This window comes from Myotis yumanensis, unplaced genomic scaffold (genome assembly GCF_028538775.1).
Source record: "Myotis yumanensis isolate MYYU_CA2020_CCGP unplaced genomic scaffold, mMyoYum1.0.hap1 SCAF_1, whole genome shotgun sequence".
Lineage (NCBI taxonomy): Eukaryota > Metazoa > Chordata > Mammalia > Chiroptera > Vespertilionidae > Myotis > Myotis yumanensis.
In genome coordinates, this window is record NW_027223752.1 from 49,947,544 (window position 1) to 51,064,338 (window position 1,116,795).

Sequence of the window (1,116,795 nt, forward strand, 5' to 3'; positions counted from 1 at the left end):
TACTGCTCTGGGGGTATCTGGGACCAGGAACAATCCTAGGTAAGCTGGCCAGGCATCAGAGAGGGGGTCCCAGTGGGAGGGAATTGCCCTGACCCTCAGAACTGGAGGCCCCCAGGGTGGTGACCCTGCTCACCATCCCCGGCTTGAAAATGGGGGGCGGGGGGGCATCCCTCTGCATGCACAGTGTGTAGGTGGAGGTGCTGCAGAGGCTCTCTGGTTGTCCTGCCTGCCCCATCACACATTTCTCTAGGGAGAGGTGGTTTCCCATTAGACCGGGCCTCTCACAGGGTGTGGGCTGGGTCCCCTGTCTCGCAGGGAGTGGGGTTGATGGGGGCCCTTCCCCATCAGACCCAGAGCTCCCCAAACCCAGCATCCATCTCCTCCTTAGTGCTTCACATCTGCAGGAATTACATCTGGTGCCCAGCCTCAGCCTCCGCTGCTGGGCCCCAGCTGAGCCTACGCTGCGCTGGATAAAGCGTGCCTACCTCCCCTCCTCCTCCCCTCCTGGCCTTTGCCCCAAGCTGGGGTCCGGCCCCCCCTCCCTGGCTGTGCGGGCCTACACCTGCCAGGTGTGCTTTTCCAGGAATGGGGGCAGGCCAGGTGCCATGAAGCCAGTGCCATTTGTCACCCTTTGGTGGGTGCTGCTTCTGGTGTCTGGGCTGGGGGCCACCAGGAAGGGATCCCCAGAAGAGGCCTCCTTCTACTACGGAACCTTTCCACCTGGTATGTCTATTCCTCTGTCGGTCTGTCCGTCTGTCTGTCGGCTTGTCCACCTTGGCTGGCTTTACCAAGGGGTTTGGTGTTTTAGCTTCCCGACAGGTAGAATGGAAAATAACTCTGTAGTGTTCTCAATTAACAGAAGTTCCTCACAGATTTGTTTAGAGTTACTCTACAGATAGCATGCTATGAGAGCTAACACTGTCAAGAACGTTTTTAATGCATTCTGTCTCCCCCATCTACCCACCCACTCCCTCTCCTAGAGATGGGGAGGGGCTGCCCTGCGGCCGGGAGCACAACCCTAGTCCCCAACTGGACAGGGGTGGGAGCCCCCTGAGCCCAGCCTGGGGTCTCTACTTGCAGGATTCTCCTGGGGTGTGGGCAGCTCCGCCTTCCAGACAGAGGGTGCCTGGGACCAGGATGGGAAGGGGCCCAGCATCTGGGATGCCTTCACGCACAGCGGGAAGGGGAAAGTGCTCGGGGAGGAGACAGCAGATGTGGCCTGTAATGGCTACTACAGGGTCCAGGTGAGTGAAGGGTGTACGTGTGGGTGGGTGCTGGAGCACGCAGCTAGCTGAGAGGTGGGAAGTGACATCCTGAGGGAGCCCAAGTGACAATATCAACCCAGTGCTCTGCTAAACGCTCCCCACCAAAGGGGATGGGGCGAGTGGGGATGGGGACTGGGTGTGTGGGCAGGATGTAGGAAGGAAAGGAAAGCAGGGTGCCACCTGACTCAGGGCCCTGCTGTGGTACCCGAGTGAGGGGTAGCCGAAGGGCAGATGTTATGGCCCAGGGCCCATAGGCCACAGTGGCCTGAATCCCTGATCCCTGCATGTGAATCAGCCCCTGTGGAGGAAGTGGGACCAGCTCACCCTCAATCCCTCTGCTCAGCATCCACTCTTCTTCTCTGGATTGACTTTTTGGGGGAACTCATCACCCACGTTTATTAGGAATACCCTATGGCCCTCGCAAAGCGCCCCATATCCTGCATTTTATTTGACTCTATCCCCAGGAGGAAGAAGGGGCTGGTGGTATGTATCACACCTATTATATAGATGAGGAAACAGCTGCTTCCTCACCCACTAGGAGCTTAGACATGAGTGAGCCTTGGCCTGGGGCCCCTCAGGGTGCCCCCTACCTGCCCACCTGCCCTGCCTCCCGCCCTGTCTGCACAGGAGGACATCATTCTGCTGAGGGAGCTGCACGTGAACCACTACCGATTCTCCCTGTCTTGGCCCAGGCTCCTACCCACTGGTGTCCGAGGTGAGCTAGGCAGCCCCTTCCCAGCCCCAGCGTGGCCCCTTTAGGCCACAGAGAGGGAGAGTCTTGGGGACGGAGACCACGGACAGTTTCTTCTGGCAGCAGCTTTCACAGGCTCTGCAGGCAGCTGGACTCCCAGGAGTCTATACCACCCCTTTGAGGTTCACGTGCTGGTGGTCTGAGGTACCTTCAGCCCTACGAGTGCTGCATTTCAGAAGGCCAAGGCCACGGTCCTTTCTTGTCAAGCCCCCTTTCATCTCACCTTCAGGTGACCAGGTGAACGAGAAGGGAATCAAATTCTACAGCGACTTCATCGATGCCCTTCTGAAGAGCAACATCACCCCCATCGTGACCTTGCACCACTGGGACCTCCCGCAGGTGAGGGCTGTGCAGGTGCAGAGGCCCATGGGGAGCTCAGCTCAGCAGCAGGGGGCCTGATCTGGGCCCTAGGATGCCAAGGTGGGGCCAAGCCTGGGGTCCAGACACAAAGATGGGAAGGAGTCAAGAAGAAATCTGACTCACTCGTGGCTGGGAGGTCGCTGGTTTAACTGATGTTTGTAGTAAGTGATTAACTGCGGATTTTGAGGTTTTCCAGAACATTTGTCCTAAAAACAGCAAATCAAACTATAAAGAGAAAAACATCTTTTTGAGTAAAATCTGATGACATGCTATAATTAACAAGTTTGTTTAGCCTTTTTCCCGTTTGTTTGAGCCAGCGCCATATGTGCTCACATATGAGCCCCACCCCCTCCCCAAGCAGTTTCCATGAAGTGTGAACACGCTTAAGAACATCACTGTTAGACATCACTGTTCATTCAACAGGACCACACAGAGCTCACAGTCCAGCCAGGGGCGGAGCCATGTATGGGACCCTATGAGACAGGGTGGTGGGAAGGCAGAGGATAGAGACATGGCCTCAGGGAGGTGCTGGGAGGAGAATGAGCCTGGTCACTGCTTTGCAAGCTGGGGCATGAAGTGGGAGGAGCGGTGTTCTAGCTGGAGGGAGCATGGCAAGGAGCAGGGAGCGGCAGGGCAGGTGATTCGGTTAGAGTTTGGGGAGCAGGCTGGAGGGGGCAGGATAGAGAGGGGAGGAGCAACTTGCAAGGCCTCAGGCCCCACCGCAGCCTCCGAGCTGAGGTGACAGGGTTTGTTCTATGGGAAGGGAAGTCTCTAAGCCTGGGCTGGGGGCAGAGAGCAGCCTTTAAGCAGATGAACTGGAAACCATCCCCCAGCTTCATCCTTGGTTGGTGGCCTTCACTTACCTACCCTTTAGCATCCCCTCAAACCCACCAAGGAGAGCTGGTAGGTAATATTGATGGGATGCTGAACCCTGGGAGAGCCGGCCCTCGTGAGCAGATCCTCTGGCTGGGAGAGAGCCCTGTGCTGAAGGAAGCGGAGTCCTCTCTCATAACAGGCTCCTCTGAGGTTCTGACAGCGGCACGGCCCTCAGAATCCCAAACAGCTTTCCTGCCCAGTGCCTTAACTCTTCGGAATTTATATTTAAGATTATTTCCCCATGATCACGCTTCTTGTCCTTGGCAAATTTTCTTAAATATTCACTCTGTCCAGTTCCTTTGAAGCATAAATCTCAAACCTTCCCTGCTCCCAAGGTACCTAACACAGTTCGTCTCCACATTTACGTTTCATGGTCCATCACTGCCATCATCTTCAGTCTTAAATGCTCAACACCCTGCATCTTTGCCGCCCTCTCCTCCGAACATCCTCTGTAGCTGTACTCGCCCGCTTCTCCCACACACTTGGCCAATCAGCTCCGAGTCTTTTCGGAAGACAGACCCTTGGGGCACCAGCTCCTCTCTGCGCCCCTCTGTTCGCAGCTGCTCCAGGTCAAGTATGGCGGGTGGCAGAACGCGAGCATGACCAACTACTTCAGTGATTACGCCAACCTGTGCTTCGAGGCCTTTGGGGACCGGGTGAAGTACTGGGTCACTTTCAGTGATCCGCGGGTAAGCAGGGTCCCTCTCCGGGTGAGAAAACCCACTTCCCAGGCCAGAGCGTTCCCTGCCACTTCTCACAGGCCCCATCGGTCCCCACTTGCCATCCCTGTAGACAATGGCAGAAAAGGGCTATGAGACGGGCCACCACGCACCAGGCCTGAAGCTCCACGGCACAGGCTTGTACAAGGCGGCTCACCACATCATTAAGGTGAGGCGGGTCTTCTGGGAGGGAAGTCTGGGTTCAGGGTGGAGGGACAAGCCCGTGTCCACTCTGCATGCCCAGGGGTCCGAGCCTGAGCTCTGTCCTCTGTGGCCCCACCTCAGAGCCAGCATCTTCCATAGCCCTTTCTCACCGTCCACTTTCCTTCCATGAGGACTGACAGAGTGTCCTGTCATCCGGTGCTCTGCGGGACACTGAGGCTGAGATGGTGTATCCTGGCTGCTCGCGAGGGCTTACAATCCAGCCAAGGGGTGGAGGGCGCGCATGGGAAAACTTGTCCCCTGTAGGTCTAAACTGTCTTGTGTGGAATGGTGACAGGAGCGGGGGAATGACAGTGAACTAGAGGCTGAAAACTTCAATGAATGAGAAGTAACTGGAGGACAGTTGGTGAAGGACAGTAGTAACTTAAGAGTACTCCTCTGATAGCATGGATTTCAAAAGGCCTAGGGGTTTTTTTTTTTCTTAAATATATTTTGATTGATTTCAGAGAGGAAGGGAGAGGGAGAGAGAGATAGAAACATCAATGATGAGAATCATCAATCAGCTGCCTCCTGCATGCCCCACACTGGGAATCCAGCCCACAACCCAGGCATATGCCCCAACCGGGAATCAAACCGTGACCTCCTGGTTCATAGGTCGATGCTCAACCACTGAGCCACGCTGGCCTGACAAGACCTAGGGTTTTTGAAGGAGGAAGGAGAGATGGTTTAGAAGCAGCAATAAAGAGCAACTGTGAATATTAAAAGGGCAGAGCTCTGGAGACACAGTGGGTCACTGGGAGAGAATATACAAAGAAGGTAGGCCGGCACATTTTGAATCCCATTTCTCAAGGATGTGCCAGGTGCTTGGTATTCTAGCTTCCTGAGCTCGGTAGGGGAAAAGTACTGCCTACTACTGCAGTGGACAACCAGGAACATGAGAAGCCTTAGCAAGAACCTTAGAAAAAAAGACACGTAGTGGTGGTTTATGTGTTTATGCCAGATTTAGACCAAGTTTCCTGTATCGTACAAAGAAAGTAAGTGCCTCTGGAGGTCAGAGGATGGGAGACTATGGATTGGGATAATCAAGACTAGACTCATGAAAATGATGGGACTCCATCTGGATCTCTAGAGTTAGGAAGGAAAGGGAGGAGAGAAATGGAGGGGTCAGGCCCCTCTGATGAAGTCCTTCCTCTTCCAGGCCCATGCCCAAGCCTGGCATTCTTACAACAGCACATGGCGCAGCAGGCAGCAAGGTGAGCTGCACCGCCATACGTGCTGAGAATCACGTGCCCGGAGGAGTGATGGTCACTCCTGACTGCCACCCCTTCTTTCTTTTCCTTTAAGGGCTGGTGGGGATTTCATTAAACTGCGACTGGGGGGAACCAGTGGACACTAGTAATCCCAAGGACATAGAAGCTGCCGAGAGATATCTACAGTTCTGCCTGGGCTGGTTTGCCAACCCCATTTATGCTGGTGACTACCCCCAAGTGATGAAGGAGCGTATCGGTGAGCCAAGACCCATTTTAAAACTGCAGATGCCACAGCGACAGTCCTGAACTTAGGTGAAATGAGCAGAAGGCAGGGGGATAGAACACCCTGGGCTTGGGTGAGGCCATCAAGAACTGAGAACTGGTTGTTTGAATTAAGGCAGTGTGTGTGTGTGGACACCCAAACAAATCCCAAGAAGTTCAAAACCCAGGAGAAAAATGTAGCAGTTCTCTGGGCTGCTCTCTTTTGTGTCCTGCTGTCCTGCCTTTTCCTCCCCAATCCACTCCTTTTTAACTGCAGGGAAGTAGAAGAGAGAAATCAAAGACACAGTCATGGGTGGTGTCAGTTCTATTGCCAGTTCTGTCTGTCACTTGAGAAATACTTTCCAAGCTCTGGTTTCCAGTGTCAGAGAAGAGAATAAAGATAGGTACAGCGCACATGGCCTTATCAGTTTGAATGCTTTTAAGTGCCACATAACAGAAAACTCCAACTAAAGTCACTTGGAAAGTAGGTAATTTATCATCCCCTGAGTCCAGAGGAGGATGATCCAGGGCTAGGTTAATCTTTGAGGACTCAGCTCATTCCACCTTTCCCCTCGGCACCATCTACTACTCCCAATGCCACAGACGCTGCAGCAGCTCCAGGCATCACATCTTTACACGTCAACACACAGGGGCAGAAAAAAGGAAATAGCTGTCATATCTATTTTTAAGAACAAGAATCTTCCCAGGAAATGGCTTCCACCCAAAACTGCCTTCTCTTCGTGCCTTAAAAGACAGAACCACATGCCTTGGAGTGCCCTAGGCCACCAGCGGTAGGACCTCAGAGGCTGGGGAGGGACCATAAAGGACATGGCACCTGGGAAGAGGGCAAGGAAGACAGGCCTGGGACTAGAGGGCAGGCAACCCGCAACGCCTGGCCATAGGAATGTAAATGTATTATCTCTGTGTGATTTAGAGGCATCAGCCCACACTCCACTACAAAAAAAGAGACAAGGATGGCATTGAAATAGGTTACAATCTCACGTGTAACAAGGCTATTCTGGATGTTTGAGAACAGCCAACATATCAAAACTTTCCCTTTCTACAGCACCATTCATCAGACTTACCTGATTCCAACTCTGCCACTAACCAGTGAGTGACTGGACGAGGTGCTTCACTTCTTTGAGTATCAGTTTTATCATATGCAATGAAGGATCAGACAAAATAATCTCTAAAAATCTCTTGGCAGTAACAGTTCTGTGACACGCCTGTACACATACACGCAAAATCTTGGGAATGATTTCTTCAAGATGCACAAGGAAAAAGCGCTCATGACCACAGCGCCCATGTTCCTGCAGCACATCCATCATTCACAGGCGCACTCACTCTCTCATGACCCCGAGGGCATCACAGGAGCCACAGAGGACTGCACCGAAAGCCAAACTGATGATTTGTCATAGAGCAGTTTTCTTGGGCTTAAGGCCAATCATCCCAGACCCTACCAACTCCACTCTGTGATAAGTAGAACTGGGCTGAAGTTTTCCTTTACATAATGTGGAAAGAAGGGTCCTCTGAGCAGTTGATATTTTCTTTAGGAGTGAAAGCATCTGCTTGAAATCTTGTTCACAAATTACTTCCAGGCTTCTCCAGCACCTTTTTATTCACAATAAACATATGAACAAAAGTAATTCTATACCAGTGCTGACCAATAGAACTTTTGGTGATGACAGAAATGTTATGAATAATGTATATATATTTACACACAGATACATAATGATATATACAGATATACATTATACACACAATGTATGTCTATGCTATCCAATGACAGCCTATAGCCATTTGTTTACTAAAATTAAAAATTCAGTCCTTCAGTGTGACTGAATTAAAGATGCAGTCACAACCTGGTCAGTGTTGCTCAGTAGAGTGTTGGCCTGTGCATCAAAGGGTTGCAGGTTCAATCCCAGCCCCAGTCAGGGCCCATGGGGGAGGCAACCAATCCATGTATCTCTCTCACATCAATGTTTCGTTCTTTCTTTCCCCCTCTCCCTCCCTTCCACTCTCTCTTAAAAAGAAAAAAAAACCTCAATGTATGTGTCCTGACCAGAGATGGAACCCACAACCTTGGCATATTGGGACAATGTTCTAATAAACTGAGCTACCCGGCCAGGGTGTTTCAAATTTTTCTAAGTACAAGATAGTACAAAGTGAAAAGTCAAGCCTCTGTCCCTACCCCTCCCCACCACTCTCATCCTCCCCAGGAGGAAGCACACTCCCAGGCATGGATTGTACATGTGTGAGCAAAAGCACTGCTGTGAGGTGGTACTTGGTATCACAGGCAACACTCTGCATCTTTGTTTCATTTAAACATGTACCTTGGTATTCTTTCCATGTTGGTATATGCCTCATTCATTCTAATGGCTGCAGCGTGTACTGATAGATACCCCATTTATTTAATCATTCTCTCCTGATAGACATTCAGATTGTTTCTAACCTTTTGCTACTCAATCTACAATGAAGGTCCATGTACATACATCTTTTTACAAGAGTGAATAAAAGGTAGGATAAACAGATTTGTGATTGATCAGTGAAAGGACATATACCTTTATAATTTTGAAAGCTATGACAAAATTTCCAGCCCTGGCCAGGTAGCTCAGTTGATTAGAGTGATGTCCCAACATGCCAAGGTTGTGGGTTTGATACCCAGTCAGGGCACATACAAGAGACCAAAATGCATAAATAAGTGGAACAACAAACCAATGTATCTCTCTCTCAAAAAAAAAATCAATTAAAAAAATTTCTAACACAGAGATGTACCAGCTTACCTAGCATGAACGTGACCATATGCCCCCACCTCCCTCTGGCCTTCCTGTTCCTTTCCCAGGGGCCATTAAGATTACCAATATTTGATGTAAGGAATAATATAGGAACCCAACACTACTATTTTCCAGATGGCTACACACTTGTCAACATACCACTTACTGAATAATCTATGAAAGTATTACTTTTAAACAATACAAACGTTTAAATTTTTGGATCATATTCAAATGTCAAAATTCCAGTTTGAAAGGCTACGGTTACATTTTCCATACAAATGAATCCCAAAGCCCAGGATCTGGATAAAAGGTTTTATGTCAACATGCCAGTATCATCATGGTACATAAAATGATTGTGAGAATCACTGTTAACTTCTATGTTTCTCTCTCAATAGGAAGAAAGAGTGCAGAGCAAGGCCTGGATGTGTCGAGGTTACCTGTGTTCTCACTCCAAGAAAAGAGCTACATTAAAGGCACATCTGATTTCTTAGGATTAGGTCATTTTATGACCCGGTACATCACAGAAAGGAACTACCCCTCCCGCCGGGGGCCCAGCTACCAGAACGATCGTGACTTAGTAGAACTGGTTGACCCAAACTGGCCTGATCTGGGGTCTCAGTGGCTATATTCTGTGCCATGGGGATTTAGGAGGCTCCTCAACTTTGCTCAGGTGACTATTACATTAAGCTATTTAAAAGGCATTTTGACCTGAATTCATGGTCTTAGAGCTTAAGCACAAGTGCTTACATTTAAAATTAACAACACAAAACAAATGCAGTTACTCATACTTCAAAGGCTAATATAGACCTTACAGTCTAATGCCTACTATAAATAAGCATTTCAATGTATATACCCTGTAGCTAAAAGTCTTATCCCACATTTAGTTATTCTGCTGCCCTTCTCACCTGAAATGGAATATGTGGAAAGAATAAGATATGAATATATTCTCTCTACAATGATGCTGATTTATTGAGAAACGTATTCTTTCAAATGAACTTGCCTCTTGCCTGCATTCATCTCTAAATATATTTAAACGTGTGAACTGGCATTTACTAAACCCTAAACACACTCGATTAAAATATGGCAGGCTTGAACATGTGTGTCTATAGGTACCTCAGACTCAGAAACCCACCTGTAAGTTGGATTTTTAAAGATATTTGTTACTATGACTCACTTTCAGACTCAATATGGTGATCCTCCCATATATGTGACGGAAAATGGAGCATCGCAAACATTACACTGTACTCAATTATGTGACAAGTGGAGAATTAAATACCTTAAAGGATATATAAATGAAATGTTAAAAGGTGAGATACAAACCAAGACTGTCTTCACATATTTTTCTATTTAACTTGAACAAAATTTGATAATACACATGGTTGACTAAAACTTGTTTCTAAATCTCATAAATGAAAACATTTAAGATTATCTTCATATTATTTTTCCAAGTAAATGTAATACATTAAAAATGGAATAAAATGTCTTTGCAGCTATAAAAGATGGTGCTAACATAAAAGGGTATACTTCCTGGTCTCTGTTGGATCAGTTTGAATGGGAGAAAGGATATTCAAATAGATATGGATTCTACTATGTTGAATTTAACAACAGAAATAAGCCTCGGTATCCAAAAGCTTCAGTTCAGTATTACAAGAAGATTGTCACTGCCAATGGCTTTCCCAACCCAAGAGAGGTAGGACTAATCCCTGTTACTCATTCTGGACTTTAGAAGACCTGGGCAGCTGGGCACACAGAGTTCGGCAAGCACCTCTCTCCCCTTTCCTCCCTGAAAGAGGACAAGGGTCTGTGGGAGCATGGCCTTTCGTCTCTGACCCTACCTCACACAACCTCTTTGCTAATTTGCTGAGAACAGGTTATGCACACATTAAAATCAATCCTAACATGCAGAACATTAAGGGCAGAATATGATAATGCAGGAGTCCTGTTTGCTTTAGGTTGTATTAGTCAATAAAGACTTTAAGTTAAATGTTCTTCTAAATGTTATATCTTAATGTAAATAAATATTGCAAATTCTTTAAGAGACATGAAAAGTCAAGTAAGTCAAATGTTCATTTCTCTTCCCACCAGATGGCAGAGTCATACAGGTGCACTGGTTCCAAATGAGATTAAAAATAATTAAATGTAATAATCCTTTAAAACATACCAAACATTTTCAAGAACATGTAATTTTTTTCTACCAGCTCTTTATGTTGCTGTACCTAATGATAGGGAATAGAAAATGTAATTTAGAATGTCTTAATGAAAGTAATTTTTACACATGTCACTTAGGTACCAATTCTTTTAGGGTGACCCCAGTGAGACGGGTGACCCCAGTGAGACGTGGAAACAGTGACTGACAGCTATCGGGCATTCTCTAGTCTTGCATTACTAGGAAAGCACTAGATTATAAGCTCCTTAAGGATAAAGACTGCGTTTTGACACCCTCACAATGACACACATAGGTATTTAATAAGTGTTAACTAATTTAATCTACAAGCAGATTAAAAACATTAATTACCAAGCGGCTTTTTATTAGGTGGAAAGTTGGTACTTCAAAGCCTTGGAAACATGCTCTATCAACAATCAGATGCTTGCTGCAGGTGAGTATATTTTAACTCTCCCCTTTGAGAATTAAACTACATAATTACATAGATAATAACATTACCAAAATCTCAAAATGTGGACCTACCCTATGTCAATCTTCCAAACCACACAATTAACAATAATTTATTTTAAGACAATTTACAAATGTCTATTTTATAAGCATTTAAAATCATATTTTAAAAACTTACCAGAAAGAGAAATTTATCCACTTTATTCTTATTCTCCCTGAATCATAATGTAAACTTATACATCTTTAAGTTTTGTTATAGTAGGCTTTGTGGAAAGAGGGGAAAATTCAACCATTATACCAAATGAAATAAAGTCAAAGAACACTATATATTTTATTCACTCATTCAGAAAGTAATTGTTAAGTACTCACTTTTAGGAAGGGGGTGTTTTAACCTCTGGGGATACAGCAATGAACAAAACAAGGCCCCTGACCTCATAAAAGGCTTTTTTCCCCCTTTCTTTTATGTTTTTATTGATTTCAGAGAGAGGAAGGGAGAGGGAGATAGAAACATCAATGAGAAAGAATCATTGATCAGCTGCCTCCTGTATGCCTCCTACTGGGGAACGAGCCTGCAACCCAGGAATGTGCCCTCACAGGGAATTGAACTGTGACCTCTTGCTTCATGGGTTGATGCTCAACCATTGAACCACACTGGCTGGGCAGAAGGCATCATTTCTTATGCAATGGGATTTTAAAAGCTCAGAGATGTAGAATAATAAATGCTAACACATATCATTTGTTTCTTTTGTCAACTCTTTACAAGGGCAGAGAAATACACTTCCTGATTTAAAATATATATATATATATATATATATATAGTATTTTTATTGATTTCAGAGAGGAAGGAAGAAGAGAGAGATAAAAACATTAATGATGAGAGAGAATCATTGATTGGCTGCCTCCTGCACACCCCACCCTGGGGATTGAGCCAACTCGGGCATGTGCCCTCACCAGGAATTGAACCGTGACCTCCTGGTTCAAAGGTCGACGCTCAACCACTGATCCACACTAGCCAGGCTGAAGATGTGTTTTAATGAACACATCTTTAATGTGGTATCAGAGGTGGAAAGTGCCACACCAAACACTACCAATTCAGCTATTTTTATAGGCCAATATACTACTGTGCCTATCCCCCTTCCCACATCTAAATAACCAGGCAATATTAAGGATGCATATGCCATTCAACAAAAATAAACTTTTATCATGTACAGACATGATGGGGAATTTGTTGAGCTTATAAGCTCTTTAAGAGCAGGGCCTGTGCCTTATTCACCTTGGTAACCAGGGTGACTGCACAAAACCTAAAGGCAGGCATTGTATCAATGTCCTCTACTATATTCACATACATGAAATATGCTTAACATTTAACACTTCAGGAGTAACTGTGTTGCAATAAAGAAACTCCTATACCTTTTAAGATACACAATAACATCTTTGAAAGGCTGGAAATGTTTCCTAAGGATTTTTCTTTCACAAATTCCCCCAGTGAAAATTATCACATTGTATGCGGGCCGTTTTTTGCTTAATTTTTTTGCGAAAATGGCAACATTCAGTAAAATTACGATAACTTTAGTTTTACATATTTTTTTTTCAATGAAACTTTTTGTGATTTACTATAAAATGTATACTGAATTATTTTTCTTAAATTTTAAACAGACAATTACTGGAAAACTCACTGGAAAATTGTGTTTACCAGTCAACGTAAAACGTATAAATACGTTTCCCGCATCCAATGTGTTATAAAACCATGGGATATAGCTGCTAATAATCTGAGATTAATTATGGTCAGCACAAGGATTAATACACACTTAAGACTTTATTACAATACCTATTGAAGAATCAAATTTAGGCATTCTTTGTCCTGTTGTCTGAAATATTTCCAAATACCTCACATAATTTTTTATAACATTTAATTCTTTAATAGCAAGTGAGAATAATTAGAAAGTGTGATGCCATTTTCCAAGTTTTTCCAATACAGCTAAAGCTTTCAGGATAAAACTATACTTGCTAAAATGATCACATTCTCATTTGTGGTGGTGTTCCATTTCAGAGCCTTTGCTAAGTCATATGCAGATGGTGACGGAGATCGTGGTACCCACAGTTTGTACCCTCTGTGTACTAATCGCTGCAGTTCTCCTAATATCCCTCCTGCGGAGCCAGAGCTGAGACAGGGTTACCCATTTTGCAGCTTCATCTTTCAGTAATCTTCCGGCTCTTCCTCCATTTTCTGCTTCAAAAATTTACATACGTCTGTTTCAGGCTCCATAGTAATTTTTTTCTTTTTGCTTTTTTGGGCTTATGCTGGGATTTAAGAATTAAAAAAATAAAAAATAAGCATTTAATAAATAAAATAAAAACCACCTGTCATTTTACCGTTCTCAAAGTCAAAGCTAATATTTTGCTATCTAATATGCACCTATTTTCTTTTTTTGGAACCTATTTTCATTTTGCAAAAAGGGATCACAGTGTACAAACTGTTTTATAACTTGATTTTATTTTTAAGTCTGTCCAGAAACATAACTTTAATGTAGAAATAAATGCCATCTAAGCACTGTCTTACACATGATGGATAGTCAATCATCTATAAATAACAATCCTTTCAGTTTATAAATCCCATAAGGCAACCAGGGAAAAGCTTAGGTGGGTACCAAGCAAATGAGCACATACACTTTCCTAATTTCAATATCTCAAAGAAATATAATTAATTTATATATCTTTTCTTTAACTAGTTATTTTGCTTTTTAAAATTAGGATTCATTTTATTCTTAACTATGCTAAAATTAGTCTCCATTTATCTGAGGACAAAACATGGCTTAAGAAGGCATAATATCAGGCATTTTACTCATTATCTGATTACTCATTATTTAATGTTGTTTCTGAAACACAAAAACATTAAGATAGTAGGAATGCTATTCCATTAATTCTTTTGGTTGGTTAATACTCTCAAATTAAACATTTTTTTTTTTTTTTAAATATTTTATTGATTTTTTATAGAGAAGAAGGGAGAGGGATAGAGAGTTAGAAACATCGATGAGAGAGATCGATCAGCTGCCTCCTGCACGCCCCCTACTGGGGATGTGCCCGCAACCAAGGTACATGCCCTTGACCGGAATCGAACCTGGGACCCTTCAGTCTGCAGGCCGACGCTCTATCCACTGAGCCAAACCGGTTCGGCAAATTAAACATTTTTTAAATGGGGTTTATTTAGTCTTACAATTGGGCTGGGGTAAAATTGCTTTTAACAAATCTTTGTTTTCAATGTCAAACTGATGCACCTGTCCAGTGTTTTCCTCTTCCATTAATATTTTTTAAATCAAACTCTTTCTACTCTATATCCAGCTTTAAGGTACAATATTTCCACTCAAAAAAAAAATTGTTTTTGTTTCCCTGGTTTTAGAATTAAACTGACCTAGTAAGTTGACTACAGAAAGTAGACAGGAAATTAAAGACTTACACTGTTCAGTAACATTTGGTAAGTCTTTTATATGATTACTGATACGTAATCTAGATTCCGAATGTATTAAGCCAGCATTTATGTTGTAGGGAAACACATTACAAAGTATTCAGAGAGAACAAACAGTGACCATACCACCTGATAGAGGAGCCCATCAGCACACTTCACTTGAAATGCACCTGGCTGCAGGTAACCAAGATAGTATAGGGTATCCTTTCTTCCAGGCTACTGTTTAATATGGATTCAGAAAAATCTGTAACTAGAAAGACAGTGAGATCAGAATTGTTTGCACCCTGCTGACTTTTCTACCATATACACTGCTGAATTTTACAATAATTGAGGGGTAGCCTGAATGATGTGTCTTCTACTTTAAGAGAATTTGTTAGACTAAAAGCAGCAAGAACAATTCCTTTAAGTAGTAAACACTATTGGTGCATTGAAAACATGACTAAACAAATTAAAATATAAAGCAGATTTTTTAAAAATTACATATTTTTTATGTTTGTGCCTCATCCACTACAGTTAAATAATCTTTTCCAATCTTAAATATGTATCTCAGAAAAAATATTCTACCTAGGATTTATAGTCTTAGGGTTAGACACATACCTGTTTTTTCCTCCTGAAGTCTGTTGTATTTCAAAATAAATGGTACAATTAACATTTAGATGAGATTGTTTGCACTTTCTTGTGGGTCAACATTTTGGTTCCATATTCTCACCATTATCAACAATCATTTCCTGAACACCCTCTGGGTGAGCAACAGTCTACTGGACACTGTCTTTCTCCCCCATTAACTCCAAACCAGTATTCTCTCTTCCCATGGCAGATAAAGGTACATTTTTCTCTCTTAAGTCTTCCTGCTTTTGATATCAACTGTTCTACTCCAGAGTATAATACCACTAGATATCTTGAAAAACTAGTATTCAAGCAAAGTGTTTAGTCCAATGAAATAGAAAGTCTAACTTCTTAATACATATGACCTTTAGAGAAAAAGAAAACATTACTGGGCTTTAATATTTACAATCAGGGCTTTATTTTGAATATAAATGAGGTCCTCCTTCAATAGTGGGTCTTGTTTTGGGCCAAAGGTCACTGAAAAATTTCTAGACAAACACATCAAGAATATATGATGGGTAGAAGAGGTTATATTATCAAAGCCAAAATGAAGTTTGTGTGTGTTTCTAAGCACACAATTTCATTTATTTACATACAATTTCATTTAAAAATTTTATTTTCATAGGTCTCATTACACCAATGCATTAACAAATTGTTTTAACTCTAACATTAAAAATCACTTTCACTTTTTTGAAACGAACTGCATCAAAAAGACTGAAAGATATATTCAGTATCCTTCACTTATTCAGCATCATTGGAAAAAGGTGTTTAATGTTGCATGAATTTCCTCATGACAGAGGTCATTTAATCTTTATGTAGTAAAATTTTAAAACGGCATTTTCAAAAATACATCACATATGTTCATGTGTTTAAAACTTACTTTTTAATCATAAAAGTAATATATATCTTAAAAAAAACAAACACCAGAAACAACATAGTAGATAAAATAAAATGTTTAGATTGGTGGTTCTCAACCTTAAGTTGCACAAGGGAATTACCTGGAGAACTTTAAATATTACTGATTTCCAGGTTCTACTTCCAGAGATTCTAATTTACTTGGTCTGGGTATAAGAACTTTAAACTTTAAAAATTCCCCAGATGATTCTAACATTCAGCCAAAGATGAGAATCATTCCTGCCCTCACCTTGCTACACCTCAGGAATTTGGGTATATCATTCCAGACCTTTGTCTATGCCCGTATTAATGTTTTCTCCAGTATTTTGCTACTGTAAACATTATGTACTGCAATCAATAATCTTAGTCATAGGTCTTTTTGCACATCTGGTTATATGTGTGGAATAAGTTCCTATTAAAGAAACAGCTGGACCAAAAAATGTATTCTTGTAAAATTTTGGTGGATATTGCCCTCCAAAGAAGCTGTACAACTTTATACTCCACACAGCAATGTGTGAAGTTGACTGACTGTTCCCCCATGTCCTTGCCAGCACTGACACCTAACTTTTAGATCTTTGCTAAACTGATAGGTGAAGGTAGATAACATGACATATAACATAAATTTGCATTTCTCTGATTATACAGAGTTGAGCACTTTTTATTTATTTATTTTTAAATATTTTTATTGATTTCAGACAGGAAGGGAGAGGGAGAGAGATAGAAACATCAGTGATGAGAATCATGGATTGGCTGCCTCCTGCACGTCCCACACTGGGGGATCAAGCCTGCAACCTGGGCATGTGCCCTGACCGGGAATCAAACCGTGACCTCCTGGTTCATAGGTCGATGCTCAACCACTGAGCCATGCTGGCTAGGCTGAGCACCTTTTACTTTTACTTTTTGTTGTTGTTAATACTCACCTGAGGATATTTTCCATTAATTTTTTTTAGATAAAGTGAAAGGAGGGGGAGAGACAGAGAGAGAAAGAAACATCTATATGAGAGAGACACATCGATTGGTTGCCTCCCACATGTGCCCCAACCAGGGTGGGAATTGAGCTTAAAATTGAGGTACATGCCTTTGACCACAATCAAACCTGTGTCCCTTCAGTCCAAGGGCCGACACACTATTCACTGAGCCAAACCGGCTAAGGCAGCACCTTTTTATTTTTAAAAAAATATTTTTATTGATTTCATAGCAAAAGGAAGGATAGAAACATCAATGATGAAAGTAAATCATTGGTCAGCTGCCTCCTGCACGCCCCCTACTGGGGATCAAGCCTGAAACCTGAGCATGTGCCCTGACTGGGAATTGAACCTTCTAGTTCATAGGTAGACACACTCAACCACTGAGCAACACCAGCCAGGCATCACCTTTTATTTCTTAAATGACATTTGAATTTCCTTTCTATCAAACTGTCCATATTACTTGATTATTTTACTAGGGAATGTAGCCCCTTTTCTGAACTTGAGCTACAAATTTCTTTTCCTGATTTGTCATTTGTCTGTTGTTTTGCCTCCAGTATTTTTTGCCATGCAGAAATTATTTTATTTTTATATAGTTTATTTTCAATCGTTTATATAGATTCCATGTTTTCTATCACACTTAGAAAAGACAGCATGATTCTAACTAATGATTTGCAAGAAAATTCTTTCTGTTTATTTAGGACTTATACAGTTCAGCCATATGAATAGAGAAGTTTCTATTCTAGTTGAGAGAAGTTGCTTGAATTAAAATATATTTTGGGGAGAAGGATAAACATTTTCTGGAAATAATTTTGCAAGATATTAATCACTTAAATGGGACTATTTGTATTCCCAGCCATAGTTAACTATAGGCTTTTGAAATCTTGGATTTTTTCTTACAACCACTAGATTTGATTTTGGATAATACTTGCAATATTTGAATTCAGTCATTTAAGACAGATACAAGTAGAAGACTACAGCACCACACAATCCACATGTGTGAAGATTACAGTTTTATATGTGCTTAAGAAAGGAGGGAGACTTGATAGGCCAGCTAATTACACCAGAGGCTAAAAAACATTCTTTGATAGAATACTAGAAACCTCAACCCTTATTCCAGACACAGAGAAGACATTTGGGCAGAAATATCACTATTTTAAACAGTGCACAAAAGCGTGAAGTATGGCATTTCAATCTTTTAACTTATTTTTATTCCTACTGCTTGATCTATCCAGGTTAACGAAAAAAAGCACTCTTTCATGATTCCTTTTTTCAGAATAAATATGTTTACATGTAGAGTTTAGGAAAATCACTTAAATGGGCACAAGAGCCCAGCAGGTGTGGCTGAGTGGCTGAGCATCGACTCATGTACCAGGAGGTCATGGTTCGATTCCCAGTCAGGGCGCATGCCGGGGTTGCTGGCTCGATCCCCAGTAGGGGGCATACAGGAGGCAGCGGATCAATGATTCTCTCTCAATGTTTCTCTCTCTCTCCCCCCTCTTCCTTCTCTCTGAAATCAATAAAAACATATTACAAATATTAAAATTGAGCACAAGACCTATAATAATAAACTCTACCAGTAAAATTTTATTTTCATTTTCAATTTCTCTAAATAGATTACAAACCATATTTACCAGATTTGTGGCAATTCAGATGGTCTACAGGTAGACTGTCACTCAGTTGCCAAACTGTTTTCACCTTTTTTTGACCACTATTTATTTCCACTCTCCATTTCTGTGGCTTCTCACTAAGGAAATAAAAAACATCAAAGGGAAAAAGTAGTTATTTCCTTTCTTTCTTCCTTCTACAGTCATTAGTGAAATCCTTATGTGATAGGCACTAAGGAAGAAGAGACAAACAAGTCAGAATTCTAAATTTAAGATTTTAGAGGACGCTGAAGTTGGGGGTTCACTTCTAAAAGGCAGATAGAAACATGGATCTGAAGCTCAGGAGAAGCTGGGTTATGAATTATTAGCCCAGAGGAATTGAAAATTGAGTATGAATGTAATCACCCAGGGAAGATAGAAAGTAACAACAAAAGAAGTCAGAGAATACAGAGTTCTGGTGAAAACTCACATACAAAAAGCAGACAGAGGAAGGAGAAATTGATAGGGAACTATTCTCAGTCTAGGAGGTGGACCAGAGAGTTAGGATTAAAATTAAGACAGAATGTAATGTCACAGAAACAGAGGAAGGGAAAGGTTCGAGAAAGTAATTGTGTTAAATGCCAAACTGCCTTGTAAGTACTTACTGAAGGAGAAAGAATTGATGGTCCAGCTAGTTGCACAAGGAGCTAAAAAACATTGTCATATTGGAAAGTGTCCACTGGATATGGTAATTAGAAAGACACTAATAAGCCCTGGCTGGCTAGCTCAGTTGGTTAGAGCACTGCCCTGATATACCAAGGTTGCAGGTTTGATCCCCGGTCAGGGCACATACAAGAATCAACAAATGAATGCATAAATAGGTAGAACAACAAATTGATGTTTCTCTCTCTCCCTCATTCTCTCTCTCTCTCCCTCTATCTCCTCCTAAAACCTAAATAAAATAAAATAAATCTTAAAAGAAAAAAGAAGGCCACTGATGGCCCCTGCCAGAGCAGTTTCAATGGGAGTGCTGGGGATTCAATAAGAGGGAACTAAATAGAGGGAGGGTATAAATAAGAGTGACTTTAGTATAAGAGAAAGTTCAAGTGTATTATATGCTAAGGGGAGACCATCATTTGAGGCAAACTCAAGTGTTCACATGGATGGCTAATCTGTCTTCTTAGCCTCACAGTTCTCTACCTCCTCAATCCCATACTCTTCTCTCACTCCCACTGCCATACCTTTGACTTTATCATTACCCTAATCACTCTTTTCCCACTGTCATTTCCTTTCTGGTTATACTTTCTACCTGTTCAGCAAAGAAATTACAAATTGAGAGAAAAATGAAAGACTAGAGGCTCAATGGTCGAAAGAGAGTAGACAAAAGGTCTGGGAGAAGGCAGGGCCGAGGGGGAACTATCAGACTATGAGCAGAGAGGGGGTAAGATGATGAAAGTTTCAGAGGAGAAGCAGCTCTGGGTCCTGTGGAACAGACACCAAAACTGCCTGGAATCATGACCGGACTTAAAGCACAATTTAATTATTAAATTGCTTACCTTTGATATAAATTTTTTACAGCAGTTGGTCTGACTGGCAGCTGAAAAATATGTTGTTCATCAAGAGGATTTTGTTTATAATATTTTATGCAGGATCTATAAAAGTAAAAAAAAGACCCTATTTTGGAAAACAATGCCACGTGGAGATAAAGGCTTTCTGGTAGTCTAAAATGCATAAGGGAACCATTTTATTGGATGCTACTAACCATAACATCAACAACAGAATAATTTCAGGGACACAAAAGTAAAAAACAAACATACAATACCCCTACTCCCAACAAAACATTGGTTATTTCTCTTTTTTCTTTTTTGATGGAAATATCATTTGCTTTTAAAAAATTAGTAGTAGACATATTTCTCGTAAATATAAAATACATTTAAATTGAGCCCAAATAAAGGCTTAAGTGTGTGTTTGGGATGGGGGGGAGAAAAAAAAACAAAGAGGCAAAAGAGAAAGATACAACCTCCATGGTTTTCAGAGTCTGAGGAATTAAAGAATTAACTTATTTATATACTTATCTTTAATGGAGAAAAAAACAATAACAATTTCTTAGTACCTTTCCCTTTACAACTGAGGCAAATTCTAATTTTGGAAAAGGCAGAGGTACATTTCCTTTCACAGGGAAAAAAAAACTCAATTCTGCCACTGGATGGTTCACTTATTTCTGGTTTGAGACTCTAATACACACAAGACACCAGCAATCCATGTATGAGAATTATTTCAAACTAATTTTAGTCAAACTGATGGACAGAAATCTCTAAATTACAGTAATACTGTTGACAGAGGTCTGGTAATATTTAATTCCATTTAGTTACCATATAAATGGCTAGCAATTAGTTTGGCCCAAATGTATAAAAATGTAAAAAAAAGACAAGGAACTAATATTTATTAAGCACCTATTAAGTGACAGGTACTGCATATACATTATATCACTTAATCCTGACAACAAACGCATGAGGTTATTAGATCCTTTTATAGATGAGAAAACAAGATGCAGTGAAAGGAAACTTCCTCTGGAAATTAGGAAGTGCTAGAGCCGAGTGTTAAACTTATTCCTTCTGAACTCAAAGACTTTTCTTCCTATGACAGTGACTTAGAACCACTCTGCTACTGTGAAGACAGGATGTGCAGATTCTATCCTAACCAATAATAAAAAGGCACATATTTTGGCTGCAACTATTTTAGAAGAGAATTTTATGTTAGTAAAAACAACAGAGAAATACTTACTGTGTTAAAGAAAAGAGAAGCTCATGTTGAGGTTTAATGAAAAGCTTGCAACTGACTATTATTTCTAGAATATGGTGGAGTTTTTGAACACGACAAACTTGTTCTTGTATATCTACTGATGGAGAAACGAAATATTCCTAGAATGAAAAAAAAAAAGTATAAGCAAAATAGAGAATTAGTTAAGGGAAATCTTTAGAAAGAATATGGGTATGCCTGCTAAACCTAAGTCTAGAGCAGGGGTGGGCAAACTTTTTTACTTGAGGGCCACAATGAGTTCTTAAACTGGACCGGAGGGCCGGAACAAAAGCATGGATGGAGTGTTTGTGTGAACTAATATAAATTCAAAGTAAACATAATTACATAAAAGGGTACGGTCTTTTTTTTTTTAGTTTTATTCATTTCAAACGGGCTGTAGTTTGCCCACGGCTGGTCTAGATACTTAATTCATAGGTGGGAAAAAAAGACAGGAGGCAGCTAGATAGAATATACCACCTTTCAATAGTATTTCTCTAATTAATCTGTAAATAAAGTCTTCACTGAGGATGTTCTCAGCAAAGCATCCTACATATTCTCTGGTGAAGGCAATTCACAGAAATGCTTCACTCAAGGAGGCCCAAGAAGGTGGCTACTCTACGCACTAACCTCTCCAGATGGACTAAATGGCAAATCCAGATAATTCTTAACTTCAATACTCTTGCTTATGTTGATGAAAGTGTCCACCTCTAAAATAGGTAGTAAACCTGAAGTACCAAGAAATTAAGCAAGTGTATGGATAAGCTTCCACTCACACATATCACTGGTAAATTGGTACAACCCTTTAGAAAAGAAATTTGGCAATGTATGCCAAGCATCATAAAATGCTCAGGCTAATACTATTTCTGAGAACCCATCCTAAGGAAATAGCCCTTGGCAAATATGGTAGGTGGAATTCTACAATGGTTCCCAAGATTCCCACCCCTCGGAGTACACATCTTGTATAATCCCTTACCCTTGAGTGAGCCAGGACCTCTGAATATGATGGAATGTCACTCCTGTGAATAGGTTACTAACTGATGGACATTTAATCAATCAAAAGAGAGATCACAGTCATTACTACGGCCTAATCGGGTGAGCCCTTTAAAAGGTGAAGATGCATTAGCGATATCTCCCACAGGCTCTGAAGAAACAAACCGCCTGTAATGTTTGGAGAGGGTCACATGGCAAGGGCCCACAAACAACCTCTGGGACCTAAGACTGATCCTGAGCCAACAGTTAGCAAGAAAATGGGACCTTTGTCATAGGTCACAAGGAAAAGAATTCTATCAACAACAAATGAAGGAACTTGGAAGTAGATCTCGCCCTTAAGCCTCTGAAAATGCAGCTGACACCTTGATTTCAGCCTTGTGAAGACCTGAGCAGAGAAGACCCAGCTAAAATGTGCCCAACTCTCAACCCTTGGAAACTATAAGATAAATTTGTGTTCATTTAAGCATTTAAGTTTGTGGTAATTTGTTATGCAGAATAGAAAACTAACATAGTAAGGGAAAACATCAGTTATTTGGAATAGGAGATGACTTGTTTAAAAAGACAATTACTGAGCCCTGGACTTACCCAGTCACTGGGGCCTAGAAATAAGCATTTTAACAATCTTTCTAGGAGATTTTCAAGTTTAAGGACTATTATGTCAAAAGTTTGGAGTAAAAAAAAAAAAAAAGTTTGGAGTCAAAACCATATTTTTAAAAAACAGGCATATGAAATGACTAGAGGGGAATTCATAAAAATTAGAGTACTAATATTTGGGTGATGAGATTAAGGGTATATTTGTCCTATAAGTATTCTAACTTTTAATAGTGTTATTACTTTTCTAATTTTAAAAAAATTTATCAAACCATTCCCATCCGGGCCCCCCATTAACATACACACATACACACACACACACACACACACACACACACACACACACGTATGTTTCCACTAAAAAGATATATAAATGTTTAAAATTTGAAAAGCAGGCCGAAACCGGTTTGGCTCAGTGGATAGAGCGTCGGCCTGCGGACTGAAAGGTCCCAGGTTCGATTCCGGTCAAGGGCATGTACCTTGGTTGCGGGCACATCCCCAGTAGGAGATGTGCAGGAGGCAGCTGATCGATGTTTCTCTCATCGATGTTTCTGGCTCTCTATCTCTCTCCCTTTCTCTCTGTAAAAAATCAATAAAATATATAAAATAAAATAAAATAAAATAAAAAAATAAAATAAAATTTGAAAAGCAAAAATTAAACCTCTAAAGAATACAGTTGAATCTTACTTTGCACAACAGACCTGCTAGAGTTTTTTATCTTGTATTTTTCTGAGACAAATAACAAATGAGTTGGTACTATAGATTCATTTCTAAGCCCCACTGGTGTGGTTCGATGGTTGACTGTTGACCTAGGAACCAGGAGGTCATAGTTTGATTCCCAGTCAGGGCTCATGCCAGGGGTTGTAGCTCGATCCCCAGTAGGGAGTGTGTGGGAGGCAGTTGATCAATGATTCTCTCCCATCATTGATTTCTCTCTCTCTCTCTCTCTCTGAAGTCAATAAAAACATATGTAAAAGGATCTTCCATCGAATGTCAAGGGTCAGTAGAGATGCTGTTTAATTTCCTAAACTTCCTACATAAAGACACTAGAAAAATACAGAAGTTTGTAAACATGACCCTGAAGCCCAGAAGTCTCTTTTGAATCAATATATTAAAGAACATTGTAAATTTTTTGGAATTTGTGTGTAATAGAAATGAGTCAAGAGAATATAAAGCAAAAATTCCTTTATAGGGCCTATAAAGAAAGGCATTCCCTAACCATTTTTACTTGTATATGTTTTTTAAAATATGTTTTTATTGATTTTAGAGAGAGAAGAAGGGAGAAGGATAGAGAGATAGAAACATCAATGAGAGAGAAACATCGATTGGCTGCCTTCTGCATGTCCCCTTACTGTGGATCAAGCCTGCAACCCAAGCATGTGCCCTGACCAGGAATTAAACTGGTGACCTCTTGGTTTGTGGGTCGATCTTGAACCACTGAGCACACCGGCCAGGCCCTTACCAATTTAGATAAGTGGGAGTTGTGAGAGTACACTGGCTTCAGCAGGATACAACTGTATGTCAGTAAGATAAATTTAAAGAAATGATAAATGATACTAAAAGGGCTACTTTTTTGTCTGTCTAGTTACTAGACAGTAGTCATTAAGGGCACTAACTGTCTCATTTATCTGTTTCCTAGGACCTAGGATAGAGGGACACAGATTAGGCACTTAATAATTATATAGAGAGTGAATGAATAAAAGAAAAAACACATTTTGATTAAAAAAATAGACTCACCAAATGATTCAAAGATGCAAGTTCTTGACCTATTATGAAAAAAACATACATGCAAATAAGATTTAGGTATTATCTGTTGCATGTTAAAGAACCTAAGTAAAAATTTTCATAGTTAATATATAAAAGAGATGCTCAGGCTAAATAGTTTCTGAAAAATAGTCAAATTTTCTGGCACATTACACCATAAAGACATACTATTACTTATTCTAAAAATGATCACAGTTTGCCCTAATAAAAACAATGAAGTGTTGGGTATTAAAACAGCATCTCATAAAATTGTTTTTATTAATTACATTATACTCATAGAATCTCAAAAAGAGTAGAATCTCAACAATCAAGCAAGCATTATAAGTATCTTTAATTTAATACCTTTATCGAGGGAGCAACCAAAGGGCCAGAGAATGAAAGTGTCTGTCTCACAGTGAACCAGGGGCAAAGCCAGAACTACAAATGACTAGGGACAAGTAGAAAGATAAAATCTGAGAATACCTATGGGCTGACAACTGTGGTGCACTTTATAATTTTTGAGCTGGGCAGGTACTTACCTATGAAAAAACTGATATAATCTTTCTTTAGTTTGTCCAAACCAATTTCCAAAAGCATCTGAACTGGAAGAGTCCCACTGAGAGAAACTGTGTCCATGGCTCCATGGTAAGACTGATGAATGAGCTTACTTAGTAAACTGTTACTTCCACTATGGAGCTAGAAATCAAGAAAATTTTATAAAGCCATAAATAAATCCAATAAGCAAAAAAGAAGCAAACTACATTAGCTACAAGCTAAAAATTATAAACTTGCATCTTTAATCTCTTGGTACTATAAACTGTTTGAATAAAAGCCCCCAAGTTACTTTCTAAGGTGCCTTTCCTGCCTCATTTGTTCAAGTCCAAAGCCATTAAGAAGGGCTTAAACTTATTACTCCCAGATGCACTTCCACCAAAGAGAAGGCAGAGCTGGTCCTTTGAAGCTTTATAACTAGGAATTCTCTTCTCCTGGCTAAGTGCTATTGAGCATCTTTGCCCAAATCAAACCTTTTCAACTACACTAAAAACCTGTAGCAGAAAACTCTCTCAATGGTCCATGAACATGCCATAAGGAACTCCTTATTGACTACGATATCCAACATACTAACTTGATCACTTGCAAATTAAAAAGAGCTGCAAACTTACAGATCTGACATATGTTCCAAATGTTAAACAATTAATTTTAAACATGTCTAAAGTATTTTCTCACTACTGTCTTCTTATGATCTCTAATTTTCATCACAATTTTTTGCATTTTCTTTTTTTAAACTATTTTCACTTTGTACTCATTGCACCTGGCAGGGATATACTGGTAAACACTTCACAAAAAAAGTCTCAAGGAAAAAATCCAATGGCCAAGACTACACTGTCTAGAATCACTAATGCCCAATTAATTAGAGTTTGCACGTCTTTGCTCTGGAGTATACATTTGTTCACACTTATGAAAGTTTCAAAGCTTTATAGGTATGAATTAGCTGTGACATTATTTAAAACTAGAGACCCAGTGCATGAAAATTCGTGCACTGGAGGGGGGTCCCTCAGCCCAACCTGCCCCCTCTCACAGTCCGGGAGCCCTCAGGGGATGTCCTACTGACAGCTTAGGCCCGCTCCCCATGGTCTGGCCTCCCGCTGCAGGAGGCAGCCCGGCTGATGACGGAAAGGCATCACCCGCATCACCCCGCTGCTGCTGCTGTCACTGCCGGGCTGCAGCAGCTGCGAGGCCTGAGCCCTGGGCCTCACAGCCGCCAGGGCGCACGGCTGCCTGAGCCCTGGGCCTTGCAGCCGCCTGAGTCCACGGCTGCCGCAAGCCTCAGGCCTCACAGCTGCCTGAGCCCACAGCTGCTGTGAGCCCCAGGCCTCACAGCCGCTGTGGCTTTGTCCGGATGGACGTCTGGAAGACGTCCGCCCTAATTAGCATATTACCCTTTTATTAGTATAGATAATTCCTATTAAATAAGGACTCTTTTTGTTTCTAGCTTTTTACATAATCTCTTCTTGATTGTAAAAGCACAAATTCATTATGGAAAATTCATAAAGTACAGAAATGTATAATGCAGTTAGAAAAACTCACTTGTAACCCTAATACCAAAAGTACTGCTAAAACATTTATTTGCTTCTACGTTTTCCTCTCCAAAATTTACATTCTTTAATACAATAGTGTATATTCTTGTCTTTTTACTGATTATAAGAATTTCTCCATATCTGTCAGCATCATTTTTAGCAACTATTACATGTGCCACATGTGGTTATATTATTATTTACTTAGTCATTTCATTTATAGTGGAAATTTAGGTTACTTACATTTTTTTCTACCATAAATGAAGCTCTAATGACTATTCTAATACATAAAATCTTGATACACATTTCTGTATGAGCTTAGGATGGATCTTAACAAAAGAATTATTGATTCAAAGGGCATGACACATTTGCAGGATCATTATGAACATTGCTTTTAAGAGTGTTCCAAATTGTACCCTCATTAGTATATGAGAATTATCATTCATAGCAATAGTAACAATGACAATATTAGTAGCTTGCAAATACCAAGCACTTACCTATGAGCTAGGTGCTAAGAGCTTTACATGAATTAAATTATTTAATCCTAAAACAACACTATGAGGTAAGTATTATTCCTACTCCTGCTTTACAGATGAGGAAACTGGCACACAGAGAAATAAAGGAATCTGCCCAGCTAGTGAGTCACAGGGCTAGAATTCAAGCTCAGGTAGTATGCTCCAGAGCCTATGTCTTTAACCATCATGTTGAGAAAACATTCAACACACACTACTAAACCTACCCATGGCTGTATGTCACCACGTTGTAGACTCTGAATGATCAATGTGAAACACTTCACCAAGTCTTGATATGAAATCACACCTTGAAAAACAAGTCAGTCTAACATTATGTTCATGGTATTTCTGCAGATGATATACGTCATTAATCTTAAGGACAAAGAGGAAGACAAGAATCTGTATTTTATGGATGGAGGAAGGGGAAAGAAAAAGGCAAAAGACAATGTATTTCTAAAGAAAGAAATTAAACTGCCACAAAATAACACACTTAGTAAAATATTAAGGAATATCTTTTCCTTTCTCTAATAATTATAATTTCACTAAGGTATATGTTTTGATTCATATAAACACAGCTTAAAAACCATCTACCTGATAAATCTTAACAGAAGAAAAGGATATTCTATAAACAGCTTTATATTATTAGTACAATTCTTGAGTAGAATGTGCCAGTGCGTTACTAGAAATGAATTAGTAAAACAGGAACGAAACTTGCACACAAAACTAGTAGAATGTACTGTGTTATTTCCAAAAGACTTAGTTAAAGGTAAGCCTAAGAAGTAACAGGAAAAAAGTTTTATTGTACAATCACGATGAACACCTACTACTACTCATTTTGCACCACAGCTGCTCAGCAAAATCCAGATCGCCCCGTACTGTGAAAAGACACTCGATGGAACGATCAAATGCAGTACTGTCGGGCTTCACTGTCTGAAAAAGAAGTGCCAGAGAATACTGAGTTTAGTTTTTTTTTTATTTTATTTAATTTTTAATATATTTTTATTGATTTCAGAGAGGATGGGAGGGAGGGGGGGAGGGAGGGGAAGAGAGGGGGAGGGAGAGAGAGAGAGAGAGAGAGAGAGAGAGAAACATCAATTATGAGAATCATTGATTGGCCGCCTCCTGCACACCCCACACTGGGAATCGAGCCTGCAACCGGGGTACGTGCCCTGACCAAGAATCAAACCATGACCTGCTGGTTCATAGGTCGAAGCTCAACTACTGAGCCATGCAGCAAAGTTCAGTTTATTTTTTTTTTTCAAAAGTGAAATAGTTTAAGGCCAATAAGCTTTCAAATGCAGCTCTGAGAAAATATAGACCCAAGAACACACACAAAGGAAGATGTGAATGAATTTTCCTACAACTTCATTCACTAATGAAGACACAAACCAATAGTGAAAAACTGAGCCCCTAAAATTGTTTTTATTTTTATTTATTTATTTTTTTTACAGAGAGGAAAGGAGAGGGATAGAGAGTTAGAAGCATCAATGAGAGAGAAACATCGATTAGCTGCCTCCTGCACATTCCCTACTGGGGATGTCTCCAGAACCAAGGTATATGCCCTTGACGGGAATCAAACCTGGGACCCTTCAGTCTGCAGGCCAATGCTCTATCCACTGAGCCAAACCAGTCAGGGTCTAAAATTGTTTTTAAAATGTGATGCCTAAAGACAAGCATTGACTTTCCTTCATGTAAAAATTTTTAATTACATTACTGTTGTCTCCCTTTTCCTATTTGTCAAATGACAACACAATTAGCTTAATTTAATAATATCACATCTGGCATATTAACACGCTGTCTTATATTAATATACTAAAGGTATACCATGTTACAGTATATTAACATATTCATTTCTACTTCTCTACAGTTGAGAATTAATAATACATATGTATTGGTTCTATTTAAAACTATTTATCAGCCCTTAAGGCAGTGGTTCTCAACCTTCTGGCCCTTTAAATACAGTTCCTCATGTTGTGACCCAACCATAAAATTATTTTCACTGCTACTTCATAACTGTAATGTTGCTACTGTTATGAATCGTAATGTAAATATCTGATATTAGGCGACCCCTGTGAAAGGGTCGTTCAACCCCCAAAGGGGTCGCGACCCACAGGTTGAGAACCGCTGCCTTAAGGAAAACAATGCTGACATTAAAGACCAAAACAAGGCTACCTTCAAAACACTGCCCATGCTGTATGTACCAGATCCATTTGACATGGATGGTACAGCATGAAAGATAATACAACCACATTTAAAAGCTATTTCTGTATACATTTCTTTTTTGTTCTTGAATATGTATTTTTTGCTGAAAAATATCCTATCTAATAAAAGAGAAACATGGTAATTAGCTGTACAGCCGCTACCCTTCCCATTGGCTAATCAGGGAGATATGCAAATTAACTGCCAGCCAAGATGGCGGCCGGCAGCCAGGCAGCTTAAAGCTAACAGGAGGTTTGCTTGCTTCAGTGACAGAGGACTCCAACGTTCCCCGCCTGCCGCTGCCAGCCTCTGAGCTTGCAGTATGAAACATTGTAACAAATATAGAAGCTAAACAAAACCGCAGTAACCTGTTTTCAGTCAGCCGGGATCTCAGAGCTGGAGTCGCAACAAAGTTTCAAATACAGAAGGTAAACAAAGGCCAGAAACCTGCTTGCAGCAGCCGAGCCTCAGAGAGAAAGCCGGCTCTCAGCTCCAGTGACAGCCATAGCAGGTAAATAAATGCCAGAATAAAAAAAAAAAAGAAAAAAAGGAGAGATTTGGAGCTTCAGTCGCCCGCCAGCCTGAAAACAGCCTTCAGCCCCTCACCCAGACTGGCCAGGCACCCCAGTGGGGACCCCCACCCTGAAGCAACAAGATGGCGGCTAATTTGCATACTGAAGGCAGGCGGCAGCAGGCAAGGCTGTCTGCGGTCTGGGACCCGGATCTGAGACCCTGCCGGGCAGGGGGCAGTGCTTGAGGCTGTCCGCAGTCTGGGACCTGGATCCATGTCCTCGCGAGTGGGGCGGCAGTGCTTGAGGCTGTCCGTGGTCCCAGGACCCGGATCTGTGACCTGGTGGGCAGGGGGGCAGCACGGGAGGCTGTCTGCAGTCCGGGACCCGAATCTGTGACCCTGCTGGGTGGGGGTCAGTGCTTGGGGCTGTCCACGGGACCAAGACACGGATCTGTGACCCTGCCAGGCGGGGGGCAGCGCTTGAGGCTGTGCATGGTTCCGGGACTGGGATCCGTGACCCTTCACGGAGGGGAGGCAGCCATCAGCGCCCAGGAGTGACTGCGCAAGATCCGCCTCCTGGCCCAGAAGGTGCAGGATCGCAGGGACAGCCACCGTGGCGGGCCACACTGACGTCCGCCTGGCTGCACCACGGGGGTTTGTGGATCTGCAAAGCCAGAGGCCTCGGGTGTGCACATACCCCGCTGGCGTGTGAACATCCCCCAGCACACTGTCACCCTCCCACGCCGGCAACAGTTGCAAACCAAGGCTTGCACAAGTTCCTCCCGCCTCTCCACCGCACTTCCATCAACCCGGCATGCCTAACACCCCCACAGGATGTGCACACATCCCCTCTGATGCGCTCACGTCCTTTGGAGAGTGTCTGGGTGTTCTGGGTGCTGAGAGTGGGCGCCTGTGAGATGACAGTGAGAGGGCGGAGTGGTGATGCCCTGTTCCCACGGAGGCCAGTGCAGCTGCAAGATCACCTCTGGGGGGTTAATGCAGGTGCTGAGGCAGGAGCAAGTGCAGACAGACACACCTGGTGGGCGCGGGCGGCCCTCTCTGAGGTGCCTTCGGTCAGCGTTCAAGATCAAGAGCCCAGAGGCAGAGAGGAATTCCGTCCTCTCAGTGAAACAGTGGGATAGTCGGGGCGACTGTAGAGGAGGAATGTGCACTTTGGGTGCCAGCACCCATGAGCGAAGGCTGCCCTGACTGAGCCTTGCTTGCTTGGGGCCTAGCGCACTCCTGCTGGGCAACGGGTGACAGGACGTGCTTTTCCGAATTAATGAGAGAAAACATTGATTCTCTTGCTGCCCACGAAGGTGGAAAGTGAAGTGGGGAGACATGTGGGGAATGAGCAAGGTTCCCTGTCTGGGGGTTCCAAGTCTGCTGTTGGTTTCTTTCACCACTGACTAGAGATATACAGGGTGTCCCCCCAAAATGTATACACACTTTGAATACCTACTAATTCCAATGGTTTTAAGCATAAGAAAGGAACAACAATGGGGCTCTTATCTGTTAAAAGTGTGGGCACAAACAAGTAGTTGGACATTCCCTGAGGGATCTCAGATTGGAGAGGGTGAAGGCCAGACTGAGGGGCCCCTTCGCCCCCCACCCCCACCCCAGTGCACGAATTTCATGCACCGGGCTATTAGTCATTAATAAATTAACATACAATATGTACAAACACATGAGTAAATAATGTAATGACAAAGGACTATTTTTGTGGAAAGTGTTTTTTAAAAAATATTTAGATTTCAGTGAGTGTACAATGTAAATGCTATCACTTACCTCTGTGTCTTTTTTTGTAGAATCACCAAATCCATCCAGCTTATTTAAGTCTAGAAAGTGGCAAAAGCTTATTAATTCTGGATTTTATTTTTCTGCTTTCAAAATTATTTCCATCCTAATCCTATTTTCAAATGACAAATGAGGACAATAAAAGCATAACTGGGGATTTTAGCAAATTACTTAACTCTCCAATGGAAGTCATAATAGATAACCCCTGGGTAGGGGTGTGAGGATGAACTGAGGTACAGTGAAAGCTCCAACACATAATGCTGGGCATCTGGTAGGTGCTCGAGGTTACTGTTGCACCCCTCTTCTACTACAATCTCAAATATGGTTATGGTATATTAATTTTAAATTAAATCTTATTCTTAAAATTACTTAGGCTGTTACCATTAGCAATTCAGAATGAAAGCCATCCTTTGACCGTGACAGACTTCATAGTTTACTAGTATATATCCCAACCAAAAAGAATACCAAGCCTAAAAAGACAACTTCATTTAAAAATAGCAAATATAAATTCCCAATTAAGAAAAATAAACAATGTAGAAGTGTGAATTAGGAAAACAAACACCATTTAGAAACTCCTGCACAAGTTCAACAGCAGATTTTGCTTCCAGAGGTGCAGGCCATTCGGTTACACCAGTCCTCAAACCAATAGCCAAAACCTATAGGGGATTTAAAAACCCAAAAGCTTATTAGCAGAAAGCACAGTTTAATCAATAAGAATATATTTAATAATATTGTTATTTCTTGAGTATTTACTCACATGCCAGGACTGTCCTAGTGTTTCATATGTAGTATGTTATTTAATCCTCACAAAATCTCTACAAGGCAGATATTACTATCTACCTTCATTTTACTAAGAAGAGGCTAAGATAACCTGCTTACGGTCATACAATTAGTAACTGATAGTACCAGGACATACACCCAAAGATGGTGTTCTGAACTATGATGCCATGTGTATAAATGCTACAGGATTCAAGACTGATGAGCCTGCCCTAAAGATGCTTGTAATTTTGGTTAAGGACTAGTAATACAGATGAAATAATTGGGAACAACAAATGTAAAAATTGGAAATTTACATAAAAATAATATAGGCCCTGGCCGGGTTGCTCAGTTGGTTAGAGCGTCATCCCAATATGTTAAGGTTGAAGGTTCAATCCCCAGTGAGGATACATATAAAAATCAACCAATGAATGCATAAATAAGTGGAACAATAAACTGATGTTTCTTTCTCTCAAATCTATTTTTAAAAATTAATAAAATAATCTCTATATATAAAAGACTAATATGCAAAGTGTCCCCTCGGGAGTTCGACTGAGAGACTGGGAGTTTAATAGCTCGCTATGACATGTGCTGACCACCAGGGGGCGGCGCGGAATGAAGAAAGGCCCCAGCCGGCAGCTGGCGGCCAAGGGAAAGGAGGCCCTGATTGGCCTTGATCGTGGGCCAGGCCTAGGGACCCTACCTGTGCACAAATTTCGTGCACCAGGCCTCTAGTCTATATATATAATAGCCTAAGTGACCATTACAGCAGAATGACCAGAACGATCGTTCGCTATGATGCGCACTGACCACCAGGGGGCAGATACTCAATGCAGAAGCTGTCTCCTGGTGGTCAGTGTGCTCCCACAGGGGGAGCACCGCTCAGCCAGTTGGGTTCACGGCTGGCGAGCACGGCTGTGGCGGCGGGAGCCTCTCCCGTCTCTGTAGCAGCACTACTGAGCAGCGGCAGCAGGCGGGATGAGTGCAAGCAGCATAGCGCCTGGCCCTGGTTTGGGCTCCTCCCCGGCCACTTGCCGCTTGGCCACTGCTGCATCCCCCAAGGGGTCCTGGACTGTGAGAGGGCACAGGCTGGGCTGAGGGAACCTCCCCCTGTGCACAAATTTCATGCACCAGACCTCTAGTAATAATATAAATGCATGTGCCTATACATACAATAATTTAAACTGGAGAAAGGAGGTCAAGATATCCTGGAATAGCCAGGGGAACAATGTGAAACCTCAACTCAACTCCAATCCAAATGTGAGAACTGTCGGCTACAGAGCAGGGAAGGAGATGAAGAGGGTGGGGTGATTCCAACCAGTGGAGTATAACACCTAGAGGACACTAGACGATTACAAGGAATGGGGGCTACACAGGAATAGTGATGTTAAAACTTAAAAAGATTTTTTATTTCACATGGAAGACCACACCCCCTGTTGATTTTTTGGCAAGAAAATGACATGATCAAGTAGTTAGGAATTCCTCCATCAGAAATACCTAGGATTTTAAGGAAAAGAGAAAATACAGTATTTCTCAACAAAAGTGATCTCACCCTCTACCCCCAGGGGATACTTGAAAAAATGTGCAGATAAGTTTTGGTGTCACAATATCTGGGGGTACAGGAGCATTTAATTTGGTAGAGGCCAAGGATGCTAAACATTTTGCAACATGTACAAAGTCCCAAACCACAAAGCATGGTCCTGCCCAAAATGCTGAAATGCTGATAGTGTTCCTGTTGAGAAACAATAAATGATCATTAGAGTGGACCAAGAGGGAGATAAGAGCTTTAACTAAGATGGGCACAGTGAGAGAAACTTCGAAGGAAGAAAAGAACACTATATTTCAGAGAGAGAGGAGATAGGTAGGTAGGTAGGTAGGTAGGTATAGAGGTATATACGTGGAATAAAACAAAAGAAAAAAATCCTACCCGTTTATAAAAATACAGAGGACTAAACTTGGAGAGACTATGTCCCTGTGCATATGTAAGATTCTGTTAATTTAAGGGAGATTACAACAAAGCATGGACTTTCCTTTTTTTTTTAATTTTAGAGAGAGGGAGAGAAACATCAATTTGTTGTTCTACTTATTTATGCATTCATCGGTTGATTTTTTCAAATGTGTTTTTATTGATTTTAAGAGAGAGAGAGAGAGAAAGAGAGAGAAACATCCATCTATTGCCTCTGGTATGCACCATGACTGGGACTGAACCTGCAACCCAGGCATGTGCCCCAATAGGGAATCTAACCGGTGGGTGACCTTCCAGTGCATGGGACAACACTCAACCAATTGAGCCACACTGGCCAGAGTCATTGGTTGATTTTTGTATGTGCCCTCACTGGGGATCAAATAAAACTTGGCATATTGGGATGACGCTCTAACCAACTGAACTGCCTGGTCAGGGCCACAAAGCATGGACTTTCAAGTTAGACAGACATGTATTTGAATGAGTTTTGAACCAGCTCTCCCACTTACCAGTTGCTGATGCCTTAGGCAAAATAACTAAACCATCTAGCACCACATGTTTGGCACACAGTAGAGTGGCAGCTTCCAGCTGTGGTAGTAAGTGGTGGTGGTAGAAACAGTTCTTACTAAAGTAAAACACAGCTGACCAGTGAACAATATGGGTTTGAACTGCACGGATCCACTTATATGCAGATTCCGCCCCCCCCCCCCGCCATAAATACAGTAAAAGTATATTTTCTTCCTTATGATTTTCTAAAAATTTTCTTTTCTCTAGCTTACTTTATTATAAAAATATAGTATAATATATATATAACATAAAAAATATGTGTTAATCAACAGTTTATGTTATCAGTAAGGCTTCCAGGCAACAGAAGGCTATTAGCAGTTAAGTTTTGCGGGAGTAAAAAGTTATACATGAATTGCTAACCATGTAGGGGGTATGTGCCCCTAACCCCCACATTGTTCAAGGGTCAAGAGAAATGAAGGAATGGTGGGATCATATACAGGTTTCTAGTCTGAAGATCTAGTCTGGAGAAGATTTCATGTTTCATTTTGGATATACTGTACTGAGTTTGAGGCCACAGCTCTGTACTCAAGTTAGAAATAATTTGGTGGAAGTAGGAAAGATGGGGATTAGAATCAGCTTAAAGAAGGGATCTGGCCCTGGCTGGGTGGCTCAGTTGATTAGAGCATCATCCTGTACACCAAAAGGTTGTGGGTTCAATTCCTGGTCAGGGCACATACCTTGGTTGTGGGTTTGATCCCTGATCAAGGCATGCATGAGAGGCTACTGATCGATGTTTCTCTCTTTCTTCCTCTCTCTCTAAAAATTAATAAAACATTCTCGGGTGAGGATTAAAAAGAAAAAGGGAAAGAAAGGATCTGGAGTTCCCTCATAAAGGCATTAGTCTAATCACTGAATGTGTAAGCTCTCTGCCAGGTGGACAGAGAAGGGCAGAGAGACGTAAGGGTAGAAGTATGATGGCAGCCCACAGTAATGATCTGTGGAAGAGGAGCTTTTAAGAAGAAAAGTGAGACAGGTAGAAAAAGTACCAAGTTTTACACAAAAATAATATGAAGGAAATGTATTAGAATGTTTGGTACTACACTAGATGTTGAAGGTACAGCAGGGAACCTGGCACTGAAGTCCAGTAAGGAAGAGAGATAAGTAAGCAAATCACTGTGATTGATAATCACTCTAACAAGAGGTGTGTGTTGAGTTCTATAACAGCACAAAGCACAGGTACCATAAGCCATTCTGAGAGGTCAGTGCAATCATCCTAAGCAAAAGATGTCACAGAGAGCTCACCCAGAAAAGAGGAGGAAGGGCATACCAGATCAACACACACACACACCAGAAAGTGACAAAGGGTGATAGGATCAAGCTACTACAAGCAGGGAACTCAATATAGCGAGGGTTGGGGGTTCAGTGGGAGCGAAAGTAGGGTGTTAGAGTAAGCTAAAGAAATAAGTAGGCACCAATAGGATCATGAAAAGATACTAAATTTCATTAGCCATCAGGGCAATGCTACATAACAAGATACTACTTCATCTCCACTAGGATGACTATGAACAAAAACAAAAGCAGAAAATATCAAAGTGTTGGCAAGGATATGGAGAAATTGAGCCCTCATACACTGCTGGTAGGAATGTAAAGTGGTGCAGCCACTTTGGAAAATAGTTTGGCAATTCCTCAAAAGATCAGAGTTACCACATGACATAGCAATTCCACCCAAGAGACGTGAAAAGATATGTCACACAAAAACATGTACGCGACTATTCATGGCAGCATTACTCAGAATAATAAAAAAGTAGAAACAACTAAAATGTTCATCAGCTGATAAATGGATAAACAAAATGTGGTATATTTATACAATGGAATGCTATTCAACAATAAAAAGGAACAAAGTACTACAGAAAGTACATTAGTGGTTGCTAGGGGCTGATGGGGGTGAGAGGTGACTGCTAAATGGGTATAGGGTTTCTTTTGGGAGTGATGAAAATGATCTAAAATTAAAGATGGTCATGGCTGTACAACTCTATAAGTATGTTAAAAACCACTAAACAAGTGAATTTTATGAAATGTAACTTATATCTCAAAAAAGCTGCTAGAAAAAAGAAAAAGGTAGAGCAGTGACTGGATATAACTGACTTTGTATGCCAGGCTAAAACACTTGGAATTTCTACTGCATTAAAATGAGGCACCCCCTTGAGATTCAATTTGTAGAGTGGAGCTAAAATTACTGAAACAAAATTCTTGAAACACATGCTCATTATTCTTTAGCATCAATCAAAACCCAAGTTATTAACAAGCAGATTATATATGCATTTGAAATAAATTGGCATCTAACCCACCTGGAAAGAGAGAAATCCATCATATAAATAAAAACCAAACACTCCAGTAAAAAAGGCAGAAGAATGGTAGCTATTAATTATCTAACTAATGCTCTCTTTAAATGTAAGAACCACTACCACATAGTACTAGTAAAATTAAGCTGCCCAAATTGCCAAGAGTATCTAATGCATATATAACATTTGGAACAATTTTTGAAGAACACAAAACTAAATAACAATGATATTAACAAATATTCTTATGAAAACATGAGATTTAATGCAAGTAACAAATTCCAGAAGGATACTCACAAGGAGAAATTTCAGTTCTCTGTGAAGATGATTCAAAGGACTTCTGGGATCTCCTGATTCCACTTTAATATTCTAAAAAGTTCTCAAAGTCAGTTTTCACTGGTAATCCCATCTTTTTGGCATAAGGGTCAGAGTTACTTGCATTTCAAACTACCCACACATTAAAAAACATATTTTATAAAGCACTAATATATTGAAAAAGTAGCGCAAAACTTCATCTCAGAGATACCACAGATCCTGCCCATCCTGATATAGTAACTTAAATTCAGGCCATCACACTCCATTTCTATACCACAATTGTACCTACATGGAACTAACTGTTCTTACACGCTCTCCTGCTCTCTCCTACTGAATTTCCAAAGGACAAGTAGGAGAAATATAAATACAGCTCAAGACTCAATGATAAACTTAGCATTACTACACACCAAAAATAACCCAGCCTCCCCAATATATATGCTCCTTAGAAACAAACTAACTAAACCAGTAAGTATGCTGTCTTACCTGGAGGGAAGGTTTTACAACTCCACCATATTATTTAAAAAGGGGGGGGATTAAAAAATTCTGTTGTATGTAAATTTCTATTGAAGGAAAAGCATTTAAGAATATGATTATCCATAATCCCACCACCCTGCGGAATCACTATTAACCCTACCCAGGCTTCTGTGTACACATTTTTTAAAAACATAGTTGAGATTCTACTAAATGTTCAATTTTGTACTTTTCTGCTTTTGTCTGCTTAATAAGCATTTCCTGTTATTATTAAAGACACTTTAAAGATTTTTAAAGAATGTGTAATATTTCATCATGGAAATCTATTTTAGTGATTATCCTACTTGTTTTGAATATTTTGGAAACACAGCTATATCACTGCAAATAGTTTTGTACATATATTTTTGTTAGCAATTCTAATTAACTTCCTAAGACAGATTCGTAGAAATGTTAAAAGGTGAAAGGCTTAGTAATATAATAATTCTTGATGTATTGCCAATACATGCACTCTCTATTTTAAGACTAGCAGATGACAGGGATTTAAAGTACAGCATAGGGAACACAGTCAATAATATTGTAATAACTGTGTATGGTGCCAGGTAGGTATTAGACTTACCAGGGGGATCTCTTCGTAAGTTATATAAATGTCTAACCACTATGCTGTACACCTGAAATTAATATAATTTAAATGGCAGCTATAATGAAAAAAAAAAAACTATAAAAAGGATAGCAGAGATGACGTCACTTTGATAATTTCACTTGAGTCCCAACTCAAGAGACTATTAATCACTGGAAAATCTTAAGTTATATACTTCCAGTGCTGTGAGCAATTGATAGATCAGATCACCTGTAAAACCTCCACTGGCTTCTCTAGCTACTTCAGGGGTAAGCTGTCAGAGCTCAGGGAGGGAAGGGGCCAGGGGTGGGACAGGAGGCATGCAACCCCAGCAACAAGCAAGTTAAAAGTAAACCCACACTGAGTAAACGCAACAGAAAACAGGGCTTACTCCTACCAGAGTTGCAGTTGAAGAGAGTGGAGGGATTTGAAGAATCTCATCCACAGGACTCCAGGAAATATCCAAAGTAATCGTAGTTTGTGATGTGGGGACTGTATCATCCAAGGCAGTGGACTTCAAGAGCTCATACTGGGCAAAGCCCCTGGCTGTAACCTGAAAAGAGGGCATCCAGCACACCAGCAGCTATGCTTTCACATGACCAAAGGCCATTTTCAAAACTACCTTGATTCTTTCCTCAAAAGAAGAAAAAGTAGCATACTTTATCCCAAATGGAAAAATAAGACAATTATTCTTAATCACAAAGATTAGCTAAAAGGCAGGAGGGCATATATTTTAATTTCAGTCATTAGCTGATAGGAAAATAAATACAAACATTTTGATACTACAGAAAAATATGTAGTCATATTAGGAGTGAAAGGCAGGTGAATACAGTTAGAAGAAAATAATATGAGAAGAGAAATACTTACAGCAGACAATTGATGTCTTTTCTTATGTGAATTTTTTAAGTCTTCAAGATTTATAGAATAATTTTTATCAGCTATGGGACATGAAAAAAAACATTTAAATATACAATTCAAAATTACATCTTAATGCTAGAAAACTCAAATTCTGAGGGTACCATAGTTTAACACTAATAATAGCTGAAGTTTTAAATCACAGTTGAATGGGATGTTTATAAAAGAATGAAAGTGGAACAAAGCTCAATACTATCATCAAAAATATAACTGTATGCCTACTATGAAACTGGAATTATATTGTCATTATATTCAATTTTTGATCCTCTAATGAAAATTCCAAAAAATATACCCATACAAATAAAATGAAACACAAACAAAACAGCTATAAACTCCTATCCAGACTTTTGGAGATCTGTTTCTGGAATATCACCTACATGCTGCAAGTTATACAGTAGACTAGATTCCTGGCGGCTAACATGAATTCCATTGTGTGCACTTCCCTTGTAACAATATACACTTTCAGTAAAACCACAAAACAGTAACTATCAAATAAACATATATACACACACCCATAAAAGTAGTAAGAGCCAGCTCTTACCTTTACAATTGACCGCATATAAGACAATTCCTGTGATGCTGTTACTTGTTGTGATAAGCTCAGCTCCTAGCCAACAGGTCCCTTCAGGATCTGAACTGTCACACCTTACCCAAAGGGGAGGAAGGGCAGTAACTGGCCGATTAATCTTTATGTGGGTCATATTAGGATTGTGAGCCATGGTGTAAAGTCCAATTAACTGCCTTGAAAATAAGAATAGAAAGAATAAATTATAGTTAGAGATTGCCATTCAGTCAAGAATTTTCTTTTCCAAAGATATCATGAAGTGTCTCCCAGAAACAAAAATCTGAAAAATGCACATAAATATTTCACCCAATGTAGAAGTGAGAGATGAGCACACAAGGCAGATCAAGACTCACGCATCAAAAAATGACAATGACAGGTTGAGAGCTACTACGAGCAGGGAGTTCAATACAGTGACGGTAAAGGTTCAGTGAGTGTAGAAGTAGGGTGTGAGTTCAGGCTAAGGAAATAGGTAGGATATATCAACTATCTATACTAAGGGTAATATGCTAATTAGACTGGGAGACCTTCCAGACATTCTTCTGGACAAAGCAATGGTGGCGGGGCCGAGGTAGAGGTGGTTAGGGGCCAAGAGGGGAGGGCAGTTGTGGGTGATCAGGCTGGAGGGGGGTGGGGGGGGCCGTTGGGGGTGAGCAGGCCATCAGTGGGGGTCAGTTGGGGGTGAGCAGGCTGGCAGGGGGGACAGTTGGGGGTGATCAGGCTGGCGGGGGGCAGGGGGGGCAGTTGGGGGCGAGCAGGCTGGCAGGCAGAGTGGTTAGGGGCAATCAGGCAGGCAGGCAGGTGAGCAGTTAGGAGCCAGCAGTCCCAGATTGCGAGAGGGATGTCCGACTGCTGGTCTAGGCCTGATCCCTGTGGGCAGTCAGATATCCCCCGAGGGGTCCCAGATTGGAGAGGGTGCAGGCCGGGCTGAGGGACACTCCCCACTCCCCCCACCCTCCCCGTGCACAAATTTCATGCACTAGGCCACTAGTATCTCAATAAAGCTGGGGGTGGAAGGAAGAAAGTAGGAGCCAATAAGCACATGAAAAGATGCTTGAAGTTAATAGTCATTGGGACACTTAAAGAAATTAGAATATGAACTGTGAATTAGATAATAGTATTGTAACAATGTTAAATTTCCAGATTCTGATCATTGTTCTGGGTTATACAAGAGAATGTACTTGTTCTCAGGAAATATATAGTAAAGTACTTAGGGGTAAAGGAGTACAATGTCTCCAACATTAAAAAAATTTGTGTGTGTGATATGTGTATATTATATAGACGGTGGCAGTGGGAGAGGAAAAGGAAGAAAAGGAAGAGAAGGATTAAAAGAAAGAATGACAAAGCAGATACAGCAAAATGTAAACAATTGTTGAATCTGAGTTAAGGACATACAGAAGTTCCTCTATTATTCTTGTAACTGTTCTGTAAATTTGAAAGCATATCAAAATTAAGTTACCAAAAATGTGGCTTAAGTTTTTTTTTTTAAAGAGATGAAAACTGAATTTATTACCAACAGATGTTCAGGAAAGGAATTTCTAAGGGACTGTACTTCAAAAAGGAAATACAATAATCCCAGAAGGATGGTCTGAAATGCAAGAAGAAATGGAGAGCAAAGAAATGATAAGCATATGGGTAAATCCCAACAAACACTGGCTGGAGAACACAACATAAACAATAACATTTAATCCTGACAGCTAGGATTTTTTTGTTTGGGAGGTGGGGGAGGCCAGGCAGAGGGAACTGCATGTGGCTATACAGGGAAGAAGCAGGAAGTGAAACTGGCAAGGAAGAGAGAGGCAGCAGGGTTTCTAATAGGGTAAGATCATTCCTCATTGGGCTGCAAAGCCCTATGCACTGCAGGACGTTTACAATCCATGGACCAGGCCAATAGCTCCCCTCAGTCTTCATGATGGCAAAAAGTACCCCTGCAATTTCCAAATGCCTACTGGGCATGGTACCCTTGGTAGAAGAACACTGAACCAGACAAGGAAGGCTCCTATGTATCACTCAAAAGGAATTTGGATGTTATCATGAGGCAATGAGAATCGCTGAGGGACTTTCTTGGCAACAGTGAGGAGGAAAGATTGGAGGGGAACCAGATTAGACACAAGGAAAACATTTAAGAAGCAACAACAAACAGTATAGGAGACTGGAGAAAAGGACAATCACAACAACCTTCTTGGTCATGTCTGAGATATCAATGGGACATTCAGTAGAGAGTTGGGTATACATATGTAGGGGCAGGGGGAAGAAGTGGAGAGATCTGTGCTAAATACATATTTGTTTTCTAATGTTTATAAGAATGCTTCAATTTAAATTCCTACCCTCCACCCCTATTCCTATCCCAATACTAAGAAAAAACTTACCTTGCCCTCTCAACTGGTAAAGCAAGTGGCCCAACATTCTCACCAGTAGAGAAATCAGAAATAGCAGTTTCTTCAGATTGTAGTTCTTCAACATGACTTGTTTCTTCCTTTTCCAAAGGCTTTAAAAATTTTTTTTAAATTTTAAATTATTTAACCAGGTAAAAACACAAGATAACAGTCAACTGTTTACTATGCTAAAACATAATGCACTGATTCCGAAACTTTGAGCATAAATGACTGGGCTATGGCAAGAATCATAGCTACAAACCAGTTTGGTACCAACTCATCTTGCCATCAGAAGCATTTCCACTGTCCTATCAAGTTCCTACTAATAAAGGAAGCATCTGATGTCATTAGAGAAAAAAGTGTCCCAACATGCACAAAATGCTAGAGACAAAATACCAAGGGGAAAAAACATCGGAGACTCCCTGATTTTGTCAGATTCTTCATTTCCCAAATGTGAAGATTCCTTAAAGTTATTCCTCTTAGGGCTATCACAAGTCTCTTTGTGTTACAGGGTTCTGATATCTATGTGTTTAACTACTTAACTAGCTCAGAATTGCCAATAATAACAATAATTATGAGTTAACATTTTCTGAGCATTACTAGGTACCATTTACTGTTCTATGTTTTCTTTTATTCTTCATAAAAGCCCTGAGACTGTAACTATTGTTAACTCTGTTTTAAAGATGGAAGAACTGAGATAGTGAATGGTTAAATAACTTGCCTAGGATAATAACACAGCTGCTGAGTGCAAAGCCAACATTTGAATCTAGGCAGCCTCTTCTAGCAGTAAATCCTCTGCAGAGTTAATAAGTATCAGACCTAGATGTTTCCTCAACTTTGAATTTCTTTTGCAAGATTTCAGATTTCATTCCCTTGCAGGTCTGGCTTTCCAAAAAGTTCCTTAAACTAGAGGTACCCAAGAAATACCATTTTTTCCTCTACTCTACTTTTCAACAATCATGCATTAAGCTCCACTGATCTTTGCAGAAACAAAGGTCATTTTAATTGTTCTTCGTCCAAAAATGCCAGGGCCTCAATGAATTACAGGTAACTCTTTAAAACTCAAAGCTGCATTCTCCCTAGAATCCTAACCCAGATTTCAACAAATGCCCTCTGTTCATCTTTACCATTTCCAAGATAATTTAACTTTCTCAGCTTTTCTCCTACATACATACATTTCCCATTCTCCCCATAACAAAAGTCTAAATTCAACCACATAATTCACCTATAATTATTTTCCAAGCATTTGCCCATCATAGATAAGCACTAATAACACCCATTCATTAACTTAAAAGACAAAGAAGTTCCCCTCCTCAGAAAGGAGTTTTCTTGCCCCGGCTGGTTTGGCTCAGTGGATAGAGCATTGGCCTGCGGACTCAAGGGTCCCAGGATCAATTCCAGTCAGGGCACATGCCTGGGTTGCGGGCTCCATCCCCAGTGGGGGGTGCGCAGAAGGCAGCCAATCAATGATTCCCTCTCATCATTGATGTTTCTATCTCTCTCTTCCTTTCCTTCCTCTCTGAAATCAATAAAAATATATTTTTAAAAAAAGAAAGGAGTTTTCTTGTGTGTGCATTTAAAATAAAGAGCTCCTAGTTCATTCACCACAATGTCTATCTAGACTGCATGAGGGTTGTAAAGCAGACAGAGGTGTTCCTTCTAAAGAAACGTTCACTTTCCCTATTAGAGCCTGTTCCTATCTACTTCAGGAAATGATGTAAGCAAAGGAATGGTTGCTCCAAGCAACCATTAACAGCACTCAATAAAAACCATAACTGCCAAAACAGTTACATAATTAAAACAAAAAGGATTAAGGTTGTAATTATAAAATGATACAAAAAAATAAGAAGTCCCTCTTGTTACAGTTAACAAAATAAAGTAGAATTTCCATGTGTCATAGCTACGTATGCTGTGCTGTTCAACACAGTAGCCACTGGCCACATGTGGCTATCGAGCACTTGAAATGTGGCCAGCCAAATTGAGATGTAAGTGTAAAATACACACCACATTTTAAAGACATAGTATGAAAAAAGAACTTAAAATATCTGATTAATGATTTCTATATTAATTAGGTTTTAAAATTATAATTTCAGATATATTAGATTAAATTTTTAAAAATTACTACACCTAATTTCAGACCCAGCAATCCCACTCCTGGGTACTTACTGTAAAGAAAAGTTATGTGCAGCCCGGCTGGCATGGCTCAGTGGTTGAGCGATGACCTATGAACCAAGAAGTCACAGTTCAATTCCTGGTCAGGGCACAGGCTGGGGTTGCAAGGCTCTGGGGGTGTGAAGGAGGCAGCCAATCAATGATTCTCTCTCATCATTGATGTTTCTCTCTCTCTCCCTTCCTCTCTGAAATCAATAAAAATACATTAATAATTTTAAAAGAAGTTATGTGCACACAAAAATTTGTACAAAAATGATTATAGGAGCTCTTTTCATGATTACTGAAAACAACCCAATGTCCTTCAAAGGGTGAACACGTAAATAAGCTGTGGTATATCCATACCATGAGACACCACTCAACGATTAAGAGAAATGAATCACTGATACACACACAACTTGGAAGAATCTCAAAAGCATTAAACTGAGTGAAAGACATACTGTATAATTCTATTCATAACATTCTTTTTTTTCTATTAATAACATTCTTAAAAGTAAATTTTACTGTATGATAATTTCACTCATTTATATTTTAATGAGGTTACCAGAAAATTTAAATTACATATGTGGTTCACATTATATTTCTATTGGACAACACTGTACTTACTTATTCCTAAAAGAATTAGAAACCATTTTTTAAAATATGTTGCCCTGGCTGGTTTGGCTATAACTGGTTAGAGTGCCGACCCACTGACCAAAGGGTCGTAGGTTTGATTCCCAGTCAAGAGCATGTACCTCGGTTGCAGGTTCCCAATCGCCAGTAGAGGCATATGTGAGAGGCAACCAATCAATGTCTCTCTCTGACGTCAATGTTTCTCTCTCTCCCACCCCTACTCCATTTCTTCCACACTCTCTCTGAAGGTCAATGAAAAAAATATCCTCAGGTGAGGATTAACAAAAAAAATGCTGATAAAAAAATGTATACACTTGAGATTATTCCCATTAAACCAAATTTGGCTATCAAGAATAGAACAACCACAAAGCCCAAGCACTACTTACCACTTTTTCCAAGATGAATACAACATCATTTTCATTTAGAATATTTTTCAAAGGATTTGGTTGGCCTTTGCCAATCAACTGCACTTGGACATCAGCCTATTAAAAACAGATAATGTTTTATATGATTAATATTTGCACAAATATATAAAGACAAGTTCCATGCAAGTAACTGGAAAGGAGAATTTGAACAGACACAATGTTTTAAAAGATTTCATTTACTCTTTGCCCACATTATTTTTCCTGTGTAGAAAATGTAGTTCATATCTATATCTACACACACTTCAAGGCCCAACTAAAATGCACCCTGTCTTTTAATTAGGATCACGCTGACAACCTTTTGCTCTAATCACATGGTATTTATTTTTAAGTACCACAAAATTAACCCCTTACAAAATGTTATGCTTTCTTCTGATAGAACTATAGAATTTAGAACTTTATCAGTTTATAGGAAATGCAGTCTTTCATTCCAGTCACAATACATGTTTATTGTAGAAAAGTCTGAAAATAGATAGCTGAAAGAGATTTTTAAAAACTCACCTATAATTCTACTAGCCAGGGTAATCATTACTGTTATTAGCCTTACTGGTACGTATTTTGCCAGCTCTTTTTCCAGGCATATAAATAAATCTATTTAAATTAAAATGTATCTATTATTTAGATATAGATAAGATTTTGCTTAATAAAAATAGGATATTCTAATAGTTTTTATACCATGAAATTCCATGCCATTAAATGTTCTTTGTCTAGTATCATGGCTCTAACATCATATAAATAATTTCACATTGTTTGACATTTAGGTAGTTTCAAGTTATTCCTTATTAAAAGAACAATTGGATTACTTTTTTAAGATGGATATATAAAATCATATCAATATTGTCAATTTGCCATTCAAATATACCATACCCACACATTTGTGTTCCTGTCACTTACGTCAACAAGGTATTTTCTGAGCATTTTCATTATTTTTACTGTCTCATAGCAACAATATAGTATCCTGCCCAGCTGGCGTGGCTCAGTGGTTGAGCGCTGACCTATGAACCAAGAGGTCACAGTTCGATTCCCGGTCATGCCCGGTTTATAAGCTCCATCCCCAGTGGGAGGCATGCAGGAGGCAGATGATTAATGATTCTCTCTCATCACTGATGTTTTTATCTCTCTCTCCCACTCCTTTCCTCTCTGAAATCAATAAAAATATATTTAAAAAAGAAAACAGTATCTCGTTATTGTTCTAATTTTCATTTATTTGATCACTAAATGAAGATGAACAGTCTCTAATATGCTTATTATTGACAAGTATCTCTCATTATTTAAATGTTTAATTTCTTATTTTAGCTATTGAAGCATTTAGATACCAAGTTCAGAGAGCCACGGATTTGTTAGAAATCAAAAGTTAGGAGGAGGCAAGGAAAGAACCTTTCCCAGAGCCTCAGTGGGAACATGGCCCTATAGGCACTTTGATTTCACACTCCTAGTCTCCAGAACTGTAAGAGAATACATTTCTGATGTTTTAAGCAAACCAATCTGTGGTACTTTGTTACAGTCGCCCTAAGAAACTAATATAGATGTCAAGTGGCAAGAATTCAGGGAGGGATTAATACATTTACCTGGATATACTAAGTTTCTGAGTTTGGTTAGTGAGAATTCAGATAGTGTAAGATACCTATATTTGCTTTTTTTAACTGTGATTACTTATTTGTGTCCTTCTATTATAGTTGTCTTTTTTCTTAATTGATTTTAAAGAGTTTTAATATATTTTTAAAATATGGATATTAACCTTGATCACTTATGACTATTTTTCCCGAACTTATTTGTCTTATAGTAAGTAATTTACCTTAGTTTACTTATTACTTTAAGGATTAAACTCTATGGGGAGTTTACTTATAGAACGGTTGGCATATATTGGATGCTTAATAAATCAATACATATTTATAGCAGCTTTGCTCATAACTATCACAAACTAGACATAATCCAAGTGGTAAATGGATAACCAAACTGTAGTGCATCCACACAATGGAAAGCTGTTCTGCAATATAAAGGAATGGACTAATACACACAACAACAAAGATGAATCCAAAATGCATTATACTCATTAATGAAGTCAAACCCAAAAGACTACATACTGTATGATTTTATTTACATGAAATTACGGAAAAGGCAAAAGAGAAGACAGAAAATGAGATAGAAAACAGATTAGTGGTTGCCAGGCACTGGGAACAGGAGAGAGGGTTGACTATAAAAGGACATGAGGAAATTTTTGGAAGTGACAGAAATGTTCTCTATCTTGATGGGGATGGTTATATGACTAAATGCATTTATAAAAACTCCTAGAACTGCACTCTACAAAGATGAAATTTACTCTATTTAAATTAACTTCAATAAACCCAACTTTTAAAACACAATTTTAGGATTATTGAGTTGTTTTTAAAAACCAAAAAAAATTTTCATACCTCATAGATAAATGGGTCTTTACAGATTCCTTTCTTCTCTTCATCAAATTCCCTGTGATACAGAACCACATGTGAAAAATAGAGTTACAGAATTCTGTCATTTCAACTCAAGAGTTAGTCATCCTGTGTGACAACAGTGAGAAAAGCAAAATGCAAAGTAGACATGGCAGCCTTAAGGCATAATTGGGAAGAGGGGAAAAAAGCAGAAAAGAGTTTTAGGTTAAGAAGAAATAGAAAAAAGAGATATAGTAGAGATTAATAGACTGCTGCCCACAATTGGGCACAAATGCTTCTAAGAGGCAGCTCTACTCTTTTTAAAAATACATGACTAGTTACTATTAAAATGTAATTTACCACATGACTTTTGGGAAGTAAAAATGACTGGGTTTTAGGCCACCACAGAAAAGTTATTTTAAGAGACCCAGGCCTTAGATTTCTACAGCTAAAATGGTAACATCTATCCTCCCTCTAATTTTATGAGTTGTTACAAAAAAATTTACAAAAAATTAGTAAATTTGATCACATTAGCTCTAGCTGGTTGCCCAATGGTTAGAGCATTGGCCTGCAGACTGAAGGGTCTCAGGTTCAATTCCAGTCTAGTGCATATACCTCAGTTGCAGGCTAGATCCACCGCCACATGTGGGAGGCAACCAATCAATGTGTCTCTCACACATCAATGTTTCTCTCTCCCTCTCCCACTCTCTAAAAATCAATGGAAATTTTAACAACAAAAACAATAATAATAATAAAATAACAATGTAAGCACAAAACTATCATTTCAGTCAAGAGAATTCAACTTTTTTTGTTTTGTTATTCCTCACCAGAGGATATTTTGTCCACTGATATTTAGAGAGTGGAAAGGAGGGAGGAAGGTGGGAAAGAGACAGACAGACAGACAGACAGACAGACATTGATGTGAGAGATACATCAATTGGTTGCTTCCCGCATACACCACAACCAGGGCTACGGATCAAAACTGCAACCCAGGTACGTGCCCTCGACCAGGAATCGAACCCATGGCCATTCGTGCTCAGCTGACACTCTAACCACCAAGTCAAGCTGGCCAGGGTTTTTTGTATTTTTGTAATAAAAAAAAAATGTTTTTGTTAAACAGTCAAGAGAATTTTAAAATAGTGATTTCAAAGCATGTAAAACTATAAACCATTAACATACCAAAATGCACATCAGCCCGCTATATGCTCTGAAAGAGGAAAGATTCTTTTGTGTTAAGATTTTTAATTGATTTTTACAGAGAAAAAGGAAGAGGAAGAGAGAGAGAGAAACATCGATTTGAGAGTGAGACATGGATCCTTGGCTGCCTCCTGCACACCCCCCACCAGGGATCAAGCCCTAAACCTGGGCATGTGCCCAGACCAGGAATCAAACAGGCAACCCTTCCATGCACAGGAGGGCACTCAATCAACCGAGTGAGCAAAGAATCGTTAGTGTCCTAAAGGAACCCAATGGAATTGTTTCAGGACACCATTTATTATTTCATCTACTCTATGATTTACTGAAATAAAACGGGAAATATAAGCTTGAGACTGATTCACTTTTGCCACTTGGACAAGACTGTGACTTAAAGATGTCTGTCTTTAATGTACAACTCAGAGATGACAATCAATCATTCAGCCATAATTTCTCAAGCATGTGTATATTTCTCAAACCATAGAATGAAATAGTATATAGCCATTAATAAAAACAAAAAGATCCAGAGGCGCTCCTGCTGGAAGCTATCCAAGACAGTCTTAGTTTTAAAAAGCTAGTGTTCTTTCTATAATGATCAAAAAATTGACAACAATAACCACTTTTGTAAGCAGAAAAAAGCAATAAACAATGAAAATGTATAGAGTTTAGAAAACAAGGGGTGAGATTATACCAGCGGTTCTCAAAGGGTGTGAGGCCAGCAGCATCTGCTTCACCTGTGATGTGCTAGAAAGGCAAATTCTTCGGCCCCACCCAGACCTACGATGTAAATAAGAAACCCTGGAGCTGGGGCCCAGCAAGCTGTTTTGCCAACCCTCCAGGTGATTCTGATTCACGCTCCAATCTGAGGGCGCCTGGATTCCGTTATTGGGTCGGATGCAGGACTAGACGGAGTCCCCTTGGGTACTATCACTTCACTATAAGGATAAAATGCCGCCGGCCGGTGTGGCACAGTGGTTGAGCGCTGACCTATAAACCAGGAGGTCAGGGTTCAATGCCCCGGCAGGGCACATGCCTAGGTTAACGGCTCAATCCCCACTAGGGGGCGTGGAGGAGGCAGCCGATCAATGATTCCCTCTCTGAAATAAATGAAAACATATTTTTTTAAAAAGAATAAAATGCAATCTTACAGCACAGTGACATAAAGGTACGTTAAAAAGCCAACACACCAACACTTTATCATAACCGTGGCTCACATGATAACTATCTCGAAGAGGCTACACAGCAGTTAAGTTTCACACCGGAAGGCTTTGCACAGGTGAAGGGTGCCAACACCTGGTTTTCCATACACAGGAAAAGTGCCTCCACCATCCTGCAAGGCGTGTGCATTACCCGAATGAATAAGGTGCCTCTTGGAAAACTTGTCACCTCCCACCACGATCGATAACGCACAGATATTCTCTCCTAAACGACACCACAGGGCCACACTGGGGCGGGTCACCCCCGGAGCCCAGGAAAGCTCAGTCTAACGTACGCGCCACCGAGAACGGACAAGGCGCTGATGCCCATGGCTGCGGCAAGTGGCTTGGGGGGCATATAGATACCCCGAGGGAGTAACGCTGTCCTCGCAACCTAGCCAACAGCAGGAGCTACGACTCACTGCAGGAGACGCGTGTGAAACTCCTCGGCGGCCCGGTTTATTCGCGACCACATCCCGCCTCCGTCTAACAGCAGATCCCAGGCGTCCAAACCAAACTTCGCGCGGGAGGCGGAAGCCCGGCGCCCGACCCCGCCCCCGCCGGGACTACTTCCACCGCCCGCCGCAGGTCCTGTTAGTTCACAAGTGAAATTCTTGCTTTCAAGCACACAGCGGGTTTCTCCTTCCCAGTAGCTTTTTAAAAAAACTTTCCCAATAACTTTTCACTTCCCTAAGAAAAAATTAAAATACGGTACAGTAGTTGCAAGGAAGACACCTCATCTCGCGAGATTGACCACGCCCACTTCGGAATTATTCCGCCAAAAGGAGTCCCTCGTTTCTAAACGCTATTGTTGACTCTAGAAGCCAATAGATACCGTCATTTGACTCAGATTAACAAATAACGTGCTATTTTTTATTTTTTCAGAGTGGTAGAGAGGCATGTGTGTCTCCGGATTGGCCCTGAGGCGGAGCCGGGTGGGGAACGAGTCGAAGGTGACATATAGAACGCGGGAGTGCTAGGTACTTCCTTTTCCTGTGGGAGCCGCCGGGTAGAGAGGAGTGTGGCCTTCTCCTCTCCCCGCCATGGTGAGTGCAAGTTCTCTCGGCTGGGCTTTCCCCTGCTGTCGGACCTGGCAGGAATGGATCGAGGGTTCCGAGCATAAGTTTTCAGAAGGGAACGCAAGGGAAAGGAGAGGACCGAATGCGCCTGTGTGTTGAGGGGAGCCGGGTAGTGCGGCTCCAGGGCAGCCATCTTGGCAACGTGGGCCTCCGGCGCGGGCGCCCTGGAAGCGGCCCAGGCCGCCAGGCGTTCTCGGACGCAGAGGACTTCGGCATTCTAGCTTTCTGTTCTTAGAAAGCAGAGCTCTGCGGAAGACTTGGAAGTTGTTGGGCCCTAAGACGGACGGTGGGGAGTCCATTTTAGGCCCTAGATCTCCATGTGCTGATTAGTAAGGAATGTTCGGTCTTACGAGATTTTGTTAAGAGAGTTTTTCTGAATTCCCGTATGTTGGCCTTAAGAATCGCCACTATCAGAAGCATTCTGATCCTCTTACCTTAAAAATTAGTTTTTCCTATTCGGTGTCCCCTAAATGTTTTCGCTGACAGCCAGCTCGTTGCACGGCAAATGTTAAGTGTACCGCGTTTCCACAAGGAATGTTTTTATATATACTATGTAGTGTGCTGGGCATGGGGAGTTGAGTGAACAAAATGGGCAAAAAAACTATCGGTCTGATGTTTGGGCCGTGATTGAGTTAGGTGTGAATACAGTACCGATTGGTGGTGGTGAGAGCTGTGGGCATGAGGAACGGGGAAGGGAGGCGGTCGTTGGGCTTTAAACAGGAATCCGAGGAAGGTGGGGAGGGCGCCTGCTAGTGTCTGGGAGATGCAGGTAGGAGAGGGATCTTTACTCTGAAGAGAATGGTGGGGGGTGAGGCTGAGCATATTGTGTAGGGGCCAACCTCAGAACTTACGTTCTATTTTCAGGTGATAAGTCTTTGGAGAAGGTGGAGCAAAAAGGAACAACCAGTGTTTTTACTCCAGTAAATTTTGGGAGAGGTGTTTAGAGCGGGATGAAGCGGGCAAGGATGGAACTGTTGGGAGAGTAGAGTTGTGGTAGACAAGGTTTGTTACCATCTGGGGTGAAAGAGTTTAGATAGTGGTTTTAACGCTGTCAAGCCCTAAAATAGAGTTTTGGTCATTTTGCTTTGTAAACTTTGGTTGGAAAGTTCGATGGTAAGCCACTCTTTTATGTGGCAGGACTTCATTCTAATCGTTAAGAGTTTTCCTTGCAATGATGTCGTAATTTGCGTCCTACTCTGTTCTCAGCGACAGTTGCCTGCTGTCAGTCAGCTGGTTCAGAAGGGTGACGAAAATTCTTACTGAGCAAGACATACTAATCTTTGTTTGAGTTAACAGACTTGGTATATTGGTGACGTAGCCTTTGTTTTAGCTGTAAGGGATGCCTACCCCACCAAACTCGTTTTTTGTAACAGAGCAATTAATGGAATTGTTGGCACATAAGAGGAGTGCTTCTGACATTGCTTGTTGGTATAAATATCTTTTTCTTTTCCCCAGGCGTGTGCTCGTCCACTGATATCTGTGTACTCTGAAAAGGGGGAAACATCTGGCAAAAATGTCACTTTGCCTGCTGTGTTCAAGGCTCCCATTCGACCAGATATTGTGAATTTTGTTCACACCAACTTGCGCAAAAACAATAGACAGCCCTATGCTGTCAGTGAATTGGCAGGTATGGATTTAGGTCTTTTATCATTATCAGTTGATACTTTAAGAGCTGCTTAAACAGTAGTGATGAAATTCCACTCCATTGGTCCGTGTTTCTGAATCAGATGATTTTCCTGGATGTTCTGATGCTGTTTGCTGCTATGCATAATAGTCACAGTGGTATGGTTGGGTAGCTAAAACTTTTATTTTATTTTATTTCTTTCCCAATTTCAGGTCATCAAACCAGTGCCGAGTCCTGGGGTACTGGCAGAGCTGTGGCTCGAATTCCCAGAGTCCGAGGTGGTGGAACTCATCGTTCTGGCCAGGGTGCTTTTGGAAATGTATCCTTTGTGGGCACTACCTAGACTGGTCAGCCATCACCGAATTCAGCAGACTTGACCTGGTTTATTCATGTTAGTTTGAAGATATTTTTGTCCAAAAAACTAATAGCATCCAGATAACTCTAGACAGATCTGGAATCTGGAAGGTTTTTTGTTAAATACTAAAGACAATAAGTGCTAGACATTAGAGAAAGTTTTACTTGCAATGATGTCGTAATTTGCGTCCTACTCTGTTCTCAGCGACAGTTGCCTGCTGTCAGTCAGCTGGTTCAGAAGGGTGACGAAAATTCTTACTGAGCAAGACAATCTCTTCCCCCTAATATTTGAGAAATGTGATTCTTAACTGGGAAAAATAGATGTGTCGTGGGGGCCGCATGTTTGCACCAACCAAAACCTGGCGCCGTTGGCACCGTAGAGTAAACACAACACAGAAACGATATGCCATCTGCTCTGCCCTTGCTGCCTCGGCCTTACCAGCACTGGTCATGTCTAAAGGTTTGTGATATTGTGTATCGTAGGAGTGATAACAAATACCCACTTTTCCCATCCTTCACCTGTACCTCTTCATTATGTTAATAATAACATGTAAACTATTCATCCCAGAGTGCCTGACTAAGTTTATTACATACTAATTCTAACAAATCAGTCATTAGAGTGCTATGTAACTGGCGAAGTGCTTTAAACACAGTGATTTAGCATATTAGAAACTTACCATTTAAACTTCATGTTGCCTATTCTACTTTTACCTGTCAAAATGATGAGATTCCACTTCATTGGTCCGTGTTTCTGAAACACATGATATTTGTGGAAGTGCTGATTTGGCAATTTGTATACTGTTTTGCTTCTGTGGGTTATATAAAGTGCTGCTCAATTTTTCAAAAGGTTCAAGGTAACCAGGTCAGTGTTAATTGGCTTTGTCAGGTCACCGTATTGAGGAAGTTCCTGAACTTCCTTTGGTGGTTGAAGATAAAGTTGAAGGCTACAAGAAAACCAAGGAGGCTGTTTTGCTTCTTAAGAAACTTAAGGCCTGGAATGATATTAAAAAGGTAGGTTTAATGAACACATTTATAGGTTTTGGTAGTCCTCACAAATTTTTCAGAATTTTTTTGAAAAGATTGCTGAAGGGCAGTATTAACTATACATCCTGGATGTGGGAACAAGGATTCTGGAACCATATTATAGTCGGATACTGCTTAACAAGGACACAGTTTGAGAAATGAATTGTTAGGTGATTTGTTATGTGATTATCATAAAGCACTTACACAAACTTAGATGGTGTGTAGCCTGCTTATTACACAGTTAGGCAGTGTAGTGTACCACTGCCTATCTGTGGTCTATCATTGATGGAGATGTCGTTACACAGTGGGTCACAGTACTTGAGCTTGGATTCTGCCATTTGTAGCTGTTTTAGTGTTACAGAAGTCATTTTTATCTCAGTTTTATTTATAAAATGGTGTTTTGTAACAAAATATCTTATTGGGATCATCTTAATCAGAATACTAAAGCTTCTCACTTTGTTAGGTCTATGCCTCTCAGCGAATGAGGGCTGGCAAGGGCAAAATGAGAAACCGTCGTCGTATCCAGCGCAGGGGACCTTGTATCATCTATAATGAGGACAACGGTATCATCAAAGCCTTCAGAAACATCCCTGGTAATTCTTGTATTGCCTACGTGTTTTGATTGCCCATACTATGCATGCTTACTCAGCTTTTATTATGATGAGATTCCGCTTAATGGTCCGTGTTTCTGAAGCACATGATTTTGTGGAATGTCTGATTCTTGGCTGAATGAGTGAGTGTACAGTTAATGATTGAAACTTCATAGTTGATGATGGTTCTAAGGTATCTTATCTAGCACATAAGCCATAAGGATGATTTATGTTTTTAAATATATGCTCCCTAATTCTCCTTTCCCTTTAAAAGGAATTACTCTGCTTAATGTAAGCAAACTGAACATTTTGAAACTTGCACCTGGAGGGCATGTGGGCCGTTTCTGCATTTGGACTGAAAGTGCTTTCCGCAAGTTAGATGAGCTGTATGGCACTTGGCGTAGAGCTGCCTCCCTCAAGAGTAACTACAAGTGAGTGTTCTTATGTTCATAAACTGAACATAAATTTTTATATTATGGATATTTACATTCAGAATTGGTTTTCTTGTTTTCTAAATAATGGATTGCTTTGTTGCTATTTCCCCTTATATACAGATGTAATATACTGAAATGGTAAGATACTCTGAGAAGTGGTGGTGTAGTTGGAAATTTCAATTGAATTCTGGAGAGTTTTTAAATGGTTAAAACTTTATCTTCTGTTGAGGTTCATGTTAATCACATGAGAAATAAGATTGGGCATCTATTTTCAACATCTTGGTTTTTCTTTCAGCCTTCCCATGCACAAGATGCTCAATACAGACCTTAGCAGAATCTTGAAAAGCCCAGAGATCCAAAGAGCCCTCCGAGCACCACGGTAAAGTTGTGATATTTATAGTAATTCTTGCCCCAACCTCAATATACTTGGTTATTTTTAATGTAAATAACATGTTAATATAGTGTCTACCTTTTTATAGCAAGAAGATTCACCGCAGAGTCCTGAAGAAGAATCCACTGAAAAACCTGAGAATCATGTTGAAGCTAAACCCATATGCAAAGACTATGCGCCGGAACACCATTCTTCGTCAGGCCAAGAACGTAAGCGATGATTTGGCTTTTGCATAGAGGATACCTTTTTAGAGAATTTGATTCTTAGCTTTTTCTTCTTAATTTGTTGCAGCACAAGCTTCGGGTGGATAAAGCAGCAGCAGCACTAGAAGCCAAATCAGATGAGAAGGGTGTTCCAGGCAAGAAGCCTGTGGTAGGGAAGAAAGGAAAGAAGGCTGCTGGCCTTAAGAAGCAGAAGAAGCCTTTGGTAGGGAAAAAGGCTGCAGCTACCAAGAAACCAGCAGCTGAGAAGAAGCCGGCAGAAAAGAAACCCACCACAGAAGAAAAGAAGCCTGTGGCATAAACTTACATTTGTTTATTCCATAACAGTCAAATCACTTTGGACAGCTAATTTTGAATAAAAATGATCAAAGGCAATGAGAAACATAACTTGTTGCATTTGTTTTGTGAATCTTGGTTACAATTTTTTTTTAATTGACATTTTGTTCTCCATAATTTCAGCCTTTCATTTGTTAGTCTTGGTCTACAACGGAGCATTGGGTTTATACAAAATCTATGCTGTTGAATGAAAAGAGGGATGTTCCATAAATCCAGATGTAAAATCCATTTTGTAAGTAATGTCTTGAGAAAGCAATAGTTGAAAGACTTGTCTTAAATATATAGAAGCTGTTAAGATTTAGCCATCCCTCCACCACCGGGGAAAAAAACAACTTAGGAAAATTACATAAAGTTAGGACATTTTCAGTAACCACAAGAGGGCAGAATCAGAATATGTTTTGAGGTGCAGCGGTAAGAAGCATGTTCTGAGAAGCGTTCTTGTTGCAACCCACTATGATAGAACACTGTTGGAGGGTGTTTGCCACCCGCTTATATTTTGGCTCTTGGGAAAGTGCCAGAAGTATTTTTCAGAACCACTTGTGTATTCAGTTTTACTAAGGAATGAATACATTGATTTGATAAGCATGGTGCAGAAAAATGTACACACAAGCGTGTTATGTTTCTAAACCTTTTAGTTTGTCACTGAATGTCTTGCCACTCTAGAATTGACTCATGTCTGGATCTTGATTTTTCTCCCATTGGAATCAAGATCCATAGCAAGGTTGATGTATGATACTCCAATTTGCGTATTCAAGAGATAGTTTCCCAGTATTTAAAGACACCACCCCCAATATTGTCAGCTGCTTTATGTTCATAGTCTAATTTGCACCGACATACTGGGAAACATTTAAAATGGAATCTTGGTCTACAAAAGCTGTAGGGCACTTGCACCTGTCTGTGCTAAATGCTGGTAATGTTAGTCCCTGCTTTAAAAGATGCATTGTAGGATTTGTGCATTTTCATTAACCACTTCATTGTAACATCACATTGGAAGTGGGAGTACTGTCCCACCTGAAGCATTTGCAACTGGACACGAGCTTTGTTAATCCTTACCCTACGAAGTTTATCAATTTGAGAAACATGGATGGGTTGCCTCCCATAAGCACACACACACCCCGCCCCCCAACGGGGGGATCAAACTGCAACCTGGGTATGTCCTGACCTGAATGGAACCCACGACCTTTTGGTGTATTGGTAAATGCTTCAACCAACAGAACCAAGTCAAGGGCCCTACTTAAGCTTTTATTTAGTTAATCCTCACGGAGGATGTTTTTGCATTGATTTTTAGGGAGAGTGGAAGAGAAGGAAAGACAACATGTGAGATCAGGGAGGAGCCTGCAACCAAGGTACAAGCCCTTGATCCGAGTCAAACTGGGGACTCTGGTCTGCAGGCCGACACTATCCACTGAGCCAAACCGGCTAGGGCGATACTTCAGCATTTTTACCTTCAGATTCTCTATGGCTCCAACGGCCTGTGCTTTAGGAATTCTGCTCATTACTCCAGTCTAGTTTTTATAACCTTAAAACCCCCACTTTAGGCTGGGTGGAGCGGGCAGGAAGTGCTTCGGCGCACGTGCAGCCGGCCTGCTGTTCCGTTTCCGGTAGCGCGGGCTCGGTGACGTCATCACAGAGCGCCTAGCCATCAGGGCGTGTGGAGACGCGATGCTGAGCCGGCTCCAGGAGCTGCGCAAGGAGGAGGAGACGCTGCTCCGGTTGAAGGCGGCACTGCACGACCAGCTGAACCGGCTCAAGGTGACCCCGCGGCCCCCACCGCCCCCCCACCCCACCCCGGCTCTGCGCGAACCCGGGTGTCTGCAGCGGCCCCCTGCGGCTGGTGATCCCACCCTCACCAGGCGGTTGGGGCGCTGATCTGGTGGCTTAGCAGCCCCTGGCAGGCTTGTTTTTAAAATGAAGGCCCACCTCAGAATTTTGACCCTGTAGGTCTAGGTTGAGGCCCAGCAGTCTGCACATTTGGCGAGTTCATTCCCACACCCGACACTCCAGAAGTGCAGGGAGCTTCGGAAGTGCCACCTCCCGAAGGCTCGCGTTGATGTTCCCCGCCCACCGGCCTCTTCCCCGGAGCTCGCAAGGCATTTACTAGCCGCTATTTCCTCGCTCGTATTGCCGCTTGAAACAGCTCTAGTATTGCAAAGCTAGAAGAGACTCGCACATTCTCCCATTGTGCGAAAAGGACAACGAGGCCCGAGAGAAAAGACTTGTCGCAGAGTTCCCAGTAGCTTTTCTCCCTGGAGTGGTTATTGAATACACGGCTTTCACTGGGAGGAGAGATTTAGGCCCACCAGGGCCTCTTCCCAGATCTTTGCGTAATTCAGCCTCAGTGCAATGATCTTGATAACTCCTACTGCACCCTTCTTCAGGATTTTTAAAATATATTTCATTGATTTTTACAGAGAGGAAGGGAGAGGGATAGAGAGTTAGAAACATCGATGAGAAACATCGATCAGCTGCCTCCTGCACATCCCCTACTGGGGATGTCCCCGCAACCAAGGCACATGCCCTTGACCGGAATCGAACCTGGGACCCTTCAGTTCGCAGGCCCAGGCTCTGTCCCAGCCGTGGGCAAACTACATCCCACGAGCCGGATCCGGCCCGTTTGAAATGAATAAAATTAAAAAAAAAAAAAAAAAAAAGACCGTACCCTTTTATGTAATGATGTTTACTTTGAATTTATATTAGTTCACACAAACACTCCATCCATGCTTTTGTTCCGGCCCTCCGGTCCAGTTTAAGAACCCATTGTGGCCCTCCAGTCAAAAAGTTTGCCCACCCCTGCTCTATCCACTGAGCCAAACCAGTTAGGGTTTCTTCAGGATTTTTAAGTCCAAATGAAAGCCCTTTGTAAACTGAAAAGCTTTGTACACAACTGTGACATGTATCAAAATAATACGCACTTTTCCTCAGGACAGTTGTGATAGCTTACAGTTATTTACGTTCTCAAAGCACCACAGGACCTGCAAAGGCACCTAAAGTGTGTGTGTGTGTGTGTGTGTGTTGATAACGACCTCCAAAGCCTAAATTTCTTTATTCTCCTGGAAACACTTCCATTTTTCCTGCCTTTAGTGTCTCAGCAATAGGTAGAGAAGCTCAAGCCTAAGGAATCTGCCCTCAGTGGCATCAGAAGATGACACTTGGCTTTTTAAAGGGCTCACTTTTGTGTGTCCGTCCCCCCCCCCCCCCCCCCCCCGCCCCCAATCGCTTGATCTGGGCTAGTGGATCATTGCTCAGTCAGAACACCTGTGCACCCCAGAGGACGGGGCTGGAGGCTTGCTTTGGTCATTTTCTTAAAAGGCAGGGAAAGCTTAAGATCCCCCACCCTTCTCCTGGGAGCTGCAGGGAGATTCCACTGTTTCCACTTATGATGCCAACTTTTTACAGCATGGATAGTAAATTTTCCCACACCAGTGAAATAGTAAGGAAAATGTTCTTAATTCTTCTTTTCTAGGTTGAAGAATTGGCCCTCCAATCAATGATTAGTTCTAGAAGAGAGGATGAGATGCCGTCTTCTCCAGCTGCACAGGAACAGTCACATGATGTAAGCTTAATCAAGTTTAGGCCTAGGGAGCAAATGCAAAGTCCATTCTGCTGTCGGTGTAAATTACATTATCAAGACAAAAGAACTCTGGGAAGTACTGATAAGAATATTCTAGTTTGATAAACTGGCTATTCGATATTGCTCATTTAGTCAGGGAACAGCCTTGCTGGTTACACCTTGATTGATTTAATATTGACTTATTAATTAGGTACTTATATTGCCTCCGCATCCTAGTCATCCATCCTCGAGTCTAGTTACTCTAATGAACCCAGGGAGAGTGGAGATCTTTGCAGGATATGTCAAACCTCTTGCTGCTCCACGAATAAGTTTGGGTTCAAAAATAGTGTAGCTTCAACTACAAAGCATCGTGCTAAAAAGTGAGTTCTAGTCCTCATTGTATCCTCCTCTTACCAAATGCCCACTTTAAATCAGTAAAATCATCTTTCTAAATATACCATAGTTTAGCAGCTCTCTCAGTTGTGTGTGAAGCCACTTAAAACCATTTGAAAGCAGCATAATTCTTACGTAAGAAACACTGTTGTAAATCAGGTAACATTCTGTCAAATCTAGGGCATTTATCCTCCCATTTTGGCAATTCGGGTTGGGGTGGAGGGCGGACAGGGTAGAATTTGGAGAAAGAAGAAAGTGGCCATACCTCTTAGTGGTAAATACTGGGAATGAATACACAATTGATATTTGGTTTTAAACCATTTTTAAGAATTTACTGTTTTGAGACTAGTGTTCTACTAATTCATAATGTCCTTGGCTAAAGCAGATGGTGGTGCATGTAGACAATGAAGCATCAATCAACCAAACTGCACTGGAGTTGAGCACAAGGAGCCATGCACCAGAAGAGGAGGAGGAGGAGGAGGAAGAAGAATCAGATTCGTGAAGTGGGGAAAGAGCCAGGGTTAGTTACACAAATTAAATTTGTAAGTCGCAGAAACTTTCTCTAAAGTATTCTTGCCCTGGGCCCTATGGCCTGCTTTAAAAGGAAGCAAGACCTTTAGGAGGATGTGTATAATAATTCAAGTTTCAGAATGCTTTAACAAAAATTAGTGACATATAGAAAAGCAAAGATGCATTGTCTTTGCATTGAGCAATATGGGTGGTGCCGTGTCTGTATTCTGGTCAGATCCAGTAGTTGTGTTCAAAACAGAAGATTTCCTCTGAAATGCTATTGAGCAAGTCTGGCATTTGCCAAAAGGGCAGAGTGTAAGTACAAGGCAGCCTTTTCAATCAACAATGCCTCTTTTAAGCAAACCAATTAAAGGCTGTTTGCATACCATTGAACGCTTGTAAACATAGCCAAAGTCTAGGAGAGAGAGATGACAAGGAGGACAGAACACCAATTGGGAGCACCAGATGTTGCCACCTCTCAGTGACATCGCAACATACTGCCACTGCGGACTGTTTTGTGTGGCTGTAATCACTTCTAGGTTGAGACATCACAATGATAAAATGTGCATAGAAATAAATTGTAGATGAGTAGCCGTCAAGCAGCTAGCTGGTTTCCAGATAGCAACAGAGAAGCGGATCAGTCCCTCCTCTGGGGAAAACAGGACAGCCAGCAGGATGGTTTCAAACCCATTTCTGAACTTCGGAAGAAATGTGCTGTTAAGAAGGAATCACTATGCTTGGGAGATTGGATTATTATAATAAAGAGATTTTATAGAAAAAGTGCTTGTTAAAACTTAGTGTTTGAAGTTGAGATTTATTTCTGCATACTGTCCCTTTCCCATTAAATGTACAGTTAAATAGTTACTTAACTTTATAAAGTTATTTGCCCTGTCCATGCAACAGAAAAGCCAAACAAAACACAAAGAACCTCCTCAAGCAGGACGTCTTATGTAACTGTTCCAGAAGAGAGAACATGGATATGTTTGTTAATCAACATTTCATTAAAGTTATTTTGAGCTCCTCTTATAGGAAGTAGCAGGAAGTTTAAATGAACATGCTTCTCAGAAAACACAATGTGAAGATAGTTTTTCAATAAAAAGCCTCAAGGCATACATTTTGGGGGTCTAATTTAAAATATGAGCATGGGTTTCTAAAAGCTAGAAAATCTGATCGCTTGCCCTCTCACATCTTTGCAACTCTCACTTTCCCATCTGTAAAATGAGGGTATTTGTACCTGCTCTTGCGATTTTCACAGGTTCCTGTGAGATGCTAAAAATATACTGAAAAACCCAACTACTGTTGGTATTTCAGGAAGAAGTTTGAGGAAGGAATTTGACATGCAGAACTCAACATAGCAAGACTGATGCAGGGAGCATCATTCTTGAGATCTTAGTAATTACTGGAAAAGAATCCTTTACCTCTCAAAATGTAGTACCTTTGGATATGAATAGAGAATTTAAAAACACCCCTCAAAAGATACAGGTTACATCACTCCTTCCGTCTCAGATAGAATTTACCTGCTTTAATGAGACATTCTCAGTAGTGGTTACGTTTTACCTGTTAGCAAACGACAGTATGAGGAAGGTGTGGGTCTTAAACCTCAGCCTGAATATTTATATGTCAAAAATGTATACGGTAGACTGTTGACTTAGAACAGATATTAGCCTCATAGCAAGAAAAAAATATTGACTAGCTAAGGCAGCAGTGTAGAACCCTGACCAGTTTTTAAAATCCTGGCTGAGTTCCAAGCTCTGATAGATCTGGAGTGGAACTATCTGCTCAGGAGATTTACCCAAATTCTGTTTTTAATTTGAAAACAAAATAGGCTTTTTGTTTCTAAATATACAGGGTGTGGCAAAAGTAGGTTTACAGTTATTTCTATGGAAGAACAATGAACATCTGAATAAACTTACGTACTCACAACTGTAAACCTACTTTTGCCCACCTGTATATTCACTTTGGTTTTCTATATTTTTTTGGTTTTCTTTTTTTCTGCCCTGTCAAAAAAGAAAATGAGGTCTGAAGAGGTGCTGACCAGGCAGCCTCACATGGACCTCAAGTTCCAAAAGTCACTTTCCAAAGAAGGAATGGGTACCAGTGGCCAGCTCGGATATAGCTTTTTTGTGACCTCACTGCCACCTCACAGACATAACAAAACTAACGCCAGATATTCCTCCTCTTCAGAAAGGTGTAAAGTGTAACTAGTGAAAGAGGGAAACCATTGCTCAGTGGAGCAAAGCAGCATGGACAGACCATCCCAGTGGAGGCTCCAATGCCAGCCAGGCACTGTTCACCACCAGCAAGGCGCTCCTGCAAGCACGCTGGCACCCCTCCCAGCCCACCCACCTACTGCTCTTCCCTTACATAAAGAGACAGAAGGAGCAGATGGGATCTACTCACAGGTCCACGGGAAAGGTGGTTGGAAGATTCACAGATTAGGGTGTTTGCTGAGAAGAGTTGGACAAAGTCCAAAGATGGGAATTTCAGGAAGCCCTATTAGTTTAGTCCAAAGCAGTGATGTCCTCAGGGTGGCATTTTCACCTTTCAGACCCCCTTTCTGTCTTGATCTTTCCCCTCACAAATAATGCTTGGCTAAATCCCCTGATTTCTTATGTATTAGAGACACCACAAAAGTAGAAATATATCTTTCAGCCTTTTAACTTGATAGTATATTTATTAGAGTAAGAGATTAGATTTGTTAAACATTTGCATTAAAATGGTTAAAAGGATTTTCGTACAATTTTTAGGCACTATACACACTTGTTTACAATAGCATCTTTACTTGGATTTGGGGAAAGGTAAATCGCATACATTTTAATGCCTTGATACACTTGTAACGTTCAAAGTAACTCCATTTTAGAAACACTAATCCAAACTTAAAGAGACAGATACCACTAAGTATCCATATAGTATATTTAAAAATAAATATAGAAATATAACCAGAAGTCTATAAATCATCAGAGTAGACAGACTGGTGAAGCCCCAATTATCATGGCAGTGAAGGGCTCTGACTAGATTTTGATGGAAATTGCTGAATTCTATACCAAAAGCAAAAACATAATAAAATACCATGACATACACGTTCTGATGCTTATTTTCATAGCAGCAAAGCATGCTTCACATGCACTGCCTGTGAAGGCTCTCACAAGGCTCCTTCCTCAAGTAGAAAGAAGGTACGCCCAGCAAGAATGAAGTACCACCAAGTATCAAAAGAATCCCCCAAAATACAGGTGGCCAGCCAATCATGGTGAGGGGAGAGCAGTGCAATATTCAGTAAGAAAGACTACTCACAGTCGCCAAGGTTTCACTGTAATTCAACGTTGCACATGTTTTGAACATTGACACACACAAAACAGCCCCAAGCACAAAGCCAATCCACTTAGGGAATAATAACAGAATAAGGATGGTAATATTAAAAATGACACGAAGAGAATTTTGGCACATGCTGAGTTCATCCTTTGTCGTATGTGAAATGCAATCTGAACAGAGGCATGGGAAAAGCCCGAAAGCAACATGACATGCCACTGGGCAGGAACTCGCTCTTTGCTGTTTCCTAAATGCTTAGACACCAGCCGCATGGGTTGGTGTGCTGGGCTGGTTAAGGCCGATGGTGGAGCAGAGCCAACCTGCAAAATCCACTTCCTCAGCATCAGATCTCTTGATAAAAGCATGAACCTGCATGTGAGGAAAGAGAGGAAGTGATGTTAAAAAAAAAACAAGAATTCAAGAGTCCTGGTAGGTCTAGAGCTTATGCCACATCTGGAAGGAGCTCCCGGAGCCTGCCCTTGAGCAATAGTGGGGGCCAGAAAAGCAGGGCCAGCTGAAGAACAAAAGTCCAGCTCTGCCTGGCTCTGCCAATCACACCAGCTGTGAGGCCTGGGGCAATTTGCTCACTTCCCTGAGCCTGCTCTCTGAGCTGTAAAATAGGGATAATAGCTCTGCCTTCAGTGTCTCACTCCATTGTTAGAAGGAACAAAGGAACTGATGGACTTGAAAGTGTATATTACACTGTACAGGCTCTACAAGCCATGTAAGCTCATATTTGTGTTAGAACTTCCCAACTCCTCCGGCTCCCACCACCACCAAACAAGAGGAGGCAAGTGCAGATGGAGAGTAGCGTTGGGGAGGGTGCTGAATATAAGGTGAGACAGTAGAAGAAAAAGACGGTCCCCGTGACTCCTGGACTCCCAGGTCTGCAGGGCCACCCCAGTTTCTCCTTTAAACTGGTGGGAGGGAGGACAGAGGGGACTGATCTGGTATCCTGCAGCAGGGCCAGCTGCACTGCCGTGATCAAGGCAGAGCAGAGAATGGGCTCAGGAAGCACTGGATGGATGACTGACAGAACAGATGAATAAACAGGTAGTATAAGAATCTGAAATAAATGGACTTACCATGAGTTGCTTCAAATCTGCTCTCTCTGCAGGGTTTTTTATTAAGCTTAAAAGGAGAAAGAGAACATGAGAGCTGCTGCCTAGAGCTGCTTCTAACCCAATTACTTATGTTTGCCTGCCTGTGCTCCCCACACCCCATAGGCTCTGAGGAGTGCCTGAGCCTTACTGACCTTCCTGTTTGTAGCACAATATCATGCCCACAGAACATTAATAAATGCTTGCTGAACTAAGGTCAAAAGGCAGTATGCCAATCCATGTAGAGCAAGTGCCAAAAGTAGTGGCTATTTTACCGACTGCAATTGTCAGGTGGGGTGGGGAACCTTACAAAAATGGGTACTCTTCCAGATAACAGGGAGCCAACTTACCATTTATTCACAAAATCTTGAAATTCCAGACTGAATACTCCACTGGGCAGTTTTGGAGGAGGCTGCAAATACATGGCAACACATAAGAAATGTCAGGCCTCCTGCACTGGCCAGTGTGGCTTAGTTGCTTGGAGTGTCATGCCATACACCGAAAGGAGGCGGGTTCAATTCCCAGTCAGGGCATTTACACGGGTTTTGGGTTCAATCCCTGGTAAGAGTGCATATAGGAGACAACCAATCGATGTTTCCCCTTTCCTCTATCTCAAAACGAATAGCATATCCTCAGGTGAGGAATAAATAAAACAAATCTTTAATAAATAAATAAATAAATGTTTGGCTTCCTGCCCCAGGCATCTCTCCTCTCCAACCCTGTCTCTGGGCAGTGCTGCCTTTATCCAGTCAAGGAAAGGTCAAGGGTCAGGGCCAATGGCTGGCTGCTGGGTCACTCTGGTGGAACCACTGGTCTCAAACCAGCTAGAACCACTCACTTGTTTAGTTACTGAACAAATCACTGTTCCTCTTGAGTTTCAGTTTACCCTTCTATAAAATGAGGAGGGCCTCATGACCTTTTCCACCTCACACTCTACGACAGTAAATCTTGGAATGTGGCATGGAAATAGCCAGCAATTAATAGCAGCAGCTAGGGGTATATGCAACCACCAGGCATACTCTAGCTCAGGCAGCACCTGTGAAAGTCATTGAAGGCTAACTAGCTAAACAAAATGTATATCCCCCTTCTAAGCCCTGAAGGAGCAGAGAAAGGTTAATAAAACATTAACTGGCAGAGGCTGGGTCTGGAAGAATGTTAGCTGCATGCTCACTCCGGGAATGAAGCTGTTTGCAGTCACCAGAGCAAGAACACTGGCCACAGCTCATTTTCCAAGGGTGCATGGTGGACATCACTCAGGGCTACCAGGACGAGGCCCTGCAGCACCCTGCACACGGCTCAGAAAACATGACCCACCCATGTGACCTGCATTGGGCTGTGTGCAGCTTCCTTGTGAGATGACACCCAGACCCAACCCAGGATGCCATTGTTCTGTTGGGTTGCCCAAATAAACAGGTGGTTCAAGGCTAAAAGTTAAATAATAACACTACCAAAAAATTCTAGCCTAGCCCTCTTCCCCTGAATGCCTTATAAGAACAGCAGGTGAGCCCTGACCGGTTTGGCTCAGTGGATAGAGCGTTGGCCTGCGGACTGAAGGGTCCCAGGTTCGATTCTGGTCAAGGGCATGTACCTTGGTTGTGGGCACATCCCCAGTAGGGAGTGTGCAGAAAGCACCTGAATTGTTTCTCTCTCATCGATGTTTTCTAACTCTCTATCCCTCTCCTTCTCCCTTCCTCTCTGTAAAAAAAAAAAAAATCAATAAAATATATTTTAAAAAAAGAACAGCAGGTGAATAAGCCTAATCTGAGGTCTAGGACTAAAACCCAGCTCTTAGACCCACCCTGCAGACTGCTGCTGAGGGAAATATGAAGGGAGCATTCACGGGTGAAACCAGAGCTTAGCCTCCAGAGGCCAGGCCAGTGCTGAGTAGGAGGGGGCCAGGCAAGGGCGGGAAAGTGCACCAGGAGAGCGTGAGGTGCATGCACCTGTCGCCACACAGCCCAGCCTCCTGAGAAGTTATGGGGGTCTGAGGGTTGGGAGGAGTAGGTGTTAAGGGAGGAATAGCTCTAGGTGGGAGGAATCTGAGCCACTTTCATCCTGGAGCCTCAGTTTCCTCACCTATATAAAAAGACAACAAAACCCATTGGACCCACCCAAGCAGTGCTTGGAGAATGATTAGGAAAATGTGAAAATATGGAAGAAAGCAGTGCATACTGGCAACTGGCAGCTCATATATAACCTCAGGCCCTCTCTTCCCTTACCATGGCTCCCAAGCACCACTCTCAGCTTAGGTCCCAGCAGAGGATGGCTTTCCTGACTACCACAAATGCAATGCACACGGCCTTTTCTGCGTCCTCAAGCAGCCAAGATCAGATCCTGGACTTCTTTTCTATGTCCCATGGTGCTGAGCTTAAAGCTGGGCAGTCAGGAAAGAGAGGTCAGTTAACCTCACTAGACTGAGCCAGAGTCAGTGATTTATTAACTGCTAGGGTGTGCCAGGATCTTCCCTGTCGGGTTTGTCATAGATAAGGGGACCTTTACGAGCCTTTTGGGATCTGGTTTTAGAGAGCAGTAACAAAGTATGAAAAGTTATTCCACTAGTCTCTTGAGGAAGAAGCAAACAGGATGATGCCCTTTCCTATACACCCAGCTGAATGGGGGCCTTCAACTGCCTTCCAAACACACCAGAGCTTATGCATATTGTCCACTACCCATGCTGCTCCTGAGGCCAGGAGTGCTGGCCCTATCCTCAGAAATCCTGTCCTGAGCCCAGCCCAGCTCCTCCAGCCCTGCCCCACCCCCTCTAAGCAACCATGGTGCTAGTCCATAGCTTCCCGTATCTCCCAAACCCACCCAAATTTGATGAATGCTTATCAATCTCTTCCTTGATCCCTCTTTTTCTTTTTTAACCATTTAAAATTTTTTATTGATTTTTAAAGGGAAAGAGAAACATCGATTTGTTGTTCCAGTTATTTATGCACTCACTGGCTGATTCTCGTATGTGCCCTGACTGGGGATCGAACCCATAACCTGGCGTTTCGGGACAAAACTCTAACAAACTGAGCTACCTAGCCAGAGCTATCACTTTTTTTCATTTAAACATATTGGTATACATATTTACAAATAATATGTATTCCTTGTATTAAAGTCAGCTGACAGTGACAAGCAAAAAGAAACCTTTAATCATCTATAATTCTATCTGTATTGTATTGCTTTTCTAGACTTTATATGCACATATATGCATATATACTATTTTTAAAATTGATTTTTAGAGAGAGGAAAAGAGAGAGAGTGATTATAATATACATACTATTTTATAATCTTTTTTGCATGCAACAATTTATAGTGAATATTCTCCATATTTCTACGCTGTAATTTTTTATGTTCATTTCTTAATTTATTTTATTTTATTTTAATCCTCACTCAGGACATGCTTAGAGAGAGGAAGCAGGGAGAGGAAAAGGGACGGAGAGGGAAAGAAAAGGAGGGAGGGAGGGAAACAGCAATGTTAGAAACACTGAAAGAAAAAATAGAAAGAAACATTGATCAGTTGTCTCCCATATGCTCCTGGACTGGGGATAGACCCAGCAATCCAGGTATGTGCCTGACTGGGAATCGAACAGGCAACCTTTTAGTGATGGGACAGGCTCAACCAACTGAGCCACTCTGCCCGGGCTGTTCATTGCTTTTAAATGGCACAAGACAAACCTTATCTTGCAATTATAAGTGCATTTGTTTGCCTCCCCTACACAATCTAACAGTCTTTAAGACCAGGGATTTTGGATTTTCCCATCTTTGGATCTTCACCACATTCCTGCCATCCCACAGTCTTTAGCACATAGAACGTGCACAAGAAATGAGAATGTAAATGGGTAAGGTGGAGGCTCCTGAATCTGAGAAAAGAGGAGGGACTCAAACTTACCTGAAGATGTTCCCTGGGGAAGGGATTCCTGCAGCCTCTAAACCAGCAACTCGATTCCAAAAGCATGAGGCACAAAGCAGAACCCATGATCCTGGGTCCCGAGCAGCCCATGTTGTGGGAACGACTCACGGGTTTCCCAGTCAATTCAACTGTGAGTTTTTCTTAAGAGGACCAAGTAGATTCCATGGTCAAGGAAACTATGCAGTACTTACCTCGTTGACTATGTAATCCAATAACTCAAAAATTGCCATGGGCGGTCGGCTGTCCATTCCATACGCTACAGATTTTATAAAAAGAAAGAAGAAAACACTTCTCAGAAACAGACGGGAGAAGTCTTTGCCAGTAAGAGGCTAGGTGTTGGTCATGGATCCCGGGGACCAGAATAGGGTAGTGGACAGTAAAGAGACACAACAGCCACAGATCAGGCCTGAACACACAGGGGACCAGCAAAGGTCACAGAGCCAGGCCAGCCATGGTATGAGTCTGGGCTCTGCCACATCAAAGGTTTTTTACTTTGGGCAAATTAATTGTCACTGAGCCTAGTTTTGAGCTTTGGATAATATTTATGTCTGCCTTCCTTATATTGAGAGAGGAGCAAATGAGGTAATACTAAACAACTAAAAAACTTAGTTTTAATTCTCCCTGAACTTGGTGTTTTTTTTTTTCCTTTTATATTCCCGAGTCACAGACCAGCCTGAGGGGCTGCAGCCACCAGCCTCTCCAATGCTTCTCTCTTCATACATGCCCTCTCCCAAGTGGGCCTTATGAGAATAAAGACCAGGTCTTCCTGGTCAGACAGGATGTCCTAGCAGGACCTCTATTAGAAGACGGCTGGGCCAGGATCTTCTGAGTACCAGCTTTACTTCACCTATTCAGGTTAAAGAGGCAGGCAGAGCTGCACAGTGCTCACCACCTCGGAGCCAGAATTGGCCAATCCCAAGTGTATGTGGCCTTTGCAAGTCAAGCACTCTGTGCCTCAGTTTCCTCATATCTAAAATAGAGATTATAATAGTGCTCACACACAACTGTTATTAAAATTAGACAATGGTAGGTAAATCCATGGAGATAGAAAATAGACTGCTGGGGATGAGGTGGGGGGAGTTGGGAGTGAATGCTAATGGAGATGAGGTTTCTTTTTGCAGTGACGGAAATGTTCTGGAATTACACAGTGGAGATAGCTGCACTACGTGGAGGAATATACTAAACACCACTGAATTGAACACTTTAAAATGTGTGTTTTATGTTATATGAATTTTATCTCAGCAAAATAATCTACCTAAAATAAAAAGAAGAAAATGTCATGATTTTTAAAAAATAGATAATGCACATAGATGCAAAGTGCAGTGCTGGGAACATAGCAGCACTCAATAAATGGTAGGAAGTTGTTGGTTATAACAGTAACTTCCTACACTTACCTGGAGACTTCTGCCCTGCTTCCCCCAGCCCCAGCCTGGCATCCTGAGACAGGGAACCAGCCCTCCAGAAATGACCGACAGTAAGCGACCCCCACACTCCAAGCTGGAGCACACCATGACACTCACAGCTAAGGGGCCTCCCAGGGGTCCTTGGCCGGGGTGGTGTCTCAGCCGCATCTCCCTCCACCTGGCACCCAAACATCAGCTCCAGCTCCTTGGCATCTGGAGGAGGGATGGGATACCTCCCAACCGCCATCTCAACCAGAGAGAGCCCCATGCTCCAGATGTCCGACTGCACCGAGTAATGAGTCCCCTGGAGTCTCTCTGGCTGCAGGAGAGACAAACCGTTACAAACACCTGTGAGCCAACCTGGGCCCACGCAGAAGAGGGGTGGAGTCCCTCAACAGGAGCCTCAGGACTTCCTGCCCCCGTGAGACTTGCCTACACTGCAGGAGCGTGGACTTCCCCTGGGTCTGCTGGTACATTTCATTTTCTTTTGCCCTTTCCTCTCCAGAGTTCACATGCCATGTTAATACTTCCACTAACCTACTGAATTTGGCCTTCTGCCTGTCCCCAAATACTGTGCTTACCAAGTCCTAGCCAGCTCTCATGGCTCTGACCCCTCCTCAATTCTCTGTCTCCCCTGTAACCTGCCCAGAACCGCATCCAGCCCAGCTGTGGTTCCAGCGCTGCCCAGCCTGGCCACCGTCCTGCATGGGTGGGCACTCTGTCCAGAGCCCAGCATGAGAGGCTCACCTTGTTACCTGAGTCTGAAACATGAAGCTTCTGGAACATGGGTCATGAAGGAGATGGTGTAGTGAGTGGAAAGAAGTTCGAAGCCCAGCTCTACCAATGACTCACTGCTTTTGGAATGGCAGAAAAGCAAAACGATATGGGTTCAGAAGACATGGGTTCAAATCCCACTCTGGGACTTCTAAGCGACATGATCCTGAGCCTCCATTCCCACATCTCTAAGATGGGTGCTGGCGATGATGGTAACAACAGTAATAACATAACATATGTGCCCCACTTACTAGGGTGATCAGGGAGTTCAAAGCAAACGAAAATACATGTTGTATGTTGCAAAATATTGTATGAGTTGTTACTAGTGGGAAGAGGCAAAGAAAAAGAATATAGTGCTATATAAAAGCATTATTTGAAATAGCACATGTATTTCAAAAACTGTATAAAAATCCTTATTCTGACCATCATACTTTTTTTTAAAGATTTTTTAAATTGCTTTTTAGAAGAGAAAGAGAGAGAGGAAAAAACATTGATGTGAGAGTGGAACATCGATCGGCTTCCTCCTGCATGCCCCCTTTCGGAGATCAAGCCCGAAACCCAAGCATGTGCCCTGACTGGGAATTGAACAGGCAACCTTTCAGTGCACTGGATGACACCCAACCAACTGAGCCACACCAGCCAGAGCCATCATACATTTATTTAGACAACAAATTAACTTCTCCCGTAGGATTTTTCCCTAACTCCAACACTGGACCACTTTGGAATTGACCACATAACCACAAAAACTCAAACCACTAAACAAACCCCTGGATCAATAAGTCCCAGGGCCTGCTAATTAATTTTGAATTTGAGAGTTGGCAGTTGAGTGGCCCTGTTTTTAGACATGTAAGGACTAAGCAATGAGGGGATGGCAGAGAAAGAGTTCTGAAGGGCCATGGGTTTCATGTTTAAGACTGTGGGTCACTGGAGTGGAGGGTGGAGATGTGGGTCAGCACTGGTTGAGCGATGTCAGCAATGACTGGAGTTGTGGTGGGGTAGGGGGCAGGCAAGAAGAAATGAAGATGTGAACATGAACTTCCACCAGGGAGGCCAGGGACAGCTTACAAATCCTACCTAAGAAGCAAGTGAGGGAATGCGTGCAAAGGGAGACTGACTAGCAAGAAAAAGATCTAGCTTTCAATCCTGGCTCGGCAAGGTAAACTCCCTCAATCTGGATTTCCTCATCTCTAAAATGGGAACAATCACATAGATCAAATGAGATCACTCAGCGATGTAAAAGTGCTTGAAAGATAACTCATAAAACACTCCATGTTCAAAGATGCCCGAGCCTCTGTGCCTGGCCCCCTCCAATGCAGCCCTGCACTCGTGTTCACCTCCCGCTCACTCTAATGCTCCTCTACTCTGCTCCACTCAGCACTCATCCAGTCAAGCTTCCCCCTTTCTGAGTCATCCTAAGGAGCGTGCTAGCCACTTCCCACCCATTCAGTCAACCAAACATTCACCCACTCACCACCCCTCCCCTCAGAACCCCCCCTGTGCCAGGCCCCGAGCCAGAGCCTGGGGACAACACAGACACCTACAGTCATATCCCTGCCCCAAGAGCTTGCTGTATGGAGGAGGGAGGAGAACAGCTGGTGCTGCCATGGTCGTGGGCACAGCCTGTCACAGAGCTCTGGTGGCAGTGGGAACCGCGGAGTTGGAAACAGGAGGGAAGACCTTCATGACCAGGCCCAGTACCCCAATTATGCTCAAGGCTTATGAAAGGCTAAGACCATCTATCTCCCTGTTAGACTGAAATCTCCTCAGGAAGGGACCATAATGCTTCACCACTCATTTCTCCCCCAAACCCCCCATCACCAGGTTCTGGCTCCACAGGAAAAGACACCTACTTAGTTCCTATCCCTCACCAGACCAGAAGTTGGAGAAATGGAACCCATTGCTCATACCGACATGTAGGACCTTGTGCCCACGAAGGAGTTGGCCATGGAGTCGATGAGCTGCCCGCTGACTCCAAAGTCACAGAGCTTGATCTCCCCACGGGAGTTCACTAGGATGTTAGAAGGCTTGACATCTGCAGAGAAAAGAAAATTAAAAAGTAGGCAACTGCTCTGACCGTGTGACTCAGTTGGTTGAGTGTAGTCCTGTGTACCATAAGATCACCGGTTCAATTCCCAGTCAGGGCACGTGCTCAGGTTGCAGGTTCAGTCCCCTATCCGGGTGCACATAGGAGGCAACCGATCAATGTTTCTCTCTCACATTAATGTTTCTCTCTCGCTCTCTCTCTCTCTCCCTTCTTCTCTCTCTAAAATCAATAAAAACATATTTTTTTTAAAGTAGAAAAGAAAAAGCAAAGTAGGAAATTGACACAGGTAGGTTGGGGAGAAGAAGAGTCAGCATTCCACAGACAGACCAGCCCTGACCATGAGTCTCAGGACATACCCCTGCCCCCATCAGAGTCAGCCCTCAGACTGCAAACACTTGATACCAAGACCTCCTATTCCCTCCATTCAGGGTTTGAGTAAAGACTGTCAGGAGAGGAAATAGCAAGCTGCTATAGAAGCAGAACAGAAAGCCAGTATATTTCAACCTTTGAGAATCCCAACTTGGCCAGATGACCATTAGAAGGAGTCAGTCACCATGAATAATCAAGATTTCAAAGTCTGTTGCTTCAACCGTCCCTTTTAGCAGAGCATGTGGGTTTTAGGAATATGTGTGGCAGTGGTTAGGAGCTATCATGATTCTTTCACTAAAGTCATTTCCCTAACAGCTTACAAAGCGGTGTCTACCTGTTAGTCAAGGAGAGCTGGAGAACTAGAAAGGCCTGGAAAACTGCTCCTCGCTGTGGTCAAGGCAGTGACCCTGGACCAACCCCATCCCTCTTCCCTGCACACAGACCCCACTTCCCGCCCTCGCTGCCCTGGTCACCACTGCTAGTGCACTGGCCCTTCCCTTTGTTTTCTTCCACCATCTCCTCTAATTCAAGCAGCTGTCCTGTAAAGTGGGCAGACCAGGCCCAAGTATTATTCTCATTTACAGGTGGGAAAACTGAGGCTGGGACTTTGTAAAGGTCCCCAGGCTAGGACTTTGTGGGCAGACATCAGCAAACATGAGACCCACTCAAGAGCAGGCCACACCCAGGGACAAAGTCATAAACCATGACAGGGAATCTTTGTCAGAAGTAATAGAGACACTATATAGAACATCAGAGAATCAGGGTAAAAACCAAATCCCCATAATTCCAACCTACCAGAACTGCTATTAATATTTTATTTTTCCCTTTAATACTCTCATATGAACGTATTTATTTTTAAACAGATTCTAACAGCTCTATTTAAGTATTTTTCCAAGAATAAATTGGGAAAAAAGATCACCCTTTCATATCCCAGTAAGTCCTTCCCCTACCTCACCCCCGCCTAGCCCATCATCTTCAGCTCAGGTGGGGTCATAACCACAGCACCCCTCTCCACCACCATCATCAGCTCCAAGAGAGAGGAATGTTGGCTGTCTGTCTCACCACTGTAACCCCAGAGTCAGGACAAGACCCTGGCACACACCAGGTGCTCCAAAACACAGTGAATGAAATATTTAAATTCACAATGTGCCAATGCACACACTCCAAGCCATCTGAGCAGTCTTTCTAAGACCCAGCCCTCATAATGGCATAGGAAACAAGACCTTTCCAAACTCCTCTGCAACCCTGTGGCTCCTACATATAGACTTTCAGAACGTAGGCATCAGAAGTAGCCTTAGAGATCACCTGGCTCCTCCCCTTCATGGTGGCGATGAAACGTCTAAGGCCCAAAGGAGTCCAGGGACTTGGCTGATGTCACACAGCAAAAAACTGAAGTTGGAATCAGAACTCAGACCTTCTGATACCTAGACCTGTCCTCTTCCCACCTACCTTACTGCCACATTACTCAACTGTTCCACTTATTCACATACGTTCACTGAGCACCTACTACATGCCAGGCACCATGCAGGTATCAGGAAGACAATAGCGAGCAAACTGATCATGTCTAGTGTAAAATGAAGTATACATTTTAGTGTACTTGAGGAAACAAACAAAAACAAACTGACAAACCAATGTGTAACGTCAGGTAGTCTCAAGTACCACGAAGAAAAGAAAAATAACAAAACCATGAAAAAGCACAGACAGTGGAGGTGGGGTGCTGTTGTGACAGGGCAATGAGGGAAAGTCTCGCTGTGGAGATGATCCTTGGAGACAACCTGGATGAAGTGAGGGACTTGTGCGACCTCCTGGGGAATTACTTCAAGCACAAGGGGAGGTTATAAACGTTAGGAGGTCAGGGACTAACCTTTCTTTTTTCCCAGGCCTAACATTAGGACAAGCCCAGACAAACACTGTCAACCAAGGAGGTCCTCCTCTCCACAGTACTGTCGCCTTTCTCAAACAGATGTGGACGAAAGGGGCCACATGCTAACCTGACAAGCTCAGGAGAGGCCTGCATGACGGTCTTGCAAACTCAGAGACCTAAAGTAACCACAAAAGATGGCCTGAAATTAAACTTTAACTAAAAGCAGTTATGGTGGATAGTTACAACCTAGGCCGGTATCTTCACTAACAAGGTCAACCTTTACCTTAACTGAGCCTATCTGTCTTTTTGCATCTATAATAACATACCCTTGAAATGTCTGGGTAACTTGTAACTTCCCTTTTTCTGGACCCCTTGGGGCACCACCTAACGTGCCTGGGTGCCAGGATAGATACCACAATTTCCTTCATTGTTATCATGTTAATTGTTCCTGCACCCACCTAAGTATGTGTCTATCATTTTACCTTTTATCCAATCCTAGGGGTTTCCCCCGCTTTGTTTTCTCCCTCCTCTCTAGTCTATCACCAATGGATTTCATGTAACCCACCTAAGTCCCTTCCTTTGATTGCAATCCTAAATAATAAAAGGCTAATGTGCAAATCAACTGAATGGCGGAACAACCAGTCGCTAAGACACACACTGACCACCGGGGGCAGATGCTCAATGCAGGAGCTGCCCTCTGGTGGTCAGTATGCTCCCACAGGGGGAGCGCCACTCAGCCAGAAGCTGGGCTCATGGCTGGCGAGCGCAGCGGCGGTGGTGGGAGCCTGTCCCACCTCTGGGGCAGCACTAAGGATATCTGACTGCCGGCTTAGGCCCACAGGCCAGGCTGAGGGGACCCTCCTCCGCCACCCACTCCCCCGCCCACCCCACCCCCAGTGCACAAATTTCGTGCACTGGGCCTCTAGTGTATAAATATAGATGTAACCCGCCATTCTCCAGAGCATTATTTCAATTCGTTGAGGTTCTGCTTCCTGGCTTATGTCGACAGTTTGGCTCAAATAAACTCACAAAAATTCTTTACAGGTTTGAATGTTTTTATTTTAACACAGAGGACGACGACTAACCCCTAGAAGTCGGTGTTCAGTGTGTGGAGAGTGACACTGAGTACCTGGACAGAACTGGAAGAGCGAGGCGTGTGAGATATTTGCTGGGGCCCTGCGGGGAGAGCACATGGGAAGCATGGGCCTCTCTCTCCCACTCCCACCGAATGCCACAGCCCTTTATCTGGACCAGCCCTCAGCTCCCTCACCTTCCAAACACTCCATGGCCTATTTAGGAATGGCCTATTAGACCTTGTTTTAAAGCATAAGAGCAGCACTGGCAAAAGAGACAAGATAACTTGTATGCAAAGCCTGACCCTGCCACCTACCATACATGCGGACTTGAGCAAGTCACTTCATTCACTTCTCTAGTCTGTGATTTGCCCATCAGTAAAGTGCAATCACAGCTCTTGCCACCTCACCAGATGGAGACCAGGATCAATCTAATGAGGTGTGGGCATTTAAAATGCTACAGGAACACAAAGAATGATTCTTCCACAGGCTGCCCTCCAAGACAAGACAGCCCCAGCTCCTTCCATCCCCCAAGGCCCAGGACTCCTTCCTCTGCTGGTTAGACACTTCCCTCCAGGCTGTAGCTGCGCTCAGGAGCAACTGCACTGCAGCTGTAGCTGGCCTTGTGTCTGATTTCTATTCACATGGCAAGCAAGCCTCCTTTTTTTCAAACTTATGTAACACATTTTCCTCCATCCCTGGCTGTCAACAACAGCTTTCCCCCACCTGCCCCAGGGAACAGCATTGCTTGGGAGGCTGCAAAGATCCCTGATGGGGGTAGGGTCAGAAAGGAGCAGAGGGAAACCCTGAGGGGCGTTTTCCTGCTTGGGCCACGTCTGTCCTAGGAGCCAGATGCACTACACATGGCCCCTCCTGGTGACCTGGAAGCCTGACAAGAAGGTGCTTGAAGACCTGGGCACACTAAATCCCTCAACTCTAGAGCATGTGGCTGGAGCAGCCAAGCTGGAGCAAGCTCCTCCCTGGCAGCCCCAGCCAAATGGGGCTCTTCTCTGAAGGCACAAAAGAGGTACATATTAGACAAGATCAGAGAGAGAGGTTCCCTCTAACTGTCAGCATCCACATTTGCTTTCTACAATCGCCTCCTTCCTCTGTTCCCGCTCCTAGTATCTTCCCCCTCCAGCAGGACAGCACCTTCAGATGCTCCTGTCTGCCTTAGAGTACAGTCCAAGCCCCTTGGCCTGCCTTTCCAAGTCTTTCATTGTCCCTCCTTACTTCTCCACATGTCATGTCCATCTCCTCTGGGCTCAGGCTTGCCTGCCTCTCTAATGTGCTGTTTTTTTCCTGGCACATGCATCTAAAGCATCCTCTTCTAACACCCACCCTTCTCACTTCTACTTCTAGATGCCTCGTTCTTCCGAGTCCCCTTCCCAATGTGGAATACCTTCCTGCTTCTGGAGCCCAGGGTTTAATTGGCTTCCTCCCATATATCTCCTAGCAGCAACCTTAAATATTGTTCAAATCATAGGCCCAGTCTCTCCCTACTTGGGTTCTCCAGGCCTTGGGTTCTCTTTCTGACCCTTCAATATCAAAAGAGTGAGGCTAGGGCCCTAGTTGGTTTGGCTCAGTGGATAGAGCATTGGCCTGCAGACTGAAGGGTCCCTGGGTTTGGTTCCTGTCAAGGGCACATGCCCAGTGGCGGGCTCAATCCCCAGTAGGGAACGTACAGGAGGCAGCCAATCGATGCTTCTCTCTCATCATTGATGTTTCTATCTCTCCCTCTCCCTTCCACTCTGAAATCAATAAAATAATAATAATAATTTTTAAAAAGAGAGTGAGGCTAGGAGAAGCCTCAGCACCTGGTGGGCTAGGCTGCATTCTGAAGGAAGCATCCACCACCCTGCTAGGCTCCCGGGCTGACAAGCCTCCCTAGGAAACCCACAAGATACTAAAGTTTGATATTCTCATCCTGTTCAGACTCTGCAACAATGAGGATGGGTAATCACCCTTTCTCCAAAAACGAACAAGGAGGTTTTAGGGAAAACTAAGAGGAAGAAAATATGTTTTTCTCTGATATTTTCTGTCCCAGAAATAACCAAAGCCCCTTGCGCCCTCCCCCTCCCCCTTCCCCAAGAACATATGACTTCAACTTAATTTCTAAGCATTTTCTACCTCTCTACAACAAGAGATTTGAATTAAGGAAGTTAGCAGGTCATTTGTTTATTCTATAAACACCTATAGAATGCCTGCACTGAGCTGTGAGTAAAAAGGACACAGTCCCTGTCCCTATCTTAAGGTCACTGCCACTAGAGACATAATCAAGCATATATCCAGAATGCATGCACACGTGTGTGACAGTAAGAGCAATGGCCAGGGCACTATGGACTCAGCTAGTCTAAATCCTTCTAACCAACCAGGACCGATGCCAAGATGGCAAGGCCTCATCAGGCAGATAAAGCAGGTGAGTATCAGCCCCCACAGGGTGCTATGTTTGAGTAACCACATTATGTTTGGTTTAGGCTAAGGCTAATATCACAAGATGCATTACCTATTAGAGGGGGGAGACAAGATGGAAGAAGGTAGAACATGGAGGAACGGAAAGGCAGAGGAGCAGGGCAGGCAATGGGGAGTGGAAGAGAAACAGAAGAGAAGACATGGAGGAAAGAAATGGGGGCCCCAGAGAAGCAATCTGAGGACAGTTGGACACTAGACTCTGGCTCATCTGTGACGATGGCTGAATCCAAAAGTAAGATAATCTTGGATAAGTGAGAGTTAAAGGTTAAAGAAAAAAGGCAAATGAGATTTTAAAATAATGTCTCGTGGCTTAAAATGACCTCTTCTTAGCAACCCTGGCAGACCCTTAATAACCTTTCTCTAAAGATGAAGAAATAGAAGGGAAAGGTAGCTGACCCTTGTAAGTCAAGTAACAGTCTCCACAGAGCCACCTCCAGTTATCTATAGCCTCAGGGAGCTAATTAAGCAGCAAAGTTAATTAAAATTCAGAGAAAATCCCAAACCCTTCAATTAGCCATGACCTATAACCTCTTTTTCCCACTCAACCTTCCCCAAGAGCATTGAAAAGTGGCTCCAGCCTTCTCCCTTCATTGCCTCTCCCCCTCCCGCCTACCCCTCTTCCCCCGAGGCTAAGCAAAATGAACAGAGCTGAAAGACTAGGGTGGGAGGATGGGAGGTCAGCAAGCCCAGCAGACCTGGGAAGATGCCACAATAGTTCTGGGTCAAAGAGCACCTACTATGCCAGGCCTTCCTCTCCCCCGTCCCCCAGGCCTTTTAAACATAGCGTCTCCTTTAATTCTCTCAACAATGAGAAGTAAGCATTAAAAACCCTTGTGTGGAGATGAGAGACAATGAGGTCCAGAGTCCAGGAGTTACCCAACAAAATTACACAGTGAACTAATGGCAGAGGCTGGAGTAGAACCCATAGACTCTCGAGTGATTGTCCAGAGCCTAGGTAATCTGGTTCTAGACAACAGATCAAATGGCAAATCCTAGTGAGTTGTACTCCAAAGTTTCAGAAAAGCCATGACTAAGTTGTGGTTGAAGGTGGTCAAAAGGTAGAAATTTCCAGTTATAAGATAAGTAAGTCCCAGAGATGTAACAGTGCTATAGTTAATAAATACTGTATTGTCTATTTGAGAGTTGCTAAGAGAATAGATCTTAAAAGTTCTCATCACAAGAAAAAAAGCTATGTATGGTGATAGATACTAACTAAACTTATTGTGGTAATCATTCCACAATATGTATCAAATCATTATGTTGTACACCAAAAAAATCTCAATTTCTAAACACTGTGGTTGGGGAAAGGGTCTCTCGCATAGCAAGCTTTAGCTGGGAATAGGATCTGACTTGGGGTAGGGTGACATCTGGTTGTGAGAGAAAATAACTCTCTGCTCTGGCTTAGCGAGTGCACGCTTCCTTCTGAGCTCCAGCTCCTTATCCACCTTGACAAGCCTAACGGCAGGAAGCAGCAGGGACTAGAGGTTGTTTCCCTCCCACCTCCTTCTGATTGACAACCGGGTTCAACAGGGAGCCTGGAAGCGCAGTCCAGGTCCTGACGAGCAGCTGTTCATCTCTCAGCACTTCCAGGAGTTTTGCAGCCAAGCCCAGTAGCTGCGTTGAACTTTCTTCCCTCCCAAGACCCACTGATTCTGAAATGCATTATTCTCGGCCTTTGTGCACCCCCCTCTGTAAATTCACTACAGCATTTCTGACCCAAAAGCACCCAAATGCTGACAATTACACAGCAGAGGGTGCTGCAAGAGTCAGAACTTGGCTTTCACTAGCACACACCATTCTAAGAAATGGTCTAAATTTTTAAAATAAGATGTAACAAAAGCCAGACCAACACAAATAGGGGTTACACTAAAGAGAGAAACAGAGAGAACGAGGAGAAGAAAAGCAAAGGGGGGAAGAAAAGGAACGAGGGACAGTAAAGGAAAATGCTTATGGGTCCTAGATTCCTGACCTCTCATTTCTAATAACCCATAATATTTGGCAGAGCAGCCCCATTTTACAGATATGGAAATTAAGGCTCAAGTGAAGTTCCTTGCCAAAGATCATAAAACAACCTTTCCATTAAAAGAACATGCCTTAAAGTAGTGTATTTCCACCCAGCTGGTGTGGTCCAATGGTTGAGTATCAACCTATGGACCAGGAGGTCACAGTCTGGTTCCTGGTCAGAGCACATGCCTGGGTTGTAGGCTTGATCCCCAGTGTGGGGCATACAGGAGGCAACTGATCAATTATCCTCTCTCATCATTGATGTTTCTATCTCTCACTCTCCCTTCTTCTCTGAAATCAATTTTATAAATATATATATGTACACACACACACACACACACACGCACATATACACAAACATATCACAAATCTCTCAGAAAGCCAATCAATCCCAGTGGGCAGGAATACAATGTTGGCTATCTTGAATATTCATCATCTGCCATTCAAGAAAGAAAAATGAGCTAAAAACCTGTTTGAGCTGCTGAAGACCTACCCACTTTGCTCAGAGGAGGAGAGGGAAAATAAAGACAATGGTATAGAAGAGGTAGAGGCAGGCCGGAGATTTGTTCATTTTTAAATGGAGTAGGAGAAAATTCCTAGTAACATCACTGCATTTATGGAAACCCAAGCTCCACCAAAATAAGGCTTTACCATTTGTGCCTGGATCACAGCTCAGCATGATTCACCAAAAAGTCTGGAAAGGAGGTCAAGAGGCCACTCACCAGTCATTCACAGCTCTGGAGCAGACACGGGAATTTCTACCTTGGGACAAGCCCCTAAAGAAAAGCACTTAGAAGAGTGTGTCTGCCTATTTAAGGACAAATGGAAGCAAAAAATAACAGACATTCCTGGAGTAGTCCGCCAAGAAATCCTCTCCCCACCACACACACTTCTTTGGAAGAAGTGCTCCTTCTCCACGCTAGCCAATGCTCCAGGTGGAAACTGACCACCTCCTCCACCACCTCCCCTAAAGGCCCTGAGGAAGCACTCTCCCTCCTCCGGCTTCCCATTGCGTCGCTTCAGGACAGAGAAAGACAAACTCATCTGGAGCCATAATCATCGCTGTGGATCTAGCAGCTGAGATAATTCTAGAGCGAACATGACTCTATTTCTAACTAAGGGACCAGCATACTGGATGCCAGCTTCTAATTAGCCACTGTTTCTCTCCATCTGTAAGGTGGAGCAGTGTAGACAGAGTCCAGAGAAATTGATATCCCTATAGATTCACTGTCACCTTAAGGCTGTCACCACATGGCTGGGGGATGAGACAGGTGGGGAAAGGAAGAAGAGGAGCAGCCAGGACTGCCTCCTGGACACATGGACCAACTTATGAATCAAGACACAGACAATATCTACACGCGCGTGCGCGGGCACACACACGCACACACGCTCACTCACACACAGGGATTGTACTCAGGACAGAATCCTATGTGCAGCCTCAGGGGCAACTCTGAGTTTCTGCTCAGATAAGCCTGGCAACATCCCAGAAAAAGCCTGGCAGGCAGGGAAATAACTTGCACAGGTTGCAGAAACTCATTTCATGTGAATCTGATAACCAAACAGCCTGTAAAACAATAAGAAAACAACAACAAAATCTCAGGCCACTGCAGATCTTGCCTATCTGCTAATAGCAAGTGTGACTGAAGTGAGAAGAAGATTCAGAAGTTGAAATCCTGGCTGCGGCTGAGGACCCAGGTCCTCTGGAAGCTGCTGCTGGGATACCCACCCAGGAGGTGCTTTGGACGCCCATCTGTCCCCAGGAACAGAGTCCAAAAAACTCTTTTTTTTTTTTAATATTTTATTGATTTTTTACAGAGAGGAAGGGAGAGAGATAGAGAGTTAGAAACATCGATGAGAGAGACATCGATCAGCTGCCTCCTGCACACCTCCTACCGGGGATGTGCCAGCAACCCAGGTACATGCCCTTGACCGGAATCGAACCTGGGACCTTTCAGTCCGCAGGCCGACGCTCTATCCACTGAGCCAAACCGGTTTCGGCCCAAAAAACTCTTATAGTCTCCAAAGAAACTTTAAATTTCATTCTGACTCAAGACATTCCTGTTTTTGTAAAACTTTACCCTGAGCAATAAGGAACTCTTTAGAGCTGACTCAAAGCAGGATGGCCTCAAGGTAAAAACTACTCTCCCTCTAAAGAGTCATCTGGCTTGTTCCGATTGCAGTCTGGCTCAAAGCTCTAGGCTGGCTTTCCAGTACGTGGCAGGCTTGAGCCACTAATTCAATACTGGGCATAAAGATCAGACAGGTTACACACTGTTTCATCTGATAGAAGGGAAAGAAAAACAAGTTGAGGCATAATTCAACACTGTTCTTGGCCATTTATTGATCATCAGCCAGCAACTCCAAGGCAGAAATAATTTATGAGCTAAGTTGTATGAACTCCGTATTGATCTAAATCATATAATGCTTCTTCAGGGTCTTGATCAAAATAAAACCTTGGTAATTAGAGTGGGCTAAGAAGAATGGCAGGCTAACAATGCAAATCACTGCTTTAAATGGTAGGAAACAGAGCTGTATCCTAGTCCCCTCTCCCACACACACAGTTTAACCTAACCACGTGGGGGTCAGCTTTGGATGAAGTGGACCTTTGACCTCCTGCCATAGTAAGAGGAAAGGCTGCACAGAAAACTTTGTAGCTAATTCATTTCAGAGCTCCAGGGTCAGGGAGGAAAAAACCCTTTCCTACTTATGTCAACCATCATGTTTTCATTAAGAACTTTTTTTTTCTAAAAATATTTTTATTGATTTCAGAGAGGAAGGAAGAGGGAGAGAGAGATAGAAACGTCAATGATGAGAGAGAATCATTGATTGGCTGCCTCCTGCACGCTCTCCACTGGGGATGGAGCCCGCAACCTGGGCATGTGCCCTTGACCGGAATCGAACCTGGGATCCTTTAGTCCGAAGGTTGACACTCTATCCACTGAGCAAAACCAGCTAGGGCTCATTAAGAACTTAAAGCTGATAACTTAAATCTAAGTTTGTGATTAAATTCTAGTTTCCTCAGTCAGGGGATTCTTCTTCCCCTTAACTCAGTGGTCAGGAAGCTTTTTCTGTAAACAATCAGAGAGCAAATATTTTAGGCTTTGAGTTTGAGGGTCACATGGTCTCGTTCACAAACTTTCTCATTAGCACAAAAGCAGCCATAGACAACACATACAAATAAACATGCCTGTGTTCCAATAAAACTTAATTTACAAACATCGAAATGTGAATTTCACACAATGATCACATCACAAAATTCTGAAAAGCAATTCTTAGCTTGCAACCATATAAAAATAGGCAGCGGGCCACATTTGGCCTGCAGGCTGCCAGTTTGCTCACTCTTGCCTTAAAGGCTCAATTATTGTTTTGATTTATGTTAAGTAGTTTTTTGTCTTTCTGACCCAATGCTTAATAGTATTTATAGTGGAAAACTTTTTTTCTAATTTGCCTGCTTTCAGCATCCGTTCCTCCTCCCCATCTTCTAGTACAGTGGTTCTCAACCTGTGGGTCGTGAGCCCTTTGGGGATAGAACAACCCTTTCACAGGGGTCACCTAAGACCATCGGAAAACACATATTGAATATATAATTACATATTGTTTTTGTGATTAATCACTATGCTTTAATTATGTTCAATTTGTAACAATGAAAATACATCCTGCATATCAGATATTTACATTACGATTCATAACAGTAGCAAAATTACAGTTATGAAGTAGCAACGAAAATAATTTTATGGTTGGGGGTCACCACCACATGAGAAACTGTATTGAAGGGTAGCGGCATTAGGAAGGTTGAGAACCACTGGTCTAGTAGAAGTCCTCTTTTTCATTTGGGATATGCCCCTCCCCAACAGCAAGTGTTTCAGTTAGGATATCAGCTAAGCCCCTTCTATTCGGCCACTGAGGTGGGTTTATAACCTAGGACAGCCAGCCAAACTACTCTAGTCCCCTGACACAATGACTGGTCCATGAGTGGGCAGGCACTCCAATCAGAGCCAATCAGTAGTCAAGCACTGATCTGGATGATGGGGAGACTTGGGGGGGGGGGGGGGCGGGGGAGGAGCCCTTTCTCTAAGTTCTCATCCAGCATAAAGACATTTGAAAGGTAGGAAAATTAGCATGTGTACACCCAAGGCAATAATCCTCACGAGGCCTAAGACACACTCACCTAGTTGAAAAAATATAGAACACTACATAAATGGTGCCTGAAATAGTTGGTCTTCCCCCCAACTAACATTATTTACTTCTTCTCACTTAAAAAGTAATTTGTGAGTACAGGCATGCCTAGTTTTGTATCACTGACACATTCCTAAAAATAAAAGTTTTAATCAAATTGTGATTTGCTTGCCTTGGTGAAGATTCTATGAAAATTTACAGTTGAAAGATCCTGTACTGAATGTTTTTTAAAAAGTAAAGAATTGCCCCTGGAGCAACTTGTGTTGTAAGTTATTTTTGTACATTAGTTTTACTTAGAGCAGGGCACACTAAAGAAATCACTTTCAACCTAATAATTTAAAATCCTGAGTGTCGTCTCTGCATGCTAGATTAGGTAACAGGGTGCCAACTGCCTCCAACACTCAACAATAGGAGGGGTGGTTCCCTTGATACCTGCATGATTGTTGGGAGTGTATGCTTCACAGGCACTGGCCCCTCTGGGAGGTGACTGAGCCCACAACCCTCCCCCTGTCCCCCCACCCCGGGAGGCCCAGCAGTAGGGATGGACTGGGGGCAGCTGCTGTTCTGCTTAAGCGACCCACCTTCCCAACCATAGTAGCCCTGGTCCCTGTCCTACCAAAGTCTATGGTTCAGCTTTTCAAAGGATTCTCTGAGCTTTCCCAAGATCCTTCTAATGAGTAAGTTCTGAGAAGCTTAAATCAAGTTAGGCTGGTTTCTGTTGCTGGTAATCATAAAAAACTATACCGATTCATCTGCTAAACAGCAGCTAATGTTTATTAAGTGTCTACTACGTATCAAGCACTACTCTAAGTACTTTGTAGGCATTATCTCAAATAACCCTCACAATCCTTTAGATAGGCACTATTTTCCTGAGGTTTGGAAAAATTAAATAATTTGCCCAAGGTTACACAATAAGCAGCACAATGAGGATTCAAACCGTGAGCTTTTATCACTGTGACAGAGTGAAAAAAGATTGGCCATGATATTTTGTAGCTCCTCCCAACAAGACAGAGTCTATCCCACTACGCTGAATCTTGTCTTGACCATGTGACTTGCTTTAGCCTACAGGGCAGTAACAAACCTGACATAATCAGAGGCTTACACGGTGGTTGACTTTTGGGGTGACCCCCTCTTGCTACTAAAACCCTAAGGCCAATATGGGAAGAAGCAAGGGCTTTAACCTCCCAGAGGATGAGTAAAAATATGGGGAGATAGGACCTGCCAGCCCACAGGATTATAGGAAATAATAAATGGTGTTATTTTTTTTTAAACTACTAAATTTGAGGGTGGTTCATTACACAGCAAAAGCTAACTGAAATCATGACTAAGCTATCACCAGCAACTCAGTATCAACAAGTAGGAGTTAGTGAAAATTTGAGGCAGAGAAAAAGCTTCTTTATTCTTCCTTTTCTTCACAGACAGAATGTGAAGATCAGAATTTTAAATTTCATCAAGAAAGAATATAGTATTTAGACCAGAAGAAGAATTCACTGGCAGCAAGGAGACCTACGTAAAGACAGAGGCAGGCAGACTCTCTCATCCTCACCCTAACTTAAGATTTCCAGGAATCATCCACTCATTGCACTTCCTGCTCTGGAATCCTGTGCAAAGAGTGCTATTCTAAAGGCCAGGCCTCCCAGCAGGAATCTGAAGAGCTGAGAAGACCCACAAACAGCAGGAGTCTGTAGAGCTCAACAGTCAGGCCAGGCCAGCCTGCACACACACTGCACATTACGGCAGAAGGCCTTCTAGTGACTTCTCCTTTTTGGCAGATAGTGAACTCTTCACCAAAGACATCTATCCAGAGACCTATCTGGCCCACAAAGCAGCTGTTTATGCCAAAGAGCATTAACTGGTGAAGCCAGAAAAGAAATTCCTAGGAAAGTGGGGGCAGCACCAGGCTGAAGGGGAAAGCAAGCTGGTTATTCCAGGAATGAGCTGAAACCTTCCTCTCTCCAGAATGGAAATAAAGTTAGAGCTTTTTGTCAAAACCACAGAGAAGGCACAGGGGTAGAAAAAAACACAGGACTAGATTAATGACTGTGTTAAAAGGAGAAGACATGGGTTTTTGGCCCAGTTTCACTGTTGATTCTTGTGTGTTCCAACAAAATCCAATCACACAAACACCTATAATAACTCCCTAAGAGAAGCTATTTTCTGCAATTATGTTAGATAAATTAGAGATGTTTCCTAATTTAAAGAAACTCAAAGACTAGTGAGAAAGCCCTGTAAACTCTGTGAGCTTTGATTTCTATAAGTGTAAAATAGGAAAATATACCTATTTCACAAGGTTATTGTGAATAACAAATAAGTAGCATAGAGCACATAATACGGCACTTGGTATACAACATGTCCTCAATAAATAATGATCATTATTTATTACAATAAGAAAGAAATGGACACAGTGCCAAAGGAATATAGAGGCAGAGTATTTAATCCATTCAAGGAAGGAGATGGTTCATGGGAAAGCTTCTCAAAAGAAGAGACGTCTGAACTAAATAATTTTACTATTTGCTAAAATTTATTGACTTATGAGGAAGACTAAATCTCACAACTATATGAAATAAGTATGTAACATGCAATTATTGTTCTTTGGCATGAATTATCCTCATTTTACAGATGAATAAATGACAGAGTTTATACACCCTTTTATATACATTTATGAGTCAGGATTTGAACTTTAACTGGCTGATTCCCCAACCTCAGTGCTGTATTTAAAGGATGAGCAGCCCTGGTTAGTGTGGCTCAGTTAGTTGAGCACCATCCTGTGCACCAAAAGGGTACTGGATCGATTTCTAGTCAGGGCACATGCCCAGGTTGTAGGCTCAATCCCCAGTAGGAGGTGTGCAAGAGGCCGCTGATCAATGTTGTGCTCTCACATCGATGTTCCTCTCTGTCTCACATTCTCCCTTCCTCTCTCTCTCAAAATCAATTTTTAAAAATCTGTTTAAAATCTTCTAAAAATTAATAAATGAAGGATAAGCAGACTCAGTCTAGCAAAGCTATGAATATGAAGGAGTAGGGTGGAGATGTGGAGTGCTCCCTGGAAAGGCAGTAGTAGAGCAAAGGTGAGGGGCAAACAAAGGTACAGCTCATAAAAGGAATTTAATCTCACTGGGTCTCAATTTCCTCACTAATTAAATAAAGGAATAAGGAAGGCAATTAGCATGTGTTAGGCCCTTCTATATGCAAAACACTCTTTCAGTTGCTTCATTTTGTAATATCATTAATTCTCATAGCATCCTAGGAGTGGGCATGAGGATTCCATTTTATAGGCAATGTAATGGCTTTCCTCCACCAGATCCCTCTAACACCAACCTCCTAGGTTCTTCTCAGTGAGATGATGTATGTCAATAGCTGCCCTAGAACACAGCCCCATGCTCAAGAAATGCTCAGTTCTCCTCTTCTCTCAGCTGCTATTTCCTGGAATACACTAAAATATTCTAACATGGAATTCAGATCTTAACCACAAATTAACGGCCATAAACTGCTGGAAAACTGCTTTCCCCTTAAGCCATAACATAACTCCTATCAGTGGAAAGAGGACAAAATGGTAGCCAGTGCAAGTAGAAAGCAGAAGGTTTTCTTATATTTCTGCATTTTAAGTGTATAATTTGATGCATTTTGAAAAAAAAAATGTACATATCTATAAACCCACCACCAAAAGCATTTAATATTTTAATTACTCCAGAAAGTTCCCTCATGCCCCCTCTGAAGTTAATCCCCATGCTACCATCCCTACCCCCCAGACCCTCAGGTAATCACTGATTTCCTTTGTTACTGTGGATTAATTCTCTCTGTTCTAGAATTTCATATAAATGGATTCATACAATATGTACTCTTTTGTGTCAGGTCTCTTTCACATAGAATGTTTTTGAGAGTCATCCAAGTTGTGTTTATCAAAAGTGTTCATTTTTATTGCTGAGTTATTTTCAGTTGTTTGAATATATCAAAATTTGTTTGTTTCTAGTTTGGGTCTATCAGGAATAAAGATGCTATAAACATTTGTATACAGCCTTTGTGTGAACAAATGTTTTCATTGCTCTTAGGTCAATACTGAAAAGTGCGGTTGAATTGTATGGTTTAATTTTTAAAGAAACTACCAAACTGTTTTCCAAAGTGGTTGTCCTTTCCCTGGATGTTTTTAAGACTCTCTATTATTGGTTTTCAGCAACTTGACTTACTTTTTTGCTTTTTTTATAGCTTTACTGTATATAATTTTAATATAATAAGTCCATATACTTAAAGTGTTATCATTTGATGAATATATGTGACCATCACCACAATCTAGATTATAAACATATCTACACCCCAAGAAGTTTCTTTATGTTCCTTTGTAATTCTTCCTGTCCCCCCCCCTCCCTCATTCCCTACACAACAATTGATTTGCATTTTGTCACTACAGATTAGTTTGCAACTTCTGGAATTATATAAATGGAATCACATATGTGAGAATAAACAAATCATCTTTTCTGTCGAAGAACAGTTTAGACAGCCTCATTTTGGGCTGCGTGACTTGGCAGCCGCCATGTTGGCCACATGGCTTGCAGCTTCCTGGGGGCCGCCATCTTGAAACAGCAAAGGCCAACCCCTCCCTTTGAATTAGCCAATCAGGAAAGAATGTGAGCCTGAGCTCCAACCAAAAGCGAGGAACAGGTCACACACGTCATATCCTGAGCAGCCCGCCTACTCGGTGTGCACAGTGCTTCCAGACCATGTGTGCGCACCCTTCTACGTAGAAGTAAAGATGTTTGCCTGCTGCCTGGCTCCTGAGTCTGGTCTGTGTTCTACCAGGACCCCTGACTTGGGGGGCTCGCCTTATTTCTAACACATAGTATATTTTTGTTGTCTCTTTCACTCGGCATCATTCTTTTAAGATTTATCCATATTGTTCCATGTACCAATGGTTTATTCTTTTTATTGCTAACTAGTATCCTCTTTATGGATATAACACAATTTGTTTATCCATTCAACCACTGATGGACATTTGGGTTGTTTCTAGTTTTTGGCTATTACAAATAAAATCAATATGAATATTCATGTAAAAGTCCATGCACATGACTGGACATATGCTTTTGTTTGTTTGTTTTAAAATATATTTTTATTGATTTCAGAGGGAGGAAGGGAAAGGAAGAGAGAGAAATGATGAGAGAGAATCATCGATCAGCTGCCTCCTGCATACCTCCCAGGGCACAAGCCTGAAACTGAGGCATGTGCCCTGACTGGGCATCAAACCATGACCTCTTGGATCATAGGTCAATGTTCAACCACTGAGCCACACCAGCTGGGCTACTTTCATTTCTTTAGGGTAAATCCTAGGAATGAGATAGCTGAATATATATGTATAGTAGGTACATGCTTAACTTTTATGAAACTGATAAGCTGTTTTCCAACATAACTGTACCATTTTACATTCCTACCCAGCAGTATCTGAGAGTTCCAACTGCTCTACATCCTCAATAACATATAGTCATCAGTGTCTTTAGAACGTAGGTGTTTTGTGATGTAATTAAAACCACAATCTCATTGCAGTCAAACTCAGATCTAGTCATGGCTTTGGGCCTATGCACAATCTAGTCCAGCAAGCAGTCAGTGACACTGGGGGCTGGGTAACTAAATTCTAGCAGAGTCTCTGTGATGAGCTTGCTGCCCTTTATGCCTGTTACAGCTTCAGGTAACAGGTGTACAACAGACCAAGAAGAGGGTGGAACTTGCTGTTCCAGCCATCAAGCTAAATAGCCAAAGACTTGTAATAAAAATTAAAAATGTTATTAAATGGCATTTACACCAAAACACAAAAGAGGATGCAACAACTTTTAGATTTCAGCTAAAATTTTAAAAATAACAACTAGCAAGCAAGTTCTTACCTCTATGCATAATCTTGTGTTTCTCCCTCAGATATGTCAGGCCTTTTATTACCTAGAGGAAAGAGAATGTGAAAAGATAGCAAATGGAAATGGTGGTGTTTAGAAAATACTCAATGTCTCTATTTTAAAATGACCTAGAAAATATTTTATCTAACATCACAAATTTTTTTATTCTTTCTTTTGTTTTTTTTTAACCCGCCTTATCAAGAAACCATCTTTTTACATGGCATATAGAGTATTATTTATGAGAGAGTATATAAGTAAAATTGATTATTGCAAGTTTAAACAACATTAAAAACTACTTTACTTGGCCCAGCCAGTGTTGTTCAGTGGTTAAGCATCCACCTATGAACCAGAAGGTCACAGTTCGATTCTGATCAGGGCATACACCCAGGTTGTGGGCTCAATCCCCAGTGGGGGACATGCAGGAGGCAGTCGATCAATGATTCTCTCTCATCAATGATGTTTCTGTCTCCCTCTCCCTTCCTCTCTAAAATCAATAAAAAATATATTTATTTTTAAAAACCACTTTCCTTGAATTCATTTCTTTCTAAACCAGCAACGAAAAAGAGGCTTTCTGATGCCACAAATGAGAATTCTTTTGGATACCTTATCGTATTTTTCAAGACACAGATTTTAACACAGAGTCACTTTTTTAATTTTAATTTGAGAGAGAGAATTGTATAGGGAATATTCTAATGAGTAAACCCCATTTTCTTACAAACTTTACCCTGTTGACTTCCTAGCTTCCTCCCTTGTCTATTTCCTACCACGTCATTAACTTATCAATGAGGGGACTTGGAAGGAAAACTTCACAATATACTCACAGCAATGCTAACTTTTCCTAAAATTTGTTCAGGAATTCTTCCAGCTTTCTTCAGGACTTGATCCAAGGAACCCCCATCCTAAGAATAAGAATACCAGCTCATTTAGTGATAATGTTTCTAACTATTCATTCAAGTGTTAAACTTCATGAGGAAAGTGAGTCACATACTTGGCAAATCCTCCTAGAAGGGTACCCTTTGGTTTGTTCCAGATATCAAATATTGTATGAATGCAAAACATTGGGGGGGGTATCAAATAAATAGTTACTCAAATCCTGTGAATAATCATTAAATTACTAATTCAGTAGTCAAAATAACAACTTGATTTGCACTGTACTGACACTATAGCGTAATGATTAGTAGTGCAGCCTCTAGAGACAAACTGTCTAAATCTGAATCCCAACTCTGCTGCTTACTATCTAGGGGACTTTGACCACCAAGTTAAACAACTTATAAATTGGTGGTGATAATAATTATAAGGCTATTATAATAATCATAGGGCTATTATAAGTATTAAAGAAGCTAATCAGAGAAAGCATGAAGAACAATGTCTAGCACACAGTAAGTGCTCAATCAATGTTAGCCATTTTATCACCATCATAGAAGTTACAACTTACATTTGGTATTATCCTAACAAATCATAATTAATGAAAATGTTTAAAATGTCATAGAAATCAATACATTCGTTCCACAAATCCTACCAAGTGCCATGGGCTATGTCAGGTTCTATGGCAGATAGAGATATGAAAAGGACCTCGTTTCTGCTCTCAATAACTTTACAAACTAACATGGAAAATATACACCTCTTAATAAAATATATAAATATAAAAGTGTTGTAGACGTGCAGAAGGGAAAAGTAATTCTGACTTAAGAATGGCATTTGAGCTGTAATCTTACTCAAAGAATCAATATGATTTCCCCACCTGGAACAGGAGAGGAGCAAGGGGAGAAAAGAGGGTATTTCACTAAGATCAAAAGCACAGAAGCATTAAATTGCATGGAATGACAAGTGGTTCATTTCACTGTGGATACATGAAGAAATGCAGTGATGGATCAGGCTGGAAATGGCCGGCTGTGGCCACATCACAGAGCCCTACCAAGGAACCAAGACTTGACTTTATGGAGGCAGAAGGATGGGAATCCCACCAGGGTATTTTTAAGTTGGAAACAACTGCATCCCTTTCCCCGCTCCCTTCCACTCTCTCTAAAACAATGGAAAAAATATCCTCACTCCTTGGATGAGGATAAAAAAGAAAGAAATAGTACAGGTGTGGATTCTCAAAAGCACACTAACAACCCTGAATATATTTCACTTCTAATCATAATAAACTCCCTAGCACAACTACCTAATGGTGGATCCGGTCAGTCCACCAAAGAGCACAGTAGAAGATTGTAAAATTCAACCTAAAAAATCAAAAGTGCCATAATCTCCACACAGATACAAGGATGGTATTATGAGTCTAGAACCAAACAGAACTCCCCTGTATACAGGCTTATTTTCCAAGAGCCCTACTCAGGGTGAGGTGGGAGTCATCCTGTGAGCCTGGCTGCCTTCATAATGCCACAGGCTCCTGATGTCCAAACCAAGACAACACAAATAGCCCAAGTAACCACTCCCAAGTCAGCTGGCACCTCTCGATTTCCTTTACTGATGGGAAGAGGAATCCCAGTAAAGAAAGTTTCCCAGTCATTTCTATTTTGCTTCCAACTGAATGTGGTTTCAGATCCTCTGTTTGAAGGGCTCTGCCTAATTCTCAGGGAGGACTTAAAACAAGGTAACAAGACAACTCTGTCAAAATCTGGTTTGAATAAAGTAGAAAAGCTAACCCTGTGGTGCTCAGGTTCTACAGCCTAGCATAGAGGGTAGCTAACTGTTTTGGTTTACACTTTCCCTGGGAGTCGTGGTAAATATTTCTAATAAAAAGGAAATATTTCCTTTCACCTCCATCTGAGCTATAATCAGAGTTACAGTGTGAACAATGGAATTAGCAAGATTTAAGAAGCATGAACCACAGTCGGGATTACCCAGAGTTGCCTGCAACTCACCTCACAACCTTTTAATTCTGCTTCACTGTTGCCAAGGACTTGCCTTCACTAACTAAAGCTGCTGAAACTGTGCTTATTTTTAGAAGCTGATTATTAACCAAGTCAATGGTGCTTTTGTGAAGCTTTTCTATAGAAGAGATAAATGATTTATGGAGAGGAAAAAAAAAAAAAGAGCTCAGAAGCTTTGCTACTGCATGAGAACCATCAACCCTGAGTCCCCAGTCCTCTGGTTGCCCAGCTACCAGCAGAGCAGAAATCTACTTCCCCAAAGACAAGAGCATTCCTGTTTTGATCAGGGAGAACTCATTTACCCCTGGGGTATCAGAATTCAGATGGGGCAGTGCACACACAGCTTATCTCTAGGAAATGCAGACCCTGGCCAAGTGTTTTAGAAATGAAGGATTCCAGAATGAGGAAGCCTCAAAGCAGGTCAATTTATGGTAAATTGAACATGTCCTCTACATGGCAAGAAGCCATGTAAGGCTATTATAAGAGGTTCCAGCAAGGTCTGAATAAATGAATAGGCCACTGCCTATCAATATTTGAACCTAATCCTAACCTCTAAAGCAAGCACCCTGAAGTTCAACCATGCTCACTCCACAAATAGCCTCCTGTTTGCCCTATTAAAGGAAGAATTCTGGGTGGAAGATTTGGAGGAAAGAATTTCTGATGGATCAGAAGACAGCAGGCATGAAATGACACATACTTGGTGCTCAAAAGCCCTCATGTCCACACTGATACTCCTCACTTGAGCATCAATGAGGAGTATCAGTGTGGGGCAGCTCTAGGGGCAGAGATGCTACTCGCAATGTCTCTACCTCTCAGCTCATGTGGCACCTTGCACATAACTGGCACTATAAGTAAATGTTTGTGAGGCTGAACCCACGTTGATTAACTAATGTAAATCCTTGACAGGCTGTAAGTGCCAAAAACCACAAAAACACAGAATGTTAGTTTGGGGTACTAATGGCCATTTTCCAGATGAAAAAACTGAGAATCAAAAAGATAAAGAAATTCGCCCAAGGTCATGATGAGAGAGTGACAACCAGTAAACAAATAATTATTGAGCACCTGCTGGTGCCAGGACTACTCTGGGCTCTAGAGACACAGTGGCAAACAAAACAAACTGTCTATTTGGATTATTGTGTTGAAGTCTCCTGTGCCATGCTGCCTAATGGGGACAGAAGAAAATGGCAACCATGAAGCCAGCCTCTCTCTCTTTGAAGTTCTAGGCAGCAAGAAGGAAACAGCTCCAATCACTATCCAGTAGATTCCTCAAGGCACAGGCACTGAGCTCAGACTGCATCAGTTTAAATTCTACCAATAACACTTACTAGCTGCATGACCTTGGGTAAATTATCCCATTTCTCTGAGCTTGTTTCCTCATTTGTAACATGCACACAATAAGATTGTTGTGAAAATGTAATAAAATATTAATGTGCTTAGGATAGTGCTTGATGTAGTATACCCAATAAAAATTAGTTTATCATTATTAGTGTTGCTAACACTATTATTGTTTGTCAGTGGGAAGAGAAAAAAGGTCCAGGCTGTTAGTGGCAAGAAAAAACTGGCAGTTCACAAACATATGATCAGCCCATAAACGCCCTCTCACATGCTCTGTCATTTATCAGGTGGGATTACCTCTCTACATGTTCAAAGACTCCTTCAGGCTCCCCTTAAAGCAGATTATAAACTCTCTGAGAGCAGGGACTGTCTCACTCATCTTCATAACCCCAGAACCTCTCAGACTAAATATTAGACCAAAGCTACCCAACTCCCAGGCTTCAGAGGCCAACAGGTGGTCACATACCATATGCTCCATGCAGATGCTGATCTCTCCATCGCTGTAGAATGCGCCATAGAAGCCCACAATGTATGGGGAGTTACACTCATGGAGAACCTGCAGCTCCCTTATTATCTGGTTCCGGATCGCAGGTTTGATCTCCAGGTGAATTAGCTAGGGAAAGAAAGGTGGGAGGAAGAGAGGTTTTAAAAACATATAAATGGATGGATGGATGCAACTTTCTTAAATGCTTAAGCTCTTAAAGTAGGATAAGAGGAAACAGGCAAGTTTTAACAAACAAGTTTCCTCTCAACCAAAGCACTGAGTGCCAACATACCAAGGCAGATGCCAGCACTTGAGGACCTGTAACCAGGGGAGGGCCAGCTGTGCCTCTGCTCCTAGGAGCCAAAACTGAGAAAGAAGAACTCACCCTCCCAAGAACAAAGCTGAAGGACAGGTTTCTCCCAAAACGACCTGTGAAGCTGAGAGATGAAAGGAAAGTGGCCTTGAGAACTTGGTTGATTCTCAAGGGTTGTAGGAGTAGAAAGAAATAAGGAACTGGGTATGCTGACCTAAGCTGCCCAAGAGATTTCTCTTTGACCTCAGAAGCCTAATGTGGTTGAGATTTAGTCAAGTCCTCAGGTGCCACCTTATATCCCCCTAATTTGTCCCGTTTCAGCCAGGGAGACAGGTGACAGAAACATGAAATGGTTTCCGAATAAGGCTGAACTTCTAAAAAGAGTCACAGACCAGGAGTGCCAGAGGACATGGAGGTAAGCAGTGGTTATCAATGGGCTGCAGCAGCTAGTGCAAGCTAGACAAGAGGTGGGCCTTGAACATGCAGACTCTTTGAAATGATGAATAGCACAAGCAAAAATATATGGACAGGAAGGACCATGTGCTAAAAACATGGAAGAGTCCAACTGCACTGGAGCAAGGGGCTGTGTTCAGAAAGAGGACCACCCAGGGTAGATAGGAAGGGAAGACTACATGCCATATGGTGGGGAGCAGAGATGTTACACTGAAGGGAAATGAGGGGAACCACTGGCAGGGCTGAAGCAAGGGGAAACAACTTAAAGTGAGTGCTTTGTGCATCACTGGGGCTGGGTAAATGAAAGCAGCTTCTCCTGCACTTGATAAATAGCACACACGAAGGATCCCTTGCTATTATTTTCCAGTCTGGGGATGGGATACACTAACACACTATTAATGTGTTCACCTATAACCTGATAGATAACACGAGTTTGAAATTCAAATAGCACAAAAGGTACTGAGTGAAAAGTCAGTCTTTCTTCTACCCTTGCCCCAGGCCCCCAGGTCCCAAGTCCCCAGGTCTTCTAAGAGATAAATCAATTACATGTTTACCCAGCAAACTTGATTCAGTCATTTTATTTTTTAAAGGCAGCCTCACCTTTCTGGCCATAACCAGGCCGGACGGCTGGTGGGAGACCTTGAACACCACACCACCATTGCCAGCACCCAGCTCACTGATCTTCTCAAAGTCATCATCCTTCAGTTCCCCCACCTTCTGCTTCTGGGTAAGAAAGGCCTCAAGGCGCTTCCGCTGCTGCTCATCGAGCTCCAGCTCCTCCAGCTTCTTCTGCAAAGCCTCCAGGTTGGTCCTGTCACAAAGGGGAGAGCACAGGTCAATACTGTCACCAGAGAAGTCCACCCAATGGAAGAGGCTGGGGGGAAGGTTCCATCACTGTGCCTCTGCCCTCTTCACTCTGCCACCCTACACAATTTACCACTGACAAGGCCTCGGTTTCCTCATTTGTAAAACAAGGGAATTAGGTCTCTCTCGATCCGCTGTGAGTCTGCAAGAGGAACCAAGGAAACTACCTAACTGAAGGTGACTCCAGAATGAGCCATCTTAATTTGCTTTATAAACCCAATTTCAAAAGCCCCACTAATGTTGGTTGTATTAAATTGACACCATGTACAAAGTAAAATCTATTTCCTAAAACCACTAAACTGAAATCAAACCAAATCATCAAAAGAGGCTCTAAACTGAACCAGAGCAGTAGACATTCTTTTCCAATGGGATCAAGTCAGAAACCAGGTTAATCAAAATAAAGCAAGAAATCATAAAAAGATATACCTAATTTTTTTATTTTTGCATAATATATATAAATATACATTCATTCACACATCTTTTAACATAGGGCAAGGCCCTCTCTTTGAGTAAGAGTCTGACATCATCTTTCTCACATGAAGCAGAACAATGTCTATCATTTCCAATTCCTGGTTCTTTAAGAAGAAATAAAAATGAAGACATTGCCGAAACCGGTTTGGCTCAGTGGATAGAGCGTCGGCCTGTAGACTGAAAGGTCCCAGGTTCGATTCCGGTCAAGGGCATGTACCTGGGTTGCGGGCACATCCCCAGTAGGAGATGTGCAGGAGGCAGCTGGTCGATGTTTCTCTCTCATCGATGTTTCTGACTCTCTATCTCTCTCCCTTCCTCTCTGTAAAAAATCAATAAAATATATTTTTTAAAAAAAATGAAGACATAGAGTAATATTGGAATAAAATTCTAATAGTTTTATGATTTCCCCAATCTTAATGCTCATCTAATTGGAGAGTAATAATGTTTTTTAGTGACTTGAACTTGAGTCTTTCCATAGCTTTTAACTAGTGTTCACAGGAGGGAGAAAAAGAAAGAAAACCACCTCCTTTGCAGCCACATTTCATCAGTTTTTCCAATATTTAAATATATTACTTAATTACAAATACCAGCTAAAACTGTACAAATGGCTTTGGGAACAAACTGGCTCTTGGTAAGCACATAATTCAACCAGTGGGTGCTAAAGTGAGTGGGCAAGGCAGAGAGCAGCCTGCTAGCTGTGCATTCAGCATGCTGTGGGCATCACTGTTTTACAGAGAGAACTGAAAAATGTTCATTACTCCTGGGAGTTCGATAAGAGGGTGTGGTGAGGAGGGTGGTAAAGAGAGCTTCCACTGTGTTTCATTTTATTTCAGTCCTAGTCTAAACAAACATCACAGGTGACAAGACAGGCCATCATCACATACCAGAATGTTTGTGTGCCCTCCACGCCCACCCCCCCCCACCCCCCTCCCCACACACACACTCTCACACTCAGAGACACACCATTTCTGAGCTTGGAGGGTAGAAGCAAGCATAATTTCCTTTCTTTATTCACACTCTATTCCAATCCTCAAGAAGGCAGGAAGATGGAGACCTAATGCCTCCCAGTGTATGGGAAGATCCAACACTGCTTTACAAATAACACAGCACATGGAGCCAAAGAGGACACAAGGCTGAACTTACCAATTTTCCTCACTGGGAAACTCTGGGGAAAGAAAGCTGATGTTATGGATTGAATTGTGCCCCCCCGCCCCCCAACCGCCCCAATTCATATGTTGAAACTCTAACATTGTTTAGAGATGGGACTTTTAGGAGGTAATTAAGATTAAATAAGGTTATATAAGTGGAGTCATAATCAGACAGAATTGGTGGCCGCCTTACACTCTTGCACACATTGGCACTCTTATCTTAGAATTCAAGCCTCCAGAACTGTAAGGAAACAAATTTCTGTTGTTTAAGCCACCCCGTCGTAGTATTTTATTATGAAGCCCAAGCAGGCAAGGACAGCTGGTCAATATTCTCATCCTACTAAAAGGCTCAACTAAGTCTCAGCTGCCCCCAGACCCTCAGGTAGGACTTGGGACAGTGTGACGGGACTGCACTGTGCACAACCTCTGGTTTCCTTTCTTTCAGGTCTCTCCACAAAGGAGCCCATTGATGACAACATTTAGAAACACGTGTCAAATGCTGACCCCATAGCTAAAACTTAGTTGCTGTTACAGTTGCCTGGAGGGCTCATCAGGCCAGCTAGAAATGCAACTCCAAAAGGTATTGTCAAACACACATCCACTGAGTGGATATGGGGGAGAGAGGGAAGGAGGGCTGTGTATTCTTCTGTTTCATATGCATTCATGCATTTAATCCACAACCCTAAAATTACAACAGATAGCACACTCAAGTACAGGCAGGTGAAAAAACTTGTCCAAAGTCACAAAGAGAGTACATGGCAGAGCCAGGATTCAAACCTGGGCAGAAAGAATCTCTAACCTTAACCATGATGCTGTGTAACCTCTTCAAAATATTCAATATGCTTTCAAGGGAGGCAACTTGCAAACATAGGTAAGTTCCTAGTGTAGGCATTTAACACACCAGGCTCAACTAGACATGAAGATGGTTTCCCTACATGAAGAGCCCGTTGCCCCAGATGCAATCCTGTTTCCCCTGTACATCAATCTGAACACTGCCTTGCAACAATGGCCACAAGAATTTTCACCTGTATAGATGTAGATGTGAACAAAACTAACTCCATCTCTGTGTCCTAGATTCAATTTCATCTTTTTGTTTCATGTGACCTTTGACTAACCTTACTGTCCTTAGTAAAGCATATCAAAGATTGATGATTACCTGTGCTCCTTAAGATGGAGCCATACATATTTTCATTAGTAAGAGCCAGAGTGGCATTGAAATGGGGCAGAAACAGAATGTTGGGGAACCAGCTAGTATTGTAAGAAATATTAACCATGCTCTGTTAAAAAAGATTGTTTTATTCTGATTAAAGAAGGCACATTCCACCCTGGCTGGACCTGACCTGGAGATGCAATCCTTCCTCCCCACTTGGAGCTGCCTATTATCAAAAAAAGATGAGCAAACATTTGTTACAGAAACCAGAATTGCCAGCCCTTTGAAGATCCTCAGCCCTTTGAAGATCCTCAGCCCTCTTTGCATACCTGCAGGCCTTTGCAAATCTCCAGCCTGCTTACCTGTTAATTGTGGCACTCCCTTTGGCTATTTCCCCTTGTAATCCAGCCCTTGCATATCACTAAGCCCTTTGAAGACCTCTAGTCCTTCTGCATATCTGTAAACTACCCTTTTGCCCACTTTCCTTTGTACTTATGCCTATATAAGCAGCTGACTTATGGTGGGCTGCAGAACAGATTTTTGTGGATAACCTGCTGCTCTCCCATGCTGCCGGCAATATAGGAATAAACGCTCAGATAAGATTCAACCCTGTCTCTGCTTAATTGGCTCAAGTAGTGACAGGCAGCACGGACTCATTACTTGTCCACTTACAGCATGACAACTGGGATAAATAACAAAACTGATGATAGTACCTATAATAATAAACGGGCTAATAAATATGCTAATTAGACTGGACCGGAAGTCCTTCCTGACGAAGCCGGGGCGGAGGGAAGCCAGCCCCAGTCTGAGTACCTGCGGGCAGCCAGAGGAAAGCCAGTCTGGGTCCTGAGTGCCTGCCAAGTGGCCGGAGGAGGGAAGCCCGGGTCCCGGGTACCGGAGAGAAGCCGGTGCGACAGCCGGGGGAAGGCCTACTCTTGCAAAAATTTTCGTGCATCAGGCCTCTAATCAATTATAAACAATCATCTATCATAAGACCACCAGGAAGGATGGCCCCTGGTATTACTGCATTCTTTGCCCCTTTGTCTTGTCAATCATTAGAGTTATACTATCAAAAAACTATTGTAGGCTCTTTCTTTCCAACTTGCCGGGCACGATGGCTCATGCAAAGAAGGGTGGCGAGAAGAAGAACCAAAATGGCGGCATAAGTAAACACCTATACTTGTTTACCACCCAGAACTGCGGGAAAGCTGGCTGAGTGGAAGTTCCACAACTAGAGAGGTGAAGAAAGCGCACTGAGACTGGTAAGAGGTGCGGAAGCGCAGAAAGTGCCGGCACCTGGATGTGCTGCTCTTTTCATCGGGAGGGAGATACAAGCTCCCACTTGCTCTGAACTCCAGTTCCAGGTGAGACTCTGGGGGACCCAGACACATACAGGGAGAAACTGGACTGTCTGGCATCGGGACAGGAACGCAAGGGCGGCTTTCTCTCAGAGGTGCTCGAAGCGATCATTGTTCCTGTGCGGGGGCGCAGGACAGGAGACACAGGGACCTCTCTGGTGCAGGGCTATGTTGCTGTTTGCTCCACCCTGGTGATTCCCAGAGACTCCGCCCCTCCCAATTTACAACCCCACCCAAGCTGTGCCCAGCAGCTTTTGCATATGAATGGCCTGTCCTTTCTCCACCTAAAACCTGCCAAATTGCAGCTGGGTCTGAGAGCCCCAGAGCTTCCAAAAGAAGGCCCAAGGCCGGCGGCAGCAGCCTGCCTTACTTCACAGCTCAGCCTCGTCTGGGCACTTCCAAACCCCATACAAAGAGGAGGAATATGCAGATCTCTCTGTAGCTCCTGCTGGGCAGCCCCAGACAGTGGCTGACCTTGCACATCCTTGGAGATCCAAGAGCCAGTGTACCCAGTGGTCAGAGTGAGACCATACCAGATTACACTGGGCCCTATGACACCTACCACACAAGGCCACTCTATCAACTCAAGGAGACTTAGCAGTTACCCAGTACATAGAAGCAAACACAGGGAAGCAGCCAAAATGCGGAGACAAAGAAACAAGTCACAAATGAAAGAAATGGATGAAAGCAAACTACTGGATATAGAGTTCAAAACCACGGTTATAAGGTTACTTCTAGAAACCTCCAAGAAATTTAGTGAGACCCTCAAGGATATGAAAAAGAACCAATCAGAAATTAAGCATACACTGACTGGAATAAAGAATAATATACAGAGATCCAACAGCAGACCAGAGGATCCCAAGAATCAAGTCAAAAATTTGAGATACGAAGAAGCAAAAAGAAAAATGAATCCAAAAATATGAAGATAATGTAAGGAGCCTCTGGGACAACTTCAAGCATAACAACATCCGAATTATGGGGGTGCCAGAAGAAGAGAGAGAGCAAGATATTGAAAACCTATTTGAAAAAATAATGACAGAAAACTTCCCCTACCGATTAAAGAAATAGACTTACAAGTCCAGGAAGCATAGAGAATCCCAAACAAGAGGAATCCAAAGAGGACCACACCAAGACACATCATAATTAAAATGCCAAGGGCAAAAGACAAAGAGAGAATCTTAAAAGCAGCAAGAGAAAAAAAGTCAGTTACCTACAAGGGAGTACCCATACAATTGTCAGCTGATTTCTCAACAGAAACTATGCAGGCCAGAAGGGAATGGCAAGAAATATACAAAATGATGAATAGCAAGAACCTACAACCAAGATTACTCTACCCAGCAAAGCTATCATTTAGAATTGAAGGTCAGATAAAGAGCTTCACAGACAAGAAAAAGCTAAAGGAGTTCATCACCACCAAACCAGTATTATATGAAATGCTGAAGGGTATTCTCTCAGAAGAGGAAGAAGAAGAAGAAAAAGGTAAAGAGAAAAAATTATAAACAAAGTGACAACAAATACATATCTATCAACAAGTGAACCTAAAAATCAAATGAATAAAAAACCTGATGAACAGAACAGACTGGTGAATGTAATAGAATCAGGGGCATGGAAAGGGAGCAGACTGACAATTCTTGGGGGGAAGGAGTTGTGGGGGGTGCGGGAAGAGATTGGATAAAGAGCTTACACCTATGGACAAGGTCAGTGGGGGTGGGGAAGGACTGGAGTAGGGTGGGAACTGGGTGGAGGGGAGCTATGGGGGGAAAAAGGAGGAACATCAGTAATAATCTGAATAAAGGTTTTTTTAAAAAGAAAAGAAAAAACAAAGGGTGGCGAGAAGAAGGGCTGCTCCACCATCAACAAGGTGGTGACCAGGGGCACACCATCAACATCCACAAGCACATCCTCGGCATGGGTTTCAAGAAGCTTGCCCCTCGGGCACTCAAGGAGATCCGGAAATTTGCCATGAAGAGATGGGGACTCCCAACATGCGCATTGACACCGGGCTGAACAAAGCTGTCTGGGCCAAAGGAACAAGGAATGTCCCATATCGTATCCAGGTATGTGTGTCCAGAAAATGTAATGAGGATGAAGATTCACCAAACAAGCTCTATACATTAGTCATCTATGTGCCTGTCACTACTTCTAAAAATCTACAGACAGTTAATGTGGACGAGAACTAACCGCCGATTGTCCAATAAAGTTATAAAACTGCCAAAAAAAAATAAAGTATTATAACTAGGGTCTGTTAGGGGAGAATAATCTGCATTCTGACCCAATCTTCCTGTAAGTAAATTACCCTATCATAAATCCTGTTACATTCTATGGAGTTGCCTGCTTGTTTTGTCAGTCTTAAGATACCTTCTCATTACAGTGTTCATTACACTTTTATCCCACTGTGGGACACCACCCACTTCGTTTTAAAAAAAAAAGGGGGGGGGGGGGGAGGGGAGAATGCTGACTGTTCATTTTCCCAATTCTCTGTAGAAATAAGTAATTCCCCCACCTTCAGGAAAAGAAAACTAAATCTGGGCATTGTGCCACCTTCCTCCCTCTTCTACCTCCTATGCTGTACTGTCTAACCACCTAACCTTCCAATAAGGAACTGACTCCTGCTTTGTGCTTTCAGAAGGTGAAGCACGGGAGAGACACGCAAAGACTGTATTGTAAGCTGTGGTGACAAGACCCTCCTAATGACCAGGGGTGGGATAGTGCTGCCAGATAAACAAGTCATTAGTAATCTGGGGTCCTGGATCCTTATCACACAGGTGGTCATCAACTGGCTGGGTGACCATGCACAAGTCATTTAACCTTGTCGCATCTCCATTTTCTCTTCTGTAAAAGAGAGTAACAACTCTATGCTTACATCAGCAGCAGAGGATCAAAATAGAAAACTAATGGGAAGAAACACTGGAGTTTTGACACATTTCTACACCACTGTTAGGACAGGTGGGGGTAAGTTGGAGGATAAGGAGCAGGAACCAAGGCAGCAATAGCAGGATCCAGAAATACTGCCTTTCCTTTAATAATTCTTAAAATCCTCTAAAAGTCTTTAAAAACTGTTTCATAGAGTGAAAGACAAGATTTTTTCTGAAGACGAAAAGAAAATTCTGAAATCAAAATGGCTTTCAGTACTTATTATAAAGAAATCACTCAATAATTTAACAGTATTCAGTATTGCTTCCTCTGGCACAGGGAGTTGATGATGTTCAACACGGCTTATTTCTACCGTTCCAAGGTGAAATGTCTCAAGCAAAGGAAACAGAAAGAGAGGGGCCCCTCACCCCTCAACTACACCACAAATCTCCAAAACACAGAGGGCAAGAACCTGCCTCCTTCATAATTTTTGGGTTTAAGTGAAAAACAGCAAACAGAACTAGGGACTGAGAAAGGACACTGGAGCCCAGCACAATAAATCTCTGACACACACACATACAGCCCTTTCCAGGGACCAGCTGTGATGAGCTCTGGCCCCATCAAGTTCACCACAGCAGAGAGAAAACCACACACTGTAACGTGAATTCTGCACCATGGCTGTCTTACACAAGTTCATCGAGATACAAGGAGATTATAGGTTTGAAATGGGAACACAGAATAAAAGAAGGAACATGAAAAAAAACAAGGGTTGTCATTTGTGTTCTAAAAACACCAGGGAAGCACAAGGAAGTGGGTGGGGAGAAGAAAATCCTATGGGCTAGAGTATCTCCTCCCCTCTCATCTTGCCCATCTGCTAAGCCTAATTACTCTACCACAACTGGAATCCTTTATTTGTGGCTCAGTAGTTTAAATCAAAAAGCAGTAGCATCGGCAGGGACCTTAAAGACAACATGGCCCTGACATGGCCCCAACATAGAGCGTTGGCCTGCGGACTCAAAGGTCCCAGCTTTGATTCCAGGCAAGGGCATGTACCTTGGTTGCGGGCACGTCCCCAGCTGTGCAGGAGGCAGCTGATCGATGTTTCTCTCTCATCGATGTTTCTAACTCTCGATCCCTCTCCCTTCCTCTCTGTGAAAAATCAATAAAATATATTAGAAAAAAAAGACAACATGATTCAACACATTTTACAGGAAAGAAAACAGGTCCAGAGAGGACAAGGTCATACAGATTAATGGTGATAGATTTTCCAACTCCCAGAACAGACTCCTTTCAAGGCCCCACACTGCCACCTCCAACCCTGACAGTCACTGAAATGGAAAGCTGAACTAAAGAAATGACTGAAGGGGGAGGGTGGTGGTGTCAGACAAAGGAATGGGGTCCTCAAACAGCCAAACTCTAAACAGGAATGGGCCATAATTGCATGCCAAACACAAGCCAGCTGTCACCAACCTGAGCCTTGCTCTAGCCTGGCAAGCACTGTCTCTGCCAGGAGAGAGCATAGCGGGAAGACCAGAAGATGACAACCAATCACTGTGCTGGAAGGAAAGAAAGGGTCCCAGTGCAGGTGGTTATCCTCACCAGAGAGCCCAGGGAGTTGTGAAGTTCTCTCTCCCCTGGGGCATTTGACAAGTAGGAATGCTCTTGGGGCAGAAAGAGGAAAGTAAAGGCAGAAAGACCCAAGCTAAGAGGTAACAGCACCCAAGACTAAGGCTGCAACCCCTTGATCCACATCTTATACCACTCCCCATTTGTGAGATCTTGGGCAAGTTACCTCCCTTTCTGGTCCTATTTCCACACCCATTAAAAATGTACTTGGGGGCCCTAGTTGGACTGACTCAATGGATAGAGTGTCGGCCTGTGGACTGAAGGGTCCCGGATTCTATTCCAGTCAAGGGCTCGATTCCCAGTAGGGGGTGTGCAGGAGGCAGCCAATCAATAATTCTCTCTCATCATTGATGTTTCTATCTCTTTCTCCCTCTCCCATCCTCTCTGAAATCAATAAAAATATTTTTTTTAAATGCATATGGGAAAGAGGAGAGGTAGTGAGGGAAATGATGTGATGATCAATAAAAAGTGAACATAGAGACTGAGGGTATAATGTAAAAAAAAAAGAATCATTTAAAGTGCTAAACGAATATTTAATAGTTATTCTACTGTCAGCTAATTATTAGTTAAGAATAACATTTGACAGTTAAATCAAATGTTAATAAAATACCTGCTCTGTGCCAGGTATTCTGTTAAATGAGGATAAGCTCCTTTAATCTCCTAAAACCACAACCCAGACATGTACCCTGACCAGGAGCCCCAATTTACTGATGAAATTACTACAATTTCATTTTCATGCAATAAAGAAGTATTTGAAAAATGTACAATTTTATTAAATACTGCTTTTATTGCCTTTAATTGGTTTCACCACCGCCCCCCAAAAGACTATGGAACAAAGATTGTCCCAGCGGTCCACTAATTCTTACAAAGTGCCTAGGAGACAGATGACTCTGCTAGAGTAATCAGAGTAAGTTTTGTAGGGAAATTAAACCTGAATTGGTGTAGAACAATACATAAACTTTAGATAGATGTTGAATTATAATCTTGTACAACTGAAAATTATATGTTATTAACCAGTTACCCCAGTAAGTTTAATTTAAAATTTAAAAATTTTTCAAAAGGAAAAAGGTCATTCTAATAAGGTCCACTCTGTAGACAATGGTATACAACTGGAATTAAGAACATTATAAGCAAAGAGTAAGTGTTGGAGAAATAAAACAAAAGTAAAGGAAAAAATGAGAATTTAAGACAGATGGTAATCTTTAATTTCACTTTAGATCCAATGGCTTCCAAACAATAAACAAATTAAAAGTCAAGAAAACCAGTTTAATTAAAAAGGGACAAATAAGAATAAAAATAGCCTTAAAAATAAAAATCAACTTACCCCTTGGAATCAAACAGCCTTCTGAAATCAAATAAATTACCTTCCACAGAATGTTTCCGCAGACAGACTCACTGAAAAACACACCCATACACACACACATACACACGCACAAAGGAACCTCTGGAGTGATAGGACTACCCACTCACATAGACTCCTCTTAAATATTAAACAACAACCTGAGTCAGAGAGGGGGTGTCATATTGTTACTTGAAAGAACCAACCTCCTATGGTTCCTTTTGCCCCAGTGGTCATAATTTGTTTCACATTAGCCACCTATGAATTAATTCCTAAAGGATCAGTCTTCCTAGAAATACAAAAATTAGAAAAGTAATGGAGTTTGAAGGGAGAAGGGGAAAAAGATCAGAAGATAGAGGACAAAATGGAATGTCACATTTACTTGATAGGGGCTATTATGGTCACTGGAGGAACACATGAGGCCAAAAGGGGTAAAGAATCATGAATTTATTAAGTCATCTGGAAAACCAGATAGGGTGAGCCCCAAAATGACACTAGCACCCAGGGACCTTGCTGAAGAGTTCACGTTCTTCAAACAAATCCCCTACCAGCTCATCCCTAAAACCAGGTATTTACCCATTAGTGACTTATGTCTTTGAGGTAAAGGATTGTGTTCTACTACAAGGTCAAAGTTCCTGTAAGGATAGCAAATTAAATCTACTCAAAGAAGAACTCCCTTCAGAGGAACATCCAAGGCTGACATATTTTGATTAGGGTAGAAAGGGAAGAGACAGGACACTGCCCAGGTAAAAGCACTTGTAAAAGCAATAAAAATTCTGGTGGCCATAAAGAAACAGGGCACTACTGAGGGAGAGAAGGATAGAAAGGAAGGGCAGGGAGTGTTGAAAGGAAGAAAGCACCAAGGAAAACCTAGATAGAAAATACAATAAATATGTGGTCACCATCAGAAAAACAAAGGGAGCCTTGGGTCTGGTGATGGCCACAGAATGAGCACGGCTGGCTACTCCTGAAAGAACAAGCTGGTTGACTATGGCCTTGGGCATATGCTGTACTTGACCCCACCCATTCCCTGTTCTTGAGAGCCCGACCTTTTAGAAATACCTTATGTAATTATGGCCCATACTGCTCTGTGAATCAAAGATGCAGATAGAAGAGGTAGAGGACGCAATGTGACCATAATCTTAGACCTCATAATCCAAAACTGTGAGGAAAATCAAGTCCCTAGGACAAAAAGATCAATACCCAGTAAGTGCCCAGAAGCACAGCTAAGGGCAGGAAGATAGAGTCAGAGATTCACAGCACTCACAACCTATCCAATTCTAGTCCGTATTGAGGGATCTTAATTCCCCAGGACTGTTTCCTCCCTTAAATACAAAAACAACACGTTTGGCCCTTCCCCTTGCCCAAAGTACACGGGTGAACAAACCTCATCTCTAGGGAAAATCCCACTCCCTAGATCACTCTCTAGCAATGGGCAGGGAGTCCTGATCTCAGGATCAGGGCTAGAAATCCATACAAGTGCTCACCTAGGCAATTCACCTCCTCACTCTAGTGCGTGGAAAACTGCTAGTCGGGCCCTCAAATTAATAGCAGTTGGCTTGGTAGGGTCAAAACCTACCTAACAGAAATAGTATCATGAACCAGAGAAAACAAAATTTAATTAAAACCAAACTGATAGTGCTTGCTTCTGTCTTCTGAAAGAAGGTGCAGGGTAGAGAATGCTTGTGCTAACCAACCACCTCATAGCAGAGGCTACCAAAGGACCAGAAAGCTTGTCCATAGTTAAGAAGGGCTTGCCCCTGAGTCTTGGCATAAGCAAAAGCAGGCCTGAGCAGCAGCACACAGAGTTAGAGCTGGAGAGCTAAATTATGCTGCAGAATAAAATGGGAGAAGCTTGTTTTAGAAGTGGCTATGAGGTAGCAAAAGAGGAAGAAAGGATGCAGCATGGCAGAATGGCATAGGTCATTTAAGACCGAAAATATCTAATACTAGATTTTAAGTTGTCTTTATTGCTATAATAATTCTCCCCACCCCAGACTTCAAATCCAATCTGCCAGGCACACAAATAGCTTTGTGTATATTTTGTTCTTACTGTTGTCTGGTGGAAACCAGGGAAAGGGGGCCAAACTCCAAGCTGGTTCAACACAGAGCAAAAAAGAAGAGAAAAACCCCAGAAAGGGAAACGTGAGTCCACAGAAGCAGAAGTAACCATGAGAATGTAAACCTCCAAAACTGCTCCAGATGAGAAGAGGACAAGAGATAGGGAACTTGAACAGACCTCTGGCTTACGCCCATTTATGCCGACAGCTGTGGAAATGCAATGCAGGTTTATTATGGAGCATCCACTGTGCGAGAGGCACTATCTATGCTAGAGGCTAGGAAGGTGTAGATGAGAAAGATGCGGTCCCTGCCCTCACCAGGCAATCTCAGTGTATGTGTGTATAATAGACAGGGAGACAGACAGAGATGAAAAAGAGAAAAACAGGGAAGGATACTATCAAGTACAGCAACAACTGCAGAGTACGGTAGATCATAATGCTGAAAGAGAGGTTGGCACAGTGAGCTATGGGAACAGAAAAAAAGACTCCAGTTCCATCTAAGATGAGGAAGGGAAAGTAAAAGTCAGAATATGTAATGCCCAAGTTTAGACCTGAAGGATATCAGTTTTTGCAGCAGAAAAAAAGGCACCCCGGCTTGGGCCTCAGCATGAACAAAAAGGTACTGAAAGTTACAAGCTGTTCCAAGTGGCCAGAGAGTAGACACATCCAGAAGAGAGCCCATTTGAGGCTGTTGGGTAAGCCGGGGTACACTATAAAGGGCACAGTACACCATGCCAAGAAATTAGGTTTTGATGAGATGTTGATCAAAGGGTACAAACTTGCAGTTAGAATATTGATAGGCTCTGGAGATCTAATGCACAGCATAGCGATTATAGTCAACAATACTGAATTATATACTTCAAAGTGCTAAGAGACTGAGCCTTAAATGTTCTCACCACGAAAGAAAAATGATAATTATGCAACATTACAGAGGCGTTAGTTAATGCTATGGCGGTAATCCTACTGCCGTACATAAATGTGTCAAATCAGCCCTGGCCACTGTGCTCAGTGGTCAGAGCATTAGTGAGCACACTGAAGGGTCAAGGATTCGATTCCCAGTCAAGGGCATGTACCTGGATTTTGGGTTTGCTCCCTGCCCCCATGTCAGGGTGCATATGGGAGGCAACCAGTTGATGTGCCTCTCTCACATTGATGTTTCTCTTTCTCTCTGTCTTTCTCTCCTCTCTCTCCTTCCCTCCTTTCCACTCTCTCTGAAAAGCAATGGAAAAAAATATCCTCATGTGAGGATTAACAGAAAAAAGTGTCAAATCAACACATTGTACACCTTGAATTCACACAGTGCTATATGTCAATTATATCTTAATAAAAAATAAATTAAAATCTTAAGTAAAACAAACAAACAAAAGATGGCCATAGCACACCAGCCTAGAATGCCTCAGGAGGGTTAAGGCTCACCAAAGAGCAGCCTGACATCTTAGCTTCTAAAAAATGCCATAAAAATACTTGTTTTAATACACAGGTGGGCAAAAGTAGGTTTACAATTGTTCATATGGAAAACAATACAATAATAATAATACAAGAATAAACTCCATGTTTCACATACTCACAACAACAAAGCTACTTTTTTCCCACCCCTATATTTAGACATCTAAAATACATGCAAGATATCACAATTTGACTGGGATGCAATTTAAGCATGCAGTTTTGGGGTCAAATCACCTAAAATGTGCTTATGCGATGCAGACATTTGATAAGTGAACAAATTCCAATTTGGAACCTTCATAGGGATGGAGTCAAGAGGTGTACAACTCAGGAATTACTGCCTTTTTTGAGACAAAGATATATAGAAATCTGAAGTGTAAAAACTGCTGAGCTCAGCTTTCCAGATCCTTGGAAGCCCAGGTATCTTTTAGATAATTAACCTATCATTACCTGGTCAAAGAAATAACCCTGAACCTGAAGTCAGGAGTTCTGCTGATAACTGATCATCTTACCTTGAACATCCCTCATCTGCATTAAATGGAAGTGCACTTCTTCCCAAATTATCATTTTTATATTCATTATGTTCCCGTTAATTTTTTTAAATGATATTAATTTTTCATATTATGCTATTTTACTAATGGATTTTTGTAAATATATGATAGTTTATGTATTTAAAAAAACAATGGAGTTGAGGTCTGTTACAGTCATTAAGTCTCCCATGTTATACACCTATTAAGCCTCTATCCTATCTGCAAAAATATACCTAGGGCCACTTGCACATAATTGACACCATACCTAATGATAACCTCACAAACAATTTTTCCCACCATTAAAGCCCATGTTTAACTTTGAAAGGCATTGCCAGAAGAATGCCTCTAAAAAAATCCCACTGCGGATGAAGTCTCATCAATTGCTTTTTTTCTACTGTGTACTTCATGAATTACCTCATCACGATTAACTCCAACCACTGGAATTAATTACTCCAGATGATGTAGAAATTGGTCTTCTCGATTCTTCTGAAATTTGTTGAGATCGTCCCACAAAAGCAGGGGAAGAGTATAAATAAAGCAAAAACTGTCTTTGAAATACTGGGAAAATAAATAAATAAATAGGAGTAGACTCTTGTCCTGTATCACAAAGGACCGTTATGAACACCTGGTCAGAGAATGGGTGAGAATATGTTCTAAAACAGGAAAGCAGGTACACACACTGAAGAGACACTTTTCGAAAAAAAAAAAAAAAAAAAGCATTTCTTTTAACTTTTTCTTGGTTATAAAAGAGTGTGATTATGGATGACACCTCACATTAACTGTGAGTCCTCAAAGAGCATTAAAGAATATACTAATGATGAAGATTACAAACAAAATCTACCAAAACAATATTCCACTGCACATTAAATGTGTTTATTATACTTGAGCTGTAGAGAAAAAAACAAGAAAACTTGCAAAACCAGCATTATTAAGCATCCATTGGACCTTGGTCACTTTGGGTCAAAATTCTACATGCTCTGCCTGGCATTCAAAAGGGATGCATGTTCTTACAGCAGCAGATAAAAAGATCTGTCCACCAAGCTCTTCCTCTTCACTTCTCCCCACCCACTTCCTCTTCTTCCAAAGGAGAAAGGCTCTCATTTTCGCACTGGTTTGCCACATCCTGCCACGGAAGCTATTTCCTAGGAGCTGCTTGGGCTATTCTGAGAGAAGCTTTAACACCTTCATGCCCCTAGACCAGCGATTTTCAACTGGTGGGTTGCAAGAATTTTTAAAACATGCAATATCTGACTACTTAGGGCCACTAACCTCTTTTCCCTTAGATTGTCAAAAAACAAACAAACAAACAAAAAACACAGCCAACACTATAGCCATCTGGTGTGAATGCCCTGTTGTGAACCATAAATATATAGGTCATATTTTTAGAGTTGTATCTTATTGATTATGTTGCATAATAAGGTTGCATCTGATTGGTTAATTCTTGGTACCAAAAATCCTTATATACAAGTATAGGCACTGGGTTTTCTTGTTTTGTTTTGTTAATCCTCACCTAAGGATATTTTTTCCACTGATTTTTAGAGAGAGTGGAAGGGAGGGAGGGGGGGAAGAGAGAGAGAAAGAGAAACATCAAAGTGAAAGAGACACATCGATTGGTTGCCTCCCGCACAACCCCCAACTGGGCCTAAGGATAACTCAGGTACATGCCTTTGACTGGGAATCAAACCTGTGACTCTTTGATTTGCAGGTCAACACTCTAACCACTGAGCCATGCCAGGCAGGACAGCACCTGTTTTTTTTAAAAAGTCACTTTGACCCTAACAGGTTTGGCTCAGTGGAGAGAGCGTCGGCCTGCGGACTAAAGGGTCCCAGGTTCGATTCCCGTCAAAGGCATGTACCTTGGTTGCAGGCACATCCCCAGGAGGGGGTGTGCAGGAGGCAGCTGTTCGATGTTTCTCTCTCATCGATGTTTCAAACTCTCTATCCCTCTCCCTTTCTCTCTGTAAATAATCAATAAAACATATATTTTTTAAAAATTTAAAAAAAAAGTCACTTTGGAGCATACCCCTTTTTTTGTGTGTGTCGGATCAGCAAAAAATATATATTTTGGCGTGCCACAGAATTTTAGTAATTCGTTTATGTGTGCCATGAGATTTTTTTTTTAAAAAGTTGAAAATCGCTACCCTGGACCACTAGTATATCTATGACATCCCTAACCACCATACTTATACAGTCTAGTAACTAGACTCTCTCTACTTGACCAAATAATACTCCCAACTCCTTCATGCCAGGCACTGAACTAAGAATTTACTTACAACAGAGTCAGGTAGAAGCCACACCTCTTAGTCCCATCTGGGCTCCCACGAGCCCAGCTTTTGCTTAATCAGTCAAAAAAAAAAAAAAATTAAGAACTACACTCCCAAACAGTGGCAACAAACTTGAAGGAGAAACCCCAAATGAAACATAAATAATTTTATTGAATGCTTACCGGGGTGCCATGAATGATCTCTGGCTCTCTCCTGTTGGGGGTGGGCGTATTCTTTGTTCAGGTGGGAACTTTGGGGAACTTGCGTGAGTGATTTAGGTGTTATTGAAAGACCTTTAATTCTCAAAACAATCCTACAAGTTAGGTATTATCAACCTCTACTTTACTAATGAGGAAGTTATGTGTGAGAGAAGTTAAATAACCAGCCCTATTGACACAACTTGTTTAGGGGTGAAGCCAGGACTCCAACCTCAGCTGTCTGCCTCCGCAGATCATTCCTATATCACTAAGATCCAGAACAGAGTTTATATCTGTGGGGGAATTGGTCATGGTACTAGAAGAGGAGCAGGGCATAATTAGCTCCTTTCCCCCACTTAATTAAAGAGACTTGAAATCTTTGTGGTCAAGAAAGAAAAGGAGTATTTTTTAAAATCAAGAAGTCATGCCGAAACCGGTTTGGCTCAGTGGATAGAGCATCGGCCTGCGGACTGAAGGGTCCCAGGTTTGATTCCGGTCAAGGGCATGTGCCTGGGTTGCGGGCACATCCCCAGAGGGAGATGTGCAGGAGGCAGCTGATCGATGTTTCTAACTCTCTATCTCTCTCCCTTCCTCTCTGTAAAAAATCAATAAAATATATATTTAAAAAAATAAAATTAAATTAAAAAAATAAAATAAAATCAAGAAGTCAGTAAACACTGACCACCTATTATCTGTGAGATCCTGTGCAAAGAATTGTTATCATCTGCTGTGTTACAACTGGACTTGTTACAGATATCACCCTAGTGCAGGTTAATCATGCCCCTTCTGGCTGGCCAGGCATGTGTCCCTCCCAAAAGTTCGCACCGGAACGAAGAGTACGCCCACGCCCAACAGGAGAGAGCCAGAGACCATTCATGGCACCCCAGATGCTTAGCTCCCAAGCCTCCCCAAGCCCATTAGCTAGAGAACATAGGACACTGAAGCTTCTAAGACAAAAGAGAAGTATTATTTTTTCAAGCTTCAAACTTGGACCTATTGTTACATATTAATAATCTATAGCAGTCTGGACACCTGCCTTATTTGAAACATCAAAATCTGATGATTTTTATATCCAAAGGTACACTGTTAAGAAAAAAAATTCACAATACTTGTTCTCTTCCTCTACATATACTTATTATACTTCCATTTCTTTTTTACCTAGAAGTTAAATCTTATCAGTCAAATTCACACAGGGTTACCCCTAGGCTGCAGCTGACTGTATAGAAACATGTCAAGACTTTAATGGCCCTTATTAAAGACTAGAGGCCCAATGCACGAAATTCGTGCAAGGGCCTGACCCTGGCCCCTGCCCACCGCCGCCGTGGCCAGGGGCCTCTGCCGCCTCTGCCTGCTGTGGCTTTGTCCGGAAGGAAGGAAGGAGGTCCGGAAGGACATCCAGTCTAATTAGCATATTATGCTTTTATTATTATAGATATGTCAAAGAGAGGCTTGTAAGGGTTAACAGAAAAGCTGCTGGTGGCCTTTAACAATGAACAACTGAATAAAACAAACAAACAAACAAAGAACTGGTCACCTTTATTCATTTTAAACTGCACACATTAAGTTCTACCTTTTTGGTAAGACAGATAAAAAAGCAGGCAGTAGGGCAGAAAACAGGAGCCTAGCTAGAAAGTCAGGGCCCTGGACCTCAATCCAGGCCTTCAGCAGCATTTTCTGAGTAAAATGCCTAGCCTCTCTGGGTCTTAATCTCTTCATACTTCCAGCAGGTTGAACTATCAAGATCTATCCCTAGCATTTAAGGACAAGCAGGCAGTTATACTCAGGGCAGAAAGAATGAAAGGTGTTGGTGGTGAAAATGATGATTAACATATTGTAATGCTATCCTGGGTCCAGAAATAGCCTGACTTAGTGCTACATTCACCTTATCAGCCTAGATTTATTGGGAAGAGGGAGGGTTATAGGAGGACTGGTGGGTGGGAATCACAGCCACCTACAGTGAAATTAAACTGTTCCCAAATGAGTTCTGCTAAAGTGTGATTTATCCAGAGTGTTAAACAACTACCAGCAGTATGAAACCGTGGTACTGAAATTGTGTTACTGCACAAACTTAACTTTTCCCCAAATGTGATTTGCAGAGAGGATGCAGAGCTGAGAATCCTATGTCTCTGGCCATCTGTCCTATCGAGTCCCTGGAGAGGCGTGGGGGAAGTGTGAAAAGCCACAGGTGCCATGTATATTCAGCCATGATGTCACATATCTATCAAGGAGCCCGGCATTTGTTGAGGATAAGTATTCAGCTCAGCATGCAAAAAGGGCTTGTCAATCCTTCCGGCTCCACACATTCCCTGAGCCTTCTTCTGTGCCAGGCACAGGGCAGAGGGAACACCACAGAATGCCACTGCCAGCCTCTCCTCTGCACTAGCAGGAGCTCTTGGCTGAAAGGGCAGTATAGAGGCAGTATACAGGCATTCTTAGCTGTCTGTATGACTTGCACAAGGCCCTTAACCAGAATCAGTTTCCTACCTACAGAGTAGAGATAACACATATCCCGCATGCCTCATGTCGTTGAATTAGGAAGTAAATGGATGTAAAAACAATGAACAGTATACAGAGCCTTGCAAAACAAATACTATGATTACCACCAACACTGTGACCCTCTTGTGCCAAGATACTATAAATTGAAAATAATCAACCATCAATAAAGTCAAAGCCTTCACAGGGATTAGCAGAGCCTTGATTTTGGGAGCAGAGCATTTTCTGCCCTCTGCTTTTACTGCCATCTCAAGGCTTGGTTAGTCATTCAACAAAATTTTACCAAACTAGATGCCAAGGAACATGCTATATGCACTGGAGATAATGATGAATAAGACCCAGCCCCAGACTTCCCCAAGCCCAACTAGACAGAGTCACACAAACAATTTCAGTGGGATATGTACAGAGAGCTCTTAAAGGCAGAGCAGATGACCACTTCCTGGAATGGGGTGGAGAGGTCTGTGATGATTTACAGAATTGGTGACTTACAAGTTAAGCTCTGATGTAAGATTAGGATTTCAACATGCACTGAGAATGGAGGAGGGAATCCAAGGAGAAAACGCAGTCTTAGCAGAGGCCAGAGCCCACTGGGAAAGAGGGTGGATGAACCATGGAGAAGTTGAATCCAAAATCTACCTAGACCTGACTCCCAACATCTGGTTAGAATCACAGGAAGAGTGTGTTACCTTCCCTTTATGTCAGTGACCACCCCTCCCTATTCCTTCCTACACACACACACACACACACACACACACACACCACCCAGGAAATCCTCTTTAAATTCAGAGGAAGCTGAATTTGCAGCCTCCTGTTCACTGAAAATAATTCTTTTGCTTCCTGCACATCCCCCAAAATTGCAAGTATGGCCGGCATTGTCTCCATTCTAAGTCTGTGTAGATAAAGAACAGGCAAAAAAAAACCCATCATTAGAAGTTCTTTGGGAAGTGAGAATTTTCTCTCCCTCTTACCTGATAGAGAATAAGGCACTCTACGTTGGGAATCTGGTACTGGCCCTTAATATTAGTCCTGTTAATCATAAAAAGTTTACACAGTGTCTATTAATCCTTTCTACTGGGCAGGTGTTATTATGCCCATTTTACAAATGTGGAAATAAACCCAAGGATCTGAAAGAATTTGCATAAGATAACTCAGATGGTGAGAGAAAGGGTCGAAAAACAAACCCAAGTCTGCTGACTCCAAAGCTTTTCCGCTATGCCACACTGTCTCAGGCTATGTTTTCTCAAAAGTCACACTCACGATTCAAAATAGAGCCTGCTGTGTAATGAGGCCAACTTCCCCTAACCCTTCTTTGTAGCCCTGGGTTCTTTTCTCTGCCAAAAGATAGGATAGCAACAAAGATCTCCAAGATCCCTTTCAACAATAAAATTTAATCTACTTAATATCTTGGAGCTTGAATGTGTGCCCAGTGGTGAACTATATGATCATGTGAAGTTCACTGTATAAACCTCGAATGGTAGCAAGGCACTGCCATTACCACACTTGGCAGAGAAGCAGCAGGCACAGAGTGGCCATGTGGTGAGTGAACAGTTGCACCAGGGAAGCAGCTCAGATCGCACACTTTTCCTCTACACAAGGCACTGTTATTCAAAAGCACTGCAGCTTGAAAATTCTGAAGCCTGCAGACTCTCAGATCCCTGTGGAAGAGAGGAGAGTCTCTGGATTCAAATGAAACACTTGGAGAGGCAGAAACATTCATTCAAAATCTGATCAGGAAGCTGGGCTCTTTTCACTGCACTGTTAACACCCAAAACAAGTACCACTCTGAGACGTGAACAGTATGTCCTGCAGTAATCCTGCATTTGGCCTGTCCACTCCAAAACTCTCGAAGCCTATATCCAACTTCCTAGAAATTAGACCCCACTCTACAAAACAACACATGGATTCATCTGGGTGCTCGGCCCCACCCCACCACTACAGAATCTCAGTTAGAAAGACCAGATAGAGGTCAGAGCCCTTCAGATCCCTTCCAGCTGTCTCCACCATCTTTGAAGTCCTCTCCACCCCTGCCTTTGTGCTCGAAGGGAACACAGGCACTTTCCTGGACACCCTGCCATCATTCTAATTTCTCTGTTTTTAATCTCTCTGAGCATATTCATGCATGTGACTTTAACATTTCTTTAGGAAAAAACCCAAAACTTTAATTACTCAGTTTCTGAAAGACAACTTTCTAAACCATGAGTCTATTATAATGAAATCAAACATCACATTTAGTCTTCCTAAAAATATTACCCCAGCACAATGTCTTTTTGTTCCCACATGCCCATCACCCAAATGCACACACATATACTTTAGACTGTCATTTAGACACTGGAGTGTATAATTTAAATGTCTTTAATAGCATCTACTCAAAGGACATTTGCACATGATTCTTCACTTTACTTCAAAGCTATGATGAAAACTGCAGCTTTTACTAAATAGGAAAATATGTGGATGGCAAATGCTGACAAAATTCTGACAAGATTTTAAAATGCATTCAATTCACCCATTAACAATGGCATCTTTTTCAATTTTCAGCAAAAGTCCTTTATACCCATCTCTCAGCCCAGTGTCTGGTATATATAAAGTATATATTAAATATCAGTTAAATCAATGTTAATACATCTTTATCCTCTTAACACACAAGTCAGACATCTATTGTAATTTTAGTCATAATCTAAATCTATCTGACCTTAACACAAATGCCATTCGAGTCAACAGCAAATAACAAGCAGCTGCTTGCATTCAAAGTATACATACCTCTGTCATATGACCTGTTTTGAAGTTGTCTTCTTGTTTGGAAGACAAATGGTTAGCAGCTGCAAGTTCAATTACAAAGTGCTTGGTAGGAAGGCAGAGAAAGAACCGGAGGAATCAATGTGTTGTTTCCCATATTAAGCGTGGAATTTCCTTCCAACAAACATCTTTCATTTCCCCAGGGAAACCCAATCTAAGCATGCCCTTTGAACTTAGAAAAACACAGGGCTGTACTTTGGGAAGAACCTAGTTTGAAGGCCAGGCAAAGCTGTGAGAGCAGGGAGTCACTCCTTTTGCATTATCTCCATTTTGTTAATTTTTCTTTAAAAGAGAGTGTGGAGCAATGGAAAAGCCACCAGTCCAAAGGCCTGGATTAATTAGATATATGACAATGAACAAGTTACTTCCTGCCTTTGTCCATCATTTTCTCCTTCACAAAATAAACAAAAATCAAATAAATTAATAAAAGTGTAGAATTGTATAACCTCTAGGCACTAACAGAATTTTCTGCAATGATGGAAATGTTCTGATCTGTGCTCTCTAATACAGTAGCTACTAGCCACATGGGGCCACCTAGTGCAACTTAGGAACTGATTTTTAAACTTTAATTTTAATTAATTTAAACTTAAATAGCTACATATGGCTAGCTACAGTTTTGGAGAGTGAAGCTCTAAAAAGACCTCTAACATTTTATGCAATCTTTGGAGGGTGGTGGGAAAAGCCTGGGTGTTAAAAGTAGGACAGACCCGGGTTCTAAACTTAGTTCCACCACTTACTACTTGTATAACCTTGTACAAATACTTAACTTCATTTTCTTACTTTGTACAATAGAATAGTATGACCTTTCTTGCAGAATTTTAGAGCGAATTCAAGATAATGATATAAATGGACCAGATAAACCCTACATAAACAGTAGTTATTTTTCCAGTTATGATGTCCTTCAGGGATAAAAGTTTCATGTCTTCTGACTTCATCCTACTGTTCCTTCCTGAGCTAGGACCCATACTTAATTATTACCCTACATATTTTATTGGTTTTGGAGAGGGAGGGAGAGGGAGAGAGGGATGAAAACATCAATGATGAGAATCATTGATTGGCTGCCCCTGCACGCCCCCTCTCCCCCCAATTGGGGATCGAGCCAGCAACCCAGGGAATTGAACCGTGACTTCTGGTTCATGGGTCAATGCTCAACCACTGAGCCACACTAGCCAGGCTTACCCTACAGATGCAGCCCTTGTCTTTCAAGAATGCAATTTGCTCAGGAATTATTCCAGGTCCTCAGCTATGGGAGAGCCCTCTGTAACTCAAATCCTCTGCGCCTCCGGAACTGCTGATTTCCGCTTATCCTGTGTCCCCTCCAGCTCACACCAGCATTCAGGAATTCACAAAACTCCTCCCTGTGATTGCATATCAAGCTGAAACTTTGTTCAATGTAACTAAAGCACCTGTTGCTGGTTTCCGGTACTTTCCTCACCAACTCTCCCCTTGACTTCCCCTAATAAATATTTTATGGCCTTTTTAAAATTTAAAAAAGCTTACGACTATCTTTTTTTTTTTTTTTTGCAATTGTTCAGTATACTCAGAAATAGAAATGCTGCAAACTACATTTATGTCTAATCCAGCATTAGTCTAGTTACCAAAATAAAACAAGGTACAGGAGACTGTTTTAGAAAGAGTGTTCCACTAAAATAGTAAAAATGTTGCAAATCTCTTATCTAAATTAATATAATGTGTTAAGGGCTTGTTCCAAATATCCCACTGGTCCGTCCTTTGGTAAATGGAACCTTTACATGGTTTAAATGACCAAGTTTACACAAATGACCAAGGTAAACAGGATAAATTATCTGCCCAGCCGGGTGTGGCTCAGCGGTTGAGCATTGACCCAGGAACCAAGAGGTCACCGGTTTGATTCCCGGTAAGGGCATATACCCAGGATGCCGGCTCGATCCCCAGTGTGGGGTGTGCAGGAGGCAGCCAATCAATGATTCTCTCTCATCATTGATGTTTCTCTCTCTCTCTCCCTCTCCCTTCCTCTCTGAAATCAATAAAAATATATATTAAAAAATTATCTATTATTAATAACTGTTAGAATGTTAAGCTGCTCTCTTATTCCCTTCCCCTCCCCCCACTCCTCCCACCCTCATTCCTCAGACTGGAGGAGAGGGGATGGAGAAGAGGGGCTAGGGGAGAGGTACGCTGAAATACGGGCTGGAATTTTAGTTGGATTTCAATCTGGATTTGAGTAAGCCATTAGACAAAGGTTTACAGTCAGCTTGGATTCATGCTAACTTCTAAGGCCTCCCCCAATAAAGACATTCTTGAAGGATCAGTTACTGAAGGATGCTATGAAATCAAATAAGATAAATGATTTTGACTCTGGATTCTCAAATATAATGAAGGTCTCATTTAATTATTTAAAACTAACCTGTATATAACTCAATAATGAAGGAAACATAACCTGGATCCAGACAAACCTGTGAATACAGCAATATGATTGGCTAGTCATGCCTTCTTACATCATCCAAATTTTCAAGATTTAACCTGAATCTAGAACCCAAGTGGCTCATTCACTCAATTGTTCCACTTTGTCTAAAAGTTAATGCACTTAAGAGCATTCAAAAGATTCTGAACCTTTCCTGGTAACAGTTAAACTCAAAATAGGTCAATTCCAGAAAGGCATTCATTTTAAGGGATTTTTGTCTGCGGTTATTTTGAAAACCACTGCTTTTAAAACTGACATTATGAAGCTTAAAAATAGGCCTCTTACTAAGGATCTTGGGCTAAAATACCCTTTCCTTCCCCCATTTCCTTATTTCCCTTTTCCCTCAAACACCTAGGAGAGTGGTACTATAGAGAGGTATCTTCTCCAGAGCTTCAGATTATTATTTGAAAAGGAGTTTTTAAAAATTTTTTTAGGATATTGGACAAAGTTACCAAAATTCAGGGTTGAGTAAAAACTTGAAAATTTTTCAAACCAAATGACAACATGTAATATATACACCATAAGAAAATGAGTGGGAATGAAAACTCAGCCACCTCTTTCCACTCCAGCTGTGTGAACTGCCTGGAAGTTCCTTCCCCTCCGTGAGAAGGGTTTCCCTAGTCTCATAAACGAAGGCACTGGGCTAGAGAATCTGTAAGGTCCCATCCAGCCCTAACAGGCTCTACTTCTCTAAAGCTGGGCCACTGCTTCCTATTTTCATGGCTCCTTGGAAAGAGTAGAAAAGTCCCTGGGCCAGAAGGTTCTTGGGAAGCTTCATCATACTTACTTGGGACACAAGAACTGCTAATGAGAGCAATGAAAGATGAGATGGCTATAAAATATAAAAGGTGTTGAGAGGGAAAATTCATGTTTTGCAGATGACACTAGTAGATCTAGAAATGCACATATATCCAAATCAAAATATTACTAGATATAATAAGTATATTTTAAAAAGCCGCAAAACAACTCATACAAATCAAACCATAGTTAAGCTGGAAATACAAATTTTAAAAGGTTCAATCACAACAGCATCAAAATGTTAAGTATCTGAAATATATTAACTCAGGACACAAGAGAATTATTCAGAAGAAACTATAACACCATCACAGGAAACATTAATAAATGAAAAGTATACCATGAAAACTTAAAGTTTTCTTTAACCTTACCAAATTAAAAAAGTACCAAAACTATAAGAGTGAGTTAAAAGGAAATTTTATAAATAGAACAAATTACCACAAAGACCAAATAAAGGTAAACTGAAAATATAACAGATGGATAATTAAATCATATTTAATTAATTCCAGTAAGATACCAGAACTCATTGTGGAGAAAAATTAACTTAGACCCCATACCTCAAGTCAAATACATTAATTCATTAATTCCACATGGGACAAAAAGTTAACCATATAAGGGAGAGAAAAAGCTGGAAGAAAATGAAGCCACATACTCCTGCTAGTTATGAAGAGATAACAGATGCCTAAATAAAGAAAAGGAAGCTATCCCATAAAAAAGGAATGCTTCTGAAGAGAAAAATAAATAATTTTTTTCTGAAGCAATACAACATAAAAGGAAAACATCACAACAGGGCAATGTAGTAACCACATAATTTATAAAACTTTAAAATACAAAGCACACTAACCTATTGCTTCAAAGTCAGAAGACAAGCAATTGTGTATGGGTTAATAAAAGACATGAACTAAGAAAAAATAAAATACAAAGCAAATAAAAACTATTCAGACAACTTTTAAAAAAACAGAGGGGAAGAAAAGTTTGCCCATGACTTTTCAAAATGTCCAGCTAGCACGAAAAATCCGTCCCACCTACCTCTCCAGCTTCATCTCCTGTGACCTGCACTGATGCACCGGTCACACTAAACTACTTGCCGGATCCTCCACCCATCCCAAGCTTTCCCACTTGTGTGAAGTGGCTCATCCTTCTCTCTCTTCATGCTTCCCCCACCCCCATTCCCATGGAAATCCTAGCCATCCTTCAAGACCCAGCTCAAATGTCCTCTCCTCCAAGAAGGCTCTCCTAATCTCCTCCGCTGGACGTGAGTCTTCCTCTTCTCAATGAGCTCCTACAGTACTTTCTTTGTGCCTCTTCTCTTAGGGCACCTTTCTTACTCTGCAGCCATTTGTTTCCTTCTTGTGCCCCTGGCAACCTCTTCCTCCTAGATGAGATTTTAAGATCTTTGGAGGCAAAGACAGCCTTACTCACCTACCTACAGTTTCTAGCATAGTGAATTACATTCAGTAAACAGTCAAAACATATGAAACTGAATTGATGAAATAAAGAAAAATAATCCCATTGCAAAAATACAATCTGGCTAACTATTAACATAAAGCAGACTGACCTTTAAAGGAGCCCTTGTACTGCCTACTAAACTATCAAAAACCACTAAACTTAAAAAAAAACACACAAAACACTTCCTGAATCTTGAGGAAACAGTTGAAATTAATTATAAATTTCAGTTCTATCTTTTTTTGGGACATATTCTATTAATGTGTAACAACAGCGGTAACATGGTTCATTGCCTCTGATTCTGTGTATGAAGCAAACTAAAGCAGAACAACATAAACTGGTTCAGAACATTTAGAAGAATATCAATAAACAATATTGATATTGATAAAATCTGAAAGCCACCTAAATAATTAACAAAGTGTCATTTGTGAAGCCAGACCCTATCAAATACTACTCTTCAGCCAAAAATAAACAAGTATGAGGATTATGTCCGTGTGTAAAAATGGAGTGGCGGCGGGGGGGGACTCATCAACTGATCACAACTATCTAAATATGTATATAATGGAAAAACCAAATTAAACTGGAAAACTTAATGTCTGTAGGTTCTTTCTTTAAAAGGTATTTATATATTCAAGTTTTTTGAAAGTTGTGCTTAAGCAGGTTCAAAGAAGGAGTGAGGGAAAAAGAGGTCACTCTATCCTTGCGCACTTTCTGTTCAACTCCCATGTAACCTCTTCTTAAACTGACGCCCTTGCTGACATCAAAGCACGATGCCCCTGGGATCAAAACCAAAGAAATTGGAGGCAGGATCAGCATTTTTAGCAGTCGGCCTTGCACCAGGATTCAGAGAACACCTGCTACTTTAAAACAAAACTCCATTCATTATGGGAGGTGTTAACTTTGCAAACAGGTTTGTGAGCCTCCAAACAGTCTCCTGGGCTTTCAGGCAACAGAACCAGGACACAGGACATAAAGTAAAACCACAATCAAGTGTCAGTAAGAATCAAGGATGATTTTTCAAAACTGGCAACTTCTGCAAGGAAACAACAGAAACAAAACCCTAAGTTTTCTTCTGAGGCTCACCTCCTCTTCCCAGCCTGTGGGTTCTCTGGATTTGTTTTCTCAACATGTCACAAAGATTCGCTATTGCTTGACCTGTGCTTCCTGTGGATATGCTGGAAATAACTATCAATTCATATAGACTAAAGCTAGAAAGAAGTTTTTGTTTGCTTAAACATTATTTTGGCTTTGTCCACTCAACCAAAATTTTAATTGGTATCAACAGTGTTATAAGATTCAGGGGTCCAAAATGGTATGGTCCCTAATAATCAAGAAAGTGTTATGATTAAAAATGATATTGCATTTAATGTGATATTACACAAATAGTTCAAAAGGAGAGAAATGCAAGTTAACATTAAAAAGGGCATAAGTGGTTGAACATCAACCTATGGACTGGGAGATTGCGGTGCAAACAGGGCAAATGCCCAAATTGTGGGCATGATCACCAGAAGCGGGCATTCTCTCTCATCATTGATGTTTCTATCTCTCCCTCTCTTTTCTTCTCTGAAATCAATTTTTTTTAAAAAATATATTTTATTGATTTTTTACAGAGAGGAAGGGAGAGGGATAGAGAGTCAGAAACATCGATGCGAGAGAAACATCGATCAGCTGCCTCCTGCACGCCCCCCACTGGGGATGTGCCTGCAACCAAGATACATGCCCTTGACCGGAATCGAACCCGGGACCCTTGAGTCCGCAGGCCGACGCTCTATCCACTGAGCCAAACCGATTCTGGCTGAAATCAATTTTTTAAAAAATTTTTTGTTAATAAAAATACAAAGAGCATAAAACTTAGGATGAATTTTGTTCTTTGGGTACTTTAAAAAAATGTATTAAGAATTTTTCCAAACATAGAGAAAAATGGAAAGACAAAAACAGCGAAACCCATAAATTAACTAAATAATTGTGAACATTTGCCCCATTTGCTTTTTCCACTATGTGTCTATGTGTATTTTTTGCTGAAACCATTTCAAAATAAGTTTCATGCATCATCTATTAGTCACAACACTCTCCTACATAATCATACTACTACTATGTCTAAAAAAAAATAACTCTCTATTCAAATTTCCCCAATTGACCCAAGAATGCATTTTATAGCTGTTTCATTTTTAAAAAAATATATTTTATTGATTTTTTACAGAGAGGAAGGGAGAGAGATAGTCAGAAACACTGATGAGAGAGAAACATCGACCAGCTGCCTCCTACACATCTCCTACCGGGGATGTACCCGAAACCCAGGTAGATGCCCTTGACCAGAATCGAACCTGGGGCCTTTCAGTCCGCAGGCTGACCCTCTATCCACTGAGCCAAACCGGTTTCGGCGCTGTTTCATTTTTTGACTCAGTACCCAATTGAGATTCATGCATTCCATTTAGTTGGCATGTTCCTTAGTCTCTATTCCAGAACAGCACCACTACCCATCCCCCAACCACCCCTTTTTTCCTATGACATTGACTTTTTAAATAGACTGGATCAGTTGTCCTGGAGAATGTTCCGCATCCTGGATTTGTCTGATTGTTTCCTCTTGGTGTCATTTAACTTGTTCCTCTGTCCCTGTGTTCGCTGTAAATAGGAAGTCAGGTCCCAAGGCTTGTTTAGATGCAGGACTGGGTTAGGTTTTCAAGGATGGACAGCATGTTTAATGTCAAAATCTGTATGATTTATCAACATTTGCAATTTAGTATTAAGAATAAAGGGTGCTTTGGCTAGAGTGGCTCAGTTGGTTGAGTATCATCCTGTGCATGGAAAGGTTGCTGAATCAATTCCCAGGCAGGGCATATAGCTGGGTTGCAGGTTCAATTCCCGGTAGGCGAACATACGGAAGGCAACCAATCAATGTTTCTTACATCGATGTTTCTCTCTCTCTTCCTCTAAGCATGTTCTCAGGAGAGGATTAAAAATAAAATAAAGAGAACCAAGATGACAGCATAGGTAAACACCTGTACTCGCTGCCTCCCACAACCAAATCAAAATTACAACTACAATACAGAACTATCATCCAGAACCGCGGGAAAGCTGGCTGAGAGGAAGTAGTACAACTAGAGAGGTAAAGAAGAAAACGCATTGAGACTGGTAAGAGGTGCGGAGGCGCGGAACAGGCTGGCACCCGGGTGTGCCGCTTTTTTAATCGGGAGGGAGATACAAGCTCCCACTTGCTCTGAGCTCCAGTGCTGGGAGAGACCCTGGGGAACCCAGACACATACGGGGAGAAACTGGACTGTCTGGCATCGGGACAGGAACATGGAGCAGCTTTCTTCCAGACAGAGGTGCTCACAATGATCATTGTTCCTGTGCTGGGACCTCCCTGGTGCAGGGCTGCCTGGTAGCCACCACTGTTTGCTCCACCCTAGAGATTCCCTGAGACCCTGCCCAACCCAATTTACAACCCCACCCAAGCTATGCACAGCAGCTTTTGCATATGAATGGCCTGTCCTTTCTCAGCCTAAAACCTGTCAAATAAATTGCAGCTGGGTCAGGGAGCCCCAAAGCTAGCAAAAGAAGGCCCAAGGCCACACCAGCAACAGCCTGTCTTGCTTCACCTCTGGGCTTCATCTGGGCACTTCCAAACCCAATACAAAGAGGAGGAATATGCAGATCTCTCTGTAGCTCCTGCTAGGTGGCCCCAAGCAGTGGCTGACTTTGCGCCTCCTTGGAGATCCAAGAGCCAGTGTACCCAGTGGTCAGTGTGAGACCACACCAGATTACAATTCTTCATATCCATAAGAGACACACTCAAGGGGCAGACACAGTGAGCACCAAAGCCACACTGAAGCAAGTCCTGCCCCATAAGGGTGTCTCCTGCACAGCAGCTCTTCCATTGTAGACACAGCTGGTCCTCACAGCCAATTGGCTTGGAGGTCAATTCCTCCCAGTGATACCAACAGCAATCAAGGCTCAACTACAAGACTGTGTGCACAAAGCCCACAAAGGGGTGCACCAAGAGCATCCACCTCAGGTGATTGGGGAGGCTGAGCCACTGGGCCCTATAGGACACCTACTACACAAGGCTACTCTATCAACTCAAGGAGTCTTAGCAGCTACCCAATACATAGAAACAAACACAGGGAAGCAGCCAAAACGTGGAGACAAAGAAACGTGTCACAAATGACAGAAATGGAAGAAAGCAAAATACTGGATACAGAGTTCAAAACCACAGTTATAAGGTTACTCAAGAATCTTCTAGAAACTTCCGAGGAACTTAGTGAGACCTTCAAGGATCTTAGTGAGAATGCCAAAAAAATGGAAAAGGACCAGTCAGAAATTAAATATACATTGACTGAAATAAAGAATAATATACAGAAATTCAACAGTAGACTAAAGGATCCCAAGAATCAAGTCAAAGATTTGAAAAATGAGGAAGCAAAAAAACACACAACTGGAAGAGCAAAAAGAAAAAAGAATCCAAAAATATGAAGATAGTTAAGGAGCCTCTAGGACAACTTCAAGCATACCAACATCTGAGTTATGGGGGTGCCAGAAGAAGAGAGAGAGCAAGATATTGAAAACCTATTTGAAGAAATAATGACAGAAAACTTCCCCTACCGATTAAAGAAATAGACTTATAAGTCCAGGAAGCATAGAGAACCCCAAACAAGAGGAATCCAAAGAGGACCACACCAAGACACATCATAATTAAAATGCCAAGGGCAAAGGACAAAGAGAGAATCTTAAAAGCAGCAAGAGAAAAACAGTTACAGTGGGGCCTTGACTTACGAGTTTAATTCGTTCCGTGAAGGAGCTCATAACTCAAATTACTCGTATGTCAAATCACTGTGACGTTCGCTGTGCCAACTAGCGGTGGGGTATCTGAAGCTGGCTCATAATCCGAATTTTTTTGAGCTTGCAACTCAAAGCAAAATATCGGCCGAGAGACGGCTCATATCTCAAAAAACCTTGTTAGTCGGGACACTCGTAAGTCAAGGCCCCACTGTAGTTACCTACAAGGGAGTACCCATACAACTGTCAGCTGATTTCTCAACAGAAACTTTGCAGGCCAGAAGGGAGTGGCAAGAAATATTCAAAGTGATGAATAGCAAGGACCTACAACCAAGATTACTTTCCCCAGCAAAGCTATCATTTAGAATTGAAGGTCAGATAAAGAGCTTCACTGACAAGGAAAAGCTAAAGGAGTTCATCACCACCAAACCAGTATTATATGAAATGCTGAAGGGTATTCTCTAAGAGGAAGAAGAAGATAAAGATAAAAAATTATGAGCAACAAAGTGACAACAAATATATATCTATCAACAAGTGAATCTGAAAATCAAATGAATAAAAAACCTGATGAACAGAACAGACTGGTGAATGTAATAGAATCAGGGGCATGGAAATGGAGCGGACTGACAATTCTCGGTGGGAAGAAGGTGTGGGGGGTGGTGCAGGAAGAGATTGGACAAAGATCTCATATACATGTATGCAGTACCTATGGAGGCGGACAATGGGGTGGCAAGGGCCTGGGGTGGGGTGGAAACTGGGTGGAGGGGAGCTATGGGGGGAAAAAAGAGGGACATCTGTAATAATCTGAACAATAAAGATTAAAATAGAGAGAAACCAAGATGGCGGCATAGGTTAACGCGGGAGTTTGCTGCTTCGAACAACCACTTCAAAATACAACTAAAAGACAGAACGGACATCATCCAGAACCACAGGAAGGCTGGCTGAGTGGAAGTTCTACAACTAGGAGGAACCGAGAATCAGAGGAGGCGCAGTGCTGAAGTAAAATACTAAGGTGCGGAGTGCGCGCAGCGCGGGCTGGTGGCTAAGGGAGCGGTTGACTGTTTCATTCCAGAGGGAGCCTCAGACTCTGAGCTCCAGATCCGGGCAAGTCTCTAGGGACCCAGACTCAAACGGGAGAAGCGGGACTGTCAGGCTTCGGTCCCTCCGAGGTTTGCAGCAGTTGCTGGGACAGAGAGGCAGAGCCCCTGGGGACGGACTGAGAGCAGCCATAACTGCTCCCTCCTCCGCCCTGTTGATCCTGTGGGACCCGCCCCGCCCAAGCCCTGCACAGAGCCATTTGCCGGATAGCCTCAGGCAAAGGCTAGATTAGCACCTCCCTAGAGGACAGAAGTTCTCCCACTGCAAACACAGCTGATTCTCACAGCCAGTTGGCCTGGAGGTCAAGTAGTAATTACCTTACCTACAACAATCAAGGCTTGACTACAAGACTGCTCACAGAGACCACAAGGGGGTGCACCAAGAGTGTCTACCTCAGGTAATTGGGACACTTAACACGGAAAGCCACTCTATCGACACAGCGAAGCATAAAAAAAATGCCAAGACAAAGAAACAGGCCACAAACGACAGAACCGGAGGAAAGCAAGCTACTGGATATAGAATTCAAAACCACACTTTTGAGGTCTCTCAAGAGGCTTCTAGAGGCTGTCAATAAACTTTATGAGATGTACAGGAAATCTAATGAGACCCTCGATGGTGTGATAAAGGACCAACTAGAAAGTAAGCATACACTGACTGAAATAAAGAATATTATACAGACTCCCAACAGCAGACCAGAGGAGCGCAAGAATCAAGTCAAAGATTTGAAATGCGAGGAAGCAAAAAACACCCAACCGGAAAAGCAAAATGAAAAAAGAATCCGAAAGTGTGAAGATAGTGTAAGGAGCCTCTGGGACAGCTACAAGCGTACCAACATCAGAATTATAGGGGTGCCAGAAGATGAGAGAGATATTGAAAACCTATTTGAAGAAATAATGGCAGAAAACTTCCCCTACTTGGTGAAAGAAATAGATTTACAAGTCCAGGAAGCGCAGAGAACCCCAAACAAAAGAAATCCAAAGAGGACCACACCAAGACACATCATCATTAAAATGCCAAGAGCAAAAGACAAAGAGAGAATCTTAAAAGCAGCAAGAGAAAGAAACTCAGTTACCTACAAGGGAATACCCATACGACTGTCAGCTGATTTCTCAACAGAAACTTTGCAGGCCAGAAGGGAGTGGCAAGAAATATTCAAAGTGATGAATACCAAGAACCTACAACCAAGAGTACTTTATCCAGCAAAGCTATCATTCAGAATTGAAGGTCAGATAAAGAGCTTCACAGATAAGGAAAAGCTAAAGGAGTTCATCACCACCAAACCAGTATTATATGAAATGCTGAAAGGTATCCTTTAAGAAGAGGAAGAAGAAGAAAAAGGTAAAGATACAAATTATGAACAACAAATACGCATCTATCAACAAGTGAATCTAAGAATCAAGTGAATAAATAATCTGATGAACAGAATGAACTGGTGATTATAACAGAATCAGGGACATAGAAAGGGAATGGACTGACTATGCTTGGGAGGGGGAGGAAGGGGTGTGGGAAATGCGGGAAGAGACTGGACAAAAATCATGCACCTATGGATGAGGACAGTGGGTGGGGAGTGAGGGCGGAGGGTGGGGTGGGAACTGGGAGGAGGGGAGTTATGGGGGGAAAAAAGAGGAACAGATGTAATAATCTGAACAATAAAGATTTAATTATAAAAAAAAAAAAGATTAAAATAATAATAATAAATAAAATAAAATAAAGAACAAAGGGTAGGAGTCAGCTTTCTGAGAAGAAAGAAATCAGATTTAGATAGCAGTCCAGTAATCATAAAGTGCTTTCATAAATATTATTTCAGACTAGTGGCCCGGTGCACGAAATTCGTGCACAGAGCGGGGGTGGGGGGTGGGGGGTGGGAAGGGGTTCCCTCAGCCCAGCCTGCACCCTCTCCAATCGGGGACCCCTTGGGGGATGTCCAACTGCTGGTTTCGGGATCCTGTGGGATTGGGCCTAAACCGGCAGTCAGACATCCCTCTCGCAATCTGGGACCACTGGCTCCCAACTGCTCACCTGCCTGCCTGCCTGATCGCCACTACCTGTCTCTGCCTGCTTGATTGCCCCTAACCCCTCTGCCTGCCTGCCTGATCGCCCCTAAGTGCCCTCCCCTGCCAACCTAATCTCGCCCCCAACTGCCCTCCCCTGCAGGCCTGATCTCGCCCCCAACTGCCCTCCCCTGCAGGCCTGATCTCGCCCCCAACTGCCCTCTCCTGCCAGCCTGATCACCCCTAACTGCCTCTGCCTCGGCCCCCACCACCATGGCTTTGTCCGGAAGGAAGTCGGACATTGGGAAGATGGCTGGTTGACCCGGTCTAATTAGCATATTACCCTTTTTGTAGTATAGATAGATAAATAGATTATTTAGGATAGGATTGCTTAAATGGGGGGGGAGGGGAGCCTTTTTCAGCAGGAGGAGCTGCTCTTGGCAGACAAAAATACATAATCCCTATATCTGGACTGATAGCCATATGCACTATACTGCCAAACTGGTCATTAAAAAAATTGAACCGCTTTCTTACACCTTACACCAAACAGCTATTGCCCTTAAAACCCCTCCTCAGCCCCCACCTTAGGTTCTGCCTTCGCAGTTCACCCAGATTAGGTTGTTTTTGTTTGTTTGTTTTGTTTTTTGTTTTTTAATATATTTCTTTATTGATTTCAGAGAGAAAGGGAGGAGAGAGAGATAGAAACATCAATGATGAGAGAATCATTGATCAGCTGCCTCCTGCACACCCCCCACTGGGGATCAAGCCCGCAACCCAGGCATGTGCCCCTGGCCGGAATCGAACCTGGGACCCTTCAGTCCGCAGGCCGACGCTTTATCCACTGAGCCAAGCCAGCTAGGGCCAGATTAGGTTCTGAATGGTCGGTTTCTATGCCAGTAAGCGTCAAAAGCTCCACCTCCTAGGCAGCCATCTTGTGATGGTGTGATGGAGTGTTAATTTGCAAATTACTTCTTTATTATATAGGATTATTATATAGGATGATGTTCACCTGCCCACCTTCCCTCACAGGTTTGTTATATAATCACTAGAGGCCTGATGAACGAAATTCGTGCAAGAGTGGGCCTTCCTTCCCCGGCTGTCGGCACCGGCTTCCCAGGCCTTGGCCTTGGCCTCTGCCTCTGCCTCTGCCTCAGCCACCATGGCGGCCGGGGGCCTCTGCCTCTGCCTCTGCCCCCGCCCGCCATGGCTTGGTCTGGAAGGATGTCCAGAAGGACATCTGGTCTAATTAGCATATTACACTTTTATTATTATAGATTCTTACTTTACTAATGAGGAAATCTGAGATTCAGTGAAGTTAAATGATATGCACAAGGTCAACAATTAAGTGGTATAATTAAATCTAGAACCAACATCCTAGAATAGCATGGAGTTACTCATGGCATAAGATTTATGTTATGTCTTTAAAGATGGGTCACATTCATTTATTCCAGACACTCTGCTAAATGCTGAAGAAATATCAGTAAACAAAACAGTCACGGTCCCTGCCCTCACAGAAGCTAAAGTGTGGTGGCAAGTACAAAAAAAAATAAAGTCACACAGGAAAGCAGAGGAGGGCATTCCAGACAAAGGAAATCATGTGAGCAAAACTAGACAGAGAGGCAAGAAGCAGTATGCTGCGGCCAGGGGTAGGACAGTAAAGGGATGAATCAGTATGGACCAAAGCAGGTGAGTTGGGAAAAGGAGGAAAATCAAACTAGATGGGTAAGGCAGGGCCAACAGCTACTCTACTGAAGTATCCTCTCCCTTTCTCTAAAATATGGGTAAATAGCCCAGCCAGTGTGGCTCAGTGGTTGAGTGTCGACCTATGAATTGGAAGATCACAGTTCGATTCCTGGTCAGGGCACATGCCCAGATTGCAGGCTCTGTCCCCATTAGGGGAGTGCAGGAGGCAGCCGATCAATGATTCTCATCATTGATGTTTCTATCTCTCTCTCAATCCCTTTCTTTCTGAAACAAATAAAAATATATTTTATATATATATATATATATATATATATATGCATAAATAAGTGAAAGTAGAATTTGTGTTTATGTTCAAACAAGAGCCCCACACACAACTCCTTGCCATGGGCTAAATCATCTTTATGAATTAATTGCCATTTCTGTACCTGCTGCATCAAGAGCAGAGATGGTCTTCCCAAGGGCATGGGCTTCAGCTGGTCTTACTTTTCAGAAACTGTTCTCAAAAGACAACACCAGCATTAGTTATTGCAGCAACAAACTAGTAGAAACATCCAAGTTCAAAACTACAAAATCAGTTACAACCACATCAAAGGCTCCTAGTTATCATGGTACACAGCCCTGAACAGATCATAGGAGGCCTCTCTCCCCCCAAAAAGAACATTAGTCTATCTCAACTTTTCTGTCCCTTCCTTAAAGGCCTCACACACTAACAGATGTATGTCCCTTACAAACCTGGCAGAACTGCTGATGCTATAAACTGTGCTCTGAATGCAAAAATTAAGTAAGTCTGAGTGATTCAGGGTTACCTTGAAACAGTTCCAAATCCAAAATCTGTGGATGCCACCACAGCCAAGCAATGCATCCTCCTGTTTATTCAGCACCTTATAGCCTTCAAAGCACTTGGTGTATTTAATCTTCACAATACTCCTTCAAGGTAGGAGTATTTAATCAACAGGTATCTACTGAGTCCTTCTTAGGGGCCAGATACTGTTCTACGCACTGAGCAAAAAACAAAGCCAAGCCCCACTCTCATGAAGCTTATATTTTAGTGGGAGGGTACAAATACTTGTACACAATGCAACATTAGTTAGTGGTAAGCGCTATGAAGAAAAATATAGCAAAACAAAGGAGTAAAAAAATGACAACAAGTGTTATATTAGAGTGATCCGGATGTCCTGTGTGTGGAGACATTTGAGCAGAGGTCTGAAGGAAGTGAGGAAGCAAGTCATGTGGGTATCTGGGAGAGAGCATTCAAGTAGAGGGAAAGGCAAGTACAAAGGCTCTGAGATGGGAATGGACCAACCCTAGTGTGGAACAGCACAGAGAACAGTGTGGCTAGATAGAGTGCATGAGTGAAAAGGGACAGTGGAAGAAAACAAAGGACCTGATTAGGTAGGGCCTTGTAAACCATTAAGGTAAAGATTTGGTAAACAATTATTATCTCCACTTTTCAGACAAGTAACTAAAGGTCAGAAGGTATAAAGGACTTGCCTAAGGTTAAAAAAAAAAAAAAAGTGAGGTTTTAACAAGTATCCTGTGCTATCACTGAGATTTCTCAGATCTCAAGCTTCCCCTGTGGAGACTAAAGGTGTTCTTTAAAAAACAAAGACAGAATAAGTGCCTCCTCATCTTGGAAGGAGAGGCAAGGTACCTTAAGACCCAGCAATCCCATTTCTGAATACTAGTACATTCCACAGGGAACTCTCACAAGGATTCAAAAGAAGCTATGGTACAAAGACAGTCTTGGCCGAACTATTTGAGGCAGCAAGGGAACGGAAACAACAAAGTGGTCTAATTCTAGAGGAGTAAGTAAAATGCATTACATGCACATGATTAACTGCTCTGCAAATGAGAGAGATAATGAACTAGATACACATAAAGCATCATGAATATTGCTCAGAAACATTCTGTCGAGATTTTTAAATAAGAAGATAAGCACCTGCTTGCATGGCTCGGTGCAGGTTCAATTCTGGTCAAGGGTTGCAGGTTTGATTCCCGACCCGGGTGAGGGCACATGCTGGAAGTAACCAATCGATGAGTCTCTCTCACATCAGTTTCTCTGGCTCTCTCTCTCCCTCCCTTCCACTCTCTCTAAAAATCAATGGAAAAAATATCCTCCAGGTAGGACTAAACTAAATAAATAAAAATAAGGCACTCAAAAATCTGGTCTGTTCACATACTCTTGTTCTCTTCCAATAAGGCCCCCACCTGAAGATCAGTGTGGCCATGTGATATGCTTTGACCAATGAAATGGTGGCAAAAGTGATATGTATCACTTGTGGGCAGAAAGTTAAGAGCCAAAATGTGGTTCACAAGATTCCCTTCTCACGTAAGCATATCAGTCTCTAGTCCCATGGTCGGCAAACTGCGGCTCTTTGGCCCCTTGAGTGTGGCTCTTCCTAAGCCTTAGGAGTACACTAATTAAGTTAATAACAATGTACCTACCTATATAGTTTAAGTTTAAAAAATTTGGCTCTCAAAAGAAATGTCAATCATTGTACTGTTGATATTTGGCTCTGTTGACTAATGAGTTTGCCGACCACTGGTCTAATCCCTGAAGGAATCTGACCAACAGAGCTTCCCACTGACCTGCAGTGTGTTAAATTAGTTAAGACTTTTGTGGTGTTACCTCAATATAACCTAGTCTATCCCGACTAATGCAGTTACAGTACAATAAAAATGAATGTTTAAAGTGTACAACATAATGATTTGCTATATGCATATACAGTGAAATGATTACCTCAGTCAAGTTAATTAACATATCCACCTCCTCATATAGTTACCATTTTTTTAAAAACATTTTTTATTTATTTCAGAGAGAGAGGAAGGGAGAGGGAGAAACATCAATGATGAAAGAGAATCATGGATCAGCTGCCTCCTGCACACCCTCTACTGGGGATAGAGTCAGCAACCTGGGCCTGTATCCTGACCCAGAATCAAACCATGACCTCCTGTTTCATGGGTTGACACTCAACCATTGAGCCACACCAATCAGGCAATAGTTACCATTTTTTAAATGTGGTAAGAACACTTAAAGTCCATTCATAGCACATTCCCAGTAGTCAATAGAGTATTAACTATAGTCATCATGCTGTACATTAGATCTCTAGACTTATTCATTCCACATAACTGCAACTGTGTACCCTTTGACCAACATCTATTTCCCCCACCCCTGATAACCACCTCTCTACTCTCTACATCTGTGTATTCCACTTGTTTAGATTCCATATATGTGATAACATGCAATATTTTTCTTTCTATGTCTGGCTTATTTCGCTAGCATAATGTCCTCCAGGTTTTCCATTGTCGCAAATGACAGGACCTCCTTCTTTTTAAGACTGAAGAGTAACACAATAGCATTCAGCTATACTCTAAGCACAGAAACACACAAAACACATATCTAATTCCCAACAGTACATATATACATAATGGGTGAAATTATAAGACCATATATTAAATATCCTAGAATAGGTGAATGATGCCTGTGAAAGAAGTTGGGGATTGGGAAATGAGAGTAAAAGGGAAAATAAATAATGAATAGATATAAAAAGGTTTGTTAAACACATTGTACAAATATTAGAAACTTCATTCACTCACTGATTCACTCAACAAACACTGGTGCAGTTATTATGTGCCAGGTACTGTATTCTAGGTACTATTTACAGAGCAGTAAATAAAAAAATGGCAGCACTATGCTTATAGTTTATGGTGTACAGAAGATATTTTAAATACCCTAGTAAAAAATTATAGAAAGTGAATGAGTGTCATCTAAAAATGAGGTAAGCCCTAGCCAGTTTGCCTCAGTGGATAGAGTGTCGGCCTGCGGACTGAAAGGCCCCGGGTTCGATTCCAATCAAAGGCACGTACCTCAGTTGCAGGCTCCTCTCTGGCCCAGGCCCTGGTCGGGCATGTGCAGAAGGCAACCAATTCATGTGTTTCTCCCACATCAATATTTCTCTCTGTCTTTCCTCTCTTTTCCACTCTCTCTCAAAATCAATGGAAAAATATCCTCAGGTGAGGATTAAAAAAAAAAAAAGAAGTAACATGAGAAAGAGGGATCTACTTTAAATTAGAGCAGTGGTTCTCAACCTGTGGGTCGCGACCCCTTTGGGAGTCGAACGACCCTTTCACAGGGGTCGCCTAAGACCATCGGAAAACACATATATAATTACATGTTGTTTTGTGATTAACCACTATGCTTTAATTATGTTCAATTTGTAACAATGAAATTGGGTGTCACAACATGAGGAACTGTATTAAAGGGTCTCGGCATTAGGAAGGTTGAGAACCACTGAATTAGATGGTCTGCGAACATCTCTGTGGAAATGACATTTAAGAGGTGAAGGTTGCTTCCTTCCTAGCTAGGGAAGAGGGAGGGATGAGTCAGTCCAGGAAAAGGAACAGCATGTGCAAGGGCCTGCAGGGAGTATGGACCATCCTACAGAGGAAGTGAAAGACAACTAGTATGGAGGAAGAAAAAAGCGGCAGGAAATGTGATTAAAGAGATGGGGTGAGGGGCACAGTGGGTAGATCACTCCTATTCTCATAGCCCAATATAAGTTTGGATTTTATTCTAACTGCAATAGGACCATGAAAACCTAATTTTAAGCCAGGGGAATATGATCTTATTTCCAGTGTATTTCATTCTAACACTTAACACCCTTGCAATATGATCATGTTTCTGCAAAACTTGCAAAAAGAAGTATTTTTGCACTTGTTTTCTTAAAGGACCTCCCAGAACTTGCATAACATCAGGTCCCATATAACCCAGCTCCATCTGAATGAGCTTAAGTGCTACATTAGATGTAAATCTCAAGGTGCCAGGGAGCCACAGAGGAGAATCAACTTGCCAATTTAGTACCAAGAGTTCTTTACTGTCAACGTGGCTTTTTCTTTAGTTTACGTTGTATGACAAGCATGTCAAACTCAATGGTTAACAAGGGCCAAATAAACAAGGTTTACGTTTATGTGGGCCACAAAAAAACAAAAGCTTCAATTTTCATAGAAACATAGGTTTATGCCCTGACCGGTTTGGCTCAGTGGATAGAGTGTCGGCCTACGGACTGAAGGGTCCCGGGTTCGATTCCGGTCAGGGGCATGTACCTTGGTTGCGGGCACATCACCAGTGGGGGGTGTGCAGGAGGCAGCTGATCGATGTTTCTCTCTCATCGATGTTTCTAACTCTCTATCCCTCTCCCTTCCTCTCTGTAAAAAAAAATTAATAAAATACATTTAAAAAAAAAAAAAAAGAAACATAGGTTTATTTCAATAGAGGCATGCTAAATACAAAGAGCTGAAATAAATGAATCATCGTTAGCATAAAATAATAGAACATTTTAATAAAAATTAATATTTTTTTCTTTAACATTAACTTACCAGACACTGAATAACTGCACAAATTAGTAAGTGTAACACAAATAAGCCTATTTTTCTTGTTCTCCGAAAGCAAAATATTTCCTGTTGTGCACACCAAACAAGTCAGTACAAGACTAATGACGTGGCCATTGGCTGCTAAAGTATTCGCTACTTGTATTAGTGGAGTGAAATGGTGTGCCTGCGCGTAAGGCACATAAGGGAAATGAATGCAACACGATTGCAGTAATCAGTCATCAGCTAATGTTGTAGTTTGTTATTAATAATTATATATAACAGAATATTGTAAAAATTAAGTTACAAAATTTTTATCAAAATGTTTCTTACATACCGTTATATAGGCTGGGCCGCAAAAATATTCATTGTGGGCCGCATGCGCCCTGCAGGCCAAGAGTTTGACATGCTTGTTGTATGATAATGTTCAGAACTGTAACCTGGTCTAAATCACAGAAATCATGAGAACAGTGGCTTTTTTTTTTTAATATATCTTTATTGATTTCAGAGAAGAAGGGAGAGGGTAGAAACATCAATGATGAGAGAAAATCACTGATCAGCTGCCTCCTGCATGCCCCCGGGGATGGGGCCCACAACCCGAGCATGTGCCCTGACCGGAAATGGAACCATGACCCCCTGGTTCACAGGTCCATGCTCAACCACTGAGCCATGCGGGCCGGGTGAGAACGGCAGCTTTGCTGGAGAAACACTCTGGAAGGTGAAAGATGAAGACATGTACAGCTTTCCTCATGTTCATAGTGGGACAGTCCCTGCTTGTCTCAGGCAGCCTACATAAAGGTGCCTCCTATTGTAACACAGCAATGTGTGATGGAGGTACATGCATATGGCACACAAAAACTAAGCAAGGGAGATTCATTTACCCAGAAGCAAAGGTACCTTAACACACATATCCACCAGGAATGAAAATTACCTTCCAGTTTCCTTCAGCCTTTTCAACATTTACCCAGTAACAAAGGCACCAAGAGCTAACATCTATGGGAGACTTACTATGTATTAGCTTATTTAATCTTCATAACTATCCTAAGTCAGTTCTATCATTAGCCCCATTTTTGCAGATGAAAAAAAAACAACTAAGCCTAAGCCTTAGAGAGATTAAAAGATTTGTCCCAAGTCACAAAAACCACAAGTAACAGAGTCAAGCTTCAAACTTAGCCTGACTTCAGAGTCCAACCCCTTCACCACTATTTAGATCTCCTAGTCCCACCCAAATTTTTCTGCCACCGACTCGAGTACTTTCTTCTTTTCCTTCCGGTACTCTTTTCTGTTAATGAAATTTCCCCCTTGATAATACAGCTGTGGTGTTACAATTAACAACAGAATGACCACAGGTAATTCCACTTAGTACCTTCCTCCAAATCAAACAGGAGCAGGATGACCAGGCCACAACATTCAGCCAGAATCCACTGTGGTCAAAACAAAAGGTCAAAAATTTGACCTGAAAGCAGTGACGTTACTAAGGAATCTCCGCCTCTGGGGGTTTTTCAGTCTATTTTAAGGGGATAAAATTCTGTAAACTAAAACTGAACGAATGTACGAGTCAAAAACATGCAAAACAGACACTACAGTATTGAAGAGGGTACCCTTTGTTGGGAGCGGGTGTGAGGAACTTGTATGAGCTCACACTACAGGTCCAACAATGGCCTGATGACCATTACAGAGGTGAACATTCACCAAGCCAACAGGTCCCTGGAATATTAAAATCCAGAGAGAGGAAGGTTAGAGAAATCACCAAAGGACAGGAGGTCCAGACCTACTCTATTCCTGTCATCTGCTAGTTAGTTTCCTAAAGTCTTCAGTGTTCAGGTAAAAGATTAAGAGCCAAATCTTTTCCGGTGATTTCTTCAGAGCGTCTCTCTCCCTCACAGTCTTTTTTGTCCCTTACCCAAAACCCAAAAGAATTGTGAGAGCTCAGAAACCCCCATGAAACAATTTCATCAGATTGGATGGATGGATGGATGGATGGATGGATGGATGGATGGATGGAGGGGTGGGTGGGTGGATGGATGGATGGAGGGGTGGGTGGATGGGTGGATGGGTGGATGGATGGGTGGGTGGGTGGATGGGTGGATGGAGGGGTGGGTGGATGGAGGGATGGAGGGGTGGGTGGATGGAGGGATGGAGGGGTGGGTGGATGGAGGGATGGAGTCAGATGAAGAGGAAAGCTGCTCCTTATAAGACCCGGTAGTCTCCAGGAAGAAGGGCAAGGACAAGAGTCCCCCAAGTCGGCAATGGAAGAGCCACCTAGAAGTCAGTGCACACACGCCCCGCTGGCCAGGCAGCGGCGGCTGCGAGGCGCTCCCGGCCCACAGGTGTCAGGCACCAGGTGAGAATGCTGCCGGTGGATCCCAACTCCGCTCTGCACTTCGAGCCGCTCTCAAGTAGATGCGATCTTAATTCTCTCCGTGACCTGTGTCCCCTTCGGGCCAGAATCCCAGAGGATCGCACTTGGAAACCCGCTGGGGAGGGGCAGTGGAAGAACCAGTTTTTTGTGGGTTTTTCTTTTTTTCCTTGTGGCCTGGGATGACCGAGAGGGTTGGGAAGGGGGTAAAACTCCAGACTTGCTGGGTCCACTGACGGGCCTGAGTCAGGAGCACAATCAGTGCTTAGTCACTGATATCGCGGCGGCGGGGACTTCTCCGCTCCTGCCCGCCCGCCCGCCCGCCCGAGACGTACGTGACGAACTCGAGCGGAGCCCAGCACGCGGCGCACGCCCGCCTCGGCTCCGGCAGCCCCGCGGGGGCCTCCCCACTCCGGCCCGCGCTCGCCGCCCCCCATACTCACTCCGCCGCGCTGGTCCCGTTAACCGCGGAGCCGTCCGGGGCCGGGTTCAGCTGGATGGGCGTCGGCTTCTTCTTGGGCATTTTGAACCTGGGAAAGGCGCTTCCAACTCCGCGGGGAAAGCGGCCCCTCGGCTTCCTCCCTCTGCTGAGTCCCGAGCCCGCCGCGCGGGGCCAGCTGGGGGCCGGGGGCTGCCTTCGGAGGACGCCGCGCCCCGCGAGGTCCCGTTAGCGCCTCGGGGCGGTGGAGGGCTCGTGGGACCCCCGCCCTACTCGCCCGGGGCTGGGCTCCAGGCGCAGGGAACCCCAGAGTTTCCCAGCAGGCGCAGCTCGGCAGCCCGGGATGCCCTCCCTCTCCCTCCGTCCACCGGTGGCTCGGGCTCGAGGCTCCGGGCTCCGCAGCGCGCGAAACAGAACCCCGCTCCCGCCACCGCCCGGGAAAGTGCCGCTGCCTCCTCGCCGCGCTCCCCGTCGCTCCGCGCAGCGGTCCCCGGGAGGCACTGCAGGGCGGGGGAGGGGCGGGGGTGGGGGATGCCTCGCTCCCTCCCCCGGGCGCGGCCTTTTCCACACGCCCACTCGGCTCCGCCCGCTGGCCTCGCGGACAGCCAATGCGAGCCGGCCTCCGCGGCAGATGACGCGGAAACACGTCACGGGGGCGCGGCGCGCTGCCCTGGGGGCGGGGTCCGGCGAGGGCTCCACAGCGCCCTCTACTGGCCGGAGGCGCCGAGGTGGACCCACTGGGAGAGGCGGTGGTACATCCTGGATGCCACAGGGAGCTGAGGGTTTGTCCGGGTCTGGTACCACGCTGCCTTCCGCTCTGTGGTGACTGGAGTCCTCCGGAGGCGAAATAACAAAATAAATAAGGAAAAGGGCCCCTTCTCTTGTCCAAAGGAAGGACAGAGTGGGGGAATAGAAAACTTGTTTAGAGACTCCTTGCCTATAATGGTAATACTACTGATCTATTGACTGATGAGGGTATAGACTCGAGAACGATAGTGCTGATGAGATTGTAAATTGGGGCAACCTTTTTTGAGAGTAGATTAGTAATATTTTTTAAAGCCTTAATAAAACCCATTTCATCCAATAATTCCAGCTCTTATGAAACTTGAAGTATTAGTAAATAAGGAGTTTAGTAGAATAAAAGAGGCACAATGCCTATTCAAAATGCACATTTAGCCTGGTCCATATATATCTCTCATTGATGTATATGTATATATATACATATATATATAAATGCACACTCAGTTTTCCTCACCCCCTTTGCCCTTCCTCAAGTATTCAGTCCTAAGGGCATTAGGTGTGCAGAGCAAGGTAAGCATCTGCACCTGGCCATGCAGAGGAGGGTGTCAAGGGCAGAGAAAGAGGCTATAGAAACCCCAGAGGGTGAGGAGGGCTTGCCCACCCAGGAGGCAGCCCTATACTGGATCTTGTAGCCCTAGAGCCAAGTGGGTAGGGCAAAGCCTCCCAGAGAGAGAAGCATGGCAGCTTAAATGGGAGCCTAAATGTGATTAAGGATAATACAAGCCGGGTTTCTCACTGTGAGAAAAAGTTTCAAATGCACGAATTTTGTGCACCGGGCCTCCAGTGTATAAATAAGTACAACAAATTGATATCTCTCTCTCTCTCTCTCTCTCTCTCCCTCTCTCCCTCTCTCCCTCTCTCCCCTTCTCTGACCCAGAAATGCAATTGTTAGGAATTTTTCCTACAAATTTACTTAGACATTTATACAAAAAAATCTTGCCCTAACCGGTTTGGCTCAGTGGATAGAGCGTCGGCCTGCAGACTGAAGGGTCCCAGGTTCGATTCTAGTCAAGGGCATGTACCTTGGTTGCGGGCACATCCCCAGTAGGAGGTGTGTAGGAGGCAGCTGATTGATGTTTCTCTCTCATTGATGTTTCTAACTCTCTATCCCTCTCCCTTCCTCTCTGTAAAAAATCAATAAAATATTTTTTTAAAAAATCTTTAAAGGCATGTTCACTCCAGCAATATTTAAAATATTTTTAAAAACTGGTATCAATGCAATGATCTATTGAAAGGAAATTATGACATACAAAAATTATAATACATTTATAGAAAGAAGTACTATACAGTCTTTTAAAAGAATTAGGTAGGCTTTTCTATGCTGTTATAGAAAGAGTTCCAAAATGTATAATGTTAAAAAAAACAGAAGGGGGATGAGAGCATGAGTGGGAGGGAGATTGGGGGTTAATGAGGGGATGAGGACACATTTGTAATACCTTAACCAATAAAGAAATTAAAAAAAAAAAAAAGAGCAGAACAGTGTAAAATGGTCTTATTTGTTATAGGAAAATTGATATAGCTGCATATATGCTTATATGTAATAGAAAATTTCTGGAAAGACACAGAGAAACTATTAAAAGTGCTTGCCTTTTGGGAGGAGCCCTGAGAAGTCTGGAGACAGAGTAAGTTTTCATTTTGTAGCATTTAGTATTTTTTTAAAATATATTTTATTGATTTTTTTTTTACAGAGAGGAAGGGAGAGGGATAGAGAGTCAGAAACATTGATGAGAGAGAAACATCGATCAGCTGCCTCCTGCACACCCCCTCCCAGGGATGTGCCTACAACCAAGGTACATGCCCTTGACTGGAATCGAACCTGGGACCTTTCAGTCCACAGGCCAACACTCTATCCATTGAGCCAAACCAGTTAGGGCTAGCCTTTAATATTGTTGTAATTTTTTATTATACATATAACCTATTTAATTAAAAACATTAAAATTTGCCCTAGCCAGTTTGGCTCAGTGGAAAGAGCATTGGCCTGAGAACTGAAAGGGCACATGCTCGATCCCCAGTGGGGGCCTTGCAGGAGGCAGCCAATCCATGATTCTCTCTCATCATGGATGTTTCTATCTCTCTCTCCCTCTTCCTTCCTCTCTGAAATCAATAAAAATATATTTAAAAAGTAAATAAATAAAAACATTAAAATTTTCACCCAAGCTGATTTGGCTCAGTGGCTAGAGCATCGACCTGCAGACTGAAGGGTCCCGGGTTTGATTGTAGTTAAAGGCACATACCTCATACCTCTGTTGCAGGCTCCTTTCTGGCTTGGGCCCTGGTCAGGATGCATGCAGAAGGCAGCCAATCAATATGTTTCTCTCACATCGATATTTTTCTCTGTCTTTCCCTCTCTCTTCCATTCTCTCTGAAAATCAATGGGAAAATATTCTCAGGTAAGGATTAAAAAAAAAATTAAAAATTTTAAGAAAACATTAAGCCCAGCTGACGTGGCTCAGTGATTGAGCATCAGTCTATGAACCAGGAGGTTACAGTTCAATTCCCAGTCAGGGTACATACCCAGGTTGCATGTTCAATCCCCAGTGCGGGGTATGCATGAGGCAGCCAATCAATGATTCTCATCATTGATGTTTCTATCTCTCTCTCCCTCTCCCTTCCTCTCTGAAACCAGTAAAAATATATTAAAAAAGAAAACAGTAACATGGGAATATAAAATAGTGCAGACACTTGGAAAACACTCTGGCAGTTCTCAAACTGTTAAATATACAGTTAACATATATCCTGGCAATTCCACTCCTAACAATATACTCGAGAAATGAAAATGTACATCCATACAAAAACCCATACACAAATGTTTATAGCCTCATTACTCAGAAGAGCCAAAAAGTGGAAACAACCCAAATGTCCATCAACCGATGAATGAATCAACAAATTTGGCATATCCATACAATGGCATATTACTAGGCCATGAAAAGGAATAAAGTGCTGGCCCATGCTGCAGCATGGATGGACCTTAAAAATGTTATACTGAGTGAAAGAAGCCTGTCACAAAAGACTACATATTATATGATTTTATTTACATGAAATGTTCAAAATGGGCAAATCTATAGAGACCAAAAGCAGATTAGTGGTTGCTTAGGGCTTGTTGGGGCAGGTAAAGGAGGGGTAGAAGGATGATAGCTAAAGGGCATGAAGTTCCTTTATGATGTGATGAAATTGACTGTGGTGATAATTGCACATCTCTGTGAATTCATTCCAACTACTGAATTGTGCCCGGCTGGTGTGGTTCAGTGGTTGAGTGTCAACCCATGCACCAGGCGCTCAGTTTGCTTCCCAGTCAGGGCACAAGCCCAGGTTGTGAGCTTGATCCCGTGCAGGAGGCAATCGATCAATGTTCCACTCTCACATGGATGTTTCTCTTTCCCTCTCCCTCTCCCATCCTCTCTCTCTAAAAAAATCAATTAAAATATTTTTTAAAAAGAAAAAGAAAAAGCCCTAACCGGTTTGGCTCAGTGGGTAGAGCATCAGCCTGCGGACTCAAGGGTCCCAGGTTCGATTCTGGTCAAGGGCATGTACCTTGGTTGCGGGCACATCCCCAGTAGGGGGTGTGCAGAAGGCAGCTGATCGATGTTTCTCTCTCATTGATGTTTCTAGTTCTCTATCCCTCTCCCTTCCTCTCTGTAAAAAAAACAATAAAATATATTTTTAAAAAAAGAAAGCCACTTTCTTTCAACAACAACAACAAAAACTATTGAATTTTACACTTTAAATGGGTGAATTGTATGGTATGTGAATTGTCTGTCAATTAAGCTGTTATTAAAACAACAACAACATGAACAGGGAAATTAAAGGGGAAAATAGAATAGCCATGACAGTGTTGAAGAACAAAGCTGAAGGACTTACACTACCAGATATCAAAATCCATCTAAAGATTGAGTACTGAAGGCAATATGGCACTGGCACAAGCACAAACAGACCAGTGGAATAGAATTGAGAGTCTGGAAACAAACCCATATGTATTTTATCACCCAATTTATGACAAAGACAAAAATATAGTACAGTGGAGGAAAGGTCTTTTATATAAATGGTGCTGGGTCAATTAAATATCCATAAGGAAGAAAATAAGTATTGCACCCTACCTCTTACCGTACAAAACAAATCAACAATAGATGGATTATGGAACTAAGTAAAACTTTTAGAAGAAAATATTGAATATTTTCATGGCATTAGGGTAGGCAAGGATTTCTTAAACAAGACACAAAACAAACAAATAATAAAAGAAAAATGTGATAAATTGGACTACATTAAAGTTAATTACTTCTGACCTCAAAAAAAGGTAAAAAGAGGAAAGACATTTGCAATGTATATATTGGGGGGAAAACTCACAAATAAAATGCATAAAGAACTCCTACATATTAACAAGAAAAACAAAGCAGACAATCCAATAGAAAAAATGGGCAAAAGGCTTGAACAGGCATTTCATAAAAGAAGATATCCAAAGAGTCAATAATCTTGAAAAGATGCTGAACTACTTATCAGGAAAATGCAAATTACAACTACAATGTGAGTACTTATTGCCACTAAATTATACATTGAAAAATGGTCAAAGTGGTATTTTTTTTGTTATGTATATTTTACTATAATAAAAAACGCACATACTATGGTGGAAGTATAAATTTATGCAGCTAGTTAGGAAAACTGGCAATATTTACTAAGGTTTAATTTACATTTACCCAAGACTCAGCAATTCTACTCCTAGAAATCAATATATATGTTCTCCAGAAAACATGTACAAGAATGTTCATAGCAACACTATTTGTAATAGTTATTAGGAAAACAACCCAAATGTCCATCAATAGTAAATAGATATGTAAATTGTTGTGAATTCATCAAATGGAATACATAGCATTGTGCAAAATACTTAGTAACTACTTCCAATAATATGATTGAATCTCACATACATCCTCTTGAGTAGAAGAAACTACATGCAAGAAACTAAAACAACTTTATAATTTTATATACAATAAAATACAGGTGTGTTGCCCTGGCCAGGTGGTTCAATTGGTTAGCGCATTATCCCATACACCAAAATGTTGCCTTGCAGGTTTGATTCCTGGTCAGGGCACATACCAAGGTTGCAGGGTCAATACCCAGTTGGGGCACATAGAAGAAACAACTGATCAATGTTTCTCTCTCTCTCTCTCTTTTTCTCCCTTCCTCTCTCTCTCTCTAAAATCAATGAAAGCATATCCTCAGGTGAGGACTTAATAAAAATATAGGTGTGTTTTCCATTTATGATTTATGTACTTTTCTGGATATGTGTTACCCTTTCAATAAAATAATTATTATAGAAAAGAAGAAGAAATTTATGCTAAGACTTTTTTCCCCTCAGAAAACAGGACAGAATGACCAAAATGTATTTTTATTTGTTCTGCTTTTCTTTTCAAAGTGAAAGAATAATATAGGTATTTCTTACATTAAAACATTTGCATTTTCTGAGCATTATGTTTTTGTTTAGAATTTTATGGGATATATATATATATATATATATATATATATATATATAACTAACTAGAGGCCCAATGCATGGATTCGTGCACTGGTGGGATCCCTCAGCCTGGCCTGCAGGGATGAGGCCAAAACCGGCTCTCCAACATCCCCCGAGGGGTCCAGGATTGCGAGAGGGCGGTTCTCAGGTGACACACCGCAGAATCAGGCTTCCTCCTCTCTGGTTCTGGGTACCTCACCTGAGAACCGCAACTGCCAAGTCACCTGGTGGTCAGTGCGTGTTATAGCTACCAGTCGGATGGTTGAATGGTCAAACAGTCGCTTAGGCTTTTATACATATAGACTAGAGGCCCGGTGCACAAAAATTTGTGCACTCGGGGGGGAGAGGGGGTCCCTCAGCCCATCCTGTGCCCTCTTGCAGTCTGGGACCCCTCAGGAGTTAATGACCTGCTGGCTTAGGCCTGCTCCCGGGTGGCAGAGGGCAGGCCCAATCCCTAGGTGCAACCCCTGGTCGGGCTCAGAGCAGGGCCGATGGGGGAGTTGGGGTGCTGCCCCCTGTCATGCACAGAGCAGGGCTGATTGGGAGGTTGCGATGCCACCCCTAGTCACGCTCAGGGTACGGCCGATTGGAGGGTTGGGGCACCTCCCCCTGTCACACTCAAGGCAGAGTCGATGGGGAGGTTGTGGCGCCACCCCCTGTCATGTACAGAGCAGGGCCAATCAGGGGGTTGGGGCGCTGCCCCCTGTCACTCACAGAGCAGGGCCCATCAGGGGGTTGGGGCTCCATACCCTGTCACACACAGAGCAGGGTTGATCAGGGGGTTGGGGAGCTCCCCCGTCACACACATAGCAGGGCCGATCAGGGGGTTGAGGAGCTCCCCCCTGTCACTCACAGAGTAGGGCCGATAGGGGAGTTGGGGCACCGCCCCCTGTCACACACAGAGCAGGGCCGATCCGGGGGTTGGGGCGCCGCCCTCTATCACCCACAGAGCAGGGCCGATCCGGGGGTTGGGGCGCCGCCACTGTCACACTCAGGGCAGGGCAGATGGGGAGGTTATGGCTCTACCCCGTCACACACAGAGCAGGGCCTGTGGGGGGGGGGGATGGTTGGGGCGCCGCCCTCTATCACCCACAGAGCAGGGCCGATCAGGGGGTTAGGGCGCTGCACCCTGTCACACACAGAGCAGGCCCATGGGGGGGTTGGGGCGCCGCACCCTGTCACACACAGAGCTGCAGGGCGATCAGGGGGTTGGGGAGCTCCCCCCTATCAGGCACAGAGCAGGGCTGATCAGGGGGTTGGGGCACCTTCCCCTGTCACAAACAGAGCAGGGCGGATAGGGAGGTTGTGGCCCCGCCCCCTGTCACACACAGAGCCACAGGGCGATCAGGGGGTTTGGGCGCTGCCCCCTGTCACGCTGATCCCGGTGCCGGGAGGCATATTACCCTTTTACTATATAGAATAGAGGCCTGGTGCACGGGTGGGGGCCGGCTGGTTTGCCCTGAAGGGTGTCCTGGATCAGGGTGGGGGTCCCCACTGGGGTGCCTGGCCAGTCTGGCTGAGGGGCTGAGGGCCGTTTTCAGGCTGGCGGGTGACTGAAGCTCCCAACCGCTCCTTTTTTTCTTTTTTCTTTTTTACTCTGGGCCAGCTTTAGCTCTGAGGCCTCAGCTGCTGAAAGCAGGTTTCTGGCCTTTATTTACCTTCTGTATGTGATACAATGTTGCAGTCCGGCTAGCTGAAGCCCGGATGACTAAAGCAGGTTTCTGGGGTTTTGTTTAGCTTCTATATTTACAACATAGTTGCTTAGAGTTGCAGCTGAGAGGCCGGCAAGTCAGGCGGGGAACGTTGGAGTCCGCAGTCACTGGAGCAAGCAAGCCTCCCTGTTCGCTTCAGTGCATGGCTGCCGGCCGCCATCTTGGCTGGCAGTTAATTTGCATATCGCCCTGATTAGCCAATGGGAAGGGTAGCAGATGTATTGCTAATTACCACGTTTCTCTTTTATTAGATAGGATACCAGCTTATTATGTGGGGAAAAACTAGAAAAGTAGAAAAAAGATCATAAAAACCATTCTTGATACACTACTCAGTGATAACATCTGTTTACTTATGGAGTCCTGAATTTATATTAGGCATACACACTGTTGATATTACAGGATCAGTTAATTTTATGATATTATCAATTTATGAGCTTTATTTTAGAGGAAAATTTATATTTGGCCCTTACAAATTAAGGTATTTTGTTTTATTATGAAAAATTCAGTTGGAATATTGAAAATAAAAAGTGTTTCGTTATTGTAAATAGAAGTTATTTTATATGAAGAAATTCCACTTACATTTTTCTCATTTTAATACCATATTTTCCAAATCTCTAGTAATGAGACTCTTCTGATTTTTTTAAATTAAATGCTTTATACTATCATTAACTCCCTTTGCCTATTACTTCATTCTGTTCAGGGTGGGGCCAATTTTTAAAATGCTTAAATAAATAGCTAGGAAGCCCTTACCTAGGTTTTTAAGCTGCTGTGAGTTTGGCAGCTGTCTCTACTGAGTAACTGTGTGAAGGGTAACACCACCCCTCTCCTCCTTCAGAGGCGGTGCATCCGCTTCCTCGGTTCTGGATGTCAGGCATTCTGAATGCAGTGACACCACTGGGCTATTTTGGGAGCCACTTTTAATGTTCCCTTGCCCTTCATTTAAAGGAAAAGATGCCTCAACAAGGTGAGGAATGATGCCATTTCAGTGGCTCTCTAAGGATGTGGTTTCAACCAACAGGATGTCAAATAGGGCACCGTTTTTGGAGGGGAGTAAGGATAGGGACCTTGCCCCGGCTCAGCATTCTAGAGAGGAGATGTGGTACTTGGATTTGACCCTTGAAAGAAGATATATGTACTTGGCCATACCAGCTTCCTAGACAGCAGCTGTGGAGAAGGAAGTCCTGACTTCCTGTTGAATCACAGTCCAGGATCCCGGATATCCTTATTCTTATAACTAGTGTGAGATTAAACAAATCTCTTTTCCAGAACATTCATTGGAGTGCTTGGCATCACTGGCCTTTTTAACATTTTTTAATGCTTTCTTCTAATCAATGGAAAACCCCTGCATCATCCTTTTCCTGCCAAGTGCTCTGCAAAGATTACTAGCAGGAAATTCAAAATGAGAATGACCATTTGAACTATAGTGGTTTGGGAGCTGTGATAAGAGCATATGGGACATACACATGCAGAGCCATCTTAAATCTGTCAATCTTTTTTTTCTATCATTCTCACTCTTACTCAGAGGTCAGGTCAGCTTATAGAGAGCTGAGAATTTGCCTGAAAGAGTTTCATCTCCAACAATGAACTGCAAATGACACATAGTTTGGGGTATGTATACTTTAAGATATTATAAACTATAATTGTTGATACATTGTTGTGTTTTGTAGTTTTATATACTTCTGGGTAGCAAGGAATCTCTTCTCTGCAGTGTGCAAGATTGTTTTAATTATATAGCCTCATAAATTATTGTTATGATAATGATAGCTTTTATAATAGTCATTATGATTACTACTGAACCATGAGGTTATTTATCCTTGCTCCTGTGTGCTTTCTTAGAATAGATAGACCTTTATAACTTGATTAGGGAATGGCATCTGATGTGAGGCTTCGGCATATAGAGAAAGACACTGTCAGTTCCTTTTAGAATTTTAGAGTTGAATTATAGAGATCATAGCGTCCAATCACCCCATTTTATAAATGGGAAAACTGAGCCTCAGAGAGTTCAGTGGTGTCATTCTATGTCACACAGCTAGTTAGGGGTAGAACAGGGATATATTTCCCAATTCCCAGGCTGATGATCATTTAAAAAGTGTTGATACCATCCTGGCGGGTATAGCTCAGCGGTTAGGGCATTGGCTTACGGGCTGAGGGTCTCAGATTCGATTCGGGTCAAGGGTATTTAACTTGGTTTCAGGCTTGATCCCCGGCCCGGACTGGGGCGCATGTGGTAGGCAACCAATAGATGTGTCTCTCACATTGATGTTTCTTTCTCTCTCTGTCTCTCCCCCTTCCTTCCCTCTCTCTAAAAATCAATGGAAAAATATCCTCAGGTGAGGATTAAAAGCAAAAACAAAAACCATCAACAGATACTTCTTAGGTGGGAAGAATATGAACAATTTTTGGTTTTCTTCTTTGGAGTTAAAAAAATTATATTATCTTAAAAATTAATGTCCAAACATAGAGGATTTTATGATATATCCACATCAATTTTTAAATCTCTCTTTAAAAGAGTAATGAGGGAGAACCAACATGGTGGCATAGGTAAACCCCTGTACTCACCACCTCCCACAACCACATCAAAATTACAACTAAAATACAGAACAACCATCATTCAGAACCAGCAGATAGCTGGCTGAATGGAAGCCCTACAACTAGAGAAGAAGAAAGCATATGAAGACTGATAGGAGGAGGGGTGGAAAGGGCTGGTCCAACACCCATGTGTGGCGTGTTTTTTTTTTAATCGGGAGGGATATCTTGGCTGCAGAGGCTTCCTGTGAGGAGCAAGGGGTCCCAGCCCTATACCAGGCTCCCAGCACAAGGTTCCAGTGCCAGGAAGAGAAGTCCACGTAACTTTGAGCTGTAAAAACCAGTGGGAATTGTGGCTGAGTAACACTGAGGCTGCTGGAGACCCAGGCAGATCCTCGTAAAGGGCTGGTGCACGAACTTACCTAGACTCGCTCTCTCTGAGCTCCAGCGCTGGGACAATGGCTTGGGAGGAATTCAGGGACATAGAGGGAGGAACTGGATTGTCTGGCATCAGAGCAAGAACTCAGAGGTGTCTTTCTGCTAGAAAGGAGTGCTCGCAGGGATCATTGTTCCTATGCTGAGACCTTCCCAGTCACAGAGCTGACTGGTAGCCATATCTTCTTAGTTTCCATCAGCCTGGCTCACATTGTTCGCTCCACCCTGGTAATTCCCTGAAACCCCATCCCATTCAGTTTGCAGCCCCACCCAAGCAGCAGCTTTTCCATATGAATGGCCTGTCCTGGTTCAGGCTTCAGACTCTCCTAAAATCTCTCAAGCAAAGATTACTAGTAGGAAATTCAAAATGAGAATGACCATTTGAACTATAGTGGTTTGGGAGCTGTGATAAGAGCATATGGAACATACACATGCAGAGCCATCTTAAATCTGTCAATCTTTTTCTTTTTATCATTCTCACTCTTACTCAGAGGTCAGGTCAGCTTCCTGCACATTGAAAGGAAATTAATTAGAAGAAATATTTTAATAGCACTATTTGCCCTTTCTCTATAATAGAAGTGTCAACCAAATTCACGATTGACAATGACAAATTGAAACACATGCGTGCAATTGGCACCAGTGAGAACTTTATATGTACCGTGCGTGTGGGAGTCAATGTCTATTTTTAAATTGCCCGTGCACATAATATGTACCAGCTGGGCGTTTTATATATATAGATATGCATTACCTCTGGACACAGACAATAGGGTGGTGAAGGCTTGGAGCAGGGCAGGAACCGGGTAGAGGGGGGCAGTGAGGAGAAGAAACAGGGACATCTGTAATACTCCCAACAATAAAAAATTCAAAAGAGAAAGTAAATAAAAGAGTAATGGTACTGGAATGGGAAAGTGTCCCGAAAATAGTAAGTAAAGAAAGCACTTATAAAAAGTATGTACCATCGCCCTAACCAGTTTGGCTCAGTGGATAGAGTGTCGGCCTGCAGACTGAAGGGTCCCAGATTCAATTCCAGTCAAGGGCATGTACCTTGGTTGCAGGCACATCCCCAGTAGGGGGTGTGCAGGAGGCAGCTGATCGATGTTTCTAACTCTCTATCCCTCTCCCTTCCTCTCTGTAAAAAATCCTATATAATAAAAGCCTAATATGTTGTGTCCAACCATTTGTTCAACCGTTTGACCAGTTGCTATGATGTGCACTGACCACCAGGGGGCAGACGCTCTGAACAGTAGGTTAGCTTGCTGCTGGGGTCTGGCCAATCAGGATTGGGCGAGACAGGCCAGACATGTTCTGGAGCCCTCCTGCAGCCCCTCCCTGATCCCGATCATGCACTGGTGGGGTCCCTTGGCCTGGCCTGCTCCCTCTTGCAATCCGAGACTCCTCAGGGGATGTCAGAGAGCCAGTTTTGTCGCAATCCCCACAGGCCAGGCTGAGGGGCCCCACCAGTGCATGAATCCAGGCACCAGGACTCTAGTCAATAATAATAAAAAAAGTATGTACCATCAACAAATGACAGGTGTTGGCGAGGATGCAGAGTAAAAGGAACCCTCTTGCATTGCTGGTGGGAATGCAGACTGGTGCAGCCACTGTGGAAAATAGTATGGAGTTTCCTCAAAAAAATTAAAAATGGAACTTCCATTTGACCCAGTCATCCCACTTCTAGGAATATATCCCAAGAAAACAGAAACACCAATCAGAAAGGATATATGCACCCCTATGTTCATAGCAGCACAATTTACCATAGCTAAGATTTGGAAACAGCCTAAGTGCCCATCAGCAGATGAGTGGATTAGAAAACTGTGGCATATATACACAATGGAATACTATGTTGCTGTAAAAAAGAAGGAATTCTTACCATTTGCAACAGCATGGATGGAACTGGAAAGCATTATGCTAAGTGAAGTAAGCCAGTCAGAGAAAGATAAATATCACATGATCTCACTCATTTGTGGAATATAATGAACAACATAAACTGATGAACAAAAATAGAACCAGAGACATAGAAGCATCGAACGGACTGTACAACCTATGAGGGAAGGTGGGGGGTGAGGGGGTAAGAGATCAACCAAAGAACTTGTATACATGCATATGAGCATGGCCAGTGGACACAGAAAGTAGCAGGGTGGGGGCATGTGCTGGGGGGTGGGAGTGGCCAGGGAGAGGTCAATGGGGGAAAAACGAGACTCATGTAATACTTTAAACAATAAAGAATTTAAATTAAGAAAAAAGTATGTACCACATGTGAGCACCATTTTATTATTAAAATACAGTATATAGCCTGGCCAGTGTGACTCAGTGGTTGAGCGACAACCCCATGAATCAAGAGGTCACTGGTTGGATTCCCGGTCAGGGCATGTGCCCTGGTTGGGGCTCGATCCCCAGTAGGGGGCATGCAGGAGGCAGGTGCAGGCAATGATGTTTCTCTTTTATTGATGTTTCTATCTCTCTATTCCTCTCCCTTTCTCTCTCTCTAAAATTCAATTAAAACATATTTTAAAAATTGAGAACTTATTTTTAAAAACATAGTTATATGCCCTGACCGGTTTGGCTCAGTGGATAGAGCGTCAGCCTTCGGACTCAAGGGTCCCAGGTTCGATTCCGGTCAAGGGCATGTACCTTGGTTCCTGGCACATCCCCAGTAAAAACATAGTTATATATATATATATATATATAAAGCACAATATGCTAATTACACCGGACATCCTTCTGGACGTCCTTCTGGACAACCTTCCAGACGAAGCTGGAGTTGCGAGGGAAGCCCGAGTCCCGGGTGCCAGAGGGAAGCCAGTGCCGGCAGCCGGGGGAAGGAAGGCCTACTCTTGCACAAATTTCATGCATTGGACCTCTAATATATATATATATATATAATGGAGTGAGAGAGAGAAGACAAAGGGAATATCTCAAAATGTTAACATATATCTAGAAGGTGAAAGTACAGGTGAGACTATTTTATTTTGTGTTTTTAGTATTTTCCAGATATTGTTGGTGAACTTTTATTAGTTGTCAGACTGGGTCCCTTTTTTGTCTACACTCTCTGCTTAGGTTACCTCTACCATCTATATATTGATGAGCTCCCAATTTATTTCTTCTGGCTAGACCTCTACTTCTAAGTTTCAGACACACAAAGCCAACTGCCTCCTTGGAATTGCTACTTGGTTATATCAATGGGCATCTCAAACTCAAAACATCCAAACTGGAGCAACTCCCATACCCACTGTAACCACCTTGATTCCTCTCTAGCCAGCGCCACCCACATCCAACCTGTCACAAAATTCTGAGGCCTGTTCTGGGCTGTGGTTTCTGAGGTTCTATTCTGGCCCTTGTCTGGCCACACCCCTCCCCACATTGTGAAGAGTCCACAGGACCAAGGGATCATGTCTGCACAGAGCCTGTGCTCTTCCTTCTAGCCCATTCTCTGGTCACCCGAGGCTCCAGAACTGGCTCCCAGGGCCTGCGGGGGCCACTTCCCCTGGCCCATCCTCCTGAGGGCAAAGTGACAGACTGCACTCAGGCATGGACTCCTTTAGCCCCGAGAAGTGACCGAGGACCTATTTGAAGAGTGTGTGGACAAAGCTTGGCTGGGAGCTGGATTTCCACACACCTGTGGGTGAAGGTCCTTGCAGGTGGGAAGAGAAGGGGAACAGACAGAGGAAGGAACAGATAGAGCTCTCCCCTAGTTCCATTACAGCATTCCAAGGAAGCTGAGAAATCCACATTTCAACCTGGACTTCCACATTCTTATGAAAGTATATTTTTCAAGGTAGGAGGATAGAACATATTATAGTTAATGGTCTCCAACTTAATTTATAACTTTTATATATATAAGCATTTAAATTTGGGCTTCCATTTGTTCTCTGGCCTTAGACCCTGCAACCATAAGAGTTGGGCTTGGCTTTAAGTTCTATTTCCCAAATATATAACCCTAATCAGCCCTCCACTTTCCTGCTGCCCTCCTGATAATCCATTCTCCACACAGCAGTTAGAGGGTCTTAAAAAAACAAACATTAGGCCTGGCCAGTGTTGCTCCAGTGGTTGAGCATTGACCTTTCAACCATGAGGTCACAGTTTGCTTCCTGATCAGGGCGTGTGCCCAGATTTGAAGCTCCATCCCCAGTGTGGGGTGTGCAGGAGGCAGCTGATCAGTGATTCTCTCTCATCACTGATGTTTCTCTCTCTCCCTCTCCTTTCTTCTCTGAAATCAATAAAAACATATTTTTAAAAAATATTTAAAAATCTGGTTTGTTTTAAAAAACCAAAACTTAAAACGAACATTAATGTACTGTGTTTCCGCAGTGAATCTCCCAGTGAATCCATCTTCAAAACCCTTATCAGACCTTTCCAGCTCTGCCTCCTCCATCCCTCACCTCATCCTACTCCCCCCGCCCCCCCCCCCTCGCCCCCCCCCCCCCCCCCCCCCCCCCGCCAGATGCTGGCCTCTGACCTTCTTTCCTCCTTCTGAACACTCTTGCTGGTTCTCACCTCAGATCCCTTGGGCCTCCTGTTTACTCAACCGTTTGCTTAACCCTTTGCTTGCCTGCCCACTTGTCATTAGGACTCTGCCCCAAAGTCACTTCCTCACCCTTTCTTCATTGTTCCTCTAATCACTCTGTCACGTTGCTATTTTATTTTCTTCTTATCTTATTTATTTATTTACGTATTTATTCTCTGGTCCCCTGTTGGAAGAGAGGGATCTCATCTATCTTGCTCCCCATTTCATCACTGGCTCTGAGAACCACACCTGGCATATAGACAATAAATATTTGTCAAATGAATAAATCTCTTTCTTCTCCTTCTGACCAGGTCCTGTAAACAATATCTTGAGGCACGTTAATTAAGTAATATAATCCAGTGTGATCACTGTTTTATAGAAGATGCTGGTTGCCAGCAAAGGTTGGGTCACACCATAAGTCAGTAGCAAAGATTGGACAGGATCCAGGTCTTGAGCCTCACCAGCCCCAGTCTCTTTCCAGAGCAACCTACCTGAGAGCTCACTAATGCCAAAGAATTCCAGCCTCCTCTTTGTAAAAATATAGAATTGTAGCATTTTAGAGAAGGAAAAATCTTAGCAAGTTTCTGAGAAAACTTTATCTATGATGTGCTATAATGCCGTTATAAAAAAGAACTATTCCAAGGCTTTTACTCAAAACTCTTTGTAATGGTTTTTCACCCTCATTGGTGATTTAAAAATACATATATGGTTTCGTTTTGCATTAAATTATTTTGTTTTGTTTCAAGCCATTTAGCCAGTTTGCAAGTAAATATAAAAAGAAACATGTTCACCTTGAATGGTTAAGACTGCTGGAGAGAACAATTGTAAAATGAAGTAATCAGCTAATTCACATGGCCCTTTTTATTCCTCCCTTTACAATCATAGTACTTTTTCTTGTTTTATTTGCCTTCTAATACAAAAATAATTAATAAGACAGAAAGTGATTACTCCTTAAATTCCTATAAAGCAACAGGTCCTAAATTCTGCGCTATATACCCTCAATAACTGGGAACTCAATAAATACAATCAAATTAACTTAAATACTACTTAGGGAATCTTCTATATTTAAAGAAACATTTCTTATACTTTGAATCTTTTTTTTACAGCTTTCTTGAGGTATAATTATGTAAGATGGATGGCACACATTGAAACTGTAAAATTTGAACAGTTTGGACATAAGTGGACAAATCACCACAGTCAAGATAAGGAACACATCTATCATCCCCCAGCAGTTTCCCAGGATCCCTTTAGAATTCCTCTCTCATCTGCCCATTGCCCCCACTATAGTTTGCATTTTCTAGAATTTTATATAACTGGGTTGCATGGTATGTACTCTTCAATGTGCTCTTTTCTTAGCCAGGTTTCTTTCACTCAGCATCATTGCTGAGGTTCACCCATGTTGTTGGGTATTTCCATAGTCTATTGATTGCTGAGTAGTATGTCATTTCATGGTTATACCACAATTTGTTTATCTATTAGCCTTTTGATGGATATTTGTGTCATTTCCAGTTTTTTTGCTATTTCTAATAAAGCTACTATGAACATCTGTGTGCAAGTCTTTATATGGCTATGTTTTCATTTCTCTTGGGTAGGTACCTAAGAGTAAAATGGCTTAGGCTATTGTTAACTTTTAAGAAACTTCCAGACTGTGGGTGGGGAGAAGCCTGGGGAGGCAGGGCGAGGGCAAGGGCACACACACACACACACACAAAAAAGAAAGAAACTTCCAAACTAAACTATTTTCATTTCCATCAGCAGTGTAGGACAGTTCCAGCTGTTGGACATCTTTGCCAATATCTGGTCTGATCAGTCTTAAATTTTAGACATTGTAGTGACGGTGTAGTGGTATCTCATTGTGGTTTAATTTGTATTTCCCTACTGACTAATGATATTAAGCATCTTTTTATGTCCTTATTTGATATCCATGTATCTTCTGTGGTGAAGTGAATATTGAATCTTTTGCCCATTTCCAATTGGATTGTTTGTCTTATTATTGAGTCGTAAGAGTTCTTTATGTACTATAGATACAAGTCCTTTGTCAAATATATGAGTTACAACTATATTCACCTTACTTGTGATTTGTCTTTCCACTTTCTTTAAAGAGCAAGTTTTTTATTTTGGTGAAGTACAATTTATTGATTTTTTTTGTAAGAACATTTTTTTAGCTGAATAATGAATTTAATTAAATAAATAAATTTAAAGATCAAAAGTAAGCTAAAATTGTTTTTCCCCCCACTTTGTTAAAAGGACAAAGATTTTTCCTCTTGCTTTTTGGATATAAGGAGACATTTTTAAAAGCAATTTGGCAAATTAGATATTTTTCTCCTTATCTGATCCCTCCAAAATTTGGCAATTCTTAATGAGTGAGTCTTGGCAATATATTTCTTTTCTTTTTTAAAAAATATATTTTTTTATTTCAGAGAGGAAGGAAGAGGGAGAGAGAGATAGAAACATCAATAATGAGAGAGAATCACCGATCAGCTGCCTCCTGCATGCCCCCCACTGGGGATGAAGCCTACAACTCAGGCATGTGCCCCCTGATCAGAATCAAATCTGGGACCCTTTAGTCTGCAGGCCGACGCTCTATCCACTGAGCCAAACCAGCCAGGGCGGCAATATATTTCTTTGCATGAATTCAATAAGATCACTTTCCAATTATAGTCTTATTAACCAAGACCTTGACTGGAATGTCATGTCTGAAAGAGACAGGTGTGGAATGTGTGGATTCTGGATATCACCAAAATCCTTAAGGAATGAAGCTTTACATATATATTTTTTTTCTTTTTTTTTCCAGAATGGAAGGGAGAGGGAGAGAGATAGAAACATCAATGATGAGAGAGAATCATTGATGGGCTGCCTCCTGTACACCCCGTATTGGGGATCGAGCCCACAATCTGGGTGTGTGCCCTGACCAGAATCAAACTGTGGCCTCCTTGTTCATAGGTTGATGCTCAACCACTGAGCAACACTGGCTGAGCTGAAGATTGACTTTAAAGCCATTAAGAGCCCCTTAGAGAAATGGCCCAGTACCTTATTTATTCATATGGTTCATGACAGTCTTTCCAGGTAAGGAACGAAGGTTGCTGAGAGATGGCAAGGAAGGAACCACAAGGTATTTTGGGAACCTCAAGAACTTAAGGAACTCACCCACGTCTATGGTAGCAGTGGAAAATTGTACCCCACCCCACCATTCTTTATGACGTTATTTCTGTAAAATGCTGACTCTGACTAATATGTAACTTGTAGATAAACAGCATGTTTGTATAAGAATCCTAAAAAGTAACTTCAGAAGATACAGACTCTGACCTTCAGTCACCACAGCTCTAGGGGAATTGCTTACCTTCAACCATAAAACCAGGATGACAAAGAACCATGATGACACACTAGACCATTACTTGACCAATTTTAAGATCCTTATCGGAATGGGCTGTACTGGACTGCACGTAGAGAACTTTTCAATGACCTCCCCTTGATCTATTTGTTCTGCTTTGCTTCTCCCTCCTTATGAAAACCTCTGCCTGTACTGAGATGCTGATATGGACTTTGTGGTAAGAGTCCCCCATCTCCTCAAGTGATCAGCAGTTGAATAAAACCCCTTTTCTTTTTTAAAAAAATACATTTTTATTTATTTCAGAAAGGAAGGGAGAGGGAGAGAGAGATAGAAAAATCAATGATGAGAGAGCATCATTGATCAGCTGCCTCCAGCACATCCCCTATTGGGGATTGAGCCCACAACCTGGGCATGTGCCCTTGACAGGAATTGAAACTGGGACCCTTCAGTCTGCAGGCCGATGCTCTATCCACTGAGCCAAACCAGCTAGGATCCTCTTTCCTTTTTCAAAGTTAAAATTAAATTAAATTAAGATTAAAACAACAACAACAACAACAAAAAAAACCCAAAAATGCACTAAACTGATGAATATTTTCAGGCAAAAATAGAGTTTATCTCATTTTGATTTTATATATTTTTCTGATGAAATGTTGTAAATGGAGTTGTTATTGCTCCTTATTATTAGCATTGGCATTTGATCATAAAACTGATCTCCCAAAGTAATTTCTTTCCTATCGTAAATGTATGCTATGAGCTTCTTTTTCAATCCAGCCCTCTCCCCCCAAGAAAAAAGTTCAGCTAAAGCTATGGACCTTCTGGATGACTAATTGTTTCCCAATTTAGAACTCCTGGAGACTTTGGTCTAGTAGAGGAAGCAAAGTGGGTTCCATCCATATATATGTGTGTGTGTGTGTGTGTGTGTGTGTGTGTGTGTGTGTGTAATATGTTTTTATTGATTTGAGAGAGGAAAGGAGAGGGAGCAATAGAGACATCAATGCATCAACATCAATCAGCTGCCTCCTGCACACCCTTGTTGGGGATCGAGCCCGCAACCCAGGCATGTGACCTGACTAGGAATCAAACTAGTGACCTATTGGTGCAAGGGTTAATGCTCAATCATTGAGTCACACCAACTGGGCAGGCACCTCTATTTTATAGAAGACTAGAGGCCCAGTGCACGAATTTGTGCATGGGTGGGGTCCTTCATCCTGGCCAGCGATCAGGGATGATTGGGGCCATCTCACCCAGTCCCAATTGGGGCCATCGGGGCCGGCTGGCGGGGGGGAGGGAGGTTGGCTGGCCACAGGAGGTTGGCTGTGGGAGCACACTGACCACCAGGGGGCAGCTCCTGTATTGAGCGTCTGCCCCCTGGTGGTCAGTGCATGTCATAGTGACCAGTCATCCTGTCATTCAGTCGTTCATTTGTTTGGTTGCTTAGGTTTTTATATATATAGATTATCAAGTACAACCAGGGTTGAAAAACAGCAAGGTCACCATGTTTAGAGAATAAGACTAGCAGAGGGTTGAAAAGAGTAATATATTAACTCCAATTTGATTCCAATCAGGGGAGAAAAATGATCTAATTCTAATATATTATCACTTAAAAATGCATAACTAATGCAATATGAAAGAAGTTAATCACTGGGAAAAAATCTTAGACTTCTTAGGCTATGCCTAGTACAAGTAACAAGAAGTGGCTCATGAAAATTGAATAAGTACTTCTTTAGATCTAAAATTAATTTATTAGAGTTCCATAAGGGCAGTGGAATAAGTGGAAGATACACTGACACTCTCCCAGGACCAAACTGGAATTACAACTAAAATACAGAAAAACCATCCTGAATAATCAACTGAATGTTAGGTTTGATCAGATAATTGGATTGATACCCCTCCCCTGGGAACTGACCATTAGGCCACTTCCCAGGGACATTCCTTTTCACTTAGACCACATTCCATTTGCTAAGACCACATTCCACTTGCTAAGACCATTATCTCTCCCCTCGGGACCTTCCCAGGATCCAGACCTACCCAAAGAATTCTCCCACCAGAAAAATCCCGCCTAGAAGCCTTTTAAAATCTCTGACTCCCATCCCTAGAGCTGATGACATTTTGGAGCTCAGCCTATCTCGTATACAGATAACCTAATACATTTATAATCCCTTACCACTTTGGCCTTGTGCATTCCTCCTTGACGACTGTAACAATGAAGACAAGTTGAAGTGAACCCTGATAACCAAGGACGGAAAGTAGAAACCACATAGAGACTGTTAGGAAGCGTGGAGGTGCAAAAGGCCTGCCCGGGCTCCCACAGATAGCAGTTTAAGATCCAGAGGGAGCCCTAGCTGGTTTGGCTCAGTGGATAGAGTGTCAGCCTGCGGACTGAAGGGTACCAGGTTCAATTCCTGTCAGGGGCACATGCCCGACTTGCAGGCTTGATCCCTAGTAGGGGACGTGCAGGAGGCAGCCAATGATTCTCTCTCATCATTGATGTTTCTATATCTCTTTCCCTCTCCCTTCTTCTGTGAAATCAATAAAGATATATTTTTTAAAATCCAGAGGAATATCTCAGCTTTGGGGTGTCCCACTGAGAACTCTGGGCTCTAAACCCCAAGCTGGGCTCCCTAGCTCAGAGCATCAGAACAGAGGAAGGTGCTAACATAACATCTGGCTGTGAAAAGCATCAGGGTGGCTGTCTGCCAGGAAGAGAGAGCTGGAAACATAAGCACCCTCTTAAAGGGTCAACACACAAAATTTCATGTGCAGCCACTCACTTTGGACTGTGGCAGAGGGAGGGCAGAATGCACTAGAGCTGTGTGAGGAGAATCCAGGGTTTGGGGTTCCAGGGTTAGAGCTTAGAAGGCAGCCATCCCAGTTTCCTGTGCTGAGTCATTCCCTCATGCTGCGGAGGACATCTTTCTTCTCAGACCTTTGCTATTTAGGCAGTTGTTGCCCGGGAAGGGGTGAGGGAAGGCAGTTGTCCCACCCTGTTGGAAGACCTATCGCCCCACCTTGTGGTTGATACCCTGAGGCAAATCAAGACTGAGTGTCAATTGGACTTCAGGCAGAGGTGGATCTCTGGAGGCTTTGAGTCTTTGCCTGATCTAGTTCTGGGCCTGGAGCTAGGAAAACCAGACCCTGGTGCGCATCTTGGTCCTTTCCAAAGGCAGAGGGAGCCACAAGCTGTGGATTCCTGTTATCTCCAAACAGCTTACTTAGGGCCAGTCAGAACAGCATCTGACATTGTCCTTCACTACATAGACACAAACCCAAACAGGAGCCAAAATGGGGAGAGGAAAAAAACAAGCAATCCCTATTAAAATACCAACAGCATATTTCACAGATCTAGAACAAATACTTCGAAAATTTATATGGAACCAAAAAAGACCCCAAATAGCTGTAGCAATCTTGAGAAAGAAGAACAAAATTGAAGGAATCACAATACCAGGTATCAAGTTATACTACAAAGCCACCTTAATCAAAACACCCTGATACTGGCCAAAACCGGTTTGGCTCAGTGGATAGAGCGTCGGCCTGCAGACTGAAGGGTCCCAGGTTCGATTCCGGTCAAGGGCATGTACCTGGGTTGCGGGCACATCCCCAGTAGGGGACGTGCAGGAGGCAGCTGATTGATGTTTCTCTCTCACCGATGTTTCTAACTCTCTATCTCTCTCCCTTCCTCTCTGTAAAAAAATCAATAAAATATATTTTTTAAAAAACAGCCTGATACTGGCACAAGAAGAGGCATATAGATCAATGGAACAGAACAGAGACCCCAGAAGTCTACCCAAGCCATTACACTCAATTAATATTTGAAAAGGAGGCAATAACATACAATGAAGTCAAGACAGACTCTTCAATAAATGGTGTTGGGGAAAATTGGACAGATACATGCAAAAAAATGAAACTAGACCACCAACTTACATCGTACACAAGAATAAACTCAAGATGGATAAAAGACTTAAATGTAAGTTGGGAAACCATAAAAATCCTAGAAGGAACCACAGACAGCAAAATCTCAGACATCTCTTGTGGCAATATGTTTACGGATACATCTCCTAGGGCAAAGGAAACTAAGGAGTAAATTAACAAATGGGACTACATCAAAATAAAAAGCTTCTGCACAGCAAAAGAAACCATCAAGAAAATAACAAGAGGGCCCACTGCATGGGAGTTAATATCTGATAAAGGGATAATATCCAAAATAGATAGGGAATTCATAAAACTTAATACAGGAAGACAAACAATCCAATTAAGAAATAGGCAAAGGACCTAAATAGATACTTCTCCAAAGCAGACATACAGATGGCCAAGAGACATGAAAAAATGCTCAAAGTCATTGATCATCAGGGAGACACAAATTAAAATGACAGGTATCACTTCACCTGTCAGAATGGCTATCATCAACAAATCAACAAATGACAAGTGCTGGTGAGGATGTAGAGAAAAGGGAACCCTAGTACACTACTGATGGGAATGCAGACTGGTGCAGCCACTGTGGAAAACAATATGGAGTTGCCTCAAAAAATTAAATATGGAACTGCCATTTGACCTAGTGATCCCACTTCCAGGAATATATCCTAAGACATCTGAAACACCAATCAGAAAGAATGTATGCACCCCTATATTCATAGCAGCACAATTTACAATAGCTAAGATCTGGAAACAGCCCAAGTGTCTATCAGTAGATGAGTGGATAAAAAAGCTGTGGTACATTTATACCATGGAATACTATGCAGCATTGAAAAAAGAAGGATCTCTTACTCTTTGAGACAGCATGGAGAGACTTAGAGAGTGGAACTGAAGAGTATCATGCTAAGTGAAATAAGCCAGTCAGAGAAAGACAAGTATCGCATAATCTCACTTATATGTGGAATCTAATGAGCAAAATGAACTGATGAACAAAATAGATCCAGAGACATAGAAGCATGGAACAGACTGCGGAACCTCAGAGGGGAGGTGAGGGAGGGTGGGTGGGAAGAGATGAACCAAAGAATTTGTATGCTTATATGCATAACCTATGGACATAGACAGTAGGGTGGTGAAGGCCTGGGGTTGGGGGTGGGGGCAGGCTAGAAGGGGCCGAATGAGGGAGGGGGGAAGGGGACATATGTAATACTTTCAACAATAAAGATTTAATTTTAAAAAAGGAATGACAAAAAATTCAGGGTAGTGATGACATCAATAGAATGGGAGGTGCAGGGGAATAGGAGAAGGGATAAATTCATAGCTAGATGTAAAATATCGGCTAATTCTCAGGTTGGATGATATGTTCTCAGGTGTGTATATTTCATTATTGTGATTTATAACATGTAAGTATTATTATTTTTTAGGTGTCAAATATTATGTAAAAATTTTAAAACCTTCTAGGGACTATGGGGGAAAAGATCATCTGATGAGACCTCTCGGTTCAAAATAGCTATCCTAACCTTATTTGTCTTTTTCCCCAGCAACATAATCTGAGTCAATTAGATCAGTCTCCTTATTGAAGTTCAATCATTTTTTATGCTTCTATTATTTCTCTTATCTTAGGGCACCTTCCTATACATCTACCCAAATCCTACCTAATTTCAAGGTTCTGCTCAAGTTCCAGATCTTTCCAGAAGTCTTCCCTGACTACTACAAGAGTTCATCTTTCTTTCCTCTAACACTTATCAACTTTGGGGTTACCAAGCAATTCAGCACTTAATTATATATTGTCTTATATCATTTATAACCAGTCAGTGAATGTTAGTGTTCCTCATTGCAAATAACAAAACCAGTCTCATTACTAGTTTAAACACAAAAGAAGTTTATTAAACGGTATGGATGGCTCATATATTCTCTGAGAAGAACATGAGGCTAGGCAGCTATACAGGACTGATACCAAAATTGTGCTGTTCTGCTGCTCTAGTGGAGACCCTACTGGTAACCCCACTGTGGAAAAGTGAACTTTCACTCTCACCACTGACATTGGACACTGAACAAGAACATGACCACTAGTACCTCTAGTCCCACTGCCCTTGGAAGCTGGTGTTTTGTTGTTGTTGGTGGTGGTTGTTTATTTATTTGTAAAAAATATACTTTTATTGTTTTCAGACAGGAAAGGAGAGAGAGAGAGAGAGAGAGAAACATCAATGATGAGAGAGAATCATTGATCAGCTGCCTCCTCCATGCTCCCCCACTGGGGATCAAGCCCACAACCCAGGCATATGCCCTTGACCAAAATTGAACCTAGGACCCTTCAGTCTTCAGGCCAATGCTCTATCCGCTGCGCAAAACCGGCTAGGGCTTATTTTTTAATTTTTTTTTCTTCCAAAATAGATTGAAATCTCACTCAGTTGTGGAACTGGAGTATCAGTATATACCTAGCCATATGGGACCTAAGAAGCTGAGTTTTTCACTTCTACCTTAGGGATGAACTCATAAGATGGTGAGAATCCTCAAACATAAAAATGGTAGTCAAAGGTTATATTATCTTACCAATTTGGTTTACTACCTAAAACACATAACACTCAATAAATACCTATTAATTTATTACCTTTCAGTATCTTTCATTAAAACAGTACTTTTGGGATAATCTAATCCACACTTATCTATATATTTAAAAGCCTAAACGACCGTCTGATTGGCCAACCATCCGACCAGCCTACTGGTTGACCAGTAGCTATGACACACACTGACCACCAGGGGACAGACACTCAATGCAGGAGCTGCCAAGCTGTGGTGACTTGGCAGCTGCAGTTCTCAGGTGACGCACCCAGAACCAGAAAGGAGGTAGCCTGATTCTGGAGTGTGTCACCTGGGAACTACCCTCTCGCAATCCGGGACCCCTCAGGGGATGTCAGAGAGCTGGTTTTGGCTTGATCCCTGCAGGCCAGGCCGAGGGACCCCACTGGTGCACGAATCCATGTACCAGGCCTCTAGTTGTATTATAAAGAAGAAAACAGAGCAATAAAGTGATATGATTATGGTCAGACTTTTGATCTTAGTAGAGCTAATATTGTAGGATAGTTTGAGCATATATTGTAGGAAAGATTCCAAAAGGCATGATACAATGTACAGTGATGTTATAGTCTTCCTGTGCTGAAAATTGCTCGTGTGCATTAGTGTGAAAGTACTAGCTATTCATATTTTTTATTTTTATTTTTATTTTTAATTTTATTTTTTAAAATATTTTTTTATTGATTTTTTACAGAGAAGAAGGGAGAGAGATAGAAAGTTAGAAACATTGATGAGAGAGAAACATCGATCAGCTGCCTCCTGCACATCTCCTACTGGGGATGTGCCCCGCAACCCAGGTACATGCCCTTTGCCGGAATCGAACCTGGGACCAGCAACCCAGGTACATGCCCTTTGCCGGAATCGAACCTGGGACCTTTCAGTCCGCAGGCCGACGCTCTATCCACTGAGCCAAACCGGTTTCGGCTCATATTTTTTATTTTTAAAATAAAATTTTTAATATAGGTTTTTATTGATTTTTAGAGAGAGAGGAAGGAAGAGGGGTAGAGAGATAGAAACATCGATGAGAGAGAAACGTCATCGATCAGCTTCCTCCTGTACACTCCTTACTGGGGATTGAGTCCGAAACTCAGGCATGGGCCCTGATCAGAAATCGAACTGGAGACCTCTTGGGTCATGGGTTGACACTCAACCATTGAGCCACACCAGCTGGGGGCTATTCATATTCTTAATATTTATTTTTGGAAACACTTCAAAATTGTAGGTTTGCAAAATTAATATTAGTTTTTAATTTTTTCTATCTTGTTATATGTAGTAGTCTGTTAGTTGTCCCTCAACATCTTTTCATCCCTTTAACCCACAGTAATAGAAACCCTGAATTTTTACTGGACCATGACCACTAAGAATAAAGGCTATGCTCCCAGCTTCTTTTGCAGCTATGTGTGGTCATAGAATTATACTCTAGATGTAACCAGAGTTGTTGTATGCAACCTTTGGGAAATGTTCTTAAAATGTGGGGCTGTACCCTTTCCTCTTTCCTCCTTCCTGCTGACTGGAATGTAGTTGGAGCTCTAGGAGCTATCTTGGACAATGAGGTAATCTTGAGAATGGAATGCTCACATGGTAAAGCAAGAAGACAGGAGACTGGATTCCTAACACCATGGAGCACCATACCAACTGTGGACTTATGAAAGACAAACTTTCTATCTTGTTCATTATTTTAGTTTATTTTTTTTCTGTTATTTGTAGCTGATCTAGATCCCAATTCATAATCCCTGTCCTGGCCACCTTGATTGCTAATGTTGATGCAGACCTAACTGGGTTGGGTGATATGAGCCCAACTGCCACATATAAGGCAGGGAGGGGCAAGTGTATGTCACCTTGAGATGAAGTCCTCAAGTACACAGCAGACCACTACTACCAGTCAGTCTAGACCAGGGATGGGTAAACTTTTTGACTCGAGGGCCACAATGGGTTCTTAAACTGGACCGGAGGGCCGGAACAAAAGCATGGATGGAGTGTTTGTGTGAACTAATATAAATTCAAAGTAAACATCATTACATCAAAGGGTACGGTCTTTTTTTTTTTTTTAGTTTTATTCATTTTAAACGGGCCGAATCCGGCCCGCGGGCCGAATCCGGCCCGCGGGCCGTAGTTTGCCCACGGCTGGTCTAGACTCTAGAATTTACCTAAGTGATAACCCCAGCTAATCAACAAGACTCATAGATTTTGATATATATAATTGATTTCAAAGAGGAAGGGAGAGAGAGAGAGAGATAGAAACATCAGTAATGAGAGAGAATCATTGATCTGCTGCCTTCTGCACACCTCCTCACTGGGGATTGAGCCTGCAACTTGGGCATGTGCCCTCACCAGGAATTGAATCATGACATCCAGTTCATAAGTGCAATGCTCAACCACTGAGCCACACCAGCCAGGCTAGACTTTGCTTTTTAAATGTGGGATAGAGATAATGATGGTCTTTTTGTTTAAAAGATTTCACCTATTTCTCCACTTTCAAACCTCATCTCTGGACTGGGTTTTCTGCTTGCCAGAGTAACTTTTACACTCCATACTCAATTTTTGGTCTTTAATGGTTTACTTTTATTAACACTATTCATTTTTTAAAATATTAAATTGTTTTAAAAAAAATATTTTTATTTATTCAGAGAGAAAGGGAGAGAGAGAGATAGAAACAATGATAAGAGAATCATTGATTGACTGCTTCCTGCACACCCCTACTGGGGATCAAGTCCCCAACCCGGGCATGTGTCCTGATTAGGAGTCGAATCGTGACCTCCTGGTTTATAGGTCGATGCTCAACTAGTGAGGCACACCAGCTGGGCAATATTAAATTGTTTTAAAAGCTTTAATGATATGGTCTATGAGAAAGCTATCTTTTATATCTCTGATGAAATTGCTAAGGAAAATATATTTCTAGTATTCCTCACATATGAAAAAAAGAAACAATTATTATCCTTTGAGAATAATATGTCAATGCCTTACAACTGTGGTAGTTATATTCACATGGACCCACAAACAATTACTTACCAAAGTATTTACATTTTCTGAAAGGCTCAGATATTTTAAAAATTATATGGATAATAATAGGTAACATTTATTAAGTACTCTCATTTAATCACCCTTATAACCCTACAAAGTAGGTACTATTATTAATAATGAGGAAACTGAAGCAGAGTCAAAAGTCATTAAGTATTAAATAATGGAACTGAGATTCAAACCCTCAGAGCGTCTGCCCTAGGCTTTCTTTTATTTTTTTTGGTAGGGTGTGGAGGGTGGTATATAACTTTTTAATTTCTCAAAGTGCTTTTGTATTTACTTTATTAGACATAAAGTAGAGAATATAGATTATCTAGATTATTAGAAGAGTGCCTCTTGTCTCAGTTATTCAGACTCTTGAGACATATTTCCTATTAAATTAGTGTTAATTTAGTTAATTGCTGAATATTATCTTGCATGTATAGAAATAAACCATAAAACTAAGGAAAATGTGGTATATATGCATATTTACACACATAGTTTTAGATAGAGCTTACTGTTAGGTCTGAGCAACTAATTAAATCAACACCCCCTCCCCGGGGACTGACCTTTAGACCACACATTCCCTTTGGCTTAGAACATATTCCACTTGCTAAGACCACATTCCATTTGCTAAGACCTTTATCTTTCCCCTCAGGACTCGCCCAGAGAATTCCTCGCCCAGAAAAAGCCTGCCTAGAGTCCTTTAAGACCTCTGACTCCCCATCCCTGGGTGCTGGCGCCACTGGGGGGCTCAGCCCATCTGGTTTTCCAGACGACCTCGTAAATTCATAATTCTTTAGCCCTTTCGGCCTCGAGTTTCTCCTTGTGCGACCTTAACACTTACAATTTATTTTATCTTATTATTTCACACACTTGATTTATTCTTTTATAATTTTAATAAAATATTTCAAGCTGCCAATACCGGTTTGGCTCAGTGGATGGAGCGTCGGCCTGCGGACTGAAAGGTCCCAGGTTCGATTCCGGTCAAGGGCATGTGCCTGGGTTGCGGGCACATCCCCAGTGGGAGATGTGCAGGAGGCAGCTGATCAATGTTTCTCTCTCATCGATGTTTCTAACTCTCTATCTCTCTCCCTTCCTCTCTGTAAAAAATCAATAAAATATATTTAAAAAAAAATATTTCAAGCTACAGAAAAACAGAATAATGTTGTAAGCACTTCTCATGTTCTTGCTTTGTCAAATCTTGATCCTATATTTGCTGCAGTAACTGGCTTTTTTTTTTTTTTTTTTTTTTAGTTTTTTGAATAGTTAATACATTTATATGTTTAAAAAGAGTACAGAGTTAGGTCCCCATCTCACCCTGTCCCATATGCCCAGTTCCCATCCCGACGGGATGGTTATTTGAAGGTTATTTATTTCCCCCCAGTTTTGTGTGCCAGTGCGCATATGTATCTAGAAACAAATAGGAATATATTTGAACTCATTTAAAAAAAAAATTAAGGCTAACAAATCTTTGACATTCTTCTTGATGTCTACACTCCTACCACTAACTCTTCATCGCCTCTTTTATCTCAGCTTATTATTCAATAAGCGATGCATAAAACCACGTTCAAGATATTCTGTTAACTATGGAGAATCGGTAGTTTCTCATCAAACTGTTTTCCTCTACCCTTTCTACTCCATCCACAAGCCAGTTTTCTAAAACACTGAGAACTGTTTCCAAAGTCTAAAATGCCTAGAGCGCAACAAAGGTGAACTTTACGCGAATAAGGAGGTATAACCCCTCCGAGGAATTCAGGAAGAAGGAAGCTGTGGGGAGGGGAGCAGGGTGATGGGCGGGGTGGGACGTGGGTGGGCGGGGCCCGGGTGGGTGGGTGGGACGCAGTGGGCGGGACCCGGGAAGGGCGGGGTGGGGACGTGGGTGGGCGGGGCCTGGGGAAGGGGGCGGGTCCGTTAGCCACGTCCGCGCCGCGCCGCGCCGCGCGCAGATTTGGCGCCAAGCGCCGAGGCCTCTTTTCGGGGCGGTAGCTTAGAGTCTCGCGAGAAGCGCGGTTTGCGAGCCGCGCCACGCCGGGAGCTGAGTCCGCGTGAGGTGAGAACGGGCTGGCGGGAGAGTGAAGTCGCTTAGGGGAGAAGCGGCCGAGGGGTTCGGGCGGAAGAGTCGGGGTGCGGGGAGCAGCAAGGAGGGAGTGAGGGGGTGGACTACAGAGCTGAAGTGGACTGCAGAGCAAGAGAGGCCCGACCGGGCGCGACCTGTGGGGCGAGGAGACCGGTGGGGACAAGGGGTGCACATTTACTTTTTGTTTATGTTTGGGGACCGCCTCTCACCAAACCCAGCCTTTTAGCGGGAGGGGACGTGTGTCAGGAACATCTTTACCTGGCCAGCTCCTGTCCCTGGGCTTCTAACACGGAAGGCATCGGTGACTGGAATGAATGAAGTGCGAGACGAGCCGGGGCGAGAATGGAGGGGAGGGGAAATGCCGTGTTCTCGGCCGGTTAGCAAAGCGGGGCATCGAGTTTCCGGTGCAAACTTCCCGGGGTAAAGGGGCTTCTGCTCGGATAACGGGGAGGAAGTTGGACATGGGACACCCGAAGCGTCTGGGAACCAACTGTAGTTTGAAGGTTACGTTTCTGTGTTAGGTTCACTCCTCTGGGAGTTTGAGGACTAGAGGAAGAAGTTAAGAGAATTTCATGGATGTCTAAAAAGGAGACAGTGAGGAGACAATGCAACAGTTAATAAGTGAAAGACATAAGAATATAAAATTAAATTTTAAAGAAGCGACAGATGGATCCCTTGTTCACTACCAGTTTCCTGACCAGCCCACGCCATGCTCGGCCAGCTCCTTACATATAGGAGCCACACTCCATGTAGCTTGTGTCCTGTCCTCAAACTCCCCAAAGGTGCGAACCCCATTTCTTCCCTGAGGGCGTAACTAGGATGGGGCTAACTATGCTTATTGTAGCTACTGCAGCGGTTACGGGCTCTGACGGCCTTCCAATTTTGAACATCTATGGTTCTTGACTCTTGTAGATACAGGGGTCATCATCAAGAGTTTATACTTTGTTTTTATATATGACTAGAGGCCTGATGCACGGAATTCGTGCAAGAGTAGCGCCCCCCCCCCCCCCCCCATGGGCTTCCCTCTGGCACCCGGAACCCAGGCTTCCTCCGGAAGGTCATCCGGTCTAATTAGCATATTATGCTTTTGTTATTATAGGTGATCATGGAAATTTAGAATTGGAGAGATTAGAGATCATCTAGCTCCAGTAGTTTTGCAATTTGGGGGGAAGCTTTGGAATTCTTCATTCCCTCATTCAACAAATATATATTGAGCATCTGCTGTGTACCAGCTTTGGGGATGCAGTGGTGAAGCACAAAGAGACCTGTCTGGTCTCTGCCCTTTTAGAGCTACAGTCTGGTATGAAAGACAACATTAAGAAAATAATCACACAAGTAGAACCTAGTATTGACACGGGGTTAGTGCTGTGAAACCTGTACCTGATACTTTGAGTGCTTATTATAGGAGGATTTAGTTTGGGGAAATTGGGGCAGACTTTTCTGTGCAGGTGATAGTAGAGATCTGAAAGAGATTAGGAGTCAAGGAAGGGCCTTCAAGAGAGGAAATGTCCTTTGCAAAAGTCTAGAGGCCTGCCCTAGCCGGTTTGGCTCCGTGGATAGAGCGTCAGCCTGTGGACTGAAGGGTCCCGGGTTTGATTCCATCAAGGGCACATGCCCAGGTTGCAAGCTTGTTCCCCAGTAGGGGCTGTGCAGGAGGCAGCCCATCAATGATTCTCTCTCATCATTGATGTTTCTGTCCCTCTCTCCCTCTCCCTTCCTCTTTGAAATCAATAAATATATATATATTTTAAAAAGTCTAGAGGCCTGAGGGATATGGCTCTTTCAAAGAACTGAGAGAAAAGAGCATGAAGAGTAGGGTAAAGCTGGAGAAGTAGGAGGGTGCCAAACCATGCCGAGCCTGAGTTTTATCATTATCCTAAGAACAGAAGGAAGCCATTGAAATATTTAAGCCACGTGGTAAAGCGATCAGCTTTATATTTCCATAGGTTAAACTTAGCTGTAATATGGAGAATGGATTGGAAAAGTCAAAATTGGATAGGAGGAATGCAGTAATCCAAGTAGAAATGTTATGATGTGATTGTGGAGATAGGGAGAAATGGACAGATTCGAGGGATATTTAGGAGGTAAAATGGATAGGATATGTAGGTAGACGGAAGGAAGTGTCAAGGATGACTTGTAGGTTTCTGACTTGCCCAGCTGGATAGATGTTATGCAGTGAACTGGGAAAATTAGAAATTCAGTTTTGTACATGATGAGTTATAGGTACCATTGAAAATTTAAGAGCTGTAAAATGAAAAGTAGGGATCTGGAGCTCAGATTTGATGCCTGGGATGGAGATAAAGAATTATTGAGTTATCTGTAATGCCATGTGTATAAATGAGTGAAGAGGGCCTAGGATGGAGTCTTGGATACTTACTGACCAGGTTAGAGGAAGATGCATCTTCAAAGAAGATCCAGGAGGAGTGTCCAGAAAGGGAAAAAAATCAGGTGAGTACCGTTTCAGAAGTCAACAGAAACACCTGTCCAGAAAAAGGAACTGATCAAAAGTTTCAGATGTTGCTGAGAGGTCAAGTAAGATAGTACTGAAAAGCATTCTTTCAGGTTATCAACCTGAGGATTATTTCCCTTTCTTCAAAGGAACCTTACCTAGAAGATTAATATGTAAACAGATTTTTGTTATAAGCTTTTCTGGTTGAAGTGGCAGGTGAGGTTCCTGTCCTCTGCATATTTCACACCCATTTGGATCATAGTTTGGAACCCTCTGAAAAGTCCAGATCATTTTATGATAGATGAAACTTAACCATTGAGGTAAAATGATTTGTTCAAAAGTATATTATTATTTAGTGTTTAGAACTCGGTTCTTCTGATTTTTAGCTCAGTTCTTTTTTCTATAACTATTATCATTTCTACTTTTCATCATGTCTGAGTTTGAAATAAGGTTTAACTGACTGAAGCACATGTATTTTGCTGCAGGTGGATCCTAACTGTGTAATAGGAAGACTGCTTGGATGAATAAACATGTTTTTACTTTTTTCCCCCCCACAGAGGAAAAGATGCTGGAACCACAGGAGAATGGCTTGATTGACCTACCAGATTATGAGCATGTAGAAGATGAAACATTTCCTCCTTTCCCTCCTCCAGCTTCTCCAGAGAGAGATGATGAAGGAGCTGAACCTGATGACAGTCTGTATAGAGTTCTAAAAAAAGTGTCTATGTTCAGTTATCCATCTATCAGCTTAGAAATGATACACTTTATAAGTGAAGCTTAAATTATTTAAGTAATATTAAATCTTGATATATTTCACTAGAGTCAGGAAGAGGAGCACCTGTTCCTGTACCTCCAAGGAGAACAGTTAAAAGGAATATCCCCAAGCTTGATGCTCAGAGGTATATGTACTATTGCCTTAAACATTTGTATTTTTTTAAATATCTTTTTTTCTTCCTTATGTTACAATCTGTTGGTAAGGATGATTTGAAAATCAGATATTTATAAAGATATTAGAAGCCCCGTGAATGAAATTCGTGCACTGGGGGGCAGGGGAGGTAGGTCCAAGACCCTTGCTCCTTACCGCCCACCTGCTCACTGCTCCTTACCACTTGGCTTGTTGCTCCTTAGCGCTGCTGTGGAGTCAGGAGAGGCTCCCGCCACCACCGCTGTGCTGACCAGCTGTGAGCCTGGCTTCTGGCTGAGTGGCACTTCCCCTGTGGCAGCGCACTGACCACCAGGGGGCAGCTCCTGTGTTGAGTGTCTGCCCCCTGGTGGTCAGTGCACATCATAGCGACTGACCACCAATTAAGTTTTGTTCCGCCATAACAATCACTTAGGCTTTTATTATATAGGTTTTTTTCAGTTCAGATAATATCTTTTCTTCTTATGGTATTGGTTTGGCCTTGATAGTTCTAGAAAACTTGGAATTTAAAAACATATTTCTATTCACAGATTGATTTCAGAGAGAGGGCTTCCAGCATTAAGACATGTGTTTGATAAGACAAAATTTAAAGGTAAAGGTCATGAGGTAAGAAATGTCTGGTTTTTATCGTTGTTTTTGAAAATATAGTTGTCCCTCACTATCTGTGGGGGATTAGTTCCAGGACCCCTGTGGATGCTGGAATCCACAGATGCTCAAGTCCGTTATATAAAATGGCATAGTATTTGCATATAACCTACTTTAAATTATCTCTAGATTACTTGTAATGCCTAACAGAATGTAAATGTTAAGTAAATAGTTGTTATTATATTACATTGTTTAGGGAATAATGACAAGAAAAATGTCTGTACATGTTCAATACAGATGCAGCAACCATCAAAGGCCAAACTACATAGCACATGTCAGCAACAGCATAACATTTGTTTTTTCTGAATATTTTCAATTCACAGTTGGTGGAATTCATGCATGCAGAACCCACTCATAGGTAGGGCTGACTGACTCTATAAAACTGGGTCTGTTATCATATTAGGAATCTTAGAATGTTTTACAGATGTAATCATTCATCATTGTATCTTTTGAGAAACTATGATGTGGAAAGGGCTCTGTTAGAAGAATCAGAAAACATGTCTTGGTTTTGCCACCGTATGACTTTAGTAAAATCATGTATGAGTCAGTAAGCCTGACTTTGTACTTTATAATTCTGAGGAATAAAATTTACTTTGTCTACTTCAGAGAGTGGTTTTAAGCTTTATGAGAGCAAGGACTTTACCTGTATTGATCACGTAGGTGTCCCTAAGATAAGGCACCATGCCTGGTTTATAATAGGCATCAATTAAGTTTTGTTGAAAAATGGAGACATTTAAGAACTGTCACCCTGGCCAGGTGGCTCAGGAATTAGAGCATTGGCCTGCACACTGAAGGGTCATGGGTTCAACTCTTGGACAAGGGCACATACCTGTGTTGCAGGTTCAATCCCCTGGCCCCATGAGGCAACCAATCAATGTTTCTCTCTCCCCCTCTCTCCCTCCTTTCCATTATCTCTAAAAATCAATGGAAAAAATATCCTCAGTGAGGATAACAACAACAAAAAAGCTTTGTATTTCTTTAATATAAAAAACTTTTAATGTTACATTGACATTTCAAACATAGGTATTCTGGTCTGAGAATGTTTAAACTGTTCTTGCTGGTCTTCAGTACTTTGTTCTTGGGATTTCTGAATGTATTTTCACAATGCTGAATTCTCAATGCTTTCTTTTCTATATATGATTTAGGGGACCAACCACTTTGTTTAGTTATTCCTAAAATATATCTTGATATATTTTATTAAAGCTTATTTTTAGGGTTACTTTACTGTCCTGCAAAACCACATGTGATTATCTTTTAATTTCTATTAAACTTTTTTAAAATATATTTTTATTGATTTCAGAGAGGAAGGAAGAGGGAGAGACAGAGAGAGAGAGAGAGAGAGAGAAACATCCATGATGAGAGAGAATCATTGATCGGCTGCCTCCTGCAAGTCCCCCAGTGAGGATGAAGCCCGCAACCTGGGCATGTGCCCTTGACCGGAATCGAACCTGGGACCTTTCAGTTCACAGGCCGACGCTCTAGCCATTGAGCCAAACCAGCTAGGGCCTATTAAACTTTCATCTGTTTTATTTCCTCTGATTAAAAAGATTTTGTATCCAGTGCTCTTTTAGACTGCAATCCTCTAAGCCCTTAATAAATATTTTTCTTTTTAGAATTTCTTCACCTTATAAATGCAAAGTGACACCAATGACTTTGGCATTACTATTCAATTCTAAAATCTGCTGACAAGTCAGTTCTGAGAACGAGTTTTCTATTTAGCATTTTTATTTTTATGTGCCAGGCTGAAGACTTGAAGACGCTAATCAGACACATGGAGCACTGGGCACATAGGCTATTCCCTAAACTGCAATTTGAGGATTTTATTGACAGAGTTGAATACCTGGGAAATAAAAAGGAAGTTCAGGTATGTGTTGAGATTATTATGAGTTTCATTCACAGTGTTGAATAGTACGAGGTAAGATTTAGTTAAGGCTGAGTAGCTGTTTGGGGTCTTAATTTTTGAATCTGTCTTGGTAGAAAGAAGGAAAATGAGTAGTTATTTAAAGAACATCTTTTTTGAAACTCAGAATGGAATAAATGACCATTTTCCTCCAAATGTTATTAACAAAAATGTACAAATGTCTCTTTTCAGACCTGTTTAAAACAAATTCGACTTGATCTCCCTATTTTACATGAAGATTTTATTAGCAATAATGGTAAGAATATAGGCTTGTCTACTTTATAACAATTTTTCTTTTAGAAATGGATTAGTTGGGTGGACAGTATTACAGGACTGGTTTTTAGTCTATGTTGAGTATACTAGTATAATTAAAGTACAGTATTGAATTTAAATGCTTTGGTAGATTTAGAATGTTGTGTATGATATTTGTTTCTTTTTTAAAAATTTTTATTTATTTTTATTTTTTATTTTTTGTTTTTTTTTTGATATTTGTTTCTTTAAAGAAATGGCTGCAATGCTATTAAGAGATGTAAAAATGTATTTAGCCATAGAACATGGTGACCCACTGATCCTTTGTAGTGCTTATTAGTAAAAATATATGACAAAATACATGTACACCATTAAAAAAGTGGCTCTGGGAAAATTAGGCAGAATAATTTGATGATGAAATAGTTTATATTTCACTTAAGAGTGCAGATCCTGGCCTAGCCGGTGTGGTTCAGTGGTTGAGTATTGACCTATGAGCCAGGAGGTCGTAGTTCGATTCCTAGTCAGGAAATATGCCCAGGTTGCGGGCTCGATCCCCAGTAGGGGGTGTGCAAGAGGCAGCAGATCAATGATTCTCTCTCATCATTGATGTTTCTGTCCCTCTCTCCTCCTTTCCTCTCTCTGAAATCAATAAAAACATAAAAAAAGAGTACAGATCTTGGGTATAGGACTTTAGTAAGACCTATGTGACTGGTCCTGGTATTGATTGCATTTGTTGGCTGTACAGTGCAACCATAGACAGTCACACACATCAAAACATATGGTTCCTGCCGACAGGGTCTGTATAGTTATCAGATTTCCTGTGCGATGGCTCCATACATGTTTGTTTGCTTTTTAAACTTTTAATATATGTGGTGGAAAATACAGGCTCCATATAGAATTCCCCAAAGTTATTTATAAATTACTTTTAAAAGTGAAAGATTGTGATTTAAATAATCCAAGATTAATTAATATTTTGGTAATATATGGTATGTACTGATGGCATAGGATTTTTTTTTTTAATTTATTTTTATTTTTATTTTTTTTTAAATCTTTATTGTTCAGATTATTACATTTGTTCCTCTTTTTTCCCCCCATAACTCCCCTCCTTCCAGCTCCCACCCCACCCTCCACCCTCACTCCCCACCCACTGAGTTCATCCATAGGTGCATGATTTTTGTCCAGTCACTTCCCACATCTCCCACACCCCTTTTCCCCCAAGAATAGTCAGTCCATTCCCTTTCTATGTCCCTGATTCATTATAGTCACCAGTTCATTCTGTACATTAGGTTATTTATTCACTTGATTCTTAGATTCATTTGTTGATAGATGCATATTTGTTGTTCATAATTTGTATCTTTACCTTTTTCTTCTTCTTCCTCTTCTTAAAGGATACCTTTCAGCATTTCATATAATACTGGTTTGGCGGTGATGAACTCCTTTAGTTTTTCCTTATCTGTGAAGCTCTTTATCTGACCTTCAATTCTGAATGATAGCTTTGCTGGATAAAGTAATCTTGGTTGTAGGTTCTTGGTATTCATCACTTTGAATATTTCTTGCCATTCCCTTCTGGCCTGCAAAGTTTCTGTTGAGAAATCAGCTGACAGTCGTATGGGTATTCCCTTGTAGGTAATTGAGCCTCTTTCTCTTGCTGCTTTTAAGATTTTCTCTTTGTCTTTTGCTCTTGGCATTTTAATGATGATGTGTCCTCTTTGGATTCCTTTTGTTTGGGGTTCTCTGCGCTTCTTGGACCTGTAAGTCCATTTCTTTCTCCAGGTGGGGGAAGTTTTCTGCCATTATTTCTTGAAATAGGTTTTCAATATCTTGCTGTCTCTCATCTTCTGGCACTCCAATAATTCTAGTATTAGACTGCTTAAAGCTGTCCCAGAGGCTCCTTACACTATCTTCACACTTTCGGATTCTTTTTTCATTTTGCTTTTCCAATTGGGTGTTTTTTGTCGAATCTTTGGTTTGATTCTTGTGCTCCTCTGGTCTGCTATTGGGTATAATATTCTTTATTTCAGTCCGTGTATGCTTACTTTCTAATTTCTTTATCGTAGCATGGAGGGTCTCATTAGTTTTCGTGAGGCTCTGCACAAATTTATGGCAAGCCCTCAAAATTGCGATTCTTAGCTCCATATCCTCCATTTCTGTCATGTTTTTTTGTCTCCGCATCTTTTATGCTTTCTTGGTGCACCCCCTTGTGGTCTCTGTGCACAGTCTTGTTCTAGCCAAGCCTTAATTGTTGTAGTTAACACTAGAGGGATTTGACCACCAGGCCGACTGGCGGTGGAAATCAGCTGTGGGAAAACTTCAGTCCTCAGGGGAGGCGCTAGTCCAGCCCTTGCCTGAGGCGATCGGCAGATGGCTGTGTGCAGGGTTTGGGCGGGGCGGGCTCAACAGGGCGGGGGGGGGGGCGGGCTCAACAGGGCAGGGAGCAGCTGTGGCCGCTCTCAGTCCGTCCCCAGGGGCTCTGCCTCTCTGTCCCAGCAATCGCTGCAAACCTCGGAGGGGCCGTAGCCAGACAGTCCCGCTTCTCCCGTTTGAGTCTGGGTCCCTAGAGACTCGCCCGGATCTGTAGCCCAGAGTCTGAGACTCGCTCCTGATTGAAAACGACAATCGCGCCCTCAGCCGCCAGCCCGCTTTGCGCGCGCACCCTCACCACCGCACCGCCGTACCTTTAAATTTTCCACACTGCGCCTCCGCTGAGCGTCGGAATGCTGTTGTTTTTGCTTCTAGTTGAAGAGACTCTCCTCAGCCAGCCTTCCCGTGGTTCTGGTTGATGTCCGCTCCGACTTTTAGTTGTATTTTTGAAATGGTTGTCCACGGCGGCAGTCTCCGGTGTTTACCTATGCCGCCATCTTTGATTCTCCCGATGGCATAGGATTTGATATATGGAAAGGGATTAGTTATTACAGTACTAAATCCCACACCATCTACCACTGAGTTAGTTTATTCAGTAACAATCCCCCCCCCCATCAAATCTTGGTTTTTACCTTACTAAAATACATAAATCCACATGGAAATAAGTCATTAATTGTACTTAATAAATCTCAATGTTCATTTTTAAATCCATTCACCAATGCAAGGTTTTTTTGTTGAAGTTTACTAGAAAATTTCATTTACCATTTTGTAATCAATTGGTTTTCTTAAAAATTAAGCACGGGTTATACTTTAATATTTTTTACTAATGTGTAGTCTTGTTACTCCTCTGCTCAAATCCCTTTAGTGGCTCCTTATTTTGCTCAATGTAAAAGCCAAAACCCTTATAAATGTCCAACTTGGCCCTACAGAATCTGTTCTGTGTCCTCAATCCATCCCCCTTGCCTCTCTGACTGTATCCCTATCTACACTGCTTCAGCTACACTTGCCTCCTTAGCTGTTCCTTGAACCTTCCAGGCACATTTCTGTCTTAAGGCTTTTGCACTCTCTCACTCTGCCTTGAACATTGTCCTCCAGCCTCCAAATTTTTTACTATCTTTAGGACTGCGCTCAACTGTCAACTCTGTGAAGTCTTCCTAACCACACTGCTAAAATTATACTTAATTGTTAATCCTGATTCCCCTATGCTTTTTAAAATATATATTTTTATTGATCTCAAAGAGGAAGGGAGAGGGATAGAGAGATAGAAATATCAATGATGAGAAAGAATCATTGATTGGCTGCCTCTTGTACACCCCCTATGAGGGTTGGAGCCCGTAACCCGGGCATTTGCCCTTGACCAGAATTGAACCAGGACCCTTCTGTCCGCTGATTCAAACCAGCTAGTGCTCCCTATGCTTTTTTTTTAATCCTCACCTGAGGATGTTTTTCCATTGATTTTTAGGGAAAGTAGAAGAGAGAGGGAAAGACAGAGAGAAATATCAATGTGAGAGAAACACATTGATTGGTTGCCTCTTGAAGGAGCCACGAACAGGGCCGGGGCCAGGGGAGGAGCCTGCAACCAAGGTACGTGCCCTTGACTGGAATTGAACCCCCGGGACCCTTTGGTCTGCAGGCTGACTATCCACTGAGCCAACCCGGCTAGGGCCTCCCTATGTTCTTTTAAATAGCATTTGTTTCCCTTTATTAAGTAATTTGCTTATCTTTTAGATTATGTGTACCAACATGATAGCATCCTGTAACACATTGAATATTTCTGGCTTTAGCTTCTTTGCCACAATAGTCTGCCTATGACTTGCAGTAAATGTATTTCATGTGTAGTTCTCATTTGTTTTTAACCCCATTTTTATCCTAGTCTCAGCTCCAGCAGTGGTTACATTCACATTGTTTTTCCATAAAACATTGTATTAAAGAGGCCATTTCTTGTTGATGATATCTTTCCTTTTACAGCTCACAAAAAGTAGATCTTTATCTATTTCATTATTATTAATTCAGAATCTTGTAAGTCCTATGAGGTGAAGCATGTTAGAAACCCTACATATTGCACAATTGGTTCTAATACATTTCTTAACTTCCCCAGCAAAGTTTTCTACTTGTACGCCATTAATATTTCCCGATAAAGGAATGCATTTTAGTTTCTTGCCACAAATTTTTTCTATGTCAGGAAGGCAGAAACCTCAAAAGGGGTTTGAATTGTAAAAGACTGGATTAAATATATGAATTTTAAACCTCATTAGAATAATTATAACGGTTTGTCTTCATGTTTGAAATGTTTTGATAGTTGTGCTGGTTTTTACTATCACCAGCTAATCTCAGTGCATAGTATCTACATAAGGATGGTGTATGTAAATTAATATTTCATTTTCTTTATTATTATTTTTTAATGATGGTCCTGGTGATAAAAATTTTTTTCTTGCCTAGTTGTCAGATTTGATGAGGGTATGTTTTAACCCTATTATGTGAATGATGTAAAAAGAAGGGAAAGTATCAGCTTTGCCATTTATTTTTTACTAGAGGCCCGGTGCACGAATTAGTGCACGGGTGGGGGGGGGGTCCCTTGGCCTGGCCAGTGATCAAGGCCTATGGGGGGGGCCAGTCGGCGTGGGGGAGGGGCAGTGGGAGGTTGGCTGTGGGAATGCACTGACCACCAGGGGGCAGCTCCTGCGTTGAGCGTCTGCCCCCTGGTGGTCAGTGCGCATCATAGTGACTGGTCTACCAGTCGTTCCAGTCATTTGGTTGTAAAGGTCACTTAGGCTTTTATATATATAGGTTTTTTTTAGTTTGCTTGTACTTGTATTATCTTCTACTTTCAGGTGTTTATTTTGCAAACAAATCTTTTTAAACTACCGCTTGTTTATTATGTTGGGGTTGTTTTGGTTAAAATTAGTCTGTTAGTCTACTTAACTGGGCAATCAGAATCAGCTGTGTGTCACAATATGCTGAAATTAAAAAATGAGTGAGCCCAACTCTCCTCCCTTTCCTCAATGTGGAGCTGCCTTTATTACATTAGCTTACGCCATAGGAAAGCTGTCATATGGATAAGTGATAGTTTATCACTGCCCATTCTTATTTTAAATATGTTAGTAAAATTTAATTTTTCATAATTCTTAAATGAATTATAAACGGAAGATTTAATATTTACTTTCCATAACATTGTGGATTATTTTGGGGGTATCCTACTTTGAAATAACTAGTGTACATGGCTTTAAGAGTTTATTAAAAGTAAAAATGTAGAGAATAATGCACTGAATTAAAAATATTAACTTGGAACTATGTCCACAGATCTCTAAATTTCTTTTCCTAGTTTTGTGTCTGGGTTTTATCCTATTAAAAATAGCCTATATAAAATTACTACTGTGTATTATGGCAAGCTATTAAAATGTTTTTGTTTAACATAAAATAAGAATATTCTTTGGATTCTTTAAGTTCTTTTATTAGTCCAAGCATAAAATATTTCTAATCATAACTAAGAACTTTTGCTTTCCATTCATATATATATTTTAATCCTCATCTGAGGATATTTTTTCCATTGATTTTTATTTATTTTATTTATTTATTTTAAATTGATTTCAGAGAGGAAGGGAGAGGGAGAGAGAGATATAAAAACATCAGTGATGATGCCGAAACCGGTTTGGCTCAGTGGATAGAGCGTCGGCCTGCGAACTGAAAGGTCTCAGGTTCGATTCCGGTCAAGGGCATGTACCTGGGTTGCGGGCACATCCCCAGTAGGAGATGTGCAGGAGGCAGCTGATCGATGTTTCTCTCTCATCGATGTTTCTAACTATCTCTCTCCCTTCCTCTCTGTAAAAAATCAATAAAATATATTAAAAAAAAACAAAAAACATCAGTGATGAAAGAGACACATTGATTGGTTGCCTCCTGCATGCACCCTGACCAGGGTCAAGGATCAAGCCTGCAACCAAGGTACATGCCTTTGACCAGAATCGAACCTGGGACCCTTCAGTCCGCAGGCCAGTGCTCTATCCACTGAGCCAAACTGGCTAGGGCTTCCATTGATTTTAGAAAGAGTGGAAGGGAGGGGGCGAGACAGAGAGAAACATCGATGTGAGAGACACACATCGCCTGGTTGCCCTTTGCACGTACCCCGACTACCGTACCCTGACTACCGCCAGGGATTGAGCTTGCAACTGAGGTACATGCCTTGACCAGAATTGAACCTGGGCTCTTCAGTCAGCAGGTCGATGCTCTAACCATTGAGCAACCGGCCAGGGCCATTCATGTATATTTTTAAATTAGTGTTTTCATTTGACTTAAAATGCCTCTTTAAAGTGACTTATAAATATTCCTCTTACTTGTTTGAATCAAACATGTTTGTAACATCTCATGCCTCACCAATTGTTTCTTCTGGTCTGCACCTTGTTACTTTAAACTGGTTTTAAATTAATAGCTATATAAGCTATTTTTCTAACTAGTTTAATACTAGAGATGTACTCACTTTTTTTTTTTTCCTACTGCAGATGAAGTAGTGGAAAATAATGACCATGATGTAACTGCTACTGAATTAGATCCGTTTTTGACAAACTCATCTGAAAATGCGACGTTTGCTTCTGAGTCAAGTAGAAGCCTAACTGAAGAGCAACAACAAAGAATTCAGAGAAATAAACAGCTGGCCTTGGAAAGAAGACAGGCAAAGCTACTGAGTAATAGTCAGTCCTTAGAAAATGGTAAATGTTACACTGGTTTTTATGTGTACCATTAATATAGCAAGGGCATGTTAGAAATTTTAACTTCTCTACTATCTTCCAAATAAAATACCTCTAGAAATAGAAAAATGATATAGTATATTAAGTTTATGTACAGTTGAGAGAAAAAGACAGTGTGTGTGTGTGTGTGTGTGTGTGTGTGTGTGTGCGTGCCGTGCCGTGCCGTGCGTGTGTGCGTGCGTTACCTATTTGGAATCTCCAAAGAATAAATGATCCAAGATGGTTTTCTGAATAGTTGAATACCTCTTAAAGAGTTATTTTAATAATTTAAAATTGATTCTGAGTCTTTCAAAAACATATTCTTCCCTGACTCCTTAAAGCATGTAATATAATTTTATCTTTAGGATCATAATTATGAACATTAATTATTATGGTACTTTTCCTAAACATATAAAATGCTTTTTGCACCCAGTGAGGATTTTAGAGCCATTTGCTATGATGTGAATAAGTGATCGAAAAAATTTAAAAATATATATATATTTTCATTGAATTCAGAGAGGAAGAGAGAGAGAGAGAGAGAGATAGAAACATCAATGATGAAAGAGAATCATTGATTGGCTGCCTCCTGCACATCCCTCACTGGAAATCGAGCCTGCAATCTGGGCATGTGCCCTGACAGGAATTGAACTGTGACCTCCTGGTTCATAAGTCGATGCTCAACCACTGAGCCACACCAGCTGGGCCCTAAAATGCTTTGTTGTTTTTTTTGCCTTGTGTCACTTGTTGTGAGCTATCAGTTTGATTACCTGTGACATTCCCTTCTCTCTAGAAAAACTTCCATAAAATGAACTGTTTTAATTTTTAAAAATATTTTTATTGATTTTTAGAGAGAGAGGAAGGCAGAAGGAGAGAGAAAGAGAAACATTGATGTGAGAGCAGAACATCGATTGGCTGTCTCCTGCATACTCCCTATCTGGGCACATGCCTGACCTGGAATTGAATCAGCAACCTTTTGGTGCATGGGACGACACCCAACCGAGCCACACCATCCAGGGCAAAATGTGCTGTTTTTAAAACAGACTGTGGGTTTGGAAACTAGACAACCATGTTTGTTAAAGTTGTATTTAAGCCCTGGCCGATATGTATGGCTCCGTGGTTGGATGTTGGCTTGTGCACTGAAGGGTCTTGGGTTTGATTCCAGCTCAAGGGTAAGTACCTGGTTGCAGGTTCGATCCCAGGCCCCTTTTGGGGCACGTGGGAAGACAGCTGGTCGGTTTCTCTCTCTGTTTCTTTCTCTGCCTCCCTCCCTTCCTCTCTTCTGCTTTTTGTAAAAATCAAAACAAAACTGTATTTAGAAATAACTGCAGCCCTGGCCAAGTAGCTCAGTTGGTTTGAGCATCAACTCAATATGCCAAAGTTCTGGGTTTGATCCCCAATCAGGGCACATATAAGAATTAACCAATGAATGCATAAATAAGTGGAACAACAGTTGATGTTTCTCAAATCAATCAATCACAATCAATAGGTAGGTAGATAAATAAAATTGCAAATTGGCTTTGAATGAAGCAGGATGGCATGTCATTCTCTATTTCCAATCCAGTTTTTCCTTTTGAAATAGGAAAGTAAGAATTAGAGTAAGTAGTGAAGATTATCATGTCATAAAACAAGGTTCACCCAAGATAATAAAATTCTCAAGTGAAAAGTATTGTGACTACATTATCATGATTTTTTATAATTAAAGTGAATTTAAGTTTTAAATTTACAAATGGATGTTTTATTTCCATGTGAAAAATTACATAAAGATAAAACTATTGTTGATAGCAGGGTCTTCCTTGTCATTATCAATAAGCATTTTAAGGCTCATTTTCTATTTATAATATATGACTTTAAAAATTTGCCCATGTAGATATAAGTACCTGAAATTTTCTTTACTATAGATCACTTTGACATACAGCTGTTAAGAGCATTTGAACTTTTAAAACATGTCTAGTAGTTGTGATTTTGGATGAGAACAGTTGCATTTGGAAGTGATTCAAGTTTGATTGAGTTCAGTACCTTTCAAGACCTCTTACATTAAATTTTTTAAAAATTTTTATTTATTGATTTTAGAGAAAGGAAGGAAGGGAAAGAGAAACATTGATTTGTCGTTCCGTTTACTTATTCATTCATTGATTGTTCCTTGTATGTGCATGATAGCAGCTTTGGTAATAGAACCACAGCATTGGCGTATTAGGAAGATGTTCTAACCAACTGAACACCCAGCCAGGGCCAAGACCTCTTGCATTTTTGAATGGACTTTATACATGTATAAAAATGGCTGTATTTGGAAGTAATCATAATTAACATGAACTAAAATGGTAATATTTATCATTTCTATTGATCTAAGCATGTGAAAAAATTTGTGTTAGGTAAGATTGGGTGAGGTGCTTAAATAATGTGTAACAATGATTTCTCTTTCAGACTTGTTAATGAACACATCCAGGGCACAGACAGTTGAAGATGTTAATACAGGTGAGGATCAAAACAAGGAGAAGTCAGATGAACTTAAGGAAGACATTCTAGATAATCTGCATAATGATGCTGCTGCCAATACTGTAAATGAAGAGGAGGAATTAAAAATAGAGAAAACTCAACTGGACCAATCCTTCTAAATGTACAGCATTAACTTTATGCTTCATTCCGAAAAGTTACTGAGGTTGAAGAGGCCTCAACTAAGAGGAAATTAATTTGGTATCCTCAAAGTTTGAGATTACTATATATTTTGTCTATTTTGAGTGAAATCCTTATGTAGTAAAACCTTTACAGATTCCTGTTTAAAATCTGGTATTATTTATAATTATACTTGCTTCTTATTAACTTTAGTTAAGTCTATTTATTTTCTTTAGTGTTGTATATAGATATGACTTCATAACAATGACTGGTAGTTAATAAGCACCTTCTGCTGCCAGTGTGCCATTCTATGTCTTGTTTTCACTAAATTAGGTGGAGTTTTAAGATGTAAATATATATGAATATTAATGGCCATTTAAGTAAAAGAAATAAAAATCTTATCAACTATCTATAGATGCTTTATAAAAGTTTCTTTTTTAAAAAAAACCTTTTTGTTGGGAGTATTACAGATATCCCTCTTTTCCACCTCATTGCCTCCCTCCACCCTGTCCAGGCCTTCACCACCCTATTGTCTGTGTCCATAGATATGTATATCTGTATATATAAAATAGAGAAATACGCTAATTAACTGGGACACCATAACGGGTTGACCAGACTGGAGGTTGCAAGCGTAGGGGCGGGGCAGCAGGGGCCTCCACGTACCTGCACTGGGGGAGGGCCTGGTCAACAGCAGCCGCAGCTGCTTCCAAGGCCTGGAGAGGGAGGCAGAGCCGGACCGGAGGGTGGGCAGCACCTCCGCATGATTTTGAATTGCGCACTGGGCTCCTAGTATGCATATAAGATCTTTGGTTAATCTCTTCCTGCCTGCCCCGTCTTCCCACTGAGATTTGTCTATTTTATTCATCAGTTTATTTTGTTCATTAGAATCCTTGTTCGTTTATTTTGATTTTTAGGTATAATTGTTGATAGATATGTATTTATTGCCATTTTATTCTTTTCCTCCTGTTCCTCTCCCTCCTCTTTCTCTTTTCCTCTTCCTCTTCCTCCTCCTCCTCCTCTTCTTCCTCCTCTTCCTCTTCTTCCTCTTTCTTCTCCCCCTCTTCCTCCTCTTCTTCTGTTGAGAAATCAACAGAAAGTCATATGGGAGCTCCCTTGTAGGTAACTAACTGCTTTTCTTTTGCTGCTTTTAAGATTCTTTGTCTTTAACCTTTGCCATTTTAATTACGATGTGTCTTGGTATGGGCCTCTTGTTTGAGACTCGCTGCCCTTCCTGGACTTGTAAGTATATTTCTTTCACCAGGTAGGGAAAGTTTTCTGTCATTATTGCTTCAAATAGGTTTCAATATCTTGTACTCTTCTCCTTCTGGCACTCTCATAATGTGAATGTTGGTATGTTTGAAGTTGTCCCAGAGGCTCCTTACACTGTCTTCACATATTTTGGGATTTTGTTTTTCTTTTTGCTCTTCTGACTGGGTGTTTTTTGGTTCCTCATATTCCAAATCGTTGATACGATTCTTGGTATCTACTCTGCTGTTCATTCCCTGTAAATTATTTTTCATTTCAGTTAGTGTATCCTTCATTTCTGACTGTTCCTTTTTCATATCTTTGAAATTCTCACTAAGATCCTTGAACCTCTCACTAAGTCCTTGAAGCTCTCATTAAGATCCTTGAGCAACCTTATAATCATTGTTTTGAACCTGTATCCTTTAGTTTGCTTGCTGTGATTTCATTTAGTTCTTTTTCTGGAGATTTCTTCTGTTCTTTCATTTGTGACATGTTTATTTGTCTCCACATTTTGGCTGCTTTCCTGTGTTTGCTTCTATGTATTAGGTAGAGCTGCTAATTGGTAAAGTGGCCTTGTGTAGTAGGTGTCCTGTAGGGCCCAAAGACTTAGCCTCCCCAGTCACATAAGGTGGGCACTCTAAGTTCCCCCCTGTGTGGGCTGTGTGCATAGACTTGTTGTAGTTGAGCCTTGATTGCTGTTGACGTCAGTGGGAGGAATTGCCCTCCAGGCCAATTAGCTGTGAGGGCCAGCTGTGGCTACAGTGGAAGAGCTGCTGTGTGGGAGACACCCCTATGGAGCAGGACTTGCTTCAGTGGGGCTTTGGTGCTTACTGAGTCTGCCCCTCGAGTGTGTCGCTTGTGGATGTGTGTAATCTGCTATGGTCGGAAACTGTCCATCTAGGGTACAGTGGCTTTGGGGGCTCCTGGGAGGTGAAAAGTCAGCCACTGCCTGGGGCCACCTAGCAGGAGCTACAGAGCTATCTGCAGATGGCTGCTACTTGTGTTGGGCTTAGAAGTGCCCAGCTGAGGCCAAGCTATGAAGCAAGGCAGGCGGGTGCTAGTGCCAGGTCTTGGGCTTCTAATTCATAGATATGGGGCACCCTGATGCCAGCTGCTGCCTGTTTGAGAGGTTTTAGGAATGTCTGAAGCCTGAGCCAGGACAGGCCATTCATATGGAAAAGCCACTGCAAACAGCTTGGGTGGGGTTGCAAATTGGGTAAGGTGTAGCCTCCGGGAATTTCCAGGTGGAACCAACAGTGTGAGCCAAGCTGATGGAAACTCAGATATGGCTGCAAGTCAGCTCTGTGATAGGGGAGATCTCAGCATAGGAACAATGACCCAGTGAGCACCCCCACCTGAGAGAAAGCCACCCCTGAGTTCTTGCTCCAATTCTAGATAATCCAGATTTCTCCCATATGTCCCTGGATCTACGCCACCCCCACCCCCAAGCTGTTGCCTCAGTGCTACAGCTCAGAGGAAGTGAGTCCGAGCACTGGCTCTTTATGAGAAACTGCCTGGGTCTCCAGCAGCCTTCGTATCACTAGGCCAATCCCTGCTGGTTTTTATAGCCCAAACTAGAGGCCCGGTGCACGAAATTCATGCACAGATAGAGTCCCTAGGCCTGGCCGATTATTAGGGCAGATCTATGGGGCGACCGGCTCGGTGTTTGGGCACCCCCCGCTGGCACCTGCTTTGGCTGGCCTGGCACCACCCACTCACTGGCCCTGCCCCCCAATTGCTCTGCAGCCAGTCACCTCCCTCTGGGGTGACTGGGGGCGGGGGAGGGCTGACTGGCACCCACCTTGCCTGGTCTGGGGCCTGTGGTCTGGGAGCAGCTCCTGTGTTGAGTGTCTCCCTCCTGGTGGACAGTGTGTGTCAGAGACTGGTTGTTCCACCTGTCATTCTGCTGTTTGATCGATTTGCATGTTAGGCTTTTAATATATAGGATTCCCAGCTCTGGAACCCTGGGACCCCTTGCTTCTCTCAGGAGGCCTCTGTAGCTAAGATATCCCTCCTGATGAAAAAAATGCCAGATGTGGGTGTCCAACCAGCCTGTTCAGTGCCTCTGCCCCTCCCACCAGTGTTCATGTATTTTCTTTACTTATTTGTAGAAATTCTATTCAGCCAGATTTCAGGCAGTTCTGAAGGATGGTTGTTCTGTATTTTAGTTGTAATTTAGATGTGGTTGTGGGACGCTGTAATGTCATTTACTTATGCCACCATCTTGGTTCTATAAAAGTTTCTTATTGTGCCAAAACCGGTTTGGCTCAGTGGATAGAGCGTCGGCCTGCGGACTGAGAGGTCCCTGGTTCGATTCCGGTCAAGGGCATGTACCTGAGTTGCGGGCACATTCCCGGTGGGGGATGTGCAGGAGGCGGCTAATCGATGTTTCTCTCTCATCGATGTTTCTAACTCTCTGTCTCTCTCCCTTCCTCTCTGTGGAAAATCAATAAAATATATTTAAAAAAAAAAAGTTTCTTATTGTTACTTAGTTCAGCAATTTTCACTTTTGGTAAAATGTTTAAGGTTTTTATATGTGTTTACATGTATTTTGAGAAATGACTTCAATATTTAAAGGGCCACATGAAAGGTTGATATATTGCCTGGCCTGCCTAGAAGCTAGGGAGGTTCAAATGCTCCTCGGTACCTACTGACCAGTTGGAGAGAAACTTGAAAAGTATTGAGGATAGGGCGGATTCACAGGAGACCTTTGAGTTAGAGATTCCAAGGATTGGGGATTTCAGAGGGGTAATTACAGATAAGGAAGTACTGCATTGACAACTAAGTTTAAAGAAAGTCTCTCTAGTTCTTGGCAGGAGATTCCCATTGGGGAAAGGGAAAGGCAAAGCTAGTTTTTACAAACTAGGAGATGGGAAAGTTGCTTTATATGAGAAAGACTGGCAGAGGGATGGTGCTGAAGTGGCTTCCATCCATGAAGCTGGGCAGCTTGCTCATTTCAGGCTTGCTGATTCAGGTGGGGTGGAGAGTGACAAGGATGGTTTGGTTAAAGGCCAGGAAGTACAAGAATATATGAGATATGGGCGGCTATGGAGGCTGTAGTCTTGCTGGGGGCCGTTATAGTAAGGTGCCAAGAGGATAAGCGTTGAGGATTGTGGCTTGTTCTGTTAATAGGGGGATCAGCTAGAAGATGGAGCCCAGTCTCTTTAGATGCAACCAATGGCTAGAGAAACTGCTTTCTCAGAATGGCATGTTCTGGCTCTTCACCCTCACCAGCTGGACTAGAGGAGATGACAAAGGGAAAGGGCAGTTACTTTTCCAGTGGGATTTGCTGGCAAAGTGACAAGTCTCCAACAAGAGCAAGACCAATGTAACTCATCATCAAAAATGAGGGTGGAAAGGGAGGTTTGAGAGAACAGAGCTTACCTGAGCACCCCACCCTACTCCTATGCCCTATCACCAACTGGTGCTGGGGATAGCAGGGAGGTTAGAGTCAAATATGAAATAGTTTAAAAGGGATAGGTGGACAGGACCAAGTCTCACTATCTGAAAGTGACTGAAAAGTTAATCTGACAGATGTCAGAGGGGCCTATGACTCAAATGGCCCACTGTTGCAATTAGTAGAAAGAACTGATTTGAAAGAACTGTTTTTAGGCAAGTTAACCAAATATTAATTCTGGGTTTATTAAAGAGCAACAGGCAACCTGATTTGCAGAGCCAACATTCACTATTCATTTCTGAAAAATCAGTTTCCATAGTGACCTAATTGTACTTTATTTAATGCAACTTTAATGATGAGAAAACATTTTACACATACAGTAGTCCTCCTTAGCTCCAGGGGATATGTTCCAAGACCTCCAGTAGGTGTCTGAGACTGGATGGTACCAAATCCGATCTATACTGTGTTTTCTCTATATATACATATCTATGATAAAGTTTAATTTACAAGTTAGAAACAGTAAGAAATTAACACCAACAATTAATAAAATATAATTATAACATGCTGGAATAAAAGCTATGTGAAAGTGGTCTCTTAGCAAACTAGCACGAATTTCCTTTTCCTTCACAATTTCACAGACAAAAGATTCATTCTTACTGTAGATCTTAGTAACCTTAGCATATAATTTTTTTTCTTTCCTTACTGAGAACTGTCACCTTTTCACTTAAGGAAGCACTTTATTTCTTCTCTGTGGCACATTCGAATTATCAGCATCACTTTGTGCTTTTGGGCCGTTATGAAGTAAACTAAGGGTTACTTGAAACACAAACACTGCAATCCTGACAGTCAACCTGATAACCAAGATGGCTGAGTGACTAACAGGTTGGTTGCATCATACTGGACATGTATGATGTCCAGTCCAGTGAAGAAGAGGGAGAAGAGGACGAGAAGTTGCAGAGAGTACCATCACCTGATCACCGCCGGAGAAGCTACCAAGACTTGGACAAGCCCCGCTGCTCTCCCACGCGGCGCTACAGGAGAAGTGGGAGCCAGTCTGCCAGAAGGCAGAGTCAGTCTCCAAAAAGGAGGAGCCCTTCCCCTCCCCGAGAGAGGCATCGGAGCAAGAATCCAAGACGTCACCGCAGCAGGTCCTGAGATAGACGGCACAGATCCCGTTCCAAGTCCCCAGGTCAGCACCATAGTCATAGACACAGGAGCCACTCAAAATCTCCTGAAAGATCTAAGAAAAGCCAGGAGAAGAGCCGGAGAGGAAATGAGTAATGGACTCAGTTTAGGTTTAGGCCAAAGAGCCTCCTGAAAATATGAAGTCATCCCTCTATGCGGAAGGACTGAGATCCACTCCCACGGCAGCTACAAGAATATTTTAGGGCGTTTTTGTTTTTTTAACCTTACAGTAGAGTAGTGACCTTGGAATGGAGATAACAAACGCCCTAACCTTTGAAATAGAACGGATAGGATTAAAATGAACTGGTATAAATACAGATGGAACAGGACACTAAAGACAGAACCTGGCTGGAACCTGGCTAGAGAACCTGGCTATCCTTGATTCTACCAGGGCAGGAAGTCCCCTCTGCTGCGGCACGTCTGGTTTCAAGCTGTTCACGTGAGCTATTCAAAGGGGACTGCCGAATTGCTTCCCGGTTAGGGCACAGGCGCAGAGAACGCGCATTGCGCTGAGCCTTGGGCTGAGCTGAGCGAGGCAGAGGCGCGCAGTCTGTGGGTCTCCGGGCACGGGTGCCGAGCGCAGATCCCGGTCGCTGCTGCGCGGGTGTCATGTCAGACAACGAGGACAATTTTGATGGCGACGACTTTGAGGATATGGAGGAGGATGAAGAACTCGATGACTTGGAGAATGCTGAGGAAGAGGGCCAGGAGAACCTTGAGATCCTCCCCTCTGGAGAGCGACCGCAGGCCAACCAGAAGCGGATCACCACACCATATATGACCAAGTATGAGCGAGCCCGCGTGCTGGGCACCCGAGCCCTCCAGATCTCGATGTGTGCCCCCGTGATGGTGGAACTGAAGGGGGAGACAGATCCCCTGGTTATCGCCATGAAAGAGCTCAAGGCCCGAAAGATCCCCATCATCATTCGGCGCTACCTGCCTGACGGGAGCTATGAAGACTGGGGGGTAGATGAGCTCATCATCACGGACTGAGCTGGAGTCATCTTCCCAGCTGCACCTCACCCCAGCTCCTGTTCCCACATCCTTTACACATGTAAATAATAAGCTCTCCAACCTTCCCCCTCCCCCCCCCAAAAAAATAAAAATAAAAAAAATAAAATAAAAAGTAAAGGGGACTTCCTCCATCTTTCTTCGTATCTGTTTTGTGTGTGTTTTTAACTGGGACATGACACACTAAAGGACCCGGGGGAAATAGAACTGGAAGCGTTTTCAAATGGCAAACCGCACGGTGAAGGATGCCCACAGCATTCACGGCACCAACCCACAGTATCTGGTGAAGATCATCCGGACTCGAATCTGTGAGTCCAAGCACTGGAAAGAGGAGTGCTTTGGACTTATGGCTGAACTTGTAGTTGGTAAAGCCATGGAGTTAAGGTTTGTCGGTGGCGTCTATGGTGGCAACATAAAGCCAACTCCCTTTCTGTGTTTGACCTTGAAGATGCTTCAGATCCAACCAGAGAAGGATATCATTGTTGAGTTTATAAAAAATGAAGATTTCAAGTATGGACGCATGTTGGGAGCACTTTATATGAGGCTGACAGGCACTGCAATTGATTGCTGCAAATACTTGGAGCCTCTGTTCAATGATCATAGAAAAATTAAGAGCCAGAACCGAAATGGAGAGTTTGAGCTGATGCACGTAGGTGAGTTCTTTGATGAACTACTACACAGTGAGAGAGTCTGTGATATTCTGCCCTGGCTACAGAAACGTTATGTGCTAGAGGAAGCTGAGCAATTGGAGCCTCGGGTTAGCGCTCTAGAAGAGGACAAAACAAATGCTTTGCTGTGGGTACACTGGAAGATTCGTGTTTTTTGCGTGATGGTGCAGGATAGTGATATTTCATCATGCTACGCAGAATGGCATGCACTTTTCAACTTATTGTTTACTTCTGGAATTTTCCATTTAATATTTTGGACTGTGGTTGACTGTGGGTAACTGAAACCATGGTAAGCAAAACTGCAGGTAAGGGGGGACTGTGGTATGTGAAATATTTACCCAATCTCAATCGATTAGAACATTGGGTGACACAAAAAGTCGACTAACGTTGATGTCGAAAAGAGGGTAAAACATTCACGTAAGATAAAACCCTTTTATTTTATTGAAGATGAGTATTTCCTATTCCATGACTGTCTGAGACATCTAGGAGAGCTAGGTCCCGTATCTCCTCTAGAAGCATGTACAGGCTTCTTCCCTTGGTTTGGCAGTATTTTTGAAAATCTTCCTGAATGATGTTTCCTTTGACTTCTTGGGCAAGCTGAGCTTCCTCCACAGATCGAGTTACTTCCTTCACCAAGTCACTCTTTAGCAAGAGGGAACTCTGATGAAGAAGTTCTGAATCTGGTATCATGTACGGTTTGTTGCTCATTATTTCAAGCCTGATTGTATCAGAATGGCATCGTGAGGCCTGTACGGATATTCTCACCTGTCATAGAGGATAAAATGCTTATTACTAAATCACATTCTTTGTTCTTTACACTGAAAGCAATATGTAATGTAAATACAAGACTTACTGTTACATGGTCAAACAAATGGAACGTAATGGATTCCCCTCCTGTTGTGGTAGAGGTGATTTTGTTCTGAAATCGTTGAAGGGATCCTGGCTTCCATTCAGAATGGCTGTCTGGCCCACATGAGATTACTAAGCCATCTTTATTTTTTAGGTAAGCAGCACCTTTAATCCCAAACCTGAATCATTGACAGAATAAAAATCCAGAGATAATATATTCTTAGTATGCAGATCTAGAATACTTATCTAGAATGCTAGTTTTTCTTCTAAATTAAAAACAATTTTTCTTGTGATTTACCTCTAAATTTTTATTTCATTGATCAGATAGAAACAAATTATCTTGCTACATAAGTAAAATCCTATCCTAAGACTGATACAGATATACTAGATTCTAATCTTTTATACTTTTATAGTGAATTATACAGGATGGGGCAAAAGTAAGTTTACAGTTGTGAGTATGTGAAACACAGAGTTTATTCTTTTATTATTTATTAATTACTAGAGGCCCAGTGCATAAAAATTCATGCACTGGAGGGCTCAGCCCGGCCTGCCCCCTCACAGTCTAGGAGCCCTCAGGGGCGGGAGGCGACCTGGCTATCAGGGGAAGGCGACGCCCCATCACGCCTCTGCTGCTGCCACTGCCGGTAGCTCAAGACTCGGCCAGTCCTGGATACCTGAGCCTCAGGCGGCCCTGGGCAGCTGAGGGAACTGGGGGTCTCTGGAGGCAGGCATCTTGTGGCTGTGGGTGCCGCCATCTTTGAGGGCATGGCAATTAGCATATTCCCTCTTTATTGGCTGTGGGCACTGCCATATTTGAGGGTGGGACAGTCAATTAGCGTATTTCCTCCTTATTGGCTGTGGGCACCGCCATCTTTGCGATGGTGTGAGGGTCAATTAGCATATTCACTCTTTATTAGATAGGACTGTATTATTTTCCATATGAATAACTGTAAACCTACCCTACCGTGTATAAATACATTATGTACATATGGTAACTATAAATAATTGCTAAAAGCCCAGCTGGCATGACTCAGTGGTTGAGCATTGACCTATGAACCAGGAGGTCATAGTTTGATTCCCAGAAAGGGCCTGGGTTGTGGGCTCGATCTCCAGTGTGGGGCAACCCATCAATGATTCTCTATCATCATTGCTGTTTCTATCTCTCTCTCCTTCTCCCTTCCTTTCTGAAATCAATAAAAATGTATTAAAAAAATAATAATTGCTAAAATAAATATCTTAAATTATATCTACATTTGTGTTCTACATTTTTAGTTTAACTATAATTTCTTAACAATTTTATGTTAGACAACATACCTTGGTATAAATACGAGCACTCCATTTGTTCTAATTGAATAAATAACCCCATCGGCTATGCAACGCTCCTCCATTTCTTGGTCTTTGTCTTTAAAATACATGCACTGGAAGAGCTCAGTAGACTGCTTCTGAGAATGCTGTGCTGCCTGTAAGAAGCACAACCCCAAAGCATGATGAAGACTTCTCTGACATCCCAGATGAAACATGAAATTTATAGTTCCACAGAACCAAGGTCTTCAAACAAGTGAGGTCTGCCCCAGGCTGGAGCGTCATCCCACATACCACGAAGGTTGCGGGTTCGATTCCCGGGTGGGGCCCATACCTAGGTTTCAAGTTTGATCCCTGGTCCAGGTGCATGAAGGAGGCAACTGATTGATGTTTCTCTTTCATCAATTAAAAATTGTTAATTTAAATAGCCAACATGGCTGGTGGCTATAATAATACTGAAAAGCACAGAACTATAGAACATTGGATATAGAAAATTATATTAAACATTAAGGTAGTTTCTAATCTTATGTGTCACCAAATGGTCTACTTCTATGCTATGCAATATTGAAGCCACAGCAACAATATGAAATAGAACAAAAAACAGCTTCTAAAACAATGATGTAAGTATACTGACATGGTGTACAAGCAATAACATGTTTTAAGTGGGAAAAAAAAGGGCAGATTTCAAAATAACAGGTATGGTAAAATATTTTTATAAATAAGCATTATCTAAAATTGTTAATAATGGTTATTTCTGGATGGTAAGATGATAGATGATTTTTTACATTTCTACATTTTAGGGAAAAAAATCTATTGTTAAGTCTTCCAAATCCACATTACGTTATCTCAGGACATTTGTAAATGTATTAAGAGCTACTCTGCCGAAACCGGTTTGGTTCAGTGGATAGAGCGTCGGCCTGGGGACTGAAAGGTCCCAGGTTCGATTCCGGTCAAGGGCATGTACCTGGGTTGTGGGCACATCCCGAGTGGGAGATGTGCAGGAGGCAGCTGATCGATGTTTCTCTCTCATCGATGTTTCTAACTCTCTATCTCTCTCCTTTCCTCTCTGTAAAAAATCAATAAAATATATTAAAAAAAAAAAAAAAAAAGAGCTACTCAACAAGCTTTATAATTTTTCATGTGATTTCATTGGTTAGAATGATTCTAACATTTAATTTGCTAGAATATATGGTACTTCATTCTATTACACAATAAAAGGTGATATTCTCTTAGCGAAGAGATACTGGGTGAAAGAAATTAAAACCCCTCTTACTCGGTTTCTATTGTTGATATGTCTGCATAATTCCTCAAGATCTTTGTTGCTGAACAAATTTTCCTTAACTTCCATTTTCTTATCTTTTGAAATGGCTGCCATTAACAATCGGTGTACTATGATATCTGCATATCTTCTTATTGGAGAAGTAAAGTGAGTGTATTTATCTAATGCAAGACCTTCAAAAAGAACCAAAAGATCAAAATAAACAACAAAAAGTACTTTTGAAACAACCTGCTCAAGGTTAGGGCCACACAAGGAAAACTTTATCGTTCACCATAATGATGGAACTCCTCCTCTGCACAGGATCCGGTGGAGAAATAGAGTGCATTAGACATGGCCTGCGTAGCCATAGAGCGGAGCAGTCTGTTTACAATGGGATCGTTGGGGTCATTCGCGTTATCCAGAGAATCAGCCAGTGTTTTATTGGACCTGACAAAAAAATGGAAAAACTTTTATTTAGTCCCCAGCAATGACTTATAAGCCAACACTCTGAGGGGAACACTTCACTCATCAGTCTGTTTCTTAAGTAGTAAAGAGTAATGTGGTGATACCTACAAGTTAAATTAATGCTCGGCACATGGCAGGTGGTCAAATACTTGCTGAATTCCTAACACCCTTAACCTAAACATACTGTAGGTCAAAGAATGGACTTTTTCTTTTCTTTTTTTAATCCACACCTGAGGATATGTTTTCATTGATTCAAGAGAGGGAGGAAGGGAGAGGGAGAGGGGGAGGGAGAGAGAAACATCAGTGTGAGAGAAACATCGATCAGTTGCCTCCTGTATATGCCCCAACTGGGGTTCGAACCTACAACTTGGGTATGTAACGTGACCGGCGGGAACCAAACCACCGGGAATCAAATGATGCTCCAACCACCTGAGCCAAACCAGCGAGGGCTGGACTTTTTCTTTTTTTTAAATCAAGAATTATGGAGCCAGATAGAGTTAAAAAACTAAACTAAACTTGAGATACACAAGTAAAAGAAACCTAAATTATTATTATTTAAAGAGAGATAAATCATTCTACTTACTTATTTATTTTTTAAATACAGTATATTTTATTGATTTTTTTACAGAGAGGAAGGGAGAGGGATAAAGAGTTAGAAACATCGATGAGAGAGAAACATTGATCAGCTGCCTCCTGCACGCCCCCCACCAGGGATGTGCCCACAACCAAGGTACATGCCCTTGACCGGAATCGAACCCGGGACCCTTCAGACAGCAGGCCGACGCTCTATCCACTGAGCCAAACAGGTTAGGGCTCATTCTATTTATTTACTCTCAAATAATTTTTAAAAATCCAGGAAATAGCCTAGCTGGTGTGGCTCAGTGGTTGAGCGTCGACCCATGAACCAGGAAGTTATAGTTTGATTCCTAGTCAGGGCACAGGCCCTAATTGTGGGCTTGATCCCCAGTAGGGGTTGTGCAGGAGGCAGCCAATTGATGTTTCAATCTTTCTATCCTTCTCCCTTCCTCTCTGTAAAATCAGTAAAAAATAATATTTTTTTTAAATTAAAAAACCCCCAGGAAATATAGGATTATACTAAAAATTTAATAATAGAGCATACAATTCAGTTCTATATGTAGCCCACTAACAGAAAAGAGGGAAAGGAATGATGGAGAATGAGGAATAGGAAAGCAAAGCAATACAGTGAACAAAAGATACCATCAACTAAGATAGCGGCAAAAAAAACCATTGTGATTAATGAATTAGCACCTGTTACTTCAAAATAAAATACTGAAAAATCCTCTTATACATCATTTTTAACAGGGAAAGATTTTATCCTGGAGATAGGGAGTAAAAAGTCTCCGTCCATGGAGGCTTGGACTAATTTGCCATCAGTGTGGTGCCTTATGATATGCTGCACTTTTAAAGTAGTGAAATAAATAGAATAATTTTTTGGGATTTGCCTGAGGACTAGAATAAATTGAATCAAGGTTCTTTACTCCTGTATTACAAATTGTAGTGGGTCTAAATTATGCCTCAATAGACTTGTTTTAATTTTGAGGCTTCATACCTACATTTTAGTATATGAAGAAAAAGCCAAGAAGTTTTCTATTTTTGGTCAACGATCTGGCTATCACATTTTAAGATCTACTGTAAGATAAATAAGTGTACAACATTCCCTCCCATTCCTCTGCCCCCTCAAAAGAGGAGTTACCGTGTATCTATGAAGAAGCCTTTTGCTTTAGCACATTCTCTTAACTCCGAGAAAAACTCCTGGTGCGGAGGAGGGTGTTGGCGCAACAAGGCCTGATGCGGAAAGCTCTCCCAGATCTTCTTGGCTGCCCAGTGGTTGGCTAGGATCATGCATTCAGCCACCGTCTCATGGACTTCCAGGGGCTGCTTGGGGATGAGGTCACGAATGTTCTTCTTTTCATCCAGCTGCACTCGAACTTCTACCCCTTCCAGTTCCAGGGCACCACAGAGGTCTCGTTTAGCTCGGACATGGCGTGCGATGTCGGTCAGCTTTCCAATCGCCCACACTAACTCCTCTAGCTTGGCTTGTCTGCTCCTCTCATCCAAGTCCCTGAATTCTGGAATATCATCGATGATTTTAAAGTTTCCGTCCAGTAGTTCCTGGGCTGCTTCATAAAACAGTTTGTATGATGATCGGATAATGGTTCTGCCATACCACACTTTCTTAATTTCATAGGAGGTCTTATCCAACTCCCACATGATGCTTACAGCATACCTACAAACCAGTAACACTGAGATGATTATTTAATTCTTCCATGTTTGAAGCAAGCAGAACTCAACTCTAAGTGTAACTTGAAATCAATGGCATTGCTACAAGTTTTTGGTCTGATGTCGCAACCTAAACACTCCACCACTAAATCAAAGTTAGACTAGATTTTGTTGAGCTCTGAGCAAATCTGAAATGAGTTCACCTGTAATGTTAGAACTCCTCCCTTACAGCTTTCCATTTTAATTAGAATAGCACAGCACTGACAGAGGGAGTCAAGTCTGCTGGCTCTCTAGTAAAGAAGAGCTAAGCCTTTCAAATCCTACAGAATGACACTGAACTATGACATCAGCCTTGATGGTAGGTAAATTAGCAAAAAGTTCATTTACTAAAGAACCACTCAGCTACCAAATCACTCTATTTAAAAATATGCAACATTTGCAACTCATAAGAAACAAAGGGCTAGCCCTAGCCAGTGTTGATAAGTGGTGAGAGTGCCGGATGGCACATCGAAGGATTTGGGGTTCGATTTCTGGTCAAGGGCACATACCTGGGTTGCAGGTTCAATCACCAGTCTTAGTCGAGGGCATGTGCTGGAGACAACCAATAGATGTGTTTCACATCAATGTTTCTCTCCCTCCACACCCCCGTTTTTCTCCCTTCCACTCTCTCTAAAAAGCAAAGGAAAAAAATATCCTCACCAAAAACCACCCCCCAAAAAAACAAAACAAAACAAACTCCACCAAGGGCTATTTTTCCCTCAAGATACAAAAAGCTCTTATAAATCAATTACTAAATAAATCAAAAACTCAAAAAAAGGGCAAAGAAACATGTAATTAATTCACAGAAAGGGATATGTAAATGACTATTAAACATAAAAATGTTTAACTTTACTTGTAGTAGTTGAATTAAAATGCAAACTAAAACCACTCTAAAATACAATTTTCATCTATTAAATTGGCAAAGTTAAAAAAATTACAACATACTGTGTTGGCAAGGCTGTGGGGAAACAAGCATTCTCATCTATTGATGGTGAGAATGTAATTGATTTCAGAGGGGAAGGGAGAGGGAGAGAGAGAAACATCAGTGATGAGAGAGAATGACTGATCGGCTGCCCTCTGCACACCCCACACTGGGGTATCAAGCCCACAACCCAGGAATATGCCCTGACCAGGAATCGAACTGTGACCTCCTGGTTCATAGGTTAACTCTCAACCACTGGGCCACGCTGGCCGGATTACATATACCCTTTGACACAGAAATTCCACTTTAGGAATTTATCCTCCAGATACAGTGTGCTTTTAAAAATATGAAATGACTTATGTTCCAAGTAATTCATTACAGGTTTGCAGTACAGGTTTGCTTATTAATTATGGTATTGTTTTCCACACAAACAACTGTAAACCTACTTTTGCCCCACCCTGTATATAACACGTATCACCATTTATGTAAAAAAGAAAGACCACATGTCGCCCTAGCTGGTTTTTCTCAGTGGATTAAGGGTCCTAGGTTCAATTCCAGTCAAGAGCACATGCCTGGGTTGCAGGCTCAATCCCCAGTTGGGGGTGTGCCCTGGTGGGGTCCCTCGGCCTGGGCTTCGGGGATCGGGCTGAAACTGGCTCTCTGACATTCCTCGAGGGGTCCCAGATTGCGAGAGGGCGGTTCTCAGGTGACGCACCCCGGAGAACACACCAGTAGTGTTGTGTTCTTTGTCTTTAAAATACATGCACTGGATTGGGCTCCCTCCTCTCTGGTTCCAGGTGTGTCACCCGAGAACCATAGCTGCCAAGTCACTGCAGCTCAGCATTGCCTGCGCTGAGTGTCTGCCCCCTGGTGGTCAGTGGTGTCATAGCTACCAGTTGGATGGTCCAACGGTAGCTTAGGCTTTTCTATATATAGATTGGTAACTAAGGGAAAGTGATAGGAGGGATTCTTTCACTAAATATGTTTTAGAAGTATAAATTTTGGACTACATGGTTTTATTATCTAATCAATAATAGATAGAAACTTTAACTACAAAAAAATAACAACACACCTTCCTAAGTTCATGCTCCTCATGCAAAACAGCCTCAACCAGGGACTACAAATGCACAAATGTTCCCAGACTTTAGCCAACATTAAAAAGCCAAAAAACAGAGGGAGAAATGGCCTCATAGGGAGAGAAGGAAGGGAAGAGAAGGCTAGAGAAATAAAGCTTTCTGAAAATAAGTGGTACGGAGTGGTGTAGAGGATACAGGGAGGAAGCAGGGGTGGGGTGTGGGGTGATAGAGCATGTTAGAAATAAGAGGAGAAAGCGGCCAGAAGCAAGAGCACCAGGTGTCACACAGGTAAAAATAATGAATTCACCTATCAACGCCTCCCAGAAGGGAACACAAATCCGAGCTGAGGATGGAGGGCAGCATATCATAGCGTCGGTCTGCTAAATAATAAGTGGTGGCCCTGTGAAAGACACACATACGGTACATGACCTTCAGCAGCAAGAAGTAGAACTGCTGACTGCATGGGTTGCTGTGAGGTAAACGGCCAAAATCTCAGTACAAATTCCCCAAGGCTGTTGTTTTTCCATAAAGTGCAGCCGACTGGGTAATAAAGCTATTCCCATGTTCCCGCTTTTCTAAGCGATGCTGCTTCGGGCTGAGTATGCTTCCACTGATATAAAAAAAGAAAGAGAAAATGATATGACTCTTAGTTGTATAAAAAAAAATTAGAGTGTAATGATCCAGTATTTATATAAAATAGTATATTGCTACATGAAAAATTTAACCCATTTCAATTTAGAAGGAAATAATGTGTGAAAAGGTTCTGTTACAAAAAGCAAGGTACATTGATCAAGGTACTATTTTTCTAAAGGGAAAAGGGGAAGTGTACCTCACTATTTTCTTCTGGAAGCGATCTTCAGAATTGTAATAAACTGTGAAATCTATGTTTTGAAAATCTGAAACTAGCATAGTTATAGTTACAAAATATGTTACAGTTACATACACGTAATCACACTGCTGATTTCAAATAGCATTACCTTGTCTTGGCTTCAATGTCAATATAAGAATTTGGAGCCACAAAGTGTGTGACATCTGCAATGTGGACCCCGAGCTCCAGGTTGCCATTGTTTAAGGTTCTGACTGAGAGTGTGTCATCCACATCTTCACAACCTTTGGGGTCAATGCTGAATACAAGATGGGTTTTCCTCAAGTCTCTACGTTCTCGTTCCTCTTCAGGACTCACCTTCCAGGGATTTTCTGGTGTGTTTACTGGCATCTTACACATCTGTACAATGAAAGGCCAAATATTGATTAACTCCCCAGCACACGTTTCCTTTAAAAATCTACTCTGACAATCTCAATGTGACCTCATAGAAATCCCATTCATTACCTACTACCCTCTGCAATTGACCTGTGCTTGTTTCTTTTGATCAATAGTGATTTATTAGGTGCCTCATATGTGTCAGGAAATGTGCTAGGCTCTGAAAAGTCAGGAGTCAATAGAAAAAACACAGTCCCCTTCCCGTGGGGACCCTCCCAGTCTGACAGGAATGTTCCACAACTTTTACCAGCCTCTTTAGTTATGCGGCTCGAGCAGAAATGAATGGGTGGCTTATATAAAGGGTACAGCCTCTACCCCATTTTCAAATGATCCATTTATTTAAATGTAGTTGAGCTTTGAATTCAAGTCAAACCTGAAAAAAAATCAACATGTCCTAAATATTAAAAGCTTATTTTTTTTAAAAAAGGTATTCCTCTGACTGGCTTATTTCACTTAGCATAATGCTCTCTAGTCCCATCCATGCTGTTGCAAATGGTAAGAAAGATAAATACCACATGATCTCACTCATTTGTGGAATATAGTGAACAACATAGGCTGATGAAAAGGGATAGATCCAGAGACAGAGAAGCAGCGATAAGACTGTCAAACCTCAGAGGGAAAGTAGGGAAGGGTGGGGTAAGGGGGAGAGATCAACCAAAGGACTTATATGCATGCATATAAGCCCAACCAATGGACACAGACAACAGGGGGGCGAGGGCATGAGTGGGGGGGGGGTTATGGGGGGGATGAGGTCACATATGTAATACCTTAATCAATAAAGAAATTAAAGATTGGAAAAAAAAAGGTATTCCTCAAAGATAATTTAAGCTGAACCAATCTAGGATATTCTCTCTCCATTATTACCCACTTAAACCATCAATTTGTAATTAAGTAGGCTAAAAGGGAAGAGAATTCTAGTCCTGTAAGTCTAATCCATGCTTTATTTTATTCTAACATTTTCACTATGAGCTGAAACAAGTCAACAAATAATTTCTAAAAACTAATGTTAAACATAAAAATTTAATAATGTAAAATATTCTAAAATATTTTACTAATATATCTATTGATCTGTCAAAATTCCACTGAAAATGACACTCAATGCTCTTGATGGCAATGCAAACTGGTCCAATTTTTCTGAAGAACAATCTGCCAATACATAACAAAAGCTATTTAAATTTTTAAAATTTTTTATGTCCTTTGATTTGGTAATCTCACTTGAAGGATTACATTCCAAGGAAAATGATTAAAAAGAAAAAAAACACAATGTTTATAAAAGTACATATTTGAAATAGCATTTTTTATAATACTGAAAAATTAAACAGCTCAAATGCCCAATAACTGAGGAACACTTAAGCAAACTAGAGTACATCAACCTATATATATATAAAAGCCTAATATGCAAAGTGTCCCCTCGGGAGTTCAACCGACCTGGAGTTTGATTGCTCGCTATGATGTGCGCTGACCACCAGAGGGCGACGCAGAACGAAGGCAGGCCCCAGCCAGCAGCCACTAGGGACCTACCCACGCACGAATTTCTTGCACTGGGCCTCTAGTATACAATAATTTGCCATAACTATTAAAAATAAGTAGGCTCGGGTGGGTGTGGGCAGGACGGAGTCAATTGGAAAAACAACAAAAAACAAAGGGACATCTGTAATACTTTCAACAATAAGATAAATTAAAAATATAAAAATAAGTAGGCTACATCAATATATAAAAATTAATTTTAACTGAAAGAAGCAGAACAGAAAATAGTATGTGCACACTAGGAATATAGCTATGCAAGAATAATAAACAAGATTTATGAGGATTTTAAAGGATTGCAAAGTGATGAAAATAGCTGATGCTTTATGTTCATGAAAGTTTTGTCTTCTGTAAATGTTACAAAAGCCGTTTCATAATAAGCAGGATATTTTTTACCCAGGATCAGAGATGTACGGAGCCCAACAAGCTGCTTCCCGCAGCCTTCTGCAGGCCTCTGTGAATGATTATGACAGGGAGCAGAACCCAGTGGGTCTGTAACTAGGTACCCGTGTAGTTGCTGGGGATGGATGCATACTGACTATAAGATACTGACATGCCATTTTTAAGCACAGTTGGAAAATGTAAAAATTTGAGAACTGTGAAGCTATAGGAAACTAACTCTGCACTTGAAGCTGATTTCAGTCTGGTTTAAACACAGAATAAAGAAGAGTGAGAATTTTTCATTGTGTGTGGCTTTAGACAGTGGGTTGTGACAGTGCAAAGATTTTTTTCTCTCTTAATGATGAAACAAACAACAAAGGCAAAAAGAAAATGCACAAAATGTCTTTCACCCGACCAAAGTTCTCAGGGAAATCTGACCTGAGCTTCTGAGAAAGGGGCAACCGAAATGTTGTTTTCCACCAGGATGGTTGCAATTTCTCCTTCCAGATCTCCGATTCTTCCTAAAACACGCACAAAATGTCCATTTGGGTACACGGATGTCGACTCCCAGGAATCAATGCGCACAACCACCCTGAAGTCCTGCACAAAAGGAGAGAAAAAGCAACAACCACCCATGAGCCCAGCGCCAGGAGTTGAGTGGATCAATTAGCAGCACCAAGATAAACCGCATTGAGCTCCAAAAGTAGCCAATTTGCAAATAACGGGTGTGTATTTTTTAAAATAGGTCTTCCTGTTTTACCAAATTTCCACATGGCATATAAATGCCTGGCACAGTGCTTGGGAGGAAGGCATCACCTCTCTACATCAAATAAATGGGCTGGAAATGTTTAGTTTATTAAAGAAAGTTTATTTTTTTAAAAAGCCTACTAATACATTTTAGTTAACATTTGCAACACAAGGAAATAATTCATTTATGCATAGTCCAAATTAAATTCCAAAACAAAAATCTTAATTTTTTGTGTGTGGGAGTTACTTTCTTATTTCTTAAGTCATCTTCTGGTGGGGAAGAAGGTATCAGTGTGATTGACGCCAATGCTCCCCAATTCTAGCAAACCACGGATAAGGAAAGCAGTATTTCCAACCGGCCTCAGAACGCTGTATAGGCTTCCAGACGTAAAGGTACACAATGACCAGGTTACTGTCTCATTTAGAAATAGCAAAACATCAGGCTAATCAGATTGGGTGATGCTTACACTCTTCACCACAGTAAAAGTTTAATTTCTAACTTTCTTGTTTATGCCTTCTCTCTGGTGCTATATTCCTTTATGGATAATCGATTCTGTGAAGTATCACTATATCATCTCTACAGGGCAGTGATCGTATTTCTATATCGCTTGCTAGAAGAAAGCTTGTTAGTGTTGGCACAGTGTATCCATTCAAAGTTTCTGTGTTGGACAGCTGGGTAATGTATGTTCTCTCTGGTTGTCTTACACAGCTCTTTCTAGGACGGTTTCTCTCTGGCCTTCATTCATTAACCAAGGACTATTTAATAGATGGTTCTATATATTTAGAATTTTTAAAAAATGGGATCTCAAATGCCAGATGCTATCAATAATTTATACCTCCTTCTTCTTTTTAAAAAAATATATTTTTATTGATTTCAGAGAGGAAGGCAGAGGGAGAGAGAGATAGAAACATTCATGATGAGAAAGAATCATGGATCGGCTACCTCCTACAAGTGCCCCACTGGGGATCGAGTCCACAACCCGGGCATGTGCCCTTGACCGGAATTGAACCTGGGACCTTTCAGTTCACAGGCCGACGCTCTATCCGCTGAGCCAAACCAGCTAGGGCAATTTATGCCTTCTTATGCAAAGGAATTAACAATGTTTTCTGGAACTGCTCAAGAGCTGGCAGAAACAGGAGGAAAACAGTAGAGGTACAATGTCAGCTACCTGGAGGGCTTCTGCCTGCTGAGTGCTAATTCGGATTTTGGGAATTCTGTAATCCCAAGGTGTAACTAGGATTTTCTGAGCATTTTTCCCCTGAGATTGGACCTCTTCTTTGGATGGAAATGTCACCACATAATCCCGCCAGTTCTTCTGAAGGATGCCCACCACTCTGCCTTTGGGGAAACAAAACAAAACAAAACTTTAAGTGGTGAGATGTCACCTATTTGGACTCAGACAAGTTTAGCAGTAAGCGAGGAAGAAAGCAGGAAATACAACATCCCATTTTTTTCAAGCACATCCACACATGTCAAGAGATGCTTAAAATTTGCCTTCCTAGCATTTTGTTGTTAATATAGATTTTTTAAAAAATTAAAAATATATATTTATTGATTTCTGAGAGGGAGAGGGAAAGGGAGAGAGAGATAGAAACATCAGTGATGAGAGAGAATCATTGATCAGCTGCCTCCTGCACACCCCACACTGGGGATGGAGCCCAAAACCCAGGCATGTGCCCTTGATCAGAATCGAACCTGGGACCCTTCAATCTGCAGGCAGATGCTTTATCCACTGAGCCAAACCGGCTAGGGCTAAAAAAAATTTTTTTAATAACATTGGCAGTATGCCCTTTCTTCTGAGGGGCCTGATGTGACATTTAGAATCCATTAGTCCCACTTTCTCTTTTGTTCTTACCTTAGTGACCTCAGGTTTAGGTATGTTGGGAAAAGTCAATGATTTTCATTGATTGGGTTTTTTTTTAAACCCACTCCCTCTACTGGGCATTTTTACTATTTTTCTTGCATTTTCCCACTGGCCAAGATTGTTTGGCTCAACATGATATACAGAAAAGGATACAAATCATTTAAGTCTGATACACAACACTTTTAAACATCACTGACTGAAAAAACAAGTTTTAGTATTTAAAAGTGTTGTCTTTGCCTGGCCAGAGTGACTCAGTGGTTGAGGGTTGACTTAGGAACCAGGAGGTTACAGTTTGATTACCAGTAAGAGCACATACCCGATTACGGGCTCAATCCCCAGTGTGGGGTGTGTAGGAGGCAGCCAATCAATGATTCGCTTTCATCATTGATGTTTCTATCTCTCTCTCCCTCTCCGTTCTCCTCTGAAATCAATAAAAATATATTTTTTAAAAAGTGCTATCTTTTCTTTTCATAAACATTTATTGAGCCTCTACTAGCAATCATCCTGTGTTAGGTACAGGGAATATAGCAGTATCAAAACAAAGTCCTTGATTTCCTGGAGTGTACATTGTAGTCTGGGTGTCTGTAGGGGTGGGAAACAGTGAACACAATAAATATATGTGAGGTAGTAATGATTACTAAGAAAGATATAGGTAGGGTAAGGTGACCCAGAGTAATAAAGGGTCAGAAGTAGCAGTTATTTTAAATAAAGTGACATGTGAGCAGAGACTTGAAGTAAGAAAAGGAGGTGTGAGGATGTTTGGGGACAGCTTGTTTCCGGTGGTGGAAAGGATAAGTTGGTTAATGTGGCAGGAGCAGAATGGTGAAGAAGACAATGACAGCAGGCAGCCCACACTGCAGGACCTTGTAGGCCAGAGTAGGAACTTTGGATTTTATTGAGAGAAATAGGAAGTAGCCATTGGAGAATTCTGAGTGGAGATGTGGCAAGACCTAGATTTTTAAAAGGACCACGGTGACTTCTGTGTGGAGAAAAGACTACCTGGGAGCAAGGGTGGGAGCAGGAGACCAGCGAGGAGGCTGCTGGGGAAATCTCGCCAAGGAGTTCTAGTGGACCCAATTAGGAGAGAAGTGGTGGAATATGGAGTGGCTGAATTCAGTTAGAGATGCTAGGACTTGCTGACGTGTGAAAGAAAATTCAAGGATGACTCCAGGGTCTTTGGGTTGACCAATTTAAAATGAACATGCTATTTATGAAGAGCAGGTTTGGGGGTGGACATAGGGAATTTGTTATTAGGCATGTTAAGTTTGAGATGCCCATTAGACATCCAGGGGAAGATGCCAAATGAACAACCGAGTAGACAAGACTGGAGGCTAAAGGTGTCTGGGCTGGAGACAGAAAGCCAGACTGAACGAGCGCTCCTATGGAGAGTGCGCAGGAAAAAGAGATCCAGAGAGGAGCCAGGTGCATGCAAGAGGACAGACAATAGGATGAGAGGAACCAGCAAAGGACCTGAGGGGGAGCAACCTGTAGGGGAGGGAAGAACCCAGAAGCCAAAGATGAGGATGTGGTCCATAGGCCAAGTGCTACCAACAGGCTACATATGCCAAGGACTGCCGGCAATGAGGTCGCCGGTGACTTTGACAAGAGGTCAAGGTTTTCTTTTTAGGGCGGGGGTGGGGGACCCACCTGAATGTAGTGTCTTTGGGAGAAAATGGGCAGAGAAGAAGCAGAGAGAATGCAAGTGAACTGTTTCACTGAGTCTCGCCACAAACTGAAGCAGAGAAAAGGGTGGTAGCTGCAGGGGATGTGGGGCTCAAGGGGGTTTTGTTTTTGTTTTAAGATGGGAGATAATGCAGCATATTTGGGTGCTGATGAGAATAAAATAAACCTGCAGAGAGGGGAAACTGATAATGTAGGAAAAGAGCCGATATCGTGTATTAATGATTGCAAAATTTCTGGATTGTTGAGGAGAGGCAAAATAAACATTTCACAAGAACAATGGATAACTGTGGGACTTCCCAGCTGGCTCACCTGTGGGCATGGGCTCACTTGGGGACTCCCCTGTGGCCTTGTCATCACCGTCATTCTCACACAAGGCAACGGTTCTTCCTTTCCATTCACTGTTAGGAAGCAGTTCCACAACCACCATGTCTCCATGAATCGAGCGGTTTCGAGCCTTCATCCCGTGGATGAGGATGTCACTAACTAAACCTGTGTTTGGGACAGCACAGAGAAACCCCATAAAGTCAAAGGGGGTGCCACACCAGTGAGGCACTTTGAACATAATATATCTGAGGTCTACTCAGCTTTCCTACAAAGAAAAGCCTCCTTCTTTAAAAACATAGGTCAAGCTTCTTCATTTTGTTCCACAGGCTAGGAATGAGGAAACACAGCCACCAAGTCATACTCTATAATGTGCTTTCATAAAGGATCACCTTTAATCGTCCTTTAAAGTAGGTAACAGTTCCCTACATGAGACCATGTAAGCCTACATTGGGATTCTGTCACACACCTGCAGGGGCCACGCAGCCAGGGCGAGGCCAGCAGGCTCATGAACTATGGATACTGCAGCATTGACGTGGGGGGAGTGGAGGGGCGGATTCTGACGAGCAAAGCCCCGAGAAAGCCATTGCGTCTCACTCTCCTTCAGCCCAGCCATGCTCTGACTGTCGGGGTTTTCTGCAGCTTGTCATTGTAGAAGTAGGAAGTACACGCCATCATTCAACTTATTTACATATTTTCTTCATTTTATACTTTTTTAGTGATTCCAATGAGGTGATATAGCACATTGAGGCAGTTCCGGGCAATGTCTTAAAATCATGGTCCGACTGCCTCAGTGGCAGTCTCAGCCCCCCACTCAGCAAGTGTTGATCTTGGGCAAGTTACTGTGCTTCCCTGGAATTTAGTTTCCTCACGTGTAGCCTTGTGTATCCTCATGTAGAAAAGGTGGAAAACAATAATACCTATGTTAAGTGTTCAGAAAAGTACCTCGTACAGTGATGGCGAACCTTTTGAGCTCGGCGTGTCAGCATTTTGAAAAACCCTAACTTAAACCTGGTGCCGTGTCACATACAGAAATTTTTTGATCTTTGCAACCATAGTAAAACAAAGATTTGTATTTTTGATATTTATTTTATATATTTAAATGCCATTTAACAAAGAAAAATCAACCAAAAAAATGAGTTCGCGTGTCACCTCTGACACGCGTGTTATAGGTTCGCCATCACTGACCTAGTATGTAGTAACCACCCAATAAAATATTAGCTATTATAATTTTTAAAGTTGCTGACAATAAATTCAGAAATCATCAACAAAAAGTTAGAGAAGAAAAAAAATCAACTCATGATCCCACACGCACAGTGTACTTGGGGATATCTGACATGGCATATATGATGTGACAACTTCAACTTTACTTTCTTCATTGGGTAATATCAGAATGAAAAGCTAGTATGGAGATTTATGTAAGGTTTATACTGAACCTGAATCTTTACTGCTGGCTCCTTGAAGTCGCACAAAAGCTTCTATTTGTGCTCTGTGTTTGTTGACGTTCAGAATTCCCTGAAATCATAATAAAAATCAATGTGGAAATTTTTTTCCTGCCTGTTTTACCTCCAAAAGATAAAAATGTAAATTTAAAAAACCTATATAAATATATCCCCATAATACTCTTATAAGGTCTGTGATCCCTTTGTTTAGGACTAATATTCATCACCTCAGGTTTCTTTCTCCAGAAAATACATCATCATTTTGAACTATTCTTAGCTATACCAAGTGTTGAAAGTGCCAGGATCTATCTTACCTAAGCGATGAGTGGTCTTTAAAAACCTTCTTTCTCAAAGTACTCTCCCAAGAATGTTGTGAAATTTACTCCCAAGTTGGAAGAATTAGTCCTTCTAGGTATAGTAATTGAAAATACCCACACTTAAGGGAAGGAATTCAGTGTTGTATTCTCAACTTTCTGCCTGCATAGAAGTAATCTGAGTAGTTTGTAATCCAAGACAGAACAATTCTGTATCTTGATTGTGGAGGTAGATACACAAATCTAACCATGTAATAAAACTGCATAGAAACACACACACACACAACACACACACACACACACACACGAGTACATGCAAAACTTAAAATCTGAATAATTTTATCTGCTTTATTCTCAAGATCCTGACAGCATACGGGTTCTAGGTTCTGGGGGGTCATAAAGGGCCCTTGAAAGGGGTGAAAAAATGACAAAGGAGTGAAGAAACCAAATTTCACAAATTTTACAATTTTGCCAAACCTCCAGACCTTGATTCAAAAATACATTCTCTTTCCCAGTGATAGAAGGCATTTACAAGGTTACTCGTGTGATACTCAATATATAGTCCAATTAAGAACATGATAGAGCAGTTCCAACCAGACAGCCATGTCTACAGGAAGAATGACTCCCAAAGCACCTTAAACATCGCTGGCCTGGGCTTGCTCATACCCACCCATCTTGTTTACAGCCTTTGACATTAGACACCCCTGACAGGAGACAAGAAGAGAACATACTGGCCGGTCCTGATGCGCACTCTTCATTACCACCTCACCTGGATATAGCGTCCGGACTTAATGCCAGCTTCTAACACTTCCAGGGGAAGATGTTCAGGGTACTCCTTCCTGTGGCTCTCCTGACTCTCATTCTCTCTTTCCCGCCGAGACTGAAGGATAGAGTCACAAAGCTCGTGGGCGGCTTTTAAATCAGGCCAAAAATTGTCCAGGTAATTCTGCATTCAATGGAGGCACAAGAGAAACATGGCCAGAAGAGAATAACTCTTCATTATAGTAGTATTATAAAACAATCCCAAACAGGAACGGTCAGCATGCAGTTTTGAAGATGTGTCAAATGAGCAGTACCTTCCTAAACCACATGCTACCAGTTCACTTCCTGCCATCTCATTAACCCCTGAAGCCTTGCCAATGAACCCCAGGGAGGCTGTTCCTCCATGGAACCCTTCCACCTCCCTGATTACTCTGAACTTTCAAATCTCCTTCTCTCTCTCTCCACAGACAGGCATATACACACAAACAGTCTGCCTGGCATGTCATTGCTGCAGATAATGGCCTATAATGAAAGGACAGAAAACCTCCTATCTTTTTTTTTTTAATACCCTGAAATGTTTGAAATTTATAAGAAACTTAAGTACATAAAAATGGCAAGAAGTACAGTGTATAAGAAAATGTCTTCCTTCCCTCAATCCACTGGCAATGTCAAATGAGCAGAGAGTGGGGAAAGTCAAGTGAGCAAAGTACTGGCATTCTTTGGTGTTAGGCTTTCCCCCACTTCATAAGCTCCCAGAAGACTGAGCCTTCTTCTCAGACTGTCCACAGATGTAGTAACACTCCTCATGTAAATGATACTCGAAGTTGCTATTAGTGTGATGACCTGGTATGAACATAACTTTAAAGCAAGTGGCCAGAGTCCCTGCCAATATTACCGAATTCCATTGAACATCTTGGAGTAGTTCTTTCAGAAAGGCCCTGGACAAAACCCCAAGGCGGTCACGCACAAGAGGACGGTGTGGTGGGTGAGGCTGGCTGTGTTACTTCTACTCTGTGTGTCCAGGGAACACTCCCTCAAATGGACGACTCTCACTAAACAAAATCAAATTTAGATAGGATTTTTAATTCAACTTTAAAAAAAATATTTATTGATTTCAGAGAAGAAGGGAGAGGGAGAGAAAGATAGAAACATCAATGCTGAGAGAGAATCATTGATTGGCTGCCTCTTGCAGGCCCCACACTGGGGATCGATCCAGCAATCTGGGCATGTGTCCTGGCTGGGAATCAAATCTCTTGGATTATAGGGTAATGCTCAACCACTGAGTAACACTGGCTGGGCATTAATTCAACTTTAAGTCTAAGGTAGGATCTAGCATTTTCTTTCTGTACTTAAAAAGAAAATAAATGATCCTTGTTAACTCTAGCTTTTCTCCCACTAATTTCAGGGTCCTGTTCAAACTACTTCCTTTTTTACCCTAGTCCTCCAGAAGTTCTGTCTGTGCTAACATTGGTACCCCAATTCTGTGGTCACTTATCATTTATCAGCTCCAAGAATTAGTCTCTGCTCAAAAAAAGCAACGGTTGCACACCATGAGTATAGCCTCAGACACCAAAGGTTTGGTAAAAGCTGGGTTTGATTCTTCCTAAGGAGAATAGGAAATGTTTACTTAGGATTAGTGGCAGTTGCTCTTGTGGTACAGCTGGGTAAGGTGGAAAACATAATTCAGAAAATTGTGTGAGGGGGGGTCAGGAAAGACACCAGAAGTTACAGGAGCCTTGGTAAAAGTTGTCTGCTTAAGTGTGTGTGTTTAAATTTATGCATTTTTATTTAAAAAATAACTTCAGTAAACAGCACTGTAAAGTGAACTGTTAAAATTAAAAGGCATTTAAAACAAGAATGTGAGTAGTATGAAACAAAATGGGCAACTCAGTGAGTAGTGAATATACAGTGGTCTGTTTTAGTGCTAATTGAAAATAAGGCTTGCTTAAGTATAGCTGTTGCATAAGCCACAGTACAACTTAACATGTTCATTGACAAAGCAAATAAATGTTTTATAGCTAAAACATCAAGGAAAAAGTACTGATGAAAAAGTCTGCCTGGTCAATCTGGCTCAGTGGTTGAGTGTCAACCTATGAATCAGGAGGACATGGTTGACTTCTGGTCAGGGCACGTGCCCAGGTGTCCGAGTGCCTGGGTTGCGGGCTCGATCCCCAGTAAGGGGCATTCAGAAGGCAGCCCATTGGTGATTCTCTCTCATCATTGATGCTTCTGTCTTTCTCTCCCTCTCCCTTCCTCTCTGAAATCAATTAAAATATATCTACACTAATAAAAGAGAAATATGTAAATTGGTGATCACTCTGCTACACCCACCAGCCAATCAGATGAGGGTTAATTTGCATACACAGGCACGGAGCGAAGACTGAAGACGACTGAAGACTGAAGACTGAAGAGGCTTGGCTTCTCCGCTGCGGCCAGACCAAAGGCCTGGGTCCCGGGTGCCGGAGGAAAACCGGTGCCGGCAGCCAGGGGAAGGAAGGAAGGCCTATTGCGTGAATCTTCGTGCAATGGGCCGCTAGTTTAAAAATAAAAGTCTTACTCCTAAATTGCAAAAAAAAAAACCCCACACATAAATCTAAACTAAATTGCAACTAACTACATTAAATGATTAGAAGTGATTTTTAAAAAAGCACCAGGCTTTAAAAAAAATAAAATGAATAAAATAAAATAAATTCATCCAAAGGTCTCCAATTCAGCAAATACTATATAAATTAAGGACTTTATGTAAATCAATAAATTTATTTTGCAGAAAAATTCCCAGTACTTTTATCCAAGGTTTGAATTTATAAAGAGAAGGCATAAAAGTTACCAAGATTAACTTTTACTATGATAAACCACCTATTCCAGAGGGTTTATTGCCTTTGCTCTTCCCAATCTAACTTCAAGTCCCCATAGAAAATTCTGGGCTTCCTTCGCACATGATCTTCACAGTATCTCCTTCCTCCTGTTATCATTCACTTCTATGAAGCCCTCGGTCACAGAGGAGTTTGCTTAGGAGATGCTATACAAAATAAAACTGTACTATACCACTGAACTACAAAGAAAAGTAATTTTCACAAAAAGTGGAAAAATGTAATTTTAGTCAACTGTCCTCTGCAGGAACAAGACATGATGTATTGCAACAGAAAAAATAAGTGACACTGCCATTAATATCCAGTGCCCTGGAATTCACTGGCACGCCAGAACACTTTTTATAGTGGGGCCAAGAGAATTCTATTGGAAAATCTTTAGCAATACACACACCTTGAAACACTTATAGAATCTACAATTTGAAATCCAACTAGACTTTCTGTAAACTGACAGGGGTAATGGAGGGCCTCATTCTAGTCTCTCAGTCAAAAAAAGATATCAACCATTGGAACTTGATTGACCAACTGGGCAGACAGAAGAGACATGTAATCGACAGAGAGATTAATACTCATCCTACTGTCCCAAAAGGTACCTACGAAAGAGGAGAAATGTGTTGCTAAGACGGCCCAAGAACCTGTCACCGAGAATGCTGCTCCTTCCTGGGATCTGTACACCAAACTGACCCAACAGCCCTCACATAAACAATATCATGTCTCACCCCTTCCTTTAGTCTCTCAACCCCATGCATATTCATAAGTGGGGAAGAGTGAAGAAACCAGACTGGCCTTTAAAACTGTGTTTTATGTGTATTCAGAGGAATTATTTGGGAGGCAGTAACGCATGATAGTTAAGAGCTTTGGAATAAGGACTGCCTGGGTTCTAATCCCAGTTCTACCACTTTCTACTCATGTGACCTTGGCCAAGTTGCTTAGCCTTTCTGTGCTTTAGTTTTCTTCCTCACCAATAAAATGGGGATGATAACACATACTTCACTGGGTTGTTGCCAGAATTAAATGAAATAATACATTTAGAACAGTGTGTGGCATAGATATGTCGGCTATTGCTAGTTGGTGGAACTATGTAAAATCGCCATTGTGTAGGTCAAAAGAACAGAAGAGTGGCAATTTTATAAGATTCAACCTGTCATCATCATCATCATCATCACTAATATTGTTATTGCTGAAACTACATGAGTTTCTGTCAACAGGGGCTTGTTGGACTGAGGTCTCAGATGCTGTAGGCCTTACAGTCACAGGTAGTTTGCCCAGATTTGCAAAAGTCAAGATTAATTAGCTGGGGAGTAATGAAGATACGGAACTTCTTCAAGTCTTCCTTCATTCGTTATTTTTCCTTTCCTATATTGCCAAAGGGATCTAGAGTGCTCTGGGAACTACTTAGGAAATGAACACACACACACACACACACACACACACACACACACACACACACACACACCCCAGCTGGAAATACCTTGAAAGAAATCACAAACACTCCTTCTGTTTCACTTCCATACTGTGGAACTGCCTCTTCATCTTCTGTCACCATAATGATGGGCATCCTGTCCTGGCAGTGGTGATAGTACCAAACGGCTGCATTGTATATGCTCCTAGAAAAGCAAAGGGCAGGTGAGCCCTCAAACACAAGCTCTTATTCAGAATTTTATATCTTACTTTCGATCTGCTATCCTTTGGTTTATACAGCGAACTATCCACTCAACAATACTTCCTGAACACCATTATAAATACACCCCGGGGTTGGGTACTCTGGGGGACACAAAGATGAATCAAAAAGTGCTTGACATCTCTTCTCCCCTACGACATCCAGCCACCACTCCAATCTCTTTCATTTCTTCATATGGCCTAAAAACTATGAGGTTCTGCCATCTATTAACACTTTTTAATTAGAGGGTTGAGTGACACAGCACCACATGGATGACAAGCTATGTGAGGCTTACACGATAAAGAAACAAGCCCCGGCTGGGTGGCTCAGTTGCTTGGAGCGTCCTCCCATACACCAAAAGGTTGCGGGTTTGATTCCGGATCAGGACACATACCTCGGTTGCAGGTTCGATTCGGGTCAGGGCGCATATGGGCGGCAACGGATGGATGTTTCTCTCTCCCCCGTCCCTTCTCTCTAAAAATAAATGAAAAAGCATATCCTAAAAAGCTAAAGGGGGCACAAACTCAAAGCCCTAGCCTCCGACCTTCGAGGTAACTTCTTAGGCACATGCTACTCAGTTTCTCAGAGGATCCCAGCAGGACTGAGCCTCGGTCTCCCACAGCATTAACACATCCTTTCCTGCGTTCCCTCCTTCTCTGTCTCACTCTCCCCACTTCCTCAGTCCCGCTTATGGGAATTGCCTCAGAAGTAAACAACTCACACCAAGTCCTTGCTTCAGGCTCTGCTTTTAGGTGGACCTAAACTATGACACGGCTCTTCCTAAAACAGATCTACTGGAATTAACCTGCCAGTTTCAGCTTAATTAAGACTAGCTGGGATAATAGAGCTATGCCAGAAAAACTGAGATCTTAGCTTAAGAGTAGGACTCCCCATTTTCCCACACACAAGCATTAAAGTGATGATGTTTGGATCACTGGAATGACCCTGCTAGCTATTAGGGTCTGGGGCAAACTTACTCTGGGTATAACCTTCCTAATTGTAACTTCTAAAATAGATCAATTAGGTATTCAATTGACATATCTAAAATATTGACATGGTAAGCAGTTCAACATTAATCATGGTTCCAGGATAATTGTTGATTTTAGCATACCACTTAGATTAATGCCCAAATAACCAATGATAAATAAATTACAGAAGATCATATGAACACACACAGCAATTCAGTGCCATACCTGGTCTGCCACTTTTCCATGGATTCTCCTCTTTCCCGAGGGAGATAGCAGTATTGCTGGAATTCATTAGCAAAGAGGACGCAATCATGACGCGCATCCTTCAGGAGGTTTCGCAATTTATTATACTGTCTGTGACACAGAGGAGAAAAATAAATCTAACATAGCAGGTACTCATCTACTGCCAGCTCTTGCTAAGGATCAAAAAAGATGAGGCAGTTTAGAGAAAAAGATGGATCATTTAAAACCTGAGAACCATTTATTTAATATTGGCCTTAGTGTGCACAGTATCATTGGGCTGCTCTTTCTCAATTTTTGTCTGCTAGAATGTGCCTGGGCAGGGCCTCATTAATTAGTTTGTGGATCAATTCAGCCCTTCTAGACCTCTTCCTCCTTCTGGGACTTCTGGCCATTTATTATGTAATTATACGACGCTGCCCCACAGAGCCCCCACTTTAAAGGCTCACGGAGGACACAGAGGCCAGCAGACTTTCACACTTTACTTTTGTACCTCACTTTGTTCTCTAAATGGCATTAGGCATTAGTACCTTTTACTTTTTGCTGGCAGCTCTAGAAAACTAAGTATGAGGATTTATCTGTAAATTTTATTTATGCAGCCACATCATTTACATGAGTGGGGCCAGCTTCACCTGTCAGAGAACTAACAGAGAGTTTTAAGGTTTCCCATCAGGAGATCCTTCCAATGTTAGTCCAAGTCACAAATCAAATATGAGGTCTTATATGGGTCAATTTCTGAGAAAGTGCTTTTCAATAGTCTGGGTAACGTGGACTACAGAATATTTAGTTATTTCTCAGGAAGACAATGTTTATTTAAAAAGAGATTGATATTAAACCAGATATTAAATTAACATAAAAATTATCCAAGGTCGCTGACTTATTATTTAGTATAATAAAATTTGTGTCCTTCCATTCCCACCACCAGGTTGCCACCATGGGTTTTTAAGAAATTAGTCTTTTCATGAAAGCACTCCAAATAAATGCTAACCACCATTATCTGCGTGGCCTCAACATTTCATTAGAAAACAAGAAACACTGATTTTCTTTTCTTAGTAATTCTAAAACTGAGCCAACATAAAAAACATTATTTGAATCATCAAATAATACAACTTATAATTCCCTAATAAACAAAGGGATTGATTTTCACTTCTGTGGATGGCAGCTTTCCTTAACAGATCCCACTGTGCAGAAAAAGCTGCCCCACCCCAAAATGCCTAGAACCCACTAAATCGGTAATTTTCCCACGTTCACAGATACACTGAAAATCATTTTTAAAACCTCTTAGATTATGCACAGAAGAGTCTACACCGCCTGTCAACAGTGATCATCCCTGTAGACCGGTGAGGCCGATACTTTTACTTTCTACTTTACACATTTCTGACATGCATGAATTTTTTCAAATCAGCATTTATTTGTTAAGCAATAAGAAATATTTTAGAAGAGGCTTCATAAACATCTACAATTTATTATTTCAGAGGAAACACCAAAAACATACTGCCCATTTTTTCTGATCATATCCTCCATAGTTTGTGTTCCCTTTATCTGCTGTCACATTTTATACACTCCCAATAAAGCACCTGAACTTAGTGTAATTATTTGTTTACAAATCATCCCCCTTATTCAACATCCTTCATCCAGCAAATTTTTGCTGCACTCTTCCATGTGCCAGGTCTTTTGCTCCACTGCATGCCCTCAGGGGCCGCCACCCAGACATCTCACTGCTGTCCTTTGTCTGAAGCAGTCCTGCTCATGGTAAACACAACAGAACCACCCCTTCCTCAAAAAAAAAAAAAAAAAATAAATGAAATGAAATAAAATAAAAATAAAAACGAGAAATACCAAAAGACCCAGCAATCCCACTTCTGGGTCGAGACCCCAAAGAATTGAAAGCAGAGTCTCAAAAGATATTAGTACACCCCTGTTCAGAGCAGCATTACTCACAATAGCCAAAAACTGGAAGCAACCTAAGTGTCCTTTGACAGGTAAATGGAAAAACCAGAAGGTGTACCATGGGATATCATTCAACCTTAAAAAGGAAGTTCTGGTACATGCTATAACATGGATGAAACTTGAAGACATGATGCTGAGTGAAATAAGCCTGGCACAAAAGTGCTGTTCGAGTCCGCTTATATGAATTTCCTTGAGTAGTCAACTTACAGACAGGAAGTAGAATGGTGGTTGCCAGGGGATGGGGAAGGGAAGAGTGGGAAGTTAGTGATTAATGGGGGTAGAGTTTCAGTCTGGGAAGATGAAATAAGTTCTGGAGATTGGTTGATAACAGGAATGCACTCAATGTCACTGAACTGTATACTTTTAAATGGCAAATGTTATGTTATATATATTTTACCACAATTTTTAAAAATAGCTATACTAATTGGTAAAACAAAATAAAACAAAAAACAGAACCGCCCATTTTAGTGGGACAAGTGCCACGAAAGGCAAAGTTCAGGGTGTGACAAGAACATGAGAGGGATGGGGAAGGCATCTGGGAGGAGGCAACACTTGAGTCCTGAAGGATGAATGGAAGTTAGCCAGACAAAGGGCCCAAGGGAGGGGGGTGGGTACAGATGCTCAAGATAGCAGACAGTCTGGTTCATCTTTGCATCTTTAGTGCTTAATCCAAAATAGGTGCTCAATAAACGTTTTTCAAACGAATCAATGAACTCACAACTCTTTGTGACAACAGTGATCCCATACAGGATATTCCTCAGAAGAAACTGACATTCTCAGAACCCAGTTACTCTTTTGCTAGGCTTCCTACACAACACAGCATTTGTTATGCCACTGCATTTTTGACCCAGGTATTCTCAAATCCTGTCTTTCCCAAATACTGATGTTCTTGTTCTACAAGCCAGATCCAGGGGGTTTAGCACCAAATGAGAAGAAAGATGATTCTTCCTAATGTTTAGAAAATTACATAACTTAAAAAAGAATTTTCTCAATTTTAAGTTTCATCCCCTTATATTTTCCTTAGATTTTTAGTGTGCTTCCATTTGTCAACCACCTATCAGCTGGATAAAACAAACCAATGGCACCAGACTATTAACGGGAAAGCAGGAGAGAAACAGGGAATCACTCTGAGTGTGGCATCTGGATGTTCTTGTAGGCATGGGGGCTTATGGTTATAATTTAATAGTGCACACATACAATACAGTCATTTTTTTTGCTAGTCAGGGTTGGCGGTGCATATTATACTAGTAGAATTGAGAAATCTGCATGGAACCAGCAAAGAACATCCATAGTGCCTTGAACAAGTTTGGCTTGAATGATCGGAGAATAATAGTTTTAGACAGTGAAGTACAATTACATTATCTTAAGTTTTAAAAATTCCAGTCTTACAGAAAACCCCTAGTTTCCCTGGACTGGCTTCAGTGTTTTCCAAATCTCTATTATCAAAAACATTTCAAACAATTTCTTAGTGAGGCTGAACTTACCTTCTTTAAATTGATTTTTTTTTTTTTTTTACTATTTTTATTCAAGGTGATCTTACAGATGCAACATCCCTTCATCCCATGCCCCTGCTGACTATACTCTCTGGGGATTAGAAGTGGGTGTCCCACAATCAGTGGGGAAGTGAGTTGTGCATTCAGCATTGTGTTTCTTCAACCAGTTTCCCCAGAACCTTGGTAGGGTCTAGTAGACTTACTTTCAAAGGTCCTTGAGTTTTCTACAAGAATTTTAAGTTTATGTTTCCATTTATGTGGGGAGCCGATATAGGGTTAAGCCTCGGACTGACCTGTTGGCAAAGTCACAAACAGGTCTTCCGAGTCTTAAACAACCCAATCTGAGAGGTGGCTGCTGATTTATTTACACGCGCTGTCATTTAAAAAATAAAAATGGGGGAATTTGCTGGAAGCCGGTCCACCCTTGCTGCTTGACACAGTCGCTGCAGGGAAGAAATATCTGCACAGCTTATGTTTTAAGGGACCTGGCGTATATGGCATATGTTTTGCTCCCCCTCTTAGTGCTATGTGTTTTAAACAGGACCACCTCTCCGAGAAAGGTTGTTTCCCCAGGTTAGGATTTTCCCCTGGAATTAGGGATTAACAGGACTAAGGAAGAGAATAAATCAGTGAAACCCCCTAGTGTTATAGAAATACCATGTACTACTTATGAAGAACTTGGACTAAGACTGTTGGCAATAAATTTGGGACTGGTTGGGCCCACATCCCCAGGGGTCTGCCCACCAGGGAAATCACCAAAGCCTATACCCCTGGAGATCCACCGACACAGGGCAGTCCCAGGGAAGGCAAGCAGCGAGGCGGGAAGGACATAACCTTTACTGGGTAGGATAATCTCCTTCAGTCACTTCCTTGTTGTAGCCTATCAGTAGAGCAGTGACCTTGGAATAGCCCTTGTAATGGAACACAGAGATTAACCTAGACAAGATTAAAATCAACAGAACTAGATAGAGACAGGATTTTTGGCAAAGGTCAGATAAGAAACAAGGAACTGTAGAACGTTACCCAAAACATACCATGATGTGATTATAGAGGCACGCTTATAGGATCAAATGGTATAAATACAGATGTTAACAGGACAAAAAAAAGTAAGAACCTCGCTATGCTGATCAACTGAATGCTGTCTCCATGTCATTCCTTCATCGCCGACTCCGTCCACACCTTTGGGAACACCTGGACCTGCTGGGGCTGGACCCCAACACATTTATATTAGGTGATACTCTTAAAACATTTCTAATAGAGTATCTTTTGGACCAGCTGGATGACTGCCTTCTAACTGCAGTACCCTTTCGGTCAGTGCCTGCCCTCCTGGCAGCCTCAGACACTTCAAACTCAAGACCTTTATCTGCCCCTCCGGCTTAGACCTCGTTGGGTGCATCCTCCCTCCATCCACTTACATAAGCCAGAAAGCTTAGTGTTATCCTTGACACCACCTTCTTCCTCACCTCACTTATCTAAATTCATACTAAGTTCTACAGATTTTTTAAAAAAGTAACAGCTTTATTGAGATATAATTCACATACCATAAAATTCACCCTTTAAAATGTACATTTCAATGGTTTTTAGTATAGTCACTGACTTATGTAATCATGCCCACGATCTAATTCCAGAACATTTCATCACCTTCAAAAGAAAAATACCCATTAAGCAGTCATTCTCCATTTCCCCTGACCCCCAGCCCCTGGCAACCTAACTAATCTACTTTCTGTTTCTGGGATTTACCTATTCTGACATTTTATATAAGTAGAATCATACACTATATAATTTTTCTGTGTGGTTAGTTTCTTTCACTTAGAATAATATTTTCATGGTTCATCTAGTTGTGGCATGTATCAGTTCTTCATCCCTGTTTATGGCTGACTAATATTTCTTTGCACGAATAAACCACATTTTATGAAACCATTCAGCAACTGATAGACATTTGGGTTTTTCCATTTTTTTGGCTAATATAAATAGAGCTGCTATGAACATTCATGTACAAGTTTTTGCGTGGACATGTTTTCAATTCTCTTGGTCACATACTTAGGAAGTTCTATAGATTTTACCTACTAAATAGCTATTTGAAATGTCTATTTCTCTCCATCTCTAAGCTATCAACATCTCTTGTCTGAACTAAAGCAACAGCCTCCTGTCTTCTGCCTGCCTTTTCTCCACTGGCCCAGGCATCTTTTCAAAACAGCAGTCTAATTATGTCATTTCACCCTGCTTAATACCCTTCACTGACATCCCTGAGGCCTAGAGGTCTACCATTCAATCCAGGGCCTTCTTTATGTTCCTTGAGCAGCATTCCCTTCCCTATGACCTTACACAGCAGTTTCCTCACCTGGGAAGCTTTTCTCTGGTTTATACCCACTCATCCCTCAGAGCTCAGTAGAGGCACCGCCCTCAGGAAAGCCTTTCCCGTCTCCCTGATGACTTCCGGCTCTCCTGGAGCCCTGTACCTGGCCTTCAGTGCACCTGTCACAGCTGCAGTTCTCCATCTGTTTACCTGATACTGCCTGCTCCCCTCAAGACCATATCCACTTTTGTTCACTACTGTGTCCTCAGTGCTGGCAGTTTCTGGAACCTATAGTCTTTCAATAAAGATTTGTTGAATAAAAAAACAAACACCTGTGAATGAATGTGGTCAACAAGACAGCCTTACAGAGTTATCAAGAAACCCCTCATTAAATAATCATTTGAGGATTGTTAGATGGCACAATGTGTGATTATCCTGAACAATCAAAACCTTAACTTTTCATACTGTTCTATATAATATACTAACGAGACCAGGCCATTTTTCTGCATCAATATTATTTAAATAAAAAACCCCCAAAGTCATATTAAATACAGGAGTAGATTAGAGCTATGTCTCTCTCCAACTCTGGTAATTTCACTTCAGTAAATTAATGTCATCTGTCACATTAAATTAATGTTCATTTGCAGTTTTCTGATTTTACAGTTTTGTTTATTGAATTTGAAGGTTTGATTTTTTTGTTTTGTTTTGTTAATCCTCGCCCTAGCATATTTTTCCATTGATTTTTAGGGAGAGTGGAAGAGAGAGGGAAAGACAGAGAGAAACACATCAATTGGTTGCCTCCTGCACAAGCCGACCAGGGAGGGCCTGGGCCAGGGAGGCGCCTGCAACCAAGGTATGTGCTCTAGACCAGAATCAAACCCAGGACCCTTTGGTCCACAGGCAGATGCTCTATCCACTGAGCCAAACTGGCTAGGGCTCTATTTGGTCTTAGTGTTGTATTAAGTACTTAAGCATGAGGACTTACACCTAGATTTATGTTTAAAGATATTTAAATAGTAATACAACAAAATAATTTAAATTAACACTGTGTGTCCATGAGAAATGTTTTCTTTTAGAAACAAAGTCAGTGATATTACTCATGTTGAGTAACACTGATGTATTGAATGGGGATAGATCCTGTTGGCCTCTTAGATCCTCTTTGACTATAATAGTCCATGATCCCTATCTTATGATATATATCGAGGAACTAGGCAAGAACTATTGAGACTCTAAAGCTATACAGAAGAAATCAGAAAGGGGGGTCAAAAGGAGAAAGCAAGGCATCCTTAAACTAGACACTAGACCAGAGCAGGACTTTTATTTTATTTTTTGTTAATCCTCACCAGAGGATATTTTCCATTGATTTTTTTTAAATAGAGTAGAAGGGAGGGGGAGAGACAGAGAGAGAACACATTGACTGGTTGCCTCCCGCATGCACCCCCTGGGCTCGGGATCAAGCCTGCAACTGAGGTACCTGCTCTTGACTGGAATCCACCCAGGACTCTTCAGTCTGCAGGCTGACACTCTAGCTGTTAGGTTTGATGGAGCAATTGAGTTGATACCCTTCCCCCAGGAACTGGCTTTTCAGGTCATTTCACCATGGACATTCTCTTTGCTGAGACCACTTTACACTTGCAGTGACCACATGCCATTCTCTCCCCTCCGGGTATGCATAAAGAAGTCTCTGCCCAGAAAAATCCCGCCAAAAGTCCTTTAAAAGCTGCTGACTCCCCTCACTGGGTGCTGGAGCCATCCAGGCTCAGCCACCTGGTGTGGGGATGATCAAATAAATTTGTAATACCTCACCACTCTGTGCATTCCTCCTTCATAATCCCTCACCACTCTGGCCTCAAGCATTTCTCCTTCGGAGACCTAACACTAGCCACTGAACCAAACCGGCTCTAGTCAGAGCAGGTATTTTTAACTGACAAAGCTTTCCTAAGCAATACTGTTCCTAAAAGCATATAAAAAATTATTTACTAGCATCTCAAAAATTTCCAAGGAAGAACTGAAAAATAAAACAAAATGTTTCCCAACATTAAATGAAGCAAACACCACAGAGCTTCTGCTAGGCCACATTTGGTTAAATATAAAAAGTCAAATGACTTACACTTTTGTACAATATACTAATGAACCATTTTGAGGCCATTTTGAACACTTATGAATGCCAGATTAATAAAGCAAACTCCTGGATGTTATCTATTCAACAGCTATCATCAATTCTAAAGTTAGCTTTCAACATATGACACTTTCTAGCTTAGGTCATTTAGCTATGTCAATCTGCATACACCAGCTGGTTGCTTAACAGATAAACAAAGCAGCAAGTCCCAAACTTGCTGATTCCTTTCCTGCCTCTTTTTTCTCAACATCAATCATGTTCATTATCCCTCCTTTAAGACCAGTCTCTAACCCAGTGATGGCGAACCTTTTGAGCTCGGCGTGTCAGCATTTTGAAAAACCCTAACTTAACTCTGGTGCCGTGTCACATATAGAAATTTTTTGATATTTGTAACCATAGTAAAACAAAGACTTATATTTTTGATATTTATGTTATATATTTAAATGCCATTTAACAAAGAAAAATCAACCAAAAAAATGAGTTCGCGTGTCACCTCTGGCACGCGTGTCATAGGTTCGCCATCACTGCTCTAACCCCTTCAGAGGACTTTGTAGCTTAATCCCCACACCCCATATATACTTCTGCACTTTGTATAGTCCACATTAAATTATCCCACCTGTGTCTAAGGTGTGTCATAATTACCTTCTTGCTTCTTACATCCGACCCCAACAAGACAATAGGTCTGTTGAGAAAGGAACTAAGACTGTGTACTACTCCAGGCCTGAAACTAGAGGCCCCAAAAGTGCTTACCAAATGGGAAAACCAGGGTGTTATCTTTTGGCCTACTTCATAACTCATCTTTTGTTTTCACATTTAGTATATTCATAGACATGGTAAAGCGATGGAAAACCAATAGTTTTTCATCAAGTTAACTACTTTTGAAATGTTCAGGAGAAAAGACATTTAAATCCCAATTCTTTGTTTTTTAATGTCCCAGCAATTGGTTTTAAAAACAATCCTTAATATTAAAAATATTTTAGAAAACAGAAGCTGAAAAGGCTCTGCAGTGTGTTAGCAATCTGAATGATAACAACAAATTGATTTTAGTAGCAGAAATTGAAATACGACACCTAGAGCAGCATTTAAATCTGAATGTGTATAAACATCTATATCTTTCTGTCTGAACAAAATCAACTTCAAGCTCATTTAAAAATATTCTGTCTGAAAAACCTGCACACAATCTAGTTAATGCATATTTTTTGGAACTGAGCATATAATAAGGACAACTTATCATTTTCATATACAAATAAACACAGTTCATCTTTTACGACCAAGATCTGAAGAAACTACAACATTTAAAAAAGAATAAATGCATAGTTTCTGCTTTTTAAATGACTTGGGCTGTTAAGAGTCTGGATATATAGTTTGTAATACTGTATGCTGTTTCCATACAGCATGAGGCTTCAAGTTCAAATCATAAATCTTTTCCCAATGTTAACTGAAACAAAACCAATTTTTGAGCATTTGTTTAAAAGGTACAAGGCAAGCATTTTAGACTGATTTCAATAAAAAAAATCCTTTGTTTAGCAAATACAATTACCATGGTTGGTAGTTATACTAGTAATCTAAAAATAAAACAAGTTATTTCTGATTTCATTAAATAAATCACTACAAATACGATTTGTATCTACCATAACGGAGTCTAAAATTTAAAAATAAAGTACTTTTCCCCAAGGGAATAAAAAGTAAGCATCTGAAACAATAGATCTATAAATAAGAAGATTAAATAATATGCGTTATCAACAAGAAATAAGCAATAACCACTATAAAAATGTAAACCAAAAGCCAAGAATCTTAAATATCCAATACTGGGGACACTGCAGCTTATTGATCTACAGTCAGATCTTTTGGACAGATGTTGAAGCAGAAATATAAAATAATGTTATTGCATTCCTACCAGCAAAGAGAATACTAAATTAGTTCAAAAAATATTTTCTGACAAAATAATAAATGCATCCCCTCCCCCTGCAACAAAGGATCTTTTCTAAAAAAAGGTGTGTGTGTGTGTGGGGGTGCATCAACGCCATAAATAAATAATGCAAAACAGATACCTCCGGCCTCTTTGATGCTGCACAGCTTGACAAGCTGTTTGCATGAAAATAATTCCCTTTAATTCAGGAAACTCAAGGATCTCGAGGTAATCTTGAACAACTTTCCAATCGGGGATCATGTAATGAGTCACATCACCAGACAAGAGTTTCCCCTCTGAAACATAATTCAAAAGGTAAGAGATTAGACAACACTTGCAAACCTGGTTTATTACTATTTCAATGTCATGGTGCCCTCCTGTGCAAAATAACTTCCAACCTTAACTACGCTGTGAAGTTTTTAAAGGACAAGACAAATGTGCTTTGGTAGAGGCCCAACATTCAGGTAAATTCAGCACCTTCATTTTTCTGAAGCGGTGATAAATAAAAGTTCAGTGTGGTTTACAGTGTTGCCAGTGGAGGAGGGGATAACTGATTTTTTTTTTTTTTTTTTAAAAAAAGGGCACATCTTCAACACAACCTGAATATTTGTGTTAACTCGGGAGAACCTCACATTTAAACGAGGCACTCTAAACATGTACACGTTAGCCACTTGTTTCTGTCCAGCAATTCCACGTCGGTGCTGTCTCCAGTTTGTGAACATGCGCAGACGTCTCCAAGGTCCAGAAAAGATGCTCCGGGCAAGCGAGGGCGGTGGCAGGGTGCCCGCCCAGGCCGTGTCAGGGAGCTGGGGAGCCAAGCGGTAACCGAAAGGTTCCCCTCAACCATCAATTCCTAATCAAGCTAAGGATTCCAAATAGTCGTTGAAAAGGCCCAGGACGCTCATCTCGCCCAGAGGGAAGAGGACCAGCAAGTAACCTTCTGCGTCCGATGGGCCAGTGCGGGAAGGTCTAGTGCACTGCGGTCCCCAGTCCAACTCCCCCCTGACCTTCCCGCTCACCGGGGTGCACATCGCTCACTAACCCCAGGGGAAGAGGGCGCTCTCTCCCCCGGATAAACGCCCGAGGCATCGGGGCCGGGGCCAGAGAACGTGCAGGGAGCAAAGAGCGGCAGCAGGGCCCGCGCCCAGGCCACCGGTTCGCGTCCCGCCCATCCCTGAGGGGCCCACAGCTCAGGGCTTCCCGGTTCTCCGCCTGCGCCCCTGGGGGCAGGCAGGCCCGGCTCCCGCGCTCAGGTCTCCCGGGGGCCCCGTCCCCAGGCTTCGGGGCCGGGAGGCAGCTGCCCTGGGCCCTCCATTTCCCGGGCGCAGCAGCCGGGAGTCCTACGCGGAGCGCCCCCCAAGCAGCGCGCCCCGCGTCTCCGCGGCTCGGGGCCGCCGCTCCCAGATCCCGACGCGCAGTCCGGACGCAGGGGAGGCCGGGGCGGCGGGAGACCGGGAGGCCGGGGCGGCGGGGGGCTTGGGCTCGGCGCGTCCCGGGCCTCGCGCTCCGCCTCCGGCCGCGTCCTTCCGCCGCCCGGGACGCACGACTCCCGCCTCGCCACCCCCGCGCCCTCCGGGCCTCGGCTCCCCGCGCTCCTGCCCGGCCGCCCTCGGTCCCGTCCGGCCCGGGCCCCTCTCTCCCGGCCTCTCTCTCCGCGTTCGCCCCGCCGCCCTCCTCCGCCGGGCTGACCGTTGCGGCAGGCGGCGGGCTGCGGGCACAGCGGGCTGTTGCAGGGCACGCTGGGCCGCAGGTAGTGCTCCCGCACGATGCGCAGCGTCCGGCCCTGGAAGGTCCTCAGGAGCAGCACCTTCTCCCGCTTCTGCAGCATGGCGGCGGCGCGGCCGCGGCTCCGGGCCCAGCTCCGGGCCCCGGGGCCGCCCCGAGCAGAGCGGCGGGCGCGGCGGGGTCGGAGGCGAGGCCGCGGCTTCGGGCCCGCCCCCTGGGCCGGCGGCCTGGCCCGCGCGGGGCTCCTGCGGGCCCTGCCTCCCCGGCCCGGGGTGGAGGGTTGGGGGGTGCTCCTGTCCGGCCGGGGACGCCAGCCCCCAACCCCGCTCCCCGCCTCCGTTTCTCCCTCCCCTCAATGGCCTGGGAGCAGGAAGGTGGCGGAGGGGCAAGCCAAAGGCGTAAGGGAAGATAAGCTATGGAAGCTACCCTAAGGTCTTGTGAAGAAACACTTGCTACAACTACAGAGGATGATTATACTTTGTGTCCACCCCCCGGTCCAGATGGGAACGAGCAGCCATATTAATAAGGGTAATCATTACTGTGTTCTTGCTGTCCCTGAAAGAGCTGAAAGAATCAGCAAATAAACCAGGAACCCTGCCAGCCCGCCCCCCCCCCTTCAAAAAATTGTATTTATTTTTAATTCCATGTATTTTTAATCCATATGAAAATGGAAACAATGCGGAGGAAATGAAAACCAAGCCCGTCCCTCGAGGTGTAGACGTGTCTCTTTAACCCCCGTGTCGTAGCATTTGCAGCCTCTGGCAAAGGCAGTTTCCTTTAAACTTGGTGGAGTTTCTCCTGAGATCACACGGCCTTAGTTGGATAGAAGCCACCGTTCGTTCAAGCTCTCAACAAAGACGTTTGAGCTGCACCAGAAGCATGACATACAATTGTCACGTTTAATTTCCGCAAGTCAGGGGAGTCCGGCATTATCATCCCCATTTTACAGGCGATGAAGCAGGATTAGGGAGGTTAAGTGGCCGAAGTTACCCAGTTATTAAGCGGAGGAATCAACATTCAAGCCAAAGCAGGCTCTTCACTAATTACTGTGCTGTTCACAGATGAATAAAATGCAGCTCTTGTATCTAAGGAGTTTATAGTCTGCTTGTTGAGCTCTAGTTCAGGCAGTTCTACCAGCTGGCTGGGAACATCGGCGTTTCTTGTTATGCTGAAGGAAGCAGAACTAGGGTGTCCTGTTGGATCGCTTACTTTTATTCTAGGGGGACATAGTAAAAAAGAGTCATAGTCCCTCACTCATTGTGTTTTTATGCCAAGGTATCTGCAATATGGGATAATGTGAGGGAGATCTGAGGTGGAATTTCACAAGTTAGGAAAACATTATAGGGCTGGTCCATAGGCCAGAACACTAGGAGGCCCCATAAAGCAACCCGCAGTACAGGAGACCCTCCTGAATTCAGGAGGCCAGTTCTAGAGATCCCAGATCCCAGAGGATGCTTCCTACTGCTGCCCACAGTTCCCTCCAAAGCTCTCCCATGTTCATTTTTCTCTTACTTCTGATTCTATGTTCTTAACATCTCCCCTTGGCATTTTGTAGCTTTAAGCTTTCTCTAAATTGTAACTAATGATCTTTTGAGAAAGAGTGTATCTGGCAGCTGTACTGAAAACTGATTTTATCAGTATTTAAAATAATCCATAGCTCATCAAGCTTTTTTTTTTTTGCTTGCACTGAGGCAATGATGTATAACTTATGTTCTTTTAAAAAATATATATATTTTTTTAAATTTATTTTTTAGAGAGAGGAAGGTTGAGAGGAACACCAATTGGCTGCCTTCCCGCTCACCCCCTAATGTGTGTGTGTGTGTGTGTGTGTGTGTGAAATCCAACCTGCAACCTGTGTATGTGCCCTGAGCAGGAATCAAACCTGCCACCTTTTGGTGTATGGGACAATGCTCCAACCAACTGAGCCACACCAGCCAGGGCTAACTTATATTCTTAAAAGCATGGCCCCTGAGTTCTTGGAAGTGATGACCTAAAATGGACAAGCATCTGATTCACAGACCATCTGATTCCTCTTGCCTGAAAAAAAAGAGGTTTCTATGTCAGAATAAACTAGGCTATGCTGCAGTAAGATACAACTTCAAAATCCCAGTGACTTAAAAAAACCAAGACATTGCATGGGTGACTGGAAGCTCCACTCTGTTGTCCTTCACAGGAAGCTAGACTGATGGAGGCCGCCCTCTCTGGAATACTGTTTGCTATTCTTTGCCAGAGGGAAAAGAGCCCTTTGGAGAGCCTTCCCCCAGCAATTAAAAGCTCAGACAGGAAGTGATACACGTTCCTTCTGCCTGTTGGCTGGAACTAGTCACATGACCACCCGCCCAAAAGCAGAGCACAGAAACCCTTTGGTGAGCAGCAGTAGTGGCTGAGTGTCCCCAACTCACACCCTTCTGTCAGTCTGTTCTGCCGTCACCTTAACCGTTGTGCCTGTGACCACTCCAGCTCAGCCCCACTATCCAGTGTCTGCTTAAGTATTCTACTGCTCACCTCTTTTTACATCCTCACCCCTCTCCTCAATAGCAAATGGCCCAAGCATAAGTCACCATATCACCTTTAATCCTTATCACAGTCCTTCAAGGTGAATATGTGTTTTGTGTGTGTGTGACAGAGACTGGCTCTCAGGTTCAGCAAATCCATGCCCTCTTCTTCTCTGGGCACACAGATGAACCACATTTCCCATCTTCCTTTGCACATAGATAGGTGTGGCCACAGAATGCTATGGCACCATTTCCAGGACTGGCCCATAAACACCTCTCATGAACGCTCCTCTTTCCTGTTCTACCAGCTAGATGCTGGAAGCTCAGGGGATCTTGGAAGCCAGCATTGAAGACAGCAAACCCACTCCTGCCCCCATCAACATGGACTGTGCAGAGCAGAGCCCTGCTTCTCCCACCCAAGAGCATCCACAGAAGATTAATGTAAGGAGAAATAAACTTTTGTTATAGCAGCTAGCATTACCCTAGCTAATACACACCTGTTTACAAAGGAGAGTAAAGGCTTGAGAATTGACTATTTGTTTAAAAAAAAACCACACCCTTAGTAGATAGTCTCGATGAAGTTGCTCAAGGGTGACAATAGTTCTAAGTTGTGCAATCCTCTAGGACAGTGGTTCTCAACCTTCCTAATGCCGCGACCCTGTAATATAGTCCCTTATGTTGTGGTGACCCCCAACCATAAAATTATTTTCGTTGCTGCTTCATAACTCTAATTTTGCTACTGTTGTGAATCGTAATGTAAATATCTGATATGCAGGATGTATTTTCATTGTTACAAATGGAACATAATTAAAGCATAGTGATTAATCACAAAAACCATATGTAATTATATATGTGTTTTCCGATGGTCTTAGGCGACCCCTGTGAAAGGGTCGTTCGACCCCCAAAGGGGTCTCGACCCACAGGTTGAGAACTGCTGCTCTAGGAGGTGGGAGAGCAGCTGTGGTCTTCCGTGCTCCGGTTTGGTCGGGGCTCTGGTGCCATGGCAGTGACACACGGGAAGGATGCTTGGTGGCTTGCCTCTCTTTTCAGTTTTTTCTTTCCCTGTCAATCTAAGTGCAGAGAGACAGCCTGGTGCCCAGATAGCAGAATGCTGTGACAGCTTTCAGCACTCTGTTGCTGATGGAAATCTCAGTGGTGGCCCGGCTTCCCTGGTGCATGACTGCAGCCCCTTTTCAGGCTGAGCACCAGCATGCTTACACTGCAGGAGTCTGTAACATTTGCATGCCCTGTGCAGATGCACTCTGGGAGTGCAGACATCAGCAACCACTGGATTATAATCAAAAGGTCTCATCAAAAGGTTAGTCTACAGAGGGCAGGACATCTGTACAAAGGGCTAAGAGGACAAGGAGGTTAAATCTATAAAAGGCATTCTGGAAGCTGAGCTCCAAGGGCTAGAATGGATTACTGAAGCAGGCTTTGAAATATTCTGTCTTGACTTATCTATTTAAAAGTACAATGGTACAACATGCTTGTTGCGACACTTTCCAACAATACTGAAGTATGCCAAGTAAAAACATTGATGTTCTGCTTGCATCCAAAGTCTACTTCTCCCAAGTAATTTACCGTTGTTGATAGTTGGTATTCATCCTAGAAGGCTTTAAATATAACCCCCAAATTTGCAACTTTTTGAACAGCTTGTCAATGTATGCAGTATCAGCTAATTACACCAACGTTTCTCAGGTGCCAGGCACTGTTCTAAGCACTTTTCTTATGTTTTCTTCATTTGATCCTCAAAACAATGCCTTGACTGTGATACTGTTACCAACTACATTTTACAGAAGCACAGAAGGGTTGAGACACAAGTCACACATTCAGTGTGTGGCAAAGCTAGAGTTAGGCTCTGAAAAGTTTGGCTACAGAGCTCAGACGGTTGACTCATTACACTTTTCAGCGAGTAAACAGTGAGTTACAGAATGGAGCACATTCTATATGGTGGACCATGGATGAACCCACTTATTTTAGGGTTAGAGAACTGGAAACAGTGCCATTCAAATACTGACCCCACTACTTTCTTTTCTTTTTTTTTGGGTTAATCCTCACCTGAGGATATTTTTTTCCATTGAATTTTTTTAGACAGTGGAAGGGAGGGGAAGAGACAGAGAGAGACATCAATGTGAGAAAGACAGATGTGAAAGAGACACATGTTGATTGGTTGCCTCCCTAACATGCCTGGACCAGGGCTGGGGATGAAGCCTGCAACCGAGGTAGATGCCCTTGACCGGAGTCAAACCTGGGACCTTTAAGTTCGAGGGCCGACGCTCCAATCACTGAGCCAAACCCGCTAGGGCAGCGGTTCTCAACCTGTGGGTTGCAACCCCTTTGGCGGTTGAACGACCCTTTCACAGGGGTCGCCTAAGACCATCCTGCATATCAGATATTTACATTATGATTCATAATAGTAGCAACATTACAGTTATGAAGTAGCAACGAAAATAATTTTATGGTTGGGTCACAACATGAAGAACTGTATTTAAAGGGCCAGAAGGTTGAGAACCACTGCGCTAGGGTGACCCTACTACTTTCCTAACTTCCATGAGCCTTAGTGATTTTGACTATAAAATACAGCTAGCAGGACAGATGTTGTTGGCCGTATTAACAAGTCAATGATTCTAAAGAGTCATGTACGTGTCTAAAATTATCCCATTTATCTGAAGAATCAACTGACTTTCAGTTGTGAACTAGCTCAGTGGGAGAGTCATGGGAGGACAAATGGCTACTGAGTTTACTCTGCTACTTGTCTTTGGGATAATTTAATTTCATATGTGTTAAAGGCTCTTAATCCTAGATTTTCACTTTTCCCAGCAGATACAGTGGCTCCCTTTTGGCTTTCTAAAGATGCTATGGATTCACATAATCCACTTTGCAATGATTACTCTAAAATGTTCTGCTTAACTCTTCCTAATTTTTTAAAAGAGAAAATTATTTTGTACTTACCAATTTTATATCTCAGCAAGTTTGTTACTGTACTGTTAACCTACCAATAATTTTGTTCTTCTACCACTAAGGGGCGCTGTTTATTGATATATATAATTTTTTTTTTTTTTTTTTTTGGTGGAGGGGAAGGGTTTTTCAGCTGAACTCCTTTTTTGTGCTGGTATCTGAGTAGCTGAAACTTGGCCTTTTGCATACTACCATTAAAACACATCCAATTAGTTGAGACAAACAAATCTCAGTAATAAAAAAGGAAAAAAAAAACCTTTAGTATTAAACAATACATTTATCCAGGAGCTTAAAGGTTCAGATGCTCCAAAATTAATTAGAAACTAAGCTTCATTGATTAATACAGAAAATAAAAAGAAAATGCTTTAAGTCTTGAGTAAGACTAGAAGAAAATTCAGTTATATGGATAGCTACTTATAATTCAAAAATAGAAGCATTACTATTTGTCATTTAATTTTTTCACATTGATCTTATTTGATGAAATTAAATTTTCATTTACCTTGTAGGATTATTATTACCAGTGGAATATTAGCCATGATATATTAGTTATTTTATTGGGTGAATGTATTAGAAGGAGGTTTCCTGTTTATTTGCTATATTCTTACTGCATATGTTTGGGAAAGTGAATTCCATTTTATGTCTTATAAAGATAGACTATGAATTATACAACCTTATAATTACAATAGAAAAGTTGTGAAAAGTGGCATAAAGAATAAGGCGTGCTTAACAATGATCCTAACTTCTAGAAAACCTTCCAGGTTTTGGATAAACAAAGTACTAAACTTTTCAATTTAACTTTTTAGTAAGTAAAAGGCATATTAAACGACACTTTTGTATTTGGTTCCAAAGGAAGAAGAATGAGGGATGAGGGCTAAAAGTTAAAGTTACATTTCTACTTAACTTCCTTTATATTTTAGGCCACAGTAAGAACGTTATATCTGCTTGTAATAGATTTCTATTGCTGCATAACAAGTGACTGCAGATGTAGCAGCTTAAAACACACTCATTTATAATCTCAGTTCCCGTAGGCCAGAAGTCTGGGCATGGCCAAATTAGGATTTCTACTCAGGGTTTCTCAAGACTGAAATCGAGGTGTTGGCTGGGCTGATCCCTTTATGGAATGTGGGGTCTTCTTTCAAGCTCACGGGGTTGTTGGCAGAATTCAGTTCCTTGCAGTTGAAGGACTGAGGCCCCTGTTCTCTTGCTGGCTGTCAGGCTGGGCAGCTCTAAGCTCCAGAGGCCCCTGCAGTTCCTTGTCATGTGGCCCCTCCACATGCCTCCTCATGCTCTCCCCAGGAAAACCCAGTCCCTTGAAGGGCTCACCTGATTAGGTCAGGACCATTGAGGATAATCTTCTATTTTAAGGTCAACTGATTTGGCAATTTAATTGCATCTGTAAAATCCTTTCACAGCAGCATCTAGATTAGTGCTTGAATAACCTGGAGATGGTATGTGTATGCCAGGGCACAGGAATCTTGGGAGCCATCTCAGAATCCTGCCTACCTCTCTTAGTCCATTCAGGCTGTTCTAATGAAATACCATAGTCTGGGTGGCTTATAAACAACAGAAATTTATTTCTCACAGTCTGGAGGCTGGAAGTCTGAGATCGGGGTGGCAGCATGGTTGCATGAAGGCCCTTTTCTAGGTTGCAGACTTCTTGTTTATCCTCAAATGGCAGAGGGGCTCTGGATCTTTTTTTTTTATAAGGCACCAATCCTATTCATGAGGGTTCTACCCTCATGACCTAAGCATATCCCAAAGACGCTACTAATACAATCATCTTGGGAGGTTAGGGTTTCAACATGAGTTTGGGGGAACACAAATTTCAGACCATAGCACTACCATAATAATTTATAATAAACAGTTTCTCTCAATAAATTATATTTAAAAATATGATATTTAGTAAGTATCTGAGAACAGCAGAAGTGATGTTCTTAAAAAGAAATAAGAGAACTAGGCCAGTAATCCAGAGGCTATAGCAAAAGTAAATGAGTGATAGATTTATGCTGCCTTAGTTCAAGCTAAGGGGAGAAAACTGCACCAGTACAAACCCACATTCTATCAACCTTGAGAAGCAATGATTTACACTGGGCCCAGATTCACTTAGGAATCACTGCATAGCGTCCAGCCGCTTTTGCTAACACAGGATCAGCTTGGAGAGGGCTGTGTCTCAGGGGGTCTTGTGGGTAAAAACCATCTTTTGTTTTACCCCTCAGTTCCTACCTAAGAGGAGTGATGCTGAGTCCCCCAGATTAGAATCCTTTCTCAAAACCCCACTGTGACAGGTGATAGAAAGCCTGGCATATTTTGAAGATTTGAATTTTAAATATAAAATTTAAAAAGGATGTCATCATCAGAGACATCCTTCATTGGGCGGCTAGCTGCCGTCTTCAAACCTGGGAGACTGGTTAGCTGCTGGTATTTGCTGCCCATCTCCCATACAGAATTATGATGGGGTCAGAGCTGTGATTAAGGAACCTTCTCTGATTGCTGTGTTTGGTTGGGGAAAAGCAGGAGGGCTCTTTTTTTTTTTTTACATTTTTTTCTATTATACCTGACATTTTAACATTTAAAAATATTCTTTTGCCCAGGAGAGAAAAGGCCTGGATTTTTGATATCTTTCATTGAAACAATGAGACTCTTGTTATGTTTGCCACTTTAGCCTTCAAGGTCTTATCTTTTTTGACTTGGAGAACTGAAGGCATTTTGATCCTCTTCCAGTTCTACAAATATTGTTTTTTAATAAGCTTGAGGCATGCCCTAGCCAGTTTTGCTCAGTGGGTAGAGCGTCGGCCTGCGGACCGAAGGGTCCTGGGTTTGATTCTGTCCAAGGGCACGTACCTTGGTTGCAGGCTCCTCCCCAGCCCAGGCCCTGGTCTGGGTGCGTGTAGGAGGCAACCAATCAATGTGTTTCTCTCACATTGATGTTTCTCTCTGTCTTTCCCTCTCTCTTCCACTCTCTCTCTAAAAAAGAAAAAGAAAGGAAAGGAAGGAAGGAAGGAAGGAAGGAAGGAAGGAAGGAAGGAAGGAAGGAAAGAAGGAAGGAAGAAAAGAAGGAGCTCAAGGCATCACTGTTGATCAGAGAAAAGCCCTCCTTAAAGTGAAGAGCACCTGCCAGTCTCCCTATTTAGAAGCAAGAGAGAGAAAGAGCTGTTCGTTGAACCCACAGAGCACCATTATTTCAAAAGTACAGACAATAGAGAATGACATTAAACCCATTGCTTCATTGATCGATACAGAATATAGAGATATTTATAGACTTAAAAGCAAGGCCATGGACCCACTTACCCACCAAACATATTTATCTATTTATAACTAGTATGATATTTGTGACATTGAAAACATGTTGCATTTCCTTTAGCATTAAGTTCATCATCTTAGTGAAAATGTAGAAAGGATCAATGATTAAACAGGAAGTAAAAGTGTATTGCTAATCAGATGGTTGATTAATACTGAGCAGGCTATAATAAACCATACTTTTCTTTTATAAGCCACTTGTTTTAGGCTTTCTTCAATTTTAGAAGAATAGGAGGTATACATATTTATATGTATATGAGATGGATACATCATATATATGATATATACATCACATATATGTAAAATCAGTTATGATTGGCTGGGTTATGCTGCAGTAACAAGTAGCCCTCAAATCTCAGTGGTATAAAAGAATAAAGGCTTACTTCTGGCTCACATCATATGTCCCTCTGCTCTGTGTCATCCTTACCAAGAGACCTAGCCTGATCTCTGCCATGCTTCTGCAATTGCTTGGCAGGGGACAGGAATGAGACAAACTGTATACTTGCTCTTAAAGCTTCCATGACACCAGTGACTTCTGCTCACATATCAGTAGCCAAAGCAGGTCACTTGGTCACATCCAATTCCTAGTGCAGAGAGCCAGAACTATTTGGTGAACAGAACTAATCACACACACACACACACACACACACGCACACACACACACACTTTAATGTGTAGATTGAAACGAGGGAAATAACTTCAGTTGCTGAAGAAAATCAACTTTGACTTATCATTGTAATATTGTTACATCAGAAAGTTTAGAATTAGTAAAAGCAATGGCTTAGGCTGTGTTCATAGAATATACCACAGTCAGTGAGAAGGATAAGGCAGATATTTGTGTACATTCATGCAAATAATCCCTAGAAATATTGAATTTTTTAAAAAGCAAGTAGCAGAATATCATGATCTCATTTATTTTAAAAGATACAAAATACATAAATATGTTTATATGCATATGTGTGTGTGTGTGTCAAGTGCATAGGAAAAAGCCTAGACAGCTTATTACTAAACAGTTACTATTCATGGGGAATACAGAGGGATTTGTATGGCACATAGGAGATTATAATCCTTTTTACTTTACATAATCCTGTATTGTTTGAATTAATTACAACCATTTATTTATGTATTGTATTAGTTTGCTAGGGCTGATGTAATAAATTACCACAAAACTGCTAAGACAGGAATTTACTCTTTCACGGTGCTGGAGGCCAGAAGTCCGAAGTCTGCCCCGTCCCTCCCTCGGAGGCTCTAGTCCAGTGATGGCGAACCTTTTGAGCTCGGCGTGTCAGCATTTTGAAAAACCCTAACTTAACTCTGGTGCTGTGTCACATATAGAAATTTTTTGATATTTGCAACCATAGTAAAACAAAGACTTATATTTTTGATATTTATTTTATATATTTAAATGCCATTTAACAAAGAAAAATCAACCCAAAAAATGAGTTCATGTGTCACCATCACTGGGCTAGGGGAGAATCCTTCCCTTGCCTCTTCTAGCTGCTGGTGGCTGTGGCATTCCTTGACTTGTAGCCATATCACTCTAATCTCTGCCTCCATGGTCACATTGTTTCCTACCTTTCTGTGTGTCCCCTCTGTGTATCTCCTATGAAGACATTTGTCATTGGATTTAGGCCCCACCTGGATGATGCAGGATGGCCTTCACATCTCCAGATCCTTAAGATTCTTTTTCCAAATAAGGTCTCATTCACAGGTTTGAGAGACTAGGACAAGGACAAGGACATACATTTTTGGGGTGGTAGGGTGGGGGGTTGGAGGGCATCATTCAACCTACTACACTTGTGTAACCTGAAAAAATTAAAAAGGAAATGATTGAAAAGAATTAATCATTATTAATAGTGATTGCTTCTGGGAGGGAAACATTTACAAATTTTCTATAGGGAACCTAATGTAACATTAATAACTAGAAAAAACAGACATCCAAAATATAGAGCAATAATAATCACCACAACAAAAGCAAAACATGGGCAGATCCTAACTTACACATACTCTATTAACAAGTGATCTTGACACTCAGAACAGAGTGGAAAGGTCATATCCTCAACTCAGTGATAGGGCCAGGCCGGGGCTTAGATTTAGGACAGGGGCCTTGCATCAGCCTCAGGTTCTTAGACAGAGCACTAAATACTTTAGCCTTCTCTCACATGCAAGGTAGAGCCTTCACCTGGGCCTAGTGCCCAGGAAGAGCCACCCTCGTTGCCAAAAGAGAGGAACTACTTCCCTGGTATTGACTTATAGAAATTAAATTGCTTTTCTTCCAAAGAAGCAACATTATTGAGCAGAGGTTGCAAGCATGGGCCAATTTTAGTCCCCTGATGAGTCTTGTTTCATCTGCACTGTGTGTATAAAATTTTTTTCAAATTAGTTGCCAACTATTTTCACATAAAATTCTGGTTTTTGGCTTCTCCTGATCTGCTGCATTGGGTCTGCATCCTCCCATGGCAGCCACCCCCTGGAGCTGGGGAGCTGTGCTCCCTTTAGATGAACAACACATGCGCAGCACAGCCCCTGTTATTTTCTATTTTCCTGACCTGACTCTCCTCATTTGCATTGCCTACCTGGCCACTATAGGCATTTGAGTTTGCAAACCCCTGATGAATAGAATAAAAAATCACTTTGTGATATTATGGTACAGTCCATTAGGGGTTAAGTAGGCTTGTGCACACCCTTGCTTCCAGGAAAAAAATGCATTCTAAGTTCCAAACAGCCAACAAATGAACCTGAAGCATGCAACCAGTTCATAAATTGGTGGCTCCTCTACAGTGATGTTTTATAGTCTGCCTAAACAAGTAATGGAAAATGCATATCCATATATGCACTCATATCAGAAATTCAATTCCACAGGCTATTTGGGAACGAAGTTTCAAAATTCGGCTGAGGATGATTATGTCGTCTGTCTGAGTTTGTGCAGACGGGCATGTGTGCACCCACAGGAACATGAACATGTTTTCACTCCACTTGGGCCAGAACCTGTCCTCCTGACCCCAACTGAGGGATTACTATGTCATGAGCCAAAACTAGTCTCATCATTATTGGGTTGGAACCAGGACCGCTACAGCATTTTCTCACAGGGGTCTGCATTGCTCTTGTCCGGTGTTTCCAGTGAAATTCTTGAATTTTTAATTTGAGTTGAGCTGTGGAGGTGAGAGGAAGTAGGTTGTAGAGAGTGTCGCCTCAGCTGGGGCTGAAGCCTTTGGGGAAGGCAGTCCTTTTCTGTGATTTCCAGAGCAGATTGCTGCCTTTCAAGATCTCTGTGTAGAAGAATGTTCTTAAGGTTTTCCCCTTCTAAATGAATACGTATTTAATGAGTACCTATTCTGTTCAGAGCACTAGGCTAGGGCACACACACACACAAAATGGACAAGGATGGCGCTTTCAGTCTGATTAGGAAGACACAAAGAGGCAAACATTAAATAACAGCACAGTGTTATGTAAAACATGAAATGCCACAGGTAATGAGCCATGATTTGCCCAGTGGATGTTTATTTGGAAGTGTATTGCCAAATACACTTAGAAACTATAAGTGTACAATTTATACCTTCAGGGAAGAGAACTATCATTTCAGGCCAGCGGATGGCCAAGCATTAAGTCTACACAGAACAGAAGGCGAAACACCAAGAAGACCCGTGGTGGTGGAAAATGGCCCATGACAGAGAACTGGGTCAGAATTGTGGAGGATCTTGAATGACAGGATAACCAATCCTGGGCTTTGTTGCATAGGCAATGGGGAGTCCTGGAAAGTTTGTGATCAGAGGAATGGTATGATCCAAGTAGTGTATTGGAAGATCAATCTGGAGGTGATATCAGGATGATTTGGAACAAGAAGGAAATGAGAGCAGAGGGACACTGGGAGGGAAGTTCCTGTAGAGGAGAAATGGCTTAACCTTGGAAAGGCAGAGGAACTTCAAAAGAAGGGATAGATCGGTGACATAAGGACTTCGGGGTAGACAGGTTGTAATGAACAGGGGAGGAGGAGGAGGAGCAGTAACATCATGGTGGAGGAATGACTCTAGGTTTGGGCTGGAAATTAGGATATCAGTGATACTTTTGGTAAAAGAGCCAAGTGTGGCAGGAGGTCCAGTGGGAGATGGCAGGAAGAGCAGATTGATTTGAGTTCTGCTTTGAGGCCTTGATGGGGCACCCAGAGATAGTGCTCTACATTTTCAGCTGATCTTTGCACATGGTCATCCCTTCACTCACACTCCATGGGCTTAACACCAGTAAGTGGTTGCTGACTTGTTAGACCTGCAAGCCCCCCGTACCTCCTCCAGTTGGTGGTCAGTAGTCTCCGATCTAGTAGACCACCCATCACACATCCTTGCCTGGTTGAGTGTTTTACAGTTGAATGACTTGAAAGATATGTAGTAGTTACTCTAGTCTATATCTCTATCTTCAGGAAGCTCACACCTCTGAAATTCAACAAGCTTTTCTTTTTTAAAATCCTCACCCGAGGATATTTTTTTTTCCATTGATTTTTTTAGAGAGAGTGGAAAGGAGGGAAAGAGGGAGAGAGGGAAACATTGATAACATTGATGTGAGAGAGACACTTCGATTCATTGCCTTTCATATGAGGCCCTTGTCCAACCAGGGCCAGGGGAAAAACCTGCCACCCAGGCACTTGCCCTTGACTGGGAATCAAACCCACCACCTTTCGGTGCGCAGGCCAATGCTCTAACGACTGAGCCACACCAGCCAGAGCTCAGCAAGCTCTTTTGACTATGCTTTCAGGGTTTACCACGCTCCACCATTGAAGTCCTTCCTTATGCTTATTTTACCTTGCTCAAATTGAGCTTGACCTTCACAATGGAGTTACAATGTGCCCCCTTTCAACTAGTTCCCCTTGAAGTTTATGAGCTCATGTATGTATGGAGTAACTCTGTTAAAAGAAATGCCAGCAGCGATATTATTATGCTTCTATTGAATACTCATTAATTACTGCAATGCTTTTGTCAGAATTGGGGGAGGCAAAGAAGTTGGCACCTGACTCTTTGGGATTGTTGTTGAATGCAAAGACAAAAACCCCCAAATGAAGCCTGTACTTAGGTACAACAGAGGGTGCATTGTTTAACAGGATTCTGAGTAAACGCGTCCTTATTCCTTTTTATTTTTCCTATCCCTTTGTTTTCAGTTTTCCCCTGTCGGGCATCAAGTGCTTTTTCTCCGCCCTTTGTGTTCCTTTCACTTTGATCTGCATCTCCCTTCTTTGCCAAACACAACCAGTCTGCATTGATATTCATTCACCCCAAAATTACCCAGTCCATTTTGTGGTCGAAAGCTGAGACTGGTGACGGGTGCACCTTGGAATATATAAACATGACTCTTTTTCAGGGAGCATCTAAGATGCCAGTCTTAGCAGCCTCATTTAAAAAACTATTTATATTCACAAAAGTCTATAATAGCATTTTTATTGTGTATGTCTGTGAGTTGGGTGCTTTTTTCCCCCATGCCTGCTTCTTATTATCGCTCAACGCTGACTACAGCCTTAAATGATAATGAAAACAGAAGCACTCTTTTCAAGAGGCGATGACTGCTTTCCGCGTCCTTCAGTGTGTATGTGCTCCCCTGCCTGAAGGGGCCGGGTTAGTGTTTAAACCATCCGCTCCGACTCAGTCAGAACCCAAGTTTATTTCCTCGCAGCATTGACTCAGTCTTTTATTCTTCTGCGGAGAATAAATTGAATACCAGTGTGTGGGTGTCTTTCAGACGAGACCTTAAAACCCAGAGGCTCTCTGTGACCACTGGGGACATTGGAGTTCTTGTCCTGCTGTCCTTGGTCTGAGTTCCAGAACCTGGCTTGGCCCCAGATGTCACACACTCGCCTTTGAAGAGAGATGTTTATTTGGGCCTTTCTCCCCTCAGGTGCTGCTGTTTCCTTGCTTCCATGATGTGACCTGCTGCTTTCACCCTCTCGTTTTCCGGTGCATTAAAAAGCACACCAAGCAACAAAGGAGTTTGCCTCAGAGTCAAAGGGCTACAAATATAAGCTTGTTATCTGTATTCCATTATTGTGAATAACTCACAACTCTATTGCCATGTGTATGATTGACTTGCAATTATGGGTTGTGTTTTACAGCAGCTCTGAATGGTATTCTCCCCTGGTTGTTCCTTAAGCCAAGCCTGGAACCCCTGGGTCACATGAGAAAGGGGGGATTTTTATAGACTCCACCCTATCGTTGTTGCTTTTCCCCCTCTAAGCCTTGATATTGGGTAATTAGTGATGTAATAATAATACCTTCCATTTGCTATATTACAACTTTTCAAAAATGCTTTAGCATGCTCTCCCTCCTGGGAGCACGCCCACACCTTCCCCTTCCTCCCTTCTTCTCCTGAGGCGCCTTACCTTTACCTTTGCCTTTCTCTCCCCTAAGCTCCAGGGCTCTTCTTTTGCCTCTATAACTTGTTTCCTGAGCCCATTTCTTCTACTGCTCATGTCTTCTTCCTCTGTGACTTTCTAAATAAACTTTATCTGATAAACAACAACAAACACCCCAAAATGCTTTACATGTTCGGTGATTGACTCTCCAAAATGCTTTTGGTACAGGGAATGCAGATCTTATGGCCTTATTTTATAAGGAAACAGACAGAGCAAGGCTAAATGACTTGCCTAAGTTCTTACAGCAAGTCTAAGATGGACCTGCAACTGGGACCAGATTTCCTGATTTCAAGGTGTGTGGTTTTCCTCCGGCCACTGCATTTTATAACAAACACAAGACAATTGCTTTTACATACAGGGTGGGGCAAAGTAGGTTTGCAGTTGTGAGTACATGAAACAGTTTATTCTTGTATTATTATTTATTAATTACTGTATTATTTTTCCATATGAACAACTGTAAACCTACATTTGCCCCACCCTATACAAGATTTCATTTGATTCCATGATGACCTTACAAGCTGGGTGAGCAGGTATTATTATTTATATCTTCCTGATCAGGAAGTCGAAGCCCAGAGAAAATGAGTTACCAAGATAATATGGTGATAAACAAAAGAGGTGGGATTTGACTCCAAGACTCCAAGCCCACGCTCTTGGTGACACTTTGCTAGCTGATTAATGACAACACCACTCATTTAGTTGCCTTGACCAAAATTTTAAACTCATCCTTGACTCCCTTTTTTTTTTCTTACCCCATGTCTAAGCCATCAGCAAATCTTATTCCAAATCAAGCATTTCTCACTACCTCTACTGCTGTTATCCTGGTCTAAGCATTTGTCTTTCTCACCTGGATTTCTGCAGCAATTCTGTAAGGCTAGTCTCCAAAGATGGTCTCCAATGAACCGGGCCTCCTGTAGTCATGTGGTTCTACAGTGTTGAATTTCAGCTGCTCTGTGAGTGGTTTAATTAGTAGAAGGTGGATGATGTGATTCTGTGCATTTCATGAAGGCTTTTGTACTTCTGAGAGCCCTGAGCCACCTCTAAGAAATCCAGTTACTCTTCTGGAGAGACTAAGTGAAGAGACCACTTGGAGAGGCCATGTGAAGAGGGAGAGGCCCAGAGATTGGATGGAGTGAGAGAGGCCCAGCAGTCAGTGCCCCAGCTCAGCGCAGCCTTTTCACTGTCCCACAAAGGTGCTAGGTGTGTGAGTGAGCATCATGGACATCTCAGCCAGTTGTACCCTCCCAGGACTACAGCCCAAACTGGTATCACATGGAGTAAAAGAACCACCTAGCTGAGCCCAGTTGACTCACAGAATCATGAGAGATAATGAAATGGTTGTTGTTTTCAGCCACCAAGTTTGGGGTTGGTTTGCTATGTAGCGATAGATAACTAACATCTAGGGGTCTCCTTTGCTTTCAGTCTTACTTGCCACCAGTCTATTTTCCATACAGAATATATATATTTTAAAATTGTGGTAAAAAAAACCTAACATAAACTCACCATCTTAACCATTTTAAACCATTTTTAAGTGTACAGTCAGTAGTGTTACACCCATATTGTTGTGCAATCTCCAGAACTCTTTTCATCTTGCAAAACAACTCCTCATATCCTCCTCCCTTCAGCTCCTGATAACCACTTTTCTTTCTGTTTCTAAGAATTTGACTCTCTAGGTTCCTTGTATAAATGGAATCGTACAATATTTGTTATGTTTTTTTAAAAATAAAATATATTCTTATTGATTTCAGAGAGGAATGGAAAGGGAGAGAGAGATAGAAACATCAATGATGAGAGAGAATCATTGATTGACTGCCTCCTGCATAACCCCTATTGGGGATTGAGCCCGAAACCCAGACATGTGCCCTGACTGGGAGTCAAATCATGACCTCCTGGTTCATAGGTCAACACTCAACCACTGAGTCACACTGGCCAGGCATGATTTTTAATTTTTTTGAGGGTCCTACATACACAGAAGATTTTCAAACAAATTTTGTCACTCCCTTCTCAAAACCTTCCATTGGCTTCTCATTACTTTTAGAATAATATTCAAGACCCTGACTATGGCCTACAAGGAATCAATCCATGGCCACTTCACCAGTCTCATCTCCTGTCCTTCTCCCCCCTCCTCTGCTTTAGCCATTCTTTGCATCTTGATGCTCCTTGTCACACCAAGCATTGTCCTACTGCAGGGATTTTCTACTTGCCATTTTCTCTGCCTAAAATGCACTTCATTGGTAACTAGCATGGCTTGTACTGTCGCCTCATTCAAGTCTCAGTTCAAATGTCCCCTCCTGAGATGCCTTCCCCCACCACCTAGTTTAAAATAGTACCCTCATCCTCTCAATATCTTTATTTTCTTTTTAAAAAAAATATATTTTGTTGATTTTTTACAGAGAGGAAGGGAGAGAGATAGAGAGTTAGAAACATCGATGAGAGAGAAACATTGATCAGCTGCCTCCTGCACACTCCCTACTGGAGATGTGCCCGCAACCAAGGTACATGCCCTTGACCAGAATCGAACCTGGGACCTTTCAGTCCACAGGCCTACGCTCTGTCCACTGAGCCAAACCGGTTACGGCATCTTTATTTTCAATTTGTTATTTATCTCTACCTGATAAGTAGGGAATTTATATTAATGGCACACACATATAATACAGACTATGTGCCTGACACACTAATACTTTACATAATTGATATAACTGATCTTAATAACAACCTTGTGAATTAGGTATCGTTATTATCTCCATTTTACAGATGAGAAAACTGAGACAGCAGATGGTATATAGCTTCCCTAAGGTTCTGCCGCTAGTAATTGACAGAAGCAGGATTGAACCAAGGCCGTTGGGATCCAGAATCTACTATTATACTCATCTCATTATAGATGTGTATGTGTAAAATATGTATAAATCATGTATGTGCTTGTTTATTGTCTATCTATCCCATTGGGTGTAAGCTCCACAAGGACAGGACATTGTTTTGTTTACTGTTCCCCATGCTTAGGACAATGTCTGATACAATTAGATTTTCAATAAAAATGTACTGAATGAAAATGTAGAATACATAAAAAGTATGAAGCAGCAAACAAAAATCACTTGTAATCCTATTATGTAGTGGTGAGTATGTAACAGCTAACAATTATCATATGTTTACAAATCAAGTATTGTTCCAAGTGTTTTGTTTAGATTGACTCATTTATTCTTAGTAACTGCAAAAGACAACTCCTAGTGCAAGAAACTGAGGCTTAACTTGGCCAATATTCTCAACCACTACATGTGAATATATGTTTTTCAAAATGGAATTATAGACTTATATTTTATATACTAGTCTATAATATACTTTGTCCACTTCAAACACTTAAGTATATTTCTTTCATGATTGCTATTAAAAATTCCATAGTTGTGCCCTAACCGGTTTGGCTCAGTGGATAGAGCGTCATTCTGCGGACTCAAGGGTCCCAGGTTCGATTCTGGTCAAGGGCATGTACCTTGGTTGCGGGCACATCTCCAGTAGGGAGTGTGCAGGAGGCAGCTGATTGATGTTTCTAACTCTCTATCTCTCTCCCTTCCTCTCTATAAAAAAAAAAAAATCAATAAAATATGTTTAAAAAATGTATTGAATGAATGAATGAGTGAATGAATACATTGGTTATTTGCATACATATTTTAAAAAATTTTTATTTCAGAGTGGAAGGGAGAGAGAGATAGAAACATCAATGATGAGAGAGAATCACTGATTGGCTGCCTCCTGCATGACCCCACTGGGGATGGATCTGGCAACCTGGGCATATTCCCTGACCAGGAATTGAACAGTGACCTCCTGGTTCATAGATCGACACTCAACCACTGAGCCACACCATACATATATATCTCAGCTCTCAATTGTTCTCCATATTATTTTTTTCTCTCTACCTTTAAATTATGTAGGAGAGTCCTTCTAGCTACCCTCTTCGACCAGATTGTCATTGAAATGCAGGTCAAAAGAAAGGAAGACTGGTGTCTATTGAAGAGTGGCATCAATGCATTAAAAGGTACCCTGGTGGCCCTAAAGACTTAATGCAGCTTTATAAAATGGCTAATTTATACACGGGGCTCCTCCAGCTTACCCAGGTGCGCCTGGATTACATTATACAAAAAAGTAGATGGCACACAAATATAATAAGCAGTGGCTGGGCTCAGTTATGACCTTATTGTCCCTGATAAAGACAAATCTCATAATTCACTGGTAGCAATGTCAGTCTTTTATCTTTCCCTGGACTCATGAAGATACAAGTCACATCCACGGTGCCTGTTCTGTGTGTGACAAGGAAACTCAGGCAGCCAATCATTACAAAGGTGATTCATTCATTTGCATTCAGAAATCCTGTTGGTTAAAAAGCAATAAAAGTGTTGGGGGCTTTTTTTTTCCCTACTCTATAAAAAGTGGCTCACTGATGAAATATACGCCTTCACTCATCTGGCAGACCTGCTGTAAAAAATAACATTTGGCAGTGGAAAGTGGGACTTTTGCTTGAGGAACTGATGTGTATATATAATATTTGTACATTTCTTAGATGGCCATGGACACTTGGCAATGCTTTCGGGTTCCAAAGTCTTGCAAAGATAAAATTTACTGTAGTGTGGGTCTTGATGTTTAAAGTGTATGCAAGGAATTGTAAAGCAGGAGATTGCAGAATGAAGTGGTAAGACAAATGAAAGGACTGGAGCAGTAGGATGCTGACCTTCAGTGAAGTGTTAATTTGATTCACATGCCAGTCCTAAGAAAACACTGTGCTTTCTTTCCTGCATGCTCCCTGCCTGTTCTAGCTCCATCTCGGCCCTGGTTGTCTATGTCTGCTTCTGCCCTTAGTCTGTTCTTTAAGCCCTGACTTTGGCCACAGAGGCCAGTGTGGGGCCAAGCAACCCAGACAGGGCCCCGGAGCACCAAGCAGATCCAGAGACATGAAGTTGCTCAGGGAAAAGGAAGAGACAGCATCATGGGGCAGAGGGAGGGTGGAGTATTCCTGTGATGCTGAAGGCTGGTTCACCCCGCTGGAGCAAAAACCAGTAGGGAGGCGTAGGTGTTTATTTTCAAAGCAGGAGCTGCACCTTCATTGATGCTCTGCTGTGCAGAGTACGATGCTGGTGCAGATAAATGTTAATAGCAGCAGCCATCATGATGAGGACAATAATGATGATGACAACAATAATGTGGTAACCTCACCTCCGGCATGCCCGTGGTTAAGAGATGTAACCACTTCTTGTATTTGATGTTAATGTACCAAGGCTAGGGTTCCTTGCCACTGATCCTGACACCCTGGTATTTTTCCTGTTCTTCCATCTTGGACTGACTCTGGGACTGTAGAAAAGAGGTCCTGGAGACCAGAGCTTCCTGCGTAGTCATCTTCAGAATAGTCACTCTGAGAATGAGCACATGCCCCTCATGTGTCTTGTCTGCCAATCAGACCTCTCTGTCTACAGAGAGCCTTTTAAGAAACAAGAATGAGGCCTTCATTTTAATTATGGTCTCATGTCAGGATTATGTCTTTTAAATAAGCTATACCAGAATTTCTATTTTCTTATCTTGCACCTAATTAAGAACTGTGAGGGGATATCCTTTGGTCTTATTGTCTTATAATTTTAATTACACTGATCTTGGTTTAAAACAGGACCCATTTAAGCGCTGAAACGATATGTATTTTCAGTGAGGTGTTTTCTTTTCCTTTCACGCCCCTTAGCAGAGGACACAGCTAAGAGATAGCCCTTCTCTGGGCACCAAACCTAACTAAGCTTGCCGTGCCCTGGATGAAGGGCGAGGAGCCTTCAGGGGCTCCAGCTGCTGCAGGAGAGAGCCCTGTAGCCTCAAGAGGACGGAGTCACATCATGGTGGGAAATAAGAGTTGGGATGTCAGGTCCCAGAAATGTCCCAGGGGATGCTGGAGGGGCTGCCTCCACAGGTGAGTGATCTCCTGTGACTGTTCCCTGTCATTCATAGCACCTGGCCTGGTCATGCTGAGAAGGACAGTCATCGAGCCATTTTCCTTTCTGTCCTCTTCCTTCTAGATGCTCATCTAGCATGACCTTCTGGAGTACTGCCACTCTCTAGAGTCCATGTGATTCAGTGGTAAAGGATTATGAGCGCTGGTGCCAAGACCAAGGTTTGAATCCCAGCCTGGCCAACACTGGTGCTGCCATCTTGGGCAAATGATTTTCCCACTGAGCTTGGGGGGTCTTCTCCCATAAAAGGGGATCATGATATCTACTTGGTGGGGTGGTTGAGAAAGATGCATATGATAATGAGTGCAAGAGAAGGATGCCTCCTGGCATGAGGTAGGTGCTCCAGGAACATTTGTTGTCCCTTGTCAGATATGTGTGGGAAAGTACCTGAATGTGTGGGCAGAGATTTGGAGGGCTGAATAATAAAGATAGTAATTCCTGAGCACGCGCGCACCCATCCGCCCACCCACACACACACAGTCTATTTTGTCCTCTCTGCCTGTCCCCATCCCATCCATTTCTCATGCCCATTTCTGCTGCCTCCTTCTCCATGAGGTTTACTTTATTATTTCCTACGTGGATCCTGCCCGGCTCTTTTGTACTCATTGCTCAACCACACAACTTTATATTTTACTACAAACTGTCATGAGTTGTATGTGACGATCTTCTCTCTCTCTAATAAGGTGAGCTCCTTGGGAAGGGACTAAGTATGGTTCTTTTTCCTGTGCCTTTGCAGCAGCCAGCATGCAGTGGATGTTTAATAATTGATTATTAAATGCAGTGCCATTACTAATCCTACCTGAGGGTAGAGACTGCATTTTACACTATTTTTTTTTGTATCTCCATTGCAGTTGGCCTAGTGCTAAGCATCTAGATACTTGTAGGTACTCAATAGACATTTGCCAGGTTAAAATTACCGTAAGCTTTGAGGGATGGGTTTGAGAGGTGGCTAGCCATTTATATGAAAAGGATAGCAAGAGGCCTGGGGAGTAAAAGCTGAGTCCACAAAAGGTTCTGAAATGCTTGTGACTTGGGGGCGATCTATCTTCCTTTGTAACAGTTTGTGAATCATATGCTGGCAGGGCAGAAAAGCACTGCACAGGGAGTTTGGAGACTTGGCTTCTGGTCTCCACTGGGGTAATTTATCTGATCTGGGCAAGTAGGCCAGGTCTGGAACCAGGTGGCCCTCTGGCTTTCGGCAAAAAAGAAGTTTCCTCGGCCCCGGTGTGGTAGGGACAACCCCGGTCAGGTTGAAATGGCCCCGGTGTGGTAGGGACAACCCCGGTGAGGTTGAAACGGCCCCCGTGAGGTAGGGACGACCCCGGTCAGGTCGAAACGGCCCCGGTGTGGTAGGGACGACCCTGGTGAGGTTGAAACAGCCCCCGTGAGGTAGGGACGACCCCAGTCAGGTTGAAACAGCCCCGGTGTGGTAGGGACAACCCCGGTGAGGTTGAAACGGCCCCCGTGAGGTAGGGCCGGCCCCCGTGAGGTAGGGCCGGCCCCGGTGAGGTTGAAACGGCCCTGGTGAGGCTCAGACGGCCCTGGTGAGGTTGAGACTACTCCAGTGAGGTTGGGACAAATAAAGGGGACCAGTATGGACTGATGAACAGGGGTAGATACAGAAGCAGAGCAACATTGAACAGAACGTTAAACTACAGTGGGAAGCCTGGGGAGGGTTGGGGGGGGGGATTAAGAGACCAACTGAAGGACTTATATGCATGCATATAAGATTAACCAATGGACACAAGACACGGGACGGGGGGGGGCGGGGGGTAGGGGCCGGGGGAATGTCAAGGGGGGGAAAAAAGGAGACATATGTAATACTCTTTGTAATACTTTAAGAAATAAAAATTATTAAAATATTAAAAAAAAAAAAGCTTTTAACACAAAAACTGAGCAAAAAAAAAAAAAAAAAAAAAAAAAAGAAGTTTCCTCTTGACTCAGGGGCCCTTTGGAAACTTTTCACCTCTCAGTGACCCTATTGACAGCTCCCAGTTTCTTCTGATAGGTTTGATCTCAGCCCATAATCCTTAAATAGATAAAACTTCCACAGAAGCCGGTTTGCATCGGACTGAAAGTCAATCAGGCTGCCGCCAGAATATGAAATTAGGCCTCGGGAAGAAAAGGCAGTTATTTTTCAATTATCCACAGGTTGGAGGCTGCAGGGGGCTGCTTGTCTGCAGTTGCCTTGAGAAGGTGACCCTCTGAGTCCTTAAGTGTGCTCTCCATCTCTCCCAAGGCCTGTCATGAGGCACAGGGCCTATGTGCACAGCACTGGTTCCAGCCCCTTCTGGGCCCCGGTGAAGGGGCTTCAGCGGTTGGTGGTCAACATGATCCCTGACCTTGAGAGCTCAGTTCTATAGGCCTTTGTGCTTCTCAGTGTCAACTTGGGAAGGGACTAAGCATGATTCGTTTTAGACACAGTGGATTCTATAGGAACCATGAGATGTAGCCTGGTAGGCTCTACAAAACCCAGCAATGACAAACCCAGAAAAGGCACAAATTCTGACCCTGAGCTAGCTTCATGCTGTTCTGGTGGCAACATGCAGGGGTGGCCTTACACACAGGACTAAGGGGCAGGGCAAGTCCTGCTTTGTTGTTGGTGTTTCACACAGCCTTGTTTCTCTTTCAGCATCCTGATTTCTTTCAGCCTTCTTTTGCACTATCCCAACAGGGAAGGGCAGGAATCCTTACCAGCCAAGCTTGAATAGAGTTCCAGGGCAGCAAGGAGCCCTCCGGGAGGGGGCTCTTCCAGTGCAGAGCCTGCACGCTTCCATTAATTCACAGAGCGCTCTCCGTGAGGGAGCCAGACAAGCGGCATTATTATTATCATCAATCACTCCGCACTAAAGAAACTGAGGCAGCTGAGGGAGTGGCGGGCTGCCCAAGCTGGCTCATCCGATGGGAGGAGGCAGCCCCAGCCTGGCTCCCTCAGCCAGGGGCTCAGAGGTGAAAAGGCCAAAGGATGACCATCCTGGGGGAGCTGCCTTTCAATCAGATGCCCTACTGATCGTTTTCTTTTTGGGTCCCTAAAGCAAATACATTTTGATTCAATTTGGATGTTCTGAATTAGTGGAAGGGAACGAGGTTTAAAAGAGGTCAGCTCCATTACTCAGCATTATTAATGATGTTGTCGGCTGTTAAAATCTCAAAAAACTAGGAAACTAATAAATTTTACATATTGAAAAATCACAGATGGATCAGGCAAATGTATACATTCTTAAAAGTATTTAATATCTGTTAAGAGGACAGAATGATAAATTTAATATTGAAAACCAATATCAGATTCACAATTACAGACCATTTATCATAACCAACTGCATGGACAGCATCTTATGGCAGGGAGCACGCTGTGATTCATAAGCAGAGACCCGGAACAAGTCCATATGAAATGAGAAATAAATCTGCTTTACATATTGGAAACTTATTTCCACTTCCTATCTTTATTGCCAACAATAATGTTAGCTTTCAAGAACAAATTGTTTCACATTAAACCCATACATAATGAGCCCAATTGAGTAAAAAACTTCCCTAAAAAGAGCTTTAAATTATTCCAAATTGGGTTATTAGCTTTAACTCTAATTCCTCTGAGAGGGCTCACCAATCTTACAGTAAGTTGTAGCACCTAGCCAGACAATGGGTTTTCCAGGGTGGGCCTCAAAGGTCTAGATCTGTTCTTTCTTCTTCCCCTTTCCTTCCCTGAAGATCAACACCATCAGGCTAAAGAACAAACATGGTCATATTTAACAGAAGTGTTGACTAAACAAATTGCAATGTTCTAGTGATGTGTATTTTTACTTAAGATGAATTTTTCTGCCTTTTTTTTTTTTAATGTTTGAGTACCTATGCATAAATGGGATGATTTGAATTTGGATCCTTACAGGTCATGGTCAGGACACTGGCTCAATCCATGTGTGGATCTCCACACATTCTAGGATCACGTGGCAGGGGGGTGATCTGGCTGTGACATTGCTCATTTTGTGGACTGCCCCGGCAGACCTAGATGACATGATTCAATCAAGACACAGGGTGCATTTCTTTCTCTTTTTATTTTTTTTTATTTATTTTTATTTTTTAATTAAATCTTTATTGTTCAGATTATTACATTGGTTCCTCTTTTTTCCCACCGTAACTCCCCTCCACCCAGTTCCCACCCCACCCTCCGCCCTCAGTCCCCACCCACTGTCCTCATCCATAGGTGCACGATTATTGTCCAATCTCTTCCTGCGCCCCCCACACTCCTCCCCCCCCCCCCCCGCAAGAATAGTCAGTCCATTCCCTTTCTATGTCCCTGATTCTATTACAATCACCAGTTCATACTGTTCATCAGATTATTTATTCACTTGATTTTTAGATTCACTTGTTGATAGATGTGTATTTGTTGTTCATAATTTGTATCTTTACCTTTTTCTTCTTCTTCCTCTTCTTAAAGGATACCTTTCAGCATTTCATATAATATTGGTTTGGTGGTGATGAACTTCTTTAGCTTTTTCTTATCTGTGAAGCTCTTTATCTGACCTTCACTTCTGAATGATAGCTTTGCTGGATAAAGTAATCTTGGTTGTAGGTTCTTGGTATTCATCACTTTGAATATTCCTTGCCACTCCCTTCTGGCCTGCAAAGTTTCTGTTGAGAAATCAGCTGACAGTTGTCTTTCTCTTTTTCTGATTTGAAGAATGAGGTGCTCAAATGTAGAAAATTTGGAATGTGTAGCGGGGAGGGAATCCCAATTCCCTCACAGAGGCCACTGCTATTTATATTTGACATGTCTTTTTTATTTTTGGGCTTTTTATTTTTGCTATGTATTTTTCTTTACACAGTTATATAATCTTCTATCCTATGCAATCATTTGTTTCCTAGTTGCTTTAGATTTTAATGGTTATATAATACTCCATCACTTTATAACGAACCCTTTTCTCTACTATAAATAAATTGTAATCATCTTTGTGCGTGCAAATTTGGGTGAATTTCTGATTATTTCTTTAAAATTTGTTTCCGAAAATCTCATTACTGGATTAAAGAGTGTAAACATTTAAAAAAATCTTTTAAAAATAAGTTTAATATATATATTTATATTTATATTTGTATTTATATTTATATTTGTATTTATATTTATATTTATATTGACTTGAGAGATAAAGGGAGATAGAAATATCAATGATAAGAGAGAATAATTGATTGGCTGCTTCCTGCATGCCCCACACTGGGAATAGAGCCCACAACCCAGGCATGTGTCCTGACCTGGAATCAAACCATGACCTCCTGCTTCGTAGGTTGACACTGAACCACTGAGCCATGCCAGCCACCTTTAGGCTTTAATAATATTCTCCATTATCTCCAGAATAAAATTTGAACTTGTTATCAGTCAATATCAGAGTCCAGCTCACCTTTCCAACCCTTTTCTCCCCTTTTTCCCTGCAGTTACATTTGCTCCAGCTGCCTATGATAGGTATCCTTCATGAGTGTGCCATGTGCTCTCTATCACTACTTCTCTTTCTAGTCTGTTTTTCCCCTTTTTTCATTGTTTGTCAAACTCTACTTATGGATTTAGGCTTGGCTCAGGTATCAGCATTTCTGTCAAGCCTCCGGATACCTCCCCAAGCAAAATGAATATGTTTGTCTTCTGCGATCCCACAGCACTTGTGTATACCTGGGTGGCAGCATCTCTCAGTCTTACCTGTTACAGTAGATAGGTACGCTTCAGTCTCTCTCACTAAACTGGGGCTTTGTAAAGGTCAAGATCATGTCTTATTAATGTTACATAGGTGGTGGGTATGATCAAAGAAATCTATAAATGGCATTTAAAGGCAAATTGAATTTCAACTGAATTGAAACCTGATTGGACTTCAATTTTTTATTTATCATGGGATCTTAAACACAAACACATTTTGTGCAACTGTGGAGTGTTTTCTAAGCCTTGAAATACTTAATGCTATTTGCAAAGCATTTCTAGGCAAATTATGGAGATTTAAAAATGTGCAAGGAATTTCAGAGGACCCTTGTAAACATATACCTCATGGAAGACTATGGTAACTGTCCATTATATAGGTGGAGACACCGAAGTCCAGGAAAGAGAGTCTACTGAGTTATTGGGATCCTGAATTTCCTGCCTGACTTGATATTATGGTTAAAGCTGAAGTTTAAAATAATCTTCATATTGACTCGATACAACACCTAACTAGCCTGGTAAAATATCTGGGTCATGTTTAACTGATAAGCACGATCATTATGATTATTTTTGTCTGTTTGGCTCAGTGCTGGATCTCTGGTACCTAGAACAGTGCTTGGCACATCATAGGCACTCAATCAATATTTGCCAAATGACCAAATGAATCAGCGATCACATTGAGTATGACCCAATCTGCATCCACTTGGGGCTGTTTAGTTCAACTTGATAAATCTTTATAGAGTGCTTTCTATGTTCTAGACATTCTGCCAAAGAGCTCAGGGTATGAAGATGAATAGCGTAGGGCTCCTGTCTTCAAGCTCTCAAAGGCCTGTGTGGGAAGTAGTGACATAACAGATAAATGCCCTATGCTGTGGTTCATAATAGGAGAGGCCTATGCACAGGGTGCCAAGAAGCCCAGAGGAGTGGTGTTCTGTCCACCCCAGGGGCTTCAAGGAAGACTTCCTAGGGGAGACTGTGCCTGAGCTGTCTTGCTGAATGAGGAAGAATTAGGTTGAAGAAAGATGGAAGAGCATTCCAAACACAGGAGATGTCACTAGCAAAGACAAAGTATGACATCACATTCATTAATTCATCTAAGAAACAGTCACTGATGGCCTACTATGTTCCACAGGCGCTGTGTATATGGAGGTAAACAAGACAAACCCTTTCTTGATGGAGCTTGTATCCTAATGGACACATGGCCCACAGGCCTTTCGACATTGCTGGAGAACCCAGCACAGAGCAGGGAGTGGTGGCAGAGGGAGCCGGAGAGGAGGGTGGCAGTTGCTCTATGTGTGAAAGCTGAGTACTCTACCTACTTCTACAGAGGATTGAGGCACTTACAAAAAGCTAAGGATTAACAGATCAAGCTACCACTGGCAGGAGTCCAACCCCCAACTCCAGCCCCTTTCCCCAGTCTCTTGGATGCTGCAGGGAAAATGCTAACAGTGCTGGACAAAAGAGGCTGTTCCTGGACCCTGTGTGCTCCTGGAAATCCTCATGTGTTGATTCAATAATCTGGGCTGTGACTCAAGGCAGAGAGTGGAGAGCCTGGCACATTGTAAGAACTTCATAAATGTTTGCTGAATGAAAACATGAGGGTAACAATTTTATCTGTAAAACAAAGGCATGCCTAGTCCCTTGAACTTTGACTTGAGTCTATGAATGATGACATTATGAGCTTCCTGGAAAGGAAGATGGCTCCTACACCAACACCTCGCTCAACTCAAGTCAAAGGATAAAAGCCAAAAGTAAAATCCATGTGCCTTTATATAAAGTCCAATCATCCATCCACTCAACCAACATTAGGCCAGACACTGTGCAAGACACTGGAGATATTGTAATGGCTTTATGAATTCACCATCCAATAGGAACAGATTGATCTGTAGATGTCAAACAGCAATGCGAAAAGTGCTAGTGGGGGTAGATAAACAGGGATGGTGAGGGGGCCAAGGAAGACCTTGTCAATGAGCAGTTTTAAAGGATAAGACTGGAGTTTGCCAAGCTTTAAAGAGGATGGGAAGGGAAATTAGACTCTGAGAACAGCAGAAATAAAATTAGGGCCCCAGCCCTAGTTGGTTTTGCTAGTGGTTAGAGCATCGGCCCAAGGATTGAAGGGTCTAGGGTTCAATTCCTGTAAAGGGACATACCTCCTGGCCTGGTCAGTTGGGGTGCATGCAGGAGGCAACCAATCGATGTGTCTCTCTCACATCGATGATTCTCTATCTCTCCCCCTCTTACTTTCTGTAACAGTCAGTGGAAAAAATGTCCTCGGGTGAGGATTAACAAAAAGAAAAACAAAAACAAAACCCCAAGTAAACAAACAAACAAACAAACAAACAATTAGGGAACCCAGAACACTATGTCAAATTCAAGGCATGCAGGTGAACTCATGTGGTTATCTGTTAGGATGCGAAAATGGGAAGAGAGGGAAGTTTTAGAGATATACTTTTTCCAATTACTAGTATCTGTTGCAAATAAAATAAAAATAGTATCCAAGAAGTCTGCTTATACCGACTTTGATTCAGAAGGTTCACTCTCCACCTGATAGTGTCATTGTCATTACTATTCTTTTGGCAGCATCATTTACATTTGCTTTAGACCCAAATCAAAGCAAATCAGAATCTGACAAAGGTGTGTCCGTGAGATGAGGTGTTTGATGGAGAATGCATTTGCTCTCCTTTGTGAGTGAGCAGTTTATGTCCTGCTGGGCCGCTGCCTGCTGTGGCATACAGAGGACTGTTTCCAATTATTTAACTTCAGCCCCTAACAAATCACATTTTAAAATTACTTATTACCCAGAGAGTGATAGGTAATTACTTATTAATATAATGGTAATATGTAAAATCTGCATCTGTGGATATGCTAAGTTCATTTATTAATTTTTGGAATCTCAAATCCTCCAAGGACTTTCATGAATCTCCATGATACCTTTGAAAGCTGCGTTTGCATCTGATTCTCTGATTTTTATAAATAAAGATCCAGAAATTCATATTGTTGTCATCAGTCCACAAAGCAGAGTTTCTTCTCTTGGGCAAATTGGTCTTAAACAAAGTATACCACATAAATTGCTTCCAGATCATTTTGTGCCTGTGGGAGGACTACGGGCTTAAGCCAAGATGCATTTTAGTGTCATATTTGGTCCCTTTTCCTGGTAAACATGGAGGAAAGAGAACAAGAAACCCAATCCAAGTTTGCCTGGATGCAAGAAAATTCACTGTCCAAATGCCACATTTCCTGGAACTGTGTAGTAATTTGTTATAATAATGGAGCATCATAATAAATGATAGAGTAATAATGTCATGGTGATAACCTATAATTTAAATAAATCCGTGGAAATGTAGGATGGAAAGATCTCCAGCATTAGCTTTTGAGAGTGAGGCACAAACTCCATTCTCAATTCAAAGCAATTGGCACTCCTGATGTTTATATGTAAATAGATCTCATTAAATATTCAATCCATATTCAAAGTTATTAAATATTGATCACAATTTAATAAGTACAACCAAGTTAATCAAGGCTTCGATTGGTGGTTGTGGGTTCAGAAAAAGCTTTTGAAGATTCGTTTCACTTGGACTTTAGTCTGATCCTCCGCTTCCCTCCCGTGTTTAAGTGAGTGCAGGAATTGTATTGTATCATGTGTAGGCATTGGGTGTCTGTTGGTGTGTCCATAGTCGCACTGGGTTGCTATCTCTTAGTGATTGGTACATTGGGCAGATTGTGGTGAGTGGAGATACTTGAGGCTGTGTTGGGGTGGACTCTGTCAGTGTGTGTTATGTGAGCAGATGTAACCTTAGATCCTGTCTGCTCCATGGTTTCTCCTCTACACCCTGTCAATGGCTATGACACCGTCCCTTCTAATTTTTTGGAGGGGGAGTATCCAAAGGTTGTTTTTTCTCAGGGTTGTGCAAGTGTAGATGGTACTTGAGAGCGAGTGCCTTCTTAAACGTTGCCCTAGGCCAGGGGTAGGCAAACTTTTTGACTCGAGGGCCACAATGGGTTCTTAAACTGGACCGGAGGGCCGGAACAAAAGCATGGATGGAGTGTGTGTGTGAACTAATATAAATTCAAAGTAAACATCATTACATAAAAGGGTATGGTCTTTTTTTTTTTTACTTTTATTCATTTCAAACGGGCCGGATTCGGCTCGCGGACCGTAGTTTGCCCACGGCTGCCCTAGGCCCTTTGCTTACCTTACCCTAGTCCACCTCTGCAACACAAGACACTACATTGAGCAAAGAGCTTTGAAGAGGCCTGAGTTCAAATTTGGGTTCTGTCACTATGTGGCCTTGGGCAATTTATTCTCTAAGACCCTCAGTTTCCCCCTCCATGAAAGGGGGATAATAATGCCTGCTGTGTAGAATTGTTGGGAGGTTTAAATGAAACCATGTATATACTTTATTAATAAGTTGTAGATATTTATTCTTGTAACAAGGCAAGGCCCTATGCTAGGCTTTATAATACACATGAAGGTAAATAAGACCCCAAACACCTTAGAGTCTGGTGGGAAGATAGACATGTTCTCAAGCACTCTCATATGTCAGGTTCCACTTGAGTTTAAAAGATTGAATAGGTTCTGAAATCTCTCCATCACTCAACAGATTCCAGTCATCCCTGGTGTGTGCTGCATGTTTGTCCCTGGGGATTGGAGCCAGAGCTCTGCAGGAAGAGGGAGGGGAAAGGTGTTCCCCATAAAGAAAGGAGGGCGAGGGAAGGAAAACAAAAGGTAATTTCTTGTTCACTTGAGTGAAGCAAGGTGTGGACCATCGTGGTCTGAGCCCTGGACAGTCTATCTAGTGTCCTAGCTATTTGATAATTTATTTCTAAGAAGAAAGAGGTCCCATCTTGGTCACCAGAGTTTTTGCCTCCTCACCTGCCATCCCCATCTAGACTGAATTGTGCAGAGAAGGGTGGAAATGGAACTGGGTTTCAGATGTCATCTCATTGGAGAAGAGACACTTGGGATCCCGGTAGGAAGAAAGATCAGAGAGGCTGAGGGGAGAAGGTAGAGGGTGGGAGCAAAGGTTATAAGTGAATTCTGCTTGGGCTCTGCTTACTGTCTGAGTGAACTTGAGCCAGGCAATTCTTCTCTCTGAGCCTGAGTTTCCTCCTCTATAAGATGGAGATAATAGCAGTGCTTATCTCACTATCATTCCCATTTGGCAGATGAGAACACTGAGGCATAGAGAGATTAACACGTAGCTAAGTGATAGAGCCAGGAAGTGAACTTAGGCATCTGTTTCTAGGGCTCCTGCTCTCAATCACCTCACTCAACTCCTCGGTTTTATGGTCTTCTTGCCCAGTTAGAGTGTACGTTTTTTTGAGAGCAAGGCTTACAGCTCTAAACAGTGGACTCTTGTCTCAGATTATGCCTTTAGATGAGTAGTGGGGTCCAAGACGTCATAACTTCCAGAGTAAACTTGTTGCGGCTGGGTTGAGCATATAGGATGTGCAAAGCAGTACCTTTCAGTGCAGGCTCTCAGGGACTGGCAAATGAATGATGGATCACGGGCTCCAATGTGACCCCAACCTGACCCTCAGAGATATTTGCTAAAAGTGTTCCTGGCTCTGTTGGGACATGAGTCCTTGGAGGCCTGCCAGATGGGTAGAGAAGGTGCAGCTTTTAGATCTAGGTGGCTTTTTAGAGTATGGCAGAAAACCAGGCGGTCCCCAGCCTGGCATGGCGGGGGGCCAGTACACTCAGCCTCACAATTCCTGGGCAGTGTGGGAGTGTGTGTGAGAGACACGGGTGCTGCCCATGCATTTGCTTATTGAGATGGGGTGGCATCGTTTTCCAGCAAGACCTGCCCACCTCCCCAAACCTGTTAGAACTAAGGTTTAAGAGTTATAAATGGACAGCTACCACACAGAAGTGAGGGTGTGTGGGGGGGGTGGGGGGTGGGAAGGAGGGGAACTGTAACTCACAATCCAAAAGGGAATGGGAAGATGAAGAAGATAGCAAAAACCTACCTTATGTAATATTAACTGCCAACAGTTATCAAGTGCCACTGTGTGTATTATTTGGTTTATTCTTCCCAGGGCTTACAGGACTGTTATCATCCCCATTTTACTGATAGAGAAGCTGAGGTCAGAGAGATTAAGTGTCACAGTAAGTGGCAGAGCAGGAACACACACCCAGAAAGTTAGAACTGGTAGCCTGCGGCATCTCTGATCCCCACAAACTGCAGCACCCCTGAGCTGGAGAAACCCTCAGAGAACATCTTTTTCAGCCTCTTCAGCATGAGGTAGGAAAACTGAAGGCCGGAGAATTGCAGTGATGGACAGGGTCATACAGCTGGTTAGTGAGAGCCCTAAGATTTGACTTCAAGGCCAGGATTAGGGTGTGGCAGGTAGGCCCTAGGATGCAGCATTTAAGGAGGTATTCTTTCTCAGATGCCAAACCCATACTTGCACCACCCTGAGAGTGACTGCTTCCTTAAATCTTGTACCCTAGGACCCTCACTTGCCTCAGCCTAGTCCCAGCCCTGATCAGATGCTGCTTCTGATTTTGTGGTGTGACAACCCTGGCCCAGGCATGTGTTTGTTTATTTATTTAATTTTTAAAGACCTGTTTTTATTGATTTTAGAGAGAGGTGAAGGGAGAGATAGAGAGACAGAAACATTGATGCAAGAGAAACATCCATTGGCTGCCTCCTGCACACCACCTACTGGGGATCGAGCAGGTGACCTCTTGGTTCATGGGTTGACGCTCATGAACTGTTGAGCCACCCTCGCTGGGCCAGGCATAGGTCATTTATTTGATTTGATGTCCCAAGACAGAAACCTGATGGGATATTTGTGTGGAGTTTTGGCAACGCCCCAAGCAAGGTGTCTACCCAGGGGCCGAATGGAGGGTCTGCTTCTGGTTGCTACCACAGAAGGGACTGTACTGAAGGGGAACAACATCTGGTCCCAGCAATCAGGCATGAACCTAGGAGAATCATGGTCCTGTCTTGATAAAGCAGGTGGCAGAAGGGGGTCTATGAAAACAGGACCCTTCCTCTCTCTGGATTCACTGGGCTGAGATGGGGAAGTGCCAGGCAAAGCTTCCAGGGGTGGGACTTCCCTGATCAGAACGGAGTCCATTACTAACGGTGGGAGCACGAGGGCTAGGTGCTCAGACACAGGTAGGGACTCACCTTTCCCCAAAGCCTCCGATAATGTGAGCTTTATTCTAAAAAATTCCTCCCTGAGATGTGCACAGCACCTTTCCCCACGTCTGGGCCTTTCTGCTCTTGTAGTTCAAGGAGAGGAGGAGACAACTGCACGGCAAAGCACCCCGAGGCTGCTACTCCACCCCTGACAAGCAGGAGGAAGATGGGAAGTCCCGCCTTTTTTAGAGAGGGGTCCCGGTGGGGAGAAGGGTTCCCAGAGCTACATCCGTTGCCAGGTCCTCCCCCTAACCCGGTTGGCTACCCAGGAGGGACATGGGGAGGTCCCAGGTGCTCTCCTGGGGGGAGAAAGCTTCCTCTCTTGGCACTGGGGTCTCGGGTCTGGGGGCTTGGGGCAGGCAGAGAGGCTGGAAGGATTGGATGGGCCCCTGGCCTCTTACAATCCCCAGGTCAGCGGAGGAGCCCCGTCCTGGCTGTGGGGAGCAGTGATGGACTAGGCCCTGACTCTGGACTTGACCTCGGCAAGGTAAGTCCCACCTCTCTGCTCTCTGGGCCTCAGTTTCCTCATCTTCCCAGGCGAGGCTCAGCCTGGCACGTCTAGGGGGCTGACATTCTGGGTTATTTGCCCTCCAGATGTTTATCAAACACTTGTCTGGGGTCCCAGCCTCCAGCCCTGGCACGTCCTCTCTGTCCTCAGATGGTGACCAGCATGGCTGGGGGCTCCCCTATTCGGAGCAGCTAGAAGGAGGCGGTGGGCAGCCCGTTCTGACCCACCCCGACAGAGAGGGGAAGTAGGGATGAGAAAGGAGAGTAGAGACCTGCAAAGGTTAGAAGGAGGAGAAAATAGCAGAGAGACAGAGGGTAGAGAGAGAAAAGAGGGATAGAAGAGAAGCGAGCAAAAGAACGAAAGTGGGGGAAGGGAGGTGAGAAGAGATGCTGGCAAAGGTTGAATCAGAGAAAAGGGAACCCAAAGGGATCTGGAGAGAGACTAAAAGATAGGAAAAGAGCAAGCGAGAGAGCAGGGTCTGAAAAGACCGAAGAGGAAGAGAGAGGGAAAAAAAGGAGGCGGGGGGGGGGGGGGGTGGGGGGGACGGAGGGCGGGAGACGCGAGCAGGGAGAGGGCGGCTGGTGGGGAAGGAGAGGGAGGGACCGAGGGACGGAGGGGGTGGGGGCTGGCTCCGCAGCAGCAGCGCGGCTCCTGCCGCCCGCCGGCTCGCTCACTCGCTTGCGGCGCCCGCCGCCCGCCGCCCGCCGCCCCGCTCCGGGTAGCTCACAGCTGCGGCTGCTGGCCCGGCGCTCCGGCGCGGCTCGGGCTCCGGAGGACCGGACCCAGCGACTGGCCGGCCGAGCCCAGGGCGGCCGCGGAAGCAGGTAGGTGGCCGGGCGGGGACTGCCAAGACGCGGAGCTCCGAACCGCCGGGGATACGGGGGGACGCGGGTCGGGATAGGGCTGTGCAGCCTCGCGACTAACTTTCCTCGGGCTCCGTGGATCCCCGTGGTCCTGCCCGGGTCCGGGTCGCGGAAGCCGACTTTAGAGCGAGGAGGGGGGTGAATTCCGGGGTTTGGAGAACGCCAGGGGGTCCGGGCAGGATGTGAGGGGGGTGGCCCGGGAGTAGGCACACGCCAGCCCTCCGGCCGCAGTCGGGACGCAGTGCCCACGCTGGGGAAGACTGGAGCTCAGCAGCGCGGCGCGTTTGTCCCCGGGAAGGCGCCCACCCGCCCCTCAGAGTCCGGGGACTCCCGCCCCCGAGCCGCCCTGGGCGCGTCCGCTGCGCGCCTTGCAACCGGCGCCCTCCTTGCCCGGGTCCGGCTCAGAGCCTGCGGGGCGCGGCCAGGCCCCCGCCCCGGCCAGCGGAGCGCCTCGCAGGCACCCAGCCCCAGCCGATGCCATGCGCGCTTTTGCTTTTTGGAGGCGCTAAACGGAACGTATACCCCCTTCATGTCGTTCTCTTCCCGTCGCTCCGACTCTCTCCAGAGAAGTCCTGGACGCCGACGTTTGGGTTCACACCTGGTACGTCCCTCCTGCCCTGGGCGGCGACCCCTGCTCCCGAAGTTAAGAGGAGCGAGGCACTCGCCGTGCGCGCCCGGAGCGCGGCCCGGAAGTTACCAACTTCTCGCCAGCCCGGGTCGGTTGTGTAGGAGGCGGGGAAATGGGTGGTGGTTGTGTAGCCGCAGAGCGCAACCGCCTTCCTCCTGGACTTGCTTTATTTTCTTGATTTGTTAGAAAAAATACGACTTAAAATATGCAAAATCGTTCCTTGCGGGCGTCAAGGTCCGTGGGTGGGACGGAGCCTTCGCCCTTGGGGAACCGGGGAGCGCGCAGCCTCGGCTGGACCATTCCGGAGCCCCGAGCTCTGGCCGCGCTCTCCCGGACCTGACTCCCGGCTCCATCCTACAGCAGTCACTTCTCAGGATCTGTCCCCTGGAGCCCGCGCTGCGAGGCTGGTCTGACTCTCCCGCGTGCTCCTGTGCTCTAGAAAAATATTTCAAAGTGCCTCGGCTTCGGGACCTCCCGTTCTGTTCCCCGGGGAACGCCTAGGGCACGGCCCCGGCCGGCTGGAGGAAGCCCCTCGGTGGCTTGGGCTCCCGGTCATCTCTGCTCGCTCTGGCCGGGGAACTCGTGCCCGGGCATCGGCGCTCCTCCCGCGCTCTGCCTGGAAAATAGGAGTTAATGCCCGGCTCAGGTGGCTGAGAGCGAGGCTGGCCCGGGTTGTCGGAGCCTGCCGTGGACTCGGGTCTTCGCTCCCGGAGTCCAGGAGGCCGGATTCGCCGCCCGGTGCGGCTTTATCGGGACCAGCGGGGCCCTGGCCTCGCAGCCCTCTTTGTTGGAGTGCTGTTGAAGAGGTTCTGTTGAAAGGTTTACAGTAGGTTTAGTGGGACGGAAAACGGGGGGCTTTGCGGGGAGGGTCCCTAGGCTATCGTTCCCTGCAGGTTGGGCGGGGTCCCCCCAGGAGCACTCCATTCTCAGCGGGTGCACACCACGCACAGGTCTCTATGTTGCTCAGATATTGTTTAAGCCCCTGGAAATTCAGAGTCCACCATTGCAGTCCCACCTCTTTCTCCCATCCCACAGATCAGCAAACCAAGGTCCAGAGATGTGCCGGGACTGGCTTAGAGCTAGTTAAGGTTGGGAGGGAACCGTAAACCAGGTAGGTCTCCGGATTCCTGGTTCAGGGCTTTTTCTAGGACTCTATGCTGATGTTACCAGTTCTCAGCACAGCACAGGTGTTCCCAGTCATGCCACAGCAAGTCATTGCGGACTGGGCATGTATGTATGAGGTTAGAGGCAGAGGACTGGTCTCTGGATTCTCTTGTTAGGTCCTGTGTTATCATGTCCCAGAAAAAAATCACTTAGGTGATAGTTTGTTGCTACCTATCCTGTGCCCAAACTTAGGTCTGGGGTAAAGAGTCCATAGACTCCATAAACTGCAGTCCACAGGGAAAGAGCAGCTATTGTTTTGTAGCAAAGGAAGACTGCATAGGCTTCTCAGGTGAGACTAATTTTGGAGGGGGCAGGATTAGGGATAGTCCTTGAGAAGGGAGGATTTGCGATTTAGCCTGGGGTAGATTTTCAGCTGGGGAAGGGGGATTTTGGAGCACAATGTTTGAGTACTAAGAGAGAGGCAGGAAAGCTCATAAATTGTTAAATTGGTGATCAAAGAACAGCAGGGTCTGGGCAAATGAGAATTTGACCTTTGAATCTCGAGAAGCCCTAGGGCACCTAGAAGATCCAGCTGCTCTGCATCCAAGATCAGAACCTGGCCCAGAGGTCTTCTAGTTAGGGTGAGCAATTGGCTGGGAAGTCAGCACTCCAAGGTGCTGGGAAATATTCAAGCTTTTGTTTCTCCTTTTCTTCTTTCTGCTCGTTCCTGGGTTTCAAATACAGTTGACCCTTGAACAACTTGGGATGGTGGGCAGGGGTTAGGAGCACTAACCCCCAGTAAAAAAACAGTGAATAACTTTTGACCTCCCCAAACTTCAGCCATTCCTTACTATATCAGCCAAGGATTGGTTCAAGGACCCCTGTGGAGACCAAAGTCAGTGGAAGCTCAAGTCCTTATATAAAACTAGAGGCCCGGTGCACGAATTCGTGCACAAGTGGGGTCTGGCTGGCCCGTCCTGATTGGGGCGATCGGGCTGGGCTGGCTGGAGGGAGGGGCCATGGGCGGTTGGTGGGCCAGCCCTGCCCCCAATCAGGGTAGGGGGGGCCAATAAGGGGTGGGGCCGGCCAGGGAAAGGGGCTGCAGGCGGTTGGCTGGCTGGCCCCGCACCATGATCGAACTCCCAGTTGAACTCCCGGTCGAGGGGACAATTTGCATATTAGCCTTTTATCATATAGGATGATATAGGACAGTGTATATAGTCATCCCTCTGCATCTGCAGATTCCCAGCCACAGGTGAAAAATACTGTTTTATATCCGTGGTTGGTTGGATCTGTGGATGCCAAATTTGTGACTATGGCAGGCAGAACTCAACATATTGATTGAAAAAAAAAATCTGAGTGTATGTGGACCCACCCAGTTCAAACCCATGTTGTTTAAGGATCAACTATAATTTCTTTGTCCCTTTCCAACCATAATTTTAGAATTTAAATACTTGAGTGTTTTGGACCGACTAAAGGTAGGGCATTTACTGCAATAGGAATAGTCAACAAATAATTCTCGAGCTCCCACTTTGTGGTAGGGTTGATCTTGGGGATACAGCAGTGATCCCAACAGGCAGAGTCCCATACCTCATGATGCTGACATTGTAGGCTTCAGTCCTCCACAGATTTAAAGTCTAGTTGCAGAGTGGAAGCAAATTCACAAAAAAATATCTGAAAAAGTGCTGAAGTGGGACAATATAACACAGAGAATCCTGAGCCTCCCCTCTAGTGGTTCAAGGCTCCAAGGTGAAAAGACTTGAAGCTGTTGGCTATGAGATTCTGAGATTCTGTGGGCTTCCATGACCCCAGCTTCTGGTTGCCAAGGGTAACCCAGAGGCGGCTGCATTGATGACCTCAGATATGGCAGTGGAGAGAGCTGCTCTGCAAAGCTTCTGCAGTCTCCAGTCGGGGATGTCAGAAGGGAGCTGGTGAGTGTTGGCAGTTGTGGTCTTGCTAGGTATCCATAGAGACTGGTGCCAGGTAACCATATGCCTCTTAAATTCCAGCATCCACAGCCATTGGCGAATTCTATAGCCCCATTGTACAGATGAGTAAATGGAGCCTTGACTCTGCAAATTGGGATAGCTATGCAGAAAGGGCAACCCAGCCACTATAGAGTCCAGGTATCCCTGATCTCTTACTTCAAAGTGATGCTCTTTTCTTCCTATTTTGTAGACTAATGGTTCTCAGACTTCAATGTAGAATGCTTGTCAAAAACAGATTGCTGGGATCCACCCTCAGAGTTTCTGATTCAGTGGGTCTGGAGTAGGCCCAGTAATTTGCATTTCTAACAAGTGATGCTGATGCTTTTGGTCCAGGGACCACACTTAGAGAACCAGTGTGGTAGAACAGGGGAAAGAGAATTATTTTCTTGAGATTTATGCAATGGGGGAGCCTAAAACAAAGGCTTTGATTTTGCTCTAGGAACTTTCAGAACTTGCCTATGTATAATCCTCTTCCCCTTACCCCCAAGGAGGCCGTAGAATTAAAAGAATATTTTATCTTCATCAGTGCACGCAGAGAGAATATATTGCAATATAATTAGGGAATACATAGGTGTCGCACGGTGGATGTAGGCTCCATGCCCCATGGCTCTGTGGGGGTTTATTATAGCAGTTATAATTGAAAAGGTGTCATCCACTCTGAGAGCCCCCATGAAACTTTCATGGCCTGGGTGGTCATTGTCCAAAAAGGCATGTCTTCTTCATTTAAAAGAAAGTCAGAGAGATTGCTTCTCCTGCTAATAGGATTATCTGTGTTTCATTTGACAGTAACTGTGCAATGTGTTCTTAAGGGAGAGAGAAGGAAATTGAACAACCATTGTGAACAGACAGAGGTTGGAGGAAGTCCCATCACAAGTTTACGGATCTGTTTGTTGAACATGTCAACATCTTTTGAAACTCTGTCTATCTGTTTCACCTATAAAATTTCTGACTTTAAGGTGTATCTCAGCAGGAGGAGAGTTTGTGTTTCAACTTAGCTGGTTGGGTGAACGTAGCAGCACACTTTATCCCCAATATGTTAATTAGACCCAAAAGAAAGGAACCATAAAAGAGTTGTTCTAAATGCTTGCATTTTTCATCTGGATTTTATTTATTGATTATTTTACAGTTGAGAAGTAGCAAAAAATCTATGTTTTTACAGCAAATAAAGCTGGCTGCAGTAATTATGCAGGCTCAACATGTCTGTTCTGGAGCAGGAAGTTGGAATTCAGCCCGACTCTCAAACATTTGGATGAGATCTAATTGAAAAAGACATTTCAAAGAACAAATATTTAGGAATGCAGAGTTTCAATGATGGTCTCTCTGGGCCAAGTGCAAGCACCTTTCTTTTAACTTGATCTTCAGATGTGGGAGGTGGCCATAGGGAAAGACTTGGTCAGTAATGTTGAGAGCACAGTCAAAACATTAGGCTGAAACTCAGTGAGGCTCAGTAAAGAGAAGAGAGATGTCTTCAGGGAATATATCTCCCGTAACTGGTGAGCAAAGGGAGGGTCATTTAATCAAATATAGATTGAATAGTTATTGAATGTCTAATCTTGGAATAGGCACAGTGTGGATAGGGACCAGGACTTTCCCCTATTACTAGTATATATCTCCCATAATGCTTGGCTCTGGTATCTATAGTGACAAGAGCCCTTGAATGGAGAGTCAGTATCAGTCAGGGCTGCAAATAGCAGAAAGCTTGAACTCAATGTGCTGAAATAGTAAGGAACTTAGTATCTCCCATAACAAGAGGTCTAGGCTATGTCTGCCCCAAGCTTGGTTCTTTCACTGGTTTAACAGCATCATGAAAGGTCCAGATGCTTTTCATCTTTCCTTGTTCTCAAGGTCACAGATGGCTGCAATAGTGCCAGGTGTCACACCCTTACTGTGGTGTGCAGAGGCAGAGAGGCAGGAAGGGAACTTTTCCCAGGAGCTCCTCAGCAGACTGTCCCTTTTCTCATTGGCTGGAATTGTGAATCACACGTCCATGCATTAAACAATCACAGGCAAGGGAAGGAGATCATCATAATCGGCCTAGAATAATCTTGATGTGTGTGTTGAACCCCAGAGAAGAACAACATTAGGGTGCTTTGGAAGGGAGAAAGAAGCAAACAACAATGCCTACCACAGAGTTTAAGGCCTGGGTTTTAATTCTCTCCACTCCTTTTTACTCCTGTGACTCTGGGTAGGTATTTTGCTTCTTTGTGCCTCAGTTTAATGGGAATTTGTTGGGAACATAAATCTGGATTAACCCAATAATTACACTTGATTGACATAGGAGAAGTAGGTGATTATTTAAAGATTTGATCTCTGACATCAAAGAATTATCTAGTGCAGGAGACATGTGAGGACTAGATCAGAGAGCAGAACCAGAGAGTAAATAATTATGACTTGCAGACCAACTATGGCAGGAGGAATTGACATCAGTGAAAAACACAATAGTTAGAGAAGACTTCCTGGAGGGAATGGTTCATGGTGCACCAATATTTAGGCATGGATGACTTATGAGCTCCTTCTGCCTAACTTGCTTTTCTTTTGTCAATGGTAAATGGGACCATTAGGCCAAGATGAGATCTTATTTCTACAATCACAGTGTCTTTGACAGTCAATCCAAATATGGCCGGTTGTGGTTCTGGGAGGCAGGTCACAGTGGCTTCCTTGCCAGTCCTGGATTCCTGGTTTCCACTTCTGAATGACCCATCAAACTCCACCTCTCATACTACATTTCAGTTGCTTATTAGATATTATTATTATTTGGATGTCTGGCTGTCATTGTAAAATCCATATGCCAAAAGGAAGTCTAACGTCTTCCCATCTCTTAAGCCATCTCTCCTTCTGGATTCTTTGTTTTTGTTGTTGGCAGCACTATATTCCCAGATGTTGGTATTAAAATCTTAGCAACACTTTTGATGCCCACCTCCTTCCTCTGTTTCCAACATTCAAACACCAAATTTTTTTGGTTTTCATTATGTTTCTTGAATGTAAGTCCTTTCTGACATGAGATATCTGCTTTGTTCCTGTTCTTTCCATCTCATGTGGGGTGATGGCACTGGCCTCCCGCTCTGATCTCCCATCCACAGGGCAGTGCATGGGGGCCACAGGGATGGATGTATGTCTTTAGGAACAGCCCATGAGCTGTGCAAATAGCACAGTCTGTAATTTCTACTGCGGGGGTGGCAGTGAGTCTAAAATCCATGGTTGCAGACACATTATGTTGCTCAGGATGCCATTTTCCAACCTCCCATCTCTCTCTCTCCTTTAAGTCATCCTAAAACATGGTGTTGTTTTTTTTTTTTTAAATCCACCCATTACCTTACATTCTTTTTCATAGTACTCACTGGATGAATGAAGCTCAGACTCCTCAAATATATATTTGAAAGCCTCCACAAGCAGCTGCATCCTATCTTGTCTTCCCATTCTCACTGCTAGGACTCACCACCACTGCCGACTCCGCTTCAGGTTCTGCTCTTCTCTGTGTTTAACCCATACCACTCTTTCTTTCAAGGCCAGTGTTGAGCTGCATCCTCATTAGACCTTTCCTGACCACTGGAGCCCACAGCGATCCTGAAGCATCGATCTTTCCTTCCTCTGAACTTCTGTAGCAATTATTGCCTGCACCACAAATTCAGTACTTAATCAGGTGCTGCTGGTGTCATTGTTCAGCGTTTTATTGGAATGTCCCTCCGCTTCCCAATTGGATGTAAGACCATGGAAGTCTGAGATGAGGTGGGGTGGATCTTTCTTTGTACCCAGCATTGTGGCCAGCAAGCACGTTGCCCTTTGATGCGTATTTATTGATTAATAAATCACAGGAATAGGGGAAATTAAGATTATTTATCTGACCTGGCCGGTGTGGCTCAGTTGGTTGAGCATCATCCCGGGCACCAAAAGATTGCCGGTTCGATTCCAGGTCAGGGCACATGCTCAGGTTTCAGGCTTGATCCCTGGTGGGGGGCATGCAGAAAGCAGCCAATGTTTGGCTCTCACATCGATGTTTCTCTCTCTCCCTTTCCCTTCCTCTCGCTCTTTAAATCAATAAAAATATGTTTAAAAAATTATTTACCTGAAAATAATGAATCTTCACTTTTTTTTCCCTTTAACCTCAATATGTAGAAAGAAATTGATGAATGGGCTCTGTGTAGGGCACTATTTTAGGTGATTTTTAAGGAACTGTTTTAACTCAGCCTTGTAACAACCCTGTGAGGTCAGGATTATTGTCGCCGTTTTATAGGTGAGGGAGTGGAGTCTGAGAGAGGTTAAGTGGCTTGCCAACCTCACTCAGCCAGCAGGGGGCAGAGTGAGGGGCACAGTCACGTTCTTTCCTCTGTGCTCTGTTTCATATCTCTTGAGGTTCTCCTGACCCTGTGGGTGCCCTGTTCTCTGGTCTCTTGCCCCCGATTTGCTGTGTCTCCTTGCCTCATCCTGTTTCCTCTCTCTGACAATCCTCAGATTCCCTTTTGTCCTGAGAGTGTGTTTGGGGACTTTTTAAATGCTGACATTTATGTAAGTCTTTCCTGAGGACCTTCCCCTCCTGTTAGATTGTGGCTTCTATAGATCACTCACTTTTTTACCTTGACTGTGTTTCCTGTCATCCTCAAGCCTAAGCCAGAGATTCCCTTTAGAGCATAAAACATTGTGCTAGTGGTATCAAGCTGGGTCTGAGAGCCGGGTTTTCTGAATTCCTCTGCCCACATCTGACCTTATTCATCCACCCCCGACCTGCCATTACTCCAGTTCTGTGTCTCAGTTTTCTTACCCGGGAAAGGAAGACACTGTTGACTTATCAACAGGAAGGTGGTCTATTGGAGGTCTCTACCAGCTCCAGAAGCTATGAATGTCATTCTTCCATCCTCTGTGGCATTCTTCATTCATTCATTCATTCATTGAATAAATACTGAATATTGACCACATGCCCAATATAGCAAGGTACAAAACAAAGTCCTTGGCTCATGGAACTTGCATTGAAGTGAGGGAAGACAGATGGTAAAAAAGCAAACACAGTATATAATTTGATGGTTATAATGAAGAAAAACAGCCAGGTAAAGGGGTATGTATGATGATGGAATGCTGCTGTTTTACACTATTTTACAAAGAGAAGGCTTCTCTGATGGTGACATTGGAGCAGAAATTGAGAGGAAGGATGCCATGTGGATATTGGGGGCAGAGAGCACCAAGCAGAGGGAATAGTAAGTGCAAAGGCCCTGAGGTGAGAACTCACCTGGTAGGTCCGAGGATCAACAAGAAGGCAGCAGTGGAGATGAAGAAAGCGTGGTAGGAGGTGAAGGTTCCTTATCTCCAGCCTCTTCACTGTCTCAGAGTCACCCTTCTCACGGCCGTTTCTGCTGGCTGAAATCGCCGCTTCTTTCCGCTCAGCCAAGTGCCATTCGAACTTCACAGCTCAGTCCTGGTCGCCCACCTTCTAGGGCAAGCATGACAAACTTGCGGCCCACAACGAATATTTTTGTGGCCCAGCCAATGTAATGGTATGTAAGAAACATTTTATTTTATTTTATTTATTTTTTTAAAAATATATTTTATTGATTTTTCACAGAGAAGAAGGGAGAGAGATAGAGAGTTAGAAACATCGATGAGAGAGAAACATCGATCAGCTGCCTCCTGCACATCTCCTACTGGGGATGTGCCCGCAACCCAGGTACATGCCCTTGACCGGAATCGAACCCGGGACCCTTCAGTCCGCAGGCCGACGCTCTATCCACTGAGCCAAACCGGTTTTGGCTGTAAGAAACATTTTAATAAAAATGTCATAACTTAATTTTTACAATGTCCTGTTATACATAATTATTAATAATGAACTACAATGTTTGCTAGTGACTGATTACTATAATTGTGTTGCATTCATTTCCCTTACATGCAGGCGCACCATTTCTCTCCACTAATACTAGCAGCGAATATTTTAGCAGCCGATGTCCACGTCGTTAGTCTTGTACTGACTTATTTGGTGTGCGCCACAGGAAATGTTTCGCTTTCGGAGAACAAGAAAAATAGGTTTATTTGCGTTATGCTTATTAATTTGTGCAGTTATTTAGTGTCTGCTAAGTTAATGTTCAAGAAAGAAATATTAATTTTTATTAAAATGTTCTATTGTTTTATGTTAACGATTACTCATTTATTTCAGCCCTTTGTATTCAGCATGTCTCTATTGAAATAAACCTATGTTTCTATGAAAATTGAAGCTTTTGTTTTTTTTGCGGCCCACATACACTTAAACCTTGTTTATTTGGCCCGTGTTAGCCTTTGAGTTTGACATGCTTGCTCTAGGGGGTTTCCATCTTTGCCATCTTTTACTGGTTTACCTCTCCTCCAGTTCCTTCAGCTTGCTCTTCTCCTCTGCACAATTGAGCCCTTGATTACTTGCTGACTAGTTTCCCTTCCTGGGGGCGTGGCCTGGCCTGTGTAAATCTCATCCCTCTAATGAGCCAGCTTCTTGAAAATGGTTTATTGCCCCTCCTCCGGACCCAGCTCAGAGCTGGGCTCAGTGTCTATTCACTGGAGATGCTAGTGTCAGAGTTAGGAAAGAGGTGGGCTCTGCAGAAATCTGTGGGTGGAACCTTCTTTATGCTCTGCTCCTCCCTGGTCCCTTTAGAATGGACAGAAAATCTTTTATTCTGGGCATTCTCCGAACACTGAGCTGGGAGCCTCTGCCTGGATCTGGGAGGAGGACTCCACCTTTCCCCAGGACTGGTATACAACTTTGGCTCTGAGGGGGGAGGGAGAGGGGCTGGGATGCTGAGGAAGCCAGCCCTTCTTTGTTAGCTTTTATTTCTCAGTCCAGGAGGAATAGATGTTTCAGGAGCAAGGAATTCACCCAAGATTCTGGAGACATCTCTGCCATCTAAGGCAGGGATATTGGGAGGGAAAGTTGACCTGTAATTGACCTTGGGCAAGTTACTTAATCTTTGCCTACTCTATTGCAGTTTCTTCTCAGCCAAACCTCCATTCTCCCCATCCATTATAGAAGAGAATAAACAATAGATCTGATTTTTAGGGATTCTAGCTACTCCCCCAGGTTGGTCTCTGCACTAATTTTTAGGCCAATGGTTTTAAAATTTGAGAACTGTACAGATGGTTCTATTTTAAAGGGGGAAAGTTTCCCATAGATCTCCAATATTATCTTAAATTATTAATATAATAATTTAGGGTTTGGGGCAAAAGGTTTAGAGTTGTTCATATAGAAAATAATACAATAATTAATAAAAGATAATACAAGAATAAAATCTGTTTCATGGACTCACAACTGTAAACCTACTTTGCCCCACCCTGTATTTAAATATATATAAACACAAAAATAGGCATAAGCCTTATGCCTTTGCTTATAACTCTTACACAACCTTAAATCCCACACAAGTTCATAAATTAAAGTGCAAACTACAAAGCCAACAACATTCAGATTAACAGCATTAATTTAACGTGATAGATGCTTTGTTCCACTAAGACTAAATCACCCCTTGCGACGGGATTGTGGTTTTGGCTGTGTGAAGCGTTTTAGCTGCTTCCTCCACCATGTGCCCTGTGGTGACTCCACTCTCCCACCACTTTCTCAACTGGAACGACTCTGAAACCTTTGTTCCTACACCTGCGGAGGGGTCATTTGGCTGGCACTTGGCACAGAAGCATTTGTGCATTAGCGGCCGCCTTTTCCTCATTAGCCCACGACAATTAAAGGAGCTCTGTTTAATTCTAGTGCAACAGCAGACCCTGACGCAAACAAAGCTGGGCATTGAGACTGAGTGTCACTGCTTAGTTATTGACATGAAAACACAAGCAAAAAACAAAAACAAAACACAAAACAACAACTCATAGACACAGACAGCAATATGGTGATTCCCAGAGGGAAAAGCCATGGGGCAGGTAGAAGAGGGTAAAGGAGGGATAAAACGGTGAAGGAAGGAGACTAGACTCTGGGCGGTGAATATAGAATACAATATATAGGTGAAGTTTTATAGAATTGTGTACTTGAAACCTATATAATTTTATTAACCAATGTCACCCCAGTAAATTCAATTAAAAAATAACATTCCTTTAAAAACACAGCACCACACCACACAACACGACACTACAGAATTGGTATCGCGCCTATGGAACCACTGCTTGAGAGCAGCTCTTTGAGGGCTCCGAAATAGCGCCCCTAGTGGTCTGAATGAGTTAAAGCCAGAACTGCCAATTGTTCTGTAATCAGAATAACAGAAACCATGCTTTGAACCTTTGTTATGTGCCATTATCTCAGGAGGGAGGTAGAATAGTATTAATCTCATTGCACAGATGAGAAGGTTGAGTTTCTGAGAGAGTGACTGGTCAAGGTCCCTTTGGTAATCAGCAGCATCTGGATTCCACCCAGTTTTGCATGACTCAAAGCCCACGAACTTCCTACCAGACCTCACTGCCTCCTTACCTACAGACCCTCACAAGTCTTCAGGGCGCGTTGAATTTTGAGAGTACAAAGACTTTGGGCTAATTCAGGAACCTCTAGCTTCTCAGAGTGGACGCAGAGCTTTCTGGTGAAGCTGTTAAGACATGCTATTGGGTTCAAAATAGACAAGGGAAGCTGGTAAAGAGCAGGATAGAACTTACTAATGGTCCTCAGACCCCCAGAAGGCTGTAGGTGGCAGTGGCAGGGGATGGAGCCTTCCCTGAAGCCGCCTGGGAGGAGCGGCTGCTGATTCCCGCAGGAGAGAGGTAGGTGTGATGCCTTAACGACACCCACCTTTCTTAGGGTTTTACACGTTAGCAGGCACTTGTTTTTACTGTGCTTATTTTCCAGTGTGTTGTTTTTAAATACTATTTTTGTTGTGGTATAATACACATAACAAAACTGACCACTTTATTTTTAAGTGTACAGTTCAGGGGTATTAAATACATTTATTAATGTTGTGTGGCCATCGCTTCTATCCGTTCCATAACTCTCTAGTGTGTACTTTACAACAGCGTTGAAAAGTGGGGTATCATCCTCAGAAACAGGGACTCAGGTGACTGGTCCAAAGTAACACCTCATACCCGGTGTCTGCCTCTTGACAGTGACCTTGAGTGACAGCGGTGGGCTTGGTTTTCCAGAGGCTTGTTTGGGGTGACGTGAGGGGGCCAGGTTTCCTGAGATAGGGCTTCCATGGGATGACCTCGGGAGGGCTGTCCTGGAATGGATTCTGTGGGTCGGGGTAAGGGGTCACTTACTCTTGTGGATCTAGGCCGCTCCCTTTCCTCACAGGGAAAATTATTTAAAAGCCACTCCTGCCCTTGGAAGCTGCCCTTCCCCTGCCCGACCTGCCTGGGTTATCATCCAAGCTTAAAATAAGTACAATAAATAAAAACATCCTAAACATTTTTTTATCCTGCAGTGGATGAGCAATAATCTACATATGCAAATAAATGGCACACCAATCCCCATGAATATTAATTTGGAAAGACAGCCCGAGTCCCTAAAATACACTCAAAACCAACAATGTGGCACTTTGCAACTCCTCCGGTCTACTTCGAAAATTATTATATTTCCAGGTCCCCCTGCTCTCAGCTCACTTCCTTTCGGAATCTCTCAAGGTTACGAGGGGGTCATAGTGTCTCAGGCTGATGGCTGACCTAGTCCTTCCCAGGCCTTAGATCCTCTTCCGATCCTAGCATTAGCAGTGAGTCCCCAAGGCCAGGGGACAGCTCTGGGAACACTCCAGGCAGCTGTAAGCCTCAGGCTCTTGTGCTGTCCAGGAGATGAGAGGTGGGCGAGGTAAGGGGCCTGGGGAATTAGCTCGTCTTTACCACTCACAGGCAAATGAGGAAACTGAGACCCTGGGACAGTGGGTGACTTGCCTAGGGTGACATAGTGACTTAATGACAGGGAGTGAGAAATCTTATTCATTCTTTTTGTTTAACCCTCACCTGAGGATATTTTTTTCCCATTGATTTTTAGGGTGTGTGTGTAGGAAGGGGTGGGCAGGGTGGCATTTAAAGTTTGTATACTTGGGGGGAAAGAGTCATTCTTCTAGTGTGAACCTTCGCTCAGAGACAGTCCGTGACTGAAAACCTGGTTTTGTATCCCATTTGGGGTTAAAGAAACGGTTTTCTTCCTCCCCCAGTAGATTTCTCAATTAGGTTATATATAGGCCAGAATTAATGTGAGGTTGCATTGTAGTGCACATCCCAGCTGATAGGACGAAGGGCAAGATAGAGAAGAGTGGGAGTGTGTCTGAGGAAGCCAGATGGGGTTAACAACTGGCTGGGGAGGACCATGAGGTGGAAAATTAATTGGCAGTAATTTCTGTGTCCCACTATGTACAGGAAGGCTCTGCTGGGTGAGGGGAATGTTGCAGCATCGCTATCATACGAAGTGGGGGTCTCTTTCCTGCTGATTACTGGGTGAGCGTGGGCAGTTCACCTGTGGGCACCCTTCGTCTTGTCAGTAGATGTTGGGACAATCACCTCACTTTTTAATGTTGCTTTGTGAAGATTACATGAGGATTTAAAGTTTCTGCACCATGTCTGGCACAAAGCAGGTGTTCAATACATCCAGATTCCTCTCTTCCCCAGAGAGATTTATCTGACCGGCTGCAGTGGGTCGGTATGGATGTGTGTGTGTATCGGTGCTTGTGTTCCCATGTGGGTCTCTTTTTGTGTCTGAGTTGGGGTGTTTCTGTGTGCGCCTGTCTGTGTATGTTTATCTGTGTGTGTCTCTGCTTTCATCCATGTGTCTGCTTTTGAGTGGTGGTGTAGGTAGGCATGTGAGTGAGTCTGTGCCTCGTGTCTGTGTTGGAATGATAGTTTTCTGTTTGTGAGTGGCTAGGTGTCTCTGTTTCCATGGTAGCATAACTGTTACTGCATGTTTCTGTGAGTGTGAGCTTTAATGCCTGTGTTCGTGGTGACAGTGTTTGTGTGTGAGTGTGTGCATGCACGTGTATATAGTGCAGGACTGGCGTGACCAGATGCGCCATGGGGTTGGGAAGGTGTGTAGTGCACAGAGAGCCCTGGACCGGGAGTCCTCTCTAAGGTGCTCCCACCCAGAACACCCAGGCCCTGACCCCAGGTCCCTGGAGCACTAATTGGCCTCTGTCCATGCTCCTTTACTAGCCTCTAGAGCAGTGGTTCTCTACCTTCCTAATGCCGCAACCCTTTAATACAGTTCTTCATGTTGTGGTGACCCCCAACCATAAAATTATTTTCGTTGCTACTTCATAACTGTAATTTTCTACTGTTATGAATCGTAATGTAAATATCTGATATGCAGGATGTATTTTCATTGTTACAAATGGAACATAATTAAAGCATAGTGATTAATCACAAAAACAATATGTAATTATATATGTGTTTTCCGATGGTCTTAGGCGACCCCTGTGAAAGGGTCGTTCGACCCCCAAAGGGGTCTCGACCCACAGGTTGAGAACCGCTGCTCTAGAGGCACCATGGGCTGAGGCCCCGGGCCCATTTGCATTTGCGTTTGCACATCAATGCATCTCATTTTCATTGTCTATGTAGACTCTGCTTTCAGTTCTGCAGTTTTCAAGGTAAAATGTAGTTGCTCTTCTCGAAGGTCATTAAAAATTGCTGCTTTTTCTTTTATTTTTTCTGGTCCAGCACTCCCTCCCAGAATTGGGGGGCTAGGGATGGATGGAAGCCTGTTTACCTTCTGTCGAATAGTTCGTGGCCAGAGGCCTTGGACCCTGGGCAGAGCAATTGAGGGGAGAAGATTTTCTTATTCCATGTTTGTTGCAACTCTGTCATGTCATAGCCAGGGCTAAATACAGTCCAACCTGTGGCCTGTTGCTTGCTTCCCTAGTGCCCACTGACGTACCCCACGGGATGAAAAGGAAGGCCCACCTTGGATGTTTCGGCACCTCTGTACCCGTCCCTGGCTGGGTAGAGACCTTGAGGCCAGGGCTGGCCTTATAGGAAACAAAGAAGCAAAGGATGTCTTTTCCTTTCAAATACCTAGTACATAATTAATGAAATTTCGAATGCCACAGAAAATACCAAACAAAACACCTTCCCCAGGAGGGCTGTATGCCCAGAGTATCTTCCTTATGGGCCATCACTGTGCTCAACATCCCCTCTTTAGATATGGGTTTGAGTCCTGCCTGCATGGTTTCTGGCAAGTTACCTACCCTGTCTGAGCACCCATTTTCTCATCTGTAAAAGGAGGAATAGTAATAGTACTTAATACTAATAATAGTACATAGGGTGTTGTGAAGATTAAATGAACAATGCAGGTAAAGGGCTTAGCGTATTGCCTGAGACATAGTAAAGACTCAGTAAATGTTAGCATTGCCAGTCCCCATGGGCTCCCTTACAAAACAGAGGATCTATGGTATGTCTTTATACCCCAGTATAAATTGTTCATCAGACACTCCTCAGACCAGCAACAGGCTGGATCCCTTCAGTGCCTTTCAGGAAGGCAAGTCCCCAGAGAACTGGGTTGCCTTCCCACGGGCACATTTGCTCAGACAGCACAGAAGCGGGAGTGTCCTTGTCTTTGTCTCCAAGGATTCAGGTCCCACTCTCCCCTCATCAGAGGGTCAGCAGCATCTCGTTTCCTTTTCAAAGTCAAGGAATTTATCGTCTCTTGTGTGTCTTTACTCTGAGCAAGGCCCTGCTGGGCACCAGGGGCCATCCACAGGTGAGCACATTTTGTGTTCCCGGAAAACAGAGCTTGAGGCAAAACTGGAACTAATGCTTTACTGGGAGTAGGGCCGCAGTCTCAGGGCAAGGAGAGAGAGAGGAAAGGGAGGTGAGGCAAGGAAGCAGGCAAAGCACATGCCAGCTGCCACAGCTGCCTGAGGGGGGAACCCTGTCTGCTTGGTCAGGAAGGATGCCTGTGGTTAAGCTGAGTGGAACCGCTGTGACTCAGAACAGATATTGAGGGTCAAGGGAGCGAGTGTTTCTGCCAGCATCTTGGTCTCTCCTTGGCCCAAGTTTTCCCCATGGGCGTAAACCCCCTTGTACTTCTGGGTCGTATCATTTGGTCCTTCTGGGCAGCCCCTGGAGAAGCCTAATCCATGCGCTGTGGCATGGCATGGCACCTCAGCTGAGTCCAGAGGAGGTGAGAGCAGCCAGTGCCACTATAGGCCCAGTGGGTTGAACCTGGGTACTGGAGCTGCTCTGGCTCCTGTGGTGGGTGCAATGGAGGTTGTGCCAGTGCCTGGCCATCACCCAGGGCAGGCTGAGACAGTTGGTGGTGGTAGCTGAGACCATGCAGTGGTGGTGGCCTGGTTGTCCATTGAAAAAGTAGCCGACAGTCTGGTGGGACTGAGCAAATCTGGGAAGGCACATACTTAGGGTCCGATTCAGCCACCATTAGTCAATTAGTTAATCTACGTTTGGGATCAGGTGCTGGAGTCTGGACCTTATCCTGTAGGCCAGTGGTCGGCAAACCGTGGCTTGCGAGCCACATGCGGCTCTTTGGCCCCTTAAGTGTGGCTCTTCCACAAAATACCACGTGCGGGTGCGCACGTACAGTGCAAAGTTGACTTAAAACTTTAAGTAAAGTTTATTAAGTTAGTTTTAGGGAATGTTGTGGAGTGAAAGAAGATGTAGTGTCGAGGATTGAGAAAGGTATATTGAGATGGTTTGGACATATAGAGAGGATGAACGAAAGGAGATAGATGAAACAAGTATACCAGATGAGTGTGGATGGGAGAGTTGGAAGGGGTCGACCTCAGCGAACGTACCTCAATCAGATTGAGGACGTTTTTAGCAAAGGCCAGTTTAGGAGTACCCTAATTAAGTTAATAACAATGTACCTACCTATATAGTTTAAGTTTTAAAAATTTGGCTACCAAAAGAAATTTCAATCATTGTACTGTTGATATTTGGCTCTGTTGACTAATGAGTTTGCCGACCACTGCTGTAGGCAGTGGGGAGCCATCAGCATTCTTGAGCAGGTGAGAAACCCACTCAGCACTTAGCAATGACAAGATGTATTAGTCTGCTAGGGTTGCCATAACGCAATGCCATGGACTGGGTGGAAATTTATATTCTCACAGTTCTGGAGGCTGAAAGTCCAAGGTCAAGATTGTTGTTGATTTTGTTTCTGGTGAGGACTCTGCCTCCTCACTGTGTGCTCACATGGCCTTTCCTCCGCTGGTGCTGGAGGGAGTGTGGGGAGGGGGGACTCGCTGGTGTCTTTTCTTACAAAGTTGATAATCGTATCAGATTGCCCGCCCCTCTTAATTACTAACTTCATTTAACCTTAATTACTTTCAAATACAACCACACTTGGGGTTGGGGCTTCAACATATGATTTTGGCGGGACATAAATATTCAGCCCAGGACACAGAGGTTATTTAGAGAGGGCCTGTTTTTGCTTGTCTTTGAGGCACCATGTCTGCTTGTCTTTGCCCACAAAAGGTCAGATGGGAGCTGTTCCGAGAAGCCCCGGCATGCCCAGCTCAGTTCAGGTGAACAGAAAGGGCTCAGAGATCACCATTGCCCATGAAGCTTCCAGCAGTGGCGAGGCTGGGTCCCCCTGTAACAGCTGCATATGTCTTCATCGGAGAGGAGAATGTCCTTCCTGGGCAAAGCGTGCTGATTCAGAGCACTGGGTCAGGGACCAGAGTGCCTGGGTTTGAACCCCAGCTCTGCCATGTAAAAGCTGGGTGATCTTGGGCAGGTGGCTCAACCTCTGCTCGTGTTCATTGAGCACCTGCTGTGTGCCAGACCCATTCTAGCTGTTGGGAAGATGGCGGTGAGTGATATAAAGCAAGCAGACTGAAATGCCTGCCCGTGTGGAGCTTACCTTCTCGTGGCGAGAGCTGGACTGTAAACACAATAAGCTAGTAGATGATACAGCATACCTGAAGGTGACAGTGATTGGTTAAAAAAAAGCAGGAAATGTGACCAGGGAGTGCAGTTTTAAAAAGAGTGATCAGGCAAAATCTTAATAAAAAGGTGACATTTAAGTAAATTCCAAGGGAGGTGAGGGAGTCAGCAATGCTGATATCTAGGGGAGATCTCTTCGTGCCTCAGTTTCCTACCTGACAATGGGATCATGATAGCATCTGCTGCACAGAGCTGCACAGCACAGTGAGTTAATCCATGTGGTAGCCTTAGAGCTGGTGGGCACACAGAAAGCACTCATTAATGTTGCCTGTTATAGTCACTGCTGCTCAGGTAGGAGCCTGTCCCTGTGCCTCCTGATAACATGCTGGGCTCCAGACTAAGGGGGTTTCTGTGGCCTTCCTCTCCCCTGGAGTGGGAGCAGCCTCCTCCAACCTTCCCCATCTCCTCATTAAAAGGGGACACACAACATGCAGTTTGAGAAGCAACACATGCATTTTCTCTCGACTTGGGCATCTAACCCCCAGAGGGAATCACAGAAGAGCTTTTAGCAAAACCCAGGTTTTAGGAAGCATCTTCAAGCCTTTCTCTGGAGCACCTGCAGACTGAGGCGGGCAGGGGTTTCTGGCCCAGCTCAGGCCTGGGCTGGGGGAGGGACCACCCACCCAGAAAACTGGACCCCCCTCGGTGGGGACATGGGGCCTTGCCCTGCTTCCCTCTCCTGGCTGGCTGGCGGCCCAGCTCTCATCAGCAGGCGCTAAGAATCCCCTCAGCAACTGTGACGCCATTATTTACTGTCGCAGAGATTTTTGTGACTGTAATTTACCACCACTGCGAAGCCCAGGGACCTGAGTCCCAGTAGCCCTCAGTGTAGATATTGCATCTAATCAATCCTCTATTACTATGCAAACACATCCTATAGGCAACTGATGTCTTTTCCTTTCAAACACTTAATACATAATTAATGATACTTCTAATGCCACGGACGAAACCAACCCCAAAAGCTTCCTGCTGTAATTTATACCCACCCAGACAAGAAGATGGGTTTATTGGTTCACTTCTCATTCAGGAATATGCATCTCCCATCATCCCTGGAAGGGGCTGTAGAGTCCATGGAAGCGGTGGGCGCTGGCAGCCTGCCCTCTAGGTAGCATTGAGCCGAGCAGGGCGATAGCTGTGCCTGGGCGGGCACCGCGTGCCTGAGTCTTCATGGATTGTCTCATCCAGTTCTCTCAAACCTCCCTGTGAGGGTGGTCCTTCTGTTTTCCCAGTCTCTGGAGGAGGAAATTGAGGCCAGAGACGTGACACAACCCAAGGTCACACTTGGGCCTCTGCATGCTGGTGGACTTCGCAGGAGAGCTTGGTGTCCAGGCTGGGACTGGGAAATGTGTGCCTGGGGCAAGTGGCTTAGCTTCTCTGAACCTCAATTTCTTAACCTGAAAAAATGTAGTAATAGTTGCTGCTCAGGAGGACTATGAGAATTAGAGATAATGGCGCAGGCCGGGCATTGAAAACATGCTTGTTGATTTCCTTACTTGGAGGTGAATGGTGAGAACATCGTTTTTGAGGGTATTGTTTTGGCAGAGAGGTGCAGGGAGGGGTTTGGAAGGAGACAGGTGTTGGCCCCCTGCCGTCAGGAAACAGCTCCTCTGGGCAGACTGGGCACTATGAGAAGGAAACTCACCCCAGTGTTCACATGGGGCGTCTCTTCCATCAGGCTGTGAGTAGCACCAGCCTGAGGAACGAAGGAAATGTGGTCCCTGTCCTGAGGCACCATGTCCAGTGGAAATGAACAGATTCAATAATCAGTGTGACAGCGCGTAATGGAGGTCAGGACACAGGCGCCAGGACCCCAATAGCAGGGGCACCCACATAGTGTCACCAGTGGACAAAGGAAGGGGTTGTTGGGTGTTGGATGGGGCGTGGCCTACGCCAGGTACACAGAGGGCCCTAAGAATGATGAATGAGGTGGAATCTGAGTATGAGATGGTGGGGACAACAGTCCAGTCCTTCCCTGGGGTTGGGGTGGGCTGCCCATCTTGGTTTGGCCCCTCTGCCTCTCTGTTCTCATGGAGGAAATGGGTGGTGTTTAGCAGAACCTCCTCCCCAACCCAGGCAGGAAGAGGATCTGGAGGCTGAGCAGAGGCAGGAGGGGCCAGGGGTCTTGGGGGTGATGAGGAGGCTGACAGCCAACAGCCACTGTGGCCAAGTGAGCGTGGAGGCTCACAGTGACCCCTCATGAACCAAAAGACTGGGGTTCTAGTTATTTTCCTTCCCTCCAGTGCAACCTTTCCCATGCCCCATGGATCCCCCAAGCTGCCCCCTCACTCCTCCTTGTCCCATCCAGACTCCATCCATGGCCTTGAATGGTATTGAGGGCAGACACAGCTCGTGCCCTCAGACCGAAGAACTGCTCCTCGCTCAAGAGCCCTCAGCCTTGCCTTGAACCTTCTCCATCCTTTGCCTGTAATGCCTCCCTCCTCTCTTCTTGTCCCTTCCTAGTCCATACTCCCTGTGGCAGGCAGAGGGATCTTTCTAAAGTGCAAACAGGACCATGTCCTTGTCCTGTCGAAAACCCTGTAAAGGTTCCCCATTGACCTTGGGGTAAAGGCAAAGTTCATTAGCACAGCAGTCAAGGCCCAGCTGCCTCTCCTGTCCTCTCTCCATCATCTACTCTTACTTTATGCTGTGGCAACATCAGCCTGCTTCTGGTGCCCCTGCCCCAGGCCACACAGGCTGCGTCACAGCTCTGTGCCTCTACTCATGCTGTTTTCTGACTGCAGTGCCCTTCCCTGTTTCCTTAGTCTGGTTGACTCTTACTCATCCTTCACAGTCCAGCCCAGATACCACCTCCTCCAGGAAGCTATCCTTGAACTCCCCTCCCTCCGTTGAGGTAAGTGACCCTTGTTTCTGCTCCCCTGGCACTCTGCTTATTACAGTCTTATAACACAGTAAGGACATCAGGAGTAGGGGCCTGGCCAAACAGGCACACAGTATTTGGTGCCACCCCTGGCATATAGTCAGGCTAAAGATATGTTGTACAGAACTTGCCGGAACCGGTTTGGCTCAGTGGATAGAGCGTCAGCCTGCGGACTGAGGGGTCCCGGGTTCGATTCCGGTCAGGAGCATGTACCTGGGTTGCGGACACATCCCCAGTGGGGGATGTGCAGGAGGCGGCTGATCGATGTTTCTCTCTCATCGATGTTTCTAACTCTCTGTCTCTCTCCCTTCCTCTCTGTAAAAAATCAATAAAATATATATTTAAAAAAAAAAAAAAGAACTAGTTGTAGAATAGTCCTTGCCCTTGATATGAGACCCTGATGCCTGTGGGGAAGAGCTGGGATTTGGCAGCCAATTTTGGGGTGAACTGTGAGATGTGGGAACCTCAGCAGCCTTGAGACCCACCTAGGGTTTCATTAGAAGGATCAGGCTTTGCTGGATTTTAAAGACCGACAGTGTTCTTAGTGCCTGGAGGGTGGTGGGGAGTGTTGGGTGAAGTGATGTTGAGGTGCACCCAGAAGCTTGAGAAATGAGGATGATCCTCTGCAATGGAGCCACCCGGTGGGTAAAGTCATTTAAAGTATCCATTTTCCTCCTTGGTCATGTCTATGGGTTTGTTACATATTTTGGTATTTGAATTGCTTTCATCAGCTACCTATTTTTTTGTCCTCAACTTGGTCCACACACTCTCCCAACCCCCATGTGTAGCAAAAGGGATTTAAGAAGAGGAAAGTTTTCAGAAAGTAGGAGACTCTGTAATGGGTTTTCAGGGAGACAGAGGCGCCTCCTTTCCTGCTCTGTGCTGAGTAGGGGTCAGAGGTAAGCCCAGCAAAGAGCCCCATGCTCTGGGCTGTGAGGGAGGACAATGCGATGACATCACCGGATCCTGGGCTTCGTGGGTGGGAGGGGCAGAGAGGGCCTGGTTCAGGGCCAGAAAGTGCTTGGGCTCCTCAGTGGAGGCTCTGTGTCCTTTTGGGTGATTTCCACCTTTAATTTCTCAGCGTTTTATGAACAGGGAGTAAATCAGGATCCCGAACTGACTGCTTCACGTAAAGGATTAATAAACTGGAGATTTATGGGGCAGCGGCAGAGGAAGGCGGTGGACATGGAGACTGAAATGAGACTTGTTTCCCAAGGGACCGGGCTGGCTCCAGGATCTTCCCTCCACCTCTGCTGAGGGCCCCTGTTGGGATCCTTGTACTTGAGAGCTTGGAGTCATGGTTGGCTAGTCAGGCCTGTGTTTTTGAAACAGGCAAGCTCAAGGTTGAGGAGATGGAACCATCCTTGGTTCTGTCTAGGTTGACAGCTTGATAGTCAGTCTTTAGAGTAGCATACAGCTACAAGTTCTGGGCTTGGACTCAAGTGATCTTCGTGTGTGTGTGTGTGTGTGTGTGTGTGTGTGTGTGTATGTGTTTAACCATTTACTCTGGCATTTTAATTTATTTTTTTATTATTTTACTGTAATTTAATTTTACTTTTTAATTGAATTTATTGGGGTGACATCGCTTAATAAAATTATATAGGTTTCAGGTGTCTATTCTGTAATACATCAACTGTGTATTGTATTACATATTCATCCCCAAGTCAAGTCTCCTTCCATTACCATTTATGCCCTCTGTATCCTCTTCTACCTTTCCACACTCCCCTTTCCCTCTGGTAATTACCATACTGTTGTCTGTGTATGAGGTTTTTTTTCTTTGCTTAATCCCTTTACCTTTTTCACCCAACTCACCAAACCCCCTTCCCTCTGACAGCTGTCAGTCAGTCTGTTCTCTGTATCTATGAGTCTGTTTCTATTTTGTTTGTTTATTTATTTTGTTCATTAGATTCACATATAAGTGAAATCACATGGTACTTGTCATTCTCTGACTGGCTTATTTCACTTAGCATAATACTCTCCAGGTCCATTCATGCTGTCACAAAAGGTAACAGTTCCTTTTTTATGGCCAAAGTAGTATTCTATTGCTCTCTCTCTTCTCCTTCTGGTACCCCTGTGATGTGGATGTTGTTATGTCCAGCTACCTACTTTTGAATCTAGAGCCAGAGAGATGGAAGTTCATAGTCTCTTTGGCTACATCAGAGAGGCTGCAAATAATAGGAAAGCATGGCATCAGAAACTTATACAATAAGAACTCCAATGTTTCTGGCTGCTCTCCTCAGCATGTTGGCTTTTTTTGTGTGTGCTAGTGCCTCAGGGTAGTAGGATGGTTGTTGCAGTTCCAGTCATCACATTTCAGAAATGGGAATGTCCAGTGAAAGAAGGGGGTGCCCATCTGTTACTGGGCATCTTCATGTATGAAACGTTACCCAGAAGCCCTCAAGAAGGCTTTCCTCATATCTATTGGCCAGAACTGGGTCCTATGCTTCTTCCTAAACCAATCACTGGCATGATAAAAGGAATTACCATGATTGGCTCAACTGATGTAGACTCACTTTGTTTAAGGTTCCCTGCGTCATGTTGGAGAGGCATGGGCACTGGACACAAGTGGGGGCACGCTGGGAATGAAGCACAGGACATGGCCTCTGGGCAGGTGTTTACTTCGGTGACTTTGAGTAATTGGTTTTAGTTTTCTAAGCCTTATCTTCCCCATCTGTAAAGTGAGGGTAATAATAAGAGTACTTTTCTTATCATGTTGTGAGGATTAAATGTGATAATTCATGATAAGTTAGTACCAAGGTGCCTGGCACATAATTTGTGCTAAGTTAGGTGTTAGTAACAGCATGTGAAGTTGAGCACACTGTTTAGCCTGTATGGGTGTCAGCGCTATGTAAAATGGAGGCATTATCTCCTTTAGGGCTACACCTCCCTTTGTTAACAGCAGCAGAGTGGTTATTATGGTCCTAACACTATGGCACCTTTGTTAGCAGTGTTGGCTTTTGAATCAGGCTAGGGTTCTCCACTAACCTGTAGTTAACCTCTCTGAGTTCCAGTTTCCTCATCTATAAATTGGTGATACTATTACTTACCTCATAAGGTAGTTGAGTGGGTCAAATAAATGAGGCAGATGTACAGGTACCTAGTGGGCATAGGTGCCTGGCACACAAGGAGGCTTCAGTAAAACCCCCATCCCTTTCTTTCCCATCCTGGGTGCTCATTTCATCTAGAGCATCGGTTCTCAACCTGTGGGTCGCGACCCCTTTGGCGGTCGAACGACCCTTTCACAGAGCTCGCCTAAGACCATCCTGCATATCAGATATTTACATTACGATTCATAACAGTAACAACATTACAGTTATGAAGTAGCAACGAAAATAATTTTATGGTTGGGTCACAACATGAGGAACTGTATTTAAAGGGCCAGAAGGTTGAGAACCACTGATCTAGAGCAAGACCCTAACCAGAGAGTGGAGGTGTAGGATCAGGTTCCACTCTCTTGGGGGAGGTAAGGTGAAGCAGGCTATATTAGTCAGAGTTCAGGTCCCCAAAGGACTGCGGTGCCCATTAGGAAACAAAGCAGAAGCCCAATATTTTAGAGGGAGTCAATAGGCCATGGGCAAAGGGCAGGCCAAAGCTCAGGTGGCAGGAGGCTGCCCAGCGCTCCCTGGGACTTGGATGCTGAGTGTCTGACAGCACAGCTAATTCAGACTCCTCCTGTCTGCTTTGACCGGGACTGGTCCAGCTACAGGTAAAGGCCTCCCAATTGCAGGTGACCAGGACTGGGGGTGGGGGTGGAGACAAAAGTTCTGCGGTTGCTGGGGATGGTCTCTACAGCCCGAGTGTCTTGTTAATCCAGGCTGGCTGCCCCTGGGCCATCTTTGACTCTCAAGGTTTTCTATTGGGAACAGTTCAGCTCTGCAGGCTGCTGACCAGGGATTGTCAGCTGGGGGTGGCTCTGAGCAGGTTTCTAGAATCCTCCTGCCTGGGTTCAAGTGCTAACGAGGCTCAATCTTGCTTAGCTTCTGAGATCAAACCAGATCGGGTGCGTTCAGGGTGGTATGGCTATAGACCCCCCTGCCTGGGTTCACAGCTCAGCTCTAACACTCATTATCTGGTTGACATGGGCCAAATGCCTTCACCTTTGTGTGCCTTAGGTTGTGAGTCTGACCTACTTCCTAGAGTTTTTGGGGTTGTAAGTGGGTAAGCACTCAGCACAGGGCCTGGCACATGATAAGTGCTCAATAAGGATTATTTGTTATTTGAGGATAATACACAGATACATTTCCAGCTTTCACAGAACAAATCATATTTCCTCTTTCTTGCTCTCCTACGACCCAGAATCCCACTACTGAGGGGAAGAAGGAGGAGAGGAAGACGGAAAAAGCCGAGCTTCATTAGTGATTAAGCATTAATATAGCTGCCCAAGGGGCCTGTGAAAATGCCAAAGAAGCTGGTGTGGGCACAAAACGGTCCAGGGGTGAGGGATTAGCAAGGAAGGGTGGGGAGGGAGCTTGAATCAGTAGCTCAATTCATGGCTCAGGAGAGGGTTAGAGCATCTGTTCCTGTAGAATGCTCAGGAGCAACCTGTGCAGGAAAAACAGCCCCTTTCCATTCTCCAAAATGAAGCTTCACGGGGCCCTGACTTCATTTGGGAGCCTAGAGGGTCAGGCCCAGGGACAGCCTAATGTGCTATCTTGGAATTGTTGACAATTCCTTTTCTGACTCAGCCCTTAAGTAATTTTCATACTCTATAATAGTCTCCCACTCCCCTGGAAAATTGTGTTTGTCCTACTTCTGTCACCCAACACTTTGTGCACACTCTGCAGGGCACAACTGCAGGACATCCTTCCATAGGGATTTCATTCAGATAGCGTTCTGGTCTCCGGAAAGGTAAAAAGCTCTGAGGGCTGGCGGGGGTCGGGATGCAAGCATGAAAGGGCTCCTCTGTGCCTGTGGGTCTGATGGAGCCAGATGTTTTCCAGTTGTGTTCTAGAGAGCACTGTTCTACAGAATGTCCTGTAAAGGCTCTGACAAGTCTCGCAAAATGGACCTGATTGCTTTGTTTAACCTTTTGTCCAACTTACTTAACCGTGGGATCTCAGTTTCTGAGGAACCCTTTTAACATTCCAAGAAAATGATGTTTGTGGGACCCACTTTGGCAACAGCGATGTAGGAAAGAAAGCACCTGCCAAGGCGTGGGGATGCTGCTTCTCTGTCTCAGTCGAGTGGGTCTGTACAAACTTAGGGACTGGGGCCAGCCAAGCCCCCTCGCTGCGCTTCAGTTTCTTCCCCTTTAAAGTAATACCGGTGATTATAATGCCTCTTACTTTACTTACATACTAGAGTGTTGTTGGTTTTTAAACTCTTTACAATGGAATATTTCAAACAGATCCCCAAGTAGAGAGAAGAGTATAGTGCCCTCCGTGCCCACATCATTCTGCATCGGCAGTAATTTGCATTTTGCCTGTGCTGGTTCGTCTATTCCCCCTTTTCATAAGAATAATTTGAAGATGATATAAAATTAAGGCTAAGCCTATGAAAGTGCTTTGCAAACTTCAAAGTGCTCTACAAATGTAAGGCATCTGTCATTACTGTTATTAGGTTTATTATTTCTTATTCTTAAAGTTCAAAGTTCTGCATAAATGTAAGGCATCTGTCATCATTATTATTTTGCTTATAATCTCCTGTGACTGTCCAGGCACATCACCAAAAATGCCCAATAATGTACATATTTATGCATCTCCATTTGTAAGAAGTTGGTCTGAACCCTGAGCGGTGTGACGCTTCCGCTCCACCCTGCTGCCAGGGGCGCAAGGTCTCACAGGATGGAAGATCTGAAAGGCAGCCTTGCAGTAGCTGGTGGTGCCTGGGCAGTGCCAGAGAGGAAGTGACCATTCTGGAGCATTCCAGGGAAGGAAAGGAGCAGGAGGCCGAGGAATGGCCAGCTAGGGCTTTTCCTCATTGGAGAGATTTTTCCTACCCAGTGAGTTTGGGAGCTTGGCTGGACTTGGAGGCAGCTGGAGGGATAAAATGCTCTTTTTGAGGACATAGCCACCTAAGCCCCAAATGATTTGATGGTCCTGAAGGCAGACAGATGCTGAGCCTTTGTGAAGGACGCTAATTTCCCGCTCTCCTTGTAGCTAACGGTGCTGCCATCACCTTCCCCACCAGGATGGGGAGCACTAACCGCTGCACCTTTCCGATAGAACTTAGTGCAGCCTCAAAACAGAGTTTGGAAACAAACAAACAAAATAACCCAAACTTTTCTGAGGCCAGCTCATTATCTAATGGGTCCTCTACTTTTTTTTAGTATTTATTTATTTATTATTTATATATATTTTTATTAATCTTTATTGTTGAGATTATTACAGATGTCCCTCTCCCCCCGCCCCATAGCAACCTTCCACCCAGTTCCCACCCCACACCAGGCCCTCGCCACCCTATTGTCTGTGTCCATAGGTAATACGTGCATGCATATAGGATCTTTGTCTAATCTCTTCCCGCACCCCCCCAAACACTCCCTTCCCTCTGAGAATCGTCAGTCTATTCCATTTCCATGCCCCTGATTTTATTCCATTCACCAGTTTATTCTGTTCATCAGATTTTTATTCATTTGATTCTTATTCAGTTATTGATAAATATGTATTTGTTGTCATTTGTTGTTCATATTTTTTATCTTTACCTTTTTCTTCTTCCTCTTCTTAAAGAATACCCTTCAGCATCTATATATATATAAAAGAGTAATATGCAAATCGACCGAACAGCAGAATAACCATTCGACCAGTCGCTATGAGGCGCACAGACCACTTCCCGGTCCCTCCCCCTCCCACTGGCAGGCTCTGATCCCCTGATGGCGAATGGGGAACTGGGGGTGGGTGGCGGCGAGGGGTGGGGTTGACTACCGGCAGCCAGGGAAGATGGCCCTGATCACAGGCCAGACCTAGGGACTGTACTCGCACACGAATTTCGTGCGCCAGGCCTCTAGTTTCATATAATACTGGTTTAGTGGTGATGAACTCCTTTAGCTTTTTCTTGTCTGTGAAACTCTTTATCTAACCTTCAATTCTAAATGATAGCTTTGCTGGGTAGGGTAATCTTGGTTGTAGGTTCTTGCTATTCATCACTTTGTATATTTCTTGCCACTCCCTTCTGGTCTGCATCGTTTCTGTTGAGAAATCAGCTGACAGTCGTATGGGCACTCCCTTGTAGTAACTAACTGTTTTTCTCTTGCTGCTTTTAAGATTCTCTCTTTGTCTTTTGCTCTTGACATTTTAATTATGATGTATCTTGGTGTGGTCCTCTTTGGGTTCCTCTTGTTTGGGGTTCTCTGTGCTTCCTGTACTTGTAAGTCTATTTCTTTCACCAGGTAGGGCAAGTTTTCTGTCATTATTTCTTCAAATAGGTTTTCAATATCTTGCTCTCTCTCTTCTTCTGGCACCCCCATAATTCAGATGTTGGTAGCTTGAAGTTGTCCTAGAGGCTCCTTACACTATCTTCATATTTTTGGATTCTTTTATCTTTTTGCTCTTCTAGTTGGGTGTTTTTTGCTTCCTCATATTTCAAATCATTGATTTGATTCTCAGGATCCTCTAGCCTACTGTTGAATCCCTGTATATTATTCTTTATTTCAGTCAGTGTATGCTTAATTTCTGACTGGTCCTTTTCCCTTTTTTTTGGCATTCTCACTAAGATCCTTGAAAGTCTCACTAAGTTCCTCAGAGGTTTCTAGAAGATTCTTGAGTAACCTTATAACTGTGGTTTTGAACTCTATATCCAGTAGTTTGCTTTCTTCCATTTCTTTCATTTGTGACATGTTTCTTTGTCTCCACATTTTAGCTGCTTCCCTGTGTTTGTTTCTATGTATTGAGTAGCTGCTAAGTCTCCTTGAGTTGATAGAATGGCTTTGTGTAGTAGGTGTCCTATAGGGCCCAATGGCTCAGCCTCCCCAGTCACCTGAGTGGACACTATTGGTGCACCCCTTTGTGGGCTGTGTGCATAGTCTTGTTGTAGTTGAGCCTTGATTGCTGTTGGTATCACTGGGAGGGATTGACCTCCAGGCCAATTGGCTGTGAGGACCAGCTATGTCTACAATGGAAGAGCTGCTGTGCAAGAGACACCCTTATGAGGCAGGACTTGCTTCAGTGGGGCTTTGGTGCTCACTGAGTCTGCCCCTTGAGTGTGTCGCTTATGGATGTGAAGAGTTGTAATCTGGTATGGTCTCACACTGACCACTGTGTACACTGGCTTTTAGGGCTCTAGGGAGGTGCAAAGTCAGCCACTGCTTGGGGCCATCCAGCAGGAGCTACAGAGAGATCTGCAGATCCATCCTCTTTGTATCGGGTTTGGAAGTGCCCAGGCAAGGCCCAGCTGTGAAGCAAGGCAGGCTGATGCTGGGGCTGGGTCTTGGGCCTTTTATTGATAGGTTTGGGACTTCCCTGACCCAGCTGCAGCTTGTTTGACAGATTTTTAGCCTGAGAAAGGACAGGCCATTCCTATGCAAAAGCCACTGCCCACAGCCTGGGTGGGGTTGTAAATTGGGTGGGGTGGGGTCTCAGGGAATCACCAGGGCAGAGCAAACAGAAATGGCTGCCAGTCAGCCCTGCACTGAGTAGGTCCCAGCTACCATCTTGGTTCTCTTCAGATCCTCTACTTTTAATCACCTCAATCTAGTTCTCCATCTGGGCCCACTCCGGTCCCTGGCCTGGGACTGTTTGCCTCACTGCTGCCTGCTGCCCGTCTCTCCCCAAGGCCTGGGCTTTGCCAAAGACCCTCTTCCCCAGAGGACCCTTGCCGGTCCTCTTCCTTCTCTATAGCAGAGTCTCGCAGATTTGAAGTGCAGCCTTGTCAGGGCCACCAAGCTGTGATCCCTCTGAATTGTGTGTAGAAGATGGAATTTCAGCATCAGAGTGTAACTCAGGGAAGAACAAACAGCTCTCTTTTGTCAATAGGTGTGTTAGGCTTGCATTTCCCTTTTAAAACACATAAGCGAAGACAAAAATTCACATAAAAATAGGAGTTTTCAATTTTCTTTGAATAATTAGATCTGTACTTCCATGACTGCATTTCTGTCTGACAACAGTGGAGGGGGCTGAGTGGTGGCCTCCGTTCAGTTGGGGACGGTGCTGCCTGAGCCACCATGGCCCCCTAGGAGTTTTACACTCATTGCCATTCCTGGGCATTCGGTGGGAGGACACCACTGAGAAGCCACAGGCCAGATGACTCCAAAGCTATTTCTGCCCAACTCTCTTGTTTCCGGTCCTGATGGTTTTGTCACCATTATTTGACCAGGAACATTCTCCTTGAGTGATACATTGGGGTCCTGACAGGAAACAGGTGGCACAGTGAAGCGGGTAATTGACGAGAGTGTAATAAAGGGACTGCTTATGAAGGTGAGGTCAGTTTAGGAAAACTGACAGAGGACGGTGTAGTACCCCGAGGCCGGCAACCATTGGCCAAACCCAACTGGAAGCCAGAGACCAACGGAGACTTATACAATCTATGCTGGTCAGCTTCCTGGGGCCCAGAGCAAAGGGGAGCAGTGCAGAGAAGGCCTGCAGGAACGAATGGAAAACACCCAGCACAGGCAGTGTTAGTGTAAGTCGACAAATTGCAGGCCCTCAGCTGGCTGTGGTAGGAGATGGTTGAGTCTGCAGGGGGGAGCGGGCCTGATAATGGGGAGCAGCTCCCTCAATGAGGTGGGGGCTGTGCTTTCTGGGGGCTGAGGAGCTCCTTTCTTGCAGGCTCGCCTGGCCTGGCTCCATCCTGTTGGGTCTGGCTCCTCTCCAATGTGTGTCAGTGTGGGTGGGTGGGTACCACCCCAGCTCCCCATTTCTCTGGGGCTCCATAGGCTTCCACAGGTAGCTCTAAAAGGAACCCTAGAGTAGGAGGGGGATCGGGGCTGGCTGGCTGTGAGGGTTCGCGTGGCAGTGGTTGGGACAGCCTCCAGTAAGCCCTTGGGCAGGGCAGCGGCTCTGGCTCTTTGTTGACTTTACTGCTTGATTGCCCTCCCTGTGTGGCCCCTTCTGAAGAGCCTTCCTGACCTGCATGATTTACAAAGCTCCCTCACCCCAAACTGTCTTCCCCACTAGCCTGCCTTGGATTTTGAGATTCCGTGCAGCTTCCTGCCTCAGAGGAAGTTACAGCTTGAAGGATCTTTGCATCCTCTTATTTGGCAGAGATCAGATGGAGGCCCAGAGAGGGGAAGTGACTGGCCCCCGGTCACCCCGGGTCACAGGGTGCTTTAGGGCTAGAGCAGGAGCAGGAACCCAGACTAGTTCCTGGGGTTGGGGTCTTGCGCCTCTACCCCAGTTACCTGGTTGGTGTTTTGGGGGTACAATGTGACAGGAAGGCAGGGGCAGTTCAGAGGCGGGGTGGTCAGCCCAGGTGGTCTCAGGAGAGGGGAATCTGAAGCATAAAGGGGTCTCCTGCTGAATGAGCCCAGCTTAGCCCTTCCCTGGGGGCCCCAGGCAGAATGGGGATGAAGAAATGTAAGAGAGCCAGCCCGTGTCTGTGGGATGAACCGGGGAAGGAGCACACTGTCTGCTCCTGCCCTCCCTCCTCCCCTCTGCACTCTGCAGGGAGATGTGGAGAAGCCAACATGTGGGGCCATGCAGTGCACGCAGAGAAGGGCAAAGAAGAGGGGGGAATTCCCTGGAGGTAGAAGGCCCGAGTCCAACTCTGCCATGTGGCGGTGTGATGTTGGGCACAAATCATCGAAAGTGCTGGGCTTTTGTTTTTATTTTTACAAAATGAGGGAAAGACTACCTCACAGGATTGCTGTGGGATTTATTGTTACTAATATGCATATAGATAATAATACCTAGGATAAAAGCTAGCATTAATTGAGGCTTACCATATGGCAGGCACTGCACTCCACAGTTTCCGTGCATTATCCCATTTAAGCTTTACAACAACTCCACGAGGAAACTGAGGCTCGAGGTGATTCGGCAGGTTAGCAGTATGGCAGGGATTTTATAAGTGTAGGAAGACGTTCTCCATAGACTGCAAAATCTGGATTTCTGTGACCTAAGCAGAAGTAAGGCAGCCCTCACCATCAGCACCACTCCCCACAGTCTGTGGGCATGCTGGGGGGTTCTTCCAGAATGGGGTGTTTGAAGTCCCTATGGGCGTGTGTGTTCTCCACTCCTCATGCCACCCCCCTGGGAATATTTTTCTGAAGGAGGAAAAGAGCCTGCAAATGGGAACACAGTCTTCTGCCTCAACTGCTGGGCCCCGAGCCTGTGCTCCCAGGAGAGCACAGAGCCCTGGAGGCTGAGTGTGTATGTGTGTGTGTGTGTGTGTGTGTGTGTGTGTATGTGTGTGTGCATGTTGATGTGTTAGTGTGTGTGTGTGAACATATGTTTGATTGTGAGCACAGGTGAGTGTGAGTATATGCATGTGTGTTTGTGGGTATGAATGTGTGGAGTGAATGGGTGCAGATGAGCATGTTTGCATATGCATGAGGGTGTGTATGGGTGTGTGCATGGGTTTGACTATAGGTATATAAGCCGTTTATGTGCACATGTGTGTACTTCAGTGTGTGTGACCATATGTGCTTGTAAATGTATGAATGTGTGAGTATATATGTGTGTGTGTATAGTGTGAATGTGTGTGTATGCATATGTGTATGTGCATGAGTGTGTGTATGTGCATGTCTGTACATCAGCTGTTTATGGGAGTATGTGACCTTATGTGAATGTGTGCTTGCTGACATATGCCTGTGGTGTGAGTGTGTGTACACCAGACATGACCAGGAGGTCAAGCCCACTGGGTCCCCTCCAAAGGGCAGTTGTTTGGGAACATTTTAATTATCCAAACGTGATGCAGGAACCTGGTAGGCACAGAGTGGCATCACCCACTGAGCACTGGTCTCCCACCTCCTCAGAGGAGCTCCTAAAAGCCGAGTTGCCTACTAAACAGCTCCCTCCACCATCACCCTCCTTGGGAGAGAGCTGGTTCTTATTGCCATACTTAAGCAAAATGGAGTGTGGACGACGGGTAAGCACATGGTAGAGGCCTCTTTTGGGCAGGGCTGCTCACCTCTCTCCCATGATGGGAAATGGCTGGTTCTTGGCGCTGCTCCCAAATGGGCATTCGGTAGAAGTGCTGGGCTGTGACCAAGTGTGAGTCCATGCCAGGCCACACACCTTGGACAGGAGAGCAGATGGCAGGGCCGGGCCCTTCTGGCTGGCTGCTCCGCTGTCCTGAGCCTCTTCCTGTCACATACCTGCCTCCTTGTCTCTGGGTCCCGAGGATGGCCAGAGTCTGCTGCTGTGTTCTTTCTCACCTCCACATCCTCTAACACTCAAATGAGCCAAGACCCTTTCCCATATGGGAGGAGAGGGATTTGGCAGTGCGGGCTGAAGGGAGAGAGGGCTGGGGAAGAACTGTGTAACTCAAGGAGAAATGGGGGTTTGGAGGAGTTGACTGAGATGGGTATGAATTTTGTAAGATTTGCCCATCACTAAGCCAATTAATGAGATTCTCTCCCTCATTTGGGAACTATTCTAGCTAATCCTTGTATAGCACCTATACTCTGACAGGTACTTGATATGTATTAATTCATTTTCTCCACACAATAGCCTTATGAGGTAGATGAAATGTTATCCCTTCATTTTACAGCAGACAAAACCCAGGGTCAGGGAGGTGAAGTAACTTGTCCAAGATTACACAGCTGGTAACAGGCAGAGCTGGGATTTGATACTAAGTGGTCTCATGTTAGGACTGCTCTTAACTGCTACACTATATTAAATCTTGAAGTAGCAAGTTGTCCTGTTGTTGATTAAATTTCCCCTTTGCAAACTGATTCAAAGAAGGAGATCAGTCACTGTCCTTGTTGGGCCAAGCGGGGAACTGCCACCTTCAGGGAGGTTGTAATAGTGGAGGAAGGATGCCCCCACTCAACCACGCTGAGTAGAGGTGTGGCCAGGGGCTCAGGCTACTGCGGCTCAGCCTTCTAGTACTCCCCTGTCCTCCACATAGTAAGTGCTCAGGAAACAATTTTAAAATAAAAAAAATTGGGTAACAGCTTTATTGAAATACAATCCATATACCATACAATTCACTATTTAAAAGCATATGATTCAATGGTTTTTAGCATATTCAGAGTTGGACAGCCATCACCCACGATCAACTTGTGGTGTGATCACCACAATCACCCCAAAGAGAAACCCCACACCCATTTGCAGTTACTCCCCATCCCTCTTTCCCCAACTCCTGGTAGCCAGATCTATTTTCTGTCTTTATGGATTTGCCTGTTCTGGACATTCCACGTAAATGGCATCATTTGTGATTGGCTTCTTTCACTTAGCATAATGTTTCCAAGGTTCATCTGTATTGGAGTATGAACTAGCACTTCATTCCTTTTCACTGCTGAATAATATTCCACTGTGTGGATATACCACATCGTATTTACCCATTCATCTGTGGACGGATACTTGGGTTGTTTCTACTTTTTCAGCTGCGACGAATAATGCTGCTATTTTTGTGTACAAGCTTTTGCATGGATATACACTGAGTGGCCAGATTATTATGACCGGCCAGATTATTATGACCACCCCGTCAGTACTTCATGGACACTTCCAAAAATACTGAATATTGAAAACTTCCTAAGCAAATACTCTCAAGGTTTTATTATTATTATTATTCGCATAACTGATTCACTTCATTGTACTGATGGGGTGGTCACAATAATCTGGCCACTCAGTGTATGTTTTCACTTATGTTGGGTATATATGTGAGAGTGGAATTGCTGGGTCATATGGTAACTCTGTGTTTAACATTTGAGGAACTGCCAGACTGCTTTTCAAAATGGCTGCACATTTTACCTTTCTGCCAGTAGTGTATGAGGGTTCCAGTTTCTCTACATCTTTGTCAACACCTGTTATTTTCTGTTCTTTTGATAATGGCCATTTGATGGGGAGAGGTGATATTTCACTGTGGCTTAGGTTTGCATTTCCCCAATGATTAGTGATGTTAAGCATCTTTTCATGTGATGATTGGCCACTATCAGATCCCTTGCCCATTTTTAAATTGGGTTCCAATGACTTTATTGAGGGGAGGAATGAAGGAGCGAGCCAGCCTTCCACATGTAGGCATGGGGATGCCACGATGAATAAGACCCAATTCTTGCCCTCAGGGAGCCCAGAACTGGAGACAGATACATAATTCAGGAATCAGTGCTTGTACATCAGTAGATACAAGAGGCTGGGTTAGGAAGGAGGGCTTCTTGGAGGAGGAGCCATGAAAGCTTGGTCTTCAAGGGAGAGGGGGAGAGTAAGAATGAGGAAAGGCTGCTCAGGTGGAAGAACTAGCTGTGGGAGGAGAAAGCAGTTTTAGTTGGGGAGCAACTAGGCAATAAAGGGTAGAAGGAAGGGCGTGGCAGGGTGGGATTAGGCATCGAGAAGGTGGTTTTGGATCCAAGGAGAAGGAACCAAGGGAGGTGTCTACATGTTGAGGGGTATGGAGTGGCGGAAGCTGACCGTGGTTTTAAATTTGCCGTCCACAGCCTGCTCGTCCTCAAGCCTTCCTAACGGAATTGCTGAGGCTGCTGCTGTGGTATCGAGTGGGCCCTTTTATGTCTCAGCGATTATCCTGTCACCCACCAAAAATAATTCCATGCTGGGAAGAAGGAAGGCTTGGTGGTATTGGAAACGGCTGCTGTGTAAGTGTAAGTGGCCTAATTGGGATTCATAAATCCACTTTTTAACAAGCACAATTAGGAATACTTATTGCAGGCCAGCTTGAGGAAGCAGGAAAGTGCTGTTCTCAGGAACAGGTTTTATGTGGCTTTATTTAATGGATGGAAGACTTGGTTTGAACCTGGCATCCCAATTAGTCACGAGGGGGCAAGTCTCAACTTAAAAGTGGAATTTTACCCGAAAGTTTAGTTTTGAGTAGGTCATTAGGCAATACTATAATGGGAAAGGGGTCTTCTGGATTGTTCTTTGGGGGAAAATGGCCAATTCCATAAGTTTGGGAAAAGATAAGACAGATTCCCCATAAGTAAGACTGATGTGGACAGATACTCAAAGAGGGTCTGCCCCTCCCTCTTTTTTGCTTTTGTTCACTCAGCGGTGGAGGGCAGTGGTCTGGCTGGGAAGGTGGAACTGAGGCTCACGGTGGTTGTGATAGCAGGTGAGATCCGGAGGCTTTGGGGTGAGGGGGTAGGAGGCAGGGAGCGTTGGGGAGAGATTAATCTGGAAAGCTTTGGAGGGAGAAGCAGGACTGGGCTGGGGCTGGGAGGATGGGCAGGATTCAGGAGTGAGGAAGGGAGGAGGGACCCCTGGAAGGACTGTGAGCCCCTGACCCAGGCAGCCTTGTCCCAGGAGAGCTGCCCGGGGGAAGGCAGGTGGAACTCTCAGCAGTGACAGCGCTGCTGGGGTGGAACCTGTGCCGAGGGGGCTGGACACAAGCTGGGAGGCTGGGCGGGGGGAGGGGGAGGGCGGGAGGATTGGGGGGGCGGGGGTGTGCGCTAGTCCAGGCCCTGCCACTATCTCCCAGTGGGACTTGAGACAGGTGCCTGGAGAATTCCCATGGTGGAAACATGACGAAATAGGAAAGGGTGGGACTTTGGGGCATGTGGAGTAAAGAGGAAACCTGAAGGTCCTCACATGCCCGGGGCCAGAGCACTCAGCGGCCTGGTCACTCAAGGAAATCTCCACGGGGAGAAAGGATTTCCAATTGCCTCCTGATAAAATGAATGAAAGGAAGAAAGAAAGAATGGGTGGATGAGAGCTTGATAGGCCTTGTGCCTGATGGAAAGGAAAGATCCCTGCTTTGGACAGGCAGGCTTGGGTGTGATCCCTATTCTGCCCTTACTGGCTGTGTGTTTTTGGTTGTTACTTAACTTTCCTGAACTAGGGTTGTTTTTTTTTTATCTGCAAAATGGAGATTTTGGTAGTACTTATGTCAAATCTTGTTGTAATAATCATATGAAAGATAGTCAAGTGCCTGGCACTTGGTAGGTGGTTAGTCATGTGAGTTCCCTTCTCTCCTTCCTATTCCTCACCCACCTCCCCATGGTGCACCTCTTTTCATTTGGAAAATTGGGATTCTTACACCTGCTCTGCCTCTAACCAAGGTTGTTGGGGGTCTAAGGAAGTACAACATGTGTAAAAAGTACTTTGTAAACTGTACTTAGCAACCGTAAAGGAGCAACTCTTGTTTTTGCAAGGCCATTTGGAATAGTAGCTGGAGTAATGATGGAGGGGAGGGGAAAGGGGGAGGTAATGCGGTCTCAGAGCAGAGAGAGTCATTAGCTGTCCGAGTAACACTTCGGGCCCGAGGACAGGGACGCTGGCTGGAGCTACCGGAGGGGGTATTGTTTTCATGGAGGTCGGACCTTCAGGCAGCTCTGCCCAAGGTGGGCCCAGGTGAGGAGATCTGGAAGCCCTGAATTCTAGAAGAACCTGGGTTCCCAGGAGAACCTTCTTTGACCGTGAAGGGTGGAAACATTACAACAGCAGGTCCAGAAAACAAATTGGAGGAGCTGCATCAGTTGAGATGAAGAGGGGAGCTAAGATTTACTCAGCAACCGTCCCTGGTTAGCCATCACTTCAGATGCTTTTCCATACCGTCGCATCTGTAATATGTGCACTGCGTGTCATTTCTGTATGAGAATTTATGTGTGAAGAACCTGAGGCTCAGAGAAGTGAAGTTAACTTTTCCAGAGTGACAGAGTTAGCAGGTGGTGAAGTGGAAATGCTAGCCTGGGTCTGTCTGTCTCCAGAGCTTTCTATAAGTCAACTCTGAAGAGTAAGAATATATATATTTTTTACACTTGTAAAACATTGAGTTGTCCCAACACTCCTTTTTAAACCTTTTATTTTAAAATAATTTGAGGCTCACAAAGAAGTTGAAAAGATAGTGGAGAGTTCTCAGGTACTCTTCCCCCATGATAACATTTTTACATAACCGTAGTTTAATTATGAAAACCAGGAATTGATGTGGCACCATGATATTTACCAAACTACAGATCTTATTTGGATCTTGTGTTGTTGTTAATCCTCACCCAGGGATATTTTTTTCATTGATTTTTAGAGAGAGTGGAAGGGAGGGTGAGAGGGAGGAGAGAGTAACAACGAGAGAGAGAGAGAGAGAGAGAGAGAGAGAGAGAGAGAGAAAGAAAGAGAGACAAAGAAAGAGAGAGAGAAACATTGATGAAAGACACATCGATTGGTTGCCTCCTTCATGTGCCCTGGGGCAGGGATCGAACTGCAACCAGGCATATGCCCTTGACCAAGAATCGAACCTATGACCCTTTGGTGTGCAGGTCGATGCTCCAACTACTGAGCAACACTGGCCAGGGGGATTTTTATCAATTTTTACGTGTGTGTCTCTCTGTGAATTTTGTTACATGTAAACATTCATAGAACCACTACCACGATCAGGACACAAAATTGTTCAGTCACCCCCAAAACTCTTCGTGCTGGTCCTCTATAGGCCTTCCCTTCCTTCCCCACTCCCCTGCTGACCACTGATTTGGTTTCCGTCACTCTCATCTTGTCATTTTGAGACTGCCATATAAATGGAATCGCACAGTATGTAACCTTTTGAGACTGGCTTTTTTCACTCTGCATAATTCTCTGGAGATTCATCCAGGTTGTTGGGTGTATCAGTTTGTTGCTTTAGATTGCTGAGTAGTATCCTGTGTTTCCTAGGGCTGCTGTAACAAAATACCACAAATGGGGTGGCTTAAAACAACAGACACGTATTGTCACAGTTCTGGAGGCCAGAGTGTGAAATCAAGGTGTCGGCAGGGCCACGGTCCTTTGGGAGGCCCTGGGGAAAAGCCTTCCCTTGCCTCTTCCTAGAGCCTGCTGGCTGCCAGCCACCCTGCTGCTCCTGGCTCAGGTGCATCCCTCTGCCTCCCTCAGCACATGGCCTCCTCCTAAGGACACTGGTCTTTGGAGTTAGGGCCCACCTTATCCAGTAAGACCTCATTTTAACGAATTATATCTGCAAAGACCCTATTTCTGAATAAGTTCACATTCTGAGGTTCTGGGTGGACATGGATTTGGGAGGAGACTATTCAACCGGGTATAGTCATGCTATGGGTGAACTACAGTCTGTTTAACCGTTCACCCATTGAAGGACATTTGCGTTGTTTCCAGGTTTTGGCTACTACAAATAAAGCTGCTGTAAACCTTGTTGTATAGGTTTTTGTGTGAATGTAAATTTTATTTCTCTGGGATAAGTGTTCAAAAGTGCGGTTGCTGGGTTGTATGGTAGTTACATGTTTAGTTTTGAAAGAAACTGCCAAACTGTTTTCCAGAAGTGGCTGTACTATTTTAAATCCCCACCAGTAATGCATGAGCAATCCCAGTTCTCTGCATCCTTGCCAATATTTGGTGTTGTCACTAATTTTTGTTTGAGCCACTCTGCTATGAGATCCTCAGCAACATCTCATTGTGGTTTTAATTTTTATTCCCCTAGTAGCTAATGATGTCAAACATCTTTTTATGGGGCTTATTTGCCATTTGTAGATCCTCTTTGGTGAAGTATTTCAAGTTCAAGTACTTACGCATTCTTAAATTGGATTGTTGATTTCTTACCACTGAGTGTAGAGAGTTCTTTTTATATTCTAGACACAAGTCCTTTGTTGGATATGTGATTTGCAAATATTTTCTCCCACTCTGTAACATGTCTTTTCATTCTTTTGACACCATTTTATTTTGCTGAGCAAAGGTTTTAATTTTGATAAGATCTAATGGATCAATTTGTTCTTTTATGGATCATGCTTTTGGAGCCGTGTTTAAGAATTTTTTGCCCTAGGAGATTTTCTCCTACCTATGTTTTCTTCTAAAAGTTTTTAGATTCTACATTTAAGCTATCCATTTTGAGTTAAGAAATATGTATCTTTATATATCTCTATAGAGACATTTCTATACCTATCAGTATATATAAAAGCCTAAGTGACTGAACGACTGAATGACCAGTCGACTGGTTACTATGATGCACACTGACCACCAGGGGGAAGACACTCAATGCAGGAGCTGTCCCCTGGTGGTCAGTGCGCTCCCACAGCCAACTTCCCTCGGTCCCTCCCCCCGGCCAGCCAGCCTCCCCCATGCCCCCCCCCCGCCCCCCATCAGCCCCGATTAGGGGCAGGTGGCCAGCCAACCTCGCATGGTCCTTCCCCCGGGCTGGGCTGCCCCCCCGTCGCTCCCCCCCCCATCGGCCCGATTGTTGGCCAGGCCGAGGGACCCCACCAGTGCACGATTTTGTGCACCGGGCCTCTAGTATCTATATATCTAGAGAAGGCTTATGTCAAGGCCTTATCATGTGGTTCTGATACCATATATTGAAAAGACTGTCCTCTCTGTTCCAATACTTTTAAGCTTCAGTGTGGTGGGGTGAACAGGCACTTTAGTCTGATTTTGCTGCTGAGGAAGCTGGAAGCAGAGAGGATGAAGGACTAGTTTGAAGTTACGCTTCAAGTTATCAACAGAGTGGGAGCTAGCATTCCAGTTTCCCTGATTCAAGGACATCCCCATTTTAAGGATGAGGAGCATGAAGCTAGTTAGTGACAAAACAGGCCCTGACTTCCCACCAGGGGCCACCTTTTATAAAACAAGCAGATAGGCAAGCACACAGAATTCAGCACAAGAAGCTCATCATTTTGGTGATAGAACCTATGACCTGCCCTACATCCCCGTCCCCTACTGAGTCTCATCCCGCAGGAAGGGGTGATTGGCCGTCTGCGGGGATCTGAGATGTTGGTCCTACCTGGGAAAGCCAGGTTCTGGTGCTAATTCCAGGGATTCCCTCCTTCTTGGCGTGGAGAGCATCCCGACTCTTGCTGGAGAGCCCTGACTTGGAGAGCTGGCGTGTGCAGTGTTCGGGAACGATCGCTGTGGTCCTGAGAGCAGGCTTTTAGCTTAATTGAACCGAATGTCTTAAAATGGCAACTCATCAGTCAGCTTTCATTTTGCTCCTTTCGTTTAATTGTATTTTCCTCTAGGGATTAACCAAATCAATGCAAATGTTGGGTAATTTGTAATTCTGTTTTCTTTTTTCCATCTTATTCCATCAAATTTGGGGGACACATAGATAGGTGATTGTGATTGTCAACTGAAATAACCCAGCTGAGAATGATGACAGTATTTTTTTTCCTTAGTTGAAAAAGGCTTCCAATAAATCTCGTAAAATCTTGGAGCGCTTATGCCCCGTTCTGAGAAGGATGCTGATGAGATGCGCCAAAGAATGCTGAGAGACCATGGAGCGTGGTTTTTGCTTAAGAGCCTACAAAATGACAGAGTGAAAGCTGGGGCAAGCAGGGCCAGGAAGCGACCTTTCCCGATTACTCATCTGGGCCGAGCCTCCTTCTGGGAGGGATGCTTGGGGCCTTGCCTCTCTGGAAGGTTCCTAGGGAAGCATGGAGTCAGGAGGCCCCAGTTCTCTGCCAAGGACTGGTCGTGTAGACAGAGACAAGTCTCTTCTCTTCTCTGGTCCCCTGGGCTCTGACATGAAGGACTAGACTAGACAAGGTTTCTCGTGCTACCTCCACTTCTGTGGCACCTGCCACCTCAGGGCTTGTCCCCCTTGTGCCCTCGGCATCAGCCCCTGGGGGAGTGAAGCAGCACAGTGGGGCAGAGGGAGATGCTGGGCCGTGAGGTAGTCACACCTCAGGCTCTGCCACCCCACGGGGAGCTGTGCAGGAGAGATGGCCTGCAGAATTGCCCCACCTTAAGGCAAGAGGGCCAGGCCTTAGGACTCCTCTCCGCTTGGCCAACTAACCAGGCATTAAATGCAGCTGCCCCCAGTTCTGGGACATGACCTTGAGCCAGGCGGCTCTCTCTGGCTGAAGGTCGTTCACACAGAGGGACTTAGGGGTGAATGTTTCAGTCCTCAAGGGTGACTCTGGGAGGCTCTCCATAACCTTCAATACATCCTTCTCCATCCTCCCTCTCTAGAGACCAGGCCTGAGCTATATCAGTCTCTCTGGTGAAAAACCTAGATTTCTATACTTCTGATTGCCAGGTGCCTCTGGCCTAGACCAGGGTCTGAGCAGAACTGAGTTCTGGGATTTACCTGTCTACCACCTCCCTTCTGTGGCTGTCTTAGGACCTGTGCTGTGCCAGAGAAGGATGCGGTTGGAGTGCGTTTGCTCAGCAGGGCCCTGTCCTCTCGGGTCTGGTCTCCCATGAATGTTGCTGAGCACCAGCGAGGTGCTAGGCCCTAGGTGTTAGTGTAGGAGGTGTGGGGGGCTGAGTGTGACCCGGCTGTTCTGTGCCTCAGCGTCTCCTTCTTAGGGTGATGGGGTGTCCTTTAGAACCAAAGCCATCTCCCGGGGATGTGGACCCCTACACTGGAGAGTGGGTGGATTTCAAGGGGGATCTGGAGTCCTTCCCCAAAGACCCCACCAGGCCATCCGCTGCCACTGAGCTGCCACCCATGCCTTAGCATCGAAGGAAATTCTAATTTACGGACCGTGGTTTTGGAGAGACTTTGTGGCAGAAGCCATCAATCTCTGCATTTTAAATTTATTTTATTTTCCCAGCCTGGGTGCCTATTCTGCTGTGAACTCGGTCTGTCTAATCAGCTTGCAGGCAGTTGAAGGAGAGTGGGTGTCCCCTTGATCCAGGCGGGGGGCGGGGGGTGCGGGGGGAGGTTATGTGCATAATTCCCTTTAATTCATCTCAGACAGGGTTTGGAGAGCCAGGATTGAGAGTGATTTTCAAAGTCGGTCTCCGCAGTTCAAAGATGCATCTCTCCAGCCGGACCAGTAAATTACAGGAGCAATTTGCCATGAATTTCCAATGTGGAGTGATTCCAGGTCCTCTGGGGGCGGCAGCCCTGCGCCCCTGCCCCCTGTCCCCTCCCCTGGTGCAGGTGGAGGTGGAGGCTGTGCCCTAGCGTGTCTGGGAGCATCTGCCAATGCTGACTGGACCCCGTGCACTGCACCCCGCTGGCCTGCATTGTCCCACCGACCCTCCTCCACCCAGCCCCCCATTTCAGTCAGCTCAATTGTGGGGGGACCCCAGGTCAATTGTGCACAAAACCTTTATCCCGAGTGTGTGTCTTCCCGCTTTATTTACCTGTATGATAAATGCAATTTCCGCATCAAGACTATCAGTCATTTTCTGATGTGATCTGTGTGGCTCTGCCTGAATTGAATCAGCTCCTGTATTATGGTGACAGTTTATTTGGTAAGAAAATGAAATAAGATGTTAAATTAAAGTGGAGGTCCCGCTGGCTCAGGGGCCCCAGCTGGGGCATTTCCATTCTTCTCCCAGCTCTCCTGCCTTCGAAGCCCAGGAATAAGACCAATGCAAGGATGCACAGCCATGCTCGGGGGAGTAAAGATGCTGGGTTATGTCAAAGGACAAGCAGATAAAAGCCAGGATGCACTGAGACTGGAACTCAGGCTTAGCATTATTGTGTAGAGTTAATGCAACGGGCTGGTGGTGGGAGAGAGAGGGAGGGAGGGGGGAGGTGGGGAGAGAGCCAGAGAGAGAGAGAGCGCCAGAGAGAGAGAGAGAGAGCCAGAGAGAGAGAGAGAGCCAGAGAGAGAGAGAGAGAGAGAGCCAGAGAGAGAGAGAAAGAGAGAGCCAGAGAGAGAGAGAGAGAGCCAGAGAGAGAGAGAGAGAGTGAGAGCCAGAGAGAGAGAGCGCCAGAGAGAGAGAGAAGGAGAGAGTGTGTTTGGGAGGGAGAGGAGGCATTGTAGTTCTAAACTGGATGTTAATGGTAAACAGGACACCAGGACCCTTTTCCTGGATTCCCTAGGGTCTGCCTCCCCCTGCTCTTTGGTCCTTGCCAAGCAGGACCGGTGCTGGCGCAGGTGGCAATTGCTCCCTTTCCCCTTCTCTCCACATCCTTTCACACGCTCGCTCACACCAGCTCTGAGCTGGGCGCTGGCCACGGTGTGATATGGGAGGGAAGGGGCAGCCTCTGTGTGTGCCATCTGTGCAGGAAGGATGTCCGCACACCATGAGCTCCTTTGAGGAGATGTCAGCTAGGGGGTGAGAGTGCAGGTAAGCAGCGCAACACAGTGCGGCCAGGGCGAGGCTGTGTGGGAGCTTGGAGACGAGAGGCGGTCACTCTGCCTGGGGGTCCTTGGCAGCAGGGTTCTGCCTGGCTGGCTTATAGAAGCAATCTCAGTGATCCAGGCTGCCATGGCTCCCCTTCCTGAGGCTGCCCCTTTCCTTGTGCTGGGTCCTTTCCAGCTGCTGTTAAATAGGCCCAGGCCAAGCCAGAAAAACTATGGCCTGCCTCCTGCACAAGACCTTCCAGAAGGTTCCAGAACACAGTAGAAGAATGCTTCCCTCCTGTGGTGTGAGGACCAGAACTGGGAGGGGTCAGGCCAGCCTGACCTGGAGGGAGAGCGTGCCTGAAGCAAGGACAGAGACACAGTTTGCCCTCAGAAGTGGCCGGTCTGCCCCGGGATATTTCCATTTGCTTCCGAGCAGGAGCGGCAGGGCATTCTCTCCATCTTGAACAGCGATGGGATAGGTCCCCTGCCCCGGGCACACCGTGGGGCCCCTGAGTTCCATGGGACTGGCTGGTAGTGTTTCCCCAGGTGGAGGAGCTGGTCTGCTTAGCCGTGGGCAGAGTGGAGACAGTACTTACTGAACTGAGTTCTCTAAGGTGGCATTGTCCAAATATTATAGCTAATAGCTACATGGGCTAATTAAATTAAAATTAATTAAAAGGAAATAAAGTTAAAAATTTAGTTCCTGGATGAAAAATGATATACCATGCAAACATTAACCAGCAGAAAACATGAGTGGCTATATTAGTATCAGACAAAGTCTACTTCAGAGCAAAGAGAATGATCAGGGATGGAGAGGGGTATTGCATAGTGATGGAAGGGTCAGGCCAGCAACAGAGCTGCGAAGTACATGAAGCAAAGAAGTTGTTCTTCGGTCACACCAGCCACATTTCAAGTGCTCAAAGGCCACACGTGGCCAGTGGGCAGCAAAGTGTAGGCATTTCCATCATTGCAGAAAGTTCCCTGGGTGGTGTTGCTCTAGGTGGTTAATTCATGTCTGTTTTGTTTACTGCTGTGTCCCCGCCATCTGAAAGAATCCCCAGCACACAGTGGGTGCTCAGTATTTGGAGACTTGAGGAGTTCCAGCCCTGGTGCTGCCGCTGTCTGGCTGTGTTGCTTCTCCGCCCTGGGTCTCTTCCTTCGTAAGTTAAAGGGCTGGTCTCGTCCCTTGCAGCTTTCATGAGCTATGATCTTAAGTATCTAGTTGGCTGATTCCATTTATTTTACTCACAAGGAGGGTCAGCGAGAGCAGGAGAAGACGAGGGGGCCAGTTTGATTTTTAACTTCAGGTCTGAGTTAGCTGGAGCTCACCAGCACTCCTCCAACGGGATTTGCCAGCTTTGTCTCCTGTGACTTTTCCTTCCTGCCCTTCCCTGTGCTACAATTTCCTGATACCACCAAACAGCGTTTTGGCCCTCCACAGCTCTGCCTGGAAAGCTGGCAAGGACAGGGGGCTGACTTGCTTACAGAACTGGGTCCTGAGCAGCTGCTTGGAGCCTGCAGTTCATTTCCCCTTTGGACACCTGTGTTCTGCGTTTTGAGTAACCTGCCCAGCCCTTGACTTGAATGCCCCCTGCTAGTGTTCCTTGTGTGGGCCCATGGGGGTCCTGGCTGGGAGTCCCTGGCAGTGGGGACTCTGCGGGCTGTTCCCTCAGTGCATCTGCCAGCCTCTGGGACAGGCCCTGCCATGGGGATGCTGAGTGTGCGGGTGGAGACCAGGCAGAGAGCTGGGGGTGGTGTGTGTGGGAGAAGTACATCCCTGTGTTGTTGGGGCCGTGTGACAAGAGCGAAGGGCCAGTCTAGCCTGACTGCAGGCCTTTGAGCACCAAGGGTCTGGCATGTGAGGAGGAGAAGCCCCCTTTACTGTCTCCCTTTCCTGGGGGCCCAGGGCACGGCCAGAAGCCGGGAGGATATCCTGGCTTCCCATGGCAGGCAGCCTTCCCAGGACACACCACGCCTGTGCCGATGGGGCAGGACAGGAGAATCAGCGGATAGCTGTGAGATGGGAGGTGGGTGCTGAGTCCTGCAGCTGGGTGGTCCTGGTCTTTGGTGTGTCACTGACTACGTGTGACAGGTGTCCTCTGTCCCTTTGGGTCTCTGATGGTCCCGCTGTGCCTCTCGAATGGCCACTTGTACTCCTCACACACATCTCTACCCTTCTGTGCCCTGAGAAGCCCATTTTTGTGTGGCCCCCCTTGCTTTCTGCCTTCTGATTGGGTTTGATCAAAGGGAGGCACATTGGGAAATTAGAGGGCGGCAGGAGAGAGAGCTTGGGGGATTTCTGCCCTATTGAGCTTCTTTTGGCAGCGGCTGCGTCAGTCCTCCATCACTATAGCTCCGTGGTCCTCAGCTCTATCCCTCACCTGGATCCTGCCAACCTGATTCTTCACTTTGCCCTCTCAGAACTGCGGGTCTTCCCACCATTGCAAATCTCTAAGTATTTTAACATTCCTTGTGGATTCCGTTAATCCTCCCCATGCCTCTGTAAATGGTCCCCATCAGTAAACTCTGCTCAGTTAAATGTTTTGAGTGGAATTCTGATGGCCCCTTTGAGCCTGTGCATGACTTGGGATGTTTGACGGTGCTTCATTAGGCCTCTGCCATGGGTCTGTATTATTGATTTGGGTCCCAAGGGCAACAAACCAGTGTGTTTTTCTCTGATTTCTCCATCAGGTGGAGTTATGGAGGGGAAGGGACACAGCCTGGCATTTTGAATATACCCAGCGGAAGGCAAGGCGCTGTTTCCACAAGGCTCTCTCACGTACCATGTGGGTCAGGAGAGTGTCCCCCCCAGTGTCATCGTCAAAGTATTGACAGTTGGTACCTGGTAGCACAGAACAGTCAGGTGAGGCATTGGCCCATGGAACAGGCTCCTGGCAGAGTTCAGAACAGACACCGGCCTTAGCCACTGCCGAGCTGGATCAGGGTAAACGGCTGGCGACTAGTTCTGGACCATGTCTCAGCTTTGCATGCTCGCCTGGAACATGGGGCCGAGCCACACACTTGGCAAGACACTGCTTTTATTGTTCTAGTTATAAAGTTCACAGGGAAGGAATTCCCCGGGGAGATACATTGGGACCTAGGGGCCCGGGATAGGGATATGCAGCGAGAAAGCCCAGCTTGCTCAGGACCTCAGAGACCTTTCTTCTGTTTATCCAACTTTTCTAATTCCCCCAAAGAGGGTGTTTTAGTCCTGGTCTCTAGAAAACGAAAGCTGAAGTAGAATCGTATTGCTACTTTGTGGAGGAGTATAGTCCTGGGGAGGTGGGAATGAGGGAAAAAAGAAGACCGGGAAGAAGGGAGAGAAAATACAAGGCAATGCGTTATGGAGCGGGCACTGCCGGTGTAAGCTCCGTGGGCTCCATCTTGTCTGTACCCACTCCGGCATCGGGGGAAGAAGGAAGAGTTTAACTCCAGCTCCTGTGTACAAATGAGTGTTGCCTTCCACACTTCTGGGTGGCCTCGGTGTGGGTGCTGAGTGCCCCCCGGGCATCCTACACCACAGGGACCCCAGGAAGTCCTGCGGCAGGAGGGGGGCTGTGACAGGGGCATGAGGCCAGGTGGGGTCAGCAGAGGCTGGCAGAGCGCACACGGGGCTGGCGGTGGCTGACTAAGGGCAGGGAAGACAGGTGAGGCCAGGAGCAAGAAGAGGTGAGTAGAGGTGTCTGATACTAAGGGAGTCTGATTAGCTTGGTGCCCCACATCCCGCCCGGTGTGTTCCCCCTGAGAAGGGAACGCTGGCTGCTTGGAAGACCCTTGACTCCCTGAAGTGCAGGTCATATGAGATGATTAATTATTATTGCTTTTTGCACTTGTCTTTTAAATCACAGACGAGCAAAAAAAGTTACGAAAAATTAGGTTTAAACTGTCTTGTGAATTTTGAGGTCCCTAGTTGGTCTGCTTCTTCCTTCCACCTTTCACAATCTTCTTGTCTAGGTATATTTAGCAAGGAATAGGGGAAAGTACATTTATTTTATCTTCTGGGAAGTGGAAATCCTTACATTTGCATTTAATTGCCTCATATTAGACTGACCCTCTTACCAAGTAGGGGAGATGCAGAGAAAGGACAAGAATGAATATTTATTGAGGGCCCGCTGGTATTATGTGCTTCCACATGTAAAAGTTCACTGACTTCTCACACGTTGGCGGGATGGTTTTATTATTCCTGCTTTACGGATAAGAAAAACCCAAGGCTCAAAGAAAATACGTTCAGGCAGCGAGGAGGGGCTGGGCTGGCCTTGAACTTGGCTCTCTGTCTTCAGTGCACGTGCCCTTTCTGCTAGAAGTCACTCAGCAGCGAAAATCGAGGTTTGCCGCTGGCACCACAAACCCTGGAAGTGTTCCTGTGGTCCTTTCTTCCTTCTTTTAAGAGTGTTTGTTTTGTTATTTGTTTGTTTTTGTTTTAACCTTTTAATACGAAAATCTTCCAAGGCATAGGAAAGTGGAAAGAATAGTATAATTAAAATCCATATACCACCACCACCATTCAACAGTTGTTAACATTTTTCTATATTTGCTTCATCTATTATCTTTTTTTGCAGAACTATTTTTAAAGTAAATGGCAACGTCATGATATCTACTCCTAACCATGTCAGTATACATCTCCCCCAAATAAACACATTTTTAACATAATCACAAGAACGTTTGCACAACTAACAAAATTAATAATATCCTAATATCTTCTAATACCCAGTTTATAACACAGTTTTCTCTATTGTCCCCCAAATGTCTTTTATAGCTTGTTGGTTTTTTCCCAAACCAAGCTCCAATGAAGAATCACGCATCCTCACATTGCTTGTTTGGTCTCTTTGTCCTGTTTAATCAGAGTGATTATTTCTAACCTTTGAACAGTCTTGTTTTGGTTAATTTTGGTGGAGTGGGGAGGAAAGAACAGAAGTATCTGGGCTCAAAGTTGGCACCACCTGACTCAGTTTCCCTCTGGGATCAGAGTTCTCCTTGCGATCATATCTTTCTTGTCAGCAGGCCACTTGTGGCATAAGAAGGCGTCTGCAAGGTCACCCCTCAGGTACTCATAGTCTGTGTTCAGGACAACTTAGGCTTGTGCCCTAGTTCCTTCCCTGGGACCCGGAGTCTGACTAGAAGGCTCCAGGACCCACCTCCTCCCCAATGCCGGTTCCAAATGAAAGAACAAGTTGACTCACGCTGCCTCTTGGGAAACCAGACAGGGTGGTGGGTGCAATTCAATGACCTTTCCCTTCTGCCCCAGAGGATTGGTCATGCCCCATAAATGCTGCATGGTGGCCTGTGTGTGTGGACACTCCAGATATCTTTGCTGTCCACTAGGGGGGTGGTGGGTGCCCAAGCTCAGGCAGGTGGGATGCAGAAGGCACTTTGGGGTTGCTGGGGCTGGGCAGAGAGGCAGGGTTAAGGTGTGTGGGAACTGGGGCTGATGTCTGGGAGTTAAAGCTCCTGGAGCCGCTCTGTCTGTGGTATGAAGTGAGGATGGGGCTCTCTCCAGCCAGGAGAGGTGAGGGCTGGGGAGGAGCTGGGGGCATAGCGGCTGTCCCATGTGGCCGGACCCCTGTGGTCAGTTCCTTTCGGTTCTGAGGGTGGAAGGACCCAATGATCAAGGCTGAAAGAGAGCGGTGCCTTTCTTTGTCACTGTTCACATGTTCTTCATATGTCTGCCCTGGTACCCGCTGGGCTGGGCCCTCTCCCACTGACAGGACACTCACCTCATCTTGGGGACCCGAGCTCCGGGAGAGGGGAGCACAGCCCTGCCTGGCAGCCAGTCCTGAAGGAAACCCCACCACACGAACAAAGGGAAGCTTCCAGAAAGGGAAGGATTTGCTCAGAATGCTGTGTTGGGTGAACAGTTAGGGACTGGGGTGTTGCTGCTCAGAGATGCTGGGGAAGGAAGAAGATGGGGAGGGCAGGGCCAGGGGCAGGGCCAGGGGCGGCAGGGGCTTTCCCTGAGGGTGGTGGGAGATTGGGTAGCAGCCTGTCACGCAGGCTGCAGCGTGCTCCCTCCCCTCTGAACCGACAGGAGCAACCCCCTTTCACTCTGGCTGAGTGGCTGTTACTGAGAAGAATGGAACTTGACCTTAGCGTGGAGGGCCATCATGTGCACTCACCGCGGGCATGATTGCTCTCCATTGCCATTAAATATTTCATTGGGAAAACACCGGGGTCCATACAGGCTGCCCAGCTGGCACTGGGCTTTGATTGCTCTAATGGCCGTGTTGAGGGCATGTGTATGTGCCTGGCATGTGTGCCACATGTGTGTGGTATGTGCACATGGAGGGTATTTGTGCTGTGTGTGTAAGCTCGTGTGGTGTGTGTCTGTAATGCGTGTTTGTGCTTATGTGTGCACGTGCATGTAAGTACATTAGGTCTTGGCACTGACAATGGCCTTGGCCCCCACCTGCCATTCCTCTTCCTGGACACCGGGAAAGCCACCCACCCATGGCAGTAAATGGCAAGGCCTGGATGCAGGTTTTTAACCATAGGAAACATGTCAGGGTGTTAAAGACATCATTTGGAAAAACTGTGTTTGGGCAGGGAGTGTTCACATACATTGCAGGGTAATGTTACTTCTTCTGTAAGACTTCCCCCACCCCCTGTTCATCCATGTTTTTCACAGCTCATCACCTCACCCTCTCGAGTACACACCCCTGTACAGCTCTGCTCGGCCTCAGCTCCCTGTGCACCTGTGTGCTTTCATTTGCCCTTTTTTTCCCCCAGTGTCTTCTACTTTCTCTGGGTTTGTCCTCCCTGCATCCTTATAGTTCAGGGGTGGGCAAACTTTTTGACTCGAGGGCCACAGTGGGTTCTTAAACTGGACCGGAGGGCCGGAACAAAAGCATGGATGGAGTGTTTGTGTGAACTAATATAAATTCAAAGGAAACATCATTACATAAAAGGGTACGGTCTTTTTTATTTTAGTTTTATTCATTTCAAACGGGCCGGATCTGGCCCGCTGGCCATAATTTGACCACGGCTGTTATAGTTACTCTAAGAGTAGCTATAAGGTAGGGCTTCTCCTCAGCCTTGAAACAGCCTATCTAATCCCACATTCAACCTGGAGGAAGGGGAGGGAGCAAGGGAACCATGAGACTGGAGGAGGGGGCTGTGTTACTGAGGGGGATGGATGAACCGGGGTTGGGGTGGGATGAGGGAGAAGGGTGAACCTCACTGGGGTCCAAGGAGTGTTGAGTGCTGATTATGAAGGTGTGAGGGCTTCTGTTCCGGTCTGTCACTGGGCATCAGAAACCCTTCATGTGGCCCTGGGTGGCCTGGAGGCATCTGGCCCTCTCACAGCTGGTCCTGGATGAGGTGTGTGTGCCCGGCAGCCTCGCCCACTGGCTTCGGGTTTGTTCTAAGCACTCCTGTTGGGCAGTGGGAGGTTGCGGGATGCTTTGGATCTCAGCGGTGGTAATCCCCAGAGCAAGACCCCCTCAGGACTCCATAGAGGCACACAGGGATCTTAGGGGTGGAAGGAGGCTCCAAGGGCCTGCTTTTACCCAGCCCACTCCTGAGGCCCGTGGGGGAGAGAGCCTCCCTATTTCATGGTGTAACCACCACATTGAAAGGAGAGTTCTGCCTTATGTCTGACTCCACTCTTTGTACGTCTGGATTCCAGTGGAGAGGGGGTTGGCTGTGTCACAGCCCCTTTGCTAATTTGGGCCCAGTCACTAGCGCTCGGGGCCTCTGAGGGTAGGGAAGGGTAACTGATGATAAGAGGGAAGATTCTTAAATTTCTAGGGAGCGTAACTACCCAGAACAGGTACCACCCTTCCTCTAGAAGAAATAACACCCTATTGCCCCCAGATTTTTACAAAGGGTAAAAAAATGTTGTAAGCCAGCAGGAATTTCTACCTACAACACAGATTTTCAATTCAGTCTTTGGATTCACAGTATAAGCTCTTCCAAGAAAAATACTTTTAGTTCTCTTTTACTTTTACAAATATAAAAGTAAAACTTGCTTTTTGTAGAAAACTAGAAAAGCCCAGAAATGTATACAGTAGAAAACCCAAATCAGCCTTGATTTCATAACTCGGTCTAGCTCAGTGCTGGACAGCGAGTACTTGTTGAATCACGTGTTGAATGAAGGCAGAGAAAGTCTCCAGTTACACTGGTGAGTTTCCTTCCAGGCTTGTCTTCCTCTGCATATGTACAGTTACATAGTTGAGGTTACACTTGTAGATTTTGAGGCCTGCTTTGGCACTTGATGTTATAGCTTGAGAATGTCCTCATGCCATTAGAAATTTCTGGAGAATATAATTTTTAATGGCTGCATAATATATACCCTAAGTTTTATTTTCCCTCAAAACCCGACTGGTAGGTATTTAGATTCTTTTTAGTTTCGACTAGGTAGAAAACATTTAAGGGACTTTTTTTAAAATATAGATTTTTATTGATTTCAGAGAGGAAGGGAGAGGGAGAGAGGTAGAAACATCGATGATGACAGAGAATCATGGATCGGCTGCCTCCTGCATGCCCCCTACTGGGGATCGAGCCTGCAACCCTGTATGTGCCCTGACCGGGAATTGAACTGTGACCTCCTGGTTCATAGGTCGACACTCAACCACTGAGCCACACCAGCTGGGCAAGGGACATTTTTATATTGTTGATATGTATTGACTACACAATTACCTATGTAAGTAGAGCCCTGGGTTTTGAGCTGGACTGTGGGCTCAGGAAATGGGTCATAGTGTGGGAGTCTCGAGCTGGCATGGGGAGCAGGGTTCCAACCCATTTGATGGCTGGTCAGCACACAAGGGGCCTCTGGAACACCGAGTGCAGGAGGTCAGGTGAAGAGCAGGCCAGAGGGCTGAAGCAGATAGCAGCAGAAAGGAGATTTGAGAAAGGTGCAGCTAGAAAAACACCCAGGCAACAGGGCTGCAGGAAGGAGGGATAGAGAAGAGAGTAGGGGATAAAAGACTCTTCCAACGGTGGCATTTATATTTTTTGGATTGTCCACTGCTGGTTTTTTAAAAAAGTTTTGAGCTCTACTCCAATATATATAAATTTATTAATAAAGTATCTACATGTATTTTTTGTCACTGCACACTAAGTAATAACAATGATTTTCTCCTTTTAGAGCAAGTAATACAAATAGGAGATTTATTTTTTCCCCCTTGCAAGCCACAGATCCCTTTGTACACTCCGCCTTGGAGAACACCTGCTCTAGAGGGTGGGATTGTTGGGGCCCAAGCCATTAGGAGAAGATCTGGGCGGAGAGAGAGAAAAATAGCCCGTGGGTGGGTTCAGAGTCACACCCAGTGGTTTACTCCCAAGATGGTTATTTACCATTTTTGCCTGGGATTTGGGAGCCAATATTCATGGTGAGCTTCAGACCTTCAGCTCAGGTGGGTGGGGAAGGGCTAGCAAATAAACCACAGGGAAAAGGGGAGCGCTTTGAGAACGGTCAGAGAAATGGGAGGCGAGGGGCAAAGTGAATGAGGATAAAGGAATATATATAGCAGTGGTTTCCAACCTTAAAGGGGTCCCTTTAAGAAGTAGATCCAGAATTTCAAAAAGAACCTCCCTCCTTCCCCCCATTGAACATTTATCCGTGTTAAGAGACTTTTTCTCTGCTTTTATCTGAGATGCTGTCAAGTTCACGTGGCAGGTGGTTTCATGCTGGTCAGAAGCTCTTGAATGGTAGTTACGAATGTCTTTGATTAATTTAAAGTTGGAAAAACTGTTAATTTTTTCTTGGTAAATGTAACTTGTTCTGTGGGCAAAATTTCTTGAAACCCAGAGGTGTTATTGAGGGTTGGGGCTCAGGGAGAATTAATAAAAGTGGCCCCACCCAGCCAGTGTGGCTCAATGGTTGAGCATTGACCCATGAACCAGAAGGTCAAGGTTTGATTCCGTTCAGGGCACATGCCCGGGTTGTGGGCTCTATCCCCAGTAGGGGGCATGCAGGAGGCAGCCAATTAATGATTCTCATCGGTGATGTTTCCATCCTTCTCTCCCTCTCCCTCTCTCTGAAATCAATAAAAACATATTACAAAAAAAAGTGGTCCCTACTGGAGTAAATGTTCAACTTCTGCTGGGAGTGAGGCTGTGAGCTACCCATTAGGACAGCGGTTTTCAACCAGTGTGCTGCAAGAATTTTAAAAACGTGTAATACCTGACCATTTAGTTGGAGGCACTGACCTCTTTTCCTTTAGACTGTCAAATAAAAAAACAACAGCCAACACAACTATTGCTATCCAGTGTGAATGAATGTAAATTAGATCGGCAAAAAATATAGTATATATTTTTGATGTGTCGCAGAATTTTGGTAATTAGTTTAGGTATGCTGTGAGATGAAAAAAGTTGAAAATTGCTGCATTAGGACACAGTCAAGGACAAAGGAATTTTGGAGACTTTGTAGATATAGTTGGAACCTAAAGACATCAGCTCTGTGAGAGACAGTGGTCCAAAAGACAGAGAAAATGTGCACTTAATGAACCTGGGATGAGACTGCATATATTGTCCTGCTGAGATGACACAAAACATTGAATTGTCAAACCAGGCTCTCCTGAATCAGAGACCTTATCCAGTATCAAGATTTATGAATAATTTCAATTATACAGGAGGCACAAGTGAAGCAGGGAGAGGTCTGGGACCATGACAGCAGCTCACCAAGTCCTTTTTCAGCACGTCAGGCCTTGCTCTGCCCAGCTTTCCACTTGAGATCTCTAAGAACCGTATGTGATTATGGAACTTCCGTAGAAGGGAGTTAGTTTGGTTTTGAAACATCTCAACTTTATACTCAGGTAGGTACATAGTGACACAAGCAATACATGCTCCATGCATTCATAGATTTCCATATTTATTTACCATAAACAATCCTAAACACCCAGGTAAACCAGGTACATCTGCTAAAAGCACTCCATAGATAAGGACTCCCGGCTAGCAAATTTCATTTATTGCCAGACATCTGTCATTAGCATGTTTACTAGGACATTTGACCAGTCACCTTCTTCCTTTCCCAGGAGGCCTCCTCCTCCTACTTATCCATTTCCTTCCCAGGAAATCATTTCAAGCCATGATATATCTACAGGCACCACAGGTGCCTTTAGTTAGAGGCACTGACCTCTTTGTTTTGGGTTTTGGTCACCTTCATTCCTGGTTGGAAGCAGGTAGGATGAATGCTGCACTTCAGGAAAGTCACAAAAGAGCCATGCTTTTCACCCCAAACCTGTCTCCACTAAGGAGGTAAACTTTCAAAACACACATGTGTTATGAGGCTCTCCCTAGCCCTGCTTAAAACCCCTCAATAGATCCCATCCCTCTTAGGGGAATGTTCCGAGTCTTTGATAGGGGCCTGCATTGTCTGGCGTGTGCCTGCCTTCCCAGCCTCTTCTCTCACCGCTGATTCTCCCCTGAGCCCCAGCTACACGGACTTCTCAGTGTTCTGAATGTCTGTGTTCCCTTCTGCTCCCGGGTCTTTGCACATTCTGTTAGAAAGCTCTTCCTGCACTTACCCTTCTCTGGTTCACCCCTCCTCATCCTGCAGCTCACAGCTGGTACTGACACCTCTTGGACCTCACTTCATATCCTCTCACCTCCACGTCTTACTCCAGCCCCTGCTGTGGTGACCGGTTCCACACAGGCTTTAACCAGCTTTGCACAGTTGTGATCTGACAGGCTCACCTCGGTCCACTCCCCATGCCTCTCGCTTGCTGTCCAGGACTTAGTTCTGACACTGAGGTGAGAGACTCCCCTGGGAACCCACATACAATGTAGATGTACAGTGTGGCCATCCCTAATCAATGGTAATCTCGGGGATGGATAATGCCTCTCCCTTTCATTTCCTGGGTGGATACTTCTGAGATGCTTCCTAGGAGCCCCAGCACTATGAGCCCAGTTGCCTGTCACATTGGCCTGCTCGACAGTACATCCTCGCGCTGCCTGTCTTTCCTCCTGACCCTGTCCCCTGCCCTCTGATCACCTCTCAATTCAACTACCTGCGTGCATGCCCTTGTCTCGGGGTCTACCTTTGGGAGAACCTAGGCCAGCGGTTCTCAACCTGTGGGTCGAGACCCCTTTGGCGGTCGGACGACCCTTTCACAGGGGTCGCCTAAGACCATCCTGCATATCAGATATTTACATTATGATTCATAACAGTAGCAACATTACAGTTATGAAGTAGCAACGAAAATAATTTTATGGTTGGGTCACAACATGAGGAACTGTATTTAAAGGGCCAGAAGGTTGAGAACCACTGACTTAGGCCAAGACACAACTCAAATGTCACTTCCTCAGGAAGGCCTTCAATGACCCTGCCCCCCCCCCCCCCCCCCCCCCCCGCCCCAGACAAGTCAGGTTTGTGTTACCTGTTCCCACTGTTATATGCCCCCAACTTTTATTTCTTAGAATATTATTATGAGCTGAATTATATCCCCCTTAAGTTTATATATTGACATGCTAATCCCCAATACTTCAGAGTGACTGTATTTGGACATAGAACCTTTAAAGTAGTGATTAAAGTAAAATGAGGTCATATAGGTAAGTCCAAATCAAACATGACTAGTGTCCTTATAAGAAGAGGTTAGGACATGGAGGAAAGACCAAGTGAAGACACAGATAGAAGATGGCCATCTACAAGCCAAGGAGAGAGATCTCAGAAGAAACCAGTCCTGCCAAGACCTTGATCTTGGATTTCTGGCCTCTAGAACTGTAAAGAAATACATTTCTGTTGTTTAAGCCACCCAATGTGTGGTATTTGTAACAGCAGCCCTAGCAAATTAATATAACTATATTATAGTTAGTACTTATATACTTAATGATTATTCTATTAATAGCTCTCTCTTGAGGAATGTAAGCTCCATGAATTCAGGGTCTATATCTACTTGGCTTCATATCATACACTTGTGCTTAAGACAGTGCCTGGCACATAGTAGGTGCTTAATCAATTTTTGTTCCAGAAATGAATGAATGAAGTGGGAAATCCTTGAAAGGACTAAGGGAGTCACTGGGTACAGAATAGGGGCCGCCATAGAAACACAAATGAATCTGCTTCATCAGGGACCATGAACGGCTGGGTGAGGATGTGCCATAGATGTGTAGAATCACAATGGCTTGGAGTAAAAAAATGAGTTTTTACCAAAACCAAAAGCACCTGTGGGCCTTTTAGGCAAGGCTGGGTATTCCTGTCTGGCAGAGCGCTTCAGTAGGGCAGGACAGCCCTCCAGCAGACAGGGCGGTCCCTCGGGGCGGGGGCTGTGTCCTCCCATCATGTCTGGAGAGGCAAGGCTGTCTCCTCTGTGAAATAGACCCAGTTGGTGGTGCTGTTACTGATGAGCTCCGCTGTCCTTTCATCAGGATGTGAAAAGCGGGGAAGTTCATTTCCAAAGCCAGCTCCTTCCCAGGTGAGGGAAGCTGAGAACCATGTAATTGTTTCTAGAAACAGCATTTCTTAGCCTTTGGGTTTTTCTTTGGATCAAGAAATGGAGGAGAAAACAAAAAAGTTTACCTCATCCTTTGAAGACAGGGAGCTATGAATGGGCTCCAGCGATAACCCAGCGTGCAGGGCAGGGCCGGGGAGCACGCTCTGCACCAGCAGAGGCAGCGTAGTGCTTTCCTGCTCCAAGGAGAGGAGGTTTGTGGTCACTCAGAGGAATGGAAAGTGGCCTTCCTAAGAGGAGCACTGCTGCCCCGGGGTGGGGGGTCGGGGGCTTAGGGGCTGCCCACTGAGATCACGGGAATATTTCCATGAGCTCAAGATTTCTGGGAATTGACAGTGGTATAGAGGTCATCTGAACTGGGCTGATGGCTCAGTCTGAAGCCATCTTGACATCAGGGACTTACCCTCATCATTCCGAGGATTCATCCCATCTTGCCCTTCTCTCTTCTCAGAGAAAAGCAGACAGTCGCCCGCTCTGTGGCTCCCTCTCCATGGCATCTGCTCTATGGCACCCTCTCTATGGTGCCCCCTCTTTGGTTGCCCTCAGGGTCTAGGTCTCAGAAGCAGCATATAAAGGCTCCCCCGCTCCCAACACCCAGACAGTTCCTTCCCTAAGAGGAATTCTGGTGCCAGCTGTTAATATAATCGATTTTTCTACCAACTATGTGATGCAAAGCATCAATTGAAACCCCAGTGTAAGAGCTTGGAGTCAGGAGGGACCTTAAAGGCTGAATCCTTTGTGCTTTGGCCCTGACAGGGTGTCTATATGAATTAAATGACTGTTCTGAAGAGTGGGCCTTCCTCCAGGCTGGGCTCAGCCAGGGCTGTGGTCCCTGCTGCAGGACAGGACAGCGAAATAGGGTTTGATGTCTGGCAGTGTAACTGAAGCAGTGACACTGCTCTGGCCCTTCTTCTGAGGCAACCCTCCGTCTTACCCCTGGCCTGCTTTGGGGGGAGAAAACGATTTTTCCTCTGTCCCTGCAAGTCCAGCCAGGATGTGTCTTCATTGCTCCCCCCCCCCCCCCCCCCGCCCGCCCCCCTCCTACCCCTGCCAGGTCCTCTCCAGGCTGCAGTGTTAAAATCTCCCCTGTGACACTCCATGATGTTAGGTTGGAATACAATTGCAGCAGGAGGGACAATAAATAAGCCAATTTATTTTATCTCACCTGCTTAGTGTTGGGGTCTTTCTTGAAAGGAAACAAGTAAATTTATGCAAATGGCATGCAAATTAGACCCTTCCTGGATTAATAGATAGGAAATTGAAGCTCTGAGTAGTGCCCAGGGCCTATGAGGGTGTATTGTGAATCTCATTGTGCCTTGTGGGGTGGTGAATGGAGCCACCCCCGGGATGGTGTGCAGGTCCTAAGGTCCAGAGTGGGGTGGGGCTGTCATGTCATCTGGAGTGTTCCTTTGAGGGTCTCACGTGGGCCAGGCTCACTTAGAGGCCTTTGTCTGGCATTTTGAAGGAGCTTCCTCATGATCACCCACCACCCCTCCTACCCCACTCCTTGCCCATTCTACTGCCCGGGGACCTGGCTTGGTTTGGTCCCGTACATGTTGGGGGAGGGCTTCTGGAAAGCCCCCGACTCTTCCTGCTTCTGTTCTCAGTCACAGAGGGCTCATTTCTGCTCTTACCACCCCCAAGAGGGACATGCCACATCGTCCCTTCCAGAGCCCCTGAGAAATGCTCCACTGAGTGTCTGCCCTGAACCCCTCCAGTTGCAGAGTAATCCATGGTATATCCACGTCTTCATGTTATATTCTAAGTGGAGGCAGATTAGCATAAAGGCCATGACTGTGGTTGCAGCTGGACTCACCCAGAGGCCATAGACACACTGAGACTCTGGTTTGATTGCTCTGGGAGCTGCCTGGGCCGCGGGAATTTTAGAGCTTCCTGATGCTTGCAGTGTGCGGCCTGCCTGGGCCTGCCAGCTCAGGGTAGAATGCAGATGTAATGCCCCTCGTCTTCCCCAGGTGCTCCTTGGAGCTATAAGGGCCCCGTTCATTGAAAATTGGCTAGGTACCAGGTGCCTTAGACACACGTCTCCTGAAACCCTCTTAACAGGCCCATGCGGTCAGTATCATCCCCCCTTCCCCTGGAGGAAACAGGCTTTGGGGGTGAGGTTTCTTTCCCAAGATCGCTCAGTAGGGCAGCAGCAAAGGTGGGATCAGGACTGGTTGGTCTGACTGTCCCCTCCCATGTCCTCCTGGAGGCTGGTCCAACAAACAAGGCAAAGAAGGTGGATGAGTGGGGGGGGGGTAAGGAGGGAGGGGGGAAGGGCCTCCCAGGCCTTTGTGTAGGAGCAGCGCTCCAGGCTGGTTTATTGCGTTGTGACCGTACCTTACTTAGCGTCTCTTGTGTACAATGGGAATAGCAATGTGGGCCTTCTGGTGGGTGTGAGGATTAAATAAAAATGAGAAAGTGGGTTGTAAGCCATGAAATGTGATACCCACATTAATTACGCTTCTCACTCCCCCTTCTCACTGTTATTTGTGCCAGAGCCCACCTCTCCCTCCACCCCCAACTCACAGGTATTTTGAAAATTCGATTCTCTTGGCCTCCGCCTCGACTGGCTAGTGCTAGTGCCTGAGGATTCTGCTTAATCCTCTCTGCTCCACAGAACACAAGCGACGGTCTCCCCAGGAGAGCCGGGTGGTAATTAAGTTAAATAATTTAAAAGAGTAACTTTTAATTTTTAAATAATTCTAATTTGCATCTGTGCAATTTACTTTTCTTCTCTCCCCACTCCTTCCCCCCACCGCCTTCCTTGCCTTGTTTGTTTATTTATTAATTGGGAAGTTTGGGGTGTTTCCCCCCTGGATAACCAAGTTGCTCCTCATGGCAGCTAGCCAGTGTGAGTCTGAATAATCGAGATCGCAAGGCGAAGGCAGGAGGCAAAACTGCTGACTTGGAAACATCTGAAAGGCTACTTCCCCCAGCCCAGTACTGCCCCTTGGGAAAGGAGGATAAAGAAAAAACATGCATGTGATTAACATTTGTGGGTTTTTGTTTTTTGTTTTTGCAAAGGAGCCCACAAGGTGCTTGGTGGAGGCTGGGAGGGCCCAGTGCTCACTCTGTGCTTGCTGGGGAGCAAAGGGGTGAGGAGCAGAGCTAAGTCCCGGGGCACCTTGGCACCTCCCTTGCAGCCTTGGGCTCCCCTTCTGTCCAGTGGACGTTCCAGCACCTTCCTCAGGGCTGAGGCTTCAAGGAGCACATGTGTGTGGAAGCTCTGGCAGGCTCTGGCATGCGCCGATGCTGGCAGCTGTGGGAGCATAACCAACCTGTGAGCAAAGGCCCCTGGGTAGAGATAGAGCTGGAACCCTGGCAAGTTCTTTCCTTCCTTCCAACTTCCTCCCTCCCTCCCTCCCTCCCTCCCTCCCTCCCTCCCTCCCTCCCAACTTCCTTCCTTCCAATTTCCTTCCTTCCTTCCTTTGATTCTAAGTACTCATCAATTTTTTAAAAACTTTTTACTTGGAAATTATTTCAGACTTACAGGAAAGTAAGGTTCACATTTGACATTTTCTCTCTCTCTTTCTGGTTCTCAACAGGGAGCGGTTTTGGCCCCACTTGGCAATGTCTGGAGACAATTCTGTGACACTTGAGAGTGGGGGGTGGGTAGAGACCGGGGTGCTGCTGAATACCCTAGGATGCACAGGACAGTCCCCTCTCCCCCAATACCAAATTATCCAGCCCCAATATCCTGGTGCCGAGGCTGAGAAACCCTGCCCTGGGTGTGTGTATCTGAACTGTTTGATAATTGAGACATGACGCTCCTTTACCCCTAAATATTTCAAGGCGAATTTCCTAAAAGCAAGGGCACTCTCTTACATAACTATAGCTCAGTCATAAAAATCTCGTGGAATTGACATTGGTGCAGGGAGGTTTAAGTTTGAGTCTGGCTGGGGGTCCTCAGCGAGTACATGGGACTCTGTAAAGGGCACCAGAATAGGACACGGAGGTGGACAGAAATGGGGGCTCTGGTCTGTTGAGATCAAGCCCCATAGCCCTGGACAATCTTTTGTGATTTTCTTCCCTGTAAAAGGGGGCTGACAGCTGCTTCACTGCCCCCCGGCTAGGGCTCCAGGGGCGGTGAAGTGAGTAATAGATGGGAGAGGAAGTGCTTTGCACGTGAGCTCACAAGGCCGCTGTGATGTCACCAAGCACCTGGGGCCTGCCTGTGGGAATCTGAGATTGGGCTGGGAGGGAAGCCGCCCTCCTGGCTGGTCCCTGGGTATGAAACTCAGCTCTGGCCAGTCTCAGGGTTGTTGATGGACTTCCACCCTTAGAGGCAGGCCTGGCACAGCCACCGGACCACGCACAGCAAGTGGGTGGGCCCCAGTGGACAATGAACGGGCTTCCATGCATTTGGAAGGAGGGGCAGGGGAGGGGGGAGTGGAAGAGGACGCTGCAGCACCCAGGTGGCTGCAGACAGAGACCTGCTTGGCCAGACATGTTCTTAGATCCCACTTTCTTGAGAACGTGTTTCCTTTTTCACTGAAAAGTCCTTTGCAACCTCCATGTTGGAATTGTCCCAAAACAACATGTTTTATGGTTTGGAATTGGAAGAAGGAACAAACACTTATTAACTGCTTCCTATGTCACGGCACTTTCATCTTGTTTTATTCTCCTTGTACTGTGTGAGATAGAGAGTAATTAATGCATTTGTTAGGAGAGGAAATGGGTTCAGAGAGGTTAACGGTCCCAACGTCACACCGCTGGGAGGTGGCAGAGCGAGGATTACACGGTGGATGGGATTTACTTCGAACTTGTTGCTGCCTCTGGTTTAAGCCCTGGCTCATCCATCACCTGCTCTATGTCCTCGGGCAAGTTTCTTAACCTCTCTAAGCCCCAGTTTCCTCTTTCACAGGAGGTGATAATCATGCCTGTCCTAGCTGCCAAGGAGGAGAGAAAGCGATTTATAAACTGTCCACCAGTTAACGTTTTGTTATTAGCATGAGGGGAGTTCACCTTTGGGTTTCATTTCCCATCCACTGGGTGGAGGCTCAGCATGGCCGCTGGCTTAGCAGGTCAGGGCCACTCCGTGACAGCCAGCCGGTCCCCGAGTGAGGGAGACGGAAGAGTACGCCCACAACCAGCCACATGTCACGTGGTCCATGCGTTGTCTTGAGGATGCTCTCCCGCTGTGTGTAGCTTCCTGTTCTCTAGCCTCCTTTCTGGAAGCCACCTTGGGTGACCTGTAAGCCTTCGGAGAATGATGCCGGCTCTATCACCATGGAGGCCGATTCTTAGGGCTTGTGGCAGAGAAGGGGTGCCCACAGCATCACCACCCTCTGGGTCTTCAGGAAGCAGCTCGGGAGAGAGAGGCTCACTGGGCAGTCCAGGGACAGAGTGGACAGAGTCAGTACTGGCTGCCCAGGTGTCAGCTGCTCCTCCTACAAAAACTCTGGGCTCCGGGGCAATGCCTGGACTTCAGGCACAGCTCACCGTGAATCTCTCTGACTTCCAGGAGGTCTGTGCTGTGAAATTCCTCCCTCCTGTGTCATCTCAAGCAGTGGAGAAGCCTGAGAATTATGGGATGTGTCAGGGAAACCCCTCACGCATGTCCATGTCCCCATCGGGCGGGGTGTAGCTGGACTTAGAAGAAAAGTCCAGAGACCTACCCTTCATGTCCTCCCAGGTAGCTGCTGAGGTGGTCCTCACACCTGGATAGGATTTGGGAAGAGACATGACCAGGGCACTAATGGGGAGCGGGGAGAGCTATAGCAGAGGGAAGAGCAGGAGTGATAGCAGCTCTGGGAGAGAGTGGGGGCGGGCGCCGTTTGGGGTTAGTCTAGGCCAGTGGTAGGCAAACTGTGGCTCGGCAAACTGCGGCTCTCGAGCCACATGCAGCTCTTTGGCCCCTTGAGTGTGGCTCTTCCACAAAATACCAACTTCTGTGCATGGGCCAGGAAGTTCCAATCGCACTATAAGTGCGCACCCGCACGTGGTATTTTGTGGAAGAGCCACACTCAAGGGGCCAAAGAGCCGCATGTGGCTCGAGAGCCGCAGTTTGCCAACCACGGGTCTAGGCCCTCTGGGTCTCCAGATGCCTGGCTGTTTGCCCAACCCTTTGAGCCCTGCCTGGCTCTACTTCTGATGAGCTGGTCTATCTGGCGCCTGGCTGCTGACCAGGCATCTGACCCCTGCCCTCTGACCTTTCCTCCCTGTGAAGCACCCATTTCTCTTCCGGTGTCTCTGCTCCTGACCCATCTCCTCCATCTCATCCCCTTTGGAGTGGCCCCTCTGATTCCAGAGCCTTTGATCCGGGCTGGGAGCAAGTCCTGAGGCTTGGCAGCCTTGCCGGAGGGGACTTTTGCTTAGGTGCATATCATCCTCTGAAATGTACCACAGTTTGGGATCCAAGCCAGAAAGGAAATAATTCTATCCAAACATAATGGTGTTGAAACTGTGGAAAGAAAAAGGCTCACAAAAGCAAACATGCTGTTTACATTATGCAAAGTTGCTTATAAAGGAGGGTTAAGGATCAGGCGGAATGTGAGGGAGAACTTTCGGATTACCTGCGCTCTTGGTAGGTTGTGGTTCGGGTCTTCCCCACAGAACTTGAGTCTGGGTTGTCGATGAGCTGTTGTCCCCAAATCCTAGTGATGTCTTTCCCTAGGGATGGCCAGAGGCCCCTTTGGCCAGTTCACTGAACATTCTTTCAACAGCTGAGTATTTATGGAGCACCTCCTGTGGGCCGGGCACTGTGCGAGGGGCTGGCATAGAGGTAAGCAAGAGAATGGCACCCCTTCCCGGAGCTCCTGGTGCAGGGGAAGGAACGGTGACAGCCCGGAGCACGTGCTCGGAGGGAAAGGAGCCTGGCTCTAGGGAGATGTAGAGCAAAGGAGCCTGGGCTGGGCGGCGGTCAGGACAGACGGTGAGGAAGGGACACCTGAGCTGGACTGGAGGCTGTGTAGGAGTTCACCAGGCAGGAGAGGTAGGGCAGCAGGAGAGCATTGTAGACAGAGATCCCGAGTGGGTAGGAAGCGCTTTGGAAGAACTAAAAGGAAGTCAGTGTGGCAGGGGTGGAGAGTGAGAGGGGAGGGGTGCTAAGAGGGTTTTTGGGGAGTAGGTGGGAGGCACCAAAGGCAGGGTGCACCTTTCGGTCTTAACATTTTTTTAAATTTTATTGATTTTTTTAGAGAGAGAGAAGGAGGGAGGGAGGGAGGGAGGGAGAGAGAAATTGATTTGTTGTTCTCCTTATTTATGCATTCATTGGTTGCCTCCTCTATGTGCCCTGACAGGGGATCGAACCTGCAACCTTGGTGTTTTGGGGATGACACTTTGACCAACTGAGCTACTCAGCCAGGGCTGGCTTTTGGTCTTTATACCCTTTGTCTTGAAGGATTTTAAACTGTTGGGGTTAGGAGATGAATGGATGAGAAGGTGGACAAGGGTGGAATTGGGGCACAGACTCCCAAGCAGGCCTGGGTGAGATGGTGGTCCCTGGGCTAAGGCAGGAGCTCTGGAGGAGACAACGGGGTGACTCCAGCCCTGGAGAGCATTTTCTAGCTAAAGCGGTTCTGCTCCGCTTGAAGTGCAGACAGGGCATCTTTAGTGGGAGTTAGGACACAGGCCCTTTTTGTTTGTTTTAGTTTTGTTGAAGTATAACTGATGCACAGTAAACTGCGCACATTTGAAATACAGTTTGACGAGTTGACATATGTATGTACCTAGAAAACCTGTCACCATAATCAAGATAGGGAATATATCCATTATCTCCAAAAGTTTCCTTTGTAACCCATCGGTCCTCCCAGCCTCAAGTCCAGGCAGCCACTGATCTGCCTTTTGTCATTATGGATTAGTATGCATGTACTAGGAGTTTAGATAAATGGAAGCATCCATTATGATAATGTACTCTCTTTTGTCTGTCTTCTTTCATGCAGCATAATTATTTTGAAATTCATCCATATTGGATATGTAGGCTCTTACTTGGACTTTGCTGCTCATTCTTTATCTTGGGTAAATCTCTTAAGCCCTTGCAGCTCAAAGTGAGGTCCATGGCTCAGCAGCATTTGTAACCCCCCCGCCCGCCCCCCGCCAGCGTGTTAGCAATGCAGAACCTCAGGCCCCACCCCAGCCCTTGACTCAGAACCCGCATTTTAACAAGATCCCAGGACATTTGCATACACGTCAAAGTTTGAGAAGCCCTGTCTTCAGCAGTCTGGACTTTTGTTTCTGCCCCCGCCCCCCTGCCTTGTCTGTGGACTGCAGGTGCAGGGAGTGGAGTGAGTTACACTCAGTTAATAGCTTTGTATGGTCTTTCTTTGTGTATTTTCTCCTTCCCCTGTCCTCACTCTTATTACCCTCCTCCCGAACACATCCATCCTAATGTGTTTGGAATATGTTCTAAAATATGCATGCATCACTATAAAATATGTAGTGTCATTCTGTGTATGTGTTTTACATTTACATACATTTTAGTGTGCAGCAAACCTTCCATTCCCAACTTTTCTCCCCCACCCCGTGGTTTGGGATCGACTTTATTGCTTGAGCTGCATCCAAGCCCATGGTTTCTTACTGATGCTGAGTTCTCTGTAGTGTGTTTTCACCACTTGTTACTCATCCATTCCCCTAGTGATGGGCCACCGGCACCTAAGGATGCCACCAGCTCCCCTCTCCGCACTGGCTTCATCCGGGTGGGCTGAACACAGTCTCCGTCTGTGTAAAAGATGTGTCTTTGATTAAATGGCCGAGTTGCCTGCAGCTGTGACTCTGGTTGCTTATTTTGCCTGTGGAAAGACCTCATCAAGTTGCAGGCCTCCAGAGTGTCAGGCAGAAGATCTGAATAGTTATGTTTTCCTTTGAGTTAAGTTTCTGGCTGACACCGTGGATGGTCTGAAATCCTTTGATAGCCAGAGTCCCTGAGACCTCCTCTTTCCCCCTGAATTCATAAAGTGCCTAACTTCTGCCTTTCTTTCCCTGCGAATAATACGCCAGCTGCTCCAGGGAGCTGAGTGTCGCACCGGTTTGCAGGTCTGTTTAAAATCCCAATTCTGCAAACTCCTCAGAAGGTAGTGACAGTTCCCACTTCTCTGTAATCATTTATAGATCAGGTAATGATTTCCCACTTGGCTTAATGACAGTTCTGTTCCCGGGAGAGCTGGCCAGCTTGTCAAATACTGCTGATGTTCCCTCTGGAGAGACCCGGTGGATTGAGCATCGCGGCTCTATCCAGCCCTTCTCACCCCTGGCACCTGCAGTAGGTGAAAAGTCACTTCTTCCAAAGGAATCTCAGGACCAGTGGGAGTCTGGGGAGCAAGCTCATGGAGGGCGTGAGGGGATGAGGCATGGCAGGCTCTTACTGCCTTTGGTTCTGAGTTCATTGAAAGACATGACTCCCTCCCTCCCTATTCTGCATGCTGACTGTCCTTAGATGGGGCCTGCCTTGCAGAGAGGAGGCTGGGGGACCTTGAGGATGGGGGTTCCTCTGTGCTCAGGGGACTGTCCAGTGACTTTTCAATGGAATTCAGCAACTGTGAAGTGAGCTTCCCCATGTGTCAGGCTCTGTGCTGGTGTGTGGGACGTAGGGAAGGAGGCCTGGCTGGTTGCCTAGAGGACATTCCTCCAGGACAACTTCAGTGGAACTCTACCTTGTTTTGGGGCAAAAAGGTCAGAGAAACCCAGAAGGTGCGAGGTTGGTCCCCTTAAAGGGATGAAAGTGGCCCTCTGCTCTTGATTACCTGGGCTGCTGAGCAGCCGCAAGCAGAGACCACACCTCTCCCAGCATCAGCTCTAAATAAACATCTAATGAAGAAAGATCGGTCCATGCCAGTGGTTTCCAAAGGCGATCAGTGGACCTGTGCTAGACTGTGACCAGGTTTCCACAGAGGATATCAGGAAAATGAGAACAAGGTAGCGAGCTCTTCATGGAGCTAAGTGTATGCACTATTAAGGACTTTTTCTTTATTCTAAAACTTTCATCCTACGTCCCTGTAGGTGCTCATGCAATTGGGATGATAATAGAAGATAAAAGAAGATGAGTGCATAGTCCGTAGATGGCTAAGTAAAAATTTGGAAAATCTCTGCCAGGCCCTCTGATGTGCATGTGTGTGCATGTGTGTGCATGCGTGTGCATGTGTGCGTGCGCGTGTGCACCGCTGTGCTAACGTTTACTTGTTTGTGAGCCTCCAAAGCCTGCGAACAACACACAATGCTGGAACCAGATAGACTTTGATGATTATGTTTATGAAATGCTATAGGCACTTCACTCTTGTTTACATCCATTAGCCCATGGTAAAACTGGTTTTGTTTTACTGATAGTTGCAGAACCTAAACACACCCATTTAAGTGAAGACTTACTGTACCTAACACATTGTACCAATTTGTGCCTCAGTCATAGGTTATTTTGTTTCTAATAATAACAGTGTTTAAGTTACCTTTGAACAAGGAGCAAACTCCAAATACTAGATTAACTTAGTAAACATTTACATTTTAGTGAACATATTCTGTTACAGGTCACATATGTTAAAACGTAAATGAGCAGCAGCAGGAGGAGCTGGTGCGTGCTCAGCTGAGGGTAATTGAGATTCACGTGGCTATTCCGCTGTGGGCGTGGGGTGCTGGGCCCAGGGAGCCTCCGCCGTGCCCGCTCCTCTCCTGTATGTAAATGGAGAGTCAGAGTGAGAGTGTAATTAAATTGTGGCCGTAGAGCTAGACAACTTAACTAGAGGCCTCTCGTGCTACATGCTCCAGAATTTAATTTTCCAAATAAACTCAGTGTGGCTTTGATGCCCAGGGAGGATCAATAGAATGGAAATTGCTTGCAGTTTCCCCTAAAGTGTTACAATGGATTACTGCTCTCACATTTCCCCTCCACACTCCTTTTTTTTTCTGCCAGAGAGAGTGTGGTATTCATTCCAGGCACATACTGTTTGAGGAAACAGAAAAAAAAAAAAAGAATATAAAAGGAAACTACAAGCCTTGCTGAGGAGCAAGATGCAATGTGGCCTCGCGGCCTGTGAGGTGCGTGAGGGCTCCCGGGTGAGGGCTCACCTGAGGGAGAAGAGCATCCGCATCCTCGGGGAGGGTGTGTGTGTGGGGTTCAGGTGCTCTGAGAAGGGACATGCAGGGTCTGCCTCCCATCAGGTCGCTTTCCCAAGGAGGCCACTCAAGAAGGTGAGCCAAACCTCAGGTCCCGAGCAGGGATGCTACTGCCTGGGACGTCACCACCGGCTGGTTTGTCCTGGAATCTTGGGGTACGTTCTTGTTCCTTCACATCCTCTCAGAATAATCGGGTCAGGGGAGGGTCCCGGCTGACGCTAGTTTGTTTGTACCCATGGGGCTCAGGTTATAGAAGAAGCCTGCAACCTATAGACTCTCTTGGGTTTTAATCTGAAGTTTTCACCTGTGGAGCTAACTTTATGGGATCAAGTCTCATGTTTGTTTGTTTTTAAATATATTTTTATTGATTTCAGAGAGGAATGGAGAGGGAGAGAGAGATAGAAACATCAGTGATGAGAGAATCATTGATTGGCTGCCTCCTGCATGCCCCCGCACCCCCACCAGGGACCGAGCCCACAACCTGGGCATGTACCCTGACCAGGAATCGAACGGTGACCTCCTGGTTCATAGGTCGATGCTCACCACTGAGCGAGCTACCCTGGCTGGGCAAATCTCATGTTTTTGTTTGCTCCTTTGGGGAGACACGAATGAGCTTGTACAGTTGGCAGGCAGAAGGGACTCTCCAGATCAAGGTTCCTGGGTCCCGAGACCCCAGCAGTAAGGCCTGGGAAGCCCTTCCTTGGTCTGGGGACGGCAGACAGGCTGGGGCTGGGAGGGGAGGAGGCTGCAGTGCGACCTGGGAGACCTTAGCTGGCCATGTTTTGTGTGTAAGACGGTGCTAGGCACTGTGCTTTGGGGAAGGGACGCAGGGGCCAGAATGAATAAGACTCAATCTTGCCCTCACGGAGTCTACAGACTAGACAAGGATCCACATGGCTTTAATGCTCAGCAGGGAAACCTGGGTCCAGGAATCTGAAACTGGATTGCGTACAATCTCCTTATTTTACCCTTTGGAAAACTGAGGCAGGAGGTGTGTGTGCGCGCACGCGTGCGAGTGGGTTCATGTCCATCCCGGGGCACACTGCCCTGTGTTCCGAGGGCTGTTCTCTTGGCCAGAACAGGCTCAGGGGTATGGTAGCAGAGCAGGCCAGGGTCGCGAGCCTGGCACCGAAGCTCCTGGAGCTTGCTGTGTGCTCCTCAGCCCCTCCCTCCCGTGTGGCACAGGTTCCAGAATCACCAGCCCCTACAGCAGATGTTGGCAGTGCCTCCCGGGCTGACAGACACACCATGTTTTGAGATAGCTGGAGAATGAAAGTCCTGGAAAATTAATTAGTGGCAATAGACACCGGCTACCCAAAGGCTGCAAAAAATTAACGGGGGTTTGTTTCTTTTTTGTCAAGGAATAAGTTATCAGCATGTGTGTTGATTGATTTCTTGCTAAATTCCTCTCTGTCTTAAAACAACAGCAACACTCTGGCAGGTCGGAGTCCCTTGAAGCATTTTAATGAACTCCCTTCCTGAGTCACTTGTTCTCCCATCTCTCTCTCAGGGGTTCTGACTCCCAGACCTGCAAGGGGTTGGTCCTTCTGAAGGGCAGGGCCCGGATGAGGCAAACACAGTGCTTGGGGCTGGAAAAACTAAGGAGGTATTGGCCCTTGGGGTTTGCAAGTGCAGGGCTGGCACCTGGGAGCCAGCGCCTCCTTACATTTATCCCTTAGGTGCCTCACTTACCTCACGCAAGTCCCGGCCTTGCTTTCCTGACTGCTGTCCACTCCTTCACATCCCAGGGAGAAGCGGCGGCAACGTCCAGGAGTTCAGACACAGAGGCCCGCGGATATGAACAAACAGAGAACTGGGGGTCCTCTAAACGAGCCTGGGTGGAGCCCGCCCCTCACAGGTGTTGGTAGGAAGAGCTTCATGTCCTCCCCTTGCAGGGATGGGACCGGCCAGTTGCTCAGTGCTCCCTTCTCTGGCCTGCTAGGTGCCCGAGGCGTGTCCCATCCTCAGAGCCAAGCCCTCCCAAAGGCCTCGGAATTGAGGACCAGGACAGGCCGGGAGCCCCACGTTGCTTTTTGGAGCTCACGATACTTACAGGGCATCAGTGGAGGTGAAACAGAAAAACAAAAACACAGCTGTTACTAATTTAAAATGTGACATTTCCCTCATCCTACGCCCCTGGAACCGGAGGAGAGGAATTATTGAATATGTGACATAGGAGGAGAAAGATTACTGTGCATATTAAGCAAGAAGAAGAGTGATTGCTGAATGCATGATGTAAAAGGAGATAGTCACCACAAAATTAAATACAAAAATTCAGTGGAAACTAATTATTGTCTATACATTATGGGCCTGACATATGCTAAGTTTTCTACTTTTAAAAGCCTCCTGTAATTTCTGGATAACCCATTTAGCTGTCTGGTTCTCACTCCTCCACCCCCACCCCTGCCAGGCTTCTGTGCTACCAGAGACGGGGATTTTATTGGTTTTTAACCCCTGGTGGAGCTTTCCCAGCCATTTATATGAATGGTTTCTGGAAAAATGGAGGACTCCAAAAATGATTGCTGGGGTTTTCTGAGCTTCCTCTGGTCACGCCAGCAGAAATATCCCAAATCCTGGGGCCCCGCAGTATTCTCTGGCTCTCCTCTGCCCCCTCCCTACGCTAAACGTCCTTGAAGAATGGGAATTAGCGAGGGACAGAGCAAATGAGGAAGGAGAGGCTGGCTAGGGGATGGTCAGTGAACATTGTCATTTCCTGAAACGTAATGTCTGTTAGTAACTTCTTCCAGGTGCTGGGTGACCATTAGCTTGACTGTGTCCTTCTCAGATTCTGGTGGGTGACCAACAGCTGTCTCTCAGGCAGATAGGACCCCTTACCCCGAGGACTGGAGAGAGTGGGCTTACTCTGCAGCAGGAAGGAATCAGGGAGCCAGGGGAAGCACTTTGCAACAACAAGGCTCGCCTCCAGCCTGGTATGTCCACGAGCACTGTGTGCAGTGACGGAAGTGTCCGGATCTGCTCTGTCCAGTAAGTGGCTGCTCGCCCTGTGTGGCCACTGAGGACATGAAGTGTGACCAGTGTGACTGAGGATTTGAGTTTTAAATTGCATTTGATCTTGATGAACTGAGGTTTAAATAGCCACTCGTGGCTACTAGATTGAACAGCGCGGTTCTAGATCATTCAGGCTCCAAAGTGGATGGCCTGGAGAAGGGAGAGGAGGCTGGGGGAGGAGGTGTCTGCCGGGGATTGGGGATCTTGACTCCTTTTGGGATGAGCTGGGCCAGATCCTCAGAGCAGCTTCTTCCAACAGTGAGACAGGCCCAGGGGTGGGGCGGGGCTGGGCTGGGTGTCCTCCTTGCGGCTCTGTTGAAGGAAGGGCATTATGCGGTTCTGGTTGTCTGGAGTGCAGGGTTTAGGCCACTGCTCTTCCTTGTCCCCAGAAAACTGCAGTCACACCCCTCAGAGCACGGAGACTCATCTGATCCAACCCTCCTTTTACAGAAGAGGCCTGGATGGGGAGTGGCAGCCTTGGGTAGAGATCCAGGCCTTTCAATCCCCTGCCCAGGGGTTTACTCAAATACTGGGGCCAGTTTCCTCCTGGTTTAGCCCTGGGTCCAGGCTTTATTCCCCTCTTGGAAGGAGTGGGGCAGGGCAGTTCCCTGAGGGCTAACAGAGCAACCCTCTCCCTCTCCCTCTCCCTCTCCCTCTCCCTCTCCCCCTGCCCCTTTCCAATTCCTGGCCTCACGCTGACCTTTGGGGAACCTTTTTGGGTGATTGCCTGTTCCATCTCAAGGTGGCTGTGGAAATAGAATTTGCTGATGACTTGGATTCGGGCCAGGTGAATGTGGACTTGGCAGTTTCCTTGGGTTCCCACTCCTGTGGAATAGAATGACGTGCCAAGAACAGACCACAAAGCCCCGAGCAGGTGACGGATCACCACGTGCCTGGAAGCCCAGGGAGAGGATCTAGTCTCAGGGAAAGTGTGTGCGGGCGTGTGCGCCAGTGGCTCAGGCCAAGGGAGAGCGCGTGGTCAGCCCCTTCTAGGGCTGTTCTGGAGGAGGGGCCCTGGCTACAGAGGGGAACACTGACTTAATCTGCTGTGATGGTGGCTGATTCTCGGCACACCTCTTGCAGTGCCGGTGCTCCCGTGAGTCTTGGCAGAAAGGTGGGTTGGACCCTTCCTGTGCCGCTCACAGGGCTTGGAGCTGTCCCTCTGGACCTCACTGGTCCCCTTGCGGGCAGGTAAGAAGGGCGGAGGAAGGAGGAGCCAGTCGTTCATCCTCAGCTTTGTAGATTTTGTTTCAGAACACCCTTAGTTGTAGCTGGCTGTTTACATCCCCTGCTCGACTAATTCTAGTGCCCAGTCTAGTCCCTGGCCCATAGGAGAAGCTGGAATAGAAATTTATTGACTAAATACTTGTCTTCTGTAATGAAAGACTTATTTAAAAAGATGAGCTTTTTGGTGGAAATTTAAACCTCCAATCTGTTGATTTGGTTGAGGTTTGATTATGAGAGAAGGTGGCCTGGGGCTCAGCATGTCCACTAAAAGGTGCCCTGTTGCCTGAGGGGCAGCTGTAAAGACTAGAAGGAAAGTGTCTCAGACCACAGAGCAGCCGGATGGGGTGTCCCAACATCAGGAAGGTGCCGAGGAGGCTAGAGTTACCCTGGAGTTGATGTTACCATCCCTGGCAGGGGCAGGTCTATGAGCCCCACTGGCACCATTGTTCATGGCGTGGCCCGAATAAAGAGATGTGTTCTATGGTTAGGCGGGGGCAGGGGAAGAACACGGAAAGTCAGGTGGCATCATCTTATGAGACAGTCGGAAGACATGACTCTGGAGCCAGCCCTGCCATAGCTCATGGTGTGACCCACAGCAAGCGCTAGTCCTCTTTGAGCCTCCTTTTCCTCGTTGGTAAGATGAGGTGTATTGTTCGGAGTTTCTAATAGGGCTCCAGCAGGAAACGGGGCACACGCAAGCTGGGTAATGTGAGGAGAGGTGAATGGAGGGACTGCTTACAAAGGTGTGAGTGGAGCAGAGGGAAAGGGTGAGTGACAGTGAGGCTGTGTCTAGCCCTCACCCTGAGGGGCGAGGAAGGGAGAGAAGAGGGAAGGAGCTGGGACCTCCAGGACACAGCCAGTCCCAGGTGGCCCTGCAGGGAGGGGGTCCGTCTAATAAACACATGACCTCCCTCTCGTCCCTCCCATTTGCTGCCGGGGCTCCTCATTGGTTGAATGCTACCGGAGGCAGCTACCAGGAGGCCCAGTGATGGGCAGTCCAGCCCCTGAGGGAATGGCCCCAGTGACCTTGCTGCCCGAGGATGGACTCTCAGAGGGAGGTGGGGTGGGGGAGAGACATTTATTGATTCCTGTTTGATGTCTTGGGTCTATGCACTTGCCAAACAGCGCCTCCCCTGCCAGCCTAGACAGAGGCGGCCGTCATTCTCCTGCTGAGCCAACTTCCCACGCAGCCTGGTGCTGGAGGAGGCGCCGGGCCGCCATGGCCATCCACTGCCACCATCCGTCACTCTGCCAGCCTGAGAAATAATGATAGATTAGTGCACATTAGGCCTCCCATCCTGCAGGCCTACACGCCGGGGCTTTACCAATCAGTGCGGGCGAAGCCCTGTGAGGTGAGCGGGGCTCTGCACAGGGCGCTGGAGGCGCAGGGAGTTAATAAGCACTTGGAGACGGCAGGGATATTGAACTCGTCCCTTAAATCAATTCTTAACCAAGAAGGATGAGGGAATGAAATTTTGGACAATTAGTGGGTAATGATGACCTTGTGAAAGGAGCTGTTGACAAAGGGTGTGAAGGTGGGAGGGGAGACGTCCGGTGGGGGCATTGGAAGGAAGAGAGAATGGTGGTGAATCCACAGGGAGTGACCCCGCCCCATATTGGATTTGGGGAGCCCAGTGGAGGCTGTCTCAGTGTGGGTTAAAAGAGACCTGGCAGGGAGAATGCGTGGAGACTTGAACCGGTGACTCAGAACCCAGCGCCGGCCCCCTCCTCCTACCTTGCCATCCCCTTCTCCAGGGACCCCACCCCAGGGGCAGGGCACATGGCAGTGTAGGGTTAGGGCCCCTGCATCCTGGACAGAACCCAGCCTCATTTCAGGTGAGGGACCCCCAGTCCTCTCCATCCTTGGAATCTCGGGGCGCTTTGTGGCCGGGCTTTCCCACCACCCGCATCAGCTCTGTTCTTCCAGGAGCAGGACTAGGGGCCGAGGCCGGGGCCTTGCCCTCACCTTGGTGGGAGCCCTGCCTTCCTCCCTGCTCTGGCTTTTCCACTCTTCTTTTCAGCCAAGTGGGCGTCTGTTTTGGGGTTCTGGCAGAAACACTGGTGGTCCTCCCTCCCTCCCGGCGCTGCCGTGGCATCCTGCCGGGCACTGTGGTCACCGCGACTCCAGCAGCAGCCGCGCAGCACTCGGGGCTCTGGCTATGAGGCTTCTTCAGCGACTTCCTCAAGGCAGAGCCTGAGACAAGGATTCCGAACACGTGGTCTATTCTTGGGGGGCTCTCCAAAAGAACCTGAGAAGGGGGAGGGAGACAGGGCGGGGGAGGGGAAGGAGACAAGCAAGGGCGTGGCTTCAGGGAAAGCCTGGCCCGGGCCTGTCCCACGGAGGCAGGTTCTGGAGCCTGAACCAGAACTCAGTGATTCCCAGGTGGGAGAGAGCCAGCCTTTTGTCTTACTCGGCCATCGACTGAGAGCACTGGACAGGGAATTGATGACCTGGACAGGGGGCTCTGGTCACCGAGGGCCGTTCTTGGCAGGGGGGGGTGGGGAGGGGAGGAGGGAGCCTCTACAGCCCACCCTCACAGCAGGCGGGGCAGGGGCACCAGAGTGTCCACCTCGACGGCTTTCCAGAGCCCCTGTGGCCACCACTTTCATTCTGTGGGATGGTCATCGCTGGAATGTTCACAAGCTGCAGGAGCTTTCAGAAGTTATCCCATCACTCAACCCACTTTGCAAGAAAGGTTTGATCTGCATTTTCTAGGCAGGAAGCCGAAGCCCCAAGATGCCCCTCTGGTAGCGGAGGAGGCTGGGACCTGCACCACCGGGTGCCTGTGCCGATTGTCCACCATCGAGGCTTCCCTGTTAGAGGAGCTGCTCTCTTAACGGGAGGAAGAAATGCCCCCACGTAGAGCATGTGGTTAGTGTCTTGTGCAGACTTCCCCCCTCCCCAGCCCACCCCACCCCACCCCTCCCCACCCACCAGCTTCTTAGCCAGTCTCCCCTGCAAAACGCAAGGAGGCTTTCCTCTCCTGAACAAGACGCCTCTCCCCAAGGCTGAGAGGAAGGAGGCATCGCCCTGCCTTTCTTCCACCTGCCCCCTCTCTCCCCATTGCCCACCCCGGTTCCTCGCTTAAGCCTTAGTTGTTATTATTGTGATTATAGGGGGAAGGCCACCGCATCATTAATGCAACATTCTAGGTAGTAGAAAATGATTAAAAGGAGCCACACTTAATTTAAAATGAGTAGTTGGATTTTTTTTTTTGGCAGATAGTTACTCTTAGTAAATTACATCTGACATCCCCAAATAAATTGTGCCCAAGATTTATGCTTTCTGTGGACTTGTGGAGCTCAGCTACTGAGATGGCAGGGTGAAGGGAACCTTGAGAAGGACCGGCTAATTGTGTGTGTGTGTGTGTGTGTGTGTGACTGACCAGGGTGGTCGGGATGCTGCCCATCTGACCCCGTCTGCCTGTGGGTGGGAGGGTACAGGACAGCCCTGCCAGGGTCTCACCCAGGGATACAGTGTCAGGATGGAGCTGTTCTGGCCTAGGATGCCTTAGCCACAAAAATGAAACAAAACGGGGCAGGGACGCTTAGATAAGGAACCAAGGACATGGCATCTTTGAAAGTTTTCCCAAAGGAGATGTCAGTGTTCATTGAAAGCGCCAGAATTTACTTTAGCTATTACTATGGATGAATAATTATGGGCAAGCCAGCAAGTACTGTGGGTTCACCGCAGGTTAATTGGGAATAATGGGTTTCATTCCAAACCATGAGAAATGATATTCCAGAGAGAGAGAGAGAGAGAGAGAGAGAGAGAGAGAGAGAGACCTTGCTCACCCTCACTGAGTGTGAGGCCTGCTCTCTCCTGGCCTGGCCAAGCCTCTGGAGTCCACTCAAGGTCTGGGTCCTTGTTGCACTGGGTGGGGTGGTAGGTGATGAGAAGGTGGGGAGAAAACCAGAGAGATCCGGTGCCTTATTTGCATCACTTCCCTTTCCTGAAATCGGGATGGGCAGCCTGGTGTGCAGTCACTTAGCAAATGTTTCTTAGGTCCCTGCAGTGGGCACGACACCATGCAAGGTGCTGGGGCTGGGGGACCGCCCTGGGAGTGCACGGTGTGAGCTGGAGGGGCGCTGAGTGATGGAGGCAGGCGCTAAGCAGATCAGTGCAGTCCAGTAGATAGACAATGCCGGCCACATATGTAGTTAAAAATTTCCTAGTAGCCTGATGAAAAAGGCAGGAAGAACAGGTAACATTAATTTTAACAATATATTTTATTTAACCCAGTACACCTAACATATTATCATCTCAACATGCAATATAAAAATTCTTAATGAGATATTTTATACTGACGTCTCACCTCAGTTCGTACTAGTTGAATTTCGAGTACTCAGTAGCACATGTGGCCAGTGGCTAGTGTGGCTAGTGTATTGGATGGTGCAGGATGAGATCATCTTTAATTAGACACACACACACAGTGCGGTGAGTGCTGCAAAGGTTCATGAGTCCAGCAGGCAGGCCTAACAATCGGGCAGGGCCTGGAGGGGTTAGAAATAACCGTTTAAGCTGCAGTCTGAAGGGCAGGCAAGATACCAAGGTGAGGGGGGTGAAGGGAAACACATTCCAGGTAGAGGGAACTGCATGTACAAAGACCATGGGGGGCAGGGGGCGGGGGGGGGGGGAGGGAGAGCAAGGGGAAGAACAGTGGAGGCGGGGCTGCCAGGGCAGGCAAGAGCTTTATAGGCAACCTGAAGGGAGCTGGAGAGGAGTTGTGAGCAGGAGTGACAGAGGATCAGAACTTTATTTTCTGCAGCTCACTGTGGCTGCTGGGAAGAACCTGGCTCAGGGGATGCAGGAGGCCCAGCAGGCAGCCGTTGCAGCATGCTGCTTGCCAAGGGGGACCCCAAAGGGCGAGAGGCTGCATCCCCAGAGACCAGGCCAGCCATGGCCTGTCAGAGCTGTGGCCCACCCCTCTCCCCATCCTGGGAGACAGGCCGAGAAGTACCATGTTTGGAGCAGATCACGGCCTGGAGGTGAAGGCTCCAGATGGGTATTTCAGCTTCACTTCCTGGCTGTGCAGATCAGACAGATCTCTCTCCCTTCAGGGTCTGTCTCTAGCTGTAAAATGAAGTGGGAGAAGAGTGTGTGCATCAAGGGTCTCTGAAACTTCATGACAGTAGGATCAGGTCTGGGTCGTCTGGGGGCACAACCTCCTTTGTTCTGGCTGGCCCTGGACTTGGGCTGTTTCTCTCTCCCTAGCCCGTCATCCTGCAGCTGTTTGCCCCTGTCAAGGTGCCCAGCTCCACTGTGGCTCTGCCCACTGGAGCCACGTGGCTATGAAAGGCAGGGCTGGGGCAGTGAGGCAGCATCCATGTGAGGAGAGAGGATGGCCCTTAGGCCTCTGCATTGGGTGCAGCCACAGGGGCTGTGACCAAGCTCAGTGTGTCCGAGGGAGGGAGGAGAGAAAGGCAGGGCATCGGAAAGCCACTCCTGAGGAGCAATTTGCCTGCCTCTGCTGTGTTCTCTACCTGCTGCTATAAGAGTCTGCAACTTCTTTCATTAACATTCATTCTGCAGATACTCATCCAGGTTTGCTCTGTGCCAGGCGGCATGCCAGACGCTGGAGCTGCTGGGTGAGTGTGGACAGGGTCAGGAAAAGCACCTCAGAGGAGAAGACTTGAGTGATGAGAAGGAGACAGACATGGGGAGTTCTGGGGAAAGCTTTCCAGGCAGAAAGGACCGCATGTGCGAAGGCCCCGAGGTGGGAACGAGCCTGGTTTGCTGGAGGAACAGACAGAAGGTGCATCAGGCTGGAGCAAAGAGACAAGGAGGGGTTGATGTGAGTTGAAGCCAGAGAGATGGTCAGGAGCTGGGTCATGGAGGGTCTTCTAGGCCTAGTAAGGAATTTGTATTTTATTCTGATTGTGAAGGGAAGACACCAGAAGAGCAATAGGATCTGATTTGTGTTTTCAGACACTCTCCCTGTCTGCTGGGTAGAGCGGAGACTGAATGGGGGAGGATAGGAAACTTCTGCAGGTGAGAGATGCTGGTGTGTGGCTTAGCTGGTATCCTCCCCAAGGTGGCAAACCCTGGGGCAAGGGGGGACCAAGTTCCACTGTGTTGATGTGGAGTTTGAGAAACCTGTTAACCAGCCAAAGAAAGATGTCAAGCAGGCAGTTGGTATGGACCTGGAGCTCGGGGGCGAGGGCCTGCTGCTATGAATCTGGGTGCTGCCACCACTGATGGTGTTTAAAGCTGAGCCGGACGAGATCACGCAGGGAGCAGATATATGGAGGGCCTGGGGACCTTATGGCACCAGAGCGGGTTTGCTGAGGGCCCTGTCCTGTCCCCTCTCCCTACCCCCCCTTTTGGTTATTGTTCTCAGCAGCTAAGCCCAAATTCTTCAAAAATTATGTCTTTTTTTTTTGAGAATATTGTTTCTAAAGTGCTGTGAGGGGAGGCCAGGGTGTTGCCCTAGTGTGAGGATGAGCCGGAGCACACTCAGAGGGCGGCCAGCTCTCCCGGAGCCTCCCAGCAGCTGGAGATGGGGGGCTGTCAGGAAAGCTCGCCTGTACTCTGTTGTTGCTCCTCCTGCCCCCAGACCCTCCCCCTGGTGGGCACAGCTGTTGGCAGCTGCAGTCACCTGCCTGGGCCTGGCAAACAGATGGCCCCGGCTTTCTGGGACAGTTCCAATTTCAAGGGTTCTCTCTGGTTGTCAGACAAATGTACTGCGTTTTAGTTCAGAAATCATGGAGCACCTACGCATGAATGTGCATCCTGTCGGCGCTTGTAGGTTCTGTGTCAGAAAGGTGTGGCCCCCGAGAAGGCAGACGGTCACAGGCTGGCCAAAAACTGGGACTGGGGTCTGAATGGACCCTGAAAGGGTCACCTATAGAAGTTGCCCTCTATTCACACTCCGCAAAGCCCACAGGAGACACGCCTGGCCTGTTGAGAAAGGTCCAGCAGGACAGGAATTAATGTCCCCATTTCACAGGCTCAGAGAAGCGGTGCACAGGGCCCTCGGCAAGTCAGAGAAGAAGCTAGATGTTGAACCAGGTCCCGACTCTTGGTTCAGTGTTCCCTCCACCACTCCATCCTCAGGAAGAAAGGCCTCTGATGTATGTCCAGCAGGACTGCCGTGTGCAGCCGTCTGGGCTGTGACTGCACACGTCCTTTGACATTGGCAACGATATGAAAGGCGCCTGCAGAGTTGTGCAGTGCAGCGACCCTGAGTCCAGGGCAGTCTGGCCCTTCTCTGCTTTCCTACCTCAGTCCTTGCTGTAACAGAAGATGCAGGAAGGGTGTCCACTCCCAGCCTCCAGAAGAGGTACGATGGCTCCACCTTGGTGCTTTCAGCCTCGTTCAGACCACACCGGGTCCCTTACCCCAGCCAACAGCCCTGCCCCCAGGTGTATGGTTCTTTGTCATCTGCTCACTCAGCACCATTTGCTCAGGGATAGGACTGGAGGGAGGTGGGTTTAGGGGCTCTGATGGGAGATGAGGACAAATGAAGGCTACATTTAGGGCTGTCTCCTCCTCACTCTCCCCACCCGCCACATACATCCTTGGAATTAAACCATGGTAGACGCATCTCTTAAATATGACACATTTGCTCATCCTGTGCAGGAGGGAGAATTTATCGGTGAGAAGCCAGCAGACTGATCTTCACTCTGCTCCAGTGGTCAGACTGTGGCTGATTGATGCCCCGGGCACCCCACAGCCTGGATGGCGCCTTTTTATAGGCTCTGCCCGCCTCCCCATAACTCAGGAGGGAGGCCGTAAATTCTCAGGGGCAGCAGAGCAATCCTCTATTAGGACAGCCACCTGCAGTCCCTGGCGGGAACCTCTCACCAGTTCCACGTCTCATTGTCAAGGCAGCTGTGGGCTGAAGGGACATGCCCAGGAGAGGGAGCCAGGGGATCTGGCCAGCTCAGAAGCTCCCGGAGAGAAGGGGCGTCTAACGTCACCCGGTCCAAGTGTTCAGCTCATGCATCGCCTCTGCTGACGGGGAACTCACTACCTACCAGCCCATCTTCGGAGCGTTCCTCCACGTTGGTGCACAAGCTCTTTCTTCTCTCGCGCTGGAGTCCTTCCTAGTGTTTCCATCGTATTTCTCTTCCTTGGGGCCAAACGAAAGGACCCTAAGGATAGAGTCATGGCTAGCTTCAGAACCCAGCTCCTTTCATTCTCTCTACAATGAGCAAATCAACTTTATCACTAAACAGGTTATAGTGGCTTAAAGTTAAAGCCGGACAGAACAAGCCTGGATGGGTGGGCAGGCCCTCCCCTGCTACCCAACAGGAGGTGACAGTTACTGTGAAGAAAGGTGACTGCGGCCCTGGCATCCATGCCTCAATGTCCTTTTTTTTCTAGCCTTTGTCAGACTTAGTGTTACTCAAACTTTAGAGTGCATAAGCGTTATGTTACGGGGTTGTATACACCCATTATGTGAATCTTCATGGGTGATTTAAGAGATCGCAAGGGCAATTCTGACTATGCAATGTTTTCTTTACTTGATAACTTTTGAACTTAACCTCCACCCACAAAGTGATTTGATCATGTTTCTTTTCTTTTTTAAATGTTCATTTTCTTTAAAAAATACTTTCTTTCCTTTCCTATTGAGGCATAATCTACAAGCAGCCAAGTGTGTAAATCTTAAACTTACAACTCGATGAATTTTTACAAATGGATAGTCCTGGGTGGCGCCCACCCAGGTCGAGAGAGAGAACATTTTTATCACCCCGGATGGCGACTCATGCTCCTTCCAGACAATACCATCTCCCCTCCCAGAGGTGACTCTCATTTTTGCTTTTATTGCCACCCATTGGCTTTGCCTGTCCTTGAACTCCATGTAAATAGAGTCATACAGTCAGCACTCCAGGTCCGTCTTCTTGAGCTCAGCTTAATGCCATGTTGCTGTGTGTGGCAGCAGTTCCCTTTACAACACTGCATAGTATTCATGAAGCCACACAGCCCTACACTAGGTAAAGGCAGTGATTGTGGGCATTCTCTCTAAGTCTAAAAAATTTTTTGTGATAAAGTAAGTATATGTTACAAAAAATTTACCATTGTAACCATTTTAAAGCGCACATTTCAGTGGTATTAAGTGCATTCACATAGTTGTACGACCATCACCACAATTGGGCCATTCTCTTTGTAAAATGTCTGGTTATCCCCTGGCCCCTCTTCTGGTCTCAAACATTACTTCTCAGAATGGTCAACCCTGACCCTTGGTCTTTGCTGCCCTCGCACCTGCTCGTTCCATGTTATGGCACGTGTCCTGGTATAGTTCAGTGTTTTCCACCTTGCTGATGGCGGTGGCCAGCCACAAGTGGGTCACTGAATCAGTGCAGTGGGCCCCCACTCCCATTTTAAAACTTTTAAAATAGGAATTTTTTGATTGCCTCACGTGTAGCATAGGTAAATATAACTTTGTGTGGCTTTGTTTCTGTTTTACACATATATGCATACATTTGTTTTTTTTTACAAGCTGCAGTGGCAAGATTTATTAAAGTGAAAGCACACTCTTGGAAGTGGGGAGAGGGAGAGCAGCCAGGCCTGAAGAGTGACTGCACATAGGTATACACATTTGTATCTAGCGGGTCATGGTGACAAGTGTACTTCTTATTGTGGGTTGTTTTCAAAAGTGTGGCAGCCACTGGTGGGATTGTTGCTGTTTGGATGCTCTGTGAGGCCACCTCTCTATTCCCAGAACCAACAAAGTGGCTGGCACATAGTAGGTGCTCCCTGGACGTCTGTGAGTAAGAGAACGGAGGCGTGTCCTTCCAAGTGCCCACTCCTCCTGCTCCCTAGCTCCTTCCCCAGAGGGGCCACCCCAGGGCGCCTGAGTGGATTCTAGCTTGTCTGTTTTTTTAGCTTGAACACTGACCTCCAGGGGCATCTGTTCTGACTGTGCAGAGAGAGTGGGGCTGGCACCCTCGTTTAAAACATGTCCACTGAGAAGAAGATGGAGACTGCATTGTTAAATTTTCCAGGGAACATCTTTCCGTTGAATTTCCTGCCGTGGAACAATTCCGGGCTCTCCTCACTCCCGTGACTGCCATGTCTTTCCCCACTTAGGGTTGTGCTGTTGATATTTTGGATGAAAGCATAGTCACTGACCTTTATTCCTGTTACCGTTCATCTTTGTCCATTCAGTCCATTGCTCCAGCCTGTCAAGATCTTTTGACACCCTCATCCCATTCCACTGGACTTCATCTTCTTCAGGGATGAAGAAGAGCTGTACTCTAGATGTTTTTCCAAGCCACTGAGAAGTAAGTTGAAGGGCTGGGGGCAAGCCCTGCAGCCGGATGGCACAGCCTACCTCCAGGAAGGCATGCTCTCCCCGTCAGCACGCACAGGCTGCCCTTCCCTCTGCCTGGCTCTCTCTCACCTCCTTCAAATCTGAGCTCAGACATCACCTGTTCAGTGAGGTCTTTCAGACCATTCTTTTTTAAGCTGCACCCCCTCTCCCAGCCCTGGCATTCCATGCCACCCTTTTTTGCTTTATGTTTCACCATAGCACTTTTCACCACATAACATATACATCTTTTATGTATTTATTTTCTCAATCACCTCTGTCTTTTCCTCCCCTGGAATACAGGTGTCTCAAGGGCAGGAGTGTGTCCTTTTGGTGGCCAGGACAGTGCCTAATATGTAGTAGAAACTCAAATACTTGTGGAATGAATAAATGAATTACATTAGTAATTATATTTCTACCTTACCCACATGGCTATGTTAGTTAGGACAGCATTCAGTTGAAAGTTGAATGCTGAACCCTCACACACCAATTAGAGTGTTTTAAGCAAATAGACAGAGATAATTCCTTCTCACATAGCAAGACACATGGAGGCTGGGTATCTGACACTGGCAGAGTGGTTCCATAGTGTCATCGAAGACCTAGGCTTTTACTTTCTTTGACTCTGCATCTTTGGCATGTTGGCTGTCTCTCAAGGTTACATAGTGGCTGCTACACCCTCAGATATCACATCCATGTTCCAGGCAGGAAGTGGGGAGAGAGGGAGAGCTTTTCTTCAGGAGGCTTTGCCCTTTTACTTAGGAAAGAACATTCTCTAAAGCTGACTTCTTGGTTCAGTTTATTACCAGAACAGTGACATGTGCTCACTCTTACATCAGTCACTACATCAATCACTAGCCAAGGGTGATGAGATCGCCCATCTCACCTCATCCTTTGGGGCTGGTGCTCCTTCTGAGGTGAAGGTCTCCATCTGCCACATAAACAAATTGGACTTCCACTTGCAGAGAAAACGGGGGACAGGGAATGACTGTGTCGTGAGAGCTATCGGAAGTCTTTCAGACGATCCATTGTGCGGTTTTCTGCTTTTTCCTCATCTGGAAGAACTGCAGTTAAGCCTGACGAGCCTTCTTCACAGGGCGCCCGAGGAAGGTCCTGAGACCACTGCGCTGTTGTCCAGGGCCTCCCTGGCCTCCCTCAGCTAACCCCCAGGAGTCCTTCCCTCTTCGCTCTCCCCATCTCCTCAGCACTCCGCTTCACTAAACTGCCCAGAGGGTAGCGTGCCCCCAAACTGTGCTCCAAAGCCTGTCCCCGGGGCTGGTGCAAGTGTCATTGTGGCCCCTCTGGCATCAGTGCTCAGGCCTAATCTTTCCCTCTCACCCTCCCAGGTGCTGTGAGGTCCCTGAGGGCCCCACTGGGGTGGGGGATGTCGGTGGGTTGTGCAGATGGTGTCTGGAGTGACCACAGTTGTGGGCAAGTCAGGATACTGGAAAATCTGGAAAGGTTTCCCCTCCAAGCTCCTAACAATGGATTCAAAGCATCTTCCTTAAATGGCCTCAACCTTAGGCCCAGTCATTTCTGGGGGTTCTTTGTTTTTTTAAAAAATTAAAAAAATATATTTTTATTGTTTTCAGAGGGAATGGAGAGAGAGAGAGAGAGAGAGAGAGAGAGAGAGAGAGAGAAACATCAATGATCAGAGGGAATCATTGATTGGCTGCCTCCTGCACGCCCCACACTGGGGATCCAGCCCTGACCGGGAATCGAACTATGACTTCCTGGTTCCTAGGTCGATGCTCACCACTGAGCCATGCTGGTCGGGCCATTTCTGGGGTTCTTGGTTCTTCCCTGGGCTCTGGGGCTTTTGGACACAGCTCTGGAATGGAGGATGGGGAGAAAAATGTTTCAAGATGGGCACAGTTGGTGTCAGCACAGCTTGGCATTGGCTGTCAGGTGGAAGACTGCCCATTGGGTGGGTCACTTAGTCAGCAGTCTCTGCTGTCCTCATTACTGCTGTCTCAGTGTGGATGCTCCCCTGGCTCCTTGTCTTATACAACAGGCTCCTACCACCTGAGAGAGGAGGGTTGGACCAGCCGCGGGAAGAAGTGCGCTCCCCCTCACTGGAGATGCGCAAGCAGGGACTCCACAGCGGCTGGGGAGGGGTACTGTAGGGCAGGTTCACGCATCTGGTAGAAATGTTTCTTGCTGTGCCAGAACCCGAGTTCTCCGAACTGTAGCATTTGCTGGCCCCAGGTCTGGGAGCAAGTCTTTAAAACTCTCTGACCCTCAGTTTTCTCATCTAGAAGGTGGAGGCAGTAACAACTGTGAGAGGATTGTTGGAAATCAAATGTGAAGATCATGGGCCTGGAAACATTTCATAACCCGACAGAATTAGAATCATTATTGCTCAAGCCAAGTTCAGGCACATGGAAAGTCTGTAAGATCAAGTCTTAAAAAAAAAAATTGAACCTCATTCAGACTTAGGTATAAACAGCTTAAAATGTCCCTTAAGAGTAAGGGCATTAAAATGTTTGTTTTCCAGCTTTATTGAGACATAATTAACATATAACATCATGTAAGTTTAAGGGGTACAATGTGATGGTCTTATGTTACAGAATGATTGCCACAATAAAATTAGTTCACACTTCCATCACCTCACATCATTACCGTGTGTGTGTGTATGTGTGTGTGTGTAGAACATTTAAGATCTAGCAATTTTCAAGTATATACTACACTATTATTAACTATAATCATCATGCTGTTCATTACATCCCCAGAACTTATTCATCTTATAATTGGAAGCTTGTACTTTTTAACTAATATATCCGCCATTTCCCACATCGCCCAGTCCCTGACAACCACTCTTCTACTCTCTGTTTCTATGAGTTTTGCTTTTTTAAGTTTCACATATAAGTGAGATTGTACAATATTTGTCATTCTCAAGGTCCTTCCATGTTGCTGTAAACAGCAAGATTTTCTTTTTATGGCTGAATAATCTTTCATTATATACAGATATGGACCACATTTTCTTTATCCATTCATCCATCGATGGACGCTTAGGTTGCTTCATGTCTTGTCTATTATAAATAATGCTGCAGTAAACATGGGAGTACAGATATCTCCTCAAGATAGTGATTTCGTTTCCTTCGGATCTATACCCAGAAGTGCAATTGCTGGATCATATGGCAGTTTTACTTTTAATTTTTTGAGGAACCGCCATAATCTTTTCCATAGAGGCCGCACCAATTTATATTCCCACCAATAGTGTATAAGTGTTTCCTTACCTCCAACTCTTATTTCTTATCTTTTTGACGATAGCCATTCTAACAGGTGTGAGGTAATAGCTCATTGTGGTTTCAATTGGCATTTCCCTGATGATTACTGATGTTGAGCACCTTCTCATGTACCTATTGGCCATTTGCATGTCTTCTTTGGGAAAATGTTTATTCAGGTCCTTCGCCCATTCTTAAATCAGATTATTATTGTCATTATTTTTTGCTGTTGAGTTGTATGAGCTCCTTACATGGTTTGGATATTAGCCTCTTATCCGATAGATGGTCTGCAAATATTTTCTCCCATTCCATAAGGGCATTTAAAAAGAGAGGCCACTTAGGTTTGTCTCAAAATGTTAGAGTTCAGACTCACAGGGTTGAGTGCTTAGAAATATTTAAGTAGAAGCGGGAGCTGGTTGTCAGGCCTGTTTTAAAATGTGGTTCACGTGTGAGTGTGGAGTGCTATAGAAATGGGCCTCTCTCTGAAGGGGGAGTTCAGGCACCAGAAGCTGGAGGAAATATTTGAGCAGTGATATCTTTTCCTGTCACCTCATCGGGGCTAAGAGGCCCCTGCTTCCAGAGCCCGGCTGCTCATTAGGGTCCCGGAGGAACTTTCAGAACTCTGCTTCCTGGGCTCCATCTGTGGAGAGTCCCAGCAGCGGGGCTGGGAGGGGGCCCAGGAACCTGCATTTTCTAAAATCTCCTTCCCCTCATGCTACCCTAGGTGATTTCTTACTTACCTTTTGTATTATTTTTTAATTACAGTTGACATGCTGTATGTTGATTTCAGGTATACGACATAGTTGATTAGACATTTATAAACTTTATACAGTGACCACCCTGTTAAGTCTAGTAGCCACCTGTCACCATACATTATAGGTGATCCTGATGTACATTTTAGGATCAGGATCCAGAGGTGGGTGTAAAGCGCTGTCTGAGCTCAAGGGCAGCAGCTGTTGCTGGAACCTGGCTCCCCAGTCCTCTCCTGAGCTCAGGCACAGAGCGGGCAGGCTCCGCGAAGCCGCTCTGAGGCTGGGTCCAGATGGTCCCATCCGATGGGAAGAGGGGGCTGTGTTCTTGTGAAGCCTGCCTTTAGAGAAGGAGGACTTTAAATGGTTGGCTGCAGTTAAACCACATTTCCTCAGCTTCCTATACAAAGCTTCTGGCTATTGACTCTGCACGCGGGAAGAGGAATGCCCATGGGTGAGGCTGTCTCGTGGATGTTCCCAGCAGTCCTTTTGGTTACGGGGACAAAATGATTCAGGGCTTAAAAAGTGACATTTTAAATATTTAGGCCCTTTTCTGGCAACGTATGAATGAATCTTTGAAATCTGCAGCCACATGCATTTTCAGCCTATTCGCAAGCGAGCATTTCATCTGACAGATGGGAACCGCTGTGCATCACCCACAGAGGCAAACATCTCCAAGGACCTCAGTAGGGGGCGGGGGGAGGGGGAATCCAGGGATTAATTTAAAATAAAATTCTATTCCCATGTTCCCATTACCACCTCGGGGGCTGGCGTACATATACAACTTCATACCTTTCTTTCATTTAAATTAAAACCCCCCCCACACACCCTACTTTGCAGTAAAACTTTAACCTTCCCTTTAGAAATTGGCCCCAAAGGTCAGAGCTGTGTTCCTGCAGATTTCCTGGGCTCAGCTGGGAACTGATTAAAGCTGCCAGCCCTGGCTTGTCAGCTTTGTCAGAGACAACTATATACATTCTTTGTTATGCACTTTGCTGTATATTACAACTATATTTATCTTCCTCTGTCAGGCATCTGCAGGACAGGTGCTGGGGGGCTGGGAGTGCTGCTTAAGTGCTCCCGACAACGTCCTCTCTCAGTGACATTCGTGCAGGGGACAGGGGCAGAGATGGCAGGAGATTCTGGAGCCAGGGCTGCTACAGGGCTGTGGGTGGTGATGCTGGTGGGGCTACAGAGACTACCTGGCACCAAGCCGTGGTGCAGTCGGGTGGCCCCCTCGAGTTAGTGTCCCCCAAGTTGTTGATTCCCTGTGGCCGACTGGTGTGACCCAGTGAGGGGTCTTGCAGCTGCTGTGACATTGGGTGTGCAAAGTGACGTTGGTGGGACAGGACACTTCTGTTTCTTCAATCACTTTGACTAATTAAAGCCGAGTTGGTTTTTGTTTTCAAAGATTAATACCATTCTGCCAATTGTGATCGGGAAAGTGGAGAGTGGATCCTGGAATTGTCGCTGTATATGATATGGATGCCTTGTCCATGTCTGATGTGTCAATACCAGAGCCTGGGCTTCACCCGAAGCGCAGTGCGAACAGGGAGAGAGCCCCGCGGGCAGGAGCTGGCGTTGGAGCGTCTGACTCCGGGCTCCCGGGGCCTCCTGGAGGGCTGGGCTGGGCTGGGCCGGGCTGGGCTGAGGCGTTCGCCCAGCTCTGTGACCTGTGGCAGCTCGTTTCCTCCTGCTGAGCACTCTTCTCTGGGTACAGAGGGAATCGCACCGAGATGGCGAGGCCCTGTCAGTTTGGACACTGCCCGTGTCTAGACGCCCTGACTTGGACAGAGGTGGGCTCAGGCTCAGGCCACAGGGGCTGTTATGCTGGCTGTGAGCTCCGCAGACAGGGAGGATATGATTTGCCTGTTTTAGTTAACAGGTAAAGAAGGCTGAGGGAACCGGAAGGGGGCAGTCAGAGAAGCAGAAAGCTCAAATAGAGGGGCTGGCAGGAGCCTTGACGTCCGGAGAGGTTTCTCCCTTCCCTCTGGGTCCAGCTCTGCCCCTCTGACTCAGGAGAAGTGGCGGAGACAGGGCCACAGCACAGCCTGAGCCACCAACGGGGCCTGCGTCCAGGAGAGTACAGGGTCGTGTCAGGTGAGGCTCCCTGACGGGGCCAGGTGGACCCAGTGACTCCCAGGGTGTGGGGAGAGGTGGCCAGCAGCCCTGATTCCGCAGTGGGAAGCCCTCCATGGAGGCCGTGCTGGTGAGAAGGGGACTTGTGTTCAGTAGTGAACATTGCGTGGAGCACCGTGGGGCCAGTGTGTGGAAAGGTGTGGGAGCAGTCAGAACCGGCCAGGTATGGGCGATCCTGGCAGGGGCGGTGTCTGAGCAGAGGCTATTGTGAGAAGACCCACATGCTGGCGGGAGGTCAGTTCAGGGCCTCTGCGCTCCCTTCCAGCTGGAGACTTCGGGAGCGAGTCCATATGCTGAGGGGACCAGATGTGTCCCTAAATGCCAGTGTAGGCACCGAGACCACTTGATCCCTGAATACTCCCTTCCCTGACCTCTGACCCAGCAGCTTCCCTACGGGGTCTCCAGTGGGAAGAAACAAGTCCTGGCTCGGTGGGTGGGTGCCACTCTGGGGTACCATCACCCTCTCCCACCACTTGCTTGGAAGAGCTGTGCTCACCATGGAAGCAAGTCACCAAGTCAGGGCAGGGGTGGAAACAGGGAGGCAGCGAGGAGGCTACTGACAGGTGAGAGATGATGTGGCCAGGGTGGGGGCAGTGGAGGCAGGAAGAAGAAATCAGATTCAGGATGCATTTTGCAGGAAGAGCCCACAGAATTTGCTGAGAGGTGAGATGAGGGGTGTGAGAGAAAGAAAAGAATCAAGGATGACTCAAGATTCTCGGCCCGAGTCACTGAAATGGGGAGGGTGTGGGAGGGCAGGTTCGGGACATGGTAAATTTGAGATGTCTACTAGACACCCATGTAGGGAGATTGAGAAGGAAGGTGGAAACACAAGTCTGGAATGCATGGGCAAAAAATGGCTGAAATCCCAAATTTGGGAGTGATTCATGTCTGACAGATGCTATTTAAGGCCACGAGACAGGAGGAAATCAGCAATGGTGTGAACGTCTGACACCCGACCCCTTAACCTCCGCCTCACATCCGGAATTCGGGGTGTGTTTTATCCCAGGCTCCCGGAGCCCTGTGTCTTAGGGTCTGTCCAACCTCCTTCCTGCCCCCACTCTCCCTGCCCTCACCCGGAGGCAGATGTGGGCAAGTTCCTCATCTCCCCCTTTGTCCTGCCCTGGTGGGCATCACTGGTTGCAGCCCAGCGTGGTGACCTGGAGCCTGGGCTTAGCTGTGGTGGCAGAGTCAGCACAGAGAGCCCTGCAAGGGCAAGGGTCCTATTCCGGCCCTGCTCTTAAGTCCCAGGCCGACCAGGAGCAGCTTCAGTTTCCACATCCACCGGCCCGGATTGGACAGCACCCTCTCAGTGATCCCTTCCAGCTCTAACATCCCGACTGTGATTCCGATTCGGCCCTTGGTTGCCCCTGAAGGGAATCTGTTGGCTGTCAGAGAACTTGGTGGCTCCCCAGGAAAGCAGGGAGTTTCTGCTAGAGTAACCAGGGATGAAGGTGTGTGTGTGTGTGTGTGTGTGTGTGTGTGTGTGTTGGTTGGTTAAAATATTGAACATCTTCCACACTGGTTGGTAAATAGCGGAGCTGCTGCCCTTGGTCCCCTGAGGGCTGCTCTCTGCCACCCCAGCTCTCCCCTGGGACCCACCCCACTGAGACCACACCAAGATCCATCAACTTAAAGGGGTACACTGGCTCAACAGGAGGGCAGCTGGTCCGTTCCTCTGCCCCACCAGTTGTTGCAGATTTTGACTATCACCCAAGCATGTGTGTCTTCCTCTGGCCGGTCCCCCACAGACACAGGCGGCATTTTAGAGGTGCCTCTGTCCCCCATGCCCTTCTAGCACTTGGCTCCTCCTTCTAGGAAAAGAAATATGATCCCAGCCAATGGAAAACAGTAGCTGCATCTCTGTGACAGGGAGTCAGAGGCTGTCTAATGTTGAAATCCCTGTTAAGTCCCTGGATTATTTGTAACCCAGATGTTGACAGCTGCAGGGTGGGTATGTGAGCCTGTGGGCTTTTCCTTCCTTCTCCTCTGGGAAGGCCTGTGTGCTGATTAATCCTGCAGCCCTTGGCTCCTGGAGGCAAATACCATTTGCTGCAATTCCACAAGGGATGGCTCCTAGCGGGGCTGACTTGTGCGCAGCGAGATGGAGAGAGAGCCAGCACGAGTGAGTGCGGTGGGGGGAGGAGTGCAGCAACAGTTCAGGTGTTAAACTACTGAGGTAGAAAATTGCTCTGACAGTTATGATGTTGTTGTTTCGGGTAGCAAGGGTTACACTATCATTTACTTCAGCCACGCCTGCTGGCGCTGCCGGCTGCCTGTCTCACGCAGCGCTGCTCCCTGCCCGGTGTCAGAGCAGGGCTTCCCGCCTGTCTTCGGAGAAGCAGGTTACCGGAGCGCTCCAGGAGTGGCTATCCTTGGGGAGCTGGGGTTGGCAGCACCCTGTGCATTGCTCCCCAAGCTGATGATACCCGTCACCCGGGTCTGGATTGGAGCCCAGCGCCAGCCAGTGGGAGGCCGAGGGGATCTGGCACATAGGGAGCTCATGTGCATGAGCTCCTCTGACCCGAACTGTCATGCCGCCAGGTGAGGTGACTGTGGCTTGGAGAGAAGGCACAGATTGCTCAGGGAGCTCAACAGGGGAACGGGGGCAGAGCTTGAGCCCAGTGCCATGATTCCTAAGGCCCAGGCCCATGCCATCTCCATCCTCCAGGTGCTCCTGCAGAGGCAGGTGAGAAGTGGCTCCTCTGGACCTGGGAGAACCCTGGAGTCCGATTCAGTGGCTGAAGGGAGCAGGAAGGGGGGTGTTTTTTGGTTCACACCATGCGTCGGGGCTGGTTTCTTTCCTGGGCATTTCATTAAGCTAAGGGGCACCTGCCTGACTCTTTCCATCGGCTCATCCACTAAAGAGCTCTGTCCATCAGGTAATTGGCTCCAAGGGAGGTGTCCGTGCTGGAGGGCATGTGGGAGTCACATAAACCTGTGTCCTTTCCCATGAAGAGCTGAGAGCCTCGGTGGAAAGCGACAGGATCAGTGTGAAAGGACGGCGGGCATGTTAGAGGACTGAGGACCAGAGGACTGAGGAAGGAGTGAGGGGACCGAGGGCCAGAGAAGGTGCCTGGAGGAGAAGGGAAGGGGGAGAGGAAGGTGAGAGGGCGCTAAGCAGGGTGGTGGTGGTGGAAAGGGGATGGGACCGATTGTTTGACACCCGAGTTTTCATCCAAACTTAACTGACAGGGGGCATGGTTTTCTTCCTTTGAGCCCCAGTTTCCCCATTTGAAAACAGGGGACTAGATTATGATTCAAAGTGTTTCCCCCCCTCAAACCCTAAGATTCGAATGGATTCCCAGGTGAACCTCTTTATTCATTCACACATTCTTTCATTCAGCTAACAAATCTGTGTAGCAGGCCTACTATGTGTTAGTCACTCTTCCCAAGGGATGTAGGCCTGCCCGCTGGATACAAGGAGAGTGGGTTTCCTGAGGTCACTAAGTCACCACCACCGGGGGAGGGCGGAGAGGAAGTCCCTCTCATAGGCCCCGCACCTCCTCAAAGAATCTTAATTACTTTCCAAGGAAGTCTTCATTCTGAGTCGTTCCCTTTCTCTGGTAATTAACGTTACATGTCATTAACAGTCAGGGAACATTGTATGATCAAAGGCAGCATAATTTGTAGCAAGATTCTGAAGAATAGCACAATATTTGTTAATTATGCTATTGATTCTCATGGTCTGGAATGTCCTAATTATTCCTGATCCCAACTGGACCCCACCATGCCTGCCAGGCTGGCTTTGAACTGCTGTCCTCCCCTGGGTGGCCCTGCCCCCTGCTCCGGAGCTGGTGGGACCACAGCTATCCGAGGGATCAGAGCAGCTTCGTCTCCCCAGAGCCACATGAAAGGGGGAGCTGGTCGGGACTGAGCGAAATGGAGCATCTCACGTTCATTAGCCAGATGCCGCTAATTGACGTCTGGGGGGCTCCAGTGGGCCCCACTTCAAGGGAGCAGCGGAAAAGGCATTCTTCTCGGCCCAAGGCCGCTTGCTGCCTCTGAGGACTGGGTGCTGCTCCCGAGGCCTGGTGGGAAGGGGGAGCCCCTAGGGGTGCGGGCTCCCTGCCTGGCTCTAAAACCGCTACATGGGATGGTAGATTTCTGTCAGTGGCATAATTACAGGATGAGGCTTGCTCCTTAATTGGTTATGTTTACGAGTGGGCCATGCTCCCTCCCTCTTGTCGAATTCTGCAGTTAACCTATGAAAGTGTGTGACAGTAGGCTCTGTGCTTGGTAAGTTTTGCCGAACCCCCGTGGCTGCATTCTGAGTGAGGCTGACAGGAGATGTGGTCTGTCCAGCTCAGGGGGTACCTGGGTGTGGGGACAGGGTGGGAAGATAGACTTAGCCTGGGGAGATCGTGGGCATCCCCACTAATAAGAATTAAAAACAGTGCTTCCCAGGCGGCACCGCCTCATTCTCAGTCCTTACAACGACCCCTGCAAGTAGGTCCTATTAATAGCCCCACTTTACAGATGGGGAAACCAAGGATCAGAGAGACCAAGTGACTGAAGGTTACATGGAAACAAGGGGAGTGGGGCTCTGATCCGGGGCTGTTGTCCTTTTTCCCAGCGGGAATCAAGCCCCTCGAGACCCTCTGGCATTATGACCTGCCATATCACTGGGAATTTGGGGGCAATTTTGGGGAGTTTACTGATGCCACTGTCAGGGGAGCTCCACAGGCCCTGCATCTGTGGTTGTGGTTATTGGGAAAGGGAGGTGGAGGGGCCAGAAAGGATCTGTGCGTGAGACCCAGGGCAGAGGGGACGGGAGGAGGCTGCAAGAGCTACTGCCATTGGGCACGGACACTTGACTTCCTCCTACCGGGGGCATCTGCGCTCTTTTTCGCCTGCTCTTTTCAGCATCTCCTTACAGCTCTGGAAGCCCTGAATGGCCTTGTCCAGGAACCAGCAGTTATTCATTGAGCGCCCTGGGGGAGGGAGGCGTGGAGAGATGGTTCCTGCCTCAAGCAGCCTCTAATCCAGTGGTTCTCAACCTTCCTAATGCCACGACCCTTTAATACAGTTCCTCATGTTGTGGGGACCCCCAATTTCATTGTTACAAATTGAACATAATTAAAGCATAGTGATTAACCACAAAACCAATAGGTAATTATATATGTGTTTTCCGATGGTCTTAGGCGACCCTTGTGAAAGGGTCGTTCGACCCCCAAAGGGGTCGCGACCCACAGGTTGAGAACCGCTGCTCGACTCTAACAGGCAGAGGTTGAGGAGGGCAAAGTTGGAACAGATGAGATGCCTGAGGTTCACTCACCTTTGGGTCTCACTGGCAGGTGAAGAGATTCAGGGGACAATCCAGGGACCTAGCAGCTTTGAACTGGCCACCATCCCCCACCTCCCGACCCCAGGTCAGGAAAGGTGTCCACGTTATCCTGCGTGGGAAAGAATGGCCTCTGGAGTTTTCAGGTGGGAGCATCATGGGAACCCGTAGGAAGTAACTAGAGAAAGCAAAGGCAGAGGACATGGGCCGAGAGGGGCAGGCAGGTGAGAAGGAGGCGGGACAGTCCATGAGAAGGTGTCAATTTTGTAAACAACACAGGAGCAGGAGCTGAGAACCTGGCCTGCTCTCTGCTCCCACTGCCTTCTGGCTCCTCAAAGTGTACGCTACGGATTGATGTCAGCCCACAAGCTGTTGGGTCTATAGTGAGAGAAGTTCAGAAATTGAGAAAAAAAACCACACTAGAAACTTGATAGCAATTTGACGCCAATAGGGGATTCCTGTCATTGACGGGGTGGAGATGTGTGGGAGGTGGGAGTGGCGGCCAGACCTGGCATGAACCCCATGAAGTCATGCGTGAGAGGGCTACATAGAAGTTTGTGTGTATTGGAAATAAACTGTTCTAGACGGTGAGGAACTCCCATCCGCAGGGTGACCACTGGCTTGTCTCTATCTTTCCCGAGGACGGAGCACGAAGACACACATCCTGTAGGGGGGGCTTCGGTGACACATCTGTAGGAATGGGCAGTTGTCATTTGCGGTCGATGTTGTCTGGAGGAGGTGTAGGCTCTTCCTCTGAGGTCTTGAGAGAGACTGTCCTTGCTGTCTGGGCAGGGAGGCCAACCATGGGAGCTGGGAAGCCTTCCTGCTGAAATTCCCATACCTGTGTCACTTACTATACATTTCAAAGCACTTGTACTTGCATTACCTTTTTGATTTTTTAAAATATTTTTATTGATTTTTTACAGAGAGGAAGGGAGAGGGATAGAGAGTTAGAAACATCAATGAGAGAGAAACATCGATCAGCTGTCTCCTGCACATCTCCTACTGGGGATGTGCCCGCAACCAAGGTACATGCCCTTGACCGGAATTGAACCTGGGACCTTTCAGTCCGCAGGCCGACGCTCTATCCACTGAGCCAAACCGGTTGCGGCTACCTTTTTGATTTTTATAACCCCGCTCTAGATCAGCGATTTTCAACCTTTTCATCTCATGATGCATATAAACTAATTATGTAAATTCTGCGGCACACCCCCCAAAAATTATATTTTTTGCTGATCTGACAAAAAAGAAAAGGTATAATTTTGATTCATTCATACCAGATGGCTATTGTTGTGTTGGTGGTTGTCATTTTTTTTATTTGACAATCTAAGGGGAAAGAGGTCAGTGCCCCTGACTAAATAGTCAGGTATTGCATATTTTAAAAGGCCTTGCAGCACATGGGTTGAAAATCACTGCACTAGATAGATCAAAGCAGGATCTTTGTAGAATAGACATTTAAAAATCAGAGAGGTTAAGTCAGTTTCCCAAAGTTACCCAGCAAATTGGAATCAAAAAGGGATGAGACAGCACCCAAGGGTTTTCATCAGTGGCAGTGAAAAGGGGGTTTGGGAAACTGAAGGAGATAGCGTATAAACAGCAGCTACTGTTGACTGTGTGCCCAATAGTAAGAGCAGCTATATCTGATGAGTTTTTACAGTTTATCCGATACGGTGTGTAATTACCTCATTTAATTTTCACAATGGATACAATTACCATCTCCATTTGCAGATGAGGAGACAGAGCCTCTGTGAGATTAAGTCATCTATCCAAAGTCACTCAGCTAGTAATGAACAGAGCTGGTTCTTGATCTAGGCCAGCTAATGGGAGAGCACGTGTTCATTCTACACCACTGTGCCATCAGCCAGACAACACCACACGTGGTACTCCGAGGTATACGTGCTCTCGCCAATCGCATAGCCAGACCCCGAAGCTTGGTCACGTTAGGGACTTGTCCCAGAGCCACAGACCTAGGGGGTTCAACCCCATCTCAGCATGGGTTCAAGGTGAGCCTTGCTGATTCCTGATCCTCATGCTTCTGGCATATTCTGCAGCCTCTCAAAGCCACAGGCTCAGCCGCAGGGCCCACAGGGTGCGGGGCTGTGAGGATAGGTCAGCCCACGCCTTGGACCTAGTTTGCCCCTTCCCTCTCCATGTAGTGAGGGCTTGAAAGGCAAATGCATTCAGTTCAGCACCTGCAACTGCTAATTTTTAACACCCGGGCTGCTGGCAGCTCTTTGTTATGTCACGTCACATGGAAGATTTATGGCCACTTTGAAAGTGGCTTTGAAATGAGACAAAACTCAATATTGAATTTTTTGCCTCTTCCCTTCGGGTTTCAGGGCATATGATATCAGCTTCCTCCCATTAGCATATTTCTAACGAGCGTTATTAAGGTGAATTTCATTGCAGCTCTCAGAATTTTCATTAGAGGAGGGAGTGGGAGGGAGGGCAAGACAGGTAGATGGAGGCCTCAGGCTCTCAGATCTCGGGCTCTCGGACCTGAGCCTGCTCTTGGCTCCAGCCCCCTCTATGTGGTGATCCCTGCTTTCTCATCCACACAGAAGGGGTCCTGCTGCTTTTCACAATGGGATTAGACAAAAGGACCAGGCTGGTCATACAGCAGGGCTCGCCATGCAGAAGGACCTGGTGGGCTCAGCCACTGCCTGGTGATGGGCGGGCCATCACTCTTCTTTGAGCCTCAGTCCCCCCATCTGTACAATGGGGAGTACAGTACCTTCCACGTGGCTAAGCTCTGTGGGGAGGAAAGGTCTACTTTGTTCACTGTTGCCCTCCTCCCCCCCAGTGCCTGGCACGTCAGGTAGAGAAGAGAGATGGGCCAGAGAAGAAAGACAGGGTTTCCCAGGAATGGGATTGGCCATGAATGCCTGTTGGGTGCTGGTAAAGGGATGCTCATTCATTGTCTACGGTTGGGTGTTGACTGGTGCCCAGGGCACTTGTGCCAGTCCTGGGGTGGGTAGGGGGTTCTACAAGGCCCTCTGCTCTGTGTGTGTTGCCATATAGATGTGCTGTGGGGAGGGGTCGATGGGCCTTTCTGGGATAGCAGCTTTTCCCTCTCCATTCACCTGGACCTGGCTGGCTTCTTGGAGGCGCAGGCAACTTCCCTAGTGGCTTAGCAGACCCTGCTTCTGCCACATGGTGACTTTGATGGGGCAGGGACCTGTGAGTCCAGGGCAAAGCCAGGATATTGTCAGGAAGGGGTACCTGTCTGCTGGAGTGAGAAGGGAGAAAGAGACAGAGAAAGGATGAGGTCACCCCCTGGGTAGGTTTTTCTCAATGAGGGTCCCCGGGCCTGCTCTCAGGGAGTCCTAGTGCGAGGTTCTCCACCCTGGCTGCTCATTAGAATCAATGTGGAGGTTTAAAAAAACCCATGGCCCAGCTTCACGCATAGAAATTTGGTTCTAATTGGCCTGGAGTGAGATTGCAAGCATAGATATTTAAAATGTCCCTGGGTGATTCTAATGCGCAGTCACGGCGGACACCACTGCTTAGCGTGTGTGTGTGCTGGGACGGGGCAGCTGGATGTCCTGCCCCGAACGGGCGACCTCCCCAACCTGCCACCCACCCGGGGAGTGCAGCCCTGCCCTGAGCCTCTGATTCGGGCGGGTGCTGTGATTTCTGCCTTTGCCGTCTCCTAGGGACAGAGGAGGTGCCAGAGGAAAGGGTGAGGAAACTTTGCGCCCCTCCCCACCCCACCCTGAGTCCCACCTCACCATCCTCAGCTCTAACTGGCTCTTCTAGGATCAAACGAGACAGTGGATAAGGACATGCTTGGTAACAAGCCCATGAGAAGGTGAGGATTGCCAGTCCTGGGAGAGAGGACCGGGGAAAATGGCTTCTGAGGGTCCGAAAAGCAGGGCAGCGAGAAAAGAGTGGGACCAGGCTGTGGCTTCCTGGCCTAGGAAGTTAAATCCCAGAAGCTTTTCTGCAGGTGACAGGGAGAGACCCTGGCCAGCGACCGGCTGCGTCTCTGCCCCCAGGAAAGGAAATCCCCTGAGGATAGGCTGGGTGAGGGGCTGGACAGGCAGCAGACATGGGTTTGACTGAGGGGCTGGTACCTGGAATCCGGTGTGTCCAGGTGGACCTCACCATCCTCCTCTCCCCTCAACTCACCGGCCACCCTACCCTTTCCTGAAAGCATGGTGGAGTGGGAGGGGCACTGGGTTTGGGGGCCCAAAGAACTGGATTTGAGGTCAGTTCTATCAGCTGTGTGACCTTGGGCAGGTCTCTTTCCTTTCAGCCTCGGCCTCATGCAGAAACAGACACCTGCTCATTGCTTCATCGATCCGGTCATTGGCTCTGCGCCAGCTGCCGAGGGCCCTGAGAGGGAGCCCGTCTCCCTTTCATCCGCTGTTGCTGCAGAGACCACTGTAGGACTCGGAAGAGCTGTGGCAGACCTTAGCTAGAACCCAAGTTGGGCTCTAAAATGACGGGACTGGGAGTCACCAGCTTTTTATAAATGGGGAAACCGAGGCTCAGAGAAGCTAGGAATCTTCCATGGTCCTATGGCTGGTGGGTGATGCTAGAAAGCTCCAACTCAGGCCTTTAAGCCCCTGCCCTCTGCTCAGGTGAGCACCCACCTGAGAAGTGATTCTAGCTCCACCTCATGAGGAAGCAGCCCAGAGAGGTGAGGGGCTCATTTAGAGTCACACGGCTGGTTACCGGTAGAACTGGGGTGAGAGACCTGTTTCTGGGTGTCTCTGTCCCTGGCCTGTCTCAGGTGCTCAGCTCAGGCTGTCCTCAGACCTGCAGGCAGACCCGTCAGCAGATTCTGTCCCCTCATGGCAGCGGCGCCAGGCTGGGGGCCGCACTCGCTCACTCGCACTTCCCACATTTATCGTCCCCGGCACAGAGCCGCACGGCTCTACCATTTGGTGTTAGTGATTGCTGCACAGTGGGTGAAATCGGTTTGAAATAAATGTCTCCTCTGCCTTCCTCTCTCGGGGTGATTTTAGCCTCGTCTCCACTTTGTGGAGTGATCCAGAGTCTGGCATGCACCTGTCCTGTCTAGATATGTCCTTTTTGATGCAAAGATGTTGCCACGGCTACTGCTGAGCCTGGTGTTTCTTGAGAACCGCGGGAGGTGGCTGCAGAATCCCACAGTGCACTGCACCTTCCCACTGCCTTGGACCCACCCCCACCTCTGGGGGCTCACGAGCAGAACTGCAGGTGAGGAGGCCCTAGGCGCGCTCTCACTGATTCAACTATTTTCTGGGTGGGGCAGGAATGGGGTGGGCCTTGCTCACGCCTGGGGCACAAATGACTGCTCTGTCTTGCTGGGGAACTGCCCCCTTCTGTAACAAATGCCACTCCTCTGAGGGCAAGAGAGGTGCAGAGGGGTCATGTGCTTCATTATTGATCCCATTCAGATCTCTTGCCAATTATTGCTATTCCTCCCCGCCATCCCCACCCACTATTCAGCTAGCCTTAAGGTTAGAGAGTGAGGGGTAGGGCTTATCCCCTTAAAGATCTGTCCCCAACTTTTCCCTTGATTCCTCAAAGCACAGCTGAGGCAAGATTGGCACATTTAAAGGTGGTAGTTAGGCTAAGGCAGTGGTCAGCAAACTGCAGCTGTCGAGCCACATGCGGCTCTTTGGCCCCTTGAGTGTGGCTCTTCCACAAAATACCACATGCGGGCTCGCACGTACAGTGCGATTGAAACTTCATGGCTCATGCGCAGAAGTCGGTATTTTGTGGAAGAGCCACACTCAAGGGGCCAAAGAGCCGCATGTGGCTCGTGAGCCGCAGTTTGCCAACCACTGGGCTAAGGGATGACACAGGGAAATACATACAGAGGACACTGTCATTTTAGATAATCTGGTCCAGGGAGTCTGGTATCCTCATCTGCAGCCTTGGCTGTGCTCAGGAATGTCGCCCTGCCCAGTTCTTGTAGCGGAGGCTCGCACCCTCCCCACCCACCTCCTGATGACAGAGCCACAGGGGCCTAAAGACCAGCTAGTACCTTCTCAGCCAGGTTCAGGAGAGAATTCAGCCCTTTGGCCCTATGCTGTCCACTGCATGCCACGCCCTGGCTTTTCCTGAACATCTAGATGGTACGAGTCATGGACCCTCCTTGGGAGAGTTGAGAAAATAGTCACTGCATCATTTTCCGGGTTCTGGGGTCCAGATGAGGAACCCTGGCTAAGAAAGGCTTCCTCTCAGCTAATAGAGGACAGTGAAATGCCAAGGAGACAGGGGACTTGCCCAAGGTCACACAGCTCACCGAAGCCAATCCTTTCTCACAATAGCACAGCATCTCCTCTTCCTCTGCTCAGATTCAGTGAGCATGGAGGAAGCTCTGATCCAAAGAGATGACCCTGTCCCTCCCCAGCACTCCATACACAGCACGTGCACAGGCACACACACACACACACACACACACACACACGCACGCACGCACATACACACAAGCTCTTGAGTCTGAAGGGCAAAGACACAGCTGGAAGCATAGTGCTAGGCAAGCAGGTAGTCCTGAGTTCAGATCTAGTTCATCCACTTCCAAACTGTGAGCCTCTGTTTCATCACCTGCAAACGGAGATCATAATACCTACTTCCAAGAGCCACACGAGGACTGAGATGTGCCAGGTGCCTGGCACAGGGCAGGCTCCCGGGCACCACTCATTTCCTGCTCTCCCCCGGCACTCAGCGAGCTGCTCCTCAGTTGGTGAGTGAACTAAATGTTCACTCTTTGACTCAGTCCACATCCAGGTTCTCATCCAACAAGGCCTATTAACAGGGCATTCTTAGTACATGCTCCCAGGTACTGACTATGGCACTAGCGCCCGATGCTCCCTGCAGCTCAAACTTTCAGTGCCAGCTCCCCCAACCCAACTCCTACCCACCTCACTCCCCTTTTCTTTCGTCTCCCCCTCTTGGCACAGCCAAATGTCTGTGTGTCAGAGGCCTGCCGTGGTGTATGTAGCCAGCTTCTGGCCTGCCTCCTGTTCTTCCTACCCCATTGAGTCCCCGTACGTGTTATGGCAAATTTAGAAATTTGTGGGCACACCACAGAATTAGAACGTTGGGGAGGCATGGTTTAGACTTGGCACAAGCTTCCTGTTTTCGGCATATGGGTGATTCAGCATAAGGAAGGTTAGTGCCTCACCAGCCAAGCCCGCCTGGGGACAGGGCAGGAAGCAACCTGGAGAAGCTGGAGCCATAGGAGGCACCTGCCCGCCTCCATTCTGCCTTGAGGAACGGGAGGTTCAGATTTCTGAATTCCCGGTCGAGTTGGCAGTTAAGCAGAGAGGACCTTTCTGTGGTTCCAGCATCTGCTACCAAACCCTTTTGCAGTTGTGCCCTTTTCCGTTCCTGCCTTGGTAAGTGGGCTGTGACGAGTAGGACCCAATCTCCAGGATCACCCAGGAGTCTGCATGATTTCAGGGCCATCGTCGCTAAAGGCCTTGTCCTTGTTCAGCAGTGGGTAGGAAGTGAGGGGAATGAAGCTGAGTAAATGATCAGAAAAGAAGCTCGCCCTGGAAACTGCTTTTTAGGACAGGATAAAAAATCCCACCGGCCCTGGGGCCGAAAACACCAAGTGAGAACCAAGCCTGGCTGGCGCCGGTGGGTGTGGCCAGCTGGTTCTGTGGCGGCCCAGCTCCTTGGGACTTGGTTACATGTTTTTCTTGGGCGCTGGTGCTCAGGATGGCCTTTGCCAGCTGGGCCCAACTCGGTGACTGGACCCAGATCCTCCTCACTTCTTCCTCATAACCTGCCGGGCCTCTCTCGGGCCTCCAGGCCGCAGTCGCATTGCTCCACGCTCCCTCCCGAGGAGCTGCTCTGACGTGTTAAGCTTTTTCATTTAGCACACACCGTGCGTAAAGGCCCCCAGACAAAACAGAATTGATTTATAATTCTCTTAATGCAAGCGCAGGCTTTAGTTGCTCCAGAAATAGATCGTTACCTCTGCCACCTTTGTGTAATTTTTTTCCCTCCCGTGTATTTTTTTTTTGTTAAAACACCACCGTGGTCTTAAAATATGACGTTTTATTTCAGCCCTCTATCATAATCCACTAAATGCCAGACATGTCTTTTTAGACCTATAATTTATAGCGTGTTTGTGCGGTTTCACTTCATTAATTAATGTTCTTCCCGGGCCCCCATGCCAGAGTCTTTGTGTAATGTTCTCTTACAGTAAGCAGGTGCTTTTATCCTTAATGAACAATTTCCTGGAAAATACCGAAATAAACAACGAATAATCAGGCCAGGAACACAATGAATCTGGGCGCTGTGTGCCATTCTGCAAATTAAACCCGGGGAGAAGCAGGACAGGTCTTACCTGCCACAGTGCTGTTTTCGAGGCTCCTTCCTTTGGGGGTGGGGGCAGGGGGTGCTGAAATCCTGGAAGGTGAGTGAGCCTCTTGCTCCTGCAGGAGACAGAGCTCAGAGGAACTGTTTTATTACGAATGCATGCGGCTGTGGAGGTGGTTGTCAGACACAGCCTAGGCCAGAGGCGCAGCCAAATTGGGCTCTGGTTTCAGACTTGGAATCATCGCTAGCTTGGCCTGTGGGTCAGCTAGGCTAAATCACAAACTTATTAAAATTCATCTTCAGTCCTTTTTCCTCTGTCTTGGCAGACTTGTCCCCACCCCAAAGAGGCAGTCTTATTGGAGGACCCTAATAAATGTGTTCTCTCTCTGTGTAGGCTCCCCCACGCCCCAGGAGTATTTGTAACACCCCCCCCTCCCCCCCCCCCCGCCAGCCCCCAGCATGAGGATCAATGACCATATTGATGCAGTGGTTTACTGTTTACAGGCCCTTCTCCTAGTCCTTATCTCTGGATTCTTAGGACCCTGGGAGTCAGGCTTTCCTATTATTCCCGCTTTACAGAGGAGGACACTGGGACTCTCAGAGGTTCAGTGACCCGCCCAAGGCCACACAATTGGTCAGAGACAGGACTGGGTTTAGGACTTGGGAACTGAGTCCCGGCTCCAGGTGCTTGTTACCCCCGGAGGAGCAGAGCCTGTGGGGGTGCAGGTGACTGAACGAGCCCTGGAGTGAGGCGAAGCACCCACACTGCCTTAACTGGGCTGCGAGCCAGAACTCATCAGTGTCATTGACAAAGGGCTGCAATAAATTTCCTTTAAAATTGGAATACCTGGTTCATTTATTTTACTGAATAGACTGACAAAATCGTACGTTATCCATACATTTTTCCATGTCGTGAGATCATTTTAGGTCTTTGAAGTGACATAATGTTTCCCATCACAGCATGGATACAATGGCAGCATGGACACATGCCACACAGTTGTAATGGGAATGTCCCCCCAGCTTGGTGGCTCCAAGAGCCACCTGGGGAGTCCCATAAAGTGGCCCATGTCCCTAGAGGGCTTAATGAATCCCTGTTCTTTGGGAACAGTGAGGGAGAATCTGGGCTGGGAGGAGGGTAAGCTGGGGAAGAGCTGCCCATATTTTGTCTTTTTGTTTTCAAAATGAAGATGTCTTTATTGTGGTTTTTCAGATTTAAAATTGAGACCAGCTCGTCATAGAAAATATAAAATATGGGAGTGTAGAGAGGAAAGTCAGTCACCTGAAACATCATCACCCAGGTACCTGTGTTAACATTTTTAATATCTTTCCGTATATCTTTCTGTTCCTGCTCACTCTCTCTCAACAACCACCCCCCCCCCCCCCACACGCACACAACATCTATAATAATAAAAGCATAATATGCTAATTAGGATGTTCTTCTGGATATCCTTCTGGACAAAGCCAGGGCTGCGAGGGAAGCCCGGGGCCCGGGTGCCAGAGGGAAGCCGGTGCCAGCAGCGGGGGGGCGGGGGGGGGGGGGGGGAGAAGGCCTACTCTTACACGAATTTCGTGCATTGGGCCTCTAGTTTTATATAAATGCGATCATAATGTTTCTGCTGTTTTGTAACATGTACTTTTCACGTAATACATCAGGGTCATCTCTCCATGTCAGTGAACTTACGTATATTAAAATATTTTTGCTTTTCCAATTACCTATACTAATAAAAGGCTAATAAGCAAATGATCGTCATGCCCTCATGCTTTAAGGACCGATCAGCAGGAATTGCTGGAGCCCCCCCCGCAGCCCCCCAGCAGCGGCTCTCATGGTGTGGCAGGAGGAGGGGCACCTCCTTGCGCAGTCAGCGCGGATGGGAGATGGGGACTCCTCGAGTGGCCGGCATGGATGGGAGGTGGGGTGTGTCCGCGCCTCTTTGCACGGCCGGCATGGGTGGGAGGTGGGGCACCTCACACGATTTCTCGCGCTGGGCCTCTAGTAGTGATAATAATGCTCATTGTCAGAAACACTAATACAGCAACATAATAGTTTGACTTAGAAAGCACAAGTCCTATATATTGTCCCCTCTGCCCCCTGCTCCAAAGATGACAGTATTTTCCACACGTCAATATTTTTAATGTTTGCCTACTATTTTGTTATGTAAACACTAGAGGCCTGGTGCATGAAATCTGTGCACAGGTGTGGTCCCTAGACCTGGCTGGCAATTGAAGTGTGAGCATCTGGCATGGAAGGGCAGGTCCCAGCTGACCTCTGGTTCCTGGACAGTACCTGGGCCCTCAGACCCCCCTCCACCTGAGTCACAGTGCCCAAGTCCCCACACAGAGACGTGGTGAGCATGGCTGGATGCCATGGGCTGGGGTGCAGCATGGGCCTCTGGGCCGCCCAGCAGCGCTGCACGGAAGCTGGGCAGGCAGCACGCTCTCTCCCGGCCGGCCTCACAGACCGGCTCCTGCACGAACCCACGGGGAGCCCGACTGGCCCCTGCAGTCCTGGCGGCTGCGGCCTGGCTCACCCGGAAGATGCCATGTGGGTGTGGGGTGGGCTCCTCGCAGGCGCCTGACACCTGAGTGTGGTGGCTTCCCCGGCCCACAAGCCCTGGCATCTTGAGGGAGGATAGCAGGGGGAGTGAGAGCGAGCTTGGCGGACACCCCTCATTCTCATCACACCTCCATCCCCATCACCACTGCCCTCAGGTAGCCAGTGAGAGGTTGCAGCGCGTCGCTGACACCTGCCGTGTCCTGTGCTGCCCCCTGGTGGTCAGCGCATGTTATAGCGAGTGCCTGAGGGGATAATTTGCATATTAGGCTTTTATTATATAGGATGGTGGAATTTAGCAAGGCCCCCACTGATTTAGTCATTTAGGTTGTTTCAATGCTACAACTAATATTTCTTTATTAAGAGACTAGAGGCCCGATGCACGAAATTTGTGCATGGGTAAGGTCCCTAGGCCTGGCCAATGATCAGGGCCGATCTCTGGGGTGACCCATGGGGTGACCAGGGGGACCCCACTGGCACCTGCCTTGGCTGGCTTGGAGCCGCCTGCTTGCTGGCTCCACCCCCTGCTGCCGCCAGTCGCCTCCCTCTGTGGGGAGACTGGCGGGGCAATCGGGGCCCATTCTGGCACCTGCCTTGGCTGGCCTGGGGCCTGCGGGCTGGGGGAAGCTCCTGTGTTGAGCGTCTGCCCCCTGGTGGTCAGTGCACATCATAGCGATCAGTCGTTCCACCGGTCATTCTGCTGTTTGGTCGATTTGCATATTAGGCTTTTATTATATAGAATGATGCAGCAAATATTCTTGAGCCTATCCTTGGCCTTGGTTTATTTTTAAAAATTAAATTGCAGCAGTGAATGCTCTGGGTTAGAGATATACATTAAAACGTGCTGCTATGGACGGCCAGGCTGCTTTCCAGAGCATACCCGTGCACATTTTTACTACCAGTGTGCAGGCGTAGGGCCCTTCAGGCTTTGGGACAGTTGGTGTCTGGCTTCAGAATCTCCTGGCCTACATGCATATGGAAGGTTCCAGAAGGAAACCTGGAGAGGCGGCCCTGATCTGATGCCATGTCTGCGTCTGACAGCCAGGCCCTCATGTTTAGCTCCTGACTGATGGGAGGTGGTTCCTGATGTGTGATGGGGCAGAGGCTGCCCTGGTGTGGACACTGGGCTGGAATAGAGGACAATACTAGAGGCCAGTCTTCAAAAGGATGCTGAGGATTGCACAGAGAGGTGGGCAGGACTAAGGGTCCCAACCGTCACCATGCCGCTGATACCTGCATTTCCGGTACTGGGCTGCAGTGATCCTCACGAGAACCTGTTCTCCCCTCCTTCTCATGTAGTCAAAGAGGAAAAGAAGGCTTAGAGCAGTGAAATGAGCTCTCCAAGATCCAAGACTAGAATCCAGTTCTCCTGCCTCTTCTACTTTATCTCCTTGCTGCTGGGAGATGGGGCAACTCCCGAGGAGGGTGAAGAGAGAAAAGAATGTGAGGAGGGGACGGGCAGGGAAAGGCAACACATTGTAGGTGAGCTTGGAAAGCGGGGAGGGTCCAAGAGACGATGCTGTCTGACCCCAGCCTTGGGGACACGCAGAGAGAGAAGCTCAGAGAGGGAAAGCAACCTTTCCCAGGTCACACAGCAAGTTAGTGACAGAGGGGAAGAATTGGGACCATGGGAAGCTGAACTGCTCTTGAGCTGAGGTGGGAGTCAGGGTGGAAGACCCAGGGGAGAGAGGAAAGTACAGCTGCTCTGAGCCCTGGCAGAATGGAGCGAGTGAATGGGCAGCTCTACCTTCAGAGGCAGCTGCCTGACCAAGAGTAGCTTCAGAGGCAACTGACATAGAGATGGGCCAGACTCACCTGTGAAAGGTCCTGCGGGGATGTTAAGCATCGATTCTGCAAAGGTCTCTGATTTCCCATCACACTTGCCCGGGGCTTTCTGCTGGGAAAGGCCTCCTGCTTTGAAATAAGCCACCTCCTGGGTTTGCTGCCCTCTCCCGGCATTCCCACCCACCCTCCGGCAGGTGCTTGGGGGTCTTGGGGCAGGGGCCCTGCCCGAGTCATCTTTGTGTCCACAGGGACTGGCACGTCTTCAATAAGTGTTTGCTGAGTGGATGGATGAAAGATGAGACGGGTCTTGATAATTGTATTGTTAAGACCAGGAGTCACCATATGGCCAGGCCTAGGTTTTCCGGCAGAGGATTTTTCCATTAGCATCTCCCCCCCACCCTTACTCCCACCCCCTCTTCTTGGAAATACTAGAAGTCAGAATTATAGGGCTTGGAGGATCTTTGAGGTGGGGAATGTGAGTCAGGAGGAAACTAATAATTTACCAAGTACCTTCTAGTGTAGCACTTAGACCCAGAGCAGATAAATGATTTTGTCCAGGTTATGTAGCCAGTAAGACAGAGTCAGGATTCGCGCCCAGTTGAGTCTGAGTCCACCATTCCCTTCACATGAGCCCTGCCACCAACGTGTCCTGTGAGCTGGGGTAGTTTCCCCTCCTGTGGGACAAAGCATTGGACGGTCAATGCTCCAGGTCTGTCCTCGTCCAGCTCTGAGAGCACATGGCTTGCTGTCCAGCCCGTTGTTCTCACAGTCCAGCCTCGGTCAGAGACTTGACCTTGCAGTGATGGGTGATTGGTTCCCCAGGGCCCGTCCCTCAGTGCTCTCTTCCCTGATGGGCACTGTGTTCTGAGAAATGTGTGTTCAGAGTGGGCAGAAATGGGGACTAATCCCAACGGGGCTGCCTGGCCCTGAGTGACTGACTTGTCGTGGGAGGTTGTATGGATGTGGCCATGATTTAGTGCCCGGGCGTGAGGGACTCCCATAGTCTCAGAACCCTGCAGCCCCGGGAGAGGGAAGCTGACAGGGCCTGGAGTGGGCTGGGTTGGGGGGAGGGACAGGCAGCCTTGGGGTTGGCCAGGCCAGCTGAGTGTGCCCTGATTTGCAAAGAAATGGAAAGATGAAGATAATTGCTTTGCAAGAAATGGAATGGCCTAAGAACACAGATAAGTTTTCTCTCCATCTTTGGAGGGGCTGGAGGCTGGGGGTACAGCTGCTTCCGGCTTGGGAAGGGGAGAGTTGATGGCTCAGAACCCAGAAGTTGTGCATAATGGGAGGTGGGGGGTTCTTTATTAGTTTAGTGGTTTCTACACCCCTGCGTCTACCCTGCCCTGGGAATCAGCCCACCGCTTGTTCTCTGCGGGGCTGAGGGTGCAGGGGACAGGGCAGTCTTTCCATCCTGATTAATGGGTGCTGCAGGCCTCCATGGTGCCATTTTCAGGATTTGCAGCCCGAGGCTTTCCTGGCCAAGGAGAAAGCAGAATTTATCAGGGTGGTGGAGCCCAGACTCAGAGGAGGACATTTACCATGTCTTCAGAGGGGACTCCAATCCCCTCTGATTTATCTAGTGGGCAGGCACCTGGCAGGGCCTCCACTTTGGCTCTGGGATGTGTTCCCGCGGTCAGGGAATCACTCTTCGGGAGATTAAGAGCTGTGGATTTATTTTTAAAACTTTTTTCTTAAGTGCAGGAAGATTAGAAAGCGTTCCACATAAACCTGGCCCCTGGTGGGACTGCGGGGAGGCTGGAGGCTTCATCAAGGCAAAGGCTAAAGCCTCTTAATTATGGGCTGATAGCGGCTCCTCTTTCATCTCACGCTAATCAGACCCCAGCAAGGGCAGGGAACAGAGAAGGGCTTGGGGACGGGAGCCAGCTGAGAGCGCAGCAGGCAGATGAAGGGCAAGGGCATTGCCCCATTACCAGCAAACTTGGCTCTTTTGTTTTATTCAGAAAAAAAGAGGTGTGTGTGTGTGTGTGTGTGTGTGTGTGTGTATTCTATAAATAGAAGATAGAAATCTCTATGTACACCCACATGCTTGGAGGAATTTGAGGCACCCCCCACCTTTTTTGGTCCCAGTTTGGGTTTTGCCTCTGTTGCTTTCCGGGCCTGAAAGCGCCTTTTCATGAGGCGCTCGGAACACCAGCCAGCCCCCAGTTGCAGCTTGAGGTATTGAGTGGGCTTCAATGCTCGCCTTGTGCTGGCTCCTGGGCAGTCGCATCCAGTGCTGGTGGGGTGGCCCGGGCGGGCGTCTTTGAATCACTATCAGGATGTCACTGTGCCCTCTGTATCCATCGCCAACACATTGGTATCTCCATGGTGCAGTGTTAACTCAGTGTGGAACGCCCCCTGCAGTATGACCTGTGGCCTCTGTCAGGCCAGACACAAGCAGTGTGGCTGACCCTGAGGCGTGGGATGTCTGAGAGGTTGAGGAGGTGGTTTGCTCTTTCTTCTCAACAAATTTGCATTAGTGCTAGGGTGGCAGTGGTCGGGCGCTATTTTAAGGGGCCTTGGAGGTTTCCGCTCACACACAACACTGGGGATCAATTGGTGATGACTGCTTGGGATAATTCTATGCTGAGAAGCAGGCTGGGTGGGAAAGTGTGCCACAATGGACTAGTAATGCCTGTGGTGGGCACTGGATGGGAGAGAGACACACAGGTGCCCATACACTTGTCAGCCCTGTCTACGTTGCTGAGCAGTTGTCACTAACTTTGGAAATTCTTCCTCTCCTATATGAACCATCTATAGCAGTGGTTCTCAACCTTGGTTGCACATTAGAATCACCTGGGAATCTTTTTAAAATCCTGATTTCTGGGCCTCATCCTCCAGAAATTCTGTTTGTTTGTTACCAATGTTGTGGCCCCACCCCATAACAAAGAAACAGAATTTCTGGAGGATGAGGCCCAGAAATCAGGATTTTAAAAAGATTCCCAGGTGATTCTAATGTGCAGCTCAAGGTTGAGAACCACTGATCTATAGCCAACCAACCTCCTTGACCTCTCAGACACCCCAAGCCTCAGGATCAGTCACATCACTTGTGTCTGGCCTGACACAAGCAGGATGACCTGCTGTTGGGACAGGTCTTTAGTGGCTTCTGTCAGGCCAGGCACACGCAATGTGGCAGACAGCGCTCTGGGTGCTGAGGACAGCAGTGAACATAAAAGACCAAAACCCCTGTCCTTGTGAAGTGTGGTCAGCGGTTCCAAGGGAAGGAAAGTGATGGCGGGTTCTGAGGCCAGCCAGAGAGCTGAGGCCACATCTAGATGATTCACAGAGGAGAGGGACAATTTCCAAAGTTAGTGTCGACTGCTCAGCAACGTAGGACAGGGAGGAAAGTGCATGGCACCTGTGTGTCCCCCTCCCATCCAGTGCCCACCACAGGCATTACTCATCAATCATGGCATGCTTTCCCACTCAGCCCCATTTCTCAGCATAGCAGCCCAACAAGTCATAACCAATTGATCCCCCAGTTTTGTGTGCGTGGAAACCTCCCAAGGCCCATAAAATAGTGCTGACCACTGCCACTAATGCAAATTTGTTGAGAAGGAAGGGCTCCCTGGGGGAGACAGGGATGAACGGAGAGCAGGTTCTAGGTAAGCGGACCAGGCTCCAGTGTCGAAGATTTTGGCACCGTCAGGAGGACTAGGCAGGTGGCAGAAGTGAAGTGGTGGGGGCGGAATTTTGCACAGATGGACTGTGAGGTCATAACAGTGGACCCCAGGGCAGAGGCCATCTGTTTGTCTGTCTGCCCTCTGCCCCAGTTTTATGCATCTTGGCTAATGTGAGCAGCTGGTGTCTGGCCAGGTGTGTGCTGTCATCAGAAAGACAGGCTGGACCCTACAGGTGCTGGTGATGGGGGTCCCAGCAGAAGGCAAGGCCCTCCAGAGGAGGCCATTATCTCTAAGGTCTGCTCAGCCTGCAGAGCTGCCCAGGCCAGAGCCAAGGCCCAGGCAGGGAGGAGGGACTCTTTGCCATGATGTCAGGGTCTCTTAACTACCCATTGGCAGACTCCCTTCAACACCACCTGCCAGGCGCAGAGGCCCTTGGGTGTTGGAATAAGCAAGTGACTACGAACTCTAAGGATGCAGATTGACAGGACCAGGCCTTCCTTCAGACTTGAACTTGATGGAGGACCTCTGCTCCTAACGTGGTCACTACGAAGAGCTCTATGGGAAGCCGGGTGAAACCAAGTAAAAGAGATCCTTGCTTCAAGGCTTCTCGGAGCCTGAGGTGTGCTCAGACATGTGAGGATATTTAAAGTGAAGACAGAGCATGCAGCATCTCCTGAACGTAGTCACTCACGGAAACCTTTGGGAGATTTCTATCACTATCCCACAGGCCTAGTGTCCCACTGAACCCAATTCTGGAAACGCCTCCCACAGTTTTCCGCGTTTCCCACCACAGCTGTGCTGTGCAGCCCTCTGCTGCCTAGGTCCTCCAGCACTGCCTGCACGGTCCTGCCTCCATGCGCTTGCTTGTGCTGTGCCTGCTCTGGAAATCCCCTTTTTTTTGATACTCTACCTTTCCTTATTCTGTCCATCTTTAGTCCCATCCACTCCACAGTGTGACTGAACCACCAGCTGCTTTAGTCTCCTCAGATAGACTGTAGCTGGCTCGTGTTACTCCTGTGTCCTTGCAGCACAGCCCTGGCCGCGCAGGTGGCACTCCCGGAGCCCTCAGCTGGTCAGTTCGGGCCATGGCGAGGGTGCAGACTGACTACACCCGTGGGCAGGTGTAAGAGACTCACCTCCGGGCTGCCTTCTCTCCCTTCAGATCCCCATGCGCAGTTCATAGGGGTAAAGTCTTTCCCTCCGCGGGGTAAGACACTTCTCCACCTCTGGAACTTGGCTCCCTTCCTCTCCTGCTTGATATGCAGGGAGCAGGGCCAAGAGGGAAGGGAACCCCCTGATCTCCTTACATGTTCTCCTCCTCTGCAGGGGAACAGGGGCATTTTCTTATTTAATTATTAATGTCCTAACGGATGGTGCTCGATACGTTAACCTCTGTCACTCTGAATGGAGTCGGCCTAATAACCGCTGTGACAGGATTGATTTTCCCTCAGTCAGGGCATAAGCATACATGTCATTGGGATCCATCCTCCGAGAGCCCAGGGAAGCCCCTTTAAAGTGAATGGCCATGAGTTGCCTCCATGAGGGAGCAGCTCCTTTGTGTCTGCTCTTCACTCTGCCTCAGTGACATGTCTTTTTCTGAAATCAGTTCCCGAAAGGAACTGACTAGTGCAGCTTAGGACCTGACCCCACCTTCAAGATGCTCACAGACACATTGGAGAGATCAAGTAAACATGCGAGGGAGACAGCATGCAAGGTGGGGAGTGGGGACTGCTAGCCAGGCTCTAGGCTGCCGGAGTGAGACTGGCTTTAGGCTGCCAGGAGGTGCCAAGCCCTGCAGGGGGAGGAGGGGCCCCGGGGCCTGAGCTGGACCTCATGTGGATGGTATTTGGATGTGTTGAGTCGAGGAAGAAGGGGATTGAGGCCAGTGAGCAGTGTGAACAGGTTGGGCGTGGGGGACAGTGGTAGAGGAAGAGCAGGAGGGAAGACCAGCCTGACCCAGGAAGGAGGGCTGGTGATAAGATTGTAGATGAGGCCACTTTCAAAGGAAAAGTCTGAGGGCGTATCCAAGAGGAATAATCATTTCTACCCCAGCCTGGGTGTCCTTCTGCCCCACAATCCCTCCCATCCTCGCCACACTACTACAGAGGCAGACTTGGCCTCAGGTGGGGAACTTTGCAAATGCTGGGGATGGGACTGTTCAAGGCGAGGGTGTGAAGCCTGGGGAGCCCCTTCCCTGTAAGCCTTTAACTCGTTTAGACTGTTGGTCTAAATGCCACCTACTGCCTGTGTCCTTGTGTTGCCCTGTCCATCTCCACTTCCTGTGTGCTCGCCCAAACACCCATCACCCTCTCTGTGCCCCAGTGTCCAGGCATCCCACTGCCAGTGGGAGTCAGCTACACTGTCCTGTCCAGACCTGACTCTGAAAGGAAGAGGTTTTTATGAAGATTTAAAAAGATCTTCCCAGTTACAGCAATGCTCCAAGTTACCTCCGTCTCCCACCCCTTTCCTGTCACCACGGACCCACAGGGCCAGAGGAACAATCTCCTCTTGTCAGGTGGCCTCATCCTCTGTTGTTTTAAGTTTCATAAGTTTGAAGATGCAGTTGGGGGCCTCCTTTCAGGAAAATGCTGGCGATTCCAGGAGCAGCCAAGGTAAGGAGACGGGGCCACAGAGAGAACCAAGAAGAGGCGTCCTCTGCAGTTGGCATTCAGGCTCCTTGCCTTTCAGGGTGCGGTGTCCCTGAGTTCATTTTTTAATGTGATTTCTCTGATGTCTGGTCAGCCCAAACCCCGCCTGGAAGAATATGCTCATCACTACGACTCAGTGCGGCATCCTGCGCAGGCTCTCCCTCAGCCGGGGGCATCTCCTCTCTGAGGAGAATGGGTTGAAATGACCTGTAGACTCCAGTTTGTGAAGGGCGAGCTGCGGAGGGGGATTAGGTCTCTGAGGACCAGGATCGGGGTGGGGTGGGGGAGAGAGGTGTGGCTGTGGCTTGCCCACTCCCGGACTCTGCATATTGAGCAGAAACACCAGGATCCCTGTTCTCCTTTCTAACCGATTTTCAGAGTACATTCAGCCAGATTATTTCCAGATCTCAAATAGAGAGAAAAACCTCATTAATCATTAATTTGGACCCCCATGGCGTTACAGAATTGGTGACATTTGTTTATCTTTGAAGGAGCTGGTAAGAAAGAGTTTAACAAGGACACATTGGGGATGGGGAGGAGAGCGGCTAACCTCTCAGGAAGACAGGAGCTCCATTTAGCTTCCCTCTGTGTACAAGAGGGGGCGTGTGCAGCATCCATGCCCCTCTTCTCTGTCCCCATGGAGACAGCGGGTGATGCTTCCTCATCTGTAACCTCAACCTCCTTTCAAGCTGGGGACCCCTTTCCAGTGTCAACATATTTTTAATACCATCCTTGCTCCCCAGTTGATAGGAGTTGAATTTTTTTAGTGTGTCTGGTTGAGAAGAAAAGCTACTCTGAATTCAGTAAAGCTTCTGATCAAATCATGATAGCATCTGTGTACACATGCAAAATGGTGCCATACTTCTGCGTCATGGTGTCCCTTTGGTCTATAGCCGATGTGTGAGCACATAGGGATTCCAGGTCCCCTGAGGTGGCTCTGGAGACCCCTGCACTCCCGCTCGGTGGGAACCCTTGGGAAGTTCTCAGGGGTCATTTCAGCCACTCCCACCTCAATGGTTCTCTGTGAGGAGTCCTTTGTTGGGGACAAGGGGGTTGGTGTTCTTTGTAGGCACACTTAACGCCTGTCACAGGCTGCCCTTTAGGGGCTTAGATCGAGCTCAACAAACTGCCTCCCTGAATCCCCCTACCAAGCTGCCCAAGCCCTTCATCCCATGGTGGGAACCACGTGCTCTAACTAATGTCACTCTGGCTGGCAGCGACTTTATATCCCGTAGGAACAGAGAAGCAAGACGCAGCTCTGGGTGGCTTGCTTGACCAGAGCTGCCTGGAAGCTCCCCCAGGGCCATACCAGCCACCTTCTTCTCTTTCTTCGTGGCAGGAGGGGGTGTAGGGAGAGGAAGTGAGTGGGCAGAGAACATCGAAGATGAGGGAGAAGGGGACAGAGGGAGGGCGTTGCCTGTAAAGTCGTTAAATTGGGGCTCTTGGTCCAGGGATGGGCTCATCGGCCTGAGCACACCCTGAAATCATAGCCAAATGTGTGGGGGTATTTTTCTGGGGAGAAAGTCTCTAACTTTCATTAGAGTCTCAAAGCGGTGCGTAAGCCGAAACACTTTTAGATGCCCTGGTTTGGGATTTTGACTTTTCCCTGAGTCAGGCTTCCTACTCCTTGGTTACTCAGAACCCTCGAAGTGTTACTGCATTAGTCAAAGACTGCACATGTAAAAATATCAAATGTTCATTGCGCAACGATGATGGGAAACTTCGTCTGCCTAGCCGGTCTGCTTAGCCGCTTCATGTGAGAAGCCTCAGCGCCAAACAGATGCCAGGGAACGTGGCTGGTCAGTGACGCTACCTCCTTTGTTCTCCTCACAGGGCCCGGGATGGCACGCTCAGGGGCAGGGCTCATTGTCTTCTCCCTCCTGCAAACCGTCCTCTCTCTGAACCCCGAGGACCCCAACGTGTGCAGCCACTGGGAGAGGTAAGGCATGGGTCTCAGATGGCCAGACACTCACCTGAGCTTTGCACTGTCGGGACAGAAGCAGAGGCAGGAGGTCCAGAAGCTGTCCACCGAGGGCCAACAGTCCAGCTAGAGAGACAGCATGGAGCTGAAAGACAGGACAAAGCAGGGCAGATTCTGTCTGAGCCTGAGGGTGGTGGGAGGTCAGGGTGCAGGGGGTTGAGTGACAGGCCATTTAAGTGATGCAGTCTCACAGTTGACAATGTACTCGTGTTCCTCCCTGCATTCCCACTTCCCAGTCATTTTTCAGACGAGGAAGTAGAGGCCCAGTGCCCATTCACAGCCAGGTGGGTGCAGTGAGTGGTTCTGGTCCAGATGTGTTGTTTTCTGATGCAGTAAAGTCTTCCCTGGTCTCCCAGGACTGGCAGCAGTGCAGCAGCCTGGACATGTGGGCGGCCAGCAGCCTGCCCTGAGGAGAGGGGGGAGGGGTTGGAGGGCTGCTCAGGGAAGGGCAGTTGAGGGCAGAGGCAGAAGAGCCGGCTGCGGCACGAGGTCCTCAGGGAGTAGGCCAGGGCCCTGCAGACAGTCTGACTTTGAAGCACAAGGTTAACGTATTGATTTTGGTGAGCAGAGGACAGTGACCAGAGACCCAATCAGGAAAAACGAAATTAAACCCTGGAATTGATTGTCCATGCTGACCAGGATGACTCTGCCACTTAGATGTTAATAAATCAAATGAATAAAATTAAGACGAGGGCCCGATGGGGGAAGCAGATGGTGGAGGAGGACAGGTGAAGGTGTGGTCCATGCTCCATGCCCAAGAGGGTGAATGTCCCGTCTCACGGCAGGGAAAGCCCCTCACCCAGGGCTCTGGAGGGACAGTGCCTGCACCAGCATGGTTTTTGGTGACTGGCGCTCTACGGGGAGTCCCCACAGAGTCAGGCTGGAGCAGAAGGCAGTGTGCCCCTTTTCAGTGAAGTGGGAAGAGCACGCGATCTGTGACCAGTAGACCCTGGTTCATTCCAGTCTGGAGTTTTCCAACTGTTAGTTCTATGGCCTTGGGCATGTCTCCCAACCACTCTGAGCCCACTTCCATCTCTGTAAGGTGGAAGGGGGGAGAATGAACCTCAGGCTTGTTGGAGGGTCAGGGAACCAGTTTTGCAAAAGTGCTTTGCGGAACAGAAAGCTAATAATTGGTTGCCGTTTCTTGTTGACAACTCTGTCTTTGTAGGAATGGTGATCACAGATTTTATGCACACCAGGCTCACTGGGAATGGAATGAAACACGGAGTCTCTGAGACTCCGATTCCATTGGTCTGGGGTAGAGCCTAGGAATATGTATGCTCATAAGGTTTCCATAAGGAATGTGTGAGGTTTCATAAGGTGATCGTGAGATGATTCGGGCCCCTTGGCCTCCTGGTTATGGTGAATTTAAACCTTTATTTCCCAGTGGGTGAGAAGGCGAGAGGTGGAATTCCATATTAGTCTCTGGTTTATGGACTCTAGTCTCATCAGCCCTGACTTGTCCACCTCTCCGTCCCCATTGAGACAGTTGCTTCCTGCCCACATACCTCCTTCCCTGCTCACCGTGGCCTTTCCTACTGCCTCCAACTAGGTGTCTCTCCTCGAGGAAGCCCACCCTGACTTCCCTCTTGTCTCGGTCCCATTTGCACCAGTGGATCAGTTCAAACTTAAACCAAACTCCCTAAGTTTCTACACCTGCCCAACATGAACAAGTTTGGAATGTGAACATATTCTGAGCCCAGCCGGCACAGAGCTGGCATTTCAGGTTCACAAGGCTGTCAGCTGAATATGTAGCTTTGGTGGGAGAACAAAGAGTAACCCTAACAGCTAAAATGAGGTCTGAGGACGCTCTGGGCATCTCTAACCCTCTCGAAGTGATGCCCTGTGATACCAAGCGCCTCCTTTTTCTTGGCTTTTCCAACTGAGCTCTCTTGCCAGTTACACATGGATGGATCTAGTCTGTGTCATTCCAGAAACACACCCCGGTCCCCAGAGACCACTTGGGGAGAACTTCCCAGTTGGATTAGTGCTTCTGGCGGGCTCCTTGTTAATTATACACCTCCACCATAAAACCCAGCGGAAAGGCCTCCCCAGGCTAGTAAAGCCCAGCTCTACCAGATTAATCTGGCCCCTCATTAGCATGCTGGCAAATGAGCATGTTAAACCATCCAGGCATGAAACCGGGGGCACACACTTCACCCCGAGTCTTGGAGTTGGTTCAAGGTCTCATTGACAGACTTGCTTGGCTCAGGGCACTCTTGCAGAGCCAGGTCTGTCCCTCATGACCCCCTCCCCGCCCCCACCGTTGGGCTGATGCCTTTTCTCTGGAGCACCCACTCTCCCCAGTGCTGGGGGGGGGGGCTTTGTCTGAACCCTGAGTACTTAACAAAGGCAGGGAGGCCATTCTGTGGGTGGGTCTTGCTCTGGCTCCCCTACCATGGTCCGGGAGGAAATATTCCTCAGTGCCTGGCACAGGAGGTGAGCTGTTGCCAGTCTTATAATAATGATGGCTAGCATGTTAGACACTGTGCATTTTGCATTTATTATCTTCCCCCCACCCTGAGATGTAGACACTACTATTGCCCTCTTTAATCCCCACAATAGTTACATGAAGTCCCTGGAAATATTTAGCACGGATTTCCAGGTGAGGGAAGGGAGGCTTATAGGAGTCTTATATGTCTAAGGACATGCTGCTAACAAGAGACAGGTTTCAATCTTGACCCAGAGCCCCCATGCACTCTCATCCATTCATTCATTCTCCCTCCTCTAAGTGAAGTGTCAGAGCACAGGGTCATGGAATTTCAGAGTGGAAGGGGCCTTTGGGAAGCTAGGGGTGGATGTGGAGCTGCCTCCGTTTCTCCAAGCCTGGAGATAAAACAGGGCTTTGGGCCAAGTCTGCATAGATATGTGCCTCTGAGGCATGGCTTGCCGGGTAGAGGCTCAGCAAGGGCCCTCTGACATCCTCAGTGCTTCAGAAGAACAGCATGTCCCACCACCCCTCTCCCTCCTGGACAGGGCTGACTACTCTGGCCTTCCTGAGTTCTAGACCTTTCACACTTCCGGCGTCAGAGAGCCTGCTGTGGACTGAGTCAGGGAGCTGGTCTGCCCAGACCCCTTGCAAGTAAACCAACAGTTTCCTCAGGCAAAGCAGACTGGCTTTTATAGCCTGGACCTGGCCATCTGGCCCAGGTCAATGAGCCTTCTGGGAGGAAAACACTGAATAGTACCAACATACATAAAAATGAATTCTGAAATCCCAGCCTGCACAGGAGGTGTGAGTCTGTGCTTTATGTTCTGGCTTGGCTGCCTTCTCATACAACTCCTGGCAGGGTGGGCAGGAGGGAAGGCTTGTTTTTGTGAAGTTGAGACCTGCTTCCCTGTGGCTTCCACCCATGGGTCCATTTTTACAACCAACAGGCAGGAAGATGAGATGCCACCTTGGTAGCGCAGAAGGTAACTGGTAACTTTGGGGAAGTCACTTAGCCTCTCTGATGCTCAGTTTTGTCAGCTGTGAAATGAGGATATAGCAATGCCACCTACCTTATAAGACTGTGTGAGGATTAAAAGGGTTTAAAACACTTAATGCAGGGCAGTTAATACATATTGACAGTTATCGCTGCCAGCTGTGTGACCTGGGCAAGTCACCTCTCTCTGAGCCTTAGTTTCTTCATCTATAAAATGGGACCACTTACTTCACAAAAGTTAACTACAAAAATTGCTACAAAAATTAACTTCCATGCAGGTGTTTTGAAAACCATAAAGATCTAAACACATGTATTTTTAAAATACATTTTTTTATTGATTTCAGAGAGGAAGGGAGAGAGAGATAGAAACATCAATGATGAGTGAATCATTGATCGGCTGCTTCCTGCACACCCCACACTGGGGATCGAGCCCGCAACCTGGGCATGTGCCCTGAGTGGGAATCAAACCATGACCTCCTGGTTCATAGGGCAACACTCAACCACTGAGCCACACTGGCTGGGCTAAATACATATTTTAAAACTGTTGGCTATGCTTTCTAAAACCACATAGAATAAACCTAAACCCTCCTTTAAATGAACAAATAACTAGAATTTCAGGAAATGAGTGGGGCCAAAGGGAAGTTAGGCATGTGTCCTAGATCCAGCCAGGCATCAGGTAGGTGTGGATGCCAAGGGTATCCAGGGCAGAAGGAGGATAGTGGGGCAGGAGAGAGGGGGTGTTGAGGCCTGCCTTCCCTGGGGAGGGAGGCCCCATCCTGAGTATTAGCTCAGACTCTCAAGTGCTGACTGTGGCTTCCATCTCCCGTCTGGTTCTCAGCTACGCTGTGACTGTCCAAGAATCATACGCACACCCCTTTGACCAGATCTACTACACACGATGCACAGACATCCTCAACTGGTTCAAGTGCACCAGGCACAGGTGAGTACCTCTCTCAGACGGCGGGGCAGAGAAAGGGTACTGGGCCCTCAGCGTTTGCCTTTCTGCCAGTTAGTAAAAGGCCACTGTGACACATGTGGCCAGTGCATCACCTGTATCCCCTTGGTATTCACTTTTCACACTAAACCCCAGAGACGCTCTGCTGAGGGCTTCTGTCAGGCTAGAGGCACCTGAGAATTAATGTCCTTGGGGCATTCCTCAACCAGTAACAGGTAGGGAGTTGGTAGGTAAATACCCCAGCTTCCTGCCCCTGAGTATAGAGGGGACAACTCTGAGTGTATTCCAGAGGCGCTCTGTCACCCATAGCAGTAACCTGCTCAATAGCACACCCTACATTGGCTGCCTTTATTTCCCTGTCTCACTTTCCCGTTCCCCTCCTAGTGCTTTCCAGGATCACCTCCTAAATAAAGGACTTGTCCTTGAATCCTTGTCTCAGGTCTGCTTTTGGGGGGAAATCCAACCTAGAAAGCCATTCCCCCTCCGCACCCCCTCCCCCGAGCAGATGAAGTCCCATGCCTTGGAGAACAGAGTGCAGGCTAGAGGTCAACACCCTCTCAGCATCTCAACCACTGCCTGTGGGAATCCTGCTCCCTTGCCTAAGCCCTCCTGCAAATCATGACATGCTCCCATGTCACAGGCAGAGGTGGCGGGGGGGCAAGGGGCGGGGTGGAGGAGGGAAGGAAGAGAGAACATTTTTTGTTGGATGACCCTGGGCAAGCCATGATGAATGATCCTTGCCTTACCTACCTGCAGGGTCCTGTGAGGCCAGGGATATGAAAGTACTTTGAAAAGTGCAGGGGAGAATGGAGAACAGTGAGGTATTAGACCCAAGGTGGCATTATTACTTCAGGGCTGAAAAAACAGCAGATGAAGAGTAAAAGAGAGAATGAGTGAGAGACCAGACGGTTTACTTCCTAGTTGCTGAGCATCTGTGTTGGTTCCAGATTTCCTTGCTTCCTCCTTGCGGGTCTAGTCCCTCTTTGGGATTTATGCAGGAATCGTGGTGGGTAGCACGTGGAGGGGAAACCCACTCTATGCTGAAAAGCCAAAGTCCTGGCATTTGGGGTTTTCTAGTAACTTCCTGTGAGACACTGAACATAGATATAATAACCACTTTAAAATCCTTGCCTGCTAATCCAACAACTGGGTCATCTCGAGGTTGGTCTCCATTGATTGCCTTTTCTCTTATGTAGGTAATATTTTTCTAGTTTCTTTATATGTCTAGTAATTTTTCATTGTATGCTGACTGTTATGAACAGCAGAGACAGTAGAGACTGAATTCTGTTATGTACCTTTAGAGCAGGGGTGGGGAACCTTTTTTCTGCCAAGGGCCACTTGGATATTTATAACAGTATTCACAGGCTATACAAAATTATCAACTTGAAAATTATGTTGCTAGGAAAACAGCAGGGCCAGACCAAATGAACGCCCTCCTCTAGGGAGTATCAGTTCATGGTTGCTTGCTTGCTTGTTTGTCTTATCAGCCAGTTAACTTGGCTAAACTCAATTTCCAAACTGAGAGTTCACTAGTTTTAGCCTTACCTGGGCTGCTTGTAACCTGCCCTCCACACACATAATTTCAGGGGACAGAAGTTTGGGCAGATTTTTACCAAGAATATGGGCTTCCTCTTTGCGGCTCTTGTCTTTCTGGAGTTTCCCTTCCCACTCTCTAGTTGCAGAGTCCACCCTATATTTGTCCTGTGGTTCTTCAAGTCAGTGAGGCTGAGCATCTTCTGTCTAAGTTCTAGCCATCTGGGGTTTGCATTGCTGACTTTGGTCTGTCCTTGGGCTAACCTTGCCCAGTGTCATTCCCTTCTTCCAAGTGTCCACTCCGCTCTAGTATCCACCTTTGTTCTCTCCCTAGTGCCTTCAGGTAGTTGTTTTCTCCTTTCCCCAGATTGTCTAACTGTTTGCAGGAGGATTGGTCTAACAGGAACTACTCGGCCATTATCCCATCCCTTTCCTAAGTCCTTGGCTGTGAAATGAGGAGGTGGGGCCCAGTGCCTCCTCCCAACTCCCCCAGTTGTGCCAAGTTAGCTGCCTGTGGACCTGGTCAGGCAGAGGCAGAAACAGAAGTCCCGTTCCCTTCCTGAGCCAGCCAGGCTCTGAACCAGCCAGGCTTGCTCTGCGGGTGGCTTTGCTGGGTCCTTGGAGTCCCGGCTGCCGTCCATCACCGCTGGGGAAGGGTGAGTGAGTGGCTGCTTATTAAAATAGGCTGCATTCCTGGAACACGAACTATTTTGCTAAATTATTGAGTCGCCTTGCAGCCTTCCTGATGACCCAGAGTGTGACGCTGACAGTGGCACCATCAGTCTGCTCCGTGTGGAGTGCCTTGTTTGAACGAACGCAGCATCATTCTCCTGACAGCAGCCTGGCCCCGGCTCCTTCCCTCTCCTGCTTCTCACCCCAGCACTGGGAGCAAGCAGGATAGCAGTGGGAGCATCTCTCTCCTGAGAGGCTGTGGTGATGTCGAGACCACCTCTCCGTGAGAGGGTTTGGGGAGAGCCCTGTTTGGAGGGAGGAATGGACTGGTGACCTCCGAGTCAACCCCAGTTGCTCTTTACCTGAGAGGTGCTTACACCACCCCTGAAGTTGCCAGGAGCTGCCTCCCTGTGCCGGGAAAGTAGCCTCACTCTGAGAGCAGCTTGCTTTCCATTATGGGTTTTTGACAAAGTAGAATGACCTTAGTTTACGACATTCCCAAATATCACAGATTTCCCCAGAGTCCCACACTGTCATTTGTCATAAAGCGAGGGCTTTAAGGACTGGGAGCCTGTGTGGTAAGACTCCCTTCCCAAGTTGGCCTGACCCTCCGTGGAAAGCAGACTGTCGGCATCTGCAACGACCAGCCCTGCTCTCTGCCCCCTGAGGAGGGGTCCACAGGCCATGCACCCCCGGTGCTGGCGGGGAAGTGAGAGAGCTCTGGCCTCAAGGCCCGAGGACCTGGGTCGAGTCCTAGTTAAATGACATGACCTTGGGAACTTGCTTTCTCGTTCTGGTCCTTACTGGCCGCTTCAGATCTCCTCCATTATGACCCTATGTGTGAGGAAGGAGCTTTGCCTCTCAGTGTCCCATTGACTCCCTCCGAGGACTCAGTTCTCACACCATCCATTGCCCTTTTCTTACTCTCACGATGGCCATCCCATAAGCCCAGCAAGCCACCCTGTGGGAACTGGCACAGGGCAGCAGGTTAAGCCAGTAGCTTTGAAATTAGACTGACGCGGGTTTGAATCCTGGCTCTGAAACTGTTTAGCTGTGTGACCTCGAGCAAGTCAACTTCTCTGAATCTCGGTCTTCTCATCCATAAAACAAAGTGGGAGGCGGAACATAAAATTAAGTAAGAATAAAAACCCTAAAAAGAAATGAAATAAAGGGCATAAAGGAGCTACCTGCCTCAAGGAGGGAATGGAAGGAGATTTTGCCTATAAACCTCTCTGGCACAGGGCGATGTCTCAATGCTCTTGTCAGCAGAAGGACGGGAACACAGGTCTCTGATTCCCAGTCCAGAATGCCCTTTGCTCTCCGGGCCTTTCGGCTTCCTTTCCATATGTAACTTTGTTCTCTGCAGAGCCAGGCTTGGTTCGGAGCCTTCCCAGGGACGGCAGGCAAAGCCCTTTGCAGGAGGTGTTAATTTTGGTGTGAGGGAGATTAACTCACCTCTGGGTCTGAGTCACACTCAGAGGGTCCTTTTGATGACTGTGCTCCAGTTCTCCAAGTGAGTGGACCAATTTCCAGGGGGCCATGAGCAGCCTGCTTGTTGGGGTGTTGGCAGGAGGCACAGAAGCTCTCAGAATCCCAGTCCCATCCGAGTCACCCCCTGGGCCCCTCTAGCACAGGGCCTTGAAGTTTTAAGGAAAAGTCCCCAGTTACCCTCCACAATGTCACCCAGACAGCATCTCCCGCAACCCTTCTCAGTATCACCCTGAAGGGAGTGGGGAGAAGTCAGTAGGTGTAACAAACACCGTTTCATTCTGTATTACATTGCCCAAACCCCGCCATCGATTGTTCTTTATTGTGTTCCTTCATATTCGAAGCCACCATGCATTTTAAAGTGATTATTGAATGGCATCCTCAATAGAGCTTAACACAAATATCATTCTAACAGGAGTGATTGATTTTCAATACTTTCAAGTGGCTTTCTCCCTGTGCCTTAGGATCAGCTATAAGACGGCGTATCGGCGTGGCCTCCGGACCATGTACCGGCGGAGGTCCCAGTGCTGCCCTGGCTACTACGAGAATGGAGACTTCTGCATACGTATGTAGGGGCTGCCTCTGCTCTGGCTTCAGTGGGGTGGGAGGGAAGTGGGGGGGACTGAGGGGAAAGAGGTAGAGCTGTCTTTTGGGTCCTGGGCCGCAGGTCTCAGCTGACCTCAGAACTCCGAAGTCCCTGCCTGCTGCCAGCTCGGAGGGAACAATGGGTCTAATGCGAGTACATTAGCACAGAATTGTCTGTCAGATCAACCTCCTAAGAGGGTTGATGGAAGCGAGTCAGGCCTAGGCTCTGAAGGGGTGAGGAGAGAAGTGGACATTTCTGGAGTGGGCGCTCTGGGGAGCAGTGGGGAAGAAGTGCTGAGTGCTTGGCACAGAGCTGAGGGCATAGTAGGTGCTCAAGAAGGCTTTGTTGGATGGAAGGGGAGCTGAGTGGATAAATGAATGGAGAGGTAGATGGATGATGGATGGATGATGGTTGGATGGATGGATGGGTGGAAGGAAGGCAGGCTTGATTATTGGATGACAAAATCATGGTACCTCGAAGGAGGATGACAAGAGTAAGACATCACAAGGGACCTATTCTAGGAAGTGGGAAGGTTTCTAAAAAGAACTGGAATACACCAAAGAAAATGTTGGTTCATGAAAGACACTTGTTCCCTCTTTCCCTTTTTGTCTGCAGTGGCTCAGTAAACTGAAGCCTTGGGGACCAGGGCTGAGTTGCTGGCAGCTGCAGGCCCTCTGGGTGGGGGGCAGTGTGGTACAGTGGGAGACACCCAGGAGCAAGAGCCTGCAGGTCAGGGTTTTGGCTTCAGCTTCCTAGGCATGTGGCTTTGGCAAGTCGCTGACCCTCTCTGGGAGAATGGTTGAGGGCCCTGCTGGAGTCTAATGGACTCTCCCCACACACCTCTGACCAGTGGGATGGGACCCGTCTGGGGCTCTCCAGTGGGCATCAGGAGGTTTCCTCAACGGCAGGACACTGTCAGAGAAGCTTGGAGCCCCTGTTTAATTACCGAGGGGAGGCCGCCCACACAGCTTCTGCCTCTGCATTGGGAGGCAGATTTGAAGAGTGATTTTCCTTGTTAGTATTCTCCTTGCCATCTGGGTGGGTAGAGCGAGCTAGCACCAGAGAGAGAATTTGGGCAGAGTGGGCGTGTTGACGTTGGGAATGAAACGACAATTTTCCCCTACTGTTGTTACATCTCCCCTAATGCTGGAGAAACTCGATTCTAATTGCATTACAGGAATGAATGAAAAATGCTCCGGCAAATGGGGTCAATACTGATGGTTTTGCAGGAACAATACAAAGATACTAACCCAACGCAAACTCAGAAAGCAGTGCAGAGGACTGGGCTGGGCCAAGGCCGTGGTCAGTGCTTCAGCTGGGATGGGGTTACTATGGGACCCAGGTGTAGAGGTGAGGTCAGAATCAAGACTTTACAGCTGCCGCTCTGTTTGCCTGTAGTGGAGCGAGGGTCAGGCTGCTGGTGGGACATGGAGCCATGAAGATGGAGCAGGATGGGTGTGCACGGCCCTTCTGAGCAGTGATGGACTCAGGGAAATCATGAAAGGAGTTCGGATGTCAGCACGGGGTCCCAGGAATAGATGAGCACCTTCCCCTTCTAATTTCCATTAGTGGATGCTGGTCAAGCTCTTGGAAAATGAAGAGCAGGGCAGGAGCGCTAAGTGTCCTGGTTGCGCAGGATCTGTCTTGCTGACTGGGAAGGCTGCTCATGACCTGCCGCCTGCTCCTTATGTAACTGCCAGGCACTGCCTGCCGAGCTGGTGGCCACGGCCCATCCTCCCAGGAAGCCACACTCCTCAGGACGGGAGGCTTTTCCTAGGAGGGAGCAGGAGGGTCTCGGCAGGGAGAGGGGGCATTTTGGCGTGCTGAGGCTGGGGGTGGTGACAGAGAGGGGCAAGAGGCACACAGGCCTGGGTTGAATCTCAGCTCTGCCGCTCCCAGCTCCTTCCTCTTTACCCTCATCACCATCCTCTGCAGAGTCCAAGCACCATTCTGATCACTGTACATCCATCAACATCAGCTCCTCTCAACAGCCTATGAGGTAGGGACCCTTCCTGCTTCCAATTTACAGATCGGGAAACTGAGTCACAGAGCAATTCAGTAACTTGGCCAAGATCACCACTTTCTAGCTGTGTGATTTTGGTCCATATACTTAAACGCGCTGTAACTGAGCTGGAAAGCAGTAAAAGTGGAATTTGAACCCAGGCTATCTACTAGTAGCTCCAGAGTCTGCTCTGAACCACTTGGATTAGGCAAGACATCACCTCTCTGAACCTCAGTTTCCATTCATGTAAAATGGGGATAGTAATCCCTAAACCATCAGGCACAGGATAGGGGCTTAATAAATGTCAGCTTCCTCCTCTGCAGCTTTGGGTCTTAACATTTTTTTAGTCTTGGCTCTTATTTTAATTTCTCAGAGATCCATGGACTCTCTCCCTGGGGAAATGCATACTACATATGTAAACATGCACATGCACACGGCCCTTTGCACACAATTTCAGGGGTTCGTGGATCCTTTGAAATGCTTAAAGGGTCTTTGGACCCCATGGTCAGTCGTTTCAGCCATATGCTCATGTTTATCCATTCAACGTACACTTGTTGCAAATGCAGGGGTTGTGCACGCACATGAGAAGTGGATGCTGCCTGGAGGAGCTTGCAGCCTAGTGGAAGGAAAAGATTTGGTACAAAAATATGTGCAACCGAGTGTTGTAGCTGCTTTGACAGGCGTCTTTATAAAGTAGGGCAGGATAAAGAGGAAAGGCTGTCTTTTTGGCCACGCCTACTCACCAAGTGTTATTGAGAAATCAGCTACAGGGAAGAGTGGAGGGGGTGCCTGGGAAGGGTGTTTCAGCCCAGTAGTTTTTTTGTTTTGTTTTGTTTTTTAAATATATTTTATTGATTTTTTACAGAGAGGAAGGGAGAGGAATGGAGAGTTAGAAACATTGATGAGAAAGAAACATCAATCAGCTGCCTCCTGCACACCCCCTACTGGGGATATGCCCACAACCAAGGTACATGCCCTTGACCGGAATCAAACCTGGGACCCTTTAGTTCGCAGGCAGACGAGACGCTCTATCCACTGAGCCAAACTGGTTAGGGCAGCCCAGTGGTTCTTACATGCCTGCTGTGGCCACCCACAGCGCTGTGCTGCTGACAGAATGTCAGAAACAGCTCCTGCCCTCGTGGATCCTACTCTCTTGTTGGGAAGGCAAGTCTAATGTACAGGAAGTCATTAGAGAACAGCTGGAGAGGAATGTGGGAACGGCTAGACAGGCCACACAAACTCAGGCAGGAGAGAATGCTGTGAGCTGTGATCCCTCGCAGGCTTTATGGGGTTTGAGTTGATGGAAGGGCGTTGTTGGAGTGGATGGGAGAGGGAGCCCCATCAGCAAAGACGCGGAGAGGGCCTGAGCAGGGTGGGCAGATCTGGGCTGGGAGAAGGGGAGGGGAGGCTGGCAGGGGGCGGCAGTTAGGAATTCCCTAGGGCCGCTCTTACAAAGCACCACAGCTGGTGGCTTACCCAGAAGGAGGTTATTGTCTCACAGCCCTGGAGGCTGGAAGTCTGAGATCCAGGTGTCAGCAGGTGGCTTCCTTCTGAGGGTGTGACAGATGTTCCAGGCCTCTCTCTGGCTTCTGGTAGTTCTTTAGCCTGTGGCAACATAACCATTCTCCACATGGAGTCCTCCCCCTGTGGGTGTCAGTCCCCCAATTTCTCCCTTTTATAAGGTCACAGTCATATTGGATTAGGGCTCAGCCTAACGACCTCATTTTAACTCGATTATCTATCTCTGAGACCTATCTCCAAATAAGGTCTCATTCTGCGGTTCTGGGGGTTAGCTAGGAATTCCACATATGAATTTGAGGAGGACACAATTCAACCCATAATGGATGGGTGTCAGTCCCCCGCAGGCTTTGTCACCTGTGTGTGAGAGAATGGAGTCCAGGGTTGGGGAACTCGTGAGCGGGAGAAATGGTAGTGAGAGGGTGAAGGATCGTGCCCAGAATGCTGGTGCTGGATGAGAAGCTTGTAGACCTGAGAGCATTCAGGAGCCAAAACCCTGCAGCCCTGCCCCTCCTCCCGCCCCCCCTCCCCACCTTCCAGAGGCCAGAGGACCTCCAAGTCCACTAGAACCTGGTGAGAACTCATCCAGTGTGGAGAGTCCTCAGGACCCTGCACAGGAACATCACCCGAGCTCTGGGAAGGGCCATGGGGATGTTGACCTTCCTCCAAAGCCACCTTCCTGGAGCCTTGTTTCTCGGCACATGGTAGAAGGACACTGGCCCCATCGTGAAAGCCTTGGCTGACTGCCAGTAACTTGCTGTGCAATCTTGGGCAAGTCCCTTTGCCTCTCTGGTCCCACTGGGTATAGGATGGATCATCTCGGTGTATGGAAGGAGAAAGATGAAACAGTGAATGAGTGTCCTGGAAAGCAGATTCAGATGCAGGTGACACTATTTTTCTATTTGTACCATTTCCTCTGGCCCAGAACTGCCATCCTCGGAAGCCTTTCCACAACCATCCACACCAGAGCTGCCCACACCTGACCATTATCCACAGATAAGCATTAGTCTTGTTCCTCCTTGGTTGCCTAGGCATCAGATGTTTCTTGAGGATCGCTGGGCGCAAGCACACTTCCTTCTTTCTTTCTCCTTGTGAAATAGGGCAGTGGGCATCTTTACCTCTGCAGATAGAACTCATTTTAAGTCATGGGGTGGGGGGTTGAGGCATTTTGTGAAGCTCTGTACTTTGAAAATATTAGTCTGTATCAGACTGGATGGGCTGGGCTATGCTGCAGTAACAAACAATACCCCAAACCCAGCGGCTTAAAACAATAACGTTTTTTGTTCATATTACATGTCCATTGTGGGCTAGCCAATGGCCTGCTCCTTATCCACCTTCACCCCAGGACCCAGGCTGATAGAGCAGCAACCCGGCAATGTTGCTTGTTGCCATGGCAGAGAGGAGAGCGCTGTGGCAGGTGTTGAAGGCCGAGGGCCAGCGTAATTAGTGAGCAGTGGTAACGCTTATCACAGGTTCCACACAGTAATCACAAATTACAATCCATTCAAATGTTTTACTGAGCACCTGGTAACCTAATATCAGAATCACCGGGAAGACTTGTTACAACACAGTCTCTTGGGCCCCAGGCTCAGAGTCGCAATTCAGAAGGTTTGGGTGGGGCTGGAGAATTTGCATTTCTAACTAGGTCCCAGGCGATGCTCCTGTGTCTAGGCTGGGAACCGAACTTGGAAAACCACTAGTCTTCCTATTCAAAAGGATGGTTGCTGCACTCACCAAGTAAATTGCAAAGAGCCCAGCAGGTTGCCTAACAGGTGCATCCCCTTTACCAAGGGCTTCTTCTGATGGGCCACGGGAGCAAGCAGGTCTCCGCATAGCCAGCAAGGAGGAGAACTCACCGGCCCAGTCCTCCTGTCTCCTATTCCCCTTGGTCAGAGTCTCCCCCATGGGGAGGTAACTCCCCCGAAGTTCCAGGCGGTGTCCTCTGGCCCTTTCAGTGGCTGCTTGGAATGCCAGCACATGCCTCCTGCAGTGTGGTTTTCATCCAAACCCAGAAGAGGAGGAGTAGCCAGAAGCTCCAGGTACATGGCTGATGGGCCTGGCTGGGCTGGAGGCTGGGGGTTTGGGGGTGCTCAGCAGACTTGGGCACCTCGTCAGGTTGGCTGGGAGGAGGGACTGCTCTGGCCCGGTGGGGTCAGTCTGCACTGGGTGGCCCAGAGGGAGCAGCAGCTGAAGGCCTGGGGGGCTGGCTGCACTGGGGGAACCTGAGGGTGGGTAAGATTTAACCCTTTAAATGCCTCGCACCACTTTGGGGGTTAGATAGCCCTGTTTTATTATTGTGGTTGTTTTATACAGTCGATTATTACTTAAAGCCAACTCCTACGTTTACTGATTTCTTTGCTCCTCATCTATTCTCGCATCTCACTTCTCAGTTTGGCTGCATTCTTGAAAGGTCTCTTTCAAGAAGTTCTTTCCGGGAGAGTCTGCAAGCGACCAACTCTCTTATGCTTTACTTGTCTGGAAATGCCTTTATTTTGCCCTACTCTTGAATGATGGTTGAGCTGCCTATGAAATTCTAGCTTCTCAGTCATTTCCCTTCAGCAGTTTGAGGATGTTTTTCCGTTGTCTGGACTTTGTCATTGAAGTGCTTTTCAGTTTCCCTCGGATATGTCCATGTGTGGAGTTATTTTTATTCATAGTGTTTGCTCCTCAGAGGTATACGTCTTCCTGAAGCTAAGGCTTCATGTCCTTTACACTTCTGGAAATTTCTCAGCCATCTCTCTCCAAGTATCTCCTTTCCTCCACCCTCTCAGTTCTCTCCTATTGGAGCTCTAAAATGGACTCTTACTTCATCCTCTCTCTCCTGGGCTCTCATTTTTCATCTCTTTATCTCTCTGTGTTGCATCTTGGACATCTTCCTCGGATCCATTATTCAAATCCGTTAGCTCTGCTAATTAACCTGTCTGTTGAGGTTTTAATTTCAGTGATATGTTTTGTTTCTAGGAGTTCTATTGGTTCTTTATCAGATCTGCATGCTGTTTCTGTAGTGTCCTATTCTTTCATTATGAAGTCTAATCCTTTTATTGCTTTAATTATTTTAAACATATTTCTTTTATGGTCTCTTTCAGATAGTTCTATCTTGAGCTATATAGTTCTATTAGTTCAAGTTCCTCGAGTATCAATTTTCCTTTTTATGGGGACTGCTGATTCTCCTTTCCTGTGGGTTGTGTCCTCATGTAGATTGTACTTTTTTCTTTTGCTGTGAACTCTAGTCTTTCCCCCCTGCCCCGACACCCTGGGTTGAGCAAGAGCCCTATACACACACGAGTTTTGCATTTTCTTATTAGGCACACTAATGGCTTTCACTGGCTCCTTACCAGTCTTTGCGTTCCTAACTTGGTTTGGGAGCCTATGTTGTGTGTGATGAAGGCTTAGGGTCTTTTTCCTTTAAAATTTTTTTAAAAGGGGAATTCACATAATAGTAACCATTTTGAAGGGTACGATTTTGTGACATTTAGTGCAGTCACAATGTTGTGCAGTTGTGACCTCTATCCAGTTCTAAAACTTTCATCACCCCTAAAGAAGGCCCATACCCATTAAAGCAGTCACTCCCCACCCCCCATTCCTTGTTCTTTGTTTCTTGTGGGAGACTTTTTTTCCTCATCCAGAATCCCTTGCTTTTTCCCTAGGCTGGTGGGCAGCAATTTTAAGTTTCCTCTACATGGCTCTGGCAACTTCCAAGGCCAGATCTGTCCCTCTGTGGGGGCCAGGAGCAGAGGCCAGCCAGGTCTGATGTTGCTCAGGCACTGAGATCAGAGTAGTGTCCCCTCCTGTACTTTCCCCTCGGCAGGAGGGACCTGTGGCCAGAAGAGAGAAGTGGGGTCAGACAAGAGGGCAGATGAGAAGTTTGTAGGGAGAGGAAGGAAGTGAAGACAAACTGGTTTGATTTCAAAATGTTGCAAAGGTGGGTCCCTATAGGTGCCCAGATCAAGGTACCAATTAGGGGATTGCTGTGTGTGTGTGTGTGTGTGTGCATGCACAGAGCTATGGGTTTGGTTTAGGAGGCTCCCCAGGGAATCCTGCCTGCTGCCCTCCCCAGAAACAGTGCTGATGCTGTCCCTTGGGTCACCAGCACCTGGTGCTGAGCTTTGCTGCCTAGGACAACATCCATTCTTCTATCTGACCATCCATTCATCAACATTTACTAGATGACCAGTACTGCTGAGTCCTGGGATGGACATGAATACAAAGCACCTGGGCTAGAGGGGAAAATGTGTGTGTGTTCTTTTTTAACTTTTGAAAAATAGGCAGTCACAGTATGGTAAGCACACTTTACATAAGCAGGCAAAGAAGCAGAGGGTGTCCCCAGGGTGGTGGTGGGGATGGAGCGGCTGCCTAACTTCCCTGGCAGGTCCTCGCTGAGTGACCGAAGTTAGCACAGCCCCCACGGTGTGGTCCCCAGCTTGTGGGCTTAGAGCAGTGCTGTGGGATGTCCAGACTGGCTGGGCTGCGGCTGATTCACACTGACCAAACTCATAAAATCTGGATGCTTAACCCTGATGCCAGTGAATTCATTTACAACGAGAAACACAACTACCAAAGGTTTGTTCTTGTCCACTGGTCAGTGCTTTTCAGGCTTCAAGAAATAATGAGTGAATCACGGTCCAGGTTCCCCAAGGCCCAGTGGGTTCTCTGGACACCCCTCTGTTGGCACCTATTTCAGATTCCTCCTGTTTCCTCTAGAGCAGTGCTTCTCAACCTTGGCTGCACATTAGAATCACCTGGGAATCTTTTTAAAATGCTGATTTCCGGGCTTCATCCTCCGGAAATTCTGTTTCTTTGTTATGTGGGGCCACAACATTAGTAACAAAGAAACAGAATTTCCGGAGGATGAAGCCCGGAAATCAGGATCTTTAAAAGATTCCCAGCTGATTCTAATGTGCAGCCAAGGTTGAGAACCACTGCTCTGGAGCACCACGTGTGTGGGATCCACGTGGCCGTGGTTTGTGTGCTCTGCATCCAGAGCCTCTGGGCCGCTGTCAGCCTGTCCCACTGGCTGTGATGCTCCTCGCCTGTCCAGCTATTCCTCCCGAAAGTGAGTTCCTGGAGCAGGGGAGCCATGTTATTCCCGGGGCCAGGCACAGGGCCTGGCACCTAGTGCTGAGTAATCATTGATCGAGTGAGTGAGAGTATGAATGAAGGAAAGAGACTTTAATCAAATACTGAGAGGTGTCTCTTAGGAGAAGCCACTAACTCTGTCGGGGGAATTGCAGGGCAGGGAGGGCCAAAGAAGTCTCCTTGAAGGAGGTTAGTTTTGAGTGGAGTCTGAATGGCGAGTAGGAACTTGTGAGGAGGACAAGAGAGGAACAGTGGCTAAGACAGCACCAGTGTGAAGGCCCCTCCTTCCCGTGTGGCCCTGGGCACGGTGTTTCACCTCCCACTACCTCGGTTTTCTCCTCCGTAAAATAAAACAGGGCTGTATCGAGCACCTATCCCTTTGGGCTGTCATGAGTTTCCACAGAGAAAGCGTCTGGTACAGGGCCTGGCACGTAGTAAGAGCTCGGTAACTGTTAGCCACAGCTGATGGTATTATTTTTGTGGGGGAACAGCGGGAGCATAGAGAGGTGGGAAAGAGCAGGCAGCATCGGGCCCTGTGGAGCACAGGAAGAACGGGGAGAAAGTGGTGGGGAGACGGGGCTGGGGTTGGCCCTGCAGCACCACACCAAGGAGCCTGGACCACCTCATGAGGTCACTAAAGGTTTCAGCGACCAGTCACATGCTCACGGTGGTGTCTGGGCTCCGTCCGTTGCTTGGGGGGCAGCAGCATGGAGGACGGAGAAGGGCTGAAGGACAAGGAGGTGTGTGCAGGATGGGAGAGCCGTGACGTTGGGGCTCAGGCACCTTGGCCCCGGGGGAGAAGAGGAGACTGAGGTCTAGCTGGCTGTGTTTGCTGGCCCAGCCCTCAATTCCAGGGCAGGCCTTTCCCGCAGCCGCAGAGGTGCCAGCAGGGTCCTGGGTGCTGACGCAGCTGTGGAAGAATCTAGGCGCTGCTCCTTAATTACCAGCTGCCGCTGTAATTAAACCCCTGCTCTCCGGACGGACGGGGGCCTCCGAGGAGAAGCCTTTATGAGTGTCGGAGCAGTCAGGCTTTATGTAAGTCCCCTTGCTGGGTGTCCTGGGCCAGGGAAAGCCTGCGAAGGAGCTGACCCGTCCCAGCCTGACTCCCCATGACTTTATGGAAACTTCCCCAAGGCTTTCTATCTTCAGAATTCCCTCAGCACCTATGTAATGCCTCCTCTAATTTCTGGTCCTTGTTGGGCGTGTGCTGTTCCTTTGATGTTCTCACTGTGCTGCAAGCCCCACATGGCCTGGCCCAGCTAAGTCTGTGACCCAGCTCCCCCCAGCCTTCCTCTCCCATGCTGGCCTCCAGGCTCTTTCTGCATATGGCACACAGGGAGCCCCGTGTGCTGGTCCCTCTGCCTGAATGCTCTTCCCCCAGATACCCATGTGACTCACGCCCTTATTTCACTCCGTCTCCTCGAAATAGTCCCCTCCCTCACATCTTTGTTTACCCCCTTATTCTGTTTTTTTTTTTATTAGTATTATCACTGCCTGATATAGAAATATAGAACATATGTGGGTTTTTTTATTTTCTAAAATTTCTCAACTGAAATATATGTTTGATAGGAACAAGGGACTTTGGTTTATTCTAGCTGACATTCCTACTCCTAGAACAGTGTCTGGCAGATAGTAGGTGTTCAACAAATGACGAACGAACGAATGAGTGAATGAACAAGTTAACTGTAAGCTCCTAAGGCCAGGAGCACCTTTTAAAACGTATCATTTGGTCTCCAGTGGCTTCCAATGTGCCAGGCACAGATAGTGGCTCAAAAATACCGAGGTGCCACCAGTCCCTTCCAGTTCTGCCTTGTCCCCTCCCGTATTTTTTGACACTTCCCTCCACGTGCCCCACTACTGCTCACTCACATGCTGTACCCTGGCTTCTTCATGCTGAGACTCGACCTTCTGCATCTCGCTTCCCCAGGGTCCCTCTACAGTCTGTGAATCCCCTCCCACCCAGGCAACTAAATTCTCCATCCTCTCTCACCCTGCAACTTCCTACAGGCTCTCCCTGCTTCCTAGACCCCTGGTCCTGCTCTTCCCAATTTCTGCCTAATGGCTCTTGGAGACTCCAGGAAAAGCTGCGTTGTCTCTGGGAAGCCCTGCCAACACCTGCCTCTCCCACTCCCAGTCCTGATCTCAGCCCCTTCCCCCCTATCACCCTTCCAGTGGTCAGCTTCTTACTCTCTCTCCCTAGGCCAGTGGTTCTCAACCTTCTGGCCCTTTAAATACAGTTCCTCATGTTGTGACCCAACCGTAAAATAATTTTCGTTGCTACTTCATAACTGTAATGTTGCTACTGTTTTGAATCGTAAATATCTGATATGCAGGATGGTCTTAGGTGACCCCTGTGAAAGGGTCGTTCGACCGCCAAAGGGGTCGTGACTCTCAGGTTGAGAACCGCTGCCCTAGGCAGTGAGCCCCTGAGGGCCCAGGCTACAGGACACTGACTAGCGCCCAACACAGAGCCCAGCAGGACACATGGAAAAGCCAGCCCTAGAAGGAAATGGGCTGGCTTTTCCTGGGTGCCTCAAAGGACACCCAGCAGAGTGGTCTCTGAGCAGGCCCTGAGACCCAGGAGTGGAAGATGGCCTGCCTCTTAGGAGACCCTCATCCCCACTCCCCCCTGTCCCTTGGGTTCCCAGAGTCCCTCCCAGAGTTCTGGTGTCTGCACCCCATGTCACACGGGAGTGAAGAGTCTGGGGACCCTGCGTTGGGGCTCTGCAGGGACTGAGACCACTATTCCAGGTCCCGGGAGGCCAGCCCTCTGGTTCGAGCTGAGCCCCATGCAACGCCTCCTGGTTTGCCGAGCTCCTTATTTCCTTCTGGCTCCTGGCCTTTGTAGCAGAGAGGTTTCAAAAAGTGGCTATTAGTGGGGGTTTTCAGATGATGGACACTCCGGTTGCCAAGTCTGCTCTAATGCTTGCTCTTTGACGAAGGGAAGCTGAGTGGCTTCAGTGAGGGTGAAAATGATGACACAGAGCCTCCCCTGCCTCCCAATGGCCACTTCAGTGTCCTCATCTTTGAAGAGCTCTGATCAGCTGCCCATCAAGGGGCTGGGACTGGTTGGGGGAGCTGGACACCCCCATACTATGCTGGCCAGGCATTGGCTAAGATTCATGGAGGGCCTGAGAGCCAGACCCCCACACCTTGTTGCAGGTACACATCCCACTGTCCCCACCTTGTCTATACCCGGGGTACAAAGGAAAATATTTAACACTAAAAGAAGGGCACTCCTGCCAGTAGGTTAGAACAGAATAGGACCCTGGAGGCCTTTTGTGGAGCTAGGGGTTAACCTTGTAGGTGCTGGGAGAGGGGCAGGGTGGCAACCACTTACCAACCAGAACAGAAGCATTTTACTATTTTAACATTTAATAGTACCCTTCTCTAAGTCTTGGCCTGAACTGGAGCACCTGGGTCTCATTTGACCTGGAGATGTGTCTGGAGCTCTGAGGAAGGGGTGCCTCAGCTTGAGTACCTGGCTGTGTGTGTGCGTGTGTGTGTGTGTGTGTGTGTGTGTGTGTGATTGCGAGTTTTCATGTGTGGATGCTGCTCCCAACTCATGATGGGTGCTCGTGTGGCATGTTGTGCCAGACAATGTAAAGGTCAAAAGCATAAACCCTTGAGCCAGACACTTGTCTATTGCCTGTGTGACTGTGGGCAAATTACTTAGCTTCTCCGTGCCTCAGTTTACCCAACTGGAAAATGGGGTAGCAATCATACTATCCTTGTGGGGTTGTTGGGAGATTTAAATAAGTGAGTGTAAACCAAGCACATAGTAAGTGCTATGGTTATTATTACATACACACAGGTATACTCATGACTGTGAGGTTTTGCTCTGTGTAAAGAGTGGACCTCTTACGTGTGTGTGTGCACATGTGTGTTCTCTGTGTGTATACTTGCTGTATGTGTGTGTTGCATGTCTGCCCACGGAAAGGGCTGCCATAACCCGTGTACCAAGTGTATATCTTCAGGCTGTGGGCTTAGAGTTTGTGTTTATGTCTCCCTCGTTTCTCCTGAGTCACCTTCCCTATCATCCTTTCCCACTTCACTTTCTTCTCCTTTTCAAGTAGCGAGTGGTACCAAATTGTCACCAAAGGAGCCAGAATCACATCTTTGCACAGGATGGGGTGGGAAGGGGGAGCCGATTACATCATCAGTCTCATCCCCCTGATGGAGGCAGACCTGGAACCAAGGGCAAAAGCCAGGAGCCTCCTCCTGCCCCTGGCCAAAGAACTGCCCCTCGGACACTTCTACCCTGGGCTGAGCCTCATAGGAAGGAAAAGGAAAGTCCCACATCTGGGAGCCAGAGGTGCCCCAACTTAAAGGCAGCCCCCATCCCTTCGGTGTGGCCAGGCAGAGGGAGCAAGGCCTTGGCCTCTGTTTATCCACAAGGTTCTCTCCACCGAACAAACTGCAGAGGCCTGATAGTAAATCAGCAGTGAGTGCGATTTAGAGGACTCTGTTTGCTCAGCGAAGCTATTGGCAAGGTAAACGCATAAGCTGCAGAAAATCTCTTTAAACAGCTGGAGGGCTCAAACGTCCTTCAGTCCTCCATAAAGGATTCTCAAAATTATATGGACTAGATTAGTATCTCTATTACACAAAACCGTTTCAGTGCCTGCTCAGGGCTTTGGGAATGAAGTCACCGGGGCAGACCTTTTGTTGCCCAACCTGCCAGCACATGGTAATTGAAGATTTCCCTTTAAAAGTGTGTCAGGTGGAAAGAGCTCCTAATTTACTAAGTGGAGGGGCCTTTGTTAGGGAGGCCGAGGCTTTGTTCCGCCTGTCCCTTCTAATCTTGTTTCCGTACAGTGGACGTACATAAAGCACTTCCAGCCGATTTGATTCTGGGGAGGCAAGCAGGGCAGGGCCTGGCCTTGCAGAGCGACTGAGCAGGACCTGCCCTCCCTCTTCCTCCTCATCTTGCCTTTCCCTTCCCTCTTCTGGGCGCCTACCTGTACCCATGGGGCAGGCGCGGGCCCCAGGACAAACTCTCTGGCTTCGTGACAGCAGCTGCCCTGGTCTTTTTCTAATCAGAGCACACCTCCTCCTTTTTAATTGCCTCTCTGCGTGGAAACACCAGAGGCAAGATCCAGAGTGGGGGCTGCATTGTCTGTGGGTTGCCGGGTTTGGATCTAGCCGAGGTCTTTAGCCCCAAAGCCCAACGCCATCTGGTGCCTGATGGGACGGTTTTGGTTGGAGGGGCTCCACGTTCCGGAGGCATGAGGCAGCATTTGTTGTCTGAGAGTCCTCCCCGACGCTGGCTTCTGGCTCTGAGGGGGAGGCCACTGGAGCCTGGGTGCGAGGACTTGGGTTAATCCTCTAGCAGGGAGTCACCCTCCTGGTGCTGTCAGATGTGAGCCCTGACTTGGCTTTCAGAGAAGGCGTTCTCCTCACTCTCCGCGCCACCTTGCTGTGCGACTGGGTGCACCCGGGCCCGAGCTTCCTCCTCTGCGGCGTCAGAAGCTCTGAACTTTCATGAAAAAGGAGTTCCAATGACTGTGGTGCGGAGGTGTTTCCCATTGTGAAGCCAGTGGACAAAGTTAAGATGAGACCATTGGTGTAGTTTAAAACGAAAACATGCAACTGCAGTTCTTACTGAAATGAATCGGAGGGAGAATCAAGTAGAGGCAATGCGATCGGTAAAGAATCGTGAAGCAGTCACAGAGGTCTCTGGAAGTCCTGTTTGGTTTGCTTTAAGGTGGTGGATGAGAGGTTCCCAAGCTTCCCAAGAGCAGGACCCCTTCTTCCTGGCCTGTGTCCCTAGAGGGGCTGGCACATGTCCCCACAGGTTCTTCTAGGGCAGCGGTTCTCAACCTGTGGGTCGTGACCCCTTTGGCGGTCGAATGACCCTTTCACAGGGGTCGCCTAAGACCATCCTGCATATCAGATATTTACATTACGATTCATAACAGTAGCAACATTACAGTTATGAAGTAGCAACGAAAATGATTTTATGGTTGGGTCACAACATGAGGAACTGTATTTAAAGGGCCAGAAGGTTGAGAACCACTGGTCTAGGGACTTGACTACTTGTCAGAGTGGGGACAAGGAAGAGGAGCTGACAGTGACCACAGACAGGGTAGAGCAGCTTTAGACACGTCCAGCCCATCTGGAACACATCCTAGATAACAGCCTCCTTTGGAAGACTCCACCTCCACAGAGAGGGGCTATGGGCGGGACTCCCATTTTGGGTGCCGGGCCTTCACATATGTTCTCATTTTATCCTCAAGATGACTTTCTGGGAACGATTCCTCTCTTTCCACCCGGAAAACTGAGACTCATGAAGTTAAATGCTTTGCCCAAGGGGCCACAGCTAGTAAGTGGTGGAGCCAGGTTTCCAATGCCCGGATGTGGGGGAACCTTCTGTTTAAAAGAACGGGGTCCCCTCCTGGGCTGTGAACCTCCCTGTCATCAGTGCTAGGGATCTGTGCAGTGGAGCGTCCGGCTCGGCCTGAGGTTAGGAGCCTGGTTGCAGCCCTGCTTTGACTAGCTGAACGACTCACACACCTCCTGGAGTTCCTCTTTCCTGGTCTATAAGGAGTACCAGCCCTGGCCCACAAGACAGCATTAAGGGGCTGTGTAATCACCACCCTTGCCAACCCCCACCTAGCCCATGGGGCAGTAGAAATAACAATATTATTCTCCTCCTAGCCCCGCCCATCTTTAACCTCATCATAGATAACACTCATATAACACAACCTATATGTTAGGCCTCATTTCTGTATTAACTCATTTAATCTTCACAACAACCCAGTGCAGTAGGTACTTCTACATTCTCATTTTATATATGAGGAAATAGAGGCACAGAAAGGTTACCTAACTCGCTCACGGTCACACAGCAACGCAGTGATACAGCTGGAAGTCGAACCCAGGCATGTGGTATCAGTTCCATGCTCATGACCATTCTGTTATAGCTGGTGGCCTGCAGGCTCAGCTGCTACAAGGCCACCTTTGGAAAATTCTGGGCCTGATCTCTCTGGAAGTTGAGGGTAGATAGAATTTAGCTGATAGGGTATTGGCTGTAGTTGCCTATCAGACCATTGCAGTGTGTGGTCATCCCAACCCTCCACTTGGCCATTTATCCTGCTCACTTTCTATTCTAGTTCCCATTTCCTATTGGGATGAAGCCTGGCCTGGGCAACCCTGCTATCTATCCTCTCTGTACCTCACTTTTCTCATCTGTGTAGTGGGGATAATAAGAGTTCCTTCCACTTAGGCTTGCAAGGATTAGGTAAGTAAATTCATGTGACAAGCCTAGAACAGTGCCTGGCACACACTAAGTGCTTAATAGGCTCCGGCTCTCATTATCCATTGTGGCAGGATAATATAGAGAGGGCTTCCCTGCTAGGTCAAGGGCAAAAGGAATGGAAGGAGACAAGGGTTGGGAGGAGGGGCACACAGACCCCCCCCCCCTCCCCTGACTTCCAAAAAAATGTTTGAAAATGTCAGAAAAAAATGGCAAATAAATATTAATGGGCTCATGTTGGGGTCCAGCCCCAGCGGGTCCAGGGGTCCCCAAAGGTGTGGACGGAGTCGGCGAAGAATGAATGACACGAAGGCAGCATTCAGGTGATCATCATAGTTGGGTTCCTCAGCCAGTTTCTATCGCCAGGTTCTATAGCCATGTTCTCTTGCTAGGTTCTGTAGTCAGGTTCTCTTGCAAGGTTCTCTAGCCAGGTTCTCCAGCCAGGTTCAGTCGCCAGGTTCTTTAGCCAGGTTCTATCCAGGTTCTTTTGCCATGTTCTGTCTAGGTTCTCCAGTGAAGTTCTGTAGCCAGGTTCTGTCCAGGATCTTTTGCCATGTTCTCTGGCTAGGTTCTGGTTAGGATCTGATGAGGATCTGATGAGGAGCTGATGAGGAGCTGATGTTTATTGTCTTGTTACATCCGTATTTATACCAGCCGATTTTAATCCTGTCAATTTCTATTACAAAGGTTAGGGCGTTTCTTATCTCCATTCCAGGGAGTAAAGATTATGTAGCTTAACTACCCACCTGGCACTTAATTAAGGGGTTGTATCCCCTCCCTAACCTCAAGGAAAAATTCCTACCTGGGGAAACAACCTTTCTCGGAGAGGTGACTTTGGTTAAAACACATAGCGCCAAGAAGGGGAGCAAACATATTAAGAACAGTATGCCATATATGCCAGGTCCCTTGAAACAGCAAGGATGGACCGGCTCCCGGCAGGCTCAGAGATGTGTCATGGGAATGGGGTGGAGCCATCAAGTATACTGGAGGCCAGCTTTGTCAATGGTAGGCACTAGTCACAGCTCTGCTTGCTCCGGGAGGGTGCACAGACCGCAACATTTCCACTTGGAGAGCTGAGAACGTGTATGCTGCACCATCAAGGCCCTGGGTGTCCCAGAGGGAAACAGTGACTCAGAACTGTAGAGAGGGGTCCTCCAAAGAAGGGTGGGGACCCCGCCTGCCAGTGACAGGAAGTGTCTCTGCCCTCTGGTGCTCATTATTCCCCACTGAGGAGGTCGGCGCATTCCCAAATCACAGCTAGTCTTAAAGGTCTTTGCTCATAACTTTACAACTCAAATGGTGAAAAGTGGAAGATTTATCTGTCTCCATCTGTGCTGACATGAGCCTCCGTCAAAGGTCACTTCCAGCATAGAATTCTGGGGCATGTCTGGGTGGGGTGAGGGCCTGCCCTGCCTTGGGTGGAGAAATGGGGAGCTGACTTGTGGGCAGTCTCGCTGTACCTGTGATGGCAGACACTCCCCTGGAGTAGAAGGCAAAGGCCCCTGTATTTACCTTGAAGGAGCTTTCAAACACGGCCCTGACATGTGTACAAACCACGCAGGGAGCAGCGCGGCCGCCTCCGCTGGAGGTCTTAATTACCTGCTAAGAACAAGAGACGGTTCTAAGATCTGGGAAGCTGCCCGTGAACGTGGTTCATTTCCCAGGGCAGGGTGCAGAGCGAGGGGAGCCATATGGCCCAGCAGTGGAACAGCTGTCTCTGGAGAGGGAACCATTCGGGAGCTTCCACCATCTGGGTGAATTATGAGACTTGCGATTTTCATGCCTGTGTTGCAGGAACCCACCAACTTAGCCGTCAAGGGGTGGGTGACAGAGAGAGATGGACTGTCCCTGTGTTCTGTGCTCTGGCCCACTGCACGGCCATTCATCCCAGGAACCCTGACTCAGCAGCCACCTCCTTGCCGGGCTGCCTGGCCAGGACCTGCCTCTGAGGTCATGTGGGCCGATGCCCCGTCAGCTCCCCTGGAATCCTCCCTCATCCCGGGCAGGTGGGCTTTCCACTTCCTCCTGAAATAGACACATCATTCCTTTAACTGTGGCCGCTGCTTGCCTCTTTGGCAGGGCTGGGCAAATCTAGTTGAAGAGTGCTTAGTGGTTTGGGGCTGTTATATTTTCCCTGCTCTATGATCCGTGTTAGGTTAAAATGTCCAGAGCTGCTTTTCTTTCCCACAGAAGATAACTCAACCTGGGCAGGCTCTCTCTGGGAGAATTAAAGGTGATGAGGGACTTCTGGTTGGCTGGAATCCTTGAATCCTCCCTGCAGGGCGGCCCTCCCCTGCCCCCAGCTCTCCAGCCGGTTGGAATGATGAATAGATTCCAGTGTATTCTTATTCCCAATGAAAGCTCTTTGCCTCTGCATGTGCTCCAGTCTCAGGCAAGCAGAAGGAGAATGACGCAGGGCCCACAGTGTGCCAGCACCATGGTGGGTGCTCCCCTGCCACCTTCTGGCAGCGCTTGGGGGAGGGGGTGTCGTGTTATTCCCAGTTCACAGATGATGATGCAGAAGAAGCACAGAGAGGTCAAGGAAGTGGCCAGAGGTCCTCAAGCTAGGAACCGGAAGAGAGACTTAAACTTCGGTCTCTCTGAACCCAAAGCCAAAGCTCTTGCCTAGGGACTGTGTAGACCTGGACAGAAGTGGGTCGGCCCACATGATGTGAGCTGAGGGTAGCTATACATATAAAACCCTAATATGCAAATAGACCATACAGTGGAGCAATCAAACAACCGGTCGCTGTGATGTGCACTGACCACCAGAGGGCGCGCGCGAAACATGGCGGTGTTGGCAGCAGGTGGTAAAGCACAGAACATGGTGGGCATCGACCGTGGTGGGATGATGGAGCAGGTGAGCGGGGGGCGCCAGACCAAGGTGGGGCCCCGGTCGCTGTCATCGGGGTGAGCCCCTGGTGGTTATTGAAAATTCTTTGGTCCCACCAGATGCTCGCACCACTGCCAGCGCCAGGCCTGATCGCACCTGCTGCTAACACCTGGTGCCAGCCCTGGTCACTTGGCACTGTCAGTGGGTGCGAGTGGCAGCTGCTGGCCCCGATCGCCCCTGAGGGCTTCTTCACCTCCTCCTGCTCCTGAGGGGCAATCGGGGCAGCAGCCACCGCTCGCAACCGCTGCTGGTGCCGGCCCCAATTGTTCCGCACTTTCAGCGGTGGGAGTGGTGGTGGCAGGAGTGGGGCTTCTGGTAGACAGGGGACCAGGGGCCATGGTGGGAGGGGCTGGGTGGGGGTGCAGAGGATGGGCCAAGACCCGCCCCTGTACCCACCACAGCCCCGTGGCCCACAGTTCCTCTCAAGGTGCACAAATTCATGCACTGGCCCCCTAATGCTTTTAGAAAAATGGCATCATGGAAATTGCTATGTTTCAGGGCCTCTCAATAGCCCTCCCACTGACAAGCCAGGAATTTTCCCGTGAGAGAGATTCTCCTGGGTGATTTCCTGGTCTGCAGAAGGTTCCTGCAAAACTGTAACGCTGTTACCTGAGGAGGTAACGTGTTGGTCTCCATGCTCCCAGGATGGAGAAAGTGGTACTGGTGAAGGGAGGGAGATGTGGCCAGAAGATAGCAGTGCCCTCTCGCCTTTAAAACTTGATCTGGAGCCAGCTCTGCCCCCCAGCCTGACCACCCTGTGCCTCTTGTTAGGAAGACATCCCACCCGAGCCTCTACAATGAGACCTCACCTTCGATCTCAGTGAGTTGGCCTTAGGTTGATTGCCCCAGGACAGCCCAGATGGGAGGGAGCATGGCCTGTGGCCCCCTCACTCCCTGGCTTGTGGGGGACCCAGCCTTTCAGCCCCCTCCCTGAAGGCCCATCAGGCAGGGTTTGGGTCTAAATGGTTCCAGGGGGCCAACAGGCAGTTAGAAGGGTTTCTTGACTATTTCGGAGTCTGCCAGGAGGGACTTTGGGGAAGCCAACATTGTCTCCCCCAGAAGGGGCTGGGGCCTTGCCCATTTATCTACAGCAGCTGAGGGGCTGATCCCGGCCTTTAGGTTAACCCTGCCCCAGAGGCAGCGAGGCTTGCCCTGGGCGTGGGCAAGCAGACCCAAGCCCATCGGGCCTTTGGTGCTGGTGCTCATGTGGCAAAGGCCACTGATCAATGAAGCCGAAGCTGGAAATGAGAACTTCATTCCTGCCTGGCTTTGTCCTCTCCCACTCCCCCTTTCTTCTCCTTCATGAATTTCCCTTTTCCTTGGGTAGAGGCTGTTCTCCTCTTGCCCACTGAGAGGGGAGGACTGCGGGTGACAATTACATCACATGACCGTCAGAGGCTGCTGGCACCCAGTTCCTTAAATGGCCACCTCCCTCTTCTCCTGTGTCTCTGGGTCCAGCTGAAGCCTCCTTCCAGTTGCACCCTCGTTCTCCCCACATGAGGGCTCCTACGTGCCGGGGAGGTGGGGACACCTGGGAGATGACCCTCAGGGAGGTAGCCGCTCCAGCACCCCGAGCCAGACCTTAGGATGTATGAGTGAGATTGCTCACTGATGGCACAAGGTGGGGAAGATGCACCAAGGGAAAGTGGGTATCGGGGAACCCACACTTAGGGGTGGAGGTTCAAGTTTATGATCCGAAGCAAAGTCCTATTGGGAGAGCAAGGGTCAAAATGCAATGCAGTAACTGAGGCTCAGGACCAGGTTGTGAGACCCTCTGCTCCAGAACCGCTGGCCTCATGTCCATGGAGGGTTGTCAGGGGGAGGGGACTGTGGATCTGAAGACCTGGGGTGGATCCTGACCCTTCTGTACATCCAGGCCAGGGAATCACACGTTCTCGGGGCAGGTGGGACCCTGCAGGCCCTGACCCTGGGCACACCTCGGAATGCTAACCTGTACCTAGGCCTCTGGCCATCATTTACACACGGCTGATGTTTGTGAATATGTAAATGGAGCTTCAGGGCTCTGTGGAATATGCAGGCCCTACTGCTGTCACCGCCACAGAGATGGTTGGTCACACTCAGTTTGATTACCTTGGTTGACGGGGAACTCATTCTTTCATAAGGGAGCCCGGGTGGGTTTGGACTGCTTTCAGTGGAACAAAGATGCCCCATAACAGGTCTCTCTTTCCCACATAACAATGTTTTAGACATTTAAGAAACTGTCTCCCCTTTCCTTGTTCCCTCCCCCTATTTTCTTTTCCAGGCAAAATGCCATTTGTTGATTTAGCAACTGATTTTTAAGTACCTCTTATGTGCCAAGCTCTGGGCCAGGTGATGGAGAGACAGGAATTAACAAAACAGACATGGCCCTTCACTCAGGGAGCTCACAGCTCTGCAAAGCATCATTCCCAGCCTTCCCTGCTCTCCTCTTGGCTGTAGGAAGGGCTGCAGGTCTGGTTTGATCAGGGTAGAAGTAACAGCCCTGCTTTCTCTCCATACTTCTGTTAACCTCTATGCGAAGCTGAGGAATCACTGAGCTCCCAGGCACAATCTTGAGGATAGCAGCCTACTTACCTTACCAGTTTAATGTGTGGGATCAGACATGAATTGGATTTTTACTCTCTTACACACAAATTCAAGGTGTTATTTACATCCAATTCCACAGAGTATAGGGAGGCAGAAAAAGTTGTTTATTTGGGTCGTGACCTTAATGACAGTGATTACCGCACCTTTTCAGAAGAAAGGCCATTTATTTAACAAACATTTGCTGCATGCCTGCTCAAATGGCTAAACAGTGCGTTCACTTACTGTTCATTCTAGCAACATGTATTGAGTGCCAGGGGGTGGATGTTCCAGGGTGAATGAAAGAGATGGGGTATCTGTCCCATGAAGCTAATAACTTAGTGAGAGATAGGTTTTCAATAATCGTCCCCCAAGTAGATCAAGAATGACATTTTTGATGGGTGCCATGAAGGAGAAGAACATGGGTGACGAGAGGCAATGCTAGGGAGACCTTCCGATGGGAGGAGAGGAAATCAGGGGAAAGGATTGGGAGCTGAAACCTGAACGATGACTAGCGAGTCCTGAGGATGGGGAGGGAGCTCCTGGCAGGGGAATTGCTCCGGCAAAGACTGAGATGGGACCTCACTTTATGCATCTAAGAAACTAAAGATGGTGGAGGGGAGAGGGCAGAGGTCTGGGGAGGACGTGGCAGGGGGTGGAAGAGAAGAGGTGGGGATGGGACTCCCAGGGAATAGAACCCCTGGCCTTGGCATCACAGCTGTGCTGGAGCCAGTGCAGGCAAGAGTCTGGAGCAGAGCCGGGTGGTGATGGGGTGGTGGGGGGAGGCATCATTGTTCCCACAGGTAGGAATGCTCTGTGCACTCTCTGGGGCTCACCTCTTTCCTTTGTGGGAACAGGACTCGTGCTGGGGGGTGATGGCTCATGGGCCTCTGGCTCTCTCTCCGGATGTGACTCTTCCTGGGTAGTCTAGTGCCCCTGTGCCCAGCACGGTGCCCCGCTGCAGCAGGCTTTGCTGCACTGAGTTCTGGCTGTGACTCTGCTGTTAACTTGTTGTACAAAGTTGGCCAAGTTCTCTGCCTCCTCTGAGCTGCTTGGGGTTCTCATCCATCTCCTGACAAGTAATCCTGGCTGTGAACTGCAAGTAAAGGGGGACAGAAAAGCAAGGGAGCTCATGGGAAAAAAGGGTCTTTGCAAGCTGTGAAGTGCGGGAAGATAGAAGGTTGCTCTGGTAACTGAGCTTATCTCCCCTCCATCCCCCACCCCCATCCCTGTCCCTTGGCCAAGGCCCTTTACCTAGAGAGCCCAGAGGCATGTGAGGAACCGAGGCAGCCAGCAGTTAAGGAGCTGCCTTGGTAACCAGTTGCCTAGCTGGTAAGCGGTAGAGTTGAACTTGGAACTCAAGAACCCCAGCTCCAGGGCCCACAATCTAACCACTAGGTGGTCCTATGACCCTTGTATTTTCTGCAAATTACTCGTTCTGTGTACCCCGTGGCAAGGAAGAAGTCACTATCCTCATTTTCCAGGTGAGAAAACTGGGGCACCAAGAAGTGTCTCTCCAGGTCACACAGCCCTATGTCCTGAATCCGGGATGGGGAGCTTGCCTTCCTGGAGGCCTCAGTCTGAGCTATAGGAAGGTGGAGCGGGGCCCTGGGGGCGGTGCTTGCATGCCGGTCTGTAGGGAGCCATGGAAGCATGCAGGCTACAGCCCTGACTGCTGCCTTCCAAGGGTTCCTCGGTTGCCATGGCAGCCCACACGCCACCATTCTGGGCCTGATCTTGTTTCTTGTTTTGGTAAAATATTTTGTTGAGTACATGCCTTTTGTACCCTCTGTAGGTGCTCTGGGTTGGCAGAAGGAGCCATGTTATTTGTATTTACTAGTAAAGGGTTGAATTACTTGTCACTTTCTATACTTTTCTGCCCCAGGGAAAAGTAAGTGTCTTGCGTTTTCAGGCTTTCTGGCTTCTGGAAGAGTGTGTTCTCAGGCACTGGGGGAGCCAGCAGTACTATGGGCTCCCAGCCCCCAATCCCAGCACAGCTCCCTGCCTGGGCCTTGCAGCAAGGCCTTCATATGGTCAAAAAGACCAGCAAGTGTCCCCTGGCCGCTGTGTCTAACACTGGAAGGAGCATCCGTCAAGGGTCTCTGCCCTCCAGCAGCTGAGAGACCAGCCTGCAAGATGAGCCCCCACATATGAGGAGAGAATAATTAATCGTGCCAGCTGCTCTAGGAGGCAGGCCAAGGGAGCGCTACAGGTACTGAGCGAGGCTGTGCCAATCGCCATGGCTGGAGCCGGGAGATCTGAGTTCTCGCCAGCTCAGGTATGGGTGACCTTGGGCAAGTAACTTCACGTCTTTGAACCTCACTGTTCCCATCTGTAAAGTGAGTTAGTGACAGACTTGTCTTGCCTCTATTTTAGGGGATGTTGGGAAAACAAATGAATGACAAACATAAATGTGCTTTAGAAATTATAAAGCGTCAAATGAATAGTAACTATAACATGCATGGAAAATTCAGAGGCAGAGATCGGTTTTGTCTTTCTTCAATTCCACCCGCCCTCCCTCTTTTTCTTCTTTCCTCTCATCCTTTCCCTCCTTCGTTTCCGTAAACACCTGCCAAATTTCTTCCCTTTGTAAGTACTGTGCTAGGTGGCAGTCAGGGTTGGTGGAGAGACCTGGCCACAAATAAAGGTCTACCTTTTAAGGAGTTTGAGATAGCGAGGAGCCAAGTGTCACCAGAACCGTGACAGAGTAAAGAGTGCCACCTCCCTGCCAGCCGGGGTTCCTGGCAGGATGCGTCAAAAGCAGGGGCATGGGCTGAGCCTTGAAGGGAAGGTGGGAAGGTGGATGGGCAGTGAGAGAGGAAGGACATTCCCACATTCCAAGAGGGAGTTTACTGCATGGGGGTGGAGGGCACAGAGAGGAAGGGGTGCAGGGACCCAAAGCAGGCGCTCACATGTGGGCATGCTGCTATGTGGCTGGGATGCAGTGTCCTCTCGAGAGCTGATGCCGACCAACCCCGCATCCCTTCAGGCCCTCCTGGGGGCCCTGACCTAGAACGACAGAGCCAGTCCAGCACATGCTGCCGCCTCTGCCCTCCCTCTCCCCCTCCTCCCTCCTACTGCCCCATCGCCCCCCCCCCACCCTCCACCAAAGAGCCCGAGTGACCAATCTGGATGATGAGCCCAGAACTGAGAAGGGAGGAAGGAAGGTGTGCCTGCCGAGCCTGTGAGATGCTCAGAGCAGGGCTGTGAATGAGTTAATGCAGAAACAAAGTGGAGGGAAGGCAAGTGAGGGAGTAAATGAGAGGAGGGGAGGGGAGAAGAAAACACGAGGAGGCAGGAGAGAGAAAGGACAGAAGGAGGCATCTTCCAAGATTAGGTTGATGAGTCGGAATGAGGGAGAACAAGGGTCTTATTTGGAAAAAAGAAAATCAATACTCCTCTCAGTGTGATGCAGAGAGAACGTCATCTCCGTCATCTCCGGGAATCTGTGTGATTGTGTTATAGGGTCTCCCAGGGCTGGGCTGAGACCTGCAGCTGCTGGGAAGTTGGTGCTCTGCTGGCCTCACCCCTCTCCCAGGCACTGCAGAGGCCCTGGGGAACCTGTTCTCACCACTCCCCCCCCCCCCCCCCCCCCCCGCCCCCATCACTGGGCTGGCCTGGGCTGGGGGTGGCAGACCAGGCTATTGCTGGGGAGGCGACTCCTCAGGCCCTCACTCAGCAGCCTAACATCAGACTTTCAGGCTGTGGCCAAGGTTTGGCCCCTCGAGTCAAATAAACGAATGAATAAACGTTCTTCAAAAAGTACCAGTCCTGAATCCTGTCCCCTCGGGGTCCTGCTGTGCTGATAATTACTCTCACTCGGGACTAATAAATTTGACACTAATGTGTTTCCTCTCCCAGAGGATTCTTCTGAATGTTAACAAGAGGCCCTTTTCAGAGTGTGCCTTAATTTTTGTTTGATGGATTGATTTTAGAGAAAGAGGAAGGGAGAAATTGAGAGAGAGAGAGAGAGAGAGAGAGAGAGAGAGAGACTGACTGACTGACTTATTGTTCTACTTATTTATGCATTCATTGCTGACTCTTGTATGTGCCTGGACCAGGGATCAAACCCATAACCTTGGCATATTAGGACGATGCTCTAACCAACTGAGCGACCCTCCAGGGCGTCCAGTTTTAATGGTATCTATTTTCTGCACAGATAACACGTTCCTCTGGTTTAATATACAGCAGTTACAAAGGGATGCAATAAAAAAGCCTTTTCTCAGTTCCCCCTTCCTGGAGGAAACCAGTATTACCACTTTTTTGTACACCTTTCCAGAGGCGTTTTATGCATATGTAAGGAAATATGTTTATGCATTCTTTCCCTATGCTCCCCCCCCCCCCCCGCCCAGTTTTATTGAGATATAATTGGTATACAGCACTACATAAGTTTAAGGTGTACAGCAGAATGACTTGACTTACATATATTGAAAAACGATTACCACAATAAGTTAACATCCTCTTCTCATACAGAAACAAAAAAAAAGAGGAAAAAATGAATGTTCTTTCCTTGTGATGAGGACACTTAGGATTTCCTCTCTTAGCAACTTTCAAATACACCGTACAGCCACCCTAACTGTGGTCTCCGTGCTGCACATTAAACCCCAGTGCTCACTGATCTCATATAGTAACTGGAAGTCTGCACCTTTGGCTGCCTTCCTCCAGTTCCCCGAATCCCCATCCCCTCACATTGGATCTCTTTTACTGAGAGTTTGATTTTTTTTTTAAGATTCCACATACAAGTGAGATTATACGGTATTTGTCTTTCTCTGTCTGACTTATTTCACTCATCATCATGCTCTCAAATTTCATCAATATTGTGGCTAATGGCAGGATTTTCTTCTTTTTTATGGCTGGATAGTATTCCATGTGTACAGATAGTCCCAGACTTATGGTTTTTTAATGTTATGATGGTGAGAAAGTGTACTTTGAATTTTGGTCTTTTCCCAAGCTAGCGATATGCAATATGATACTCTCATTATGCCGGGCAGTGGCAACGGTCCGTAGCTCCCAGTGAGGCCTGCAGTCACCAGAGCGTACTGTGTTGTCAGCATTTTGCATATTGTGTTCTGAGCACATTTAAGGGAGGCGAGGCTAAGCTATGATGTTCAGTGGGTTAGGTGTACTAAATGCATTTTTATCAGGATGTAACTATCATAAGTCCAGGAGCCATCTATATGTGCCACATTTCTTTATCCATTCATTTGTTGATGGATACTTAGGCTATTTCCATATCTTCCCTACACTTTTAAGTTTTTACTCAAATGGTAGCATACTCTAGACCCTTTCTGCCTTTACTTTTTCACTTTAGCTCTAGCTTTGTGTGTGTTAACATACATGAAGAGTGGTCTGGTTCCTTTTTTATGGCTGCATAGTTTTCCACTGTGTGGCCACGTCAGAATCTATGTACCCTTCCCCTTGCGGTTGGCCATTTGGGTTGTTTTCCAGCTTCTGCTATCATGGACGGTGCTGCGGGACATGGCCGTCCTGCAGAGTGAGCATTTCTCCTTTTCTCAAGTACAAGTGTACTGAGGTGGTGCCGTTTCCTAAACACACAGAGACAGGCCTGTGGGTACAATATTTAGGTGAGAACAGTGCCTGCCCATTCTCATCTTTCTGTGCATAGCTGTAGGGCTGCTCCAGGGCAGGGTGGGATGCATGGAGCAGGGAGGGGTGAGAGGCAGGGCCATCCGGCAGAGTGAGTCAGGGTGGGAGGCACCAGACTGGATGTCACCAGAGCCAGACGATGGCATGTTCTTTGCCTTGGAACAGTAGGAGGTAGGTGACCCTGCTCTGCCCACTGGAGTGAGAGGAGAGAGCTGGTTGGGACTGTGTTTCTCAGACCTCAGTCTGCCCAAGTGAGGTGCTTCCTACCACCCCACTGCAGTTTTCTCCTCCACTAAGAAGCCTTCCTGCCTGGCCCATGGGGCTCAGTGAACTGAGTGTCGTCCCACACACCAAGAGGTCATGGTTCGATTCCCAGTCAAGGCACAGGCCCAAGTTGTGGGCTTGATCCCCAGTAGAGGGCATGCAGGAGGCAGCTGATCAATGTTTTTCTCTCATCAATGTTTCTGTATCTCTCCCCCTCTCCAGTACTCTCTCTCTCTAAAACAATCAATAAAAACATTTTTATTTGTATGTGTTTTTTTTAAAAAAAGAAGCCTTCCCTGCTCACTCAACCCATGTGTCAACATTGCTCCTTTATCTGGCTGCCCTGCAGGCTTAGGCCTGCTAATTGGGAGAGCGGGGAGGAGTGCAGCTCTGGGCCAGCAGAACCCTGGGCTTGGGTCTTGCTGTGCCCCTTAGAAACTTCAGGACAGGTGATGGCGATTTAAAATGGAAAAGGTTACTTAAAAATAAGCTTCCCCTCTCATTACGATGGCATTAAATGTTCAAATAGGCCTATTTGATATATAAAGACATACTTTGGGGTTGTTATTGTTGTTAATCCTCACCCAAGGATATTTTTCCATTGGCTTTTAAAGGGACTGGAAGGGAGGGAAAGAGAGAGAGACAGACAGACAGACAGAGAGACACATGGATTGATTGCCTCCTGCACGCACCCTGACTGTGCTGGGGATTGAGCCTGCAGCCCAGGTACATGCCCTTGACTGGAATTGAACCCAGGACCCTTCAGTCTGAGGGCTGACGCTCTATCCACTTAGCCAAACCGACTGGGGCTGTAAAGAAATACTTTGGGCTTGCACTTGGGTAAGGAATGGTTTGGGTCAGGAGGATGGAAATCTTCTCTAAACTCTAGTCTGGGGAGGCCTGCAAATTCCCTGCTCATACATCAGGCTGTGGAGACTCTGAGAGTCTGTCTGTCCTGCCACCTCCCGCCTTGTTCAGGCAGGAGCTGTGAGTGGTCCACATGGCGAATGAGTCATAGACTCTCAGGGGCCAGGGAGAGAAAGGGTCTTTTCAAAGAGGGCAGGAGATCCTTAAACACAACTCAGCGAGAAACAAATACAGCCCAGGCTGCCAAGGGATGTGGTTGTGATGAGGACTAATTCATAAAAGCACCGGCTCCCATATGGTGGAGCCGAGGAGATTTAGGTGTCTCCAGTCTAGTCAAGATGCTAACAGGAAGGCAGGAGCGGGTGGAGGAGGCTGACGGTGACCTTCACAGCTGCCTTTCCCTTCCACTTTGCATTATTTTTATTAAAGCCCTAAATCAGTGGTGCTAAGTAGCTCCTGATTTAGCTGCTCGATAGCAATGAGATTTAAACCCAGCGGGACACGGGCTGTTCCCGCTGGGACATGAAGCAGCGGCGCTCATAGACCTGGGGTGGGCTTCGCCGTGCTGGCTGGCGGCAGCAGCCCCGCGGGAGTGCCCAAGACAAAAGGCTAACTTTGAAGAAAGGAAGGACACTTCGCTGTGGGACACCACTGGTGCCAGCGACTCCCTCCTCCGAAGCTGTGGGCTCCTGTCACTTGGTTTCTCATCTGCTTCAGTCCCAATAGAGAAGCCCTCCGAAGGCCTGTCATGTGGAATTGGGGGTGGGGAGCAGGAAAGGACGGACTCAGCACCAATATGGGCGAGTTCCGACGAGGCAGATTTCAGCTCAATGAAGCAAAAAGCTTCCTAGCAATCAGATCTGTTCATAAATCAAAGGGGATTCATTGATGCATCCATACGTTCAACAGATGTTCATGAAGCCTCTGTTCTGTGCCAGCACTGTGCCGGACCCGATGGCGAGAGAGAGGCATGGATTGGTTGCCTCCTCTTTCAGAGGCTCCTGGTCCAGTTTTGAAGACAGTCAAACAAGCAAAGCAGTAATACGTAACCTGTGCGTTGACAGGGAAGAGTAGGTGCCACGGGAGCATGTAGCAGGGACACCTAACCTATCGAGCGTGGCTAGAGACGGCTTCCTGAAATCGGCAACATGTAAGAGAGATGAATTAGCCAGGCAAAGAGGAGGCTGAAGAGGGTTTCTGCCATGTGCAAAGGCCCAGAGGTTGGAGAGAGTCTTTCTCACGTGAGGATGTGATGCGATTGAGTGAGGTTGGAGCAGGGTGACTGCTCCTGCTAGGAGAAGCGTCTCCGTAGAAGTTTGGCACAGGAACGCCGCGCCCTCCCCCCTTAGGCGAGGGGCTCCAAGCACTGGCTAAAGCAGTGACAGTGGGGACCCTAAGTACTTGGCCCCTTCTGTGAGGTGCTGTGGTCCTGAGCGCCCGCTGAAGTCCCTGAGTTCTGCATGTTCGCGTGTTGTGTGTGGGCCGCCGCCTCCAAAACCAGCCATGATGGTAAGAGTTGGGATTTGTGGGGCCCCGCACAACAGTCCTTTATTTAGGTAGTGCTATTGGCCCGGTTTTACAGGTGGAGAACCCGCGGCTTTGTGTTGTTGGGTCACTTTCATTGACTGAAGGACACACAGCCAGCTAAGGGGAAGAACCAGGACTTAAACCCAGGCCGGTCCAAACTGAAGCCCATGAGCTTAATCACATGCTCTGCCTGTGGCCTCCTGTTCATACGTGTGCCCATCCTCCCTGCGCCCCCTCCTTTGGGACTCTGACGTGCGTGGCTATGAGCAAAGACCAGCTCCTCCCTCAGGGAAGACAAGTTGCAAGGCAGAACCAGGGGACAGGTTTTTAAATCAGAGCATTACAAAAATGCTCGACAAGCTTCGTGTTTTGCTTTCCTCAGAGGTGGTGAGGATCAATTTCCCAAAGGAAAAATCAGTCAGTTGGAATGTGTCTTTCTGGAGAAAGTCTGGCATCTGTCAAATGGGGAAAAAAAGGGCCCAGGAAAAGATTTTCTTGGGTCATGTGCTGGGGGTTGCTGACTCAGGCCCTATGCGCCAGCATCATTAACAAGTTGAAAAGCGGTTGCTCCTTGCAGGAATGCAGGATTGGTGGTTTGAACAGCTCCGCCTGGAAAACCCTTTACAAAGTGAGGAAAAACCGAGGGGGTACCAAGAGCATCCACAGCAGATCTGCAGCCTGCAGCCTCCATCAAGAGAATTGACTCAGCACCCCGCCTTTTAGCAGGCCCGTGGTTGGGTGTGATTGTTTTACACAGGAGCTCAGTAGGGACAGTCTGACAAGTTGCAATTTTAATTGATAAACAATGATTAACAGTTGAGCCATGTGGAGGTGAGCCATCGAAGGCAGGCTAGTATCTTTGGGTGATTGGTAGAGATACAAGAGCCATTCCCTGGGGAGTCTGTGATCTGACAAGGGCTTTGATGGTTGGGGGCCCCTAGGGCTGGGATGGGGTGGGGGGGCCAAAACCCTAGACTGAAATCCTTCTTGTTGGGTTTTGCTGGAACAATTCTGTTTATTAGGTGGAGAGAAGCTGGAATTTTTCTGAAGAGCATTTCACTGTCCCACCACGGGGGCATTTAGAACTTGAACTCAGGTCTGTGCATTGCCCTGGTGTCTTAGCTGAATTATATATTGAACCCCAACCAAACTGGTCTGGCTCACATTGGAGCCAGGTGGGGCTCTGTGTGAAGGGAAAGGAGATTCTTTGCAGATTCAGATACTTATTCATTCCACATATACTATTGAACACCTGCATTGTGCCAGCTGCTGCGCTGGAACATAAGGATGAACTACACAGGCCTGTTCTTTGCCTTTGAGAGCTGACAGGAGACAGACAAGTGGCACAGAGAAGTTGGGACAAACTGGATGCTGTGGGAGCAGGGAGGAGACCCAACCCAGTCTGGGAGCAGTGCAGTCATGGAAGGCTTCCTGGAAGAAGTAGCATCTAAGTTAATGGGAAGTATAAGCAGAAGTAAGAGGTGAGAGAGTTGGAGAGCTGAGTTTTGGATGGAGTTTCAGGCTGTATGAAGGCCCAGGGTTGGGCCCATTCAGAACTGGAAGGAATACCATGTACCAAAGAAGAGAGGGCAGGAGGGAGGACTGAAGCTGGAGAAGTGAGAGGGCTGGAAGAAAGAAGGTAAAGGAAGTTTTCTTCCTGCAGAAAACCCTGAGGCAGAATTTCCATGATCTGTGAAAGCGGGGAAGGTTGATACAGTATCTGGCACATAGTAGGTACTCAGTAAATGTACTATGAATGGATGTCAAGTTGAGCATCCCCTCTCGGACCCCCTCCCCCTGTCTGCCAACATACAAAAGAATTACCTACCTTCTCTTGGGGCCCATCCTATACCCTGAACTGGCTGTGATTTTAGTTAGCATGAGGAACATTTTAGTGCCCTTGCCCACTGGCTCACTTACCCGCCCTCCCATTCACCTGACGCCCACCCACAGGCCCACTTTCTCACTATTACATTCTGAAAGTTGGTACTTCGGCTTTTTGCTTATGGTATTCCTAGTACAGTGTCTGGCATATAGTAGGTGCTTAATAAATGTTTTTTTGAGTGAGTGACTGCTCCGAGGCAGGGAGATGGAATAGATGGCCTTGAAAAAAAAAAGTTAGGTTCCATGTGCCAGGCTTTTTCTAAGCAGTTTCCATGTACTGATTTAACTTAGCAACCAACTTATGAGGTAGAGGACCACTGTCCCAATTTGAAAGATGAGAAAACTGAGGCCAGAGAAGTAAAGCACCTTCCCTGAGGTCATACAACTAGAAAGTGGCAGAACCAGAACTCGAATCCAGACACCCAGGCTCCCAGGCCCGCCCTCTGCTCTCCCATGATCCTGGCCTGTCACAATCAGCACTAAGCCCTCCGCCCTCTGTGCACCACTCTCTGAGAGGGGCACCCAAGGTTCTAAAGGGCCAGAGGGGCTCCTTGGGGGGAAGGGGTTAAGAGCAGGCAGGAGGAGTATTCACCATCTGGGAGTCCCAAGGGCAGGGTAAGGCCTGGCCACTTCTGCCTTTTGGGCTCCTCTTCGTAACCCCTGCCCAGGGGCCCAGCACGCAGCAGACTTGTGAGTGAATGCATGTGCGAGTGGGAATTTGCATGAATAAGCAGAGGGTATATGGGAGCAGAAAGGACCTGGGATGCAGGGACCCTGCCCCAAGTTCACATTTCCCCGCAGAAGCATAACCGGTGCTTCTCCGTGAGAGAAAGGGCCTGGCAGCCAGTCTGTGGCCTCCTTTTTTTCATGCTCCTTTTAGAAACGGAGGAGGAAAGGGGTATGTGGGTAACCTAGGACTCACCACTGCGCTGAACCTGGGTTGTCTCCTTCCCTGCCCCCAGCCCCACACCTCCAGTGAATAAGGAATTCTTTATGGATCCAACGCAGGCCATCCTCTCATCCTTTGAGCTGGAAATGAGCCGCGTGGGTCGTCTTGGGTGGACTGCATCTGGGGCCATGGCCCTGAGAAGAGGAATATGAATAACAGCATAAAAAACAACCAGCCAGCAACAATTATCACTCACCCCTGGTTCTAGGCGCTTTGCATGAACTCGTTTATTCTTTGCAATAGCTCTCTAAGTCCACAGCCATTTTATAGTGAGGAAGCTGAGGACAGACAGGTTGCTCGAGGATGAGCAGCTAATGAGTGGCAGGACAGGGACCCAGGCTTTTAGATAATGCTGGACTGCCAAGGCATAAAACTCAGGCAGGGTAGCACTGAATTACGAATTATGAGTGGCTGTGAGCCAACTCAGCAGGTAAGGTGGGGGTGGCAGACCCCTGACTACCCAGTCCCAGAGTCCTGTATGAGCCTCCCCAGGGCCCCCCATTGGGGAGAAGAGGAACCTATAGGCCTACAGGCCCGAGACCAAGACAGTGCTTGGCTTTTAATGTCCTTCCATCTTATCAGTCCAGCAGGTGAAATGCTTCTTTAAAAAAAATTGACTATTCATGTCTTGGAGCCAGATATGACCATAGCAATTAAAAGCCAGCTCTAGATGTGCTGAGAGGAAGGGCTAGCCATCTTGGCTTTCCCTGGCTGTAGGGGGGACTCAGGGTTGGCAGTTATAGAGGAATAAATGATACACACCTATGAATTGTTTTAGAATTCCCTTGGTGACTCCCTGACATAGACGCTCACACACCCACGTACCCCCACCCACGTTCCGTGTGACCTTGGGCATGGCAGGATCGCTGGTGCTAAGTGTGTCACTTTGGAATTGGCACGCAGGTCCACTCCGATGTAGGTCATTTTATTTCCAAGCAGAATCAAATGACAGCCTGATCTGAGGGACCTGCCAAGAATGCTAATGGAGGGCTGATCAATGTGCCTTGGAGCTCTGGGGAAAACTCCAGGAGCCATATGCTGCGGAATTCTGGGAGGCCACTGCTCCTCTCCCTGGCTCCCAAGCCTTCTTTTGTCCTAACTGGGTATCAGGCTAGATGGCCAGGAGCATGGAAGTTGTCTTTATTTATCTTGACCTTTTCGTGTAATTTTTATAGTTCCATTAACTAGTAAGACCATTTGCAAACCGCCAAGCAGAATATATTACCACGAGCACCTCAGGGATTTGCGGGTCATCTTGGGCGGAATGCTAATCGGATCGAGGACTGAGAGCTTCCCACGAACAAGGGCCTTAGAGAAGGACTGGTGTTTTCTCAGCAGTTTGCAGAGGAGACCCCATGTCTGACCTGGCCCCTTTGGTCAATGCCAAGGTCCTCAGACTGGGTCCTGGGCTGCTGATGCAGGCCCACCCCTGTCCCAGGGCTGACGCTCTGCCCCTGCGCCTGCACCTCGGGCACATGTGTCCCATGCCAAGCTCTGGGCCTGCATTTGTGGAACGGATTCTTCTCAAACTTGGCTTGAATCAGTGAGGTAGTGATTAGCAACCAGTGAGGTAGAGGACCATTGTCCCCATTTTAAAGATGCGACAGCCGAGCCCTAGGCTCCCAGAGCTGGAAGGGACATTGGACTAGGTCGTGCAATCCCTTCATTTCACACACAGAAACTGAGACCAGAAGAGGTGAAAAGTCGGTGGCAGGTCTGGCGCTGGAACTTACTTATCTCAGCCTGTGGTCGGGGTGGTGGTGGGACATGTGGTTAAGAGCAGGCCTTGCAGCATCACACAGATGTGGGTTCAGTTCTCGTCTTCGCCACTGAATCAGGGTCCCAGCAAGAAACCGATGGCATGTTCACTGAGAGAGTTTAATAAAACATTTATTAGGGCATGGGAGGGGTAAGGGACACCAGTAATGGACGGTGCAGCATTTAGGGCTAGCAACCAAGGAGAGCCACGGCATGCCTGGGCCAGAAGAACCCGTGCCCCCCACTCACACACACCCCAGCCTGGAGCTAATGGGGAGAGGACCACCACCACCAACCCATGGCCCAGCCTCCCACCTCCTGCTGCTGTTTGCCACTGGCTAAACCCATCCAAAAGCCAGAGGGCAAAGAAGCCAGTTAGTGCATCCATGGAGATGCCCCTCTCCGGGCACAGACAAGGGTGGAGAGGGGAGGGGAGTGACCGGGGGAGCAAATGGAGAAAATCTAGCATATGCATTTTTAGGAGGTAAAAATGTGTTCTTTGTTTATACATAAAGCACAGATATACATACAGTACACACACGGATATATAGTGTCTCGATGGTAGTAGCATTTCATGGGAGGGGGTGATTAAGAAAAAATGTTTAAAATGAGTCCTGGTTGGGCTTGGGGGGGAGGACAGTCATGAAAATGAGGTTGAGAAACACGGTTCTAGCGCAGCCCCTTGGCCACTATGAGTATTTGCAGTTGTTCAGTCCTTTCTGTGGTTTGGAGTCCTCTCTCTAAGTGGAGTAGTAAAAATACCTGCCTCAAGAATGAAATGGGGCCATGGCGTCTCAGTGCTGAGCAAAGAGAAAGGACGTATCATTTGGTCTCTTTTTCATACACTTCTTTACTAGTGTCTATCGAACAAGACCATCGATTGTAACACAGTGGTCACGAAATCATCCGTATGTCTAGTCCCCAGCCCCGGGGGAAGGAGAGGTCTGCGATAAAGTGCCAGGTGAGCGTTTGTGGCCGCTGAAGGTTATGCCCCCGGCTTGACGGCCCCGTCCCTTCAGGCGGATACTTTAGAAAGGAGACCGGCGTCATCGGCATTTCCTACGCACATTTTGAGCTTCTGACCATAATGGATGATGAGTAGATGATACATGAACAGAGGGGGTCTGAAATGTCTCATAGTCCGATTTTTTCATCAAACCAGGAAACCTCTAGCACAGGAGGCTCCATAAAGCATCAGATAGTAAATATTTCAGGCTTTGCTGACCAGCAGTCTCCGTGGCAACAACTCAGCTCTATCCTTGCAGTGTAAAAGCAGCCATGCACATTATGTAAATGAACAGGCCTGGCTGTGCTCCAACAAAACATAGCAGTGGGCAGCCAATGGGGTTGGGCCCTCCAGCATTTGCAGGTCCTCTGTGCTCCGCTTGAGTGTTACCAGTGATGGGTTGCTCCCTGCCTGTGGAATCAGCCCTGTGAACTACTGAACCCATTCTGGTGTTAGGAAGTCTTGCTTTTGGGTTAGACTGAAATCTGCCCCCTTGCCATGCACGTCCGTGGGTCTCTGTTCTGTGTGGGACAGAGTGGCTTCCACTTTGCTTTCAGCCTGTCAGCTGGCTGTGACCTGGCCCCCACCCAATGCTTTCTTCTCCCGGCTACACAGTATCCCCCAAGCCCCAACCTGTCGTGTGTCCCCCTCTGCCTCCTGAGCCTTCTCCCCGAGTTTGCCAGAGCACAGGTGCTCAGAGGGATCACCATCAGACCCACACGGAGTATCTGTGAGTCATGGCTCATGAGGAGATCGGGGATGTTGAAGATTCTGGTTTTACCCTCAAGGAGCTCACAGTCTAGTTCAGCGGTTCTCAACCTTTGGGTCGTGGCCATTGGAAAACACATATAGCATATCAGATATTTACATTACAGTTCATAACAGTAGCAAAATGACAGTTATGAAGTAGCAACGAAAACAATTTTATGGTTGGGGTCACCACAACATGAGGAACTGTATTAAAGGGTCGCGGCACTAGGAAGGTTGACTCTAGTTGGAGAGACTAGATGAACCCATGCTAAAGGGGGATGTGGCAGGAGACCAAGTGTGCTGTGTTCCCCCAGAGAGTACCATGGGATTCAGAGGAGAAGGAGGCTTCTGTGGGTTTGGCCAGTCAGAGGGAACCTCATGTGGATTAGGGGATTCTAGTGGGAAAATATTTCACTTTCATTAATGTGCAAACTAGGGTGGCTGCGCCCTCCTACCTTCTTGGTGGTGATGGGTGACAGAGGCTGTATCTGGCCTTGGTGACTCAGGTGGCCCAGGTTGGGGAGCCCAATGGAAGCATTTCAAGCTTCCAGCTGCCTTTAGGTGACATCGTGAGCCAGAGCAGCCCTAGGAGCATCATGGGTGTCAGCAGTCGCAGGAGCCTTAAGGATGATGTGTTCCAATGCCCTTGTTTTACAGTTGAGAGAGAAATACCCAGAGTTGTATGTTGGGTAGTACAGAGCCTGAATCCGCACTCCGTTCTCCTGGCTCCTCTAATCCAGGACAGAAGCCAGGAGTCCCTGTGTCAAGAGGAGAGGTTTACTAGGCCATAGAAAGGGGATGGGACTGGGGGGACAGGAGGTGGGACTAGAGCCATGGTGGCCATCCAGGCATTTCCTGGAGGGGTGGGCGGGTTGGCAGTGCATGGTGATTCTTAGCTCAGTGGGACTTCAGGCCTCATCTGGCTTAGTCTTGATTTAGAGTCGCAGGGCCCAGAGAGGAAGGGGAGTTGCTCGATAGCACTGAGCTCGATGCTGGTAGACGCAAGCCCAGGTCTCTTCACACCACAGCTGAGCTTGTTCTGCTGCACCCGCACCACCATCCCTCAGGTCCCCCAGCCCCCTGGTTCCACAGGCCAGGAACAGCCTGAGCAAAGGGGCAGGTGCAGAGGTTTGGTGGCTTTTCTGTGACTGAGCTCTGAAGTTGAGCTCGGGGAGACAGCCACTCCCTCCTCACCTGTGCCAGGTGGTTCTCTCCCTGTGGCCCACAAGTAATGAGCACCTATGTACCGGGAAGCATGAGGGCTTAAAAAGGCCAAGTAGGAAGTGGCTCTGTCCCTCAGGGGCTGGAGATCTGCAAGGGAGAGACAGGTGCTGACCCAGCAACTCCCTCAAGGTGACCTGGGATGGCCTATGACAGGGGTTGAGGCAGCATGTGTGAAAGCTCCAAGGCCTGGCACTCAGTACATGCTGAGAATGGTAGTGCGGATAAGTGGACGCTGAGGTAAGCGGTAACATCTCTTAGCTGTCTTAGACATCAAGTCAAGACCCCATAGTGAGAGAGGGTGTGTATGCTGGGGAGGAGGGGGGAGAGAAATAATAATAGTACTTATGCTCATTGAGCACTTATGTGTGCCAGGCACTGGTCTAAGCACTTCACATGTATTGTTTCATTAAATCTTTGCAACAACCCATGGAGTAGGTACTGTCATTCGTCACTTGACAATAGGGATACGTTCTGAGAAATGTGTCGTTAGGTGATTTCATCGTTGTGTGAACATCGTTGTGCACTTACACAAACCTAGATGGTACAGCCCACTACACACCTCGGCTGTATGGAATAGCCTCTTGCTCCCAGGCTACCAGCCTGTGCAGCATGTCACTGTACCGAATACTGTAGACAATTGTAGCGCAATGGGATTTAAGTATCTGAAGATACCCAAACACAGAAAAAGTACAGTAAAAAAACAGCACAAAAGATAAGAAATGATACACCTATACAGGGCACTTGTTATGAATGGAGCTTGCAGGACTGACTGGAAGTTGCTCTGAGTGAGGCCGTGAGTGAGCGGTGAGTGACTGTGGAGGCTAGGACATTACTGTACACTACTGTGGACTTCATAAACATTGTACACATAGGTTACACTAAATTTACAAAAAATTTTCTCTTTAGTAATAAATTGCTTTTAGCTTACTGTAATTTTTAAACATTTTTATCTTTATTGTTGAAAACATTGCAGATGTACATTTTTTTCCTTCCCCATTGATCCCTTCTACCCTGCACCTGCCCCTCCCAGACCTTCACCACACTATTGTCTGTGTCCATGGGCTATGCATAGATGCATATAAGTTGCCCAGTTAATCACGCCCATCCACCCACCCTCCCTGGCCTTCCTTCTGAGGTTCAGTCTGTTCCATGCTTCTATGTTTCTGGATCTATTCTGTTCATCAGTTTATTTTGTTCATTAGATTCCACATATGAATGAGATCATGCGATACTTTCTTTCTCTGACTGGCTTATTTTGCTTAGCATAATATTCTCCAGACCCCTCCATGTTGTCTCAAATGGTAAGAGATCCTTCTTTTTTACTGCTGCATAGTATTCCCTGGTGTAAATGTACCACAGTTTTTTTATCCACTCATCTACTGATGGGCACTTGGGCTGTTTCCAGATCTTGGCTATTGTAAATTGTGCTGCTAAAACATAAAGGTGTATATATATTTTTTTCTGATTGGTATTTCAGGCGTATTAGGGTATATTCCTAGAAGTGGGATCACTGGGTCAAATGGCAGTACCATATTTAATTTTTTGAGGAAACTCCATACTATTTTCCATAATGGCTGCACCAGTCTGCATTCCCATCAGCTGTGTACTAGGGTTCCCTTTTCTCCACATCCTCGTCAGCACTTGTCATTTGTTGATTTATTGATGGTAGCTATTCTGGCATGTATGAGGTGATACATCATTGTCATTTTAATTTGCATCTCTCTGATGATTAGTGACTTTGAGCATTTTTTCATACGTCTCTTGGCCTTCTGTATGTCTTCTTTGGAGAAGTGTCTATTTAGGTCCTTTGCCCATTTTTTGACTGTAACTTTTTTACTTTATAAATTTTTAAAATTTTTTAGCTCCTCAATTATTTTGTAATAACAGCTTAAAGCACAAACACATTGTATAGCTGCACAAAATATTTTATTTCTTTATATCTTTATAAGATTTTTTTCTACTTAAATTTTTTGTTTCCACTTTTCAAACTTTTTTTGTTAAAGGCTAAGATGCAAACGCACACATTAGTCTAGGCCAGTGATGGTGAACCTTTTGAGCTCGGCGTGTCAGCATTTTGAAAAACCCTAACTTCACTCTGGTGCCGTGTCACATATAGAAAATTTTTGATATTTGCAACCATAGTAAAACAAAGACTTATATTTTTGATATTTATTTTATATATTTAAATGCCATTTAACAAAGAAAAATCAACCAAAAAAATGAGTTCGCGTGTCACCTCTGACACACGTGTCATAGGTTCGCCATCACTGGTCTAGGCCTACACAGGGTCAGGATCATCAATATCACTGTCTCCCACCTGCACATCTTCCCCACAGAAGGTCTCCAGGGGCAGTGATGTGCATGGAGCTGGCATCCCTGTGATAACAGTGCCTTCTTCGGGAGCACCTCCTGCAGGACCTGCCTCAGGCTCTTCTTGGGGAGGTGTCACTCTTTTCAGAAACATATCCATGGTGATTTGCTCAGTTTGTTTTCTTCCTTCCTTCCTTCCTTCCTTTCTTTCTTTCTTTCTTTCTTTCTTTCTTTCTTTCTTTCTTTCTTTCTTTCTTTCTTTCTTTCTAATAAATTTGCTTGTAAGCAGATAATGTATCATGAACATTTCTCTCTTTAATGAAAACCGTTTAATGCTGGGGACCATGTTTTCAAGCTTTTATTTATTTTTTAAATTATGTTCTTATTGATTTTAGAGAGAGAAACATCGATGTGAGAGAAAAACATTGATGGGTTGCTTCCTGACAGGGGATCAAACCCGAAACCTGGGCATGTGCCCTGACCGGGAATTGAACCGGCCAGCTTTCAGTTGCACGGGGATGGTGCTAAGCCAATTGAGCCACACTGGCTAGGGCTGTTTTCAAACTTTTAAAGAGGCTTGTTAGAGTTGGCAAAAGCTTCTGCTAAACCCTTCACTGTATAATCTTATGGGACCCCTGTCATATATGTAATCTGTTATTGACTGAAACATTGTTGTGTGATATATAACTGTACTATTGTCCCCATTTTACAGATGAAAAAACTTAGGCATGGAAGATTAAATACTTGCTTATTGTCCTATAATTGTAACTGTAGCTTAACTCATCTATTACCCTGGCCTCTCCACCAGGGGTAGAGTTGGAACTGCCCTTCACACCATCCCCAACCAGTGGTCTGTCAGTAGGTCCCTACAGCCTACCCCATGTGTCCAGGACCTGAGTGAAAGGTGAGAGAGAGGGAGATGACCTATGTGTGAAAAATAAAAGAGGCTCAGCTATCGCAAGGAACCTCCCCCAGGTCTGAGGACACCCTACAGATAATAACAGCAAGACTCATACAGCACTTCCTGTATATACCCCAGACACTGCTCTGGGTCCTTTGTCAACTCATTTCATCCTCACACACAGCCTGAGGCCGGTCCTGTCACTGTCCCCCATTGAACAGATGGGGACTGACGCAGAGAGGGTAATAATTGGCCCACAGTTTAGAGCTACTAAGTAGCATCGCTGGGTCCAGACTGGCTTTCTGGGTGCAGTCTGTGCTCTTAACCCTGATACCAAGCTGTTTCTCGCTAAAAATGCCTGTGGCACCTGAGGTGTTGGGAGGAGGACCAAGGCAGGACAGTAGACTGGGGGAAGCTGAGAGAGCAGTAGTTCACATTTCTCAGTGGGGCCAGGAGAGGGCCTGGCCTCAGTCACACAGTCTGTCACGAGCAGCAGAAGGCTGTGGAGTAAAGGAAAGAGGGATCAACCAAATGCACCCATTGTGAGTTACAGGAGCAGAGAAGAGGGAGATCAGGGTGGCAGGCTCAGCCCCACTTAGGGGGTCGGCTGGTGGGGGTGGGCGCTGGAGTCAGAGAGAATGCTCTAGGAGCAGTTGCTATATAAGTCCCTGCCCTCTGTAGAGGGGCTGCCCCTGCTGGGTAACCCCAGAGCTCTGGTGTGGGAGTCAGCCACCCAGCGCCAGGCTCATGGGTCTCACCTCCAGCCACCCCTCCTCAGGAGACTCTCCCTGCAGCACCCCCGTCTCAGTCTGTCCCTGCCAGGTACACAAACACACAGTGGCCCAAATGCCAAATCCGGCCATCTGAGCCTGGGCATTTACTATCAATATTTCATGCCTCAAACAGCACTGTCTAAACAACACCTATGAAATATGAATGGATTGAGGTTTCGACAAACAAATAGCCCAGGCATAATACCGGGGGGCGGGGGGGGGGGGGGGGGGAGGGAGGGGAGAGGGATAATGAGGTCCGGAGGGACCACATGGAGTCAGGCCAAGGTTTGTGGGGCAATAGTCCTCAGTGTGCTGGATACAGGGCTGAGCTGGGGAGGGCCCGAGGGAACAGGCCGTGTGGAGTGGAGCCTGCTCAGTGAGCTGAAGGCCTTCACTTCCAGCGGGGGGGGGGGGGGGGGGGCAGGAGGTGGGTCAGAGGTCAGGTTTTTAGGGTCAGAGAAAGGCGAGGGTTGGTAGGGTGCTGGTGATCCCCCCCCACCCCCAGTCCCTCCATTGAGCAGCTCTGAGCCCCCTTCTCAGCCCCACCCTGTAGATGCTCCTCTGTCCTCTCTCTTCAGCTCTCACCTTCCTGGGGGTCAACCACAGCACCCCTATGTTGTTCCCTCTGGACCGGCTCCCCCAGCCCCTGAGGCTTCTGGGCAGGGGAGGACGTCCCATCTGGGTGACATGTGAAGGCCCCGTGGTCTTGGGCACCTCTCACCTCCCTCTGCCTTCACAGGCCTCTGTCCCCAGGAGCCTCGTCCCCAAGCTCCTTCCTCCCTGGCCAAGAGGCCACATATGTCCACGAGGCCAGGGCACAGAGGCCTCAGTTTCTCCATGTTTACAGTGACGGGGTTGGGCATGATTTTCTCTGACACTTGGTAGGTTCACTGCCCTCTCTACACCTGACAGAACCCCCAGGGATCAAAGAGTTGCTTTCTGGTCAGAAAGCAGGGGGAGGTGTCATGAGCTCATCTGACAGGCTGATGGGAAGGGTCTGCTGGAAGGCAGAGGGGCCCAGCTGTGGAGCATGCTGGGACCTCAGCCGGAGGGAGTGAGAGATGGAGGGAAGGAGGGAGCAGCTGAGGCCAGAGCTGGTAGCTGGCTGGGCCCAGCCAGGGGGTAGGGAAGGACACATGGTGTCCAGCATATATTGGGAACATTGACCCATTCGAGCTTGTTTGGAAAGTCTGGAGGGAGCCCGGGGAGCCAGGGCAGCAGGGATGACCAGCTGGGGTCTTGTTAGCAGCCGGGCGAGCAGCTCATGTAGTTCTAAGACAGTGGTTCTCAACCTTCTGGCCCTTTAAATACATACAGTTCCTCATGTTGTGACCCAACCATAAAATTATTTTCGTTGCTACTTCATAACTGTAATGTTGCTACTGTTATGAATTGTAATGTAAATATCTGATATGCAGGATGGTCTTAGGCGACCCCTGTGAAAGGGTCGTTCGACCGCCAAAGGGGTCGCGACCCACAGGTTGAGAACCGCTATTCTAAGAGGAGCTGGTCACTAGGGTCAGGGTCCAGCCGGTTTCCCCAGCAAGAAGTAGGATAGCTGGTAGGTCCTGGAGCTCCAAGTGAGGGGCTGTGGAAGTCTTCAACACAAACAGGAACTCTGCCCAAAGCCACTTGTACCCATGAGCAGTCGGGTGCCAGGGCTCTCACAGAGGACAAGCTGACTGCAGACCACTCACCAGGGGGCATCTGAAGTGGCTCTTCTGGGTCTGCCTTGCCTGGAGGCCTGGCCAAAGCTAAGGCAACAGCGTCAGGGTCAGCATCTGTGTTTAGGAGGGGCCAGAGGACACCACACCAACATGAAATGGGCTTTGTTGTCTAACTTCTCAGTGGGTTCTCAAGCCAGGCAGTGGATGTGGAAGCAGGCGGTGTTTGTAGCTCAGGGACAGCCTTTATGATCGGGGGCCACCTGCTGCCCCAGGCCAGTGCTAGGCAGAGAGAAGGGCGCCAGCTGCTTGTCCGAAGAATGTGCTTCATCTCGCTCCCTCCTACGAAACGGGCAGGGTTGGTGGTAGCTGCTGACTTCCCAAGCTCACACAATTGGCGGGGGTGGCCGTGGGGTCTTCTGTAATCCTTCACTGATGGCTTAGATGGTGGGGCAGATCTCTCAGGAGCAAATGACCTTGAGGAACTGTGGAGGTCAGAGGAAGAGAGCCGTAATCTCCCCCTGCCTCAAAGTACTGCCAATAAGCCGTCTCCGCGCTGGAGCAGTTGATGGAAACTTCGCCGCTGTTGCTTCCCAGCTCAGGAGGCTATAGCCTTTGACTGCCTGATAAGACATTGCCAGGCACCTCCTAATTACAATTATCATTATCGTGGATGTCTTTCTTAATTACTTTCTTATAATTAGCAGTTGCCTTTTCCTCAGCATTTGTGTACTTTGCAGATTTGCTGACATTTGAGAGCCTCAAAAATAGGGACATTTGGGGAGGAGGAGGATGGGGGAAGCAGGAGAGGAACCCATTCTTTTCAAGTAGCCTGATAGACTTCATGGCAGAAAGCAATTGGGGAAAGCAAATGATGGGTGTGACAGGTCATTTCCCGAGCAGATGGGGAAAGAGCAAGGGTGTGGAAGGAAGGGTTAGGCTCATGGAGAGTCTCCGAGTGTTAAGCCTTGGAGAAGACATTCTTGAAAAGCCACCAAGGCTGCCATTCTTCAGGCTTGGGTTTCATCTCAGGAAACAAGGCCGGGATGAAGCACACTCTTGTGGGATGCATTTCGGAGTTAATTAAATAGCTGAGGTCTGGGGTGGCTTGAGTTTTCTCCAAAGCCAGCGATGCGTTCGGCACATCCATGGGCCTGGGGGAGTCATTGTAAAGTGGTTTATGCTCCTTGACCAGATGGTTGGTTTTCATTGTCTGTTCCTGTTCTTCCTCCCTCTCTCCCGGCCCCTGTAGCCCTGTGTACGGAGGAGTGCGTGCACGGCCGCTGTGTTTCCCCCGACACCTGCCACTGTGAGCCTGGCTGGGGAGGACCCGACTGCTCCAGCGGTGAGTCTGGGGTCTGTGAGGGTTGGATGGCCCCCTGGCTCTGGCTCAGGAGGGTCTGGGCTGAGTACAGGCTGAATTATTCGTGTTGGGCTGCAGCTGCCTGGGCTAGCGCGGGCATCAGGGGAAAGGCCTACCTGCAGTTTGGTGCAAGATGGTACAGTGGGGCCTTGACTTACGAGTTTAATTCGTTCCGTGACGGAGCTCGTAACTCAAATCACTCGTATTTCAAATCATAAAGTGAACGAGTGAGACCTGATGTTGTGGCGTTCACTGTGACGTTCGCTGCACCAACTAGCGGTGGGGTATCTGAAGCTGGCTCGTAACCCGAGTTTTAGCTCACAACTCAAAGCAAAAAAATCGGCCGAGAGATGGCTCGTATCTCGAAAAACTCGTTAGTCGGGACACTCGTAAGTCAAGGCCCCACTGTACGTGGAGGAGAGGTTGTGAGGGGCGTGGAGGTGACGGTTTGTGGAGTTCTGGAGCAGCATTGTGTGTTGTGTGTGTATGTGTGGGGATTGTGGTGTCATCTGTACAACTCTGACTTTTGATAAAACACCTGGAGGTGCAGACCCAGGAAGTCACTGTGGTCAAGGCCTGGTCCTTAGCTTTGCTGGTCCAAAGGCTTAGTTTTGTGGGTGCTCATGGAGGCTCAGGGGACTGACTCATGAGCCCGGTGGGCACTGGGATGCCTCTGCCCAAAGGTAGGAGAACAGGACACTTGTAGGGGGAAGTACCTGTGCTTCCCATCTCTCTGGGGAAGGCTTCCTGGTGAGCAGGGAGTGAGGCGGATGCTCTTGGGACTGATCAAGTGACACACAGGACATTGTCTCCACTGTGGGGCTGGCCAATGAGAGGATGGGTATTCCTAACAGCTGCTCAGGGGAGTCCTTTGTAAATCCTTCCCTTCTGGCTGATTTCCCCTAAATACTTACAACTGACCCCCTTTCCAATGGTGCATCTTGCAACCATGATTGGTTAAGACATGGTCTTACTTGATTTTCAAAGAGGGCTTGATAGTGTTGAAGCCCATTTTCTTCCTGTTTGAGGTGGGGTAGAGTGACTTTCCTGTTTATTGTGACTTGAGTAAATCACCTAGCTAAGCTAATCCATTAGGGATCCAGCCCCATTATTTACCCATCTTTGGAAGCCACTGTCCCATGGTGACTACAGTGGTGATGAAAACATGGAGAAGGAATGTTGGGTGGCCCAGTGTGGTGCCTTTGCCCCTTTTCACTCTCTGCTGGGGTGGAAATATCTAATTATGGTCCTTTTTTTCTAAAGGCCTTTCCTGGAGCCTCCGTGTCTGGCTGGTACATGAGAGCATACTGACCAAAGCAAGGCTGGGTGTGCTTTTGTTTTGAGCCTGGGTGGTTATCTCGGATCAGGGAGTCCAAGGTCCATTTGGGTTCAAAAGACTCTCCAATGTGTGGGTGACTGGGGGGCGGGGGATGGGGGCTCCTTCTCCCGTCAGTTTTACCGCTTTGAGGTGTGCCGCACTGAGACAGGACAGGGCCAGGGACTCCTCCAGACAATGAAGGGTAAACCTGAGGGACACGCGAGTTAACGGAGTGTGCTCAACCAGTCTCTCTGTGAACGACAGGAAACATGCTGGTTGAAATACCTGAGAGCTTTTCCCCGCTTGTCCGTGTTCTGTTTTGTGTAATTTTTCTTACAATGAATCTTTGATGAAGAACTATCTAAGTTGGATTAGGTGAGCTCTGCTGGGACAGATCTGCTTGCTGCTGCTGGATTATAATGTCAAGGGCAGCCTGATGGAGGCTGAAATACATCCTGCGTCCCAGGGGCCCGAGTGCATATAAATCACCATTCGGTACCAGTGTGTTTGTTGCTTATGATGTGCTGGACTGTGCTGGGCAGGGAGCAGGCCCTGGAGGGTTTTTCCGGCATGGGCCTCTCAGGGTTTCCGGGCTGGGGAAGGAACTAGAATGAAGGCAGCACTCGATGAACAGGACCAGGCGGTTTAGAGTAAATTTTGCCTCTGGAGTGAGTTTATCAAGCACGTAGGGAAACAGCCTTGCTACTTTATATTACAAAACAGGGCTCCCCAATTTCCTCACCCTCAAGTCAGTCATCAGACTTGGTGCTGAGCAGCCACAGCTGTTTTCTCAATAAATCCAGCCTCATGGGTCGAAGAGCCACCACCCCTGGGTATACTCAAAGGCATGTACTACTGAGTCCATAGGAAGTCCTAAAGGACGCATTCCAACCCTGTTTTGAGGGATAGCTGCATTGAATGAAGGGAATTCACAGAGTCTCACTCTCAGAATTCTTCAGAGCAGTGACTGTTTAGATGCCCTGCCATGAGCTTTCCAACTTCTTGAATCCCCCCATTAACAAGGAGCTCACTGCCTCCCATGGAAGCACATTCTGACTATTGGGAAGTTTTCATTTCTGAGTGGAAATCTGCCTCTAGCTTCTACCAGTTGGTTCTCACTCATGATAAAGGCCAGGGCAGCCATGACCCTCCTTGCCATGTTGGAATTTCTTCCAAGGAGCTCAGTGGACAAGGCCACTGTGTATGGAAAGGCGGTCATCTCAGAGCACTTGATAATAGCCACTGAGGCCACATAGAAGAAACCAGAGTCCCCTTCCATGGATCAGCCTTTCAAATATTGTAAGATAGTGATCACTTCCCTCCCCCAAGTCTTTATTCTCCAAGCTCCTTTGTTTCTCACATGACATGGCCTGAACTGCCTTACCCATCTGGTTTCTCTCCACTGTCTGTGGCCTTTATTCCTTTTAAACCAGTGGTCCGCAGACCACTGGCAGTCCGTGAGGTCCGAAAGGTTGGCGACCGCTGTTTTAAACTATTATTACTTCTAGGTCTGGCCTTTATTCCTTTTAAACTATTATTCCTAGGTCTGGCCATATAAGTGCAGGCTTGTATGAAAAAATAATAATAAAGATGAGTACTATTTACTGAATTTTACTCTGCACTAGGCACTTTATCTTCTCATTTAGTCTCCACAACAAATCTATGGCGTAGGGTTTATTATTAGCCCTCTTTTACGGATAAGAAAGTTGAAGCACAGAGAGGTTAAGCAACCATCAACCGACACACAGCTAGGAAATAGTAAAACTGGGGCTGTTAGTCAAGCAAAAACGTGGGTCCTAAACCTAAACAAGTATTATGCTCTCCTTCCTTCTAGATGCTCAGCCTCTATTAATACAACCTTAGGTTGAAATGGGTTAGAAGACATAGGTGCTCACAGGGAAGGAAGGATCTGCTTGAAAGTTGTGGCCCTGAGATATTGTTGTGGCGATAGAGGAATCGGCCATGGGGCACACTGTGACTGGGTTTACTCCCAGCAGCTTGAAGCTGTTGGCTATTGTGCCGGTGGACGCCTGTCGGCCTGCATGTGCTCCGCAGTGCCTTCGGGTCTTTGTGAGGCCTGTGTTCGTGGGGGTGGTGTTCCAATCAGTGCAGTGTGTGTCTCTGGAGACTTCTGAGTGGGATCTGTCCATAGACATGTCTATACAGGTGACACCCTTGCAGGGAAGCTTTCATTTTTGTTGAATCAAAAGCATCATTCTTATTGTTTTCTTTTTTAAAATATATTTTTATTGATTTCAGAGAGGAAGGGAGAGGGAAAGAGAGATAGAAACATCAATGATGAGAGAGAATCATTGGTTGGCTGCCTCCTGCACATCCCACACTGGGGATCGAGCCCCCAACCCAGTCATGTGCCCTGACCAGGAATTGAACCGTGACCTCCTGGTTCATAAGTCAATGCTCGACCACCGAGCCACGCCGGCAGGGCATTCTTGTTGTTTTCTGATTCTAAAATTATACCTGTTCGTGTTAAAAAGAAAATTCAAACGGCACCAAAAGTGTAGACAAAAAGGTTAAACCTGCACACCCAGGCACAACCTCTTCTGGCAGTTGGGTGCTTGCCCTCCCTGTTATTTCTGAACACATTTGCACTGAGAGCTAGATCTGATACAACGTGGACTATTTAGATCAAATGTATGTGCTATTCTGTGACTTGCTTTTTTTTTTTTAACTCAACTTCATGTCATGTATTCATTTCCTTGTCAACAAACATGAATTCCCCCTTCAAGTTTTTAATGGCCTTATAGATTTTCATTCTGTGCATTACCAAAGTATTTAACCAGTCTCTTATTGATGGGAATTAAGTTCTTCATGATTTTTCACTATCTGAGGCCCACCATCCTTTAGCCAAGATCCTTGGGACCTGTTGGTTTCACAATTTATATTTTTTCAGAGTTTAGAAAAGTATATGGTGACTATATCATATATGACACATTCCCTCAGTGGGGCAATACCCTGGGATGAAATATAATAATTCTTCTGAAGTGACATGTAACTGATCACATCTAGTGACTACAACCACAAATCAGTTCCATGGAGATTTTGTTTCTAAATGAAATTTGGTGTCGACCTTAAAAAAAATTTCCTATGGACTTTCTAGAGGTTTTTGGACACGTGGATCAGGGGCCGTGGCCCTGTGTAAAAATGCTGCAGTAATTCTCCTTGTGCATAAATCTGTGCCCACTTGTCCAAATTTCTTCTTAGGTTAAATTCCTGGAAGTGGCAGGGAGGGTTATAAAGATCCATCATCTACTGCCTGCCCCTGCCCTGCCCTTTGTGGCAGCCAAGATATTTATGACTCTGATGGTTGCGAAGGGGACGAATCCAGCGCTGGCATGGGGGTGGGGGACTTTTCAGTCTCTTATAGACGTATAACTCCGTAGCTTAATTTCTTTAAGGCCTGAACTAATTTCTTTCTGCTCCATAAAGGAGGTGAGGTGATGCTGATTTGCCTGGTAGGTGGACACACATCAGCTACTGTGGGTAATTCTGAGATGTTAGACGGACCAATATGGGGAAATGGAGCGGCTGCATGCTTGGTCATAAACCTCCATCCTATATAATAATGAAGAGTAAAAGGATGAAATGTCAGTCTACCCTGAATAAAGACGACAGAGTGACTCTTATTAAATTGCACTAATCTCACAAGTGGAGATAAAAAGAAAAAAAAGTTTTCCTATATTGAATATCTAGCTTTTTAAAGTAATTAGGAATATTAAAGCAGTGACAATGATTGAGATAGAAACATTATTCATAACTTTTATTTCCGCGCTGGGCAGTGATCCAGTATATTTCATTTATGAGGTTTCAGCTGTAAGGAGAAGGACGTGAGCCAATTCCTAAATTAAATATGCCCTGTTAACTTTTATAAATGTTACCAAAGAATCAACTTGGAAATTCAAGCCTTCAGTGTATTATTTAATTATTGTATTTCTTGGGTGCTGCTTCTCAGCTTCCCCTCCCTTGGCGCTTTGAAGTGTGGGTTCTGGGCTACGGAATGATGTTTTGGTTTTGGTCTCAGGCCTTCCCTGAAGGGCTGGATTAGACATGACAGAGACCCCTTCCCCCCATTTCTCTGCCATCTCTCACATTCTTAGATTCCACTAAACTGGTTTCATCCACATGCACACACAGGCTGCAGGACAGAAAAGCTCCCTACACAGTGTCTTACTATCTGTGGGAACTGCGCCTCCCTCCCCCTGGGCAGGAGGCAGACCGCAGAGCCGGCTGAGTAATGAAGGCAGCAGGAACCAAGTTGGGACACCACCAAGAGTAGCTTCTGCCAAGTCAAATGTGTTCTTATCTTGAATGGTGTGTGGGACCCCTGGCTGACTTGGCTGTTGGCTATCCTTGCAGATTCAAAAAAAACATTTAACAGCTCAGAAATAGGCCCACGCTCCTAAACTAGCCTGGGATTAATGCCTTTTGACCTAAGATGTTTCGCTAGAAATTTTTTGTGTGTGGTAAAATATACATAACATAAAATTTATCATTTTAACCATTTTTAATTGTGCGGTTCTGTGGTATTCAGTACAATTATGCTGTTGTGCAACCATTATTACCATTTCTCTCTAAAACTGTTTCATCTTCCCCAAATGAAACTTTGTACCCGTTAAATACTAACTTTCCATTTCCTCTCCCCCCAGCCTCAAGCAACTACCATTCTATTTTTTTTATCTATGAATTTGACTACTTTAGGTATCACATATAAGAAGAATCATACAATATGTATCACTTTGTGACTGGCTTATTTCACTTAGTATAGTATCTTCAAGGTTCGTCTATGCTGTAGCAGTGTCAGAACCTCCTTGGTTTATAAGGCTGAATAATATTATCTCCCGTGGTTGGCAAACCACGGCTCTCGAGCCACATGCGGCTCTTTGGCCCCTTGAGTGTGGCTCTTCCACAAAATACCACGTGCGGGTGCGCACGTACAGTGCGATTGAAACTTCGTGGCCCATGCGCAGAAGTCGGTATTTTGTGGAAGAGCCGGTATTTTGTGGAAGAGCCACACTCAAGGGGCCAAAGGGGCCAAAGAGCCGCATGTGGCTCACGAGCCACGGTTTGCCGAGCCGCAGTTTGCCGACCACTGGTAGACCACATATTGTTTATCCAGTCATCTGTCAATGGACACTTTGGTTTCTTCTACCTTTTGATTCTTGTGAATCATGCTGCTATGAACATGGGTGTACAAATATCTCTTTGTGGCCCTGCTTTTTTGGGAGATATACCTAGAGTGGATTGGTGGGTTATATAATAATTCTATGTTTATTTTTCAAGGAATCGTCATACTATTCCCCACAGTGTACACACCAATTTACATTCCCACCAGCAATGCACTGGGTTCTGATTTCTCCACATCTTTGTCAACACTTGCTATTTTTTGTGTTTTTGGTGATTGCCATCCTAACGGGTGTAAAGTGGGATCTCGCCATGGTGTTGATTCGCATTTCCCTGTTGATTAGTGATGTTGAGCATCTCTGATGCTTGCTTGGCCATTTGTGTATCTTTTTTGGAGAAATGTCTATTCAAGTTATCTGCCCATTTTTAAAAATTGGATTGTTTTGTTGTTGTTGCTGCTGCTGAGTTGTATGTGTTCTTTATATGTTCTGGATTTTAATCCTGATCAGATATATGATTGAAAATATTTTGTGGGGTGCCTTTTCACTCTGTTAATAGTTTTTAATTTTGGTAAATTCCAGCTTATCTATTTTTTTTGTTGCCTGTGTTTTTGGTGTCATATCCAAGAAATTATTGCCAAATCCAATGTCATAAAGCTTTCCCCTGTGTTTTTATCTAAGAGTTTTATAGTTTAAGCTCATGCACATGGCATTTGATCCATTTTGAGTTAAAATTTACACATGGTATAAGGTAGGGGTCTAACTTCAGCTTTTTACACATGGATATCAAGTTTTCCCAGCATCATTTGTTGAAAAGACTTCTGCTAATGATTTTTGAAAGTATAGAGTTTTTTTAAAAAAGAAAGTATAGAGTTTACATTTTTCAGCTTGCAATGGCACATTAGTTACCTGATAAGTAATTTAAGTATTATTTCTTATATTAAAACATACAGATTTGTTATAGAACTGAGTGTAGAATTGGCATTTATTTTTATTTTTTAAAATATATTTTATTTATTTATTACAGAGAGGAAGGGAGAGGGATAGAGAATTAGAAACATCAATGAGAGGGAAACATCGATCAGCTGCCTCCTGCACACGCCCTACTGGGGATGTGCCTGCAACCAAGGTACATGCCCTTGACTGGAATCAAACCTGAGACCCTTCAGTCCGCAGGCCGACGCTCTATCCACTGAGCTAAACCAGTTAGGGCAGCATTTATTTTTTAAATGTGATAATGTGAGCCTTTGGTGGACCTCTGTGGCTATGCCATCAGGCATGCCTGGAGGCAGGGTTATTTTAGGGATGAAGCTTGAGAAGCAGTGGGAAAGGCAGGAAGACCATAACCAGAATTAGACCTCCGAAAGCTGGCGACTGTTTGCAAGGATGGTTTAGAGAGGGATCAGGCCTCAAGCCCTTTCCCCACTGCATTTTCTGGGGACTGTCTTCCCTCCAGCATGCTGGGCTGTCTTTTGTACCCCCACTGTCTGTGCCTGGGTTCCCGGGCTCAGGATTGGCATAGGGGCTCATGCTACCTCATCTGGGCTGTTCCACGGCCTCTGCACTTTCCCACAATGCTCAGTGCTGGCCTACGAGAGCTGAGAGCTGAGACACATACGACCCGCATTTCACTGGCTTGGGTGGTCTGTTTTCCTGGAGCCGTCTTCACGTATATGAAAACCTAGCTCCCCGCGTTCCTTGAATGGAGTGCTAGGAAGTATGGTCTAATATCCCAAATCTAATGTCCTGGCCACTGAGGTCTCATGATGTAACTTGAAACCATGAAATCAAGATCTGGGAGGAACTTCAGAAATTGCCTGGTCTAGTCCTTCCATTTTATACGTGGGCAAACGGAGATCCGGAGAAGGGAAACTGCTCGCCCGCAGTCACCCAGGGAGGCGGTGGCAGAGCTGTAGCTTAATCCTGGGTCTCCTGACTCCCATGCCTTTGCCTCTTACCAGCTGCCCTTGGAGTTCAAGGCTAGAGTTGTCTTCGGGGCAGGTGGGTCTCATTATAGCAAAGCAAACAGGCCAAGCTGCTCTACAGACTTTTGTGCAGATGACCTAAAGCCGTGGTCGGCAAACCGCGGCTCGTGAGCCACATGCGGCACTTTGGCCCCTTGAGTGTGGCTCTTCCACACAATACCACGTGCGGGTGCGCACGTACAGTGCGATTGAAACTTCGTGGTCCATGCGCAGAAGTCGGTATTTTGTGGAAGAGCCACACTCAAGGGGTCAAAGAGCTACATGTGGCTGGCGGTCAGTGGTTTGCCGACCACTGACCTAAAGGTTTCAGATGCTCCTGGTTCCTTCTCTGCGCAGGCCTGGAGGTCAGGCTGGGGGCTCTGGGACTGGGGACTTCCAGAGGGACCAGCCTTGCCATCTGCCTGGCTTGGAAAGTACATCAGGGAAGAGCCCCATCTCAGGGGCTCGGACACACTTCTTCCCGATGAACTGGAGACGGCACAGTCTGGCAGCACAGGGCGTGGGGGCAGAGCAAAGGTATAGCACATAGTCCGGGTTCCTGCCTCTGTCCCGGAGCAGCCGAGGGGGTCAGAAAGGAGACAGGCAGGGCCAAGCAGGGACGCGAGTGGGCCCAGCCACGCGGATGTGCTGGGAAGGGCCTCTGCCAAAGCTCTGGGGTCCTTCCTGGTGAGGAGCCCAGCGCGAGCAGTGGGAGAGGAGAAGGGAGGAGATCAGAAAGAAGCATGCGGGGGCCACAGGGTCTGAGAAGGAAGGTGAGTGGGATTCCTGCTCCCACCGTGCGCAGGTGCTTGGAGAGGTCATGTGCGTCACCTCCCTTTTACAAGCAAAGGAACCCAAGCACAGGGAAGTGGAGTAACTTGTGGCATTTGCCCAGCTAACAAGGAGCAGAGCTGGGATTAGAACCCAGGACTGTGTTCTTCCCACAGTTCCATGCTACCTCCAAAGGGCTGCAACTCCTGTGTCATAACATGCAGGGGAGCCGGCTTCGCTTCACACCTCTGTCTGGGTGGCCCTAGCTAAGGCCCCCCTCTCCCTGAGCCTCAATTGTTTCACCTGTAAAATGAGAGGAAGGTTTGTGTGGCTATTCCAGCTCTAAAATCCCATGATGCTCTGTTTCCAGGAAGTCAAAATCCAGTATCATGTCACCTTATCAAGGCCCTGATGACCTTTCTGCTGACCTCTGGGAGGGCATTCTGCCACCCTCCCCACCCACCCACTGTCAGCATGTGCGCCCTTACGGTGATTCTCTCTTTATCCTTGGATTTGGAAGAGGAGTGGGAAAGGGACAGCCATGGGAGGGGGCAGCCTTCTGACTCACACCTCGCCGCCCCCCTGTGGGGGCTCCTGGTGAGCCCTGGGTTGCTTCATCCGGGCGGGGGCGTGCAGAGGGGCGTCTTGCCAACCAGGAGGCGAGGCTGCAGCTCTCTCGGGCTCTTTATTCACTACACTGAGCCGGTTGTCAAGGTTAAAGCGACTTCAGATGAATCACCACAAAGCAATTACACTTGCTGGTCCTCCGCTCCTCTCTGCCCAGCCCGCGGCCCTCGCAGAACCGCCTGGGCCGCCTTCTGCCGGCATCTGCTGTGCCCGTGGGCCTCCCCGGGCTGGTGGGCTCCGTGTCAGCACCGCGCACTGGGCGCAGTCACCGTGACGGGGACAGAAGGGAGCTGTGGATGCGGCACAAATGCTTGTTCAAGGTCTGTGCGTCAGAGGATTGCTCTTCACCTCAGAATTCTAATTTTGAACAAAAAGGAATTCAATAGCCGGGCCACAGGCCCAGTTGGCTCGATGTTCTCTGTCCCTTGAGTTCCATTTAATGCACATTTATCGAGTACTTCTCAGACGCCAACACTGCCGGGGTCCAGGGCTGCAGGGGGAGGTTAGGGTTGAGGAGGGCATAGTCCCCATCCTCAGGAACTCGAACAGAAGCGAGAACCACCAGTTCAGGGCAGAGGGAGGAGGAAGAGCCTAGGGGGAGAGGAGGCCGGGGCTTTTACTGGAGGGGCACCTGGGTGGCTCAGGAAAGCCATCATGCGGGAGGTGGGGGAGGCCATGGAGGAAGGAAGGAACCAGATATGTGCTACGGTCTCATTTGAGATTAAGAAATTGAGGCAAAAGAGAGAGAGAGAGAGAGAGAGAGAGAGAGAGAGAAGAAATTGAGGCACAGAGAGGTTAAGCGAGTGCCTGGGGTCCCACAGCTGGTGAGTGTCAGGCTGGGTCTGTCTGATTTTCCACGGGACACAGAGGAAGGGGGCTAAGAACTGTGAGAACCAAGTCACTTGTGAGGAGCAGGTGATGGAGGCTGAAAGGGACCTCAGCTCAGCCCGTCCCGAGTCCCGCAGGGGAACGATGGCAGGAGGACGGATCTGCTGGCCTCTCTGCCCCATTCCGCCCTCAGCCATCACCTCTCCCGGCCCGTCTCCCTCTTTCTGGGACACCCTGGCCTCGGCTGTGCCCTGGAAGCCACGAAGAGGTTTGTGTCCTCCCTTCTAGAATGTCTTTCTTCCTGGAGAAATGAGAAACGAGAGAGAGCCGACATGGGGTGCCCTGCCCTCACAGGGCCCAGACCGTTGTAGGGGTGAGGCTGAGGCTGAGCTGGGCAGCCCGTGGAGACCCCAGTACCCAGGACTGAAGGCAGCTGGTCCCCCACCCATCTCTACCCCCGGACTGAGTCATACTCCTGTGACGCTGCCCACCAGGAAGGAGGGGAGACCTTCTGAGAGCCCCCTTCCCAGGGCCAAGGAACCAAGGAGGCCGTGGGGAGGAGGGGCCTGGGGCAGCTGCCAGAGGTTTCCTCCTCCCTCCTCTGCCCCCTGCCTCTCAGACAGGAGAGAGATTGGGGCCAGTCCCATCTGAGCAGGGTCAGGCAAGGCCCTAGCTGGTGAGCCGATCCTGACAGTCAGTGTTTTTGTTGTTGTTGTTGTTGTTTTTACCCGAGAAAGACGGACATTGGGTAGCCTGAGTCTGCATGAGCTGTGTGTTCCAGGGGACTGTGGCAGGGAAGCGATGGGAGGTACATTCTGGCCAGCTCCGCTCTGGCCATCTGCTCCCTGAGAGCAAAATTAATAAATAAATGACACACAGGGAGTCCCGAGAACTGGGAAGAGGGAGGAGGGTGAGAGAACCCGCCGGAATCTGACAAAAGCAGAACACAGGGCCAGGATCCAAGCTGGCGTCATCGTGTGGGGCTGGCAGCTGGTGCTGACACCTCTCCCGGCTCCTCTCGGGCATGAAAAGGACACTGGGCCCACCTCCCGCCCGCCCCCCACGCACACGTACGCACATGGCCTCCACTTCCAGAGTGGGCACGTGGGCCGGGTCTCCATGGGAAACACAGCTCCTTAGAGAAGGGAATCACGAACCTCTCCCACCTGCCTCACCAGCTGGAGGGCAGCCTGGAGCCCTGCAGGGAGCGGGGTGGGGGTGGGGGGTGCATCCTCTGGGGCCAGGAGGAACCTGCTCATGGCAGGTCAGGCTCTGCAAGAGCTGCCTCGTCTTAAAGAACTTTCAGTTCAGTCCCAGTCAGCCCAGGCCTGCTGTGGGCCAGGCGCCACATGAAGAGCTTATTTCGTCTTCCTGGCGCCCCACCGCCCGTGAGGTGGGGATTACCACCCACTTCACAGCTGAGGCTGAGGTCCAGGGACAGTGAGTCACTCACTCGGCTGCTCCAGAGGGTGTGCTCTTTCCACGGAGGCACATGTCAACCGGAACACGGGGCTGTGGAGGTGGTGACATTTGAGGCTGAAAGGCAGGAAGTCTGGGCTTTGCTTAGTCTAAGTCAGGTTTAGATTTCTCTCCTAACTCATAGCCAGCGCTTACCATACATGCTATCCCACTCATTATTTGTTATTGTTCGTTATTATTTCCCCATCTTTCAGATGAAAAACCTGAGGCTCAGGAAGGTTAAGTACCTGGCCCAGGGGCACACAGCTAGGGAGAAGCAGAATCAGGATTTGCACGCTCCGGAGACCGCACTTGCAACTCTGGTTAATGCTTCTTTACAGGGCTCTCTGCCTTCCCTCTCCAGCCCCTCCCATCAGTGGGAGGTAGGGAGGTGGTTAAGATGGAAACTAGATCATGTCACTTCCCGGACCCCCTTTACCTGCCAGGAAGTGCCCCAGCTCCTTGGTCAGTCCTTCAAGACCCCTCTGGGCCTGATGCCTGCCTAGTTTTCAGCCTCACTTCCCATCATCCCACCCCACTCCTCTTCCCCTCTCTCAGCCCTTCTCTATCCACTGACCCATTGCCCTTTTGCTTTCAAAGCCCAGCTTAGATGCCACCTCTGCTGTGATGCTTCCTGATTCCCACAGACCTTGACTGTATGTACATGGCCAGCTGGTCCACGCTTCCCTGGGGGATTATCATTTGATTGCATATTTGCTACCTTCTCAGCCCCCAGCCCCTGAGACCATCTCTATGGAAGGAGGTCTTACTTGTCTCTGGCATCTGGTGCCCAGCCTGTGCAGGCATTCAACACAGTGCTAAGTGGGGTCCAGTGGATGTGTTCTCCCCCTTTATCAAGTGTTTGTTCTTTCAGATGATGCTCAAGTGGTGGTGCTGGGACTAGGGCAGAGTGTGGGGCTCTTGGCTGGATGTCTGGGAGAATTTGAAGCCATGTCCCTTGATCTTCCAAAGCTTCTTACCTATCAGTGCTGCCCAGACACGTGCTCGCAAGGATTGCAATGTGGGCCAGGCGTCAGGTTGGTCCTTCAGAGGAAGGCAGAGATTGCATCTAGCTCATAAAGTGGGGACGATGCTAAGAAGGCAGTGGAGCCAGCGCTCAAAGAAGGATGAGGCTTGAAGCTTCGATGGTCAGGTGTGGAAAGAGAGGGCATTCTTGACTCACATGAGCAAAGGTACTAAGTGGGGAGCAGGCTGGTGTGGCTGAAGCAGAGGGTGCTGCTGAGGAGGCGTGGGAGCGGCTGCGCTGATAGGCCAGGCCAGGTGGGATGGTGCTCTTACAGCAATAGCCCGAGGGGCTTGGGCTTTACTCCATGGGCCTTGGGGAGCCCCGAAGGCTCATTTTGCATCATCTATGTCTGCATTGCTTCTCATAGGGCCACCTCCTGTTTCTTCTCCCAAGTAACCTGTGACCAGATCTGGGCCCAGATATAGGAATGGAGGGGAGGTTTCAGGCTCTGATTTACACTTCCAGTCCTGCCTCGTCCCTCCAGGCCAGCTGGCCCATGATCTCTTCCCCTGTCCCTGACCGGAGGTGTTCAGATAACATATGGCAGGTCATCTGGGCACCGTGTGGGAAGCAGATTGGATGGGGGGAGACCACTGTGATTAAGAGTTGATGAAAAATGGATCAGGGAAAAAGGGTGACCCACAGAGGCCGCGTTGGACGTGTCCTGACACCTTTCTGCCTCCCTGGCCAGACCAGATGAGGCAGACCATGCAGAGCACCTGGAGCTGAGTCTATTGGTCCCGGGACCTGTGACTCCCACCCTGCCTCTCGGGGAGCTGTGCTCTCCATCTCCAGTTCTCAGACACTGGTAGGGCCCCAAGGCAGGCAGCAACTGCCCAACAGCGCTGCAGCAGCAGAGGCAGCGCAGAACTGGGGAATCTGTCACCCTCTAATAAGGAAAGCCCATCCTGGAAGGCTGGGTAATAGGCCTCAAATTGAATAATTAATAAAGTTATAAAAATATGTCTACTATATGGCCAGAATAAGTCAGCGCAATTAGAAGCAATTATTTCTTGCAGTTATGCCACTCGGTATTTTTTATGAATAGCTGTAGCAACAAGACAGGATTTCCAGATTTGGCTGCATATGTGAGTGGTTGTGTTGAGACCAACCCTTCCCTACGGCTTCTTCCAGATGTGAAATATCCTGCTCTTCATCCATGCATCCATCCATGCATCCATGCATCCATCTGTCTAACCACGTATAAGTTTATCCATCTGCATTCATCTATTCCTCCATCATCTGTCCATCTATGCACACATCCATTTGTTCATCCATTTATCCATCTATTTTTACATCCATCCATTCAGTAGACATTTCTGGAGCCCCTTCCATGTGCCAGTACACTAAGTTCTGGGCAGGTGGAGGTGGGTAAGACCCTGCTCCTGCCCCCAGGGAGCTCCAAGCCCAGGCAAGCAGGCCTTTGAGTTGTGCAAGCTCTCATTCCTGGTCCTCTTCAGAGGTCCTGCCAGATATGACTTTTGTCCTTCTTCTTTTGCCATGTATTCCAGGGACACACATGTAAATATTTGGACTTATCCCTGGCCTTGAGCCGGTAATAGGTTTCTTCCTAAGCTGGTTCCGCTTATTCACCTACATTTAAGAGTTTAGGGGTCTGTTGCCTTTAAACACCCACTGCTCCAACTTTTTATCAGATGGAGATCAGGGGATGTGGGATCCAGTTCTGCCCTAGCCCCTGCCTTCAGTAGGACCTGGACAAGACATTTACTTTTTCTTGGCCTGTCCGTAAACTATGAAGAATCACTGTGCCACTGTGAGCTCACAGGAATGTCAAGAGGCCTGGGCCACCTGTTAGAGACCCAAGTTTGTTTCCTGGAACACTGGGCATAAGTTGAATTCTGAGTTAAAGCAACTTGTACTTTATAGGCACCCTGCCAGAAAGCCTTCCGTAAAGCCAATGCTCTTTTAGCAATGACGATGTCCTCCTCATGATTTCTCTGCTTGGACGCTGAGACTTTTCTTATGGTGCAGCAAATCCGTGACTCGGTTTATTAAATCTCCAAAGAGCCCTTGCTCTGTGCTGGACAAATCTGATAGAGTTACCTAGTTGGTGATATTATGCTCACCAAACATTTACTAGGGGCCTGCTATATTCAGGGCTCTGGAGATGCAGGTAGACCTACTTCCTGACTCACTCAGCCTCTGACATGATTCCCTTTGCCTCATTGTGAGCCAGGATGTCGGAACTAGCAAAGCAATATGAAAAGGGAAACCACAGACTGGGAGCAGATAATTGCAACACACATAATTCTCAAAGGATTAGTATCCACAATATGTATTTTAAAATCTTACAAATCAATAAGGTCGACCCAAGTCAAACACTGGCAAAGAATATAAACACGCACTTTATAGGAAAAGGATAACTCGGGGCAATAAGCATATGAAAAGATGCTCACCTCACTGGTAATCAAGGAAATGCAAATTAAAACTAAGAGATGCTGCCAAATCACATCCATAAAGTTGGAAAAAAACTGATGTAATACCAAGTGTTAATAAGGATGCAGGCAAATGGACACTCTCCTATGCCACTGGGAAGAGTCTGAATTGGCAGTGCCATTTTAGGGAGCCATTTGGTAATTTTAAATAAACCTGAAGATAATACCAACCCCATAAAATGTGTCTCAAATAGATTTTTTTTCCTACCACACCTGAGATTAAGAAATGTGTTTTATATTGTGTTCTAGCACATACATATTCACACACTGATATTTTAAAGTCTCTTCTATTGGATTTTTAAAAAGTGACTGTTGTGACCCTTTATATTTATTTCATGATTCTCTTCTGGGCTACAATCTAAAATTTGAGACATGCTCCCAAGACCTCAATGTGCGCAAACATGTGTCATTGTTTGTAACGGTGAAAAGCTGCCAGGAGCCTCGAGGTCCTCAGGAGGCAGTGGGTAAACGGTAATGCGCTCACACAATGGGCTCTCCACAGCAGTTTAAAACAATGAACTAGCATCATGCCTGTCTACCTGGGTGAATCTCAAAGATATAATATTGAGTGAAAAAGGCAAGTTGCAGAGGGCGGCATACATACCATACAATATCATATATATACAGTTTAAAAGCATGCAGAATAATGTTATTTATGGGTGCATCTGGATGTAGTAAAAAAAAGTAAAAACAGACATGGAAATGTTAAACACTAAACTCAGGATTAGATACTCCCAGGGAGGAGGAAGTCATCGGGAGGGATACACAAGGAGTTTCAGCAGTGTGATGTTTTATCCTAAAACAAAAACATCTGTATCAAAAGTGGGGAGTACTAAGATTTGTTTGGTGAATATACTATGTTTTAATTTTCTCTAAACTTTGCATTATACTTGAACTATTCCATATGCAAAAGAAAAGGCCTTTGTCAGCTCTTTCTGCACCTGACCAGCGCCTAAGCTCATGTGAAGAAGGAAAAAAGTGTTAAGTTTGTACTAAACTTAGGTGTCCACGCCATTCAGTTTGGCTCAGCAAGTGTTTATTGAGCACCTACTGTGGGTCTGACAATGCCAGGTGTGAGGTGTGGACTAGGCAGGAAGGTGGGGAGGATATTACAGGCGAGCATTTGGATCTCAGCAAGGGCACAGGCTGCACTCTTCTCTGCAGGTACTCATGCACGCCACAGCGAGGGTCCAAAGTTCAGAGCCCGTGTCTCCCACGAGGTGAGGACTGAAACGGTCCTTGAAGGATGGCCAGGGATTGATTAGTTAGAGACTCTGAAAGGAGAGGAAGCTTGAGCTCCAGAAAGATCCAGGTCTGCATGGGAAAGAAGTGACAAGGCAGCTCAGGCCTCTGAACTGTGGCACTGCAGCTAAGATGGCGAAATGTGCCCTTGATGGTGGGGCCCAGCAGGAGATAGACAAATGGAGAGGAGAGTGAGTCTAATTCATCACTAGGGCTTAGAAGGGCTGGGTCCCCAGAGGCGGTAGGAGATTAGAGACAGCCTGCTGGCCGCAGGAAGGCACGGCCTCTCAGGGACAGCCTGCTCCACAGCCCCTCCTTGGGTGAGGGCCCCAACAGGGAAGAGGGGACAAAGTTTTGCTCAAATCCCAAACCTCACATTTATTTGACGAGCTCCCAATAAATCCCTCACGCTGGAGTCCTCGCTATCCATCTCCGGGTGGCGGGGCAGAGGTGTGGGTGGACTGCACAGGAGGTGTCCGTCTTAGATTGCTCCGGGACATGTCCACATGTCTTTCCAGGAGGCAAGCCCCTAAATCCTCCTGACTTGCTCCCCTTCTAGTAAATCTGAATAGTTTAAAATAACTCCCTCTGACCTTGAGGCTGGTGCCAACTTTGTGTCATCCATCAGCCCTAACCGAGTTCTTATTAAGGTTCTGCTGTTCCCTGGGAAAGTTACCACCTTAAATCAAAGGGCTGATAGGGCAAGGGAGAGACGGGAGCCGGAGACAGCCAGTTAGGAAAGTGAGGTTCTAGTCCTACCACTGGAGCGCGCTGAGTGACCTTCCAGGCCTGCAGCTGGCCTGGGGGCCCCAGGACACAGTTGCCTCACTCTGTGTGGCTTGGGAAGGCTGCCAGGGAGAAGCTCAGAGGTAAGCCCCTTCCCGTGGTTTCCGGAAAGCCACCAGGGAGAAGGCTCAGGGAAAGCGGACTCCACTCACCCTTCATTCATCCACTCATCTGTGAGTACATGTCACGTATTTCATCCATTTGTGTGGGATGCCTACTGTATGTGCCTGTTCTAGGTGCTGGGGAGAAGCAGTGAGCAAGAGAGAATGCTGCCTTCATGGAGCTTACCTTCTAGTGAGGGAGACAGCTAACAAGCACAGAAATAAACACGGTAATTCAGATTTTGGTATGAAGACAATAAAACAGAGTGCGGAGTGAGGCAGGGTGGCCAGCACAGGCCTACCTGAGGAGGGAACATTTGAGCCGAGACCCGAATGATAAGAAAAAGGAAAGACCAGAGGGTTGGTGTGTGGGTAAACCTTATTAGTACTTGGTCTGTTTTTGACTTAGTTAACCGTGGTCAGCAAACTGCGGCTCGTGAGCCACATGCGGCTCTTTGGCCCCTTGAGTGTGGCTCTTCCTAAGCCTTAAGAGTATCTTAATTAAGTTAATAACAATGTACCTACCTATATAGTTTAAGTTTAAAATATTTGGTTCTCAAAAGAAATTTCAGTCGTCGTACTGTTGATATTTGGCTCTGTTGACTAATGAGTTTGCTGACCACTGACTTAGTAGAACAGAATTTGCTTTATGCATGGAGGACGATTGCTAAGCCAGGCTCTGTTGAGGATTTATAGGTGGATAGGCAAGTTCATGCCCACACAGTGCCTTCAGTCCTATAGTCTAGTGGCTGTGATCACCCAACTACCAAAGGAGCGATAGGGCAGAGCGCAGGTGAGACCACAGCCTTGTGCTGAAAGCTCTAGGAAGACACAGGTCCCTTCCAGCTGGGATGAGCAGGGAAGGGCTCCTGGAGGGAAGAGTCCACAGGGAGTCACGTGGCAGGACGTGGGCGCTGTGAACAGCGCTGGGCCCGGATAGTGCTCATTTATCCCCTCAGGTCGGGTCCTGAGTGGGCGCGTGTGTCCTATTAATTACCGAGTGAGCCAGAGCAGGGAGGAACTCGGATTTGGAATCAGCTTTCTTTTAATAATTGGGAGCAGGATGAGTGATGTGGATTGATTTTTCCTTCCTGTTGCTGCTGCCAAAGAAAATTACCGGGGTGTCCCTCTCGTTTCTGCATTGCATGTCTCGTGGTCCGGGCTCACAGCCCTGACTGGGAACCAGGAGCCCTGGGTGTCCAGATCACAGGAAATGACAGGTCTGCCCTACAGCCCAGGGTTTCTCTGGGAGAGAGCACAAGCCACACAGGCAGGCCTGCTATTGAAACGAGCAACTCGCTTTCATAAGTCAATCCGATTTGCTTAGCGAATAAAGATAAGCAGGATGGACTTCTCTGCATGTGGTCTCAGCGCTCAACGTCTCTGACGTTGGTAACAGCCAGAGGGTTCAGAGGACAACCAAGAAATGCGGTGACTTTCCATGTAGCTTAAAAGCTGATTGGCTGACGTCTTCCAAGGCCAGCACTGAATCTCGCTGTGAGAACTTCTGCGGAGCCGGTCCGGGCTGGCACTGGGAGGCAAGGCAGTAATGCAGACCCTCTCCTGAGGGAAAGTCGAGTCTAGTAAAGGGAGACAGCGAGTCAGTGGCATGCCAGGCTGTGGTGCTGCCTGATGCCTGTGTGCAGGATGGGAGGGCCTTTGGTGAGGTTTTTATCGCCCCTACTCTATGTCCGTGCAGTACTTGGCACAGAATAGAACGAGCAATGTGAGACACCTGGCCTCTAAGTGACATGGAGAGGCCATAGCTGAAATGAATGACAGCCGTCTTTTCGTAGTTCTTGGGCTGTGGGAGGTCAAGCTAATGCATAGTTTCCTCTCAATTCTATATTTCTTTGTTTTTAAAAATCTTCCTTTGGTTTCTACAGCAGTTTGACTGCACAAAAAGCTAGGGAGAGGGATGGAGCATATTAAGCACCTACAATGTGGTCGGTGCGGGGGTGGGCACGCACAGGCATTCGTCTCATCTAATCCTGCCGACAGCCTTGCCAAGTATTCTCATTCGGATGAGGGCACTGAGAGTGGAGTGGCCAGGCAGAGGCAGATGGATTTGGAAGACTATGTGTGTGAGATAGTACTTGCCTGAGTCCGAGTTACCTAGTTAGCTAGGGACACCCCCCCACTCAGAGCCAGCCTCTGGTCAAATACCAGGTTACAAACCTCTGAACCAAAGGTTGTCGAGCACCACTTTGGCTCCGTGGTAGCCCCATAACGCTGGTGTTCTTCCTTTCCTGTCAAGGTGAATGTCATTGACACATAAGACATCCACGTCCCAGCCAGGGCAGGTCTGGGCAGCTGAGGTTTGGTCACGAGTCACTGCGCAGCAGGTAACACCCCCGGCAGGTGTGCCCTTCTAGTCTCCGAGCCCTGCTCTCCGACAGCTCACTTCCGGCTCTCATGGAAGGGGCTGCCAAGCCAGTCACAGCTCCCACAACTCCCAGGCTCCAAGAACTTGTGCCAGAGCTGGACTTCCCAAGCACTCGCCACCTATGGCTGCCCCTCCCATGAACTGTCCCCTGCCCCAGTGACCTGTATTCTCGTCTTTCCTGAATGTCCTCCCCAGACCACTGGGGCCGTTTCCCCTGGGCTGGGAAAGAGAGACAGGGACTTAGGCTCTCTTCCTGATTCTAGCACTTCTCTTAAAGCAGGAGCCAGCAAATGGCCCCTGGCCATGTCTGTTCCACAGACCACCTTTGTAAATGAAGTCTTATTGCAGCGGTTCTCAACCTGTGGGTCGCGACCCCTTTGGGGGTCAAACGACCCTTTCCCAGGGGTCGCCTAAGACCATCGGAAAACACATATATAATTACATACTGTTTTGTGATTAATCACTATGCTTTAATTATGTTCAATTTGTAACAATGAAATTGGGGGTCACTACAACATGAGGAACTGTATTAAAGGGTCGCGGCATTAGGAAGGTTGAGAACCACTGTTTTATTGGAACAGAGCCATGCTCATTTGCTTCTGGATGCCTGTGATTACGTTCTCACCACAGTGGCAGAGCTGAGTAGTTATGACAGAGACTGTCTTGCTCGCAAAGCAAAAAATATTTACTGTCTGGTCCTTTACAGAAAATCTTTGCCTATTTCTCTATTAGAACCTCAGAATTTTTGTCCCAGTGTCTTAACCCCATGAAAAGTATTACGTGCCTTAGACAGGGTCACCAAACCTCTTCATCGCCAGGGATAATATTGTAACAACAATAATGGCAGCAGTAGCAGGGCTGGGTTCTGTGCTGGCCCTGTGGAGGCTAAGGGCCCAGGCTGCGGACGCACACTGGCTTCACCATTGTCCCAACTGCGGGAACTTGGACAAGTTATATGACCTCTGTGTGCCTCGATTTCCTCTTGTAAAATGGCTGCTACCTTTGGGGGGGGGTTGTTGTGGGGGTTGAATAAGGTATTACATGTAAAGTGCTTAGACATGCCTCGACAGCTGGTTTACTCATGTAATCCTCATGGCAAATCCCTTATCAGCACTGACAGGGCCCTGCCTGCCCCAAGCCTTGCTATCTAGACTCAGAAACAGAAAGTTTTGGATTAACCACTCACTAGACAATTTCCTTTCTGAATTCAACTAGACTTGGATGAGGGACACTGTACACTTGTGATCTTTAAGTTGGTGTGATTATCATTCCCAAATTATAGACGCAGAAGCTGATATTGAGACAGGGTAAGGGCCATGGGAAGGCAGGACTCAGCACTCAATAGCCAAGCACCTGCCACTCCCTGATGACTCTCAGCCAACTGAGTCCCTGGTGGTCCTTCATAGTAGGTGCCCTTGCTTGATGAGTGAATTCATGAGTGAGAGACAGTATAAAGACAGAGATGGTTGTGCCCTGCATTGTCACCAGGGCAGGGGAGCTTTACAACTGGCTACCGGGTCCCCCTCCTGACCATCACCCCCATTACAGGATGACTGAGGCAACAAGCCCACCACTAACGTTCTGTGTGACTTCTGTGAGACCTCTCTGGGTCTCAACTTCCTCGTCCTATATAATAAAAGCCTAATATGCAAATCGCCCAAATGGTGGAACCACCAGTCACTATGATGCACACTGACCACCAGGGAGCAGATGCTCAACGCAGGAGCTGCCCCCAGCCCGCAGGCCCCAACTGGCAGCAGCAGGGGCAGGGCTGGCGAGTGGGCAGCACTAGGCCAGCCAAGGAGGGTGCCAGCAGGGGTCCCCAGATCACCCCACAGATTGGCCCTGATCACTGGTCAGGCCTAGGGACCCTACCCATGCACAAATTTCTTGCACCGTGCCTCTAGTGTTTTAAATAAGGGCATTAGATTTCACTAGATCAGTGGTTCTCAATGGGGGGAGGGATGGGTTGCCCTTCAGGGGACACTTCACAATATCTAGAGACAGTTTTGGTTGTCACAGTTGGGGAGGGCGCTACTGGTATCTGGCAGGTAGAAGCCAGGGATGCTACTAAACATCCTACAACACGCAGGACAGCCCCACCACAACAAAATTATTGAACCACAAATGGTGATAGTGCCACTGTAGAGAAACCCTACGACCTAAAAATCTGCCAGGGCCCTTCCAGGTCTAAAATTCCACCCTTTATTTGTTCATCAAGGATGTATTTATCAGGTGCCTACTGTGTGCCAGGCAGTGAGCAGGACAGAGCCCCTGCCCTCTCTGGGCCCACAGAGAAGGATAATGATAATAAGAGTTCATATTGGCTGAGTGCAAGCTATATAATGAGTTCTTTACATAAACGGTCACTCTTGATCCTCAAAAACACCTACTCCCATTTTACAGATGAAGAAACTGAGGCTCAATGGAGTAAAAGCCTCTTGCCTGAGGCCACACCGCTGATAAATGGTAGCACTGGCATTTTTACTCTAGAGTCCATGCTTCTAACCATACATACCCTTCACTGACCCCGAACAATGGAAGGGGGACAGGTCCCTGCCAGCACAGACCTGGAAGACAGGCAGCCTGGAATGCTTGGGCCCTGTGGTCTCTTTTTCATGCAAACCGTTTAGCGAACTAGGAAAGGGCCTCATGACTATAAACCAGCCGGTAATGACCTGACAGGCAAAGGGGGCCAGAGAAGTGTTAAGGCCACGGAAACATTAATCTGCTTCCAGCCACCGCTGCTGGAAAGACATTTGTTATCCAGCTGTGGGAGCCATAAAAGGCTGTTTGATAGGGCAGCCCTTCCTATGGTGGCAGCAGGAGCCTCCGTAAGTGGGAAAGGGGCCCCTCGGGCTCAGGTGTGACTGGCCATGTTGGCCAGAGGCAAATGCTCCCACTTGCCACTGGTGAGATGCTGTGGAGGTGACAGGAAAGAGTGTGGGGGAGAGCTGGATTCTGGCAGCTGCAAGGCCTCCAGCAAGCCCTGCCATTGCTCTGGGCCTCAGTTTCTCCATCTGTAAAATGGAGATATGAATGTGTGTCTCACAAGGCTGTGCTGAGGCCCCGATGTGGTGACATGTGACAGTGGACATGACGTATTTTACTGAGCTAAGCATCACTATTGCTGGTGGTGGTCATAGGAGTAATAGCAGCTGCAGCAGCAACATACAAGGCTGTCGCTGAGATTTAATCAAACACTAGACCTGGTGTAGCTTTATGGATCCACCTGGCCCGCCTTCCCCACTGTGTAAGTAATAGCTTCCATTCATTACACACGTCCTGTATGCTACCATTATTCTAAGCACTCTGTCTGTACTACTCATTTAGTCCTCACATCAAATCTATGAGTTTGGGATGGATATTATACCCATTTTACCGATGAGGAAAACTGAACCCCGGAGAGGTACCAAGGTTACCTAGCTGGTAGCAGGCGGGCTGGCTCCACCCTCATACATAGATGAGAACTGGAGTCAATGGCAGGGTGGCAAGTGGATGGCACCGTCCTTCCTGGGGGGCCTCCGCTGCCTCCGGATTGCTGGAGCCAGAGGGCATCATCTGACCTCAGGCCTCCCCCACCCTCAGGGAAATGGCCGCACACTGGCTTGTTTTTGTGGGGTTTGACTTTTCCTGGGAAGTGGGATAACTCCGAGCTTCAGCTCAGGGCCGGGTGGGCTGACCCAGGGCAGTGCCTTCAATAGGCAGGGCTCAGCTCTGTGGTGGCATCCAGAGGAGGCATCCCAGTCCCATTGGGGGCCTGGCAAGGAGATGGCAGGGCCTCGCCTCATGGGAGCCTGGAGGTCTGGGCAATTTCTATAAGTGGAGCTTGGTGTGAGGACAGTGCTGGCTTGTCTTGGACAGGGACACACAGGGGCCAAAGGTCTCCACTTGGCAAGCAACCAGGAGAGTAGCAGCGTGGGGCCCCACCCCAGACAGATAGAGGCTGGAGACCACGGAGGGCAGCTCGATGCTCAGTTACCATGTGGTCAGCCGGTTCCCACAACATGCTGATGTGTGTGTGTGTGTGTGTGTGTGTGTGTTTATAATTATCATTAAAATAGTCACATCAAAAATGTAAATTCCTGTCGATTCCTCTGGCCCTCCAACAAAACTGCAGAAACATCACCCGATGAATTCCAGCACCTTGGTGAGTGAGGAGGCCTGGAGGAGGGAGGGAGCGTCAGTGACTAGGGAGATGGGCCGCAGGCTCCGTGTTGATGCTGGGACCCCAAGACCCACTTCTCCGGGCCCACACCCCTGGACTCTCGCTGCGTCCTTTCTCCTCCTCTGCTTCTGTTCTCGGGGACATGTCCTCTAAGCCTCTCGTGATCTTGTTCCTGAGCTGCCAGAAACCCTACTTTGCAGGCTCGCTCTATTGAGCCCTTCCTTTCTAGGGCTTGGGAAGTTCCTAGGCAGAGCCAGACCCCACAGAGCTGTCTAGAGCAGCCACGGGCCGGATCCGGCCCGTTTGAAATGAATAAAACTAAAAAAAAAAAAAGACCGTACCCTTTTATGTAATGATGTTTACTTTGAATTTATATTAGTTCACACAAACACTCCATCCATGCTTTTGTTCCGGCCCTCCGGTCCAGTTTAAGAACCCATTGTGGCCCTCGAGTCAAAAAGTTTGCCCACCCCTAGTGCCTTCCCTTCAAGTTGCTGTCCTTGTGGCTCCCTGTTCAGAACCGTCTAGAATGGGAGATGGACAAAATGGCCTTTTCACCCCCGAGTCCTGTTAACTTGGGGTGTCTCTTTGTAAAATGCAAGGGCAAACTGCTCACCCCCACCCTGAGGTATGCTCCTGACCCCTGGGTCCCAGCCCCTCTGCAGCAGGACATGTGGGTGTTCCTTAGAAGAAGACGAGGGGAACCCCAAATGCTCCCCACCTCCCTGTGCCCTCCTCAGGGACCCTCAGCAGTGAAAAGTCAGGGGAAATCTTGCTGTTGGCCAAATGACAAAGACAGGAAAATCAATAGAAGGAAAAAAATCTCATTTTCAAGCGTCTAAGCAGGTATTACAATCAATAATGCAAAGAGCAGTGGGAGGCCATTAAGCCGCACTTGGCAGTGTCCTCCTGGCCCGGCCCTGGAAATGTTTGCTGAGCAGCGAACTTCAGGGGAGGCTCACCACCCACCCCCGGGGCCTGCCCAGGGCCAGCCTCTCTTAGGGGAGCCAGTCTGAGGCTCTTGAGGCAAACACTTGAGGTGAATTAACCAAACCCCTGGCCCCAGTGTGGACCCCAATGTGGTGGGCCCCATGCTCAGCCAAGGGTGACCCAAACAGGGAGGGCGCTGGCCACTTTCCTCTTCGTTTTCCTTTTCAATCCTGGTGAGAAACTCAACTTTTCCTCCCACCACCACCACCACAGAACAAATAGACTCATCGTTTATATTGATTTCCTAGCTCTTTGGTATCCTGCAATGTTTCATTTTAAATCCTATTTCCAGTAATTGCCAAAAAATGTTGGGTACCATGGTGGGGTGTTGATGTGTGCTCTGATGGGGGGCACATCTGCCCCCTCCTGCCTCACCCATGGCCCAGTTTTTGCTTCTCTTCTTGCCCACGTCAGTTTCTAAAACCTGCGGGCTCTGTATGGACACAAGGGCCCAGTGAGTAGCGGCTTGTGGATGGCCTAGAAGGCAGGGCTGATGAGTGGTCCTTAGAAGGAGACCTGGTACCGCCAGAAGCTCCCAGGTTGTGCGGGAGCTTGGGGCTCTGACTCACAGAGCTCCCGGCGGATGGAGAAATCTACACCCTGTCTATGAGACGATGGAGTAACAGCACTTAGGGAAACATACGTCATTTCACAAACCTGTATCCTCTCAAGACATGGTCCTGCCTGGTTCATTAATTGTCCTGGGATGTGGTTGCTCGCTCAGTGTTGCTTGGCAACAGTGGTTATCGGGTGGGGTTTGGCCTGTTTTATAGTTTTATTCTCTCGCAGCGGCACTTCACCACAGTGCTGGTTGGCTGGCATGGTGGTGGGTTCTGAGCATGGACTTTGTGGAGTTGGACGCATGGGGTTCAAATCTCAACTGCAGGGTTGAGATTCTGTGCAATCTTGGGCCTGTTGCTGGACTTTTCTGAGCTTGTGTCCTCAGGAAAAAAATGAAGACGGTCACACAAATCACATGCTTCCCTTAGGAAATCAGTGCCCCCAGCACAGGACCTGGCAAGTAGTGAGTTCTTACAAAATATTTGTTTTAGTCCTTTTATCCCTCTTTTCTGTGAATTTTTTAAAATTGATTTCAGAGAGTAAGTGAGAGGGAGAGAGAGAAAATTCAATGATGAGAGAGAATCATTGTCGTCTGTCTCCTGAATGCCCTCTACCTGGGCACGTGCCCTGACCGGGAATCGAACTCTGACCTTTGGTTCATAGGTTGACGCTCAGCCACTGAGCAACACCAGCTGGGTTTTTCTGTGAACTCTACTTATTTTTATGTATTTATTGTCTAAAGTTTTACATATGCCTCCTTTTCCCCTGATTCACACCCCCCACCCAGCCATTCCCACCCCGGGCAAGCCCCCACTGCCCCAGTGTCTGTGTCCACTGGTTATGCTAATATGCATGCATACAAGTCCTTTGGTTGCTCTCTAACCCCTCCCCTCCCCTGCCATTTGTCTCTGATCTATTCTTGTTCATCAAATTATGTTGCTCATTATATCCCACATATGAGTGAGATCATGTGATATTTTTCTGTGAACTTTAATCTGACTGATGCAAATTTAATGGAGAACTCTCAAGTGTGGAGAGAGCTTGAGGACTGAGGAATACTCCAAGTTTGGGGGAATTAAGAAGGGTTCCCAAGGAAAGCCCTGTCTCTCCCCCAGGCCCAACCAGGGGTCCTCCTAACCCAGGCAGAAAAGCTAAAATGTGACATTGTGGCCCCTGGTACAGAATTTGCACACAGGAGGTGCTTATGCAACCCTAAGGGCTTACAGCCTGGTTTGGGGCTGAAGCTGTGGCCTAGAGTTTCTGTTGTCTCCGATGAGGCCCAGGCTGTGTCATTTCCCCAGCCTTTGCAGGCCACACCAGAAACCAGCCAGGCTGGAAGGGAACAGCAGCAGCAAAGCCTCTCATTGTTTACCAAGACCAGTGCAGCCACCTCCCACCTGGCCCCTGAGTCCGCCCTCGCCACCCTGCGGCCTGCTCTTCGCCCAGCAGCCAGTGTGGACTCCAGAACACCAGTCAGGTCAGGCCCCTCTTCACTCAGAACCTTCAGAAGCTACTTGGGAATGAGATTTAAAGCTTTGAGAATGTCCCAGAGTGTTTCCAAATGAAAGTATCAGTTTATCTAGGTACAGAGCTATTGGTTTGAAATTATATGACTTGTTAACATTTGAATAAAACTTGGGGACAGTGAGTGTACACCTTTTTACCACCCTAACTATGGTTCAAGGGACATCCTAATTGCTCTGAATACATATATTTATGTATGTATCATAGTGGTTTTGTAGATTGTATTTTTAAAATTCACATCTTCTACAGTTGTTCCCTTGCCATTCTGACCTCTGTGGGATTCCTTTCCTTTCCCCAGGGCCTTTGCACTGGCTGTACCTTTGCCTGGAAATGTCTTCCCATAAATGCCTGAATAGCTTGCTCTCTCACCTTATTTTGTTTCCTATCAATGCATAACAAATTACCACAAATTTAGTGGCTTACATCAACACAAATTTATTATCTCATAGTTTCTGTGGGTCAGGAGTTCAGGTATGATTTAGCTGGGTCCTCTACTTGATGTCTCATAAGGCTGAAACCAAGATGTCAATGGGCTGCAGTCTCATCAGGGGCTCAACTGGGGAAGATGTGCTTCCAAGCTCCCTCCCATTGTTACAGAATTCCTCTCTTTGCAGCCATAAAACTGAGGCCCTATTTTCCTGTTGCCTATCATTTGGGGGCTGCTCTCAACTCCCAGAAGCCACCCACAGTTCCTTGCCATTTGCCTCCTCCGTAGGCAACTTATTCTTCATGCCAGCAAGGGAGAAAAGTCTTGCTAGTGGAGCAAATGGAGCTTTATACATAACATAACATAACATAACATAACATAACATAACATAACATAACATAACATTTCGGGAGTGCTAGCTCTGGTTTCCCTGATCTTCTGAGCACAGTCAGGGCTAAACCCCTTGACCCTGCCCACAGGCCTAACGGGCTAGGGGTGGGAAGGCAGCCTTTAGTCACCACTATTCAGTAATGTGCCTTTAAGTCACATCCTTTTCCCGCCTGAGGTCCAGGTCTCTCTGTATTTAACTCCCCGCCTACATCCTGGGCTCCCCTTCTTTTACTCTGGCCCTGAATGGGGGCTCCCTGCTTCCTTCAGTCTCCTGTCCAGCCCCTTCTTCCTCCAGGAGGACTGGGAGCCAGTGCCATAGGCCGTGGGCACCAACCGGTGGGCTTGTCCAAGCCAGATGCAAGCCAGCTGCCTCCTGCCAAAGGGTCTGGGCCCCAGGGGCTCAGACCCCTGCACTCTTGTCTCTGTGAACCTGTTATCAGTCTCTCTCTCTCTTAACACCTGGGTCTTGGTCCACATTCACTTCCACAAAATACCACTCACTCAATGTGCTAGGCACCAAGGACACGATGGTGAATAGCTATGGTCTTTCCTCAGGAAGCTCACTTTCTAGAGGAGGGACAGGCATGCCAAATAACCAAGGAACCCAATCTGGTGGGCGGGAGAGTGCCTTGGGGGCCAGAGGACAGAGGGTTGTTTGCCTGGAGGACACAGTCCACAGAGGAAGTGGCATTTGAAATGGGTGAAGGAGGAAGCCAGTGTCCACGGTGCTGTAGAAAGGCCGCCTGGATGAAGGGTTCTGCACAAGCAAAGGTGTGGAAGCTGGACTGCTTGGGGTCATTCAGGAGCAGGGGGCAGAGCAGCATGCACATGGGCGTCAAGATGAGTCTGTCAGGGGCGAGGCTGTGGTGGGTGGGGCCTTAACGAGTGCCCAGACCTCCACCTGTCTCTTCCCAGGGTCCCACTGGGCTCCTTGCTGGTCTCCCTGCTGCCCAGTCCTCAAGCACCCAGGCAGGGAGGTGTAGTTGCATTTTGAGCAAGAGCACAGACCGCCTTACTTTCCAGCTTGTTTGTTTTACTATAATTAGGTAAATAAATCAGCACATTAGCTTCCTGCTTAGGAGCCAGCTTCTAGAAAGAGCGGCTCTATACACAACGCAGGCCGGGGAGTCCCTGGGGGTCTGGGATGTGTCCCTAGCATTTCTCAAAGGCTGCTGGCCTGCTGGCCCTCTCCTGACAAATCTCTGCCTCTTCCCGAGCTGCACGGCCTGTGCTTCTCTGACTTTAAGAGCCTGGAGCAAGCGGTGTGCCGGTCTTGTGGGGTCTCCGGGACTGGGCAGGGTGAGAAGGTGAGGGGCTCTGCGGAGACTGAGCAAGTGGGCCATGGGGGCCGCAGGTGTTGCTCATTAAGCCTGGATGAGGCCCAAACATGGAGGCCGAGGAGCCCCTGCCCCCTCTGCCAGGACCATTAAAACCCAATTAGCAGAAAGAGGACCTGCCGAGCAGGGCACCGTCCTCCTCTGCAGGAGAAGAGGCAGTGCGGCCCTAATGAGGCGGTCAGGACTGAGCCAGAGAAAGTGGTGCCTGGGAGCAGTAAAGACCTGGGTTAGAGCTGGGGGAGGACTTCCGCATGGTGAGCATGGGGCAGGAATGCAGCACTGGCCTGGGTTGCCCCTGGCGGTGCCACCAATTGACACCCTCCCACTGGTCCTCCTTGTGAGTTAGGGCTTAGATGAACGGTGTCTAACTGGGGCCAGGTCTGGAGCAGGCTCCTCCAAGGTAACTAGGGGTGATGTTGGGAATAATGTGTGTGTGATGAGGGACACTGACCTACCCACTCCCAGACCCCAAGCTGAGGGTTGGAATGACCCCTTTCATTGCTGGGTGGTTAGGAGTCCTGGAGGGGTGGGGGAGGTCCCAGGAAGAGGTCAGGATGCGTGGGGCAGTGGGAAATGAGTCTTTACCAACACATATGAAAATATTTCAGAATTTAGTCACTGGAACAGACAGACTGACGCATACCAGCTGAACAACAGCACTGCATGTAATCAAAGGCAGCACCGTTTCCCTCTCTTTCCTCAGTGAGGGTGGGACTTGCATTGGAGTGGGCCACTCCGGAGGGAAGGGACAGGACACAGTGACCTTTTGAAGTCTCCCTTCTGCAGAGAGGGGACATGGCCGGGCCACCCAGAGGCACTTTTATCCCTTCCTCTGGGCCTCTGGAACCGCACAAGGTGTGGGGAGGTTCATACGTGGGGTGTCCCAGCTTGCAAACCATGCCCCAAACCTGCCTCGGGCCACAGGGGTCCCCTGAGTCCAGCCCAGAGCTGCCACTCGACCCCAGGGAGAGATCTTTTCAATGGCTCCCAAAACCGCTTCCTCAGCTCCTGCTTGTCTTAGCCTAAGTAGGCCTTCTGAATTTATTAGTTCTGGGGGTGGAAAGAAAACAGCTTCTCCAAGAAGTGTGTTTAGTGCCACATTTCAAACTTCCCGGCTTGATTGAAATGGTAGTTAAAACATTTTAGGGCTCTTAGGTAAAGTTGCATTTACCTTCCGCACGGCCTATATTCTGATATTATCTGTTTATTGCGGCTGCCTTGTTCTATTGCTCAGAGGCGGTGCTTTATCGTGAGCTGCCAGCCCATCCTGCAGGGATGTGGCCCCGGCTTCCATCTGTGAACCCATCTCACCGAAGCCACCAAGAAGAAAAAATGTCGCAGAATAATTGTGCATTTTAATTAAGCCTCAGTGTGCACCCTATTGTGGAGAGGCTCATATTAAAGAATTTTCACTTTGCAGGAAGCTGGAATATTTGTTCCCCATGTCATTTTTATATTCCTTTTGTGTGGCAATTAATATTTAACTCCTGGGAAATAAAGCTGCCACCTGATATCGTCTTTATGGTGTGGTATTAAAATAACTGTTCCTGATAAACTATTGTAATAAAGTATTGGGAAGACCCAGCTGGAAGGGGGTTTAGTTCAGGTATTAATTCTACTCAAGGAGCTGGGCCTAGAACAAGTCTCTTTAGCCTACTTGATTCCATTTTTCATGATGACACGTCGGCGAGCCTAAACATAATCATACTAACCGAGGAGAAGACAAGATGGTGTATTTAAGGGGTGGGGGACTTGGTCTGCCTTTCATGCCTCCCATAAAGGTATTTCCAATTAGCCTGATCGCTCTGTAATTATGGTGCCTATGACTTGGCCTTCATCTGCTTGCATCACCTCTCTCCAGAGCATGTCCTTGACGTAATAGAGAAGGTGAAAGCAGCCCATTTGCAGTCACGGTAGGAGCTCAGCTCTACCTGATATCAACAGTGTTTAACTGGGAGACCTAATTTGAGTGTACAAGTGATTACAAGCTGTCCTGTGGGACTCTGCTTGCCCATGAATTCTCAAATAAGTTGCAAAACAGTGACGAATTAACTTGTTATGCTGTCAAAATCAATTACTGCAGAAGACAGCTTAACTTCCCGGCCTGTTCTCCAGGCCCCCGAGCCCACGCGGCCACCCTCTGCCCTATGAGAGCTGATCAGGAGGCGAAGATGTGCCCGTTCCAGTCTCCTGTCACCACCAACCTCCCCGCCCTCACTTCGCTGCACTCAAAGTCTCCAGTTTGAATCCGGGGAAGTGACTTATCAAGATCAGGGAGTGAGGGAGAGGGAGGGGAGAGTCAGTCTGACATATGGTCCCCACCCCCCCACCCCGAAACGATGTTCTTGCCTGTGAAGGCTGGGGGAGATTGATTCTAGCTGGGGCTTTAAGTGAGATAAACATCTGAAGGCCCCAAGATCTTTACTCTGCAACATTGAATGGAAGATGCAATTTATAAATGTTCCCTTAATATTTCTGAAACAGATTGGCCAGTAATTTATAGACTGCAACATTGAGGACTGAATTAATTTTCCCAGTGAGCACAGTCTGTATGCAGCTTGGCAAGAGCTGTTCCCTGCATCTCTGAGCAGAATCAGGGATTGATAGAGTTAGAAGGGACCTTGGAGGTGATGAATTCCACCCTCTCGATCCATGGCACAAGTGGGGAAACTGAGGCCCAAGGGCACCCAGTCAATTCCTGTCTGAGTCAGGTCTGGAACCCCAGTCTCATAAGTCCTGACTGGTTCTTTAGTTTGCTCCCCTTATTGATAAGTGATATCTTCTTGTGGAACTTACCTTCTGTGTCATTGCTACCTGTAGCCTCATAACATTGGTCCCTTAGATACTCTGGCTTTTGCTTTCTTTCTTCCCAGGAGATGAAGGCTTCTTTGCCTGAATTAAGAGTTGTAGGCCTTGTGCTCAAGATCAGAGCACTAAGGTATGTGGGATTCATGTAGGCAGGGAACCACTATCTACTGAGCACTTACTATGTGTCAGGCACAGGGCTAGACACTGAGTCTACATTGTTTATAACCCTCACAGCAACTGTATTTTGCTGTGAGGGACTGGTATTTTGACCTCCCATTTTACAGATGGGAAAAATGAGACTCAGAAAGTTAGGTCCTGCTGCCTTTCCTGTTGCCCACCCTGCCGGGTCTGCAGCTCCTCTCTCTTCTTCTCAGACCCAGAAGTACAACAAATGAAATGGTCAGAGACTTCCAACAATTAAGAGATGCAGTGGGGCAGCAACTAGACCAGTGCTTCTCGCATGGTAATGTGCACATGAATCCACTGGGGAGCTTGTTAAAGTGCAGGTTCGGATTCAGTAGCTGGGAAGGGGGTGGAATGTGAGGCCTGCATTTCTAACAAGCTCATGTGTGAGGCCCATGCTGCTGGCCCAGGACCACATTTCAAGTACTCAGGGCCTGGGTCACCCTATCAGAGCCACTGCTGCCCTGCTTTCCGGAAGCCTTTGACGCCGTGTCATGCAATCACCCACTCCTGCAACTGGCAATGCCTTCTAGTGGCCATAAAGTCCATCCCCCGCACCACCCCCCGCCCCCCGCCTCTGGAATTTGGGGCTCCTCTAGGAAAGAGGTGGGACCCACCCCCATACCCCACGAGCCTCCTAAGTCCTAGTGAAGCTGCTCTGTACTGAAAACCTAAGCGTATGGCCATGTGAGGCCTCCCACCATGGTGATTTAATAACTAGCAATTGAACAACAAATCGGGCCCTTACATTTAGTTGGCCCTTGAATAACAGAGCTTGCTTCAGGGGCAAGATATTTACTGTGAAAATTGAGTTGAGACCGGAATGTTACCAAACATTGTAAGTAGCACCGGTTTGTTTTCCAAATGTTCCCTATTCTGAAATGAGAAAGGAAATTCACAGAATGTCGGAATCAAAGGGGCTGCCGCTGTTCTCCCTACGCTCCTGCACCAGCGCAAGCACATGCCACCGAATGAGGCCCCCTGGTGCAATTATGTTGTGGATCACGTCTGAACAGCTCCTTGTACATGACATTTACAAAGAAAAACACTTGCAAATTAAATGTTTGATTAACATTACATCATTTACAGTTGAAAATGGGTGAGCATAATTGAAAGATTAGCTAAGGAATATGAACTTTATCTGAGCTTTATCCTTGGCCTGTGGAGCTCGACAGTTTTACTGAATCAATGGGCAGAGAGTGTCACTGCGTTTCATGGAATAATCTATAGGTTCAGGGGTCTGCAGCCCGTCAGAGGAGCAATGTCACAGCGCATGAGTCTTGTCCAGGGCAGTGTGCCACTCATGGTGGAATTGGGGGCGTATTTTACCAAGACTGAGTTGGTGGCACTTACTCTTTCTTGTGTGGTTCAGTACAAGAGGGGTAGTTATCCAGGCTCCATGTCTGCACCCACCACTTATCCTGATTCTATGTCTACACCAGTAATGTCACCCGCTTTTATCACCTGCTTCTAGAGACTAGCCGCTTACATTAATCTCAAGATGTAGACACACTTTTTGGACTATTCTCTTCTTTCCTTTTATATCCCTCCCTCCTTCCCTCCCTCCCTCCCTTCCTTCCTTCCTTCCTTCCTTCCCTCCCTCCCTCCCTCCCTCCCTCCCTCCATCTTCCCCCCTACCCACACCGATAAACCTGGCTGTGCCTCCTAAGGGAGTTCTCCTCCATGACTGCGTGTTTAAAATGAGGACTTTTATAAAGTACAGTGAAACCCTAATTATTTGGATTTCCTTATGCTGCGATTTTTAAAGAACAGCGTAAGAAATGAAGCCCATGGTCCTTTGTTCGCTCACTCGCCATTGCCCAGGCCGGTAGAGAAGTCTTCATGGAGATGGCCCGGAGCTAACTTGTAAGGACTCCTTTGCAGTTTGTCAAGTGAAGAGGCTGGCATGGGGAGGGGCCCTCCAGGCAGTGGGAACAGCACATGCACCCACCCATCCGTTCATTCATCCACCCTCCCTCCTTCCTGCCCTCCATCTACCTACCCATCTACTCACCTACCCGTCCACCGGCCACCCACCCACCTGTCCACCTATGTATCTATCCATCCATTTAGCATTTGATACAATAATTACAAATTGGGTATCCAAATCCCAAGTGGCTCTCCCAGCTTTGGCTGGATATTAGAATCAAGTAGGCATTAAAAACACTGATGCCCAACCCTCCCCAAGATTCTAATTTATTTGGTCAGGGGTGGGGCTTAGCTTCTGGTGTGGGGGGTTTGGTGTGTGTGTGTGTGTGTGTGTGTGTGTGTGTGTGTGTGTGTAAGTTCTCTAGGGATTCCAGTACGTAGCCAGTGATGAGGGCCCCTGAAGTCGGTTAGCAGTGCAAAGGTGGGAGGCCGGTGAGGACCAGGCATGCAGTGACCCTCAGTGCTGGAAAGGTCCTAGAAGCACTCCGGTGCGGCCTTCCATTTTAAAGACGAGGAAACCGCCCTCGCCCGTTTGGCTCAATGAATAGAGCGTCGACCTTTGGACTGAAAGATCCCAGGTTCGATTCGGGTCAAGGGCACATGCCCGGGTTGTGGGCTTGATCCCCAGTAGGGGGCGTACAGGAGGCAGCCGATCAATGATTCTCATCATTGATGTTTCTATCTCTCTCTCCCTCTCCCTTCCTCTCTGAAATCAATAAAAAAATATATTTTTTTAAAAAAAGATAAAGATGAGGAAACCAAGTCCCCGTGAGGAGAGGCTGGTTAATGTGAAGTCGGGACTTAGGACCCGCATCAGCTCAGGGTACCTTGTTCTCCCGCTCTCCGCTAGCAGCCAAGCAAAGTGTCAAGGAGGAGGCATGTTGAGCTGGGCTTTATGGAGTGGGTAGGCTTGGGGTGACAGGAGGGAGAAATGGCATTTTATCGGAGTCACAACACAGCCAATGAGGTGGACCAGGAATGAGGGTGGCGTGTTTGGAGATGGGAACCTCTGTGTTCTTGCAATGCACAAAGCACACCTCTTCCCAAACATTCAAGCACCCCCTCCGTAGGACACCCCACCTCTGGCTCACACCTTCCCTTCAGGGGAATTAACGAGAACACTGGGCTGTGCATCATCTCACTGTCGTAACTGACCATGGATTCTGCTGTCCTCTGAGCAAACACCGTGTCCCCAAGCCTCTCGGCACTGCCCCGCCTGGAAAGCAATGAGGAGAGATGAGCCTGCTGCAGGGAGGACGTTTAAACAATTACTTTGCTCTGATTAAGAAGGATAATGGCCCTCTTTGAGGAGCAGCGTTAATGCGAAAGTGGGGATGATGGATGCCCGCCCCCCACCCCCGCCCCCATAAATCTTACCTGTGCGCCTTTGTTGCCTCCTCATGATGCATGTATAAGATAAATTCTCCAAATCTATTTTTGTGCTGTTGCCAGCAGCCTGCCGATGGAGTAAATAAGAGTTATGGCCACCATAATAGCATCACTTATGAAGGGCTAAAAAAAAGCAAACATGTCCACACAGTTCTTATAAATCTATTATGAATGTGGGCTCAAGCTTCCGAGGAAGTTCCACTAGAGCGCACAGCACCCTCCCTCTCCATGGGTCCAGGTGAGTGACTGAGCAGGCAGGTGCCAGAGAGGGCCACAGGTGGCCCGAGGTCACCAACAATCCCTTCTCTGTCGCTTCCTCCCTCCCCCTGAGTTCTAAGCCCTGGTCAGCCGGGAGAGCCACAGAGCCAGGCCTCAGAGACTCCAGCCCATAAAGGCTGAGTGGCTGCCCTTAGCGCCTTCATTCAACAACTCTGGGATAGGCCACACTCTGCCATGTGCTGGGCCATGGAGAGCTGAGAGAGGGCTGGTTAAGAATGAACAGCCCTTGTCTTCGTCACCTTATTCTCCTGAATGGAGTGGAGCCAGCTTCCTCTGTGGGAAACAGGCTCTTGGACCTAGCAGGTCTTAGATGGGTCAGATCTCAGAGTCACCTCCCGAAAGTCCGGGGGGGTCTATGGCCAGAAGAAAAACTTCCCTTTTTCTTGCTTCCCATCCCAGCCTCTATAGGGCTCGTCTGGCATGGAGGATGGAAGGCAGCAAGGCCCCTCACACCCCAGACTCATCCCCCAGCCTCTCCTCTCTGTCCTCACTCTCTGTCCTCCCACTGAGGCCTCAGTTTCTCCACCTGCAAAGTGGGAACAATCACAACAATGAAATAATTTTGTGAGAAGTGCATGAGATGATGTAGGGATTTTGTGAGTCGTCACACGCTGGGAGGCATAGGGCCTGTAGTTGTTTCCTTCAGGACTCCTGTCTGTCAGGGAGGGACGCCTGAGCCTGCTCCTTGTGCTGAGAGGCCCTCGGCGATTCCCTGGGGGAGAGCTCTCGGCACATGCTGCAGGGTAAGGCAAGTCATCGTTTAACACAGGCATCTCCTCCCCGCAGAACAGGCTCTAAGCCCCCGGAGGTCGGCGCCAGCCTCTGAAGTGGCCTCAAAATCCCAGCTGAACCCCAACACATGTTAGAGAACTTCCTGGTGGTCAGAATGGGCCCCTGACTGGGGAGGTTTATGGACTCACTTTCTGCAGGTAGCCATGGGGACCTCTTACCTGGATTACTGCCTCAGCCTCCTAGTTGCTCTCTGTCCTGTCTCTCTGACCCCTAAAATCTGCTCTCCACACAGCTGCCAGAGTGGACCTTTGTAAACACTGGCCCATTCCTCTCTGGCTCCATATGGCACTCAGAGTAAGCTGAAGGCCCAAAGCCCTGTGGGAGGCAGCTAAGGCCCTGCATAATCCTTGCCTCCCTTTCCCGCCTCTTGCTCACTCATCTGCAGCCACCCCAACGGCCTTGCTGTCCCCTGCATGTGGCAGGACTCTCTGGGGAACCTCAGGGCCTTTGCACTGGCTGCTCCCCCTGCCTCCATGTGGCTCACTCCTCACTGCTTCAGGTCATTGCTTAACCATCTTCCTGACAAGGCTTTTCCTGGCCACATTAGAAGTCTCCCACCCCGACACTCTCTCTTCCTTCCCTGTTCTATTGTTCTCCCACGCACACTGCACATGTGATAGTCCACATATTGTACGTATTTACTTTGCATATCCTGTGTCTGATCTGCTAGAATGTAGGGGCCATAAGGACAGGGGCTGGGGCTGGCCTAGTCTCTGCTGTATACCCAGTCCCCAGCACATAAAGCTCTTGATAAGTGTTAGTTGCTTAAATGAATAAATGGATGGATGGATGGATGGATGGACGAACTAAAGAATCAGAGAGGTCCCTGGCTGGGCTTGAGGAAGCCCACCACACTGTCCAAAGGCAATCAGCTGGATGCAGTAACCACTGGAAGGCACAGTCCATCCTGGGTGGAGGGTGGGTTCATGGCAGAAGGCAGGCAGGAAAAGGACCTTGATCTTTTAGTTCCTTAGATTGTGAGAGAGTGGAGCCTCCGGGCCCAGCCCAGACTGAGCCATCCTCTCCCCCTACCCTTCCTGGGAGGGACCAGAGCAGGGAGAGGGTGTAAGGATGCAAAACCAGCTACATCTGGAAGCCTCATACATAATCATTCCCAGTCACCAAACCTGTTCAATGCAGCTTGACCTACACCCTGTAAGGTATGGAAATGACATGGGGGACTCGGGGGGTCACATCACAGGCTCTGAGTCCCCATTAAAAAAACATTGCCTCCCTCACTGCAGCACTCGGCTTGCAGATTCTAAATGTCAATAGTTCCCCCAGTGAAGGCAGACAGAAGGTTGAAAGGTTAGCCGTCTTAGGAGGCTAATTGCCGTCCGTAAATTAGAACGATGAACACACCATCCCTTTTCCTTTGTCACCTCTCCCCTGCCCTGACCCGTCGTCCCTGGCCCCAGGGCCCCAGGAACAACACAATTTGAAACCCAGAGTTGGGACTTAGAGTACCGTCTTCTGTGATGAGGAAGATAATGGGGAATAAATTTCCACCTTCCTCAAAATAAGTGGATCCTGGTGTGATTTGTGGCCAGCGTAGGAGGTGACCGCTTGTCTAGAGTCAGCTCTGACCATCCCAAAGGCAGGGGTGACTCTGGCTCAGGCCCCTGCTTTTCAGGGGGGGTGGGTGGGCGCGAGCCTGCGGAGGGTGGGACATGCAGGTCAGACACTGGCTGCCTCCCCCTGAAATTACGCCCCCACCTGCCCAACTCTCAGCTCTTTTCTGTAGCCCTTCTTTCCTGTTATAAGAAACACCCCTTATGGTCTCTTCCGCGAGGAGAGAGAGCTGGGCTGAGGGGCATCACAGAGCCTCTGTTTCCCCAACTGTAACCGACGGGGATGATGGGGATAACTATTCATGGGGCTGTTTTGAGGCCCAAAGCGGGTACGGCCTGTAGAGTGCTCAGCCCAGAGCCCCCGCAAGGCTTCCTAAGTGACAGCAATCAGGATGTTGTCTGTTAGTGCCGGTGCCGCATAGAACCTACAATATCACGAGCAGGGCAAGTTAGCCTCCTATGGTCTCACGTGCTCGTCTGGACTCTGGGATGGCCAGGCCTTCCCCTCCCTGCTTGCCTGGGGCAGGGTGGACAGTCACTTGGCCAGAATAGGCCAGGTGCTGGGCGTCAGGGGTCCAGTCCATGAGTGTTTCCATGGAGCATCCCCTGTGATGGTCACAGTGAAGTGGGAGGCAGGTGTGAAGGGCTGGGGAGGGCTCAGAAGTCGACGGCCCCTGTCACACGGCTGCTACGCCCAGCAGAGCCGTGGATTTAGTAAGAAGCCATCTCTGCCTTGTCAGAATCCACACAGATGGCTCTCTCTCTTTTTCTTTGAACTTCCCAGAGAAAGGCACCCCCTGGGGTCGAGGCTGCTCCAGGGACATGCAGGAGAACAAACACTCCTCCTGTGTGATTACTTGATGTTCCCTCAGGCTCTAATCCTTCCTCCCTGGGCCCCGTGGCACCTTCTACTTCAGGCCCCATGGCTGCCCCACTGGAGAGCTTGTCGGCCAAGGAGCCACCTGAGCCTGAGTCCAGGAGGATGCCCTGAACTCGGGCATCTTGCGAGACCTGCTCTGCCCAGACTCTCCCGGACTCTCTGGGTTTCCCATCTGCTGTCAGATCCTTTGTTCTCGTCTTTTCAAACAGCTTTACTGGCCAATGGCAGCTTTCCAGGGCTCAGAGAAGATGAATAACTTGCCTGGCTAGGGAATGGTGGAAGTAACAGAAGTTCAGAGATGTATAGTAACTGACGCAAGGCCATATAGCCAATAAAGTGCAGAGCTGGGATTCAGACCCAGTTCTTCTGTTGAAAAAATAAAAGACTCTTTTCATTAGGCCGTGTTAGGGACAACTGCACAGCAGCTGTTCAAATGCCTGCTCCGAACAGCACCATCAGGAGAGGACCTACCTGAATCCTTCCCGTGCGGACAGGGCTTTGCCTCCCAGTCCCTCTCCCGAAGGGGTCAGGTCAGCACAATACCCTTTGGACCCAGCATTTTGGAATCTGCTGAGTCAAACGAGCTTCATGTGCTGCCCTGAAATCCCATGTATTGATTTAGTCAGTCACTGATGCTATCACATCGCCTGCAGAGGGACCTGGGGAAGACCATCCTCCCTGCCTTGTTTTGTTTTGTTTTTTCCCATTCCTGACGGGTGATGGGCGGTAGGGAATGGAGCATGGAGTTGACTGGCTGAGTGTATATAGGAGAGCTCTGGGCAGAGCTGACCAGGTAGAGGCGAGGGAAAGGTATTTCTGGTACAGGGAACAGCCTAGGCAAAGATATGGAGGCGGGAAAATGCTTAAGGCATGTGTTGGCAAGGCCAGCCTGGGCGGGAGGTGAGGGTGAAGGGCTGCCTGCTCGTGTTTCTCTTCCCTGCTGCTCCCGGCTTTCTCTTTAAAGGTGGGCCTAGTGTGTGTACGGGAACAAATCCCTTAAGAGCCAAGTAAACAAGGAAGCCCATGACCCCAACACTCAAACTGAAGCCCCTGGGATTAGCCTCGGCCCTTGGCGGAGGCCCTCTGCTCACAGCGGCTGCGGATCATCTGCAGGATGCTGAGCAGTGCCCATCTGAAGAGTCCGCTGTCCTCCCAGATCCGCTCAGCGGAGCTCTCGAGAAAGCCTGACCGCCAAGCCCACCGTGAGACCCATGCATGAGGCTGAAGCCCACCTTCTGGAAGTGGGACTTCCTGAGCCTGGGTGGGGCCCCCTCGGTGAGGGTAGGAGCTTCCAAATGCAGTCTGGATATTTGGATATTTGGGATGGTGGGTGTGTGTCTAGGGGTAGCAGGGTGTGGGGGGTAAGAGATGAGCTGGAGGGAAGACAAAAACCAACATAAGACAAAAAAATCGAGCGGAGAGACAGTTCCCTCCTACTTAGTTGCCGTGTGACCTGCAGCAGATCACTTCACCTGTCTGAGCCTCCGTTGCCATAACTGGAAAACAAGGATATGATAATCCTTCTAGCACAGGTTGTGGTAAGGCTCAAATGAGATCATGGTGGGGAAGGTGCTTTGCAAACTGTAAAGCACTGCCCACATGAAGCACTGCTGTTGTTAGAGAACAAGAGAGCCAGAGTATGCGCCGGAATCACATGTACCCTCCCCTCACAGCCCCCTGCTCAAGACTAGTCTCATGGCCCCTCTGGGCTCCTGGAAACTATGGCAGAGCACATGGATATTGGGTGGGCATTAGAATCCCTGCTACAAAGGGTCAAGCGGAGATGCCCAGCCAGGGGGCGCTGAATCAGAGGAAGCTTATGCAGAGGGAGGTTCAGGACATACGATAGGAAGGTGACCCCTGGGAAAGTGCCTTCAGTGGCAAGCAGGCAGCATCAGGCTCCCCATTCCTCCACTCTCTCCTGCCAGGCCTGGAGTCCTTGGCACAAGACCCTAATACAAAAGCCCTGCTGGGTTCTGCAGCCCCAGGACTCTAGGCATGGACAGGAGAGGGAGAAGGTATTGGGGGTGGGGTGCTGCCCCCTGCAGTAGATACAGAGGCCTCATAATGAGATGGTGGAGCCACACAATTGGAGCTTCCTGGATTGCTGACTGCATGAAGGCCAACCACCCTGGAAAGCTGCCTGGACCCAAAGTAGAATTTGAGCAAAATATAAATCTTTGTAGTGTTGATCCTCTTAGATTTGGAAGTTGTTTGTTATGGCATCGTGACTCAGACTATCCTGATGAATATGCTTTCTCATCTTGTACTGTTTTGGCTTCATAACTGCGGTTAAGAATTTACTCCTGTTCCACATTATATGGACACAAGTCTCCCAGTTAATACACCACCACTCCATTCTCTTCATCTTCCAGTTTAATTTCTAAAAACAAGTGCCCCCCAATGCAGACATGACAGAACTTGCAATGGGCACTTGATGAGACACTGGTCCTGTGTGTGGCATCAGTGATATGAAGATGTACACTATCCCTTTCTGCCTCAAAGGAATTCACAGTGTAGAGTGGAGCACAGAGAGAATTCAGTGTTATGGATGGATGGATGGATGGATGAATGATGGGTGGGTGGATGGATGCATGGGTGGATGGGTGATGGACAAACAGATGAGTAGATGGATGGTGGATAGATGGATGGCTAGATGGATGGCTAGATGGATGATGGATGGATGATGAATGAATGGTATTTGGATGGAGATGGATGAATGATGAATGGATGAAGATGGATGGATAATGGATGGATGAGTGGGTGGATGGAAAGTGGATGAAGATAAAAAGTGGATGCATCAATGTGTAGACAGATGGATGAAGTGATGACTGATTTAGTGCAAGGCCCCGTCTTGTCTATTATTTTCTTTTAATGCCAACAATTACTCTGAAGGTAGATATTACTTGGGGGTGGGATTTGAACTCATGTCTGGGTGATGCTGGGAACAACTTTTCTTCTGCATCATCCTGCTATAACAGAGCTGTGTATAAGTTCTCCAAGGGTAGATGGCTCCTGTCCTTGCTCAGATTAGACCCAGATCACTGCCTCTTCTAGGAAATACTCAACACACTCTTTCTCCACCCTACCTCCACGGCACCAAGTGCCCCTTGCATCTTTTCTTCTAAATTTCTATTTCTTAAAACTTTTCTTATGGAGTATTTGAAATATAAACAAAAGTAGAAAAATAGCATAATGAATCTCATGTATCCATCCCCCAGCTTCAACAAGTATCAATGGCTGGCCAGTCATCTTCCATCCCCACCTACTTTCCCCGTGTCTAGTATCATGTTAGTTTATCTGTAGCTGTTTCAGCATACGGTTACCTATTTCTGCATATCTTTTCCTCTCTTGGACTGATATTAGGGTCTTTTTCGTCCTTAAATCCCCAGTGTTTAGAAACTGCTGATTAGAAACTGCTCAGGATGTGTTTGTTGAGTGAGTAAATGCCAGTCCTGTGTGGGACCATGAGTAGGTGCCTGGTGTATCTTACTGCCTCCACGTCAACTCCTGCAGAGCTCTGTTTCTCAGCAGGGCCAGCCCTGCAGCCAGCACTTCTAGATGGAATGCTCCTCAGATTGTGCATGTGTGAGAACCTTCCTGTTGCAATAATCTGAGACTTTGGGGGTGGCTGATAAGACCTTCTCAAATATGGCTCTGTTTGTGTCAACACCCCGTGAGCATAATTCCATTAGCTGTGCAAACATGTGGGCACAGGGCCACTGGGCTGTGTGTCATCTGGATGCCTCTGCCCAGACATCCCTCAGCAGCCCTGCCAGGACAGCAGATGGGGCCAGTGCAGGGCCCTCCTACCCCAGGTGGCCCCAGCCTCCCAGGTGGCCTGGCAGTGCCTAGTTTATTTGCATCTGATTTCAGCCCAACAGGAGCCACAGAGCCGGTCCACCCTGTGGCCCTGTAGCCTAGCCACTTTTCCAACAGTCACCAGGGACAATTTAATCTTTGGGTTGCCAGCTGCTATTGAACACTTACTGGGTGGAGACAGAGGGAATAAGACCCAGCCCCAGCCTCAAGCAGCTCTCAGTCTGTGGGGACAAGCTCTGGAAGAGGACATTTGCATTGGAAATCGCCATGAATTCAGCCCACCCTGGTGGCCTGAAGGCCTCTGTTCACTCTCTGTCTCTGGCTGGCTCCCTGACTCAGAGAAGAGTTGGGACAGCCCCCTCAGTTTTGAGACAGTCCTTATTATGGGCTGAATCGTGTTCCCCTCAAAAAAAAAATATATATATATATATATATATATATATATATATATATATATATATATATTTTGAAGTCCTAACCCCCAGTACTTCAGCATATGACCTTACTTGGAAATAGTCATTGCATGTGTAATTACTTAAATTAGTATTCGGTCCTGATGGAGTAGGTTGGGCCCCTAATCCAGCTTGACTAGTGTCCTTATAAGAAAATGGCCATGTGAAGACAGAGACAGGGAGGATGCCATGTGACGATGAGGGTAGATCTTGAAGCGCTGTAGCTACTAACCAAGAACACCAAAGGCTGCCACAAACCTCCGCAAGCCCGGAAAAGGTAAGGAAGGATCCCTTTCAGGTTTCAGAGGGAGTGTGGCCTTGCCAACACTTTGATTTCAGACTGCTGACCTCCAGAACTGTGAGAGAACATATTTCCGTTGTTTTAAGCCACCCAGTTTGTGGTCATTTGTTCCTGCAGCCCGAGGAAACTGATAAATTCCCTCAGTGCTCTGAGCATTTGTGGGAAAAAGTCTGTTCCCCAAAGTTTATCTGAACTTTTTTGGTCTCATTTTCCACGTCAGCCCCGACCAGCGCTCCCCTGTGCATTCTGTCTTTATTATGAGCAAGAACATTCTTCTATTTGGCTTTAAGCTGTTGCCTTAAGCCCCTTTTATACTTGGGGTCCAGGACTTTATAAATGGACCCCTGCTTTAGGGACAAGAGGGAAGATGATTTTGTATTGTAGAGCTCGTTTGTATTCAGACCAGGCCCCTGCCCACACTGGTTTGAATCCCAGCTCTGCCATTTCCCTGTTGTGTGACCCTGGGCAAGTTAATTAACTGCTCTGTGTTTCAGTTTTCTCATCTGTAAAAAGGTGATAATATTAGTACTAATGACTTAGGGTCGTTAGAAGGCTTAAATGTGTTAATACAGGGGTTGGCAAACTTTTTCTACAAAGGGCCAGATAGTAAATATTTTAGGCTTTGTGAGCCACACAGGTTTTGGCCACAAATACTCAACTCTGCCATTGCAGAGCAAAAGCAGCCACAGACAGTATACAGATGAATGACATGGCTATCTATACTAATAAAAGGGTAATATGCAAAGTAACCATCACTCCGCAACAAAGATGGCGGCGCTGGCCAGAGCCATGGAGCCAGCCGGAGTGGGTGGGATGCTTGGCTTCCTTTGGGCGGGAGGCTTGGCTTCCTTCGTTGCCCCAGCATGTGCTTGTTCACTCACCCAGCTCACGGTGTGTCTTAGCAGACAAGGTTTATCTCTATCCCAGTGGATTGATTTACCAAGGCTCTGCTGTGTGCTTAGAGCTGTTGAGCTTAGAGAGGGGGGAACTGGGAAAGAAGGAAAATACTCAAGATAACTATAAGCCACAGTTCCTGCCCCCATTTTCTGAAAGCTGGCTTCTTACTTGTGAGATGGAGTAACAGACCTGCCCATCTCAGAGTTGTTCTTCCTTCCATGAAGTCATTCTTGGATTTTGCTAATTTTCATGCTGTTATTGATGCAACAAACATACACGGAGGTGCAGATACGTGTCCAGTATTTGCTGTGCGACAGGGATACAGTTAGGAACAAATAAGCACAGGATCAAGCAGGGACACCACCAGCCTACGTGGACCCTTCGTGAAACTGCAAAAAGGCGGCCCTTCCTCTGCGTAGACACAGCCTCAATGACAAGTTGAAGGCAGCCTGGATTTCAGCTCCTTTCCCTCTTGGCCAGGCACCTTGAGCTGTGCACAGCTGGCCCCCTCCCCCCTTGCATGCTGTTCCTGTTGCCTTGTTCTCTGGAGCTTCAGCCTGCAGAGCATTGGGGCATGGAAGTGTTATAGCAGTGTGTGAGTGCTCCAAACGAGAGATGAGTAGGATGCTCCGGGATGCCCTCAACTTCCCTCTCCGTCTACCAGCTTCAAACTCCCGCATAACCAGCCCTCAGCCTAGACCCCCTCCACCACCACCGAAGAGCACCTGCCTCACCTTGCAGTGCTTGGAGGGGCGCTGCTGGAGGACTGAGTGCGTGTTCGCTGTGGAACGTGCTTCCCGATGTACCCAATTTGCATTAATGTGTGCCATTAAAAGATAATTATGGTCTGGGAAAGAGGTCGGGGAGACATCAGTGGAACATCTGGAATTGTGTTAGAGGCCTGATGGAGAGCCAGTCTGATGTGCCAAACTTTCTGCAGCCAACACCCCCCAAACTGCTCCTGGTCCCACTCATCTCTCCCCTCCCTGAATTGCTAAGCCATTCATGTTGGTATTTAACCACTTTCTCTCTGGCACTAGGAACTGTTTCAGTTGGGTTACATTTGTCTCCCCGGTTGGACTCTAAGCCCTCGGATGGCACATTTGGCATTATCCTCTGCTAAGCCTTAGTGAACATTAAAAGACCAGCAGCTCCAACACCTTCACTGAAACTTGGGAGGATCTGCTAAGACGTCGAGATTGGGGAGAGCTGGGTCTCACCTCGTGTCCACCTGACGCAGCTCCGAACCCTCAGCCAGATGGCTCAGCTGTGCCCTCTGTGCAGGTACCAGGCTTTGGGGCAGAGCTGGCATCCTAGACACTGAAGTCCAGCAGAGAGAGCAGGATGAGGCTTTTGAAATCATTGACACCTGGGTGTAAACTTAAACCCTACGCCACCACTTGGGCAGTCTATGCAAGCTCACTGGGCGCTTTTCCCCATCCATAAAATGGGGATGTTGTCACCTGCCTTTCATTTGTGAGAACTAAACGAAATATCTAGTGCTTAGCACATCAGGAAGCCACAACACATGTCCATCCTCGTCCCTCTTTCCCTGGCCAGGAGAGCTGGCTCACGGGTGGAGTTGGGTGGCACAAAACCTACTGAACTCGCTGCACCCCTTTCCCTTCCCTGTGGCCATCCACACCTGCTCTGAGCAAAGCACCTCCACCACCTCTCGGAGCTGGGGTGTCACTGCAGTCTCACTCCCGGGACGTTTCTCCTGCTGGCCTCCTCGCCGTGGAATGAAAGCTCCTCTCCCTCTCCTACCTCTCCTCACATCTGCCCCAGGCAGATATTTTTCAGTGGCGTAATGAATGAGATCCATTCCTAAAATTCATTCCTAACATTGTATCGTAAAGGTAGCCACCTCATTACCTCGTATAAAATAGAGCCATTTATCATTCATTTCTGATTCAGTAGGTCTGGGGCAGGACCTGAGACTTTGCATTTCCAATTAGCTCCAAGGGGAGACCTACGCTGCGCTGCTGCCTGGGGACCACACTCTGAGAACCATGCCCTAGACCAGTGGTTCTCAACCTTCTGACCCTTTAAATACAGTTCCTCATGTTGTGACCCAACCATAAAATTATTTTCGTTGCTACTTCATAACTGTAATGTTGCTACTGTGATGAATCTTAATGTAAATATCTGATATGCAGGATGGTCTTAGGCGACCCCTGTGAAAGGGTCGTTCGACCGCCAAAGGGGTTTCGACCCACAGGTTGAGAACCGCTGCCCTAGACTGATGGCGTATGTGAGCTGTGAAGCCCCCTAGGTGCTGAAGGGTTAAACGAAGCCTTCCTTGCTACTCCCATTTCTATTTTTCCCTCCTGTTTTGGATCCAGGAGCTGCTTTGCACAGGTGCCAGTGAGACCCGGGTGATTGGATTAGTGAACTTGGCTCGATCCCCCATCATCTGCTCTGAGAAATTGCCTCATATGGTGGGAAGAACATAGGTTTGGAGGCAGAACCTCGGAGCAAAGCCTTGGTTCAGCCTGGTATCTACTCCATTGTAGGTATGACCTTGAACTCTTAGGAGTTGTAATTGAAGCAGTGGTGACCTAGCTCATCTGGTCCTCAGTTTCCCTTCTGTAAAATGGTGACAGCAGTGTTCTCCCAGCTCCTCTCCCATGTTCTGATAGGATGTGCGTGAAAGAGCTTGGTTAAATAAAAGTGTCAAACAAACTATAATCTTGTCCCCAGTGTGAAAGAAGAGGAAAGAGTAAAAAATGAATTTTAGCACAAAGATGCCCAGCCCTAGCTACAGAAGGGACTTTGGGTAATCGGTCCCTTTAATAATTTCCCCATTTTCCAGAGGAGAGAACTGAGACTAGAGCCAGGAAGTGACATACCCATGGTCAAATAGCAAAACCAGAAAAAGAATCCAGCCTTCCCCTGGGCCCTGCGCTTTTCTCCATACCAGAGTTTAAACATTCCCCCAAACGTGGGCTCAGAAGTCCCACCTCTCCCCGTCACTCCAATTTTGAGGAGAAACCAGGTGCGTGCCTCAATTTATCATCCCCAACTCTCTTAGGAAGTTTTCATTATTAATCTCGTTAATTACTCCTTTCTTTCTCTCCCTGGTTCTGGGCTTGTCTCTTTTTCTGCCTCTCTTAGCCAAGACTAAGATAATAAAAAAGTTTTATTACATATAAAACTGCTTTGGTAAGTACTGCCATTAGCTGATAATAAAAGAATTTTTTTTAACATTGCAGCCTATTAATCGCTTAAACTTCCAGGTCTGGTGTGGCCAAGGGGTGTCAGGTTGAGGGCTCCTCCTGTCCATGTTCCTGATACCTGCCCCCCACCCCTCCCTGACTTCAGGGGCTCCCAGCCTGACGCGTGCGTAGCCACTGCCCTGAGGGAGGATCTCTTTCCTGAGTGTGAGAGCCTCCTTCTTCCCCGCCCCTCCCCCACCCCGTCCTGGCCATGGGAGAAGTCCAGGCTACAAGGGCCAACCCTCAGGGAGTACTGACTCTATGTCAGGCCCTGATCCAGGTACTCACACAGGAGAACTCATTTTGTCCTCACAACAGCTCTGAGGTAGGGATTGTCCCTGAGGAAACGGAGGCGTGGAGAGGTTATGTCACCTGCCTGAAGCCAGCCACCAAGCTCAGATATGAAAACTGGCAGGCTCCTTTTGTCGGGTACTGAGTTCATTCATTTCCTGGTTATAGTAGGTGCTCCATAAATGCTTGTTGAGTCATTGACCGGTGTGAATATTAGATATAAATGCTAAATGCTACAGGATTTGGTATCTGGGAGAGTCAGGAAAGCCTTCCCAGACAGAACATGTGGGTTTTGATTGGAGAGCTGGATGCTACTGGGACTGAGTCTTGTTCACCCACCCAGCAGAGTCACTCAGGCAGGAACTTGGGATTGCTGCTGGCAGGCCATCTGCACACAGGTTAACAGGCCATGAACATCATTACCAGCGTGTTGTTCTAAGAAATAGCCCAGGTTATTGCTGGTAGTGCTGGCAGGCCCACCTGTGCTGGCCAGGGAGGGGCTCAGGCAGCCTCTGCCTCTATATTACTACAGGATGGTCCCAGGGCCTGGGGGGCGGGGGGGGGACCCCTGGGTAAACCAGAAAGAAAGAAAGAGGGAGAAGAGGAAGTGAGAAGGATGAAATGTAGGGAGAAATTAGAGAAAAGTGGAGGGGAAGTTGATGGAGGCCTCTTATCTCATTTAATGAACCTGGCACAGAAAGACTATCCTATATTATAAAAGTCTAATATGCTAAGTGTCCAGTCGTCCAGTTGTCCATTCAACCAATCAAAGCGTAATATGCTAATGATATGCTAAGGCCTCTCAACTGCTCTCTATGATGTGCCCTGACCACCAGGGGGCAGGTAGTTGACTGGCCAACCAGTCGCTATGATGTGCATTGACCACCAGGGGATAAATGCTCCAACCAGTAGGTTAGCTTGTTGCTGGGGTCCGGCTGATCAGGACTGAGAAAGATGGGCTGGACATGCCCTGGAGCCCTCCTGCGGTCACTCCCCGGCTGTCCAACCTCCCGCTTCCCTCCCCAGCCCCAATCATGCACCAGTGGGGTCCCTTCGCCTGGCCCGCACCCTCTCACAATCTGGGACCCCTCGGGAGATGTCAGAGAGCCAGTTTCAGCCCCATCCCCCAGGCATAAAAGGCTAATATGCAAGTCGACCAAATGGTGGACCGACTGGTTGCTCTGATGAGCACTGACCACCAGGGGGCAGACGCTCAACTCAGGATCTGCCCCCTGGTGGTCAGAGTGCTCCCACAGGGGGAGTGCTCCTCAGTCAGAAGCCAGGTTCACAGCTGGTGAGCACAGCGGCAGTGGCAGGAGCCTCTCCCGTCTCCGTGGCAGTGTTAAGGATGTCCCACTGACGGCTTGGGCCTGCTCCCCGTGCCATCAGACGGACAGCCCTCTAGGGCTTCCAGACTGCGAGAGGCTGCAGGCCAGGCTGAGGGACCCCCCCTCCCCGAGTGCACAAATTTTGTGCACCAGGCCTCTAGTATGAATGAATGAGTGATCATTTTAAGAGTAGATGACAATATCAAACTGGGTACCAAGCTGGATCCAGCTTGTATTGAAGTTCACCAGCTCCTCCCTAAGTTTATTGGGTGAATTCGTTTCCTTTCCTCCCTTCCTTTCTCAGCCTTTTGGGGTTGCCTTTGGGTAGGGAGATGCGGACTCCAAAGAGTTGAATTGATGTGCGAGGCAGAATGTGACTGAGGGTCAGAGAGTGTGGTAGAAACCACGAGGGCTGTCTGGAAACATGGGCAGTGAGGCACAATGCAGCCCTGGTGGTCACAGCGAAACACTGCAGGTCACAGAAGTGTCCATCAACCAGAGAGAGGCTATATATTCAGACCTGTTCATTCTGTGGAATGCTGTGCAGCTGTGAAAATGAATGAAATAGAGCTGTATATAAAAACACAGGCAGTTCTCTAGACGCATGTTGAGAGCAAAAGCAATACAGTCCCTCACTATCCACGGGGGATTGGTTCCAGGACCCTGCGGATATCAAAATCTGTGGCTGCTCAAGTTCCTTATATAAAACCGTGTTGTAGTTGCATATAACTTATATTTGCACTAGGGGCCCGATGCACGAAATTTGTGCAAGGGGCTCAGCCCCCGCGGCTGCCTCTGCCTCGACTGCCTCGGCCCCCGCCACCGCAGCTTCGTCCAGAAGGTTGTCCGAAGGACATCTGGTCTAATAGGCATACTGTGTTTTTATTATTATAGATATCCCTACACATTTCTTTATTTGTGTGGATTCATCATTGTGCTTGGTGCATGACAAATTCAAATTTTGCTCCCCCCTGCCAAATTATTTTTACTCCATTGTTGGTTGAATCTGAAACCTGCAGGTACAGAGAGCTGACTATCCTCTCTTCGCTTGGGTTCCCCAAAAGCAGAGCCCGCATACAGGGAGTTGCTTTGGGAGCTTTGCCAGGAGGGAGTAGGGGGAGGGCTCAGGGAAGGGAAAGCCAGATAAAAGGGGATTAATCTAATGATCTGTGATGTTGAGCATCTTTTTCTATGTCTATGGCCATCTGTATGCCCTCTTTGGAGAAGTGTCTCTTCAGGTCCTCTGCCCATTTTTTAATTGGGTTGTTTGTTTTTTTTTGTTATTGAGTAGTACGAGTTCTTTATATCAGATGTATCATTGGTGAGAATGTTCTCCCATTTAGTAGTTTGTCTTTTCATTTTGTTGATGGTTTCCTTTCAACTTTTTAGTCTGAGGTAGTCCCATTTGTTTATTTTTTCTTTTGTTTCCCTTGCCTAAGGAAATAGAGCAGAAAAATCTTGTTAAGAAAAATGCCAGATATTTTACTGCCTATGTTTTCTTCTAGGATTTTTATGGTTCCAAGTCTAACATTTAAGTCTTTAATCCATTTTGAATTTATTCTTGTAAATGGTGTAAGAAAGTAGTCTAGTCTCACTCTTTTGCACGTATCTGTCCAATTTCCCAGCACCATTCGTTAGAGAGACGATCTTTACCCCCTTGTATGTTTTTGCCTCCTTTGTCAAATATTAATTGACCCATATAGATGTGGGTTTATTTCTGGGCTCTCTATTCTGTTCCATTGATCTACCTGTCTGCTTTTATGCCAGTGCCATGCTGTTTTACATGGCCTCGTAATATAGTTTGGTATCAGGTAGTGTGATACCTCAAACTTTGTTCTTCTTTCTCAATATTGCTAAGGCTGGCGGAGTGCCCCACGTGGGCATGTGGCACAGAGAACAAGGGAGCCTGCTACAGATTCCATGCCTGTGTGTCTAGCTTAAAAACACGCACAACTACAAACCTGTATTGATAGGGATGTAGGTGTAGTAAAACTTGCAGACGCTCCTGACAGAGATAGACATCACATTCGGAAGGCTGGTCACTCTGGGAAGGAAACATCACATTCGCAATCTGGAGGGAACTGGGAGCTTTCAGTTGCATTGTGATTTGTCTTCTCTTTTGCAAGCTAAGCGGGGGGCATATGGGTGTTTGTTTCATTACTTTCTGTTTATTTAAAGTATTTCATAATAACAAACACCATAGAAATGCACATAGAAGGACCTCAATGGGAGTGATAAGAGAGGTGGTTCATGGTGGAAGTTGGGCAAGAGCTTTGGCTTTGATGGAGCAGTAAAATTTGACTGGACAAAGGAGGCAGGGCCTCCCAGCCAGCGGGCCTTGTGAGCAAAGGTTTGGAAGTGGGCGTGAGCATGGGAGACCAGCCTAGTTGGATGGAGGGAAACAGTTGTGTTGGGAGCTAAAGGTGCAGTATGCAGGGGGAGGCTACATCGTGGAGGGTGTTCGGCAGCAGCAGCAGACATAATATTAACAATAATAGTAATAATAGCAATAATAATAATATACTGATTATACAATAACTCCATACTACTGCCTAATAAGCTCTTACTCCGTGTCAGGCACTCCATTACACACTCTATGCACATCAGTTCATTTAAACTGCACAACAACAATCCCATGAGGAATATAATGTTATCCCATTTTACACATCTGGAAACTGAGGCCCAGAGAAGATAAGCAGTTGCCCAAAGTCACATGCTTAATGGGTGGCAGAAGGTGGATTTGAATCCAGGTTGGCTTTGTGCCAAAGCTCAGTTTCTCTGCCCCTCTTTCCTTACAGTCTTTCCGTGATTTGCTTGGGGATGGTCTCTCCACCCCCGCCCCCCCCCCCCCCCCCCCCCCCAGTAAACTGCTGAAGTGGTGACAGCCCTTCTCTTGGCGGGGCACAGTTCTCATCCTTCACACCAGGTCTGACCTGGTGGTGGTGGGGTGCTGGGTTGAGGGGGAGGAGAGTGTGGTGATCAGAAAGCCAGTTTGCCAAGAGAGTCTTGTGATTGCTAACCCTGTGCCCAGGCCTCCCGTCCTCTGCTGTATCTGAGGGAGGGCAGCACGGCCTGTGCACAAATGGGGACATGTCCTGGGGAGCATCAGGTGTGCATCGGTGCCAAGAAGGGGCTCTCTTCTCCATGAAGAAGTGGAGGGACCTTTACTTGGGTAGAGCATGGAACCCACCAAATGATGCTCGCAGGACATTCCAACTTTGAGGGTTTGGTCTTGGTGCTTCGGAAAGGCAGGCAGAAAAGAGACCCAGTTCTCCTCCACTTGGATGAAGTCTGCTGTTCTGTCAGGCTGATCACCCAGAGGTTTGGGTTTGGAGACAGGATGGGCGAATGCAAGTGGGCCCTAAGTCCTACTGACCCGGCACGTCAGCCCGCCAGCTCTCCATTTCTTTCTCTCAGAATGGAAATCAGGACCGGGGTCAGACCCTCAAACCCAGCCTGGGAATTAATTAGGCACGTAATGCTCATTAGCGGTAACAAATGCTCCGCGCTCAGTTCTTGTGCAGGGTCGTGTGGGACGTGGCCTCTGTGGCGAGAATAGAGCATTTTTGCCTGAGCAGGATCTTGGCACTGCAGGAGCCCCAAAGCCTTTGCTGAGGTGTGTGTGTGTGTAATGTGTGAGTGTGTCGTGATTGTGTGGTCTGAGGCATGTACTCAACATGTGTCATATGTTTGATAGCATGAGTCTCTGGAGGTTGGGCATTATATGCTAAATTCTTGATATATATATAACATACGTGTTGTGTGGGAATGTGGTGTCTGCTGGGCATGCAGTGTGAATGCCCGCAAATTCGCATATGGCACGTACATAGTAGGCGTATCGCAGACATGTGGCTTGGGTATGTGAAAAGCAGTGCCCAAATCTGTCGGTGAGTGTGCGCTCAGGTATCTGAGCCTGAAGGACTTTGTCACTGTCAGAAGCAATAGATTGCTGAGACTTCCCATGACATTGGGCAGAATTATGATCCCGTTTAGCGCCGAGATAACATTGGTTGGAGAAAGGACGGATGAAAAATGTCTTCAGGAATAGAGAAAGGAACTCAACTGGCTCAGCAGAGGATGCGCTGGTACTGGTGATACAGGAAAGAATACCTGATTAAAACGGAAAGTCTCTTAGTTGGAGGAAGGGGTTCAGAGGAGGGACAGGGACCTCTCAGCTGAGAGGAAGGCAGGAGAGGAGACGCAGCCATTGGAAGCAGGAGGGTGTTAATGTTGGTGGAGAGATGCAGACAGAGGATGCTCCAGGAGGAAAGAATGAAGGCTCGGGGTCCTCCCCTGAGGTGCCTAGGACAGAGACAACACCCGGAAGTTATGAAACAGGGAACTGGGACCCACCTAAAACCTATCTTGACATCTCTGGGTCTGAGCTTCCCAGGAGAAAGACACACCCAACTTCTCCTATTTTCCTGCCCTGATGCAGTTTGGGTAATGTGACCATGTCTCAACTGGGACACTTTGGAGACTAAAAGGAGCTATTAATAATTATGCCAGGACAGCAGGTGGAACTGGAACTGTCTCAGTCACTTGGGATGTGGTTTCTCAAAGCTCAGAGGTAAGGAGACGTGAGTGTGGAGAGAAAGGCTTCTCCTTCTTCATTAGGCTCAGTCTGCCTCCTGTGGGCGATGCCCTGGCAAGAAGACCACAGGCGCCATCAGCCCCTTGAGCTTGAACATCCTCTGAACCCTTCCCTGGCCCAGCCCCCGGAGGTACATGTAGGGCAGCAAGGGATTCTGGGAGACCCTGAGAAAACCTAACCTTCCCCCAAAGGCACCCCAAATCATTTAGGAGCATCCAAAAAAGCAGGGTAATTCTGTGTTCACATGGCCAGGCTTTTCTAAGGCTCAGCCCCATCCAAAATCCCACTGTTTATTCAGACCACAGGGAATCTAGCCCAAGAAACTCTGGAATAGAGATGAAGCCGGATCCAGAACTGCCCCCCTCACAGCACGGCTCACTCTCATCTCCCTCTTCTTGCATTCTTTGGACAAACATTTATTATTCGGCTACATAACTTTTGCATTGTGAAAATGGCATTATAACAATCTTATAGGAAATGTTTTTAAAAATAAAAATAAATTACCTCCAGTCCTACCACCTTAACACAATAATTAATTTCATTTTGCCTAGTCCCTTCTGATCCTTGTCAGCATGCCTACATTTTTATTACATAGTTATAATGTGTATATAATTTTACATTCTCTGTTTTTTTATTTCACATTTTACCATAAGCATTTTCCATGTTACATAGTTTTCATAAATATTTTAAATGGCTGAGGAATAGTTTGTTGAGTTTATATACCATAATTTACTTAACAGTTCCCCTATTGTTGAACATTTAGGTTGTTTTCCGTTTGGGGCTATTATAGATAATGTTGCAATGAATATCTTCATGTATATGTAACACTTGTTATTCTCTTGAATGATTTCCTTTGGATGCAGCATTAAGAGTGGGATAACTGGGTCAAAGTGAATGAGCATTTTTATAACCCTTGATTATATATTACCATATTGCTTTCCAAAATGATCATTCCAATTTTCAACATTATCAGTGATATGTGTACCAATTTCAACATAACGTTGCCAGTGGTGCATGTTATCATTTTCCCCCCTAAATTGCTAATTTGGGAAGTATGAAATAGGACCTTTATGTTGCATTAATTTGCATTTATTGGCTCTCTAGCCAGGGTACACATTTTCTGTGTTACAAAAGACTCTTATTGGATACTTGCTATGTGCCGGCATCTGTGCTAGGTGCTGCAGGGGCTATATGACAAACTCCCTGTCCTCAGGAAGCTCATAGTCCATACATGCTTATACATAAACTAGAGGCCTGGTGCACGACATTCATGCACTGGAGGGGGGTTCCCTCAGTCCAGCCTGTGCCCTCTTGCAACCCGGGACCTCTCGGGGGATGTCTGCCTGCTGCAGAGGCGGGAGAGGCTCCCGCCACAACCACTGTGCTCGCCAGCTGTGAGCCCGGCTTCTGGCTGAGCGGTGCTCCCCCTGTGGGAGCACACTGACCACCAGGGGCCAGACCCTGTGTTGAGTGTCTGCCCCCTGGTGGCCAGTGTGTGTCATAGTGACCAGTCATTCTGCCATTCAGTCAATTTGCATATTAGCCTTTTATTATATAGGATGGCTGCCAGGAAGAAGAGACTGGGCACAGTAAGAGATGTCTTCCTGGAGAAGATGCCATTGAGAAGGCTCTGGAAGGACTGAGAAGGGAGGAAGAGCCACCCATGCAGAGGTTACAACTTGAGCAAAGACAGGGGGATGGGAAAGCGAGGGTGTGTACTAGGAACTGGGATGGAGGGTAGGAAGAGAGTGAGCTGCAAAGGTGAGGTGCAGCCAGCAGGGGGAGCCTGCACTGTCAGGCCAGGGACCCTTGGAAGGACCTGGTGGCCCTGGATGGCTGGGCCTGGGGCAGTTTTGTGGCAGGGACTCCAGGAGGATGCTGCTGTGTGTCCTAGAGCCACAGCGCTAAGAGCACCTTGCCCTTGTGTGGTACATCCATGTTTCCTCAGTCTTGATCTTTTTTGACCCTGAATATTCCTTTAGGATGATTGGTTTCACCACCCCCAGTGTGCAGATGAGAACATTGAGTCCCAGCTGTTGAGTGAGCTTTACATCACAGCTTAAGGTGCAGAGCCAGAACTTGAAGAACCCGGGGTTTCTGATTCTAAACCCAGTGCTTCCTAATGGGCATCAGCAAGGGGAAAGGACAGTGTGGAGGACAACGGTTCTCAGTCCCACCCAAAACCTGCTCAATCTGAACCATGGCACTGAGGCACTGCTGAAGCGGTGGCCCACTGAGAGCAGATGTGATGGAATGCGGGGTAGAGGCTGGAGCTCTGCCACTGTGAATGGGGGAGAATGAGTGGCACTCATTGTCTCAGCCAATGGTTGTGATTCAGAGTGATGGAGAAGTTGCGGCCTTGCGTTGCCATGCGTTCCACCTGCCCTGTCTTCCTGCCTGTCTGCAGGCAGGTCAGCTTGAAGAGACACTGGTATGCAGGCACCACAGCCCAGGCTGCCTCAGAAGGGGGTGGTTTGGAGGCTGGTGGTTAATAAGGGTTGCTGGGAGCCCAAATATGGGCTCAGCCGTGGCTGGAAGGAGCAGAGTCTGGATTTGAACCCAGGTTCTTGAGTCTTGTGTGTTTATAAATCTGGAAGCATGCTTGTTTCTGAGTGAGCTTTCTGGCCTGACAAGGGCTTTGGAGCTGGATAGGGTGGCTCAGAAGCCTCTGCATAGCTAGCATGTCTAGTGCCGCAGTCACCAACCTTTCGGACCTCACAGACCACCAGTGGTCCATGGACCACCGGTTGGCGACCGCTGGTCTAGTGCACACTCACTTCAGACGTGTAGGGGTGTGCAGGTGCATGAGGTTGCTAGAGATAATCAGCCAGAATAGAGGCACTAAGAAGTCATGAGGGTGGAATGTGTGCCCTTCGGTAGCAGGTGAAAGAAGAAGAAACAAGAATACTGATATCAGTTTATGTTTCATATACATGATGTCATTTTATTTTCCCACTCACCCTATAGGTTTGTGGGGCACGAACAGCACACCTATTTTACAGATGCAAATGCTGAGGGCCATGGTTGATAAGAGTTTTGCCCTTATCCACAGAGCTAGAAGAGTAAAACTAGGATTCAAATACAGGCCACCAGGCTCCAAATCTATTGCTGTCTCAATTATGGGCACATTAAGTTCCACAAGTGGTTACTGAGGGCATACACTGTGCGGAAGCCTGTTAGGACTGGCAAAGAATAGAGATGGAGAAGACCTGTGCCTTTGTCAGGGCGGTGCTACTCTAAATGTGGTCCCTGGACATGCAGTGTCAGCATCACCGGAGCTTTTAGAAATACAGGATCTCAGGCTCCACCCAGACCTCCTGATGAGAATCTGCATTCCAACGAGGTCCCTAGGTGATTGTCACACACATTAAAGCTCAAAAACCTTGTTTCTAGACCAGGGGTGGGCAAACTTTTTGACTCGAGGGCCACAATGGGTTCTTAAACTGGACCGGAGGGCCGGAACAAAAGCATGGATGGAGTGTTTGTGTGAACTAATATAAATTCAAAGTAAACATCATTACATAAAAGGGTACGGTCTTTTTTTTTTTTTTTTTTTTTTTTTTTTTTAGTTTTATTCATTTCAAACGGGCCCAGGCTAGAGATCTGAGTTAAGATCTGGAGGCTGAACCTTGACATTGACTTTTATAAGTTCCCCCAGGTGATTCTAATGTGCAACCAAGGTGAGGAAATTTGTTCTGGACGTCCTAACCAATTCTGGCCATGCCTCTCTCTTCTGCGCCCCTCCTCCACCTCCCCTCTAGTGCTCCCCCCACCCCCACAAGTTTTCTCCTTCTAAGTATTCAGTGTGATGTACTACAGTGTTGGTCAGTGTTAGTGATCTCTGGAAATCCACAGGCCAGGAATTTCCCATCGTCGTGTGGTGTAGAGAGGTTGATCCGGAGCCTGGGAAGAAGGTGCTTCCATCAGAAGTTTGCACAAGCTTAGGTCTGCAAGCTCAGTCTGGGTCAGGGACCCAGGAAAGCTCTGAGAGGCCCCAGGCAAAAGGATGCCCATCACTTCACTATCCACACAGCGCTGCCCAGCATGGATCTGGGTGTCACGTTTCATTATCATTCCACTTTAGAGGTTAAGAATTTGAGACTTGGAGATTTTTAGATTTTACTTCAAGGTCACTTAAGCTTGTAAGACTTGGACCTGAACCCAGGCTGACTACCAAGCTATCCTTGTCCTCAGGTTAAAGACAGGAGACCTAGAGGACTCCGGTTGCACCTAGCCCCTCCCATTTGAGCTGTCTTCATCTCAGCTGCTCCTCTTCCCTCCCCTCCCCGCCTCTAGGCTGAATGAGGGGCCCAGCAGGAGTGTCAATGAGCCTAGTTGGAGTGAGCCAGGAGGAGGCCCCCACCCAGAGTCAGTGTGGGACCAGCCCCTCCCTGAGGTGGCTGCCAGCAGCTGGGGATGGGAGAAAGAATGTGTGTGTGTGTGTGTGTGTGTGTGTGTGTGTGTGTTCGTTCCCCCTTTCTTGGGCACCAGGCCAAGTTTTGCATCTACATGCTGTAAGAGAGAGCTCAATTTGGCCCTGATACAAACTCCACAGTCACTGAACTGCCGTCTTCATTTAGTTAACGTTCTTTCTGGGCAGACCTGGCTGGGATTCATCTTCATTATCAGTGAGGGGGCTCACTCCCAACCAGGCTTTGATCTCGGAGGAGCAGACAATCCCCTCTTGTAGATGATTTCCCCCGAAAGGCCATGAGCAGGAGTGATGGGAGGCTGAATTACAGAGAGACACCTGCCACAACCCCTCCCCCACTGCTCCCCCCGGCCTCAACACACACACACCACCACCACCACCACCACCACCTCCACCGCCACCACCGCCACCACCACCACCACCACCTCCACCGCCACCACCGCCACGACCACCACCACCACCTCCACCACCACCTCCACCGCCACCACCGCCACCACCACCACCACCACCTCCACCACCGCCTCCACCGCCGCCACCGCCACCACCACCTCCACCGCCACCACCGCCGCCACCCGCCACCACCACCACCACCTCCACCGCCACCACCGCCGCCACCACCACCACCACCACCTCCACCGCCACCACCGCCGCCACCACCACCACCAGCACATGTATATCCCATAGCCCCATTCCACCCAGATAGGTACCCGGTTCACCTCCTGCAAGACCTAGTTCCTCTCTGGCCTCACTTAGCTAAGCCGAGAGGGATAGAGATCCTGGCTTCTTCCTCTCTTTACAAAACTCCTTCACATTTGATTTTCACAAGATCCCAAGCCACACCCACCAGGTTCAAATACTGGCTTGGCCACTTGCACACTGTGTGACGTTGGGCAAGTTACTCACCTCTCTGAGCAAGTTTCCATATCTGCCAAATGGGGTGGTACCGCCAGCCTACAGCATTCTTGAAGCAAATCCACGACATAATACACATTAAGTGCTTAGCACAGAGCCGACACATAGTAAGTGCCAGCACTCATGCCCATTTCTGTGAGGCAGCTGTTGTCATACCTGTTTCACAAACAAGGAAACGGGGGCTCATGGAGGCCCCCTGCCCAGCTGTGTGACTCTAGGAAAGCTACTTTTGTCCAAGCCTTGGTGTCCTCCCTTGTGAGGTCCCAGTGGTAACAGTCCCACGTCCGGGCTTGCTGTGAGGGTCAGGTGAGGTCTTGTGTGTGGGCAGGCTGAGGAGCCCCAGAGGTGCGGGTTCAGAATTCTGGAGACCATGCGGCTGCCCTCCTGGGGGATTTGTTCTGGGCAACCTTGCGCTCCTAAGCACCTGGGTTCTAATGGAAATCTGGGGCTTTGGGGGACTTTGTGGATCTTATAAGAATTCTCCCAGCGTTTGACTTGGGTTCCAGGATACAGACAATGCTGGATTAGCAGGATTCCGAGTCTGGCTGCCAGCTCTGCTCATAGCCCCCAGGAATCATCCAGCCCCCACCCTGGGCCTACACAGGATCCTCAGCTGGCCAAGGGCAGCCTGTAATGCTGCCCCCAAGGCCTCCAGGCTGGGCCTTCACCCACCCATCAGCCCATTCCACCATCCCCACATCCCCAGCCCGTTCTTGGCTGATAGCCCAGCCTCAGGCCTTTGGAGGGAGGGGTGGCCCCAGCTGGCTTTAATCCCCTGTGATTGGCACTTTCTTACAGTGCTGGGTAAGGACATTTGGTCTGAGCAACTGGCACTTGGCTATTATCTGCCCACAGCAGCAGGGTCTGTAATCCAGCCCATTGATTCAGCTGCTTTTCCTCTTCTGCACACGCTCCCTGCACTCTGACCCCACTTGGATGTCTGTGCATTCTGCAGGGAGCAAAGACAGAGGGGCCTTTTCGCAACGGGGGCCGCAGTGTGTTTGGGAGGCTTCTCCATTCAGAAAGGCTAGCTAACAGGGAGTCAGAAAGTGCTTTGCAGACCCAAACAAGTGCCTTGTGTTCGCTGCACGGCGCCTTGGCTGACTTCCTCACACCTGACCGCCCATTCATCTGCCTTTTAACTGGGTCTGCGTGTGACCGAGGCCCATGGTTACATTCTCCAGCCCCAGCTGGGCCTCCTGCAAACTCCGTCACCCTGCAGGGCCACGTCTAGTGGCTCTTGTGGATACAACCCTGCTTCTCCCAGGCTCTGAGCTGCTGGGCAGTTTACTGCAACCTGACATTCAGGGCAAGAAGCAGTTGCCCCTGGAGTCTGTCCAGAGGACAAGGAAAGAATAGGATTCCCATCTGGGCTTTTCTGTGAGCCCCGGGGCCCTAGGAATTCAAACAGAGATGAGGTTTTTAAAAACATTTTTTATTGATTTCAGAGAGGAAGAGAGCGAGATAGAAACATCAATGAGAGCATTATCAATTGTCTGGCTTCTGCATGCCCTCTCCTGGGGGCTGAGCTCACAACCTGGCCATGTGCCCTGATCAGGAATCACACCCTGACCTCCTGGTTCATAGGTCGATGGCTCAACCACTGAGCAACACCGGCCGGGCTCAAATAAAGATTCTTAACCTGAAGTCTGTGAGCTTGGGCCCCAGTACGATCGTGAGCTCCTTGAATTTACAGGCATATCTTGGAGATATTGCGGGTTTCGTTCCAGACCGCTGTAATGTAGCGAGTATCACAATAAAGCAAGTCCTAATCCTTTTGCTGGTGTAGGGTCTTGACTTCAATTCGTATAAAACACAACACAAAGCGAGGTCTGCCTGTATGTGCACACGCACATGTATGTGTGTGCATTTTGATAGGGAGAGTCTGTGACTTTCATTAGACTCTTACAAGGGTCTGAGACCTAGCAATGCGGTCAAAGCACAGTTGCCTTACACCAGTGGTCATGACCATCAGCTCTAGGTGGGAGCTTAGAAGTCACCTGGGCCAAGCCTCTCACTTTACAGGTGAACCAAGTGGGCTGGAGGCCAAGTCCAAGGAACCACCGGGAGGGCAGAGGCAATGAGTTCATTATGAAATGACGGGTCCTGGACAAAGGCGAGTGGGCGTGCAAAGGGGGACACCAAGGAGTTTGAGGGAAGTAGTATCAACAGAATTTGGTGACTGGTTAGTTTCAGGGAGTAGGGAAGAGGAGAGTCACTAGAATGGTTTCTAATGGATTTTGGACTCAGGGGCTACCTAGTGGGTTCTGAGATGAGAAGAGGAAGAGATTTTGCAAATTGGGTAGCACTCTGTTCTGGTTGCAGGGGTCTTAATATCTGACCTGTTGCTTGTCCCTGATCTTGAACCTTGAGGGACCCTCCAGACCCACCCACCTCCCTGGCCTCCTCATTTGTCCTTGCCCTCAATCCCCAGCTGATGGAAGAGCCCTCCCACACCTGCCTTCCCCAGTGCCAGCCCTGTCCCAGGCCCCCCTCCCCCACTCCAGCCTGAAGGCACCCTCTGACTCTGGGGAGATATTTTTCTCTCTTGCCAGAAGCCACTTTGAAATGTGCAAACTCTTGCAAATGGAAGCAATAGTGAACAGATTGCAGAAAGGAGTCCCTCGCCAGTCCCCATGCTCTCCCTGTCCTCTTCATCCTGAGTTTTCACACCCGCTCACCTGGGGCTTGGTTCCACACTTGGCTACACCAGCTCGGAATGGCAGGGGCACCTGGGAAACTCCTCTGATGCCCAGAATCTCCTAGAAAAAAAAACATCCAGGCTTGAGACCTTGGGAGCTGGCTGCTGAGTGTCTCCTTGGGACACAGCCTCTCTCCGTCTCAGAGATCACCGGGCAGGAAGGAGCCTGTAGACCACTCTGCCAGTTCTTCTCTACTTCAGATTTCGCCTTGAGGACAGCATTATTGATTTTTTAAATTTAAATTCTCAAAGAAGTTGTGAGGTGAAGGACAGAATCCTTTCTTTATTTCTATTACCCCAAGTGTCTAAACATATTAAAGACATAACTATGAACGATGTTAGAGCTGGGTTTGAGTTCATCGTGTCCAACGCCCTCATCTCACTGACAGGGAAACTGAGGCTCAGGCGGACATCTGACCTGCCCAAGGCTTCATGATTCTGAGCCCATCCTGTTACTACACCTTTGTTGATTGATTGATTGACTGATTGATGACAACATTGAGAAGCAAGAGCTGCAGGGGCGGCAGGGGAGGGTTGACCCCAAGAATTGTCCCTGCAGGACCCTACATCAATTCCCTAAGGGATGCTGGGAATTTCTCAGGGGAGCCAGCACTATAGCCTCTGATTGCATTTGAATTCTTTTTGTTGTTATTAATCCTCACCTGAGGATATATTTCCCATTGATTTTTAGACAGTGTGTGGAGAGAGAGAAAGAGAAAGAGAAACATTGATGTGAGAGAGACACATTGATTGGTTGCCTCCCGCACATGCCCCAACCAGGGTCAGGGATCGATCCTGCAACCCAGGTATGTGCCCTTGACAGGGAATCAAACCTGGGACTCTTTGGTCTGCAGGTCAGTGCTCTAACCACTGACCAACACCAGAAAGGACAGCATTTGAATTCCTTTTTTTTTAAGGTACAAAAGCAAAAACACCTTTACAAAATCATCATAAACCAGAGCAGTGTGCAGCAAGCAGTTTGCAGGATGGTGAATTAGAACCTGAACAAATTCATCACAGCATAATGTGAGGACCACGGTGTCCCTGACAGAGGCAGCTCTTAGCTGAGGATGGTGCTGTGGATGAACCATGGGTCAGCTACATTTCCTAGCCAGAGAGGAAGGAATGAAGATCCTGCCAAGAGCTCAGAGTATTCATAATTTCCTCACGCCGAAGGGAGAACGCAGAATTCATTTTCCCTGAGCACGCAGGGGCTGTGACTGATACACACTGGTCAGCTGAGCACGGGGGTCACTTCAGCCACAAATACAGTGACATCAATCAGGTAGAAGGCCTCCGCACATTGGCAAGTGCAATGCAGCTCCTTAAAGCCTCACTGGTACCTTAAACTTAAGAGGAATCTAGCAGTGTCTGTCCCGATAAAAGGGATTTATATTCAGGTGGATGGGTCTGCGTCTCTTTCGGTGTTGTTGAGTGAGAAAGACAAAACATTCCTTGCCCATGTAAGGCTTTTCTCCAGTATGAACTCTCAGATGTCTACCATGGCTAGGTGTGCAGCTAAAACATTTCCCACCTTTACTACACTCATGAGGCCTTTCTCCAGTGTGACTTCTCTGGTGGTCCGCGAGCTTAGAGCTTTCCTGAAGGACGTCCCACAATCACTGCACTGATACGGCTTTACTCCAGTATGAAGTCTCCTACATTGATTGAAGTTAAAGATACATCTAAAAGCTTTCCCACGTCTGCTACACTCATAATTTACTTCTCCAGAGCAGACACCCTGACGTTGAGCAACTTCCTGGTTGTGGATGGCAGCTTTTTCAGCTTCATGGCCTTGGTGATGACTTTTCCCACTGAGAAATCCCTGTGACATCTCACTGCCACTATGTGGCTCCTCGGTGTTAAGAGGGCCTGGTGCTGGAGAAGCCCTGAGATGTCTGGGGAGAATTTCCCAACCTCCCCACTGGTTGAAGGCACCCAAGATAAGTAGAATCTGCACCTGCTCAAAAACGAGACCAGAGCTTCTCTCCACTGGCCGCCCTCTGCTGCTGCTGAGGGTTTGCAGTGAAACAGAAGTTTCTCACACAGGCGTCACTGAAGAAGTCTTTCTGTTCAAAGCATGCTGCTTGGGACTCAGTCCGGTGTAGAGTATCTTTTAACTGAGAAACACTGCTCACACAGAGGGGTCTTCTGGGTTGCTGGAGCTGCCTTAGAAACCCTGACCTGTGACTTCTTGTACAGATACACTCTGATCGGAACAGGCCTCCTCAGCATCCGTTTTATGCCAACAACCTACAGATAATACAAATGCAAAAACTTGCAGCATCGCCTCGCAGTACAGAAGTCTCTGAGCCTCATCCAGGAGCCCCCCCTCCTTCTCAGAGAAGGCAATGGCCACGTCCTCAAAGTTCATATTTGTTCTGGACGCTGCAATCTGGGCTGCAGGACCTGAGAGGCGCCCACACCCGAGGCTGGAGGGTTAAATGGGGTGATGCTGAGTCGAACTCTGTAAGCAGAGAGGAGTCTGGGAGGCACCGAGGCCTCAGTCCCGGCTTATTGATGTTCAACAAGCCTCAGGCACACCACTGCACAGTGGGGATGCTGCCTCCAACGCCTCCTCCTACTCGAGACCGCCCCGTGTGCTGAAGCCTGTGAGTCCGTGAACAGACCCCAGAGGTCAAAACGCTGAATTCTGAAAGGTGCCTCAGGGGTGAGAGGATGGGACCAGCCAGCTGAAGCCCCACCATTTCTTTCAATCTAATGTCCCACTTTCCCCAGACATTTTCCTGGGGAGAAAGAAGGCTCTAATTAATGCAACGAAAAGACATGCTTCAGATCCCAGGCATTAACCAGTACTTTTTATTGTAAGTGACAGAAACCCAGCCTAAGTTGGCTTAGGCAGAAAGGGGGATATGTTGCTTCTTGTAACTGGAAAGAACAGCAAGTGGTGGTTGCTGTAGGCACAGCTGCATCATGGGGCTCAGATGATGTAGTAATCTGTCTCCGCCTTGGCCGTTTTCCTTTGTGTTGGCTTCATTCCCAAGCCTTCTCTTCTCAAGGAATTCCCAAGTCACTGAGGAGGACAGCAGCAGCTCCAGGTCCGCCGTCGCTCAGCCTAACATCTCCAATGAAGAGAGAGCACCTTTTAACCCAATTGTTCCAACTAAAGTCCCAGAATTGAGTCCCATTGGCGTGGTTGGCCCATCTCAGAACTCTGACCAGGGGGGTGGAATGTTCTGATTGGCCAGAGTTTGGTCATGTGCCCTCCTTCTGAGACCAGGGCTGGAGTCAGCCCCCGGCTTAAAAGCATAGGTCCGGAAGGAGGTTGGCTTTTGCGGGGATAAAATGTTGTGCATAACTCGTACTTTGGCTCTCGAGCTCCAGGAAGTATAATAACTGATGTATATAAAGTTGTTCATTTATATCTATTCTATCTTTATTGGTGGTTATTGATCCTCATAAGAATGTTGTTAAAGTAGGGAGTGGAAACTGAAGCTCAGAGAGTGATACAATGTGACAAAGGTCGCACAGCAAGTCAGTGTGAGTGTGAGTGAGTATTCGAGCCATCCAGAGCTCTCGGCATTGCCCTATTCCTGAATCCAGGCCAGGCCCCCTGAGGAGCTGATCTGGTGGTGGCTGGGAGACAGAGGGGGCCTGCCATTCCTCCTCCACTCTGGGAGCTGTCCCGGGCACTGAGCAGGGGTCTGTGCTGCCTCCGGGGCGGGAGGGTAAAATTGGCCTGAGACCAGTGCAGGCTGCAGGAGGAGGGGGCAGCCTCTTGCAAATGAAATATTCATGGTGGTTATTGAATCAAGCTTTATTGGAATAAAAATACACTTGCTGAATACATTTATTTCCCCTGGTTCCTTTCAACCCCCTTCCTTCCCTGAGTGATTTGATTTGATTTGGGTGCCAGGGAAGGTTTTTTTCCCCAAGTAAATTAGACTTAGGTCAGCAGAATAAGCATGTCATGTCAGGATTGGCGCTTGGCAAGAGAGGAGCATGCTGGGGCTGAAGGTGGCCTCTGGGACTACTGAGGGGGAGGGAATGTGGGTACGGGAGCAGGGTAGGGGGGAGGCAATTGGTCAAGGCCCCTTTGCAGGACATGCTCCTGGTTCATACTCACAGGCCCTGTCTACCAAACTATCCACACATTCCCAAGCACACGTGCTTTCTCCCCTGCCTCAGCCTCCTCTCTTCCCTCGGTCATTATAAGGGAGCAAGGCCAACATTTGGAACCCCAGAGCCCCCCAGGCCTGGGGTTGGGGTGGTGGGTCTCACTGTTAGGCTGACCTTCCAACTCCATCTTAGGGGGGTGCCGTCTAAGGCGACACACAGGCATCACTGACTCTGCCTTCTCGGTGGAATCGCTAGCTTTTTTTTTTTTTTTTTTTTAATATATTTGTATTGATTTCTGAAAGGAAGGGAGGGGGAGAGAGAGAGATAGAAACCGCAATGATGAGAGAGAATCATTGATCTACTGCCTCCTGCACACCCCCCACTGGGGATTGAGCCCGCAACCTGGGCATGTGCCCCTGAAGAATCCAACCTGGGACCCTTCAGTCTGCAGGCCGACACTCTATCCACTGAGCCAAACCAGCCAGGGCAGAACCGCTATCTTTTTAATGCTCTTCCTCCTCAACTTACTTTTCTGTCAGCTCCTCTTCTCTCCACAGATCTTCACTCCTTTTCATTGAAGTTCTTAGCCTCCCCCTGGAGCCTCTCTCCCCCAATATTTCTCTTGATCTCGGCCTCTCTTTGGCTCTGTGTGTCTGCCCAACTCTGTAAAGGTCTTCGTTTCTCTAATCTCACTTTCAGAACTATTTCACAACCACACACAGACTCTCACACTCTGAAACATTCACACCCACAGTATTGCAGACATAATCAGGGTGGGGCAAGAGTAGGTTTACAGTTGTTTGTACGGAAAGTAATACGATAATTAGTAAACAACTGGATGTTTCACGTACTCACCACTGTACATCTACTTTTGCCCCACCCTGTATACACACTCCTGCACACACAAGCACTTACTCTCATACTCTTCGTTTCACATACCCTCTCTCACACTGTCACACCCAGTCCCAGCTGCTGGATGACTTAGCAGATAGAACCAGGGGTCTCTGTCTCTACTCCCTACCTTTGGGTGGGCATCAGGGGTTCACCCATTGCTTTGCACCCACCCTATAGGGTGCCTCTGAGGCCAGCTCAGCCCTGGGCCACTTGTAGGCCACCCTCTGATTCACAGGGTCAGAGGTAAGAGCTAAGAAGATGTTACCTGCCCTGCAGGGGCAAGGTTAGGTGAGGTGGAAGTCACTCCTGACTGGCAGTGCTTCCGGGTGGCCTACGCTCTGCTTGGTCACTGGATTGAGATGGAGGGGCAGACCCTGAGCTGTGCTGGGGGCTTCATGTGACTGAGACTAGACAGTCAATCACCAGGGATGGACAGATGTGAGCAGAGCCTGGCTTTCCTCCCTGTCCATCCCTGACCATCGCCCTCATGATCCGCTTAGCCTTGTCCTGCAGGCAGCCCAGCTCTGAGGCCTGGGACCCTACTCAGGTCTGGAGGCCCTGCTGGGCACTGTGTTTGGGTGCAGCTTGTGGGGCTGCTTCTTCCTTATCCTTGGTCTTGTCCAGCCCGCGCCCCATCCCACACATCCTGCAGTGCCCTTCCTCCCACCTTCGCTGACTCAGCTGTTTCTTGTTTCAGCCCCAATAGGCTCCTTTCCAGGAAAGTTTGAAAGTCAGGCTCCTTTCCTTCCCAGAAACCCTCTCAAGTCTTGTCTCCAAGGGCCTGCCTCATCTCTCTTTCTTCCTGGGCTTTAAGTCTGGTCACCCCTGGGTCAGGTTCCAGGGCTTACTACACTCTGCATACTGGTTGGTAAGTCAGGTCCCCCCTCCTACCCCCTGCACCTCCACCACTCTCTTTGGGACACATCTCTGCATGGGCCTGCCCGGCAGTCCTTGGAAGATAAAGAATCCAGCCCGGAATCATCCTGTGCCTGGGACAAAGACAGCAGCAAAAAGTCCCCTGGGCTGCAGCTCCCCAGACTGCCCCCTAGCAAGGAGCCTGTGGGTCCCGAGGAAAAGGGTGACCCTCAGGAATCAAGGAACAAGCAAACACCTCCTGGGGGAGACACTTTGAGAAAGGGAGAAAGGAGGGTCCAGCCAGCCGGGCCAGGACCCAGAGTGGAGAGGATGAAAAACACACACATCTTTTCCTGAGAGGGAATGTGGGGGCCAGACAGACCTGGCCCTGTTCCAGCTTCTTCCCCTTACTAGCTGTGTGACCTTGAGGAGGTCACCTGGCATTGCTGAGTGTCAGTCTCCCCTTCTGGAAAATGGGTACTGTTACACTCATTCAGGTGCTACAGGAGGAAACCTCGGCGCATAGGAGATCAGTTAATGGTGGTGGCTATTGTCACCATCATTAGCAGCAGCATCCCAAGGACCTGTGGGTGCCAACAATTCCCCGAGGTGGCACGGAGGCCTCCCATCAATCTGACCATCTCTGCCAGGCCTGACGTGTGCTGTCTGTTGGCAGATGACAGCTCCAGTGTGGTAATAACGGGCCTGGCTTGTGGGGCCTCCCCTCCTCCATCCCCCTGCTGCTTATGATAATTTAATTGATCTTGCTCACACCGGCTCTGCTTCTCCAGCAGCTCTTCTTGGCTTAACTCAGATAGGAAAAGAGAAAATAAATAACCCCTGTCCAACATCTCTGTTTTTAGAAGGGATTTGGCTCAGTCCTGAGTCAGGTGACCGTGAGTGAACCAGAGGGAGCCACAGTTTCCCCTGTGGGAGGTGTCAGGGGAGGAGAGAAATCAGCCTGGGCCCCAGCTAGGCCACCTTTGGGACAACTTCCTGTCTCCATAGGCATCCCTTTCCCCATTCACAGGGAGCTGGATAATTAAACCAGAGTAATGAAGACTCATTCATTGCTAACATTGCTAATTCCTGCAGAGCCAAAACAAATTTACATTCCTGTGTAAAGGAAAAAAGAATTAAAAATTTGAAAATAAATAAAACCTCAAATACTTGTATAGCACTTCCTATGTGCTAGACACTCTTCTAAGCCCTTTACAAATAATAATTCATTTAACTTGTCGTTTTGAAGGTGATATTCGGCTGTCAACTTGGATTTGTAGCTGGAAGCTTTGTTTAAAAAAAGACAGTTTGGATCAGAGACAATTTGTCAATGTTGCAGGTTGTCAAGGGCGTTGCTAAGAGGAGTCACTGTGTTTAAACTGTGTTTAACTCCTTGCTTCCATTTTTTTTTTAAATGGATGAATAGGAATGAGATTCTTTTTTTAAAAAAAGAATAGAATGACAAATTGTTTGTTTATATTGGAAAATTCAGAGTTATAATTCTGATCTTAGATAAAATTATTTGAACCATATAACCAGGACAGCCTGCTGCTCTCTGGTGGCAGCATAGGAGTATTGCAAGAAAAGTACTCAGGAGAATATTTTTTAGACCTACAGCAAAACTCAACTGATTTTAATTGAACATTGAAAGAAAAAACTAGGGGGAGGGGCAGAGGTCGGGGAGAGTTGATAAGTTGAAATAAGATAGGCCAAGGGGATTGTCAAGGGCGGGGCGGGAGGGGGGGAAGGAGACTTATGTAATACTCTTTGTAATAATTTAAGCAATAAAAAAAATTATTTAAAAAAAAAGAAAAGAAATAAAATAGGCCATATGCTGATGATCACTGAAGCTGAGAAAAAGTGTTGTTGTTGATTAGTTCAATGGAAGGAAAAGATAATTCTCCAAACAAGGAGCAAATTTTTGCCCCATCTCAATCTATGACTGGAGGCCGAGAGATGTCAAAGGATCTGTCTCCTGTCACAGAGACAGATCTTCTGCCCAGCCTCTGGACCACCCCTCTCACTCCCTCAGCAGCACAGGGAAAGAAGAAGACCACTGGATGAACAGAGATGCAGGTCAGGGTCAGGGGACCCTCTCACCAGCCTCCCAGGCTATAGCCAGCGGTCATCTTCACAATCCCCAGGACTTCCAACATGGCGACTCGATAGGGCCATCGATTTGACTATTTTCTACTGAAGATTTGCTTTCCTAAATTTGACACGCATTTCCTGAGCCCTTACTCTCTTCCAAGTACTATGTTGGGAGCTGTCTATGGGTGTTCCCATCCATTTTCTGGAGTAGACCCCTTGGTTGGGGAAGTCAATTCCTAACCCGTGATATTATTGTTATTGTGGCGCTTCTCCACCAAATTGTGAGCTTTTTCATCTTCATTTTCCCATTGTCCTATCACAGTGAAGATTCAATAATTGTTGGATGAATAAATGAATGAATAAATGAATGGTTCATCATTTAACAAGAGGTCATATGACTTACCCCAGTTACACAGCTAGTAAGTGGCAGAATCGAGATTCAGATATAGCCAAGAGCACCTTTTGCAGCACCACGGCTTCCCAAATGATGCACAACTTCCTCAATAAGTTTTACAACTTCTAAATTCATATCTATTGGCTGATGACCACTGCAGTGGTGACTAATCCAAAAGGGTGCTGGCTGGTGGGGAGGGGAATTGTGAGTGTTAGACCCCTCCTCAAGCTTCCTGGTCCCCAGGTAACTGTGTGCAATGGTGTTCTGGAGCTGACTCACACTAGCTCACAGGAGCTGATTGTGTGCATCTCCTCCCAACTCTATGTTCTGTTATTACATACTAGAGGCCCAGTGCACAAAAATTCATGCACTCAGGGGGTCCCTCAGCCTGGCTTATGCCCTCTCGCAGTCCAGGACCCCTCGGGGGATGTACACCTGTCAGCTTATGCCTGCTCCCCAGGGGATCAGGCCTAAGTTGGCAGTCAGACATCCCTCTGGCAGCCCGGGACCCCTCGGGCAATGTTCGACTGACATCCTTAGCGCTATGGAGGAGGCAGGAGAGGCTCCCGCCACTGCCGCTGCACTCGCAGCTGTCAGCCTGGTTTGTGGCTGAGCAGAGCTCCCCCTGTGGGAGTGCACTGACCACCAGGGGGCAGCTCCTTTGTTGAGCATCTGCCCTCTGGTGGTTAGTGCGCATCATAGCGACTGGTCATTCACGGTTGTTCCTCCATTAGGGTCAATTTGCATATTATCCTTTTATTATATAGGATTGGTAGCTTGTAGTCGGCCATAGTAGGTGTATTTACACCATGGAAATTGTCAAATGCTACAAATCAGGGTTTATCTGTTTTTTCTATGCAGACCTGGTTGTTAAGCATTTATGAGCACCCCACTGACGAGGTTATAGCTGGTATCAGGAAGCTTCTAGAGCAGTGGTTCTCAATCTTCCTAATGCCTCGACCCTTTAATACAGTTCCTCATGTTGTGGTGACCCCAATTTCATTGTTACAAATTGAACATAATTAAAGCTTAGTGATTAATCACAAAAACAATATGTAATTATATATGTGTTTTCCGATGGTCTTAGGTGACCCCTGTGAAAGGGTCGTTCGACCCCCAAAGGGGTCGTGACCCACAGGTTGAGAACCGCTACTCTAGAGTGAATTGTGACTATGAGGTACACATCTCCATGTGGGGATTTTCTCTGGGGAGGGCTATTAGTCCTCATAGTTAATTCCTGCCGCTTGCTACAGTTGCTGCATGTGCTGTAATGCTGACAGGAAGTTCATGAAGATAAAAGAAGAGACATTTCCTTCTCTTGTCTCTTACAGAGCTTGCTATCTCCATGTTGGGGGTGCTCCCCAGATACTTAATGAATAATGGGCAACCCCAGTTCTTGCTCCTGAGGTGCCTGGGGAGTCTCAAGGCAGTTTTTGGTGACTATCACTCTCCCTCCTAAATTTGTTCTTCTAAATAGTCTTTCTAAGGCATCCTAGCTGGGGATTCTGGAGCAAACTCTGTGGCTGGAAGAAAAATAAGGGAAGACGGGTGGTGGTTTCACACAGTGTTGTCTCATATAGGGAGTTGTTTTACATAGCGGTATCTCATCTAGCCCTAGGAAGGAACCACCCAGTGAGGCAGAGGTGTTATTCCTCCTTGTACTGGATTGAACAGTGTCTCCCAAAATTCATGTCCACTTGGAGCCTGTAAATGTGACCTAATTTAGAAATAGGATCCTTGCAGATATAATCAAGGTACAATGAGATTATTTTGACATGCCAGTCACCCAAGTACTGTCCAGGGGTCCCCACAATCAATTGATTGCAGGTGCTGCAACCCTACTTGAGTCTTGGTGTTGCTGTTTTCCCCATCCCTGCCAGCACTGCCTTGGTTCCAGGTCTCCCTGGCTTGTGCCTGGACTGTTGAGATAACTTGCTAACGGTTCCTGCTTCATGTGATCTGTCACCACTCAGACCCATCCTAATCAGATGAGGATTCCTGGACCAGCACCTTGACCATGAACCTCCTCTGTTCAAAGCCTGCAGCTGCTCTCACTGGCCCCAAAGAGGAAGTCCAGAGTCTTCTCTTGGAATTCATAAGTCCCCCATGATCTAGCCCCAACCTATTCCTCTAGCCTCAACCCTTCATCTGCCCTAAGCCTTCATGTATCCAAATCAAACGACTCCTGTTCATTCTCCACACTTTCCTACCTTTGCCAGAGTCAAATGTCACTTTTCTGTTTATCGACTGGGTGTTCTCTCTGGACCCCTTCACTGTGTTGTTCTGAAAACCACATAGTACGTTCTATAGTCTCCACTGTTATTTGCCTTTTGTGATTCCTTTCCTTTTTTTCTCTTCTGCAAAGGCATTGTGGTGGCCTTGGAGTAAGGAAGTCCCAGGTTCAAATCTTTGTCCCTCATTTGCTGAGGGAATATGGTAAATTACCTTCTCTTAGCATCAGTTTCCTCATACATCTGTTCTTCAGCGAGTTGTGGAGATTACATCAGATCACGTGTGTAAGGTGCCCAGCACAGAGCAGGCACTTAGGGCATGGACTTCAGCTGTTTCGCCAAGGACTTGGGATTGCAGAAATGTAACATAAGTCACCATGTTGATATCAAGGGCAGGTGTGGAGGCGGGGGACTTGGGGTGGGGGTGGGAGGCTGAATTCTCAAGGTCCAGGAGGTTAATAATGGGAGCCAAGCCCAGAGCCAGGGTGGGAGGGTGAGGTCAAGATCATCAAGGCCACCCTGAATACCAACCTTTCCCCGTGGTAGAAATCAGAGACACAAGACAAAACCTGTCCCTGCCCACCAGTCTCCCCAGCTCAGCTGGGCACACTTGCTGCTCCATGTGGGTGGGAAAGAACATGGAAGCCAAAGACTTGAGTTCCAGTCCCAGCTGTGCAATAACTCAGTGGGCCCTCTCGGGCAAGACCCTGGTCTTCCATAGACTTTGGTTTCTTCAGCTATAAAATGCTTGGGCAAGAGAGGAGGCTCTCCAAGGCACTTACTACAAAAGGGACAGTGAGATGGAGTTACTCTCTACCCACTGATACAGCAGTAGAATTCTAAACAAATTATAAACAGAGCCCAGACCCGCTGGCCCGCAGACACTGTGTTGATCCTATCTGCAGACTCCCTTGTGCCTCTGCAGGCCTGTTACCAGTCACCTTCCCTGCTTCCTCAGGGAAGCGAACGAGGGCTAAGAAGCCCTCCCCAGGGCTCCTAAGGGAAGCCCTGCTGCCTGGCAGCTGTGGCTCCTGGGGGATGGGGGAGGGCAGGTGTTTCTGGGCCTCGTTTAGAGATGACAGCCACATCTGCTGTACGTGTGCTTTCCTTATTTGTTCCCAACAGGAAATCGATGATATCAGAAACTGTGGGATAACTCTTCAGCCCCAATCAATAGACCCTGATTAATTCAGTCGAGGCCATTGGGTAAATTTGCTGCATCATAATTAGAATTATTAATTAAACATAGGAAATCAATTGATGTAAATTAAGCCAAAGAGGAGTCAGCTGGGCCACTTTGACATTGATTGGGCAGGTGCTTGAGAACATTTCATGCTTGGCTCTAGATCTGGGATCCGGCATCCCAGGTGACCCCCGGATCCTTTGGCTTGTGGGAGTCCAGAGCTCCTAGGCCTCCAGACACCAGAACTGGAGGCCCCGCAGGAGCATCTCACCCGTTACCCTTATTTTTTAACATAAAAAACAGAATTTGGGGAGGAAAAAAACCCTTATTTTTGCTCATTATTTTGTATTCTTTGTTCACATGCATACCTTATTTTATCATGAGATATACACATGGCATGTGATAGTATGTTCGCTCCTCTCAATGGCATGGCATAATCACTCTTTCACTTGCCACATAATTATAATTTTGAATGGCTGCATGATATTCCATAGATATACCATCATTTGCCTAACCAGTTCCCTATTGTGGGTCATTGAGTTGTTTAATAGTAATAGCTAAAACCATTGGGACATCCGTTCTCACAGCTTGCACTAGGGGCTTTACATGCATTGCTTTGTCTAATCCTCACCACAGTCCTATGAAGTAGGTAATGCCATCATCCCCATTTTACAGATGGTGAAACTGAGACTCTGAGGAGTTAAGGGGCTCATCCAAGTGATTTGCTTAAGGTCACATGAGGCTTTTTGGAGGTGGAACTTGTAAGAAACGGAGACTTTTTTAACACAACACTATTCTGTCTCTAGTTTCTCTATATTCACATAAATAGGTTGCCACACACGGCTTCCCACATCTTGCTTTTTTTCCTGCAGTTATCATTTTGACAGACAAGGAACTGAAGTCTGAAGAAATTTGGTCTAAGACCCACAGCTGGGCAATGGCATTTCCAAGAAGGGAGCCAGGCCTTCTGCCTCCCTGGACATGATTCTATTACTCCTTATGCCCCGTGCCACCTCTCTCCTTAGCCCCTTCCCTCACCATTCTTCCCTCAGGGTCCTCTGAAATCTTGTGGTGGCCAAAAGTTGGCAGAGCAGTCCCTGAGACGTCTGTCCTCAACCAACTGCAGAGGCTGGCGCTGCTGGAGGGACAGACAGGGCAAATCCTGCCGCAACTGGGCATTTCTGTTCCAGCTTTGGGACAATTGTCACTTGTGCCTGCTCCTACCAGGCCACTTTCAGCAACCCCCCCCCCCCCCCACACACACACACACACACACACACATCATGCCACATAGAGAACCATGGGGGACTCTAGCTGGGGAATTCCTTCCTTCCACCTTTTGCCCCACCCTCTCTGACACCTAGTGGCTCCCCACCAATGAGAGTGGTCCACTGACCATGTCTTCCTGAGTGGTTTTCTCAGTCTTTATTCCACCCAGATGTGGTGACCTACGCTATTCACATGGACTGGGGCCAAGAGAAGTTGGCTGTGGGTTCTGGGCAGTCTCAGTCGCTTCTGGTGGTGGAACCTGGCCCTTCCTCCCTCATTTGAGAAAACATCTAGAAATGCAAATGATACAGAGGGAAGTTATCATGCACTTAACAATCTTGACACTTCAGTTATTTAGCATGAAAAACAAATTATTCACCAGCTTTGTACTACATTAGTAGCAAATCACTTGTGACAAATGTCACACTCTATTGTGTTGTGTTGGTTTGTCATGCATGACACAGCAGGAAGAGCATCTAGTCTATAATACATAGCTTGCCCTGCTATCAAAAAATATTTTCTAAAATACCTGCAGCTTTAGACAGTTCTTCAAGGCTCCGCTCCTTTCCCTTCCCTTTTATTTAAAAGACCAAATATGAGCCAGCACTTTCACTTGCTAGATTCTGCTCAGCAGCACCAGCCTCTGCTTTTGAAATGCCCACACTCTGCCGCTCTCTTTCACTCTGACACCTTCCTCCCAGGACAGTCACTGGGCCTTGGGGAAGGTAATCCCGAGTCGCAGATGGGAACCTGCCCGATAGCCTCTCAGCCCAGTGCACGTCTTCACTTCCTTCTCTGCCTCTTCCCATCCCTGCAGTCTGCAGTCCCGAAGCCCCTCGGAAGGGGTCCCCAAGGACACTGCCTCTTCTCAGAATGAGGTGCATGGCCTCCTGTGACTCCCACAGGGGACCATTAAGGGACTGGTCTTCTCTCTGCTGGTAATTTACAGCACTTGTGTTCTATAAAAAAGTTAGTTTGAAGTGTTCTCTAACCAACTTAATTACCACGAGCCTCCTTCTGAAGATCGTTCCAGCTAGTTGAATATTAATCTGCAATTCAAAGAGTCCCCAGGCACAGATTGCAAGATCTTGTACATGCAAGTAATTAAGACCATAAGTAGACAGACTCCAAAGAACCAGGAGTTTTCTCCCAGAATGCGAGCGAAGAGCTCTATGAACTTCAGGATGCACTGCTGTCCTTCCCACAGCCGCCCAGCCCACCTGGCAGGCCAGGATGGGACAGGATTTCAGGTTTTGCTGTTGCATGGGCTCTAGAACAGGGGATGCTGTTAGAGACAGGCAGGATGATGTGGCAGAAAGAGCACTGGACTGGGAGTCTAGGGACCTGGTTTATAGCTCCTGTAACTGTTACCCTGGGCAAGTCACGGTCCCTCCCTGGGCAAGAGCATCCTCACCTATAAAAGAAGGGAGTTAGACCCGACTATAAGCCCTGTGTGCACTGATCCCGTGTCAATGTGTGTGACTTTATTTTCCTAAAGTTGTCCCAAGTAAACGCTGCATAAGCCTCGTGCTGATAATGATGTGTGTTAACTCTGCCATCAGTGTGAGGAGGTAGCCAGGGCTGGCAGAAATGCCTGGTGACGCACATGTGCTGCTGACCCATGAGCCTCCTCCATTAACTCACTCAGTGCTGAGTGTGGACCCCTCAGCCTTCGCAGGTCATGGTGTGCAGCCACTGAATCAGAACCTGAATTAGCCTTACGGACAAGCCACTGAGCCAAGAGGGGAAAATGGTAGATACAAGCATACCTCGTTTCATTGCGCTCCACTTTGCTGCACCTCACAGGTGTTTTATGAACTGAAGGCAAGACCCTCCACCAGCAAAAACATAACTTGCTTTATTGCGATACTTGCTGTATTGCAGTGGTCTGGAACCAAACCCTCAATGTGTCTCTGAAGTATGCCTGGAGTAGTAGGTAGCAGGAGGAATGTGGAGAGGGGCACGCCTGGGGTGGGAAGGGTGAGGGGCTTGTGTTTGCTTGTGAGGCTGGATGGCCAGGCTCTACTTCCTCCGCTTCCCGCGGAAGGCATGAAGGTCCCTCTCCTGTTGTGTGTCCACATGCACAGGCCTCCCGTGGGCTCTCTTCCCTGGAGCCCACCTCTCTGCGCTTCCTGCTCTGGCCTTTAGAAAGGGCTTTTATATACAGGTTACTTAATGGCATTCAGATATCTTATTCCTGGGATATAGACTGGAACAAAAAGCAGAATGACAACAGCAATTAATTTTCCTGTCGAGGATGCCAGCAGCAGGGAGAGAGCCAGTCCAGAGGCGGCGAGCTCAGCAGAACACGGAGACTGTCACAGCTCAGAGTCTCTGTCTGGAGCGTCCAGGGCCCATCATGTACAAGCCATTCCCACTTGGGAGCTCAGCCACACATGGAGGAGAGAGGGATAGGGAAGTCTCTTTACTCTGGTCTTTGATGCTTGGTCCCTCCAATCAGTGATGAAATGAAAATGAAAGTAGTTGGGTTGGCCCTTCCTCATCTCCCTCAGAGAGAGCTCCAGGCCAGCATGGCTTTAGCTCTGTGGGCTCAGAGAACCCAGGGAGAAGCCTGGGTATGTAGGACATTTCAGCTGGAAGGGACCAAATCCCATCCATCATTTTAAAGATGTGGAAGCTGAGGTCATGCATTTAAACAGTGGTAGAGCAGAGACTAGAAAACCCCAGTCTCTCTCCTCTGACCCATTGCACCTCTTTTCTTCCCTCGAAATGATAGCAAAATGGATGTGAGGGTGTGTGACTCTTCTCCTGTCCTTACTCCATGTGCAAGGTCGGGCCTATTGTCTCCATTCTGCAGATGAATACTGAGGCTCAGAAAAGTTAAATCCCAACCACCACACAGTGCTACAGGTTAGCGATTTCGTTTTACTCTGATAACCACCCTATCCTGGTGGATAGATTTTAGTACATATACCCATTTTCCATCAGAGAAAACGGAGGGTTAGAGAAGTGAGGTGACTTTCCCAAGGTCACACAGCTAGTCAGTAAGTTGGATTTGAGCCCCGCTGTTCTCCACTATGTGAACAGGTTAGGGGCAGAGCCAACACAAGAAGTCGGGTCCTGACACTCAGCCCTCCAACCTTTATCCTGTCCCAGGAGGGCCTCATTTCCCTACCCAGTAAGACTGCCCCTCAGCTCAGTGGGTGTGAATGATACCACACCATCCTTTTAGATGCTTCACTGCCCACCTTCACTCTGAAACTCTGTGATGTTTGCAAATGTCACCAGGCACCATCTGAAAAGGTTTTAATTTACCCTCAGGGAAGCCAATTGGACAGTTTTTTCTCAAAACTTTCTCAAGAGTTCTCTTAGCTTAACTCAACCTCCCACACTCACTGCCTTCTTTGCTTCCCACCCTGAAAGATAGTTCCACTTCATACCTACTTGAGCAGGAATTCTAATAGTATTACCAATTAAGGATCATATTGCACTTAAGCGGTTTTGCAAGCATGTTTTCAAGCGTTTTATCACCTGGTGCAATTATCTCCACTAGACAGGGGAAGAATCAGAGGCTCACTGTAGTGAAGAGATTTTCTCTGGGTCATGCAGCCTGTCATTGGCTGAGCTGGAACTCAATCCCAAACTTTCTGGGTCCCAGTTCTGTGCTTATTTACAATAGGGTTGGGAAGGAAGTAAATACTAGCAGGGGGTGTGGGTGGAAGAAGAAGTTTTAGGAGAGCAAATACCAGAAATCGCTATAAGAAGGGCTTCTTGCTGTCATTTTGATCACCAGAATCTCCTGGAAGTTGAAACATTAATTTTTATCTAAGAATGACAAAAATGGGAGGAATTCTTATTCTGCTGTTCGCCTTTCCATGGTGTGTTCAGAAGTTCATTCGCGTGGGATTCAGCACCAAAGACAGCGCCACCGGCCCCATAACCCTGGCATTACAAGACCTGCGAATTAGCAGGGTCCTCTGAGGTCACAGAATCAACCTCCACCCTCTCTACAAACCACTTGCAATATTTAGAGCCCATCTGACCTCTGCTTGAATACCTCCTTCAGTAGGGAGTCTTACCACTCCCTGTTCAGTCCTTTCCATTGATGTATGGTTTGCACTTGGAGATGATGCAGTGGACAAGTCAGGGAGATAGATGGTTACTGCAGAGAAGAGGATCGCCAAATTCTTTTTTAAGTTATTAAATATTTGTGACCTATAGAAAATCATATCAAAAATACACACCACCCAGACTGAAAAAAATCTTAATATTCATTGTATCTGCCTTAGATACTTTTTAAAGAAAGAAAATGTTACAAAAATATTTGAAGCCCTCTTTGTGCCTCTCCCTAATTTAACTTCCTCTTTCCCTCTCCCTCCTGCTCCCTCTTCTCCCCACCCCCCACCCCCAGCTCATCTGTATGATTGTTAAGACCTTGCAACCCAGAAAGTTATGTTCGAGCCAAAAAGGGGTTCCTGGAGACCTCCTTTCCCGTTTAGCAGATGAGGAAATCAAGACCTGGAGGGAGGACTTGACTGAAGATCTCAGTGGCTGTCCTAAGCCTCTTCATGGCCATTATCTCCTCTTTAATTTTATCCAAGGTTTTGATGTGGAGTGGGATATGGATTAGTATATCCCTTTTATAGGCCTTTTGGGTTGTTCAACTGCCTTTTTAGCTCTCCATCTCAACTCAGTCAGGTCACCCTCTGGTGCGGGTGGAAATATCAGGTAAATCATATTTGGAAGAACTCCATGGCTTACCCCTTATTTCCCACATGAGAAATTTGAGTCATGGTAAAGATAACTGAATAATAAAGTAAATTAAATTGACTTGCCTTATGGGAGTTGAGAATGGAATTGAGTGGAGCAGCACTCTGGGTGATGGAGCAGAGGCACTCGAAGGCAGGGTCTACTGGGAACCTGGCCATGAAGGGTCCTGGAGGGACTGGGCAGTGGGAAGAGTGGGCCTGCGTGTGGAGGGCTCTGAATGCCAGTCCCCATGCATCTGGACTTGAGCCTTGAATCACTGTGGAGCCATAGAAGGGCTCTACGCAGGGCAGTGATCTCATCAGCTTGGTGATTTAGAAAGATCATTCTGGAAGTTAGGCAGAGGTGAGGTGGGGAAAGACAGGAGAAGTGGGGCACTGGTTTGGACACTCGTTACAACAAACTACAGCCACTCATGGCTTCTCTTTCTCCGGGTACTATTGGGTTGTTTGGCAGATAACAGACAACTCTCAGGCCCTGAAGGCTTATGCTGAGCCACCTTCTCCCCACCCTCCATCAGTCACTCCTATGGATAGAAAATTTGTTTTCATGAGACATGAGGAAAACATGGGAAGTAAGGGAAACCACCATCACCAACTCTCACATGGCAGGGAAAATGCAAGCGAAAGGGAGTGTTTGCACTATTCATTTACTTAAAAAATTTTTTTATTGGTTTTAGAGAAGAAGGGAGAGGGAGAAAGAGATAGAAGCATCAATGATGAAAGAGAATCATTGACTGACTGCCTCCTACACTCCCTACACTGGGGACCGAGCACACAACCTGGGCATATTCCCCAACCGGGAATCAAACCCCCTTGTTCACAGGTCGAAGCTTAACCAGTGAGCCACGTCAGCGGGGCTGCACTAGTCATTTCCGGCTTGCACCTGCAGTTTAGCGCAGGTGCTGTTGTAGAAGTAGCCCTGGGCTCCCAGACACCTGTTCCAGCCTCAGCAGCTCCCCTAGTTCATCATGTGACCTTGAGACCACTTTCCCTCTGATTCTTCACCCACAAAAGGGGAGGACTAGGCCAGCGGAATGCTAAGGTGTCGGCAGCTCTAACACTTTGTAATTATGTCATCCTCTTCGTTCCCTGTGAGTCACCTATGGGATTCTTAACTCTGAGTCCTACAGATAGTTTACTCGGCCCTGGCCCTTCATAATCATAACTGCTACGATTCATTGTCCATCTGGCACGTGCTTGGCGCTGTGCTAAGCACTGTGTAATAGCATTTAATGACGATAACTAACCTGCCAGGAAGGTGCTATCATTTTCATTTTACAGTTGGGGAAACTGAGGCACCAACAGTTTTAGTAACTTGCCCAAGGTCACGTTACAGAATCAGGATTTGAACCCAGGCCTCCGTTGTCATGCTCTGAATTCCTATACCTTACTGTCCGGCTCAGGCTCAAGCCAGGACCCCATAGTAGTGCCTTCTAAGTTCTCCTTGGTCCACATCGAACCATAAGGGAAAAACTTGTCTGGGGTTCTCCTGGGCTTTGTGAGTGACCAGACCTCACCCTCACCCTCACATGCAGATCTCTGCTGAGGCGCCTGCCTCCTGTTTGCTCATATTATTAAGATCATTCTTTCTCCCCTGAGCCTCAGTGATGACAGGTAGCTAGCTAGAACTAACTACAGTGTTAACTTTACTTTGAAATCCTCCGTGAGCTCCCCAGCTGGCGACAGCTTGAGCCATGAGCTCATTAAGCAACAGAAGCCTGTCTCCCCACCGCCTAGATGCAGGCAAGAAAACCCTTAATAGACCTGCTTTTTACATTGAGTTGAAAAGAGCTGTGCTCGCCCAATCCCAAACAACTTGCTTTCAGCCCCCTTTGCACTGCCCCTCCCAGTATTCAATTAGCTGCCAGTTAGGCATCAAGGGTTCCCCAGCCCCCGACCCTGAACAGGAGAGGACCACAGAGCGCTCAGCCCAGGTTCAAAGGGATTTTGATTGTGCTCCTGAGTTTATCCTGCTCCCGTCACTCGGGCCTGGCTTCCTTTGAAAATGAAATGCTTTAAAAGGAAAAGAAAAGAAAACTCTACACATTGGGGAGGTCCACCAGGACCCCTTTTGGCGCACCCATCCAGTTCAGAGGGCCCCCGGACCACCCTCCCACACATCTTCAGCACATCCTGGAAGGCAGCCTCACCAAGACCTCCCACCCAATGCCCTTGGGTCCCAGCCATTAAGGGAGGAAGATGAGAAAGAAAGGTAAGACAGGAAAGGGGGTAGGAGTGGAGAGAGAGGCAGCAAAGATAGAAATGGAGGCAGGTAGAGAAACAGACATCAGGGGAAGCAGCCACCTTGGCAGTACTTCAGATTCCAGGGAAGCTGGTTCTTGGAAGTGACAGTATCCCCTGCTGGGCTCTGGAGTGCTGGGGCGTGAGGTCTGATGTCACTCCAGCCTGCGGGATCGTCCCTTCTTCCTCAGTGTCTAGGCACCTCTTTATACCTCTGTCTTCTCTTAGACCAGCAAACAGGGCTGGTACACGTTGCCGCGAGGCAGGGCTCTATGGGCAGAAGTTCATGTTGTGTGCTGTGCAGATAGACACAGAGGAAGTTTTATGGGGGTTGAGGATGGGTGTGGGGACTCCAGTGGCCCCAGAGGGACCTTTCCACACACAGCCACCTGTACACACTGCCCCAAGCTGTTCCCAATCCTGACTTTCCCTAGAGGTGCCTTGAGTTCCCTTCTCTTGTGAGCATTCTGGGGCTAAATTTCTGTCCCCCACCCCCATCTCTAACCCTGAGCGGTGAGGGAGATTAGAGATACTCTAGCCAGAGACTCTTCTACACACCTGTGATGCCATTCCCGCCTCCAGGCCTGTGCTTGTGCTGCTCTCTCAAGCCTCCCTGACTCTTCTCCTTTATGCCTCCGTCCACTCTTCCTTCAGGCAAGTCCCATCTCCTCCTTAAAACCTTCCCAACCCCAGGGGACACCCCTCTTCTGAGGACTTCAAGTTCACAGGGTCTTCACCCCTCCCTGGGCATCAGTGCCTTCACTGCCAGTGTGACTTTCCCTTTGTCTTTTTCACATGTCACTGTGTCCCCTTCATCCCCACCCCAGGTCTTGAAGACTTGAGGGCAGAAGCCATGGCATCTTTTTATCCCCAGCCTCTCTGTTTATTTCTCATGTAGAGTTCATTGGTGAATTATTCATTGAATCAACGAACATTAATATTGAGCATCCAATACATAGAAGACAGCATGTTCGGCCTTGTGTATACAGCGGGGAACAAAGCAGACTTGGTCCCTATAGCAAACGCTATTGATTCCCCAGACTGCTCAGGCCTCCCCCCTGCACCCCAAAGGCTGCCTGCAACGAACGCCTGCGACTCTGCCAGGGGCACAGTACACAGGGAGAGCGAATGCAGGTGCCCTCAGCCGGGCAGGGAGAGGTGGGTGGGCTGGGAAACCCCGAGGCAGTGCCTTCCGTGTCCCTCAGAGGCCCAGGGGCATGAAGCCCCAGTTGCCCTGTGCCCCCCCTCCCTCACCCGTGGGACCACCTCGGGCTCTGCCCTTGGGAAAGCTCACACCAAGTCCTTCCCTGGAGAAGCTTAGAGCCGGGCGATGAGGATAATGACCTCTTACTGATCCAGCTGATAATTCAGCTACCTGATGAGTTGACCCTTGCACATGGCATGATGCCTAGATCGATGGCTTCGTTTATTCATTGATTTCTCTCTACATTTTCTTCAAGTTTGTTGAATAGTACTGAGTACCTCCGACCTGAGAGTCCCTGAATCAGATACGTTTGTACCGTATCCTGCAGACAACTTTCTAAGGCACCCAGGAGCCCCTTTTGATAGGCGAGATGAGGAAACTAGACCTCAGGGGTGATTTATGTGGCCAAGGTCACACAGGTGGCAAGGGGCAGAGATGGATTCGAAGCAGGTCTGGGTGATTCCAAAGCTTGGGGTCCTGACTGGTGAGCGAGCATCCACCTCAATACAAGGCAAAAAAAAAAAAAAAAAGTAGTGGGCCAATGAATTTATTTATTTAATTTTTTTGGGGGGGGGGCACACTGAATTTAGAATGAAGTGGGAAGCAGGAAGAGTCCTGAAAGCTGCTCTAAGGAGGAGGCATTTAATCTGAGCCTCAGTGGATCAGGGGGGTCTCAGGAGCTAGAGAAGTCCCTCCACGCTGTGGGCTCTGCAGGACCTTACGGAGTGGCTCTGGCGTGGAGGACAAGGATAAGGAGGCCGAGTGTCCCCCAGCTGAGGCCTGAGCCGCTTCTGCTGAGTGAAGCTCGTTAGATTCCCTCTGAAGTCCCAGGCCCCTAAGAGCTCAAGGGGGGCTCCAGAGCAGCAGTCGCCAACCGGTGGTCCGTGAGGTCTGAAAGGTTGGCGACCACTGCTCCAGAGCATAAAATGTGGTGTCCTGCTTCACGAGGCTGCCTGCTCTGCCCACTGCAGGCCACACCTGTGGTCGTCAGAAATCTGAAGAGTCATTAACCTGCCCCGTTTGCTCATGTGCTGGTGGCGGTCTCCACTGTGTAACTGACTGGTGATCCATCCCAGAGGGGCCCTGGCCTTCCCCACACCCCAAGTCCCCTTCACAGGGCTCTCAGCTGCACAGCGAGAGCCACCACTGCTGTGACTGGCCCTCTCACCTCTCCAACGGCTGGCAAATCAGCACCCACATTTAGGGATGGATTGGGTGTGACAAGCTTCAGGAGTTGCTGCTTGGCATCCAGAGATGTAAATCACAACAAGGGAACTATATTTGGCAAGCCCCTGTGGGGGCAGGTAATCTATGAGATCTCAGCTTGTGTACAACTGTCAGCACCTTCCCGTGAATCTCCTGGGTGCTGTGTGCACTCAGCTGCCCTGTCCGAGTCGCCTTCCCCTCATGCCCCCTCCCCCGGTGTTGCCTGCCTGGCACAGGAGGAGGGGAAAGGCATCCCACTGGCACCAGGCAGTGCTACACGCCAACCTGAGCAGTGGAAGGCCTCTGTCTCATGCTCACGCTCTCCCCTCACTCTAGCTCCTTCTAAGCCTGGACGTCCTGGTCCACAGGATGATGGTGGGCTGCAGAGAGGGACTGCGGACCTCCTCGTCCAGGGGTGTCAGTCCTGCTCACAGGGAAGTCCTGCTTCATTACTCTTGAGTCACAGTAAACACTTCAAGAGCTTTCCATTGCTCTTAACAGTAAAGCCCAGCTCCCTGCCATGGCCACATGTGATCTGGCCCCGTCTACCTCCTACAGAGCCCTTTCCCTCTCTCGTTGCTCTCACAGTGTCCCAGCTCTCTGCCCCCTGCGGTGCCTTGACTCTGCCAGCCTGTCCCTACCTCAGGATGTTTGCCCACACCCCTGTTTCTACCTGGAAGGCTCTTACTTCCTGCTCTTCCCATGGCTGCCTCCTTCTCATCCTTCAGCTCTCAGCATAAATGTCACCACCTCAGAGAGGCCTTCCTTGATTTCCCAATTGAAAGGAAGCCCCTCTCATTGTTTTCTATCAAGCACTTATTTGAACCTTCAGACCCTGACATATTTACTGTTAATTTATTCACTTGTTCAGCAAACATTTATTGAGCATCTAATATATGCCAGACACTGTTCTAGGCACTGAGGGTACAGCAGTGAATAAAACAAATCTCCTGCTCTCGTGGAGTTGGCATCCTAGTGGGAGTCCCAGACAACAAAGAAAAGGATGAAAATAATATATATAATACAGTGATTATATGATATCAGAGAGAATGAATTCTAGAAAGAAAAGGTAAAGCCAGTGGGAAGGGAAAAAGAACTTAGAAAGGGTGGCCCAACGCGACTCTGAGGAGGTGTCGTTTGAGCAGAGGCCAGAATAAAGGTCTATATTTGCTTATTGTTTATTTATGCTGTTAGGCTGTTACCTTTTATTTCCCACTTGATCTCCAGTACCTGACACATAGTAGATATTCAATAAAGCTTTATGGAGCCAATGAACAAATGGACAGCTAATCAGAACTCCTACTGCTACAGCACGAGTGTCTTTCCTTGGCTTCAACCTTAGCAGATCCCAGGAGGTCCTTGTCCTTTGATAATAATTCTCAATAGAAGGGAAAGCTATTTGTCACTCACCCTCAGGCCTCCTCTCTGTAGGGCAGTCAGAGGTCCTTGCCCAGCAGTGATGGATAGAGTGTCCTCTGACTGGCAGGTCCAGCTAGGAGTTGCTCTCAGAGTCCCTCCTTGTACAGAGATAAATGGACCATTTCACAAATGACACAACTAGCTAGACAGAGTTGAGCATGGGACCCAAATACCAGAGATACAGTGTCCTACTGAGAGGCGGCCCTATGGTAAGTGACCCCACCGGGGAAACAGTGCCGTGGAGAATGGTGGGTGGGATCAGAGCCTCAGTACTTAGAGTCTCAACTCTCCTACTAACTAGACCGATGGCCTTGGACAAGCCACTTCACTTCTCTGGGCCTCAGTCTATCCGTCTGAGCAATGGGAATGCCAATCTTTGTTTTAATGACCTATAAGCATAGAGATGATTTGGAACAGCGGTTCTCAACCTGTGGGTCGCGACCCCTTTGGGGGTCGAAGGACCCTTTCATAGGGGTTGCCTAAGACCATTGGAAAACACATATATAATTACATATTGTTTTTGTGATTAATCAATTTGTAACAATGAAATTGGGGGTCACCACAACATGAGGAACTGTATTAAAGGGTCGCGGCATTAGGAAGGTTGAGAACCACTGCTTTGGAAGGTCAAAAGTATACAGATAAACAGGGTTATTCCAAATAGCAATTTAATTGCACAAGAACTTGGAAGAATGACTGTATAAAGTGAGGCAAACCTAACTCTGTTGTTTTGTCGTAAAAATTATTTTTATGCCTATAATTCAGTGTCTGGCTGTGAGCAGAAATTCAGAGCACACACATGTGCTCTGAGATTCAACACTTTGCTTCCTCCTTTGGGTTTGCTGTTCTCCACATCCCTGAGTCTGTGCCTCTGAGCTTGGACATTGCTGACAGACAAGCCCATGGTTGGTGGACTCATCTGCTGACCAGGGAACAGCCTCGCGTGGGTGTTGTCAGAGCCCCATGGTGAGTGTCACACAGTGTGACCTGCAGAGGAGTCATGTTGCGTCAAGTCCACGTATCTGTCCATGTTGGACTGGAAAACAAACAAAACGAAAAACCTGGTCCTTCCCCTTGGGCAGTTTGAGAAGCAGTGGCCTCGCCTCCCTTCAGGGAATCAAAGCCCTCAGCCGCTTCCCAGGCACCCCGCCAGGGCTCTGTACACCCTCCTCCCTGGTGGCTTTCCATCCGGAATTCGCCCTCCCTTGCCTTTGCTTCTGGTCCAGTCGGATTGCCTTCCCCTTGCGTTCCCACTTGCTGAATCCTATCCCTCTTTTTAGAGCCTAAATCAAATCCCATTTCTTGCACAAGGCCCTCCTGGGCAGATGAACCCCTTCCCCACTGCACCCCAATTTCCCAGTGCACTTCCACCTCCAGCAAGCACATCTCACAGTGTCTCACGTGACCCCCGGAGGCCACGCACGTGCCTGACTTTAATTACTCTGTGCCCCCGGGACCTACCAGGCCCCTCCACCCTTCTCAGCCCCACTCAGTCTGGACCTTACAACCAAGCAGTTCTCAATAGATTCCACCGCTCTGATCCAAAGCACTAGGAGCACCGTCAGCTCCAGGTAGTGCCTGTGCCGAAAGCACACTTGGCTCAGGTGTGAATCCCTTTCGCTGGGACAGCGGAGGCGCTGGTGCACCCACTGTGAGAACAGCCTTCCACCAGGCCTCTGGGCAGAGAGTCCAGGTCCACCCTGCCCCTGGCTCACCCCCTTCTCCTAGCTGACTCTAAACATGACTTTTCAGGCTGCCCTGGCCCAAATCACAACTTGCTTTACGCCCCCCCTCCCAACACACACACCCAGTGCTGGTGACCTGCTAAATGAGCTACAGGAGCTGCTTCAATACGCCTTCCTCCCTCTCTCCTCCCTCCCACCTAGTGAGGAGGGCCCGGCTGCGTCAGGAGCAGGGCAACAGGTGAGCCAAGCCTGAGCTCTAAAATGCCCTGTGGGTTCTGGCAGGTATGGCTCAGTGGTTCCAGCGTTGGGAAAGGGTTGAGGGTCTAATTCCCAGTCAAGGACATATACCTGAATTGCATCAATTGGGAGGCAACCAATGGATGTGTCTCTCTGCGTTGATGTTTCTCTCTCTCTTTCTCCCTCCCCCACCCCCCCCCCAATCCCTTCCACTTTCTCTAAAACTCAATGGAAAAAATATCCTCCAGTGAGAATTAACAACAATAAAAATGCTCTGTGGGCCCCTCTACATGGCCCCAACCCCCAACCAAGGTATAGGACCTCTTTGGACTCAGTGAGTCACAACTTAACACATCCACTCATCTGAGCTAATCCTCTTTGCCAAGGGGACGCTGAGGCCTGGAAGGGTGCTGCCTTGCCCAAGGCCGGTGACAGAGCCAGAGAGAGGCTCTTTCCACCAGACCAGACCTCACCGTTTGAAGAAAGTCAGAGGGTTGGAATGGTGGGAAACTGGTGGACAAGGCTGTCAAAGGATTTCACCCCTCACAGGAAATGGGCTTGGGCCCCACGACCTTCCCATGTCCTTTTCCACTTGGACTGTGAGTTCACTTCCCTCAGAGCCCACACGTGGGGGTCTCACCCCCACACCCAGCGCTCCCCCTGTTTCCCTTGCATAGGAAAGCGAGGGACGGGCCCTGCTGGGCAGCGTGCGGGCCGATGAGGTGGGCCCCTGGCAGGTCTGTGTTGTCTTTGCCGCCTGCCTTTGAAAGGCTCTCCAAAGAGGTAATTCCTCTGTGCACAGACATGATTTATGAGGCTTTCTAGGCAAATTGTGGAGATAAATGGTCTTTGGGGCTGGGAAGCTTCAAAGGCAGTGAGGCAGACAGATCAGAGGGAGCTGGGCAGCCGGGAGCTGGGCCCTCATTAAAAGCCTGTTGGGGGAGAGGGTTGAGCAGCTGAGGGTAGACTCACACTGGCCGGCTCCTGGGTCCCAAGCTTGTCCCTCACCCTCGGCCTCACTGACCCCAGAGCTGACATGTGCGAGACAAAAGTGCTGGGGTCATTGAGGTACAGAGGGCTGAGGTGTTGAGGCTGGAGGGGTAGCAGTGAGTTCCAGCTTGGGCTCTAGAAGGGGGGTACCTGCGGGGTGCACACCAACGCCTCTGCTCCTCACGGCCAGAGACCTCACTGGGGTCCTGCAGTCACCCTTCCTGCCTCTCACTGACGACTGGGACCACCCGTCCCTCTCTGGGCCCCGCTATCCTCTTGTACAAGGAGAGCCTGGGTGTGAACAAGCCCCAGTGTCCCAGGGCTGCTCCGATGCTGCGAGTTGAGGCTCTGCTGTTAAATATCCCTGGCTGAGAAACAGGCCAGAGCGCACACTGGCTGTGGGATCATGGGTCAGTCACCTGCCTCACCTAACCTCGGTTCCTTCCTCGGTCAAGTGGGGATGTTTGCAGCTACCCGAGGAGTCGTGGCTTGAATTGAACAAGTGAGGCACTGCAAAGGAACTAACCCCCAATTTTCTTTCCCATTCTGTCCACACAATACTGTGGCATTCTACATCCAGAACAGGCCCCCTCTCCTCTCTCCAAAAGCAGCTTAACATGCACGCACCCACTTCCTAATCTGGCTCCCAGGTCTGCTCATTGCTGCTCAGATATTAACAGATAGCTGGGGTGTTAATGGCTGATAATGCTTCATAATGTGACTGATTACCCCCGCCCCCAACACACACACACACACACACACACACACATGTCCACCTACACAAACACGTCCATTCTAATAGGGGATCTCTGCAGACCCTGAGGAATGCAGTGCTGAGGATGGGCTGGCAGGCAGACTCAGATGCATCCAGCCACAGAGAGATGCAGGGCTCTGATGAAATGGAGTTGCTGAGCCTCCTCACTCCCTCCTGATAGTTTGATGGCGTAACGTCTGCTTAAAATGGACTTGGTTGCCTGGAGCTACAGTCAAGGCTGTGAAGATGGGGTTGAGGAAGGTAATGAGCTGAAGCGACTGACTTTGTTCCGGGCATTTTGATGTTCCCTCCTCCAGCCCTGTTACCCTGAGACCTTGCCAGCTCCCGGGGCCTCCTGACCCCTGGCCTGACAGTAGGGCCCTCTTCCTAGTTGTAGCTGCCCCAGCACCCCTCCAGTCACCCCAGGTTCTGATGGGTCAACATTTCCCTTTTTGTTTGTGTTTCTCAAACCGTCTGTGGGCTTCTCAGCATAGAACATAGTAGGTGTTCAGTAATTGTTTGGCAAGCAAGGAAATGAGCCTAACTCATCTCCCAAAAGCTGGTGTGGGGGGATGGAAAGAGCCTTAGGTTGACATGGCCAGCTAGTCTCAAATCTGGCTTTCCAGTGCATTGGCTGTGTGGCCACAGGCCAGTCACTCAGCCTCTCTGAGCCAGTTTCCTGACTTGCAAATGTGTGTATGGGCTGGGTGGGTACATGAGATGACCTGTAAAGCCTAGGACTAAGAAAACCTGTCTCTGGCTCTCAACTCTGCCTTTTGCAATCAGCGGCAATTTTGTCCCAAAGGAGACATTTGTCAATATCTGGAGACATTTGTCAATATCTGGAGACATTTTGGGCTGTAACAATTGTGGAGGGAAAGGCACTGCTGGCATCGAGGAAGCAGAGGCCAGGCATGCTGCTAAAATTATACAATGCACAGGACAGCCCCACAACCAAGAATTTTCTAGCCAAAATGCCTGTCGTGCCAAGGTTGAGAAAGTCTACTTAGCTATCCCATGTCTCTGAAACTCAGTTTTCTCAGTTGAAAAATGGGATAATCATCGCCTCAGATGGTTTGCCTCAAATCCTTTTTTGAACAAAGCAGTGTATGAATAAATGGCACAGGGTCAGTAAGAGAATTAAATAATATAACCCAGGTGAGAATGCAGCTCACGGGGTTGGGGGTGCCTCCTGCATGTGGGTGTGTACCCCTCCACCCCTGTCCTCCTAGGACAGCGTGAACCAAGGAGGGGCCGTCCGAACTCCACGCAGCCCCTGTGAATCCTGCCTCCCCGCAGAGCTCAAAAGGAGATATAGAGAGTGTGATTAAATAACACAGAGGAAGTAACAAGTGTAATAAATGGATCACTAGGAGCTAATGATACATCATTATAATCCTGTGCTGTCAGCATCTTCTAGGCTTAGGGACTGTGTCAGGAGATTTGGGTTTTAATCTACAGCACCTTGGTCTATTAATATTTAATTCCGGCCATCTAAGTGGTGGAAAGATAGGGAGCTGAGCAATGGCTCAATTCAGAGCCTGGGTAACCACCTCAGATTTTTCTTTTCCACAAAAGGACAAGCACACCTCCTACCCCGTCCCCTCTGGCCTGTTTCTCAAGTGGGGACATTTAGCAACAGAGCATAGAATCTCAATCAGAATGGGGAGCGACCCCAGCATTTACCTACTGGTGTTTTTTCTTCTTTTTTTAACCCTCACCCAAGGATATGTTCTTTTTATTTTAGAGCGAGAGGAAGGGGGAGGAGAGAGAAACATTGATGTGGTAGAGAAACATTGATTGGTTGCCTCCAGTATGTGCCCGGACTGGGGACCAAACCCGCAACCTAGGTATGTGCCCGGACTGGGAATCAAACCCTCAACTTTCTGGTGTAAGGGCAACACTCCAACCAACTGAGCCATCCGCCCAGAGCCCTACTGGTGTTTCTTAATGAGGACACCACTGACAGGTGGAGAGCATAGTTCTTTATTGTGAGGTACTGTAGGGATCGCCTATGACAGCGGTTCTCAATCTGTGGGTTCTCAACCTATAGGTTGCGACCCCTTTGGGGGTCGAACAACCCTTTCACAGGGGTCACCTAAGACCACCAGAAAACACATATATAATTACATATTGTTTTTGTGATTAATCACTATGCTTTAATTATGTTCCGTTTGTAACAATGAAAATACATCCCGCATATCAGATATTTACATTACGATTCATAACAGTAGCAAAATTACAGTTATGAAGTAGCAACGAAAATAATTTTATGGTTGGGGGTCACCACAACATGAGGAACTGTATTAATGGGTCTTGGCATTAGGAAGGTTGAGAACCACTGGCCTATGACAACCTAATGACCCCTCCCCCATTTTACAGATGTGAAAGCAGAGGCCCAGCGAGAGGAGGTGGGGGCTGCCAGGATTGCAAAGCATTGGCTGGGACCCACCCTTTGATTCTCCCTCAGAATTGCAAGTTGGGTCTGGAAAGCATGGAGGGGCTCAACCTCTGAGAATTTGCCTGTGCTTTTGTCGGGGCCAGTCAGTTGACAAATGGCTTCGCTCACTGGAAAGTCACTTTATTTATCAGCTGGAATGGCTTCTGGTGGCTGCTGTTCCATCTCTGCCTCCATGACTGCTGCTTTGTAAACTTGGGAGCAATCCCATGACCTGTCAGCCCCCCTACTTCTTCTTGGGATGGATGGGGGCACAGGGACCATGGGGACCATGGGGAACAGACTCAGGGGACCATGACACATTTCTGGGAGGTGCTAGGACCATGTTAAGCCTTTCTGTTGCTAAAGGGGGCAGGGGAGGGGGGTGGTGCGGGCTTGGCTCAGGCTCTAGTACTGGCCGGGGCAGCTCAGCATCAGTGGATTCAGCTTCTTTCCTAACCCTTGACCTTCTCTTCAGCGGCTCCTCCTCTCTCTCTTCCTCATCCCCCACCTCTCCCCCTCCCCCTTCTCCTCACTGAGACTCAGGACTCCCGTTTGTGGAATGGGAGGAACCATCCATCTCTCTCACCCCCCCTCCCCCACGCCCAACGTCTTCCTGCTCATCCCCCTGAGAGGACCCGTGAGAACACAGGTTATCAGAAGGACAGTAGTTCTCACCGACTGAATGTTTTAAGGGCCTGTAATGGGCTCCACCACCCCAGAATAATTAAATCAGAAGTTCCAGGGGTGACGTTCAGGCGGAGTGTAGTTTAGAACCTCCAGGGTGATGCTAATGAGCAGCCAGGGTGAGAACCACTGCCTGAGGGAGCACATCCTCCGTCCTCCGCAGCTGGGAGGGGCTCCTGGGTCACTGGAGAAGGACCACCCTTGTCAGCACTGCTGGCGCTCGGCCTGTGCCCAGCTCTGGGTGGGATGCTGTGTGGGGCTGTGTGTGCGTGTGGGGGCAGGGACAGTACAAACAAGAACACACACCAGCCCCCCCCCCCCCCCCACTGCAACCCACAGAAACCCAGGCTAATTAATGGAGGAGATCTGACACCAGGCACCACCGAATAGAAGTGGTGACAAAAGAAACAATGTTCAGCCAAGTTGTTCCTAATCAAGAACCTCAATAAAGGCATAAAAACATAGTTGTTCCTTTAATAAATAGTTATTTAGTACACTAAGTTCATGGCAGCAGCATTCGCAATAGCCAAAAAGGTAGAAACAACTCACATGTCCATCAAGACACGAACAGAGAAACAAATTGTGGCGTATTTACACGATAGATTACTGTGCAGCAACGAAAAGGAATAAAGTGCTAACATGTGCTACAACATGATGACCCTTAAAAACGTGATGCTAGTGAAAGATTCCAGACACAAAAGACTAATATTGTATGACTCCGCTTACAGCAATCTCCAGAATAGGCAAACTCATAGAGACAGGAAGTAGACAGAGGTCACCAGAAGGGAGGAAGGGATGGGGAGTTATTGCTTATGGCTCCAGGGGTCCTGTCTGGGGTGATGGAAAAGTTTTGGAAATAGTGGTGATCGTTGCACAGCACTGTGAATGTAATGAGTGCCACTGAATTCACCGTACACTTAGAAATGATTAAAATGACAAAATGTATGTTAGATATATTTCATCACGTGGAAAGTATTCTAAATAGATAAATTACTTTGACTGAAGAGAATAAAATTACATGAAATTGGGCCAGTCATGGAACACCCGGGCCTATGACCACCATTCACACATAAACCAACCCCTGGCAGATGGGTCTCTGTGCCTTCTCATCGCTCTGTGAACTATCCAAGGTGGCTGTTTAAGCCCGGCTGGCGGCCAACATCCCAGGTCCCCGCTTCCATCCACACCCAGTAGGAAGCAGGGGTTAGGAGCCCAGACACCCAGTCACTCCCTAACTCTGTAACCTTGGATAAGCTATTTAACCTCACTGGGCCTCTGTTTCCTGATCTGCAAAATGGGGAGAATAATAGCGCCCCCTACAAATGGGTTGTTCTGAGAATTACTAAACCAGAAAACGTATTGTACCCCTTTATCTCACGGCCCGATGTGTTTCCACTGCAGGTACACATGTAAAAGCTTGTCTGTGGAGAGGGAGTGGTGGAGCCGCTCCCCCTCGCGGGGAGCCCAGAGCACACCAGGCCTGGGCCCCCCAGTCTGAAGAGGCCAGCAGGGAGACCCACTGGCTGGGGGGCGGGGGAGTGGCCAGCTCCCAGGAACAGAACAAGCCCGCCTCACCCTTCTGGGTGCCCCTCAAGCCCTCACTAGCTGCCCGAGAAGATACAGCCACTTGAAAACTCAGCCAAAGCCAAGTGTAATTAGGAAGGAGCATCTGTGACAGAAAGAAAAAAAAAAAGTGTGTAAGGACCATTCCAAGGCCAAATTGGGAAGAGTTTGTGATTATCTGTGAAAGAATGCAAAATTCTGTTGTAATTTTAATGATAGTTTGTATTCACCTTCAACAGGGCGCATAATTGACTCACTGCGGCTCTGCCTCATTTCTGTCATTGCTGGGGGTGGGGGGGAGATGAGGTGTTTGTAAGTGGATTTTCTAGATAACTGAAGCTCATCCCTGTGAACTCAAACCTTTTTTCATTTAATCGCTGTGGGGAAGGGGGAGGGAATGTCTGTGAAATGGATTACACACCCCTTAATGGGAATATTTTAAATTGGATACGAGGGGCTATCTGCCCCTATATTCATGGCTGACAAGTTGCTTGCTTTTTAGTCTACACTTTTTAGTTGTTTCCTTGGTTTTCTACTGTGACACATAGTACTCTCCCTGCTTATTTTTCAGGAGCCCCATAAAACACACATACACACACGAGGACACAAACCTGTACGCGTGCATATGCACACACACTCACCCAGTCTGTGGTCTGAGCACCCATGTTGTCAGGCTTACACGAGCTTCTCAAATGCCCTGACTGCCCTTATGATTGCACTTTCGCGGTGCACCATACAGGCTGCTCCGGTGGCTCGGTCCCCTCTAGACTGCACACTCCACAAGGGCACTAGCAGGTCCTTGCTAAATCTTTTTTGGATGGACGAGTAGAAGAATGAAAGCACACAAATGTTAGTGCATCAGTTAGTGGTAGGTGAACGGGTTTTGAGTGCCACCTTAGATGTCCCTTAGACAATGACCAAAATTAACCTTCTGTTCCCCCCAATATTTCCTCTTCCCCTTGTGTTTCCTGTAAAGAATGTGATTCCGATATCCACCCAACAGTCTAAACCAGAGCTGGGGTGACATGCCCTCTCCCTCCTCTTCCTTCCCTAAGCACCCTGTCAATCACAAAGTCCTTGCTGCTTCTACCTCATACCTGCAGCTGGCCTCTTGTCCCCTTCTGTCCACCCCAATGGCTACCACCTTAGTCAAGGCCACCACCATCCGTTTCGTTTTTTAATCACATTGTCTGCTTTTTGCTATTGAGTTGTATGAGTCTATATATTTTGGATATTAATCCTTGTCAGATAAATGGTTTACAAATGTTTTCTCCCATTTGGTAGGTTGTCTCTGTGTTGGTTTCTTTTGCTGTGCAGAAGCATTTTAGTATTATGTAGCCCCATTTACTTATTTTTGCTTTTGTTGCCTTTGCGTTTAGTATCAAATCCAAAAATATCATTGCTAAGACTCATGATAAAGGAGCTTACCTATTGCCCATGTTTTCTTTTAGGAGTTTTATGGTTTTAAGTCTTACATTCAAATATTTAATCTATTTTGAGTTAATTTTTATCTATGTGTAAGATAGTGGCCCAGTTTTTGTTTGTTTTTTGCATGTGCCTGTCCAGTTTTCCCAACTCCATTTATTGAAGAAACTGTTCTTTCCCCATTGTATAGTCTTGGCTCCGTTGTTGTAAATTAGTTGACCATGTATGCATGGGTTTATTTCTGAGCTCTCTATTCTGTCCTACTGACCTATGTGTCTGTTTTTAAGCCAATACCATACTGTTTGGATTACTATAGCTTGTAATATAGTTTGACATCAGGAAGCATGATGCCTCCAGCTTTGCTCTTCTTTCTCAAAATTCCTTTGGCTATTGTACTTGATTTATGCCTCATTCACGGTAGTGGTGCCAGGTGGAAAATAGACGGGGATGTTCACTCATAACTTGGCAGCTCAGTTTGTATGTGTGAATATTTGGGGCACAGATAAAGAAGGGATAAAACAAAATAGGGTGATTAGGATATGGGGCCTGGCATGGTTTTGTGCCACGCCTGCACAGCCAGGCTCGGTGAGCCTGAGAGGGGCGGTGAAGGATTAAGGAAAGACAAACAAGAAAAGAAAGGTGGGCCTGGTGGGACGCTGCCCTCTCTGGTGGAGAGAGACAGTGCCACAGCCTGCAAGCCGAGTCTTTATTTTATAGCCAGATTCCATGATGCAAAGTAAGGGCATTGTCAAGATGGTTACAATGATCTCCTGGGTTTCGAATCTATTCAATTACATGCACCTGATCAAGTTTTGTTTACTTTCTGCACCTCCCACAGCCTGTATCACTCAGCCACGTGGGACCACAGGTTCGGACCATAATCTGTGCAAACACTGTAGCTGCTATTCACAACTCCCTCTTTTTTTAAAAAAAAAAACAAACACTTTCATTTACATCATCAAAAGCTGTAGGCAAATATGCAGCATAACCAAAACATCAAGAACAAAACTGGCTATTAACGAAACAACCAACACAGTAATGTTAATGTAATACAGCAACAAGAGAGAACAGAACTCTGGCTATTAACAAAACAGTAACAAAACAATGCCAATGTAACACAGCAATAGAGAAATCAAACTACAGACATGTTAAAGTTCCTTTTGCTGCTGGTAGATATCGACTCAGAGTCCTCAGATTTGGCTGCGCAGACTTTACAGAACACTGGCAGCTTACCAACGCCAGCATAGCCAGAAACATGGTTGAGGGAGTAGCTTCCACTCCTTGCTTTTCTACCATCTGCTGCTGACTTCTTCAGCTGACCCCATGTTGGTACCTCGGTCCCTTGCGTAGATCTTCTGCATCGCAACTCTCAGTCTTTTGAACGGAGGGACAAGGAGCTTCTCTGGGTCCCCTGCACCTCCTCCAGCTGCCGGTGCCGCTTCTCCGTCTCCTCCATGAGGAGGCCCCACAGCTGCCGCAGGTCGGCGAGCCTCTGCGGGATGGCCTTGGCATTCAGGCTGCTGACCATGCTCTGGCTCCTCTCAGAGATGTCGTCGCCCCTGGATTCTGAGGATCAGGCTGCTTGGACGGTTGGCTTTGGGACTGAGCCGGCACCAGTCCCAGTCAGCCCCGTCGGCGCCGGTGGAAGTCTGGTCCCTTCCTCAGCTTCTTCAGCTGCTGCTGCATGGAGTTGTCTCCTGCAAGCGAGCAGCCCTCGGTCCTGTAGAGCTGGAGACCTCCAACGCTGAGTCTGGCGTCCCACACAGACCCAAAGTTCCAGGGAGCTATCAGGTCATCGAACAGTCAAAACTCATACTGAGGTCGGCAACCACCGACCACAGCAGACAGTCCTTAACAAAATGCCCTGGCCTGGCTATAAGCATCTCGCTGACCAGGACTTCCATCCTTTGCTTTACAGTTCCTAACAAAACTTAAGTTAAAAATGCTTCACTAAGCATTGTTTTAGGGATCCCCTTCCTGAGATCCTGAATTTCCCATGTTTTACACCCAGCGACTACCAAACCCCACTCCCTACCCTACTTTCATTTTACTTTTACTTTCTGCACGTGCCTCAAGGGAGCCTCCTTTCACCTTGCAATTTTAGTTCCCCCGAACTCAGGCCCCACGTTGGGCTCTGTATGTGCCATGCCAGCATAGCCAGGTTCGGTGAGCCTGAGAGGGGTGGTGAAGGATTAAGAAAAGACAGACAAGAGAAGAAAGCTGGGTCTGGGTGGGACGCTGCCCCCTCTGATGGAGAGAGACAGTGCCACGGCCTGTAAGCTGAGTCTTTATTTTATAGCCAGATTCCACGAGGCAAAGTAAGGGCGTGGTCAAGATAGTTACAACATTCGCCTGGGTTTCCAATCTACTCAATTACATGCACCTGATCAAGCTTTGTTTACTTGCTGCACCTCCTGCAGCTTATATCACTTAGCCACGTGGGACCACAGGTTCGGACCATAACCTGTCCAAACACTGTAGTCGCTCTCCACATGGTTCCATCTACTAAAGCAGTGGTTCTCAACCTTGGCTGCACATTAGAATCACCTGGGAATCTTTTTAAAATCCTGATTTCTGGGCCTCATCCTCCGGAAATTCTGTTTCTTTGTTACTAATGATGAGGCCCAGAAATCAGGATTTTGAAAAGATTCCCAGGTGATTCTAATGTGCAGCCAAGGTTGAGAACCACTGTACTAAAGGATGATGGACAGGCTCCATGACATTGATCACTTGACCCTAGTCAGCAAGTGGCAGGTACATGCAGGGGGGTTGGTAGTCCCCAAAGATCCGCTCACCGGCTTGAAGAACCTTGTGCTCTTGTGCATGCCCAATACTGAGCGCCGCTGTCTATTTGCTCATACTGAGCTGCCCCAATCCCACTCCCATGCTCGGTTTCCTCTCTGAATCTGAACCCTAGAATCACTGGAGCACAAAGGTCAATTACCCACCTCATTGTCTTCAGGCAATAGGGTGACCAGCCATTCCAGTTGCCCAGGGCTGAGGGTTTCTTAGGATACGGCACTTTCAGTGCTGAAACTGGGACCGCTGGTCACCACGATAAGGCAGACGAGTGAGTCACCTGTTACAGCTCATTTTTGGTGCCTCCTCTCCCAGGAAGCCTTGCCTGTCCTCCTTCGCTAGGACAGTCTTCCCCTCCATTGACCATCATTTGTGCCTGTCCATGCCTGAACTCCACATTCATCTCTGCTCCAGGATTTGAGTGAATGAGGCAAGAGTTTGAGGACATCTTGTTGTTGTGTGCCCTGTGTGCACCAGCTGAGGAGCAGAGTGGGCAGCGGCAGCAGGCTGGGTGACCTGCTTGGGGCTCTGCTATTCAGCTCCTTTTCACAGCTATCGAGTGAATGTCTGCAAAGCTGGCTCAGATATCACTCTTTGAAACATTTAATTACATATAACGATCTTGAAGGCTGTCTGTCACCTCGCAGGGAAACATTTCTTTTTCCTGTTCCTTCTGAAGTTGGCTGCCTGAAAAGTAATGAAATTGAACTGAAGATGAAGCAACCAGGGGTGTAGGCAGTATTGATCGGGGGAAAAGCAGCAGGAGAGAGAGATGGGAGGGGTGACTGAAAGATGGAGCCAGGGGAGGGGCAGGAAGTTAGAAGACATGCTCATAGAAGGTGAGGTGCAAGAGGTGAGAAAACTAATGAGTCTCAGAACAAGAGGGAAAGGTAGAGAGATGGGAACAGGCCTGGGGAGGTCCCCCAGAGGAGGAGGGCCACAGAGAAGAGGAGTGGCAGACCCTAAAAAAGGGCCTGGCGGAGAGGAACAGAGACCGCCAACGAGAAGAGTTTAGCAAAGGCAGAGGGAGGTCCCCCCGAGGGCAGTTCCAGAAGGTTGATACAGGGGAGGGGCTTCGGGGGGCATTGGTTGGAACGGGCTGGTCGGGACTGGGAGAAGCGTTGAAGAAGTCAACTTCTTAGCCTGTGTGACTGATTATTCTGCTGGCTTGGGGAAGAGCTGATGGAGGCTAGGAGGTGCCAAAGCTTCCACCAGACACCCCCTCACTGCCGCCTACTGGGGAAGAGGGAAGCAGAGATGGAAGGCCGCTTCGGCTTAGTTCCCCCGCCCCCATCCCAAGGAGAGTCCACTGGGCCCTCACCCTGACCCGCTCCTCTCTTGCAGGCTGCGACAGCGACCACTGGGGCCCCCATTGCAGCAACCGGTGCCAGTGCCAGAACGGCGCCCTGTGCAACCCCATCACGGGGGCCTGCGTGTGTGCCCCTGGCTTCCGAGGCTGGCGCTGCGAGGAGCTCTGCGCGCCCGGCACCCACGGCAAGGGCTGCCAGCTGCCCTGCCAGTGCCGCCACGGCGCCAGCTGTGACCCGCGCACCGGCGAGTGCCTCTGCGCTCCCGGCTACACCGGTGTCTAGTGAGTCAAGTGGCAGCAGGGTGGGGAAGGGGGTGGGTCCCGCTGGCCTGTTGGCAGCTGCATGGTCCCCACGTGCTCCTTGCAGGTGGGCAGGGCGGTGGCTAACAGCTGGAAGGCCGGGATAGTCCTGGCTGTAAAATATCCTGGTCTCTCACCCTAAATCTGCAGAGGCTAAATGCCCAGACCTCGCTCACGCCATGGGGTCAATGGTGCGAGCTGGGACTCTGCATGGAAGGGCGGGGCATCCCACGGCCAGAGGAGCTCACTAAACTCCTCCCAGGAGTCCCTTGCTGGTCAGGGCCCAGACCGTACCTTGTGATTCTGTTCTGACCATAACCCACATGCCTCTGCTCACCTGGGTCCTGGCGCTTCCAGGCCACTTAAACCAGAGGGGGTGAGGGCCCTGGCCAGATACCATGCATAGATTTGGGTAGTTTACTCTGCCTGTTTCTCTCCCCTACCTCCTTCCCTCAGACCCCAAATAGAGACTCTGGCTCCCTGGAGAGTCTGTATTGTCAGGGGACCTCTAAGACTGCTTTGTTGAGACCCAATCAGAGGCAAGATTGAAGTCTCTTTCTCTTTCTCTCTCTCTCTCTCTCTCTCTCTCTCACACACACACACACACACACACACTCATTGAAGCCCTAGATCCTGATTGAGGGCGGTCCCTGCCCCTATGTCTGGCCAGCTGCAGGGCTAGCTCCAGTCAGAGGCCAGGGTCACTGGACTAAGACCCAAGGCCACGACCCCATGCCCATTCCTGCACATGAGCCTGTCGTGGTAACTGGGAGCCTTCCAGAGCCTGGCCTGAGGTGTGCCCCAGATTCTCCCTCTCTCTGAATCTAGGCAGACTCTTGAAGGCAGGATCCATGGCCACTTCTGTGTCTGTGCCCATGCTGTTCCTCCGCCTGCCGTGCCCTTCCATTCTCCCAGTGAAACGAGCTTCAACTTCAAGGCCCAAGTGGAAGGTCTCCTTAGGGAAGCCTTCCTCAGCCCTCCTTCCCAGAGGAACACTGTGTTTACACTGAAAGCACCTACGTCCTTCCACAGGTCCTGGCCCAGGCACACAGTCCAGTTCATTATGTCTGAGCCCTGCTTCCCCCTCCTGGCAGGAAGCGGGACTGCATCGCAGCTGACCTGTGCCTAGTACACTAATTCCTAGGGAGCCCTGGAACCTTGGGACTGGCAGCACTGGTGCTGTTGCATCTAACACCTCTTCTTCCCCACGCAGCTGCGAGGAGCTGTGCCCACCTGGGAGCCATGGGGCTCACTGTGAGCTGCGCTGCCCCTGCCAGAATGGGGGCACCTGCCACCACATCACTGGAGAGTGTGCCTGCCCCCCAGGCTGGACGGTAAGTGGTTCTGGGTGGGGTACTGTAAGAGGTCCGAATGTCATTCACTAACACCCTGGAGGGCTAAATTCCTCTCCCACCCTAAATAGCCTCCCTCCTATTTATAGTCATAGGCATCATTAGACACTGCCTTGGACACAGCTTTGAATTCCAGGTCTACGATCTAAGTGCTGTGTGTCCCGGGGCAAGTTACTTGACTTCTCTGAATCTGTGGCCCATCACGTGATAAGTTGTTGAATTCTTCTCATAGATGGGCTCTGTCTTTGGGCATAGGTACTCACTTGAGCTGCCATGGGTTCTGGGCCAGAAGTGGCAGAAAAAGCATGGTGTATGGATGGAAGAGGTAAGGAGACAGACAGCAGGGTATGGATCATCTGCATTTGCAGAACTTCAGGTTCCCAGCCTCCAACCCCTACATTCACACACACACACACACACACATTCTGATTCTGTGGACTCAAGAATCTGCATTTTAACACGTGCTCCAGACAATTCTGATGCAGGCTCAAGCAATCCAGGTCTCGTGTCTGGGAACTACCCTTGTGGGAAAGGCAGTGGGATTTATAATTTCACAGGCCTAAATTTAGGTCTCATGTTAAAAAAAAACCCTCGGGTACTCTGGTGTCTGCCTTCCCATGTGCAAAATGGGCATAACAACAGGCAGCCCTGCCCTCCTTAGCGGCCGGGGCTGGCAGAAGGCTCAGAGGAGGCAGTGCATGTCCAAAGTGCCTTGAAAATTCAAGCGCTCTGCACGTGTTTGTGTTATCTGGATGCCACAGACAATCCACAGCCGCCTTTTAGCCAAATGCCCCGCAAGCCCGGGCCCCTCCTCACCGTCCATAGACCCACGCTCCTCAGAAGCAGCGAGTCCCTGACGTTCCTGTTTGGGGGAAGCTCAGTGACAGCTGGGGGCCTCATCCTGGGGTCTGAAGCTTTGCAAAGCCCCAGAGGACAGGGCTGCTGAGCAGGAGCAGAATATTTCGGGAGGCTGTGCCCGTCTAGGTCACGGGGCAGACAGGAGGGACGCCTGCAGGGCCCATTGACACAGGTACAGGTTGGCCAGAGTTTTTTAGGGCAGGAAAGGACCTGGGGGAGCATCTGGCCCAGCAGCACCCAAACCCGGCTGCACACTAGAGTCGCGGGGCCTGTGTTAAATGCAGATTCCCAGGCTCCACCAGAGACCTTGTGGGGCCCAGTGAACTCAATTTTTAATAAGCTCCCAGCTGATTCCGCGGCAGCCAACTGTGTCTGCAGCTCTGCATTTGGAAATAATTGATCGAGACCATAGGAGTTCCTTCTGTGTTTCACAGAATCCTTGGGTTTCTTGGGGGTGAGAGTGGGGGCGGGAGCCTAATAATTAGGCCTCTGGCTCCCACACACTCCCACTTCTCCATTTTAATCTATGTGTACTTTCTCTGTTGAGGTTCTAGGGGAGACTTCTCATAAAAACAGGGTTTCTCAGCTTTAAAAAGGTTTGAACACCATTGGTCTATCAATACCTTCCTTTCCCAGGTGAGGAAGCCAAGGCCCAGAGAGGGTAAGTGACCTGCCCAAGGTCACACTGCTGGTTGGGAGGGAGGTGGAGCTAGAATCCAGGCCTCCTGACTCCTGAATCCCAACCCTTGGTGTCTGTCTGTCTGTCTGTCTCTCTGTCTCTTCTGAGGAGACAGAGGGGCTGCTGCCACCTCTCCCACACCCGCCCACCTCTCCCACCTCCGGCCAGCTTCCAGAATCCCAGCACCCTCCGCTGGTCCTCAGAGGCCCAGCAGCAGGCAGTGAGGTCAGATCAAGACGATCAGGACGTGGTCCCAGAGAACAGGCCCTGAGCCTGTAGAGGCCTCTAGAGAGACTGACGGAGGCTGGGGATCGAAGCCGGGGAAGGGAGGAAGCCAACACATGGAGAGATGTGTTTTTGTCCCCAGCACAGTGAGACAGGAAACTCTGTCAATAGAAGCTTTGGATTTGGGGACTTTATGTTTTTAATTTTATTGTAGACGATTGCATTTCTATTTTTGACACAGCATTTAACTTGCCGATTTGTATGAATTATTAATACCCCCGGGTATGCAGAGTCCCAGTGCCGGAGGCCCCTCCCAGAGAGGGTTGGGGCCAAGGAGAGGGTGCTGAGCAGAAGGGTCCTCCCTTTTTCCTCCCCCAGGGCCTCACTTTCCTTTGGCTCCTGTTTGTGTTATCTGGATGCCACAATCAGATCTAAAGACTACAGTTACTAACTCACACAGTGCAGCTCCCCAAGGAACCGAGGCATTGTGCAGAGCTGGAGAGGAGCTGCCAGGAGCCTGGCCCTCCAGTGCCGCCGCCCCCCCCTTCCCACCTGGGGATTCCTGCCACCAGGCCCTGAATATGCCCATGGGACACTTCACTTGCCCAGCTGTGCTGAGCCCATTCCAGTGGACGGCTTTGCAAAGAGCCTGGGGAATTACTTCCTCTCTTTTTCTGAGCTCTCAGACCTTTCAGAGGAGAGAAACCAGGTGTGAGTAGCTTGATGAGAGCAGGCACTGCAGATGGACGTGGTGGCAGGAGATGTGATCACTCCCATAGGAGTTCCCAGTCTGATGGAGGAGGCTGGCTATAATGTGTGCATGTACCCATGCACAGACACCCTCACACACATGAGAACAACAGGCCCGAAGAGGGAGGATCAGTTACCATGGAGGGCCAAGGAGCAGTGTTTGGAGCTGAGGTTGTGGAATCATAGAAGCTCAGGTTTGAGGAGGATGATTCTGAAGCCCCATGCCCTGGCCTGTGGCCCCGCATCTCTGCTGCCCAGGACCACAGTGATCATTAGAAACGCCTTCAGATGCGTGGAGAGGCTGAGATGTCTCATTGGCATGGCCTTGAGCCCTTTTACCATCTCAGCCCTCTCCTTTTTCATGCTCCCTTTAGTCACTGTCCTCCAGCTTTTGACAAAACCAGTGAACAGGTCTAACCGGTTCTGAGAGGAGGACTATCGCCTCACGGCATCTCCAACCTCCCAGACGACACGCAGCCCAGGGTCCCTCTACAATTGGAGACACGCACTTAGTTGGCCATAGGGCAGGTGTGTTAGTCTGTGAGCACAGGCTGGGTGGCCTGAACAACAGACATTTACTTTCTCATAGATCTGAAGGCCAGAAGTCTGAGGTCAAGGTGTCGGCGGGTTGGTTCCTTCCGATGCTCCTCTCCTTGGCTGGTAGATGGCTGCCTCACATGATCCCTCTGTCCCTGTTCTGTGTCCCAATCTCCTCTTCTTATGGGGACATCAGTCATATTGGATTAGGACCCACCCTAAGGACCTCACTCTATTACCTCTGTAACGGCCCCATCTCCAAATACAGTCACATTCTGGGGCCCTGGGGTTAGGATATATGAATTTGGGAAAACACAATTCAGCTCATAGGAGCTGGAGGGAAACCATATTGAACACAGCCCTCTCTTAAGATGATACGTTCCTGCCTGCTCTGCCGCCCCCCCCCCCCCACCCCGCCTCTCCCCAAAAAGCTGTTCTTCTAACCAGCAGTGATGGACTAGTTTATGTGGTTCTTTTCCACTCCTCTCAGTCCCAGGTTATACTGGGCTCCTAACACACACCACCTCATCAGATGTCTGCTTGGGTGGAATTAATTAAGGGCCTGCTCTTTAAGACACTGATCCTTCACATCTCTAATCCCACTTAATCTTTACAACCACCTAGGAGACCAGGGTCACCATTCCCATTTTATAGATGAAGAAACTGAGGCTCAGAACAATCACATAACTTGTCCCAGCTCAGCCATCTGGGAAGAGGTAGAACTGGGATTTGACCCCAAGTCCTGACTTTGAATCCAGTGTTCTTCCCACCACACCAGCAGCAGGTCTTCCAAGGTATCAAATTCTTTAAGGCCTCAGGAGCTCAAGCCCAAGGCGGGGTGTAGGAGTTAGAGACCTGGGTTGCCTGCAATTGGGGACTATCAAGCATTCATTCACAAGGATCCCTGGTTCCCCCAGGAAATATTGGAAGGAAGCACGCTGTGCTCCAAACTTTCCCACTGGGCTCCTCAGGGAGCCTTGGTCTTGTCGTGTGTGTGTGTGTGTGTGTGTGTGTGTGTGTGTGTGTGTACATGAGGGCCCCACAGTGCTCAGCAATAGGGAGATGGGGGTATAAGTGCCCCCGCCCCAAGAAGGCTCAGAATGTTTTTTCAGGGTCAGAGTATCCTTGTCCACCCCAGGGCTGCAGAGGACGACTCAGAGGATGGCCAGAAAAACTCCTCTCTCCCTCAAGAATCCCTAAGCTTGCGGGGTGCAGTGAGAAATACAGGCCCCTGCCACACCCGGGCTCCCCCACCTCCTCCAGGAGGAAGAGGGGCCCCTCCTCTGAGTAGCTTTTCCCTGCTGCTCTCCTCACACACCCACGCCTCTCGCTGTCCTTCCTTCCCCCTCTCAGCTCCTCGCTGTCTGACTTATGTGTGCAGGAGACATCTGAGCTAAAAGGCCTCCCACTTAATTCATTACAAGTAAATTGAATGATATTGAAAGATGTCTCTGGTCAGCAGGATTTTCCTGCCTAAACTAGCTGCCTCAGGGTTGGCAATTATCGGTGCTTAATAATTGTGTGTTGAACTAATTGATTAATTAATTGTGGGAGAATCCTCGATCTCCATAAGGGAAATAACTACCTCTGGCCGGGGAGAGGCTGGAAGGGCAGCAAGAGACAAGAGCAGGCTAGGATTTCTGCTTGATAAAGATCTAAGATTCGTGTTATATTTTAAAAGTTACCTAACTATAATACCACACGGCAATACTAAGAGAAAGGAAAGTCATGCCCTGCCCACTCCCAAAGGCGACCACACTCAAATCTGTTAGTTTCTCCTGGCATTTTCCTCCACATTTCTTCATACAACTATAAGGACGTTCAGTTTCATGAGAGCAAAGGTTTTTCTTCTGTTTTCTTTGCTTCCTGCATTGTTCCTTTTGTCTATTTGTCTGCTTTGGTCTTCTTTCATGTTAGAGCCTTCCTGTTAGAAGTCTTCTTCTAACAAGTCTTCTTCATGTTAGAATCTTCTTTCATGTTAGAGCCTCATTTCAAATACCTGGTGCTCCTTGGCCACCTGCTCAGATTTTACCATGAGCCCCAGAAAAGCTGGTTGGAAGCCTGGGTGCAGGGATAGATGCCAGGTGTGTTGACTGATGGGATCCTCAAATATCAGAATCTGTATGTCTTTCCTTCTGAGCTCTCAGTGTCCCCGAAAGGAACCCTCCAGAATCCTGCCGCAGGGAGTATAGTCTGGGAATCTGCATTCTAGGAGCTGAGCAAGGAAGAGAGCAGAGGGTCTGATCCTTCACAGGAAGAGCTTTGCAGGACCCCTGTTTCCCATGGGACCCCACCCTCGGCTTGGAATCCCTGTGTCCACAGCCTGTGTGGGCCAACCTTGCTAATTTGAAAAGAGGGCACAAAAATCTGGGGTCTACGTCCCTCTTTTTTATTTAAATCCTCACCAAGGATATTTTTCCATTGATTTTCAGAGAGAGGGTGGGAAAGGGAAAGATAGAGAGAAATATCAATATGAGAGAAACACATCGATTGGTTGCCTCCTGCATGTGCCCTGACCAGGGCCTAGGCTTGAAAGGAGCCTGCAACCAAGGTACATGCCCTTGTCTGGAATCGAACCCGGGACCCTTTGGTCCGCAGGTCGATGCTCTATCCACTGAGCCAAACCGGCTAGGGCTAATTCCCTCTTTCATACGTTTTCAAATAGTGCTTTCTCTGTTTTATCACACCTGCACCTTGGCCTTCCGAGGTTCCTGCTGTCTCTGATTCCTGAGCTTTTCTGAGGTTACAGAGCAACCTGATGTCTTCCCACACTCCCTTGCAGGCACTGGGCATTGCTGAGTAAGCAGAAATCTCAGCAGTTCTGTTCCTCCATCTGCTTTTCCTTCCAAGAGTGACAGCTCTCATTCTCTATAGTCTCCTCCCCATCCCTTTAGTCCTTATAAGTTTATATCTCCCCCCCTTTACTCTGGTATTAGGTGGGCTTGGGAAAGAAGTAGAGATAAATGTATGTTCCCAGATCACCATGTTTAATCATAGTCTCTTTGTTTTTCCTCAGCACTTTATTGCGTACCAATGTGAGAGCACTTCGCACCTGATACTTTAGTTCCCTGCTTTACCTTGTCTCGCTTCCCAGTGCACTGGGAGGACAGGAATCAAGTCTTAATCATATTTTTATATCTTTAGTGTCTAACAGTGCCTGGTATGTAACAGACAATAAATAAATGTGTGCTAAATAACTAGATAAACAAATTGGCCTCGGTCTGCCCATCTCTGAAATGGGGCTTTGGTATCATGACGTCCAACTTTCTATGCGTCTGTGGTTGGGGAGAAAGTTCCACTAAGGAAACAGGGCGGTCCCTTAGGCCGCAGCCACAGTGCCACTTCCAGGAGAGAGTGGCCTTAGGATTGCATCTCAGAAGCACCACCTATGCTGTCTTTCCTCCTCTGTTTCAGGGAGCAGTGTGTGCCCAGCCTTGCCCACCAGGGACGTTTGGCCAGAACTGCAGCCAGGACTGTCCTTGCCACCATGGAGGGCAGTGTGACCACGTGACTGGGCAGTGCCACTGCACAGCGGGATACATGGGGGACAGGTAAGGATGATGTTAACTCTTGTCCTTGCTGTTCGTGTCACTCATTTGCACAGCAGCCTTGCAGAGAACTGCTGATATTTACCAGCCCACAGCATCCTCCTGCCAGCTTGCCCGTTCCTTTCTCAGAGAGCATTCTGAGTCCTGCCAGGGAGATTTATCAACTCTTCCTTCCTCACCCTTGGGCTGATGAATGTAGCCCCTCCCCCAGCCCAGGGACCTGAGCCCTGAACTTGCATTGACTCACCTGGGGAAGCAGGTGAGCACCTACCATCCACTCTCTACTTTCCGCCCTCCCAGAGGGAGGCAATGGCACCAATAATGCAAAGAAGCCAAGAGTGCCAACTCATTTCACACATTTTGCACCATTTCTTCTAGAAGTGGATTTGTATTCCTGATGTGAGTTCTGCCATCAGTTGGCATCCTCTGAAGGCCTATGGTCTGAAAGCAGACCGAACAAAGACACCAGTGTCCTGGGATCAAACCAGCCTTGCAGAGTGGATAATCCACAAAACACATAACTAAGGAATAACCGCGTGGGCACATTTTCCACAGTAGAAGGATCCCATGATAGGGTAGGGTGCTATGGAAGAATGAGAAACAACCAGTGGGCGGGACCAGGAATGTTCCAGTGTCTGGTGGTGAGTAGACTCAGAGCTGGAAGAGGGCATTTGCCCACAAGACTGGGGTCAAGCCTCCTTCCTTGCACTCTCACCCACATGTTTCTCTTTGGGCAGAGAGAGGAGCAGTAGAGAGGAGGCCCTCAAACCCCTGCCTGGTTCTGGGGGCCCATGTTTCCTCTCTGGCCCTGGATTTGCTTGCTCTGCCCAGACAAGGTGGGATGAGAGGAACATTTGTCTGCCATTCCTCCACCTCCCCTGTCCAGGTAACATCAGGAAGCAGAGACGGGGCAGAATCAACCAATGAGTCCTGCCTCTGACCGACATAACTGGGCTCCTCCGACTCTCACTGGAGTCAGCCCCAAATCCTTGTTGATGGCCATGGGGTTGCTTTCACCTCTTTGTGAGCCAGGGTTTATCTCCATGAGCTCCCCAAGCACAGAGCATGGGGTGTAACAGCTGGGGACCCATCCCGCCATGATCGCTGTCAGAGACTGGGTCCCTAAGGGAAGGAGGGGAGGAAGGACTGAAGCACTGAGCCCACCTTCCCATCTTGACCATCTTCCCCCAGGAAGGAAACTCTCAGGATGAGCCAATAGGGACAGGAGCGGGAAGTCGGGAGCCAGGACAGGACCCCTTTGTTTCAGCCACTTTCACAGGATGGGGAATGTAACCCCCTTGTTGGAGAGGAGCAGGCCCAGGGCTCCAGCTGACTGGACTCAACACCAGTGGACCCTGCTTCATTGGCGCTCTCCATTTTCAATGCCAGGATGTCCCAAATGGAGAAGTCATCCAACCCTCTTCTTGTTGGGGTCCAGCCCTTGACCTTGGACCGGAGAGAAATCTCAGAAGCCTCAGGGTCCTCTAGCCAGCTTCACCAATCGAACAACAGAGAAGAGTTCAGTAGAAGGACCGGGTAACACTGGGTTTCCCACCACAACGGGCTGCCTGGTGTTTAATATTTTGTAAAATTGCCTCCATGAATTTTGTCGGTGACAGCTGCATTAACCCACCCCACATCATCACGAGCATATTAAAACTGAGTGGGTGTAATAACGCAGGCCTCCCCGGATAGGCAGAATCCAGTGCAAATTAAACACGAAAACGTAACGAGGGCTTTGCAGCTCATTTTGTAATTTAATTGAGCAATGTATCTGGTTGTTAATGGCAATATCAGACACATTAGATTGATATGTTGCAAAGGAAGGATGTTTAAGTAGAAAACTAATTCCTGCTGTGATTACCCTTCTGTTCCGCAGGCCCCGTTATTAGCGTGCTTTGTGTAAAATTCATTAGCAGTCGTTGCTTGATCTCTAAATAAATAAGTTATTTAAATTGTGAGTACGGAAAAAAAGAGGCTGATTATGTAAATGGATTAGGTTGTCAATATTTCATTTCCAGATCCTTTTTCTGGGCTGTGGAGTCAGTCACTTCAGAAACATGGCAGGTGGGGAAGTGCCCTGCAGAGGAGGCTCCCTGTCCAGGGATCTGCCCTTCCTGCTGGTGGGCGGGGCCAGGAATGTTCCAGTGAAAGGGAAGAGGGGTCAGGGCGCTTGGGTTTCTTCCCCTGACAGCTGAGACATCCGAGGGGAGCCAAGCTCCGTGACTCCTGGGAAAATCCATTCTGAGGCAGAACAGGGCTGGCGATTCATATAGTGATTTTTTTTTCCAGCTCTTCAATGTTCTGCGTCCTCCCCTTCTGCCTCAGTTTCCCTCCTTGCCTCCTGCCTCCTTCCTGTCTTCCACCTTCCATTCCTTCTCCAGACCTTCCCTTCTTTCCTCCTCTTCCTCCCTCTCTTTTCTGTTCTCTTTCCCTTCATGAGGCCTCACCTGGCTAAAACGCAGCAAGATTTGCAGGAAGATGATCTGGGATCATCTCAGCCACATGCTGGCTTTATGAGGTTGGAGCAGTCACCTCGCCTGTCGGCATCTCCGCCTCCTGAATCCAAAGTGAGGGTGATGGGAATATCTGCTGCTTTGGGGGCCTGGGGACAGGCTTTGGGAACGAGCAGCTGGAAGCCCCTCTCTATCTGGCGCCTGGGGCTGCAGTCATCATGACCCCTGTGGCCCCCTCCTTTCGCCACAGTGGCTATGAGAGGTGAGACTGGGTGGCATCTTCCTATGAAGGAAGTCCGGGGGCTTGACCCCAGCTACCATCTCCTCCCTGTCATTGTGGGCTCGAGGCAACAAGGACAGAGACAGACAGAGACACCCCCTTGTGTAGTTGCCAAGACTCATGCCCAACACCCTCTCTGCTCTGTTCCCCAGGCACTTGCTGGCTGACCCTCCCACGTCACAGGGGTCTGGCCACTGACGCTCACAATAGGCAACCGAGGTCACCCAGACACAGGTCTCCAGCCCTGCTGTGGAGAACACCGGTTCTAACTCAAGGCTCTCCAAGATTAACAAAGAAACTAGGGCTGTATATTTTAAACATCGTTTATTGCTACCCCTCCCAATTATTGTGGAAAACCTGGAAAATGTGACAAAACACTTGTCAGTCCCCGAGTCCACCCCATTATTAACGTTTTGACATTGTTCCCTTTGAGCTTTTTTATGTCAGAATCTGAGGCAGAAAGTCAGATGGGCTCTGATATGAGAACTACAAAAAGCAATATTTACATGAGTAATAATAATAAGTAACATTTCTTACCGAGCCCTTACCATGCACGGGACACCTTTCTAGACGTTTACACACATTATTTCATTTAATCCCCAAACAGCCTGTGAGGTTTCGTTCTCATCCCCTTTTGTGATAAGGAAGCAGACGCCGGAGCTGTAGGTTCTCCGTCCCCGTCCCCCCCATCAAAGCAGCGCCGGGACAAGGATGATCCCAAACCCCAGCGGCTGTTTCTGTTTGTCTCTGGGGCGCAGGAGTTGCCCACCTCTGTACTCCACAGGCCCCCGGGTTCACCCCTTAACTTGTCAGGTCCAGTTGCTGTGACAGTGAAATTGCATCCCCTGGGCATAGCCCTGGGGTGGGGTGAGAGGTGTCTGGCATGTGCAGGGAGTTAGGGAGCGGGGGTCACACCCTCCCACAGAGGGTCCACAACCAATGGCTGTGAGTCTGAGTCAAATAATTACCATTAGGCCGGGAGCTCCAAGTACCAGGCCTGAGCAGAGGCAGGACACAGAGAGGGCCTAGTCCTTTTGAGGCGGGGGGGGGGGGGGGGGGGCTCACCAGAGGATGGGAGAGGCTCAGCCCCTGCCTTGAGGGGACCCTCAGTCCAAGGAAGAGGAAGTCTCCGGTCTGATGGGGAGGGGAATTCTGTAGTCAGATGAAAGAGGCTGCCTCCTGTGCTCCCGGGGAAAGCCCACCTGGCAGAGGAGACACGCCTCCCCGCGTGAGAAAGGGAGACCGCACATCCACCCAAAAGACGCAGAACAGCAGAGACAGAGAATGGACATGAAATTAACCCATTTCATCAAATCCAAGATGCCACCGGTTATAAAATGCATCATTATTTTATATTCTGCTAAGAATGAAAAACACTGGAAATTGCACTATGACATGCCATCAGTTATAAGACTTAACTGATTTCAGAGATGTTCAAATGCAGTTTTAAAAGGTAAGGTTTAGTGTTTAATGGGTAGAGAGGTTTCACTTTGGGAAGAGGAAAACGGTCTGAAGACGGATGGTGGTGATGCTTGCACAACAATATGAATGTACACAATGCCACTGAACTGTATACTTAAAGTGGTAAATTTTATGTAACGTGTTTTATTGCAATCAAAAAATGAAAAAAACATAAGGCCTATGATCAATGAAATGTGATTGTGCAAATTCAGTGCGGGGGACCAGGGGACCTGGCACGAAGGGGGAACGGACAGTCCTGGCGGGCCGGGATGCCAATGAGTACTGTCTGGAAGAGAGGGAAGGGGAGGAGGCTGTGGGGGTGCGTGCTGGGTGGATCTGGGAGGGCAGGCGAGGGGCATGGCCTCAGCCCTGTTCTGCTGTCCCACAGGTGCCAAGAGGAATGCCCCTTCGGGACCTTCGGCTTCCAGTGCTCACAGCACTGCGACTGCCACAACGGGGGCCAGTGCTCACCCAGTACCGGTGCCTGCGAGTGTGAGCCGGGCTACAAAGGCCCACGCTGCCAGGAGCGGCTGTGCCCCGAGGGCCTGCACGGCCCAGGCTGCACCTTGCCCTGCCCCTGTGATGCTGAGAACACCATCAGGTATGAACTGGAGGTAGGGGTGGGTGGGCACTGGTGGGGAGAGGGCTTCTCAGGGCCCAGACCCTCACCTGCAGCCCGGTCATCCAGGCAGGACAGTGGAAGAACTGGGACCTCAGCAACCGTCTTTGCTGACCACTTTGATGACAAGAAGGGAAAGCCCAGGCCTCACAGACAATCAGAACCAGGACCCAGGTCACCTGCCTCTGTCCACCACACGAGGCTGTCAGCATTGAAAATGGGCTAACCTGAGACCCCTACGCCCAGGAGCAAGGAGGAGTCTGATGACCTTCAGAGGAGTGGGGTGGGGTGGGTAAAGTCACACAGTCCTTGGAGGCCGGGATGGCAGGCTCCGGTGCCACAGGCCCTGGGGAATTGTCCTGGAGAACATTTCACCTCCACACGCTCTGCATTTAACCAAATGCTTCCCCAGCCCCAAGGTGCCCAGAGATAGGACTTCCTGGGCAGAAGCAGGAGCCACAGAGGGCCGGTAGTAGGCAGTGTGGCTCTGCCCAAGCCAGTTTGGCTCAGTTGTTAAGAGTGTTGGCCCACAGACTGAAGGGTCTCAGGTTCCATTCCCAGTCAAGGGCATGTACCTTGGTTGCAGGTTAGATCTCCACCTTCTGTCGGGCACTTGCTGGAGGTAGCCAATCAATGTGTCTCTCTCACTTCAATGTTTCTCTCTCCATCCCTCTCTCCCTTCCTCCCTCCTTCCCTTCTCCCTCTCTTCCATTCTCTCTAAAAATCAATGGAAACAATATCCTTGGTTGAGGATTTATATTTTTAAAATATATTTTTAAAATTGATTTCAGAGAGGAAGGGAGAGGGAGAGAGAGATAGAAATATTAATGAAGAGAGATTCATTGATCAGCTGCCTCCTGCATGTCCCCTACTAAGAAATGAGCCTGCAGCTTGGGCATGTGCCCTGACTGGGAATCAGACTGTGACCTCCTGATTCACAGGTCAACACTCAACCACTCAACCACACTGGGCGGGCCTTGGGTAAGGATTTTTTTTTAAATCAGTGAGGGCTGTCCTTAGCTAGGGAGGAGGGACAGGAGGGACAGAGGACAGGCCCTTCATTAGGGCCTTGGCTTGGAGCCAGCTTTTCCCTGCGCTGTGTCCTTTGGGACTTGGGGACACCTGGGCTGAAGCTGGCCCCACCCCTGCTTCCAGAGGAGCCTGAATCTGGAAAGCCGAGCTGCCCTGGGGCACCTCTCTGGCTCCCTTCACTTCCTGCTTCACACCAGCTGGCACCATCTTCTGATATAAATGAGGCTGATGGTCCCCAACAAATGCCTCCACAGCCCTTTATGTGGCTGCCTCTCATCTGGGTGGTAAAGTGTGGGGAGAGCTCCCTCCTCCCCTTGGGCCTGCAGGACAGCTCAGGGGAGAACTGGCCGCTCGGGGCAGTGCATGCTGCTGCTGTTTGTAGCCCTGTCTCTGGGACAGCCAGGACTTAGCCTCAGACCCTCTTCATTTCCAGCTTCTGATTCTCCACAAATCACCCAAGAGCCTCTGGCCAGTGCCAACAGAGGCATCTTAGGGAGTGTTATGGCTTAGATGGAATCTGTCCTCAGTCCCAGTCCCTGGAGCTGAGCGGCTGGGGTAGTGCTGCCTACAAGTGGGGGGGGGGGGGGGGGGGGACTGGGAAGAAGACTGTTGTAGGGGGGCCTGGAGCCAACAGAATTGGCCTGTATATGAGCTGAGCACTCATTTGCTCAATCATTCATTCAACAAACACTGAATGCCTGCAGGGGTGGACTGCAAAGAGGAAATAAAGTGTCCTTCATCACTAGTCCAGCCCGTAGGTACTCAGGTCTGGGGCAGTCATACACACTGAGCACCTTCTATCATATTTTCTCAAAACCAGTTGTGAGGCACAGCTGTATTTTATAGACTATTAAACAAGGAAAATGCTATCAACTGAATCATGATGCACCATTGATTGTATAACACACTCAATATCAGAGATATGAAAATGTGGGAGAAAATGCATCTTAGAATCATTGAAATATATATATGGCTGGTCCACATTGTGCTCAAGTCATTGTGACCCAGGGCTGTGTGCAGAAAGAACTACTGGAGACCGCTATGCTGGGCAGGGAAGGAGGTGGCAACTAGGCTAGAGGCCAGGGCGAGAGCTCCAACGCTCTAAACACAGGAGTTCCACATGACCTGTCCGGGGACTGGGTAACTAGCTCAGGCTGTTTCATAGTTAGGGGACACAGGGACCCCCATGCCTGCTGGGAAGCCAATGGAGGCCCCTCTCTGGGACAGGAAGCAAGGCTGCTACTGAGATCTAACGCAGGGCGAGTCCCTGCCACAGAGATCCAACCAGGGCCCAAATGAAAGAGCTATTGTTTCCTCCCGTGCCTGAGCAGCCAGGCCCTGCATAATTTATCCCTTCTCTGAAGGAGTCCTCGATGCATTATTAATCTGGAAGGACTCCCTCTTCTCTGTCGCTAATCTCAGCCCATCCAATATTGATTATTATTTACTTTACTGTCTTTAATGTGTGTCATGTTCAGAGACTGGGAGGCAGTAGCGCTGCTTAGAAGTGGAGGCTCCGAGAGCACCGGGTAGCCAAACCCCCAGGCTGGTCTCCTCAGAGTCCACATGAGCCTGAGCTCCTTGAGGGCAGGAGCGCCTTGCTCGTCCACCTCTGCAGCCTCAGCGTGGCATAGTGCCCGCACTGAGCAGATGGTTCTGCCCTTGAGCTGCCGTAGCCCTATATTTTAAAAAATATTGCACCCCTTTCTCTTGGCATACTTCCCCAGTGGCTGAGCCCCCACCACTCACAAAGCTCAGTCTAACTCAGGGCTTCACAATCTCACCACTGTTGACATTTGGGGCTGGATAATTCCTTGTTGTACAATTTAGGGTGTTTAGCAGTATCCCTGGCCTCTGCCCACAAGATGCCAGTAGGAACACCCCGCCCCCAAATTCTGAAAACCAGAAACGTTTCCTGGGTGGCACGGGGGAGGCAAAATTGCCAAGGCTCAGAGCCTCCAGTCTGACTGAGCGTCTCATGTTGCACTGGCCTGTCCCCATGGACAGAGAGAGCTGTCTTCCTCTGTGTGGACACAGGTCACTTCCCTCTTCCCATGAACCTTTGTTCCGTTAGAGAGCCTTCTCTTGGAGCCCTAGAAAAACCGAGGGGCACCTCTGTAACTCCTAATCCCAAAACAGAGCAGCTGCAGGTTCTGGTGGGGTCCGGGGCCCCCAAGTCCTGACCTCAGAACTACCTCTGTCTGAACAAATGTCCAGAGCTGGTGCTTCTCCTCTCTCTGTCTCTATTTCCCAATCTGTCCGTCACCTTTCAGCAGCCCAGGGCGGGTAAAGTTCTCCTGTGGTCTTTGAAAGTGAAGCTTCCATCCAACTCCCGAGATGGAGCATGGGGCCCCCGGGAGCCTAGCCTCATTTTCCTCCGGCTTCTGCTTGCTTCTGTTGTAAGAGCTTACGACAGAAGCCCGCCCTCCCAAGTGGGCTTGCAAGGCCTTGAGTATCTTTACGAGGAAGACAAGGACTCCCAGCCCCCACCCCAAGGAAACCCTGCTCATCCAGCCATCCCCAGCCTGTCTGCTCTGTGCCCCTCCGGAAAGGCTGCTTCAAAGAGGTTAAGTCCACGTGCCCGGGAAGGCGCAAGTGGCTGATAAGATCCCTCAGCACTCCATTCCCTTTGTGTAGACACACAAAGAAGCCACCCTCCTTCGTAAAAGAATAACCTTGAAGAAGAGTGCCTGCGTGCCGGGCCTCTCCCAGCTCCCTCCACAATTGGATTGTCAGAGACGAATTCTAGCAGCCAGGATCATGTATTACTTTTGAAAGATTTGATTCAGCCAACAGATGCAGCATTGATAGTAATCTCAGAGCAGCCGGGGGGAAAAAGGCAGAAAAATCCACCCTGAAAAGATTCCTATATTGTTCAACTTTGGGCTCCCATTAACTTGTGATTAATCTGTGTCTGGGGAAATGGGAGAAAGGCGAGGAAGGAGACCCAGAGCACAGCTCAGCACCAGTGATCGTGACTTTTGCCTGAGCCAGACCAGCAGTCATTTGCCCGCCCTGTGACCCACGGGCGTGAGCGGCTCTGCCCCCTCGGGAGGAGGAGAGCAGGAGGCATGGAGAAGGTGCTGAGAACACAGTGAGCACGTGCTCAGTCAGCGCCATTCAGGCAGCAGGCGTTCCCCACCCTCTTTTCAAAGGGATTTTTGGAGTTTTTATAAAACATGATAAGTGACCAAATTAAGAAAATAGAGATCTTGTTTTTTAAAATGAAATTGTAGGATATAGCCCAACCGGTGTGGCTCAGTGGTTGAGCATTAACCTATGAACCAGGAGGTCATGGTTCGATTCCCGGTCAGGGCACATGCCTGGGTTGTGGGCTTGATTTCCAGTGTGGGGTGTGCAGGAGGCAGCCAATCAATGATTCTCTCTCATCATTGATGTTTCTCTCTCTCTCTCCCTCTCCCTTCCTCTCTGAAATCAATAAAAATATATTATTTAAAAAGATAATAAAAGTGTAGGGATATGAAAGGAGAGAGAAAGAAAGAATTTCAAGTTTGGTTTTTAGCTTTCTGGTGCTCAGGGTGAAGAGTAAAACTGGTGCTGAGACATACCTCTGAGCAGCCAAAAGGCTGAGAGCTGTGGTGGAAAATGGGAAATGCAGGCATGCTTAGAAGTCAGCGTTTGCTGTTCACTGTATCTCTAGCATGCTTCTCATAGGGTGGTGTTCCTGCAAGAACAAGGACCTGCAGTAAGAGATTCTATAGATGGGAAGGGCAGAAGGGTGCCTAAGACCCTTTAGAATCTCCCAGGCTGGGCACAGCTGATCGCTGCAGCCAGCACCGCCTGCTTGCCATTTCCTGGGTCCAAGCATTTCATTCTCCACCTCAGTGACTGAGCTGGTCCCTCTAACCCTAAACCCAGACCTCAGAGGAGGCCCCTGGGTAGTCGGAACTGAGAAAGGCCATGCCTGACTGCTTTGCTGAGTGATGGGACAAAAAGGAATAACCCACACTGTCTGGCTGAGGGTCAGGGCCACTAAATGGGGCCGCCTGCCCCTTGGCATCCATGCAGGCCACTCTTTCTCCCCTTACGATGTAGGCCTCACGGAGGAGTTTTTCTGGAAAATTTTGGAAGAATTTCTAGGCCAGTAAGTCTTTTTTAAAAAATATATTTTTATTGATTTTTTACAGAGAGGAAGGGAGAGGGATAGAGAGTTAGAAACATCAATGAGAGAGACACATTGATCCGCTGCCTTCTGCCTTCTGCACGCCCCCAACTGGGGATGTGCCTGCAACCAAGGTACATGCCCTTGACCGGAATCGAACCTGGGACCCTTCAGTCCACAGGCCGATGCTCTATCCACTGAGCCAAACTGGTTAGGTATAGGCCAGGAAGTCTTAAAAAACTCATCCTTTACATGCATTCTTTTTTTTTTTTACATATTTATACTTTAATTGCTTTATATCTGTTTATAAATATAGGATTTCCCCTAAAAAATGTATACCCACACTGAATTATAAAGGCAGTATTTATTAAAATACATTTTATTTTCAAAGTTAAGCTATCAGCTGCTAAAGTGTGTTTGCGTTTTTTGGGGACACACTATATATGCTCAATTTGGGAATGTTAGGGAATACATAGAAATTTAAAGAAAAAAATTCAAAATCACTCATAATTTGTCAACCCAGAAGGGAGCACAAAAACCATTTTGTTGTAATTTGTTCATTCATCATTCATCATCCATGTCTGTATATATCTACATCACTTTTTTTCATACTTTAGATCATGACTTTGCATATAATTTGCTTATTTCACTTAACCTTATATCATGTCATTAAATAGTTTGGAAGATATTTGAATGCTTTTTTAAACATTCCTTCTTATGAATTGTCGTAATTCATTTCACCAGTATCCTTTTGTCAGAGGCAGCATGAGGCAGTGGACAGAACACAGTCACACAGACCTGGGTGTGATCCCGGCTGCCACTGATTTCGCTGTGTGACCTTGGGCACGTCACCTAACCTCCAAGTGCCATCTGTAAAATACAGGACCCAATGCCCAGTTCACAGGCTTATTTGATTATTAGAAATATATGTGTAAAGTACCTGGCGCTTTAGCAGCCTGGTCACATGTTATTTATTATTTAAAGTGCTTCCATTTTCCACTGTTATAAATAATGCTTCGGGAAACATCTGCGGGCATAAATCTTTCCCCACAGCTATGATTATTTCCTTAGGATAGATTCTAAGAAATGGAATTACCAGACCAAAGGATCTGAATGTTTTTTGCAGGACTCCCGATACATACCCTCACATTGTTTCTCAGAAACCTTTACCAGCATTGAATCTTGTTCCTTTAAAACAAAAAATCTTTTTACTGTTATAATAGATAAAAAGTGATATGCAATTGATGATTAATGAGACTAGTTAAGAATCCAACATTTTCCAAAATGATTACTAGCTATTTGCACTTCCTATTCAGGAACTGCCTGCTCCTGTCCATCCCTCATTTTCCAGGGGGTCCCAGAAGAGAAATGGCTTTGTTGGGCTTCACACAATTAGTTTGTTCATTATTTCATCCGCCAAATATGTACTGAGCATCTCCAGTGTGCCAGGGACCCTGCTCCATCCCGGGGTACAATACAGAGGTGAAACAGACAGCAGGCTCTCCCCATGGGCTGTCACCTCGTGGGGGGGGGAGGGGGGCGGGCGGGAGACATATGATACACAAGTCAACAGACACAGAAAATAATTACTTATAGTGAAAGTACTATTCATTCCCAAATATTTAATTGGCCCTGAGTATGAGCCAGGCACTGGAGATCCACCAGCGACCCAGGGAGACAAAGCCCATGCCCTTGGGGAACTTAGCAGAACTGAGACTTGTACCCAAGCTCCTCCTGCCAGCCCGGAGCAGGCTTCTTTCGACCACATCCCTTCGCTGACTCTGGTGCAGGGAGGCAGGTAACAGGGAATCTAAGAGGCTCGTCTCTACCATCCTGCCTCTTCTCTGGAGTGTTGGTCTAGTCCTCCCAGAAGGAGTTGCCAAGTGCAAGAGATTTACTAGGGAGACAGCTGTGAGGGGAAGTGGGGAAGGGGCTGGGTAGGCATCATCAGAAGGGGCTGGGTAGGCAGATCTGACCTTCGGGAAGGAGAGAAGGAAGCAAGGAAGACTGGATGGGAGGTCTTAGACTACACAAAGAAAGTTTGGTAAGGTGGGAAGTCTTTAAACCAACATTGCCCACCAGAGGAGTCCCAGCTCTCCTGGGAATGTGCTCTGACCTTAATATCCCTGCTGCGCTCTAGCTGGGAACAGCCCAGGGAGAGTGTGGCCTCTGGGCAAGTGCAGTGAGGGAGTCCAGACACCGCAGCTGGGGCCATCGGTCAGTTACGCACCCGCAGAAGCCCTGAGAAGCACACAGTCACCACATCTCACATCCCCTCTCATCGTGAAGGGAGGTCATGGCAGGCAGCTCCCGCCTTTAGCCCAGTGGCCCTTTCTCTGGCCTAGACAGGTAGGGGATGGAGACAGTCTCCTCACTCTTAAGGAAGGGGCCCTGGCGAAGCACAGGTAGAGAGCGTCCTCCCCAGTGCAGACGTTGCCACAGACGGGAGGCCCCGGTTGCCCTGAGGTGTCATTTAACTCAACAAACATTCACTGAGTACCTGCAACACGCCGCTGGGTTTCACAGAAACCCTCTTGTGCCTGCCCCACCCCAGACATCAGTCTTGGGTGCAGAGTTGGTGAAGGTCTGGACTCCACAGTCCATGAGGGAAGGGTCTGAGGAGGCTGCCTGCTGCTTTGGTTTCTGTGTATTTGTATTATAAAGAGCATTTGTCTGGGGGTCCAGAGACCTGCATTCGAATCCTGATTTTGTCAGTTCCTTGCTATGTGACTTCAGGCAAATTATATAACCACCATGAGCCTCAGTGTCTTGGGGATAATAAGACCACATGGCCTTGGGGTCTTCTGACAAGTAAATGAGACATTATACACTTTAGCCTCAGAAACCCTTTGATCCTGCTACCCCGGGCAGACCAGGAGGTGGGACATGCCTGCATCCCTGACCAGACCGTCCTCTCATCCTCTCTCATGTGCTCAGCTGCCACCCAGTAACTGGAGCGTGCACCTGCCAGCCCGGCTGGTCTGGCCACCACTGCAACGAGTCCTGCCCCGCTGGCTACTATGGCGACGGCTGCCAGCTGCCTTGCGCCTGTCAGAATGGCGCCGACTGCCACAGCATCACTGGGAGCTGCACCTGTGCCCCAGGCTTCATGGTAAGATGGGAGGGGTCTCCCATGGCTCTGTACCCCCCACCCTCACTCCAGAGAAGAGGGGCCAGCTCCTCCTGCCTTGGGGTAGAATCGGGGAGTGTGGCCCTGTGCCCAGGGATAAGGAATGCGGGTGCCTCCGTGTCCCCCTCAGACACAGAGCCTGTGACTGGAGAGCCCTCAGGGCTGTTTTCAGAGGGCCGGTTCTGCTGGGGTGTGTCGTTGTGAAAGTAATAGGAGGGGTTCTGTCCATTGTCCCCTCACCCTGAAACACCAGTTGTCTTCTTTGTGCCCAGCTCTCCCCTGTCCATGTCCACACAATCAGACCGTCCCCAACTTACAGTGGTTTGACTTACAACTTTTTGACCTTACAGTGGTGTGAAAGCCATACACATTCAGTAGAAACCATACTTTGAATTTTGATCTTGACCTGGGCTAGTGAGATGCTCTACAGTGCTCCCTCTTGAGGCCCGGCAGCAGCAGTGAGGTGATTTTGCCCACGTGTAGGCCAATGTAAGTGTTCAGAGCACGTGCAAGGTGGGTCAGGTTAAGCTATGATGTCCCATAGGTTGTGTGTATTAAATGCACTTTTGGCTTACAATATTCTCAACTTACCATGTGTTTGTCGGGACGTCACCCCATTGTAAGTCAAGGAACATCTGTATTTTCACATCATAATAATCACAGTGCACATGGGCAGTTTGCCATCTGCTTTCTTTCACCAACATTTGCTGCTGGGCTTCTTAATGATCCTTCTACATGGCTACGTAGCACCACAGGAGCTGATGCACCCCAGTTAACTCAGCCCCAATGCATAGAGTTGTTCTCAGCGTTCCCAGCAAGTGTTGCAAGGAGCATCTCCCTACAAACAGCTTTTTCCCTCCTATTGAATGATTTCCTTAGGGTGAATTCCCGGGGTCAGTGGGCATAATTATTTATGGCTCTTGATGGATGTTACCATATTACTTTCCTCAAGGGTTATAGAAATCTATACTGCCACCAGCTGCATATGAATGTACCTATTTCAAAACAACTTTGCTAACATTCTTTTTTTTTCTAATTACATAGTTAGAAAATGGCTCCTCATTTTCAAATGTTGCTCTAATTTGCATTTCTTTGATTACTATGGATCGTGAACCTTTTCCCCACATGTTTGTTTACTATTTGTATTTCCTCATGAATTATGCTGGTGCTTATGAGGTTTGATTCCAGGGAATCAAACCTGTTCAAAGGTGGAAATTGCTTAGCAGGTCTCATGACCCCAAAACTCAGGGCCCCCCGCCATGGCCATATTTTTTAATTGTGCTGTAGGAAGTGGTCTGTGCAGTAGGAAGTATGGCCTTTGGAACCACGGTCACATCCAGGCTGTCCTACTCACCAACTGTGTGACCTTGGGCCAGCAAGTCAACCTCTCTCAGGATCAGTTTCCTCGCCTGTGGAATGGAACACCTGCCTCGCAAAGTTGCTGTCAGGTGTAGAGATGTCAAGTGTCTTGCCTCAGCACTTCTCAGAATTCAGTGACCTTAGAAATCCCCAGTGGGATTTGTTAAAGGGCAGGTTCTGATCCCATAGATCTGGGGAGGGGCCTAGGGTTCTGCATGTCTCATGCTCCCAGGTGATACCAGTGCTGCTGATCAGTGGCCTCGGTTTTGTAGGAAGGGGATGGTGCTCAAGTTGAGTTGTCCACTGGAATCACCTGGGGAGCTTTTCAGCACCACCCCCACCCCGCCTCGCCCCTAGATGTGGATGTATTTGGTCTGGGTATGGTCTGGTTGAAGCCAGTGTGCTGCCAAGGTGGTGATCCTACAAGGAAGCCCTTAGCACTGTAGGAGAGTGGGTTTGCCTGGTGACATGTCTTGTGGGCAGGTTGCCCCTGGTCTGTAGAACAAAACTCAGTTCCTCTCCCTCTTCCTTCTCCCCAGTGCAGATAAGCTGGGTGAGAATTAGCTCCAGTGGCATCTTCAAAAGAAACAAGTCTGATTCTCCTGCAGGTTTTGTCTCTAATTTACCTTGATTGATGTGAGCTTTGTCCATAACTTCCATAGAAAAATGCAGTGCCTAGGTTTGAGGTTTGGGTGAGAAAGTTGTTTGGGATTAAAATCTCACATAGCTCAGGTGACTGAAGCTGAAGTGAACTGACCACACAGTCTGCTAGTGAGGCAGGCATCTTGACTACTGGGGTAGTTCTATGGCTTTGGCCATGTGGCTTCCCCTCTCATGGTCCCAGTTCCGCCATCTGTAAATGAGAGTTTATAGAGGGAGATGAACTATCTGACTTCTAAGAGGGTCTATTATGCAGACTCCATGGACCAAGTCAGGAGACACACCCTTCTGGGGGAAATGAGGTAAAAGTAGGAGCACGGAGGTGTGTGGGGGGGGGAGGGGGGGCATTCACTGAGGTTTTTATGGTCCGATTGTGTACATTATCTATGGGTCTCCTGGGAGTCCCACCTCCCTGTTCCCCGGTCTTTACCTCCAGCTGCCTGCTTAGTCACTGCTCCTCAGAAGGGAAAATAGGACCCTGGGGGAGCCTAGAGAGGCTGGTGTCTGTGTGCCCACTGCCTGCAGGTCAGAGGTCCAACAGTCTAAAGCCAGGCTATTGTCTCTCTTCCTCCTCTCTGGGATGCAAATGACTTCCTGCCCTTGAACTTGGGGGGTAGGGGGGGGCGGGGACTTGGCACTTACAGAAATCAGCTAGCTGTTTAGTGCCCCTGCCTGGGGCTTGGGGCTAAGACAGATTGTGAGTCAAGCTGCCCTGGTGAGACCCCGCAAATCTCCATCCATCTCCTCCCACCCAGCCTCATTATACCTGAGAAGGCTCTTCTGGGCCCTGTTGGGTATCGAACAAGAGCCACTGGAGGTGATTACAGAAGAGTCAGTTGTTCTCATCTAGTGACTCATTCCTGCATGCACCAGGCTCTAAGGGGGGGACTCATTACTGTTGCCCTCACCCCAGCTTCTGAATGAATGGGACTTCCTGCAATGAGCCGGCCTGCAGAGGATGGAGGGTCGTGATAACAGAGCAGACTTGGCTGAAACCCTACCCCAAATGTCCCACAGTCAGTAATAACTATCAAAGCCTTTATTTACTGGTTGGCTTGTGAATGTATGTACCTGCCTTTTTCCTTAAAAGATTTTAAGGCCCTGGCCAGTTTTGCTCAGTGGCTAGAGCATCGGCCCCAGGACTGAGGGGTCCCAGGTTCGATTCCAGTCAAGAGCACATACCTTGGTTGCAGGCTCGATCCCCAGGCCTGGTCAGGGCCCATGCAGGAAGCAACCAATCAATGTATCTCTCTCACACCGAGGTTTCTCTTTCTCTGTCTCTCCCCCTCCCTTCCACTCTCTCTAAAAATCAATGGAAAAATATCTCAGGTGAGGATTAACAAAAAATTAAAAATAAAAAACAACAAAAGATATTTTTAGGATCAGCAATTTATTAGAGACTAATTAAAATAATAGCCCTTTTCTGAGTGTTTGGAGACCCTGATCCTAGGCTCGGTAATCTTGGACATGTCACTTCACCTTGCTGGGCCTCAGTTTCCTCATCTGTAAGATGGGAGGCACATCAGTCCTGCCTGTTTTGGGATGTGAGTAGCCAATGTGGTAATGGATGGGAAGACTCATCCTCAGCAATCCCATCCCACCAGACCTCTCCCTGCCAAGGGCTTGTTAAGGAGGATATTGGGATAGCTCTATGAAAGCACAGTCTCTGAGGGCTGACAATGGTCTCAGGGTCAACATAAATGTGAGGAGTGCCGATGAAATAGTGAAGAACTACCCAGTGACATGCCTGCTCCAGCAAGGTGGTCCCTACCCACTGAGGCCACAGGAATATAGAGCAGAAGCAAGTTCCCACCTGGCATTCTGGATGTGCTGGCCCTCACACTCTTTCTCCTTCCTTCCTACCTTCCTAGCTGGGGATATGGAAAGTCTCATCAGACACCCATCCAGCCATCAAGGAACTTGTGCCCAATAAAAATAATATTCACATTAGCAGCAAACAATGATGGAGTCCTAGCTACATGCTTCGTTTCTATTCCTTTCAGGAGCCCTACAGAGGTGCACTTTCACATTCCTCAATTTGCAAATGAGAGTGAAATTCAAACAGGCTGTCAAGGGCAGGGGGGAAAAAGGGCACATATGTAATACTCTTTGTAATACTTTAAGCAATAAAAAAGGAAAAAAAATAAAATAACAAAAAAAATAATATTGACATATTAAACAAAATAACTTAAAAAAAAAGAAATTCAAACAGGATAAGTCATTTGCCTAGGATCACAAAGCCAGTAGTGGTGAGAGCCACTGAACTATGATATGTTAGGTGATAGGTCACTACGGAACCACACAAATCTGAGTTCATAGTCTGGCCCTCTAATCCACACCCTGCCTACTGGCAAGTCATTTATCCTGCTGAAGCCTGAATTTCCTCCTCTGTAGAGAGGAGTCTTGGCCATAAGAATGAGAAGCTTCATATGGAAAGTTAATGTCTCAGTGCCTGGAACACAGTAGACAACCCGTAAAAATTATAGTAATTATTAGTGAATTGTGAGAGTAGTGGAGGAGCATTGTTTCCTCGGAGCACAGCACCCTTTTCCAGGAGAGTGTGAGGATGAGCTACATCCATGGGTTCCCACTAGAGCAAAGCCATAAGCATACACTCAGGCAGATCTACTCAAGTACCCTACACGGTCAGTCTCAGCAGCACTGTGGGGTGGACATGCCTATCGATGTTTGACGAAGGGGACATAGAGATAGAGGTGGGAGAGACTGGGCATTTTACATATGAGCATGGCAGCACGAATGGAATCACTTGGGGCATGCATTGCTGAATTATATTAGGGCTTTCAAGTGGCGGAAAAGAACCCAGGGCTGGAAGGCAAGAAGCTCAGTTCCTAGCTCTGGTTGTGCTAACTTTGGGGGCCTCTATTTCTCATCTGTAAAATGGGAATGAAACAATGGTAGGGGAGCCAGTCGTTCAACTGGAAGTAATTAAAATTGGGAGTGGCGTTGTTTCAGCACCCTGGACAGCTCCACTGGTCTCTGCTTCAAGGTTGCTCTCCCAGGGTTAGACCCCAGGGTCCACAGCTGGTCAGAACACCATGGCGAACAGGAGTGAGGGGGAAAGAGTGAGGGTGTCAGGGTGCTCGGGTTAGAAGGGTGGTGGGAGTGCCCACGTGAGGAATGATCCAGAAAGAGAGGACCTTTCTTCCTGACCACTGGGGAGTAGCTGAATTGTGGCAAGGGCACTTAGTCAAGCTGTCTTTCCACTTGGAGACTAGAGTCACATCACCTCTCTCCACAGCTTCTCAATATCCACCAAGTAAAGCTCAAACCTCAGTCCTTTGTAACCTTTCCTCAAAACTAGTTTACCCTAACCTCATCTCCTGCTAAGTCCTGCCACAAACCTGTCCTACCCACACCAAACTCACTTTTCCCCAAACGCAGTGTCTGCTTTGGTGCTTCAACCTGTGCCTTTTCTCAAGCATCATGCTCTTCCTAGAATGCTCACCCCCAATTTCCTTATCTCAGTCTATGAAAATCCTCCTCCACCTTTCAGGCTAAGCAAAGGCTACCTCTTCCATGGAGTCTTCCCTGAACGCTCCTCTCTTCAGAATTAACCCTTCCATCTCCTCCTTTCCCACAGGAAATGGTTTATACTCAGAATCTGTCTCCCTCCAACCCTGTGCCCCCTACTGCCCCCTCCATGTACAATGTGAACATTTTGCTCAATATATTATTTTTGAAATGAATGAAATTCTTGGGACGAGCAATGCCCTTAAAGCAGAAGTTTCCAGAACTGACCTTTATAGGAAGGACATTTATTGCATTTCTCAGCAGGCCCTGCCAGCAGGGCTGGGGCTTGAGTCTACCCATTAGCTTCTCTGCAGTTCAGATAAACAGGTAGCTGCAGTGGGATGGGGCAGCTACCCCAACATCATCTCTGGGTTCTCTGGGTAAATGATGTGAGCTTCTACCATATGCAGTACTGTGTGGTGGTTTTGAAGAGACTCTGGAGCAAGATTTCCTACCTTCACATACCAGCTTTGCTGCTTATTAGCTGTGTGGCCTTAGGCAAGATGCTTTACCTCTCTGTGCCTCTGTTTTCTTAGAAAGGGGAATATTAATAAAGTCCATTAGATTATTGAGTTAATTAGTGCCTATAAAATATTTAGAATGCCTGGCATAGTGGTAATATTTCAACAAGTGTTAGCTATTATTATCATTACTAGAGGCCCAATTCGAGAAATTCGTGCAAGGGGCTTGGCCCTTGCAGCCCCAGCTTCCTCCGGAAGGTCATCTGAAGGGTAGTTCTACTGTTTGGTCTAATTAGCATATTTGCTCTTTATTAGATAGATTAGTGTTAACGTTGCCCTGCTAGTGTCGTTGTTATTTACCCCAAGGGTTCCCCCATCTGAAGAGACTGACTGGGCCTGTCCTAAGCACCCTGTTTGAGAGTACAGGTAGAAATGAGGGTGAGCCTGGCCAGCGTGGTTCAGTGGTTGAGCGTTGATCTGTGAACCAGGAGGTCAGGGCACATGCCTGGGTTATGGGCTTGATCCCCAGTGGGGGACGTGCAGGAGGTAGCTGATCAATGATTCTCATCACTGATGTTTCTATCTCTCTCTTCCTCTCTGATATATATATATATAAATTTTATTTTTTAAGAAATGAGGTGAGAATTGAAACTTTCTCCTGGCTGGGAGCTGCAGGGTCACCAAGGGCTCCCAGGTCCCCAAGAGCAGCCACAGAGCTGAGAACAGACTTTCTCACCACAGGGGAGAAGGTCAGTTTCTCAGCCCCACTATGCGCCTCCGCTGACCATCTTTCCTTAATTAGGCCTCACCTAGGCAGCCAGCCTGAGGAAGCCTCCTGTGCTGCCCGAGGACTAATGGCTGCCACCTTGGCACCGGGAGGGAACAGCCTGTGAGGTCGCTGCTGGAGCTGCAAAGACTTGATTTCCCAGACCCCCTCCCAGCCTCCTCTTCCCCACGTGGAGCCTGTGTGGCCGAGAGATAAGGGCCCTCTGGTCATTCCTCAGCACAGATGCTCCCTTTCAGCTCTGGCTATAATGGGGATGAGAGCATGGGAGGCGGGGGAGACAGACCCGCTGTCCCCTCCCATGGGATTCGGGGCCTATATTTCTCCCCTGGATGACAGAATCTCTATTACCTTAAAGGGCTCATCTATTTATGCTGCAATTTTTTGAAGCCCTGTCTGCCGTTATTGAACCCTGCATGCTGGCGAGGGGAGCAGGCACTCCATCACCCAAATGAACAAACTCAGTTCCACATTTTTCTCCCCTTTCTTCGTGCTGTCGGTAGGTCATGCACAGACCTCAGCGGCTCTGGCTGGGGAAGGCGGGAGGGGGTGAGAGTTATGAAAATCCAGATCAGTGGAGCAGTGATTGAATTTTCCTCTAAGGTTTCCGATGCCCTTTAAAGATGTCGCCCTCCCTCAGTCCACCCCCACCCCCTCAAGCTGGGCAAAGTGCGTGTCTGCCTCTTGTATGGCTTCTAAACTGGAACTAGGGATCAAGGACAATTGCGGGGCCAGAAGAGACTGTGGACTGAAAGTTATAGCCAGGTGACATGTATATAATGTGTGCGCATTTCCTGTTCTAATTGTTTTGCTCATCAAACTTCAGTCTGAAGACTGTTAGCCCTACGAGCAGAAAACCGACTTCCTTTTCCCTGCAGCCCCACCACTGAGTTGCTTCCTAATGATCATAGTAAAAGATTTTCCTGGATGCTGTGCTGGGGATGAGGAATTCACCCTCTACTGCCATGCCCATGTGAGCAGAGGAGCCTAGGTAGTGCAGAGCAGTAGAAATGATACACACACACACACATATGCACACGCACACACACGCGTGCACACAGACAGATTCCAGTATTGAAATCCCAGCTCGGCCATTGCCTGCTGGGTGGCCGTGGCCCAGTTACTTAAGCTTCTCAAATCTTAGTTTTTCATTCATAAAACCGACTAAATAATGGTACCATGTGATACTGTTATTCTTAGGATTGAATTAGATAAAATAGATACAATGCTTAGAACAAAGCCTGGTGTAGGAATGCTCAGTAAATGGGTGTTGAGGAGTTCCTTATGTGGTTGTATAAAGAAGTCATACTGGAGGCAAAGGGTATGGACTCTGGGGTCAGACACGCCAGCATTGGAATCCCAAGTCTGTTGTTCAATAGCTGTGTGACCTTAGACAATATGCTTAGCTTCTCTGAGCTCTAGTTTCCCATCTATAAAACAGGTTAGTAATCCCTGCCCTTCAGGGTTGATGTGAGCACAAAACAGGAATATTTCTTCATAATGACAGAGTTGGACGAATACTCAGCCCTTCCCTCAAGCATCTTCTCATTTTACAAAGGAGGAAACTGGGGTCCAGAGAGCGAGTGTGACATATAGCAAATCATTGGAAGAACTGGAACGGAAAGCGGGTGACATAACTCCCAGTCAGATGCTTTTTCCACCTTCGCCTCCACCTCGGAGTTTGCTGTCCGCAGAGCAGAGACACCTAGCAATTTTCCCCAGGGCAGAAAGGGATGGGGTGGAGGGTCCCTGGAGGGTTGAATCATGTTGGCAATTAATCCACAGTGCAAAGTAGGGAAAATTGGCTTTATGTCACAAGGCTGAGTCCAGCCTTCCCCCCTCTGGGACCCCGAAGTTGTGGCTTTATTAGGGGAAACTGCTGACTCTTCTGTTCTAGAAACTAAATGTGCCCCTTGTCACACCTCCCCCTGCAGTGCTCGCGTCGGGATCAGCGCCCTCCTTACCGGGCGGAGCCGGAGCCGAGGCTTCGACCTCAGGCCTGGTGCCTGACCTCTCTCTGTAGCAGCAGAAGCTGCCGGGGCAGGTCTGAAGCGTCCGTGCCTTAAACACTTCCCATTTTCTGTCTGTCCAAGTCTCTGTTCACAGTGTTTCCGCCCCTGCTGGCTCCCAGTCCTGGAGGGTGGGGCTGAGAGTCAGAGGAGCCCCCCTGGAATGTCTGGAGGAAGGGGACACGTTTGGAGCCCTGAGTAACTGCAGCGGGCCCTGGGCTAGGCACCCTGCTCTTCACACATTATTGTACTTAACCCTCACAGCCCCGGTATGCGGGGGCTGTTAGGATGCCCGCTTTGCAGGTGAGGAACTAGGGCTCAGAGAGGTAAAGTAACCTTCCTAGTCGATAAGCGGTGGAGTCCATGGCGGAGTCTGCACCCAGAACCTGCACTCTCGGTCACAAACCGAAATGCCTGCAGAGGAGAGGGCTGTGGATAGCGGGTAAATAGCCAGCTCTGAGGCTCTCGCAGGCCTTTTCCTAGGAAGGGGACAACCCCGCAACCTCATTGCTCATCTGGAGCCTACTGACCTCCTGACCTGTGTCTTTGAGGGGAGGGGAGGCTGAGACCCTCCGTCTCCCTCCTTACTTGGGGCTCAGCCATCTCACACTTGAGCTTGTCCATTCTCAGCTCTCCTCTGAGGAAAGCAGGCTGTATCTCACAGATGCGGTAACATGTTCAGAGCGATTACAAGTCTTGTCTAAGGCGATCGAGCTGGGCCTAGAACCCAGGACTTATGGTTCCTAGGCCACACTCACCTCAGGACAGATGCTCTGAGAGAGGAGGTCAGTGCTAAGGAGAGGACCAGGCAGTAGTCAGCCTGGGATTCAACCCCGGCTCTGCGCCAACTCGCTGTTTTATTTTGCCCAACTCACTTCACCTCTCTGTGCCTTAACTTGATCTTCTGAAAAATGGGGGTGCAAACCCTGCACCCTGTATCCTGGGGCTGATGTAAAGCTGAGCTGAAAGGAGTCGTTGAGAATACTGAAGGAAGTGCCCCGGTATGTGCCCCGAGAGGCATTAGGGGGAGCAGTGGGCCCAGGCCCGGAGACTGACCCGCCCAGGGCTGCATGTCTGGAACAAAGGAAGAACCCACTCCCCTCCTGCTACCCCTGCACTCAAGTTCAAGACCCCACCTAGCGTGGCCCCTCCCAGGCATCTCCCCTTAGTCATTAACACCAATAATCTGCTCAGCGGGAGTAATTATGGACCCCAGGAAGGGAAGGGATTCCTGCCAGAAGATGTGATTGTGTCTGGAAAATGAAAGATGTTGCAGGAAAGGTCATGAATAAATTATTTCAAAGTGGGGCTAATAAGAAAACTAACAATAGGGGTAAATATAAACAAAACAAAAATAAATCCTCAAGTTTTCTCTCCCAAGAACATTACTAAATAATTGTTCTTGCCTGTCCTAAAAGCTCTGCGGAGGGGTTTTAATTTCCTGAGCCAGGCACAGGGAAGCCAGGCCAGGCCGCCCACCCCCACCCCATCCAACCCACCCCACCCCACCCCCACCCCCAGCCTTCAGGCCCAGGTGAGCGGGTTGTGGAGGAACATAGTGGGAGCGAAGCAGCCTGGGTCCTGCAGGCCAGGGTGGGAACTTGTGAGGAATTCAGCAGCCAAGAGGGAGCTCTTGCAATCTTGAGCAGGGGTGTGATGAAATGGTGCTGTGTTTGGCCTCTGAACCCTGTGTGGGGAGATGGTGACATGGCAGCCTAAGAACCCAGCATGCAGTAGGTGCTCAACACATGCTGGTTTTCATTGCCCAGAAATGGTTCTTCAATATAGGCAGGTTGGCAGAGTGGGGGGAGCTCTGGGAGGGCTTTGCGTGGGGGAAATCTGGGCTTGACTCTCAACCCTGCTGCTTGCCCACTGGGTGACGTAGGGAAGGTCACCTCTGAGACCTCACCTCCCGCAGGACACCCTGCAAAATGGTTGTGAGGGTGAAGCAGGGCAAGTACGAGGAAAGTGACACAGAGCAGGTAAATCTTGGTCTCTTTTCTTACATCTTCTGTGGGCCTAGGCTCTTACTGGCCATGTGTAACCATCAGAATGCCTGAAGCATGTATAGCACGCCTCTGGGCTGGGCACTGTTCTGAGAGCACTGTGTAGATCAACGTAATCTTCACTGCTGCCTGCCCGTTTTGCAGATAGGAAAACTGAAAGAGAGGTTAACAACTTGCCAAGGTTTGTCAATTACACCCCAATAAAGCTGAAAAAAAAAACACAAGTTGCCCAAGGTCCCTCAGAGCCAGGACCTGAACCATGTAGCCAGGTTCCAGAGCCCATGGGCTTGAGGGGACCTTCTGCCCCCTCGCTGTGACCTGCCTCTTCTGTGGGCAAACCCAGAGTGATGCTCACTGCCCTCTCCCAGGATGAAACCTTATCCACCGTCACAGGGGTGCTCCAGCCGCCAGAGCTCAATTCAGAGGTGGCGTCAACTATAGGGCAGTCAGGCATCCATCACGTGGCTCAGGTGGTGGTGTGGACGGAGCACCCAGTCGTCACCAGGACCGCCATCTGTACCAGTCCTTCCACTCCAAAACCCTCTCATAGCCATCCTGGGAGTTCTCACAGCCCTCTGAGGTTAGGTGTCACTGTTGCCATTTTATACACAAGGGGACAGGCTCGGCAAGGTCACCCAACTCTGAGCATCTCTACCCTCCCCACTCTCAAGCCCAGGGCTGAGCCCCTCCCCAGGCAGAGGATGCTGGGAAGAACCCCTCCTGCCCCTTCTCCCCCAGCCAGGCTCCACCCCAGGCTGGAAGCCACTGTGTTCCTTCCTGCAGGGGGCTGATCTGAACTGCGCTCCCTTCAAACCCGCCCCCCCGCTCCTGAGGACTCATTCCAGACCCCAGTTATGTGTGGTGAAGCATTCTATGAGAACTTGGCTGAGAAACCTCCAGGGGCCAGAAGAATCCAGAGGAAGCCAGCTTTATGAAGACCTAGATAATTCACAGGACTTGGGGGACAGGAGGGATGGACCCTGTGGACAGTAGAGGCAACCTTCCTCGCCCTCACTCCTTTCTCGTTCCCTGGTGAAAGCTTCTCTGGTTTCAACTTTAGAACTTGCTTTGCATTTGGTCTATGATTTTTTTTTTTAATGATTCCACAATCGATAAGCGGTTGGATTTGCCCGAGTCTGGGCTCTCGGCCTCTCAAATAGAAAGGAGTGGCCCAGATTCCTGCCTTTGGAGGAGGGGTTTCCTACAGTGCTGACTTGCCCGCTCTTCGGGGCTGCCTTGTCTGTAGGGCAAAGTTTGAAGCTTGGCATGGCAGGCTTCCCTGGCTGGGCCTTCTGACCTCCGGGCTCCCGTCCCCCTGCTGCCCCTCAGCCCCGACGCTGGCACGCCCACTCTGCTGGCACAGTGAGGATGTTTCTGTCCTAACAGATGTTTCTGTTTCTCCACTGAACAGAAAGCTGCTGGGGGGAGCAGGTCGATCTGATCACCCCTGTGTTGCTACCCTTTTCCCCATCCTGCCACCTCCTGACCCTAGCCCGCTCCCAGGCCTGGTACAGCCTCCTGCACTCAGCGTGATCAAGAATATTCACTGACAGGAAGCTTAGCGGCACCCCCTACGTTGTGAATGTGCCACGTTCTGCTGGGACCTTAGTAAGCAATTGGCTTCTGCGGGACCCTCTGTTCCCCACCATCTGGTTCCCACTTGGGACATTGTCACTGTCACTATTGTCACACTGTGGCTCTGCAGGCCCTGTCTGGGCCCACACCACCCAGCCACACCAGAGGGTCTGGATTCTGCAGTGTCCATGCGCCACCCCATATACCCAGCCCTCACAGCATGCACACCACACCCATGCCACCGTGACCAGGTCACCCTGGGGGGCTCTCTGGCCAAATGTCCAACATGCAGATGCTAAGCCTACTCCACCCACAGCTGTCACACCACTGATACAAAGCCCACTCACACACAGCAAACTGTGGTAACGTCATGGGAGTGGCACCTCATGCAGCCTGCACAGCTGTACAGAGCAGCCTTGGGTCACTGACAGCCTATTCATTCTGGACAGACCTGGGACTTCCAGGCCTAACCATCAGCCTTCTGCACCCATCCCCCATGGGAGCCAGACAGAATGGCTCAGCCGCAAGGGCCTGGGCATTTCCCTCAGCACAAGGAGGAAAAAGTGGGGATGGCTGTGACAAGTGGCCTCCTGCCCTCTCTCCGGCTCCTCTCTCCAGCTCCCTGCTCCTCATGTCTTATGCAGAGTTTCTTCTCCCCAGCATGCATCGCTGGCAGGGGCTGCCTTACCAGTGGCACACTAATTAGGTCCAGCGAGGTTTGCTCTGCATTGAGAGGCCTGCGTGGCTGGCATTCTGTCCAAGTTGTGCTCTTGTGGATCGTGTGTCGCTCTTTCTCCCTAGAAAATCGCAAATGAGGCTCCCACCTGGGAATCCCACTGCCTCAGACCTGGAGCTGGGAGTGGGGTGACTGAGAAGGGTGGGTAGGGGGAGGCAGCAGCCCAAGGCTGGCACTCTGTGTGGCAGAGCAGACCCTGGCCAGGGGCTTTGCAAACAGTGACGCACACTCCACGTGTGCTCTGCTGGCATTGAGGTGACTGGCATCGGACACCAAAAATCAGCCTGCATTGGTGGCCCTGAAACTCCAGGAATAGCAGTGGGGAGAGGGGAGTAGGAGCAACCAGAGGCCGGGAGGCCACCGAGGCTGCCTGCAGGACATCCGGAAGTCGGGAGGGGACTAGCCTGAGCCCCTCTCTTGCTCCAGCCTCATCTTGTGCCCCACCCGCCTCCAGCCACTACATGGTAAACTCCACTGAGGGTAGGGACAAGCTCTGTTCTGCTCACCATGTGGCACCTGGCCTCACACAGTGTCTGACACATACTAGTGCTTTAAAAAACATTTCCTGGATGACTGGATTAACTCATACATATGCATTGAGCACTGACTGTGGGCGAGACACTGGGCTAGGGCCAGGGCCACGGGGTTGAATAAAACAGGCCCAGTCCTTGCCCTCATGAAATTTTAATTCAGTGCAATTGTGGTAAGTGCCACAGGGGCAGGTAATAGGGAAACGTGCTCTGGAAGTTGAAGAATACGGGACTTAAAGGGACTTGAGGTCTCATGGCATCTAGTGTAATGGGTAGTGAGCCCCAGGCCCCGCCACAGTACTCGGCCTACAGTAGATGCTCCACAATTGTTCATGGATTGAATGGATGAATGAACGAGGCCAGGTCACTGTGAGCCAGGGCTTTTGCCTTACTTAAACCCGTGTACTCTGGCCCCCGGTCCAGGGCCCTTGCTTGCCTAAACCATCCCTACTCCTCCAACAAGAAGACGTGTGGGCCGGGGCGACTTCCCTAGTTCCTGTGGCAGAGTCCTCTCTGCTGAGCTCCCACTGGCTGACAGGAGAACGCCACCACCTTGGCCAGGATCTAGAAAACCCAGTTCTACTCCATTTACTCTGCCTCCCACCCACAGAACATATTTAAGGGGACCCAGAGACGAACTTGCGCAATTGCCTCCCACTTTCGTATGAGGGAGGGTCAACCACTCTCCATCTTCGTCTTCCACTCCAAAAAATTCTCATTAACCTCCTGCCCAATGCAAGGAAAACGGATGATGAACACAAGAAGCCCAGCTGCTGATTAATTTTCCCAAACAGGGCCAAACTACAAAGCATCATATTGCAGGGGAGAAAATTAAATAAACAGCATTTGAAACAAATTTAATAGAACATATAACTCATTACCCACTGGGGTCTGGGCCTGTGCTGCCGCCTCGTGCAAGGAGGCGGGTGGGAGGCGGAGAGGAGATTTGCATCTCTTTAGCAGGACTAGCACCAGGGGTTCCGCTCTGCCAGTAGCTCTTTCAAATCAAGTTCAAGATGTTAATAGCCAATGCTGCATCTATAATTAACAGGCCTTTGGATGGGAGGAAGAGTTCACATCCATCCCCCATTCACAGAATGAAGACACTGAGCAGGACTGGCAGGCTTTCCCCAGTGAAGAGGGAACCTCAGGACCTGCCCCTGTGGGAAGTGAGGTGTGCGCTGTGCAGGTGAACTGGGATGGAGAAAGGGCCCAAGCCTCTGGGCCTTGGCAAGTGGCCCTTCCTCAAGGTCAAAGCCATGTCTTCTGGATGTTTCGTGCGTAGGTGGTAAATGTGCTGCTAATTCGAGCAGGGCAGCATGGGCTATCCCAGAGTTTCACCCCAGCTGGGCTCTTAGCATTCTGTGCTTGAAATGGGAGCCAGGAAATTCGAGTTCCAAACCCATCTCTGCCCAGCATTGGCTGTGTGATCTTGGGCAAGTTGCTTTCCCTCTCTTGGCCTCAGTCTCCTCATCTGTAAAGCAAGGCAGGTGGACCAAGTGATCCCCACCCATCCCTTCTAGGTCTGGCCTGAGGGTCTGTCCCCCCACCATTAGGAATGGGCCTGTGGCCAGTCCCAGATGCTTGTGTACATTAGCACAGTAGGTGGCCACCCAGCTTGTGTGATTCTTACAGGCCCGGGAGGGCTCCCACCCCTGGGCCTGCATTTCCACCGTTCCTCACTCCTTTGGGTTAAGACCTCCTACTGTAGGCAAGAAGGTGCTTAGAGAATCCGAGCTGAAGGGCCCTTAGAGATGACGCAGCCTGTGGTTCCAAGCTAAACACCTGCAAAGCCCGCAGCAGGCTGCCAAGAGTGGTTTTGAACATTTCACAAAGCCTGTGGGCAAACTTCCATTACCTGTGATGAGGCAAACTAAAACACCAAGGCGGCTTTGTTTTGTTGTAATTGGAATTAAATTAATTCTGTGTAAATATCCCAGACTAGCATACACTGATCAGAAGCTCTGATTGTTTGTGGGTGACATCATGGGAATTTCTAGGTCATGGTTGGTGGACAGGACGCTGCCACCAGAGTCACATAGCATGTGGTTACCGGCCAAATTGCACCTGCTCAAAACGTGATGCCGTAGGCCCCACAGAGTGACAGCAGCGTCTTTCAAATTGAGAGGCTTTGTAGAGGGAGGGTGCTGAATGCTGGTCAATGCTGGGGAGAGTGATTGATTTCAACAGCCACATATAATTGATAAGGAAACCCAGGCCTGTCTATTACCTAGCAGGACACGAGTCTCTCAGAGGAGAAGGCTGTTTCCAGCAGTAAGATGTATGTGAATTCTGGGTAGACATCTTGGGGAACAGCTTCAATAAAGGGCCTGAGGATATACTTCTGGCCGAGGGAGCGGGCAGAGGTGCTAGGCTATGTGAAGCATGTGTGGTCTGATCTGAGCTCACTGTTCTGGGCTCTCATCTTGTCCTTTTTCCAGGAGTATGAACAGATCAACAGATGTGCATTCAGGCTGGTGTGGGCCAGGCACTGGGCTGGGGGGAGGGGCTGGATAAGACACAGTCCCTGCTCTGCAGCCAGTCCCGAGGGGCACTGGCCTGCAAGCCCCAGCTCCACCCACTCTGACTTTCGGTCTCCTCATGAAGGTGATGGATTTGATCAGCTCTGAGATACTGTTCTGCTCAGAGGGTCTTGTCTCTCTGAGTGGATTCACTAGAGGCCAACAGGGTAATTTTCTGGCCGTACTTCTGACCCTCAGCCTGGCCAGCAGGGTTGGGGCAAGAGGTGGCAGGGTGTGGCATGGAACACTGACGTAGCCCAGGATCTGGCCTGGCTTTCCCTTTTGGCAAGAGCCCCCAGGGAGGCCTGGAATCAGTGTGGTAGCATGGGACGCGTCCTTAGACCAGATAATATTCTGCTTCCTGTGTGTGAGGGGAGCCACTCGTTTGTTCAGCGCTGCTTATAAAGTGCCTCCATTCTGTGCCAGGTTCTGAGCTAGAGATACTGGGCGACCCAGACCAGTAAGATCCCTGTTCTCATGAAGCTTCTGGTCTAACTGGGGAGACATTAATAAGTGGACAAACACCGTTGGATGCAGGCATGAGTATGGCTGTGGGCCCTGCCTTGGGAGTTGCCAAGGACAGAGACAAATCTCAGGCTGCAGTGTGCCCCTGGAGCCCACAACCAGGGCTGGCTCAGAGTTGGCCCCCACTCGGCAAACATTTGTTGAATTGCTTGGCATGAGAGAGAAAGCATATGGAAAGTGCCCGGTCCTCCTGGTTATGTCCACAGTAAAAGCCAACATGTACACACAAATATCTCATTTCAATTAACCGACATTTATCAAGGGCCCATTATGTACCAGCAGGATCCCAAGCCCTGAGAATCTGGATGTGAATAAAATCAGATCTCCGCCTCCCTGAGCGCACAGCCCAGATGGAGGCAGGCATGTGAACCAACCAGGACCCCCAGTATGCTAGGACTACGGTGTCTGTGTGGACCCAATTCCCAGCAGGGCTGGGAGGCTGGGGAGGGAACACACCAGGAGGGAAGGACGAGGAAGGAATCACAAAATTATACCCTAACGTACACATGTATAAACAGATACCTCCAGAGACAAGCACTCTGAGTCTCACAGGTGTGTGCACTGATTACCTAAGCACGTGCAGACATAAATAATGACCCCTGTAGACTTGGATGCCACACAGGCCATCCTGACCAAGGCCTGCTGGTGGTCCCCCAAACTGGGGAGGTGTGTGGTTTGGACAATGGCCGGTGTGTTGGGGGGTTGGCACAGGCACCCTGAGAATCACCAGGCCTAGGCCGGGGGGTGCTCTGAGGGGGGCAGAGCTATTAGTCTAAACCTGAGAAGTTAGGCTGATTATTGGCTTGTTTGGCATGGCAATCGTGAGAGATGGCTGATGTACTGCACACCATGCCTGACCCTCAGATTGGAGGCCAGAAGGTAGGGAATTTGACAAAAAGTTTAACTGTTAGTCCTTGTGCTTGCTGAGGAGTTTGAACCAAGTCGGAGTCAGGACATCAAGGTGGAGGAAGGGGAGTGCTCAGTTAGCTGTACTGAGCTCACCTTCCTGCTGGGCAGAACTGTGCATTTTAGAAACTGCTGCTTCCCCATTTGGACATTTTGGCTTTTAAGAGCAAACACATAGAAAGTGCTTAGAGCAGCTCCTGGCACATGTTAGCCCTTCATTCTGTCCCCCAAGACCATGCCCTTGGTGTGTGATGGTAAAAGTTCCAGGGCTGTTCACCTATGAGGAGGGAAACCAGGGAGCCAGGCTGGAGGAGGAGGCAGGAAATGGGCCCAGGAATTTGTTCAGTGAGTGAGAGGTAGATCCCTCCTCCAGAGCTGTCTTCTGCTGAAACCTTGGAGGTTTTTGTGTATTTTTTCATAAGAGATACTATTTCTTTGCAGTAATAGCTTTTTTTTTTATGTTATCCTTACATGGAGGACATTTTTTCCATTGCTTTTCAGAGAGAGTGAAAGGGAGGGAGGGAAGAGAAGGGAGAGAGAGAGAGAGACATCTACCTGAGAGAGACACGTTGACTGGTTGCCTCCAGCATGAGGGGTGGGGGAGGGGGAGCTAACCTGCAACCTAGATACGTGCCCTTGATCAGGAATCAAACCCATTGAGACCCTTTGGACACTCTAACTGCTGAGCCCCACCACCCAGGGCACAGTAATACAGTGGGGCCTTGACTTACGAGTTTAATTCGTTCTGAGACCCAGCTCCTTAAGGAGCTCGTTAACTCAAATTACTCTGTCAACTCAATGCAAAAAATCGGCTGAGAGACAGCTGGTATCTCAAAAAACTCCTTAGTCGGGACACTCGTAAGTCAAGGCCCCACTGTAGTAGCTTTTATAGTGCTTTCTGACTGCCAGGCACTGCTCTATCTGGTTCACATATGATAACTAATTTAATCCTCTTAATAATCCTATGAAGTAGGGATATTCTTATCCCCATTTTACAGATGAGGAACCGAGTCCCCGAGTGGTTTAGTAAATTGCACAAGGCTGCATGGTAGGATGACACCAGAGTCCGTTTTCTAACCATTGGGCTCTGCCCCGACTCTGGAAGGAAGGTCTGGGTTTTGCTCCTTTGCCCTCACTAATACACTGTGGGACCCTGGATAACTCGCCCTCTGAGTCTCCGTCTCCTTCTCTGGGAAGCAAAAAGTCCTCTCAACCTGGTGACCTCCCAGGGCTGTTGTAAGAACACACTGACTGTCCATATCCTTTCATGGGCTGTGCTGGGGGAATGGGGCCCAGGTGCAGCATTCTGGGGAGCAGGTATTTCCAGCCGGGTGCTCTGCATCTTGGCCCCTGGAGCAGGGCCAGGGCGGAGAGTTTTCTTTGAGCCCCACCAGCAGACCCTCAGCTGGGCACACAGGCCCCTGGAGGCCTCCCAGGATTGGGGACATGAATGAGGGCACCATGAGAGAAGCCGCTCTCAATGTAAACGCATGCAGAGAAAACCATGAACTGTGCATGCAATTTGCACCCGGACCAAGGCTCTCAGAGCGTAAATATGTTCTATGGGCTATTTATAATCTTGGAGAAATTAGAGTGATCTGGGTAATGGGAGTGCTGGCAGACTCGAGGCTGGTCAGGGCCTGCCAGGGACTGGCAGGGGGAAGAGTGGGAACTGTGGAACCTTCTGGTGCAGGACTCTGCACTCCCCAGTCTCTCCTTCCTGACCCAGCCAGTGCTCAAGAGCCAGGAGGAGGAAAAGGCTGGGGAGTCTCCCTTCAGACGGCTCAGACATAATCTTGGGTCTCTCTGTGGCCTAAATGGGAGTGAGGCCAGCTGCCTGGGACCCTTTGAGTTAACAGTGAGCTCCTCTACTTCAGACCTGTCATTTCACTGATGCTGGAACGAAGGCTCAGAGAGGGGCAGTAACCTATGCCATGTAACACAGCTAGTGGGGCCCAGACAAGCTCTGTCTCCTGGTCCCATCTGCTCAGCATTCCTACAGTACGCCGAGGTGTAAGACCCCAGAAGCTGGCTGGAGACACTCCCTGGGGGATGCAGTGGGAATTCAATATCCAGTGACCACCTCCTCTAGAGCAGACAGCTCCAGGGTAGGTTCTGAGTGAGGGAGGCATGTCCTGGGGGACTCAGGGAGCAAGGCCCAGACTCCCTTACGTGGCATTCAAGGCTCCCAACTCCCCTTTTAAATATCTCCCTCCCCCTTCCGACACCAATCACCGCCCTCCGGCTCCCCGGGAGCATTCTTCACTCTCACATTCCTCTGCACTCTTGTCCACACTCTTCCCGCTCCACTGCCTTGACACACACACACACACACACACACACACACCCGCTTCTCTGATTAACTGAAGGCTCCCTCCACCCCCACCTCCAGGCCTCTGACATCCCTCTCCTGGCCTCCTGCTCTGTGGCTTGCCCTCACTCTGAACTCCCCGCTGGAGCTCATAGCCCACCGAGGAGGCCTGTGGAATGGCTGCGCAGTGGGCTGCCCAAATTCACCATTTAGGATGGAGGCCCTCCTTCCTCCCCACTGCAGGAAGCTGGGGGCTCAGGCTGAGCCCCTCTCCAGAAATGGCCCTCAGCCCAGAGCTTCCCCTGAAATGTCCCCTCCCCCAGGGCAGTGGAGACCCAGTGACTGGTGGGGTGTTTAGGCCCTCCCTCCTTCTCCCCTGGCGGGACAAGTCAAAGGGCCATCCCAGCTCTAGAGCTTCCCCAAAGATCAGTCCTGTTGCAACTGCACCTCAGTGGAGCTTCTCCCTCTGCCCAGTCCTGCTCCCCTTACCCGCCAAGAGCTCGCTAACTCCCATCTCAGAGAATGCGTTCCCGGGAGCCAGTTTATGGCACCTGGGAACAGAATGTGTAAGCAGCCAGCTGGGTTCAGATAGAGAGCAACCATTTTTAGCTCTATGACCTGGGCTAAGTCACTAACTTCTCCATACAACTGTTCTGTCTATTAAGTACGAATACTGCTGAGACGATAGTTCCTATCTCCTGAGGGTCCTGTGAGGATTAAATGCGATGATGGATGCAGGGTGCCCGATATTGAGAAAGCACTTAATAAGCATTAGCTATTATTACTTCCATTTAACTTCTCTGGGGTTCAGGTGAATAGGAATAGGAAATTATTATCTGTGTCTTGGGGTTGCTGGTGACAATCAAATAAGACTGAGAGGCGAAGGGTTCAATTCTGGGCTGCTGCGACCTAGTACAGACTCAGAGGTCGAGGTCCCTGGGGGCTTTGCCCATCCTGGAGCTGTGGCCTGGAAGCCTGACCCTCCCCCAACTGGTGAGGATCGCTGTATCGCCGTAACAGATTAGCACAAATGTGGTGGCTTAAAACAAAACAAATGTATTATCTCACATTTCTGTGGGTCAACAGTCTAGTATGGGTCTGCCAGGACTACAGTCATGGTTATTGGCAGGTGAGTCCCTCCGGTCTGTGGGCAGGTGTTCCTTCTAGAGCAGGGGTGGGCAAACTTTTTGACTCGAGGGCCACAATGGGTTCTTAAACTGGACCGGAGGGCCGGAACAAAAGCATGGATGGAGTGTTTGTGTGAACTAATATAAATTCAAAGTAAACATCATTACATAAAAGGGTACGGTCTTTTTTTTTTTTTTTAGTTTTATTCATTTCAAACGGGCCGGATCCGGCCCGCGGGCCGTAGTTTGCCCACGGCTGTAGAGGCTCCAGGGGAGACTCTGTTTCCTGCTCAGTTGGTTTCGGGCAGAATTCAGTTATGAGGGTTGTAGGATTGAGGGCCCCCCCCCCCCCCCGCTTTTTCCCTGACTTGTGGCTCCCGCCTCCATCTTCAAAGGCAGGTGGAGAATATCTCAAGGCTCCCCTTTTGATGATCTTTTACTTCTAAAGGCTCGTGTGATTAGATTGGGCCCACCTGGGTAATCCAAGATTCTCCAGCTCAAGGTCCTAATCACATCTGCACAGTCCCTCTTGCCCAGTAAGATAACAGACAGACTCCAGAACATGGACATCTTGGGTCAGGGCCAGTATTCGCTGGTCACAGCCACCAGCATGGGGCAACCTCTGATCCAAAACTCACCTCTTTTCCCAGGGAGAGGTCTGTGCAGTTCCCTGTGCAGCAGGGACCTACGGCCCCAACTGTTCATCTGTTTGTAGCTGTAACAACGGTGGCACCTGCTCCCCAGTAGACGGCTCCTGTACCTGCAAGGAAGGTAACGTGCCTTCTTTCCCAATCCCACCCCCTCGAGGTGCGCACTGCCCGGGGGGCCACCAGTGGAGGGGTCTGGGCTGCTCCTGCCCCATCCACCCACACGCAGGGTCAGGGAGCCTGTACATGAGGTTCCAGCCACCGAAACCCAGGCCAAGGGGATTCGCTGCCTGGTGTGAGAAGAGCTGAAGGAGGGACAAGGGCAGGTGAGCAACCAGAGATTAGCAACTGTGGGAGGAGCTGCTGCCACTCCTGGGAGTGAGGGCCACCTGGTGGAGCTGGGACATGGACAGCGGGACAGCACAATAGAGCTGGAGCACAAAGGAGACACAGCCCCACTAGAGGCTCGAGGCAGAGAAATAAGAGACACCTGGTGTCTCTCCTGCTCCCGCCCTCCAGTCTGTGGGCCAGGTCTCCCATCAGCAAGCCCGTCTGAGAGCCAGCGGAGGGGGGCTTGGGCGGTGCAGCTACAGGGGTTGGCCCCCTGGGTCAGAGAACAGAGGTGGGGAGGGAGAAACGGAGCTGAGGGCCAGCAGGCCAGTGACCAGTCTAGAGTGGGAAATCAGGCCGTCCCCAAAACAAAGGGCCCTGAGACAGGCTGGCTGACTCCACCTGGGCTGAGAGCGCGCTCCCCACCTCAGCTGGTTCCCTAGCCCAGGTGGGCTCATGAGCCCACGCAAAAACAGTGAGAATTGGGAGGCAGGAGACCGCATTCTAGCCCCAGCTCTCCTAACAGCCGGCACAGCCACCCAGCACGGGGCAACCGTATTTCGGATCGGACTCTGAAATGTGTGTCCTAACCCAGCGATCTGAGAAGTTTGGGTTTGGGCAGGGTGCCCTGTGCAGAGCTGGGGAGAGTGAGCAGCAGGCTGTGCTGGGCCTGAATGGAGAGCCGACAGCCTTTCCCTCCCTCAGGGTGGCAGGGCCTCGACTGCAGCCTGCCCTGTCCCGGCGGGACATGGGGCCTGAACTGCAACGAGAGCTGCACCTGCGCCAACGGGGCGGCCTGCAGCCCCACAGACGGCGCCTGCGCCTGCACCCCCGGCTGGCTGGGAGACACCTGCGAGCTGCCCTGCCCGGTGAGTGTCCAGGGCTGGAAAGGTCCTTGTGGGCCCAGCATCCCCTCACCCTTCCCCTGGAGTTATTTTGTCCACAGAGAAGAGCACAGATGGAAACCGTAGATCAGGGCTCGGCCCTACTTCTAACCTCTCTGTGGCCACTTCCCAAACACTTCGGGTCTCAGCCCTCTCATCTATAAAATGGCAAATACTTGGCAGATATGGTGATGTGGTGATGTGGCATCCCTTGCCCCTTGCAGCTCTCGGTAAACATTAGTTGACTCGGCATGTTTACCTGAGCCCGAGTGCAGCTTCAAGATCCTTCGCAATACGGTGCTATAGGACGGCCCTCACTAAGCCATCAGAGTTGCCATCCCCTGATAGATCATGTCTTAGCTTCTTTCTGCTTCCAGCATCTATAATTTTATGATTGGGGTGTGGGAGGCCTGAACCAAGCACTATCCAGCAACAACCACCAGACTTAATCACCGGATCTCAGTCTAAAATATGACTAAGTTAAACCAACTGATGTGATGTTGTCACATGAGTCCTACAGTCCTGGGTGCAAATCCTGACTTTGCCACCTCCTGTTACCTTGAGCATGATGCTTCCCTTCTCTAACCATGTTTCCCTCTAAATCAGTGGTTCTCAACCTTCTGGCCCTTTAAATACAGTTCCTCATGTTGTGACCCAACCATAAAATCATTTTCGTTGCTACTTCATAACTGTAATGTTGCTACTGTTATGAATCGTAATGTAAATATCTGATATGCCGGATGGTCTTAGGCGACCCCTGTGAAAGGGTCGTTCAACCGCCAAAGGGGTCGCGACCCACAGGTTGAGAACCGCTGCTCTAAATTGTGGGTAGAATGGAACCATTGCACAGAGTCCTTGTAAAGAGAACATAAGGCTCTTGATACCTAATGAGCACCCAACACGTGTTAGTCACCACCTCTTCCCTAGTAACAAAGAATAAATCAGTCATTCCTCACATGTGATTGATGTGTTGCAATTTGCAAAGTGCATTTCCATTCACAGTTTTAATGGATGGTCATTACCGCCCTCTGAGCTTGACCATTGAGAAGCAGGGCGGGACCATCACCTCCCTCCTTCCAAACCCCATGCTCTTGTTAAAGCAGCCAGAGAATTCCTTGGAGGGGCTTGATGGCTGTGTGGACACCCAGTTATAAAAAGTGTTCCCACTGTGCCCCGGCCCCAGTCTCTGTGCGTCCTTGTGGGGCAGTGGCTCAGTTTTGCCATCAAATTCCAACAGAAGTGTGTGGAGCTCTAGGGAGCTGGGTCTGATCACTTCGCTCTCCCCTCTGTCCACAGGATGGCACATTTGGGCCAAACTGCAGTGAGCGCTGTGACTGCAGCCACGCCGATGGCTGCGATCCTGTGACCGGCCACTGCTGCTGCCTGGCGGGATGGACAGGTAACCCCTGCTGCCTCGCCACCACCCAGGTCCTGGGAAGCTTCTCTTGACTGCTCTCTCTCCTTCATGACTTCCTCTTGCTTCCTAAATATGTAACTTTCCCTTTATTTCCTGGGCTTCAGCTCTCCATTCCATTCAATCTGAGTAAACAAGTATTTACTGAACACCTATGTGCAGGCTCTCTCCTAAGAAGAAGGGGCACAGCAATGAAGAACCAGACAAAGGCTGACCCCTGGTGGACATAGGTGTTTGCAGACGATATGGTGGAGAGGGAGACAAGGAACTTTCTCCTTAGCCCAGGCTAGTTTCTACATGACCGGCCATCCATCACTTTTCTCCCTCCCACGGCCCCCACTCTGGTCCACCAGGCACTCTCTCTCAGCCGGCACTGCCTTGGCCTCCTGCTTGGTCTCTGCGCCTCCCCTCTCGCCCGGCTGCTTCCATTCTGCACATGGTGGCCAACGTGAACTTTTCAAAACCCAGATCCTTTCACATCAGTCCCTGCTCAGAATGCCTCAGTGGCTTCCCATGGCATTCATATAAAACTAGAGTCCTTAAGGTGGCCTGGGGCCCACATGAAACTGGGGCCTGCCCAACTCCTCCACCTCTCCTTTGCCCCCTCCCATCCCTCACTCTTCCAGCCGCCCAGGCCGACCACCCTCCTCTGCCTGGATCACTCTCCCTGTCTCTGCGACTGATAACGCCTTCTCCTCCACCAGATTTCAACTCCAAGGTTATTTCCTCTGGCAAGGCTCTCTTCCCCAGCCACAACCCACCCCCTTAACCTTTATTTATTCTCATAATACCCGACGTTTTTCCTTTCACAGTGCGAACCGCAATTGTCACTGAACTCAGATTAGTAGCTATTTGTTTATTATCTGCCCCCCGCCCCCCTCGTCCCACCATCAGCTCTGTGGAGGAAGGGACCATATCGCCTGGTTCACCACTGTATCCACTGCCTGCCACACACTGAGATATGGATAACACAGTGGTTAAGAGTGCAGCCAGACTGATCGGGTTGGTGACCTTGGGCAGGTCCTTTAACCGCTCAGGGCCTGGAGTCTCCATTCATAAAATGCAGATAATTATAAACCTGGTGACAACAGGGTCCTTTTGAAACTTAAATGAATTAATACCTGTAAGTGCTAACAGTACCTGGCACGTAGTAAGTGCTCAGTAAATGTAAACCTTGGATACAGGAAGTGCTGAATAATGACATACTGCGACAATGAACCCACTAGCCAGGCCTCAGAAGAAGGAAATGCAGGCATTGCTGGCAGTGGACGTCCTCAGATAAATAATTCACACCGGCTGCTGAGCAGCCTCTGTTCTCTGGAAGCAGAAAGTTTCTGAGCAGCCCAGGGCCAGGGACATTGCCTCCTCGGCAGAATCTTCGACCTGGCTCCCCTTGCCCTGCCCTTCAGGACATTGGCACCTTAGACTCTTAGCTGGAGCCAAGTAGAAACCCACTTTAATTTTTCATTGCCTTAATTTCAGGTGCGCTGATAAGATTTTAATGACATCTGGTGCTTAGAAATCCTGTCTTTGATGGACAGCCTTTCAGTAAAGCCTCTGCTGTTCTAAAGCTAATTTCCCCAAACATGGTCCTGAAGACATTTCAAAGGAGCGATTGATGTCCTGGGGCTTATCATGCAGAAGGGGACTGAGGAGAGATAGGGAGGGGGAGGGGGACAGGCCCCAGCTGCCTGCTCAGTGGCCCCTCCCCAGCCCCTGGCATATTGCTTGTGCCTGGCGCAGCACCAGGTTTTCTGGGCCCAAAGTGTATGCATGTCTTCTCCCCTTGCCCCCATAAGCCACAGGCTTCTTGACAACTGGCCTCATGTCTAATTCATCTTGCCCTGCACATAGCAGGTGCTTACTACATGTTTCTTGAGATAAATTGAAAGGAGCTGGCCTATAACCATATATGGTTTTTCCTCTCAAAGTGAAGGAGACCTTGAAGATGAAATAGTCCAACCTGTTCCTGCTACAGACAAGGAAAGGGAGTTGCCCAAGGTCTCGGGACATTAGTGACAAGGGAAGGGAGACACAGGATTCCATTTCAGGGGGAGCCATTTACTCCTTCAGTTAGCATTTCCTCACTCAAGCATTCGCCAAGTCTTTATTTGGCGGCTACCATGTGTCCAGCACTGTGTCAGGCCTGCCCACAGTGAATGGAAAAACTCGAAAAGAGCAGTAGTCCCTAAGCACCCACTGTGTGTCAGACACTGTGCTGGGCACCAGAGATGCAAAAATGACCAAGACGACATCCCCGTCCATTAGAAGGACCAAGGAAGGAGGATCAAAGTGTCAGGAGACCAGAGTCTCTGTCATCAAATTGCTGGCAGGGGAGACAGGACTCCTAAATACGAAACATTCAAATAACAGGTGGGGACAAAGCTGTATGTTGGTGACTATCAATTAGATGCTTGAATCTCTGGGCTGACATCCAGGAAGGAAACCCTACAGGATGAAGGCTGCTGAGTGGCTGCTGGCCTTGGGGCATGAACTAGAGGCCACAGTATGTGGATTCTTACCCCAATATAGAGGCGTGGAGGGTCCTGAAAAGTGAAGCAGGGAGATTCCCTGGGGGTTAGCAGGGCAGGACCTCTCAGGGGAATCATTATCCCCCTTCAACTACAGGGGAAACAGGCCTAGAGAAGGTAGCTGATGAAGCTATGCCTCTTCAGCATTTGGAGAGCCTCCCACCAGGCCAAGGTCAGCCTCTTCGACCACACTAGTAAGTCCCCTTCTAGAACTGGTCACTCCGCACGAGGGAGCCCTGGGCCCTTCTCCCCGCTTAGGTCCCAATGTCTGAAATTCCAGGTAGCTCTTAGGACATAAAAGAAGTTCAAACATGAGCCCCACTCCCACAGAATCAGGCCTAGAATAGAATAACTGCCAAATCCTAGGACCCAGTGGGCCCTTGCAAGCCACCTGCAATCCTAGCATAGTCACCTTATCCCTGTGGTTCTAATCTCCAAGACAAAGGACCCCTTCCTGACCTGAAAACAATTTGAGGATCCCACACACTAGAGTAGCCACACTTTTAATACCCACCAATTGGGGGAGACAATAGCAAATGCTGCCATAAATTCAGGGTGCTTGATGCAGGGTGTTTTGCAAGCAGTGTGCTTTAGTAATCATAGTAACATCTGCATATAGTTCTAGGAAAGAGCCAGGTCTATGACACATGTGCTTGGTCATCCTACAAAGAATATTTGCTGCATAGGCGGGATCATAGGTCCCATCCGATGGGGGAGTCCATCCACCTTAGTCCGTGTGCCCCCAGGAACAGCAGTGTCTCTAGGCCTGCAGCCTGCAGCCTGGGTGTTCCAACACCAAGGGCAAAAGAATTCCTTGGGGCCGATGGCAGCCTCTGGTTTTGCACAGCTTTACGGCTTCCCCTTGGTTTCCCCTTCCCCAGGCTCCCCTGCAGTCAGTCCATGCTGCAGGTCCAGAACTCACCTCTGTGCACCCAGCACTCCCCAGGGAGAGGCCTCCATTCAGGGGTGGAGTGTGGCCCCACATTCTCACTGGGGAAAGAACCCGTTTCCTGGAGAGAAGCTGCCCCTCACCCTCTGCAAAGACACCTGTGTCCTGGAGAGGGCGCAGGCACCAGGCTAGATGGGCACAGCAGGATGAGTGGAGCCTGTTGCTTCCCCTCCTGTCTGTTCCCTCAGCTGTCCTGCCTCCTCCCCCTCTCCCCGCCAGCCCAGGTGGGCTTGTACAATTCCAGCTAAATTGGTCGCACTGCTCTCCCTCTGCTGCTAGGACTAGCTGTGTTCACTGGGCCTGTCTTCCTTTTTCTTTCTCTCAAAATCCCTGTCCTTATAACAAGGCATACATGATTTTTAAACTAATTCTGATATTCTGAGCTCCTGATATTCACCTTCCAAGGCCACACAGGTCTCTAGGGTCCACCCGGTCCATTCAGCTAATTAATACAGGTGAGACGTTCTGCCTGGGAACAAACCCCACTCCAGAGCTGGGGCCTCCAGCCTCGGGCCTTTTCAAATCCCTTCTTTGGAGGTAATCACCCCCAACACATAATTTCCTCTCAGCTCTAAAAGAATGTGTAGGCCTTGCTCCTCTTTCCATCCCCTATAGGCCACCATTGGTCAAACTGAAGGTCATTAAATCCATTTGTTGGTCACAACTAGCTTTCCTTTTTCTTAATGAATAGAATATATCACAGTGCAGAGAGAATATCAGAGTGCATCATACACAGTAAATGTCATTTTCAAAGGCTTGGTTTCTATTATACATATGTGTGCACCTATGATATAAAATACATATTGCACTGAGGACTGTGGTCAAAGAATCTGAAAAGACCCCACCCACTCTCTGGGTCCCAGGCCCGAGCTGGCTGGCTGGGACCCAGGGAGAACCAGTGGCTCCTGGGCTAACATGGGTAGGCAAGTAGCTCACTCCCAGTGTGTGCAACCCCCGTAACAGCACTCACTTGCCCCATAGCTGGTTTTTCCCAGGCCTATCCTTAGATACCAGCTAATATGTCAAAAATGAAGGAGGCCCTTATGATCTGATCCCTTATTCCCACAATCGCATCTCTTTGCCAAATCTCATTTTGAACTTTACCAGAGGCCCGGTGCATGAAATTTGTGCTCAGGTAGGATCCCTAGGCTTGGCAGGCAATCAGGGCCGACCAGGGTCTTCTGGCAGCCGGCCAGGGCTTCCCTTCCCTGGCTGCTGGTTGCTGGCCGCTGGCCGGGGCCTTCCTTCATTCCATGCGACCCCCTGGTGGTCAGCACACATCATAGCGAGCAATTGAACTCCCAGTCTCCTGGTCGAACTCTCGAGGAGACAATTTGCACATTAGGCTTTTATATATACAGATGGTGCAGCCACATGGAACTATTTTTTCTTTCAAGGCATGATTCTCTCTCCTGCCTCCTGTTCTTTGCACATAGGATTCCCTTTACCTGGTTAGTTTCCCTTTACCCCTTAGGACTCAGTTATGGCATCACCTCTTCCTGGAAGCCCTCCCTGATAGGCCAAGCCTTGGCTGGGTTTTTCTTCTACAGTCCTAGATGTACTGTTTGCCTCCACCTCTCCTACTGCATGGTGTCCCCTTCCCACCATTCTTCCTTTAAAATTTTTTTTAAAATTGATATCAGAGAGGAAGGGAGGAGAGAGAAATAGAAACATCAATGATGAGAGAGAATCACTGATCGGCTGCCTCCTGCACGCCCCACCCTGGGTATCGGCCCGCAACACAGGCATGTGCCCCAACCAGGAATCGAACCATGACCTCCGGGCTCATAGGTTGACACTCAACCACTGAGCCATGCTGGCCGGGCCCATTGTTCTTCCTTTTCCCTTCCCCCTCTTACCGCTGACCTGAGTCTGCCTCTGGCCCACAGGCATCCGCTGTGACAGCACGTGTCCGCCTGGTCGCTGGGGCCCCAACTGCTCCGTCTCCTGCAGCTGCGAGAATGGCGGCTCCTGCTCCCCAGAGGATGGGAGCTGCGAGTGTGCCCCTGGCTTCCGAGGACCCTTATGCCAGAGAAGTAAGGCTGAGCCCCCTTTCTCCATCCTCAGACCTCACCTCAGTCACCTCATCCTCCCATCCGTTCCCATTTAGAACTAGCCTGCCCTTCCTCTAGTCCCCTCTCTGCCCCCCTGGCTTTTCTGCCCCCAAGTTCAGGGCCCAGCCCCTCATTAGAAAGAGGACCAGACCACAGCTCTTCTCTGCACAGAGACAGGCCCTCCAAGGTGTGGTGGGTGTGGCTCTCCCTGTATGTTTGAGGAGCCTCCCTTCATCACTAGGTGGAACTGGAAGGGTGACCGGGCTGGCTGAGGCCCTTTGGGCTGCTGACCACATCTCCCCATCACCCCCAGTCTGCCCCCCTGGGTTCTATGGCCACAGCTGCGCCCAGCCGTGCCCCCTCTGCGTGCACAGCAGCGGGCCTTGCCACCACATCAGCGGCATCTGTGAGTGCCTCCCCGGATTCTCTGGAGCCCTCTGCAACCAAGGTACTGTCTCAGGGGGGATGGGAGCCAGGGAGGTGAGGAGTCCTGGGAGGGAGGGAAGGGTTTGGGAGTCTCATCATAATCTGTGGAGGCAGCTCCTTGCCTCTTCAGGGCTTGGGCCTACCTTTCTAAGACCTGGGCATCACAAGGCATAAGACAAAGCCATGATGCAGTTAAAGGCACAGGCTCAGAGAGGTCACATCATTTCTCGAAGGTCTCACAGCTAGCAAGTGGCAGAGCAAGAAACAAATTCTGATGCCAGAGCCCATGCTAAATGGATGAAAAATAAAACAAGCGTAGGTGAGGTCCTCATGGCTTATGTGAGGGCCAAGTGGTAGAGGCAGAGAAAGCTGTGGGAGCTCAGAGGAGTCGGTTCTGGCTTCAGCTGGAGATGGCAACTTTGCAATTCTCCTCCCCTCGCACTCAGGCCAACATCACTAATCACACACCACCTCATTTCCTGTCTCAGCTGCGGAATCCTTCCCAACACCAACTCCAGCCAACCCCTACCACTCAAAGCTTATTTGCTTTGGTGTGCTGCTAACCTGGCTCTCTGTGGGGGAGAGCTCTGATTTATAACGTTTGCACATTTCTATAAAATATTCCCACTATGTCTGATTCCAGTGGTTTAACACCTGTCACAGAAATCCTGAATATTTAACGACAGTGCAAAGGTCGAAGCTGGCTCCAGCACACACCACTGCTTATTGCAGCCCCCGGCTTAGTGTCCCCAGGGCAGTGTGCATTTGGGAGATGGCTCCGTGCTGGGCAGGACCTCGCTGGGCCTCAGCTTGAAAGGCAGAGAAGGAAGGAAGGCATTCGAGTAGAGGAAACAGCCTGGGCAAAGCACAGGGGAGCGGACACGCGACCGTCCAGCAGTAGGGACGAGCTGAAGGATGGAAAGGCTGAGGAGGTGGTCGGGGCCTTCGGAACAGCTTTAAACACAAGGTTAGAGAATTCGCACTCTAACCTGGAAGGAGGGAAGGGATCTTAGACTAAGGTAAACTTAGAGCTAAAAGCAACATCAAGGTCATCTGTGCAGGAATCTCATCTGGCCTTTGCTTAAATACTTCCATTGAGAGCTCACCACCTCCCAGGGAACTGATTCTTTTGATGAATAATCACCACTGAGCTGGGCTATTTTTATAAGTGGATGGGCCGTTAATATGTATGAGTGAAAAGTTGACTCCATGATGCTCTGAGGTCATGAGAAGTTTGGGCCCCAGGGAAACATATGTGACAGTTTCATTTGCTTGCAGCCCTCCTAGGACAGCTTAATCATAACCTGACACATGGAGGTTTACTTATTAAACACCAGAGACCCCGCCATCAATACAGATAGGCTGAGTCTAAATTAGGACCTAAGCAGCCCGAGGAGTAACTCTCAGATCCTGCGATGTCTGATTTATCGCCCACTGGCCTAATGTGTATTTTCCACATATAGATCTAATAGAGTTTGCTATTAATGGCAACTGCCCTGGTTAAGTCTCAAACCTTGTAAAAAATTGAACTGACACTTTCTAATGACCAGCTTTCCAGCGAGTTACAAATTACAGACATTGCTCATGCAGAATCATTAAACATAGATTAAATATAACCAGATGTTTTCTTTTCACCAGCCCCCCTTCTCTCCACCACCCCTCTCTTTGCCTCACTCTTGATTCAGCTAAGAAGTGGCCCAATTAATGTATTATACGAATCACATTAGCAGTTCTGTGGGTGGATTTGTCAAAGACTTGTGTCTGTGACAAAGACTTCAAAGATAAGATGGTCTTGTTAGAGAAGCTCAGAATTTGTTTTAGAGATGGGGGGGAGTGGAAAGCTCTAGCCAGGACAGGGGGGATGAGTTCCCCAAATCAACACCTCCCAGAGGGCCTGGACTACATGTTTTTCAGGAAGCTGAAGCCAGAGCCTGAACTGCAAAGAGGAGAGATGTTTATCATCCTCCAGGCAGTGGACCTGCCCTGGAAGGAAGTAGGGGTTTTACCAGGAGCACAGGGCCCCAATCAGCCACCCTGCCCATAGCTATTAACCACAGCCTGAGGCTAAAATCCCCATTTCACAGATGGGGAAACACTGAGAGGAGTGATGTGGTTTGCTCAAAGCTCCTTAGCCAGTGACAGAACTTCCCAGCTGTGTGACCTGGGCAAGTTACTTAACCTCTCGGTTGCTCAGTTTTCTCATCTGAAATAGAGTTAATAAAAAGGAATAATAATGAAAATATAGAATAATGAGAGTGTTACAAGGTTCACTGAACTCATATTTGTGAAGCACTTTGAATAGTGTCTGGGGCACAGAAGTGCCATAGAAGGGCTTGTTGAACACATAAAACCTAAGCCCAAGGCTTTCTACGGGAGAGGGTGGCATACCACGCTGTTTTTACTATTTGTCCCAACCACTGATCGTGTCCAGGAGGGAGAGAGTGGACAATGATCCGAGGCACAGATCCTAGGTACTGCTATCTGGTTGGAGAAGGGCTGGCAATATGGGTGCCAGGCAGTATTGCATAAAGGGGAGTGCAGCCCAAAGGTTAGAGAGGCCTGGGCCCTGGGGAAGTTGCTTCTCTTCAAGAATCAAGACTTCCCCACGATCCTCCATGTGGAGTTCCTCCCCCATAACAGGAGTGCAAGGAAGCCTGGAGGGTGTAGGGCTGCTGGTACTGGGCTTTGAGGAGAGTATGCTGAACTGAGAGGAGCTCAAAGGAACAGGAGTTTCTAGCAGAAACTATTGGAAGGTCCCTGCTCCTGGGGTCTATTTTGGCCGTTCTGCAACATTTCCTGAGTGACTGTTGCATACCAAGTGCTGTGCTGGGCTCTCAGACCCAACGAAGAGCAAGAGAGCCAAGTTCCTGCCCTCACAAAGCCTGGAGTCTAGAGGGGAACATTTTTTTATTTTTATTTTTTATTGATTGACTGATTTTAATATATATTTTTTATTGGTTTCAGAGAGGAAGAGAGAGGGAGAGAAACATTAATGATGAGAATCATTGGTTGGCCGCCTCCTGCACGCCCTCCACCAGGGATCGAGCCCGCAACCTGGGCATATGCCCTTGACCAGAATCGAACCCGGGACCCTTCAGTCTGCAGGCTGACACTCTATCCACTGAGCCAAATCAGCTAGGGCTAGAGGGGACATTTTTAAGCGCTGCCTTTTGCAGCAGAACCTGGGAGACGAGTGGGGAGAGGGGTGGCCAGTGTATTTCCACACACTCAGCCACTGTGCCTAAGAGACTATTGTTTCTCCAGGCATTGTGGGGGACACAAACATGGGTAGAACCCAGGCCTTGTCTGAAACAGGATCACAAGCCACAGTAACAGAAGACCAGGGAAGAAACTAGCAGAGTGTTCTAGAAGCTCCAACAGAAACAAATAGCCCCCCAGAACAGAGAAGAAGTGAATCAGGTGGGATCAAGTTCAGCTATCTATACTAACAAAAGAGTAATATGCTAATTAGACTGGACGTCTTCCAGACATCCTTCTGGACAAAGCCACGGTGGTGGGGGCTGAGGCAGAGGCAGTTAGGGGCGATCAGGCTGGCAGGGGAGGGCAGTTAGGGGTGATCAGGCCATCAGGGGAGCAGTTAGGGGGCGATCAGGCTGGCAGGCAGAGGTGGTTAGGGGCAATCAGGCAGGCAGGTGAGTAGTTAGGAGCCAGTGGTCCTAGATTGTGAGAGGGATGTTCAACTGCTGGACATCCCCCTAGAGATCCCAGATTGGAGAGGGTGCAGGCTGGGCTGAGGAAAACACCCCACCCCCCCCCACCCCAGTGCATGAATTTCATGCAACGGGCCTCTAGTAGTTGACATAAAAACCCAAAATATCTGGTTTGAAAATGACAAACATTATGTTCCTCACACATTAAAAATAGAACAAGGAGAAGACCCAGAAGTTGGCCACTGGGGAATGGTAGGGTATCCTACAAAGATGTCAGGGACCCAGGCTCCTTCTCTCTTGTTCAGCCATTCCCATCTCAGCACATGGCTTCCATGTCTGATGAAAGATGGCTGCTTGAGCTCCAGCCATCTCACCCAACATTCTTATCCATAATCCACATTATCTTTCAACAAGGAGGACAGGCAAAGAGACACACATTTCCACTTACCATTGGCCAGAGTGTAGTCCCATGGCCACACCATGCTATGTAGGAGCCAGAGAAATAAATTCTTTATTTCAGGGGGCCATGGGCCCAGCTGAAACTCGAGACTCTACTAAGGAAGAAGAAAATGGATAGTGAAGGACTAGCCACTTCTTACAGTGGGATCATGCAGGAGGTGGCACTTAAGATGAGTCCTATAGGCAGGGTAGGATTTCTACAGCTGGAATGAGGGTCAGGGAAGGGAAGAGCTAGAGTGATGATAGGCATGAGGTGCATTTGGAAAGTGGTGTGTGAATTAGTGGCTCATGTGTCTGAATGAGGTAGATTAAGTGCTGATCTCTAGGATCTAGATTTTATTCTGGGGCACCGGGGAGCCACTGAGGGTGCCAGGCAAGGCTCAGGTGTGCCATGAAGACAACTGTGCTTCAGAGAGCTAAAGCTGTAGGAAGAAGGTGGAGGATGGATTGCAGGGGGAAATGAAAGGGGGGTGCTCGATTAACACTCAGACCGAGTCCTAAAGTTGCTTGTGGCCTAGCTGAGGAAAACTAGCCCTTCTTCCAGGGGCCAATGAGTGACTCCTCCGGGAGGGGCTGACACCAAATCCTACAAGCGACTCAGGGTGGAAATACCTTGGAAGCTTGGTTAGGGAAAGCTCCCTGTGGACCCAGGGGGCTCTCCTGAGGACAGGGGTGAACTGAGGCTCGAGGAACAGGTCAGATTTGGAGAAATAGAGGAAATAGGTGGACAGGATAGACATTCAGGGCCAGTCCTCCAATAAACAGCAGAGAGACCTGCCTTCTGCATCTGTCCCTCTCCTTCCAGCTACATTCTCTGCCCTCATGGCTATGGGATTAGTAATGTTGGCAAGAGTGTGGTAATGGAGGGCAGAAGGCTGTGGAGCAGTGTAGGGAGCACTGGATGGGTGCAGCGGTCGGATTCCCAGCTCTCCCAGGTGTCTGTGAGACCTCAGTCAAGTGATCCTACCCCATGGGCTTCAATCGGTTCCTCTGCTGGAGGTGATGCAGCTGTGGGCACGAGGGGGGAACTCATTCCTGTGCAGATGGAGAAGGGCCAAGGTGGGCAGCTCCTAAATAGACCAGGATGGTCATGGCTGTAGTCTGGAAACTTCTGGGAATGCAGCTGTGGGTGGTGGTCTGAGTATTGATGGAAGGGCAGGTACCAAGCTGTCCTGTGCCCACAGTATGTGCTGGAGGGCACTTTGGGCAGGACTGTGCCCAGCTCTGCTCCTGTGCCAACAATGGGACCTGCAGCCCCATCGATGGCTCCTGCCAGTGCTTCCCTGGATGGATTGGCAAGGACTGCTCACAGGGTAAGCTGCTGCCTCCTGGGAATGTCCCCTACCCCAGGTAAGGCCCCCAATCACCCCACTCCTTGCCACTGGTGCTTCTACCTCCCAGAGCTGAAATCTCCTGTGATAGGAATGTCTACCTGAGTCCTGCTTAGCTCTCTAGCTAATATGAATTATTAGGATTGATCACTGGCATTATTAACTGCCAGTATCAAAGGTATTAATATTGTTGATAGTACCATTAATATTGTTAATACTGAAAATTAATACTCCATCAGCACCTGAGCAAGGAGTAGCCCCTATGTTTGGATGGAGAGAAGAGGGGCAAGGACTGACTGGCATGTTGGAGTTAGGGAGTAGGGAAGTGAGGTGAGGCCAGGGCAGTCACCTTATAGGGGCGAGGGCATCCTGTGGGTGTCCCATGTGAATGGTCCTGGGCACCATTTAAGCCTAGACGGGATTCTGGGGGCTGTTCATGTAAGGTGTACCCAATCTAATGCTCTGTGTAGCTCCTTGGCTGATTGGTGAGACCCAGGCCGTACCCCTTAGGGAGGTCCCAGTGAGATGGTCTGGCCTGAGGGAATTTCCGTTCTGATGGAGACACAGGTGCCATCCTCAGGGAGCTCACCAGCCAAAAGAGCAGAGTTCCTACCCTGGGGAAGTTCCCATCCTCATGGGGAAGTTAGCGCACAGTGTTCACATAATAAACTAGGATGTTTACAATTTAACACACACACACATTCCAAATCAGTCAGTCCCAAGAGGGGAGGTTTAAGGAGCCCTCAGAGCTGAGAGTCGGCAGAGAATCTGGACTTAATAAAAATCCTGGGTGACTGAGCCAAGAAGTGAACAGAGGAATTCTGAGAATACGGTAACCCCCTCTCGCCCCACCCCCAAAAGTCAGGAAATGCCACCTGGATGCCTCCTGGCATCTTGACTCTGATGTGCACCCTTCCATCCTCTCCCTCCCTTTCCTCTGCTCCTCTCTGCCTTGCCCTTACCCTACCATCCCACCCGCCCCCAGCTTGCCCACCTGGGTTCTGGGGCCCTGCCTGCTTCCACACATGCAGTTGCCACAACGGGGCGCGCTGCAGCGCGGAGGATGGGGCCTGCCACTGCACCCCCGGCTGGACCGGACTCTTCTGCACGCAGCGTAAGCTCCGCCTCCTGGCCGCCAGCTCATCAGAATCCCGTGGGGGCCTGCTGGTGGCCTTGGGCATTGTTCAGGGCTTCCGTGGAAGGCGGGAAGAGGTGGGGTCCAAGGGCTGGGGGAGAAGAGGCCTCTGGGCTGGGAGCACTCCCACCTCTAGGATTGAGAAGCTTGGTTGGATGCAGGGGTTAGAGCCCAGAGTCCCGGGAGGCCAGGGCTGGCGGATTCCCCAGCAATCACCAAGACCAGACCTCCTTTGGACAGTGGGGCTCAGAGTGAAGAGGAGTGGCCTGTTACTACACAACCAGGAGACCCCAGCCTGGCTTCTAGTTCCAGGACACCTTTGTCCAAATGACTAGTCACCCCCTCAGTGTGAGGGTTCAGAGTGTGGGAATGGCCCAGGTGCATGATCTCACTAGTCCTCACTCCATGTTCAGAGAGAGGTGGCAAGAGACAGGTCTGGTCCCAGCTGCACCTCCCCAGTTGCCCCCATCCTGTTTCTCCAGGCTGCCCAGCAGCATTTTATGGGAAGGACTGTGGGCGCGTGTGCCAGTGTCAGAATGGTGCCAGCTGTGACCACATCAGCGGCAAGTGCACCTGCCGCACAGGCTTCACCGGGAAACACTGCGAGCAGAGTAAGCTGTTCCAACCCATGCCCCTGGGTGTCGGGGCCGGGCCTCAGCCTCCCTCTTCAAGGGCCCCCCATTCCGGGCTCCACACCCTGCTCCCTTGACTTCAGGAGTAACTTCCAAGGAAAGGTGCCGAAGATCATGCCTAAGTTGGTGTTTGGTATCTTCCTCCAGTTGGGTGGGGATGGTGGATTGTTGAGGCACAGCAGAAGCCTGAGGGGTCATGAGGGAGGCAGACTTTGTTCGATCCTTCTTTGCAGCCCCTATGGCACCCAGCTTAGGGCTTGGCATGTGGAGGATACTGTATAAATGTGTTAAATGTGAAGGAAATTGGGATGGGTGTCCCCCAACTCAGGGGGAGAGGTGCTGTCTGCCCCCAAGTATCAAATCAAAGCATAGCGGGAGCTAGAGAAAGAAGTAGGTTCCAGTCTGTGAGGCAGAGCTGTCCACATATGGACAGGAGGGTGGAGTGTGGCTGCATCTCACTGTCTACCCCAACTCTTCATGTTACACAGGATGTGCCCCAGGAACCTTTGGCTATGGCTGTCAGCAGCTATGTGAGTGCATGAACAATGCCACCTGTGACCACGTCACTGGCACCTGTTATTGCAGCTCTGGATTCAAAGGAATCAGGTGTGACCAAGGTAATACACAGATGGCAGAGTCTCAGGCAAGGGGCTGTGGAAAGGGCCCCATGCAGGCAGACTCTAGGGCAGTGATGGCGAACCTTTTGAGCTCGGCGTGTCAGCATTTTGAAAAGCCCTAACTTAACTCTGGTGCCGTGTCACATATAGAAATTTTTTGATATTTGCAACCATAGTAAAACAAAGACTTATATTTTTTATATTTATTTTATATATTTAAATGCCATTTAACAAAGAAAAATCAACCAAAAACATGAGTTTACGTGTCACTTCTGATACGCGTGTCATAGGTTCGCCATCGCTGCTCTAGGGAGATCCCAACAGGAACAACTGGATTGTATAAGGACACTTTGTAACTTTATTCACCTTTGGGCAGAGAGGGGGAGTAAGGTGGGTGCGGAAGGGAGGAGGTTCCAGATGCTGGAGAGCAGATGGAGTAGGCAGCTTCAGCTTCACTGTGCTCATCCTTGGCAAGCTTCCTGTGAGCCAAGCAAGGGTAACCACAAGCTAGTGCTGGGGAAAGTCACCAGGCCATCTGAAGACCTGCCAAATTCTGGTCTGCCAACCTGCTAAGTGTCCTTGGGCAGGTCATTTCCTTTTATTGGACCTGTTACTCCACATGCAAAGTGGAAAGAGTAGATTAGATTAGCCCTTGTCTTCCTTCATGGCACGATGTTCCACTGAGAGCCAAGGAACCCGAAGGGGCTCAGCCTTGGCTCCAGGTCTACAGTCCGAAGACCCCCATAGGGCAGTTGGGATGACCAAGTTGAGATAATGTGAGCCCTTGAGAAATGGTTTTGTATACATAAGACCCCTATGTAAAGTGCTGCAAACAGGTAGTGAGTTCTATTGCTATTGGTTCTAAGGAAATGGGGGAGAAGAATGGGCTCAGTTATCCACATGACAGAAAAGGGACCAAAACCATGCACATTGCATTCTGATGGGGGTTAGCCCATACATATATCAAGAGGGGTTTTGTGGGAAGTAATCATGGGCACACTGGTACAGCACTCACAGCTGTCATTGTCAATCTGTCAGGTGGTGCTCACAGTCCCCTGTAGAGGGTGCAATTACTGAGCCAACTGAGGACTCTCTAAGTCACATCTAAGAAACACAGCTAGTAAGCAGGGAGAGTGGCTGAGTCCAGTTTTTCTGACTCATGAGAAACCTGACACTACCAATTACTGGTTGATCGTGGGCAACTTACCTAACCTTTCAGTGACTCAGTTTCTTCATTTGTGAAAGAGAAAGAATTAAACAGTCCTTATTTCACCAGGCTGCTGGGAAGGTTAAATGAGTTATTATCTAACTTATTTTTTGAAGAAGAGTAAAATATTCAAACATTGTTTTGTTTCCGATCCATGATCACATTTGTCCCTGGGGAGTTCTCTAGGACTCCACTCACTTTAGGCAGTTGAAGAAATAGGCACAGTAAGGGGTTGGGATCAGGGGAATTAAAGACCAGGGCCAGGACCAAAACCAAGCCTCCTAGTGTTAGGAGTCCAGGTCCCACAGAGATCTGAAGAGCCAGCAGGCGCCCCAGCTGAGGCCCTCCCTCCGCCCACAGCCGCCCTCATGATGGAGGAGCTGAATCCCTACACCAAGATCAGCCCAGCGCTGGGTGCAGAGCGGCACTCGGTGGGTGCTGTCACAGGCATTGTCCTCCTGTTGTTCCTCATTGTGATGCTGCTGGGCCTTTTTGCCTGGCGCCGACGTCGGCAGAAAGAGAAGGACCGCGACCTGGCTCCCCGCGTCTCCTACACACCTGCCATGAGGATGACCAGCACTGACTACTCCCTCTCAGGTAAGGGCTATGCCCCAGCATTCCCATCTCCCTCACACACACCACCCAGGAAGAGCCACAACCTATCCTTGGGGGGCACCTGAGTTTACTGCTCAAGGTGGGTGGTCATGCCTGCTGGGTGGGTGGTGGGGGCTGGATGCTCAGACTCCCCTAGAGAGATGATGGGAGTGGAGAGCAGGAGCCTATTTGAGAAAGGTAGATGAGGTCCCGAGGGGTGTCATTTCCTGGGCCCCCAGCTCTGAGTGCCTGTGATTAGGAGCCTCCTTCCATTTCCCCAGACCTTCCCATCCTTCAGCCACAAGAGCACCCACCTAAATAGCAACTTTCCTAAACTCCCCAGAGGAACCTTTCCCCAGCCTGATGGCTCTGACAACTCAGGGCCCTGTCCTAATTTTGCTCCTTTGGGTGAAGGTCTCAGAGTAAACCTCCCTTCCCAGTTCCCAGAGTCAGGAGAGCCCCAAGGGGATTGTGCCTGACTTGGGGGAGATCTGAAAGTGTGGGCAACGTCCCTCTGGCCAGGCCCATTGGAACTCAGTCTGTCCATAAATGTGGTGGTAACTCTCAAACATCAGCCATGGGAGTCTGGGTTGGGGGCGGAGGAACACACTATTGGGTCAGATCCTTCCTCTCTTGCCCTCAGCCCTGAGCACAAGGATGACAGCTCACTCCAGCTGGCCCCATTGCTCATGGCTGATCTGAATGAAGCCTCCTACACCTTGTATTTATAAAACCAACATCATGTCAGCCCTTTCCTGCTACATGTTGCCTACCGTGTGCCCAGCTCCATGCTAGGTGCTACAGGATAGAAGGAGGTGGCCCAGATACAGACCTTACCTTCAGAGTCCCTGGCCTGCAATCCCGCCACCTCCCAACTCCCACCCTGGGGTTTCAACCAAAGCAGGTATCCTCTGATGAAAGCCCAGAGATTTGGGGATTTTCTTCTATGACTATAATAAGCAAGGTTGGCCAGGTTTTCCCATGCCATTCCACTGGAATCCCCCAGCCCTATCAAGAGGTCCTGGAAACCACAGGGCAGGAGGGCAGGACTGGAGCCAAGGGGAGTAGGTTTCTCTTTATGGCCTCACTACTGGGATCTAACCTTTGGGGGGAGGCAGGAGAGGATCAGCACAGCCCTAAGTACTGACTGCGGGATAAGCGAGGCTGTCAAAGCCAACATTTTCTCATCCATGCTCCTGGTGCCACCCTTCAAACTGGCAACATTACCGTGCATCCTGCATGCTTCAGGGAAGGCCACCGCAAGGGAAGGGGAAATCAGGCTCCACAAATTTCAGTAGGGGTAGTGGATGCCAAAAGTTTGGGGGATGGAGGACTTGGCTATCCCTTTGCAGAGCACCCTCAAGGCTGACCAGCCCAAGCATTAGTATTGGGGCATCTCATGCCAGGGGCAAGAGTATGATGGTATGTGGCAACTTGTTCTCTTCCCAGATTTGTCTCAAAGTAGCAGCCATGCCCAGTGCTTTTCCAATTCCAGCTACTACGCACTGGAGTGCGGGGGGCCTGCCACCAGCCAGGCCAGCACTCTGGACAGGAACAGCCCCACCAAGGTACCGGGCCCCTGACTCCCCAGCCCCTATCCACTGTCCACCCATTCAGCCCTCACCTCTACCCAGGAAGGAACTGTAACCACCGCCCCCGCCCCTCCCTCCCACACACACACTGGAAAGTCCCCCTGGAACTAACTGCCAATACATTAAACACAGCCCTGTGGTCCATGGGACATGTAAACACTCTGTAAGCATGAAACAGGGAACCTGCAGGTTACATGGAGCCAACAAGCACCATGTAACCAATAGGAATCACATGTAACTAACCACAGCATCACTCAGTATAACAAACCCCCACACCCTGTGTGCAACCATTTGGTACCAAGCCATGTGATCATATAATCATGTGTAACCTTGTCACATAACTATGTACACCATGTAGCCACTTTTGCCACATGTTAACACATGTAATCAAAATACTACACCACAAACCACCAATCACTGCAGTAGGTTACCAATACCATGTATGCAATCAGCACATTAGAGAGTAACCACTATTACTCAGGTAACCAGCTAATGTCCTTGTACTTGGACATACCACACGTCATCAGTGCACAACCATTTATTATAATCAGAACTAATGCAAGGGATGCGGGACCCAAACATCAGCCATAGTTAGTGTTCTCGTTAACAGCGAGTCCTGTGGGCCTTCCCTCACAGCTCCAAGCATAACCCTGGGCTGGTGGCAAGATGTCATCTTACAGGCCTTTGGGCAAGGATGTCTCAGAACACGTGTAGTGAGCCCTGCTGGTGTACCAGGACCCATACCTGGCAGAGTGGGAGGTTCAGAAATGAGGAAGAACAGCCTCAAGGACCACAATGTTTGACAGGTTCATGCTGCCCATACCTCCTGACACCCACCTATGTATATACACACAATAGCAGGCCCAGACTCCTGGCTTCCTGTAACACCCCTCCTGCCAAGAACATGGACAGGAGCAGTTTTTATATTCCAGGCCTCTGCCCTAGAGCTCGGGGAAACCTTTCTCCCTGTCTGCTCCACAGAACTGACAGCAATGCAGCTTGAACCCCCTAGACCAGATACTGTACAACCAAGGACAACCACTGTCAAGCCAGCACCCCAAGGCCACACACCTCTGATTTTCCAAATGGGAGTGCTGCACACAGGATGCCTTGAGGCCTATATGCAAGACTGTGGCCATCAGCCCCATACACAGCCCTATAGCTCAGATCCCCATTCCCAGCTTCAGCTTTAGGCTTATCCGAGAAACTGAAAGCTAAGGGAAAGGAATCGCATTTCCCAGAAGGAGGCCCTTGATTAACTAGAGCCACATTACCAAGGCTGCAGCAGGTAAGAGACAGAGGATGCCAGGGATGACAAGGTCCTTTGTGGCTATGTCATTCTTGGTCTCATTCTAATAGAAAAGTGTCAACCACTTTCAGTAAAGTGCTGGAGTTCCTGCAGAGGAGCCCACTTATTAACTCTCTGGCTCACCTTACCCCAGGGTCCAAAGTGGCTCTGTGTGGTCCAAGACCCCTCAGCCTGGCAGATAAGACACAGGTAGCAAAAGCAGGCACCTGTGATGAGATAATATGCATATGGGTCCCGGAGCTGAGACCATCTGAATTGTAGACCCAGCTCTGCCGCAGACTCCTGTGTAACCAAGTACAGGACCCACAAGCAGGACCTGTAAAATGAGGATAACCATCCTTGCCTCACACGGCTCTGAAAATGCAGGAAGAGGAAAGATTACCAGGGGTCCTCAAACTATGGCCACATACTAATACAAATATTGTATTTGTTCCCGTTTTGTTTTTTTACTTCAAAATAAGATATGTGCAGTGTGCATAGGAATTTGTTCATAGTTTTTTTTAAACTATAGTCCGGCCCTCCAATGGTCTGAGGGACAGTGAACTGGCCCCCTGTTTAAAAAGTTTGAGGACCCCTGGATTACACCATAAGGACACCGTACCCTGAAGCTTTCCCTTGGTTATATGAAAGGAAGACTCTCACACTCAGTCCCGGTCTAGTGGCCGAGGTGCCAGTGATGTTGCAGGCGGCCTCAGCACCATCCTGTGCTGGAGATGGCCTCCTGTTGCAGGTGAAGAGTGCCAGAGCCCACCTACTTCCCCTGTCAGGATCAGCTTGGTTCAGGCAGGTTCTCTGCCCTTGGGAGGACCTTCCCCTGCCCTCCTTTTCCCCAAAGACCTGGAAACCCTACAGCTTCAGCCAGACAGCTTAAATGGGTGTATCCTCTGCTCTGCTGCCATCAGCCACACCAAGGTGGCCTCTCACAGAACACCTAGCTCTCCCTTTCCCTCAACACTAGGACATAGGTGGGTACACAAGGCTGGGAAGAGTGAAGTCTGGGCAGGGGGCACCTCCAGGCACTAGGTATTAACCGGCTCTCCTACTTTCCAAACAGCTCAGTAACAAGTCCCTTGACAGAGACACAGCAGGCTGGACCCCTTACAGCTATGTGAACGTGTTAGGTCAGTAGTGGTTTGACTATGGTCCCTTGCCATCATGTCCTACCCTGTTCTCCTTCTCTGAACTGATGGGGGCCCTGTCCTCGCTCTAAGAGAGAAGGTTAGTAGATGAATTCTGAGCATGATTTCCCCAAGGGAGAAGGGGTGTGGGGAGGAACCCCAACCGCCTGTTTCAGACTTATAAGCAAATGAAGCCCAGGACCCTCTTCATTCCTATATTAGGGGGTAGGGAGAGGGTGGCTGTGACCCAGGGAAAGAGATGACTAGAGCCCCAGGTTTGGAGATTCCAGATGGAGGCCAAAGATGCACTCACTATCTAGAAAAGGAACCCCTGTCTGACCCAGGCCCTAACAAGGTACCCCTTTCAAGGGTTTCTTCCACTGTTCTAGTGGACACCAATTCCTATAAGGGGTGGGATGGGGGTAGGGGTAGAGGGGGTGGAGAAGCAAGGCCAATGGCCTCAGCTCTAGCAAATCCCCAAGGCCCTGCTGGCCCCAGCCCCTTTGGATGCTACACATAGGGGCCCTAATTTCTTCCAGCCTGCCCTACTATGACCCTCAGACCCCATCCCCTCCCCTGCCAAACCAGGGCCCTGGGAATAATGGCTCCTCCCTGTCATTCCTCTCACTAGACTCCCATTTCCAGATCAGTGCCCTGGAGGCCAGGTACCCGCCAGAGGACTTCTACATTGAACTTAGACACCTCAGCCACCCCGCTGAGCCACACTCACCAGGTTAGACAACCCCAGCCCTACCCTCTATCCCTAAGACTCTCATACCAGTCCAGACTCAGCACTGGCCCTACCTCCCACTCCTGCCCCTCGCTTGACCCATCCCCATTCATCCAAGAACTCTCCCCATTGAAACCCCCCTCCCTCCAAACATGAGTAGTCTACAATCCCAATTCCCTAACAAACGAGACCTGCCTGCTCCCATCATGGTCAGTGGATGTGGACAAACTATGACTGGTATTAGAGGAAGGGGACACAACATAATTGTAATCCCTGCAGTCCACAGACTACAACCCAAAACCACTGAGAAATGACCTGAGGATGGCAACATCTTTGGGGTTATCTGGGTCATCTGAGTGTGGATGGCAAACAGAAGGCTCTCTCACCCAAAGCCCAATGTCCCCCAGACCCACCAGTGGCTTAGGCTAAGCTCTCCCAGATACTAGGGTAGGGCTGTCCCGTAGGGATCGGAGAAGCTGGGGCAGGATGTGTCAACAGACATCCTCTGTGCTTATGTATTAGGTTTAAATTTGGCAGCCTGGCAAATATGCAAAAAAAGGATACTTGGAAAGTCAGTCCTGCAATGAAGATTGTGGGTAGAAGTTACAGGAGGTATCACAGGAGCAAGAGCTATAAATGAACAGAGAATGTGGGTTCCCTACAAGTGCCCCTTTAGGGCAGGACCTCAGCACACTGGACAACCTTGGCCTGAGCTCAAGCTCTAGCTGGTTTCTAGAGCTCAAGGGAAACAGCTCTATCAATCCCTGCATGTCTTTGGACCCGGTAACACTAAATGAAGATTCCCATTCATCTGCTGATTGAGTAGGCATGGGCTGCAGAGACCCTGGACCTGTACCCAGGAGGCTGTATTCTTGGCTATGGGGCTCATGGGCAGTGTCCAGGCATTTAGTAACCCCACCAATTACATCTCCTCCCCCTGCCCCCCACCACCACCACCACACACACACACACACACACACACACACACACACACACACACACTACCACCCCCCTGTATCTTTTTCCACATTGGAGCATCCTCTGGGCTCAGCCCAGATTTTTCCCTGCTCTGAGATCTCACTCTTCAACCAGTGTAGCCAGAGCCACCACTTAGTCATTTGGGGGTTTTTATCCAACCAGGCTGGTGGCCAATGGGAGAGAATACTTGGAGAGGTCTAGTTGCAACTCAACTTCTCACTTGTTGGTGTGGTCGCAGACAAGTCACTGCCCCTCTTTGGGCCTCTATTTCCTGTTATATGAAAAGGGGATAAGTGAATAGCCTAGCCTCCGTCCCTCAGGGAGGGCAAAGGAAACCCTTGTCTGGTGTAAAGTGCTGACCTCAATGCCAGGGATACAGACTATTGCAGTCATGTTTCTGAAGGGCACAAGTACTTACTGGCCAGTAGAAGAATAGCAAACCTGAGAAAACCTTAGACCTGGTTCTGCCCTATCACTCAGTAATGTATGGAAGGCCGGCAGACAAGAGTAGACTCCTATAAATTCAACTTGGGAACTCTATGTGGAGGAGATATGGGGAGTATCTAAACAGCCACAGGCTGGTTTGTCAGTATCAGCAACTAATGAGTCCAGAGGAGCCAAACTGTAAGCACTTGTTGCATGTCTTGCCTAGTATTGTGTCTTCAATCAAAAGCTGGGGGTGGGGGTAGGGTGTGGAAATGGCTCCGACTTTGAGCCAGTGTCATTACTGCTCCAACCTAAAAATGCCAGACAATTTCTTTTCTGGGATCAACAGCTACAAAGAACCTGACCTTGGTCCCTGAAGCTGTATGTCCTGCCTGTGGCTTGAGCTCAGGACCATGCATTGAGGGAGCCTAGGATAAATTGTGACAACTGAAAGGGTGGAAAGAAATCCTTGGGATTGAAAAACACCGGTAATACTTTTAGAGACAGCTCTCAATTAGGTGTAAATGGTCCACCCAAAAAGGAAGGAATAACTAAGAAAGCTGACTGTGGGTGGGGAATGAGTATATATCCCATATAGATGACCTCGGTCACCTGTCCACCTCCCTCTCTGGGTCCCCTCAGTCAAGCTTCTGATCCAGAAGAGGAGAGGCAGGACCAGAGCTGAGAGGTAAGAAACAGTCTTCCACCCTATTCTAAAATCCAAAAGAACTAGGATTTGGAACAACAAGCATCCTTCCCAAGCTAAAAAATGGTTCTGATTCATTCCTTATCATATACTTTTGGAGCCTGGAACTTCACCTATAGTGACTGTAGGTGGCATCAGAACTGTCTTTGATCGCCTCCTGTAAAACATTCCTCTTAGAATGAAGGTTAAAGAGGAGGAATGCTGAATATGCCAGGGGGCGCTGTAGCTCACCATTAATGCTTATGAGCCTTTTAAGAATTACTATATGGCCCAAAAGATTTAGAGTAAAGTAAACCCAGAACAATTTTCTAGCATTAAAGAACTAGTTACTTTCTGGGTAGGGTAGAAAAAGAAAAAGGCAAACAAAATATTGAAACCTACACATGCAGTCCAAGTAAACCTCACACACACCCATATTTTTCTTCCCTTATACTCTTTCTGCAGGTGCTTGTGGAATGGATAGACGTCAAAACACATACATTATGGACAAAGGCTTCAAAGGTAGAGTATCCAATCCTGACGTCCCATTAGAAAGGGCTTAGCAAGATAAAGAGTACAGATCTGAAATGGCCAGAAATTCTACCAGAAAGAACTGCGCACCTGTTCCCCCCAAGCCCCTTAAAAGTTAAAAGACCACAGGACCTGGGGCTGCTGGGTAGCTCCGCCCAGGAGGAGCAACCATAATAATAAATTCATCTTTCGATCTCAGTTGCACCTGCTTAGCAAATGCTGTGGGTTTTTTATAGATGCCTAATAAATGTCTTTGGAAATGTAGAACGTCATTATCCAACCAATTAGTACGAGTTAAACTGATTAAAAATCTGAAATAAAGTCAATCTACCTGCCCTAGAGGCCTCCTGTCATTGTACTGGTAAGGAACGCCACCCTGCCACCTGCTGGCTTTCTGCGGCACAAGGAAATGAAAATGATACCCTAATGATGAATGGCACTCCACCCTCAAGAAATCTCTGCCCCAAGAGCAGGGACACCAGGACTAATCCCAACACATGGGAACTCAAGTCGGGTCGTCCTTCTAGGAAGTCTCTGAGTAAAAGCCACGATGAAAGGTCAGGTCCTGTTCCTGGGCTGAGGCCGGAGGTTTAAATGACAGAAGGTGTGAAATAGGTGGCTTTGGAACCATGTCACTTGCTATTCTGTCACTTATTAACTGAGACCTTAGACTGTGAGCTCCCCAAGGCCCAGTTTCCTCATCTACAGGGTTGGGATAATTATGCCTATAGTTCTGTTGTCTAGCAAGGCTGTCATAGTATTCAATAAAATCACAGATGAGAAGTGTTTTTGCATATTGTAAAGGATTGTACTACTGTAACAAGGCTGTCCTTTTGTCTCTGAGGTCTATTTAAGAGTCTCAGCCAAACCAAGTAAGAGATGACTGACAGCAGAGGTCCCAATGGATATGGTAAATCTAGCTGTGCACTAGAATCACCTGAAAAGCTTGCTAAAACTACAGATGTTCATACCCCATCCCCGCAAGATTCTGATGCTGTAGACCTAAAGTGGGGCCCTGGGATCTGCATTGGCACAGAGCATCTCAGGGTATTCCTCTGCAGCAATGACCCAACTAACACTTAGAAACCACTGATTTAGACTGACCCAGATTTCCTGGATTACTGTTCTGGTCTATCCAACTCAACCTCAGACACACCCAAAGACACAACCATTTCCTAACCAAGGAGAGCTAGTCATCTATAGCCCTTGGTAAGGTAGCTATTAGAAATGGGGTGAGCTAAGGGTGGGTGGTGGTGGTGAGAAGTGCGCTCTGAGCAAGAACCAGGAAGGGCGAGTCTCCATCAGCATGTTAGAGTGCACACTGCTTAAGAGAATCATCTGGAGACAGGAGGTCATCCCTAGGCTCCTGGCCAGCTAGCGAACACTCCCTTGGGAGCATTATTCTGGCAATTTTCTGTGAGTTTTGACTTAAACTATCCCAGTGAAGGCAAGCACCATTACAGCAGGTATAAGGCTTAATACAGAAAAGACAGCTCTACTGCTTTAGCACTGTGAACTGAGACCTGTTTCTTTCTCAAATAGGCATGAGGTTTGGACAGAACTATTATTAAGGGCCTTTCCAGCTCTAAAAATATGCATTACTGAATCATAAATAAGCTCAAGACAAGCCCAGACACCTCAACAAATGAGCACACAACTTTCCTATGCACTGTGTTGTCCTGCCCATTGTGATTAGAGCTACTTTCAGACTTGCAACCATGAATATAAAACAACGCTAAGGAGAGCACTGTCTCTGCTTCAGTGTCATTCATTCCTGTTTTGTGGTCATATATGTGAGCCTCTGAGTGCAGATTTTGTTTCACCACTGTGGCTACAATCGTCCTTTAGAGAGAAAAGAGGGCTGTGTAGGCAAATGTACCAGCATGTGTTGGGGACCAACATATCTGAACAAGAGAATTCAAAGAGGAAAATGGAATGTCCCACTTCAAAACTTTACAGAAGTACTTACCAAAGACATGGAACAAACCCACAATAACTGGCTGACCTCCTAAATAAACACTTACTAAACTAGTTTGTACCAGGAATGAACTTATTTCCTAAACCTACTGGACCAAACAATTACGAGTGAAGAGTCTTTAAGTATTCTCTGAACTCCCCCTTTGCACAATGATTTGGCAACAAACTACCTCATGTTCAATTCCTTGTCTATCAGGCATTTCAAATTGCTGTAGAAGAAATCTTCCCCAATACCCTCCATCACCTTCATGATCCTGAAATCCTGGATTCCACCGTTGCTGCCATTTTTCCCACCTTATGCCCTTTGGTAATCTAACCAAGTCTCTTCTTGGAGTTGCCTTGAGTTCCAAGGTAGTTAGGAGCGCACTGATATCCTGAAAACTTTTTTTCAACTACTGTGGTTCTCCTGACTGATATCTTCCCTTTCCTGTCCCCATATCCTGTCTCTCAATCCAGAGATGCTAACTTCAGGCCCAGAAAAAGGCAGTGTGGCCTTCTAATAATAGTAGTCAGCTAAGATGGGATTCCTAAGGTTTTCCCCAACAGTAAAATATTGGCCTTAGCTAGATGTTATTTGAACCTAAAGCCCTGGTAAATTCAGATCCCACCTACAAAGTGGCCTTTGAAAGTCACTTCCCCTTCTGGTTTGCTGCTCCCTTTTACAAATTAAGATGTCTACATTAGATTTTAGAGTTCCCTCTGCCTCCCATAGTATATGGCTGTGTGTGATTTTTGGGAGGTAGGAACTAGCTGAGAGCAAATGCTAGGGCATTATTGAGCTAACCCTTTAATATTGATACTAATTACAGGCTAGGAGGAGTGACTGACTCCCCAGAGCTTGGGTAGCCTTGGTTGATGCTTCCCCTTTCTTAGTAAAATGCCCTGAAGTGCAGGGACTGGCCTTGGGGAGGGGCGGAAGGGTGGAACTCTAAAAGGATGAGGAAATATCTTAGAGCAGCTGGTTCTTCTTCCCCTTGTCCTGCCCTCTCCCCTTCATCTCCCTCCCTCTGGGCAGGCAGGTAGATGACTCAGCTGGAGAAGAGAGTAGCTTCCCGCTTGCCTAGATGTCCCCCAACTACCAGTTCCAGAATCCAGATTATTCCATAACTCAATACCTTTCCCTACCACCTCACTTCACCTACACACACACATTTCATCCTTTTCTTTACTGCTGACCTCTTTATGGAAAACACAGCTTCCCCCTGACACTAATCACCTCCCCCACAACCCCAACTTCTCTTTTATCCATTTAGGTGTGTCCCCTGCTGCACATCAATTTATTCCCCCAAACTTGAAACAGCCATGACTTTTCTGGTGGAAATGAAAAGAGGGGCACTATTGCCTGGCTGGGGCTCTATTAGGCATTGAGCTAGAGCTCCATGGCTCTCCCAATGCCAAGGCTCTCCTCACTGAGGCACACTGCCTTATCCCTGAATCAGTCAAGGGATATCCATGAAAAGCTTAGAGCTTGGCCTTTCTTCTTCAGCAGGGCTTGGCCCTATAGATAAAAGGTGTTCCCTGAAGGTAAGGTGAAGCTGTTGCAGATATACTTTGCAGTTAGTACAGATATCGGAGAAGAGCACAGGAGCACAAGGAAACTGATAGGAGAGAAAAACACCTTGATTGGGTATCAGAGAAGACAGGGGTTGAGTCTTAACTACTTACCAACATTAAGCAAACTTTATGAGTTTCAGTTTCCACGTTTCTAGAGTAGTAATACTAGTCCTTCCTGCCCAGCCTCCTTCACAGATATAACAAGTTTCAAATGACTAACCCGAAATACTAGTTTTAAGTGCCACACAAAGTGAGCTATCGATATTCCTTAAGTTCTAGAACAGTGGTCGCCAACCTTTCGAACCTCACGGACCACCAGTTGTCCTCGGACCACCGGTTGGCGACCACTGATCCAAAGATTTCCTTAAACCAGTGGTCGCCAACCTTTCGGACCTCACGGACTATCAGTGGTCCACGGACCACACCGGTTGGCGACGCTGTTCTAGAAAATATGCAACTGAGGCAGCTGCCAAACAAAGTAAATGGATGTATTTGGGAGGACAGGAGGGGTGAGTTGTTAGGACTTCTCTCAGGAGACAGCCCTTCTTTAAGCAATTCCAATCCTCAGCTTCCAAACAAGCCACTGAGGCACAGTGCCTTACTCCCTGGCTGGTAAGTTCAGAACACCCAAAGTGGGACCAATGAGCCATACTACCAGGGTTCCTGGATTTAGCCCCACTCCCAGTTGGAAGAAACAAAGTACTCACTAGAAGCAGGTCGTGGTACAGGACCCATAGGTACCCCTTCCCCATTGAGCCTCAACAGCAGCTGGGACAATGCAGCCTCCCTTTAGTCCTTGCTGGGGCCGGCTGGGCCTGCTCATTGTCTAGCAAGAATGTTTTCTCCTTCTGTCTAGGGTTTTATGCTAGAAAGAGGCCATAATCTAAGATGGAGCCAAGACAATATCCCTCTCCACTGTGGGCTAAGTTGTGATGGAAAAGTGCTCTGAGCCTGGTTCTAGAGCTTGCTTTGCTACTGATTAGCAGTATGACCCTAGAGAAGTCACTTCCCCATATGAAGCCTCAATTTCCTCATAAGCAATGGGGGGGAGCAACAAGAATCATATTATTGCTCTACCTACACCACAGGGTGTTATGAACACTTGAAGGAACTAATAGGTCAATGTACTTTTGTACAAGATTGAAGAAATGCTACCTGCTGAAACAGACATCAACTCTACACCAACAGAAAAGTAAATCCCCTCACAATCACCATTAGGGAAGAAAAGACTACTTGTGGTAACATATACCGCAACTACTTCAGCTACATGGCATGTTCTGTTCTGTTCTCACTGTACAAAGGTTCATCTAGTCACCCCTCGAGTTACAAGATCACTTTCCCTTTACATTTCCATCAATTTCACAAGTTGGAAGCAGAAAGCAGAGATAAATAGCAACCCAAATGTAATTTGTGATAGTTCTAGAGAAGGATCGTCCAAGAATATCACCACCTGCTACCACTTGTAGAAATTTAGAATTGAAAGGCGATATAGATCACTCTCGACTTTCAAGCCCCTCCAACTCAGTGCTTGTTTCTAGACGTGCCCTCCCCCCACCCTCCACCCCCACCCCCAAGGCTGGCAGAGCCTCAGACAGATGAGGACCAGAACTGCCAGGTCACAGAGAGTGAGAGTAATAAAGCCCTGATCACTTGGAACAATCTACAAGAGGCAGTGATCATCTCTAAAAGGGGAATGGGATAGAAATTGAAGGAAGGGCTCCCCTTTCCTCGTGTGACTCCATCACAAAATGAACTTTCTCTAGTGGAGCTAGTTACCTGGCTTTATATTGGGAAACTAGTTTGTATCTCTTTACCCTAACATTCCTTGAAGTATGGAGGATGATGCATGCCTGAGGGGTGGCAGGAGAGGAAGCATGAGTTCCCCTAGTATCAGAGAAAATTATTATTAAAATAGGTTTCATTTAGCATTCACAAGAACTGAGGTAAATGACCCCAGAGCAGGGGTCCTCAAACTTTTTAAACAGGGGGCCAGTTCACTGTCCCTCAGACCGTTGGAGGGCCAGACTATAGTTTAATTCCTTTGCACACTGCACATATCTTATTTTGAAGTAAAAAAACAAAATGGGAACAAATACAATATTTGTATTTGCATGTGGCCCGCGGGCCGTAGTTTGAGGACCCCTGCCCCAGAGAATACATTGCAGGCTTGCGAGAAAATAGGAACTTTCCAAAGGCCAGCTGAAGACCCAGGTGTTTCTGAGACCTCTATTACACTTCTCTATCTGCCCCACCTCTGATCACAAGCTTCTCAGAGAACAGGGATGCAGCCAATTTGCTGCTGAAAGGATACCAAATTGCTAGCACCTGTGCCAAAACACACACATACACACACACACACACACACACACACACACACACACACACAAAAAAAAAAACCTCTTCTGAACCTAAGCATCTTAATCATCGGAACAAATTCAGAAAGAATGGTATTACAGAAAACGCACAGCCAAGGAGTCCCAAGGCATAGATTTAAGTCTTAGCACTGCCACTTATGAGCTGTGTGACCTTAGCCAAGACATTTCATCTCTCTCTGGGCCTTCATCCTATAAAATGCAAACTATCAACTATCCTTGCAGGATTTTGTAAACATTAAATAATAGATGTGAAAGTACATTATGAATATCTTAAATTAATCTCTCTGGTGCTATACCTGACTACTAAAAACAAAAATGTTCCTATCCCTCCAAAAACATAAGTTTTTTTAGAAAAAGAACTCTGCCTACTTATTAAGTATGTTGAATGCTTTCCTAAGTAAATCTTGGACTATCACAGGCTTTTACAGCTCCAGGATCCCGAAAGCACATGCACTTGACTACAGTCTGTTTCTGGTATTTAAACCAAGTCTTATGTCCTTGCTTATACTAAGAAATCTCTCTTGCCTTGCAGATTACATGAAAGAATCCGTGTGCAGTTCTAGCACTTGTTCCTTGAACAGCAGTGAAAACCCTTACGCCACAATTAAGGACCCACCCATCCTCACCTGCAAGCTTCCAGAAAGCAGCTATGTAGAAATGAAGTCGCCTGTGCACAGGGGGTCTCCGTACACAGATGTGCCATCCTTGTCGACATCTAATAAAAATATATATGAAGTTGGTAGGTGTCTCAAATAAGTAACTTAGCAAAATCAGGGCAATAGTGCAGCATCTGAAATAAAAACAACCCCTCTCTACTCACCCTGTCTTGAAAACACACTTTTTTTTTTTTATTGCTTTTTAAGGAATCCAAGGCGAACTGCCTTCCCCAGGACTACCCTCCTCTCTCATGCAGAAAATCAAATTCTTGTGCCAACTCTGCTTTAAAAAAAGAAACATACCAGGACTAGTATGACGCAGAAATACTGGGGGTGGGGAGTGGGTACACACACATACACCTCAACTGATTGTTGATACAAATCCCAGTTTAAAAAAGAAAACAATCAGAACAGAATATTTATTAACTTTCTAAATCACCACTTTCTATTTTCTCCCAGTTTAACCCATGTTCCTGGGCTCAGTACTAAGAATAGCAGTGAAAACCTTACGCCACAATTAAGGACCCACCCATTCTAAATATTCTAAATATTTAAGACATTCTAAATCTCTTTGGTTTTGACCAAGCTTTGGATGGGATTCTGACAGCACACTCACTTATGTTTTCCATCTCTTAGCATTAGTCCTAACCCTCATATTTATCACAGATTTATAAATCCTTGGCTTCTCTCACCACCCAGTTAAATAGAACTCTCTTCCCCCCAACATGACAACCAAAGCTAATCTGTTCTCTGAACTCATTTTTCACTATATTCCTTAGAGCCCACAGTCAGTGTGGTCCAAGAAGGCCGTGGTCCCAACTCCAGCTATATCCAGAATCCATACGACCTACCTAGGAACAGCCATATTCCTGGTCATTATGACCTCCTCCCAGAAAGACTGAGTCCTGCCAATGAGCCCTCCCAGGACAAGCAGTCTTAAGAGGGATAAGCTTCTCTTTTGCAATGTGCTCTGCTGAATATTCTCTGACTCTGAAAGAAGACAATCCCCTGACCTGAAATAATGGTACAGACTGACTTCAGCTGCGTGTTAGTTATTACTTTCACCTGGAACTAAAGAAGAGCTTCCAAGTGGGACTGGGGTAATTGCTCAAAAGGTCTGTTTGCAAAGGTAAATCCTATCACCCACCCAACCCCCAACTCCAAAAGACCTGGATTACATGATCTTTTAAAACATTTAAGATACAGCTACTCATCAACATCAGCTAAAAATATAGCTAACTATATTTATTTATATATTTAATTATCTGAAACATGATGCTTAAAGAGCATGTAGAATAGGTTTTATAAACCTTCCTAGGAGGAAAGGGGGACTGGGAAGGGGAGAGGATTAATTTAAAATACCTAAAATGTATTAGTATATGTACTTTTGGTTGCTGTTACCATCAACATCTGTTTGATTACCTAAGATAATTAGTACATAGACAAAAACTGTGCTAATATCAATCTTAAAGTACCTGTACATATATGTCCGGTCTATCAAATTACAATGGCCAAGATTACAGATTATTATGGAGTCTAATGCTAACAACTTCAATTTTTTTAAATAAGATTTAAATAAATACAAATTATGTGTAGCACTGAACCTGGCTTAACATCTCAGATGAGAAATTAGAATCCATACTTCTCTCATTAGCACCAGGTATATCAGGATGCTCAAGAACCTGCATTTTGCTATCTAAAATAGTATTATCTTCCATGGTAATAGATGAAGCCTTTCTCTAAGAGTCAATTTCAGTTTAAAGAACAGTTTAAGAATGAACCAGAGTTTGTGAGTTCAGCTATATGCAACCAATAAAACTGAAAGCTAAAATAATAATACATAAATACAAATTAACTTTCCCTCTTCTGCCCCTGCTGGTAGTAGAAGAAAAATGTTTTCAAAGCTCAATAGTCTCTTTCAGTCTACAACAATATTTCTGGCCGGTTTTGACCAAATCTTGCCAATTCAAAGTTCCAGAACATTGCCAACTCAGCCCTGGCCTTGTCATATCTCCTTGGTCACCCAACACCTGAGTCATTCCATGGGAAATAAAACTGTGATGCTTTAAGCAAGCAGTCACAGGCTGATAAGAATTAAGTATCCCTAAAAATGGCTATTTAGCCTCTCATCAAGTTTATTTGGTTGGCATTCCTTGACTCAGAAGAGTACTTGCTTTCAAGCATTTCTTCATAAATCTAGAGCTGGATATAATATGGAACTAGAAGTGTAGAGCAGGGATGGGGAACCCTTTTTCTGCTAAGGGCCATTTAGATAATTATAACATCATTCGCAGGCCATACAAAATTATCAACTTAAAATTAGCCTGCTATATTTGGTCAAACATTTAATTAACTCACCACTAATGCCTGGGCACGGCCAGAACAAATGATTTCTCAGACCTTATACGGCCCACAAATCAGACATTCCCCACCCCTGGTATAGAGGAAATTAAACAAAAGAGGATATATCAAGTTAAAATTGCTTAAAGTACATTATGCTTTCTGATGGAATTAAATTGAAATGATGAAAGAATGGACTATAATCAGTTGCTGTAACATGATGTAAAAACTTTATAGTAAACAGCACATAAGGACATGAAGAACTTTTACTTTCTACCTTAAACCCACCACCTGCTGAGATGGCCAAAACTGAATTACAATGAGCTAATGCTCCAGATCCCAGTATTCAGACATATCTATACCTTCCATTACTAATGAACATAGGTAAATGGGCTCAGATGAGTCTAAATGGAGTCAGCTCCCAGGCCCTAAAGAGGACCTCCTCACAAGAATTAAAGACTGAAAGGCAAACCATGAAAACTAATGGGCACCCCTATACCACTCCATTCTCTGATAATAGTTCTGCCAGTAAAAATACTTCCAAAAGGTATACAGAAGAGGAAGTACATGACTGCAAAGCTGGAATAGCTGCTACAGGAAGTGTGGGTGTTCTGAAGTCCTTGATACAAATTGGAAGTCTGCCATGGAACCCATTAGTTTGGCCAATAATCAGCAAAAGCAAGGACAAAAATGAATAACCCCCCTCCCCCACTTCATTCAAGGCTTAAGCAAATGTTGTTAGGGGAAAATAATCTAATACTTAACATGAATGCTGCATGTGTGCATGGGAGCAAGCAATCAGCAATAGCAAATTTACTTTCCAAAAAGTCTTATTAAATATAAATACTAGAAAATTACTTTGTAGACCCAAGTAAATATTTCTCATACATATGTAGAAAAAAATATAGATAAGAGGCTTACCTCAGTATTTCAGGGCAGCAAGTGCTCAATTACCTTTGTGAAGCAAGAACTAAGAATCATGGTGAAGTCAGATCAGCAAGGAGAACTTCATCTCAAACCCAGGTTTTATCTTCTTCCCTTACCCTGCATGTACAGTAACTGCTGCCTGGCAAACTGCAAACAAGCACTATCACTCAAGTTCAAGTTTCACCTCTTTTTTGCCAACTGTCTTCTAGGCAAATTTCAGCAAGAGATGGCATGGTGGAATTGCTAAAGCAATGGATCAAGAGATTTGAGTGTTACTTGCCTTCTCTGGGCTCTTTTTCCCCTGTGTGTAAAAAAAGGAAGAAGCAAATAGGGGTAAGGGAACCCTAAAACCCTTCAACTCTAGCATTCTGATTTTTAAGGAAATGTACCACAAATTAAATCAGGCAATACAGGAAAAGGGAAAGACAGAGGGTGTGATTACTTGATGGTGACAACAGTTGTCTTCACATACCTAAGAGTTACTGGTAAGAGACATTTCAATCTTACAGAGCAATTGTTAGGAGCTTCTGTCTAGCACGGTCACAAATAAGTTCATGGTCAACCTAAACATGTGCATTTTATTGACAACTTGGAAAGATATGTTCAAGTATTATACAGAAACTAAGTCTTCACTCAAAGTGATGTGCATATAATTCAAATGAGTAAAGAAAACAATCATTGTACAACAGCATAAGTGAGACTGATATGGCAATACTTTTTTTTTAAGCAACGCAGACTTGTAATATATTTGTTCACTGTGCAGAGGGATCATACCTTGTACAAAATAAAATTAATTTCTCAAACTAATTTACAGGAATGCCTACTGTTGTGCTGCAAACCAAAAATGTGTCTAAAATCTACACCTCAGGTTTACCAGTAAAGGTAAAACTAACCTACATTTTGTGTGGTCACTTTAGACTGCTAGATGAGTGAAAATTACCTCATGGGTGCTTGAACATAAAGTGAAAAGGTTTTATTAAATTTATAACAAGAGAGTCTCTTCCTTTAAAGTAATGAATGGGAACTACATATTCTTAATTCACATCCAAAAATTACTGAAATAGCTCATAAACATTAGTATACTCAAATAGAGAATTTCTCGTTTTCACAAAGATTTGGACTCAAAGGCAACTATTACAGCTTGTGCTCAGCTTCAGAGGCACAAAGGTAGTTCTATGGCAGCGGTCGCCAACCTTTCGGACCCGGCGACTGCTGTTCTATGGAATGGGGATAAAGGCAAATATAAGGGCCACCTAATTTGCATAAGAGCAATGAATAGCTTTCCATTAGAAGTTATTACCCAGTACTATACTCTGGATGCAACTATTTTAGGACCTTTTAAAACATAACCTTGTGGCCTAACTAGTAAAGAAGCAGCAGGATTAATTTTATTATAAAATACAGATGCTAAAAAAACAGCTTATTGAATGTATTTAATGGTATAATTTTAAAATTTCTCCTTCAGACTTTCAAAGGTTTGTACATACTTAAGTCAAATTAAAACATTTCAACTGGTCTGTTTACAAGGCTTATGTGATACTCAAAAAGTACTCCCATTTAATAAAATGTTTAACCAAGAATACATTTTTGCTAGTTTGAGATTAAAACTTGTTCAGAAAAGACCCTCCTCTCCTAACAATGAACAACTCTCAAGGGCTGGACCTTGACATCTTAATAAAAGATACAACATAACCAAAAATTTTAAGGCTAGAGAACCTGGCTAGAGAACCCAACTATGCTGATCAGCTGAAAAAAAAAAAAAAAATTTTAAGGCTAAAAAGGGCATTTAGTGAGAACAATAGTTCAAGATTATGACTTAGGAGGCTCAGAATACCACCCAACACCATAAATACTGCAGGTTTTGTATTCAACAGAGAAGATTCAAGAATGATGCATTCTATTAGCTATTCATCTAGTGTGTGGCAAAAGAGGAGATGGAAAATCCTTCTTAGAAGGGATGGGTGGATACATAGGGACTCATTATACTATTTATAATTTTGTATAATTAAATATTATTTACATAATTATAATTTTTTATAATTTATAATTTAAAATGTTTTAACCTGAATGGTAATTGTCAAACTATAGCTTCCCAAGCTAAACTAAAATGAACCCTAAGGTGAGCCCCTTCACTCTTTAAGATGGTTCTTCCTTATCATCTAACACAAGGTTAAAGGTGGGGGATAAATAGTAGGAATTTAAATATGAACAAAGCACATTCATTCCCTGTCCTTGTGGATCTTACAATGTAGCAATTACAAAAGGGCAGGAGTAAATGGAGGGCCAGGTGGTTAGTGGACTTGAAGAGCTAGAAAGACCCCGAGCAGTGGTCCAATCCAAACCCACATAAGGTAGATGCTCTGGTCTGTAGCTAGAGTTGTCAGAATCCCTCCTCATTCCAGCTTCTGCCTCCCAAGCCATTGTCTGGCCCAGCAGGTAACCCTCCAGAGCCTTGTGTAAGAGAAAACATGGGGACCTAAGATCTTACAAGGTGCTGTTATTTAGGCATCCACTTAAATGTAAACCTAGACCGGTAACAGATTCCTAACATCCTCCTCCAGAACTGCTTTCATATCAAAGATAGCCTACAGAAAAGTGTTGAATCCTGGGGCTTCCAGACTGTCTTGTTTCAGGCATGACTTCCTATAATATTCTTAGGTCTATATGATGAAAAGCTTTGACAGAGAGGCTAGTACAATATAGTCAGAAACCTCTTACAGATAAGGAACCATACCACTTCCCTACAGAGATCTGAGAAGATGGTATGCTGAGAGACTGAAAGTTCTCAGTAGGGGAATGGGTACTAAAAGCAGTAGTACACTTATTCATTGGGATGGGGATAATAAGATCTAAGATCTAATGCCATTAATATCATGTTCTTTAATAATTGGTTCTACTGAATAGCTAGTGCTGTGGATTGACCTACCTTCTTTTAGATTCCTATTAGAAATTTTAAAAAAATTAAACACAGTATGTTTTTAAAAGTTCTCTCCCAGACATGAGTATCTTTTAAAGTGTATATTAAAAACCAGCAATTTTAATAGTAAAAGCCAAAAAACAAGCAGTTCTCAATCTACAGTAGACATAGCAGCCCATCAAGTTCTCCTCCCTGCTTAGCGCATATGGTACTTTGATGCATACCATATTGTGAAATTGACAGTCATTTTGCAAATGTTCTGAAAGCTTTCATCTTATTTAATGGAGTTAAGATGAAAATAAAGATAACATTCTAATCAAGTTATGATGATAAAACCAAAATCATCAAGCAAAGTATATATTTCATTTTTACTTATCTATTAAATTTGAATTAAAATGAATAATTTGGCTCTAGTACATGAAGAGAGAGTTCATTCATAGCATTGCTGAATTGGAGCTGGGGTAAACCCCATAAATAATTTAATCTAGTCCCCTCAATAACTGGAAGGTGAGGCTCAGAAATAAAACGACTAAAGAGCTGTGGCTAGAATCCACGTCTCTGTCACCCAGTCCAGTGCTCTATTATACTTTCTTTTAACTTACAGAATTTGCTTATTTTCTCCTACCTGCCTAGTATCAAGTTCCTTCCAAATAGCCTTTTTTTATCTTCCAATTCAATTTTCAGGGAAATAGATACTTCAATTAAAATTATCTCTCAGACTAATGGTTTTCCCTTACATAAGTTGTAGTGATAATAGCATTTTATATTGTTTCATCGTTTCCATCAGCTTCCTACAGTTTGGGAAAACACACCATTCTTTAAAACTTTAGAATGACAACTCTAGTTTATTTGGCACAGTGCATAGGTGGTAGAAAAGGTGGCAGAAAAGAGGTATGGCACCAGCACAGCCCCAATCAGGAGAAAAACATCAGCCCTGTTCTTTTCAGCTCTACTCTGACTGTTATGCTAATCCAATACATGACGTGGTGGGAGAGGATCCTTTTATGGTCTTTGATCATTTTTTTTCACACAGGGAATGAGTATCATACACAGTCTTTATACAAAATTCATATTTTGTTTTAATTTTTTTTTCAGGCTTATGGTGGTTGTGAAACAGCAAACCAATCTCCATTTTCTCCTTTGTTAAAAGAGCTCCATAAATTGAAACCTAACAGGTTGGAATATGTTCTTAATTATCCACTCAGTCCTTGAATTATCCTGCTTCTGGTACTGGCCAAAATTGTCTAAGTAGTCATTTTGTCTCTTTAAGGTAGATGGAAGAGATAAACACAATAGCTCAAACCACTAAGAGCATTTGTATTTTGTAAATACAAGTCAATAAAAACAAAAATTTAAGATGTTCATTTTCCCAATGATTAAATAAATATGCCTAGATTTAATGGGCAATCCAAACCCTTAAGTTTAACTTTCTTGCAGAACCCTTCAGAACTTAAAAAACTTCTGGCATAACTCACCAGCTAGTATTCCTTAGAATTTAGCATACTCAATGCAATGGCTAAATTTAAAAACTTACTCTTACAGAGTAATAACTCCTATTAAAAAGCAATCATAGATAGCACTTGAGAACATTTACAAAGAAGTTTAACAAGTCAAGATGGCTGACTTTTCAGGAGAATATAATAAATTTTTTAAAAAATCAAAGTTAAAAAAACTAAAAAGTAGGGTCAAGCAGCAAAATATTTCTACTAAACTGCCTTGGGCCCTAACTGTCATATTTTAAAATTTAATGTTTCTTACTTGAAACAGTTTGTCTCATGAGATATTGTTCAGGATGAAGATACTTGAAATGCAATCAAAGCCATTTTCTATTACTTCTGGTTTCTTGGACTGCTCCCAAGATCCAACCATGCCCAAAGCAACATTAAGTCTATACTTGATAAAAATTCAGTTACTTTATCATTTTCAATTCACTACCTATTTTTTCCTTCTCTTAAATAATTTTGTAAAAAACTGACTACTAATTTTCAGTAAAATAAGGAGCAATGAAGCCTCTTCCTGGGTCTAGTGACAGGGTTATGTATGAAAGTACAGAGATTAATTACGTCCCTTGTATTTCTGGTAATACTTTTTCCAAGAAAAGCACAATTGAACTACATGTCTAAAACCAAAGCTGAATTCACACAATGGTGCCTCCAACTCCATGTTTACTCTGTAATGCAAGAACCTATAATATCTCATTCATCAGAATCAAATATTCTATGACTATATACAAAGCAAAGGGAAAATGTAATCTGACAACATAAAGAATAGTCCCCCTATAACTGTTTATTAGAATATGAATATATTCCAAATCAGTAACTAAAAAAAAAAAAAGCCAAGTTACAGAGCATGCATAAAATACAAAGTAGTGATTTACAAACAGATAAGTTATCATACTAATACACTAAAATAAGAAAACCAAAATGACAAACCACAGCAATGCCTTCAGTGTGCCCCACACATCATGAGCATCGCAAAAGACAGGAGATTAACTGTGAAACATAGTAATCTATGCAATCCCACACATATATATATTTTGGGGATATTCCACCATCCTGAATAGAATCACTTCAGTTGACACAACTTTCAGAACACTGCAGAGTAAGTGCTTAATATTATCCACAAGAAAGTAAAACTAAATATTAGTGTGCACATTTTTGAATGAGAAACTAGTTGCTCCATTGATTTCAATAATGTAGTGGAAGAATACTATTTCAGGTCTGTATAATGGCCTAAATGCATTCTATTTAAACTCAAAGTACTATTTCATCTTAAGTACTAAAAGAATACATGCCGTTAAGTGATACTACTTGAGTAGAAATTAACCTCTCACTGTATTCTTTTGACATACTGAAACCAGATATTTAACTGGACTATATTCCATAATATACTGCAAAACTAAACAATCAGCATTATTAAAAGAATTATCCATGCCTGCTGGTGAATATGGTGATAAAACTAGGTTGCATTTCATTTAATGGAAGGTTTTGAGACAAAAATTACCACTTCACAATTTGATACTAAGAGCATTAAACCAGTTATTGCCTGAGCAATAAAATGCCCCCTAATCTACTGCTGGGATATTAGATAAATTAGATGACTTATCATTAAACTTAGGCTGCCTGATCATTCCAACAGAAGCACCTCAGGTAGAACTCCAACAGTCTCTCCAATTCCCAGCCTCCAGAACCCATAACCATAACACAACTGAAAACCACAATACAATCTTCTGTGTTTATTAAGATAATTCTTGCCCAGAAAAAAAGGTGTCCTCTCGAATCAACTTTGATGCTTACAAAAAGTACATAACCCTATTAAGGCATTTTAGAAAGTGACTTCCAGAATAATGGAAAATTTTCAAGCTTTCAAAATCCTGCTATGCTTATAGGGCAATTCTTAGCTTTGTGGTAATATATAATGCACTGAGAGAAGAGTGCATGAATTGTAAGCTGCTCTGTGGCAAAATGATAGCTTATTTCTAAAGTCTTCTTAGCTTGATTTGATCAAGACCAACAGGTCTGAGCTTCAAGTGATCAAGTTCTATTATGTCCTACAGTGACAGGTTTCCATGATGAAAAGGAAACAATCATTGAAGAATCCAAACATTCAGTTTATTAAACTAAGGCTAGTGAAGCCATAGCATGAAAAAAAGCTGCAGTCATTCGGGACAAATGGATGATTTTATAAAGCTAAAATCAGACTTAAAACACAGAAAATTTGTTAAGTATGAGGAAGTAATGAAACACAAAAGTGACCACAAGAATTACAAATATATTTAAATCTCAGACCTGGGAAATGGACTATACACAGCCTTCTATGGGAGAAGAGAAATGCCTTATATGTTCTGACAGCACTGCACCTTTGGCTTATTTTCAGTGGTTGGTGGAACATGAATAGGAACCACATTGTTGCTTGGAGACATGTCATTTTCACGTCTGTCTGACATTTGCTTCTGGGAAACAATGCGGTATATCTCTGAGTGAGGGGGAAAAAAGAAACAGCAATACTCAGTGTTGAACAGACCCATCCAATAGTTGACATAAAAGATACATAAAGGTAGAAGATACATTTGCAGGGAAAACTGCAAATAAACTGAACAGAAAATGCATAAATTTAAAGTTTTATTTTCAAACAGCCACTGATTAGAGTCAACCATTATTTTAACAATTTCCCTTGGATTAAGAGAAACAAAGGTATTCCATTTCAGAGGGACAGATTCACCAGTCAATTAATAAATCTTGCTTTAAAGAAATTTCATAGTTTATGGGCTTAGATCTAACTTAAACCATGAAAGCCCTGGTCAGATGGCTCAGTTGGTTGGAGTGTCATCCGTACAACAAAGGTTTGATTCCTGGTCAGGGCACATACCTATGTTGTGGGTTTGATCCCGGGCAAGTAGTACAAGAGGCAAACAGTTGCTGTTTCTGTTTTTCTTTCCCTCCGTCCCTCCCTCCCTCCCTTCCTTCCTTCCTTCCTCTCTCTCTCACTCTCCCTCCCTCCCTCCCTCTTCCTCCCTCCCTCCTCCCCCCACCCCTGCAGTCCTCTCTCTCTAAAAATCAATAAAAATATATCCTCGGATGAGTATTAAAAAAATAATTAGACCATGAGAGTATTTTAATTGTACCCTTAGCAAAAAACCTATATACACTGACACTGTACCACAGAAAAATAAAAATAAATTTGTACTATCACGAACATTAAGGTATTTTTCTTGGCTGTATAGGGAAAAGCCCAATTTCATAAACATGCCAAAATCCCAAAGAATTCTTGGAACAGGAGAGAAAGATCATGTTTATCACTGCCTCCTACACTAAAGATAAATTGTAATTAAATAATTATTCAAAACAAGCAACTTAAGATTTTACATGACACTTATCAATACTATTTAGTGTCTACTCCTTCCACTAAATGTTAAAGCTCTGTAAGGAACAAAACTGTCTACCTCATTCATTGCTATATCTCTGGCTTATAGCAAATAGTAAAGGTTTGATAAGTAACTAACTGCATGAATGTTATTAAATTCCTACAGCAAGTATTTTTAACACATTTTATTTGGTCTTATATTGCATCACCTAAGAGTATTTCCCTCTGGCTATATTATATATCTTATTTATCTTTGTTCTCCCAGTGCTTCCCCTCACCCCAAATATCCTCAAAAGGTAAGGGAATTCTAAAACTACAACAAATGACATGATATGCCCTACTATTATGATGCACTATGAAAGAATCAATGTATTCCCATCAAGGACATCTATGTATTCCTGCCAAAAATGTTTAAAATGAATTTATCGTGAGGAAACAGCTAGATAAATTCAGATTGAGGGACACTCTACCAAACAACCAGCTAAGACTCTTGAAAAAAGTTGCCATAAAATACATTTTTAAAATGAGATAAATGTTCTATATCTGTGCAGTCCAATACAGTAGCCACCTATTTAAATTAACTAAATAAAATTTAAAACCCGATTCCTCTGTTCACTAGCCATATATTTTTTTAAATATATTTTTATTGATTTCAGAGAGGCAGGGAGAGGGAAAGAGAGAGATAGAAACCTCAATAATGAGAGAGAATCATCAACTGGCTGCCTCCTGCACGCCCCCTCCGGGGGATCCAGCCCACAACACAGGCATGTGCCCTGACCAGGAATCGAACTCTGATCGCCTGGTTCATAGGTGGATGCTCAATCACTGAGCCCACGCCAGTCAGGCCATATATATATATATATATATATATATAATTAGAGGCCCGATGCACAAAATTTGTGCAAGGGGCTCAGTCCTTGCAGCCCTGGTTGCCTCGGTCAGCCCTTACAGCCCCAGCTTCATCAGGAAGGTAATCCAGAAGGTAGTCTGAACGGTTGTTCTGCTGTTTGGTCTAATTAGCATATTAGCTCTTTATTATATAGGATTTTAATATATTTTTATTGATTTCAGAGAGGACAGGAGAGGGAGAGAGACAGAAACATCAATGATGAGAAAGAATAACTGATGGGCTTCTTCCTGCATGCCTCAAACTGGGGATCAAGCCCACAACCCGGTCATGTGCCCTGACTGGGAATAGAACTGTGACCTCCTGGATGCTCAACCATTGAGCCACACAAGCTGGGCAGCACTAGCTATATTTCAAGTACTCAATAACAACCTGTTATCAGTAGCTACTCTATTTGATACCCCACATATAAAACAATTCCATCAATGCAATTGACCAGACCCTAGATTTAAAATGTAATAATCAAATCTATAAAGGACATTAGTACACACAGGAAAAACTACTGCACCTTATATAATACAGTATAAACACAAATTTCTTGGATATGGTATATGGTATTGTTATAATGTAGGCGATTACCTTGTTCTTAGGAGAGAAAATACTCAAATATTTAGTAGTAAAGTGCCAAAATGTGTACAAACTATTTTCCAAAGATTGAGCAAAGGGGGGAGGGAGGAGTATATATATACACATGTAGAAATAAACTAAATGTGACAAGTTGATGATTCTAGATGAAGGGTATAAGGTGTTCACTATATTATTTCTGTAATACTTGAAAATTTAAAAAATATAAAGTTATAAAAGAAAGTGGAATTGTGTTTTCAAAATGCTCCTAGAACATGTCAACCAACTGCAATATGAACATCATTTGGATTATAATTTGAAGTGTAAAAAAAAGCTTAAGATAGGAAATTTTAATATTGTTTGGATAATAAATGATAATAAGAAACTACTGCCAATTCCTAAGTGATTTTGTTTTTATGGGCTTAAGTCCTAATCTTTCAGATATACCTCATAAAATGTTTACAAATGAAATGATGTAATACCTGGGATTTGATTCAAAATAATGGTGGGGGGAGAAGGTGGAGGAAAGATTAGCCATAATGATGGCTGACAACTACATGGGAGTTCATGATACTATTCTACTTTTACTATGTTGGAAACTTTCCATAACAAAAAGTTAAAGAGAAAGAAATGTACAAACTGAATTAATACATTTTCTCCAAATTAAAAACTAATTTTCCTAAAGCTGAACAGCAAGCTGTACTGCTAGTCAACTGAATGCATAAACTAATAGAAACACTGACAACAAGTGTGCCCTTTTTTATGATTTAAGGGGGGAGGGAGTGGTACTAAAATTTATGTTTGAGAAGAAGGTTGACACTGGTTCAAAGCTTAAGAAGCGTCAAGAGAAAAAATAGATTACAATAAAGACTACTGACTAGAATTTTTTAAAAACAAGGCCAACAAAGGATATGGAGTCTTCATTTAGATTATTTTCATTGGAAAGGGATGGGACCAGAGTGTGTCAAAGGTAAAAAGAAAGATAGTCATTCAATCAGACTAGTGGCTAAGGAATAAATGTAATCATCAATTTACTGTAAAACTATATCATTCATTCTTTTTAAAAATATATATATTTTTATTGATTTCAGAGAGGAGGAGAGAGAGAGAGAGAGATAGAAACATCAATGATGAGAAAGAATCATCAATCAGCTGCTTCCTACACACCCCCCTACTGAGGATCGAGCTTGCAACCTGAGCATGTGCCCTGACCAGGAATCAAACCGTGACCTCCTGGTTCATAGGTCGACCCTCAACAACTAAGCTGGGCTATACTATTCATTATTCTTTGCGTTTTCTCTCTAATCCCAAACTGGATGGCTGGTTCTTTTTCAAGTGCAAGTGAATAAATGTGACCCTCTACAAATTTTAACTTCTCAACAAGTTATAGTAAACATTACATTAGGAGAACCAAAACAAAAAATATTTTAGAGGTTCTTACATGAAAAGTAAATACTGGATGGGAGGAAAAGGAAGAATTCCAGAGAACATCGAAAGTTAAATAAGTAAAGAGATCTTATTACAAAGCAAGAATTTTGAGCAGTGCTGTATAACTGCCTACAAGTACTGTATACTGTTTTGTAGAAATGGATTAATTTTTCATTTGCTGCAGTCACCAAAAAAATACCTGCTAATAAAAATAAGGCAATAAATCAAGAGGAAAATATTGGTCAGACAATTAGGAGATAATCTCGTTTAGAAACAAATGTATGTGATATACCAATTCCTGTGCAGCCTCTTTTCAAGATGTCCAAAGAATAGGTAAGGTTAGAAAGAAAAGGAATTCTGCTTTATCTTTCTTATATAAGAATAATATCTTATCAACCTAAATATGAAGTAAAACATTAAGACAGCTTTAAATATAAACAGATAAAGTTAAATAAAAAAGACATATATCTATTTCTACTCTAATGGAAGTATGGATCAAGGTGCAAAGTAAATTCTAAGGAAGTCAAATGCCACTGTTCCAAATTGGGGAACAAAAAGAGCTAAAATTCTTCAATGACAAGAATTGTGAAAATAGCACAGGCCTGAGTTATTCCACTAGAGCCTAGATCAGCATTTTTCAGGTGTTCTTCAAGCCCAATGCTCACCAAGTAAGTTTCTCAAAGGTCAAAAAATGCTCCAATTTAATTACTGACACATATTTAAAAGTTGCCACATTGCAAGAACAAAGCTACTACGCCTAAATAAGAGATTCTCACAACTCTAGTAAAATTACAGAAGCTCCCCCCGCCCCCATCCACCCATCTGCAGGGGATACAGTGCAAAACCCCAAGTGGATGCCTAAAACCACAGATAGTGCCTAATCCTATATATACTATGTTTCTTCCTATACATACAAACCTTTTCACCAAACGGAAGTACTTTTTACAGGTTAAGTTCTCTTTGGTATATCTATTAGAATCATCTACTAGCATTACTACTCTTGTGCTTCGGGGCCATTATTAAGCAAAATAAGGGTTACTTGAACACAAGAACTGCTATATAGTCATCTGATAACCAAGAGGGCTACTAAGTGACTAATGAGTAGGCTAGTGTGTGCAGCAGGAAACACAGGACAAAGGGGTGATTGACGTCCTGGACAGGATGGAGTGGAAGGACACAAGATTTCACCACACTACTCAAAACGGTGTGTAATTTAAAACTTACAAATTGTTTATTTCTGGAACTTAATATTTTTGGACCACACCTGACTGTTGGTAACTAAAACTGAGGAAAGTAAAACTGCAGATAAGGGGAGACTACTGTAATGCCTGAAAACTCTCACTCCACTTTTAAGTCAATATGCTAAGTGAAGTAAAATCCTTTCAACCACAAAAAGATTTAGTCTTCATACTAAAAAGATGACTTGTACTTAGTAATTTAATGTAGAAGCCTGACAGATACCACCTTAACCAAGTGACCAAAGTTAACGTCACTAGTAATGAATAAAACAAACCAGTATCATGAGCCTCCTAATATGATGCACTAAGCACTTTTGTGATGTTCCTGCTAAAAATACATAACCTGAACTTAATCATGAGGAAACAGTAGACAAAAACCCAAATTTAGTAACTGTATCCTTCCAAAAAATTACAATATAGAAAAGACCGACAAACTATTTCAGGTTAGTAGAAACTAAAGAGATACAACAGCGAAATACAATGTGTGATCTAATTCCAGACTTTATTTTGCTAATAATTGGAACAACTGGCAAAATCTGAATAAGGTCTGTAGTTAAACACTGATCTTTAAAGTTATTACTTAACTCTAACTTTGAGAATTATACTACAGTTATAAAAGAGAATGTTCTTATCTTTACAATAAAAAGTACTTAGGCAAAAACTATTTTTTTCTTACAGCAACATCAATATACAATGTAAATATGGGTAATATGGGTGAAGGATATTTGCCAATTCTTTTACTATGATTGTAAATGTTCTTTAAGTTTGAAATTATCAAAATTCAAAGTTAAAAGAAAAAAATAAGACTATGGAAAGTATTATTGATATATAGTAATATTTCAATATATAATTTTAAAATTAAAAAGCTATTTTTTCTTTTGTTTAAATATATATATTTTATTGTTGATAATATTATAGATGTCTCCCATTCCCCCCCCCCTTTTAATCCCCTCCTCTCAGCCCCTACCCATCCCCCCAGGTCTTTACCCCGCCTATTGCCTGTGTCCATGAGCTAAAAAACTATTTTTTTCTTATAGCAACATCAATATACAATGTAAATGCTCCCTTAATACTGTTAACATTTAAGGTGAATTAAGCTTAATGAGTATTTTTCTCTTTCCTGTTTGTTTCAATGCATTAATCCTCCCACTGGTAAAAAAAAAGTTTCGAACAAACATCCTAACACTTGCAAAACAGCACAGATGTCTGCTGCCATATGCAGTGATCTCTGATCCCACAGATAAACACTGAGATTTATAGCAGAGGAGATGCAATTGGACAAAAAAAATATCCCAACAACAAGGACTGACTAAAAAGTTTTTCAAGTGACATTTTTAGAGGCCTTGAGACTCAGACCTTCAAGATGACTTTTTTTTCTCTTTCCTGTTTCTCTTTCCTTATTTTAAGACACTATAAATCTAAGAACCAGGGAGATTCAGTGACCTTAGTTATAGAGGGAATGGGAGCAAATAGTTAAAGAGTAGAAGCCTACCCTGCTAGGTCTAAAATTAGTATTAGTCTACATATTGAGTCAATAGAATCCACTTAAGTGTTTATAAAGGGAAAAGTAGGATTTACAGATATACTGCATATTTAACCAAATCTTGCCTGTTTGAAATGATCTGCAATGAAACCACACAAGATTCTAAATGAAAGCTACTATGTTCCAAAGACTATTTATCCAACCCCAGCACCAGTTCTTTTAGTTACTATTTTTTAAAATATATATATATTTTTCTTGATTTTAGAGAGGAAGGGAGAGGGAAAGAGAGATAGAAACATCAATGATAAGAGGGAATCATTGATCGGCTGCCTCCTCCACTGGAGATTGAACCTGCAACCCAGGCATGTGCCCTGGGCTGGAGTCGAACCTGGGACCTTTCAGTCCATAGGCTGATGCTCTAGCCACTGAGCCAAACCAGCCAGGGCTAGTTACTATTTTTTGATAACAGAAAAGAATTCTAATAAGATAGGTATACAAATCACCACTATTTAGTTTTTTTAGTTAAATTTTTTCATACCTTAATTGCTATTTAGCTACTAATTTATCAAATGTTCACTAGGTACCAGGAATAGCTAAGTATTTTATATGCACGAACTCATGTACGCATTTTGGAGTCTAGAGTAGATGTCTCAGTGAGAGGCAATTCTTTTCTATGGATTACAGAGACAAAAACCTTGAAGTCACAACCTAACAGTCGAGGCAAATCGTATCAAAGGTATTTGTTATAAATTCAGACTCTCACCAAAAAGAAAATAACAGAACTCCCCAAAACATATTTAAATTTTACAGACAAAAAAAAAAAAAAAAAAAAAAAAAAGTAAGGCCTAAAAAGATTAAGTAACTTACCTAAGATTATAGAGCTAATAAGTGGAGGAGCCAGACTAGAACCCAAGTCAGGCTTCCAAGTCCATGCTTTTAAATCCTAGGTCTATTCCCTACTTTTTAGAGTAAAATAAGACATTTAAAAGTTAAAACCTGTTTACATCTAATACAAGTGCTGCATACAAAGAATCTTGTTACATTATAATTGAAAACATTTATTTAACCATTTATCCATATAGACTTTTTTAGAACAAGACTATCCTATGTATTAAAACTAGTGAGCTCTTGACCAGCTCAGTGGTTAACCGTCCACCTATGAACCAGGAGGTCATGGTTTGATTCTGTGGTCAGGGCACATGCCAGGGGTTGCGGGCTGGATTCCCAGTGCAGGGTGTGCAGGAGGCAGACAATCAATGATTCTCTCTCATCATCGATGTTTCTCTCTCTCTCTCTCTCTCTCTCGCCCTTCCTCTATGAAATCAATAAAAAATATATTTAAAAACAAATAACTAGCAAGTTCTTAAAAGTAACATATAATTTTAAAGTATTTAAAACAACCTATCTAAGTATTTATTAAAGGATTAAGATTAATAAAGACAAGGTAAATATGAGTCATCACAAATAAAATGCCTTCTTATACTTGAGGTTGACCTGGTCTGCATATCCACATTCCAAAACAACATGAACTTTGTTCCTTCCCCACTACTTAAACTTTTCTATATGCAATAACTGGCTGATTTTTTCCACAGGTGACACTCTGCTTCTTCTACAATATATCATGAGAGAATTTTACTTTGTGTTTTTCATTTAAATTTTTAAGAACATATTTTTCCCTAGCTGCTTCTATAACACACATCAGAACCTAGAATGCCTTTACTTTACTGAATTTCAATAAGGCATTTATTATATCTTTCCATAGCCAGGATTTCAATATTTATCTTAGAAAGTACATTTAAGCATTACTCTGTGACCATGAATTATAGAATACATGGGTAATAATAGAAGTGAACAAATAATTTTCAAAGTATTTTCCCACTATAAACCAGATAAATTAGAATGATTAAAGTTCAACAAGCAAAAGTTGTAACTAATTTTATAGCTCTTGTTCTAGTAGCTCTCTAAATGATAAGTCATTCTCAGAGAATGTGACAGTTTGTTTTCCCAATTAATTTGTTTAAATTATCTCCCTAAAACTTTTATTTCCCACTGGTATAATCTGAAAATGCAAGTCTTACCTGTCAGAATTGTCTGAAAAGCAGCTTCTACATTTGTAGAGTCTAGAGCTGATGTCTCAATGAATGACAAACCATTCTTTTCTGTGGGGAGACGCAAAAACTTCAGTTTTGTGCAAAGTTAATACAAGAGATGTAATACACTCAAGGCTTTAAATGGAAATATAAAAGATCTTTCCTTTCCTTTTTTAAAAATTAATTTTAGAGAGAGAGGAAGGGGGAGAGGGAGAGAGAAATAATCGATTTGTTGTTCCACTTCCCCAAGTTCTTGGCAATAAGGATACCATTCTTGGCAATAAAGGATAATTTACACTTTAGTAGATTAAAATTAAACATAAGAAATTTTTACTGGGTTCATTAAAATAAATACTTGGTATACCTAAATACTACCACAAGAATGATAACACTACTCAAAATATAGTAAATTATCAAATATCCTGCTACTTCTATCCCTTATGGTCCTTTAACCACACAGCTATGGTATAAACAAGGATGGGTATATAAGATTCACTTAGAATTCTGTAACTATATTATTTGAAATAAAGCTTCTTGCCTGGAAAACCAAAAATGGGGATAATCACTAGTGGAGGCTCACAACCTTCACTAGCCAAGAATGTACAATGTTGCCTTTCAGAACAGTGGCAAGAGATAGGTAGACCCCCTGTAAAGCTTAAAAAGTTATAATTCCTAAGCTGCTGAATGCCTATGATCCTTGACACTCCCTGGTCTACTACTTTTCAAACCCACATAGAGCAGCCTTGGTAAACACAGAAACATAATGGAAAAAGAAACAATACAGAATAGATTTCATCTACCCTTTCCAGGAGAGAAAAGGAGACAGTATTTATATTCAATTTTTGGCAGCAAAAACTCAAAATACTATAGTGTTTTAATGACTCAAAATTAAGCAAAAGAGCCCAACAGTCACCATATACTTTAAAAACAACAATCCTTGCTGAGCATTCATTATTTATTCATGTTTACTTTTCTGAAACTACTGTAACTGATTAACCTCATTGGAAGGATTATCAAAACTGAAAATATGACAGTAAGAAATACAGAATCACTGTAATAACATGAAACTCATATCACTAACCTGCAAAAGCTCTTGCTTCATCTGTAGGAACTGCCCTGAGATGACGCAAATCACTCTTATTGCCCACAAGCATGATAACAATGTTACTATCAGCATGATCTCTCAGTTCTTTCAGCCATCGCTCTACATTTTCATATGTGAGATGTTTAGCAATGTCATAAACCAACAAGGCACCTACAGCTCCACGATAGTATCTGAAAACAGAAACATATGTAACTATTAGAAAACAACCACAAAATGGAAGGAAACACTAGGAAGAATTAAATATATGGATTATATATATTTTAATATGTTTTTACTGATTTTAGAGAGAGAGGAATGGAGATGAAGAGGGAGAGAGAGAGAACATCAATTGGTTGCCGCCTGCACACCACCTACTGGGATCCCACAACCCAGGCATGTGCTCCAACCAGGAATCGAACCAACCTTTTGGTGCATGGCAGGGACAACTCAACCAACTAAGCCACACTGGCTAGGGCGTGGATTATACATTTTTAAAAACACATTTATAAATAAATTTCAAAATCCTAATACTGGCATTCTTAAAAGGGGAAAAAAATCTTTTCTGATAACAAAAGTCAGCTAATTAACTTAATGGCAATCAATTCACTTGATGGCAGCCTATTTCACAGAACTTAAAAAACTATTGAGACTTACGCTGATGTTATAGCTCGATATCGCTCTTGCCCAGCCGTGTCCCATATCTGTGCCTTTATTGTTTTTCCATCAACCTGGATGCTTCTTGTGGCAAACTCTACTCCAATGGTGCTCTTGCTTTCAAGATTAAACTCATTTCGAGTAAATCGAGACAGGAGATTACTCTTTCCAACACCAGAATCTCCGATAAGGACAACTGAAAAGACAAAGAACTTTATCTAAGATGAATGAGACAAGCACACCACCTTACAACAGCAATTTTCAAGCGGTGTGTCACAAAAATTTTTTAAACATGCAATACCTGACTAGCCAGAAGCACTGACTTCTTTTCCTTTAGATTATTAAATAAAAGAATGATACCACAACAATAGCCGTCCAGTGTGAATGAATCAAAATTATACCTATTTTTCTGTCAAATTGACAAAAATATAGGAGTATATATTTTTGGTGTGCCGCAGAATTTTAGTAGTTTGTGTGTGCCATGAGATGAAAAAGGTTGAAATTTGCTGCCTTAGAAGGTAACTTGAAAGATAAATCCTAAACCAAATGAACAATTTGTGACTCTAACTTGTCTCAGACATGAAAAATAACAAAGGATATTAGTTGGTGGTATAGAGAGATAAAATGAATATAATGTTCTTGGTTTCTTCAAAGAGTAGGTGTGACCTCAGGACTCACACCTGGGCAAAATGAAACACATTTAACATATGAGGCATCAGGTTTATAAACTTTGCCACCCAGATCACAGAAACAACATTTGCATTTAACAGATTGGCAGGAAACGAGAGACTCCTCCAAAAACAAACACTCCATCCACTAAGTTTAACAGGGAGCCTAGGAAGCTGACTAACAATTCTGAGGGAGCCTAGGAAGCTGACTAACAATTCTGAGTCAACAGGGAACATACACTTTCACTTACCACTTCATGATTTATTTAAAAAACAGGTTTTGTTTTTTAAAATTGATTGATTGGAAGAGAAAGAGAAACATCAATTTGTTGTTCCACTTCTTTATGCATTCATTGGCTGCTTCCTGTATGTGCCCTGTACTAAGATTGAACCTACATACAACCTTGGAGTATAGGGACAACTTTCTAACCAACTGAGCTATCCAGCCAGGGCTTTAAAACAGGCTTTGATTAGATAAAATCATTTCCTATAATTACTATTTAGGAGACAGTTTATTTATTAACTAATAAACACACGGGGATTCTTTTCACCCAAGGCAATATTCCCCTTAAGAATTTCAAAAACAATGGGGATATAGGCAGTTAAATTATTTTAAAGCATGTCTATCAAAATTTAAAGAACAAAATGAGTTCACTGATTTACAGGATCTGAGCCTGACAAAACTTTTTTCCTTTGTAAAAATGTTATAGGCATTTCAGGAAATATACTTATTCCTATTGTGAACTACTAATGCTTCTTACTAGCTAATCTAGACATCAGGACTAGGAAATCAAATATGCAAAAATAACACCAAATAAAACCATGCCTTACTAAAGAAACTGGGATTTGGTGGAATGGACAGGGAGTGGGGAAGAATGTAAAAGCAGAGGCAAAAAATAAAATAAAATGATATAAATAAAGGAAAATAAAATAAAATAAATAATAAAATAAAATAAACTGAGAGGCAGCCCTAGCCGTTTTTGTTCAGTGGATAGAGCAAAAATATATATACTGGACTAATTTTTTTTTAACTTTTTTATTTATTGAGTTGAAAGAGAAAAAAGAAACACCAAAAAATATATATTTTTTGTAAATAAAAATATATTTAAACAAAAAACTGAGAGGCAGGTGTGGCTTAGTGATTGAGCATCGACACATGAACCAGGAGGTCACAGTTCAATTCCTGGTCAGGGCACATGCCCAGGTTGCAAGCTCAATTCTCAGTAGGGGGTGTGCAGCTGATTAATGATTCTCATCACTGATGTTTTTCTCTCTCTCCCTCTCCCTTCTGCTTTCTGAAATCAATAAAAATTATTATTTTTTTTTAACTGTGAGAGTTCACTGCATTCTGGTCAGAGAGTGAAGAGAATCCATTATGCATTCCTTTCCTGCCATAAGAGTGGATAAAAGCTAGCCTCTGGGCAGTCTTGGAGGGAGTATATTATCAAATGCATATCTTTCTGGTTTCCTTTATCAGCTGATTCAGCAAGAAATCACCCAGGCAGCAGTGATTCCATGCAGCCCAAGGAGTTATTCCTAGCTATATAGTCAAGTAGAGGTGGCAAATACCACAGACATTATAATAAATGCCTTAAAGTGGGTACCAAAGAATATACTAAGGTTATGAAAGTAACATACAATACACTTCCAATTTTATAGGAAGGTTGGTTGATATGTTAGTTTCCAAGGTCCACCATTCTGGACGTGAGATCAAATCCCAATTTCAGTAATAGAGTCTACCCTCTTAATAGGATACTCACTATTGCCTCTCAGTGAAAGAGGCTGAGTGTTCTGCAGAGGAAACCTCCTTTGAATCATTTTTGGTCCCACACTTGCACTGAGGTATAAAAGCCTCACTTTAAGTGGGAATAGGAAATAAAAGAAACCCAAAAGGTTAACCATTTCTATTTCATAGGCACTCAGATATCAATCAGTAATTCAGGAGCCAAAGAGCAAGACATCTAGAATGATAACACCTTTAGAAAATAAAAAAAACACCATCTCCCTCCCACAAAAACTCTAGCCCTTTAAAGTTTTTTATTTCTTCCCTTTTGACCTCCACTTTAACTAATAACTATGTTCATTGTCTCCCCATCCTCAAATCTTTATGCCATCATAAAGTAAGTTAGTGAGGGCATTTTTCCCCTCAATGTAAACAATTAACATTATGAAAAATAGCACCTTTAGCTAAAAATAATTCAAGACTTATAAATGCTTTATACAGTATAAAATAGTTATCTCAACGAGACATAGACAAGATTGCTAGAATTAAGATTAGCAACTTGTTAAAGGATTATATCTTAAGTTACAAGAGAAGATAATGTTTAAGAATAGTGCTGCCAAGATGATGCTGAGAAATGACACAATAAGGAAAGCTGCTTCTATTCAGTTACCAAATGAGAAACCAAACTAAGAAGTAAACATTTAGGCTCACTAAAAAAAAAAAAAAAAAAAAAAAAAAATTTGTAAGAATAGATTAAATTATCTAAGCAACAGGAGAGAACTCATTGGCTATGATTTAAAAATCAAACCAAAGCCCTAGCCAGTTTGGCTCATTGAATAGAGCTTTGGCCTGCGGACTGAAGGGTCCTGGGTTCAATTCTGGTCAAGGGCATATGCCTGGGTTGCGGGCTCCATCCCCAGTAGGGGGGTGTGCAGAAGGCAGCCAATCTATGATTCTCTCTCATCATTGATGTTTCTATCTCTCTCTCCCTCTGCCTTCCTCTTTGAAATCAATAAAAGTATATTTTAAAAAATTTTCATGGACTCAAACTTAATTTTTAATTAGTTTCTTTCATTAAGATGGTAATATTTAATTGCATTTTTTAAATGTAACACACAATATGATCACACTACACAGTTCAAGAAAGGAATTTGCAGTGACTTTCCTATTTTCCATAACTGGTATCTTAGGTTAAAAGTACTTTGAACATTCTATAACTATAGCCATCATCATAGATATAAAAGCCTAATATGCTAAGTGTCTAACCCATCAGTCAACCAGTTGCTATGATGTGTACTGACCATCAGGAGGCAGATGCTCCAACTGGTAGGTTAGCTTGCTGCTGGGGTCTGGCCAATCTGGACTGGGCGAGACAAGCCAGACATGCCCTGGAGCCCTCCCATGGTCCCTCCCTGGCTGGCCAACCTCCCACGATCCCTCCCAGGCCGGATTGAGAGAGGGCACAGGCCAAGCCGAAAGACTCCACTGGTGCACGAATCCATGCACCAGGCCTCTAGTAAAATATATAAACATAAATAACAGCATCTACATATGAAACAACTATAGCATTTCTAAAATAGCCTGACAGTATTTATTACCACTTGGTTAACCTTATCTGCTGAATTTTAAGTATCATCTCTAACCCTAAAACTGAATTTGGTTCAATATATATCAAATATTAGGCAGCTAAAAGCCATAAAACATATTATACATATTAATTATATTAAGTAATTAAAATTTCCACCTATTCAACCACATTCAGTTTTATACACTCCGTTGCAAACTAATATACTGGACTAATTTTTTTTTTTTATTGAGTTGAAAGAGAAAAAAGAAACATCAATTTGTTGCTCCCCTTATTTATGCATTCATTGGTTGATTCTTGTATGTGCCCTGACTGGGGATCAAACCCACAATGTTGGTGTATCAAGACAATGCTCCAACCAACTGAACTATCCAGCCAGGCTGAACTAAAATTTAATTCAACAAATCAATCATAGTATTATCAGATCTGTAAGTTATCACCTGAAGAAAAAAGCGATAGTTTTCATACTGGCTTTTATAAATAAACTTGGAGATCTTTCTACTCTTCGAACTACAGAATGGGGCAAAAGTAGGTTTACACTTGTCAGTATTCAAAACAGTTTATTCTTATAATTTACTAGAGGCCCAGTGCACAACATTCAGGCACTTGAAAGGCGGGGAGTCCCTCAGCCCAGCCTGCGCCCTCTCACAGTCCGGGACCCCACAGGGAGTGGGCCTAAGCCGTCAATCCTTAGCACTGGAGTGGAGGCGGCGAGAGAGGCTCCTGCCACCACCCCAGCGCTCGCCAGCCATGAGCCTGGCTTCTGGAGCGCACTGACCACTAGGGGGCAACTGCTACATTGAGCATTTTCCCCCTGGTGGTCAGTGCACGTCATAGCAACCGGTCATTCTGCTGTTCGGTCGATTTGCATATTAGGGTTTTATTATATAGGAGGATTAGTTATTGTATTATTTCCCATATGAACAAATGTAAACCTACTTTTGCCTCATCCTGTATATTCATAGTACCTCACCAAAAGAATCTTCATAAGGCTGAAATCTAGACATGTTTTCCAGACTCAGCAGAATCTGAGTTGCTCAATCAAAAATTTTGAAAGAAAACTACCAAGATACAAGAAAGCAAAGTTCCTATGATCATTTCTACTGATAATTAGCTGGTAATTAATTATTACTGACCTACAATGAGATTAAAAAGAAAATGGTGTAGACTAAGTAATCCAGGTATTTTCTGTAGACTAAGTAATCCAGGTATTTTCAGAAAATAAGACTGAGTTGATTGGTGTCTACCACAATATTTGTAAATAGGAACTATGGTTGATGCTTATTTCACTTATGTGTTCCACAGGGCCTTAACCACATTGTGGTTTAAAATAAAAAGTAAAGTTTTTAAAAATAAAATCAATCACCTATCAAAAGTCTTAATATTAAGTTTAACTAAAGAGTAATGTTCAGCCCTAACTGGTTTGGCTCAGTGGATAGAGCATTGGCCTGCGGACTGAAGGGTCCCAGGTTCGATTCCGGTCAAGGGCATGTACCTTGGTTGCGATCGATGTTTCTAACTCTCTATCCCTCTCCCTTCCTCTCTGTAAAAAATCAATAAAATATATATTTTTTAAAAAGAGTAATGTTCAAGAACAAATACATAATTCAGATTAACTGTCCTGCTCTCCCCACATTTGGATCACCCTATACTAATCAAAACACAGCTTCTTTTTTTTTTAAATTGATTTTAGAGAGAAAGGAAGGGACTAGGAAAGAGGTAAGGAGGGAGAAACATCGATTGGCTGCCTCCCATACTTGCCCAACCAAGGTATGTGCCCTGACCGGAATCTGGTTTTCAGTGTAGTGGGCCAGGACAATACCTCTTCATTTTTAATTGGTTAGAGTTACAAACTAACTTCCACTTCCTCAACTATTAAGTTTGCTAGGTAAGCCTTCCTCCAAGTAGAGAGCTGCAGCCTATCTCATGTCTAGAATGAACCATTTTAAAATAAAATTATTATTAATTCATTTTGAATAATAATAATTGTATAAATAAGAATTTGGCTAAATAATCAGCACTGAAATAAATAAAAAAGTGACTCATATCCTGTAAGAACGTTAAGTGGAAATCCTTCTCAGCAGAATTTTTTAAACACTCTACCTTAAACAGCAAAATATACAGCAAAATGAAACCATACCCCATGGAAACAAAGTACTTTAGAAGTTCCTAGTTTTAAGTTTCCTTACTAATATTTAAATGCTCTTATATTTATAAAGATTTATGGTTTAAAAAAAAAAAACCTGACAAGATCACAGTAACTTCTTTCACATTATTACCATTTATTGAGTCCTCACAGAAACTAAAATTTTATAACCAGTCCCATTGAATTCTCACAACAGTCCTGAGAGGTACATACTGTTCCTTTTTATAAATGAGGGAACTGACGCTAAAAAAGTTAACTTTCTCAAGGTCACAAAACAGATTTAAGACCTGAGTCAGGATTTGAATGGGCCTCTGTGACTCCAAAGCCCTGTGCTCTCAATCATTGTTAGTAGGATGTTCTAAGCCCAAAATTAAGTTCAAATTCCTTAAGCCAACCCAGGATAATATTCTTAGTGAAAAAGAAATGGCTTCTATAAACCAACATTTATGTTCCAAACCAAACAGAAGAAATACTCTGATAGTCTATCTTGTTCTGAATTAATTACTTCAAAGGTAGCTAGCTGCTCACTGTCACAGTACCTCATTAAAAAAATATATATTTTTTAAATTCTCCCTTTAATAGCTAAACTCATGTCCAGGGTCTCACTTAAGTAATATCACCTGATCTCAGATGACTTCAACAAACAGTATATAAAATGCATTAGGTACCCTCTTCTTGTAAATGACTTTCCACTATGGGGGGTAGGGGAGGGGAGAGGGAGGCAGGGGGTAGATACTGAACATATTCACCCCGTATAATAGAATATTCTGGCCCAGAGGAGCAAGTGGTGATAAGGGCATCATCAGCTAGTATGCCGAGATTTGCAAAGTACTGGTAAAGTAAAGAAATGTTACCTGCTGCATTTGGTCAATCATTCTTCCTTAGCACCCAATTGCAAAGTCAGACACTGTCACCGTGCTTAACACTCTTTCTAAACTCCACCCTCCACTGTAAAGCTTTAACAGCAATGGCTTCTCCCTCCCTGGTAATGATCTTTGTTCAGCATCATAACCACTGATGGCTGCCCTCCTAATTCAGGAGCAAAGAAAGAACGTCAGAGAGAGAGCCCATTCACTGAACAAAACAAAACAAAACAAAAAGCATTTACTGTACTCTTTTCTCACTGAAAACTGTACCCTTTATCTCTGTTGATTAAAAAAAACACACACACAACTATTTGGATTCTTTCCGGACTAACCAATAAGCAATTGTTTCTACCCACTCCTCACCCTCCAATATGTGTTGTCTTATAATAAATATTTAATTCGACCGAAGGGCACACAACTTCTCCCCGCCGCCCACTTTTTGGGAAAGGTCTGTAGCCAACGAGGACTCTTCCCTTCCTGCTCCAAAAACAGGTTGGATCCTCCCAGCGCTGCAGCAGGAAGCGGCCAGTCCATGGCGATAAAGGCAGCTCGCATTAGCGCAGCGCACAGCCTTTCCTGCCCGGGAACCGGGCCTGCAGGTCTGGCAGGGATAACAGCCACCACCCATCCGCAACCCCTTCCCGCGAGCCGAGTCAGAGTCACCCCGGGCCGGGCCGGGCCGGGCGCCGCCGGGGAGGGAGGGAGAGAGAAGGCCGGGTGGGCGGTCACACCCGTCGGCCGGGCCACTGCGACAAGTGCGCGCGCGGGTGACGGACCACCCCCTCCGGCCCGGCGCCCCAGCCTCGGGGTCGCACGGACGCCCCGGGAGCGCTCAGCACCGCCTGGGGAGGGAAGGCAGAGAAAGGGCTGCCAATCCCGGGGGCAGCGCGAGGTGACCGGCGGCCGGAGCTGTGGGCCCGTGCGGGCCGCTGGCCGCGCAGATGTTCACCGGGGCCTGGCCCCGGGATGGACATGGCTGGGGGAGCTGTGTGTCCGAGGGGAAGGCGGGGCGGTGGGGAGGCGCCAGGGGGACAGGGAGGCGGATAAGGGAAGGCCGGCGGAGGCGGTCTGCGCCGAGGCTAGGTGAGGAGCGCAGCGAAGGGCGGGTCGCCGGGGTGCAGGAAGGGGAGCGAGCCCGGCCGAGCGCAGACTGAGGGGGAGGGGGCGCCAAATCCCAGAGAAGATGGTGGGAGGGGCGACCCCCGAGAAGGGGCCTCAAACCCGGGAAAGGAAGATGACCTGGGAGAAGGCAGCCCGCCGCCAGGACACTCGGTGAGGGGCTCCGAGGCTGGCGAAGGCCTACGAGGAGGTCGCTCTGAGCCGGGCCGGTGCCGGCGAGGACCCTCCCCACCCACCCCGTCCGAAGGAAGGAAAAGTGCTGAGCTGGGAGGCCAAGGGGCAAGCCGCACGGAGAGGGAAAGGCGGAGGAAGGCCACTTCCAGTCCTGAGGTGGCCTCGCGCGGGCCCCCCGGGAGTGTCCCGGGCCCCCGGACGGGAGTCGGGGGAGAGCGGGAGAGCCCATGGCCTCACCTTTGAAGAGGTAGTCGTACTCGTCGTCGCGGGTGCCCATGGCGCGGCCGAGGAGTGAAGGGGCGGGAGCAGCAGTGGTATCGGTGGGACCAGGGGGCGTCGCTGCAGGGGTAACCCAAGCGCCGAGCTTCAGCTGCCTGACCGGGTAAAGAACCCCTCCCTGCCGGACGCCACTTCCGGTAGACCTCAGGGGAAGTACTTCCGGGGGGGGCTGCGCCCCGCCCCTGAGCTCAGGAAGGGAGGGCCGTGCGACTACCGTTCGTGTGTTCAAGTTTTCACCTCCTCCTGAAGGCGCAAAGGATGAAACAGCCCTGGACTCCTCGCTGATTACACGGTTTGCAGCCGCTCACCACACTCTTAGTGTCCCCTCCCTCATTTTCCGCACCTCCTTACTTGAACGGGTCGATTTTGCTTCTTCACGGTGGGTTCGTGGATGGGGGAGGGGTAATTAGGGAGCCGAAGGCGCCCTTCCACATGTGGTGGTTCCATGGTGTAATGGTTAGCACTCTGGACTCTGAATCCAGCGATCCGAGTTCAAATCTCGGTGGAACCTGCACCATTTCATTTACATTTTTCTGACCAACACTTTTAATTCTTTTATTTATTCACCAAGTGATAATTGTTATGACAAATATATATATATATATATATATATATATATACACATATATATGTGAAGGGAGTTTCATAAAATTTAACCCTTTGCCTACAAAGATCTCACAAATGTACCCCTTCAATCCTGTACTTTCTGTCACCTGGGTGCCTCCTAAACACCCTATTCACTTCTCCCTTTTTTAAACCTGGGCCCTTTTCCTCAAACCTTAATTGAAAAGCTTGGATTAATTTGATTCCTTTTTCTAGAATTTTCAACCTCCCAACTTTATTCAAGAGCGGGCTCTTTTTACTCACTTTCCTCCAAAGTCTCTCAAACTATTTTCAGATGTCATTCAGAGAATTTCACCCACCCTCCTTATCAAGATTCATCAAGAACTTCTTGATCCACATCCTCTAAGCCAGCAATTTTTGACCTGTGTGCCACAGCAAACTGGTGTGCTGCAAGAATTTTTTAAATGTGCAGTAACTGACTATAGTTGGGGGCACTGACCTCTTTTCCCTTAGATTGTCAAATTTTAAAATGACAACAGCCAACGCAACAATAGCCATCTGATTTGAATGAATCAAAATTATACCTAATATTTTTTGTCAGATTGGCAAAAAATATAATACAGTTTTGGGCATGCTGTAGAATTTTAGTAATTTGTGTATGCCATGAAATGAAAAAAGTTGAAAATCACTGCTCTAAGTTAAACTCATTTACATAATTAAATAATTTGACACAGAGCAAAGATGGCAATTTCCATTTCAGCAGAAATGTGGATACTAAAGCAATTTGCCAAAGATCATGCAGCAGGGCCTCTCTATATTTACAGTTATTATTCCAAAAACTTTTCCCATTTATTGCCAAATCCCCCCCCCCCCCCCCCCCACCGCCCATATCACCTATATGCAAACCCTCAATTTAGACTTTTGAGCAAAGGTGATGGCTAATAAGCAGAATGATGGCTCCCCAAAAATGTTCTCTTCCCAGTTCCTGGGAACTGGGGGCAAATCAAAGGGGAATTAAGGTTGCAAATAAACTGATTGTTTTGTAATCCTCACTGGATGATATGTTTAGAGAGAGGAAGGGAGGGAAAGAGAGGGAAAGAGAAACATGGATTGGTTGCCTCACATACACGCCCTGACCTGGGATTGAACCTGCAACCTAGATACATGCCTTGACCAGAAATTGAACCTGAAAACTTTATGATGCACTTTATGCTCCAACCAGCTGAGCCACCTGGCCAGGGCAAATCAACTGATTTTAAAATAGTGAGATTACCCTGATTCTCCAGTTGGGCCTGATATCGTCACAAGGGTCCTTAAAAGTGGAAAATGAAGTCAGAGGAGGTCGTGATGTGGTGTGAGAAGGCCTTATAAAAAGTAATAAACAGAGCCACTTCAAAATGGAGTTGTAGCTGGCATCCCAGAGGAACTACCTAGCATGCGTTACTCCTCAAACCTTTGGGATGTTGAAACTGGTCAAAATAACCTTTGGATTGGGCCTAAAGCAGCACTGTATTCCAAACAACTGTTTGCAAAGCTAACAGGAAAGCAGAAATGAACACTGGAGTGAAAATTAAAGATATTCTTTAGAATTAGCATCACTATGTTAGTAATCATGCACCTATAGAAAATTCCTTCCTTCTATTCAAATAATCATTCCCCTTCCCTTTCTCATAAATATCTCTTGCCTTCATCTCCTAATCAAAACCCTATTTGGGTTTCTTTCTGAATCGGTCCTTCCCTAATAGCTGTTCTTTTGGATCTCAAATAAAGGCTTATTTCCTCACACTTTGGCCTCTTAAAAAAAAATGCGTATTTTTTTAAGGAAGAAAGAAGAAAAAGAAAGAAAGAAAGAAAGAAAGAAAGAAAGAAAGAAAGAAAGAAAGAAAGAAAGAAAGAAAGAAAGAAAGAAAGAAAGAAAAAAGAAAGGGAAAGGAAAGAAAGGGAAAGGAAAGAAAGGGAAAGGAAGGGAAAGGAAAGGAAGGGAAAGGAAAGGAAGGGAAAGGAAAGAAAGGGAAAGGAAAGAAAGGGAAAGGAAAGAAAGGGAAAGGGGAAGGGGAAGGGGAAGGGGAAGGGGAAGGGGAAGGGGAAGGGGAAGGGAAGGCAAGGCAAGGCAAGGCAAGGCAAGGCAAGGCAAGGCAAGGCAAGGCAAGGCAAGGCAAGGCAAGGCAAGGCAAGGCAGGGCAGGGCAGGGCAGGGCAGGGCAGGGCAGGGCAGGGCAGGGCAGGGCAGGGCAGGGCAGGGCAGGGCAGGGCAGGGCAGGGCAGGGCAGGGCAGGGCAGGGCAGGGCAGGGCAGGGCAGGGCAGGGCAGGGCAGGGCAGGGCAGGGCAGGGCAGGGCAGGGCAGGGCAGGGCAGGGCAGGGCAGGGCAGGGCAGGGCAGGGCAGGGCAGGGCAGGGCAGGGCAGGGCAGGGCAGGGCAGGGCAGGGCAGGGCAGGGCAGGGCAGGGCAGGGCAGGGCAGGGCAGGGCAGGGCAGGGCAGGGCAGGGCAGGGCAGGGCAGGGCAGGGCAGGGCAGGGCAGGGCAGGGCAGGGCAGGGCAGGGCAGGGCAGGGCAGGGCAGGGCAGGGCAGGGCAGGGCAGGGCAGGGCAGGGCAGGGCAGGGCAGGGCAGGGCAGGGCAGGGCAGGGCAGGGCAGGGCAGGGCAGGGCAGGGCAGGGCAGGGCAGGGCAGGGCAGGGCAGGGCAGGGCAGGGCAGGGCAGGGCAGGGCAGGGCAGGGCAGGGCAGGGCAGGGCAGGGCAGGGCAGGGCAGGGCAGGGCAGGGCAGGGCAGGGCAGGGCAGGGCAGGGCAGGGCAGGGCAGGGCAGGGCAGGGCAGGGCAGGGCAGGGCAGGGCAGGGCAGGGCAGGGCAGGGCAGGGCAGGGCAGGGCAGGGCAGGGCAGGGCAGGGCAGGGCAGGGCAGGGCAGGGCAGGGCAGGGCAGGGCAGGGCAGGGCAGGGCAGGGCAAGGCAAGGCAAGGCAAGGCAAGGCAAGGCAAGGCAAGGCAAGAAAAGAAAAGAAAAGAAAAGAAAAGAAAAGAAAAGAAAAGAAAAAGGAAGGAAGAAAAGAAAAGGAAGAAAGACAGACCCCACTGGTGTGGCTCAGTGGTTGAACATGGACCTATGAACCAGGAGATCATGATTTGACTCCCATGCATGGTCAGGGCACATGCCCAGGTTGCTGCTCAATTCCCCTGGGCGTGCAGGAGGCAGCCAGTCAATGATTCTCATCATTGATGTTTCTTTTTTAAAAAAATATATTTTTATTGATTTCAAAGAGGAAGGAGATTTCAGAAAGGAAGGGAGAGGGAGAGAGAGAAACATCAATGATGAGAGAGAATCATTTATCAGCTGCCTCCTGTACTGGGGATCGAGCCCACAACTCAGGCATGTGTCCTTGACAGGAATCAAACCCCGGACCCTCAAGTTTGCAGGCCATTGCTTTATTCACTGAGCCAAACCGGCTAGGGCTCATCATTGATGTTTCTATCTCTCTCTCCCTCTCCCTTCCTTTCTGAAATGAATATATATACATATACATATGTGTGTGTGTGTGTGTGTGTGCGTATATATATATATATATATATATATATATTAGTTAATCCTCACCTGAGGATATTTGTCCATTGATTTTTTTTTTAGAGAGAGTGGAAAGGAGTGGGAGAGACAAAGAAGAAGAAACATCGATGTGAGAGTGCCATACCAATTGGTTGCCTCTAGCATGGGCCCCCACCAGGGCCAGGGATTAAGCTTGCAACCTAGGTGCATGTCCTTGACTAGAATTGAACCCAGGACCCTTCACTCTGCAGGCCGATGCTCTATCCATTAAGCCAACCTGGCTAGGGCAATAAAAATATATTTTAGAAAATAAAAAAATAAAAATGGATCATATATTTATTTAATAAAATAAAGAAACAATGGGCCGAAATGGAGTCAGTTTTGCTAAGCCATGTCACCAAACAAAAACTTACTACCCTAATTGCAGTTTCTGCCTCTCCCAGAAGTAGAATTTTAAATCAGTGAGTCTGGAATCTCCTGATCATCAATGCCAGAGAGGTAGGTGATCTACATGATAGAACCCCTTTCATTTCCTTTGCCCAAAAGAATGTGGCCTGACCTAAAAATAATCATATATATAGGTATGTTTGTATTTATTTCAGAGAGGAAGGGAGAGGCAGAGAGAGGTAGAAACATCAATGATGAGAGAGAATCATTGATCAACTGTCTCCTGCAAGCTCTCTACTGGGAACCAAGCCCAAAAGAAACCCAGGCATGTGCCCTGACCGAGAATCGAAACTTCCTGGTTCATAGGTCAACACTCAAAACACTGAGCCACACGGGCTGGACAAAATAATCCTTTCTTTGCTTTTGCTGATAATATCCCTTCTGCCTATAAAAATCTTTTAGTTTGAACAACCCCTTAAAGCTCCTTTCTAGTTGCTAGATGAGATGCTGCCTGATTCATGAATTGCTTAATATAAAACCAATTAGATCTTGAAATTGAATTTTGTCCTTTAACAGCCTCAACTAGCACTTGTGGCTTTGAAGATGGAGGAAGGGGGCCAGGAGCCTGGGAATGCAAAGGCTTCTAGAAGAAGGGAAAGGCAAGGAAATGGATTTTTCCCTAAGGTCCCCAGAAGGAACACCACCCTTAATTTTAGCTCAGTGAGATCCACATCACCAAGTGTGTGGTCATTTGTTACAGCAGCATTAGACAACTAATACAGCACCATTTTCAATGCTTTCTGCGACAGTGTAAAGCAATAGAAGGTTTGTCTAAGGCCTAGATTCTTCCTTGCTCGAGGGTGAATATTATCCACATTGGAAAAGAAGCACAATATTATTCAAGCAGTTAAATATTTGCACTACACAGTCCTAGCACTACTCAGGTAGGTACACAACATGGGCCCAAGAAAAGAAGAATATCAATAACTAGACAGTTCTGAAGGAGTAAATAATGAAAGTTCTGGTGATAAGTTCCACAGGTCAGAGAGACAAAGAATTAGAAAGAACTCCCTAGAGGAGAAGGAGAAGGAGGAGGAGGAGGAACTAGCATTGACCCCTGAAGGAAGAAGCAAGGAAGGAAACTCATTTTAGGAAATTAGATGATAAGAACATGTTGAGCAAGGCCAATAATGCCGGAAGAATAATTATGAACTTTTCCCCTTAAGTCATTGTTTCTCAATGTATGTTCTTGTTATCGGAGAAATTCGGGTGTTCTCTTCCCTACTGGGTGCTAGGGGTAGGATCCTTACTATATCTCAAGAAAAATAATTTTCTGAGACTTGCATGGGAGGACAAGTGATTTTTATTTGTGTGGAATTACATCCCTGGGTTTCCAATGTCCCGTTCCAGTCATAGAAGAAGTGTAGCTGGGATTTCAGTAAAACTAAAAGCAAGGCCAGTGTCCAGACTTTCCAGTCCATGTTGCAGCTGGGTCCAGTTCAGCATCAGGCTAGTTATAGTCCATTAGTCCATTGTGTCCATTTTAGCTCAGTGAGACCCACATCACCAAGTTTGTGGTCATTTGTTACAGCAGCAATAGACAAGAAATGGACCATGTGGGTATCTGCAGGAGAGCTCACCCTGACCAATAAGAGTCCTAAGTACATAAGGGGAACCAAGAGAAACCAAAAGGCAGAAGAGAGGGAGCTTCTTTGTTCAGGGAATTAAGTACCCCAATTTTACCCACTCTTGCCGTGGCCGTACCCATTCTGGCCAATGATCTGTTCCCTGGTGTAACTGATAAGTAAGTACCTTCCCTGTGTCCCCCCAACTTTACTGGACATGAGTCTACTCCTCCCTGTCTAGTCCCTTCCCCCAGCAATCTGTTGGCTGAGCGTACAGCTTTAGCTTCCTGGTGAAGCTGTCCAAATGACAAGCCTATATTTGACCTTCCCTTTGCTCCTTTCCTGCTATTAATAACTAGTTAATTACAATGGTATCATTCTGAGAATGTCATAGAGTTCCTCAAAAGAAAGATTGCATTGTCAAAATAAATTGAGAACTACACACCTTCTCTCCCCACCCTCTTAGAAATTCCCTTATGCATTACTGTCTACAGCCAGCCAGTAGTATGTGGGTTCTTGCAGGAAAGACGTCACAAAACGAGATCAAGTGATTTTTAGAGGACGTTTATTAAAGCTGGAGACAATGAAACAAGGAAGAGCCTAGAATAGAAGAAGCAACAGGGACTAGGTGAGGGAATGAGCCTAGGCTGGGCTGCTTTGGCTCACTAAGAAGTCAGAAAAGCCCGGCTGGTTTGCTCAGTTGGTTGAGCATTGTTCCATGCACCAAGAGGTCCCTGGTTTGATGTGGTTGGATTCCCAGTCAGGGCACATGCCCAGGTTTTGGGTTTGATCCCTGGTAGAGGGTGTGCAGGAGGCAGCCGATCGATGTTTCTATCTCTCCCTCTCCCTTCCTCTCTCTCTAAAATGAAAATATATTTTTAAAAAATAAAATAAAAACATATTTTTAAGTCAGAAAAAAGGGGGCCTTAGGGACAAGGTCAGGAGGTTAGCCCAAGAGGAGTTGCTGCTGCCCATTGCTCCCTGATTGCTAGCTTTTGGGGGTCCTTTAGTGTTTAAGGGATGCATGCCTGTGGGGGAAGGAAAGGAGGAAGGGAAAAGTGAGGGAGTGCTCCTAGGAGGGAGACTAGGTGCTGGAACTTTTGTTTTTTTCAAGGGTTTTAAAGGCTGGGAGTTTAAGAGAGGTCTTAAGGGAGGATTTCAATAGAATATTCATAAGTTTTATGCAAATGTGCCCAAATGACACTCTTAAGCGTTCTTGGTTCAGGGAAGATAGGATTTTGCAATTTACTAACTAAATGGCTATAAACTGCTTGGACCTTTAACTATCTATCTTAGTTTCCTTATTCCGCTTGTCCTGGCTTACTATCCTGTCTCATGGGACGAAAAAGGGGCCACATACTAAACCTGACAAGCACAGGGGCGGCATGCATGGGAAGCCTTACAAACTCAAGAGACCTAAAGTAACCACATAGGATGGTCTGAAATTAAAACTTCCTAGCTAAAAGTAAGTCATGGCAAGTAGCCATGTCCTAGGCTGGTATCTACTTTGACAAAGGTCAATCTTTACCTTAGCTGAGTATGTCTATTATCTTTTGGTATATCTCTGATAACATACTTTTGGAATGTCAGGGTAATCTTTTTCCAGACCCCTTAGGGCAAAACAGGTGCAGGAGACCAGAGAATCCCTCATTGTTATCTCGTTCTCCCACATACCATCTCTATGTGCTATAAATGTTCATTGTTAACTATCCCATGCCTAACAATGTAAAAGAAGTATCCCTTTTACTTTTTATCCAATCTCAGAGATTTCCACACTATGCTTTCTCCTTCCTCCCTAACCTATCACCAATGGATTTCATGTAGTCCCCTTACAGCTTCTCCTCTGATTCTAATGTATAAAATAAGGTGCAAAACAGCTATTTTCTGTAGCATTTTCTCAATCCATTGAGATTTTGTTTCCTGGCAGTTGTTGTCAGTTTGACTCAAATAAACTCATAAAAATTCTTACAGCCATGGCCAGGAGGCTCAGTTGAAATTCTTACAGCCCTGGCCGGTGGCTCAATTGGTTGTAGCATCATCCAGTACACTAAGAGGTTTCAGGTTCAATTCCTGGTCAGGGTGCATATGGGAGGCAAACAGTTGATGTTTCTCTCTCACATCATTTCTTGCTGTCTTTCCCTTCCTCTCTCTCTCTAAAATGAATAAACATATCCTCAGGTGAGGATAAAAAATATTCTTACAGATTTGTACCTATTTTACCTTGACACTTAGCATATTGCCACTTTAAAGACCAGCTCTTCCACTTTGAAGAAATCTTTTTTTAACTGTGTTGAAACAGCATTTACCAGATTCACCAGACCACAAAACTCTTTTTCCATCGAACACCCAATAGCATGCTTCTAAACACTTTGGGGAGCCATCAAACATTTGTGGAATGAGGGGTGATTGAAGTAAACCTGGTCTTAAGGAAAGTAAGCTGGGATAATAATCGGCTTCAGGACAATGGCTAGTGCCTTCTGCCAGACAACTCTCAGTGTCTTCTGTAGCCCTGATTGGAGTCCTTAATTCCTCATAAAAGACTAAGAGCATCAGAAAACAGGGCTGGAGTATCTGGAAACCTTCACTTTAATGACTGCATGAAAAGCTGTGCCAGCAGCAGCTGCCATGACCATGTCCGTGGGACAGTCTCTGCCCATGACCACCCAAGGAGCATCTACTGTCACCACCATGTGACCCACCACCAAGCCCACTGCTGCAGCCACAGGTCCCACTTGACTCAACACCTAGATCCTTCAGTAAGAGCAAAAATGGGGAGACAGAAGAACAACCCCCAAAGGAAAAAAAGGAAAAATCACCAGAAAAGGAACTAAATGAAACGGAGGTGTGCAATATGTCAGAAAAAGAACTCAAAATAAGGGTCATACAGTTCATAAACAGATGGGTGAGAAAATCAACACCATATGCAAGAATCAAGAGGAAATAAGGAGTGAAATAGCTACAATAAAAAACACTATGTAAGCTTTCTACATATAATGAGCAACATAAAGTGATGAACAAAAGTAGAACCAGAGTCATAGAAGCATTGAATAGACTGTCCAACCTATGCGGGAAGGCAGAGGGTGAGGAGGTAAGAGATCAGCCAAAGGACTTGTATGCATGCATATGAGCATAACCAATGAACACAGATAGTGAGGTGGTGAGGGGGGAAAGGAGACTTATGTAATACCTTAAACAATAAAGAATTTAAATTTTAAAAACAGATTTAAAAAAAAAGGAAAAGTAAGCTGGAAAAGCCAAATAGACTGCTGAGCCACATTGGCCAGGGGAAAATACTTTTTTAAAGACATGAAATAAGTAGCCAAAAGAGGGAAACAATACAAGTTCCATCAACAGATGAATAGAAACAAAATGTGGTATATACATACAATGGAATATCAGTCAGCCTTAAAAAGGAATGAAATTCTGATACATGCTACCAAATGGGTGAACCTGGAAAATGTTCTGTTAAGTGAAATAAGCCTGGCACAAAAGGACAAATACTGTATGATTCCACTTATATGAGGTACCTAGAATGAGTAAATTCTTAGAGACAGAAAGTACAAAGGAATGGAGAGCTATTGTTTAATGGGTACAGACTTTCCATTTGGAATGATTTAAAAATTCTGCAAATGGATAGTAGTGATGGTTGCACATCATGAATATATTTTATGCCACTGAACCACTTAAAATGGTTTACTTTATATTATGTATTCTTTTTATTTAAAAATATTTTTTATTGATTTCAGAAAGAGGAAGAAGAGGGGAAGAGAGATAGAAAATCTATTGGCTGCCTCCTGTACACTCACAACTCGTAACCCAGGCATGTGTCCTAACCAGGAATCAAACCAGTGACCTCCTGGTGCATAGGACGATGCTCAACCAACTAAGCCACACTGGCCAGGCTATTATGTATATCTTAATGCACGCACAAAATTAAAAGAAACTGGATCTCAATTGTTTTTTTAAAGTGGATAAAGACAGGAAACAGCCCTGGACGGTGTTTCTAAATTGTTAGAGCATCAGCCCTCGCACTAAAGGGTCTTGGGTATGATTCCCAGTCAAGGGCACACACCTGGGTTGCAGGTTCCATCCCCACCCTAGTCACCTAATCAGGGCTCCTATGGGAGGCAACCAATCTGTGTCTCTCTTCTCTCTCTCCTCTCTCTCTCTCTCTCTTCCTCCCTTCACCCTCCCTTCTACTCTCCCTAAAAATCAATGGAAAAAATATCCTTGGGTGAGGATTAACAAAAAACAAAACAAAACCAACAAAACAAAACAGGAAACAGAAGGTCAGGAAAAAGGGTAGATAGTGGCACAAGACTGTCTTCCCAGGATTCCTGTCATTCTGGGCGATTTGCCTATTTCCCGACAGCCTCCCAGAATTTCTGCAGGCTGGCTCACTTTCTAGACCAAAGTTAACTTGTTCATTTTTATCCACACCCCAGAAATGACACCCCCTATGGCCTCTGAAATTCCACCATTACGAAGTTATTTCTTTGGATAACGATGATTACCAGCTCCCTTCTTTCCCCACACTCCTACCCTGTACCCCTAGATGTGGTTGTGTGTTTACCACTGCCTCCTATAGGAGTAAATTGGCTTTGGCATTATGGGACCACATCAAGTCTTTGTAATTTCCCATGTGCATGCTTACTTAAAAGAGAAGGAATACCAAGCAGACCGTGATTTTTGTTTCTGAGTTGTTTATTTGGGGAGAAAATAGATGTTTTAATAATTAAAAAATAAAAATACAACAATACTAAATTGGTTAGGTGAGTAAAAAGAAAATAAAGGTGATACTTTTACATAAACTATTTTTAAAACATATTTTTATTGATTTCAGAGAGGAAGGGAGAGAAAGAGAGAGATAGAAACATCAATGATGAAAGCGAATCATTGATTGGCTGCCTCCTGCACACCCCCTACTGGAAATAGACTTGGGCATGTACCCTTGTCCAAAATCGAACCTGGGACCCTTCGGTCCACAGGCTGATGCTCTATCCACTGAGCCAAACCAGCTAGGGCAACGTGATACTTTTAGATGTAGAGCCAAAGCTTAGAATAGACAAATAATTACTGTATGACCCAGTCAATCCATACGTAGGTGTTTGTCTGAAAGACATGAAAGCATATATTCATACAAAAACCTGCATATGAGTGTTTATAGATGAATTATTTGTAATAGCAAAAAAACTGGAAATAGCTCAAATGTCCATCAGCAGGTGTATGGATAAGCAAATTTTTGATATATCCACAAAATGGAATACTACTCAGCAATAAAAAGTGGATGAATCTCAAAATAATCATGCTAAATGAACACTACCAGGGGGAAAAAAAGAATACATATTGTTTGAATTAACTTGTATAAAATTATACAAAATACAAACAGAAATACAGTGACAGGAAGCAGATCAGCTGTCTAGAAACAAAATGGAAAAGGGAGAGAGGAATTAAAAGGTATGAGGCCCTGGCAGGGTGGCTCAGTTGGTTGTCACATCATCCTATACACCAAAAGGTTGTAGGTTCAATTCCTATTCAGGGCACATACCTACATACCTACAGGGCACATTCATATTCAGGGGCTCGTACAGGAGACAACCGATCAATGTTTCTCTCTCTCCCTCTCTCTTTTTCCCTTCCCCCCACTCTCTCTAAAAAAAAAAAAAGTTATACCTTTTATTTATTTTTCTTATCTTATTGCATTAGGCCTTGCAGGAAAACATTTAACAATAGAAGTCATATTTGACATATTTGTCATATTTCCTATTTTAAAAATAAGTGTTATCCTATATAATAAAAGCCTAATATGCCAAGTGTCTGGTTGTCTGGTCATCCATTCAACCAATCAAACCGAATATGCTACTGATATGCTAAAGCTGCTTAATCACTCACTATGATGTGCACTGACCACCAGGGGGCAGATACTCTGGTAGGTTAGCTTGCTGCTGGGGTCTGGCCGATCAGGACTGAACGAGATGGGCCAAACATGCCCTGGAGCCCTCCTGCGGTCCCTCCCCGCTGGACAACATCCCACATCCCTTCCCGGCTCTGATTGTGCACTGGTGGGGTCCCTCAGCCTGGCCTGTACCCTCTTGCAATCCTTTTGGTGTATAGGATGATGTGACAACCAACTGAGCCACCCTGCCAGGGCCTCATACCTTTTAATTCCTCTCTCCCTTTTCCATTTTGTTTCTAGACAGCTGATCTGCTTCCTGTCACTGTAGTTCTCTTTGTATTTTGTATAATTTTATTGCAAGGAGATGTTGGAGAGCCGGTTTCAGCCCAATCACGCAGGCCAGGCTGAGGGACTCCACTGGTGCACAAATTTGTGCACCGGGCCTCTAGTTGAGAAATAAGGTATGTACCATAAAAATCTACGCATTAATGTGTACACTCAGAAAACTAAGGTGGATCCTAAAGGCACTAACAGTTGGAGGCTGTTTGCTAACTACAGTTCTTACAGATGACTGAGCATTGCACTTTTTGCTATATTTTTCTTGTAATCTCTTATGTATATGGTATCTCACAAAGTTTAGAATAGCCTTCTCTTTTTTAAATAATACTGTGAATCCCCAAAGTGCCTATCACAGCGTCTTGCCCAGGACCTCATTAAGTATGTATAGAATAATAATAATTGATAAGTACCTACCCATTAATTTCAGGATCTTTAGATAATTCTAGGCAGGAAAGCATATGATACAGTCCTTACCTGTGGAAAATTCTAACAACTGGTTCTTGGAAGTACTGATTTCTAGTGTTTGCTGATTTAAAAGGTGTAAATATCCCCACCATGGTCAAGTTCAATACACATGTGATGTTAACCAGGATGCAAAATTCCTGAAAATTTAACAATCAGTCCTTTCAATCTGATACAAGCCAGCTTCAGCATATTGCTGTTCCTTATCTTCAAAGAAGTTGTGCCCGTGTGTGTGTGTGTGTGTGTGTGTGTGTTTTCTTTCCTTTGGATTTTCATTTATTGAAAAAAATTAGAATAATATTAAGTGCAATTAAAAAATAATTCATGCCAGAACCGGTTTGGCTCAGTGGATAGAGCATCAGCCTGTGGACTCAAGGGTCCCAGGTTCGATTCCGGTCGAGGGCATGTACCTTGGTTGCGGACACATCCCCAGTGGAGGGCATGCAGGAGGCAGCTGATCAATGTTTCTCTCTCATTGATGTTTCTGGCTCTCTGTCCCTCTCCCTTCCTCTCTGTAAAAAATCAATAAAATGTATTTTAAAAAAAATAAAAATAAAAAAATAATTCACCCATAGTTCAACTACTCTAACAGCTATCAAAACTCTTCATTTTTGTGTTCTCTTCCCCAGTCTTTGCTTTATGCATACACATTTTAACTAGTCATAATCATACAATTTTAAAAAACATATAAATTTTAAAACATATACAAAATATCTATATATACAAAAGCGTAATATGCAAATCAACCAGATGGCAAAACGACCAGTCACTATGATGCGCACTGACCACCAGGGGGCAGACACTCAATGCAGGAGCTGCCCCAGCCCACAGGCATCACCTAATTGGGGCCTGCCAGCCAACCTCCTGGTCCTTCCCCCAGGCAAACTCCGATCACCCAATGGGGAATGAGGAACTGGGGATGGGTGGCAGTGGACACAGGTGGTGCCATGCCAAGGCCCCTGCCCTGCTGGTTGCCCCACCCAGAGGGCAACTGGTAGTGGGGGGCAGGGCCAGCGAGTGGCGGGAACGGCCAACCTCTTGGTCTCTTCCCCCTACCCTGCCGGCAGGCTCCTATCGCCTGATAGGGAACGGGGAACTGGGGATGGGTGGTGGCAGGGGGTGGGGCCAGCTGCCAGCAGCCAGGGAAGATGGCCCTGATTGCAGGCCAGCCCTAGGGACAGTACCCATGCATGAATTTCGTGTGCTGGGCCTCTGGTACAGAATAAAGTAATGAACCTGATATACCATAACCCAGCCCTTCAAAACATTTACCTGTGGCCAACCCTGTCCCATCTACATCACCAGCTTCTTGCCCCTTACCCACATTTTTTGAAACAAATCCCAGACATTATGTCCTCCCATCTGTAAATATTTCAGTAGTAATCATTCAATGTTTCATTCTGCTTTTTTCACTTGTAGCCTAAGGAAGACAAAGACATAAATAATTCAACTAAAAAGATTTAAGTATTATGATATTGGCAGTGAGGACTGATTGGGAGGAACAAGGGAGGAGTGTCTATAAGCTACAGCATCTACCCAGCCAGGGTGGCTCAATGGTTGAGGTTTGACCTATGAACCAGGAGGTCAAGATTTGATTCTTGGTCAGGGCAATTCCCGGACCGGCTGGGAATTGAACCTGCAACCCAGGTGTATGCCTTTGACTGGGAATTGAACCCACGACCCTTCGATGCTCAGGCCAACACTCTAACCAAAGACCAACACTGTAACCCAAGGGTGGGCAAACTTTTTGACTCGAGGGCCACAATGGGTTCTTAAACTGGACCGGAGGGCCGGAACAAAAGCATGGATGGAGTGTTTGTGTGAACTAATATAAATTCAAAGTAAACATCATTACATAAAAGGGTACGGTCTTTTTTTTTTTTTTAGTTTTATTCATTTCAAACGGGCCGGATCCGGCCCGCAGGCCGTAGTTTGCCCACGGCTGCTCTAAGCAAAGACCAACACTCTAACCAAAGACCAACATTAGCTTTTGTTGTTGTTGTTAATCCTCACCCAAGGATATTTTTCTATTGGTTTTTAGAGAGAGTGGAAGGGATGGGGAGAGAGAGAGAGAGAGAGAGAGAGAGAAAAACACATTGATTGGTTGCCTTCCACATGTGCCCTGACCAAAGCCAGGAATGGAGCCTGCAACCGAGGTACATGCCCTTGACCGGAATTGAACCTGGGACCCTTCAGTCCATGGGCTAATGCTCTATCCACTGAGCCAAACTGGCTAGGGCTCCGATATTGGCTTTTTCAAAGGATTTTTCTATAAACTCCCTTGGACAGATTTTATTTATTTATTTTTGAGATAGAGTGGGAAAGAGAGAGAAAGAGAAACTGAGAGAGGTTTCTCCTGCACATGCCCCAACCGGAGATCGAACCCTCAACCTGGGTATGTGCCCTGACTAGGAACTGAATCTGCCACCTTTTAATGTAGGGAATGATGCCCCAACCCACTAAGCCACAGTGGCCAGGGCGGATGTATTTTTTTTAACTTACCATCTAATTATCCATTGGTCCAACATTCCTTGGAAGACAGATTACTTATCCCCTTCCCGCATTACGTTAATTTATGCTTCAGTGTCATGAATGGTATCACCCCCCTCTGCCCTTTAGAGAAGAGCAGTATAGAGGAGGCAACATGAAGCCCAGTCCAAAAAAAAGAAATTTGGCAAACAAGAAATCCTCATTATTCCCATGTTTACCATATATGGCATTTGACATTCTGGTAGAGTAACTCAAATTATGAACTGTAGGGCCAGAGACTGTCCTCATTAGTCTTATTTATTACTTTTAAATCTTTATTGTTGAAAGTTTTACATATGTCCTCCCTTTTCCCTATTGACCCCCTCTCATTCGTTTTATAACCCCTTAGACCCGTGGTCGGCAAGCCGCAGCTCGCGAGCCACATGCGGCTCTTTGGCCCCTTCCGTGTGGCTCTTCCACAAAATACCACATGCGGGCGCACATGTACAGTGCGATTGAAACTTTGTGGTCCATGCGCAGAAGTCGGTATTTTGTGGAAGAGCCGGTATTTTGTGGAAGAGCCACACTGAAGGGGCCAAAGAGCTGCATGTGGCTGGCGAGCCGCGATTTGCCGAGCCACAGTTTGCCGACCACTGCCTTAGACTATTAATTACAATTCTGGTCCAATACACTATCTCTTACCCCGGCTCTACCCTGCAAGGTAGATTTTATTGTACTAAATTGCGGGTGAGAAAACCAAGGCTCAGAGATACTTACTCAAGATCATATACTTCAATGTGGTGGAGCCAGCATCAATTGGGGTTATTTGGTTGCAAACAAAATAAATTGGCTAAGTTCATCAAAATAAAGGTGGGCATTAATTAGAAGTATATTGAACAGCTCACAGAATGAATATGAATCTGGAGAAAACAGGGCTGGAACCAGGACATCAAGGATGACTCCATCCTGCAATGTGAAAATGTGAAGCTTTTTTTCATCCTTCTTTCATTTTGTTCAAAATTCAAAAGTTCATGAAAAGAGACTTCAGTTGATCTTTAACTTCAGAAGGAGGGCAGGGCATATCATTTACTATCCCATAAAGAAGGCCCATGCTGTGAAAGAAATAATTGCTCAGAAGGAATTCAGCGAGCAGTTTTGAAGGGTGAAATGGATGCTGGGAAGTAAAGAAAACAATTTTCTATGGTGACACCTTAAATGCACTGTACGAATCTCCTTTCAAGGAAGGACCCGTTGCCCCAGCTGTGGTAGTGTTGCTTGGAGACAGCTTTCAGCTATCAGCTTTCCAGGAATTGCAGAGCCACCTCATCCATAGTTATATCCTTCCCAGGGCAGCCCATATCATTGAAGTTGGGGCGTTAAGTTTACTGTTGGGACAACTCTCTAGGGACATTTTCGCTCCAGAGCTCCCTCTGGGGCTGATTGAGGCTGTATTTGAGCCTGCAGTACAACCCAACATTTCTCTGTACCCACTCCTTGCTCTCCACCTCTCCCTCCCATAGGTCTTGATGCCAATAACATCTTAAAAAATAAATGTCTTGAATGCTAAACTCAGTCTGTGTCTGCTTTCTGGAACACACCCTGTGACATCTCCACTCACCAATTCATATGTCCCCAAAGTCCCAACACCAAATATAATTATGCTTCATTATGACATATTTTTTCTATTGTGTGGCACCAAAAACAAACCAACTAGGTCAACTTGTCTCATTGAAGAAAGAAGGATCTGCCCTAATACTAGACAAAAAATGGTCTGGGTCGAACTTAATAAAAGACGGTGTGTCAGGGACATCTTGAGGCCTTCCTAAGGGATTTTCAAGGGTAATTTTGACTATATTCAACTTTCACCTTTTATGCTACCCTTAAAACCTCACCCATGTGAGATATACCCTTTACATTTGTGTGCATTGCAGTGGTACAGCATTAACTCATACCAAAAATTATGACATTGTAAAAAAAATGGTGGATGAAAGTACAAGGAAAAATGACAGAAGTTCTTATTAGAGTACTTTTGGGGTTCTCTCTTCATAGGACTCTGTAGCAGTGCTGTCCAATAGGAATATAATAGACATAAGTAATTTCAAAATTTCTAGTCACATTTTTTAAAAAGTAAAAAGAAACAGGCAAAATTAACATAATTCATTTAACACAACATATATACAAAATACTATCATTTCAACACATAATCTATATAATAATTATCATTACGTTTTACATTTTTTTCATACTCTATATCTTACATTTACAATGCATCTCAATTTGAACTGATCACATTTCAAGTGTCACTTATGGGTTAATGACTTCCTTATTGGATAGTGCAGGTCTCAAACATTTCTATCTATAAAAGCCTAAGTGACCATTTATGACCAAACGATCGGAACAACCTGTTGACCAGTCGCTATGATGCACACTGACCACCAGGGGGCAGACGCTCAACTCAGGATCTGCCCCTGGTAGTCAGTGCACTTCCACAGTCAACTCCTCCCCCCAGCTGGCCAACCTCCCTCGACCCCTTCCCCTGGGCCAGCCAACCTCCTGTGCCCCTCCCCCCCCCCCCCCCCCCCCCCCGTCGCCTGCCAACCTCCTGCAGCTCCTCCCCCCAGCTGCCGCCCCCCCCCCCCCCATCAGCCCAATCAGGGGGCTGGCTGGCCAACCTCCCATGGTCCCTCCCCCCGGCCGGCCAGCCCCCCTGATAGGCCTTGATCACCGGCCAGGCCTAGGGACCCCACCCGTGCACGAATTTGTGCACTGGGCCTCTAGTTATAACAGAGAAATCTCTCATTTCTCTGGAAAGTTTGGTCTAATTGGGTAACATTTGAGGGAAAGATGTGGAAATATAAGTAACTCTGTACCAAAACTTTGCCTGCCAGACCTAAGGAAGATTTCCATGCACTCTAGATCAGGGGTGGGCAACCCCTGACACGTGTGCCAAACATGGCACACCAGTAACTTTTGCTGGCATTCGAAACCCTCTCTTATAATCTTCCATTTACAATTTTTTTCTTAATACAGTGGGGCCTTGACTTACGAGTTTAATTTGATTTGAGACCGAGCTCGTTAAGGAGCTCATTAAGGAGCTTGTAACTCAAATTACTCTGTCAACTCAATGCAAAAAATCGGCCGAGAGACAGCTGGTATCTCAAAAAACTCGTTAGTCGGGACACTCGTAAGTCAAGGCCCCACTGTATCGACTTTTTTATTTTTCAGATAAATTCAGTCTAGGTGCATCTTAGATAAATAAATAACTTTACATAACAAGTTATCTTAAAAACCATAGACATGGATTGATGAGAGCGGGGAAGAGCAATTTCTATGCCTCTGCCTTAACTCTCCCTGCCTTCCTAGATCCGACCAGTGTTTTGGTTTCATCCACATATGCTTGTGAATCTTTGTTCTCAGTGATGAATTTTGTTAAGTCTCGTAATAGGAGTAGCCTGACGGATGAAAGTAGTAGCTCATGCATATCTCTGAAGGTCACAAAATATAAACCTGATGTAAAATCTCTGTCATCAGTGATGCAGCAGCAAAAGTCCCACTGATAATGTCAAATGGAGTCATAAAGTTTTCTGTCGGACCATCAGTGTACATGTATACATTAAAAAATAAATGTATTTTTCATCATCATATACTGTGTTTTTGTCGCTCGAATGAATTTTATTATTTCTTCAAGGTTCTTCACATACATACACCTTAAGAGATATCAAGTAGGAGCGAGACCAAGATGGCGGCGTAGGTAAACACCGGAGACCGCTGCCGCAAACAACCATTTCAAAAATACAACTAAAAGACTGAACGGACATCACCCAGAACCACAGGAAGGCTGGCTGAAGAGAGACTCTACAACTAGAAGGAAAGAGAACAGCAAATCGAGGCTCAGAGGCGGCGCAGTGTGGAAAATACAAAGGTACCGAGGTGTGCGCGCAAAGCGGGCTGGTGGCTGAGGGCGCGGTTGTCGTTTTCTGTCGGGAGTGAGTCTCAGACTCTGGGCTCCAGATCCGGGCGAGTCTCTAGGGACCCAGACTCAAACGGGAGAAGCGGGATTATCCGGCATCAGTTGGAACCTGAGGGCAACTTTCTCTCCGAGGTTTGCAGCGGCTGCCGGGGTTCTGAGAAGCAGAGCCTCTGGGAACGGGTCTGAGCGTGGCCATAACTGCTCCCTCCGCCCGCCCTGTTGATCCCGCCCCGTCCAAAGCCTGCGCACAGCCATTTGCCGATCGCCTCAGGCAAAGGCTGGATTAGCGCCTCCCCAGAAGGCAGACGTTTTCCATACAGCTGATTCCTATAGCCAGTCGGCCTGGAGGTCAAATCCCTCTAGTGTTAACTACAACAATTAAGGCTTGTCTAGAACAAGACTGCGCACAGAGACCACAAGGGGGTGCACCAAGAAAGCATAAAAGATGCGGAGACAAAGAAACATGACAGAAATGGAGGATATGGAGCTAAGAATCGCAATTTTGAGGGCTTGCCATAAATTTGTGCAGAGCCTCACGAAAACTAATGAGACCCTCGATGCTACGATAAAGAAATTAGAAAGTAAGCATACACGGACTGAAATAAAGAATATTATACCCAATAGCAGACCAGAGGAGTACAATAATCAAACCAAAGATTCGACAAAAAACACCCAATTGGAAAAGCAAAATGAAAAAAGAATCCGAAAGTGTGAAGATAGTGTAAGGAGCCTCTGGGACAGCTTTAAGCGGTCTAATATCAGAGTCATTGGAGTGCCAGAAGATGAGAGACAGCAAGATATTGAAAACCTATTTCAAGAAATAATGGCAGAAAACTTCCCCCACCTGGAGAAAGAAATGGACTTACAGGTCCAAGAAGCGCAGAGAACCCCAAACAAAAGGAATCCAAAGAGGACCACACCAAGACACATCATCATTAAAATGCCAAGAGCAAAAGACAAAGAGAAAATCTTAAAAGCAGCAAGAGAAAGAGGCTCAGTTACCTACAAGGGAATACCCATACGACTGTCAGCTGATTTCTCAACAGAAACTTTGCAGGCCAGAAGGGAATGGCAAGAAATATTCAAAGTGCTGAATACCAAGAACCTACAACCAAGATTACTTTATCCAGCAAAGCTATCATTCAGAATTGAAGGTCAGATAAAGAGCTTCACAGATAAGGAAAAGCTAAAGGAGTTCATCACCGCCAAACCAGTATTATATGAAATGCTGAAAGGTATCCTTTAAGAAGAGGAAGAAGAAGAAAAAGGTAAAGATACAAATTATGAACAACAAACATGCATCTATCAACAAATGAATCTAAGAATCAAGTGAATAAATAACCTGATGTACAGAATGAACTGGTGATTATAATAGAATCAGGGACATAGAAAGGGAATAGACTGACTATTCTTGGGGGAAAAAGGGGTGTGGGAGATGCGGGAAGTGACTGGACAAAAATCATGCACCTATGGATGAACACAGTGGGTGGGGAGTGAGGGTGGAGGGTGGGGTGGGAGCTGGAAGGAGGGGAGTTATGGGGGGGAAAAAAGAGGAACAAATGTAATAATCTGAACAATAAAGATTTAATAAAAAAAAAAAAAAAAAAGAGATATCAAGTAGGCATAACATGTTCTCAAAAAATTAGGGTTGGCATGCAGAAGAATTTTGAGTCAGAGATTTTGCTGGTTTTGGCACACACTCACAAAAAAGTTGCCCACCCCTGCCCTAGATTAAAAAGTGGGCAATGGTCTGCCGATTGGCAGAGTGGAAACCCAAACCCAGCCCTCAGCAGAGAGAGGCAACATCTCCTGGGGCAGAACATGAATCAATAGTTTCTAATTCCCCAACAAGCAGTGAATCATTAAAGTTTATTCAGGGAAAGGATAATTCACAGTGTTTTCTAATCAAGTCTGTAAATTACAGACAAGAAGTCTATTCTTCAAGTCTCAGTGCCTTTCATCCTGGAGGAGAAAACAGCAACAGCTAATAGAGAAGGCATGAAAAAATTCCCTTAGTATTGAACTGTTGACTTAATTTAAAACAACACACTCTACTTTTTACAACAAGGTAAATGAATGAAAGTAAGAGCTCAATTTTTACTGCTTCGAAACAAAATTGAAATATGGAACTGAAAACAGCTTTAAGGAAAATGAGACATTTTAAAACCTTGAAGACCATAAGTCCATTCTACTGATTCTGTGCCTATATAACGCTAGATGAAAGGCCTAATTTATTCACATACCACACACACACACACACACACACACACAATTTGGCATCAAATACAGAAATCTTGAACTAAAAATACAACATAAAAACTTTCCCATAATTAGTGAAACCTGCATGGTCTTGGCAGCAGCAAACTGTCAAACTGACCTATTTGAAAACACCTTCAAAATCCACAGCACACAACCCCATAGGAAACAACACTACTACAGATAAGCTCAAAGTCAAAAATTACAAATCACATAAGGAAATAAATCACTAAGAGGGAGATTAAAACAGGGAGAGGCAGAAACAACAAACGGGAAAAATGTACCTCCAAAATTCAAGATACTAGAACAATCTAAAGAGATTTAAAAATAACTTTAGAACATCCAAACCTGTAGAGAATTTTTATGAGTTTATTTGAGCCAAACTGATGAGATATGCTGGGAAGCAAGATCTCAAATGATCTCCTGGGAATTTCTTTTTTAAAAATATTTTTTTATTGATTTCAGAAAGGAAGGGAGAGGGAGAGAGAGATAGAAACATCAATGATGAGAGAGAATCATTGATTGGCTGCCTCCTGCTGGGGATCAAGCCAGAAACCTGGGTATGTGCCCTGACCAGGAATCCAACCGTGACCTCTTCATAGGTCGATACTCAACCACTGGGCCACACCGGCTGAGCTCCCCTGGAAATTTCTTGAGTAAGAGAATAGAAGAACTGATATTTTAGGTCACCAATTTTCAACCTTTTTTATCTCATGACCCAAATAAACTAATTACTAAAATTCTGTGACACACAAAAATATAATTTTTGCTGATCTGACTAAAGAAATAGGTATAATTTTGATTCATTCACACCAGACGGCTATTGTTGTGTTAGCTGCTGTCATTTTTTTTTATTTGACAATCTCAGGGAAAAGAAGTTAGTGCTCTTGACGAAACAGATAGTGACACTGCTCAAACTGCCCTGAGCCCAGGGTCCAGGTGGGCCTCTTCTCTTCATCCCTCCATCCAGTAAAAGAAAAAAAGAAATTTCCAGACATGAAAAGACTGAAAGTTTACTTTTTACAGGTTCTTGCTGAACGAGCTATTAAATGATATACTTAGGAAGAAAGAAACTGAACTCTGAAGGAAGGAATGGGTGCCAAAAGCAATTGTGAGCAGGGGAACTGGTAAACATATTGATAAACCTACAAATAGCTTTAAAAAAATAACTAGCGCCCTAGCTGGTTTGACTCAGTGGATAGAGTGTCGGCCTGCGAACTGAAAGGTCCCAGGTTCGATTCCAGTCAAGGGCACATGCCCGGGTTGTGGGCTTGGTCCCCAGTGGGGGGCTTGTAGGAGGTAGCCAGTCAATGATTCTCTCTCATCACTGATGTTTCTATCTCTCTCTCCCTCTTCCTTCCTATCTGAAATCAATAAAAATATATTTTAAAAAAATAACTAGCTAAAAATATATCAGTAATTAAAATAAAAAAGAAAATAGGCAAATATTCTGACTATGTGTGGAGTTGTAAAGTCACTCCATGGTGCCTAAAATGTTACAAATACATGAACATATAGTTTTTATTAATTCTTTATTTTAACAAAGTTATTTTCTACCAAATTGTGTGTTTTTTAACATGTCTTTAGACAAATCACTAGGTATCCACTATTTCCACCCCATCTCCAAAGACTTTTCATTATAAAGGAACAACAACAAAAATCAACAGTCTCATATCAAAAGATTAAATTTTAAATGTCATTCTGTATGCTATAAGGCACATTATCTATGTACAATCCAAATATTTTAGGAAAGGGGAAAAGAATTCCTTTCCACTTCCGGGCTAGACTTGTCTCTTATCTTAATTCCATCTAATACACAACGCAAATATCAGATGAGATATAATCTAAATCATAGCATTTGGCTTTTAAAATCTTTATTAGAGATATTGTAAGAACCCACAAGATAGGAATGATTTTCTGGAACCATTTTCTCCTATGGAATGTGATGTTCTCCATTTTTTTTTTTTAAAGTATATTGACTTTAGAGAGAGAGAGGGAGAGAGAGAGAGAGACATCAATTTGTTACTTCACTTATTTATGCATTCATTGGTTGATTCTTGTATGTGCCCAGACTGGGGATCAAACCCCCAACCTTGGTGTATCAGAACAATTCTCTAACCAATGGAGCTACCTGGACAGGGCTGATATTCTCTATTTCCTAAGAGTAACAGTAGAGATTTTTCTAATCAAAATTCAGAAAGATATGACTTGAAGAACATCTGTTTACTTCGCAACTTGAGATAGCAATACAAATATTTTAACTGATTATTTTAGGTGTTCACTTTTGAGATTACTAATTCAAAGGCCTACATTTTATTTTATTTTATTTTATTTTATTTTAAATATATTTTATTGATTTTTTTACAGAGAGGAAGGGAGAGGGATAGAGAGTTAGAAACATCGATGAGAGAGAAACATTGATCAGCTGCCTCCTGCACACCCCCTATTGGGGATGCGCCCGCAACCAAGGTACATGCCCTTGACCGGAATCGAACCTGGGACCCTTCAGTCAGCAGGCTGACAATCTATCCACTGAGCCAAACCGGCCAGGGCCAAAGGCCTACATTTTAAAATCATTTTTTATTTTTCAATTACGGTTGACACACATATTACATTAGTTTCAGGTGTACACCCCAGTGATTAGATATTATATAACTTACTAAGTGATAATCCCAATAAATCTCATTCCCATCTATCACCATAAATAGTTATTAGAATATTATTGACTATCCCTATGCTGTACTTTACATCCCCATGACTATTCTGTAACAACCAATTTGTACTTCTTAATCCCTTCACCTTTTTTGCCCATTCCCCCCAAGTTCCCTCTTGTCTGGCAACCTTCAAAATGTTCTCTGTATCTACGAGTCCATCTCTGTTCTGCTTGTTCATTTATTTTTTTTAAATTAAAAAATTTTTTTATTGATTTCAGTAAGGAAGGGAGAAGGTGAGAGAGATAGAAACATCAATGATGAGAGCGAATCATTGATTGGCTGCCTCCTGCATGCTCCCCACTCGGGATTAAGCCTGCAACCCAGGCATGTGCCCTTGATCGGAATTGAACCCAGGCCCTTCAGTCCACAGGATGACACTCTATCCACTGAGCCAAACCAGCTAGGGCTATTTTGTTTTTTAGATTCAATTGTTGATAGATATGTATTTATTGTCATTTTATTGTTCATCTTTTATCTTTTTTTTCTTATTTTTCTTAAAGAAGACCCTTTAACGTTTTTTTTAAAAAATGTTTTATTTATTTTAGAAAAGAATAGAGATAGAAACATCAATCGGCTGCTGGAATCAAACCAGTGATCTCTTGGTTCATGGGTTGATGCTCAACCATTGAGCCACACCAACTGGGCTGCTTTAACATTTCATGTAAAGCTGTGTTGGTGGTGATGAACTCTTCTATCCTTTTCTTGTCTGGGAAGCTCTTTATATATCCTTCGATTCTAAATGAGCGCTTGGCTGGGTAATCTTGGTTGTAGGTCCTTGCTTCTCATCACTTTGAAAATTTCTTGCCACTACTCAAAGGCCTCCATTTTTTTTTCCTGAAGGCCTACATTTTTAAAAGAGGGATGGAAATCTTTGTGTAAACATCAGCTTCTGTGTATCTCTCTGTAAAACTCTAGAAATTGTGTTTGAATTATAAAAAATACATATCTATTTCTGTGCCTTTCTTTCTTTGTATATTTCATGTTTCTATCTTAAGACAAATCAACAAGGCTTTCTTTCTTGGTTCCTCTTTCGGCTTTTCCCTTTTTTGCTGTTTTGTGTGTCTTCTCTCATTTTCTTTCTTATCTTCTATTTCTTTCCCTTAACTTTCAATATTGAAAAACATTTTTATTTTTTCTATATTTGTTGATTTTTACTTGCAATCTCTTTTTCAACACAATTTACAGACTCATCCCCATTCTGATTATATAAGTGCTAAGTGGCAGAAAGGTCTAGAATAAATACATCAAAACAAAGAGGCAAAGCTGTGAAAGAAACTAAGTTGCGTGCAACAGTTCTGTCTATGACGATGGGGGATGTGTCAGGAAATAACACAGAGTCAGACAAAGTAATTGGACAGTTTGAGCTAAAGTTCTTTCAATCATCTTTATCTTTAGCTCCATGTTTAAAGATACTTAAGAACTCAATGTAATTGAAACTTCCGTTTTTGTCAGTGGGTGCTTCTCTCTACAGCTCCTCCACTTTCTTGTCTGTAAACCTACCTCCCATCCCTGTGAGCAGCTCTCTCAGATCATCTTCCTGAATGGTGCCAGTTGCTTCGTCATCAAAGCAAACAATAGCATTGCTGATGACATCTCCAGGATTTGTGCCATTTAAGTTCTCACCAAACATCATGAAGAGAGCATGGTGAAATGTACAGGCCCTGGAGTCTGCTGGATTCTTCCCTAGCGGAGCAAGCATATCATGCAAACTTCCTTGTCAATGAAACCTCGGTTCTGATCAATCATGTTGAAGGCCTCCTTACACTCCTGAATCTATGACTGGTCAAACATGACAAGCACATTAGATGTTGCCAGCTGGGGGCGCTTCTTGGTGGTGTGGTCTTTGTTTTTGCTGGACACAGTGGCTGTTTAATTCGCCACAGAACCCAGGCTGCCCCGCACGAGACAACGAGCAACTCCTATGAAGCGGTGCCACGACCTGAAAAACATTTTAAAATAATTTATTTGAAAAATGATATAGAAGAAAGAGTACAGGTTTCAGATCACACAGACAGGGATTCAAGTCCTAGTTCCTCACTTCCAAGTGAGGAACTTGAGCAAATTATCATCCCCTCTAAGATTCAATTTCCTTAACTGTGAAGTAGGGCAATGAAGCCTACCCCAGACTTGTCAGGATTACCTGAGATAAAGTATGTGAAACAGCCAACATGAGTAAGTGGCCAATCAACGTTGGTTCACCTTCTCACTCAAATAGTTTTATGTTCTTTGTTCTTAATTTTGAAAGCAAATAACTGGAATGTTTTCTATTTCTCTCAAAAACTTGCTTTATACTACTTAGCAAACCTGAACTCACTTTTTCTTCCATTAATAATTAGTTGGGGTTTTGATGGAAATGGTTTTTCCACCCATCACTGTCTAGTATCCTATTAGACATTAATAGAAGTCAAATAAGTTTGCATGTGATCTCTTCTGATACATTCATGGTGCATACTGGCCCATTAAAAGCAATTCTTGCCCTAGCTTGTTTGGCTCAGTGGATAGAGCATCGGCTTGTGGACTGAAGGGTCCCGGATTTAATTCTGGGCAAGGCCACATGCCCAGGTTGCGGGCTCAATTCCCAGAGTGGGGCCTGCATAGGTAGCCGATCAGTGATTCTCTCTCATCATTGATGTTTCTATTTCTCTCTCCCCTCTGTCTTCCTCTCTGAAATCAATACAAATTTATTTTTTTAAGCAACTCTTTGAGCACTTTCTGGTAAGAACTTTAACTCAGTATTTTACCTCCTTAGTTGACCATACTTTCATGTAATGGTTATTCACATCCTGCATAAAATTAGAGCAACCCCTTTTACAAATCTAGAGAGATAAGTGGACTTCTATAATCTTCAAGCAATTTTCCATAAATATAACTTCTTTTAACAGAGAGATAAGAGTTAAATAGCATCCAGTTCAAAGTGTATTCTTGGGCAAGGGCCTAAAGAATTTCAATTTGGTATTTTGGGTTGTCTTGATGTTGACTGTTTTATTCTTTTTTTAATGTGGCTATCAGTTAAAGGACACTGGCTGAGTGTTCCCACAGAGTACTAAGAGTACTTTGTCACAAAGGCAAATCACACACATTCATTTTTTAAAAAATATATTTTTATTGATTTCAGAGAGGAAGGGAGAGGGAGAGACAGAAACATTAATGATGAGAGAGAATCTGACCAGCCGCCTCCTGCATGCCCCACATTGGGGATCAAGCCTGCAACCTGACCAGGAATCAAACCTTGACTTCCTGGTTCATAGGTCAATGCTCAACCACTGAGCCACGCAACCAGGCCACACACTCTTTTTTTAAACCTGTTTTCTTGTCCTGAACGTGGGAGATCAGAGGTTTTTTTACAGGCTTGCTCTGAGCACCCAATGAGATTACCTATGTGAAAGTGCAGCCTATACTGGAGCAGCTCAGACTAGTTACAAAATAATGCCTTTGGGATACTGTCAGTCGAGGGAGGGACAGAAATAATCATCATTGCCCAATTGGCCAGGGGGAGATCTTGAGCTCAGACCCAACCAGGGTTGATTTTTCTTTCCAAAGGAATTTTTAGGGTACACATAGCACTCAGATTAGATGACTAAGGCCTGGAGATATGGGCTAGTGGGAGGAAAGAAAGAAAATACACTATCATAGGGTTGTTATGAGGGCAAGGTAAACATACAATAAAGATGAGCTATTATTAGACAGTAGTAAATGCTGTATTGTTTGAGAAAGACATATCTAAGTGTCTAATGAAAGGCACTCATGCCCACTTATAGAACTAAAAGCAGGCAAAATATCCTCAAAATTATCAGAAAGAAAAAAATCCAAAGAAAACACAGAGAATCTACTGAAAGACAGTAAAAATGAAGATATGCCAAGGAAGCATAAAAATAGAAAACAAAATAAGGTTACAGAACTAAAACTATACATAATAATTAAAATGATAAATGTGAATGAGATGAACTTAATGAAAGAAAAATACTCAAATTAATCAAACAAACAGAATCAGTCTACAAAAAGCCACATTTAAAATCAGAAATTGATAAAGCCTAATATTGGTGATAATGGGGCAAAGCTATCCTGGGAAAATAAATTGGTATAACATTTCTGGAAGGAAGTTAGCCTAATTGTATCAAAACGTAAAGCATTCATTTCATTGTATTGAGCTAATCCACTCTAGAGATTAGCCTGAGGGGAAAATTGTTCAAAAGCAAAAAGCTGAGCTCAGGATGTTTATCATTGTGTGTTTATGGTGAAAAAAAAAAAAAGCAAACAAACTAAATGCTCAACAACAGGAGACTGGTTGAGTAAACCATGGTTTATACCAGTAAATATCCTGAATGGTTGGCAAACATTAACAATCATGGTGTTAGTCTATAGCTGTTGGCTTGGATATCCATCCAGTACATATTCTGAGTGAAAAACGTCATTACAGAAGAACATGTAAGTCATGATCTCATGTATGTGAAACTATACATACAATTCTATGTGTATATACTGCATAGAGATGTCTAAAGGATGTTCACCAAAATTGTTATGGCTCTTGCTCTGGATGATTTTGGGGGGATGATTTTTATTTCCTGTTTTGTACTTTATCTTGGGTAAAAACATTGGTCATTAGAACACTGTTTTTGTGTATGTGTCTAAAAACCTATACCCCTTTAAAGCCACTGGGTCAGCCTATGCTTCATTCCTGTCATTCTCCCAATTATAAGCTTTAGGAAGGGGAACACAATGGGTGGCTATTAGGAAAGTCATACCCAGGCAGGTTTCCTGCCTGGCGAGACCAATAGGGACTAGTCAAGTAGAACCAGCCAACTCTAGGATAGTAGTTAAAGCAACTCTTGCCCTGGCTGGGTAGCTCAGTTGGTTAAAGCGTTGTCTCCCATATGCCCAGGTTTCGGGTTCAATTCCTCCTTGGGGCACATAAAAGAATCAATAAATGAATGTATAAATAAGTGGAACAACAGTTCTGGCCTGGTGGCTCTGTTGGTTGGAGCATCGTCCCATGCACTAAAAGGTTGTGGGTTTGATTCCCGGTCAGGGCACATACGTAGGTTGCAGGTTTGATGCCTGGTCAGGGCACATATGGGAAGCAACCAATATCCCACATCAATGTTTCTCTCTCCCTCCCTCTCTCTCTTCTTTGCCTCTCCCTTCCCCTCTCTCTAAAAATCAATAAGCATGTCCTTGGGTGAGGATTTTTTTAAAAGTGAAAAAATATTGGTATCTTTCTCTCCTCCCTCCTCTCTCTCTAAAATCAATCAATAATTTTTTTTTAAGGCAACGATTAGTTCAGGAGTCAAAGAGTTGCTGAATGCAGGCCCTTCTCTGTTTGTGTGTTTGTTTATAACAATTTCTTGGCTTCTATGGTGTCTATAGTGCAACTAGGATTTCCCCCAAATTAGAAATCTTCAGCGACTAATTTCTGGGACTTCCTGAGGCTGCTCCATGCTATCAGCTGAGGGTTCCTGCAGCAGTGGCTCCATCTGTAGCAGTGAAACAGGGTGAGTCTAGAAGGAGCCTCCTAATGCTTTTATTTATTGTTTGACTCTTTAAAAAAAGCATCAATTACTTTTGTAAAAACAACCAAGCTAAGCTATTTTGTAAAGGATAGAGTGGTCAACTGTGGCCCAGTATGATAAGGTCTGAGACTGGTCCACTGGACGCAACACAGGGAGGTTAGTAAGTGACCCGATCAAAAACAGTGTCTGTGTGGTGGGGGCAGGGGAATGGCTTAAGAGAGAGGAGAAGTGAGGAAGTGGAGAGAGTAATTTTGGACAACTATTTCTGGAAGTTTGGCCATGACAAGAAGACAGGACACAGAGCAATGTGTGACTGAAGAAAGGAATGGGGAGGCAGGAAGAGGTATTTAATTTTTGTTTGTTTTTGTTTATTTTTAAGATTGAAAAGAGCCTGTAGAGCCTGGCTGGTGTGGCTCAGTGGTTGAGCACCAACCCATGAACCAAGAGTCCCTGGTCTGATTCTCAGTCAGGGCACTTGCCGAGGTTGTGGGCCCAATCCCCAGTAGCAGGTGTGCAGGAGGCAGCCAATTGATGTTTCTATCTCTCTACCCCTCTTCCTTTCTCTCTCTAAAATCTCTTTAAAAGAGAGAGACATACCATAGCTAAGATTTGGAAACAGCCTAAGTGCCCATCAGCAGATGAATGGATTAGAAAATTGTGGTACATCTACACAATGGAATACTATGCTGCTGTAAAAAAGAAGGAATTCTTACCATTTGCAACAGCATGGATGGAACTGGAGAGCATTATGCTAAGTGAAATAAGCCAGTCAATGAAAAAAAAATACCACATGATCTCACTCATTTATGGATAATAAAGACCATATAAACTGATGAACAAAAATATACAGAGGCAGAGCAGCATCAAACAGACTGTCAAACTACAGTGGGAAGGCCAGGGAGGGTTGGTAGGGGGGTGGGTAAGAGATCAACCAAAGGACTTGTATGCATGCATATAAGCATAACCAATGGACACAAGACACTGTGGGGTAGGGGAGGCCAGGGAAAGGTCAAGGGGAGAAAAAAAAAAAAAGGAGACATATGTAATACTCTTTGTAATACTTTAAGCAATAAAACAAAATTAAACTAACTAACTAACTAAATAAATAAATAAATAAAAAGAGAGAGACACACCTATCTCTCTCTCCCTTCCCCTCCCTCCCTCCCTTCCACTCTCTCTAAAAGTCAATGGGGAAAATATCCTCATGAGAGGATGAGAGAGAGAGAGAGAGAGAGAGAGAGAGCCTGTAGATAAGAAGTGGATGGGGAGAAACCAAGATGGCGGCATAGGTAAACACCGGAGTTTGCTGCCTCGAACAACCACTTCAAAAATACAACTAAAAGACGGAACGGACATCAACCAGAACCACAGGAAGGCTGGCTGAGGAGAGACTCTTCAACTAGAAGGAAAAACAACAGCATTACGAGGCTTAGAGGAGGCGCAGTGTGGAAAATTTAAAGGTACGGTGGTGCGGTGGTGCGCGCGCAAAGCGGGCTGGTGGCTGAGGGCGCGGTTGTCGTTTTCAATCAGGAGTGAGTCTCAGACTCTGGGCTACAGATCCGGGCGAGTCTCTAGGGACCCTGACTCAAATGGGAGAAGCGGGACTGTCTGGCTACGGTCCCTCCGAGGTTTGCAGTGGTTGCGGGGACAGAGAGGCAGAGCCCCTGGAGACGGACTGAGAGCAGCCATAGCTGCTCCCTCCCCCCGCCCTGTTGAGCCTGCCCTGCCCAAGCCCTGCAGAGCCATTTGCCGATCGCCTCAGGAAAAGGCTGGACTAGCGCCTCCCCAGAGGACTGAAGTTTTCCACACAGCTGATTCCTACAGCCAGTCGGCCTGGTGGTCAAATCCCTCTAGTGTTAACTACAACAATTAAGGCTTGGCTAGAACAAGACTGTGCACAAAGACCACAAGGGGGTGCACCAAGAAAGCATAAAAGATGCGGAGACAAAAAAACATGACAGAAATGGAGGATATGGAGCTAAAAATCGCAATTTTGAGGGCTTGCTATAAACTTGAGCAGAGCCTCATGAAAACTAATGAGACCCTCGATGCTACGATAAAGAAACTAGAAAGTAAGCATACACGGACTGAAATAAAGAATATTATACCCAATAGCAGACCAGAGGAGCACAAGAATCAAACCAAAGATTTGACAAAAAACACCCAACTGGAAAAGCAAAATGAAAAAAGAATCCGAAAGTGTGAAGATAGTGTAAGGAGCCTCTGGGACAGTTTCAAGTGGAATAATATCAGAATTATTGGGGTGCCAGAAGATGAGAGACAGCAAGATATTGAAAACCTATTTCAAGAAATAATGGCAGAAAACTTCCCCCACCTGGTGAAAGAAATGGACTTACAGGTCCAAGAAGCGCAGAGAACCCCAAACAAAAGGAATCCAAAGAGGACCACACCAAGACACATCATAATTAAAATGCCAAGAGCAAAAGACAAAGAGAGAATCTTAAAAGCAGCAAGAGAAAGAATCTCAGTTACCTACAAGGGAATACCCATACGACTGTCAGCTGATTTCTCAACAGAAACTTTGCAGGCCAGAAGGGAATGGCAAGAAATATTCAAAGTGCTGAATACCAAGAACCTACAACCAAGATTACTTTATCCAGCAAAGCTATCATTCAGAATTGAAGGTCAGATAAAGAGCTTCACAGACAAGGAAAAGCTAAAGGAGTTCATCACCACTAAACCAGTATTATACGAAATACTGAAAGGTATCCTTTAAGAAGAGGAAGAAGAAAAAGGTAAAGATACAAATTGTGAACAACAAACATGCATCTATCAACAAGTGAATCTAAGAATCAAGTGAATAAATAATCTGATGTACAGAATGAACTGGTGATTATAATGAATCAGGGACATAGAAAGGGAATGGACTGACTATTCTTGGGGGGAAAAGGGGAATGGGAGATTCGGGAAGAGACTGGACAAAAATCGTGCACCTATGGATGAGGACAGTGGGTGGGGAGTGAGGGCGGAGGGTGGGGCAGGAACTGGAAGGAGGGGAGTTATGGGGCGGGGGAAGAGGAACAAATGTAATCTGAACAATAAAAATTTAATTAAAAAAAAAAAGAAGTGGATGATTCAGCAGGGAAAGGGGATGCTTGCTCGATAGTGGCAGTATCTGGTAAGCGGAGAGGGAGTGACAACCAGAGCACCAGGAAAGGAGTTGTCCTTAAACAGAAAGAGGAATGCTGAAACTGGAAAGGAGGAAAAGCCATGTAGAGGTCAAATGGAGGACAGAGATTGGAACAAAGATGGGCCTGCAGGGGCCAGTGCCACCATACATTTTGAACTGGGAGCACTCGCCCTGTTCGACTCTAAAATGGGAAAGCTGTCTGTGATGGAAATGTTCATTATCTTGACTGTGGTGGTTTCACAGGCACAAACACATATTAAAACTCATCAAATTGTACACTTTAAATCGTGCAATTTATGGTACATCAATTATACCTCAATAAAGTTGTGAAGAATTTCTTTTTGTGCTTTTAAACTGGCATGCCTCTGTCAACAGGGGGCGTGGTTGTGCACCACAAGATGAAAAATGGTTTTCCTGTGTTTTCGTTTGGTGGCTTTGTTTTTCCTGATCTTTTCTCGGATAACAGAGCTCTTACTTACAGGCATTAAAAGAAAGCAATTAAGTAATTACAGGCATGAAGATACAGGCAAATGGATGTGCAAAGGTTAGAGTAAAGCCCAGAGCTGCTGAAATATCTCCGTGCTGGAGTAGCAAGCATTTATAGACTCAGCCAGGGAAAGGATGAGATAGCAAGACAAAAGCGTTTCTTCACAGTCATGTGGGAGCCAAGTATAGGATTCTTGGATGGCAAAGATTACAGTTGCTGCCTTCCAGAAAACAGGTTTGCTACCCGTTTTTGTGAGTAGGTCAATGCCGAGACACACAGCACTCTTAACGGCTGATTGAAGATGTGAAGGGTACAGAATTGAGAAGAGGCTTTTTTGCACACACGCTAGTTTGAGGACTTTCCTGCAGCCTGGACAGAGGAGCCCTTGGCCCCTGACCAACAGAATCGTTGTTCTCTCCTCTGTTAACTCCTCAGTGTAACATTTTGGGGCAATTCATTTCTTTTTTGGGGGGTCTCTGTTTTCTTATCTGCAAAATCAAATGGATAGTCCTTGCCTTTCAGAATTAAATTGAAATATTCTAATGAAAAAATTGAAAAAGTAAAAGGAACTGTCCGTAAATAAGAGATCTTAATGCAACTAGACAATAGACAACACAAGATGTGAAAAGGTTATCCACACCCTGGGCCTCCTCTGCCTCTTCCAGACACTTGTGGCCAGTTTTGTTGATTGTGGACACTGGTAAATGACTCCTTCCTTCCACCCAGGGTCCCATCCACCTTACCTATCATAACAATACCATGGCATTATTAGCCCATCTTACAGCTGTGTAAAAAGAGGTATAGTTTAAGTGTCTCTCCTTGGGTTACAAGCTAACAACACAGAAGAACTGGGATTTGAACCCAGAACTCAAAGATATACATATATTTTTTATTGATTTCAGAGAGGAAGGGAGAGGGCAAGAGAGATAGAAACTTCAATGATGAAAGAGAATCATTGATCAGCTGCCCCCTACTGGTTATCAAGCCCACAACCCAGGCACGTGCCTTGACAGGGAATCGAATCGTGACCTTCTGGTTCATGGGTCGATGCTCAATCACTGAACCACACTGCCTGGGCTGTCTGCTATCTTTTAAAACACTAGTATCTCGGCAGTGTACTCAGTGGTCCTGCAGATCTTTCTCTTGTTTCAATAGTGTTTGAGCTGAACAGACCTAGGAATGCCCCTTCTTCCAGCCTCCCACCACCTTCCAACTTCTTTTCCAGCTGTAACCTTCAGAGCCATCTTCTGCCTCCAAGACCAGTCAGCATTATTTATTGAGCTTAACTCCAATTGCCTAGCAACCATGAGCTCCCAGACTCCTTAGAATTTTTCCACCAAGGAGGAGGCCACTGTCAACCACCTGGTCAACCTGCATTTGCGGGCCTCTTGCATCTACCTCTCTCTGGGCGATTTCAACCATGACTATGTGGCTCTGGAGGGTATGGGTCACTTTCTCTGAGAGTTGGCCAAGGAAGAACTGAAGGGCACCCAGAGTCTCTCGAAAATGCAAAACCAGCATGGTGGCCACACCACACCCTCTGTCAGGACTTGCAGAAACTGTCCAAAGAAGAACCTGAACCAAGCCCTTTTGTGTGTTTTTTAACCAAGCCCTTTTGGATCTGCATGCCCTGGGTTCTGTCCACACAGACCCCCATCTCTGCAACTTTCTGGAGAACCGCTTCCTAGATGAGAAGATGAAAGTCATCAAGAAGAAGGGCAACTACCTAACAACCTCCATAGGCTGACTGGCCCCCAGGCTGGACAAGTATTCCTCCGAAAGGCTCACCCTCAAGCATGATTAGAAGTCTTTGAAGTCCAGAGGCCTTTGAAGGTTTCCTCTGCAGACCCTGGTGTCAGGATTGTACCTGAGCCTCTCCCAGTAGCCACTAGGCCAGTGATGGCGAACCTTTTGAGCTCGGCGTGTCAGCATTTTGAAAAACCCTAACTTAACTCTGGTGCCGTGTCACATATAGAAATTTTTTGATATTTGCAACCACAGTAAAACAAAGACTTATATTTTTGATATTTATTTTATATATTTAAATGCCATTTAGACATAAGACACTGGGGGGTAGGGGAGGCCAGGGGATTGTCAAGGGCGGGGGAAAAAAAGGAGACATATGTAATACTCTTTGTAATACTTTAAGCAATAAAAAAATAAGTAAATAAATGCCATTTAACAAAGAAAAATCAACCAAAAAAATGAGTTCGCGTGTCACCTCTGACACGTGTGTCATAGGTTTGCCATCACTGCACTAGCAGCCTTTTAATCACCCTGGAGCCCTCTCCCATGCTATGGACCAAATGGAAGCAAAAAAATTTTGGCAGAAAAAAAACAAAAAACCTGCTAGCATCTCCACAGTAGTCATTAGTCAATGTGACTGTTTAAATTAAATTAATTAAAATGAACCCAAATAAAAATTTCAGTTGCTCACTAGCCACACATCAAGTGCCCAATAGCCATGTGTTGCTACCATATTGGACAGCACAGATGTAGAATTTTCCATCATTACAGAAAGTTCTCATGGACAGTGCTGCTAGCATATTACTGTCACGCATCAGGAAGATACAGTTAGGCAGATGAAACACTTACCTTTACCTGAGTCTGTCCCTCTTTTATCATTATTGTCTAATTCTGAATATGCTTTCTAGTCTCCCTTCAGTCTTGAACCTGAGCATCCACAGGCATGCCTGGGGCTGGCCAGCTGGCTCTGCCAGGCACCCAGCACACAGGGCAGACACCAGGATTGTGATGACAAAGACTGATAGTGACACGTTGCCCAAGCCCCTCTGAAGCAATCTGTAGTGACAGCACCAGCGTAGGAAGTGGACAGCCTGTTTCTGCAAATCTGCTGTATCCGTCAGAAGCAGAAAGGAGAAAGGGAGAAAGTAAGAAGTGAAGTGAGGGGAAGAGAGTAGTAGTCACTAAAAGCTTGGTGATCAAATTGTCTTCTTCTTAGTTCTTCCAGGCACAAAAGTTTATCCTTCAAACCATGAAGGAGATAGATTTCATGTATGTTCCTACAAGTGGGAGGAATTTCATAGTCGCTCACTCTCTTAAAACACGAATCACACATGAATTTATACAATTCTGGATCAAATTATGTGTTAAAACTACATCCTCCTGATGAAGAAGACCCTAGAATTAGTGTTAGAACAACATGGTGCTCTAAAAAAGGGGGTTGGGGGGAGGCCATGGATGACTGTCACCTTACCTGTTCCTGTCAACACCTATTCTTTTGTCCCCACTTGGTACTCACCCTTCCACAGAAATCTTTTATACCCGTGGGAGAGTTATTTGAGGACTGGTAAAGCTTTTGGCACTCTTTCTCATATCATACCATCTAAGCCACAAACTGTCCACCATGCAATTGTAACAACTTTTACCTGCATTGCTTCTCTGGCTAGTTTCTTTAGTTCTTTGTGTAATTTAGGAAGTAGCATTTTCAGAACATTATAAAACACTCCTTAAGTAATGTGGAGGTACTCTTTTGCAAGGGTCGGCCTCACTCCTGTGAGTATTATTTAAAAACACTGCCTCTGGACTCTTGGTCTTTAATTTGAAACTTTTGTAGCTGCTTCAGCCCTTCCTTCCCATTGAGAGCCTGTGGCCTTGCTCCAAAGAACACTAAACGTCTTCCTCTAAGTATCCAGGCTTGTTTTGGTTTCCTACAACTGAGCTGTCACTCTCTGCACTGCTGTAGGCAAAGCCCACTGGGAGGAAAACAGACACGGGCCTCTGCGGCACCACACACGTGGAGAGCTTGGGAACCACTTGGAGGAGCAGCTGGGTGACAGCAGCAGGCCTCCCTGGGGTTCCTGGTCCCGCCCTACTGGGATGCAAATGACACTGGAAGCCTGTGCTGATCGTTTCTCAAGGGCCTGGCACCTTGCTCTGTTGCCCCAGTGATTCCGATGATAATTTTCCAGGCTTTCAAACTGGGTCAACAAGCTTTGTTTGTCCAGAGAGCTCCCCTGGGAGGACACTCGAAGAAAAGCAGGCTGACAGGGATGTTTGACCAGGTGATTCTTTTTGCTGGCTTTTAGCCTGAGGAAATATTATCAGTATTCAGTCCAGGTTTGGAGAATTACAAGCTGCCCAGCATCTGGGCTGCATTAGCATACACCAGTGTTATTAGTTAAGTGTTAACCACACTGCAAATGGAGGCTCTTGCCATCCCAGAACCGAACAGATGACTTGGGAAGGCCCTAAACCAAGAGGCCCACCTCTTATAGACAAAGGAAGACCACAAGCCTGTGCTCTGAATCTAGTCATAGAAGCTTCCATTAATTCGCTGAGTGTCACCTGATCCATTTCTTTATTTATTAAGCAATGGAGTCGCACAGGGTCAGTATTTCTGAAATTTGTGAAGTTACAGACCCTAAGAACATATCTGAAGACTTACAGACCCCAATTTTTTTAATACATTTTTTTATTGTTTTATTGCTTAAAGTATTACAAAAAATATTACATATGTCTCCTTTTTTTTTCCCCGCCCTTGACAATCCCCTGGCCTCCCCTACCCTCAGGGTCTTATGTCCATTGGTTATGCTTATATGCATGCATACAAGTCCTTCGGTTGATCTCTTACCCCGCTCCTTCCCCGGCCTTCCCACTGCAGTTTGACAATCTGTGTGAGGCAGCTCTGCCTCTGTATCTATTATTGTTCATACGTTTATAATGCAGACCCCAATTTTTAAAGTTTCTCATAGCAGCGTTATTCATACTGACCAGATTGTGGAAACAAACCAAATTCCATCAACTGGGTAAACGACGGATACAATGGGAGAAATACTCAGCCATAAAAAAGAAATGAAGTGCTACCCGGCCAGTGTGGTTGTGGTTGAGAGTTGACCTATGAATCAGGAGGTCATGGTTTGATTTCCAGTCGGGGCACATGCCCAGGTTGTGGGCTTGATCCCCAGTGTGGGGCGTGCAGGAGGCAGCCAATCGATGATTCTCTCTCATCACTGATGTTTCTATCTCTCCCTCTCCCTTCCTCTCTGAAATCAACAAAAACATATTTTTAAAAAGAAAAAAAATGAAGTGCTAATACATGATACGACATGGATGAACCTTGGAAACATGCTACATGAAAGAAGCCAGACACAAAAGGCCACATGTCATGTTATTCCATTTATATAAAATGTCCAGAATAGACAAATCCAAAGAGACAGAAAATAGATTAGTAGTTGCCAGGGTTTGGGGGAGAGCAGGATGGGCATCGGGATTTTGGGGAGGTGATAAAAATGTTCTGGAATTATATAGTAATGATGGTTGTGAATCATCAACCTTGTGCATAAACTAAAACCCACTGAATTGTATACTTTAAAAGGATAAATTTTATGGTATTTGAATTATATTTCAATTTTTAAAGTTACATGATATTATTTTAGTTGATTGCCGGGTACCAAGATAAATTTTGTGTGGGACAGTGAATTCCAGATTCACTTCTGAGGTGGCTAACCAGGTGGTCCAGTGTTTATGTTAACTTTAGATGATCATGGAAGAATATCTAAAATTAAAAATATTAATAGATCATTTCTGGACCTCAAGAACTCATCAGTGGAACTTTCAAGGGTCCTAAACCCCAGTTTGAGAAACATTGGCCCAGATAATCTCCCAGGATTTGTTATCCTTTTACATGTTGTGTGATGAGGACTTTTCCTAAGGTGCTTTCCAAAGACAAAGCCTGGACAGGGACACCTTGGAATTTACAAGTCCCTAGGCTAAGCCTTGGTAACAAAAGCAAATTACCATCTCCAGTCGAGGTAGTTAACTAAACATATGTTCTACGAAGACAGAAATGCATAAGTCCCATAATGAGATGAAAAAAGGGCTTGCTACCAGGTAATTTCATGTGGAAAATTCTGAGGAAGGCCTCCTGCTGGGGCCTCACTTGGGTCATAGATTGACCACCCCTGATTTAAATACCCAAGACCTTCCAAAAGGGTACCTAGCAATGGAATAAAGATGGATGTTGCCAACCTAAATCAGAGGGGAGGGCCTGTGGGCATTTATGTGAGCAAGGGGGCTATCCCACATAGTCTGTTTGGGCATGAGCAAAAGTCGAGTACAGGACATGGTTCAAGGTTGGATCTTCTACTTAATAAACTGCCGGACACTGTCTCAAGTCTTTGATCTTTGGTCTTCTCACCTAGAAAAAAAATCAGAAACTATCCCACTTCTTGGACTGGTCATTCAGATGAGTTCATTTCATCAAACTCTTACTGAGCACCTGTTTCTCATGCATTAGAGACTGAGCTAGTGTTGGGAGGAAACCAGCGTGGCCCCTGCCCTTAGGGAGTCCACAACCTGGTGGTGGAGACTATTATACTGCTATGGAAAGAAACATTATATTTAAAAGATTTTGCTCCAGAACCGGTTTGGCTCAGTGGATAGAGCGTCGGCCTGCAGACTCAAGCGTCCCGGGTTTGATTCCAGTCAAGGGCATGTACCTTGGTTGCGGGCACATCCCCAGTGGGGGGCGTGCAGGAGGCAGCTGATTGATGTTTCTCTCTCATCGATGTTTCTGGCTCTCTATCCCTCTCCCTTCCTCTCTGTAAAAAATCAATAAAATATATTTTAAAAAAAAGATGTTGAGAACTATTGAGTACTACAAAATAAATGATAATAGTATATCTTGATTATTGAATGAGTCAATAGTTTATCTGATTCCTGGCTCTGGTATTTCTCTAATAAGAACATTTTTGTAGAATTAAGCATGGGACAGTTATTGAATACCATTTACCTGGAAATTGATTCACCAACTCCCATAAAGACATGTTCATGTTGTGCCCACTAGGTGTCTCATTATTTTGCAAGAAAATAGAAACAGCACATTTTCACCTGTGTCATGAGTCAGCGTGGCCAAAATCTCAGTCACTTTCTAGTAATCATTGTGTAAAATGCCAGCATGTGGCTGCCTCTTATTTGAGAAGGGAGGATGTCTTTGTGGATCTTCTCCTTCTCAAAATCCACGTGCCTGCAAACTTTTTTTCTAGGAAGACCAAGTAGGAATTCTTCCACAAAATGGGCACTAAGACCTTGTAGACAGCAGCACTGAATCTTCACTCTTTTCCTGGCCTGCTGTTTAGCTGTCGTCTGCATATGAGCTGACATCCCCAAACCACATAATATACTTACTATCTGTGTGCCAGGCAGAAAGTATTCTTCCTTATTCAGTTCAGAAAGAGGTCATTTTCACAATACAATCCAGGGTCTCTTCTTACCTTGTGATTTTCAGGTTTGTGAATGATACACAACTGCTTATCCCAATATTTTCATCTTCGTTGTGCATGAGTTTTCTTCAGATGGTCTCTGGCAGAACTCTATCTAGGAGCGACGTCAGAGAGGAAGGCACCAGATAACAAACGGGAGACTGATGCCTTTAAAAATCTATTTCAACTTTAAGAGCTCATCACATCAGGATTTCACAAGCTACTAATGGGAATGTAAATGGATCTAAACTTGCTGCAATGCAATTTGGCAATATCTTTAAAACATGCATCTAAAAGTTTATGTCTGTCAGAATCTCAAAAGGAAAGAGATTTCATGCAGGATGACTTTAATAAAGGAACTACTTGCAGGCCAGGTTAAGGGAGTAAACAAGGGATGCTGAGGCACCTAGAGAGGAACAGTGGGAAGCTTTTACCATTTCTAGGGATAACAGGACAAAGGTTGGAAATACGCTTATGAAATCTGTAAGAGCTGGAAGGGTAGAGGAGGAACCACCAAGAAAGGGGGCTGGGCAGGAGATGGGGCGGGGCATGCAGCCACTGACTCAAAACAGGAAGACGGAGGAGGAGATACCCAAACTTCTCTTTCTTTTGGCCCTCTCATCTCCTCCTGGTGCCACTCATCAAATCCCAAAAGTCAAAGGATCTTGGAGATGCAATCTACAAAAACAGAATGAAGAAAAGCAGAGAAAAGGTGGGGTTAGCAATGGCAAATAACCAACACAATCCTATAATAACATTTCTAGGAATATATCCCAGGGACATAATCAAAAATGAAAGCAAAGAATTATGCAAGGACATATTTCATAGAGTTATGTGTAAGGGTGAAAAAAAAGTGAAAACAAGCTAAATATCTATCTAATAATAGGGTAATATGCAAATTGGCTCGGATTCCATCACAGTAATGACCGATCAGCAGGCTGCATGCGCAGCAGGCATGGGTGGGTGGGGACTTGCAGCTTCGGGGAGGGGGGCGGGGACTTGCAGCGTTGGGGGTGCGATGGAGGCTGCCACTTACCCAGGGCCAGCAAGGCTCAGGCAAGCCATCAATGGCCCCTGCCTCTGTGAGGGCCTGAGGCTCAGGCAATGAGGGCCGGGTGAGGCTCAGGCAAGCCACAGTGCCTGCAAAGGCCAAGGCTCAAGCAGCCTCGTGACTGGCAGTGGCAGCAGCAGAGGCATGATGGGGCGTCACCTTCCCCTGATTGCCAGGTCGCCTCATGCAGAGGGAGGCCAGAGTCAGCAGCAGTAAGAGGGTGATGGGGGCAGTACCTTTCTCTGATCAGCCAGTTGCCTCCGGCAGAGGAAGGCCAGACTGTGGCTTAGCTTGCTCCCTGTGGGGAGCAGGGCCTAAGCCGTCAGTAGGACATCCCTTGAGGGCTCCCAGACTATGAGAAGGGGCAGGCCAGGCTGAGGGATTCTGCCCCCCCCCCCCCCGTGCACAAATTTCCTGCACTGAGCCCCTAGTTCTGTAATAAGAGACTAGATGGATAAATGATAGTGTATCTCTACTTCAGAATATCATTGTGCCATTCTAAACATTTTGGAAGAATCTGTGATGATATCCAGAAATGCTTACAGTGGCTCAGTTGTTAGAGCATCATCCTCATATGCCAAGGTTGTGGGTTCAATCCCCCATTAGGGCACATACAAGAAACAACAAATGAATGTATAAATAAATGGAAGAACAGCTCTCTCTCTCTTTCTCTCGCTCTCTTTCTCTCTCTCTTTCTCTCTCTCTCTCAAATCAATAAATTAAAAGAAAAAAAGGCCTGGCTGCTGTGGCTCAGTGGTTTAGTGTCAACCTATGAATCAGAAGGTCACAGTTCGATTCCCGGTCAGGGCACATACCCAGATTACGGGCTTGATCCCCAGTGGGGGATGTACAGGAGGCAGCAAATCAATCAATCAATAATTTTCTTTCATCATTGATGTTTCCATCTCTCTCTCTCTCTCTCTCCCTTCCTCTCTGAAATCAATAAAAAATATATTTAAAAAGAAAGAAAGGACACAAATGTGTATGGATAGTATTCAATTCCATGAACACCTATATGCAAAAGGAAAAACACCTACAAAGTTAAAATATTTATTTTTAATGATAGAACTACATTTTTCTTCATAACTTCCAATGTTTTTCCTTTATCTTTAATATTAAATTAAGCATGGGATACTTTTGTGGAAAAAAATCAATGCCAAAAAGGAGAGCTTATTTCTCATTGAAATAGACTCTGCTCAATTTAAAATATTAATAAGGACACACAGTTGTTTAAGTAAATTAAAACCAGTGACATGAGGGTAAACTTCAATTTGTGCCTCTTTGATATCCATGGGGGAAAAATAGTCAGTCCATTTCTACATTACATCAAATATCTAGATTTTAGATGATTTGTATTTTTGACAACCCTTTACACTCCTCACTTGAATGGTAGGTATCATGTTAATCCGGCTTTAGTTGGCCTCATCCTTATCTGGCAACTCTGGAAAAGCCAAGAAGTTTTAATAAACCAAATGATAAAATAATAATGTTCTCTCTTTTAACTTTTATAGTTTAGTGTTCAGTATAATTATTAAACTATACTTTATTTTTATCAATTAGGCAAGTAATACACAAATACATTCTTTTTTTAAGGATTCAAACAGTATAAAGAATACAAAAGTGGACCCATGCCAGAGGAAGTTGCAGCCTCAAACCATTGCCTCCTTACCCTTGGGCTGTGAGCACTGAAGGGGGCTGTACAGTATAAAAAAAAAAAAAATACAAAAGTTTCCCTGCTCACCCCTGGTTTCCTCCTCTTAGGAAACCTATTTTTAGTTTGTCTGTAACTCTCAAGACATTTGCTTATTATTTACATGCATAGATATGCATATAGAAATATATTGTTTTTTTTCTAAGTAAATGATGTTATATCGTACATATTATTCTGCAACTTGCCTTTTTTCTCATGTTGAAGTTCCACTTTATTCTTTTTCAATGGTTACATAGTTTTCCATAGTTTGGGTATTTCACAATTTATCTGACCACTCTTTGTGTTGATGGTTATTTAGGTTATTTTTAGTTATCTGCTATTTCAAACAATGCTACAGTGAAAAACCTTGTACATGCTTCTATGTACACATATGTGAGCATTATTTTTCTAAGGGAGCTATTGAAACATGAATTTATGGTTTGAAGAAGAGGTGCACTTAAATTTTTACTTGGTACTGCTTAGAGGTCTTCCATAAAGCTTTATCAATTTACACTTCCAATAAAAAGATGAAAAGATGCCAAGCCTCACTAATAATCAGGAAAATGCAAATTAGAATAACAATAGGACACCATATTTGCCATATTGGGTTCAAATTTTTGAAAGATTTATAATGCAAAGTATGGAAGAGATTAGAGACATGTCCTCATATAAAGGTTGTTTTTACAATCAACATCTACACGCTAGGAAAGGTTCCTGGGAGACTTATTAAAAGTGACTACACTAGACTGTTATGATAAATAAAAGACATTTCTGTAGTAGGATTGTTGATTTTTATACATGCTAATAGCAGCCCTGCTGTTAACATGTATTCACCCAGAGCATTTTTATCAGGTGTTATTGTTTTGTGATTACTGATTCCTTAATTGCCCAAGTAGATAAGAACATCTCCATTTTAATAATCACATTTTGGCCCTAACCGGTTTGGCTCAGTGGCTCAGACTGAAAGGTCCCAGGTTCGATTCCGGCCAAGGGCATGTACCTTGGTTGCGGGCACATCCCCAGTAAGGGGTGTGTAGGAGGCAGCTGATTGATGTTTCTCTCTCATCAATGTTTCTAACTCTCTGTCCCTCTCCCTTCCTCTCTGTAAAAAAATCAATAAAATATATTTTAAAAAAATAAAATTAAAAAATTCACATTTTGGTTTACAATTTTTACAGCATTTTTCCATAGGTTATTTAAACTGATATCTGCCTCAATGACACTGAGGTGCTATTTCAGATGAGAAAACTGAGGCTCAGAGAAGTTTAATAGTTTTCCAGAGTCACATAGCCAGTTATAAGTGGAAGGGCAGAGGTCTTCTGACTCCCAGTTCTATTAGCTTTCCACTTTCTCAACTGCTTTTGAAACGAGACACTGGCCTGGCTGGCGTAGCTCAGTGAGGGGCATGCAGGAGGCAGCCAATCAATGATTCTCTCTCATTATTGATGTTTCTGACTCTCTCTCCCTCTTCCTTCCTCTCTGAAATCAATAAAAATCCATATATTTTTTAAAAGACAGTCTTTTGACTCTAAAATTAAATAAATAAAAATAAAATGAATGACACTGGAAGTCCTCGTCCTCCCTGTCCCTTACCTGGAGCTCAAGTCATCCAAAAGGAACCACAGGGGGCAGCCTAATGCAGTGGAAGACGTAACAGGCTGGAAGGCTGAGAAGTGGCTTTTTGTCTACTCTGTGTTCCTCCTAGCTCTGTGACCCTGGGCAAGTCATTTGGCCTCACTGGGCCTCAGTTGCCTCTTTAGAAAAATAGATATGATGCTCACACTTCCTAATATTGAAAGAAGAGGTGGTGCCTATAGTTCCTCCTAGTTGTAAGATTTTATTTTAGCTAAACTTAGATTGGTGCTCTTTGCTCATTCATTTTATGAAATACCATTTTCTGCAATGGGTTTATTTTCTGCAATTATAAACCCAAAAAGGAAAAACGTACCATACAATACTTGCTTTGATTGAAGTCTAAAAATGTTCACTTTTCTTTCTCTCTTTCTCTCTTTCTCTCTTTCTCTCTTCCTTCTCCTTCTCCTTCTCCTTCTCCTTCTCCTTCTCCTTCTCCTCCTCCTCCTCCTCTTCCTCCTCCTCCTCCTCCTCCTCCTTCTCCTTCTTGTACTATTAGGTCAGCAGTTCTCAACCTGTGGGTAGCGACCCCTTTGGCGGTCGAACGACCTTTTCACAGGGGTCGCCTAAAGACCATCCTGCATATCAGATATTTACATTACGATTCATAACAGTAGCAACATTACAGTTATGAAGTAGCAACGAAAATAATTTTATGGTTGGGTCACAACATGAGGAACTGTATTTAATGGGCCAGAAGGTTGAGAACCACTGTATTAGGTAAACCCCTTGTTGAAGGCTAGGGAAACCCCCAGGGAATAACAGCAAATGGTTTCAGGTAACTGGCTGTATCTGAAAAGATGTTTTCTGCCTGGATTTCTTACCACTTGGCATGATCCAAATTCCACCTACATTTTTTGTTGCCTATTATTACAGATTTTCCCTAATTCCAAGAGTGTAAAAGCTTTAACCAGAGTTGTTCTTTGTAGTTCCAACTTCCATAAGCCAAAGTTTTTAAGAATTGAAAGGAGTCTTAAGAGATCACTTGCTCCTGTTCTCTCTCTTTGATCAGATAAAATATTTTTCCACTTAACAGGAAGTATCTGATGCCCAGAAAGCCTGTGACTCATTCCAGGTTTCACAGCTAGCAAGTCTCCTCATACAGGACTTCTTCAATTCTTAATGCATGACAATTTATTGGTGATCCTGACTCTCAGACAGTCACAGTGAAAGTCAAAATGAGTAAACCATATGATCATTGGTTGTTTTCGTTTTATCACACATCACAAATTCTTCTAGTTCTAACCACATTTTGATGCATTAATTATGAGAGCCATCTGGCAATAGGTTTGAAGATAATACTCTGGGATTTTAAAGTGTGCTGCATTTTTCCAGGAAACACACTGTATAGCTTGGATCTGTCTCTTACCTGCTCATCAGTTATAACATGGAGCAACCAATTTGTTAACTGCATTTTTTAAAATTGGGGTATAATTTACATACATTAAAGTGCACAAATCTTAAGTATACAACTAAAAACATTTTTACATGTGCATACACCATGTAACCACTGCCCAGATCAAGTACAGAGAATTACCAGCACCTCAGAACACCCCTTGTGCCCCAAACCACACTCTAAGGGTAACCACTATTTCAACTTCTATCACCAGAAATTAGTTTTGAAGTTCAAAAAATTCTGATTTTGAACTTCATGTTAATGGAATCATATGGAATGAACTGTCTCCTTCTTCTTCTTCTTCTTCTTCGAGAGAGAGGGGTGGAGGGGAGGGAGAGAGAGAAACATCTATGTGAAAGAACATTGATTGGCTGTTGACCAGGGATCAAACCCGCAACCTAGCTAGGTATGTGTCCTGACCAAGAGTTGAACCCTCAACCTTTTGGTGGAAGGATGATCCTCCAACCAACAGAGCCACTTGGCCAGGGCTGTCTGTTTTTCTTAATTCAACATTATGTCTGTGAGATGTTTAACTGCATTCTAAAACACAATTCAGCCTAGCTGGTTTGGCTCAGTGGATAGAGTGTCAGCCTGTGGACTAAAGGGTCCCAGGTTCAATTCCAGCCAAGGGCACATACCTCAGTTGCAGGCTCGATCCCTGGTCCTCCTGGTCAGGGAGGGTGCGGGAGGCAATCAATCGATGTGTCTCTCTCACATTGATGTTTCTCTCTCTCTATCTCTCCCGGTCCCTTCTACTATCTCTAAAAAAAATAATCCTATATAATAAAAAAATAATATGCAAATCAACCGAACGGCAGAATGACCATCGCTATGAGGTGCACTGACCACGAGGGGGCAGACACTCAATGCAGGAGCTGCCCCCTGGTGGTCAGTGCACTCCCACTGGGGAAGTGCCATTCAGCCAGAAGCTGGGCTCACGGCTGGCGAGTGTAGTGGTGGTGACGGGAGCCTCTCCTGCCTCCATGGCAGCACTAAGGAGCAGTGAACCGAGCAGTAAGGAGCAGTGAGCAGGGGGGCAGTAAGGAGTGAGGGGTCCCAGACTGCGAGAGAGATGTCCAACTGATGGCTTAGGCCCGCTCCCCATGGGCCTAAGCCATCAATCGGACATCCCCCGAGGGCTTCCAGACTGCAAGAGGGCACAGGCCAGGCTGAAGGATCCCCCCCCCCCCCCCCCGCAGTGCATGAATTTCATGCACCAGGCCTCTAGTAATAATAATGAAACACAATTCAGCTTAGCCAGTGTGGATCAGCAGTTGAGCATCAACCCAGGAACCAAGAGGTCACAGGTTTGATTCCCGGTCAGGGCACATGCCCGGGTTGCAGGCTTGATCTCCAAGCCCCAGTGTGGGTTGTGTAGGAGGTGGCCAATCAATGATGTTCCTCTATCACTGATGTTTCTCTCTCTATTCGTCTCCCTTCCTCTCTCTCTAAAAATCAATAAAAACATTTTAAAAAATAAAATAAAATGCAATTCACTTTCTGGCTCATATACCAACTGCACACAGGTACAATGTAGTTTTAAAAAATGCAGTGAAAAAAAGGACTTTTTAAAAATGACTAGAACAGAATGATCTATAATGCTTCTGTCACTTTCTACTCTTGCATCATCAATTTCCCCCTTCATCTTTGCTTTTAAATGTGCTCCAATCCATCCAAGTATTCTTCTTTTCTTCTTCCGTTAATGGATAGGTTGCTTATACAATTTTTTTTTTTTACTTATTTATATCCAGCATTCACCATCAGTGTTCTACAATCATTGGTTTAAAAGCTGGAAATGACCTCAAGCTATCATCTGACACACACCTCTCTCATCAGAAGAAAAACATTATTATCCTTTGTTTTTAGATTCAGCAGGTATTTACTAAACACATAATCGATAATGTATTTTTTTTTAGATATTATATGGGAGAGAGGGGACTACAAAAATATAGCAAGCATGAGCCTTATCCTCATGAACTTCCAGCCTAGTACAGATATCTACATGAAAGCTCATAAGCTATAAAGTATTAAATTACACCATTGAGATAAAAGAGGGAAATGTTCTGTGAGATCTGAGGGAAAGGTAACTTCTAGCTGGGGTGGCGTAAAAAAGCTTGGTAGGTGAGTATTTGTATTAGGAGGATTACTAAGAAGTAGGATGCCATGGCTAGGTAAGTTTAGTTATGCAGTGAGGTGGGGGGAAGGCACTTTAGATAGAGAACTGTAAGGAGAAGGATATTGAATTGGGAAATCATGTAGCACGCACAGGGAGCGGCCAGGCAGTTTGACCCAAGAGTAGGGTAAGTGATGAAGAAATTGGAGCCCAAGATGCTTGTGGATTACCCAAGGCTATAGCAGTGGCGAGGAGTGTGTGTGTGTGTGTGGGGGGGGGGGGGGGGGGGGGGAATGGGGATTGAATCCCAGGCATCTTCCTTTTTTAATGTTTTTCCCATAATTTGATCAAATGAACATTTAGCCATTGCATGCTTTCCTTACAACAGCCCATTATATATTGTCCACTAATTAATTGACTCAACATTTATTGAATATCTACTACATGCAGGCACAAATGGACTCTGTGGTTTCCCTGGATGATTTGATATGTGTTATAAAAAATTTTTTTTTCCCATTTGGGGACTAGGGCTAATATAATATTGGACTAAAACTGATTTCCTTTCTCTTTAATTGCTAGAGCTTTACTGAGTTATATTTCAGAGCAAATACTATATGTAACAGAGAGAATTAAATAAGCCACACAAAAGGATCCTCTGTATGATGTTTTTCTACATGACATCAGTATATCTAGTCTTAGCATTGATTACACATGGTTTTTCCATAACTACTTTTATTTATGTTTGAGCAAGGGGTAATACAGGAGGATCTGAAACCTTCCATTCTTAGGCGAACGTTCAAAAACATTCCTAATACTGTAGTACAACAAGGCTCACTTCCTTTTAGCTTATCAACCACCAAAAGACATTTCCCTTGTTATGTTTAACGTAACTATGGGGATGCAACTGACATGCATGATTCTGGCTTAATGTACTCATTTTCTGAGAAACATTAAGAAAATTGTGGCCACGATTAAACCTTTAAGCTACTTTAGTATTTCAATGTAAATCTAATACATGCACTTTTAAAATTCATGAGGGAATAATTAAGTACAGGGACTATAGATTCTTTATAATCCCACTGAACTATTCCTAATAAAGATTTGTGTTAGAAAAAAAAGGAAATTATTATTTGAATAAAAAAAAGGAAATTATTATTTGAATAAATGAGGCTATCAGATACTTTATAAATTGCCGGGTATATAAAATGGAGTTTTGAGAGTTCTATTTCCAGGCATATGGCAGGCCAGACATTTAGGCTGTCCTTCCCACTGAAAACAATTTTTTAACAAGGCTAAATTTTTAAAAATTCCTAAACGTTTAAAAATCATTGAAGCATGAACTAGAATGCAAGGAATTATCAGCTCAAAGAGAATAGGAACCCAGACAGGTAACTAGACAACACTGTCCAGATGTTTAACACCAGGAGGCACCATTCACAGTCTAGTCACCTAAATGATGCCGCTGCAGTTGCTCAATCCTTTGGCCTTGAAGGCACTTAGTTCAAGCTGGTGAACTTCAGCTTTGGTTTCATTAAGGGGGAAACAGAAACAAAAGCCTAAGGCTTGAAGAATCCCATGGGAGACATTCCTCCCAATAACGTTAGGTGGATATAAAAAACTTACAGCCCTGGCTGGTGTGGCTCAATTGGTTGAGCATTGTCCCATGCACTGAGAGGTCGCTGGTTCGATTCCTGGTCAAGACACATGCCAGAATAGCAGGCTCGATCCCTTGTAGGTATATAAGGAGGCAGGAGGCAGCCAACGATGTTTCCTTCTCAATGTTTCTTTCTCTCTCCCCCTCTCCTTTCCTCTCTCTCTAAAAATCAATAAAACATATTTTTTAAAAAACACACACACACAAACCCTCAAAAAACCTACATACCCGTTCATCCTCAGACAACTGCAAGGAAAATTCCCATGGTGCTAAGCAGAACCAAGGATCAAGATTCTGTCCCTGAAAAAATGTAACCTTAATCTACAGCCAATAGGTTTTTTTAAAAAGCCTCCAGACATTACTATAAATTAAATAGATCCCAAGAGTATAGAAGAAACAAATGCAAACCTTCTCCAGAGGAATGTACTGAAAAAATCCACAAATTATTTTCCAAGGAAAATGAGCAGCTCACAGTAATAAACACTAAGCACCCAAGGAATAAGTTACTATGGGTGAGAACCAGCAGGAACAACATCCAATAGAAACAAAAGATAACTCTCACAAAAACTGCAGATATTTGAATTAGCAAACACAGACGATGAAATAGCGATATTTTATTTTTTAAATACACAAAGTGAAAAACACCTATTCAAAACAAGAAACAATAGAAAATAGCCTAGTAGATTAAAAAATTAGAACTTTCTGAAATGAAAAGCACAGAAACTGAAATCAAAACACAATGGGCAAAAAGATTTGAGTATACAGTATACTTCACCAAAGAAGAGACATGGATGGCAAATGAGCAATGAAGGGTTGTTCCACACCATCAGTCATTAGGGAAATAGAAATTAAAACCATATGAGGTACTACCTCCTCCCTGTTAGAATGACTAAACTAAAACGATCTGAAATAGCAAGAACTGGTAAGAACAAGGAGCCACTGAATTCTCTCACACATTCTTGGTAGCCAATGCACACTTGATAAGCCACTCTAGAAAAGACTTTAGCAGTTTTGTTTTGTTTTTAATAAAGTTACACAGAATTACCACAGACATAACAATCTCATTCCTAGGTATTTATCAGAGTGAAGCTAAAACACGTTCACTCAAAAACCTGAACACATGTTTATAGTAGCTTTATTTGTAATAACCAAAAGTTGGAAACGGCCCTTATGTCCATTGACTGAAGAAATGGATAAACTATAGTACATCCATAACATGGAATACTACTCAGCAATAAAAAAGGAATAAACTCTTTTTTTTACTGTTTTATTGCTTTAAGTATTACAAAGAGTATTACATATGTCTCCTTTTTTTCCCCCGCCCTTGACAATCCCCTGGCCTCCCCAAAAGGAATAAACTCTTGATACATACAAACAATGGATGAATTCCAATAGCATTTTGCTCAGTGAAAGAAGCCAGGCTCAAAAGACTACATAGTGCATGATTACATTTAGATGACATTCTAGAAAAGGCACAACTATCGGAATACAGAGCAAATTGGTGGTTGTCTAGAGTTAAAGGTGGGGTGATGGTTTGATCACAAAGGGGTAACACAGGGGAATTTGGGGGTTTGTGTCCCATATCTTGATTGTAGTGGTAGTTTAACCACTCTACACATTTGCCAAACTCATTTAACTATATGTTAAATAACTAAAAAAAAACAACAAGATTGTCAGACTGGGTAAAAAACATAGGGTCTGACAATCTCTGTTGGCCTAGGGCAGTGGTTCTCAACCTTCCTAATGCCGCAACCCTTTAATACAGCTCCTCATGTTGTGGTGACCCCCAACCATAAAATTATTTTCGTTGCTACTTCATAACTGTAATTTTGCTACTGTTATGAATCGTAATGTAAATATCTGATATGCAGGATGTATTTTCATTGTTACAAATTGAACATAATTAAAGTATAGTGATTAATCACAAAAACAATATGTAATTATATATGTGTTTTCCGATGGTCTTAGGCAGGGGTGGGCAAACTTTTTTGACTCGAGGGCCACAATGGGTTCTTAAACTGGACCGGAGGGCCGGAACAAAAGCATGGATGGAGTGTTTGTGTGAACTAATATAAATTCAAAGTAAACATCATTACATAAAAGGGTACCGTCTTATTTGTTTTTAGTTTTACTCATTTCAAATGGGCCGGATCCAGCCCGCGGGCCGTAGTTTGCCCATGGCTGGTCTTAGGTGACCCCTGGCTGGTCTTAGGTGACCCCTGTGAAAGGGTCGTTTGACCCTCAAAGGGGTCGCGACCCACAGGTTGAGAACCGCTGGCCTAGGGCAAACTTTGCTCCAAAAAAAGTTCAGTTCTCATTCTAAAAACTCCTATGAGATTATGTACCAAACCTCATTAAAAAGTGAACAGTTTTTCTATTTTTAGATTGCTAACATCTAGCAGGAAATAAAAACCAATACACATCAGAGTTAAATATACTTTAATATACCATAGTTTTTTGTACCTTATACAACTGCAAAACATATGGAGACTAAGAATCAAAGACTCTTTTTACCCATTATGTTATTGATTTCGGTTACTGTGTTTTTCATTTCTGGAAGTTCTAATTTTTAAAAAATTTACATGGCTACTTTCTATAGTTTCTTATTTTGAAAAGATGTTTTCTACTTTGTATTCTCTTTTTTAAAAAAAATCATCTGAAACAGCAAGATGAGTCCCTGAGTTTTTCACTTTTCACCCAGCGGTTTTGCCATCAGAGAGCTAACTTTAGAAGGAGTAATCTTATAAAATACAGTATAATTAAGAAAAATATGTTTGGGTTGTTTGGGGTTTTTTTTAGACTTCTAATTCAGAGTTGTACAGAGTACTTGGTTTTCTGAACCAAGCCAGCAGCCTGAGAATAATCTGAACCATAAATCTAAGGCTAAGCCACGAAACATTTAGCTAAAGAATCATAGTTAACTTCTGCAAGAGTTGAATTCCAGCTTCTTTATATTAATGGACTTTAAAATTAAAATAAAATTGCAAATAAATTTTTTTTTCTCAATCCATGAAAAACAATGTGGGAATCATAGTGTGTGGTGGATTATTCTTCCCTGCAAATTGAATGATTACATTTGCTTTGTTATGCGTGCGAGAGCAATATGCTTGCCTACTTTTGCTGAAGCCTGTAATAGCTGCTTCCCTTGCTTTCTTTTTCTGACAGGAACAGAATCATCAGCAACATGGAACACATTGCCACATTTTTTGAGCAATGGTCTAACCCAAACCAAATAATTTTGTCCACAAAGTCCAGACTAGTTTTCCCCATTTCTCAAAATTACTAGAATTGAGTGCTTACCAAAATCCACTTTTTGGCCGAAACCGGTTTGGCTCAGTGGATAGAGCGTCGGCCTGCGGACTGAAAGGTCCCAGGTTCGATTCCGGTCAGGGGCATGTACCTGGGTTGCGGGCACATCCCCAGCGGGAGATGTGCAGGAGGCAGCTGATCGATGTTTCTCTCTCATCGATGTTTCTAACTATCTCTCTCTCTCTTCTTCTCTGTAAAAAATCAATAAAATATATTTTAAAAAAAAAATCCACTTTTTGTTGTACCATCCGTGTATACACAGCCACAAATGCAAGATATCCTACATTTTCCAGGTCAAAATTAGGCCATCTTTTTCATTTTGTTACAATGACTTTTCACTTATTAACTATGAAACAAAACATTAAGAGAAGACAATTTCATGTAACTCCTCACAGGTCCAAGTGCTGTATGAGGAAGGATTTAAGTGTTGAGAATAGCTTATTCAATGATGAGTTTTCAATAAACTACTTTAAAAAAATCTTAATGTATAGAATAATTCAACCAATCCCAAGGCCACCTAAAATAAGTTTTCTGAATCAGCCAGGAAACCAAGAAACTTCTATAGAAAAAAAAAAAAAAAAAAAACAAGACCAAAGGAAATTGGCATCTTATATTGTCCTAGAATCATGCTTTTCTTAGGCTTTTGTGCCACCTAATTTTCATAAAATAATGCTCCAAGTAACACAATAAAGCTGCTAAATAGATCATAGACCACTGACTGCCTGAACATAGCTCTGTGTGGTTAGGAAACCATATTACTGAACTGCTGGCCACTGACTTGTGACGTTTATAAGAACCCTGACAATTTACCCACAACTACTGAAAAAAGTGTTTTAAATCTTTCTTCAAGCTTCCACATTAAAAATGATCTTACGTGTATAGGAACGGAGGAAGATGTGAAAAAGCTACTCTTGTTAGGCTGGCTTTGAGTAGACACACCATGTTTACTAAATGTTTTGAGATGGTCTGACAAGCAGTTCTAATGACAACATATTGCACATTTATCACAAGCCATGTGCAGCCTAAGGAGAATTTTCAGTCTATCAGAGTGGCCCACATGTTGCTATTTGTCACTTCAATTTCTTATCAGAAATAAAATTGAAAAAAAAGAAAACTTTGAAACCCGAGCAAGTCATCTGTGGCCAGAGTAAGGAGGCCTCTTGCAAAAAGAAAAAAGATTAACACATTTTTGAGAAACAGGCTTTGGTTTTAGAGAAATAGTGCAGCTGTTTAATTCATTTGCTGGTGCAGCCCAAGTATATAGACATCTATAGTAAATTTTTAAAAATTTATGCCCTCAGTGATTTTATCATTTTTAAGAGAAATGAGAAACACTATAGTAGCTACTAAGTAGTAGCATTTATTTTCAGCATTTTAGTGACTAAAGCAGCACTTGTAGATAGTAGGGTTATATCTTAGTCATAGTTCTATTCTGAATTTTATAGAAATTAAAAATGCTTTGATATAGAGAGGGTACAGGGTCACTTACAGAATAATATTCTCCTAAAAAGGTGATAGCTTTCCTTGTAAGAAGAAACATGTAAAGTCCAGCAGACAGGGTTTCACTTATTCCATTTTGATTGCCCAAGTTTTCAACCGGGCAGTATTCTATTTCAAGGCCATTCTGTTGCAAAACTTTGCTGTGTGGTTTTAACATAGCTCTGTCTGTTGTAAACCGCAGAGGACAGGAAAAAGAAAAAGAAAGAAAGAAAAGAGTACTCTATATAACTTTTCACTTGTTCACCTGAAGGTATTATAGTAGGTAACTGATTTTTAAAACAAAAAATTCTAAAGTTCTCTGAGCTTCTACCCTGAATGAGCCATCTAATATTTAAGGTGATTACTGCGGGGACTCTAAAGTTTAGGGCAAAACTGGATTAAGGAGAATTAATCATCTAAATACATGATTGTCATCTTTATGAGAATTATGAAGACCAATGCAATAACAGTTGATCATCACTTATCAAGTACCGAAAAGGTATGTAATCCTATGCAATTCCTCTCTTGAGGTTTCAGAATTTGAGATGGGGTTTAGGGATAAAAATGGGTGACAGAAAATTTATCGCCTAAAATAATTATCTTGTGTTAAGGTTATTTTTGGCTTATGGAAGAAAAGGCTTATGCCTGTGGAATTTCTTTTGTAAATGATTGCTTGTGTGGATATATATATATAGGCACTTGAATGTTTTTGATGATGATAGTAATTAACAATCATTCTATCCAAATACACAGGTTGTTATAAGCTATGTAATTAAGAACTGGGACAACATATATTCACAAAATAAATGATAGGCAATGTGATGAAAGATCTAAGAAGTCCTTCAAACAATTATAGCCATGATCATAAAATACTCAAAAAGAGGAAATGATTAAGATGTAGTTGGGGTTGTACTTGGAATGGAAGGGAGATAGTTAATTGAAAATTAAAGGTCAGGGTTTTACTCCTAGTATTCCCAAATCTGGGCTAGGATTTGCTAATATCTTCATGCCTGGGCCTTCTACTCTAGTCTTATCCTATACAAAAATTCCCTTTCCTGGTTCCTGTAAAGTTATGAATTTTTTTTAAAAAAGGACCATACAAAAGTTTCCCAGAGGCAGTTCTTGAAAAAATTAGCATCATAACTTTCTATTCTAAGGAATTTAACTAGACCAAAAAGAAAAATATTGGGTGAGGTTTCTTAGGCCCTGGATATGAAGTTTCCCTGGAACTATAGGCTAATAACCAGGGTCCAAAGGCCCCATCTTTTCACAAACAAAACATGTCACTGACATCTCTCCTGTTCTAGTTCCAGAAAGTGACAGATCTCACTCTGCAGGTGCTTAACATCATTCAAGTCATAAGTCTTTTTCTGACAATTCAAAGTAGTGACAAGAGCAAATTATATGAGAAGATATTTCACTCTAGTTAGTGTAGATGTGTTCAATCTAGATCAGCGATTTTCAACTTTTTAAAAAATCTCATGGCACACATAAACTAATCACTAAAATTCTGCAGCACACCAAAAAAATATATTTTTTGCCAATCTGACAAAAAAAAGAGTTTAATTTTTCTTCATTCACACCGGATGACTATTGTTGTTTTGGTTGTTGTCATTTTTTTTATTTGATAGTCTTAGGGAAAAGAGGTCAGTGTCCCTGACTAAATAGTCAGGTATTGCATGTTTTAAAAATTCTTGCATCACACCAGTGTGCCTGCTCTGGCACACCAGTTGAAAATCGCTGATCTAGATGAAATTCCAAATCAGCTTCTGGTCCAGTTATTCACAATCTTTGAATTTCTTAATTCTGAGGACCGAGGTGGCCATAAACAATTCTTCCTCAAATTTTCATCTGCAGCTATTTCGAATAGACTCTAACCTCCAAATTTTCTTGTTTCAACTTCCCTGTGGTTTTGGAAATTCCTACATATCATCATTTAGAGTTATTTTATATCATTGTATTTCCTTATAAATAGACTCGCCGTGTTCTCATCTCTAGATATGAAGATTTGTTTATTTTTTTATTTTTTTTTATTTTTATTTTTTAAAAATATATATTTTATTGATTTTTTACAGAGAGGAAGGGAGAGGGATAGAGAGAAACATTGATGAGAGAGAAGCATCGATCAGCTGCCTCCTGCACACCTCCTACTGGGGATGTGCCCGCAACCACGGTACATGCCCTTGACTGGAATCGAACCTGGGACCCTTCAGTCCCCAGGCTGATGCTCTATCCAGTGAGCCAAACCGGCTAGGGCTGAAGATTTGTTTCTTATTGGTTGCTTTTATACATGGGATTTACTAATATTCTAAAATTTGGATTTTCCTTAAATAAATGCATTAGTTGAAATATTAATAAAGATTCTGCATTAAATTTTGTAGATCTCTTGGCACATGTTCTGTAGAAAGATAAAACCCAACCTAAGTAAGTAAAATAGAGGGTCAAGTCAACAATCCAACAGACTCTCCCTAAGCCACAACCACTTCTTACCCTAATTTATAGTTTCATTACTGGCTACACTTTTATTTTGCTTCCTTTTTTTTTTTTCAGTTTCTTCCTTAGGTCTATCTCTTACATATGCTTTTGGATAATAACACTAACCTCTACTGAATTCCTCTTTCTAATGTAAGTTAGCCAGTTTCTTTTGAATTCTAAGTGCTCCATATAGGGTGGGACAAAAATAGTTTTACAGTTGTTCATATGGAAAATAATTCAATACTTAATAAATAATATACAAGAATAAACTCTGTGTTTCACATACCCACAACTGTAAACCTACTTTTGCCCCACCCTGTATAGGTACATGGGTTTCTTTTCTCACTTTTCTATATGTTTAAAATATTTTTAAATTACATTTTATTCAATGAATTATTATTGCAGAAAATCTACACACAAAAGCAAAGCATTTTTAACTTTATCTTACTATCAGGAAGTAGTGAAAGCACGTTAACAAGGTCACTTCCTCTTATACAAGAAATTTGGTCAAAATTTAATGGCTCATGAAATACAGACATTCCAGTTATAACTGTTTGGTTGATTTCCTGTAAGTTATTTTTTTTTCTTCCCCTATTTTTATTACTACTAAGTTCCATGTAATAAGAACAATACTGAAAAAAAATAAAAGTTATAACTTTAATTTTTTTTTAACAAAAAGAACAATACTGGAATCTTTCAGGAGTTCATCAAATTCTGTTGACATTCTCTTTTAAAAGTTTTGCAGTAATTAAGTATGAGGAAATACAAATCCCTCCTTGTGCATATGTGCAAGAGTTTCTCTAGGTACAGGGGTTTTCCAGCTTTTGTGGCCAATATATATGATGAGACATAATTTTACTTTCAGATCCTGTACATGCATACATGCATATATCATCACAGGCCAAATTGCTGGGGAAGCAGACCTGAGACAGAAATTTGTGTGGGGGATGTTTATTGGGGAGTGTACCAGGATCAGCACCTGTGGGGAAGTGAAGGAAACAGAAATGGACAGAGGGAGTTTTGGGATCTACTGAAATGACTACAAAGACCTCAGATGATACTGCACTGTCTGTGGTGATCCAGAATAATTTCAAATTGGAGCAAGAGGGTCAGGCCTTCATACACCTGCATTGATCAGTTACTGAATACAGCCAACCCAGGAAGAGAGTCTGACCTTGAGCAAATAGCTCTCTTCCTGGAGAGGGAACCAGCTTAAAGCTGTTGGCAGTCAACCCTCCTAGCATCTGGGTCAATTAACGCTTCAGTCCTGGAGAGGGAGAATCTAAGTGGCACACAATCCTTACTCTGATATTTTCTGTTCTATTTCATTTGTTAAAAATGGTTGTTATAACCTTTAAATTGATTTCACAATCCACTAATGGATCATGAATCACAGTTTCAAAAAAAAAAAAAAAAAAAGCTGCTTTAGAGTATATAGCCAGAAATGGAATTGCTGGATTGTAAGGTATATGCATTTTTAATTTTACTAAATACTGCCAAACTGCTTTCTGAAAGGGTTGGGCCATTTGATATTCCACCAGCAGAGCATGAGAATTCCAGTTATCTACATCCTCAGTAACCATTGGTAATGTCAGACTTTTTAATGTTTGCCCATCTGATAGATGTATTATTGGGCAATAGAGTATAGAATCTTAAACCCATCCTCTGGTGAAAGTGAAACATTCTGAATATTGTAGTGCACCAAGACTTACTTCCTGCTAGCTTATCAACCACCAAAAGGCATGTGCATTTCCCTGATAATTAGGTAACGTACAATTTTTAGTCTTGCAAAATAGAAATCTAGTCTGGCAAAATAAATCTTTCAGTTTTGTAATCTTTGCTACAGCACCTAGCACAATGTATAACACATAATAGTACAAAGTAAAGTACCTGTAGCTTGAATGAGGGAATGTGTGTAGGCCCATGGCATTGAAGATTTCACATGTTTTGAGTCTCTGAGGTAGTATGGTTGGTAGAAGCCCATTGGCCCAGGAATTGGCCCAGAGGCCTGGGCTCTGGTCTAGTCCACCCATGTGATTTGGTAAATTCATTCTACCTTTTTTTTTTTTATTAAAAAATTGTTTTTTCAATTACAGTTTACACTCAGTATTACTTTGTATTAGTGGCCCGGTGCATGAATTTGTGCACATTGAAAGGAAATTAATTAGAAGAAATATTTTAATATCGCTATCTACCCTTTCTCTATAATAGAAGTGTCAACCAAATTCACAATCAATAATGACAGATGGAAACACATGCGTGCGATTGGCGCCAGCAAGATCTTTATATGTATCACACATGCACAAGTCAACGTAGCCTTTTATAGATATAGAATAAACTTGCTTAATTAGACCTGCTTTCTGATTTAACTAAACTTTTTCCAGCCCAGTGAAGCACCCCAACTTCTCTTTCAGGTAATTGTCGGCAACACAGAAGTAAATATCAACAGGAAGCAGATTATTATTGTAGATCATGCAGGGAGAGCAAGGGGTAAAATATTTAACTGCAGCAGTGTTTGACTATATTCTGTGCAGTGAGGAAACCTGAAGTCATTTTCAAGGTCCACCACTTCTTACTTCTTTTCAGTCGGGTCAAGTTTCTAACTTTCTAAATCTCTGTTTTCCAGCTAATGAAAAGAAATAGGATTCTACCAAGTCTCCTATCTACCTACTTCAGGGCTTCTGTGAGGATCAAATGAGATGAGGCATGGGAAAATGCTTCCCAGACATTTGGTTACAGTGTAAAATGTTTCTACCTGGCTATAAAGCAAGTCGTGTTCCTGGGCTGAAGAAACTCCAAGGAGGCTAGTTAGTCACTAGGGAGAGGAAGCCAGGCGCTGCTATGTGACGTCATTACCCGGACGGACACTTAGCATATTAGCTTTTTATATATATAGATTAGTTTCAGGTTTATAGCATAGTAGTTAGTCAATCATATATTTTACAAAATGTACCCTCTGATATTTTCAGTACCCACCTATCACCATACATAATTATTATAACACTAGAGGCCCAGTGCAAAAAATTCGTGCACGCATGCAGTCCCTAGGCCTGGCTGAGACCGAAGCGCAAGCATCTGGCATAGAAGGGCAGGTCCCAGCTGACCTCTGGGCCCTGGGCAGCACCTAGGCCCCCGAGCTCCCATGAGCCTCCCTCCGCCTGAGTCACAGCGCCCAGGTTCCCACATGGGAATGCGGTGAGCACGGCCGGACGCCATGGGTTGGGGCACAGCGTGGGCTTCTGGGCCACCCAGCGGTGCCACACGGAGGCTGGGCGGGCAGCGCGCTCTCTCCTGGCTGGCCTTGCAGACCAGCTCCTGCGTAAACCCACGTGGAGCCCAACTGGCCCCTGTGGTCCCTGCAACTGTGGCCTGGCTCACCCAAAAGAGGCTGAGTGGGTGTGGGGCAGGCTCCTCATGGCCGCCCGTCCCAGGTGAGGGTAGCAGGGGGAGTGAGAGCGAGCTCGGCAGATGCCCTACATTCTCACCGCACCTCTGTCCCTGTCACCCCTACCCTCAGGTAGCTGGCAAGAGGTCACAGCATGTTGCTGACGCCCGCCATGTTCCGCGCCGCCCACTGATGGTCAGCGCATGTAATAGTGAGCCGTCGAACTCACGGTTTCCTGGTTGAATTCCCGGTCAAATGACTGCCTGAGGGGACAGTTTGCATATTAGACTTTTATTATATCGGATTATTGACTATATTTCACTCCACCTTTATGATCCCCAGTTTCTTCATCTCCAAAATAAGGATTTTCTTGTGTATTGAGCTTACTTCATGGGAACTTTGGAATTCTGAGTTGTTGGAACTCATAGGTATTTATATAGTCAAGAAATCAAAGAACTGGAAATCTAGAGATCTGGGTTCCAGTCCTAACTCTCCTCCACTGTTGGATGTATATGACCTTGGAAAAATCACAAGTAGGCAAATGGTCACCTGTGGAAAAATAGAATGGTCACTAGATGATCTCTACATTTCCTTCCTACTCAAAAGTCCTTTGTTCTGTGTCAGAGACACATAAACTCAGTTGATGAAATTGTCATTCCCATAAAGCCATCATGACATGGGTCAGATGACACATTTTAAATCCATTCCTAATTGCCTGTCCCACCTCAATGGCTCTATAACCCCATCCACTTAGCCCTACCCTTATCCAGTTTCCCTACATCTTACCTGAACTCCACCCTTGAGATTTTCCTTTGCAACCAACCACCATTTTTATTACCTTGACTGTTTCAATTCTTGCTCCAGACCTTGTAGCAAACAGAGCCTATGTGATCATCAGGAGAATGTGATAGAAGAATGTTTCTTGTCTCTTTCCATAACTTCACCAATTCTCTTTTATCATAGAGTTTGTTTAAAATGAGTTGTATTGTTATATACTCTCTTCAAACCAACATCAAGGAGTCTATGGCTCTCCTTTCTTCACTGTACCCTCCACTGCCTTCCAGACAGCACTGCACAGGCAGGCAGGAGTTTGCCAGCACGGCCTATTGTGCCATTTCTAAAAGCCTTTCTTCCATTTCAGTTCTAATACATTCACATAAAAGCCTCCTATCAACTGTCTTCTACTTCCCTTTAAGCAGAATTTTAAACTCCATAGTTACTATTACTAGATCTAAATTCTATTAAATCAATAGGGTGATGTTTACTAAATTTTAAAAATGCTGTTAAAGTAATTACAACAAAATATGAAAACATGCAGGGAGGGCTATAAGCAGAGAAGGTAGAGGAAGGATATCTGTTTCTAAGAGATAGTAAAGTGATGCTGACACTAGAGAGCCCTTAGGAGTGGCTTTGAAGATCTTTTTTTGTTTTGTTTTTAATTTAGATCTTTATTACTAACAGTCTATTATTCTCCAAATCCCAAGTAAGCAAATTGTTAGAGTTTTCCCCTTCTGGATTAACTCTGCCCTTAATATCACTAGCTCGATATAACTAACCAATCCATCTCTTTGTACACATCTGTGTGGGAAAGGGAAACACTGTGCTTATGGGTTACTTAAATTCTTTCTCTCAATTAAGAGCCTGGCATCTTGAGTCTGAATGTGTTCAGAATGAGAGGCTGTCTCTAACATATTGGAAAGGGGCAGGGGAGAATGAAGCATAGGCCCTGATGCCCTGCTCTTCTTAGGTAATATCAAGAGTGGACACTGATGAACTTTTCTACCGAGAATAGAATGAAAGGAGAGAAGAAGGCTAGCAGCCTCAAACTATATCTAGAACAACTGATCACATTTCTTCTTTAGAAAGATCAACCTGGCAACAAAGGGAAGGCTAGATGTAAGAGAGAAAGACAGGAGATGGGGAATCCAATTAGTTGAATGCAGCAAAATTTCAGGTTAAATAAAACGTGTGTTTGAACTAGCTCAGTGGAAATGGAGATGGAGAGGTAAGGAAGGACACAGTTGATGTTAAGCAGGTGATATCAATTGGTTTGATGGCTAAGTGTTAAAGAATGAGGGACAAAAGGGGAGTTGATTACTCACAGGTTTTGACTTTTGTGACTGGTGCATTGTGGGTACTACTCAAGAAATTAGAGAATATAGGAGAAACAGGTTTGGAGTAAGCATAATGAGTTTACCTTAAAAAATGCTGAGGTTCAGAAATACTTGGTGCTAAGATGTCTGGAGACAGTTGAATACACAATCCTGAAGCATAGAAGAGAGGTATGGACTAAAGATGTGTCTGTTCCTAGCCTGAAGGATTATATAGAAAACAGAAGTTGTGTGTTTTTGTTTTTGTTTTTTTTTTTTTTTCAATTGCAGGTGTTTCCCCTTGCCAGCAGAGTTCCTTAAGCCTTGACAATAAAAAGAGTGTTCCTGTTGTCTACCCTTGCAGGATGTATGTCTGGGCCAATCAATAAAAAGAAAAGAATTACGGTGTTTGATTTGTTCAGCTTAATGTTTCCCAAATATCCTAGCTGTAATAACAGAGCTGTGCTGAGTACATGAGAAAAGCTGACTCATATTTCCTGCAAGTCAGCACAGATATCCATCCTTCCAAATTATTTGAACCTTTGGCCATTACAACGACAGTCAAAGTGCTGAAACAATTTATAAGTATCTCTTTCTCACTTGTTGAGAACAATTCTGATACATCTGTTATAAAGATTCAGAGTGTAAAAAAAAACAACACAAGCCCAAGCTGTTACTGCCTTGTACCACCCCCATACCCCAAACAACGATGCCTTGGCCTTTCATAGAAAGTCTAGGTTCTCTCAGGACTGGTTCAAAATTCATCTATTTGTCACCTTCAATCCCCACAATCAGAATTAATCACTCAACTCCCTAAGGCACCCCAGCAACAAGTTCATCCATCTATTGTAGAACTTCTAATAGTTCCATTTTTTTTTAGAGTTACACGTCTGGTGCTTATCTTTGTTTTCCTTCTGTGCCCAACATAGTGCTTTGTGTATAAATACTGACTGAAGTGAATTTATTAAGAGTTATAAAAATGTGCTATCATTTAAAAATGATAGGACAGGGTGCACACTTGACTATGGACAATGACAGTTAAAAAGACACACTATATAAAAATAATTTTCTTTTGCAGATCATTTAAAAACTAAAAATTGAATTTAGAAGGAATTGTTGAGAGAGGTAAAAGCATTCACTTGAGGAGGATGTTGAGAGGTGATAATTTTTAAATGTGTGAAAAAGTGCTCAGTCAAATATATGACTCCTCAGTTGGCCACCAAGAGGGTAGAGACAGCAGTGGCTCACACTGCCGCAGCTCTCCTGTCCCTGGACACTCCTCTCAAGTATCAGGTTTCGAGTTTATCAGTTGCAACATGACATTTCTCACTATTATTTTTGCAAATTGTTCAGATAATTTGTCTTTCAAAAGTATTTCATCAGATTTGCGTTAAGAAATAAATTGATTATTTGACAGCATTGCTAATAAATTTCAGTTTGTGGATTGACTACACTGGAATGCCATTCTAACACTTCCACAATGAATAGAATTTGGCAATGTGTGTTCTGCTTTGGTACACATCCAACGCGTTTCTGAAGGACCACAAGTGCCTGGTGGAACGCTTTCTCACCCTGAAGGAAGCCCCATGGCATAGATATCAAGAATCGCTTTTTGGAAGCCTCCAGGTTTTTATGTAAAGACTAGAGGCCCAGTGCTCAAAATTCGTGCACTGGTAGGATCCCTAGCGACTGCCGGCTGCTGGCTGGGGCCTCCCTTCCTTCCCCCTCCCCCCGCCCCCGCCTCCCCACCCCACATCGGCCCTGCCCCCTGGTCAAACTCCCGGACAACTCCCGGTCAAGGGGACAATTTGCATACTATGCTTTTATTATATAGGATGTGGGAAATTTCTGGCATAGCAATTAAGGTGAATAGATTTAACAGGTGGAGAGGATTAGGCTGTACAACAGCTTCCAGTGCTGTTACCGGTTTCATAGGTCTTTCGTCCTGCATTGTTCAAGCCACAGTATTTAAAAATAGCTTCTAGGAAATAGCCATATAGAGTACCAGGTGCAAAAAATGACATAATTTCAGAAATGGCATGGGGCCCAAATTTCTAAGGCATATTTTTCATCTGCCCAAATCTCGCTTGGGTTTCTAGTTTGTTTAACTGTGACTATAGTGACATAGGCCTGGGATGCTTAGAGGACTCATGAAATGACTGTTAAGGAGCTTTGAGATTCTTAAAGGCACTTCCTGAGCATGAGGTCAAGTACTGCTTAATGTTTTCTACTGCCTTTTAATATGTTCTTTCAGAAAGTGTTTTCTTTGATTGAGGAAAAAATACAATTGAAACCTTTTCCACTTTGGCAACTTTTTAGAATACCATTCTGTAAACTGTGCTTGCAACTATGTTTATAATATTTTAATTGGTATGCTGTAATGTAGATGAAAATGAAAATGTTTGACTCTTTTTACCAACTTAAAAAGAGAGTGGTTTTGCCCTGGCCAGGGTCTCAGTGGTTAGAGCATCATCCCAGGCACCAAAGGGTCCCAGGTTTGATTCCGGTCAAGGGCATGTATCTGGGTTGCAGGTTCAATCCCCAGCCTGGTCAGGGCGAGTGCAGAAGGCAACCAATCGATGTGTCTTTTTCACATCAATGTTCTTTTCTCTCTCTCTCTCTCTCTCTCTCTCTCTCTCTCTCAAAAAAGAAAAGAAAAAAATCAATGGAAAAAATATCCTCGGATGAGGATTAACAAACAAACAAATAAATAAGAGTGCTTTTTGTTGCTAGTCAAATGTTTTAATGAAACAAGCTACTCCTCAAAGAGGAATTGACCTGGTAGGTATCCCAACAATTAAAACCAATGGAAGGCTAAGTCTGCATCCAATTGTGAAAGGATGGGAGGTTCCCAATCGGACTTGTACAATTTCTACAGTTTTGTAGGGATATAATTGACATTCAGAGGACTACACATGTTTAAAATATGCAACTTGATAAACTTGACATAGGTCAAGTGAAACCATCACTACAATCTTGATATCCATCATCCTCAAAAGTTCCTTTGTGTCCTTTTATGCTATAACCTCTCTCGCAATCTGACCGGCTGTAGCCATGTCCTCAGGTTGGGTTTAAAACACTGTGGATGACATGGGCAAGAGGAGGAAGGGTCCAGCCTGAAAAAGAAATTTAGTTTGAGCCCTGGCTGGGTAGCTCAGTTGGTTGGAGCATCGTCCCAATGTGTCAAGGTTTCAGGTTGGATCCCTGGTCAGGGCACATGCAAGAATCAATCAATGAATATGTAAATAAGTGGAGCAACAAATCTCTCCCTCCCTAACCCCCCACCAACTTCCTCTCTCTATATAAATCCTCAATCAATAAACATTTTTAAAAATCCCTGGAAATTTTAACAACAAAAATAAATTTAGTTTGTTTAGTGGAGTTAAAATGTGGCATTAGGACATATTTAAAAAAAAATAAAGCAAAAAGGGAGTAAATAGGGGGTATCTGTAAGAGTGTCAACAATAAGAAATAAATTTTTAAAAGTTGTCAACTCAGTGTTTTCAGGTCAAAATCTTGATCTTTTGAAATTCATAACTTTATAGAATGCTTGGTTATTTGAAATGTGGCAAAAAAAACATGCTTTCTTTTTTATATTTTATTATTCACAAGAGTGATTTTTAAAATTAAATTTAGCCAGAGATAAAAATCACTTCTATTTTAATGAAAATTAATAGCATTAAAAATATGCATTTAGAGTAGATGTATATAAATGGAGGAACAGGCTGTCTGGGCCATTTTGGAGCATACATTTACAAGACCATAGAGCACATTTTATTGTCATGGAACAAAGTTTTTACGTGCTAAATATTCATCGATCCTATGTTAGTATTCTTCATTAGTATGACGTGTTAGCCATCCAAGCTAACAACTTTTACTAATCCTTATTTCTTGGTGGTGGTTTCAAACTTATATGGTATGGTTTATTGAACACTTCAATGAGAGCTAAGAATTCTATTAATCACCGAGGCCATTTGCCATTTTGAGGTGGGAAGGGGGCCTCACCACATACCTTTAAAAATACATGTTTTAGAAAGTAGAATAGAAGCTATTGGTTACAGAGTAGAGTTTCAGTTTGGGATAATGAAAAAAGTTCTAGGAATGGACAGTGGTTGTACAACAATGTGACTGTACTTAATATTACTTAACTGTACAGTAAAAATATTCTATTTTGTTATGTGTATTTTACAGTAATGACATTTTAAAAATTCATGTCTTGATAGCAAATTTTATTAGACAATGCAGAGCTCAGCACTTAAAAATACATTTGAAAGTACAACAACAAGAAACTACACATAACAGTTCATATTCTTTTCCCTTGTAGCACATTGTGCAAAATTTAGTAAGACTGACTGGTTTGGATTACTACTTGTAATCAATAAAAAATGTACTTCTCAAATAGCATTGATTAGGCAATATACCCAACATTAACATAACATACAAAACACTTAGAAACAACTTACATTATTTAACAATTTTCAGGGACAGTAGTATTTTTTTCTGTACACACAGTCTCACACATTTCTTTTTAACAATAAGGTAATTGAAGATCAGAGCATATAATTTAACCAACTTAGTATTGAAGAGGCTTTTGTTGTTTGCTTTGTCAGATCTAAAGCATCACTATTCCCAACTCCCTTGCTCTAACAGAGTCGTTCCCCACTCTTCAATTGTTTTTATTTTTTTAAAATATATCTTTTATTGATTTCGGAGAGGGAGAGATAGAAACATCAATGATGAGAGAGAATCATTGATTGGCTGCCTCCTGCATGCCCCACACTGGGGATGGAGCCCCGGAACTGTGACCTCCTGGTTCATAGGTCACGCTCAACCACTGAGCCACCCCAGCTGGGCACACTTCAATAGCTTTAGTTGCAATTACAATAAAACCCAATCTTGTTTCTTCTATGTCTTCCTAGGCCCTCGCTCACCTCTCCAGCGCGATGCCAGGTTCCTCTTTGCTCTATGCATTCCCCAGCACCATGGTCTCCACTCAGTTCCAACAGCCAAGCTCCTCCTTATCACGGGTCCTTTACACAGCCACTCCCACTGCCTTAAATATTCACTCTTCATTTCTCACATTACTGGCTCCTTCTCATCCCTCAGATGGTCCTTCCCTCACCACCTTTTTTGTTTGTTTTTAAAGCTAACCTGTTGATTGTCAGAATTCTGCTTATAACCTTTGTACATGTTTCCCCTCAAAATGTGATGTTTTGTTGTCCCTCTTTTTCCCACTAGACTGTCAGTTCCATGAAGGCAGACCTTGTCTGTTTCTCTAGCCACCTCAAGCGTTAGTTTCAATGAATGTTTGTTGACTGAATGAATGAATACAATGGAAGTTATGGAGATAGGAAATAGAGCTATAAACTTGGTTAGTAAAAGAGATCAATGCCTATTCCGTGCAATTTAGGAAAACTCACTTGAAACCAGAGGGACATTTAGGGTCCTTTTTCTTCCTTCAGTTGCCCATGGAATAATATCTAACATTTATTGAGTACTTTCAGGCACTATGCCAAGCGTTTCGCATGTGTTATAGAATTTAACCCTCGGAGCAACCCTGCAGCGGTAACCAACCTTTATTACGCTCATTTCTCAGAGGCAACTTGCCAAAAGCTACTTATGGTGGAGCCATCGCTAGGTTTAAGTAGGCCATATCCCATTAATTCAATGTAATCCACACCCCTTCGGTCAACAATAGGTGTTTTATCTACACACTTTTCAGAGAAACCCACTGAAGCTCGCATTTTATCTGACCTTCAGTATCTTGGGACCGAAACCTACGAGGTGGTGGCTAACCCCTTAGCGGGTTTCCTGGGGAATGTGAACACCCTGGGTGGAGGAGCGGCCCTCGGACAGACGCACGGAGCTCCGGCTCAGCGCTGTCCGGACTCCCGGGGCTGCTGCGGAGAAGGGAGCTAGCAGGTCCGCGGGTCCCAGACAGATCCCGGGCCCCGCCGGCGACGAAAAGAGAAGGGAAAGTGTGTCTCGCCCACGCGCGCCTCGGGCTGGGGATCTCCCGACCGGAGGGGGAACCACACGGCGCATTTTCCCCCCAACAACACCGCGCGTCACCGGCTGAGCCCCGCCCACTTTCTCACGCAATCAGTCTCAGGCGCTAGGGCCCCGCCCCCGATGGCCGGACCTGGCCCGCGATTGGCTCTTGCGGGCCGCGAGGACCTCCCCCACCCCTTCCGTCACTGCCAAGATGGCGCCGGTCGCAGCGGCGGAGTTAGCGGTGGCTGGAGTCAGAGAAAGAGGCGGAGGCAGCAGCGGCCGCAAGGGGAGGGGGAGTCCCGTCTGACTGAGACAGAGGCAGGCCTGGGCGGGCGGGGGAGCTGCGCAGGGCGGAGCGCGGGGCCGGGGATGAGCTAAGCAGGCTCCGAGCTCCGCCGCATTCAGCCCCTCGTGTCCCGCGGCCGCTCGCGAGGGGACCGGGCACCGCGTTCCCAGCTCGACCCGCTGCTCGCTCGGGAGCCAGCAGTGAGGTGAGTGCGGGGGCGGCGACGCGGACAGCGGTGGCATGTGGAGCTGTCACAGCCCGGAGCGGTGACAGCCGAGGGTGCGGGAGCGGGGCCAGCCGGGCTCGGAGAGGTGGCGCGGACGGCCGCGACCTCCGCCCGGGGGCTTCTCGGAGCCCGCGGTCCTCCGCGGCTCCGTCCGCCCCGGGATGGCGCGGCTGTGCTGAGAGGAGCACTCGCGCCCCTGCCTCGGGAGCGTGGAGGGCTCCACTGTTTTCATGGGGATTTTCTATCCGGGGCTCTCGTTGTTGGGAGGTGGGGGTGGGGACGGGGGCGGTGAGAGGGGAGGTCCTGGAGCCGGGATTTTGACAACCCCGTTACGTAAGACGGAGGTGGCTTCCCGGAATCCCACCTGCTCGGTGTTTGGCACCCGCGGCTGCGGGAGCCTGGCGGGGCCCCGGAGGCCCGTTTCCTTCCCAGGGGTCTGCTTAGTCTACCCCGACCGGCGTGAGCTGGATCTGCGTCCAAGTTCGCTAGTTTCCACCTCACCCCCCAGTCTTTTATTTTATTTTATTTTTTATGGGGCGGGGGGCGGGAGGGGGGATTTGAAACGATTCCTGGTCGCCACCATTCCTTTTGAAGTTTCTCGCATTCTGGGGGGGAGAGGGGGGAGGAGAAAAAAATGAAAAAAAGCTTGTGACCTAAAACTGGGTCGCGGCGACAGCTTTTCATTATCGTGCTTTTAAATGACAGATGTGCTGGAAGATTTTTGTTATTGTCTCAGCGTGCTTTTAATACAAACGCATGGTTACGCCTGGAGCCCTAGAGAAGGGTTTTTGTTTTTCAGGACAGTTATTTCTTGTTTGCAACAGCAGGACAGGCATCAGTCAACAGGCATGTATTTATTTAGGGAGAAAAGACGTGCCAGCCATCTAGAGACCCGTGAGGGCACAGATTGTATTACTCCGTTAATACGTTATTCTTGAAAATGTATGACACATGAATGAACATAGTAGCCCAAACGTAAAGAAGCAGTTTGATAAGGTTGCAAGCTGTGGCTTGGTGTTTATAGTCTCTATTTTCTGATTGCCCGTTTACTCTCATCTTGGTGGAAGGAGGCGGAGACACCTGTAAACAGCGTAGCCCAGGTTACACTAATCTATTGAAGTATATTTGAGATTACTGTAAAAAGTAGTCTCTGGGAGACCTACCAGTAAGATTAGGTAATAAGTAAGGACTGTTGGGCAAATTATTCAGTTTATGTTTAGAGAATATGGTTCTGGGATTCAGTTTTTGAAATTTAAGTGTACAGAATTTCTGAGCTATTTGAACCCTGTTTGAACTTAGAATGAAACAAAAAGATTGTATTTGACTTGTTTTATAAGAACTTTCTTTGGAATTAAACATTCTAGGCAACTTTTACATCATTTTTACAATTTTCCTTTGAACTGCAGCTCTCAGTAGGCGTTCAGAATAGCATTTATCATCATCGTTATATATACTATATGTTACATAATTTTATTTTTCTGAATGATTAAACATAGATCTCATTGTGAAATTTTATAAGAATGTACTTGTTAGAGAAGTTAATTGATCTTGACACAAGCCCAATATGTACTGGGAATAAATGAGTAAATTTTGGCCTGAGTTTTGAATTTATGTACACAAATTTACACTCTTGAAAATTAGTAAGCGATATAAATTTTTTGTTTGTGCAAGAGAGCCACAAAACTGATGTTGATTTGTTCTGAACTTTTCCATATGACTTACCACTGGCTTAAATAGTTATTGATTTTTAAGCTTCAGGAGCTGTTGGCCTATTTATGGCAACTTGAATAATATTTGAATTAATTAGGAGGCTATATGAAGGAGGAGCTAGAGTATATGACATTTATTACTTTATTCAAACAATAACAAATCATGACAGAATTTTAAATGAAAATTCATTTCTCATTAAGTGATATTAGTTACATTATCTTTTTTGTTTGCAGCTAATTTCTAAGCAGTCTACTTACTGTGGAAACCTGAATTTAAGCACTGATTCACACCAAGATTTTTTATATATTACAAATCTGTGCTTTTCCTGTTTAAATTGATGGTTTATTATTCTAAGTGGAAAACAAAAGTGGTTCTAGCAGGAAAATTGACTTGTTCTTGTTCTCTCTGATGTCAGAGACTTTGTGGGACTTTCTTTTTTCCTACCAGATGTGGAACAAGAGAATGATTCAGGAAAAGTGGACAAAAATGTCTTCTTCCTTTCTTGTTTGTTTGGTTTTATAATGCCCTGGATTATTGCTCAATAGAATCTGTGGGTTGTGGAGAAGTCAAGCACCACACACTTTATTACTGTATATCATAGTTACCACTTTGAATCCTAAAACAGTGGTATAGAATTTTATACATAAGAAAGTATTTTTTTGTTATTGTTAATCCTTACCCCAGGATATTTTTCCATTGATTTTTTTAAAGAGAGAGTGGAGGGGATGGGGAGAGACAAAGAGAGAGAAATATGATGTGAGAGAGCCACACTGATTGGTTGCCTCCCACACCTGCCCAGACCAGGCTGGGAATCTAGCCTGCAACCAAGGCATGATGTGCCCTTGACCGGAATCGAATCCCAGGACCCTTCAGTCTATGGGCCGATGCTCTATCCAGTGAACCAAACTGGGTAGGGCTACATAAGAAAGTGTTATTTTCTATAGCATGCTACTATAATAGTGAAAAATTTGTAACAGTCAAAATGCACTATAATAGGATAGTGAAATTAATAATAATTCATGTAATATATGCAGTTATTAAAAGTCATATATTACAAAATATATACTGACATGAGAAAGTACAATTGTTGAATGAAAAGTCAGAATAGAAGGAAATATATACACTGTTATTATTTATAACATGTCATATAGCATGTGGCAAAATGAATGGCAGGTATACATAAAATATTAAAAGGTGTCTCTGGATAAGATTATAGATAATTTTTATTTTAGTGCTTATACTTTTCTATGCTCTATCTTTTGAATAATATTACTCTAATAACCATAAAAATGACATTAAAATATTTCCAAGGGTCATAAGAGAAAATCCTGAAAGTCCCACATAACCACTGCTCCAACAGAGAAACTATTTTATGATTCATATTAGCAACAAAAAACCCCTCAAAATATGGTGCTTATGCAATATACAATAATGGAAACAGCTGATAATTTAGGTGAAGGCATTCTCCTAGTTAACAGCACCAACCTGGTAATAGTTTTAAGTATGTGGCTGCTGTTTGGGTCTTACAATCAAAATGTTCTGTGTTGACAGTGCCACCTATTGATGGACTTCTTGACTTAGTCTTTTTCTCATTGCCTGATCAGTCACTAGTTAGCAGTTTTTGAATGTTTAAGAGGTGCCAGGTACAGTTGACTTTTTTTTCTTTTTTTTTTTAATTTTGTTTTATTGCTTAAAGTATTACAAAGAGTATTACATATGTCTCCTTCCCCACTCCCCCCCCGCCCTTGACATTCCCCCGGCCTCACCTACCCCCCAGTGTCTTGTGTCCATTGGTTATGCTTATATGCATGCATACAAGTCCTTCGGTTGATCTCTTACCTCCCCTCCCACCCCCCCCGCCTCCCAACCCTCCCCGGCCTTCCCGCTATAGTTTGACAGTCTGTTCGATGCTGCTCTGCCTCTGTATCTATTTTTGTACATCAGTTTATTATGGTCTTTATTATCCATAAATGAGTGAGATCATGTGGTATTTTTCTTTCATTGACTGGCTTATTTCACTTAGCATAATGCTTACAGTTGACTCTTAAACAACATGGGGGTTAGGGGCACAGATCCCCCATGCAGTACAAAACCTGCATATATCTTTTGACTCCCCATACTTAACTACTAATAGCCTAATGTTGACCAATAACATAGTCAATTAACACATATTTTGCATGTTATATATATGATATAGTGTATCCTTACAATAAAGAAAATGTTACTTAGAAAATCGTAAGGCAGCGAAAATACATTTACACTATGTATTGAAAAAAATATGTGTGTAAATGGACCTGTAGAGTTTACACCCGTGTTGTTCAAGGGTCAGCTGTATTTTGCCACTCACTGAGGATTCAAAGGTGAATGAGACATTATTTCTGTTCTCAAATTGTGGTTGAGAACACTTTCTTCTTGGGCTATCAGGCCATATGTGTACTCTGTTTTTTCTGTCTCACTGCTCAAGGCCTGCCACTTCAGGCAGCATCTTTCTCCTGGTGCTCATATATCCTCTTTTAACGTTCTTTATGGGAAAATATGTTCTGAGTTTCAGACAACCAATTTATAAGTAGATTTTGGAGCTATTACTTGATTGTATGTTAGAGAATCTTATATTTACATAGGCTGCATATATGTTCATTTGTGGATGTTATTGTTATTTGTAAAGTGTGTGACAGTTTCTTAGTACCTTATTCTTGCATCCTCTTTTTAAAAAGCAAACAAATAGAAAGAACAGAGAAGAGACAAACTATCAAAAAAAAAAAAAAATGAGGTGGGCCCTGGCTGGTGTGGCTTGATTGAGAGCATCCTGTGCACCGAAGGGTTGGGGGTGCGTGCAGGAGGCAGCTGATCCATGTTTTTTCTCTCTCTAAAAAGAAATAAAAACATTTTTAAAAAGGAAAGAAAGGAAAACAAGGTAGAAAGATATCAAAGGGCTTCTCCACCTCCCCCTGGTCCTGAGGGGTGATTGGGGCCAGCACCTGCCTCTCACACCCACTGCCGGTGCCCGATGGCGGTCCCAATCACTTGGCGCCGTCAGTGGGTGCGAGCGGTGGCTGCTGGCCCCAATCATCCCTGAGGACTTCTCCACCTCTCCCTGCTCCTGAGGGGCAGCAGCTGCCGCTCACATCCGCTGATAGCGCAAGCCCCGCTTGCACCCACTGCTGGCACCGGCCCCAATCGCTCCGCGCCATCAGCGGGTGTGAGCGGGCCACGTGTGAGTGGGCTGGCGCCATCAGCACGTGGGAGCAGAGGCTGCAGTAGCGGGGCTGCGGTGGGAGGGACCGGATGGGGGCTCGGAGGATGGGCCAAGACCCACACCTGTGCTCACCACAGCCTTGTGGCGCACAGTTCCTTTCAAGGTGCACGAATTCATGCACTGGGCCCCTAGTGTCTTCATAAGATTGTTGTGAAGCTTAAATTTGTTAATATAAATAAAGCACTTAGAACAGTTGCTGACACTTAGTAAATGTTCAATAAATTGCCTATTATAGCTACTGTTGCCCTTGGAATGCTTTTTAAAAAATATTATATGTTTTTTAATTGGTTTTAGAGAGAGGAAGGGAGAGGGAGAGAGACAAACATCATTGATGAGAGAGAATCATCCATCATCTACCTGTTGCGGGCCCCCTACTAGGGACCAAGCCCACACTGAGGCATGTGCCTTGACCTGAAGTTGAACTGTGACCTGGTTCATGGGTCGACGCTCAACCACACATGGCCCCTCCCCCAGGTCAACCCGGCCAGATTGGCCCCCTCACCCTGATCGGGGTGGGCTGGCCGGACCCCACCCATGCACGAATTCATTCACCAGGCCTCTAGTATTGTAATAACTATGTATAGTGCCAGATGGGTACTAGACATCTTAGAGGGATTACTTTATAAATTATATAAATGCCTAACCACTATGCTGTACCCTTGAAACGAATCCTATCTAATAAAGAGGGAACATGCTAATTGACCCTCACACTGTTGCAAAGATGGAGGCACCCACAGCCAATAAGGAGGGAATATGCTAATTGATCCTCACACTATTGCAAAGATGGTGGCGCTCAGTCCCCTCAGCCCCGCTGGGCGGCAGGCATGCAGCAAGGCCGGGCCCGCCCTTGCCGCGCGCCTGCCTCTGGAGTCCCCCAGTCCCCTCAGCCCCCCAGCCAACCATGGTTGGCCCAAGGCACAGGCAAACCTTGGATGTCAGCTGCCCAGCTGCCCAGGGCCGGCTGAGGCTTGCGCTGCCAGCAGTGGCAGCAGCAGAGGTGTGATGGGGCATTGCCTTCCCCTGATCACTGGGTCGCCTCCCACCCCTGAGGGCTCCTGGACTGTGAGAGGGGGCAGGACGGGCTGAGGGACCCCTCCCCGCTCCAGTGCATGAATTTTCATGCACCGGGCCTCTAGTATAAAATACTATTGAATGTCAACTGTAATTGATAAAAAAATAAACAAAAATAGTCATTAAAAAGTAAAAATAAAATTCTCAGAATATTGGACACTAATAACCAAATGTAATTTCAATAAACATTCTAGGGACAATATAAGTCATAAAAATTATCAATCCCGCTGCCTTCTTTCATTATTATAAACAGCTGAGACATGTTTACTTATAATCTTTTTTATAGCAATCACTTTAATTTTTTATAAACCTTTCTTTTTACCCTAAATTTAATGTCTTCCTACCTTTTTTTGAATACCAGAATTTTATAGAAATATCTTTTGTTTATTTTTATCTCTGAACTTACTGTTACATTTCTAGATTTTCTCAGTCTTCCAAAATTTTGATTATCTGAAGCAAACTAGTCAGTTTTTCTTTCAAATGTAAGTTTGCCTTGATTTGAACAAAGGAACTGTGTAGTTACTGATATTCATTCTTCAATATGGATATGAAAATTACTAAATAAACTTTTTTATAGTTTGGGTTGAAAAAGGGAACTTCTTACTAACAAACTATAAAAATAAAATAGAAAACCTAATATGTCAGTCTTATTTTAGAAGCTAATGTCATGTAATGACTTCTATTGGGAAATGCATCCTTTTTTATAGGTCAGTGTCTCCTACCGCTGAGTATTTTAGTTGAAGACTCTTTGAAGTGGCTTGTTTTTAAGATAAATGGTGTAGATGGATGGGGAAAACTGTAATGATATTTAGGCTTGTCTGATAGGACTGGCTATTATTACCAGAAAAAACATATCCCCAATTACTTTTTGGTCAAAATTGTAGTAAGTAGTAGTATTTTTATTTAAAAAAATAATTTGCTCTAATAAGCTCTAAAAGATTCTCTATTCCTTGTAATCTCTCACTTGTTTCTGAACTTTGAAATAGAATTTTAATCATACTGACTCACACTATGCTGAAATTGGATTTATAGGATGTTGTTTGACCTGTTAGGGTGGTAAGTATTTTTCATTTTCTTATGCTGAAGAATGCCTGAACATAACAATGTAATAGCCATTTTTTTAACAATCCCGCCCCCCATGATTAACTGACCTTTTGCTATTCCTGCATGACCTTTTCTTTTTTGAGGTTTTAAAATCAAATTTCTTTGGTTTGTAAGTGCTAATTTTTAAAAAGGGGGGAGGGATTAATGTTAATGGCAAGGATACTGGGGTTTTACAGTACCTAAAGATAGAAGTACAGCCAAGCTTCATGAGGGGGAGGGGACCAAGAACTGGAAACTCATCAGTAACACAGGAAGTTATTTTCTCACCACCCTGGGGCAGCATGGTCTCTCTGCTTCTCCCTGTTTGCCCACTTCATTTTTCTCTCTCTACATGTTGTCTTTTACCACTGTGCATGGCTGAACAAGTTCTCTACCTCTTAAATTCATATATTTACTCATGGTTTTATGATCACATTTAAACACCTGGGAGAAAATTCAGTTTGAGACAAGTGTCTATGTCTGGTCCCGTCAGCTATGGTTGATGAAATTAAGGTCTTATAGAACATTTCAGGCCCCATTTTTATGGTAGGGGAGTGAATGCAGGGCATACAACTCTCAGAGGGAGAGGTATGTACCCAAATAAATATCCTAAAAGGTGGTGATTACAAAGGAATACTGAATAATATGGAATGAAATTAAGGTGTTGGTTTTTTTTTAAATAAAAAAGAGACCACTCATTGTCTTTTATATAGTAGTAAAGAACTTAAATTATTTCATCCCTGATCCATAGGTGATTATTGTGAGAGCTGTAAAAATATCTCCCCATTTCAAATAAAAACCAATGGAGCTGATTTTTTAGCTTCTGCATACAGAATTTGAAGTTTGAGCCATGCTGTTTTATGAACACAAATAACTTTATGTTTAATGTAATTATTAATACATCATGTACTTTTCTATTCAGGAAGCATTTACTGACAGCTGTCATTTACTATGCTAGGAACTGTGCTAAAACAGGTATTTACAGAGATGGAAATGTAGCAGTGCCTACTTTCAAAGAATTCCTAATCTAGTTTCAAAGAGTACATGTTCACAGAAACAAGTATAGTATTGGTGTTATAATCATAATATAAATCTGTATAGGATACTCTTAAAGCATAAGAAGAGAGAATGACATTCTGTCCTGGGGAAAGAGGTTAGGGAAGGCTTCAAAGAGCAGGTCTCAAATATTGCAGAGTGGCCATTTGAACAGGGACATTGTCACAGAACTGAATTTGCAAAGGTGGTGTGAAGTTTGCTATGACTGTAGTAAATTTTTACACCATTTAATTTAATGAAATTGAAATGAAAACTTATTTTTCATAACTGTCCTTCACATGTTAGTGAACACTACTTTTTTTAAAGGTGAGTTGTAGATTTTAGTTTACTAAAATAATTTTGTTCTATAACTTTTTAAAAAATGTATGTTTTTATTGATTTTTAGAGAGGAAAGGAGAGGGATAGAGAGATAGAAACATCCATGAGAGAGAAACATCATTGATCAGCCACCTCCTGCATGCCCCCCACTGGGAATCGAGCCTGCAACCTGGGCATGTGCCATGACTGAGAATCAAACCAGTGACTCTTAGTTCATGGGTCTACACTCAACCACTGAGCAACACTGGCAGGGCTGGTTCTATAACTTTGATATCATTTTCAAGAATGAGATGTCACTGATCATTTGCTTTCAGTTTCCTTTATCACATTTTTCAAATAGTGGTTGGTTGGTTGTTAGTTTACTTATATGGTGATTTTTTCCTATTCAAGCATAGAGCTTATAATAGTTACAGTCTTGGCCAGGTAGCTCATTGGTTAGAGTGTTGCCCTGATACACCAAGGTTGTGGGTTTGATCCCCAGTCAGAGCCCATACAAGAAGCAACCAGTGAAGGAATAAATGAATGAAACAACAAATCTCTCTCTCTCTCTCTCTCTCAAATCAATAAATTAAAAAAACACATATGAAGATCCACATTTTTATAAAAGTAAGCAATGAAAACCATACATAGTGTAAACCTAATGTAATATTAATAGACAAACTCTAAAAATGATCTATGTCAATACTGAAATCTTTTAATTTTAGATAAAAGAGCATACACACACATACACACACTATTTTGTAAAATATTTTATATCAGGTTTTTTTTCTCCTGTAGAATGGTACCTTCCTTTAAGCAAAATTAGTGTAAGCAGTTGACAGAATGCTTTGTGCTTCACTACTCTCAGTTGATTAACACCTTCTCTTTTCAATTCCTTTATTCACTCAGTCATGATTCCTATACCACCCCCATTACAAATAACCAACCAACCAAATGAAAAAAAACTCCCCCAGACCCAGAGCTCCATAGTTGACTGTTTTGAGAAGTGACTGAGGTAGGTGAGGAAAGAAAAGGGAGGCAGTTTTGTGGCTGCAGCAGCGGTGGTGGTGGGTGGCTATGTTTCAAGCATGAGGCTCATTTTCATATAGCAAGCTCAGAAATACCATCATTGTCACCATTCACAAATTGTGATTGTTTTCTCATCCCCTTCAAATCTATCAGTCTGCTTTTCGTCCTTCAAATATGCTTTTGATATACTGTGTAGGAAAGAGGTAATGAACATAAAAAAGAAAAGGTTATAGTCCTTTTACTGGTTGCTCCTTTTGTTTGGAATGCCCTTTCAACTCTCTTTTATTATTCTGCTCATATTTCAAGATTTAGATGATATCTTTTTCTTTTCCAACTTTTCAAGCCTAAACTGTGTGTCCTTGTGCTTTCTGTGACCACTCACATTATATAGACATCATTTATTGTAACTTCTTGTTTACTTGTCTGCATTCTCCATTATACTCCTATAAGGCAGGGCTATATCTTATTTGTCATTGTGTTTCCAGTGCCTAGTACAGCACCTGACACATGGTAGGGTTACCATTTCAGGATTCTTGAATGCAAACAACAAAAATCAACTCTGGTTAACAGAAGCAAAAGAAAAGGATTTTATTGGAAGGATATTAGTTAGCTTACAGAAATGATTGGAAGACTGGAGAACCAGACTCTGAGAACAAATAGGAAACAAACCAACCAGCCATCCTCAGTGCTAGACCATTGCCAAAGTTATGCCACGGAAATATCCTTTTCCTATTCAAGATACCATTGCTCTTCTGCAGGACATTGGATGCCATTGATGGAACACTGCCATGGGTGCTGTATGTCACTGTTCTAAAATGAATGTTAAACTGTCTTTTCAACTTTAACTCTAGACTCAAATTCTGTATGAAAGCATCTAATTGACTAATCTATGTGCTTGGTCCCTAAATAGAGAAGCAAGCATATGGTCTTTTTGGCTTTCATGGTTGACTCTAAGGTCCACCATCCTTCCAGAATACATATAGTGGCATGTAGGAAGGGAGTTCAGATGTTAGTATTAAAAAAAAAAAAAAGACATAGGTACTTTTCAAAAAATTTTTGATAAATAATTATTAGATTAATGAGAAAATCAGAGTCATAATTTCTGTCTTTAATTCTTTACATTATCAAGCATTGAAGTTAATATGGTGCCCTTCTGTAATCTAAAACAAAATAAATTCCAAACCATAAAATAAGCAAAAGATAAGCAAAATCAGCAAAGCTCTGATTTTTAAAAGGATACCTCATTGTTAAATTTTAAAAAATTATTTGAATTAAATTTAAACTTCTGGTGCTCCCTTTTTTGCAATACCATAAGCACATGTTTGTTTAATTATCTGATATTCTTACACTGGATATAGCCAGGATTTGAACTTGGCCTAACTGATTTCAGAGCACTTAACTGCTATTTTTATAGTCTTTATATAGTTGTATTCTTTATGCCTTCTTTTTAAATTTTTTTTCTTTATTGATTAAGGTATTACATATGTGTCCTTATCAACCCATTGCCCTCTCACCCCCTCCCCCCATTCATGCCCTCACCTCCTGGTGTCTATGTCTATTGGTTAGGCTTAAATGCATCTTTATACCTTCTTAACATCTCATTCTGATCATCTACTCATTGATTTTATTTTTAATGGCATTCATTTTGTTATTTAACCTGTCTGATTTTAAAATTTTCAATTATTTTTAACACCCAGTATCTCTAGTTGGTTCTTCATGATTCCTTATTATTTTTCTAGTGTTCTACTTAGTTTTCTGAGGATGTCTGTTATGCTTATGTAAGAAATGTGTTCTGTTTGCTCTGGGATAGGTTGTTCTGTTCTTGGACTCTTTTGTGGGTTTTTTTCCTCTTACCTCTCCCTTGTACTTCTGCAGTGTTTATTTTTTCTTTTCTGGAGCCCATATTCCCTTGAGAATATCAACTATCTTGATTGATAATATAAGCAAAAATCCCAGATTCAAATTTATGCCCTTCCTGGTGAATTTTTAGAGTGCAAATGTGTGTGTGGCAGAGAAGTGGGTTTAGGTCTAAAGATGGAGATTTGCCAAAGAAATAGTTCTGTTTTGGCTATTAGATATACAGATAATGTTATCAAATAGGTCTTTTGGATCTCAGTAGAGAGTCAGGATTGGTGATAGAAATTCGAAAGTGATGCCCTGGCCGGTTTGGCTCAGTGGATAGAGCGTCAGCCTGCGGACTCAAGGGTCCCGGGTTCGATTCCGGTCAAGGGCATGTACCTTGGTTGCGGGCACATCCCCAGTGGGGAGTGTGCAGGAGGCAGCTGATCGATGTTTCTCTCTCATCGATGTTTCTGACTCTCTATCCCTCTCCCTTCCTCTCTGTAAAAAATCAATAAAATATATTTAAAAAAAAAGAAATTCGGAAGTGAGCTGTAGTTAGTGGGATTAACATATTTTCTTGGGACTATGAAGAAAGGGAAGGTCCTGGAGGTTGATTTGACTGCTAAAAGTAGGTTAAGGGGGTTTAAGGAATAGAAGTTATGCATTATCTAGGGCTGGTCCCGACCATCAGAAGGTTTAGAAAGAACAATGTGTCATCTAGCTTCACTAAGCTGATCTGATCCTTGTCAATTCTGGGTCATTGTTTCAGGCTTCTGTGAAATAGTCTACATGGTATAGTAGCAAGAGATCTGGAATAAGGAGTTTTAGGCCCTGCTCTTCTACAGATGAACTGTGCTATTTTGGGCAAGTCAAATTTGCCTTTCCACACTTGAATTTACTCAGCAACAAAATGATGAGATTGAACCAAAATATTTTTTAAAATGTGTTTTTATTGATTTTTAAAGAGAGAGGAAGGGAGAGAGAAAGATCAATTCAAGAAACATAAATCGGTTGCCTCCCGCACGCCCCCCCCCCCCCCCCCCCGATTGAGTCCACAACCCTCTGGTGCATGGGATGATGCTCAACCAAATGAGCCACACTGTCCAGAACCCAAAAGATTGTTAAGGTCCTTTTCTACTCTAATTCTGTGATCCTTTAAAGAAAGTACAGTTATAAATAACCTAGACCAACAGTTTGATTTTTAAAATACATTTATTGATGATATTAAATTTTAAGATATATATGTTTGTATTGATTTCAGAGAGGAAGTGAGAAGGGGAGAGAGAGAAACATCAATGATGAGAGAGAATCATCGATCAGCTGCCTCCTGCGTGCTCCGCACTGGGGATCTGAGCCGGCAACCCAGGTATGTGCCATGACCTCCTGGTTCATAGGTTGAGCTCAACCACTGAGCCACACTGGCTGGGCTATTTTCTTGATGACATTACCAAAATAGAATAAGTTGTTGATAAGAATACAATTAGTTTTAAGTAATTGCTAGATTACTTTTCAGAAAAATTGTTCTATTTCACAGTGCCATTATTTTTCAAGTGTGCTTATTTTTCTTATCACCATCAACTAGATTTTATTCATATTTGTTAATTTACTAGGTATGATGTAGTACCTCAAAGTTTATTTGTTTTTATTTTTTAAATATGTTTTTATTGATTTTAGAGAAAGAGGAAAGGAGAGAGAGAGAGGAAGATAGAGAGAGAGAGAGAGATCTACGAACATCAATTTGCTGCCTCCTGCATGTCCCCTATTGGGGATCAGGCTGCAACCCATGCATGTGCCCTGACCTAGAATTGAACCGGTGTCCTGATGCATGGGTTGATGCTCAACCACTGAGCCACATCATCTGGGATCAAAGTTTATTTTTAAAAATTATTTGCAAGGTTAACAATTCTTCCAAGCATGTTAGTATTTGGATTTCTTGTGTTTGTAGTCTTTGTTCATCTAGTAAGTCCTACAAGTCAAAAAATTTTATCAGTAATTATTAACTGGGACAATAACAACTTTCAAATTTGTTTTCAATTATTCTCAAAGTCCTTTTCAGTTGCTTCTTAGCAAGTAAATTTGTTATATGTTACAGTTCATAGGCAAAAGTGAAAAGGGATTTTTTAAAAGGCTTAAAGTACCTTTAAATAGGTGATGAGATTAAGAAATTAAAATGTTAAGCATTAATCCAATAACAGCACTATAAATCTTGTATATCTACTTTTCAAGAAAGGTGATATTTTTAATCAGTGGCTCTCATTTTTATTATATATTAGTATAACTGAATTTTAGATTACTTATCTTATGTAAATGTTTTTAATCACCCCAATGAATATTATTTCAAGTTCCTTGTGTATGTGTGACTGAAATACTGAAGAAAAACCAGATATTGTATGTTTGAGAGAAACTTTTGGGAAGATTCCAGTGGAGGCAACAATTCATTTTAGATGCCAGCTAACAAATGTTTATGATAATTCAAAGAGGAAGTAAGAACTTTGCGATATGGAAGTGGTATGCATATGGGAAATTAAGTAAAAAAATGATGGTGAAAGAAACATTTAAAACCAGACTTCCCTTTTTTTAAAAAAAATATATATTTTATTGATTTTTTACATAGAGGAAGGGAGAGGGATAGAGAGTTAGAAACTTCGATGAGAGAGAAACATAGATCAGCTGCCTCCTGCACACTCCCTACTGGGGATGTGCCCGCAACCAAGGTACATGCCCTTGACCAGAATCGAACCTGGGACCCTTGAGTCCGAAGGCTGACGCTCTATCCACTGAGTTAAACCGGTTAGGCCGCCGTGGTCAGCAAACTGCGGCTCTCGAGCCACATGCGGCTCTTTGGCCCCTTGAGTATGGCTCTTCCACAAAATACCACAAAATACCACATGCGGGCGCACACGTACAGTGCGATTGAAACTTTGTGGCCCATGCGCAAAAGTTGGTATTTTGTGGAAGAGCCACACTCAAGGGGCCAAAGAGCTGCATGTGGCTCGCAAGCCGCAGTTTGCCGACCACTGGTTAGGGCAACCAGACTTCCCATTTACTCTAGACTGGTAAGCACCATATGTTTGCATTTCATATACAGTGCTGAATATGAATAGATTTTCAGTACAAGATTGGTAATTGATATTTGTTGTTACTGTTAGTTTATAGTGAATCTGATTAGACTGTAGAAATGGTAAATCTCATCGTTTCTTTATTTTAAATGATGTAGTAAATAGCATTAAAAATTATCCAGATACCATTTCCTCATTCCCATTTAATCATTTCTCACTTTTCCCATTTCTGCACTATTTTTTACTTTTATATTAAACCCCACCCCCACCTTTTATACTCCTTTTCTTACTATATCTCTTTGTTCAACTTTCTTCCTTTTCTACTTTACTCTTTTGTCTTATTTTTGGTCAACCATTCTTTTTCTTACCTGTTAATTGCCCCATTCTCTTCAACCAATTTAACTTCTCCCACTTACCTGTTAATATTTGTCCATCAAAGTCCATGTTAACTAATTAATACAAAGGTTTCCCCAGGAAATTGCTTTCTTCTCTTCCATTCTTTTTTTTTTTTTTTTTTTAATATGTTTTTATTGATTCTAGAGAGATGGGAAGGGAGATGAGATTGCTTCTCGGCCTTTTGGCTAAGATCAAGTGTAGAAACATCGATATAGATGAGAGAGAAACACCCATCAGCTGCCTCCTGCATGCCCCTCACTGGGGACTGAGCCCGAAACCTGGGCATGTGCCCTGACTGGGAATCAAATCTGCGCCCTCTAGATTCCTGGTCGACACTCAACCACTGAGCAACCCCAGCCGGGCTCTTCTCTTCCATTCTTGAATTGAAGTATTTACATAGTAGAACTCCAAATCAAATGAGAGTTAAATTATAAATTAATGTATTTCATCTAAGTCCATATGTTTAACTTATATGCCTCAATTTCTTCCGTTTTAAAAGGAATTGAAACTAAATCTCCATGTATCCTTCTAGTTCTAAAATCCTATGATTCTGTGGTGTTTTAACTTTCCCATTTTTTTCTACTATACTGGCCTTATTCGTTTAATAAATATTTACACACCTACCATCAGTTTTTAACTGCTGTAATTTATGTGACAGAATCAAAAGAAACAAAAGACAGAGTTCCTGCCTTTCCATTGTTTATAGTCAGCCTGGAGAGACAAGAGGTATCTATCTGTATGTTAACACTGTGTGTTATTTCCAGTTTATTCCTGTTCAGATCCATATTTTCAAGGGAAAACCAGCTACTGTAGTTCCAACCTAACTTCTCCTTGAGCAGCAGGGTTACCCCTGAACACAGTAAAAGACTTCTTTTTATGTTCTTATGCATATAGGAGTCTCCATTGTAGTTGTTCTGTAGCATTATTTTATGTTGTTCACTTGATCTAGTCTAAAATTTGACCGTAATAGAAAAGTTTATCTCAGAACTACGGAGATTGATCTTCATTGTGATTTAGTAGATGATCATTCTCCGTCCTTCTTATCTTTTATGTGTATACATATGTCTGTGCATTTATATGTTTGTATAATCATGTTCAAATATAATATTCCAGATGTCTGAGTAAATGTGACTAACAAGTCTTTCCTCACCACATATACTTTTTTTCTTTGGTTTCTGTACCTATTTTGTAAGGGTGCATTGCTTTTGGAGACATCTTTTCCTTTGTAGACTGTATGTGTTCTCTAGTTTAAAAAAATACATACATACATACCACGCCACAGGGATTAGGGACAGTGATGGTAAGGGGACAAGACTTATAAAATGTCAACACGAGGGATCCTTGTGATGGAACTGTTTTGTATCTCTACTTTGGTGATGCATATACGAAGCTGTTAATGTAACAAAATTATAGAGAACTAAATATACAAACACAAATGCAAGTAAAACTGGTGAAATCAAAATAAGATAGGTAAATTGCATGAATACAATAAAAACATTTAAATATAAATATAAGTTTAGTAAATTTGTAGGGTACAAAATCAATATACAGAGATCTATTGTGTTCCTGTATAATAGTAAGAAACTATCTGAAAGAGAAATTAAGAAAACTATCTCATTTATAATTGCATCAAAAAGAATAAAATACTGAAAAATAAAGTTAACAAAGGAGGTGAAAGACCTGTACACTGAAAACTGTAAGACGATGACAGAAATCGAAGAAGACACAAATAAGTGGAAAGATAGTCCATGCTTATGGGTTGGAAAAAAATCAATATTCTTAAAACGACCATACTACCCAAAGCAATATATAGATTCACTGCAATCCCAATCAAAATTCTGGTGACATTTTACACAGAAATGTAACAATCCTAAAATTTGTATGGCACCACAAAAGATCACGAACAGCCAAAATGATCTTGAGAAAGAATAACAAAGCTGGAGGCATTTTACACCCTGGTTTCAAACTGTATTACAAAGCTAGAGTAAACAAAACAATATGCTATTGACATTAAAAAAAACAACTCACACACAAAAAAACAGGTGCAAAGATCAATGGAACAGAATAAAGAGCCCAGAAATAAACATGTATATATGGTCAATTAATTTATGAAAAAGAGGACAAGAATATACAGGAGGGAAAGAACAGTCTCTTCAATAAATAGTGTTTGGCACACTGGCCAGCCACACGCAAAAGAGTGAAATTGGAGCACTGTCTTACATCGTACACAGAAATTAACTCAGTGGATTAAAGACTTGAGTGTAAAATCTGAAACCATAAATGTTCTGGAAGAAAACATAGGCAGTAATAAGTTATTTGACAGGATGTCTTAGCAGTGGTTTTTTGGGTTTACACCAAAACAAAGGCAACAAAGCAAAAATAAATAAGTGGGACTGCATCAGAGTAAAAAGCTTCTGCACCGCAAAAGAAACTATCAACAAAATGAAAAGGCCCCATACTGAATTGGAGAAAATATTTGCAAATTATATAACTCTCAAGGGGTTAATATGCAAAAAGTGTAAAGAATTCATACAACTCAATAGCAAAAAATCCCAGAATTAAAATGGACAGAGGATCTTAATAGACATTCTTTTAAAGAAGAGTACAGATGGACAATAGGTATCTGAAAAGGTGCTCAACATCACTAATCATCAAAGAAATGCAAATCAAAACCACAATGGGGTATCACCTCACACCTATTGGAATGGCTCTTATCAAAAAGATAAGAAATAAGTGTTGGCAAGGATGTGGAAAAAGCGAACCCTTCTGCACTGTTGATGGGAATGTACTGGTAAATTGGTGTAGCCACTATGGAAAACAGTATGGAGGTTCCTTGAAACATTAATTATAAGACTACTGTATGATCCAGCAATTCCACTTCTGGGTATTTGTCCAAAGAAAATGAAAACACTAATTCGAAAAGATATTTGCACCCTCAAGTTCATTTGCAGCATTATTTACAATAGCTAAGATATAAAAACAGTGTGTCTATTGATGGATGAATGGATAAAGAAAATGTGTGTATACTTTATATTTTGTCCCCCAAAAATGTATACATACTTTAACAGCTGATAGCTCAATTTTGAAAATGAAATGTATTTCAGTAAACACTGCCTTTATAATTATTCAAAGTGGGTGTATACATTTTTGGGGGACACCCTGTGTGTGTGTACACATATATATATCACACATTTTCTTTATATGTTTATATGTGCAATATTCAGCTATAAAAAAGAATGAAATCTTGCATTTTGCAACAACATGGATAGAACTTAAGGACATTATGCTAAGTGAAACAAGTCAGAGAAATTAATGTTTCTCATCATCGATGTTTCTGTCTCTCTCCCTCTTCCTTCCTCTCTGAAATCAATAAAAATATATATATTTTTTAAATGCCCAGCTTTCGTGGCTCAGTGGAATACTGTATGATTTAATTTATATGTGGAATGTAAAAAAAAACAAGTTCATAGATGCAAAGAACAGGGTGGTGGTTGCTAGAAGTAGGGGATGAGGAGTGGGAGAAAAATGGGTGAAGGGAGTCAAAGGTACAAACTTCCAGTTATGAAATAAGTCATGAGAGTGTAATGTACAGCATGGTGACTATAGTTGAGAATACTGTATTGCATAAAGGACAGTAGCTAAGAGAGTTGATCTTAAAAGTTCACATCACAAAAAATTTTTTTAATTTCATAATTATGGTGATGAATGTTAACTATACTTATTCTGGTGATCATTTCACAATATATACAAATATCAAATCACTATGTTGTACACCTGAAACTAATATATGTTTAAAAAGCAATTTAAAGGAATCTGTGCTGAAAGATAATTTAACATATGTAGTTTTAGGAAGTACAGTGATACATTCCATTCCATTTACATCAAAGGATGATCTACAAGATAGATTTTACTCATTTTTTTATTCCACGTTTTCTTATGTATGTGTGGAAAGCAGAGCAATAGTTGTGATGTGTTGTCTTAATTAGAAGAACTTTGCAAACACTTAAGTGATGCTGGTTTTATATGTCTCATTTTCGTAATAGAAAATCTATTCTAATAATGGGTCAGTTTTCATACAATTTATGAAATCAAACTAAAGGTTTTGGAAGTTTATTTCGTCAAAGGTGAAATATTTGATATTGTAAACGCTGCTGTAAATTTAAAATTATCAACATTGAAGAAAATCCTATTTGTTTTTTGATTAATAAAATATTTAGTGGATCATTGTTTATGGTAAGAAATGTTCTTACTATATTAAGAAAATCATGTAGCAGAAAATGTATTTGGAATTTATTATAGCATCCTCATAATACATAATTGCAGCTAAATAAGCCTGATAGTCTATGAATAAACCAGGAGCTATAATTTTCAAAAGTTAAAAGTATTTTTATATACATAGAGTATTTCAGCTGGAAAATTTTTGTGTTTATCTGATGTTGAATTTAAGAAATGTTTCAGCAGGTCACTATTTAATATATATGCCACTCTATATTTACTGACTGGAATTTTTCAGTGAGTCTGAGGTAGAATGCTGTCCTAGTTTTGTTTGTTTGTTTATTTTGTTTTGTTAATCCTCACTTGAGGATATTTTTTCCATTGATTTTTCGAGAGAGTGGAAGAGAGAGGGAAAGACAGAGAGAAACATCGATGTGAGAGAAACACATTGATTGGTTACCTCCTGCACGAGCCCTGACCAGAGCCCCAGGCAGGGAGGATCCTGCAACCAAGGTGCATGCCCTTGACTGGAATCGAACCCGGGACCTTTTGGTTCGTAGGCCGACACTCTATCCACTGAGCCAAAACGGCTAGGGCTAGTTTTTAAAACATATATCCATTCTGACCAGTTGTAGCATTACAAAATGTAACAAGATTGTATTTAACATAATTTCTCATTCATTCTTTTCACCCATTCCATTCCAAGACATTTTATCAAATCTTGATTCAAATAATTTTGGCCCTTTCCACCCTTTTCTCCTACTTTTCAAAGACAAACCAAGTTAGGTAAATCTGGTGTCTGTTGCTGCTGCTGTTTCCTTGTCATCTATTTATATAAAAGCCTGATATGCAAATTGTCCCCTCGGGAGTTCTACCGGGAGACCGGGGGTTCAATTGCTCGCTATGATGTGCACTGACCACCAGGGGGCGGCGCAGAATGAAGGAAGGCCCCGGCCGGTAGCCAGGGAAGGGAGGCCCCGATTGGCCCTGTTCGCTGGCCAGACCTCGGGACCCTATCCATGCATGAATTTTGTGCACTGAGCCTTTAGTTAGTAGATAATCCACATTGGTTAAAGCTGTGGTTCTTCCTCTTGATGTAATTGTGATTACTGCATTTCAGCTTGCTCTCCTGAAAAAGCTTTTGACTCTTACTGAAACGCCTGCCTGTGCAAGTCTTCAGCATTGTGAAGCTAACCCACAATGATTTGTACAATGTAGTTGGATTGGTTATACCCTAAGACTTTGTCAGTGGCATCATCTTTCCATTTGGTATTTAAAATTACTCGTAACTACAACTTACTAAGTAAATTACTCAACTTTGAAGAAAATATGATAATGGCATATTGAATACCATAATACAATATCATTTATTGTCTTGGATAGAAGTCCTGGGTTTCTTGATGAGATCTCAACCATGTTAAGGATTTGATAAAACAGATTTGATTTTAGTATAAGTATTTAAAGAATTTGTAATAAAGGGAAAATACTTTAGGGTGTTGAATTCTTTTGTATATGGAAGTTACTTGCGTTTATATTTAATTTTCATAAATGTGTATATTTTTCCTGTAGGAATGAGATACTATATATAATGCCCCAGAAGTGGTATGTTTTTCTTTCTCACATTGCTTCTGTATATTTACTCATTATGTCATTTATTTTTATTTTCTGTTTTTGTCCCCATTATCTGCTCTGTGTGTGTCTATTTTTGACTGAAATGTGTTTTCTGAAAGAGCTAGTGTTTGAAAATTACTTATTGGCTCTTAACCATATAAAAACAATATATGCAAGCATTTTGTTTGAAAATTATCATTGTTAACAGAACTTTAAGACATTGTAGGGGGAAATATTTGATTGGAATTCATTTAAGCTCAATTCTTGTTCTTTTCAATACAGTATTTCTCAAACTCTGAGGCTTGCAGAATTCACAAATTGAGATCTGGCATCATTTTCAGAGAAAGACCTTCGTAATGTGTAAGTAGTTTTTGTTTTTTATTTTGATTTATTTCTATTAGCTGTTTTCTGTATTAAACACTGAAAGTTTAATTTACCATATTTCTTAACCAGATTTTGGCACATATTCACCACATAATGATTATGAGTAACAAGTGACACAAAAGAACTTATTGAAAGATGTGCCCTTGATCAGTATTAATGACCATTTATTAGAGATAGCAACCTCAAATGTAAAGAACACTGGATTAAGGGACTTGAGTTCTTGTCCAGGTTGCCACTTACTAGATAGGTATCCTTAAGTAAGCCACCTTTTGTGCTTCAGTTTCTTTGGCTATGAAATGAAGGCTTAGACTATGACTAATAATAAATTTCCTTTCCCTCTAAATGTCTATTATTTCTATCTTAACTATTTTTTTTCAATAAATCAGGGGTTGCTAATCTTTAATAAGGGTGCTGTCAAATTACAGTTACGTTTTGATTTTTGTTGTTGGTTTTTGCTTGGGAATTGGTATTGAAAGGGGAGGTGCTTCCAAAGTAGATCTTGGAGACAAGAACGCCTCCCTTGCTCAAGGAGTTTGCTCCATATAGTCCAACAATTTGGATTAATAAAACTTACTTTTAAAAAGTCAAGTTTGCCTTGTGTGTGTTTAACCTTTTCAAAAGAAAGTTAACCTACTCTTAAATATGATATACAAATAAGGTTTCTTTCCTTTCAAAATTTCCAGAGAATGCTGATGCTGAAGGAGTGCCAGTTTTCAGGGAGATGGGGGGAAGGGACAATAAAATAAGGATCATCATGTTTGTGCATATGGGACTTTGGGGAGAAAATGGTAGAGAAACTTTGGGCATAGTGGAGGCACACACTTGGAATATGGAAGGGGGATAGGAGAAAAGATAGTTGGAGGTAAATAAAAGTATAGAAAGAGATGTGGAAAAGTAGAACTAAATAAATGCCTTGAAGGCAGAGGCTTTTGCTTTAATCAGTATCATCACTGGCTCCTAGAATAGTGTTAGATCTTAGTACCTATGAAAAAATTATTGAATGAATGAATCAATTAATTCTTGAATAAATTTCTAATTTTGCCTAAGGTCCTGATGGTTTTAGTTTTTGGTTACTTGACTCAGATCATCTAGTTTATCTATATCCTACATTTAACAACAACTGTAATATTTAGGGCAATTGAAATTCAGAATATTGATTCTGAATTATAGAAAAAGACATTATATTTAAGTATAATATGCTTTAGAAGGATTACAAAGTGAACTGTTCATTCACTTAATAAATATTTTTAAACACCTATCTACCATACTTTGGGACTAGCTGGGAATGGAAGAATAGGGTGTTGGTTACAGTGTATACTATTTCCATTTGATGGAATATTATGTAGTCATTTAGGATAATTATAAATATTATAGCAGTTTAGAAGATGCTTACTAAATGAATAAAATATATAAGTATTTGTATTCTATATTATAACTGTGCATGAGGATAAGAGGGTTATTTTCTGTTCTCAAAAGAAACTAGGAAACATTGTCACTATAGGCCATATTTATTATTGTGTATGGGATTGTTTAATTTTTTTGCTTTTTTGTACAATTCATGAAGTTTAAATGAAAATCCACATACAGTTAAAATATTTGAAAAATATCATGAACATATATTGACTAGAAAGAGGAAATACTATAGTGCAGTGGTCGGCAAACTGTGGCTCGCGAGCCACATGCGGCTCTTTGACCCCTTGAGTGTGGCCACGAAGTTTCAGTCGCACTGTATGTGCACGTCCATACATGGTATTTTGTGGAAGAGCCACACGCAAGGGGCCGCAGTTTGCTGACCACTGCTATAGTGTATTGTCAAAGAGGAAAAGAGCAAAACCACTTTTGAAGGACAGTAGATAGATTGCCTTGGTTGGAAGAAAAATGAGAGATGAAGTTTAAAAAAGATGAGATTGGTGGTCTCTAGTTTAATTTTGATAACGTAAGAAAAGATGAGCTGAATTAGGTTATTACCTGTGGAATTATGTTTTAAAAAAATTCTTCTAGCTTATATAAGTGAACTAGAGTATGAAGTAGTTGAATTGGTCCATTGAGTTATAGACCATTTTATATGTATCTTGAATTTGTGACTCTATATCAGGTATATTTGCTCACTTTGCCATTTCAGTAATAGTTTGTAATTTGGTAAAACTTTTATGTACAGATTTTTTGTTTTTCAAAAGTCTTTAAAATGTTACCTTTGATTTCCACTCTTGCCTTTTCTTATCCTTAGGATTAGTCTAAGTAGCAAATGCTTAACTATTCGGACCTAATGGAACTATATAAAAAATAAAAAAAGGATTTGAATTGATGGGGCAGAGATTGAAAGGAGGAAAACAAGTCTCCAATAGTTGCTGAATAGGTAAGAGCTTTCTTATAATGATTTCTTAATTTAATTCTGATGAACCTTTAAGGAATAAAGAGGACATCCTTGTTTGCTATTATCAAAGACAATAGATTTAATTTTAAGTAAAATACTAGCTAAGCAGGTGTCTGAAATTTTAAGAAGATGCCTATAAACATTTTTATAAGCTAATTCTTTAAGTTATCTATATCATTTTGAACAAAGAAGAATTAAAAACAATAATTGGTTAATAATGTGATATTACATATTATTACTTCAGCTTTAGTAAAGTTGTTTCAGGGTTTTATATTATTGTGAATACTTAGTGAACTGTTGGATTAAATATTTGATTTGTGTGGCTCCCAGTTTCCAAAATGAACTTAAAGAAATTTACCTAAAAAATAAAAAGAATGAAAGAAACAAAAATTATCTTCTAATTGTTTAACAGTTTTTGCTCTGATGTATTTAACTAAAAGTCCAACCAAGTTGTGTGTGTGACTAGGAATGCTTTCCTCAAATGCTCTTTCCAAGTCATTTCTGGTCACTTTTGCCACCATAGGCATTTAGTCATACCTATTTAGTATTTTCTATAAAGATCATAAATTTCACATGCCAATGAAAGTCTCTTTAATAAAATTACTAGGAAATAATATTAATTATTCATTTCTATATTAAATATATTTAGTATTTTCTTTAACTTGTAATTTTTAACAATGTCTTCCCCCTAGCTTCTAAATCTCAAATTTACTCTAAAAACAGTTGATTTAAAATAAAAAGTAGAGGTGCATTTTCAGTATTGTAGACTTCCTGAATGAATGAAAAAGCATTTAGATCTTTTAAGAAGTCACCTGGAAATTCGCCAGCTATGTTCTTGGCATTACATACTTTGTCAATTGTGCCTTAAAATATTTTGCAGTCCTCTCTAACCACTCTTCACCCCCAACACTAGCAACAACAAGGCAAGAGAACTGGAGTGATATAAAATTTACTTTTTTGTTAATAAATGTGTAAGAATTTTATCACCACTTTAAAATTAATTATTCTTATGTCTTAATGAAGAACAATAACTTGTTCCTTTTTAGTAGTTATTTACTGAATTCAATTATGGATGAGAACAAGTTACTAAAATTTGTGAGCAGGAAGATCTAACAAAAACAAATTTTTCATACAAATATCTCCCAAATATCTGCTTATTAGTACAATAGCTATTTATTTTAATAGCTGAAATAGTAGCTTTCAAAAGACCTTATTAAATATGTATATATGTTTCCATGATAGTACTATTTCCATTCGCTTTCCCTTCTTTTGGCATAGCAAGACATAAAGCTATTATACACAATAGTGACTATATGCTTTATTTTAAATAACATGAAGTTGGAAAAAAGGAAAATATTTGAATCTCTTCATTATGAAGAGAGGAAATTGCTCCACCAAAGTAATTTTTATGAATAGTGTCTATCAAAAGCTTATCATTTAAAATTCATGGACACGTAAAACCACATAAACACTTATAGAGAGGCTGGTTATGTAACTTTTGACCTAGCAATTAAACTTCAATACAGTAATCCTATGATTTTGTAGACCTTGCTTTAATGGACTTGAATTTAATGGACAAAATTTCAGGTCCATATGTCATATGTGAAAATTAACACGCTGTTAATTTTAAATGCTTTTAAACAAGATTTACTTATAATTAAATTAACATCTTATTTTTTTTGTTATTAATTCACTGTTACTTTTAACACATTTTAGCGAATAGGCCATATATTGAGAAAAAACACTGTAGTAATTTTTCTGACATAAATAAATATTACAGATCTACAACTATAGTCTACATATTTAAATATAAGAATTACTGCTCGTAAATAATATTCAGCAAATGATTAGCACGTGATCACACCGTATCACGTGAGGTTAATTGGTTCTGTTGTGTGGTTGTGACTTTCTGTAGCAGTTTCAACATGTGCCAGTGTTCCCACTGCACTAAACCATGCCCCAGCTGTGTGCATTTGTTTACTCTTGATGACTGGCAAATGCATGCATTTACTAGACCTACTTGATATAAATTTAAAATTACTATAATGCATATAGAAAACTTTTTTGTGAAATTAGACTTTTCATACATACTTAATTTTAATTATACAAATGGGTCTACATAAATAAAAACAGGTAATACTAATTTGTCAATTTTAAAACATATTTTTTATTGACTCAGAAAGAAAGGGAGAGGGAGAGAGAGACAGAAACATCAATGATGAGAGAGAAACATCAATCAGCTGCCTCCTACACACCTCCTACTGGAGATGTGCCTGCAACCAAGGTACATGCCCTTGACAGGAATTGAACCTGGGACCCTTCAGTCTGCAGCCCACACTCTATCCACTGAGCCAAACCAGTTAGGGCTCTTTGAGACTCTTGACTTTTTACAAGATGTCTCAGTTCCGATTCCGGTCAAGGGCACTTGTCTGGTTTGCAGACTCAATCCCCAGTAGGGAGCGTACAGGAGGCAGCTAATCAATGATTCTCTATCATCATTGATGTTTCTCTCTCTCTCATTCTCCCTTCCTCTCTAATATATATATATTTAAAGGGTATGGGGGTTTTATTTTCTGTCTAATTAGGTAATCAAAGCATCCATATTGCCAAAAATGGAAATTCTTATGTTATTTTTATAATCACAAATAATGCCAACTATATTCTCATTTTTTAAAAAAGGCATACTTTTTATGTATGAAAGTGAAATGTATACTAGTGTATTTATCAAGGAGGTAGTGTTCTTTTTGTAGTTTTTTTTTATTTGCACAAAAACCACATATTTATTTGGCTTATTATAGAAAAATACTAGTCTTTTACCTTCCTTTTAGATGTAACCTTCTGTAATGGAAGATGATTGAAGATAAAGGGCCTCGTGTTGCTGACTACTTTGTTGTAGCAGGATTAACTGATGTTTCAAAGCCTTTTGAAGAAGAAATTCACTTCAATGATGCCTGTCATAAAGTAGCTAAACCAAAAGAGCCTATCACAGATGTTTCAGTTATTATTAAATCTCTTGGGGAGGAAGTGCCACAGGATTATATGTGTATTGATGTTACCCCATCTGGATTGTCAGCTGACCTCAATAATGGAAGTCTTGTGGGGCCACAGATTTATCTTTGCTATAGAAGAGGAAGAGATAAGCCTCCACTTACAGATCTTGGGTAAGTCTTTTTTTAAAATAATTTTTGTGTCCCTGGCTGGGTGGTGCAGTTGGTTACAGTGCTGTCTCATGCACCAAAAAAAGGTTTCAGGTTTGATTCTTGGTCAGGGCATGAACAGGAAGCAACCAATCAATGTTTCTCACATTGATGCTTCTCTCTCTCCTTCTCTCTTCCTCTCTCTTGAAAAAAATCAATAAAACATATTCTCGAGGGAGGATTAAAAAACAATTATTGTTATTGTTATAGATTCTGAAGTTAACTGTTTAGTATTTTTTAATTAATATATATATGGCAGCTTTAGAAAAAGAAAAACATATGTAATCCAGAATCCTGTATTCTATCACTTTGTTCATTATACCTTTTCAGTGTCCCTTTGTCCTACAGGTTCCCAGAACTTTCATCTTGTCTGAGTTTCTTTCTATTAAAGGTAGGGGGATGTTCTGGCCAGTGTTGAGCATTGTCCCATACACCCAGAGATTGCCAGTTTGATTCGCAGTCAAGGCACAAGCCCAGGTTTCAGACTTAATCTCCAATAGGAGGTGTGCAGGAGGCAGCCAATCCATCTTTCTCTCTCTGTCTCCCTTCCTCTCTCTGTAAAATCAATAAAAACATTTTTTTTAAAGTGGAGAGAATTTGAAAAACATTTACAGAAAAGTACTAGAAAATTAATGTATTATCCTGATCATAAAATTTTAAATTATTTTTAAAGTACAAGAAAAGGGTGGTTTTTAAGCATGTAATATAATGATCATTATAAATGGATAAGTCTGCATCAAACAAGGATCTTGAGGTAAATTAGTGCTTTCCTTAAGATACTATATTGAACTTGGGGCTCCTTTTTAATATGACAGATTTATTGAAAATTCACATACCATACAATTCACCCATTTGACGTGAACAATTCAGTAGTTTTTAGGATATTTATGGAGTTGTACAACCATCACCACAATAAATTTTAGAACATTTTTATCATGCCAAAAGACACCCTGTACTCACTTTAGTAACTATTCAATTCTCCTGAACCCCTTCAGCTCTAGGCAATCACTAGTCTATTTTCTATTTCTATAGATTTGCCTATTCTGGACATTTTATATAAATGGAATCAGTGTGTGTGTGTGTGTGTCTGACTTCTTTCACTGTTTTCAAGGTTTATCCATGTTGTAGCATGTGTCAATACTTTTATCTCTTTATACAGCTGAATAATATTCCATCTTGTAGATACACCACAATTAATTTATCCCTTTTCAGTTGATTGTGGGTTGTTTATATGTTCTGGTTACTATAAATAATGCTTCTGGAAATATTCATGTACAAGTTTGTATGGACATATGTCTCAATTTCTCTTGTATATTTACTTAGAAGTGGAATTTCTGGGTCATATGGTATCTGTGTGTTTTACCTTTTGAGAAACTGCCAGACTGTTTTCCAAAGTAGTTGTACCACTTTGCATTCCCAATGGCACTATACTGGTATGAAGCTTCCAATTTCTCCACATCTTAGCCAACATTTTGTTTGTCATTTTAATTATAACTGTCCTGATGGATGTGAAGTGGCATCTCATTGTGGTCTTGATCTGCATTCACCTGGTGGCTAATGATGTTGAGCATCTTTCTTTTGTTTATTTGCCATGTGTAACTCTTTGGAGAAATGTCTATTCAGAATCCTTTCCCTGTTTTTAATTGTGTTGTCTTTTTATTGTTGAGCTTTGGGAGTTCATTACATGTTCTAGATGCACATTCCTTACCAGGTACATGATTTACAAATATTTTCTCCCATTCTGTGGGTTTCTTTTCACTTTCTTTATGGTATCCTTTGAAGCTGAAAAGTTTTTAATTTTGATGAGGTCTGATTTAACTATTTTTTCTTTTGTAGCTTATGTTTTGGTATCGTATCTAAGAAGGCTTTTACTAGTCTATGGTTAAGGAAGGGGTTCAATCTTACCCTTTTGCATATGGATATCCATCTGTCCTAGCACCATCTGCTGACGAGAATATTCTTCTCCCATTTTCAAAAATTAATTGGCCATAGATGTATGGGTTTATTTCCGGACTCTCAGTTCTATTCTGTTTGTCTACATGTCTGTCCTTAGGCCAGTACTAGACAGTTTAGATTACTGTAGCTATGTAGTTAGTGTTTACATTAGGTGTAAGTATTCCAACTTTGTTCCTCTTTTTCAAGATTGTTTTGGCTATTCTGGGCCTTTTGAATTTTAATATTTGTTTTAGGCTCAGTTTGTCAATTTCTGCAAAGATTGGGGTTCTTTTAAAAGAAGAATATATGCATATTTTACACATATGTAAAACAGGATTATATAAATGTAAAGACATAACTTTTTGTAGTAAAAGAGGAACAAAATTTAAAAGGTAGAAAAATAAGATTCCCACAGGAAAACTGAAAGAAAAAGACCAAAGAAAGTCCAGTAGTAGCTCTAAGAATGTCTTCAAAATGGATGAAGAATTTATAAGGGATGAAGATTAGCCTTCTTGTTTTCATTGCTGTGTTACAAAAAGGGATAGGTTCATAACTTACAGTGTTTTGGTTAAAAATAAGGAAGATATCACCATCCCTACTGATGTTGCCAGAAGGGTCTATAAAAGTTCCGTCTCCTAATATATTAAGTTTGAAAGAGGATATGTAGTCATGTTTACTAACACTGGAGGGAAGATAAGATGAGCTCCTGAATTGTCTTCTACTTTTAAAATTCTATCATTAATGGTTGATATTTGAAAAGTTACATTAAAAATCAGTCTTTATTCTGTTAATTCATGAATTGCAGTAATTTTAAATTGGTTGCAAAAGAGCTACTGTATTGCTTCATATGACATTTACATATTTAGTAAATGGCATAGGCAGTAAAATATCAGACATATGTCGTAGCAACATCTTTACTGATACAGCTCCTAGGGCAGTGATGGCGAACCTATGACACGTGTGTCAGAGGTGACATGCGAACTCATTTTTTTGGTTGATATTTCTTTGTTAAATGGCATTTAAATATATAAAATAAATATCAAAAATATAAGTCTTTGTTTTACTATGGTTGCAAATATAAAAAAATTTCTATATGTGACACGGCACCAGAGTTAAGTTAGGGTTTTTCAAAACGCTGACACGCTGAGCTCAAAAGGTTCGCCATCACTGTCCTAGGGCAATGGAAACTAAGGAGAAAATAAACTAATGGGACTAAAAAGCTTCTGCACAGCAAAAGTAACCATCAACAAAATAAGAAAGCATGAGAGAACATATTTGCCAATGTTATATCCAATAAGGGCCTAATCTCCAAAATTTATAGGGAACTCATACATCTTAACAAAAGGAAGATAAACAATCCAATCAAAAAATGGGCAAAGGACTTAGACACTTTTTGAAAGTGGACATACAGAAAGCCAAGAGACATATGAACACATGCTCCAAGTCACTAATCATCCGAGAGATGCAAATCAAAACAACAATGAGGTACCATCTCACACCTGTCAGAATGGCTATCATCAACAAATCAACAAACGACAAGTGCTGGAGAGGATGTGGAGAAAAAGGAACCCTCTTTCACTGTTGGTGGGAACGATGCAGCCACTGTGGAGAACAGTATGGAGTTTCCTCAAAAAATTAAAAATGGAACTCCCATTTGACCCAGTAATACCACTTCTAGGAACATATCCTAAGAAATCAGAACCACCAATCAGAAAGGACATATGCACCCCTATGTTCATAGCAGCACCCTTTACAATAGCTAAGATTTGGAAACAGCCTAAGTGCCCATCAGCAGATGAGTGGATTAAGAAATGGTGGTACATCTACACAATGGAATACTACACTGCTGTAAAAAAGAAAGAACTCTTACCATTCACAACAGCATGGGTGGACATGGAGAACATTATGCTCAGTGAAATAAGCCAGTCAGAGAAAGATAAATATCACATGATCTCACTCATTTGTGGAATACAATGAACAACATAAACTGATGAACAAAAATAGAGACAGAGAAGCATTGAACAGACCATCAAACTTCAGAGGGAAGAGGGGGTGGTAAGAGATCAACCAAAGGACTTGTATGCATGCATATAAGCATAACCAATGGACACAGACACTGAGGGGGGGGGGGGCGTGAGGGTGGCCAGGGAGAGGTCAATGGGGGGGAAAAGGAGACACCTGTAATACTATATGTAATACTTTAAACAATAAAGAATTTTAAAAAAAGAAAGTAAACCAGCTGTTAAATCTTGATTAGGTAAGTTGCTCCTATGACCACTGACTATCATCAGAATTTTAGCTTGTGGATAAAATGAAGGCACTGTTGCAGATTCTCATTTGGGTGTTGGAGTTCCCTAGAGTAGAGATGAGGAATTTTCCAAGCATAGGAAGGATTCTGGAATAGGAAAGGACTTGAACTGAAATGAACAACTACTTTTATAGCTACCCTTATATGTTTGTTATTGTGAAGAATATGACATCATTCTTGCCTTTTAAATCTTAGTTTTTTTTTTTATTTTTTCAATTACAGTTTACATCCACTGTTTTTTTAATTTTTTTTATTTATTGTCTAAAGTTTTACATATGTCTCCTTTTACATATGACCCCCCCACCCAGCCATTCCCACCCCAGGCAAGCCCCCACCACCCCAGTGTCTGTGTCCATTGGTTATGCTAATATGCATGCATACAAGTCCTTTGGTTGATCTCTAAACCCCCACTCCCCTGCCATTTGTCTCTAGATCTATTCTTGTTCATCAAATTATGTTGATCATTATATCTCACATATGAGTGAGATCATGTGATATTTATCTTTCTCCTACTGGCTTATTTCGCTTAGCATAATGCTCTCCAGTTCCATCCATGCAGTTGCAAATAGTAAAAGCTCCTTCTTTTTTATAGCGGCGTAATATTCCATTATGTAGATGTACCACAGTTTTTGAATGCACTGATCTGCTGATTACATCCACTATTATTTTGTATTAGTTTCAGGTGTACAGAATAGTGGTTAGATAATCATGTACTTTACAAAGTGTTCCCCCTGATACTTCCAGTACCCATCTGGCACCATACAGAGTTATTACAATATCATTGGCTATATTTTTTATGCTGTGCTTTACATCCCCATGAATATTTTGTAATTGCCAAGCTGTACTTCTCAATCCCTTGACCTTTTTCACCCAGTCCCTCAACCCTCCTCCCCTCTGGCAACCATCAGTCTGTTCTCTGTATCTGTGGGTCTGTTTCTATTTTGTTTGTTTATATTGTTCTATGATAGTATAACTAGTAACAAGTAGTAGGAATTTGAATTCAGATGTGTGTAATTCCTCTGTTACAATACCTTTTTTTAAGGTTGAAAAACAGAACAGAAAAAAAGCAAAAGCAAAAAGACAAGGAGGAATAAGCAATTAAGCCAACAATAGAATAAACATAGTCACTGTGATTAAGCATCCAAGTTAGTTCTAAATTTTCCAAAAAAAAAAATGTTTGTTTGCTGAGAGCCAGGACAAAAAGGGAAATTAAAAATTATTTAGCCTGGCAGGTGTGTCTCAGTGATTGAGCATTGACCTATGAACTAGGAGGTCACGGTTCAATTCCCTATCAGGGCACATGCCCGTGTTACAGGCTCGCCCCCCAGTCGGGGGCGTTCAGGAGGCAGCCGATCAATGATTCTCTCTCATCATTGATGTGTCATCTTTCCCTCTTCCTTCATCTCTGAAATCAATAAAAAATATATTTTAAAAATTATAACAGGAAGCAATAATTTGACCAATTTCTGGTACTAAATTTTCTTTGTATAATGGATTTTATGAAAGGGGACACTGATTGCTATTACGGACATTGCCAGTTACAACCATTTCTATAGCAAAAACACAATATAGTAGACCTTAATTTTTTTTATTTTTACTGATGCCAAGGACTTAGCTTTAAAGTCTAATCAGTGAATTTTGTGAAAGAATTAAACTATATTATTTAATCATGACATTTTCTTTGTTTCCCCAAGTACTTTAAGTATAGTATTTAGAAGACTTAAGGAATGGATGCCTAGCCTTCCCATTATGAAAAGCCTATGATTTTTACCACAATAAAGAAGCGGGGAAAAACCCATGTCTTTCCCCTATACTTTTGAGGTTATTTTCTCTTTTGAAAGACTAAAATTATCTCTTAAATTTGAGGGAAGAATTGGAAGTAAAAGTGTGTTGGCAGGTCCTTTACCTTCTGGTTAGAGCTTTTTGTAAAATTTTAATTTTGGCCACAATACAAAGTTGCTTTTTCTCAAGAAGATGCTTGGGTTTAGAGACAAAAATAAATATATAAATCCATTAAATGGAACGCTAAAACAGGAACCTTTGCACTTAATCATTGCTGTCCTGTAGTTTATGTCAACAAAGGTTAATCTGAATTTTTCTTACATTATTTAAATCTTGGTAGGGAAAAGTTATCCTTTAATTTTATATGGGACTGTGCAATTCAAATTTGCAAAAAGATTGAAATCTTGGCTACATTTAAGGACCAGTTCATGATATCTGATAATATTACCTTTCATTTGAGGGTGCTTTGTGTTTGTGTATTTATTTATTTTATTTATTTTTTTAGGGTTTTATATGACTGGAAAGAAAGATTGAAACAGGGGTGTGAAATTATTCAAAGTACTCCCTATGGACGCCCTGCAACTATTAGCGGCAGTACCTCATCACAAAAAATTTATATCACTTACCGAAGAGCCTCTGAAAACATGACTCAGAATACATTGGCTGTCACAGACATATGTATTATTATACCCAGTAAAGGAGAAAGTCCACCACATACATTCTGCAAAGTCGACAAAAATCTCAATAACAGTATGGTAAGTGATTCCTTTGCATTGATAAAATTAGCCACTGATGAAAAGACCATAATGTAAAATCTTTGTTTGGAAAACAGCATAGCACAATTACTGAATTAAAAACATGTTTTTAAAAATATTGGATATTTTATTTTTAGGAAAGTATTTTAGTTGTACTTTCAAAAAGAGCTACGCAAAAAGCCTTTTTTAATTGAAAAAAAAAATTTCCCCCTATTGCAAAAGTAATGCATTCCAGTGGTCGGCAAACTGCGCCTCACAAGCCACATGTGGCTCTTTGGCCCGTTGAGTGTGGCTCTTCCACAAAATATCATGTGCGGGCGCGCATGTACAGTGCGATTGAAACTTCGTGGCCCATGCGCAGAAGTCGGTATTTTGTGGAAGAGCCACACTCAAGGGGCCAAAGAGCCGCATGTGGCTCGCGAGCTGCAGTTTGCCAACCACTGCACTAGGCCAAGGTTAACTCCTCCCTCCACTTGTGCACTAGATCCCATATCCTTACCTATTTGAGGACATGGCTTCAGCAATTCTCCTTATTTTCTTTGTGAATCATCAATTTTTTTTTCTCTATTGCATGCAAACCATTTTTCTCCCATCTTTACAAATCTTGACCCCTTTATCCCCCCCACCATCTATTGCCCCATTTCATTGTTCTCCTTTATAACAAAATGTCTCAAAGATTTAACTATATTTTGTCCCCTTCCTTACCTTAATTCTTCAATTAGGGTTTTGTCTCCACCATCCCACCAAGATTGCTCTTGGTTTTTGTTGTTGTTGTTGTGGTTTGTTTGTTTAATTTTTGTTGTTGTTGATAGTATTACAGATATCACCCATTTCCCCCTGTTGACTCCTCTCCTCCCAGCCCCTACTCATTCCCCACCCCTAGGTAAGATTGCTCTTATTGAACCTAATGATTAGTTCTTCATCTTATTTTCAGTAGGTTTTGGCATAGATGATCATTTCTTCTTGAAACAGTGGCAGAAAGGGAAGATGTAGTCTTTTTCTATGTACTCTCTTGCTTTTTCCTCCTATTTCACCAATCATTCCTTTTCTGCCTTTGCCGATATCTTCCCATCTCCCTAACCTCTGCACAATGGAATGCTCCAAGGGTTAGTCTGCAGACCATTTATCTTTACCATCTAAACTTACAACCTTGATGATCTAAATATAGGCTATGTGTGGATGACTTCCTAAATGTATGTGTCTACTAGGTTTCTAAACCAGGAAGGAAAAAAAACCACACATAATCTGATGTACAGGAGGAAATGTGTGTTGAATTCTTTCAGTTCCTACATGATTTTTATACCTGGCTTACAGCTTTGGCCTAAAAACAAACAAACAACCCCTCCTCTACTTCTCCACCTCCCATTAAGCTTATATATAGAAAGAGTTTTCAAAAATTATTAATGTGTGGCTCAGTGGTTGAGTGTTGACCCATGAACCAGGAGGTCAAGGCTCGATTCCCAGTCAGGGCACAAGTCCGGGGTTTCAGGCTCGATCCCCAGGAGGGGGCATGCAGGAGGCAGCCGATCAATGATTCTCTCCCATTATTGATGTTTCTATCTCTCTCTCCCTCTCCCTTCCTCTCTGAAATAAATAAAAACATAATTTTACAAAAAGAATTATTAATGTTGAAACTTTGAACTATAAGCCTTGAATGATGTGGATTTGGATTTATTTAGAATGGAATAATATTTTAGAGCTGGAAGAGAACTTATGAATAGTCAGTCATGTGGTGCAAAAATTTATAATTTAGGATATGTAGTCCAGGAGTTTTGAGTCACATAGCTAACTCTTGGCAAATTTGGGACTCTACTCAGTTTTTGATTCATTGAGAGTATTTTTTCATACTCTATGCAAATGGCTCTTGCTTTACAGTCTTTTAAAAATGTCAGTATTTGATTTAGCAAGTTTATTTAGAAAATTGGAGTTATTAACAAAGCAAGCAATTAAATCATGTACCTAATTCCCGGGGAAAATAAAAAGCATTAGAAGGTATGTTTTTGCCATGTTAACACAACACAGATAATTTATAGTTTAAACATTTAAAGTATTTTTGGAACAATGGATTCCCTACTTTCTTTTTTGCTGAACCTTGTATGTGGAAGAAATTTAGAAAACCCTCTTTTTTTTTTTTTTTAAATATATTTTATTGACCTTCCACAGAGAGGAAGGGAGAGGGATAGAGAGTTAGAAACATTGATGAGAGAGAAACATCAATCAGCTGCCTCCTGCACACCCCCTACTGGGGATGTGCCCGCAACCAAGGCACATGCCCCTGACCGGAATCAAACCTGGGACCCTTCAGTCCGCAGACCGACGCTCTATCCACTGAGCCAAACCGGCCAGGGCTAGAAAACCCTCTTAGTTTTGATATAATGGTTATTTTCCTCCAGTGCCCCATAATTTTTACTGTACCTCTGAGCTTCTATTTTTCATTTTAGAATATTCTTTTTGATTTCTGCCATATCCAAATGGCCATATAGCTTCCTTGTTATCATCACAAAGGTTATCACTGAAGGTTCTTTAATCTTCATGAAATTTGGCTTATTGGGAACTGGAGTTGAGACTTTTCAATAGAAAGCCCTTTATTTATAAAATTTTTACTCACCTGGTAAATTAAAAGTCCAGTTTGACTTACATTCATAATGTCCACCTGACTTTTACACATTCATTCTTTTGATACAAAAATACTAAAACATTTGTAAGAACAAAATTCTAACACAGTGATGAGCATAATTTAATATCCTAAGCACAATTTAATAATTTATCTCCTGGAGACATAGAAAAAATGTTTTATGCCCTGGCTGGGTAGCTCAGTTGTTTAGAGCATTGTCCTGATATGCCAGGGTTGTGGTTCTGTCTCAGGTCAGGGCACATACAAGAAACAATCAATGGGTGCATAAATAAGTGGAGCAACAAAGAGCGATATTCCTCCCTCTCCCTCTCCCTCTCCCTCTCCCTCTCCCTCTCCCTCTCTCCCTCTCTCCCTCTCTCCCTCTCTCCCCCTCTCCCCCTCTCCTTCTCTCCCTTTCCCCCCCTTCTTCCTCTCTCTCAAATCAATAAATTTTTAAAAGTAGGGAAATGTTTAAGAAAGCAAGAAAAATTTCTTCATGAGGAGCCAATATATTGCATCATTTGTAACAGCCAAAAGGAAACAACCTAAGTGACCATCAGTAGAGAAATGGGTAAAATAAACTGATTCATTATTAATGGAAACTATCCAGTAGTTCAGATGAAGGAATTAGATCAAATCCACTAATTCTCAAAAACATGTTGATGAGTAAAAAAAGTAAGCCATAAAAGTATATATTCAGTATATCATCACTTATGTAAAATTTAAAATGCATAAAACAATAATACATACACATAGATGTATATATTTGTACAGTAGAATTTTTTAAGTGCATGTAAATGAAATGCACTGGCTTTCTGGAGAACACAAAGGAGTGGAAGATGAGGTTTTTGCTAAACCTGTAATTTTTTGTTTCTCTATAAATTAAAATATCTGAAGCATATGCACCCCTATGTTTATAGCAGCACAAATTACAATAGCTGAGATCTGGCAACAGCCCAAGTGCCCATCAGTAGATGAGTGGATTAAAAAGCTGTGGCACATTTATACCATGGAATACGCTGCAGCAGTAAAAAAGAAGAATCTCTTACCCTTTGAGACTGCATGGAGGGACCTGGAGAGTATTATGCTAAGTGAAATAAGTCAGTCAGAGAAAGACAAGTATCACATGATCTCACTCATATGTGGAATCTAAGTCACAAAATAAACTGATGAACGGAGTGGATCCAGAGATATGGAAGCGTGGAACAGAGTGAGGAATCTCAGAGGCAAGGAGGGGAGGTTGAGTGGGTGGGAGGTAATCAACCAAGGATCTTGTATGCATGCATATATGCATGGCCCATGGACACAAACAATGGGGCAGTAAGGACCTGGGGTGGGGGACAAGGGCAGGCTGGAGGGGGGCAATGGGAGCGGGGGGCGGGTAAAGGGAACATATGGAATACTTTCAACAGTTATTTAAATATATATATACCTGAAGCAAATATGATAAATTGTTAACATTTGTTAAATCTTGGTGGTAAGTGGGTGTTATAGTAGTCCCTTAATATTTAAAAAATATCTCTTAGCCCTGGCCAGTGTGGCTCAGTTGGTTGAGCATCGTACTGTGCACCAAAAGGTCACTGGTTCGATTCCCAGTCAGGGCACATGCCCAGGTTGTGGGTTCAATCCCCAGTTGGGATGCATGCAGGAGGCAATCAGTAGATGTTTCTCACATAGATGTGTGTTTTTTCTCTCTCTCCCTTCTTCTCTCTCTAAAAATCAGTAAAACATATTTAAATATATATTTCTTTAAGTTTATTTTCTCCATATATTTGTCTTCAGTGCTATGAATCTGTCCTCATGTACTGGTTTATAGAGGTACTCTATCATGTGTGCACAAACATGTCCTGACTCATTTAACACATGTTTATTGAGCATTTCTACATAGTAGGCATGGTTTTAAGTGCTACAGATATAGTAGTAAATAAAACAAAACCCTTGCCATCATAAAACATATTTTAGTGGTGAGAGGCAGATAATAAATAAGAAAATATGCAATATGCCCAATGGTGGTAAGTGCTATGCAGGGAAGAAAAGCAAGAAAGGGGTGATAGGGAGGACTGGGAAGGTTAGATGAAGGCTTGTTATTGCATATAAGGTGATGAAATAATAAAGTGGCCTTTGAGTTAAGGCCTAAAGAAGGTAAGGAAATGTGCTATGTGAATATATCTGCAACCACCTAAAGTCAAGTGGTGATATCTCCCAAGTTACATCTCCATTTCAGACTTCTCACCTTAGCTCCATATGATTCTTCATTTGGATGTCTAATAGATTTTTCAAACTTAATATGTCTAAAACTGAACTCCTTTTCTTTACCCCAAAATTTGCTTTAGTCAGTCTCCCTCATCTCAGTTACAGGTGGGACTAGAAAATTGAGACTCCTTTGGGAGTAGCAGTTATTTAAAACCAATGTATGAGATCATTTAGAGAAAGGAAGGAATATAAGAGATCACATTTAATGATCAGGAAAAGAGAGAGGATGCTACAAAGGAGACTGAGGGCCTTATCCAGGTGGCTCAGTTGGAGTGTCATCCCATACACCAAAAGTTGTGGGTTTGATTGCTTTTGGATTTGATCCTGGTCAGGGCGCATATGGGAGGCAACCAATTGATGTTTCTCTTCCCCTTCCTTTCTCTAAAATCAATAAAAAATATATATCTTTAGGTGAGGATTTTAAAAAAGAAGACTGAGGGTTGACCATAAATTTGATGGAAAGGGACCTGGAGAGTGTGATGCCAGAAAAGCCAAGAAAAGAAAATGTTTCAGGAAGGGAGTCATTAGTGGTATCAAAATCTGCTGAGAGGTTGGATAAAATGAAGACTAGGAACCAACTACTTTATTAGATTTGGCATCATTAAAGTTGTCAAGGTGTTCTTTTAAGGAATGGTGAAATTGAAACCTGTTTTGGAATGGATTCAGGAGAGAATGGGATATAAGGAAATGGATATGGCAAATTACTACTCAAGTTTTGTCATAAAAGAGCTGCAGAAAAATCTGGCAATGTCTGAAAGGGGTAATGGGATCAAAAGGAAGGTATATCTACTAATAGATAATTCCTAGTTTATCACTTCTGCCCAAATGTTGGACTTAGCATAAAATCTAAATTTTTGTGGCTTATTTTTGTTTTAAAGGGTCAGATTTTCATGTTATGCTTTTGCTAGGAAAAAATATGTTAAATTTTACTTCTGAGAGAAAAGTGGGCAGTAACTCCAATAAGATGCTCACAAAACAACCAACTGAAAATAGCTAACAGAGAGCAATCTTTTACATCTTAGATAATACATACTAGAAAGATCAAAGATACTCCATTTTGTTAAGTTATTACCTTTTAAAATTAATTATATTTTCTTTTTTAATTCAGTGGGGATCCGCAGTATACTTATGTTATAAAAAATCAGTGGCAAAAACTAACACTATATCTTACAAAGCTGGTAAGTAGAATTTTTCATGGATTACTTAATATATAAATGTATTATCGGAGCCAGTAATATTAAAATAAACAAAACCCATCTTATAGTGTGTTAGTATCAGGACTGAGACTATAACCTGTGTCTTTTAATTCTGTTTTGTTTTCATCCATACAGTTAATGGGAGATTAATGTTAAAAGAAGGCATGATTTTTTAAACATTAGGTTTAAATAAATAACTAATAAGTAGAAATTCTCTTTAAGTTTTTAAATCAGTAGAAAATGGGGGGAAGTATTTTCTAATTAAATTAATGTTTCTTCAATATATCAAATTTAGTCAAATCTATAGTTCATATGTGTTTCATAATAATCTGAAATATTATAAGCTAATTTTTGATTCTATAATACATAACTGAAATTTTCAATTGCCAAAAACCTCAAAATAGCAAACATTCTCATCTTATTTGTAGAGCAGATTCAGTCTTTTAAATAATACAAGAGGCCCGGTGCACAAAATTTTTGCACGGGTAGGGTCCCTAGGCCTGGCTGGCGATCAGGGCTGATCGTTCTGCGTTGCCCCCTGTTGGTCAGCACACGTCATAGAAAGCGATCAAACTCCTGGTCTCCCCGTCGAACTCCCGAGAAGACACTTTGCGTATTAATCTTTTTATATATATAGGTAGTTTTAAAATCACATCATAGACTATTACTTTCTGTTCTAGCTTTGATTTTTTTAAGATCTATGTACAATTTATCACTATTTCTGAACTACTTAAAGCCTATACTGTAGCCTTATGACTAAGAAAGTAGTAGACAATTAACCTTAGACCCTCATAGGATCTACTGGTTGGCCAGCATATAATTAGAGAACTTGAGAACTGCCTTGGCCCTTAGTATATCTAGTTCATCTCACTTTATAAATGAGAAAAGCAGAGTCTTACAGGTATATGATTTGTTCAGAATCACATAGATATTAGTCGCAAACCAACCACTGGTATTCCTAATTTATCATTTTGCCTTTAAGGTTATATCTAGTGATGGTTTCTACTTGACTTTTACTATTCAAGTTCAGGGAACCTATTTTCTATTTCTAGTCCCACAAAATCCAGTACAAGACTCTGCTGGATGTTGTGTTCAATAGAAGATTTCTAGACCACTTTCTAGACTAGTCTATTTAATATGAAATCATAGGTCACTTGAAACTCTATCTTCATATAACTTGGGATTATTCAGAAGCCAGATTTGAGTTGATACTATTCTGAAGACAACATTAATATGTGACTCTTCTATTTTTATTAGAATTTTTTTTTGTATTTGTGCTAGAAGTTATGTATGTACTCCTATAGGACATCTATTTTATTTTTTTTATTTTATTTTTTTAAAATATATTTTATTGGTTTTTTACAGAGAGGAAGGGAGAGGGATAGAGAGTTAGAAACATCGATAAGAGAGACACATCAATCAGCTGCCTCCTGCACACTCCCCACTGGGGATGTGCCCGCAACCAAGGTACATGCCCTTGCCTGGAATCGAACCTGGGACCCTTCAGTCTGCAGGCCGACGCTCTATCCACTGACCCAAACCGGTTAGGGCAAGGGACATCTATTTTAATGTGTAAAACACCCTGAGGGAAAGTTATTGAGAACTGATGAAATGGATATATGCAGGTAACCATATTGAAAAAATTAAAAAATAGTATATTCATGTGCTTTAAGTTGGTAGTTTGACCACAAACTGAATTTTTGAATATGTGTGTATGTATATTTCTTTAGAATAATCTTTTCTTGTTTGCCTTACTTAAACTTTGTGGATGAAGCTTGAGAAATATTAAGCAGTTAATATGAATCATTATATTTGAGGATTAAAATCTGTATAAATCCTACTGAAGCATTCAATTATTTGATGAACATACAGGATGGAGCCAAAGGAGGTTCACAGTTGTTCATATGGAAAATAATGCATTAATTAATAAATAATAATACAAGAATAAACTGTGTTTTGCATACTCACAAACATAAACCTACTTTTGCCTCACCTAGTATATGTAATGGTTTGAACTTTGAAATGTGTTAAATAAAGCATTTCAGCATCATTTAAATTACAAGCACCTAATTTAAGAGATGATGACCTAATATTTATTGTTTTTATAGGTCTAATTTGTAGATATCCTCAAGAAGATTATGAGTCATTCTCGCTCCCAGAATCCGTTCCCCTATTTTGTTTACCAATGGGTGCAACTATTGAATGTTGGCCATCAAATAGCAAATACCCTCTCCCTGTATTTTCTACATTTGTGTTAACTGGAGCCTCAGCTGAAAAGGTACTATGTGTTTTAACAAATTATATCAGGAAATTCTTGTACACTTTAAATTTAAGTTTTATATAATGCAAGGAAGAGTAGGAAAACATAACTGATTAAATTGAATCTATAATACACACCTCTTTCATTTGGTTAAAGTAACTATATCCAGGGACAAAGGAAAAGAGAATTATCATGCTGTTCCATATACTCAAATGCTTTCTCGTGAATGTGGTAAAAGATTTTTTTAATTGTCATATGATGATCCTTCATTGCTTTATTTTTTTTAAATATATATTTTATTGATTTTTTACAGAGAGGAAGGGAGAGGGATAGAGAGTTAGAAACATCGATGAGAGAGAAACATCGATCAGCTGCCTCCTGCACACCCCCTACTGGGGATGTGCCCACAACCCAGGTACATGCCCTTGACCAGAATCGAACCTGGGACCTTTCAATCCGCAGGCCGACGCTCTATCCACTGAGCGAAATCGGTTATGGCATTGCTTTATTTTTTTGTAATATAGAATCTTTGAAAATAATACAAAATACATTATTAATAATCAATGTTATTTAGAATCATAGACTGTTATAGCTGGAAGGGGCCTTGGAAATTTAGTCTGACACTCTCTTTTTGTAGATTGAGAAATTGAGATCCAGAGAAATTTAGTGAATTGCCTGAAGTTGGAATTTGTATTTCCCTATCTAAAATTGTCCCACTATCTACTAAATAATAGTTCTTAATCATTTTCTTGTAGAGAATATTTATACAATTTATTTCACTTTCTATGAAATAAATACAATTTAATTGAAATACCTTTTTGAAAAAATATAGAGATGTGAGAGTAGCACTTGTGTAGTTTTAAATTTTATTTTATTTTTTAATGACTTCAAGAAAGCAAAGAGTGATGTCTGTTCACTACAATGTTCCTGGTACCTAGCACCTTGCCTAACTCATAGACATATAATGGCTCATAAGTGGCCTGGCTCACCCATTAAATATTTAACTAATGATGTGATTTGAATAAATGACATAAAATGTATTTAGTGAATATATTACTTGTTTTCCAGGTCTATGGTGCTGCTATTCAGTTTTATGAACCATATCCTGAGGAGAATCTCACAGAAAAACAGAGACTTCTATTGGGTTTAGCATCACTGGCAGATGGGAAGTCTGACAGTTCCAAAACAGTTCACACTAATAAATGCATCTGCCTTCTTTCTCACTGGCCTTTTTTTGATGCATTCAGAAAGTTTCTGACTTTTTTGTATCGTTATTCCATCTCTGGACCTCATGTCCTTCCAATTGAGAAGTAAGTTAGAAACCTTTTTGGTTCAAAATGTAGCAGATCTTTCTATTATGGGTGGTATATTTGTACTTGTAATTGAATTTTACTGGTAAATTTTATATGGAAACTAGATTTGTCAGGAGTTATTTGGAAAAAAGAGTTTGGTGGTTTCAAACAGGAATATTTCTCTATTATACTTTTACAGTCATGCTATTTTTAATAACTTTATCTCTAACAAAATAAGTATTTCATTTTAAAAATATATATATTTTTTATTGATTTCAGAGAGGATGGGAGAGAGAGAGAGATAGAAACGTCAGTGATGAGAGAATCATTGATCAGCTGCCTCCTGCACCCCTCTACTGGGAATCAAACCTGCATCACAGGCATGTGCCCTGATTGGGAATCAAACCATGACCTCCTGATTCATAGGTTGACATTCAACCACTGAGCAACACTGGCTGGGCAGTGTTTCATTTTTTGATGTTCTTGTGAAGTTTGGAGATCCTAATTGGAATTTTTAAAAAATAGTTTTATAATTCTTATTTTGCATATAATTTGTGTTTATTATGGACCTTTAAAAATATTCCTCACTATTTTTGGATGTAATGAATTTAAAGGAAAAATTAGACAAATGCATTCTTTTTAAAATTTTAGTAATTTACTTTAAGGTCATTAAAATATATGAATAATTTTTCAAGTAAGATCTGATGCAAATGAGATCTAAATATCTCCATTGTCTGGCTATTGTTTATTTTATTTAAAAAATATATTTTTATTGATTTCAGAGAGAAGTGAGAGGGAGAGAGAGATAGAAACATCAGTGATGAGAGAGAATCATTGATTGGCTGCCTCCTCCATGCTCCCCACTGGGAATCTAACCGTGACTTCCTGATTCATAGGTTGACGCTCAGCCACTGAGCCAAGCCAGCAGAGAGGACTGTTTGTTTTATACCATCAATCACTTAAGCTCTTTTGTGTTCTTAGGCAGAATTCTCTGACTCTAATGACAGTGGGAAAGTGATAGAATTATCATAAGTACATTGGTGTACAGGATTATTCTTTAATTTTTCCTTGCACTTTTCTAGGCTCAGTATTCCAGTGCAGTTCTCAGTGTTTTGGGTCTCAGGACCCCTTTATACTCTTAACAACTGAGTACCCCCAAAGAGCTTTTCTTTATATCTGTTGATATTTACTATAGTAGAAATTAAAACTGAAAACTTAAAAATACATTATTTTTAAAAACAATAAACCCACTACATGTTAACACAATTTTTTTAAAAAAAAAATAACTTTTCCAAAGCAAAAAAAGTTAGAAGAGTGACATTGTTTTACATTTTTATAAATCTAATGTCTGGATTAATTGAACACAGGTAGATTCTCATGTGTGCTTCTGTATTTAATCTGTTGCAATATGTTGCTTGGGTCCAAGTACATGAACCTGGCCTTACGCAAATAAGTAAGTGGACATTTGAATAGTCTGTTCAGAAAATTGTGGATTTCCCTTTTTGTTACTGCACCCAGACATGACAAGTAGATTTATTATAGGGGTTAGCAGACATTTGGTTCTGTGTAAAACATCCGTGGAGACATTTAGTCCACGTTGACCCATCTACCTACCCCATGTGCCATTACTAGCTGGTTACTGAGTCAGGGATTATTATTGGCAATACAGCTACAGCACAGTTATTAGATCAGTAAAATTTGATAGTATTTCTTATGTATCAATCCTGTAAAACCAAAATTATAAATAACTGTTATGGGCTATCTGAACCCAAAGACGTTTTCTAAGCATGGACATTTTTGACAGGACCAAATATAAAGAATACTTTGTCATGTACCAAATATGCTCATGGATGTTTTTCATAGAACCAAATATTAAGGACCTTTTGGCATGAACTAAATGTTGCTGTGGACTCAGTTGCACAAGTGCTTTTCTTCAAGACAACCATTGTACTGCTACGCACAGCAGAAGTGCTTTATACATACTTCCCCTTCCATCACAGATTATTTTTTATTATTTTTAATATACTTATTGATTTTAAAGAGGAAGGGAGAGGGAGAGAGAAAGATAGAAAAACAAGTGATGAGAGAGAATCATTGATTGGCTGCCTCCTGCACTCCCCTACTGGGGATCAAGCCTGCAACCCGGCATGTGACCTTGACTGGAATCGAACCCAGGACCCTTCAGTCGCAGGCCAACGCTCTGTCCACTGAGCCAAACCAGCTAAGGCCACAGATTATTTTTTAAAAAATACACTGGAGCCCTGGCCGGTATGGTTCAATTGGAGCGTGATCCCGTACACCAAAAGGTGGCGGGTTCGATCCCCAGTCAGGGTGCCCATACAGGAGGCAATTGATGTTTCTCTCTCACATCAATGTCTGTGTCTCTGAAATTCAATCAACATATCCTCCCATGAGGATTAAAAAAAAAAATTAGTTTTGACCTTGCAGATCCTCCATGGATGGGTTTTAGAGATCTTTAGATGTTCATGGAGTACACTTTGTTTTCTGCTGTTCTAACAACTTCAGATAATTCAAGCAAAAGTGTGTCTTGGAACTCGTTCCCCTCATCTTTTTTCTTAGGTTATGAGTACCTTCATGGCATAATATGCTTTTTTTATAATTCCCAAAATGTCTGGCAGTGTCTTATACATAGCAAGCAGTCAAAACATGTTTGTAAAATTAATACATTTCTCTTTTAATGTCTCTATCCTGTTGAAATTATCCCAGGTCTGAAACAAAGATGATTTTGAAATAATACTTAAGACAAAAGTAATACAGAAATAAAATAACTTTTTTCTAAAAAAAGGATTTTTCACTAATGTTGCCTTTTTTCTTTTTCATAGTGCTATAAACAAAACACATCAATCTCACTTTTTATCCATTTCTAGAAAAAAAAACCATAAACTCAATAATAGAATTTTTAACCTGTTATTAATAGAAAGAACAGGCATTCCTTGGAGATATTGCAATTTCCAACCCAGACCACTGTAATCAAGTATTGCAATAAAGTGAGTTGTAATCTTTTTGCTGGTGGAGAGTTTTGCATTTAGTTTGTAAAAGACACATCTATAAAGTTGTAAAGCGAAGTGCAATAAAATAAGGTGTGTCTGTATATTGTTTATCTTTTAGAAATAGTAAAACTCTTCCATTTTTCTGGAGCACTCTAAATGGTGTTTCACTTTTAAAATATGAACAGTTGACTAAAGTGTATATTACAAATGCACTGTCTACATCTCCGGTATGTTATATATTATCTACTTAGGGAGAGGTAAAAGGTAAAATGGCTTTTGAGATATTCATGACATAAACATTGTTGAATGTGAACAACTATTAATATGAGAAGTTATTGAATTTAAGTAGAAGCAACTTTAATGGGACAAATTATTTTTGGTTGTTTGTTCACTTGTTTTCATAGTAGCAGGGATTTCGAAATTATAGGTTCACAGAGCTTTTGACTTAACTTGGACTTATGATGACATGTTGACCTTTGTAGCATATGGTACTCACTTTGGGATTAATTGGTTTTTTGTTTGTTTGTTTTTAAGGCATATTTCTCATTTTATGCATAAAGTTCCTTTTCCATCTCCTCAGAGACCACGGATTTTAGTTCAGGTAAGATTTTCTTGATATAAGTGCCCTGTTGAATGAACTATTGGCTCTGTCAAAATGTAACATAGGAATAAAAATTTTAAATGGGGAAAAAATGAGATTGAAAGAGAGCAAGATGCTAATTTATTTTGGAGTTTGGGCCCTTCTTTCTTTAATAAAGGGTTGCAGAGTTGAAGAAGTAGGAAGCCGTGGACATTTTGAACACAAAAAGGAACTTATTTTCTTAAATTTGTTCTCAGTGTTTGAAAGTTTCTCAATGGTTTTGGCATTAGTCCCTAAGATAAGTATATTACAGTATATAGAAGGGAAAGTTGTGTATTTTCATATATTGCATGAAGGAATGCTCATATCTTTGTGATGGGGGAAGTTTAAAATAAACATAAATTATTTCCCCATCTCTTTCTCCCAATTGACTTTCTTCTTTTTTTTTTTAATCTTTACTGTTGAAAGTATTCCATAGATCCGCCCCCCCATTAACCTCTTCCAACCTGCGACTTTCTTTTCTTGTTCATATTTTTTGTCTTGATATGTAAATTTCTGCTTATTTAATCATCATTTATGAAGTGATTTACATTAAGACATTTTCATGTAACATCACTATGTGTGCTGTTCTAAATCTATTGCAGCCAGTATTGGGGTGTCATTCAAAATTAGAAATCATTTGACAAATAGATATTTACAAATTTGTAAAAATCTGCATAAATTTGAAAATGTGGATAAAAATAACTGCATTATTATATTGATACAGATAAAATATCTAGAAAAATATCATTTGATAAGTTTTATTATCTCAGTCTGCATATTTACATATTAATTCTATCTTACTTCTTGGTATTTAGTGCCAAAATATATGTAACAGTCAGTTTGAATACGCATAAAACATTTGTTTTATAGCAGAAGTTGGCAAAATGTTTCTGTTGAGGACCAAAAAGTAAATATCTTAGTGTTTACAAGCCATTTGATCTCAGCCCTGTTGTTATTACGCAAAATCGGCTAGAGGTAATATGTAAATGATGAATTCCGATGAACTGTTCATAAAAACAGGTAGCCTTTGGATTTGCCCTGGAGGCCATAGATTTGCTAACTCTGGTTTTATGGTATTAAATTAATAATTTAGTCTTTCAATACAGATTTGTTAAAATGGCATTAGGGAAACATTGAAGAACAGAAGAAAAAATACAGGGTTTAGAATGGAAGAATTAGTAGTCAGAAGAGGTCAGTAATCAGGGCATATTTTCAGGATCTTAGTAAGTGATTATACTGATGAATGAATATATTGAAACTTCATCATCATTAATCTATATGTTTTTACCAGAAAGTGGTGTTTAAAGTTTATCTTTATATTTCAAATACTTTATTTTAAATCTTCTTCCAGTTATCACCACACGATAGTCTGATCCTCAGTCAGCCTGTTTCTTCACCTCTTCCACTAAGGCAAGTAAAACTTCATTTCTGTTTATTTCTCTAAATCTAGTGTTAGCTCAGATACTTTCTCTCTTTCCTAAGTAAAATTTCAAATGTTGATGTAAATATTTTCATTTAACTGTTTTTTATCTAAATTCCATTTACTTAATATTTAGTTTAACATTCTTAAAAAAAGAAAGATTTTCGAGGTAGTGTTTGGTATTTTGTGTATCCATTTGTTAAGTACTATTACATAAATAGGTACATATGGCCGAAACCGGTTTGGCTCAGTGGATGGAGCGTCGGCCTGCGGACTGAGGGGTCCCGGGTTCGATTCCGGTCAAGGGCATGTGCCTGGGTTGCGGGCGCATCCCCAGTAGGAGATGTGCAGGAGGCGGCTGGTCGATGTTTCTCTCTCGTCGATGTTTCTGACTCTCTATCTCTCTCCCTTCCTCTCTGTGAAAAATCAATAAAATATATTTTAAAAAAAAAAAAAAAAGCATGGGGCTTTCAAGCCTCTGCAGCATTTAAAAAAAAAAAAAAAATAGGTACATATGTATGTCGATTATGAAAACAATTATTTTTAGCTTTAAATATTCTCTGAAGAATATCCAATGTAATTAACTTTCCACTTAATCTCAAAATAAAAAGATACGTATAAATATTAAACCATGGGGTAGAACAATGTATTTCATCACCTTAAAAAGAGAAATTATGAAATATATTTTTTCTGTGATATCATTTCTTAAAATTCAATTAGCTGTATAATTTTTCTTGCAGAGAAGTAGCTACAATATAATTATTTTGTAGCACACATCTAAGGGAGACTAGGTGCCATCTTTGACATTAATTTTGTAAAAATTGCAGATTATTTCATCACTAGGTCTTGGTCCAGAGTGATCAGTGTTTTCTTAACCGTTGTTTAAGCCAAAAATAAACTAGAAATACTGACTAAGACTATATTAAAATGATTCTAAATTACCCAAGGACTTTTTTTTTTTTTTTGCTAACAGTTTTTTTGGTATATATTTCACATATTAGATAATTCACTCAATTAAATTGTACAATCTACTGGTTATATTCACAGAGTTCTGCAACTGTCACTATAATCAATTTTAGAACATTTTAATCTCTCTAAAAAGAATCCCTGTATGCTTTAGCAGTTTACCTTCCCTATTTCTCCCATCCCTACACACACAAACACATGCATCTCCCCAACCCTTGGCAACAGTTCATCTGTTTCTGTCTCTACAGACTTGCCTATTCTGAACATTTCATATAAATGGAATCATATAATATTTGACCTTTTGTGTTTAGTTTCTTTCACTTAGCATAATGTTTCCAAGGTTCATCCATGATCTAGTGCAGGGGTGGGCAAACTTTTTGACTCAAGGGCCACAATGGGCTCTTAAACTGGACCGGAGGGCTGGAATAAAAGCATGGATGGAGTGTTTGTGTGAACTAATGTAAATTCAAAGTAAACATCATTACATAAAAGGGTACGGTCTTTTTTTTTTTTAGTTTTATTCATTTCAAATGGGCCGGCCCGCGGGCCGTAGTTTGCCCACGGCTGATCTAGTGTGTATCAGTACTTCATTTCTTTTTAGTTCCAACAAATATTTCAGTATATGAATATACTACATTTTATTTATCCATTCATCAGTTGATAGACTTTTTGGCTACTATGAATAATGCTGCTGTGAACATGCACAAGATTTTTGTGGACATATGTTTTCATTTCTCCAAGAGACTTTTGTTACTAATTTTGCTTTATTTAAAAAAAAAATCTAATGAAGCCAATTATTTAGCACTAGAGGCCCGATGCACAAAATTCATGCAAGAGTAGGCCTTCCTTCCCCGGCTGCCGTCACCAGCTTCCCTCTGGCTGCCAGCAGGCACCTGGGACCTGGGCTTCCCTTGCAGCCCCAGCTTCGCCTGGAAGGATGTCCAGTCTAATTAGCATATTATGCTTTTATTATTATAGATATTATGCTTTTGTTATAGATTATATAGACAAAACACTGGTTGGCTTACAGAGTTATTTGTCAGCATTTTGTTACTATGCAGATGTATAAGTGGTTTTTTAAAAATATATATTTTTATTGATTTCAGAGAGGAAGGGAGAGGGAGAAAGGGATAGAAGCAGCAATAATGAGAGAGAATCATTGATCGGCTGCCCCCTGCACAACCCGCACATGGGATCTAGCCAGCAACCCAGGCATGTGCCCTGACTGGGAATCAAACCAGAATGTCCTGGTTCATAGGTCTATGCTCAACCTCTTAGATGTCTAAGTTTTGGTTATGAATTCGCTTTGTATTTATATCATTACTTGATAGCTCTTGATTTCATATTACTATTATTATTACAATATGAAAGATTATTTGCAATAATATGTGTATTTACCTTAAGGGAGGTGGGCCTGTAAGTCATGTAGTTTTTTGGGGGTTTTTTACTATTATAGTGGGAGATGAGCCAAAACTTTCATTAAAGGATTTGCTTTCAATCAAAGCATACCTGTATAAATTAAATTCTTTATTTGGACATTATCTACATGGTAGATCTTCATATATAAAATAAAACAGATAATTTTTCATTTTCCATAATGAATACAATGCAGAAGAATTCAATAATTTTGAAACTTCATAAAACGTCATTGTTTTCATAGTGTTTCTGATGCAGTTTTCCCTACATAAGATCAGCAATCACATTTAAAGTTGAATATATAATACAAAATTCTACCCTAATCATGAATTTTTTTCATTATTTTGTGTAATGAGGCTATTGGATCTTTATTTTATTAATTATATATTTTTGTTTGGATTGACAGTGGTGGCAAGTTTTCAACACTACTTCAGAATTTAGGGCCTGAAAATGCTGTGACACTACTGGTGTTTGCAGTAACAGAACATAAGATTCTCATCCATTCCTTACGGCCTTCAGTGCTTACTAGTGTGACAGAAGCATTAGTGTCTGTGAGTATCACAGTTTCTTATTGTGAAAATATGTGATTTAAAGCTATTTTAACTCAAAGTGTAATGAATTTTTATGTTGTGAAAATAATTTAAATTTTCTGACCATTGACACTAGTTATAATTATTTAATTCATTTTCAAGCATTAGACTTTAAGTCTAAATATTTAAAATATAATTTTTTGTGCTTGCTGATAAATTATGCTTCAATGTCAAACAGCTAAATATTCTTCAATCTTTTGTTTATCCAAGATGATATTCCCTTTCCACTGGCCATGCCCATATGTTCCTCTCTGCCCACTGGCTTTAGCCGATGTCTTGAGTGCACCATGTCCATTCATAGTAGGAATTGATTCAAGATACTTTGATCTCTATGACCCACCACCAGATGTTAGTTGTGTTGATCTAGATACCAACACCATTTCTCAGTAAGTACATTTTACTGATTCTACACCCACTAATTTTACTTCATAGTCTATGTGTGTAATTGTTTATTTTATGAATGCTTATCAGAATTTCCCTTCAGATATATTGTTTTTGTGTTTAGGATTATTACCGTCTTTGAATCAGCTCTTACTATATTCAGTGGGATAGATTTAGGGCATTTGGAGAAGGTTTTATTGGAAAGAGAATGTACCTTTCATCCTTAGCTTTTTAAATATTTAAGAAACATTATAATCTTATGCTTACATAGAAATTTAGCAGAAGGGAAATTGAAGTTAGAAATAGAAAAAAATGTATTTCCCTTTAGTCAAATGGGTATGGGTGAAACAAATTGAATTGAAATACTATTCCTTGATTAGTATTTCAGTCCTATTTCTAGTATAGTGTAATATTATTTAGAATACTGATAATTCATATCAAAATTAATGTAATGTTTTTAAATTTTTAAATAACTTAAAAAAATTTATTGTTGACGCTATTGCAGATGTCCCCCATTTCCCCCCTTTTTGTCCACCTTCACTCAGCCCGCCTCCCCCTCCTTTGGTCCTCATCACACTATTGTCTGTGTCCATAGGCTATGTGTATATATTCTTCAGCTGGTCCCTTCACCTTCCTTTATCTAGTCCTCCTAGCCCCCACCCCTCTGTCATTAAATCACTTTTAAATTATACTTTTTTTTACTCTTATATCCTAGGAGTGTAAGGATTTTATAAACTGCTCTCTTTTATTGGAATAATATTTAAGTTGTACTACTGGAGCTGTATATTTGTAGCTTTTTTATAATTAAGTGTTTCTCTTAGACCCCTTATTTTCAGTTTAATCATACTTATGCTATTCAGGAAAGAGGAAATTGATGCAGTGACCACATTGAATCCACAGGACATGCTTAAAATAATTATCAGAAAAGCCCAAAGGCTAGTATGCCTTTTATAACTTATGTATATGTGAAATAGGTTTTTCTTCATTTTAAAATATGCATGTGTTATATTAAAGCCTTTTAATTTAATCTTACATTAATTCTAATTTTGTCTTATGTCAAAACTTCAAATACCTAAATCATCAGAAAAGTTTAGCAAAAAAATAATTTTCTAGTATAAAACATGTCTGCTGTCAAAAAGCTTTTATTCAGAGAAAGCCTAACCAAGAAAATATAGGATGTACTTGGTGTGTAAAAGCCGTTTTACGTATGGGATCAATAGAGTCAAAGATTATTTACTAGGAATATTTAATTCTTTACCTGGAATATTTAACTCTTTAAATATTAAAGTAGTATCTCTTTTCTTTCCCATTTGTTAATGTTACATGACAGTGTTTTTAAAAATTAAAATTAAGGACGGTAAATGAGTATATACTAGGTTTATTTCGGCGATAAATTACATTTCCCTCTTTTTATACTTTCCCTCAATTTGTTAGAAGAATTTTTTTAATCCTCGCCTGAGGATTGATTTTAGAGAGATCGGAAGGGAGGGAGAAAGAGAGAGAGAGAGAAATGTCGATGTGAGAGAGAAACATGAGTTGGTTGTCTCCTGAACGTGCCCTGACCTATATATGGACCCTGACTGGGAATTGAACCAGCAACCTTTTGGTGCATGGGAAGATGCTCCAACCAACTGAGCCACACCAGCCAGGGATAACAGAATTTTTAATTATTATTTTATCTTTCTGTTTTGATCACTAATGAATTAAAGAATCAACAAAACATGAGTCTTTTGCATTCCTTAGTATTCTTCCTTCTTGATATTATCATCTTTAAAAACCTAAGGGGGTACTAAACTAGTAAGCTAACAGCTTTTTACCTTCCTTCATCCAGAATTTCTGAAGTCTCAACCTGAAATTTGAAAGAAAAACAAATTCTGAGTATGGAATTTTTGGTTTCCTTTTCCCTCTCTGACTCTTAGGTACATATAATACAGAGTATATTATTAATGTCAAGAAATTTCTGAAGTAAGGGAAATTAGAATCTTATATGTGCTAGTCATAAAGCTGTATGCCTTAGTTGTCTCATATTATTCTCTTTATTTTGTGAGGTAGTTTTTATTAACCCTGTGACAGAAGAAAACCAAAGCTTAGATTTTTAAGTAATTTATCAAAAGGCACATAACTTATACTGCCAGAGCTGCATTTTTGAAACCATCACTGTCTGACTCCAAACTAATACATCTTATTACTAATTATTGGCTAACTATTTATGTAATAGTTACCTTGTAAATGAGGTTACTATGAATGCAAATGCAGAGGGCTAGCATAGATCCAATTTCAGATACTAAATTAACCTGTCCTACTCAGCCAAGTTTTAAAGTGAAGATATCAAGAGTTAGAGAAGAAAATTATTTATTTGATGTAAATAATTAGATGTAATGAAATAACATATTTTTCATTCATTTATGCTACATCTTGAATACCTTTTTTGCTAGGCACTGGGAATAAAAAGGTAAACCAAGTACACTCCCTTTTCTTAAGTTGCTCATAATCTAGTCTAAGGCAGGCATGCATACAGTGAATGATAAGACACAGTGGGAGTACTGTGTTGCAAAGTTTTATCAAGAAAATAATGTAGCCCTAACTGGTTTGGCTCAGTGGATAGAGCGTCGGCCTGCGGACTGAAAGGTCCCAGGTTTGATTCTGGTCAAGGGCATGTACCTTGGTTGCGGGCACATCCCCAGTGGGGGGCATGCAGGAGGCAGCTGATCGATGTTTCTCTCTCATCGATGTTTCTAACTCTCTAGCCCTCTCCCTTCCTCTCTGTAAAAAATCAATAAAATATATATTTTTTTAAAAAGAAAATAATGTAAATAGTGTTACTACGTTGTGTTCTCACTGTAATGTAGGATTTTATGCTCTTGGTCACATTATAAATGAAATAAAATCTTCACAGCAGGACACCTGCAAATTTACCTTGCCCTATCTATATTTTTATTCTCATTTGTAGAAAGATAAGATAGATTCCAAGACAGTTAGTTGTTCTTTGTCTGCTTAAGCTTTCCCATCCACTCTTTTTTCTTCGTTTAGTTTTCAAAGTGATCCTTTTGTTCTGTGGGAAGTTTAGGGAACATTGAAAAAAAAAGTTCAGCAAGTTTCACTGCACACCTGTGCTATATCGTTGTCTTTGGTGGTTAAAACATAAGTGATGTACATTTCTTCTCCTTTTTCTGTGCATTTTTCAAGTTTTCTAAAATGAGTATTCATTGCTATTGAAATAAAAAAATATTTAATAAAGAGTGGAATAAACGAAGTTATAGTTAAGTCCAAAACCTTTATGGGGTTTTATCACCATGTTGTTGTTTTTCTCCTACCCCATATGTAGTTTAAAGAGCAACAACTGTATTGTCATAGTGGTACTAAAGGAGATTATAGAAGTTTGTCTTAGAAACAAAGATACCACTTTCAGGGGGGTTTTTTTGTTTTGTTTTTTGTTTGTTTGTTTGTTTTTCTAAAGATACCACTTCCAGACACATACCCTCTTTTATAATTTAAAAATATTTTGGAATGTTCTAGTTTATTTGATTAAGTTAATATTATAGATTATTTCTTTTCTGAAGGAAACAAAAATAATTTTTCTTTTAGGAAACTAAGAAACAGTATTTAGTTTTTTTTTTAATTGATTTTTTACAGAGAGGAAGGGAGAGAGATAGAGAGCTAGAAACATCGATGAGAGAGAAACATGGATCAACTGCCTCCTGCACACCCCCTACTGAGGATGTGCCCGCAACCAAGGTACATGCCCTTGACCGGAATCGAACCTGGGACTCTTCAGTTCACAGGCCGATGCTCTAGCCACTGAGCCAAACTGGTCAGGGCAGAAACAGTATTTAAATATGACAAAGTATTTTGATAAGCTCATTGAAAGTTTTCTAATCTATAACAACAACAACAAAATCCACATAGTAGGATTTTCCCAGTATTTAGGTGTCTAAAGACTCTTAAATGGAGTTTAAGAGTAATGACCACCATGTTAAATTTGGTAGTGATTGGCATGATACCAATGCACATGCAATGTACTCAATACCAATATAATTACAAATATTTGAGCTATATTTAATGCAAGGTTTCACCCTCATATAAATTACTTTTTAATATTCAACATTCCTATTTACCCCAGTAATATTTTTCTCCTGTTCACTAGAATATTTTGTTAAGTGTTTTCTTTTTTGTTCAACGTGTTTTCTCTTTTTCCTTTTTTACATAATTAAGTATATATTTCCCCTTTTCCTCAAAAAAAGGTTCATCTAACAAATGTATTATTTTTTCCATTTAATCTCAGAACTGGTGACAAGAAAAATGTAGCCTGGAAGATACTTCCAAAGAAGCCATGTAAAAATCTGATGAACACACTGAATAATTTGTACCAGCAATTGGCAAAATGTAAGTGTCTAACTTAATTAAAGGAAGTAATTTAATCTGAGAAAAGAACTCCAGTTACTTTGCTGTACTTATAAAAAGTTTATCTAAAGGAAAGTATTTTTACACTCTTAAAGGCAAATGAGCATATAGGCAAAATTTGTTAGAAGCTAAATGGGAGATTTATTTTTGATATCACATTTTTATAGAACCATTTTAGAATAATAAAATTCAAAAAGAGGTTAAACTGGTTGTTTTCTTTAATTTACTGTTACTGAAACACCATGGAAAAAATAAGCATTTCCACTTGTATATTTTCTTCATACATGGAATAGAAAGTTAGTTTTGAATATATTAAATGGTTTCAGTTACATTAGAAAATGCTAATTTCCAATAGGGTGAGCTAGGTCTTATGCTTTTCACCTAGTGTGCTTTCTTCAAATGATTTGAAAATAGAAACTTGCTGCAAGCATTAGGAAATTAATCAAAATGAAAATTGATTAGACTATGGAATATTTCAGTAAAAAGCTATGTAAGAATATCTTGACAGTGATCCAGAATTACTAAGAAGAATGAAATCTTCATTTATCTAATCCTCTTGGTATTTTATAACAACGGTCTATTCAGGGCGCTTAATTTAATGCTTACTGTATGAAAAATGGTTAGTAATTGTGTAGCGATACTTGAGATTCTCATTTATGTAGTAGGTGAAATATAAGCATAGGAAATGGTTTATATCCTGTAGTATACTTGGAAGAGGACATGAAAAACAATGTTTTGTTTTGTTTTTAAAGTATATTTTTGTTGATTTCAAAGTGGAAGGGAGAGGGAGAGAGATATAGAAACATCAATGATGAGAATCATTGATCGGCTGCCTCCTGCATGTCCCCTGCTGGGGACCAAGCCTACAACCTAGGCATGTGCCCTTGACAGGAATTGAACCTGGGACCCTTCAGCCTGCAGGCCAATCAATGCTCTATCCCCTGAGCCAAACCAGCTAGGGCGAAAGACAATGTTTACAAAGTAAACCTCACAATAAGTAGATAATTTGGATGTGATTCATAAATATTGGGATATTTAAAAAATAACATCAAATGAATAAAATTTTATCTTATGGAACAAGTAAATTGTGTATGGAATTTTATTTAAACTACCTAGTTAATTGCTTTCTAAAAGTACATGCACTTCCTTTGAATAACTGAGAAGTCCAGCAGTGAATATTTAGCAATATTTAAATATTATTAAAATCAATGAAATAGTTCATTTAGCTCTATTAAAGGACAGAATCTTGCCAAAACCGGTTTGGCTCAGTGGATAGAGCGTCAGCCTGTGGACTGAAAGGTCCCAGGTTCGATTCCGGTCAAGGGCATGTACCTGAGTTGCGGGCACATCCCCAGTAGGAGATGTGCAGGAGGCAGCTGATGGATGTTTCTCTCACATCGATGTTTCTAACTCTCTATCTCTCTCCCTTCCTCTCTGTAAAAAATCAATAAAATATATATTTAAAAAAAATAAATAAATAAAGGACAGAATCTTAAAGCTTAAAACTACAGACTTTTAAACAATACTGACAGTTCAGGATTGTATAACATTTTCTAGCTTCAGAGTACTTTCACATACATTCTTTTATCTTTGCAACTATGAGGTGAGGATAATAAGGTTGAGAGGTAAAAAGTACGTTCTTAGGAATCATTCAGTTGAAGCTAATGATTAAAACCTTCTGTTCCAATGCCTACATTCTTTCTAATACTTTTACTTTTTTAGACAATAAGAACTTGAAAAAAAACTTGCTAAGATGATTTATTCCTCATATTTTAAAAAGTTTTTAAAGTTTTAAGCAATCACAAACTTTTTTCTCCTGACCCTTGGAGAATAGATGTTCCATCACCTCCAAATGGAATGTATTCTTACCAACAAGTACATTCTCCTATAGCACTACAATACAACCATATAACCATGAAAATCAGGAAATTAACATTCAAAGTTACTGCCATCCTTATCCTCAGACCTGATTTGAGTTTTGCTAGTTATCATAATATGTAATGTTCTTTATAGCAAAAGAACCCATTTGCATATCAGATGTTGTATTTAGTCTCAGGTCTCTTTTGTATTCTTTTCTCTAAACAGTTCATCAATTTTTTTCTTCATTTTCTTGACACTTTTGAAGATTATTCTTACTATTGTAGAATGGTCCATGATATGGGTTTGTCTGAATGTCCTCATGATAAATACAGATCATGCAACTTTGACAGAAATATTGCAGAAGTGACACTGAGTTCCTTGCATAGTATCCTTATCAGATTGAGCACTATATCAATTTGTCCCATTATTGATTAATATTTTCCCTTTGATCACTTGATTATGTGGTTTCTACCAAGCTTCTTCTCTACTGTAAAGTTATTCTTTTACTACCTAATGGCTTTAGCATTGAATTGTTCAGAAATAATTGTTCAGATTAAGAGTTGATTTTCACATTTTAATCCCAGAATGTTCCTCCTATACATACTTATATTTAAAAGAAACAAAAGAGGAAAGGAAGGACTATTGCATTTAACTCCATGTCCAGTTGCTATGGTTGTTATGATCTTCATTTATTAACCTACATATAGTTATTTTACAACATGAAGATTTTTTCTGGTGGTAGTCAGATAAAAAGGGATTATTTTGTGTTCAATTTTTAAATATATATATATATATTTTAATTGATTCCAGAGATGGAGGGAGAGGGAGAGAGAGATAGAAATATCAATGATGAGAGAGAATCATTGATTAGCTGCCTCCTACATGCCCCCTACTAGAGATCGAGCCTATAATCTGAGCATGTGCCCTGCCCGGAAATCAAACAGTCACCTCCTGGTTCATAGGTTGACATTCAACCACTAAGTCACACCGGCCAGCTATTTTGTGTTTAATTTGGATAAAATGTACTCAGCAGAGCCTAAAAAATTTGTGGTAAGCTTTTCTAGGATTTACATTTTATGAAGTTATATATAAACAAAGGTTGAGTTAGCTTGAGCCCTTTTGAAAACACAACAAATGTTTATTTTTTTCTTTCAATTTTATTGAGATATAATTGACATACAGATCTATGTAAGTTTAAGGTGTATAGCATAATGACTTGACATACATATGCAACAAATTTATATTGACAATAATGCAACTATTAACATTAGTTTTGACTATTTGGAGAAACACTAAAACTATTTCTTCACAGTGCAGCAGAGACCAAGAGATGATGGACTAATGGACTTAGCAATGAATGACTATGATTTTAATTCTGGAAAGAGGTTACATATGATAGATTTGGAAATCCAAGAGGCATTTTTGTGTTTCATGGCCTCTATTTTAAAAGGTTATAGATCATACTTAACACCAATAACACAAGCCCCATCTGAGACAGCCACAGATGCAAGCTCTCTTTTTGCCCTACAAGGTGAGTGATTGCATAGTTTTACAGTTGTCATATTATTGAGCTTAACCTCCTGTGATTTCATTGCTTTCTGGGTTAATAGCTCCTATTTATCAAAATATATAACTATTTTGAGAGTACGTGAATAGCAACTCTGTTGGTAATCCATTTCCATAGGACCAGTTATTTTTCAGGAATATTCAATATAATCCCATTGGCAAAGTATGCATGAAGAACTATTTGAAAAGTACAGAAATTTCTAAACATATACTATTGCACTTGTGTCACAGTTGTGTTGATGTTGATGCTTTTAGCTTTCAGGGAAGCCAGACAATGTTGGGCATGCTGAGTAGCCTGTAATGATCACCTCTAGGCTTGAGCAGCTTCAGTATGCTTTACAAATATTATTTTCTGTTCATGCCACAAAGTAAAAAAAAAATGTTGGGAAACCCTGGAATGCATTTGTATCATAATGTGTATTTACTTTCTTTTGAGGTATTTAACATTTAAAAGATAAATTTATTTAATAAACATACACTGAGTGGACAGATTATTATGACTGGCCAGATTATTATGACCACCCCATCAGTGCTTCATTGACACTTCCAAAAATACTGAATATTGAAAACTTCCTAAGCAAATACTCTCAAGGTTTTATTATTATTATTTGCATAACTAATTCACTTCATTGTATTGATGGGGTGATCATAATAATCTGGCCAGTCATAATAATCTGGCCACTCAGTGTATATTGAGTGCCTCCAAATGATAGGCTTTGGGTATATAGTGGTATGCAAAAGATACAGGGTCACACACATAAAAGGAAAAGAAAAGAGAAACATGGTCAGTTCTCCCATAGAGCTTATAGTGAAAAAGATAATCTATAATAATAAAGGCATAATATGCTAAACGACCTTCCAGGACAGCCAAACGACCTTCCAGATGACCTTTCAGATGAAGCCGGGGCTGCGAGGGCCAAGCCCCTTGTACGAATTTCATGCATCGGGCCTCTAGTTTGAAAATAATATGAATGAACACTTCAATTCACAACTTTAGGTCACAGAAGGCCCTTGTGAGGAATTCACACATGAGCCATGTTTAAAAGGAGGAGTAGAAATTAGGCAAAGGGAAAATAGAAGAGTGTTTTAGACAGAGAGAACAGTTTATGCAAAGTCCCTGAGATTGGAAATAGTTTGAGTTCATGGGCCCAAAAGAAAACCCGTGTTGTGTAATTGAGTGAATGAGGTGGAGTGTGAAATCAGGAAATAAACTTTTACTCTGTTACAGTAAGTATTGGCACAAGCATAAATGAATACTAGGGGTGATGTAACTGCTGCTTTAAAAAAACTACGTATGTATATGGAGAGAGCATGAGCCACATGCACATATCATGCAACACATAAAGGAGGGGGTAAATTGCAATTTTAAGATGCTTTCACATTTACTAGTTTATGTGTAGTGAGGTAGTGAGGGGACAATAGAGACAATTTTGGTTGAGGATTTGAAAGATCTTGATTCAAGTTTCTTTCCTGTTGTTATCTTTGTCAGATCACTTCTACTTTCAGGGTCTTAGTTTCTTTTTCTGCAAAATGGTGGGTATAGATGACATGGTTGATCAAGTTCCTTCTAGCTTAAAAATTCTATGAATCTACAAATGATATTCTGACACTATAAATTTATGTTGAACAGCTTTCTTAAGAAGCCGAGACCGATCACATCAAAAATTCTATAACATGATGACCAAAACACAAATGTTTATTCGCTTCATTGAGGAATGTTCTTTTGTCAGTGATAAAGATGCAAGCCTGGCATTCTTTGATGACTGTGTAGATAAAGTAAGTTTGTCTGCAGTGCTCTACTTATTTTGTGTGACTGTTATAATTGTTATAAATTATGGTTTCTATTTATAAGTTTTACTAGCTTTTAACAAAATCTAAATTAATTTCATCCCATCATTGACCCTTTATTCTGAAAGTTTTGGTGGCCCACCAGATATTATAGAACACAACAACCTCTTGGAAATTTCCTGCAGTATTTTACTAAATCGTGAGTTTTATTTTAGCAGTCAGGTCTGTATCTCTGCCTGCCCACTTACGGACAATAGAACTTTTGTTCAAGCCTGTGGACCTCTAACTTGAGCATTTTGTTGTTGTTAATTCTCATCCGAGGATATTTTTTCCATTGATTTTTAGAGAGAAAGTAGAAGAGAAAGAGGGTACAGGAGAGAGAGGAAAACATCAATGTGAGAGAGGCACATTAATAGGTTGCCTTCCACATGCACCCCAACTAGGGCCAGCATCACTCCTGCAAGTGCCCTTGACCGAAATTGAACCTGTGACCCTTTGGTGCTCAGGCCAACCACTCTAACCACTGAGCAACACTGGCCAGGGATGCTTCTGATATAACATTATTAAGCTAATCAACAAAATTCAATTGTAGTTTGAGTATTAGACAGTATAAATGTTAATTTCCAGATTCATGTATTGTAGTTATATAGGAGAATGTCCTTTTTTGTAGGAAGTACACACTGAAGTATTCAGACGTGATGGGTCATCAGGTCAGCAACTTTCTCTCAAAATATTAAGAGGAAAAAAGTTATTTGTATTTGAAAAGTTAGTGTACTTGAAACTTTTCTGTAAATTTGTACATATATGTGTGTGTGTGTGTGTGTGTGTGTGTGTGTGTGTGTGTATATATATATTTTTTTTTTTTTTTTTAGAGGCCCAGTGCACAGATTTGTGCACATTGAAAGGAAATTAATTAGAAGGTGGCCTGTGGGGCGGGACTGGGCGAGTTGAGCCAGACACACCCTGGAGCCAACCTCCCACGGTCTCTCCCACGGTCCCTCCCCAGACAGCCGCACCTGGGAGGTGCCATGGCTCGAAGGGTGTCTGCAGAGTGAGTGGGGTCCCTCCGGCAGGTGGGGTCCCTCCGGCAGATGGGGTCCCTTGGCCTGGCCTGCAGGGATCAGGCCAAAATCAGCAGTCCGACATCCCCCGAGGGGTCCTGGAGTGCGAGAGGGCACTCTGCAAAGTTGCAGTCACTCAGCAGTTCCTGCGTTGGGCATCTGCCCCCTGGTGGTCAGGGTGCATCATACCTACCTGCCAGTTGTCCAGTCGCTTAGCCTTTTATATATGTGTATATATGTGTGTGTGTGTGTGTGTGTGTGTGTGTGTGTGTGTGTGTGTATTCATGGTTTTATGCCCATGACAGTAGAAAAAAGAAATTTTTTTCAACAATTTATACTGATAAGGTAATTTAAAGAAGTCCATCACTTTCCAATTTATGTGACTGTGAAAGAAAATCAGTGATTTGGGTCTGGGGGCACAACAGCCAAAATATACAGAAGTTGGCTTAGTTCTGAGTTTAACATGAAAATGTCATTTATTAATTAAGTACCAAATGTGTCCTATAAAAATGAGAACTTATACTCACTGTGAAGGGTGTAGTGGGATAAACACTGCATTGGGAATCAGGAGGACTTTCACCCCAGCTATTATACTTGCACTTTAGTCAAGTCCTTTAGTGTTTCTGTGTTGTTTTCTTATCTTGTGTTTTTTTTTAAATATTGTGAGGAGAAATTATTATAAGTGCATGTCTCACAGTGTTCAGAGTAGTATTGTATGAACTAAAAAGTAGAAGACATTGTGACTATTTTTTATTGAATTTATTAGGGTGACATTGATTAATAAAACCATACAGGTTTCAAGTGTACAGTTCTATAAAACATCATCTACAATACTGCATCATGCGCTTAGGACCCAAAGAAAATCTCCATCACCGTTTATCCCCCTATGCTGTCTTCCTCCTCCCACATCCCCCTTTCCCTCTGGCAATCACCATACTGTTGTCTGTGTCTGATTTTTGGTGTGTGTGTTTTTGTGTATGGGTTTTTTTGCTTATGTCCTTCTCCTTTTTCACACAACCCCCCAATCCCCCTCCCCTCTGACAGCTGACAGTCTGTTTTCTGTATCTATGAATCTGTTTCTATTCTGTTTGCTAGTTCATTTTGTTCATTAGATTCCACTAATCTTGCTGGCTTTTATTCGAGTTTATTAGGTTAGTAAAACCAGCTCATCTCATTTTATCATCTCATGACAATGTTCAGCTTTTGAATAACATATGGAGAGCAGTAACAAGTTTGGAGCCTTGTGTAGGCATATATATACCCTTTCCTTCACTTTATAAAACTTGAGGGATGGTTGATGTAGAGAAGTACTTTCTGGTGTTGATAGAGAGTTAAAAGGCTAAGGTCTTGAAGTCCTTGAAATGCTTTGAAATAGGAAAACCATGGACATATGCCATTATCTACTTAGAACTCAATTCATTTTACCATAAAAACACTGAAATAAAGGGTGATTAGCTGTAGTTCAAATGGTGCTACAGTGTTGTGCTAGAAATATGTATTAAATTTTTATTTTTGATGGAATGGTACTCTATCTGCCTTTTAGGACAGTTTTAAAAAAATCAAAATTCTGAGATATAATATATCAACACTAGAGGCCCAGTGCACGAATTCATGCATTGGTGGGGTCCCTTGGCCTGGCCAGCGATCGAGGCCTATGGGGTGGGGGGGTTGGCTAGCCAGGGAGAGGGGTCGTGGGAGGTTGGCCAGTCAGGGGGAGGGGCCATGGGAGATTGGCAAGTCGGACAGGGGGTGGGGCCACAGGAGGTTGGCTGGCTACGGGAGGTTGGCTGTGGGAGCGCACTGACCACCAGGGGGCAGCTCCTGCATTTAGCATCTGCCCCCTGGTGGTCAGTGTGCATCATAGTGACTGGTCAACCGGTTGTTCCAGTCGTTCAGTCAAATTTAGAGTTTGATAAGTTTTGGCAAATATAGATTTCCCTGCAATCATGACTCCAAATGTAGAATATTTCTCAGGAAGGATTTTTTTGGGGGGAGGGGGGATTTATTTTCTATATTTTGAATAACTTACTTACAAATAAACTTTTAGAACCGTGCCTTTTTGTAAGTTGACCTGCCTATATAGAGCTTTGAAACCTTGCTTATTTTGAGAAGCAATGTCATAGCTCCTTGACAATTTTGTCTTCATTACAGCATTGTACCAAGAACTTGTTTTAATAGTCTTTATAATACGTACTGATAATTAGAGCAGTTTTCCTTGTCCACAGGTGTCTTTTATGCAAAATGGCTGGAGAGTAAGAAGTAGGCCCTGATCTTGAGAGGGAGAAGCTGTTAAATAAGTAAATAAAATTTTTAAAACACCTGGTGCTCATTGACAAGCACTTCTCTTATAATGTTCCATCATGGATAGGAGTAGTTTTCAGCTTCCTTTCCAATTACCTTGGGTATCTGTTTAAACTTTTTTGTTCTAGTCCATCTTTTCTATTTCATTATCATTGCTGCCCTTATAATTAGATTAAACCCACTCCCTCTGAATAAAAAAAATGTATGTAAATAGAGCTTTTCATTTGTTATTCATTTGATATAATTTATCATTGACAGGTTACCACTATGAGTTATCCCTGACATGTTCCTAATTTTTTTTTGTATTTTTAGGCTTGCTAATAATGTTCTCTGTTTTTATTGAAAGTTTAACTTTTTAACACTTATATTAAATTTTGTGGAAAATAAAAGGGAGAAAAACTTTGTAAGCCCAATACCCTAACTAATATCCATTTTACACTTACTTTCAGTGTTTTTACATAATTATAACATGGTTTCCTAATTGTTTACATAACCAGATCTTATAAGCATATTTCAAAAACATTTTCATTGATATTTTAGAGAGAGAGGAAGGGAGAAGGAGAGAAAGAGAGAAATATCTATGTAGATAGACTGCCTCCTGCATGCCCCTTATTGGGGATTGAGCCCCACAAGCCAGGCATGTGCCCTGACCAGGAATTGAGCCAGCAACCTTTCTGTGCAGGGGATGACACCCAACCAACTGAGTCACACCAGCCAGGGCTAAGCATTCTTAATATTGCTGCCAAATCTCTTAAAAGGAAATTTTCATTTTTACCACAGTAAAACATAACAGTTTAGAAAGTCAGTCATATAATAAAAGCCTAATGTGCAAATCAACTGAACGGCGGAATGACCGGTCACTATGATGCGCACTGACCACCAGGGGGCAGACGCTCAACACAGGAGCTGCCCCCAGCCCACAGGCTCCAGGCCAGCCAAGGCAGGTGCCAGCGGGGGGGGGCCCCCAATCACCCTGCCAGTTGCCCCACAGATCGGCCCTGATCGCCAGCCAGGCCTAGGGACCTTACCCATGCATGAATTTCATGCATCGGGCCTCTAGTACTTTTTTAAGGCTAGGTCCCATTCCTTTCTACCCTAGTTTCTGCTCCCCAGAGACCACCACTTTATCTTTCAGCTATATCTTCAGTCATTTACCTTAAGATTTCCAAATAATATGGTTTTATTCCTGCTAATTAATGTCTACCACCAATACCACAATCCTCCCAGTATAGTCATAACATTATTTTTGGCCACTTTGTATATAATCACAGCTAAGCCATATATACATTATAGTTAAATTGCCTTTCATGTATGGATTTTGTTTTCCCTGAAGTTAATAATTACTATGTTCCTTCCTTTGTGTCTAATGTTGTCATTTCTAAAGTCTTCTACAAAAGTGAAAATGTTTAAATCTGTCAATTTTTCTAACATATCCATTTGATTGTTTTAAAAATTTCTGCTGGAGCATTCTATCTTTTTGTTCCAATATGAACTGATTGCTTTTTACTCTGTCATCCTGGATTTTCCTTCACCATCATCCTGGAATTATATTGACCTCTCTCTGGAGTTGTTGCTTTCTGGCTTCAGTAGCTTCTTTCTTGGTTTACCTCTTTGTTATGGTGGAGCACATCTTCCAGCAGCTTAGTGAGAAAGAGTACATTGAAGATATTTTTTTGATACCCTGCCTATTTGTATTTTTTTTTAAATTCTCACCTGATTTGAGAGAGAGAAATATCGATGTGAAAGATCAATCAGTTGCCTCCTGTACATGCGCCCAACCACTCACCCCGACTCGGGATCAAACCCGCAGTCTTTTGGTACATGGAATAACAATTCCCTATCAACTGAGCCAGACTGGCCAGGGCTGTGTGTGCATTTTAAAAATTATTTCTTGAATACATCCCCACGATTCAAAATAATATAAAAACATATACATTGGGAAATCTGGGTCTTGTCCCATCTTGTTCACTCCATTCATCTCCCCTCCTCCATATAGATAATTACTTTTCTTTGTATTCTTCAGTATTTCTTTATGTGCATATAAACAAAAAATCCTATATAATAAAAGCCTAATATGCTAAGTGTCTGACCGTTCGTTCGACCATTTGACCAGTCGCTATGATGCTCACTGACCACCAGGGGGCAGACACTCCAACTGGAAGATTAGCTTGCTGCTAGGGTCCAGCTGATTGGGACTGGGCAAGAGGAGCCGGACACGCCCTGGAGCCCTCCCATGGTCCATCCCCGCCCCGATCAGGACTGGGCAATGCGGCCCTAATCGGGACTGGGCAAGATGGGCCAGACACGCCCTGGACAAATTTATGCATTGGGCTGGTTTCGGCCCGATCCCTGCAGGCCAGGCCAAGGGACCCCAGCAGTGCATGAGTCCATACACCGGGCCTCTAGTGTGTGTGTATAATATATGTATTTTTTTATATATATTTTTTCTCTTGTTTTTCCCTCTTTTTTTTTTTTAATCCTCACCCAAAGAGTGAGGATCTTTTTTCCATTAATTTTTAGAGAGAGTGGAAAGGAGGAGGCAGAGGGACAGAGAGAGAAGAAAGAGAAATATTGATGTAAGATTGATTTGTTGCCTCCCACACCCACCCCAACCAGGGGTGGAAATCAGACCTGCAACCCACGTACATGCCCTTGATAGGGAATTGAACCTATGACTCTCTAAACACTGAGCAATGCCGGCCAGGGCTCCTTCTTTCTTACTCAAAAATTAGTTCACTATATACAATGCTCTGCAGCTTGTTACTTCCACTTAATTATCTTGGAGATCTTTCTATAGTCATACATAGACAACTTGCCCATTCTTTTTTTTTTTTTTTAATAGCTCTATAGTACCGAGTTGTATACATGGTTTATTTAACCATTCTCCTATAGATGAACACTTGGCTAACCATTGTGGGGTGTGTGTTTTTAATATATGCTTTTTTAAAACTCCTTCAGGTGGATATGGACAAAAGTGGTGAAATGCGACTTATAGAACTGGATGAATCTTTCAAAAGTGAACATACTGTTTTTGTAACACCACCTGAGATCCCCCATCTACCCAATGGTGAAGAACCCCCTTTACAGTACAGGTATTCAAGAGGCGAATGTTTGAGATTGAAAGAGAGAAGCAATCCATCATCTGTGATGTAGCTTTCTAAGGAATGGTATTTTCAAAAATCCAAACTTTACAGATCCCTAATTTTTAGGTGGTAAGCAAGCTTATCCCACATCCATTATTAAATTTTGAGGTCTAAAAAGAAAAAAATTATAATTTTGCATAATATAGACTTGGGAATGGGAAGTTCTATATCTGCATAAGTATCTGTTCTCATAAATGTTGATTACATTCAGTTAGGACTCTACCCCCACCAAAATACAGCATTTTTATTATAAAATGTTGATTTTTGTTTCTCACTAAAGCTGGTTTCCTCACTCCCCCCCCCCCACACACACACATTGGTTAATGTGTAATTTTTTTAGGTTATTAATTATTCCATGATTTTTTATTTTAAGTCGAGATTCAGAACCATTGGAATTGATGGTTATTAATTTAGGAAATTTGGCCAGATGCTTCTAAGTGCTTGGTTTTTAGACTTGAATGACACATAGTTCCTGTCTTCAAGTCTAGAGAAAAACTCTAATAGAGGTAGATTTATTATACATCTATCTATCTAGATATATTTTATACATATACATTTGTTATATACTATAGTTAGTTTCTAGTATATATTTTTTATTTAAAATAGTATTTCCTTTTAGATTTTAAGTTATTTATTTCTTCTCTAATAACACTCCTTACTTTATTTAAAGATTCTAAAACCATTTCTCACCTATCATTCATTAAGTCACAGTTTGTTATTTTTATTAAAAAAGGATTTTTCAGGACATCCTTATTTTTATAACCCAGATTATTAAATTTGAAAAAGTGGTGTAACCGATATTTGTAAATATTCAAAGTCCACTTGATTCCAGCCCTTTACATCTATTGATGATGTTATTCATATCATTTTTAAAAATACATATATTTTTATTGACTTCAGAGAGGAAGGAAGAGGGAGAGAGAGATAGAAACATCAATGATGAAAGAGAATTGATTGGCTACCTTCTGCATGCCCCCTACTGGGAATTGACCCTGAAACCCAGCATGTGCCTGACCTGGAATCGAACTGTGACCTCTGGGTTCATAGGTTGACATTTTCAACCACTGAGCCACACTGGCCAGACTCATTTTTCTTTTTATCCTCATCTGAGGACATTTTTTATTTTTAGAGAGAGGGAGAGAGAGAAACATCAATGTGAGAAACATCAATTAGTTGCATCCCAAACACGCCCTGTCCAGTGGCAGGGAGCGAACCCAAAACTCAAGTACGTGCCCTTGACCTGAAATCGATTCCGAAATCCTTTTGTGCGAGGGCTGAACTCTAACCAGCCAGGGCTGTACATGACATTTCTAAGACTCTTTTTGGTATGTTTACTAATATACTTTTGGGTTTTTGGGGGGTTTGGTTTTAACTTTTTATTAAAATTTTACTTTAAGATTTAGTCCTTTAATAAGAAAATTACTTAGTTTTAAAAGTTTTCATTTTTTAAAGAATCTAAGTCATTTTTCCCCCTTGAGACTACCCAGTATAATTTTGGTGTAGTCATCCCCATTATTTGAAACAATTTAAATGTCTTTAATGAGCACAGTCTGTTCTCTTAATAAGAGATGGTCATATACTTACATTTTCTATATAAAATGATAAGGCAGTAAGTTTCCACAGAATACACAGGATGGTTTTATCACACCATGTACATACAAAGAATTTTTAAGGGTCAAGATTTTCCTGAACTTTGATATTTTATTGCTATTTGACATTCAGTCCTTACCAATATTTTATTATTCAACTGAATTTGCTTATATATAATTGATATAGTTTGCCATCTTTTATTATTGTTTTCTTTGTCATTAATTAAAACTATTTTATGCCTTTAAGAATATTATAAAGTAGGTTAAGTTTGCTGTTCAGGGGCTCCTTCTGTTCTTTTCAGTATGTCTTTTTCTTAGCTGCTGCTATCTTTTAAATGCCCAAACACGTTCCTCTAGCACCCAAATTAAACCCACCTCCTCATAGAGCTACCTAGTCTAATCTTTTCTTCCTCTTCTCCAACCTCTTCAATTTTCTTTCGAGTAAATGAGGCCCTGAACCTGCTAGCTAACCTGATAAACCAATTCATGACAATATGAAAGCTTGTTCTGGTGTGCTAATATGTTATTTACATCTTTTTTTTTTATATGGAACGCTTCATGAATTTGCATGTCATCCTTGCTCAGGGGCCATGCTAATCTTCTCTGTATCATTCCAATTTTAGTATAAGTGCTGCTGAAGCAAGCACTGTTATTTACATCTTTTTAAGAGGGAGGTTCTGCAGTAATTAGTTAATTCAAAGCAGTGATATTAATGACTGTCCTGTTTGAAAGAGTATTGATTTGGTGGGCCCTTTACCAACTGTCATATTATCTGATAAGTTTGCTATATATTTACACAAATACTACCAAAGTGCTTGAGTTACTTTGTAGTTTAATGTCAATTCAGCAAATTTTTCCTCCAAAATATATATTTGAGTTTATGTTTGGCTATTACATTTCTAAATATTATAATAAGAATAACAACATTAGCATGAATATTTGTTTAGTATATATTCTAGTCTGATGGAGAAACATAGGATAAATTGTTGGTCATACATTTTTTTAGCGTGTAACCAGTATGATATGATCTATGTGTGCTTGAAGTTTTCTTTTTCTTTTCAAAAACAGCTATAATGGATTTCCAGTTCTTAGGAACAGTTTATTTGAGAGACCTGATGGATTTCTACAAACACAAAAGAGCAAATTGCCTTCAAAATCAAGTAGTCCTAGTAGTCCTTCTCCTATGTTCAGAAGAACAAAACAGGTGCTTTGAAAATTTTGCATTTTTCATGTAATCAAATATTAGAACAAAAGTAAATATGACACTTATCCTTCCTTAATATACTTTACCACCTCATATGTAACTGTGACTAGATTAAGCTCCCTGAAGCATTCTGAAGATAATTTAGAGTAAGTGGACTTCAAAAAATTAACTAGTTCTAGAACTCTATTTTATACTAGAGGCCCCATGCACGAAATTCGTACAAGAGTAGGCCTTCTCAGCTGGGGCGGCTGCCTCGATTCCTCCCTCGCAGCCAGGGCGACTGCCTCCATCCCGTGGCTGTAGCCCCAGCTTCATCTGGAAGGTCATCCGGAAGGACGGCCGACAGCCATTCAGTCGATTTGCATATTACGCTTTTATTATTACAGATATGATATAATACAAATTCAAGCAGAGGCTTGAATATATATTAATTACAAGCAGATTTTATTAGGGAAACATTATAAAAATAAGTGACTTATACCTGTTCAACACGCAGTTAAATAAGGATGCCATGTGTATAAATTTATTAATGAGATCTTCGCATTTTTCCCTAGGAAATTAAATCAGCCCATAAAATTGCCAAGCGGTACTCTTCCATTCCTCAGATGTGGTCTAGGTGTCTGCTGCGTCACTGTTACGGACTATGGTTTATTTGTCTCCCAGCTTATGTGAAAGTATGTCATTCAAAAGTCAGGGCACTGAAAACAGCATATGATGTGCTTAAAAAAATGCAGTCAAAGAAGATGGATCCACCTGATGAGGTAACAATTATCTTTAAAATGCTTTATTTCTATATTTATGTACATAGGTGTTTTGCTTCTGTACACTTTTGAATTTACTGTGTTTCAGGTGTGCTACCGCATTCTTATGCAGCTCTGTGGACAATATGATCAGCCAGTGCTTGCAGTTCGAGTGCTTTTCGAAATGCGGAAAGCTGGTATTGACCCCAATGCCATTACTTATGGTTATTATAATAAGGTAATTACTTTTATTTCATGGAGAAAGAGTATAACTTTTGTGATTATACAATCTTAATTTAATGGCAGAAGTTGTTCTTGCAGGGTTTATTTGACATTTATTTTAGAGTATTTATTTTATTAAAATATATTTTATTGATTTTTTTACAGAGAGGAAGGGAGAGGGATAGAGAGTTAGAAACATCGATGAGAGAGAAACATCGATCAGCTGCCTCCTGCATGCCCCCTACTGGGGATGTGCCCGCAACCAAAGTACATGCCCTTGACCAGAATCAAACCTGGGCCCCTTGAGTCCACAGGCCGATGCTCTATCCACTGAGCCAAACCAGTTAGGGCTTAGAGTATTTAAAATATATTTTGTAAATCAATTAAAATTTTTGTGCTATTTTGTGTTATACAGTCTACTTAGATATTCTTTACTTTGAATCTAAAGCCAATGTGTTCATTTATAAAAATTATTATACTAATTTTTTTTTTTTTAACAAATAGGCTGTTTTAGAAAGTACCTGGCCTTCACGGAGTCATAATGGCTATTATCTTTGGACAAAATTAAGAAACGTTGTTTTAGGAGTAGCACAGTTCAAAAGAACTTTAAAGAAACATGCACGCTTATCACAAACAACTCTCTCAGGTAATTAAAGATTTTTAAGTATATATGTGTTTAATTTTTTTCTTTAAAATTAATTGACTAGTTATACTTTACATTTTTTAGAAATTTTAAATACTTTCAAGTTATTGAATGTTTTCTAGTTTTTATTGCCATTAAGCAAATTCTGATTGGAGTATTCTTCACATTTAAAAACACGAAATTTTACTTTTTTTCTTATAACTTATACTATCAACTGTTGGTGGTCTCGTTTTAGTATTCGTTAATGATTCACAAGAGGGTTCTTTGTTACAGTTGGATTTGCTAATTATGTGGCACTTTTTGTATTCAGTATTAGTAGATATTAGCTTGAGCAACAAACTGATGTGTGTTTTTGGTATCTCCCTGAGTAGTAAAATGCTGTCAAATTGTGTTCTTAAGCAGATGGCAGTGACCTGGATGCTGTTAGTCATGGCAGCATGGATAGTGGTCATGGGACACACACTGTGGAGCAGGCACCTTTTAATACGGGTTTAATCAAAGTATATGCTACTGATGATAGATCTAGTACAGGTTTGTTTGTGCTTATGTATACATATATTAAAGTACATTTTAAAAATTAGATTTGCTCTCTGGTCTTTTCAGGATTTTAATTTTCAATGATGTATTTAACTGTAATTTTTTAATTTTATATATTAGGTATTTGATTTGATGTTGCATTTAATAACTATATGCAATTTTATTCATTCTTTATTTGACTAGAAATAAAAGTTTAAGAATTTATTCCAGTATTTAGTCCATGATAAGCCAATTAACTTTGGATAGCACACATATCTCTTCATATCAATTTTATAGGATAAGTTCTTTGTAATTATGAAAATTTAATTAGAGTTTTAAAAAAAGAAACTTATATCTCTGATCTGTGTTAATAGTACCGTATCAACATCAATTTACTGTTTCATATGAGATATTATTATTGGGAAAGCTGAGTAAAGGGTACACAGGAACTTTCTCAGTACTGTATTATTTTTACAATTAGAGGCCCAGTGCATGAAACTCGTGCATGGGGGGGGCGGGGAAGTGTCCCTCAGCCCAGCCTGCACCCTCTCCAGTCTGGGACCCCTCAGGGGATGTCCGACTGCAGGGGATGTCCATAGGGATTGGGCCTAAACCTGCAGTCAGACATCCCTTTCACAGTCCGAGACTGCTGGCTCCTAACCACTCGCCTGCCTGATTGCCCCTAACAACTCTGCCTGCCAGCCTGATAGCCCCCTAACCATTCCCCTGCTGGCCTGATTGACGCCTAACTGCTAGCCTGCCAGCATGATCGTCCCCAACTGCCCTCCCCTGCAGGGCTGAGGGGACTGGGGGACTCCAGCTGGATGAGGCGGGGCTGAGGAGATTGGGGAACTCCAGGTAGATGAGGCATGCTGCGCCTGCCACCCCCCGCCAGGGCTGAGGGGACTGGGGGACTCCAGCTGGATGAGGCGGGGCTGAGGGGACTGGGTGCTGCCATCTTGTGAGGGTGTGGCAGTCAGTTAGCATATTCCCTCTTTATTGGCTGTGGACGTCACCATGTTGTGAGGGTGTGGTGGTTGATTAGCATATTTCCTCTTTATTAGATAGGATTCCTTGTGAGTCTTAAACTATCCTGTATAATAAAAGGCTAATATGCAAATCGACCAAACCGTGAACGACTGGTCGCTCTGACATGCACTGACCACCAGGGGGCAGATGCTCAATGCAGGAGCTGCCCCTTGGTGGTCAGTGTACTCCCACAGGGGGAGTGCCAGAAGCCTAGTGCAGCGGCAGTGACAGGAGCCTCTCCTGCCTCATGGCAGCGCTAAGGATGTCTGAATGCTGGCTTGCTTAGGCCCACTCCCCCACGAGGAGCAGGCCTAAGCTGTCTGTCAGACATCCCCTGGGGGCTCCCGGTCTGCAAGAGCGCACAGGCCAGGCTGAGGGACCACCCCCTCCCCCCACCCCCAGTGTAGGAATTTGATGTACTGGGCCTCTAGTATTAAAATAAAAAGTTACAAGTAAATAATTTCAATATATATAAAATTTGTAGCATTCTAGCACTGAAGGTGGCATTAATTTCATTAAGATAGATTTGCACATAGCCTTCTCTAATATTAAAACTGACATTTTAAAAATAAATTACTTGAATAATTCTGTCCTTTTTATTATTACATTAAAAATGTACATATGCTTTTTAAATATAAGAGCTACCTCTTAATAGACAGAAATTTTAAATTTAAAACTTCTACCATTAATAAAATATAAAGGCTTCTATAAAGGCATAAAATACAAAGTTTTACTATCTCTGCAAACAGTAACATTTTGGCTGGTCTCCTTTTATGCCTGCCTTTAAGAATATAAATATAAGCTAATTGTGTTGAAATGTAATTTTCATAGTTGTTTTTTACGAGACTGGTTTTATTAATTATGCAATGTGAATATAGTAATTAGCCATTGCAGTCATCCTCGGACATTATCTCTTAAAAATGAAGAAGTCTATTTTTTGTCTTTAACTATGGCCTTTTTTTAAAAAAAAAAAAAAAAAAAAAAAAAAAAAAGACTATCTTAAAACAGTACAGGACCTAATAAAAGCATGAATTTCAAGATTATCTTCACATTTTTAACTTATTTCTTTGGGAATAGAGCTGAAAAATTGATTACTAAAAGTACAAACTCAAAAGTATAACAATTGTATTAAATACCTAGTGATACTTAATAAAGTTTCCTTAGATAGTTCTTTACAAGTATTTAAACCATTCCATATATAGTTTCTCATATAATCATAACAACTGTGTGTATTATAAATCTTGAAATTAGAGTTCCAAACAAAAAAGGTTATATGGTTTACTTAAAATTATGTCTGCTAGGATAGAGAACTAGGTTTCAAAACCTTATGTCTTGATGTTAATCTAGTGAAAATAATTTGCTGAAAAATAAATAATCTCTAACAGTATAATATATTAGAAGTTTTTTGTATCAATGCAACTTTTGCATTTCTTAAAAATAACTTTAACATGTTCTTTTTCTCATTCCCATGTATTTGTACTTAAGTGCAATTTGGTATTCAATTGAATTTTCAGAAAAAGTAATTACCTATTTATAAACTTACATAAACCCTTTTTTTTTTTTGGTAAAACTATTTAGACATTCAGCTTCCTGTGTGTGAAGGTTCTATTACGAATTCCCTGCAGATTTTTCTTCATTGCTTAGTTGGAACTCAGGCTTTTACAAGAAAGGTCATGGACTTGTATAAAGAATGTCCGGTTTGTCTTTGTTTTTTGGAGCCCAGCTAGTAGTGTGCATGTATATGCTTTTGACTACAGCATGGAGCCAAAAATAAATTATTTTGAGATTATCCCTTTCTTACTTTAATAGAGATGGGGGATGGAATCTAACAATATAATGCTTCCAATTTAAAGTTATCCAGAAAAATTCCTATAAGTAAATCGGAATAGTAATGCGTTGCTCCTAATTCCATTTCTCAGTAAAGAAGTTTATGATAAACACCATACGGATTTTTATTTTTTTTTCTAGGTGGCCAGTCTGATCTTGGATATAATTCATTATCCAAAGATGAAGTTAGAAGAGGAGATATATCTACTGAAGACATTCAAGAAGAAAAAGATAAGAAAGGGAGTGATTCTAGTTCCTGTAGGTATTAAGTTGATATTGTATAAAATTGTGGGCTTACATTAATAATAAATACAACTGGCTTTCGGTATAAAAGTACTAATTTTATTTTTCACTTTCCTATTATAACTCCTCTTTCCTCCCATTACAAGCCCTCTCTACCACTTAATATTCCAACATACAAATCTTCATGTGTGAAGTGTATAGTTTTAGTGGCACAACCACTCTCAAATTACTAGTAAATACTATTCTTCTTGTAATAGAAATCTATTTCTTCAGACAGTGAATCTTTTTTTTTAAATCCTCACCTGAGGGTATGTTTTTATTGATTTTAAAAAAAAAGGAGGGAGAGAGAGAAACTTTGATGTGAGAGAGAAACATCAATCAGTTGCCTCCTGTATGCTCCCCAACCGGGAGTCAAACCCGAAACCTAGGTATGTGCCCTGACCAGGTTTGAAACCTGAAACCTTTTGGTCTACAATGCTCCCACCAACTGAGCCACGCAGCCAGGGCCAAACAATGGCTCTTTCCTGAGGTTTAACAATATTTTTATTTAATGCTTTTATTAATGGTCTGTTGCTTATATTCTCACCCTTGCCTCTTCCCATTGAAAACAGTGTTTTACAACCAAAGAAGTAATATAAAATGTATGCATGGACCTCATTCATAACCAGTACATAGTAATTTGACATATATCTTGAGACCTCAAATCAGTGTAATTACTTGTGAATGACAAATTCATACAGAGGTGTTCAATAATTTCTTATTACCTATTTGGAGAAGAAATATTTAGAACCAAAAGCTACTTCTTTTTATACCTTATATGATGTATATAGTTTTCATCTTACCAATTTCATTTTAATCTTTACAGTATCAGAGAGTGAGAGTGCAAAAGGAAGTGCTGATTGTCTTCCTAAGCTCAATTATCAAAGTTCTTCCAGTATAGTTCGCCTCAGTGGTACAAATAACAACAGTGCTGATAAAATATCGGCAGAAGGCACAGGTAAGTTGAATAGTATACTTCTGTTATGTGCTGTATATCTTGTATCTGTATTTCTAGTAAATATTTATTTTTTTAAGTGTTCATTCTCCAGGATTATTTTTTATATATTTGTGCATCGTCACATAGTATAGTTTAGTAGCTTGAATTCTGTATTTTATAGTATACTTTATTCAAGTTTTTATGATAAGAAAGTATAGGGACAAACTTACAAGCTACATACTATCTTTTGAGTTTGGACTGTTGGGACTTTTGGGAAGGGGGAAGTGGGAGCAATTGAGATGATCAGTCTGAGGGTACAGTATACCTCACCAGTTTTTAAATTAAGCTTATAGGCTTAATGAAGACATTGTTCCTGGTTTTTCAGGGGCAAAAGGATAGTCCTTCAGATTGTTTAGATAACAATACATAATATTTTTTCTTTTTAAAGTGCTTTTTATATATTATTTTATATTTATTAATATAGTAATGCTTGCTCGGCCAGTGTGGCTCAGTGGTTGAGCATCAACCTATGAACCAGGGGGTCTCTGTTAGATTCCCAGCCAGGGCACATGTCCGGGTTGTGGGCTTGATCCCCAGTAGGGGCCATGCAGGGGCAGCTGATCGATGATTCTCTCTCATCATTGATGTTTCTATTTCTCTCCCCCTTTCCCGCCCTCTCTTTTTAATCAATAAAAACATATAAAATAATAATAATTTTTTGTGGATAAAACTATCACAGCTGCCTTTAATTGGTTTGGTTTTTCATTTTTATAGGCAGAAGACTCAGATTTTTAAGGTCATCTAATACAACCATAATTGTAGTAACTATTGTTATTTAATCAATTTAGTGGAATTAACATGAATATTATTATTAACAACTAGAGGCCCGGTGCACGAAACTTGTGCACTGGAGGGGGGATCTCTCAGCCCAGCCTGCTCCCTCTAGCAGTCTGGGAACCCTCCAGGGTCCTTAGCACTGCCGCGGAGGCGGGAGAGGCTCCCACCACCGCCGCTGAGCTCGGCAGCCATGAGCCTGGCTTCTGGCTGAGTGGTACTCCCCCTGTGGGAGCACACTGACCACCAGGGGTCAGCTCTGCATTGAGTGTCTGCCCCCTGGTGGTCAGTGCACGTCATAGTGACTGGTTGTTCCGCCGTTCTGTCGATTTGCGTTTTAGCCTTTAATTATATAGGATAATATTATTAAGTATACCATGAGTAAATATTAATTTTAATTTATAATTTTTAAAAAGAAGTGCTGTCTAACATCTAGGAGTATACCTTTTATAGTTCGTCAAATCTGGGTTTTAATCCCAGTTCTGTTATTTAAGGACTGGATAACTTTGGGCTATATAATTAATTTCTCTCAAGCTATAAGGATGTTGGAATAATTATGGGTAGACAATGTAAGTAAAGTACCTAGTATAGTATCAGTCAAATAGCAGACACTTGATAAGTGCTTACTATTATCATTTTCATTATTAGTATTTAAATATTTAAGACAACTTATAATAGCACATTACATTTTTTATAGCTAAAACTTTTCTTGTTTTTCAGAAAGCACATCTGAGCCACTCTTAATATCATCGTTTGAGGATACAAATGAAGCAGGAAACATTCAAAGTAGATGCTTCAGGAAAAGAGATAAAAATGGCAGTGAACCTAATTTGCAGCAGCAAATGTCCTGGGGAAATAGAAACCGCAATCATAGTGGAGGAGTGATGATGGGACTTATGCTCAATAGAATTAACCAGGAAGCAAACCCTGGAGATATGGTTGAAAAATTAGGAGCTGATGCAAAAATTCTTTCACATGTTATCTCAAAAAGCAAAAGACCAAATAGTCTTGATATTGGAAGGCCAACTTTACGATCAAAAAGAGATAGTCTAGAAAAGGAATCTAGTGATGATGACACACCTTTTGATGGTTCAAATTGTTTGGCAGATAAAGTGGATTCTCCAGTAATTTTTGACTTAGAAGATTTAGACAGTGAAACCTGTGGGTCAAAAATGGGATATGTTGCCACACAAAATCCCAAAAGGATTCAACGTATGAATAGCAGCTTTTCAGTAAAACCCTTTGAAAAAACTGATGTTGCAACAGGATTTGATCCTCTCTCTCTTTTGGTTGCTGAGACTGAGCAGCAGCAAAAAGAAGAGGAGGAAGAAGATGAAGATGAAACCAAAAGCGTTTCAACACCATCTGCTAGGCGTGATTTAGCTGAAGAAATCGTGATGTATATGAATAACATGACCAGTCCTTTGACAAGTCGGACACCAAGCATTGATTTACAACGGGCATATGATGATAAATTAACTGATAAGAAAAGTCCAACATTGGTCAAGGCGTGTAGAAGATCTAGCCTGCCTCCTAATTCTCCTAGGCCAATGAGACTTACCAAATCTAAAAGTTATACAAAAAATGAAGACAGACCAAGGGATAGACTCTGGTCTTCTCCTGCCTTCTCACCTTCTTGCCCATTTAGGGAAGAAACTCAAGATGCATTTACCCATTCATCACCTTCATTTAATTTAGATACACTACTAGTACCTAAACTGGATGTTCTAAGGAACAGTATGTTCACTGCTGGAAAAGGCGTTGCAGAGAAAGCAAGTAAATGGTATTCAAGATTCACCATGTATACCACACCATCTAAGGTACATATTGTTAGTATTTTCTACTTTTCCTTTTATCCTTCACCACCAAAATTCCCTTACTTGTAGAGATGTCTGGAGTTGGTTTTTTTTACATTCTCCTTAAGCACAGTTTTTAAAAAGGATTCTTCAGATGTCTGAGGTTTGTAAGTATCAGAATTAAAACTTGAAAAAAATTGACTAAGGTTATGTTTATAGTTAGATTTTGAAAGGAAGTGATTTGTTGCTAGAGTAAAAATTTGTGTTATCTGAAAATGCTCACTTCATTATTTCCTTCAAAATGAAAATTTTTTTTCAGACAGTGTCTAGCATGCCTTCAAAACTTACCAGCCAGGCATAGGACTTTTCCTGGTTAGGATGGAGTAGCTTGTGATCTGTCTACATACCTCCTAAGAACAAAAAGCTAGATGAAATATAGAAAGTAGCTGTTCAAAGTCATCAGAGAACTGCTGAAGCAATTAGAAAGGAGAGGGACAAGATTTTAGAGAGAGGAGACTTGCAGAGGTGAGCTGAAGTTCTATAGCTACTTTTTCCCTGAGGTCATTTGCTTGTTTTGAGCACAGAGCAAGAATTTGCAAATCTAGGCTTTGCCATATCAGAGGGCTATGGAGAGGTGAAGGGGGCAGCAGAGGTTTGGAGATCTTATGTAGAGCTGGAGAAATAAAATTGGAGACTTGAGGGTCTTCGAATACACAATTTTTTTCCTTCAAGACATTTTCCAAACACTGAAAAGACAGGAGGCTAAAAAAAGGTAAGCAGAAAGTCTCTGACAGATAAGAAGTTTTATGGTACTGGGAATATAATAGCTAGAGTTCATGAGCTGCTGGGCAAGGGGGTGGAGGTGCTGGTTAATACACTAAGCCTTTAGTTGGAAGTCCTGTAGAGCTATACCTTAGGAGCATTGGCAAACTGGAGGTAGACTGGGCCTGACCAAAAGTGAAACCCAGGCTTGACTCAGTTCGGTCTGTGGTTAAATTAAAATAATCAGCCTTTATCAGAAAGAGGAAAAAGTGTACCCTTTCTAGAGAAATAGAACATCTGGAGTCCATACAATTTTTTATATTCTGTCATTCAATTAAAAATAGCTATGCCAAGAGACAAGACCATAACTAAAAAACAAAAGAAAAACAGATATTAGAAATAGATCTTTAGGAGATCCAAATACTTGAATAGCAGAAGACTTTGAAATAATTATGTTTAAAAAAATACATAAAATTGCCGAAACCGGTTTGGCTCAGTGGATAGAGCGTCGGCCTGCGGATTGAAAGGTCCCAGGTTCGATTCCGGTCAAGGGCATGTACCTGGGTTGCGGGCACATCCCCAGTAGGAGATGTGCAGGAGGCAGCTGATCCATGTTTCTCTCTCATCGATGTTTCTAACTCTCTGTCTCTCTCCCTTCCTCTCTGTAAAAAATCAATAAAATATATTTAAAAAAAAAAAAAAATACATAAAATTGGTTTAAAAAAATAGCTCCCAAATTAGAAAATTTCACCAGATAATTATTTATTTAAAAGAATCAAATATAGCCCAGCCAGTGTTGCTCAGTGGTTGAGCATCAACTCATGGTCCAGTAGAATTAAAAAAACAACAATGAGCCAAGGCCGGTTTGGCTCAGTGGATAGAGCGTCAGCCTGCGGACTGAAAGGTCCCAGGTTCAATTCCGGTCAAGGGCATGTACCTTGGTTGCAGGCACATCCCCAGTGGGAAGTGTACAGGAGGCAGCTGGTCGATGTTTCTCTCTCATCGATGTTTCTGACTCTCTATCTCTCTCCCTTCCTCTCTGTAAAAAATCAATAAAAATATATTTTTAAAAAAAACAACAACAATGAGATGTAGCCAAAAAGCCCATAAAAATGTTCAAATAATTTTATAAATAACATCTCAGTAACATACACTTGACTAGAAAAAAATATATTGTATTATCTGGGCAGTAGAATTATAGATATTAATTTTTTTCTGCCTACAAAAATTTGTATCTAGTAGATTTTCTTATGGATTATGGTATAAACAGAAAAAAATTATCGTTGGTGTTCTCAAAAGTGAAAACTAGAAATATATGTCTTTATAGCCTGGATTATTGTGAAAAAAGAATAAAATGTAAACATAAATTTTAAAGAATAAAATGTATTTCTAAGGTATCATCCTGGGCTGAGATTCACAGAGAGGAAATTAACAATAAATAGAGATTTATAAAGTCAGCAAGGTTATCTTACTAACAGATACTTTGATCTAATTTTAAAATGCTGTCTTAAAAATTGATCTATAGCACATGTTGGTCCAAAGTAGTTTGCACAAAGTAATTTTCAGATGCGCTTTTCTTTACCTCAGGGAATCTAGTTATCAACTACTATTGCAAACTACAAAAAATTATGTTTTTTTGTTTTGGTTTTTTTGGTTTTTTTTTTGGTAATGTTGATTAACTGATCGTCTGAGTAATTAAGTACTTCCTTTGCCTTAGAAGTGACTTTTTAAATGATACTCTAAATATGAAGGAAAGTAAGCTTATAATTATGTCCTTAGGATCAAAGTTCTGATCGTACCAGTCTTTCTTCAGTGGGAGCCCAGGATTCTGAATCTACCTCTTTAACGGATGAAGATGCCGGACCTGAGTTGGAAGGAGCCACTTCCTCCCAAGAGTGCAGTACTACCACAAGGACTAAGGGCATTGATTTCAGTAGAACAAGCCTAGGAAGTTCTGCCTCCCTAGAAGGTTTGTTCAGACAGTATTGTCATATTTCATTTGATAGGTGGTACCTTTACTTTTTTTCCCTGTATGTTTTATTTTTGTACAAGATTATGCATGCCTCCAAAGTCAAAACAATATTGAACCAAGGCATTTTCAGAGAAGCCTAGTATCCATCCCCATCCCCTTCATTTGTTTTCTCCATCACTAGAGGTAACCAACCATTTTTATTCATTTTGGTTTATCCTTCCTTTGTTGCTTTTTAAAAAAATAATAGGCCCATGTGTGCATGTGTGTGTATTCTTATTACCTCCTTGTCTTGTTATTCAAAAGATAACCTACTAGAAATACCTTGCCATTCCCCCCCCCTTTATTTTTACTTAACAATAGATCATTACATATCATCACATAACATTGTCCCTCATTCATTTTTATGGTTGCATAGGTCATCATGTGTCAGTGTATCATACTTTATTTTAACCACTTCTCTGTTGATGGATATTAAGTTTCCAGCCTTTGACTATTATAAATAACTAGAGGCCCGGTGCACAAAAATTTGTGCACTGGGGCGGGGGTTCCTCAGCCTGGCCTGTGCCCTCATGCAGTCTGGGACCCCTCAGGGGATGTCCGCCTGCTGGCTTAGGCCCACTCCCTGGGGGATCGGGTCTAAGCTGGCAGTCAGACATCCCTCTGGCAGCCCAGGAGCCCTCGGGGGATGTCCACTTGCCAACAGAGACCAGGCCTAAGCTGCAGTCGGATATCCTTAGCGCTGCTGAGGAGGCGGGAGAGGCTCCCACCATCACTGCTGTGCTGGCAGCCTTCAGCCTGGCTTGTGGCTGAGCAGAGCTCCCCCTGTGGGAGTGCACTGACCACCAGGGGGCAGCACCTGCATTGAGCGTCAGCCCCCTGGTGGTCAGTGTGTGTCATAGTGACCAGTCATTCCCAGTCATTCTGCTGTTAGGGTCAATTTGCATATTACCCTTTTATTATTTATTTTATTTTATTTTTTTATTGCTTAAAGTATTACAAAGAGTATTACATATGTCTCCTTTCCCCCCCTTGACAATCCCCTGACCTCCCCTACCCCCCAGTGTCTTATGTCCATTGGTTATGCTTATATGCATGCATACAAGTCCTTCAGTTGATCTCCTACTCCCCCCCCCCCCCTCCTGCCCCCCAACCCTCCCCGGCCTTCCAGTTATAGTTTGACAGTCTGTTCGAGGCTGCTCTGCCTCTGTATCTATTTTTGTTCATCAGTTTATAATGGTCTTTATTATCCATAAATGAGTGAGATCATGTGGTATTTTTCTTTCATTGACTGGCTTATTTCACTTAGCGTAATGATCTCCAGTTCCATCCATGCTGTTGCAAATGGTAGAATTCCTTCCTTTTTACAGCAGCATAGTATTCCATTGTGTAGATGTACTACAGTTTTCTAATCCATTCATCTGCTGATGGGCACTTAGGCTGTTTCCAGATCTTCGCTATGGTAAATTGTGCTGCTATGAACATAGGGATGCATATATCCTTTCTGATTGGTGTTTCTGGTCTCTTGGGATATATTCCTAGAAGTGGGATCACTGGGTCAAATGGGAGTTCCATTTTTAACTTTTTGAGGAAACTCCATACTGTCTTCCATAGTGGCTGCACCAGTCTGCATTCCCACAAGCAGTGCATGAGTGTTCCCTTTTTTCCGCATCCTCTCCAGCACTTGTCGTTTGTTGATTTGTTGATGATAGCCATTCTGACAGGTGTGAGATGATACCTCATTGTTGTTTTGATTTGCATCTCTTGGATGATTAGTGACTTTGAGCATGTTTTCATGTGCCTCTTGGCTTTCTGAATGTCCTCTTTTGAAAAGTGTCTATTTAGGTCCTTTGCCCATTTTTTGATTGGATTGTTTATCTTCCTTTTGTTAAGATGTATGAGTTCCCTATAAATGTTGGAGATTAAACCCTTATCGGTGATAACATTGGCAAATATGTTCTCCCATGCAGTGGGCTTTCTTGTTGTTTTGTTGATGGTTTCTTTTGCTTACCCTTTTATTATATGCCTGGTGCATGGGTGGGGGCTGGCTGGTTTGCCCTGAAGGGTGATCTGGATCAGGGTAGGGGTCCCGCTGAGGTGCCTGGCAAGCCTGGGTGAGGGGCTGAGGGACGTCTTCATGTTGGCAACACCCCCTTCAGGGAGGGGGGGTCCTGCTGGGGTGCCTGGCCAGCCTGGGTGAGTGGCTGATGGCTGTTTGTAGGCTGGCCACAGCCCCTTCAGAGTGGAGGTCCCTGCTGGGGTGCCTGGCCAGCTTGGGTGAGGGGCTGAGGGCTGTTTGCAGGCTGGTCAAGCCCCCAGCAGGGACCCTCAACCCATGAGGGTGTGGCCAGCCTGAGTGAGGGGCTGATGGCTATTTGCAGGCTGGCCACAGCCCCTTCAGGATAGGGGTCCCCACTGGGGTGCCTGGCCAGCCTGGGTGAGGGGCTGATGGCTGTTTGCAGGATGGCCAAGGCCCCCAGTGGGGACTTTCACCCCATGAGGGTGTGGCCAGCCTGAGTGAGGGGCTGATGGCTGTTTGCAGGCTGCCAAGCCCCCCAGCAGGGACCCTCACCCCATGAGGTGTGGCCAGCCTGGGTGAGGGGCTGATAGCTGTTTGCAGGCTGGCCACAGCCCCTTCAGGGTGGGGGTCCCCGCTGTGGTGCCTGGCCAGCCTGGGTGAGGGGCTGATGACTGTTTTCAGGCTAGCCACAGCCCCTTCAGGGTGGGGGTCCCCTGGAGTGCCTGGCCAGCCTGGGTGAGGGGCTGATGGCTGTTTGTAGGCTGGCCACAGCCCCTTCAAGGTGGGGGTCCCTGCTGGGGTGTCTGGCCAGCCTGGGTGAGGGGCTGAGGGCTGTTTGCAGGGTGCCAAGCCCCCCAGCAGGGACCTTCACCCCATGAGGGTGTGGCCAGCCTGAGTGAGGAGCTGATGGCTGTTTGCAGGCTGGCCACACCCACTTCAGGGGGGGGGGGGGGGGTCCTGCTGGTGTGCCTGGCCAGTCTGGGTGAGGGGCTGATGGCTGTTTGCAGGATAGCCAAGGCCCCCAGTGGGGACTTTCACCTCATGAGGGTGTGGCCAGCCTGGGAGAGTGGCTGATGGCTGCTTGCAGGCTGCCAAGCCCCCCAGCGGGGACCCTCACCCCATGAGGTGTGGCCAGCCTGGGTGAGGGGCTGATGGCTGTTTGCAGGCTGGCCACAGCCCCTTCAGGGTGGGGGTACCCTGGAGTGCCTGGCCAGCCTGGGTGAGGGGCTGATGGCTGTTTGCAGGCTGGCCACGGCCCCCAGCCACCCAAGCTCCCAGTGGAGGCTGGCTGGAAGCAGGTATCTGGGATTTATTTAGCTCATATAATTGAAACTTTGTCGCCTTTAGTGGAGGCCACAGCCGGCTAGGGCAGGCGGGAAGCTTGGCTTCCTCCATTGCCGGGGCAAGCAAGCCTCCTGCTTGCTCCAGCTCCATGGATGCCGGCTGCCATCTTGGTTGGGTTAATTTGCATATAGTCGCTCTGATTGGCTGATGGGTGTGGCTTGGGCATAGCAAAGGTATGGTCAATTTGCATGTTTCTCTTTTATTCGATTAGATTATAAGTTTACCTGGACTTTGAAAGCTACTTCAAAATTATTCCTTGAAGTGATATTGCCAAGTTCCCTTCCTCAGGGCTACACTATTTTGCATTCCCTCTGGCAATGGAAATATAAGAATACCTATTTCCTCAGAGCCTTGTCAGTAAAATATATTGGCAACCTTTTGTATTTTTGCCATCTGATAGGTGAGGAACGTATTTCAGTTTAGTTTTCATTTATATTTCTTTTACGAACTAAATTGAGGATCTGTTTATATGTTTAAGGACTATTTGTATTTCTTTTTCTGTGGACTCTCCTTTGCCTACATTTCACTTATTGGTCCTTTATTTAAAATGTTTTAGTAGCTCTTGTTATATTAAGGAATTAATGCTTTATCTTTTATGTAAATGGCAGGTACTTTTTCCTAGTTTGTGGGGGTTTTTTTTGTCACAAGTAAGGTTTTAATTGTATGTCATCAAATTTATCAGTCTTTTCCTCTCTTGCTTCTGGATTTTGAATCATTAAGAAATACTTACCCTTCCCTAGGTTCACCAGTGTTTTCTTCTGATACTTCTCTGGTTTCCTTTGTAACATTTTCTGGGGTCAGTACATTTTTCTGTAAAGGGCTGCCATACGTAAATATTTTAGGTTTTGTGGGCACCAACCATCTCTTTTTTTTTATCACATAATTATTTTTTGTCTTATTCTTTTAAACAATGCTTTAAAATATAAAAACCATTCTTATGGCTATACAAAAATAGATTTGACCCCTGATTTAGATATTCAATCCATTTGAAATTTATCCTGGTATATGATATGAGGAATGGATGAATATCATATTTTTTTCATTTGTACCTTTGCTAATTTAAAAAATTTTAATTGTGGAAATTTTAAAACATACAAAAAAGTAGAAGGAATAGCACAATTAATCCCCCCACTATGTATCCTTCATCCAATTTCAATGGTATCTACAAATGGCCAGTCTTGTTTTATCTTTTCCTCTCTCCCCTCTACTGCCAACATTTTTTCTTCCTCTCCGGATTATTTTAAATTAAATCTCAGACAACATATAATTTTATTTATAAGTACTTAAATATATATCTCTAAAATATAAGAACTTTAATGTTATATATTTTTAACTTATTAAAGGTATTTAATTTATTTTTATCTTATTATATGTTATACATATAATGTGTACACTTTCATGTATGTAAATAACATTTTATAAATTGAGGACATCTGAGTAATCAGCACTCAGATCAAGAAACAGAGCATTAACAGTATCCAGAACTTCCTGTCATGCCCAGTTCTTGTCACAACTCCCTTCATAGATAAACATTATCTTCTAATACGGTATGTTAGCATGGCCATTTTTAAACATTTTATGGACTCATATGGTATGTATCTTTTGTGGTGCATTCATTTTTTGAAAACATAATTGTAATACCATTGTATTTTTAATATGACAATAGTTATTGTATATCTTATATTAAATATTTATTTAAATTTTCACAATTATCTCATAATGCTCTTTTTTAGGTGATGTATTCAAATTGGGATCCAAACAAGGTCTACCTGTTGCATTTGGTTGATGTCTATTAACTCCCTTTTATCTTTGTTCCCTCTCTTATTTTTTCCCCTTTGTCATATATTCATGAAGAAATCAGGTGATTAACTCCCCTCCCTCCTTTTTTTTTTTTTTTTTTAAGAATAACAGAATAGTTTGGTGTGCTAAGCAAATAAAACTTAGCTCACAACCTGATTTATACGTGTTAAAATGAATATTTATTCTTTACTGACGATTCATTAGATACAAAGGTGCCCACATAAATTATTGAATCAGTCAAGGCAAATATTAGAAAGCAACTTTAAACTAGCATTAGCAGAGAGGGATTATAGAAGGTTATTTATTGGGGAGCCATCAAGGAAAGAACTGCCATTCCCACCAGCTCTAAGCATCTACTGGATGATGTGAGGCTTTAGGTCTCTCTCTCTGCCTCCATCTCTGTGTGGCAGGGCCTAGGGCCAGTGGTTTCTCTGGAGCAGTCTCCCCCCACCCCCCATCACTTATTTGCTGAAGTAATCAGGTCATTAGTCTGGGTTATGCTGATTGCATGCCCATGGTGGTATTTAACAAGTTTTCCTGTCCTCTCTATTTCTTGTGAACTAGTAATTACTTTTTTTTACCTTTATATATACTAAATTACCAGTGCTCATTCATAAAATTTAATAGCTGCTAGGGAAAAACAAAAGGTATAGATTACCTCTAGTTTTACTAACAAGATATAATCACTGTCAACAATTGATTTGACCACAGAAATCCCCTTTTTGTTGTTGTTGTTGTTTTAGTACTTATTAAATATCCCATTGCTCTTAAGAATATACTTGGAAACTCTTTCCTAATTTTTAGAGCCTTTCATGATTTGAAACAAGATTAGCTATTTTATATTTTTTAAACCTTAGTACTAAATTTTTCTTGTATTTTAAACATGGAAAAACACAAACAGCAAAATAGTAATTACAAACAGCTAGAATGCCTTCTACTCTGTACACATAAAGTGCTTAATATTGAGTGATGAACACACCAGGCATGTGAGAATCAGGAATTAAAGCACATTTCCTTAGGTTTGCACTCAAAACAAAAACATATACATTGAAAAACATTTTTCATTGTTTATTTGTGTGTTTTTTTTTCTTAAATTACCTTTACTATTTTGAGTAGAACAGTTTGACATTTTATCAGAAAATTTAAGAAAGTGAAAGATTCTCATATCCTTTCTCATTAGTTTTAATGGTTCCGCTCTTTGTTTTTTAATAATGGACAGGATCCCTGTCAAAGTTTGCCTTACCTGGGAAATCAGAGGTGGCCTCTCCCTGCAACACGAGTAACACAAATATCTTCCAGAACTATGCAATGGAGGTACAGTTTTAATCAAAAGAACATTTTTATGTACTGCTTTATGAAAGTTACATTTCTTAAGTATTGATGGTCTTGGATGGAGTAATAAAATGTTAAATATGTAGTATCTGAAAATTTCAAAATGTATGTTGCACCTGAATGAACTCAAAATATCTAGTATTTCAGATTGTTGAAGTCATACCATTTTCCTCTGTTTAGAAAAGTTCCTTTGAGATTTATCAACATACAAAAGCATTTTCATTTCAACATTTATATTTATCCCTTGTTATATGTATATTCTCTTTGAATTTTTATTTTACATCTTAAACACTTAACAACCAAGTTTGCTGTGCAAGCACACTTGTTTGATGAAGATACAGGGAGCCATTTTGGCATTTGTGTCAACTTTTTCCATCATGTTTTTCATTCTTTGTATCAGTTTGATGTAGCTATCTGCTGGATGTGCTGCTCTATCTCATTTTCTTACAATGAAAAAGTTACTCTTTTACCCTTTAATATTTTCCCCTAATTTTTAGGTATAATTTACTTTCAGATACATTTGCATAAAACTGGAGAATAAATTTGTATGTCGCTGGAAAATAAACAATGAGCACTGATGTTGCAGTTTACAAAGTTTCTGATGACTTCAGGAATTTCTACATTTTATTAATGTAAAGACAATATTTATGTTCATCCACAGCAACTATCTTTAGTGACAGACCAGGGGTTTATTGTTGTTTTAAATCTCCAGTCTGTCATGGCTGATACTCTTGCAAAATACATTGATCACACACTTAGTTGTTACAGCATTGACAAATTACTTTAAAGGTTTCTAAATCGTCCCTTCAATTTCTTTATTACAAACCAGTAAGAATTTGTGGACTAGCATTTGTTCAATGACCACACTTTGAGTAGCACAAATCTATAATGTGTAATTACAAATACTTATTTGGGGTACTAACAAATTATGCTTGGGTTTACTTTTCCATGGCAGGCTTTTTTAGTAATTATAGTGATTAAAATTCTTGCTTAAATGCAAGTTTCCTTTTCAGGCAAAAATTTTGGAATAGATTTAGCTGAAATAGTTAAAGGTAAATATATAATGCATTGAATGTAATTCATATTTTGTTTGTAACTTCCAAATCCTTCTGCATTTTAGTGTCCTAGTATATTTATGAATTGAACTGTTTTTAATTTATAATATGCACTAGCCAGCTTACTTTATACAGTGCCATTTTCTCCCACAGGTTCTCATCTCAAGTTGCTCTCGGTGTAGAACTTGTGATTGTCTTGTCCATGATGAAGAAATCATGGCTGGCTGGACAGCAGATGATTCAAATCTCAATACTACATGCCCATTTTGTGGCAATCTTTTCTTGCCCTTTTTGAATATCGAGATAAGAGATTTAAGACGACCTGGAAGGTAATGATTTATGCTTTTTTTTCTTCATGTTTAAGAGTCACATTTCATAGAATCTCTCCTTTCTCAATAAGCTCCTTTAATTCACATTGCAGATACTTTTTGAAGTCAAGTCCATCTATAGAAAATATGCATTTTCCATCCTTTTCAAGTCAGGGAAGGCAGTCTTATATCTCAACATCAGCCTCTGGTCTTGACACATCTGTTATCTCTGTTCAAGGGAATTTTGATTTAAATAGGTGAGTATATTATGTGGAACTATATGTTAACAATTTATATAATATATGTTTTTGATAATGACAAGAATTAGATGAACATTTTAAGGTTTAAGTTGCTATGTATAATAGATTCATAAACTTAAATTCTAAGTAAAACAATATTAAAATTATCTTAATAACCTAAATGTTTAATTATAGTTTATACTCTATGAATCCTCATGGTATCAGTTATATAATTCATATAATGTAATGTTTACTAGTATTTTAAAGGTAAAAATTTTGTAGAACACTTGAAGTTTATAATAAACACCTTTCTCTTGTGTCTGTCTCTTCAGGAATTAAGTCAGTACTACTATTTTGGAATATTTAATCTTCTACTTAGGAATATTTAATAATCTAAAAAAACATTTGGAGCTGATAAAGGAACTGTAAAATTTAAGACATATACAGTAAGCCTAATATAAATAAATCTTCGCTTAAAATTCATTTTGGAGAAGTGCCAAATATAGATAGCTGGCATATTAATAGCTGCATGTGCAAAAGAAAATGCCTGCATAGTACTGGCAGGCTGGTATGATCTGTTTAATCCTAAATGCGTAGGCAGCAAAATTGCAAATCTGTGTGTGCACTATCTTTCATCACAGGTCTGTTGTAGCCCTTACTTTGACTGCCACTAGCTTACAAATAGATGGGAATCTCCCTTCCTACTAGCTGAAAGAATAGATGCTTATTTTCTCTGCTTTATATTATCTGGGCCTGCTGTATAAAAGTTGTCCACTAACTGTTTTTGAATAATTAATTGACTCTTGAATATTTAAAGTGCACTGGATAAAAAGGAAATTTAACATGACTAGACTACTTAAAAATATATTCCTTTTTTCCAAGCTGAAGCCTGAGTTCCTTAGATTTACTTTGCTATGTCCAGCACTGATGCTAAAGAGAAGAATATGGTCTTTCTAGAGAAATAAAGTCAATCTAGACAATTATATGCTTTTTTTTTTTTTTCAATACCCAAGCAAATCTAAACGGCTGGAAAATACATATGCCCGAAGTATTCAGATCCCTGCTGATAGATCAAAAACAGCTATATCAAAATGTCCAATATTTCCAATGACCAGGAGTGTCAGTACTTCTGGTCCCTTGGATAAGGAAGACACTGGAGGGCAGAAGCTAATTCCTACAGGCAGCCTGCCAACTACTTTACAAGGAGCTACAGTATGTATTTTGGTGTTTTTAAAAATTTGGACATTGATCATTTACATGATTTTGTTCACCTTGTCCGAAACAGCCTTATTAGCTTTAATTTTTTTTAAATTTCCATCCGAGGATATGTTTATTGATTTTAGAGAGTGGGGGGCGGGGGGAGGGAGAGAGAAACATCATTGTAAGAGAGAAACATCCATCGGTTTCCTCCCATATGTGCCCCTACCGGGAATCGAACCAGCAACCTTTTTGGTGTACCAGACGATGCCCCAACCAACTGAGCCACCTGGCCAGGGCCAGCTTTAATTTTATTATTGTCAAGGAGAGTTTCTTGTTCCATGATACAATTATAGCACCTTTCTACTTACATGGAAAACATTGACAGGAAATTTTTTAATGACTTAGTATCATAAATCTTGTATTTACCATTTATGGTTTTTATTTATTCAACAGGATTCTTTAGGATTAGAATGGCACCTCCCAAGTCCAGATCCTATCACTGTCCCATATCTCAGTCCTTTAGTAGTATGGAAGGAACTTGAAAGCTTATTGGAAAATGAAGGCGATCATGCAATAACAGTGGCAGACTTTGTGGATCATCATCCAATTGTTTTTTGGAACCTGGTGTGGTATTTTAGACGTCTTGACTTGCCCAGTAACTTACCTGGATTGATTCTTTCTTCTGAGCATTGTAACAAGTATTCAAAGGTATGAGAGTAAAAATTAACTAAAAGACAATGCTACTGTCACCATTGTAATGTTTGCATATTCCTAATGACAAAAAAGTAATGTTTATGCTATTTTTAATAACCATCTTAATCATTAGATGAATAAGATTGATCAAATTGTGTTTACAAATAATTTTTCTTCTTACAGTCTAGTCATGTTTTTTAGCCTTCTTGTAAAATTTATACAAAATGGGCTTGCATTTTAATTATGGCCTCAAGAATTAACTGTAAATAACTCTTATGAAAAGAGTTTGTAAGTTGGCCCCACTCACCTTTCATACCTCCTTCAAAAACAAGCCTGACACTTCTTTAAGAGGATCTCTCTAATTCATATTGTAGTCATGTGCTACCATTCTCTTCATTCCTTTACTCTGGGTTTTTGATTAACATTTAGGTAGTCAGTTTGTTATATGTTCATTTGTATTTTTGATATGTTGTTCTGTAAAAGTGTTTTTACTTTTCATATGCTATCACCACCACGAAATTGTAAAGCCTCTAAGTTCAGAAACCTTGTATTCTCCTTCTTGTGTTTTATATCTATGATGATTGTGCACACATTTTGGATTTTCAGTGCATGATGAATGAGTGTCTGAAGGTTAAGTCAGTCAGAGTTATCTGGCCTAGGGTCTTGGACTGATGTAGAATGGGGCTGCCTGATTTATCTTTGTTTGGACTTCAGTCATAAGCTGGTAGAGATTAGCCCTTCATACTACCCATTCTCACAGATCTCTGTACTTTGTAAAATCTGCTTCGGAGCAGAGATCGCTTTACTTTAGAGATCATTAGATTCTCAACTCAGCCCATCTTCCTTCAGTCAATATAAAATGCATACAAACCAGTCATTTGCTGTTCTCTTTATCTCTTGCACACATACATCTGAAAAAATATTTATAAGGTTATTTATAAGATATTTACAAAACATTATGTAAGGATCATTAATGAATGTTTGTTTATTCTTCAACACAGATTCCCCGCCACTGTATGTCTGAAGATAGTAAATATGTTTTAATACAAATGTTATGGGACAATATGAAATTACATCAGGATCCAGGACAGCCCTTGTATATCCTCTGGAATGCCCACAGTAAGTGCTATCATAGAATGCTGGCTTTTTTTATATGAGAGTAATCTCTACTTACTTTAAATAGCCTAAACTAATGTATAACTGACTTTTATTTTACTATACTACTTTTTGTCTTACAGGTCAAAATCGTACTCTTTTGTTTGAGAGTGAGTGTTAAGTTTAATGCTTTTAGTGCTTATCTTCTATGGAGGTCAAGGGTTTTTTTATTTTTTGTTTTGTGTTTTTTGGGTTTGTTTTTTTAGTAGTGTTGTATATGTGCTGGAGGGGTTATGTTTTGTAGAGTTCTGCTTTTAGCACATTGCTTATCCCAACTTCTTTATATTTATTTTTGTTTGTTTGTTTCCATCTGGGCTGCTGATGTAGAACTTCCCCCAGGAGCTATATTAAGGAGAACAGTATTTTTAAGTTTTGTCTTTGAGGCCAAAAAAGCTTTCGGCCTATTTTTATCATTATTTATCTTTTTTATTTTCTTTTTTCTTTCTTCATTTTAAGATTTCTATTGCCCTTCATTTATTTTTAGTGCTTTGTAACTTCTTTGCCAGCTATCAGTTGCTGCTTAATTTCATTCTCCTTTCTACAAAGAACATTTTCCTTCAACTGCTCTTTGGTTCTTTTACAGCCCATAAGTATCCAATGGTCCATTTATTACAAAAAGGTGATAATTCATTTAGCCAGGAACTATTGAAAAATATGGTAAAAAGCATCAAAATGAATGATGTCTATGGACCAATGAGTCAGATTTTAGAGACACTGAATAAATGTCCTCATTTTAAAAGACAGAGGTAAGTCATTATCTTAAATGAACATATTGGTCCTCTAGGCATATTAATGTTGTTTGCTTAGTATTTGTTAGAATATCTCATGCTTATATTAGCATAAAAATTTTTGTAGAAAATGAACAAACTATATGCATAGTAATTATCTTCTCCATTCTTCCCTTCTCCCCCCACCCCCTCCCAGGAGTTTATATAGAGAAATATTATTTCTCTCACTTGTGGCACTGGGAAGAGAAAATATTGATATAGGTAATTCTGCATAATATTTAACATGTAATACTTATATATCATTAAAAATATGTGTGTGCATACTTTCAATATATTCTATAGTTTTTATGTTGGTTGTCTTTATTATTTTAATGTATATTCCTATAATATACTTTTTTCTTTTATTTTTTTGATATGAGATACTTTGATATTTTGGTAATGTTAAGAATAAAGGTAACAATAGAATTTCCATATGATCCATTAATTCCACTTCTGGATATATACCCAAAAGAATTGAAAGCAGAGTCTTAAGGAGCCATTTGTGCACCCATGTTCATAGCAGCATTATTCATAATAGCTAAAATGTGGAAACAAGTGTTCATTGAAGTATGAGTGAATAAACAAAATGTGGTATATACATACAATGGAATATTATTCAGTCTTAAAAAGGAAGGAAATTCTGACATATGCTACAGTATGGATGAATCTTGAGGACATTATGTTAAGTGAAATAAGCCAGTCACAACAAGTCAAATACTATATGAGTCCATTTATGAAGTACTTATAGTAGTCACATTCATAGAGACAAAAGTAGAATGGTAGTTGCCAGGGGCTGGAGGAGTGGAGAATGGGGAATTATTGTTTAATGTATTTAGTGTTTCTGTTTTATAAGATGAAAAGAGTTAATGGAGATGGATGATTATAATGGTTGCATCTTATGAATGTATGTAATACCACTGAACTGTAGAGTTAAAAATGGTTAAGATGGCAGCCCTGGCTGTGTAGCTCGGTTGGTTAGAGCATAGTCCCATTACGTCAAGGTTGAGGTTAAATCCCCGGTCAGGGCACATACAAGAATCAACATAAATAAGTGGAACAACAGATCGATATCCTTCTCCCTCTCCCTCTCCCTAAAAAAAATCAATTAAAAATGGTTAAGATGGTAAATTTTATGTTATATATATTGTACCTCAGTTTTAAAATTTGGGGGGGAAATCATTTTTAAAAGTTGGCATCTTAAAGCTTTAAATTTCACTGTTCTGTGTAATCTCACTCTAAAGAGCTAAAGAGCTATGGACTCTAAAGTTCCCATGTTCCCGTTCTGAAATTCTGTGGTCCTTTAGTTGTCAGAAAAGACCTCAAGATTCCTTCTTGGCCTTTAATTTTGCAGTTCTATAGTATTACAAAACTTGGTTGTTATCAAAATCAAATATAAATTTCTTTATGCCTTTGTTTCTTGTGAATTTTTTCAGATGTATTTGATAAAGAATACAAGATGGCATACGATCGTCTCACACCTAGTCAAGTCAAGAATACACACAACTGTGATAGACCGCCAAGTACAGGAGTGATGGAATGTCGAAAAACCTTTGGAGAACCTTATCTTTAAGATGTGTGTGTGTGTGTGTGTGTGTGTGTGTGTGTGTGTGTACTTTCAATATGTATTGTATAGTCTGTGTATAAAATAACACTTTTAGACTCTAAACTTTTTTTCTTCAATTTTTGAAAATGAATTTGTAAATGGTTCAGAATGTCCATATAGCTTATGTACAGAATATTTTAAGAAGAGAATAGTGACCAATAGGGAGAGAGCCACTTTGTTTCCCCTTTCCTTTTTTTCTTTACTTTCCCTGTAACAATCAGTTCGTTTTGTGATGGGGAAATCCCTAAACAAAATTAGTTCCCATAAAATAAAACAACCTTTTCATGGTTTCTCTTGTAAGAGACAGATTGAAAACTCATGTATGAAACTTGAACTAATGTAGTATCTCCTGTTTTCATAGACTAGTCAAATGTTTTGACCATGAAGTTGTATTATACATATTTTAAATTGTTTATAGTAAGTTGATATTTTTTTAATTTTTAAACTTAATATAGCAAGCTTAAAATGAACTTAAACTTATAAAGCAAGCAATTAAGTGCTTATTTTCCTTGTCTGCTATTTGAAGTAACTGGTACAGCTGCAGATCTCTATATGTATATCTATCTATCTATATTTTTTTTATTACTTGGGGGAATGATTAAAAAAATGTCAGTGCTAGTGTCTGTGTTGTCCTGGAATTGCATGTTAGTACTCCTACGCCTAACTGCAGTGAGTGAGTCATGACAAGGCTGTGCACTGCCCAGACTGACTCATTGAGCCTTGTGGAAGGAGAGCCCCAGAAGTTCCAAGTCTGTTTCTGCAAAATCAGGGTCAGCATACCACAATTCCAAAATTTCTCTATTGCTAATAGATACATACAGTCCACAGGGGAAATAGCTTGCAAAGCCAAATATCAGCTTAAATTTTAATATCTACATAAATATTTATGTTGGGAAATATGTCAGACAATATACTCTATTCCAGATTTTAACCTTAATGTCTAAAATATTGGGTATGATGCAAATTGTACTGTATTTATCGGGAATATGGCCTGGAGTTTTCGGCTAATATTATATACACATATAAATATTCAATTTTTTTTCAAAAGTAGAAAAGTAATAACTCTCTAAAAGTAAAGTCAGAGAGAATTTCCCATATTGAGGAAATTGGCTTTTTCAATAAGCCTTCAGAATCTGAAGTTTATGGAATGTAAAGTCCAGAAATCAGACAATAAATTGAATATTTAAGCATCATGAATAGATTGTAAAATATATTTTTAATCTCATCATTTCTAATTTTACTTTCTTTGGGTAATTCTGATCAAAAGTATTCTTTGGCTGTTAGAATTATTTATAGATTTTCAATATGTGTGTATGTTTGCATACATTGTCATTAAGGAAGGAATTCTCTAGCCAATTTCAAAGAGAAAAATGGGTGGTCCCAATTTATATGTATAAAGCCAGTAGAGTCCAGGGCATTTGGACTGGGGATAACATGAAGTCCTGAGACTTAGAATCAGCTCAGCTACAGAAAACCACTTTTTGAGTTCACACTATTAGTGATTATCACGAAGCTGAAACATTTCACAGCTTTCTTCTACTCTGGAAAATAATGGGAAGAGTTTAAAAATGTAAAATTTTAGTTCAGTTAGTTTGGGGCTGAACTTGCTTACTTGAAAAATCTGGTGCTATGCACATGTGTCTGCCTCTCCTTTGTAAATACCACTCCAATTTTGTCTTTTACTATTCAAATCCAAGCTTCACATTCTGTCTTATGTTTTCTACCTAAATCAGCAGTCGCCAGCCTTTCGGACCTCACGGACCACTGCTTGGCGACTGCTGTTCTAAATCACTTTAAGTTGATAGTAAGAAATATGTGATAGGTGAGGCTTTTGGCATTGCCCACAAACATCCCTCCAAACAGGATTCTGGGGTTCTATTCTGGCTTTTGTTGTTGTTTATTGGTTGGTTGGTTTCCCTTATAAGAACAGCTTTCATTATTGTTTACCTATCTTTAACAAAGTATGAATCACAGGTTTTTTTTATCTCAAATCTGACCCAGAACGGTGAGGTAAAGCCCATTCTTCATGGGTCAAACTTATTTGGAAAAGTGAATGTAATTTGTATCTCCTCCCCCCACACATAGTTTTATTTCTGCTTTTGGTTGGGTTTTGTTTCCCCTACTTTTAATCCCCAAGGAATATTATTTACACAAATTTAGTCTTAAAATATACTCTGAACCATGAAAAGGAAGTGGTAAACTCTTCAAAACAAAATTAAAATATGATCATCCTTTAAAATAACTCTATACATTCTTTCCTTCAGTTTTTTCTCTGTTGACCGTACATTTTGGAGAATTATGGCCAATTGTGTTGGAGAGAAATACCCTTTGCTACATTATTTGTCTCTGATTTTCTTACTCTTGGTTTTGTTTATATGTTTAATAGTTGAAAATAAATCATTCTGTGTCCTGGTATAACTTTACTACTTTTTTCAATTGTGTTTTGAATGTCACACACTTGTATTTTATATCATATTTAGATATTCAGCTTTTCATCCTATTGTCAGGGAGTTGTGCAGCTTGTTCATATTCTGATTTTTGTCTTTTGTGATTGTTTGGAGGGTTTTTGTGTTTTTGTGTGTTGTTGGGGGTTTTTTTGCTTTAAAACCCTAAAATCACCTGCCTGTTTTATTGTAAGATTTTCTAATATGTCTTCCATTTTTGTATGCAGAGAAATGATCCCTGAAAATGTTGGTCCAGCATTTCAGGTGATAAATACTAATTTTACTTTATGCTGGTAATTACTATGATATTTTAGTGCAACTAACAATTGATAGCCTACTGTATATAGAAGGCTGTTATGTTGAATTCTAAATACTTTGTAAGTATATGGTAAGAAAATGCCCATTTGTATGGTAAAGTGTGACAGCCCAGCTTTGTTTTTATTTCTCCCACTAGAATTTGAAAGCTGCTTTCAGGCACTTTATCTCAGAGCAGGAAGGGAAAGAGCAGACTGAGCTTGGCCCACCTTTGTGCTCAAGTTTGTATTCTCTGCCCTTTCTGTTTTGACACAAAGCTGAGTTTTACTTCCGAATTGAATTCTGTAGCAGCTGCATATCAGTTTACCTTCATATCCTCAGTATTTGGTATCTTCTTTTTAATACCTTCATATTACCCTCTTCCTCTGGCCTCACAGTACATTTGCTGGCTTAATTATTCTTGTTCACAAAATCAGCAGTGTACAAATTCACATAGGAATTTCTGACTCTGATTCAAAAAAATCTGTGTGCTTGGGCTTACTCTCTGAGATGGTAACAAACTCATCTGATAAAGTTATTGTGGCCCTTTCCACAGTTGCTGTTCATGTGGATGGCTCCCTCCTTTTGTATGTAATGATTTTCTTTTCAAACACAGTACTGTGATAGACCACTGGAGCAACGGATGGAATTTTCTTTAAATGAAATTCTCCAGGTTTTACCTGCTCATCACAGGGAAGGGCTGAAAAGCAGCAGCAGTGCCGTGGGTGTGTGGGCAGCCTTAGGCCAGGGTGTCCTGCTGGTTCTAGTGATCCCCCTGCCCCAGGGATAGACAGCCTGATCATGAGCTCTCTATGCCTTTTATAGAGACCAGTCCCACCTCCAGCATGACCTGCCCACAAAAAAGGGGTCAGAACCAAGGGTATTCTCTGACACATAAGGTCGACCAGTTCTTCAATTGTATGTACTAGGCTTTGCCCAGAATATTACATTCCAATTCTGGCTGCCTTTGGTATTCAATCTTTAAATAAATGATAATTATGGTATCCAGTGGTTCTCAACCTTCCTGATGTCGCGACCCTTTAATACAGGTCCTCATGTTGTGGTGACCCCCAACCATAAAATTATTTTCATTGCTACTTCATAACTGTAATGTTGCTACTGTTATGAATTGTAATGTAAATATCTGATATGCAGGATGTATTTTCATTGTTCGCGACCCACAGGTTGAGAACCGCTGGCTATAGCCAGTGTTATAAAAGGCCAAGCCTATAATTTGATAGAAACATTTTCAGATGAGAGTGCAATATATTGTTCGCAGTGTATAGTAACCATTTAAACATATACCAATTTTCATAAGTTTGAAATGTAGCCTTTTTTTCTGGTACCATATAGAATTTTAACCCATTAAATTAGAACGAGTTTCACATTACTAGAAATTTGGCCCAAGTCCATCAAGAAAATGAAACCTCATGGGGAATGAAGAAGAAACCATCTGTTCAGCCAGTCTTCCAATTCTGACACCCTTGTGGGGACAGTTTGGACTTTCTAGACTGAACGAATGATCTAGAATACAGATTATTCTGTATTCTGTCCTATCTTTTCATATCACATCTGTTCTGCCTATCAAATGAAGGGACCATCTCAACATTATGTTGACATTTTAAGATAGTATTTAATCTCTAAAACAGCACAATTTTAATGAATTATAGATCTGTAAATGTATGACAAAAATTTTAACTTCCAAGCATCTTTTACAAGTTACATAAGTTTCCCATCTCCCGGAAATCTTTCTCTCCTTTCCCTCTTGAATTCCTACTCACCCATCAAGACCCAGCTTTCATTTTATATGCTTAATCCTTTCTGTCATAGTGTAAAGTTATCAGAACTTCCTTTCTAGGCAAAGAGAAATGCCAAAAATTCAGTACACTGATTAGGAAAAGACTGTTAGATCATTAGAGTTTATTTTAATCATGAAGCAGCTTTATCATTACAGAACATTTCACTGTCCCATCACTCCCCACCCAGTCATTTTGGGGAAGAACGCCAGGTCCCTGGCCATCAGTGGGGAGGAATGCCCCGCGGCTAGCTGGAATTGGCTGCAGAAACCAGGCTGGCGCCCAGAGTTGGCATTGGGATCTCCCTCCTGTTCTTAGGTCATGGCATGTGGAGACTGGGCACTGCAGCAGCATCAGGAATGAGGATAACTTCAGAATATGGAATTTGAATATGACTCCATATTCTTCATCAGTCTTCTCTGGAGCATTCTGCCCATGTTTGTAAAATACCAATGGGACTCACAATTTATTGAAACTGAATAAAAGTCATTTCTAAAGAACATGAATCCTGGGGTAGTGAGGCCATTAGTTTAATTAACCCAAACTAAAGATGGATTATGGACTGAAGTACTTTCTTTGAACGCAGCCCATCAACACCAAAATGTTTGATTTTTTTTTCATATCACATCTGTCCTGCTATCTTCTAGTCTTCAGTGAATCCTCTCTCATGTTGTAACTAAAGCTCTATTTACCATCATAATCTACAGTCCCCTCAGTGACCTTTGCTCTGAAACCAGGGACATAGAACTGTTTCATTTCTCATGTGTCCCTTGATGCTAGTAAAAGCAGTAAGCATTGGTATTTAATATACAAGCACTTCAAATCCCACATGAAATGTTTAAATAACCACACACTTTTTAAAAACAAGTGTCCTTTACACTAGATATCTTGGAAGCAGAAATACTTTTGTTCTCACTGTGTTGCCATTGTGCTAAGCATTTTTGGGATTTCTCCTTTGTGATTGCCTTAATCTCCACTTGTAAGCCACACAAGACATCAATCTTCTTGCTTTATAATCCCATCTGGGTTAACATGCAAAAGTGGCCTTGCCCCCTGGATCTCTTACTTTATAATCCAGACTTGGCTCTACTGACTGAACTCCACCTTCTCACTCACTAGGAGCAGCTGTAATGCTGGGTGAGAATATGCTGGAAGGGCAGAGCCAGGACCAACCACTGTGTTATATATATGTCTAATCCCTCAAGGAGACCGCTTGATGGAGACAACACTAACTTGGACTTTCTAATAAGTACATATTTTTAAATAGCCCTTAGAGTAGTTTTCCTTCTCTCATATCCAGGCCTTCCAATTTAAGGGCAAATTACAAATTTTAATTTCTTGGGTTATTTTAATTTCACTTTCAGAAATGCAGTAAGAGCTAATGTAATCCTTTTAAGCTATAAAATATTGGTGCACATCTTACTAATGATAATTGATTCCTGTTATATTTCATTTCTTCCTATAGCCTTAGCTCTTAAACTCACCAGTAACTGAACCAGTGATGATTACAAACCTGGTAGAACCTCATGTTTTGAACAGAAAAAGAGGAGACCGTGAAGTGCAGCATGTGCTTGGGGCAGGAGCCAGGAGGGTCAGAGACCACCTCTGCATCTTTTGGATCAGCAGCCCTTTAATAATCAGGAATACGTGAGCTTGGTGGCTTGTCTTAACTGTGCCTGTCCCAACCGTCCAGGTATCTCATGTAGAAAACCCTCTGACTCCAGGGGTCCTTTTACTGGAGTCCATGTGACAGTTGTCTGTAGCAGTAAGGGTTGGAACTCCATACACTCCCCAACCACAGAAGTGAGATTTTTAATCACAATGAGCTGCAGGTGTTCCCAACAATAACCTTCACTCCTGTATCACACTGACATCAGATGCTCTCAGCCTCTCAGTTCACTCTCCTGGATCATGTTCATTCATCAATGTACCAAGAGGTACAGTAACTGCTGGCTGGTTTTCTGATCCATGTCCACTTTGAGCAACAGTGACTGACTCAGATAGATACAGGACAGGATATGATTCGATCTTCTAACATCACACTGATTATCAGGAATATAAAGTAAAGGAGGAACATTGTGAAGCCCAGGATCTTGTTCATTCTCCATTTGCACGATGCAATTGAAGAGATCACAAACAGGAGCATGAGAAAAAGCAGGACGATGGCACAGAACAAGCCATTGCTGCTGACTGGAACAGGCTGTAGTCCATTGATAAGAGAGAAAAGCAACCAGGGAACAGGCAGGCTGCGAGATGAAGAAACAATGAGTATTTTTCATGTTTATAATCATCCAATATACTTAAACTGTATTTTACAATTTACAAAGCACTCATTTTTACACACACACACACACACACACACAAAATCTATGAAATAGAGCAGAAAATATTAGCCCCATTTCACAGAAGAGGATACCAAGGTTCAGGAAAGTTCAATTACATGCCCTTGGGCTCACAGTTAATAACTGGGAGAGCCTGGATTGAAACTAAAGTTTTCTAGGTCTGACTATTTTTTCTTCATACCAAATGACTTCTGTATGACTAACCAGATCTGTTGATGTGTGACTCTAAACTCTAAATTTTTATGATAAGGCCCAGCTCAGGATAGCATTCCTTTAAATTACTTAGGGATTAGGGCTCTCCTATGCCCTTTCCCTGCCCCACCCATACACACAAATTCAAAGTAATGAAACCAAAGCCACCACTGAAGTCCAGGGCATGACTAGGGAAATGAAAATAGGCCAGGTGAGGGAATGGGTGCAGCAGGATGCAGCATTTGCTTGTTTATACAAAATGCTTTTATAGCTGGCAGGAACCCAAAAGCAAAGGAACAAGAACATCAGGAAGTGAGACTGAGTCATTGTCCCAACCCCACCTCCACCACCTTGCAGGTCAGTGAGCAGATCATTTGATTGTATTTAGTAATGGAATTTAATGGACTTTATTTTTCAACTCATCTATAAATTCCAGTCAGTTACATTTCAGGCAGCATTTTAGTTCTATTATCTCATCTGTCTGTGATTAATGAAGGGAGAATACTTTGTTGCCTTATAGAAACTAATACTTTAAATGCCCTTTTATTCCATGTATAATGAATGAAGCAGAAAACCAGTGAACAGAGCCAACACAAGGTTTTCCAGTCTTACTTAATATTCCTTAAAAAGCAGCTTTGCCACTCACCCCACGGTGATATCAAATATGTTACTGCCCACAGAGCTTGACACGGCCATGTCTCCCAGGCCTTTCCGAGCAACAATCACACTGGTGATCAGGTCAGGAATTGATGTGCCTGCTGCCAGGATCGTCAAACCCATAATCTCTTCAGAAATCCCTATTGTTTCACCAACCTGATAAACAGTAACAGTAATAAGAAACCACGGCAACAGCAAGTGGAAAATCTGAGGTTCTTCCACATACTACTTTGTGCAAACCCAACACCTCCCATGGAGCTTAGCACACTCCCGTGGCCTAAGTAAGGCAGGGTCATGGCGGAACTGACAGCTGGGGAGATGGGGCCCCTGCTCAAGGCTTCAGGGTATGACCCTGCTCTTATCTAAGATGGACTAAAAGTCCATCTATAATACCACCTGCCACTGACATTCAAACAACAGTACCTCTACTTCTAAAAGAACTGCCCCTCCAAAGATCTGTTCATGTCACGTTTCTATTTCCAGAACCATGGACACCTACTATGTGCCAGGAACTAAGAGCTGGAGAGAAGAGTATGAGCAGTACAACACTGACCCTACTCTCAGCCTAGTAAAGGAAAAAAGATTATAAACAACGATTACAGCTCTGTGCTAGTGCAATATTCTAGGTAGAACAGAAAAGCCATGGGCACTCAGAGGATTAAAATGCCAGAGACAGGGCAAAACTGTGGTTGCTCTCACGAGTGTGTACAATTCACCAGGTGGGGAAGAGTGGGAGATGCATGACAGAGAAAGCAGGGACTAGGGTGATGAGCAGATTGTGAAGGGCCTTCTATGTCATGCTGCATGTGAATGTAAGGAAAACCACACTTGAAAAGTACTACATTCACTGGAATAAAAAGGCTGCCTTTACTAACAATGTAGAAACTACAAATGCACTTGATCCTCACCATTCCCTAAGTACTGGAAATTTACCCTGAAGGAAAAAAGTCTTTGAACTTGCTGATACAGGATTTAGTTCCTGCTTTTTACTCACCTGGTGAGCCCACCACACCATAAGGTATGAGAACATGGCTATCCACATGATGGATCCCAGGAAGGTGATAACAAAGAACTTTCTAGACTCCTATGTGAAAGTATGAAAAGAGAAAGAAGTGAGTTTCAGAGGCTAAAGGTCTTTGGCCCTTTTGAGAGAGCCCCAGAATCAGTGATGAGATCTGCTGGGGGATGATGAGAGGATCTAGATATGTGTGAGCTGAAATCTGTTTCCAGTGAGGACCTTGACGCAGCAGGGAAAGGATGGGGTTGGTGGCCCACAAGGGAGTACAGTCAGTAGGGTGTTCAGTAGTCACCAAACTGAAGAGCTATCTGTTTGCCCCAGAACCAAGCCGATCTGGGTATTTTATTTGGCTTTTGCAACTTCTCTCTGCCCTGCCCCTCTCCAGACCCAGAGACAGAATATGGACAGCCTTTGGGTGGGGTATGCTAGTCAGATTTTTCCCTGTTAATAGGATGCCGGGAAGAAATGGCATTTATCGCCTTGGGTTTTCACAGTAACCCTGTGAAATATGGTGGGGTGTGGTGGCATCATTCCTACATTAAAATCAGAATACTGAAACAGTCAAGGCGGGACTAGTTCACATGGCTTATAGAGGTGGAAGCAAGCACATTCTAGGGCCTCACAGGCCCATGTCCCCCTAGGTGCACGGCCCTCTCCAGAGCTGCGAATTCCAACCCAAATCCTCTCTGTGGTTGAGCCCTGCCAAGCTGGTTGACCCTGTCCTCTCCCTCCTCTTGGGTGGAAAGCCTCTCTGGAGATAGACGGTCTAGGCTAGGGTATGGCTGGGCAAACTCACCAGCCTCCGGACGTCGGGCACTGTCAGCCACAGTGGGAACACAATGGGCAGGAGGAAGAGGTAAATGGCCTGCTTCTTCCGGGTCTCAGGCCACTCCAGGGACAAAGGCTCCTCATTTTCTTCCTCTTCCTCCTCTTCTTCCTCATCCTCATCCTCCTCTTCATCTTCATCTTCACTGTCACCTCCATCACCTCCTCCTTCACCATTTGTACCTGTCTCAACACTTTTGGCTTCACCTTGATTATCAGCAATGAAGTCCTGCTCTTTGGTTTCACCATCACCTTTCATTTTGCCATCTTCTGCTGCTGGGAGTTCACCTTCACCTTCATCATTTTCTTTTATTTCTGCTTGGACTTCACTCTTGTTCTCTTCATGTTCACCATCACCTCCATCACCTCCCCCTTCACCATCTGTACCTTTCTCATCACTTCTGGTTTCACCTTGATTTCCAGCATTGAATCCCTGCTCTTCAGCGTCACCTTTCACTTCACCAGCATCTCCTTCTGTTTGGAGTTCACCTTCACTTTCATCATTTCTTTTTCTTTCTGCTTGGATTTCACCTTCACCTTCATTGTCTCCTTTCCCTTCTGCTTCAGTTTCACCTTCACCTTCTAGCTGAGTTTCACCTCCATTTTCACTTTCACCAGGAGCTTCAACCTCTTTGCCTGTCATTGTACCTGTGCTCTCAGCTCCAGCCACATCTTCCTGCAATCCAAAGCCAACCGATTAACGTAACTTCTCTGCTTGTTTTCTTTCCCAGTTTCTTCCTATTATTTTTATTGTTGTTCTCTCAGAATATAACTGAAAACTCATGTATGAGGAGAAAACTAGTGCAATTACTCAGCAAAATTCCCCTTCACAACATTCCTACCCAGTAGTTGTTTAGTCTTTATTTGAGCATTTCCAGGGATGGAAAACTCACCAGAAGAACTTCTGTCATCTTTGGCAACTCTGCTTGGTTTGAAGTTCATATGTATACCAAGGAGCTACCCTCTGTGTCTAGGTTTACTCTTTGGAGATGCATAGAACAAAGCTAATCACTCTTCCACAAGACAGCTCTCTTCCCTGCATTAGAGATACCCAGGTCCTTCTGTCATCCCCCCATATAATGGCCTGGAGCCTCATCCCCAGCTTGGTGAACTCATTCTAATTAGCTTATATCCCACGAGGAGGCTTTTAAACCTGAACACAGAACACTGCACAGAGTTTAATAGGATTATTAGCTTCCTTGTCTTAGACATGTTTCCATTAATATTGCATGATATCTTTTGGTGATTATATAACATTGCTGTGTCCACTAAACTCCTAAATTGTTATATTACATCATATGTATAAATTGATGATAATACCTACTTATTGATGGCTTTTATGTGCCAGGCACCATGCTAAGTGATATACTAATAATAATACCTAGCAATTACTATGTTTCATGAGCAATTAATTAATGATATAGATAGAATTAAACCCATCTGATAGATGGAAAAACTAGGGTAAAAGTAGTTAAATAACTTGCCCATGGTCCACAGTTTGTGATAAAGTTGGGATTTGAATATGGATAGTCCAACTCTTGGCCTTTTAACCACCAACCTACCCTGTTTTGCAAATGCCAGGGCCAAATGAGATCTTTGGTTCCCAAACCTTACAGTGTAGGAAGCTTATTACAAATACACATTTCTGCCCTGGCCGGCGTGGCTCAGTTGGTTGCGTTATCCCATGCACCAAAAGATTCCTGTTAAGATTCCCACTCAGGGCACATGCCTGGGTTGCAGGCTCGATCCCCAGAAGGATCAATGTTTTGCTTTCAAATTGATGTTTCTCTCTTCCTTTCCCTTCTTCTCTCTTTAAAAATCAATTTTAAAATCTTTTAAAAAAGAAAGAAAGAAATACACATTTCCTTGCCCCACCTGGACCAAGTGAATTAGAATATTTGGGACTGGAAGCCAGGAATCTATTTTAACATGCTCACAAGTGCTCCCAACAAGTCCATCTGCAGACCAGTGTTTGGGAACCATGGACTGATTCCATGCAGTCTAAAGCCATTGATTCTGAGGGTCCTCAGATTAGGCTCTCAACTAACTATAACAATATGCTGATCCAAACAAACAAATGGCCTGGACTGTGTATGGAGTATGTTTTCTGTAACGAATTTCATGACATAGCCAATCCCCAAGGGATGCTCAGTGAGTCTCAAACTCTGCTGCATATTAAAGTCACCTGGAGACTTTAAAAACATTCATGCCCAACCCAGATATTCTGGCTTAATTGACTGAGGATGGGGCCTGGGCATTTTGGGGGGCCTGGGTATATTTTTAAGCTTCCCCAAATTATTCTATTATGCAGCCAGGGTTAAGAACCCCTGATGAAGTCAAATATTAGTCTCTGTAAGGCTTTGCTTTGAATTTGGAATGAAGAGTGAGATTTTAGTCTGAAGTCATTCCTGCCTCCCTCACAGCCCCATCGGGAGAGGTTTCCTGGAGAAGACGACAAGTCCTTTAAATCCACAGGTATGGGAGTGTCTGCCCAGCCTGTACCCTCTTCTCTAAAAACTGCCACCCCTAATATCCCTTCTTCCTTGTTGAAGTCAAAGCACCCCACCTTTCCCTGCCACAGCTGATTGGACACAGGCTGGATCCCTGCCCCATGACCTGGTTTAAACAAATTTTCTCTCTTCTGTGACTAGGAGCCAATCACTGGTTGATCCCACCCCCCCACCCCCCCCCCACCCCCCCGTAGACTAGAGAACTAGGGTAGTATTTTAGGGCTGTGTGAGCTAATAAGGAAGCAAATGGAGCCAGGCTACTAGGAAAGCATGCACACAGAGGAGGGGATGTGAGGGAGAGCCAGACATGGAATGAGAAGCCTCCAGGGTCACAGATACCTTCTCAGGCCTAGGTCCAGCTCCTAGTGACACCAACCTTCACTTCCTGCGCTGGGGTTCCTCTTAATCCCTTTTAATTGAGCTGGCTGTCCGGGACCTACTCGGGACACTCATGATACTATGAAAATGTCTTAGACACTGAACCCAAATTGCTGGCTTAAGGATAAGATATAATTGAGTGCTTCTGAGTGTCAAGTTTTAAAAAAACAAAAAACAGCAATGGAACCTGCAAACTGATTGTTAATTTATTGCCAGTCACTCGACCCTTATTGTGCCCTGAGTTTCTCTCTGTGGGAGAAACAGAGATGACTCAGAATTGGATCCTGCCTTCAGGAACCTCACCACCTAGCAGGGGAAACAAGAGACAGAGTACAAGGAAGGCAGTGTAAGAGCCCTGGGAGAGAAACAATGTACCATAGGCATTCAGATTGGACGGTGGGGAAGCCTTATGGCAAAGGCACTTGCCTGGAGGCAGGTTAGGGTATCTGAAGAAGGAGGAAAAGGCATTCTAGGGCAGGGGTGGGCAACCCCTGGCACTCGTCTTTTGCTGGCACGCGAAACCCTCTCTTATAATCTTCCATTGACAATTTTTTTCTTAATATCGACTTTTTTATTTTTCAGATAAATTCAGTGTAGGTGCATCTTAGATAAATAAATAATTTTACATAACATGTATACATTAAAAAATAAATATTTTTCATCATCATATACTTTTTTTGTCGCTCGAATGAATTTTATTATTTCTTCAAGGTTCTTCACATATGTACACCTTAAGAGATATCAAGTAGGCATAATATGTTCTCAAAAAATTAGGGTTGGCACACAGAAGAATTTTGAGTCAGAGATTTTGCTGGTTTTGGCACGCACTCACAAAAAGGTTGCCCACCCCTGTTCTAGGGGGAGGAAACCGTCTGGGCCCAGGTAGAAAAGCATGGAGACAAGAAGTCCAGTTTGGCTGTAGCAGGTGGGAGAGGCTGAGGCTGTAAAGACAGCAGTATCAGAACCCAGGAAGCCCAATGGACAAGGCCAAGATGCCTTGGAAGGTCCCCAGGCCTTTCCCCAGCACCCTCCCATGGCATTTTGAGCTGACTGGTCTCACCATCCCTAAGTTGCTGGGAGACCCCTAACAGTTTTTTCTTATGTTTTTACAGCATGTGACAGTTGGCAACACATTCTTATATATGTTCTCTGACTCACACTCAGGTGTAATGGTGAATTAACTGGCCCCATGAAGTATCTCATCTTCGCAATGCTTACCCCAGAAGAATGAAACTCAGACCTTCAGGAAGGAAGACTTTTTGGTCAACAAGTCCTTCCCTGGGTCTCTCACACTCCTCTACCTGGGAAGAGGCTTGTGCCTACCTGGCCGCCAGGATCCTCCTCCTGGTCTCCCTTGACATCTGGAGCAGGGGCTGGTGTGACCTTGACCGCAGGGAGCTTGGTTGGCTCCTCCTCTTTAAAGGATAAACACGGGATAGGTCAGAAGAGTACCAGGTGTTGAGGGCAGCTAATAGAGACTGATGTGAGTGGCTACAAGGCTATTGGACTTGTCCACTTCCGGATCTCAGAAGGGGGATTTCTTGTTGATAGAAAAAGTAAAATGTTGTGATGTGAACTGTTATTGTCCTTTCCACAGAGATATGTACAGATGAGAGGATGGCTGGGAAATGGCAATCCTTGCTCCTTCTGTATTCGCAGACATTTCCATCCTGGCCAGCATAGGCAACTGGAACAGAGAGAGGGTAAAGCCCCAGCCCTAAGGGTCTGACCTTTCCCCCTACCAGCTGCATGGAGAGGATCCTAATGATTTCAAAGACAGCAGCTAGGAAGCCTTGGCAAGTCTGGAGAGCTGGGTTTAGGTACAGGCTCTTTCGCTTCTTGGCTGTGTGGCTTTGGGAAAGTCACTTGACCTCTTGAGCCTCCGTTGTCTATAGAATGGGAACAACCACTGCTGCTCTACCTCCCTCCAAGGGTTACTGAGTACAACAGGTAGTCCTGTTGTGCAGTATAGAGCCCACAGGGCAGTAGCTGTCTCACACTCCCTGTCCCAGCAGCCACACAGATGCTGGATTTCTGTGTCACCAGACCCCTGGTGGCCTTTCCTCACTGGGGTTCCTGGTCTCGGGCCAATCCCTAGCAGAACTATCCTTTTGTAGAAGTGGCAGGAAGAAGAACTAGAGTCCAATATAGTCTAATTTGGGACAAGATTCAGCAAAAACAGAAGTGGGAGTCAACAACCTTCAGCCTCGCCTTGCCTACCCCATGTAAGGAGATATGGAGGGAACAGTACGGGACTCCCTGGGGAAGAGGGACCCTGGACTACAGCAAAGTGCAGGCAGCACCAGATCACCACTCCAGCTGACTGGCTCAGAGAGGCCAAGAGCCCTGCCTCAGTTCGGCAGATAGGAGGAAGGAAGGTACAGGAGAAAACATGCTGGTCTCACCATCCTCTCACCTTCTGGTTTGCTTTCTCCTTTGGCCTCATTCAAGCTCTCCTCATCCCTGTTCTTGGAGGATTGTGCTGCAAATGAAAAAGGAAGCATATCTGGGACCAAAGTATCGCCGCCACACCCTCAGTTAGGCTGGTGGACTAGCAACCAGAGCAGCTCAAGTGCATGGGAAGAGGCTGGCCTGGGAGTTATGATGTCTGGATTCTAGTCCTACTAGGCCTGTCATGGTGCCCAGTTCCCAACTTTTGTCTTACATTCCCTGCACTGTCACTAACTGGCTGTGACCTTGGGCAAGTCACTTCCCCTGTTTTCTTTCTGGTAAAATAACATGGTTAGTGTTGGGGGCAACAGATAGGGTTTAATTCCTTTGTGAGCCCAAGTGATGGCTTCCTGAGTCCTGAATTGAGGAGAATCCTCATCCAGGTCTTGTAGGAGAGTGCCAAGATTGATCGGAGGTATCTGCAATGGGCAGGGAATGGAGAAATGATTACATCCTTGGACTAGATTATGTGTAAGGGCCTTTACAGCTTACTTTCTATAAATCTACTATACGCTTTGCTATAACTGCAGGGGCACTGCTGGTGGCCATATTCCTGAGCCTTCCCTCTCAGTGGCAAGGGGGAAGTAGCTGCTCACCACACCCTTTTTGACCCCAGACACCTGGAACCCACACAGGGCCCCGTTCCAGATCCCTGTGCACATGCTTTCCTGGAGGCCCACAGAGCACTGTGCTCAGAATGGTGCTGCCCTGGTTTCCAGGCAAGAAAAATGGGGAGGGCAACTCTTTCAGTGTGACTGTGATCCAGGAGACATGCAAAGTGCTTTCCATGTATCATTTCAGGTGGGAGGCACAGAGACTGAGGTGCAGGGGCCATGAAGGTCCCCCTCACAGCTGTGTAGTGTGGGAAGGTGAGGATAATGATACACATGACAGAACAAAGTGGTGCCCTGGAGTCTATTCTGCATCCCACGCTGGCTCTGCCCTGTGAACTCTGGGTGACCTTGGAAAACCTGTGTATCCTCTCTAAGCCTCAGTGTCCCTTCTCTAAAAAGGCAACACCATGATACACACAATGTGGGGATCTGCGAGACAAAATAAATAAAAATACTGTAATTGCTGCAATTAAATATTATCTTAGCTCAGATTCTGAAACTAGACAACCTCGATTTGAATCCCAGTTCTTCCACTTGCTAGCCATGGACTGAGCTGAGTGATTCCTTAACCTCTCTGTCCTTCAGATTCTTCATCTGTAAAATCTGACAGACTTGTTGAAGGAATAAATTAATTGATACATCGACTTGCTTAAAACAGTGCCTAGCACCTAGAAAGCACTGCATCAGGTTTAGCTATGACGATAATGATGAGCTGACACAGGAGTTGAGAGCAGCTGTCCCACTGAGTCTGCAGCAATGGGGCACCATGTTCCAGAGGGTTTGGGTTAGACCCTGAGGGTCCTCTAGTCCATGATCCAGACGGGATGAGCAGGTGCAATCTGGAAAACTGGGTGGATCAAGCTCAGCCTTGATGGGCAGGAAACATTAACAGGTCTGGAATTTCCTCCTCTCAGCCTGTCTCCTACGTTCTCACAGTAGGTTCCAGCTGCAGCACCTCTGGTAACGGGCTCCACTGCCCTGGCATGTGTGATCCCTTGAAGTTTCCTGGTGGGCCTGCCCAGGAGGTCCTTGTCAGGACTGAGATGTCAGGAAGTGGGCACTCCAACGCCTCCTTCATCCAAACAAGTCCAGTGCCCCGTTGACAGGAATCAAGCACTGGCATCTTCTGTTGAGCGACACGTAGCTGTGGTCAAAGAGGGGCTCCCCTGGTTCGAGTCCTGGCACTGAGAACATCTGCCAACTGTTAGCTGGAGGGACTGGCAATAAAACCAAGTTCTCCTCTTTCCTTTTCATCCCTCCTCACCCACCCTACCCTCTCACTTCTCATGCCCCCAAGAAAAGCAGGCCAACTATGAGACCCCTCTCTCTCCGCCCCCCACCCCACCCCACCCCCACACACACACACACAGAAGAGGCATGGGGATCATTGGATCCTCTTCACAGGGTGAGAGTTCAGACCAGTTCTGTGGAAGAGCTGGAACACCTGACAAGGGTGGAAACATCTGGACAGCCATTGGAAACAGCACATGGAAACACAAACATGTATCTGGAAAGTCTTGGGAACAAAGGCCTTCATCACAGTCCTGTGCGGTCACAGCCCCTCCTGGATGTAATCTCACAGTGTAGAATCAGGGTTGGCTTCCCTGGGCAGGACTGTACCCCAGAGTATGCCAGCAGTCATTCACAGCGAGGGCCACTCCATGCCACACCGGCACACCGTGGACCATGCAGGACTGTCTTCCCTGGGATGACAGTTGCTGGCTCCCCCAGAGCTGGTTTCCTCACATGCCTCTCAGCTCAGCACAGAGGATCATCTCCTTAGTATCAATCTCCTCTGACCTCGGCCTGGCTTGGACATCACATAATCCTGTCGGGACAAGCAGGCCAGCTGGCGGCTGTGAGTGGTGGAAGCGGCCCAGGCAGGGGGCCCTGTGGTCCCATTGAGGAGAAGTCTTCATCTTTAAGGCTTTGCCAGAGTCAGTAACTCCTGGAGGAGTGGCCCAGCATGGCCCAGAGACACAGCTTCCTTCATGACACAGCCACACGTATAGCACACAGGTGGCCAGGGGCTGCAGACTCGCTCTCAGAACCCCAGCGGGACTGCTTCTGGAGCTGGCGCTGCAGGAGGTCTTACTCAAGTGTCCGCCAGGGCTCACCTCGAGGATTTGCTAAGGAGGGGTTGATCACCTTGTCTTTGAGTCTGCTTTCACAGTACAACATAGTTGTTTCAAATACCCACAGTCCCAATATTGTGTCTGAAGAAGATACTTAAGGGCCTGAGGGAATTCTGAGCCCTAAAAATGTGTCCCTGAACCAGGAATCTCAGTCAGGGTGCTCCTTGGGGCTCAAGGGTCAGTCTCTAATGTCATATACAGTTCAGTCCTCAGCCCTCTGTCCAACTGCAACCACAACCCGTGGCTTCTGCCCAAAAGCCAACCTTCCCTTGATGGGCCTCCTGCCTGGAGGGGTGCCTGTGGGGGCCTGAGAATCGTGTTAGGGGCAGCTCTTTGGAGAGGGAGGCCAGAAGGCAGGAACTGGTAAGAAGGATGGTGAGAATCTCAGCTGCCAAATCATCTGTGAAGTTGGACATCAGCTCCCACTGCACTTTGGACCCTCACCACCCCCAGAAGTGGTCCTGGCAGCTCCCAGGATATCCTTTGGGATTCCTGACTGAGGGGGAGGGTTGGCAGTCTTCCCAGAACACCAGTTTCTAGCACCTACAGGAGCTTCCCCCGGAAGCGACCCTGGCCAGTCAGCCTGAGCCAAGCTGCCTGGAGGAGACTCGGTGGCGGGCTGCACAGAGAAGATACTGAGGGCAGCCCCCACATAACCCATGCGGGGCACACAGCATCATGGCCTCACTATCTGCAGCTGAACCTCCTCCTTTTACAAGAGAGGACAGGGAGGCAGGGAAACAGAGGAATGTGGATGCCTAAAGGCCTTGGCTCCTTGGGGCCCTCTCCTCTCCCAGTGAGTTCCGTGTCTTCGTCTCTACCCTGTCTCCCAGACTGACTGCCACCCACTCTCCTCTGCTAACTCTCTCTTCCCACTCCTCCCCTCAACCCACCCACTGCCTCCGTTTTGCAGGTCCCAGTTGTTGTCCAGCTGCAGGAGGGAAGGAGTGGACAGGGAGACCACGCAGGTCTGGGGAGGCCTTGCTTACCTTCCCCAAGAGGGTCCAGGCTGTGGAGCATGAGCCGGTACATGGTGCTGCGGATGGTGCTGTTGTGCAGAGAGGCTGAGCTGCTCCCTCGGGTCAGCACGGACGGGAGCTGAGCAGGAGAGAGCAGCACAGGCCTCAGTGGGCCCCTGCCCAAGCCAGGTGGGAAGCCACCCAAGGGCCTCGCTGAACACTGCCTCCCTCCCGGAGAGATCAGAGGGAAAGCACAGGAGTGTTTCTCTGGCCTCACCTTGTCCTTCACATTAACCAGGAGTTACACTCTTTCTTCTCAACTCCTCTCAACTCTCCCATGACTAACTAATTCTACATACTGAGTAATTCCCTAAGGTCTCAAAAGGGAGCAGCAATGGGTACTGAGGACACCACATTGCCAAGCGTTTTTCCATCTCCCCAAGCACACCCCATAGAAGCACACGCTCACCCACACACCACACAGCAGACTGCACATGGGCACAGCCCTTCGCAGTCCACAAACCGCATCATGGTGCTTTATTACTGCCCCACTCCCACAGACAAGGAACTGAGATCCCTTCTACAGAAAAGGAAATGAAAACTCAACATGTTGATGTGGGGTGTAAATTAAAGAGTCAAGACTAGCACCCAGGCCTTCTAATTCCCAATTCAGATTTTTTTCTACCCATGTGCTCAAGAATCTTCACAGGCACACACACATCCTCACATCTATAGCTGCAGACACAGATGTGACACACACAGATTTACAAGGGAGCATCCAAAGACAGACAAACACTTGCTGAGTCCCTCTGACCCACCCCACCCCACGCCCCACACCTCCATAACCTACCCTCCCACTTTTACCTTCCCCATCCCTCTGGCTCTGAACTCTTCTGCCATCTAGTGGCTGTGGTAACACAGTACTCTACACCTGGTCTAGGGATTTTCTTTGGATGGGGAGGTTTCCTTTTATCTAGTAGGCCCAGCCTCTCTCTAAGGTCCCCATACTTCTTCCCAAATACCCCATAGGCCAAAGGCAGCTAAGACATTTTTTCACAAACCTCAGGCTCCTCTGCCCCAGTGCCCTCTGATGGTTCTCTTAGTTGTGGGCATTCCAAAGCCACAGGTAATTAGGCTTTTGGTCAATCATGGCATGCTGGGGGCTGTAAAGTTAGACTTGAGTTCATCTAGTCCAGTCATTTACAGATACAGAATCTGAGGCCCAAGCTCACACAGCGAGCTAGTGGCAAAGCAAGCAGTGACATTCCAGCTCCCAAACCAGCACCTCCTCCCAGGCCACATGGGGCCAAGAGTCCCTCGCTCCTTCCCAGGCTCAGCCTGGCAGCACTCCCAGGAGCTTCCCAGGCCTGAGCCCCGCCCAAGATCCTCGGCATCAGGGCCACAGTGCCCTGAGTCTGTGGCTGTCCTGTGAGACCCTGCAGTGTCCTCACTGCGCAGACTCTACATGGCACCCACCTTCAGCTTCTTGTTCTCCTGTAGCTCATCCATCGCCACTGCCCCATCACCTGGCTGCAAACGGGGACAGGAGTCACAAGGTGTTTGGAGAGACAGTCACTCTTTCTCCCTATTTCCCTCTCTCCAGGAAGCCCTCAGGCTGGAACACAGAAACTCAGCAGAGACAACCTGGCCTTCCACAGCCTGGCTTCAGCCTGCATACACCATTCCCAGCCAGATGTGTCCACTCACCACCCGTCTTCTGGTCCTTCAAATGTGCCATCCTTTTTACCCAACTTGAAACCTTCATTATGGGGTGCCCATCTAATTCTCTTTTATAGACTTCTATTCTTTTCCTTCATAGCACTTTCCCCACTTTGTTATATGTATGTGTTATTTGTGTTATATGTATGTTAGCAAATATGCAAATAAATCTACTGCCCCACTAGCATCTTGAAGATAGACTGCCTATTTCATTTACCATGTGTGTCCAGCACAAAAACTCTGCAAGGGTTCAATAAATATTTGATAAATTAATGAATGAAATGTCTTCTAAATATACCTAATCTGCCAAAACCGGTTTGGATCAGTGGATAGAGCGTCGGCCTGCGGACTGAAAGGTCCCAGGTTCGATTCCGGTCAAGGGCATGTACCTGGGTTGCGGGCACATCCCCAGTGGGAGATGTGCAGGAGGCAGCTGATCGATGTTTCTCTCTCATTGATGTTTCTAGCTCTCTATCTCTCTCCCTTCCTCTCTGTAAAAAATCAATAAAATATATTAAAATATATATATATACCTAATCTATTCCAACTCCTATTCCCTTGTTCATGCCTTCTCCGTCCCTCTGTATGCCAAATTTTCAGATATAAAACTTTCCCAAATGGCCCCATCCACCTCACCCTCACTTCAGCTCACTCTGCTACATCTCTCCTCAAAAGCTTTAAAACAACAGTAGCACATTCTGTGATACCAAAATCTGGCTCTGTAGACAAATAAGTGCTGGTGAAGCTGCAGGGCAGCCCACTGGGAAACAGCCCTAGAAAATCAAGCTGAAGGCTCATTAAGCCCACGGTATGTACTATCTGGACCACTATCTTGCCATTTTGCATTTACTGTCATTTTAACTTTTTTTTAAATCACTGTTTAAATGTTCACATATATATTTTTGGCCATGCAATGAACTTTTGGTACAGCCATCTCTGTTCTGTGTCTTGAACTGTGTCTTGAACTGTGTCTTGTACACAGTAGGTGCTCACTGCAGGTGAGTGAGTAGCTACTCCCAACTGGCCTCCAGTGCCATCTTCAGGCAGCAGGGTCACCATTGGCTGCCCCAGTAACTGTCCTTGCCTTCCAGTTGCCTCTTCCACCCCAATAACCTCCATGGCCAGAACCAGAACTGGACTTACTACACTCCCTTCTCTGTCCAGCTCAGAAAATATGGAAAATACTGTGAATACTGGTGAATCCAGGGCTACCCCCTCATCCATCCACCCAACATGTTCATTCACTCAGTTCTTATTTCCTGAGCACCTGCTTGTTTACATGGTGCTGTGCTAGCACTGTAGGGATACACAGATGTTTAGGACATGGAATCTATGTCCAGAAAGGAATCAAGACACATGATAGCACAAGCACATGACAAAGCAAAATGTGTTTCAAGAAATTAGAGGGATTGATAAATGTGCTGTGCTGAGATGGACAAGGAAGGCTTCCTGAAATAGGTAGAATTTGGGTAAGCTCTGAAGGATGGGGGGTGGGGGTTTGAAAGCTTGGATACAGGCTGAATGAATGAATCAATGAATTAATGAACAAATGAATTAATGAGTCATGTTTCCATAATTTAGTGGTTATCATGTTTGTCTCACAAATGATGTAACAGAATAGAAATAACCAATCTGAATATGAAGGGGAGCACTGTGGATTCTCTGAACAAATCCCCTGACTCTTTCATGACATACCTGTAAGATTACTGGGATATTGGAGTCTACCGCACTGACCCCCACTGGCCCAGACATCTCCCTACTTATCATAACCAATGTTCATTCAATGAGTTCTTGGAGGCAAAGAATGATGAGGGACCAGGCTACCCTTTGGGATGGCTGGTTCTGTCCACAGAGGAGCAGGAGAGACCCACTTTTGTCTCATGATGCCCATGCCTACTGATTTCTCTGCAATTGAGATTTATTCAAGACAAAATACTTTTCTATGGGTTCATTGTATATATATCTTCTAACCTCAGTACACACTTCTAACTTTCTAAAGCCTTTCACAGCCAGTTCCTCATTCGATACTACTAACTGTGAAATAAACAAGACTAGTGTTATTACTGCTATTTTAATAGATGAGAAAAAAGATGCAGGGACATTCTGTGACTTGCCTGTACTCACAAAGATAGTGACAATCCCAATCTCCTAATCTCCATTCAAGGTTTTTGGTTGTTTAGTTTTTTACTAAATTACATTTCTTTTCTCAAGCATACGAAAATGAGGTCAAACCTATATTCCCTAGTGGCTCAGTTTCAAATTATTCAAGTAAATGGATGTGAATGTTTGTCTACATTTGGGTAATGCTGGTGGGTACATTTATGGGTACAGTACCGGCAAGCAGGTGTTCTCAGTATACGCCTTATTATAAACACATTCCCACATCCACCTCTCACACCACACCATTCTCCCTCCTCTTTCTTCAGCATCATCACCCCACCTTTTCCTTCTCCTCATGAAAATTAGCAGTGGGGCTAAGGAAACTGAAGAAAATGTTTCCATGCCAGCCAAGCCCCCAGGGAAGCATCTTGCTGAGAATGAGCAATGGGATCCCTTGCAACTGTTCATAGAAACCTGGTAGCCCCTCAGGGGGCTTGTCCTCTTGATTTTCAATTTCTATCTCCCACTAATGTAGCAGTTAGCTAATCATTTACCTCTCCCCTTCTAGACACAATCCCTGACACATTTCCTGAACCACACATTTTAGTCTGATTTTTTAAAAACATTCTTCAACAAATATTTACTGAACCCCTGGTCTGAGTCCTTCACCCAGGTTACACTCTAGTTGGGGACACTTCACTTTATCCCTTCATTGAGTATAGGCTTGCACCCTGATCCACTCATTTGTCTAGACTGGACACCCACAAGTCTACCCAAATTCCTCCCTCTCCCTCACAGACCACATCCAACTAGTTGTGAGACCTAGTTCATGCAAGTCCTCAAATTTGGCCTCATCTTTCCACTCTCCTGCCTACAGTTCTGCAACAGCTCCTGACTTCTGATCTGTTCTCCTTCTGGTTCATTCTCCACCCCTTAGCCAGTGATTTTCAGAGCAAAGCACATCATGTCCCTCCACTGCATCCTGGGGCCACTGTCCTTAAAAGGGAGCACAGACTCCTAAGCTGAGCACACACCAGCCTCCTGCTTACCTCCAGTCCAGATCTGTCCAATAGAAATAGAATGCAAGCCACATATATAATTTTAATTTTTTTAAGTAAAAGCACAAGTAAAATTAATTTTAATAATATACTTTAACCTAACATATCAAAAATATAATTCAATGTAATTAATATCTAAAATATTAATGAGATATTTTACATTTTTTATACTAAGCCCTTGAAACCCAGTGTGTATTTTATACTTGCAGTAATTATTACTAGTCCCATTTCATTTTTTAAATGTTTTATTGAAATTATTTGGGTTATATCCTATATAATAAAGAGGTGATATGCAAATTGACTGTCACACCCTCACACAAGATGGCTGCTCCCATGTGGTCAAAAGATGGCTGGTAGGGGAGGGCAGTTGGGGGCAACCAGGACTGCAGGGGAGGGCAGTTCGGGGGGACCAGGCCTGCAGGGGAGGGCAGTTGGGGGCAACTGGGCCTGCAGGGGAGGGCAGTGCAGGGCTACCGGGCCTGCAAGGAGGGCAGTTGGGGGCGACTGGGCCAGCAGGGGAGTAGTTAGGGGTGATCAGGCTGGCAGGAGAGTGGTTAGGGGGCAATCAGGCTTGCAGGGCTACCAGGCCTGAAAGAGAGCAGTTGGGGGCGACTGGGCCAGCAGGGGAGCAGTTAGGGGCAATCAGGCAGGCAGGCAGGTAGGCAAGCAGTTGGGAACCAGCAGTCCCGGATTGTGAGAGGGATGTCTGACTACCGGCATCTGGACATCGCCCAAGGGGTCCCAGATTGGAGAAGGTAAGGCTGGGCTGAGAGACACCCCCCCACCAGTGCATGAATTTTGTGCAACGGGCCTCTAGTTGGTTAATAAAATAATATAGGTTTCGAGTATAAAATTCTATAATACAGCATCTGTATATTGTAGTGTACGTTCACCCCCCAAGTCTAGTCTCCTTCCATCACCACCTATCCCCCCTTTACCTTCTTCTACCTCCCCACCCCCTTTCCCTCTGATAATCACCAAACTAATGCCTGTGTCTATGAGGTTTTTTGTTTGCTTGCTTGCTTGCCTAATCCCTTCATCTATTTCACCCAGCCCCTAAACTCCCTCTGACAGCTGTCAGTTTGTTCTCTATCTATAAGTCTGTTTGTATTTCATTTGTTTGTTTATTAGATTCTATATATAAGAGAAATCATATCATATTTGTCTTTCTCTGACTGGCTTATTTCACTTAGCATAAATACCCTCTAGGTTCATCCATGCTGTTGCAAATGGTAAGATTCCATTCTTTTATTATGCCTACTAGTCCCATTTCTTTTTTTATACATAAATGTCAACCTTAACATACCTTTATTTTTAAATTTTTTTCAATTACAGTTTACATTCAATATTATTTTGGATTAGATGTATAGCATAGTGGTTAGACAATCATATACTTTACAAAGTGGTTCCCCTAATATTTCTGATACCCAACCAGCACCATACATAGTTATTACAATATTATTGACTTTATTTCCTATGCTATACTTTACACTCCCATGAATATTTTGTAAATAACAATCTATATTTCTCAATCCCTTCACCTTTTTTATCCAGTCCCCCTCTGGAACCCCCACCCCTTTGGAAATCATTAGTCTGTACTCTATGAGTCTGTTTCTGTTTTGTTCATTTACTAGTACATTCCTCTTTAGATTCTACATGTAAGTGCAATCATATGGTATTTGTCTTTCTCTCACTGACTTTTTTCACTTAGCATAATACCCTCTAGGACAGCGGTTCTCAACCTGTGAGTTGCGACCCCTTTGGCGGTCAAACGATCCTTTCACAGGGGTCACCTAAGACCATCCTGCATATCAGATATTTACATTACGATTCATAACAGTAGCAACATTACAGTTATGAAGTAGCAATGAAAATAATTTTATGATTGGGTCACAACATGAGGAACTGTATTTAAAGGGCCAGAAGGTTGAGAACCACTGCTCTAGGAGGTCATTCCATACTGTCACAAATGGTAAGATTTCATTCTTTTTAATGGATGCATAATATATATATATATATATATATATATATATATATATATATATATACCAATATCACAGTCCTTTTTTTATCCACTTGTCTATTGATGGACAATTGGGTTACTTCCATAGCTTGGCTATTGTAAATAACACTGCAATGAACATAGGGGTGTATATATTCTTTCAAATTAGTTTTTTGGGTTTCTTCAGATATATACCCAGAAGTGGAATCACTGGATCATAAGGCAGTTCCATTTTTAACTTTTTAAGTCATATCCATATTGTTTTCCATAGTGCTGACTAGCCTCATTTCAAGAGCTCAGTATGTTGCTAGTGGTCACCATACTGGACATTGCAGTTACAGTCTCTTCACACTCATTCCCCTGGCCTTTACACATACCTAGCAGACTCCCTACCCCTTCTCCAGCCAGCCAACTCCTGCTGGTCCTTCAAGATTCCACTAAGCATCACCTCCCCTAGGAAGCCTTCCCTGACTCTCTGATCTGTTGAGATGTCCACTCTCTGTAGTACTACATCCCTCGGAACTTACATGTGTCTCTACACATGATATGGTATTTATTAGTTTTACATGTCTTTCTTCCACACTAAAGAGGATTTACCAGGGAGCTGATTAAGCTTAAGCTTCTGGACCCATCTCTCCCATACACAAACCCTTGCCTAGGCCTTGTAATTAACTATGTAGCAATGGTTTTATATTTTTTTCTTAGAGTGTCCAGACCCACAAAACTTGGATCAACTCCCACTCCTCACTAGGCTGAGCTCCTTGAGGGCTGGGATTGCACCTTATTTCTTTCTCACTGTATCCTCAGGTCCTACACAGGCTTCATACAAAGGGATTCAATAAATGTTTGCCAAATGAAAGTTTTTTAGGGCTTAATACTAGACTATCTCCTTCTCTTTCAGAGTAGCATCAGCCAATCCTTGATTTTAATTACATTTGCTGGTAGTTCACAACTTTCTGTTTCCAGTCCAGACCTTGTTCCTAAGTTTCAGGCCCATTTGTGCAACTGCTTCTTAGACATTCCACTTGAAGGTGACATAGGCACCAAAACTCACCATTCCAGAGTGGGAACTCTTGAGTCTCCCTAAACCTGTTCTTCCTCTAGTCTTCCCTGGCACCAGCAAAAACCTTGACTTCTCCTGCTCTCTCACACTTCGCATTCACTTCATCACCAAGTCCAGATGATTCTGTATTTAAATCATCTCTCAAATCTCTTGGGGGATATATATATACTGGATGTCCACAACAGCCTCCTAACTGGACTCCCTGCTTCCACCCTGTACACCTACAATTCATTCTCTACACATGAGTTAGGAAGTGATCTTTTAAATATGGCTCCTGTTGAGCTTCAAATACAATCCAAACTCCATATCTGATCCATGGGCCCCAGGATGAAGCAGCCCCACCCTCCCTCCTTCTGGCATTACCCTGTATCGCTTTACTTACTAACCACACTGGCCTCCAATTCTTTCCTCTAATGCACCAAGCTCTTTCCTCACTCTGAGTCTTTGCAAATGCTATTTCCTCTTCTGGAATTCTTTGGAATATGGGGTGTTTTTCTTGTCATTCTGCAGACCTCTACATGGACTTATTTCCAAGAGGTTTCCCCTGCTCGCTCTCTCTCTCTCTCTCTCTCTCTCTCTCTTCTTGTCATTCTGCAGACCTCTACATGGACTTATTTCCAAGAGGTTTCCCTCGCTCTCTCTCTCTCTCTCTCTCTCTCTCTCAATAAAGGGGACTTACCTACAGTCACTCCCCATCACATGCATTGCTTATTTCCTTCACAGTACTTGTCACACTCTGAAATTATCTTCTTAATTTATTTTACTTATCCATATGCCTACTTCTCCACACTAAAAAATGTTCTGTTGGATTTAGGCTTCCAATTTATATAGGTGGCAGAGCATCTGGAACTCTATGCTGTTCTTTGTAGAATACCATGAATACCTCATTTCATATTTAATCCCATCATATACATTAGTGGAAAATATACTATGTTGTATGAATGCAGGTAAAATCTCAACTACAAGCATACCCACACCCATGAAAACAATAAGATATTGGACCAGGCATGATCATGTGTTTGAGTTTTCTGTTAATTTTTGTTTGTTTCTTATGTATTCACTTTGTCATCTGCTAGCACCCACTAGCAGGGGAACACTGAAAGTTTAAGAAAAAAGGAAAGAGTTTAAAATTGAGAATTCTATTTTTACCATCTTTTCCTGACAACTGAGGGGAAGCTGACTACTTACTATTCAAGGAGTTAAAGGAGGGAACCCCTCAGCCCAGGCTAGATGGGCTGTTTGAGAGCACAGTGGATTCCCTGCAGCCTAGCATGGGCAGGACCCACAGAGGCAGGAGGGGCCAGGAGCTGCTTAGCTGCCCACACTCACGCTGTCTTCTCAGCAGGCAGCTGGCAGTACAGGCCACTGATGAAAGCCCTGGGGTAAATGTCAACCTTGACAAAAAACCTAAGGAGGCCCCAGGTTTGTCTGCTTGGGGTCCTGTTGGTTGGCTTAATAAACAATTCTGCCAGGAAGACTACAGCCCCTGATGCATTTAGGAGAGGGTGACAGACTTTCCTCCAGAGCAGTGGTTCTCAACCTTCCTAATGCCGCCACCCTTTAATACAGTTCCTCATGTTGTGGTAACCCCCAATTTCATTGTTACAAATTGAACATAGTGATTAATCACAAAAACAGTATGTAATTATATATGTGTTTTCCGATGGTCTTAGGCGAGCCCTGTGAAAGGGTCGTTCGACCCCCAAAGGGGTCGCGACCCACAGGTTGAGAGTTGCTGCTCTTGAGTTTCAGATTCTGAAGTATTTGGGGGTCAGAATGTGAGTATGGAGTTTTCCAAGGGCCCACACCAGACTCATTCCCAACCTTGCATCCCTTCTCTCCACTGGCATCCCACAGGACTGTCTTCACAATCAGCATTTCATGCAAATGTCTGGTCCTCCCTGGCTAAGCTCATAACTCTCTCTCTAAAGACGGGCCATCACCTTTCAAATACAGCCCTAGCTAGTTTGGCTCAGTGGACAGAGTGTCAGCCTGCTCAAGGGTCCTGAGTTCGATTCTGGTCAAGGGCACATACCCAGGTTATGGGCTCAATCCCCAGTAGGCGAGTGCAAGAGGCAGCAGATCAATGATTCTCTCTCATCATTGATGTTTCTCTTTTTTTTTTAAATATATTTTATTTATTTTTTACAGAGAGGAACGGAGAGGGATAGAGAGTTGGAAACATCGATGAGAGAGAAATATCAATGAGCTGCCTCCTGCACACTCCCTACTGGGTATGTGCCCACAACCAAGGTATATGTCCTTGACCGGATTCAAACCTGGGACCCTTGAGTCCACAGGCTGATGCTCTATCCACTGAGCCAAACCGGTTAGGGCTCATTATTGATGTTTCTATCTCTCTCTCCCTTCCTCTCTGAAATCAATAAAAATATTTTTTAAAGGAAGGGCCATCACCCTTCAAATACAAATAAGACTTTTCAGCCAGGCTAATGCCTCAGTTTTGCTGATTGTTTGCTTTCTGTGAGTATATGTAGTCAAGGCAGATCAGACACTTGCCATTTTTGGTCAGAACAAATACATTGAGAGCTTCAAAATCAGGTCTAAAGTTTCAGAGCAAGCTAAGTTAGATTGTTTGTGTTGATAAACAAACATTTACTATTTCCTTATTGGGGTCATTCCTCAAACCATACATATCAGTTTGACAATATTGTCTAAAATATTTTTTCAGCCAGTGTCAAAACAGAGATTCTAAAATAGTTGCTATATATCTGATGCTACATCATTTATTTTTTCTGAAAATACTGAATTAAATTCTGATTAGAATCATCCCAAAAACTTTTATCCTGGTTCTAGATTATCAGAGCAGAATAAAAAGTAAAGTGAAAGGTCCTTCAGCTTAGAAACTCCACAGGTATCAGTTGGGTACATAGTCAGTCCTTTAGAAAGGAAAAACCTGTGAGTTTGTTGCTCTTTGTAAAACACCATGTGGCCATTCCATTCAATTACATACTGTCTGTGGCTGCTTTCACACAACCGAATAGTTGTGACAGACTATAGGGCTTACAAAGGTTAAAATGTTTAGTATCTGGCTCTTTACAAGTCTGCCAACCTCTGCACTAGTTCATCCCACTTACTTTTCAGATGGGCAATCTTAGGCCTGGATGAAAAACAAAGTGACTTTGTAGCACTCTGCAGTGTCCCCTCTATTACAATACTCTTGTCTTTGCCTGTCCCCTCTACTGGATGGGACACAATCTTTTTATTTCCCACACTGATTTTCATTTCAGTGCTTAATAATAGAGGTTTGTTGAATTGCATTAACTTGCCCAGGGTAATAGGGATAATTATTAGCAGTGGAACCTGGGTTAAAACCCAGATATACTGTTACAGAAGAGCAAAGAAATACCAAGCACGCTTCCTAGAGAAAGGGAGGGACCCCATTTGAGTAAAGTAACACTCAGAGGCTTCGATTTTTATAACCTTCTGGGGTCTTTGTCTTGCAGATATGGTTCCGCCCCCTTTCGTGGGCTTGTGGCCCCCAGGTGTTGATGATCTTGTCCTGGGGCCAGCGATAACGACCTTCCCATCCCCCCCCCACCCACCCACCCAGGGTAGTGCATTATTCACAGTTTTTATAGCCTGACATGCCTTGCAAGACCAGTTTCCTCCTCAATACAAACTCCTGAACCAGTGGAAAGGACAGTCAACTAGCCATGTAACTTTGGCTGAGATAATTATCTTATCTGAGCCTCTCAGTTTCTTCATCTGCAAAATGGGTATAACAATCTATTCCTTGTGGGGTTTTTATGAAAAGTTGTTGAGATAATGTATGTATGGAATAGACCAGTAATGGCGAACCTTTTGAGCTCAGTGTGTCAGCATTTTGAAAAACCCTAACTTAACTCTGGTGCCGTGTCACATATAGAAATTTTTTTATATTTGCAACCATAGTAAAACAAAGGCTTATATTTTTTATATTTATTTTACATATTTAAATGCCATTTAACAAAGAAAAATCAACCAAAAAAATGAGTTCGCGTGTCACCTCTGACACGCGTGTCATAGGTTCGCCATCACTGTAATAGGCCCTCCATAAGTATGAATTCCCTTCCCCGCTCCTTTCTCTCGCAAAACTGTTAGGGTTCCCTGAGGAAATTGAACCAAATAGTTATGGAGCTTCAGCTAGGGATGAGACCCTGGGCTCAGCCCTTTGGTAGATACAAAGGTTGTTACCCATTTAGTGGCAATGATGAGCCTGATGGTGTGGCCGCCCCCTCCACACTTCACCCCAGGCTGTTTCTCTCCAAGAAGGAGCAGCTCGCCCCAACTGGCTTGGCTCAGTGGATAGAGCGTCGGCCTGCGGACTGAAAGGTCCCAGGTTCGATTCCCGTCAAGGGCCTGTACCTTGGTTGCAGGCACATCCCCAGGAGGGGGTGTGCAGGAGGCAGCTGATCGATGTTTCTCTCTCATCGATGTTTCTAACTCTCTATCCCTCTCCCTTCCTCTCTGTAAAAAAATCAATAAAATACATTTTTAAAAAAGAAAGAAAACAATTTTTTAAAAAAAGAAGAAGGAGCAGATCCCACCGCCCTCCGCTTCTCTTCCGACTATTTAAGCTACTAAACAGCTGACCTCCCCTCCCCAGCCATCCTCCTTGGCTCCCTATCACCCTGTCTGGCCTTGCCCCACCTCCCTCTGACTTCCTCACCTTTGGAGCACAGCTGATTAAGTGAGCCCCGTTTCCCTGGCTTCCTGCCTTCTTGAGGTGATGTTCAAAGAAGGGATCCATTAGTCAGAGAGAGGGGTGAACCAATAAGTCAGTAAAAGTGAGGAAGAGAGCAAAGCATATTGATTTTTATACTTAAAGTAAAATAATTTACAGGGATAAATACATACACCTGCATAAACCACCAAAATGAATTCCAGAACAAAGACTGGATTTTCAGAGAATCACTTCATGAATTCAAAACAGAATGGTTTCTCCCTAGCGGTCAGTGAAATGCAGGATAACTGATCTCCCTCTAACCAGATCATAGGTCTTGGCCAGTCAAACATAGGCATAATAATACAAGCAAAGGCAATTCCTTCTTTCTCTGGCTAGAAGAAACCTGGGGTGAAACTCCAAATCCAGACAGTTTTAAAAACCATTTCAAAACAGGTATAATTCTTGAGTTATTTGGACTAATTTTTAGCAGGCAGTAGTTAGTGCTGGGAAGTCTAAACTATAGGTTTTTAATTTTAAATAAATATAAATTTGCTTTCAAATATAGCCAGTAATTCAACCTTTTAAAAACATAATCCTATTCATTAAAAATCATACTGGATCTGTTTTGACAAATAGCTAAGAACAGAGTTGTAATAGCACCACTCTCACTGGTTGGTAAACAGCTGCAATGAAGCCCTTGAAAAGTCTCAGAAGGAGGTTACAAATTCTCTTTTGAAATCATGATTATGCTTCACGTCATTGGCAAGCTTTGCTTTGATGGTCTAGCTCTGACAAAATGACAAGTTCAGAATTTGCAGAGTTAAAATAAAAACAGAATTACTATGAAGGACTGGGAGGCAAGCCCAAGGCCTTTTGAAAACTGCTGGCCTGGTGTCTACCAGGCAGTAAATACTTTCCTCAGAGGAGAGTACCAGGCTCCGTGGGCACCCCCAGCATAGCCTACCCTGAGAACCGCATTAGAGGCAGGCCCTGCTTCTTCATAGTGAGTGATGGGACACTCTGAGCCTCCCCTTCTTTTTTTAAGTCTCTGGCTTCATGAAGCAGTAGTCTTGTGGGAAATAGTGCTGAATGGGAGGTTAGGATACTGGATCCCAGCTCTGATACCTGCCAGCTGTATGACCTTGAGCAGAACATTTCTCCTTTTTGGGCAATCTTCAAATAAGGCAATTGGAGTTCAGTTGATCAGATCAGACAAATAACCATTGTGCTGGGCCTGCGAGAACTGAATTCACTTGGACAAAGGACATTATCAATGAATATTATAACTAAACAGGACCTTTTGGTGATTAGCTTGACTTTTTCATTTTCCCCCAAAGAAATGAAGGGACCTGTCCAAGGTCACATAATTAGTTAGAGGCAGAATCAGATTAGAACACAGGTTTCCTAACTCTCAGTTCCGTGCTCCGGCCAGAACACCACATTATCTGAAAAATCCTAAAGAAAGTACATTTTATCTCCTTTGCATCATGTATCTCCCAGACATGTTGCTGAGCTTTGTCTCCATCCTGCCCACTCATCAAAATTGCTCTGGATTAAGTAGCTAAGTCCTTCCACTCTTTGCACGCAAAATTCTGCTCGCACCAGTGGCTTCACTGAGACCTGACACAGGCAGGCTCTGAGCCAACCTTTGCCCAAACTCTAGCTTTAGGAGCAGGAGATAAATGGGGTCTGTGTTCCCTTAGGGTGCCCTCACTTTGGAGTCTCACTGAATAAACATCTTTGAGATGAATTTTCAGAAATCACTCCCCCAATTCAATCTTCCAGGTTATTGAATCATGCAATGGATTTAGTAGGAAGGCTCCTCATGGGGACAGAGAACTTCTTGGAAAGGAACAGGAGAAAGCCCCAGGGTTAGCACTCCTGGTATCTGGTCTCCAGTCAGTACAGAGAGAGGGCTCGGCACCTAGCGTTGGCTTGTCAGTGGATGAATGGAGCTCTCATCTTCACTATTTTAAAAACAAAACCAAACCAAAACAGCCCTCCCCCTTCTTTCTTGGACCCCATCCAAGACACCAGACCCTCCAAATCTGGAATGTGAACAAATAAGATTAAATGAAAGTAAGGGTACTAGATAAACTCTAAACACCATGCACATAGAAGAGATTATCATTTTTCCCTGCCTGATATCTCCTTGGACATTTTCCAAAGCCCAGCTCAAATATCATTTCCAAAGACCCAGCCAGACAACCTGGTTCAAATCCTGACTCCACCCCCTATTTGCTGTGTGACATTGAACAAGTGGTTTGATTTCATTAGGCCTCAGTTCCTTCTCCTGCCAATGGGGGATCATAGTAATAACCATTTTATAGGATGATGGCGGGGGCGGGGGGGTGAACCAAGGTCACTCCGTACAAAGACCCCAGAATAGTGCCTGGCAGAGGACAGGCCTCTAAAAGTTGAATGAAAAGCAAGGGAACCAGAGCACCCATCTCTTGAAGTGTGACCCAGCACTTTCCATTCTTTAGTCCCAGCCTTCCCTCACCCTTTTGCCCCAAAGTGGCTAGAAAAACCTGAGCTACCCTGTTCTTACCTTGCTGAAGTCCCCTAGGGCCATGACCTTGGCCACTGGCCTCCTGCTGAGCTGCTCCTTCACCCAGAGCTCAAGCTTCTTGTTCCACTTCATGGTGAGCACATAGGAGGCATAGGCCAGCAGCAGCAGCAGGCTCTCCCACCAGACAATGAGGCTGTCCAGGAAGAAGAGAATGAGCATCATCAGGTCAAGGATGTAGAAGGAGACGTCACGGAACAAGGGCCACCAAGTGAGGTGGAGGATCTCCCGGGAGAACAGGGCACAGGTGCCGATGACAAAGAGGATGTTGAACACAGCAGAGCCCACAATTGTGCCGATGCCCACATTGCTGTGGGAGATGAAGACGCCGATGAGGGAGGTGAAGAGCTCGGGGGCAGAGCCTCCAGCAGCCATGAATGTGGCACCTGCCACATCCTCAGAGATCTGCAGCTTGTCTGTGATGACACCCAGGGCTGGGACAAAGTACTCATCACACACGATGGCCAAGGCCACAAACACGTACATCATGCCAAAGATGTGCAGGACTACCCAGCCCTGCCTCCGCTCCTCCACGCTGAACACGTCTGGGGGGTACTCTGCCTTAGGGTGGTCTGGCCAGCTGGGGGGCAGCGCCGAGGGACTGGGACTGGGTGCCTCTGGGAGCGGGGCCGTTGTCAGGCTGGAGGAGGGGGTAGTGGGCATGGCTGGAGCTGGCTCCACACAGTGACGAACCTGGGTGGTCGGATTTGCCCTGATGCTGAGGGTTGCTGAGGTGCTTGGTGCTGTGGGAGGTTTCTTCGCCAGCCCCCAGAAGGTGGCTAAGGATAATCCAGTGGTTGGTGCACTGGTTCTGGACGAGGGATTCCTAACCCTGGTGCTAACTGTCACTTGCCCATCAGAGGTGGCTGCAGTGTGCTCTAAAACTATTCCCTGGAAAGTCGTTAGGTTGTTCTTTCCCACTAACCTCCGAGGATTGGTTGAGCTGTTATTGTCCACTCTCCTGGGGTTAGTCAGCGTGTTCTTATCCACTGCACTCCTAGGAGAAGTCAAGATGTTTGTTTCTATGTCATTTATCAGGAAAGTTGGAGTCTTATCAGTTATTCTCTTAGTAGTTGGGGTGCTTTCCTCCACTACTCCCTTGGAGGGGCTGGTCTCCAATATTTTGTAGGTTGCCACAGTTTCAATGTCTTTCACTGTCGTTCTGGGAGTGATCCCATGGCTTCTTGTCATTGTCATGAATGTGGATGGGGCAGAGTTTACTATTCTACCATATGGGGATTGGGTGTATTTTTTCACCTTTCCCCTGGCTCGAGTTGGGGGATAGTGCTTCATTTCTCCCCTGGGTGTTGCTGGGGTATAATTCTTTATTGTTGATATGCTTGAAGTTGGGGTGTAGTGATTCAGTATTCCACTTGGTCTGGTTGGGGTGTTCTCCTTCGTTCTGTCTGTGCCTGCTGCTGTTGGGCTGTAGTTATTCTTAGGTACTGTGGGAGAGATGTTGGCTATTCTTCTAGGTGTATTGAGAGTGTTCTCCATTGTTATGCGAGTTGTTGCTTCCTCCTTGCCCACTGTGCCCTGGGGTTCCAGTGTCTCACCCTCCATTTCAGAACTAGCCCTTGGAGGGTCACTGCTCACCATCATCATCTCATTGTTGGGAAGGTCCCGGCTGGCCAGCTTTACAGGGTATTGGGAAGAGACTGCTGCCCACAGTGAGGGGAGGCCCAGAGGGCTCCTCAGGTGCTGGTAGGTGGAACCAATGATCAACATTCCCAGTAGGAAGAGGAAGCGACTCCATTGAAGCCGTTTTGGCAGGAGTAACCGCCTTTCCTGCATCCCCATCCTGATCAATTTCCCCATGATGGCCAGTTATGCCAGGTTACGGAAGGCCTCTCATTCTGTTCACTGAAAGATGGGGGTTGTTCTGGGGTTCAGGTTGGTGATCAGGGAAGATTTCTCCATGAAGCCCAGCTAAGAGATATCCACAAACCTAGAGAGAGGGGGAAATTAAATAAAAGAGGTTATCTGTCCCTAAGAGGAATGATGGGGTCCTCATCTGGAAAGAGTATCATTTCATTCAGGGGCCATTGTGGTGGAAGATAGTTGTTTCTGTTAGAACAAGACTACCTCTGCCCCCCGCTCAAGGGGGCAATGCCTGCTTGGGAGAAAAAGAGCATCTAGGGGTCCTCTGTGCCGTGCAGGCATGCCAGCAGCCTGAGCTGGTTCCTGAGCTGGGTCCACCCAAGGTCTGGCAGCACTCCTAAGTGCAAGCCTGAATTGCTGGGAGCTCATATGCCCCAGGCCACAGATCTCACCTTATTAAAGGCACAAGGGAAGTAAAAAGACATGGTTTTAAGCTCTGGACAAAAAGAGACAGCAGTGGAAGACTGACAACTCTGCATGTTTTTTTGTGTGTGTGTTTTTTTCAGACTTACTTAAAACAATTCCACCATATCATCCAGAGAGGATAAAGCTTAAAAGTTAATGTCATGTTACTTTCAACAATAAAGATTTTAAAAAGAAAGTAAAATAAAAAGTTAATGTCATGAAGGTTCTCAGACAGTGTAATGTGGTAGGAGGAATATGGAGAGTGGAGTCAAAGACCTGGATTCCCAGCTCTGCTGCTTGCCACCTGTGTCACCCTGGACGAGCTGAGCCTCAGGGCCTCATCTGTGAAATGGGCATAATATACATGCATTGATCATGCAAAGATTATCTCTGGAAGGACATCTGGAGAAGGGAAACTAAAGGCCAGGGGTCAGTATAACTTACTGTTCAGTTTAACCAGTTAACTCTTTATTATATAGATGGTATCTGTTAAATTTAAATTATATAATTCAATGGAATAGAAATGACAATAGTAATAATAGTATCTAGCTATGTAAATAGTAATAACAATACCTACATCATAGGAATGTTGGGAGAGTAAAACACACAAGGCCAGTGAAAAGCACTGTATAGAATCAAGTGCTCCATAAGGGCTATTTTACATAAGGACGCAGGAGGAAAGAACATGAAAGGCCCTCAGAGAATCCTCAATTTATCAAGGGCACTGAGGCCCAGTCCAAGTAAATATTTGTTAAATCTCCAATCAATGTCCTCAGATTATTACAAAATAGTTCCTAGAAATGATCGGTTTTGCCTATGAGGTAATCTATTGGAAGGGAGATGAGTAACCCATAGAATCTTAGGAGGTTAAAGGTAGAAGAAGTTACTAACACAGTTCAGTATAACTCCCCATTTGAGACATGAGGAAACTGAGATCCAGCCCAGACCTGGTTGCTCAGCTGATTAAGGCTGTGGGTCCCATCCCTGATCAGAGCACATAAAAGAATCAACCAGAGAATGCATAAATAAGTGGAACAACAAATCCATGTTTCTTTCTCTCAAATCAATAAATTAAAAAAAAAGAAGAAGAAACAACTGAGGTCCAGAGAGACGTGACTTGCTCAGTGTCACACAGCTAGTGAGTAGCAGTGCAAAGGAGCCTTCTAGTGCCCCAGTCTTTCCAGCTACCACACTAGAGATGCAAATGCAATTGTCTTAACAAGCACAAGAGGGACGAACAAAAGGATTACAAAATTAGTGGTTCTCCTTCTTTGTTCTTGATTCCTATAATTATCTTCCCGCCATCTCCCTGTCCACCCTGTCCCTTACCATAAATTCAACACTTTGAATCTCCTAAAGAAGCTTCGGAGGGTCTCCCTCTTTCTGGTATGCCTGTGTTATATAACAGAGTTGAGCCGGCACTGTCCTACTTAATCACCTACCTTCAAACCTGGACATCTGGGTGTCTTCTCCGTTCTGGAAACTTGTCAAAATGCAGGCTCTCAAAGAGTGGGTCTGAAGCTAGACAGCAGGGACTACCCCATTCTCCTGCCCCCAGCTCTCTTATGGAATCCCAGTTGAAGACAGGGTCGGGAGTGAAGGGCATCTCAGGGAAGAATATCCAATCCCTGCTAATACCCCTTCTAAGAAGCTTATCAGGGCCTTGTACAAGTTCTGGGTCTTGGTGCCTTTGCCAGAGACTAAGAGGGTGCACCTTCCATCAGGGACCCAGATGGGCTTGCATGGGTCTCTGCAGTGGAGGGGGGAGTTGGGGGAACTTCTCAAACTTGCTTCTAACTTCTGGGAATGCGAGGTGGTCTGGGGTTTCTAAGCTTATGGGAAGGAAAGATTCAGAATTCGCTCTGTAAGAACCAAGAGAAAGTGCCTGGGGCTTAAGAGATCAAAAGACCTCAGTTAGCAACATGCTCCATTTGCTACCGTGTGATTCTAAATGTAATCTAAATGTAAATGTGGAGGTAATAATAGCCACTTACCTATTTGTAGGGTAGATGTGAGAATCAAAATTTTAAATGAGGGAATATCAGCTCAATTTTGCTGTGAACCTGAAACTGCTCTAAGAAATAGTCTATTTTTTTAAAGATATGTTTTTATTGATTTTAGAGAGAGGAAGGGAGAGGAAAGAGAGAGAGAGAGAGAGAGAGAGAGAGAGTGAGAGAAACATCAATGTGAGAAAATGGATCTACTGCTTCCTGTACACACCGCAATCAGGGATGGAACCCACAACCTGGGTATGTGCCCTGACTGGGAATGGAACTGGCAACCTGTCGGTGCATGGGACAACACTCAACCTTCTGAGCCACACCAGCCAGGGCAGAAATAGTTTATTTTTTTAAAACAAGGGAATGTGGGGAAGATACTTTATAAAACTTTAAAGCATTTCACACATGCAAAATATTTTATTAGGCCTAAGGGCAAGCCTTCGGGAAGAGGGCACTGACAGATCTCCCTAGAGCAGACTGGAACATCCCAAGATGCCCCAGGAGCTGTGTTTCCAACTCAGGGCTGGGGGTGAATGAAGTGGCAGTGAAGTGAGGCAATTGGGGGGTCTCATGATCCCACCCATGGACCTGGCAGCCTTTTCAATCATTCAGCTAACTCTGCCTGATACTTATTGGATGCTCCTTTCTCCCCACCCTATTTTCCCCGAGGTATATGCATAGCCACTTTGATTACTTTCAGTGGAAAGAACAGGTAATCCCTGAGAGCCTCCCCACTACCCTACTTCCCCCCAAGTGGCCTACAACAGTGGGAAAGTTCCCAGCTTCCTCTCCAGAGCACACAGAGGTGCCACCCACTGTGGAAGAGCTGGCTTCATCTCTGGGTGTCCTGAAGTCACTCTGAATGTCGGAAGCCTGGGTAGAGGGGCTGACCTCTGCTAGTTACATCCTTGCCTTCAGACTCCTGCAGGCAGACCCAGATCTAGTTATTTCCCTTCTCCCACAAACTATCTAACACCCTCTCAGTCTGGTCCAGAAAGATGGAAAAAGGAACCCAATTCACAAGGTGGAATAATTTAGTACTAAAAAGAAATGAGCTATCAAGCCATGAGCAGACGTGGAGGAAACTTAAATGCATACTACTAAGCAAAAAAAGGCAATCTCAAAAGGTTACACACTGTATGATTCCAACTATATGATGTTCTGAAAAAGACAAAACTATGGAGACAATAAAAAGATCTGTGGCTGTTAGAAGTCAGGGGAGAGGGAGGGATAAAAAGGCAGAGTATAAAGGATTTTTAGAGCAGTGAAACTACTCTGGTATAATACTATAATGGTGGATACATGTCATCATACATTTGTCAAATCTAAAGAATGTGTAACACCAAGTGTGACCCCTAAGGTAAACCAGGGGCTTTGGGTTATAATGTGTCAATGTAGGTTCATGGATTTATAACAAGTATCTCTCTCTGGTGTGAGATGTTGATAATGCAGAAGGCTGTGTGTGTGTGTGTGTGTGTGTGTAGTATATGGAACTCTCTGTACTTTCCACTCCATTTTGCTATGAACCTAAAAATGCTCTAAAAATAAAGTTTATTGATTAAAAAATAATCCCTTATCTTTTAGAGCTACATACTGAAATATTTATGGACCAAATGATATCCAGTCTAGAATCTGCATCAAAATAATATGTTGGGGAAAGTGGGTAGAGGTATAAATGAAATAAGATTGAGAATTGAGTTGACAGTAGAAGCTGAGTGAAGGGTACATGAGGATTTATTATGCTATTTCCCCTATTTGTGTCTGTGTTTGAAATTTTCCAGTGACAAATATTTTAAGAAGAGAGAGGGGTCACAACTATTTCTTTAGACATCCCCTTTGGTGAAAATAGTGGAATGTGGTTTGGGGCTGGGAGAAAGGGGATAGCCTGGAACTTAAAGTACGATTTGGGAATGGGCAAGGTCTAGGCTAGGGGAGACAGGAAGAAGACACGGGGCAAAGGATAGTATAGGAAAGTGAAAGGGAAAGAACAGAAAAGGGAGATGGGCTTACTGCTTCCCCCCCACCCTCTTTCTTCCCCTTTTCTTCACTTACTCATTCCTTACCCTTCACCTCTGTGGATGAAAAATCATCTTGGACTTAACAATGAAGATTCCAGGCACCAAATTATGAAATTCCGATTCAGTCAGCATGGCCTGGGAGTCCACATTTTCCACATGGGCCTTCGCAGGATTGCAGGTATGCACCTCCCCTGAGCCCAGTGCTGGCCCTGTGAGCGGGCTGGTATTTCTGTCGCTGACCTCTGCTCTGCTGGGCTGAAGACCAAACCACTGTGCTTTCCAAGTTTCTGGGACAGTGCCCACTGTTTCAAAGCAGAGAAAAAGAAAGGGGATGATAGATTATGTAAAGAGGTTGTTTCTTGATTTCCTTTAATGTGTGCGCGAAAATATGCAAATGATAAGGGTCTCTTGAGTAGGGGAAAACAAATGCATTAGCCAGCGATGGCTTGAAAGACATCTCCTTCAAGACCTTCCAGCCTGGCCAGTGTGGCTCAGGGGCTGAGCATGGACCTAGGAACCAGGAGGTCACATTGGATTCCCATTCGGGGCACTCGCCTGGGTGGCGGGCGATCGCCAACAGGGGGCGTGCAGGAAGCAGCCGATGGATGATTCTCATTATGGATGTTTCTCTCTCTCTGAAATCAATAAAATACATATTTTAAGCATTAAAAAATAATAAATAAGGCCTTCTAACTCTTTCTGCTGATGTTCTCTGACTTTATATTCACTGAACAACCTTCTGATTTCAATGGGATTCTACTAAGAATTTTAAAACAAAAACAAAAGCACTCACTGGTTGCCCTGAGTGACTGCAGTCCTCTTGGTAGTTCTACCTTTTGTTGTCGGATTTAATACCTCACCCTTGACTTCCCTGGACTCCCGAAGACCTGAATGCTGGAGAACTCGGTCACCAAGATCTCACCACCCATCAGCGAACTGGTAAACCTCAGCTTTAGGGCTGAGGTAACAAATCAGTCCACGGAACCGAGCGGAAACTACCAGGACAGCGACCTGATGGCTGAGGCACCATCACATGAGGGGCAGCGAGACAACTCCCTTCCCTTAGGGAAATAATTGGAAATTCTGGACTCTCCCTCTGCTCCCCTGAACGAGGGATGGGGGTAACGAGAGCCACGTGCTGGGGAGACCAGGAGGAAAAGTCTCGCCATGTAAGTCGGCTCAGGTCAGCTAAGCAACACACACAGCGTGCTTAGTCTGAGCACTGCCCGGCAGTAACTGTAGTTTAAAAAGAGTATGAAGAGGACGCTGTCGCCTGGTTCAGAGAACATGAGGGAGGGTCTGTAGGGGGCGGAGAAGAGGGGCAACTATCAGAGAGGGTTGGGTTGGTGGCACCGACGGGGCCGGGTGAGCAGGAGACAAAAGTGCGAAGGGGTCACAGAGCTTCGGGAACCAGGGCCAAGTGGGCAAGAGGCCAGAAGTAAATGGGGGAAGAGCCCGAGAATGCACGGGGAGGACGGGGAGGGGGGCGCACAGCTCAGCCGCGGCGACACTGGAGTGTTTTGAGGCGCGGGGTCGTCACGCACGCAGCAGCGAGGACAGACGACCGCACCGAGGAGAACGCGCCCCCAGCGTCCTCTGAGCCGGCGCCGCACCGCCCCCGAAGCCCCGCCCCCCGTCCCGCGCGCAGTCCGTTCCGGGTTCCCTTGGTCGCGCGGCCCTATAGTTCCGGCCGCGGCGCGCGGGCGGAAACTTTAAGCGGCCGGACTGCGCCAGCGTTGGGCGCCGGGTGAGTGGGGGAGGCCGGGGCTGCGGGGGTGTCTTCGTTGCTGGTCGGACCTGTAGGAGCAGGGTTCAAGGGTGGGGAGCCATGCGGGGCCAGCGCCCGTCTTTCCCGCTGTTCCGGCTGTCGTTCCGCGCGGTCTCTGCGGCGCCGGTTCCGGGGCCCTGCCCCCGGCCTCCCCCTCTCTGGGGCTCGGGGTCGCCTACTCCGCGCAAACACCAGGATTTCGGACCTCGGCTCAGGCCTCGGTGCCCCCAGACCCCCTAAGAGACTTCCAGATCTCTCCTCCCTCTCTCTCTCTCTCTCTCTCTCTCTCTCTCTCGCTTTGAGAGCTAAACTGCTGAGAATCAATTCTTCATAAATAAGTTGGTTGTCACCGTAAGGGAAGAATTATAAATGTGTGATGAAGGCCTGGCATCGAAGCCAAATTGGCGGCAAGGGTCTGTTATCAGGAGTAGACTGTTCTTGTCCTGCGCGCTGTGTGGACACACTGCTTTGGGGCAGGTGTGGGGTGCGTGGGAGACCTGCAGGTGAGAGTCGCCCACCTGAGACACCCATCAGGCCCTCCCAGAATTGCCGAACGGTGGTGGGCAGGTTTTCTCTGACCAGGCCTACACTGCTTGAGTGACCCATCCTTCAAAACACTCAGTTCTTTTACTTCCATGCTGCAACCTGACTTGCTAAATGGGCCTCCCCCGGCTGTGCCATTGTTAAGGAGGCGTGTTTGCTGGCGGACACGCATGCATCGGCCAGGAGAAGGGCATCGCCGGAGGTGTGTGCAGAGAAGGCAAGGCTGCCCGTGACGGCCACCCGCTCCCGCGTAGAGCAGAATCCATGGGCCGGCAGTGCTTTCTTACACCTGATCCAACTCTGCCCTGCCTCCCGGTCTCCTAAGAGGCCAGGGTAGTGCTCCCTGTGACCCCCAACTTCCAGTCACAGGAAGGCCTCTGTGCATGAGGGGGACCACCATCGCTGTGCATAGACTGCAAGTGGGCAGAGACGTAGGAGCCGCTGGTGTCTCTGCTTGAATGAGGAGGAGGAAATGTGTTTCTGGCCTCGGAATCCATCAGGTGCTTGGCCAAAGAATTAATGTTACAGATGGCAATTAGGGGCAGTTCATTAGTCATGCAACATTCGCCAAGTGCTTACTGTGTGCCACTGACTGTGGTAGACGCTGAGGAGACATCGGTGGGCAAAGTCTGAGTCGGTCCCCACCCTTACCGGGTGTATTCTCCGATGTAATGTGGTTGAACCAACATTGTGCAGGGCCTCACTTGAACCACACAGCTGAGACCCAGAAAGGACATTTAAAGAGACTGAGTAGATGGAATAGTACCAATTTGACACACCTAAGCTGATGCGTTTGACACTAGAAGAAACCTCGAGCTCAGAATTGGTCACTTCGACTTTGGGCACAGTTTTAACAAACTTGGTTATCTGGCTCTCTCTCCAGCGTTGTGGCCAAGAAGCAGCAAATTAGAGGGAGGGTGATGACGGAGGATTCCTGAGAAAAAGTGGAATGCAAGCTGATTCTAAAGAGGAGGCACCAAAACAGCACAACAGCCTGGATTTCTTGGACACAAGGCAGTGTTTCCAAGTATGTTCTATACCAGTGGTTCCCAACGGGCACGTGCCCCACGGGGGGGGGGGGCAGTTTGACTTTTAAGGGGGGCAATTCGAGAATAAGTTATTAACCGTGAATTTTTTGCGTTTCTTACGGTTCTAGGGGCCTCATATACAGTATATATATATATTGCCTGCATTTATGTATACTGAAGTAAATGCATATTTATGCATTTCAGTTCTCTGTGCCGTGCAGGCATGCCAGCAGCCTGAGGACCCCTATTTATGCATTTCAGGGGTCCTCAGGCAGATGATTTTGAGGCACAGGGTCAAATATTTATGCATTTGAACCCCAGATGAGTCGATATCGATTTAGTCATGTTTAATTCAAAAGGGAATGAACTTTTAAAAATCACTTCTACCAAGCATTTTATCTGAAAAATGTGAAACTTGGGGGAGATGAAATGACACATATTTATGCATTTCAGTTCTCTGTTATATGTTTTGAAAGTTTATTTGCTATTTTTTCATATCACTTCATATTATTATTATTTTTCAACAGTTTCTTAGTGATTTCTTCCTCAGTACTTAAACTGCTCTTTCGTTCCTTTATTTTTCTTTTTCATGGATGCCATGTTCTTTGGAAGCTTGTTTAGACCAAGTTAATGGGCTTTTAGGCTTCCTCCACGTGAATAGGAGTTCACTTTTTGAATAAGAATTATATGTCACAGGGCGTGCATCAGGATTTTAGAGATACTTAGGTGGGGCATGGCCAAGAAAAAGGTTGGGAACCACTATACTATTCTGTCGGACCTTAACAGTAATTACATAAAGAAGGGTTAAATGGGAAACACAGGGTTAGCAAATTACATTGGATTCTTTGCTATAGTACTCGGCTTCTGTAATAAGGCCTGAACTCATTTTTCTTGGAAGACCCTTCCAGAACAGTGTTCCACATCACACACTTGGGGGAATGCTATTATAAGTAAAACATCAGGGTAGCAAATTGGTTGGGCAATTGTTGGTGTTTAGAGTGGTGATGTCAAGTCATCGTAAGACGTGAATTATACGTTTAGCACACAGTGTTTAAGAGGAATACACAATTTAATTTTTTCTATCAAAATGGTTAAATATTTTAGAATTCTAAAGTCTAGAAATGTACTTTATATCTCTAGTTTAGTCTTTATTGATATTGGATACATGAGGCATTATTGTATTTGAAATGTATCTCAGGCCATTCATTATGTGCTAAAGAGGTTTTTCCTACCTGACTCAGTCCCTGGCCCTCATTTATAACATTGTTTCCATGAACCAATATATTCTGAGTCCCTGCCTCCCCACCCCTTGCAGCCTATTTGCACATGGACTTTTAAAATATCACACATTTGCAGTTGGAAATTGTACCAAAACAAGCAGTCTGGCCACTGTTAGGTGTTTTGAAGTAAGTTCCAAAAAAGAAATTAGTGAACATTAAATATCTAACCTGTTTATGTCCATTCAGAGTCTTACCTAATTGTATATATACATACGATCCTGTGACCTGCTTTTCTCACTAACACTTTATATAGATACTAGAGGCCCGGTGCACAAAAATTTGTGCACTCAGGACGGGGGGGGGGGGGGGGGGGGGAGGAGGGGGGGTCCCCCAGCCCGGCCTGTGCCCTCTCGCAGTCTGGGACCCCTCGGGAGATAACGACCTGCTGGCTTAGGCCTGCTCCCGGGTGGCAGAGGGCAGGCCCAATCCCTAGGTGCAGCCCCTGGTCGGGCTCAGAGCAGGGCCGATTGGGGAGTTGGGGCGCCGCCCCGTCATGCACAGAGCAGGGTGGATCGGGAGGTTGTGATGCCACCCTCAGTCACGCTCAGGGTGGGGCCGATTGGGGGGTTGGGGCACCGCCCCCTGTCACACTCAAGGCAGGGTCGATGGGGAGGTTGCGGCGCCACCAACTGTCACGCACAGAGCAGGGCCGATCAGGGGTTGGGGCGCTGCCCCCGGTTACTCACAGAGCAGGGCCAATCAGGGGGTTGGGGCACTGCCCCCTGTCACACACAGAGCAGGGCCGATCAGGGGGTTGAGGAGCTCCCCCCTGTCACTCACAGAGTAGGGCCAATAGGGGAGCTGGAGCACCGCCCCCTGTCACACACAGAGCAGGGCAGATCAGGGGGTTGGGGTGCTTCACCCTGTCACACTCAGGGCAGGGCCAATGGGGAGGTTATGGCTCTGCCCTGTCACACACAGAGCAAGGCCCGTGGAGGGGGGTTGGGGCGCCACCCTCTATCACTCACAGAGCAGGGCCAATCAGGGGGTTGGGGCGCTGCCACTGTCACACTCAGGGCAGGGCCGATGGAGAGGTTATGGCTCTACCCTGTCACACACAGAGGCAGGGCCTGTGGGCGGGGGGGGGGGGGCGCCGCACCCTGTCACACACAGAGCAGGGCCAATCAGGGGGTTGGGACGCCGCACCCTGTCACACACAGAGCCGCAAGGTGATCAGGGGATTGGGGAGCTCGCCCCTATCAAGCACAGAGCAGGGCTGATCAGGGGGTTGGGGCACCTTCCCCTGTCATGAACAGAGCAGGGCGGATAGGGAGGTTGTGGCCCCGCCCCCTGTCACACACAGAGCCGCAGGGCGATCAGGGGGTTGGGGAGCTCCCCCCTGTCACACACAGAGTAGGGCCGATAGGGGAGTTAGGGCACCGCCCCCTGTCATACACAGAGCAGGGCCGATCAGGGGGTTGGGGCACCGCCACTGTCACACTCAGGGCAGGGCCGATGGGGAGGTTATGGCTCTACCCTGTCACACACAGAGCAGGGCCCGTTGGGGGGGGGCGGTTTGGGGCGCCGCACCCTGTCACACACAGAGCAGGGCCGATGAGGGGGTTGGGGTGCCGCACCCTGTCACGAACAGAGTAGGGCAGATAGGGAGGTTGTGGCCCCGCCTCCTGTCACACACAGAGCCGCAGGGCGATCAAGGGATTTGGGCGCTGCCCCCTGTCATGCTGGTGCTGGGAGCCTCGCTGGTCCGCTGATCCTGGTGTCGGGAGGCATAATACCCTTTTACAATATAGGATAGCAGCCTGGTGCATGGGTGGGGGCCGGCTGGTTTGCCCTGAAGGGTGTCCTGGATTAGGGTGGGGGTCCCCACTGGGGTGCCTGGCCAGTCTGGGTGAGGGGCTGAGGGGTGTTTTCCAGAAGCGAGTGACTGAAGCTTCCAACCGCTCCTTGTTTTCTTTTTTTTTTTTTATTCTGGGCCAGCTTTAGCTCTGAGGCCTCGCTGCTGAAAACATGGATACAAAGTTTCGGTCCACCTGGATTTCAGTCCAGCTGGTTTCTGGAGTTTTATTTATCTTCTTATTTGCAACATAGTACATAGTTGCTTAGAGTTGTAGCTCAGAGGCCGGCAAGTGAGGCGGGGAATGTTGGAGTCTGCAGCAAGCAAGCCTCATGTTCGCTTCCAGCTGCCTGACTGCCGGCCGCCATCTTGGCTGACAGTTAATTTGCATATACTCACTGATTAGCCAATGAAAAGGGTAGCAGTCGTACGCTAATTACCATGTTTCTCTTTTATTAGTGTAGATTTCTGATATCTACATGTGTCATTTATTTATATGATATTTTATTGTGTCATTAGACTATAGTTTGCTTAATAATAGAGTAGCAGCAAGCTGTGTTCCCAAGAGCAGGTCTATGTATCTGTGAACTTTTTTCTTTATTTTTGAGACCAGAAATGTTTTCTTTGTGCTAATTCTCAATCCATAATTTTAAAGAACTTTTTATTTTCTCCATTTCTACATTTTGACTCTTATACACAGTTTCATGAGATAATGCCAGCTGTCATACATACTCTTTAACTTCGTTCTTTTCCTTCCCAGTTAAAGCCTTGTTGCCTGTTTACATTCAACAAATACTACTGAGGCTAATAGTCTTGCTTTTGTCATGTTTAATGATTTCCAGCTTTGTCTGTTTTGGATTATGATTTTTTTTGGCCCTTTCATTTTTATATTTTGCATTCATTTTAATTAAAAAGATGGGGGGTGACACCAAGTAACAAGATAATTAAACATTTGCACTGTACTGTTATATCAGTTAAGATAGTGATGGTGCCCAAAGATTGGCTGATTGTCAAAAAGCGCCACAATGTGACAAATAGAAATGTTCTTTAATAAATTAAGTGTTGGAGAGAGGATGTAGGAGTGTGTGTTATATTAAGTTGTATAAAATTTGGAACTGTGAAAGTCAAGGACTACCTGAATTTAATGTTTGTGTGTTTTTGTTAATAGAAATACTTAAGGCCATTCTTGATTTATAGCCATTTAGTGGGTGATTGCTTGCTTGCTTCCCTCCCACTGAATTTTCTAGATTTGCCCTCACCTCACTTAAATGGAGTTTGCCTCCACTCATTTCTGGAAAGTTTGGTTAAAATTAGGGGCGGGGGTGGGGGGGGGAAGACTTTGTACTCTCCATGACATATAACCTAACCATATTTATTTTCTACAGCATTTTTCTATTTATAGCTGTCTGTCTGCATTCTGATTGGGAACATTGGGCTCATTTTCATCATGCCAACAGTGGTGGTAATGGATGTATCCCTTTCCATGACCCGACCTGTGTCTGTTGAGGGGTCTGAAGAATATCAGCGCAAGCACCTAGCAGCCCACGGTTTGACAATGCTGTTTGAGCACATGGCCACGAATTACAAGCTTGAGTTTACAGCCCTGGTGGTTTTTTCATCACTCTGGGAGCTGATGGTTCCCTTCACAAGAGATTATAACACCCTACAGGTATAAAAAGGAATGAGTTATTGTATGTACAAGGTCCAAGTTGATAGGGAGCAAAAAGTGTTATCATATTGTACTGAATATTTAGAACTTGGAATTATTGAATGGGTAAGTCTATGGGTATAATATCTAAGTATAGCTATAAGACAAGGATTCACAACCGGTAGGTTTTATGTCTTTGGTAGGGTTATGAGTTAGAGCTGTGAGTTGTTTTCTTCTCTTAGTTTCCTGGAATTCTCTCAGGATGTAGTGGCCCATTCCCTAACGTTCATTAATATTCCCAACAGAGCCTAGCACAGTGCCTTAACCATAGTGATCAGCCAATAAGTGTTTGTGAAATTAAATTGAATAGTTTAATAATTGCTAGGCAGTTTAGAAATCCAGGATCAGTGTAGTTTGATTTTTAAAGTGTAAGTAATAAAATTTTGTTACATCATTATTTTTTATCTAACTTTTTCTAAGTGACTCAAAAGCGTGTTTTTTTTTAATTGCACTGGATTTCTTATAAGTGAGTAAACTAAGGATTTTGGATCTCCAGCAGTTCTAAAAGTTAGAGAACTCTTAAAGTAGGTGGTGCAGAGTAATTGTTAAGACCTGGAATCCTGGAGTCAGACCGACTGGGTTCAGATCTAGACTCTGACACTTCTAGGCATGAGACCTGGGAAAGTTACCTAATTATTCTGTACCTTAGTTTCCTCATTTTAAAAAATAGGTTAAGCCCTGGCCAGTGTAGGTCAGTTTGTTGGGAGTCATCCCATGCAATAGGAAGTTGCCAGTTAGATTCCTGGTCAAGGGCACATGCCCAGGTTATGGACTTAATCCCCGGTGGGGAGCATGCAGGAGGCAGCCTATCACATATGTTGCTCTCTCACATTGATGTTTCTCTCTCCGTCTCCCTCACTCTCAAAATAAATAAATTATTCTTTTTTTAAAAAAATGGGTAGGGTGTTGTGATGAGTAAATGCATGTAAAGTGCCTAGAATGGTATTTAGGATATAGTTAGTTCTCAGTAAACGTTGGCATTTTTGTGATGTATTTAAAAGTGCTTAATTATTTCTTTCAAGGTCCACTTAGAAAGATGAACTTGGTGAGCTGTTCACTCTCACCTGATGAAGAGGACAGAGTGAAGGGAGCCTCTTTTTATTATCCTTTATCGCTGAGGAAGTCTGTTTGACTGTTTTTAAGAACCTGTGCTTTGGGACTCTCAGAAACAATGTCCCCTATGTAACATGCATGCTTTTATGTTGTTTTCTGGTAACAAATTAAAATGAGCAATTTTATCTTTTATTCAATTAGGAAGCACTAAGTAATATGGATGATTATGATAAAACCTGCTTGGAGTCTGCATTAGTTGGTGTTTGCAACATTGTTCAGCAAGAATGGGGTGGTGCAATTCCTTGCCAGGTAATTACCAATTCTTTTTCATTGCTCTAAGTTAAAAACATTAACCACTGAGGTGCTTTCATTTTCTTTAAGCTCATTTTCTTACAGCATGCAATGTAATTTCTACAAACTATGTTATATGCTTGTGGTATCTTTTTAAAAGAAGGCACTAAATCAACGCTAATATGCTCAGAAAGCAGCACAATTGTGCCTTAAAGAAAGCATCCTCCTAGTAAATTGACTTCTTGAAAACTAGTAGTATTTGTGTAAAATACAAAGGGCCCACAGTGGAATTTTAGAACACTCTCTAGAAGGGGTGATTTTAATTTTTTGAGTGATAGAATTTTAAACATCAGTACAATGTAGTCTATCTTCATTATCTCAATGTAGCATTTACTCAGCCAACTTTTAACCATCTTAACTATCTGTTATCTAAAAAGTGAGGAGTATGAATGTCAGGAAATCAGTTGCCCTTTACTTAGAGTCTATAGTAGGTCCATATTAGCATCAAATCAGAGCAGAATAGTAGCTGAAAAAGAGAATTGGAAGTTTGCTATACATAGGTGCTTTAAGAAGTGGTAGCATATTTTAAGAAAGGTGCTAAGAGGAAAATTATAATACTGTAGTCTACAACAGAAGTCAGCAAACTTTTCCTGTGTTAGGCTTTGCAGGTGTCCGTGGCAACTCCTCAACTTCGCTGTCATAGCATGAAAGCAGCCATAGGTAATAAGTAAATAAACGGGCATGCTGTGTTCCAGTAAAACTGTATTTACAAAAACAGGCAGTGGGCCATAGTGTATGATTTGTATTTTAGGGTCAAACACAGGCTTCCTCATTAGTGTCAGTGGCATCACTGGTATTTATGCCTGTGGGTAAGGGAAAGGTAGGGATTGACCTACTCTTCCTAAATGAAGGACAAAGAAATACGGGAAATGATGGAACTGGTCTTTATCTTGATTGCAGAAGTGGTTACATCACTAAAAGCATTTTTCAGAACTGTATACTAAAAAGGGTGAATTTTATTGCGTGTAAATTATATATCAATATACCCAACTTTTAAAAATTGTTTGTTTGTTTTTTGCTGTAAAACTACCCTGTTTTATAGAGTATGAACTAATGGGTTAATGAAGACCCTGAGCTACTACTAAAAGGTTAAATCAAATACTTTAGTGGACCCTTGCTATAAAAAGCTAGTTAATGCCTTTTAATTAATTTATTTTCAGAAATAAAAATGTTTGGCACCTTACTTCATAAACATTATTTATTTGGTAAATCCATGCAAACAGAATATCTAATTTCCTAACAATATACTAAATAAATGAAGTTTTATTGTCAGTATCTTCTGAACTAGAAGCTAGCAAGTAGCACAATTTCATTTGCTATTTCTTCAGTAGTTTTATTTTTTTAATTAAATATATTGGGGTGACATTGGTTAATAAAATTATATAGGTTTCAAGTGTACAATTCTATGATACCTCATCTGTATATTGTGTGCCCTACCACACAAAGTCAAGTCTCCTCCGTATGATAGTCTTCAGTAGTTTTAGAGAAGAAATTCAGAGAATTTGTGCACCAGAAAGACTTCTGCCTTTTATTGTTTTTTCTTCCTTTGCAAAAAGGAAGAATCTGAATTAGAGATGTATTGTACCCTGAGGACAAGGGCTGGGCCTGAATCCACTTTAACTTATTTGATGAGTTTTGGGGTGAACAATTCAAAACACTGGACTAGAGGTGGAAGTTATTAGTGATTATTTTTATAATCAATTACTGTCAAATATTTATTTTAATGTGGAATTTTTTTAACCAACCTTTGAGATAGTTGGACTGTGTCTTTATTATTTGAGTAAAATCTGTCTCATTTTGACATTCCATGAAATATTTCATCATACAGTATTGAAGAAACTAGTGGCAGAAGTAAATCATTAAATAGCAATTATTGGTACCTAGAAGAGGAAATTACTTTGTAGTCAATTGACTATCTTCCCAAAAGATGACATTGCTCCAGGGGACCTCTATGAAGTAAGCATTCTTGGGTTTTAGAAGTAGGTGCCAATCTTGTTACTTCACATGGTGCAACCACCTAATACTTCCTTACTGGCCTGTATTATCAAATTACTAGGAGAGCTCAGATAATTCTTCTCTGAAATGCTTGGAAAAGGCTGCCCCCCACAGGATTGCTTTGAAGCAATGAAGAAAAGAAAAATGATTTGTAATTATAGTCTCTCATTAGGATATTTTGAAGGGTTTTTCAAATTACAGGTTAAGAATGTATTTTAAAGGTCTTATACACATGTGGTTAAATGGTTTTTAATAGCCTGGCCAGTGTGGTTCAGTGGTTGAGTGTTGACCTATGAATCAGGTGGTCATGTTTCAATTCCCGGTCAGGGCACATGCCCAGGTTACGGGCTTCATCCCCCGTAGGGGTCCTGCAGGAGGCAGCCAATCAATAATTCTTTCTCATCATTGATGTTTCTATCTCTCTCTCCCTCTTTCTCTTCCTTCCTCTCTGAAATCAATAAAAATATGTTTAAGTGGTTTTAATAAATATATTTTTAATGCAGTTGTTATTCTACTTGACCAAGGGTAGAGTTTGTCATCTTTAAAAATAAAGTGTCAAGGTTCAGACTTCTGTGCTGCTAATCTCTAGGGAAACATAAAATAAGCCCTCATGCCATTTTTTCACATCAGTGCCTTAGGTGCCACCTCCTTATCTAAGAGATAGGATTCTAATTTTAGTACAATTGACTAAGCGCTAGTTATGAATGTTCTTGTCCTTTTTAAAGTTTTCATAGGTAGGTGCTTTTTTAAAGGTTTAATTAGATAAAATACAGTATATTGCATAGATCTTAAGTACACAGTTCACTAAGTGTTGACACATGCATATACCTATGTAACCACTGCTCCAGTCAAAAACATAGAACACTTCCATTTCCCCCCAAAGTTTTCTTATGCCTCTTTCTAGTCAGTATCCCCCCATGCCCACAACCCCTGTTTGGTTTTTCTTAGCTTTGTTTTACCTGTTCTAGAACTTATATAAATAGAATTATACAATGTATCTGTCATCTTTCACTTGACAGAATATTTTTGAGATTTATTCACATAGTTGCTTATATCTTTGCAGAGGTGGACTTTTCAGTATATATGCAATTAGAGAGAAATGAAATTGCTAAATGAGGTTGCTTTAAATGAGCATGTTATTTTATATATAAACCTTCTCTCACTTTTTGCAAACAGGTTGTTCTGGTGACAGATGGCTGTCTTGGCATTGGTAGAGGGTCACTGCGGCATTCCCTAGCTACTCACAATCAACGAAGTGAGAGCAACAGGTTCCCACTACCTTTTCCCTTCCCATCTAAGTTATACATCATGTGTATGGCAAATTTGGAGGAGGTAATGCTTTTTACTAAGTTCTTTCCAGTTTGATTAGATATATTTTAGGACTTGGTTTATTTTTTAGTATGTATATCCCCTTAGTATTATATTGCAGATACTATAACATTGAACTCCATTGGTTTCAGCTGAGGCTGATCAGTTATCTTTGAAAAGACCCTAGAGCTCAAATGCTCTTTGAAAGTGAAAAGCACTGCTCCATTTTAGGAAATACTGTATAGCTGGAGTTGTTAACCATCCTACTGCCCATTAAGACTCTTCAGATGCTGAAATGTTCTTTTAAATGTTGGGTATTTCCATCGTTTAGGAATTCTTAAGTCCATTCGCCAGAAATATTGATAGCAGTGTGCTTTGATTTTTTTGATAAAGTAACATTACTCTGATGTATGTTTTATTAAACTCTATTTCCTGGTTATACTATTTTCATCAGGAAGGCTATTTTCATCTCAGTTTTTTTATCTATAAAATGTAGATGATAATGGTACTTACCAAAGATGTTAGAAATACTTTGGAGGAAAGATACTATGTCAATACCAACCGTGGTCATCTCTGAGAATCTTTTTAAAACTACATCTAAATTAAATAGCTCTACTGGTATCATTTTATATGACATTTCCTCTTTGGTAACTTTGAATCAAAATTACCTGCTCACATCGTTAAATTGTTACCAGACAAGTCTGGCCTCGGGCCTACTGGTAAAGTGCAGGTTCTTGACTTTGAGTAGGAAAGATTTCACAATGCGAGTCCAGGTGTTTTTGAGAGTATGTTTATTCAAGCTGGAGACATGGTAGGAAAAGCAATAGGAGAAGAAAATTCAGAGAAAAGTGGTCCTTGGAGACAGGTTCAGGGGGTTAGCCTGGGTCTAGTTGCCGCTGCCCAGTGCTCTCCTGGTTGCAAGTCTCATGGGGTCCCTTAGAGTTTAGGAGAAAAACAGCAAAGATACAAGGCCACAGCATGCTCTTGTGAGAGCACACTCTTCTTCCTTTGCGTTGAGGCTTTTATTCTCTCTGGCCTGCAGGAATCCTAGGGAAGATCTCAGGGGAAGGTCTTAACAGAATATTCATTAGCTTTTCAGGTGTGTCCTTCAATAAGTTGATTCATCAAAATGAGCATAAAGAAGTCAGGGGTTATTTTCTGGTTAGTTTCATTTTTAAAAAATGTCATCAAGAACGTCATTGAAGAGGGACCTGACCAAGGCCATTCTGTCCCAGGACAGTGTGAATTATGTAAACCATTTGCTCCTTAGTGTCCTTGGTTAGGAAAGATAAAACCTTATGATTCATTAGCTAGCTGTAAGTTGCTCAGATTGTTTGGCCTTGCTTAATTATATTGTCTCAGTTTTCCATATTCTACTTGCCAAGGAATTTCTCTAGCACCTTACTCTTCTGCCTCAAAATCATCTCCATTATATTTATTGCCTATGTTATTGTGATGGGTATGACCTTATGTGCTGTTAATAATCTGGCATGTTGTGCTCCTTAAACAACTCAACTGCTTTTGCTTTGTAGCTTCAGAGCACTGACTCCTTGGATTGCCTTGAACGTCTCATAGATTTAAACAATGGTGAAGGGCAGATTTTTACTATTGATGGCCCCCTATGCTTGAAAAATGTTCAGTCTATGTTTGGGTGAGTATGTACTTAGAGCTTTTTTTTGCCTTCTTACAATCCATTATAATTTGATATCCAGCAATAATATGTATTTTACTCTTTCTAATTGTGTCATTTCATTTCCCCCAAGTTTCACATTTTTCAGATAAAATGCTTGGTAGAAGTGATTTTTAAAAGTTCATTCTCTTTTGAATTAAACATGACTAAATCGATATTGACTTCCTTACAATGACTCAGCAATTTCAAAGATTAACTTGCTTTAGGACTTTTCAGAGTTGAAATTGCTTCACCAAAAATGTCAGATTTTGTTCTGTTTCAAAATGGTCAGATCGTTTTGGAGTCAACTCAAAGGGAAAACAACTTAGCATCTTGAAAAAATTACTTGAAAAATATTATATGTATCATCTTACTCTTCCTATAATAATTAATCATCATATTCTAGAAAACTGATAGATCTGGCATACACGCCTTTCCATGCTGTTCTCAAGTGTGGCCACCTAACTGCAGATGTGCAAGTCTTCCCCAGGCCAGAACCTTTTGTTGTAGATGAGGAAATCGATCCTATCCCTAAAGTCATTAACACAGGTAACTTTTTTTAAAACTTCCTTCTTAGTTCTTCTATTATCCTAACTTTTTCCTAACTTTTGTCTTTTACTCCTCTCTATCCAAGATAGTTAAAAAGAAATGTAAATTCTGATACGAGGATGCTGTCATCATCAGTTACACACTTTGGATGGGAGGATGCATTGCCTAAGGGGTAGCAGATTAGTAGTCCTTTGTGGTGATGGTGAGGTCATGAATTAATCTCCAATCCTAGATAATAACCCCAAATTCTAGAGTTGGAAATCATGGCCAGATTCATGAGCATTGAAATCCTTGAGGTAATTCTTAATAGATACTAACGTTACTTAGCATCATAATTGAGGTCAGATATGAAGGGCTGGCTTCTAGACTTGGCTGAGTGACTCTTCCTGCGTGGCCCTGGACACTTCCTCTAGTTCTTACTGGCTAAGTGCGTGGAATCTGTAGGTGATGGTCTCTAAAATCTCAGCTCTGTACCTCTCTAGCCCTGCTGCTTATATTATGTCTGAAAGAAAGTAAAGTGGCACTGCTTTTACCTGGTTCATGTTGCCAGTGCTGGGCTTAGCTAAGATTGGCAAAGCGAAGAGTCAAAAGTAACAAGGAACAGTAGAGAGGAGAGTTGTCTCCTGTTGGAGGGTGAACTCCTTGAGCTGTGGGTACACACTAAACCATCCCTGTGTCAGTCACCATTGCACCCTCAGTGCCTAGCATAGTGTCAGATGCTTAGTAGATGTTGACTAGGTAACCAATCAACAGATATCTAAAATTAAGTGCACAGTAAATGTTCATTTCATTCTTGGCTGTACAGGTGTTTTTTTGTTAATCCTCACCCAAGGATATTTTCCCATTGATCTTTTAGAGAGAGAGTGGAAGAGAGAGGGAAAGACAGAAACATAGATGTGAGAGAAATACAACAATTGGTTGTTTCCTGCACACAGGGCCTGCACACCCTGACCAAGGCCTGAGCCGGGGAGGAACCTGCAACCAAGATATGTGCTCTTGATCGGAATCAAACCTGGGACCCGTTGGTCCATAGGCCAACACTCTATCCACTGAGCCAGACCAGCCAGGGCTTGGCTGTACAGTTTTAAGGAGTTTTAGAGTGAAGGACTAAGCATAGGCTTTTTATTTTTTGTGCATTTAGCTCCTGACTATCTAGAAGTAGGGCCTCCATCTCTCATTGTGACTAGACAACCGTGTATTAAGCTATGTCAAACCTTCAATTAGATTCCTTCCCATCTGTTTTGGATAAGTAACTTTGAATAGGTCTTTCTTTCCTATATAAATAAACTTTTAGTCCATGATCTTGGTAATAGCTTATACTTAAACCCTTTTCTACTCAAATGAAAAATATGTTGCTGCTTTTGCTGATTCATTTGTCATTCAACTAAAGAAGGTAATGAAGGCAAATCTCCAGAAAAACAGTTTCCTGAGTCTTACAAGTACAGTGTATACTCCACAAGCCTGATTTTTTTTGTTTTGAAAATATGAGTGTGTATATATGCCTACAAGGCTGAAAAGCAATTCAGTAAAATATATATGTGTGTGTGTGTGTGTGTGTGTATATGCACACATACATATACTGTATGTGTGTACACACATACAAATATATATATTTGTTAATTCTCATTGATTCTTTTAGAGAGAGTGGACGGGAGGGAGGAAAGAGGAGAGAGAGAGAAACATCAATGTGAGAGAGATACATTGATTAGTTGTCTCCTGCATATACCCCGACTGGGGCCAGACATGAACCTGCAACTCAGGTATGTGCCCTTGGCTGGGAATGGAACCCAAAACCCTGGTCCCCAGACTGACTGACCATTGAGCAACACCGGACAGGGCCAATAAAATATTAATAGAGGTTTCCTTTGATGATAAATAATGAGTAATGTTAGTTTCCTTCTTTAGAATTTTTAGTGTTTTCCAGGCTTTTATACTATTTATATGATCAGGCGGGAAAAACCTAAAAACTTTTAAAAAGTATTTTGGGTTACAACTTTTATTTTTTACTTACTTTATGTTTCCAACAAATACTTTTGGTCTTTAATAGGCCTCTCTAAAACAAAGAAACCATTGTCATATTTAGACTGCTAGCTTGATTTTGCAGGGAATGTATTTCTTTCTCAGAATAGCTTTACCCTCCAAGGTTGCTTGGTTGGAGTTGTGGAAGTGTTTGACTATGAGGCCTGGTGGGCTTGAAAAATCCCTGATGATATAGAGGGATTTGGCCTTTACCTTTTGCTTTGGCTGAGGATCTACCCTCATAAAAATAAAGTTTAGCTGATTTGTCATATAACTTAAATTCATTAAATAAGGATAATTATTCTTATTTTCTGAGCTACTTAAATGAAAATGTGTTAGTTATCTAGGAAGACTTCTAATAACCTTCCTACCCATCATATTTGAATTCCATATCTAAATTAAACATTGTATTTATGAAATCTAGTACATAGAAAATAATGTACTTTCCTATAGAACTAATTAATTCTATGTTGATTTATCCTTTTCAGATTTGGAAATAGTGGGGTTTATTGATATAGCTGATATTTCCAGTCCTCCAGTTCTGTCCAGACATCTGGTCCTACCTATAGCACTTAACAAAGGTGAGTTCTCTTCCTGTTTAATGATACATATGAAGTATCTTATTGTCTAAAGTTATTCTTAAGTGTCAGATAACAGAATAGCCCATTTTGCAGAGTTTTAGGGAAAGGAATAGTGATTGGTTTGGATTGAATTTTTTAAAAATGGAATATTGCTCTTCTACTAGAAAACTAATTCTGCAGCCTTACACTGTGGAAAGCATATTGACACATATTTATTGTGTATTGCTTTATTAATTTACAGTGGAGGTCCTCTTTAGAGATGACAATGCTTTGTCCCTAATCCAAGGCTCTGCCTTTCCTGGTAGAAGCATGGCAAGGAAGCCAAAGTGATTCTTAGAGGGTGCCTGATAAATATGGAGTGAAATACAGCTCCATAAGGGGAGAAACTACACCTGTTCTCTACCAGTGATACTCAGTAAATACTGTGCAATAAAATTGGGAGGCTTCATTACTACAGAATAAAGCTCTCCAGGAACTATAAAGTCATGTCCCCCAAATTAAACATCTCTATGGAGAATGTTAGTCTCTAGCACTTGAAACTTCTCTTTTTTCTGTTCAGGCTGACCATCCACTTTATGTTCACCAGCTCTCTCCAAGAAGCATATGTAGTCAGTCAGGTTTCTACTTACTGAGTTATGATCACATTCAGTGGATGGCGGTTGTCTCAGTTGTAAAATTGGCTATTCCATAACCCTCAATCACACATGCACAGACGGAATCTTGAAATGTGCCCAAAGATGGCTTATAGTGATTATTGTTCATAATTTACTTTATTGTTCTTGATATTAATATTGATATCCAAGTTTTCCTTACTTCTAAGGCCTAGAGATTGCGGGAGAGGAGGCAGGGATTCTGCATGCCCATATAGATATTGCCAAGAAAGTGGGCAAAATGAAGAGTTTATGTAGGGGAACAATGGAAAGAAAAGTGTGGGAAGGCAGAATGGGGCCATGTCTTAAGGGCTTTTGAATGTCAAGATAAACTGGGCAAATTCTTCCCATTGAATTAAAAAGTCTTTGCATAAGATTGAGTGGGCAGATAGTTCCAAAGAGAAGTTAATTGTAGGAAGATCCATTTGTCAGCAGAGTGCATGGGAGAACCTGGTGTTGGAGAGTCAGATCAAAAAGTTTATGGAGTAACACTCTTCATCTTGGGTGGGGGGAGGCTCGCATCCATGTGCTCCTGAAGGCTGTCAGTTGAGAATACTCTTGCTATCTCTGAATATGTGGTTTTGTTTAGAAGGTACTTGAAACGCCCAGAGAGCACCTAGCTGAGTGTCCTAGTAGAAGCTGTGGAAAGCTAATTTTTGCGTGTATCAGCTTCACTAAAATGTAATTCATATACCAGACATTTCACCCATTTGAAGTATACAAATCAGTACATTTTAGTATAGTTATAGAATTGTGCAACCACAGTTCATTTTAGAATCAGAATTTTAAAACCCCTAAGCCCTTCATCTTCCTCAGGTAACCACTGATGTCCTTTCTGCCTCTATAGAGTTGCCTCTTCTGGATGTTTCATATAAATGGAATTCATAAACATGTGGAATATAGGAATACCAGGATATGAGTTTTCCTTTTATAAATCCATTTACTTTCCTTCCAAGGCTAGAAACAGCCAACAGTATAATTGCAGTTTGGATTTTTGTAGCAAATCTCAGTCTGACCTGTTTTCTCTTCTTTTCACAGAAGGTGATGAGGTGGGTACTGGCATAACTGATGATAATGAAGATGAAAATTCAGCCAATCAGATTGCAGGCAAAATACCCAACTTCTGTGTCCTGCTCCATGGCAGCCTAAAAGTGGAAGGAATGGTAGCAATAGTTCAACTTGGGTAAGAAATGTTGTTTTCCTTTGGTTGAGTGAAAGGGAGAATCAATTAACAAAGTGAAGTTTTCCCAAACTTTTCTGAAAGAAATAGAAAAGTCTTTGTCTCCTTTTTCCTCTCCCTGCCATACCCATCCCACCTACCATCACCTTCTAAATTGCTCTTTAAATTATCCCCTAGAGCAGGGATGGGGAACCTTTCTTCTGCCAAGGGCCATTTGGATATTTATAACATCATTCGGGGGCCATACAAAATTATCAACTTAAAAATTAGCCTGCTGTATTTGGTCAAACATTTAATTAACTCACTCCTCATGCCTTGGCAGGGCCAGACCAAATGATTTTGAGGGCCTTACACAGCCCTCGGGCCAGACATTTCCCACCCCAACCCTAGATTAAGTAAAAAAGCCTTTTAATTATATTGCTTTTAGATTATAGAAGTTTTCTTCTATTTTATCGAGGAACCTAGATTCAGTTATAGCAATGCTACCAACTTGCTATTAGGATATTATGCAGTGTTCACAGACTCCTCAGCTACAAAATGAGGAGGTAGAATTAAATGAAAAAAGATGCTGATAAAATTGATTGAACTTTTACCATATGCCAAGAACTCCTGTAGGCTCCTTACATATGTTAATATATTTAATCTCTCACATACGCTACATAAGAGGGAGGCATTGATATTATTCCCATTCTGTAGATGAAAAACTGAGGCTTAAGAGGTCAAGGAACTTGCTCAAGGTCCCATGGCTAGTAAATGGAAGAGCCAGGATCCTTACCTATGGATTTTTACTCCAGAGTCCATGCTTGTAACCACTCTGCTGTATTCCTTCCCTAAGAGGAAAGCCCTTCTAGCTTCTACATTCACTGCAGTCTCAAATTTGCAAAGCTACCTGCTTCCCTTGCTATAATACCTGTTGTTAGAAAAGAAGAGGTGACTGAGCTTTTTCTGGCCATTGCCTGGGATAGACTGATATGAGATCAGAGGAAGCATGGCTCCATTTCTGCTTGAGTTAAAATTAGTACAAAAAGAAGAATGTAGCTCTTTTTAGGTATTGATTTGCGGTATTTCTTGGTACCCAAACTTACTTGCACTGGCTCTGAAAATGAGAATCACCTGGTGCCCTTTGCGAATTGGGAGCAGAGCTGGGTGATGGCTTTGTGCCTTTTGTTACAAGGTCTTCTCTGTGTTGGTGCTGCTGTGAATGACTCATGGAGGCAGCTGAAAAGACCAATACTCCTCACCACCCCTGCAGCTGCCTCCTGCCCTTGTGATTTTTTTTCTCTTTTAAGACTGCTTTTGCCCTAGCCGGTTTGGCTCAGTGGATAGAGTGTCGACCTGGAGACTGAAGAGTCCCAGGTTCGATTCCAGTCAAGGGCTCCTACCTCAGTTCAAGCTCCTCCCTGGCTGGGGCCCTGGTCGGGGCACGTGCAGGAGGCAACCAATTGATATATTTCTCTCACATTGATATTTCTCGGTCTTTCCCTCTCTTCCACTCTCTCTAAAAATCAATGGAAAAATATCCTTGGGTGAGGCTTAAAATAAATAAACAAATAAATAATTGCTTTTGATTCCATATCTACATAATTGAATAAAAATACATGTCCCAGAGGAATGGTGATATTAGGGGGCAGCAGTATGCATTTTCAGGTTTAGGATTTGGCTTTAGTAAAAGTCATAGACCTGATTTCAAAGCTGAAGCTTATGCCACTCAAGAGAAAAACACAGGTTAGACTTATTTAACTTGACAGTCACAGGCTTGATATTCTGATTTTCCATCTTCTCTCCATCTAGTCCTGAATGGCATGGAATGCTCTACTCCCAAGCTGACAGCAAGAAGAAATCAAACCTCATGATGTCCCTCTTTGAGCCTGGCCCAGAACCTCTCCCATGGCTAGGGAAAATGGGACAGTTGGGTCCTATTTCAGGTATAACACAGATCAGATTTTATTGATCTTGACTTTGTTTTCCTCTCTGCTGTTCTGAATGGCTCTGACTGTGTAGTCAGAGAGCTGCATGATCTCCTTATGGGTGTGCTGTGGTCTCTGATGCTGGATATGTAAATGGAGAACCCCAGAGAGTTTGATGTTTGAACTTTTTAACTTTATAACTCGGGAAACCATCATTTAGGTTGCTTTAATTACATATAAGCGCTCTAACTGCTTAGAGTAAAAAAGCTACTCTCCATAAACTTATTTTTCTTTAATGTAAAATTTCCTTAGGGTAATTTTCAACCCAGATAATCCCCAGTCATTCCAAGATAATGTCATCCCCTTCCTTCTTGGAACTGTTTTCCTTGGCTTTTCTAACATTGCATTTTCCTGGTATTTAACCTTTTTCTTCAGCAACTTTTCTTTTTCTGGCATCTTTTCTTCTTCTTGTCGTGCTGTTCTTTGCCTTTTTCTCTTGCATTAATATACTCTCCTGGTTATTAAATCAGCCATTATAGCTTCAGAGTCCCCCAAATCTACTAGTATAACTCTAATCCTGCTTGATCTTTCCCTGGAATTTGCATATTGTATTTCCACTTTCCCTTGGATTTCTCCACCTGGATATTCTGCCACAGTCCTAAGCTCAGTATGTTTGTTATAGAAACCGTTGTCTAACCCTTCCCTCTTAAACTGTTCCTTCTTCTGATTTTCCTACTCCTTCTGATGGAGGCCTTTTACCTTTGTACTCCGAGGTACTCAGGTTCCAACTGTGGAGTCATCCTTAAGTCATTTGAGCCCATGTCACTTTCAGGAACATCTACCAAGCAACCTATTTTGTGCCAGGTCTAGGGGATAAAAGAGTTAGCAAGAGTTACTCAAAGTCTAGTGGAAAGGTGAATAATAAACACAGGCAGACACAAGGTCAGAGATGGCCTGCAGGAGAGGAGGATCACCTCTGCCTACAGGACTCAGGAAAATCTCCTCACAGGACCCTGGCCAACTTTTTTGGGGAAAAAGAAAAGACAGAGGAATTTGGTGAGCCAGTGAAGGAAGAAAGGGCATCCTGGACAAATGGAATCCTTATAGAAAAGAAAGGAGCACAAACTGTTGGGGAGGGGTTGGAAGGCCAGAGGGTAGGTTAGAGGTTGGCAGTGGCTGGAGCAGGGCAGGCCTCATCTGAAATGTGAAGAGCTGAAACTTTATTCTGCTGATATTGGAAAGCCACCAAAGGGGAGTAATACATCAGATCCTTCTATCGGTAATGAGAACAGTGGAGGTACCAGTTAGAAAACTTTGTAGTCTAGGTACTAGTGCCCCATGGTATTATGCAATATGACCGAAATCCAAGTGAGTAATAATAAATTTGCATTTAGAAAGATAACTTTGGCCCGAACCGGTTTGGCTCGGTGGATAGAGCGTCGGCCTGCGGACTGAAAGGTCCCAGGTTCGATTCCGGTCAAGGGCATGTACCTGGGTTGCGGGCACATCCCCAGTGGGGGGTGTGCAGGAGGCAGCTGATCGATGTTTCTCTCTCATCGATGTTTCTGACTCTCTATCTCTCTCCCTTCCTCTCTGTAAAAAATCAATAAAATATATTTAAAAAAAAAAAAAAAAAAGAAAGATAACTTTGAAATGTGGATTTGAAAAGGTGAGGACATCCTGTAGTAAGAAGTCGTCAACTATGATAGTCCTGGAGATGTGAAGGTGAGAGCCAGAACAAGGGGTAGTGGCTGGGGACAATGGATGGGATCCAGGCAAGTCATACTAGTATTTACAAAGAAGAATAAAGGAAAGAGAAGAATTAAGAATGATCCCAGGTTTCTGACCTGGGCTGCAGGGTGAAAGGTGGTACTATTAATTAAAACAGAAAACAGCCCTGACCGGTTTGGCTTAGTGGATAGAGAGTCGGCCTGTGGACTGAAGGGTCCCAGGTTCTATTCTGGTCAAGAGCATGTACCTTGGTTGCAGGCACATACCCAGTAGGGAGTGTGCAGGAGGCAGCTGATCGATGTTTCTCTCTCATCGATATTTCTAACTCTCTATCCTTCTCCTTTCCTCTCTGTAAGAAGTCAATAAAATATATTTTTTAAAAAACAGAGAACAGAGGAGAAAGAGTAGATTTGGGAAGGATTTCTTTTGTGCATGTTGAGTTTATGCCTATGAGATTCAGATGGAGGTGCCTAGAGACAATTCCTATATGAACCTACAGTTCAGGAGAGAGGGCAGAGTTGGAAATACAACTTTTCATTATAAGCACATCACTGATTGTTAAAATGGTGAGAATGAAGGAGATTACTTAGGTCCAAAATTTTCGTGTGCAAAAATAAACCTGGAGAACTTGTATAAAGTTCTGTTTCCTGGGCCCCCACATACAGAGATTCTGATTCAGTAGGTCTGGATTCAGGCCCAGGAACTTACAGTTTTAATATTACCCACATGATTACAATCCAGGTGATCTACACTCTATAAGAAGCTCTAGCCTTAGCGCAAAGTATACAGATTAAGGGAAAAAAGAGAGCCAAGGACCAAACCCTTAGAAAGGGACAACTATTGGGGACAGTGGAAAGGGTGCTAGTAAAGGAAAATGAGAGGGAACAGGCAGATGAAAGGGAAAGTAGAAGTGATGTCGCAGAAGCCAAGAGAATAGAGAGACTCAAGAAGGAAGTACAGTGTCTCGTACACTTGTGCATGCTTGTCAGCTGAGCTCCACGAATGCCTTTTGCCATTGAAGCCTAGAGAAGATTTGGACTAAATATAGGCCCAGATGGTAGGCCAAGGTTCAGCAAGCTTTTTCAGAAAAAGAACAAGATAGTAAATATTTTAGGCTTTGTAGACCATGTGGCCTCTGTCATAACTACTGAGCTCTGCCATTGTAGCACAATATGTGCATAAATGATAGTGACTATATTCCAAAAAATGTTACTTATGGACACCAGAATTTGAATTTTATATAATTTTCATGTACATTTCATGAAATATTATTCTCTTGATTTCTTTGCCCAGCATTTAAAAACATAAAAACCATTCTTACCTCAAAAACAGACAACAGGCCATAGTTTGGCTACTGAGCTAGGATCCAGGGGCTGGGGTTTTATACTCACGCTGGGACAGGAGACATGACTTTGGTTCCAAACAAGACAAAGAATTGAGCTCTGTGAGTAAAGCTAAGAATGTGGAAGGTCTACCTTTCAGTGAGAGGATGGCAAGAAAAATTCTACACATTTTTTTTCTACCCACTTTTCTGGATATAAAGAAATTTAAAAGTCTTCTATGAGAAATTGAAGCCCAAGTCCTTCACCATGCAGACTGATGCTACCCATTCTGAAATGGGGATTTCTAAAACCAAACAATACAGAACTGGTTCTGAAGCAATGAAACCTTGATGCATCCTCCAGAAGGCCGTGCAGTGGCTCTGTAGGGACACCTCTACAGCCCAGGGCAAAAGGACTTCCACAGAAAAACCCCCGCTGACGATGAGATCATGATTTGAAAAACAGTTTCCAAATCATAAGAGGATTTTATCTCCTTTGAAGAAAGGCCAGCAGAGTGACTAGCCTCCTGAGAACTAAATCTGAAACAAACTGGAATGAGTGTTTTAAAGATTGAAGTTTTAGGAAGGACTAGAAACCATGAAGAAAGAAGAGGACACTATAAATCAGAGTCATTTGATCTTGACAGGACATGACTGGTGGCTTCATAAAAGCAGCTTCAGTAGATAGTTAGCCAGGACATAGGTTGAGGAATGAATTAGATATGAGGAAATGAAGATGACAAGTTTGGCACCAACAGTTGGAGGAGAACACAAGGGCAGAGGAAGTCCGTATGCGTGTGCGTGTGTAACGATTCCTCGCCTTCATCTAGCCTCTCTAGCATCCTTACATTCATTCTGCCTTTCATTCTCACTGCTCTTGCCTTGTTCTGGCTTTCTTTACCTTTCACTTAGGTCAGAGGTCAGCTAACTATGGCCTGCAGGTCAAACTAGCCCACTGTCTGTTTTATAAGTAAAGTTTTATTACAAATGGCACACTCATTCCTTTCGTATTGTCTATGGCTGCTCTCATGCTCCAGTGGCAGAGCAGAGTAGTTAGAACAGAGACCATAGCACCCACAAAGCCCTTTACAGACAAAGTTTGCTCACCCCTTGCTTAGACTATTGTGATAGTTTTCACCACAGACGCCTGTCCATAATCTAAGATAGTAGCATTCACATTTCTTTCTGACCTGGCTTCCAACCAGCAGTGCTTGGCTTGTTACTTGCATTCTTCATTCAGATTGGACTGCTGTTTACTCTGCCTTATATTCAAGTTATTATTTTCCTCCCTCTGGGTCTGTTCTTCTTTTCAATGAAGGTAATAGGAGCTTTTTTTTTTTAATTTAAAAGGTTTATTGAAAGTGTTGCCTTGTTATACCTGAAGCTTTCCCTTTGTTTGGTTTCTGGTTAACTTCAGTTAGAATAGCAGTGATTACTAGGTACAATACTGGTTCCATATACAAGTCCAAATATCATGCATACAAATATGTGTTGTTGTTTTTTTATTGTCTAAAGTTTTACATATGTCTCCTTTTTCCCCAATTGACCCCCCCCCCCCCCCCAACCATTCCCACCCCGGGCAAGCCCCCACCGTCCCAGTGTCTGTGTCCATTGGTTATGCTAATATGCATGCATATAAGTCCTTTGGTTGATCTCTAAACCCCCCCCCCCCCCACCGCCCCTGCCATTTGCTCTGGATCTATTCTTGTTCATCAAATTATGTTGATCATTATATCCCACATATGAGTGAGATCATGTGATATTTATCTTTCTCCGACTGGCTTATTTCGCTTAGAATAATGCTCTCTAGTTCCATCCATGCTGTTGCAAATGGTAAAAGTTCCTTCTTTTTTATAGCGGTGTAGTATTCCATTGTGTAGATGTACCACCATTTCTTAATCCACTCATCTGCTGATGGGCACTTAGGCTGTTTCCAAATCTTAGCTATTGTAAATTATGCTGCTATGAACATAGGGGTGCATATATCCTTTCTGATTGGTGTTTCTGGTTTCTTGGGATATATTCCTAGAAGTGGGATTACTGGGTCAAATGGGAGCTCCATTTTTAACTTTTTGAGGAAACTCCATACTAGCTTCCACAGTGGCTCCACCAGTCTGCATTCCCACCAGCAGTGCACGAGGGTTCCTTTTTCTCCACATCCTCCTCAGCACTTGTCGTTTGTTGATTTACTGATGATAGCCATTCTGACAGGTGTGAGATGGTACCTCGTTGTTGTTTTGATTTGCATCTCTTGGATGATTAGTGACTTTGAGCATGTTTTCATATGTCTCTCGGCCTTCTGTATGTCCTCTTTCGAAAAGTGTCTACTTAGGTCCTTTGCCCATTTTTTGATTGGATCGTTTATCTTCCTTTTGGTAAGTTGTATGAGTTCCCTGTAAATTTTGGAGATTAAAACCTTATCGGTGATAACATTGGCAAATATGTTCTCCCATGCAGTGGGCTTTCTTCTTGTTTTGTTGATGGTTTCTTTTGCTGTGCAGAAGCTTTTTATTTTGATGTAGACCAATTTGTTTATTTCCTCCTTAGTCTCCATTGCCCTAGGAGCTGTGTTGGTAAAGTTATTGCTACAACATATGTCTGCTATTTTGCTGCCTATGGAGTCTTGTAGGATTTTCATGGTTTCCCATCTTACATTTAAGACCTTTAGCCATTTTGAGTTTGTTTTTGTTTATGGTGTAAGTTGATGATCTAGTTTCATTTTTTTACATGTATCTGACCAAATTTCCCAGCACCATTTATTGAAGAGACTGTCTTGACTCCATTGTATGCTCTTACCTCCTTTGTCAAATATTAATTGAGCATAATGACTTGGGTTGAAAAATATGTGTTATTTTGCAATTACTTATTTTTAAAGAGTGTGACTCTGTTATCTTATTAAGGATACTACTATCTAGTTCCTTCTTGAAAAAAATCAGAATTCTTGGTAAAACAACTTAAATTATTTTTCTTTCATATGTCTGTTTAATACACACACACACAGACACACATATTTCAGAGAGGAAGGGAGAGGGAGAGAGAGAAAAAAATCAATGATGAGAGAATATTTGATTGGCTGCCTCCTGTACGCCCCCTACTGGGGATCGAGCCTACAATCCTGGTATGTTCCCTGACCGAGAATTAAACTATGACCTCCAGTTCATAGGCCAATGCTCAACCACTGAGCCACACCAGCTGGGCTCATATGTCTGTTTTTATGTAGATATTCTTTACAGCTTATCTGCAAAGAAGATAGATTTGCCCTGACCAGTTTGGTTCAGTGGCTAGAGCGTCGGCCTGTGGACTGAAGAGTCCCACCAGGTTCGATTCCGGTCAAGGGCATGTACCTTGGTTGCGGGCACATCCCCAGCAGGGGATGTGCAGGAGGCAGCTGATCGATGTTTCTCTCTCATGGATGTTTCTAACTCTCTATCCCTCACCCTTCTTCTCTGTAAAAAATCAATAAAATATATTTTTAAAATTTCAAAAAAAAGAAGATAGATTTTATTTTATTTTTTTGATTAATACTTACCTGAGGATATTTTTTCCATTGCTTTTCAGAGTGGAAGGGAGGAAGGGAGAAACATCGATGTGAGAGAGACACATCAACTGGTTGCCACCGCACCCACCACCCACATGCACTCTGACCGGGTTGGGGATCAAACCTGCAACCCAGGTACGAGCCCTTGACCAGGAATTGAATCCATGACCCTTAAGTGCTTGGGCCATCGTTCCAACCACTGAGCAACACTGGCCAGGGCAGAAGATGAATTTTGCAAAGCAATGGAAAGATATGGTATCTTAGGAATTCGTACTTCTCTCTCTAAAGTCATTTTATCTTAAATGCCTAATTTAAAAATTAGATTTCTCATTTGCTTTAGCAAGTGCTTTTTAAAAAATATTTGAGTCTTTTTTTCTTCAGTGCACTCTGTTAAAAAATTCTGCTTCCAGTGTTTTAAATACATTATATCAGTTCATTTGGGTAAGAAAAACTAATTTCTTCAGCATACACATTAGTATTTGTCTGGAGTTGAAAATATTTCAATGAAATGTCTATTTTGACTTTGGGCAACACCCATACCTTTAGTATATCATGTGACAATTCTATAATAGGTATGTCAGGTTCTCTCCAATAGACTTGAGAAACATGATTATCATCTTAGAGCAGCTTTTGGAGTATCTTACCTTCAGAAATTCTCTCTCCCTCCCTTCCTCTCTTCTTTTTTCTCTTTCTCTCTCTATATACATATACATACATACATACTGTTAGGTTATTATAATTTGAGTATAGCTAACATTTTTATTGAACTTAACTTTGTCCTCGGCACTGTGCTAGGCACAATGAAATGTATAATCTCATTTTATTCTCATAATAGTCTTATGAGGTTGGAATTGTCATTATGGTAACAAGTAATAATTGATAATAAAACCTGCCTTAGAGGTTTGTTGAGAGAATTTATTGAGGGGAATAAGTATAAAGTTTCTGCCACAGTAGACACATCATAATGGGCAAAGGATTTAAGCTCCCTGCCTGGTTGGGAAAATGATTCCTGTTCTGTCTACCCCAGAAGGTGGTAACAATAACGACAAGCCAATAGATGTAAGTATGCCCTGTAAGTTTGTGGCAGTTTCATTGGCTTAGGAAGCAGGTAGAAAAACAAGAACCCTCGTTTATTCACATAGCTATAAAACCAATATGGCTTTAATCCTTTAGAAGCAATAAACCAATAAATCATAATAAGGTGGGGTATGTTTCACCAAAAAGTACTTCTTCCCTTGTCCCTTTTCTTAATTTGGCTATATATAATTTTCCTTTTTAATTTTCCCAATGTCTATACCTATGCTCTCTAATCCAGTAGCCACTAGCCACATGAAGCTATTTAATTAAACAAAATTTAAAATTCAGTACCTCAGTCACACTAGCTACAAAAAATTGTCTGTGGCCACATGGGCTAGTGGCTGTCATTCTGTCATCGCAGAAAGTTCTGTTGGAGAATGCTAGACTAAGCTATACAGAGTTTTAGTTTGTTTATTTTTTAAAATAGTACAGTAGTATTATTGTATGTATTTGTTTTATCTTCTCTGACTTTAATTCATAAAGCAAATAATAAGTAAAGCTTGTTTCTAAAAAACATAAAGCTGTTTTTCACTTACATGGGCCTTAGTTGATTGTTTGGTCTCTTACATCAGTGGCGTTTTATTGAGAACAAGATCCCCAACCTGACTGAAATTAATAGATTTTCTTAATTAGGGAAGTAACAGGATATAGAAGATTGAATGATTTCAGAGTGCTTCTAGCCTAATTGGAAATGTAATTGATTGTGTTTTGCCAGATGTCATTTCAAGAATGTCTTTTTCTTTTAAGATGCGAAAGAAAACCCTTACGGTGAGGATGACAATAAGAGCCCATTTCCGCTGCAGCCCAAAAACAAACGCAGTTATGCCCAGAATGTGACTGTCTGGATCAAACCCAGTGGCCTGCAGGTAATATTACCGTTCACGTTGCTTTCCACTGGGGACAGGAGGAGGGATTCTGGCAGGCAGGCAGACATTTGATCTGATTTTCCTTCCCTTTGATACTTACTAATTCATTTACTTCTAATGTGTGTCATTATTTCCAAAAAGGATTTGAGGTGGCCTACGGTAAAAACTGTATACAGCAAAATCATTTTTTACAAAATTTAGAGCAATACAAAACCTAGAGGAAGAGGGGAAACAATTGTTCCGGGAACCCAAGGCAAAATAATTGTATTGAACAATTTGGCTCTGAGCTACCAAGGTCAAAAAAGAAACAGGTAGGGTTTTATGTTATAGAGGGTTATATGTCTGATTAAAGGAAGTATGTCAGTTTTTCTAGAGACACACATTTCCTTGGCATTGAATTTTAATGTGAAATTTTGGACATGCTGAGACATTGAATAATATAATGGGTGTTATCTTTAACAACAATTTCGAGACCGATGTAAAAATCTTCATGTGGTTATTTCTTCCATTTCCATAGTAGAGCCCAAACCATAGCATTACACTGTAATTCCACAAAAACACTTTCATGGGAAGCTGCAAGTAGATTATTACCAAGGTATGCTACTTTCAGGCAAGGTACTGAGTGACATTTCTTCTTCCAAAAAGTCCTTTATATCTATTTTTTAAAATCACTTTTGAACCTTTGTTCTCATTTAAGTGCCTTTTCTTCCTTTGTTCCTCCAATGAATCCAACTTAAGCCAGAAGAGAAGAGGTAATCAGGCCACGTGACAACAGAAGTGGCTTCTGTTGATGGTATAGTCCCCCTTTTCATGGAGACTGGACACATCCTGCCATGGCTAAGGGAAGAGAGGTCTCTTCACTTTGTGGAGAAATCAGGTTCTCCCTCTTTCCTATCACCCCTGACCTGAGCACTTCCCTATTGGAAGGATAGCTGATTTTTACCCCCTAATTTTTCTAAAATTATTTTAAAAATTTTATTTTAGGCTAGGTGTATTTTTTTTATTGTGATAAAATACACATAACATTTACCATTTCAACCATTTTTAAATATGCCATTCAGTGGCATTTTGTATAATCACAATGTTATTCAACCACTACTACTATCTAGTTCCAGAATATTTTATCACCCCAAAAGGAAACCCTGTACCCATTAAGCAAGTCACTCTATTTTCCCATCTTCCCCCAGCCCTTGGCAACCACTAATCTGCTTTCTGTCTCTTTGGATTTGCCTATTCTGGATATTTGTATAAATGGAGTCATATAACATGTGGCCTTTTTGATTTGGTTTCCTTCCATTAAGCACAGTGTCAGTGTTCATTCATGTTGTAGCATACATCAGTGCTTTTCCTTTTGGTGGCTGAATAATATTCCATTGTATAACCATGCCACATTTTGTTTATCCATTCATTCAGTTGATGGCATTTGGATCGTTTCTACCTTTTTGCTATTCAGAATAATGCTGCTATGAAAATTCATCAAATTAATTTTTTTCTTAAGGTGCTGTACTGTTGTAACTAAGAAATCATAGCCAAACCCAAGGTCATGAAGATTTGCCCTTGTTTTCTTTTAAGAATCTGAAGTGTAAGAGTTTTAGCTCTTGCATTTAGGTCTCTGATACATTTTTATTTACTTTTTTGGTGTGAAGTAAGGGTCCAACTTCATTCTTTTCTATGTGTCTATCTAGTTGTTCTAGCACCATTTGTAGAAGAAACTATTCTTACCCCATTGAATGGTCTTGGCAACCTTGTCAGAAAAGCAGCTGGCCATATATATAATTACTTGGTTGTTTTTGTGAGACAAGTTAATTTCTGTCACCAAGGGATTTATTATCAAGCCCTTTGAAGGAGGGAGGTGCTGTACTAATATTGAACAGAACAGTGACATTAGTGACATTAATTCAGAAGGGATCCTCATTTTGACACTGCAGCTCTATTCGTATTTTCATTTCTTTAAACATTTAGAGCCAACCTTTTGTATTCTTTCCCCTTTACCATAGAAATCTAATGTTGAATTTGTTTTATCCTTGATAGACAGATGTACAGAAGATTTTAAGAAATGCAAGGAAATTACCTGAAAAAACACAGACATTCTATAAGGTGAGACTATCAGAATTACAGTGGAAGAGGGTGAGCCCTGGGATGAGTGCCAAAAATAAATGGTTCACCGTAGTCAGTGTAGGGTCATAGAGTGAGCATGGACAGGTGTTAGAAATAGATGGCTTGTGCTTCAGTTTTTTTCATCAGTAAAGTCACTAGAAGTGATAGGTCCATTTTGCCCTAAAATCCAAGAATTAGAAGTGCTTAAATGGCCTGGTTCTGTGCAAAGGGCTTCTCTGTGTTGGTGCTGCTATGACTGGCTAAAGGAAGGAGCGGAAAGGACCTTAACCCTAATAGCCCTTAACCTTTTCACCATTCCCATGTGAGTATCCAGCCTAACCCCAGGCTACCATTGTATGTGACTTCCTGGGATGGTGATGGCCCAGGACATTCTTACTGTACCAGAAAAGCTGCTCCCGGGAATGACTTCTAAAATTGCACATTTATGAATTGCAAAAGAATGGCCCTCAGGAATCATACCTAGCTAATTCAGAACCATTGGTGGAAGGAATAAAGTTACCAGGGGTGAGGTGGAGTGTGGGGCCTTTAAGCTCACTCATTTCTCCCCTGTCTTTCTGGTGTTTGGCTGAAATCAAATTAAGTAGCAGTGTGAGGTATGCTGTTGTCAGTTGTATCCTAGTTTGCTAAGCTTAAAATGTGGACACACAGACAGCCCTAGGCTAGCATTTCTTCCAGAGAACATACATGCTACTTTGTCTGGATGTTATTTCATTACCTTTATGTCACTATTGTCTTCAATCCTAATTATGTAGTGAGCTGGTGAAATCAAGGAAGAGCAACCTTAATCAGAGTTCAACACCAGCAAGCTGGCCAGCCTGCCATGCCCACTAACTGAAAGCCAGCTCGCACAGGCCCTTGGTGACCATTCTGGCTGTGGTCCTTCTCCCTGCAGAGCTTTCTACACACAATCATCAGCTTCTATTCAAGATGACACACTTGTACTTTGGCCTTTTCAACTTTTCACTTATTTATCAGATGATAGAGAAGTGGTCAGAAAGCCCATTTTTCTTTTCTGGATTTATATAATCCCACATATCACAGCTGGAAAGGGCCTCTACCAGGCCACTGAGACCCAGAGCGGCTATACACATTGCCCAGATCACGCTGCTAAGTGTGCTAAGTGGTTGATGGGGCACTTCCTATTTCTCTGCTTCCATTCACTACCCCACTTTTTGTTTGTTTGTTTTTTTAGAGAGAGAAAGAAACATTGATGTGAGAAAGAAATATCTATCGGCTACCTCCTGCACACTCCCCACCTCGGATTGAGGCCCAAACCTGGGCATGTGCCCTGACCAGGCATCAAACTGGCAACCTTTTGGTGCATAGGTCAATGCCCACCCAACTGAACCACACCAGCCCAGATCCACCTTTCTTTTTGTGGTTGTCTTTTGATCAGGCTTCTGACTCCTCCAGAGCCTCCTCCAATGTGTTCAGCAGGAGAGGCTAAGAGCCCTCTGAGGTTTGGGACAAGCCTTTTCCATACCTGAGTAACAGGAAAAGTAAAACCTCCTTAGAGTTATGAGAAAATGAAATGATGTATGTGAAGTGCCTCACAACATTTGCATGAGTGCTCATTAACTGTGGTGGTGATGACCTGTTTCAGTCAGTGTCTTTCTTACCGAGCTTTCTCATCACCTATAGAGGAACTGCTTCTCAGTAATGTCATCACTCTCATTACAGGGTCCCTAGGCGATCAGGGCCGATCGGGGCCTTCCAGCTGCCGGCCAGGGCCTTCCTTCGTTCCACGCCGCCCCCTGGTGGTCAGCGCTTGTCATAGCGAGTAATCGAACTCCTGGTCTCCCGGTCGAACTCCTGAGGGGACACTTTGCATATTAGCCTTTTATATAGAGAGATGCTCACTTAAGTTTGGGGGTCAATGAGAACTTATTCTAAGCTGAGCACTTAGAAAGTATGTACTCATTCCAGACAGAGAAATGGCTGCCTGGCTCGGTCAGGAAGTCAACAGGATGGAAGAAGATGAAGTGGGAGTAGAAATCAGTCAGGAAGTGGGGCCAGGCCAGTGTGGCTCAGTGGTTGAGCATCCACCTGAACCAGGAGGTCATGGTTTGATTCCCAGTCATGGCACATACTCGGGTTGTGAGTTCAACCCCCAATAAGGAGGGTGCAGTAGGCAGCTGACCAATGATTCTCGCTCATCGTTGATGTTTCTCTCTCTCTCTCTCTCTCTCTCTCTCTCTCTCTCTCTCTCTCTTCCCCTTCCTCTCTGAAATCAATAAAAATATATTTTTTTAAAAGTGGAGACCACAAATGAAGCTTTGAGAATTTGAGAGTCTACCAGTGTACATAATTTCTGCCTAATGATGTACGTTATTCAGCAAAAATTAGGTCATCATAGTTGAGGTATATGTGTGCTATTTGCAGATAAGAAAAGGTGGTTATAGTTTCTTAAAAAGTATTTCGCAGGAATGGTTTTAAACAAATCTACTTATCCAGTTATACCTTTGAATAAAAACCTGCTTTTAGCCAGAAAGTTCGGCTCAGTGGTTAGAGCATCGGTTCTCAGACTGAAGGACATTGGGTTTAATTCCCGGTCAAGGGCATGTATCTCAGTTGCGGATTAGATACCCACACCCCAGTCAGGGCATATGTGGGAGGCAACCAGTTGATGTGTCCCTCTCACATGGGTGTTTCTCTCTAACCGCGCCCCCCCCCCCCCCCCCCAATCTCTTTCACTCTCTCTAAGAATCAATGGGAAAAGTATCCTTGGGAGAGAATTTTAAAAAAAAAAAAAGGTTTTTGGTGTTTTTTTTTAATATGTGATAAGGAAATTGCATTTTAGGAACATTCATGTTTTTTTTATCTTATTTCAGGAACTGAACCGTTTACGAAAGGCTGCCCTGGCCTTTGGTTTCCTGGACCTGCTCAAAGGGGTGGCTGACATGCTGGAAAGGGAGTGCACGCTGCTGCCGGACACAGCCCACCCCGATGCAGCGTTCCAGCTGACCCACGCTGCCCAGCAGCTCAAGCTGGCCAGTACTGGCACCTCCGAGTACGCTGGCTACGACCACAACATCACACCTTTGCAGACAGACTTCTCCGGGAGCAGCACTGAAAGAATGTAAAGCTGACTTTGGGAGCCTTCCTTCCTTCTCATTTTAAGTCCAAATGATTTCGGGTAAAAACTTCTCCAGGGTGTTCACCTCTGCAGCCACCACCTGAAGACCTCCCTGAGGCTGCCTCAGAAGCACCCCTTGCTGGTTTGAGTGACTGCAACAGTCCGAGAAGGGCTTTGACCTTCGCTTTCTAAGCTCTTTCAGCCCAGAAGACACCTATGGCTCCCGTGATGGGTCCATCTTCTGAGAAGCTTGATGGTGTGGTGGGTACAGAGCTCTCTCCCTTCCTCAGGAAACCTAACCCACAGGGGTCCTCTGGCTTTCTGAAAGGCATCTTCTCTCCTCTCAATCATAAGGACATTTTCAAGATTCTGCCCTTGGAATGAGCAACCCAGACTGGGACTAGCTAAGGACAAGCCCTACACCACTAAGTTTCGGAACTTTTCTTAGAACGTGGGCAAAACTTAGTGGTAACACTTAGGTGCTTTTGGTATGTCTTGAGATACAGACTTTTAAACAGCAGCCATAAATGTAAAAAATTATTCCCATTTCTTCAAGCTTTGTTTTTTAATGAAAAAGTATTTGATTTTCTATAAAATGGTTTCACTGGTAAATTAATGAGTCTTTATCTTTTGGTCTGTCCTGTCTGGATATAATTTCAGCTTTCTGTGCGGCAGATTCATAAATCATGAGTGTTCCTTGGGTTCCATACTGACTTCCTTGTTTCTGACACCTGTTAGGCCTCATTGCCTACGCCAAGTTCCATTCAGGTAGATTCTGACAGGTACTGCAGTCAGCTCCCCTTCCAATTCATCAGCTAGCTTCATGACATTGGGCAAGTCCTGTAGCTTCTCTAGGTTTTATTTATATTATCAGTGCTTTTCAAATTGCTCTGTGGACCGCTGGCCTAAAGTATTACTCCCTCAGGCTTCAACCTGAGCATCTACTTTGGGTTTAACATGCTGAACTGCTATATAATATTTTGTCTGGAAAAAGGACTTCATCACTAACAATTTGAAGACCATTAGAGTAAATAAATGATCTTTAAACACAAGTTAGGATTTTGACTGTAAATGTTTAATAGAAATACACAATCTTTTGCTTTCTCAGACAGCAACAAAAAGGCTTGTAAGAATGTAAGATTCTGCCACAGATGCAGCATAATCTGCTGCAAAGCTAATCTGCAATAATTACACACAGAAATTCAGGTGAAAGAATATCAGAAGTTAATACAAACAAGTATTGACAGAAGTTACAGACATGCAAAATATCCTTCAGTGCAATGAACTTGTAAAAAAAATCAGCCAGCCTATGCTAATCATAGGTTTTTAGGTCAAACCAAGTTTCAATCTTGGGCTCAGAGAAACAGCATAGCTCATTTAGTCCCTTTTCCCCCAGGAACAATGGGAATGGCACAATTGAGCAATCGTGCCTTAAATTCTTTCATACAAGCATTACTTCTAACACATTTTCCTTGGAATGTGGAAGAAACTGATGTTTCTGACAATGGCCAAACTTCATAATGCCTAAATTTTTTTCAGTTCCTCTGTTGGTGGGTTTCCTGCAGGAGTCTGTGTTAATGGACCAGCTGGTGATTCTCTAGCCAATTTTCTCTGTTCACTGTCCTACTTCAGAGGTGAAACAACAGCAGAATAAAAGGTGTTTTGAGGTCTACTAAAAAACAAACAATCCCACCACTTACTCTGACAGGTACACAAATGGACTTACCCAGGTCAGGGAAAAGAAGCTGGAGTTTTTTATGTTTGTGCACAGCCTAAGGCAGTTTTGCAGGTGTGTTTAGACTGGCCTACTCTAGTGTTCCCGGTTTGCTACAGGCTGCATTGCAGGCAGCTGTCTTGTGGCCAGTTTGACCTTTATGACCTCTGTAACCATTTGGGGTTGGAACTCTTACAATCTCATTATTTTCTAACTCATGTTTCATCTTTCTTTAAAGTTGAAAAGAGTTCTGATTTATCTTGGAATGAAGTAAGTGATCATGGGTTCCAAGGTTCTGACTGGTTTCTCTCAAATCATTCTGTGTCCACACAGGTAAGCACTGTATAGTAACAGATATCGTTAGAGAGGCCAAGAAATTCAGAGGTAATATTTCTCGAGGCCCACCTGGACTCAAATGTTTTATCAGTGACTGAGTCAAACAGATTTTCAAAAAATCAACGCCACTCCACTTATTAAGTAACCCTTTGGGTACAGAATATATTAGGTCCTGCCTAGGTCACTTTCACAGGCTCCTATAGAGCAAACAGTCTTGTTTTCCTTCCACAATCAATAGCTGAAAAGAACAAATTCCAGCTGTAAGAATGGCCAGTACCTAGTAGGTCCAGGGCACTGATGAAATCTCTGGCTTGTGTGAAACTGACTGGACACGGAGTGGGTGGGGACAGGGCTGTCTGATGTCACTAACAGATTACAAAAGAACCAACCTGTCATCAGATATCATGCAAGTACTACACTAAGATAATACAATAAATTCAGGATGTAACTGGGGAAAGGGGAAGATAGCCTTACTGAGAATTTAGTCATTTAACGTTAAAAAAAACTTTTACATCAGTACAAGAAGGTAAAACTGTAAGAATTATAGATTAGGCTCAAAAGTCTACATGGCAAGAAGTCATCTAAATCTCTTTTCAGTGGATTTTCTTCTTTTTTTGTCCATAGTGCCGCCTGCGCTGTTTATAAAGGTGACGGAAATTTATGTATAACCCTGAAAAAGAAAAGAGGCCAATTAGACATGAGAATCTTTGTCCTGTTTATAACCAGAAGCTCTTGGGCAGGGACAGTCTAGTTGGCGGTTTTTCATACCCCTCTGTGCTTACTGCAGCTGCTCAGGAAGTACGATTCAGTAACAAGTTAGTAACAATGCACTAGAGACCACTCAAATTTCTCCCAGTGGGTTTACAATTTCACTTTCTCCCATATTTTATTATAAAAATTTTCAAACATACAAAAAAGATTAAGTCATTGTACAGTAAATACCATCTAGATTAAACCTTAACTCTATTACATTTTTTATCACATATCCATTCCCATCTAATTTTTTATTTTCAGTAAAAGTTACAGACATCAATATCCCTAAACATTTCCTTAGAGTTCACAATATTTTTCTCCCAATTTCTTTTTTTTTTTTTTTTAAATATGTTTTATTGATTTTCTACAGAGAGGAAAGGAGAGAGATAGAGAGTTAGAAACATCGATGAGAGAGAAACATCGACCAGCTGCCTCCTGCACATCTCCCACTGGGGATGTGCTCGCAACCCAGGTACATGCCCTTGACCAGAATCGAACCTGGGACCTTTCAGTCCGCAGGCCGACGCTCTATCCACTGAGCCAAACCGGTTTCGGCTCCCAATTTCTTTTTAAGTAAGACTTACATAAAATACACAAATCTGAAGTATAGAAACAACCCAATTTTTAATTCAAGGCTATGCAATAAACTGTATTAAGCAATAGTTTAAAAGGTGTGTGTCGGGGGGGGAGTAATAGGGGGTAAGGACACATATGTAATACCTTAATAAAGAAATTAAAAATAAAATAAAAGGTGGGGGATACTTTTCTAGGAAGCACAATCTTCTCATTTAGAAAATACAGGATTTCAGCCCAGCCAGCATGGCTCAGTGGTTGAGCATCAACCTATGAACCAGAAGATCACCGTTCAATTCCCAGTCAGGGCACATGCCCAGGTTGTGGGCTCAATCCCTAGTATGGAGCGTGTAGGAGGCAGCCAATCAATGATTCTCTCTCATTTTTACTGTTTCTATTTCTCTCTCCCTTTCCCTGCCTCTCTGAAATCAATTAAAAAAAATATTTTTTTAAAAAACAACACAGGATTTCAGTCAGAAAGAACAAATTTCAGTTCTACTTCATCACTGTGGCTTAGCCTCACTTAGTTTCCTCATTGTGCAGCAATGTAACTGGTTGTTATTACTGCTTCTAAATTGTTGATTTAGGATTTATTTCATTATGAAGAATAAGAACAACTGCATATTCATTGTAGGCAAACTAGATGAGTATAAAACCTTAAAAATTAGAGTGTACAACATAAGCAACATGAAAAAAGCCACTAAGGTTAGTGCACATTAAAATACTTCTACCTTTCTAACTTCTTTAGTAAAATATTTTAAGGTCTTTCCAATATTTATCCCTCTTTAACCCTTTCAGTATGCCCACCTCGTGGAGCCTAATTACAGTAATAGTTTATCCAGTAACAGAGGTGAAGAGCTCTTAATGAGTGCATTTTCCAAACTGAAGCTTATTCCCTTCAACTGCCCAACTATTTTAACACTTTTGGTTAGAAATCTTTCTGAAATGTATTAAACCTTTTCTGAAATATAAGAAATGGAATAAAATTTAATCTTTAGCAAATTACCTACCCATAAGTTGTACTATTAACTGTGCTTCTGCCATGTACGCTATCCCGAAGTGTAGGTCTCTTCTCCCTGATACTAAATGACCAAGACCGCTGGACTTTCCGGCTTCTTGGGTTTACTTTTTGTGGTCTTCCTCTCAGTGTCTGTGGTAGCCACCCTCCAAGATGGTCCCAGTGATCCCTACACCTCTTGGTATTTCATACCCTTGTGTAGTCCCCTCCCACACTTTACTAGGTAGGTCTAATGTAACCAACAGAATATGGAAAAAGTGACGGTATGTCACTTCTGCAATTAGGTTATAAAAGTGTTATGATAGAGGTGCTATTATCACTGCAATGGCAATCATATTACAATGTATAGATGTATCAAATCAATATGTTGTACACTTTAAATTTATACAATATGTCAAGCATATTACACTCAAAAATTAAATAAGTAGATGAATTTTTTAAAAGGCACTGTGGCTTCTATCTCTCAGATCACTTGCTCTGGGGGAAGCCATGTCATGAGCAGCCACAGGGAGAAGTACTGCAGCTAGAAACAAGCTTTCTGTCCACAACTACATCAGTGAGCTTGGAACAGATCCTCCAGCCCCAGTCAAGCCTGCAGAAACTACCACCAGCGGAGCTGACCACTTGACTGAAACCCCATGAGGGACCCTGAGCCGGGCCACCCAACTGGGCTGCTTCCTGACCCTCAGAAACCATGTGAGAGAATAAATGTTTGTCATCTCAGACTGCTGAATTCTGGGGTAATTTGTTAGACAACAATAGACACCTAATATACTATCTTGCTGTCACATGCCCTGTTACTAGGACACCAGAGAGCCGTACTTATTTAGGCCACCTCAAGACTTTTGTGAACTAAAGCAGAGATAAATACACAAATTATGTTAAAATGTATTAGAACTTTATCTAAAGTAAATAGTCCTTCTAGTTAGAAAGGCTTATAAATCATATTTGCAATAATTTAGGTTTACATATTTTCCCTTCTTTTAGTTTTTATGAATTAAGGCAAAAATTTATATTTTATATAAAAGTAAATTCATAAATAAGCAAGCAGGTTTTACATGAGGAGCAGGGAAGCCTCCTACTGTTAGGTAGAAAGCTTTATGACATCTCTTGGCTGTTCTTCCTTCTTGCTACCAGTTGTATTACCACTCCTGTAAACTCTGGATAAGGAATGTGCTACTGAAATTAGTAAAAGTAAAATGAGCTTCTTATTCTATTTTAAAAGAGCTTCTTACATTGTTTTAAACATAAAATATATTATGGTGAGTTCCCAATGACCAAGAAAGATAATCACTGGGGATGTGGGAAGAAATACTTCCCATACAGAGCATATTCTCCAAGTGGTCTGTTCTGCAAAGCAATCTTTCTCTAACTCTATACTACTCTTTTGGAAATAAGATTCCTAAAGACTTTTAAAAGTTTGAATCATTTAGCTCTACACTCTAATGAAGTGAGAGGAAAAAGTCTATTACAGAACCAATACTTACCTAAAAATAGCATTATAAGATAAACCTGAAGAAAAAAGGAAAATCTAACATGGATTTCCATGGGATAAGGCAATGTGAAGCTGAATCTCCCTGTTTCATTGAACACGGGGATGGACTGGATCACTGAGACAGCTGAAAGCAGAAACAAGAACTCGTTAGAAGCAAATAAAGCAGTCACATCGAGTGACAGCATTCTAATCCTCCAGGTTTCAGTTACGGGTTTGTTAAAATGCTCCCTCCTCCCTTCGCACAGAGGGCTTATGCCTCTTTTTTTTCCCCTCGTTTTCCTAAGAGATGAGCCTCCAAGAAGACAACTGAAGGTGAATGAGGAACAACCATTTGATAACACTGGGCTTCAGTTTCCCATTCTATAAATGGAGAGAAAAATCCCTACCACTAATTGTTGGTAAGAATAAAATTAAGTCAAAAATATGAACCTGCTCTACTCAGTGTGGCGCAGTGGTTGAGCACTGACCTATGAACCAGGATGTCACAGTTTGATGCCTGATCAGGGCACATGCCCAGGTTTCAGGCTCGATCCCCAGTAGGAGGGTGTAGGAGGCAGCTGATCAATGATTCTCTCTCAACATTGGTGTTTCTATCTCTCCCTCAACCTTCTTCTCTAAAATCATTTTTAAAAAAAAGTAAAATAAAAATATGAACCTGCTTTGGAAAATTAAAACTACCATATAAATAGGATGCATGACCACCAGCTTCCAAATGTGCCACATTCCTGGAACAGGAGTATTATGGAAGGAAGCCACTAGGAAGATACTCTTGAAAAGTCCAACATCCATATATTGACTAAGGCAGGCAGAGGGAGGAAGAAAGATCTGGCCTATTGGCTTAGCTATCCCTTGGAGCTAAGCTATAAAACACAGAGTTCCTGAAAGTACCTTCTGCCAAACATCCCAGAGGATATAACGGAATCCACACAGTGTAACGAAGCCATGTGAGCACTTTCCAATCCATGTCAATGCAGCAAAGCATGTAGTAGGGGTACCTATGGAAAATAAGGAATTCAGATACTGAAAGCCACTTCAGGTTCTGAATGTAACCCTAGGACATCATTCAAACAGAACCATTTCACAATTAGCCACACATCTTCTTCAGAACAGAAGTATAATCCTGGGCTATCTACCCACAAACTCCCATCATGCTCCTCCCACCTTCAAAGGATGTGAACTCTCTTTAAAGACAGACTAAGTGTAGGTCTCAAAGGAACCCTCTCTGAAATAGTTGAGTATGTGGAATGGTAAGTTTTTTGGGTTTGTTCCTAGTTCTGATCGACATTCCAAGTAGGTAAGGCTGACAGACACATTGACGGCACTTTATCTCTAGATAAACGAATGCTATCAAAATTAAGTATACTTAAGCATACCACCAAAGACCTTTAGCCTCAAATCAGACTTACGGAATATGTATGGTCTGGCAGAGAAGAATACATCTACTTTAATTGGGTTTTTAAAAAATATTACTTTATTGACAACTGAGGATGGAAGAAGCAGGTAAGAGGTCAATTTAAACTTCAGAAATCTTGTAGTAAAAGATTCATTTTTATCATCCCTTTTAGAAGGCTAGTCTTCACTAGTTCCATCCAACTGGGATTGCTCCTTCAACCCCAGGTTTTTTCAGCCCTTTCATGAATTTTTCTCTTCCCACCAAGACAGCAAGATACTGAAAGGTAAGATGAGTCTTTTCATTTCTCTGGGTCTCTCCTGCTCCCCAGTGCCCAGGCTGGCACTACGATCCAATGACGGCTTAAAAAAACATTTGCAGAGCACATAGCTGCAGCTACACTCTCCACAGGTGGAACCTTAATCCCAAACCAAATGAGACTCTGGGTAAGACAGCAACTCTCTCAAGAAGAGAGCTGACCCAAGGAAGCATTCAAACACCATCCTAGCATTTCTACCTACCTGAAAATTTCAATTGTGCTCCACATATAAAACACAAAGAAAACCACGGCTTTGTTTTGCATTTCTTCCATAGTGCCAAAGATGATAAACAAAATGAAATTTCTTCCAAAAAGCTATTAAGAGGACCCAAAAGAGAGAAAAAAGTTTAAAAATATATTTTAAAAACCATATACATGGTTATTTGAAACCTAACCCCACTAAATTCAAAGTAAATAAAAAAAGATTGAGCTCAACTGGTTTAATCCTCTGCTCCAGTTTTGGAACAAGGTAAATGTCCAAACCAGTCTTTCTGGATAAGTGAGTATGTGTGTGTGTGTGTAAATGTATGTGTGTGTGTGTGTGTAAAAATACACAAACAGTTTAAAGGATACTGACCAATGAACATTTGTCTGCATAACCCAAGTTAAGAAATAGAACATTACCGGTATGGCATTCCCTCTCCCGCCCCCGGAAGTAACTACTATCTTGTGTTAACCATTCCACTGTTTTTCTTTATAGGCTCACTACTTATGTATGTATTCCTATGCAGTATACTGTTTCACTTTGCCTGTTCTTTAATGTGTTGAAATTATGCTACATGTATTATTCTGTAACTTACTTCATCCACATAGAATCATGTGGCACTGCCCAGCTCACGGAAGCTTCATTCACATTGTATCCTATGTGAATGGAACCTGCTGGACCTATGCAATGGGATACTGAACCTGTCCCATCCATCTTGCCCTAGAAATTCTGCCCTAATGCTTATCTGTACCAGTCACTGATATACAAAATATATTATTCCATATTAGTAAGTCAATCACTATCCCCTTTTCATTTTTTAAACTAAACCAAGCAGACTCTTTCCAAGGGCAGAAAACCTAGAAATAACAAGGCTACTGTATTAACACCCTTCACCATGCAACGGATACTATTAGCATGCCAGAGTTGGTACACCACAAAAGGGTAGAATTATAAAAACTACTCCAGAAAAAACTAACCAATAATCACCTGGTCCCCCGTGTTTGGGTAGGTGGTATTTAATGGTACGTGATTGCACAGTTAGGAAACCGAAAGGAGGATGAAAGGCTTTGCTGCTCCATTCCTGGTAACAATCTTCTAAATAGTGGAAGTTACATAGATGTATTAGGGGGAGAGATCCCTACACAAGGGAGAAGAGCCACCCTCATATATGAAAGGAAGTCCAAAGTAAAAAGAGTTCCAAGGAATCATATTGCCTTTTTCACCCAAGGTGGGAGGAGACCAAGCATGTCTCTATCTAAGAAGATTGAGGGTAGGATTTCCTGCTCCTGCCTGAAAAATCAAGTTTCCCTTGTTTTACAGCTCTTTGTATAACTGTGACTTCATGAAGATGTTATAATGAAATCGACCTGAAATGGCAAAAGTTTACTTTGGAAAATATTCCTGAGGCTTAAATTTTTCCTCCTTGTTCAGATAAAACAATGCTTTCCTATGCCAATAGGTATTTTTACTAATTGAAACTTCTCAGAAAATTGTGGCATAACTACTAAATAAACACTGAACTCTTTCATTCCCCACCCTTGAGATCAACTATTTAATACCTGGATAACAGAAGGTATCACTGGTGACTTAGTGACTCCAATTGCTGCATTGATAGACTCCACAACTGCCAACATCTGGCAGAAATACATCATGTCAGCTATGGTGTGAAATGTGTCATAGAAGGACTCTATGGAACAAAAATACATTAAGGGTAAATGAGCTGGCAAATTACAACAGGATTATTTCTCAAACTACATAATGCCTCACATGAAAGGAGTTTTTAAAAAGGTATAATAAATATCCAGTCATATTCAAGTTTAATAACCAACTACACTGAAAGAAAGCAGGCCTGCAGAATCATGGAAGTCTATTGGTTACCACAAAGTTAACACATAAACCTGTATGCACTTCTCATTTTAAAAAGCAAGCGAAAGAAGCATACCTAGACTTCATTCAGTTATTATATCCTGAAAAATCTATGTATCAAGCACAGCCAATAATTCTTTTCAGCTCCATTATCTAATTTAATTTAAAGCTAAAACTATATCTCATTAAATGCAATCTAACATTCTAAAATCTCAAAAATTGTATAATCATAAATAGAAGTACAAGAATATTGAATAAAATTAACTTTCAAAAACCTTAATTGTGCTTATATATTTAATCCTAATTATTCTTATTCTGAGAATCTAGCCTAACTAAAAAAAAGTCTAAAATGAAGAAGAAAAAACTTTAGAAACAAGGTTGCTCTCTGAAACATTTCTAAGTACATTAAAGTAGAAACTGTCTACATGTTTAAGGGCATGGGAAGTTTGAGTAAACTATAGTATATTACTTCATGGATGTTATGTAATAATTTAAAATAACAGTTCTTGCTTATATGAGGTCAGCAAATGTGGTCTCAATTCTGAGTGGTCCATAACATAAAATCCTTTACTTTCCATACTGATCACTGATCCTCACCTCTCACCCTGCACTCCCACATTCCTCTTTGCAGTGTGTCCCAGCCCGGCCACCGTGACATTTTGGCGAGGACAACTGTTTGTCCTACACATTGCAGAAAGTTTAGGATTCTTGGCTGCTTATTAAATCCAAGTAGTGCTTCCGAGGATCTGGCAGAGTTAGGACAGCTACCAACAAAGATGACACTGTAGGAGCCTCAAAGGGTATGATTTAAATAATGATGAATAAAAGAGGCCCTTATCAAAATTGAAGAAAAACTCTGAAGTATTTTTGCAGAAATGAATCCTTTTACAATCCTGCTGCAAAGTCAAATGTGAAATGAAAATGGTATATATTGCTGATACATAATTTTACCAGAAAAATTCCATCAATATGCAGTTCAAAATCTGACTATTTTCTTTGAAAAAAATTAATGCAAAATTACAATTTATTTTTTCTTTTTTTTCTTTCCTATGTAGGAGAAATATACTACTACTCAACCTCTACTGTAAGGTTGGCAGCCCTGAGAACTCCTTTTATGTAGCATGGTATGGAGGTATTTCTGCTCCCAAAGGAATGAGGAACAGACATATTTCCACATGCAATCAAAATTACAATTTAAATTTTGCTATATATAAAATAAATTTTTTCATATTAAATGCCCCTTTTTCAAGACAAAATCACATCAAATCTTTTTGTCACATTTACAATTAAAATTCTGGTATCATTGAGAAGGGGATTCACTTTAAGTGGCCTTTATAAAATGAGGACCCCTCATACTTAGAAAGTTGTGACTTAAGACTTGGCATATGGTAAACAAAAATTAGATCTTCTGGGCTTTGCCTGATTTTATGGGAAATTGATCCTTGTTTCAATTCAGGAATAGAAATCTGATTTCTAAAATGATAGTTACAAAGAATATTAGTAACATTAAAATGCTTATAATATTGTTTTTAAAAACAAGGATGCAAAATTGTATATACAAACATTATGATGATTATTTTTAACTGTAGGAGGAAAAAAGACTAAAAGGCAGTGTATGGGAATATTAATAGTGATAGACAATGGCTTATTAACCTCCCCTTCCTTCTCCTACACCTTTACCCCTGTTTTCCCCCATTTTACAAACTTTTTAAAATCAGCATATTTAATTTTATAATTTGAAAAAAAAAATTCTTGAAAATAGGAAAAGGCACTCATATGTGAATGGAATATGGATTTAAACAGTGGTAATATAAAATAGTATATACTCTTTCTGGGCATTATACATCAAAATCCCTAAAAACAATTTGTCCTTTAATCTCACAATTCCACTCTAAGAACTGTTCCCAAGGAAGCTTTGTGGGAAAGGTGACAAGAACCAACGAGCCAAGAATCTGCTGCTCTCATAGTTGAGATTATGGTAGAATTTTTGTTTTAAGTCTTTATTTTCTGATTTCTTCTGTAATTAACACATTTTTACAATTAGAAAAAAATTAAAAATTGATTTAATAAAAAATTATTACTTAATAGAGAGCTAAGCAAGCTCACACAAGAGTTTCGACATAAGCCCAAGTGAATACTGCTATTTCCTTAGCACATGAAGGTTAGCAAATACATGATTACATGAAAAAACAAGTGCATGTGTGGAATCTGCCATTCACCAACATCCTTTATTCAAAAGGAGAAAACTGCAAAAGCAAGCTAGGACGCTGGGTGCTAGGCCCCAACTCTTCTCTGAGAACTGATAAGGGAAGAATTAAACCAGCAGGTGGTTAGGAAGAGGCTCGGAGCCAAAATAGAAATTACAAATCCATGCAGCTTACTTTAACACATGACCCAGATACTTAGCAGGTTTTGAACTGCATCAGGCCAGCAGGCTTGCACAGCAACACTCAGAATCAATCCAACTATGTTGGTTTAAACTGTGATCTGCAGAATCCCAAGGTGTTAAGAAGGATGGAAAAACATGCACTTCTCTCAAATGACTCTAGACCCAACTACAATACATCTTATACAAACCTCGGATGAAAAAATTTAGCAGTAAAGAAGAAAACAGTTGACAGGAGTTTTTTCTCTCTTTAAATAGAGTTTATATTTTTCCATTGTACTTATATTTATACTCCTATTTATTTTACAAAATGAAGAAATTTTTTAAATTATTCAAATCATTTGAAAATGGTGTATTTCCTCCCAATCTTTTCGGTGTATTGGTTCATTTTCACCTTTTTATATGGGTATGAATTAGTTGGAAGAATAAATTTGTTATTTACTTAGCCTGTTATCAGTATTTTTTACATGTTATTACAAACTCTTCAAATACTTTATATTTGTTTCACAACATTCCACTGAGGGAATATTCTAAACCAATTCCTCACTGGACATTTAGGTAGCTTCTAATCTGTCACTAATATAAATAATGCCATGATGTCTATCTTTTTGAAAAAGCTTCTCTTGCAGTTTCAGTTCTTTCTTTAGAGCAGTGGTTCTCAACCTTTCACAGGGGTCACCTAAGACCATCAGAAAACACATATATAATTACATATTGTTTTGGTGATTAATCACTATGTTCAATTTGTAACAATGAAATTGGGGGTCACCACAACATGAGAAACTGTATTAAAGGGTTGCGGCATTAGGAATGTTGAGAGCCACTGCTTTAGAGCATAGTTCTAGAAGTGAAATTATCAGGTTCCAAGGATATGAACAGTGAAGGTTCCTGATTCACTTTGCCAAATAATTTCCCTCAGAAATGGGCCCCCTCCTCTCTGGTTCCAGGTTGCGTCATCCGAGAACCGCAGCTGCCAAGTCACAGCAGCTCGTCAGCTCCTGCATTGAGCGTCTGCCCCCTGGTGGTCAGTGCATGTCATAGCTACCAGTCGATGGTAGTACAATCGCTTAGTCTTTTATATATACAGATTCTTTTATATCAGGTGGGGAAAGTCCTCTCCCATTACCTTTCTTCCCCCAAATTTTATTATCTATTTATTGTTCACAATAAAATTTCATAATACTTTAGATCACATTCTCAAATATTTTCTATTGTCATTAACTTTGCCAGAATTCTATTAAACATGCAAACTAATTTATCAAGAACTAATATATTTATGATAGTCTTTTCATTCATTTTTAGAACAGTTCAGTTGAGAATCTATTTAGACCTCAAAAGGATGAGATCCCTTTTGGACTTAAATAACTTTGGCATTAGAAGTATCACATTAATTTCTTTAGTTACAAACTATCATGTCATGAATAGAGAAAGGGATGGTATCCAAGATATGACCCTGGCAAGCTGTGTGGATGATTTCTTTGGCCATCTCTAAACCTGTTTCCTCACCAGTTAAAGAGAGGGAATATCAGCCTGTTTCAAAGACCATGGGAAATAGAAGATATGAAAATACAATGAAAAGCATGAAGTACTATACAAATATGTGGGTTTAATATTAATACCAAAGGCAAAGAGTATTACCTTTGACGAGTAGTGGGCCAATCTACCAAAAAAAAGCCACCATTGTTAAAATTTGGTACTTGCCTTTTCCCAGGATAAAGAACCGCACAGTCATGTTGACAAACATCCACGAGAATCCCAAGAATTGCACAAGATTATACATGAACAGGTATCCTTTCTTCAAGTTTATAAGAGCTGGGAAGCAAAGCAAGGCAGTAAGCTGTTACAAGCAGCACAGGAGGAGAGGGGTATGTAGGGCACCCTACAGTAACTTCATCCCTCTTTCCTATTGGGGTGCTCTAAACTCCCACACAAATACCTGGCCCAGGCCTGCACCAGCCTGGCTCCTGGTCCCACAGACAAACATAAAGAAAAAATATGAGGAACATTGCACTCCAAGGTATGTTTTCAGCAGTCTTTCCCCCTCAGAGCCTTGAGCATAAGTATACAGACATAACAAATCCAAGAAGAGAATATATCTTGGGAGGCATTAAAGGAAGGGGGGAAAGCTATACTCAACTCCTATTCTTGTTATCTTAATATAATCTATAGTTACTTCTTTTCTGGAATTTTTTAAGGTCATGGACGTCAAACTAGCTCAAAGAGAGAGAATGAATAATAATAAAAATAATGATATTTGATCATATATTCACTCAACCAAGCAATAACTGAACACCTACAATGTCCAAGGTATGGAGGGGCACTATTGAGATTCAAAGAACTTACCATCTAAAACCATAATACAAGATAGAATGACAGGTAACATCTTGTGAAAATTTCAAGGTGAAATTAGGTTGGGAAATGGGAATCAAGCAAGTATCTGATCTGGGCTTTGGAGAATGGGTAGAATGAGGATATAACCAAAGGAGGAAAATTACAATCTGAGAGGCAAGAAAATAAGGGACATTAATTTTGTCTGCAGCCTAATGTTTGTGAAACAGCTAATTACAGACTTAAGGAAGGAGTGAGAAACTTAGGGTCATGGTTGAGTCAAAAGAGTAGGGCAAAGGAAAGGCTTCTCAAGAGAAGAGCTGTGGAGTGCAGGTTCTGCTGCCACAAATGTACTCCTAGACTACAGACTTCTGCAGACACACTTGGATGATGCTCCAAGCAAAAGCAACTGTATTCTAATGGATCAAAAAAGCTAGACAAATTAAAATTTTTTCTTCAAAACTGTAAAAGTTTATTATACTTCCCAATCATAAAAAACTTCTTTCATTAGGAACCATGACGAATTTAAATGAAACTGAAAAAGTTTTAGGGCAGTTGAAACTAAAGAGAAAATGAACAAATGGGACTACATCAAAATAAAAAGCTTCTGCACAGCAAAAGAAACCATCAACAAAACAACAAGAAAACCCACTGCGTGGGAAAACATATTTGCCGACGTCATATCTGATAAGGGCTTAATCTCCAAAATTTATAGGGAACTCATACAACTTAACAAAAAGAAGATAAACAATCCAATCAAAAAATGGGCAAAGGCTCTAAATAGACACCTTTCAAAAGAGGACATTCAGAAAGCCAAGAGACATATGAAAACATGCTCAAAGTCACTAATCATCGGAGAGATGCAAATCAAAACAACAATGAGGTACCATCTCACACCTGTCAGAATGGCCATCATCAACAAATCAACAAACGACAAGTGCTGGAGAGGATGTGGAGAAAAAGGAACACTTGTGCACTGCTGGTGGGAATGCAGACTGGTGCAGCCACTATGGAAGACAGTATGGAGTTTCCTCAAAAAACTGGAAATGGAACTCCCATTTGACCCTGTGATCCCACTTCTAGGAATATATCCCAAGAAACCAGAAACACCAATCAGAAAGGATATATGCACCCCTATGTTCATAGCAGCACAATTCACCATAGCTAAGATCTGGAAACAGCCTAAGTGCCCATCAGTAGATGAATGGATTAGAAAACTGTGGTACATCTACACGATGGAATACTATGCTGCTGTAAAAAAGAAGGAACTCTTACCATTTGCAACAGCATGGATGGAACTGGAGAGCATTATGCTAAGTGAAACAAGCCAGTCAATGAAGGAAAAATACCACATGATCTCACTCATTCATGGATAATAAAGACCATTACAAACTTTTGAACAATAATAGATACAGAGGCAGAGCTGCCTCAAACTGATTGTCAAACTGCAGTGGGAAGGCCAGGGAGGATTGGGGGACAGGAGGGAGGGGAGTAAGAGATCAACCGAAGGACTTGTATGCATCCATATAAGCATAACTAATGGACATAAGACACTGGGGGGTAAGGGAGGGCAGGGGTTTGTCAAGGGCGGGGGAAAAAAGGACACTTATGTAATACCCTTTGTAATACTTTTAGCGAAAAATAAAAATAAAAAATAAAAAAAGAATAAAAAAAATAAAAGAAACTGAAAAGTTTTATCTAACATTCTGAAAATCAATATATAAGTATTTTCATATATTTTTGAAATTTATCCCTCTAAACACAAAAAAGTAATTTAAATCTCAGGTGGCCTTTTATGTTGCTATTCTTTATCTCCACTAATTGTCTCCCCTCCTTTGCTTTTCTAAGGGAATATTTCTCTAAATTAGTAGTTACTCAAATCTTTTTTTTTAGAGCAATGAAATCATCTTTTCAAGAGAAACTTTATTAACAATGCCATGAAACACAAAAGCACAATTGCTTTGACTAAAGTGGAAATGCTTGGTTGGCCTATCCCTCCAAAGCATCTCTGGGAACCCCTGGGGTACCATGAAACATAGTCTGAAAATCACTGCTCTACAACTTTCCACTCCCTTATTATGGCATGCCAAATATGCACCACTGAAACTTGAAAAAGTGTGAACAAATGAGGAACTCTTATATTATTCGGTTTTTCAGCATTAGTTTTAACTTATAGACTTTCATAGTCCTCCCTCTAGAATGCAAGCTCTTGGAGCACAGGTGCTATGATGAATTCCTTGACTCCACACCTCAAGGGACTAGTATAATGCTTTCAGTGCCGCAAGAATTTAATCATATTTCCACATGTCCATGCAGTACATGCTGCCATCTGACATTAGGTCCATCCAAGAGACTAAGGTTCTTCCATACTATATACCAGATGATGGTAAGATCCAAATAGAAGGGAAACATTACCCAACCAGCTTGGCTCAGTGGTTGAGCGTCAACCTATGAACCAGATCAAGGTTCGATTCCCAGTCAGGGCACATGCCCAGGTTGTGGGCTCAATTCCTAGTGTGGGGAGTATAGGAGGTAGCTGATCAATGATTCTCTCTCATCATTGAGGTTTCTATCTCTCTCTTCCTCTCCCTTCCTCTCTGAAATCAATAAAAAAAATGTTTTTAAAGGGAAACATTAAAAGTAAGGCTTCTAATGTGGATGTGCACAGCGTAAGCACTGGACATTAAGGACTGCTCATCCACTCGCCTACACAGTATTAGCTCTCCTACCACATCACTCATCCATACCCCCATCTCTATCACAAATTAAATGGTAACTACCATAGCAGCAGGGGCAACTTACTTTCAGGGGAGCCTTGGCTTTCCATTCTGAGTTTATTCAGACGTTCTTCTTCCTGGAATTTGGATGGAAGTTTTCAAGAAGAAAAGTTAGAATTCCAAGGTGCTTGCAAAAGTCCACATATTGGATAAGTGATCTGACTCCCTGAAAGCCTCTTCCAATTGTGCTCTTACTTCCTTGGGGAAAATGTCCTAGCTCAGGGTGCCAAAAAGCCTGACTCCTCCTCCTTACTGAGTAGCATTAACATCTGTGAGCCCATCCAGGGCTCACAGAACTGAGCCAATCAGCTGGCTTCTAATCTATAAAGTGGGTAGTCTTGACATATTAGAGCTGGAGAGACATTCAGATTTGTCTTGGTCATAGAAACAAACAGAAATTTAAGGCAGAAAATAGACTGCTATTTTATTTTCTAACACCTCTAGATTTTTAGTATCATTTTCTAGAATCTAAAACCTTGTCTCCACATCATATGAATTCATATTAGGTTAATATATAGGTGGTTACATATAGAAATATCTATGGATAGATGTATATGCATAGGCTAGTATGCACACACTAGTTCGTTGTTTAGTCAGCTGAGAGGACCAAGAAGCGATGATAGCCCAGCAGCAACAAGCATACCAAAGCCCAGAGCTTGGTTTCCACTACCATTCTCCACTAAAAAGAACAGAGCTGCCCTAACCGGTTTGGCTCAGTGGATAGAGCGTCAGCCTGCAGACTTAAGGGTCCCAGATTCGATTCTGGTCAAAGGCATGTACCTTGGTTGCGGGCACATCCCCAGTAGGGGGTGTGCAAGAGGCAGCTGATCGATGTTTCTCTCTCATCAATGTTTCTAACTCTCTATCCCTCTCCCTTCCTCTCTGTAAAAAAATCAATAAAATATATTTAAAAAATAAAAAATAATGAATAAATAAAAAGAACAGAGCTCCTTGAAGAATAGCTGATTCTAGGGCTGAGCAGGGAACATACAAGATAAGCCAGGAGCAGCTTACAGTGCCAGAAATTAAAGAAGTACACACACACAAAAAGAAAGAAGAAAGCCCCATAGTGATGGAGCTATGAGCTCTGTCAAAGGGACACAAGACCCAACTGAAAGAATTCTATTGACCAAACCTGAAACAGTCTGAGCAACAAAATGAATAACATGGTCTGAATTATAACCCAAACTATAAAATAAGTATTAATGAGTCTACTGACATTTTTAAATGAATGAATAAGTGGGAGAGAATAATCTCTAACGCAGAATAATTTCAAATAAAATATGTAGATACTCCAACCTGAAGATGGGAAGCATCACTCCCCACTCCTTAAGTGTGGGCTATGCATAGTAACTTCCTTCCGAAGAGTACAGTAAGGAGAGGGAAGGAAGTAACATTACAATGAAGAGACCTGACAAACATTACCTCAGCCACATGAGCAAGATCAATATCAACAGTGATAAGTCATGTTGATAGTATGTACCCATGATATGGCATGATCTGTGGTCTTCCTTCCCAAAACCAATCATGAAAAACACACCAAGGAACAGTCTACAGCCGGAACCGGTTTGGCTTGGTGGATAGAGCGTCAGCCTGCGGACTGAAGGGTCCCGGGTTCAATTCCGGTCGGGGGCATGTGCCTGGGTTGCGGGCACATCCCCAGTGGGAGATGTGCAGGAGGCAGCTGATCTATGTTTCTCTCTCATCGATGTTTCTAGCTCTCTATCTCTCTCCCTTCCTCTCTGTAAAAAATCAATAAAATATATTTAAAAAAAAAAAAAAAAAGGAACAGTCTACAAAATATATGACCAGTACTTCTATAAAACCATGTCTCCAGGTCGTTAACTTAATGTCTAACTTCGTATTTATTCTATCAGACCCTGGTAAGTATCTTAGGTGGCCCAAATAACTTGGTCTCCTCACAATTTCTGTCGAGGTCCTAGGGTCCTTACTGACCTTGGCTCGGAGCTCCATTTCCGCATCAGACTCGTCCAGCCAGCGATCAAAGTCAGGGGCCAAAAACAATGGGCGCTTCTCCTGCTTGGTGAGTCTCTCCCACCACTGGCTCACCTTCTTCTGCACCGTAATGTTGACCTGCCTCTGGGTCAGTTTGTAAACCGGCTAAGAGAGAAAATGAGAATGTGAGAATGCTCTCTCTTCCCTATCCCCTCTTCTTCCTCTGACACTGCCCCAAGCCAGGGTGACTATACAGAGAACTAAAGAGTAGGCTTATTCCCCTTCCTTCTCTGTTCCTACCCATCCTGATGCAAAGAGAACATCTAGACCACGAGCTGGTATCGGGAAAATCTGCTAAGAACAGCACTGTCTTTATGATTCACCTAATGAATGACACAGGAGGAGATCAGGATAAGAAAGGCAGAGGTTCCTGGTTTTATTAGAAGAAACTAAATGAACCTCCTGCCAGATCTACATCATGCAGGGCACTACATCCAATCACTCTTTCAAGTGCATTCTCACCTTACAAATCTTCCTCCCATGAAGATGGTCCTGGCATAGAGTCCTTACTTTAGAAAGGTCTAATCAAGGCTAGAACTGTACTGGATCAGATACAACTTTTTCACATGGGTCAGCCTGGGGAGTCTTCCCAACTAAACTCAAATTCTTAGTGGCTACTGCAGTTCATTATTCTACATGTCTTCCCCCTTTGCCTCCAAAGCAAGACCCATGACAAGTGCTCCACTTCTTAAATCACTGCTGTCTATTAGGACAACCAAAACAACAGAAACCCGCAGATAGAGAGCAATATGTGGAAACCCTCATAGATAGAGTGTAATTCCAGAAACTGAAATACACCATGTGCTGGATTCCCTCCCTTCCAGTTACAGAGGCTTCCTCAAGCTCTGAGAGAAGGGAAACTTCAATATACGTCCAGCATTCTTTCTAAAGATCAACTGCCTTGGCATTTTCTGATTTCTACTGCCCCTCAGGCAAAGTCACAGGAAAGCAGCGCCTGTGTGGGCTTCACCTGCCCTCCGTACTGCTCTCTATGGGTACCTACTCCTCCTCTGTCATCGTTAAAAAACAGAGTATCAGAGCTGGAAAACGCCAGATTGGATAAGAGACCATGATCCAATTCTTCATTTAACACATGAGGAGACAGAACTCAAAGAAGTAAAAGGACTTGTTCAACCACTAATAAGTGGCAGAGCCAGAATCACCTCAGATTCTCCGACTTGCACAGTTCCTCTGCAGCTAAAACTATATTCTCCTTTGGTTTTTATCTTCTTTCCCACAACCGTTCCTCCCCATTTCATTTCACTAAATTACCAGTATTTATTTCCTAAAATAGAAAGGAAAGAACATACCTCTGGCTTCACAAGGTCCAAGAACTCCAGGTGAAACTCATACACATTATCTCCTTTGGCACCATGTCCTTGAGCTATAAAGAAAGAAATGTGGGTTACTGTGAACTTGAGCAGAGAAAGGCCATCCAAACGCTTAATGCAGTTCTTTCAGAAGTATACAAATGTCAATGGTCCTGCCAAAAAGAGTCAGGGGGTGTGAGAAGAGCTACTCAACAGCTAGATAAGCTGAATCCTGGACAGAAGTTTATTTCCATATGTCCTCTGATGGTCAGTTCCAGAGTAGTTAATTAATCTTCCAACATGGCCTTCACGATGCTCAGTACAGATAATAGGCAGGGGAAAGATTACAGAAAGCAAAGCCAAAGGTATCACATAGATATAAATTTAACTTTCACATGCACTTTGGCGCTGAATCCAGAGCAGAGAAAATCAGGTGAAGGAAAGTTGCTGGGTGCATGGAAATGCTGGATTGTCTCAGAGAAAGCTCTGAACCTAACACTTTTCAACCAGGGATAGAAAATGGAGAAGGTGACTTTCCTTTAGCACATCCCACATGGAACAAAAAAAGAGAAAAATCATTCTCTCAGCTCAATCCTGAGAGGACAAATGGCACTGGCAGGAAAGCCTGGGTTGACCTGTGCCTTGGCCTGGCTCCTCTCCCCAGGTCCAGCCACGCCTCAGTGCCAGGGGCTGCTGCTTCACCTCCCCTCTAACTCTCAGGCTTGTCTATCAATTCAGTTCTGTTTCTTCATCTGGCCCTATGCAGCATGACCTGCCTAATATTTGCTACTGGTAGCTAATGTTCCCTAAAACCATAAATTCCTTAAGACAGGACAGTCTATAAGCTCCAAGTGGCAAGACGCACTTTTATCACTTTAACTTCTTTGCAAATGTTTAACTCCTAAAATAAACCGGAGCTGCTGCCACCACACTCTCATCTTGAAAAGTAGATACAAAAGTCAGGCTGTGATTTCATGCAAGTACATTAAGGCAGATGGAATCTCATGTAAAGCAGAAACACTTCAATGTCCCATTACCCTGCTCACTCACTAACGACATTCCAGGGAACTAGCACAGAAAGCAATTAGGGAGAATTCCACCCCATGGGGTGACAATAACTCCAGCCCTACCATCTGAGGCATCGCAGATGAACTGAGGAGAAAGGAGATGGAGGCAGATTCACAGAACTGAGACCGTCAGAGCTAGAAAAGCTTTAGATAGCATCTAGAATAAGTATTTCTTAAACTGGTCTGTAAGTATAATATCAGGGAGCCACACAGCCTCATTAAGAAAATTTCTATTTTTTTGTTTCATTATAACCTTAAAAAATAAAAGTAAAAGGTCAAGTGATGACTACCTTATAGTCATCACAAGTTCAGGGGCTGTGTTCACAGCTGCAATGAAGCCACATATCACTTAAAGGGACCATACCTAACTCCTAACATGCTTTTCAATCTGGGTCTATGGCCCTGGAGGATGCTGAGGACATATTCTCAGATGTTTTGGGTCCTCAAATTTGAGAAACACAACTTATAACCCATACCCCACTTTATAGGTCCAGAGAAGTTAATAGTTGCCTGAGGGAGCAGCAGAATTAATCTCCATATTTCTAGCCCACGATTCTTTTTTGCCTCTCCCAGGGGAAAGCAGTATTTTATTTTTAAATATATTTTATTGATTTTTTACAGAGAGGAAGAGAAAGGGATAGAGAGAATCAGAAACATCAATGAGAGAAACATCAATCAGCTGCCTCCTGCACACTCCCCACTGGGGATGTGCCCGCAACCAAGGTACATGCCCTTGACCGGAACTGAACCTGGGACCCTTGAGTCCGCAGGCCGATGCTCTATCCACTGAGCCAAACCGGTTAGGGCTGGGGAAAGCAGTATTTTAAACTTCTTTGACTTCCTTAATCAAGTATTTCAAAACAACCTAGTTTACCTCAAGAGTATCAGAGAAAGTGAATAAAACAAACCTCTTTAACTGTGTAGAGAGCTGGGAGCATTTGCCCGAATACTGACCTTTGAAATGCAGTACATTTTCAGTGATGCTGATGGCAGGATTCTGTGAAAAGAGACCAAGGATGTGAGGAGGCACTTTAATGAGAAAAATGGAATTAAAACCATCCTTCCCCCTTGGGGACTCAACCTCCTACCCTGTGCCTTTATAGATACGGGCAGTTCTGTTTCATTTATTTTAGCTCCTGTACAGTGTGCCATTGTATAAACACATCACAATCTATCCATTCTTCTGTTGATAAGAATTAAGATTGTTTTTATTTTATTTATTTATTTTTTGCTGCAATGAACATGCTGTCTCCTTGTGCATGAAAGGAAGAGCGTCTCTAAGGAGCAGAACTTCCAAGGCATAAGATTATGTGAATCTTCAGTTTGACTAGACAGTGCCAAACTGTTCTCCAAACCAGTTGTACCAATTAATACTCCCACACACTGTATAAGAAAGTCCCAGCGCTGAACATCTCTGCCAACAGTTGGTAATGTTAGACTTTTCATTTTCCACAACCTAATGTGAGAAATAATGACCTATCATTTTAATCTAAATATCCCTGATTATAAGTGAGGTCAAGTATCTTTCGGTTTTATTGGCCATTCTTGTTTCCTTTCACTCTAAACTGCTTTTATTACCTACGCCTTTTTCTATTGGGTAATATGCCTTTTTCTTATGGATCTGTAGGTAGTTCTTTATATATTCAAGATTTCTAGTCATTTGTCAGTGATATGTGCCACGATATCTGCTTTAAGTTTGTCTTAAATTTGTCAATCTTTTTCTTTAAGGTTTATCTTTTCTGTGTCTAGATTAATACATTCATCCCTGTTTCAATACCATACAGTCTTACATATTTTCTTTTAGTTTTGCTTTATGCATTTATGTTATTAACCCAACTAGAATTGACTTCTGTGTGTGCAGGCAAGATCTTATTTTATCTTTTTTGCCATTTGGATGACCAATTGTCCCAATACAACTTCCTGAATGGTTCATCCTTTCCCATGTTAATTTGTAAAGCCACACTGTTGTACAGTAAGTTTTTTCATATAAATAAATTTCCAAATAGACTTCTGTTCTACTGCTCTCATCTAAGGCTTAATATCACAATAATAATCCCTTCCACTTGAATAGTCCACTAGAATTCACAAAGCACTTTCAAATCTAATACCCAATTCAAATCTCAAAACAATCCTGTGAATTAGGATTGTTCATATTTATTTGGATGGTGAGGCCAAGGCTCACAAAAGTTAAGTGAATTACCTATGGCCACCAGATAGTAAGTAAAAAAGCAAGGACTCAATCTCTTATCTTCAGTTATCACTCTTTCCACCAGACTCTATTGGGTAAGGACAAGAACCATATCTTTCAAACAGCTCCCACACACAACTAAAACAAACAAACAAAAGCCTCGATAAGTGAACAAATGCTTTGACAATGAAGGTTGCAGACACAAATCTGCCCATTAGGCTTATCTTGAAAATAAAGTCTATTCTTAAAGTAACCCTGTCCTGGCTCCAACAGACTCCTAGCTAGCTTCTTTGCTACAGCACACCTCAAACACAGACAACGCTGCTATTGAAGGCTTTATTGCACACCATTCCTCCTCTCATCAGTAGTTTCTCATCAGCCACTAACCCTGCAGCTCCGAAGACAGAATAGAAACGTGATTTTTTGTAAGTTGCATTTTTATTTTTTAAATATATTTTATTGATTTTTTTACAGAAAGGAAGGGAGAGGAATAGTTAGAAACATCGATGAGAGAAACATCGATCAGCTGCCTCCTGCACACCTCCTACTGGGGATGTGCCCACAACCAAGGTACATGCCCTTGCCTGGAATCAAACCTGGGACCCTTCAGTCCTCAAGCCAGCGCTCTGTCCACTGAGCCAAACCAGTTAGGGCTAAGTTGCATTTTTAAACAAATTGATCTTTCAAAAAAAACAAACAACAACAAAACCCAATGGTTCTCTGTCTCAGAAAGGGAGGGGAGCAAAGCTGATGCCCCCAAATTGGAATTCAACACTGAAATTCACACATAAGCTATGGGACATGAGAGAGCAGAAGGCGACAGAGAGCTGTCTAACAACCCAGCACCTAGATTAAGGATAAGAGTAGGTACTCCACAAGTGGTTTTCATTATTGAATAAATGAGTTGCTTCATCCTGAGCCAGAATCACCGGTTTGACATGCCCCACATAGAGCAATGAATTAAGAAATTAAAAAAAAAAAGCTCTAGCTGGTTTGGCTCAGAGGATAGAGTATTGGCCTGAGGACTGAAAGGTCCCAGGTTCGATTCTGGTCAAGGGCACATGCCTGGGTTTCTGGCTCAATCCTCAGTTGGGAGCATGCAGGAGGCAGCCAATCCATGATTCTCTCTCATAATTGATGTTTCTATCTCTCTCTTCCTCTCCCTTCCTCTCTGAAATCAATAAAAATATTTTTAATAAATAAAATAAAATAAAAAGCAGCCCCTGATATTCAGAAGTTGGCTTGGCACTCACAACTAAGGCATGTTATTCTCCTACTGGACATAAACAATCTCACAGAATACCAACCTCAGACAAAGTTAATCTGAAACCTTGATTTTTGTCTGTGTAGGCAGACAAAAATTTGGCCAACACGTCACTCAGACGCCCTTCCTCTCTGAGCCAAAATATGTGACTGCTACTTCCCTACCAAGTATTGACAGTTTTGTTCTTGTGCTAGTCTCTCTTCCCTATAGGTAAGATTTATTCAGATAACCAATCGTTTTATGACAGCCTTTAAAGCTAATCCCACTTCCTTAGACCATCCTTGAATCACCGAAGTCCACAACCTCTAATCAGTTCTTTCTAATACCCTCTTAAAACACCCCATGATTGTATGAGGTATGCCTTCCCTTGCTGAAAAGAGTAATATGTAACCCCAACTTGTTTAAGTAGTGTGTTCCTGGCAGTCTTTGGCTGGATGGTGTTCACACAGTATAAGTCAGAAGACCTAAAAGTCTATGCCTTTCTCTTTCTAGAATTTTCTCCCAATCTCCATTTGATAAGAATTCTTCATCTTATTTCTGGAAGTCATCTCTCACTAAACAAAAGAAAAGTAACGAATTCCTTTAAGACCAGGAACCTGGTTCAATATTCAACTCCAATTTTACCAATAAACATACTCATGCACAAAACTTTTTGTTTGTATAATACGCTTTCTTCTAGATAATATACCATTAGAAAGCCAAATCTGTCTGACTCATCTTTGTAAATCTGTAGCATCTCACATGTGGTAGAGGATTTATTTTATCAATGGTATGAACATGTTGTTTTTAAACTAATGGTAGCTGAAATGGATGTCTCAGAATTACACACAGGAAATCCCAGAAAAGAAAAGGAAAAAAACTCAATTGGAGAAAAAAAAGATTTATTTTTTCCCCAAAAAGTTAAAAAAAAGATTTCTCTCTCCAAAATAAAATTCCATTTTTCTCCACCTTTACATTTCTTTAACTATATTTCAAACATATACCTTTACATTTTTAAATATAGCAAATGATTGAGGTGTTCATGTTTCTTAACTAAAAGGTTTAAATCTCTTAGAAAATATATCAACATGATACATTCTTTCATTTGTCCAACTAACTCCCACTTCTTTCACCACCACTACTCCCTTCCCCTTAAAAACACTTTTTCTGTTTGTAGCTTCAAAAGTATCCCAGAATATTATACCCTTATCACATGATACACATCTAGAGAGGGCAGGGTCTAAGTTTATTTAATTGGTCTATATAACGCTAAATACTTAAAGAGAGAGACTGTTATAACGGACCGGACTTGCAATGTTACAGCCTACTGAAAGGCATTCTGGCCAGTATTGTCTTTTCTCTTTCGATGGGAAAACAGGTTTCTATTCCGATGTAAAGATTAGATTCATCAAGTTCACACTCAAAGAACGCCCACACTTTGCAAGACAATATGCCAGACAGGCTGACAGATCCAAACATAACTTCAGAGAGCGTTTAAGTGTCAGAGAAGAGGGAGAAAGGATGACCATAGAAAGAATATTCCAGACTGAAATTTCAGTTCCTCAAAGAACAGAATCCTGAGAAACCAAGATGGCGGCATAGGTAAACACCGGGAGTTTGCTGCCTCGAACAACCACTTCAAAAATACAACTAAAAGACGGAACGGACATCACCCAGAACCACAGGAAGGCTAGCTGAGGAGAGATTCTTCAACTAGAAGGAAAGAGAACAGCATACCGAGGTTCAGAGGAGGCGCAGTGTGGAAAATACAAAGGTGTGGAGGTGTCCGCGCAGAGCAGGCTGGTGGCTGAGTGCGCGGTTGTCGTTTTCAATCAGGAGGGAGTCTCAGACTCTGAGCTCCAGATCCAGAAGCGTCTCTAGGGACCCAGACTCAAACGGGAGAAGCGGGATTGTCTGGCATCAGTCAGAACGCCAAGGCAGCTTTCTCTCCAAGGTTTGCAGCGTTACTCAGGGACTCAGAGGCAGAGCCTCTGGGAACAGGACTGAGAGCAGCCATAACTGCTCCCTCCGCCCACCTAGTTGATCCCATGCGACCCGCCCCGCCCCGCCCAAGCCCTGCACAGAGCCATTTGCAGGATAGCCTCAGGCAAAGGCTAGATTAGCACCTCTCCAGAGGACAGAAGTTTTCCCACTGCAGACACAGCTGATTCTCACAGCCAGTCGGCCTGGAGGTCAAATCCCTCTAGTATTAACTACAACAATCAAGGCTCAACTAGAACAAGACTGCGCACAAAGACCACAAAGGGGTGCACCAAGAAAGCGTAAAAAATGTGGAGACAAAGAAACAGGACAAATCAAGGGAGGATATTGAGTTCAGAACCACACTTTTAAGGTCTCTCAATAATTTTCTAGAAACTACCAATAAGCTTAATGAGATCTACAAGAAATCTAATGAGACCCTGAGATTGTGATAAAGAACCAACTGGAAATTAAGCACACACGGACTGAAATAAAGAATATTATACAGACACCCAACAGCAGACCAGGGGAGTGCAAGAATCAAGTCAAAGACTTGAAATGCGAAGAAGCAAAAAATACCCAACTGGAAAAGCAAAATGAAAAAAGAATCCGAAAATACGAAGATAGTGAAGGAGCCTCTGGGACAGCTTCAAATGTACCAACATCAGAATTATAGGGGTGCCAGAAAATGAGAGAGAGCAACAAGATATTGAACACCTATTTGAAGAAATAATGACAGAAAACTTCCCCCACCTGGTGAAAGAAATAGACTTACAGGTCCAGGATGCGCAGAGAACCCCAAACAAAAGGAATCCAAAGAGGACCACACCAAGACATATCATAATTAAAATGCCAAGAGCAAAAGACAAAGAGAGAATCAAAAGCAGCAAGAGAATGAATCTCAGTTACCTACAAGGGAGTACCCATACGACTGTCAGCTGATTTCTCAACAGAAACTTTGCAGGCCCGAAGGGAGTGGCAAGAAATATTCAAAGTGATGAATGCCAAGAACCTACAACCAAGATTACTTTATCCAGCAAAGCTATCATTCAGAATTGAAGGTCAGATAAAGAGCTTCACAGATAAGGAAAAGCTAAAGGAGTTCATCACCACCAAACCAGTATTATATGAAATGCTGAAAGGTATCCTTTAAGAAGAGGAAGAAGAAGAAAAAGGTAAAGATACAAATTATGAACAACAAATATGCATCTATCAACAAGCGAATCTAAAAATCAAGTGAATAAGTAATCTGATGAACAGTATGAACTGGTGATTGTAATAGAATCAGGGACATAGAAAGGGAATGGACTGACTATTCTTGGGGTGGGGGGAAGGGGTGTGGGTGTGAGTGAAGAGATTAGACAATAATCGTGCACCTATGGATGAGGACAGTGGGTGGGGAGTGAGGGCGGAGGGTGGGGTGGGAACTGGGTGGAGGGGAGTTATGGTGGGAAAAAAGAGTAACTAATGTAATAATCTGAACAATAAAGATTTAATTTTTAAAAAATAAAATAAATTTTTAAAAAAGCATCAAGTGAATAAATAATCTGAGGGACAGAATGAACTGATGATTATGATAGAATCAGGGACATAGAAAGGGAATGGACTGACTATTCTTGGGGGGGGGGGGGGTGGGGGGGGGATGCGGGAAGAGACTGGACAAAAATCCTGCACCTATGGATGAGGACAGTGGGTGGGGAGTGAGGGCGGAGGGTGGGGTGGGAGCTGGAAGGAGGGGAGTTATGGGGGGGGAAAAGAGGAACAAATGTAATAATCTGAACAATAAAGATTTAATTAAAATTAAAAAAAAAAAAAGAATGGAATCCTGAACGGTTTGGACAAAAACATGGGGGTACTCAGGTCGAGATCTCCAACACTGAGGAGACCTCAGCTTGTTCACACGGGGAGCAAATGAGATCAAACCTAAATGCTCAATGCAACTTAAGATCATTTTTAAGTTCTCTATGCAACTCAGCAAACCGAGCTCACAGCCTTCAGAATAACGGATAAAAATCATTTCTTCGAGGTATTCTGTACTTTAAAGTTAACAAGCACGATCTCCATCCCTGAACGGTTGGGGGGTGGGTGTGGCCCCTCTGAGACAGCGGCTGGCCTCCTGAAGGTCCGAAGGGACCGGCCGGGCCTCGCAGGCCAGCTCTGGACGTCCAGCCACGGCCCATCGAGCCACTGTCCCGCTGCGCCCTTCACCCAAGGAGCTCATCCCACGCCTCCAACGGCCTCAGCAAACCCAAACCCCAACTGCCAGGCCTCCAGGGCCGGGCTCGGGCTCCATCAGGCCGAAGACTAGGAACAAAGAGGAGGCCGGGGTCAGCCTCCGAGGCCGCCGCGAGACTCGCGCAGCCCCCGAAGGTACCTACACCGCTCGGGGGTTCGTGACCGGGACGTGCGGGTTTCCCCCCGACGAGGGCCAACTCCTCCCCGGGGCTGGACGCCGTGAGTGCACCGCGTCCCGGATCCCGCTGGTGCACTGCAGCCTCTCCTGCGCGCCCGTAACAAAGGGGCAGGGGGTCCGGGTGGGTCTCGGCGAGTCCTCCGAGCCCCGGAGCCCCGGCTCTGCGCGCGTCCCGCCGCCCGCACCCGGCCTTTACCTGCACGTCACTCAGCTCCACGCGCAAGTACAGCTCGCCGTGCCGCTGAGCCCAGTAGACGTGCGGCGTCAGCACCTGGTTCTCCATGGCCACACCGCCCGGGCGCCGGGGATCCGCTCGTGGGCCTCGCTGCCTCGGGCAGTGCGCGGTTGCAGCCGGCGATCGCAGGCCCAAACCCCCGCGCTCCTGAGGGCCGGCAGCCCGCAGCCTCCAGACGCCCCACGCGCCTCGGCCGCACTTGCGCAGTGAAGTGCCCGAGTGGCGGCGCGGGCTCCGGGGTTCATAACCCACCGGGTGAGGGCGGGGCGATGGCGGGAAGGGGCGGGCCCAGGAGCGCGGGACGCCCTAGCTGGCTGCGGCCCCCTCGGAGTTGCGCTCAGCAGATGCAACGGGCTTTTCTCTTCCCGAGGGCGATGCTTATAAGTAAGCTTAAGCCCTAGCCGGTTTTGCTCAGTGGATAGCGCGTCGGCCTGTGGACTAAAGGGTTCCGGGTTGGGTTCCGGGTTCCATTCCGGTCAAGGGCACCTGCCGGGGTGGCCGGCTCCATCCCCAGTGTGAGGTATGCAGGAGGCAGCGGATCAATGATTCTTTCTCATCGTTGATGTCTCTCTCTCTCCCTCTCCCTTCCTCTTTCTGAAATCAATAAAAACATTTAAATAAATAAGCTTAAAATAAAAAACGCTAGTCAGGACTTGTCCCCTCCCATTTTATCTCATTAATTAAACATTAACTGGACGCCCACCTAGGCTGCAAAGCTAAACATAGAGCCACAGCAGTAAGAAACAGCCCCTGACGACCTGGAACCCTCAGTCTTTGAGACACAAGCAATTACAGACACAGTCAGGATGATGGTGGTTATAAGGGAAGCGGTGTGGGATCAGGATGGACGAGTGTTATCAGAGGGGAGAGCTAGTGTAAAGGTTAGAGGTTTACAGCGCTGATGGAAATATTTCATTCTGAGCTGCCCAATGACGGTAGCCACATGAAGCTTTTGCATACTTGAAATGTGACTAGTGAGAATGAGAGACTGAATGTTTTACTTTATGTATCCTAATTAATTTAAATATCCACATATTAGTACTATACTGTTGGATAGAGCAGACTTGCCTCTCTTAAAATAGGAAACCCAAACTAGCAAAACCACTGATCTATGTCTAATTTAAGCCATCTCATCAGTATCCACTTCCATCTCTAAGTCCGCCACCGCCACCGTAAGAAAGCAACATTACTATGAAAACCAGAAGTCTGGGACAAAAATAGAACTTGTACTTCAGTTCTATTAGCGCTCATTGACTTACCAAAGTGCTGAGCACAGGGATATAGACATGAAATGATGCCAGCTCTCGGGAAACATTTAGCTCAGGGGGTGGAATGTATAAAATATCGAGGGTTTTAATGTGCGGAATGTGCTGCGTTCACAAAGAGGCAGGAAGAAGGTAGGAACTAAGGGCTGTAGAAACTATGGCAGCCTTTCCAGGGGGAATCCTTGAGAGCTGGACAATGAAATGTGAGGAGGAGTTTAATAGAGGAAGAAGCAGAGGTAGGGCAGTGGAAGCACAGAGCAGGAGTCCAAAGGTGAAGGGATGTGGAAAGTCTGGCTGCTGGGGGTTAAGGACCTGGAGAAGAGATCTGGACACCCAGGTAGAGAGTGGATTGGGAAAGTCTTTATTTGCTTCAGTGAGGTGTTTGTTCTGTATCCCACAGACACGTGGGAGCCAAGGAAGTTTGTTAAGCTTAGATTAGCAAAATCAAATATGTGCTCAGCAGTGAGGAGGAATTGGTAGTAGGCATACCAGTTAAAGGTGATATAATCTGCCAGGTATGAGATAATGAATTTAAAAAAAAATTTTTTTTTAATTATAAAAGTGCCCTGGCTGGGTGGCTCAGTCGATTGGAGTATAGTCCTGTACACCAAAAGGTTGCAGATTTGATTCCCAGTTAGGGCACATACATATGTTGCGGGTTCAATACCCGGTCAGGGCACAAACAGGAGGCAACCGAAAGATGTTTCTCTCTAACATCAACGTTTCAAGCTCTCTCTCCCTCTCCCTTCCTCTCTGAAGTCAATAAAAATACATTTTTTTTAAAAAAAAGCCAATAAAACATATCCTTGGGTGAGGATAAAAAACAAAAACAATGAAAGTATCTTAATTGCATTGCCTTTACTATAATGCAGATAAAATACAGGGTACTTTTTTAAATTATTATTTTAAAATATATTTTAATATTTGTGCTCTGACCAGGAATTGGGAACTACGACCTCCTGGTTCATAGCGGGAGGGTGTGCACAGGAGGGGAAGAGACAGAGATCGATAAACATCAGTGTGAGAGAGACACATCGATTGGTTTCCTCCCACACCAAGGGGCCTTGCCCTTGACCGGAATCCAACCCAAGATCCCTTCAGGCCACCCGGTTGACACTCTAATCACTAATCAAAACCAGCTAGGGCTACAAAGTGTTTTTGATCAATTTACACTCCCACAAGCCATGTTTAAAAGTCTCGTTTGCTCTATAGCCTTGGTATTTTCATTCTTTTTTAATTTTAGCCATTCTTGTGGATGTGTTATTTTCAAAAACTGACAGAATTTTAATCTAGCACACTGAATCTTAGACTTATCAACCGACCTCTATCCAAGGTGAAAGCTGTTAAGCAAGGAAATTGAATCTTGACATTTTGCCTCAGACGGTCCATAGGAAAGGTCCATTGGAAAAGGTCCTGTCTAGCCTGGTTCAGCCACCACTAACCTGCTGGATGACTTCTCCTGGCCTGAGTTTCCATAGCTATCAAATGAGAGTTATATTCAGTCCCCTTCAATGTTCTTACCTGCTGTTTCTGAATTTTCCTGTGAAGAGGCCAACTATTATAGACCATTCACTCCCGTGGGAATGCAGTCAGAAAAAAGAAAAATTGAAAAGGGGAAAAAGTAGCATCCAGGTAAACTATAAAGTTAGAAGATAACAGAGGGGATAAAAAAGCAGAACCAAGAGGAACTGCCCACCTGAAGTAGGTAGGGTTTTATGAAAATACTAGTCAAATGCAAATGCAAATTAAGCACTATCTTTGTGTCCTATCTTATAGTCCTACCTAGTGCCCTGCCTTCCCAGACCCTTTTGGCAGCCTGCCATTTCCTGACTACAATGCTTATGATCTGTTTCCTCAAATTATAAATCTCCCTAGAACAAGATTACCTCCTTTTGGTATCCTGTAGCATCTAGCACAATGTGTTTCATAAAATAGATGCTTAAATTATATTTATCACCCTAGCCAGTTTGGCTCAGTGGATAGAGCGTCAGCCTGAGGACTCAAGGGTCCCAGGTTCGATTCTGATCAAGGGCACATTCCCAGTGGGGGGTGTGCAGGAGGCAGCTGATCCATGTTGTTCTCTCATTGATGTTTCTAGGTCTCGATCCCTCTCCTTTCCTCTCTGTAAAATATCAATAAAATATATTTTTAAAAAGAAAAAAAATAATAAAAAAATATATATATATTTATTAATGATAATGCCCAGTGCTAAAAAAAAGTTTAGTGGAATTGGCACACATGCTGAATGTAGGTAAGGGCAAAATGAATTTGTGGAATCGTTTCGGAAAGCAATTTTGCAATACATAGCAAGAAAAATGGAGATGTTTATGCTGATTGACCTAGTTGCCGGAAGCCGGTCCATCCTTGCCGCTTGACACAATCACTGCTTTAAAGAAACATCTGCACAGCATATGTTTCAAGGGACCTGGCATATACAGCATATTGTTCTTAATATGTTTGCTCTCCTTAGCACTATGTGTTTTAACCAAGGTCACCTCTCCGAGAAAGGTTGTTTCCCCAGGTGGGGATTTTCCCCTGAGGTTAGGGAGGGGATACAACCCCTTAACTAAGTGCCAGGCGGGTAGTTAATCACTTTAACTACAAACAATCACGCTTAAGCTACATAATCTTTACTCCCTGGAATGGAGATTAAGAAATGCCCTAACCTTTGCAATAGAAATTGACAGGATTAAAATCAACTGGTATAAATACAGATGTAACAAGACAATAAACATCAGATCCTAACCAGAACTTCGCTGGAGATCCTGACCAGAACTTGGCTGGAGTTTCTGGCTAGCGATCCTGGCTAGGCTGCTGATCAACTGAACGCTGTCTCCGTGTCATTCCTTCTTCGCCGACTCTGTCCACACCTTTGGGGACCCCTGGACCTGCTGGGGTTGGACCGCAGCACCTAGTAACGTCACTTTTGGGGTTTTATTCTAAGAAAATAATTTCCAGGAAGGAAGATGTATATATGAAGATATTCATGGTATTATATGGTGAAACAATGGAAATTACATGAGAATGACCAATTGAATTATAGTATAATTCTCAATGGAAAAACTACATAGCTATGAAACATGGTGAATTAGAAACTAGCAATATTAAAAATGTTTCGATAAAAATATTTTAATTCTGATTACAATGTGTATTTTTGTTTTCCTCATTCATAACCTTTGATCCTTCCCAATTTAGGGAGCTAGCATGGGGCAACCATGGTCCTCTAGGAGTTGTAATGATAGGACCAGAGAACAGAGAACCAAATTTGTCTCTTTTAAGCCCAGCTGCACATGCAAGATAGAAAATATCTGGAATAACGTATTGACTAAATAAAAGTTTTTCAAGTAGAGGAGGGAGGGCAAAATCAAAAGGGAAGTAAAGGAGTACCCTTAAGAAGGAACCTGAGTCTTGCCCTCACCTTCCCTGTTGGAGTCGGCAAAGAAGGAATGACACGGAGACAGCCTTCAGTTGATCAGCAGCCCAGCCAGGACCTCTAGCCAGGATCTCTAGCCAAAGTTCTGGTCGGGATCTGATGTTTATTCTCTTGTTACATCTGTATTTATACCAGTCGATTTTATTTTATTTTAATTTTTTAAAAATATATTTTATTGAATTTTTACAGAGAGGAAGGGAGAGAGAGAGTTAGAAACATCAATGAGAGAGAAACATCGATCAGCTGCCTCATGCACATCTCCTACCGGAGATATGCCCACAACTAAGGTACATGCCCTTGACCGGAATCGAACCTGGACCTTTCAGTCCGCAGGCTGAAGCTCTATCCACTGAGCCAAACCGGGGAAACAACCTTTCTCGGAGAGGTGACCTTGGTTAAAACACATGGTGCTAAGGAGAGCAAACTGCACAAAGACAGGGGTTTTGCCTACTTTGGTCACTATTGTAGTCCCAGTGCCTGTAACACTGACAGGCACATAGCAGGGATTCCATAAACACTTGTTGGATGAAGGAAATGAAGTGTATGATATTTCATTGAATTTTGTTATTGGTATGGGTTGGCTCAACGAGATAGACCACAGACTCAGAATTTAAATTTGAAAGCCTTTTATTAAGCTGGCCAGCTGACCACAGCCCGTACCTTCCCCCTCTGGGAAGCCTCACGGTATGTGGCAAAGAGCAAGTGTGCATTATGATTTTTATAGCAAAACAGTGTTACCTTAGAAGCTCACAGAAAGTTCATAAGCACAAAGGGGGGGTAAACAGAGTCACACCTGACTGGTCTAAGACAATCTAGCAATTTTTCTTCCATGGTTCTTAACCCTGCAACCCCCCTCCATACGTCAGTCCCTCCTCCCAGCACATACACAATCCTCATATCCTGGCAACACAATTCTTCCTCATATATCCCCCTCCCTCCGAGCACATTCAATTTCTCATGTCTTATTTCCTCCCCTTAGCACATTCTGTAACATTCTGTAACCCTTCCATGCCACAGTCCCTCACCCTAGCACATTATGTGTATGTGCATTCAGAGCCTTAAAATCGACTTTTGGATCATGTGCAGAAAATTCATAGAGGAGTTCCAGTGAAAATGTCTGTACCTTTCTGCCGGAGTCCATTCATTGTCTTCACTAGCTGAGTTTAGACAGAGACCCCCAAAAGCTAGTAACCTTTGAAGTCCTAGCAAAGGTCAGAACTGCACCACCCAGTTAATCTAGGAACCACCCAGTTAATCTACACTAATGAAAGAGAAACATGGTAATTAGCGTATGACCTCGACACTTCCCATTGGCTAATCAGCATATCCTTATGCAAATTAACTGTCAGCCAAGATGGCGGCCAGCAGCCATGCACTGAAGCGAACAGGGAGACTTGCTTGCTCCAGTGACTGCGGACTCCAACGTTCCCCGCCTCACTTGCCTGCTTCTCAGCTGCAACTCTAAGCAACTATGTTGCAAATATAGAAGCTAAACAAAACCCCAGAAACCTGCGTTAGTCAGCCAGGCTTCAGCCAGCCGGACCGCAACATTGTATCAAATACAGAAGGAAAAACAAAAGCCAGAAACCGGCTTTCAGCAACGAGGCCTCAGAGCTAAAGCTGGCCCAGAATTAAAAAAGAAGAAGAAAAAAAGGAGCGGTTGGGAGCTTTAGTCATCCACCAGCCTGAAAACAGCCCTCAGCCCCTCAGCCAGACTGGCCAGGCACCCCAGTGGGGACCCCCACCCTGATCCAGGACACCCTTCAGGGCAAACCAACTGGCCCCCACCCATGCACCAGGCCTCTATCCTATATAGTAAAAGGGTAATATGCCTCCCAGCACCAGTATCAGCGGAGCAGCAAGGCCTCCCGGCACCGGGATCAGCGTGACAGGGGGCAGCACCCAAACCCCCTGACCGCCCTGCGGCTCTGTGTGTGACGGGCGGCAGTGCCCCAACTCCCCTATCGGCCCTACTCTGTGAGTGACAGGGGGGAGCTCCTCAACCCCCTGATGGGCCCTGCTCTGTGTGTGACAGGATACGGAGCCCCAACCCCCCTGATGGGCCCTGCTCTGTGTGTGACAGGGTATGGAGCCCCAACCCCCCGATGGGCCCTGCTCTGTGAGTGACAGGGGGCAGCGCCCCAACCCCCTGATGGGCCCTGCTCTGTGTGTGACAGGGGGTGGCGCTGCAACCTCCCCATCAACCCTGCCTTGAGTGTGACAGGGGCGGTGCCCCAACCCTCCAATCGGCCCTACCCTGAGCGTGACTGAGGGTGGCATCGCAACCTCCTGATCCGCCCTGCTTTGTGCATGACAGGGGGCGGTGGCCCAACTCCCCAGTTGGCCCTGCTCTGAGCCTGACCAGGGGCTGCACCTAGGGATTGGGCGTGCCCTCTGCCACCCAGGAGCAGGCCTAAGCTAGCAGGTCGTTATCTCCCGAGGGGTCCCAGACTTCGAGAGGACACAGGCCGGGCTGGGGGACCCCCCTGCCCCCCCCAAGTGCACAAATTTTTGTGCACTGGGCCTCTAGTTTAGGTAATAATAGCTGAAGCATCCTCACCTTAGTTCCCTTAATTCCTTAGATACTTGTGTAGATCCTTGTTCATTATTGTTGATCAGATATTCTGCCTATTTCTGGAAATTGTCTACCAATGAGCTAATCCATGTGTCATTCAAACCACCTTACCCTAGGGCTACCCCAGACAAACCTCCTTACCCTAGGGCTACCCCAGATCAAATAAAAGCTTAGAGCGGCCTGAGATCAGTGGAAGTCCTTTGGGACTTGCCTGCCTGGTCCCCCAATATTGCAAAATTATCTCGTGTCTTTTTCTCTCATTTGTTGTGTGGCTCCTCTTTCAGATACCAAACCCTACTCCACGCAGAATGTGGAGGGAGTGTTACTCGACACCTTTCTTTTAGGGGAGCTCAAGTAAAAAGAAAAACCTGGAAGGAAGATGTATATATGACCAATTGAATTATAGTATATATGAAGACTCATTTAACCTCAGAGTGAATAATTACATATGGAGGAATGGAAACACACCCAAATGGATCTTTTATTAGTGCTATTATAATAAACTAGAGGCCCAGTGCACAAAAATTTGTGCACTAGGCGGGGTGGGGAGGGGGGGTCTCCCAGCCCGGTCTGTGCCCTCTCCCAGTCTGGGACCCCTCGGGAGATAACGACCTGCTGGCTTAGGCCTGCTCCCGGTGGCAGAGGGCAGGCCCAATCCCTAAGTGTAGCCCCTGGTCAGGCTCAGAGCAGGGCCGATTGGGGAGTTGGGGCGCCGCCCCGCCATGCACAGAGCAGGGCGGATTGGGAGGTTGCGATGCCACCCTCAGTCACGCTCAGGGTAGGGCCAATTGGGGGGTTGGGGCACCGCCCCCTGTCACATTCAAGGCAGGGTCGATGGGGAAGTTGCGGCGCCACCCCCTGTCATGCACAGAGCAGGGCCGATCAGGGGGTTGGGGCGCTGCCCCCTGTCACTCACAGAGTAGGGCTGATAGGGGAGTTGGGGCACCTCCCCCTGTCACACACAGAGCAGGACGGATCAGGGGGTTGGGGCACTGCACCCTGTCACACTCAGGGCAGGGCCAATGGGGAGGTTATGGCTCTACCCTGTCACACAGAGCAGGGCCGATCAGGGGGTTGGTGCGCTGCACCCTGTCAAACACAGAGCCGCAGGGCAATCAGGGGATTGGAGAGCTCCCCCCTATCAGGCACAGAGCAGGGCTGATCAGGGGGTTGGGGCACCTTCCCCTGTCACGAACAGAGCAGGGTGGATAGGGAGGTTGTGGCCCAGCCCCCTGTCACACACAGAGCCACTGGGCGATCAGGGGGTTTGGGCGCTGCCCCCTGTCATGCTGATCCTGGTGCCGGGAGCCTCGCTGGTCCGCTGATCCTGGTGCCGGGAGGCATATTACCCTTTTACTATATAGGATAGAGGCCTGGTGCATGGGTAGGGGCCGGCTGGTTTGCCTTGAAGGGTGTCCTGGATCAGGGTGGGGGTCCCTACTGGGGTGCCTGGGCAGTCTGGGTGAGGGGCTGAGGGCTGTTTTCTGGAAGCGGGTGACTGAAGCTCCCAACCGCTCCTTGTTTTCTTTTTTTTTTTTTTTTATTCTGGGCCAGCTTTAGCTCTGAGGCCTCGCTGCTGAAAACATTGATACAATGTTGCGGCCTGGCTGGCTAAAGCCCGGCTGAATGAAAGCTGGTTTCTGGTGTTTTGTTTAGCTTCTTATTTGCAACATAGTACATAGTTGCTTAGAGTTGCAGCTGAGAGGCCGGCAAGTTAGGCGGGGAACGTTGGAGTCCGCAGTCACTGGAGCAGCAAGCCTCCCTGCTCGCTTCAGTGCATGGCTGCTGGCCGCCATCTTGGCTGACAGTTAATTTGCATAAGGATATGCTGATTAGTCAATGGGAAGGGTAGCGGTCGTACACTAATTACCATGTTTCTCTTTTATTAGTGTAGACTAGAGGCCCAGTGCACAGATTCATGCACTGGTGGGGTCCCTCAGCCTGGCCTGCGGGATCAGGCCAAAACCGGCTCTTCAACATCCCCCGAGGAGTCCCAGATTGCAAGAGGGTGCAGGCCAGGCTCAGGGACCCCAGGGGTGGTTGATGGGGCTGGTGGGGGCGGGGGACAACGGGAGGGCTCCAGGGCATGTCCGGCCTGTCTTGCTCAGACCCCAGCAGCAAGCTAACCTACCAGTCAAAGTGTCTGCCCCCTAGTGGTGGTGGTGGTGGTGGGAGGAGGAGGAAGGGCAGATGAATGGTCAGACACTTAACACATTAGGCTTTTATTATGTAGGATTCTAGTGACACACACTTCTGACATATGGTTCTTGCAATAACAGCAATAGCGGAGGGCCAGCTTTCCCACAGCTTTGTTCTATGCTTAGGACTTAGTTATCTGCCAGGCTTCCTTTTTCTCTATCAGCCAATGAATGATAAGGACTAGGAAAGAAATTGTGGGTCAAAGGACCTTACTCTGGTTCTGATTATAGCAAGTGTCACTCACTTCTCTGCCCTGGGCCCCAGTTTCTCCAAATTTATGTGTTAACGTGACACACATGGTTTTCCTTAATTGCAACTAAGTGACATGTTGTTATATCTCTTTTACATATTAAGAAATCGGTGTGGATCCACCATGCACCAAAGGTTCCCAGGTGATTCCCGGTCAGGGCAGGTATCTAGATTTTGAATTCCAGCCCTAGCCCTGGCCCTGGCCCTGGCCCTGGCCCTAGCCGGGTGCGTGGGGGAGGCAACCAATTGAGGTCTCTCTTTCACACGGATGTTTCTCTCTCCTCCCTCCCATTCTCTCTAAACATCAATGGAAAAAAATATCCTCAGGTGAGGATTAACCAAATTAACCAATCAATCAATCATGGCTCAGAGATTTTGAGATCTGCCAAAGACCACTAATTAGTAGTAGAACCAAGCTTTCTGACTCCAAGTTCAAGTTTCTTTCCACCCTAACAATGAGACACTTAGAGGATCCCTGAAGCCCTGGTCCTTTCCCTTTCTATCTAATCTCCATGAAGGGGCAGAGGTCTTTACTTAGCTTGCTCCTTACTGTAATCTCAGCGCCTACAACTCGGCCTGCTCTGTGCCATTTGAATGAACAAATTGGATGAGTAGAGACACGCCGCTGTTCGCTGTTCGTCCTTTGACTTCCTGCACATCGCTCGTCCGTTCCTAGATGTCACCTCTGTCCCCCACCGCACCCGTCTCCCTCCCATGCCCGGTTCGCTCCTCCCGCCACGAGATGGCACTGTGACAACGAACTCCACCCAGCAGGGAGCGGCGCCCTTCTCCGCCCCGCGCCGCCTCCGCTGGTCGCGGGGCGGGGCCGAGGAACCGGAAGTGCCGGAGCCGCGGGAGCCCCCGGAGTGGTCCCCCCGCCGCCTCTAAGTGCCGCCTTCCGCCTGGGCTACCGCCGGCGCCGCCGCCGAGGGAGCTGCCGCAGCCGAGTCGGGGACGAGGCGGCGCGGCATGAAGCGGCGCAGGCCCGCACCCTGACGCGCGTCGGGACGGTCCGGGCGGGGCCGGGGGAAGGTGCAGTATCCGCCCCTCCTTCCTCTGCGCCTGCCAGGCCTGGGCCGCAGCCCACCCGGGCCTCGGCCTCACGGAGCCGCCCGCGCGCCCCCGGTCAGCCCGCCCCGCGGTGCACCGACGCCGGGCCTGCGCGGGCCGGCCTGCGGGGCCCCGGTTGCCGGAAGAGGAAGCGGAGGCTCTGAAATTCCGTCCACCAACGTCCACTGGGCCCCCTGAGCTGGGTGCTGGCCTCCGCACGTCCACGTCCGTTATCGTCCTGAGCCTCGCCGGGTGGGGAGCGGGGATGGCCCCGGCTTACGGACGGGGACACGGAAGCCCAGAGGGCGGAGGGATTTGCCCAAAGCCCGACCCGGCAGGTCGCATGTGGACCGAGATTTTTCTGGTTTCCCAGCTCGTGTTCTTTTCTCTCTACTGCCTCCCTCGAGGTCGATTCCCCTCCCTTCCCTGCTCACTAGCACCTCTCATTCTGCTTCACCCATCTGGGGCAGGATAAATACTTCCCTTTTTAAAATTTTCCTGATCACACATTTTTCTCCTAAGACTTGGCCTCTCCCTAGCCCCCCTTCTCGGCGTTCCTCATTCACAGGTTTCAAAATCTGGGTCCACCCTCCCTCTCAACTAGCGGGGGACCCTGAAGAGAGAGGGCTAGGCTGGTTCAGTGAGGCTTGGGGTGTGTAAGCGGGCAACGATCGGGCCCATGGATTAAAAATTGAGATGGTGTCTTAGTGGGTCCACATTCAAGAGTCCTGTCGGAAGCTATTTTCTAATCCAACATGCTCTTCCCTGCGGGGCTCGTAGTGCACTGGGAAGGTGTCTTGACACCTTCCTGCATGGTTGCCGTGCTGTCATACCTTCACCGTTTTCCCCCCATTTGCCATTGAGCTTTTCTCGTTACCTCTCTCTCCAGAATTAAAACTGATAAAATAACAAGTGTAATCACAGATCCTCCTTTATTTTTCTTTTACTAAGCTATTTCAACAACCTTAATGCTTCCTTTTCCAGAAAGGTTACCTAACTTAGTTATTTTAAGAGTGTACATGGAAAAAAAAAAAGCATCAGTGGAATGCACTTAAAATGGGTAGTACTTTCTTTATCTTGTAAAAATCTTAAGGTACTAAATGCAAGTTAGTTCCCTTCCCACAAAAATGGCCTATTCTGTCATTTTTGGTTATTTTACTGAGTCTGTTCTGTCTCCAACCAGCTCAGTATGTATTATGTAAAATAATACAAATGTATTATGTAGAACAGGGACAGAAAAATAGAAATTAACGTCAATCATCTGTCATTTTTGAGGATTTGCAAGTAGTCAAAAATAATGAGTAACCTCATATCTGTATGCCTTTTATATTTTTTGCAGCTTTTCCATAACTTTTAATGTATATCTCGGTGTCAGGATTTATACTATTGTTAGATATTCTTTTGAGTACACTTCTGAAATAATTTTAATCTAAAATATAGATACAAAATAATTCTGTTAAGTTATATTGTAACCAAAAAGAAAATTTCTGTATCAGTTTTAAGTACTATATGAGACTTTTAACATTTAATCTTTTTGGCCACATGATTCATATTGGTAATGATTAGCAGCCTTATATCTTATTTCATTATCTTGGTGAATAGGATTGGATGTGAGAAAAGGCAAGATTCCTGTGAGAAGAGAGCAGAATGAGCAGCGGGATCTATGCTTGAAGTTGAGTCTCTTGGAAAAGATCTCTTTGAATGTGGAAGAGGTCTGAGCAGATGAAAATACAATCGGGTAAGCACCAGGGAAGGGCCTTAAATGAGGAGGTAGGTGGGGGTAGTGAAATATATGCACTGGGCCGAGAATGTATGCTGATCCTGTTTTCTAATTTTTGAAATTAGAAAACTCGGATCATATATTTCGAGAATGTATATGTGTAGTTGTTATGAAAATCTGGAAATTAAATCACTAAGTTACACATTTGTGTAAAGTACTGAAATTAGATACCAGGTCCTAGGAAATGCAGGATACCCATTTATCATAAACATGGAGTAGTAGTGTCATTTGAACTATAAAATTTGTGTGTAGAAAGATAGAGAAATAGTCCAGGGATCTTAAAATTAAGGAATACTAATAATTTTGCTTAAGTACAAGCTAATGCAACTTTTATATAGGAGAAATGTCAATCAAATTAATGATAACTCAAGGAGCTGGGCAGTAAGACTTCAAAAGTCTGTCTGCTTAGCTCCCTGTTCTATTCCCTAGCCCAGTTCTTGGAGATGAAGTTCCAAATTTAATACAAGGGGAATTAAGAAAAATGAGCCCAATTTGTGTAGCTGCTTCTTTCACTGCATTAAAAATAAAGCTAGATCCATTGACATAGTTGATTGAAAGTAGGCCTACACTAGCTTTTAGGCAGATAAACAACCACCTTTGTCAAGTACTGCCATTTAATCTCAGCGTGCTGAATACCAGTTGAGCTAAATGACTTTTTCTCTGCTGAGCTATTTGGATGTTAATCATTGGTGGTAAATGCCCCGTTGTAATAATATTACAAGTTGTATACTAATATAAAGTTGCATTAATGTTACATGTTGTATACCTGATATAATTCTCAAATGGCTTTTCTGGCCATTTTTGCTACTATTACATTGAAAATGGTAGTACAATTCACTGTAGCATGAAAGGAAGATACAATATCCTGGCCACACAGTTTAGTTTATTTTGCATGTCATACTGCATGCCTGATGAGCTAATTCACAACCCATCCCTGCTAATTACTTTTTCTATGTAGTTAACTCCTGTTAACCTGTGACATTAAGCTTTAAAAAAAGCATATTAAATATATACCATGTATTGATTGTTGTTCATTTGCTTACATAAAATACAATGTGAAATTGCTTACATAAATGCAGTCTCCCAAGTCCACAAGTTTTTGACATTTAATAGTTCAAAAAGAACTGGTTGCCACAGAATTTCTGTTTATTTTGCTTCTTTTTAGTAATGTCATGAATAATACATATCAGAATATCACACAATGGCTTATAATAACACTGCTTATTATTTTTCTTTGATACTTAGCTCCTGTTACATTTTTTTTTTTTAAATATATTTTATTGATTTTTACAGAGAGGAAGGGAGAGAGATAGTTAGAAACATCGATGAGAGAGAAACATCGACCAGCTGCCTCCTGCACATCTCCCACTGGGGATGTGCCCGCAACCCAGGTACATGCCCTTGACCGGAATCGAACCTGGGACCTTTCAGTCCGCAGGCCGACGCTCTATCCACTGAGCCAAACCGGTTTCGGCTCCTGTTACATTTTAATATTAAAATTGATAAAGCAAAAATACATCATCTTCTGGATTTATATCATGAAAAGAAACATCATTAATAGATGAAATATTAACACTGTTTGGAGGTTGAACTGGTAAATTGGGCTCAGACTTTTATCAAAATATTGGTAACAAACATCAGTTGCTTTCTTTAAATAAATTTTTTTTAAAATATATTTTTATTGATTTCAGAGAGGAAGAGAGGGAGAGATAGAAACATCAATGATAAGAGAGAATTTCTGATCAGCTGCCTCCTGCACATCCCCTACTGGGAGTCAAGCCTGCAACCCAGGCATGTACCCTTACTGGGAATTGAACCCTGATCTCCTGGTTCATAGGTTTATGCTCAACCAGTGAGCCACACTGGTCAGGCCATCAATTGCTTTCTGTATCAATTATTTCAACTATTAAAGCCACTTGAAGTAGTAACTTTTTTTCCCCTCTTATTTAATCAGGAGAGTAAAACTTGTATGATCTGTAATAATAGGCACATAGATTCCTTATAGTATAAAGCAGTGATGGCGAACCTATGACACGCCTGTCAGAGGTGACACGCAAACTCATTTTTTTGGTTGATTTTTCTTTGTTAAATGGCATTTAAATATATAAAATAAATATCAAAAATATAAATCTTTGTTTTACTATGGTTGCAAAGATCAAAAAATTTCTATATGTGACACGGCACCAGAGTTCAGTTAGGGTTTTTCAAAATGCTGACACGCCGAGCTCAAAAGGTTCACCATCACTGGTATAAAGTCACCACAGTAATCATAAGTTAGTGATGTCTAAGCAAGAGCAGAAGACAAAGAAAAACGTACCAGCCAGTTAAGTCTTTTGTTGCTTAAAGTTTCAGATAAAAGGAAACAGTATTTATATTATCTTGGGTAAGTGCCCTCAGAAGATTATTAAAAGTACGTTGTTTGGACAGTTTTATCCTGTTCTAATTGGTCATGATTATTTCTGTTAGCTGAAGAAGTCCACATTTATTAAATGTGTCACTTTTTAGAGTACAGAAGCACTTAACTCCCTTGGCACATTCAGCTTCACTGTTGACATCTCTTGGATGGAGCACAACAGCCAACTGGCATATGGCCTGTTTCCTTCCAGTGTGGGAAAGAAAAAAGGAATTTTGGCAAGAGATACCTAAGGAGAGCCTTTTATAAAGGTTCCCAAAGGGATTTAGAGTCACTGTGAAATAGACATGACCTCAATTTTTTTTTTAAATCTTATTTTTAAACTGAACACAGAGAAGGGGGAGCTTTTCTTACTGGGTTTCATTGCAACTGTGCTGAAAAGCATTTTTTTTTCTTGCATTCGGGGGAGGGTGCGGGCTCCCTATCAAACTGTCGTTCTGATTAATATAAGAGAAGGTAGGCGTGAGAACAACTTCATGTGCTTTGTTTTTCTAGGAAAATGCAACATGGCAGCAGCAATGGAAACAGAACAGCTGGGTGTTGAGATCTTTGAAACTGCAGAGTGTGAGGAGAATATTGAATCAGGAGATCAGCCTAAATTGGAGCCGTTTTATGTGGAGCGGTATTCCTGGAGTCAGCTTAAAAAGCTGCTTGCTGATACCAGAAAATATCATGGCTACATGATGGCTAAGGCACCACATGATTTTATGTTTGTAAAGAGGAATGATCCAGATGGGCCTCATTCAGACAGGATCTATTACCTTGGTGAGTATGAAGTCAGTCTCTGAGAGGAAATGCTTTCTTAATTCAAACTTAGAGTCTAGATGCAATTGGTAAATAAATAAATGCATCAGTGATGGTTCCATTTAAGGGCAGGATGGGGGTGGAGTGGGGGGAGCTTCTTTGGCTCTAGCAGGTTTGGCTCAGTGGTTGGAATGTTGGCCCACAGAGTGAAGGGTCCCAGGTTGGATTCAAGTCAAGGGCACATACCTTGGTTGCAGGTTTGATTCCTGGCCCCAGTGGGGCACATGCAGGAGGCAACCAATCAATACCTCTCTCTCACATTGATGTTTCTCCTCCTCCCTTCCACTCTCTAAAAATCAATGGAAAACATATCCTTGCTTGAGGATTAACAACAACAACAAGCTTCTTTGAAGTCTTGGTTTGTCCCATTAACTTTATTTTACCTTCAGGTGACAAATCATGATTGATCATGATCTTATTTTCAAAGTCAAAGTTAAAGATGCCAGAAATTAATTCTTTCTAAAGCTAGATCAAAATGCCTTTCTTTAGTAATGGTCAGATTAGGAATACAAACAGTAAAACCATTTGTTTGTTCCCACTCTTAGTAGCTGCTGCTGTCATTTTTTTTTTTTTAAACCAAGGCTGGTTTTGGTCTCTTCCCTATTCACTCCAGATTTAAGGTTTGTCTAAATTAAGTATATTATACCACTGATTAACTTATTACTAATTAAATATGGATTTATTTATTGTTTAAGCATGTGTACATATGTGCTCTTCTTAAAAATCTTTAAATCTTTATTGTTGAAAGTATTGCATATGTCCCCTTTTTACCCCCATTGACCCCTTCTAGCCCACCTCCCCGCCCCAGGCCTTCTTCACGCTATTGTCTGTGTCCATGGGTTATGTGTCCATGGGTTATATATATACACACACACACAAAAGCACACAAGTTCTTTGGTGGATCACTTCTCACCCACCCACCCTCCCCTGCCTGCCTTCTGGGGTTCTGCAGTCTGTTCTGTGATTCTATATCTCTAGATCTATTTTGTTCATCAGTTTATTTTGTTCATTAGACTTCCTCCCCATTTGTGTGTGTGTGTTTTTTTGTTGTTGTTGTTGTTGTTAATCCTCATCTGAGGATATTTTTTATTGATTTTAGAGAGAGAGAAAAAGGAAGGAGCGAGGAGGAGAGAGAGTGATAGAGACATCGATGTGAGAGAGACACATCAATTGGTTGCCTTCCGTACACACCCTGACTGGGCTGGGGATGGAATCTGCAAACCAGGTACATACCCTTGACAGGGAATCAAACCCGAGACCCTTTGGTCTATGTGCTGTTGCTCTAACCACTCAGCTACATTGGCCTGTGTGTATGTGTGTGTGTGTTTGTGTGTATTTTAAGAGATATTTTCTGCAGGAGTCCATATCGATAATTATAGATTGGTTCTTTATTTCTTTAACAATTCCAGAGTTTCATTTTATAGGATGTCCCCAAAATTTTTTTCTAAATAAAAATCCATTGTTTAAAAATGTTTAATATACTTCAAACACCAATTACTACCAGTGTGTCATCAGGAAAGAAACAATGGGGAAGCTCATTTTGTGCTTACACAGAACTGGTATATGTGTACATAGAATGCCTTGGGAATTTAAAAAATAAATTTCAATAACAGTTGCCATTCAATAACATATTAGTTTCAGGTATTACAGCATAGCGGTCAGACATTTACATAACTTACGAAGTGATTCCCCCACACAAGTTTATTTTTTTATTTTTTTATTTTATTTTTTGCTGATTCATGCTCACTTTATTTTATTTTTATTTTTTTAAAAATCTTTATTGTTCAGATTACATTTGTTCCTCTTTTTTTCCCCCCCATAACTCCCCTCTTCCCAGTTCCCGCCCCACCCTCCGCCCTCACTCCCCACCCACTGTCCTCATCCATAGGTGCACAATTTTTGTCCAGTCTCTTCCCGCATCTCCCATTCCCCTTTTCCCCCCAAGAATAGTCTGTCCATTCCCTTTCTATGTCCCTGATTCATTATAATCACCAGCTCATTCTGTACATCAGATTATTTATTCACTTGATTCTTAGATTCATTTGTTGATAGATGCATGTTTGTTGTTCACTATTTGTATCTTTACCTTTTTCTTCTTCCTCTTCTTAAAGGATACCTTTCAGCATTTCATATAATACTGGTTTAGTGGTGATGAACTCCTTTAGCTTTTCCTTATCTGTGAAGCTCTTTATCTGACCTTCAATTCTGAATGATAGCTTTGCTGGATAAAGTAATCTTGGTTGTAGGTTCTTGGCATTCATCACTTTGAATATTTCTTGCCACTCTCTTCTGGCCTGCAAAGTTTCTGTTGAGAAATCAGCTGACAGTCATATGGGTATTCCCTTGTAGGTAACTGAGATTCTTTCTCTTGCTGCTTTTAAGATTCTCTCTTTGTCTTTTGCTCTTGGCATTTTAATGATGATGTGTCTTGGTGTGGTCCTCTTTGGATTCCTTTTGTTTGGGGTTCTCTGCGCTTCCTGGACCTGTAAGTCTATTTCTTTCACCAGGTGGGGGAAGTTTTCTGCCATTATTTCTTCAAATAGGTTTTCAATATCTTGCTCTCTCTCATCTTCTGGTACCCCTATAATTCTGATGTTGGTATGTTTGAAGCTGTTCCAGAGGCTCCTTACACTATCTTCGTATTTTTGGGTTCTTTTTTCATTTTGCTTTTCTGGTTTGGTGTTTCTTGCTTCTTCGCATTTCAAATCTTTGACTTGATTCTTGCCCTCCTCTGGTCTGCTGTTGGGAGTCTGTATAATATTCTTTATTTCAGTCAGTGTATGCTTACTTTCTAGATGGTCCTTTATCACACCATCGAGGGTCTCATTAGATTTCCTGTACATCTCATCAAGTTTATCGAGAGACTCTAGAAGCCTCTTGAGAGACCTCAAAAGTGTGGTTCTGAACTCAATATCCTCCCTTGATAGTTTTGTCCTGTTTCTTTGTCTCCGCATTTTTTACGCTTTCTTGGTACACCCCCTAGTAGTCTTTGTGCGCAGTCTTGTTGTAGTTAAGTCCTGATTGTTGTAGTTAATACTAGAGGGATTTGACCACCAGGCTGACCGGCTGTGAGAATCAGCTGTGTGGAAAACTTCTGTCCTCTGGGGAGGTGCTAATCTAGCCTTTGCCTGAGGCGATCCAGCAAATGGCTCTGTGCAGGGCTTGGGCAGGGCGGGATCAACAGGGCGGGTGGGTGGAGGGAGCAGTTTTATGGCTGCTCTCAGTCCTGGTCCTAGAGGTTCTGCTTCTCAGAACCCCAGCCGCCACTGCAAACCTCGGAGAGAAGGCTGCCCTCAGATTCCAACTGATGCCGGACAATCCCGCTTCTCCCAATCCCGCTTCTCCCGTCTGAGTCTGAGTCCCTAGAGACTCGCCCGGATCTGGAGCCCAGAGTCTGAGACTCCCTCCTGATTGAAAACGACAACCGCGCCCTCAGCCACCAGCCCGCTTTGCGCGCGCACCTCGGTACTTTTATATTTTCCACACTGCGCCTCCTCTGAGCCTCGTAATGCTGTTCTCTTTCCTTCTAGTTGAAGAGTCTCTCCTCAGCCAGCTTTCCTGTGGTTCTGGGTGATGTCTGTTCCGTCTTTTAGTTGTATTTTTGAAGTGGTTGTTTGCGGAAGCAGTCTCCGGTGTTTACCTATGCCGCCATCTTGGTTATTCTCCCCCCACACAAGTTTAGTGCTCCCCTGGCACCATGCTTTGAAGATTTGTACTGGTCATGGATGAAGCCAAGGAAAACAGTTTCCAGAGGGACAGCTGAAACGATTATGGGGAATGGCCCTCATTTGAGGATAGCTGAGAGCCAATTTTTTCATATTTGAGGGCTGAAGGCTCTTGGAAGGAGAGGGCGTAAGAGGAAATGATCACGTTTAGTGAAATTATGAATGGTGTGGATAGGTGACTGCAGTCTTAAGAATTCTATAACAGTAACTCAAATATACAAAATAGATTTAAGATAAAAGTAAGTGCTGAAGTAAATGTCACCTAATATTTAACTTTCTACTCCAAAAGACAACACAAATGAAGAAGGGTTTAGGAAAATAAGGGATAAAGGATGATGTGGATATTTCAGGGCTCATCTCCAACCTTTGCGAGGGTTGGTGCGGAAGTTACCATGGCCTTCCACAGGCTATCTTCGCTGCCATTATCAGAAACACTAGGCTGAGACTCTGTTCCACTTAAGAGCAAGTTTCTTGTTCTAACTATAAGATTTATTTTCAACTTCCTTCACTCCTACCCTTTTTGGAAATGATACCTTACTAATAATAAGGGTAGAAGGGCTTTGTTTTTCTTTGAGTTTTCTTTGGTTCATATCTTCAAAATCAAAGTGTATTTCCATTCTCTTTTGTATGTAGCTCATTCTATACTACTGTGGTCTTTCCATTCAATTATTGCATGATTTCCCCGAATAGATGTGGCTTTTACTTAATATAGACCTCTTTCCTATACCTTTACCCAATAAAGGAAAAAGATTTTTAGCAAATCAGATATCAGATTCTGTGTTGTTTTAATATAAGTATATTTTCATTGAAACTTAGTGATTACAGTTATAGAACATTTATAATGAAGAAAAACTAGAATTCAGTTAGACCTATATATATTTCTAAATAAGCACTTTAGTGGTTCAGAAAAATAAGACATTTTAGTAATCTGAAGTTGTCACAAAGCACGCTCATTTGGAATCTCATGAGTCTGTTGCCAACTTGTAAGAGGCTAACAATTAAAAAAAAAACAACCTGCCTGGTTCAGTGGTTGAGCATCGTCAACCCATGAACCAGGAAGTGTCCCGGTCAGGGCACACGCCTTGGCTGCTGGGCTCGATTCCCAGTAGGGAGCATGCAGGAGGCTGCCGATCAGTGAGTCTCTCTCATCATTGATGTTTCTATCTCTCCCTCTTCCTTCCACTCTTTGAAATCAATTAAAACACACACACGCACACTAAAAAAAAACACCTAAAAATGAAACAAAAACTAAAAATGACACTTGTCCCTATATCATCTTACACTTTTGTTTGTTTTGAGAGAGAATAAGATCTGATATCAGAATGAAACTTGAGAATTTTTCTGTGAAGCCCAAGTTTTATTGAAACGAATTTCCATGGCATATGGCATATGTATCTCCTACTTGTTAACATTTATTATAGATCCACAGAGTATAAAAATTTGCAGATATAGAAGGCATTATGTACTTATTACTGTGATTGCGGTTGATGGCTATTTTTAAAAGTGATTTTTAAAAAGATTGTTTTCTCTTATAGCTATGTCTGGTGAGAACAGAGAAAATACACTGTTTTATTCTGAAATTCCCAAAAACATCAACAAAGCTGCAATCTTAATGCTGTCTTGGAAGCCTCTTTTGGATCTTTTTCAGGTAGGATTAGACATTGTTATTCCTGTGATTTGGAGTATGTTGTCAGCATTTATTTAGAGACAGAAATTCAGTTGGGGTTTTGTATTTGAAGCAGATGTGAATCAGAGACATACTTTGATTACGTGAATCTTTTCCAATTTATTGAGTCTTATTTTATGGCCCAGAATATGGTTCATCCTGGTAAATGTTCTGTGTTCACTTGAAAAGAATGTGTTCTGCTATTGTTGGGTCTATAAATGATTATTAGATCAAATTGGTTTATTGTATTGTTTAAGTCTTCTATTTTCTTACTGATTTTTTTATTTGTTCTATCAATTATTGAAAGAGGGTGTAGAAACCTCCAACCATAATTGTAGATTTGGCAATTTCTCCTTGTAGTTCTGTTTGTTTTTGCTTTATTTTTTTGAAGCTATGTTATTAGGTACATCAGTGGCTAGGATTGTTATGTCCTGATAAATCGACTTCTTTATTGTTATGAAATGACTTTCTTTGTTTCTAGCAATAATCTTTACCGTGAAATTTACTTTGATACAGCCACTCCAGCTTTCCTTTGATTAATGTTAGCATGGAATATGCTTTTCCATTCTTTTCCTTTTTTAACTGGCTTTATTGAGATATAATTCACATACCATCCAGTTCACTCAAAGTATACAGTTCAGTAGTTTTTAGTGTACTCACAGAGTTGTGCAACTATCACCAAAATCTAAATTTAGAACTTTTTGTCATCCCCAAAAGATTTTGTGTAGATTTGTTTTCAATTCCCTTCGTTATATACCTAGGAGTTAAATTGCTGGGTCGTGTGGTAACTCTGTATTAAAAATTTTAAGGAGCTACTAAATTGCTTTCTATAGCAGCTACACCATTTTACATTCCCACCAGTCATATATGAAGGTTCTGATTTCCTAACATTCTCACCGATCCTTGTTATTCATCATTTTTACAATAGCCATCCTAGAAGGTGTGAAGTCTATCTCATTGTTGTTTGCTTTGCCTTTTCCTAATGATCAGTGATGTTGGGCATTTTTTCATGTGTTTATTGGCTATTTGTATATTTTCTTTGAGGAAATGTCTGTGTAAGTCCTTTGCCCATTTTTAATTGGGTCTTTTTAATGTTGAATTGTAAGAGTTTTTTTTTTTTCTTTATTCTGGATACTAGACCCTTACCAGATGTGATTTGCAAATATTTTCTCCCATTCTGTGAGTTTTCTTTTTACTTTTGTCTTTAATTGTAGTAATTATGAGTATAAAATCAGCTACAATTATCTTTGGCAAGTGTTTAGTACTATAATCGTTAATTTGGATCTATACATTTAAATATAGTTACTTTGAACTCTCTTTTATGGAGGATAAAATATTTTTAGACTTCCCTTTATTGAAGGAAGAGGTAAACTGGAGTCCATAGTCCTTCTGTTACCAGTGTGTCAGTAGTCAAGACTTTCTTTCGTCAGGGATCTCAATGTGTGTACCTTTCTTCCTATGTTAGAAGACATACATAGACAAATTATGGATGATGTTGGTCAAGGTCCAGACAACAGGAATACTGAAGAAGAGGATGCTGAGTAGAACCACATGCAGCAGTCCTACCAATATGATGTAGGCCAATCAGATGCCTTGGTTATTCATCACTCGAGGGCTGAGGTTTACTTAGATGTATGCCACCCCCATATTCATCCTTCCAGCTTCAGAAGCCCAGCAGAGTTTTACATTTTGATGAAATTCAGTCAGTTGTGTTTTTTTTTTCTGTGATTGCTTGTGCTTTTGGTGTCATATATAAGAAACTGTTGCTTAATCCAAGGTTATACAGATTTTCATCTGTGTAAATGATGAAACATGAGTTTTATAGTTTTAGCTCTTACATTTTGGTCTTGGATCCATTTTGAGTTAATTTTTGTATATGGTGTGAGTTAGGGATTCAAATTTATTTGTTTAATACCATTTGTTGAAAAGTTATTTTCCCCCCATGGAATACACTTAGCACTCTTGTTGAAAGTCAGTTGACCATAAATGTCTGGATATATTTCTGGACTCTCAATTCCATTCCAGTGACCTATATGCCAGTACCATGCTGTCTTCGTTAATGTAGCTTTGTACTAACTTTTGAAATTGGAAAGTGTGACTAGGGTACATCTTAATTCTTCCTTAAACACTAGGTAGGATTTATCAGTAAAGCCATCTAGTCCTGGATTTTTCTTTGTGGGAAGTTTGTTTTTTTATTATTAACTCAGTATCTTTATTCATTATGTCTATTCAGATTTTCTATTTCTTGAATCAGTTTTGGTGATTTGTTTGTTTCTAGGAATTTAACCATTTTATCTACATTATCTGATTTGTTGTCATACAACTGTTTATACTATTTACTTAAAATCCTTTTTATCCATATTAGATTGTTAATAATGATCCGTTTTCATTCTTGACGTTAGTAAATTGAGTCTTCTCTCTTTTTGTTTTTTTGATTGTTCTAGTAAATTTGTCAAACTTGTTGATCTTTTCAAAGAACCAACTTTTGGTTTTGTTGAGCTTTATTGTTTTTCAGTTTTCCATTTTGTTTTATTTCAAATCTAATTTGTATTATTTCCTTGTTTCTCCTTGCTTTGGATTTAGTTTGCTTTTTTTATAGTCTTAGGTGGAAAGTTGGCTTATTAATTTGAGCTCTCTCTCTCTTTTTTTTAATAATTCTTTGTTGTTGAAAGTATTACAAGTCCCCTTTTTTCTCCCGAGATCTCTTTTTTAATGTAGGTATTTATAGTTATAAATTTCCTCTGGAACTGCTTTTGCTGCATCACTTAAATTTTGGTATATTGTATTTTCTTTTGTCTCAAAGTATTTTCTGATTTCCTTTGTGATTTTTTTTTTCTTTGACCCATTAGCTTCTTCCTTCTTGTGCCAACATCTGTAAAACTGTCAAGGCAGTTCAGGTGTATGGCTTACCTCATTTGTTTCCTATTTCTCAGGGATCACTGTCCTTTGTTGTCTGATGTCCAGTGTTACTTCATATATTTTGTTCATTTTCTCAGTTGTTTCAGAAACAGGGAGGATATATCTGGTCCCTGTTTCTCCATCTTGGGTAGAAGTGGAAAGTTTCATTTTAACATTTAAATCTCTAACCCATTTGGAATATGTGAAAAGTAGATCCAGTATTATCTTTCTTTTCTTTTTAAAAATATATTGTTATTGATTTTAGAGAGGAAGGGAAAGGGAAGAGAGATAGAAACATCGATGAGAGAGGATCATTGATTGGCTGCCTCCTGCATGCCCTCTACTGGGGATCGAGCCCGCAACCCAGGCATGTGCCCTTGATGGGAATCGAACCTGGGACCCTTCAATCCGTAGGCTGACGTTCTTATCCACTAAGTCAAACCAGCTAGGGCCCAGTGTTATCTTTTTGTATATGATTATGCAGTAATTCCAACTGATTTAAAATATCAGTTGTCCGTTTTGGATTTTTTTTGTTCTCTAACATTGTTCATTCTGTTTATTCATGTTTTAATTTTTAATATCTGGTTAAGGCTAACCTTTTTTTCCTCATAATCTTTTTCAGGGTTCTTTTTTATCATCTTGTTATTTCAAATAACAAATTTTATAATCACAAAGTTATAAATATAGTTCTCTTGTGAAAGTTAATTTCTTAGCTCTGAAATTTCTTATGTTCTGATTACTAAGCATTAAAACATATTAAGCAGAGATCAAGTCTGGTGACATTCAAGGAGAATAAGAGGGGAGTAATTAAAATATATAGTCAGAATTGCTCTTGGCTTTTATGGAAAGTCTTAAGAAGTATTTAAAACAAAAGGTTAGAATCAATAAAACTATATGTTCATAGAATTTGTGAGTTTTTTTCTGTTGGAGCCTAACACACACATACAAATGTATACAAATACAATTAAACATTAATAAAAAAGCGATACAATACAATGAATAAAAAAACAAACTATGTGAGTTTTTACCAGGATTCCAAGGTTGTCTTTTTTTCAACCTCACCTAACATTATTTTGGGTTTGCAAGTACGTATCTGTACTTGCCATTTTTGAAAACAATGTTTATTTTCAGTGTGCTGGCTTAATTTTGGAGTGGTACATGCCTGCAAACTTGTCTAGTTTTCTTTTGGTGGTATTGTTAATCCTCATGGGATATATTTAGAGAGAATTAAAGGGAGGGAGGGAGGATTAGAAGGAGAGAGACAGAGATAGGGACAGACATCGATGTGATAGAGATACATTGATTGGTTGCCTCCTACATGCACCCTGACCAGGGCCAGGGATCAAACCTGCAATCCAGGTATGTGCCCTGGAATTGAACCTGCAAGCCCTCAGTGCAGGGGCTGACTCTCTAACACTTAGACACATGGGCAAGGGCTAGACCTCTTTTTAAAGTATTATTCCTTGAGTAGAGGCCCAGTGCACAAATTCGTGCACGGATGGGGTCCAGCCAGCCCGCCCCTATGGGGGCAGGTGGTGGGGGAGGGGCTGTGGGTGGTTGGCCAGCTGGCTCCATCCCTGATTGGGGTGGGGGTGGGGCGATTGGGGGCGGGGCTGGCCTGGGGGAGGGGCTGTGGAAGATTGAGGAGGGGCCGATCGGGGCCCAGATCAGGCTGGTTGGCCGCCACAGTGCACGTTATAGCGACCGGTCATTCTGCCTTTCCGCTTGATGGGCTTTTATAGATATAGATATAGATATAGATATAGATATAGATAGATATAGATATATATATAGATAGCAGAAACCATGTCTGTTTTCTTTTATCAAACTCAAAGTGTGAAGAGCTCTTAGTGAATGAGCAAATGTATGAGATGCAATTTTTTGAAGTTAGCACTTACTAGATTTGTTTTCCTTATATTTCTTTTTGTACTTTATATATGTGTCAAATGATATTTCTAGCTTGGGAAAACTCATCATCATCAGTCATTAATTACAAATATTCTTTTGAAAGATTTTAATAGATACTATAGGTTGGAAAACAAAATGACAGATTGTGCTCTCAAGTTTTTTATGCTTTTTAAAACTTATTTCTACTCAGAAATACTGAAAAAAGTGAAAAACCAAACCATAGCCAAATGAGTAAAAGAGAGAGTAACTCTTACATAAATTTCAAAGAAGAGATCACCACTATACACCGTAATGCATCAGGAAGCTTTCCTGGCCAAGGTTGAATTAGAGCCAAGGTTTTGGGGTATTGTTAGAACTTGGGTGGGTAGAAAGAAAAATACCCTTTCAAGGGGGGGAAATGGCAGGGACAAAGACCAGGAAGCAAAACATCACATGTTAGGTTTTACATCAGTGATGTGATCAACCTCACCTAGGGTCTTGTTAGAGGACTAGAGGCCTGGTGCATGAAATTTGTGCACTTGGGGGAGGGGTAGTCCCTCAGCCCAGCCTGCACCCTCTCAGTCTGGGAGCCTTCGGGGGGTGTCCGACTGAGGGCTCCCCTGCGGGGAGCAGGCCTAAGCTGTCAATTGGACATCCTTAGCACTGCTGCAGAGGCGGGAGAGGCTCCCGCCACCACCGCTGCGCTTGCCAGTGGTGAACCCAGCTCAGGGCTTCTGGCTGAGCGGCACTTCCCCTGTGGGAGCACACTGACCACCAGGGGACAGCTCCTGCATTGAGCGTCTGCCCCCTGGTGCTTAGTGCACGTCATAGTGACCGGTCATTCTGCCGTTCGGTCTATTTGCATATTAGCCTTTTATTATATAGGTTAGGATTATTAGTAGATGTAGTGGAAAGGTACTAATGACAGCTGATATTGAGAACTTACTCTGGGCCAGTCATTGTGCTAAACACTTTTTTTTTTTTTTTTTAATTTTTTTATTAAATCTTTATTGTTCAGATTATTACATTTGTTTCTCTTTTTTTCCCCCCATAACTCCCCTCCTTCCAGCTCCCACCCCACCCTCCGCCCTCACTCCCCACCCACTGTCCTCATCCATAGGTGCACGATTTTTGTCCAGTCTCTTCCCGCATCTCCCACACCCCTTTTCCCCCCAAGAATAGTCAGTCCATTCCCTTTCTATGTCCCTGATTCATTATAATCACCAGTTCATTCTGTACATCAGATTATTTATTCACTTGATTCTTAGATTCACTTGTTGATAGATGCATATTTGTTGTTCATAATTTGTATCTTTACCTTTTTCTTCTTCTTCCTCTTCTTAAAGGATACCTTTCAGCATTTCATATAATACTGGTTTGGTGGTGATGAACTCCTTTAGCTTTTCCTTATCTGTGAAGCTCTTTATCTGACCTTCAATTCTGAATGATAGCTTTGCTGGATGAAGTAATCTTGGTTGTAGGTTCTTGCTATTCATCACTTTGAATATTTCTTGCCACTCTCTTCTGGCCTGCAAAGTTTCTGTTGAGAAATCAGCTGACAGTCGTATGGGTATTCCCTTGTAGGTAACTGAGATTCTTTCTCTTGCTGCTTTTAAGATTCTCTCTTTGTCTTTTGCTCTTGGCATTTTAATGATGATGTGTCTTGGTGTGGTCCTCTTTGGATTCCTTTTGTTTGGGGTTCTCTGCGCTTCCTGGACCTGTAAGTCTATTTCTTTCACCAGGTGGGGGTAGTTTTCTGCCATTATTTCTTCAAATAGGTTTTCAATATCTTGCTCTCTCTCATCTTCTGGTACCCCTATAATTCTGATGTTGGTGCGTTTGAAACTGTCCCAGAGGCTCCTTACACTATCTTCGTATTTTCAGATTCTTTTTTCATTTTGCTTTTCCGGTTGGGTGTTTCTCGCTTCTTCGCATTTCAAATCTTTGACTTGATTCTTGCCCTCCTCTGGTCTGCTGTTGGGAGTCTGTATAATATTCTTTATTTCAGTCAGTGTATGCTTACTTTCTAGTTGGTCCTTTATCACACCATCGAGGGTCTCATTAGATTTCCTGTACATCTCATCAAGTTTATCGAGAGACTCTAGAAGCCTCTTGAGAGACCTCAAAAGTGTGGTTCTGAACTCAATATCCTCCCTTGATAGTTTTGTCCTGTTTCTTTGTCTCCGCATTTTTTACGCTTTCTTGGTGCACCCCCTAGTGGTCTTTGTGCCCAGCCTTGTTGTAGTTAAGCCTTGATTGTTGTAGTTAATACTAGAGGGATTTTACCTCCAGGCCGACTGGCTGTGAGAATCAGCTGTGTCTGCAGTGGGAGAACTTGTGTCCTCTAGGGAAGTGCTAATCTAGCCTTTGCCTGAGGCTATCCGGCTAATGCCTCTGTGCAGGGCTTGAGCGGGGCGGGTCCCACGGGATCAACAGGGCGGAGGAGGGAGCAGTTATGGCTGCTCTCAGTCAGTCCCCAGGGGCTCTGCCTCTCTGTCCCAGCAACAGCTGCAAACCTTGGAGGGACCGAAGCCAGACAGTCCTGCTTCTCCCGTTTGAGTCTGGGTCTCTAGAGACTCGCCCGGATCTGGAGCTCAGAATCTGAGGCTCCCTCCGGATTGAAACAGACAACCACGCCCTCAGCCACCAGCCCGCGCCACGCGCACTCCGCACCTTAGTATTTTACTTCAGCACTGTGCCTCCTCTAGTTGTAGAACTTCCACTCAGCCAGCCTTCCTGTGGTTCTGGATGATGTCCGTTCCGTCTTTTAGTTGTATTTTTGAAGTGGTTGTTCGAGGCACCAAACTCCGGCGTTAACCTATGCCGCCATCTTGGTTTCTCTCTAAACTCTTTAAAGACCTGTGCTAAACACTACATAATTTTATCTCAGTTAATTTTCACAAAGCATAAGTAGATGATTTATTACTATTTTGAAAGTGAGGAAAATTACTTTTTGAAGAAATTAAGCTGCTTGCTCAAAGTCAGGCTTCTAATGAGGGTCAAAGCCTAGATTCATACAACTTGACTTCAAAGTCTGTGTTCTTAACTGCATGTAAAATCACTAAGTTACATTTCGGTGATGTAGAAGATCTTGAATGCCAAGCCAAAGTGATGAGATGTAACTCTCATTCTTTAACATATATAACAATCATCTAAAGACCTTTTATCAAGAAATCTGTCAGCAGACTTCCTCAAATTACTCTGCTTAAAGTTGCTGGCAAATTTTGGGGTCACTCAAAATGTAGACTCAGTAATATTGGAGATGCTAGAATTTCAGTTCTAAAAGCAAAAAGCAAGCTTTCAGAAGACTGAATAGGTGATTTCTCTTTTCTTTTGCGTTAGGCAACACTGGACTATGGAATGTATTCTCGAGAAGAAGAACTATTAAGAGAAAGAAAACGCATTGGAACAGTTGGAATTGCTTCTTATGATTATCACCAAGGAAGTGGAACATTTCTCTTTCAAGCTGGTAGTGGAATATATCACGTAAAAGATGGAGGGCCACAAGGATTTACTGTAAGTTGCTGTTGCTACTTATTAAATGTATTTTGGGGTCCTAATAGTTATTTGCACCCAAATCAGAAAGGTAATTAAACCAAAATATTCTGTTTACCCATTAACTAAAAAATTTAGTGGTAAAGAAAACAAACTTGAGTATTAATTTTTAATTTTAGGAGTTAATTTTTCTAGTGACATTAATATAAATTTTTAAAATGCTAAAACCACTTGCTATATTATTAGGAGGATATAGTAAAGGACATCAGTGCCCACTTTCTGAGTAAGTGCTGAGGAGTGGGGTTGGGAGGAAAATATTATCACAAAGCAATCTATTTTGGTTCCCTTATAAGTTTAATTCATCTTAATAAATGGTTTTAAATGTTTGGTTTTATTCCACGCAATTTTTTATGTGCTAGTAGAACTGTTCTTTTGATAGAATTGTGATGATTCTGACTTTCATTACATTTTTCTATGAGCAAACTATACTGTTAAAATTAATTTGAAATGTTTAATAAGTAAAAAAATAAGTTATTTATAAATAATAACTATCCTATTAAACAGATTTGGATAATAAAATTTATGAAGTTCCTATTACCCTTGGCTTTCTAATTCATAGTTTTTTAAAAAAATGAGTCCTTCCTAATAAGTTAAGGCATATGAAATATATTTTTCTGGGGAGCAATTGTCATAGTTGACATTTTACTTGGAATTATTGTTCATTTTATAGGAAGGGTGCTGGCAAACAAGTATGTATGTATCAACCTGACACTTTCCTTAAAATGTTGTTTACTTTTCTAGCAACAACCCTTACGGCCCAATTTAGTGGAGACTAGTTGTCCCAACATTAGGATGGATCCAAAATTATGCCCAGCTGATCCAGACTGGATTGCATTTATACATAGCAATGATATTTGGATATCCAACATTGTAACCAGAGAAGAAAGGAGGCTAACCTATGTGCACAATGGTAATGATAGTTCTTCAAATCCACTTTTCTGAAAAGTTTTTTAAAATGTAATTTGCTTTGGTTTTGAAAATGAAGTAAACTAGGTGATCTTTGTATTTTAAATTCAAATCTTTAAAATTAAAAAAGAAAAACATGCAGAGGATAAGTGGTATGTATCACCTGTTTAATGCTGCCTTGTTGTGTGTGTGTGTTTTATGTTTTTATTGATTTCAGAGAGGAAGGGAAAAGGAGAGAGAGATAGAAACATCAATGATGAGAGAGAATCACTGATCGCCTGCCTCCTACAGCCCCCTACTGGGGAACCCGCAACCCAGGCATGTGCCCTAACTGGGAATCGAACCGTCACCTCCTGGTTCATGGGTCGTCACACAACTGCTGAGCCACACAGGCTCGGCTATGTTGCCTTGTGTTTTAATGTTCATTTCCAGACAGCACAACAGTAGCACCCTTGACGTGATTGTTCTTTTAGCCAAATGAGACTGTGAGAATTTCCCAAACTGTTCTTCTTAAAATTTTAATTTAAAAAATAAATCCTGTCTTTGGGAAACAAACAGGAAACATTAATACTGTAAGAACTACCTGAATATTTGTCTCCCCTTCTTGGAGAGTCTACTTAGTTATTTTGTCATAATAGGAAAAACAGAACTTTGTGTACCTATGTGTTTGTGGAGATACTTAATTTTTATTGAAGTGACTATAATAATAGTATGCAGTACTCAAAGTACAGAAAAGATGTGGATGTTTTCCTCTAAAGCTTTCATACAAATGAAAGATGGGAAATACTGTTTTCTTTGAACTTGTGAAACAGCTTAAGAATAAACTCCATAATGAAGAATGGTCACTTTGAAAATTCATTTGTCCAACTTTTTCTTAATCTAATGTTCACAAAGTTCATTTATTAGGCATATTCTTTAATAAGTTATTTTAGAATATAGTAGTGTATTGACAGCAAACACTTTTTCTTCATTAGGATAATCAATATTATAGAAGAAGCCTTTTCCTGAACAATTTACATTGATAGAAAGACCACTGAATTAGGAGTCAAGAAATCTGTTCTATTAGTCAGTCAACAAAAATACATTAAGTTCTTGTGTACCAGACAATGTGGCAGGAACTAATGTTGTATAATTGTACAGTACAGTAGCCAGTACACTTCAAGTGAAGGGACTGTGTGAGAATGGTCTTGATGCAGTACTGTGGTATGTGCAAGGAGTTAGAAGCAGTTATGATCCTAAAGCAAGTGGTATGAGTGGGGATAGATAAAACTGGCAGATAAGAAAAGCCAGGCCCTAGCTCAGTGATGGCGAACCTTTTGAGCTCGGTGTGTCAGCATTTTGAAACACCCTAACTTAACTCTGGTGCCGTGTCACATACAGAAATTTGTTGATATTTGCAACCATAGTAAAACAAAGATTTATATTTTTGATATTTATTTTATATATTTAAATGCCATTTAACAAAGAAAAATCAACCAAAAAAATGAGTTCACGTGTCAGAGCCATCACTGCTCTAGCTGGTTTGGCTCAATGGATGGAGCGTCGGTCAGCCTTCAGACTGAAGAGTAGGTTCGATTCCGGCCAAGGGCACATGCCTGGGTTGCGGGCTCAATCCCCAGTAGGGGGCGTGCAGGAGGCAGCCAATTAATGATTCTTTCTCATCATTGATGTTTCTATCTCTCCCTTCCTCTCTAAAATAAATAAAATATACTTAAAAAAAAAAGCCACGACAAGGGTAGACTGTATGTCATGTAAATGAACATGGTCTTTATTATGATGTGGCAGTCCATTGAAAAGTTCTAGCAGTTGAGTGGTATGGGCAGAATTATATTGTAGATAAATTGTTTCAGGTACTTTTGGAAGTTATATTTGAGAAGCACAAGACTAGAGACAGGGATACCAAAGCTTGACTGTTGCAATTATTCAGGTTTTATGGCCTAAAACTGGAGCACAGGATAGAGAAAAGAGTGTGGAATAGGGAAACTTTTAAGGTAAAAAGCACATTTTTTGGTGTTTAATGGGTCTCCATTTGTAATCATGGAATCAGAACAGCTACCAATGGCAGTAGAAAGGTTAGGTTAGTAATTAGTGAATCTAGGTTGGAAAGCCTGGCAATTATTTTATGCTTCAATAAACTTTGAGCACTCATTATGTACTAGTTATTGTATTCCCTCCCCCTCTCCCTCCCCCTTCCAGCTTAATACTGATAGAAATAATCTTAACAATCTCAGAAGGACTGTGCAAGTCAATGAGTCACTTATGGATCCTCATCTGAAAACTATTCCAAGTCTAACTAAGAACCTTCCCCACAGGGAGTTTTTCTTATGATTCTTAGAGTCTTGGTAGGCATCCGAACTGATCCTTGCGCTTTGTGATTCTTTTCATTGGCAACCTTTGATCAAGTTAGCACACATGTACTCCAAAGATTTTGTGTTGTGGCTGGTTAGAGTAATTTTAATTTAGTGGATTGCCACCTCTGGTTCCATGGGTGTATTTCTTGTATCTTTAAAAGCCGTGGCTGTGGGTCTGCTTCCTGACCCACTTGTTTCTCTGCAAGAGCGAACAACAGCAAATCAGAACCAGGAGCGGGTGAAACAGAGCTCTGCTGCAGCTGTGACCACATCTTCCTCAAAGAGCTACAAAGATTCTTATACAAAAATGATCACAGTGCGTCTGACCAGTGGGGCTCAGTGGTAGAGTGTGGACCTATGAACCAGGAGGTCATAGTTTGATTTCCAGTTGGGACAGTCAAGGCACTTGCCCAGGTTGTAGGCTCAATCCCCAGTAGGGCGTGTATAGAAGACAGTCAATCAATGATTCTCTCTCATCATTGATGTTTCTATCTCTCGATCTTCCTCTCTGGAATCAATTTTTTAAAATATTTTTTTTTCTTTTTCTTTTTTTTTTTTTAAATCTTTATTGTTCAGATTATTACATTTGTTCCTCTTTTTTCCCCCCATAACTCCCCTCCTTCCAGCTCCCACCCCACCCTCCACCCTCACTCCCCACCCACTGAGTTCATCCATAGGTGCATGATTTTTGTCCAGTCACTTCCCGCATCTCCCACACCCCTTTTCCCCCAAGAATAGTCAGTCCATTCCCTTTCTATGTCCCTGATTCATTATAATCACCAGTTCATTCTGTACATCAGGTTATTTATTCACTTGATTCTTAGATTCATTTGTTGATAGATGCATATTTGTTGTTCATAATTTGTATCTTTACCTTTTTCTTCTTCTTCCTCTTCTTAAAGGATACCTTTCAGCATTTCATATAATACTGGTTTGGCGGTGATGAACTCCTTTAGTTTTTCCTTATCTGTGAAGCTCTTTATCTGACCTTCAATTCTGAATGATAGCTTTGCTGGATAAAGTAATCTTGGTTGTAGGTTCTTGGTATTCAGCACTTTGAATATTTCTTGCCATTCCCTTCTGGCCTGCAAAGTTTCTGTTGAGAAATAAGCTGACAGTCGTATGGGTATTCCCTTGTAGGTAATTGAGCCTCTTTCTCTTGCTGCTTTTAAGATTTTCTCTTTGTCTTTTGCTCTTGGCATTTTAATGATGATGTGTCTTGGTGTGGTCCTCTTTGGATTCCTTTTGTTTGGGGTTCTCTTCGCTTCTTGGACCTGTAAGTCCATTTCTTTCACTAGGTGGGGGAAGTTTTCTGCCATTATTTCTTGAAATAGGTTTTCAATATCTTGCTGTCTCTCATCTTCTGGCACTCCAATGACTCTGATATTAGTCCGCTTAAAGCTGTCCCAGAGGCTCCTTACACTATCTTCACACTTTTGGATTCTTTTTTTATTTTGCTTTTCCAATTGGGTGTTTTTTGTCAAATCTTTGGTTTGATTCTTGTGCTCCTCTGGTCTGCTATTGGGTATAATATTCTTTATTTCAGTCCGTGTATGCTTACTTTCTAATTTCTTTATCGTAGCATCGAGGGTCTCATTAGTTTTCGTGAGGCTCTGCACAAATTTATGGCAAGCCCTCAAAATTGCGATTCTTAGCTCCATATCCTCCATTTCTGTCATGTTTTTTTGTCTCCGCATCTTTTATGCTTTCTTGGTGCACCCCCTTGTGGTCTCTGTGCGCAGTCTTGTTCTAGCCAAGCCTTAATTGTTGTAGTTAACACTAGAGGGATTTGACCACCAGGCCGACTGGCGGTGGAAATCAGCTGTGGGAAAACTTCAGTCCTCAGGGGAGGCGCTAGTCCAGCCCTTGCCTGAGGCGATCGGCAAATGGCTGTGCGCAGGGTTTGGGCGGGGCGGGCTCAACAGGGCGGGGGGGAGGGAGCAGCTATGGCCGCTCTCAGTCCGTCCCCAGGGGCTCTGCCTCTCTGTCCCAGCAATCGCTGCAAACCTCGGAGGGGCCGTAGCCAGACAGTCCCGCTTCTCCCGTTTGAGTCTGGGTCCCTAGAGACTCGCCCGGATCTGTAGCCCAGAGTCTGAGACTCGCTCCTGATTGAAAACGACAATCGCGCCCTCAGCCGCCAGCCCGCTTTGCGCGCGCACCCTCACCACCACACCGCCGTACCTTTAAATTTTCCACTCTGCGCCTCCGCTGAGCGTCGGAATGCTGTTGTTTTTGCTTCTAGTTGAAGAGTCTCTCCTCAGCCAGCCTTCCCGTGGTTCTGGTTGATGTCCGCTCCGACTTTTAGTTGTATTTTTGAAGTGGTTGTCCACGGCGGCAGTCTCCGGTGTTTACCTATGCCGCCATCTTCCCCATCCAATTTTTTAAAATATTAAAAAGAAAAAAAGAATGGTCACAGCATCTTTCTTCATAATACTCAAAAATTGGAAGCAGCCCAGATGTCCATTAAGAGATAAATGTATAAAAGAACTGTGGTATACAATGGAATATTATTCAGCAATAAACAGGAAGGAATTATCAATACATTGATACAACGTAATGTTGATGCAACAACATTGATGAATTTTAAAAACAGACAGACACAAATAGGTACTATATGATTTATTTTTAAATACTAGAGGCCCAGTGCACAAAAATCGTGCACTTGGAGGGGAGATCCCTCAGCCTGGCCTGTGCCCTCTCGCAGTCTGGGAGCCCTTGGGGGATGTCTGACTGATGGCTTAGGGAGCGGGCCTAAGCTGGCAGTAGGACATCCTTAATGCTGCTGTGGTGGCTCAAGAGGCTCCCACCACTGCCATTGTGCTTGCCAGCCGAGAGCCGGGCTTCTCACTGAGTGACACTCCCCCTGTGGGAGCGCACTGACCACCAGGGGGCAGCTCCTATGTTGAGCGTCTGCCCCCTGGTGGTCAGTGCACGTCATAGTGACCGGTCGTTCTGCCTTTCGGTCAATTTTCATAGAAGCCTTTTATTATTTAGGGTAAATTAGTTTTATTTTTTCCATCACCATTTACCCCTTCTGTGCCCTCTTCCATCTCCATCCATTCCCTTTAACCCCTGCCATCACCATACTGTTGTCCATGTCTATGAGTTCTCTCTTTTTTTCCTAAATCTCCCACCTCTACTCCCCTGTATGATTTCACTTATATGGTACTCTAGAATATGCAGAACTAACCTATGATGATAGAAATCAGATCAACAGTTCCTTCTGGGCAGGAGTGGACATTGACTGGGAAGGGGCATGAGAAAACATTCTGGAGTATTGGAATTATTCTGTGTCTTGATAGGATGTCGTTATACAAGTGTATGCATTTTTCAAAAACAAAAGGTACACTTAAGGTTTTATAAATTATAAAGCATTTTTTTAAAAGCTTGTCCATAGTCTCACTATATGGAGAAAACCACATTTTGGTTTACATCCCAATACATTTTTTTAAAAAAATATATTTTATTGATTTTTTACAGGGAGGAAGGGAGAGAGATAGAGAGTTAGAAACATCGAGGAGAGAGAAACATCAATCAGCTGCCTCCTGCACACCCCCTACTGGGGATGTGCCCGCAACCCAGGTACATGCCCTTGACCGGAATCAAACCTGGGACCTTTCAGTCCGCAGGCCGACGCTCTGTCCACTGAGCCAAACCGGTTTCGGCAACATTTTTAAAAAATATATTTTTTATTCATTTCAGAGAGGAAGGGAGAGGGAGTGAGAGATAGAAACATCAATGATGAGAGAGAATCATCGAGTGGCTGACACCTGAAGGCCCCACACTGGGGACCGAGCCCACAACCCAGGCATATGCCATGACCAGGAATCGAACTGTGACCTCCTGGTTCATAGGTTGATGCTCAACCACTGAGCCACGCCAGCCCAGCCCAATACCTTTTTACATATATGTTTAACATTTTGATAAATGGAATCACAGTATACATGCTATTCAGTAATATGCTTTTTTTTAAAATTCAAGGGTATTGTAAGCATTTCCCCATGTCATGAAATCTTACATAATTAAGGCTTTGTGTTTTGATCATTTTTGTTTTTAAAGCACAAGTTCCCTTCTAACTATTTACAGGAAACTCTAAGTGTAAAATAGATAAAAGCTGAGCTGCTCTGGTTGAAGAGCAGGGAGAGAAGGGAGGGGGAATCATGAATTACCTGATCTGTAAGACCCATTCTCGGTCTAAAAATAAACTTCTCGCCAAAACCGGTTTGGCTCAGTGGATAGAGCGTCGGCCTGTGGACTGAAAGGTCCTGGGTTCGATTCCGGTCAAGGGCATGTACCTGGATTTCGGGCACATCCCCCGTAGGAGATGTGCAGGAGGCAGCTGGTCGATGTTTCTCTCCCATCGATGTTTCTAACTATCTATCTCTCTCCCTTCCTCTCTGTAAAAAATCAATAAAATATATTTAAAAAAAATAAAAAATAAAAATAAACTTCTCTGTTTAGGAGAGTTACAAATTAACATGATCTTTTGCAGTGTTCTTTTTTCCATGATTCCAGCTAAATTGGAAAATAACATTTATGGAGCACAAATTATGGTTTAGGCTTTGTTCTAAGTGCTTTATGTGAATTAATTCATTTGATCTTCATAACAGTCTTAAAAGGTAGATTCTTATTTCCGTTGACAAATGGAATACTTCAGTGAAATGAGATTGGGTGATTTGCCTAAGGTCAGACAGTAAATGATTTGAATTCAGTCTCTTTGGCTCCAGAGTTCACCTCTATACTACTGCTGCCTTTCAAAATAAACTGAATCATTCTGCTTTATAGCCATGAAAAGGTAGAGAATTTCCTGTGATAATTTTGCCTTTTATGTTTGTCTAGAGCTAGCCAACATGGAAGAGGATCCCAGATCAGCTGGAGTTGCTACCTTTGTTCTTCAAGAAGAATTTGATAGATATTCTGGCTATTGGTGGTGTCCAGAAGCTGAAACAAGTAAGGGGATTCAAAATAATATACGTCAATTAAAGTATTATGAGGTTCAACTACCAATTACTTAAGTGTACAGATTCTAAATCTTGATTAGTAGATTCTGAAGTGATGAAGATTGGATTCTATTAGTATTTGTTTGTTTGTTTATTATTCTTTTTTAAAAAATATATTTTATTGATTTTTTACAGAGAGGAAGGGAGAGGGATAGAGAGTTAGAAACATCAATGAGAGAGTAACATCGATTCAGCTGCCTCCTGCACACTCCCCACTGGGGATGTGCCGCAACCCAGGTACATGCCCTTGACCAGAATCGAACCTGGGACCCTTCAGTCCACAGGCCGACGTTCTATCCACTGAACCAAACCGGTTAGGGCTGTTTATTATTCTTAAATATGGTTTAATACTCTTTTCCATTTCTGTACATCATAATACCAAGATTTTGCCGTTTAGGATCTCTCTGTAGAGATTATAGAGAATGCAAAGGCTACAGTGTTTACCCCCTCATATTGATGTGTTTGTATGTTCATTCTAATACACATTAATATATGATGCAATATACACTGAGTAGCCAGATTATTATGACCATCTGACGTTTGTAGACAAATTAGCTATAATTTCGCAATGAAGTTGCTAGAGGGCCAGACCATTATAAATAGGGAAGCAGGTTGTTTACCACGACAGTAGAAGTGATTTTTTTCTGAAGATATGGGTAAAAAATGCGATTTAACAGCTTTTGAATGTGGGATACACACGGATACACACACACACACACACACACACACACACACACTGTGTGGCCAGATTATTATGACCACCTGACGTTTGTAGGCAAATTAGCCGTACACTGCATCGTATGGGATATGGAAGCCGAAGGCCTGTTCGAACACCTTTGCTGTCTGCAGTTACCAAGATAAAAGTCTCCAATTTGCACAGGAACACAAGGATTGGACAGTCGAGCATTGGAAAAAAGTCATGTGGTCCGATGAATCACGTTTCCAGTTGCATCATGCAGATGGCAAAGTGAGAATTTGGTGGAAACAGCATGAAAGCATGCACCCCACATGCATGAGTACAACCCTTCAAGCTGGTGGGGGCAGTGTTATGGTTTGGGGCATGTTTTCCTGGCATGATTTGGGCCCTTTAATTTGTGTGGAACATCTGAATAGCACAACATACCTAATTATCATGGCTGATCAAGTTCATCCTATCATGTTGATGGCGTATCCCAATGGAGATGGCTTTTTCCAACAAAACAATGCGCCATGCCACGGTGCTTGTATTGTGCAGGAGTGGTTTCAAGAACGTGATGGAGACTTTACCTTGCTTAGGTGGCCCTCACAATCACAAGATCGCAATCCAATTGAGCATTTGTGGGACGAAGTTAAAAGAGCCATCAGGCAGCTGGTTCCACAACCATCAAATCTCACAGAACTGGACAGTGCTATTCATCAGGCATGGTGTCAGATTCCTCACATCACCTTTCAACATCTCGTGGAGTCAATACCAAGAAGAATCCCTGCAGTATTGAAGGCAAAAGGTGGCCCAACGAAGTACTGATGGGGTAGTCATAATAATCTGGCCACTCAGTGTATAGGCTATATTCCACCATAGTGAATTCTAATAAAAAACAATTATATTGTGGTTCATTGGTTTAGGTCATTCAATTCCCCTTGCCAATTTTTCATCTAGGAGCTGGTCTTGGTATTGATTAGAGCATCTGTATGAACAGACACCCCAATTAGTGTATTAATGGATCAGAAAAAAGGGCACAAATTTCTCTTTTTTTCTTAGTGAATTTACAACTATTTTACTGCCTGAGAAACAGCTTTCTAAAGCAGTGACTGACCCTGACCCAGTGAGAAGTTTGCTTTTACATTCTGACCTAATACATTGTATAATGTTCTGTGGGTATAAGATTAGAAAATAAATTTCATGAAGCAGTATTTAAGTGTAACATGCTCATGTATATTATTTTTGTTGTATTTGTAAAATGCTGGTTATGAGTCATTAAGAGATTTCATGACTCACTAATGGGTTATGGCTATCATCTGAACACTTCTCTAAGGGATCATGAAAAAAACTTATTTTTAAGCCATGTCTTAGATTTGTACATTTTAAGATGTAAAATGTTTTGCTATAATTCTATGTTAGAGCAAGATTTTGACATGAATTAGGGAAACCATTAAAAACAATGGGCTCTATTTAAATAGCATTTGTTTCATTATAGGAAGTATTACAATTGTAATTATATATAATTCATTTTTCAATAAGGAATGCATGTTAATGTATGCAAAGACCAAAATCCTTCACATGTATTTCCCTGTTGTAATTATGTACATATACATAATTATCTTCAGTTTTTTCCCTCCAAAAGGAGTTAACAGTTGTTAACCAGTAAAAATGGCTTAGTAGTAACTCACCTTGCTACTGCAAAAGACGGGTGATATTTTCATATGCAAAAAGTAGTATATTTTGTATAAAAATTATTTTTCACTTGGAAAATATAATACTAGAAGGAATAGTAAGTTATGATTACTTTCTGGAATAATTCTAAATTTTCAATATTTAAATTCCTTTTAAGCTCCCAGTGGCAGCAAAATTCTTAGAATTTTGTATGAAGAAAATGATGAATCTGAGGTGGAAATTATTCATGTTACATCCCCTATGTTGGAAACAAGAAGGGCAGATTCATTTCGTTATCCTAAAACAGGTACTATATTCCTTTGACATTTATATTTACTCATTTCTACATTCCAAACAAAAATCTGCAATCATCCAAATTTATGGTCAACATTGGTTATTTTACAGCCTTAGTAAGGATTGGTGGTTAAGTGTCACTGAAGTAGATTTTTAAATTACAGGATGATCCATTTTAATTATTTTCCAAGGTGGAGAAGTACACAAAACTGGTTATTTCAAAGAATGAATAAAAAGATGTCTTTGTTAGAAAATAAAGATTTTCAAGGGGTTAAGTTCTTAATAAATTTGTAATTTTCCCTTATTTTGCTGATTACAGCATTTCAAAATGATACAGAATTTCCCTTTATTTCATACTAATTTGATATTTTTCAGCCTCTTTTTTATTTTTTATTTATTTACTTATTTTATTATTACTTAAATTGATTTTAGAGACAGAAGAAGGGAGAGAGGGAGAGAGAAACATTGATTTGTTGTTCCACTTATTTATGCATTCATTGATTGATTCTTGTATATGCCCTGACTGGGGATCGAACCCCCAACCTTGTTGTATCAGGACAACACTCTAACCAACTGAGCTACCAGACAAGGCAGCTTCTTTCTTTCTTTCTTTTTTTTGTTTTTTTGTTAATCCTTACCCAAGGATATTTTTCCATTGCTTTTTAGAGAGAGTGGAAGGGAGGGGAAGAGACAGAGAGAGAAACATCAGTGTGAGAGACACATTAATTGGCTGCCTCCCGCACGCACCTGGAATTGAACCCACTAAGTCAAACCAGCTAGGGCAGGCAGCTTCTTTTTTTTTTTTTAATACCCTTATTTAAAGCTATGAGTTTGCAATGGAGTTCTCAGATTCTTATCCAATAAAGCTGTGACTCTGTAATATTCTGACTTAACTAAAGGGTAAAGTGGATTGAGCTGGCAAAATTTCAATAATTTTGGATATACATAACTATTCATTTATGTCTTTTTCTAAAGGCACAGCAAATCCAAAAGTCACTTTTAAGATGTCAGAAATAATGATTGATACTGAAGGAAGGGTGAGTATAAAATGTTGAGTTGATTTTTTGTGTCATTTGACGAGTAAGTCTAGTAGAGATCTTAGGAACACTTTTTTATTTTGGGGGCTTGTTGAACTTGCAGAGACATCTGTGGATCATGATTTCAGGTTGACCTTATTTTCTACTTTGAAAACTTTCTGAAGGTTCCCAAAATAGGAATGTGGGGATGTGCACAACCTCTCCTTTCCAATAATTTATTCTCTTTGTCTTTGTTAATTCTCTACCAGTGATTCTCAACCTTCCTAGTGCCGCGACCCTTTAATACAGTTCCTCATGTTGTGGTGACCCCCAACCATAAAATTATTTTCATTGCTACTTCATAACTGTAATTTTGCTACTGTTATGAATCGTAATGTAGATATCTGATATGCAGGATGTATTTTTTTTTTAATATATATTTTATTGATTTTTTACAGAGAGGAGGGGAGAGAGATAGTTAGAAACATTGATGGGAGAGAAACATCGATCAGCTGCCTCCTGCACATCTCCCACGGGGGATGTGCCCGCAACCCAGGTACGTGCTCTTGACCGGAATCGAACCTGGGACCTTTCAGTCCACAGGCCGACGCTCTATCCACTGAGCCAAACCGGTTTCAGCAAGGATGTATTTTCATTGTTCGCGACCCACAGGTTGAGAACCGCTGCCTAGATCAATATTTAAATACTGGTTATTGACTAGTGAATTATCTTTTGTGTTGGATATATGTTTATGGTATATTAAATATCGCACATTTCTCTTGTAGTGCTGCTTTCCATTTGGACAGTCAAATGCTTAAAAGCTGGATGCCCATTCTGTCAAATTATTAATAAATTTATGATTCAGGGTAGAGATTTCTAAAATCAGAATGGGACAGGTGGAGAAAGTATTTATGGTGAAAGGTTTGACGATGAAAATTTTTATTATAAGCACAACCATGAGGGTTTATTGAGCATGGCAAATGCAGGCTGCAATACAAATGGTTCTCAGTTCTTTATCACAACAGTTCCAACTCCTCATTTGGATGGGAAACATGGTATTTGGCCAACTAATTAAAGGAATGAGTGTGGCAAGAATTCTGGAAAATGTAGAAGTGAAAGGATAAACCTGCCAATTTGTGTGCTACTGCAGAATGCAGAGAATTGAAGGCAGGGGGTGATTGGGAAATATGCTCAAAAGATGGTTCTGGTGACAGTCATCCAGATTTCCTCAAGGATGTAGATATAGATTTAAAAGACATAGATAAAATATTATTAATAACAGAAGACTTAAGATATTGGAAATATTTTTTTTTCAAGTCCCAGAACTGGGAAATGGCCATTAAAAAATATACAAAGGTGTTAAGATATGTGGAAGGTTCAAAGACTATTATTGAGAAAGCAGATAGATCGAGGCAGCAACATGTAGCTTTAAGCTGCATGCTGAATATTGGTGCTTGTAAACTGAAGATGTCAAATTGGCACGGGACAATGGACAGTTGTTTGGAGGTTCTTGAAATAGAACCATCAAATACCAAAGCACAGTACCATAGAGCTTAAGGATGGCAAGGATTGAGAGAATAGGACCAAGCACTGGCTGATCTTAAGAAACCTTAGGAGATAGCACCGAAGATAAAGTTATCCAGGCAGAATTGCTGAAAATCAAACAGAAGATAAAGGCACAGAAAAATAAAGAGAGGGAAGCATATGTAAAAGCATTTACCTAATAAGGAGTTCAGTTATGCTTAAATATTACACGTTGATGTATAAAGGCAAAAGGAAAATTTAAGGGATCTTTGTCTATTTTATATGATCTCTAATGTGTTTCCTTTGATATTTCAGTTCCCCATTGTTTATAGTTTAGGAATACTGATATCAGTTCACTCTTAATAAAAGTGTTACATGCCGAAACCGGTTTGGCTCAGTGGATAGGGCGTCGGCCTGCGGATTTTACGGGTCCCAGGTTCGATTCCGGTCAAGGGCATGTACCCGGGTTGCGGGCACATCCCTGGTGGGAGGTGTGCAGGAGGCAGCTGATCGATGTTTCTCTCTCATTGATGTTTCTAACTCTCTATCTCTCTCCCTTTCTCTCTGTAAAAAAATCAATAAAATATATTTAAAAAGAAAAATAAATAAAAAAATAAAAATGTTACAAAGTAAAAAATAATCTACACTAATAAAAGAGAAACATGGTAATTAGCGTACGACCGCTACCCTTTTCATTGGCTAATCAGTGAATATATGCAAATTAACTGTCAGCCAAGATGGCGGCCGGCAGCCAGGCAGCTGGAAGCGAACATGAGGCTTGCTTGCTGCAGGCTCCAACGTTCCCCGCCTGTGCTGCCGGCCTCTGAGCTGGCAGTTTGAAACTTAGTAACAAATATAGAAGCTAAACAAAACCCCAGGATCTCAGAGCTGGAGTTATACATTGTTTCGATTATAGAACGCAAACAAACCAGCGGAAGCCTCAGAGCTAGAGCCAGAGTTAAAGCTGGCCCAGAATAAATTTAAAAAAGAGAAAAAAAAGGAGCGGTTGGGAGCTTCAGTCAACAACCACCAGCCTGAAAGCAGCTCTCAGCCCCTCACCCAGACTGGCCAGGCACCCCAGTGGGGACCCCCACCCTGAAGGGTGTGTGACCAGCTGCAAACAGCCATCATCCCCTCATCCAGGCTGGCCAGGCACCCCAGTGGGGACTCCCACCCTGATCCAGGACACCCTTCAGGGCAAACCAGCCGGCCCCCAGGCCTCTATTCTATATAGTAAAAGGGTAATATGCCTCCCAGCACCAGGATCAGCAGAGCCTCGAGGCCTCCTGGCACCGGATCAGCGTAACAGGGGGCAGCGCCCGAACCCCCTGATCTCCCTGCGACTCTGTGTGTGACAGGGTGCGGCGTCCCAAACCCCTGATCGGCCCTGCTCTGTGACAGGGTGGGGCGCCCCAACCCCCCCTCCCCCACAGGCCCTGTTCTGTGTGTGACAGGCTAGAGCCATAACCTCCCCATCGGCCCTGCCCTGAGTATGACAGTGGCGGCGCCCCAACCCCCTGATCCACCCTGCTCTGTGTGTGACAGGGGCGGTGCCCCAGCTCCCCTATCGGCCCTACTCTGTGCGTGACAGGGGGGAGCTCCTCAACCCCCTGATGGGCCCTGCTCTGTGCATGACAGGGGGGAGCTCCCCAACCCCCTGATGGGCCCTGCTCTGTGCATGACAGGGGGCAGCGCCCAACCCCCTGATTGGCCCTGCTCTATGCATGACAGGGGGCAGCGCCCAACCCCCTGATTGGCCCTGCTCTGTGCATGACAGGGGCAGCGCCCAACCCTCTGATGGGCCCTGCTCTGTGCATGACAGGGGGCAGCGCCCAACCCCGATTGGCCCTGCTCTGTGCGTGACAGGGTACGGAGCCCCAACCCCCCTGATGGGCCCTGCTCTGTGCGTCACAGGGGGTGGCGCCGCACCCTCCCCATCGACCCTGCCTTGAGTGTGACAGGGGGCGGTGCCCCAACCCCCCAATCGGCCCTACCCTGAGCGTGACTGAGGGTGGCATCGCAGCCTTCCAATCCGCCCTGCTCTGTGCATGACAGGGGGCGGCGCCCCAACTCCCCAATCAGCCCTGCTCTGAGCCCGACCAGGGGCTACACCTAGGGATTGGGCCTGCCCTCTGCCACCCAGGAGCAGGCCTAAGCCAGCAGGTCATTATCTCCCGAGGGGTCCCAGACTGCGAGACGGCACAAGTGGGCCTGAGGGACCCCCCCTTCCCCCCCGAGTGCACAAATTTTTGTGCACCGGGCCTCTAGTCCTATATAATAAAAGGGTAATGTGCAAATTGACCTAATAGTGGAACGATCAGTCGCTATGATGCATACTGACCACCAGGGGGCAGACACTCCACGCAGGAGCTGCCCCCTGGTGGTCAGTGCACTCCCACAGGGGGAGCACCGCTCGGCCACAAGCCAGGCTCACGGGTGGTGAGTGCAGCGGCGGTGGTGGAAGCCTCTCCCACCTCCGCTGCAGGCGGGCAGTAAGGAGCGAGTGGTCCTGGACTGCAAGAGGGATCGGGCCTAAACTGGCAGGCGGACATCCCCCAAGGAGTCCCAGACTGCAAGAGGGCACAGGCCGTGCTGAAGGACCCCTCCACCCCTGCCTCCCCCAGTGCACAAACCTCGTGCACTGGACCTCTAGTAAGAAATAAAAATAAAGTATAGGGAACTAGGAACTATTATTTTTTTCATAGGTACTAGAGTCTAAAGTTATTAAAACATTTTAACCAGTTATTATAAAGGGTTCTGTTTGTATAAACTCATGGGAAAAGACTTTTAATTCTTTTTAAATTTTATTTTTCAATTACAGTTTACATTCAATATTATTTTGTATTAGTTTCAGGTGTATGCCTGTGGTTAGGTAGTCATATATTTTACAAAGTAGTTCCTCCAAAATTTCAGGTACCCATCTGGCACTGCACATAGTTACTACAGTATTATTGACTATATTTCCTATGTTGTACTTTACATCTCTGTGACTACTTTGTGACTATCTACTAGGGATTGAGCCCGCAACCCAGGCGTGTGCTCCAACCTGGTTCATAGATCGAAGCTCAACTACGGAGCCACACCAGCCAGGCCAATTTATACTTCTTAATTCCTTCACCATTTTCACCCAGTCCCCCAACTTTCCCCCATCCCTTCTGGCAACCATTATAGACTGTGCTAATTCTGTGGTTAGACTTTTTTTAGGCATAAAGAGCAAAGAGCACCAGCAGAGGTAACCCACAACTGCTTGTTTTGCTATATCCTGTGAGCCTTTTTAAATGCCTAGCTCTGAAAAAGTATCATGCTACTAAAGATAATGATTTAAATAGACTAGTAAGCTAATTATCTAAGACTTTTCTATAACTAGATTCCCTTTTTCCTTTTTAATAGATTATAGATGTCATAGATAAGGAACTAATTCAGCCTTTTGAGATTCTGTTTGAAGGAGTTGAATACATTGCCAGAGCTGGATGGACTCCAGAGGGAAAATAGTACGTATGTTAAGTTTTCACTTCTTTGCAAATAATTGAGGATCCAGAACTTTAGAAATGTCTATGCTATTATGTTTGCCTTTCAATTGGAACTGTAGTCATATGTAAATTTGCAGTGTTATTTATATACGAAGATTTTTTTTTACCTAAGTGGACTTTGGGATTTATAATCCTATAAGCATAGTTGCATAGCATTTTAATTGTCTCTCACTTAGCCAGTCATAGTTTCAGCTATTTGTGATTAAAATAGTATGACTTTAAGGCTCACAGGTAAGTGCATATTTTTTTTATTGTATAATTCAAATAAGTATCTGTAGAGCCTTATGTGAAGATGATTACATGTGGATCTGTCTAATGCAGACAACGGGAGTATTATGAGGCTGGTGTTTGTTGACACTAGAGGGAGAAAACAATTTCAAAGTCCATCTGTGATTTTGGAAATTAGTCATTTGTAAGGGATAATTTAACATATACTAAAGTAATTTCTTCATTATGATTACAGAAATAACGGATGGGTGCTAGGGGAGAGAATAGGAGAATATTCATTTTCTGAGAACTTGCTTTATTTTTGGTGCTTTTCTCTTATTTGTTTAAATAGTGCTTGGTCCATCCTGCTAGATCGCTCCCAGACTCGCCTACAGATAGTATTGATCTCACCTGAATTATTTATCCCAGTTGAAGATGATGCCATGGAAAGACAGAGACTCATTGAGTCAGTGCCTGATTCTGTGACACCACTGATTATCTATGAAGAAACAACAGACATCTGGATAAATGTATGTCTGCTCTCCTGTGCTTGGTTAGATATTTTCTCAGAATGCTAAAGCAAATGAAATTTTATAGCAGACTATCAAGATGAATTTTTAAGTTCACACTAACCACGAATATTATTTACTTAGTTTTAACATTTCAGATTGGAGTGATGGTTCTAGAACAGGGGTCCTCAAACTTTTTAAACAGGGGGCCAGTTCACTGTCCCTCAGACCGTTGGAGGGCCGGACTATAGTTTAAAAAAAAACTATGAACAAATTGCTATGCACACTGCACATATCTTATTTTGAAGTAAAAAAACAAAACGGGAACAAATACAATATTTGTATTTGCATGTGGCCTGTGGGCCGTAGTTTGAGGACCTCTGATCTAGAATAATGAAATGGTTGTAGATAGAAAATAGATGCCATTGAAATGACATCTTCTTGGCTGCAGGTTTACCCTTGTTCCTAGACACAGATATTGAAAGCACAGCCTCATCAGTGCCTCTGAGAGGACCATAAGAGTTCTGTGTAGAAAAGACTTTCTCTTTTTGTTGGCAAATTATACCAGAATATACCAATTTGGGTTGAATTGTGCATTTTCCAATTTAGTGGGGAAAACTTAAGATACAAAATAAAGAAAGCCAGCTTATTCTCTTGCTGAATATAAGCTTTATAAGATTCACCTAAAACACACATCTGTTTTCCCTTCAACTGTTAGAATATTTTCCTTTGGGAAAAAATGTTAAAAATTTTTTCCTCATAATTTCTGTAATAAGATTTATATTCTTAAATAAGCCTCATGCTATGTTTCAAGGATTACAGAAATGGTGGGTAAGTAAAAGCTTTTGGCATTTTTTTCTCCATTTGGAAACATTTATTTCTCAATGCATGAAGTCTTTGACTTAAATAAGATAAATCTGAAATGCCTAGGCAAAATCGTAATTGTAAATATACCATAGCCCCTAGCACCATCAGTTACTTATACTTCAGAATATGCTTATCAAGTCTTTCTCTAGCTTAATTTAATTGTTTACATAATATTTCATTAATCTGTATATTAAATTAAGCTATTCGTTTTACAGATCCATGACATCTTTCATGTTTTTCCCCAAAGTCATGAAGATGAAATTGAATTTATTTTTGCCTCTGAATGCAAAACAGGTTTTCGTCATTTATATAAAATTACATCCATTTTAAAGGAGAGCAAATATAAACGATCCAGTGGTGGGCTACCTGCCCCAAGTAAGAAATCCTTTTTTACTTAAAAAAGAAAAAATGTTGGGGGCAGAAGGTGGGAGGGGCAGGGGTAATGTATTATCTCTTTTATATACTTTATAAGCATCAATACTGCTTCATTAAACTCAATGCACAAACTAAAATACAAATATGTGTATGTATAACAACGTAAGACAAAGATGTTTTACTTTGTTTTTATGAGTATGTTTATTTTATTTTTGTTGTTAATTCTCACCTGAGGATTTTTTTCCATTGCTTTTCAGAGAGTGGAAGAGAGGGAGCAAGGGAGGAGGAGAAAGAAAGAGAAACATTGATGTGAGAGAGACACAAGGACTGGTTGCCTCCTGCATGCTGGGTGTAGGGGGGAGGGGGAGCAAACCCACAATCCAAGTATATGCCCTTGACCGGGAATTGAACTGAAGACCTTTCATCATGCAGTCCGAATCTAACCATTGAGCAACATCTTCCAGGGCTAGTATGTTTATTTTAATGCTTGCAAACCCTAATTGAAAATTACATTCCAGGAGAGTTGAGTTGGCATCAGCCATCTTGCCTGTGCCTCATAGGACAAAGTTCTTGGTAGAAATATCTTAAACTATTGATAATGAATGATCTCTGGTTGGTGGGATTACTTATTTTTACTTTCTGCTTTTGCCTTAACTGTAATTTTTAATTGGCTTAAACTGAGCCCATGTCATTTTTAGATTTTAAAAAACTATTTTTAAATGTAATATATAGTTATTAGATATTTTTACTAGATTTTTTAATGTCACCATCTACACTGAAGTTTATTTATAATTATAGCTCTTCAGATTGATATAATTATGTTGGTCCAAAGTGAAATTAAGTATTGTCAGCTGAAGTTGGGTTGCTTCCTCTTTTTGGCTATTGTGAATAATGCTGCTATGAACATGGGTGTACAAATGTCTGTTTGAGACCCTGCTTTCAACTCTTTTGGGTATATACCCAGAAGTGAAATTGCTAGATGTTATGGTAATTCTATTTAAAATTTTTTGAGGAAGCATCTTAGTCTTCGTTTTCTATTCCTATTAGCAGTACACAAGTGTTCCAGTTTCTCCACATCCTTACCAATACTTGATTATTTTCTGGGGTTTTTGATGACTTTTTTTTTTTTTTTTTTTTTTTTTTAGTAATAGCTATCCTAGTGGGTGTGAAGTGGTATGTCTTTATGGTTTTGATATATATATATATATAAAATATATATTTTATTGATTTTTTTTTACAGAGAGGAAGGGAGAGGGATAGAGAGTTAGAAACACCGATCAGCTGCCTCCTGCACACTCCCTACCGGGGTTGTGCCCGCAACCAAGGTACATGCCCTTGACCGGAATCGAACCTGGGACCCTTGAGTCTGCAGGCTGACGCTCTATCCACTGAGCCAAACCGGTTAGGGCGATTTTGATTTATATTTCCCTAATGACTAGTGACATTATGCTTTTTTTTTATGTGTTTATTGGCCATTGAATATCTTCTTTGGAGAAGTGTCTGTTCGAATCCTTTGCAGAGTTTTTAATTGGGTTGCTTGTTTGTGTGTGTGTGTGTGTGTGTGTGTGTGTGTGTGTGTGTGTTTTTAACATGGCCTTTTAAATATTCTTATTTGGGAAACAGCTACATCTTAGGACTAGCAAAGTAAATACTACATATGATTCTATTCCTTTCCTTAGCCTAATTTTTTTTTAAAAAATAGACAAGATCGTATATATTTAAGACAGAGAGTTTCTTCCCTGAGACCCTTAGTTTAATGTGGCCCTTAGTGTGAAATTATGCTACCAATTCCTTTATTGTTGAGAAATTAAATCACTTACGGAATTCCAGAAAATTTAGTGATAAAGACAGGTCAGAGAGCTGTGAATAGTAGTTAGTTAATTAAAATACTTTGGGTTCAATAATATGAAAATGATAACTTAAAAAGAAGAACTGTTGCTCTGGCCGGTGAGGTCAGTGGTTAGAGTGTCAGCCTGCACACCCAAATGTCTCAGGTTTTATTCCTGGTCAAGGGCACATACTTGGGTTGCAGGTTTGATTCCCTGGGAGGCAACCAATCAATGTGTCTCTCATATCAACATTTCTCTCTCTCTCTTTCTCCCCTTTCCCCATTCCATCCCTTTCACTCTTTCTAAAAATCAATGGGAAAAAATAAAAGAAGAGCTGTTACCTCAGTTAATACTCATCTCAGAACACCAAGCTCCTGTTCCCTCTGTCTATTTCTGGGCTCCTCAATTTGTCTATCTCATCTTTCCTTTTTCCTTCTTTTTTTCCTTAGTCGTTCTTGTTCCAAATCTTCTTCCTTTTCCATGATGTCCACTTTATTTTCCTCCTTTCTTTTTTCTTCCTTAAGTGGTTATAATGTGAAACAATTATTACTTGTTATATATTTGTTAAATGTTTATTTTCTGGCCATCAAATTTAAAGTACTAGGTTGAATTTTTATATATAAGAAAAAGAAAATAAGTCAAAAAGTTTTTTAACTTGAGTGGGATTAGCTAAGAGCCTGTACTATCTTATTATCTTATGTCCTCAGCTGTCACTTCCATAGCCATTGTTAGCAGCAGCTAGGCAAAGAGAAATTGTTTCCATTTTTTAATCTCCTTAAACCACTGAGAGAGCCTTATCTGCCAAGACAAAATCTCATAAAGACAAATGGGGCATGTTGGCATTTAATATGGTAATACCCAATATATTTTTAGCAAGTGAAGAACAATTATATTAAAATTTTCCTCCTTAAGTATTTTGTTGCATTTCTAGAAGAAATGCCTTGTTGACCCATTAGACTTCATTTGTCTAACCAAAGGTCTGTGAATGCAGGTGCTTTTGAGTTCTTTTCTGGCTTTGCCATGAAAATCAATTTTGCTTTTTCACTTTATTTGCATGGATCATTCCATCATTATTCCAGAGTATTATGAAGACGTATAACTTGAATTTTTTAAATGGTTGACCTTTTTTTTTTTTAGGGTGAACTTCACCTAACATTAAATTATCCATTTTTAAATGAACAGTGGCATTTAATATACTCACAGTGTTGTGCAACCACCACCTCTAACTAGTTCTAAAACATTTTCATTATCCCAGACATAACTTGACATTTTTAATATACTTTTTTGGAAAAAAGAGTTTAGAATACTATTCTTTATTGTTTCATTTGCTTATATAGTCTGGTATAAAGTGCTGAATTATAACTATGTTATCTTTAGGTGATTTCAAATGTCCTGTCAAAGAGGAAATAGCAATTACCAGTGGTGAATGGGAAGTTCTTGGCCGGCATGGATCTAATGTATGTTCTTTTTTTCTGCTGATATGTTTGGTCCACATCTGCTATGTGTATGTAGTGCAACTTCATATGACCCCAATGTTTTGAGTCTTAATTTAAATTATAAATCTCACCCATTTTATAGCCCTGGTATTATATGTATACTGGTTATTACAGGTCACCGTTTTCAAATATTGTGTTGCTACTTAATAAGGGAAGGGCTAATCCATACTTCTCAAACTTAGCAAAAATTGTAAATTAAACTACAGTTTGAAAATTACTTTTAAAGGTCTTACAAACTACTCATGTCATTTCTATATTAGAAGTTACATTTACTGCTTCTGAGGTAGTGATTCTCTTTCATTCATCTGTTTATCGTATTTCACAAATTTAAAATTTCATCCACCATCTGCAATGAGTGATAGAAATTTATACAGAGAGTAGATTGATAGGGAAAAGGAGGGAAATTCACCCTCTGTTTCACTCTCAGCATGTAGCTTTCTGTGGCTATTTAGTGAATTCTAATTTTTCTTTTGACTTTCATAGTACCTTATGTTTGTTTCAACTTTCAGTTAAGTGGTCAGTTTTATGAAGTCTCTTAAGAACTCCATCCTTTATATGTGTGATACATACAGTTAAATTGATGTATACTACCAGGATTTAGTGAAGACCTATTTTTTCCTCAAATTGATTTGGAGATTTATTGAAGGATTGTGTATACTAGCTACTAAGAGAAGTCACTCATAGTCCCCAGGTGATTGAGAAAGAATGAAGATCCAGGTCCCAGGCTTGTTTTTGTTGGTAAAAATTGTAGAATATTATAGGCAACCTTTAAAGTCTAATTATCACTGAGTTTCACATGGTCTTCTGGTTGTATATTCAAATAAAATTTTTTTCTGTTTAGGGACTTTGGATGTTGTCAACTGAGAAAAAAATCTTATTGTGGAATTCTAAGTTTTTATAATAAAAAATCATACTAATGTAAACTTTTTTGAGTTTTGAATGAAGACTTAAGAGATCTTATCCATACTTATTTATAAACTATACTGATATTGAAACTATGGTTGAGTTTAATTATTCCCCAACCCAATAAATGAAACACTTTTGCAGATTTGTACAGAAGACCAAAAGTACTATCTAAGATAATACTGCACTAACTGAGAAATATATAGGATGCTGAAATTAGACTGTGTTAAGTGTGCATGAATGGTTGGCCTAAGCTGCAATATAGCTATTATTTTTCCTATAGGTGGTTGTCATTTTAACGGAATAATTCTTGTATTTTAAGAAAAGCATACATTCTGACCATATAGGAAACTCTACCAATAGTGTGCAACTCTGGTATCCTTTTTTCTTCTGGACAGGATCTGTTCTTAGCTATAAGTCATAAACAAACCCGACAGGAACACTTGTGGAAATTTTTTTAAAAAGAGGCACAAGTCAAAGGATGACTCACATGATTCTGAATAAAACTGGGGATTGTTGGTTGAATTACTGACCTTGCCAAGGTCATGCTAGCTCTGATTTGTATGTTGTTGTTATTTTGACAGATCCAGGTTGATGAAGTCAGAAAGCTGGTATATTTTGAAGGCACCAAAGATTCTCCTTTAGAACATCACCTGTATGTGGTCAGTTATGTAAATCCTGGAGAAGTGACAAGGCTGACCGACCGTGGCTATTCCCACTCTTGCTGCATCAGCCGGGTATTAAGTCCCTGTTTGAAAAGGGTTTCCTGTCATAGAAAAAAACCTCTATTCTTATATTACTCCTTTTGAGTAATGTGGAGATGGGTCCAATTGGCCTGCAGAAGTCTGATTCTCGGGAAAAACTTTGAAAAGTTTAACATTAACTTCAGCATTGTGTGTGTACATAAATGCTCAGACTCATACTCCTCCTGTGGCATCAGAGCAGATATAGTAGCAGATAACATTTGTTACTGTTCCCTGGGGGAAAAGTAACTGTTTCTTCTTTCTCTAGCATTGTGACTTCTTTATAAGTAAGTACAGTAACCAGAAGAATCCACACTCTGTGTCCCTTTACAAGCTGTCAAGTCCTGAAGATGACTCAACTTGTAAAACAAAGGAATTTTGGGCCACCATTTTGGATTCAGCAGGTACTCATTTCCCTGAACCTGATCTTAAGTAGGATTAGCACATTAATTGTTATAGGCAACCTTATTATAGACTCTAAAACCTGTGTGATATGTCCACATTTCCTGGACACAGTCTTCCCATCTCTCACTACCGCCTGTTTCCGAGCTGCTGGGTTTCTGATTGATCCCACCCCTCCTATTCTGACAACTACCAAGTAATATGGGCTACCTCCCACTCAAGGCAGGAGCAGGTCTGGAAGGCCTTTTTTAAAATATATTTTTATTTATTTCAGAGAGGAAGGGAGAGAGAGAGAAACATCAATGATGAGAGAGAATCATTGATCGGCTGCCTCCTGCACACCTCGCACTGGGGATCAAGCCCGCAACCCGACGTGTCCTTGACCAGAATCGAACCTGGGACCCTTCAGTCTGCAGGCCCGACGCTCTATCCACTGAGCCAAACCAGCTAGGGCTGGAAGGCCTTTTTGAAAATAGGATTAAAGTAAACATATCAGCCAGGAAACCATTTGTTTACACATTTGGATGATTTTCCAGATAAACAAATGAGCTTGAAGATAATGGTACCCTGAACTAGTAATACTCTTTGAGCAGTGAAGCTATAGCTTTAGGGAATAACCAGCTGATAACTTTCTTAAACTTTTGAAGCACTTGGGATGGCCATAAAAGAACTCCTGTTCTCTATGGAAGTGAAGAGCATGGTTAATTATCTATTTTTAAAATGTTTGATTTCTTAAAAAATGTACTAATTTTATCTTTTAATCCAGTTAAGTATTTTCATGCATTAATATTTGCTAAGGGATTAAGAATTAGTATAAAATCACAGGATGTAGGTATGTTCTAATGTGCACAATAGAATTTTTAATATAGTGATGATGATGCTTAAACTGTAACATCATCCAATACACACACAGACTTAGGATAGGTCTGTAAACCAAAGATTGATCATGACTTTTTTCTGGCTTCTGGTTAGGCTTATTCTCTAATTATGAGAAACAAATGTTTATTGAGCACCTGCCTTGAGCAAATTAAAATGACTAAGTTAAATTTGTGCTTCCAGTTTCTAATTAGATATATGTATTAAACATCAATAAGTTACACCGAACTGAGCACAAAGTATTTGTATAGTTCTGCACAATATTTCTATGTTCTAAGGATTATTCAGAATACGGTGTGTTTATTTCTGAACTAGATAGTTTGATATGTTCATTAGGTTTTTTTTTGTAAAGATAATTTTTTGCTTATCACCTGGAAGGGGGATGGTCAGTTATTTGTGTGTGAGTGTGGGTTTATTTTTTTTAATTTACTTACTTACTTATTTATTTATTTATTTTTATTTACTTATGTTTTAATTTTTTTACTTATTTATTTTTATTTATTTACTTATTTGTTTATTTATTTATTTATTTTTGAGTGTGGGTTTATTTTTAACTTGCTATCATATTGTAGAGCTCCTATAACAACTTTTCTAACAGACTCGGTATGTTATTTCCTTGCAGGTCCTCTTCCTGACTATACCCCTCCAGAAATTTTCTCTTTTGAAAGTACTACTGGATTTACATTGTATGGAATGCTTTACAAACCTCATGATTTACAACCTGGAAAGAAATACCCCACTGTGTTGTTCATATATGGTGGTCCTCAGGTGGGTATATTTTATTACATATATATAATCATTAGGTGTGTTTTACATACAAACATGATTCACATTTGTATTATAGCTATCTACACATAAATCATGAAAATGTTAAATTAGACTTCTGTTAAAAACTTGAAGGCAAATCTTTATAAACTTAAAAAAAAAGGCTTAATACAAAGAAGCTCAAAAGAGAAATTACAGGACACTCTAAGATGCTTTATATGTTTTGTTATATTATTTTGATGTTAAGGCTAAGTTTTTCCTTTCCAGTGAAGAAATGATATGTGAAAAACACAGTATAAAAACTCTCTGGTTATCTAGTTTTTAAGACTAACAGATAACCTCATATTAGTAATTACGTTTTAAAAGTCAATTATTTAAGTTAAGATTTGAGCATTGTTGAGCCTCTGCTATTATTGACTCTGGCTTATGTTTTAATTATCCAGTTTAGGAGTTTAGGAAGCTGGCTAATTTGTAAATCAGTGTCAATTTCTTAATTTACAATAAGAACTGTAACTTGTGGGGAATGAAATACTCATTTCAGTAGGAAAATATGTTGTTTTCTATCTAAAGAAATTTTGGGGGGAAATGCAATTAATTAAATTTCTTGGTAAATAAAAAGAGTTTTAACAGCTGTTTTTAGAAAGCCATGGTAACCTGATGAATTTCCACTCTTCATTCTAAGCTGTATTTCTTAAGCAACTAGAATACTTTTACTAGCTAGTTAAGGCAACTGCTATACTACTATTCATCACTGTAAAAAGCTTAACCTTGATTTTCCTTTCTCTATATTAAATATTAGCATGTGAGTATTAAGTAAATTCCATTGTCTATCAGAGTAAAGTATTTGGGGTCAGTGAATTGGTTAATTGGTAATTTTTTAAAATGTTTATTCTTGATTATATATGTTACATTGAGCCATTGAGGAAATTAGAATATAATTACACTGTTTTGTACTCAGTAAATATCCTTTACCATTATGCCCAGTTACTTAGTATCTGAAACTATATCTAGATTTCAACTCATCCAAAAAATAAAAGTAAAATAACTACATAAACCATAAACTCTCAGCGATGATCTATATAAAGTTAAATCACTTTGCCATCGTTAAGTGTTTTACAAACAAACATGATTCACATTTGTATTATAATTATCTACATATAAATCATGAGAATGTTAAATTAGACTTCTGTTGAAAACTTGAAGTCAAATCTTTATAAACTTTTTTTTTAAGGCTTAATACAAAAACTCAAAAGAAATTTCAGAAGCTTTATATTTTGTTAAATTATTTTGTTAGTAAGGCTAAGATTTTCCTTCTCAATGAAGAAATGATACATGAACTATGTGAAAAACACAGTATAAAAACTATCTGGTTATCTAGATTTTAAGACTAACAGATACCTCATATTAGTAGTTAAGTTTTAAAAGTCTAAGCCAAATGAAAAGACACTCAATATCACTAGTCATTAGGGAAGTGTAAATCAAAACCACAGTGAGACACCACATTATACCCATTAAGAGAGCTATGGTCCAGTCACTATGGCAGCTCTTTAAAAAGTTAAACAGAATTATAGTCTGATGGACAATCCCATTTCTGGTGTATACTCAAAGCAGATATGTGAACAGACACTTGCACTCCAATGTCCATTGCAGTGTTAGTCATAGTAGCGAAAAGGTAGAAGCAACCCCCAGTATCCATTGACAGATGAATGGGTAAACAAAATGTGGTACATGACGGAATATTATATAGCCTTAAAAATATATAACATGGATGAACCTTGAGGACATTGTGCTAACTGAAATAAGCCAGACACAAAACGACAAATATTGTATTATTCTACTTGTATGAGGTACCTAAACAAGCAAATTCATAGAAACAAAGTAGAAGTTGTCAGGGATTGAGGGAGAAATAGGAAGTTCTATTTAATAGGTATGAAGGGAGTTTCTGGTTGGGATGATAAAAAAGTTGTGGAAATGGATAGTGGTAATGGTTGCACAACAGTGTGAATGTACTTAATGCCACTGAACTGTACACTTAAAATGGCTGAAATGATCTTTTTTTTTTTTTAATATATTTCATTGATTTTTTACAGAGAGGAAGAGAGAGAGAGAGAGAGTTAGAAACATCGATGAGAGAGAAACATCGATCAACTGCCTCCTGCACACCTCCTACTGGGGATGTGCCCGCAACCCAGGTACATGCCCATGACCGGAATCAAACCTGGGACCTTTCAGTCCGCAGGCCGACGCTCTATCCACTGAGCCAAACCGGTTCTGGCATGATCATTTTTTTTTTTTTTAAATATATTTTACTGATTTTTTTACAGAGAGGAAGGGAGAGGGATAGAGAGTTAGAAACATCGATGAGAGAGAAACATCGATCAGCTGCCCCCTGCACACCCCCTACTGGGGATGTGCCCGCAACCAAAGTACATGCCCTTGACCAGAATTGAACCTGGGACCCTTCAGTCCGCAGACCGACGCTCTGTCCACTGAGCCAAACCGATCAGGGCATGATCATTTTTTAAAAATATATTTTTATTGGTTTCAGAGAGGAAGGGAGAGGGAGGGAGAGAGAAATATCAGTGATGAGAGAGAATCATTGATTGGCTGCCTCCTGCATGTCCCCTACTGGGTATTGAGCCTGCAACCTGGGCATGTGCCCTTGACCGGAATCGAAGCCGGGACCCTTCAGTCCCCGGGCCAACACTCTATCCACTGGGCCAAACTGGCTAGGACTGAAATAATAAATTTTATGTTATGTATATTTTACATAATAAAAAAAATCTTAGTGCAATTTAAAAAATAGTTTGTTTGGATTACTTTATGAACACAACTGGAGTCTTTGGGGTTTTCTATGTACAGTATCATGTCATGACAGTTTTACTTCTTCTTTTCCAATTTGGATGCCTTTTATTTCTTCTTGTCTGATCGCTATGGCTAGCACTTCCAGTACTATCTTGAACAGGAGTGGTAAAAGTGGTCATCTCTGTCTTGTTCCTGTTCTTAGGGAAAATGGCTTTAGTTTTTGCCCATTGAGTATGATGTTGGCTATAGGTTTGGCCTTTATCATGTTGAGATATACTTCCTCTGTTCCCACTTTGCTGAGGTTTTTATCAAAAATGGGTGTTGAATTTTGTCGAATGCTTTTTCTGCATCTATTGACATGATCATGTGATTTTTGTCTTTCAATTTGTTTATGTGATGTATCACATTTATTGATTTGCAAGTATTGTACCAGCCTTGCATCTCTGGAATAAATCCCACTTGATCATGGTACATGACCTTTTTAATATATTACTGGATGCAGTTTTGCTAATATTTTGTTGAGGATTTTAGCATCTATGTTCAGGGATATTGGCCTGTAATTCTCTTTCTTTGTAATGTCTTTATCTGGTTTTGGAATTAGGATAATGCTGGCCTCATAAAAAGAGTTTGCAGTGTTCCTTCCTCTTGGATTTTCTGAAATACGTGTTAGTTCTTTGAATGTTTGGTAAAACTCCCCTGTGAAGCCATCGGGACCTGGGCTTTTTGTTTGGTGAGAGTTTTTTTTATTACTGCCTCTATTTCATCAGTTATTGGACTATTCAGGTTTTTTGATTCTTCCTGATTTAGTTTTGGGAGATTGTATTTTTCTAAGAATTTGTCTATTTCATCCACATTGTCCAGCTTGTTGGCATATAGTTGTTCATAGTATTTTCTTACAATCCTTTGTATTTCTGTGGTGTCAGTGGTTACTTCTCTACTTTCATTTTTGATTTTATTTATTTGGGTCCTCTCTGTTTCTTGATGAGTCTGGCTAATGGTTTATCAATTTTGTTTAGCCTTTCAAAGAACCAGCTCTTGGTTTCATTGATTTTTTGTATTGTTTTTTTAGTCTCTGTTATTTATTTCTGCTCTAATCTTTATTATTTCATTTCTTCTACTTACTGTAGGCTTTTCTTGTTTTTCTCTTTCTAGTTCTTTAAGTTGTAGGGTTAAATAGTTTATTGGTGATTTTTTGTTTTTTGAAGTTGCCTGTAGTGTGCTATGAACTTCCCTCTCAGGACTGCTTTTGCTATGTCCCAGAGATTTTGGGTTGTTGTGTGTTCATTTTCATTTGTTTTCAGGAAGTTTTTTATTTCTTTCTTGATCTCATTGGTAACCCAATCTTTGTTTAATAACATGCTATTTAGCCTCCATGTGTTTGAATGTTTTGGGGCGTTTTTACGTAGTTGATTTCTAATTTCATTCCACTCTGATCTGAGATGATGCTTGATATGATTTCAGTCTTCTTGAACCTGTAGAGACTTGTTTTGTGTCCTAACATGTCATTTATCTTTGTGAATGATCCATGTGCACTTGAGAAGAATGTATATTCTGCTACGTTGGGGTGAAATGTTCTATAAATGTCAATTAAATCCATCTGATCCAGTGTGTCTTTTAGAATCTCTGTTTCCTTGTTAAGTTTTTGTCTGGAAGATCTATCCAGTGAAGTCAGAGGAGTGTTAAAGTCCCCTACTGTGACTGTATTGTTGTCGATCTCTCCGTTAAAGTCCTCTAGAAGTTTTTTTTATATATGTAGGTGCTCCTATATTGGGTGCATATATGTTTGTTGGATTGATCCCTTTAGTATTATGTAGTGACCTTTGTTGTCTCTTGTAATAGCCTTCATTTTAAAGTCTATTTTGTCGGATATGAGCATTGCTACTCCAGCTTGTTTTCTTTTCTATTTGCATGGAAAATGTTTTTCCATCCCTTCACTCTCATCCTGTGTGTCTTTTGTTTTGAGGTGGGTCTCTTGTAGACAGCATATACTGGTAGTTGGATCATGTTTTTGTACCCATTCAGCTACCCTACGCCTTTTGATTGGAGCATTTAATCCATTTACATTTAGGGTTATTACTGATAGGTACTTATTTATTGCCATTTTAACACATTAAGCACCCAGCCTGTTTTGTCTTCCAGACGGAAAGTATAGTGTCAGTCACCGGTGACTGGGCGCTTAACGTGTTAATTCTGTATGGCTAGGTTTCTCTCTCTGTTTCTTCTTCTCATTACAGCAATCCCTTTAGCATTTCTTGTAATGCTGGCTTGGTGGTGATGTACTCCTTTAGCCTTTTTTTGTCTGGGAAGCTCTTTATTTGACCGTCTATTTTGAATGATAGCCTTGCTGGATATAGTAATCTTGGTCTCAGATCCTTGCTTTCCATTACTTTGAGTACTTCATGCTACTCCCTTCTGGCCTTTGGAGTTTCTGATGAGAAATCAGGTGTCAGCCTTATGGGAACTCCTTTGTAGGTAACAGTTTTCTTTTCTCTTGCTGCCTTTAAGATTCTCTTTGTCTTTAATTTTTGGCATTTTAATTATGTGTCTGGGTGTGGGCCTATTTGGGTTCTTCTTGTTTGGGGTTCTTTGTGCCTCCTGCACTTGTGTGACTTTTCCCTTTACCAGGTTAGGGAAGTTTTCTGCCATTATTTCTTTAAACACCTTCTTTATGCCTTTCTCCCTTTTTGCCTCTTTTGGCACACCTGCTATTCTAATATTGTTATGTTTCACATTGTCCCACAGCTCCCTTAAGCTGTCCTCCTGTTTTTTAATTGTTTTTTCTTTTTGGTTTTCTGATTGAGTGATATTTTCAACTCTGTCTTCTAATTCACTGATTTGATCCTCAGCTTCCCCTAATCTGCTGTGTATTCCTTCTAATGTGTTCTTTATTTGTGTTATGTCATTCTTTATCTCAGACTGTACTTTTTTCATAGTTACTATATCTTTCTTCATGCTGTTGAGCATTTTTACCATAATTATTCTGAACTCTGATCCAGATAAATTTTTTATCTCTGCTTTATTTATCTCTTCTTCTGGAGAATTCTCTAGTTCTTTCATTTGGGGGTTGTTTCTTTGTCTCTTCATTTTGGCTTTCCATTTGGGTTTGTGACTATGTATTAGGTAGATCCTCTACACCTCTCTATGAACTCAACTGTACTTTCTTGCACTTATAGAAACAATTCCTTTCTCAAAGTGTTCCTTAGAAACATTCAAATTTGGTGAGGCCATAGGAGAAGCTGACATTCAGTTTGTAGGGAGATTTCCCTAGGAGACTTTCCATGGTAGAATGCCTCTGGCACTTCAACCTACAGGGAAATCAATTCATCCTCTTGCTGGATGACTCCATTTGAGTTTATTACGAAAAGGCTCCTTTCTAATGGCACATAATAGCCTTGTGAAACTTGATTAAATCATGTCAGTGGCCCATGTTTGTTTTTGGTGTGTAGTCAGGTCAAAGTGTCACAATCCAAGGCCTGGCCAGCGTGGCTCAGTGTTTGAGTGTCAACCTATGAACCAGGAGGTTATGGTTTGATCTAGACAGTGAGGATACCGCAGTGTGCAACTCAGACTAATGATCCACCCTTATAGAGCTTAATGAGGAAAATAACAAGTAGACACAAAATATATATTACTTCATAAATGGAAGGCTATGAATAATTGTTCGGAAAGAGGATGGCAAAATCACTAAAATGTAAGTTCCAATAGGAAGGTAAGAAAAAGTCTCTACAGAGGATGAGAAAGAATGAGCCACATTAAAAATCTAAGGGAAGAGCATTTCAGACAGAGGGAACAGTAAATGTCAAGTTCAAGGTCCTGTGGTTATAATCATAGTTGATAATAAGGTTAGAGTACAGTGCATAGGGAAAGAAATGGTATGAGATGAGGTCAGAGAAATTGCCAAAGGCCAGACAATGTAGGGTCTCAAAGGCAATGGTAAGGAGTTTACCATTGGAGGGCGCTAAGCTACAAAATAGTAGCTGATTTACATTTTTAAAACATTGCTCTGCTACCTTATGAACAGACTATAGGAGGACAAGAATAGAAACAGGAAGACCAGTTTGACAGTTGTTACAGTGGTACTGACGTCCAAATGTTCAAAACGAGAAGATTTTCTACACCTCCCACCCCAATCTAACCCAATAAATGCTCGTAGCTATTTATTGAGGGAAGGTAGTGTTGATTCTTATTTTAATTGATTTTTTAGAAAGAGAGTAACATCAGTTTGTTGTTCCACTTGTTTATGCATTCATTGGTTGATTCTTTTAGGTGCTCTGACCAGGAATCAAACCTGCAACCTTGGCATATGGGGACAACACTCATACGATAGTTGAGCTATCTAGCCAGGGCCAATGTTGATTCTTGCTTAACTCCTGACTGACTTGGTTTTCCCATTGGTATCAGCCAGAGAAAACTTCTTTCTCACTTGCCAGGACTGTTTTGTTGTTGTTTAATATCTATCTAGTGTCCAGCAAACCTTGACCTTCTGTAATTTTCTTCCCACTAATTAAAGTCCTCTTTTCACTAGATAGTTTATTCCTGGTGAAACACAAAGCTACATTTAATTTCCCAGTCATTTTTATGTATAGTTTTTGGGCAATAAAGGTATTTAAGAATTATTCTGCCTTTTGCACTGATTTTTGTAATAGGGAAAAAGTACCTAGACTAATCACAGTATTTTATTAAAATACTAAGTTTTCCTACTACTGGTCAAAGATAATCCCAGAAGAGATAGGTAGGGAAGAAAAATGATCTATTTATCCTCGTCTCTACCATTTGACACAGTTCTTCAGGGTAGAAGTAATCATTTTAGTAACTTTATCTATGGGATAGGTTAAATCTCTTGTCTTATATGTAATTAATATCTAGGTTATAGTTTTAAAATCATTAGTTGCTCAGTAATTGCCCTGAATTAAGTGTGAAGTTAAGAAAGAAAAGAAGTACCCTCCTACCTAAAACCATGTCAGTGTTTCCTTGTCTTTGGATACTTAAGATTTGGAGGCAAAGAAATGTGGACTTGGAGAAATCTGAGGCCAGCTTGCTCCCTGCAGGCTCAAGATCAACCATCCCACATAGAAGAAAAGGAAAAGAAAAAAGAGCCTGACTGGCGTGGCTCAATGGTTGAGCATAGGCCCATGAACCAGTTCAATTCCAGGTCAAAACACAAACCCAGTTTGCGGGCTTGATCCCCAGTGTGGTGCGTGTAAGAGGAAGCCGATCAATGATTCTTTCTCATCATTGATGTTTCTGTCTCTCTCTTCTTTTCCCTTCCTCTCTGAAATCAATAAAAATACATTAAAAAAGAAAAAAGAAGCAACATAAACATGACAAAATTTAAGTTAATTTAAAAATAAATGGAGGGGGGAAAGAGTTGTAATCAATGGGCATTAAGTCTCAGTTAAGCCAGATGAATAAGTTCTAGAGATCTTCTGTACAACATTGTCCTATAATTAATGATACTATATTATTTTAAAGGCAAAATAATGTTATAAATTTAAGCTTTCTACTTTTCACAGTGTCCTGCTTCTATTATGCTTTTGTATGCTACCATATAATAAATTTCACTGAAGTTGTATTTCTTCCTCAGGTGCAGTTGGTGAATAATCGGTTTAAAGGAGTCAAGTATTTCCGTTTGAACACTCTAGCCTCCCTGGGTTATGTGGTTGTAGTGATAGACAACAGGGGATCCTGTCACCGAGGGCTTAAATTTGAAGGCGCCTTTAAATATAAAATGGTGTGTGAACATACAAACATTTTTCTTTCAAAGACACATTTTCTGGTGCATTGTTTGGTGTGAAATCCCAGAGAGAGAGAGTCGGGGGAAGGGGCTGTGAGTGAATGAGAGAGTGTGTGTGTGTTAGAGTTTGGGGATGGGAGGGAAGATGCATCTTGATACTCACTAGGCTAGCTCGTATCTACTTGTATATAATTTTGGGGAGCTGAGATAGAACCACCTTTACATAGAAATAGCCTCTCTTCCTTTTTTGTATATCCAGCTTAGCCAGAAGGCAGCAACATTTAGCTTTCAGCATCCTGTACACTATTGAGAGGAATAATTGAGATTTGTTCTGTCCTCTGTGAAGAGAGAAACCAACTGGTTAGTGCCTTCCTTGTGACAAGCCTCTTTCTCTCTACAGGAAGCTTTAAATGCTACCTTTTAGAGATGCCCCATGTCCTTTCTGCTGCTTTGGGAAATGATGAGAATCCGATGTTCCTTTTGCACAGTAAGGCAATTACTGTGTTTGCCAGTGTATTGGACATGCTGAGTAAGACATGGGGATTTTCTCCCACAGCCAGTTCTTTGACCTTATGTTGTATTCTCATGTAAGTTTTTTGTTTTTATTTTTGTTTTTTGCTCAGTGAAGTGAGATTGTGTGCACTGGCAGGCCTAGTAATACAGACAGGGTGGAGGTGGTAGGAATTAAGACTTCATAGGACTTTAAAGAAATGGTATGTTCAGTTCTTAGAGGTATACTATGGGGAAACAGGAGGATAAGGTCTCAAGAGTGATTCCTTCAACTCTACTGCATTACATTTTAAAAAGGAGAAGTGAAATTAGTCAACCACTTAAGAGGGCTGATTTTTTGCCTTTGGGTATGGGAAGGCTTGTTACAAGGAAGATGCTGACTCTTAGCAGACAACAGAACAAATGGAACAAGTGGGAAATACCCATATGGTAAGGGACAGTTTGGGTTGCAGTAGGAAAGAAATTTATGAGTAAGGGATAACTAAACTCTAGGGCAGACTAGCAACAGAAGCTATAGGCTCCTATCTCTAAATACAGTTTTTTAAAAAGTTTTTTGGGCAGTGAGTTCTAATCTAAAAAAAACTACAGGTATTTTTAATAACTTTTTTTTTAGCTTCAAAAGCACTCTTATAATGAGACTTTTATTCATTAATCAGTGAAATGTTCTCTCTTTTTTGACAGGGACAAATAGAAATTGATGACCAGGTAGAAGGACTCCAATATCTAGCTTCTCGATATGATTTCATTGATTTAGATCGTGTGGGCATCCATGGCTGGTCCTATGGAGGATACCTCTCCCTGATGGCATTAATCCAGAGATCAGATATCTTCAGGGTATGTGACTTCCTAATGCACTTCTTTTGGTAATAAGGACAGAATTTTCGGTAAATTGAGGATATAAGAAAATGATGATTTTTCTGAAGTTTTACAAAGTTGGCATTATTATGGAATGTTAGGATTTCTGTGGGGGGTTTTTTGTTTGTTTGTTTTGCTTGTTAATCCTCACCTAAGGATTTTTTTTCTCCCCTGTTGATTTCTGGAGAGAGTGGAAGAGAGGAAGGAGGGGGAGAAAAAAAACATGGACATGAGAGAGACACATTGATTGGTTGCCTCCCCACATGCCGCTACTGGGGCTAAGGAACCTGCAACCGAGGTATGTGAACTTGACCAGACGTTGAACCCTCATCGTCCTCGGGCGATGCTGTAACCACTGAGAAAACTGGCCAGAGTGGTTTTTGTGTTTTAATAGCAATGTGAGATAATAGAAATATCTGTCAACTTGTGTATCCATATGAGCTGTATATTTACTTGTTATCTATTTTTTTAAAAACCACTTGTCGGCCTAGTTGGTTTGGCTCAGTGGATAGAGCGTCAGCCTGTGGACTGAAGGATCAGTTCTGGTCAAGGGCACATGTCTGGGTTGCTCACTCGATCCCCAGTGTGGGGCGTGTAGGAGGCAGATGATCGATGATTCCCATCATTGATGTTTCTATCTCCCTCTCCCTTCTCCTCTGAAATCAATAACAATATATTTTAAGAAAAAAGATGCTAACAGTTGTTAAGGGAGTGGGGATTATGAGTAGTGGGTTTTTTTATATAGGGTAGGGCAAAAGTAAGTTTACAGTTGTTCATATGAAAAATAAAACAATCATTAATAAATAATAATATAAGAATAAACTGTTTTATGTACTCATAACTATAAACCTACTTTTGCTCCACCCTGTATTTCAATAACATGATTTTATTTTATAGTGAAAAATAATTTTTACTTTTAAGAATAAATATGGCCCTGGCCGGTGTTGCTAAATGATTAGAACATCAGCCCACTCATGGCAGGGTCACAGGTTTGATTCCCAGTCAAGGGCACATGCCTGGGTTGTAGGTTTGATCCCTGGCCCCAGTTAGGGCTCATGCTGTAGGCAGCCAATGTTTCTTTCTCTTTCTCCTCCTTCCCTCCCTCCCGCTCTTCTACTCTCTCTAAAAAAGTCAATGAAAAAAAATATCCTCAGATGAGGATTAACAAAAAAAAATTTTTTTAAATGATAAGGTTTTATTTTGTTTTAATGTATATTCAGTTAATCTTTATTTTTAATAACCACAAGGTGAACTCTGAAAACTATCATAATTTCTCAAGGTTTATAGCTGTCAAGAATATAATTATAATATTTAAATATAAAAGTGTGTGTGGGAACCTTAAAATGAGGTAACTATTTAATGCTTAAATGTATTTCATTTATTACTTTAAATTCTGTACTGCCAACAGAAGCTTAAAAAAAAAAAAGATTGTTTTTTCTATATAAAGCTGACACTTCTAGGACATTTTTCTCCAGTGGCAGGAATGAGTTTATACTGAGGCATTCATATGTTCTAGTTCAGTCTGCCCTCTTAACAAACATGCTTATATTTCAACTAGCCCATATTAAGGGTTTGGTATACAGCATGCCTATGGAACAAAACGCTAACTGACTCACAAAGTATCAAGTTCTTGACCTTGGCACTCCACTTTGATTTTTTGAGTGTCCTGAGACCATGTAGCTCCAGTAGTGGAGCTAAAGCCTAATGATAATATTAGCCTATTAACTTGCAGTTAAAACCTCTTTACTAGCCATTCTTTTCTGGACCACACTTGACTATCACTATTGCCTTATGCAGGTTGCTATTGCTGGAGCCCCAGTCACTCTGTGGATCTTCTATGATACAGGCTACACAGAACGTTACATGGGTCACCCTGACCAGAATGAACAGGGCTATTACTTAGGATCTGTGGCCATGCAAGCAGAAAAGTTCCCCTCTGAGTAAGTTCAAGCTTTTAAATTAAGATTATAAATTTAAAATTTTATTTAATAGTAATGAAAACTATAGATACTGTAACCAAGACCAATATTTTATAGAATACTAATATGGCATGGGTGATTCTCAAAGCTGAATTATAGGCCACTTCCTATCATTTGTGTGGGGGTTTTTTTTTTACAAGTTATATTTGAAACAATTTGCTTGTGCTATAAAAGAAGTTTAAGTGCACTACTATTTAAGGTGGAAAAAATTTTATTTCTGCGTTATTTTACAAATAATGTTTATGATTTTTCATTTTCTGGGGACATGCCATTATTATTGACTAGAGGCCTGGTGCACGAATTCGTGCAGCAATGGGGTCCCTTGGTCTGGCCTGTGGGATCGAGCCGAAACCGGCTCTCCAACATCCCCCAAGGGATCCCAGATTGCGAGAGGGCACAGGCCAGGCCGAGGGACCCCACCAGTACACCATCAGGGCTGGGGAGGGATGCGGAAGGTTGGCCAGCCGGGGAGGGACTGCAGGAGGGTTCCAGGGTGTGTCCGGCCCGTCTCACTCAGTCCTGATGGGCCAGACCCCAGCAGCAAGCTTACCTACCAGTCAGAGCGTCTGCCCCTGGTGGTCAGTGCGCATCATAGTGACTGGTTGACCGATCGACTCTCTGCCCCCTGATGGTCAGTGCATGTCATAGCGAGCAGTTGAGCGGCCTAAGCATATCATTAGCATATTACGCTTTGATTAGTTGAATGGATGACCAGACACTTAGCATATTACATATTAGGTTTTTATTATATAGGATGTGTGCTAATATCTTAATAGGAAATTGTACAATGTTCTTTTTATTTTTTAAATCTTTCATACACATAGCATCTGGTTAATATTTTACAAATATATTAATGTTGAAAATGTTGAATCCTTGTTCTACAGTATAAGGAGGTTAGCATAGGTAATTGTGATTAGTTTAAAAGAGTTAAGTGGTTTTCTCAAACTCTATTTTGCCTAATCCTCTGATGTTTCCATTTCTCCAGACCAAATCGTTTACTGCTCTTACATGGATTCTTGGATGAGAATGTCCATTTTGCACACACCAGTATATTATTGAGTTTTTTAGTGAGGGCTGGAAAACCATATGATTTACAGGTGAGTTTTTCTACATTTTTTTTTTTTTGCAACCCCTGTGAAAGGGTTGTTCGACCCCCAAATGGGTTGCAACCCACAGGTTGAGAACCACTGGCTTAGCATGATGCTTTTAACATCTATTTTGTCAGATATGAGTATTGCTGCTCCAACTTTTTTTTTCTTTTCCATTTGCATGGAAAATGTTTTTCCATCCCTTCACTTTTTTTTAAATTAAATCTTTATTGTTCAGATTATTACAGTTGTTCCTCTTTTCCCCCCCATAGCTCCCCTCCACCCGTTTCCCACCCCCCCCACCCTCACCCCCCCCCCCACTGTCCTCATCCATAGGTGCACGATTTTTGTTCAGTCTCTTCCTGCATTCCCCACACCCCTTTCCCTCCTAAGAATAGTCAGTCCACTCCCCTTCTATGCCCCTGATTCTATTATAATCACCAGTTCATTCTGTTCATCAGATTATTTATTCACTTGATTTTTAGATTTACTTGTTGATAGATGCATATTTGTTGTTCATAGTTTGTATCTTTACCTTTTTCTTCTTCTTCCTCTTCTTAAAGGATACCTTTCAGCATTTCATATAATACTGGTTTGGTGGTGATGAACTCCTTTAGCTTTTCCTTATCTGTGAAGCTCTTTATCTGACCTTCAATTCTGAATGTTAGCTTTGCTGGATAAAGTAATCTTGGTTGTAGGTTCTTGCTATTCAGCACTTTGAATATTTCTTGCCACTCCCTTCTGGCCTGCAAAGTTTCTGTTGAGAAATCAGCTGACAGTCGTATGGGTATTCCCTTGTAGGTAACTGAGATTCTTTCTCTTGCTGCTTTTAAGATTCTCTCTTTGTCTTTTGCTCTTGGCATTTTAATTATGATGTGTCTTGGTGTGGTCCTCTTTGGATTCCTTTTGTTTGGGGTTCTCTGTGCTTCCTGGACTTGTAAGTCTATTTCTTTCACCAGGTAGGGGAAGTTTTCTGCCATTATTTCTTCAAATAGGTTTTCAGTATCTTGCGCTCTCTCTTCTTCTGGCACCCCTGTAATTTGGATGTTGGTACGCTTGAAGCTGTCCCAGAGGCTCCTTACACTATCTTCGTATTTTTGGATTATTTTTTCATTTTGCTTTTCTGGTTGGGTGTTTTTTGCTTCTTCATATTTCAAATCTTTGACTTGATTCTTGCGATCCTCTAGTCTGCTGTTGGGAGTCTGTATAATATTCTTTATTTCAGTCAGTGTATGCTTAATTTCTAGTTGGTCCTTTATCACAACCTCGAGGGTCTCATTAGATTCCTTGAGGGTCTCATTAAGTTTATCGGCGGTTTCTAGAAAATTCTTGAAAAACCTTAAAAGAGTGGTTTTGAACTCTATATCCAGTAGTTTGCTTTCCTCCATTTCTGTCATTTGTGTCCAGTTTCTTTGTCTCCACATTTTTTTATGTTTCGCTGTGTCGATAGAGTGGCTTTCTGTGCTAGGTGTCCTATAGGGCCCAGTCGAGTTTTTCTACATTTTTAAAATAAATAGTGATTAGTGTTTGATTACTTCAAAATACAATAAATTATGAAGTAAGGCCTAATTTCCAGCTGTGACCATTCTTTGTTTAAGAGAACTAAAGTAATAGGCCTAGTTAATAGTACCCCTAGTTGGATAAAAATTAAGATTCTGTTGAAGTCAGGCTGAAGACTGGCCTATTGGATTCCATGATGTGTGTATCTGTATCTGCTTTCAGTTTGTAATCATGGAAAAGATGGCAGGAGTCCATTTCTGTCCTCTTTTGATTTTCTTCTTCCCCTTGGAAGGGTGAGGAAATGTTACTTAATTACATTGTTGTGCAAAGGAGTTTTAGGACCTGATTGCATGGTCTTTTTATATATATGTTTTTTTATTGATTTCAAAGAGGAAGGGAGAGGGAGAGAGAGAGAGAAACATCAATGATGAGAGAGAATCATCGATTGGCTGCCTCCTGCACACCCCCTACTGAGGATCAAGCCCACAATCCAGACATGTGCCCTTGACCGGAATCGAACCCAGGACACTTGAGTCTGCAGGCCAGTGCTCTATCCATTGAGCCAAACCAGCTAGGGCTACATGGTCTTTTAATTTAATTTTATATTGATATTAGAGTAGAAACCAGAAAGTTATTACACACCTTCATTGCTCCATTACTCAAATAAAAAGGTTTTAAGAAAAACTCCTCCTCCTTTCTATTTCTTACACAGATTATATGCTCATAAGAAATGAAAAATATTACTTTTTCCTTTTTTGTTTCAGTAGGTAAACTATGAGGTAGAGCAGCAACTATCAATCATTTTGGTCCCCTTTACATATCAGCTTTTATTTATGTGATTTATGTCTATCAGTATTTCTTGTATAAGATATTAATACTATTAAAAATATTAAGCCTTGGCTGGTGTGGCTCAGTTGGTTAGAGCGTCATCCTGTGCACCAAAAGGTTGCTGATTAAATTCCTGGTCAGAGCACATATCCAGGATGTGGGTTTGATTCCCAGTTGGGGTGCGTACAGGAAGCTATCCATCAGATGTATCTCCCTCACATCGATGTTTCTCTTTCTCTCTCTCTCTCTCTCTCTATCTCTCTCTCTCTCTCCCCCCCCTCCCCCTTCCTCTCTCTCTCTAAAATCAACTTTTAAAAATTGTTTTAATTTAAAATATTTATTTATTTAAAGTTATTACATGTTAATGAAAATCACATTTTTATAGGAGAGGGGAGATAATGTTTGGCTTAATAAGGAAGACACCTGGATAAGCTACTTCCAATGCAGTTTGTTGTGAAATGTTTTGGCTAAAGTATGTGAAGAAAATTCAGCCTTACAGAATATATATTTAAGAAATGGGAGTTTTAGAGTTTTCAGATAATTGTGGTTATTCTTCTTTGATACCACAAAACTGGACAAATGGTAGTTTCTTAACGGTGGACTCTGAGCCATATCGATAAACTTTTCTTTTTTTTTTTTTTTTTTTTTTTTTTTATTTTTTTTTTATTTTCCTCTTAAAGTATTACAAAGGGTATTACATAAGTATCCTTTCCCCCCCCCCCCCGCCCTTGACAAACCACTACCCTCCCTTACCCCCCAGTGTCTTATGTCCATTAGTTATGCTTATATGCATGCATACAAGTCCTTCAGTTGATCTCTTACTCCCCTCCCTCCTGCCCCCCAACTCTCTCTGGCCTTCCCACTGCAGTTTGACAATCAGTTTGAGGCAGCTCTGCCTCTGTATCTATTATTGTTCAAAAGTTTGTAATGGTCTTTATTATCCATGAATGAGTGAGATCATGTGGTATTTTTCCTTCATTGACTGGCTTGTTTCACTTAGCATAATGCTCTCCAGTTCCATCCATGATGTTGCAAATGGTAGGAGTTCCTTCTTTTTAACAGCAGCATAGTATTCCATCGTGTAGATGTACCACAGTTTTCTAATCCATTCATCTACTGATGGGCACTTAGGCTGTTTCCAGATCTTAGCTATGGTGAATTGTGCTGCTATGAACATCTGGGTGCATATATCCTTTCTGATTGGTGTTTCTGGTTTCTTGGGATATATTCCTAGTAGTGGGATCACAGGGTCAAATGGGAGTTCCATTTCCAATTTTTTGAGGAACCTCCATACTGCCTTCCATAGTGGCTGCACCAGTCTGCATTCCCACCAGCAGTGCACAAGTGTTCCTTTTTCTCCACATCCTCTCCAGCACTTGTCGTTTGTTGATTTGTTGATGATGGCCATTCTGACAGGTGTGAGATGGTACCTCATTGTTGTTTTGATTTGCATCTCTCGGATGATTAGTGACTTTGAGCATGTTTTCATATGTCTCTTGGCTTTCTGAATGTCCTCTTTTGAAAGGTGTCTATTTAGATCCTTTGCCCATTTTTTGATTGGATTGTTTATCTTCTTTTTGTTAAGTTGTATGAGTTCCCTATAAATTTTGGAGATTAAGCCCTTATCAGATATGACGTTGGCAAATATGTTTTCCCACGAGGTGGGTTTTCTTGTTGTTTTGTTGATGGTTTCTTTTGCTGTGCAGAAGCTTTTTATTTTGATGTAGTCCCATTTGTTCAGTTTCTCTTTAGTTTCAACTGCCCTAGGAGCTGTATCAGTGAAGAAATTGTTTTGGCATATGTCTGAGATTTTGTTGCCTTTGTATTCTTCTAGAATTTTTATGGTTTCCTGTCGTACATTTAAGTCCTTTATCCATTTTGAGTTTATTCTTGTGTATGGTGTAAGTTGGTGGTCTAGTTTCATTTTCTTGCATATGTCTGTCCAATTTTCCCAACACCATTTATTGAAGAGACTATCTTGGCTCCATTGTATGTTCATGCCTCCTTTGTCAAAAATTAATTGAGCATATTGGTTCGGGCTAATTTCTGGACTCTCTATTCTATTCCACTGATCTATATGTCTGTTCTTGTGCCAGTACCAGGCAGTTTTGAGAACAGTGGCTTTGTAATACAGCTTGATATCTGGCATTGAGATCCCACCTACTTTGTTCTTTCTCAGGATCGTTGCAGCTATTCGGGGTCTTTTTTTATTCCAGATGAATTTTTGGAGAGTTCGTTCTAGATCTTTGAAGAAGGCCATTGGTATTTTAATGGGAAGTGCGTTGAATGTATAGATTGCTTTGGGTAGTATGGACATTTTAATGATGTTGATTCTACCAATCCAAGAACATGGTATGTTCTTCCATCTGTTTATGTCTTCCTCTATCTCTTTTTTCAACGTCCTGTAGTTTTCTGAGTAGAGGTCTTTAACCTCTTTAGTTAAGTTTATTCCTAGGTATCTTAATTTTTTTGGTGCGATGGTAAATCGATAAACTTTTCATACTCTGTTACATTATCATCTGTTGGATCTTGTACTTCAAATGGATCTTTTACCGTGCATTGGCCATCTGGAAAATTCTGGTTCACTGTGTATTGCCAGTCTTCTGAATATTGACTCATTTAATTATATAGTATTTTAAAACTCACATGAAAATTCCACTGATCTCATCAGAAAAGTCTCTTAAGTGCATATTGGGAAGCTCATGAACTAGTAGTGGTAGATGTAAGTTTTCCAAAATTTTAATTTCCTCTTAACAAAATTTATCATTGGCGCCTGGCCTTTGTGGCTCAAGGTGGTTGAGTGTCATCCCATGGACTCAACCCATCACACTCTGGCCCAGCGGTTGAGAGTCAACCTATGAACCAGGAGGTCATGGTTCGATTCCCAGTCAGGGCACATGCCTGGGTTTTGTGTTCGATCTTAGGGGGGGCGAGGGGCAGGCGTGTAGGAGGCAACTGATCGGTGTGTTTCTCTATCAGTATTTCTATTTCTTTCCCTTCCTCTCTCTGAAATCAGTAAAAATATTAAAAAGAAAAAAAGGCAAAAAAGGAATATGTACAACACCAACAACAAAACTATCATCAGCAACAAACACTGTCAGTGTTATCCTTGAAGTGACCAAGATCACTTCATTCATTTTTGAGAAAATGTTTGCCAGATACCCAAGTCTGAATCATCATAATTGTCAGCCATTCTTTCATGTTAAAAAGTGGCAGTTAGAAAGTGACAGTTCAGCTCACAACTCAGTTGCACACATTGTTTTTCTTGAGACATCTGATAGAAGTAATTTATTCGTTCTTTCCATTTCATCACACAGAATATTAAAAAGAAATCTACTCAAGGGTTGCAATTTAAGAAAATTTATTTCTAATTTTTTTGAGACTTAAGTAAAATTGGCATTTTTCCTTTTCACTGCAATTATGTGGTGGTGAAAAATACTATGACTTCTAGTACAATTTAATGTCATTGCCTTGATTAATACTAAGGCACCAGCACTATTACCATTGCTTTTGCATTACCAAAACAAATGCCAACCCAGGAAATAAAGGCAAATAATACTTCAGTATTATTCTGAAAGTAGTTTATGTGTCTCTTGAAAGGGTGTTTGAGGATCTAAGAAGTCTGCAGACCACACTTGAAGAACCATTGGTCTACACATAAATCCTGTAAGCTTAGTGGTATATAGGGAATTATAAAAAGAAGAGAGGGCCTTACATTTAAGTCTTTAATCTATTTTAAGTTTATTCTTATATATGCTGTAAGAAGGTGGTGTCATTTGTTTGTTTGTTTATTTATTGCATGTATCTGTCCAATTTCCCCAACACCATTTATTGTATAGACTGTCTTTACCTCACTTATGGGTATACTAGAGGCCCAATGCATGAAATTCGTGTGGGGCGGGGGGGGGGGGGGCCTCTTGGTTTTAGTTTAGAAACCTCTTGCAATCCAGGACCCCTTGGGGGATGTCCGACTGCCTGTTTATTGGCCTAAACTGGCAGTCAGATATCCCTCTCACAATCTGGCACTGCTGGCTCCTAACCGTTCACCTGCCTGCCTGATCGCCCCTGACCACTATCCCTGCCTGCCTGATTGCCCCTAACTGCCTCTCCCTGCCTGTCTGATTGCCCCTAATTGCCTCTGCCTGATTGCCCCTAACTGCTCGCCTGCCTGATTGCCCCTAACCACTCTGCCTGCCTGTCTGATATCCCCTAACCACCTCTGCCTCGACCCCCACCGTGGTGGCTTCATCCAGAAGGACGACTGGAATGACGTCTGGAAGGTTGTTCAGCTGTCCGGTCTAATTAGCATATTATGCTTTTATTATTATAGATATTTGGCCGAAACCGGTTTGGCTCAGTGGATAGAGCGTCGGCCTGCGGACTGAAAGGTCCCAGGTTCGATTCTGGTCAAGGGCATGTACCTGGGTTGTGGGCACATCACCAGTAGGAGATGTGCAGGAGGCAGCTGATCGATGTTTCTCTCTCATCGATGTTTCTAACTCTCTATCTCTCTCCCTTCCTCTCTCTAAAAAAATCAATAAAATATATTTTAAAAAAATAAAATAAAATAAAAATATTATAGATATTTGAAGAAACCCAAAACCCTAACTCAAAAGAATATATGCACCCCTATGTTCATTGCAGTGTTATTTACAATAGCCAAGCTATGGAAGCAACCTAAGTGCCCATCAATAGACAAGTGGATAAAAAAGCTGTGGTACATATATACAATGGAATATTACTTGGCCATAAAAAAGAATGAAATCTTACCATTTGCAACAGCGTGGATGGACCTAGAGGGTATTATGCTAAGTGAAATAAGTCAGACATATAAAGACAAAATACCAAATGATTTCCACTTATATGTGGACTCTAAAGAGCAAAATAAACAAAATAGAAGCACACTCATAGCTACAGAGATCAGACTGATGGTTGCCAGAGGGGAGGTTGGGTTGGGTGGCTGGGTGAAAAAGGTGATGGGATTGAGAAGTACAAATTGGCAGTCATAAAATAGTCATGGGGATATGAAGTACAGCATGGGAAATATAGTCAATAACATTGCAATAACTATGTAACATGCCAGGTGGGTTCTTGAAATATTGGGGTTGTAAAGTATATGATCATCTAGCCACTGTGCTGTACATCTGAAACGAATTTAAAATAACATTGAATGTAAACTGCAATTGAAAAATTAATTTAAAAAGAGGAGAGGGGCCTCTAGATAGGATGTATGTGTGTAATATCTTGGAGACGGTATGCTTTATATTATTAATCCTGTTGAAATCTTTGGAAGGAGATGTATTATTAAGTTCTTATTTTTTGTTTTTGTTGTTGTTAAGATCTATCCTCAGGAGAGACACAGCATAAGAGTTCCTGAATCTGGAGAACATTATGAACTGCATCTTTTGCACTACCTTCAAGAAAACCTTGGATCACGTATTGCTGCTCTGAAAGTGATATAATTTTGACCTGTGTAGAACTCTGGTATACACTGGCTGTTTAACCAAATGCGGGGGTTTAATCAATAGAAAGTATAGAATTGATCATCACATTTTGATACCTGCCACATAACATTTACTTCTGAAAGTATATTTGGTGCCATGCAGGCATCTACAGTTCATGGATAGTAATCTGATACTTTTAACCATACACACAGAAAATTGAATGACACGTATATTTCTAAGGGACCCAGCAATACCTTGAGAATTACTGAAAGAAATAAGACATTAGCACTATGTATCCATATTACCTTTTTTTTTTCACTTTTAATAGCATTATAAACCTCATGGACTTAATTAGTGTATTTTTACAGTATACTTCTGAGTTTGTAAAATATGATGATATTAGTGATTGGTTGGTTCAATTCCAGAATCTCTGACTAGTTACAGATTTGATAGCACTTAAATGTAATTGAATAGCTTAAGCTTCATCACTTGGGGTGTATCCAGCATGTTATGAACTAATCACTATTAAATCTATGACTTAACCAGTCATTAATGATTTTTCAAGGAAAACTTAGTGGCCTCCTAAAGACATATTTTGTTTCATTCATGCTCTGACCGGTTTTTAGCCAATTTTAACTGTACCTAGTATAAATAGTTCTCTTTGATGAAATGGCAGAGTGAGTTTTTCCTTTTCCTATATGTAGCATGTATTTAATTAGTCTTATAATATTGATAATTATAGGCGAAAAATTTTTAATCAAATGATTAGAGCTTAAATATTTACTGGCAATTTATTTTCCTTTAGGAAAAGGAAAAAGTACACATTCACTTGTCTTCAGAAAATGTAGTGGTGCCAGTTTCCATTGGGTATTTCCTTATTAAAATGTTCCAGGGTTTTAGAGAGAAGGAAAGGAACCTCAGTAGGGTGGGGAGACTAGGGTGTGGAGAATGACAGGGAAAGGAGAAGGCGAGGAGGGTCTGCTCAAGGACTAAGAAGTATAATTTGACCAACAGTCCTCATGAAAAAGTCTGGAAAGTAAAATCTAAACTCCTAGAATGTTAAGGAAACCAGAATTTAAAAATTACTCTCTTTTTATATTTATAGACTATAATGTTATTCAGGAGAGGAAAAGTTCCTTAAGAGTTGCTTTTATAATTCTAATTTTTTGTTATTTCCTTTTAGTTTAGAAACCTTACAAATTTAAATGATCTTGATCCTCTTTTAATTATTTGAGCAAAATTTAGATATTGTGAGCTTAAAATAAAGAGGTTTCCAGAACAACCTCATTACCATAAACTGATCCCCAACAAGCCATGTCTCTTTTTCAGTGCTCAAAGCCTAGAGCAGTTTCTTGAGTGGCCATGGCATTTCCTGGGTTAGCTGGCTGTCACAGAGCTCGTAGGCTTTCAGGTGCTGATTGGGATCTGTCCCCTAGAGTCTTGGGGTGCAGATGGGTTACATTGGAGCCAGTAATGGAGAAGGCACCCGAGTTTGACCCTGTTTATCACAGACCTCAGTGTTTGGAAAGTTGCTACAAGTATTTTGAAACAACGCTCTAAGGAAATTGGTTTGTTTTTTTCACTCTCTCTCTCACCACTACACAGAGGAGATTCCTCCCATAGAGAGCACAGCCTCCATTAGTAAGAATGGTGACTGTGCATCAGAGGTGGGCTTGATCAGTGAGGGCCAGGTGGGAAGTGGGGGAGTACAGAAGGCAGGGTGACCTGGTGGTTCTGTCCACGGGAAGGGGAAGGTTTTGCTGTTTGTGTATTTATACTGTATAATAGGTGCCACAATTTCCCCTTTTGTCTGTATATGTATTGACTTTCTTGTTTATGATGTTTTCCCATGCGAAGATTTGTTTATATTTTTTCAATGTTAAATTAAATTGATTTGGGTAACTTCTCTTCCCCAAGAAAGTATTTTCCCACAAGACTTAAGTATATATCTGATGGTTGAAAGTGGTTTTGTTTGTGAACTAGTTGGCATCTAAGGATCTATCCTTATATAAATGTAGAAATGGTATGGACAGTGGCTTTTAGAACCTATCCATTTGAAGCCTCTTACCCATTAAGACTGTTTTTTCAAAATAGCATCTCTTATTTTACCAAAACAAACCTTTAAAAACCGCATGCACTCTTGATTTCACAGGTTTTCCTTTTGCATCTTGCCTTCTATTTTCCTTCTATCACAAGGAATGCTTCTGTTATAATTCCCAGTCACTTAAATGCCAATCTCCTTCTATAGAGGGAAAATACCTGACTGAAGTCACTTGCAGAAAGAGAGCTTGACTAAATTTGTTTTAAACTGATGTGAAAAACATCATAGTCAATTCAAGCAATCAGTAGAAATATAACTAAAACTATTGGTCCCCTATTCAGAGGTAACAACTTAAAAGGCAGGAGTATATAAAAGTAGCAGCAGTTTTGATGAGATCCAAAAAGCACTAGGTTAAACATCAAATGGGGTTTTTGTAGGCTTGATAAAGGGGTGCACTTGATCAACCATTGGCAGGTATAGTTGCCTATGCATTGTTAAGCTAGTGGGTCTCAAAATCTAAAATTAATCTGGGACACTTAACTAAAAGAAATGGAGGCTTGAACCCTACTCTTAGAGATTTGGATTTGGTTTATTTGGGCGGAGACCAGGAATCTATATTTCTAAGGAGCTTTCCTGGTGGTTCTAGAGCAAGCCATTGGTGGGCTGCTTTAAGAAACTGTTCTGTAGATAAGGGAGTTGGATTAAGAAAATAATGGTTAATTTTTACACTGGACTGATTTACAAGAACCTAAAATAATAGTCAAAACAGCTGCTCACCTGTGCTAACTATCGGTCCCTTCTCACTAAAAGAAGCAGAAGGTATCATCAACTGTATCCCCTCTGTCTGGAGAGTCCTTTTGGAATGAAGGTTTTCCCTCTATGCTGTTTCTGGCTCGTTTCCAAAGCCTCATACAAGAGGATGAAGTCACGGTGCATGCGTTACTTTTTAAAAGAATGAGTTATAGATGATGATGCTTACTTTTTTTACTACTTGTTTTATTCCTCACGGAAGGTGTAGCCTACCTCTCTAACATCTTTCTCTCTTTAGGTGGAATGATTCCTATAAGATCTCTTCTTATTATAGAATCATACATTTTCAAGCTATTACATCTTTGATATAATCTAATATTCTTTGTTAGAGGAGAAACCGACATATATAAAGAGAAGAATATATACCCATGGCCAGTTAGTGCTCAGTTGGTACTAGACTCCATCCAGATGTCCTGACTCATGGTAGTTAAATATGTAGAAAAGGCAAATTTTTAAAGAAGTATTTATTAATATATTCCTATGAAACATTTTAAAGATAACATAAAATGGTTAATTTTTCCATTCTAAAGTAAATGCTAAGCATGCTTATTAATGAAGCTGTACTTCTCATTAGTATATGACATTCTGAAGTTAATTAAAATTGCTATACTAAATGTGTCTTCCTTGGTGTAGTGGGGGGATTTGGGGATTGGGATATAGAGTGCTTGCTTAAGCCTAGGAGCCCAACTTAGAGCTATTTGAAGTAAGAGACATGGCCCTATGTACACTAAGATGTGTGAGTGTCCATTCCTGGCAGACATAAAGGAATAAGGAAACTTAACTTCCCCTTTCCAACCCTCCCGGCCTCACTGATCATCCTGCAGCCTAAAATACGGAGACCTGTCAGTGCAAGGTGCTGGCTCCTGCTTGCTTGTCAAGCGCCAGCTCTAGGTAATCATTTCAGAAGTCCCTTACAGACAGAGAAAAAGTAGTGTTCGTGTGTTTGTTTTTAAATAACCCAAATACAAATTTTGTTTGTATTCAGCACAATTGGAGTTCAGGTCTTTAAATTTAGAACATAAAGTGCCTGCTGTTTTAAGCATTGACTTGTACAAAAAGAATTGCATGTCTCACACCAGTAAGTTTATGGGTTTTCTCATTTTCAGCTACATAGCTTTTAATCATGTAAAGCAAAACATTAGTTTTGTCGCATTTTATTACAGGTTCTTTGTTGCAATAAAGATGCTGCTAAAATTAATTGATGTAAACGTTCCTTTTCCCCCTGTTCCCCATTTGTACAATGTTGCCTTGATTAGTGACAACTGTGGAGTGATGAATACACATGAACAAGGTCATGTGCTTGCAGTGGAGAAGGGAGACTGTAGGTGATTACATGGAGCTTCTAGTCCTATAAACACAAACCAAAGAGGTGTGCAGAGATTGCTTTGTACCTGCGAGTGGTTCCCAGCACCAGCAGTTAGTACTGCCACGGGAGGTGGAGCTTGTGATTAGCATATCCCCCAGAGCAGCTAGCTGCGAGTTTCTTGGAAATGCCACTCAGGATTGATAGTGGTTTCTGCACATTCCCCGGGAAATTTTAAGGGAGTTCAGTGTAATGCTTTTTTCGTATTTTTCTTTGACAACTCTCTGGTCTTTTGAAGCTGTACTAGAGAAAGGGTGGGGGGAAATAAGCAGATAAACTCCTCTAAAATTAGTACACTTTGGCTTGTCTGATAATCTTTCCAGAACAGACCCTATAACCCTCTGAAGTGTGCAAAATATTGCGTGAATGAATGGAGGTATGTTCTCAGAAGAAGGGCTTTGACTTTATCAGATTCACAAAAGGATATTGTACTGAAAGAACCACTGCTATCTACACTAATAAAAGAGAAACATGGTAATTAGCGTACGACCGCTACCCTTTTCATTGGCTAATCAGTGAGTATATGCAAATTAACTGTCAGCCAAGATGGCGGCTGGCAGCCAGGCACTGAAGCGAGCATGAGGCTTGCTTGCTGCGGACTCCAACGTTCCCCGTTCCCCGCCTCACTTGCCGGCCTCTCAACTGCAACTTTAAGCAACTGTACGATGTTGCAAATAAGGTAAACAAAACACCAGAAACCAGCCGGACTGAAATCCAGCCAGACCGAAACTTTGTATCGATGTTTTCAGCAGCAAGGCCACAGAGCTAAAGCTGGCCCAGAATAAAAAAAAGAAAACAAGGAGCGGTTGGGAGCTTCAGTCACTCGCTTCCGGAAAACAGCCCTCAGCCCCTCACCCAGACTGGCCAGGCACCCCAGTGGGGACCCCGACCTTGATCCAGGACACCCTTCAGGGCAAACCAGCCCCCCCACCCCCCATGCACCAGGCCTCTATTCTATATAGTAAAAGGGTAATATGCACCAGGCCTCTATTCTATATAGTAAAAGGGTAATATGCCTCCCAGCACCGGGATCAGCGGAGCAGCGAGGATCCCGGCACCGGGATGAGCATGAGAGGGGCCAGGGCCCAAACCCCCTGATCGCCCTGCGGCTCTGGGTGTGACAGGGGGCGGGGCCACAACCTCCCTATCCGCCCTGCTCTGTTTGTGACAGGGGAAGGCGCCCCAACCCCCTGATCAGCCCTGCTCTGTGCCTGATAGGGGGGAGCTCCCCAATCCCCTGATTGCCCTGCGGCTCTGTGTTTGACAGGGTGCAGCGCACCAACCCCCTGATCAGCCCTGCTCTGTGCCTGATAGGGGGGAGCTCCCCAATCCCCTGATTGCCCTGCGGCTCTGTGTTTGACAGGGTGCAGCACACCAACCCCCTGATCGGCCCTGCTCTGTGTGTGACAGGGTAGAGCCATAACCTCTCCATCGGCCCTGCCCTGAGTGTGACAGGGTGCAGTGCCCCAACCCCCTGATCCGCCCTGCTCTGTGGGTGATAGAGGGTGGCGCCCCAACCGCCCTCCACGGGCCTTGCTCTGTGTGTGACAGGGTAGAGCCATAACCTCCCCATTGGCCCTGCTCTGTGTGTGACAGGGGGCGGTGCCCCAACCCCCTGATCCGCCCGGCTCTGTGTGTGACAGGGGGCGGTGCTCCAACTCCCCTATCGGCCCTGCTCTGTGCGTGATGGGGGAGCTCCCTAACCCCCTGATTGACCCTGCTCTGTGAGTGACAGGGTATGGAACCCCAACCCCCCTGATGGGCCCTGCTCTGTGAGTGACAGGGGGCAGCACCCCAATACCCTGATCGGCCCTGCTCTGTGAGTGACAGGGGGCAGCGCCCCAACCCCCTGATCGGCCCTTCTCTTTGCGTGACGGGGTGTGGCGCCGCAACCTCCCCATCGACCCTGCTTTGAGTGTGACACTTGGCGGTGCCCCAACCGCCCAATCGGCCCTACCCTGAGCGTGACTGAGGGTGGCATTGCAACCTCCCGATCCGCCCTGCTTTGTGCATGACGGGGCGGCGACCCAACTCCCCAATCGGCCCTGCTCTGAGCCTGACCAGGGGATGCACCTAGGGATTGGGCCTGCCCTCTGCCACCCGGGAGCAGGCCTAAGCCAGCAGGTCGTTATCTCCTGAGGGGTCCCAGACTGCGAGAGGGCACAGGCCGGGCTGGGGGACTCCCCCCCCCCCGCCCCGAGTGCACAAATTTTTGTGCACCGGGCCTCTAGTCTACACTAATAAAAGAGAAACATGGTAATTAGTGTACAACCGCTACCCTTCCCATTGGCTAATCAGCATATCCTTATGCAAATTAACTGTCAGCCAAGATGGCGGCCGGCAGCCAGGCAGCTGGAAGCGAACATGAGGCTTGCTTGCTCCAGTGACTGCAGACTCCAACGTTCCCCGCCTGACTTGCAGGCCTCTGAGCTGGCAGTTTGAAACATTCTAACAAATATAGGCGGGGATCTCAGAGCTGAAGTTATACATTGTTTCGATTATAGAACGGAAACAAACCAGATACCTGCTCTCAGAGCTAGAGCCAGAGCTAAAGCTGGCCCAGAATAAAATTTAAAAAAGGAGCAGTTGGGAGCTTCAATCAACAACTGCCAGCCTGAAAGCAGCCCTCAGCCCCTCACCCAGACTGTCCAGGCACCCCAGTGGGGACCCCGACCCTGAAGGGAGTGTGACCAGCTGCAAACAGCCATCATCCCCTCATCCAGCCTGGCCAGGCCCCCAGTGGGGACCCCCACCCTGAAGGGTGTGTGACCAGCTGCAAACAGCCATCATCCCCTCATCCAGGCTGGCCAGGCACCCCAGTGGGGACCCCCACCCTGATCCAGGACACCCTTCAGGGCAAACCAGCCGGCCCCCAGGCCTCTATCCTATATAGTAAAAGGGTAATATGCCTCCCAGCACCGGGATCAGCGGAGCCGAGAGGCCTCCTGGCACCGGATCAGCGTAACAGGGGGCAGCGCCCAAATCCCCTGATCGCCCTGTGGCTCTGTGTGTGACAGGGTGCGGCGTCCCAACCCTCTGATCGGCCCTGCTCTGTGGGTGATAGAGGGCGGTGCCCTAACTCCCCTATCGGCCCTACTCTGTGCGTGACAGGGGGGAGCTCCCCAACCCTCTGATGGGCCCTGTTCTGTGCGTGAAAGGGGGGAGCTCCTCAACCCCCTGATCGGCCCTGCTCTGTGCATGACGGGGGGAGCTCCTCAACCCCCTGATGGGCCCTGCTCTGTGCATGACAGGGGGCAGCGCCCAACCCCCTGATTGGCCCTGCTCTGTGCATAACAGGGTACGGAGCCCCAACCCCCCTGATGGTCCCTGCTCTGTGCGTGACAGGGGGCAGCGCCCCAACCCCCTGATTGGCCCTGCTCTATGCGTGACAGGGGGTGGCACCACAACCTCCCCATCGACCCTGCCTTGAGTGTGACAGGGGGCGGTGCCCCAACCCCCCAATCAGCCATACCCTGAGCGTGACTGAGGGTGGCATCGCAACCTCCCAATCTGACCTGCTCTGTGCATGACAGGGGGCAGCGCCCCAACTCCCCAATCAGCCCTGCTCTGAGCCTGACCACGGGCTGCACCTAGGGATTGGGCCTGCCCTCTGCCACCCAGGAGCAGGCCTAAGCCAGCAGGTTGTTATCTCCCAAGGGGTCCCAGACTGCGAGAGGGCACAGGCCGGGCTGAGGGACCCCTCCCCCCCCCCCCCCCCAGTGCACAAATTTTTGTGCACTGGGCCTCTAGTATTATATATTTGAATCTTACTTAAATAATTTGTATACTAAAATTATTAGGAATAAAGATGACCTTGAAACAGTAATACTATAGAGCAGGGGTCCTCAGACTTTTTAAACAGGGGGCCAGTTCACTGTCCCTCAGACAGTTGGAGGGCTGGACTATAGTTTTAAAAAAACCTATGAATAAATTCCTATGCACACAGCGGCGGCAGGCCGGATAAGTGTTTTCGGCGGGCCGCATGTGGCCCTCAGGCCATAGTTTGAGGACCCCTGCTATAGAGCAATGCTTCCTTTTCTAAACTTTTTACCTTATGGCAAAAAAAAAAAAAAAAAAAAAGATTTATATGACACTCTGTGATTAACTAAGATACACTGGATTAGCCTGTTGAGACTGCTTGCAGCCAGAAGTGACCAGCTAGGCCCACCCAAGCTCTAAAGAGTAACCAGAATCCATTTATGGCATTCTGAGAAACTTAAAGACTATCTTGGGCCCCACCAGTGTGGCCCAGCCATTGAGCATCGACCCAGGAACCAAGAAATAGCCGGTTCAATTCCCAATCAGGGCATAGGTCTAGGGTGCAGGCTCAAGCCCTAGTTGGGGGTAGGGGCGTGCGGGAGGCAGCTGATGGATGATGATGTTCCTCTCTCATTGATGTTTCCTCCTATCCCTTTCCCTTCCTCTCTCTCTAAAAGTCAATAAAAACATTTTTTTTTAAAAAATGATTAACTTGAAAAAAATTTAAGACTACTTTGGTCTCTTAATTTAGCCTGGATTTAATGCTAATCAAAAATCAGCTTTCAACCTAGCCATACATTCTGCAAAGACTGTTCTGAGGTGCGGGTTCTAGGGCTACAGTGCTCCAGTCAGATCAGAGCAAGCGCCCTGGCCTTGAAGCCCTTGGACTTCCTGTTGGCCTAACCTCACCCACTCAGTGTTTATGAAGACACAATGTTTGATCCCGTAGTAGTTATTAGGTGAGCAGAGTTGAAACAGCTACTGTATGAGACGCATAACAATAGTTTTATTTTGGGCTTTGAGTGGTTTGGGGAATCACCAGGATTTAAATGTTCAACAGCCGAAACCGGTTTGGCTCAGTGGATAGAGCGTCGGCCTTCGGACTGAAGGGTCCCAGGTTTGATTCCGGTCAGGGGCATGTACCTGGGTTGCGGGCACATCCCCAGTAGGAGATGTGCAGGAGGCAGCTGATCGATGTTTCTCTCTCATCGATGTTTCTAACTCTCTATCTCTCTCCCTTCCTCTCTGTAAAAAAAAAAAATCAATAAAATATATTTTTTAAAAAATAAATAAGTAAATAAATAAATGTTCAACAGCCTAGTTCTGTCCACACATCTGGTACCTGGCCCTGCCACCCTGGAAGAAGTTGAGCTCCCATTGAAAGGGATGGGAAGGGATTCCACTTTGACACAGGTAATGAGATTGTTGAGTTTGCTATGAGCTTCTGACTGAAAGATGCTCTCTAAGTTGGCTCCCAGACTCGAGTTGTTGAAATAGAAGTTTGGGGAAAAAATTAGCGAGGATATTTGTCCTCAGCCAGTTCCAGGAATTTCCCCACCTCTTTCCACCTTCACTGGAAAAGCACCCTATGGAAGTGACATAACTTAACATTCTACTCACCGATGACACTTCTTTGTAGGAAGGTCCTCTGGCCAGGTGGTTTCTGGGAATCACACTGCCCTTCTATAAAATGAACTCTGCATGTTGGCTAGGTTGCTGGCCATGTACATGGTCATAGTTGCCCCCTAAGCATGCATGTGAATGCTACTGCCTCGTTCAGTCGTGTACTTAATCAAGTGTTGCCACACCAGTTAATTGCTTTGTATTGTCTCCACCGTCCAGTCCTCATTCCTCTTGCTCCTGCCTCAGTCTAGGACTGCGTGTCGTGCCGATTGCAGCTGCTCTTTCACCAGCCTGAGTTGGAGATGAAGATTAAGAATTCCACAGATGAATACCTGTTTTAGTGAGAAATAACTTGGTTTTAAACATGAAAATAAAAGAAAGAATTCCAAGTGACTCTAATCATCTGAGAGATGCAAATCAAAACAACAATGAGGTGTCATCTCACATCTATCAAATGGCTGTCATCAACAAATCGACAAATGACAAGTCCTGGCGAGGATGTGGAGAAAAAGGAACCCTTGTGCACTACTGGTGGGAACGGTGCAGCCACTGTGGGAAACAGTATGGAGTTTCCTCAAAAAATTAAAAAATAGAACTCCCATTTGGCCCAGTAATCCCACTTCTAGGAATATATCCCAAGAAATCAAAAACACCAATCAGAAAGGACATGTGTACCCCTATGTTCATAGCAGCACAATTTACAATAGCTAAGATTTGGGAACAGCCTAAGTGCCCATCAGCAGATGAGTGGATTAAGAAATGGTGGTACATCTATGCAATGGAATACTACGCTGATGTAAAAAAGAAAGAACTCTTAGCATTTGCAACAGCATGGATGGAACTGGAGAGCATTATGCTAAGTGAAATAAGCAGTCGGAGAAAGAAATACCACATGATCTCACTCATTTGTGGAATATTATGAACAACATAAACAGATGAACAAAAATAGATCCAGAGACAGAGAAGCATCGAACAGACTGTCAATCTTCAGAGGGAAGGCAGGGGAGGGGGTAAGAGATCAACCAAAGGACTTGTATGCATGCATATAAGCATAACCAATGGACACAGACACTAGGAGGGTGAGGGCATGTGCTGGGGGGTGAGGGTGGCCGGGGAGAGGTCAATGGGGGAAAAAGGAGACAAATGGAATACTATATGTAATACTTCAAACAATAAATTTTTTAAAAAATAATAATATTGAAAAAAGAATTCCAAGTGACTTCAAAGAAGCAGTTCTCAACTTTTCACTCAGCAAATATTTAGTAACAACCATGTGTCAGGCCTGTGTTAGGCTATGAGAAAACAAAGATGAAGAGGACCCAGCCCTTGTTCTCTGGACCAACTTCAACTCCTACCTCACTAGCAGGTCACAGCCAGTTAAAGGCATGATAAATTCTCTTTGCTGCTCCAGTCCCTAAGTTGTGCCTGACATTCAAGGCCCTGTGTCACCTGACTCAACTCCCTCCCTCCTTCTCCCCCCCCACCTCCCCCACCCGTGCTCTTCACTCACCTACAAGCATCCTAGGTTTTCCTCTTTCCATTAGTAGAACACATTCTTTGAATTAGACCCAGGTTCCTCTTGGCATCCTATGGAGCTTGTATGGGAATCTTCCTCACCTGGGATGGGCAGCATGGCAAATGGTACCAGCATTGGCTTTGGAGCCTGGCTTCAACCCTTGCCTCTGATTCTTGCTAGCTTTATGGGCTGAGGCATATTTACATAACATTCTGACCCTCAGTTTCCTTAGGTGTGAAATAGGAATAATAACAGAACTCTCCTTAACGGTTTGTCGTGAGGATTAAGTTCATTTACTGTACAACGCCTGTGGTGCCTGGCACGCAGTAAAAGTACTCAGTAAACGTATCTCAGGTTTAGCACTTCATTTTACAACATACTGTTTGCCCCTGGTTTTGCTTCTCCGGTTAGATTACAGACTCTGAGAGCAGGCATTATATTACACTTGGTTAATTCTCTACATTATACCTTCTACAGAGGTAGATATGTAGGAATCACTTGCTAATGCTTGAGTACCAAAAAATCTTTTGACCTCCCTCAGGGTTGTCTGATTGATAGATTATAGGTTCCTAAGCACCCATCTACCAACTTACTTGTAAGACTGCAAAAGAAACCAAATTCCCCTAATTTAAGCTTTTAGGACTCCTTTGAGCTGTCATTGGAATTTTTTTCTTTGAAGCTTTAGGTCTGGAGGAGTGGTGCTTCTCAGTCCTGGTTGCTATCATAGTTGCCAGGGGAGCTTTTAAAAATGTTGACGTCTGAGTTGCTCCTGGGATCAATTAATCAACTAGGGGCAGGAGAGGGGGGTGAGGGGAGGGGGCAAGTAGGTCTGCCATCTTTTAATTTTTTTTTTATTAGCTCCCTAGGTGATCCTAATGTGCACCCAGAGTAGAGAGCCAGAGCAGATTCTTAGAAATCGTCTCGTCTGCTGCTTTACAGATGAGAAGCTGAGGCCCACGGCCGGGAAGTGATTAGACCATAGCCATCCCAGCTGTTTAACGGGAGTCCATGCGCCCTAGCCAGTTTGGCTCAGTGGATAGAGCATCAGCCTGCGGACCAAGGGGTCCCCGGGTTCGATTACGGTCAAGGACATGTACCTTGGTTGTAGGCTCCTCCCCGACCTGGGCCCTGGTCAGGGCTTGTGCAGGAGGCAACCCATCTATGTGTTTCTCTCACATGGATGTTTCTCTGTTTTTCCCTCTCTCTGCCAATCTCCTTAAAAATCAATGGAAAAATATCCTCAGGTGAGGATTAACAACAAAATAAATAAATGAAATAATCCTGTATAATAAAAGCCTAACATGCTAAGTGTCCAACTGTTTGACCATTCGACCAGTTGCTATGACACCCACTGACCACCAGGGGGCAGACGCTCTGACAAGTAGGTTAGCTTGCTGCTGAGGTTCAGCCAATCAGGCCTGGGCAAGATGGGCAGGACATGCCCTGGAGCCCTCCCGAGATCCCTCCCTGGCTGGCCAACCTCTCTCGGTCCCTCCCCAGCCTCTAAAATATTTCTTCTAATTAATTTCCTTTCTATGTGCACGAATCCATGCACCGGGCCTCTAGTAATAAATAAAGAGAGTCAGTGCTTGAGCCCAGGTCTGCTAGCTCCGTTTTTACCTCCCAGAGCAAGGTTCTCCTAAACCAGAGCTGGGCAGAGGAATTTGCCAAAGTGAGGGAGCCAAGGCTGCTGCCAGGAAACCACAGGGATCTAGGCCCTTCAGCTTTTGCTTCACCCAGGTCAGCTCAGCTTTTTACTTCTGAATGATCGGGGACACATGTTCTGCAGCTTCAAAGAAGAGGTGACCCCTCAAAAACACAGTGACCCTTCCCATCAGATGGGGACATTGAGGCCCAGAGAAGACTGCAAAGCCACACAACTGTTGAGTGGCAGAGCTGGTACCAAAAGTCAGGCTGATAAACTCGCTGAGGTATAGGCGGGTAAAATGACTTCCCCAAAGGCACAAAACTAGTTGGGAGCTGAACAGAGACACTTGGATGCAGTCTCTAGGACACCTACTAAACTTCCTAAAATCTAAGATGTTACTGTTTGTAAGAACCTGATATATAAAAAATGAGAATAAGAATGTACCTTAGAATCCAGGAAATATGGTATTTGCCTGAATCTGAGTTCCTTCAGGGACTGAGCTCATGCTGAGAAAGCATGTACTGGGTGGGTCTTGGATAGGATTCTCCCTGAACTTGCCCAGAGAAAGAAGGGGGAGCCTGGGAAAGACTAGAGAATTTGGAATCTGATAGACAGGTTCGAGTCCAGCAGTTGTGATCTTGAGCAAGCCCTTTGCTTCTCTAACCTTGGACTCTAACGTGGCATTCTGATACCCCTTCCGAGTTGCTGTGAGGCCAAAGTGCCAAGCACAGGCCTAGCAGGGGATGGGGACTTGGAAGTGACTTATGAAGTCAAGTTGGCACTCCTGTTGTTGATCTGACCTTACCTCCTCTAACAGTATAACATTGCCAGTGGGAGCAGTCTGCTCTCCAGGACTGAGCTGCCAGGCCCAAGCCCTGGGGAGAAGATAGATGCTGGGTGGGAAGAGGAACATGACTCAGCCCTGGAGATCTTGGGAGAACAGCAGGTTCTGGGACATGAGCAAGAAGGGTGGGTACAGAAGCCTCCCTCCCATGGGGGTAGTTGGACTCTGCCTTGGCCTCAAATACTTCCCAAGGGCTTATCTTTCAGAATTGCACATGGTTAGGATGAAGGTGTCAATAACTGTAAGGCCCTGGTTAGGGATAGCATATTTACCTTTGAGCAGGTGACTCACTTCCCTCTGAATACCAACCGCTAACATTTGAATGACGAGTGTCCCACCACCTAAAGAATATTTCCTTACGACAGCATCATGTTCAATTTGATCTTCACAATAAGCTAGGAGACATCAGTTAGGTGGTATTATTATTTCTCCTGTGTCTCCCATCCCAGAAAGAAATTAGAGCTCAGAGAGGTCACAGTGCAGAAGTGGAATGCTAATCCTGGCTTCACTCATCCATTAGCAAGCAACATGAATTGAGCAGCTGCCATGGGCTTGGCTTGTGCTGAGGAATCCAGGGATCTGAGGATGCTCAGAGGAGTCAGGCATGTTCTCTGCTATCAAAGGATTCTCAGAAGTGGAGATGGAAACAAGAGGGCCGGTGCAAAGAGAGATGTGTTGAATGCTGTGTGAGCCCCCGGGAGGCAGACCTGGACAGCAGTTAGGAAGGAGTGTGGGCTTTGACCCAGAGAGCCTGCCATACTGTCTTCCCCTGAACCACTTCTTACTGTATGACCTTGGGCAAGTTATTTAACCTCTCTGTGCTTCAGCTTTCTCTTCTATAACCTAGAGCTAATGATGTGAGCTTTGATATGAGAAAACGCTTGCAAAGCTCCTAGTATCTGGCACACAATACTCAGCAAACATGAGCTATTATTTTCTCTGGGCAGTGAAAAGGGGATGGTCGGGAAAGGCTGCACAAAGGAGGTAGCATTTGAATTAGGTGTTAAGGAGTGAGGAAGTCATTCCAAGCAAAGGGAATTCTGTTGTTGTTGATTTGAGAGGAGAGGGAAAGAGAGAGCAAAAGAGAAACATCAATTTGTTGTTCTACTTATTTATGTATTCATTGATTGATTCTTGTATGTACCCTGTCTGGGAATTAAACCCGCCATCTTGGTGTTCTGGGACGATGCTGTAACCAACTGAGCTATATGGCCAGGGATATAGATGTATGTATGTGTGTATATATATATAATATGTTGGTTTTTAAGAGAAAGAGATAGAAACATTGAGGAGAGAGAAACATCAACATTGATCGGCTACCTCCTGCACGCCCCCTACTGAGGATCGAGTCCACAACCTGGGCATGTGTCCTGACTAGGAATTGAACCGGTGACCTCCTGGTGCATGGTCCTACACTTAACTTCTGAGCCACACCCACCGGGCAAAGGGAATTTTCACACACAGACATGAAGGAATAAAGGGGAAGAATGGCCCTAACCGGTTTGGCTCAGTGGATAGAGCGTTGGCCTGTGGACTGAAGGGTCCCAGGTTCGATTCTGGTCAAGGGCATGTACCTTGGCTGTGGGCACATCCCCAGTAGGGGGCGTGCAGGAGGCAGCTGATCGATGTTTCTCTCTATCCTCTCCCTTCCTCTCTGTAAAAAATCAATAAAATATATTTTTTTTTAAAAAGGGGGAGGAATGTGGGTTGCGGGCACATCCGCAGGAGGAGATGTGCAGGAGGCAGCTGATCGATGTTTCTCTCGCATCGATGTTTCTAACTCTCTATCTCTCTCCCTTCCTCTCTGTAAAAAATCAATAAAATATATTTAAAAAAAATAAATAAATAAAAAGGGGGAGAAATGGCACACTAGGAGGCAGGAGGGGAGAATGCTGGGGATGGAGTGTGAAGGGCCTTGGATAATGGGAGCCATGAGTCATGCATCTGCCCTGGGCTGTTCTTGCTTCACCTCAATGGCTTAGTTTGCCTGAGGCACCAGAGGGGAGAGTGGGCCATGGAATAGACATACTTTGATGGGGAAACTGAGGAGGAAGAAAGCTGTTGGGTAGGACAGACTCTGACCTCCAACAGGAGAGGGTGCAGCTTCCAGAGGGGTGGACAGTGTAACCTGCATCACTTATCTTTCAGTTCTGCTGAAGGTGCTGGGCCCATCCTGGTCAGTGTGTCCAGCTGTAGGCGGAGCATTCAGAGACCTCGGGAGGAAATAGATGACCCAGCCCACTGTGCTGGTGCAGGTTCAGGAGCCCTCGTAAATGGGGACCAGAAAGGGGCCATCTGAATCCCCAGCGTGCTGGGCGCTGGCCTGGAGCAGAGGTGGGTTTTGAGGAGCCGTGGTTCCAGGCAGGAGTTAGCTGTTGGGAGCAGCAAGGTGGTGATGGGAATGGGGCACATGGAACAGTGTCTGCCTGGAGGGGATGGTTCAGGGCCAAAAGGCATCTGTGTGAACAATACAGAGACCTGCATCACTTTTTTAAAATTTAGTTTTAATTTGTCATGGCTACAGGCTTGACTCCATAGCTTAAGGAGTCAAGTTCTAAAACAAATCTTCAAATAAAATGTTTGTAATGTTATCCTGTGATTTTTTTTCTTTCAGTTTTTATGCATTATTTAGAGGCATCCTGCTATGAAAGATTCAAATTTGGCTGGTTTTCCTCCAATTTCCACCAAACATAGACACATCCCATCTCCCTCATTTTTTCAATATAGTTTTATTGTAATTTCACTTAGACCATATTCAGTGTTTACATCATTATGACTATGTCAACGTATTCAGAGACGAGTCATGTAACAAACTGAATCATTTTTATTCATGCAGAACTTTCTGTTTTACCTAGTTAATAATTATCTTTTTCCCAGTGTATGTATTTGTTACTAATTCAATCCCAAACTTTTCAACCTTTCCATTGCTTTTTTTCCCATTTTAATTGCTACTATTTCCAATGTTTTTCTGCAATATATTTTCATTGCCAATATATAACATTTCAGATATTTAGTGCGTGAGGTTGGTTTTGATTGGGTAGTCTGAGAACATAGCCACCATTTATAGTTGTTGATTCTTTAGGGAAATGTGTTTTGCTTTCCAGGCAATTGATTTTTAAGTGTACTGCAGGCATGACCACCTGTTTGATGCCCTGAAGGAGTTTCCAGTGTGATCTGAGACACAAGATGGACATAAATTACGTAAATGAAGAAATTGCTGTATGAGGCAGAAACAATCCAGTGCCTTTGAGTGGTACAGACAGATGGGTGCGGTCTGGGTGATCACCTTGAAGGAGCTGGGATTTTATTTTTAAGGGATTATATGCATTCTTTTTATTGTGGTAAAATATGCATAACACAAATTTATCATTCTAGCCATTTTAAGTGTATAGCTCAGTAGCACTAAGTCCACTCGCACTGTTGTGCAACCATCACCTCTATTTCCGGAACTTTTTCATCTTCCCAAACTGAAGATCGTAATTTCTTTCCTCTCAGTTACATTTACTATTTCTGATGACAAAAATAATATATGTTCACTGTAGATAATTTGGAAAAAAACACAGAGAAAAGCACAAAAAAGAAAATAAAAGTATTCCATAATTCCACAAATTGTTTAGCAATTTGATAATAAGACATGGGTGGAAAGGCATCCCAGGGTGAGAGGAGACCCATCCCACTGGCCCAGAGGGTTTGAGCAGAGGCACAGTGTGAGCGATGGTTTTGAATACGAAGGGTGACAATATTATAAACAAATCTATTTTTTTGTATTTTCCTTAAAGGAGAATGAGTAGGGGAGGCAGCGAGTGGTTCTGATAGTGAATCCAGTCCAGTAAAGATTCCAGCAGCTGTTGTGGGTTCCAGTACAAACCACCCCAAATGCGGTGGTGGAAAACAACGATCCGCATTTTTATTATTCTGTCTCACACAGTGCGGGGGGTTAACGGGGCTCAGGGCCTCCTTTGTGGTCACAGTCAGACAGTGGCCGGACTGGACACCGGGATGGCGGCACCTCCCAGTGGAACAGCCTCTCTACCTCCATGCCAGCTCCTCACATGGTCTCCTCAGAGAAAGCCAGGTGGGAGCTGTGTCTTCTTTCATGACAAACCTAAGAATCCACACAGTATCACTTTCACCACATTCTATCCTTTAGAAATGAGTCACTAGGGCCCAGCCTATGTCCAAAGGGAGGGAAAGTAGAGTCTATTTGTTGGAGGGAGATGTTGTTTCAAAGAACTTGTACACATATTTTTAAACCACCACTGTGATGGAGTCTGTTACCTATTCTAGAATGATATGGGTGCCACAGCCATTAAATCTGCTGGTCCTACAGAGCAAGTGGTCCACACATTCTTGATTTAGAGTCACAGACCAGTGCTTTCCAACATTTTTTGTTGCTCAAACCCCTTCACAGTAAAATGCTCTCCTGAGAACACCCTTAGTGATTTCAAACTTTCATCATTTTTGCTTGGCATATGATAAAGGAGTAACATTTTAAAAAGCATTCATCGTGAGTAGGATCCACATGGTCCCTGCCACAGGAGCTTACTGTCTAGCAGTAGAGCCAGACAGTTCAGTAAAGAATATGACAGTAAAGTGCATTAGGTGTTTAGATAGGAGAAGCACCAGCTCACAAAATAATTTATCTGGTTCTGACCTCTCTGCTCAGATCAAAACAACATTTCCGTTCCTGTTAACATTTTCACTCGGATGCCATGAAGGCACCTCAGATTCAGCATGTTGAACAAGCAAATTATCTTCCCTCTCCTCTGTCTCACTCTCCCCATGTTCTCTTTGTTCAATAACATCCCATCCACCTGGCCAAACCAATGAAAACAGTTATCCTCTTGCCTTTTCCCAGTCTCCCAACCCCTATATTGAGCTATCCCCAAGATGTTACTTCTGTCTTAGAATTGTCTCAAAGAAAATGATAATGGATAACAGTATATAGTTAGTTGAAGGACATTTAAATATATTTAATTAAATTGATGAGTTAGAAAACCCTCTTCCCCATTTAAGAAAGGATGCATGTTGATTTTAAATTAATTGCAAAAAAAGCATGATTTGTCAATAAACAAAACTATTTTATCAAATTTGGGGACCATATATTTGGGGGTCCTGAAATTTAACCACAGAATCAAAAATAGGCAAAAATTGCTTTCATGATCTGATTCTATTTTGTGCTATAATAATTTTTTAAAGTCTTTTTTAGTTTTATTTCTAAAATGTGAAATAAAATATTTCCATCTACTGGGAAGTATTTCTTCACAAATAACATTGTAAATACAATAGGTTTGCCTTTCTGGTACACAAAAAGCCAAATTAGATTAAATTATCACTAGATTTTATTTCTTTAAACATTGGCTTTTGACATATGAATGACTAATGACTTTTGATTAGAAGACTATAATATTCTTTTCTGTCAACTTGAGGCAAATTTGCAAAATTATCATTTTCTCCTCAGCATCAGTGTTTCTTATACTTCCTGTCATGTATTTTTTTATGATCCAACAAGGCTATAAATGAAACAATGTATACATAACTAAGCTGTTTTTATTTTTATTTTTAAAAATATATTTTTATTGATTTCAGAGAGGAAGGGAGAGGGAGATAGAAACATCAATGATGAGAGAGAATCATTGATAGGCTGCCTCCTGCATGCCCCCTACTGGGGATTGAGCCCACAATGTGGGCATGTGCCCTTGACCGGTATTGAACCCAGGACCCTTCAGTCCACAGGTTGACGCTCTATCCATTGAGTCAAACCAGCTAGGGCTATAACTAAGCCGTTTAATGGTAAGAGCCATGACAGTGGATAATGATGTTCATTGGGCATGCTCACTGTCCTCCACAGCCCTCTACACGAGCACCCCATACACATTTGGAGGCATTCCGTGGTACTATTTGAAGGGGGGGGGGGGGGAATAAGAATATTTTATGAATTGGTTTAAAAAGAAAGAAATTAAAACAAGTGCCATATCCACTTTTAATGGTGTGAAGTCTTTGGAACTCCTGCTGAGAAATGTGCATCATACCCCAGCCCTCTTGTTTTTCTCACTGACCAAGCTGAGGCCCAGGAAGAGGAAAGAAGTTGCCCAAAGTCACATAGCAAATCGGTAGCAGAGCCAGGACAGGACCCATGGCTCTTATTCCTTACACTGGATTTGGCTGGCCTGACCCTGTCAACCCACTCCACACCTGTGTGCGGAGATATGAAGACAGAAATGAACTGGATTTTTGTGTGTGGCTTGTGGAATTAGTAACACTATATGGTGACACCTTGTCTGTTCTTTTATTCATTCAACTGAGAGTGAAATCATCAACTGCTTTCTAGACCAGCAGTGGCCAACCTTTCGGACCTCACGGACCACCAGTGGTCCGCAGACCACCGGCTGGTGACCCCCGTTCTAGGCAACATGTAAGGCCTTCCCCATCTGGTCCCAGCTTCCCTGCTTGGCTTCCTCTCCCACCCCTGTCCTCCTTCCTGCCCAGTTTACACTTCTTACATTTTGCTTACACCGGGTTCAGGTATTTCTTTTCGCCAGAAGCTTTCTCTGCCTCCCCCCAAGTCTGGCCAGGGCGCCTCTCCTTCCTGTGGTCCATCACCGCCTGAATCATACAGTATTACAGCTGCCTTTCTCCTTGTCTGTTTCCTTCACTAGATCAAGTGTTGTGCCGGCAAGAACCAAGTTCACCACTGTGTTCCCAGTGCCCAGAGCAGGCCTGACCCATTACAGGTGGCCCAGGACTGTCCGTGCGGTTAATTATTGGCCCTGCCATTTCTGGAATACTTCCGGTGCTCTCACACCACAGGGCCTCTGCAGAGGGTGTTTCATTCCTTCGCCCCTTTGGTTCTATCCTTAAATGGTCAAGACCCTGGGCAAACATCTACAACGATCAACAGTCCTGTGAAGACTTCTTCCTCAACACCCCACCACACCCTCCTTCTCCTGCTCCCTTCCTCCCAGCTACCCCATGCCACTTTGGATACTATTGCCCCTGTGGGTAGTGACTTGTGTCTTTTATCCTGGCCACTGGAACCTACACAGTCCCAGATACTGGTCTAGCTGCTTAGAATTCAGCAGTGAACCTAACAGACCAAAATCCCAGTCCTCATGAGGCCCACATTCTGGTTGGGGGGCACAGACTATAAGTAAAATGTAGAGCATGTTAGAAAGAAGCGAGATAGGGAGAGTGGGGGAAGTTGTGAGGACGGGAGGGTGGGGGACAGAATTTCAGACTTGCACTAGCTGGGCAAAGGTCTGGAGGCAGGAGGGAGGGGGCTGGTAATGATCAAGTTACAGCCAGGAGGCTAGTGTGGCCTGAGAGGTGGTGAACAAAGGGGATGGTGTGGGAGGGGAGGTTAGAGAGGTGAAACAGGCCTCCAGATCAGACTTTGGCGTTTGCTCTGAGCTAGGAGGTCCTGGTAAGTGTTGAGCAGAGAAATGACACGATCTCATTCACATTTTAACAGAGTCACTTTGTTGTTGTTGTTAATCCTCACCTGAGGGTATTTTTTCCATTGCTTTTCAGAAAGTGTGGAAGGTAGGAAGAATTGAGTCGGGGGAGGGGAGAGAGAGAGAGACATCAACTGGTTGCCTCCCTCATGCATCCTGACTGGGGGCAGGGAATGAACCTGCTACCCAGGTACATGACCTTGACCGGGAATTGAACCAGCAATCCACCAAGCAACACCGACTAAGGCCAGAATCACTTTTTATTCTGTTTTGAGAAAAGACAGAAGAGAGATAAGGACAGAAACAAGGAGACCTGTAAGGAGGCTACTGCCACAATCCAGGTTAAGAGGTGCTTGGATCAAGGTGGTCGTGGGAACACAGAGTGGGAAGGATATGAAAAGGAAGGGTCAAGGATAACTCCAATGTTTTGCACCTGAGCAACTGGACGAATGGAGCTGCTGGAACTGGATGGGGGAAACTGTGGGAGAGTTTAATAGGGAAGATCGGAGCTCAACTTTGGACATGTTAAATTTGAGAGGCCTATTAGGCCAATGAAAATGTTGAGCAGGTAGCTGGATACGTCTGGGGTTCAGGGGTCATGGTCCAGCCTGGAGGCCTACATTTAGGCATCTTCTGTACAAAGGTGTCACTTAAAGACTTGATGACCAGATAACATCACTAAGAGAAGCAAGTGGGAGTGACTGGCTAAGTCAAATGCTGCTGATGGGCCTGGCAATGAACGAATAAATAAAGGCCAGATCCCATTAGATCTGCAAAGTAGAGGTCATTATTAAGGGTTACCTAGCAACAGGTGGGTAAGGCACCTACTGGGCACAGAGACAAAATGGCTCTAAGTCATGGGAACCCTGGAAACATAGGGAATAAAGAACCACAGCATCTTGGTTTGGAAGGGACCTTAAACAGGTCATTTAATCTGCACTCCTCTCCCCACCCTAGCCCGAAGATGGAATCCCTGGCTTTAGAACAAGAAATATTTGTGGGATCCTGAGGCAGCCAGTCTGGCTCGCACAGAGAAGGCACCGTTGCAGAATAAGTGGGAAATGACCTTCTGGGGTCAGAAAACCAGGGTTCTGGTCCGGCATCTGCTGCCCCTGGACCTCATGTCCTTGGGCAAGTCTTCGCCTCCTCCAACCTCAGTTTCCCTATGTGTACAATGAAAGCAATCAAACCTTCCTTGTCCCTTTCACGTTTGCAGAGACTTCTGACTGTGACAGGGCTGGGGCTGGGGAAATGCCCTGCCTGGGCTGGTCACTGCAGCAGCAGCAGAAGCCCTCGGCTTGGATAGCGATGGAAATGGCCCAAGGAGGGAACCGTCTTCTCCGTGGACCTGTCGGTGCAGCGAGTGGAGAGGCCAACCAGGGTTCAGGGAAGGACCTGGGCTGGGATCTACTGGGCTTCGAAGGGAAGACGGGGCCATCAGGACAGAGACCCAGTCCTTGCATCTGCCTCCATGTAGCCTGGAACCGAGATGGGGGAGACCCGGAGGCAGCGACAGGTTAAAGAAACGGAGACACCAAGGCAGAGAGACCCGCGGACCCAGAGACAGAGTAAGAGACAGACCGAGAAACAAGCGGCCCAACAGGGGCCCGACGCGACCCAGAGAGGGCCAGGCTACAGGGCGCAGAGCGGAGGCCAGCGCGGTGCAGGGTCGCGGTGCCCGGCGCGGGTCTCCGGCGGGGCCTGGGCGGCCGCGCTCGCCAGACGCCACCCCCGCCCCCTCGGCCGCTCGCCCAAGATGGCGATGGAGGGGCGGGCGAGGCGGCCGCAGCCCCGGCCCCCGCGCCGGCCCCCGCTCGGGCCCGGGCCCCCGAGGCCGCGCCCCCGCCCGCGGCGCCGCGCCTCCCCAGGCCACTGACGCCCGGCGCGCCCTCCCCCGGCGGCGGCGGCCGAGGCGCGGGGCGGCGGAGGCGGGCGGCCCGGGCCGGCCCCATGGCGCGGGGGGACGCGGGCCGCGGCGGCGGGCTGCTGGCGCTGACCTTCTGCCTGCTGGCCGTGCGCGGTAAGGGCGGGCGCAGCTGCGGGGTCGGTGCGCCCCGCCGGGGGCTGCGCGGGGCGGTGGGGCGGGCGTGCGTCCTGGGTCCCGAGCGAGTGGCGAGGTCCGCGAGGCACGGGCTGCGCGTCCAGGTCCCGGGGATGCCTGCGCCGGGGGGTCTGCGAGCGGCGACCGGGGCGTTTGCGGCTCTTACTAGTCCGCAGGGGGTGTGTGTCCTTGGTTTTCGGAGTCCTGAGTGAGTGCGTGCGTGCGCGCGCGTGTCTGTGTGTCTGTGTGTGTCTGTGTGTGTGTATGTGTGTGTGTGTGTCTGTGTATGTGTCTGTGTTTGTCTGTGTGTCTGTGTGTGTCTGTGTGTGTATGTGTGTGTGTGTCTGTGTATGTGTGTTTGTCTGTGTCTGTGTGTGTCTGTGTGTGTATGTGTCTGTGTGTCTGTGTCTGTGTGTGTGTCTGTGTGTGTCTGTGTGTCTGTCTCTGTGTGTGTGTCTGTGTGTGTCTGTGTCTCTGTGTGTGTCTGTGTGTGTATGTGTCTGTGTGTGTCTCTGTGTGTCTGTGTGTCTCTGTGTGTGTGTCTCTGTGTGTGTGTCTCTGTGTGTGTGTCTCTCTGTGTCTGTGTGTGTGTCTGTGTGTGTCTGTGTCTGTGTGTCTGTGTGTGTGTCTGTGTGTGTGTCTCTCTGTGTCTGTGTGTGTCTGTGTGTGTCTGTGTGTCTGTGTGTGTGTCTGTGTGTGTCTGTGTGTGTCTGTGTGTCTGTGTGTGTCTGTGTGTGTCTCTGTGTGTCTCTGTGTGTGTGTGTGTGCATGCGCGCTGGCCGAGGGTGGGGAGGGGGTTCTGCGGGCGTGTGTGTCCGCAGTGCGTGCCCCGGCCTCGGAGCGGCATCGCGGCTGTGGGTTTGGTGCTGGTGCCTCGAGCGGGGCGGGCTTCACCTTGCCCGCGTGTCTCCCGGTGGAGAGCGTGTGGGAGAGCCGTGGGTGTGGGTGTGGGCGTCTGCACCTCCATCGGTGTCGAGACCGTGTGTAATTGTGTTTATGAGGCTGAGCTAATATTTGGCCTTGGCTTTTGGGAGTGTCCTTGCGGGCGGTGGGGGACAGAGCTGGAGATTTCTGACTGAGCAGGGTAAGTGGGTAAGTGGTGGTCAAACACTCAACTTTGCCCAGAGGGTGTGGTCCCTGGAGGCGGTGTATGTGTGGGGGTAGCGTTGCTCCCCCAAGCCCGGGGCCTGGAGTGGGCTGCGGGAGAGGGCAGGCAACCAGCTGCTTTGTGGACGCATCCAGTTCTCACTCTGGGGATGGGACGCGTGTCACTCCGGCCCCAACCCCCTAGGGGCAGATCGGAGAAGCGTGGCCGAGGTCGGCAAGGCCTCCTCCAGCCTCCCACCTCAGTGCAGGGCGGGGGTAGGAGTCAGAGCTGTCCACGCTGGAGAAAGGGCTGAGGACGGGGGCGGAGACCCCAGTCGCTATGCCTAGGGCTCCTTCTTGCGCCCCTAGCCCTTTCACTTTCTGTCCCATGTGAGTTTGGGGGGCGGCCCATGGGGAAGGTAGGAGGGAGGGCTGGGGAGGGGGAGGGGCTGCCCGCTTTGTTCGCCCCGTTCTTGCCTTCCCTTTGGAGGGGAGAGCTGAGGACGTGTCCGAGGCGAGTCGGGGAGGGACTTGGAGGCGGGATGGGGGGTGGGGAGGGGGATTTCTCTCCAGCTGCTGCGGCTTTCCAGAGAGACTCAGCCAGGCCACGTGGGAGGGAGCAGGGATGGCGGAGGGGGTAGGAGCCTTACCCTGGTCAACCCCAGGCCCATCTCCTGGAAACCCAAACTGCGGGATCTGCTGGGACCCCTTCTCTCCCTACAAAGACACGCCCCTTTCTAGGCTGACTGCCCACCTGGCTGGAGGCCGCCAGGGAAATGGGGAGCTCGGGTTGTCAGGTGAAGAGGGCAGAGCACATCTCCTGGAACCCAGGAGATAAGGAACAGCTGTGCCCCCTGTCTCCGGCTTTTCCAGGAGCTCCAGACAACAACGGCTCAGTGTCACCCAACGAAGTGGGACCAGGCCTGGGAAGTTCACCGGAGTATTATGAATCCTGGTGGGGTCTCTGGCCAGGGGCTCAGTTTGCCTGGAAGACCTGGCCTCTGTCTGCTCCGGAGCACAGCGCATGTGGCAATGGCAGGGACAGATCTGGGGCTCCCTGGACAGTAGTGTGTGTGGCTAAAGCAACTACTCTACCAGCCTTCAGGCCCCAAACCTTTGCTGTACAAAGCTCGGCCCCCTTGGGACACCTTATAGAGTTCTGTATAGCCACAAGGTTGCTCATTCATTCATTCAACAAATATTTACTGAGCACCTTTTATTATTATTATTATTATTATTATTATTTATTATTTATTATTTATTATTATTATTATTTGGCTAGCATGTGCCCGGTGCCTAGAATATAGTAAATAAGGTGGCAGGCTTGGTCCCTGGTGCCAAGCTTCCAGTCTGGTGGGGAGAGACTGACAGGTACTCTGGAAAGGTCAGGAAAGGTTTCCTTCAGGAAGCAATGAGTAATGGAGCTCCATGCAGGGCCCGAGTTCGCCCTATAGAAGGAGAGTGGTGATGGAGAACGTTTTCCAGCGAGAACAGCATGTGCAAACGCTCAGAGGTGACTTAGTTTGAATGAAGGTAAATCCGGCTGGAGTTTAGAGCACGGGGTGAGAGTGGAGCAGGTTGGGGAAGGATGGGATGGGCCATGGAGTGTCAAGGGAGAAAGGGGTGGGGCCTGGTACCAGCTTATGAAGGGCCTTGTAAGCCCTATCAAGGATTCTGAGGCCCCAGGAGCCCGTGGTGGGTTTTCAGATCAGCTTTGCATCAGCTCACTCCAGCCAGTGCGGAGAATCGATTGGGCAGGGCTGAGGCTGGAAGCTCTAGCTCCTTGGGAGGCTGTCCCAGTAATCCAAAGAGGACGGTGGCCACTAGAGTGGCAGTTGGGGTGGCCAGAGTAGCTGGATTCTAGAGATATTTAGGAAGAAGAATCAGTAGGACTTGAAAATAAATTGAGTTTGTAGGAGATGAGGGAGAGGGAAGTAAAAAAATAATAGACACTTCAGCAGAACAAAGGGCTGGGGTCAGGATAGTGCCTGCCCCTCTTCTCTAACACTCCCCTTGAATCAGGGACTGGGAACTGGGGAGACTTTTTTGTTGGAATGGGGTTGGTGCTGGAATACTCAGTGTGCTGTTTTCATCATATACAAGAAGTGGGGCCGAAACCGGTCTGGCTCAGTGGATAGAGCGTCGGCCTGTGGACTCAAGGGTCCCAGGTTCGATTCCAGTCAAGGGCATGTATGTGCCTGGGTTGTGGGCACATCCCCAGTAGGAGATGTGCAGGAGGCAGCTGATCGATGTTTCTCTCTCATCGATGTTTCTAACTCTCTATCCCTCTCCCTTCCTCTCTGTAAAAAATCAATAAAATATATTAAAACAAAAAAAAAGAAGTGGGGCTCTCCCTTTCACCTAGTCAGAGAGCCAGCGTCAGTAATAGGAAGCCTCTAAGAACATGGAAACTGCTTTCTTCTCACCCAGAAACTGCTTCTCTCCCATCTCTTTCTCAGTCTGGAGGCTCAGTGGCCAGCCTCAGTCAGTTGTAGTATTGGGGTGGCCTTCTCTGACCCCATCTTGGAGTTTAGGAGCTAGGTGAAACATGCTTTCTCTTAATAGTGAATCTTGTTTTTTTATCCTCACCTGAGGATATGTTTTTGCTGATTTTTGAGAGAGAGAGAGAGAGAGAGAGAGAGAGAAACATTGATTGACTCCTATATGTGCCCTGACCAGGAATGAAACGCACAACCTTTTGTTATATGGAATGATGCTCCAACCAACTGAGCCACCTGGCCAGAGCTCAATAGTGAATCATATCCAGAAGTTATATAAACCCTCAGTGATCCTGTGTGTACTTTCATGGCCCAATTAATCACACATAATGTATAAATTAGCATTTCCTTTTTTTCTCCTCAAGATACCTCTTTCAAGTTAAGTGACCTCACAATTAGAGCATCATTGAATGTCAGCACTGAAGGGAACTTAGAAATAACTTTAGCACGAACCCATTTTACAGATGAGAAAACTGAGTGACTTCCCAAAGTTACATGAATAGGGACTGAACTGGGGCTGGAACCAGTCTCCTGGCGCTTGGAACAGCCAAACTGCCCAGGACTTGGTATACACATACTCTCCGCACTCCCTCCCCCTCACATAAGAAGTTATCAACTTTGGGCTTGGCCCCCCTCAGTTGGTGTGTCTGGACTCTGGAATCCACCCTTCTCCTCCCATCCCCTCTCCCCAGTGCCTCCTGTTCAGCCTCCACTGTTTCTGGGGTATAGCAACCAGACTTGACACAGAATTCCAGATGCAGAACAGATGTCATTGCCAGGCTTGCCTGGGGGCTCCCAGCTCCCTGGGGTGGGAGAGAGAGGAGTAAGAGCAGTTCTGGTCGAGGAGGCCCCAGCCTGGTCAGAGGGGAGTGATTGGAGCTGCAGGGGAAGAAAAACCAGAGAGAAGATGTTCTAGGCCTGACATGCAGAGAAATGGAATCCTCATCTTCCGGGCTAGCTGGGCTGCCAGCTAATACTGTCTTGCTGCTGAGGTTGAAGCATCCTTTGAATTTGAAGGGCTTTGAGTTCATTGGGGTCAGGAAACAGGTTCAATAAGCTCTCTCTCAGATGCAAGCTGGTGCAGAGACACGACTTGTAGATGATTCGATAAGGGGCTCATTACTTTGTGCTCTGGCAAGTGAGTGGAGCATATAGGTAGAAAAAGGTGGGCACAGGAGAAAGATAGTATTAATCATACAAGGCATACAGCAGCACAGGTGAGGTAGTGAGCGCCCTAGTCCTGGTAATGTTTAAGTACAAAGTTTTGTCATTGTGAGTTTGCTGTTCTGACTCTGTGCTTTTTAAGTATTTTGTTAGGTGTCTATTAGGTGCCACATAGTATGCAAGGCAGTTTCCACATATATTATTCACTTAATCTCCAGTCCTGAGGGAAATCCCTATAATTTTTACAGATCAGGAAATGGAGGCTCAGAAGAGCATGAGGGGCTCTGTGTTGTATCTTCTTTTTTGAAAAAATATATTTTTATTGATTTTTTACAGAGAGAAAGGGAGAGGGATAGAGAGTCAGAAACATCGATGAGAGAGGGACATCGATCAGCTGCTTCCTGCACACACCCCACTGGGGATGTGCCCGCAACCAAGGTACATGCTCTTGACCGGAATCGAACCTGGGACCCTTCAGTACACAGGCCAAGGCTCTATCCACTGAGCCAAACCGGTTAGGACAGTGTTGTATCTTTTTGAGCATGTTCTGTGTGTGCACTCATATGTTCAAATAATATTTTTTGAGCACCTACAATATGCCAGGCACTCACTGTTTTAGGAACTGGGGATTTAGAAAGCTGACGAAGACATCATCTTGAGCTTGTGGCCTAGTTGGGGAGAAGAGCAAATCAAAAAGTTAGAATGATAACTACAATGATGAAGGTGCCCAGGGTTTTATCGGGAAGAAAAAGGAGAGGCATCTAAATCAGACCCCGATCGCCGAAACCGGTTTGGCTCAATGGGTAGAGCGTCGGCCTGCGGACTGAAGGGTCCCAGGTTCGATTCCGGTCAGGGGCATGTACCTGGGTTGCAGGCACATCCCCAGTAGGAGATGTGCAGGAGGCAGCTGATCGATGTTTCTCTCTCATCGATGTTTCTAACTCTCTATCCCTCTCCCTTCCTCTCTGTAAAAAATCAATAAAATATATTTAAAAAAATAAAAAAATAAAAAAATAAATCAGACCCCGATGGCCCAGCTCTTGTAGGGAGAGGGAGCAGCATGAGCAACGTACGGAACAGCAACGTTTCGGAGGCCTGGAAGGGGTCTGGTCTGGTGGGGACAGAGGTCTCCGGGAACAGGAGGGAGGCAGCTGAGTGTGGCTTTGCTGTCAAGTCAGCTGAAGGGGGTGCTCCTGCTTTGCTGGTGTCCCAGGCAACCGTCTGAAGCTCTCCTTCCAGCTGTTAGTGGGAGGGGCTTAGTGTGTGGTTAGGGAGGCGGCCAAGGTGGGGGGCAGGGAGGGAGGTTTCTGGAAAAAACTGACTTGTGTCTCCTGGGAAAGGAGAGAGGGGATGGTGTCATGGAGAATTGCCCTAGATCAAAAACAAGTTGTAAATCTGTTGGGCCCTGAAGTTCAGAAGTGACAAGGCATTGATGTTTGTGGCAAGTTCTTGGCTTAATTAAGGAGGCATCTGGCTTCATCCCCCTCCCCCCACCCGCCTCTTTCCTGCGAGTTCACTGAGAAATGGAACCCTGGCTCACGCCAGGCCCCTGCAAATCCCCCTAAACAGCACTGAGCTGACCCTGGGGCTCAGCAGCATCTCTCCTTTCTGTCTGAGTTCTAATTGGCCTCATAAAATCTAATTTATCCTGTAAATGGGTAAAATAATTTGTCAGAAAAAGGAGATTGAGAGACGGCCGTGGGGCTCCCAAGCATAGCAGCTCTGCGTCTCTGGCAGGGTCTCACCAAGGAGACAGAGGAGACTGGGAGAGGGAGGCCCCCTCGAGGCAGAAAGCTGGCGGGCAGCAAGTGTCCATTGTGTCTGCCCCAGCCCTGAGAGGGGCAGCTGAGAAATGCTTGTGGGAGGGGCTTTGGGGGTCAGCCATGGGGGGGTTGGGGGCGGGCAGGAAAGGGCTGGCCACAAAGCCACTGGACAAACAAGGCCCACTCCCCAGAGCATCACTTTTACGGAAAGATTTGATGGTGTAGAAACCACATTTATATGAAAACAAACATTGTTTGTAACGAGCAGAATGCAAAATGTGCCAAAGGTTTAAAATAAAACCATTTCGGGCCGTCAGCAAGCCTCCTGAGGATGCTCCTCTCTGCTGCTGGGTGAATTTTGGTGAAAATGAGAAATGTGGAGATTCTTCATTTTTAAAACAAACTGTGGAAATGGAGGCTGAAAGGAGGAGAGTAATGGACCCAAGGTCATACAACAAATGATGAACCCAGGACTCTGACTCTAGGACTAGGTCAAGGCCTGGTCTACTAAGTCCCACTGTCCATCTGGGCAAGAAGGGTGGATTTCCAAGTGGCCGTGTGATGTGAGACTCAGGAAAAACTTCACGAGGGAAGATGGGGGCAGCTTCACGGAGGGCCAGCGCCTGAGCTGAGTCCCTAAGGATGCATGTCCAGGCCACAGAGGTTGGGGCACTGAGGCAGAGAGAAACCTCTTATCCAGGAGGAACTGCCTCCAAGAGAGATGAGACCCTCCTTCTGGGCCTCAGTTTCCCCCTCTGTAAAGTGAGGAATCTCAGGCTTCCCCACGTGGGCTCAGGTTCCTGGCACAGCCCTGGACCCTCCTAGGTTCTCTCTGCATGTTCATCACTGTTGGTTTCCCTGTTCTGCCTCGCTGGGTGCTGCTGGGCTCCTCAAAGGTGAGGAAGCCAGACATCTGCTGATCCACGAATATTCAGGAAGGGAATCGGAGCCTCCTCTGGGCTCCCCAGCCAGCCGCCCGGCCCCTCTGGCCGCTGTCCTGCTCGCCAGAGCCCAGGCTGCTGACATATTCAGCAGCTGCTCAGGCCCCAACTGTTCACATTGTTTGTTAAGCGCAGCAGGGGATTTTCCAAGCCCCGGCCGGCCCTGCTTTGGGGGGGTGGGGAGGCTGCCAGAGGGCTCCGGGTTTCATGTCAGTGGGGTTTTTCTCCCCTGAAACTCAAACCGACTGATTAGCGGCTGGAACCCGGCAATTGGAAGCCGCTGGGCTGAGAGCCCAGACTTGCCTGCGTTTGAATCTTAGAATCTCGGGCCTCAGAGATAGAAGGGACTGGATGTTGAGAACAGCCATTACCATTTGTGCAGCCCCTTTCAGTGCCTTTAAAGAATGAGCTCCCATTCCTTGATTGATGCTTCCTGGGCTGGAGCCCTACTTACATCGTGTTGTTTAATCCTCCCAAGCCTGGTGATTGCCTCTTCGTTTTATAGATGTGGAAACTGAGGCCCAGGAAGGGTAAGTGGCTTGTCACACAGCTGGTAGGTGGAAAAACAAGATTGGAACCTTGACCTGCTATGCCAAGGTCAAATACTCTTTCCACCACAACAAATGGCCCGCAATGATGTGAATGCCAATTTTGTTTCCCCAGTTAGAATGGAAACTGGGTGAGGGCAAGGATGCCTTCTCCTCCCTGCACCCACTGGTAATGCTGAGCCTAGCTGTGTAGCTGGAGGTGCCAGCTGAGCCTTTCTGATAGATTAAGAGACCTGGTTCAGGCCACGTCTGCCTGTCCTTCACACTGCAGCACCAGAGCCCTGGCCTCCTTATCTTAGCCAGCTTGCACTTCTCCCCTCAGTCTTGTTCTTCTTGGAGGAGAGTGGGAAGGGAGCCCGGGGACAGACAGGGGATCTAAGCGGAAGTATATGTGTCCAGGTTTCAACGAGTGTGGCAGGGACTGGGGAGCATGTGTTCAGGTGTGAAAGGCTGTACCTACAGTTTGTGTATATGTTCAGATGATGCTCTATGTTTCTTCAGCAATAGGTATGTCTAGTTCATTAATAATCCTGAAATCACAGAATTTCAGACATCACCCCTACATCTGAGTAAACTAAGTTGAGAAGGAGAAGTGACTGGCCCAAGGCCACACAGCTAGACTATGACAGAGCTTGGTCTAGAACTGAGGGTCCCTGATTTCCTCGCCATTGTGCTTTCTGCATGCCCCACATGGCTCTGGCAGGCCAGACCTGCCTTGTAATGAGTATGGGCCATTGTCCCTGGTTCACTCTGACACCTCATCCTGCCCTGAAGGAAGGAGTCAGGCCAAAGGATAAGAAGTGATGTTGGGCCATTGAGCTTTTACGGGACAGGGAGGCAGCAGGTCAACCCTCCCAGTGGGAGACATACTGGGAGAACCAATTTCTCTGAGAACGATGATTCCTGGCACTGCTGAAATGTTGGTTAAAATAATAAATACGGATTGGCCATCGTGTGTTTTGTTTTGAGATGGCATTTCCTTCCTCCATTGTTCCCTTTGTGACAAGGACAGTGCTGAGCTGCAGGCTCTCCTGGCGCCTCTGGAGACTGGGTTCTGGCTCTGGCTTGCTGCCTGGCCCTGGGGAAATGAGCTGCAGGAAGGAGTGCCTAGCTTCCCAGCCACTGGGGCAGGAATGGGTAGGGCTATAGTGGTCAAGACGATCTGTAAGGTTTCAGGTGAGGGAGTGACATCACTGAGCCCCCTGTTCTGTGCCAGGTCAGGCACTGTGCTGTACTCCTTCCCACACGTCATCTCATTCCGTACTCACAACAACCTTATCAGAAGCCATTACTGTGTCTTGTTTTTTAAAAAATATATTTTTATTGATTTCAGAGAGAAAGGGCGAGGGAGAGAGAAATAGAAACATTAAGATGAGAGAGAATCATTGATCAGCTGCCTCCTGCATGCCCCACACTGGGGATTGAGCCCACAATCTGGCCATGTGCCCTGGCCAGGAATGGAACCTCGACCTCCTGCTTCATAGGTCAATGTTCAACTACTGAGACACACCAGCTGGGCTGTCTTGTTTTTCATTGAGATACAATTCACATACCATAAAACTCACCCATTAAAGTGTACAAATCAATAGTGTTTAGTATATTCACAAGGTTGTGCAACCATCACCATTATCTAATTCTAGAAATTTTTATCACTTCAAAAAGAAACATTATATGTCCCTTAACCGTCACTCCTCATTCTTCCCTCTCCCCCATCCCTGGCAACCATTAATCTACTTTCTGTCTCTATGATTTGCCTGTTCTGGACATTTCATAATAATGAGATCATGCAGTATGCGGCATTTTGTGACTGGCTTCTTTTACTTAGCATAAAGTTTTTAAGGTTCATCCACGTCAAAGCACATATCAGTTCTTCATTCCTTTTGGTGGCTGAGTAATGTATTTACCCATTCATCAGGTGATGGGCAGCTGGGTTATTTCCACTTATTGCCCATCATGAATAATGATGCTAAGAACTGTGTGTTTTAGTGGGTGAGGACATTGAGCAGCTGGGGAAGCTGGGCACGGAGAAGTGCAGCAGTTTGCCCCAAATCTCAGTCAGTAAGGGACAGAGCCAGGATCCAGACCCAAGTCTTCCTATGGGACCTCTTTCTCCACAATTTGTTCCAGGCCCTGGGTGGGTGACTCAGGAGCTGGGGCCTGGGGAAGGTGGGAGGACACATGCTGATGGCCCTGGTGTCCCCTCCTCTACGCAGGGGAGCTGCTGTTGCCCCAGGAGACAACCGTGGAGCTGAGCTGTGGACCGGGGCCAGTACAAGTGGTCCTGGGCCCAGAGCAGGTGGCGGTGCTGGACTGTAGTCTGGGGACTGCCGCTGCCGGACCCCCCACCAGCGTCACGTGGAGCAAAGACGGAGGTGCCCTGCTGGAGCACAGCCACCTGCGCCTGCTACCCAACGGCTCCCTGTGGCTGTCCCAGCCGCTAGCACCCAATGGCAGTGAGGAGGCAGCCCCTGGAACCTCAGATGTCATCGAGGGCAGCTATTCCTGTCTGGCCCATGGCCCGCTCGGAGTAGTGGCCAGCCAGGCTGCAGTGGTCAAGCTCGCCAGTAAGTGCCCGTATCGGGGGACTGAGCTAAGACCGGGGAGGCCAGGGGTGTGGGAAGTGGGATCCTGATTGTTACCTGCACAAAGGCCTATCTTTTCAGCTCAGGCCCCTTCCCCTGCCTTCCTGGTATTGTCTGCCTCACTGTTCATTAGTCCCATTTCTCCACCCCTGTTCTCGCTCCTTTTCTTTCCCATGGAGTTTGAGAGTCTAAAGTTGTGCTCTCCTCCAGGAGGCCTGCCAGAGGGGCTTATAAGAGTATGGGAGCCCTAACCGGTTTGGCTCAGTGGATAGAGAGTCGGCCTGCAGACTGAAGGATCCCAGGTTCGATTCTGGTCAAGAGCATGTACCTTGGTTTCGGGCACATCCCCAGTAGGGAGTGTGCAGGAGGCCACTCTCTCTCATCGATGTTTCTAACTCTCTGTCCCTCTCCCTTCCTCGCTGTAAAAAATCAATAAAATATATATATATTTTAAAAAAGAGTATGGGAGGCACAAAGGTGGCTCTCCAGAGAGCTCCCCACCTCACAGGAGGTGGAGTATGTGGAGTCAAGCCCCACTGTCCAGTCCACCCTTTGGGGGCTCTCAGGAGGCCCAGGTCACCATGAAATAATTTTCAGGACAGAAAAAGTGTGCATCTTACTGTGGCTGACCATGATTCTGATGTTAAGCCTGGGGACTTTGGAATTCACAGCAGCTAACCAGTAATGACCACTCTTATCTTCTCCAACTGTGTCTCTGTTGGTCTGAATTGGCTCTGCTTATATTCTGTCACCTGTGTCTCTCGTGTGTGTTTCACTGTCTGTGCGCGCTGTGGCCCCTCTTCCCTGTCCCTCTCCTATCCCTGCCTGTGTGTCGTCCTCATCCTCAGCACTCGCAGGCTTCTCTCTGCACCCGGAGTCTCAGACAGTGGAGGAGAACGGGACAGCTCGATTTGAGTGCCACATTGAAGGGCTGCCAGCTCCCAGCATTACTTGGGAGAAGGACCAGGTGACAGTGCCTGCGGAGCCTCGGTGAGTGCCCTGTAGGGGAGTGGAGAGTGGGGCCCAGTGGGCAGTCCAGGGAGGGCTCAGGGATTCTTAGAGTCAGGAAGCCTCCGTTTGCTGAAACTGACTTAGGAGCCAAACACTGCCTCACTCTCAGCTCATTTCTGGTCCCAAGGAGAAGTCAGGCAAGAAGTTTTTGCTCCCTGGGAGGAAACGCCCGCCCCCCCCCCCCCCCTCCCTAAGCTATGGAACTTGGGTAGGGAGTAGTGATTGAGTCCTTCAGAGCATCTCTAGTCCAACCACTTTGTTTATTGAGGACCCTCGGGACCAGAGAGGGGCTGTGGTTTATCCAAAGCCACGCCATGAATCTCTGGCAGAATGTTTATTTGTTCAAGGCCCCACGGCTGCTGGAAAGGTATTCTCTTTGCAAGGTTCTTCTGGGGTTTCTACCTCTCTTCCTCTCTCAGGCCCTCCAGTAGCATCTGATGAATGGGTTGTGGGGGTCCTTCCTGTTTCAACCTCCTCTCTCCCTATGAAGTCAATGGGCAGAGGGAGCCATGCCAGGGAAGCGTTTCTAAGGTGGAAAAAAAGCAGAGGCTAAACCCTCTCGTGGCCTCCTGGGTAGGCCCAGATGTACCTGCAGCGTGACCAGAAGGCATGAGGCTCATTCACATCTGAGCTGATCTCATAACTCGGTTGTCATCCCATAGATTCTCACATCCATGGAAATGTGGCTCCACAGGCCTTTCCCAGCCTCTGGCTACCTCTCTCTAGCTGTAGCTACCACCTCACCTTCTCCTGGTGGAGGTGGGGTTCCTTCGGCTCAGAAACACTGGTTTTCAGATCTCCCTGCCCTGGGACTAACCTGTCTTGAGTGTGTTGAGTTGTCCCAGCTCTTCCTACTTTTGCCCATGTCTAGGTAGGGGTGAAAGTGTAGGAGAAATTTCTAGGTAGAAAAGCCACAGGACACATCTCTGTAACAGTTGTGAAGGAGAAAGGAGGGAGAGAAGTCAAGATATAAGCCACCATGTTGACTTTGGTGATTGGTTAGTCCCATTGGTCCTCAGCAAGTCACTTCTCACTTAAGGGAGGGGGGTGGAGGGGATGAAAGAATTGGATTAGATCATGGTTTCCCAAAGTGTGTTCTTTGCAGAAAATTAGTCCCAAAAGAGACCTTTTTTTTGAGGGGGGCGGGGGGGGACGGGACTATTCTGTAGTCAAGGTCAGGAAACTGTCTATAAATCTCTCTCTTGGAATTGACAAGGCACTGAGAAGTCCTGTATAGAAAACCTGTTTAACTTGTTTAACCAGACACTTCCTAGGCTCATCTGCCCAGAGCCCCTCTTGCAGCATTCCATGAATGAGCATTCCTAGGGAGTGGACCATGGGAATACTGACATTTTAAGTTCCATGCCTTCCAAATGTGAGGCTGCTCACTGCTCTCTGGTGGTGCTTGCTGGGAGTTGGTGGGTTAGAACCAAGTGAGAGTCTACTCCTGGCAGCCGCCTCCCTCCTGAGAGAATGGGAGAGAGGAAAAACCACTCAGTTAACCCTTCATCCTTCGAGGTAGGTATTTCTTATTTTTCATATTATCCTTTTAGTGTATATTCCTAGAAAATGCATTTTCAAATTCATATAAATAAAAAAGAACAAAGATTACTCATCATCCTGTCACCCATAGAAAGCCACTGTTAGTTTTGATGTCTATCCTCTGGACTTTCCCCTGTATGTTTATACATATTCTCTTGAGAAATTGTACATACTGGTTTTTTCGTTTGGTCATTTTTTTTTTTTTAATTCCAGAGAGAAAGGGAGAGGGAGAGAGAGAGAAACATCAATGATTAGAGAGAATCATTGATCAGCAGCCTCCTGCATGCCTCATGCTGGGGACTGAGCCCATAACCCAGGCATATGCCCAGACAAGGAGTCGAACCATGACCCCCTGGCCCATAGGTCGATGCTCAACCACTGAGACATGCTGGCCGGGCTCAGTCATCTTTGTGTGTGTGTGTGTGTGTGTGTGTGTGTGTGTGTGTGTTTTCCATAAACAAATATGGGGTGATATTTCAACTTTTACTTTTTTTTACTTAACACATAATAAACATCCTTCTAGGTCTGTACATGTGGCTATGGCAGATATTATTATCCAAATTGTTAAATGAGGGAACTGAAGATCAGAGACAGAAATACCTTGGCCCAGGTCACACAGCTAATATCCAGAGTGTTGGGTGCCAGAGCATGGCATGGATGACACCCAAGCCTCTCGTGACTTGAGGGTTGTGGTGGGACAGCTGCAGTGTCTGAGGAACTTCCCCTGCAGGTGGGCTTAGAGATCGGGTGGTCCAGCTGTGGCTCAGAGCAGAGAAGTTCTTTCCCCAAAGTTTTTGAGCAAGCAGTGGGATTCAGACCTCGCCTCCCAGCAGCTAGTTCAGGCACCATTCCATAAGGCCACAGGCCTCTCCCAGGAGCCTGGAGCTGCCAGTTCCTGAGCTCTGGGAGTGGTTGCCCCCAAGTCCTCTGAAAAGTGATCCTCGTCTATAAATAAGCCAGGCTCACATGTCCTAGCACATTGTGTGGGGGAATAAAGAAATGTCTAAAACAGCAGCTCGATTATGCCCAAGGTATGTATTTTTACACATGCCCAGATATAGTACATGTACAAATATGCTATTCATAAACTCAGCCCAGTGGTTTGAAGGAGACCATATGCCTTGGTGTAGGGTGTGCACATGTGCAGTTAATAAACGCACTCTGTCAGGGTATATGTGCATATTTTTGAAACTGATGGTGAAGACTAGACCCTAAGGCAACTCCCTGGTACTTAAACTGATTTCTAATGATAGGGGATAATTTTTCTTCCATGGGAACCAGTCATCAATGAGAGTAATGTTTTCCAAAATCCAGGCATTCATAAACCTTCTTTATAATGTTGGCCGTCCCTGAACAATTTATACAATCACTTACTTAATACATTTCTTAGAATCAACTCTCTCTTTTGTAACTTAACACATACTAAAAAGAAGCATTATCTCACTGCAGTAAAATGGAAAACCAGCAATACTTACCATAAATAGAAGTGGCCATAAAAATAAATACATAAGCACTGGAATCAAAAAGTGTGTGTCTGGATCCATTTTTTTTTTCTTTTCTTCTTTTTTTTTTAATTTTAATTTTTTTTATTTTTTATTGCTTAAAGCATTACAAAGGGTATTACATATGTGTCCTTTTTTTCCCCCCGCCCTTGACAATACCCCGGCTTCCCCTACCCCTCAGTGCCTTATGTCCATTGGTTATGCTCATATGCATGCATACAAGTCCTTCGGTTGATCTCTTACCTGCCCCCCTCCCTCCTGCCCCCCAACCCTCCTCGGCCTTCCCGCTGCAGTTTGACAATCTATGTGAGGCAGCTCTGCCTCTGTATCTATTATTGTTCAAAAGTTAATAATGGTCTCTATTATCCATGAATGAGTGAGATCATGTGGTATTTTTCCTTCATTGACTGGCTTATTTCACTTAGCATAATGCTCTCCAGCTCCATCCATGCCGTTGCAAATTGTAAGAGTTCCTTCTTTTTTACAGCAGCATAGTATTCCATCGTGTAGATGTACCACAGTTTTCTAATCCATTCATCTACTGATGGGCACTTAGGCTGTTTCCAGATCTTAGCTATGGTGAATTGTGCTGCTATGAACATATGGGTGCATATATCCTTTCTGATTGGTGTTTCTGGTTTCTTGGGATATATTCCTAGAAGTGGGATCACAGGGTCAAATGGGAGTTCCATTTCCAGTTTTCTGAGGAAACTCCATACTGTCTTCCATAGTGGCTGCACCAGTCTGCATTCCCACCAGCAGTGCACAAGTGTTCCTTTTTCTCCACATCCTCTCCAGCACTTGTCGTTTGTTGATTTGTTGATGATGGCCATTCTGACAGGTGTGAGATGGTACCTCATTGTTGTTTTGATTTGCATCTCTCGGATGATTAGTGACTTTGAGCATGTTTTCATATGTCTCTTGGCTTTCTGAATGTCCTCTTTTGAAAGGTATCTATTTAGAGCCTTTGCCCATTTTTTGATTGGATTGTTTATCTTCTTTTTGTTAAGTTGTATGAGTTCCCTATAAATTTTGGAGATTAGGTCCTTATCAGATATGACGTTGGCAAATATGTTTTCCCACGCAGTGGGTTTTCTTGTTGTTTTGTTGATGGTTTCTTTTGCTGTGCAGAAGCTTTTTATTTTGATGTAGTCCCATTTGTTCATTTTCTCTTTAGTTTCAACTGCCCTAGGAGCTGGATCAGTGAAGAAATTGCTTCGGCATATGTCTGAGATTTTGTTGCCTTTGGATTCTTCTAGAATTTTTATGGTTTCCTGTCGTACATTTAAGTCCTTTATCCATTTTGAGTTTATTTTTGTGTATGGTGTAAATTGGTGGTCTAGTTTCATTTTCTTGCATATATCTGTCCAATTTTCCCAACACCATTTATTGAAGAGACTATCTTGGCTCCATTGTATGTTCTTGCCTCCTTTGTCAAATATTAATTGAGCATATTGATTCGGGCCGATTTCTGGGGTCTCTATTCTATTCCATTGATCTATATGTCTGTTCTTGTGTGTCTGGATCCATTTGAAGTCATTTTGTTACTGCCATTCACTCACACTTTAAAAACATGGCGCTAAGGGACTCAAATTCCATGGGCTCCTTCATCCAGCCTTCCGCCCTGGCCATCTCCAGTGTCCATTGAGTCTGTCAACATGGTGTGACCCTCAGCTAGTGTCCTTTACCCAGGGGCATCTTGTAGGGCTTAGGGCAGTGATGGCGAACCTATGACACGTGTGTCAGAGGTGACACTCGAACTCATTTTTTTGGTTGATTTTTCTTTGTTAAATGACATTTAAATATATAAAATAAATATCAAAAATATAAGTCTTTGTTTTACTATGGTTGCAAATATCAAAACATTTCTATATGTGACACGGCACCAGAGTAAAGTTAGGGTTTTTCAAAATGCTGACACGCCGAGCTCAAAAGGTTCGCCATCACTGGCTTAGGGTGAGGCTCTTTGGCCTCAGGAAACTCAGAGCAGCTGTGTCATTCCTTCTGTGTTCCTGAATCCCTGGGTCCAAGTGGCCTTTCGGGGGAGTAGGGCAGCAGGCTCAGTCTCAGGCTTGGAAAGAGAATTCCTCCCTTTTGGATAGAGGTTGCTTTTCATTCTATAAGTAGCTATTTTGTTTTATGTGACATTTGAATTAATTTTTAAATGATAAACTATGCTAACTTTAAGGGGGGGGGATCACCTACCACCTGAACACAGACAGCTATTACCATTTTTGAGTATTTCTTCCAGTCTTTTTAAATATGTGTACCATTTACACCATTGTAAAGATGTGTTTAGAGTTTGTGATTGGTAGATGTTTATGTCCACTATCTGATGTGAGCTCATAAGACGTTAAAAAGGTTAGGGTTGCCAAAACCGGTTTGGCTCAGTGGATAGAGCGTCGGCCTGCGGACTGAAAGGTCCCAGGTTCGATTCTGGTCAAGGGCATGTACCTGGGTTGTGGGCACATCCCCAGTAGGAGATGTGCAGGAGGCAGCTGATCGATGTTTCTAACTCTCTATCTCTCTCCCTTCCTCTCTGTAAAAAATCAATAAAATATATTTTAAAAATAAATAAATAAAAAGGTTAGGGTTGTGAAGTAGGCAAGACAGAAATTAGTTAACCCATTTTTCAGATGAGAAGCTGAGGCACAGATATGTGATGTCACTTGCTAAAATGTTGGAGCTAATTCTCTCCAATCTGCCACTGAGCCTGGAGTTACAGAACAAGGTGTACAAAACACATACTTTTTTCCATTTAAAATTTTTAAAGTTTTATATTTCCAAACTAATAAACATTCACTGTAATTTAAAGAAAAAAAGCACAACAAATAAGTCCCCAGTAATCCCACTTTCAGAGAAAACCTCCCTGAGTGATGGGAGCTTTCCCACCCTTGACTTTTTGTGTATATCCTAACGTCATTTATTTATGTTCCCAAAATAGAGTTGCCTCATAAACACTGTTTTGTGACTCCTTCCCCCACTAACCAATAGATCTTGGACCTCTCTCCAGGGACAGAGCTTCTAAAACCACATTTTAACCAAACAGAAAAGATTGTAGAGCAGGGGTGGAGGACCTTTTTTCTGTAGAGGGCCATTTGGATATTTATAACATCATTCGAGGGCCATACACAATTATCAACTTAAATATTAGCCTGCTAAATTTGGTCAAACATCTAATTAACTCACCCCCAATGCCTTGGCAGGGCCAGACCAAATGATTTCTTGGGCCTTATACGGCCCACGGGCCGGACGTTCCCCACCCCTGCTGTAGATGAACACTAACAGTGGTTCTATTTTGCTCTGTTGGCCATCACAACAGCACATCTGAGAAAAGGTATTCGTTCATTCACTCAGCACATCATTAAGGACATGTTACTTGTCAAATGAGGTATTAGCTCTCGGAGCATAATTTCCCTGGAAAGGCCAGGGAACCTTGGGGTTAAGAAGTGTGGGAAGCACGAAGGGTCTTGGAGGCCGAATGTATTAGGTGGAAGAAGCCTGGATGGGGATGGGAGTTTTGTTTCCCAGAAAAGTCCTGTTTGTCCTTCCCCACTTGGCCTTTCCCAACAAATGTCCTGTGGCTGCAGGCTGGGTCCAGCCCAACATTTTACTGCCAACCACACTTTGCCTCCTTGTCCCTTCTCCCGACTGCCCCAACACAGATGTGGGCAGCTGTTGGAGCTGAGGGAAGATGCCGGGGCATAGGTGGGTTGGCCTTTGGGGTGAAGGAGGGAGGATGCAGATTTCTGTTTTTTCTCTAGTCTTTGGGCCACAGTACATTTCCAGGCCCATGGCCAGAATTCTCTCCCAACACCCTTGAGTTAGTTCTCATCTCCTGTGTTTAGGTTTTCTTATACCCCGTTTCCCCACAAGCTAAGGGATCTTCACCAAGTGCACAGCTGCCCATTTCCTCTTTGACCTTGGCCCAGCCTATATCCAGGGGCCAGCACTGTTTGCTCTCTTGAGAAATTTGAACTCTCAGCCTCGAGCTGACCCTGCAGGGATCACAGTTGGAGGATTCAAGAGGACCCACTCATTCCCTGTTTGGGCCAGAGCCCACCACCCTGGCCTCCATGGACACATTTCCCTGCTTTGTCTGTCAAGCAAGGTCCTGGGCCTTCCTAGCCTGAGCCATGTTCCAACCCGCCCTGTTACCAAAGGGCAGAGAATACTACCCTCAGCCAGCCTGCTCCTCCTCAGTAATACTAGTATCCATGTTGACTGGGGCTTGCTGGGGTCCACATCCCTTCCATTGGCATTCTCAGCCACCTAAGGGCCGCTGAGACAGGCAGGTGGGAAGAACATAGGATTTGGTACCAGAAGACCTGGATTCAAGTTTTAATTCTGCTCCAGTTGTGAGGCTCTGCTCTCAAAGCCTTAGTTTTGTCACCAATAAAATGAAGGTTGTGATCCCCTCTATTTCTTGGGCTTGTTTTGAGGGTCAGATGAGATAGTGTGAATAAAAGAGACTTTACCAGAGAAGGAAGGAGGTAGAGAAGGTTGTATAATGAAAGTAAGTCCTCTCCCACTTTCAGCTCCCAGGATCCTAGGGCCCCTCCTCAGAGACAACCACCATCACCAGGGACACTCAGTGCCAGCATATAGTGCACATAGCCCCCCACACGCATTGTGGAAACTTCCTGTGTCGGCACACATGGAGCTGCCTCCTTTGTAGCAGCTGCCTAGCATTCCGTTGTATGAATGTACCCAAACCGATTTAGTCAGTCCCCACCCTACAGAGGGACACCGGATTGTTTCCAGTCTTTGGCTATTAAAGAGAACGCTGGAGTGAATATTGTTAAACATGCATTTTTGTGTCCATGTTGGAGAATATCTGTGGGAGAGAGTGCTGGAAGTGGTGCTGCTGGGTCAAAAGGCAGGTGCAGGTTTGAGTTTTAAGATATCACCAGCTTGCCCTTGAAAGGGTGTATGGATTGGCATGGCCACTGACAAGACAGGAGTGCCTTCCCCCCCTTCCTTCATCCAAGTAGGGTGTTACTGAACCTTTTGACCTTTGCATATCTGATAGGTGAAGATGGTATCTTCTAGTTCTAATTTGCATTTAAAAAATGATGAGTGAGGCTGGAAAAGGAGACACTGTAGGTCTTTCAGGTTGGAGTGGGGAGGCCCGCCTTGGGCACACCACCCTCCCTGTAGGGCTCCTGCCCACCTCACCGGTGCCCTCTTCCCCTTCCCAAGGCTCATCACTCTTCCCAACGGGGTTCTCCAGATCCTGGACGTTCAGGAGAGTGACGCAGGCTCCTACCGCTGCGTGGCCACCAACTCAGCCCACCAGCGCTTCAGCCAGGAGGCCCTGCTCAGGGTGGCCCGCCGAGGTAAGGGGCCCACCGCTGGGGGAAGCCAGGGTGTTTCTGGAGTCAGCTTGGAGGGGCCTCAGAGGTCCAAGCCCTGCCTTCAAAGAGGTGATGGGGTATCACTCCCATCAGACAGGAGAGGTGATGAAGCCCAGAGAAGCAGCGCCGCCCAGCAAGTCAGGGAGAGACCTGGGCTGGATTCCTGTGGAGACCCTGTGCTCCCTTGGGCTGGTTGGAGCATCTAGGGCTGGGGGCAGGTGGGGAGGTAAGGCATCTGAGGAAGGGTGTCAGTGCCCTGCAGCCCTGGTCCCTGTCCCTCTGGGAGCTCAGGGAACTGGGGGGTTACCCCTTGCTACTTGCTGTGCCCTGCATATCTAACTCCCCACCATCTGGTGTTTCTGTATTTTCCATTTCTTGGAAAAGCTCGTGTCCCAGGGTGATGCAAGGGGAAGGTCACAGGCTTTGGGGTCAGAAAGACCTGATTTGTGTCCTGGCCGCTTTACTCACCATCTGTGTGACCCTGGGCTGGTTATCAAATGTCCAGCCCTGGGAGGTTGTGAGAAGAGCTGAGCCGAGTGGAAAGTGCCTGGCACCTAGCAGGTGCCCCTCTGATCCTGCTTCAGGCCTCCCCCAAGGGCCTCTCATTTGCCTCCCTTTGCCAGGGTCATCTCCCCCGACTCCTGCCCTTCTGCACATCTCCTCCCATCCCCCAGTCCCTCCAATTCCACCCTCCTCCCTGGGGGCTTAGCTAGTGAGCTGCTCTGAGTCTGGTTTGCTCTCCCTCCAGTGCCTGGGGTCTCTGCCTCCATCTGCTGGACAAAGCAGGTGTTCACCATGCTGACCCAGGGGACAGTCACACTGAGAACTTGGCAGGAATCAGTGCTCAGGGAGCTGCCAAGCCAGCAGAAACTCGAGCCCACCCCATACCTTTGGCACCTGGGGACTGGAGACCCTTTAGAGAAGGGACTTGTCTAAGGTCACCCAGCAGGATGATGATGATAAATGTTGGGACTAGGAACTATGACTGTTGACTCCAAGTCTGCTCATGACCCTGACAGTCCTGGAGGGTGGGTTCAGTGTGGCAGGGAAGAATGGGGCGGTGTGCTGGAGACCAGGTTATTCCTCTCCTGGCTCCAAGAGAAAGAGGCCCCAGTCCCAGTTCTGCTTTCCCCATCTGTCAGATGGAACCCTGGCTGCCCCCTGCCCCACCTGCCTCGCCAGGGGCACCAGGGGAAGTACACATGTGAAGGCACCTAATGGGCCTAATGGTAAGACTGCCTGCTGCTCTGCCCTCTCTCCAGGGTCCCTGGCGTCTACCGGGGGGCAGGACGTGGTCATTGTGGCAGCTCCGGAGAACACCACCGTGGTGTCTGGACAGAGTGTGGTGATGGAATGTGTGGCCTCTGCTGACCCCACCCCTTTCGTGTCCTGGGTCCGACAGGGTAAGTGGAGGGAGGGAGCTGAAAGGGCAGGGGAGAGGAGGGATGTGGCATCTCATGTGTCCACAAGTCAGCTCTAAGGGTGACCACTTCATAGTCACAGCCTTTGGTGTGGCAGGAACTCCTCTCCCAGGGCCGGGTGTGGGTAGGGGACCTGGACAAACTTAATAATCAATCAGTGTAGCATGTTTCCTTTACAAGGCACTTTGAATGTGCCACTCACAAAGTCTTATTGAGACCTTACTTAATGTGGGCACCGGGCTAGCTTCTCCCCCTTATTTATTTCATTCCTCACAACCGGGTTGAGAGAGGGTGAGAGCTGGAGTGTGAGAGAGCTGGAGAGGTGCCACACAGCCGGCGAGTCGGGTTGGAACCAGGCCCCCACTGCTGCTCTGGTTAGTCACAAAGCTGCCTCTTGGTCCACCCAGTGTTCTCCACCTTTGTGTGCCTGGCTTCATGCTGGGCACAGTGAATAAAATACCCAGATGAGAGCCACAGGGGCCCTCTGCACTCACAGTCTGGGTGAGGGAGATAAGACGCAGCCATAAAAGAAGCTGCACAGTGTGACCATATCAGGCGGCAGGTGATAAGTGCCAGGTGGGACTGCGTTACCGGAGATGCTATCCGAGTAATGAGAGCGCTGGGCCAGCCCTCGCCTTGCAGGCTACTGAACACTCACACCTGCTCTCCCTCCAGAGCCCCAGAGAGCCCTTGGAGGAGAGTGTAAGAAGTAAGGCGAATGCCCTAACCGGTTTGGCTCAGTGGATAGAGCATCGGCCGGGGGACTGAAGAAGTAAGGCGAGCCCCCACATTCAGGGGTCCTGGTAGCACAGAAACCATACTCGGGAGCCAGGCAGCAAGGCAAACACCTTTCCTCCTGCAGGAGGGTGCGCTGCACAGGGTCTGGGAGCACAGGCACACTGAGTCAGGTCTGCTCGGCTTTTTAATTCTGACGCATGTGACCTGTCCCTCACTCTTGATTGGAGATCAGGCTCACAGTCTTTCGCGATTGGCTGATTCAAAGGAAGGGGTTGGCCTCTGCTGGGTCAAGAGGGCGGCCCCCAGGGGAGCGGCAAGTCATGTGGCCAACATGGTGGCTGCCAAGTCACGCAGCCCAAAATGAGGCTGTCTAAACTGTTCTTTGACAGAAAAGATGACTTGTTTATTCTCGCAAGAGGGAGGGCCAGGACTGCTGTTCCCAGTAGGAAGATGTGGAAGCTGAGGCAGGCGGGAAGCCAGGACCCAAACTGGAGAGCTAGTCCTTCTGCTATACCACTCCCTACAGTCATGAATGGAAGAAAACCCAGTATTATTTTTTTCCTAAATATATTTCTATTGATTTCAGAGAGAAGGGGAGAGGGAGAGAGAGATAGAAACACCAATGATGAGAGAGAATCATTGATCAGCTGCCTCCTGCACGCCCCACACTGGGGATCGAACCCACAACCTGGGCATGTGCCCTGACCGGGAATCGAACTGGGACCTCCTGGTTCATAGGTTGACACTCAACTGCTGAGCCACACCAGCTGGGCACCAGTATTATTTTTGTTTCCATTTGTCCATAAGAAGTGACTTGTCCCACGCTGATGGCAGAAGTAGTCTTAAACCTAGTCCTCTTTATCCTTTTTCCCTGGCTCAGCGTGTTACCCTACAACCATGGTCGGCAACCTGCGGCTCGCAAGCCACATGCAGCTCTTTGGCCCCTTGAGTGTGGCTCTTCCACAAAATATCACGTGCGGGTGCGCACGTACAGTGCGATTGAAACTTCGTGGCCCATGTGCAGAAGTCAGTATTTTGTGGAAGAGCCGGTATTTTGTGGAAGAGCCACACTCAAGGGGCCAAAGAGCCGCATGTGGCTCGAGAGCCGTGGTTTGCCAAGCCGCGGTTTGCTGACCACTGCCCTACACTACATCCTTTTTATAAGTTTGTATCTCAGTCAAGAGTACATAATGAATACACAAAGTTTAAGGAAAAATAATGAGCCCAACAACTATGTACCTCTCCCATTGATCTGATGAGATAGAACAGTGCCAGAATCTTTGCACCTCCCTTACCTGCATGGCCTCATTGGACTTGTGACACTTGCCGAGTTAGGGGGATCCCAGGGCCGGCAGGGACCTCATGCTATTACTGGGGTAAGCCTGTGATGTTGCCCAGAAGTTCAAATATCAATGTTTCTCAAATACTGACCATGCGCCAGAATAACCCCAGGAACTTGTTAAAACTGCAGACTCCTTCCCTTCACACCTAGAGAGTTGTAACCCAGGAATCAAGTGCCCTAGGTCTTTGCTACTGAAAGTGTGGTCTTTGGATCTACCACCTGTGCCTAGTTAGAAATGCAGAATCTGGTCCTGCCCTAGGCCTCTGCATATTAGGGTCCCCTGCAATTCCATCATTCATGTGTAACAACAAGGGTTTGAGGATTGCTGCTCCAGAGGATCCTGACACCTGTAGTTTTGGGAACTGACTTGGAGAAACTCAGCTAATAACACTGCTGGACAGAGGCTGGAAAGAGAAAGACCCAAAAGGACTTCATTCCTGAGCCTGGGCACAGTTACTTTTCCACTAAGTCAGGGAAGGGACTTTTGTTTTATTTTCTTCTTATTGCAAACATTATATGTGTTCACTGTAGAAAACTGGCGAAAAGCAGAAAGAGAAAACATCTCACCATTCAGAGATAAAAACTGTTAACATATGGGTGTATTTTCTTCCAGATTTTTTTTTTCTATGCACATGTACATTTCCTCCTGAAATTGAGAGCATGTTGAATTTACAGTTCCAAGCCCTATTTTCATTCAACAGCATCTCATTAGCATTTCCCCATCTTTAAAACTTTTTCAAAAAATAATTATGACAATACTAGAGGCCCAATGCATGGATTCATGCACCAGTGGGGTCCCTCAGCCTGGCCAGTGATTAGGGCTGATCAGGGCCAGCTGGCCGGGGGTGGCGAGGGGGGGCGCCGAGGGCGGGGAGAGGTACCACAGGAGGTTGGCTGGCCGTGGGAGGTTGGCTGTGGGAGCGCACTGACCACCAGGGAGCAGCTCCTGCATTGAGCATCTGCCCCCTGGTGGTCAGTTCACATCATAGCAACCAGTTGACTGGTCAATCAGTCATTCAGTCACTTAGGCTTTTATATATAGAGAGTCCCGGTGCATGGGATTCGTGCACTGGTGCTGGGCGTGGCCTGTGGGGATCGGCCCGCTGTGGGAGTGCCGCTCATCCCACTCAGCTGAGTGGCTGTGAACCTGCCCTCTGAGCAGCTGCTCCCCACTCATCCCAGTCAGCCCAGTGGCGCTCCCGCAGCTCAATGCAGGAGCTGCCCCCTGGTGGTCAATGTGCATCACAGCAACTGGTCGACTTGTCGTTCTGGTCTTTCCCCGTTCAGTCACTGGGCTTTTATTATATAGGATAATGTTCCATTATTTGAATATAGCTGTAATGCAATTTTCCAGTTCCTACTGTTAAAATTTTAAGTCCTTTTCAGTTGTCCACTATTACAGTTAACACTACAGTGACCAGCCCTTCACATCTCCCCAGGACAGGTGCCCATAAGTGAAATCCCTGGCTTCTAGGTTAAGGTGGAGCCCCTGGATAGCCCTATCAGCATTTACTCTTTCTCCAGCATTGCAACTTATTGTCTTTAAACACATTCCCAATATGAAAATGAACATCTGTATTTTGATGTGCATTTCTTTGATTATGTGAAGTTGAAAGCTCTTTTTTATGTGTTTCTTGGCCACTTGTGTTTTTTCCATTCAGGATGTGTCCTTGTAAGAAATCAAGTTTAACAACAATGGTAATAGTCATTGACAAGTGTACTGAGCACCTGTTATGTGCCCGCACTGTGCCAGGGTTCTCACAAACCTTATTCATCCCACCCCCTAGCAGTCCTTCCAGCGAGGGACTACCTCCTTATTTTACAGAGGGAGACACTAAGATTCAAAGACCGTCACTAGGTTAGCGAGTAGGAGAACTGAGATTCCAACCAGGCACTGTTATGGTCTCATAACCCGGGTGTAGAGGGGCCCCCGAGGTCCGGGGAGTGGATGGAGGGGCAGTCCTCACCTACCCCTTCAGCGCTCTCCCTTCTCCCCCAGACGGGAAGCCCATCTCCACGGACGTCATCGTCCTGGGCCGCACCAACCTGCTGATCGCCAGCGCGCACCCCCGGCACTCGGGCGTCTATGTCTGCCGCGCCAACAAGCCCCGCACGCGCGACTTCGCCGCCGCCGCCGCCGAGCTCCGCGTGCTCGGTGAGGCGGGGTGAAGCTGGGGGAGCGGGTGTGCGGGGAGACAGATGGGGCAGGTAGCTGGGACCCAGGGAAGAATAGGAAGGGGGAAGGGAGCAACTGGGCGTTTTGGAGAATTGGGAGACATGCTGCCAGAGAGGTAGGGCTGGGGGAGGGGCTGGTGGGGAAGAGAGCTTCGTAAAGTGGGGGGAGGTGGAGACTTGGAGGGGACAGACTAGATCATTGGAGGAGGGGAGGTGGTAGGAGGAGACTGGAGGATGGAGTGGGAAGAGCTGAGTCCGGGAAAGAAGGAGAGGGGTGATTAGGCTTGGGTGATGGGAGGGTGGGGAGGGGTGGTCTGGGTGAGGCTTAGGCAGTGGGGGAGGGAGACAGGCTCCTGGGAGAGCTAGTGGAACTCTGAGTGGCGCTGAGAAAAGGGGAGTGAGGTTGCTCAGAACGGGGATGACCGTGGAGAGGGGTAAACCTGGCAGGTGTGGGAGACCCTGGTAGGGGAGGAGGAGTTGATGAAAGAGGAGGTGGGGCTAGCTAGACCCAGGAGGAGAGGAGGCGAGGCGGGACTGGGGTAAATGGGGAGAAGAGGTAGAGCTGCGTTGCACTAGTATTTGGGGGAAGGGTGAAGCAGGGAGAGGTTAGAGAGGTTGGAGGGGACCCGGGGGCCAGTTGGAGTATTTGGGGGAGGGCGCAGAGCCCCTAGTGGCCGGAGCGCGCGGTCAGCGTGCTCCTCCTCGCCCCCAGCCGCCCCTGCCATCTCGCAGGCGCCCGAGGCGCTGTCTCGGACGCGGGCCAGCACCGCGCGCTTCGTGTGTCGCGCGTCCGGGGAGCCGCGGCCCGCGCTGCGCTGGCTGCACGACGGGGTGCCGCTGCGGCCCAACGGGCGCGTCAAGGTGCAGGGCGGCGGCAGCAGCCTGGTCATCACGCAGATCGGCCTGCAGGACGCCGGCTACTACCAGTGCGTGGCCGAGAACGGCGCGGGCACAGCGTGCGCCGCCGCGCCGCTGGCGGTAGTTGTGCGCGAGGGGCTGCCCAGCGCTCCCACGCGGGTCACGGCCACTCCGCTGAGCAGCTCCGCCGTGCTGGTGGCCTGGGAGCGGCCCGAGCTGCACAGCGAGCAGATCATTGGCTTCTCCCTCCACTACCAGAAAGCTCGCGGTACGTCTGCGGGGCTGGGGGGTGAAGAGGGGGGGACACACCCCAGTAGAGGCCCAAGCTAGAGCGTTGAGAGCAGGGACAAGTTGGATGACTGAGGGGTTGCCTGCCCACGTTCTTTGGGGCTAGGATGGGAGGGGGCGGGAGCCCACAGCAGACACCCGTGTGGATATGGGTTAGGCCTGGTGCTGGAGCGGTCCGTGTGTGTGGCATGTTACTCCTGAGTCACAGTATATGGGAGAGAAGGGACAGGATCTTCTCCTCCCAGGGAAATGACTGGGGTTCCTGGAGTCAGCTGGGAAATGCAGCAGGGGTCACTTCAATTGGAGGCCAGAAAGAACTTCCTAACCAGTGGGGGATTAATGCAGTGGCCCTAGAAGCCAGGGGAGTTTATAATCTACAGTGCAGATTATCTGGGACGATTTAACTACAAATAGGCTATTCCAGGGACTGGGACAATCTGAAGGATCCTTCGATAGCCTCCCGCAGGTGGGCCCTGTGACAGTCCCTTTGTCCCCCGTGTCACCACCCCAGGCATGGACAATGTGGAATACCAGTTTGCAGTGAACAATGACACAACAGAGCTACAGGTGCGGGACCTGGAACCCAACACGGATTATGAGTTCTACGTAGTGGCCTACTCTCAGCTGGGCGCCAGCCGCACCTCCACCCCAGCGCTGGTCCACACACTGGATGATGGTAGGGCCTCTGTGCCTGCAGTGGGCACCTTGGGGTCCAGAGAACTCCCTGGGGATGGTAGCTTGGCCTCTTTACTAGTGAGTGCCCAGACCCTTACCTGCCATGTGTCATCTCTTGTACCCTGCAAGGGTGGGCAAGGGTTCTATTTCCCAATTTACAGTTGGGGAAACTGAGGCCCAGAAAATGAGAGTGACTTGCCCAGGGTCAGTAGGACAACTGGGACTTGAGATCTCAGCTTGTGATTCTCTATATCATGTGGCCCTTGACCCCCACATACCATCCAGCCAGGCAGGGACCAGTGACTTTGACCCACTGAATGTGGGAGATGGTGCCCCAAACCTTTTTCAGGGTGGGAGGGATGTCCCCTCCTCTCCAGCTTGGGGCTCCCCTGAGAGGCTCCCTTTCCTCCCTCAGATCCTGGTCCTGGGCCTACTTCTGACTTGCCGTGTGACCTGGGCAAGTCTCTGACCGCTCCTGGGCCTCACCTTCCCGTCGGTGGAACAGAGCTCATGCTGATGTTCTTCTGTCTCAGTCCCCAGTGCAGCGCCCCAGCTCTCCCTGTCCAGCCCCAACCCCTCGGACATCAGGGTGGCGTGGCTGCCCCTGCCTCCCAGCCTGAGCAATGGGCAGGTGGTGAAGTACAAGATAGAGTACAGTTTGGGAAAGGAAGGTGAGTAGAGGTAGGGTACGGGGTCACCTGGCTGGGAATTGTGTGTCTGTGAAAAGTTGATCAGAGCCTCGGAGGACCTGAGCAGAGTGGCCTGGAGTCTGAGGAAATTAGACAGCACGGGGGAGTAGGGAAACGTGAACCCAGAAAAGAGGAGTGTGGGCTAGGGGTGGAGGTGGCAGGAATGGAAAGAGGGCTAGCTTAAGGCAGAGGGAGGCCTGGGTTCTGGCCCCACCTCCTCTACAGCTGCAGTGTGTCATCCTGCTGAACCCCTGGCTTAGTTTCCTTATCTTTGAAATGGGGCAGGTGGCCTAGGCCAGTGGTCGGCAAACTCATTAGTCAACAGAGCCAAATATCAACAGTACAACGACTGAAATTTCTTTTGAGAGACAAATTTTTTAAACTTAAACTATATAGGTAGGTACATTGTTATTGACTTAATTAGGGTACTCCTAAGGCTTAGGAAGAGCCACACTCAAGGGGCCAAAAAGCCGCATGTGGCTCTCGAGCTGCAGTTCGCCGACCACCGGCCTAGGCGATCCTTGGGGACCCTTCCAGCTCACCGAAGAGCAGCTGAGGGATAAGGAGGTGGGGGTTGCAGGGGTGGGGGAATGGAGCATTGGGGAGGGTGTGTTAGGTCAGATGTTGGTAATCTAGGGCAGGAGTTTAAAAGAAGTAAAAAGTTAGGCAAGTAGCTGGAGAGCCAGGGTGAGGGTGATGAGGGAGGGAAGGGTGAGGCAGGGGCTTGGGGTGGTTGTCAGGATTCTAAAAGGCAGGTGGTGCCTGGTGGCTCTCACAGCCAATCTCTGTGCTTGTGCCCTGATGTGTGTGTTGGGGCTGTGGGGGTGTCATGGACTGCTTATGCAGAAGTGGGGACCACATGCCATGATCCTCCTGACTCAGAGCTGGGGGTGATGGCAGTGTCAGCGAGGGTGGGAGGCCCAGGAGTCAGCCCTGGAGCCATGGGGTCCATCCAGGCCCTGAGGGGCCAGTGCTGAGAGCGCCTCCGGGCTCTGATGGGCACTGAGGAACCGGACTCAGGTGGAAGCGTCTGGGTGGGGGAGTTTAGGGGTCATTGTCTTCAGGTGGCCTCCCAGCAGCCAGTCTCTTCTGTCCCAGCAGATCAGATTTCCTCCAGCGAGGTGCCAGGGAATGAGACGCAGCTTACGCTGAACTCACTTCTGCCCAACAAGGTGTACCGAGTACGGATTTCGGCTGGCACAAGGGCTGGCTATGGGGCGCCCTCCCAGTGGATGCAGCACAGGATGCCCAGTATGCACAACCAGAGCCACGGTATGGGCGCAGAGGGGACAGGACCAGGAGGCGTGCGTGACCGTGTGGGTGTGGGTGTGGGTGTGGGTGTGGCCGTGGCCTTGGAACCCAAACCCAACCACCCTCTCCATCAGAGACCCGCCATGGCTCCCCCTGCTTGAGGGGTCAGGGGGGTGGGTGTAGAGGTGAAGGGCTGGCTTTTGCAGGCACATCTGGCCTCAAGTGCCCCTTCTTCTGCTGTGTGACCTCCTACAAACCATTCACGGCTCTAAGGCTTCATTTACTTGCAAGCTGAGGAGGGAGGATTGATAATTAATGTATTGCAAACAAAATATTTAGTACACAATAGCTGTTACATAGCAGCGGCTTCCATAATTACAATTGTTGGTTTTGTTGAAAGGCCCAATGGTAGAGTGATTAAATGCAGACAAAACCTGGTGCATATACTATCTAGTGTGTGACCTCGGGCAAGTTACTTCTCTGAGTGTCAATTTCTTGTAAATGGGATAATGGTATTTCCATTATTTTATAGGGTTGTGAGAATGAAGTTAAAATGTATGTGCAAAGTGCTTAGAACAGTGTCCAACACATAGTAAGTCCCCCACATTTAGGCTTCCAGTAAGGTCCCCACGCCAGGGCTCCACCCCTCCTTGTTGGCCTCAGCAACTCTGTGACCCTCTGGCCTGGCCAGTATCCATGCATTCATTCCTTCAGGAAACGTAGAGATCCCGTCGGCTTGCCACAGAGGTGCTCCTGCTGACCTCTGTGCACACGCACAGGGCCACTCCTCCCTTCTCGGCACTCTGGGCGTGTGGGAGAGTGAGTTCGCCTCTAGACAAGCCCCTGCCTGGCACTTAGAGTGGTGGCTGAGTGGTGATCATTGTGAGGAGGTTGGCAAGGCTTTCGCTCAATGCCTCTTCCTCCTGCCTCTTCCCCGTCTCCCATCCCTGACCTCTTCTCCTCATTCCCTACCCCCTTTCTCCTCCTTCTTCTCATCCTGCTCCCCAGTCCCTTTTGCCCCTGCAGAATTGAAGGTACGGGCAAGGATGGAGTCCTTGGTTGTGTCCTGGCAGCCGCCTCCTCACCCCGCCCAGATCTCTGGCTACAAACTGTACTGGCGGGAGGTGGGGGCCGAGGAGGAGGCTGATGGTGAGAGCCCCCCAGGGGGCCGTGGAGACCAGGCTTGGGATGTGGGGCCTGTCCGGCTCAAGAAGAAAGTGAAGCAGTATGAACTGACCCAGCTAGGTGAGGAGGACTGGGGGAGGGAGCCAGACAGGGGGGTACTGGATAAGCTGAGTGCAGGAGTTGGAGATGGCATCCTTTCTGGGGAGGAGAGACCCCACAGGTTCCCCTAGCTAGTGAGTGACCCCGCGACCTTCCTCAGTCCCTGGCCGGCTGTATGAGGTGAAGCTTGTGGCGTTCAACAAACACGAGGACGGATATGCGGCGGTGTGGAAGGGCAGGACGGAGAAGGCTCCCACACCAGGTGAGAGGGGCTCAGGCCAGGGGGTCTGTGGACAACTTCCTTTCCCATTCCTCTGGTGGTCGGGCTGTCTGGTAACCTCACCCACCCCCAAACCCTAGGCTCAGGGGTCCTCACTGAGGTCCAGACAGCCTCTGTCATAGAAAGAAGCTCCAGAGTAGGCAAATCCATAGAGATATAAAGTGGGTTTGTGGTTCCAGGGGCTGGAGGAAAGGTGAAATGGGGATTCATGGGTAAAAACAAGATTTCTTTTCAGGGCAATAACAATTTTATGGAATTAGATAGTGTGGGTGGCTGCACAACCTTATGAATGTACTAAAAACCACTGTATTGTACATTTTTTAAACGGAATTTTATGGTCTGTGAATTATATCTCAAAACTAAAACAGAAAAACAATACTTTTCTTTATACTTTACAAATATTAGCTAACAGTCCTCATAACAATACCATGAGGTAGGTACTATTCTAAGCCCCACTGGCAGAGGTGGGAATGGAGACAGAGAGAGGTTACATAAGTAACTTCTCCAAGGTCACACAGCTAGTAAGGGGCCAGCTGGAATTTGAACCAGGGCAACCTGGCTCTAGAATATGTGCTCTTAATTGCCATGATTTGCTGCCTCTCTCTTTCACAGTTTGCTATCTATATGACCTTGGTCAAGAAAAAAAAAATCACTTAAATTCTCAGGAGCCTCAGTTTCCTCCTCTGTGAAGTGGGAATGATGCTACCCAATTCACAGGATCAAGGAGAAAGGGTAGAAGAAAATGACTTTAAACTGGGGACTGTGAAGCACCATACATTTTTAGGATGACTGTTCCTCCTTTCCCCACACTCTGATTTTCACCTTCCAGACCTGCCCATCCAGAGGGGGCCACCCTTACCCCCCGCTCATGTCCATGCGGAATCCAACAGCTCCACCTCCATTTGGCTGCGGTGGAAAAAGCCAGACTTCACCACAGTCAAGATTGTCAACTACACTGTACGCTTCAGCCCCTGGGGGCTCAGGAATGCCTCCCTGGTCACCTATTACACCAGGTGGGAGAGAGGAGCTAAGCCTCTGGAGGGGGAGGAAGGCAGAGGTGATGATGAGGAGGAGGACCCAGGGGACTCAGAAACCTTTCAGGCCTCACCTGTTACCCTGGGGGACACTGGGGGTCTGACGACCTGGTGGCGGAAAGGGAGAGTCCATGCGATCCCAGCCCTTTACAACAGAGCCTTGCACTGAACTCTTGGGAACATGATGCAGACAGACCTATTTCTTCAGTCTCAGGGGGCTCCCAATATGATGACGAAGAGACAGCCCAGCCGCTGTCCTGAGAGGGCCCCCAGTCAGATGGGGAGACAGAGCCCCGCTCTCGGGAGCTGCTGGTTTGGCAAAGGAAACGCTGCCTAAAAAGCAATAGATGCGAACATTTGCAACTAAAGTAAAATCGTATCAATGAAAAGATGCATCACAGATGGTTCCTTGGGTGAAGTATGACTCGGGTTAATCCAGGAAGGTTTCCTGGAGGAGGGGCCTGGCTTGGACATTGGACATGGAGCATGATACCCTGGGAGCAGCGTCCATGCAGACCTCTCTGTAGGTTCTCTGGCTGGTGTTAGTGGCCCACTCCCAGAGTAGGGCCTGGGCTGGGGCTGAGGTAGGGGAGTAGATTTGGAGGAGCTGCCCTGCTAGGAGGGCGTGCCCGAGATCACTAGTCACATTCTTGCCTTGGCAGCTCTGGAGAAGACATCCTCATTGGCGGGCTGAAACCATTCACCAAATATGAGTTTGCGGTACAGTCCCATGGCGTGGACGTGGATGGGCCGTTCGGCTCCGTGGTAGAGCGCTCCACCCTGCCAGACCGTGAGTGGCCCCTCAGCCCTGTTACCACCAATCCACCTTTATCTAACTCCTTGCCAAGAAGCCCCCTTTTCCGAACTATTCCTCAGAACCCCACAAGGATGTGTCATTTGCTGGCATTTATTTATTATTTTTTTAAAAATATATTTTATTGATTTTTTACAGAGAGGAAGGGAGAGAGACAGAGAGTTAGAAACATTGATGAGAGAGAAACATCAATCAGCTGCCTCCTGCACATCTCCCACTGGGGATGTGCCCGCAACCCAGGTACATGCCCTTGACCAGAATCGAACCTGGGACCCCTCAGTCCGCAGGCCGATGCTCTATCCACTGAGCCAAACCGGTTTTGGCATTTGCTGGCATTTACACAGGCCAGTCCTGGGCTGGCCTTACCCGTTTATCCATAAAAGTAATAACATAGGCTTTAGAGGAGTGGCTTCTTTTAGGAGTCTGTGCCAAGACCCACTGAGCTGGTGAGGAGGGGCTGGGGAACGGGGGAGGCAGGTGTCCTGGATTCTGCATATGGGTCCCATCCTGCCTCTGACACACAGGGAGACTGGAGCAGGGTCCTTCCCCACCAGGGCCTCTGTGTCCTCATCTGTAAAGAGAGAGGGTAGGCCTGGCTGGCGTGGCTCAGTGCTCGAGCATCAACCTATGAACCAGGAGGTTGCTGTTCGATTCCAGGTCAGGGCACATGCCCGGTTGCAGGCTTGATCCCCAGTGAAGAGCAGGTGGGAGGCAGCGATCAATGATTTTCTGTCATCATGATGTTTCTAACTCTCTCTCCCTCTCCCTTCCTCTCGGAAATCAATAAAAATATATTTTAAAAAGAGAGAGAGAGAAGGGGGGACCATTCACTCTGCAAGTCTGTGACTCTTGAACTCTCTGGAAATGGCATTTGAAGACAAAAGGACTTTTGCTCTCGCAGCAGAGGCTCTTCTGTTCTACTGGCCCTAAGACTGCTCACCTTCCCATCTACAGAAGACCTTTGTCCCGGACCTGAAATAGGAAGATGTGTGTGGGGTGGGGTGTGAAGGCCCTCTGGTCTCATGAATTTGTGTGGTGTTTTTTTTTTTTAAATGCTTGCAAATTGTTTCTCACCCCCCTATAACCTCAGTTATTATGGTCTTGAATTGCATACAGAATTTAGGGAGACCCAATGGTTTTTTTAAAAAATATGTTTTTATTTATTTTAGAGAGAGAGGAAGGTAGAGGGAGAGAGAGAAACATTTATGAGAGAGAAACATCAACATGATTGATTGGGCTGTGTCCTGCATGCCCCCTGCTGCCTCTTGCATGCCCCCTTCTGGGGATCGAGCCTGAAACCCGGGCATGTGCCCTGACAATAGTGACCTGGTGCATGGGTCGATGCTCAACCACTGTGCCACACCGGCCCGGCCCAGTGTTTCCTTGAAGCTGACTTTATGACACTGGATCCCCCAGCACAAGTGACCAGGCCATAGAGGGGGATGGTTTCTCCTTCCTCCGATGGGGACACTGGAGCCTGGGAAGTGAAGAGTCATCTAGGGTCAAGGAGGTGGCCCTGTTACACCTGAGCACCCTGGGTGCCCAACCCACCCTCTGTCAGGCCTTGAAGACCTGAACTCCCAAATCTCTGTCCTTCCCTACTCACCAATCACCCTCTGTCCCTCCTTCTCACCCTCCCTCATTCCCCTCCACCTCCCAGGATCAGCTTCTTCTCTGAAAACAAAACACAAAGTCTGCCACGGTTGTACTTCTCACATTGGGGTGCCCATCACTCTGTAGGACCTGGGGGCATGGACACAGGCTACCCAGAGCATCAACCAATTTTACCTAAAGATTTGGGGTGGCAAGGGGAGTTAGGAACTTTAAATGATAATTTTAAACACTATTTTTATATTAAATTTTACCATGGAATAGATGGCAAATTTCGTGTGACAGTTTAAAATAAAATGTAAGCCTTCCAAAAATTTTTGAGCTCTGCCCCCCAGGTCCCTAGAACACCAGACAGTCTCCTCGATCTTGGAAATACCTGGGTGCAGAAGTTCAGGGAGCTCTGCTCCAAGGAGTGGAGAAGAGTTTCAGGGAGGGGAGGCATGATGGTGAAGCCCCCTCCCCAAATGTTTTCCAGAAATTCCCCCGTTAGAGACCAGACCTCATTTTGCTTTGTGGTTTGTGGTTTGTTCCAGTGAAGGAGGAAGAAGAAAGGCCATGACCTCACGCCCTGTCTCACGACTGCCCCCCGGGGCTGAGGCTCCCAGTGATCCCGCCTCTACCCTTCTCCTCCTCTGCACCCCAGGACCCTCGACGCCCCCATCGGACCTGCGCCTGAGCTCCCTGACGCCGTCCACTGTTCTGCTGCACTGGTGCCCCCCCACGGAGCCCAATGGGGAGATCGTGGAGTATCTGATCCTGTACAGCAACAACCACACCCAGCCCGAGCACCAGTGGACCCTGCTCACCACTGAGGGTGAGGGCTCCCGCCCAAGGGTATTGGAGCAAGAGCTTCCCCGCCCTCCTCTCCCTTCCCAGCCTCTCCAGTGGCTGGATTAGTAGTGAGGGTGCCCCTGGGCCCTGGGGGTTCTAACAGGAACGGGCAGAAGCCATTGCCTGAGTGGGCGGAGCAGACTTTCTCAGTCCAGCTTCCAGCCTATCCCTGCGTCCACCCCCACTCAACCCAGAGCCCTGCTCTCCCTGCTTCCCCCGCCTCCCAGGAAACATCTTCAGTGCTGAGGTACGTGGCCTTGAGAGCGACACTAGGTACTTCTTCAAGATGGGGGCCCGCACAGAGGTGGGGCCTGGGCCCTTCTCCGGCCTGCAGGATGTGATCACTCTCCAGGAGAAACTCGCAGGTAAGAGGGCAGGAAGGGAGGGTGGGTCCATCCGGAGGCAGCCCAGGTCTCCCGGGACCCCTGGAGCTGACTTCTAACCCTAAAGTCATCTCTTCCAAGGCCCTGCCTCCAGACAGCTGCCCTCCTAGTTTGGTGTAGAGAGGACCGATGTGAAGGGGAAATTGGTGTGGTTTAGTTCAGTGGTGATCCGGTTAGAGGTCAGATTTTGGGGAGATTGCTTGGATTAGAGGGTTGGCTTGGAGAGGTGATGAGCTCTATGGGGTGTTGGGGGACAGCAGGACTGGCTATGTAATTTGCAGGCCCGATGTGAAATGAAAATGAGGGTGTGTTTTTTTATTTTAAAAGTAGGAAGAGCCCTAACCAGTTTGGCTCAGTGGATAGAGCGTCGGCCTGCGGACTGAAAGGTCCCAGGTTCGATTTTGGTCAAGGGCATGTACCTTGGTTGCAGGTACATCCCCAGTAGGGGGTGTGCCAGAGGCAGCTGATTAACGTTTCTGTCTCATCAGTGTTTCTAACTCTCTATCCCTCTCCCTTCCTCTCTGTGAAAAATCAATAAAATATATTTTTTTTAAAAAGTAGGAAGAATTTCAAGATGGTGACAGCACAGCATTAAACCAAGCACAGAGCCCTTCTGAGCACAGGCCGTGTCACTGCACTTACTGCCCCCCCTGAAACCAGCCCTAGGCAGCAGGCAGGCAGGTTGATGGGGAGGGACCACAACTTTCAGATGTCCAGTGGGGAGGACAGTGCAAGAGAAAGGTGGCTGTGGTCTCTGTGAGGCTGTGGGGCCCTCCTGTCCTTGCGTCAGAAGATTTTGTTAGAAGAGTGAGACTCAAGCCAGTGGTCCCCTGAGGAAACCACTGATGGGAGTCCTGATCTAGGAACCCTGGCCTTCACCCGGCCTTGACCTGTCCTGTCCCCTCTCTTTCCCCAACCAGACTCCCTGGATGTGCACTCAGTCACGGGCATCATTGTGGGCGTCTGCCTGGGCCTCCTCTGTCTGCTGGCCTGCATGTGTGCTGTCTTGCGCCGTGGCCCCCACAGGTGCGCGAAGGAGCCACTCTGACCGTGGGGAGCAGAGATTTCCAGAGGGGCTGCAGAGATGAAAGGGCAGGGAAAGTGGCCATGACTTGCCCTGGGCACCCCCAGAATCCCCATTAAAGTTGGGTCTCTGGAGTGAAGGGATTAGGGGTAATGTTCTCATGAGAGTGGGGGATGGCTTTAGGGGAGCCCCCAACGTACCCCCTCAGCAAGGGCATACATAGGCCGAGCTGTCTGTCTCGCATTTCCTCGGTAGCTGCCAGCATCCTGGAAGGAGGGAATCCAAATCTCCAGGTGCCTGGAGCCCAGGGAGGAAGGGGCCCATTTGCAGTGTCACAGCTGTTTTGAACAAACAGCTATTTACTCATTGCACAGACCAGAAACCAAGTCCTAGAGATGGACAGGAACCCGCCCAGGGACATAAGCTGGACTAGATCCCAGTCCCGCCCCCACCCCTCACTCTCTGACCACTGTGCCCATCTTCCCTTCCAGGGAAGCCCTCCCAGGCCTGTCCTCCACGGCCACTGCTGGGAACCCCGCGCTGTACTCCCGAGCCCGCCTTGGATCTCCCAACCCCCCAGCTACCCATGAACTGGAGTCCCTTGTGCACCCCCGTCCCCAGGACTGGGCCCCACCACCCTCAGACATCGAGGACAGGGCTGAAGTGCACAGCCTTATGGGTGGTGGAGCTTCCGACGGCCGGGGTCACTCCAAGAGAAAGGTGAGCCAGGAGCCTAGGCAGGTTAGTCCCATACTGTGGCGCACTCCCAAATAGGTCACCAGGGGGCGCAAGAGCACAACGGGTAACCCTGTGGGAGACCCTGCACCCCACCCCTCTGGGCCAGCTGCAGAAGAAAGGCACTGTCTCTCCCTCCATGAAAAGGTCGGCAGGGCTGGGAAGCAGATGGGCCCTGGCAGAATAGGTCAGCCTGCTCTCATGGAAGGAGGGGAGAACCCCCGATGGGCTGCTTGCAGGCGACTCAGGGTTTCCAGAACCCCCAGATCCCTCATCCTAGGAGCTGGGGAAACCTCTAAGACCCAGCGTCTCCAATACGTCTCCAATACGGGGAAAAGAGGAGGATGAGCTTGGCTGTAGCCCAGTGGATCGGGGACCTGGATAAGGTGGGCCGCGTGGGGCAGGCTCCCTCCATGCTGGCAGTGGGGGCTCATCCCACCTTCTCTGACCAGCCTGCTCAACGCCCTTAGTCCTTCCGCACCTTCTCCCTGTCTCTCTGCCGGAGGAGACCCTGCCTGGCTGGGAAACCTCTGGGCTCTGCCAAAACAATGGCAGGAGGACTTCTTGCTTAGTTCCCTCCAGACTCTCAGCTATTCTGCGCTCCTCCCCACAGCCCTGGCGAGGGAGAAGACGGGCGTCAGAGACCATGGCGGGGCTCCATCCGCTTCCCTCTCCCAGCCAGTGCTCCGGCTTCTCTCCCCATGCAGATCTCGTGGGCTCAGCCTGGTGGGCCGAGCTGGGCAGGTTCCTGGGCAGGCTGTGAGTTGCCCCAGGCAGGCCCTGTGCCTTATCTGACCCGGGCCCTGCTGCCCCCTGCTGGCACTGGGCAGACGCTGTTGCTGCAGGCTCTGGTGTATGATGCCATAAAGGTCAGTTTCCGGGGAGGAAGGGAGAGAAGGGTCCCCATGCTTGTGAAGAGCAAGTAGTGAGTTCTCGGGAGACCCCTGATGGTAATGTCCCTGGGATAGAAGTCTAGCCAGGAGACCACTGGAGCCTCTATAGGTGAGTGGGTAGAGGCCGCTACTTTGCAGGAGTCTGTGTTACACCTGAGTTGGGGGCAATTCCTCCTCTGCATAGACATAAGCAGAGTTACCATGGGCCTGAGTGCCTTCAGCCCCTCCTTCACTGACGCCTGACTGATCCCATACTTCTGGAACTCCTGGGCGAGGGCAAACGGCAGTATTCCGTTTTCCCCCTGCCTTCCCATGGGTCACCATCCCTTGTAGGGTAGTCAGCATGATTCCTTTACCAACTCCCATGGGATATATACTCTGGGCCGCTGGGGGAGTGGGGTGTCAGTCTCTCTCCACCCTAAATATGTTGGTCATTCTTCTCATGACCACTCTCAGTGATGGTCACCTGACATGGTGTTCTCTGCTCTGACCAGGGCAACGGAAGGAAGAAGCCAGCCCCGGCCTGCAGGAACCAGGTGGAGGCCGATGTTATTGTTCACTCTGACTTCAGTGCCTCCAAAGGGAACCTTGACCTCCACCTCCAGGATCTGGAACCTGAGGATTTCCTGCCTTCGGAGGCTCCTGACCTCACTTTGGGTGTTGGGGATTTAGGGCAAGGGGGAGACTGGCTGGACAGGGAGCTGGGAGGCTGTGAACAGGCGACCACTGGGCCAGACAGACTCACCTGCCTGCCAGAGGCACCTTCTTGCCCCTACCTGGACCTCCAGCCCAGTGAGGCTCTGGAGGAGGCCCCTGGGGACAGCTGCCAGTCAAAGGCCCCCTGCCCTCTAGGAGCCAGCCCAGGCTTGTCCAGGGCCTCAGTCTCCTCCTCTGCTTAGCTCCCCTAGAGGTGCAGTTTGGGACAGGCTGTCATGGGTCATGGGATATGACACCTGTGTACCTGCGGATACTGAACATCATCAAGCCATTTGGAGCCTCCTAGGGGGCTTTGGCTGGAGGGAGAGGAAGAAATGGCTTATTCACTCCCCCCATACTCTGTGACACGTGTGGTATGTGAGAGACCCGTGAGGCATGGCTATATGTGAGGCATCTGTGTGTGCTGGTTGGTGAGCTGGGAAACCTGGGTCCAGGCAGTGGTTACTACAGCCTACCTGGCCCTCCAGGTCAGGACTGTGCCCCAGAATGGCCAGTGCCCAGCCCTGTGGGTCCCCCACCTCCGTCACCCAGCCTTTTATTACACACTCTGAGAGTGTTCCCAATGCCCTGTCTGACAAGACAGCTCCGGCCCATTTTCCTGTCTGGCTGGGCTGAGTGCAAGTAGGCCCTGAACGCCTAATATTTTAGTTCCATTGTCCAAACTGAGAGGGTGACTCTGGTCCCTCGGAGCATCTCTGCATTTGATTTTGTAATTTGGGAAGTGCCTGGTTTTGAACATCTGCTCTCTCTTGCTCTCCCCTCCTTCCTTTCCTTTCCCTACTCCGGTGGCCTCTCCCCCGCCAACTTGCTCTCCCAACTCTAGTGCCCTTCGCTTCCGCCCTGACAGTCTCTCCTTTCCTCTCTGCTGCTTCTGGCTCTCCTCTTGCTGCCTGCCTCTCCTCTCTCACGCCTCTCATAGACTGTGTCATGTGGCCTCCCGCCTTCCTTCCCTTAACAACATGACTACCTCATGTCTGCTTCGAGGCCATAGCGTGACTCCTGCCCCTTCACTTTACCGGGTACCCTCCTGCCCCCTCTTCTCTCTGTGCCACCGTCTGCCTCCGCCCAGGCAGGCTGCCCACCCCCAGTGCAGGTTTGAAGGCCTCCCAGCTTCCCTTGTATCTTTTTCCCCTGGGATTGAGATTGGGAGGGTCCTCCTTGGAGGTGATGAATCCAAGCCAAGCAAGGGGACTTTTGAGATGGGGAAACAGAAACACAACCCAGAGGCTCAGGATAAAACTCCCCCCTCCCATCTATGCAGGGAGGCAGGCCTGCTGGATGCAGGGGGGTTTGGGACATTCCTTCCCAGCTAAAGCTAAAGGGGGCTCTGCAGCCCCGCAGCTTCCCACTCTGAGCACCTTGAACATGAGCTGATGGGGTAGGAGTGAGAGAAATCTCTTTCCTCCGGGTGCTGGAAGGGAGGTCTTTGCGCAGGACAAGGGCAATTGGCTCATTTTGTTTTGTTTTGAATTCAATCCTGAAGTCATTTTCTCTTGACCTGCCACACAAGGACAAGCTTGACTTCCATTTCCTGTGTAGAAAAAACAATGCAATTTGTTTGATTTTTTGCACCTCAGCCTCTCATAGGAGTATGAAACGTAGGGTCTTTTCTCCCTAAATGCATCTTTTTAACTGATTGGCATATCAAGGGTTAACTGTGGCTTCTGGGCTAAATTAGAAATAACCAGTCTATCTCCACCCCCCACCCCCTCTTTTTTTAATGGTAAAATGTCTCTCAGCAGAGTTGCAGCTTCCTCAGACCCTTTCGGCAGGCATCTGTGTTTATTACACTCGGGTGTCACTCACGGTTGACATCGCACCTACAGTTCCTTCCCTTCCCCCTCTTTCAGCCAGCCAATGATAACACTAAAGATTAGTCATGTTGGTTTTGTATCTTGTTAAGGACAGGATTGTCACTTGTACTATTTCTGTAGTATTCAGCGTTGCTGTGGCTAACACCACTCTATATGTTTCATCATTGCTCTGAAGGTCAAAAGCCTCATTTTATTTTGCTGGTTTGATTTTTTTTCTAAAAAAAAACTGCCCTGAATTAAATGGCTGTTTTAACAGTAGGCTCTTAGCATTACACCACATAGTCATTTTTCATGTTCTTGTTTAACAGGCACTGAGGTTCTGGTTTAAATTAAATAGCTGCAAATGAGACAATTTATAACCCATTAGGTTGGGTGGAAAATTGTTTCTCAAAAGCAAATAAGTAATAAATCTGGTATCTGCCTATAACTCACAGTTGATAAGAAAGTGGCCATTACTCACTAGTATTATATATGATTTTGGACTCTGGGTAATTTGGAAATGTTGGGTTTGTGTCTTTGTAGTAGTATTTTTATTAGAAAAGAGTCTATTGGCCTTTTACAGGGTATTAATCCCTTTGTCACCTACCATTGATGCCTTACGTTTTTGAGTCTCATTTTAAAACCTCCCCTTTTTTTGATGCATGACAAGTGTAATCATACCTGCTCATTTATTTGTTTGTATTTAGTTTATGCTATGTTATTTAATTATTTTCCAGCTTTTTTTTCTCTTTACAATTAAGACATTTTTTTTAGTGTTAAGCCAAGGCATTGATCATGTATCTGTCCTTATAATGAATTAATAAACTATTTTCCAAAAAATGTGGGGTTCTCTTTTGGAACCAATGTCTAGAATTTCCTCAGCCTTTCTGCATAGAGAATCCATTTCTTACCAGATGGGAAATGTTGGTTTTTGAGAGCAAAGAGCAGGTGGTCATGAGAAAGAACTGAACCATCTTCCTCCCTTAGCAGGCACTTAGGGAAAAGACTTAAACTTAGGAAAGATATGTTCATGGATGGCATTCTTTTTTATTTTTTAAATATATTTTTATTGATTTTTTACAGAGAGGAAGGGAGAGAGATAGAGAGTCAGAAACATCGATGAGAGAGAAACATCGATCAGCTGCCTCCTGCACGTCTCCCACCGGGGATGTGCCAGCAACCAAGGTACATGCCCTTGACCGGAATCGAACCCGGGACCCTTCAGTCCGCAGGCCGACGCTCTATCCACTGAGCCAAACCGGTTTTGGCATGGATGGCATTCTTTTAGGCTCTCTGGGGATCTTGTCCCTTCTGGACACTTTTTTTTTTTTTTACTTTCTTGGATGCAAGAGAAGAGTGAACAAACAACTCCAGAGATTTGGGGCTCCACAGTTGTTCTGCATAACTCAGGTCTCCAAAATTGCTCATGGCTGCACATTCACACATTTAGGCAAGCTCAGAGCTTCACATGTGCATACTGATCTTCACAAATACCTTTGTGTCCATTAACTCCAACATGGGCACACAGTCACACACAAAACTTCTCACTCACACCCCCACTCATCTCAGGATCATGGTTGGCAGCTTCTCTGCTAAGATCTTTACAGAACCTGGAACATGCATGCCTTTCTTTTAATTTTTATTTAGTGATTTGAGAGAGAGAGATGGAAACATCAATTTGCATAAATAAGCATGCATTGGCTGATTTTTGCATGTGCCCTGGCCGGGGATCAAACCTGAAACCTTGGTATTTTGGGACGACACTCCAACCTACCACTGAGCTACCTGCCCAGGGCCACGTGCATGCTTTTCTAATGGAGGGAACCAAAGGCCAGAGGCCGCCCTGCCCAGGACCACCCCCAACGCGGCTGGTGGGCCAGACCCAAGTTAATTGACAGATCATATGGAGAGATACGGCGCATTTTATATGTGGCAGAATAGCCATTATTTGCATATCACTCTTAGACCAGGGTTGTGATAAAAAAGAATTAAACACTTGTCAAAATGAATTTAAAATGACAGCAACTCAGGACACCAATTTGACCTCTCTGAGTTCAGGACAAGCCAAGAAGGGTTTGTTGAGAATTCAAAGCCCTGTGGGAGGGAGTCCCAGGACTTAGGGCCCAAGGTGCACACCCCCCCCCCCCCCCCCCCGCCCCACCCCGTTCCCTCCCTTTCCTATGGCAAATAGAAGTCCATCATTCCTGCTCTTCCTTACTAAAATCAGTTGGGGGCTTTGGTGTGCTGCTGACCCTGAATTTCCCCATTGCCTCCCACTGTTCACATGCCTCAAGCACTTGCCTCTCAGACTCATCTTCAAATTGCTACTACAGAGTTCGGAGTACCTGGGCCACACAAACCCCATCATCAATAAGCTTGTCAGGTTTCTGGAGGCCTGCACTTCTTTACTCATCTGCACCACGGTTAGTTTTATAGGTGGGTAACATTCCTGGTCCCAAGATTCCAGAGTTGGTATCAAAAGAGAGACTTGGTTATTCCTCTGCCACCCCAGTCCAATGCCAGGGGCAAATAGCTCAGTGAGCCAGAGATGACTCCCTTTAAATCTCCTGCTCCTGGAACTAAGTAGGTGCTCAATAATTTTCATATTTTTTAATTGATTATAGAGAGGGTGGGAGATACATAGAAACATCAAGGAGAGGCTGCCTTCTGCATGCCTCTTACTGAGGATTGAGCCTGAAATCGGGGCATGCACCCCAACCTCCTGGTTCGTGGATCATGGATCGATACTCAACCACCCAGTCACACCAGCCCGGCGGTGCTCAGTAATTTCGTTGGATCATGCTGGACTCAACAGATCATATACTAGTGAGTGGTGAAGATGCAAGATCTCTGAGGGCTAGCATGCCCATGTGACTCCTAGGAGGCATGCCTACCTTCTACTAGTGTATCATTTTCACACAGGACCTATGCTGTCTCCTCGTTTGTTCTCTGATGTGAAACACTGAGTCTTCTTTGGGCTTTGGAAATGTTACTGGGAATTGTAACTTGTAGTTTGCTTTTCCAGTTCCCAGGTCATCTGTCAGGACCTGTGTGGTTTAAAAGATCTCTAGGGGTGAATAGGAGAGATGTGACTATCTTTATTTTTCAGGTGAGCTCAGAGAGCGACCGCTGGGCTTGGCTGGGCCGCACAGCTTGCGGAACTGCGGTGGGAAGCGGGTTACTTGAGGGTTCTCATTGTCCTGTGGGGTCGACTCTCCCCACCCTGGAGGAGCCCCCCCACCCCCCCCTGCACTCCTCTCTCCCGTCCACCCAAGCTGGGGACGCCTCAGTCTAGAGAGGCCAATCTTGCAGCTCAACGTCCTCGCCTTTGGGTGGAAGTACCAGAAACCCATGGAAAACTGAATTTTTGACAACTTCATGCCGTTTTGAGGGAATTATCTCGAAAATATAGACTTGGACACGGTGGAGGAGGGCGCCGATGAAAGAGATGGCCGGCCAGAGCAAATCCCGCATCTTTGCGTGTTTCTCCGCAGCCCGGACCCACTCCACAGTCCGCGGGGTCTCCAAGGTTCCAGTCCCCCAAGTCCGGGCTGGCCCAAGGGGAGGGCGGGGAGGGGGCTGCTGCCTGGGACGGCGCCGGCCGCTCCAGCCACAGTTCAAAGCTCAGGGGGCGCGTCCGCCGAGCAGCCCGGAATGTCCGGCCGCTAAAAGCGCTCGCCGGCTCTTTTGTTCCCTAGACCGGGCCTCCGGGGAGAGGGGACTGGGGGAGGGGACCGGAGGGTTGGGAAGGGGGGCGGCAGTCGGCGGGCGGAGGGAAGAGGGCGGGGCGGGCTCGGCGTGGCGAGTGCGGAGCGCGCACCTCGGGCGAGGCTGACAGATCGCCGGGGTGGGTGCAAGATGGCGCAAGCGGCGCTCCCCCGGTGCCCCCGGCGCTCCTAGGCAGGCATGTGGCCCCAGCCCCCCGCCGCCCGGGCTCGGCCCCGGCCGGTGCCCCGGCCCCGGCTCCGGCGCCGGCCCCGCGGGACGCTGTGAGCCGCGAGAGGCCCCGGAGCCGCGCGTCGCCCAGCCGAACGGACCGAGAGCCCCATGGCTGCTCCGCGCGCCGCGCCCCCGCGCCGCCCGCCCGCGCCGCGCCGGCCCCGGCTCCTGCTGCCGCTGCTGCTGCTGCTGCTGCTGCCCGCGCCGAGCGGCGGTGAGTGACCGAGCGGGAAGGGGTGGAAGGGAGTAAGCGGGCGAGAGGGGCGGACCGGGGAGAGCGCGCGGACCTGCGGGAGGACTCGGGGCGGGAGCGACTCTCCCGGGAAGGGGAGCCGAGCTGGACCGGGCGGAGCCGGGGGAGAGGGCACCGAGGCCGGGCTGCTGGGGGATGCTGAGGACCGAGCCCAGGGGCTGAACCCGAACCCGGACCAAAGGGCAAGGCGTGAGGCAGAAGGTGCGCTAGGTGGGCGGACTGGAGTTGGGGAGCTGGGGAAACCGGCCAGGGGGCACCGCAGGACTGAGTCCCTCCGAGAGGGCGAGCGGGGGTGCGCGGAGTCCGGCGGGCGGGCGGGCGCGGAGTAGCCCGAGGCGGCCGGGGCTGGAGACAGCAGACCTGGGGGCTGGGGGTGGGCGGAGGCTGGGACCCAGCGGGCTGCCCCGGGCAGAAAGGACGCGTCTTGGATTTGGAGGTTGGACCGGGACGCGGAGTGCGCGGGAGAGGCCGAGGAAGAGAGGGAGGAAGGTTCCCGGCGGCCGCGCGTGGGGATCGGGAGGCCGGAGAGACACCCGGCGAGCTCAGGAAGGGACGAGAAGCCGACCCGGAGCGTGCGAGCGAGCGAGCGAGCGAGCGCTGGGATGCCCACGTGCCCGCCCTTCCCCGGAGTGTGCGCACGCCCAGCCGCCGCGTCCCCAGGCTCCGGGGTCCGGCTCACCACCCTGTTCTCGCAGTGACTGGAATGGGTGCAAATCTAGTCCCTTCCTCTCCCACCCCAAGTTCTCAGCAGACCTTCATCTGGGCATCTGGGCGTGTTCTCTCCTCTCAGCTCCGAGAAGCAGGCTATCGCGTCCGCATCCAGGAGAAACTTTATCCCCCGTTGCTATACCGAGGTTGGGTTGGGGACTGCCGGTCATGGGAAAGATGGGTAGTGGTTTGAAGAGGAATGATCCCCAAATGTCTTAAAACATTTCATATCCCTGAGGGTGGGGGGACCGTCCGTAACCCCAGCCCCCAGCCCCCCGCCCCCTCCTTTTTCTCCACCAACTTCCCCATCTCCCCATGCCGGGCGGACGCTGGTCTGTTGGGGAGGGGCAGCTCTGGGATCGCTAGTTTTCTGGAAATGTGAGGAGGGGTCTGGGCTGCCCTTTCAGCGTAGGTGGGTCCATCTCTCCTGGACTGAAGTTGTAACTGGTCTGGTGAGTTTCTTGTTGGAGAAGTTGGCGACTCGGCATCATGCCTGCCTGGGATCGGAGCGCTTGTCTTTCCTGTAAGGCTTTTCCTGATTTCCCCATCATGCTCTTCCCCTACACTCCTTCCCCCTCTTCTTCCAACTCTCCTCTCTTCTCTGCAGGAGTGGATTTGTTGCTGGGAGTAAAGGTTCTAGGAACCTTCTCGTCCAGAATTTTGGGAAATCTGAGTTGACGTTTGGTGCTCCTCTTCTTTCCTTATGACAAAAGCACAACCACCAAAAACAAAACAAACCAACAACAAAAAGCAATGCCCAGTGCATTCTAGGTACCGGGCCCCACATTCTGCTCCCTGCCAGGCATCCGTCAGGCCTCAGGTGGTTTTGCCAGAAAAATGTGTCTAGAAATTTGTTTGTTTTTTTAAAAAATATATTTATTTCAGAGAGGAAGGGAGAGGAAGAGAGAGATAGAAACATCAATGATGAGAGGGAATCATTGATTGGCTGTCTCCTGCACGTTGGACGGAGCCCGCAATCGGGGCATGTGCCCTTGACCGGATTCGAACCTGGGACCGTTGGGTCCGCAGGCCGACGCTCTATCCACTGAGCCAAACCGAGTAGGGCTGTGTCTAGAACTTTTAACTTTTCATAGTACCTTTAAGTCTTCTAATCATATTCAGTAACCTTATAACTCAAGTTGTATTATTGTTGTTCCTGACTTAAACAGACGAAGAATGGGAAACCAGGACAGGTTGACTACCTTACCTAAGGTCACACTCTGAAAGTCTGTGAAGCTTCGTGCTTACACGTGCTGACCACAGAAGTGGCAGCAGCTGTGTTGGGATCAATCTTGCTTTGGGATCCCAAATCTGCAACTATTAACTGCGAGACCCTGGGCAAGTTGCTTAATATCTCTGGCTTCAGCTTCCTTGTAAAAGAGGAAATAGAGTAAATAAGATCGATCTTTCTGAGATTGTGTGTTGATTAAATTACTGCATGAGACGACACTTCATAATGCATAAAGTCCTACATATTAATAGAGATTCCTATGAACATTACAGAAAGATGGGGATGAAATGTACAGATCCAGAGAACTTCTTTCTGTCTGCTCATTCCACGCTGACCTCTCCTTTTCCTCTCATCTCCCCTGCCCGCTGCAGGTTTTGACCACTCTGCCGAACTGGCATTTGCTGTGGAGCCAAGTGATGATGTAGCAGTCCCTGGGCAGCCTATAGTGCTGGGCTGCAGGGTAGAAGGGACCCCTCCAGTGCGAATCACCTGGAGGAAGAATGGGGTGGAGGTGTTGGAGAGTCCTCACTCCACCATGCTGGCCAATGGGTCCTTGATGATCCGTCACTTCCGGCTGGATCAAGGAGACAGCCCTTCAGATGAGGGCGACTATGAGTGTGTGGCTCAGAACCGCTTTGGGCTGGTGGTTAGCCGGAAGGCGCGCATCCAGGCAGCAAGTAAGTGGACACCCTTTACTTTTTCCCCCAAATTGGGGGTCAAGGGCATGGGGAGCCGGAGGAGCAGTTCCATCTTAGCCTTCCAGAGGACTAATTTCTCAGCATGGGTCCATTGAGAGGTGCATAGCAGTAATTTATGGTGGTGGAATTACATCATATGCTCATTTAATTGATTAGAATGTGACTTGACAAGAATATAGCCAAACAGTGTAGTGGGGAGAGGGAGAGAGAGTGAGCACTTTATCCAACTTTGTGTGTCTTAGTTTCTATATGCCTGTATATTGTGATCTTCCCGATCCATTGAGTATGAGTCTTGTGTTTCAAGATAAACAGTTGTCATATTTTTGGGTGGTTTAAGAGATTTTTGAAGGGACAATTTTGGCTATATTGAATTTTTGTTAATCCTTACCCAAGGATATTTTTCCCCATTGATTGTTAGAGAGAGAGAAACATAGATGTGAGAGACACACATTGATTGGTATGTGCCCTTGACTGGAATCGAACTCAAGACCCTTCAGTTCAAGGTGCCGATGCTCTAACCACAGAGCAAAACAGGCGAGGGTGGGATTTTTAATTATGTGCTGACTGTCAGCCTTTTGGGTAGGATAAATCTCCCTGTACCAGTAATGACATTCTGAAGCTTGTCAACAATTTGCTTTACAAAAAAATATGGTAAAATGATTTTGGAGTTATTGCAATAATGGCATTAACATTTCTCCCACTCACCTTCATGCTGATATGCTTTTTTAAAAATTTCAGTTTTATTGAAGTATACTTGACAATAAAATCATAAGATACTTAAAGTGTACGTTGTGGTGAATTGATACCGGCTGTGCTTTTTTGAACAGGAGAGAAAATGCCAAGCAAGGTGCTTTAGCTGTAGAATTGTGCTTTGCTTGAGCTGATGGTGTGATGGGAGGATGGCTGTGTTTTACTGCCCTGTTCTGCACAATTCTGTTGCTGTTGAGTGTAGTTTGTGAACACTTGTGGGAGTATGTTGCATAAACCAAAATTATCTGTCTATCTTGGGGAGATGGCAGGCTATTGGGTGGGGGAGCCATGGTTGGAACTACTGCTCTTGAGAAACGACAGAAGTTTTGGCAGGTGTGTGTTCTCCATCTCATAGCTCTGTACTCCTCAGGGAGAGGGTTCCCTTAAAGAGGGTGCTTTAACTGGTTGACAGTAATTCCAGCTGATACTTGTTAAGCACTTGCTGCATGAGGGGCACCCTGAGTGCTTTATGTGAATTATCTCACTTCGCCATCACAAAGACCCAGGAAGACTGGCCATTATCATCCCCCTTTTACAGATGAGAAAACGGACACTTAGGGGGATTCGGGGCCATTCTGGTAAGCAGAGGAGCCAGGACTGCAGTCCAGGCCGTCTGAACGCTACACCCTCCCACTTAACTCCTATGGCATGCTGCCTCTTTCCTGTCGGATCACTGACAACTTTCTTCCTGGCTCTGAGGGCATTTGCACAGTTGCTCTGAACGGCTGGTGAGTGATGAATCGTGCTGAGGCAGGAGCCCTCTGGTTGAGTTTAAGATGCCCCTTTGTTCTAAGGAAGGCTGATCCAGGCCCCCATATGGAGCTCTCTGGGAGGCAGCTCTGGACCTTGAGGCTGAATCACTTCTGGCTCAGTGACCCTCATGCGCTGGCCCTCCTGGCAGTGTAGGGGAAGGCTGGTGTGCCCTCTGAGCAGATGGCTGGGTGTGAGGAAGAGAAGCATGGGCAGAGGGTAGGGACTTGAGGAAGCTTGCGGATGGGAGAAATGAGACTTTTCAGGCCACACTCCCTGACCTGCGTCAATGCCGAGGGATCGATGACCTCTGCATCTGGGAGATAAATCCCCAGGTGTTTCTATATAGTTAATTGTAAATGTGTTTTTCTATAAATGGTAATACTTTCAAGATGTTTGGTTTCCTTAAATGCCTAACAGTATAAAAAACTGCACTGTGGGCTCTGGCTGGGGGAAGCAGTGGTAGGTGAGGTCACCTTCGTTAAACCTCTGGGGTCCGGGGAAAGCTGGGGGGTGTTGCCCCCAAACACTGGCAGTCTGATATGGCCTCTCTCCCCCCACAAGGCCGGTGGCCCCGTGGGGGAACGCTTGGATATCAAGCAAGCAGTGGCTGGATCCCCTTTTCTCACTTCACAGGCGGATGTCCCTAGAAACCTCCAGAGCTGCTTAGCTGCCTAGGTTTCCTCCTTTGGGAATAACTCCCTGCCCATATACCTGCAGGCACTACAGGTGTGGTGCGGCCTGGGAGGGTGCTGTGCTGAAAAGGTGTGAGGAGACCTCTGAAGCCCCACTTCTGGCTACTTCACAGGGACTGACGGGGAGGGGCATGCTAAGCACCCTTCACAGACACACAGTCCACCCAGAGGACTAACCCAGTGAAGCAGATGGGGCCCAGGTCCATGTGGGCAGGTGTGCTGAGACATCCGGGCTGACCCCTGGGAATACCCCCCTCCCATCCCAGTGGGCTCAGACGCTGCTTTGAAAGTTGGCCTGACCAGAGTGGGCTGAACTACAGGCTGATTCCTTGGGGGCTTCAGCTCCCAGTATCTCCCTTTTAGGATGGAGTGGGTCAGGGTCCTAGCATGTCTGTTCTCACCGCCTTGCTGTTCCATGTGCTTATTGTTTGGGGGTTGAAAATTGAGACACTTGCTAAGAGGGAAACCCTGGACAGGTCAGCCTCTCCATGGCCCAGTTTCCGCACCTGTAAAATGTGCACCCTACTCTGTGAGATGGTTGTGGGGACTGGCACACCCCACACTTTGCCTGGCACGTAGAAGGGTGCTCAGTAGTGGGAGCCAGTACTTTCATCTTCATTTAAAGGCAGCTGCACTGACATGGCTAACAAAAGCAAACTGCCCAAGTCTGCTCTCAGCCTCCAGCGTCCTCCCTCACTGGGATCCGGGCAGGGAGCACTCCAGGGAGATCTATCAGGGAGTGGAATTATTGGAGCCCGAGTGTGACTTGTTCTTTTTTAACCCCTTCCTGAGGGGGCCTGGGGATCCTCCCAAGCCTTTGGGTATCGGCTGAAGCTGGGCTGTGAGACCCTGTGAGGCCCTCTGCCATCCCTCTGGAGGGTTCTAGAGAGGGCACAGGGGTCACCTGTCCCAGGGGAACATGTGCATTGACTCATACCTGTTGAGTTCTGTGTGCCTGGATGACTCAAAGAGGGATGGCTACCTACAGGAGGGGTGATAAATGGGGGATCCTCCCCCAGCTCCCCTGCTCCCCTCAGGCAGGAGCCCTCAGTTTCTGCCCTTCACTTCCGGGCCTCAGTTCTTGGTGTCAGGCCCCTTGGGGAACTGGAGTGAAGAGCTATGGGACCTAGAGCAGGACTTCCCCAAACATTATTGTGCCTGTGAATTACCTGGGGATCTTGATACAATTCAGATTTTGAATCAGTAGGTCTAGGCCAAGGGGGGTTCTGCACGTCTAACAGAAGCCCAGGGGATGCTGACGCTGCTGGTCCCCAGGTGCTGGAGGAGAACCCGTTCCTGTGTCATAATCACTGGTTGGGGGTCTATAGGCAGCATAGTGAAGTCAGAAGCACGTGGGCTTCAGGGCCAGAGCAAGGGGGGTTTGAACCCCATCTCTGACACTCCTTGATCATGTGTCCTTAGCACGAGTTACTTTAACCCTCTTGACCTCTGTACCCTCATCTTTAAAAAATGGGCATAATCCCATCAGCCTATCGGGACTGTTGGAGGATTAAACGAGGTGATGGTTGCAAGCACCTGGCACAGGTCTGGCATCTAGGAAATGCTCATTAAGTATTGTTAGTGCTGGGTATTGACCACTAGTTTAGGATGAGGTCCAGCTTGTTTCAATGCTGGCTGGGTTCTCGAAAAGCCAGGATGGCCTCCCTCCCAGCCTGAAGCCATCCCGACTGGGCAGGCCCAACGGTGGCTAAGAGGGTGGGCTAAGGAGGCCACGAGTCTCAGTTTCCTCATCTTTAGAATGGGGAAATAATACTTTCCAAGGAGAAATCTTGTGAGGATGACCTAGGAAAATATGTGTAAAGAACTTAGCAGGTACAGGGCATATAGAAAGTGTTCCTTAAAGATTAACTATTATTATTCTGGGGAGGAATTAGAGGTGAGAAAGGTGATGTTCTAAGCTGTTAGTTGTGGTGGTTCCAGCAAGGCCCCTGGTGAGTCCAGGTCCCTAGAAAGAGGCAGTGGGGAATGGTGAGAGGGGAGAACGTCGAGTTCTAGTCCCCTCTGTGTCTACTTCAGTAAATCACTGTTTCTCAGGCCCTCAGTTACCCACTTTAAAGCCCACATCATTCTCAACCTGTCTGAGGGAGGGCAGTTTAAGCAACTAATCTGAAATCCTCTTTCAGCAGCAAGATCCGTGGTTGTGTGGATCTGCGGGCAGAGTCCGGGCATAGGTGTGTATAACCAGGTCTGGGTGGGGGGGTCAGGAAAACTATGGGCTGGAGCTGTTGGGGAGTAGAGCTTGTGTAAAGGGGCTCATTGGATTTAGGGGGCTTCTATCCAGTGCAGTGGGAGAAGTGGCTATAACCCTGGAGGCCTTTGTCACCTGGAGATTGTATGCTCAGACCTGGTATGTGGAAGCCAGGCTCTTCTCTCTTCCAGGAAGAGCAGCTCAGCGGAGGTAGCCCTGAGGAAGTCTCCCCCACTGGCCCTCAAACACATGTCTGCCTACCCACGAGGACAGTAATCAGGTCCTGAAGTGTCACTGGTGTGATGGTGCCTAGATCTGCTCTCATGCCAGGCAGCTTACCCGTATGTATGCCATGGCACAGAGGTAGGTGCACATGGGTAAGGGTCAGGCCCTTTTACCTGCTAGTCAGCCTTCCACACACCAACCCCTTCTGACACTCCTGAGAAGCTGTAAGTACAATGGCAAGATCCTTACCTGGACACCAGGTGTCCTGTGTGGCTCTAGGCAAGTCAGTCACCCTCTCTGGGCTTCGCTTTTCTCATTGTAAAGTTGGGTGGTTGGACTGAGGTTCATCTCTGCCCTAAGGTAGTCAGGCTTCCTTGTCATCCAGCCAACCCTTGGGACACATCTGCCTTCTTTGGGCCTTTTCCCAGTCTAATTTTGCCCCTGTTCCTCCTCACCCAGTCATTCCCTAAAGACCATTTAGCTTACAGTAATTTCTTCTGCCCCCTGCTAAGGCAGGCAGTATTTGTGGTCTGTGGCATTCAGGCTCAACCTTTCAGCGATGGCTGCTTGCATTGTTAAGTAACTGTTTGGTCGCTGGATATTACATCTGTCTCCTCAACTAGATTTTAAGCTCCTAAAGGGCTTCTCTTTCTTTTGTATTTCTCACATCCCCTGCCTGTGGAGCCTGGTAAAAACTAAAGAACATGTGGCCTTCAGGGTGCAAAGCTCTGTCTCTCTCGTGTCTCTCTCTGCTTCTCTCTTGCTTTCTCTCTCTCCCTGCCTCGTAATTGATAGCATAGCTCAAAGGAACAGAAGCTTGAGAACAGGGAGGATAGGCAGGGGAATATAACACACTCGGGCACGCATGATCATGGGGCGGCGGCTGCTGCGTGTTTGTCTCTAGAGGAACTGAGACTCTCTCTTCCTCGCCAGATGGGGTGTGAATCAGAGACCAAATTGCTTGGAATCCCTCGTGGCAGGGTCTTGGGGTCTTCTGCCTTGGACTTTATTCCCTGGCTGGATGAGGCCTGTATCCCCAGGCCCATTGGGGGAGGGGTCCCCTCACTTCCACCCGCAGGACTTGAGTGTGGAAGTCGAATGCTTCTGGTTCCCACACCTTGGCTCCACTGTCGCAGGCAGCCAGCTGGCCCCTTGAACACAATGTGCAAATCTTCTCTGTTCCTGTTCCCGGCATTGTCCCTGGCCAGGCGCCTTGGCTGGGAATGTGGGCCGGTGAATAGGAGAGGCATTTGCAGCCTGCAAATGAAACAGGCCCCCAGCCCCCCAGCCCCCCTTAACCCCTTGTCCCCTCCCCACCCCCAGGGAGAAAGGACTTTTTCACTCCTGGCCTTCTTGTATTGCCTTTCTCTCTCTTCTGCAGAGTCCCTGCAGGCGTGTGTGTGTGTGTGTGTGTGTGTGTAAGAGAGAGACTTTTCACAGCAGCTTGAAGGCTGTTGTACACAGCCTTCAATAAAAGTAGGATGGAACAGAAGGGCACCAGGATGGAAAACCAAACAGCTCACTGCTGTCTTTGTTTAAACTGGACTGAGTGATTCCAAAAATGTCTGCCTTGTGTAATTAACCTATGCCCCCCTAAGATTCTCTGGCCATAGCCTTGATGCAACAAGAAATGTAGAGACCGTGTGTGTGTGTGTGTGTGTGTGTGTGTGTGTGTGTCTGCCTGTGTATTGCCATGTATACCTGAGTGGGTACCTGAGCATATAGGCGCATGCCTAAAGGATGTGCATGGGGCCCAAGATTGGGGTCCAGCTCTCCTTGAAGAGACTTCTTGTGGGAATCCCTTTTCCCTTGAGCTTTGTGGCCAGGCTGGAGAGCTAGGATGGGCAGAACTGGTGGGAAGGCCCGGGGTGGAACAAAGGCCTGAAGAGGGACAAGCAGGCGGGGCTCCTGGCCAGATCACAGGGAAATAAGTGGGTAGGGGGTGGAGAGTGTAGACTTAATACAGGCCAGCCAGCCACCTGATTCAGGCAGGGGGAGCAAAATTTGATGCAAAGGGCTCACATCCACTTCTCCCTCCCACTCACCCTTCTCCATCTCTTCTCTGGATTTTGGTCTCTCTGCTGTTTGATACTCATATATACTGCTCCTCATCTCTGCCTTCCTGCAAGACCATGATTAAGGTCTTTGTCTTTATCATCCCTCATCCCTAGTTTCTCTTTCCTTTCTCTAGCTCCTTTCTTTCTATTGCCCTGTCCTTCCTCCTGCCTCTTCCTCCATTTGGGGTGGTTTCTGTGTCTACCATCCTCTGCTGTGCTTGGAGGGAGATCTTCCTATTTCAGGAGCAAAGTAGGTGAGCTCAGACCTCAGCACAAAACAAAGAGATAGGAAGAAGACAGACGGTGAGGGTCAGGTTCAAAGAGGACCCCAAAGGAAAGGGTCCCTGGCTTCCCCAGCAAGTCAGAGCCTCCCCAGGGGCAGACCTTCACTGGGAGGAATCTGAGAACCCTGGCCCCTGCTTGGGGCCTGTCTCTGAGCCTGGACACTGACCACAGTGGGTGGTGGGGGCAGCTCTCTGGAATGCTGGTGTTGGGTTGCAGTGCAGATGTGAACAGTGATAATGGGCAGGAACTGGACTTTCTGGTCTGGCTGCTGCCCCCAGGGCCAGTGGAATGCGAGGGGGGACAAGCAAGAGGCCCTAGGGACTTGGGGTGGGCAGATGGAGACCAGACCACCTAAATGGAGAGGAGGGGGCAGACCACCAGGAAAGAGAACCAAATTCTAGTCCTGTCACTGAGTTGCAGGCTGCAGCAAAAGCATCCTAAAATTCCTAGCCCGTGGAGGATCTTGGAGGTCTTCCCAGCCTTTAGGTCAGCTCCCAGGCATCCAGAACTGCGGGAGAAACTTTGTAGCTCTTCTGGTCCAATCTTCTCATTTTACAGACTTAAAAACTGAGGCCCTGAAGAGGTAACCTGCCCAAGCAAGGCTGGCCCTCCAGCCTGGGCAGGTAAGTGAGCCTCTGCCTTCCCCAGTGTCTCACTTCTCTCTGGTTGAAAAAGAGGGGATCTTTGTATGTCTCCCCAGGGCAGACTGGCAGGCATATTTCTCTTTTTATTAAGTCCTGATGTGCCCCAGGCTTTGCTGGTGGTTGTGGTTCTGGATGTGAATGTTAACCAGCAAACCTTGGGTGGGGTCTCCTGACATTCATGGTATATTCGTATTACAGAGGGCCTCTGAGTTTCCCACGCACACTGGATGCTGAGCTGAGTGGTTCTGGTGGTGAAGTACCTAGTAGTTGTAGAAGCAGTCCTAGTATTATGGAGCTGCACTGTCTTAAGCCCTTCATGTATTAATTTACTTAATTCCCATAACAATTCCACTAATGGGTATTACTAGTCCTCTTTTACAGATGAGTAAACAGAAGCCCAGGATGGTTAATTAACTTGCCCAAAGGTACACAGTATGTAGGTAAGCGAGGATTTAAATCCAGGTCTGCCTGACCCAAGATTCAATGGCCTGAATCCTTAGAGGGGGCTAGAGTCCCTTGAGAACATAATCAGTATTAATGCCTCAGAAATAGAGGCAGGTGCCTGGGCGTGAGCAGGGTGGGGGTGTGGGAGTACTGGGAGTAGAGGACAGCTTAGAAGCCTTGCCAGATTGGAAGCCACTTCTGGGTGGGCCAGGGAGGGCTATAGCCCTCCTCCTGCCCCCACCGTCCCAAGGCACTGCTGGAGGCCCTTGGGGAGTCTGAAGGGCCAACTAGGCTGGGATGCTCTGCTCTGCATGGAGGGTCTTACCCTAGCTGTGAGGTTGGACAGGGCTGGCTGGGGCAGAGCTGGCTGCCAGGAGAGGAAATTAGGAGGGTGCTGGGGCTGCTGGAGGTGGAGGTGGGAGTTGCTTCTTCCCACAGAGGGAAGACAAGTTACCCTCCCCCTGGGGCCTCCTCAGCTCCCTTTCCCTTTCTTGTTTCCCTGAATAATGATGCTGATTGCACCACATCTGTCATAATTACTCTTTGTTTGAAAATTCAGAACAAATCACAGGAGAGGAACTGGTATGGTTTGAGAAGGATCCTTCTCCCCAGGGGTCCTGTTGCGGGGGGGCGGGGGGGGGGGTTTGACGCGGGGGGGGGGGGGGGGGAGGGAAAAGCCATAATCAGGCTGGAAGAGCAAGGCCTCTGATTGTCCTTGTGCTATTCCTTCACCTGGGCAAGGTGGCATAAGGCCTCTGGGAGTCACTTGCCCCCACTCCCCAACCCCACTCCAGGCCACAGTCCCTCCCTGCTGTGGTGGCTGAGAGATTCTGCCCCCATCCCAACCTGAGGGTTCCCTGCCCTCTTGGCCCCACTGAACAGTGGGTTGGACAAAGGCTGCACAGTAACCTGAGCAGCACAGCAGGGAGGGGCAGCCCGAAGCGTGGTGCTGGGGTCCTTATTGGCAAGAGGAGTGGGGACCTTTGTGGGTCTCTGGAACAGGCCAGGCATTGGGCCTCTGAGGTGAGAACCAGGAAAGGGGCTCTCACTTCTAGGGAGCACCAAACCAGGCCCCCAGGAGCCTGCAGCAGCCCTGGTACCCGTGCTCTCACACTCTCTTCTCCACAGCCTGACCTGTGGTGAGGGTCCTGGTTCCAATTTCCACCCCCAACCTCAAGGCCCTTGGTTTAGGGGGCTAATAATTCCTGGAGCATGAGCCCCAGCCTGTGGCCCTGCCTGCCATGGGCACCCCTCCATGTCCCCCTCTAGCCCCTTCCCACCTGGGATTGTGTCCTGCAAGTTCTCTATGCACTTTTGTGGGGAGAAATCAAGGACAACCTAGAATTTATCCTCAAACCCTACCAGTAATGAAATCCCAGTGCTCTTGCCGGGACCATGGGGGACTACGGACACCCTCAAGGAGCTGGAAGGTGGCTGAGATGCACATAGACTTGCATTGAGGGCTGGCTCTGGGTTCAAGCTTCCTTCTTCCCTTAAAGTGCTAGGCCTCAGTTTGTCTTTGTGGGGAATGGGTGAGAGTACTATCCCGCCTGTCTTTCGAAGGGAAGAGGGTGAGTAGGGTCCTGCTACCCATCCACCAATGGAGGAACCTTAGTTTATGTTTCAGCAGGGCTGAGAGGCGGGGAGAGGGCCCAGCCCTGGAGGTGCCAGCCTTGGAGGGGACCCCTCCGCTAATCTTACGATTATTGATTGAGGGTCATGAGAGGAGCTTGGACTTGACTTAGACACCAGCATGCTTACCTCTCTGCCCTCCCAGGCTCCCACTTCAGCAAAAAGATGCTTTTAACATGTAAATAGTCAACTCCTCCCTTAGTGACTAGGTTCCTCAGAGGTGGCAGGTGGTGTGGAGAGGGCCAGATTAAAAGATTCCTAAAGTCCCTTCCCACTTCTAAAATTCGGAGACACTGGCTGGTTTTCCTTTTGAGCACGGTTCCTCCTCCCAGTCTCTCCCCTCCCTGCCTCTCTCCAGGCTCGCTCCAGCTCTCTCCTCCATCTCCCTCCATCCCTCTCATCTCGAGCTCTCCTGGCGCGCTGAGCTGGGCCTCCTCCTTTTTTAAATGTCAAGATCAAAGTTTTGCAGGAAAAGCTCTCGTCAGTCTCACCGTCGTTCGTCGTTCGCTGCCCCACTTGGTGGCTGCCCTCCTGGCTCCCGCCTGCGCTCGCGTCCAAAGCGACCGGCGGGCCCTCGGGGCTCACGGGGCCGTGTCCCCGCGCAGTTGTGCGTTGTGCTCTCAGGTCCTGCGTGCGCTCCCGGAGCCGGGTCGCCTGCGAAGCCCGTCCCCGCGCAGGGACTCGCTCTCCGCCTGGGGGCCGAGCGCGGCAGAGACAGAGTGGCCCGGGAGGAGCCAGGCCCTGAAAACGCCCCGGGCCCCCAGCACAAAGCGGCCGCTTCCCGCCCAGAGCTCGGCGGGCGGACGCGCCGCAGAAGCAATGTGCATCCAATTAACCCTGCGCCGCGCAGTCGCGGGGCTGTCAAGTAACCGCGCCCCGCCGTCTGTGGGGCAAGTCCGTGTGCGCCCGCGGACCTGTGTGGGGGTAGATCTTATCTGTGAATGCGGTGCGCCCTTGCTTCCTGGCCCCCTCGGCCTGGCATCTTGAGGACACTACTTCCCGGGCCTGCGCTGGCCAGGGTGGAAGAGACTTTTTCACTTGGCAGCCCGGGAGCTCGCCCCGGGGAGTCGAGGCCTCAGGTTCCCAGCCCCCTTTCTCATTATTGGCTTGGGATGTAGGCCATGGATTTCTGACAAGGGGCTACAGCCAGACAAAAGTTTGTGGGCAGACCTTCCAACAGAGCCGGCCCAGAAGCAGAGCGGGTCCCAGAGCCATTATAGAAAAGCAGACTCGATTTACACAGTGATGGGTGCTTGTCTCTCCACTAGTGCTTGGGAGTGCTCCCACCCAGGGGCAGACAGGACTGAGGAGGGCTAAAGCTTTTTAGGTTTTGGTGACCCTACTCTCTCCTCTCCCCCAGCCTCCTGCCCATGTCTCTCATCTCCCTGCTGTGGAAGCGGAGGCCCAGAGAGAGGGCCCTGCCCAAGTCCCGGGTGAACAATCGGCATGTTGGGAAGCGCTGGGACAGAAAGGTCCAGATGCTCTTCCCAGCGTGCTGATTGGCCACGTGAGATGTGGGCTCTAACCTCAGAGCCAGGACCTCAGAGAATTGAAACCCAGTATTTGGCTTGTGGTAAACAATGCTTGGGTCCTTTTCTGCTATCTTCATCCCCTTGGGGGTTATTTTTGTTTTGCCTCTTATATCCTGGCTTATATGGAATGTCACCCGGTACCCTCTCTCTGTAACAATGCCCTTTATTCACCCCAGCTTTTGGAGGTATCTTTACATTGTATTCCAAACCTTTCGGACTGTAGAGAAGCCCTGTCTAATTTAGCTCATTTGCAGATTGGATTAGAATATTCTTCCTTCTATTATGTCAGATTACCAATAATATTACATAGAAAGTCTCAAGATTGAGCCTCTTTGATATTTCTGCCCTCCTGTGTGTCTGATTTTGCTTCTCAAATCAGTCATTTTCTCATCAAACTATGACATAATCAAAGTAATTACAAGCAAGCTGCTAATGGTGATATGGATAGGATCAAGGCTTTCCTGAAATAAAGTGATGTAGCTTTTATTATGTCAATTCAAGAAAGATGCATTGGGTGGTGTGCCCAGCTTTGCTTTTTGGGGGTACAGGGGGTCAGAAGACTCAGTCTATTCTGAGACAGAGAGTATATAGCTTGTCCCTCTCACTGGTTTGCAAACTCCTTGAAGGGAGGGGCTGGTTTCTCCTCATCCTCAGTGCCCCAAAATCCACCTTCAGTGCCCAAAAGTCCGTACCTGGAGCGGGTGAGAGAACGAGGAGCCCTGGTGTGTTAAATGGCAAGGTAGGAACACTTTCTGCCTGCTTTGGGTCCATCACCCTTTGGAGCTAAACAGCCTAGGGTAGGGGTGAGGAAAGGCTGATAAAGCTGAGTCAGGTATTACTCCCCAAGGGACTACTGGGAAGGTTTCACCTCAGCCATTCTCTAAGGCTTCTGAGTCCCTATGTCAGGAGCTGAGAGTGGCATGTCTGCATCTAACTGTGCCCTGAGTCTCCTACCCCACCGTCTTCTGGTCTTAAAAGGCACCCCTATCTCCCTATTCTGTTCCCTTGAAATGGCCTTCTTCCAAGGTCCCACCGCTGGCCACCTGGGGGAGGGGAGGGATTAGACTGAGCTGAAGGTGCCCCAGCTTAGGGCTGAGTGGGAAGGACTTGGCCTGGTGAGTTCAGAATTCAGTCTTGCTATCCCAGGAGAGGTGGCCACTAGTACTCAGTCACCTCAGAGTGGCACACCCTCCCAGGCAAGCTGGAGAAAGTCCCAGGATGCCAGACCACTGGCCTCATCCCCAAAAGATCTAACAGGCCAGGTTCCATGCTGAGAAGCATCCCTCTGCCCTCCAGCTTCTCGTGCATCCTCTTTGGAAAGACTAGGCCTGCATGTACATGCCTACCTTCCTGTTATCTTGAAAAGTCATGACTGTGATAACGAAGCATTCTGTGAATGCAGATTGCTGTGGAAATGGATAAGGAAATGGAGAAAAAAAACAGATTCTCATTATTATACTCATTATCTTCCTATCAGAATACTCACCCACAGAGCATTATTTTAAAAGTTACTTATGGTCTTGGGTATGGAGAAAGAAGAGATGTGAGGGGAAATAGGCTTCCTTTGAAAGCACTCTTTCAGTTGAAAGTATTGAGTCTCTAATTTGGGCCTGGAGGCAAATCTTGGCTTTTTGAATCGTGGATCATCTTCTAAAGTATAATTTCTCTGGGGATTAGACATTCAGGCACTCTTGCTGAAATCCGGGCAAACCATAAAGACACACATATAGTAATATATAGTAACAATTATATTTGTAGTTCCTGTTTGAATCATCATGTTAGTCTTGTGAACTGAAGCTAATGGTCCTTACAGCATTAACATGACCTTTGATCTGCTATCTAGTTGTAGGATCTTTGGATAAATCTTTTTTTTTTCCTCTAGAACAGGGGACTTTGGGCATCATTCTTTATAGTCCTTGGGCCTTTGGAGGGGGCTTAGGGTCTGGAGGCGGGGGTGGTGGAAGGAAGGTTAGATTGTTGGAGCTCCAGGCCTCCCATATCCACCCCATCCACAGCAGCTCTGCTTTATCTTATTGTTTTGCTTCGGAGCTCTGTAAACCAACTAACTAAGCAGAACTAGGCTGATTGGCCTAAGCAGAGTAGTGCTGCAGCAGCAGCAGGTGCTATGATGCCAAGTGAGCTTAAGGTTCTAGAGCCCTAGGCAGAAAAAAATATGACTCTAAGATGCAGATTTAGGAGAATTATAAAGAAAAACATTATGGCTCACATCTGAAGTTATGGCCAGAGTTGATTAAGGAATGCGTCAGAAAAACAATGAGCTGTACTTAAATTTTTCTCTTCTTTAAAATCATGCTTCTCGCCCAGCTGGCATGGCTCAGTGGTTGAACTCCAACCTATGAACCAGGAGGTCATCATTGGATTCCCAGTCAGGGCACATGCCTCGGTTGCGGGCTCAATCCCCAGTGTGGGGCGTGCAGCAGGCAGTTAATCAATGATTTTCATCATTGATGTTTCTATCTCTCTCCCTCTCCCTTCCTCTCTGAAACCAATAAAAAATATTTTAAAAATAAAAATAAAATCATGCTTCTCATGTATTACTGTTACAACTAGTGCTTAGGAATGTTAAATATGGTTGGTTGGTCAGAGCAAGGAACAATTTTTGGCTGCTGGTTACTCAGCCTCAATATTGTTGTCCATTCTTTAATTTTACTCTCAAATAAATGGATGAATGGATGGGTAGATGGATGGTCCTGTTTATGAGTTTGGCTATGGGTGGCCCACAAAGGGTTTATAATCTAGCTGTGATGACATGGGCATTAGACAAGATTGTAGCGCCCTGGCTAGTTTGGCTCAGCGGATAGAGCATTAGCCTGCAGACTGAAGAAAGGGTCCCAGGTTCGATTCCCAGTCAGGGCACATGCCTGGGTTGCAGGCTCAATCCCCAGTGTGGGGTGTACAGGAGGCAGCTGACCCATGATTCTTTCTCATCATTGATGTTTCTCCCTCTCCCTTCCTCTCTGAAATCAACAAAAACATATATATATATTTTTTAAAAAGATTGTAGCCATAGAAAGAGCTCTGTGATTTGCATCAAATGTGTGGTGTAACTAAGGGTTACTGTTTCAGCCCAACAGCCTACTGTTGATCGCCGCAACATACCAGACCTTTGTATCATTTGATGAGCCCAATAGAACATTGAACCATAGATATTACATTCTTCCTTTAGGCAGAAATAGTCTAAGGGCCATCAGATGTGATTAGAAAGTATGTCCTTCCAGGAAAAGGATATGTGGAATTAAGGGATATTAAAGCAGGTCCGTTCTCAAATCCACAATTTTCCAAGAGCATCTATCTTGTACCTACCTTTCTCTGAACTAAGTACTCTGAGGAATAGCAAAATAAGACACTTGCTATCTTGAAGGATGTCATCTCCTTCTCTTCCCCCTCCCCAAAGGAAAGCCAACCTTGTGTGGTGGTGATGGCGAAGAGGAGGCAGCCTGAGATAGCACGGAGAATCAGCTTGTCCATCTGCATTGTGGTTTTCTTTAGGTCTGGTTTCTAGGCTGTTACTTTGTACGTATCCTTATAAAAAAAAAAAAAGTGAAATGCCTCAGACCAGTCCCCTTTCTGATGAGTCAGTTTCCTTGGGCATGTGGTTGGAACTCCAGTCTTACCTATCGGCCCACCGCTCTATGGGCCCTTCCTTAGAAACAGTGGCCTCAGTGCTTTGGGCATTCCATCCACCTTCCACCGTGGCTTTGCAGTCCCTCTCCTACTTGGCTCCCCCCTTCCAGCCACTGCTCTCTTCCTTCCTGAGAACTCCAGTCCCTTCCTCGGTCCAGGCTCCCCACAGTTCCCCACCTTCCTTCCCCTGCTTTCCCGGAGCATCTCTCCTGCCTTCTCTACTCAGATCTCTCCCGGCCATTCTCTGAACTTCTCCAGCCCTGTCCGTTGGTGGCACACAGTTGGGCGCTGAGGTTTATAAATTCCCAACTCCATCGACTGTTTCTTGTGTTCGGAACGAAATCTAATTAGTCTGTTGAATGCAGGGCCATGCCTGCGTCTGTTTTTCGGAGTCAAGGACAGAACGGGGTGGCCACAGTAGGTGCCCCTAAGACTCTGCTGGCGGAGAAAGTTTGGTGAGGAGCTCCCGGCGGCGGTGCGTCCGCCCGCCCGTCTTCCACGGGAAAGAGACGGGAACTGCTGCCTCAGTTTCCCCCCCGGGGTCCGGCCCAGCTGGGGAATTTGCACCGCTGGGGGGAGGGGGTGGCGGGAAATGGTGCCTCGCTCGCCCCAGCGACATCAAACCCTCGTTTGGCGGGCGAGGACAATGGCTGTCTTATTTTCTCCATTCGCCGCGCACAATGCCGGATTCTCTCATTCACCCGCGGCGGTGCGAGCGAGGTAATTAGCCCGCGCCATTCAGCGCGGACACTATTGCTATGCGGGGGGGCAGGACGCCCGCCTCGGCGGGGATTAGCCGCGGGCCGGGGTGTGCAGCTGCGGCCACTTCAAAGGGGCCCGGCGGGCCTGGCGGGTGTGGGAACCGGCGCCGCCTCCCCCGGGAGCCGCCCCGCCGGCTCGATCCTGGGCCGCTAGGAGGGGACCCGCCGGTCTTCCCCGGCCCGGCCCGGCCGCGCTCTCCGCTCTCCCCGCTCTCCCCGGGGCTGCTCGGCCCCAGCTCCCCCGGCCGCCGTCGCCCCCTATCACACTCCCACTTTCATCAGGGACCTCAAGTGCTTTTTTCTTTTGAGTCCCGGGAGTCAAAGGGCAAGGAGGGGGAGGAGCCGGGGGGATGGGAGCTTGACACAAAGCGCTGACCCCGGAGGAGTGCAGCAGATGGTCCCACTTACTCCTGCCGCCGAGCGAGCCGCTCTCAGGGCCTCCGGGCTCGGGGCCCTGACCCCGCCCGCCATCCGAATGCCTCAACTGGGGCCCCGCGGGGGTGGGCTCCCACATGCTCCTCCACCCGCCCCGCTGCCCACTCTCCGCCTCCTGGCACTGGAGTCAGACAGCCTGGACCGGGGTCCTCCTGCAAGGCTCCAGGGGCTGGGCCAAGAACACGCCCTTGTCTGATGCCGGAGCCCTTAGGGAAGACGAGGAATCTTAAGAACCTGCCAGACCAGGGGTTCCCAATCCTGGCTGCACATATGAAACACCGCCCTGAGCTTGAATAGAAATATGGATTCCTGAGCACCACACCAGATCCAGGGGTCTGACCCTCTGGCAGTGGAAACCAGAAATCTGCACTGCCACCAATCACCCCCCCCCCCCCCCCCCCCGCCCCGCCCCAGGTTATCTGATGCACAGCCACGTTTTCTGATGGGGGAGCCTAGTCCAACTCATTACTGAAGAAGTTGAGACCCAGGTAGAGAAGAAACTTACCCAAGGGCAGACATTGAATTGTGGCAGGGTAGAGTGGAAGCGAAGATGATGGAGAATGCACCCCCCCACCCCCAGACCATGTGACCCATTAAGGTCAGCACTCAGGAAACAGTTTATGAGGACTTACTATTTACCTTATTGTTTATCTGTTCTAGGTACTGGAGGGTAGAAAGATACATTTGACTCCTCTGCCCCTAAGGGACTCATAGACTTGTAGGAGGGTTGATGTATGAACAACTGACTCTAATACAGTCGGAGAAGGGCTAGGGAAGAAGCACAAGACAACATATTTGAGGCAGGAATTAACTCTGCCGCCTCTGGAGGATGTGGAGGATGAAGGTGCTCATAGAGAAAGAAGCAAAAGAGCTCTAGGCAGAGGGCAGCAGAAGAAATATAAGCATGAACATCTAGGATGTGTCCAAGAAGGCAAACTTATCTCACATGGTCAGAGTACAAATGACATGAAGACAATTAGCTGGCCTGGCCCTTATGGCTTAGTTGGTTGAGTGTCCTCTCATGCACCAAAGGGTCGCTGGTTCCTTTCCCGGTCAGGGCGCATGCCCAAGTTTTGAGTTCATCCCTGGTTGGGGTGCATGCTGGCGATGTTTCTCTCTCCCTCTCCCTTCCTCTCTCTCTAAAAATCAATCAAAACATATATATATTTTAAAAGACAGAATTTGCTGGCATTTGAGGCTGGAAAGATGAAACAGAATTTAAAAGCAAAGACCTTGAATGCCATTCAAAGGAACGTACGTTGATTCAAGGAATGAAGAACCACCAGAGATGTTTAATGATCATATTGGGTATTCAGGAAGACAGTTATGCATTCAGGATGGAGGAAGAAGGTTGGAAAGAGGACTAGAAGTGGGAAGTCTGGAAGGTGGCAGCTATTACAGAAACAGTGATATGAGCCTAAGCCAAGGCAATGGGATGGGAAAGGGAGGGTAGACTGGGATTTGGTGACCAAGTTAGCTGCTGGGGGAGAGAAGGAGAGGATGGGGCAGTGACTCCTTGAGACTCCATGATCCTCGAGTGGAATGTAGGCCTCCGTCTCCCCCAAAACAGGGCTTATTCTGGAGTGTTGTTGGGGTCGAAGACCTTCAGGCCTTAATCTATTGTGGTTTGGTGTTGAGCCACCAGAGATTCTGTAGAACTATGAGATATAAGTACAGCATCAGATTAGGTTCGAGAATAAGAAAGGGTCCTTTCATGGATGGAGAGGGACCATTTTACTCAGTGTTACCTTAGAATCTCTCTTTTTTTTAAATTATTGATTGATTTTAGAGAGAGGGAAGCATTAACCACTTGTTTATGCATTCATTGGTTGATTCTTGTACGTGCCCTGACCAGCGATCGAACGTGCATGCTCTAACCTATCGGGAGGTTGCTCTAACCAATTGAGCCATCCAGCCAGGGCCAGAATCTTAATATTGGTATGGAACTCAAAGATTATTTTGTCTATTCTGCCCCACTCCCATTTTACAGATGAGAAAACCAAGATTAGAATTGAAAGGTCACATAGGAGTCTGTGACAGCCAGGCATGATCCCAGGTTGTGTCTCCACTAACTAACTCCTACTATATTAGTCCCTACAAAACCTAATATATGGCTCTGGAAATTTGGGGGAAGTATCTGTTTTTGTTGAATAGACCTCATGGTCATGTGAAAGCAATTTACTTAATAGCTCCAGCCTGGGCTCCCTAACCAGGCGCCCTTCCGGGAGGTGAGGGAGATCCGGTGTCCCGACCAGAAGGACGGAAGTTAAGGATGTTGTGGGCTTGGGCAGGTTTACATAAGGAAGATTGGTGACCCTGACATGGGCGGAGACATGCAGGCTGTGGAGAGGGGCTTTGCTGGGTCTGGACATTTTCAAGTCTAAGGCAGAGAGTGATTCCTAAGTCAACTCCCAGCCCCAACCCTGTACCCTTGGCTGGCGCTTGGAAGCAGATGTGTCTCAAAGGATGCAACTGGATGAGACTTTATAACTTGTCCAACTAAACACCCCCATTTTACAGAGGAGGAAACAGAGGCCCAGAGAGGGGCTTTGGCTTTATCAAAATCACACATCCAGATTTGCAAAAACATGAATGACCTTGAGAGTATTATGCTAGTGAAATAAGACAGACAAATTCTGTTCACTTATATGTGGAATCTAAAAACAAAAAAAAAGCTCATAGAGTCCTGTGGATGTAATGTACAGTAAGACAACTATAGTTAATAATACTGTAATGCACCCTAGCTGGTTTGGCTCAGTGGATAAAGCATCTGCCTGCGACTGAAGGATCCCAGGTTCGATTCTTGTCAGAGGCACATGCCTGGGTTGTGGGCTCAATCTCCAGTGTAGGGCGTGCAGAGGGCAGCTGATCAGTGGTTCTCTCTCATCATTGATGTTTCTATCTCTCTCTCTTCCTCTCCTTTCCTCTCTGAAATCAATGAAAATATGCAAAAAATTTTTGAAAAAAATACTGTAATGCATTTTTCAAAAATCCTCACCCGAGGCTATGTTTTTATTAATTAATTTATTTTAAAAATTTTTGAGAGAGAGGGAGAGAGAGAGAGAGAGAGAAAGGGAGAAAGAGAAAGGAAACATTGATGTGAGAGAGAAACATCAATCAGTTGCCTCTGTACATACCCTGATTGGGGATCAAACCCGAAACCTAGGTATGTGTCCTGATGACAATGCAATCAACTCAGCCACTCAGCAAGAGCTGTAATGCATTTTTTTTTTAAAAAAGGTATTTTTATTGATTTCAGAGAGGAAGAGAGAGAGATAGAAACATCAATGATGAGAGAATCCTTGATCAGCTGCCTCCTGCACGCCCCCTACTGGGGAATAAGCCTGCAACCTGTAATGCACTTTTGAACGTTGCTAAGAGAATAGATCTCAAAATTCTCATTATAAGAAAAAAAAATTCTGTAACTGTATATGGTGATGGATGTTTAGACATTAGGTGATTATTTCACAGTATATACAAATATTGAATCATTATATTGTACACCTGAAATTAGCACAATGTATGCCAGTTATACCTCAATTTAAAAGTAAAAATACATTTGAAAATAAATCACATCCACTTATTAAAAGGACTAAATTAATCTCACTGGGTACCCCTCCCTTTAACATTTCCACTGCCTTCTCCCCCATCTCACCCCACAGAAGCTGCTGGCATTTCACAATTCTTTACTCTCCCTGCCAAAACCAGGAAAATAAGTTGCTCCTCTATTTTTTTTTATTTTTTAAATATATTTTTTATTGATTTTTTACAGAGATGAAGGGAGAGGGATAGAGACTTAGAAACATCGATGAGAGAGAAGCATCGATCAGCTGCCTCCTGCACACCCCCTACGGGGGATGTGCCTGCAACTAAGGTACATGCCCTTGACCGGAATCGAACCTGGGACTCTTCAGTCCCCCGGCCGACGCTCTATCCACTAAGCCAAACTGGCTAGGGCAAAGGTAATTAGAAAGACTATCCTAGAGTACATACCCTTGACCAGAATCGAACCTGGGACCCTTGAGTCCACAGGCCAACACTCCACTGAGCCAAAGCACTCAGGGCCCTCCTCTATTTTATAAGGCCCCAGCAGGTGACAGGAGTGGCCCTGCAGCTCGGACTTCCTGGGTTGCCAAGTTGGAAGTGCTCGGGGAAGAGCTACCCTGAGATAATCGTCTTGGATGTTTATTCACCTGTGTTAATAGAACTTAGGAAACACGTGTGGCTCAGTTAGTGAGTTGATAACATCACCTTATCATGGTGCTTATCTGTATTAGTTACAATCTATGAAACCTGCCCCAAACTCTGGGGGAGTTCAATTAAAGTGAAACCTGCTGTGTTATGGGTGCCCGATGTGAGTAGGCATGGTGCTTATAAGGGTCTGGGATGTTGTGTGCCTCCGTGTTTTTCAGTTTGAATGGAAACTTAGGTTTCATCTGTGATGTTTGAGCAGTATTTGAATGTGTCTCTCCCATTCCTCTGGGCAGCTGTGGTGCAGGGAGGAAACGCTGGATTTGGTGTTAGAGCATTCTAACGCCTTAACACCATTAGCTAGCTGTTTGTCCTAGGCCCTAGGGCAAGTTACTTAACCTCTCTGAGCCTCCGAAGGGCTAGTAATCCCTATTTCTCAGAATTATACTGAGTAATATCTCATCTTTAACCATCACTGGTCTCTACAGGTCTGGTTTTTAGGGCCATATTACTGTGATGGGCTCTAAGATGCTGACCTCGGTGCTGTCACCCTTCTGACGTTTCGTAGGAGCCTGGGTGGGCACATCTAAGGACAAGGCTTGTGGGACGGCGGGAACTTGCTCCCGGGGTGCTGGAACATCCTTTCCAACGCATCAGCGGTCAGTAAGCATCTGTTGAATGAATGCTTAGAGTCAGCCCGGCGAGTGTGCTGTGTAAATAGGACAGATGACTGTATTTTCCAAACCAAAAACCAGGACACGTCCTCTGACTCATTGTCTAGTACATGGAATAAAAACAAATATTTGAAATTGGAACTGCTTTTGCAAACCTATCCGTGGGGTAGGTAGGGCAGTCACATGGGGTCGGTGTGCTTCTCTCCCTTTCCCCCTCCCAGAGTGTGTCAGAGGCCGCCACGGAAAGCCGTGGAGCACACCCACCCACTGACACATCCAACCTGTCGCTTAAGATAGGTCCCCAAGCCTATGTCCCACAGCACGCACTCCCCCAGGCACACTTCACACACTCCACTGAAAGCGGGAGGGTGCAGAGGGAGGAGCTCATGGCTTGATCTGGAGGAAGAACAGGAGCCTCCGAATTGTGGGCTGAGTAATTCAAAGTAGGGCTTTGAGAGGTTTTATTTTCCTTGGGTTGTAAAAGCCAAACCCAGGGGCTGCAGAGAGGCCCAAATTGCCGCCCCTGCAGCCGTGCATTGGGCCTTACAGTCCGCTGGAATCAAAGATCAGGCCATAAAGGTCCGTTGCTCACCAGTTCTGCAGCTGGATACAGGGACTTTCCCAAGCTGAGGCCAGCTCCCCACTGCCTCCCACCTCTCCCCCATGCAGGCCCCCATTTGTCAGAGGTGGCTGCTGGGAGGGAGGGGAGAGACGTGGATTTATGGCTGCTGACTTGAAAGACAAAGTTGCCTTTTGTGTTAGAATTGGGGCGGGGGTGGGGGGGACTGGCGAGCTGGTGGTAGAGTGGGAGGTTGGCAGGGAGGGGCTGGGGTTCAGGGGCCCAAGGCAGGGGGTGAGGGGCTTGAGGAGGCTGAGGATACAGACAAAGGGATCCAGAGGCTTCTCAGAGCAGGGTCACCAGGCACAGGCCCAGATGAATCAATCACCCCCTGCTGAAGCTGAGCAGGGCCTCTGAGCCATCAAAGTCCTCCGGGGCTGTTCGTAAGTGCCAGGCACCGTTCACCCACATACATACAACACCCCTTCCCTACACACACCCCTTCCTCCTCAAAACATACTCTGGATTCAGAACCTTAATTCAACTCTCAGACTCTCCCCTTTGGAAGCCCAGGGAAGAAATACAGGTCTTCTAAGTTCATACTTGCCCTCTCCCACATGACTACAGCCAATCAGGGTGGGCATCCTTCCCTTACAGAACAAAAGTCAGGGCAAGGTGAGGACCCAGGTGATGGGGAGACAGGGACAGAGTGTTGGGGAGAGTGATCCTGGGCTAGAGAACCCTAAGAGCAAGAACCATACCCCACTAGGGACTGTGGGCAAGGCGCCAGCCTCCCCAGGACTCAGGTTTCTCTGCCCTTGTCTCCCTCCTTCCCATACACATTTAGAAATAGGGCATTTATTTATAAGTGCTTTGAGGAGTTTAAAGAGCGTGTGAGGTGGGCCTTGGCTGGCCTCCCTGCCCTCTCAGGGCCACTCTGCCCAGCTTCACCCTGCCAGTGGCTCTGCCTGGTGGGTCTGGGTGGAGGCCAGGGTAGTCATCGGGTGCCTGAGTTCAGCAGGTGCTTTAACTACACCTCGGAGAGCCACATCCATCCCCCGGAATGAGCCTGGCCAATAAAGGCATGAGTTTATGGGCTTCATAAACATTTTACTAGAGAAATCAAGGCCTCAATTACCCAATGGCCTCTTCCAACTGACAGCTCGGTCTGTTGGGGCCTCTGTGAAGCCCCCAGGCAGAAGTGAGATAGAAGAAGCCAAGCTCTGCTTTCTACCCAGCTGCCCCCCTCTGCCTCCCACTGACCCCTTCACCATTCAGATCTTGCAGATTCTGACTTTACTCACAACTCCAGAGGCTGGAGGATCCGCACTAACTCTGTGAGCCTTAGTCTTCCCGAGGGAAGATGGCGGCTCTGCCCTTACCCCCAACCCCCAGTCGTACCCTCTCATAACCCCTCGGTTCCCATTTAACTCAAGATTCTACTATTTTCCCTCAGTAATAGCTAGCCGGTATTTACTATGTTCCAAGGACTGTGCTAAGCACTTTACAAATACATCTCATTGAATCTCCCCAGTGCTGCAGCTCTGGCAACATGAGCTGTTATCATCCCTATTTATAAGTGAGAAAATAGAGGTTCTGAGAGGTTAACTTGCCCAAGGTCATGCAGCTGATAGTGGCACTGTTGAGTTTTGAACCCAGTACCGTATAATTCCAGAGCCTGTACCATTAACCTCTGCACCATAACACTAGCTCCAAAAGCTCCTAGCGAGTATTTCCCCACTAGGAGCCAAAACCTTGCCCCGTGAATGCTTGTGCCACGCGGTGGGACGGCCCTGGGGTGCTGATCAGATGTGGGCCTCGTCAGGGTCTCTGAGTCCGTGTGGACGGAGCTGTAGGACAGGGCCAGGCTAGGATGATGATGGAGAGGAAAGGGGGCTCTCTGGTAGGACAGCAAGAGAGAAGGCAGCCGGGGGTCTGAGACCTGGGCTGGGGTCTGGACCGGCACTGTCCAATCAGCTTTTCCGTGATGATGGAAATATGCTGTTGGTGCTGTTCCATAATGTAGCTAGGAGCCACTTACAGCTATTGCTTGAAATGTGGCTAGTGAGTCGGAGAAACCGAATTTTAAATTTTCTTTTAAGTTTTAATTTAAGTGGTCACGTGTGGCTAGTGGCTACCGTATTTGTTCAGCACAGGGATGTTCTCCACTGCTGATGGCTGAAATCTGCTCAAAGTCCTTTGGTGACATAAGGTCGTGTGGGCACATCCCCCAAGGGCTCTGGCCACCTCCAGATGCCACATTCATTGAAAGGGGGCCTTGCTTGTGCAAAGCTTGGCTAGTGGCTAGTGCTTCCCTTGGCTGAAGGCACCTGAACATCATTTCACAACACAAGTGGCTGAAGGATTTAAGGGTGTTTTACCTCAGAAGCTGTTTCTCAGAGAACGAAATCGTTTGTGTCTTCTAGAACAGTCCTGTTTAGTGGAATTATAATATGAGCCACCATAGGTAAGTTAAAATTTTCTAGTACTCACATTTACAAAGGTTTTAAAAAACACGCGATAGCCCTGGCGGTTTGGCTCAGTGGATAGAGCATTAGCCTGCAGATTGAAGGGTCCCTGGTTCGATTCCAGTCAAGGGCACATGCCCGGGTTGTGAGCTTGGTCCCCAGAAGGGGGTGTACAGGAGGCAGCCAATCAATGATTCTCTCTCATCATTGATGTTTCTATCTCTCTCTCCCTCTCCCTTCCTCTCTGAAATCAATAAAAATATATTAAAAACAAAACATGATGACGTTAATTTTTTGTTGTTGTTGTTTATCCTCACCCAAGGATATTTTTTCCATTGATTTTTCGAGAGAGTGGAAAGGAAGTGGGGGGAGAGAAAGAGAGACATGTGAGAGAGACACATCGATTGGTTGCCTCCCAAGCATGCCCCAATGTACGTGCCCTTGACCAGAATGGAACCCACAACCCTTCAGTCCGCAGGCCGATGCTCTAACACCTGAGCAAACCGGCTAGGGCAAGTTAATTTTAATAGTAAATTTTATTGTACTTAATATATCCAAAATATTATTCCATATATAATCATTATTTTTAACTATTAATACTATTTTTATACGTTGGACTGTCTTTTTCTCTCTCTTTTATTGTGTGTGTGCCTTGACCAGGAATCAAACCTGGACCTCTTGGTGCATGGGAAGATGCTCAACCAACCGAGCCACACTGGCCATGGCCACCTTTGGACTGTCTTTAAAACTTTAAATATTATCTCAACTTTAAAAAAATATATATATGTTATTGATTTTTTACAGAGATGAAGGGAGAGGGATAGAGAGTTAGAAACATCGATGTTGAGGATGAGAGAGAAAGATCAATTCAGCTGCCTCCTGCACACTCCCTACTGGGGATGTGCCTGCAACTAAGGTACATGCCTTTGACCGGAATCGAAACTGGGACCCTTCAGTCCGCAGGCTGATGCTCTATCCACTGAGCCAAACCAGTTAGGGCTATTATCTCAACTTTTGCCTGGCCACTGTGGCTCAGTGGTTGAGCATCAACCCATGAACCAAGAAGTCACTAGTTCGATTCCCAGTCAGAGCACGTGCCCGGGTTACAAGCTTGACCCCCAGTAAGGGGCGTGCAGGAGACAGCCAATCTTTGATGTTTCTCTCATCGATGTTTCTATCTCTCTATCCGTTCTCTCTCTAAAAGAAATCAATAAAAACATATTTTTAAAAATAAAATTTTATTTAAACTTCTATTCAATATTTTAGGTTGTTGATTATTATCAATGAAAATTTTTATTTTTCCCAATTTTTTATTCTGATAAAATACACAAAATGTAAAAGTTACTATCTTAACCAGCTTTAAGTATACAGTTCAGTGGCATTAAATACATTCATATTGTTGTGAAAACCATCACCACCATCCACTCTAGAACAATTAAACAATAACTCCTTTTTTCCCTCTCCCCAGCCCCTGGCAACCATCATTCTACTTTCTGTCTCTATGAATTTGACTACTCTAGGTACCTCATCTAAGTGGAATCATTCAGTATTTGTCTTTTGGGGACTGGCTTATTTCACTTAGCAAAATGTCCTCAAAGTTCATTCATGTTGTAAGCATATGTCAGAATTTCCTTCCTTCTTAAGGCTGAACAATATTCCATTGTATGCATATACCACATTTTGTTTATCCATCCATCCATTCATTGATGAACACTTGGGTTGCTTCCGTGCATTAGCTATCATGAGTAATTCTGCTATGAACATGGGTGTAAAAATATCTCTGAGACCCAGAGATATTTTTACACCCATGTTCATAGCAGAAGTGGAATTGCAGGGTTATGTGGTAATTCTATGGAAATTATTTTTTTTAGGAACCACCATACTGTTCTCCATAGTGGCTCTACCATTTTACATTCCCACCAGCAGCACACCAGGGTTCCAGTTTTTCCACATGAGTGCCAACACTTATCTTCTGTTGTTGTTTGTGGTGGGTTTTGTTTTGTTTGGGTTTTGGTTTTTGACAGTAGCCATCCTTGTGAGAGTGAGGTGGCATCTCATTATGGTTTTGATTTGCTTTTCCCTAATGCTTAGTGTCATTTTATTTTATACTAAGTCTTATTTTATACTAAGAAATCCAGTGTGTATTTTACACTTACAGCCATCTCAGTTTGGACTGGCCACATTTCTTAAGGCCACAGTGCTTAATAGCTGGCTACTATATTAGAAAAGTGATTCTAGAGGGGAAAGTTGGGGGCAGTGGGAAGAAACATCTGGGATTCGGGCATGTTCCTAGAATAAGGAGAAATGTTATGGTCACCCAAGCTGCCTGAGCAGGGGCTGGGCATCCAGGAGCTCCGCATCCCTGGTTCTTGGCAGGGATAAATACAAGGAGGGGGTTGGCCTCGATATCCTTTGGAAGAGTCTGTAGTCCGGGTTGCTCCTCTTGAATGACCGTATGAGTGGAGGCCGTCTGTGCCTCAGACCCCCAGTGGCATCGGCTTTTGTAAAAGCTGTTTTGAACTCTCCATCCCAGCATGCCCATTGATCTTTTTGTCATCACACACCGGATAAGAGCCCGGCTGTAGCCAAAGGGTGGGAAGTTGGACTTGGGGGAGCTGCCAGCTTCCTTCCCAGCACTCTGCCTCGACCCTTCGCTGCCCCCCAGCGTCCCCCTGGAGCCTGTCTAATCAGATCCAGGCCTGACCTCTCCAGAGGTCCTGGACCAGGAGGAAAGCCTCCCCTCCCCTCTCTGAGCTGCTCTCGATCTGGCTCTCAGGAGACTCCTCCCCTTGGGGTGATTTATAGAGGTGTCCAGGAGTCGTTTCCTGCCTGTTTCTGCTCTCGTCCAGCTCGGTGGATTGCTGGGCTCACTCTCTGCCCTTGCTTTCCCAGTGGCCTGCCTGTACCCAAGGTCAGGGTAGAGAGGGGCTAGGAGATTCCTTCCCGGACTGCATGGGGACAAAGGTGTTTCTTCTTCCTTTCTCCACACCTGCTCCCGGGCAGGCCTTTGCTTACCCCTCCCCTCTCTCTGGCCCTCACACTGGCAGGGCCTCCCAGCCACTGCACACTACTTCCTCTCATCACCCAGCTTGAGTGAGGGACCGAAGACTGTGCCTCCCTGACTGAGATGTCAGCAGGAGGAGAACACATCAACAGCCACAAGCCACAGTACCGCCTTCATGTCCATCAGCCACAAACACAATACCACCAACGCCGCCACAGATAGTGTCTGTAACCTGTGTGTACCGCACCGTGGCCTCCAGGGTGACTGGTCCAGGGCTCAGGGTGCTCAGAGGCCTGACCCTTAGCCTCACATACCCATGCTCGCCCAAGGACCCTCTGCCCTGAGAGACACAAGGCACAGCTTCCCCCGGTTCTGTCCTGCTGCTACAAGCGAGGGGTAGGGTTGGGGGGGGCGGATTTGTAGACCAAACATATCCCTCTCCGAGAGACTGGAGAAGGCCTAAATGGCCCCAAGAAACTCTCTTCCCTTACTTCCTAAAGATAAAAATGCTGTTACCTCTGAATTAGGAGTGAGTAGAAGATTCCAGGAGTATAGACCAAGGACTGCTTGTTTGTTTGTTTGTTTATTTATTTATTTATTTATTTATGTTAAGATATTTTTTATATTGATTTTTAGAGAGACAGGAAGGAAGAGGGAGAGCGAAAGAGAAATATCGATCAGCTGCCTCCTACATGACCCCTACCAGGGATCTAGTCTGAAACCCTGACATGTGCCCTGACTGGAAATTGAACCAGCAACCTTTCAGTGCACAGGATGATGCCCAACCAATTGAGCCACACCGACCAGGGCTCCCGAGGCCTGTTTATGACGCCGGCAGGAGTCAGAGCTGGAAGGGCCCTACAGGGTGCCTGTTCACCTCTTCATCTGCAGAGGAGAGGCCTGGCACTCTGACATGGCCTGCCCGTGCGCTTACTGCAATCCCCTGGACATCCAAGGGATATGCAGGACTGATCAAGGGAATGGGGAGGGGATGAGGAAGGGGATATAGAGGCCCACACCTGCCATTGCACCCACATCTGTGTAGCCAGCTGGGCTCTAAGGGAAGGGACCGAGGGACCATCTCTGGGGCTCTTAATCCTCCCTGCACCTTGCAACACGGTGCCAACTCCCAACCAGTGAAAGCAGGCTGGTCCAACCTGCAGTCCACTCTAGAGTTACCTGTTCTTGGAGAGTGAAAAACTAGCTGGAGAACTAAAGGCCCAAGGCCTGGCACTTCTGATTCTGATTCTGGTCTGGTAGAGGCACCAACTGGGTCTGGGCCTCAGTTTCCCCTTCGTAAAATGAAGGGGTTGACTTTACTGTTGTTAATCCTCACCTGAAGATACTTTTCCATGAATTTTTTAGTGAGAGTGGAAGGGAGAGGAGAACAGAGAGAAACATCAATGTGAGAGAGAGACATCAATTGGTTGCCTCCCACACATGCCCCAACCAGGGCCAGGTTGACCCCGCAACCGAGGTACGTGCCCTCTGACCGGAATTGAACCCGGGTCCCTCCAGTCCACAGGCCGATGCTCTATCCACTGAGCCGAAGCATTTTTCGAGGAAAGCTACCCTTTAAATGAAATGTTTGGCAGAACTGCAATTGAGTAAAGTGGATAGAGAGGCACAGCAAGGTGCTGCTGTCTGATGGAAGGAAAGGGTGGGGCTCTGAGTGGGGAGGGGGCGCAGCTGCGCCCAAGGGGACCCTTGGGAGTCGTGCTGTACCTGCGTGAAGAGGAGCACAGGCTCCGTGCCTACCAACTGCCCTGTGTCCTCTCCAGCATCCCCTTCAGCCCATGCTACAGTCATTGTTTAGTTTTGGGGGAGAAGGAGGGGCTAGAAGGTAGAAGCTAGACCTTCTCCATCCCCAGCGCCCTGATAAAGAAGCAGCCCTACCCTTTGTATCTCTCCTCAGGCCAGTTCCTAGCTCTAGGCACCTCCAGGGAGCCCAGAATCAGGGCTAGAAACACAAAAGGATTCAGTTCCTTAATGAGGAGGCATCTGTAGTCAGCAGAGCCATTAGTCTCCGCCCCTGGACCCTGGGGGTCTGTGAGCTCCTCTCCAGCTGGAGTGAGGAGGGGGCAGGCAGCTCCCTGGCTCCCGAATGAGCAGGGCTCAGGGGGCAGAGGCCCCAGACCCAGGCACCTGGGGGCCCTCTCCACTCCCCCGGCCTGTTTCTAGCTATGCCCTCCTGGATGGAGGTTGAGAGGCAGAGAAGCCTGGAGGCAGCAGAGGGGCCCCAGCAGTGCCTTGCCCCCTTCTTCCCCCCCCCCCCCCCACCCCAGCCCCTGGGCTGACCTGCAGGCCCTTGGCCAAGCACAGCCTTTGGCCTGAGACAGGGCAGCCTGACCTCTGGGTGCTCCCTAGGGAATTCTCTCGAAAGCCTGATGGGGACACCAGCTGGGGCACTTGCCCCCACCTCCTGCTCTGAGGGCCCCAAGGTGCTGTTTGTATGGGCTTTACCTTCGAGGGGACACATGTGATTGATTACCAGAATCACACACTGGCCACAGGAGCCAAGGGCTACAAACCGCCATTCACATCCAGCTGTGGACACTCGGTCCACGTACACGGCGGGGGGGGGGTAGCCACACCCTCCTGGCAAACATAGATCTGCACACATGTGTGGGGAGGAGGCACTCACACCCATCAGCCGTGTTCTCTGGAGGCCCTGAAAAAGGAGGAGGCAGGGCAGGGGATTTTTATGCATGTTTATATTTAATGAACCACATGCAAATGAGATGGAGAACACGCCACAAAAGAATCAGCCCCCAGAGGCTCTGGGAAGAAGGGCACAAAGGCTACGCCTTCCTGGGCTGCCTTGGAGTCCAGAACAGGCCTGTGGTGGAGGGGGCCGGAGACAAGGTGTGCCCACCCACACCCGGGAGCCAGGACCAGCTCCAGCACCCCTGCTGCTGTGGGGGGAGGGGTCCTTCTGGGAGGGGACGACTGTCCCAGTTGATGGAGTGCCGGAGGGGAGGTGCTGCCTGCCTGGACAGATGGTGGGCTGCCTTCCCGCACTTGAAGCAAAGTGGATTTTAATGAAATCACAGCCCTGGTGCTGAAGCTGGGAACCCGAGAGGGAGGGGCCCCTTTTCTGGGCTTTATAGGGTGAAGTTTGGGGCTGGATGGGAATGAGGGTGGGTGGGAACACTTAACCAGCCGAAAGTGGGGTGGGGGTATGCCACAGCCCCCCCCCTGTACCAGCCACTGCAGACCAGGGTTCAAGCAGTTAGTTCAGATTCTCAAAAGGTGGGGAAGGGGTCCCTGAATATGTATGACGCATTGAAATGTAGATTGGTAGGTCTGACAGTCTTCTGAGAGGCTTGTCACCTTGGATGGATATACCACCCCCTTGGGGTACATCTAGAAGCTACAGAAGAACAGGGACAGGGTGATAAGGAAGGGCAAAGAATGCCGCTGGTGTCTGTAACCAGGGTTTAATGACAGGTGGCCCTGCTGGGCAGCACTGAACTGCCTGCTTCCCCTCTCTGGGCCTCAGTTTCCTGTTCTGTAAAACATGCAGCACATTTAGACCTTGCTAAGCGGGGGGAGGGGGTATAAAACTAAATCAGAAAGCAAGGGAAACGTAGGCAGCAGGACGGGAGCAGGGCTCTGAGGGTCAGCAGCCCAAGACTTCCTGGTGAGAGGTTTGTCATCCAGGAATTTGTCCAGACCTTTCTCTAAGTGTGCCAGCCCGGCCTGTATGGCCCCTTAGGGAAGGTGTTTCCCACGGTGGGAGGCAGGGTAAGTGCGGATGTGTCCCCGAGCTGCAGATGCCCTGTGTCTGCCAGTTCCAGGAGCACCCCTGCCTCAGGGTGGGGTGAGCTCAGGGTTCCAGGACACGGGTCTGTGACTGCTCCCCTCCTTCCCTCTGCTCCTCAGCAGCGTGCCTCTCCCACACACGCTCCCTTTCTCTCACCAGCCATGTCGGACTTCCACGTGCACCCCCAGGCCGTCGCAGGCGAGGAGGGCGGCGTGGCCCGCTTCCAGTGCCAAATCCACGGGCTTCCCAAACCCCTGATCATGTGGGAGAAGAACAGAGTCCCCATCGATACGGACAACGAGAGGTGAGCCTCGCGTGGGGAGTGTGGGAGGGAGGACAGACAGGTGGGCCCGGTCTGCCCACCTGCTCCAGGGGTGGGTTTCAGCAACTGTGTTGAGACTGAGTATCCCCATGGCTTGCGGGCCCAGACTGGGTGCTCGCGGATGTATCCATGAGACGGACTGTGTGCAATGGTGGTCAGGACTGGAATTGCAGGTGCATGGGCCTGTGTGAGTCTGTGATGATGACAGTGACCTTGGGGCAGCTCCTGGGCGCTGGGCTGCGTCTGTGATGCTCAGGGTCCCTATGGCCGGCGGTGCCAGTGGCTGTGCTGGCGGTCAGCTGTGTCCCCCTCCCCAACAGGTACACATTGCTGCCCAAGGGCGTCCTGCAGATTACAGGACTTCGGGCTGAGGACAGTGGTGTCTTCCATTGCGTGGCCTCGAACATTGCCAGCGTCCGGGTCAGCCACGGGGCCAGGCTCACTGTGTCGGGTGAGGGTCCTTTGCCCTGTCTCCTTCTTCTCTCAACCAGCTGCCTCACTTCTCCTCACTCTCATCTCAGTCCCCCTTCAGCTGCCCCCCGAGACTTGTCAGACAAGCGCCTACAAGGTACCTTCCAAGCCCCACGTTCTGTGCGCCTCGCGGTGAGAGCTCGGAAGGACTCGAAGGCCCGCTCCCTGGCACAGCTCTACCTGGGGAAGCCCAGCTCTGCCTGTCCGGGGAGCTCTCCCCTTGCCAGAGGCCTGCAGGGCCAGGAGCAGAGAGATGGGTGTGAGCAACATCCTGGGGCCCCTGGCATCGCCTCTCTGCCCGCAGGACTGACTTCCGGGCTGGAATTTTTCTATCCCCATGTCTTGGGCGGCGGGTGGGGTGAGGAGGCAGGAAGGGGCCCGGCTAAAGTGAAGAAATGTGGCCTCTTCCTCCCAGGCGCGGGCTCCGGGGTCTACAAGGAGCCGACGATCCTCGTGGGGCCTGAGAACCTCACCCTGACCGTGCACCAGACTGCGGTGCTGGAGTGTGTCGCCACGGGCAACCCGCGCCCCATTGTGTCCTGGAGCCGCCTGGGTGAGCCTCCTCCAAAGCCTGGGCCTCTCCCACCCGGTCCCACCCCCTGGGAGGGCCAGTCTCATCACCCAGCTCCTGGGGGACTTGGAATCCTGTTTGTTCTCCGTGGGGGTCCGGTCTCTGCGAGGCCCGGGAGGGGGTGAGTTCCCTCTTCTTGGCAGTACCAGGGAGGTCCGCCTGCCCGCCGCATTCTCCCTCCCCCTGCACGGATGGCTTAGCTCCCTGGGTTACCTCGTCCCATCCCACGCCGGTCCCTCCTGCTCCCATCACCCTCAGCACCGGGCCCTCCAGAGCCCTCCACAGCTCTCAGCACCCTGGTCTCTTTCCCCTCCTGCTCACCTCTGCCCTCTGCACCCTGGCCTTACACCCCAGCTATGCACTCCCACACCCCTCACAATCTCAGCCAGTTGTCACACCCTCACTCTGGGCCCCCCCAGGCTCCAGCCTGGCCCCCTAAGTCCCCAGCCTAAATCCCTAGGCAGCTGAAGGAGAGAAATGAAAGGGTGCAGATGGGCCCACATTGTCTGAGCAGAAAGGTCACGGGGGAAGGAGAGGCTGGAGGGCCAGGGTGGGGTGGGCATTCACCAGGAGACTGCGCCACATTGTAGCAGCTGAGTGATCGGGGAAGGAGGGGGCAGCAGGCGGGATAATGGAGTAGATTTCACCACTTCAGGGTCTGAATGGAGAGCTGTCTCCTTGCATTCTGACTGTGCTAATCTGATCCTGGGGTGGGGGGAGGGCTTGGTCCCTGGGAGAGACTAGAAAGAGTGGCCTCACCATTAGGCGGAGCCCGTAGGCACCGCAATGACCATCTGGTCCAACATTTCCCAAGGCATGATCTGCAGAGGGAAAGAATAGCTTGGTGGTCTGACAAGTCTAGGAGACAGAGTTAACCAGGTCCTTCTGCTGCAGGACTTCTCAGAGCCTTTGTGTGAGTGGGCATTGTGACAGTCCAGGAATAGAATGGATATTTGACCTGGAAACTTTTTTCAAGAGAGACAAACCAGGCCTGGCCGGCGTGGTTCGGTGGTTGAGCATCGACCCATGAACCAGGAGGTCATGGTTCGATTGCTGGTCAGGGCACATGCCCAGATTGCGGGCTCCATCCCCAGTGTGGGGCGTGCAGGAGGCAGCCGATTGATGATTCTCTCTCATCATTGATGTTTTTATCTCTCCCTCTCCCTTCCTCTCTGAAATCAATAAAAATAGATAGATGGAGAGGAGAGAGAGAGAGAGAGAGAGAGAGAGGGAAACCAGGCAGGGAAAGGTCCTGTTCATTCAAACCCTGGATTTCCTACTTGAAAAGCTGAGAGGAAGGGACTTGCAGGTCACCACTGAGTGAGTGAGAATTCGCAATAGGACCCGGGTCTCTGCTGCTAGACGTGTTTTCTGTGTTGCTCCCTCCACCTCCACGGTGCCGCATGTGATGCTCAGGAGGGAAGGTGCCGAGTCAGAGACTGGGGCCCCTGGAGGGTTGGTGAATCTGCACAGTCTGGAATGTCCCCTCTTCCACACCCATCTCCCCGACCCTCCCTCACCTCCAATCCCCTTCCTCCCCAGATGGCCGACCCATTGGGGTGGAGGGCATCCAGGTTCTGGGTACAGGGAACCTCATCATCTCCGATGTGACCGTGCAGCACTCAGGCGTCTACGTCTGTGCGGCCAACAGGCCTGGTACCCGGGTGAGAAGAACAGCACAGGGCCGGCTGGTGGTGCAAGGTACCTCCCTCCCTCCCCACCCCTGCCCTCCTCCTGCCCTTTCCTTGCCTCATCAACGTCCCTGGCCCAAGCCCAGGACCCTAGACTCCCAGGGTCTGCCACTCCCCTATACTTGCTCTAACCCTCTCCCTGCCCCTCCCCAGACACCCAGGCCAGGCCAGCAGGCAGCTCTCCTCTCTCCCCCAGGAATGCGTGTGTTGGGAATGGGAGGACATTCTTAGTCATGGGCCCCTGTGTGCCCCTTCGAGGTGCCAGCAAGCTCCCCCAGTCATTTCTATTTTATAATCTCAGCTGGTCCCCCGTTCCCCGCCCCCCCGCCCCCGTGTCGCTCACACGTGTCCCTCACACCACATGCTGTTTTCATTCACACGTGCGGTACTTCCACACTCACACCTGCCTGAGCACTCTCAGCGTGTTTGTCATTTTCACACTCACACCCCAGCTCCCACCTCGCACACAGAGCCCGCTTCCATGCCGCAGTGTTCTGGGCCTCTGCAGCCGACCAGGTCACTTTGTCCATCCTCCTACCCTGTGGTCAACTGTCCCCGGGGTCTGGGCTTGGATTTCCTTCTCGGGGTTGTCTGTGTTGTGCCCGCCTCGAGAGCTGGGGAAGGGGTGGCAGCGCGGGGTCTTAGGGACCTAAATCCCCGTTTGCTTAGCGTTGCATGTGCCGTTAATCTGTCCAAATGAAAGTGATGGAGCATTTCATTTCTCGGGTGTTAATGGAGGCTTGAGGCCTGGGATTGGAGGAGGGTGGAATTGAATGTAGGGGCGAGGGGGGCTGGCGCTGAGGGCTCATCCATCTCCCCGTCATTACCGCCTTCGAGGTGCAGCCAAACCTATTAGCACATTTATTTATTTAACAATTTCCTGAACAGGGAGCTCAGCTTGATTGCTTTCGGATACAAATGTCAGTCTTTTAAATAGTCATTAAAATGGAGCCCTCTCTGGGGTCTGCCTCTGGTGGATGGAGGTGGGACCTGCCACCACCTCCTGAAGCCCGGGCCCCACCTGGAGGCTTGCCAGCCCCGTCCCTCTCCCCTGTCCCCGTCCCTTCCCTCACAGCTGTCTCGTCCCTCGCCACCTGCCCCTCACTGCTCTTATGCTCTCTGCGCGCCCCTTCCAGCCCCAGCAGAGTTTGTCCAGCACCCCCAGTCCATTTCCAGACCAGCCGGGACCACAGCCATGTTCACCTGCCAAGCCCAGGGTGAGCCACCCCCGCACGTCACGTGGTTGAAGAATGGACAGGTGCTGGGGCCAGGAGGCCATGTCAGGCTCAAGAATAACAACAGGCACGTGTGTGGTGTGTGCTGGGGTGCGGCCTACGGTCAGTGGCCCGGGCGGGCTGTGCGCCTCCCCCTGGGGAAGGACCAGGTTGGGAGTTGGAGACTGGGTTTGAGTCTCCGGTCTCACCTGCTGGGAGACCTCAGCCGAGCGCAGCCGCTTGTTTTCTGGAGGAGCTCAGTCTCTTCACCTCCCGAATGGGGAGACTGGCCGCCTGCAGGGGGACTCTGGGAGGAGGACGGGCCCTGAGGCTCTCCCTCCCCCCGCAGCACCCTGACCATTTCTGGAGTCGGCCCTGAAGATGAGGCCATCTACCAGTGTGTGGCCGAGAACAGTGCTGGCTCCTCACAGGCCAGTGCCCGGCTGACCGTGCTCTGGGCTGAGGGGCTGCCCGGGCCCCCCATCAACGTGCGGGCGGTCTCCACATCACCCACCGAGGTCCGAGTGTCTTGGAACGAGCCCCTGGCCAACACCAACGAGATCATCGGTTACGTCCTGCACATCCGGAAGGCTGCCGGTGTGTGGGGCCGAGCGGGCCGGGCCGGCTCTGCAGCCCTGTCCTCGGACTCACTGTTTCTATCCCTTTCCATCTGCGTGTCCCTACCCAACACCTTCCGTTCTTTCTCCCCCCTGCACCCCGGCTGCCCTCCCTTCACCAGTGCGGGGAGGGCACCCTCATGCCCTTACACGCTCCTGCCCTGCCCTTCGCCTCCCCAGACCCACCAGAGCTGGAGTATCAGGAAGCAGTCAGCAAAGGCACCTTTCAGCACCTGGTGAGCGACCTCGAGCCCTCCACCGCCTACAGCTTCTACATCAAGGCCTACACCCCCCGGGGGGCCAGCTCAGCCTCTCCCCCGACCCTGGCCAGCACCCTGGGCGAAGGTGAGGCCTGGTCATGGTGTACAAAACCGCAGACACCACCCTAACCGGTTTGGCTCAGTGGGTAGAGCATCGGCCTGCGGACTCAAGGGTCCCAGGTTCGATTCCGGTCAAGGGCATGTACCTTGGTTGCAGGCACATCCCCAGTTGGGGGTGTGCAGGAGGCAGCTGATTGATGTTTCTCTCTCATTGACGTTTCTAATTCTCTATCTCTCTCCCTTCCTCTCTGTAAAAAAATCAATAAAATATATTTTAAAAAAAACCACACAAAAAATCGCAGACACCCAGGGTATTAGAGCAGAGCCCCCACGCACACTTGTTCAGGCTGTGCACAGCACAGGGTGCTCGGCTCCAGGGCTGAGTGGGGGCTGGTTCTGTCTGGAGGAAGGGGTGTCTTTTTCTAATTCATGTAAAGGTACTCTTTGAACAAGCCAGAGTCAGAAGCCAGAGAACTGTCAGGCTCTTGGGGGTCTGGGTCACAGGTGGAACATGGAAAAAGTCCTCACATCTTGGCCTCCTTCTCCGCCTGCAGCACCCGCCCCACCCCCCTTGTCAGTGCGAGTCCTGGGCAGCTCCACCCTGCAGCTGCTGTGGGAGCCCTGGCCCCGGCTAGCCTTGCATCGAGGCGGTTTCAAGCTGTTTTACCGCCCAGCAAGCAAGGCCTCCTTCACCGGCCCCATCGTGCTGCCTGGAACTGTCTCCTCCTACAACCTCAGCCAGCTCGGTGAGGCGGACACAGCCTGGCCTTGGGGAGTCTGGCCGGGGTGCAGTGCCTGGGGCCAGGTGGTGGGGCGCAGGAGTCACCTCTGTTCCCTGCTGGGATTGAGCCCCCCCACTGGTGGCTGGCTGGTCTCTCAGCAGCCTTCCCTGCCTTTCCCCCAGACCCCGCTGCAGTGTACGAGGTGAAGCTGCTCGCCTACAACCAGCATGGGGATGGCAACGCCACAGTCCGCTTTGTGTCTTTGAGGGGAGCATCTGAGAGGACAGGTGAGGGTTGTGTTTGGAATGTGAGGCTAAGGACTGGCACGCAGGAATGGAAGCCAGGGGCTGTGGGCAGAGGGGAGCAGGGACCCGGGGAAAGTAAGAGAGTAGAAGAGTTGCATGCAGCCCTGGAGAACATAGACTTAGGTTTGAGCTCAAAGTTTGGCTGTGTGACCTTGGGCAAGTGACTTAACCTCTCTGAGCCCCAGTTTCCTCCTCTATAAAAGGGGGATAATAATACCTGTTCGGACTACAGGGGCACTCTATGGAGTTGTGTCAAGGTTTACAGTGTTATTCTCAGTCTCTGGCACAGAGTACTCAGTAACTGGTAAAAAGAGCTGAAAAGTTTGGGCTGGAGTCCCATAGGCAAAGACAAAGGCTCTATGGACTTGGGGTGGGCATAGCTCATGGTTAAGGAGCCCCCAGAGATGGGGTGTCTGGGACTGCTTCAGACCAGAGGAGCCACAGCCCCCAACCTGCCCCTCCCACCAGCCCTGAGCCCACCGTGTGACTGCCGGAAGGAGGAGGCCACCAACCAGATGTCCACCACAGGCATCGTCATCGGCATCCACATCGGGGTCACCTGCATCATCTTCTGTGTCCTCTTCCTCCTGTTCGGCCAAAGGGGCAGGTGGTACTGGGGCAGGAAGAGGGGGCTGGGCTGACATGAGGTGGGAGGAGGAGGAGGAGCCGCGGGGGAGAGGAGCGTTTGGGCTCGCTGTCTCTATCCTTTTGTTCTCCCCCTCCCTGCCCCCCCCCCCCCCCCCCCCGACAGGTCCTTCTACCTAACTTCTGGCTCATCCCATAGGGTCCTCTTGTGTAAGGATGTAGAAAACCAGCTGTCCCCTCCTCAGGGCCCCCGGAGCCAGAGGGACCCTGGTATCCTGGCACTGAATGGGGCCAGACTGGTAGATCGGGACCAACTGGGCCGAGACGAGAAACGTGTGGACATGAAGGAACTGGAGCAGCTGTTCCCCCCGGCCGGGGTAGCGGCCCAGCCAGACCACAGCCCCAGCCCCAGCCCCCCGGTGAGTGTCCCTCCCGCCTCCGATCCTGCCCTCCCCGTACGCTGGCCATCGATCGGCCTTCACCAAGCTCCAGGTCTTCTCTTGACACAAAATATGGCCCATGCGTCTCTGTGCCCGAGTCAGCAGGGAGGCCTGGAGCCTCTGAGCCCTGAGTGGGAGTGGATCCGGAGCCCAAGCCTCCGGCTGGAGGGCATGTGGGCCTCTGGCCTCGTGTTGACGCCGGTGTGACTGGCCCACTCCCCAGCAGGATCCTGCGGCCCCTGCCCTGTGTGAGGAGACCCCGCTCTCCATGCTGCCACTTCAGGGGGTCGGCCTTCGGGAGGAGAGGACGTCGGAGGCCAAAGCTCCCTGCGCAGGCCTCACAGCTGCCCCCCCACCTCAGGACGCAGGCTCCGGCCTCCTCAGTGAAGGACACGCTGCCCGGCCTTCCTCAGCACCAGCTGCCCAGCCAGCTCTCTCGGGACAGTAGCCAGCGTCTGGACAGCTCTGGAGGGGGGCAACCCCCCATTCTCAGGTCAAAGGCAAGGTTTCTCTAGTCGTGTGGGATTCGGATGGGGGCTTCCCAGCATTTCTGACTGCCCTCAGGTTGTCAAGGCCTACAGAAGCCTCAGCAGGGAGCCCCCCAAGGACCTGGAGGGGCCTCTGCAGGAGCCCCTCCCTTGGGCTAGTGCCCCCTCACCTCTGCCTGGTACCCATATGACTTGGAATGAACTGTTTTCCTTAAAAAAAAAAAAAAAAACTTAAAATGAAAAAAAAAAGAGAGAGAGAGAAGAGAGAGGATGGTGAATCAGACTCCAAAAATATGCCCTGCTGTGGCCGGGCCCTTGGCACCGCCACCCTCCACCCACCTTGTTTTCTCAGGATGGATTTTTGCTGTTTTGGTTCTCAGCACCTACCTCAGCCGGAATGAATGTCCGTGGGGGAGTGGCCGTGGCCTCAGCCCCTCTTCCCCACAGAGCCCCGAATGCACTCCTACCTCAAGCCCCTTTATGGGCACCTCCTCCCCTTCCCACATTGTAGTTTAGAGTTAAAAAAAAAAAAAGCAAAAAAAAAAAAGGCGCTTCCCTATTACCAGGTGTGAAAGAAACCGTCTACCTCAAGGCCCACTGGCTCTCGGGCCTGTGTTGTTATCACTGGACCCTCTCGCTGGCTCCTCCTCCTGCCCACAGCCCTGGCTGTCCCCAGAGAGGAGGCCAGAGGCTAAGCCACCAAGGGTAGGCCTCTCGGGGCCTACAGAAATGAAGATGGAATTGGTCAAATAATGGGAAAAAAGCCAAAAATGAGAGGAAAATTTGTTCCTTGAAATGTAAATTGTTGCTCCAAACGAAGCCAGTGCTGGTTCGTCTCGTCTGCTCTAGCCACTCCCATTTGACCCTCTCAGCCAACTCACCCTGGACTGGGATCCCCTCGGCCCTCTCTCTTCCTGGGCCTCGGGAGGGTGGGACCTCACTCTGAAGCCTGCCCCCCGCCCCCCCACCCACCCACCCCCCCATCCCTCCCAGACACCGAGCCTGGAGCAGGCCGGCCCCTGGAATGTACTGTGTGCGGATGGGTGTGTGTGTGCGTGGGGAGGGTCCCCAGCGGAGGCTCCCCAGACCTCTGTCCCATGGGACACAGCCAGCTTGACCCACCCCCTGGACAGTGGAAAGACCGCTGTCAGCAAGTGTGGCCGGAAGCTATTTTTATACAAGGTGTGTTTAAGGGTGTTGATGTTGTGACTGCTTGTTTCTCTTTTCTGTTGTGTTGTCCTTTGAGATACTTAGTTAAAGAAGGAAAAAGAAAACCAAGGAAACAAATACCTATTTTTTATGACACTCAGAAACATTTTTTTAAATAGCAGAAAGAACCTTTTTTTTTAAAGGGAGAAAAGATAAGTGTATTCCTTAAGTGTGAGATTAGACTATAAAGTCCCTGACCCCCAACCCCCTGGGGCCCCTCACCCGGAACTTTAATTAGCTGAAGCAGGTAGACTTGGTGATGTTTCCCTCGAAGACTGGAGTTGTATCCGCGTGGACTCAGGAGGGCGGTCCGCCCCGTCTCCCAAATGCTGGGCCCGTGCTGAGGGCTTCTCCAAGCTCCCAGGCAGGCCTTGGTCCCTGCAGTGGCTTCTCCGCACCCCCTTCACCCAGTAACCCCCTCTCCTGTGGGAAGGGTGGGTCTAGGGGAGGAAGAGGAGGGGGGCCACCTGGCCTGACTGGGCCTGACTTCTGTCACACTCTGCTCATTCTGACTGAATAAAAGTCCTGTTGCCAAAGGAAACCTCCAGTGTTTTGATGGCTGTGTCAGGTCTTGGAGGGGTGGGTGAGAGTGTGGGCCAGGCCGACGCTCACGGGGTCAGAGCCCAGGATGGTAACAGCAGACTGCCCTGTACCACGCACAGGCACCATGCCTGCGTGCGAGGCTTCCTGGGTCCTCGGCACCTCACTGGGAGGTAGATATTCTAGTTACCATCTCAGTTTTACAGAAAGGATAAGCCGGTTATAGCAGGGTCTGCATTCCACCCGCTGCTCCATGCCTCCCTCGGCTCTATAGGGACAGCCATCAGCACTGAGGCGGGTGCTGTGCAGGGCTATCTGTGTGCTCTTCATGCATCATCTACAAGGAAGGACTATTTTCCTTCCCCAGAGTTAAGGAAGCTGGGGCTCTGACCGAGGGACTCTTTCCAGGGCACAGTCAGAGCCCCTGGCCAGGCCTCTCCATTCCTCCCCATCCTCTCCCCAGCCCAGGCTCCGGAGGCAGGTGTCTGAGGCTGCTGAGGCTTAGGACAGACCCGGAGGGCTCAGCAGGCCTCGAGCTTCCTGAGAGGCAGTGTTGTAATGTAACGGCTTAGCCTGTTCATGTCCCCTCTGCTGCCAAAATGGAAAGTCAGGGCTCGCTGCTGGGAGGCTCTGCAGGTCTGCAGGCGGGTCCCATACCCAGAGGACCCTGAGGAGCTTTGGAGAGGAACACACCAGGACAGTGGTTTGCAAGCTGGGCGGCCTGGCTGTGGCCAGGGGTGTGGGGGAACTTCTCCGGGGGCCTCTACTCTTCCTGCTCACCCTCATCCAGAGCAGGTCCACTTCCATCTGTCTTACACGTTGGGCTCTACGTGAGATTTCATTTACAAACAGGGCCCTGCTCCTGAAAGAACGTTTGAAAGCTGCTGGTCCGGCATTTCCAGAAGCAGCCTGCTGGGGTGGTTGGGGCGGAGGTCAGGCCAGAGACAATGACGGTGCTGTGGGTGCCTAAGGCCACCATAGTACTTGTCCTGCGAGGGGGGGTGGGGGGGGTGGGGGTGGGGGATTGTTGACTTGCTCTGACTTTCCCAGAGCAAAGAACTAAACCCAAACTAAATGTACACAGACTACCTCACCTTTTTCTATACAAAACTTGGCAAGCACAGGACCTCTTCAACACTCCAGCCATCCAAGAGCTGCCTGGGAAGGTGGTGGGCCTGTCATTCGATCAAGCAGACCCTGCAAGGATGGGAGAACAGACCAGGTAACTCCAGTGGCCCTGTCCCCTCCAAGAGTCCAAGATGCTAATACCTCCCCCACAGAGGCATCAGGTAGACATTTAGAGACCGCCTAACATGACTCATGTAGAGGTATGCAAACTGCACACCAATTACATCAAATACAGGCAGGGCCTGTTCTAAAAAGGCCCTGAACTGGACTATGGTAGCGGGAGAAGCAGGGTTCCAATGAGGAGTTCAGCAGAAATAGATGTCAAAGCTGAGCGGCTCATCTGGAGTCTGGGCCCTAAGATCTCAAATAGTCTAGAGGCCTCCGGCTGAAGACACTGTCCCTAAAGCACGCGCATAGGTGCACGCGCATACACGCACACACGCACGCTGTCCGGGCAGAAAGCAGCAGCAGCAGCGACCCGCTGCAATTAGTTACTGCTCTGTAACAAGCCACCCCACAAGTTCCTGGTTCATCCTAACATTTATTTGCTCGCAACTCTGCTCAGGAGGGGAAGTCTGGTTGGAAACAGGACATGGAGGAGTGGGAGCAAACAAGGATGAGAGAGTCTGCCCTGAACTCTGGATTCAGGCCAGCGTCAAGGAGGGGGCGCCTGAACCCATGCCTCTCCCACAAGGACTGATTATGGGGAGTTCTGCTCCCCTGGGTCCTCATGGTCCTCAAGGTCCTCACGGAGCCCCCTAGGGCAGGGAGGCAGGGGGGGGGAGAGCAGAGGCTGAGAAGAGGACTGAGTGAGGAGCCAGGCTGGGAAGAGCCTTGCTTCTTGTGCTCAAGAGGGACCTGCGCTGGACTTGGAGCTCCTGAGCACACAGACAGCCTGCTGGTCACCCTGTGCCATGTGCCCACTGCCCTGGTCCTCACTCCAAAATGCCTACAGCCTAGCCTGACTCGGATTAGGCAATAGTTCTTTGATAAAAAGCCAAAGGCACGATCAAAAAAGGAAAAGAAAAAAATAGACACTTTGAACACCACCAAAATTTTAAATTTTTGTGCTTAAATGGTCAAGAAATTGCAATGAGCCCTAGCCAGTTTGGCTCGGTGGATAGAGCGTTGGCCTGCGGACTGAAGGGCCCAGGGTTCAATTCCGGTCAAGGGCATATGCCTGGGTTGTGGGCTCAATCCCCAGTCAGGGTTATGTGGGAAGCAGCCAATCAGTGATTCTCTCTCATCATTGATGTTCCTAGCTCTCTCTCCCTCTCCCTTCTCTGAAATCAATAAAAAAATATATATATTTTAAAAAGAAAAAGAAAATGCAATGACAGCCATGGGATGGGAGAAAATAACTGCCAAGCATGTCTCTGATAAGGAACTTTTATCTAGAAAATATAAAGAACCCTTATAATTTGGTGATAATAACAACTCAATAATAAAAATATAGGGTGTCCCAAAATTCACACAAGATTTGCAATTGAATTTAATCGCAAATCTTGAGTGAATTTTGGGACACCCTATACAAATAACCCAATTTAAAAATGGGCAAAGGATCTGAATAGACATTTCACTAAAGAATATACACAAATGGCCGAAACCGGTTTGGCTCAGTGGATAGAGCGTCGGCCTGCGGACTGAAGGGTCCCGGGTTCGATTCCGGTCAAGGGCATGTACATTGGTTGCGGGCACATCCCCAGTAGGAGGTGTGCAGGAGGCAGCTGGTCGATGTTTCTCTCTCATCGATGTTTCTAACTCTCTATCCCTCTCCCTTCCTCTCTGTAAAAAATCAATAAAATATATTTAAAAAAAAAAAAAAGAATATACACAAATGGCCAATAAGCACATGAAGAAAGAAAAAGTATACCATCGCACCAAAAAAATTTAAGCTACCTAGGAATAAACTTAACTAAAGAGGTAAAAGACCTCTACTCAGAAAACTACAGGACGATGAAAAAAGAGATAGAGGAAGATATAAAGAGATGGAAGAACATACCATGTTCTTGGATTGGTAGAATCAACATCATTAAAATGTCCATACTGCCCAAAGCAATCTATAAATTCAACGCACTTCCCATTAAAATACCAACGGCATATTTCACAGACCTAGAACGAACTCTCCAAAAATTCATCTGGAATGAAAAACGACCCCGAATAGCTGCAGCAATCCTGAGAAAGAGCAAAGTAGGTGGGACCTCAATACCAGATATCAAGCTGTATTACAAAGCCACTGTTCTCAAAACTGCCTGGTACTGGCACAAGAACAGACATATAGATCAATGGAATAGAATAGAGAGCCCAGAAATCAGCCCCAACCAATATGCTCAATTAATATTTGACAAAGGAGGCAAGAACATACAATGGAGCCAAGATAGTCTCTTCAATAAATGGTGTTGGGAAAATTGGACAGATATATGCAAGAAAATGAAACTAGACCACCAACTTACACCATACACAAGAATAAACTCAAAATGGATAAAGGACTTAAATATACGATGGGAAACCATAAAAATACTAGAAGAATCCAAAGGCAACAAAATCTCAGACATATGCCAAAGCAATTTCTTCACCAATACAGATCCTAGGGCATTGGAAACTAAAGAGAAAATAAACAAATGGGACTACATCAAAATAAAAAGTTTCTGCACAGCAAAAGAAACCATCAACAAAACAACAAGAAAGCCCACTACATGGGAGAACATATTTGCCAACATTATATCTGATAAGGGCCTAATCTCTAACATTTATAGGGGACTCATACACCTTAACAAAAGGAAGATAAACAATCCAATCAAAAAATGGGCAAAGGACCTAAATAGACACCTTTTAAAAGAGGACATTCAGAAAGCCAAGAGACATATGAAAACTTGCTCAAAGTCCCTAATCATCCGAGAGATGCAAATCAAAACAACAATGAGGTGCCATCTCACACCTGTCAGAATGGCTATCATCAACAAATCAACAAACGACAAGTGCTGGAGAGGATATGGAGAAAAAGGAACACTTGTGCACTGCTGGTGGGAATGCAGACTGGTGCAGCCACTATGGAAGACAGTATGGAGTTTCCTCAGAAAACTGGAAATGGAACTCCCATTTGACCCTGTGATCCCACTTCTAGGAATATATCCCAAGAAACCAGAAACACCAATCAGAAAGGATATATGCACCCATATGTTCATAGCAGCACAATTCACCATAGCTAAGATCCGGAAACAGCCTAAGTGCCCATCAGTAGATGAATGGATTAGAAAACTGTGGTACATCTACACGATGGAATACTATGCTGCTGTAAAAAAGAAGGAACTCTTACCATTTGCAACAGCATGGATGGAACTGGAGAGCATTATGCTACGTGAAATAAGACAGTCAATGAAGGAAAAATACCACATGATCTCACTCATTCATGGATAATAGAGCCCATTATAAACTTTTGAACAATAATAGATACAGAGGCAGAGTTGCCTCGAACAGACTGTCAAACTACAGCAGGAAGGCCGGGGAGGGTGGGAGGTGGCAGGGGGGCGGTAAGAGATCAACCAAAGGACTTGTATGCATGCATATAAGCATAACCAATGGACATAAGACACTGGGGGGTAGGGGAGGCCAGGGGATTGTCAAGGGCGGGGGGAAAAAAAGGAGACATATGTAATACTCTTTGTAATAATTTAAGCAATAAAAAAAATTATAAAAAAAAAGAAAGGAAAAGTAAAACCACAGTGAGATATCAGCTCCCTCCCTCTAGGATGGCTAGAATGAAAAAGTCAGATCATACAAGTGTTGATGAAGCTGTGGAGAAACCAGATCCTCATACACTGCTGGTGGGAAGGAAAAATGGTGTAGCTGCTGTGATCAACAGTCTGTCTGTTCTTCAAAAGGCTGAACGTGTAGTCACTACCTGACCCAGCAGTTCCATTCCTGGGTGTATATTCAAGAAAAATTAAAACATGTTTCCTTGTTTCTTAGTAATTAACAGTCCGTTTTTATTGGGTTCAGACCAGGAGTCCATGAGTCTTGAGGACCCCTGTGTCTCTCAGTTTTCTGTAGGCCTGTTTCTGTAGCCTCATGAGCTGCCTTTTCTTCAGGTCATGGGTCTTGGCCTTCTCCTTCCTCTTCTCTTCCTGAGTGTCCGTGACTTGCTGGTACTTCCAGCCAGATGCCTAGAGAGGCAAAGCTCTGTAAGGCTCTGTGCTCCTCCCAGCATCAGCTAAGCCATTGGCATTATCGGCGCTGCCCACAGTGGCATCCACAGACCATCAGGAGAAAAAGCCATCGTCTGCCAGCCTTGGGGACTGCAAGTTCACCCCCCTCGTGGGCCCAGATACCCAAGTTAGCCCACTCAGCATAACCTGGAACTCACTAAAAACATGTTTACACAAAAACTCATATGCCGGTATTCTTCATTGCATTATCCCTACTGGATAAAATGTGTAAACAACTTAAATGTCCATCAACTGATGAAAAAATGAAATGTGGTATATCCATAAAACAAGGTATTTTTTAAAATGGGTGAACCTTAAAAAAAGAAAAGAAAAAAAAGAAAAGAAAAGAAAAAGCCGAACTGGTTTGGCTCAGTGGATAGAGCGTCAGCCTGCGGACTGAAAGGTCCCAGGTTCGATTCCGGTCAAGGGCATGTACCTTGGTTGCGGGCACATCCCCAGTGGGGGGCGTGCAGGAGGCAGCTGATCGATCTCTCTCATCGATGTTTCTAACTCTCTGTCCCTCTCCCTTCTTCTCTGTGAAAAATCAGTAAAATATTTTTTAAAAAAAAGGGTGAACCTTGAAAACATTATGCTAAGTGAAAGAAGCGAGTCCCAAAGGACTGTATGATGTGTGATCCATTTATATGAAATGTCTAGAGCAGCCGTTGGCAAACTACGGCCGGCGGGCCAGATCCGGCCCATTTGAAATGAATAAAACTAAAAAAAAAAAAAGACCGTACCCTTTTATGTAATGATGTTTACTTTGAATTTATATTAGTTCACACAAACACTCCATCCATGCTTTTGTTCCGGCCCTCCGGTCCAGTTTAAAAACCCATTGTGGCCCTCGAGTCAAAAAGTTTGCCCACCCCTGCTCTAGAACATCAAAGGAGATTAGTAGTTGCCTAGATCTGGGGGGCTGAGGATTGGGGGAAATGAGGAGCGACTGCTAATGGGTATAGAGTTTCTTTTGGGAGTGATTAAAATGTTCTAAAATTGTGGTGATGGACCATAGCCGGTTTGGCTCAGTGGATAGAGCATTGGCCCACGGACTGAAGGGTCCCAGGTTCGATTCTGGACAAGGACACATACAGGTTGCAGCAGGAGGCAACCAATCCATGTGTCTCTCTCACATCAATGTTTCTGTCTCTCCCCCTCCTTTCCACTCTCTCTAAAACAAACAAACAAAACAGTGGAAAAAATCCTTGGGTGAGAATTAACAAAAAATATATTAAAAAGTAAAATTTTGGTGATGTTTGCACAACTATGCAAATAGACTTAAAACCATTGAATTGCACAATTAAATGCATGAATTGTATGTTATGTAAATTACATCTTGATAAAAGCTATAAATTCATAGTAAGTGAAGTATCAGTTTAAGTGTGCAAACAATCCATTGTTACAGGTAGAGAAACTGGGGTGGGCAGGGCAAAGTCACCCAAGCGGAGGGTAGGGATGAGGTAAAGTAGAAAGTAAGCTTGAAGGGGCCTCTCTAGAGCTGTGGGAGCCTGGAAGCTCTGTGCTCCTGGGAGGGCTGTGTCTGGAGGGGTTTGCTGCCATCCTGTGGAATTATTGAAGATTACACCTATGGTGACCAAGGCCTAATCTCCACCCATATCTGATTGAAGCTAGCCGTTAACAGGTGCTCTGCCCCATACAAGAGACAGGCCCAGCCAGCTGATAGGATAGGCTTGAAAAAAATAACTGCAATCTATCTATACGCTTATTTGCATTGGTACCAGCAACAAGCTGTAGAAACAGAAGGAAATGTGAATCACTGAGGTCTGGAATTAAGGAAGGCTCCAAAGTGAAGAGGAGAAGGGAGAAAGGGCATCCAAGGCTGAAGACACAGCACAAGCAAAGGCCTGGAGGTGTGAAGTGCATGGTGGTGACATCCCTGAGCAGCCAGGAGGCTGTCACTTGCTGCATGGGGCCTGGCACTCAGTAGATGCTGAGTAAATATATAAATGCATGATTGCTAGATTTGCAGAGCATACGCTCTTTGCACAATTGATGTATCTGAGGAAAGCCTTATATGGCTTGCTTACCAGGCAGAAAGGGAACCTAGTAAGAGGGTCAAATAGCCTGGAGCTCCTATAGAGGGAAAGAGCCTTTAGTGCCCCAATGATACTGACAACACCTCTGTTATTACTTCCTGTGGTGTTTGACAGAATGCCTTCACACTACCTCATCTGAGTCTTCTCTCAGCCCATTGAATAGATTAGGAAACTGAGGCACAGAGAGGTAGTAGAGCTGGGGTTTAAACCTGGGCCTCCTTGTTCTAAGCCCCTGCTCTCTGATGACTTATCCATGTACTGATGAGAAGGAGCAGGGGAACTTGGGGCAGGGGAAGGGGAAAAGGTATGGTCTAAATTGGCTGAGATAGAGATTTTCTTTTTGAATATTGAGGAGAGACTCAGGAATGCCAGAGCCTGGAGCAGGAGGTTTGGGCATGTTCTAAAATGCAGGTTGGATTAGGAATCTGCCATAGCTCCCCATTGCTCTCAGAGCAGCCTGGTATCTAAGGTTCCTTCATGAGTAGCAGTAGCTCACTCAGTGATTAAAATCACTGGCCTGGCCCCATGCCAGGTAGCTCAATTGGTTGGAATGTCATCCCAAAAAGCCAAGGTTTTGGGTTCAGTACCCAGTCAGGGGACATATAAGAATCAATCAATTAATGAATAGATAAGTGGAACAACAAATCTCTCTCTCTCTCAAATCAATAAATTAAAATTTAAATTAAAAAAAAAAGCACCAGCGAAGAAGAAACCAAGATGGCGGCAAAGGTAAACACTGGAAATTGCTGCCTCGCAAAACTACTTCAAAAATACAACTAAAAGACAAAACTGACATCATCCAAACCACAGGAAGGCTGGCTGAGTGGAAATTCTACAACTAGAAGGAAAGAGAAAAGCACACTGAGACTCAGAGGAGATGCGGAAGTAAAGTACAGAGGTACAGAGGCGCCACAGAAAGGGCTGGCAACTGAAAACGCGGTTGTCTTTTTCAATCGGGAGGGAGTCTGAAGCTCCCGAAGGCCCTGACTCCAGTTCCAGGCGAGTCTCTGGGGACTCAGACTAATAGGGGGAGACACTGGACTGTCTGGCATTGGTCGAAACTCGAGGGCGGATTTCTCTCAGAGGTGCTTGCAGCAATTACCGGGACACTGAGAAGGGGGGTCTCTTAGGGTAGGACTGAGGATCAGCCATAGCTGTTTGCTCCGGCCTGTTGATTCCCTGAGACCCCACACCACCCAAGCTGTGTGCAGAGGCTTTTGCATAAGAAAGGACTGACCCATTGCAATCTGAACAAGAATCCAAGACGTCACCGCAGCAGGTCTCGAGATAGATAGCACAGATACCAACATGCGTCCATACTTGAAATCTTCATTTTTTATAAACTCAACAATGATATCCTTCTCTGGTTGGATCTGAAGCATCTTCAAGGTCAAACACAGAAAGGGAGTTGGCTTTATGTTGCCACCATAGATGCCACCGACAAACCTTAACTCCATGGCTTTACCAACTACAAGTTCAGCCATAAGTCCAAAGCACTCCTCTTTCCAGTGCTTGGACTCATAGATTCGAGTCCGGATGTTCTTCTCCACCAGATACTGTGGGTTGGTGCCGTGAATGCTGCGGGCATCCTTCACCGTGCGGTTCGCCATTTTAAAACGCTTTCAGTTCTGTTTCCCCCGGGTCCTTTAGTGGGTCATATCCCGGTTAAAAACACACACACACACACACACACACACACACACACACACACACACAGAGACTCAAAACAGATACGAAGAAAGATGGAGGAAGTCCCCTTTACTTTTTATTTTATTTTTTTTATTTTTATTTTTTTGGGGGGGGGAGGGGGAAGGTTGGAGAGCTTATTATTTACATGTGTAAAGGATGTGGGAACAGGAGCTGGGGTGAGGTGCAGCTGGGAAGATGACTCCAGCTCAGTCCGTGATGATGAGCTCATCTACCCCCCAGTCTTCATAGCTCCCGTCAGGCAGGTAGCGCCGAATGATGAGAATGATGATGGGATCTTTCGGGCCTTGAGCTCTTTCATGGCGATAAGCAGGGGATCTGTCTCCCCCTTCAGTTCCACCATCACGGGGGCACACATCGAGATCTGGAGGGCTCGGGTGCCCAGCACGCGGGCTCGCTCATACTTGGTCATATATGGTGCGGTGATCCGCTTCTGGTTGGCCTGCGGTCGCTGTCCAGAGGGGAGGATCTCAAGGTTCTCCTGGCCCTCTTCCTCAGCATTCTCCAAGTCATTGAGTTCTTCATCCTCCTCCATATCCTCAAAGTCGTCGCCATCAAAATTGTCCTCGTTGTCTGCCATGACACCCGCGCCGCAGCGACGGGGATCTGCGCTCGGCACCCGTGCCCAGACACTCACAAACTGCGCGCCTCCACCTCGCTCAGCTCAGCGCAAGGCTCAGCGCGCTGTAACCGGGAAGCAATCTGGCAGTCCCCTTTGAATAGCTCACGTGAGCAGCTTGAAACCGGACGTGCCGCAGCGGAGGGGACTTCCTGCCCTGGTAGATTCAAGAATAGCCAGGTTCTCTAGCCAGGTTCCAGCCAGGTTCTGTCTTTAGTGTCCTGTTCCATCTGTATTTATACCAGTTCATTTTAATGCTATCCGTTCTATTTCAAAGGTTAGGGCGTTTGTTATCTCCATTCCAAGGTCACTACTCTACTGTAAGGTTAAAAAACAAAAACGCCCTAAACTATTCTTGTAGCTGCCGTGGGAGTGGATCTCAGTCCTTCGGCGTAGAGAGGTGACTTCATATTTTCAGGAGGCTCTTTGGCCTAAACCTAAACTGAGTCCATTGCTCATTTCCTCTCCGGCTCCTCTCGTGGCTTTTCTTAGATCTTTCAGGAGATTTTGAGTGGCTCCTGTGCCTATGACTATGGTGATGACCTGGGGACTTGGAACGGGATCTGTGCCGTCTATCTCGGGACCTGCTGCGGTGACGTCTTGGATTCGTGCTCCGATGCCTCTCTCGGCGAGGGGAAGGGCTCCTCCTTTTTGGAGACCGACTCTGCCTTCTGGCGGACTGGCTCCCACTTCTCCTGTAGCGCAGCGTGGGAGAGCGACGGGGCTTGTCCAAGTCCTGGTAGCTTCTCCGGCGGTGATCAGCTGATGGTACTCTCTGCAACTTCTCGTCCTCTTCTCCCTCTTCTTCACTGGACTGGACATCAGACATGTCCTCTTCTAGAGCGCTAACCCGAGGCTCCAATTGCTCAGCTTCCTCTGGCACATAGCGTTTCTGTAGCCAGGGCAGAATATCACAGACTCTCTCACTGTGTAGTAGTTCATCAAAGAACTCATCTACGTGCATCAGCTCAAACTCTCCATTTCGGTTCTGGCTCTTAATTTTTCTATAATCGTTGTACAGAGGCTCCAAGTATTTGTAGCAATCAATTGCAGTGCCTGTCAGCCTCCTATAAAGTGCTCCCAACATGCATCCATACTTGAAATCTTCATTTTTTATAAACTCAACAATGATATCCTTCTCTGGTTGGATCTGAAGCATCTTCAAGGTCAAACACAGAAAGGGAGTTGGCTTTATGTTGCCACCATAGACGCCACCGACAAACCTTAACTCCATGGCTTTACCAACTACAAGTTCAGCCATAAGTCCAAAGCACTCCTCTTTCCAGTGCTTGGACTCACAGATTCGAGTCCGGATGATCTTCTCCACGGGATACTGTGGGTTGGTGCCGTGAATGCTGTGGGCATCGTCCACCGTGCGGTTCGCCATTTTAAAACGCTTTCAGTTCTATTTCCCTCGGGTCCTTTAGCGGGTCATATCCCGGTTAAAAACACACACACACAAAAAACAGATACGAAGAAAGATGGAGGAAGTCCCCTTTACTTTTTATTTTATTTTTTTTATTTTTTATTTTTTTTTTGGGGGGGGGAAGGTTGGAGAGCTTATTATTTACATGTGTAAAGGATGTGGGAACAGGAGCTGGGGTGAGGTGCAGCTGGGAAGATGACTCCAGCTCAGTCCGTGATGATGAGCTCATCTACCCCCCAGTCTTCATAGCTCCCGTCAGGCAGGTAGCGCCGAATGATGATGGGAATCTTTCGGGCCTTGAGCTCTTTCATGGCGATAAGCAGGGGATCTGTCTCCCCCTTCAGTTCCACCATCACGGGGGCACACATCGAGATCTGGAGGGCTCGCTCATACTTGGTCATATATGGCGCGGTGATCCGCTTCTGGTTGGCCTGCGGTCGCTGTCCAGAGGGGAGGATCTCAAGGTTCTCCTGGCCCTCTTCCTCAGCATTCTCCAAGTCATCGAGTTCTTCATCCTCCTCCATATCCTCAAAGTCGTCGCCATCAAAATTGTCCTCGTTGTCTGCCATGACACCCGCGCCGCAGCGACGGGGATCTGCGCTCGGCACCCGTGCCCGGAGACCCACAAACTGCGCGCCTCCGCCTCGCTCAGCTCAGCCCAAGGCTCAGCGCAATGCGCGTTCTCTGCGCCTGTGCCGGAACCGGGAAGCAATCCGGCAGTCCCCTTTGAATAGCTCACGTGAGCAGCTTGAAACCGGACGTGCCGCAGCGGAGGGGACTTCCTGCCCTGGTAGATTCAAGAATAGCCAGGTTCTCTAGCCAGGTTCCAGCCAGGTTCTGTCTTTAGTGTCCTGTTCCATCTGTATTTATACCAGTTCATTTTAATCCTATCCGTTCTTTTTCAAAGGTTAGGGCGTTTGTTAATCTAAATTTGTTGAGTTTAATGCTTTCTAGGTTAATCTCTGTGTTCCATTATAAAGGCTATTCCAAGGTCACTGCTCTACTGGTAAGCTACAAGGAAGTGACTGAAGGAGATTATCCTACCCAGTAAAGGTTATGTCCTCCCAGCCTGGCTGCCTGCCTTCCCTGGGACTGCCCTGTGTCACTGAGTATCCAGGGCTATAGCTTTTGGTGCTTTCCCTAGTGGGCAGACCCCTGGGGATGTGGGCCCAACAAGTCCCACATTTATTGCCAACAGTCTTAGTCCAAGTCCTTCATAAGTAGTACATAGTATTTCTGTAACACTTGGGGGTCTTATCTTACTGATTCATTCCCTTCCTTAGTCTTGTTAATTCCTAACTCCAGGGGAAAAATCCTCACCTGGGGAAACAACCTTTCTCCGGAGGTGGTCTTGTTTAAAACACATAGCTCTGAGAGGGGGAGCAAGCATATTAAGAACAGTATGCCGAGGAGAGAGACCAAGATGGCAGCGTAGGTAAACACCGGAGACCGCTGCCGCAAACAACCATTTCAAAAATACAACTAAAAGACTGAACGGACATCACCCAGAACCACAGGAAGGCTGGCTGAAGAGAGACTCTACAACTAGAAGGAAAGAGAACAGCAAATCGAGGCTCAGAGGCGGCGCAGTGTGGAAAATACAAAGGTACCGAGGTGCGCGCGCAAAGCGGGCTGCTGGCTGAGGGCGCGGTTGTTGTTTTCTGTCGGGAGTGAGTCTCAGACTCTGGGCTCCAGATCCGGGCGAGTCTCTAGGGACCCAGACTCAAACGGGAGAAGCGGGATTATCCGGCATCAGTTGGGACCTGAGGGCAGCTTTCTCTCCGAGGTTTGCAGCGGCTGCTGGGGTTCTGAGAAGCAGAGCCTCTGGGAACGGGACTGAGCGTGGCCATAACTGCTCCCATCCGCCCGCCCTGTTGATCCCGCCCCGCCCAAAACCTGCGCACAGCCATTTGCCGATTGCCTCAGGCAAAGGCTGGATTAGCACCTCCCCAGAAGGCAGACGTTTTCCACACAGCTGATTTCCACAGCCAGCCGGCCTGGTGGTCAAACCCCTCTAGTGTTAACTACAACAATTAAGGCTTGGCTAGAACAAGACTGCGCACAGAGACCACAAGGGGGTGCACCAAGAAAGCATAAAAGATGCGGAGACAAAAAAACATGACAGAAATGGAGGATATGGAGCTAAGAATCGCAATTTTGAGGGCTTGCCATAAATTTGTGCAGAGCCTCACGAAAACTAATGAGACCCTCGATGCTACGATAAAGAAATTAGAAAGTAAGCATACACGGACTGAAATAAAGAATATTATACCCAATAGCAGACCAGAGGAGTACAATAATCAAACCAAAGATTCGACAAAAAACACCCAATTGGAAAAGCAAAATGAAAAAAGAATCCGAAAGTGTGAAGATAGTGTAAGGAGCCTCTGGGACAGCTTTAAGCGGTCTAATATCAGAGTCATTGGAGTGCCAGAAGATGAGAGACAGCAAGATATTGAAAACCTATTTCAAGAAATAATGGCAGAAAACTTCCCCCACCTGGTGAAAGAAATGGACTTACAGGTCCAAGAAGCGCAGAGAACCCCAAACAAAAGGAATCCAAAGAGGACCACACCAAGACACATCATCATTAAAATGCCAAGAGCAAAAGACAAAGAGAAAATCTTAAAAGCAGCAAGAGAAAGAGGCTCAATTACCTACAAGGGAATACCCATACGACTGTCAGCTGATTTCTCAACAGAAACTTTGCAGGCCAGAAGGGAATGGCAAGAAATATTCAAAGTGCTGAATACCAAGAACCTACAACCAAGATTACTTTATCCAGCAAAGCTATCATTCAGAATTGAAGGTCAGATAAAGAGCTTCACAGATAAGGAAAAGCTAAAGGAGTTCATCACCGCCAAACCAGTATTATATGAAATGCTGAAAGGTATCCTTTAAGAAGAGGAAGAAGAAGAAAAAGGTAAAGATACAAATTATGAACAACAAACATGCATCTATCAACAAATGAATCTAAGAATCAAGTGAATAAATAACCTGATGTACAGAATGAACTGGTGATTATAATAGAATCAGGGACATAGAAAGGGAATAGACTGACTATTCTTGGGGGAAAAAGGGGTGTGGGAGATGCGGGAAGTGACTGGACAAAAATCATGCACCTATGGATGAACACAGTGGGTGGGGAGTGAGGGTGGAGGGTGGGGTGGGAGCTGGAAGGAGGGGAGTTATAGGGGGAAAAAAGAGGAACAAATGTAATAATCTGAACAATAAAGATTTAATAAAAAAAAAAAAAAAAAAAAAGAACAGTATGCCATATATGCCAGGTCCCTTGAAACATATGCTGTGCAGATGTTTCTTCCCTGCAGTGACTGTGTCAAGCAGCAAGGTTGGACAGGCTTCCAGCATCTGTCTCCTGAGACAAACTGTGCTAGGGTGAGGGACTGCGGCATGGAAGGGTTACGGAATGTGGGAGGGGGAGGGACTGAGGCCTGGAAAAGGTTACCGATTGTGTCAGGCAGAGAAAAATTGCTAGATTGTCTTAGCAAACAATGTGTTATGCTTAAATCCAGCCAGGTGTGACTCTGTTTACCTCCCCTCCGTTCTCATGAACTTTTTGTGAACTTCTAATGAAGTGCTTTGTATTTTTTTTAACACTGTTTTGCTGTAAAGGATCATACAGCACCTTTGGTCTCTGCCACATGCTCCGAATCTCCCAGAAGGGGAGATAGGTGCTGTGGTCAGCTGGCCAGCTTAATAAAAGGCTTTCAAATTTAAATTCTGAGTTGTGGTCTATCTCGTTGATCCAACCCATAACAAAACAAGCCAGGCTTTCTTTTTTTTTCTTTTAGATTTTAAATTGATTTTTATAAAGAGAGGAAAGGAGAGGGAGAGAGAGAAACATCTATAGAGCGAAAACATTATGGGCTGCCTTCTTCACACCCTTTTTCAGGGATCAAGCCCGAAATCCGGGCACCTGCCCTGACCTGAATCAAACAGGCAACCTTTCAGTGCACAGGACAATGCCCAACAAACTGAGCCACATTGGCCAGGGCACATCATTCTAATAACCATAATCTGGGGGGTAGTCGGGTGGGGTGAATCTTCCATAAAGAGAGCATGGATCTATAAACTGTAGTCTGTTTATACATTGTAATTCTACAGAGTGTGCTGTCCAATGCTGTCATTAGTCACAAGTGCCTACTGAGTGCTTGAAATGTGCTAAGTGCAAAACATACCCTGGATTTGGAAGATTTAGGACAAAAACAGAATGTAGAACACTTTCATATCTTTTATGTTGATTACATGTTGAAGTAATACTTTGGATCTGTTAAACCCAATAAAATGTAATAAGATCAACTTCATGTGTTTTTCTTTTGCTCACTTAATTTGCTTTCTAAAAATTTAATTAAGACTGTTTCTACTTGACTGACCTGAGACAATGAAAGAAACAAACTGTAAGCAGAGCTAATAAGTGGCGAATATCCTAAATAGCTCCGAGTGCGAAGAACAAAGTCTAGAAAGAAAAACAGAATCTTCACACTTGCTAAGCCACACGATCTATATCTATACAACCCCCAATAAGTTGCTTACATTAGAACTAAGTATATGAGTCTTCTTTCCAAGGTGCTTTTTTTTCAAACTCTACCGCCCAGCCTCGCCGAAGCAAGGCCTCCAAAAATTAGGTTGCCTCCCAAAAAAAAATGGGAGAGAGAGAGTATGCTTTGGTTTGTGTTAACGCACACCTCGGGTAAAAGTAACTTCTATTACACTAATAGTGGCTATGTAATTCCAGGAATTAGTGCTTTATGAAGATTTTAAGTTACTGTGTAAATAAGAGTCTAGTTTTTGGAAATGTAGATTGAAGGAAATTTTAAGATTTTCCGTTTTAAATTTACACTTTGTGCAATGCATTGTGGGTATGTAAATAAGGTGAGTCGATTCCGGAAATATCTTAGTGCTTACTTGGTGTGCCTTGCGTCACCATTAGGGGGCGAAGCGGAGGATTGGCTGACTGCGATCTAAACGTCTTCTCGATCAGACCTGAGCTTTATGTTTTCTGTGTTTATACATCTGAGTTTGATTTCTGTAAAATAAAGACTTTGGTGTTAAAATGAACATGAAAATATTAGCAAATAAGTGACTGGCCAAAAATTCAGGATGGTGGTTCCTCTCTTCGATGGGGAGTTAGAGGTGTGTGACTGGGAAAGGGAACACAAGGGGTTTTAAAATTTGTCAATTTCCTTTTTTTTTAAGCTGCACGGTGGGCGCACTGGGAATACATTATTTTCTCCACCCCCCCTTTTTAAAAATCTTTATTGTTGGAAGTATTACATAGGTCCTTTCAGGGAATACATTCTTGAATATTTTGCATTTTTGCTGTTTGACAAAAATTCCGGACAGTGTCCTGTTTAAAATTGGAGCTTGCATGCTCGGTTTCAGGTTTCTTACCCACCTGACGCCACTGCTCGGATGAAATCTTGTATTCGAGTCTGAGACCTTCCGCCCATCTTCTTATCCCATCTGCTTTTCAAGTGAGTTGTTCTCTGCTCTGGGGCGCTCAGCTGCCAGATCCGACCAGCCTACACGCACTCCTCCCTAACGGTCCATTGATTCAGATCCATCGTGGTAACAGAACAACCTTGGGAAAGGAAACTGCAGCTCTTTTTTCTTTTCTTTTTTCTTTCTACCTACTGGTGCAAACATTCTGCTTCCCAACATAAAAAAGTCTTTAGCCCTGGCTGGTTGCGAAGGGTCCCAGGTTCGATTCCTGTCAAGGGCAGATGCCCGGGTTGCAGGCTCGATCGCCAGTAGGGGGCGTGCAGGAGTCAGCCAATCAGTGATTCTCATCATTGATGTTTCGATGTCTCTCCCTCTCTTCCTCTCTGAAATCCATAAAAATATATTTTAAAAAACACTTTTATTGCATTCACTGGTTTGGCTCAGTGGATAAAGCGTTGGCCTGCGGACTGAAGGGTCCCAGGTTCGATTCCAGTCAAGGGCATGTACCTTGGTTTCGGACGCATCCCCAGTGAGGGGTGTGCAGGAGGCAGCTGATCGATGTTTCTCTCTCATCAATGTTTCTAACTCTCTATCCCTCTCCCTTCCTCTCTGTAAAAAATTAATAAAATATATTTTAAAAAAGAATAGTATTTTTTAAAAAACGCTTTTATTTTATTTTATTTTATTTTATTTTATTTTATTTTATAGGGAAATGGAGGGAGGGAGAGAGAAACATCGATCGTTTGCCTCTGGTACACACCCTGATCTGGGTAACCCACAACCTGGGTACGTGCTCTGACTGAGAACGAACTGGCAGCCTTTGGATGCACAGAACCACGCTCAACCACTTGAGCCACATGGGCCAGGGCCACTTCCCAAATTTGACACCTTCTCTGAGCTGGTACATTGGTTTTCATTTTGTTGATTCTTTTGCTAACAAGTCGAACATATTTGACATAGAATTGATTTAAATTTTTCTAATACTGTACATTTAGAAAACATCTTTATGCAGTCTGATTCACTTGCCATACAAATTACCCATTTAAAATGTAGGGTTTTTAGTATATTCATAGAGTTGTGTAATCATTACCACAACCTAATTTTAGAACATTTTCGTCACCTCAAAAAGAAACTCAGAGCTCATTAGCAAGTTACTCTCCACACACACCCCAGACTCTGGCAACCACTAACGTACGTTTTGTCTCTAAAGTGTCTATTCTGGACATATCATATACAGGCATTTGTCTGTATGCCCAGAAGATTGGTTCCAGGTCCCCCAGCCATAGCAAAGTCTATGGATGCTCAAGTCCCTTAAAGAAAATAGCATAGTTTTGCATGTAACCTGTAACATCTTCCTATATACCTTAAATCAAATCTAGATTACTTATAATACCTAATACAATGTACATGCTATACCTCCCTAGCCAGTTTGGCTCAGTGGATAGAGCATCGGCCTGTGGACTGAAGGGTCTCAGGTTCGATTCCCATTAAGGACACATGCCTGGGTTGCAGGCTCGATCCCCGGTAGGGAGCGTGCAGGAGGCAGCTAATCAATGATTCTCTCTCATCATTGATGTTTCTAACTCTCTCCCCCTCTCTCTTCCTCTCAGAAATCAATAAAAATATATTTTAAACATTGTTATACTGATTGTTAAGGGAATAATGACAAGGAAAAAAGTCTGTACAGTACATACTCAGTATAGATGCAACTGATGTAGGCCTAACTACATTGTACACATCAGCAACAATGTGACATTTTTTCCAAATATTTTCCATCTGTAGTTAGTTGGCCAATTTAAATTAAAGCAGACCTTTTGTAACTGGTCTCTTTTGCTTAGCATGTTTGTGAGGTTCACCCACACAAACATTTGTTTTGATGCTCTACTATGTGTTTGCTCCATTTCACAAGGTAACGGCAAGTTAGAGGCCTGTGGAGGAGCAAAGTTCCCGCCCTATGATAATAGCTACACCTCATAGGACTTGCCAAGGGCAAAGGCACTGATATCATACATTTAAGTAGATACAAAGGGTTAATATTTTGTGCATTGTAAATATTGATATTTTAAGCTGATTAGATCACTTTTAATGGTAAACAATGGTAGGTAAATATCCAAGGAAGCTGATACCACCATAACTTTTTATTTTTTTAATTTTCCCAAAGAGTTTATTTGGGAAAAACTCCGACCAAGGAACGGAGAGACCCTGCATCTAAAAGAAGGTGTTGGGCCTCTTGGTGGTGAAGCGTGGCTTGTGCTGGCGACGAAGGACCCGGTGTGGCAACGGGAACTTGATCTTGGAGTCGTGGAACTGCTTGACTGCTGGTCGGCGGCACTTGCTGGCTGCAATCTCCTCCACCTTCATGCTCTGGATTGAGTGGGTGCGGGCACGGTGCCGGGCCCCCATATCTCGGTAGCACCGGGTGACGGCGCCTGCGGTGGTCAGGTCCCGGTCCGGTACATGTTGTGGGTGCCACTGCGGGAATCAGCGCAGCCAGATGACAAAGTTCTTTACCCGAAGGGGGGATTTTTCAAACACCTGCCCACAGTAGACGATTTCCCCTGAAGACTTCTTCATCTTCTTTAGTTGAGACACAAAGTACCAGAAGCGGGACTTGGCAACAACATGGTTAGGTGCAAAGATGCGCATGCGGTAGAGGGGTGGCGTGGCACTTGGGGGTGGGCAGGCAGCGCCCCACCACCTTGTACTCGAAGAAGCGTGCCGGAGGCCTTCATGGCGTTCTCCCCGTGCTCACCATCACCCACAAAAGGACCACCACCATAACTTTTTAATTTTAATTTTTCACATAACTGTTTTTTGTTCTTGAACTTGTTTGCCACTTCTATTTATCCAAGAATTGAATACAAATATATTTTTATACCTGCAAGTGCTTTATTGATTATTCAATCATAATATATATATATATATATATATATATATATATATACACACACATATATATATTTTTTAGATAGGGAGAGAAAGAGAGAGAGAAACATCAATGTGAGAGTGAAATATCAATCAGCTGCCTTCTGTACACCCCCCTCCCCCTTCCAGGGATTGAGTAAAAAATCTGGGCATGAGCCCTGACCTGTAATCAAACTGGCATGGTATGACACCCAACCAACTGAGCCATACTGACCAGGGCACTCAATCATATTTTTGATGACAAAATAAGTACATTAGTTGAATTTTAAAACTTGTCCCACATTCTTTGAACTTAAATTTCTATGCATTAATGTTTTTCTTCTGGACTAACTTATCATTACAATTATTTGTAGTACATGCTCCATTAATATAAATACATTTCACATTTTGATAATTATTAAACACTAGGGGGGGGGGTCCCTCAGCCTGGTCTATGCCCTCTTGCAGTCTGGGACCCCTTGGAGGATGTCCACCTGCTGGCTTAGGCCCACTCGGTGGGGGATCGGGCCTAAGCTGGCAGTCAGACATCCCTCTGGCAGCCCGGCAGCCTTCGGGGGATGTCCACTTGCCAGTGGGGAGCAGGCCTAAGCTGCATTTGGACATTTTTAGCGCTGCTGAGGAGGCAGGAGAGGCTCCCACCACCACCACTGTACTGGTAGCCATCAGCCTTGCTTGTGGCTGAGCAGAGCTCCCCCTGTGGGAGTGCACTGATCACCAGGGGGCAGCTCCTGCATTGAGCGTCTGCCCCCCGGTGGTCAGTATGTGTCATAGTGACCAGTCACTCCCAGTTGTTCTGCTGTTAGGGTCAGTTTGCATATTACCCTTTTATTATATAGGATAGAGGCCTGGTACATGGGTGGGGGCCGGCTGGTTTGCCCTGAAGGGTGTCCCGGATCAGGGTGGGGGTCCCACTGGGGTGCCTGGCCAGCCTGGGTGAGGGGCTGATGGCTGTTTGCAGCTGGTCACAGCCCCTTCAGGATGGGGGTCCCTACTGGGGTGCCTGGCCAGCCTGGGTGAGGGGCTGATGGCTGTTTGCAGCTGGTCACACCCCCTTCAGGGTGGAGGTCCCTACTGGGGTGCCTGGCCAGCCTGGGTGAGGGGCTGATGGCTGTTTGCAGGCTGGTCAAGCCCCCCCCCCCCAGTGAGGATCCTCACCCCATGGAGGTTTGGCCAGCCTGGGTGAGGGGCTGATGGCTGTTTGCAGGCTGGTCACACCCCCTTCAGGGTGGAGGTCCCTACTGGGGTGCCTGGCCAGCCTGGGTGAGGGGCTGATGGCTGTTTGCAGGCTGGTCAAGCCCCCCCCATTGGGGATCCTCACCCCATGGAGGTTTGGCCAGCCTGGATGAGGGGCTGATGGCTGTTTTCAGGCTGGCCACACCCCCTTTAGGGTGGGGGGTCCACTAGGGTGCCTGGCCAGTCTCGGTGAGGGGCTGAGGGCCATTTTCA

General features: G+C 44.9%; 16 protein-coding genes, 11 non-coding genes and 8 pseudogenes across 52 annotated transcripts; 21 read left to right on the plus strand and 14 right to left on the minus strand.

The window, feature by feature from the left end:
* Positions 1 to 605: 605 nt before the first annotated feature.
* On the plus strand, positions 606 to 13,195 carry LCTL (lactase like). Of its 3 annotated transcripts, XM_070404040.1 has the most exons (13): positions 606 to 723; positions 1,081 to 1,244; positions 1,893 to 1,980; positions 2,246 to 2,355; positions 3,813 to 3,941; positions 4,045 to 4,140; positions 5,332 to 5,386; positions 5,478 to 5,639; positions 8,814 to 9,088; positions 9,599 to 9,725; positions 9,909 to 10,108; positions 10,952 to 11,015; positions 13,080 to 13,195. In XM_070404040.1, the coding sequence occupies exons 1-13, from the start codon at positions 606 to 608 to the stop codon at positions 13,193 to 13,195; spliced, it is 1,704 nt and encodes a 567-aa protein (XP_070260141.1). The 3 variants fall into 3 exon arrangements, with proteins under 3 accessions (XP_070260141.1, XP_070260151.1, XP_070260161.1); XM_070404050.1 differs by lacking the exons at positions 606 to 723; positions 1,081 to 1,244; positions 1,893 to 1,980; ... (1 more) ...; positions 9,909 to 10,108; positions 10,952 to 11,015 and having other exon boundaries at positions 3,852 to 3,941; XM_070404060.1 differs by lacking the exons at positions 606 to 723; positions 1,081 to 1,244; positions 1,893 to 1,980; ... (2 more) ...; positions 9,909 to 10,108; positions 10,952 to 11,015 and having other exon boundaries at positions 3,852 to 3,941.
* Positions 12,831 to 51,085, minus strand: ZWILCH (zwilch kinetochore protein). Of its 3 annotated transcripts, none has more exons than XM_070404018.1 (19): positions 51,000 to 51,085; positions 48,194 to 48,245; positions 45,747 to 45,842; positions 42,574 to 42,692; positions 40,184 to 40,383; positions 39,595 to 39,665; positions 39,125 to 39,280; positions 37,623 to 37,694; positions 32,323 to 32,416; positions 31,752 to 31,801; positions 28,078 to 28,183; positions 27,481 to 27,560; positions 25,206 to 25,362; positions 24,661 to 24,689; positions 21,328 to 21,464; positions 20,100 to 20,195; positions 18,592 to 18,704; positions 14,622 to 14,742; positions 12,831 to 13,330 (listed from the first exon to the last, which is right to left on the minus strand). In XM_070404018.1, the coding sequence occupies exons 1-18, from the start codon at positions 51,050 to 51,052 to the stop codon at positions 14,648 to 14,650; spliced, it is 1,776 nt and encodes a 591-aa protein (XP_070260119.1). In that variant the 5' UTR covers positions 51,053 to 51,085; the 3' UTR covers positions 12,831 to 13,330; positions 14,622 to 14,647. The 3 variants fall into 3 exon arrangements, with proteins under 3 accessions (XP_070260119.1, XP_070260109.1, XP_070260129.1); XM_070404008.1 differs by having other exon boundaries at positions 14,619 to 14,742; XM_070404028.1 differs by lacking the exon at positions 48,194 to 48,245 and having other exon boundaries at positions 14,619 to 14,742; positions 51,000 to 51,017.
* A 453-nt stretch (positions 51,086 to 51,538) lies between these two features.
* On the plus strand, positions 51,539 to 56,680 carry RPL4 (ribosomal protein L4). Its single transcript, XM_070420383.1, has 10 exons — positions 51,539 to 51,623; positions 53,112 to 53,283; positions 53,493 to 53,599; positions 53,956 to 54,094; positions 54,521 to 54,645; positions 55,121 to 55,250; positions 55,522 to 55,678; positions 55,977 to 56,060; positions 56,161 to 56,281; positions 56,364 to 56,680. The coding sequence occupies exons 1-10, from the start codon at positions 51,621 to 51,623 to the stop codon at positions 56,592 to 56,594; spliced, it is 1,269 nt and encodes a 422-aa protein (XP_070276484.1). The 5' UTR covers positions 51,539 to 51,620; the 3' UTR covers positions 56,595 to 56,680.
* LOC139000685 (small nucleolar RNA SNORD16) lies at positions 52,824 to 52,922 on the plus strand. The gene has a single exon (XR_011469682.1). It is a non-coding gene; the product is annotated as a small nucleolar RNA SNORD16 (small nucleolar RNA).
* Positions 53,338 to 53,409, plus strand: LOC139000665 (small nucleolar RNA SNORD18). The gene has a single exon (XR_011469665.1). It is a non-coding gene; the product is annotated as a small nucleolar RNA SNORD18 (small nucleolar RNA).
* On the plus strand, positions 53,801 to 53,899 carry LOC139000696 (small nucleolar RNA SNORD16). Its single transcript, XR_011469687.1, has one exon. It is a non-coding gene; the product is annotated as a small nucleolar RNA SNORD16 (small nucleolar RNA).
* LOC139000643 (small nucleolar RNA SNORD18) lies at positions 54,349 to 54,420 on the plus strand. The gene has a single exon (XR_011469663.1). It is a non-coding gene; the product is annotated as a small nucleolar RNA SNORD18 (small nucleolar RNA).
* On the plus strand, positions 55,310 to 55,379 carry LOC139000651 (small nucleolar RNA SNORD18). Its single transcript, XR_011469664.1, has one exon. It is a non-coding gene; the product is annotated as a small nucleolar RNA SNORD18 (small nucleolar RNA).
* Positions 56,681 to 58,269: 1,589 nt separating the features above from the next.
* SNAPC5 (small nuclear RNA activating complex polypeptide 5) lies at positions 58,270 to 61,875 on the plus strand. Of its 2 annotated transcripts, none has more exons than XM_070420395.1 (3): positions 58,270 to 58,381; positions 60,093 to 60,182; positions 60,955 to 61,875. In XM_070420395.1, exons 1-3 carry the CDS (start codon positions 58,292 to 58,294, stop codon positions 61,072 to 61,074), a joined length of 300 nt encoding a protein of 99 aa, XP_070276496.1. In that variant the 5' UTR covers positions 58,270 to 58,291; the 3' UTR covers positions 61,075 to 61,875. The 2 variants fall into 2 exon arrangements, with proteins under 2 accessions (XP_070276496.1, XP_070276504.1); XM_070420403.1 differs by having other exon boundaries at positions 60,958 to 61,875.
* Positions 61,876 to 64,558: 2,683 nt separating this feature from the next.
* MAP2K1 (mitogen-activated protein kinase kinase 1) lies at positions 64,559 to 142,399 on the minus strand. The gene is made up of 11 exons (XM_070420417.1): positions 141,911 to 142,399; positions 97,500 to 97,710; positions 96,116 to 96,262; positions 92,263 to 92,340; positions 91,436 to 91,487; positions 73,474 to 73,598; positions 70,910 to 71,111; positions 69,581 to 69,645; positions 65,839 to 65,900; positions 65,474 to 65,519; positions 64,559 to 64,757 (listed from the first exon to the last, which is right to left on the minus strand). Exons 1-11 carry the CDS (start codon positions 141,988 to 141,990, stop codon positions 64,644 to 64,646), a joined length of 1,182 nt encoding a protein of 393 aa, XP_070276518.1. The 5' UTR covers positions 141,991 to 142,399; the 3' UTR covers positions 64,559 to 64,643.
* A 29,740-nt stretch (positions 142,400 to 172,139) lies between these two features.
* Positions 172,140 to 188,546, plus strand: TIPIN (TIMELESS interacting protein). 2 transcript variants are annotated; one of them, XM_070420438.1, is made up of 8 exons: positions 172,140 to 172,248; positions 175,282 to 175,419; positions 175,545 to 175,623; positions 176,177 to 176,252; positions 178,033 to 178,155; positions 178,384 to 178,447; positions 185,298 to 185,504; positions 187,944 to 188,546. In XM_070420438.1, the coding sequence occupies exons 2-8, from the start codon at positions 175,290 to 175,292 to the stop codon at positions 188,132 to 188,134; spliced, it is 870 nt and encodes a 289-aa protein (XP_070276539.1). In that variant the 5' UTR covers positions 172,140 to 172,248; positions 175,282 to 175,289; the 3' UTR covers positions 188,135 to 188,546. The 2 variants fall into 2 exon arrangements, with proteins under 2 accessions (XP_070276539.1, XP_070276531.1); XM_070420430.1 differs by lacking the exon at positions 172,140 to 172,248 and adding an exon at positions 173,298 to 174,723.
* Positions 179,145 to 179,280, plus strand: LOC139001464 (small Cajal body-specific RNA 14). Its single transcript, XR_011470031.1, has one exon. It is a non-coding gene; the product is annotated as a small Cajal body-specific RNA 14 (non-coding RNA).
* Positions 188,547 to 194,568: 6,022 nt separating the features above from the next.
* On the plus strand, positions 194,569 to 195,027 carry LOC139013960 (DNA-directed RNA polymerases I, II, and III subunit RPABC2 pseudogene; annotated as a pseudogene).
* A 130-nt stretch (positions 195,028 to 195,157) lies between these two features.
* LOC139001380 (pre-mRNA-splicing factor 38A pseudogene) lies at positions 195,158 to 195,916 on the plus strand (annotated as a pseudogene).
* A 140-nt stretch (positions 195,917 to 196,056) lies between these two features.
* DIS3L (DIS3 like exosome 3'-5' exoribonuclease) lies at positions 196,057 to 231,467 on the minus strand. Of its 4 annotated transcripts, none has more exons than XM_070420450.1 (17): positions 231,282 to 231,467; positions 229,735 to 229,888; positions 219,811 to 219,939; positions 218,429 to 218,564; positions 214,098 to 214,274; positions 213,009 to 213,087; positions 211,561 to 211,740; positions 208,873 to 209,042; positions 207,395 to 207,556; positions 204,768 to 205,015; positions 204,098 to 204,190; positions 201,227 to 201,760; positions 199,340 to 199,494; positions 199,063 to 199,241; positions 197,802 to 197,947; positions 196,492 to 196,666; positions 196,057 to 196,403 (listed from the first exon to the last, which is right to left on the minus strand). In XM_070420450.1, exons 1-17 carry the CDS (start codon positions 231,418 to 231,420, stop codon positions 196,077 to 196,079), a joined length of 3,183 nt encoding a protein of 1,060 aa, XP_070276551.1. In that variant the 5' UTR covers positions 231,421 to 231,467; the 3' UTR covers positions 196,057 to 196,076. The 4 variants fall into 4 exon arrangements, with proteins under 4 accessions (XP_070276551.1, XP_070276561.1, XP_070276569.1 ...); XM_070420460.1 differs by lacking the exon at positions 231,282 to 231,467 and adding an exon at positions 230,225 to 230,646; XM_070420468.1 differs by lacking the exon at positions 214,098 to 214,274 and having other exon boundaries at positions 231,282 to 231,466.
* Positions 231,468 to 266,537: 35,070 nt separating this feature from the next.
* MEGF11 (multiple EGF like domains 11) lies at positions 266,538 to 614,602 on the plus strand. Of its 6 annotated transcripts, XM_070420503.1 has the most exons (26): positions 266,538 to 266,581; positions 381,987 to 382,092; positions 386,398 to 386,499; positions 390,672 to 390,772; positions 434,836 to 434,928; positions 534,943 to 535,189; positions 536,421 to 536,541; positions 543,023 to 543,159; positions 547,742 to 547,954; positions 556,065 to 556,239; positions 577,950 to 578,070; positions 578,982 to 579,145; positions 580,457 to 580,559; positions 585,944 to 586,090; positions 586,422 to 586,556; positions 591,849 to 591,977; positions 592,981 to 593,109; positions 593,613 to 593,741; positions 594,251 to 594,379; positions 595,947 to 596,183; positions 597,630 to 597,748; positions 600,136 to 600,202; positions 600,831 to 600,932; positions 603,484 to 603,540; positions 609,988 to 610,194; positions 610,891 to 614,602. In XM_070420503.1, exons 2-26 carry the CDS (start codon positions 381,995 to 381,997, stop codon positions 611,049 to 611,051), a joined length of 3,423 nt encoding a protein of 1,140 aa, XP_070276604.1. In that variant the 5' UTR covers positions 266,538 to 266,581; positions 381,987 to 381,994; the 3' UTR covers positions 611,052 to 614,602. The 6 variants fall into 6 exon arrangements, with proteins under 6 accessions (XP_070276604.1, XP_070276623.1, XP_070276614.1 ...); XM_070420522.1 differs by lacking the exon at positions 600,831 to 600,932; XM_070420513.1 differs by lacking the exon at positions 434,836 to 434,928.
* Positions 614,603 to 618,561: 3,959 nt separating this feature from the next.
* On the minus strand, positions 618,562 to 639,283 carry RAB11A (RAB11A, member RAS oncogene family). Its single transcript, XM_070420558.1, has 5 exons — positions 639,125 to 639,283; positions 630,607 to 630,802; positions 629,950 to 630,143; positions 628,857 to 628,937; positions 618,562 to 620,270 (listed from the first exon to the last, which is right to left on the minus strand). The coding sequence occupies exons 1-5, from the start codon at positions 639,162 to 639,164 to the stop codon at positions 620,131 to 620,133; spliced, it is 651 nt and encodes a 216-aa protein (XP_070276659.1). The 5' UTR covers positions 639,165 to 639,283; the 3' UTR covers positions 618,562 to 620,130.
* A 322-nt stretch (positions 639,284 to 639,605) lies between these two features.
* Positions 639,606 to 639,677, plus strand: TRNAQ-CUG (transfer RNA glutamine (anticodon CUG)). The gene has a single exon. It is a non-coding gene; the product is annotated as a tRNA-Gln (tRNA).
* A 25,079-nt stretch (positions 639,678 to 664,756) lies between these two features.
* On the minus strand, positions 664,757 to 667,815 carry LOC139001531 (myosin regulatory light chain 12B pseudogene; annotated as a pseudogene).
* A 26,411-nt stretch (positions 667,816 to 694,226) lies between these two features.
* On the plus strand, positions 694,227 to 806,319 carry DENND4A (DENN domain containing 4A). 7 transcript variants are annotated; one of them, XM_070420580.1, is made up of 35 exons: positions 694,227 to 694,572; positions 729,437 to 729,514; positions 731,766 to 731,894; positions 734,741 to 735,073; positions 741,640 to 741,889; positions 747,865 to 747,934; positions 750,061 to 750,230; positions 751,281 to 751,522; positions 755,050 to 755,116; positions 756,489 to 756,547; positions 759,346 to 759,490; positions 759,740 to 759,915; positions 764,193 to 764,293; positions 767,484 to 767,702; positions 769,368 to 769,513; positions 775,846 to 775,979; positions 778,688 to 778,823; positions 779,378 to 779,584; positions 779,673 to 779,801; positions 780,290 to 780,431; positions 780,828 to 780,959; positions 783,942 to 784,058; positions 784,909 to 785,040; positions 786,574 to 787,673; positions 790,191 to 790,380; positions 796,764 to 796,858; positions 798,085 to 798,260; positions 798,353 to 798,496; positions 799,492 to 799,690; positions 800,132 to 800,386; positions 801,373 to 801,490; positions 801,610 to 801,636; positions 802,110 to 802,272; positions 802,451 to 802,515; positions 803,727 to 806,319. In XM_070420580.1, exons 4-35 carry the CDS (start codon positions 734,763 to 734,765, stop codon positions 803,861 to 803,863), a joined length of 5,754 nt encoding a protein of 1,917 aa, XP_070276681.1. In that variant the 5' UTR covers positions 694,227 to 694,572; positions 729,437 to 729,514; positions 731,766 to 731,894; positions 734,741 to 734,762; the 3' UTR covers positions 803,864 to 806,319. The 7 variants fall into 7 exon arrangements, with proteins under 7 accessions (XP_070276681.1, XP_070276702.1, XP_070276711.1 ...); XM_070420571.1 differs by lacking the exon at positions 694,227 to 694,572 and adding an exon at positions 708,288 to 708,508; XM_070420591.1 differs by lacking the exon at positions 694,227 to 694,572 and adding an exon at positions 708,288 to 708,508 and having other exon boundaries at positions 780,831 to 780,959.
* LOC138999936 (U6 spliceosomal RNA) lies at positions 778,160 to 778,266 on the minus strand. Its single transcript, XR_011469480.1, has one exon. It is a non-coding gene; the product is annotated as a U6 spliceosomal RNA (small nuclear RNA).
* A 2,225-nt stretch (positions 806,320 to 808,544) lies between the features above and the next one.
* Positions 808,545 to 844,149, minus strand: SLC24A1 (solute carrier family 24 member 1). 3 transcript variants are annotated; one of them, XM_070420652.1, is made up of 10 exons: positions 844,038 to 844,149; positions 837,671 to 839,636; positions 823,988 to 824,041; positions 822,542 to 822,650; positions 818,769 to 818,834; positions 817,676 to 817,767; positions 813,436 to 814,140; positions 812,616 to 812,705; positions 811,611 to 811,777; positions 808,545 to 810,676 (listed from the first exon to the last, which is right to left on the minus strand). In XM_070420652.1, the coding sequence occupies exons 2-10, from the start codon at positions 839,504 to 839,506 to the stop codon at positions 810,427 to 810,429; spliced, it is 3,369 nt and encodes a 1,122-aa protein (XP_070276753.1). In that variant the 5' UTR covers positions 839,507 to 839,636; positions 844,038 to 844,149; the 3' UTR covers positions 808,545 to 810,426. The 3 variants fall into 3 exon arrangements, with proteins under 3 accessions (XP_070276753.1, XP_070276747.1, XP_070276763.1); XM_070420646.1 differs by having other exon boundaries at positions 844,027 to 844,149; XM_070420662.1 differs by lacking the exon at positions 823,988 to 824,041 and having other exon boundaries at positions 844,027 to 844,149.
* A 1,506-nt stretch (positions 844,150 to 845,655) lies between these two features.
* Positions 845,656 to 879,715, plus strand: INTS14 (integrator complex subunit 14). Of its 2 annotated transcripts, none has more exons than XM_070420675.1 (13): positions 845,656 to 845,739; positions 847,187 to 847,330; positions 851,792 to 852,075; positions 853,369 to 853,476; positions 856,690 to 856,845; positions 858,354 to 858,472; positions 858,897 to 859,039; positions 861,547 to 861,639; positions 863,328 to 863,472; positions 865,261 to 865,394; positions 873,791 to 873,909; positions 875,941 to 876,006; positions 878,859 to 879,715. In XM_070420675.1, the coding sequence occupies exons 3-13, from the start codon at positions 851,854 to 851,856 to the stop codon at positions 879,108 to 879,110; spliced, it is 1,557 nt and encodes a 518-aa protein (XP_070276776.1). In that variant the 5' UTR covers positions 845,656 to 845,739; positions 847,187 to 847,330; positions 851,792 to 851,853; the 3' UTR covers positions 879,111 to 879,715. The 2 variants fall into 2 exon arrangements, with proteins under 2 accessions (XP_070276776.1, XP_070276785.1); XM_070420684.1 differs by lacking the exon at positions 845,656 to 845,739 and adding an exon at positions 846,582 to 846,803.
* A 450-nt stretch (positions 879,716 to 880,165) lies between these two features.
* HACD3 (3-hydroxyacyl-CoA dehydratase 3) lies at positions 880,166 to 908,930 on the minus strand. Its single transcript, XM_070420696.1, has 11 exons — positions 908,677 to 908,930; positions 901,611 to 901,653; positions 899,590 to 899,663; positions 898,220 to 898,384; positions 896,289 to 896,340; positions 892,860 to 892,970; positions 888,466 to 888,593; positions 886,904 to 887,016; positions 885,881 to 885,987; positions 884,985 to 885,116; positions 880,166 to 881,823 (listed from the first exon to the last, which is right to left on the minus strand). The coding sequence occupies exons 1-11, from the start codon at positions 908,761 to 908,763 to the stop codon at positions 881,747 to 881,749; spliced, it is 1,089 nt and encodes a 362-aa protein (XP_070276797.1). The 5' UTR covers positions 908,764 to 908,930; the 3' UTR covers positions 880,166 to 881,746.
* LOC139001493 (small nucleolar RNA U109) lies at positions 889,820 to 889,953 on the minus strand. The gene has a single exon (XR_011470058.1). It is a non-coding gene; the product is annotated as a small nucleolar RNA U109 (small nucleolar RNA).
* A 10,359-nt stretch (positions 908,931 to 919,289) lies between the features above and the next one.
* On the plus strand, positions 919,290 to 988,949 carry DPP8 (dipeptidyl peptidase 8). Of its 3 annotated transcripts, XM_070420710.1 has the most exons (21): positions 919,292 to 919,468; positions 921,089 to 921,224; positions 924,175 to 924,444; positions 929,744 to 929,856; positions 938,002 to 938,175; positions 938,956 to 939,124; positions 946,311 to 946,421; positions 949,000 to 949,128; positions 950,091 to 950,152; positions 955,046 to 955,146; positions 955,745 to 955,922; positions 956,984 to 957,143; positions 960,350 to 960,429; positions 961,956 to 962,108; positions 962,383 to 962,518; positions 964,015 to 964,160; positions 972,547 to 972,693; positions 973,888 to 974,040; positions 975,859 to 976,001; positions 977,026 to 977,137; positions 984,796 to 988,949. In XM_070420710.1, exons 2-21 carry the CDS (start codon positions 921,188 to 921,190, stop codon positions 984,916 to 984,918), a joined length of 2,697 nt encoding a protein of 898 aa, XP_070276811.1. In that variant the 5' UTR covers positions 919,292 to 919,468; positions 921,089 to 921,187; the 3' UTR covers positions 984,919 to 988,949. The 3 variants fall into 3 exon arrangements, with proteins under 3 accessions (XP_070276830.1, XP_070276820.1, XP_070276811.1); XM_070420719.1 differs by lacking the exon at positions 972,547 to 972,693 and having other exon boundaries at positions 919,291 to 919,468; XM_070420729.1 differs by lacking the exons at positions 973,888 to 974,040; positions 975,859 to 976,001; positions 977,026 to 977,137; positions 984,796 to 988,949 and adding an exon at positions 973,097 to 973,861 and having other exon boundaries at positions 919,290 to 919,468.
* LOC139012426 (peptidyl-prolyl cis-trans isomerase D pseudogene) lies at positions 950,271 to 953,223 on the plus strand (annotated as a pseudogene).
* Positions 971,903 to 972,035, plus strand: LOC139001410 (small nucleolar RNA SNORA38). The gene has a single exon (XR_011470001.1). It is a non-coding gene; the product is annotated as a small nucleolar RNA SNORA38 (small nucleolar RNA).
* An 18,959-nt stretch (positions 988,950 to 1,007,908) lies between the features above and the next one.
* IGDCC4 (immunoglobulin superfamily DCC subclass member 4) lies at positions 1,007,909 to 1,049,597 on the plus strand. The gene is made up of 20 exons (XM_070403172.1): positions 1,007,909 to 1,007,978; positions 1,018,213 to 1,018,563; positions 1,019,430 to 1,019,571; positions 1,027,839 to 1,027,975; positions 1,029,256 to 1,029,396; positions 1,033,494 to 1,033,649; positions 1,034,382 to 1,034,795; positions 1,035,327 to 1,035,491; positions 1,036,024 to 1,036,161; positions 1,037,281 to 1,037,451; positions 1,038,439 to 1,038,675; positions 1,038,815 to 1,038,916; positions 1,039,764 to 1,039,947; positions 1,040,631 to 1,040,758; positions 1,043,037 to 1,043,207; positions 1,043,452 to 1,043,589; positions 1,044,528 to 1,044,633; positions 1,045,123 to 1,045,351; positions 1,046,074 to 1,046,235; positions 1,046,754 to 1,049,597. The coding sequence occupies exons 1-20, from the start codon at positions 1,007,909 to 1,007,911 to the stop codon at positions 1,047,156 to 1,047,158; spliced, it is 3,747 nt and encodes a 1,248-aa protein (XP_070259273.1). The 3' UTR covers positions 1,047,159 to 1,049,597.
* A 3,219-nt stretch (positions 1,049,598 to 1,052,816) lies between these two features.
* IGDCC3 (immunoglobulin superfamily DCC subclass member 3) lies at positions 1,052,817 to 1,095,769 on the plus strand. The gene is made up of 14 exons (XM_070404069.1): positions 1,052,817 to 1,052,922; positions 1,055,272 to 1,055,577; positions 1,086,484 to 1,086,628; positions 1,086,967 to 1,087,097; positions 1,087,533 to 1,087,670; positions 1,089,231 to 1,089,389; positions 1,090,516 to 1,090,681; positions 1,090,943 to 1,091,190; positions 1,091,391 to 1,091,555; positions 1,092,085 to 1,092,276; positions 1,092,435 to 1,092,539; positions 1,093,026 to 1,093,164; positions 1,093,342 to 1,093,561; positions 1,093,806 to 1,095,769. Exons 1-14 carry the CDS (start codon positions 1,052,817 to 1,052,819, stop codon positions 1,094,028 to 1,094,030), a joined length of 2,445 nt encoding a protein of 814 aa, XP_070260170.1. The 3' UTR covers positions 1,094,031 to 1,095,769.
* Positions 1,095,770 to 1,101,144: 5,375 nt separating this feature from the next.
* LOC139001323 (small nucleolar RNA SNORD35) lies at positions 1,101,145 to 1,101,231 on the minus strand. Its single transcript, XR_011469948.1, has one exon. It is a non-coding gene; the product is annotated as a small nucleolar RNA SNORD35 (small nucleolar RNA).
* Positions 1,101,232 to 1,105,031: 3,800 nt separating this feature from the next.
* On the minus strand, positions 1,105,032 to 1,105,496 carry LOC139002869 (DNA-directed RNA polymerases I, II, and III subunit RPABC2 pseudogene; annotated as a pseudogene).
* Positions 1,105,497 to 1,105,941: 445 nt separating this feature from the next.
* Positions 1,105,942 to 1,106,922, minus strand: LOC139001717 (pre-mRNA-splicing factor 38A pseudogene; annotated as a pseudogene).
* Positions 1,106,923 to 1,107,094: 172 nt separating this feature from the next.
* LOC139002876 (DNA-directed RNA polymerases I, II, and III subunit RPABC2 pseudogene) lies at positions 1,107,095 to 1,107,564 on the minus strand (annotated as a pseudogene).
* A 7,048-nt stretch (positions 1,107,565 to 1,114,612) lies between these two features.
* Positions 1,114,613 to 1,115,156, minus strand: LOC139002882 (large ribosomal subunit protein eL20 pseudogene; annotated as a pseudogene).
* Positions 1,115,157 to 1,116,795: the final 1,639 nt, after the last annotated feature.

What these genes read in the sequence shown, in the direction of transcription:
- TIPIN (XM_070420430.1), top strand. Translation starts at nt 174,633, where the DNA reads ATGGAGTCTTGGATACTTACTGACCAGGTTAGAGGAAGATGCATCTTC. An exon ending in CCCAAGCTTGATGCTCAGAG is followed by an intron (nt 175,624 to 176,176) that starts GTATATGTACTA and finishes TTCTATTCACAG; the next exon opens with ATTGATTTCAGAGAGAGGGC. An exon ending in GAAATAAAAAGGAAGTTCAG is followed by an intron (nt 178,156 to 178,383) that starts GTATGTGTTGAG and finishes GTCTCTTTTCAG; the next exon opens with ACCTGTTTAAAACAAATTCG.
- HACD3 (XM_070420696.1), bottom strand. Translation starts at nt 908,763, where the DNA reads ATGGAGAACCAGGTGCTGACGCCGCACGTCTACTGGGCTCAGCGGCAC. An exon ending in TGGAGCTGAGTGACGTGCAG is followed by an intron (nt 901,654 to 908,676) that starts GTAAAGGCCGGG and finishes CTCTTTTCACAG; the next exon opens with AATCCTGCCATCAGCATCAC. An exon ending in TGGACCTTGTGAAGCCAGAG is followed by an intron (nt 898,385 to 899,589) that starts GTATGTTCTTTC and finishes TTTCTCTCTTAG; the next exon opens with CCGGTTTACAAACTGACCCA.
- INTS14 (XM_070420675.1), top strand. Translation starts at nt 851,854, where the DNA reads ATGCCAACAGTGGTGGTAATGGATGTATCCCTTTCCATGACCCGACCT. An exon ending in GTATGGCAAATTTGGAGGAG is followed by an intron (nt 856,846 to 858,353) that starts GTAATGCTTTTT and finishes TTTGCTTTGTAG; the next exon opens with CTTCAGAGCACTGACTCCTT. An exon ending in ACAGTTGGGTCCTATTTCAG is followed by an intron (nt 865,395 to 873,790) that starts GTATAACACAGA and finishes TTTTCTTTTAAG; the next exon opens with ATGCGAAAGAAAACCCTTAC.
- RAB11A (XM_070420558.1), bottom strand. Translation starts at nt 639,164, where the DNA reads ATGGGCACCCGCGACGACGAGTACGACTACCTCTTCAAAG. An exon ending in TATCGAGCTATAACATCAGC is followed by an intron (nt 630,144 to 630,606) that starts GTAAGTCTCAAT and finishes TTCTGTTTTCAG; the next exon opens with ATACTATCGTGGAGCTGTAG. An exon ending in TTTTCAGACAATTCTGACAG is followed by an intron (nt 620,271 to 628,856) that starts GTAAGACTTGCA and finishes CCCCTCACTCAG; the next exon opens with AGATATACCGCATTGTTTCC.
- DENND4A (XM_070420580.1), top strand. Translation starts at nt 734,763, where the DNA reads ATGATTGAAGATAAAGGGCCTCGTGTTGCTGACTACTTTGTTGTAGCA. An exon ending in AGATGGATCCACCTGATGAG is followed by an intron (nt 779,585 to 779,672) that starts GTAACAATTATC and finishes ACTGTGTTTCAG; the next exon opens with GTGTGCTACCGCATTCTTAT. An exon ending in TGATGATAGATCTAGTACAG is followed by an intron (nt 780,960 to 783,941) that starts GTTTGTTTGTGC and finishes TTTTTTTTCTAG; the next exon opens with GTGGCCAGTCTGATCTTGGA.
- ZWILCH (XM_070404018.1), bottom strand. Translation starts at nt 51,052, where the DNA reads ATGTGGTCGCGAATAAACCGGGCCGCCGAGGAGTTTCACACGCGTCTC. An exon ending in TTACCAGTTGAGAGGGCAAG is followed by an intron (nt 40,384 to 42,573) that starts GTAAGTTTTTTC and finishes CTTATTTTCAAG; the next exon opens with GCAGTTAATTGGACTTTACA. An exon ending in CTTCTCTTTTCTTTAACACA is followed by an intron (nt 20,196 to 21,327) that starts GTAAGTATTTCT and finishes TTACTTTTATAG; the next exon opens with ATCCTGCATAAAATATTATA.
- IGDCC4 (XM_070403172.1), top strand. Translation starts at nt 1,007,909, where the DNA reads ATGGCGCGGGGGGACGCGGGCCGCGGCGGCGGGCTGCTGGCGCTGACC. An exon ending in TGCAGTGGTCAAGCTCGCCA is followed by an intron (nt 1,018,564 to 1,019,429) that starts GTAAGTGCCCGT and finishes CCTCATCCTCAG; the next exon opens with CACTCGCAGGCTTCTCTCTG. An exon ending in GGAGAAGGCTCCCACACCAG is followed by an intron (nt 1,038,917 to 1,039,763) that starts GTGAGAGGGGCT and finishes TTCACCTTCCAG; the next exon opens with ACCTGCCCATCCAGAGGGGG.
- SNAPC5 (XM_070420395.1), top strand. Translation starts at nt 58,292, where the DNA reads ATGCTGAGCCGGCTCCAGGAGCTGCGCAAGGAGGAGGAGACGCTGCTC. An exon ending in ACCAGCTGAACCGGCTCAAG is followed by an intron (nt 58,382 to 60,092) that starts GTGACCCCGCGG and finishes CTTCTTTTCTAG; the next exon opens with GTTGAAGAATTGGCCCTCCA. An exon ending in CACAGGAACAGTCACATGAT is followed by an intron (nt 60,183 to 60,954) that starts GTAAGCTTAATC and finishes CCTTGGCTAAAG; the next exon opens with CAGATGGTGGTGCATGTAGA.
- SLC24A1 (XM_070420652.1), bottom strand. Translation starts at nt 839,506, where the DNA reads ATGGGGAAATTGATCAGGATGGGGATGCAGGAAAGGCGGTTACTCCTG. An exon ending in AGGAGAAAGCAAACCAGAAG is followed by an intron (nt 817,768 to 818,768) that starts GTGAGAGGATGG and finishes TATCCTTTAAAG; the next exon opens with AGGAGGAGCCAACCAAGCTC. An exon ending in ATATTTGATATCACCGTGGG is followed by an intron (nt 810,677 to 811,610) that starts GTGAGTGGCAAA and finishes TTCATCTCGCAG; the next exon opens with CCTGCCTGTTCCCTGGTTGC.
- DIS3L (XM_070420450.1), bottom strand. Translation starts at nt 231,420, where the DNA reads ATGCTGCAGAAGCGGGAGAAGGTGCTGCTCCTGAGGACCTTCCAGGGC. An exon ending in TGTTTGTGATTTCTTTCAAG is followed by an intron (nt 214,275 to 218,428) that starts GTATTTCCAGCT and finishes CATTGAATGCAG; the next exon opens with AATTACCTGGACAATTTTTG. An exon ending in ATATCAACAATAGAAACCGA is followed by an intron (nt 197,948 to 199,062) that starts GTAAGAGGGGTT and finishes TGCTTCTTACAG; the next exon opens with GCAGCACAGCATTCTCAGAA.
- LCTL (XM_070404040.1), top strand. Translation starts at nt 606, where the DNA reads ATGAAGCCAGTGCCATTTGTCACCCTTTGGTGGGTGCTGCTTCTGGTG. An exon ending in CTACGGAACCTTTCCACCTG is followed by an intron (nt 724 to 1,080) that starts GTATGTCTATTC and finishes CTCTACTTGCAG; the next exon opens with GATTCTCCTGGGGTGTGGGC. An exon ending in ACCACTGGGACCTCCCGCAG is followed by an intron (nt 2,356 to 3,812) that starts GTGAGGGCTGTG and finishes CTCTGTTCGCAG; the next exon opens with CTGCTCCAGGTCAAGTATGG.
- DPP8 (XM_070420710.1), top strand. Translation starts at nt 921,188, where the DNA reads ATGTGGAAGAGGTCTGAGCAGATGAAAATACAATCGG. An exon ending in GTGTCCAGAAGCTGAAACAA is followed by an intron (nt 946,422 to 948,999) that starts GTAAGGGGATTC and finishes ATTCCTTTTAAG; the next exon opens with CTCCCAGTGGCAGCAAAATT. An exon ending in TTGGCCGGCATGGATCTAAT is followed by an intron (nt 960,430 to 961,955) that starts GTATGTTCTTTT and finishes TTATTTTGACAG; the next exon opens with ATCCAGGTTGATGAAGTCAG.
- RPL4 (XM_070420383.1), top strand. An exon ending in AGCCTTCAGAAACATCCCTG is followed by an intron (nt 55,251 to 55,521) that starts GTAATTCTTGTA and finishes TCCCTTTAAAAG; the next exon opens with GAATTACTCTGCTTAATGTA. An exon ending in TCCCTCAAGAGTAACTACAA is followed by an intron (nt 55,679 to 55,976) that starts GTGAGTGTTCTT and finishes TTTTTCTTTCAG; the next exon opens with CCTTCCCATGCACAAGATGC.
- MAP2K1 (XM_070420417.1), bottom strand. Translation starts at nt 141,990, where the DNA reads ATGCCCAAGAAGAAGCCGACGCCCATCCAGCTGAACCCGGCCCCGGAC. An exon ending in ACACAAGATTATGCATAGAG is followed by an intron (nt 73,599 to 91,435) that starts GTAAGAACTTGC and finishes TTTTCTCTGCAG; the next exon opens with ATGTCAAGCCTTCTAACATC. An exon ending in CAAGATTTTGTGAATAAATG is followed by an intron (nt 65,520 to 65,838) that starts GTAAGTTGGCTC and finishes TCTCCTTTTAAG; the next exon opens with CTTAATAAAAAACCCTGCAG.
- MEGF11 (XM_070420503.1), top strand. Translation starts at nt 381,995, where the DNA reads ATGGCACGCTCAGGGGCAGGGCTCATTGTCTTCTCCCTCCTGCAAACC. An exon ending in TTCAAGTGCACCAGGCACAG is followed by an intron (nt 386,500 to 390,671) that starts GTGAGTACCTCT and finishes CCTGTGCCTTAG; the next exon opens with GATCAGCTATAAGACGGCGT. An exon ending in CTCCTGTACCTGCAAGGAAG is followed by an intron (nt 578,071 to 578,981) that starts GTAACGTGCCTT and finishes TCCCTCCCTCAG; the next exon opens with GGTGGCAGGGCCTCGACTGC.
- IGDCC3 (XM_070404069.1), top strand. Translation starts at nt 1,052,817, where the DNA reads ATGGCTGCTCCGCGCGCCGCGCCCCCGCGCCGCCCGCCCGCGCCGCGC. An exon ending in TGTGTCCTGGAGCCGCCTGG is followed by an intron (nt 1,087,671 to 1,089,230) that starts GTGAGCCTCCTC and finishes CTTCCTCCCCAG; the next exon opens with ATGGCCGACCCATTGGGGTG. An exon ending in AGGCTCAAGAATAACAACAG is followed by an intron (nt 1,090,682 to 1,090,942) that starts GCACGTGTGTGG and finishes CTCCCCCCGCAG; the next exon opens with CACCCTGACCATTTCTGGAG.